Source organism: Lynx rufus, unplaced genomic scaffold, assembly GCF_022079265.1.
Source record: "Lynx rufus isolate CCGP_SWC_20201006 ecotype Redwood Valley unplaced genomic scaffold, mLynRuf1.p SCAF_3, whole genome shotgun sequence".
In the NCBI taxonomy this organism is placed as follows: Eukaryota; Metazoa; Chordata; class Mammalia; order Carnivora; family Felidae; genus Lynx; species Lynx rufus.
In genome coordinates, this window is record NW_025814845.1 from 122,860,911 (window position 1) to 124,014,343 (window position 1,153,433).

Here is a 1,153,433-nt window from a genome sequence, read left to right on the forward strand (position 1 = left end):
TCTCTTGTATGTCACAGGCAATGGCCTTTGTCCTTCATCTCCTCCCCTACTCCTTAGGATAAAAATCTCCATCATGGAAAGATGCCCGCTTTCTGCAATGTCTGCACCCTCCGTGTTGGGATTTCTTGAGGAATCGTAGGTTTCTCTGAGCCACACACTGGAGCCTTTCACAGACTCTCCCGCCTTGCCTTGAAGTGGTATGCAAGAGACAAGGTAGTAGCAAAACTTGATCCAGTAAACTGCTAAGTTTGGTTCTTGAACGCGATAAGCTTCAGAGGGGGCATACAAACAAACCCAAGCAAAGGGGCGGGGAGCAGAGACGAGACATTCGGCTTGGACCCCGGCTCTAGCCGCAGTCTTTCCCTCCCGGATCAAATCTGCCCGTGAAGGGGATGGGTTTTTCAGCAAGGCCTTCCACAGTTCTGAGTCTTGTCTGTTGGACTATTCTCCTCCTTCGACTGCCAACCCCCCACTTCAGTACTGGAAGGAAATGGTTAAAAGGCTGTTGCCCTTCAGGGCCTGGGAGGCAGCTGGGAGGGGGCGGCAGCTTTGTGCTTTATAGTGTCTTCCTCCTGGGAGGGCTGGAAGGTTGGGACGTTCTTGCTGTCCCAGAGTGGAGGCGAAGGTCTGGGAGTGTTTCGAGGAGAAGGGGAGGACAGCCGGGAGGCGTGTTCCCCTGGAGTTTTCTTTTTCTTGCGAGCCTTCGCGCGCGCGCGCGCGTACAGTCATCCCTTTAGTCTGGCGATTGCGGACGGGCGGTGGAGAGGCTCCGTCCCACTCGGTGGCCGGAGGCTGGAGGCTCGGGAAGACCTCCCCGGAGGAGCCGTGCCCAGGAAGCTTTCCGAAGCGGAGGCAGCTGTGCTTCCCGGGCTGCCGCGGCGTGGGAGCCGGGGACAGCCACCACCCACCCTCGCCGGCTCCGCTTCCTCCCGCCCAGGCGCGGCGCGCGGACCGGGCAGCTGTTTGAGCCCGCCGAGCTCCACGGTCGGTGCAACTCTTTCCTCGGGGACCCGAGCGGGGGTGGGGGTGGGGGCGCTACCTGGGAGGACTGGCGAGCCGGGAGCGTTTTCGCCCGGCGCCCTGCAGCTTGGCGACCCTTCGCACAGGGGCTGGCACCCACCTGCCCGAGGGCGCGTGGCGGGGCGGGCGCCTCTGTGGGAAGGGCGCGCTCCGGAAACGTTTGGGGGTTGGGGGACTGATCGAAAGCCCCCAGCCTCCCCAGGCGGGATTAGGATTTTTAGTCAGAGGAAAACCAACGGTTTTCCTTGGTCTCCCTTTTCCCCCAAGCATATAAGAACTTTGTGGAACATCACGCCCTCGTCGCTGGCTCCAAAGCCTACTTGCGAAGTTTGCTTCGCAGCCTTTTCTTACTCGCCTGCTTCTCCTCCTTGCACACCCGGGGTATGCCAAGGGTAGCCAAGGGCACTTGGTGTGAGGGACTGATGTGTTTTGGAAAACCCCCAGTGCAGCTAATTTGGAAACCTGCCTGTAGAGGTCTGGGCGTTGTGTTCTGTGCTCTCCTTTAAAGGGCACTTGTTGCCTTTCACGTGCAGAAAACAAGGGCTGTTTCTAGATAATCAGCCTCTGTTTACACCATCCTAATGGAGTTCCCGGATAGAGTTGGCGGCGGAGGGGGTGGGGTGGGAGGCACATTAAAGTCAGTTGTCTGTAAGGAGAGTTGCTAGTTTCTTACCCAGCAAGCAGAACCCACAGAAGACTAATAAAAAGTTCCTAGTTTGTTTGGTTTTTTTTTTTCTCTCCTCTAGTAGATATTCGTGGCCTCCTGCCCCCTCTGTGTTAACTAATTGAGAAACATCTTGGCAATCATTTCAGTAAATTACGTGCTCTAAATTTATGCCATTTTGGTAAGGTTGGAATTTCCAAATTACTAATTACAGGTGAACTTTAATCCTGAGAATCCAAGATGTTAAATGCTTGCAGTGTAAACCTAAGGATTCAGTCGTCTTCCTTAATAATAGCTTTAGGACTCCATCAAATTCTTAGCCCCCAAATATGAAGAAGGCTGAATCTATAAACTGTGTTTTTCAGGGTAGACCCTGAGATGCTTCACTAGAGCTAGGTCTGCTTGTGACCGAGAGTTCCAAGCACAGCATGACTTGGATCCACGGAAATGTGCTACAGGTTCATCCATGGAGGAACATGCATTTGAGAGGCTTTTTGTTTATTTGCTTTTGCATTTTTCACCCAATGATAATATGGTACCCACATATCTTTGGCAAGTATCCCTTAGCTCTGCAGCTTAATATGTGTCAAGAGCTGATGGAGATGTCATCATAAATGATGTAGCAGTATCATTGTGAGAAGAACAAGAAACGTGGCTTTAATGGTAGCTAGCTCACACTTTGATGAGAACCTATAGCCTTGGCCTCCATAGTTCCTGCCTAATCAGCTGACCAAGCAAACCAGTATGCTGATGTTCAAACACTAGTGGTACCTTTCCTAACTGGCATAATAGCCATGATAGCCAGGTCAGTTCACTAAATATCCTCCTAGTGGACTCTACTGGGCAAAGAGCCACTCCATTTCCAGGAAAGGCCTTCTCTTTCTCATTTTTAAGGAAACATTACTGAAGGGTCCATCCCAACTGGGAAAGTAGGAGGCTGTAGTCATTAAATAGCATAACATACTGAAGGATTTCTTTTCTCTCATATCTATGATCTAAAGAAGAGAATGACAAGGTGCTTTTTTCTTAGAATCTTGGTCTCCACTGTAGAATGCAAGCAGTGGCATTTTGTAGATCTACAGTATTCGGTCAAGTATTCACTCCAAACTGTAAGAAGCAGGAAAAAACTGCAAACTATTTATAATTAAGCAAAGCAAAGTGAGACATTATGCCTGTCCTGACACTCTTTGGCCATGAAGACTTCTTCAAGACCCACTTAACTCATGATTAAAATGGGAATATTGCCCCTGCCTACCAGAGTTATAAAGTTCAAGTCAGATAACAGATGCATACATAATAAATTATTAATATACATACAATGTTATTTTTTCACGTTCCCAGGAAAAACCTCAGGGGAAGGCAAAAGTATATGGTATTTACACCTTGTACTTACTTTAGACCTTCTGCACAACTTGAATAAATCTTATTTCATCGACATATTGAGTAAACCTAAGCTCTACTGATTTCCCAATATAACTATCAAAATTCCTAAAAGCGGTTAATACCAACTATAAATAGGCCAAGAAAAAGGACACAATTTTTAAAAAAACTACATTATGACCCTATATATCATAGACACATGCCACTGCATTAATGAGGTTATGGTCTTCATTTAAAGAATCATTAAAAACTCACAGAGAAGAAAATTTACAAAATATTTAAGTGGGAGGAGCCATTTTTAATTTACCTTTGATTACTGTGTTACTACCAACCCCTCATTTCCTCCAACATCTTTTCTGTAAAAAAAAAAAAAATCATTTATTTATTTTGAGAGAGAGAGAGTGAAGAGGGCAGGGCAGAGAGAGGGAGAGAGAGAATCCCAAGCAGGCTCCATGCTGTCAGCACAGAGCCCGAGGTGGGGCTCCAACTCCCGAACCCACAAGATCATGACCTGAGCTGAAATCAAGAGTCAGACACTTAGCTGAATGAGACACCCAGGTGCCCCTCCAATGTCTTTTAAGGATTAAAGTATCCTTCTGAGCAAGAAGGACCACTTGCTGTCAGCAAGTCACTTAAACAAACAAGAAAACAAAAAAGGAAAACAAATGATCTTTTGGAAACAAGTAATCACCCTCCCAAATCTATTGTTTCATGGAAACTCTGGGAGACTGTTGAAACATTTTAGGTGCTAAGAAAGCACAAGAATGAGAGAGAGAGAGTGTGGTCTAGTGGCTAAGAGCTCAGGCTCAGAGTCTGACAAACCTGCCTTAGAATCAACATTGCCACTACCACCTGTGGACCTGAAGGCTCCTTGCCTTTACTGAGCCTCTGGTCCCCTATGTTTCTAGAGGAACTGTGCATCGGCCTCACAGAGGCATGGTGTGCATTAGACAACACCATGCATGTGAAGTGCCCAGCACAGTTGGTGTGACAAATGTAACCGCATAGGATGTTTCAAAGAAAGCATGAGACAGATAGCCCTTGGAAAGCCAAATTCTGTGCCTGGCCTGGAAAGCCATTATTACCAGCTTCACTTGCTGGCAAGTATTGGGATAATAATTTCTAAAGAATGGAAGAGAGAGAGAAAAAATTCGTGTCAGAGAGGTGGATTGTACACATTAATCATCAAGATTTTCAATAAAATGAATATTTTGTGTGTATCAATTATATAACTTTTAATCGAAACTAAGATTGTTAAATGTATTGATGGTATTAAGCACAGTTCTGATTTTAAAAGAGCATTTTATGACACTTTAAATAACTACCTGTGCTACATTTTAACCCCATGTTCATTATTTACCATGTGTACAACAGAACACATTTTGGAATATTGAATTGTTAGTTACAGAATTTGCTAATTTTATGCCTTGATACCATGTAAATTTTACTCGGCAAATAATGCCTTTTCTCTTCCATTAATAAATAAAATTTTGTATCTCAACTCTTGAAGATTTTTGCAATTCAGGTTTTTATCAGCCAGTGTAATGGAGAGAAAAAGTAACTTTTGATCTACTAAAGGAAAAACCCATATGTCCTCATCCATATTATAATCTAGATATAATCATGGATGGAGATGAGAGAGAGAAAGAGAAGGAAGCAGAGGGGCGTAGAGAGAGATAGAGATGAGATAGAGATAGAGATAGAGATAGAGATAGATAGAGATAGAGATAGAGATGATAGAGATAGAGAATTTGCCATAATGGAGCTTTGATCTTGTCTTTTTTCCCTGCCGTGGGATAACCTTACACAGATCTTATCTAATTACCAAATATATATTACTTTTTACCTGACGCAGTAAATAATCATTGACTACAATTATTGGCAGCTGGATTTTGTAACCAATTATTTTTCCTCCTTTCTTTTCCAGGTGAAAAAAAAAAAAAAAGCAAGTGTATAAAGGGAAGGTAGTAAGAGACATTTCCTCAAATTTGCATCACGATGGAAACCTTTTGCCTCAAGGTGTCCTTCTGGGTAGCGCTGGTTGGATGTGTGATCAGTGATAATCCTGAAAGCTACAGCACAAACCTAAGTACTCCAGTGGATGATTTCACCACTTTTCGTGGGACAGAGCTCAGCTTCCTCGTTACCACTCATCGACCCACTAATTTGGCCCTACCTAGCAATGGCTCAATGCACAGCTATTGCCCACAGCAGACTAAGATTACTTCAGCTTTCAAATACATTAACACTGTGATATCTTGTACTATTTTCATCGTGGGAATGGTGGGGAATGCAACTCTGCTCAGGATCATTTACCAGAACAAGTGTATGAGGAATGGCCCCAACGCGCTGATAGCCAGCCTTGCCCTTGGAGACCTTATCTATGTGGTCATTGATCTCCCTATCAATGTGTTTAAGGTAGGAAGTAACCACAACTATATTTGCAGGTTTGAACATACGTTCTGATTCCACAGTAAGAGAGTTGCTGCAGACCTTTGGAGTTTTAGTCTGTGTTTTTACTGAGAGTGATTTCTGCAGCCTTCAACTTTGGTGGCCTTTAACATTTTTATTACTTGTTAAATGTTACATTTATTTGCTAACTTAATTGTTTACAAAATCGCGTTTTGGGGAAGACTATTTAAAGTCACGGTCTTTAATGAAGCAGATTCTCATGCCAGCCCTGAGCTTGCTGAGTGGATGGGCAATCTTGGGAAGAAACTGGATTTTTCTGAGACTCAGTTTTCAGGGTGAGATGTATTGAGCCCAAAAGATACTTAAAATAAGTATTTCTTCAGTTTCTGTAACCTTTTTAATGTGATGCCATTCAGTGGCCAGATAGCCAGGGTACATGTTGAAATGAAAGTACCTGTTTTATTTTGACGATCTGGATTGACGATGGAAGCCAAAGGGTATGCTGGCTTCCCTCAGTTGTCTCGGTGACTTAGAGATAGTGAGGTCCACGTGATCTCAGCTCAGTGTTGACCTTGTTGAACAGTGTCACTAAAGCCATTTAAAATAGGCCTCAGTTTACTGTTGCCTTCTTCATTTCTTCAGTTTACAGAGTTTTTATTCGTGGAGTACCCACTGTGTGCCTGCCCCTGAGCTAGGCAATAAGGATCCCAAGACAAATATGACAAAAGTGATGCCTCAGTGGGAGGGGAAGATAACTCACCCACTGTCACTGTGATCATCTTGCTTTAGGGACTGGTTAGTACCAAAACAAAGTAAAGCCCAAAGGAATTAGATGTTTCGTATTTGGTCTAGTGGTTGTGAGGGGAAAATGGCTGCAAGAATTCAAGTGAACTAAAATTCAAGTAAAATTACGTGGTCTATGCAAGATGTTATGGAATGTCTTTATTCTAAACCCAGGAAAAGTACTTTCCTCAGCCTTTCTTTTTTTTTCTTCTATGTCTTATCCATAAAAACAAAACTATTCTGAGCAATAATATTCTGAAATATGACTTTAAGTAGCAAGTTTTGTTTGAAGACATGATAAATTTTAACTAAGAGTCTCTCGGTTTCCAATAAATACACTTAAACTATGGCAAAATTATGCTCGCCTACCAGGAAAAGCAGTCACACAATGAAGTGCTGACAGTAAAGATGAAAACAATGATTACAGTCTCAAACGTTACAAATAAAAAGCATTTCAAAAGTACTCAAGTATATTGTTGGCAAAATTGGAGAAATCAGACAACAAATGATAAAATTATATGCCATCTCTTTTCACAGAATGGCATGAAAACATATGTTTTCTATTTGAACTTGAAATGGGATTTTAGAACTGAACTATGATGCAAAACTGAAAATGCATAATTAACTTAAAATGTTTAGCACATGCTATAGAACTTAAATTTTTTTAAAGGTTATTAATTTTCTCTTTATGAAATAATGTGTGTGAACACGAGGCTTTCTCATGACATCTTTCTTTAATAGATTTAAAGTATTTATATGACTCTTATTCAAAATTTTACTCTAGTAGTTATGTTGTAGAGTATTAAACATTGATTATTCATACTTATATACTAGTTAACCAACCCATCATGCCTCAGAAGAATAATTAACTATCTCTGAATTAATTATTCCCGTTTGACCATTTGCAAAGAACATTTTTGGAAAACCAATATTTGCGACTGCTGGAAAAGACACTCGCTTATCTCTTTGAGGTGCTACCTGCCAGTCACTAGACTAAACATCATTTCTAGTCCAGACCAACACACGAAGCCAGACCGTCTGGACTATTCCCACTTGGTGAAAATTCAAATAAAACTTGGTTTTACATTCATATAACAATGGATAATAATTTACACATCCTCATTTGACCAAATGGTTCTTCCTTTTGGGACTCTAATACTTTATATCCCTTATTGTAGTTCTATACAATGTGGACAGTTTGACAGGCTTTTACATCGCAGGGGTACATTTGTGTAATTACTGTTTTTCTAAAACTCACATAATGAGACATTTAACCAACATTAATTTTAGAAAGTAAACCTTTTGGGTTAAAAAAATACATACATGCTTTAGTTATTTCAATCTTCTTCCAGAGGAAAAGAAGAAAACATTTAAGCTAAAAAGCCTCCCAGTATTTGGGGGTTATTTCTACCTCATTCTGTCAGTCCTCTTCTCTGAGTTGGGAGATGAGAAGATGTAGTTTCCCTGATATCTGCCCAGGAGAGTCCAGAGAAATCCTTCCTAGTGATGTGAGCTCTGGGCCTTCCTGCCTTTGGTCTGCAGCTGCCTCCTGCTGTAAGAGTCTGATGCTTTGAAGTCTCACCTATCAGACCTGTGGACTCCTCTGACCATGGCATGCTGCAAGGCAAAGCAGCAGCTGTCCATCTCCCTTTACCATGGTGTTTTGTACCAAGTGGCTCTTGATCTGTGAGCATGGAAGAGGGGGTCCCTCCACACCTATTTCCAAAAGTTTCCTAATCAATCTCCCTATCTTCAGGGTTTCTTTTCTCCAGCCTATACTGGTCTTCACTTCTACTTACCGAGTGTCATTTTAATAAAAATCACCCAGGAGCTTCCATGTTTAGTAGTCGAGGTCCTCTCCACTCTGATCATACTTTACCTACTTCCTACCAGCTGCCAATGTGCAGGCACAGCTCTTGTCAAAATGCCATCACTGCAGCTAACTAAATAACATTCTCAGAGGGGCACCTGGGTGGCTCAGTCCATTAAGTGTCTGACTCGGTTTCGGCTCAGGTCATGACCTCATGGCTCATGAGACTGAGCACTGCGTTGGGCTCCAGGCTGACAGCGGGGAGCCTGCTTGGGATTCTCTCTTTCGCTCTCTCTCTCTCTCTCTGTCCCTCTCCTACTCATGCTTTCTCTCTCTCTCTCAAAATTAATAAACATTTAAAAAAATAATGACATTCTCAGAGAGGCTAGGTCTAGTCACTGAAGGACTGCTACTGAGGCATTTACAGATCCTAAATTGAAAAATAAGTCCAAAGCTACATGTGTTGCATAAAGAAGAAATAAGCCAAAAAGTGGAGAGAGTCTCCTCTGGCCCTAGCTTGTACTCTCACACACACAGACACACTACCTGGTGATAAAACCAGACAATCTGAGACAATAAAATTCAAAGCAGAAGGAACCAAAGGAAGCAAATAAATGCGAGTTACCTTCTTGGTTTTCAAGCATGCAAGGGCCTTGCAAATGGCAATGTTGGGGAAAAGTTGTTACTAACGTTATCAAAGGATTACTCTAATTCTTACTTATGCAAAAAGCATAATATCACTAATTATAAGAGAAGACTGACCAAAACAGGAGAGAGGAAGGGAAAAGAGTTACCGACCCTTTCAAATACTCATGCTTGTCACCTAAACTGATGATGGATTTTATGTGTGAGGAAATTACATTATCTGATATCCTGAATTTTCAAGAAATGCCCAAATTTAGCCAGTACATTGATCTGTGTATAAATTGTTTACATCCATTACAATGACAAAGCAATTAAAACCTTGTATCTTAGGGATACAAATAACCCCCAACTACTAAATGCCAATATAGGTTAGAACAGCAGAATCTAATAATTGTACTCTTTAATGATTCTTGAGATTATGTTAATGCCATAGAGTGCCATCTATAGGGAGATGGGTTATAATTTTGAATAGAAGGGAACCTCTAAAAGTGATGTTTATGCATGGGTAACCAGCCAAAGCTTGGCATCATGTGCTTTCAGGATAACAGCTCACCCATGTTTGCACACAGATATGCCCATAAAACACTGTAGCTCAGCCCCTTTAGTAGAAACAGGAATGTGGGGAAATATGTGTACGAGGAAGTAGATTGCAAAGGATTAAAATGGTGGCCGAGGGAAGAAGTGGAGTCCAATGACTTAGCATAGAAATCTCTCACATGCAGAGCTGGGCATTGAAACTAGTGATGTCGTAGATGATACTGTAGGTGAATAGTGTCTCTTTTTAGCATGTAGGGTAAAGCAGGTTTGTGAGAAGAAGCTAACCAGCAAGTGGCAGAATCTAGTAACTGATTGTTGGTTACTAATTTGGACCACTCTAAGCATCCACCTCTTATTGAGGACAACAATGAAAAATAAACAGATATAATTCTGTTTGAAATTATCAGAAATATTTTGCAATGGAAAGTCAAGACTCAATATGTTGCTCTGGCAGAGGATCTGAGCAATGTGGAAACCAGAGACGTTTGCTTGGAGCCAGTTATCTGCATATTCACACAGCCTTTGACATCTTGTGCAACTGGAATCCATTCTGTTGTTGGGGCAGCCATACCAAAGTTGTCTCCTGACACATCAAATCACCAAGGCAACTTTTGCCTAAAAAATAAATCGCCACAACTTATAGATTGTGTGTCTCAAACATAGTAGTCATTCAGTAAGTGCTTTTTGGTATAATTTGATTTGTTCAGGGTCTTTACTGTTAAAATTGACTTCTTATCAGATTTCTCTGAGATCTTCCAGTTTAAATACTGATGGTACTGATGATTATGATGACAATTTGTTAGAGGGAATCTTCATTTATGTACAAGACACAGGAAATTATCTGTGGTCTACGCATCTTATTTCCCCAAATTGATCAAATTACCCACCAGATTATTGCCTATGTGATAATGATGGTGTCTCCCTTTTACTTAGCATCAAGCAAATAAAAACATATCCTTCTTATGTACTCCAGTAATAGTACTATAACCATAAAATTAGGGATAAAAACTATATTCCCTGAATTTTGATAAAGAAAAGTGTGTCCTTTGACCAAGATCTCTGCCCCTTGTTGGTGCATTGCAGCTAAATGTTTCCTATGGGGTAGCTCTGCCTCTGCCTTCCCTCCTGGGCCTCTCTCTGTACACATTCCTCTACCTCCCTTTCCTGGAGCTAACCTGGCCTGTCTGAGAATACCAAGATGGTCTCTCTACCTGGCAGATTTTCCCTTCAGGCCTCCTCTGGCTTATTCTGCTTTATTCTTTGGATCTCAGCTTAAACATCTCCTTGTCTGGCAAGTATCTATAACCCAAACTGGGTTAGTGCCTTTCTCATGCGCTCCCACGACACCCTCTATTAACCCTGAAATAGCATTTAACACACACTCTGTTTTATTTGCCAATTCACTTGCCTGTCTGCCCCACTAGACTTCAAGTTCCTTAAGACAGGCTGCCATAATTCTCATTTATCATTGTATCTCCTGCATCTAGCATTGTATCCAAGTTAAAAAATATTTGATGAATGAGTAAAATAAGAACATGTACTGGTACTTGCTTCTATAAGAGTGTTTTTCCTCCCATGCAATTCAAGATCTAAAAGCTGACTTCCTTTTTGAATTTATTGAATTTCTACTTTTTTCTTGCAAATGAGCAACGTCTCAGGGTCCATAAATCTGAGGGAAATGTGTGCAAAGCAGAGCAGCACATAACAGGGTCATTTTCCCCTTCTGCCTATGTCTGGACCACTGTGTTACCTTCCTCTCTCTGGTACATATAATCAATTGAGGACTCTTTTTTCAGAGTTTCTGTGCAATATGCATTCTTTGAGCATACTTGGAATTGTGGTTTTGATTGGAATATTAAACCTACACGTGATTTGGGATATCAAAATGAACATTCATATCACTAAAGATTTTATTTGCTCTTCAGAGAACAGGAAATAGGTTGAGTTTGAGTTTCTGGCGTTGCTAAGACACATGCGCATTGCAAAAAATTCATTATGCTAACTAGCTGATTTTAGAATATCTGTACACATAAAATGACAGAGTGATAAATTTATTACCCAATTTACTGTTTGTTATAAGGAAGTTGCTGTCTGGAAAGGCTTCAGAACCCTCTCCAACTCTACCTCCCATTCTGACTTTTCGTTTCCTGTGTCTGGGAACCTCATTGCCTTCTCTCATGCTCATGTTAAGTAATTATTCTCATGTGAGGTTACTCTCTTAACCCTCAGCATTTGGCTCACAGCACAGTTATTCCTATTTCAGGGAGGTGGGGGGAATGGAAACCATCCATAACTGCAAGATTGTTCCCATGGCTGAGGAGAGAGAGATGGTTTCAGTCCCGTTCTCATTAGGAAGGTGTGGAGATGTAAAGAAACATCATGGCTGATGATACTCCCCCATCGAACCATTCAGTTCATGGAAGAGGCTGCTGTGTTCTAAATTTAACATAAAATAGTGAGGGCTGGGGAGGGGATGTAAATGTTGCACTGCTTCAAGTGCTTGCAGTACAAGCAGATGTTCGGGCTATTTCATTCTGAAATATTTCTATGGTGTCTTCATCTACGAGTTGCTAGGATATGAGTGTTATTTCTTTATTATCATACAAGGGTATGCAGTTGGTATAAAGAGTGTGCTAACTAAAATGAAAGAGGGTGGGGTATCAACTTCTCTGTGTCTGAAGTTGATTCTAAGACTAGAGTGATTAAGTGTGGACTGTTCTAAGAAATTCTGTCAAAATAAATTTGATATACTGCCAGAAATTCTACAACTGCTTTCTGTAGCTACCATATTCTCCTGGGAGTTCAAATAACTGCTTTCTATAGCTACACTTTTATTTTTAACTATGTCTAGCTTTTCTTGGAAAAACTTTCCTACATTATAAAGTTAATAGTTGAGATTAAATTCGGTAACGGGACTAAACGTAAGTATCACTCCATATTAATTTTTGGTAGACTTATTTTTAAATTTGAACATCAAAAATTTTACAAGACCACATGCTCTGAAATGTTTACTTAAACTTGGAAGGTTTGAAGTCCCCGGTGTTCCTGGACTCAGGAAGCAGCGATCCAAGTGTGCCCTCAGGAAGATTTAATCCTATTTTTGGATGTGCAAATTGAGAGGTTACTTTTAGAATTTAAACCTCTGTATGAGGTTTGTTGACATTGTTTCCCATCTCAACTTTTCCAACAACTTACTTAGAAAAGAGCGTCCGTAATGGAAGCTGGTCAAATAATTCTTCTCATAACATGAATCCTAAACATATGAGCCCTATTTTACTCTAGAAGGTAATGGGGATAGCAGTGGATTGGCCATTTGGTTACTCAGTGACATCAGATCTTTCCTCTCTAAATGTTCTTCCTTTATCCATTCAATAGATAGTTACTGAGCTCCTACTATACACCAGTCATTGGGGAAATAGTAGTAAAGAAAAACAGACAATCCATCCTTGCCCTCTTGGAGCATACATTCAAGTAGAAGAATTCGACAATAAGCAAGTTAAATAAATAAATATCTCACATAGATCACTGATAAGGAGAAAAGTAAAATGGGAAAGAGGAATAGAAAGAAAGGGGGAAAGATACTAATTTTAGAGTGGTGGCTAAAGAATGCCTCAATACAAGATAACAGTTGAATAAAAAACCTAAAACTTTCCACGCCACTATCTAAGGTAAGAGCATTCCAGCAGAGGAAATGGCAAAGGCAAAGTCCCTGAGGCAGGAATGTGTCTGGACGGTTAAAAGACCAGCAAAGAGGCCATGGTGGTGAGTGGAAGGGAGACAGTAGTAACATGAGGTCACAGGGATAGGCGGTAGGCTATGTGATGGGGGAAGCAGACAACATAGGGCCTAATAATAGGGTAACCGTATATTTTATCATTTAAACCAGGATACTCTGAGAGTGAAAAGAGACACTGTCATCAATAATTGCATCTGGACAATAGGCATAAACATGGATTGTCCTAAAAATATCATGTCCTAAACATTGTCACCCTACCTGTGCACCTTTTATAAAGCCCTTAGCCTTTTCCTCTGAGTGAGATAGAAAGCTTTTAGAAGGTCAAGAGAAGATTAGTGACATGATTTGGTTTATATCTTAACAAGAGCATTCGCTCTACTGTGTTGAGAAGCACTTCCTGAATCAATGAAGGAAAAACATGCAATCTTAAAATATGTTATGTATACCAATATGTACTGTGAGAATAGTATTCCCTGAAGCTTAACTAGCATTTGCCCTGTGTCAGGCTAACTTTTTTGATCCTCGCAACAAACCACGGTGCACCACAACTGAGATACAGTTTTTAAGGATTTCCTCAAGGTTATACAACTAGCAAGTGGCAGTGCCGGGATTTGGATCCAGTCTGATCTCGGAGACCATGCTGTAGGACAAGCAGCCATACCACTTCTCTTCTGTATACCTCATAGGGCAAACTTTCCAGTCATCCAGATGCCATCCCTGGTACAGAAATATATTTTCAAAGACCATGTTCAAAGATAAAGTCAGACCCTTTTCTCTCCTCCATTAAATCCAATAACTTCTTCAGTTGCTTATTTAAGACAGAAGGAAAACATCATAAAGGAAAATGTGTATGATACAGAGACTGTTCTTCAGAATAGTATTTATGTTGTAAATCTTGCAGATTGCATTGGCACATCTGGTAAGCAGATTTTTGTATTCTATACTCGTCATGTTGGTGAGGTCAACCAACAGAAAGGAACCAGAAAATAAAATAATAAAACAAAGGTTGAGCTCTTGATGAGCTGATTGTCTAGACATATACATCTGCTTATCTTCTCAGAGGGACACATTTTGCTAAATAGGTGTCTCACCCAGTTATTTCTGGGAGGGCCAGGCAATTTTTCAGTGGACATGAGACAAAAATGAGTGTTTGTGACTAGCCCATAGTTTTATTTGGGGTGGAAACATGAGATTTTATTGCTAAAACTAAATGTTGCATTTCTAGACCTTCCTTCCTAGGTTTACCAGATGCACAGGAATTAAAAGGGGAATGTGGAACACAATCGATGATGTTTGGGAAATATGTCTCAACTGATATTTAAAAAGAAGCCAGAGGGGCGCCTGGGTGGCTCATTCGGTTAAGCATCCAACTTCAGCTCAGGTCACGATCTCACTGTCCGTGAGTTCGAGCCCTGCATCGGGCTCTGGGCTGATGGCTCAGAGCCTGGAGCCTGCTTCCAATTCTGTGCCTCCCTCTTTCTCTGCCCCTCCCCCATTCATGGTGTGTCTCTCTCTGTTAAAAAATAAATAAAACGTTAAAAAAATAAAAAGGAGCCAGAAATCTTCAATTTGAAAAAAAATGTACATATGAAGTATATTATTTTGTGAAGTGGTCCATTGAATCTAAAACTAAGTAAGGAGTTTATTAATATCCCTAGTTATAAAAGCAACAAGTAAAGCAAATAATTACTGGACAAGTTAAAAATGTCCAAAGTCATTGCCTATCAGAGTATGAAAGGAATGGGATGGGCACACATCTCTGCCAAGTACTGAACAATATACTGTGCCCCATCCCACATGAGTTTTCTAGCTGATGAGGCAATTCTGCTAAATGTCTGTACCTGGAAGGAAGGAAGGAAGGAAGGGGAAGGGGAGGAAGGAAGGAATAAAGAGAGAGAGAGAACCATCTCTGCTGCGAATTTTTAACTTAGTTTCATAAAATAAAGATGTCCTGAACACTCCAAAATTCTCCCTTAAAATAATGTCATTTATGTCATAAATGCTGTTTTTCTGAATATTTCCATTGTTTCCCCAAATTTGATTTTCTTATAGAAAATAAACCTATGAAAATTAGGGGAATGTTACATCATTTAAGAGCCATAATACTGTGTAAACTTTAAAAAGTTTATTGAAGTATAATATACATCCAGAACAATGTACATAAGTATCAACTCTATGAATTTTCACAAAACGAACACATCTGTGTAACCAGGATCAAGAAACAGAACATTACCTGCTCCCAGAAGTCCCTCAGTCATGAATCACCCTAACTCCCAAGGCAACCACTTTCCTGACTTCTAATGGCATGAATTTGCCTATTTTTGTATTTTATATAAATAGAATCATATGATATATATTCTACTCTGTATGGCTTCTTTTGTTCAACATTACATTTTTGAGAGTAACCCACATTGTTGTGTTGTAGCTCATCCATTCTCATTACTCTATAGTACTTCCTTGTCTGAGTATGCCACAATTTATCCACTCTACTCTATGTAGGCATTAAACGGTTTCTAAAATTGAGCTAATATGAATAGTACTTCTATGGAAATTCTCATATGCATCTTTCTGTACATACATATGCTGAAATATATATACACACATACACATATATGACCTATGTAGGTATATATAAAAAGATGTATGTAATATTTGCATATCAAAATATACCTATATATTAAATATATATTTTTATATAAATATTGATTATAAATCTTTAAATTTTGATCAGTAATTTTGGAGAACTATACCAGGGCATGGTACACTATTAAGAATTAGGCAGCAATGCCTAAACAGGAATTTTTTTCTAATTCTGAATGCTCTAAAGACCTGTGGGGCATATGTGTGAATTGTGTTCATTGTAATTCTTCTTTGGCTTTCAAACAAATCTGTTATCTGCCTCCATAATGGATAATCCCCACATCAACTCACATATTTACTAAGTGTCTATAGAAAACACAAATCTAGGATAACCATGACTTTGAGTGGCACACATTCTGTTTGAGAATACAAACATATACAATCAAATTAGCCTAACTGCCAGGGTAATCTTATACTCTGGTGTTTTGTTGAAGTTTTTGAGACCACCAAACATGCACACACATGAAAAGCATTTTAAAAGTGAAACACCTATTTAACATTTTCTTTAAAAATAGAAACACTGGGGGCGCCTGGGTGGCGCAGTCGGTTAAGCGTCCGACTTCAGCCAGGTCACGATCTCACGGTCCGTGAGTTCGAGCCCCGCGTCGGGCTCTGGGCTGATGGCTCAGAGCCTGGAGCCTGTTTCCGATTCTGTGTCTCCCTCTCTCTCTGCCCCTCCCCCGTTCATGCTCTGTCTCTCTCTGTCCCAAAAATAAATAAACGTGGAAAAAAAAAAAATAGAAACACTGCCATTTCTCTTTCTCCCAAAGGAGTATCTGCAGCTGAAACAAAATTAGTCAAATTAATTTCAAGGGATACAGAAATAAGGTTTCAGCATTTTCCATTACTGCTATAATAAATGGTTATTTATTTAAAAATATTCAGGGGTGCCTGATTGGCTCAGTCAGTTAAGTGTCCAACTCTTGATCTCGGCTCAGGTCATGATCTCGCTGTTCGTGGGTTTGAGCCCATGTTGGGCTCTGTGCTGACAGCATGGAGCCTGCTTGGGATTCTCTCTCCCTTTCTGTCTGCTTCTCCCACTCTCTCTCTCTCAAAATAAATAAAAAACTTTAAAAAAAATAAAATGTCTAAACACACTATGAAACACAAATTAAAAAACAATGATTGCAGACAGTAAATGTTATGAGAGTTTAAGTTAAATTAATGAAATTTTCCACACAATCTCTCTGAGGTTATTTTTGTTAAATGACATATCTTGGGTGTGCCAGTTGCTAGGTAAAACTTGGAGGTTTAGTTATAATCTGGTTACTACTATTAAAATAAGATTGGTAAGGGAAGGTTGCTATAGAAATTTACCAAGTTGCAGCTTATGAAGACAGAATAAAATCCCTCATAATATCATCCACAAGGTTTGCATTGCAGCATCCCTAAAAAGAAATTTTATTTATCAAAAACACTGACTCAATTTCAAATGCAACTTACAATGGTCTTATAGCGCAAATAATACATACTCCCAGAAGGTATTCAGAAGTGAGTGAAATGTGTGTGAGCACTGGGTTTTGCAATTATGAATATGCATTTAAACTTAGGTGATTTGTTGAAACTTCTCCTGCTTTTTGTTCCATGGAAATAGCTTCATAGGAATATTTTCATTGGTGTTATAGAGTGACCTTAAAATTGCCTCCATCTCCTGGGCCACCATCAAGGAGGGGAAGTAAATCTGGAAGTACTATACACTAAAAGGGATATTCCAGAGCTTCATGTGCAAGCACTGAGTGCTCACCATTTCTGCTTTCTCCTCATTCTCTGGCCCAGGGGTGGGTCTACGACCAGTGGGCCAAATCCAACCCAACACCTATTTTTGTAAATGAACTTTTATTGGAACACAGCCATACCCATTACTTAAGTAAATCATTTTGACAGACACCATATGGTCTGCAAAGCCTAAAATATTTGCTATCTGGCCATTTACAAAAACAGTTTATCAACCCCTGTGGCATCTCACTAACTACCCTGTTCCTGCCTTTCATCCCTGCCTCTCACTCTCCTCCATTTTGTTCCATAGTAGGTCAAAGCTCAAAACCTTAACTTCAGAAATATTAATATGTCTTCATAACCTTTGATATTTTTAAGTGGCTTATGTCTCCAACTCCCAAAAAAGTAAATGGGCATAATCCCAGGAAATTAAAATTTTTTTAAATGGTTTGTAATTGATCTTAAATAAATCACTTGATCTCTCAAGTCATTATTTTTGTACGAAATAATAATGAGGGACCCTAATCCCATGGAGTCCCCTTAGGCACAATGATGCATGGTAGGCTTGCTCCTGCAGTGACTACTAACATCAATTAGAAGAATGCCCGGGGTGCCTGGGTGGCTTAGTCTGTTGAGCGTCCAACTCTTGATTTCACCTCAGGTCATGATCCCAGGGTCTTGGAATAGAGCCCTGCAGTGAGCTCCATGCTGAGCATAGAACCTGCTTAAGATTCTCTCTCCCTCTTTGCCCCCACTCCTCTGCTCCTGCTCTCTTTCTCTAAAAAATAAATAAATAAATAAATAAATAAATAAATAAATAAAATCATTAAAAAAGAACAGGCAAGGGCTGTTATTGTCTCTTTGTCTCCCCCATTTAGTTATCACACATCAGAACTCTGGCCTCATTGAGGGTCTTGGTGACCAGGTATCCATGAAACCTATTGGATAAATCATGCATTTCTCATCAAAACTGAATAAGTTTTAAATTCTTTGTCATGATCTTAGAACTGTTCATTATCTTGTCTTTCAAATAATTAAGATCAGCACTAAACCAAGTGACCAGATCTTTCAGCAATCATTCATGTTTCAGTTAGGAAAAAGAAGTAAAGAAGACTTTTGCATTTATTTTAGGTAAATATCATACAAAAAAAAAGAGGTACTCCCTAAAGATTTTAAAGACAAAAACTTTACATAACTTGAAATTACTGGATCAGAAAATCACTGTATATTTATTTGGTATGCCACTTAAATTACATGGTCATATGTAATTTACATACATACTTTAAAATAAATGAATGTTTTTATCTCTGTTCTATAAAATTCAAGGAATTTTTCTTTGATAATGGATGAAGGGCCATGTCATAAACAAAGGGGAAAGTGGAGAAAGGATAAGAAATACTCTGTGTTCCTTTTTTATACAGTGTGTGTGTGTGTGTGTGTGTGTGTGTGTGTGTCTGTGTGTGTGTGTGTGTGTGTGTGTGTGTGTGTAATTTTGTGGTACAGATATTCTCTGTATATATAGTCCTTTTCTCAATTGTTGGGGAAAAGAAAGTGCTACAGGGGATGGAGGAAAGAAGACAGAGTTGGTGATGGATGCATCCCTGGGACTCAACTCTTAGACACTATGTAATTCATCAGGTAGACAGAAGACAGTTCATATATATTTAGGAAGGGAGGGAGAGAAGCAGGGAGCATAGACTCTCAGAATGTTAGGAGTCAACATCTTTAGTTCTGACTGTGTGACCCAGAACACTGAGCTATTTACAATCTTACAGAGATACTAATTCAAACTGGTCTTGTGTTCAGGTTGATATAATAAAAGCAGCTCTCAGCTGATAGACCAGAGTCTATCTCTACTGTGGTTTTGAAATTTTTTACTTATTTGCAGTAACTCTAACTCTCATGAAATGATAAACATTTAAGTTTGTGGAAATGGTCCAGAAGAGAAAACTGGTACAGAATTGAAGACATCTAATAACATGTTATTTCTCTGCCAGGAATTTTGGATAAATGAATGAGTAGAGAAAAGTAAGTGCCTTAGGGCTTAATGTTTATCATTCAATCCCTTTTTAGGTTCCTTGATCCTCAGTGCATCCCCTCATTCTGTTCAAATTATCTCTTCTCTGCTAAAGACATCCATGATCTATGACTAATGGTTAATTTGGAAAATTTCATGTTATGTATATTTTACCAGAGGTAAAAACAATTTTAGGGGGACACCTGGGTGGCTCAGTTGGTTAAGCATGCGAATCTTGATTTCAGCCCAGGTCATGATCTCCCAGTTTGTGAGTTCGAGCCCCATGTCAGACTGTGCTGACAGCATGGAGCCTGCTTGGGATTCTCTCTCTCCCTCTCTCTCTCTGCCCCTCCCCTGCTTGTGCTATCTCTCTCAAAATAAATAAAGTTAAAAAAAAGTAATTTTTTAAAAATTATGAACTTAAATGAAAATGTAAAAGTATAAAATTTTAGGGACAAAAAGAAAGAAAATCTTTGGGATCTAGGACTAGACAAAGCAATCTTAGACTTGATAGCAAAAGCACAATCTATAAAAGAAAGAATTGACAAATAGAACCTCCTCAAAACTTAAAACGATTACTCTACAAAGGACCCTCTTAAGAGGATGAAAAGAAACCTACAGACTAGGAGAAAATATTTGCAATCGCCAAGTCCAATAAAGGCTAGTATCTAGAATACATAGAAAACTCTCAAAAGTCAATGACAAAAAAATCCAAGTAGAAAATGGGGGAAAGATACAAATAGAAATTTTACTGAAGAGGACATATAAATGACCCAATAAACACATGAAAAGATGTTCAACATCATAAGCCATTAGGGCAATGCAAAATGGAAACCACAGTGAGATATCACTACACACCTGTAAGAATGACTAAAATAAACATACATTGCTGGTGAGAATGAAAAATTGTAGAACCACTCTAGCAAAGAGTTTGGATGTTTATTATAAAACTAACCAGGGGCGCCTGGGTGGCTCAGTTGGTTAAGCATCTGACTTCAGCTCAAGTCATGATCTTGCATGTGTTCGAGCCCCGCATTGGGCTCTGTGCTGACAGCTCAGAGCCTGGGGCCTGCTTTGGATTCTGTGTCTCCCTCTCTCGTTGCCTCTCCCCCACGTTTCTCTCCCTCTCTCTCTCTCTCTCTCTTAAAAAAAATAAAATAAATATTAAAAAATTAAAAAAGGAAAAACTAACCATGCAATTACTGTCAGACTTAGCAGTTGCACTCTTGGGCATTTATTCCAAAGAAATGAAAATTACATTCATGCAAAAACCTGTCCATGCATGTTTATAGTGATTTGTTTGTAATAGCCAGAATCCAGAAACAACTCAGATGTTCTACAGTGGGTGAGTGGTTAAATAAACCATGGTACATCCGTTTCATGCAATACTGCTCAAGATTAAAAAGGAACAAGCTATTGATATATATATATATAATAATTTGGATGAACAATTTTGGATGCTGAGTGAAAAAACCAATCTCAAATGATTATGTATTATATGATTTCTTTTATAAAACATTCTTGAAATGACAGAGTTATACAGATTGAGGACAGATAAATGGTTACCAGGGATTAGGAATGGGAAAGGGAGGGGAGGTGAGTGTGGTTCTAAGAGGACATCATAAAGGATCCTTGTGGTGAAGGACCTGTTCTATATCTTGACTGGTAGTGGATACACAAACCTACACATGTCATAAAATTGCATAGAACTAAATACAAATGAGTAACATTGGAGGGATATGAATAATATTGCTGGATCATATTAATATAAAAAAATGATTGTACCAGTTGACAGTCCCATCAGCATTACATGACAGTTCCAATTTCTCCACATGCTCACCAGCACTTATTATGGGTCTTTTTAATTATAGCCATTCTAATGATGCATGGTGGTCTCTCATTGTGGTTTTAATTTCTGTTTCCCGAATAGACTAAAGATGTTCAGTATTTTTCATTTTCATGTTCTTATCTATTTTTATATCTACTTTGGTGAACTGTCTATTTAAACCTCTTATACTTTTTAATTTTTGTTAGTCTTTATATTTTTTAATTGTAGGAGTTTTTTTATATATTCTAGACAGAAGTCCTTCATCAGATACATGATTTGCAAATAGTTTTCTCACTCTGTGGCTTTTCTTTTCATTTTCTTAATGGTATCTTTTGAGGAGCAAAAATTTTTAATTTTGACTAAATACAATTTATCAAACTTTTATGGATCACGTTTCTGGTGTCATATCTATGAAATCTTTGCCTAAGCCAAGGTCACCAAAAAAATTCTCCAGTGTTTTTCTCTAACAGTTTTATAGTATTAGCTTTTGACATTAAATCTTTGATCACAGTTTTTGTGTAGGATATGAGGTAAGCATCTAAGTTCATTTTTTTGCACAGGCATATCCAATTGTTCCAAAACCATTTTTGAAAACCCTCTAGTCATTGAATTGCCTTGGCACCTTTGTCAAAACTCAGTTGATGATCAATGTTAAGAGTTTATTTCTGGACTTTCTTTTCTGTTCCAATGACTTCTGTGTCTATTGTTTTGCCAGTACCATCCTGTCTTGATTAACTATAGTTTATAGTAAGTTTTTAAACACATATTGTAAGTCCTACTTTGTTCTTTCATTTCAACATTGTTTTAATTTTTCTAGATTCTTTACATTTATATATAAATTTTAAGATAAACTTTTTCACTTCCTTCAATTTAGATAGGGATTATATGGACCTTTTAAATGAATTTGGAGAAAATTGCCATCTTCACAATATTGATTCTTCCAATCAATATTGATTCTTCCAATATCAATTATCAAATTCCAATATTGTATTATCAAATACAATAAACATGTATTTTAGATCTTTGATTTCTCCAATATTTTGTAGCTTTCAGTACATGTCGTACACTTCTTTTGTAAAATTTATTCCTAATTTTGACACTACTTTGAATGAAGTTGTCTCTTAATTTCATTTTTGGATTTTTGGATTTTTCAGAGCTGGAATATTGAAATGCAACTGGTGTTTGTATATTGCTCTTGTATCTTGTGCCCCTGCTGAACCCCTCACCATTACTCTTGCAGCAGCAATTTTTTTTTGTTGCTAGTGTGTGATGGTGAAAAATACAATGACTATTAAAACAGTTTGGTGCCACTGTCTCTATTTGTGCTAAGGGAACCAGCAGCTTTCCCCACCATTGCTTTTGTACCAACAAGGCAAAAGGCAATAATCTGCTAGTGTTCTCTTGATCGTACAAAGGTTCTCAGGGATCCTCAGGAGTTGCAGACAACACTTAAAAGAACCACTGATATAGATGATCTCTAAGTACCTGTCCTGAGTCTGAAATTATAGAACTTTAAAAATCTAAGATAATGTTGTTTACCAAACTTGTCTTAATAACATTTGATTAAATAGAACTACCCTACAACCCAGCAATTGCACTACTAGGTATTTATCCAAAGGATACAGGAGTGCTGATTCAAAGGGGCACATGCACCCCAATGTTTATAGCAGCAGTATTAACAACAGCCGAAGTATGGAAAGAGCCCAAATGTCCATCAACTGATGAATGGATAAAGAAGATGTGGTATATATATATATATATATATATATATATATATAATACTCGGCAATCAAAAAGAATGAAATCTTGGCATTTGCAACAACATGGATGGAACTGAAGTTCCAGCTAAATAAGTCATTCAGAGAAAGACAAATATCATGTAATTTCACTCACACATGGAATTTCAGATACAAAACAGATGAACATAAGAGAAGGGAAGCAAAAATAAAAACAAGGAGAGGAACAAAACATAAGAGGCTCTTAAATACAGAGAACAAACTGAGGGTTGCTGGCAGGGTGTTGGGTGGGGGAATGGGCTAAATGGGTGATGGGCATTGAGGAGGGCACTTGTTGGGATGAGCACTGGGTGTTAGTATGTAAGTGATGAATCACTAAATTCTATTCCTGAAATCATTATTACACTATATGTTAACCAACTTGGATTTAAATTTAAAAAATCATAAGAGAAAAATTTTAAAATAGCATTCGATTAAATGGTTGGTTTTCATGACAGTTAATATTCTTTAGACAAGCATAAGCATCTCTAAGTAATCAAGTCTAGAAAAGGAGTCTTGATGTCACTGTAGGCTAATTACATTAGATTCCAAATTTATATGTTTTCTGTTCTAGGTAGCACTAAAAATAAACAAAATGCTTACACTAGAGATACAGCACATATCAAATATCAAGATTAGAAGCAAAACTAGCTTATAATCTATTGGTCTTGACTAGCACAACCTAATGTTGTATCATTTCCAACTAACTATAAGTAAGACAAAATAATAATCAAACTCATTTTCAAAACTTTTTTAAAAGCCCTAATTTTATACTACTATTTATAACAGACCCTTGACTGGAAGCTTAAAATAGCTACTTGCCTACTATTTTTTCCTGCATTTTATATATAGTCAGGATTATATTTAAAATATGATGCTTATAGCTCACTGACAAGTGTACTGTATATTTTAGCTTTTCCCTAGAGAGTAATAAAGTATTGTTGATTCATTCAAGGTAAATTAGTCTCAATGCTTCAATCTATGGGATTCCACAGGTTTTGACATCCTTAATCCTTCTGGTAGGAAAAAAAAAGGCAAAAGGACTGAAACAGTCACTGATTGGAAAAATAAAAGAGAATTTGGAAAAAAATAATTATGTAAAATGAAGGGAAAGATTAAGCTAAGATTAGGGATAAATTGAGTTGATAATAGTTTTGGAGAAACCAGTTATAGATGGAGTTTTGATGTTAAAAAAAGAAATCACACAATTTCTGAGCAGGCAGAGAATTTAGAGATAAGAAATGTTGCACCAGAACTAGATTATTCAGCAGAGGAGGGAAGCAAGCCCAAAGATTTCTGACAGGGCTGAAGCTGGAAGTCAGGATTTCCAACTTCCCCTTTAGGATGTTCCATTCTTCTCTCTTCCCATTAAATAAGACTTTTACGGTTTCAATACTCTCTATACCACACGTAGCACTTCCCAGAAGACAGCCAAGCTTCTAAAACTTTAATGGCAAATTGTTAAAATGCATGTCATTCGTATGTGAAGTATTATTACATGACTGGTAATTCGGACATCTTAGGTATGTCTTCCTCTTTCACTTTATGTGTCAGCTACTGGAAATCTTGAAGTTTTATTGTCTAATGAATTTCTGTTATTAAATATTTAAAATCACCTGAACCTCTTGTACTGTAACATGTCAGCTTCAGCATCAACTTTTTTCCTCCCAAAGACACAAGAGTACCATTTCTTCATGCTGCATACCGTACATTAGGTGGGCCATTGTTTCTGTCTACACATAGGATAATTTCTTATGACCACATGTCATACTTGACAATGAAGAACTAACTCCAGTTCTTAAGATTTTGAAGAACTCATGAATGACATGAAATCATTAAATAAGCTGCATGCCTTCAAATATGCTATTGGTTTTTCCTTTTTCCTACTTATCACCAATTCTTGATAAGTCTTTTGTAGCTACTCCCTAAATCTGTATGTGGAGATCTCTACCAGTTTGTTTTGTTTTGCTTTGTTCGGCTTTGGTTTTGCCTGCAGCTTTCTTTTAAACAAGTACCGGCATGTACTTGCATAGAGACTGCTGATTAAAAGAAATAATAAAACATTTTCATTAGGTTTTGTGCCTTGTTTTGTGTCCAGGTCAGAGCACTTGTGGGCTATAATTAACTATGCTTGCACTTTGTTACAAGAAAATGTGAGTCTCCACTCATAACACATGTGTGAAATCTTTTCTCCAGTCAGGAAAAGCTAGGGATCATTTTTTCCAACATAAATCTTCTCTCTGTTATGAATTAAATCTTAAAGTATTGGCACATATATTTGGCACTAACGTGTGTAATTTTGATATTGAGTCCTTCTAATGTTCCTCCTTTAAAGAATTTTAATTCTTCTCCATCATTCTCCATAATTATCCTTTGGTTTTACCCATGCAAAATGAGTAGAAGTCTCAAGGCTTCTAGACTGGTATCCTTACAGCAAACAGAGTTATTCAAAAGAGACATTTCTTTTCATTCCAACGTCCAGGTAACTGAGGCTGTTGAGGATAGGAAGCCCATGTCTTGGGGGAACCATCTTTCTTCTAAGGAAAAACCTTCGTGACTTTGGAACTCTGGTTTCAAAAAGTATTTTTCCTCTTCCCCGCCCCCACCCTCCTCCACCTGGTTGTTGTTAACAGCTATGTATCTCAGATTCTAAAAAAGTTATGACTTCAGCAAAAACGGAAACACTGAATATTCAACAGCGTAAGATACAGACAGCGAGGAGTAGCAACAATCCCATGTTTCCCATGTAAGTGCAGAACAGTGGGAACAGTCTCTCATGGGAACTAACATTTATGATCTGTGACAGGCCAGGCCCTGTTCTAAGTGCCTTTGTGTGGATTAGTTCATTTCATACTCACGTGCACCACATGGCATAGATTCTCTTTTCATGTCCAGTTTTCTCTGAGGCCACAGTTAACTTGTCTAAATTATGCCAGGCTCGGGTTCCAGAGCCTGTTTTCTCTGCCATGGTACCATACCACCGTCTCCTTCTGTTGAGCTCCCACAGAACGTTGCTTACAGCTCCTTTAGGAACTATTATGTCTGTTCATCTTCCAGGTAATAATTTCCTTGAGAATGAGGTCTTTTGAGCTTGTGTCATCTTCCAGCACTCTGCAGCTGGTGACCTGGATGATCCTTCTTCACATTCTCGTGGAAAAACAGGACAAAACATAGAGACTGATAATGATAGGCTGTGCAAATATCTCACATTTCCAGATACTTACTTCTGCTAATCCCTCTGTATGGATCGTCTCTTCTGTTGCCCACAGAAATCCCCTGACGTAGCTGCCATCACTGTCTTCATTTTCTAGAGGAAGGAACTGAGAAGCAGTGAAGTTAATCAACATGTCAACGTCACACAGGAACATAGCAGAGCCTTAAGTCCAAAGAGAGCTTCAGGGCCCACGCTCTTAACTGCTCTGCCAAGCCACTTGCTTTAATTAGAAGTGCTTCTCCATCCCCCTTGGTCACTGAGGGCACCCAGCACCAGAATTGAGAACATTTATGGAGTTGCTGCTATGCTCTGCATTTGTCATACACTTCAAGTTTGGGGCTGGTCAGGAGGCAAGAGGAGCCTGTCAAAGGAATATGTGTATGGATAGAGCAGAGGCCATGGATTTTACTTCATTTATCTATATGAAAACTCTGCCTCAACCCTGAAGCAATTAAAACATAAAGGAAAAGAAAACTCCATGCTCAGTCATGCAGTGATTTATTTTATTGCATCTGATTTGAGATTTGCAACAGAGAGCATGTTTTCATTAAAGGCCTTTCCTGGGCATTACAGGCATTATAATTAACTCAGTCTGTGCTATTGGAAGATATTCTTGTTTACTACAGATTCAACTATTCAACTTCTACATCCCAGCCCCTCCCCCAACAAGAAAGAAAACCATAGGACCTCACGTTTTCAACACTGGTACCTGGTCCATCGTGTTCAATTCCAAGTGACACTACAATAATTCATGTTGAGGAGAGGAGAATATTTAATTTGATATTTTCAGCTACTATAGACTGTGTTCATAAATCTCTCGCTCCTGTCTAGAATGGGTGGAGTGGTGTGAAGGGAGGAAAAGTATCCCTCAGCCGTACCGGATGGGCTGGAAGGAAAATTAGCACACAGAACAATGTGCCACTGGTTTTATTCATCCCATTATTAAGAAGCCATGGCAATAACAAAAGTAATGTCCAAATAATAGCATTAAATGGCAGGAGATAACATCAGGAATAGACAAAGAGGGGTAAATTCATTTCTGTTATCCTTGTTTTCATTAAGTTGTGCATAAATGGGACATTTCCATGTATGATTACCAATTATAGCAGTCCAAAGTAACTAATGTTTATGTAGTGCAGATTCAGTTTGCAGAATTCTTTCACATGTATTGTTCTTATTGAGCCTCTGAGATGGTCATCATATCATTGTTGGAGGAATGCGAACCACCCCATTTAACAAATACAGAAATGAGACTTACAGGGGTTTACCCAAGGTCACACAGGAACAGGTAGATCTCGGACTTGAACCTGAGTCCTCTGAGTTCACAACCTAAGTTGAATTTAGGGGAAAAACAGCCTTTTTCGGTAGCGCCAAGCTGATGAGGTCTGAAACATTAGGCTACAACATGAGGGTCTTGCTTAACAGTCAAGCCACCTGGTACCGAACTGTACTTTTACGTACTGAAGCCTTTAGGGACTACTGGGGTGAAGGGGCAGTGGGATGCTGCCCCTAAACTACTGTGATTTTTTAATTTCATATGTTTATGTTATAAACTATTTCTGCTTCTCCCCTATCTGGCTGTCAGCTGTCAGTTTTTGTTGATCGCTGTGCTTCTAGAGCAGTGGTTCCCCAAGTTTGGTTGATGGAACAGCACTATCAGCATCACCTAGGAACTCATGAGCAATGCAAATGCTAGGTATCAACTGTACTTCAATAAAAAAATAAAAGAAATAAAATAATAAAAAAAAGAAATGTAAATTCTCAGGCCTTATCTCAGACCTACTGAATCAAAAAGCTCTGGGAATAGAGCCCAGCAATCTGGTTTAACGAGCCCTCCAGGTAATTCTGATGCTTTGAAAGCTTGAGAACCACTACACTAAGCAATGATTCTCAAACTTGGCTGTACATTGGAATCACCTGGGAGCTTTAAAAACTACTGAGGCTTGTGTCCCAACCCCAATGATTCTGGCTTATTGGTCTATAATATGGTTTTCAACCTCAGCACTATAGGCATTGCGTGCTGGATAATGATTCACTGGGGAGGCCTATTCTCTACCAGCTAGATGTTAGTAGCTTCTGTCCTCCAACACAATTGTAATTACCAAAAATGTCTCCAGAAATTGCCAAATGTCCTCTGGGGGCCAAATTGCCTCAAGATGAGAAGTACTAGTCTAGGGGCATGGCCCAGGTACTGGGATTCTTAAAAGCTCCCTAAATCATTCTAATGTACAGGCAAGACTGAGAACTATTACTCTGGAGAGTTCCCAGTAGTGAGGAGCTCTGGATGTGCAGTGGACTGAGGAACAATAAAAGCTAAACTTTATAGCATTGAGTATAAAGAAAGAATAAATCAACCTGCAGTGAAGAGTCCAGCAGTTTGCCTGTAAGTAAAGTACATGAGCTCTAGGGAATAAATTTCATGTCAACCAATGGGCTTCTTACATTTTTGCTTACTTTCCGTTTGTTATGTTCCAGAAAACTGACATAAACAGGTACATTGCACATAACTAAAACATCCCAACACAGTAGACATTGCTTTGTACTAAATATAGTGGTGGACAGAGATCCTACTTTTGGATCTAGTCGTTCTACAAACAGGGTGCTTATGAGCATACCTTGTGGTACAAGTCCTTAGGTAAATCTGGTTTTGACAGGCTAAAAATGCAGCCTGTCAATTTTATATTGACTTTGACATAATCCAAATCAACCACACACATACATACATATACATTCATATTCAATGTATACATTCATTTCTGCCATTTTAGAGGTATTTGAGTTTTCAGGTGATGATCAGGGACTTTAACAACATATATTTCAACTGTAGAAAATCCCCCAGGCTAGAATCAAGGAAAGGATCCTTCAGTAAAATCCATACCCAGCAGATTGCCCTATGCTCCTTCAGCGATTGTTTTGTGGTGTTCCTCTGTATCCCCTTGAGAATGAGATTAGACCATGGGACGCACATCATGTTCAAGTGTCTGCTCTGTGGCTCTTATCAGGCTGGATAGTCTCATCACAGCCCAGACTGAGAGGTCTCCAAGCACAGAGTTTCTGGCAGCTCCTGTTTAACCTGAAATCTTAAATAGAACAGTATTCTCCCACTTCCTCAAACGACTCATTCACAGGTGTGTGGTTTCTTTCAATGTGAGGAATGGAAATACTACACTGGGATGCTGATAAACAACTTTTAAGTAGAAAGTAAATTACAAGATGGATGTATTTTCAGGGCAAAAGTGGTACTAATTTCAAAATATGAAAATATTGGCTTCAGTTAATGAGTTGGGATTATTAATTCATTCAACACCTACTATGTGCTGGACCTGTGTGATGTCCTTGGAAGTTATAAATATGAGGGTTACATAATAGCATAGGCCCTTATATGGCAAAAATAAGCTATGACTGCCCCAAGGTGCCCAGTTAACCCTTGAACCAATCTAACTTGTCTGTTTGTCAGACTAGTTTGGTTTTTCTTTCAATTAAGTGATAGTAGCTTGTTAACATTAATGAAATCAACCAGTTCTTTTGCTCTATAAGATTTATCTTATACAGTTGCCTATCTCTTCCTATCCTAGTCTAAATTCTTTCATGGATATGCTTTTAAAAATCCAAACCTTTTAATTAGACAATAGAACTGCTTACCAGAAAAGTAGGCAAAAAAGATCATAAAAGACTATTAAAAGGTATTATTTCCATGTGTTCCCACTTTTTTTTTTAAGGGCATAGGAAGTTTTCTGGAAGAAAACACACTTAACAATTAACAATGGATGCCTTTGGGCAGGGATTTTAGGGGCCTTGATTTTAAGGGAGACTTGCTTTTCATTATATGTTTTTATACAGCTTTTTACCATTTTAAATCTTGTGTTTTTAATTTTAAATGCTAGTAAATAACAGAAAGGATGCATTCCCAGCAGTCTTTCAGAAGTTCTAAAATATCTCTTCTAAATAAGAGAAAAATAGGTGAGCTACACTCTATGCCTCTTTGATTCCCTCTTTTTTTTTTCTTTTTTTGTATATGCTTTATTGCTAAAACAGAGTGAGCTGAGACTTGGAATGTAAAATTACCCCCACACTAGTTCCATGAAGAAAGAGATTAATAAGCAGAACCTGTTTGAGACCGGGTAGTTAATGGGGGCCTCTTTGAGGAAGCCACCTTTAATCAGAAAAGGAAGAAGTTGCCGCAGGCAGTGGCCTAATTTCCCCTGGCTACATTAGGACAGTTACTTTCCATACATTCTTTCAGAATGAAGTGGATATAGGTTTTAGAAGTCTCCTTGTGATTGTCCGGAAATTTCCTCCAATGATTTCTTTCATTTCCCTTTGTCTTTAATTCCCAAGAAGAATCAAGGTCCACTCCAGGAGAAAAGAAAAGATAACAACATACATAACAAAGCATCTCCTTATGTCAAAGAAAGACAATTCTATGATCTCTTTGGTGCCCACCAATTCTATAGTATCTTTCCCTTCAGTCCTTCCTCTATATCTACCCCCATCTGGCAAGCATGAAAAAGGAAAAAACTCAAGGGCCAGAAAGAATACATGCTCAGTTGTGTTTTTTTCTGTATCATTTTTCTTAGCACTTGTCATTTATTCCCTCACAGGACCTCAGAGTCTCCCTTGTTAAGCAAGAAACATCCTTTTCTCTGATTATTGGATGTGTGAATTGGGAAATCCATCTATGTGGATTTCAGGATCCTCTGTTTCTGAAATGAACCAACTGTAACAGCTAAATTACTCCAAAGCATATCCTATAACAATCCCTACACGTTTCATTTACATCTCTGTAATACTTCAGTGGAGAATTACACTTGTAGGACAAAATACTAAACTCTCTATAAAAAGTAGTTTTCAGGTTTTCTTTTCTTTATAGGGGAAGAGTCATCTCAGAAATAGTGTTTTATGTCTTGCATCAGCATTAACAACCAGCAGTCAGCCATGGTATAATATTTGTTAGCTTCATGAAAACTGTCAGAGTTTAGGGCAATGTTTCTGTGAAGAGCCCATCAATTGTTCTTGGACAAAAAGTTTATGTGGAAATTCTAAGAAGACACCCACCAAGACTGATCAGAATGCAAGGAAAAAGAGATGAGAGGCAAAACTGGATTAAGGACAAGGTCCTTTCAGCAAACTATTCAAAAGAAAAGGAAATGTGTTTTAAGTGTTTAAGAGAGAATTTCTGGAATAAGTCATACAAGGTCTTAGCCATAAAAATAGGATTTTAGGGGTGCCTCGGTGGCTCAGTCTGTTGAGTGTCCTACTGTCACTTTCAACTCAGGTCATGATCCCAGGGTCGGGAGATCAAGCTCTGTGTCTGGCTCTGTGCTGAGTGTGGAGCCTGCTTGCGATTCTCTCTCTCCCCCTGCCCCTCCCCCGCACTCATGCTTGCGTGCATGTGCTCTTGAAGAAGAAGAAGAAGAAGAAGAAGAAGAAGAAGAAGAAGAAGAGGAAGAAGATTTTAGAGTGCCCTATATTACTAAATTCAAAATGAGTATCATGTTAATGGCCACATTGACCATGAAATTAAGCCTTACATAGTCTTTTAGAAATGACAGAACAGAAATTCAAAGCTCAACTCAGAGTTACTAAGGCAATAGGTACTTTGCAAAAAAAAAAGAGAAAAAAGCCCCATTTATCAAGTTAGTAGGATAGTGTTTCCTAATGAGTAGAGTAGGTTTCAATTCTGAGTTACTAAGCAAAAATTAGAAGGGAAATCAATACCATTTATACTCTTGAAAAGACATCAAGTATTCAGCAGGGACTTCCCTTTTAGGTAGCTGAGCTATTATTCAAGCCCATGCTTTGGGTATAATGCCTAATTAGATAAATATCAGCAACTCACAGGGGACTTTATATTATTGCTACTTACCGCAGCCACTAGAGGGTATCCATCCTTTCCTTCCAAAAAGGTTTTAAATTGTCAACATAGAATAGATTTGCCTGCAAATGCCACAAACAGATCACAGTAACCACCTTTCTCCATATGATAAAGGGAAGTTTAAGCCTAAATAAAGAAAGACCACTTGTGACACACTTAGTGAAACAGAATCAGCCCTGTAAGCTAAATTCAAAATGACTTTAGGGTGTTAACCAGCTAACAAGTCAGTGCATCCTAAACCACTTCCTTCTCCCAGGATTCTCCATAACCTCGCATTCAGAGCCTTTGCTGCTTGTCTGGAGATAACATAATCTTCCAGTGCTGCTACTTGAAAACAAGCTTTACTCACGGTTTAATAAAAATAGGTAAGAAATGACTGCCTGCTTCTCATTCAAGCTGTCACCCAAACCCTAACCTTTTGCTACTCTTTGAAAAGTAGGCAGTATGACTACTTCACATAAGATCAAAGGTTCATCTCTTCTATTATTGTATTTATCATTCTCAACATTTTCCCAGATTAAAAAAATGCTACAGCTTTAAAATATTTTTTTTAATTATAATAATACTCTATCGCTGCCATGCTAACTGGAAAGCATAATGAATAATGAAATTTAGAAGTTTGGAAGATCATTAGATATGTAAGTGTCCATGTATTCCATGCCAGCTCTGTCATTTCTTACCGTGGTGTCTCCTTTTTTCAGCTGCTGGCTGGACGCTGGCCTTTTGATCACAATGACTTTGGCGTATTTCTTTGCAAGCTGTTCCCCTTTTTGCAGAAGTCCTCGGTGGGGATCACCGTCCTCAATCTCTGCGCTCTCAGTGTTGACAGGTAATGTGGTTCTTGCCCTCTACTCTTGTTACATTTAGAAAAACATTTTCTCAAAAAGAAGACAAAAAGCCTTGAGAGTTGGTGGCCAGGACAGTTGTTAATTAAAATATCAATAATTAAAGTGAATTAAAATATCAACAATCTTGCCCTACTGTTGAGAATTGCTTTACACATTTGCTGGTTATTAGCCATCTTTAGTGCAGGGGATTTGTATTTAGAGCATTTTGCCAGTTATAGCTATTTGGTACCCTGTGGCAACAAAGGAAAAATGAACATACTAGATGGAAGGAACTTTGGAAAAGGAGATTTTTGGACATGCAAATCCTATATTTTCAATGGTAGATTTCTCATTAGAAAAAAGAAGATACCATTCGATTATATTTATAATGCTTGATTACTTGAGCTGAGTGGTGAATACATAATATTGTTTTATTCTTCTTCTGTGTTTCTTTGAATGCCTGAAATGTTTCATAATTTTTTAATGTTATTTTTTAATGTTTATTCATTTTTGAAAGACAGAGAGAGACAGAGCACAAGCAGGGGTGGGGCAGAGAGAGAGGGGGACACAGAATCTGAAGCAGGCTCCAGGCTCTGAGCTGTCAGCACAGAGCCTAATGTGGGGCTCGAACCCACATGAGATCATGACATGAGTTGAAGTCGGACACCTAACCGAATGAGCCACCCAGGTGCCCCTGGAATGTTTCATAATTTTTTAAAAAGGGCAACAACAGAAGCACCCCTTGATCAGATTCTGAAAAACCCATCAAGTATATCTTTCTGGAATTCTCCTCAAACATGGATGTTAAGACTTCTCTAAAGGAGTACTTCTAGATGGTATTTTCCTTACCGTCTAATTTTCATAGCAGGATCTATAAAAAGTGATGTTAGGAACTTTATAATACATTCTATGGAGTCCTTTTATATTGAATATTATCCTATGCAAATGTTCTTTAATGACCTATTTAATTTAGAAGAGGTTTCTATTTTTTCTGTCTCACACTCTGGTAATAATTCTATCAGAGCTCCTGAGCCCCATCATTATAGACATAAAAGACTCACTTTCTTAAAGAACATTTAAGTTTTTACAGATATCCTGTTATTTGTCATTTGCAATTAATTTCGGGGACCAAATTGTTATTGATAAAACATAAAAAATACTCGTTCCATTAGGAGTTGAAAATTATAATGGTATTATTATTATAAATTTAAGCCTGTAATAACTGTGAAAAACAAACCAAAGTGTTTAGTAGTGTTATTAAAAATAAATGTATTGCGGGGTGCCTGGGTGGCTCAGTCGGTTAAGCGTCCAACTTCTGCTCAGGTCATGATCTCGCAGTTCATGGGTTCGAGCCCCATGTGGGGCTCTGCGCTGATAGCTCAGAGCCTGGAGCCTGCTTTGGATTCTGTGTCTCCCTCTCTGTCTCTCTCTGACCCTCCCCTGCTTGTGCTCTGTCTCTCTAAAATAAATAAATATTAAAAATAAATAAATAAATAAATAAATAAATAAATAAATAAATAAATAAAAATGTCTTGCAAAAAAATGTAATGCTGAAATTAAAACACAAAAATTCTTTTAGTAGTTTAAAACATAGTGATGTGTTTGACAAAAATGCTGCTACAGCAATGGTAAACACAAAGATCAGAGATCACTTCTCCCTTATTAGTAGGATTCTCAGTAATTTCTAAGAAAACCTGAGGTCTATGTAGTTTTCTTCTGCATCATATCAGACATTAAGGGCTGCAGTATTAAAACATTTACACAGTGCAGGTGGCCACTGTATCACTTCCACCTGACTAAATAATAGACTGTGTTACTTGTGGCCATCTCCTAAAAAGTTGAGTAAGCATTTATAATCTGGATTTTATTCACTAATGAATTCTCACTCTGCTGCTCCTACCCTAGCATTCCACTAACATCATTTTCCTCTTGTATCCAAAGTGTCGTACTATCTAAAAATTAAAGCATTTAAATTGTATATGTGACATGACTAATGTAAGATTTTTCTTGTATTTGTCAAGTTGTATATTTAGAGATATAGCTATATAGTCTTATTACAATATTCAATTAAATTTTTAATTATAATATAACTCTAAAATCCACATGGGGAAAAGATATAAGAAAATAATCATGATAGTTTAAAAAACAATTATGTTTCCTACGTACATACTCTTCCTATATAATAGTGTTAAATGTTATAAAGCTACAGTATTTAAAGCAGTGTGGCACGTGCATATAAATATACTGAGAAATAAATGGGAAAGCCAGAAACAGGTGTTACAGTGTATGAGAACATAATACAGGCCGAAATCACTTTTGTAATGGAGAAAGGAAAGATCATCAATAAACAGTGCTATTTAGTCATCTGAGGGAAAAAGCATGTTAAAGTCTTATCTTGTATTGTATGTCAATAATAATATTTATAATAATTACCACTTGTTGAGTACTAGTATGTACTGGGCCCTGCTAAAAATACAGAAATTAGTTTACTTAATCCTTACAACACCACCTTGTGATAGTACTGTAATTATCCTCATTTTATAGGTGAGGAGTCTGAGGTTGAAAGAGGTTAACGAAGGCCATTTGGCTACCAAATGTTGGAGGCAGTAATCAAATATAAGTGGTCTGCCTTTTTACCACTATGCTTCAGCATGTAAAAACTCAAGCCATATAGAAGAAAATAGACTAATATCTTTTTGATCACTGGAAAAGGAGGGCTTTGGAACTTAAAAAAGATGGTATAAATTCTGAATATAATTATTAAAAGGATTTCAGGAGATAAAGTTTGAAAATATGAATATCAAACATTCATAAATTTAAAAAACAAATATAGCAATAAGCTGGGGGAAATATTTGCAGCAAATACTTGTAGCAAAAGCTACAACATGTTAATATTCTTGGTAATTAAAGAGGCCATACAGATAGTCATTAAAATCATAAGACTTCCATATAAAAAGAGCACAAATATAAAAATACCAATGAAGAAGTTTGAATGACTAATTAGCATATTAATAATGTTCATGTAATCAAAGAAATTCTAATTAAGAACATGTTTCTTAATATCTGGTGGGAGTAGAGATTTAAACACCCCTTCAGGGGGGCACCTGGGTGGCTTAGTTGGTTGGGTGTCCAACTTGGACTCAGGTCATGATCTCATGGTTCGTGGGTTTGAGCCCCACGTCGGGCTCTGTGCAGACAGCTTAGAGCCTGGAGCCTGTTTTAGATTTTGTGTCTCCCTCTCTCTCTGTGCCCCTCCCCTGCTCATGCTCTGTCTCTCTCTCTCTCTCTCAAAAATAAACAAACATTAAAAAAATAAAATAAAATAAACAGCCCTTCAGGAAGATAAAATCCTATATACACTTTTGCCTTCTGACCTGGTAATTACAATTTTTAGGATTGATTCTGAGAAAACATTCCAAACAGAGAATTCATGCACAAAAATTTTCTTTACAATATTATTTACAGCAAAATACAGGAATCTTATTGTTCCATGTTAGGCCAATGGAAAGGAGGTCATATATAATTGACATGTACAGGTATATGAAAATAAAATTCCTTAAAGGAAACATGATAAATATTATTAGTAGTTATATCTAGGGATGGGGGATAGGTTTTTGTAATGTTCTTCTATGAGTAGGAAAAAAATCTGAAAGTTTATTTACTTCTATTACCTATTACCCATTTTCCTTATTTATTCTATGCCATTTTATGCATTTTATTTTTTCTCATTTATGCAGCTCATTCCTATGACTGGTGTTCTATATCAAGACTAATTTTCTATGGGCAGGCAGCTCTAAAACACAAGCACATATAGGCACATAAACATGAACACAGAAGTTTGTATACATGGAGAAACACATGTATATGCCCAGCCCAGCGTCTCTTCCATCCCTATTGTTGCCTTCACAAAAACACCATCATATTTGGGGAAAATAGCATTTTATATCAAAATTAAACTTTGTCTCAAGGGCTTTAAAAACCAGGATGATATGGGGCGCCTGGGTGGCGCAGTCGGTTAAGCGTCCGACTTCAGCCAGGTCACGATCTCACGGTCCGTGGGTTCGAGCCCCGCGTCGGGCTCTGGGCTGATGGCTCAGAGCCTGGAGCCTGTTTCCGATTCTGTGTCTCCCTCTCTCTCTGCCCCTCCCCCGTTCATGCTCTGTCTCTCTCTGTCCCAAAAATAAATAAAAAACGTTGAAAAAAAAATTAAAAAAAAAAAAAACCAGGATGATAATGAGTGTTAGGAAAGAGGAATTTAGCATCATAAAAGAAAACTACACCTCTGAGGAAACATCTAACTAAAAGCCAAAGCTAGATAAGATTAGCATATTACAAAAAAGAACGAGAAATAAAATGAAGACAAGGAGAATTCTTGTTTCCTATAAATAATAAAAATTTTTAAGATATCTAAGTATAATCCCCTGATAAGCATTAATAAAAGAAGAAGCCAAAAGAGAGGAAAGAACTAATCATCAGGGAGGTGCAAATCAAAACCACAATGAGCTATCACCTCACACCTGTCAGAATGACTAGTGTCAAAAAGACAAGAAACAATAAGTGTTGGTGAGACTGCAGAGAAAAAGGAACGCTTTTGCACTGTTGGTGGGAACGTAAATTGGTGCAGCCACTCTGGAAAACAAAATTGAAATTCCTCAAAAAACTAAAAATAGAATTAGTATATGATCTAGCTATTCCAGTTCTGAGTATTTATCCAAAGAAAATGAAAACACTAATTTGAAAAGATACATGCACCCCTATTTTATTGCAGCACTATTCACAATAGCCAAGATGTGGAAACAATTCAAGTGTCTATCCATGGATGAATGGATAAAGATGTGGTATATATAAACAATGGAATATTAGTCAGCCATAAAAAAGGATGGATCTTGCCATTTGTGACAACATGGTTGGATTTTGAGGGCATTATGCTAAGTGAAAAAAGTGAGACAGAGGAAGACAAATACTTATGATCTCATTTACATATGGAATCTAAAAAACAAAACCAGCAAAACAGAAAAAAATGAGCTTAGAGATACAGAGAACAAATTGGTGATTGCCAATGGGCAGTAGGGGTGAGGGTGAAATGGGTGCAGAGGGTCCAAATTATTTCATAACTTCCAGTTATAAAAGAAATAAGTCATGGGGATATGATATACAGCATGATGACTGTAGTTAATACTGTGATGCATATTTGGACTTTGCTAAGGGAGAAAATCTCAAAAGTCCTCATCATACACACACACAATCCTATAACTGTGTGTGGTGATAGATGTTAATTAGACTTATTGTGGTGATCATTTCACAATTTATACAAATATTGCATCATTATGTTGCATACCTGAAACTAATATAATGTTTTATGTCAATTATACCTCCATAGAAATAAATAAATGTTTCAAAAAGAATTTAGTAAGCAATGTCGGCAAACTGTCATCCTTGTGATTTATTTCCTTGCTACAAAATTTAGAGTCTTTTTGTGAATAGTGTTATGTGGCATGGTTTAGTGGTCCCTTTTATATTTTATATAAATCTATGTCATACGTTTTTTGTTGATGAAAATATTGTAAGGTACTTAACCCCTAGTGACATACTGTATAATAAATTATCCTAGATTGAGAAGCATAATTCATAATTTAAAAAAAATTTTTTTTCAACGTTTATTTATTTTTGGGACAGAGAGAGACAGAGCATGAACGGGGGAGGGGCAGAGAGAGAGGGAGACACAGAATCGGAAACAGGCTCCAGGCTCTGACGCGGGGCTCGAACTCACGGACTGCGAGATCGTGACCTGGCTGAAGTCGGACGCTTAGCCGACTGCGCCACCCAGGCGCCCCAGAAGCATAATTCATAATTTAGTTCAGCAGGGGCTCAGGCAGGAATGAGGTGATGGACAGACATGATGAATAAGGACTGGCTGCTGTCCCTTAGGAGTCTTCACGCTTGTGAAGATGGCAACCTGGAGACATGAGAGAATGAAATATTTGATGAAGGTATTTAGGCTATGGGATTCCTAAATCACCTAAATCTTCAAAACCCTGCCTTCCTTCCCAAGTTCACATTGTTCTGCCCTCTCTTTCTTCCTTGAGGGAATCTCAGGGAACCATTTTGCACAGCTTCGTTCTCCCCAATAGAAACTCAACCTCTGAAGGGGGTGGACGGGGGGGAGAAGGTGTAGGATCACCTCACCTTACCACTTCCTCCCCACTCCCATCTCAGGCATGGAGAAAAATGAAATAAATGTTCCATCACAAATGATCAGTTGTATATCAAATAAAATGTTCTTGGTTAAAAAAAGAAAAAAATGACATCAGGCATCTATTTCATTAAGACTTGGGCTCAGTTTCAAATCAAGATCATGAACCATTTAAAATTCCACTCCCACAAAAATCTGCCTTAACCTAGGAGATTTTCCTTGGTAATAAATGCTTTGTTCCCTGGGTCCTTTCTTTATTATTTTTATATTTCATTTGGTACTGACTCTAAGTTTTGGGATCTGAATATAGGGAATCTCTTCTGACATTTCTATTTCAAAAGCTTTCACACTAGAGAATGAATCATTCGCACTTAATTCCAGAAGATAAGATACTATTTGCTTTGAGTCTCGATTTGGTTGCATTATATTCTACTAAAAATTAAAAAAAAATCCTTCTTTAAGAAAATAAAAATAAAACAAGAAGTAAAAAGAGGGAAATTGGAACCTATTACAAAACAATTTACAGTTTGGGAATCCCTGCTTTCCTCTTATGAACTGAATCAAATTTATGGCTCAGGAAGAGTTCCCATTCTTTTCTAAATATATTTTAAATAAAAAATGATGAGATGAACAACATATTCAAGTTCTGTACAATTTCTTTTTTTTTCTTCTTTGGGAAGACAATATAATAAAGAACGTATTTCACAAGTTGATTTACAGATTTAATAATCTATAATTTACAGATACAGTAAGAAAGGAAATGTTTTCCCACAACAATGAATAATAAAATGAAAACAACTGGATGAGAAAGATACTTGTAATTGATGTTTATGAACAGAAATTTTAGCCCAAAAATATGTATGCAAGAGAGATATTGGTTAATAAAGGCAACAGCTACTTTCTAGTGGAAGCATGGTTAAAGAATATGAATGTATGGTTATGTAAGAAGAACTATATCAAATATTATTCAAAAGTTAAGCTTCCAGAAGAATTTCAAATTTTGTGAATTAGAGCAACAATGAGGTGTCATCTTAACTATAATTAGTAAAAATAAATCAATTTATTTAATTTTATTTTTTATTTTTTTTTAATTTTAAATTTTAATTTTTTTTTAATTTTATTTAAATTTACATCCAAATTAGTTAGCGTATGGTGAAACAATGATTTCAGGAGTAGATTCCTGAATGCCCCTTACCCATTTAGCCCATCCCCCATGCCCACAATGCCTCGAGCAACCCTCAGTTTGTTCTCCATATTTATGAGTCTCTTCTGTTTTGTCCCCATCCCTGTTTTTATATTATTTTTGTTTCCCTCTGTGCAATTTCTTTTAAAAAAAAATGTTTATTTATTTTGAGAGAGACAGCAGGCGTGCGAGTAGGGGAGGGGAAGAGAGAGAGAGGGAGAGAGAGAATCCCAACTAGGCTCCACAGAGCCCAACGCTGGGCTTTATCCCACAAACTAAGAGATCATGACCTGAGCCAAAAATCAAGAGTCAGATCCTTAACTGACTGAGGTTACCCAGCAGCCCCTGTACGATTTATTACTTTAATCGATTATTCAATGAATACAGAAAACTGAAAGATGGAAGAAAAAAATCTACCTTTCTCACTATCAGCTTTCAATCTGCAGAGGATAAACAAGAGAGTAAGAAGAAGCCCATAACTTGCCCCAGAAAGGATGAGCCTTCATGGTTAATATCAACTATGGACCTGTCTCAGCTCTACCTTTTCACTAATTCCTCTTCAAATCTAGCTCTTATTGATTTTTACTTTGCATCCTTAGTCACTTAAGAAAAATAAAACCAGAATTTCAGAGAAAGACTGAGGAAATTTAGAAACAACTTTGACCCCTCTTCAGATTTATCAGTGAACATTTTTTTTAATGCTAAGGTAGTGTACTCATAACACCAGCCATTACCAACAATTAAAATAGGTGTTTTTGTATGCCATAAGTGACAAATTTCAGATGTTACTTTGAGTTTGTTTGAGGGGAAAAAAGAGGGGGCAGGGAAGGGAAGAGGGATTCAATGCTGTTCTTTGTAAAGTTAACTGTCTTGTTTAAAGTGGAAGATGACAGGGTCAGACCAGTAAAAGGGTCTGGGTACAGATCCAACTTGTAGTTAAAAATTGCCTGTGGAAGGAGATTGTAAAAAGATAAAACTCTTTTAACAACGGCTCCAGGAGTGATGTATAATTAGATACCTGGAAAAGTTGCAGAGACCTAGTGATAAGGCAGTTTTGTTTCATAAGCCTCAAACTCAAAAGCCAATGTCAGTTCTTCATCCCAGCATTTTACATAATTGCTCAGTGGTCTCTATGATGTTCCCAAAGGTTTGTCCTAAGTCAAAACATGAAAGTGGTTTTCTGGAAAACCGGTTTTATTTAGACCTTGGACTTGGTTTCTCCTTATTCTTCTGCTGTTCTGATTGTCCTTTGCTGCATGACAATAGGGAAGACATGTAAGAAGAGCCAGAAGAGGGAACCCAGGGACCAGACACAGACAAAGCCAAATGCTGACTATAGAGCATTTGGCTCTATATTTGGGGGTCTGTTCCCCATTGCACGTAGTTATTTGTTCTTTTATGTTAATTCTATTGATAAGATCAAGTGACTGGATAATTTTGCTAGCTTATTTTTCTTTTTTTGTTTTGTTTTGTTTTTATTTTTGAGAGAGAGAGACAGAGCACCAACAGGGGAGGGGCAGAGAGAGAGAGGGAGACACAGAATCTGAAGCAGGCTCCAGGCTCTGAGCTGTTGGCACAGAGCTTGACATGCGGCTCGAACTCACAGACTGTGAGATCATGACCTGAGCTGAAGTCAGACGCTTAACCGACTGAGCCACCCAAGCAATCCAGATTATTTTTCTTTGATAACAACCTACCTAACAAAACCTACCTAACCTACCTAACAAAACTTAGCAGCTTAAAACAACCACCATTTTATTATTACCTCACCATATGGTGGGGTAGGAATTTGGGCAATTCTTATGCAACTTGTCACTTTGACTGGGGTCTCCTGGTGGATTTCATCTCGTGGCTCAGCTTGTCTCTTGGGTCCAAGATACATGACTAGCCCTTTGGCAAGAACAAATGGAAGTCTGAGCCTAACTCCCTCTCATGTAGTCTAGCACCTCTTACATTCTCTGAGACAGGCCCAGGGCTTCAGGGTGGAGTCGCTGCTCTGCTCGGAAGCCAGGCCTGAAACCCACAAAGCATCCTTCCAGCTCTACTCAGTCAGTCCAAGCAGTCACAGGCCAGCCCAACTGAAAGACTCTGCCGAAGAAGTATGAAAGTACTCACTGCTATCTTTTAATCTACCATGCCTGGTTTCTCTTTAGAATTCTTCCTGCTGAGGAGACTATAGATGCTGGAGAGGATGTGGAGAAACGGGAACCCTCTTGCACTGTTGGAGGGAATGCAAACTGGTGCAGCCACTCTGGAAAACAGTGTGGAGGTTCCTCAAAAAATTAAAAATAGACCTACCCTATGACCCAGCAGTAGCACTGCTAGGAATTTACCCAAGGGATACAGGAGTACTGATGCATAGGGGCACTTGTACTCCAATGTTTATAGCAGCACTCTCAACAATAGCCAAATTGTGGAAAAAGCTTAAATGTCCATCAACTGATGAATGGATAAAGAAATTGTGGTTTATATACACAATGGAGTACTACATGGCAATGAGAAAGAATGAAATATGGCCCTTTGTAGCAACGTGGATGGAGCTGGAGAGTGTGATGCTAAGTGAAATAAGCCATACAGAGAAAGACAGATACTATATGGTTTCACTCTTATGTGGATCCTGAGAAACTTAACAGAAACCCATGGGGGAGGGGAAGGAAAAAAAAAAGAGGTTAGAGTGGGAGAGAACCAAAGCAAGAGAGACTCTTAAAAACTGAGAACAAACTGAGGGTTGATGGGGGGTGGGAGGGAGGGGAGGGTAGGTGATGGGCATTGAAGAGGGCATCTTTTGGGATGAGCACTGGATGTTGTATGGAAACCAATTTGACAGTAAATTTCATATATTAAAAAAAACTAAAATTAAATTAAATAAATAAAATTTAAAAAAAATTCTTCCTGCTGAAATAAATAAATAAATAAATAAATAAATAAATAAAAATAAAATTCTTCCTGCTGGTATTTTGCCTCCAAACCTCTGCATGGAAGTTAGTTTGTCTATCATATAAGATACATAAATCATAAAGAAAATTACAAATGATTGCATTTGCTGTTAATTAACAATGTGCATAGGTAAGGGTAGAAGTGACACTTACTGGAAGTGGCAACATGGAAGGGAAAATAATAAATTCCAATGTAGACAAGTATCGATAGGCACTTGGTAGAAATTACTGAAGTACTGAAAGTACTTCAGTTACCTTTTCCTTCTCTTGATTCAATAATTCCCCTCAAGATAATTAATCCAGGAAAATCATTCAAAAACAGAAAAAAAAACTATATATACAAACATATTTATAACTGTGTTATTCACAACCTTGAAACACTAGAATTGATGTGAACTTAGGAGAAATATTTAAGTCAACTGTATCAATATCCAGTTATACTGTGTAGCTATAAATTAATAAATGCCATGCTTCTGTAGAAGCATAAGGCCATTTTTTATCATGAAAAGTAGATAAAGCTAAAAATAAAATTGTAATTGATATGGTTATAATATATATTTAGATTATGCTTGTGAGAATAGAAATAGGCAAAGAATAAGAAGAAATAAAAATAGGTTTTGTTGAAGTGGTATTTTTTAATTTGTTTTATTTCATCCTGTTTTAAAGTACATTCAATAATAAATATATTAAAATTTACTTGCCATCCCAGGCCATACCTCAAAAATTCAAAAACATGCATTAAATGCCTTTGGCCTTGGAAACATGTAGAAATCTATATATAGACATACACAGTAACAAACATCTTTACATAAATAAAATGCGTAATTTATACTTTTATTTTGGCATATCACATGACAGGGTACAAGGTGATGTCGTGGGAAAAGACTCCCCTGGGTGTTGGCAGACCAGAGCCCTAGTCCGGGCTCTCCACATTCACAGGAGATGAGGCAGACGATATAGTAACACTCCAGTCCTCAGGTTCCCAACTGGTAGAACATGAAGGGGAGAAAGATCACCCCAAGAGTCCCTCATGGTTTTTTAATTATTTGCTTCTAGGATTCTAAAAGTATTAGCTTTTTGTTTGTTGTCTGTCAAGGCTGCCTTAAAAAATAAGAAAATGCTCAGAATATAGTGTGCTTTATTGGCTGATAAAGATAAATGCATGGCCAGGAAACAAAGACATTTACTTCGACAGATATTTATTTGGCACCTATTGTTCTAGGTATCGTGACCAACATATAAAATGCCTGCCCTCATGGCGCTTATATTCTAAAGACAAGGGTGGACAGAGACGATAAATAAAATATTTGATTGGTCACATATTGGTGACCAATTGGTAAGCACTATGGAGAAAAATCAATCAGCGTGAGCAGGTCAGCGTAAGTCTGTAGGGGATTCTGGCAATTTCAAACAGGATGTTCAGGGAAGGACCCTATGAAAAGCTACACCTGAGTAAAGTAAAGCAGATGAGGAAGCAGCTCTGAGAACACCAGTAGGCATTCCCACTGGGCTGGAAACTGCTGGGGGATTTGAACCGAGGGATGACATGAGGGACTTACATGTTAACAGGCTCACTTTGGCTGTTATGTTTGGGATAGAATGAAGTAGGACAAAATGGATGAAGGGAGACTAGTTAGGAAGCTACTAAAATAATCCAGGTGGGATGGTAACAGGAGAGATGGTGAGATGTGGTTGCATTTAGGTGTATCGTGAAGGAAAAGGTCACAGGGTTTGCTAAAGAATTGGATGTGTGATAGCAAAGGGAAAAAGAGGAGTTAAGGCTAACTTCAAATTCTGGGCCTGAGATGGTAAGGACTGAAGAGAGGGCAGGGTGGAGGTCATGAAAGGGACCAGGAGTCTGGTTTGGGTAAGTTCGAATGCCTATTAGATTTCAAGTGGCCATATCAGTTAACTAGTTGGAAAGACAAGTCAGGAGCTAGAGGCGGGGTCCTCGGTTAGACTTATAAATTTGGGAATTAATTATCAGTATATAGAAATTTTAAATGATGCTAAAGCCATGAGACTGGATGGATCACTAAAAGAAAGTGTGTTGATAGAATAGAAAAGAGGACCAAGGACTAAGGAGGAATCCAATGCTAAGAGTTTGAGAAGTGAGCAGGTTCCAGCCAAGGAGATGAGAAGAAATAGCCAGCCTTATCAGCTGGAGAAAGACCAGGAGAAATGTAGTAGAAGGCGAGAGAAGAAACCATTGCAAAAAGTAGACATCATTTCTGGAATATCAGCTGTTAGTGGTTGAATCTACACTTGCAGATTTTCTATGGCAAGTGAAAATGTCATATGTGTCCACTAGCTCCATTGAAGGATGTTTATAATCACACCTAGTTAGGAGAACATACTTATGGATATGTGTGTTGTATCATTATATTCTAAATAGAAATTATGTTTGGAACATCCGGTATTTCTTATCTTTCACACCTTTCCCTACCCCCATCATCACAAATGATTATTTCTAATTAACTCTTACAATTGTTTTCTCATGTCATGTAAATGTCATCAAAATCAATGTGATTACAAATAAAAAATAGTCTAATTCTTAGTCATGTGGGTTTGCTACACTATACACTAAAAACTACTTCTATTTATTTTAAAATGTTGAATTTACATTAGATTATAGACATGTAATAATTTGAGGACTCATGGCATATTACAAAATGAAGCTGCTTTGTGAATATACTCATCATAATAACATGTTGACCACATTTTCCTTCTCAAACCACCTTCTGTCTCCAATCCTGCCTAATAAATCTTGCTTCCTTACTCCCTTAGGAGATAAAGCACTTTATTTAAAGCACCTTTCCTGATAGTTGATCTAAGAGAAGGGGAAAAGAAATAGATATAACTCACTGACAGCCTCGGGATATAGACATCCTGTCTCCATTCCTTTTAGCTTTTACTGGACATCAGGCTGCCAGTCTAATAAGGCAACAAAGAAAAGTAAACAGAAATGAAAAGCAAAATAAATAGCAGTCTTTATCCCACTGGAAATAACCATAAATTTAAAAATGCAATCTTGGCTATATCGTAAAAGGATTTTCTTGGTTTGTTTGCATAGCTGTATTTTATTCAATTCTGAACTAATCTGGACTTTTTTTTTTTTAAGATTCTTATTGTACATCAATCTTATTTATCCTAAAAATCTTTTGCAAAAAATATTTCTTCAGCAAATTGTGCTATATGTGTGCCATATGGCATCGTCGTGCATACCCAAACTATAAGTTCTAATCTACAGTGGAGAACTAGGTAGCATAATTCCTAAGACCTGTGTTTTCACAGATGTACCTTGTAGATGCACTGAGATAGCCAGTAAATATAAGTGATAAGAGTGATTATGGGTAACGTGTAGTTTGCCTTGGCTTTACTGACAAATCTTTGACATTAAGTCATGTGCCCTAGAAGCCCATGTGCACCTGTCCCCAATGCCTTGGTCTGTTTTACAGTCTTCTTCTGGCACTATCTAATGAAAGCTATAAAAAGAGAATGTTTACTTTCCATTACAACAGCAAAAAAAATTTCAAGAATGAAGCCACAAAAATACCATACCATGTCACAGGTCCCATCTTAATAGTAAGCCTAAAAGTAGTTAGCACCAGACCATCACCTCAGGTCAGAAACACAGACTTTCTGAAACCAAACTTTCTTTAGACTTAACATTGAAATGGGATTACTATCACAAAAAATATTAAAGTAGAAAATAAACAATTTCTGAATGCCAGTTTGTTTTTTGATTGACATGATTGTCCAGTAACATTTATGTTCTACATTTTTCTATGAACCTTTCTTTTCTATTAGATTGTAAACCCTAAAGATTAGGAACCAAGATATCTTTAACTCCACTTTATCTATTTTAGCTCAGGACCATAATGGGAGATAGTCATTCTTTGACTACCAGGTATACAGTGAGAGAAGAAAGGAGAAAATGATAGCTATCTATGGTCATATTCATTTAAGGATATCTAGATCCACTTCATAATAATGTTTCAAGTTTCTTTTTTTAATATAGAGAGAGGAGTAAGATGTTACCTTAACAAGTACCAGCAGCTTTCACTACACCTTCCATCATCCAGTTTTTCCCCCCAGCTTAAAAAACATAGGCACGGGGCGCCTGGGTGGCGCAGTCGGTTAAGCGTCCGACTTCAGCCAGGTCACGATCTCGCGGTCCGTGAGTTCGAGCCCCGCGTCGGGCTCTGGGCTGATGGCTCAGAGCCTGGAGCCTGTTTCCGATTCTGTGTCTCCCTCTCTCTCTGCCCCTCCCCCGTTCATGCTCTGTCTCTCTCTGTCCCAAAAATAAATAAACGTTGAAAAAAAAATAAAAATAAAAAACATAGGCACATTTATCTGATGCTGCCCCATTATAAGCCATCACAAGATTTTCCTGAATCCCAAATGAAGACCTCAGACTCAGGCCTGCCAGACACCTGATTCCCAAAGGGGTGGAACTCTTAATGGTTCCACTTACTTTTCAAATCAGGACTCACAGAAGGGTCCTTATTTTTCACATCAGGACTCACAGAAAGTTCCAGGACTCATTGGAAAGTTCCAGTGATTGGTCACTGGCTAAGGGGAGGATCTTTCTAGCATTTATAATTATTTTTTAAATGAAATAAATTTTAAATTTCCTAACAACTAGGTTCTGCCTCCATTTCCCCCACCCCCACCCTGCTTTGGTTTTTCAGGTACAGAGCAGTTGCCTCCTGGAGTCGTGTCCAGGGAATTGGGATTCCCTTGATCACTGCCATTGAGATCGTCTCCATCTGGATCCTTTCTTTTATCCTGGCTATCCCTGAAGCTATCGGCTTCGTCATGGTGCCCTTTGAATACAGGGGTGAACAGCACAAAACCTGTATGCTCAATGCCACATCAAGATTCATGGAGGTATGGAGAGTTTAAAGGAAATTGGGGAGGAGAGGAGGTCTTCATATATACTTTACCATCGCCAAGACTTGTTGATATTTTTACAGTGCCCAGTGTGGCTTACTCTGTTAGTTCAGTCCCATAATTAGAGCAACTATTTTGTTTTCACTCTTATATTAGAGCACAATTGTAGACACAACTCTAGTTTTACCCCAAACAACTCAGCATCTGAAACAAACTTACTCAGAAAGATAGATGTTGGGGGGGGGGGGGAGTATATATATACACAGTGCTATTTGTTTTTATAATAAGTAATACAGCACAACAATTTCCATCTGATGGGCATGCTAATATGTATTTTATGTTATTTGGGGAAATGCACATTCCTCACACTTTTTTAAAGATAGATTTACTAACTTAAAGTAGGAAGTTATACTTTATGTACTTATATTAGTACAAATTCTATATGTAATATACAAATAACAAATTTGCAGAACTTTTTAAAAAGTGTTTTAGTTCTTTAACAAATTCAGTTGTTGTTTGATATATCTGACCACATTAATGTTTTTTTGAAAAGTTTAATTACATAACTGAGTGTATTGGGAAACATGTTTAAAATGCATATTTCCTTTGCCAAACTAGTCAAATGTGGACTGGGGAGGAAAAGGAGAACCATTTCTCTTAAATCAGCATAATTTAGTGCTTTGATGTAGGTTTCATGCAGCTCAGATTCCACATTTAATCCTTCACAGACATCCCCAGGTATGTTTTCCTAACTTGAAAAATTCACAAAATTAGTGGTTTTACAGTTGACCAGTTTTCCTGCATTGGAAATTCTTCTTTTAAAATTAAAAGTACTCATGAAAACTGCCAAACTGGCGATGTTAAAATTAAGGTCTTCTGTTTATCTACTGACCTTTTTATTAAGTCGATGTCCATAGTGAAAAACAAAGTAGCAGCAGGAGGTTATCAGAATTTGGGCAGTGCGAATAAGCAATCTAGCTATTCCCGACAAAAGTGTTAAAGAGAAGAGGCTTAGTATAAGAATGAGCTCACTAATCAATTGAAACTAGACAAAATGAAATGGGCTACTTCACAACAACCGAGTCTCTCTTCTAGAGTGGGCAAGCAAAGACTAGCTAGCTACCTAAGGGGATTACAATGAAAAGTATGAGTTCAAACTGATTGTTTTTTAGATTCCATCCAACTCTGAAGTTTTCAGACTCATTCTCCCCCAGCTTGTGTTTCATTCTTTCCTCCTCAACTCTGCCCTAACCTAGAATGGAGGGAGGTCCCTCCATACCCTGGCTGATGACATTAGTTCAAAAGAAACGTGTGACCCCTTTCTCTACAGGCCTCTGCCATGGAGGGGGCAGGGGACTCCATTGAGACCCCTCAGAGGTCAGCTTCCAGACCTTCTGCAGCTGCTTCTAGGGCATTCACACCCAGGCAGCAATGCATCTGGAAGAAGGAGGTACAAGTGAAGAGAGCGCTTAAAGGAGTGTTTGTGTGCACTTAAACAAAGAGTTCTGATTTTTTTGTTCTTGTGTTTTGTTTTGTTTACTTCAGTACGCAAATCTTTCTGCAGTGTGATGTGGAGAGGGAAATACTTGTATAAACAGATCTGAATAAACCAAGTCCCTTGGTGTAGTTTGCACTAACCTTAGGATAGAATTCAGGGGTCTGTGAACCTGAATGGAAAAGAAATTACATATTGATTTTCACTAACTTCTAACTGAAATTTATCATTTCCTTCTATTGTGAATGTAGGCAACAAACCACAGTCATATTTAACAGAACCATTTTATTTCCACTAATGGAAGTAATACACATTTTCATAACATAACAGTTGGATAATCTTGAAATATCATTTCTGCTCATCATTATTTCAACTTCTGATGGTTATTAGAGCCACCATTTGATTTTTCATTTAATTTGTTAATAAACACCTAGATCAGAATTTTAATATTTTGATAGCTGTGTTTCAACGTAATTGGCTACCACTGTAATCTTATTTTATTTTATGCATATAAAAGTATCATTCTCAGAAAGGATTATAGTCTTCACCAGACTTCCAAAGCATAGAAACAGTTAAGAACCTCTGCCCAGAACTTTTTTTCCTCAGGAACCATTTATAGATTATTTTAATAGACATGTTATAAATGTAGCCTACTGGGCCTCTTTCTATATTCAGCAACTGTCCGGTTTTTCACAGAGCAGCATGATTATTTTTTACTGTGGGAACTGAGATAATACAGGAGGCTGCATTATCCTTCGTAAATAAACAATCTGGAGAAAGAGTATAAGGAAAAGCATTTCTTCCTAAGTCGGTGATTAATTTAGTGGGAGGAAGAACGCAGATATAATTTTCTAATTTCCATTTTGTAGAGTACTAAATTTTCTCCTTTAAAAAGACATAAAACTTAATAATACTAGTATTTACAAATCCTGCCCACAGAGAGATAATGCTAAATAGGCCTTCAGATAAGATACTCTGCCTCAATAGTTTCCAGGTGATAAGTATTAAGAGCTCGAGAAAGGGCATGGTTATTGATGGCTCTAACTGGCTGGCTGTAAGGTCACATAGCAAGCATACCAGGCAAAGGGTTAACTCCCAGTAACCAGAGCTACACAGATAAGCCATTCATAACCTTCGCTGTTACCACACAAGATATTCACATTAAGTACACTTTAACCACAAGAGTCAAAAGTAAACTTGGCACTAGCAAAGTTTTGAGGCTCATCAATAAGTAAAGATAAATACATATTCTATCTATCTCAAAATCATGCTTTATGAGCTTTGGGAGGGAACTCTTCTTCTTGAGTAGGGCTCTCCCACTGTGTTATTAAAACCAATTTCGGTTTATAAATAGTATCTTTGTCAGGATTATTTTTAAGTGCAATTTCTTCATGTGCTACTAGAAAGCCAGGATCATTTTTGGATTTTCCATTGGATTTTGGAATTTCCATTGAGTTTTGAGCACCACCCCAAGCCCTTTACCACAAGTGTGAATGTAGAAACATATCTACAAGCACGAAGATTTTGAAGCTACCAGAGCACTGCCCAGTAAATTTTGATTACAATGCACCTCCTATTCTCTCCCTTTCTTCACCCTACAGTTTTACCAAGATGTGAAAGACTGGTGGCTCTTCGGGTTCTATTTCTGCATGCCCTTGGTGTGCACTGCAATTTTCTACACCCTCATGACCTGTGAGATGTTAAACAGAAGGAACGGAAGCTTGAGAATTGCCCTCAGTGAACACCTTAAACAGGTAAACCTAATAAGATCGTGAAAATTTGGCCAAGACTTATTTGTCCCAGACAACAGAAGGCCTATAAATAAGCGTATTTATTTAGCATATTTACCCTGGTTTGCTAAAAATAAAGTCTTATAACTGTTTTATTTATAGTTATAGTATTAGAAATTTCTTTTTTTTTAATGTTTTATTTTTATTTTTGAGAGAAAGAGACAGAGACAGAGCACAAGTGGGCAGAGAGCAAGGGAAATACAGAATCCCAAGCATGCTCCAGGCTCCAGGCTCCAGGCTCCAAGCCATCAACACAGAGTCCATGTGGGTCTCAAACTCACAAACCACGGGACCATGACCTGAGCAGAATGAAGTCAGATCCTTAAAAACTGAGCCACCCAGGCGCCCCAGTATTAGGAATTTCTTTTGTGAAATAGAGAGTCTGCCTGTAAAACAGGTGGCTTGGAGGCAGGGCCAAATAGAGAGGAACTATTCATTTAGTTTGCCAAGAGTATATTGAACATGTGTGTTCGTGTGTCTGTGAATTGAACTGGGCTTGGCACTGTGCCAGGACACAAAGAGGCATAGGACTTTCTCCCCTAGCAGGCTTTGCAGTCTTGGTGTAGAAATAAAATACAACATGAAAAAATTAGAAAATAGAATCACCAAATATGGTAAAAGTAGCCTATGCTGTAGAAAGCCAAGGATGATATAAAGACAAGGTCACAAAGACGCTTGTCATGGATGAGGGAGATCGAACTGTTCATAAAGGATAAATGGGTTTGATGGGGAAGAAGAAGACAGAGGGCATTTCAAGTGGGAGGACAGGAGTCTAGTTAGAACATGGCACAGGCACCACGCATTTGGGGAGTGGAAAAAAGAGATGAACCTCACTAGAAAACCATCCAAGGTAAGACTCAGGATAGGAAATGGGATTGGGTACATAAAAAGAGGTCAGATTTTGGATAGCCCCAAAATTTGTACATGTCAATAAGAGGCTGCTGTTGGTTCCCTCCCTGCCCTCCCCTCCCCTCCCTCACTACCAGGAAGCAAACAGAACATGTACAGCCATGGACTTTAGAGGGCAAACCTTTACACTTATACTTGCTGGCTCTGTGTTGTTGGGCAAATTGATTAATCTCTCTGAATCTCTGGGTCTTCATAAAATATATGCAATAATATCTGTACCTTTCTGTACAAATACTGATTCAGTTTTAAATTTTAAAAAATTAAATAGGGGTGCCTGGGTGTCTCAGTCAATTAAGCATCTGACTCTTGATCTCAGCTCAGGTCTTGGTTTCAGGGTTGTGAGTTCAAGCCCCATGTTGGGCTCCACACTGGGCATAGAGACTACTTTTAAAAAATTAAACAAAATGTATATAATAATACATCAAGAGGATTACCTAATGCATGTACAGTGTCTAATAGAGCCCAACTCATAGTAAGTACCCAGAAAATGTTTGATATATATTAATTCAAAGAGTAAAACTAGGACTACAGGTAAATTCTCCGTCTCAGCAGAGAAGTGGATAAGAACACCCAACCGCACCAAAAGATAATGAATTGTTGATGAAGCCTGTAAATCTGCTCTCTACAATTACCATACAAAAGCAACATTCTTCATCAGCAACTCTTCTCAACTATTGTACTGATTTTTCTGAGTCTTCAGCTTCTTATCTATAAATTGGGCATAATTGTATATGAATCAATATTATTACAAAAATCAAAGGCATTAGGTGCATACATGTACTGTGTAAAATCCTTACATGCCATAAAAATGGTAGCTATATTTTTTATTAAAATTTAACAGAAAATTATATTGAGAAAATTTAGTATGACTTTGTTCAGGCATGAATGTTTCAAGTGCTCCAGATGTAAAATATATCAAGCAATTACTGTGTTTCACTCCTGCAGTGGAGGTAATTAATTAGAATAGATTTATAAAAAACAAAAACAAAAACAAAAACCCATAGTGTTTTTCAATGTTGACTTTTTCATTAGCACCATGATTGAGTGTTTAAGCTGAATGGTACCTGCTCTGAAAATAACTGAATAGGGATTGGTCACAATAATAGGATGCTCCTTCACATTTACATAGCATTTTATAAGTTTCCAAAGAGCATGTCATTTGCTTATGTGATTTCTTCCAAGCACCCCGAGATATAAGCAGGGTAGATGTCCGCATAAGGGTGGTTAAGCGATTGGCTTATCCAAGTGGAAATTAAAAGCAAAGACTTGGTCCTCCTACAGTAGTCACTGCCTTTGTCACACCCAAAGCTGTAGCAGTTTCCAACAGCAGGAGAGCAAGCCTACTGGAAGGCTTTCCATGGGGGCTGTAGGGAGCTAGCTCTCAGTGAAAGACCATGCCACCCTTTAACTAGTATCCTATATAGCTCTGGTCTTGCTTTCTGCACGGTTTCCTCGAATTTCTCTGTATTATTCTTTCAACATCTTTTATCAGTTAGGGATTGTGTTTGGATGCTGGTAGCAGAAAACCCAAAATAACATTGAGCAAACCAAGTGGAGGTTCTTCTTTCTCCCACAGGAAAAAAAAATAAGTCACTGGTTCAGTGTTCAAGGGACTCAGAAGCCAGGGGTCTGCTGTTTTGCTGACTTTTCCTTTAGTATTGGAAGACAGTAGCTACAACTCTACCCTTATATCAGATTTCCAGGCAGCAAAAAGGGAAAGAATATAGATCATATTAGTGTGTGTGCATCAGAAGGAGTACCCTCCACTTTTAAGTAGCTTTTCCAGAAACCTCTTACAATGATTTCTACTTGATCTCAGTGGTCCGACTGTGTCAAGTGGCCATGCAGATGATTAGCCCAGGCTCACCTGCTGACATAATAAAATCACGGTTCTGACTGATAGTGAGGAAAACAGGAGAATAGATATTGGTTAAGCAAATATCAGACTACCATACAACATATTACCTTTCGAATGATCATCCTCTTTGAGGATGTGCTCAAGGGAGATAACCTTTCCCCCAGTACCCAGTACCCTCCTTTTCTCTTTTTCTGGTCACATTGTCTTCCTGTGTACACTAAAGGACCCTTTAAAATAATCCCCTATTCCTACAGATTGGAACTCTTTATTTTCTCAACCATTGCTTAGCTTATATGTTCTCTGAAGCCATATCCCAGCTATCCCACCCAATAACTCTGGAAGATTAAAGAACTCCAGTCCTTTGGTCTAGAGCAGCAGTTTGTGACAACTGCCTTGAAATCTTCTTAAATGGCTCTATTAATCATGTGGGTTTATTGTAGGCTTCCCATACTTAATGTTATATGCTTTGGGTTGAACCAGCGTTACCCTTCCAAATCCTGTTTTCAATCAATTTTATTTTGACATTAACTGATCCCAGTTACAGACGAGTTGCATTTTATGTTCCTAGTTAGGCTTTCAAATGCATGCGTTTTAATGCTGAAGCATAATGCACACAAATGACTGTTGCAGATAATTCCTAACCTATGATTTTTCTGGTCTACACAAACTCGAAAGTATGTAAACCTTCAAAGTGAAGTCAGTCCAGGGTCAACATGTCCCACTTGTTCTAATCATCATTGCTGATAATCCTTTACCCTCATCCCTCTGTTTGCAAACAAGATGTCGTTGGAAGCTATATGTCATTAATAAAAGAATTTTAGAAGCAAAAAACTCCCAGTGCTAGCTTTCTTCAACAGCAAGAAATGGGGGAAACACATTGCTATTGACCTTTTCTCTTTTTCCTACTTACGTTTTCCAAATATCTTCATAGATTTGTTCCTTCTTTATTATGCTAGGTTCAGTCACTTTGACTGCCATGCTGTCATTAATGCTAGCTACCCATTATGGAGGCTTTTAGCTAACCATCTCCCCCATATAGTCACACACACACACACACACACACACACACACACAGTCACACTGTTGGCTCAGCTCCAGCTAGTTCCCATTTCCCTGACATCTAACTTCTATCCTGACCCTAATAACCAGTTTCAGGCCACCATCCTTCCTGGCAGCCACCCAAAAGAGTCATTAGCAACTCCTTGATTAGAAAGTTGGACTCTAAATATTGAAGAGATAGAGGCACTGTGAGGTATGCTGTTCTGGCTCTTTTTTAAGTAATTCTTTCTTTGCTATCTACAACTTCCTTTGTATAGTTCTTTCCTCTGGTAGAAAAACACTAAACTTATTGTACTTTTTTTCCCCTCACTTTCCTTTAGCGTCGAGAAGTGGCAAAAACAGTTTTCTGCTTGGTGGTAATTTTTGCTCTTTGCTGGTTCCCTCTTCACTTAAGCCGTATTTTGAAGAAAACCGTGTATGATGAGATGGACAAGAACCGATGTGAATTACTTAGGTATGATCCTGTGTACCATTAGGAAATTGGAGTTTCCCTAATTTGCACACTTATAATACTTTTTACCAAACCACCTAGTCTATAGCCTCATTAGCCGTGAAAATTAAAACTGCCAAGTTGATTATTTTTCTTGAGCTGACATAGCCCATGACTGATCCCCAAATTTGTGCAAGCCATAGCTTGGCTTGTGGCTCCCCTCCTGAGGCTGTGCATAATGGTTTGAGCTAACCAAGTGGCAGGTATATCTGTAAATGTTCTGCAGAACTGAAACTGCCATTTAAACAAGCACTTTAAAAAAATTCTGACTGCCACCTATAAGAAATGGCTCCTGGGCAAGAAAAATGCTTATTCTAGGGATAAATGCTAGCTAGCAGATTTAAAAACATTGTCTTCTAATTATTCTACACTATTTTCTTTTGTTCTAGTTTCTTGCTGCTCATGGATTACATCGGTATTAACTTGGCAACCATGAATTCATGTATAAACCCAATAGCTCTATACTTTGTGAGCAAGAAATTTAAAAATTGTTTCCAGGTAAGAATGTTTTGCACGTATTTTTTAAGGACAACCAAATGGTTATATTAAGTAGCCAACAAGCATGGCTAATTCTAGTAGAGAAGTTAAAATCATATTCTGTTACCTAGAGAGTCAGATTGTTAGCATAAAGCAATATTGTCCAGATGTTGGCAAGGATGCGAAGAAAGAGGATCTCTTTTGCATTGTTGGTGGGAATGCAAACTGGTGCAGCCACTCTGGAAAACAGTATGGAGGTTCCTCAAAAAACTAAAAATAGAACTACCCTACGACCCAGCAATTGCACTACTAGGCATTTATCCAAGGGATACAGGTGTGCTGTTTTGTAGGGACACATGCACCCCCATGTTTATAGCAGCACTATCAACAATAGCCAAAGTATGGAAAGAGCCCAAATGTCCATCGATGGATGAATGGACAAAGAAAATGTGAGATATATATACATATATATATACATATATATATATATATACATACATACATATATATATACATATATATACATACATATATATATGTAGATACATAATAGAGTATTACTCAGCAATCAAAAAGAATGAAATCTTGCCATTTGCAACTACGTGGATGGAACTGGAGGGTATTATGCTAAGTGAAATTAGTCAGTCAGAGAAAGACAAAAATCATATGACTTCACTCATATGAGGACTTTAAGAGACAAAGCAGATGAACATAAGGGAGGGGAAACAAAAATAATATAAAAACAAGGAGGGGGACAAAACAGAAGAGACTCATAAATATGGAGAACAAACTGAGGGTTGCTAGAGGGGTTGTGGGAGGGGGGATGGGAAGGAATCTACTCCTGAAATCATTGCTTCACTATATGCTGACTAATTTGGATGTAAATTTAAAAAAATAAAAAATAAAGTTAAAAAAATAAAGCAATATTGTCAGAAAGATTGTCAGAAAAGCAAGATCAGTTCAGACAACAAAATATTCAGAGGTATAAAAAAGACTAACTTAATAATATGCTAATTTAGTATGCTGCTTTAAAAAGAAATGCTCAAGGGGCGCCTGGGTGGCTCTGTCGGTTAAGTAGCTGACTTTAGCTCAAGTCATGATCTTGTGGTCTGTGAGTTCCAGCCCCGCGTTGGGCTCTGTGCTGACAGCTCAGAGCCTGGAGCCTACTTCTGATTCTGTATCTCCCTCTTTGTCTGCCCCTCCCCTGCTTGCTCTCTGTCTCTCTCTCTTTCAAAAATAATAAACATTAAAAAAAATTTTTTTTAAATACACTGTTTTAAAAAGAAATGCTCAAGGGGCCTTTGGGTGGCTCAGTCGGTTAAACATCTCGTTCCTGATTTCAGCTCAGGTCATGATCTCATAGTTCATGGGATCTAGCTCTGAGTCAGAGAGATCCCTGCTTGGGATTCTCTCTCTCCCTCTCTCTCTGCCCCTCCCCTGATCTTTCTCAGGTTTGCTCGCTCTTGCTCTCTCTCTCAAATAAGTAAACTTTAAAAAAAAATTTTTTTAAAGGAATGCTCAAGGGGTGCTTGGATGGCTCAGTTGGTTGGGCATCCAACTTTGGCTCAGGTCATGATCTCACAGTTTGTGGGTTCGAGCCCCGCATCGGGCTCTGTGCTGACAGCCTACTTCAGATTCTGTGTCTCCCTCTCTCTCTGGCCCTCCCTCACTCATGCTCTGTCTCTGTCTCTATCTCAAAAATAAATAAAACATTAAAAAAAAATTTTTTAAAGGAATGCTCAAATGTGAGCTCCAGGCTGCATAGAATACATAAAACCTATTCATGCTTTTCATTATCTTAGACTTTAACCACAGTCTCCAACAAAATTAAATTCTGTTGTTAAAAACAATCTTGCTAAATACTGCTTAATACTATATTTAATAATAGCCTCTTCAAGGAGAGTAAATGCTTATTGCCCTGGAAATCTGAACTAATGTAATTTCATTCAAAATCAGTTTCCTTATGTTCTTCAAACTTCCTTGCAGCTAAGCTAACCCACGTCCTCCAGAAGCTCCATGCACTTCTTACCAAGGTGTCATTTCTGCAGTTCCTGGGATGATTTAGCATACAGTTAATTCTAACTGGATTTTGTTCTCTTTGGCCAGGATGTTTAACTTCAGTTTATGGCACATATTAGGAAGAGTAGGGTAGAGGTCAAGGCTGCAGGATCTGGAAGCAAACAATCTTGATTTACACCACAGCTTTGTACTTGCTAACTGTCTAACTCAGGTCCAGGTGGTACCCCTCCTGCCTCCTCAGTTTGATCATCTGATTTTATAGATTATCTATCTCATGGGTAGGATTCAGTGGGCTAATATATGTTAAGCACTTAAGACAATAATAAGCTGTCAGTATGAGTTTATTATTATTAGGGGTAGAGAAGAGAGGAAAACCACAATGACTGCCCTCATGTAATTTGCCATCTAGAAGGAGACAAACATATATTTACCAAAGAATCATACAAATAGATGAATCTTGGCATGGAAGTTCTAGCCAACACCTTTTTGAAATCTACTTGATAATGTTTACAAGTCATGAAATGCTATAAGAAAGATTCTGCCCAAAGAAGGATTGACTAAAATGCTGGTCATGATAATATATAATCTGGAGTTAACATCATTTTGATTAATTTACATACTAATTAGAGGGAAAGGAAAAATCAATGTACAAACTCTCAGAAATTAAACATGTCTTTTGACTGATCTGCAGAAAAAGGTAGCATATGCTGGAGAAATCTAGAGTCCTGGGTTCTAATTCCAGTTCTGCCTATTTCTCCCCTAAACCTCCTTGTCCTCATTAATAAAATGAGGAAAACAGCACCTACCACCTAAGGTCATTATGAACATCAGATGAGGCGCCCCATGCAGGTGGTGCACACTGTGGAAATGCCAGGCCCCTCTGGACTCTTCTCCATCCATGCCTACCCCAAGTCATGGAACATCTCCCTCAGGCCAACACTGCCTTCTCTTCCTCTTTGACTTGGTGAATAAATTAAAACAAGAAACAAGGGATCTATTTTTCCAGCACTAGAATGGACAGTTTAACTTCTACCTAGAAATTATAGGCTCCATACTCTGTTCAGGCTCACATTCTGTCCTCAAATTTGTATGGACATTTCCCCCTTGTTGGTAGGAAGCCAAGGCCTCTGTGTTCTGCTGGGAATGGGTTGGTAGGCTCATGTTATTTAGAATCTGTTCTTTCTCCCAGTCTTGCCTCTGCTGCTGCTGTTACCAGTCCAAAAGTCTGATGACTTCGGTCCCCATGAATGGAACAAGCATACAATGGAAGAACCACGAACAAAACAACCACAACACAGAGAGGAGCAGCCATAAGGACAGTATTAACTAAACAGCTTAAGAAACATTAATCAATATTCCTTCAAAGTCTGTTGAAGAGAAAAAAAATCACGCAGCAACTGTGTTTCCAGAAATCTTTTCTCCAAGTCTTCTCCCATGATGCAACCCCAACCCCAGAAAAATGCTTTCCAAAACATCAGAGGGTGGACTGGCTTATAGTCACAAATTCAATGAATCTTTCTTCTTTAATTTATCTAATTTACATATTCTGCATGTTATATTCAGCACCAAAAAATGTTGGGAGTTAGCAGGGAGAAAGGAGACTGTTCAATTAAACCAGAAGGATATTTGCTACTTTTGCATGAAAATAGAGTCTCCGAGTACTTAACAGCTTCCATGGCAGTTCTGTGGAATATTCCATGAGAACTGGTCATAATGAAAATTTTGCAATCTTGACAAGGTTTTCTTTTTTTTAATTGGCCAAAGACAGTAAGATGAGCAATTAGGTTAATGTTTTTCATGTCACTTTTTTTATTTTTAAAACATCAATTCTCAAGCTGCAACAAATACAGCCACTTAAAGCACAGACTGATATCCACATGTGGCAGTTTAATAGCTGCTATTCAAAGAATTGTTAAGAACTTATATATATATATATTTTTTTTTTTTTTAATGGTGTTTCATTACAGGAGATCTGGAGCATATTTTTATGTTAAATTTTAAAATAATGCTTGAATCGAATAATTCTATTTTTTGCAAACCCAATCTTTTTAAAATGTAGATATTTTGTGTAAAACCAATGTCATGTACCAAAATGTAAATGTACAAATCATTCAACTATACCCAAGACTTTCAGTGGAATGTATTGAAGTCTAAAGCACACTTATAGAAAAAGGTTGAATCTTTTTTGAAGATTTGGAAATTTTCACTGAGACTTTGTTTTTTTGGTCATAGTAACATGTGTGTGTATGTATGTGCATATAGATGTACATATACATATATGTATAATGTATATAGATGTAGGCATATCTATATACATTATACATATCACCTCATATTCTCTTGATTTCTCTTAAAATGTTAACTGGCAGTAAGACTTTTTTGGTCATTCCCTTTTCCATATAAGAAACAATTTCAAGGTGGCCAACTGAGTTTATCATGTCAGTGAAATATAATTATCCCCAAATACCACCATGAACTTACGGTTCTTCACTTCCCTGGGTTTCCAGTATGAATTGAAACACCTCCCCCACCCCTGCTCCTCACATGATCACCATTTCAAAGGGCCCACAGTGACTTTTGCTGGGCATTTTCCAAGATGTTTACAGACTGTGAGTACGGCAAAAAACCTTTTACTGTGTGTATATAAATATATATAAACAACTGTACATTTCTTTTAGCCAATTTTTCTGTGATTGTCTTTATGGAATATACTTGTGTGTGTGATATATGCATGTGTGTGACAGTATGTATGGACTTAATGAAATCTAATAATAATGCCCTGTAGTTGTACTACAGCACACACTCTGAGTGGGTGGAATCTAGTGGTTGTTCATCATGACAACTGGCCTTAGTTTTAATATATCTGTGTTCACAATCCTTGTGACCATGTTGCCATTACAAATGGAATATGAGAGGCAGCATGAAAGAGGATGCACCATGGGTTGACAATAGGGTTTGTTTAATTAGTTGGTTGGTTGGTTGGTTGGTTGGTTGGTTGGTTGGTTGGTTTGATAAAACAGTATTTGGGGTTATACTTTTTCCTGTGCTAGAGCAAAAATCATTCAATTTTGAAGTAGTATATTGTCCTGGTTCCTCAACTCAATGTGCTGATGAGACTGACAAGAGGTCTGATGTTTCTATCAGACTTCACCAGATAGATTGCTGATGATAAATTACCTAAGCTGATTTTTTGGGCTATATTTTAGCATAGTCATGTATAAAATGATATCAGGTTCCAGCTTGTGCCATTGCAGGCCTCCTCTATGTGTGAGCAGTCAAATTCCGTTACTATACTGGTGAATCACATACAGTGATATATACCTATAATATAAGCCATAGTTCACATCATTTTGTTTAGACAATTGTCTTCTTTTTAAAGATATTTTGTCTCTTGCATATTAAAAATGCATTTTATAAGTTCAGAGAGTCATAGATTTCTGAATAAAACACAGACTTCAATGTGCATTTAATTTATGGACCAGTAAGTAACCATGATTTACTAACAGGAATAGTTCCAATTTCTACCTTTACCACATCTTTCCAAGTAGATCTGTAGAAATGAGCCAGAGGCCAAGGCCCCTGCATTGGCAGTGGCCCATAAGTATAAAATAAAAGTTTACAGAAGACTTGCAAGTGTCTCTTCATTTTTACATAGTTGTACATAGAAAATGTTGATTACGTGATGCCTGTTGCAAACTTCTCCCTAGTAGTAGCCAGGCAAGCAATTTTACTTTCAAACAGGTACTTCCTATTCTCAACCTACTTTGTTATACTAAACACTTAACTCTTTCATTCATTCCTTCATTCACCTTTCCAGTAAGTTTTAAGCATCTACTATGCACCAGGCATTCTTCTAGGTTTGGGGGACATAGCAGCAAACAAAACAGGCAGAGTCCCTGCTCTCATGGAGCCTGCATTCCAAAGGAGGGAGTTGGACAATAAATAGCGTGTCAGGTGGATATCTGGAGGAAGATACTCATATATACCTACATGCTTATTTAACATCTCCAAATGAATGGCTAACAGACATACTATATCTAAAACTAGGCTCCTGATATCCCTCTAACCTGTGCTGCCATAATATTTCTCTGCTTATGTATTAGGGTTCTCCCGAGAGACAGAACCAATAGGATAGATAGATAGATAGATAGATAGATAGATAGATAATACATAGATGATACATAGATAGATAGGTAATAAGATAGATAGATAGATAGATAGATAGATACATAGATAGATAGATAGATAGATAGATAGATAGATAGATAGATAGATAGATAATACATAAAAGAGGAAATTTATTATAGGAATTGGCTCCATGTGATTATGGAGGCTAAAATATGCCATGATCTACCATCTACAAACTGGAGAACCAGGAAAGCCAGTGATATAATTCAGTTCAAGTCCAAAGGCCTGAAAAAAACAGGGGAGCTAGGGTTAACTCCCAGAGTCCAAGGCCCAGGAACCAGGAGTACCAAAGTCCAAAGGCAAGAGAAGATAGATGTCCCTCATCAAGAAAAGACAGAATTCACTGTTCCTCTGCCGTTTTGTTTTTTTCAGGCCTTCTACAGATGGATGACACCTGCTCACACTGGTGATAGCAGATTTATTTGCTTTACTCAAGCTTCTGATTCAAATGTTAAACTCTTCTGGAAATACCCTCACAGGCACACCCAGAAGTAATATCTTACTGGATGTCTCTTAGCCTAGTCGACACATAATGTTAACCATCACAGCTCATTTAAAGACAGCTTCATTCTTTGAGCTGTCAGGATAAAAACCTTGAAGTCATTGCCCATTCTTTCTCTCCTGTCTTATACTAAATGCCTCAATACATCCTGACAGCCCTATCTTCAATATATATTCAGAATTTGACTACTTCTCTTTCTCTGCTTCTACTTCCCTTTTCTGAGCCACCAATGCCATTTGCCAGGATAATTACAATAGAATTCTATCATGTTTTTATCACGCCTGCTATCAATGCTTCTATCATTTCCAGCCTTTTAAACACTATACTCTAATTGGAGCCTGTCTCTCGACCCCTATAAACGGTCTAAAGGTATTCACATTTCCAAGCTAAGCTGACCAGTATCCCCTGGGGAGTTTTCTAGTAACAACTGAAGTAGGAAAGAGCCCTTTCCTACTGTGGCACACCTGGTAGGACATGACCATGGGAGCTGTGCCACCATGGTTTGGGCATTATGAGGAAAGTCAACGTAGACTGTTACAAAGATGAAAAAGAGCATATAAGCTCCTGGTTCCAGTTTTCCCTGATGCTTTCCCATGGCTTGAGTAAGCAAACTAATATATTTACTCTTGTGCCTGTGCTAATATATTGGGTTTTTGTTGCTTACAATCCATACATTCTAAGAACATCTCCTCTAAGTTATCTTGATTTATTTCTCTTTTCTTGTTTAAATTAAGAGGCTTTATGTTTTTTAGAGTTTAAGGTTTATAGAAAAATTGATTGGAAAGTACAGAGAATTCCCACATGTCCTCTTTCCCTCCTTGCCTGCATGCAACTCTATTATTTCCCTCTTGTGTCAGTGTGGTATACTTGATGATCCAATACTGATACAAGAGTATTAACTAAAGTGCAGAGTTTACATTGGGTTTCACTGTTTTGTACATTCTATGGGTTTTAATAAATGTATAGTGACAGTTTTCCACCATTATAGTATCATTTAGAATAGTTTCACTGCCCTAAAAATACCCTATGCTCTACCTTTTCTTCCCTCCTTCCTTCTCCTTCTTGATTTATCTTTTCACCCAATACAGATATGGTAAACACCCTCCATTATTACACTGTGTGAGTTGCTGGGAATACAAAACCAGATATATAAACAAATAAATAAATGCACTGACATTCTTAGTGCTGACTCATAGATGCCAGCATAGGAGCCGGTAAAGGCACAAAATAGTCAAGATTCTTTAAACTTCAACTGGTGACATTAGAGAACACAGCGAAAAGGTTTTCCCTTCTACGATTCTTACTTTAATGCAAAAATATGTCACTGCTAGGAGAATGACATAATAAAAAGCAATAGACTATTGTCTTTACATTATGAGCTTTTTTAAGCTGTAAATACATGTCACTTTCCACTCAAAAATAAACCAAATATCTGTGCCTTTAAAATTATTAAGGTAATGAAACAAATGGGAGATTAAGTCCAGGAAATTGCCAAGACAAATATTAACCTTTTCCTAATCTCTTATCCTTATCATTATTTTTAATAGTATTACTAGTCCATAATATAGCATTAAACACTATATAGGTATGGAGTGAGGAAAGTGCACTACCAGTATTCCCCAGCCTCTCCAGGCCTGAAATTCTAATACCATGGTTCCTTTATTTGCACAGCAGTGTATTTATTGACCTTTCTCCATACTTCAAACAGGCAAAGTTAAATCAGGGCCCAAGTCCACCATATGCAGTAGTTTCTGAAATTCCAGTGGGGTCTTCATACTAAAACCCCCCCATGGATTTTTTTTTTTTTAACAATCTTACATTTGGAGAAGTTTCTGTGACACTTTTTCTCTAAGTATTTACAAAGACAAACCAGCGTCTATATTTGGTCAGCACTGATACTCTGGCTTTTTTGTTTTGAGAGAGGCCACAGTTCTTAGAACCAGGGAATAATCAAGAACCAAAATTAACACTGTAACTGCAAAGCCAGGCTTTCCCCATGAAGCAAACTAGCATAGTTCACTTTTGATTTGATGAAGCCAGAAGTCCTAATATCTCATGGTTTCCCAAGCTTCTCACATCGATATTATTCAGTAGATGTCTTTGTTTCTTCCTGGGAGGTAATAAATTAGGAACAGCAATGCCAAGCGTAGATATAGTAAGACAAGTCATGGAATCTCCTAAGGGAATAGAATATTCCACAAATTTTTCCTTTTTGGCCCTAAACCACAGTCCTCTTTCCTAATTTATCTACATAGAACTGACCATCTTTCATTTGAATTTGATTCTATGATGATAGATACAATTGTATATTTGGTGCTGTGTGACAGATTTGTCCCAGATGGGGGACAGTAATGCACGCTGCCCAGACTGTGTAGTGTCATATGATCAGCCAAATCACAGTCCCCAGGCACCTACAGGGCACAGCCCTGACTCACTCCATTTATGCAAGTTTTTACAGAATAAAAAACCATTTCTCTATGAACGATAGCTCATTATTTATCTTAAAGTGTGACAACTGGGATTAACTGCAGTTAAATTCTTGTTTCTAAAAATATCTTCAAATGAGAAAATCAACTAAAAGTGATCAGGTGAAGGGAACTAAAAGTGATCAGGTGAAGGGAACACACTGAAAAGTGTAGGCTTTTCAGGCATACATCTGTGCATAATGAAATAAAACTGATTTCTTAGTCTAGTCTTTTCTCTATTTTATGAAATCTAATGGGGTTAGGCCTGGAGCACAGTTCTTCATTTGCAGTCAAGACCTTGTTGGGAGGGAAGGATTTCTCTGATGAGTTTAAGCCAAGCAGGGCTGATTCAGAGGGAGCAGGCGGGGGACGGTGACTTCCCAAAGGAAAACCCATATGGCCTTAGAAAGAGGAAGGGGAACAGCTGCACCGCTTCCTTTTTTCCTGTTTGAGGATATTGTCCATACATCCTGCTACTCCTTATTTCTGCTGCTTTTCACATCTGTAGCTTAGTTAATTCTTTCATTTCTATTACTTTCTTTAAAAAGAATTTATATGCAGGGGGCCTGGGTGGCTCACTCAGTTAAGTGTCTCACTCTTGGTTTCAGCTTAGGTCATGATTTCATGGTTCTCGAGTTCAAGCCCCACATCAGGCTCTATGCTGACAGCACAGAGCCTGCTTGGGATTTTCTCTATCTTTCTCTCTCTGCCCCTCCCCATTCTCTCTCTCTCTCTCTCTCTCTCTCTCTCTCAAAATAAATAAACTTAAAAAAAAAGAATTTTTGTTCTTCAAATTATAAAAACAATATACAAAATAGATCTATAATATATTTAAAGCCCCTTCAGAACAAAACAATAATTAATAATCCATGTATTCAAGGGGAGAAAGTTTCTATACATGGGATTTTAAATATAATGTAAGATATATAGGTATAGATAGATAGCTATAGCTATAAATATTAGATACAGACAGATAGCCATCTGTATGTATATCTTACATTTAATTTATCCAGTCTTTTGCTACTACAAACAAGGCTACATTGTACATCTCTGTACTAGTCTTCATGGAGACTTGTGTGATTTCTCTGAGACAATTAAAGGTGAGTAGGATTTCTGCTCCATCACAGGGGTTTTGCAAGTTAATACCCTTACATACTGCAGATTGTCCCCACCAGGTCTGAGTGGAGCCATTATTATTACTCGGGGCTCTGAGTGGCCTGCAACTGCTCCACTTTACACTGGCACTGTCACACCGGAGGACCATATACCTTTCGGCAGATATACAGATGCTGTCGGAGACCTCACTAGATCCTCCTGGATCCCTTGCACCAGCTCTGTTCACCCATCCCTAGCATTGTGTTTTTGTACAAATATACCTACAACTTTAAAAGTGGCTTTCCCTTGGACACAGGAGCCTCCTAGTTTATAAGGAGAAGTGGAAGTGTGTGGGATTTTTAGGTTCACCTACAACTCCCACCTGTGGGCCAACAGCCTCCTGGTGTGGGAGCACAAAAGTGCAGCTCTTGTGTCTCAGGTAGGACAAACACCAAGCACCCCGGGAGACAGGGCTGCAACTTCACCTGAAAGCTCACCTTTCTTAGGGTCTTCCCTTTTCCCAACTTGCTGCTTCTACTCTCTTACTGGTTTCTGCTTCTGGGGCTGTGCCTTAAGAAACGACTTACACCCAAATCCTTGCCTCAAGGACTATTTCTGGAAGAGTCTGCTCAAAGCTAGCACATGTTTTTATTTCACTGCTGAATGTAATTGGCAAATTTTGACATTGAAAATATTAGATTCTTCAGCATACTGCATCAGGGCTCCTATTTGAAGCTACTCTTAATTTCTCTCTCCAGGGCCTCTTAGGATGTATGGGCCTCTACTAATTGGCCATCCAAACTTCCCCACTCTCTACTTCGGTCCCATTGGCTATGAAAGAGCATGGCTTTTCTGTTGGGTGCTAACACCCAACACTCTAGGAGCTCCATTTCAAGCTCTAAGTTTTTCTGTTTATCTAACGGGATACTACTACACTTGCCCTTAGGAGAATATGCCTCTCCCAAGTGTCTGACAGATGAAGGTGTCAGTCATTTATGAAGCTGGAAATCAATAAGAGAGGTAACAAGATTAGTCAGCTGGAGACTGGGAAGTGCAGGGAGCAAGCAGAGACCACTTTTTCTGGGCTTGACAATGAGAGTACCAGAGAACTAGGATGGCAGCTTGAGAAAACAGCAGGGTCAAAGGAAAGGCTTCTGTTTCTTTAAGAGAAAAGCAACCTCAGCATTAAGATGGAAGAATTGAGGCCAGTGAAAGGAAGAGATCATGGATGTGTGAGGAAAAAAAAAGAAGATAATTGATGGATCAAGCTCCCAGAGATGATCTGAGGAGTCAGATATGGCAGGCTTTAAAAGGAAAGATTTGAAACTAAAAAACTTTGGATGTCAACTATATGCAAGTGAAAGAAAAAGAAAGAGAGGGAGGGAGAGAGAAAAGGAAAGGAAAGGAAAGGAAAGGAAGGATGGAAGGGAGGTTGATTCTTCCTCACTGACTAATCAATAGCATCTATTTCTTCAGGCATGTGATTTCCTATATCTTATTTAATTTATCCAGTCCTTTGTTACCACAAACAAGATTACACTGTATATCTTCTTACTCATGAATGTCCTTTGTATATGTTTTAGGCTTACAGACAAGAACAGAGCCTGTTTCTTATAGGTAGAAGAGTATCATTTTTAAATCATACCTTACGGGAACATCCTGGAAAGATACCAAGTGCACCTGTATGAATGAATGCTACACCTTAGTCAGCTCCTAGCTAGAGGGACTCAGAGAAGACTGACCTATAGCTAGACTCAGAATGGCCTCACCCACACTCCAGGCTATCTATAGGTGCCAGTGAAAACCATACCTGTACAATCTTTTCTATAATGAACATGTGATCCTTGCTCTGTAATCAGAGTATGTAAATAAATAGAGAAAAATTATCTTTGATTTTGATAATAGTGTTAAACTTTCTTCAGTTTAACAGCCAATGGGTTCTCCCAGAGAAACAGAACAAATAGAATATACATATATAGTAATATATAAGAGATTTATTACAAGAATTGCCTCATGTGATTATAGAAGCCAAAAAGTCACACAATCTGCTGTCTGCAAACTGGAGAACCAAGAAAACTAATAATGGCATCATCCTATCATCCAGTTCAAGTCCAAAGACCCTAGAAGCAGGGGGCCAATTGCATAAGTCCTGGTCTGAGTCTAAAGACCTGAGAACCAGAAGCTCCAATGGTCAAGAGCAGAAGACAAAGGTCTTAGCTCAAGCAGAGAGGACAAATTCACACTTCCTCCACTTTTTTGTTCTTTCTAAGCCCTCGATGGATTGGGTGATGCTCACCTGCATTGGTGAGAGCAATCTTCTTTACTCAATCAAATGCTAATGTCTTCCAGAGACACTCTCATAGACATACCCAGAAAGACATTTTATCAGCTATCTAAGCACCCCTTAGGCCAGAAAAGTGAAAATAAAATTGAAAAGTGAAAATAAAATTGAAAAGTGAAAATAAAATTGACACATAAAATCAGTCATCAGTTATACAATAAATGCATAAGAAAAAACCAAAATCATTTCATTACATGTTTATGTTTTCTTATAGAAACGATCAGAGAAAATAAATTTTCAATAAGCTGGAGATGTATACTATGTACATAACTGTGCCTTAAAGCCTTCATTTTATAAACATCTCCCAATCACATAGCTGTTCCACATTAAAGAGTCTTTCTCACCATTCCAAATCTATCAGTCAGGGTAGCTGGTGGAGATTAAGCTCTGAAGCAGTCTAACATGCTTACCTTGCCTTCCCCTGTGTGTCCATAGAGAATCTATAAAATGGTAGACTGTTTTCTAACTCCTCCCCCTTCACTGAGTGCTCCATTTCCAAACTACCCTGGGCCCAAAATTCATCAGGCAGAAGGGAGCCTGAGTTCATTACTTCCTCCACACTGACCCTCTTTCTCAGATTCTATGTCATCTACAGATATTCAGCAATTGTATTGCTAAACCAATTGCACAACCTCTTGGGCTTGGTTAGTAGATACAGTCATCCACTTTTGTCATCAGCCTGGCATCCAGAATCTCTTTCAATGAAAATGGAGAAGGGTCATGGGAACTTAATTTTCTACTGAACCATGAATTGGTTTGGGAAAAATAACGGTATAACTTCTGACCATGCGTGAGATCACACAGCATTCCACCAGGTTGTCCCAGTACTCCAGGGACCACTGTGGTTACACTCAAGTACTCTCATCTAGGAATTATGCTGCATAATGTACAATTTTACAAGCTCTTGCCTCGGTAGATTACACAGTATGCAACAAATAAAAGGTTGTCATTCTGATTTCTGCCTAAATGTCACCTCAGACCTTTCCTGACCACAAAATGTAAATTACTCAGTCACTCTACCATATCATATATTATTCGGTTTTAATTCTCTGCATAACACATATCAAACTTTAGTGAGTCTTCAGTTTGTTTTAAGTTTGTCTATTGTATGCCACCTCTCACTAGATAAAGGACCTGGTCTGTCTTATTTTTTGTAATATCTACAATGCCTGAAATAATTCTGGATGACACATAGTTAGCCCTCAATATGTGTATAGTAAATTAATTAAATCAAGGTGATACAATAGAAAAAAATGCCTAGGAAGTTACCTTGAGGCTACTTTTAATATAGGATGGTCAAAGAAAGTCTTTCTGGGAGATGAAACCTATATGACAATCAGATAAGAGTATGAGGTTTTGATTATTACAATGGCCTGAACGTTTTATTGTTGATATGAGACTGTTATTGTGAAAAAAGAGCTTTATAACTATTGAAGAGCAACCCAAAAAAATATGGGATTGGCCCAACAACAGAACAGGAATGGGACTGGTGGGACTGTATGGGACTCTATTTGCTATTGCGTATCTCCAGAGTGGGTTTAAAAGAGATAATGAGAAAATTCATTTTCAATGCTTCTCAGAACATTTTCCTTTTCCATAATCCAGAATTTCTTCCCCTAAAGCTCCTTACACAATTAAGGCTTAATCACCCAAAGGGAAGGGATGGCAGATACCACCTAAAATAAAAGTCCCCAGTGAAAACATGATGAGAGAAGATTCTACCAGATTAGGAAAAATATATGCTCCTCTACTGAGCAGAAGGAAAGCTTAAGAAGGAACACTATGAACATCCCACCTGGGTTCTCTTGGATTTCAGTGCTCCCACCCCATATCTCTAAGATTTAGCCAGTTGAAGGGTTGATTGCGGAGACAGAAATCAGTCAGAGAAGAGAAACAAGCCTAAAACTGGTAAATTGTGCCCTTTTTAGAAAAAGGCTTGTACACTACTGTTTCTATTTGGAAAACATGAACAGACTGTCTCACGGAGCACCTGTTGACCTAAACCAACATGTCTTCAACTACTGAGAAATAAGCATGAACTATTAGACATGGAGAATTTTATTAGCTATTCCCAAGTTTCCCATACTTTCCCATGCAATGTGGAAAAGATACAGACTTTCCTACTTGCTCCCAGAGAAAGCCATGGAAACCAGCCAAGAGTCAAGAGCCAGAGAGCCTACCTTTGGGTTACTATATAGAAAGGTGAGATGACACTAAAGGCCATAGGCTAGACAGGGTAGGCCAGAGAGACAATAGAGGACAAAACTGGACATTTCAGCAGTGGATGCAGTGAAGACAGAAGTCACTCACTGCAGAGGTAAATATGTATCTCAACTGGTGATCAACAGAAAAACAGAATGATATCACCAGGGCAAGGAACCTTTGTCCATAAAGGATAAATAAGCTCCTTCTTGCACCCAGACACCATCTTGGGCATATGGAGAAGGAAGGGAGACTCTGCAGAAGAGAAACAATTCTGGTGATGCTTATGAATTTTAATTTGCTTGAATATGGGTATATATAAACCCATAAAAACCAAACCATAATCTAGAATAGGTGAAATTACCTTCTAATAATAAGCTTTAAATGATTAATTTCTACAATCACCAGGAATTTAAGTAGCTCCAAAGTAACATAAGATCAATTATAGAAATACATACTTTAGATTGTTTCAATTTTGACCCTACTGTGTTATATATAGCTTGAGTGTCCACTTCTAATGTTACAGTTTGAGATGCTCAAGCATGTTCTATTCAACTCACAAACCTCCACACTAGGTATCCAAGGATTCCTTTGGTCTTATAGTTGCCCTGGCGGCAAATGTAGGGTACAAGTAAGAGTGCAGCTTCCTCTATTTGCTATAGAGTCAAGGAAAGGAGACTTAGCTGGGTATTGTTTTCATACCCACAGTGGCTGTATGACTTACTGCCAGGACATTTGAGGCCAGTAATATGAAATTCCCAGTAAAGACTAGGACATCAATAGCGTGACTTTGAACTTCTCTGGAAGTGACCCTTCTCTCCCAGCATTTGTGTTGACCTCTACACTTCCAGACACACTACTTCTCACATCCTCAGCCTCTCCCAATTAAACCTATGTCTCTCCTCTCCTGTTGTCACTACAAAAAAAAAATTCTTTTTTCTCTTTTTTTCCAACACAGTAGTTGTTAAGAGCTAATAGGTAGAACCAAGATTATCACTAAATTTGGACCCCATAGTATCGGTTCCTTCTCCTCAGGAGCAGAAAGACCTTTCTTCAGATCTCCCACTCATGGAAGGGAAGAGAGAGCTTTATTTTCCATGCAGGAAAACGTTGCCCAAACATTCACTACTACTTTCCTCTTGTTCCCACTAAGTCAAATGACTTCTTAAAAATGCCAAAAGAGGGGCGCCTGGGTGGCGCAGTTGGTTAAGCGTCCGACTTCAGCCAGGTCACGATCTCGCGGTCCGTGAGTTCGAGCCCCGCATCAGGCTCTGGGCTGATGGCTGAGAGCCTGGAGCCTGTTTCCGATTCTGTGTCTCCCTCTCTCTCTGCCCCTCCCCCGTTCATGCTCTGTCTCTCTCTGTCCCAAAAATAAATAAACGTTGAAAAAAAAAAATGCCAAAAGAAAAGACAAACCCAACATGAGTTTTGAGGACAGAAGAGATCAACTCAAATGAAAAAAAAAAAAGGTAGTTAACCAAAAAAACCACAGAAAATATAGGATCCAGTAAAACAGAGGTTCCAACACAGGAGAGAGGCAAAAAACTTCCCAGAATAATAGAGATCAGCAGCAGGCCTAGAGCAAGCAGTCCAAATCAAAGAAGGAGGAGAGAAAGCTTGAGAAAACAGAGCTTATCTGCAGGGGAATAATGAGATAGAACTAGTAGAGTGTCTAATAGTGTCCAAATTGTAACATTGTTCTAGTGGGAATCACTAGAATCATAGAAACGGGAAACTGTGCCTGTGTGCATGTGTGTGTAAAAGAGCAAGAGAAAGAGAAGGAGAGATTGACCTCATTTACCCTGAAAAGAAGCCAAAATATAATATGTAAAATTGTTAAATCCATGGAAATGATGGTGTGAGCACACTGTTCAAAGAGGTGAAGTTAAATACCAGTAAAAACAATCTAAAATTTGAAAGCAGTAGCCTCTGGGGGACACGTAACAAGAGAGGCAAAAGCAAGGGGCTTCCTTTTTTCATTATTAGCTATAGATGATTAAAGATGGTCACAAATTCTTTGACAGCACTCCCATGGAAGGGTCTATTTCCCCTTTCCATGAATGAATTTGGGTTGGCCTATAACTGCTTACCAGTAATGTACCAGTGGACTTGACACTCTGTCATTTCCAGTCCTAGTTTTTTAGAGGATTAGAAGCTTCCACTGTGGTCTCATGAATCCTTGAATCAACATGTAAGAAGACCAACTACCTCCCTTGAAAGACCACATGGAGAGGCCTTTAGACTGAATTAAGAGAGAAGTAACCAGCTGATCCCAACCTTTTAGCCACCCCACCAAAACAGCAGATATGTGAATGAAGCTGTCTTGGAACCACCAGACCAGACCAGACACCAGCCAAACACACCCAGTTAATGCTACATGGCACAGAAAAATTAGCCAGCCAAGCCCTGCTTGAATTCCATATCTACAAAATCTTGAGATATAATAAAATTATTATTGGTTTGATCCATTATATATTGAAGTAGTTTGTTATACAGCAATAGATAATTGGAAACTAAGTCTTTTAGTCCTCAAGAGTAGTAAGTCTTTAGTACTAATTTTTTACATGTATATGTATAATTTTCATAAAAATAAAAAGTAAATTAAAATAGTTTGATCTGAGTAAGGTCAATGGCTTATATTGAGGTCAATTTCATGATTGCAAAATTGTACTATAGTTATACAAAATGTTACCCTCGGGCAAAACTGGGTGAAGGGCATAAGGGAGGGGTCTCTCTATATTATTTCTTACAACTGGGTGAGACTCCACAATTATCTAAAAATGAAAACTTAAAAAAATAATTTGAACAGCTGAATGTCTGTATCTTGTCATATTTATATATGTTTAACAAAAAATAGTGGCATACTTTATATATTATCCTACATTTTTCTGTTTAATATATTTTATACCTATATCCATGTCAGCACTTATAGGTCTAACTTATTAATTTTAATGACTACATTAGAGCCCTCTGTATGAATTTGCTCCCATTTACTTAACTAGCACCTTACTGATGGATATTTATGTTTTTTCCTTTCTGGAGACTATGTACTCTATTAAATCAGAAGAATTCTAAATTCCCTTTGAGTGATAAAAAACTGGGCAATATGGCAATATCCCTCTAGTATAAACTGAAAGAACTTATTTCTATCATTCTCATGATAATTCCTTTCCTGTCTTCACATCTTCCATAAGCAATTCTAAGCCTACTTCTAAATCCAGGAAGTGTCCACATATCTATACATAGCTAACTCAGCTTCTGGGTAGCAGATTGCAATGCAAACTGCTAGATGTCAGGGAAAAAAAAACAAAAAACATATAACTAAAACTCAAAACTCCAGCCTTAAGTCACCCTGTCTGAAGGGGTGTCAAAAAAATGAAACCAGTAAAGAACACTGATATATAAGAGAAAGAACTGCTCTTCAAAACCAAGCCTCAAACCACAATGCTTCCAAGACCCAATATCTCAAAATAACTATTTACTCTGACTAGCGTATTTTATATTAATGATAACATTAAGATCAAAAGAAAAAGTAAAAATGATGTTCCAGGTAGATATACTGAATTGCTAGCCAAAAATAAGTTATTCCCATCTAAAAACTCTCTGTGTTTTTAAGAAGGTGGATCTGGAGTGCATTCTTCACTCATTTACTAATTCATTCAGACACAACATCTAAGTGTCTGGTAGTGTGTCAGAAGCAGACAAAGGCAGCTATTGGTCCCTGGAAGAGCACATACTCCAGTGCAGGGACAGAGAACCACATAGATAAGTATAAACACTGTGACAGAGGGTAATAAAAATAAGCACGTGGTAGCACAGGGCTACACAGGAGGACATGCAAGCCTTTATGAAGGAAAATTTTTAAATTGTAAGGTAGGGACAGGGATGTCTGTGGGAGAGAGAGCTCATTCCACGTGGAAAGGAGCATGGACAAAGTCCTAGAAGCAAGCATAAGGTTGAGTGTAGCTTGCAAGTGGGATGGTATAGGGGGTCAGGTGGCTGTACACGCAGTTACATCCTGCCCAAGTATACAATGGAGCATGGAGTTCCATGAGAGATGGCCTGGGTCCAGATCATATAGGGCTGTGTGCCTTTCTGAAGACATTCAAGTTTATCCCTCAAGTAAGGGGGATCTAATGAAGGAGAGCCTTCCTTGGGGTCAACATATGTCCCACTTTGACCAAGACTGTTGCAGTTTATGCTCGTCCCAGTGTAATTATTAGTAGTGCTCACTTTCACATTCAAATGTCCTGGTTAAGATTATAACCCTACTTATTACCGTAGTTATGATAGACCTACTTCCAGTGGTACTCAGATCATTGAAAATCTAAGTGAGAAATAGCAGACAATAGAAGGAAAGGAAGAAGAAAAGCAAAATCTATTTCCCACCGTGCAGAAAGTCTGATCAAGGCTAAATTAAATAGTGGAGAAAGAGTAAGTGCAAAATTTTCATCAAATACATGAAGGAGCAATTTTTATTGTGTTTTTTTTGGGGGGGGGTTCTGCTTTGGGAAACCCAAAAACAAGCATTCTACAACCTTTATTTTTCTTTCTTATACTTCTTTTTGAGGATTTTCTTTCCTCTTGATATGATACTTGTTGATTTATAAAAGGCATACATGAACATGATAATAATTATAAAAGTATAAAAGGAAAAATTAAATTCTATCTTCCCAGGATGCCTGGGTGACTCAGTTGGTCGAGCGTCCAACTCTTGATTTTGGCTCAGGTCATGATCCCCGGGTAGTGGGATCGACCGCTATGCTCAAGGCAGAACCTGCTTAACATTCTCTCTCTCCTTCTGCCCCATCCCCCACTCATGTTCTCTCCTCTCTTAAAAAAAATCTATCTTCTCTCCCCAACCTAGGCCTACTATCCCAAATGACACTATATGAACTCATCAGTTTACTAAATAGGATAAACTTAATTGGGCAAAATAAGAGAATAGCTTTTTTCTTCTTCTATTGCCTTCAAACATGTTTGGTCTGCCCCTCTCAGTGTTAGCAAATTACTAAAATAGCCAACAACTGGCCTACAAGCACACCTTTCATATGCAAACCAATCAATCCATAGCACATACCCCAACCACCTCCTTTATCCAACTTAAGGCCATTAGTCCCCTGCCCTACTCATCCCAGGGCCAGGTGCCAAACAACTAGGAACAACCCCTACCCCAGAGCTCTTCAAAATTATTCAGACTAGGAGTGATAGCAGCAATATGGCCAAATAAGACATGCCCATTAATATCTCCCTCACCTCAACAATTTGGCATCTATACACAGTATCTTTGGCTCCCAAAAGTGTCTTTGTGGGATTCAACACCATATGCCAAGGGACCAGGGAGGAGTCTTGCTGCATCCCACACCCACCCTTATGCTATGAGTAACAGGCATACAGACCTTGGTTCCAGCTGTGGACCCTGAAGTGGACCATGAACCAGCTCCAGCCTCTCTTGGTGGTGGTCTGGGAGGCTCTGGAGAACACTGTCTTAGACAATCACTCACAGTTGAGAGATCTTCGTGGAGCCCAGGTTTACAGCAGAGATGTTCCAGTTTGGAGCACTGGAGAAAAAAAATATCAAAGTTTGGATGCACTGGAGAACATAAGAGGAATAGTTTGACTTAATCAGCACTAGCCCTCCCCCAAGGCAGCACAGGTTGGGCCAAGAGAATGATTTTTCTGCATGGGGTGGGATAGTAAAATGAGAATGTGTGGGTAAACAGCTGGCTTTCCCAGCTATGCAGGATGCTGCCAATGAGGCCCATTTCTCTTTCTCACTAACCCAAGTTAAATTATGAGCTACATGACTCAGGGGTAGGGAGTGACTAGGAAAGAGGTAGATGGGACTCTTGAGGGCATTAAAGAGAAGCAGATCCTACTACCCATGTCACAGATTATATCAAGAAGCTCACCCACAAACCCCAGGGACCCCTTGCCCTCAGACCTTCCCAAATGGCATCCCCAGCGCTCCATGTACCTTACACACACATGTGCACGCACACACACATACACACACACACACACACACAAACACACACACACACCACCTGTGGTCAGCTCCCCATGTGTGCTCACAATAGTAATGAGAGTAAGTTTGGGCAGACTCAGATAAAATTAGAAATGAAAGAGGAGACATTACAATTGATACACCAGAAATAGGGGGAATCTTAACAGACTACTATAAACAATTATATACCAACATGTTGGATAATCTACAAAAAAAATGGATAACTTCCTAGAAACATACAACCTACCAAGACTGAATCATAAAGAACTAGAAAATCTGAACAGACCAATACCAGGTAAGGAGATTGTACCAATAATCAAAAACTCCCCAGCAAAGAAAAACTTAAGACCAGATGGTTTCACTGGTGATATTCTACCAAATATTTAAAGAATTTACACCAGTCCTTCTCAAACTCTTCCAAAAAAATTCAAGGGCAGGAAACATTCCCAAACTCATTTTATGAAGCCAGGAATACCAAAGTCAGATAGGGACAGTACAAGAAAAGAAAACTGCAAACCAATATTCCTGATGAATACAGATGCAAAAATTCTCAAGAAAATATTAGCAAACCAAATTCAACATCATATTAAAAGGATCATACAGCATAATCAAGTGGGATGTATTCCTGGGATGCAAGGATGGTTCAAAATATGCAAATCAGTAAATGTTGGTACACCACATGAATAGAATGAGAGAGAAAACTCATGATCATCTCAATGGATGTGGAAAAAGCATTTTCCAAAATCCAACATCCATTTATAATGAAAACTCTTGACAAATTGGATATAGAGAAAAATTACCTCAATATAATAAAGGCCATATATGACAAGCCCTCAACTACTGCCATACACAGCAGTGAAAGGTTGAAAGCTTTTCCCCTAAGATCAAGAACAAGACAAGTGTGTCCACTCTCATGACTCCTAATCAATATGGTACTGGAAGTCCTAGCCAGGGCATTTAGGCAAGAAAAAGAAATAAAAGGCATCCAAACCATAAAGGAAGAGGTAAAATTATATCTGTTTGAAGATTATATGATCTTATATATAGAAAATCCTGAAGACTCCACCAAAAAATGTTAGAGCTAATAAACAAATTCAGTAAAGTTATAGGATACAAAATCAACATATAGAAATTAGTTGTGTTTCTATACACTTACAATTAAATATCTGAAAAAGAAATAAAGAAAACAATCCCATTCATAATAGCATCAAAAACAATAAAATACTTAGGAATAAACTTAACCAAGCAGGTGAAAGATCTGTACACTGAAAACTATAAGACTGATGAAGAAATTAATGAAGACACAAATAAATGGAAAAATATATTATATTCATGGATCAGAAGAACTAATATTATTAAAATGTCCATATCCCCAAAGCCATCTTTAGATTCAATACAATCCCTATCAAAATTTCAATGATATTTTTGATAGAAATAGAACAAAGTATTTTAAAATTTGTGTGGCACCACAAAAGACCCCAAATAACTAAAACAATCCTAAGAAAGAGGAACAAAGCTGGAAGCATCCTCTTTTCTCATTTCAAAGTACATCACAAAGCTATAATAATTAAAACAGTATGGTACTAGGATAAAAATTAACATATAAACCAGTTAAATGGAATAGATCCTCACATATACGGTCAACTATTATTTGGCAAGAAAGCCAAGAATACTCAATGGCAAAAGGATATTCTCTTTAATAAATGATGTTGGGAAAACTGGTTAATCACATGCAAAAAAATGAAATTGAACCTCTATCTTACATCAGTCACAAAAATTAACTTGAAATGGGTTAAAGACTTAAACATAACACCTGAAACCATAAAGCTCCTAGAAAAGAAATTGGGAAAAATTTCCTTGACACTGGTCTTGGCAAAGACTTTTTGGATATGACTGCAAAAGTACAAGCAACAAAAGCAAAAATAGAGAAGTGGGACTACATCAAACTAAAAAGCTTATCACAGCAAAAGAAATGATCAACAAAATGAAAAGGCAACCTAAGGAATGGTAAAAACAAATATTTGTAAGCCATATATCTGTTAAGGGGTTATTATCCAAAGTATATAAGGAACTCATACAACTCAATAGCCAAAAAGCAAACACTCCTATAAAAATGGGCAGAGGACCTGAATAGACACTTTTCCAGAGAAGACACACAAATGGCCAACATATACATGAAAAGATGCTTAACATCACTAATCATCAGAGATATAAGATATCCACAATGAGATACCACCTCACACTCATACCTGTTAGAATGGCTAGTATAAAAAAAAAAAAAGCAAGAGATTAAGGATGTGGAGAAAAGGGAACCCTTGTGCATTGTTGGTGGGAATGTAAACTGGTACAGCCACTATGGAAACCAGTATGGAGGTTCCTCAAAATAGTAAAAATAGAAATACCACATGATCCAGCAATCCCATTTCTGGGTATATACCCAAGGGAAATGAAATCAGGATCTTGAGGAGATATCTGCACTTCCATGTTCATTGAAGCATTATTCACAGTAGCCAAAATATGGAAACAACCTAAGTGTCTATAAACAGATCAATGGATTAAGATGTGGTATATATACACAATGGATTAATATCTAGCCATGAGGAAGAAGGAAATTCTGTCATTCGTGACAATGATGAACCTTGAGGACATTGTGCTAAGTGAAGTAACTCAAAACAGAAAAAGATAAATATTATATGATATAACTCACATGTACAACCTAAAAACATCAAAATTACAGAAATAGCAGAATGGTGGTTACTAGGTGCTGAGGATTGGGGGAAGGGGATGATGTCAGTCAAAGCATACAAACTTCCAGTTATAAGATGAATAAGTTCTGGGGATCTAGTGTTTAGCACGGTAACTGTAGTTAACAATATTGTATTTTATACTTGCAATTTGCTAAGAGAGTAGATGCTCCTACCACAAATAAAAAATATAATTATGTGAGGTTTTTGAAGTTTTAAATTACCCTATTGTGGTAATCATTTCAAAATATGTAAGTGTATCAAATCATCACATTACACCTTAAACTCACACAATGTTATATGTCAAACGTATCTTAATAAAGCTGAAAAATAGGGGTACCTGGGTGGCTCAGTGGGTTAAGCATACGACTCTTGTTTTCAGCTCAGGTCACGATCTTGCAGTTTGTGGGTTCGAGCCCTGCATTGGGCTTTGCTCTGACAGCACAGAGCCTGCTTGGGATTCTCTTCCTCTCTCTCTCTCTCTCTGTACCTCCCCTGCTCTCTCTCTCTCTCTCACTCTCCTGCTCTGCCTCTCTCTTGCATATGCACTCTCTCTCTCTCCGTCTCTCTCAAAAATAAATACATAAACATTGAAAAGAGGTTTGAGTGAGAGAGAGCCAAAGCATAAGAGACTCTTAAAAACTGAGAAAAAATTGGGGCGCCTGGGTGGCTCAGTCGGTTGGGCGTCCAACTTCGGCTCAGGTCATGATCTCGCGGTCCGTGAATTCGAGCCCCGCGTCGGGCTCTGTGCTGACAGCTCAGAGCCTGGAGCCTGTTTCAGATTCTGTGTCTCCCTCTCTCTCTGACCTTCCCCCATTCATGGTCTGTCTCTCTCTCTCTGTCTCGAAAATGAATAAACGTTAAAAAAAAATAAAAAAAGAAAAAGAAAAAACTGAGGGTTGATGGGAGGTGGGAGGGAGAGGAGGGTGGGTGATGGGTATTGAGGAGGGCACCTTGTAGGATGAGCACTGGGTGTTGTATGGAAACCAATATGACAATATATTTCATATATTGAAAACAAATACATAAACATTGAAAAACTTTTTAAAAAGCTGGAAAATTTAAAAATTATTAAAGGTAGCCAATTCTAAACCTATCATTCCTCACCCTTCCCTTCCCACAGAAACCACAATGAATCTCAGGCCACATTTTACCCCTTCCCTCAGCCTGCTGATGGACACTGTGCTTCTCTGTGTGCCCTGCATGGTGTGGCAGGGTCCCTCTTCTTGGGGGTTGTAAGTACAACAAACTGTCTTTTCAATGCCAATCATCTCCTGATCTGTTTGCCTTACCATATTTGAATAATAATAAAACCTACATTCTAAAATAATGCTGCATCAGATTTGTCCTCTTCATACTTTAACCAATATCCCAAACAGATCTCATAGCTATCCTGCCACTTTTATTAGAAGAGTCTTGTTTTTGGATTTTGAAATGTTACTCCAGTTTGAACCAAAATTTTCACCTCTTGTCCATTTTAAAACTTTTCCCCTTCCTCCAGGTCAGGCCTGGTCCAGCTCAGGGCAGCAGTGGAGAGAGGCAGAATGGTCTCACTCCTTCTCTTCCCTTCCTGCTGCTCGATCATCCAGGAGCAGGGGAAGGAATAGGAAGTATTAGAGAAAGGCACAAAGGAATTCTTGTCTAGACCATATTGGTGGCTCTTCTTTGGACATTAATTGCCCATATCCTCTGTTGTGGCAGGTGCTCATAGGGAGAATTAATAAACAAAAACCATACACAAAACTATAAATATCTCCAAACTATACTATTTCTTGACTTATTTCACCTTCCAGCTGACATCTTGTCACCATCCCTCCCCAACTCTGCTTTTGGCATTATACCCTGTAGCCTCTTTCTTCTGATGCCTCCCTACTCTGTCAGGCAGTTCCTCTCCATTATGAACTACTGCTTTCTAAGCCTCTGTGCAACTGCCCTCCTGTAATTGCTTTACATTGAACTTCTGGTTTCTACCATTCCTGGATTCTGTATCTTCCTCTTAAGTTTTTGTTTTGTTTTGTTTTTGTTTTTTTAACTGGTGAATATCCTTGGATAATTGTTTCAGATGGAAAAAAATGTCTTTCTTTTACAAGCACTGGAAATGTCTTTATTTTTCCTTCATACCGGAATGATAATTTGACTCATAATAAATGTTAGGTACAAATTCTTTTCCTTCAAAATGTTGACAGTATTGCTTGTATTCAGTACCCATCATTGTGGAAGAGACATCTACTAACAATTAAATGCTTATTCATTTGAGGTAACCTGTTCTTTTTTAATTCTCTCTGGTCACACTTGAGATGTTTCTCCTTTTCCTTAGATTTTTGAGGCTGCATGAAATATTTTAATCTGTTCATTCATTGAACAAATTTTTACTGAAACAAGTGATACAAGAGTGCAAGTGATAAAACTATGAACAAAACAGATTAAAATGTTGTTTTCTCATTTGTTTTTGTTTTGTTTGTTTTCATAGCTAGGGCCTCTGTGAGCCCTGCTGAGTCCATCCAAAAACTAGAGTCTTAAAATTTACAGAAATGGGTTAATTATTATTTTTTTAACTTTATTTAAGATAGAAGAGTTAAAGGAAAAGTTATCTCCTATTTTCCATTCTCTTCTTCTCTTTTTCTTTTCAGCTCTCAATTCTAATGATCTCATTTTATCTTTTAGGCTATCAACTTGATCTTTTTCCCCATCAATTTGGTAATTCAGCTAGTCTATACTTTTTTTTTTTAATTTCACCATTCTTTTTTAAATTTCTATGTATTCTTTCTTGAACTCTGCTGTCTCCTTTTATGGCAGCCTTGTTTTGTCTGATGGGTACAATATTTTCTTAAATATCTCTGTGGATAGTATTTAGAATTTTTAAAATTCTCTTTTGTTCTCTGGATTATGTTTACTCCATAATCAATTATTATTTCAACTTTGATCTTCCATTTCACATTTTTTTGCTTTCCTCTTATGTCTGATGAACTGTTACCTATTCACAGTTATCAATAATGGATGATACAGGTTAACACCAGGAACTGAAACAGATTTTCTCTCTATTTGTGTAGGCCCACTTCTCCTGTGGTCTCTCCTTTGAAAACTGACAGTAGAGAGGTGGACAGAGTTGTGTTTCCAGGCAACCAACATGGGTGATTAGCCAAGAACTCTTCCAAATACCAAATTATGACTGTTTAGTGTATTTTACCCCTGAAAACTTTCTCCTCTACCTCTCCTCACTTTCCCTTCCTCTTCTTCTTCATTTTGTTTTGTTTTAGATGTCTAGAGTTATCTTAAATTCTATGCTACTTTTTTCTCAGTAATCTCTCTCCTGGAACCTCATGCAAGCCTTTTGTTGGATGAAAGCAGTTATTAACTTGGGCCTAAGGGTAAAGCAACTGCTCCCACAGCCCAATTTAGGGCATGGAAAAATAGTACTAGCAAGTAGGACCCAGTATATGATTTGTAGGCCTTGGTGCAAAATGAAAATGCAGGGTCCCTTGTTTAAAAATTACTAAGAATTTCCCGACAATGACAGACCATTAAACCAAGTGGAGGTCACTTCTAAGCATGGGGGCATTATGCCACTATACAGGTTACATGCCTATGAAGATGGCTCTGACTTGCCATTGGGCATTTCTCTAAGTTCTACCAATAAATACCCTTAAACTCCTTGCCATTACCATTGTTTTGTTTTTCTACTGTTCAGCTTTTTCCATCAATTCAACACCTTTTGCTTTCTATTGGTCAGGAATTCCCCAAATCTTCTGGTTTGCTGATGATACTTTTCCTTTCTTTCCAGTGATTTTTTAGTTTTATTCTCTTATAAAGCAGATTTTTTATTTTTTTGGAACTTTGAGAAGAAGAGGAAGTAGATGTCCATTTAAAACAAAACCTGGTTAAAGCGCCTGGGTAGCTCAGTCAGTTGAGCGTCCAACTTCAGCTCAGATCATGATCTTACAGTTCATGAGTCCAGGCCTCACATCGGGCTTTCTGTTCTCAGTGCAGAGTCCAGATCCTCTGTCCCCCTCTCTCTCCATCCCTCCCTTGCTTGCACCCTCTCCCTTAAAAATAAATAAACATTACAAAAAGTAACTACAAGACACTTGTTGGGATGAGCACTGGGTGTTATACATAGGGGATGAATCACTGAAATCTACTCCTGAAAACATTATTGCATTATATGCTAAAATAATGGATGTAAATTAAAAATAATTAATTAATTTAGAAAATAAATACATAAATAAATAAATACAAAAACCAAAACCTGGTTTCTTTTAGTGACAAATAACCATAAATATACGGGTGGTAAACTGATTTTAAAACTATCCAGTTCTCTGTAATTTATTAACTTTAATAGTGCCAGAGCTTAAGTATTAACCAGTAGACCCAGAGCTCAAGTTTAGAAATACTAAAATAATACATTTATGGGGGCACTTTTGTACTTATCCTTTAAAAATTTCACATTATTGGGGCACCTGGGTGCCTCAGTCAGTTAAGCTTGGCTCAAGTCATGATCTTCGGCTCAAGTCATACTTTGGCTCAAGTCATGATCTCACGATTTGGGGATTCGAGCCCCACGGGCTCTGTGCTAATAGCTCAGATCCTGGAACCTGCTTCAGATTCTGTGTCTCCCTCTCTCTCTGCCCCTCCCCTTCCTGCACTCTCTCTCTCTCTCTCTCTCTCTCTCTCAATTAAACATTTTTTTAAAAAGCTTAAAAAATAAAAAAAAAATTATTATTTCCTATATGAATTCATTTAAAAAATAACCTTTGATATCAATTTAGTTGTCAGTTTTCAAAGTTGGTGGGAGTTTCCCATTATGCAAAGGAACATCACTTTACCAAAAAAGTCAACTATTTAAAGTCCAGTTTTTTTCAGCCAAAAGATATGGTTTATATACAGAGAGATGAATGATGCTATAAATCTGATGGGTGGAGAGGAATTTTCTGATTTTAGCTTATTATTTTTTACTTACTATATGCCCATCTTTACAAACTCCACCCCCATCAAAAGACGGAAGGTTTAACTGATACTTCATTACCTGGTAAAGCCCTTGAGTAAGAAGAGATTTTCACTTGCCTCTAAAACCTACTGCAATTTTATTGAAATGACTTATCAGAAAGTGTTCAGCATCCTAAGACCTCCTTTTACATGAACATAGTTTTTTCTGCGTATTTTCTTTTGTGTGTCTAAATATTTCTGCTATATACTCCATCAGTTAAGGAGAAGTGCACTTTACTAAAAGTCACTCAAGTCCACCAGTTCATGACTTGTGAAACAAATTTGCTTGTTTTCTTGCAACTTACAGAAATGAAAATTGACCAGAAAAGTGAGACATAATAATATCATATTTTTTCTAGAAATAATACAAGTCGATACACTATTTTCAATGGACAGAACAAGAGCCTTAAAGGCAACCCACACATTTTGATCCAACAAATCCAATTCCAGAAATCTACCCCAAAAATAATCTGAGAAGCAAGTTATGTGCTAAAGATGTGAATTTCCAGGGTTTTTTTTCAATAATAGGAAAAAGTAGTAAATCCTAAGAAATGTCTGAGTATGGCATCCGTCTAAAACAGAGCCTGGGACACAGATTCAGGCAGGTAGCTTATTTGAAAGGTGACTCTAGGAAACAGTAAAGGAGATGGAAGATTAAGAGAGAGAAGGGAAAAAAAGCAACAGATGGTCTGTTTTGAGCTATAGGTAACTGGGGTGTGGTACTGCTGGGGACCCTCTGAAGAACCTGATTTTGTGCATCTCAAAGTTGGAGGACACAGCCCTAAGCCCACAGGGTGTTGTCTCTTGCTCTAATTGTATCTGAGACTTTAATAGGACATTCCAACATTTTATCAAGCTATTCACTTTCTATACTATATCACTTTCTATACTATATCACTTTCCAAGTGATATGGTATATTGTAGTACTCATGGATCTTGTGGTCATGAGCCCATCCATGGTCATACATCCTTTGCCCCCAAAACAGGTCACTTGGTCCAAGGTAAGGTTACAGAGGATCTATGTCAGTAAGTCAAGTATAGTAGGTCATGAGACACTCATAAGGGCAGAAGCGCTGTGGGAAGGGAAAATAAACCCATATTCTGCTGTAAAACAAAACAAAACAAAAAAGCGTGGGCTAAACAAAATGAATGATGAGCCTGAGCCTGAACTAAAATAAAGGCCACATAGAGAAGCGCTGAAGCACTGAGGTGCCAAGCATATGAGTAAAGAAAGGCTTCTTGGACCTACAAAACCAGACCAGCCCATTGCTGAGCACAGCTAAATGAGTGACTAACCCCATGTGGAGCAAAACATCTAATCCCAGCCTGGCCCTAATTCCTGACCCAGAGGATGGTAAGAAATAATAAACCATTTTTGTTTTGAGCCACTAAGTTTTGGGATGACTTACCAGTTGCAAGAAGCCAGTAGCTTCTGTTTTCATGCTCTTGGAATGCTACCTCTTAGAAGCCAGCTACCATGTAAAGAGTCTGACTACTCTGAGACCATTATGCTATGAAGAAGCCCAAGCTAATAAGTAGAGGGGCATTATGGAGGAGCTCCAAACTCCCTAGCCAATAGTCCTAGCTCAGTTAGAATCAAGTAATGAAAAAAAGCAAGCAGGCAAGCGAGCAAGAGAATAAAAAGAATCAAGTAATGCAGAAGAACTACCTATGCAATCCACAGAATCATGAAAAATTTTAAAACAAAACAACACAAAAGAAGCATTGTTGTTTTAAACCCTTAAATTTTTGTTATGGTCTGTTACATTGCAGTAGATCATTGAAACATATGGCTACTCCGTTCTTGGGCCTATTGCACAAGCATTGACAGAGGTTGGCTAACATCCCCCAGATGCATTTGTCCATTCTATTGTCAAGTGATTCCTCTGCCATGGATGCTTCCTAGCAGATACTGGAGAGCACAAAGATTTTTTGTGCCCACACTCTTAGTTCTATCTGCCTCACTCTTTTCCCAGATCTTTTACTTCAGTCTTCCAATCTTGTTCTGTTCAGGCCCCTGACCAACAAGCCAAGACATTTGCCAATACTCAGACCATTTCTGTCATACAAAAATAACAGAAGTGTACTGCTGAAAGATCTACCCACTGGGAGGATTTCATCTCATTACTGCCCTATAGGGTATACTCCAAGGAGGGACAATAGTCCCAGAAGCCCATTTTCAGATATCACCAACATATTGAGCCAACCCATCCATGAACCAGGCTGAATGGTTTTCTCCTGTTTTTGGTTGGTCATAGAGAATTCCTCAAGAAGCTATGGGGTGAGCTGAGGGAAAGGTATGGGTGCAAGAGAAGTAGGTAACATGGAAAGCAGGGCTAGTTAGCATTGTAACTTTATGCCCTCTGATTAGTTCCCAGATGTACTATGTTATCATATAATACTGCAGCTTTCTTTCCAACATTATGATTTGGGGGCTCCAACTCATGACAAAGTTCCTGATAGGCAGTTTCAATCACATAGTTATTTGATACCTCCATTGTCAGGCATTCAACTTCTGCTATAGTAGCATTCTAAAAAAAATTTTTTTTTAATGTTTATTTCTGAAGGAGAGAGAGAGAGGAAGAGAGACAGAGCATGAGCAGGGGAGGGGCAGAGAGAGGGGGAGACAGAATCTGAGGCAGGCTCCAGGCTCTGAGCTGTCAGCACAGAGACCGATGTGGGGGTCCATCTACAAACCATGAGATCATGACCTCAGCCGAAGTCAGACACTTAACTGACTGAGCCACCCAGGCACGCCTACTATAGTAGCATTCTAGAAGCTTATCCTTTCCTGTCCATCATGGGACTCCTCTGATGGGTAATCTTTGCCCTGGGTTCCTCATTGGCCTAGCAAAGACTTTCTCAGAGACTCTTAATTATTGCAATGTTACTATCACCAACAATAAGGCTTTGTTGTCATCTGGTTGTTAAGTGATTGGTTCCTAATAAACAATTCCAGCCTGAATGTCTACTTTCTAGAACCACCTTTGTACTCCCTGTCTTAGATACAGACTTGAGTGCAAGTCTACTTCGGAAATGATCTCAGGAAGCAGAGTAAAGGAATAGGAGAGAGAAAGCAAAGGAGGGAAAGTTAATTAAGGGTAAATTTTTAAGTGGTGGGCAATTAGGGTTCAATCTCTTTGTGGATTCTTGCAGGAATCATGTAAATGCACTTCAGGATTATTCTCCCAAAGAACAGGAAACTGGCATATTTATATGCCAGCTCCCACTCCTTTATTAGTTGAGGGATGTTCCCAAGGATGTTAATTCTTCTTGCTCTTAATACTTCTATAGAACCTAAGAAATGTCTTAAAAGCACACATTTCTTCATACTCAATCCCCTGGCCTCTCATTCAGGGTTTTTCACTACCAGAACAAATCTAATAAAGGGGTAGAGGTAAGTGTTCACTTCTAGCAGGCACTTCCAGAAAGGTACCAGAAAAGGCCTTTGTGACTAAACAATGGAGCTCCAACAGCTTGGGGATGCTGGAAATGACCTTCACTCAATGGAAATGAGACCTCATATGCAAGATCCCTTGGGGAGGAAACTGACAGAGCCCATCCAAAGCTTGAACAACCTAGAAGAGATCATAATAGAGGGCTGGGGAGGGACTGCATGGAGGGAATGGTGGGGTATCATGGAGAGGAACAAGGAACTAAGAAGAAATTGTTAAAGGCTCTGTATTTCTTTCCTATGGCTGCTGTAACAAAACACCACAAGCTGGGTGGCTTAAAACTACAAACATTATCTAGATTCCACAAGTCCAAAAATCAAGATGTTGGTAAGGTTGTTTCCTTCTGAAGTCTCTAAAGGAAAAATCATCCCATGCCTTTCTCCTAGCTTCTGGTGGTTGCCGACAATACCTGGCATTCATTGGTTTGTAGATATATCACTTCGTTCTCTGCCTCTGTCTTCATATGTTGTCTTCCCTTTGTGTGTCTATGTATCTGAGTCCAAATTTCCCTCTGCTTATAAGAACAACAGCTATTGGATTAAGGCCCAATCTAATCCAGCATGGTTTCATTTTTACTTGATTACAACTGCAAAAACATTATTTCCAAATAAGGTAATACTCTGAGGTTCCTGGTGGACATGGATTTGGGGGGGGGGGGGGCAGGGAGGAACACTCTTCAAGACAGGGCAGTCTCCAAAGACAAATAACTAACCAAATAGCTCTGTTCTTTTGGCCACATGGATATGTGGCTTCAGGGGCCAAGAGAGTAGAAATTATTACACATTTATCATGTTTTGCATCATTGGACAACTGGACCATCAAAGTCTTCTCCTTGCATGTGCCAGAGCTAAAGTACAGTGGTAACCATGCCAAGAACATTCTCTAGTTCAGTGGCTTCTAAACTCCTTTATCCAAATAATCCTTTGTTCAAATGAAACAGGTGTTAACTAAGTGTGATCAGATAAATATAACGGATTAAAGCTGTTCTGAAAGAAGTGGAGCTTACGGGACCAGGGTCTCCTGCTCCTGGATCAGATCATGAGGAAAGGAGCTTCACAGAATACTATTGGAAGTCCACTTTTACATTTCTCTGTTTAGTTCAGGAAGCAAGTGATAAGTACTGCTAACAGTAAAATAAGTATATAGGGGCTAAGAGAAGAGGTAAAGAGAAGAACAAGGTAGGGGCACATGGCTGACTCTGTTGGTTAAGTGTCCAACTTTGGTTCAGGTCACGATCTCTTGGTTCGTGGGTTTGACCCCCACATTGGGCTCTGGTGCTGACAGCTCAGAGCCTGGAGCCTGCTTCAGATTCTGTGTCTCCCCCTCTCCCTGCCCCTCCCCTGCTCTCTCTCTCTCTCTCTCAAAAATAAATAAACATTTAAAAAGAGAGAGAGAGGGAGAAGAACAAGGTAAATTTAAAAAGGGCTGGAGAAAAAAAAAATAAATAAAAAGGGCTGGAGAAGAGATAGTTATGGCCATCTGATTTATTTGGTTGCAAAAAGGAGAGGAAAAACACAAAAATAACAATCTATGGCCTCTTGGTAATACCAAAGGAGAGGGGGAAAGGGTAAAGAGAAGAAGAAGAAAGGACGTCCTTCTATAATGATTTAGAGTGGTAGGTAGTATTTTATGGCCCTATGATGGACTAATGGATAAAGCTCTAGAGTTTCCTGGGTCAAGTTTGAGGCAATGAGCTACAAAGTGCAGGCAAGTTTATACTGAATGACTTTGAGATCTTCTGTTTCCCAAATAAGTGGATAAACAGAAGACTTTAGTCTCCAGACTCATTAATCTAATACCTTCTGTGAGCACTGAGCATACATACAAAGCCAAATAAAAGCATTCAATATAAATAAATCAATAATAATTTATATCTTTTGATCTCTCCAAAGAGAACTGTTTATATGTGGAGAAAAAATAAATAAATTGACATTTAAAGAAAGAGCCATCCTTCCTCACAAACACATGGAACGTTTTTGTTTTTTGTTTTTTTTGAAGTGAGACACTAAGCCATTTTATGTGTCTTTAGAGTCTTCACCAAAGTGGGGAATTATCTGTCAATAAGCCAAGGCATGTGAGTCAATGGATCAGTTAGCTTTTGCTAAAGTCATGCTCCCAAGAAAGCACTTTGTTGTGTCTTCTTAAATAGTGTAGTGGCTTAACCTATTAATTCTCATGTCTTAAAACTAACTGACTCTGATATAGGGGAAAGTGGTAGTTGGGGACAGTTCTGATATCAAAAGGTTGCTAAGCAGTATTACAATTTTGCAAAGAGACCTGAATAAATGATATTTTGTTCAATGAGCACTGTGCCACCAATTCCACCTCTTTGAATACTTCTCAGTGCAACACTCTTCTTGTAGAGGGGCTTGATCAGCTTGGGCTACTACTACGACAAAATACCACAGGCTGGGTGACTAAAACAACAGACAGCTATTTCTCACAGCTCTAGAGGCTGGGAGGTCTGAGATCAAGGTGCTCACAGACTCAGTGTCTGGGTGACAGTTGCTTCCCAGCTTGCACATGGTCACATTTGCTGTATCCTCACCTGGCAGAGAGAGAGAGAGGAGGCTGTTTTGCTTTTCTTATAAAGACACTCATTTCATCATAGTGGCTCCACCCTCAAGGCCTCATCTAAACCTAAATACCTCCCACAGGCTTCATCTCCAAATACCATCACACGGGGGTTAGGGCTTCAACATATAAATTTGGGGTCACACAAACATTCAAACCATAGCAGGGGCTTTTCATCTTTTTGAGTCATGGACCTCTCTGGAAGTCTAGTGAATAATACTCTTAATGAATTCTTTCAAATGCATAGAATATGTTCCCTGGAAATGAGGTGTCTGGGTGGCTCAGTTGGGTAAGCATCTGACTCTTGGTCTTGGCTTAGGTCATGATCTCAGAGATGGAGCCCCGATTGAGGCCCCGTCAGGCTCCGTGTGGAACCTGCTTAGGATTCTCTCTCTCCCTCTCTCTCTGCCCCTCCCCCATCTCTCTCTCTCTCTCTCTCTCTCTCTCTAAAGAAAAAAAAATAAAAATAAATAAATAAATATATATATATATATATATATATATATATATATGTGTGTGTGTGTATTCCTGGGAAAAATAGAAAAGCTACAATACACATGCCTGTGTGTATGTATGCACCCACATATACCCATCATACATATGACAGTAAACAGTACTGGAGATAGAATTACAGTTTAGGTACCAACTCTGCATTCAAAAAAAAAAACAAAAAAACAAAAAATAAATAATAAAATAAAATACATAGAATTATAAGGATACCCATTACATTAAAATACAGTTGTCACTCCATTCCCCCCCCCAAAAAAAATACAGTTATCAGAGTATTTTTTTTTATTTTGTGATAGGGCAATATATGTTTTTTGTACTAACACATTAAATAATAAAATCTAGTGGCAGGTCAAACAACTGTCATAAGGGGTGATAAGTATAGATGATATCTTGGGAGATCTTTCAATAACTGTAATATGATGTGAAAATATCTGGGATTTTCTATTGGTGATAAGGCCATAGGTACAGCTAACACTACTATGAGGTGTTGCCTTTATTCATAATTGAAGGAAATGCTAATTATCAGTTGGAAGTGCAAAATAGAAATGCAATTTTTTTCCCATCCGCATACTCAGCCCCCAGATTGAAAACTCCTCTCTTTGATTTCAAAAGTTCTCCTTTCCTCAGTCCTCACAGGGCCTGGATGAAGAAACACACCTTCAGAAACCCCTCCTTTTACAGTTCACACTGGCAGCTCTAGGAATGAGGATTATTCGTTATCTCACCTCCACCACTTTGGCTAGGGCGCTGCGCATCAGAGGCTACCATTCCTGGGGTATGGGGAGGAAGGTTGTAGTTACCATTTCCCAGACGATGCCCTGAACCCAGGATGCAGTAAAAAGAGGGAGAGAAGAGAATGAACATTTACCGAGAACCTACTATGTGCCTGGTACTCTCGTAGGCACTTTATATTCATTATCTTAAGATGCCCTTAGGAAACAGAAAGAAAATGGGTTGGAGTGGATAAATGGGCTGTTGCCAGTTAGCAAATGACTGTCCTTGGTTTTGAATCCAAGTCTGTCTAATTCTAAAGTGCACAATCTTTTTTTAGCACGTCATGTATTACTGACACTGGGTTGACCTCTTGACCATTCAAAATCAGATTCCTTATCTGGATATAATGATATTGTGGATCATTTGAGAATACGCATACAAGTGTCCTATAAACTATAAAACACTTAGCACATGTTACTGCTGTTGTAATCATATGTCACTGTTGTTCTTACTATCATCAGAAATTTGGTATACAATAACTTCTGAAATCACTGAAAATCCTGGGCACCTAGACAATTCCCTTAAAAATGAGCCAAAGTAAGGAATATTATGTCACAGTATATTCTGTCACAGAGCTATTCTGATTTTTCCTGGTAATTACTTTATTATTTAAGGAAATTGGGTCTTTCCTAGTAAGGAAAATAATTTGCAAACTACATCCCACTTACTTAATAAAATATTCAATTTCTAAGAACTTATGTAAAGCAAGAAAAAAGTAATAAAGTTCATAATCTATGATAAGAAAATCTCTTATTCAACGCTGAGGTAAGATAAGCTTTATTCAAGGGGTCAAAATTTCTCAATTCTGGGGCAGCAGCTCTGTGAAAATGGATGTGCAATATCTTCTCAAGTGCAAACTCATTCTTGATTTTTTTCCACAAAGTTTTCATTGTGATGTGTATTCCCTTAAAATAAAATGGCTTGTTTTATAAGTTTTTAATATTATTTTCTCCTGTTTACAAAAATAACCTCTGCTTATTATAGAGGGGATAAAGAGAAGTGCAGATGAAAATTAAAATACCAGAGATAAGCAATGTCAACTTGCTGTGTAAACTTTTCAGCTGATTTTTAAACATTCCAATAAATTCAATACTTTTCTTTTGAACTCTGACTCCTTTTAGCAAGCAGACTCCCTTTTAGGGGATTTAGCAATAGTGACTTTCTATATAAGGGGCAAAACTAACTTCCCTGATAAAAGGAATATGTTCAACGATCCAACCATACAGCAACAGTTCAAAAAATATAGAAGATCTGGGGCACCTGGGCGGTTCAGTCAGTTAAGGTCCAGCTCTTGATTTTGGCTCAGGTCATGATCTCACTACTCATGGGTTAGGGCCCTGCATTGGGCTCTGCACAAACAGCACAGCACAGAGCCTGCTTGGGATTCTCTCTCTCCTCTCTCTCTCTGCCCTTCTCTCTCTCTCTCAGAATGAACAAATAAATAAAATTTTAAAATATATATATAGAACCATGGATCTCTAAAAAGACACTCTTTTTAAAAAAGACACTTAGAAAAGTTACCATCTGAAACTCAAAAGGAGTACAATTGTGTCAAAACATATGTGAGGATCTTGGGGAGAGGCAGCAGAGGACAGAGTTGGGTAAGAGAGGAAGGGAGAGGGTCACATGCCCCAGACACATGTCCTATTTCCTGCCCTCCAGATGGCTCTCCCACTTGTAATCGTGTGAGGGAGCTTCTCACCCCCATCCTCACTGTGGGGTAGGGATAAGAAGAGGCAAAGCTATGCCCCAGTCCTTCTGACCTTCCTTCTTCTCATTCTGCAAAGCAAAATTGGTATTCAAGTCTTCATGATCCAGTGAGTTAAATAAAATGTAATTTCTGGGGCCTGCAGAGCCTCATTTTCTCACCAGTTTGCCAATTCTTTTAACCAGGGCTGCCTTTCACTTCGGAAATAGAAATAACGAGGTTCATTTCCAAAAGTGTGGCTGAGGTAATATTGCAGCATAAATATGTTTTAATAAAAGTGTAATCAGGTAAGATGGGAAGCCATTTTCGAATATGTATGAGGGCAGGGTACCCTGGGCAAGAAGAGACTTGAAATGAGGAAATTCATGAAGATACGATGTTTCCCAGAATAAACTTTGTTTATTTTTAGCCAACAGAGAACAAATAAAAGCCAGGCCAAATTATTTTTGTCGTTCAATTGCAAACATAGATGACACTGTGTACATAACTCCAAAGATGTGCCCGTATGCACAATGCTGGTAGCTAACACACAGGGCCTCCCTTACATTCTTTCGTTAAAACCCAAGATCCTGGAGCTGAATGTGATTTTTTAAAAATCATCCAGTCCAACCCCCTCATTTTCAGAAGAGGAAAGCAAATTCCAAAAAGTTAAATAAATTGCTAAAGATCGGTTCCCTAGTTAATGATTAGAATGCAGGCCCCCATGGAACTTACTGCAATCTTACTTGTATTTTGCTCATGGTCTCTCTATGCCAAGTTCAACATTAAGATGCTCACACAAACACTAAATGGGATTGACCTATACAAGGTTGCTGACCTACAGCTGTTTTTACTCAAGATATTTTTGTTGCCCACTGTTTCTTTATAACACTATACAATGACATTAAAGAATTAATGACATATACAAAAGATAGAGTAACTATGGTTAATTTTATATGTCAGCTTGACTGGGCCACAGGGTGCCCAGCTATTTGGTTAAACATTATTCTGGGTATTTCAGTGAGAGAGTTTTAGGTGAGATTAACATTTAAATTGACATACTTGAAAGAAGCAGATTATCCTCCCTAGTGTGGGTGGGCCCCATCTAATTAGTTGAAGATCTCAATAAAACAAAATACTAACCTTCACCCAAGTAAGAGAAGAATTCCTTCCTGACAGTTCAAACTGAGATATCAATTTTTTTCCTGCCTTTGAACTCAAACCGAAATATCAGCTTTCCTGTGTCTCCAATATGCTAGCCTTCAGATTAGAACCATACCAATGAATCTGCTGGTTCTCTGGCATATAGACTCACACTAGAACTAAACTATTGGCTTTCCTGAGTCTCTAGCTTGTCAGTTTATCCTGCAAATCTTAGGACTTTCCAGTCTTTATGATCATGTGAGTCAATTTCCAATAATAAATTAATTAATCAATGAATAAATGAATACCTTATTGGTTCTAATCCCCTGAAGAATCCTAATACAGTGACCTTTCCTAATGTTCAGATGTTGTGTTTCTCAGGTATCTCAAAATGCACATTCAAGGAAATTATATGAGCTTTTGCCCAGATGTCAACATAAATCATTTGGTGCCATCACCATAGTTCATATACATTAAAGAACAAAGGAGTAGAATAAACATGAACTCCCAAAAGTCATTGCTAAAATGAATATTGTACTATTCCAGTTGTCTTATGTTGATCATCTGAGAAATATTGAGATTAAGTTCCTGGAGTGGTAAAATTTTATTACTAGATCAGAAGTTCTCTGGGAAAATAAGTTGGGCTGGAAGTGATTGGCCAGAAAATGGGAAGAGAAAGAAGAGTCTGATAAAAAAAAAAATAGCAATAACTCGCATTTATTTGGTGCCTACTGTACTCCAGACACTTGGCAATCAATTATTCATCCAACAGATATTATCGAGAACTTTTTATGTGCCAGATATTATTCAGGGTGCTAGGGATACAGCTTTGTAAAAATAGAATTGATTTCCTGCTCTTATGGATCTTACAGTTTAGAGAAGGAAGATAGACAAGTAACAAATGTTATGGAGAAAAATAAAGCAGGGAGGAGACAGAGGCAGTACAACTGGAAGGGATCATAATTTTTGGTAGGGTTGTCAGAGAAGACATTACCAAAACCAAGGTAACGTTTGATAATAGAGCTGAATGAAGGAAGTGAGGGAACAAGTCATATGGGGGACATTTTTCAGGCATTGGAATCAGTAAGTGCAAATGGCCTAAAGCACATGGATGTTTGCGTGTTCAAAGAACAGCAAGAAAATCAGTGGGGCTGGGGCTGAGTTTTTAGCAAGGCAAACACAGTAGAAGAGAAGGTCGTAAAAATAATGATAGTAATAGTGACATGATAGTAATAGTGTCTAAGTGAGATAACTGGGGCTCAGAGTGGTTTGTAACTTTCCCACAACTTAGCTAGTAGATGACGGAGGCTGGCATAGACCTAGGTATATCCACCTGGGTGAAAAGCTTTGACTCTTTCCACTTTATTACATTGTTTCTCCAGAAAAAGCTTCAATATTCTCCAATTGTTTTGTGTATCCCTAGCATAGTATTTTCAGTAAATATTTGCCTTTTTTTTTTTTTACTACCCAACATATCACATATCCTTCCTACTTGGAGGGAAATCCCCAATGTGTGAATCTTGGCTTGCCATAATGAAACCAAATGTCCAGACAGTTCCTTCTCCCTAGCCCACAGCAGTTGGAGGGAGAGCACGGGGCCTGGGTCAACTTGATGCCTACACCTAGACTTTGAACCTTGAGGGTGTAGTCCAAAAAGGCAGGGTTACACAGCCAGATGGGGTGTCTAGCAATGCTAGACAAGCGGCAGTGTCCAGCAGAGGCAGTGGCAGGAGTAGCACTCTGACCAGAGGTGCCTACAGCAGGACCTTGGTTGTATTGCTTGATTCCTCCCCTTTTCTCAGCCTGGTTTTATCGCTGCTAATGATGTTGCAAGACAAAAGAGGTGAGGGAACATCTCCCTTAGCTCCAATGATGTATTCTTGTTGGGAAAAACTGTTGCAAGACTTTGGAATGGAAAAAAAAAAAGATTATTGAGTGTCCTCTTTAAAATGTTTGTTTCTTTGTTTGTTTATCTTGAGAGAGAGAGAGAGAGCATGAGCAGGGAGGGGCAAAAAGAGAGAGGGAGAAGAGAATCCCAAGCAGGTTCTGCACCATCACCACAGAGCTCACGAATTGTGAGATTATGACCTGAGCCAAAATCAAGGGTCTGACACTTAATTGACTGAACCACCCAGGTGCCCCTTGAGTGTCCTCTTTAATGTACTCTTCCCAGCTATCTCTGCCTTTTATCATTTTTGAGCTATTTTACAACTCAGTAATTTGTAGAAAGCTGGAAATAATACCAAAGATTCTTCTCCATACAAATACAAATCAGTTGTGTCAGACAGAATGCATTCCCACTTTCTTATATAATTGTGTGGTACTTTGAATTCACCTTTCAACCAGTTATAACTTCTCATCAAGTTCCCCCAGTACTTAATGAGTGAAAATCTATGCCATATCATATTTATTTGTCAATTCATTTCATTATCTTTTACCTGCCAATATGTGTATGGTACCTTAGAGTTTTCAACCAGTAACATCTTACTGGTGCCCTTAACAATTATTAAGTTACGGGGGCCAGAGTGGTTCAGTCAGTTAAGCATCCAGCTTCAGCTCAGGTCATGATCTAGCTGTTGGTGAGTTCGAGCCCCACGTCAGGCTCTGTGCTGACAGCCCAGAGCCTGGAGCCTGCTTAGGATTCTGTTTCTCCTTCTCTCTCTCTGCCCCTCCCCCTCTAGGCACTCTGTCTCTATCTCTCTCTCAAAAATAAACATTTTAAAAATAAAAAAATAAACCAATAAGTTAAATAAAATCCATGATGCATGTTCATTTTATATTTGTATCAGAGGCAGGATTTTGCCACTTGGAAATATTCTTTAACAATAATGAATAGGAAAGTCACATCACTGTCCTGTCTTTGGCTTGGAGCACTCTCTCTCTGACCTTCACCAACCACACACAGGCATGCACTTCATGAGACTGGAGACCCAGATGCTGGTCTTAGCTCTCACCTTAACCAGTGAGTTAATTCACACAGATTCCCTGGACTTCAGGTCCTTCATCTTTGAGATAAAGAGGATGAATTCAATATTCTTCAAGATCCAACTCAGCTCTGACTTCTTATAATTGACTGTGTTACATGCCCTTAGGTGTTCTCCCCACTATCTTTTGTGAGTTTTTTGTCCTTTTCCCCAGGACCTGCTGTATTTGGTTCCCTTTATTTCCTCTCTGCCACAGCAGGGCCTATTTTCCTTCTCTTAATTTCCCAAGGTTCGATTTCTCGATATTCAGCTTCCTGTCTCCCCACATCCCGATAAACACACACACACACACACACACACACACACACACACACACACAGGAATACAAACCTCTTTATGGGAACCAAAAGACAATAACAAACTTGTAGTTATTATAGGATTACATGGAAGAAACAAGGAATTTCCACTCTGCTTTGCCATTAATCCCTCCAAAAGAACTACCTCAAAACAAAACAAACAAGCACTTCACTAAAAAATAAACTAGTTGAACAAACAAAGCACTTTGATCTCACTACTCAGTTTCACCCAGGGGTAGATAATAATAGCACAAGTGATAGGCGTTCTTTTCTCTTCTCTGTTTCCCTTGCCAGCATCACACTCAGGCTTCCCCAGCTGGGGCAGGAAATGCACATCCTGAGGATCACACTGTAGCTTACATAGACAACTGCTCAGGTCTGCGCAGCAGAACTCAGAAGTTCCTGACTCTTTGCCTGTGCTTCACACAACAGACCAAGAGTCCTTGAGGTCAGTCATCCTCAGGGAATCTGCTCTTACAAAATGCTTTCATGTGTGTTTTTCTGCCAAGTTCACTTAAAAACTGAAATGGTATCTTTTCTATCTAAAGAAAAGATCCAGGAAGAAAGCCAAATTAGATTCTCCAAAGATTTGTTTCTAACAGCAACTTCTGGCCAGTGTGATGTTATTTCTAAGCTTTCTTATGGCTCATAAAATGTCATGGGGTATTTGCAGGTTGAAGGAATTGTGCCAAACAAAAAGGCAGGAAGAACTTCTAGGCCAAGGAAATCCATGTGCAAAGCATGGGCCCTTCAAAGGACCCCAGTGTTCTGAGCATGGGGAGTAAGTCGTTCGATGTGGCTGCAGTAAGGGGGCTGTGGAGGGTCAGGAGGGGGAGGCAGAGAGCATTAGGAGAGGGCAAGCCTGCAAAGATAAGGGAGAGCTAGAATACAAGGGCCAAACTGCCACCTGTACTGTCAGGGAGCTCACAAAAGGAAATCTCTGTCAGATCTGCTACCTTGTTAGTTTATAATTCAACAAAACATGGTGACGTGATGTCTGAAACTTCCCCTTTGAGGTACTCATTCAAATCAATAGCATTTCCCAGAGACAAATACAACATTCGACCCTAAACATTTGCTGGAAAGTATGTCTATGGAAAATAGATGTGTAGTTGGAATTTTTGTTTTTCTCTATGCAAACGTGTGATCATCTTTCTCTCCCCACACCTCACCCTCCAGCATCAAGAACAAATGGAGCAATCGTCAGTAGAAGTAAACATGCATAGTTGCAGTAACTCCAAATACTTTATGGTACACTAACAACCCAAGAATTTGGATCTAAGAACATGATTGTTTTCTGTCAAGGAATTTCAAATACATATGCACTTGATTGATTTTTGGTCTCCTGGGAGATAATATGAACAGGTAATGCTTCAGTTGCCATGTTTAATGACTAGCACCAGACCTTCTGCAAGGGCATGCCTCCCATGCCTGGTCAACTTACGATGAGGAGACCTGGAAAGAGGGACTGCCATCTTGATAAACTCACACAGTTGCCTGAATCTAAAATCTCCGTGCTCCAAGGCACAACTAGCTCTGAAGAGACTCAAGATAGTAGTTTTGCCTTCAATATGCTCCCATCTCATACCTACCTTCATTCTCATTCTGTTCCTTCCCCACTGAGGCAACCAGGTATCTCAGTCAGCTCAAGCTGCCATAACAAAATACATAGACTGGATGGCTTAACAGGAACTTAATGTCACAGTCTGGAGGCTGGCAACCACAATCAAGGTGCCAGCAGGGTAAATGCATGGTGAGAGCCCTCTCTCCTTGAGTTGCAGACAGCTGCCATGAGCTACATCTTCACATGGCCTTTCCACTGTGCTCATCAAAGAGAGAAAGAGAAAGAGATCTCCTTCTCCTTTTTATAAAGGCACTAATCTTATCATAAATTCCCCACCCTTACGACTTCATCTAACCTACATGCCTCTCAATGGCCACAACTCCAAATACCATCACACTGGAGGTTAAGGCTTCAACATATGAATCAGGGGACACACAAATATGTAGTGCATTACATTCCACCCCTAGTCCCTCAAAAGTCATGTCCTTTTCGCATGCAAAACACATTCATTCCATCTCAATGGCCCCATAAGTCTTAACTCATTCTAGCATTAGCTCCAAAGTCTAAGGTCCAAAGTCTCATTTAAATATTATATCAGGGCACCTACGTGGCTCAGTCAGGTGAGCATCTGACTTCAGCTCAGATCATGATATCATGGTTCGTGAGTTTGAGCCTGGCATTAGGCTCTATGCTGACAGCTCAGAGCCTGGAGCCAGCTTCAGATTCTGTGTCTTCCTCTCTCTCTGTCCCTCCCCTGCTTGCACTCTGTCTCTTTAAAATAAATAAACATACATACATACATACATACATACATACATACATACACACATACACAAATAAATATCATCTCAGTTGGGGGCTCCTAGGTAGCTCAATCAGTTAAGCGTCTAACTCTTGATTTCAGCTCAGGTCATGATCTCATGGTTGTGAGATCAAGCCCTGCAATGGGCTCAGTGCTGAGAATGGAGCCTGCTTGGGATTCTGTCCCTTCCTCTCCCTCTGCCCTTCCCTCACTTGTACTCTCTCTCTCTCAAAAAAAAAAAAAAAAATCACCTCAATCAGATATGGGTAAAACTTGAGAGATGATTCATCTTGAGACAAAATTCCTTTCTAGCTGTGAACCCGTGAAACCAGACAAGTGATATGCTTCCTAAGTACAATGGTGGGACAGGCATAAAATAGACACTCCTATTCCAACAAGAAGAAAGAAGAAAGAAGGAAAGGGTGGTGGGTCCTAAGCAACTCCAAAGCCTAGCAAGGCAAATTCTATCAGATCTTAAGACTTGAGAAATCCTCTTTGTTTTGATGCTCTGCCTTCAGAACTGGGGCAGCAGCCACACTTCCAAGCCTTTGCTAGATAGGAGTTGCACCCCTAATGTACCCCCAATGTTTGGGGTTTGGTGGGGCTCCTAAGGTTCCACAGGGCAGCTGTACTCCTGAGACATGGGTGGGATCTTCCTGGTCCACAAGACAGGCAGCCTTACCCTTTGAAACTGAGGAAGAGACAGCCTGTCTCAGGACCACTGGTGAACATGGCAGTCCTCACAATCTCTGGATCTCCTTCTGGGTCATTCTTTTCTTTCTTTGAACAAAAACACACATTCACAGCCAAACAGGCCTATGGTCTTGTCTTCTAGAATCCAAGAAGTCTGGCTGACTTTCTTCATTTTGTCCCAGCTCTGACCCTTCAGTTCAAACTGGCAGTGTTTCTTCTACAATCCCATAACTTTATTGAGTGATAGTCCATTTATGAGCTTGGTGTTCTCTTTAGAACATGCTTTATCATTTTTTGCAATATGGACAAGTGAGAATTATCCAAATTCCCGAGTCTGGTTCCTTTCTATGTAACAATTCCTTCTGCAATTCATCCATCTCTTCTCTCATTTTACTCTCCTTTCCTCTCTCTGTTCTCTCATCCTTCAGTTGTGGGAATCAAGCCACTCCTTCAACACTTCACTTAGAAATCTCCTCAGTTAAATATCTAATTTCATCACTCAACAAGTTCTACCTTCCACAAACACTAGAACACAGTTCAGCCAAATCCTTTGCCACTTGATGACAAAGATCACCTTCCCTCCATATTCTAATAACATGTTCCTCATTTTAGTCTGAGACTTCCCAGAATCGCCCCTAATGTCCATATTTCTAGCATGCACCTCAAAACTCTTCCAGCCTCTTCCCATTACCCAGTGTCAAAGTATCTTCTAAGTTTTTAGCTATTTGGAGGCTGAGAAGTTCCAAGATCTACTGTTGGCAAGTTGGAGACCCAAGAGAACCAAACGTGTAAGTTCCATTCTGAGTCCAAGTCCAAAGGCTAGTGAAGACTGATGTCCCACCTAAAAAAGAAGCAGAGAAAGAGAATTCTTTCTTACTCAACCTTTTTATGCTATTCCGGCCTTTGACAGATTGGATGAGGCTCAGCCAAAAAATGGAGGACAATCTGTTTACTCAGTCTACTGATTCAAATGTTAACCTCATTCATAAACATCCTCACAGACATGCCTGGGTATAATGTTAAACCAAATATCTGGGCATCTTGGGGCCCAGTCAAGTGGGCACATAAAGTTAAGCATCACACCAAGTCAATCCACCTTGACCTGCTTTCTCATCTTTCTTCACAGGTTTAACTCTAGCTTTACCTGTTTATCACAATATTCTGGTTTTGTCCAATAATCAGAGCCTTTCTAAGATACTGCTTGATTGCCCTAAAAATTACTACTAAGCTATTGATGAGTGCAAATGATTTAACAATTATACTGTCTATTGCATTCAACTTCTCCTTAAGGAAGAAAAAAATTCCTATTGTATTGTGGTAAAATGCATATAGCATAAAATTTACCATTTTAACCATCTTAATATTTTTTTTCATGTTTATTTATTTTTGAGAGAAAGAAAGACAGCATGGGCCGAGGAGGGGCAGAGAGAGAGGGAGACACAGAATCTGAAGCGGGCTCCAGGCTCTAAGCTGTCAGTACAGAGCCTGACACGGGCTCCAATTGACAAACTGTGAGATCATGACCTGAGTCTAAGTCAGATGCTTAACTGAGTCACCCAGGCGCCCCACCATTTTAACCATCTTAAAATGTACAATTTAGTGAGATTAAGTACCTTCCCAATGTTGCACAGCCATCACCACTATTTCCAGAACTTTTGCAACACCCCAAAAGTAAACCCCATACCCAATAAGTAAATAGTCACTCCCTACTCCCCAGCCCCCCAGCCCCAGGCAACCACTAATCTGCTCTCTGTCTCTACGCACTTGCCTATTCTTGGGTATTTCATATACATGGAATTATACACCATGTGGCTTTCTGAGGGCTTTCCTTCACTTAGCTAAGGAAGAATGTTAGAAGGTGAAATTGGAAAATAGAATGTATTTTGTGATATAAACATTTTGAGGTATCTTTAAAAACACATCAACTTTCTATTTAATTATTTTACCAAGATTTAGGGAACTCATCTGTGACCCATCTCCCCCAGACATTGCCCCAGACATTATGTTATTCTTTCTTTCCATGGAGGTTTGAAGCAGCCAAACACAAGCTAGCATCAGGCCAGTGTGCAGAATGTGAGGACACCTCAGAGGGCTCATTTCACCCCCATCAGAGAGGCCTTCCTTCTCTGCAAGTGACCTGGCAAAACCATGGGAGTCAGAAGGTCATACAGCCCTGGGGGATAAAAGGATGTTTGCCCACTGACACTTGAGGTCTTGATGAAAATAAAAGCAAGCACATCTCTGGCTGCAAAGTAAATTATTCACGGGCTTTATTTAAAAAGAAAGCATTTATAGAAAAAAAATGGACATCACTTGAATTCCAAATATCATTTCCAAAAAAAGAACATTTTTAATCAAATGTGAGTGAAAGAGACTGCATTCACAGTTCACACAGCACAGCTATTGAACTATCAAAGGATCCCAGGTTTGCTGAGATACTGATTTCTACAATGTGGGTGATTTGAAAGGATACACAGCTTTACTGGGAATGTGCTGTGCAGATGGCCAGCCCAGACTACGAGTCTGCTAAGTTTGATGGGAAACGAGCCGTTTGGCAACCCCCCAGTCTAAAGGGTCTGAGAATGGCATGCCAGAAGGGCCTGGGCCGCAGGAGTTGTTCTAAAACCCTAAGCCCTGGAGGCCCACTTGCGGGTTTCAGCCTGTGTCACAGATTTTATGTGCTGCGAGCTTTCACAGCTTTATTTGGCCTAACCAACGTACCTAAGCAGCATCTTTACTTTCTCAGCTCTTCCTTTTTACTCATCTCCTATTTTTATTAATAACCAGACACAAAGAGGCTACCAATATTTTTAGTGCTGATTTCTACCCTGTTACTACTTATATTTTTGCCAAGATCAAAGTCTAGATTCATCTTCAAATCAGTTCATGTTGTTTTCCTGCTTCTATTTCAAAATATGGACCACATAGTCTTTATAATCTTATTTCATGATGTCTAGCTTAGATTTAATCATATACACAAGCTTCAGTAGCTCACTAAACAATGTGAGGATAAAGGAAGATGTAGGCCTAGTCTGAGCATGAAAGCTTTTATACTTTTCTCCTTCTTTTCAGTAGTTTCTGAGGTTTGTAACTGAACAGATTGAACCCTGGTTAAAAGTTCACAATTCCTTTTTAAATAACATCATTTCTTTTTTTATGGGGTCCGTCCGCCCAAAATGATCCCTGTGTTACAACATAGATATTTAGTCAGTTAAGCATCTGACTTCGGCTAAAGTGATCTCGCGGTTCATGGGTTCAAGCCCTTGTGTCAGGCTTTGTGCTGATAGCATGGAGCTAGAGCCTGGTTAGAGTTCAGTGTCTCCCTCTCTCTCTGTCCCTACTCCAATAATGATCTGTCTCTCTGTCTTTCTCTCTTTCTCTCAAAAATGAATAAACATTTTTTAAAAAGTTAAAAAAATAAATAAATAAAAAGATATGACTACCTGGGCACCTGGGTGGCTCAATTGCTTAAGTGTCTGACACTTGATTTCAGTTCAGGTCATGATGTTGTGAGTTCAAGTCCTGTATCAGGCTCTGAGCTGATAGTGTGGAGCCTACTTGGGATTCTCTCTGTCTGTCTGTCTCTCTCTCTCTCTCCTCTCTCTCTCTCTCTCTCTCTCTCTCTCTCTCTCTGCCCTTCACCCCCCTCCCCCACTCTTAAAATAAATAAATATACTTAAAAATTTTTTTTAATTCAAAAGACATGACGACAAGGCCAGGTCACTGGATTTTCACAAATATACCTGAATTTATCCACAAAAATAAATATGTGCCCTTCAAATAGGTAGCAACATTCCAAGGATATTGTTATTGTTTAAAATGATTTTAGGACTCCAGTTAGGAACTGCTTTCCTTCACTCACTGAGGGGATTACTTTGAATGTCCCCAATGGTTAAAAAAAAAAATCTTTTTCTCATCAGTATAAGTTTCATTTCCAGAAAAAAACAAGTCACTCAATAAGGCAGATGGCAATTGACTGAATAAACTGCTTTAGCCTAAAAAAAAGGGACTAAAATAGAAGACTAGCTTTTTCTTTAATATGATTCCTTACATTATTTTCAACAGTAATTTGAAAAAGTGTTCATCAAACAATAGAATGATAGCAGTATGGTGAAAGAAGTGTCTAGACCTCCAAAGCAACTCCACTGAAAAGGAGGACTTTCAATTGAATATATGGAGGGTTTTATTATTATTCTTTTAATGTTTATTTATTTTAAGAGAGAGAGATTGCAAACCGGGAGGGGCAGACAGAGAGAGACAGAAGATCTGAACCAGGCTCTGCACTGACAGCAGACAGCCCAATGAGGGGTTTGAACTCACAAACAGCAAGATCACGATCATAAGCCAAAGCCGGATGCTTAGCTGACTGAGCCACTCAGGCACCCTGGAGGGTTTTATTTTTAAGAAAAATAGGCTAGCCTTGTTTCATTTTCACAGAAACCCCATATTATTGGTGACTAGATAAGAGAGTTGGCTGTTTTTCAGCTTACTACAGGATATAATTTAACAATTCAATCTTTGGAGTGAACAAAGTACAAAACCTGAAATACCTTCATTGAACCATGCTTTAGTGATATCTTCCAAACCAAAATGTTCATATGGATATACAATCTGGAAGTCAATAGATACACTCTGTGCAACCAATAAACATATACTGAATGTACATATGAATATTAACAAAATATTAAAAGTTAGTTCTATCCTCTAGAATTTATACTTTTGGTTTCAAAGCCTTGTTTCCAAAGCTAATTTCATTAAGCATGTTTGTTTGTGACTGGGTTGCAAGAACAGCATATACCAGAATGTCAGGCACTGTACAAATCGATTTAAACAAGTTTTGTATTTCACCCACATAGAGATATTTAATATAAATAAACCTGTGTTTTATTTTTGTATTCTTATTGATGATGAAAGGAAGAGGGAAATTATTGCACACCGGGCACCTATTATACACAGGATTGAACATGTTACGAATTTAATCCTCTCCACATCTCTGAGCTAAATACTTTTATCCAGATTTATAGATAAAGAAACCAAGTCTTAGGAAATTTAAACAGCAGAACACTGGCACATCACTGGCAAGTGGGAAAAACACACTCAGAATTAGCTGACCATGGTCAGAGAAAGAAGTCAAAGGTCACAGCCATTTCCCCCCACCCCCAAAAAACTGATGTTATCATTCCCCATCATCTTTTTTTCACTAATCTCAATAATTCTTTTGTCATACTTTTCTGCAAACTGAAATAGCGCAATTACCTCCTAATCTGGGAAAATAAAATGTTCTATGAATTTTTATCATGTTATTTATACAAGGAGCCTTTGGAAACCAGTTAAGTGCTTGAACCAGTTAAGTGTTTGGGTGGGACATATAAAAACAAAGCAAGCTAAATAAAGAATTGTTGAAGCAAATGAAGCAAATAAAGCAAAGGAAAAAAAATCATGATCCTTAGTTCAAAAACACGAGCAGCCTTAATCATCTATAGGGGTAATAGGTTAAACATTTAACTTATGAAAAGGATAAAGAGCAGATCCTTCAAATAAAATGTAAAAGGAAATTGAGAATCAACATCAGGACGTTTCATTTGACCTTAGAGACATATTTTACTGGTGACTCTTTTAAGAGTGTTTCTGATTTGTTGTTGTTATTGTCAATGGCCTCGATTTTCTAGCTTACCTCCCAGTTTATTTTGCCTCATATAGTTTGTTCATTTTTGCCTTTTATTTTCTTGTTCAACCCCTATTGACTGACAATTTGAAAGGAAAGAAACTAAAATAAAGCACCTGGTTTGAGTAATAAATTTTTGTAATTACCCTGATGGATAACAATCCATTTCCAAAATAAATGTAAGCTCCATAATTTACTAATATTTTGTGAGGGTCTTACCTTATTTCTGCAGGGTTTCATGCTCATTGTCATCTGTCTTTACCATTCATCACCCAAACTAACACTAACTACCAAGCTCCTAGAAGGGGTTAAACCTGAAGTGGCTGATGTTTTGACAGTGATATGTTAAAGGAAGGAAGGAAGGAAGGAAGGAAGGAAGGAAGGAAGGAAGGAAGGAAGGAAGGAAGAGACAGAGAGAGAGAGAGAGAGAGAGAGAGAAAGAAAGAAAGAAAGAAAGAAAGAAAAAATGTCTTATTCAGAAATTTAGACTGGTGAATATTTTATCTGAGTTCTCAAAATCTCAAAATTACTTGCCCAATGCTGGTGTTTTTGGTTTGTTTTCTATAAGCCTCTGTCTGGCTTCATGCTTAAAAGGATATTCAGAAACTTGTGTGCATTGCTCATCTTAAATTGACATCTTATGAAGCTGAGCTGAGTACAGAATTTTCTTTCACTTCAAAGGACATACCACAGGGTACAGAGAAAGAAGGGTTGGGTCCTTCCAGCCAAACATTGCCCTCTGGCACTCACACTCAACTCCCCCGGGATGGAAGAGGGCAAACTCTGGCCCCAGTAGCCCTAGGTAACATTTCCCACAACCCTGACTCATAAATATTGACGTTTGGGAAAAACAAGCGCAGAAAAGAAAAAAGAGCTCTACCTCCCCCCCCAAAAAAAAGTTGTTTTCAAGTTGAAATGTTCATATATTTTCTAAAGCTTGATTAATAGCAAAGATATTGATATAATTTTTAAAAATACCTCATCTTAACATCTTAAAATATAGTTTCATCCATCAACAACTAAAGAACATAGGAAACAAAATTTTTAACAGCGTTTTAAAATTTATTTTTCCATCAGGAAAATAGTTTATCAGGACTGGGTCGATGCAATTTTTCTAAAAGTAACTATAACAATGTTCTCAGAGAACATCTTTTCTGCTGAATACCAATTTTTAAATCATAGTGAATTTAAAATTCTTTATTTTCAGCAAGATCTTTTTTTTTTTCCTTTTAAATATTTGTCTCCACCTCTCTGTGCTTCAAAAAACGGAAATACTATAGTTAACTAAGACCTCTGCGAATTCTTCACAGACCCTAGGCCTGTTTGTTTCCATTGTGGAACTACAGCGCAACCTGGTGGTGTATCTCTGTAAATGGCCAAAATTACAAACCAAAATAGAGAATGCCTAGTGTTTAGCTTTTAGAAAATAAAGTATTGGGGAAAAGAATGTGGAATGGCTCTCTTAAATCATAATTGTGGATAGATGTCCTTATAGTTTCTAAAGTTATATACCATAATATTGGTTACTGATGAGTCATTGACATAAATTGACACAATTTTGTTTTAATTTTTTTTTATGTTTGTTTATTTCTGAGACAGAGAGAGACAGAGCATGAGAGGGGGAGGGGCAGAGAGAGAGGGAGACCCAGAATTGGAAGCAGGCTCCAGGCTCCGAGCTGTCAGCACAGAGCCTGACACGTGGCTCAAACTCACAAACTGTGAGATCATGACCTGAGCCGAAGTCGGTCACTCAACCGACTGAGCCACCCAGGCGCCCCGACACAATTTTTAACATTCATATTTTTTCACAATAATCTCCCTTTTTATGACTTTTCCAATTTTCTGAACACTGTTTCAAATGCATTTAAGGGGAAAAATATCTTTAATAAGTGGCAAAGTAAACTAATATTTTACCAGCCCTGGGAGGATTCTTTTCTGCTTTGTGCCACAAGTACAATAAACACCATCAAAAGACCAGAATATAAAGATGCACTTGTCATAAGATTTTTCCCGAGCTGTCAAATTTTAGCTAACAACAAGTTAATTAGGCTCATTTCCATTCTTAAAAAAGAAATGTGTTTTTTATATTTTTCCCCTAAAAGCAAAGGCAATTTTATATGCCTTTCTTTAACAGCTAACAACACCATTCATGTAAAACCTTGTAGACAAAATGGTGATTCACAATAACTATAATAGTTTATTATGTGTTCTTAGGACTTTACATCCAATCTCTTATCTAATCCTTTCAACAACTCTATCGAATTAAGATCAGTCTCACCCTCTCACAGAGTATTAACACTAAGGCTTAGGGAGATAAAATAACTTATTCAAGGTCACTCAGCTAATGAGTGACAGAAGGGACTGAACTCTTCAAAGCCCATATTCAGGCTTTGGCACATAGAAGGCCCTCAATAAATGTTGATTGACTCAGTGAATATATGTACCTGTTGCAGGACAGGAAAAGTTAGCCTGGACTAAATCCATTCTTTTGACTCTCCATCCAGTAATTTTTCCAGTAAAGTTTAGACATACTTCGACTTTTCTCTTGCATCTACATGTAATTATACTCTTCTGAGCCTGCAAAGTCGCTTCTATTTTCCAGAAAAACACAAAGAAGCAATACCAGGCCAGAGTCACCTGAGTCTCACATCTAAGCTATTTTATTCATGAGGTACTAACAGCATCATTATAATTTTTGTGCCATAGATCCCTTTGGAAGTCCAGTGAGGCTCCTGGGACCCGTCCCAAAATAATCTTAATAAATATATTAAAAGGGAAATCAACTGTTTAAAATAATATTTTCAGGGGCACAGGGGTGGCTCAGTCGGTTGAGCATCTGACTTCGGCTCAGGTCATGATCTCATGGTTCGTGAGTTCAAGCTCCACATTAGGCTCTGTTCTGACAGCCTGTCAGTGCAGAGATCAGATCCTCTGTCCCCCTCTCTCTGCCACTCCCTCGCTTGCACTCTCCCAAAAATAAATAAATAGTTTAAAAATTAAAATAAAATGTTTTCAAATATTTTTTAAAAAACTAATTTGTAATATGTGTACTCATGAATCCATTCAATAATGAAAATAGCACTAGTGGCGGATTTAATAAGTACCTTATTGGGGCGCCTGGGTGGTGCAGTGGGTTAAGCGTCCGACTTCAGCCAGGTCACGATCTCGCGGTCCGTGAGTTCGAGCCCCGTGTCAGGCTCTGGGCTGATGGCTCAGAGCCTGGAGCCTGTTTCCGATTCTGTGTCTCCCTCTCTCTCTGCCCCTCCCCCGTTCATGCTCTGTCTCTCTCTGTCCCAAAAATAAATAAACGTTGAAAAAAAATTAAAAAAATAATAATAATAACTACCTTATTGATATAAATGGTATTTTGAGATATCTGTAACTACTGTAATAAATTAATTATCTGTGACTTCTATTGGTAAGAGAGATATTGTTATATTAATAAGATATCTGATAAAGGGCTAGTATCCAAACTCTATAGAGAACTTAGCAAACTCAACACCCAAAAAACAAATAGTCCAGTTAACACATGGGCAGAAGACATGAATAGATACTTTTCCAAAGAAGGCATCCAGGTGGCTAACAGGCATATGAAAAGATGCTGAACATCACTCATCATCAGGAAATATGAATCAAAACCATGATGAGATACCACCTCACGTATGTCAGAATGGCTAAATTTAACAACAGGTGTTGGGGAGGATGTGGAGAAAGAGGAACCCTCTTGAACTGTTGGTGAGAATGAAAACTGGTGCAGCCACTCTGGAGAACAGTATGGAGGTTCCTCAAAAAGTTAAAAATAGAACTACCATAGGATCCAGCAGTTGTACTATGAGGTGTTTACCCAAAGGATACAAAAACAGAGATTCGAAGGACTACATGAACCCCAATGTTTATAGCAGCATTATCAACTATAGCCAAGCTATGGAGAGAGCCCTAATGTCCATTGACTGATGAATGGATAAAGAAGTTGTAGTATATATATACAATGGAGTATTACTCAGCAATCAAAAAGAATGAAATCTTGACATTTGCAAAGACATGGATGGAGCTAGAGTGTATTATGCTAAGTGAAATAGTCAGAGAAAGACAAATGCCATATGATTTCACTAATATGTGGAATTTAAGAAACAAAACAGGGCAACTGGGTGGCTCTGTTGGTTAAGCCTCTGACTCTTGGTTTCAGCTTAGGTCATGATCTCACAATTTTGTGGGTTCCAGCCCAGCATTGGGCTCTGTGCTGACAGTGTGGAACCTCATTGGTATTCTCTCTCTCCCTCTCTCTCTCTCTGCCCCTCCCCTGCTCACACTGTCTGTCTCTCTCAAAAATAGGTAAACTTAAAGAAAAATAGATGAACATGTGGGGGGGGGGAGGGAAAGAAACCATGAGAGACTCTTTTTAAATTATTTTAAAAAGTTTATTTATTTATTTTTGAGAGAGAACATGTGTGTGTGCACGAGTGGGGGAGGAGCAGAGGGGGGGGGAGAGAGAGAGAGAGAGAGAGAGAGAGAGAGAGAGAGAGAGAGAGAGAATCCCAAGCAGGCTCCACACTGACAGCAGGGAGTCCTACACAGGATGCAAACTCACAAACCCAGGACTGAATCATGACCTGAGCCAAAATCAGGAGTCAGACCGACAGAGCCACCCAGGTGCCTGAAATCAGTCTAATCTTAAGAGTTACCTGTAGGGGTGCCTCGCCTGGGTGGCTCAGTCAGTTAAGCATCCAAATTCGGCTCAGGTCATGATTCCCCGGTTCATGGGTTCAAGTCCCTGGAGCCTGCTTTGGATTGTGGGTCTCCCCCTCTGCCTGCTCCTCCCCCACTCATTCTGTGTGTGTCTCTCTCCCTCTCAAAAATAAATTTAAAAAAAAAAAACACTTAAAAATTAAAAAAAAGAATTACCTGTAGACAAGTCTTTTCAAAAACCAAATTATAAAACAATTCTTAAATTTGAAAAATTCAGTACATATACTTATTTACATTTATATATATTCTCTTGATTACTATGTGAGATATGTACTTTACTATGAATGGTCTGAGGCGAGTTTCCAAAAATAAGCATGCCTGGGTTCTGGGAAGGTATTAAAACACCCTTGCCTTAATCTTATGACATTAATCAGTAAATAGTTATTGACTGCCGATAATAATAATTGCATTTGATTTAGCAAATATTTATTGAACAGCTACTATGTACCACATACTCTTCTGGAAGTGTTAGGAAATTAGTAAAAAAAAAAAAATGAATAATTTTGTATCATTTGTGTAGCACTTTATAATCTTCGAAGCAGGTCTATATACATCCTTCATTCAAGCTTAATTACAACACTGAGAGAGAGGTAAGCAAAGTATGGAGACTTATTCATTAATTCTTTATTTCCACAATAAATGCTACTCCAAACACATGGTGGATACTCAATAAATGCAGACACTGTGTGCTCTGTTCTTATTCCTTAAGCCCCTGAATTAGAACACTCAATTAAATTTGAATTTCAGATAAACAACAAGCTATTTAATATAAATTTGTCCCATGCAATATTGTCACATACACTGTATTCATTTAGTGGGGCAACCATAACAAAGTACTACAGACTGGTGACTTAAACAACAGAAATTTATTTTCTCAGAGTTCTGGAGGCTAGAAGTCCAAGATCAAAGTGTCAGTAAAGTGGGTCTCTTCTGAATCCTCTCCTTGGCTTGCAGATGCCTGTTTTCTGATGGTGTCCTCAAGGGTCTTCCCTCTATACCTGCCTGTATCCTAATCTCCTCTTCTTATAAGACACCAAGCATATTAGATTAGGGGGCCCATCCTAGTAACCTCATTTTCTCTTAACTGCCTGTTTAAAGGCTCTATCTCCAAACACTGTTGCAATCTGAGGTACTAAGATTTTGGGGAGGTTAGCAGATGTTGACGAGCATGGGGACGGATAATGCTGGGCCTTCTTTCCTTTATTTAGCACTGCCTCAAGTACCAATCATTAAAGTCCTGTCCTGTACCAGGCCCTGGTAGAGTCCCTTTACAGTAGCTTAGTTAATCCTTTCAACTACTCTGCAAGGTAGCTACCTGTTGTCAAATTGCAAATGGGGAAGTGGATGCTCAGAGAGATTTTCTGAAGTCGCATGGCCATGGCGACTGTCTTTTCCTTTGCTTAAGTGAGTTGAGAATACATACGATCTACATTTGAATAGCTAACTGCAAACACAAGACAGTGGGTGGAAGTTTATGACAGGTAGCTCAGAGAGGAAGTCCTACCGGAGTCTAAAGACGGATGAGGGTGAACAGCAGGGAAATCTTCACACAGGAGATGGAACCTGGGCTGCGTCTTAGCACATAGGTTAGCTTCAGCTGTGAGAGGAAGGGCAGGGAGAGCGTTCTGGGGTGGATGGGCTCAGTGCAGAAGCAGCACTGGGCAGGTGTGCTGTGACTGTAAACACACGGATGGCCTGAGGATATAGGATATAGGGGACAAGGCCTTATTGTAGAGGCTTGGGAATGCCAGGTAAGAAATATGGAGTTCTTCTAAAGGCTGACATGGAGCAAATGAAGGTCGTTAAAAGAAGAAAATTGACATGATCAAAAGAAGATTTTATCATGTCATCTGGGAGTAGCAGGCAGGCTAGCTTGAAACAGAAAGACTATCTAGTAGACCCCTGACAGTTCATGCCTATGATAATAAAGACCTAAATAAGAATAATAAACAGGAAGGTACAGACAGCGCTACAAGGAAGGAATTATCAAATCTGAGTCATGGAAGGGCCAGGGAGAAAAAGAATAACAAAAATTCCTTTACTGCACCAGGGTATGGGGGAAATGGCACCTGAACAAGAAACTGGGAAGTTGGGTATAAGAGGATAAGCAAACCAGCTCACTCAGGGTATGATCATTTCTCTAAAAATTATACTCTAAGATTTTCTGAATGATCTGGAATTGTGACTATGTCCCCAGCTACACAAAAGTAACTCAAACGTATGGGTGAGGCACTCATCTCTTCTCTATCCTCCCTATTCCACCCATGACCTTGCCTAGCACCTAAGACCACAATCAGTCAGTTGTTAACTGTAGGGGACATCTGTTGTTTCTGTTTGCCCAATATCACTCCACCCCCCCTCCCCATTCATCTGGTAATGGCATTTGTCTTCCCACTAAAAGATTCATTCCATGCTGTACAGGAGGGCCTGAATGCCGCCCCCCACCCCTGACCCCTACCTCACTCCACCTCACCCAACCCCACCCACCCCTAGCCCAGCTACAAAAACAAGCACATAGCCCAGACCTGGCCAATTAGACCACCCTGTACCCACTCCACAGCACAGGTTCAGGAACAGGCATGTGGCTGGAGCCAAGCCAATCATTAATTATAATTGTTATTAAGAAATAATAAGGAATTAGGGCACCTGGGTGGCTCTGTTAAGTGGTCGACTCTTGATTTCAGTTCAGGTCATAATATCAGGGTTGTGAGATTGAGCAAGGCATAGAGACTGCTTGTGATTCTTTGTCTGTCTGTCTGTCTGCCTCTCTCTCTCTCTCTGTCCTCCCCTGTGCCCTTTTGCTCTCTCTCGCTGAAAGAAAGAAAGAAAGAAAGAAAGAAAGAAAGAAAGAAAGAAAGAAAGAAAAGGAAAGGAAAGAAAATACTTCTTTCTGCTACAATTAAGGTCCATAGTAGGAGTTCAGGGTTAAAAATTAAGGGTTAAAGATCAAAGGATGAGAGGAGGTCTAGGAAAGAGATAAGAGAAGCAGAGTCTCAGCAAAATTGTTTGGACCCCTGGGTCCAGCCATATCTGAAGTTAGCTGAACTTCTGAACTCTCCAACTACATCAACAAATTCTCTTTTTTTGCTCTGAGAAAAAGAAATTAGATTTCAATCACTTACTACCAAAAAGAAGTTTGGGGCACCTGGGTGGCTCAGTCAGTTGAGCCTCCGACTGTGGCTCAGGTCATGATCTCCCGGTTTGTGAGTTCGAGCCCTACATCAGGCTCTGTGCTGACAGCTCAGAGCCTGGAGCCTGTTTCAGATTCTGTGTCTCCCTCTCTCTGCCCCTTCCCCGTTCATGCTCTGTCTCTCTCTGTCTCTCAAAGATGAATAAACGTTAAAAAAATTTTTTTAATAAAAAAAAATTTTATATAATTAATTTTACTTACTAGCTTTTTACTAAAATGTGTCCTGCCTGTGCCAACAGCCCACATCATCTTAGAGATCATTTTATTGAAATTTCTTCATTGGCCACCCTAGGTATGTTATTCTTCCTCTCAACTCTGCCTCCCACACCTAGTTATTTGCATTTACTTTGAAGAACATTTAAAAGTTCTAGCAGCACACCCTCCCACATGTGACCACTAAGAAAGGAGGATCTCCAGAAAAGTTTCCAAAAAGAGGAAAGCAGCAATGGCTCAGCCCAGGTAACAACTGTAGCCCTAGCCAACACCTTGATTTCAGCCCAGCGAATACCTGAGCAGAGAATCCAGCCATCTGAACTATCAAAAGTGTGAGATAATCAACCTGGGTTAGTGTAAACCACTAACTTTCTGGTAATTTGTTACCCTGCAATAGAAAACTGACATATGCCAGGCAAACAACTTTTCCTTCACCTTGGAAGAGGTAACTTAAAATGTCCTAAATGACTAGGACCTTAGAAAACTGAAATGGAGACATATGGGCAGATTCCAATGAAGCTGGGTAGCTGGAACACCTATATTCTTTTTTTGTTTTAAGTTTGTTTGTTTGTTTGTTTGTTTATTTATTTATTTATTTTTGAGAGAGACAGAGAGCATAAGCAGGGGAGAGGCAGAGAGAGAAAGGGAGACACAGAATCCAAAACAGGCTCAAGGCTCTGAGCTGTCAGCACAGAGCCCGATGTGGGGCTTGAACCCAGGAATCATGAGATCATGACCTGAGCTGAAGTCGGACACTTAACCAATTGAGTCACCCAGGTGCCCCAAGAACACCTATATATTCTGTTGAGCCTTCTTTGCCAAGAGAAGCAGTTCTTCCAACTCTGCTTAAAGAGGTTATAGTTTCCCTCTGCTTGAAGAACTTTCCTGGCATACTGCAGAGGAGGTGTCTAGAGGCTGAAGGAGGTTGGGACTTTGAGCTGCAGCCTCAGACACAAAGACAATAGCCTTACAAAAACTGTTTAACCAGCTCCCACAATTGAATAAGGTCAAATCTTTGTTGTGTGTGTGTGTGTGTGTGTGTGTGTGTGTGTGTGTGTGTGTGTCCTGGTGTTTCTGCTTCTCTGGTTGAATCCATAGTGATGAAGGAGAGGTCATTGTCACTAATTCCATGTTCAAGGTATATTCTCTTTGCCCCAGGTCCTAGTGCCCTCCTAGTTTACCTTCCTCAAAGTGTTATTACCTACATCTCTGGAAGAGGCAAAATCATACCTATATTCCTCAATTTGGCTCAAGAGGTTCAGGACATATCAGGCTATCTTAATAAAATCACCATGACTTATCATCAACCCATTGTTTATATATAAAAAAGAATAATGTGAGAAAACTTATAAGATTTTTGCTTCAAAAACTATAATTTTTTCAAAAGTGTTACCTTGATATTTCTCTTTATTCTGTGGGGGGTTTTTTGTTTAAGGAATGTGAAAAATCTAAAAAAAAAAGATATCCTTTTTGTTTATATGCAAGAGAAAGAAAAATAAACTGGCTGTAACAATCAGGCTTCAATAAGAGAAACAGAGCCACTAGCATATTATGGGAATAAGAGATTTATTAGAGGAAATAGACCACACACTAATGTGGGAGCAGCTGAGGAAGTGAAGGTCAAAGGATTTGAGAAAGAGTCACTAACTAGTTCTCGAAAAGCACTGGTATGAGTGGGTAAGTTGGAGCTTGCAGGGAAATCTGAGAGGCAACAACACCCAGCTGCTTCAGGGATCGTGAAGGGGAAGATGTTCCCTCTGTAGAGCTAACAGCCTGCTTTGGGTGAGCAGGTCCAGCAGTTGGAAACCGGACACTATGGAGGAGAACAAGAATCAGGTGGGACCCAGGGCACCTCTGTGTCTGTCTGTCTCACCAGGATGGTCTACTGAAAATAATGGTCTTTGCTTCTCTTCAAGTTTCCAAATCTCTTGGAAGCTCCTCTTTGACCAACTCTCACTGAAAACTGGACACAGATGAGGACTCTGGGAAATGTAATTCCTAGCTTAACAAGAAGGCACAGCATCATCCAGCACACTAGCTAGGAAAAAAGAGGCATTTATTGAACCTAGGGTTCCTCAAAGAACTGAAGACAGGAATGAGATTAGGTCTCAGGAATACTCAAAAACAGGAACTCAAACACCATCACTTCTCTCAGTGTCTCGTCTCCCTTGTGGCACCTCCTTCCCTGCTTCTTTATCTGCCTCTCCACAGACTGACTGGTCCTGCAGGAAACCCGTGCCAACTGCTGACAACTCCTGAGTTTTATTTCTTACTGTTTCTTCAAATATATTAACTGGAGAGACTCTCCTAGCTCTATCTCTTGGTGCCTCATCCAAGACATGCTGGGAAAGGACTCATTGGCCAGTGGACTGGGTCATGTTATAATATCGCTGCTCCTGCTTTACCATGTGGATGGAGAAGGAAGAAGTTTCCAGAGGAAAGTAGAGTATTTTGAGCAAAACAGCTCACAGGTATCCACTGCATGGGGAAGTACTTATAATATAACAGGCTCTATGCTAAGAGCTTTGCACATGTTATCTCATTTAATGCTTACGTCAACCCTCTGAGGTTGCTTTCCTTCTTGTTTCCATCTTACAGATAAGAAAATTGAGGCTCAGAGAGATTGTATCTTATGAAAAGTCCTAGAACTCATAAGTTGTAAGATTGGTCTGCACTCCAAATACCACACCAGTGGCTTCCAATGTGTCAAGGAGCCCCAGTAGCTTTATTTGAATGTCATTATGTGATGGGCTTTCCCCCAAGACTGCATTTCAACAAAACTTACCATTTGTTTAACGTTCTTAAAAACCACTATGCCATATCGTACTACCTTCCTTTCCCATTTCACAAGTAGCAGAGACACAAAATGAGGACCTACAATACACATCTAAAGAAAAGTTCTGACTCTTGGTACAGAGTTCTTTTTCCTATTCCACATAGCTTCTGCACTCTTGATCATCCACTGCAGTAAATACAATAAAAGCTACTTTTAATTTCTTGTAGCAAGAGAAAAGCTGTGTTCACTCTCAAGTTCATTTAGTTTAGCATAATCAAAATAAAATCCACACTTGATATAATCACATAAATTGCTACTGACACTACTTCAGACTCAAGAACCTTCTAATGCAGATAAATATCAAAGCAAAATGGAACAATAGCTTGAAAGTTCATTGTTTGTTTTCCTTCCAGAATTTCATTATCAACAATAACTAATAAATATTGAGCATGCTATTATAAAGTACTTACCAGGCATAATAGAAAAAATTGAGTGTGTAAAACACAGCCCTAGCCCTTTTTTTATTTAAATTCCAGTTAGTTAACACAGTGTAATATTAATTTCAGGTGTACAATATAGTGATTCATCACTTCTATACAACAGCTGGTGCTCATCACAACAAGTGCACTCTTTAATCCCATCCCCCCACCTACCTCCCCTCTGGTAACTATTAATTTGTTCTCTATAGTGAAGAGTCTGTTCTTGATTTGCCTCTCTCCCCCTCTTTTTTACCTTTTGCCCGTTTGTTTTGTTTCTTAAATTCCACATATGGTATTTGTCCTTCTCTGATTGACTTATTTCACTTAGCATAATACTCTCTAGCTCCATCCATATTGTTACAAATGGCAAGACTTCATTCAAATGGCTGAGTAATATTCTATTGTGTATGTGTGTGTAGATAGATAGATAGATACACAGATAGATAGACCACATCTTCTTTATCCATTCATCAATTAATAGATACTTGGGCTATTTCCATTTCCATTTCCATAATTTGACTACTGTAGATAATGCTACTACAAACATCGGGGTGCATGTATCCCTTGAATTAGTACTTTTGTATTCTTTGGGTAAATACCTGGTAGTGTTAATTGCTGAATCATAGGGTAATTCTATTTTTAACTTTTTGAGGAACCTCCACACCGTCTTCCAGAATGGCTGCACCAGTTTGCATTTCTGCCAACAGAGCAAGAGGGTCCTCCTTTTTCCACATCCTCGCCAACACCTGTTGTTTCCTTGGTATTGTTGATTTTAGCCATTCTGACTGGTGTGAAGTGATACCTCATTGTGGTTTGGATTCATATTTACCTGATGATGAATGATTTGAGCATCTTTTCATGTGTCTGTTGGCCATGTGTACATTTCCTTTGGAAAAATATCTATTCATGTCTTGCGCCCATTGTTTTTTGATTATTCATTTTTAGGGTGTTGAGTTTTATAAATTCTTTATATATTTTGGGTACTAACCCTTTATTAGATATGTCATTTACAAATGTCTTCTCCCATTCTGTACGTTGCCTTTTAGCTTTGTTGATTGTTTTTCTTCACTGTGCAGAAGCTCTTTATTTTGACGAAGTCCCAAAAGTTTATTTTTGTTTTTGTTTCCCTTACCTCAGGAGACATATCTAGAAAGAAGATGCTACAGTCAATGTCAAAGAGGTTACTGCCAGTGCTCTCCTCTAGCATTTTTGTGGTTTCATTCTCTATCAAAATACCAAGAGCAGTTTTCACAGAACTAGAACAAATCCTAAAATTTGTATGGAACCACAGAAGACCCTGAATAGCCAAAGGAACCTTGAAAAAGAAAATCGAAGCTGGAGGCATCACAATTCCAGACTTCAAGTTGTATTATAAAGCTATAGTGATCAAAACAGTATGGTACTGACACACAGATTAATGGAACAGAATAGAAAACCCAGAAATGAACCCACAATTAAATGGTCAATTAATCTTCAAGAAAGCAGGAAAGAATATCCAACGGGAAAAAGACAGTCTCTTCAACATATGGTGTTGGGAAAACTGAACAATAGCATGCAAGAGAATGAAACTGAACGACATTCTTACAGCATACACAAAAATACACTCAAAATGGATTAAAGATCTAAAAGTCCTAGCCTTTTAAATTTAGTTGAGTGGATAGAACACAAACATGGAATATAATCAACTATTTATGGTAGCCTTCTAACCACTAATGAGTGATACGGAATAGGGAGTAACACTGAAGCCTGGAACAGTCAGAAAAGGTACCTCAGGAGAGATAGGAGTTGAAAGCTTGGACTTTAACACTTATTCCTACAATTCATTCATTCATTCATTCAATATTTTTTGAGTTGAGCATCATGCTTAATACATGTAAGAGTAAATGGGCAATGGTATTTAGGCTGGAAAGAGGTATGAGAGAATCAGAAGAGACATTATTCCACTATCAATAGTACAATTGAAATGTGTACTCTTCACTCTCTCACCTACCAGGCACTTGTTGAGTATGTCTTGCCTTCTGAGTGCTGTGCTAGATCCCTCTTTAAATGAAGTAAAAGATAGCCCATCACTGTCTACAAAGATACAGAAAACATTTAAATAATAAGATAATTCTTTGTAAGAATAAGTGCCCAAATAGGCCTTGTTGAGGACAACTAGGACTGTAGCACAGAGTAGGCTCAAAGAAATGGCACAAGGAAAACAGTATGCACCATTCAGCTACTTACCATTCAGCTACTTGGAAGGGGCACAGCCAGTCACCCCATGGTTGTGCTCCAGGAAAAAGACATGGATCCTCTGCCACCTTGTATATTTATGGAAGCGATGAAAGGGGCAGGAATTATTCAACTGATTTGGGAAATTCAGTCTAGCTAGTACAAGAAACACCGTTTCGTGGAATGTTAATTTGCATATCAGCACCAGTTTCAAAAGAGACCTTGAAATTTATATCCCTCCTTGCTCAGCCAACTTATTGCTAGGCAGGGTTAACGTCCTTATCCAGGTGAGAAATGATCCATCTTCTCAGCACTGTAGGAAATCAGAGTAAGGTGGGATGGGAAGATAGATCCACAGATAGGACTTGAATAGGTAAGAAGAAAGGGGATTGGGCATGGCATTCTAAACAAGGGGCTAGCACAGGTGAAGGTGCAGAGACCGAAGGCAGGATGCCATGTTCCCCATAGTAATTCAAGTGCTTAGTTTAGTGGCAATTAATAATAGGTAAATAAGTGGCAAAGTCTTGGGATATATTCAAAGCCACAAGAAAAAAATAGCAACAACTTTACCAGATTTACTGGTACATTAATTTAAATTAAAACATATATGTAGATATATTTGTTTCAATTTTCCACATTATATAGGAGCGTATGTGTGTGTGTACATATATATATATATACATATATACATATATACACATACACATATATAACTAGATTGCAAAGTTTCAATAAATTCTTCAAACAAAACATGAGATTAAAAAAAAGAATGAAATCTTGCAATTTGCAACAACATGGATGGAGCTAGAGAGCATTATGCGAAACAAAATAAGTCATCCAGAGAAAGATAAATACCATATGATTTCACTCATATGTTGAACTTAAGAAACAAAACAAACAAGCAAAGGGAAAGGGAGAGAGAAGAAACCAAGAAACAGACTTAACTAAAGAGAACAGACTGATGGTTACCAGAGGGGAGGTGGATGGAAGGACATGGGTGAAATAGGTGATGGGGATTAAGGAGGGCACTTGTTGTGATGAGCACCAGGTGTTTTATGCAAGTGTTGAATCAGTCTATTGTACACCTGAAACTAATACTACACTACATTAACTAACTGGAATTTAAATAAAAACTTACAAACATAAAATGAGAGAAACTTCTTCCTTGTGGTAACTTCAGGTACTATCTTAGACCCCTGGGAAACATATGTTAACTCTTCTACACTATTAGGGGTACTGTATGGAAAAGCTGGAGAAGCATGAGTAATGGGTTCCTGTTAAGCAAAAGTAAAAGAAAAATGTGATGAAAATATCAGCAAAGAGGTCAGTTGTAAGATTCCTAACCTTTTCTGGAGAAAGAGTTGTTAGTTAAGACTAAGAACATCTTTTTCTTTAAATCAGAGGTAAACTGGATTATGTAGCCTCCACAGTAATTATTATTATATGTATGTATATAACATATACCATATATAATATGTATTATTATATAATTTTACATATAATACAACTAATTTAAATATAAATACATATAAAATAAATGTTATTGTATTATATATGATAAATGTTATAAATAGAAATACTAGTTTATGTCAACAAGCTTCCACAATAAGAAAATGTCTACCTTTATAAACCATCTTAGGGGATGGGGCGCCTGTGTGGCTCAGTCGGTTAAGCGTCTGACTTCGGCTCAGGTCATGATCTCACAATCTGTGAGTTTGAGCCCCGCGTCAGGCTCTACGCTGATAGCTCAGAGCCCGGAGCCTGCTTCAGATTCTGTGTCTCCCTCTCACTCTGACGCTCCCCTATTCATGCTCTGTTTCTCTCTGTCTCAAAAATAAATAAACATTATAAACCATCTTAGGGGAAAAATAAACAAAAACAAAATGCTGCTATATGTAAGAATTTGTAACTGCACACACATACACTCTCCCAAATTTAAAATAATCCAATTAAGAAACCACAGTCCCCTCTTAAAGCTAAAATTTTTTAAGACCATGAGTGAAGATGACAAAAGTATAGCTAATGAGATATAGGATAATAGTTCATTATTAGAAATTTTAAGGATTATCTATAAGTAGAAAGAAAACTGGACCACCAAGATTCACTTTGGTATATTTTGCATAAAATTTTACTGGTCTTCAAGTTTCAAAATTTGCTCTCACTGCCTTGCTTCACCTCTTTCAGAAAATATATGTTGCACAATTTGGGGCTCCCTGGGTTAACTCGTATGGTCAGTTCAGTGTTGCTGTAAACTTCAGATCTGGATATTGTCCCCCATTTGCTCTTTGGAAAGATGCAGGGCACTTACTTCAGGACACCTGTCCTACTGTATTAGCTTATTAAAATTCTGGTGACAGTGTAGCTGAAAAGTCAAATGGAAAAGAATCTGAAAGTCTCAGCATCTTCCCTTCTGCTGATTTTTTTAAATGATTCTTGAGAAGAATGTTCCTATGCAGAATGACCAGGCTATGGCACCTGGAATCCCATCACTGTAAGCCCCTGCATAATCAGTGTAGATGGCCACACAGTGCATGCACCCCATAGTGATGAGAATCAATCATGAAAATGGCTGAAATAATTGGGTCAAATCTACAGCAGGCCAGTTGAGTGGTCACATAAAAATGAGGGCATATTCACAAATCATAACGGATCATACTTTCTGTGGGTAAAATAGGAGTGATGATGGTGAAGAATCAGCCAATTTCTGAAGGACACTAGCAACTAAAATGATGTAAATTATTAATATTTATATAGGTATGGAATAAAAATAAACAACACTGTTTATCATATAAATTTAGGCAGATTTATGTCCCAAACATCTAATTTCCAGCTCATTCTCTCTCATAAAAAAAAAGTTAGCCAGTTATGGAAGCATTGGGGAGGTAGAATATTTTAAGCTGAAGTATTATTTTTAATGTTGTTTCATTATGCTAGGTTGGATTTCTTCCATTTGTCATTCCACATCCATCCTCTGCCCTTCTCTACTTTGTCTGTGCCCTGGGAGGCTAGTTTGTTTGGACTACATCAACAGGCTTCCTTGTCATCTGGCTTCCAGTTTGGCCAATAGAAGGCATGAATGGAAGATCAAAGAAAGGGAGGAAAGTGAGGTTGAGCATTGTTTCAGCTCCCCTTAATGAAGTCATCCCTCCACAGAAGGTCATAACTCTTTTTAGATGGCCTGTTCCACACAGCCTCTCTGTCTTCAGGTTCCAGCAACTACTTCCTCCTTTTTGCCCTGCTACTGAACCACCCTGACTGGTTTCCACACTCCTTGACAATTATTCAAAATAATTGTCTGATGATAACAACAGGTGTGGCAGTTTCCCTCTACCTTTTGCATACTTTCCTTGATAAACCTGAGACAAGACTCATGGAACACACCTTCAGTATTATCTCAGACCTTCCTCAAGGGCATGTTGGCCTCGCCTCAAGGGTATGTGGCTCCAGGTCTAACAGCTGTCTTGGGGATGGAAAGCAAGTAATTCTGTCAGGTTGACTTAAGCCAGGCCTCTATTCATCAAATGTACAATTTTTTGGTGATACAAATCAAGTATGTCTGGCTATCTAGTTTAATCTTTACTAGGAGACAATTCATTCATAACATTTCTACTTGCTTTCTATCAGCTTTTGTTCTCAACTACCTTTGCAAGTCTTTCTAAGTCAAACAGCCTTGGAATGTAGAGATAATATCTCCTTTCAGGAAAAGAGCACACTTGTTTCCTGACCAGGATAATAAAGACAAGGTCTCCCTCCAGGGCGAAGGTAGGCAGGTTTGCATGCAGGCCCTTATAAGAGATTGGGGGATTCTAAGTTTGGAGTTCCCCATCTGTGATGCAAACCCACTTCATTCACAGCATACACTCACACCTTTCCACCTCACTTGTAGGACTTGGAAGGCAAGGGAACCAATGCAGATATGCAACTCACACTGCCTACTGTGCTGTGAGTAGAAAAGTTGTCTCTGTCTCCTTTGTCTCTGACCAAGATACCTCATATCTTCTACTGGCATCTACAAAACTATGGCAGGCTAATCTGTTAGTCTGCAAACAGGGTAAAAACGTTATACCCTTCACAGCTCTTAACAGTCCAAGGACTCCCACTGTAACGGAACTAACTTTTATTCACTCCTTGATGAGTCACAGAAACTACACCAGGTGGAGTTGTCACACAAAGTAAACTTTATCTGCAGCAAATCATGTGGAATAACTTTCAAAGCCATGATTCCTTGAGCAAGGGTGAATGGGTTCCTTTTATTTAGGGTTAGGATGAATATTTACATAGAAGAGCCTATGTCATCATAAGGTGGGCATAGGGTGGCACATGTTCCTTAAGGAAACATGCCTATACATACATATTGTATGTTACGTAAAGGAGGTTTGTGCTCCTCCTTCGATGGAGATTTTGGTCTCATAATGAGGTAAAGGTAACCATTGGTCACTCCATGCTCCATCTGTGCAGGCGTGAGTTAAGGTTAAGTTAAAACTGGTCTGGATGGGGGGCTCCTGGGTGGTTCAGTCGGTTAGGTGTCCAACTCAGGTCATGATCTCGCTGTTTGTGAGTCTGAGCCCCTGCTGTCAGCATGGAACTGCTCCGGATCCTCTGTCTGTCTGTCTGTCTCTCTCTCTCTCTCTCAAAAATGAATAAACATAAAAAAAAAACAAAAAACTGCTTCTAGATGGTCTGGGCCCACTTGGTAGAACTTTGTGTGGGCAGTTGTTATTGCTTGAGGGTAGTTTCCGGTTCCATCACAAGATGCTATGTGCCTCAGGTCTTTGCCTGAATTAAGAAATAAGCTGGAAAGAAGAGCTTAAGGAAAAATGCAGGACAAAGGTCGTGGGTACAAGCAGGTGAGCAGTAAAAGGCAGGACTTGGGGTCTAGCTGGTGACACCGTCTCAGTAAGCAACCATCCTGAAGCCACGTATTTCTGTATCAGCCCTGCTGCCTTTTATACTAACTGTAATCACTTTTCCTCTGATCATTAAGTACTGCTACTTGGCTTATATCATGTCTGGATCCCCCCTACCCTCAGTGAAATTAGGAAACCTATGTTAAGTGTGCTATTCCTCAGTGGCAGCTACAATTACAGATGATAGCCATGAAAGCATTTTCCAAAGAGGGTGGTATTTATTTTACCAATGTATTTTTCCTGCACCCCTTCTGAGGGAGACAAAGTTAGAGGGTAGGGGACTGAATGGACTGCACATGAAAAATTCACTTTAGCACCCCTAGTCCCAGGGTCTCTAGATTCCTCCCTCTACATTATGCCAAGGGAATTTTTACACCTTGACTTCATCTAGTGTGGCCCCATTGAGTCCAGGCTTTGGTTCTCTAGAATTATTCTAGCTGCTCCAATTAGCAATATTTGTTGAAGGCAACAGAGTGCCAGAGGGTCTTATACCAGCAATGAAATATCGCACCCTGAAAATGACACACACGACTTTTGCTTATAAGCTGTTGGCCAGAACCACATGCCTCCTCCCGTAAGGGGGACAGCTAAGTGTAATCTTTCAGGGTGCTGGAGAGAGAGAAGAAAACTGGGTATGTGTCAGCACCACACCAGGTGAGTCAGGGCTGCCACAAGTGATGAAGAGCTACACTATCACAAACTATTTATGCACCCTGACGGACAGCCCACTTGGCTATGCATCCTCTCTCATTTCTCCTGAACCACTACCAGAACCACAGTTCCCGAAATCCTCGACTTGGAGGATTGCAGCAGCTTTGTTTTATGTTAGTTATTTCTTTGCTCCCTCCCAGGAGCCTTTTGCTAGTACAGTTCATTGGTGTCTTCTGGACCTAGTAGAGCCAGGTTGTATAGTTGCTACTTATGTTTTATAATGGAATGCTACTGGGCATGCCCAGCGTTATGGTTCAGTGATCACATAATAGCTGATTTGTGATGGGTGATTTAGGTTGTCCAGTCACTTAAGAGTCCCAAAGCCAGATGCTCAGTTTCCATCAGGACTCAATAACGAGTTATGAACTGCTTTTCAAAATGAAGAACAGTTACAGCATGAACTTCCTCCAAAACCTTGTCTAATCTGGGGCCTGCCATGGTCTCCAGACCCCATCTCTGCTGCCAGGCACACTTCCACTGCCATTAGATCTGTTAGGCTGTAAGGCCCAACAGGCATGCGAGCTTGCTTAGTGGCCTGGACCTGTTACGGAGCTAGTTCTTGTTCTAGGACCCACTGAAAACTGGCAGCTTATGGGTTATCTGCTGCATGCTGCAGCATGCCCAAATGCGGTATAGGTGGTCACCACAATCCGGAAAGCATCATACACTGTGCCTCTTTCTTTGTGGTGGTTGGGGCAAGGTACTACCACTTATCTCTCTGTAGAAGGTATCGCCTAATATGCTCCGAATCACTGGACCCCTTGAAACTTCATCAAAGTGGCAAGGCCCTTAGGAGCACCTGGTAGCTGGGACGGTTAAGCATCCAACACTTGATTTTGGCTCATGGTCCATGAGTTTCAGCCCCACTCGTGCTGACAGTGCAGAGCCTGCTTGGGATTCTGTCCCTCTCTCTCCCTGTCTCTCTGCCCCTCCCCTGCTCTCACTCGCTCTCTCAAAATAAATAAACTTTAAAAAGTTGGGGGGCCAAGGCCCTTAACTATCACAGTTTATTGTTCCAGTCAATATACATCTAAAACTACAGCTGCAATTAACATCATAATCTGATTAGGTCTGCAATAATCTATTATTTTTCAAGGCCCTTTAGCCTTTTGCTCTGGTCACATAGAAACATTTTATGCAGATATAATAGGAATCACTATCCCAGCTTCTCTCAAGGTTTTTATGGCAGTGGTAATTTCTACAATCCCTTCAGAAGTATTGCTTACCAACTGCTGTACTGTGTGGGAAGAGTTCCAGAGCCCTCATTCCGAAGGAAAGGGAACCAGAGAATGGCATTTCGTTAGTTATCAAGTATATGTGTGTGTGGATTCTCACCATATGTTCTACAACTGTAATAATAAACACCATATATTCTATAATTGTAATAAAACACTAGTGCTCTATAGTTCCAACTAGACCCACTGTTAGCTGAATTTGAACCAAGACTTTATCTAAAGCCTGACATCCATAAGCATCTACTTTGGTGGACTTTTGTAGCGTTTTGGGTCTCTGGGGATCAGTGTAAAATTAGCATCAGTATGCAGTAGTTCCCAGAAGTTCTGGATATTTCTCTTTCCTCAGTGCACAGTCCCCTGGGTAAATAGCTACGGGTCACTCTGTGGAAAGCTCTCCACTCTGTGGAGGAAATGCACTGTATACACCTATGGCTGTACCACAGTGTTCTTTTTCAGAGGCTCTCTTGCCTCCACCTCTGTTGAGGGGCTTCAGATCTACACACTGGCTTAGTTCTGGGCACCTGGTAAGAAGACATGAATCCAAACAGTGATGTCTGGTTAGTTTGTCCCCAGCTGAGCTCAGAGTATTCCTTCTATGTAAAGCAGAACCTGGGTAGGCTGCCCAGTTGTTTCAAAACACACCTGTTACTATTTTCTGTTGATTCATTGGACTGACCACACTAAACAGATCTTTGCTGGGATCTACCACCTAGCCTCTACCCCTCTGAAATTCCATTTTCCCACTGTAATCAGGAAATGCAATTTTTGTAGCACTTCCCCCTGTCTTCTATGGGTTTCAGGACAGAGTCCCACAGAGATGCTCTCTTGTTCCCTTACCCAATGCTTGGTGAAGGAAGTGGCCTCTGGGCTTTCCCAGAGGGCATAGTGGGTTTGGAGAATCAAATCAAGAGGCTGCCACTGCCTCCAGCTTCTTCACGGAACCCCAGAATGCTGCTAGAAGACCACAGCTATGCTGAACACCTCATTCTGCCTTCTGAGTAACAGAGAATGCATTATTGGAGGAACCTAATCACTACAGAACTTTAGCTCCAAAGGGTTTGAGAAATGTACTGTCTAGCTGGGTGGCTATGTCCCTGATCACAAGTCTTCTCCTATGGCAGAAGGGAAGACCAGGCAGATGTGGGAGGATTACCTCCAGGCTGTCATGCTTCACTCTCCTCTACTGGTTTCCTCCCATTAGCATTTAAACATGCTCAAGTCGCTGTTGTTTTATTTCATCTTTGGATTAAAAAACAAAACCCTTCCCTCATCCCTATGTCCCCCTGTATTTCCACCTCCTTATTCTATATAGTTCTATATTATGAAAGAATTGTCCTCAAATACTTAGTTATCGGTGGATGTAAGAAAGTCTGAATTCAGCATAGGAAAGGAAGCTCGAGATATCAATCTGCAATGTATGAAACTGACAGCTGTGAAGTGACTAAAAGTTGAAGATGATTCCAGTGTCAGGTCATTTACTAAAAACATCAGGTGTGATAGGAAAATAATGGGCCCCAACGACGTCCATGTCCTAATTCTAGAAACTCTGAATATGTTACTTTTCACGGCAAAAGGGATTTTGCAGATGTAATTAAGGACCTTGAGATTATTTTAAATTATCTGGGTAGTATCAATCTAGTCACATGGTCCTTAAAAGTATAAGATGAAAAAAAAAAGTGAGGACTCTTGAAAGGAACTCAACCCACTGTTGCTGGCTTTGAAAGCAGAGGAAGAAGACCATGAACCAAGGATGTGGACATCCTCTAGAAGCTATGGACAGCCCTCAGTTGATGGCCAGAAAGGACAGGAGCTCCAGTCCTACAACTTCAAGGAACTGAATTCAGCCAATGACTTGAATGAGCATGGTAATATATTTTCCCTAGAGCCTCCAGAAAGGAATGTTACCCTGCCAACTCCTGGGTTTTAGCTCTTTGAGGTCCATGCCCCCAGAACTGTTAAGATAATATACATTATTTCATCAACTAAATTTGTGGCTGTTTGTTATGGCAACAACAGAAAATAAATCAAACAAGGTATGGGGTGCCTGGGTGGCTCTGTCAGTTAAGCATCTGACTTCAGTTCAGGTCATGAACTCTGTCCTGTCAGCTTAGAGCCTGGAGTCTGCTTCAGATTCTGTGTCTCCCTCTCACTGTGCCCCTCCCCCACTCATGCTCTGTCTCTCAAAAATAAACATCACAAAAAAATTTTTTTAATAAAAACAATAATAAATCAAACAAGGTACTTTTGCCACACAAGTCTTCCTTCCTGGGGACACTTATTATAAAACCAGAGTCGGGGCGCCTGGGTGGCGCAGTCGGTTAAGCGTCCGACTTCAGCCAGGTCACGATCTCGCAGTCCGGGAGTTCGAGCCCCGCGTCGGGCTCTGGGCTGATGGCTCAGAGCCTGGAGCCTGTTTCCGATTCTGTGTCTCCCTCTCTCTCTGCCCCTCCCCCGTTCATGCTCTGTCTCTCTGTGTCCCAAAAATAAATAAACATTGAAAAAAAAAATATTAAAACCAGAGTCCCTGAGATTAGGGGGAGTTGAAAAATGTTAGTTCCGGGACCACTGCCTGACTCTTATATCCTGACTGAGAAAAGGTTCTAGGGAGAGTATCAAGCAGGAAGGGAAAAATCAAAACGAGAAAACTGGAAAGCATATACCATAGGATTTGCACAATAGCAGCAAAAAAGTCTAGTTCTACCTCTAAATAGTAAAGATGATACATAAATAAGGACACTGGCCCAAGCCTGGTGGGACTCCATTTAGAACTATGCATACACAGAATATTGATTGGCTCAACAGTGCAGGAGAGGTATAATTCTCACCCCACCCCCGTATCCTACCTATGTAAAAGCACATAGACATGTGCTTTACGTGAGTTCACACAAGCGCAATTCACAGCCTGAAATATGAGAAAAGTAAGAGTTTTACCTTACTCCATAGAGAGCTCTCCTTACATTTGAAGAAGAAAACTATTCCTCCACAGTAGATTAAAATCCTCCCATGTATTCTCTTTACCTCATGTAATTTGTCAAAGCCTTCTTTCTATAGGGATCACCATAGTCTAGCATCTTAATGTACAAATGAATGACATATTGATTCTTGTTTAAATCCTAAAAGAATTTCTCAATATAAAAACATTTTCTTTTCCCATATTTTTATGATGCACAGAATATTCTTCCTAACCAGAAATACCTTCTCTCCCAAATCTTTTGAATTATCTAGTCTTGAGTCTGTTACTTAACATTAAGGTTTTTCACATTTCTTTCAGACTGTAACTTGATATTTCAGAAGTGTCACTTAAATCAGCCTGAAAAGAAAACATCCATGGAGGTAAGAGAAAAACAACTTTCCTACCAGACAGAGCTACTGGAAAGTTCATCTAGTGAGTAATAATTTATAGAAAAGGTAATTTATTATTTACTGTGCAAGTTGTTGGCATCATTCACAGCACCTTCTTCACTTGAGTGACAAAGGCCAACATATACAACTAAGGATTATCAGGTGGCTTAAGATACTTTATCACCTTTCGGGGCGCCTGGGTGGCGCAGTCGGTTAAGTGTCCGACTTCAGCCAGGTCACGATCTCGCGGTCCGTGAGTTCGAGCCCCGCGTCAGGCTCTGGGCTGATGGCTCGGAGCCTGGAGCCTGTTTCCGATTCTGTGTCTCCCTCTCTCTCTGCCCCTCCCCCGTTCATGCTCTGTCTCTCTCTGTCCCAAAAATAAATAAACGTTGAAAAAAAAAAATTTAAAAAAAAAAAAAAAAGATACTTTATCACCTTTCTTGTGAGAAAACTAAAGAACCCTACAGTCATTAATCCAGTAATTCTAGTAACACACTTTTGAAGATGAGGGCAAATGTTCTATTCACTTAAGTATTTATTTCTGTAGTTTAAACACAGAGCCTTTATAAGGAAAACCCAACATAAAAGTTAATGTACTAAAGGAAGAAACGTGAATCAAGAATGTAAAAATTAAATCTGTAACCAAAGAAAGCCATCAGAAATTATTGTTAGGCAAGCCCTGGAAATGTGGGAAATTGTAATTGGGATAAAATAAGAAACAAGGCCAAGGACAAAGGCAAATCCAAATCAGAAACCCAGGTAGAAGATCCTAGGACTGTAATTCCCAAACTGTGTGCTCAGGGGCATAGGACTCTGGAGTGAACTCACAAGGCACCATGAGATATTTTAAATGTTTCAGAGAAACACAGAGACGTTTGTGAGACATCATATGAATGTCTATGATTAGGTTGTTCGGACTTAATTACTTAACAAATGGAACTCTACAGTATTTCTTAGGCTCAAGACACTATGAAAAAAGTCCAAAAATGCTATGAACCAAGAAAGTTTGGGAATCTCTGCCTTAAGGACATACCAGGGTTCAAAAGACATAGCCTGCCTAGAGTAGAACCGGAAAGGTAGATCAGGGGCGCCTGGGTGGCTCAGTCCAGTAAGTGTCCGTCTTAGGCTCAGGTCATGTTCTCGAGGTCTGTGAATTCAAGCCCCACATCTGGCTCTGTGCTGACAGCTCAGAGCCTGGAGCCTGCTTCAGATTCTGTGTCTTCCTCTCTCTCTGCCCCTCCCCTGTTCGCTCTCTGTCTCTGTCTCTCTCTCAAAAATAAATAAACATTAAAAAAAAGGAAAAAAAAAAGAAAAGAGAAGTAGATCAAAAGTAAAAAGGACAGCGCCTCAAGCCTCTGCATGCCTCCTTATACATGGTAGGGCCTTTCACTCTACTGTAGCTTTAAAGAAAGGAACCTTGTACCCTATTACTCTGAATTTACTGCAGCATCCCTTCAAAATCAATGAATCTTGCTTGTAAATCAGTGAATCTTACTCTTAGTAACAAAACCAAAACCATGATTTTTCATTGTTGGTTGGGGACCAAACAACTAAAGTTCCCCAAATATTTACTATGAGAAAGTCTACTAAAATTTAAATACTTCTCTAGTGAAGAAATGAATGAACTTTAAGATTCATTCAGCAATAATAGTCCATTATAGAAGTTTTAAAATTTACTCTAAATTAGGGGTTGGCAAACTTTTTCCATAAAAAGTCAGATAGTATTTTTAAATATTCTTTTCTTTTTTCTTTTTCTTTCTTTTACAACTCTAAAAATGTAAGAGCTAACCGAAAGCAGTGGGTATGTTCACATTGTTGTCAACCAATCTCCAGACCTATTACATTTTGCAAAACTGAAATTCTCCATCCACTGAACTAACATAATAATTCTCCATTTCCCCTTGTATACCCGTGTGCATCGCATCACTGGACACCATTAGGGGATAGAAAGTCAAAAGGTCAAAGTACACACACCAATGTTCACAACAGCAATATTCACAACAGGCAAAGATGGAAACCCAAATGTCCGTTGACAGATGAATGGATAAACAAAATGTAGTCTGTACAGCCTTAAACATGAAAGAAATTCTGATACCTGCTACAAGAATGGACTTTAAAAATCATTATGCTAAGTGAAATATACCAGATGTAAAAAGGACAAATAGTGTATGAATCCACCCTCATGAGTACCTGGAATGAATTCATATAGACAGAAAGTAGGATAGTGATTACCAGGAACTGGGGGAAAACGGAAATGAGCAATGTGTTAAACAGATACAAAGTTTCAGTTTGGGATGACGAAAAAATTCTAGATATGGATAGCAGTGACAGTTTCACAATATGATGAATGTACGTAATGCCCTGAACTGTACACTTAAAATGGTTAAACAGTAAATTTTATGTTATTTTACCACAATAAAAAAAAATGTAAAAACATTTCTTAGCTTCATGAGCCATATGGAAATAGACTGGAGACCGTAATTGGGTTGCAGGCCATAGTTTGCTCTGAATCATAAGACCCACTAAACAAAATGAACAAAATGACATGAAATACTTAGAAGTTTTTTTGAAGTCATTGTAATTCATTTTTATTTCAACATGAACATGTTAAACAGATTTTCACATTTAATATATTTGTTAGACTTAACAAATTATAAGTGTACGCAGTAACTTATAAGTGTAGCCAGTAAATGTTTGAGAGAAGTCTCTTTAAGATTAAGTCAACTGATGCCACATTGGGGCACCTGCGTGGCTCAGTTAAGTGTCCAACTCTTGATTTCAGCTCAGGTCATGATCTCACAGTTAGTGAGATGGAACCCAGAGTTGGGCTCTGGCTGACAGCTTGGAGCCTGCTTGGGATTTTCTCTCTCCTCCTCTCTCTCTGCCTCTCCCCCACTTATGCTTGCTTTTGTTCTCTCTCTCTAAATAAATAAATAAGCATTGGAAAAAAAAAGATGAGATCAAAATGTATATAAGGACATACAGACATACACATAGAAATCAGGTATTACATGTAATATGTACAGCTTTACCTGTTATAGATGTAGGGAGGTACAAAGGAGATAGAAATAAATAAATAAATAAACCACGGTGTCTTTAACAAAGCTTAAAATGTAGCCTGAACAACGTGGTAGGTAAAGCTGAAACTTAATGGGCAAAAAATACTCAAAGTTCAGATTTTAAGTTGGATATTACAGCTAGTTCCACTTATATTTTCTTCCCCATTCATTTGGTACATAGTAGACCATTTTCCCTCCCATTTAGGGGAGAAGAGAAAATGGTACATTACAAAATCAAGCATAATGTAAAGACCTGCTCATATCCCTTCCCTACATTTGCAACCTTTAAATCTAACACTCACTTAACTCTTTCATTGGTTAGCATAATCTCAAATTCTGAAGGCAACATACTCCTAAAAAAGAAAACCCTAGACACCTTATGAAGGCTCAAAGTCAGCTCTAGGCAAAAAAAAGAAAAAAAAATCACTCTAAGCAAAAAGCCTTTTTCCAATAGATAGAGTGCACATAAATATGGAGACAGACATGGTTTCAGTTATCTACTCACTGGAAAAGATGCATAACAACCCTAAACAGAGAAGTAAAATAATCATTTTTATTATGCTTATGAATTCTTTTTAAGACTTTAACTTTATTGTTTTTTCAGAGCATTTTTAGATTTAAAACAAAATTGAAAGATACAGATAATTCCTATATAACCCCTAGCCCCTCCACACATGCATAGCCTCCCCATTACCAGTATTGTCCACCAGCATTGTACATTTTTTATCAAGGATGAATCTACACTGACACATCAAAATCACCCAAAATCCACAGCTTACCTTAGGGTTCATTCTTGGTGTTACACATTCTATGGATTTGGACAAAAGCATAATGACATACATTCATTAACATTATAGAGTATTTTCATTGCTCTAAAAATCCTCTATACTCTGTTTATTCATCTCTCCCTTGTCCCTGTCTGGGAGCCATTGACTTTTTTTTTTACTGTCTCCATAGTTTGTCTTTTCCAGAATGTCACATATTTGGAATCACAGTGTGTAGCCTTTTCAGCTTAGTAGTATTCATTTAAGGTTCCTCCGTGTCTTTTCATAGCATGGTAACTCAATTCGTTTTAGTGCTAAATAATATTCTGTAGTCTGAATGTACCATTGTGTATTAATCCATTTATTTAATGAAAAACATCTTGGTTGCTTCTAAGTTTTGGCAATTATGCATAAAGGTGCTATAAACATCAATGTGCAGGTTTCTGTGTGGACATAAGGTTTCACCTCCTTTGGGTAAATAGTAAAAAGTTCAGTTGCTGGATCACATGGTAAGAGTATACTTCATTTTATAAGAAACTTCCAAACTATCTTCCAAAGTGGCTGTACCATTTTGTGTTCCCACTAGCAATGTATGAGAATTCCTTTTGCTTCACATCTTCACTAGCATTTGGTGTTGTCAATTTCTAGATTTAGGCCATTCTAAGAGATGTGTAGTGGTAAGTCATTTTTTTTTTTTCACTTTGCATTTCCCTGATGGCATATGATGTGGCTGGCGCATCTTGGCATATACTTATTTTACATCTGTATATCTTCTTTAGTGAGGTCTGTAAAGGTGTTGGCCCATTTTTTAAACGAGCTTTTGTTTTCTTATTGTTGAGTTGTTTTTTTTTTAATTTTTTTTTCAACGTTTTTTATTTATTTTTGGGACAGAAAGAGACAGAGCATGAACGGGGGAGGGGCAGAGAGAGAGCGAGACACAGAATCGGAAGCAGGCTCCAGGCTCCGAGCCATCAGCCCAGAGCCTGACGCGGGGCTCGAACTCACGGACCGCGAGATCGTGACCTGGCTGAAGTCGGACGCTTAACTGACTGCGCCACCCAGGCGCCCCTATTGTTGAGTTTTAACAGTTCTTTAAACATTTTGGATAACAGTCCTTTATCAGATGTATTTTTTTTTTTGCAAATATTTCTCCCAGTCTGTGTCTTGTTTTCCATTCTCTTAAAATCGTGGATTCTTCAGGTCAGGAATTAGGACAAGACAGAGCAGGAAAGGCTCACTTTGGTCCACAAGTCTAGGTCCTCAGCTGGGAAGGCTGAAAAGGCTGAAGGGTAACTAAATGGCTGAGAGCTGGAATCTGCTTCTCCATTCTCATATCTGGCACCTAGGCTAACTGGAGGGCTGGGCTCAGCTGTGACTGTCAATCAGAGTACATTCAAGGGGTCTCCCTATTGCCCTGGGCTTTTCACAGCACATGGGACTCAGGTAGTCAGACTTCTTACATGATGGCTGAGAGCTACAAAAGCAAGGGTTTCAACAGACTGCACGGCCTTTTATGACCTAGCCTCTGAAGTCACATATGGTGACTATGATCACTTTCTCTATATTCTCTTGTATAAATCAATCATAAGCCCATCCAGATTTAAGAGGAGAAGACACAAAGTATATCTTTTCATGGGAAGGACATCAAAGAAGTCATAGCCATATTTTAAAACCACCAAGGGCATATTTGTATAGAGAGATGTGAAGACACATACCAAAAGGTTGACAGCAGCGCCCACCTCCCACGTTCCCTCAAAGTGAATTTTATTAACTTATTATTTTAAGTCAGACTAACACAAACATATTCTCCATCGGTGGCAAAATTCCATCTACCTATTTTCATGTAATACAGTAACAAACAGAAACTTCATTTCATCTATATAAACTGCATCAAGAATGAATAATGTCTTACTTTGGGGCCTAGTACCATTTGCCAGTTACAACCACTTCTTATCTTCCAAACACCATCAAGCTCAGATCCACCCTCAGGCTTAGACTAAGTCATATCCAGAAAGAATACAGAGAATACATATAGCAGATAAAGTAAGTAGACTAGAATCACACCAGCATTATGATTGCTGAAATTGGTGGCCATTCTCTATCTCAGTCATTGCTAGACTTTAGGATCTCGTGGACCAAGAAAAATTTCAGAAATAAAATAAACCAAATGGGAGCAAATAAAGTTAGCAACAAATATTTCTTCAAAGAAAATTATTTAGAAAATAACTACTCTATAACTGTCATTGGATAAAAGAAATAGAATGAACAATTTCAATATAATGCACAATCCTTAAGAGTAAGTTTAACTAAATGAAAAACTCACTATATTTTTTTCTTATTTCTCTGCTGATCTGTAGCAACTTCACCATAGATGAACCCCAGTTCACAAACTGGTGTGCAAAACTACTTGTCCATCTGACATTCTGGTCTCTTCCATCTCTTACTTTATTCTGATAGTTCTACAACTTTAGCTTGCTCCTAGGAAAGACAGACAAATAAGTAATTAAAACACAACATGAATGCCATAAGGATACAGGGAACAAAATCAAGAAAGTTTTCACAAATTAGGTTGAAAAAGGTTTGCCCCTGGGAAAGAATGAGGAAGACTATTAAAGGTGGCAATGACTGTGACTGAAAGCATAGAGACAATCTACGTATGCAGTATATCCAAGGAAGATACATTGTGAATCAAAAAAGTAAGTAGTGGTTATACTTGATTGTAGAGCAAGGGTTACTTTTCTCTTCTATATTCTTCTATTTTCTGAAATTTAACACTGGAATATGCATAAATTTAATGATCAGGAAATACACAATTATTTTGATTTTGTAGATTACCCTTAGGAAGAAGAAACAAAAGGTCTATTTCCCTTTGAGAAAGCAGTTTGTATTAAAAGAGGCCAGGTTGGAAAATGGAGATGTTAAAGACTGGAGTATGGATGCAGAAATGCAGCTCTAGACTTTGGCCAGGGCAGATGACACTGGGGAAGATAACATTCCCTCAATGCCTCTGTTAGAATTCTAGGCTAGGTGTACTCAGACTGAGGCCTTCTTGTCCACAGTCATGAGTCAGAAACTCTCAGGTGGCAGGTGTGTCTGACAAGTCAAATGCTTAGCAGTGCCTTTGGAATCAAGAGACCAAAGTTGGAATTTCAGCTCTAACACTAACTAGCTCAATGAACAAAGGCAAATTACTTAACCACTTGAAACTTTTTTTTTTCATCTGTAACATGGAGAACTGCCTACTTTTGTGGATTTAGATTAACTGATATAATGTAGGTGAAGAATTTAGTACAATGCCTGCCCCTCAGAACATGAGAATTATAATAGAGGACACATTTGTATATCTAATTGAGAAGTTAGATATTTGTTTGCTTTGTTGGTTTTAAAAGGCTTTAAGATCCTATTTGCCATTTGTTGTATAGGTTTAGCTAAAAGCTGTCAGTTGGAACGTCAAAACCTTTTGAAACTTAAATGTATGAGTTTTTCACACGAGTTCTAAATGCGGAAAGGATATTCAGTATTTGCAGTTGCTTCTAAAATTCAACTACCTTTAGAATTTTCTGCAAAATCCAGAAATAATTAAGTAGCCCTCCCGTAGTTTCTAGCAACTGATAGAAAACTAGGAGGACGCTTTCCATTCTTCTCTTATTCCACCCGCTCCCCTGTCCACTCACAGAGAGAACCGGAAATTTCTATGCAAATAAATGGCTCAGTTATAAGGTCTTACCCAGTCTTTCTTAATGCTGGAATACAGTCAGCAGAAGAACATAGCAGGTGTCCCTCAAGTGTTCTCCATCAATTCTTACAGCTTCCAGAATCCTGTTCACGGGCCTTTGGGGCAACCAGTACCAACTCCAACAATTCCTAACCATCTCCTCTCCTACCAACCTCCTAACCTTGCTACGCCTCTCTACAGCCCCTCCCCCCGCAAATGACCAATCAGAGAGTGTAAAGTGAGGCGGATGGGGCGGGCCCAGTTTGGAGCTGTCGACGAATCAGCAACCTCAGACGGCGGGGGCGGAAACGGAAGCCCTGGGTTGGCTTTGGGTTCCGTTGTGGGGATGTCCCGTGGGAGTGAGTGAGGAAATCCTGGGGCCGGCAGGTTTGAGTCCTCACCTCCAATCTGCCAGCGAAATCGGGCGAAGAGACGCCTGCAGACGCGGGAGGGAGAAAGCTCGACCGCCCAAGAAAAGAGCAAGTGGGCAGGCAGCGGCGGGGCAGAACCGAACTGTATGCAGGGTCTTTAGGGGCCGGTCCTGGTCGGCGCCGCTCACCTCGAGGCCATGGTGCAGGCGGTGCTCTGGGCGATACCCAGGTGAGGGCAGCGGCTCCGCCCGGGTATTCCACCACCGAAAACTGGGTAGATGCGGTGTGGGGAAGAAAGGATGCTGCCCGCACTGCTCCCTGGTAGCACCCTGAGCGGCCGCAGTTGCGGCAGCAGTAGCAGCAGAAAGCACAACGCGGGCCGAGGAGGCGGCTCGAGCTGCTGGTAAAGTCGCCCAACAGCTGTTTCTCTGTAGCATGCGAGTTGACAAAACAACCAAAGAACAGGGCTCCCCATTACAATCTCTGTCGAGCTCTTTTTCCTTGCCATTGGGAGCTGATTTATGCGGAAACATGCCTTGCACTTGTACCTGGAGGAATTGGAGACAGTGGATTCGACCTTTAGCGGTTGTCATCTACCTGGTGTCCATAGTGGTTGCGGTTCCTCTATGCGTGTGGGAATTACAGAAGCTGGAGGTAAGAGGGTGTTTCACCATTGGCCTCTACCCTTTCTTCTACCGTCCTGCCCGTCTAAGGTTGCCCATTTTTACCCTAGATGCCCCAAACTTGATATCCTGAAAATCAGGGCATGTAAATGAGCCCAGTCTTAGTTCATAAACCTGTCTGGTTTCTTGTTCACTGGTTTTCAAAGCGTGCTGCAGGTGGAGGGAGGGCCAAGTCGAGAAAATAGAATATATTAAGATTGCTGCTTAGAAGAGCACTCTTTTGCAAGTATTCCATCAATTCCCTGAAAGTAAGATAATTTTATTGCTGAAATCTGATCTGTTCAAATACTGGACTACCTTGAAAACCATGTATTGAATTTTATTAGCATTTAACTAGCTTCCTGAATTAAAGGGTTCTAGTTGGTTTGACTTTGTTGTTTGTTTTTACTTAGAAATTAGCTCTTAACCAATAAAGATTTTGCAAAAGTCCCTTGTATATTTTTTGATGTCATATTCTTATTATGACATCAGTAAAGTACTACAAACTGGAAAACCCCAAGGTAAATACTCAACTAAGATAGGTACTTTATAAAAATTGTATAATGAATTTTAAATTCTAAGTTAATAAAAACCAGCAAGTACTTTTATTTAGCAACACCTATTTTATAAGAGCAATGGTGAGACAACAGCTAGTTTAGGCTTTTTGTTATGGAAATGTTTTTACATAATTAAACAAAAATGCATTTTAATATGCATTTGTTTCCTGTATGTTCACTAAGTTATATTTTGTTGACTTTCCCATATTGGCATAGCCCATGTAGTTATTTTTAATGTTCATATAATATTCCACTACGTTAAATATTTCCTCTTTGTTAGATATTTAGGTTTCTCATGATTTATCAACCAGAATTCAAGTACAGACATTTTATTACAAATAAGTATTTCTTTGAAGTATTTTTTTGGAGTGTGGTGTAGGAACTACTTTTAAGGCTAATAATATGTGTAGTATCAACCTACTTTAAGACTTCTCTTAGTTGTTGGTTAACTATAGTTTTTAAGTGCCAACTTTTAAGGAAAAATTTAATCTGCAATCTCTACTGCAAACACTCTGAACCAAATTCTCTTCATGTGTTGCCTGAACTATTCTCAATTCACCAGCCAAAGTATCGAATTAAAACAAGTCCTATTCTTCTCAAAGTTTTCCAGTCACTCCGAGTCCAGATTAAAAGCTAATATCCCTCACTCTGGCCATTACAGCCCAACATAATCTGACACTACCCCACCCAATCCCCCTCTGACTTTCTCTTCTCAATTCCTTGCTTCTACCAAGGGGACTTTGCTCTAACATGTGGGAGTATGTTATTGCCTTAGGACCTTTACATTAAATGCTCCCCCTTTATGGCATTCTCTTCCCCTAGATGGTATTCTCATTCCTTTATGTCCTTCAGGTCTTTTACTTGAATGTCACCTTGCTACCCTGTTTAAAAATTGCAAGCTTTCCTTCATCCCAGTGATAAATCAGGCTTGTGTTCTATATGGTGAGAGAGAGAAATCTACCACTCATCTTCATGGAACTTAGTGGTAGAGACCAATACAACCAAAAAAAAAAAAGGCTATGGAAAAAACTAAAAAAAGATCTAATAAATGAACCAGCAGGCATCTTGAAAAGACCACTACCAGCTATAGAAAAGTGGAAGTGAAGGAAAGTTAGAAAGCTGTTTATGGTAGTTACGAGGTCATGGGTGCCTGAGTTACAATGACTATGGCCCAAATCAGAATAGCAGAAATAGAGATGGAAAACTGACTTTTAAGTATCCTTGGCAGTGAAGAAACAAAACTGTAAAAATGAGATGTGTAAACTGTTTACATGTTTAGGGACAGGTTTATATGAAAAACATTTGTCTTTTAAACACTAGAATCACAATGCTCACACTGAGAAGTCAGTGGGAACTGAGATTGTAGAAAACAAGAAGTTCATAAGAGCCCATCCCATGCCCATGGTGGGGCATGTACTCATTTATTGGAATGGCAAGATGACCATATGCCCTCCTTAAATTATTTCTATCTCTTACTTGGCTGAGCATGTGTAATGGAAGGTAAGTAAGTGAAATGCACACATAATGTCACACTACTCACTCTGCAGTCATTTTACCCTGCCTTATGTGCACTTATGCCCCGAGTAGCTACTCTTTCTGTAAGTTCTCCTCTCTTCCCCTCAGGAAGATTGGGCCCACAGAGCACACTCTTATTGCACTCTGAACCAAATGTTTTCAATTGGTTCAGGTTCAGTTAACCCACTCCTGGATGCTTGTCTTTAATGGTTTTTTCTACTTCAAGTTACCTTAGGGGGGAAAAATTGTGCTACTTATCTCCTCCTTGTCTTGTGAACCAAAACAGCCCTGCTTATGGCTGATAAGTTTAATAATGTTAAACGATAGCCTCATATCAATGTGTCTCAAGTGTGAATAATTTATTTAGAAATAAATGTCAATTAAAATAAAGGTAATAATGATTTCTACAAATACCTAATGTTTACTTATTTTATTACTTAAATATGTGGATACCCAAAATAGCTTTAATTTCTTATGCATATAGCTTTTTAGGTACCTCAGAAATTAAAACAGCTATAAAACCAGTGATTCAAATTAATGGCATTAATGTGGACAGATGATGGTTTTAAGAAACTACCCCTTGCAATGTAAAAATGGTACTAACTCTATGATGCAAGGTATTTTTTAATTTGGTATCTATACTGAAATGACTCAGTTCTCTAGTCACTCGTTTTATGATCATTTGAAAAGAACTTTCTTTTTTACAGCACACTGAGGATGCTTGGCCTTTATTAGTCACAAGCACATCATTTTTCTCTTAGGTCTACCACCAAGTTGGCACTAAGGCGATTATAAAAACAAATGTGGGCATTAAAATTACTTGGCAATACTATTCTTCATTATCACCTTATAATTGAGAAGATCTAGAATATGCTATTATTATTACTATTTTAGGTCATCATTAAAATGGATACAGATCTTCCTTGGTTTACAGTGGGATCACATCCTGATAAACCCATCATGTTAAAAATATCATAAGTAAAAATGCATTTAATGCACTTAACCTGCCAAGCATCATAGGGACATAGTCTAGCCTACATTAAACTTGCTCATAACATTTACATTAGCTTATAGAGGCAAAATCCTCTAACAGCATATTTTATAGTAAAGTGTTGAATATCTCATGTAATTGGATACTGTAGTAAAAGTGAAAAACAATAGCTATATGGGTGCAGAAGGGTCTCAACTATGATGTTTAAAAAAAAAAATTTTTTTTAATGTTTTATTTATTTCTGAGACAGAGAGAGACCGAGCATGAGCAGGGGAGGGGCAGAGAGAGAGGGAGACACAGAATCCGAAACAGGCTCCAGGCTCTGAGCCATCAGCACAGAGCCCGACGCGGGGCTCGAACTCACAGACCGTGAGATCATGACCCGAGCCAAAGTCGGATGCTCAACCGACTGAACCACCCAGGCACCCCTCAACTATGATGTTTTAACTTTTGACTTTACAATGGTGTGAAAGCAGTGTACATTCAGTAGAGACTGTACTTCAGATTTTGAATTGTGATCTTTTCCTGGATTAGTGCTGTGTAGTATAATGTTCTTCTCATGACGGTGGGCAGGGGCAGCACGCCATAGTTTTCAGTCAACCATGCAACCATGAGGGTAAACATCTGATACATTTAAAGCCATTCTGTACGCATACAGCCATTCTGTTTTTCACTTTCAGTATAGCATTCATTAAATTACATGAGCTATGAGATATCCAACACTTTATTATAAGTAAGCTGTATGTTAGATGATTTTTCCCAACTGTAGACCAATATAAATATTCTGAGTATGTTTAAGGTAGGCTAGACTAAGCTATGATGTTTGGCAGGTTAAGTGCATTAAATGCAGTTTCGGATTTAGGGTATTTTCAACTATGATAGGTTTATCAGAATGTAACCCCATCACAAGTTGAAGCTATATCAGTTGTTTACCCTCATGATTGTGTGGTTGACCTGGAGCTATAGCTCCCTGCCCCTGCCCAGCATCAGAATAGTATCATATCACACAGCGAAAAACTCAGGAAAAAATAAAAATTCAAAGTATAGTCTCCACTTAGCGCATATCACTTTTGTACCAATGTAAAGTCAAAAAATTGAAAGTTGAACTGTGTAAGTCTGGGACCATCTATACTCAATTTTAAATGAAATTGAACAGGGGTGCCTGGGTGGCTAAGTCGTTTGAGCATCCACCTCTTGATTTCAGCTCAGGTCATGATCCCATGGTTCATGGGATCTAGTCCTGGGTTCAGCTCTGCACTGACAGTGTGGAGCCTGCTTGGGATTCTCTCTCTCCCCCTCTCTGTGTCCTTCCCCCACTCATGTCTGCTTGTGCACACTCAAAATAAATAAATAAAAATTTAAAAAAATAAATGAAACTGAACCAAGCAAAAATCCCTGAAAAATGATTATAAAGACATTCCTTTTAGGATCTTCTTCTGCACGTACTCACTTTTCATTTAACTATTTTGATTAATATCCAGAGTTTAAGACTTTTTGTATAGTTGACCCTTGAACAGCATGGGTATGAACTGCAGGTCCACATATACACAGTTTTGCCGATAAATACAGTGTAAATGTATTTTTTCTTAAGATTTTTAATAGCATTTTCTCTAGCTTACTTTATTATAAGAATACAGCATATAGTACATGTAACATACAAAATATGTGTTAATGGACTGTTTATGTTACCAGTAAGGTCAACATTAGGCTATTAGTGGTTAAGTTTGGGGGAAGTCAAAAATTATATATGGGTTTTTGACATTTGTTCTCTATACTTTTGTTTTCTACTTCTTTAATCTTTGACCCCTGTTGAAAAAAAATCTTGTTCTAAACAGTAAAACTAGAAGTTGTAGACTTCAGCTCTATTTTAATTAGCTGTTCAAATCCCAAAAGTACCAAAATTAAATGCCCACCTTTTTTCCTTTAAAACATTAGCATTAATGTACCCCTGCCTTGATGAGTGAATTCACAAGTTAATATAAAATTCATTCTCTAGGGCCCCACGGACAGAACAGAGGTTCAATTTTTTTTTTTTTTTTTTTTGGCAGAAAGTAAGTGAATTACTTCAACTCTACCTTAAGATGAGAAAGTTGAAAGTGTATTTTTAGAAATTGAGTTTTTATAGGATAAAATATTGATCAGATACCTAAAAAAAGAAATTAGAGCTTTTTAAAATGTAGTATCCTGAGTTGATATTGTTATATGTAAGAGGGGTAGCATGTATTAACACTGTTTGCTTGGACAGTGGTTGTGGCAATACTTACCAAATGGGAGGGTTAAAAGACATAATGTATACAAAAAAAAAAAAAACTTAGCAAAGTATTAGGCAATACTCAGTAACATGTTGTGTAACAGTAAAATTCACAGAAAATGCAGGTAGAATTTTTACTTTCCAAACATAAAAGCAAAGGAATAGACCATAAAAAGATTTTTAGAACTTGTGGAAAAATTTTAAAACTTCTGTACATCCCCAAGCACAATAATCAAATATAAAAGACAAATAACAAGCGAAGAGAAAATGATCTGATGTTAATATTCTTTTTTTTTTTTTTTTAATTTTTTTTTTTTCAACGTTTATTTATTTTTGGGACAGAGAGAGACAGAGCATGAACGGGGGAGGGGCAGAGAGAGAGGCAGACACAGAATCGGAAACAGGCTCCAGGCTCCGAGCCATCAGCCCAGAGCCTGATGCGGGGCTCGAACTCACGGAGCGCGAGATCGTGACCTGGCTGAAGTCGGACGCTTAACCGACTGCGCCACCCAGGCGCCCCTTGATGTTAATATTCTTAATGTATACAGCGTTGTTACAAAAGGCCTCACAAGGAAAAATGCTCAACGCCATAAGGAAAAATCATCCTCCTCCCTCCATAAAAGCACAGATAGACTGGGGTGTTTTTTTGGTTTTTTGGGGTTTTTTTGTTTTTTAGGTTTATTCATTTTTGAGAGAGAGAGGATCTCAAGCAGGATCCACACTGTCAGCACGGAGCTCGATGTGGGGCTTGAACCCATGAACTGTGATGTCATGACCTGAGCCAAAATCAAGAGTCTGGTGCTTATCCGGCTGAGCACCCAGGCGCCCCTAGGCTGTTTTTTGAAGAAGAAGAAAACAAGCAACTAGTTATTTGGAAAATGTTGGGCCTCATTAGTAATTACATAAATCTAAATTTTAGAAATAAAAAATATTTTATTTAGGTCTTTCATTTTAATATCAGAGGATTTATTTTAAATATGTTCTTTTATTTTAGGTTGGAATACACACAAAGGCTTGGTTTATTGCTGGAATTTTTTTGCTGTTGACTATACCTATATCACTCTGGGTGATATTACAACATTTAGTGCATTATACACAACCTGAATTACAGAAACCAATAATAAGGTAAACCTTAACATATTGTGATTCTTTTACTGTTGTGTTTGCTTGTTTCATAAATATGATGTAAAAGGTTTTTAATTTATGCTTTGCTTTCCAAATAGGATTCTTTGGATGGTACCCATATACAGTTTAGATAGTGTAAGTATGTTTCATTTTATCTCATTAGTTAAGAACTTGTTTGATGATACAACAATATTTACAGAATGCTTAAGGTAATGAAAGTTTATTATTTGACAGTAGGGGTTAGATTAATAAGAAAAGTGAAAAGATTCACTTGTTTTTAATGTTAATAAAAAAGATGAAGTATGACAGTAGAAAAGACGGGTGTTTTAAAAAAAAAATCTATAGCTGTTTTCTTTGCTGTATGTTTTAAAATTTCCGATTATGTGTTCTTAGTCCTTTAAAGAATGTAATACTTAAAATTACATTACATCCTTTTTATTTACTAAATTTTTTATTTCGGGGGGGGAACAAAAAAAAAACCCTTCCCCAGTGGATTCTGGGGAACAACATGCAGTTGTCACAGATGACTGCTTTAATTTAATTAAATATAAAGGAAATGTCTTTAATTGCATTTTCGGTGATCATCTCAAGAAAAATTGCATGTTATATTAAAGAACCCGATGACAAAATAATTTAGCTTCTTTCTTCATATTCACTATTTACATGAATGTTTTTATTTACCAGTATCCAATATGTTTATTGCTTTTAAAAATTCATTTCACAGATTGTCTGGTAGCCCTCATAAATTTTAGAAAGTTAGATGGAAATATGTGACAAGCCATCTCAAGTTTAAAAATTAGCATTGTGAATACTATGAATTGGAACGGCAATTCATTTTATCTTAGCTCCAACTATTTTTAACCTCTCTGCTTTTTCATAGTGGATAGCTTTGAAATATCCCAGCATTGCAATATATGTGGATACCTGCAGAGAATGTTATGAAGCTTATGTCATTTACAACTTTATGGGATTCCTTACCAATTATCTAACTAACCGGTATCCAAATCTGGTATTAATTCTTGAAGCCAAAGATCAGCAAAAACATTTCCCTCCTTTGTGTTGTTGTCCACCATGGACTATGGGAGAGTAAGTATGTTTGGTTTTAGTCTTTTTATGTATTTAAACAGAATTTTTAAGCATCAGTCAGTTCTCTGCAAAGTGTGTTAAGTACTATGAGCAGGACAAAAAGTTAAGAAGAGTTCCTACCCTCAAGTAGTTCATAATCAAGTTTAAAGAATAATAAAACACATATTTATAATCCACACATACAAATTACTCTCATACATTATTCATCCTAAATAGCAAACTTAAAACATTGCAGGGGAAAAAAACCTTAGAAATCATTTAATCAACATCCTTTTACAATTGGAACCCAGGATCTACAGAGATTAATTTACTTGAGATTACATAGATAGTTAATGGCAAAATCAGGTGTAAGACCCAAGGAGAAGGTAGTCTAGGTGGGGAAACAGTATATGAGATAGGAGCAACAAATAGTATTTATTCTAGTACTAAATAATGGGTTAATTGGCCTTATTATATATCCATAGAGGACAGTAAAGGAAAATAAAGCCTGACAAATTCAGTTGAAGCTAAGATTGCATTTTTTACATGAATGAGCCATTTGATATTTTTCAACAAGGAAACATTTGACAATACCATTTTAGAAAGATAAATTTTGCAATACTATTCAGGATATATTAGAGGGAGGAAGATTCCAGAGATGGGGAAATAAATTAGAAGGTTATTACAGTGGTCCATTTGTGAGATAAGCTGAAAAGGAGGAATGAAATTGGGAATAGAAAGGAAAGAGACTGAAACTGAAGGACTGGTAGGAGTTGATCACTGATAATGGAGAATAAGGTGAAAGTTGAAAGTCAAGGTAACTGGAAAGATTTGGAGTTATAGTAATCAATGTAGATATACAACCTAGGGGTACCTACATTGCCTCCCATGAGATACAGAACCATTTGTACAACATTGGGACTAAATAGGTCTCTAGTTTACACATTTGAAATGACAGGGAGCTACCTAGCTATTTTAAGTAATAAGCTCCTAATGTGTTCATTAACACACTCGATATGTATTGAGCACCTAGTGTGTGCCAGTATATGGATATATCTTAATGCACATAACAGATGTAGAACTCGTGGAACCAACATTTTGGCTCAGAGGTTTGGAATTAAATGAAGACACAAATAATAGAGTTACTTATATCAAGAAATGCTTTGAAGGGAAAAGAACAATAGTGTATGAAAGAGGATAGTAAGGGAGAAGTATTATAATTTGGGAACCAGGGGAGAGATACTGTGCTTAGCAAAAAATACAACACAGAGATTTATAGCTAATGAGCAGATTGAGGTGGTCACTGGATGGAAAATTACTAAGAGGAGACATCAAGAGTAGGGGTTCTCTCTCAATAGACATAATCGAATTCTTACTAAGGGAAGGCCAAGCACTTACACATCAAGAATGGGAGATGAGGAGCTTGATTAAATATCAAAGGTAATCAGATATCAAGGGTAGGATGACTTAGCAGTATTTTTTGCTGAGACTGACTTAGATCAAGGCCAAGGCCTGAGAATGATACCTAGTTGAAAAGAGAACTCAGAGGAGTCCTGTTAAAGTTCATTCAAGGAGAGAGTCGTTGTCAAATGAGAAGCCATTATAGGATGTTAAATAGAGGCCCTGGTATGCCAATTTCATTTTCAAAGATTACTGCTCTTGGTAGAGCAAGTGGGCAAGGATGGAAGAGATTGCAGTGGTCCAGTAAATATGATGATGATAGTTCAGCTTTGATCAGGACTCTCCTCCTAATACTGCAGAACCTAAAATGAGGCTCTAGCTGTATCATCACAATTAGCTAGTTGTTAACTAAAACCCCAAACCTTTTTCAGACCATGCTACTGGCCAAAATTCCCCTGTGTTGTGTTTGTGTAATTGATATGTTCCTAATCACACAGTTAACATTTATTCTTGTTAAATCTCTTCATGTTGGTTTCATTTTTTTTCTGATACCCTTGAATTCTGACAACTGCTTCCTGAATAATGTCAGCAATGCATCCATAGTTCAGGTATTCTTTTCTTTCAGAGGATATTCAGTATTTACCAAGTCATACAGTTTGGAGGTATGGTTTTAGTAATAGTAAAACGTCTGCTGTGTATAACCACATTGTAGGTTACCAGTCTCCCTGTAGTAGATAACTAGTGTTACAAATCTGATCATTAATCAGGCTATTGCTGTTTAGGATAATTCAGCATAATGCATTTGTTATAAAATGTAAATACAATGGCAAGTTTGCAGTTGTTAATTGATAAAAACTAAGTCTGCTTTTTATACTCTGTTTGCTGTAACATAAACAGCACAATGAGTTTTCTTTTAATAAACATTAAATTTTGTGTATATTCATGAGAGGAGGGAAAATAGATTACCTAATTGTTGCAGGGAGTATGGCCAGAGTCGCAAAAGATGAGTCCGCAAACAAAATGCAGTTAAGTAAAGGTCCTGACTCCAAAATGAAGCTTCTTTTTATTAGGATAATTGCTAAAGACTATATACATAAAGTCAGCTAAGCAAGTGTGTTAATCAATCTAATGGTTTAGCTTTTCAAGGTTGAATTTCGAGTTAATTGGTTTCTATAGCACTAGGAAGGGTCAGGTGTGAAGGAGGATCCGGCCCTGGACAATGTTAATGGCTCTAGTGTTCAGCTGTGTAAATGTGTCCTAAGGCCTTGCACCTTCTCCAGCCCTTCCCTTTTGAAGTCTTTTCCTTTGATGCTTCTCCTGCATCTCCCACATCTAATGATTTAGTACACTTATGAAACAAATGTTTTCATGAAATGGTACTAATCCGTATTACATATTCTCTTCCTCTTGTTTAAGATTGCTCTAAGGTATATACCTTGTAGTGGAGTGCTAGGTCTTTAGATTTTGTTCAGCATTGTTAGCAGTAAATTTCCTTTTTTTTTTTTTTAAAGTGTTTATTTTGAGAGAGACTGCGGGAGAGAGACAGAAAGAGAGGGAGAGAGAATCCTAAGCAGGCTCACACTGTGTGCTCAGAGCCTGACTTGGGGCTCGAACTCATGAACCGCAAGATCATGCCTGAGCCAAAATCAAGAGTCCAACGCTTAACCGACTGAGCCACCCAGGTGCCCCAATGTAAATTGGTTTCTGAAGTGGCAGTACCATATTAGTCTCCCACTGACAGTATAAAACACTTCTAGGGGCTCTGGGTGGCTCAGTAGTTAAGGGTCTGACTTCGGCTCAGGTCATGATCTTGGGGTTTGTGAGTTAGAGCCCTGCGTCAGGCTCTCTGCTGTCAGCACAGAGCCCGCTTTGGGTTCTCTGTCTCCCTCTCTCTGCCCTTTCCCCACTCACGTGCTCTCTCTGTCTCTCAGAAATAAACATTTAGGGGCGCCTGGGTGGCGCAGTTGGTTAAGCGTCCGACTTCAGCCAGGTCACGATCTCGCGGTCCGTGAGTTCGAGCCCCGCATCGGGCTCTGGGCTGATGGCTCAGAGCCTGGAGCCTGTTTCCGATTCTGTGTCTCCCTCTCTCTCTGCCCCTCCCCTGTTCATGCTTTGTCTCTCTCTGTCCCCCCAAAAAATAAATAAACGTTGAAAAAAAAAATTAAAAAAAAAAAAAGAAATAAACATTAAAAAAAAACTCTTTAAAAACACACTTCTAATTGAACCACATCCTCACCTACATTTGGAATTACCTAGACTTCTTTATGTTTGCATATCAAGAGGGTGTAAAGTGGTATATTGCTGTGGTCTTAATTTGGATTTCCCTGATTAGTAATGAAGTTGAGCAACTTTTCATGTATTTATTAACCATTTATGTTTTCCTTTTCTGAGGAATGCTTGTTTTCTTTTTCTCATTTTTTTAATGGGTTGTCTGTCTTGTGGCTTCATAGGGGATCTTTATATATTTAGATATTAATTCTTTGTTTAGTGTGTATTGAAAATATCTTTTCCAGTTTTTGGCATATCTGTCACCTTTATTAAATCTTCTGATAAATGGAAGTTTTGGATCTTAATATAGTTGAATTTATCTTATAGTCAGTACTTTTTGTGTCTCATTCAAAATATTATCTCCAATTACAGCATTATAAAAACATTGTCCTGTGCTTTTCTTGTAAACATTTCAAAATTTTCCTGTTAAGACATAGAAACACTTAATGTTTTGTGTGTATGTTGTGTGAGGTAGGAATGCAGTTTCATTTTATTCCATTGACTAATTTCCCTAGCATCATTCTGTCCCTTCTACTTCACTCACCTCTCTGGTCATCTCTGTTGTGTGTGAAGTTTCCATGTGTATGGGTCTGTTTGTGGCTTTTTGATTTTGGTTTTTTGGGTTTGTTTTTGTTTTTGTTTTTGTTTTTGTTTTTTCCTGTTTTATTGGTTAACTTTTCTATTGCTGGACCAATTCCATACATTAAGCACTACAGGTTATTAATAAGCCTTAAAATGAGGGACAAGTGCCCCGACCCTATTATCTTGCTATTTTTGATTCTTTGCTCTTACATATAAAATGTAGAAACAAGTTTGTCAAGTTGCTTGAAAAACCTCTTGGGTTTTTTTATTGTAATTAATCTTTATTGACATCTTTATGATTTTTTTAGTATTACCTATGAATATGGTCTAGGTTTCTGCATATTTAGCTCTTCATTTATCTTTCAAAAGTACATTTTTCTCATAGAAGTCTTGTACATCTTTGTTGACTTCATAAATGTATTTTATTGCTATTATAAGTGGAATCTATCTTAAAAATCATTTTAACTGCTTCTAGTGTGTATAAAAGCACATTGGGTTTGCATATTAACCTTATATCCAAAAATCTTGTTACATTTTCTTAGTCTGTAGACTTTTTAAGTTCCCTGTGAAGATGTCCTCTTCAATTAAAGGATTTCTTTGATATTTATTCTTTATACTTATAAATTACTCTTCTTACCATGCTGGTATCTCAAGATATTCTTGCATTATTCCTGATCTTGAAGGGAATTCTTATAAAATATAATTGAATTTTATGTTTTTAAAGGTGTTTTATAGGCATCCTTTATCAGATAAAATAAGCTTTTACCCATAGCTTGTTGAATTTTTAATCATGAATAAATGATTAAATTGCATCAAATGCTTATGCTGTATCTATTGAGATGGTTGGTTTTTGCCTTAACCTGTTAATTTAGTGAATTAGATTGATAACTTTTCTAATGTTAAAACTTCCTTGCATTTTGAGATGTGATTAAGATGTATTATCTGTTTTTCTACATCATGAGATTTGATTTGCTAATACTTTGTTTAGAATTTTTACATCTATATTCATGAGTAAGTTTAGATTATAAGTTTCTTTTTTACACTGTTCCTGTCTGGTTTTCATATCCAAGTTATACTGCCTGAATAGGTATTGCCTTTTACTTGTGTATCACAGGAAGAGATTATATACTATAGCTTGAAAGATTAGACCTGGACTTTGTGGGAGGACAGTTACAGAACTATTTAGGCTTCCTGTTGTTTCTGAAATCATTTTTTAATATAATTTTAGGAATTAGGCAGAATAAACAGTTTTTAAATGTACAGGCATACATTAGTTTATATCTTCTCAATCTCTTCTGGATCTGTTACGATTCCTTTTCCATTTCTGATGTTAAATTTAATATCTTTATTTTTTCTTTGAACAATCTTGCCAAAAGTTTGCCTATACCTACTAATCTTTTCAAGAAATGACTTTTGGCTCTGTAATATACTGGTTTTCTCTTTGATTAATTTCTGCTCTGTTTTTACTTCCTACCTCCCATTTGTTTTGGTTTACTATCTTTTCCTAATATGTTAGAGTCTTAGCTCACTGATTTACACAGCCTTTCTTCTTTTTTTACTACTGCTTTGAAACTGTACATTTCCCTCCCAAGTTTTACATTCACTGAATCCCAGTTTTTGTTGTTTTATTTTTTTATTTTTTTTAATTGGCATATAATTGACATACATTATGTTCGTTTCAAGTATACAACCTAATTATTCGGTATTTCTATATATTGCAAAATGATCACTACAATATATCTAGTTAATATCCATCACCACACAAATCCCAAACTTTATATTTTTATTGTCATCCCATTTAATGCTTTTAAATTCCTATTGGGATTTCTTCTTTACTGTAATTATTCTGGAGTATTTTTAGATTTCCAAACAGGACTTTTTGGGGAGGGTTTTGGATTTCATTTTATTTATTTGCATTGCAGTCAGAGAATAGACTCTCTGAGACAGTCTTTGGAATTGGTTAAGATTTGTTTCATGCCCTTTAGTACATGATCAGTTTTTATAAAGGTTCCCTGTGTGCTTGAAGAGAATGTGTATTCTATATTAATGAGTGGCTTTGCTATATATTCATGTCCATTGGGTCAATCTAATATGTTATTCAACTTTTCTATATTTCTGTTGATTTTGACTACTTGTCTGTCATTTACTGAAAGAGATTGTTTAAATTCTGCCACTGATTATTTGTCACTTTCTTCCTGTACTTTGGTCATCTGGTTTATATATTTTGATGCTTTTTCTACTCCAACTAATTTTTTATTATCTTAAAGCTGTTTTATCTGATATTACCAGGTATCCCATCTTTCCTTTGTTTAGTATTTGCCTGGCTTATCTTTTGCTGTCTTTTACTTTCATCCTTTCCATCTCCTTATGTTTTAGATGTATCATTTTTTTTTAAGTTTAGTATTTTTTTAATTCTTTTTTTTTTAATGTTTACTTATTTTTGACAAAGAGAGAAACAGCATGAGTGGGGGAGGGGCAGAGAGAGAGGGGGAGACAGAATCCGAAGCAGGCTCCAGGCTCTCAGCTGTCAGCACAGAGCCCGACCTGGGGCTCGAACTCACAGACCGTGAGATCATGACCTGAGCCGAAGTCGGACGTTTAACCAACTGAGCCACCAAGGCGCCCCAGTATTTTTTTAAATTCTAATCTAATAATAGGCTATTTACATTTTTGTGGTTGTTGATATGTTCATTTAAAATCTTGCCATCTGTTTATTTCCTCTTTGTCTCACTTTCTTCTTTCATTGATTGCATTTTTTTGAGTAAGCCTTTATTGTAAAATAATTTTCAATTTATAGAAAAGTTGCAAAAGACAAGACAGATTTCTAATACGCCCTTTACCCAGCTTCCCCTAATGTTACATAACATCTTATGTAATCGTGGTATATTCGTCAAAACCAAGAAATAACATTGGTATAATACTATTAACTGCAGACTCTTCAGATTTCTCAAGTTTTTCCACTAATGCCCTTTCTCTGTTCCAGGATCCAATTCAAGAATCCACGTTTTAATAAAGATTTTAATAAATAATTTTAAGGTTTTCCAAACATTAAAGGAATACAAACAAATATAAACAAATCTGTTTTATAATACCCACATTTAACAAATATTAATATATTGTAGGTCCATCATTCCTTATTGGTGATTATAAAATATTTTTTAAAACCCTTGAAAACCAAAAGCTTTTTCACAGGTTATATGGTGGCAAAACAGTGTATCATCTTTAACTAATTTTAACGTGACTACTTTTAAGTCTTTTATAGATTTAACTACGAGTGTTAGAAGGTCCTCACTCCTTGTATCTCAGAGCAATTCGGGATCCATTACTTCTTTCTGAAGTATGACCTTTAAAAATTTCTTTAGTGTCAATGTATCAGTGGTAATTTTTCTCAGATGTACTTATCCAAAAGGTTTGCCTTCATTCTTAAAAGACAGTTTTGCTGGATGTATAATTCTGTGTTGACAGGAATTTTCTCCAAGCCTTTTGAAGATTTTATTCTACCTGATTCTGGCTTCCATTGTTACTATTAAGCCTCTCCTGTCAACCTAATTGTTATTCCATTATAGATGACCTAGCTCCAACTGCATTTAAGACCCTGTCTTTGATGTTTTGCAGATTCACTATGAAGTATCTAGGTTGTTGTTTCTGTTTTTAGTCCTCCTTAATTTACAGAGTGCCTCAACCTACAGATTCATATCTTTCATCAGTTCTGAAAAGTTCCTAGCAATAACTTCTTGTGATTTTATCTTTACTCTGTCTTAACTATGAATATATGTCAGACCTTCTGATTCTATTCAGTTCTTTGTAACTCTCTTTCACATTTGTTTCTTTGTCTCAGCCTTTGCTACGTTCTAGGCAGTTTCTTCAAATTCATCTTTAGTTCATTTATTCTCTGCAGCTTTCAAAGCTATCTAATTGGCTAATCCATTTGTAAAGAGTATGGGACAGGAAGAACAGCATGTACAGCCAAGGCATTCTCTCAAGAGGTCTTGAAACAAGCCCAAGTGCACTCCCTAGGCCCCCTCAGGGAGGCACACTTAGCTGTAAGTGGGAGTGAACCACCTTAGCACAGAGAAGTCTCTCAGCACATAGAACCCCAACAGTTTCTTTATTCAGTCCTGATACAACACCTCAAGACCTGTATGCCGAATCTTCTCAGTCTTGATGCAATTCTTAAATTAGGGGATTCATAATACATTACATTGATAATCAGTTCTCCTGATAGTAGTGCTAAATAAAGCATTTGCCCTCAGAGCAACTTGGTTTTTTTGTTTTTGTTTTTGTTTCATTTTTAAGTTTATTTTGAGGGAGAAAGAGAGCACAAGCAGGGAGAAGGCAGAGAGAGAGGGAGACTGAGAATCCCAAACAGGCTCTAAGCCCAGTGCAAGGCTTGATCTTGTGAACCAAGATCATGACCTGAGCCCTTTAGCCAAGATCAAGAGTCAGACACTTAACCACTGAGTCACCCAGGCACTCCAGAGCAACTTGGTCTTTTAAGAAGGCTTGCACAACACAGGTAGAGCCGTTTTTGTTTTGTTTTTGTTTTCCCCTTGTAAATTTTCCCCTACATTGAGTAATTTTACATTTATGCAGGATCTTTGTTTTGTCCTTTCATAAATCTAGTTAGTGATACTCTCTGGAATGATATTTAAATTCCAAACTTGAAAGAAAACTGAATTCTAAATGTAAATAAGTAATACTTTTTTTTTTTTTTTTTTTAGTTTAGTTTTGAGAGAGAGGGTGCAAATGAGAGAGGGGGAGAGAGGGAGAATCCCATACAGGCTCCACACGGAAAGTATGGAGCCTGAAGCAGGGCTCAAGCTCACCTTAAGCAGGGCTCGAACTCACGAACTGCAAATCATGACCTGAGCTGAAGTTGGATGCTTAAACTGACTGAGCCACCCAGGTGCCCCTAAATAATACTTTCTGAATACGCTTTCACATATACATGCACACAATTCATCCGTTACTGTCTTTCTTCCAGAAACATACAGGGACACGTTTTTGTTCTTTCTGTGCTGCGCTATTCAGGAATTTGAAACTGAACACAGAAAGGGGGATCTTTCAGAAGATGTAGTTGTCAAATAATTTAAAAAACAGCATTTAAACAGTTTGTTTGCTATCATCCACATTCTTCCCCAATTGCCATTTAGAATGACTAAATCAAAAGAATTAAATATAGAGGCACCTGGGTGGCTCAGTCAGTTAAGCGTACAACTCTTGGTTTCGGCTCAGGTCATGATCTTACAGTTTTGTGAGTTCGAGCCACATGTCTGGCTCTGTGCTAGCAACACGAAGCCTGCTTGGGATTCTCTCTTTTCTCTCCCTCTCTCTCTCTCGGTCTCTCTGTACCTTCCCAATTCACACTGTCTCTGTCTCACAATAAATAAACCTAAAAAAAATTTTTTTTAATAAAAGAATTAAATATAAATATGGCATCATTTGTCAAAGGGATTTTAGGGGCGCCTGGGTGGCGCAGTCGGTTAAGCGTCCGACTTCAGCCAGGTCACGATCTCGCGGTCCGTGAGTTCGAGCCCCGCGTCAGGCTCTGGGCTGATGGCTCAGAGCCTGGAGCCTGTTTCCGATTCTGTGTCTCCCTCTCTCTGCCCCTCCGCCGTTCATGCTCTGTCTCTCTCTGTCCCAAAAATAAATAAACGTTGAAAAAAAAATTAAAAAAAAAAAAAGGGATTTTAATATAGGAGGCTTTGGAGAAAATCTGATACTATTTAAATGAGTAGTCGAAATGCTAAGTTTTTTGTTCTTTGGCAGAGTATTGCTGTTTAGGTGCAAACTGGGTGTACTGCAGTATACAGTCGTCAGACCATTCACCACCATTGTTGCTCTGTAAGTACAAAGAACTCATTATTTTTTTTTTCATTCTCATGCTCTTGAGAACAATTGAGTAGACATACCAAGAGCATTAATTTACTTGTTTATGAGATATATATATATATATATATACTCTTATAAAAAGCAACGTGTATGAAAACCCTACTTTTAAAAATAAATAAGGTGACCATTTATAGGCAGAGAGTCACTATGGAATTCTTCTAAATAACATTCTCTAGTTCATTCTGGAAAACATTTTTAAGGTACTTTTTTCCCCAAATATTAATATTCACACAGCTTTACAGAAACATCGATTACATGAAGTTAAAGTATACTACTTTAGGTTCATTATATGGTTTTGTTTTTTATATGGTTAACTTAGACTATGACTACTATATTCCAAGGATGAAATCATAATTTTCTTATTTAAGAATTCTGTCAAGGCTTAGGAGATGAGGTAAGATGGTATATCATTAAGCTATCTGGTAAAACTATTCCCTAAAAATTTAAGAACATCAGATAATTTAAAGTGAGTAGATTGCATATTTTATCTGGTAATCATAACTAATATTGTGCATATTCAGAAAAAGAGGGAAGAAAGGTGAAAGAAGCATTCAGTTCCTTATTCTGCCTTTGACCTAGCAATTCTTTAGCAGTATTTACCTTAGAATTAAAACTAATTAACTTGTTTATGATGGCAGGCTTTATTTGTCTGCAGTTTAGAAACTGGGTAATCAATCACATAAGCTAATACTTAGATATGGGTATTCATAAAATTTACCTCCCAAGACAAGTTGTAGGAAAAGTTATACTTATAGACTTGGATTATAAGCCTATAACTATCAAGCTTTTGAAAATTAGGCAACCTAATTTTTTTTAATCTAGTAATTATCCTTCTAGTTCAGTGCATGTATCTTATTTTGGAATTAAGATGCAGAAATAATCATTTGGTAATGTTACTAAAAAATGTTTAATTTTGAACCACTTCTATGACCAAAATCAAGTGATTATCTACAGGGTCTTTTAAATAAACTGACTTCTAAATTTAAATATTTCTGTCAATGCTATGTTTTAAAATATATATTTGATTTAATCATAGATCTTATTTTTACCATTTTAGAATCTGTGAGCTGCTTGGTATATATGATGAAGGGAACTTTAGCTTTTCAAATGCTTGGACTTACTTGGTTATAATAAACAACATGTCACAATTGGTAAGTAAGTATTTTTTTTATTTATTTTTTTAAAAAAATTATTTTAAGTAGACTCTATATCCAGCATGGGGCCCAAACTTAAGATCCTAGGATCAAGGGTCACAAGCTCTACTGACTAAGCCAGCCAGGTATCCCAATAAATATTAACTGTATTAAATTAGTATCTGTGACTCTAAATTTTCTTAGGAAAAGTTTGAGAATGAAGTTTGTTATTTTTTAATCTTGAAATTTGATTTATAGGAAAGAACCTGAAGAAATTTTAACATGCCCTTATACATATATAAAGATATAATATCTTTGGGTTAATTATTTGGTGACTTTTACCTTGACCTGTTGATCATGTTTGTTCATTTGGTTGTGGTAGTCACTACATAGTTGTGTGGATATGTCACAAATAAAAGCACAATGCTCTCCTTAAAATATACATAACCAGGGCATACTCAATAAGAGAATATATCTAATTGGATTATGACAGTACAAGGTTTGAATAAAAATGGGAGAATAAAATACTCTTATGTATTTGGAATTAAAGGAAAATTGTGAACGCCAAGTTTTAAAAAAAATGTTCTAGAGGGGCACCTGGGTGGCTCAGTCAGTTGAGCCTCTGACTTTGGCGCAGGTCATGATCTCACTTTCCATGAGTTTGAGCCCCACTTTGGGCTCTGTGCTGACAGCTTGGAGACTGGAGCCTGCTTCAGATTCTCTGTCTCCCTCTCTCTGTCTCTGTCCCTCCCCTGCTCATGCTCTCTCTCTCTCTCTCTCAAAAATAAATAGAGGTTTAAAAAAAAAAAAAAATTTAAAAAAAATGTTCTAGAAACTGAAATGCTCTAAAAAAATAATTGTCCGATCCTTTCAACTTAAGAACTTGCACTTCATTTAAATCTTTAATATTTTCAACAAAATAATAGGTAGAATGACATGCATGTGTGTTATTAGATGTTTATAATAAAAATTATATGCCTGTGGGGACATCTGGGTGGCTTGGTCGGTTAAGCATCCAACTTTGGCTCAGGTCAGGTCATGATCTCATGGTGCATGAATTCAAGCTCCACTCTGAGCTCCCCACTCTCAGCATGGAACCCACTTTGGATCCTCTGTCTCCCTCTGTCTCTGCTTCTCCCCACCTCGTGCTTTCTGTCAAAAATAAACATTTAAAAAAAATTATATGCCTATGTATTTAAAGCTTTCCCTTATGTTCATGTTCTTTAAAACCAGTAATTCCATTACTGGGAATGTAATCCTCAAGAAGTAGTTGTAAGGGGATGCCTGGGTGGCTCAGTCAGTTAAGTATCTGTCTTGGTTTCAGTTCAGGTCATGATCTCATGGTTTGTGGGATAACCCCTCATGGGGCTCTGCAATGACAGCGTGGAGCCTGCTTGGGATTCTCTCTCACCGTTTCTCTCTCTGCCCCCACTCCTGCTCATACATGCATGCACGTGCTCTCTCTCAAAATAAACATTAAAAAAAAAAAAGAAATAGTTGTGTTTTTGGTTTGTTGAATATCTTTGTATATACAGACTATTTGTAATAGCAAAAGACTGGAAACCATTCAAAGCCCAGTGATAAGGACTGGTTAAATATATGATGGTCCTTCCACTGGTCAAAATACTAGGCAGTAATTAAAAATAATCCTTATGAGGGGCCAACCTAGTTGGCTCAGTCGGAGGAACTTGCAACTCTTGATCTCAGGGTTGTGAGTTGGAGCCCCATGTTGGGTGTAGAGAGTACTTAAAATCTTTTAAAAAGTAATAATAATAATCCTTATGAAATATATGAAAAAGTAAGGTACTTTAAGTGAGGGAAAATCAGGCAACCAAATTTTATTTTCAGTTGGTGATACCTGTTAAAAACCACCTATCTGTAGAATGGAATGGTTGGACAATGGGACTATAGACAACTTTATATTTTACTTTACTGCTTTTATATTCTAAAATATTTCAAAGAAACATTTTCTATGACTGTAATGGGAAAAAATAAACTTTTAGGGAAATGTTTATTGCTATGTACACTATACTACGTTATTACAATTGATTTTTAAAAAATAGTTAATACTGTCTTGAGCGTTTATTTTAAAAAAGTAAATTCAGCCAGATTAACATACTGCCCTCAAGAAAAATTGTTGATTCCTTACTTTCATTTTTCATGGGCAAATTTTATTCAAATAGTACTTATTTACTGTGTTTTATAAATAACATATATATAATAGAGTAAGGTAGACTAGTCAAACTTAACTTTTACAAAATTAATGATAACTTGTATATAAAAGCAATTAATAAGCAGATCGATATATTTTTATCTTGGCTGAGGGACAGCCTTTTCTTCCTTTCATGACAGTCACTTGGTCATTGTTTTCTTTATGGGTTCCAGTAAGTGAACACTTAAAGCCACTTTCAGGGAAGACATTATGCATCTCTTATTAGAAATTTCATATCATTATTCTCATCCCCAGTAAACTATAAAAGCTTGTTGTTAATCTAAAAATAACAGAATAGAAAACCTAAAAAAAATTGCCTGAACCATGACTGTGTACCAGGTTCTGGTTTATAACTAACTGTATGATTTCTGTTACCATATTTAATTATTCTTATTGAAGAAGTTTAACTGTTAATCTTGTTTCTAGTTTGCCATGTATTGTCTGCTGCTATTTTATAAAGTACTGAAGGAAGAACTGAGTCCAATTCAACCTGTTGGCAAATTTCTTTGTGTAAAGCTGGTGGTTTTTGTTTCCTTTTGGTAAGTGTTGCTTTCTCTTAAATGTTCTTAGTTTCTACAGGTAATAATACTGTTGCCTAGGGAGGATTTTCAAAATGGTCTTAATGTAGAAGATGAATTAAAATGTCTCTACTTACCTTTTAAAAAGTTCATCCTTTTAGCCCTTCTTGGTTTTTCATAAAGAAGTAATCAGATAGTTAGCATAACATTTACAAGAAAATAATTTGAGACAATCTAAATGTCTCAACACTAGAGGAATCATTAAAATATATCATGGTCCTTTCACATAAGAGAATAGTCTGCAGTTTGGAAGATAAATATAGAATATTTAATACTGTGAGGTATAATGTTCATTAGTAAAATACATTCTTTAAAGCAGAAGAAAAAACTGTTCATGGTCCCAATTTAGTGAAAGAGTGGGTGATAGGGGACCTAGAAACAAATATACTAACATACAAATATGAAAAGGGGAAAAAGAATAATCCTTGAACTCCTCTAACACCCAGAAAGAATGATTAACATTGTGGTGCACATAATGTCACATATAAAATTCCACAGAAATGGTTTCATACTATAAAAACTTGTAGAATTCAATGATACATTCAGTATATTGTGTATATAGTTCTTAGTCTAGAAAGTGAGGATATAATTTTCTTGTTGTTTGGGTTTGTTTTGTTTTTTGGTTTTGCTAAGTATTCTGTACTGTGGATGTAACTTTTTAACTAATCTTCTATTGACATTTAGGATGTTCCTGATTTTTTCACCATTACAAGCAATATTGAAGTAAAATTCTTATATGCAGAAATATGAAAACTTGTCTTACTATCTTATTAGCTGTCTAAATTTCACCTAGGGTTATATCCATAGATGTGCTTGAAATGTTCAGTGTGACTCCATCTTGGGAGTCTGACACCTTCTGAGTTTGTCTCTAGTTCCAGCACTTCAAACAAGACGGGTTTTAATGTTTTAAAGAATAATCTGGATAATTAAGACAGGTGTAAATAACATTGAAGTATCTGTCCTGTATTTTATTTTAAATGCCTGATATACAAGGTGTTAGGCATTGTCTTATGTATAGGAAACATTTGCTTGTACACACTTTCAAAACAAAAAGACATAGAAACCAAATACTGAAGTTACATATATTTAAAAATACATAATGAAAACTCATACAATGAAACTATACTAGAAGAATAAATTTATAAAGCAAATAAATGTTTTTAATATAGATATATGCTATAATATAATATGCTATGAAGACAGGGTGGTGGTGGTGGTCCACAAGTTGTGAGGGTTAACTTTTTTAAATGGCATATTTGTAAAACAACTGCTCATTTTATGCTTGATATAGATTTGGCGTTTACCTTTTCCTAACATATAGGCAAGCAGTAGTTATTGCTTTGTTGGTTAAAGTTGGCGTTATTTCTGAAAAGCATACATGGGAATGGCAGACTGTAGAAGCTGTGGCTACAGGACTCCAGGTTAGTGCTATCTGTGAATTTAATACGATTTTACTATTTACCCATTTTACATATTATCTCTGAAACCTGACAACAAGCAGGCTGTGGGGCTACTATTCTCACTTCACAAATGAGGAAACGGGAAGCGTAGGGAAACTAGCCATCATCACTCGTGGTAGAGCCAGGAATAGAACCTAGAATTTGTTTTTCCTTCTTTCTCTGTGCATTTGTCTTTAGTCCTTGGGCAGTGGATTGAGAATGCACTGTACTTTAAGATATACTTGATTGGGGAGTATAAAGGAGGTTTAGATTTTTGCCATTTTGCCTTTTTTTTTTGAGGTCAGAGACAGTTATTTTGGAAAATGAGTATAATATGGGGAAAAACAGATGTCAATACTTAAATACTTTTTGAAAAGAAAGATAGTGCTTTTATTTACAAAACTAGATTTAAGCTCAAAGATGGCTGATGTTTTTGTTGCTGTTGTTGTAGGACTTTATCATCTGTATTGAGATGTTCCTTGCTGCTATTGCTCATCACTACACTTTCTCATATAAACCCTATGTCCAAGAAGCAGAAGAGGGCTCATGCTTTGATTCCTTTCTTGCCATGTGGGATGTTTCAGATATTAGGGATGATATTTCTGAGCAAGTAAGGCATGTTGGTAAGTACCAGCCATTTCATTCATCCAAACAGGTTATTGGAGTTCTCATACTAGGGCAATTTTGTAGCTATTTTTAAGAGATGAAAAGAGGGGCACCTGGGTGGTGCAGTCGGTTAAGCGTCCGACTTCAGCCAGGTCATGATCTCGCGGTCTGTGAGTTCGAGCCCCGCGTCGGGCTCTGGGCTGATGGCTCAGAGCCTGGAGCCTGTTTCCGATTCTGTGTCTCCCTCTCTCTCTGACCCTCCCCCATTCATGCTCTGTCTCTCTCTGTCCCAAAAATAAATAAACGTTAAAAAAAAAAAAAAAATTAAGAGATGAAAAGACTGTTTAAAGCAGTAATAGTAAAATTGGGGGTGGGGAGGTGGAACTTATTTTTAGCATGGTAAGTTTATAGTGATAAAAATAACTTTTGGCTAATTTGAAAACCTTTCTATTACTTTAAAGGAAGGACAGTCATGGGACATCCTAGGAAGAAGTTTTTTCCTGAGGACCAAGATCAAAATGAACATACAAGCTTGTTATCGTCATCATCACAAGATGCAATTTCTGTTGCCTCTTCTGTACCACCTTCACCCATGGGTCATTACCAAGGGTTTGGACACACTGTGACTCCCCAGACTACGCCTACTATGGCTAACATACCTGATGAAATGTATAATGACACTACAGGAGAGAAAAATGAACTTTCAGATAAATCTGTGGCCTCCTGAACAAGTGTGCAGAAGCAAACTATGCTCCTTCTACCATGTTATTTCATCACGTGGTATCCCATTGCTCAGGATTTTGTGCTTGGGACAAGCCATAAATGATGGAAAGTTTTCAACACAAAGAAGGTGAGAAAGCCAGGTACAACTACTGGATTTATATAACTGAGTTTTGTATATCACAAATAATCAGTCTAAATATCCTAGACTTAGACTTGATTTCTTAACATTAGAGTATCACATACTCAAATGGTAGAAAATGACTCTACTAAATGTTCCTGGTGTTACATTGCTTTATCAAGAGGATGGACATTAAAAAAAAAAAAAAAAAAATCAATGCTTCTACCACTGCTGCATGAATAGAACGCTCTGGAATTTAGCAGAAAGTATAATTTGGAAATACGAATTAGTGGAACTTAATCATGTGCCATATATGCCTACCTAACAATTATTTCTCTATTTCTCAACTGGATGTCTTTCAATAAATAAGAATTTATCATTTATTTTCTGCAATTTTTTGTCTCTCATTACTTCAACATAAACTCTTAATGTTTTTTTCAAAAAGTTCTTGATTAGAGGCACAGCAAAAAAGAAATAAGTGCAAAAAAATTAAAGGTTAAAGATTACACACCTACAGTGAAGGATACCTGTATCTTCTATTCCTTTTAGAAGAAATGGGACCTAATATAAATCTTAAAACAACTACTATCTAGGGGCGCCTGGGTGGCGCAGTCGGTTAAGCGTCCGACTTCAGCCAGGTCACGATCTCCCGGTCCGTGAGTTCGAGCCCCGCGTCAGGCTCTGGGCTGATGGCTCGGAGCCTGGAGCCTGTTTCCGATTCTGTGTCTCCCTCTCTCTCTCTGCCCCTCCCCCGTTCATGCTCTGTCTCTCTCTGTCCCAAAAATAAATAAACATTGAAAAAAAAAAATTAAAAAAAAAAAAAAAACTACTATCTAAAAATCTTATTTGCAACACTACTAATAGATTAATAAGTTATCCATGATTTTCAGATGAAAAGAATAAACTGGATAGAAGATTGGGAGGATAAATAAGAAACTTATTGGGCATCTGGGTGGCTCAGTCGGTTAAAGCATCCGACTTCGGGTCAGGTCATAATCTCATGGTTCGCGGGTTTGAGCCCCACATCGGGCTCTGTGCTGACAGCCCAGAAACTGGAGCCTGCTTCGTGGATTCTGTCTCCCTCTCTCTCTGCCCCTCCCCCATTTGTACTCTGTCTCTCTCTAAAATAAATAAAACATTAAAAAAAAAAAACTTATGATAACAATGGAGTCTACTTTTCCTCAATGCTGTCACAGGTGTCAGCAAATAAATCTAGGCTGAGTAGTCTTAATTATTCATTAAACCATAGTCAGAAGACATGTAGGTGCTATTTGGGAGACACTTCTTACTTAAGATGGAGTTTCTCAAATTGCTAATCACAACCAACTGGGTTATATACTGCAAATAAAATCTAGAAAGTGCCAGAGTAGTATGTTACAAATAGCAATAAATGTTATTTCTCAAAATCTTTGCTTTATATATTTATGCACACACACATTCACATACATACACTGGTTCACTGTAATTGGAGTCTTTATTCTGTCCACTATTATAAACATTTCTATTGAAAGTAAAGCTGGGTAGTATAATACTAGAGCAACGAGAACAGGCAATGTAGAGAGAAGGTATGTCTTATTTTCTTTGTGGCTTACTTACAAAGAGCACACAGTATTTACAAGGCACATCTTCTTAATCTTCCTGTTGCAAGTCTTTAAAAATTGGACCAATTATTATATATTTCTTACTGCACATATGGATCAAAACTTTAAAAAATACTGATTTAGGTTTACCTCATTCCTGAACTTACCAGCTTTTTCATTTTCTTTGCCAAAGTAGACCAGGAAAAAGGCTGCCTCTTTAAAACTTTACTTCATCCTTAACTCCTTAACTCTCATAATTAGATTTAGCTTATAGCTTAAATTCTTACTCAGGTTTGCATTCTCCAAACACAAAACCCAAGGAGTTTCAGAAACATACTAAGTATTTAAAAGAAGCAAGCTTGGAATTTATAAGTAACCATAACCCTGTCTTCAATTGAAGCCAACTTTCTGATATATCCCAATTATAAGTTTAGACTTAAAAAACTCAAGATGCCTAAAAAATTAAAAGTTTTGCTTTGCTTACACAGGACAATGAAGACGGGACTCAAATCCCTTATATTTATAGATTTAGAATGTAGACTAAAGTGTTTAGGAAAATTGAACCCATTGTAAGTACAACCAAGCAAGAAAAACAAAGCTTACTTACTTGAAAAATGAATGACAGCCTTTTTGAAAAAAGAAGTCTGCAGCAATATTTTTATAACGCTCCTCTTTAAAATCTTTTAAATATACTTTATTAATCAATTTAAAAAATATTTAACCATTACAAGGAATTAAATCTTTATACCCCCATTTCATGAATACAATTCCACTACTAATTCAGACCAGAACTGCATACTTGCTGCTCTACCTGAACAGTTTTTCATTAGAAAACTACTCTTCATTGTTTTACTGTGATGCTGACATTGCTTTTGTGATGCTGGACACTGAGTACTAATTCTTCTCCCATTTCCACCTGGATGGGATTATCTAATACAACTGCAGCTTGTTTCCAGTGGGAGGCTTCACTTGAAGTATCCAACCTAATCTCGTCATCAAGGTACATATGATACCAAAAGGGAATGGCAGTCACTTGTCCAGATTTACAAATGTGTACCTATGAAAATTAAGAAATTATGAAAATTTCATCAGAGTAAATAGAACAGAGTTGAATAAGTAAGACTTGTCTTTTTAGTCAATTTTAGCTCCAAGTTTTATAAAGATTTAATCACCCAATCCAAATATCAACCTATTTTATTCACTAGTATTTACCAAGCTCATTTTTGAATATTGTTTAGAAAAAAAACCTAACATTTAAATCTTCAAAGAAAGTGACTAATACTATTTTGTGTATATAAAGTATTACCTAGCTTAAGAAAATTCTGACTATGACAAGAATAATCATTTTGTATTACCTTTACTTCTCTGTTAGAGGTGTTCAAATATGGAGTCATTAAATCTAGTCTTAAGAGTTCCACTGGCTTGCTTAAAGGTATACAGGGCAATGAGGACAGATCCAAAAATACACGTATAGGTACCTAGAAAAAGTACAAATTTTTCACTTTTACTCAATTCTTTCTGTGGCCCAATGACCCTGAAGTGCTTACTTTGTACTTGCATCAGTATGATACAATGCTTTTTACACCTAATACCTCATTTAATTTAATTCCCATATCAACCTTAAGGCATAAGGATTTTTATGATTCCAGTTTTATAAGGAGGATGAACAAACCAAGGCTTAGGCAGGTTACATAATTTGTTATGGTTTCAATTATCTATGAATTCTTTTCTTAGATGAAAGCAGATTAAATTTTTACTTAAGCCAAATAGCTCCAAAAATTTTAAACACAGATGTGCTTATGTGTGAAAGATGAACTAATTAGCAAATAGTACAATATTATTGTACTGTTTGAGAAAATACCAAATAATAGTGGATTTCATTTGTAAAATAAAGTTTAATTCTAGAAAGCAATGTTTCCCAACTTTGGCTGCAAGTTAAAATCACCTAAAGAGCTTTTTAAAAGCCTCAACTGCTCAGGCCATACCTCAGATCAATCTGGAGTTGGGAGCCAAGTATCGATAGTTCTGAAAGTTCAGTCAAGGTTGAGAGCCACTGCTATAATGTGTTCCATCAATTTTAGCAGCAATAGAACCTTCCTACCAGTAACTTTAGCCTCTTCAATTTGAAACAGAAAGGAAACTGTTGTTTTAAAAGTGCCCTCTTTCCTTTGAGTAAAATATTAGCAACTGTTCATGGTGAAACAATGGACACAGATATACCAACCTCTTCCTGGGCATCCTGAAGGCATCCAAGCTTCCCTCACCATAAAAACAGCAATTCCATGCCATTTCCAAGACTGATTATGCCCTTTACCCTCATTTGTATCAGTCACCAGAAGAAGCCCTAAATTCCTTTGTTACCTCTCATCACATGCACTCTACTCCTTCATAGCCTGTCCTCACTTCTATTTCTCAACCCAGCCCACTGGCCATCCCTGTCATCTGTGTTAATTCTTCGCACATTTCCCATCTAGAGCTCATTATTTCATGAGTTCTCTAGAGTTCAGTTCTTTCTATATACGCCCAAGGTGATTTCACTCAGACTTAGGGCTTTAAATATCACCTACCACATTTTATCTCTAGCCTGTATCTTTCTCTGAATTCTTATAAATGATCCTGCAAACACATAAATGCAACCTAATCCTCCTGCTATTTTCCCCAAATCAGTAGATGGTAACTATCCTTCCAGGTGCTCTCATTACCCACATCCAATCTATCACACAATGCACCTTCAAGTATGTCTACAGTTGGAACTCTGCACCGTCTCCACACTGCTATGACTCACTCCTAAGTCACTACTACCTCTTACCTGGATTACTGCAATAATGCCTTTGCTTGCTCTCACAAGTGGCTTACTTCTAACCCCTTAACCATAGTAACCCTTTCAAAACAAGATACCTCATGTCACTCCTCCACGTGTTTTCCACCCTTTTCATAGTAAAAGTCTTCCTATGACCAAAAGGGTCTATAAGATCTGGTTCCTAATACTTTTCTGACTGCATCTTTCATCTGACTCACCTCATGGTATCTTCCTGCTGTTTCTGAACACTCCAATCATGCTCTTGCCTCAGGCCATTGCATTTGTTGATCCTTTGACTTGTTTATGATTTGCTTCCTTATTTCTTCAGCTCCCTGCTTAACTGCCACTTACCCATGAGTCCTTCCCTTAGTCATTACCTATATGAAACAGTATATATCACATACCCCCATTCCCTGTATTTCTTAACCTGCTTTATGTCCATAGCACTTCTAACCATCTATCATACTAATCTTTTTACTTGTTTATTATCTATTTCTTGTTTGCCAATTTGAGTGCTAGCCCCATGAATGCAGGAATTTATCTCTTATTTTCCTAGGCCAGTAAAAAAACAGAAGAGAAGGGATATGAAAAGTATACAGACCATGAATACAAACTATTAAGGAAGGGAAGATATAAGACAGGAAGTACAGTGAAAAGATGGCAAGGTCAAAATTTAATAGATTCTGATGGGACCAAAGAGTTGCTTGCTGATCAAGAGGGAATAAGCTAGAAAGAAAGGAGATGGTGGTATTTTTGAACCACACAAACAATTTAGACTTCTGTCTTCTTTTTTTTTTTAAGTTTATTTATTTTTTTAGTAATCTGTGCACCCAATGTGGGGCTTGAACTCACAACCCCAAGATTATGAGTCACACACTCCTGCAACTGAGATAGCCAGGTGCCCCTAAACTTCTGTCTTCTGATAAGTGTATTCTCCTTATTAAACTTGCAAAAAATCTGAGATTAAACAAACTCTAAAACTTGTTAGCCAGCCCTGAAAAAAGCATTTTCTCAAGAAACTTATATTTGCTAAGTACTGTTCACATGAGATCTAACTGCATCTTCAAGGGTTTACTATGTATAGCCTTCAAATAAAAGTTTTAGATATCACTTCTTGAATTCTGTACCCAAATCCTACTTCCCAAAAATTCTGCTTTGGTTTACACATCAGTATCGCATCAGTAGGTACTTCCTGCCTCTGTCTTCAACCCAAACTTCTTCCCTTAGACATTCTATCCACTCACACAATTTTAATCCGCAAATCTGTATTCTGCTAATACCTTTGCCAGCACTAGATCTTGACTCCTTGTTTCCCAAATAGCAACTAAACCCTTTGCCTTGCGCTCCAGTTTCCTAGGCTCCTATATTCTTACCCACAGCAGTCTGACTGTCTAGACACTAGCTGCTTACATCTATCACCTGCCAGCCTGAGGTTTCAATGTAATAAAGGGTTCAAGTTTGGAACACAGGTCTTTTTCTGACTGCTTCTGCTTTAGACAAGAAGCACCCTTTTTCATAAGACTAAACCTAGTACCCTATTTTCACTTAGTGGTTCAGAAGAATATCTATAGACTTTTGTCAATAGGAACAACAGAATTCCTTGGCGATTCTAATCGCTATGTTGATTTTCACTCATAAACTCCTTTGCTCTAGGAAACTGATTACCATCCTGATCCAGCTAAACATAGTGACTGTATTAAACTATGGAGAAAGATAAGGTAGATGGTGGGTAACAGCCACCTGATGGAACTTCTCTTCTAAACACTTACCTGAAACTGATTAATAAAAGGTGCTATATTCAATCCAAGAGTGCGTTCTGTTCCTTGAACAGCACTCTCTTCTACCAGTGTCTGTGATTCCACAAGCAACCCAAACATCAACACATATTGAGGAAAGATCTTGCCTCCAGATTGCAGCAAACACCTAGAGAAGGAGAAATGTTTTAAAAATCATCTTGATTCCCTACATTTTATAAATACCAATAACTAATTCATAATGAACTGGTAAACTACAGATTGTACCTAATCTAATGGACTGTAGGTTATTGGCTAGTTGTTCAGAGTGATAAACCACTGGAAATAATTTCCCAAAAAGTCAAAGTGGCTGCTGATCCATGAAAGAGAAAAACAACCAGTTGGCTTGATGGATGGAAGTCTTTAGATTCAGGAAGAGTAATCAATGGATATTAAAACTAGTGGGTGAAAGTTTTATTTGGAAAAAGATATTTACATCATCTCCAAGTATCGTCTCCACAAATGGCTTACTAGTTACAAAGGGAAAAACAGCACCTTACTACGGAAAAACCCAGTGAAGACAACTTAAAACACACTGACCTAAATTAATATCGACAATCATGGGATAAAGCAATACTATATGCCTCCTAATGTGACAAAACTTCTGTGAGGAAAACTGAGGAAGACTGGGGAGAAAAAAAGGAATATAGGAGATTACTAGGATAGGGAAATGTTTAATATAGACTATATGTTAAATAATAGTATTTTTATCAATGTTAAGTTTCCTGAATGTGATTTTATTGTGATATGTAGGGAAAAGCCTTTGTTCTAAGGAGATACATGCTAAATGTTAAACTGTGAAGGTTATAAAGACAAAACAATAGTCTTATGTTCATTGTTACTATTCTTGCAATTTTTCTTAAGTTTGAAATTTTGAAATATTTCAAAATAAAAAGTTGATGGAAAACTTTATGATAAGTAAACAGACTGCTCTTGTAACAGCTCTCCCTAAAGATTAGGTCATTGGAAGCCAAGTCATAACTGGGTCATTTGATGAACATGGAATCAGCAAGGGAAGTTAGAGATGATTCCTAAGTATAATGCCATTAGACTGAGACAAGTCATGATCCGAAACCAAGACAATCTCTCTTCAGTAAATAAATATAAGTACATCATCATTTACATTGTAGTAAGTCCTACATATTATATAGATCAGCCTAAAAAAGGACTTCACAGTACTTTGCTCATTTGTTATTGCTTTCCTATCAACTTCTAGTATTTTAGGTAAAGTCTAATAGAAATTAATCTCTATAATTAATAAAATTACACAGCTCTTAACAAAATTCCTGTCTATGTCTTTACCAAACCAGATAAAAATGTGTCTTCCTAAAACACTGGAGAAATCTACCTGTTTTGCTCAAATGGATCAGGTTTATTCCTGATAATTCATGGCACTAATTTTTCTGAAAAAATGATGAAGTTATCTCTAATTGTGATCCATTTAAATAGAGCCAGATCTAATCACTCTTAAGATCACAATTTCTCAAATGACAGACCAGCCACAGAGCTTTATGCTCTTGACTAAATTCCCTCCATCCCCAGTAACCACAAGAGGGTACTGTTCTATGAAATTTGCAAGCTGAAAAAGCACATAGGGTTAGAAGTCAACCTTCTAACCATAAAAATCTATGGGGAAAAGGAAGGGAGGGCATTACATCAAATCATTTCAGAAAATTAGACTAAACAAAATATCAAAATTTTATCTTCTGAACCCTAAAAAGTCAGAACAGGCTGACTAGAGTACTAACAACTGTGCTAGAGATAAATATTATACACAAAGGCAGTATATGATAATTATTTTAATAGACCATGATCATACTATTTTAATCTAAAATGTTATACAATGGGGCACCCGGGTGGCTCAGTTGGTTAAGCGAAACTTCGGCTCAGGTCATGATCTCACAGTTTGTGAGTTCGAGTCTCGCATCGGGCTCTGTGCTGACAGCTCTGAGCCTGGAGCCTACTTCAGATTCTGTGTCTCCCTCTCTTTCTACCTCTCTCTGCCTCTCTCTCTCTCTCTCTCTCTCTCTTTCTCTTTCTCTCAAAAGTAAACATTAAAAAATTTTTAATATAAATAAATAAAATGTCACACAAATCCTTAACTCAATATTACTGTCACTAACAGGAATGCTCCTTATTTATGTTTAGATAAAAGAGTAATTGCCTTGAAACTCTGCTTAGCTTTACTGACACTGGTTTGTTGTCACTTATACCACTGCAGCTGCCAGACTCCTCGATGGACCCTCTGCAAAGCCAAATAATACTTCTGAACCATCTGTGCCTTCAGCAGTGAGAAAATACGTTCCAACTCAAAAGTCTAACCATAAATGGCAAAAATTCTGAAGAAACTCTTCAGTTTCCTTGTGACCCAACACAAGATGTTTTTAAATGCGTTTTAAATTAAAAAAAAAAAAGTACCAAACTTTTAAACTTCTTCTTGTATTTTAATCTAGTATGACTGAGCAAAGTCTAAGAATGAAGATTTTAAAACAATGACTACAAAGAAAGGTAGCTAGAAACTAAATATTTAAGTCTGTGAAATGGCTCATTTTCCCTTGCCTTGTTTGGGGGTGCTCAGAGGAGTTCTAGTGAGACAGACGCCCTTATCCCAGATATAACTTCACCCTCTTTCACCAGTCATGAGACCTCCCCTCTGTTAAACACTGACCATTAATAACAGGAGGTCTGTGTGAGAAGTATCTGCATACCTGTGTCCCCAGAATCAAGATAAGCCCGCCCATTCAGGTAAGCAGATTGAACAATAGCTTGGGCTGAAGGAAAGAAGCACTGGTTCTTCACTGTTACTCAGGAGGTAGGTATTTGGAGGGGAGGGAACACTGGTTAAAACAATAATCATGGGCACTACTAGCATTTAGTGACCAGAGGTGCCAAACATCCTGCAATCCATAGGACAATCCTATATAAGAAAATTAAACCAAAACTGTCCCACCCAAACTTCCAATAGGACACCCGCCCCAACTAAGAAACACCAGGAAAAGGAGTTGGTAGCTTTATATGTTTCCCACTAATATAACTAATCATTCAGACAGAACACACTGCTCAATTGTTTTTATAACCAAACATGCTTTTTAAAAATCCTTTAAAGGTTACATTTAAATAAAACGTGACTGACTGAATGCTTTTCCACTAAAGATCAGGAACAAGAAAAGGACACCCACTTTCATTACTTCCATTCAATGCAGTCACTGTAAGTCCTAGGGGAAGCAATCAGGCAAGAAGAATAAAGGGCATCAAAGTTGGAAATGAAGAAGTAAAACTATCTCTGTGCATAAACAACATTATCATATATGTAAAAGCCTCTGAAGATTCCACATAAAAATATTACAACTGGGGCGCCTGGGTGGCGCAGTCGGTTAAGCGTCCGACTTCAGCCAGGTCACGATCTTGCGGTGCGTGAGTTCGAGCCCCGCATCAGGCTCTGGGCTGATGGCTCAGAGCCTGGAGCCTGTTTCCGATTCTGTGTCTCCCTCTCTCTCTGCCCCTCCCCCATTCATGCTCTGCCTCTCTCTGTCCCAAAAATAAATAAACATTGAAAAAAAAATTAAAAAAAAAATAAATAAAAATATTACAACTAATTAACTCAGCAAAGTTGCAGGACATAAAACCAACACACACAAATTAGTGGTATTTCTGCAATTAATATGAACAACCCAAAAAGGAAATTTAGGAAACAATTTCACTTTCTATAGCATCAAAGTAATGAAGTAACTTAGGAATAAACTTAACCAAGCAGGTGGAAAAGACTTGTAAACTGAAAACTATAAACATTGCTGGAAGAAATTAAAGAAGACACAAATAAATCAAAAGACATCCCACATTCATGGACTAGAAGAAAATACTGTTGCTACCCAAAGTGAGCTACCCAAAGTGAGCTATACAGATTTAATGCAGTCCCTTTCAAATCCCAACAGCATTTTTTACCAAAATAGAAAACCCCATCCTAAAATTATATGGAATTTCAAGGGATCCAGAAGAGCCAAAACAATCTTGAAAAAGAACAAAGTTGGAAGTTTTATACTTCCTGATTTCAAAACTTACTACAAAGTACAGGGAAAATGACCATACAAACAAAATGGTGGAAAAGGAAGCCTCAGATTCACCTCTTCCCACAGAGACACTTACTTACCCAAAACGGCACAGACTAGGGGCACTTGGGTGGCTCAGTCAGTTAAGCATCTGACTCTTGGTTTCAGCTCAGGTCACGATCCCACAACTTCTGAGTTCGAGCCCCACCTTGGGCACTACATTGGCAGTGTGGAGCCTGCTTGAGATTCTCTGTCTCCCTTTCTCTCTGCCCCTCCCCCACCTGAGCTCTCTGTCTCTCTCAGAAATAAACATTAAAAAAAAAAAAAAAAAAAAACCTGAAAAACACACAGACTAAATTGTTTCTGTGAGATACCTAGAAACTAGTTAAGAGGTTCCTGTACTCCAAGCCAGTACACGGCCAGAAAGAACTATATGGAAGATGATAGGAAAGTGTATCGCATTTACTTGCCACAGTCCCCAGCTACAGCACAGTACAATCAAGAGACAATCCCCAATTCCCAGCTTCTTGTTGGGGAGAGAAACAGAAGAATGGAACGTACATCCAACACTATGACTTTTGGGAGTGCTGCCCAAGGAAGTGGTTTCTGTCTCACATGAAATCTAAGTGACAAAAAATGGGCGCCAGGCTGGGGCCCTCTGGTAGATTACAAAGGCGATCACTTGGCTTAAAGACCAGAGTCTGCAGTTCCACAGCCAGTCATCAGGGTGAGCTCTGGTACTATGACTTGCTATAGCACCAAGGGAGCTGCAGTACTTCAGACCGATACTAGGGGAGCTCCTGAGGAGAAACCAGCAAGACTTCAACTAGCTGACACACAAAAGCCCCAAAGAAGCTACATGCCCAGAAAAGGCTTGCGAGGTCTTCAGAATCTCTAGTCAGGCTGAATGGTAAAGGTCCTCCCTGTACAAAGCCTCCCTGTACAAAGCCTCCCTGTACAAAAACTGAGATGAGGCGTTCTTCTAAAAGCTCAAGTCCTAACAAAAGTTAACATGGCATACAAACAAGGAAACATGGCCTAATCAAAGGACATTAAGTATCCAGAAATTGACCCTAATGAAACAGATACAAGAATTAAAATTAACTATCATTAGGATGCTCAAATAAATGAAATGAAGAAAATGATGCGTAAATAAATAGAGAATATCAACAAAGACATAGAAACTATAAAAAAGAACCAAACAAATTGTGAGCTGAAAAATCACTGAATTGAACATTTTACTAGTGGGATGCAACAGAGACTTGACCAGACATAATGATCAAATTCGAAAACAGACAAATGAGACTACATCAAACTTAAAAAATTCTGCACATCAAAGGCCTAAAGGACACAATCAACAGAGTGAAAAGGCAACCTATGAAATGAGAGAAAATATCAGTAAATCATGTATCTCATAAGGGGTTTATCAGTAAATCATGTATCTCATAAGGGGTTAACATCCAGGATATATAACAAACTCCTATAACTCAACTACAGCAAAAATCCAATTAAAAAATGGGCAATGGACTTCAATAGGCAGTCCTTGAAAGAAGATATAAAAATGACCAACAACAATATGCAAAAATGCTCAATATCACTAATCACAAGAGAAATGCAAATCAAACCATAAAATATGAGCCTACACCCATTAGGATGTCTACTATCAAAAGAACAGAAAATAAACAAATGTTGGTAAAGATGTAGAGAAACTGGAATCCTTGTGCACTGCTGATAGAAATGTAAAATGGTACAGCCATTATAAAAAAGATTCTGGAGATTCCTCAAAAAATTAAAAATAGAATAACCATATGACTCAGTTAATTGCACCTCTGGATATATATCAAAAGAACTGAAAGCAGGGGCGCCTGGGTGGTTCAGCTGGTTGAGCATCAGACTCTGGATTTCGGCTCAGGTCATGATCTCATGGTTTGTGAGTTTGAGCCCGGCATCCCTGCTTGGGATTCTCTCTCTCTCTCTCTCCCCCTCTCTCTGTCCCTCCCCTACTTGCACTCTTCCTGTCTCTCTCAAAAATAAATAAACTTAAAAAAAATCAACTGAAAGCAGAATCTCAGAGATTATTCACAGTAGCTAAAAGGTAGAATAACTCAAGTGTCCATCAATAGATGAATGGCTAATGGCATATTTATTTTTTTTTTTCAACGTTTATTTATTTTTGGGACAGAGAGAGACAGAGCATGAACGGGGGAGGGGCAGAGAGAGAGGGAGACACAGAATCGGAAACAGGCTCCAGGCTCCGAGCCATCAGCCCAGAGCCCGACGCGGGGCTCGAACTCACAGACCGCGAGATCGTGACCTGGCTGAAGTCGGACACTTAACCGACTGCGCCACCCAGGCGCCCCTTGCTAATGGCATATTTATATAGTGGAATATTATGCAGTTTAAAGAGAAGGAAATCCTGTTACATGTTACAACGTGGGTGAACCTCAAGGACATTCTGGTAAGTGAAATATATCAGTCACATAAGACAAATACCATATGATTCCATATATGAAGTATCTAAAGTACTCAAAATAATACAAAATAGTAATAGAAATTAGAAAGGGGGTTGCCAAGGGCTTGCGGGGTGAGGGGAATTAGTGTTTTATGGTTATAAAGTTTCAGTTTTGCAAGATGAAAAAGTTCTAGAGACCTATTGGTTACAATGTGAAAATACCTTAGTACTACTTAGCTGTATACTTAAAAATGGTTTAGATGATAAATTGAATGTTTCCCACATAAAAAAAGAATTAGTTACTTAAAAACAAACTTATTACGAAGCTACAGTAATCAAACCAGGATGGTACTGGCATAAAGGGAGACATGTAGATCAATGAAACAGAATTCAAGAGCTCAGAAATAAACCTTGACATATACGGTGAAATGATTTTTGCCAAGGGTATCAAGAGCATTCGATGGGGAAAAGACAGTCTTTTCTATTAACAGTGTTTGGAAAACTGGATATCCACACTCATAAGAGTGAAGCTGGGCCCTAACTATATACCATATACAAAAATTAAGTCAAAATGGATCAAAGACCTAAATGTAAGACCTAAAACTATAAACACTCTTAGAGAAAACATGAGAGAACAGTTTTAGGCCACAGAATCTGACAATAATTTCCTGGATATCAAACCAAAAGCACAGGCAACAAATAAAAAAAAAAAAAAAAAAGTGGACTGTATAAAAATTTAAATTTCTGCACATCAAAAGACACTTTCAGGGCACCTCAGTTAAGCATCTGACTTCAGCTCAGGTCATGATCTTGTGATTTGTGGGTTCCGGCCCCACTTCAGGCTCTGTGCTGACAGCATGGAACCTGGAGTCGCTTCAGATTCTCTGTCTCCCTCTCTCTCTCTGCCCCTCCCTGCTCCTCTCAAAAATAAATAAACATTAAAAAAAACAAAAGATACTTTCAATAAAGTAAAAAGGCAACCAACCCACAGAATTGGAGAAAATATTTGTAAATTATCTGATAAGGAATTAATATCCAAATACATAGAGAATTCCTAAAAATCAAAAAAAAAAAAAGTCTGACTCAAAAAATGGCAAATAACTTGAAAAGACATTTTTCCAAAGAAGATATAAAGACAGCCAATAAGCACTTATTTTAAAAAGCTCAACAACACTAATTAATAGGGAAATGCAAATCAAAACATTAATACATCATCTCCCACCCAGTAGGATAGCTACTACAAAACAAACAAACAAACAAACAAACAAAACAAAATAACAAGTGCTGGTGAGAATTTAAACCCTGTGTACTGCTGATGGGAATATAAAATTGTACATCAACTGTGGAAAGCAGTATAGCAGTTGCTCAAAAAATTAAAACTAGAATTACCATATGATCCAGCAATTCCACTTCTGGGTATATACCCAAAAGAATTTCAAGCAGGGTCTGAAAGATATTTGCATTCTCATGTTCATTATTATTGTTATTCACAATAGCTAAAAGGTGGAAGTAACTCAAGTGTCCATCAATGAATGAATAAGCAAAATGTGATATATACATACAATGCAATATGATTCAGCCTTAAAAAAAAAAAAAGAAGTTCTGACACATGCTACAACATGGATGAACCTGGAGGACATTATTCCAAGTGAAATAAAGACAGTAACAAAAACATAAATATAGTATGGTTCCAGTCATATGAGGTCATAAGAGTAGTCAAATTCATAGAAGCAGAGACTAGAATCATGATTGTTAGCTGCTGGGAGAGGATGGAATGGGGAGTTATTGTTTAATGTGCATAAGATTTCAGTTTTACAAGATGTAAAGAGTTATGGGGATAATTGAAGGTGATGATGGTTGCACAACATTATGAAAATATTTAATACCACCAAACTGTACATTTAAAGATAGTTAAGATGGTAAATTTTGTTATGTGCATTTTACCACAATAAAAAAAAATTGGAAAAAGAATTAAAACTGAAGATAAAATAAACCATTAGGTAAAGTGTCTTTCTAAATAAGTCAAACTTCATTTGTGTTAAAAATTCATAGAGCTGAAATTCCTTCCAAGGTGGCTAATGCAATATCCCTCATTTTACAGATGAGGAAAACTGAGGATGAGAGTCTATATTATGTGATTTATAGAAAATTTCACTACTTCAGGAATTCATTAACAAATGTGAGACTAGCTCTGAACCCTTTAAGCACCACGTTCCGGGGCGCCTTGTGGCTCCGTCGGTTAAGTGGCCGACTTCGGCTCAGGTCATGATCTTGCGGTCAGTGAGTTCAAACCCCGCGTCGGGCTCTGTGCTGACAGCTCAGAGCCTGGAGCCTGTTTCAGATTCTGTGTCTCCCTCTCTCTGACCCTCCCCCACTCATGCTCTGTCTCTCTCTGTCTCAAAAATAAACAAATGTTAAAAAATAAAAAAAAATTTAAAAAAAGTCGGTTAAGCACCACGTTCTAAACTATCGAGTATATCTGCTTAAAATTTTATGTGCGTGTATGTATGTATTTGTGTCAAATCTCTGTACCCCCATAATTTGTGATACGTACAAAACTGTTTTGAAGGAAAAAAAAGTGGTGATTTTTATTTGTTACTCCATAAGAAGAGTTTGGTTAACAAAAGAAAATGTATATAGAACCTAAAATATAATTACCCATAGAAACAAACACTTTTTCCTGGTTTTGTCAAATGTTTTTTTCTTCGATAGATAATCTGCCTTTGCTATTGCAATCTGGTCTGTATTCCCCCTGCTTTTCCTATACTACAAAACAACCCATATATATACCACAAAATTCAAAATCTGTAACATTCATTTTACTCAAATTTGGATCCCCAAATGTTAAATATTGCCATCTTTTCAGATCTGAGCAGCATGACCAAAGAACTTTGAAGCTTAGCCAAATTTGCTTTCAGTATTAAATATTAGGGTCAAGTTTGCCTCCAGCAACAACACTGAAGGGAAAATCTCTTAGGGAGATAACTGTACTATAAAATAAAGATTTTAAGACCTAAGAAGACTGGGATTGTTCATAAGAAGCACTCTGCTCAGGGCACCTGGGTGGCTCAGTTGGACGAGCATCTGATTCTAGATACCTGCTCAGGTCATGATCTCACTGTTTGTGAGACTGAGCCCCGAGTCAGGTTCTGTGTTGACAGTGTGAAGCCTGCTTGGGATTCCCTCTCCCTCTTTCTCTGCCTCTCCCCCACTTATGCACACACACACTCTCTCAAAATAAACATTAAAAAAAATTTTTTTTTTAAAGAAGCACCCTGCTCTCCCAACATATCATCAACTGTGTATTATATATCTCTTAAAGATACATCTTATTAAGATGTGATTTGATTTTTCCTTATTTACCCTGAATGTTTTATCTGTTCTTACAGATCTCTACTTAATTCTCTATATCATACATAGACAGTCCAATCTCAAAGCAGGCTCTCTTCTTCACACCTACAGAGCAGGGATTCCTTTAGACCAAAAACAACGAGTAATGACATGCACACAAAGAGAAAGGCATAAAGTCACATGTCCTGAAAAGCAATGCTTAGAACATACTATGATCATAACTCATCTATACAGTTATGCCACTGAAGAACTAAACCAATTTATATTAATTTAAGCTCAAAATACAAAAGTTGCATTTTGTGTTTTACCTGGATATTGCAGCTTTTTCCATTATTTCCTGCTGAATGAGCCCAGATGGCTCAATGACATCCAGTATAATTATACTCCACAACTTGTCTGATTTTGGCCTTTGCAACACAGCAGATTCATCTTCCACGTGTCTCAGCCAAAACTCAAGTGTTTCTTTAGGAAAGTGATTGGCTTCAGATATGAGGTCTAGAGTTATACGATGTTGGTCTTTCTCCACAGAACTGTAAGGTTTAACCTGCCCAAGTGTGCCAGCAATTATGGGCAGAATGGAGAAGCCTTCGGAAACATCTAACACATAGAATGGTTCAGGGATGCTCTCTTCTGAATTACTCTGTCCACTTCCACAGCTCATCTCATTATTCTGGCAGTGAGTATCCATGGCCTGACACAGTTTCTCTGGAGTCAATGAAGACAACACTTTTCTCATTGCCATTTTAAAGCTTTCATGATAGAGGCTGTTATTAAGCAAAGCAATTTCTGTGGATTCCAATATACATGTCTGCTCCATAGCATCTGGTTTGCTGGTCTGAAGGTTAGCCAGGGCACTACAGAGTTCAGCTTCACTTCCTAAGGAGAATAAGTCTTTATCCTTGCTAAAATCTTTTCCAACATCCATTTCATGTTCTGAACTGAAAACACTGATATTCTGGATTCTTAAGTAACAATCTTGACAAGACACTTCCATCATCACCTGGTCCCCAGATTTTATCCAGTAGTCTCCATAAAACAGTAAGAAAGAAAGAAAAATTGTAATTAATATATTTATAAGTCTAAGAATCATACAAATACTTCCACCCTCCCCTCATTTTGAAATCACTACAGGAAAGATTACATCTATTGATTTAATAGAATTAAGTGAATTAATTTATTCATGTCCTACAAAAAAACTAGGAAAAATCCCTACAGCTTTACTTAGTGAAAAACTTAAGTTTGAAGATTCAATTAACTAATGGCATAATAGACTCAAGAGCTCCATTATTGGACCCCAACTATTAGTTTTATAGTGCCTTTACTGCAATCACTAGGTATCATGTCCCCATATTATGGAGTGGGGAAAGGGGTACAGGAGACTCCCAATCCTCTTCAGTAGTGAAGCGAATAACAAAGATAAATAAAAGTCAGGGATCAATACCAAATCTCACTTTAGCTTAAAGGGGCATTCTTTTCTCTAACAGCAATTTCCAAAAAGAACAAGGCAGCATTCAATAGAACCTTGTCAGTAATATTTCTGTTTATATTTAAACATTCTTTCATGTTTAGGAATTTGATAATATAAGGAAGGACTAAGTCCTACAATAAAGAGTGTATCATGGTCTTATCCATGAACTTTCAAACTTGGTAAAACTTTAAAATGTGCACGTATAATCACAATTTCTTCTTATCAGCATTTAGAGATGGTTGAAAATACAAATTATTCTTTTGTTTACACATTTAAAATGTCCTTTCCCTAAGAAGGATTAAAATTTTTAAAGCCCATCTAAGTTACTATAAGAAAGTTAGAATAAACAAAATAACACATGAAAAGATGTGCAACATCACTAATCATCAGGGAAATGCAAATCAAAACCACAGTGAGATATAACCTCACACCTGTCAGAATGGCTAAAATCAAAAACACAAGAAACAAGTGTTGGCAAAGATGTGCACTGTGGGTGGGAATAGTGTGGAAAATAGCATGGAGGTTCCTCAATAAATTAAAAATGTAATTACCCCTGCTGGGTATTTATTCAAAGAACACGAAAACACTAATTCAAAGGGATACACACACCCCTATGTTTATAGCAGCATTATTTACAATAGTCAAGGTATGGAAGCAGCCCAAGAGAACACTGATAGATAAATGGATAAATAGATAAATGGATAGAAGAGAGGTGGGCTGGGGGATGGGTTAAATAGGTGATGGGGATTAAGGAATACACTTGGTATGATGAGCACCAGGTGATGTATGGAGGTGTTGAATCACTATAGCATACACTTGAAACTATAATTACATTGTATGTTAACTGGAACTTAAATAAAAACTTAGGAAAAAAAAGATGTGATATATACATACAATAGAATATTACTCGGCCATAAAAAGGAATGAAATCTTGCCATTTGCAACAATATGGATGGATCTACAGAGTATAATGCTTAATGAAATAAGTCAGTCAGAAACAGACAAATACCACATGATTTCATTCATACGTGGAATTTAAAAAACAAAATAAACAAAGAAAAAAAAAAAAGAGACAAACCAAAAAACAGACTCTTAACTACAGTGAACAAACTTATGGTTACCAGAGGGGAGGGAGGTGGATGGATGGGTGAAATAGGAGGTGAGAATTAAGAATATATTTATGATGGGGTGCCTGGATGGCTCGGTGCATTGAGCATCTGACTCTTGATCTTGGCTCAGGTCATGAACTCATGGTTTCTAAGATCATGCCCTCCATCAGGCTCTGCACTAACATCGTGGAGCCTGCTTGGTATTCCCTCTCCCTCTCTCTCCTCCCCTCCCCTACTCACATTCATGCACATGCATACATAATCTCTCTCTCAAAATAAATAAGCATTAAAAAAAGAGTATATTTATGATGAGCTTGAATAGAGAATTGCTGAATTATCACATTGATGATCTGAAACTAATGTAACATGATATGTTAATTATACTGGAATTATAGTTTTAAAAATAAAACAAAGAAAAAATGCCACTTACTGAGTGCCAGTTGCTATGATAGGCATTTTACATCCATTATCACTGATAATCCCTACAACAATCCTACCAAGTAGGCAGCAGCATCCCATTTTTATACATCACATAGTAACAGCTCTGAGACATAACCAGCAAGGCTAAGGCTAGCCAGAGAGTCAGTAGCAGTGCTAAGACTTGAATCCCAAATCTACCTGACTGACTCCAAAAACACCATAATAGCCAAACACTATACTCATCCCATGACTTAATGGTCTTGCCAAATTAAATCCTTGACTAGGAGACTAAACAGAAATAGAAACTTATCACCTCCCAGTTTAAAACAGGTATAATTTTTCTATGTAATACAACTTACGTGAACTACACTAAAACCCATCAAATTGCTGGCAAAAAAATTTCTACAGAAAAATACTCCTGCACTAGTACCTTTCTACCATGTTCTATAAAAAATGGACTAGCATTCTATTATCTGCTGATAACCAGAGTAATCAGAGCTGAAGAAATGATTTAACGATAGACATTGTTGAATGGTATGCAGCAATTATGTTTTATTCTCTTTCTTAACTATATATATTAACTATTTAAAACTACTTTTTAAAAAAGAAAGTTCTGAAAAACTTAACCAATCTCCCTCAACTGGAAACTTCATATTCAAAGTAAATTTTCTTACACTGATTGAAATGCTTAGAAGATTAAAGCAACAAGACTAAACAAACAAACAAACAAAAATTAGACAAGATATACCTGCAAGGTCATGTACGGGGTAGACAGCCTGTTCCCAACATGTTTCCTCACTAGGACTTGTGGATAAACTGTGTTCATCATCAAGCTGGAGTACAAACCAAACCACAATAGCATCTAGTATGCCTTCTTTAATCACAGGAATACCAATTTTACCACATTTTTTAGTTGCAAGACTTTTTAATTCCTGACAAAAATGTAAAAGGAATGAGAGCAGTTCATATATGCAATATATACATGCCCTACTATTACATCTCTTTCCATTTCTGTAAGTTCTCAGATCTGCCCAGCATCACTGGGGGAATCAGTATCTTGACACACCTATAGCCATTTCAGGCATACTAAATGAGAAGCTCCAATCTACCACAGGGGAATACTGTGGAACTATTAAAAACAATGAGGCAGAGTGAGTGGGTGGCTCAGTCAGTTGAGCATATGACTTTAGCTCAGGTTATGATCTCACAGTTCGCAAGTTAGAGCTCCGCATAGGGCTCTGTGCTGGCAGCACAGAGTCCGCTTTGGATCCTTGCCCCCTTCTGTCTCTGTCCCTCCCCCGCTGTGCACAAGCGTGTGTGTGCTTTTTCTCTCCCTCAAAAATAAACATTAAAAATAAAATGAGGCACATACATAATACTGATGTAGAGACAAATCCAGGATATACTGTTGAATGAAGGAAGTGAATGGCAAAGAAATAGGGATTGTTTTTGAAAACATGAGCACATGAATGTGTGTGTGTGTGTGTGTGTGTGTGTGTGTAGAAAAACAGAAAAGCAAGTCTGAAAAGATATACTTCAAATTGGTGATCTGAGAAAGTAGGACCTAGATTTTAAAAAAGGAAGGGGTTGGGGCGCCTGGGTGGCGCAGTTGGTTGAGCGTCCGACTTCAGCCAGGTCACGATCTCGCGGTCCGTGGGTTCGAGCCCCGCGTCGGGCTCTGGGCTGATGGCTCAGAGCCTGGAGCCTGTTTCCCATTCTGTGTCTCCCTCTCTCTCTCTGCCCCTCCCCTGTTCATGCTCTGTCTCTCTCTGTCCCAAAAATAAATAAACGTTGAAAAAAAAAAAAAGAAAAAAAAGGAAGGGGTGCCTGGGTTGCTCAGTTGGTTAAGTGTCACACTCCTGATTTTGGACGCTCAGCCTGGAGCTCTGAGCTGCTTGGGATTCTCTTTCTCTGTCCCTCCCCCAGCAGCATGCATGTGTGTACTCTCTCTCAAAAATAAATAAATAAAGCTTAAAAAAATAATAAAATAAATTAAAAAGGAAGACATATACTTTTTCTTTTCTTCTGTATTACTTGAAAGTGTTAAAACAAGCAGATGTTACTTGAAATTTAACTGTGGCAAAGAAAAATTAATGTAAGAAAATCTCAAAATAAGGACAGCTTTGGGGTATTTAGCAACTATAATCATGTTGATCCCTACTGTACAGTTGTATCAGAAAAGAAATGCTCTTGAAGCTCAGCCTCAGTAATCAATGTCAAAGTGTTAATGTAGCTCCAAACCACCTCAAGAAAAATCTAGTAACAACTAATAGGGGATTAAATTATATTAAATGCATTAAATTATAAAGATCTTAGGCTAAAATGACCTTCACAAAGTGTTCTGTGCTCACACAGGTTTCATCTAATCTGACTTAAAGACCTTCAGAGAAGGACTCGATGTGACCTTTTTTCATTTCCTTAGGCACTTCCTTTGTGTAGCACAGCCTCCCACCACCCACTGATACACATACACAGACACTTAGGGCCATCAACTTGTCCTGGTTTGCTCAAGACTGTTCTAGTTTTTTTTTTTAATTTTTCTTAATGTTTATTTATTTTTGAGAGAGAGACAGAGTGAGACACAGCACGAGCAGGGGAGGGGCCGAGAGAGAGGGAGGCACAGAATCCGACAGGCTCCAGGCTCTGAGCTGTGAGCACAGAGCCTGAAGTGGGGCCCGAACCCAGGGACTGCGAGATCATGACCCGAACCAAAGTCAGACCCTCAACCAACTGAGCCACCCAGGTGCCCCAAGACTGTTCTAGTTTTAAAAATGAAAGTCCTGCGCCTTGGGAATCTCTCATTTTTGGGCAAACTGATATGGGTGCTCGCCCTAATACACATACAATCTAGAGATCTGGATTACTGTTCATTTCAAGGAATACTGTTAACTTAAAACAGCAGTATAACATTGAGAAAAGTCAGAAAGCTCTAGGTTATAACTCTTGCATTCACACCTGCATAATCTGAGGAAAATGAATGTAAACAAAAGTTCTCTCATCTGTACAGCCCAAGGATAAGTATAACTATATTGCAACACTGTTGTAAAAGCAATCTAAGAACACATGTGAAAGCACCCGGCACATTATACATTCCCAACAAACTTTAGGGATTTTCTTCCTATGTATTTAAAGTAAATAATTTCAGGAGAAAATACTGGTTACCATTTAATCATTTTCCTTACATATAGTAAACAGAATCCCATGCAAACTCATAAAATAAGACTGTTCTATGTAGTACTTTAAACAATGCATGAAATTTAATGCTCAAAATTGTAACTTTTTTTTTTTTACCTGAAGATTGTTGAAATCTACTGTCATAATTTCAAAGCACTCTGTCAAAGCCAAATATCCCCCAGGAACTCGACTCATCTTTTCAGTTGTATATGGTTCCACTGTCTCTTCAGTATCCACAGAAGAACAAGCTGGACTCTGAAATTTCACATTTGTTGGTAAACAGATCCCAGCAACATCCTTAGTACACACCCTGGTAAGAGGGAAAATGAGAAGTGGAAGGGAGAAAGATGGGGTGGGTTTTTTTGTTTTTTTGTTTTTAGAATTGAGTCGAGAAAAAATAAAAATGACATAAAAACTTTACTGGCAAAGGTTTCTTAAACACAATACATACACAATCACTAACTATAAAGGAAAACAAATGAAAAATAGATCTACATTACAATTAAGAATGCTGTTCATCAAAAAATACTCAGCTTTAAGAAAGTAAAAAGGCACACTGAGTAGAAGCAATTTAGAATACACCTATTCAACAAAGGGCTCGTATCCAAAATATATTTTTAAATTTCTATAAATAAAAGAAAAACAAAAACGGGCAAAAGACTTAGTTCACAAAAGAGCATATCTAAATGGCCAAAAAGCATACAAAAAGTTGCTCAGTCTCACTAGTCACCAGGGAAATGAAGTTAACATACTACACAACCACCAGAATGGGGAAAAGGGAAATGTCAGTACCAAGTGTTGGTGAAGACACACTAGGATCTACACTAGAAGTCTAATACACTATTGGTAGGGGTTTAAAATTAGTAAGACCACTTTGGAAGACTTTTCTTAGTACCTACTCAAGCTGAACATACCCATTCTAGATTCATTCTTAATATAGAACCTGAAGGTATGTGGCTTTTCTACTTCTGGGAATACAGCCAACAGAAATTCATGTATACAATCACCAAAAGACTGTTCAAGAATGTTTATAATTGTACTACTTCTAATAATCAAAGAACTGGATATAATGTAAATATCCATCAACAGTAAAATGGGCAAATGTCTTGGTATATTTGTACAGTGGCATACCGTACATCAATGAGAATGAACAAGCTACACACCAGTGGATATGGATACTGAAAAAAGGCCAGGCACAAAAAAACCATTCTATATGACCCCACTTGTACAAAATTCAAAACAAGCAAAATAATCTATGATGTCAGATGTCAGGATAGCAGCTATGGTGTCAGAAGTCAGGATAGCAGGTTTCTACCTAGGGACTTTGTGGGGTGGTGGTAAGGTTCTGAACCTTGATCTGAGCATTAGTTACACAAGTGCATCAACTTCATGAAAATTCATCACACCATAAATTTATGGTTTATGCACTTGCTATAACAATGTTCTGATGCCGATAAAAGTTTACACTGAAAAGAACACTTCATGAGCATTTAGCAGCACAATTTTATGAAAAAGAAAGACTCCAGAGGAGCCCAGTGGCTCACTTGGTTAAGCATCCGACTCTTGATTTCAGCTCAGGTCAAGGTCGTGAGATTGAGCCCTGCATCAGTCTCTGAGCTGAGCATGGGGCCTGCTTGAGTTTCTCTCTCTCCCTTTCTCTTCTCCCTCTACCCCTCCCCTGCCTGCACAGGCTCACTCTTGCTCTTTCTCTCTCTCAAAAAAACAAAAACAAAAACAAAAACAAAACTCCAGTCTTCTCTCATCTCAGAGGTATTCATTTATTGGTCTATCTGCCCTTACAGGGTTGAGGTTGAATTGTGTACTTCTAGAAATTATTTTATTATACTCTCAAAAGATGAATGAAACTATTAATGATTTTAATAACTCAGAAGTGCTACAGAAACAAAAAGGATATGACAACTTCCTTTTAATTTCTTATAAAATACATGCATATAAATTTATCAAAACTCATGATCACATGGTTGATGGGTCCAAGCCCTGCGTCAGGCTGTCAGGCTCTGAGCTTACAGCACAGAGCCGGATTGGATTCTCTCTCCCTCTCTCTCTCTCTCTGCTCCCCCCTGCTCAGGTGTGTGTGTGTGTGCGCGCTCTCTCTCTCTCTCTCCCTGTTTCTCTCCCTCTCTCTCTCTCTCAAAATAAATAAATAAACTTAAAAAAAAACCATACCACAGGGTGCCTGGGTGGCTCAATCAGTTAAGCATCTAACTCGTGATTTTGGCTCAGGTCATGATCTAACGCTCATTTATTCCTGGGGGGAGGGGGGGGAGGGGTAGAGAGAGAGGGAGGGAAGAGAGAATCCCAAACTGGCTTGGCATTGTCAGTACAGAGCCCGATGTGGGGCTTGATCTCACAAACCGTGAGACCATGAGCCAAGCCGAAATCAAGAGCTGGATGCTTAACCAATTGAACCACCCAAGCATCCCAATAAGAAATTGGTTTTAAAAAATCATGAAGCATATCTATTAACATGAAGAGGCTCACAAAGAAAAAGCATATATATTTATTGATATTTTCGAAACAAAATTAAATTTATACACACATACACATTTACTTACAGAGCTGACATTCAACCAGGCACACTAATTCAGCCAATCTGCTAATTAAGGCCACTGTTTGGCTGATGCTCTATGCCCTACCAACCACTAAACATTTTTACTTATCACCCCGTAACATGCATAGAGAATAAGGAAGAATATACAATAAAGATGAACAGTAGTTATCTAATGGTGAGGAGTTTAGGATAATTTTTATTTTCTTCTTTTACTCATCACTATTTCTTAAAATAATTATATGTTACGTTTACTACTATTAAGTTATAGGAAGGGGGCCTCCTTAAAAAGTCCTAATAAAATAAGGATCAGTATTTTAGCAAGATAAAATATTTTTTAATGCTCAAGAAAAAAAATAACCAAGAGGCTTCTATGACTAAAAATATTTAATATCACATTTTCACTTGTGTCATATTTGATAAGTAAATCTTAGAATTTCCAGAGCAGAAACTTCCTAAAATTTCATTCTACATAACCACAAAACATTATAATATCAATAAAGTTATTAAGAAGAGGGAAATAGGAGAAATAAATTAAAATAAATTATTGTCACACTAGAAATTTTTATTTCACTTTCATCTGAAATCAGTCTGAACTTAATATTTTTCTATATGAATCTATCACACATCAAAAAGATACTAAATTTGGGGTGCATGGGTGGCTCAGCTTGGGATTCTCTCTCTCCCTCTCTTTCTCCGCCCCTCCCCTGTTCACACACTTGCATGCTTTCTCTCTCTCTCCCTCTCTCTAAATATAAACAAACTTTAAAAAAAGGATACTAAGTTGTATCAAAATTAATTTTCCACTAAAAAATCTAAAGCTGGTTTTAATTCTTTCTTTGAAAGAAAGAAAGGGGAGCTGGTGGCTCAGTGGGTTGAGTGCCTGACTCTTGATTTCAGCTCAGATCATAATCCCAGGGTCATGGGACCAAGCCCTGCATTAACCCCAACTCGACTCGTGCTCCATCCTGAGAGTGGAGCCTACTTGGAATTCTCTCTTTCTCTTTCTCCCTCTGCCCTTCCCACATTCACACACTCTCTCTCAAATAAAAAAATAATAATTTTAAAAAATTTTTAAATAAATAAAAGAAAAAGGCAAAAAGGGAATTAAGACTGGAATAAACATCATGAATTTAAAGGTCACAAAACTACAAATTCTCATCCAAATAAATATTCCCTAAATAACCTTTCAAGTACAGTCTACTCCTTAAAATTACTGTTTTCTAATATTTACTACTTAAATAATCACTTACCTATGATGTCTTCTTATTTCTGCACATTCTACTGCCATTCCATATAGAACAGCACTTGCTGGTATAACTTTCCCATACTTTTCACAATTACCATTTTCACCTCTGGTCTACAAATATAACAATAAAAACTATATTCAGTTATATGTATGCAAAAATATGTGTGCATGATTATGAGAAAGAAAATTAATTTTTAAAAAACCTTAAAAGCAATGGGTAAGGATAAACAAGTTAAGGAACTTTTTCTTTAAAAAGCTTCTTTTGGGGTACCTGGATGATTCAGTTGATTGAGCATCCAACTCCTGATTTTGACTCAGGTCATGATCCCAGGGTCTTGGGATCCTCTTAAGATTCTCTCTCTCTCCCTCTGCCCCTCTCCCCCACTTATGCACTCTCTCTCTAAAAAAATGTAAGTTTCTTTTGTGGGGCACCTGGCTAGCTCAGTCAGTACAGCATGTGAATCTTGATCTCAAGAGTTGTGAGTTCAAACCCCATGTTGGGTGCAGAAGATTGCTTAAAAATGAAATCTTTTTAAAGAATGTAATTAAAAGTTTCTTTTGTTAACTAGACTCATGGTGATCATTTCATAATATATACAAGTTTTGAATCATTAATTCTACACCTGAAATTAATGTAATGTTATATGCCAATCACACCTAAATAAAGAAGTCTGTGTATGTATATACACATACAGTGTGTGTTTATATATCATGTATGTGTGTATATATATGTACACATACATTGGAATATTAGCCATAAAAGAGAATGAAATCTTGCCATTAGCAACAACATGGATGGGTCTAGAGGATATAATGCTAAGTGAAATAAGTCAGAGAAATACCATATGATTTCACTCATATGTGGAATTTAAAAAACAAAAGAACAAAAAAAGAGACAAAAAAACACTCTTAAATACAAAAAATAAACTGGTGGTTGCCAGAGGATAAATGGGGGGGGGGGGGGGAATGGGTGAAACAGGTGAAGGAGATTAAGACTACACTTATTATGATGAGTGCTGAATAATGTATAGAATTGCTCAATCATTATATTGTACACCTGAAACTAATATAACACTGTATGCATGTTAATTATATTTGAATAAAAACACAGTATTTAAAAAAATCAAAAACAATGAATGGGATCCCATGTTAACACTAACTTTATTTTTTTTAAGCTTATTTTACTTTCATTGCTATATGTATGTGTGTGTATACATTAATTTTTTTCATCAGTACAAATAGGAAAAGGAGGGTAGCTAGGAAGTCTGTATATAACAACAAACTGTTGGGTATGACTAACAGAGAAGCCAAAATCACTAATTTTTTTTTTAAATCATTATTACCTAGTTGAAAAACAAACTGCTCTTCTTTTTAAACTTTAATTAGGTATTTTAAATTCAAATCATTTTTTGTAAATAGTAAATTCTTGTTAAAAGCCTTTCATTCACATTACCTATTACAAAAACCAAATCGACAATTTGTGGGCCACATTAGAGGATTTCATTGCAAAACATAAGTTGGCAATTTTAAGAGTTGGTCCTGTCCAATCAATTGGTACGTAAAACATATACAAAGCCAGTTACCAATATCCCTTTTGATAATTTGCCAAACTCCAATCAGTGAGGGCTGTGAGACTGAAAGCACTTCCCTTTCTCAACCCTACTCAAGAATTCCACAATGCCGGTCCACAATGTAAGCTTAATTACCATGAATTCCTTCCTGGAGTGTTTTTGCCTGAATACCCCATTTGGGTACACAAGAGTAAGTTATATGATTAAATGTGGTTTTTGCATGGATTTCTTTCCACCTACAAAGTATACACCTTGACAGGATGTATAGTAAAACCTTGGATTGCATATAAGTTGTTCTGTGAATGTTCCACAAGATGAGCAAACATTTTTAATAAATTTTAACCTGATAAATGAGCAATGTCTTGTAATACAAGTAGTACATGACACCAAACATCACATGATCACAACTAAGCCAATGGTTCTTCTTGCTCTCTCTCTCTCTCTGCGGGATTATGGGTGATCGTCTCCCATGCTCAGGTGCTCCGTCTCAGACCGCAGTGTTTGGCAGAAATCAGTAATTTTTCAGAACGTTGGAAGGTGTCCACAACTGGCACTAGTGTATTTTTTGTCACTTTATAAAGCACCTATGGATAGTCCTTTGCTTTTCCACACAAGAGTAAGCTTAGGAATGCTTTCCTTCATTCTAGGTCAAGATGCCTACAGATACAGACCCTTTCCTCTGTTGCCTTATTGCCAGTTACATTAAATACAGTATACGACAAGAGTTTATTGATACTGTAGTCAACATCTGTATGAGCATATACAATGGCTCCCATGCAGAAAAAGATTCCACTGAGCCAATAGATAGCAGTGATACCATTACTGACAATGAAAGGCACCCTACATAATAACGCTCCTCTCTCGTCTCCCCCACACCAGCCATGAAGGTTTTCGAAGGTAAGTGCAGGTTATTTTTCTTTATATTTTGTATTTTCTTTATTATTTTGTATTATGCTACAGTAACGTAATCATTTTTGTATGAATATTTTTGTGTTGTGGGACAACTCATCTGAGTTTCCACTATTTCTTATGGGGAAATTCACTTTGATATATAAGTGCTTTGGATTGCAAGTATATTTCTGGAATGAATTATGCTCACAAACCAAGGTTTTACTGTATTTCATACTGCTTTGCAAATACATGAGGGGTTCGATAAATACCTATTGAAATAATGAATTCTTAATCAAATTTAAGTGTTTTCATGCTGCTTACCTTTGGCTGCAAAAGTAAATGCTCCCATGCATGAATTAAACTCTCCACAATTCCTTCTCCAAATAAACCTGCATCGACAGTTTCTGTTACAACTAGGGACACTCTATAGAATGATTTTTTAAAGATATATGTAAGTAAAATATCATGCTATTTATGTAAAGATTTCAAAGCTGAGAGAAGAAAGGAAGAGTATATTATAGAAACAGTCCATATATAAAATTTTCTAATACATTTCATTTTTTATTTTCTACCCACAAATCTTAAGGAACTTGACTCTACTGTTCCTCAGGCTCCTCTGTTCTCCACTGACACCTTCTGGGGGTGGAGAGACGCACAACCTTCCCTTGACCCTGCTACCTCCTTAGGCTCTTCTTTCATTCCCTAAATCCTTAAGAGTGCTTCATAGCCAGTCCCCTCCTTGATGTCAACACTCCATAAAAATATTGTCATAAATAATTCCCTTACTTATCAAGATGATTCTTTCTCAGGTCTCATTTTCCTTAATCTACAAACATGTAATGTATATGAGAAGGCCTCCCTCTCAAAATCCTTCTCTTCCTTCATTACTCACATTTACCTCTTATATATTCATAGGTCTCTTGTTGCTTCTTTTGCTTCACCTACTACCTGCGAGTTATCACAAAAGAGCCACAGAGTTCTGATCTTTTGACTGTTCTTTCTTTCTAGAAAATTTCACTCAAAGACATACCAAAATAATTTCTCTCTTCTCTGAACTTCTTTAGCACTTATTCCCAGTATCATTTATTTATATAGGTAGAAGATAAAAACTTCATGAATATTCCTTATCTTCCTCTTTTGATTGTGGGCACCTTGAGGACTGAAATAACTTTGGTATCCTCTACAGGGCTTAAAGCCAGTATTATACAAGTCCACAAGATTTTCAATATTTAAAGGCTGCAAACATATAGAATGTTGAAGGTATCCCAATCATCTAGTCCAACATCTTGATGTCTCTAGATTTGCTCAGGGCCAAAATAAATTATAACAGAGTCAGTATTAGAATCCATATCTCCTAATTCAAAGCTGTAGGTCCTTCTACCACACTATCTGTGAGAGAAATGAAGGTTAAATTAAAGTAACTGATTCATACCATGGACTGAATTGTGGACCACCAAAATTCATAAGCTGAAGCCCTAACCCCCAATGTGACTACATTTAAGGATAGGGTCTTTAGGAGGTAATTAAGGTTAAATGAGGTCATAAGGGTGGGGCCCTAATGTGACAGGGCTGGTTTTCTTATAAAAGCGGAAGAGACACAGGCACTCTCTGTGTCTCTTCACATGCACAGAAGGAAAGGAAAGGAATACAGCTGTCTGCAAGCTAGGAAGGGAGCTCTCACCAGAAATCAAATTTGCCAGCACCCTTCATCACAGACTTCTAGCCTCCAGAACTGTGAGAAAATAAAAGTCTGTTGTTTAAGCCACCTAGTCTCTGGTATCTTGTTAGGGCAACACGCAGACTAAGATAATTCAGGAGACTGCTGATTTCTGCCGCAACAATCTAATAAGACTTCTTTCATGCAAACAAATGTAGAGCCCATTAAAAAGTGAATTATGTATACAAAAATACTATTATAAATATCGAAGAAGACTTTTAAAAATCATAGTCCAAATGACAACAGATGATAAAAAAAGTCATCTTTCAATATAAGCTGAACTTAAGACAAGAAGACAAACTACCAAGAGAGGTAGTAAAGCAAGTGCTACATAAAGAAAGCTCTGTCTCTAAAATAGTGTTGGACCAGATGATGTATAAATCCATTCTAGCTCTAAAATGCCATCAGCCTTGTGATATAGATCAAAGCAAGATGACATACTAAAAAGCCAAGACTTATGAGACAATATTCAAAGCATCTGAAGAACCCAGGCCAAAATACATGGACAGCTGACACTTCCAAAGCTTTCATTTTAGCCAAGGATAACACAAAATGTGAGAAGTCCATCAAGCTTGATCTACTCATGTATTATTTTTAACTATAACTTTTAAGTAGTTATTGACCATACAGGAAGTATTATCCATTTTCACAAACAGAATATTGAAATTAGCAAAAGTAAGGTAACTTGCTAAAGGTCAAGTTTATCTGTTAAATCGCTTGGCGCAAAATTTTTTCAAGATCTTTAAATATTTTTTATCAAGAATATAACATTATGAAAATTTATCTTACGCTAAATGATCTTATATCGCTATCTTCACAATATAAGGGCTTTAGCATTTTTATTTGGGCTAGAGGCTATGAATGTGAATATCTTAATTTTTTAAAATAAAATAGTGGATTATAAAAACTAAAATTATATATATTATATAGTACCTTTCAGGAATGTGTTTTGGAATCTCTATGTCAAGTGACTTCATATGTAAGAGTTTGATTCCTGCTTCCATCTTGTTTGCTGCTACTACATCACAGGCAAGTTCATACATGGTCTTGGATAACTCACAAGCATATACTGAGTGTGCTCCAGCTTTTTTAGCAAACATGCTGCAAGGAAAAAGGTGCCCCATCAAGAAAAAATAATCCACTATGGTTTTTCAAATTTAATGGAATTATAATGTTAAACATGGGGTTTTTCTTTTATTCTGTAATACAACCATTATTCATTCCACATTAAAAAATGACCCAGGGGTGCCTGGGTGGCTCAGTTGATTGAACATCTGACTTTGACTCAGGTCATGATCTCACAGTCTATGGGTTAGAGCCCCACATCGGGCTCTGTGCTGACAGCTCAGAGCCTGGAGCTGCTTTGGATTCTGTGTCTCCCTCTCTCTCTGGCCCTCCCTTGCTTACACTCTGTCTCTCTGTCTCTCAAAAATAAATAAACATTAAAAAAACAAAATGAACCAATATTCTTATTAAGAAACAAATCATACAGGGGCACCTGACTGGCTCAGTCAATGGAGCACGTGACCCTTGACCTCGGGGTTGTAAGTTTGAGTTCCACCTTGGGTGGAGAGATTACTTAAAAATAAAATCTTTAAAAAAACAAAATAGAAACAAACTATACAATAAATCATGACATTTATGTTTTTAAGAAGATACAACTGGCATGAAAAATATCGATAGGTTTTAACTTAGAGAACTAGATTCAACCAAAATATTAATGCAAAAAGTACTCTAAAAAGGCATTCAAAATTTCAATCATAACCTCAAATTCTCCTTAGCAGTTATGTCCAGTTCTTGATAAATTAAAGTTACAGTAAAAAATACAATAATAGTAGTTGCATGAATAATCATAAGATTATTAGAAATAAAGTAAACTCTGTTTCAATTCTACTGTTAAATTTTCCATATTTGGCAAAAGCTTTAATTTACCTTGGTGTATATGTGTATATAATTAAAGCACAATTACGACAAACCTTAGTATTCCAGTTCCTGCTCCAATGTCCAAAACACTCTTGGACCCCAAACAAACTGCATCCTGGATTGCTGCATTATAAATTGTATTCCGTTTGGTGTCATTAAGCATGATAAAGTGCCAGCGTTCCACCAACCAGTTTGCAACACGATAAAAATTCTCCTTTGCATCATTGAAATCTGGGTTTAGTTTCACTGCTTTATGAAAATACCCAGCTGCTTCATCTCTAAAGCCCATTCTATAGTAAAAAATGACAGAGAAAATATTCAATTATTATGATAGCAATTACTGTGCCTTTATCCATGGCACTCATCTGGCCTAAGAATCCCTCTCCAGTACCCCAAATCCTACTCAACCCAAGCACCATCTCCTTTTGTAAGGACTGCAATCCTTGATCACTTCTTTCCTCTCTGAACCCTTATTGTATTTATGCATTCTAGGAGACAGACTATAAATTACTATTGTAACTAAAGTATAGTAGAAGCTCTCATAGTCCTCTTCAATTTAACCAACCCACTAAAACACGATTGCTTTCTAAAAACCATTCCCTGTGTAAAACATATCAATGCCTATAGCTAGTAGGCAGGACGCTGGTGTGCCTGCATACCTTTTCTCTCGGCAACTGAATGAATTATCAAGAGTCGGTTGTGTTTGTGGGGTACCTGGGTGGCTCAGGTTAAGTGTCTGACTTCGGCTCAGGTCATGACCTTGCACTCCGTCAGTTCTAGCCCCACGATGGGCTCTGTGCTGACAGCTCAGAGCCTGGGGGTTGCTTCAGATTCTGTGTCTCCCTCTCTATCCCTCCCCGCTCCCTTGCGCTCGTTCTCTCTCTCTCTCAAAAGCAAATAAACATTAAAAAACAATTTAAAATAAAAGAGTCGGTTGTATTTGCTGTCAGACCAGTTTACACCAGTTGTATTTGTTATTATAATTACATATTTTAATTAAATATTACAGAAACTAAATAAATTATGACTGCAAAAAGAGAGCCACTGTTTCTGAGGACACTTAGTAAATGCTTTGTAAAACATCAGAGGCAAATCACCCAAAAAACTGCTACTGAAGGGGGCGCCTGGGTGGCGCAGTCGGTTAAGCGTCCGACTTCAGCCAGGTCATGATCTCGCGGTCCGTGAGTTCGAGCCCCGCATCGGGCTCTGGGCTGATGGCTCGGAGCCTGGAGCCTGTTTCCGATTCTGTGTCTCCCTCTCTCTCTGCCCCTCCCCCGTTCATGCTCTGTCTCTCTCTGTCCCAAAAATAAATAAAAACGTGGAAAAAAAATTAAAAAAAAAAAAAAAACTGCTACTGAAGTTTATGTAAGCAAATCATCAATAAAAAGGGAGAAAACTTCCAAACTATCTAGAAAAGTGCTTCTTAAACATTCTGTGGTGAGGAACTCATCTCCCCTTTTCTAAATATCTAATATTTGTAGACCAATACAGTCTCACTGCACGTAATTAGTATGCAACTCACACATCAGATTTCACCCAAACTGGTCCACATTATTTTCAAGAAGTGAGTTTCATGATCACATGCTTGGGATTACAGCAATGTCAAACTGCTATATACATTTCTAAACACTTCCTCTCAATTTCTATACTTATCCATCACTAACTGATAATTTGTGGACCAGCACAAGTGTGTAGTCCACAAGCTGAAGAGAACTGAGCTAGTAAAACCCTTTTACACTCATACTTCTTCAGAAGAACCTTTAAGCATTCTGTCAATTTTAAAGAAACCAAATCAGATTATTAATTCTATGTATGATTTACATAAAAAAAGACATTCTGGAATTTCAAACAGGAAACTGCATGGGCAATGGCCCTATGTCAAATGATACGCACTCATGTTTTAGGTTAAAATAAAAACGTTTAAGATTAGTATCTGCTAGACAGAGCTATCTTAATCTGCAACTGACATTGCACACAGTACAATACAAAATACATTGTATGTAATCACTGCTTGGTGAGAGACAAAACTAGCAATGGGTATTTTAAATTTTTAAATATCAACAACCTATTGAATCAATGCCACACCTGACCCTAATAATTTCTTGGGGTTTATGCTTCCCTGAAGTTTGATTCTTAATATATCATTGTTTTCTTAAACTGTAACGATAATCTGAAAAATGTATGGTACACTCAAAATATATCTCATACTGATAGACTCAACAATGTGTCAGTATCAACAAACTATGAAACCACCTCTTTTCTTTTAACTAGAAAAAAAAATTACCTTCCCAATTAGGAACTTAAATGTTTTGTTTAAATCTGATGCTACTGGACTAACATAAGGTCATAAAGTTGAGACATTCCAGACACAAATTTCATTTAATAAACAAAAGGAATAAAGGAAAGGAAGCTATCATTTACTCTGGAAATCTTTTTCTCCCGGAGCAGTGATTCTTTCAGTGGGAAGTGAGTGATCCACTCTTTGATGAGGAAAGTAGGACAAAAGCTAAGAGCTACTGTTGTAGAGAACAAAGATAAACTATATAGCAAAAGCCGCATTCACACTATCACAAGTGATGAAATCTCAATGTCTAAATTAGAAATTTGGCATAATTATATCTCCCAAAAGCAAACAAGCATGGTTGTTTGTTTGTTTGTTTGTTTTTTTGTCTCACGAATTGGTAACTGCTCAGACTAATATCCTGCAACAACAGGTCACCAAGTTAAAATCTGTCAAAAGTGTGTAGAGCTCCAATTTTCTGTTAAATTGAGTTTATCCTTAAGGTAAGTTCTAGCATGTTATGATAATAACATGTGCATTACCTGGAAATAAATTGAATCCCATAAAGTAACTCTTCTTTCATGGACTGAAGAACTAAAAAAACTTTGAAATTAATGGGGCACCTGGGTGGTTCAGTCGGTTAAGCAACTGACTCTTGGTTTCAGCTCAGGTCATGATCTCACCGTTTATGAGTTCAAGCCCCACCTCAAGCCCTGTGCTGACAGCACAGAGCCTGCTTGGGATTCTCTCTCTCCCTCTGTCTCTGTCCATCCCCCTCCTGACTCTCTGTCTCAAAATAAATTTTTAAAAAATAATAAACTTAAAAAAATCTTTTAAACTAAATTTCATTTAGAGGAAAAGTAGTTGGGGCACCTGGGTGACTGACTGAGTGTCCGACTTCGGCTCAGGTCATGATCTCACAGTTCATGAGTTTGAGCCCTGCGTCAGGCTCTGTGCTGACCGCTCAGAGCCTGGAACCTGCTTCAGATTCTGTGTCTCCCTCTCTCTGCCCCTTCCCTGCTCATGCTTTGTCTCTGTCCTTCAAAAATGAATAAACGTTTAAAAAAAAATTAAAGGAAAAGTAGTTGCTAATTAATACAGATGGGAGTCTATGTAACAGGATCAGGTTAGCTGTTAGTGTGAAAAAACAAGCGTCAGTTGACAATCTGCCTTATTTTCCCGGTTATTATCATACTCTACAATTAGAAACTATCAAATATTTATCTCTTAAAGGAGTACTCATTTCACTTCCCAGGCCATGTTGATTAAGACTATTAAAATATATAGCAGCTACCTCTCTGAGACTAACACACTTTGATAAAGGCATTTCTTATGTATAACTTTTCATTGACTAAAACTTAACATGACAAGATGAACAAAGCAGTAATACTAGAGGAAACTGCTGGAACATGTAAAATTATCTTACTATATACAGTAGGACATTATCATGGCATTTCCTAAATAAGAAGTCTTTTACTTTGTACAAAGAAGTGACACCAGATTTATTAAAACAAATCCAATACAAAAATTTTGTGTTTTCATCAGTTTTCCTAATTACACAGTTTCTATGAAGAATAGACAGAAATTCCAATGGCAAGTTTTCAGCAAGATCCAGAAAACAGAATTACAAGTTCCTTGGCAAGGCATCAGAGTGACTTCACTGCCACCCTGCAACCCATGGCTGTGTCCTCTCCAACAAGGTCTGAATCTTAGCCAGGTGGAGGGAACTCTTCCTTGAATATTATATCCTAGCCCTAGGGGCAGTGGCTGTGTAGTATATGATTTAATGTTAAAACTGTTCTGTTAGTAAGTCGGACAGAGAAAGACAGATATCACATGTTTTCAGTCATATGTGGAATTTGAGAAATTTAACAGAAGACCATGGGGGAAGGAAAGGGGAAAAAACAGTTTCAAACAAAGAGGGAGAAAAACCCTAAGAGACTCTTAAATACAGAGAACAAACTGAGGATTGATGGGGCGGGGGTGGGGGGAAGGAGGCAATGGGTGATGGGCACTGAGGAGGGCACCTGTTGGGATGAGCACTGGGTGTTGTATGTAAGCGATGAATCATGGGAATCTAATCCCGAAACCAAGAGCACACTGTATACACTGTATGTTAGCTAACTTGACAATAAATTATATTTAAAATAAGAGAAATTTTGATTGCAGATCAATTGCCTTTATATGCTGGAATAAAAACACTTTCATCGACTGAGAAGAATACATCAGAATATTCAATCTGGATCACTTTTCGATAATCATACGTTCCCGAGCATCTTGACTTTTTTCTGTATAATGTTTATTACTTTTCCTTATCTGTGTCATTTCTTATGGGTACATTCACAATTGTTTTCTTATATGAAACAAAAGTTAGTGTAATAAAAAAATGCTCTGTTATTACATGTTATATTTGTGATTCTTATATTCTTCTGAGTTCTCTTTATTTTTTACCAGCCAATCCTTCATTACTCTGATCCCCTGTCACAGTTATAATTCTTTATATTAAACTTTCCCTTTCAAATTACTGTGTGATTTATCTCTGATCAAGACTGATACAGAATAATTCTTAACAAATAACGCTGAAATCACTACAAACCTGAAGAGGTGTTCCCCCATACTATTGCAAATCACTTCATCATCAGGAAACAGTTCCAAAGCCTGCTCATAACAACCAAGTAAGTCTTGTGTTCGATTGAGAGCATCAAGCTCTTCAGCCCATCTGAACAGCGTATACTGAAAAGTTTCCTGTGTAAAAGAGAAAACAGTAATTTAGTCAATAATATAAATGATGGAAGAATATACAACACTGGTTGATAATTCCATAGAGAACAGAACGTAATTACTATTGACTGATCACTTCAAATTTTGTTTAGCTTTAGTAGACAGTTTGCTAAATAAATGCATAAATGAATTTTACCACTTATGTGGCAATAACATGCAGAATTAGACAATTTGAGCACTTTAAACTCTCTCCATTCTTAGCTATCATATCAGATTCTCCACCTACCTCTCTTTTGTGGGCTTCTATGTTTTAGAAGTTGTTTTTGCCTTCTTCTCTTTGTTCATCCATCTCTATCACCTGTTCTACATCTACATCTCCAATCGAGACCCTCTCTTCTGAATCTCAGACACACAGACACGACTTCCTATTAGTCATCTCAACAAGGGACTGCACCCTCAGCCACCTCAAATTCAGCACAACTCAAATATTTCCTGAGCAATTAGTATGCAAAGAACTGGGGCTAAAATACAGCAATGAACAACATACATCCTATTCCTATCCTCACAGAAGCCCTGTAGAAAGAAATTTAACATACAGTTCTTTAAAAATTAAAGAACTAGAAATTAGAGAAACTAGAAATTAGAGAACCTAAAAACAGGTTCTCTAAACTGAACCTATTATATTCCGCTCACACAGGATATAAGGTTAAGGTACTACCAAACCTCAAATGACTAAGTCATCTTATAATGCTACCTTAACTTCCAATACAATTAGTTTCAAACCCAGTCAATTCTGTCTCAACATCTTTAACAATGTCACCTCCTCTCCAACCCACTGTTACAACAGTCTGGCCCTTATAATACTTTCTGGACTACAGTAACAGCATTCCCTCTGTCACCCTAGCTCCAATCTCACTTCTCTCCAGCCATTCTCCATACTACAACCAGTGGAAAAAAGGGAAGGCTTTAGTCATTCCAGTTTTATCATGAACAGTTTACATCATCTTCAGAGATTTATACAGAAGAGTTGAGACTTCTAACTGAATCTTGATGAAGTTTACTAAAGAAAAAAGGATATAGAGGAAGACCTAAAGTATCAGGAGAAAAAAGTACGGATGATATGAAACGGATAAGAGAATTTATAACTTGGTGTGACTGAAGTGTGGGCATAGGGAGTAGAGTGAGTAGTAGGAAATAAGACTAAAGAAATGGCTCTTTTGCAAACGCCCACATGAAGGAATATGGACTTTGTTCTACAGGAAACAGAGCTAGTTTCTGAACCCTACTGAACACGAAGCATTCAAATACAGGCTTTAGATATACTTTTAATACACATTAAATATCTATTTAAAAAGATACTGTCACTGTTTTAGAAAGGAGGAACCTTAGGAACAAAGAATTAAAGAAACAGCACTTGGGTTGATCAATCATTTATTCTACTGCTGCCTACCTATAAGAACAAACTGTATCTCAACATAGCACTTTCTCCTCCTTAGGACCAGCTGCTCCTGAAATTTACACTAAGTTTATGTTAACTACAACCATCTAGAGGTTACTGACATCTAGTGGATAGATATCAACAATGCGGGTAAACATTCTACAATGGCGCAGGACAGCCCTCCACAACAAAGAATCATTCCATCCAAAAAGTCAACAGCGCTGAGGTTGAGAAACGCTAGGTGAAAAAAAGCAAAGTAGCTTGAGGCTGAAAACGGAATACAAAATTTAGTTAAATAATTTTTATAAATTTAGAATCTAAAATAACTTGGAAAAACTTATCTATTACATATAGAACGATCACAATCCAGTAACTGAAGCTTAAATAATGCATCATCAAATGACTACTTTATAGTAGCTTATTCCCAACTTTATTCAATTACAGATACCCACGACATTCCTTCTGCATACAAGTGCAAAGATGCTGAGGCAGGGACATGCTAGAATTAGATATAGGAGGAGGAGATCACCCTCGGCCTCATTTGCAATATGGCCTTTAGAATTCTGAGTAAGGTGGAAGTTTTGAAACAGATAAGTGGCATCGTCTGACTTGTTATGAAATGCTCACCCAGGCTGTGTTGAGACAGGTTGCCGGAGGAAGCCTAGTTATGAGCCTACACCAACAGCCGACAGATGACTGAGGCTTGAACAGGGGTAGTAAAGGAGAAGGTGGTGAGAAATGGTTAAGATTTTGGATACATTTCAAATATGGAGCCGACAGGATTTTTTTTGATGGGCTGGCTGTGGGTGTGAACAAAAGACATGTCAAGGATGAATAGTAAATATTAACAGCAACCACCAGCCATTAACCTTAGCCACCCCTCCCAATGGAAAAACACAGGATCTGCCAGCAAGTGAAAGAAGGGACATGCTCACCTTCACGTCGTCTTTCAGCTCCGGCGCCAGGCTGAGTACAAGGAGGTAGTGGGCATAGGCGGTGCCAAAGTCCTGGGCGCTCAGGCAGTGCTCTGCGCTCTGCAAGGACCGCGACACCAGCCGGTCGCGCCCGACTGCCCCGGCGCCACTCCGGGCACCCCGGCGGGGCCTGGGCCGAGAGTTCGGCATGACAGAGTCACCGCCCTGAAACCTAAGCTTGTATAACCAAAGTGAAGATGTTTTACTAAACGGAACGAGAAAACGGTCCCGTTGGCTACACTTCCAAATGATTTAAACAGAGCGCGAAAACCGGTAACGTAAAGTTATGCCTGGGCCGGGGGTGTGCGCGCCCACCTTAGCCAGGGAAAAGCTCCGCCTCCTCCCTGCCAGGCGGGGTCTGCGAGTCAACCCGGCAAACTGCAGACACCAGCCCACGGCGCACGCCCAGCGAGCGTCAGTGCGCTTGACGTGTGCACGCCGCGGTCCGCCCCCCTCCCCGTGGAAAGGGAGGCGCGAGGTGGACGGGGCGCCTGCGCGGAGAGCAGCGCTTTTAACGGTCTTGATGTTCTTGCCTTCCTCTCCCTCGCCTCGCTTCCCCTTGCGCCGAAACCGGTGTTTTCTGTCCCTTCTTCCTGGCCGTCAGAAGTGTGTGTGTATGTGTAGTGTGTGTGTGTGTGTGTGTGTGTGTGACTTCGACTGCAAGACCCGACTCTGCAGATGCAGTCAGCGCGAAGCTGCACCCGACCGTGAGGGACATGGGTGGCTGTGAGGAGGTCAGGCGTTTGTGGTGATGTTTAAGATCTTTGGATCGGGATGCCTCAGATCTCAAAATGGCGAGACTGAAAAGAGCCCAAAGTTAACAAACGCACCCTAGATGTAGTGGAGCAAATGCTTTCACAGGCGTTATGTAAAATCATCCTCACAAAACCCCGTGAGGTGGGCTTCTAAATCACAATCTTAAAGGCGGCAAAGGCGACATTCTGAGAAGTTACTTGCCCAGTATCACAAAACTGGGTAGTGGGAAAGACGTGACTCAAACCCAAGCTCTCTGTTATTTTAAAACGAGTTTAGGATTTATTTCACTGTTCGATGGGTCACCACCGTATACTGGCTATATTAATAACATAGGAAAAAATGTTCTACCTTCAAGTGTGGCCCCTAAGGGATGGATTCAAAACTTTAAAAGGGGGGGGCATGGAAATTACAGCTGAAAGAAGTCATTTTTGTCCTCATTTTCAAACATCTCAGTAGTGAATATTTTACTTAACAAAAAATAAGACCATTTGCATATCTAACTTTGGGGGGCTCCTACCATTTTCTGACTTCTCTATTGATCTGATTATTTGAACCACTCTTCCTCTGAGCACTTACCACTGTAAACCCTAATCAGTTCTTCAAAGTCCAGGTTACTAGATTATAATCTCCTCCTGCAGTCAGAAAGTTCCTCAAAGGCAGTAACTGTTCTTAACCATTTTTGTAAGCTTAACCTCTAGCAGAGTCTAGTTCAGAGTAAGGACTCAAAAAAAATTTTTTAATGTTAATGGAAAGTACATTCCACTACCAGGTTTCACTTGTAGATTTTCCCCATCGTTCACATCCTTTTTTCTCTCCCCTTCTGAATTGCCACTTTTTGTACTAAGCAATTTAAGATTTAACTATATGATTTTTCCCTAACAAGCCTGAAATGCTAGTCCCAATAGGATGTAGTAGAACATGCAAAGGCCACTGAACAATACAAAACAAAAAAGTACATTCTAGTGAAAACTTGGTCCTTTTCTGCCCCTCCAATAACCTTTCCTTAAGAAGCATTATTTGTAAAAAGGCCTAACAAAGCTACATTTCCTACTTTGGACATAAGATTGATATAACCATCAAATGAGATAATGAGATGTGTAAAAGCATTTTATATATAAGATATATTTAGTGCTAGGCATTGTTTACCTTTAGAGTTATTTAAAACTTATCTGGATTATTTTTTATTTTTCTGTTTATCTTTGAAAGAGAGAGCAGGAGAGGGACCGAGAGAGGGAAACACAGAATCCAAAGCAGGCTCCAGGCTCCGAGCTGTCAGCACAGAGCCCAACACGGGGCTCGAACCCATGAAACACGAGATCATGACGTGAGCTGAAGTCGGACGCTTAATCGACTGAGCCACCCAGGTGCCCCAAAATTTATCTGGATTATTAATGAAAATTATGTCACAAACACCTTTAAGCACTTGATCGGAAATGGTGCAACTCCTATCATTTAAGAGTCTAATGTAATTGGCTGGAATCTCCCTTCAGAAACCAAAGGGAAACCTCCCAAGCTTTCTCTGCAGAGATTTGGGTCAATGGGGAATCACTTAGACTTCATCATTCTAGTAATGTCTCTGAGACCACCATTTAGCTGAATTAGTTTACTTAACAGGTTATCTGTGGTTCAGGACATGCTTTCCTATTCCACGGGGACAAGGTTTCTTTTGTCCTATTTTACTTGTTTTGTTTTTTTGATTTGTTGGTTTATTGAGATAACCTGCATATCTCAAACATCTAGACCACATGAAGCTTAAGGTGGACAAATGTTACCAATATAGGCTAAGAAATGAAGGGGCTTGGCAGGAAGTGAAGAGAAGGCAGAGAAAAAATGAAAGGAGCCAACTTCTATTGCATCATCACCTACAGTATCAACCTGTGGTCAGAGTGACCACTGCTAAAAAAGTACAAGGGATGCTACCTGCTGTTTGTAAAATACTTCAGGTACCTTTGTGAGCTACTAAGGTTTACTGAGTTCTGATGTGATTTATCTACACGGAGAAATCAGATGTTATTTGCATTTCTTTGTAGTTTATACCTTAGACACTATACAGGGTAAGCCATTTGAAAAAAATGAACTCACATGACTAACATGGAAGAAAAATGGAATAAAATATATTTTACTATTTTATTACCTCATTCCTAATTAAGACTTAGAATTAGATTTTTCATATTTATTGAAGGTTAATTGTATTGTATTTATAGTAATTCTTTCAGTCCTTTTGAAAAGGCATTATATTCCATTACAAAAAACTCAAAAGTATGTTGCAAAACAATCATAGAATGTAGATTTTACTTCTTGATCCTTAAAGTTTTCTTTAAAAATATTGAAGGTATCGGGGCACCTGGGTGATTCATTCGGTTGAGCATCTGACTTCGGCTCAGGTCAAGATCTTGTGGTCTGTGAGTTCGAGCCCGGCGTAGGGTTCTGTGCTGACAGCTCAGAGCCAGGAGCCTGCTTCGGATTCTGTGTCTCCCTCTCTCTCTGCCCCTTTTCCGCTCATGCTCTGTCTCTCTCTCTCTATGTCAAAAATAAACGTTAAAAAAATATATTGAAGGTATTGCTCCATTGTTCACAATACCCTTCCTCTCATTCCCATCCCACAACCAAAACTGTAATCTTTAGAATTAGAAAGTCTATTTGATTCCTCCATTTATGTGTTCTAGTTCACCCTTTTTAGGGTTCCAAGAAAAACCCACTGATTAGAAAACTACTGCTGACTCAGAGGCAGGTTTAATTGTGGTTGTTTTTGACCACGTTCTGGGCAGCTTGTCAACAAACCACACATGCCAAACAAGGAAGCAAAACCAACTGAAAGTCTCTCAGTCAACTTTCCAATTTGCAAAAGTTGAAAGTTAACGGGGGAAAAAAGGCTCACAGGAAGTTCATTAAGAAGAGATAAACAGCTTGCCAGGCACAAGTATCTCATGTTTATACTTTCTGTGGAGATTCATATCTTTTTGTGTGATTTAGTTTGTTTTACAATTTTGTAGTTTGGAGCCTTGTTCTGAACTCGCTGTGCATTTTAGAATCATCTGAGGAGCTTTTAAACAATAACAGTGTCTAGGCCATATACCTAAAGATACTGATTTAATTGGCCTGGTGGGGTCTGGGCATGAATTCTTTTAAAAAGTTGTCTGAGTGAGTCTAAAATATGTGGTAGGGGTGGGGGGGTATGGTGCAAGCTTCTATTATATCTGATATACTTAAAGTATTTAAGGTATGCAGTATAAAGGCAATGTAGGGAGTAGAAAAATTATTTCTGGCTTCACAAGAATTGTGAAGATTCTCTATTCTTTTGAATGAAGTGATTGCTATGTGATAAAGAATAGAATCCTATTGAATTAGTTGTTGGAGAAAAAAAATATATAATTGCATCAACAACGCACTACCGGCCATGGACCACTGAAATTTACGTTGATACATTCTCATTGCTAAATATTCCCAGTTTCTTCAATCTTTTTTACTTTACTACAGTTAGGATTTTATAATAGCCCCCTTCTTTTGCCCTGTGTGCAAAATACAAAAAACAATGGTGTATTTTGTCAAATGCTTTGTCTGCATCTATTGATAGGATCATGTAGTTCTTGTCCTTTCTTTTATTAATGTGATGCATCACTTTGATTGTTTTGTGGATATCGAACCAGCCCTGCATCCCAGGTATAAATCCCACTTGGTCGTGGTGAATAATTCTTGTAATGTATTGTTGGATCCATTGACTAGTATCTTGTTGAGGATTTTTACATCCATGTTCATCAGGGAAATTGGTCTGTAGTTCTCCTTTTTAGTGGGGTCTTTGTCTGGTTTTGGAATTAAGGTAATGATGGCTTCATAGAAAGATTTTGGAAGTTTCCTTCCATTTCTATTTTTTGAAACAGATTCAAAAGAATAGGTGTTAAGTCTTCTTCAAATGTTTGGTAGAATTCCCTTGGAAAGCCATCTAGCCCTGGACTCTTGTTTTTTGGGAGATTTTTTATTACTAACTCAATTTCTTTGCTGGTTATGGGTCTGCTCAAATTTTCTATTTCTTCTTGTTTCAGTTTTGGTAGTTTATATGTTTCTAGGAATTTGTCCATTTCTTCCAGATTGCCCAATTTATTGCAGTATAATTGCTCATAATATTCTCTTATTATTGTTTGTATTTCTGTGGTGTTGGTTGTGATCTCTCCTCGTTCATTCTTGATTTTATTTATTTTGGTCCTTTCCTTTTACTTTTTGGTCAAACTGGCTAGGGGGTTATCAATTTTATTAATTCTTTCAAAGAACCAGCTTCAGGTTTCATTGATCTGTTCTGTTGTTTTTAATTTTGATAGCATTGATTTCTGCTCTAATCTTTATTATTTCCTGTCTTCTGGTTTTGGGTTTTATTTGCTGTTCTTTTTCCAGCTCTTTAAAGTGTAAGGTTAGGTTGTATATCTGAGACCTTTCTTCCTTCTTTAGGAAGGCCTGGATTGCTCCATACTTCCCTCTTATGATTGCCTTTGCTGCATCCCAGAGGTTTTGGGCTGTGGTGTTATCATTTTCATTGGCTTCCATGTACTTTTTAATTTCCTCTTTAATTCCTTGGTTAGGCCATTCATTCTTTAGTAGGATGTTCTTTAGTTTCTAAGTATTTGTTGTCTTTCCAATTTTTTTCTTGTGGTTGATTTTGAGTTTCATAGCATTGTGGTCTGAAAATATGCACAGTATGATGCCAATCTTTTTGTACTTGTTGAGGGCTGATTTGTGTCCTAGTATGTGATCTATTCTGGAGAATGTTCCATGTGCACCCAAGGAGAATGTGTATTCTGCTGCTTTAGGATGAAATTTTCTGAATATATCTGTTAGATTCATCTGGTCCAGTGTGTCATTCAAAGCCATTGTTTCCTTGTTGATTTTTGGTTTAGATGATCTATTTATTGCTGTAAGTGGGGTGTTGAAGCCCTGTACTATCATGGTATTATTATCAATGAGTTCCTGTATGTTTGTGACTAATTGGTTTATATATTTGGGTTCTCCATGTTTGGGGCATAGATGTTTAAAATTGTTAGGTCTTCTTGGTGGATAGATCCTTTAATTATGATATAATGCCCTTCTTCATCACTTGCTACAGTCTTTATTTTAAAATCTAGACTGTCTGATATAAGTATGGCTAGTCTGGCTTTCTTTTGGCAACCATTAGCATGATAGATGGTTCTCCATCCCCTTACTTTCAATCTGAAGGTGTCTTTAGGTCTAAAGAGGGTCTCTTATAAACAGCATATAGATGGATCTTGTTTTCTCATCCATCCTGTTACTCTATGTATTTTGATTGGAGCATTTAGTCCATTGACATTTAGAGTGAGTACTGAAAGATACAAATTTATTGCCATTGTGTTGCCTGCAGAGTTGGAGTCTCTGGTGGTGTTCTCCTGTCCTTTCTAGTCTTTGTTGCTTTGTTGCTTTGTTACTTTTTTGTTTTGTTTCATCTTTTCTCCCCTCAGAGAGTCCCCCTTAAAATTTCTGGCAGCGCTGGTTTAGTGATCACAAATTCCTTTAGTTTTTGTTTGGGAAACTTTTCATCTCTCTTTCTATTTTCAATGACAGCCTTGCTGGATAAAGAATTCTTGGCTGCATATTTTTTCTGAATCAGCATGTTGAATACAGCCTGCTACTCCTTTTTGGCCTGCCAAGTTTCTGTGGATAGGTCTGTTGCAAACCTGATCTGTCTTCCCTTGTAGGTTAAGGACTTGTTTTTCCTTTGCTGCTTTCATGATTCTCTCTTTGTATATTTTGTGAATTTGACTATGATATGCCTCGCTGATGGTCGGTTTTTGTTTAATCTAATGGGAGTCCTCTGTGCTTCCTGGATTTTGATGTCTGTGTCTTTCCCCAGTTAGGAAAGTTTTCCACTATGATTTGCTCACATAAACTTTCTACCCCTTTTTCTCTCTCTTCATTTTCTGGGACCCCTATGATTCAGATATTATTCCTTTTTAATGAGTCACAGAGTTTTCTAATTGTTATATCGTGCTCTTGTGCCTTAGTCTCCCTCTTTTTTTCTGCTTCATTTTTCTACATAAGTTTGTCCTCTGTATCGCTGATTGGCTGCTCTGCTTCATCCATCCTTGCCACTGTGGCATCCATTCAAAATTGCAGCTCAGTTATGGCATTTTTAATTTTGTCCTGCCTAAATTTTACTTCCTTTATATCCACAGAAAGAGATTCTATTTTATTTTCCAACCCCAGCTAGTATTATTATTATCATGATTCCAAATTCTGGTTCAGACATCTTGCTTGTATCTCTGTTGATTAGATCCCTGGCTGTCATTTCTTTCTGTTCTTTCTTTTGGGGTGAATTCCTTCGTATTGTCATTTTGGAGGAAGAAAAATAATAAAATTAAACTTAAAAAGAACAAAAAAAATCAGCTAAAGGATGCTAGATCCTAGGTGTGTTATCATCTGATTGTTGAAAAAAGCTTGATAGAATAGAAGGAAAAGGGAAAGAAAAGAAAAGAGAAGAAAAGAAAAGAAAAGAAAAGAAAAGAAAAGAAAAGGAAAACATTTGAAAAATTAAAAAAAAATGACTACAATAGGGATGCCTGGGTGGCTCAGTCAGTTAAGTGACAGACTTTGGCTCAGGTCATGATCTCACAGCTTGTGGGCTTGAGCCCCATTTCGCGCTCTGTGCTGACAACTCAGAGCCTGGAGCCTGCTTTGGATTCTGTGTCTCCCTCTCTCTCTGCCCCTCCCCTGCTTGCACTCTCTCTCTCTCAAAAATAAACATTAAAAAAAATTTATTAAATGAATACAATAAAATAGAATAAAATGAAATGAAAGTAAAATAGAATAAAATTTTCAAAAAAGTAAAAAATATCGTTGAAAAAATTCAATAATAATCTTTTTTATTAAAAAGGAAAATAAAAATATTTTCCCCTCTGTATTCAACAATAAGAAATGAAAAGAAAAAGAAAAAAATTGAATAGATGGACTGACGAATGGAATGGAATATGATTGAAATTACATCCAGTTTCCCCTAGAAGTCAAACTATGAAGCACTTTATAGTCTGTAAGCTAAGCAGGCAGAGAGACTTGTGGTGTTCCTCTAGAGCATGGTTGGTCCAGTTGGATAGGGCTTGGTATAATGACTCCATTCTCCATTAGATGGCCCTGCTTTGTTTACCGGGGCTATATCTTGTGGCACATGTATGCATGTATGCATATGCATGAGAGAGGTGAAAATGGTGTCACCCAGCTACCCAGTGTCTGGTATCAGAATTCTATGCTCTTGCCAACCAGCAATCAAGCACCCCTCCTTTGTCTCTGGCTTTCATCCACTCCCTGCTTCTACCCTGTTAGTAACCAAGTCGTCAGCCTGCCAGGTGGCACCTCCCTCCTGAGTTTTATCTTAGATGGGGCTATGTTTTCAAACCCCTCACTTTTGAGGCCCTGTGGCTTTAACCTGCTCAGACCCTCTGGAGGAGGGTCTTGCCAAACAATATCCGGGACTGGCCCACCCCCAGGAATATTCACATGACCGCACCATTGAAGATGCCCAGAGACTGGGGCCAGGTGCCAGTCCACCCCAGAAAAGGTTCATGCAATTGCATAGCAGAGGCCTTTCAGGGATTATGGTAAATTGCAATATACATCTGGTGTCTGGCTTCACCATTTCTTAATGTCCTTGTTCCAACACCAGCAAACATGGCCGTTCTCCGGGGTCCTCTGGGACCTTTGCCTGTGGGGAGGCCACACACAAATGTCCTCTCAGGAAGGAACTACCTCCCTGTGTGGCCCTCGGACCCCTTGGACCTCACTTTCTGCTCCTGGAGATTCGCCCTTCCCACCAGAGCTCCACCAGGTATTGAGCTGCAGAGTTTCAGACTCTGCACTCCCCTGTTCATAGTCTTAATGGTATCCAAACCCTCTTCTTTCTCCCTTGTTAATTCCCTTAGGGTGTTTTCAGTCTTTCTCTTTCTCTCCAGCCACTTTTGGGGTAGGGGAAAATGCCTTTCCAGTACTCTACCCCCTGTCTCCATCCTCTCTCTAAAAGCAAAAACAGCTCTTTACCCTCCGCAGTTTCTCTCTTTCCCAGTTCACTTCTCCATGCCGTGTACCTGCTGACTTCTGTGGTTCAAGTTATGTAGATTGTTGAGTTGATCCTCAGATCAATTTTCTAGGTGTACAAGATGGTTTGGTGTTGATCTAGCTGTATTTCAGGGATGAGAGACGCAAAAAACTTCCATGCTGCTCCGCCATCTTGGTCCCTCCCCTATATTTCTTTGATTTCTTATGATCTCCCATCTATAACTCTATCTTAGCACTTACCCAATTATATAAGTGAAATGATATGTTTGTCTTTCTACTAAAAAGTGAGTTCTGGGCCTTAGGAAGTATACCCTTATTCATTCCTTATCTCCAGCATTCAGATAGTGACTAGAACTTAAAAAGCAATTAAATGTGTGGTAATCTAAGCTAAGGGCAATAGTAGGAAGATCAGAGAAAGGATGATTTGGAAGATGTGTAGAGAACAGAATCTAATCAACTTGAAACAGTTATATGATAGGAGTACCAAAGACATAAGGAAAGGGGAGAATGCCAAAACTTTTTAGCTATAGGGACTTGGATACATGATGGTGCTGGTAACCAGGATAGGCAGTTCAGGCAACAACAACAACAACAACAACCAGAATTGAAGAAAAAGACATGAGTTTAATGGCTGTATGTGAGATATCAATCAGTATCAAGTGAAGATGTCCAGTGACAAGGTAAGAAACTGTATTTAGAGCTCACAAGCAAGATCTGGTCTAGAATTATATTTGGAGGTTTTAATTCTAATGGTAGGTTGAGTTATGTAAGTGGTTATTATTCTACATGGAAAGTGTGCAGAGGGTAGAAGTGCCCAAATAAAAATGTTGAATGAGAAGAGAACAGCCAAGACTCTGATTGGGAGAATCCTCTGAAATTAATAGTGGAGGAAAATAAAATCCTGGGTAAGATGTATTGTTTTTTAGACAAGCACTATTCGAAGGAATTGTTTATAAGTAAGACCAGAATCTTTCCAAAATCCAATTGGGCCAATAGCATATAGAATAGATAAATATAAGGAATATGAATGGCATATTTTTCTCAACATATTGGTATAAACTCCTCTTCAGATTTCTTTTGGTTTGTGAAAATAGGTACTAATGTAGGTCTTTTCTAAAAGCAAAGTGATGGAATACAGACTTTTGGAAAACGGGGAATATTCTTCAGTTTGTGCCATTTCAGCTTACACAGCTTTCATAGGAACATTCTGCTTTCAGATAGTAGCAGGAAGCTATATTATAATTCATCTTTATGAGGAGTTTTTGTAACTTACTGAAAGTGAGAGCTGGAAAGTTGGAATTTATTGGTGTTTCTCCAGGGAAGTCTATTGAATGCATTAAGTAACTTAATGTTTAAGTGATTTGATATTTCACCAGCCAGCATCTCCCCACTCTTTTTCTGGGAACTGCTTATACTTGTCAACTTTCACTGAGTTATGCTATATAACAACTGGGAGTTGTGGTTTACAAAACAAAGTACCTCCTTGCTTATATTACATATAGATCATAAGTTGCCTACAGTGTTGCTTCAGGCTTTTAGAAGACTCTGCTGTGCATCGTGTCTTGTCTCATCCTGATTCCAGGCTGAAGAAGACATGCCCATTCTCATGGCAGGGATGGGGGAAAGCTGCTACTAAATCACAATGCCTCTTCTTTTTTTTTTTTTTTTTAAGTTTGTTTGCTTGTTTGTTTGTTTAATCTCAAGGCCCAAGGTAGGGCTTGAAATCATGACTCTGAGACCAAGAGTCACACACCCTTATGACTGAGCCAGCCAGGCACCCCTAAAATCACAATACTTCTTTTTTTTTTAATTTTTTTAACATTTATTTATTTTTGAGAGACAGAGACACAGAGCATGAACAGGGGAGGGGCCGAGAGATGGAGAGACACAGAATCTGAAGCAGGCTTCAGGCTCTCAGCTGTCCGCACAGAACCCGACGCAGGGCTCGAACTCACAAACCACGAGATCATGACCTGAGCCGAAGTTGGACGCTCAACCGACTGAGCCACCCAGGCGCCCCAAAATCACAATACTTCTTAAAGCTTCTGCACAAGTGTGTTGAATGTCCTGTCCTTTCACTTCATTGCCTAGAAGATATCATATGACTAAGCTCAACCTTGATGGATTGGGGATATATACTCTTAACAAGGAAAGGGACACTTCAAGTCACATATACATATACATGGAAAGGGAGGAGCAAATAAGTTAATACAATTGGCCACATTATTCCTCTGTCGGCTTAAACATTGTGGCTTTTGTGGGAAAATGCCCATGTTCCTACATATTCCCAGTTTTTTGACCACAATTGATTTCGTCAGAGTTGAGCATATAACTAATTCAAACAGAACCCTTCTACTTTCTAACAAGAATTGAGAAAAAAATTTTAAAAAAGAATCTCCAGTAGCCACATTATAAAATGTAGTGCGTAGGAGGAGTTGTCAGTGACCATATTCTTCAACAAGTGAAGAAAACCAGGCTGTAGTGGCAGGGAACAGAGTTGACACGCAGAATAAAGTTAAACAAGGATGGGGAGAAAGTTATGGCATCTCTGCTCTTTCTATGGTTTGGTTGTCCATCCATTCCTTGGATTCTGTAAATTATGACGTTTTTCTTTTTGTCTAAGGTAAAATGCAATTGGTTTTTGTCATTTGTAGTGATATCATGGTTCATGGATGTGTGTAATTTCATTAATCCTAACACAAATACTTTTAGGCAGGTACTGTAATTAACATTTCACAAATGAGGATCAGAGTTAGGGATGGAAGTTCTTTCTGATACCCTGTCTAGAAGAAATATTTTACAAGAACACCCAACTACATTATTCTACACTATGCTCACCAAGCAATTCTTTGTCCTGGTTTCTTCCAAGGGCACTAATATACTGGGAAACTGTGCCCCACCCCCCCCACCCCCGCCCAAAAAAAAAAATGGACTGATGTTGGTTATCTTGCCAGAAATAGTTTGTATTATGAAATAACAAATTGATACTATGATTTATAAATTAAGGGTTTTTTTTACTGACTTGGGTTGGTGTAAATCATTTCTGAGAATTTGCATTCACTATTTTTTAACATAACCTCAAGATTTTATTGTCTTCATAATGTAACAAAATATGAGGCCTCGAACTGAATCATTTGGCCCTTTCTCTTCTTATCTCCTCCCAGTTCAAAATGTTTGCATCTCTTCATAACCAGCATTCTCTTAGACCTGTAGTTGGGCTCAACACATTCAAGCCTCAGCACAATCTTCTTTATAGTTTTAGACTTTTTCTGGAAAATCAGCTTAGTCTGCCCACCAAAGCCACTCTGCTTCCTGTCATAATGCCACTTTCCCTGGGCATAAAGAGAATATTTGCTTTCCTTGTACTTTCTTGTAAGGTTGGTACTTGCCACACTTCTTGCAGAAAGTCCGCAGGTTTTAGGAATGTTCACCATGTTTGTAAGAGCACTATCGGCATAGAAAGTAAGTTAACTATTTAGAATTTAAGAATCTGAAAATTGAAGATCATCTTAGAGGTGAAATTATCAGGATCTGATCTTGCCTAGAACACCTGTACTGCCTATTTTTGGACAAGTACTTACTGCACAGCCACCATAAACTTGGATTTTTCAAGATGCTGAAAGATAGAAATTCTATAAAGAACTGACTTCTGGACACAAAACTGAACTTTCTGATCAGTTAAATCTCAAAAAGATCTAAAAGATGTATTAGTCACCCACGTTGTGTTTAGCCCTTGACTAGCTACTATCGGGGTTAAAAATGACCTGAGGTGATATCAGTGAAAATAGCACAGTAGTATACTCCAAATTTCACCCCCCCCATAAAGGAAATGAAAAATGGGCAAAAATGTCAGAATCAACTTTTTTGTAATTTTGGAAATTAGCGAAAGGCCTGTAGCAACTTGTCAAGTACTCAGGAGAAATGGCTGTTTTTTTTATTAAAGAACTATAAAATTTATGGTGTTTTAACCTATGCCAGCCCCATCCCTTGCTCCTCAGATCAGTGGTAGCTGTAAAAATAACAGTCTGCATTCCTGATACCAGAGGGAGCAAAACATACCTCATAAGCAAAGAATTGTAATTCATTGCCGTTCACCCTTGAACAATATAGGCTTGAACTGCATGGGACCACTTACATGCACCTTTTTTTTTCAATAAATACAGTACAGTATAAATGTATTCTCATTATGATTTTTTCTTTTTTTAAGTTCTATTTATTTTTTGAGAAAGACAGTGTGAGCAGGAGAGGGGCAGAGTGGTGGTGGGGACAGAGGATCCAAAGGGGGCTCTGCACTGACAGGCTGACAGCAGCAAGCCTGATGCAGGTCTTGAACTCAAGAACCACAGATCATGACCTCAGCTGAAGTCAGACGCTCAACCAACTGAGCCACTCAGGCACCCCTTCATTATGATTTTCTTAATTTTTTTTTTTTGCTTACTTTGTTGTAAGAATATAGTATATAATACATATACAAAATATGGGTTAATTGACTGTTTATGTTACTGGTAAGGCTTATGGTCAACAGTAGTAGGCTATTAGTAGTTACGTTTTGGGGGAATCAAAAGTTATAACTGGATTCCCAACAGGGGGAGATGGAGGGGTTCACCATCCCTAACCCCCATGTTGTTCAAGGGTCAACTGTATTTGTTCTAAACCGTTAGCTCCCTCAAATATAGGCTTGTCTTTATTTTGCTTAACTCCAAACTAGCCTCAAGCTAAAGCTCCTTCCCACAGGGCATTTATTGAAAACATTTACAGTATAATGTCTTAGGTTGCTGCTCCTGCTGTGATAGATAATAGCTGGGGTAAATAATAGATTAATCAGAAAGGCTGGGCTATGAGTGTCCTGTTAGCTTACAAAGCTGAAAATCTAAAAGGCTAAATGCATGCTCGGGGAAGTGTGGATGCTCAGGAAAGATTCAAGAAAGCCCTAAACTCACTCCCTCCTGACTTTGAGGTTCTAAGAAAGAAGGAAGTGATGGCTAAGGCAGAGTTGTAAAGTGACTGGTGAATGTTGAATGCATGCCACAACAAATACACATAGGTTCTCTCCAAAGACTGGGATATCTTTTGGTTCCAAGTATTTAAGAAAATCTGTGGCCAATCATTAGGTGACCACTAAGCTACCATAACAGATACTTCAGGGGCTACATACAACAAAGAACAGACTGCAGAATTAGTTCAGAAAAGTCACTAAACAGGTGCCTGGCTAATTCAGTTGATAGGGCATGCAACTCTTGATCTCTGGGTTGTAAGTTTGAGTGTTGGGTGTAGAGATTACTTAAAAATAAAATTTAAAAAAAATTAGAAAAGAAAGTCACTGAACAAAAAATAACAACTACAATAAATGATAATATCAACAAACCCTAGGGAATGGAGAGTTAATATAATCATTATCACCCAAAGTCTGTATTTACATTAAGGTTCATTCCTGGTGTTGTACATTCTATGACTTTTGACATATGTGTAATGACATATATCTTCCATTATAATATCATACAGAATAGCTTCACTGCCCTAAAAAAAATTTTTTTTAAAAAAAGTTTTAAGTAATCTCTACACCCAGTGTAGAGCTCCAACTCACAATGCTGAGATCAAGAGTTGCATGCTCCACTGACTGATGCAGCCAGGTGCCCCACCCTAAAAAATTTCTGTGCTCTGCCTGTTCATCCCTTCTTTCCCGTCTGACCTCTGGTAACCACTTGTCTTTTTACTGTCTCCATAGTTTTGCCTTTTCCGGAATGCCATATAGTTGGAATCATAGTATGTAGCCTTTTCAGATTAACTTCTTTCACTTACTCATATATATAAAAGGTTCCTCTATATCTTTTCATGACTTGATAACTCATTTGTTTTTAGAGCTGAACAATATTCTATTTTCTGGATGTACCACAGTTTATCTGTTCACCTACTAAAGGACATCAAGTTTTGGCAATTACAAATAAAGCTGATATAAACATCTGAATGCAAATTTTTGTGTGAACATAGGTTTTCAACTCCTTTGGATAAGTACCAAAGAACATGATTGCTAGATTTTATGTTAAGACCATGTTTGGTTTTTAAGCAGCCTCCAGTCTTCCGAAGTGACTGTACCATTTCTCATCCCCTGCAGCAATGAATGAAATTCCTGTTGCTCCACATCTTCACCAACATTTGGTATTGTAAGCATTTTGAATTTTGGCTGTTCTAATAAATGTGCAGTGGTATTTCATTGCTGTTTTAATTTGAAATTCCCTTTTGACATATGATGAGGAGCATCTTTTCATATGCTTATTTGACATCTGGTATATCTCTTTTGCTGAGGTGTCTGTTCATATATCTTTTGCCATTTTTTTTTTTAATTGGGTCATTGGTTTTCTTATTGTTGAGTTGTAAGAACTCTTTGTATATTTTGGAAAACAGTCCTTTTTCATATATGTCTTTTACAAATATTTTCTCCTACTCTGTGGCTTCTTTTCTCATTCTCTTGATAGTGTCTTTCGCATAGTAGAAGTTTTTAAATTTTTGTTTAGCATTTATTCATCTTTGAGAGACAGAGAGAGACAGAGCATGAGCAGAGAAGGGGCAGAGAGAGGCAACACAGAATCGGAAGCAGGCTCCAGGCTCCGAGCTGTCAGCACAGAGCCCAACGCGGGGCTTGAACTCATGAACTGCGAGATCATGACCTGAGCCGAAGTGGGACGCTCAATCGCCTGAGCCACCCAGGCACCCCCTCATAGTAGAAGTTTTTAAATTTAATGAAGTCCAATTTATAAATTCTTTTTTTCATGGATTGTATCTTTGGTGTTCTGTCTAAAAAGTCATCACCATACCCAAGGTCATGTAGATTTTATCCTGTTTTTACTAGGGGTTTTATAGTTTTGCATTTTATACTAAGTCTGTGATCTGTTTTTAGTTAATTTTTGTGAAGGGTATAAAGTCTGTGTTTCGATTTGTTTTGTTACATGTGAACATCCAGTTGTTCCAGCACCGTTTGTTGAAAAGTTTATCTTTGCTCCATTTTCTTGCCTTTTGCTCCTTTTTCAAAGATCAGTCGACTGTATTTACTTGGGTCTAATTTGGAGCTCTTTAATCTGTTCTATTGATTTATTTGTTATTTTGCCAATACCACACTTTATAACAAGTCTTTATGTCAGATGATGTCAATCTTCTGACTTTGTTTTTCTCCTTCAATATTGTATTGGATATTCTAAGTCTCTTAATTAACTCTCCATTTAAACTTTACAATCAATTTGTTGATACCCACAAAATATCTCTCTAGGATTTTTACTGGGATTGCATTGAATCTATACATCAAGTTGTAAAGAACTGACATCTTGATAATATTGAGTCTTCCTAGCCATAAATATGTAATATCTTTCCATTTATTAGTTATTAAATTGCATTCACCAGAGATTTATAGTTTTCTTCAAATAGATCTTGTACATATTTGTTAAATTTATGCCTAATTACTTCATTTTGGGGTGTTAATGCAAATGGTAATGTTTAAAAAAATTTGTTTTTATGTTTATTCATTTTTTGAAAGACAGAGAGAGACAGAGCACAAGCAGGGGTGGGGCAGAGAGAGAGAGGGACACAGAATCCAAAGCAGGCTCCAGGCTCCAAGCTGCCAGCACAGAGCCCAACGTGGGGCTTGAACTCACGAACCACGAGATCATGACCTGAGCTGAAGTTGGACACTCAACTGACTGAGCCACCCAGGCACCCCGAAATGGTAATGTTTTTAATGTCAAATTCTACTTGTTCGCTGTTAGTATATATTCATTGTTTGTATATTTACATTATATCCTGTAGCTTTGCTACAATTGCTTTTTCATTGCGAAAGCTGTTTTTGTCAATTCTTTCAGATTTTCTACATAAGTAATCCTGCCATCTGTGAACAAAGACAGTTTTATTTCTTCTTTCTTTATCTGTATACCTCTTATTTCCCTTTCTTGTCTTATTGCATTAGCTAAGTCTTTCATTACAAGGTTGAAAGGGAATAGTGAGAGGGGACATATTTACCTTGTTCCTGATCTTAGCAGGAAAGTTTCTAGTTTCTCACTATTAAGTATGATATTACCTTAAGTGTTTTGTGGATTTCTTAATCAAGTCAAAGGTGGGAAATTCCCCCTTTATTACTAGTTTGGTGAGAGTTTTATCATGACTGGGTATTAGATTTTGTCAGATGCTGCATCTATGATATGATCATGTGAATTTTCTTTTTTAACTTGTAGATATGATGGGTTACATGAATTGATTTTCAAAGGTTGAATCAGCTTTGCATACCTGGAGTAAATTTCACTTAGTTTTGGCATGTAATTTTTTAACATATTATTGAATTTTATTTGTTAATATTTCATTGAAGATTTTTGCTCTGTGTCATGAGATATATTAGCCTATAATTTTCTTTTCTTGTGATGTCTTTGGTTTTGGTATTAGGGTACTGCTGACCTCATAGAATGAATTAGGTATTCTCTGGCAGCCACCAGTTTGTTCTCTGTATTTAGGAGTCTGCTTCAATTTCTTTTGTTATTTCTTTTATTCATTTGTTTTGTTTTTAGATTTCCACATGTAAGTGAAATCACATGATATTTGTCTTTCTCTGACCGATATATTTCACTTAGCAAAATACCTTGCCTGTCTCTCTGTGTTGTTGGGAAAGGCAAGATTTCACTCCTTTTTATGGCTGAGTCAAATTCCATTGTACATATATACCACTTCTTCACTCAATCATCTATTGATGGACACTAGGTTACTCCTATATCTTGGCTATTGTAAATAATGCTGCAATAAACATAGGGATGCATATATCTTCTCAAATTAGTGTTTTCATTTCCTTTGGATAATAGAAAAAACTTTTTATTTTGGTGCAGTCCCAATAGTTTATTTTTGCTTTTATTTCCCTTTCCTGAAGAGACAGATCCAAAAAAATACTGCTAAGGCTGATGTCAAAGAAATTACTACCCATGTTTTCTTCTAAGAGTTGTATGGATCCAGGTCACACCTTTAGGTCTTTAACCCATTTTGAGTTTATCTCTATGTATGACATAAGAAAGTAGTCCAGTTTCATTCTTTTGCATGCAGCTGTCTAGTTTTCCCAGCACTATTTATTGCAGAAACTCTCTTTTCCTCCATCATATATTCATGCCTCCTTTGTCATAGATTAATTGGCCATATAAGCACGGGTTTATTTCTAGGCTTTCTATTCTGTTCTGTTGATCTATGTGTCTATTTTTGTGGCAGTACCACACTGGGGTTTTTTTGTTTGTTTCTTTCTTTCTTAATAATTTATTTGTTTTAATTTATATCCAAGTTAGTTAGCATATGGTGCAACAATGATTTCAGGAGTAGATTCCTTAATGCCCCTTACCCATTTAGCCCCTCCAGGAACCCTCGGTTTGTTCTCTATATTTAAGAGTCTTTTATGTTTTGTCCCTCTCCCTGTTTTTATATGATCTTTGCTTCCCCTACCTTATGTCCATCTGTTTTGTATCTTAAAGTCTTCATATGAGTGAAATCATATGATATTTGTCTTTCTCCAACTACTTCGCTTAGCATAATACCACATAGTTGCAAATGGCAAGATTTCATTCTTTTTAATTGCCGAGTAACACTCCATTGTATATATATATACCACACCTTTATCCATTCTTCCATCAATGGACATTTCGGCTCTTTCCATACTTTGGCTACTGTTGATAGTGCTGCTATAAACATGGGGGTGTATGTGCCCCCTTCGAAACACCATACCTGTATCCCTTGGATAACTACCTAGTAGTGCAATTGTTGGGTTGTAGAGTAGTGCTATTTTTAACTTTTTGAGGAACCTCCATGCTGTTTCCAGAGTAGCTGCACCAGCTTGCATTCCCACAAGCAGTGCAAAAGAGATCCCCTTTCTCTGCATCCTTGCCAACATCTGTTGTTGCCTGAGTTGTTAATGTTAGCCATTCTGACAGGTGTGAGGTGATATCTCATTGTGGTTTTAATTTTTACTTCCCTGATGATGAACGACATTAAGCATTTTCTCATGTGTCGGTTGGCCATCTGGATGTCTTCTTTGGAGAAGTGTCTATTCATGTCTTTTGCCCATTTCTTCACTGGATTCTTTGTTTTTTGGGTGTTGAGTTTGATAAGTTCCTTATAGATTTTAGATACTAACCCTTTATCTGCTATGTCATTTGCAACTATTTTCTCCCATTCTGTCGGTTGCCTTTTTTGCTGATTGTTTCCTTTGCCGTGAAGAAGCTTTATATCTTGGTGAGGTCCCAATAGTTCATTTTTACTTTGGTTTCCCTTGCCTCCAGAGACATTTTGAGTAAGAAGTTGCTGCAGCCGAGGTCAAAGAAGTTTTTGCCTGCTTTCTCCTCGAGGATTTTGATGGCTTCCTGTCTTACATTGAGGTCTTTCATCCATTTTGAGTTTATTTTTGTGTATGGTGTAAGAAAATGGTCCAGGTTCATTTTTCTGCATGTCGCTGTCCAGTTTTCCCAGCATCATTTACTGAAGAGACTGTCTTTATTCCATTGTATATTCTTTCCTGCTTTGTCAAAGATTAGCTGGTCATACATTTGTGGGTCCATTTCTGGGTGCTCTATTCTGTTCCATTGATCTGAGTGTCTGTTTTTGTGCCAAGTACCACACTTTGTGTGTATAGCTTTGTAGTATATCTTGAAATCTAGGTTGTGATACCTCCAGCTTTCCTTCTTCTTTCTCAAAATTGCTTTGGCTATTCAGGGTCTTTTGTTGTTCCATACAAGTTTTAGGATTCTTTGTTCTGGTTCTGTGAAAAATGCTCTTGGTATTTGATTAAGGACTGCATTGAATCTGTAGATTGCTTTTGGTAGTATGGACATTTTAACAATATTAATTATTCCAATCCATGAACATGGTATATCTTTCCATTTATTTTTGTTGTCTTCAATTTTTTTCATTGTCTTATAGTTTTCAGAGTACAGATTTTTCACCTCTTTGGTTAATTTATTGCTAGGTATTTTATTCATTTTAATGCGATCACAAGTGGATTTTCATTTTTTTCCCTTTTTTTAATTATTAATTTTTATTTTTATTTAAGTAGGCTCTGTGCCCAGTGTGGAGCCCAATGTGGAGCTTGAACTCATGACCCTGAGATCAAGACCTGAGCTGAGATCAAGAGTCAAATGCTTAACTGACTGAGCCACCCAAGCACCCTTGGAACTATTTTTAAATTTCTTTTTCTGCTACTTTGTTGGTGTACAGAAACACAACCAATTTTTAGATATTAATTTTGTGTTCCACAACTGTACTGAATGCATTTATTAATTCTAATAGTATTTTGGTGAAGTGTTTCAGGTTTTCTGTCCCTAATACAAATGTTATTATGCTTGATATTGTCTCAAAAGCCCCTTAATCTACCCTAATTTTTAAATTCTTTATTCTTTTTCCTCTTCAGTTTGGGTGATTTCCACCACTCTGTTTTCCAGATTGTGGATTCATTTTTCTGCCTTCTCTAATCTGCTGTTGATTTTCTCTAGTGTATTTTTCATTTGAGTTATTGTATTGTTCAGCTCTGATTGTTTCTTTTTAATGTTTTCTATCTCTTTGTTGAAATTCTCACTAAGTTCATCTACTCTTCTCTCAAGTCCAGTTAGCATTTTTATGACAACTTCTTTGAACTCTTTATCAAATAAATTGCTTATCTCCATTTTATTTTGTTGTTTTTCTGAGCTTTTTTTCTTGTTCTTTCATTTGGAACATATTCCTTGACTCATCATTTTGCCTGATGCTCTGTTTTTTCTGTGTATTAGGTCAGCAATACCTCCTGGTCTTGAAAGCAGTGGCCTTCTGTAGAAGGCATCCTGTAGTGTGCAGTGGCTCAATCCCCTAGGTCACCAGAACCCAGCATTCCAGGGGTGTTCCCTATATGAGCTATGTGTAGCCTCTGGTTGTGGCTGTGTCATGTCTACTCTGGGTGCACTGGTGGGCAGGGCTGGCCCCTGGCATGATGGACTGAGAGGCCTAGCTACAGCTGCTTCACTTGTGCTGGTAGATAGGGCTGCTTCCCCAACCCAGGGGAGTCAGTGCTTTGGATGGGCATTTATCCTGGCCAGGGCTATTTGCTGGGTATGGCAGGAGAGTAGTTGCATTCCAGGGACACCAGTCCTGACCAAAGCTGTCTGCCATGTATGGCATGGTGGGAGCTGCTTTGGAAGGAAGTCTGCCAAAGTCAGTAGGTTGGAAGGGACTGGACCACAGGGGAACACCAGGGCAAAGGAGAGGTGTTCTCAAGGTAGATGGAGAGTGTCAGAACTGGCTTCCACAAGTGTCTGGCCAGCTAGACTGAAGAAGAGCAATAAAAATAGTTCCTACTAGCACTTCTATTCCTGGAGAAATTTCATACAAATTTCTGCCACTTTACTGCAAACCTAAAAACTAGTCCATACATCTCCTTCACATATAACTCAGGCATTTTTCAAACTTCTGCCTCTGTGCTGGGTCTCAGAGCAAGTGATATGTGTACTGACCCTTTAATAGGAATAGAGTCTTGGGGCACATGGGTGGTTCAGTCGGTTAAAAGTCTGACTCTTGATTTCAGCTCAGGTCATGATCTCACAGTTCATGGGATCGAGTCCCTCATTGGGCTCTGCACTGACAGCAATGAGCCTGCTTAGGATTCTCTCTCTCTCCCTCTCTCTCTCTCTCTCTCTCTCCCTCTCTCTCCCTCTCCCTCTCCCTCTCCCTCTCCCTCTCCCTCTCTCTCTGCCCCCACTCACATGCATACGTTCACACACTCTTTCTCTCAAAATAAATAAATAAACTTTAAAAAATAGGAATACAGGGGCACCTGGGTGGCTCAGTCGGTTAAGCATCTGACTCTTCATTTCAGCTCAGGTCATAATCTCATGGTTTGTGAGTTTGAGCCCCATGTTGGGCTCTGCGCTGACAGTGCAGAGCCTGCTTGGGATTCTCTCTCTCCCTCTCTCTCTGTACCCCCCTCAAAATAAATAAATAAACTTAAAATAAATAGGAATACAGTCTCAGCTTCCTATAGGTCTCCTGGAATTAAGCCCCACTGATTTTCAAAGCCAGATGTCAAAGCCAGGGGGATTATCTTCCTGGTACAGATACCCAGGATGGTGAGGAGCCTGATTTGGGGCTTGATGCCCTGGTCCTCTTGGAGGACCTCTGCGTCTATGATACCCCTCCCATTTGGGGGCTGCTAGACTAGAGGTATGGATCCTGACGCCATCTCTGCCCCTCTTACCCTTTTTCAATGTGGCTTTTTCATTATATATTTATCTGTAGATGAGCTGTTATACCAGTCTTTTAGGTGGTTTTCAGAGTGAGTTGTGTTATATGTAATTGTAGCTGTGGTGAGTCTGTGAAATGAGGTAAGGTCAGGATCCTCCTATTTTGCCATCTTCCCCATCCTCCCACCTCAGTTCTTGTGGCTTCCTCTAAAAATTGCATTGTAAGCTCATTTAAATGGCTAGAATGAGTGGATAGACATTCAGGAAGGTGATAGGACTTGAACCAGGTCTTAAAGAATGGGTAGTATTTAGGATGTGCTCAGATAAGGGGAACGGTATTTTTTCCAGGAGAAGAGACCAGCAAAGCAGAAGCAAAAAGGTGAAAATGGTTGCTGGAGAGAATAAAGAAAGCTGTTCCCACAGAAAACTATTTATTGTTGAAGTTGAGTAGCAGTGGCAAATAAAATCAAGAGTGTTAAACAAGTCCAAATCATGGAAAAGTAGAGTATAATACAAGGGAAACTCTCTTGACTCTGAAGGCAATAAAAAAGATAGTGTGTGTATTTACTTTTTAAAAAAAGAATTCACATTTCTGGAATACTGGGAAATTAGTCTGACATCAGTTGCAAGATGAATTTAAAAGAATTCAGGCATGAGATAATTAAAGTTCTAGAAATAGGAGTAAATGAGATTTAAAAGGGTTTTGTTACAAAGATAGAAAGAATATCGGGAAACAAATTGCTGGTAATGAAGAAAATAACCAAGTAAAAATGAATCATCAGAAAATTAAGTAAACAGAAAGGGGCACCTGGGTGGCTCAGCTGGTTAAGTGTCCGACTTCAGCTCAGGTCATGATCACACAGTCCATGAGTGTGAGCCCCGCATCGGGCTCTGTGCTGCCAGCTCAGAGCCTGGAGCCTGCTTCAGATTCTGTGTCTCCCTCTCTCTCTTCGCCTCCCCTGCTCATGCTCTGTCTCTCTCTGTCTCAAAAATAAATAAAAACCTTAAAAAAATAAACTGAGAGAAAAATTGAAATTCAAAAAATGACAACTTATAGAGATGTGACAATATTGAGATAACTACAGTTAGTAAATCCAACTCCAGTGAAATAGTAGGACTAGAGAAGCATAATCAAGTGATCTTCAGTTTAAAAGTCTTCAGTATTATTGGGGCATCTGGGTGGTTCAGTCTGTTGAGCATCTGATTTCGGCTCAGGTCATGATCTTATGCCATACATTGGGGCTCACTGCTGTCAATGCAGAGCCCACTTTGGATCCTCTGTCCCTCTCTCTCTCTGCCTCTACCCCACTCATGCTCCCTCAAAAATAAATTTAAAACATTTTAAATTTTTTTTTTCAACGTTTATTTATTTTTGGGACAGAGAGAAACAAAGCATGAACGGGGGAGGGGCAGAGAGAGAGGGAGACACAGAATCGGAAACAGGCTCCAGGCTCTGAGCCATCAGCCCAGAGCCTGACGCGGGGCTCGAACTCACGGACCGCGAGATCGTGACCTGGCTGAAGTCGGACGCTTAACCGACTGCGCCACCCAGGCGCCCCTAAAACATTTTAAAAATGTATGTCTTCAGCATTATTGAAGCAATGCATCATTTTTTTCCAAATGAATATATAATGCTGTCAAAGGACTTTTCAATAACCTGGGGACATTCTCCAATGTACTAGACAAGCAAAGAAGGAGTAAATATGGACTTTGGGAAAATCTGTACTTCACTTTCCCCTTCTGTAAAATGAGAATAATAAAAGGACTGATATAGTAAGAGCTCAATAGCTATTGATTTATGGTAGGGATGTTAAAGAACAGAAGTTTATTTTCTGACAGTTCTGGAGGCCAGCAGTCCAAGATCAAGGTTCTAGCTGGTTTAATTTCTAGTGAGGGCTCTCTTCCTCGCTTGCAGGTGGTTACCTCATCACTATGTTTTTACATGGCCTTTCCTCAGTGTGTGCATATGGAGTTTGTTGTGTTAAAATACACATAACATAAAATTTGCTATCTTAATGATCTTTAAGGTTACAGTTCAGTGGTATTAAATACTTTCATAGTGTTGTACAACCATCACCTCAAACTATCCCCGTAACTCTTTTCACCTTGTAAAAATGAAACTCTATACCCATTATACAATAACTCTCCCCCCAGCTGCTGGAGGCCACCATTCTCCTATCTTCTGCTCTGCTTTTACTCTGCTCTTCTACTGTTTTTATGTGACTGTCTTATTTTACTTAGTGTAATATCCTCCATGTTCATCCATGTTATAGCATGTCAGAATTTCCTTCCTTTTTAAGGCCAAGTATTATTCCTGTGTGTGTGTGTGTGTGTGTGTGTGTGTGTGTGTGTATAATTTTGCTTATCCACTCATCTGTCAGTAAACATATGAGTTGCTTCCACATTTTAGCTGTTTTTTTTGTTTGTGTTTGTTTTGTTTTGTTTCTTAGAGAGAGAGAGAGAGAGCAATTGTTTTGTTTTGTTTTGTTTTGTTTCTTAGAGAGAGACAGAGAGCAAGTGGTAGAGGGAGAGAGAGAGGATCTTAAGCAGGCTCCATGCCCAGTGCAGAGACTGATGCAGGGCTTGATCTCACCACCTTGAGGTCATGACTTGAGCTGAAACCAAGAGTTGGATGCATAACTGACTGAGCCACCCAGGTGCCCCAAGGCACTTGCAATTTAACCTACCACTGTTTTCATACCATCAATGCAAATGTGAACACACTGGGAAAGTCAAATAATGCCTTAGTATTATTAAGAAAATGTTTTTGACCTTTTGGACCCTCTGAGGTATTATTCAGGGATCTGAAGACCACACCTTGACAATTGATGATCTAGAATGTAAGCTCTATAAAAGCAGTGAGTTTCTTTTGTTCACTGTTAGATTTTCAGCACTATTCTATCTAGAAGGGTTCTTGGCATAATAGATGATTAATAAATATTTCCTAAATGTATTAGTAAAGCAAGGGCAGAAGGGAGATTAATTCTTTATAGAAAACAATAATAATTTAGAATGTATTTCTTTTTACTGCATATAGCTAAATAACTAACTAACCCATGCCTCAAAATGGCATGAAAATCTAATTTCATTATTACCATTTCTTTTGCTAAAGATCCCACTGACTTCTAAATTATGAACAAAAAGACTAAAGGACGTAAGTGAAGGAAGAAAGGTGAAATATGCCAGAATCAGAACAAATGCTATTTTTTCATAAAAGCACAGACCTTAAATGCCTTCAGATCATCTAGCCCAATTCCTTCATTTTTGCAAATAAGAAAATTTAGCTGCCAAGAAAGCTCAATGACTAGCCCAAAGTTAGTGACAGCAGTAAAATACAGGATCTTTCACACTTTTTCTTTTAGATAGAAATGATAGGAACAATAATGGGAAGCAAGAGAACTGGTATGTATTTCTTCTACAGAAAAGTGGCTAAGCAAGTCTAAGCCAAATCCTTAAACCACTCCATGGGTACTTTAAGACAGAAGAGGAACTTGACGTTAAGGGATAGGACACCTAAATAATACCTCCTGATAGAGTACCTAGCTCCTCCCCATAATAGCTCAGGCTGGAGACATGCAAAGACTGTATGGGTAGTCAGGCTAGTCCCATGGAGCTGTGAAGAGGAAAAGATTCAGGCTTGAGAAGTAAGCAAGGGGGGCCTGATGCCTAAAAGGAGGGCCTTTGGAGCTGTACTAGATAGTAACATGGATGGGGTCAGGGACTGAAAAAGCCCAACAGAAAATAAGAATGTCTTTGGTATTTTTCAGTTGGGAACTATTGGCATTTTGTATGGAACTGTCCTGAACTTTGCATGCTGTTTATCATCCCTACCCTCCACCCACCAAATGCCAGTAAATTCCAAATCACTGTGATGACTAAATATGTCCTGCACATTTTCAAGTTCCCACTAGGGGGCTTGTATCACCCCTGACTACCATTTGTCACATGTTCACTAATAAACACTTCCTGATGGATGTAGTGGGATACAGTTTGGAGATAATGTTTCTCTCTTCACAGGCATTTTGGTTCTCCTCTCCCACCACCAGGTCTCCCCCTTCACCCACTGAATCAATACATTCATAGTTTCAAGATGAGGGTAAACATAGCCAGGAACAAACAAGATAACTAAGTTTCTGAATGAGTTGTTTGTTTGTTTGTTTGTTTTTCATCTTCAAGTAAGTGACTTTTATTTTTCTCTGATACTTTACAGTCAGTTTCTTCAAAACTTTAAGATCTCTAGAGAAAATCTGAATGGGATTTTAAAATCAAAGCTAAAACAATAGGCTTTTTATTATAAAGGCAGGTTTCTCAAAAGAGGAAACGTGGGTTTTAAAATTCTAAAACAGTTACAGCTTGGAGAATTCAGGGCAAATTGTTTACCCTATAAGCCAAAAAGTTAGGAGGTATGAAGTTGTCCACCAGAAGGACTGGTGGAAGGAGAAGACAATCTGAGTGCCTGTGACTATAATTTGGATGCTGGTGGATGCCTAAGAAAGGAATTATATCTCCTATTCACTCTTCTGAGTCAGATGACAGGACAGGAAATTTCCTGGAGGAAGAGAGTAAAGACTTAAGAGCAGAGAGGATCTTCATCTCTCTCAAGAAGACCCCTGCTCACCACACATCTGAGGCAGAATGACTGAGATGCTCCTACCCACCCTCCAGGATACTGAGCATCCAACAGTTGTTTCCTGAGCTCCGCAAGGCAATACAGAGTGGCTGAATGGTGTGACAGAATGGGAGGGGCCTTGTGGTCAGGATGAGGTTAACAGAGATGAATACAGACAGGGGGTAGCAGGGAAAGGAGTTGACAATCAAAGGTTAGACGTAACTGTGCATCCCAGCAGATCCTGGGGCCAGGTGCCTCTGAGGTCAGTACAACATATATATCCCCAGAAGAAGAGAAGGAAAGTGAGAGGGTCAAACCCCTGGATTGACTAGTTGAAATCTATAAATTGAAAAACTTACATAGAAAGTCAAGTTTTGGCTGTTAACTGAAAAGGGTCCTAGCAACTAAGTGCAGTAATAAAGACATAAAGAACCCAGGAAATTCATCCTCAATACAGTAATGAATATTTACAACCTCTTTGCTTAAGCCTGCTGCTTAAATTTGCGGGAGTTACCTAGATGCCAAATATCAGCTATTTGTCTTGTTCAGGGTTTACTATTTGTGTGGCTTTGATGACTATTTGTTGACAAATGCTCCTTTTACTTCACTGTGATTGGAAATAACACTGAAATAGCCCCTAACTATATAGAGGTTGAAGATCAGTTAATTTTGCTGTTATCAATGGATGAGATATTTCAGCTGGAATCCATTTTTTTTAACGTTTATTTATTTTTGGGACAGAGAGAGACAGAGCATGAATGGGGGAGGGTCAGAGAGAGGGAGACACAGAATCCGAAACAGGCTGCAGGCTCTGAGCTGTCAGCACAGAGCCCGACGCGGGGCTCGAACTCACCGACTGCGAGATCATGACCTGAGCCGAAGTCGGACGCTTAACTGACTGAGCCACCCAGGCGCCCCTGGAATCCATTTTTTTTTAAATATATATTTATTTAGAGGCACCTGGGTGGCTTAGTTGGTTAAGTGTCTGACTCTTGGTTTCGACTCAGATCACGATCTCACAGTTTGTGGGTTTGAGCCCCATATCAGGCTCCTCGCTGATAGTTCCAGAGCCTGCTTGGTATTCTCTCTCTCTCCCTTTCTCTCTGTACCTCTCTTGCTTGCACACACACACACTCTCTCTCTCTCTCAAAAAAAAAAAAAACAAAACCTTAAAATGTTTATTTATTTATTTTGAGAGAGACAGACAGAGAGAGAACATGAGTAGGAGAGGGTCAGAAAGAGGGAGAGAGAGAGAATCCCAAGCAGGCTCTGCACTGACAGCAAAGGGCCTCGATCTCACAAACCATGAGATCATGCCCTGAGCCAAAACCAAGAGTCAGATGCTTAACCAACTGAGCCACTTAGGCACCCCAGCTGGAATCCATTTTTTAATCAATGGAATATTTACTCTGTATTTTGTATGAACTATAGCTTAAAAATAACTGTCACTCAAAATAGTGTAATTTTGTAATTAATTGTCACTTTAAAACAAAGACTAACAAGAGACAAAAAAGCACTGTATAATGATAAAGGGATCAATCCAACTAGAGTACAATATATAACACTTGTAAATATCCATGCATCCAACCTTGGAGCACCTAAATACATAAAGCAAATATTAATAAACAATAAGGGAGAAGATGACACTAATACAATAATAGTAGGGGACTTTAAACACTCCACTTACATCAGTGGATAGATCATCCAGGCAGAAAATCAAATAAGGAAACAATATTTTTCTTTAAGTTTATTTATTTATTTAGAAAGAGAGAGAGTGCGTGCATGAGTGGAGTAAGGGCAGAGAAAGAGGGAGAGAGAGAATACCAAGCAGGCCCCATGCTGTCAGCATGGAGTCAGATGCAGGGCTTGATCCCATGAACTGTGAGATCATGACCTGAGCTGAAATTGAGAGTCAAATGCTTAACTAACTGAGCCACCCAGGCACCTGAGGAAACAGTATTTTTGAACAACACTTTAGACCAGATGGATTTGACAGATATACACAGAACATTCCATCCCAAACCAACAGAATACACATTCTTTTCAAGTGCACATGGAACATTCTCCAGAATAGATCACGTTAGACCACAAAATAAGCCTTAATCAACTTAAGAAGATTGAAATCATATCAAGCATCTTTTTCAACCACAATGGTATGAAACTAGAAATCAGTTACAAGAAAAAAAAACTGGAAAAAAAAAAACACATGCATGTGGAGGCTAAACACCATGCTACTACACAACCAATGGGTCAACACAGAAATGAGAGGAAATAAAAAAATACATGGAGACAAATGAAAATGCAAACACAACACCCCAAAATCTTTGGGATGCAGCAGAAGCAGGGCTAAGAAGGAAATTTATAGCAATATAGATGTACCTCAAGAAATATGAAAAATCTCAAATAATCTAATGACACAAAGAAATGGAAAGACATTCCATGCTCATGGATTGGTAGAACAAATATTAATAAAATGTCTATACTAACCAAAACAATGTAAACATTTAATTCGATCCCTATGAAAATACTATCAGCATTTTTCACAGAAGTAGAACAAAAAATCCTAAAATTTGAGAACCACTGCTACTGTTGCATTCTCTGACTCCATTTGGCCAATTCCCACCACTACCACCACCGTGCCCCAGAGGAGCCCCAGTATGGCTGCCCAGTCAGGTACACTGCCTCACCCTTGTTCACCTGCCCATGCACCCGCTGCCCTCGTTGCCACACTGGTCTGCTCTCTGGCCAACCTTGCCCGATGGGGCAGATGGTGTTCATGGCTAATAGGGTGGCTATTGGCTCAGCTGTGGGACACATTGTTGGTAGTACCCCGACTGGATCTTTCAGTGGGGGAGGCTCGGAGCCCACCCAGCCTGCTGCTCAGCAGGCACCCACCCACTCTGTCCCCTAGCCCCTGCAGATGGGGTACTAGGCTTATGAGATCAAGCAGCTCCTTGACTGCTCCACCAGTCAGAGTACTCTGTCCCTGAATGAGGGCTTGAGCAGGCCCTGAAGCAATGCAAATTCAACCATAGTCTAAGCTCCCTCTCTTGAAGATCCATGGGCCAGCCCTGCACTCACCTTTACCCCTTCACCGACAGCCAGACCATGATGTCATATTGTACCCACGTAGCTGGAATTGGGAGTGAGGATGGGGATTTTCACCCCACAGATGACTAGAATCACAAATGTGTAATTAGAAGTGTCTATTTTTTTAGCCTAAAATTTATATGGAACCACAAAAGACTCCAAATTGCCAAAGCAATTTTGAGAAAGAAAAGCAAGGCTGGAGATACCACAATTCCAGACTTCAAGCTATATTACAAAACTGTAGTAATCAAAACAGTATTGTACTAGCATAAAAATAGACATAGATAAATGGAACAGAACAGAAAACCCAAAAATAAACCCATAATTATAGGGTCCCTTAATCTTTGACAAAGCAGGAAAAAATATGCAATAGGAAGAAGACAGTCTCTTCAACAAGTGGTGTTGGGAAAACCAGTTAGCTACATGCAAGAGAATGAAACTGGACCACTTTCTTACACCATACACAAAAATAAATTCAAAATGGATTAAAGACCTAAATGTGAGACCTGAAGCCATAAAAATCCTAGAAGAGAACACAGGCAGTAAGGTCTCTGACATTGGCCATCACAACATTTTTCTGGATATGTCTCCTGAGACAAGGGAAATAAAAGCAAAAATAAACTATTGGGACTATGTTTAAAAAAAGCTTCTACACAGCAAAGGAAACAATAAAACTAAAAGGCAACCAATGGAATGGGAGAAGATACTTGCAAATGACATATCTGATAAAGGGTTAGTATTCAAAATATATAAAGAACTCAATAAACTCAGCACCCAAAAAACAAACAATCCAATTTAAAATGGGCAGAAAATATGAACAGACATTTCTCCAGAGAAGACATCCAAATGGCCAACAGACACATGAAAAGATACCCAACATCACTCATCATCAGGGAAATGCAAAGCAAAATTATAATGAAATATCACCTCACACCTCTCAGAATGTCTTACACACACACACACACACACACACACACACACACACACACAAGAAACAAGTGCTGACAGGGGTGTGTAGATAAAGGAACCTCTTGTACTCTTGGTGGGAATGCAAACTGGTGTAGCCACTTTGGAAAACAGTATGGAGGTTTCTCAAAAAGTTAAAAATAGAGGTGCCTAGGTGGCTCAGTTGGTTGAGCATCTGGCTCTTGATTTCAGCTCAGCTCATGATCCCAGGGTCCTAGGATTGAGCCCTGCATCAGACTCCATGCTGAGTATGGAGCCTGGTTGGGATTCTCTCTCTCTCTCTCTCTCTCTCTCTTTTTTCTCCCTCTGCCCCTCCCTCTCCTCATTGCCCCACTTGTGTGCTCTCTCTCTCTCAAATTAAAAAAAAATTTTTAAGTTAAAAATAGAACTACCCTATGATCCAGTAATCGTGCTACTGGATATTTACCCCCCAAATACAAAAACACTTATTCAAAGGAATACACGCACCCCTATGGTTATACCAGCATTATTTACAATAGCCAAATTATGTAAGCATAATATGGGGATATTATTCAGCCACAGAACAGAATGAAATCTTGCCAGTTGCAACAACATGGATGGACCTAGAGAGTATATGCTAAGTGAAATAAGTCAGTCAGAGAAAGACAAATATGGTATGATTAGACTCATATGTGGAATTCAAGAAATGACATAAATGAGCAAATGGAAAAAACAACAAAGAAAGAGAGAACAAGAAACAGACGCTCAACTATTGAGAACAAACTGATGGTTACCAGAGGGGAAATGGGTAGGGGAATGGGTGAAGTAGGTGATAGGGGATTAAGGAGTACACTAGTTGTGATGAACACTGGGTGATGTATAGAATTGTTGAATCACTATATTGTATACCTATACTGAAACTAATATAACACTGTATGTTAACTATATGGGAATTAAAATTTTAAAAATAAAAAAAATAAACAATGTAAACTTACATTTAAAGGAACTAGAAAGAAAAGAACAAACAAAGCCCAAAGTTAGTAGAAGGAAGAAAATAATAAAGATCAGAGCGGAAATAAATGAAACCGAAACCAAAATCAACAAAATCAAAAACTGGTTCTTTAAAAAGATAAATAAAATTGATAAACCTCTAGCCTGGACTTATCAAGAAAAGAGAGAGAGAGAGAGAGAATCCAAATAAAATCAGAAATAAAAGAGAAGTAACAACCAACACGACAGAAATATAAAGGATTATAAGAAAATACTATGGAAAATTATATGTCAACAAGTTGGACAACCTAAAAGAAGTGGATAAATTCCTAGAAACATACAATCTTCCAATACCAAATCGGGAAGAAATAGAAAATCTGAACGGAAAAATAACTAGTAACAAAATTGATCAGTAATCAAAAACTCCCAACAAACAAAAATCTAGGACCAAGTGACTTCACATGTGAATTCTACAAACATTTATTTCTTTTTTATTATTAAAAACTTTTTTTGAGAGAGAGAGAGAGAGAGAGATCAAGCACGAGTGGGGCAGGGGCCGAGAGAAAAGGAGAGAGAGAATTTTAAGCAGGTTCCATGCTTAGTGTGGAGCCCAACCACTGAGCCCAATCCCTGATCCTGACCACTGAGCCTGTTTCGGGGCTTGATCTCAAGACCGTGAGATCATGACCTGAACTGAAATCAAGAGTTGGGTCCTCAACCAATTGAGCCACCCAGACACTCCATATTCTATAAACATTTAAAGAAAAGTTAACACCTATTCTCCTCAAACGATTCCAAAACATTGAAGAGGAAGGAAAGCTTCCAAATACATTCTTTTTTTGTTGTTTTAACATTTATTTATTTTTGAGAGACAGAGTATGAGCAGGCGAGGGGCAGAGAGATAGGGAGACACAGAATTCGAAGTAGGCTCCAGGCTCCAAGCTGTCAGCACAGAGCCTGATGCGGGGCTCGAACCCACAAACTAGGAGATCGTGACCTGAGCTGAAGTTGGACGCTTAACTGACTGAGCCACCCAGGCGCCCATCCAAATACATTCTATGAGGCCAGTATTACCCTGATACCAAAACCAGACAAAGATACTACAAAGAAAGAAAACTACAGGCCAATATAGTGGCCTTGGTGAAAATAGATACAAAAACCCTCAATAAAATATTAGGAAACCCTTTCCAACAATATATTAAAAGGATCATTCACCATGATCAAGTGGGATTTATTTTAGGGATGCAAGAATCGTTCAGTATTCACAAATCAATCAATGTGATACACTACATTAACAAAATGAAGTATAAAATCATATGATCATCTCAATAGATGCAGAAAAAGTATTTGACAAAATTCAACATTTGTTCATGATAAAAACTTTCAACAAAGTGGGTTTAGAAGGAACAAAACTCAACATAATAAAGGCCGTATATGACGAACCCACAGCTAACATTATACTCAATGGTAAAAAAAACTGATAGTTTTTCCTCTAAGATCAGGAACAAACAAGGATGTTCACTCTTGCCACTTTTGTTCAACATAGTAATGGAAGTCCTAGCTGCAACAATCAGATAAGAAAAAGAAATGAAAGCCATTTATATTGGTAAGAAGTCAACTGTCACTATTTGTAGATGATGTGATACACATAGAAAACCCTAAAGACTCCACCTAAAAACTATTAGACTATTAGAACTAATAAATAAAGCAGTAAAGTTACAAGATACAAAATTAATGTACAGAAATTGATTGTGTTTTATACATTAATAAAAAAAAGTAGCAGAAAGATAAATTAAGAAAACAATTCCATTTACAATTGCACCAAAGAATGAACTAATTAGGAATAAACTTAATCAAGGAGGAAAAAGACTTGTAATTTGAAAACTATTTGACATTGATGAAAGAAATTGAAGATGACACAAACAAATGGAAAGACATGCCATGCTCATGGATTGGAATAGTTAATATTCAAATAACAACAGCATTTTTCACAGAACTAGAACAAAAAATCCTAAAATTTGTATGGAACCACAAAAGATCCCAAACAACCAAAGCAATCTTGAGAAAAAAGAATGAAGCTGAAGGTTTCATAGTCTCAGATTTCAAGATATACTACAAAGCTATAAAACTCAAAACAGTGTGGTACTGGCATAAAAACAGACACACTAATTAATAGAATAGAAAGCCTGGACATAACCCCATGCTTATATGGTCAATTAGTATACGACAAAGGAGGCAAGAATATACAATGGAGGAAAAGACAGTTTCTTCAATAAATAGTGCTTGGAAAACTTGACAGCTACATGCAGAAGAATGAGACTGGACCACTTTTTTTATGCCATACACAGAAATAAACTCAAAGTTGAATAAAAACCTAAATGTGTGACCTGAAGCCATACAACTTCTAGAAGAAAACATAGACAGTAATCTCTTACAGATTAGCCTTAGCAATATTCTTTTATCTATGTCTCCTTAGGCAAGAGAAACAAAAGCAAAAAACCAGAAAATAAAAAGACACTATTGAGACTACACCAAAATAAAAAAGCTTTTGCAGAGTGAAGGAAACTATCGACAAAATGAAAAGGCGACCTGGGGCACCTGGGTGGCTCAGTAGGTTAAGCATCTGACTTTGGCTCAGGTCATGATCTCACAGTTCATGAGTTTGAGCTCTGCATCAGGCTCTCTGCTGTCAGCACAGAGCCTGGTATCATCTGTCACCCGCTGTCTCTGCCCCTCCCCCACTCATATGCTCGCACTCTCTCTCTCTCTCTCTCTCTGTCTCTGTCTCTGAAAATAAACAAACTTAGAAAGAAAGAAAAGGCAACCTACTGAATGAGAGAAGATATTCACAAATGATATCTCCCATAAGGGATTAGTATCTACAATATATAAAAAACTTATACAACTCAACACCAAAACAACAACAACAACAACAAAAACAAAATTAATCTGATTAAAAAATGGGCAGAAGACCTGAATAGACTTTTTCCAAAGTCATACAGATACCCAACAGATATGTGAAAAGATGCCCAACATCAATAAATCATCAGGTAAATGCAAAGTTAAAACCACAATGAGATATTACATTACACCTGTCAGAATCAAAAAGTGAAAGAATGAATAAATGAATGAATTAATTAACTGAAAAAAATAACAAGTGTTGGAAGGATATAGAGGCAAGTGAACCCTCATGTAGTGTTTGTGGGAATGTAAATTGATGAAACCATTGTAGAGAACAATGGTTGTTCTCTATTTGAGGTTGCTCAAATATTAAAAATAGAACTCCCATGTGATGCAGTAATTCCACAAATGGGTATTTATCCAAAGAAGTGAAATCAGTAGTTTGAAAAGATACATGCATCCCTATGTTTAATTCAGCATTATTTACAATAGTCAAGATATGAGAGCAACCCAAGTGTCCATCAATAGTTGAATAAAGAAGAGGTGGTATATACACAATGGAATATTACTCGGTCTTGAAATCTTGATATTCATAACAACATGGATGGATCTAGAGGATATTATACTAAGTAAAATAAATCAGTGAAAGACAAACCGTATGATTTCATTATACGTGAAATCTAAAAAACAAAACAAATTAACAAGCAAAGCAGAAACAGACCCATAAATACAGAGACAAGTTGGTGATTGCCAGAGGGGAGGAGAGTAGGATAGGCAAAATGGGTGAGGGGGATGAGGAGGTACAGGTTTCCAGTTATGGAATGAATAAGTCATAGGAATAAGAAGTACAGCATAGGGGTTATAGTCAGTGATATTTTAATAGTCTTGTATGGTGACAGATGGTAGCTGCACTCATGGGGAGCATAGTACATAGAGTTGTGGAACCAATATGTTGTACACCTGAAACTTATGTAACATTATGTGTCAACTATACCTCAATAAAAAAAAATAGAATTTGTAAATAAGAAGAAAAGTAAATAAAATTAACTGCTACTAAGAAAACAACAAAGGTTCACACCTTAGGATAGTTTTCTTGAAACATTTTCCAAAACATCACAATTCCTAAATTGAGAACCATAGTGTAAATCCAGAGAGAAATTCTACCTCAAATTTGACTAAATATCTAGAAGCAATGATTTTCTCTTTGTTCACACTCGTGTAGGGTTTTTTTAATTTAGATGTCATTAACATTCAGATTTTAAATTTGATAGACATAAGCTATAAAGACAGCCCACCTGTAGAGATGTGACCAAAATGGGATTCTTACTGCACACACTCATTCCAGGTAAACCTAAAGTTGATTTGTTTTGTTTTGCTTTGTTTTGTTTTGTTTTGTTTTGTTTTGATACTGGTAAGAAGTTCGTGTTTTACATTAGTAATTTTTGCCTTTCTCTCTCTCTCCAGAACACAAGAGAATTTCAGCTTGTTCTCAAAGAATACCAAAATAGTCTGAAAGAAAGAAAGACAGACACACAGACAGAAAGACAGAAAGAAAGAAAGAAAGAAAGAAAGAAAGAAAGAAAGAAAGAAAAGAAAGAAAGGCTCTTAAGCTCTCCTAAGCACATAATCAGATCTTTCCGTCTCTTATGGGGACTATTGTTTGGTAAATTGTGTTTTATGTTCCAAAAGAGCAAAGTGGCAGTATTCTAGTACACTTACAGTTTTACAACAAAGTCCTGTAAAATTTCATGTTCTCATTTTTAAATATGTGGGCTCTTAAGGGCAGTCTTATTGGGTAAGTGATAAAGAAATGTGGTGATTACATACCTGACACCTTTTGTATTTGAATTTGATCATTTGATTCATGAAAAAAACCTCAAGCTTGCTTTTCAGGTCATTTTGATAGCCTTGTCTTGATAGCATTTCGTTGCTTGTGAGCTTTGCATTCTGCTTTTTATTTGTTGGTTTTACTTTTCAGTGAAATGAGTTGGTAGTTCTAATGGTATCTATGCTTTAGATAAGTAAAAAATAAAGAGAGAAGGCTTCTTAACCACATTAATATCCTCTGGTAAAAATGACAGGCCTGAATAGAAGAGACAGTTGTGAATTTAGAATTTTTCTTCTTTTGATTCATTCTGTAAGTTACAAGAAACACATGAAACAAAAAATTCTGAGAACTAACATTTAAGCTCAACTGTTAAAAACTAAGAAAAATTATGAGTTAAAAACTGGGTGTCAGTCACTGAGTATGCCAAGCAAACTTATTTCTTGCTCTTTTAACTACTTTTTCAAACAGGTTAAAAACTGATAAGAAGCTCTTGGGAAACTCTTATCAGTCATTGCAAAAAATAGGTTAACCCATCCTAATCTGGCAAAGACTTAAAAGGCCTACATTCCTAAAAGCATTAGGGGATTTTTTTTTTTCTACTTGCTAAGTATGCTGTATGAGAATCATTTTTTGTGACAACAAATTCAGAGTTAAAATATCTTTTTATTCATGTGATATGCTCTATGAGTGCATTCGTAGCCTATAAATGAGATGGTTGCTTAAGCTGACACTGCAAAACATTGCAGGAAGTGTTGATTAGAATTTGCACATTTGTTCTGAGTTTGTGAATTCCAAGCAGGTTTGCTAATGGAGAAGCAGTGCCTTTTTCACAGCTCTTCAGCTCTAGACCATGGCCACCTATGTGTGTTTCCTATATGGTGACTGCTGTTAATATTTTGTGTATATCCTTCCTGCCTTTTCTTCTCTTCATATACATTTTTTTACTTTGCAAAGTTAATCTCATTGTGTACTTGCTATTTTATTACTTTTTTCACTAATGGTGTGTTATTAATTTTTTGAAAAATATATTCAACCTTGTAAGACAATCTATCACCTAGCTATAACATAATTTATTAAACTACTTTCCTATTCATATGTGGAATTTAAGAAACAAAACAGTTGAACATAGGAGGAAAAAGGAGAGAGAGAGGCAAACCATAAAGCAGACTTTTAACTATGGAGAACCAACTGAGGGCTGCTGGAGGGGTGGTGTGTGGGAAAGATGGGTTAAGTGGGTGATGGGGATTAAGTGGGGCAGCTGTGAAGAGCACTGGTTGTTGCATGTAAGTGATGAATCACTAACTCCTACACCTGAAACTAATATTACACTGTATGTTAACTAACTGGAATTTGAATAAAAACTTGGGGAAAAAACCCTACTTTTCTATTGTTAGATACTTAGACTATGTCCTATTCTTACCTATTATACATACTGTTGTAACTAGAATCCTTGAACTTAAATCTTTAGGCACATCCTAATTGTTTCCTACAGATAAATTCCCAAAAATAATATTTTTGGACAAAAAGGCAAATATTTTAAATGATCACCACCCTAAGATAGCCGTTGCCAACAGTTTGATGCATATTTTTACAATCTTTTTAGAATAAAATAATATTTATGGGCTTGAATGTATGTATACATACAGGAAACCTAGTTAGGAGTCTATAAGCAGTAATACAGGAGACAAATCAGAGTAGCTTGCAGCAGGGCTCAGTGGTAGGGGTAGTGAATGGTGGTCAGATTCTGGATATATATATATATATATATATTTAATTTTTATTTTATTTTTTTAATTTTAGATCCAAGTTAGTTAGCATATAGTGCAACAATGATTTCAGGAGTAGATTCCTTAATGTCCTTTACCCATTTAGCCCATCCCCCCTCCCACAACCCCTCCAGTAACCCTCTGTTTGTTCTTGGATATATATATATATATATATATATATATATATATATATTTTTTTTTTTTTTTTTTTTTTTAGGAAGACCAATTGGATGTAGAGTATGAGAGAAAGAAATGTGTGCAGACTTATTCCCAAGTTTTGGAGGGCTGAGCATTTGGAAGGATGACATTGACATCAAGTGGCAGGGGAAATTCTGTAGGTGGAGCAGATTGAGGGAGAGGAAAGAACAGGGTTCAGCTAGGAGAGAGTGAGAGTGGGATGTCTATTAGGTATCCAAGTAGAGATGGCCAATAAGCTATTAAATATATGACTCTAGAGTCTAGAGTCTCTTCTATTCAGAGAGCAGGTATGGGAAATATAAATTTGGGCATCATTGGCATACAGATATTTGAAGCCAGGAGACTGGGTGAGATTACCAAGGGAGTGAGTACAGACAAAGAGAAGAGTTCAGACCGGGGAGGAGAGCATTCTGATGTGAAAAGCACTTACTATGCACCAGGCACTCTTCTATGTGATTTGCATAGATTATAGGTTGACTCATTTAATCTCCAAAGCAACTCAATGGAGGGGTACTATTATTAACCCCATTTTACAGAGGAGGAATCTGAGGCACAGAAAGCTTAACTCAGTAAATCAATAACTATTTTATATTAAATTATGAAATAAGTTATAACTCCCTTTTAAAATAATGCAAACTCATTCTGAAATAAATCATGTAAACTTTTTCTGCACAGGCTTTATCCATCATGTCTCAAAAATCACAGTTATACATTCCAGTTATATTTTAATAAATCAGCATGACTAATCTCTTCAAGGGTGCTTTTCTTTTCAGCTGACAGCACATTCTAGAAGGAATCCTGAGGAGACATCGAAAAAGGAAAAAGAGCTTATTTTCAAAAAGGAGATAAGGAGAGCCATTTTTAGAGTTTAATGTTTCTTAAAGACATTGTGTTTATTTGCTTTCATGAGTCTCTTCCTCAAGAACCATGTATTGTCTAATTATATTTAAGGATGGGAGAAGCAAGTTAATAAAGGAGAATTATCATCACTCCTACCCATCTCACCCTATACCATATTCAGCATATCTCAACAGGGAGGTTTCTAAGGCTATTCTTCACCTGTAATATGCATTCTTCACAGAGCTAGAACAAATAATCCTAAAATTTGTATGGAACCAGAAAAGACCCCGAATAGCGAAAGTGATCTTGAAAAAGAAAACAAAAGCAGGAGGCATCACAATCCCAGACTTCAAGCTATACTACAAAGCTGTAATCATCAAGGCAGTATGGTACTGGCACAAGAACAGACACTCAGATCAATGGAACAGAATAGAGAACCCAGAAATGGACCCACAAACGTTTGGCCAACTAATCTCTGACAAAGCAGGAAAGAATATCCAATGGAATAAAGACAGTCTCTTCAGCAAGTGGTGCTTGGAAAACTGGACAGCTACATGCAGAAGAATGAACCTGGACCACTTTCTTACACCATACACAAAAATAAACTCAAAATGGATGAAAGACCTCAATGTAAGACAGGAAGCCATCAAAATCCTCGAGGAGAAAGCAAGCAAAAACCTCTTTGATCTTGGCCGCAGCAACTTCTCACTCAACACGTCTCTGGAGGCAAGGGAAACAAAAGCAAAAATGAACTACTGGAACCTCATCAAAATAAAAAGCTTCTTCACAGCAAAGGAAACAATCAACAAAACTAAAAGGCAGCCGACAGAATGGGAGAAGATATTTGCAAATGACATAGCAGATAAAGGGTTAGTATCCAAAATCTATAAGGAACTTATCAAACTCAACACCCAAGAAACAAAGAATCCAGTGAAGAAATGGGCAAAAGACATGAATAGACACTTCTCCAAAGAAGACTTCCAGATGGCCAACCAACACATGAAAAAATGCTCCACATCACTCATCATCAGGGAAATATAAATCAAAACCACAATGAGATATCACCTTACACCTGTCAGAATGGCTAACATTAACAATTCAGGCAACAACAGATGTTGACAAGGATGCGGAGAAAGAGGATCTCTTTTGCATTGTTGGTTGGAATGCAAGCTGGTGCAGCCACTCTAGAAAACAGTATGGAGGTTCCTCAAAAAACTAAAAATAGCACTACCCTACCACCCAGCAATTGCTCTACTAGGCATTTATCTAAGGGATACAGGTGTGCTGTTTCGAAGGGACACATGCACCCCCATGTTTATAGCAGCAATATCAACAATAGCCAAAGTATGGAAAGAGCCCAAATGTCCATCGATGGATGAATGGATAAAGAAGGTGTGGTATATATATATATAATGGAGTATTACTCGGCAATCAAAAAGAATGAAATCTTGCCATTTGCAACTACATGGATGGAATTGGAGGGTATTATGCTAGGTGAAATTAGTCAGAGAAAGACAAAAATCATATGACTTCACTCATATGAGGACTTGAAGAGACAAAACAGATGAACATAAGGGAAGGGAAAACAAAAATAATACAAAAACAGGGAGAGGGACAAAACATAAGAGACTCATAAATATGGAGAACAAACTGAGGGTTACTGGAGGGGTTGGGGGGGATGGGCTAATTGGGTAAGGGACACTAAGGAATCTACTCCTGAAATCATTGTTGCACTATATACTAACTAATTTGGATGTAAATTTTAAAAAAGTAAAAAAACAAGTTAAAAAAAAAGAAATGTGCATAAGACAGGGAAAGACAATAGTCACCATCTGGGTTAATCATTGTAGAAGGCTTCCAGACAAAAATATTTCAAATTGTCCCCTTGGTACCCTGGAGATTTTTACATCTTGGGACAAGTGGCAGATGAATGAACTTGCAGTGTGCTTTTCTACCTTCTCCTCTTCCGTGAGAACAGAGTCACTGTGAAAGGGGAGGTGGGCAGGAGAACTTGCAAAATGGTTTTTTTCAGATAAATTTTAGGATAAAGGAAAACTGGAAGTTGAGGATCTGGAAATAACAATTTTCCTGCCAACAGTGCTCCTTGAAAAGTATTCACAAACTTTTAGGGGTTCCTATAACTCAGGTTGAAGACTACTTTCTTAAATAATTTGAATAGGGAAGAAAAAAAAGGGAGATCTTAAAACACCAAGTAACTATAGAGATATTCCTTTATGACCCCAAAATATGAAAGGATAGATAGATGTGTACATTTACATAAATACTAGAGAGCGGCATGAACCTTGACTAATAATATCAGGGAAAGCAGAATCCAGAAGGAACTTAGACATGTGAAAAATAGTTAAAAAAAAAAAAAAGGAAAAAAAAGGGTGGGCGTGGGGGTGGGGGTGGGGAGTGCCCTTTTAAGGTCATGTTCATGGCAAGAACAAAACCGTAAAGACTCTGGGGAAAATGATGTAATGTTTAAAAGATAACAGAGAAAGCAGAACTAATCAAAGTCTCTTTTTCTCCATTCTTCTCTCAATAACTACCTTCAAATGAAAAGGGTAAAAGAATAATGGTAGGAGGAAACATAAATTCAAGGAAGGTAAGAAGCAAATTTAATTCTTTTAATGAATTTTTTTTATGCCCAGATAAATTGTATCCTGAGATATTTAAAGGACTTGTAGTTGTAATCATGTAACCACAGTTAACAATCATAGAAAATAATTTTATAAACATAGTCTGCATAGATTCATTAAGAATCAATGCTGTCAGGGGTGCCTGGGTGGCTCAGTCAGTTGAGTGTCTGACTCTTGGTTTCTGCTTGGGTAGTGATCTCACAGTTTCATGGGTTCAAGCCCTGCCTCGGGCTCTGTACTGACAGCGTGGGCCCTGCTTGCGATTCTCTCTCTCCCTTGCTTTCTACCCACCCACCCCCCACTCATGCTCTCTCTGACTCTCTCAAAATAAAGAAACGTATTTTTAAATTTTAATTTTCAAACTTAAAAAAATTAAAAATGAATCAACACTGTCAAACTAACCTTACATCTAAGAACTTATTATTCAACTTAAGACCTAGTGTTTGTATCTTTTTCATTTAACATTATATTGGAGTATTTCTCTAATATTTTTCACGAAATAGTCTTCTGTACTATAATTTTAGATAGCTAAAATTAGTGCTCAAAGTATGAATATACCCTAAATTGTTTAATCAATCCACCATGGTCAAGTTTAGACAATTTCATATTTTTGGCTTTTAAAAACCATGCTAAGGTTAAGATCATTTTGCATAAAACTTTATAAATCACTATTTTTTTAAATTTTAGGTTGAATTCCCACAAGGAGAATAAATGAATCAATGGCATCACATTTCAAAGAAATTTTAATAAGTATCACCAAAACTGCCTCCAGAAGGAAATACCTGTTTATATTCTCAACAACAATATGTGAATGACTGGTTTTCTAACCCTTATAATTACTGGAAGATTTTGGTAGAAAAACTTTATACTTGTGTTTTTTCATTGTGGTAAAATGTATACAACATACAATTCACCATTTTAACCACTTTTTAAAAAGATTTTTTAATGTTTTTAATTTATTTTAGGGGGGGGTGGGAAGGGGCAGAAAGAGAGGGAGAGAGGGATATCAGTGCACACCCCAACATGGGGCTTGAATCCACAAACCGTGAGATTATGACCTGAGCTGAATCAAGAGTTGGAGGTTTACCTGACTGAACCCCCGAACACCCCTACCATTTTAACCACTTTTAAGTACACAATTCAGGAGCATTAAATATATTAGTAACATGCAACCATCACCACTATTTCCAGAACTTTTCATCATCCCAAACAGATACCAAACCTGTTAAACAAAAACTTAAAAATATATATTAAAATATATTACCAGGGTGCATGGGTGGGCTCAGTCAGTTAAGCTTCTGACTTCAGCTCAGGTCATGATGTGTTTGTGAGTTTGAGCCCTGCATTGGGCTCTGTGCTGACAGCTCAGAGCCTGGAGCTGCTTTGGATTCTGCATCTCTCTCTCCCCTCTCTGTCTCTATCTGCCCCTCCCCTGCTCATATTCTCTCTCTCTCTCTCTCTCTCTCTCTCAAAAATAAGCGTTAAAAAGTATATTACCATTCTCTTGCTTTATGTTACTAAATCCCATCAGCAATACTCTTCCCCCTTCCTAATATCTTAGAATTCTTCTGTATTAGTCAGAATAGGACAGGCTGTACCATGGTAACACATAACCCCCAAATCCTGTGGCTAACAGATTCAGTTCTCACTCAAGTTACATAGTCTACACCAGCCAGTGAGTGTACTTGCTTCTCAGTCTTTCAGAGGCTCAGGCTAAGGGAGACCCAATCATGTCATGGCTTCAGAGTTTGAGGCCTTCAAGGTTACCAAGGCAGGGCAAGGAAGTGCTGTAGAGCCTTGAACCAGCAATCAAATGCTTCAGCCTGAAAATGGCACATGCCACTTGTAAGAACTTTGTTAGAACTGGTAACACGGTGGAGGGGGACACGTACATTCCTTCCTTGTTATCTGAAAGAGAGGAGAACTGGGTATGTGGTCTCTACATCTTCATCTGTACCCTCCCTGATACAAAATTGGCTTCATTTAACTATTTGCATTTTTTTCCTATTAGTGAAGCCCACACGTTAACGTTTTACTTTATGTAATGCCACAAGAAATCCTGGAATAAGTGAAAACAATTCATTTAGAAGAATAGTAATTTGACCTAAGTGACAAGTCACATATCACAGAGTAATATATAAACACTGCTGTGCCTGACATGTTAAATTGCCATCTTTGGGCCCAGTTTTCTTCATAAATTCTAAATAAAAAAATTGAGTTTATTTATTTATTTTGAGAGAGAAAGAGAGACAGTATGAATGGGGGAGGGGTAGAGACAGAGGGTGAGAGGGAAAGAGAGCATCTCAAGCAGGCTCTGCACTGTCAGCACAGACCCTGATGCCAGGCTTGAACCCATGAAACTGTGAGATCATGACCTGAGCCGAAACCAAGAGTCAGATGCTTCACAGACTGAGCCACCCAGGTGCCCCAACAAATTATAACTTTTGACGTACATGCTGAACTTTTTAGTAGCACTGAGACCTCTGGTTTTCATGTGGTTAGGCATGTCATTGTGGACGCACCATGGAGGATGATAAATATTGACCAACACTTGACAAGTTCATTAGCAACTTTTTTAAGAAATGGGAAATCAGTACTTGATTTCTTATTAAACATGCATTCTTTCAGCTCATTCCTGCCAAAAGTTATCTTCTGTACAAAAAAAAAAAAGTTACCAATCAGTAAAGTACTTACATAGTCATACATTTGTACAACACAATAAAGGACAAATGACTGTAGGTGTGGAGTTTGGATTACTCTATGTTCGATAGCAGCTCTACTCACCCTCATTTTCTTTTATACCTTACACTCAACCTGTAAGTGTTTATGCTTCATGTTGTCTTCGATAGCCAGACAACTTCACTCATCTTGCAGGTTACTGCATGGGCCATTCTACTGACACATCAAATAGCCAGCAAGAGTAGCAGTGTAAAACCACTTCTCCTATGGTCACTGGAAGGAGTAACTGTCCCCACCTGATCATATTCCTGGGGGGGGGGGTTCATTGTACCCACAGGTGCCCTTTATGTGGTTCTTGAAAGTGTGTTGGTTACACTGCTTCTGGAAAGGTCAGTAAAAGAGGTACGTTATCCTTAGTCACCTTTCAGGTTTTCTACTTGTCAAAGTAAGAACTCTGTTCACTGCTTATGTGTCTCATGTACTACTAGATGAGACCATGGCTGGAGACTAAATACAGGGTAGAGGTCCAGGAATCCATCTTGGCTTAGTTTTTTTTTTTTTTTTAAATCTTTTCAATGCAATTATTTATAGTAAAACTCCATTTAAAAATGACACATTTGGGGCAGTGGGGTGGCTCGGTAAGTTGAGCATCTGACTCTTGATTTCAGCTCAGGTCATGATCTCACAGTTGTGAGATGGAGTGCCGCATGGAGCTTTACGTGGAGCCTGCTTGAGATTCTCTCTCTCCCTCTCCCTCTGCCCCTCCCCTGCTCACATGCATTCTCTCTCTCTCTCTCTCCCTTTCTCTCTCTTGCTTTCTCTCAAGAAAAAAAAGTAAAAAAAAAAAAAAAAAAAGACACATTCAGGGGAAAATTGTAAAAGGGAGGGGATTCCAAAGGTGTAAAGCAGGCCAGTTACAGTCAAAGGGGGATATAATAGTCAGGGTTCCACAGAGGAACGGAACCAACAGAATATGTACAAAATATGTACAGATATAGATGAGGAGATTTATTGTAGAAATTGGCTTGTGTGGTTATGGGGACTCAGAAGTCCCCCGTCTGTCATCTACAAGCTGGTGAATCAGGAAAACTGGTGGTGTGTAATTCAGTCTGAGAACCAGGGTGAGGGCTGTTGGTGTAAGCCCTGGAGTTTGAAGCCCCAAGAATCAGAAGCCCCAGTGGCTGATGTCCAACACCTGAGGGCAGGAAAAGATGGATGTCTCAATTGAAGAAGAGAGACAGGGAATTTGCCCCTCTTTTGCCTTTTTGTTGTAATTGGGCTCTCCATGAATTGGATTGGATGATGCCTGCTCATGTTGGTGAGGGTAGATCTATTCACTCAGTCTACTGAATCAAATACTAATCTCTTCCAACACCCTCATGAACACATCCTGAAATAATGTTTAACCAGCTTTCTGGGCATCCCTTAGCCCAGTCAAGTTGGCACATAAAACCATCAGAGAGGACTTAAGGTCATGTGACTTAGAGCTAAGTGATCAAAGTTGATAACCTAATGGCTTGTTTGTCCAGTGTGTGCCATGGGCTGCTAGATTTTCTCTCAGAACATAAAGGAGGAGGGTGTTACTGTTTTTTGTTTTATCTTCACCAAATAACTAATTACAAATATGCCCCACAATTTCCATGAAGGTCCACTGCCAATTATCCAGTTCTAGATAGGCCAATCTAGCAGGCACTGGGTCTAGTATTATTTAATCAGTCTAGGTATTAATTAATCTTTGAGTGCAAGGGGGAAAACCCTGATTCTGGCAACTTAAGCAAAAACGCATTTCATTTGAAGTATGTGGGATGCTAAAGGAAACTTGAAAACCAGCCTTGGAATGAGTAGCTGGGTAGACTGCCAGGCAGCAGGTCTCTTGACAGTCGTGGCTGGAACAGATGAACTTTGTTTTTTCTGTCAGTTTTTTACTATGCTTCAAAGTCCTGGGAAAAAGAGTCTGGTTGGCTGAGTTTAGGGCATGTACCCTGCCCTTGGCAATGGCAGGCTTAAGAGGAAGGATTAGCAGGAGCCTCCAGGGATCTCTTTGGATTCCCTAGTATGAGCTAGGCCCATGAATTTTACCAAGACTATGTGCTATGTGGGAAAATAATTACTCAGGTGAAAGTCAGGGTGCTTTTGGCAAGTGAGAATAAAGGCTCAGCATCCAAAGATCCCAGTATCTACCACTACAGCAAAAAAAAAAGTGATCATATTAAAAAAAAAAAGTTTATTTGAGGGAGAAAGAGAGAGAGAGAGACAGAGTGCAAGTGGGGGAAGGGTAAAGAGAGAGGGAGACAGAGAATCCCAAGCAGGCTCTGCACCATCAGCACAGAGCCAGATGTGGGACTTGAACCCACAAACTGTGAGATCATGACCTGAGCCAAAATCAAGAGCTGGGTGCGTTAACCAACTGAGCCACCTAGGCACCCCCAAGAGTGATTATTTTAATGGCGTCAAAGCCTGAGTACTTATGAATATGTTGAGTTGGTATGTGCTGATTTATTTTACTATTTTCCAATTGTTAGATTGCTTCCTTTTTTGCCCTTCTTTCCTCCCTGCAATAAATAGCCCTAAGCATATACATTAAAATATATACATATATTTATAAATATATAATATATATATATATTTAGGGCAAATTATTAGGTCTGGAAATATTGGGTCAAAAGATAAGAGTATTTAAACTTTTTTCATTTTCTATTTTACTGAAGTGCCAATGAACTCTGAGGGTATGCCTCTAATCATTCTAGATTGGCTTTCCAGTGCCTTCTAGATTGGCCTATCTAGAACTGGATAATTGCCCATTTGAAGGTCACCCTGTGGAAACCTCTCTCTGGGTCATATCAGGGTCATTTGTGGTGCTGGGAAAAGCATACTGTTTAGAGCTCTCCTCTTTCCTTCTGACATTTTTTATATATATTGCTCTCTGGATAAAATGAAGTGCAAGGTCTCTGCTTTGGTCAATTGATTCACATACTACAGAAAAGAGGGCAGCGTTTGCCTTAGGGATCTGTGGGCAGTGGGGAGTGCCTACTGATATAAGTCAGCATATATAATATGATATACCCAGCCCCCTCTTCTCCATGCAAAGTCTCTCCAAACCTGGGGGCAGGAAAAGGAGTCATTTCACTATGACAGGGCGCTCCACTTGACCCACATCTTCATGAGCCAGGTTCTTCTAACTCCAAACTTGAGAAGAGTCCTAGATTTCTTCAGAGGATTTTCATTCAAATGTGAGAGAATTGGAAAATCCCGCCTTCCTTCCCTGTCACACCCATTCCCCATTTCCCTACCCCAGTTCACTGGGAATGTCTGCTTCTTAGCCAGGCTGCCAGGCTGGCTGGATTAAGCAGCAATGTGCTTTGTGTTATCATTGTCCCTCTCTCGCTTATTCCCCATGGCTGGAGTACACCAGACTGTAGATGCCTCGAGATTAGGAACTGTCTCACCTTGGCATTCCTTGCAGAAGTTTCCACAGTGCCTTGCTCTTTCCAGGTACTCAATATTTGCTGAATAACATTAGGTAAGTGGAATAGCTCTAGTATTTTCTTGGGGTCCCAATTTCTTCCAAGTTTTGTCTCAAAGTGCTGGAAAAGGTGAGCATCCTCTAAAAACAATCAGGAAAGCCTGGAGGGGTTCTAAACCCATGCTCAATGTTCTGGGGGAAAGAAGCTAAGCCTGGTGCAGATGCAGATGGATGGGCACTCGCTCCCTCTTCAAGGACTGTATCCCTTCCCATAGTGCTCCAGCCACATGGCCTTTTTCAGTTTCTTGAACTAGCTCTTTGACAAAGCTTTCACTGGGCATGTTTTTTCCCACTTTAGATCATATCCATGTTACCTGAACCCATTGAACTCCTCATCCTTCAGATCTGGGCTCAGTTGTTAATTCCTCACTAACATCTCAGAAAAGGCCATATTCCTACTACATATAGCATCATGTACAGTTCTTTCCTAGCACTTATCAGTGATTTCATTTAATATTTATATTTGTAATTATTCGATATATTCTTTCTCTCTGACTGGAGACTATTAATTCATGAAGGCACAAAATGTTCACTTGCACAAAAGTGCTTGTTTTGTTCACTACTGTCTTCCTAGTTCTAGGGTCCTCCCTGGTATATAGTGAGTGCTTCGTAAACATTGGAGGCATGAGTAATAGTTTCTCCACAGCACATACATGTACCCACTGCACTCCTGGAAGACACAGAGTGTATTAGAGCTTCCCATAGAAACAGAACCAACCAATGGGATGTATAAAAACATGTTTACTGTGTATAAATAGATATATTATTTTTATTGTGGTAAATACATATAACATAAAAGCTACCATTTTAGCCATTTTAAGCATACAGTTTAGCAGGATTAAGTATAATCACATTGTTGTTCAACCATCACCATTATATTTTATAGATTACTAGTTGACAAACCTGTTGTGTAGCATCCTCGAATCTTAGTGGCTCAACCCACCTTGAGCTCAAAGCGTCTCTATATGCACTCCCAAGAAGTCCTATGATCTGGCATTTGCAAGCTGAAGAACCAGAAAGCCAGTGGTGTAAGTCCCAGTCTGAGTCTGAAGGGGAGAGACCCAGGAGCACCAATGTCTGACGGTAGGAGAAGATGGACGTCCCAACTCAGAGAGAGAGAGAGAGAGAGAGAGAGAGAGAGAATTCACCTCCCTCTGCCTTTTTCATTCCAGCCCCTGATGGACTAGATGCTGGCCACCTGCGTTGGTCACCCCCAGCACAAAGAGTGGCTCCACTTGGGTGGCCCAAGCTATTTGGCACTACCCCCACCTCTGCCTCAATGACCAGTTTTAACTGAGATAGGGCATGGCAGTCCTCTAAACAGGCTTGATGCCCAGATTGAAGTAGTTGTGATAGGGGGGCATCTTTCCAGTGTAGAAAGTGGCATTGTTTTTAGGTAAATCTGGAAACGGTGAAGCCATTTGATTCTCACAAAGGAAACTTCCAAAGGGCTGAAGTCAATACTCAGCTGGGGCAGAGCTGAGAAAATCACAGACAAATGAGCTGGAGTGGTGATAAATCTACAGAAGCCTGTCCCCGCTCTTCAGGGAGGATTTTAGTGATATGGTCCAATAATTTCTTGTTTATACTATTTTGGCACCTCCCCCCATACTTGTGAGAGAAAACAGCCTAATACAGTTTGGAAGACACCCAAAGATTTATCTTATATTTCCTCTCATTATATCATTTATGTTTCGCCATAGCAATAATTTATGTACCTCACTCATATAGGTGTCAGCCTGCAGCAGAGACTGCTAGGTTCCTGCTCAAAATCTATTGTCCTTTTTCTCTTTGTAAGAAAATACGGTTTCTTTCAGCACGTGTTTTTGGAGTGCCTGGTGGCTCAGTTGGTTAAGCCTCCGTCTTCGGCTCAGGTAAAAACCTCATGGCTTGTGAGTTCGAGCCCCACATCAGGCTCTCTGCTTTCAGCACAGAGCTCCCTTTGGATACTCCGTCTCCCTCTCTCTCTGCCCCTACCCCACACCTTCAAAAATAAATAAACATTTTTTAAAAGACCATATTTTTCTCTTGCAGCGAAGCGTGGCCATGTGACTAGGTTCTGGCTAATGATACAAAAAACAAAAATGTCTAAGACCTGCAGGAAGGCTGAAAACAGTGCTGACTCAGTTTGGGGGAAGGCACTCTTATCCTTTCCCTTCCTTCACAGAGGGAGCTGTAGGAGCCACCTTGTGTTATGAAGTGAAACGGATTGGAACCCAATGCTTCCCTGGGGACCCTGGAATCACGTTAGGCTATTTACTTCTGGACTTCTTTTACATGAGAGAGAAATAAATTCCTTGTGGTCTAAACTACTGTTATTTTGGATTTTCTGTTATAATGTGTCTGGACCTAATTTTAACTGACTCACCCTGAAACATATCCAAAGAATAGAGTAGAACCCTTATTTGAACTTTATAGGTGGCAACTTTGTTACTCATCAGGGAAAGACAACATGGTTTGTAGAGGAACCTACATAAAGGGAAGGTTTCATCTGTATTAACCTCTATTTTATCTAGACTAGAACCTGACCAATTTGCATTGTTTCAAATCCTTATCTAATCCAGGCACTGAGCAAAGCCTAAAAATGCTTACCTGACACACAGAGTTGAATGTCTCCTAGGCACTTAGAGCTTAATGAGTCTGAAGCTGCAATTGATCTTGCCCATCCCAGTCAACACATCAACTTCTTATCCCCTGTTTTCCTTTCAGTGAAATGTTCAGTAAAGTTCATCTCCACCCATCTAACCTATCATGACAGGAGCCTGGGGGTCATCTTTGACACCCTCCTTATTTCTGCACTGTTAATTAGAGGGTGAAGCTATGCCATTTCTTGCCCAGATAACTCCAAAAGCCTTCCCTCTGGACTCCACACAGGAGCTATAGAGAAAACACAAACCAGATCACATTATCATCATGCTGAAAACTCTTCAAAGGCTCCCAATAGCATTATGGTACAATCCAAAATCCTCATATGGCCTATGAGGCTCTGTGTGGTGTGGCCCCTGCCTATCCTCCACCACCTGTGTTGGCCTGAGCCAGTATCTCTCAACGACTATGCTTCAGCTGCCTAACCTCTTTTAGTCTCTTGAATGTACGACTCTTTCTCATTCCAAAGGCTAGCAGAGGCTGGTTCTCTGCCTGGACTACTCTGTTCTCAAAGCCCCCTGTTTAATGGTTAACTCCTACTGATTCTTCTGGTCACTGATTAAATGACCAGAAGTCATTGTCTTCCTGACCTTACTCCCGATTTATATCAGGCTCTCAATTAGAATCTCTCACACATCCTTTACTCTAACTGTATGGCACTTTAATTTTAAATTAGATATGTATTTGTGTGTGGTTTTGGGTTTTGTTTTGTTGTGTTGTTGCTGTTGTTTGGTACCATGCCAATTTCCCTCTAGAGAACAAAAGCACAGTGAGGATAGACACTGTTTTGTATTCTGCTGTATCACCAACACCTAGTATGGTTCGTAATACATATAGAAACTTCACAGATATTTGTGGGAAGAATGAATTGATTAATGAACAAAAATGGGGCCTAGGAACTCTGGAGCATCTGCTTTTGTGATCACTTTCCTTGAATTCTGTCTTACATGGTTTAATGCTATGATTTTAGGAGGACAGGTTTCCCTGCCCCCTTCCCCCCATTTTTCACTTACTGGTGGAATGTAATCTTCATCTCTGCCTCCTCCTGACCATCAGCATTCTTGCTTTCAGCAGGTGCTTTACAAAAACAAAAATTACTATTAACAAAAATTTTATTAAGTTTTCTCAACCAACTTGCACTTGCAGCATCATTGTCTCCATGCCATGGATGGTAAGCCTGAGATTTAGAGATTTTCCTTTGCCAAGCTGGTACAACTACGAAGTAGGGAAGCTGACTAGGAACTCCTAAATTTCTTTTTTTTTTTTTTAACGTTTATTTTTATTTTTGAGGCGGGGGAGGGGCAGAGAGAGAGGGAGACACAGAATCTGAAGCGACCTCCAGGCTCTGAGCTGTCAGCACAGAGCCTGACATGGGGCCTGAACTCACAGACCTCGAGATCATGACCTTAGCCAAAGTTGGACGCTTGACTAAGCCACCCAGGTGCCCTGGAGCTCCTAAATTTCTTTAGGAGAAATGGTACCATTGTACCATAAGGGTTTCCCTTACTTGGCCATACTTCTCATTCATTCCACAGTTACTGATCATTTCTACCAGGCCAGGTACAAGGTGTAACTGAATAAAACTAATTAGGGCCTTCCACTCTTGGTGATCATTGGTAGAGCTATTTAGTATTGAATTAAGATTTAAAAAAAATTTTTTTTAACATTTATTTATTCCTGAGGGAGAGACAGAGTGTGTGAGTGGGAGAGGGGCAGAGAGAGAGGGAGACACAGGATCTGAAACAGGCTCCAGGCTCTGAGCTGTCTGCACAGAGCCTGGCGTGGGGCTCGAACCCATGAACCATGAGATCATGACCTGACCCGAAGTCGGACACTTCACCAACTGAGCCACCCAGGCGCCCCCTTTTTTAAATAAAAAAATTTTTTTTAATGTTGAATTAAGATTTATATTCACCTGCTGTTTAAATTGTTTTGGGGAGTGTGTGTGTGTATGTGTGTGTATGTGTGTGTGTATGTGTAAAGACACAAGTAACAGTATTTTCATGATGTTGTATAATTGTTTTAAACAATTGTATAATTGTATAATTGTTTTGTTCCAAAATGTCTAAATATCTGGCCACATTGAACCAGAGTTTTTGTGGCTGGAAGTAGAAAGTGGTAAGGAAGAAGAGGCACTCCTGGAGCAGCCCCCACCCCACCCTCCTTTTTAAACTTTACAGTTGAGGTATTTCACATACCAAAAAAACTTCACCCATTTAAAGTATACAATTTAATGATTTTTAGTAGAGTTACAGAGTTGTACAATCATTACCAAAATCTAAGTTTAAATTATTTTCATCATCCCCAAAGGAAACCCTTATTCTACCCCCACCCCACCATCCAGCCTCTGGCAATAACTAATCTACTTTCTGTCTCTTATGGATTTCCCTGTTCTGGACATTTCACATGAGTTGAATAATATATGTGGCTTTTTGTGACTGGCTTCTTCCACTTAGCATTATGTTTTGAAGGTTCATTGTGTTGTAGCATGCATCAGTCCTTAATCTTTCTCTATTAATATTCCATTAGTAGATTAATATTCCACTGTATGGATACACACATTGTGTTTATCAACCCATTCATCAGTTGATGGACATTAGCGCTGATTCCACTTTTTGGTTATTATGAACAATGCTACTATGAACAAGTATTTATTTGTGCAAACATGCTTTCATTTCTTTTGGGTACATACCTAGGGAGTGCAATTGCTGGCTCACATGTTAAATTTATGTTTAATGCATTGAGGAATATCAGCAGCCCCTCTTTATGAGGATAGGTTTAGGGTTTTGCCCAGAGGAATTAAAAAATATATATTTATTTTTATTTGTTTTGAGAGTGAGAGAGAATGCAAGCCAGGAAGGGGCAGAAAGAGAATCCCAAGCAGGCTCCACAGCTCAAACTCACGAACTGTGAGATCATAACCTGAGCTGAAATCAAGATTCGGATGCTTAAGGGAGCCACCCAGGCACCCCATGGCCTAGAGGATTGAGTGCCTGTCAATTTGTCTTGTTTTGCCAGGTCCTCACTGTTTGTTTACATCCCTTTTATTCTTGCCTCTTTCCCCTTCTATTTGCCTCTTTTATTCTCTTCTCTGAAGAATCCAGCCCCCTGCTGATTTTAGTAGGAACTGAAGCTTTCAATGCCTAAACATTATTTGTAAAACATTTGGAACTCTCTGGAGGATGGACATTAAAGTAATAATGTTTATCTGTTTTTCTGAGGGTTAGCCCCACGCTGGAGGTGCTATTTTGTAACAAAAGAGCTCATTGAGTAGGAGGCTTATTTAACTTCTTTCTGAGGGTTAGGCTCCTACAACATGCTGTCCAAACAGATTCTTAATTACCTAGAGCTGAGTCTGAAAGTTTTAGAGAATCGCTTTGAAGTTTCTTTGTGGATAGCAACATCTTTAGTAAACCTATATATGTAAACATGTGTTGTGAGCTTGTAAAAAATGTGCGCAGAGTTCCTGGTGTCAGCCTGGCACATAATAATTGCTTAATAAATTGTAAGTTGCCATTATAAAAAGCTACAGTAATGAACAATTTATTTCTTTTGGAAATACATTTCAGGAACTTAAAATATCTTAACTTTTTGGGAGACACATCCGAGTTCTGCCAGAGAACACAAAATACTTTTCCATGTGTGCTGACACAAATTCTCATTTGATCGTCACCCCCGCACCTCGTGAAACCTGGCATTTGTTTTCGTCGGTTATTTTTAGAACAATAAAGATCATCTCCACCTACCCAAGCAAATTTAATCTGCTGAATACAACAGAGACAACTTTTCAGTGGTTTAGCCACCCCTCTCCCTCCCTCCAAGTGGTTCAGTGTGGATACGCAGCAGGGTGTAATAGGAGCTCTCGGCCCCCAAACTCTTCCTGCTCATGTAAAGCTTTCAATTAAAGCGGAGATTCAGCACGCATTTTTACTGCAGATGGGGAACGGGAATAAGGAAAAGCGAGCCCTGCGTGCGAGAAACTTTCACAGCTCAGGGTCGCTCCCAGGATAAGTGAGATCAAGGAGTCCATCGTTTCCCCTAGCAGGCCAGACCTCTGCGTGCAGTCGCTGGCAGAGCGGGGATTATAGACTGCAACTAAGTCTCCCCTTCCTTGCCCTGGTCGAGTTCTCTGCATCCGGGAGCCCGCGGGAAGTCATCCCAAGTGGGGGAGCCGAAAAAAGGGATGGGCACGCGCCCCGGGGGTGGAGGAGAAGCGCGGGACGAAATTCTAGATCGGAGGAGGCTCGGAAGGAAGAGGAGGGGCAACTGCGCGTGGGGAAGAGAAGGAAGAGGCCGCCGGGGAAAAAGGAAGAGAAGGGAAGGGAAGGGAGGAAGAAGGAAGGCGGATAAAGAAGGGGCGAGCGGAGGCGGGCGCCCGGGGCGGGGCGGGGCGGGGCGGCTGGCGCCTCGGGGAGGGTCTGCGGGGCGGGGCGGGGCCGCGGGCGCCCGGGCATCGGCGGGGGCTGCCGGGATTGGGGCGCCGCGGTTCTCGCTCGCTTCGGCCGCCAGGCTCCGCTCCGAGGGACACGTCCGCGCCGCGCTCGCCGCGCGCCTCTCCGGGACTTCCTGGCCGCTGCCCCGAAGCCCGACGCGGATCTCCGCAGGGCGCTGCGGACGGGTGGCGGACCGCAGCAGTCATGGGGCTGCAGCCCCTGGAGTTCAGCGACTGCTACCTCGACAGCCCGTGGTTCAGGGAGAGGATCCGAGCCCACGAAGCGGAGCTGGAGAGGACCAACAAGTTCATAAAGGAGCTCATCAAGGACGGGAAGAACCTCATCGCAGCGACCAAAAGTAAGCGGCGACCTGGGCGCGGGCGAGCTGCGGCGCGGCCGGCAGGAGCCTCTGCGGGAGCGCGAAGGGCAGTCGCGCGCCCCAACTCAGCCGCCGGTGGAGCCGGGAGGCCCCGGGCTCCCTCCTGCCCGGCTCCGCAGGCAGCCGGCGGCGAGTCCCCTTTCCCGCCCCTCGCCCTCGGCAGCGGCCAGAGCCGGGAGTCGTGCGTGGGAGCGCGCCGCCGGCAGCCCGGCACCCCTTGGTGCCTGCGTTCCCTGCCCGGCCCGCCCGAGGTCAGGTTGGATTGCACCCTAAAAGCTGCCCGGTCTTTCCTGAAACAGAAACATCAGTTTCACTCGCTTTGTCTCGTGACCTCTCCAGAGGACTTTCTGGGGATTCTTTGAAAACCTGCTGGGCGTTGAATTTTTCAAAAGTCCCTGAAACGACACTCTTACCGTGGTATTTTCTGATCGTTTCTGACCGTCTCGTCCCGAGTCCTTCCCTGTGCCAAACCAGAAAGTCCACCTGGACTTGTGCTGCTTTCCGCACATTCTTGACCTCCTGCGCCGGCGAGGGTTCAAAGATTGCGGCTTGTAAGGGGGAGCAGACAGCCTACCCTTTGGCTGGAACCAGCAGTGCCTGCAAATAGGGAATTTCACCCTGGTCAGGCTTCATGCCAACCTCCCTGGTTCTTCTCTGTTTTTTCTTTTTTTTTTTTCCTAAACTACGAAATGGCCACTGGAGAAATAGATCTCTGTAGGTATATCTATTATCTGAGGAGATTCTTTCTAGGAGGGAGAAAGGCTAAAATTCATGCTGAAACACCGAGTTGGTGATGCTGTTGGATATGGGGCGACATTAGCTCCAGTGAGGAGCTGGGTGGCCTGACCACACCTGTAGCCCATAGCCCTTCTGAGGATGCTGCTGAGTGCCCTCTTAAGATAGCAGGCAGGGGACAGGGCAGTATCCAGCTTCTACAAGCCTGTGTTGCTGGGGTCTTTATCTTTTCTCTAGTTTCTCAATTCGGCAATTCCCAGTTTTGGGAATTAGTCACTTGTACACTTGTTTGTAGATATCAACTCTGGGGAAAAATACCCTATATCACCCTCTTCCCTACCACCTCCCCCCCCCCCCCCCGCCCAATTTTGCATTAAGAAAGATTAAAACCTACTGAACAAACTGTCTCAAGAACCCAGCGCAGTGCCTGGAACAGTGAATATTCATTTAACGAATGAGTTGAACTAAGTTTTAATAGGAAGAATTTAGTGAGCCACCCCTGTAATTTTGGGAGCAGGTCAGTCAACTTCTCTGGATGATGTCCAGGGTTCCTTTTGGTTCTCTGACCTTGTTCGTGTTGCAAAATGAAGCTTGGGCATCACTTTGGGATGTGTGGGCTTATTTGGATGATTTTTGTCCAGTGCCTTGGGATTAGGTATGTGTGTTGGGTGGGAAGTAGGGAGAGTCTGTAAGTATGTAGGAAGGAGGGAGGAGAGGGCAGGGTGTACGTGTATGTGTGAATGAACGTGAGGGAGAGGACTCCTTTCTGTGGCTTGGGTCAGTGGCCAGGGGAGTGTACGTTCTCCTCTCTTACTGGCCTTAGCAGCTCCCTCTGGAGCTGGGAAGATGAGGGGGGAGGCTTTGGTATGGGGAGAGGCAGATGGCAAAGCCAGTTTGGCCACTGGTAGAAAGCTATTTATGTGACTGCATGTTCCCTCTTCTGCCAACAGGACACATGCCTGGTGTCCCAGCAGCAGCTGGTACATCTGGGGGGCCAGCTGTCAGCCTTCCTCCCCAGAATGTAGACTTTCTGTGAACTGGTGTCTTACTCCTTTTGATTCTTGTACTTTACCATAAGAAACATAATTTATAATCGTGATTAAGAGCCCCCAGAAAGTATATATTTTTCCTCATTGTGTTTGATTAACTTAAATTCTTTTTTTTTAAATGTTTGTTTACTTTTGGGAGAGAGAGACACACACAGGGTAGGTAGGAGCAGGGGAGGGTCAGAGAGAGGGAGACACAGAATCCGACGAAGCAGGCTCCAACCTGTCAGCACAGAGCCCGATGTGGGGCTTGAAATCACATACCACAAGATCATGACCTGAGCTGAAGTTGGCCACTTAACCAACTGAGTCACCCAGGTGCCCCTGATTAACTTAAATTCTTTCCCAGAAGACAGCAAAAAACCACAGCTTTAGCTCACTTGCTTTAGGCAAGTTAGGAAGACCCTGTGTTTGCCCAGCCCACTCCTTAAATTTTAATTCTAGTTCCCATCAAAGACTACAAGCACCAATAGGACTTAAGTCAGGGCACCTGAGTTTAATTCACCTTTACTGTGAGGGCCTGGCTACATGACAGCCGCTCAGGTCACTTAATTCTTTTGTGTTCAGTTTCTTTTGTCCTACTTCTTAGAGGCATTGGTAAGGTCCTGCAGTGTTTGGAAATTGCAGTGTAGGTCAGCTGTTTGCCTAACCAGTTGAGCCTTTATAACATCTGAGAGCCAAGAAGTGAAGGGAGGACATGAGGTGGAGGGAGTTGCTGCAGAAAGAATAACAATCAACTAGGTCAGACTGATTAAATTTTCGGATGTTTTACACTTTGTTGTGCAAAAATAGCATTTGGTGCATTTTCAGAATTGTGAGTTTAAGTGATTTCTGTTTTTAATTGCCCTGTAAGATGTCTCCTGTGCGCACTAGATACTTGTTGGATTTATGTAGTTCTGATGTCTTGATGTTTGAATATTCCATAAATATTTAAAGAAGTTGGAGGTGGCTCTGTGGGACTTGAAGGCTTACTGCTGGGTTCAGTGATGGCGGCAAATAAGCAAATATTTAACATCTATGATTCATTAAATATTGGGATTGAGATTCAAAGAGGTAATAAGCCCAAGGCCCTTGTCCTTGAGTTTATCATCCTGTAGTTGAATTCAGTTCAATCTAGGGAATATGTTTGAACACCTGTAGCATTGTGCTAAATTCCATTTTGTTTAAGTTTGTTTTGAGTGAGAGAGGGTGCTCGTGTGTGAGTGGGGGGAGGGGAGTGGCAGGGAGAGGGAACAGAGAGAATCCCAAGTAGGCTCTGTGCTGTCAGTGACTCAAGGCTGGAGCTCACAAACTAAACCTTGAGATCATGACCTGAACCGAGATCAAGAGTCAGACGCTTAACTGACTGAGCCACCCAGGTGCCCCCACATTGTGCTAAATTCTTGAAGAAACAAAGGATACACAGACACACATATTAAAAGGTTAAACATTCAGTGACAAGCAAGTATTCTAACTTTGCCAGAAACAAGAGTTTGTTGTAGGTCAGAATGAAGACATGTGACTTGGGAGTTTGGGAACTCATTGTTTTAAGTAAGGAATGAAACCTTGTAGAACTTGGTCAGATTGAAAACAGCTGAAAAGAAACTAGACCGCCACAGTGTTTGAGGGCCATGAGGAGACCAGCTTGGAATGGGATAAAGGGAGAGGTCAGTTTCAGATTATGGAGGGTCGTAAAAGTGAGGTCAGGAATGTGGACTTTATCCTGTGGAGAATCACTGAAGGGTGTTCAGCAAAAGGCTGACATAATGGGAAAGAGATGGTTTCGAGACAGAATTTGACATCTGTGTGCAGGGCGGATTTGGACACAGCAGTGGGGGTAGGCGGGAGCTCCAGAGAGAAGTCTGGGATCATTGACTTCTGTGGTACATTTGGAGATCATTCACCCAATTCAATGGAGTCTTTGTTTAAATGGATTTTTTAGTCCTTTTTCTTTTTCACGCCTCTCCTAGAATAACCAGTGTCCTCTCTTAATACAGTCTTTTCTCTTGTAAGCCTTTCACGTGATATCTGTGTAGTTTAAGATGCTTATGATTCATACAAATGTATAGCATATTTGCCAGAAATAGAAATGAGCTGTATATGCTTTCTCACAAAGTTTACATTAGACAGTGTTGGGCGAACTTGTTCTGTTTTGGAGGAAAAATATGTATTTTTTAAACAAATAGTCCTTACAGTTATTAAGCACTTACATAGTTACATAAAATGCTGTTTAGTAAGGTTAGATTGTCTAGCTTTCTTGGTGTGTGTTAGTTAAGCTGTAGGGCCCCTCTGAGTGAACCTGCTCTTATCACAGACCTGGAAGAAGGGTGCTGATGGCAGCCAGGACTAGAATTTCAGTCTTCCAAGTCTTGGTTTTAGTACTTTTTTTAGGCCTTGATATTTTATTTTTTTATTTTTTTTATTTTTTATTTATTTTTTTTTTTCAACGTTTATTTATTTTTGGGGGGACAGAGAGAGACAGAGCATGAACAGGGGAGGGGCAGAGAGAGAGGGAGACACAGAATCGGAAACAGGCTCCAGGCTCTGAGCCATCAGCCCAGAGCCCGACGCGGGGCTCGAACTCACGGGCCGCGAGATCGTGACCTGGCTGAAGTCGGACGCTTAACCGACTGCGCCACCCAGGCGCCCCTTATTTTTTTATTTTTATTAAAAAAAAAATTTTTTTTTAACCTTTATTTATTTTTGAGACAGAGACAGAGCATGAATGGGGGAGGAGCAGAGAGAGAGGGAGACACAGAATCAGAAGCAGGCTTCAGGCCCTGAGCCATCAGCCCAGAGCCCGACACGGGGCTGAAACTCACGGACTGCGAGATCGTGACCTGAGCTGAAGTCAGGCGCTTAACCAACTGAGCCACCCAGGCGCCCCTAGGCCTTGATATTTTATTTATTTTTTTTTTAATTTTTTTTTTCAACGTTTATTTATTTTTGGGACAGAGAGAGACAGAGCATGAACGGGGGAGGGGCAGAGAGAGAGGGAGACACAGAATCGGAAACAGGCTCCAGGCTCTGAGCCATCAATCAGCCCAGAGCCTGACGCGGGGCTCGAACTCCCGGACCGCGAGATCGTGACCTGGCTGAAGTCGGACGCTTAACCGACTGCGCCACCCAGGCGCCCTGGCCTTGATATTTTAATATTTGCTTTAATATTTACTTGATTTTTTGTTTTGTTTACTTCAGGACATCACAGTTTTCTTGACATTCATTTTGGAAAGAGCGTACGTGTGTGGGCGCCCCTGTGAGTGGGGGAGGGGCAGAGAGTGGGAGACACAGAATCTGCTGAGTTGTCAGCACAGAGCCCTACGTGGGGCTTGAACTCACAGACTGTGAGATCGTGACCAGAGCTGAAGTCGGATGCTTAGGCAACTGAACCACCCAGGCGCCCCTTTTTTTGCTTTCTTTACATTAATGTTTCAGACAGATAGTTCATGCCATAATTCCTTTTGGGGGAAATTTCCCAAGTTGCTATTGCATTGAAACATATAGAAATTTGGAAGACTTAAAAGAATTTCACATCGTAATCCTGAGCCTCAGTTTCCTTATTTGTAAAACGGGACTGTTGCAGAAAGCCCAGCCTGAGGATTGAGTAAAATGGTGTGAAAGTGTTTTGCAAACGTGCATTTAAGTGTTGGGTAGACTCTATTGTTTGCCTAGCCAACATTACTTTTCTCTCTTTGGCTTGAATTTTGTTCAGGTGTCTCTACCTTTTCCCAGGTGACTCAGGGAAGGATGATTAAGGGCACTGCGGATTAGTCTAACTCAGTGTTTTTCAATCCTAGCTGACCTTTAGAATCACCTGGGCAGTGATAAAAACATGCATTGAGGGTTAAGGGTCCCAGAACTCTTAACTCCGTTATGGTGAACCTATTTTCTGTGCTTGTAACCTGGTTTCAGAATGAGGATGTTTCTCAGTTCTGGTCATGGAGACGTGATAGGAAGTCTGCTGGAGACTGGGAAAAAGATTTCCTTTTGTGTGAGGAGACTCACCAAAAGGGTTCTTTACTCTTCTGTGGTATCTGGTTGTGTGGCCTGGAGCTGCTACCATCTTGGGAGGACTGAGTGGAGCCAAGGTAAAGAGTGTGGAGCAGACAGCTTACTGCATCTGGGTTTTTGATGTCACTGTGGGAGCCACAGACTATTCTATGCCTAAAGCCCAGCTCTGGATATATTGTTAAATGACCTAAGCCAGTTTGAATTGTGTTTTCTGCCACTTCACATCCCAATATTGATGGAGAAATGTGATTCTAAATTTCATGCTGATCCTGGGATTGAGTGGAATTTAGAGAAGAATAGAAATAAAATGTTATTGAAAACGTTGAGGGGCGCCTGGGTGGCGCAGTCGGTTAAGCGTCCGACTTCAGCCAGGTCACGATCTCGCGGTCCGGGAGTTCGAGCCCCGCGTCAGGCTCTGGGCTGATGGCTCGGAGCCTGGAGCCTGTTTCCGATTCTGTGTCTCCCTCTCTCTCTGCCCCTCCCCCGTTCATGCTCTGTCTCTCTCTGTCCCAAAAATAAATAAAAAACGTTGAAAAAAAAATTTATAGAAAACGTTGATAAGTTACAAATATTATTTTTCCCTGAATGTAAAAGAAGATTCAGGTATTTTTTGCCTCAAAGAAATCACCACGGACCCCCGACAAATCAGGGCATCACCTGGGGTAAGTCTTAAACTCTCTCTTGGGGTTTTACTACAGTGGGCTGGTCTCCAGTATGTATGTAGACTTTCTATAAAAATACTGTCCGACTGGAGCTAGGACATGGACCTAGACAGCCTTTAAAAGCTTCAAGTACCTTATTTTCTGCAGGTGGTCCTTGACTCCATTTAGAATAGTCTCTGTTTAGAGCTCTCCACTAGCCATCTGTGTTCATTTAGAATGTTTTATGGGTCAGTCATCCGGTGTGCTCAGTATCTTACTGACACGTTGCGTTTTCCCTGTCCTCCTATTTGTTGGGGTTCCTTTGACCACATTTTTTTTTTTTTTGCTTATTTTTTTGGAGGGGACCAGGGAGCATTGTTGACTTTTGGAAGAGGAGAAAACAGGCATTTTGTGTTTTAATTTTTAAAATAGCCGATGACACAGTGTAGCATAGAAGATTAAGAGTGCAAGTTGAGGGTACTGGTCTGTCTGGGTCCATATCCTACCTCAACCACTCACTGATGGTGGAACCTAGTCAAGTTGTTTGGCTTATTTATTTTTTGAGAGCACATGTGAGCTGGGGAGAGGGAGATGGAGAGAATCTTAAGTAGGCTCCACACCCAGTATGGAACCTGATGTAGGGCTCAATCCTACAACCATGGGATCATGACCTGATCCAAAACCAAGAGTCAGATGAGCTCAACTGACAGAGCCACCCAGGTGCCCCTAGCTTTTCTCTGTGTTGTCACCCATAAAATGTAGATTATAATGCTATCCCCCGTATAGGCATGCTAGTTGGATTAAATAAGTTAATACATGTAAAGCATTAAGAATAAGCATTCAGATGTAAAATGTTAACACGTATGATGTCATTCTTTAAATTGTAGGCACATGTTTTAATATTCGGGCCTTTTCTTGCCTGAGAAACGTCTGTTCTGGTCCAGTGACTACTGGGTAACCTTTCAGTGCTTATTACCCCTAAGAGTATATTCATTCATGTCCTCATTACCAGTGACCAAGAAGATAGACAAATTTGACAAACTCTGGGAAGGCTTCTAAAGTTTGAATGTAGTGCAGGATATTGAAGTCTTGCAAGTAAGTTGATGAATCGAAGCTAAATGGTATCTTGGGAAAACATTCTCCAGAATTTATTTCCAGTTCACAAACATTTGAAGGTGAAGTAGAAGGTGTCAGTAAGGCTGCAGTAAATCTAGCAAGCCACCTGCAGCTGGGACTCCAGCAGTCAGCAGGAGGCCTCTGTCCAGAGGACTGATGGGGGGGGGGGTGGGGGTTGAAGGTGACAGAAAGAGTTGTGTTCCAGGTACTGAGATGATAACATCTCATGGAGCCTTCAGATACTTAAAAATTACAGTGATATTTTTAAAGGACATTAATGTTAGTGTTTAACCTGAAGGAAACCTTGACAACTAATGGACAGTGCTTGTATTTGCTAAGGGAAATTCACAATGAGAAATTCCAGATGAGAAAAGGCAGCCAGAGACATCTCTAAGAGGGATGTACCTAAGAGTACATCCTGTCATCTATGAAAGAATCCTCAAATCCCCAAAGAAGCTGTTTTGAGTCTGTGACTCTAATAGCTCTTGACTACCTTATGGTTTTGTTTGTTTTTTGGGTCATAAGAGAGGCAAGAATTATGAAGGATATAAAAATGGTGGGTAATCTGCAAAGTTACCATAAATCGTACTCTAAGTGATTGCTGACTGTATGTCACAGTGAATAGGAACAGTGTGAAAGCTTGTTCAAATCACATAATTTGTCAGTGGAGGAGCTGGAATGTGAACCCACTTTTGTTTGACTCTAAAACCCTTAACCACAATCATTAGCTGTTTCCATAATGGGGTGTAACTGCGGTCTTGTGTTAGGGGAAGTGATTATGATAAATCTTGGTTATCTGGAATGTGTGTAAACTTCATGATCTAGTTGGGAGACAGTTCTTATTAGCTCAGTACAAGGACCATGACTGAAAGAAAATTTAAGGCCCTGTAGGATGATTATTGTAAATAAAACTGGTTGCTTATTTGTATAGGAAGTATAGACATTCAGAGATTTGTTGATTTAGGATCAGTTAGGTTCAGATCTCTACTTAAAAGAGTATCATTTCCTTCCCCTCAGTCTCTGTCTCTTAATCTCTGCTGTGCTCCCCCCCCCCCCCCCCCCCCCCCCGCCAAGTTCCTTCTTCCTTTGTGTCCCATTCCTTCCTTCCACCCTTTGGTAGAGTAAATTTTCATTTTGTTCTCATATTTTGGCATTAGTATTTTTTGCTTTGCCAAAATTATGAAATAATTTAGAAATATAAAAAGATACAGAGAATCTCATAATAACTACAAGTGTGATATTGCATTTTTCCACTACTTGTTTCATTAAGATGCAAGTTTTTGTAAATGTATATGCAGAAGCATATAGGAATAGCTGTGTCCTTAACTCATTGAAAGCACACTGTGTATAAATCGTCTTTCAAGTAACATGTTCTCTCATTAAGATATAAATGGTTGTAAATGTTAGTGGAGAAGCATATGGGAATAGCTCTGTTCTTAGCTCATTAAAACTATATATCATAGAGGGGCACCTGGGTGGCACAGTGGGTTAAGCGTCCTTTGATTTTGGCTCAGGTCATGATCTTATGGTTTGTGAGTTCGAGCCCCACGTTGGTCTCTGTTTTGACTGTGTGGAGCCTGTTTAGGATTCTCTCTTTCCCTCTCTCCGCCCCTCCCCTGCTTGTGTTCTTGAGTTCTCTGTCGCTCTCTCTCTGGCCCCCTCAAAATAAATAAATGTAAACTATGCTACACACATATATATTTATATATATTTACATAAAGGTATATGAAGAATGTATATGTAAAGAGCATATATATGTGTGTGTATATATATACGTATATATATATAAAATCTCATAATAAACATTTCTGTGTTAGTAGCCTCGCAGGTTGGGAAAAAATTGTTCCTGTCTGCCTCTCCCCAGTAGCAACCTATCCCTTCTCCCCAAGAGGTAGCAACTGTCTCAAACCAGCATTTATTATTCCCAGACACTTTAATATATCTGTACAAATTCCTAAATAATAGCATGTTTTTAGACTTTATATAAGGGTTTTCAAACTATATGTGCAACTCCCCCTCCCCTATCATATTAGTGAGATTTATCCATGTGGATACATGTAGTAGCTCTATTTCATGTAGTTCAACCTCTTTTTCCTACAAGTGGCATTTAAAAAGACTTTGTTAATTGATGTTTTATAGATATTCTATAAAAACATAAGATGTTCTGTGATGTATCATATATTCATGCATTTTTTGATTGCTACACAACTTATTAGTGAATTTATGTAGTATGAAATGATAAAGTATTGTAATTAATTTTAAAAACTTTAAACCAGTAGCTTTGACAACAATCTGTAAATAATGTTCCCATGAGAAGCACCTGGGTGGCTCAGTTAGTTAAACATCTGACTCTTGATTTCGGCTCAGATCATGATCTCACAGTTCATGAGTTCAAGCCCCCCGTCAGGCTCTGCACTGTCAGTGAAGAGCCTTGTTTGGGATTCTCTCCCTGTCTCCCCTCTTCCCACTTGCATACATATGCTCTCTCTCTCTCTCAAAATAAATAAATAAAAATTAAAGTAATGTACCCATGAATTTTGCAGTCCCTTAGTGAAAATTTTTTTGATAAATTATCAGCTTAGTGTGGATGATCACAGCAAACCAGTTTAAGTGTCAGTTGCTGGTCTGAATCAAGAACAAACAAAAATTAAAGTCTTTTCACTTCATTAAGTTAGATTTCTTGTATTGGTATCAGAAGAAAAAAATGATGTTAATATTCATAAACACAATGTGCATTAAGAAATCTGGTACCTTTCAGTCTAGTTAGGTCAGATGAACATGATTTTTAGGCAGGGATTGGTTAGTATTTTGTGACAGGACACAAAGCAAGCAGCAACCACAGCCTGCTGTATTTGATTATCCTCATATAGGAACATGATTTGTAGACTTGCCAAGGGGATGCTTTTGTAATGAGGAAGGCTTGACATCCTTCTCTTTTACACACACACACACAAATCTCTGACGCTTTACATGTAGGTCTCAAGCTTCACGGGTATCACACCCGTGTTGTTGCCCTGGAAGCCTGCCTCCCTGGTTGAACTAGAATTTCCTCCTTGTGTTTCCTGAGGAAGATGTTAATCCTGTGCTACTTAATATTTCAACGGTGAGTGTGATTTCTCCTTCCTTGTTGACGTGTTCACCCACGGGCACTGTCTGCCCTTGGGTGTCAAGGTATGCATTCCATCATCATCTGGTAGCGAGTCATGGTGAGGTGTGTGGCTGGAGGAAATCAATTTGGCCAGAGTAATGTCACTTCAGGTCTGAACACAGGATGTTTAGTACTCTTTAAGAAGGTGAGTGTTTTTATCTCTGACTATAAAGTTGGCTCCACCACTTACCAGCAGTGTAGACTGCTAGACTTTGGGCAAATCGCTTAGACCCTCAGTGCCTGACTTTCTGTTTCATTGTTAGTAAAATGGAGATCGTAAGAACTCTGCCTACTGGGTGGTATGATTTAATCCTAATGTTACATTTTAAAGGATCTCAGAACTGTGCCTGGCCTATGGTAGGTGCTATTATCGTCCCCATCATCAAAAGAGCGCCATTCTGACTTCCTTTGGTTGAACTTGGACACAGTTGTGGCTTACCCAGTACAGATAGTAGAAATAGTCTGTGAACACGTGTTTTTTCCTCTTTCAGGTTAACAATATTTTGAAGTATAGTGCTGAATATAGGCCTCTCATTTATTAAAGAGAAGACACCATCTGTAATAATGTGTTGAAATCCAGCATATTACTGAAGCTCTTTGCTTGAAAGTGTTGGGGACAAAGCCAAAGAAGTACAAGGGAGTGGAGTGTCATTGACCTGTCATTACTTTTATTTCAGAATCTGGCAGATGGTACTTCTGTCACTGTGACAGATAGTTTTGTTTTTCTTTGTGAAGTGCAGGTCAAAGGAAGCATAGCAAAAATATTGAAGAGCATGGTCTTTGCTGTCAGATTTACTGTGTAACCTTGGGCAATTTGTTTAACTCCTCTGTGCCTTGATTTCCTCTTGTGTAAAATGTGGATAGTGGTTTTTCTCCCTAAATGTGTCTGGAAGTAGTTAATTATTTCTAAAGTACTTTGAAAACTGATTCATAGTGACCCCTGTATGTGTTTGCTAAGCATAGGAAAAAAAAATTAAAAATCTTTTCACAGTTATCACTATAATAACTTCATTCATGACAGGGACAAAGTTATCACTATAATAACTTCATTCATGACAGCGGGGACAAAGTGTCATCCCAAGTCGTTAAACTCCACCTATTGTGGGCAAGTTGCTAGAGGCTTAACAGTGAACAGAGATCTTGTGTATCCACGCAGAAGTCAGAGTTCCGGTGGGGCAGATGGAGGATTAATTAAGCATTGTCATTCATATTGTTGAGTAAGATTGGGATGCTATGGCCATAGTTAAGAGGACTATCTAGGGAGTCAAAGACTTCAAGAAAGTAGTAACTTCTAAGCTGAGGCCACAAAGAAAGCTAGGAGCTTTCCATGCTGAGGGTAGGGAAGAAGGATTCTCCAAGCACAGTTAAATGCATGCCAGAGGCCTGGAGGCTGGAGAGATCTTGTGCTATAGGGCTGGAGGGACAGCTCTGGTAGCCAGGGAGAGAGGCCACAGCTCCTGCCCAGTGAGAGCAATGGGGCTGCAGAGCCAACAGGGGCAGGAGTGAGAAGGGCCAGGTGAAGGAGGGTAAGGACTTCAGGCTTCATTTGTAACACAGTAGGGAGTGATGGAAACGTTTTGAGCAGAGGACTTTGGCATCATAGGAATTGCATTTTAGAACAGTTTCTCAGGCAGAGGTTTTGAGAATGCCTTTGAGGAAAGGGAAACTGGAGGTTGGGAGGTCACTCACCTAGGCCAGAGACTCTGGTAGCAGATGAGGCTGATTCTTTAGGAGGGGTCAGGATACAGAGGCTGCAAGTTTTGGTGGGTGATTGGATGTGGGGGTTGAGGAAGGAGGCACCCAGAAGGATTCCTCAGTTCCTGCCCTGGGCAGTTGAGTGCTATTCACTGAGGTAGTCCAGCTAGAGGAACAGGTTTTATGGAGAGAGGATACATTTTTTGGATTGGATATGTTGAAGCTGAGGTGCTTCTCAGCTATCCAGTGGACACATTCAGTACTTTGCTTCCTTTTTTGAGTATGTATTTCAAGAACAAGGAATAAAGCTAGAGGTAAAGATTCTGGAGACACAGCATATAGGTAGGAAATGACACCATGCAACTGGATAGCAAACCTGCTGGGAGAGAGATGTAGACGCAGAAGGCAGCGTGGCTGGGCAAATCCTGGGGAACACAACTGTTAAAGGGTGGGTAGAAGAGCTTGAGGGGGAGATTTGAGAGCAGTAACGATTGTGGGGGGAAGAAGTGGAGAAGGTGGAAAATTTGGCTAGGGTCGCACAAGTCACAGACAAAGTAGGAGAGAGGAGACAAGGTCGCCTTACAAAGAGGACCAGTTCTAGCAATACAGGTGACATTGCATTAAGCCAGTTCATTGGTCAAACAAAACAAGGGACTCTCAACTATAGAGAACTAACTGATAGTTACCAGAGAGGAGGTGAGTGTGTGGGGGGGGGGGGTGGGGGGGGCTGGGTGGGTGGGGATGGGTGAAGCAGGTGAAGGGGATTAAGAGTACACTTGTCTTGGAGCGCCTGGGTGGCTCAGTTGGTTGTTTCTGACTTGATTTCTTGGTTAGTGACATTGATCCCTGCATCGGGCTCTGTGCTGGCAGCATGGACTCTCTCTCTCTCTCCCTCTCCCCTGTGCGTGGATGCTCGCTCTCTCCTCTCTTTCTCTCTCTCTCTCAAAATAAGAGCATTAAAAAAAAAAGTACATTTGTACTAAAGAGCACTGAGTAATCTGTAGAAGTGTTGAATCACTATATTGTACACCTGAAGCTAATATAACACTGCATGTTAGTTTTACTGGGGAAAAAAAAAAGGATGGTGACATTGGTAATAACTGGGAGATTAGCTTATGGCACAGTAGGAATGGGAGCCTGACTGCAGAGGGTATGAGGAAAATAAAGGAGCCTCCCAAAGTATTGGTTAATGAGTGAGATTTGGACATTGCTAATGAAGGTATCCAGTGGAGAGGAGGGGATTGAATATTCTGGGAATATTTCAGAGTACAAAGTATTTCTGAATGTAGAAGATGGAATTCAGATTCCAGGTGAAGGGGGGGGACACGCCCTTCATCTACTTCACTCCTAAAAGGGGTGGAGAAGATGGGTGAACACTCAGGCACATTTGGAGATTTGTGTCAGGACATTGAGGATGTTATTACCAGTAGATTTATTTTCTCTGTGAGGTGGGTGGCAAGATAGTTTTCCATAGTTAATTGTGTTTTAATTTCTTCCCCACCACATTCTTTGGTTAATAAATAATACATGACTTGTAAGACTTTTGTTTCACAGTCTGTTTGAAATGGGGGGAGTGGATGGAATCTGGATGTTAAACTGAGAATAGGTAATTGGAGGTGGGGAGAAAAGGTGGGAATAAGATGTCTGGACAGACAATCACTAGGACATTAAGAAAGTGCCTCTATTCCAGACTTTATTGTGTTGGCACTTAAAGTCTAATACTTTATTCAAACAGTCTTCAATCTTTTTTTTTTTAAGAAGTAAATGAAAACACTTTTTTTCTTTTTTTTTAAGAAGTAAATGAAAACACTGCTGATTTTTCTGTTTTTATCTCCATGGAATCATGATGGTTCCCATTGGATGTTTACAGAGAAGAAAATGCCTCTGGCAGCATCTGAGAAGGGACTTTAGGCCTTTAGATTTCTACCCCTTTGTCCAAGAGAGGAGGAGGAAAAGAGCCTGTGAGAATTTCGAATGTATTAAACTATCAGCGAGCTCAAAAGATCTCTCCTTCCTCTTTCCTGGCTAACTACTTAGGTTCTAACAAGTTTAAGAAACAATCTCCGGAAGAAAGAAATGCTTACGATGACTGTAATTCTTCAGATGCAGGGGTGTGCAGATGGCACCCCTCTTCCCTTTAGCCCTGGCTGCACTGGCTGGAAACCACCCCCCGCCCCCCCTACCTGCCTGGAGATGAAGGGCAGAGGCTTTCAGGCTCTTCAAAGGGAGAGACTAGGAGTTCAGTGGAGAAGTTCCCCACTTGTATCCCTAGAGCTAGAGTTGGTGTCCTCTTTTTGTGGAAAGCACAAGATAGGGTTCAGAATTAATCTGCGCCCTTTTCCTTTCTTGACAGTTCGAATTTTTGACATAAAACGTGCGTTACATCCTCATTCACTTCCTTCAGTTGCAAGTGAGAGAAACCCAGTTAAAATTAGTTGAAGCAAAAGGATTTCTTGGCTCCTATGAGCGAAGTCTGAGGAGGGGGGCTTGCTTAGGTACACCTGAATCCAGGGGTTCCCACAGTGACATGTCTGTCTTTGCATCTCTAGCATTTCCTTCAGTTGGCTCCACCCTGAGATTGGCACTCTTGCACGGTGATGAGAGCTTAAGGCTTGCGTCTTTTTTTTTTTTTAATTAAAAAAAATTTTTTTAAATACTTATTTCTGAGAGAGCACAAGCGGAGGAGGGGCAGAGAGAGAGAGAGACAGAGAATCCAAAGCTTGCTGTCAGCACAGAGCCTGACCCAGGGCTCGGGCTCCTGGACTGCGAGATCATGACCTGAGCTGAAGTCAGACGCTTAACCGACTGAGCCACCCAGGCGCCCCGAGTCTTGCATCTTTCTTATTGCCTGGTAATTGCAGAGAACAGTGACTCCTTTTCCTGAGAAGAGTTGTTCTCAAAGGGATGAATCTACCCCCTTGGAGATATTTTTGGTTGTCATAACTGGGAAGTGCTACTGGCATCTAGTGAGGAGAGGGCAGTGATGCCTTGCTGCTTTACGTCCTGTAAGCGCAGGACAGCCTGCTACAACAAGAAATGATCCAGCTTAAAGTTACTTGTGCTGAGGCTGAGAAACCCTGCCTTAGAGGTAGAGAGACCATATAGTCCCTATCAAGATGCTTTTAAGAGTAGGGGATGCCTGGGTGGCTCAGTCAGTTGAGCATCTGAATTTGGCTCAGATACTGATCTCAGGGTTCATGGGTTCGAGCCCCGCATTGGGCTCTGTGCTGACAGCTCAGAGCCTGGGGCCTGCTTCTGTGTCTCCCTCTTTCTCTGCCCCTCCCCCACTCATGCTCTGTCTCTCAAAAATAAATGTAAAAAAAAATTAAAGATGCTTTTAAGAGTGAAATTATGCCGGACAACAGGGATAAACTGGGATTGTCCCAGGTAAACCTGGACATGTGGTTGTCTACCCTAAAGGCCCTGTCGGTCCCGGCCCAGTCTCTGAGCATGGCAGATGGTATACTTTGGCCAACTGAATGATGTGCCTGCCACCGGGTTGAAGAAGCAGGCATCCAGTGATTATCTTCGTGACCAGGATGCTAAGACTCACAGCAAAGGGATATGTAGAACATAGGAAGAAAAGCAGACATCTAATAAGTAAGAGAACTCACATATTTGAAAGTGACTTTTAGACCTGTTTTGATCTGGACCTAGAGGCTTTATGTGACAAATGAGGACAGTATGACTTACTAGTCAGGTAAGTTTGCCGTGTCTTTTTTCCCATTGCTTGGTTGATTACTTTTTTTTAAGTTTATTTTTGATTTAGAGCACAAGTTGGGGAGGGGCAGAGAGAGAGAAGGGAGGGAGGGAGGGAGACAGGGAGAGAGAGAATCCTAAGTAGGCTCCACACTGTCAGAGCCTGATGCAGGGCTCGAACTCATAAATGGGGAGATCCTCACCTGGGGAGATCAGCACCTGAGCAAAGTTGGACGCTTAGCTGACTGAGCCACCCAGGTGCCCCTTGGTTAATTCCCTTTAACAAAAATTGAGAAGGTTAGGAGAGATGAGAGGGTGGAAATGAAGGCTGGGGTCTGTGTGACTTGCCTGGGTACAAGGTTAAGGTTGTTGATACAATGTGGTAGTTGGGGTCTGTGCCTTCCAGCATTTAACGTCAAAGTATGGAGCAACTGACACTTTTTTTGGTCATTGTAGAAAAAGCGTAGATCAGCATAGCTAATAATATTTATAATATTTTAATTTGTGATCATCCAAGAAAATATTTTAAAAATTAAATAGTGATTTGGTGGCTTAAATTTCTGACACTGATACAGTGCTTCTCTTTAGTTTTGGGGAAATAAAGTATTGCTAAGAAAAACTGATGTTTGTGAGTGTAATTCATCTTGCACTGTGGCTTGAGCAATTTTACATTCTTTTTTTCCTTTTAAAGGAAGAAGGAAATAGAAGGGGGGCACCTGAGTAGCTCAGTTGGTTAAGCATCCAACTCTTGATTTCAGCTCAGGTCATTAGCACAGAGTTCATGCAGTCAAGCTCTGCATCAGGCTCAGCACTGACAGCAAGGAGCCTGCTTGGGATTCTCCCTTTCCCTGCCCCCCACTCTGTCTCTCTCTCTCTCTCCCCCTCTCCCTCTCCCTCTCCCTCCCTCCCTCTCCCCCCCTCCCCCACTCATACTCTGTGTCTCTCAAAAATAAATAAACTTAAGAAACTTTTTTTGAACAGAAATCAGAGCAGATTTTTTTCCTTTCCATTCATGTATATTCCCTCAATTTTAAGGTTGAGATAATCCTGTAAGCATGTAGAAAAGTTGTCTACGTAAGTTCGCTTTCTTCTGAATTGCATGATGGTTTCTGGAAATGGAAATATTTTCCCTGTGTCCATTTTATTGTGAATGCTGGATAGTATCTAGAGCAGAGATGTGAAAGGAGGTAAATGACCTACTTGGACTATTTTCATTGCCAGTCTAGGAGAATTGTGGCGGTTAAATTAAATATTTATGTTGTGAACTCTGAAATCTTTGACAGTTGACTGCTTGTCTTAATTGACATCATCTAACAGGCTCGTATGTCTATGCAAAACTATTGGTGAGCGTCCGACATCCAGAAACCGGATGTATCACTTAACCACAGTTAACAGGTTTTTGTTTGCTGTAAGATGGTTTGGTGCCTGTTGGCAGCATCTGCCAGAGCGTCTGCAGTACTGATTTACCTTGACAATCATGGAACAAAAAGTTTTAACAAGTGCTGCTTTGTCCAGAGAACAGAGAGGCAACTTTGTAAAGACCTTCACATTTTGTGACTTTGAAGTTTTCATTCCACAAGCTTTAAAGCTGAACGTGTGGTTGTGAGTAAATGTACTCCCTCAGTTTCACGTATGCAGTGAGAACAAAACAGAAAGGAACGGAGCGGGAGTGGGTTCCATGGTGGAAGCTAGTGGCATCGGTGAGCATTTGTTTGACCTTTGGAAGGTGCTGGAGGGCACCTTTTTTGAATGACATGTGTACCAAAACTGAGAATTTATGTTAGGAAGAAAAGTTGGAATGGAATGGAATCGATACGTATTCAGCTCTGTGGGCTTCTACTGTGTGTGTGTGTGTGTGTGTGTGTGTGTGTGTGTGTGTGTGTGTAATCTAATCATATTTTACATGTGACTAAACTATGCTTATTATTTAAGAGGGATCAGTGATGATTCCTTTAAAATGAATAGTCATCTCCCAACCTATTTTTGGCATGTGTATGTGAATACCCATTTTTAGCTGTTGGATTTGTTTAAATGAAGGTGCATATAAAATATCTTCAATTTAAAATAGCAGTGAGTAGATTACTATTGTTTTAAGTTGGAGATAATAGATTTTGTTTTAATTTGCCTGATAATCTACTTATCAGTTGAGCTTTTTGAAAATATTATCTGAGATGTACTAAAACATATTTATAAGTTTCTAAGATAATAATTGTGGTTGTAGTAGCGGATAATAGGTTTCTATTTAATTTTTTAGCACTTACTGAATAACTTATATAAGCTTTTCACATGGGTTAGCATTTACTTGTCACAGTCTTATTTGGTGCTCATTCTTTAAAAAAAATTTGTTTAATGTTTATTTTGGGGGGGAGGGAGGAAGGGGGAGGGACAGAGGGAGAGAGAGGGAGACACGGACTCCGAAGCAGGCTCCAGGCTCTGAGCTGTCAGCACAGAGCCCAACGCAGGACTTGAACTCACAAGCCGAGCCGTGAGATCATGACCCAAGCGAAGTTGAAGTCAGAGGCTCAACTGACTGAGCCACCCACGTGCCCTGGTGCTCATTCTTATAGTAAATATCATTTGCAACTGAAGAAGCTGGGTTTACATAGGTTGAGTTCCTTGCCCAAGGGCACTTACCCAGAAAGGTATGTGCCCCCTGCCAGTTGCACACGGACTGTGAAGCCTTTAGTTTCTAGAAGAGCATACATTATTGCCATTGATAACAGAATTTCACAAGCCTTATTTACAGTATTATCTTGTGTAAAGACATGGGGTGGGGGAGCAGTTACGTTTGCAAAGCGCACTTAGGAAATTAAAAAGTTTTCTATGAAGGTGATAGAACTTCCTTTAAGCTATTAAAAGTCGCAGGAAAGGAAGTCATTTTTAGATGATCTGGAATAGTGGCTACACTATTCTATTTGTTTTACAAGAAATGAAAAAGCTTGTGGTCATTTGCTCTTTAACCAAAGCAGAATTTGAAAAGTAATGTTATGGTTAATGATCCAAAGGGTGTGTGGGTTTGTTGTGTCCTGACAGCTTGCTAGGGTTGCCATTTTCAGCGTCTCTGTCTTACCATGATAAGCAGAGACCTGGAGAGACCTCCAAAGATCTGGAGGATTTATTCCCTTAAAGGGAAAGACATGTTTTGTGAAATGGATGCTTTACTGTTTATGCCAGTAATGCCTCCTTGCTTAAACTTGTTGCTTATTTCATGCCCCAAATTGTATTGCTCTCTTATTTTCTTCACAAGTAATGACCATTTCTTTTCTTTCTGGATGTATTTTCATCCTTTTTGGTGATGGTATTCTGAATGTATTTACCCTGAAATAGATTTTTTCCTGGTTCATCTATGAGGAACTTGCTCTCCAGAAGTTTAAGAATTTTGTCCAGGGGTGCCTTGGTGGCTCAGTTGGTTAAGCATACAGCTTTGGCTCAAATCATGATCTCACAGTTCATGGCTTCTAGCCCCGCGTCAGGCTCTGTGCTGACAGCTCAGAGCCTGGAGCCTGCTTCAGATTCTGTCTCCCTCTCTTTCTGTCCCTCCCCTGCTTGCACTCTGTTTCTCTGTCTCTGTCTCTCTCTCTCAAAAATAAATAAACATTAGAAAAAAAATTAAAAAGAATTTTGTCCAGAGCCATAGACAAAGACATTGTAGTTAATTTAAAAAATACTTTGGGGCTTTTTAATCTTTAATCTAGTGAATTTCAGTTAAAGTCATGGTCTCCTAACTCTTGCCATGGAGCTGGAAGGAATGCCTGACCACTGTATTCTAAAAATGAGGAAACACATCCCAAGTGGCCTCTAAGATATCTGCTTTGTCCTGTCTGTTGGTTTCTTGACGTTCACTTACAGTGTTGAGTTTACACTGAAGTCATTTTTTTAACTTTTTTTTTTTTTTTTTTTTTTTGAGACAGAGATAGACAGGGTATGAATGGGGGAGAGTCAGAGAGAGAGGGAGACACAGAATCTGAAACAGGCTCCAGGCTCCGAGTTGTCAGCACAGAGCCCAATGCGGGGCTCAAACTCATGGACCGCAAGATCATGACCTGAGCCAAAGTCGGACGCTTAACCGACTGAGCCACCCAGGTGCCCCTGAAGTCATTTTTGAATTTGTTTATTTGCAATATTAATGAACAAGTAAATGTGGGGATCATATTTAAAGGGTGATTTTTTTCCCTTTTGAAACCATTTTCATGGTGCTTACATCATAATTGTGTACCTTGAAAACTTAGATGTGAATGAGCGAAAAATTTGAGACTTAACCATTTAATTTACACAAATGAAAGCTCTTCCTCTTGATGCTTCATTAAAATTGAAGTAGGGAAGTTAATGAATTGAATCAAGATGATGTGACATTGTTTTGTGGTTGGGATTTCCATTCATCTGCCGCTACTGGTCTAATAAAAACTGAACGTTCTGGAAGCTTTGCCCCTCACCTTGCTCACATGCTGGATTCCAACACTTTCAGCCCCCCCGAGGGTGGTGGTATCTTCTCTCTATCCTTTGCCAGTACCTAGAATAGTGCCTGGTTCTTAGGTTTTTGGATTAATAACTTGCTGTGAGTAAATGCCTGTCTGGCTCCTGGAATGTTGGAAGTCCTTGAAGTCTGGAGAGGTTACGTGACACCAGTAAAGACACAGATAAGAATGTGAGAATCCAGAGCCTTCCATTCCTGTCCGGTTTCTGAGCCACTGATGTGAGACAGAAAGTGCCTTTTATAACTTTGTATAGTGTCAGAGCTGGTACAATCTGGTTAGAAAGTTGTTTGGCTTTCACAGTTGATAAACGTTTGGAGCCTGAAGACTGGCTTATGAGGAGTTAGGGTGCAGTTAGGATAGCATTCAAATTCTCCGGAGGGCCTCAAACTGTCTCCAGATGGAAAGAAAGCTCAGGGTGGTTATTGTCAGAAGTGTGCATTTCTTTTGGTTGACCTTTTATTGTCAATGTTTGTTTCTATTTAAGCTGAAAGTTGTATACAGTTTTTTGTTGTTATTTTAGTCTGTCTCCATGTAGAGATAGTGTGGGTGAATTTTCACTGTTACATATGTGTGAAGATAGGGTGGGTGTTCGTGTTTAATTTGTTTCACATAATGAAAAGTAACAGGAAAAAGACAAAAATAGCAATTTTGCTGCACAGTACAACTTGTACATTCTTTTATTAGATTTATAATAGAACCGGGTCCCTAAAAAATATTAAAATCCTTTCAAACTTATACCTTTAAAAAAGTCCCAAGTAGTCCCACGATTATGCGCTCGATTAATCTTTGACAAAGCAGGAAAAAGTATCCAACAGGAAAAGATGGTCTGTTCAACAAATGGTGTTGGGAGAACTGGACAGCAACATGTAAAAGAATGAAACTGGACCACTTTCTTACACCATACACAACAACAAATCCAAAATGGATTAAAGACCTAAATGTGCGACCTGAAACCACAAACATTCTAGAAGAGAGCATAGGCAGTAATTTCTCTGACATGGGCTGTAGCAACTTTTTTCTAGGTATGTCCCCTGCCACAAGGGAAACAAAAGCAAAAATAAACTATTGGGACAACATCAAAATAAAAAGCTTCCACACAGCAAAGGAAACAATCAACAAAACTAACAGGCAGCCTGTGGAATGGGAGAGGCTATTTGCCAATGACACATGTGATAGTTTAGTACCCAAAAATACAAAGAACTTCTAAAACTCGATGCCCCAAAACCAAATAATCTGATTAAAAAATGTGCAGAAGAAATGAACACACATTTCTCTAAAGACCTAAGGTAGCCAGTAGACACATGAAACGATGCTTATCACTCCTCATTCCTCGTCAGGGAAAGGCAAATTAAAACAATGAGCTATCACTTCATACCTGTCAGAATGGCTAAAATCAACAGTGCAAGCAATAAGTGTTGGCGAAGATGTGGAGAAAAAGGGAACCCTCTTGCACTGTTGGTGGGAATGCAAACTGGTGCAGCCATGCTGGAAGGTAGGGAGGTTCCTCAGAAAGTTAAAAATAGAACTACCCTACCACCCAGCAGTTGCACCACTGGGTATTTACCCAGAGAATACAAAAATAGTCAAAGGGATACGTGTGCGCCTATGTTTATAGTAACATTATTTACAATAGCCAAACTATCGAAACAGCCCAAGTGTCCATCGATTGATGAATGGATGAAGAAGAAAGGTGTGTTGTATAGACAATGGAATATTATTTGGCTATAAAAAAGAACGGGGCACCTGGGTGGCTCATTTGGTTAAGCATGTGACTTGTGATTTCAGCTCAGGTCATTATCTCATGGTTCGTGGGTTTGAGCTGCGCATTAGGCTCTGTGCTGATGGTGTGGAGCCTGCTTGAGATTCATTCATATTCTCTCTCTCTCTCTCTCTCTCTCTGCCCCTACTCTGCTTGTACTCTCTGTCTCAAAAAAAAAAAAAAAAAAAGGGACGCCTGGGTGGTTCAGTCGGTTAAGTGTCCGACTTCGGCTCAGGTCATGATCTCACGGTCCGTGAGTTTGAGCCCCGCGTCAGGCTCTGTGCTGACAGCTCAGAGCCTGGAGCCTGTTTCAGATTCTGTGTTTCCCTCTCTCTCTGACCCTCTCCCGTTCATGCTCTGTCTCTCCCTGCCTCAAAAATAAATAAACGTTAAAGAAAAAAAAACTTAAAAAAAAAAATCTTGCCATTTGCAACCACAGATTTGGACCTAGAGATTATAATGCTAAGTGAAATAAATCAGAGAAGGAAAAATACCATATGATTTCACTCATGTGTAGAATTTAAGAAACAAAAGAAGGGAAAGGGGGGGAAAAAAGAGACAAACCAGGAAACAGACTCTTAACTATAGAGAATAAACTGATGGTTACCAGAGAGGAGGTGGGTGGGGGATGGGTTAAATAGATGATGGGGATTAATGAGGGCACTTGTTGTGATGAACACTGGGTGATTAAAATAAGAACTTAAAAAAAATTCCCAGAAAGTACTGATAAAATACAAGCAAACATCTTAAGCAAAACCAAAGCTGTGATATTAGAAGTACTTGTTATTTTAAGCAGAACAGAATGTCATATTTTTCCTTATTAAAATTTTTTCTTACATAACCAGTTCATGTGAAACCTTTGAAACTTACTCTGGATGTTCTGTGTTCATAGCATCACTTCTCATTTAATTTCTCCTAGAAAAATGCAAGGCATCCCATTCCATTTGACTGTAAACAGGAAGGGATCCTAGCTATAGGAATATCAGTGCCACGTTATCAAAAAGTAACAGTTCTTTTTGAAAACATTAACGTTAGGGTTTTCTTTGTCAAGCTGTGGATAAGGTATTTTAAGGAGTAGCTTTACTTTTGGTGTTATAAACACTGCAAATAGATTCTGCCCTGTTGTTCTTTTCTTATGCTTATATAGGTAGGGATGTTACGTATATGGATGTGTGTGTAGTACATGTGAGTTAGCTTCTGTGGCAGTTTGCTGTGTATTTTGTCTTTGGTTTATATTGCTGTATTTATCCTGCTTATGTCTTTTTTTTTTTTTTTTAAAGAGTGAGCAAGTGGGGGAGGGGCAGAGCACACATGTGAGAGAGGGAAAATCCCAAGGACGCTCCTGACTGTCAGTGCAGAGCCCCACTTGGGGCTCGATCTTAGGAACTGTGAGATTATGACCTGAGCAGAAATTAAGAGTCTGATGCTTAACTGACTGAACCACCCAGGTGCCCCACATCCTGCTTGTGTCTTGAGAAGCAATGCACGAGTAACAATTGGTTGCGTGTAACAGAAAAGCCAGTAGACAAACCTTGACTGAGTTGGTGTTTTTTTTTTTTTTTAAGTTTGTTTATTTATTTATTTAGAGAGTGAGAGTGTGTGTATGCAAGCAGAGAGGGGCAGAGGGAGAAGGAGAGAGAGAATCCCAAGCAGGCTCTGCATCGACAGCGGAGGAGCAAGATTCAGGGCTCAAACCCGGGAAACTTAAGATCATGATCTGAGCTGAAATCAAGAGTTGGATGCCCAACCGACTGAGCCACCTAGGCACCCCTTGGTGTTTTTTTTCTCACAAAGTAAGTCAATAGTATGTGGTTGCTGGCTGGTTGTCAAGACTGAGGTTTCTACAGATTTCTTGGCCATTTCCTCATGGTTACAGTATGGCCCAGCCATGACACCCCCCTTTCTAGGGGAACAGGAAGAGGAAGAAGTAATAGGAAGCAAAGTGTATATCAGAGGCTTTCCCAGGAACCTCCCATTAGCTTCTACTTATATCCTGTTGGCCTCTGCTTTCATGTGACTTCCCCTCACTGCAAGGGAGTCTGGAAAAGGGTTGTTGAGGAAGGCGAGGGAAGAGAAGATTGGAATCCTTGTTGAATGAGACACTTTCTGGACCAACCAAAAACAGTTTAGGATCTCAGTCGTGTTTCTCTATCAACTTCAATCAATAGGTCTTCACTGAACACTGTTAATGTGAACTCTGTTGTTATTGGTCTTAGTGAATGAGAGAGAGCTACAAAAATATAATGTATTGTCTTATTAGAATTTACACTCTAGTTATGGAAACAAACATGAAACAAAAGGTTCTATGGAATTAAGTGCTGTGTTTTCTCACCAGATTTTAAGAAGAGATGCCTTCATGGATACATGGTATAATTAAAAAGGCTCCATGGAGAAGGTAGCATTGACTTAGGATGGGCTGATGGGAGGGATAGAAATTTTTGGGAAGGGGGAACATCTTGAATACCCAAGGTTATTTGGAATATAGTGGAAAATTATTAGGGTCTATGGGAAGGATGAATGTGGAAATAACTTCTGCCTTAAAACAGAACTGGGAGTAGTTGTGGTTTGGGAGTAGGAAATACAGAGATGTGCTCTTTAAAGGGGAAAGTAATCAGGCACTCCTTTATGGATCAGGGAGAACCTGGGGCCAGGAAAGACTGTGGAGGGCTGTCCTGCTTACTTTCAGAACTGGGACTGTGGTCCAGGTTGGTGGCAGAGCAATTGGAGGGGGAGAGAGCACCAAAGGGAAATGAGTGATGCCAAAGGAAAGTTAGCAGGACTCTGTGGCTTCTAAGATTTGCTGAGAAAGCTAAAGCAAAGATACTGCCTTCAGCTTGGTGTGCTAGGAATAGAGACCAGAACCAGAAAGTCCACCAGAAGCCCAGAGCAGTCTAATTTGAACAAAACGTTTTGTGACCCAGCTGGTCTTCACAGTCTAGGTTGTTCTGTGTCCACCATTTTGACTTCCTTTTATCCACTTCCATCAGTTCTGTTTGTTCATAGTTTCTGCTTCCTTCAAATTTTGGCTCACTCACAGGCTGCTTCTCTTAAGTGTTCTAGCAGCCTCACTGTCCTCCACTGTACATCTGAGTATTTCCATATTTTAAGTCAGCATCCTATGATATTGCCCTTGTTTGGGGAGAGGTTGTCTGGCAACAACTCTTGGGAGGTCACTGACCCCCCTGTCAGTTGTCTGCTCTTGGATCTGGTGCCTGTCCCTCCAGCCAGTTGTGACCTGGGATACAGAGCAGGTTTGCCCAAGCCTGCCACCTCACCAGCGCCTAGAAGAGGAAGGGTCGGCTGATGGAGGGGCAGGCACGATGTAAGTGCGAAACTAGTACAGATGCCACAGCTTGCTGTGAGTTTTGTAATCCTCTATGAAGGGCAGCTATTTTCCATCTCACTCTATGAAGACTATGGTGCAGTTACGTATGCATGAGCCTTTTGTTAATACATTTTTATTTGGTGTATTTTAATTTATAGAGATAATTCACTTTGTTGAATTGTAATTCACACACTATTTGATTCATCCATTTGAAGTGTACAATTCAGTGGTTTTTAGTGTGTTCACATATATGAAGCCATCTCCACAGTCACCTCTAAAAGAAGCCCTGGACCCCATTGGGCTCCTCTTTTTTGTAGCCAATAATGTATAACATGCTTCTACATTTCAGCCCTTTGCTATATGAGGCCTTTTTTTTTAATAGGACAATCAAATGGTGAAGGCATATTTTTAAATTTTTTGTAATGTTTGTTTGTTTTTGGAAGAGAGAGACAGAGGGTGGGAAGGGGAGGGGTGGAGAGAGGGACACACAGAATCTGAAGTAGGCTCCAGGCTCTGAGCTGTCAGAACAAACCTTGATGCAGGTCTCGAACCCACAAAGCGATCGTTACCTGAATTGAAGTTGGACGCTTAGCCGACTGACGCTTAACCAGCTGAGCCACTCAGGCACCACAAGGTGAGGCCTTTCTGACCACAGTGTTTCAGTTGGCACTCTTTCCCCATTCTTTCTCCCCCTTGCCTGCCTGTTATACACCAGAGCCCATATCACCTGATATATTTTATATGTGTATCAGTCTGCTTTTCTCAGAATGTAAGCTTTGTGGCAGTGGTTTTTGTCTGACTTAAAATATCCAGTACATGGTAGGTACTCAGATATTTGCTGAATGAATGAATTATTAATAAATTGATTTGTTAGGCTTCCAGCCGCCAGTGTTGTGGTTTTAGCTGCTTAGATTTTCACAAGAACCAGAAGAGGTAATTGTATCAGGTACCTGTCCAGTTGGCATAGAAACATTACGGATGATGATATAGAGATCCCAAGAGCTTAATACCTTGTCCAGATGCACAAGGTTTCTACTTGGTAGGGTCAGGGGTAGACTGCAGCTCACTTGAGGCTTGGGCTAGTCCTTCAACATAAAGGGTTTTCTGTCACCGAGATCCATCCCTGGCCTTCTGAGAGACTCAGTCTGTTAGAGAAACCTAGAGGTTCTTTGTTGCTGATTTCAACCATTGCTCATTTTGACCCCTCCCATGTTCACTTGTGCTGAACTCTAATTCATTTTTATTCTCTCTCTCTCTTTTCCAGACTGGGTTCATTTTGAGACTCTTGTTTCCCCCAAATTCTCCCCTGGAAGTTCCCTGTTCCATCCCTTTCATGATAAATAACTTAAAAAGGCAAAGAAACAATGTAAGAAAAAGATCTATTAATTTTCTGACTTAGTTAATTAGTAGTAGATGGGGTGCCTGGGTGGCAATTGTCCAACTCTTGATTTTGGCTCAGGTCATGATCTCACAGTTCATGAGTTTGAGCCCCGAGTCAGGCTCTGACAGCATGGAACCTGCTTGGGATTCTTTCTCTCCCTCTCTCTCTTCCCTTACCTGCTCGCTTGCTCTTTCTTTCTCTAAAAATAAATAAACATTAAAAAAAAAACATTTGGTAGTACAAAACTAGTTGAAGAAAAGATTTTGTCATTTGTGATCAGTTTCCCAAGACCCCAGTTAGATGCTGGGCTGTGTTAGTTTCTTTCAGGGGTGATAGGAACACTGTGGCAGTGTGGGGTGGTGGTTGGGGCTCAGGGGTGGGTGATGGGAGCCTCCAGGTGGAAACCATGGATGGAAACAAAAGCCTGGGCGTGAAGAACCTTCGCCTGAGAACTGGAAAGGAGTTGTTTATGGGTAATTATTTCTGAGAGGCAGTTTATTTGATAAGATTATCTTTTTTTTTTTTTAAGTTTATTATTTTGTTTTTTGAGAGACAGAGCACGGAAGGGGCAGAGAAAGAGAATCCCAAGCAGGCTCCGCACTGCCAGCACAGAACCTGATGCAGGGCTTGAACCCATGAACTGTGAGATTATGACCTGAGCCAAAATCTGATGCTTAACCTGCCGAGCCCCTCAGGTGGCCCAGATTATTGTCTTTACAGTAATCTGGAGTTAAAATTGTTTACAATTGTTGAAGCTTTCTCCAGGGCTTCCCCCTTTGTAGCAATAATTTCTGCACTGGCCACAAGTCTGTCCCATGCGTGTTTTGTATTTGTAGATGGCTTCTTTGGCACTTTTTGGGTGTGTGTGGCAACAGCATTCAATTCAAATCGCATGAATCTGCCACATGACTTAGTGGTTCCTCTCTGAAAACTCGTGTTTGGGTTTGTTTTCCCTCCTCTCCAGAGTAGCAACAGAAGTCTTTGATGAATGGAAGGAAAGCTGTTACTGGGGACCTAGCCATTCCTTCAGGCCTTTGCATTTATCCGCTATAAAATGCAATTGCATGGAATTCTGCAACCAAATAAGAGTGAACAGTGTGAATTGGAAGATCTGTCCATCCATGGTATGTGGGCTAGTTTACCTTGCACAGTGCTGGACTCTTAAGGTTTTGTGCTAATTAGTGGTAAGCAACTTCCAAGGTGATTTTAGGAAGGCTTTGCAGGACAAAAGAAGAAAGAAGACTAAATGAGTTGAATTAAATGAGTAACCACTTGCTTTGGCTGTTCTGAGCAGTAGCAGTATCTTGTGTTCAGTTCTCTGGACTCTGGTTTTTATGCTTACGCCTAGATCAGAAATTGCAGATTGTCCACCATCAGAAACTTCCTCCTTTTGAAATGTAAATGTGATACCAATTAATGTATTCTTATCTCCTAATGGATTACAGTCTTTAGCAATGATATTTTTTCTTTCAGCTTATTGAGGTATAACGGACAAAATTGTAAGATATTTAAAGTGTACAGTGTGATTTGATACATACGTGCGTTATTACCGCCAGTACTGATCTCCTTTGTAAGGTGAAGCAGACATAGAATGATAACCTGATAGGGTTAGGTGTAGGAAAAGGAAGATGAGTGTTGATGAGTTTAGTGAGATAGCCAAACAAATGAAATGCTATGTTTATTTCTTTGTGACCAAGTGGACTGGGGTAGGGTGGATTGTTACTAATCAAAGATTAGTTGTTGGTACTCACCTACTCTCTGCCCTGTTTGCTGGGAATTATGAAGGGTAACAACAGATTTTAGTAATTGAGACAGGACATAAACTGTGACAGGACACAAATATAAGGAAAGTAAAACAAGAATGATATAACCAATTAATGATACAATATAAAAAGACCTATAATAAGTATGTGTAAGATTCATTGCAAGTTAGATATTATAGAATAGCGTTTCTCCATTCTCATTATGCATTAGAATCAAATAGGAATGTTTTAAAAAATGCTGATGCCTTATAAAATGAGTGATTTTATTTGGTTGCTTTGAGATGGAGACTGGGCATTTTTTTTTTTTTTTTAATGTTTATTTTTGAGAAAGAGCAAGCCAGCTCGCTCTCATGAGTGAGCAGGGGAGGGGTAGAGAGAGAGGGAGACACAGGATCCGAAGCGGGCTTTGCACTGACAGCAGAGAGCCCAATGTGGGGCTCGAACTCTGGAACCTGAGATCATGACCTGAGCCAAAGTCGGATGCCTAACCAACTGAGCCACCCAGATGGCCTGAGCATTGATATTTTTGAGAGCTCTTGAGGTGATTCTTATGCACAGCTAGGGTGGAGAATAACTGGCATAGAGGTGAATTAGGCCTTACAAAGAGAGTGTTTCCTGAACTTTAGTGGGAATCAGAATCACCTAGGGTGCTTATTAACAGTGTGGTTTCCTGGTCTCCACTCAGATTCTCTCTGGAGTATGAGGCAATGTCTTGGGCCACCCTTTGAGAAACATGATGGTAGGTGTAGAATATTGGATAATAAGATCACTTGGCACTGAATAGGGTTGGACAGGTTTCATGTAAAGTGGGACATGAGCAAGTGTCTGAATAATGCACAGGATTCAGAAGAGCAATGGGTGGGAAAGTAAAAGGTATATTGGGGCATAGATAGAATTGGTTTTGGTGGGGGGAGTAATGGGAGATGAGGTTGCAAGGTAGAAGCCTTCTGTGCCACTTTATGGAGCTTACATTTTGCATTTTTAGGCTTGGAGAGATTTGAGTTTGTAGAGTATGGCCTTCGCCAGTCCTGAGCAAGCTAGGTCAGTAAACAACACCCAGAGGATAGGTGTCCTTGGCACTATGGGAAGTGATTGTTTCATTGGAGGTGACTTAGAAGTATGGTCTCATTTCACATCGGCCTGCTGAAGTAATAAAATGGTGACACTTGAACTAAGAAACTGTAAATTTGGAATAAATTAATCCAGCAAATATTTGTTAGGTGCCTTTTATATGACCAATATGCTGAGGACCAATAGGTTATTATTAAAATTTTTAAAAAAAAATGTTTATTTACTTTTGAGAGAGAGAGAGAGAATGAATCCAAAGCAGGCTCCAGGCTCTGAACTGTCAGCACTGAGCCCAGTGCGAGGCTCCAACTCATGAATCGTGAGATCATGATCTGAGCCGAAGTTGGATGCTTGGCTTACTGAGCTACCCAGGCTCCCCAATGTTATTTTTAATAACATACTAGAATTCATTGTTGGTAACACATTTATAGAATTTCTGCAAACTCACCAGATCCCAACCCATCAGACTATGGAGGAAAATAGCAACTGTGACTTTCATTTGTTCACAGATTTAAATATCCTGGTCAGGACATACTGGAAATGTTTTTTTGTGTTTTTTTAAGTTTATTTATTTATTTTGAGAGAGAGAGTGTGCATACACTCAAGGAGGGGGAGGGGCAGAGAGAGTGAGGAAAAGAGAGAATCTGAAGCAGGCTCTGTGCTGTCAGCACAGAGCTTGACCCTGGGCTCGATCTCACAACTGTGAGATCATGACCTGTGGGCTCATGACCTGAGCCAAAATCAAGAGTTAGAGGCTTAACCAGTTGAGCCACCCAGGCGCCCCTGGAAATGTTTTAATCAGGATAACTTGCAGTGTTTTCAATGATCTTGATTTGACAAATACAGTTGTTTTGGGTTGGAAATATTACCAGAGTAATGCTGGAAGACTGTTCATTGAGAGTTTTTAAAAAATGTATTTTGGGCCACAGAAACCTTTGAATATCTAGTATAGGCAAGCGTTGCCTTTCCGCAAAAATGCACAGATACGTGTAATCTTGCTTATAATTTAGGGCTTTTAAATGCTGTGAAGTCAGTTTATAACCTGTGTAGGTATTCACAGACTTCAAGTTAACACTTAGAGTAGACCATGGAATAACTTTGATGTCATGTGCATTTCGGAGGAGTGGAGAAATATAGGTGTTTGTGACATTTTCTGTTCTTTTAATTGTTCACTATAAATCATTGTGACCTGTGAGTAATTTAGCATCTATGTAGCAAATGGTTTTTGAGTGAAGTTTGCATAAGCCACAACCAAAGTATTTGCATATCCTAGTACTGTAATTAAGTATGCTTTGGAACAGGTGTGTGTGTGTGTGTGTGTGTGTGTGTGTGTGTGTGTGTCTCTCTCTCTCTCTCTCAGTGTGCCACATCCATTTGCCCTCCTGACAGACTGCAGAGTATTGAGTTGGTCTGTTGTTAGGTCTCCTGAAGTAAAACACAAGATAGGATTTAATCTAGCAATCCCCAGTGTGCTTTCTGAGGATTGCTATTTCTGGTAGAAAGAAGCTCCATGAAAAGAGTCTCTGAAGACAAAGTCCTTCTGTAACACATGACATGTTCTATCCTGTCTGGGAGATACACTACACATGTGATTATATTAAAGGAAGTCTGGCAGTAAAGAAACCTGTTTAGCTTTGCTTAAACCTATTGATTCTTAAGTTTGTTTAATCAGGCTCTCTCTTCTCAAAACACTCTTTAACTTCTCAAAGATAAATATTGTGAAATAGTAATTTAGCTTACTGTTATCAAAGTTGGCTGCATGAGATATAAGTGAACGCTTAATGTGTGTGAGCTGCAGAATTTGCTTTTTTGGAAAACCCATCTGGAATGAATTATGTCGGCACTCTGGGTGAGAATTTAGTCTCTCTGCAGAAGTAGGGTCAGAATTTTGAAAGGCATTCTGAGATGACCGAGCTTTGCCTCGACAGTACCTTTTAAAAATGGCCATATTGGGGCGCCTGGGTGGCTCAGTCGGTTAAGCGTCCGACTTCAGCTCAGGTCATGATCTCACGGTCCGTGAGTTCGAGCCCCGCGTCGGGCTCTGGGCTGATGATGGCCCAGAGCCTGGAGCCTGCTTCCGATTCTGTGTCTCCCTCTCTCTCTGACCCTCCCCCGTTCATGCTCTGGCTCTCTCTGTCTCAAAAATAAATAAACGTTAAAAAAAAAATAAAAAAAAATGGCCATATTTACTGCTGTAATGAAAAGGTTATCAAGAATCATGTTGAGAATAAAACAAAACTTTTATAGTTTTCTTCCACTAACAACCTGTGCCTTTTGCTCAATTGAAGTCCTTTCCTCAGTATAACTAGCAAATTTGAAAATAATACTGATAAGGGTAGAGGATCAGGGAATACTGTATTTGAATGATCAAGGGAACGGGTCTTAAATAACAGGGTAGATAAATTAGAGTGCTTTATGTATGAAGGAGCAAAGGTAAAGGATTATATAGACTTATGGAAGATATTATATATGAATATACAAATACACTAGGAAGTAACCTCCCCTCCCATATGGTATAGATCTTAAGGCAAGAAAATTATGGTGTATTTTATGGATTATTCCTTCTTAATAGTTTATAGATTAATTCAGGAAGATTTTCAAATATTTAATTGATTTAGATCACATATGAAATACTAAATAAACATCTGTAATTGGCCAGTACCCTAGCTGCCGAATATTCAGAAATGGTTAGGATATGGCTTCTGCTCTTGAGAGGCTCATAATTTTGGTGGGAGTTGCTTTCTCAACGTAATTTTCCTCTGGGTGGCACTTTTTCTTCTCTGGATCTTCTCTCCTGCAACCCCTCCCTCCCTCTATTATTGCTGCCTACTACTGCTAGCGTAATCAGACTGAATGAATCATGGAACTGAGCATGTGAGTACTTATATTGCTTTATTGTATTATGAAACACTTTCTGATAAGAAATGTAAGTGGTTTGAGTGTCTGGAAACATTGTAAGCCTACTGCCAAATAGTCCTGAGGAATCCACTGTTAATGTCAACATGAAGACTTGTTGGTGATTTGCCGATTCATTATTCCTATCACAGTGGTCTCCCTAGTTACAAAAAAGTCCTTGACATTTTGGATTTAGTGAATTTTACTTTTCTCAGGAATAAGAGGCTTTAGCATGGTCTCATAATAAAATTGTCATTCTATGAGTCTTCTCTGCCAAATTTTCCATTTTTTTTCAAAAACATTTTTGCCAACCCAGTAGAAATGGATGATAGAAACTGTAGAGATGGCAAGAGTTTGATGTCAGCTTTTGTTTTTGAAAAATTTGATTTAAATGCTAGTTGCTACTTAAAAATGAAGGGGAAATAAATGATGCAGTGGTGATACCCATATTGCTTTCAGAACTGGATAATTCTTCAGGTAGCACCAACCTGTTCCATAATGAGGCATTTTCTCACCACATATGGTAGACCACATATGGTCTTTAGGGAAGTCAGTAAATATTCTTAAATTTTTTTTTTAAGTTTATTCATTTTTGAGAGACAGAGCGTGAGCAGGGTAGGGGCAGAGAGAGAGAGAGAGAGAGAGAGAGGGAGACATAGAATCCCAAGCAGGCTCCAGGATCTGAGCTGTCAGCACAGAACCCGATGCTGGGCTTGAACTCATGAACTGTGAGATCATGACCTGAGCCACCCAGGTGCCCCAAGTTAGTAGATATTCTTGAAGAAGGAGGAAAAAATGGAAGTTATTCATTGTGGCCCATAATTTTAAAACTTAAGGTAAACCCCTAACTAGAAAGTAAGAGTAAATTTGTAGGCATTTGTAGGCATCTAGGTTCTTATATGTCTCTGTTCTGTATTGTTTTCCTCATAATATGGATATTAAAAATAAGCCATGCATCAAAAATTTATTTCAAATAGGATTCACAGTGCTTTTCTTTATTTACATCGTAAATTCCCTATTAGCTAACGTTCTGCTACCTTGGAATTTCCATATATTAAGAGGTTCTTTTTACAGCGATGATTAATACTTAGAATGATTACCCTGAGGATCCACAAAATCCTCTTGAATCACCAAAGATTATATTCAGTATAGCTTTAATGCCACACACTTATTGTCTTTTAATTGTTTGAAAATTGAGAATCTGTGTTTTTTTTTCCCCTCTTGGCTGAATGCCCCATTTCTTGATCATTTCACATAAGAAACTGTGGGATGCTATCGCGCAACCTGATTTCCTTTGCTACCCTAGTTTAAAAACCAGTGGCTGTTGGGGCGCCTGGGTGGCGCAGTCGGTTAAGCGTCCGACTTCAGCCAGGTCACGATCTCGCGGTCCGGGAGTTCGAGCCCCGCGTCAGGCTCTGGGCTGATGGCTCGGAGCCTGGAGCCTGTTTCCGATTCTGTGTCTCCCTCTCTCTCTGCCCCTCCCCCGTTCATGCTCTGTCTCTCTCTGTCCCAAAAATAAATAAACGTTGAAAAAAAAATTAAAAACAAAACAGAACAAAAAACCAGTGGCTGTAATTAAGATATGTTGTGGAGGTTCAGAGAGGAGCCTGAAGTGACTTCTACTTTCCTAACCATGGCTATGGAGTACAGCCTTGGGCTAAGAATGGTTAAAAGATGGGTATTGAAAAGTCATCCTACTGTTCATGCACCTATTCCAGATAACAACATAGAGCCCCAAGGAAAGCAGGGGAAAGAGTATTATGAAGCTGTCCCCTTTGATCATAGAGATGTAGTGTGTGTTCATGGGTAGCTACTCCCTCCTAACCTTATCGTCACTTCCTTGGGCCAAGTCATTATCAGGTCTCACTTGCGCTACTTCATCAATCTTGTAATTGGGGAATTTGCTTCAGTTTTGAACTTAATTCCAGTCCGTTAAATTGCTGATATATAGTATTGTCTGTCATTGCACTCAGGAATTACAGCCCTCATCATGTTATGTTATGGCTATATCTCTGGATCCTGCATTCCAGGTTAGTCACTTGGTATAAATAGAGCGGTCACTATTTATTAGTACTTACTTTGGGCCCGGCTAAGTATTCAACTTGCAAAGAGTAGTTTGTTGTTTTGACCTAGATTCAAATTCTAATGATGCCACATACTAGCTATGTGACCTTGATCAAGTTACTTAGCCTCTCTGAGCTTCAGTGTCTTTTTCAGTGTAACAGTTATATTAATATGTTGGGGTTGCTGTAGCAAAGTACCCCGGATTGGATGGCCGAAACAACATAAACTTATTTTCTCACAAGTCTGGGGCTATAAGTCCAAGATCAAGGTATCTGCATGATTTCCTCTGACGCCTCTGTTCATGGCTTAGATAGCTGCTTTCTCCCCGAGTCTTCATGTGGTCTTTGGCCTGTCTATTTGTCCTAATCTTCTCTTATATGGACACCAGTCACACTGGATTAAGGTCCGTCCTAAAGACCTTATTTTAATTGAATTACTTTTTTAAGGATTCTGTCTCTAAATACAATCACATTCTGAGGTACTGGGAGTTAAGACACCAACATGATGAATTTTGGTTGAGACAATTCAGCAATGAACATAATAATAGCTGTGAACATAATATGTGTTGTGGTGAGGATTAAATGAAGTAATATATGCCAAGGCCTGGCCTGAGTTCGAGCTTAGTGCATACTCGGTATTTTAATGTTTATTTATTTTTGAGACAGAGAGAGACAGAGCATGAGCAGGGGAGGGGCAGAGAGAGAGGGAGACACAGAATCCAAAGTAGGTTCTAGGCTCTGAGCCATCAGCACAGAGTCCGATGCGGGGCTCGAACTCACAGACTGTGAGATCGTGACCTGAGCTGAAGTCAGACGCTTAACTGACTGAGCCACCCAGGCGCCCCAGTGCATACTCAGTATTAACCACTCTGTGCTGGGGGTGGATGGAATCTTTGTTTTCTTTGTGTTCTAGCCAAGCATAAAAGTATACTTTGGTGGAATTGTGCTTTGAATATCTAGGTGTGTCTTTCCATAAGCTTCTTACCTCCTTTATCCCCCTTCACGCAACCAAATGATGTGCTTCCAAGGTGCTTGTGTTCTCTTCTGAGAAGTTCTCTCTGCTTCTGCTCCCTGCCCAGCAGGGCATCATCTCCACTTTTCAGTGAAGCAAGGCTTTCCTTCCTCCCAGTTGGCAGGAATGTCAGGCTTCTCCTAAGCACAGCAGTGCACTTTTTTGACTCCCTCTCTCCCTGGATTCTTTCAGTGTTTCCACCTGGTAGTAGTGTGTTTCTGCCATTTGACACTTTTCACACATCACGGTTTATGTTTTTTAGACCTGCTCTTCCCCCTCTTGCCCCTTTACTTAGCAGTACCCCGCTCCCCACCACAACCACATTTCTACACACAGACCAGAGGTATAAGACGGGGTGGGACAGAAGAGCGAGGAAGCAGTGTGAAAGAAAAACTAAACACAGGCCTGGAATGACTTAATGTTTTTGTTCAGACCGGTGCCATGTGGCCTGTGCCTCATGGTGAATGAGCGGTAATTCCTCTGAGGACGTTCTCTTGAAGCATAATGTTTGACAAGGCATTAGCCAGCATTTATCATCCAGAGAGTTTCACGTAAACACACATCAGTTTAAAATCCTGGGGTATTAATTGGTCACAAAATCATTTCACTTGTGTACTTGTAGGAGAAGATATGTGCTTTGTAAGTGTTTAAAAATCTTTGACGGGCATTTTCATTATTAACTGTAGAGGAGTTTCCCACAGTGTTCTCTCAAGTTGAGAAGAAGGCTTTCTAAATGTCGTTTTCCAACTGGAGCTTGGTTTCCTGAAAACTATTCTTAGTGTGCTGGATGAGTGCAGCTGTTCATATCTTAATATTTCAGTGTGAGTCATTGGGTGGGCGGAACTGATTAGAATTCCAAATGCGATACATACAGGCGGTTAGGTGGAACTCTTTGGGAATTTACTAGGAGAGATTTGTGACAGAAGTCCTACATTCTGGAGTTAAGTGGTAAAAAGAACGCTTTAAGTACTAGGTATCTGAATAAACGTCTTCTGCATTTCTTTTTGGTTTTCTCTTTTGGTTGGTGGAAGGGAGACTTTTCTTTATGTTAAGAAACCGTTAATACTTGTTGTCAAGATAGGGTTCTTTGAAAATATTTAAAATAACACGCTTCCCTTCCAAAAAGATGCTTGTTTGTTATGGGTCAGTGTGACCTTATTTTCATGATTCATATATCTGTTCGAGACATTTTTTTTTTTCTTCTAAACACTTTACAAAGCTTTATTGTAGTTCCACTCAGTTTACCACAAATTTGAGTTTTGCTCTATCCCAAACACCACTTGGGAAGGGCAGTTATATTTATTGAGTGGAAAGTAGCTTTTGGGCTGGCTAATATAAACATCCCTTGGAACATTACCCAGTGTAACAAAGGGGGACAACGGAAAGGTTCATATTTTAGGATTCCAGCTGCCCAGTGACAGCTTGGGAAGCAGTGTTATGTTTTAAAGTTTGTGTTAGGAATCAACCCCAATCCATAAGTGGGCTTGAATGTTACATTCTGAGTTATGACATAAAGTGGCATTGTAATGTTTTCTAGGATGTGGTATCCAGGGTTGCCATGATGTCGTAAGTCAAGCTTTAAAAACAATGAACTGTTTTTCACGAGTGAAGCTTAAAACAGTCTTTTAAAAAGCATGTGCTCTCCATAATACAAGCCATAAATCAAAATGGAATGATAGGGAATCCCTTAGAGAGGGAAAGAGGGCTCTTGGCTCTCCACCTCAGGTCTTCAGAATGTGAATCAGCACAAGTAAGAAAGGGGACAACTCAGAAACAGAGGCATATTTTAGAGCTCCTAGAAGCCCCTTTAAAGGATTATTTCATTTTCTCAGCCATTTAGCCCTTGATCAGTTCTAGAGCATAGCCTGAGGTATGTTTGGAAGTCATTCATGAAGCAGCACTTCTGGTTAGCCACGCAGTCTTGAGAGCCTGATTGCCTGGGTGGGTCACTCCGGGTCCTGCCATTCAAGCTATGTGATCCTGGGAAAGTTTCCTGCTTCTCTGAGCCCCAGTTTCCTCAGCTATAAAATGGGTATCATAATAGCATTCATAGAGTTGCTGTGAGAATGAAATGCATTAACATATGTAGGGCACTTGGGGCAGTGCCTGGCACAGGGCTAACCCTGAATAAGTGTTGACTGCTATTAGCAGTCACATATTATCTTAGCACATATTAAATACCCGTATTTGACCGCGTGCAGACCAGGTGGATACCTAGCAGCATCGGTGTCCATTCCTGACCTGATTTATCCTGGGTTCTCCAGCTAAACTCTGTAATCCCCAGGCTAGGTAACCATGAGCTCTTATTCTTAGTGGAATCTTCATGCGAGAATTAGTTTCTGCAGGTATTTGATGTTGCTTGACAGGTTTGGTTTGGTGGTGCACATGACCTGGGCTTGTGTCTGTAGGGTTTAAAAGTATGTCTTTAGGTGAGGGTTAGAAGGGCGATTTCGAGATCAGAGGTTTTTTTTTGTTTTTGTTTTTAATCTTTTTGTCCTCTTAGTGTTCTCCACTCTGTAACGTACTTAGTTTTTCTTTTTAACCTGTAAAGCCTCTTTATTTCCTGTGACTTTATTTTGTGGAATGGTGACCACCCAGGGGTTAGAGGACTTGCTGCCTGTGTGCCATGGGAGATTGTATAACATTCACATAATGCTTTTACCCAGCCGCCTGCGTGTGTTTTATTTATTTTTTCCCTGGGCTTCAAGAGGCAGAGGTGAGATAAACACTTTGGTGTTTACTGAGTCCCGCGGAATTCCGAGCCGACATAAGCAGTATTTGCCCTGTGATTTCTCCATGCTAAGACTCTGCCATCGCTCTTTCCCCTTTGATGCTGCTTACCTACCCCCCCACATCCTCATTTGCAGAGTCCGGGTGTAAAGCTTGCATCCCGCCTCCTGGCCAGTCTGGAGCCTTGTGGAAATAAAGGGGGCTTTAGGTGGGCCCCTGCTACTTGCTGCCTGACTTTTGTCTCAGGTGGAAGGAGATGGCCTCTCTGCAAGGGCAGAGCTATGCAGGTGGGAAGCTGCTGGAAGAAAGCAATGCCTGTTGTCTCAAGGGCTGGCCTGAGAGCCATTGCTGGTGAAGGCTTTTTCTCAGAGTTGCATCAAAGTCCTGGTCTAAAGCTTATTCTCACATATGCCACATTGGTGTATTGTTATGTGGCCTGGTCGGATGGTGAAGGGTGATTATTGTTGGTGCCCTTGTCTTTTGTCTTTCTTTGGTTCACTCAGAAGGCAGTGGGAATATGGAACGAGCACAGGCTTTGTGGGTCAGGCTGACTTGGGTTTGAATTCTTCTCTTTTACTCACTATATTATTACAAAAAAGAACTCAAACTGAGCGTAAGTTTCCTCCTGTGGAGAACAGGGGTTCTCATTCTTCTTGCTCAGGGTTATGGTGTGAAAAAGCAAAGCACAGCACACCTGGCTGGTCCAGACAGTAGTGATATTGGTTAACACGGATGCAGGGCTTGCTGTGTACCAGGTGTTGTCCTCAGATGTGACAAATACTAGGTTACTTGGTCCTCACTCTGACAGCATTTCTATTTTGCACACTAGGAAACTGAGGCACAGATGGGTTGTTAGTACTGAAGCTCAGATCTGAATCCAGGAACTCAAACGTTGCCTTCCGCAGTTATCCTGGCATGTAACTTTTTGATGATTTCCGAGACTTGATATTACAAAATACAGTAAATATCTTTCTAAATTCTTAGTCTCGACAAGGCAGTTTGTTGGCTGGTACATATACTTTCTGTAGACCTACCAGTGGACAACAGATACAACCTACTAATGAGAAAAATGTCCTCTTGCAGATGTTAAGAAGTTTTAGTGGTTGTTCTGGTTCAATGTGAAGTGTATTTCTCGGACACCACCTGTGGCACCTCCACAGACAACAAGCTGGCTAGGAGTCGTTACTCTAGAACTTTTGATAAATTTGTGAAAAAGAAAGTCTCCAAACCCTTTTGCTTCCCCCCAACCTTTTAAAATTTTTTTCTAATGTTTATTTACTTTTGAGAGAGAGAGAGAGGAAGACAGACAGAGACAGGGTATGAGCGGTCAAGGGGCAGAGAGAGAGAGAGAGGGAGACACAGAATCTGAAGCAGGATCCAGGCTCTGAGCTGTCAGCACAGAGCTTGATGTGGGGCTCGAACCCATGAACCGTGAGATCATTACCTGAGTCGAAGTAGAACACTTAACTGACTGAGCCCCCCAGGCACCCCCCTTTTGCATTCTTCATCCAGGTTGATTGGGAGCTCTGCTGCTATTGAGATAAGGTTTGATAGGGAGCAGCTGCCCTGGTCACGGGGTAGCATCAGAAGCTCACGCATCAGGACTCACAGTGGAGCATGGACTGTTCCCTTAGCTGCTGTGAGGTTCAGATGACATAATGTGGTTCATTCTGATCCTGCTGGGGTTTTGGGGACTTTTCCAGGGCCTGGTAAAAGCTTTAGGGTAGGTTCTCTGCTGTGGAAGAAGAGCATCTATCTACTCTCCTCTTGAGTGGCCTGCAGTCACATTGAGGCTCTAGGGAGTAGATGTTTGCCTATATTTGTTACTGACTAGTCCAGAAAAACTCTGGCTGGGTTTGACCTGGCAGTGGAAAGTACTGTGCGTTGCTGATAGCTGTCATGATCAGTTTTCTTCTTTTGGACTTAAGTGTATATTGATGATAAGCTGCTGTAAGATGGATGTGCCAGATTTGAGTTTCAGCTACATATCTGTGTCTGTTTACCATTAGGAGATTTCATCTTCTTGGTGTGCCAGTTGAATGAAGGTCTGTGTGGCTGGATAGAATTGTCTGCTTAGGGTGTGTTTTTCCAACTTGGCCTTGTGTTGAACCTAAGGCTTAGAGATGTAACTCTTCTGTCAGACAGGCAGATCTGTGAGTCACGCTGACTGGGCTTCGAGGGTGATTCATGGGTGTGTCCTTTCTGACTGTGTCTTTCCTATACCTCTGGTAGGGACAGTTTGTGTCTCTAAACAGTAATATGAATCGGGGGAGTGCACTCTGCTTTTTATTACCTTGAGTAACATACATGAGGTTATACATTGGGGCCCTTCTCATACCATAAATGTTGTGTTTTTAATGACCTCAGTTTCTAAAAACTAGATTTTGTTTCCTATAGATGGGGAGACGTCTTGATAGATTGGAACTCCAAAACCAGAAAGGAGTTTGTAGGTCCAGCCAGTGTGTAGTTACCTTTTATTACAGTCTGTGTATGGCATTGGACTAGATAATGTGAGCTTCAAAATAAATCCTGCTTCTTGTCCTCTATGTCCTTTTGGGTTAAAACCATATGTCATTGGATTGTTCCCACTCTCCCAAGAAATCTGCTCATAGGGATATTGCTCACTGAAATATTCTTTTCCTACCTGGCTATAGCTGAGGAATCTTTCTTAACACATGGTTCCTGGCTGCCACTACTTTCTGCTTAAAGTTGGCACATTTTATGAAGTTTGTAATCCCCACCCTGGAAGTTTGAGGTATTGTCATCTCTCTGTTCTGTTGCATTTTAATAAGATTTAAGTGAGTGGTAGGGACAGTAAGTTCTGTTGGCATTTGAAAAGCAAGAATTCATTAGAGTGATCAGTAAAGATTTTATGGCGGAAAAAGGACTTGGTCTGTTGTGCTATGAAGAGTGGCCAGGATTTAGATAGATGTCCTTTGACTGCGGGCCAGAAGAGGAAAGTACAAACGTAGTCTGGGAATGGTGAATAAGTCAGTATGGTAGCTTTAGAGGGTTTCTGTGGGGCAGTGGTTTTTACTTTATCCCCTGCTGGGCCCTGTCCCTGAAGTTCTGTTTTAGTGGGTGTGCAGTAGGTCCCTATAATTTGCATTTCTAACAAGTTCCCATGAGATGTTGATGCTACTGGTCCAAGACCTGCTCTTGAGAACCACGGCTGTGGGGAACGTGTACAGTGTGCTGGCGGAGTCCTGTTAGAGCAGAGGTGATGGCCGGGGCAGTCCTGCTACCCAGCTGCAGGGATCACCATTGCCACGTGTGCTCTGCTCTGAGGTGGTGCAAGGCAACACTCGTGCTGAGGTCTGGAGTGCCGGCCTGAGGAGCTGGCGCTTTATTGTGGGTAGTGAGAAGCCATGGGAGAATTTTATCAGTGTGGTATTATTGGCATCTCCTTTCACAGTTTGGTAGCAGGGGAAAGGGTTGTGGGGGGAGGATGGGGGGAAGTGGCCAGACATGGTAAGACAAGCTGGAGGGTAGTGCAGTGTCCAGGGGATGGGTTATTTTAGGAGTGGATTTAGAGAAAGATCTGGAAGGTAAGAAAGGGAAGAATACAAAGGTGACCCAACATTTCCTTCAGCTTGAGAGCTTGGACAGTAGTGCTCACATTGACATAAAGGGGAAATCAGAGCGGTGGCTGCTTTTCGGGAAACTTCTCAGTTTTGTTTTGTTTTGTTTTTCTTATTTATTTTTTAATGTTTATTTTTGGGAGAATGAGTGGGGGAGGGGCAGAGAGAGAGGGGGACACAGAATCCGAAGCAGGCTCCAGGCTCTGAGCTGTCAGCACAGAGCCTGATGTGGGGCTCGAACCCATGAACCACGAGATCATGTCCTGAACCGAAGTCAGATGCTTAACTGACTGAACCACGCACACGCCCCTTTTCTCAGTTATTTTTAAACTGAGTTTAAATTGTTTATCTTATTTTCTTTTCTGTATCTTTTCTAGATTATTGTCTATCCTGTTTTCAGACTGAAGGGTCTATATAATTTTCCATGCCTTCCAATTATATTTTTCTTTAATGTCTAAGCTTTTGTGGTTCTAAATATGTGATCACCTGTCTCCCAAAATAACTTCCTTTTGTGAAAATCCTGAGGTTTAAATGAAAGAATATTGTTTAAAAATCTGTTAGCCATATCACTGTAATTTTTCCTCTAGACTCTTACATCCTTATAGTCTTGCCTAAGTAAAAGGGAAATGGTTATTATTGTCAGTCATTTGTGTTTTTAGCAATAAAACGTTAATTGGGTTGTGGTATATCTCTAATTTTTCTGTAAGTTACTAATTTCTAATCATTTGATCACTGTGAACACCCATGAATTGGTTTATATTTCACTTTTTCCCCCCTCATTTTTCAAAGTAATACATATTCATTATAGAACAGGGATGCCTGGCTGGCTCAGTCAGTAGAGCATGTGACTCATGATCTTGTGGGTTTGAACCCCACATTGGGTGTAGAGATTACTTAAAAAAATAAAAAATCGGAACATAAATATATAATAAAAAGTAGGAATCAGTTGTGAGCTACCCATAAATTATATTTTTAACATTTTCACTTATTTCACTCAGTCTTTGCATGGGTGCATGTGTGTTAAGCAGTAGATTTGGGCCTGTCTGGGTCAGAGCTGGGGCCCAGTATGCCAGTGTGTGGAGTTGAGTGACAGATTTTCTCCTCCCTCTCCTCTACCTTTGTATTTGGCTACCCCGCATATTTTGTGTGGGGCCAGATTACTTGGAGTGACCATAGCTCCCCTGAGAATGAAACAGAATGCTGACACGGGTGAGGAAGGAGTCTGGCAAGCAGGGCTTGAGGTGAAGAGGGAAGCATTTGTATCTCCGATGAGATGATGGTGTGCTTATCTCAGTTTCTTTTGGATCTGTCCTCCTGAGGCTTCAAGTGCTGGGGAAAACAGACTGAATTAACCATGTTACAGCAGGGACCTTGCAGCTCTGTTGTGGGATTCCCCCGGCCTGATCCACAGAGAGGGACTTGAGAAGGGGAAGTTTCTTGCCGATCATGCACAGAGAGAGAAGGAAACATTTGAGGTTAGTGACCGGTCAGCCTCATCCTGTGGGTGACCCAAGCCATGGAGTGAGACATTGCAGATGACGGTAGATGCAGGTCGTGACAGAACTTAAGGCACAGCTGGGCGAGCAGAGGCCTAAGGGCGTGGTGCTAGAGTGTATTCCTCCGAGATGGGGTCCAGTGATAGTGAAGTGGGCTCAGGAGAAAAGCACCTGGAGCCCAGAGACGCAGAGGCCCAGAGAGCAACCTGACTTTTTTGTAGGTTAGACACTTGCTCCACCTCTCACCTTTAGGAACTCCAGAGAGAGGGAAAAGAGCAAGGGCTCGAGTCTGGTATTTGGCAGTAGGAGCCATTGTTCCTGCAGACTTAGGAATAACTGTTCGCGACCTTATCTAGGACCTGGAAACGATTGGGATATAGGTGTGGTGACCATTGAGCTTGTTGACCAAACTGGACACTGTTAATATTTACATCGGGACTGGGTCTGGCAAGTCAGGATGTGGTATCACTCTAGATACCGGAGATGTTCAGGTTCTATATACATTAAAACAAACAAAATCTGGGAACTGCTTTTATATATTAAGTAGCTCCTTCCCAAGGCTCTAAACTGTTGTCGTACTTTTAACTTTTTTGTTCTCCCTTAAAAAAGAAATAAAGCCCCTTTAATATTAGGAGTGTTTTGGTATACTGTTTCACTGAAAATGTTGTTCGTGGGTAGTTGTGTTTCATCTGATAAATGTACCACAGTTTCATTAATTGCATAATGTTACTAAAGTAGATTCCTTTCCAGCTACTTAACTACCACGAATGATAGCAAAACAAATAATTCTTTGTGTATGTCTCAGTACTTTCATAAAAGTCAAATTCTTAGAAATAGAATAACTGGGTCAGATTGTATAGTTCTAGATATGTATTGCTAAATTCTAGGCATTTATTTTAAGTCTGAATTTCTAAACTGAAAAACTCTGAGAGGCACCTGGGTGGCTCAGTCTTGATTTTGGCTCAGGTCATGATCTCACAATTCGTGGGATCAAGCCCCATGCTGGGCTCTGTGCTGGCAGTCGGAGCCTGCTTGGGATTCTCTCTCTGCCCCTCCCCCACTTGCACCCATGTGCTCTCTCTCTCTTTCAAAAAAAAAAAAAAAACAACTCTGATAGTTGAGCTGCTCTGATTTGGAAGTGGTGCAAAATAGACAATTTTTTTAAAGGCACTAAATAGTTTTTGTCACTTAGCATTTCTGTTGTAACATGGGGATGAGGAAGGTGCAATAAGGTGAAGCAACATTTGAATAAAGAAAACACTTTTATTGCTAATATAACGTGTTTCACATTGCTGTGGAGTGAATGTCTCAAAGAGACTGGATTTACTGAAGTTAACTCTGATGGGTGTGTGCGGTGTGGGCATAGAAATATTTGACTATGAAAATCCTTAATGTTTTTATTGATAGTTTGCACAATATGGCTGAAAGATCAAGTGTTGGGTGTGTTTAGCTATTTGTAGTTTCCATGAGGAACATGATTCTCTGTGTCTGTGATGACAGTTGGATAACATTATGGAGTGCCCGTGGCGTTTTTCACATGGCTTATATGCATTTTATCACAAGTAGGAAACTAGCACATTTTCAGGAGTGGGTTCTTCTAGTATGAGTCAGCTTTGCAGCTGACCAGTCAGCCACTAGTTACAGAATACTACTTTGTGGAGTGGTTGTCAGCAAAAAAAAAAAAAAAAAAAAAAAAAAGAAAAAGTCTTCCTTACCTCAGCAAGAATTAGAGCTGAGAAATCAGCTTTGAGAGAACTGTGTGTAGATCAGTAGGTCAGATGAAGTGAAGGTGCTTTGTTGTAAAGCCTGTGTGGTAATTGGCTCAGTCATTGCCAGTGTCTGAATGCAGCATGCCAGCCCTATCTACGTCTGCTATGTCTGAGGTGCTGATTACTGGCTGTGTTACAACTTGCTCAGAGGGGCCAGACCAGTTTGCAAATAGGAAACGAAGAAACTTCTGGAGGGTTAATGTGTGAAGACATCCTGGTTAGAGAGCATTCCTAAGTTTCTAGTTCCACCGGCCTTTAAAGATTTAGAAGACCCAGGAACGACTTCCTGGTATTTTAAAGACGATAGGCTACTGTCAGTGCTGAAGTATATGGGTGATTATGTTGTGACAGTCAGGAAAATAAATATAAGCATGACACCCAGATAATAATACCTAAGCTAAGAGGAAGGAATAATCTTGAATATTGACTTGTTTAGCTCCTAGAGCCTTTATGCTTAAGGGTGAAGCATGGGAGGTAATGCGTTTGGAAGTATCACTAAACCTAAAAATAAAATCACAGTGCTGGAGTTCTGCCTTCTGAGATTTCCCAGTTTTCTAATGATGGCCTTTGGTGTTTTGTACCTTTTGCTGTGCCTGTAATCCAGTGCTCCATTTTGCTTCTCTCTGGTCTCACGCCCCAGATTTAACATTCACTGATTCAGGTTTCCGGTTGTTTTTGAAAGACAACTTGACAGTGCTAGGCATAAGTGGAAATAGTGTGGTGACCTTCGGATTAATAGCCTGTTACTTTTAGAACGTTGAGGATTACAGAGGTAGTGCTTTGGATATCTTAAGCACCTCCTTGTATTCCTTGGACGTCCCTGAAATGATGCATGTGCCTGATATCCAGGAGACACACAACATGCAGTTTATGCTTTCGAAAAAGTCATCCAGGCCATATCTTTTCCACCTGTAACATGGTCGTATCTGAGGTCTTTATTCTTAAGCTGTAATGCTAAATGGGGGGTGGGAGGGAGGGGAGGGTGGGTGATGGGTATTGAGGAGGGCACCTTTTGGGATGAGCACTGGGTGTTGTATGGAAACCAATTTGACAATAAATTTCATATATATAAAAAAAAAAAGAACTTAGTACAAAAAAAACAAAACAAAACTGTCACCCCTTACTAAAATGATCTACCTTTAAAAATTGTAAATAAAAATGTAACCCTAAAAAAAAAAAAAAAAAAAGATGTAATGCTAAGCCTGTTGAAGGTAGTTACTAGGAGGACATCAATTTGGTTTTCCCTCTGTCATCATTGGCCATGACTTTGGCCAATTCTTGTGGGTTTTCAGCAATCGTTTCGTTTAATTAAGAAAGGTTGCGCTCTATGAGATTTTAATACAGTGGGTTTAAAAATAACTATAAAGGCTTGGCTCATAGATGACTCTTAAATGAAACTCATTTTCTCAATCCTTTAGGTATGCAAGCCACTCCCTATTTTCATACTTTATCACTGAATACATGTTTTTTATATCCCAAGTCAGTAGTGAAAAACTGAACCTGTGAATTCTTTTTACAGGGTAAACTTGTTTCTGATTTTAGGAAAATTGAGGTGGGTGTGTTCATGTTTGTGGATAAGAATTTTTCTGAGATGGGTCATTTACAAGCTATTGGTTTCTTTTCTTTACACGTGCAAGGTTGGTTTTTTGGTTAAAGATAGGCAGCAGCAGACACTAGGCTAAGGAGTTGTGAAACTTTTTTTTTTTTTTTCAACGTTTTATTTATTTTTGGGACAGAGCGAGACAGAGCATGAACGGGGGAGGGGCAGAGAGAGAGGGAGACAAAGAATCGGAAACAGGCTCCAGGCTCTGAGCCATCAGCCCAGAGCCCGACGCGGGGCTCGAACTCGCAGACCGCGAGATCGTGACCTGGCTGAAGTCGGACGCTTAACCGACTGCGCCACCCAGGCGCCCCTGGAGTTGTGAAACTTTTAAACAGGCCTGATCAGTCAGCGGGGAGAGTTTGCAAGCCTCTCTTAAGCAGCTGCATCATATCAAATAACTGATTTGCATCAATGTTACCAGGCAGTGTCATTAAATGTATTTGTTTCCAGGATCAGGCAATACCAGCATTCTAGTTGTGCGACCCCCTGGGTAATGGCCATGTGGCAATGGGGAGTGTAGGACGGTACTGAGGGATCCCTCCTTATGGAAGATTCAGTTCCTACCGACGGCAGGGAAAGGTAATGACTCAAAATTTAAAGGAAGGTTTAAATAAAAACTTAAAAGTTGATAGGAAGGATTTTCTTCTTCCTCTTTCCCATTAATTCATTCCCTTAAGTGAGATGCTTTCCCATCTGTAGGAGCAAAAGAGGGGAAAAAAATCCATGAAACATTTTGATTTGCAGTGTGGGAGGAGAAAACTTGTCATATTTCAAAGGCTAACAGGATAAAATGGTATCTTAAATTATTGGTAGCTAGAACGCAGAGCGTGTAGACTGGATGGCACAGATTAGTTTTTATGTTTGATTTAACTTATTCAATTATTGGTATCTTGCACACATAAGACCTGTTAAAGATATTTGGGCTTATGGATGGAGGAAAAGTAGATACAAAAATGAATGTGTTCAGTCTGCATTTCCTTATATCCCGCTCTTTCATTGCTCAACCATCGTAGTTCTTTTCTGTCTAGTGATCGCTGTCCTCACCAGGGTCATACCTGTGATCCCTTTGGACTCAGTGTAGTGGATGGGTTTTTTTTTTTTTTTTTTTTTTTTGGTCTTAACCCCTTGGCAGCATTTGATACATTGTAAGCCGCTCCTTTGTTCTTGAAGCACTCCCTTCCCCTTTCTGAAGGGGCCTGGAATGCTAATCCTTATGCTGAGGAAAGTTTGTCTCTCTCTTTTTTTAAAAAATATTTATTTATGTTTGGGAGAACACACATGGGGGAGGGGCAGAGAGAGAGGGACAGAAGATCTGAAGCAGGCTCTGTGCTGACAAGCTGACAGCAGTGAGCCCGATGCGGGGTTGGAACTCACAAACTAGGAACTAGGTGATCCTGACCTGATCTGAAGTCGAACTCTCAACTCACTGAGCCATCCAGGTGCCCCAAAAGTTAGTCTCTTATTTACTACTTTTATCTCCCCAGGGAATGACCAAGGTGGAAGCTAGAAGATCAGGGTTGTATTGTACCAATGCAAGGTGCTGTAGACCCTTAAGACAGGAGGGAAACTGGAGGGTTGGGTATGATTTCCTGGTAGAAATAGTGATGATTTTTTTTTTTTTCTTAAATGGCATTTGAGATGCACTTGGCACAGTGGGGGCTCGATATTTGAATGAATAAAGGTAGGGTTTAAAGAAACAGAGTGGATGAGGGATAAGTACTTTTAATTTAGGAAGCAGCATGGGCAAGGGGGAGATGGAGCTGGTGAAGGTAAAAATGAATCATTCTCTGGGCTGCAGTGGAATGATGGCAGGGCTCAGGGCCCGAGGACAGCCAGTGTACATTCTTGCCAAGACTTTGGAAGGCTGCGAATAATAGCCAAGGAATTTCGGGTTGTGTTTGTTAGGCAGTGGGTGGACTGGAAGGATTCTGAGCAGGAGAGGCTGTTGGAATTGGGAAGACTGATTCAGCAGCAGTTTGTCGGATGGGATTAGCTTGAGAAAAACCTTACATTAGCCTCACTTCTGGACTCCTCACAGGCATTTTGCCCACCGCCCCCCCTTGCCCCCTGGGGTGGGGGGGGGGGAGGGGAGCAAGCCCTACCATGCTGCTTTTGCACTGCAATGGCTCAGGCCTTATGACCATTTGTCCTGTTGTCCTTTGGTCACTTTACCTGAGCCACCTTGTCCCATGACCAGTGACCGTTGAATTCCTATCAACTTGCATGCACAGTATATCAAGGTACAGCCTTAACTTTGGTCTCCTGATAACACAGATACCATTATAGTAACCTTAGCAGAAGTCCTGCTACCTGGTGGACACACAGCAGCGGTGTGGTTAGAGTTCACGTGAAGCACTGGGTCTGTACGGGTGAGAAGGGCTGTGATGTAGAACAAGAGTGAGGGAGGTTGTGAAACAGGTGCCGTGGGTAGTTGGATCAGGAGTAAGGGCTTAGGGCAAAATCAGGGCCAAGTGTTTGTCTTAAAATCCAGATAATTCTCAGATATGTAAAAAAAAAATCATGAGCATTTGCTTCAGAGTTTATCGGCTCTTGCTCTCTAGGCCTCCTTCCTCCTATATCCATGAATCAAATGCACCCTTGGGCCCCATATTGATACCATAATAGCTTGTTCTTTTTCTTTAAAAGAGTACTTGTGAAGTCAAGTGCAAGTATGAAGGAGCAATTTTGAAAGGGCTTCTGTTTGTCCAAACCTCTGTATGCTTGGGGGTGAGGACCAGGGTGGAGTGGGGGGAGTCCTCACCCTGGGCTAGGAAGGGTAGTGCCCTTCACTTCACCTCTGCCAATCTACACATTTGGGAATGTTTCAAGAGTACGGTTTGAGCTGCAAGCAGCAGTAGTCTGCATTATCAATAAATGATATCGATGCTAGGTTTTGTTGTTAGAAATGGGGAAAATAGTATTATGAAATTTTGTAGAGAGAGAACTCTGATTCTGAAGGCTTTGGTAGATTCCTGTGACATCAGGAGAGCTAGATAGTTTTGCTTGAGAGGATTTTTGCTTGAGAGCATATTCATGCTTCATTGTTTACAAGCTGAAACCATCTAGAAGGTCACTCATATGGAATAAAGGTAGGTGCAAGTTAAATGTCAGTAGTATTTATTAAGTAACCATGAATGTGATGCTGGTGCCATTAATACATTCAGTTTTTGCAATAGCAAAATTTACTCACCTTTACTCAGCCAATGACTATTCACTGGACTGAGGCCATCAGTGAAAACTGCAAGGTGGTGACTGCTTATTTTGAGAGTAGCCTCCCCTCGTAGCAGCTCCAACTGCCTTTGGGAGGGAGACTGGGAGAGAGGCTCTTTTTGTAAGCATTATTTTGCTTTCTTTTCAATCTTGTGGAAGTCACTTTAACTATCCTCTTAAATTCAGCCAGGCATAGTGATGGTCTAAGCAGTATTTTGTCAAGTATATTTCTGTGTACGTGGGCTGAGGCCACTGGGTTCAGTATCCACATATTTCAAAAAAATTTTTTTTAAGTTTATTTATTTTGAGAGAGGCAAAGACAACATGAGCAGGGGAGTGGCAGAGAGAAAGGGTGGGGAGGCGGGAAGAGAGAGAGAGAGAGAGGAAGGAAAGAAGGAAGAAAAGAAAAGAAAAAGAAAGAAAAAGCCTAAGCAGTCTCTGCACTGTCAGTGCAGAGCTGGACTTGAAGCTTGAATGCATGAAACTGTGAGATCATGACCTGAGCCGAAACCAAGAGTCAGATGCTTAGCTGACAGAGCCACCAATGCACCCCCTGTCTCCACATAATTTTAAGTGAGAGGTGCACAAATGCCTAATTAGTGAGATACCGAGTTCTGAAACTGAAGAGCCTCTGGTCCCCTGGAGCAGTCTCCTGTTTTAGATAAGGTTGTCAGCTAATTCGAGATCAGCTAGCCTGCTTGTGTCACCCAGCTGTGTCAGACCTCACCCCTTCCTATTTAGAGCATCCCCCAATAAACTGAGGTTTTTCTGTGTAAAACAATGATAGAAGTCATTTAAAATCAGATCATTCCTGTTTGTCAGGGATACAGGACCAAAATGATAGAATGGAAGTCTCATCCCCTCTCTTTGGCAGGGATTGGTGAAGGCTCACAGCAGGTGCTTTCTATTAGCAATGAATGTGTGTTCTTAGCGGGAAGGTTTTTTGTTTTGTTTTTTTATCCTAGTGTCTTAGATTGGGTTGCTGTAACAAAGTATCATAGGCTAGTGGCTTAAGCAACAGACATTTATTTTTCACAGTTCTAGAGGCTACCAAGTCCAAGATCAAGGTGCCAGCAGATTCGTTCCTGGTGTGAATCTTCTTCCTGGTTTGCACACCTTCTTGCTGGGTCCTGAAGTAGTGGGTAGTGGAGGGGGAGAGCTCTGATCTCCCCCTTCTTACAAGGGCACCAATCCCATCATGGGGCCCCACCCTCATGAACTGATCTAAACTTAGTTACCTCCGAAAGGCCCCACCTCCAGACACCATCACACAGGGGATCAGGGCTTCAACATACAAATTTTAAGGGGGACACAGATATTCAGTCCATAATATATGGGATGCTATTTTTTTAACTAGGCTATCTGGTAGAAAGTATGTTTAAAAAAATTTTTTTAATGTTTATTTAGTTTTGAGAGAAAAAGAGAGAAAGAGAATGAGAGTGAGTAGGGGAGGGGCAGAGGGAGAGGGAGACACAGAATCTGAAGCAGGCTCCAGGCTCAGAGCTGTCAGCACAGAGCCGAATGTGGGGGCTCAAACTCATGAACTGTGAAATCATGACCTAAGCCAAAGTTAGACTCTTAACTGACTGAGCCACCCAGGTGCCCTGAAAATTATGTTTTCAGTTTAGGAGATGATCCAGTGTATCAGTAGTTATTATTCATACTCACAAATATTCAGAGACATGTTTAAATGTATTTAAAATATCCAGAGGTGGCCAGGTTAATAATTTGACTTTTTTCAACTTGTTTGTCCAGTTTATTCAGCATATGCTTATTTGAGCACATTTTATGAGTCGGGCCCTGTGCTGTGTGTAGCCCAAAGGGATAATAAGATAAAGCAGTTTGTCTTCCTTGAGCCATTCGGTGGCTAACATGAAAATGGTATACAATTATTTTCCTCCAGTCTTCTTTCAAATACATTTTGTCAGGTTCCACTCTTGTCCTGTTTATTTTTCATATGAAATATTATAAAAATACTTAATATGTAAATAATGAATATGTAAATATTCATGGCTTTATCGGATCTTAATATTTGAAGGTAACATGTCAAAATATTTTTTTTAATATGAGAAATAAACATCACTGGGAATTGAAGGTTCCTATATGCTCCTCCCTGTCCTGTGTCTCTCTTTCCTTTTCTAGAAGTAACTACCAGCCTGGATTTGGGGTATGTCATTACTGTGCACATTTTTATACTTTTATTATGTATGTATGAGTTTATGAGCAATAGACTGTATATAATTTTTAAAGCGTTAAGGAAAAAATAGCAAACTATATGTTTTCCTGTACCCTGAGAGAAAAAAAAAAACAAAACAACCAGCCACGTTATTTGAGATTCATTCCCCTTGATGTATAGCTCTGGTTCATTTTTAAAAAAACAGATGTACAGTATATAATATTCCATTGTATGATTATTCTACATTATATTAGTCTGTTCTTTTGTCAGATATTTTTGGAGTGTTTTGAGATTTTCATTACAATCTATAACACTGCTGTGGACATTCAAGTACCTCTCTCCTGCGTGAATGAGAATTTCTCTGGGGACAAAGGTAAATGTGGTATTGTTGGATCATAGGATGTGAGTGTCTTCAGCCCCAAGGCTTATACTAGATAGTGCCACATCGCTCTGCACAGTAACCAGTTTGTGATCCCCCTACAGTGTATCAGTGATCTCGTTGATCTGCGTTTTCTCCAGTACTTGGTATTATCAAATGTTTGAGCTTTCGCCCATCCATTGGTTGTGAAGTGAAACGCTTCATTTCTCGCTTTAATGCTGTGTTTTCCTGATTGAAGTGAGATTACCTTTTTTACACGTCTGTTGGCCTTTCAGGCTGTTGCTTCTGTGAATTGCCTGTTCATCATGTAGCCCCACCTCTTCACAGGTGGGAGCCGTGGGCCTCAGGTGCAGAGAAGTGGAACTGTCATAATCCTGAATTCATGACATGTTCTCATTTTTGGGTTTTGCATGACCCTCTTCTTTGTTCATGTTTTTAATATAATGTATACAGGAACTCATGAAGGTCTGAACCACTGCCAACAATTTACATGTACCCGTGCCTCTCCCCACCCTTCTGTCCCTCTGACTCCTCTCCTGTACTTACTGTCCTGGACTTCATCCTTCCTTGTCATCTAGTTCTGTGTGTGGTCTTCCGTCTGGACCTGGCTTTTCTCATTCCCCTGTTCTCAGCCTGGTTTATCCAAGTTGTTGCATTGGCTTTAGTCCATTCATTTTCACTGCAGTGTAACATTTCCCCCGTTGTTATTTTTCTGTTGTTTCTACCTTCGGATAGGCATTTTTGGGTTGTTTTCAGTTGTCTAATTATGAACCCTTCTTTTATGAGCATTCGTATATGTGAATCTTGCTGGCCATGATCAAGATGATCTCTTAAGATGCCTCGGTGGCTCAGTCAGTTAAGTGTCTGACTTTTGATTTCGGCTCAGGTCATGATCTTGTGGTTGGTGAGATTGACCCCATGTTGGGTGCTGTGCTGACAGCACACAGCCTGTTTGTGATTCTCTCTCTCCCTCCCTCTTTGCCCCTCTTCCGCTTGTGCTCTCTCTGTCTCTCTCTCTCTCTCAAAATTGAATATTAAAAAAGCAATCTCTTGAATATTACATGCTACTGAAAATGTGGGATTAGATATTCTGATGTTTAACTTTGTTAGCTAATGCTGTTTTCCCTCACAGACGGACCATTTATATTCCCATAGGCAGTGGATCAGATTGCTCTAGGGCTTTGGCACAATTTGCACCTCTCTTTGTGTGTATGATTCTTGTTAGTAAAACCGTTGTTGGAATGGTGGAATCGGGCTGTAAGGTTTGGTTTCCTTCTAATATGCCAGCTGGTATGAAAAGGGTGCAAGAGGAGCATATAAGCCTGCCCTGCTCTTGGAGGCCATCAGTGTTTATGAAAAGAACGTGACATTTGCTAGATTGCCAAGTGGGCTTAGGTTAGTGTGCAGCGTCTCTCTTCATGCGTATTTGATTCCTGCTTTTATGTCTGTAATCATTTTAAATTTATAGTCTATCTCCTAGGTCTCTTATTTAAAATTCACAGTGGGTCCAATCTCTGCTCTTCTGTAGTGTCTACTCTCTTTTGTCCACGGTCAGTTTTTTTCCTTGCGTGCTTTTTAGTTTTAGATGGTGAGTTCCTTTTCTTTTGTTTCAAAATGTTTGTGTATTTTGAGAGAGAGAGAGCGCAGTAGGAGGTTCAGAGAGAGAGAGAGAGAGAGAGAGAGAGAGAGAGAAAGAGAGAATCTCAAGCAGGCTCCGTGCTGACAGCAGGAGCTAGATCCCCATGAACTGTGAGATCATGACCTGAGCTGAAATCAAGAGATGGACACAACCAGCTGAGCCACCCAGGCGCCCCATGAGCTCCTTTTCAATTAAACTTTATCTGTGGGTATCCTGGGATACTTGGTCAAAGGTGTATTAAAAATGTAGAGTTGAGGGGCGCCTGGGTGGCTCAGTGGGTTGAGCATCTGACTCTTGATTTTGGCTCAGGTCATGATCCCAGGGTCGTGGGATTGAGCCCCATGTCGGGCTCCACGCTGAGCATGGAGCCTGTTTGGGATTCCCTTTCTCTCCCCTCTGCCTCCCTTCCCTGCTTGTGCTCTCTTTCTCTCTAAAATAAAATCTATATAGAGAGAATAGGGGTTTCAGTTGACAAAATGCTTAGCCATATTGGGTAAAATACAGCACACATGCTTTTAAATGCACAGCAGTGATTGTAAAAAGAAAGTATAGAAAGTCTCCAGAGTTCGACAGTGAAGAGAAGACATAATTCCCTAGCAGAGTCCACTAGGAGCTGAGCTCTCAGCAGCATCAGAAACGAGATGCTGGGAGTCTTAACACCAATACAGGGGGTAGAAAATGAAGCCTTGAACAAAAAGTTGGACCTGGGATCTCCCCTTAAATCTGGTTAGCCAGGATCCTCCAATGGCTGCACTTTTGGTGAAGGAGTAGATGAGAAAAAGTCTGCCCACCAGCACAGAAATACAAAGAAAAGTCCCATCTCAACCTGGGCTCTGGGTAGAGGATAAAAGTACTCCAGTCTTAAAATTAGAAAGGACAGGTGTTCCCTTACATTTTAGGGTTCAGATGTATACTACCCACATGTTCCAGGAGTCCCCAAGTCAAGAAATGAGCTTAAAAACCACTCCAGAGTTAATGATGTTCCTCTGCTGAGATGCCTTACAGAAACAAATCTGTGCCTTAGTTGTAAGCTTCTTGGAACGTAGGAACATAGGTGATCTTATGCACCTTTGCACTTCAGTGTAGTTTTGGAATGAATGAATAAGTGAACAGTGGAACCACACGGGCATTTTTAATAGAACATAAAGTTCATCAACAAGGTGAATTTTCAACACATTAAAAAATAAAGCTTACAAGGGATATAATTTTGCGATTAAACTTTACTGCAACCTTCAAAATCATTCTGCCATTAGAACATTCTGCAGATCACAGAATGAGCAGACATTCATTGAGCACCTTTGTAGTTCTGTGTGTTGTGAAGGATACAAAGACTACCATATGCTTTGTTCTTAGTACAGGGGAGTGACAGGCTTAAACACCAACGGTCATGGTGCAAAGTGCAAAATAAATGCTTTAGTAAATTTTCGAAGTAGTTTTGGGATTGCAGAGGTTGGCACTCCTTCATTTCACCTGAGGAATTTATTCATTTGGTGAACATTTTTTTTTTCTTAAAGTTTATTTTATTATTTTGAGGGAGGGGAGGGTCAGAGAGAGAGGGGGAGAGAGAATCCCAAGCAGGCTTTGTGCTATCAGTGTAGAGCCCGACATGGGGCTTGAATCATCTGGTGAACATTTAGTAGAGCTTCTCATGTGGTCAGTATTGGGAGGATTATAAGAGAACCTATTTATTGTGTGCTCACCCATGTGTTAGGTGGCAAACATTTTATGTGCAGTTAATCTCTATAACACAATTTTAATTCTCGCATCATCCCTATGAAGAGGATCCTATAATTATCCTCATTCTTAAAACTATTTATTGGAATTTAGTATAGAGAGAAGCATACTTTCGTATGTGTAAAACCGGATGGACTCTCATGAATTGTATACCTCTGTGTGACCAGTACCCAGAGCAAGAACAAACTGAACATTACAGACATTCTGGAAGTCCCCCCATTGCCCCCTTGACTTCCAATAGCAATGTTTCTTTTCCTGTTTCTGTATTTTCTGGAAACAGAATCATATAACTTGTATGCTTCTGCTGTGTGCTATTGTGTATGGTTGTGGACGGCTCATTCCTGTTCTTGTCTAGTATTCTGTTATCCCCATTTTACAGATGAGGAAACTGAGACTGAGAGGTCAGAGTAACCCAAGAGCATGCAACTAGCGATGAACATATTACAATGCCACTAGACATTTTTTCAGAATGTGATTTTTAACGTTCTGGTGTTCTGTCATGTGAGTATATAGCACAGTTAATTTAGTCCCCTTCTGATGGTTGTCTGGGTTGTTGACAACATGTCCTCACTTATACTCTACCATAAAAGAAAAGAAAATCAATTTCAATATTTAAAGCATGTTTCTAAGTTTCCAGCTACTTTGCCATTGACTATAATCAGTTCCATATAAGTATAGCAGGTAATAAACATGAATTTCCTCTGTGGCTCAGAGAGCAGCTGCCAGTCACGGGTGTCTTTTGTAGTTTTTATGTGGCCGACTTGCCTTTTGGAAGTGTCTTGTAAGAGTGTGTGGTGGCCTTGCTTTATCCCTCTTGACATATTTATGCCTTCTTCTTCCTACTCCCCATTTCCTCTTGAAAACTTCTCACTAGAGTATCTCTGTTCTGTAGTCCAAAAGTACATCCCTTTGCCTGAGGGATAGCTCTCCCTCTGGCCTGCTGATGTGTTATGCAGCAAGGTCTCTGTGGGTCAGCCCTTCAAAGGACTTCATGAAATGTTCTCCATGAAACATTCTCTAGTGCAGTGATTCACAAAGGGAACTTCTAGAGTGTGAGCCCCTGGAAGGTAGGAGCTGTGTATTCTTCACCATGGTGCCTGGCAGGTAGTGTGTACTAAGTAAATGTGAGGTGATTGAATGACGACCCACTAGAGCCTTAGATGGTTTTCTTTTGATTGACCTTTATGATGTTATGATTGATGCTTTGGGGGAATATGGATTAATTTTTTTAGGCTCTTCAAGCAGAACTAGATTACCTAGTTTGTTTAACCTTTTTTTTTTTTTTTCCTGTTCTGATAGCAGAGGAAGAGCAATTTAGGAATGTGACAGAAAATAAGGTTGTGATGATTTTGTTACAGCATGAAGTTTCTTATATTTTCTTCATTCATTGAACACTTGTTGAAACCCTACTGACTGTCATGCAATAGAGACACAAAGATAAATATAATTCCTGCTTTGAGGAATCTAGTGGGAGAGCCAGACACAGGTGTAAGTATAATGCATTGTGGTAAATATACATATATATATACACACACACACACACACACATATATATATATATATATATATATATATATGCTATGAACTATGCTATGACCTAGTTTTTACTTGTTGGTTTGTTTTAAACACAATGGAGCAGCTGAAAGGAAGGTCCTCTTGGAAGATACGACAGGAGCACTGAATCTTAAGGAAAGTGCACAGATTCCTACTCAGTCTTCCATCCAAATGCTACTCCTCCTTTCTTATTTCTAGAGTGGTAATGCTGCCCATAGTTATGTCATTCTACCCCTTCTAATGTAAAAACCTCACTGTTGTCTTTTCCAGGACACCACACAGCTCTTCTCTCAGAATGCTGTCGATTCTAGCTCTGAAATGGCTTCAGAGTATAGTTTCTGCTTCCTCTTCCCTCCCATCCTCACATCGATAACCTGCTTTCTTTGCAAGACCAGGAATGGAAATCATTCATCTTTCTGCTTTAAGCATCTGACCTAGAGCCTGGCACATACTAGATTCAAATCTTTGTTGAACCAAAAGATTGATCTGTAACTGGTCTTCCTTCCTCTAATCCCTTTTATTTTCCTTTGATCCTGTGCTGGGTTTTACCCCACTGCTTAAAATTCTTCCATGACTCCTCATTACCTCCAAGATGGAAATGCACCTTCTCAGCCCAGGTCCTTACCATTGACCTCAGTCTGCTTTAAGTGCCTCCCATCCCTCCCCCGCCCCATGCTACCGTGTGTCAGAGCACATCTGGGGTTCTTTGTCATTCTCATGGCCCCATGTACCCTCCCCTTTGCTGATGTGTCACTTTTGTCTCACGTGTTAAGATCCAGCTCAGCTGTCACCAACCTTGTGAAACCTCCCCTGCTTTTCCTAGGAAGAATTGGTTGCACCGTCTGCTGGGTTCCCTGAAGTCTGTCCAGTTCATCCTCTTGTTGCATTTCTACAATCAATTATGGTAGCTCTTTTCCTCTGTGTTTCTCCCATTAGATTGAGGACCTGAAGTTGTGTCTGATTCTTTTTTGTCCTTTGGTCAGGTGCTTGTTACCTGTCAGATGAATAGGTCCTGCCTGTACTGTCCCTTAAAAACACCTGCTGCTATCACATTGCTTTGGTTTTGCTTTGCATGATTTTCATGGACACACCCTTTCAGCAGCTTGCTTTATGTATGTATGTATGTATCTGTGTATTTATTTATTTATTAATTATGTTTTATGTTTTATATTTGAGAGAGAGAGACAGAGACAGAGAGTGAGCAGGGAAGGGGCAGAGAGATGGAGACAGAATCTGAAGCAGGCTCCAGGCTCCAAGCTAGTCAGCACAGAGCCTGACGCTGGGGCTTGAACCCATGAGCAGTGAGATCATGACCTGAGCCAAAGTTGGATGCTTAGCCAACTGAGCCAACCAGGCACCCTTTAGCAGCTCTCCTTAAGTGTAGTGCATTATTCAAGGGCCAGTGCAAGTAATATCTTGTTTGTGAAATTGTCTTTGATCATGGCAGCTCATAATATTGGCACTTACCTCTAAACCATCTTTGTTTGTTAGCCCTTGCCTGTGGCACTTACACAATACTTGCTGTCATTATTTATATTGTTATTGTGTATGTATCATCTTTCCCTAGTTAGAGTATAAAGTCTGAAGTTAGAGGTTTCTCACAGACAGTCATGAATCTTCTCTGTTGAAATCTATAATTCCTTATTTAATAGACAGTTGTGCTTTTTTTAAAAAATGTTTTTTATTTTTTTTTTTAATTTATTTTTGAGAGAGAGAGAGAGGGAGACAGAGGATCTGACCCGATGTGGGGCTTGTACTCATGAACCATGAGATCATGACCTGAGCCCAAATTAAGAGTTAGACGCTTAACTTACTAAGCCACCCAGGTGCCCTTCGACAGTTGTGCTTTAAAGGTAGGTCTGTAGTGACATAATCTTTTAGCTCCCTTTGTTTGAGAATTTCTGTTTGCCATTCATTCCTGGGTACCCTTTTGCTGGGTATAGAATTTGTTGTTGACAGTTCTTTCAGCACTTGAAAAAATCTATTTCCTTTAGTCTCCATGGTTTCAGATGAGAAATACACTGTCATTTGAATTGATGTTCCCCTATAGATAATGTGACAATTTTCTCTGGCTGATTTTAAGATATTTTTGTCTTTGGTTTTCAGAGGGTTAGTTAAGATCTTTTGATATTTTACCACTGACCCTCGTGTTGTCATGGATTTATTTAAATTTATCCTGGTTCAGGAGTTTGCTCAGCTTCTTAAATCTGTATGTTTGTGACCAATTTGGGAAGTTTTCAGCCATTGTTTCCTTGAATACACTTCTGGCCTCACTTCATTTCTCCTGTCCTTCTGGGACTCTGATAATACAAATGTTTGATCTTTTGTTGTTCCATATGTCCCTGAGGCTCTGTTCATTTTTTCAGCGTGTTTGCTGTCTGTTATTCAGATTGAGTGAATTCTCTTCTTTCCTCAAGTTCACTGATTCTGTTCTCTGTCCTTTCCACTCTAGTATTAAGCACATCAAGTGAGTTTTACTTTCTGTTACTGTATTTCCTGGTTATAGAATTTTTGTGAGGTTCTTTTTTTTGTAACTTCTATTAATTTGCTGAGAATTGCTATTTTTTCATTTGTTTCAAAAGAATTTATAATTGATTATTGAAGCACTTTTATGACTTTTATGCTTTAAAATCCTTATCAGGTAATTCCAACATTTATCTCTGGGGTTAGCATCAGTTGATTGGCTTTTCTTATTCAAGCTATAGGTTTCCCAGTTCTTGATATGATGGATGATATTTGATTATATCTGTTTTGCCTGGTTATATTAGGATATCCTGGGTCCCATTTTAAATCTTTTATTTTAGCAGTCAGCATGTTTAGTTTTAGCACACAAGTCCTGGCCTACACTTATGGGCCACGATTCCAATGGCAGCTAATTTTCAAAGCCTCTGTGGTGTTTTAGTTTGCTTTGTTGATTAGCTGTTACTGGAGCTGCCGTTGCCCCCTGCTTACACTGGCTGTGGATGAAGAAGGAGTTTCCCTAGGCTGGGGCACCGGGTGTCAGGGGAGGAGGGCAGGTAGATGCAGGCTCCTGTGTACTTGGGCTTCCCTGAGTGTGGTAGATCCCCCCCCCCCCCATCTGTGGGGGACAGACAGTCTCCTTGATCCTGTCACTTGTCAAGATGAGTGCCCATGGCTTCTCTGAGGTCTTCTGCGCAAGGAAAAGTAGGGAGTCCTTCCTGGGCCACATGTGTCTGGGTACCTCTCGTTGGGTTGGCTTGTCCTCAGGCGTATGTCTTGGCTCTCATAGTTGCTTATTGTCGGTGGGACTTCAGATAGGTCCCCTTTTGGATGGTGTAGGGCTTGCCAGATGTTTCTAGAGGGACTCTCCTTCCATCTGGGGTAGGAATGAGTCTGCATGCTCTGCCTGCTGCTCTGGGAAATGGTGGGTCCCAATGGTTGCCTTCTTTGTGGCAGGAATGCGAGCTGTCCTCTCTTGTGCTTCTCCTCCAGTCTTGAAGTCACAGACTGGTTTGCTTTTTCCTACCACCTTTCAGAGTTCTTTGGTTGCCTCTTGCTTTATCTCCAGGGTGAATAGTGCTTAGTGAAAAGGAACAGGGAGAAATGAGTCTATGCTATCTTGTCTCTTGTTACTCATTCTTTTTTTTTTTTTTTTTAATTTTTAAAAAAAAAAAATTTTTTTTTTAATGTTTATTCATTTTTTGAGACAGAGAGAGACAGAGCATGAACGGGGGAGGGTCAGAGAGAGGGAGACACAGAATCTGAAACAGGCTCCAGGCTCTGAGCTGTCAGCACAGAGCCCGACGCGGGGCTCGAACTCACGGACCGCGAGATCATGACCTGAGCCGAAGTCGGCCGCTTAACCGACTGAGCCACCCAGGCGCCCCTCTTGTTACTCATTCTTAAATGTTGGCTTTTTAAAAGCGATTACAAATGTGAGAGAAGGTTAGCATTTATTTTCTATCTTTAGCAAATAATGTCGTTGAGCCTTCTTACTTTATAGGTAAGGTAACTTGAGGCTCAGTCAGGTTAAGTGACTGGTTGAGGGGGTCCCACTGCTATTTAATTGCAGAATTCAGATTAGAACTAGCCTCCTGGTGAGGAATCCAGTATTTGCTCATTGTAGGAAACTAAGGCAGAGAGTTATCTGGAGGATAAAACAGGAGAACTTTGCAAGGCAGTAGAGTTTTGGACTTTATAACATTAGCACACTAAAGAATTAATACCTCAAATGAAACGCCTATCATCAGAGTGTAAGAGTACAAGAATCCAGTTTTAAGTTATATTGACTAGGGGCGCCTGGGTGGCTCAGTCGGTTGAGCGGCCGACTTCGGCTCAGGTCACGATCTCGTGGTCCATGAGTTCAAGCCCCGCGTCGGGCTCTGTGCTGACAGCTCAGAGCCTGGAGCCTGTTTCGGATTTTGTGTCTCCCTCTCTCTGACCCTCCCCCGTTCATGCTCTGTCTCTCTCTCTCTCAAAAATAAATAAACGTTAAAAAAAAATTATATTGACTAGGGTTGAATGACATGCTGTATATTTGTCCCCATTTTAATACTAAAATAACATACATTCTGCTTTTCCTATAAAATACCTAAGTGACCTTATAAAATGTTCCTTCTTGCAAAAAGTTCTATCACTTGTTGTCATCATTCATAGTCTACTTCAAAGAGAGTAAACAATATAATTAAGATTTGTGGCACTACCCAAACAAATTAATGTCATAACTTAGCCTTCTCTGTGGCTTTTTATCAGATAATCTTTGTGTGCTCCACAGACCGTAGATATTTCTCACAGTATTTCCCCAGGAAGCTTTTTCCTGTATCGCAACTGGAGGAATAGAGAAACCCAGATGTTAACTATTCGGTTGTTTGTAATTTTTCTGGAGTCTCCAGGGTTTTACAGAAAAAAGGGTCAGAACTGAACTGATGCCAGAAGTCTTTGAGATCAGAGATGGGAAGTATGTACTTCTTCCCCTGAGACTCCCTGAGGCACAGGGAGAGTGAGGTCCAGTGAGTAGGACTAAACACTGAGTTTGTTTAACGTCATTTGGGTAAGACGACTGAAGGGGTCTAAGGAGAGGGTGTCACTGCCTCCCTTCTTCCCTGGTGTACTAGTTCCTCTCTTTCTGCTTTTGTTTTTTCTTCATCTTCCCTACTTATGTAGTCTTTCTGGAAAGTAAAATCTCTGTACCGAAGAGAGGAGTTTCACATTGGGCATTGGAGAACTTTTCCTGTCACTCATAATAAGACTCCTGTATAGGCAATCTATAACCTGTCTTTTGTATGTACTTGAGCTATGTGCTAAAGGTAAGGTAATATTAGTGCCAGTACAATAATTCACCAACTGTTGATTAGTTTAGAATAAAAAAATGTTAGCATGGGGCAGGACCTTTTTGGACCCCTGCACTGAAGTTGCACCCTCAGCAGGGTGTCCCTACCATATAAGTAGTGGTAATGGCTCATAATTGCCTGCCCAGCGAGGCAGCACATTGTATTAGTTAGCAAGTTCTGCTTTAGTTGAAACCAAATCTGTTCCTTTTAGCTTCTACCTATACTGGCTTTGGGATGAGTCTCGTGACACCACGCGGGTTGAGTGTGAGAACTGTTCTAGTTAATATCCCTCAATTCAGAAACCGTCCTAAGATTTTTGTCTTTTTTTTTTTTAATTTTTTTTTTCAACGTTTATTTATTTTTGGGACAGAGAGAGACAGAGCATGAACGGGGGAGGGGCAGAGAGAGAGGGAGACACAGAATCGGAAACAGGCTCCAGGCTCTGAGCTGTCAGCCCAGAGCCGATGCGGGGCTCGAACTCACGGACCGCGAGATCGTGACCTGGCTGAAGTCGGACGCTTAACCGACTGCGCCACCCAGGCGCCCCTGTCTTTTTTTTTTTTAATGTTATTTTTGAGAGAGAGAGAGACAGAGCATGAGTGGGGGGAGGGGCCAAGAGAGAGGGAGGCACAGAATCCAGAGCAGGCTCCAGGCTTTGCACTGTCAGCACAAAGCCTGACATGAGGCTCGAACTCATGAACTGTGAGATCATGACCTATGCCCAAGTTGGATGTTTAACTGACTGAGCCACCCAGTCACCGCCACCCCCAAGATTTTTGTCTTAATTCGTAGGGTTTTTAGAATCCTCATCATCCTGATAACATTTTTTTAGATGTTCAGTTTTGCCAGTGTCTCTTTTAAAATGTAGTGCAAACTAAACACAGTGCCCCAAGTTATCTTACTCAGCTGGAAATGTTGTTTCTTTAAAAAAAAAACAAAAAAAAAAACAAAAAAAAAAACAAGCCTAAAAAATAAAAACATAAAAGCGAGCTTGTAAAAAAGATAAATATTTTTTAGGCTCCATATAATACCATACATGGAAAGGGACATTTCTGAACTTGAATCTTCATCTACCCCTACCAGTTTTGTTCAGAAGTGTCTCTAACCAGATTACAGTAATGCCCCTACCCGTCTTCAATTCACTATACCAGAGCCCCCTATTTCCTCTCTTCTCTGCTATTAAAAAATGCTGGTATAGCTCATTGTACTGATTTTATCACCCACTAAGTCACATATGGCACCCTGAAAAATGCTGCTCTAGGTACTTTGAAAAATGCTGCTGTAGGTCAGTGCTACTCAAAGTGGCCTGTAGACCTGTGCTAGTCTGCAGACTGTTAGTTACAATAGGAGTTGACTTCCTTGAGTCAAGAAGTCTTGCTATAAAGAAAAGTCAGCCAAACTAAACAGGTGTGCTCAGTGACTCGGTTAATTTACATTTTGTCCAAATTCCTTGTTTCTCAGGGACCCTATGACCCACAGTTCAGGAGCTGGCACCTTGAGTAGCATTGCCTGCGGGCACCCCAGACCTTCCTTTGGCACCTACCAGCTCTCAGGCGTGTGGCTCTCAGATTTCCAAGCCTCTGTATATTTGAAACCAGGGAAGGCAGTGCTACACTAATTTGATATGTCAGTTAAATCTCGTAGCCCGGTGCCACTTAGTGTGCGAGCAAGTACTTCTGCCAGCAGAATTTAGGAATGAAGAGATCATGAGCTGGGAATCAGGGTGACCTGGGCTTACTTCTGGTTTTGCTGTGTGACCGATTTCACTTCTCTGTTTCCCCACCTCCCCTCTGTCTATAGAATGAATATGTAATAGTTATCTTTGTAGTAGGAGTCTAGGGGTAATTTTTTATATAAAACACTCCACAGAATAGTAGATATTTATTGCTTTTAGGAATAATTCTGAAATGATAAATAAGGTCTTAAAAAATAGTAGGATGATTGGTTGTATTAGGTAAAAAGTATGATGTGAGACTGTGGTTTAAAATGCACAGAAAGAGAGACAAAGGAACAGAATAACTCGGAGCTGCCAGAGTTAGGTTTCTTTTTTTTTTTTTAAGCTTATTTATTAATTTTGAGACCGAGAGAGTGGGGGAGGGGCAGAGAGAGAGAATCCCACGCAGGCTTCGCGCTGTCAGCATAGAACCGTGAGATCATGACCTGAGTCGAAGTTAAGAGTCTGAAGCTTAAGTGACTGAGCCACCCAGGTGTCCCCAGAATTAGGTTTCTTAAAAAATAAAGTTTAAATAATTGGAAATGTTCAGTTTAATTTTCTTCTAAAATGTTCAGGGATGTAAATAGGTGGGTGCTTTTAAAGTGAGTAAATGACAGAAGCAGCTTCTTCAAAATGGTAAAATTTGACTACCTAAGAAGATACAAAAATCAAAATCATAATCCAAAAAGGAGGCCACACGGGTAAGAAAGAAAAACATTTAACATGAAGTTCTATATCAAACTTGTTGGAGTAGAGAAAATAAAGACAGTACACTCATGGCACTTTAGACCATAGAAATACTTGTGATGAAGGAAATAAAGATTAAGATTAGAAAGTACAAAGAAATAACTTTTTGAGAAAAAGTTGGGCTAATGGAATAGTGAACTCCCACGTACCTGTTACCTTCTTCCAGGTATTATGAAGTCATGGTCAAGTGCTGAGGGATGATTTAGGCTGGATTCGAAGATATCTGTCAGTAAGTTTACAACTTACAAGATTTGATCCTTGGATTTCTAGGTGCTAAAACTTATCATAATTATATAAAGTCTGTGCTTTATCAGTTTGCAGAAAATGAAATCCAGTGTTTGCTTTTGGAAGCTTTCCACCTCTGATTCAGCTTTTTCTTTCCTTCTGTGCTAACTGCGTGTGATACATTTACTTTCTGTAACACAACTTGGCGAATGAAGGATGTTAGCTGAGCTCTTTCTAAGTGTCCTTTGAATTGGAGCCTGGAAGTTATTAATGGGCCAGAAGTGTTCATAAAGGGCTTTCCCCCCTTTTACTTTTACATGTGTGTAGTTTGGGTTGGGGAAGGGTGGATCAATAATGTGTTTAAATTGAGAATGAAAGTAATAAAAAACTGGAAAATATGCTTTTTAGGGGCATGTGTATCTTCAATCAGTATATAGCTGAGTATTTCTTATACATTTTAGTGTTTCCTTTTCAATTATTACTGATTTGGAATACAGACCATTTCAAATCAGGAACTGGATTTCATATACTACAGCTCCATACATCTTCTGTATATACATACATCTGATAACTGGAGCCCAGTTATAAAGGCAGGCAGAGGGGTCCTGCTGGGACTTGATGGGGTTCTGGTAGCTTCTAGTGTAGGTTGTACTTGAGTTTTGGGCATTCCAGGCAGAAGGCAGGGCATGTACACAGACCCCAAGGAAGGAGAGGACTTGGCATTTTTTTTCTCCCAGGACTAGAAGGGAGGCTGATGAAGCTGGAGTTGAGTGAGCTTAGGGGATGAATGAGGCTGGAGGGCTGAGCAGAGACGAAATCACTCAAGGTATTTGAGACCTTTGGTGAGGAGTCTGGGTTTTATCCTAAATACAACAGAATGATATTGAAGCGGTAAGCAGGGGAATAAGGAAATCCAATTTATATTTTTAGTTAGATTTTGCTGCTCTTGTAGGAATTGGGTTGAAGGGGAATGAGTGGAAGCAGAGTGACTAGAGAGGCTGTGTTAACAGTGGAGATAGAGAAGTGAGCAGATCCATGGGACATTTTCGATGTAGAGTTGGATGTGTAGTGGGTGAAGGGAAAGGGAGGAATCAGGTTGACTTGTCAAAATACTTCTTGCCCAATCTCTAGCCTTGCAAACCATTTGGCACTTTTGAGCATTCTCAGTATTGTGTCTTCTCCAATTCTGCACACCCCTTGTACCTCATTTTGGGCTGTCTTTTCTCTGTCTTGTCTTCTTCTGCCCGCCCCCCCCCCCCTTTCTCCTTTTATGGGTGTCCACCATGGTTTACTTCTTTATTTTCAGCTCCAGATTTTCTACACTTTTTCCTTCTAACAAGGAAAATTCACTTCAGTTACCTCTCAGCACAGAAGTGATGATTAGAATCTCTGTCCGTGACTTTTATCTTCAGCTGCTTTCAGAATTTCTGTTTAGTTAATCTGCTACTTTGTGAAATACCTAAAATTCAGTTGTTTCTTCACATTGGCTTCCTCTCTTGACTTCCCCTTTACAAAAAATACGGTTCCGCCATTCTGTCACCCAAACAGGATAACTTAGTAATCTTTTGATTCATTATTTTCCTTTACTACAATTTGTTATATAAAATCCAGTATTATTCCCAAGTTGTTGGTGAATAAGCTGGAGCTTGGAAGGGTTGTCACCTGCTCAGGGTCACTAGAAGCTGGTCACGGGGACCCTAGTGTGTGATCCTGTCAGTCTGACACCAGAACCCATCACTGTCATTAACTCTCAATGACTGTGCTAGGAGGTTTGTGATGAGGCTTTTCTGAAGAACAACTAACCTTCCTTCGTAAAAAGTATGTCACATTGGGACCTTAGCTGTTCACAGTAGTCATATTAACCATCTGAGCATTTTCTCTGAAAATATTGCACATATATTATCTTTTTTATCGAGACCTGCTGTGACAGGTTATTCATGTTCTTCCCTCTTTTAGGGGAAGAAGAGTGGAGTGATAGCAGTGACTGCAGGTTTCTTAATTTTCTTCTCCCCTACCAATATATAAAAGGGCTTATTTACCTATATGTTTGCAAATACATACTGAAATTCATTATTAAAAATAGTATGGGCCATCAGGTGAAAAGCCATGTAAAATTTTCTTTCATTACTAGTGAATTTGAATTTTTTTAAATGTGTGTTTATTAGTGGTTGGATGATGTCAGTTGACAGTGGGGAAAGCCATCTGCTTTGCTCAGTCTACCAACTGAAATGCTAGTATCTTCTGGAAGCAACTCACAGACACCTAGAAATAATAACACAACATGATATTTAGGCATCCTGTGGCCCATTCAAGTTCATACATACAATTAGCCATCATAGCCACATTGTCTTACAGCACAGCCTATTCTAATGATCAGATATCATCCATTCTTTTTTTGTTTGTTTTGGTTTTAACTTATTTTTTTTCCTGATTATAGAAGTAATTTATGCTAAATTCATAGAACATAAAAAATAGAACATAAAAAGAATCATTGGTTAAGATTTGGCGAGGGGGTGTTGCTTAACTTTTCAACTGTCTTATGTGCACTTACATACTTGACTCATGCTTTCAGTGATTTTACAAGTTGACCATGTAGCTTATTTATTTATATAACACCTCTTTCCTGTTTGAATATGGCTAGTTTTTAGGAGGCCCAGACCTGTGTCCATATGCCCCTTATAAGAGGCTTGGATTGTGTTGATTCTGCTGTCTGGGATCCTGGTATATGTTGACCTTGCCCTTGAGGAAGCATGGAACCAAGAAGCAGACCTCATGGACCTTACTGCCCAGGTGGTACTTGTTTTTCTAAGAGCAGCTTTTCCAAGTTTACTCTCTTTCCTTCTTCCTGTTGGCTGTGAGCTCCTCAGCATACCTTTCTTGTCCTTCTTCCTGGGCAACTTTGCTTTCCTAGGGGCTGTCCAAAAAAGCTTTTTTTTTTTCTTCCTAGAACCAAAAAAATTTTTTTATTTCATTCTGAATAAAAGACGGAACAGATAGAACTCTCGGATATCCTGAAAACAATGTCATCGCTATGGCAAAATTTCACAGAAATCATTGCACAGAGTGTGGAGACCAAGCCTGGTCCCAAACCAGCTGTGAAGGCTGTCTCTCTGGGGAGGGGCATTAAGGAGACGGTAGCCAGGCACAGGTGGTGGCTGTGCCCCTGTGATAAGCCCTGTTGGGTCCCCAAGGACCGGCTCAGCACCTGGCCTTCAGCTACCACCACATAACTGCAGCCAGGGACTGGGAGGGATCACCTTCTCAAGGTCCCTCCGTGGGCGAGCCTTTCCAGCTCTGTGCCCCACATTCCCTGCTTGCAGTGGTATTGGTAGAAATTCCAGCATTGGAACTGCTTCACCTCCAGCCCATCCTGCAGGAGGACCCTGTCCAGAAGCTCCCGGTCCTTGCTTCCCCCTGGTCACAGAGCTCCTCAGTGTTCGTGCCTCTGATGTGTTCAAAGTTTGACTCGTAGATCCCAAAGAGGCCAAAGCCATTTACCTCCCAGGAATGGTGTGGGTCCCCCAGCGAGCTCCTGCAGGCATGATTATAGGGGCAAAGGCCAGCTTGCCCTCCATGCATTGTTTACAGATGCCCACAAAACCTTTTAAGAAAATTCTTGACCTCTCCTCTAACACTTCCACAAAATCAAGAGATTTGGATGATTTACGTACATTTTATAAGGACATTGTAAGGAAATTGTGGCCCACCTATGGCCTGTGCAGTTTTCCTTGTGGGAAGGCAGCATATTGTGACCATTTAGATGGAAAGCTGGCTTCGAGGTTCAAATCTTTGCTCCACCATCTAACACAGTGTGGTCCCTTTGTGTATCCTGGTGCTTGTCTCTAAAATACAGTGGAAAAAAGGCTTACCTAATTGGGTAATGAACTAATATACGCAGAGTACTTCCTTGGAGTGACCAGTGCATACATAGTGCTAAATAAGTGTCAGATGGTCATTGCACACATTTAAACCATTTGGAAGCACTGGATGTGAAACCATTTTCTAGTCAAATATGAGTGTTCAAACTCCTTATGTTGAACGTAATTCCTTGTGTTAAAATGGCCCTTCTCATAGACTGAGGCCCTGCCTGTTTCAGTCTTCTAGATAGACTAGTTTCTGCCTTTAGGGGGCATTTTGTGGAATTTTCTTATATAGTCAAGTCTTCAGAAATTATTTTGGCCTTTAAAAGAATGCATTTTACTCGTTGGCTTTGGGCCCAAGTTGTCTCTCTTGGCATTTGCTAACTACTTCACAGTTCCTATAAGGAAAAATGGCTTTGCTCATAGCTTCTGCTGAAGAGAAAGTTCTCTGAGGACCTCGTGACCTCTCTTCTCTCATCTCCCTGAGGTGGCTGATTTGGTTAGGGTGGGATACTAGAAGCTCCTTCTTTCATGGCCTTCTGTGGGGGAAAAAAAATGAACTGGACCTGTTTGTTTCTCTTAAGAATTTTAATTTGGGAAATAAGGGAAAAGCAGTTAAGAGCTCCAGCTGAAAGAATGACATAATTGATTCAAGGACAGTGAAAGGGCGCCACCAGTCAGTGACATGGCAGCAAACCTTCTGAGTAAGCAGCGGTTCTGACAGCAAGAATTGATACAAAATAAAAGAAAACAGAGCAGTTGAAAGTGAGAGAGAGAAAAAAGTAAACACTCAGAATCCAAGTTGCGTTGATGGCGGTGGTCCAGAGAGAAGATCCCAGGTTGGTCGGGCTATGTCACAAGTTCTCTGTTGTGACACACATTGTTTGCTTTTCTTTTCTGAGTTCTTTCTGATTGTATTCTCATTATTTGAGTCTTCGTTTCTTGTATTCAGAAAGGCCCTAGTTTATATAAGTTGTGTAGTATATATAGTCTTTCTCATTCTCATTTCTGAAGGGTTTCCCTCATTTTGTTCCCAATGCCTCAAAGGTCTTCTCTGTGGTTTACAGTGATATAAATTTAGCTTATGTTTTTGGGTCCTTATTCAGGCCCCACATTCCATGCATGCTGTGTTTTCCTGATGACTTCAACATGTTTTTTGTTTGTTTTGTTTTGTTTTGTTTTGTTTTGAGTTTGTCTTCCATTGGACTCCTTTGGAGTGTGTAATCTGGACCCCTCAGTTCATATGCCAGATGTGATGTGATGGTGACCTCTCTCCATTAGAGGCCACAGACCTTTTAGGACAACTGTCACATCTTGGTGTGTTATATGGCATGTTGGACTGTGCTGAGTGAATGATAGATGCAAGTCCTGGGGCATTTCTTGTGGCATTTCTTTCAGCTGTTGCGATCCTGGTTTATCTTGGGACACAAAAAAAGAGGTTTTAGCCCCTCCTTAGACTGAGTCTTGTTTTACTTTAAGAAGAACTATTTTGGATGCCTGGGTGGCTCAGTTGGGTAAGTGTGACTTCTGCTCAGGTCATGATCTCACAGCTCGTGGGTTCAAGCCCCACATTAGGCTCTGTGCTTACAGCTCAGGGCCTGGAGCCTGCTTCAGATTCTATGTCTCCCTCTCTCTCTGCCCCTCCCCACTCATGCTCTGTCTCTGTCTCAAAAAAAATGTTAAAAAAATTATTTTAAAGGAAATATTAAAGCATTTGAGAGAAATGAGAGGCACATAGTAACTCTTGGCTTTCTTTGGTTGGCAGCTCAGTTTCTCGTTTGTGCTGTGAAATGGTGATGCTCCAATGGCAAAAGAGCGGGAAAGCTCACATTCATTAGCCAGATGAACACCTGACACCTCAGTCCTTACTAGTATTTACTTTGGGCCTTAAGCATATACTGTGGTTAACACGGTAGCTTGTCTTGACATTATCTCCTGTCTATGGTTTTGTTTTTCTTTTTATCTCCTCTTTCTTAGAACATTTTGGAAACCAGTTTGAATGCCAAGTTACTATATTCAGTACCAGAATGTTTGGATAATATTGCTTTGTCATTGAGCTTACATCCCTGATCTGTAAAAACAATCCTTGCCAGTAGTGTTTTCATGCCTGTATTTTAACCCCAAGGCTACCTTATTTTTCTAAAAAGAGAAAAAAAAGAATCCTGATGTATTAGTTTGCTAGGGCTGCCGTGACAAACTTCCACAGACTGGGTTGGGTGGCTTACACAACAGGAATTTATTGTCTTACTGCCCTGGAGGCTGGGAGTCCAAAATCGAGGTGTGAGCAGGGTTAGTTCTTTCTGAGGGCTGTGAGGGAAGCCTCTGTTCCAGGCATTCCTCTCTAGCTTGTAGATGGCCGTTTTCTTCCTTGCCTCGCCACCTCATCTTCCCTCTGTGTGTGTGTGTGTGTTCGAACTTTGCCCTTCTGTAAGGACACCTGTCATGCTGGATTAGGGCTCCCCCTCCCGCCCCCAGTAACCCCACTTTAACTTGATTATACCTGTAAAGACTCCCTAAGTCAGATCACATTCTGAGATCCGGAGGGTTAGGACTGTACTATGTAAACGGGGCGGGGGTGGGCCACAATTGAACTCCTAACACGGGGCAATGAAAATGCTCTACTGATGTTAAGCACTTACAAAGCAGACTTTCTTCACTTTGAAGCCAAGAAGTTTTGAAGGTGATTGCTATTCTTGGGGAGGTTTTTGCACGTGGGCCCCTGACTCATTAGGTTGAGACCCTGAAATCTTATCAGTTGTTGGCACAGTTTCCAGAAATTCTTTAAAGAAGTACCATCATCTCTTGTTTAGATCGGGCAGTAGCCTCCTAACTTGTTTTCCCTTTTCCCCTCTTGTCCATCTTCAATGTGTTCTTGACACAGCATCCAGAGTGATGCTGTTAAATATTCGATCATGTCCCTCCTCAGACCCCTCCAGAAGCTCCCCATCTTGCTTGTGATAGATGCTCAGGTCCTTTCTGAACTGCTCCCCATTGTCTTTGACCTTCTTGCCTTTTGCTCTGTCTGTCCCCCCCCCCCCCCCCCGCCCTCTGCCGCCCCACCTCAGTCAGCATCAGCAGTACTAGCCTTTTGCTGTCCTACACCAGGTCTGTTCATGACTGTGCCCTCTGTCTGGAAAGTCTTCTCTGCAGTTATCCATGTGGCTTGCTTCTTGCATCATTCAAGTCTTTGCTTCGATACCATCTTTTCTGTGCCATCTGCTCAGATCTGTTCAAGCTCTCCCCAGATGTTCCCATTTTCCTAACCTTTCTTCAGTTTTCTCCATGGCTCTTACCTGCTTACCAATGTCCTATGTAATTTATGTTTTATTATTTGTCTTCTCTATTCCCTTTCTACTTCTCCCCTCTCGCTTTGGCCTGTCACCCACTCTCACTCCAGTTGGTGTGATTTATTTGTTGCAGTATGCTCTGTGTCTAGAACACTGTGCCTGGCAAATGTTTGGGTAAATGAGTAGAATGTGGATGTGTAGAATGAAGAACGGGGACACTGAGAAAGGAACACTGGAATTCTGGCCACTTGGATTCCTGGAAGTATAGGAATGAGATGAAGGCAGATGGGATGAAGGACAACTTAAAGGAATTAATAAATGTAAAGTGGTCAGGAGAGTACCTGACATTATAAGGTATGGTAGGCAGATTAATGGCCCTCCAAAGAGGTCTCTTCCTATTCCTGGAACTTGTGAGTATGTTATTTTACATGGCAAAGGGGACTTTGCAGATGAGATGAAAGGCCTTGTGGTGGTGAGATTATCCTGGGTTAGGATGGTGGTCTTTAAGAGTCCAAGAAGCTGTGTGACAGAAGGAGGTCAGAATGATGTGACTGGGGGATGGTGGCTGTGAGCCAAGGAATTTGGGCACCTCTAGAGCCTCGAGAAGGCGAGGGAACAGTTTTCCCCTCGAGCCTCCAGAAGAAATGCATCCCCTTGAGACCCGTTTTGGCCTTCTGACGTCCAGGCCAAAGGTTCCAAAAAATCTTTATTATTTATAAGATAATAAATTTGTGGTGTTGTAAGCCACTACATTTATAGTGATTAGTTACAGCAGCAGCAGAAAACTCATACATTTAAGTGTCAACTAATTGTTCCGTTCTCACTATAAGATTTTCTTTGAACAACCAATTCTGTGGCCCAAGACAGTTTGAAAACTGGTAGGCTGGGTGATCGCTAGCAATCTCTGCTCAGTGACAGGTACTCTCTCTGTACACAGAACCTAGCCCGAGTAGACCCTTTGCACTGCTGAATGTGTGCAGTGCAGTTGAAGCTTGGAAGAAGGTGTAGCGAAGATTGGGGTGGTGGTCTCCAGTGTGGACCTGCCTGTGGGATTCTTTGCAGTGTTCAGATCCCTCCCTTTGAAAGTACTCTCTTTGTAATTATTTTGGCTAACAGAATCTGGCTGTCTGTTAATGTGCCATGTTGGGTCTTGAGTCTTACACTCCAAGTTTGTGCATTTTTTTCCTGAGGCACGTGCATCATTGTGGACTCACCTTATTTTCCTTGACTTCATAAATTTGTCAATTTAGGTCTAGAATATTCTAGTGACTTTAGATGGTGCTTTTCCTACAATTAAGAAGAACTTACACTCCAGTTGGGCTGGAATTGGAGAGTTAGGGCCAGGAATGTCTTAATGTAACAGTTCCAGAGACCAGGCTGGCCCTTGAGCTGTTGTTGGAACAGCCTGTGATTTGGCCTTCAGGGCTGCATTTTGGACTTGTGAGATGTTTGCATTATTTTAAAAAATCTACAAAGAGAGTCGTTAACCTTCTTATTTGACTCCTATAGAGAGGCCATAATGCTTTTTTAGTATGTAGCGCTGCTGCCAGTTTTGTAAATCTGGAAAACAGAAGGAAAATATGAAGCCAGTTTACAGATCTAGAGGAATTTTGTTTCATTTCCAAGTTGAGTTGGGTTAACATCGGCATTATTTCCTTGGCATGAATCTGGCATGAAAGATATGAAGTTCTTAGAGTCTGTACCCTGTTCCTCTCTAAATAAAACACTGAAGAATTTTGGTACGTGTTTTGATGTGCAGAATGGGTGGCAGACCTTCTCTTGGCAGAGCTTTTGCATATTTGATAAACTAGTTACTTGGGTCTCTACATGCAAAGGAATGTGAACATCTAGGTGCAGTTTGCCTATTTGAAAAAAGGCTTTAGCATCCGATATGGCTTGTGCAGAGTCTTATATTTCAAATTTAATGAGTAAGAAAGGCACATTTGTTTGCTGTTTCATTTTTCTTCTCAAGCCCAGAATTAGAGAACATGCCACATTTCCTTAGGCGTCCCCATTCGTGCTTCAGTTGACAGTGTGGGGGAGTTGCTGGAGATAGTGGTTATGACCTTATTACCAGAGCCAGGCTGGGTCAGGTAGAGCAGTCGAACAGAGAGTTTTCCCATTCACCTCCTTCGTGACTCAGACTTCACGGTCATAACTGAAAACTGGTTAATAGGTGGGCATTCTGCAAAAGATAGTTTTCTCATCTGTATCATCAGCAAGGGTGAGCTTTGGCAATTTGGGCCAGTGTCTGGAGGCTCTCCAAACCTGGATTTAAAATGTGGTTGGATCTCTACGTGTGCTACATCTCACACTCCTCAGATCTCAAATGTAACTCCTCATCTCTCACACTGCTCTTAGCCCTGGGAAGAGTTATATGCCTCTGCTTCTTCCTATTTGTCTGTGGATTGAAGACCTAAAAATTCTAGTCTGGGCGACTCTGAGCCCAGGTTCATTTGAAAGAGTGCAAATCACGTGAATTCTTTTACATTAGTTGTGCTTTTTTTTTTTTTTTTCTCCACACCTTGAAGGTATTTCATTCACGGTAGTCAGGAATTAGTAGACAGGAAAGGGTGGGAGCATGGAGCCACATGATTGTGAGTTTTCCATTTAGTTAGAATCTGCATTAGAGCTGTTCAGATAATTGGGTGAGATCTGGACAAGAGAATAATGTTCTGTCTTCTGAAAGTCAGAATGATGTAACGGAAGGGACATTGGTAGAAGCTTGAGAGACTAGGGAAGGGATCCTTTGCCTCCAGGACTTATTACCAGCAGTCTAAAGAGGTCTGTGACCTTGATCAAGTCGCTAACCTGTCTCTGAACCTACTTAACCCATTTGTAAAATAATGTGACACCAGGGGCACCTGGATGGCTCAGTTGGTTAAGCGTCCAACTCTTGGTTTCAGCTTGGGTCATGATCTCAAGGTTCATGGGTTCGAGCCCTGCATCAGCCTCTGCACTGGCATCTTGGAACCTGCTTGGGATTCTCTGTATTCCTCGCTCTCTGTGCCTCCCCCACCTGCACTCTTGCATGTGCTTCCTCTCTCTCCCTCTCTCTCTCAAAAATAAAGTAAACTTAAAAAAAGTGACACCAACACCTACTCTCCAGGCTGATGATAAGGAGTAAATGAAGTAATATTTGTAAGTAGTAAACAAAGAGTAGGCACTCAGTAAAGGCATTCCCATCCAGTGGGCCCCTCACCATCTTCCCCCAATAGAGGAATGTTGCTAGCTTTTGTAACTTGAAAACTAAAGACTGGTTGAGATTCAGTGATACTGGAAAGAGAAAACATTATCCTTTGCATAAAACATCTTTGTGCTTCTTTAATGGACTGTACTAAATATAGTGAACTATCTCATGATTTCATATTATGTTTGAAAAGGCAGAAGATGTCTATGGAGGTATAAACTACATGGGAGAATAAATAAGTTTAAAATATACTAAATAAACATGATACATTTGTGATTCTTGAATGGAGTTTGGTGTGGTCAAATTTTTAAACAATAAAAATTTTGCCTCATGAATTCTAATAACACCAGAAAAAAGTCAACAGAAAGAAAAATTATTTATTCTAAAATAAAGTATTGGGGCACCTGGGTGGCTTAGTTGGCTGAATGTGTGACTTCAGCTTAGGGCATGATCTTGTGGTTTGTGAGTTTGAGCCCCACATCGCGGTCGCTGCTGTCAGCGAAGAGCCCGCTTCATATCCTCTGTCTCCTTGTCTCCCTGCCCCTCCCCTGCTTGCTTGCTTTATCAAGAAAATAAACAAACATTAAAAATATGTATGTATGTATTTAAAATGAAGTTTTAACATAACTACAATACTTAGCACTTAATGAGAGAAAAGCATGCTCTTTACCCAGGGAGAAATCTCATATTGGCTGTGCAAATGAACCCAAATTTAATCTGCTGTTATAAACATTTTAAGCTAAAATGAAATTAGGTATTATGAAATATTAAAAAATTTGATAGATTAAGTTTTTTACTTTCTAGAGAGCCTCCTGCCATGACCATATGAAACATGGTCTTCAAAGTATATTTTGACCTAGTGATTTGGATCAAATACCGCAGGAAACAGCTCCAGAGGGGAAAAATATAACTTATGCCAGTGTTTGTACATATTATATAAATAATCTATATAAAATGAGTATAATGCATAAGTAAATATACACATATAAACACACATATATGTATATACACACATAAATGGAACGAATGTACACGCCCCTGTTGAGAACTGACAAAGCAAACGTTAGTAAAATGGAATAATAAAGTTATTAAAAATGGTAATAAACCCACACACTATTAACATCTGGAAGTAGGTGCATGAGATACAAAAGAAAAATCCTATTGTGGTCCCTGTTTCAGGGATATAGTGACGCACAAGACTGTCAGTTACTGCCTCAGGGACACGACGTGATATTGTACAGTGGGAAAATAGATAATCCTGAGTGAGTTCTGACTATATAAGATAGTTTCAGATAATAAGTGCTACAAGGAAAATAAAGCAGCATTAGAATAGAGAGGGATTAAGGACCACGGGTGACCTTATTTTGGAGAGGATGGTAGGGAGGATGGCTCCATCAGAGACAGATGGACTGAGCCATCAGGGTTGAGAACCAGCCTGGTGAGGGTGGGGGTAGGGGAAGAGTGTTTCAGGTGAGGGAGTAGCAATTTTAAGGGTGTCAGACTGGAGTGAGTTTGGCATGTGTGACCCAAGAGCACGCCAGTGTGGTTAAGCCTTGGAGAATAATTATATGTTTGCCTGGATGACGATGGAAAAAAGTTACTTTGGAATGGACTAAATTGCTAGGTTTTACTCTTTTATGGTTTTAAAGATTTTATTTTTAATTGTGAAATTATGGCAAAAGTGAAACAAACGTACATTTTATTTTTTTTTTTATTTTTTTTTTTAAATTTTTTTTTTCAACGTTTATTTATTTTTGGGACAGAGAGAGACAGAGCATGAACGGGGGAGGGGCAGAGAGAGAGGGAGACACAGAATCGGAAACAGGCTCCAGGCTCTGAGCCATCAGCCCAGAGCCTGACGCGGGGCTCGAACTCACGGACCGCGAGATCGTGACCTGGTTGAAGTCGGACGCTTAACCGACTGCGCCACCCAGGCGCCCCAAAACGTACATTTTAAATAAGGATGTTAAAGCAAGTATCTGTAGACTCACCCCTAGGTTATGAGCTAAAATCCCTTCAATCCCTTCGTCCCTTTGCATTGCTCTCCTTTGCCTCCAGTGGTAAACATTGTGTGACTTTTGAGATAATGATTCCCTTGCTTTTCTATAATTTTGTGACCTATATATGCAACCCAGAATATAGTTTAGTGTAGCTTATTTTGAACTTTCTATGAGAGAATCATACTGTGTGCATTTTTTCTGTGTGACTTGCTTCTTTCTGTCCAAGTTGTGAGATTCATGTGTGTTGACTTGTGAATTGATAGTTATTTTTACTCTATGGTGTATGAATGTAGTATAATTTTCAGTTCTGTTGTTACTTGGTACTTGTTTTTTCCAGTTTTTGCTATTATGATCATTCTGTTATGGGTTTTCTAGTATATGTCTACAAGTGCACATGTGTAAGAGTTTTTCTTGGGAATTTACCTAGAAGGACAATTTTGGGGTTGTAGGGTATCATCAAGTTTACTAGAAAATGCCAAAGTACTTAAAGAGTAAGTGTACCAATTTTTACTCTTAGCTAACAGTATGCGAGGATTTGTGTTGCTCCAAACACAGAATTACACCAACACCTGGACTTACCAGACTAATTTTTGCCAGTCTGGTAAGTGTATTGAGGTATGTTGAGCTTTTCATTTTCATTACCACTAATGAGTCTGAGCACCCTTTTCATGTGGTTATAGGCCATTTAGATTTCCTTCAGTTCCTTTTGTGAAGGGCCTGTTGAAGTGTTTTGTTCAGTTTTTTTTTTTTTAATTAGAATTTCTGCCTTCATTGATTTATAGCTGTTACTTACATCTCCTGGGTGTGTGCTTATCTTCACTTTTTTAATGTCTTAAGCATTTTTCAAGTTTAACACAGTCAAATTTTACTAACCTTTCTGTATTAATTATCTGTTGCCTTGTAACAAATCATCCCCAAACGTAGTGGCTTAAACAGCAGCCATTTATTTATTTTAGTCTGGACTCAAGTTCATCTGGATTACCTCCTTCATAAAAGGCAGGAAAGCTTTGCTTCTGCAGGTTGGCTGCCTGACCCATGGGGCAGTAAGTTGGGGCAGGGCAGGGGGGGGGGGTGGGGACACTGGGCCACTAGTCTTTCACCAACTAGCAGGCTGGCTTGGGCTTGTTCACACAGAAGCCAGAGGGTTCTAAATTTCGTGAGATGGAGGTTCTCAATTGGCACAGTGTTACTTTCACCACATCCTGCTGGCTCTAAGGCCAGCCTACATTCAAGGTGTGGGAAGAGAGACTCTACCTATTGCTGGAGGAGCTGCAGAGTCCACATTGAAAAGAGGGGTGCCTACAGGGACAGATGGAGAATTGTCACCATGCTTGCAGTCCATCACATTTTACATTATGGTGTGTGCTTTTGTTCCATATGCTAAGAGTAAGAAGTTATAATCTTGTATCATCCTCTAAAAGTGTTGTGGTTTTTACCTTTTGCATTTCGGTCTTTCAGTTTGTTTTTTATTTTAAAGAGAAAAAGGATTTGAGAAAAGCGAACTAAACATGAATTAGATAGAGGAAGAATGACATTTGAAAAGCCATGATAACGAGAGATGTTGATAACGAGGGAGGCTATGCACGTGTGGGGGCAGGGTGTCTCTGTACCTTCTGCCCAGTTTTGCTGGGAATCTAAAATTTATCTAAAAAATATAGTCTGTTAAGAAAATTAAGCAAAACCAAACCATGACAGTAGCTGAAAGAGCTGGGGAGCAGTGTGAGAAAGTTTGGGAAGTGAGAGAAAGCAGCTTGTCCAGGAGGGTATTGGGGAGCTTTGTACTTAATGATTTGAGGTAAAGAGTTGGTAAAAGAGGGGCGCCTGGGTGGCGCAGTCGGTTAAGCGTCCGACTTCAGCCAGGTCACGATCTCGCGGTCCGTGAGTTCGAGCCCCGCGTCAGGCTCTGGGCTGATGGCTCAGAGCCTGGAGCCTGTTTCCGATTCTGTGTCTCCCTCTCTCTCTGCCCCTCCCCCGTTCATGCTCTGTCTCTTTCTGTCCCAAAAATAAATAAACATTGAAAAAAAAAATTTTTAAAAAAAGAGTTGGTAAAAGAAAAAAAATCAGGTAGCATTTTATAATGTAAACATAAGAATCTTTTGCTTTTATTCCTTGTTTAGTCAATGACTAAAAGAGAAAATTGCTTCTACTATCTCATTAAAAACAGTCCTCAGTTTTGACATTCTTGGCTTCTCTTTCTTGTCTACATTTATCTTTTGTGTGAGTACTCTGGCCAGCAGTTATAGATTGTGTTTTATTTTTTTCAACTTCTTAATCTGCTTGACATGAAACTTTAACACAGTCTGTCGATATTCACGGTGTGGGAGTCAGGGAACAGCTTCTTAAAAGGTGCTTTAGACCGGTGGCAGGATTGTATCCAGGCCAGGGCATGGCTTTGTGCAAATAGCTCTGGAATAGAATCGAGCCTTTGCTGTTGTAGTAGCTGTGCAACTGTGTAAATTGTTTAACATCTCTGAGCTTTAGCACCCCACTGTAAAATGAAGATAATCTTTATTTTATATAAGAGTATTGAATGAGATATACACAGCATGTGCTATGGCCCATAAAATAAATGTTACCCTATTTTAGAAGTAGAATTTTCCATCATTTTCTTATTTTTTCTATCTTTGTATATACTTCCCTTTATTTAATTTTTTAAATTGGGGAATAACTGGATTAGTATCAACATAGTGATTCGGTATTTATATACATTATGAAATGGTCACTACAATACACCTAGTTACTAGCTGTCACCATACAAAATTACTACAATGTTATTGACTACATTGCCTGTGCTGTACTTTACACTCCTGTGTCTTACTTATTTCATCATTGGAAGATTGTACTTCTTAGTTCCCTTCATCTATTTCATCCTTCTCCCAACCCCCTTCCCTTGGGCTATCATCACTTTATTCTCTGTATCTGTGAGTCTGTTTCTGTTTTGCTTTTTGTTTGGTTTGTTTCTTAGATTCCACATGTAAATGAAATCATATGGTATTTGTCTTCCTCTGTCTGACTTATTTCATGTTACATAATGCCCTCTAGATTTCTCCATGTTGTCACAAATGGCAAGATTTCCTTCCTTTTTTATGGCTGGGTAATATTTCATTGTGTATACATATCACATTTTCTTGATCTGTTCTTCTACCAATGGGCATTTAGGTTGCTTCCGTATCTTGGCTATCGTAAATGATACTGCAATGTAGTTTTCTACTATTTTCTATTAATCTCCAATAAAAAAAGATAAGAATGTGTAGGTCTTTGCAGAATGAATTCTTTCCATCATTTAAGCTTGCCCTTCAGCTACCTCCTGATGCTGTTTTCTATGAAAACTCTTTGATACTTCTGTGCTTCTCTGGCTGGAGTTTGCCAGTCAGTTAAGGGCATCTGGCCGGCTGACTTTGAGCTTTGATATTTTTATATTTGAAACCGTGGCATTCAGCCAGTTCTCCTCCAGCGCTGGGAGATACCATCAGGTGTATGTATTCCTAATCATAGCCTGAACTTTTGAATCGGGCAAGTTCTGACCTGAGTGAGCAGATAAAGAGAAAGAGCTTTGGGGAACAATGTGAAGCAGTTATATCTCTGAGGAAGTAGAGGGTGGGGGAGGGAGTAAACATGTCTCCAGCACCTGTTCCGTGCCAGAGTGTAGAAGGGAAGACAGAAACATCCCAGAGCATGCCAGGTTGAGGGTGATGGGCCCCTTGGCAAAGGAGTTGGGTTGTGCCTCCTCTTGGGTTGGGTGAAGAGCCCTACAGCTCTAGTGACCTTAGGATGAATACATTTCTTCTAAGCCTGGACTGAAAACAAGGCCCCAGGTAATCATTAAATCTTTCTTCCTAGGTCTTTCAGCAGCCCAGCGGAAGTTTGCACATTCACTCCGAGACTTTAAATTTGAGTTCATCGGTGACGCAGAGACAGATGATGAACGCTGCATAGGTATGTAACAGTGAGGTTTTGGTTTATTCTCCTTTGCTTTGGCTACCAAATAATCGTAACTTTCTCTTTATAGATGCTTCCTTACGTGAATTTTCTAATTTTTTGAAGAATCTGGAAGAACAAAGAGAAATTATGGTGAGTTGCGGGATGTGAATTAGTAAATTGAACTTCAAGCAGAGAAAATCTGGGTCTAGAAGCTGGTTCTGGTAGAAGTTTTGATGCATTTATCTGCGGATGAAGTAACACTTAGCAGTGGAGAGCCCTGGATGAGGTTTCAGGAGCCTGGATTTCTAGTTCCACAGTGGTGCTGACTGTGGTGAGATCTTAGACAAGTTGCTGGACCTCTAGACCAAGGCCCGGTTTCTTTATCCATAAAGTAGTGGGTTGGACTATAGCAGTGCTTTCTAGATTTTTGTTAGCAGTGGAGCACTTTCATTTAAATTGAGTCTCAGGCAGAACATTGATGTACCTAGAAGATCAAGGCAGAAAAGCTTATGTAGAGGCAGAGGGACAGCAGAGCAATGTTAGAGTCTGAATCATATTTTTATAGATTTTTAGGCTGTGTGGAGGGAGAGAATTTGGGCCAGGAAGTCCTTAGAATCCCTCTTTGCCTTGAGGTTCATGATCACAACAGTAAGAATAATAAGTACTTTCCATTGGGTGCTCTCCACATGCTTGATGCTATATGCTGAGTGCATTGAGTGGATGATTTTATTTAACGAAATGCTCAGCAATGGATTTTGAGGGTATTGAGTAATAATTTCTCACTTTTCTTAAAAGCTTCTTTCCTAATGTCTGTGATTCATTCATTCAATAAAGATTTATAGGAGAATTGCTCCCAGATTATTATATATTATCTATTCTCACCAGATTTTACAGGCGTTAAAAAAAATGACAAACTGGCTTTTTTTGTATCCTTGAGAATGAGTCCTACCTAGAATTATGTTAAAGTATAAGTGTACCAGTGGGTTCAGAAGTGCTTATAATAATAATATTGAACATGATAACTAAGATAGTTAGCCTTTAGTGTGTGTCTGGTACAGGGATATCAACCCTATGATCAACCTACGATAGAGACTCTTTTATTGTCCCCTATTTTACACTTGAAACTGAGCCATAGTACCTTGCCCAAGATCACATGGTAGCTGAGAGGTAGAGCCAGAACCAGGCACTCTGAATCACCCACCATTTTGGTCAGCTTCCTAGATGTTACTCTAATTAATCTCTTTGGTGGTGGCGGTGGTGGGATTTCTGTCTAGTGTAGTTGCAGTAGGCGAAGAAGTAGTGGGAGGACACTGATTTTGATTTAAAAGTGACAGTGACATATGGCTTCTAAAAACCCCAATATAATTTGCATTGTACCCTATATCCTGAGATGATTTGTTTATATTGTGAATACTGTAGAGGGCATGTGAAGGTACTGTGGTCCTGTTAGGTTTTTCTGGCACAGACTGACATCTTCAGCCATTATTTGTGTGATCCCGAGTCACTAATTTTTCAGCCATTTAAGAAAGTCTAAATGTGATAGTGGATAAAAATAATGCTATCGCCTTTGTACTACATGTGGGTGTGTGGGTAGTGATGGAAGTGTGTGTACTCAGTTTATGTATTTAATAGTGTCAACTTTTTTGTTCCCAGCCCTCTTTGGTATTTAGTTGTATTTCTCCTGGGATCCTGAGCTTTCAGCAAATATACATTTGATCTCTGAGTGTTTCAATTACTGTTTAGAATCTGAGCACACAAAGGAAAACCAAGCAAGCTTCCTCATAGAAGTTGCATTCTAGGAAGGGAAGGTGATAAATAAACATGTACTATAGGTCAGGTAGCGTAAGTCCTACAAAATCAAATAAAGAGGGGCCTCTGGCGGCTCAGTTAAGCGTCCGACTTCAGCTCAGGTCATGATCTTGTGGGTTGTGAGTTCGAGCCCTGCTTCAGGCTCTCTGTTGTCATCTTAGGGTCTGCTTGGGATTCTCTCTCTGTCCCTCTCTCTCTGCCCCTCCCCAACTTGTGCGTTCTCGCTCTCTCTCAAAATAAATGTATAAACCTAAAAAAAAAAAAACAACAAAAAAAAAAAAAACAAAAAAAATCAAAGTGAAGGAAAGTTAGTAGCCAAAGAGTCAGAGAGTGGGGCAGGGTACTCCTATATGTAGAGTGGTGAGGAGAGGCCTGTACAGCTGAGAACTATGTGAGGCATCCTGACATTTAGGGGAAGAGTGTTAGGTGGACCCGTGCTGGATTTTATCACCACCAAAATACTGTGTGACTACTTCCTGTCTTGATGTCCTATTTCTGTTTTGTGTTCTTTGAGATGCACTGACTAGGTCAAAAAACTGGAATGTGGTCTTAGCTCCAGGCTGTCAGATGCAGATAGTGTGGTTCTCAGGGCTATTAATAGCTGGCATCTTGGTGTAATCTTCAGCTGTGTTGGGGGTTGATAGGGTCTTTTAGATAGGAAGGGGATGATAGGGCTGGGTTTCTGGTACAGGGTAGAAGTGGAAATAGGATGTTGTCTGTATAAGGCTGGAACCTCAGGGAGGAATGGGACAGTATGTTATAACACATTTGTGGGAACAGCGACTCCTGCATAGCAGGAAACTATTCAAAGCCAGAAGGCAGTTTGGTAGCGGGGGTGGGGAGCAGCTATGACCAACCATAGAATTAAAAGGACACCTCATGCTTTTTTTTTTTTTTTTTTAAGCTTTTTAGTTTGGAAAAGTTTGAGCATGTACAAAAAGTAGAGAGAAAAATATGATTTTTAAAAAAAAATTTTTTTTAACATTTATTTATTTTTGAGACAGAGAGCATGAACAGGGGAGGGTCAGAGAAAGAGGGAGACACAGAATCTGAAACAGGCTCCAGGCTCTGAGCCGTCTGCACAGAGCCCGACGCGGGGCTCGAACCCACAGACCACGAGATCATGACCTGAGCCGAAGTAGGCCGCTTAACCGACTGAGCCACCCAGGCGCCCCGAGAAAAATATAATTAAACTACATGTACTCAGTATCCAGCTTCAGTAACCATTGCCACACAGCCAATCTTGTTTCTCCTATACTTCTCACTCCCCCACTCCCATGCCCCCACAATTTGATAGAAAGCCCATTATATTGTTTCATGCATAAATATCCTACTACAGAGCTCTAAAAGGTTAACTCTCTTCCTGATCCACAGTGTCCTTCACACACCTAAAGACAAGCAAATCGTCATTCTTAATATTACAAGGAATTAGGCTATATTCAAAATTTTCTGATACTCATTTAAAGTCTGCCCTCCCCCACAGCAGTTGGTTTGATTGAATCTGGATCCAAACACATTGCATTTGATAGATAAGTTTCTAAGTCTCTTTTAATCTGTAGGTTTTTCTTCCTTTTTTCCCTTACTAAGAATTTCTGATACTTTTCTATTAGCCTTAAAAGACCTTTAAAATAGTACTACTTCCTGAGTTATCAATGAGTTATAATAACAAAATTAATAATAAAAATGAAAATGTTTAGTATTTAACCCATATTGGTGTTCTTTGGGTCTTTCTGTCTAATCTCCATCATCAGGGGTCTCACTTTTTTGTAACCATGAAAATTGCATGGAATCACAGCTACCTTTTTTAAATTTTTTAAATTAATTAATTAATTTTTTATATTTTAGTGTTTATTTTTGAGAGAGAGAGAGAGAGAGACAGAGTGTGAGCAGGGGAGGGGCAGAGACAGAGGGAGACACAGAATCTGAAGCAGTCTCCAGGCTCTGAGCTGTCAGCACAGACCCCGACGTGGGGCTCAAACCCACAAACCGTGAGATCATGACCTGAGCTGAAGTCGGATGCTCAACCGACTGAGCCACCCAGGCGCCCCTAGCTACCTTTGTTTTAAATAGCTTTGAACACTTAGTAAAAGAAACTTTGATGCCTTACTAGACACTAGCCTTAAAGTTTTGAATAAGAAAAGATACCTCCCCTAGGAAGTGCTCAGTATGGCCTTGGAGAATAACTGGTAAAAAATGAATTAAAATATATTCTACTGGGGCACATGGTGGCTCAGTCAGTTGAGCATCTGACTCTTGATTTCTGCTCAGCTCATAATCTCACGGTTTGCGAGTTCAAGCCCAAAGTGAGGCTCTGTGCTGACAGCGTGAAGCCTGCTTGGGATTCTCTCTGCCCCTCTCTCTGCCCCTCTCCCACTTGTGTGCGCCTCCCCCCCAAAATAAATAAACTTACAAAAAGTCTATTCTCCTGTGATAACACAAAGTTAGGTGGGGTTTCATGGAGTAGGGAGAGGTTAAGTCTGTGCTTATCAGGAAGGACTTTGTGGAAGAAGTTGTGTTTGAGATGGAGTTTGTGGAGCAGAGACACAAAGGAGGACCTTTGTGTGGTTTAACAAGTTCATACCTCTCCAACACGTGACATACAGATGAGGAAAGTCTTTAAGTAGCTAAGATAGAAGCCAGTGCATTCTGGGAAATTTTTAAAAACTCTTGTTTCGCTTACAATTATTATACATCAGCAGCAAAAAGCTACATATTAAGAAAAAGGAATGCAAAATCACAGCTCTAACATAGAGGTTGAAATATTCTAAACTTGGTTCTAAGAATTTAACAAAATCTTAGTGGTCGCTTAATCTTTAAAAACAGTTAGTGTTGGGACACCTTTGTGGCTCAGTTGGTTAAGCATCTGACACTTGGTTCCGGCTCAGGTCATGATCTCACACTTTGTGAGTTTGAGCCCTGTGTCGGGCTCTGTGCTGACAGCTCAGAGCCTGAAGCCTGCTTCAGATTTTGTGTCTCCCTCTCTCTCTGCCCCTCCCCCCACTCGTGCTCTGTCTCTCTCTCTCAAAAATAAATAAACATTCAAAAAAAAAAAACCAAAAAACCAAAAACAATGAGTGTTTTCTGAAGTCCTAAATTAAATGTTGCACTGTAATAATTAGATGTTCATAATTAAGACTGAGTCATTAAAATGTGAAAAAATATTTTGATCTGTGTTTTAGAAGGCAAGGACCAGGGTAAAAAAAACTTTTTAAAAGCTTTCCATTTTTTAAATAAATGTTAAAATAGGATGTTGGGTTTTAGGAATAAAGTCATCAGACTGGAAGCTCAACAATAAGGAACAAGTTCTTTGTTGGTTGTGAGCCATCAGGAATATGTATACACACATGACTAATCTGTATACCTCAGTAGGCTTAGATATAAATAGTTCAACAAATACTGTGTGTGCCCATACACTGTGCCAAGTGCTATAAAGATAAAGGCATAGTTCCTCCCTTTGCGTAGTTAGCCGTCCATTGGGAGAGATTACACAAAGCATGCTTTGTGGTAACAGAGTTATTGGGGAATTCAGGGAAGGCGTAGTAGAGATGTCCTTTCAGACCTCAGTTGACAGATGAGTAGGGGTTATCCAAGTAAGGAAAGATAGAAGTGAAGCACTAGTTTCTTCCGGGCAGACAGAATTTGGGGAAGAAGGAGGTATCTGTTTGTGTTATTTCCCACCAGTGTCTAGCTACATAGCTATTAAAGCCAGTTGTTGGGGAGGGAACTGGAAAGAAGGCTGGTCAGGAAGGCAGAGTGTCTCCCCCCAGCCCCTGCATGAAATTTCTGTGAATGAATGTGTCATGCCCTTTACAAGGCCAATATTGACTTTTTTGGAATAGTGTTTTCAAGTGAGTACTTTTTATTGATCATTTTGCCAGCCTTGACTGTGAAATTGACCAACTCCAGTTGGGAGCTGAGTGCTGTTTGTGGCCAGAATTGCTGAGCTCACTTCTGTGCATGTTCTCTGAGGAAAGTACTGTGTGGTGTTTCACTGCCAGAATTCTGGAGATGTTCTCTCTGGCATGGCAGGACATGGCGTACTGATCTGAGGTGGGCAGCTGTCCAAGAATTTAAGGGCTTTTAAAATAGTGCTGCAGCGTTTATGATGTTCTTTTAAAAACCTTTCATATTGGATTTACCTCTCTATATGCTTCTTTTATCATAACTTTTTCTTTTTTTTTGTCCTTTTCCTGAACACGACTGCTCAGTTTCTCAGGGCAGTTGCGTGAGGCCCAGAGGTTGAGGAAAGCTTCAGGGAAGAGGGGATGCCTTAAGAGAGAAGGCAGAGCTTGCCAGATGGTGCACAAAAGGTACCTCCCTCTCATCCAGAGAGGGCTGGGTGCCGACTGGGCTGCCAGACAGTGAAGAGACATCTTGTCCACCAGCTGCATCCTTTCCCTACTTGAGCAAGATGACCCTGTTCTGTTCAGAATTTTACTGTTACTTAATTTGTGTTTAGCATTACTTATGACTTCCTGAAATGTGATGAGTACCTAAGGTATTCAAACCACTGGGAAGATTGTGCCTTTATAAAGTTTCATCTGACTATAAAAATATTTTGTATGGTATATCAAACCTATTTTAATCAATTATTTTAGACTCTGTAGGCTTTTGAGAACTCCTCCCCCTCTCGCTCCCCCTCCTGCTTTTACTCCTCCTCCCCCTGCCCTTCTCCTCCCCCTGCCCTTCTCCTCCCCCTGCCCTTCTCCTCCCCCTGCCCTTCTCCTCCCCCTGCCCTTCTCCTCCCCCTCTTCTTCCACCTCTTCCTCCTCCTCCTTCTCCTCCCCCTCCTCTCTCTCCCCTCCTCCTTCCCTCCCCCTCCTCTCCCTCCTCCTCCTCCTGCTACCCCCCTCCTCCTCCTTTTCCTTCCTCCTCCCCCTTTTCCTTCCTCCTCCTCCTTTTCCTTCCTCCTCCTCCTTTTCCTTCCTCCTCCTCCCCCTTTTCCTTCCTCCTCCTCCCCCTTTTCCTTCCTCCTCCTCATGTTTTTCTCCACCACAGATTTCACTTTTGTGAAAACACCAGGATAGGGAACACTTGCTAGGTGATTTGCCCTGAGCTTATGCCCCAATAAAGAAGGCACTGGGCTTCTCAGTACCAAAGGCTTTTGTCAATAGCTTAGGTGGTTCCAGGCAAGACACAATGGATGTTTCCTTAGTGCTTGCCAATTTGCATCACTCCTTCTTCATTGGTCTTTCATTGTGTCAAGTATCTTAAGTGATTTCTAGATCTTTTGGGGTTTTTGATATTGGTTTTTGCTCTAAAACTTTCTGTTTTTTTCTTTCAAAAGTATTTCCTGATACTCTTAAAATGACATGTGTTGGTTAAAATGAACTAAATATCTTTTATCTTTTGGGAGAAATTTTCATGCTATTTTTGTCTTTAGTACCATAGGACGGTGGTTCCCAAAGCTAGGTCTCTGGTCCAGCAGCATCAGCATCACCTGGGACCATGCTAGATATGCTAACTCTCGAACCCCACCCTAAACCTACTGAATCAGAAACTCTGGGGTACAGCCCATCAGTCTGTGTTTTAATAACCCCTCCAGGTTATTGTGAAGCATGCTTAAATTGGAACCTCCTGACCTTGGAGCTAGAGATGTCTGAAAGTTGGAAACACTACAAATTGGTTTTTGATGACTTTCTGTTTACCAGGAGGTTAAAATAAAATAGACTTTAAAAACCTCAGCTTTTATATGCCGTTTCCAAAGGATTTTGAACTATATCTAGTGTTTTGTTTTTTTGTTTTTTTTTAAATAGGTTTCTGCTGTTAGGAATTTTAGTGTTTGTGTTTAGCATTACTTTGAGTTCTTGTAATGTGCTGGGCACCTAAGGCATTCCATGCCACTGGAAAGACTGTGCCTTTAGTTTAATCTTACTGTAAATATTATATTTCATATGGTATATCAAACTGATTTTAACCAGTTCTTTTACAGTTAAAGTGACGTGTGTGTGTGTGTGTGCGCGTGCACGCATGCACAGTTCTATTAGAAGGCATATTCAGGTGGGGAAAAAAATCCATCTTGAACTTATTTGTGAGAACATTTCTCAGTTTAGCTTAAAAGTTGTCAGTGACCTAACTTTATAAAGAATTTTTCTCCTTGGAACTGACCCTTACAATTTGACAACACTGTTTTGTTCACATATATCCGTTTTTTACCCTTGTAAACTCATTATTAATTCAATCAGATACAGATGTCATTGTGAAACGTGTTCCCTAGGAATATACTTTTTGAAAGTTGGACTTTTACTCAGAATCCTATAGAGGTTATAGTCAGAACTGACTCGAATAAATCAGAATTCTAAAATGAGTGAGGATGATTTAGGCAAGAGGATTGGGCTCCTTGGTGGACCCCATTACGTGGGAGGCCTTGCTCATGACTCAGTGCCCTCTCTTGGTGATTCATAGTCATCTGTGGTCTCAAAGCCTTGTCATCGTCAGATTCTACTTCCCTATTGAAACTTATGTTTCCTGTATTTCATATCTTGGGCTTTGTTCTTGTCCGCTTCTGAGGAATCCGCTTTTCTGATTAAACCCCTTATTACTGACACGAAAGAGCAGAGTAGACAAGGACTCCTCAACCCATCCCCAGCACACATCCATGCACACCAACAACAGACACCAGAATGTGACCAGCCCCCTCATTTCATTGTCTTATCTAGAGGAGTGGTTCCAATAGTGAGAATTAAGCTCAGCTGAGTCTGCAGTTGCATGAGGAAAATACTTTTGTCAGATCCAGTCATGAAGTACTCAAAGGTATGGCCTTGGCTCCTAAAACAAAGAGCTGAGAGAGAACTTAGGGAAACTTTTAACCCTTTTATTGACCAAAAACAAAACGAAACAAAACAAAAAAACAAACGAATTCAGTGAAGTAAAGTGATTTGATCCATGTCACTTTAGAACATAAGTTGGTGACAGTGATGAAAAGAGAATCTTTCTCCTATCTTCCTATCTCTTGGTATCCTAGCGACATTATTCTTTGCCTGTAACTCCTGTAGCTCCAGCCTTCCTTCCACCTTTGAACATGGCGGGGAATGGAAATTTATCCTTATATCTGCTGTCTGCCAGGCAGGAGTCTTGAAGAAATGTGAATTTTATTCTCTTTGTTTTTTGTTTTTTTGTTTTTTTTTTTTAAGTTTATTTGTGGGAGAGACAGCGCAAGTGAGGGAAGGGCAGTGAGATAGGAGACAGAATCCATGCAGGCTCTATGTCACAGTGCAGAGCCCAATGTGAGGCTTGAACCCACAAAGCCATGAGATCATGACCTGAGCCGAAACCAAGAGCTGGACTCTTAACCAAGTGAGCCACCCAGGTGCTCCTGTTGTTATTTCTCCTGGCTGTTTGGATAACTGTAGCTCAGCATTTCAATCAATAAACCACTTGGTCCCTTGAGGAAGAAATATGAATCCTGGTAATGGTTAGAAGACCTGCCATTAAGGCCTTCTGGTTAGGTCAAAGGAGTTCCAGCATCAGGAAGTACCTAGAAAGTGGATGCTATCATCTTGGAAGAAAATTCTGGGTCCTATAGTAGAGTACCACTTCAAGAAATAAGGCATCCTCCACTATTCTTGATGGCACAAAGGAAAAAAGAACAATGTGTGGGCAAAACTAGATATCAGTGAGTGAGATGAAAAGTGATTCAGGAGAGCTGGACTCTGAAGAAGTTTTAGAAATATCTTAAATATATTTTGTTTTTTGTTTATGTATACACAAGAGGGATACAGGATAAAAATCTGTCAAAGAACTTTTTCAATAAATGTAAAAGTTTAAATCAAGGTTTCCATATTTTTTCCATAAGACCATATAGAAAAGTGGAGTGTTGTCTTCTTAGTGGCATGTTAGATTGAATGAAATACAGAACTTGAATGGTGGTGGGCATTACTAGAGGTCCAGGAGTAAACTAGTGGCCATGGCCATATAGTGGGAAGAACATGGACTTAGGAAGCAGTGGCAGACGGGCACCTCTCAGATTGCCCACTGCAGGGAGTGTAAGGACCATTGGGCCTAGCTGTTGCTATGTGTTCCATTACTGTGTTAGAGTGAAGGCCACACCTCCTACAGTCTGCCCCCAGCCAGGACCGAGACAGCGGGGGTACTAAAGCAGCTCATTGCTGGGGACTCTGGAGTCCTCTGACAGGCAGCCTTGACTCAAGGAGTCCCCGATGGCCTTGCTGAACTTTCCTTCGAACTGCACTGCAGTCTAATGCATGTCTATCCAACCTTGCAGCCTTCCTTCCCTCCCTGTCTCCTTCCACTGGGTTGAGATCTGCATCACTGTCTCCCTGATTACCCCCCCCCCCCACCTTTTTCTCACAGACATTACCCCTAATAAATTTCTGGCATTTCTAATCTTGTGGCGGTGTCTGGTTCTTAGAGGACCTGGTGTAACACAGAAACGGACTGTTTTGAATGAAGATAATATGTACAGGAGACGCAGCATAGGTGTTCATAGTTACCATTGTTGCCATCAGCAGGGAATGTGGAATTCATATAGAAACTCTATTCTTTACATTATCTAAATTTGTATGAGAATCCTACTGCTTCATAAAACAAGTATTTTTGAATGTTGGGAGCTGAGCAGTGTTTATTTATTTGAGAGAGAGCGCGTGTGCATGTGAGAGCAAGAACAAGCAGGGGAGGGGCAGAGAGAGGGAAGGAGAATCTAAAGCAAGTTCCACACAAGCACAGAGCCCCGCGTGGGGCTCGAACCCATGAACCATGATACGACCTGAGCCAAAGTTGGACACTCAACTGACTGAGCCACCCAGGTGCCCCAGGAGCTGGGCAGTGTTCTAGCACCCGAGAATGCTAGAGTTAGTGAGGGATTAGGCACTTGTCAGGATGAGGTGCTCAGCTGCTGGCTGCTTAGTGGAGAATGAGAGCCTTTCTGTGTGACACCCTCCTTCTCTCAGCCACTCAAGTAACCCAGGTACAGAAAGGCCGGAGATCAGTGTCTTTGCCTTTGGCCTAATGTATAGGTGTTCTTTTCTGAACAGATCCCCACCCATCTCTTTCTCTCTATTTCTATCAGGTTTTCTTTTCTTTTTTTAAGTTCAATTATTTACTTTGAGAGACGGAGAGAGAGTGTGTATGCCCACAAGCAGGGGAGGGGCAGGGAGAAGGAGAGACAGAATCCAAGCAGGCTCCATGCCATCAGTGCAGAACGCGATGCTGGGCTTGAACCCGTGAACCGTGAGATCATGACCTGAGATCAAGAGTCGGAAGCTTAATCGACTGTACCACCCAGGCACCCCTCTCATGTTTTCTTGATTGAAAATTTATTGCCTGATTCTTGAGGTTCCATTTCTAGCTATGCCACTGACTTGTACCATTCGCTTCAGAAATTACAATTTCTCGGGGCGCCTGGGTGGCGCAGTCGGTTAAGCGTCCGACTTCAGCCAGGTCACGATCTTGCGGTCTGTGAGTTCGAGCCCCGCATCGGGCTCTGGGCTGATTGCTCAGAGCCTGGAGCCTGTTTCCGATTCTGTGTCTCCCTCTCTCTCTGCCCCTCGCCCGTTCATGCTCTGTCTCTCTCTGTCCCAAAAATAAAAAATAAACGTTGAAAAAAAAAAAAAAAAAAAAAAAAAAGAAATTACAATTTCTCTCATTTAAAGATAAAAAAATATAATTTCAAATTCTCTCATGATACTTTTGCAGCTTTCTGTCAGGCTCCTATTTCACTTGCTTTTGTGGCGTCTTATTCCTTCTCACAATGTTCTGCCCAAGTATTTAGTAAAAAAAAAAAAAAAAAAAAAAAAGAAAAAGAAAAAGAAAAAAAAAGAAGCTAGATCTTTACTGTCCATCATGCACAGAGGGAAAGAAGATAAAGGTTAAATCTCTGCATGTCCTTATTAGGTTAACTCATTCCTAATATACCTAATCTTTGTTTGAAGATTCTTACTTTTTCCAAAGAATAATACAAATCTTTACTGGTTGAATCTACTGGATTTAAATAGTTGGAGTAAAATGGCAACCTTTAATGAAAGGCCTTCACAATTGATGCAAGCTTCCTTTTTTTTTCCCTCTTCAGCTAAACACTAATATATTTGTAGAACATAGACATTAAGGGAAGCTTAAATTTTTTGATTCAGTGGCCTAACTGTTTGTTTGTTTGTTTGTTTTTTGAGAGCCAGTTTATGGCCAGATATTCAGGGAATTAAGCCAGGGAGCAGAAATTGTCAGAACTTCAGCTCAAATACTCTTGTTTTATTAAGGCTCTGTTCAGAGTTTACAATTGAAAGTTGACAAAAACTCTCATTGGAGGACTTTTTATTCTTGGCCTTTCAGAAGAAAACAAAAGTGTAGTGACTGATCTAGTGAATTTGGAATATATATTTTACAAATTATAATTTCCAGACTGTTAAATTGGACTGCTGTGGTTTAAAAGAATCAGATGTTCAAGGAACCATTTTATATTAATTGGCTTTTAATTTTCAGGTTTAAACTCTGTAGAATTAATTTATAGCACCTCTGTACCTATGTCTCAGTTAGACCTTTGTACATGGGTTTATTAAGGTTCTTACCAGTTCTTAGCTGATAAGTTTGAGGTATCAACACTCTAAAATTTAATTTTGTTTTTACATTAATTTTTTCTACCAGAAGGATTAGCTTAGCTTAAGCTGTGCTCACAAATAAAATAATATCCAGGGATTTATTTGGAAGTTAAAATTGCTTCTCACGTGGCATTCCCTTCCTTTTTTTTTTTTTCTTTTTTTTTTTTTTTTTGCTTGTGTTAAGTAGGTAGAGCGAACAAGCATTATTCCTTCTTTAAAGTTGAGAATATTCAGGTAACAAAAGAGAATTGTTTCTTTTATCGTCGAAAAACAGAAATGGTTGGGTCTGAGCCCAAATGAGAGAATGTTGGCCTCTTATTTGTCACTGTGGCCGGGCTCTTTTAGCACACCAGTGAAATGTTTTTGTTTTTTTCTCAGCATCAGAGTCTTCTGACTTATTTCTCTTATAGTTTTAGGTATTAAAAAATGGGAGGGCTTTATTGTGCATTTCAGTTTTCCTATTATAACTTGAGTCTGAGTTGATGGGAGAAAGCACAGTCCAGAGAAAGACTGGCTAGATAGAGAAAAAAGGGAGGTAGCAAAGGATGAGTGTGAATGGGAAATAATCTAATTAATAAAAAATTATTTGGTTTAATCAGGAGAAAAATCTTGTTTGGGAATTGAGATGGATAGTACTGAAAGCATTTTGACACGATTGCGTACAGTTCGGAAATTTTAAAGAAATGTGAATCCTGTGTTAGTCTGTCCTCAGTAGCAAGGTCTGAGTCTTCTGAACAGAAAGGGAATTTATTTAAAGACTGTTCAGTAGCTTGTGGTATCTTCATATGGTTCTGAGAACTGAGAAAGATGCCCAGAGTTGCACTGCAGAGCTGGGTTTGGAGAAGATAGTCACCACCCTTGCCACAGGGTGTAGACAACAGAGCATGCACCAACCATACCGCTGTCCCTGGTGGTGGTTGTAGAACTTCTACTTTTGCAAATGAGTTGCTACATTCATTACTTGAATGTACATACTTGTAGGTATGCATGTGTATATCTACTAGATAATCACATGCCTACTTTCATTATTTAGTGGATTAAATATGTGGCTATATTTTAAAATCAAATGATTAATGTATACTTTGGAAAAATTTCCCCCACTTATTTCATAAAAAAGTTATTCCAAGTCTTGACCACTTTTACATTAGTATGTTTATCACTGACACATTCTGAATCTTTTGGCGCAACTTTCCAGAGTATGTCATGGCCACATCTGTCTGAATTCTTTCTGATACAGCACCTTTGAAAAATCTCTTTCTGCTGCTTTCTTTCAATATTTTGTGTCAAGCTACAGATACCCATGTGTAGCACATTTGGACGATATCTTTTACAGATTTTATAAGACAGATGTATTTTCATGACTTACTACTAACTACTGCCTTGTTTCTTTTGAAGTGATCTTTATAAAAACACCAAACACTTAGAATTTGAGGTTTTCTCCAGAATAACTAAAGCTCTTAAATTTCTTAGCTTCCACTTGTTTTTGTAATCCAGAACTCTTTGTAAACTGCAAGTATCTGAAACTAGGTGTGATTGGGGGCTGTTTCAGGCTTTCCTCAAACAGTCCTTTGTTGATCAAAATAATGGAAAGCACACTCCTTAAGGAGACTCTGAGAATTCTTATGTAGGGTTAAGTCCCTCTGACAATTTTGGGAAAAATATTTCTTATGTTCAGAAATATAAATATAATTATATATATATATTATATATATAGTGTTATATCCTGAGGTTCTGTTTCAAGAAAAAGTAAGAAACATGTCTGTGATGTATCTTTGCTGTTATTCTTGATATTGGAGTTGGAAAGTAGAGTTTTCCATTTAGTCTAATGAAATGGGAAGTATCTGGAAGGTCATGGGAGAAAATAGTGGAAATTCTCCTTTGCTCTCAGATTATGCATTCCTCTGGGGTCAAGAACACTTGGAATCTAGGCTTAAAATAACAAGGGCCATAGGGAACAGACATAATTCCTTCTGTTCATTAGACTCAGTCTATCCTTGTTAGTATTAAGTGATCAGAAGGGCGTGGTTTAGTACTTACACTGACATATTCACTGTATTATTTAGATTGAGACTTTAAAAAACTGTTAAAGATCTCATAGAATGTAGTTTTGCCTTTTCACTGAATATGGGCTTCTAACCCCAAGCCCCATTCTGTTTAGAATTAGAACATCAGAACTTAGCCTGCCCTCAAATGGGCAGCCTTAAAACATCAGCAGAGGTTCTTCCCCAGCCCAAAGTAGAGTCTGATGGTCTGCTGGGTAGCTGTCATTGCCAACAGATTTCTCAGCTACTGCTTGAACTGTGGGGGCAGGCAGAGATATCACCTTACCTTCTGTTTTCCTTTTAGCCATTGAAGTTCTCACATCCAGATGTCTAACGAAAGGGATTTCAGACCTGACTAGTTGGAAATATTTTAATCCCCCAGGCTGTTATAAAATAGTCTCATTCTTTTACTTTGAATTGTGAAGTTTTAATGGATTCTATGATTTGCCATTCAACACTGAAATGTGGCTTGCATTTCTGCTTCTCCCACCTCACATAGAATCCTAGAGCTGGATGAGACCCCAGAGGTCTCCTAGGCCAGCTTTTCCTCCTGCAGGCCTCTATGATAGAGTGTCCATGGGCATTGGTCACCTAGATTGTACTTGTTGATGGGAAAGGAGCTAGAGGTCAGACTTTGCCTGGTCCATGCAGGTCTTACTGAGCTCCCCTTGGGAGCAAACCCCAAATCTGCATTACAGCTTCTTCCCATTAGACCTGGTTTTGTCTTCTTTAAGCAAATCAGAGTGCTTTTTTCCTTCTTTCACTTAGCACCTGTTTAAATGTTTATAGGCAGCTTTCATGTTTCCTCTAAATATTCTCTTCCTCCCCAATTCTATTGAATACCTCTGGTTTTCTTGTTCCTCCTACACTGTTTTAGCATTCTGGGCACATTCTTGCTTTACCCCAGTTAGCAAATGTCTTTTTTAAAATGCAATATCCATACTATTAAGATAGATTCTGATCTCACGGGACACCGTTGAATGATTGGCTTGTTTGGTTTGAACATAGCCGATGTATGAGTTCATTCTTTTCTAGGGCAACTTAGGACTCTTTTGACTCATGCTGAACATTCAGTTAACTCATTTTTAGGGACTGAAGCCCTTATTAAAGCCCGCTATAAATTCATATAAATTGTTAAGATAGTTTTTTTTTTCTTTTTCTTTTTTTTTTTTTTTTTTTAATGCTTGCACAGTTGCTTTTCAACGCTGAAACCCACTGGCTTGCTTATCCCAGGCAAATCTATTACCTCACTTGTAAATCCCTCTTTTCAGCTGGACAGCTACTTGAACTGTGATTCTCTCATGCAACATTCAACCTTTCCTCCCAAATTTTGTTCCCCTGCAAATATAGTAAATGTATATTAAAATATACACAGGGGCACCTGGGTGGTTCTGTTGGTTAAAAGTTCGACTCCTTGGGGCGCCTGGGTGGCGCAGTCGGTTGAGCGTCCGACTTCAGCCAGGTCACGATCTCGCAGTCCGTGAGTTCGAGCCCCGCGTCGGGCTCTGGGCTGATGGCTCAGAGCCTGGAGCCTGTTTCCGATTCTGTGTCTCCCTCTCTCTCTGCCCCTCCCCCGTTCATGCTCTGTCTCTCTCTCTGTCCCAAAAATAAATAAACGTTGAAAAAAAAATTAAAAAAAAAAAAAAAAAGTTCGACTCCTGATCTCAGCTCAGATCTTGATCTCAGGTTTCTGAATTCAGGCCCTGCGTTGGGCTCTGCACTGGGAGTGAAGCCTACTTAAAAAGAAAAAAAAAAAAAAAAAAAAAGAAAAGAAAAAAAGAAAAGAAAAGAAATATGCAACCAGAGAAGAGTAAGTAGAACATCTTGGGATGTACTCAAGATGATTCTCTCAGGCAGAGTTGAGCCAGCCATGGCCCAAGCCCACCTCACCTCCTGTATTTGTAAATACATTTTTGCTGGAATACAGCTGTGCTCATTCACTTATGTACTGTTTATGACTGCTTTTGGGCTACAATGGAAGAGTTGGGTAGTTGCAACTGAGGCTATATGACTGCAAAGCCTAAAGTATTTACTACCCAGCCTTTTATATAAAAAGTTGGCTGACTCCTGCCCTAAGGTGAAAGCAACTGGTAAATCAACACATTTTACATTCATGTAGATGCATTCTGTTTCTAAGCAAGACTATCCAAAATCCTTTTCAAGGCTCATTAGTCAAAGCCTTTTCTGATTTCTTATTGTGGCTAGTTCAAGTATTTTATGGGGAATAATATGGTTACATAATCTTATAGGTGAAATATAAAATCACATTCTCTATTTGCTTTTTCTTTCTCTCTTTAAATTACCTGATTTTTACTGTATTAGTATTTGAAAGCTTTTCTCCATAGTATTACTTTCAGCTGTCTCTTTTAAATTGGGGAACTGTTACCACCAGAAATTTTCTTTAGGGTTTTAGGAGCCATCCTTGATTTGGTATTCATTTGTCTCTGGGGAAGAATCATGTTTTGGCATTAGAACATTTCAGTAACACTTATTCCTAACAAATATTATATAATACTTCTGTGAAATTTCTAAAAGGAACTGAGAGATTCCATGGAGTGTCTAGTCTATTTTGAGAGAAAGAAGGAAACAATCCTTCTTGCTCAACCACCAGTGCCTTACTGAAACGTTGAGTAGCTCCTCTTGTTTTGTTTATTGAATAGAATGCTTAAGGCTCAGTTCAGAAGGTACATAACCAGATTTTAAAAGAAAAAGTTGGTAATGAATTTTAAATTAAAGTTTTTTTAATCAAAAAAGTTTTATGAAAGAGTTGGACATAGTCATAAGACAACAACTCCTTTCTTATTCTGGAAATTTGCTCGTTAACTTGCAAACAGTAAGAAATCTCTCATGCTGTTTTCCTTGGGAAAAAGAGTTAGACCTTGGGAGTCAGACACATGCTGCATCACGTTAATTATCCAAGTGAAGGACCCATTTAATGACCTAAAATTACTTGTGTGTAGTCTTTGTGGGCCCCCTTTTGTAAAGGACGGTGTTAAAGCCACACGATGAACTTTTAGGACTTGCATTTTAAAAGGCCTCTCTGTGTCTGTGTTATTAATGCCTGTATCTAGCATTTACTGAACATTTCCTAGATCCTATTCTGATGGCTCCTGGGGCCCATTGGATCTCTTCAGCCTCCTCTGCTGATTTTCAGCCGCGTTAGTGACACTGAATTGCTTGCAGGTGTATGCCCTGAAATTGCTGTTTTCCTCTCCCCTTTATCCTTACTTTTTGCCATCGCTTCTCGGCCTTTTGGCTAAGATCAAGTGTATCCTTACTCTTTGCCTGGAGAACTCGTATGCCCTATTTCGGGCTCTGCTTTATCCCCTTCCAGAAATCTCTTTTACCCAGTCAGCTCCCTCACCTGTGCAACTTGCCTGTGCTGTGCACACCACATCAATACTATGCTGATATGTTCACATGTCCTGGAAATACTCTTACCTTGGTTAAACCTAACTGCTCACTCACTCCCTGCATTGCTAGAGAAAATTGCACAGCAAGGCAGATGGATGTCTTCCCAAACTGCTGCTCAGTTATTTCAAATGGCCTGTAGCCCTGCCTAGTAATGTTCGTGTTTCTCTAGGAAGTGCTCTGCTCACGGTTTGTAATGATATTTTCCTTCATTCTCCTCACTATTCAAACTTTTTCCCATGCTCAACCTCTCTTGTAAGTGATCTTGCCTTGTATTTCATGGAAAAAATAACCATCAGGTAGCAACTCCCCAGCCTCTCTTCATGAGATCTTCACACTCATTTGTATTGATACAGTACTTGTGTTCTTACTTGTTATTACATGGGAGGGACAGATCCCTCCTCCTGTGACAGGTCAACACCCATGCATGGGCACCATCTCATCTCCTCTCACCTTAGAAATTTGGAACCATCTTTTCAGGATTCTTCACGTGGGCATTTAGATGTTTTACTATCTTTTGGGTGTCTCCTAGTGTCTTAGATTTAGCATAATTCCTTAGTGCTTGCTCCTAGCTGCTTTTGCTCATAATTTTCCTATTTCAATAAATAGTATTTCTGGTATTGAGTTGTTCATGCCAGAAATCTGGGAGTGATCCTGGGAACGCCCACCTTTCCCACATTCAGTCCATCACCAGTTATTTTGATTCTATCTGCAGATATCTGTGAAAACTCTATTTTTGTTATCATGACCTTATTCCAGCCCCCCATCCTCTGTTATATGTACCATTCTAGAAGCCTCTTGGCAGGTTTCTCTCTTTCCATATTTCCTCACTTCTAATCTCTTTTTCTCAGAGAATCCAGAGTAATCTTTAAAAGATCTAAATAGGGGCGCCTGGGTGGCGCAGTCGGTTAAGCGTCCGACTTCAACCAGGTCACGATCTCGCGGTCCGTGAGTTCGAGCCCCGCGTCGGGCTCTGGGCTGATGGCTCAGAGCCTGGAGCCTGTTTCTGATTCTGTGTCTCCCTCTCTCTCTGCCCCTCCCCCGTTCATGCTCTGTCTCTCTCTGTCCCAAAAATAAATAAACGTTGAAAAAAAAAAATTAAAAAAAAAAAAGATCTAAATAATCATTGTGTTAGTGCCTGGTTTAAAAACCTTCCGTGGCTTACATCATACCCAAAATGAAAGAACTCATTCCCTGGGCTTTCAAGGTCCTATATGTTCTGGTCCCTTGCCTTCATTCCTGTCTTTCCATTTACTTTTTTGTTTTTTATGTCCCGGCCACACTGGCCTTTTGCTATTTCCTGTAATATACAAATTTCTCACCTCAAGCCTTTACCTCTGCTGGGTTCAGGCTGAAAACAATTTCCCTTGCTCTCTGCATCCCTAATTCCTTCTCATCTTTCATATATGCGCTTAAATGTCATTTCTCCTCCCTGCCTTTTTTTTTTTTTTGGCATCTTTTAATCTCATTTTTTAAATTTACATCCAAATTAGTATATAGTACAACAATGATTTCAGGAGTATCTACTCCTTAATGCCCCTTACCAATTTAGCCCCCTCCCACAACCCCTCCAGTAACCCTCTGTTCTCCATATTTAAGAGTCTCTTGTGTTTTGTCCCCCTCCCTGTTTTTATATTATTTTTGCTTCCCTTCCCTTATGTTGATCTGTTTTGTGTCTTAAAGTCCTCATATGAGTGAAGTCATGATACTTGTCTTTCTCTGACTAATTTTGCTTAGCATAATACCTTCTAGTTCCATTCATGTAGTTGCAAGTGGCAAGATTTCATTCTTTTTGATTGCCAAGTAATACTTCATTGTGTGTACTCCATTGTGTGTACATCTTCTATATCCATTCATCCATCAGTGGACATTTGGGCTCTTTCCATACTTTGGCTGTTGTTGATAGTGCTGCTGTAAACATCGGGGTGCATGTGTCCCTTCCAAACAGCATACCTGTATCCCTTGGATAAATACCTAGTAGTGCAATTGCTGGGTCATAGGGTAGTTCTATTTTTAGTTTTTTGAGGAACCTCCATACTGTTTTCCAGAGTGGCTGCACCAGCTTGCATTCCCACCAACAGTGCAAAAGAGATCCTCTTTCTCCGCATCCTTGCCAACATCTGTTGTTGTCTAAGTTGTTAATGTTAGCCATTCTGACAGTTGTAAGGTGGTATCTCATTGTGGTTTTGATTTGTATTTCCCTGATGATGAGTGATGTGGAGCATTTTTTCATGTGTCAGTTGGCCATCTGGATGTCTTCTTTGGAGAAGTGTCTATTCATGTCTTTTGCCCATTTCTTCACTGCATTATTTGTTTTTTGGGTGTGGTGTTTGATAAGTTCTTTATAAATTTTGGATACTAACCCTTTATCTGATATGTCATTTGCAAACATCTTCTCCCATTCTGTTGGTTTCCTTTTAGTTTTGCTGTTGTTTCCTTCGCTGTGCAGAACTTTTTATTTTGATGAGGTCTCATTTTTGGTTTTTTTCCCCTTGCCTCTGGAGACGTGTTGAGTAAGAAGTTGTTGCGGCCAAGATCAAAGAGGTTTTTGCCTGCTTTCTCCTCAAGGATTTTGATGGCTTCCTGTCTTACATTTAGGTCTTTCATCCATTTTGAGTTTATTTTTGTGTATGGTATAAGAAAGTGGTCCAGGTTCATTCTTCCGCATGTCACTGTCCAGTTTTCCCAGCACCACTTGCTGAAGAGACTGCCCTTATTCCATTGGATATTCTTTCCTGCTTTGTCAAAGATTAGTTGGCCATACGTTTGTGGGTCCATTTCTGGGTTCTCTATTCTGTTCCATTGATCTGAGTGTCTGTTTTTGTGCCTTAAATGTCATTTTTTGGATGGAGCGCTCTTTGGGTAGTTTTTTCCTTATAAATCCTCTACTAAATTCCTCACCTTAGTTCTTTTCACCATTCGAAGGAATTACTAGAATTTGCAGCTACACGTTTTCTTACATGTTCCCGTATGCATTATGTCTTCCCTGCTAGACAGTAAGTTCCAGGAGGGCAGGGACTGTACTTACTTTGTTCATAGTTGTGTCTCCAGCACCTGGTGCTGAATGCTCAGCAGATACTTGTTTCATGAAATACAGGGTTTATTGGGATGAGTGCTTGGAAAGGGGATGTCCTGTTTGGTACTTCATTGCAATGTTGTACATTGGTTAAGGTTAAGCTTGGACTTACATGATTTTGAATCTCTGCTCCTATCTTCTTTGAACTTGAGCACTTATTAGGCTCTGTGTTCCCAGCACTGTCATGCTGGGCTGACTTCTTTCTTGAGTGGGCCATCCACCCTGGAGAATGTATTTATATATATACTTATATGTAGGTTTATTCGGAAAAGGAGTAGGCTAGGCAGTGACACTGGTGCTAATAGAAATGCGCCTTAAATTATTGTGAGATGTTGTGTGTCAGATGGATCCCTTTAAAAACGTATGGCAGAACTTCTCATATCTGCTGGAGGCATTCCATATTGTTCTGAGTAGTTGGGATTCCTGGCATGTGCTTTGTCCCTGCTCTGTTCTTTAGGACAGAGGACTTTCTGGTTTGCCATTGTTGTAGGTCACATGGTCAACAAATAGGGAGGATAAAATGAATGTAGTATTTTGAAAGTGATCCTTTTCTCCTGACTAGTTGTTGCTCTTCTTTCTTTTAGTTCTCTGTTGCCCCAGCTCCTTGATAGTTAAGTTATAAATTCTCAGAGTGGGAGTGAGTGGAACCTAATTTGTGGCCTGGGGAAGAGAGTTCGAACTCTAGGCATCTCGAGTAGGCATAGTCATTTTTTGAGGATTCCCTATCTTGAGTAGGCATAGTCATTTTTTGAGGATTTCTTTGGGAGAAATCCTTATCTAATGGAATATTGCAAAGGAGCTTTTGGTTAAATTCAGAATCCTTTACTTTTCTAAGTAACTTAGTTTTTCTGTAATTTAAAGCTTGGATTTCTGGAAGCCTTTTTGTGTGTGTGTGTGTGTGTAAAAAGAGGCATGAAACTTTCTTGTAAAGTGTTGTGAAGTTTCCTTTTCTATTCTGGATATTTCTGATCTTCCGGAAATACAGGGTGAGAAGACCACTACTCACCTGCATACTCTTCAGTGCATTTTCGTTAGGTAAATATTCCCTGTGATTTTCATTTTCAGCATTGTTTGTTGCATGTTCTTGTCTTCAAAGGAAAAGCCCCAAAGCAGCCAATAGAAGAACGAGTGGTTGGAGTGTGTATATGGCTCCTACCACATTGACCTCCTTCTGTACTGTTTGCCAGCATGCCCAGTATTTACTTTGTTGTGAGCTCCAGGGACTCTGCTTTGCATATACACCTTCAATCGTTATGAGTAATTTTCAGTCAGACTGAGTGTGTAAACTTGTAGCCACAAACTGAGTCCTTACATAATGTAGTCTGATCACTAGTAAAGGAATGTAATTGACTTGTAAATTTCTGAGGAGGGGGAGGGAAAAAAAATCTCCAACAGAAGTGTTCTGTTAATGAATGTGATAGACCCCTTTGTTGTTTAAAGACAACCGGCTTGCTATTTCCCTGAAGAAAGAGCTGTGTTGGGACTGTTGCACATTTCCCTGGCACGTTGCCCCACCTCCTCTTCCCTGAAAATATTTATGGAGATCCAGTGTGTTAATAAATTTAGAAGTCATTTGATGGTTGCATTGGCAGCGTGAGATAAAGTAGTTAAAATATGTTGTTCATTTTATTTCTGGGTGGGGTGGAAGAGGGAAATGAAATACTGACTTTTTTTTTTTTCCTTTTTGGAAACCTAATACGATGTTCTTTTGTTATCATTCTCATTCTCTAGGCATTAAGTGTAACCGAAACCCTGATTAAACCTTTGGAAAAATTCAGAAAAGAGCAACTTGGAGCCGTAAAGGTTTGTGTCTAATTTGAGCACACTTGTACGTGGAAGATGGACGTCCCTCTGCTGCTTCACTGTACTCTTGATTCGCATTTGGCGGCTTGGAAGGAGATGCTGGAGTAAACCATCTGTTGTTTTATGTTGTAAATGTGCTTTTTCCCCTTGGGGGGTATGAAATTGTAAACCAAACAAAAACACCTGGATGGGATAGTAAAACCTCTAGCAATCTTTGGCTACACCTTCCCATATAGAGGTTTGAAAATATCTTTAACCAGACCTCACATGCACTCGGAATAGAAGCATCTTACCTCTGTGGGGAGTACACTGATTTCCTCATACGCCTCAATTTTATGGAGGAGTGTAGCGTTATGTGAGGGTTTAAGATTAGAACTGCTGCTACACCATGATGCCATTGAAACTAGGAAGAGAATATTAGGTTTTGGGGACATAATTTCCTTCAATTTAACACAGATTTTCTGAGCTTCTCTTACACGCCAGTGTTGTTATAGGTAGGTGCTGGGGATTCAGAGGTGGATGAACAACAGCCCACACTCAAGGATCTGGAAGTTAGCCAGGATTTCTGGGAACAACTTGGTGACTTTACCACAGGGAGCCTGAGATATATTTAGCAACTTCCAATACTAATGAGCTTTGAAATTATCCCAGAGAAATAATTTCTACCAACGTTTCCTGAATTTTGTGCATTCACCTGAGGGACAAAAAGTAACAATCATGTGTTGACTCTTTTTGGCTTGGCCCGGAAGAGAATAACATCACTTTTAGGTAGGGAAGAGAGTTTTTACATTTGGATTCTCCCCCCTCCCCGCCAGTGGCTTGGGGTTGTGAAGCTTTTTTTTCTTCATCTTCCTAAGCAAAATATTAAAATGGTTTTGTACAAATAAACTTTGTGGCTTCAATGACTGTAGCTATACAGATGGGCCCAAAGAGTGCCAGCTTTTTAGTTGCTATTTAAGAATCATTTCTCCTGTGACTTGTGAAAATATTAGATACATTTCCTTTTAGCATACTATTTTACCTTTTTAATGAAGGGCTATGTTTTCAGAGGAGATTAGTCAGGCACCCTCTAAGTCCTCTTCCTGGATTGTTTGCTGAGTTCCATGAAGCTGACTGTGTCTTCTGGATTTGCAGCAGGACACTGGAGGTCTCCTTTCACACCTGTGACCTTGGGCAGATAATTGGCTTTATAGTTCCTTATCTGTAAAAAGAGAGATTTGGGGATTTGACTGCTCTACTTTGTATTTTATGATTCTGTTTTCTCTGATCTTGTCGTCTTTAGGCTGTTTTAAAGCTCGAACACCTTGACTGTTTGTTTTCTAACACTTCATTAGCAGGTACTGAATGTAAACAGTGTCCGTTTCTTATTAATTGGATGATGGTGGTGGTGAGTGAGGATTATATTATGGAAATGGAAAATGAATATGACTTAATATATTTTTTTTATTTGCCATCCACCCTACTGTTTTTTGTTTGTTTTTAAGTAGGCTCCATGCCCAATGTGGGACTTGACCTCACAGCCCTGATAGACTATGTTCTAGCAACTGAGCCAGCCATGTGCCCCCCTACTGAGTTTTTATAAATTTCTAACCTTGAATTTTCTATTGGCTGACTCCTTCTCCCTCTAAAACTTTTCCTGTTTCTGATGTTGTACTTGTTCAGAGTATATATCCAGCAAGCACCTCGCAGAATAGCTTGCCATGTTAAAAGAAGTTATTTTAATAATTTTAGTCTATGCCTTGAGTTGTTTCATGGCCAGATTCCATCCTGAAGTCCCCCCTTTTTTTTATTCCTTCATTGTTCACTGTCTTTAAGTTTGTGAAGGATTTATCGTATGTTCTTGTTCAGTACAGTGTGTGTGTTGGCTGTCATACTATGGATACTATTTGAGGAGGCAAGTCCTTGTGGGTCACAGGGAGAAGGCCTTTTTTACTCAAAGTTTTATATGTTAAAGAATAGAGAATGGTGATGTTCTAGGTTATATAGTGCTATGTAAGCATCTGTCTCTAGACGTTCAGTGTTTAAATCTAGATTGTTCTGTGTCGAAGAGAAAAAGGCTGTGCTTTCTTTATTTACTACCGGCCTCCACTCTTGTCTTAATATATAAAATATCTGATAAATAACCTATTCCACTGATAATTCTAGAAGAGGGTTTGTATAAAGGTTTGTAATCTGGATCCTTGGTTTTCTACATCTGTACTTCTTGAATATTTCATCATGTTTTGACAAACCTATATTTTTATTCACTCATTAATTGGGACACTTAAAAATAACTTTATGTAAGTTAAAGGTCTTTTTAAAAAAGCAGTTTTTATGTGGGGATTAAAAAAAAAAAAAGCCTTTAAAAGTTGACCACAGCAGAATGTTTCAGATCTCCTTGTTTGAATGTGGATCTTCTCTTTCTCTTCTCCTTCCCCACCTGGTGTGTCCTACCCTCTGCCTTTCAACTGGAGCTGTTTCCGTTCTGTTCACTCTTAGTTTCTCGGGTTTCCAGAATCTCAGTGACGTGTTTAATTTGTGGTTTTAATATGTCTGAACTGCTAGGTTTTTGCAAGCTGGATTTTTTATTTTTTTAATTATTTTTTTTTAATTTTTTTTTTCAACGTTTATTTATTTTTGGGACAGAGAGAGACAGAGCATGAACGGGGGAGGGGCAGAGAGAGAGGGAGACACAGAATCGGAAACAGGCTCCAGGCTCCGAGCCATCAGCCCAGAGCCCGACGCGGGGCTCGAACTCACGGACCGCGAGATGGTGACCTGGCTGAAGTCGGACGCTTAACCGACTGCACCACCCAGGCGCCCCCACAAGCTGGATTTTTTAAAAGCCCTGAGCTATTCTTTTCTACTGTTGGCCTCCATTTGGATTTGTTCTCCTTCCGTCATATCTGTTTGGTTTGGGCTCATTCCTTGGTTCTTGGAGGTTCTGCTGATTTTCTTCCATGCTTGCCAGGTTCTCCTGTCTGTTGGAAAAATTCCATTTCCCGTCGCAGGACACAGGTCCTTCTGTGCTGTGTCACATGAGGTTCCTGTTCAGAGTTCCCTTCACAGCCTCACTCAGCTTTTACTTCCTCTGCAGCTCTTTCCTTTCCTCAGGGGCTTGTCACTTACCCTAGTGTCTGCACAACACTTTATCCAGAGCCATTGCTCATTAAATGTCGAATTAGCCACTTAGTCAAATTAGGAAACTAGTATGGGCACTGAACGACAGAGGAGCCTAGTAGGCCGTTGTGTAAACTCTGTAAGAAATACCCCAACTTGCTATGACTTACATTGGGAGAATTTAAGATTTCTTTTGTAGATATTGGAACAATCCAGTAATGAAAATGTGGCCTCATGCAGGTGGCAGCATGCATGCAAATATCAAACAGATGCAACTAAACTATTGATAATCAAGCCAACTCAAATGCTAGTCTGAAAGAGCCAATACTATTTTATTCACTGGAATAAAAAAATGTAACCAGAAGGGTTGAAAAAGATGTTCATTTCATATATTATAACTTACAGCCTCAGCCTTTCAGAGACCCTTGTGCCAAATTTCTTTTATATTTCTTTCCAAGATTGTATCTAATGACTAAATGTTTAATAAAAGTTGACTTCCTGAGATTCTGTAAATGACTGCAGTGAGTGAATATGAGTGAAAAGCAAGTCTACTTAAATAATTTCTCAAATTATGTTTGACAAAGCAGAAAAAAATGTTGACTTAATTACATTTTTTTCATTTTAGTTATAAAACACTTACCAGCACCTATCATAAGGGAAGAGTCCCAGTATCCAACTATGAATTAAAACACTAGTTGGCCTTCAAGACATGGTCAACTCTGGGTGTGGGGGAGATGCAAAACAAAACAAAACACTAAAAAGTGCTATAATTGAGGTAAGCATAGGTGCTCTGGAACATGCCCTATTGTCTCAACTTGGAGTTCCAGGAAAGTCTTTCAGGAAGACCTGCTTCCTTCTTGTTTGAATCCCATTTCTGCCCCTAAGCTAGCTGTGTGGATTCGGGCATTCATGGTCTCCAGCTCTCAATTTGCTGATCTTTACAATGAGGCTAATGACCCCTGTCTCAGAAGGTTTTTGTGAGGATTAAATGAACTTGATAGTGTATTTCCCATGCCTCCAGAGGGGCCTGGCCTACATGGTTGCAGTTTATCTTATTATCCCATTTATGACTTGCTCTGTGTCAACTTGCCAAACAAGAACCGCTCAGGTTTTTGTCTACTCTCTGCATGCTGCAAGCTTCAGAGGTGACATGCCAGAGTACCGTGGCTTATGACCCTCCTGGCCAGGTAGTGTGAAGATGATGGATAGGTGACCCTGCACAGTAGCTGAGGGTGCCTGTCAACTTTGTCATTTTTGGGGCCACTGCAGCCACAGGCTTCCTTCTCTCATCCTCTGACAGATGTCTCCTGGGTGTGGAGTTAGGTGCTGGATTCTGTGGGGGAGGGAAAGCTGAATTCTCATTTCTTTGGGTAGGCTGCAGGGACTTAGAGAAAGGGGGAGAGTGAGGTTGGATAAGGCAAGTGAGTTGTCAAACAGGGAGAGGTGACATTTGGTGCAGAAGTTAAGGGAGGGTGTGCTGTTTTCACCACCATTGAGTGGTAAGGGGGCGCTTCATGGACGAGATGGCATTTTTATCTGGGCTTGCAGGATGTTGGTAGACCAGGGGAGGGTAAGAACAGAGATTACAGAACTCTTGGGTATCAGGCTTGGACATCAGGATTGCAGTTTAAAAGGTGTTCCTGCCAAGTATATGTGTAATATGAATCTTGTTTCTTGCATGGGTTGTATCCCCCCCCCCACCCCCATCTCTTTACCTAAATAAAGGAGGAAGAGTTGGAATCTCTAAGAAAGTATTTAGTTCTCCAGACTAGTCACGCCTTATTATTTTAATGTTTATCGTTGTAAAATAAGTTTTTTCATTTCCTCATCCCAGGAAGTTTGTAAAATAACCAAAACATTTTTAAAAAGTTACCTGGTAACTTTAAAAAGCCCCCCCCCTTTTTCCAAAGCAAATTCTAATGCTCTAAAGAAATGTGGACAATTCACAATCTCAAGCTCTTGTGAATTCTTTATATATTCCTTATTCATTTTTCCATGGAAATACTAATATGTGATTTTAGCAGAAAATTGCTTAATCTTAAGAGTGTTTTTATGTATTAGGAATATTTACTTCTTTTCTTACATATTAATTGCATCTTCTCCCTGCTTTGTCGTTGGTCTTTTAGCTTGTCTTTTGTGTATTTTTGATATTTAGAAGTTCTCATGGCTTCTTCCATTTCTTTTTTGCTTAAAAAGTATTGTCTGTTGTGAGATCTGATGAAACTGTTCTTTTTTATGGCTTCATTTTTTACTCGTGACTCTTTCAATCCATCTGGAATTAATTTTGATATGAGACATAGTTCTCTATTTCCAAGTAGTTAACTAATTATACCAACACCATTAGTTGAATAATATTTTTTATCCAGTGATTTATGATACAACCTTAAAAAGTATGTTTACGGGGCGCCTGGGTGGCGCAGTCGGTTAAGCGTCCGACTTCAGCCAGGTCACGATCTCGCGGTCCGTGAGTTCGAGCCCCGCGTCGGGCTCTGGGCTGATGGCTCGGAGCCTGGAGCCTGTTTCCGATTCTGTGTCTCCCTCTCTCTCTGCCCCTCCCCCGTTCATGCTCTGTCTCTCTCTGTCCCAAAAATAAAAATAAACATTGAGAAAAAAAAAAAAAAAAAAAAAAAAAAGTATGTTTACTTCTAATATATTTAAAATATTAAGTTTTGTTTCTTAGGTTTCTGAATTCCCTTTACCATTTATACAGCATACACCTTATTTGGTTTCACTGTTGTTGTTTTTTTTTAATGTTTATTCAGTTTTGAGGGAGAGGGAGAGGGAGAGGGAGAGGGAGAGAGAGAGAGAGAGAATATGAGTGGGGGAGGGGCAGAGAGAGAGGGAGACAGAATCTGAAGCAGGCTCCCGGCTCTGAGTGGTCAGCACAGAGCCCGATGTGGGGCTTGAACTCATGAACCATGAGATCATGACCTGAGCTGAAGTCGGCCGCTTAACCCACTGAGCCACTCAGGTGCCCTGGTTACACTATTTTAAGTAATAACTGTTCTTTGCTTTTTTTGGGGGGGGGGCTGAGGGGGTCGTGGGGCATGGGCATAGGTTTTGTAACCAATTACAAGCTTTCAGTGAATCACAGTTAACCTGTAAACATAATTTTGTTTGTCTTACTCATGTTAAAATGTAAAAAAAAAAAACAAAAAAAAAACCGATTGCCACTATTTTATTTTTTTTTAATGTTTGTTTATTTTTGAGACAGAGAGAGAGCATGAGCAGGGGAGGGGCAGAGAGAGAGGGAGACATAGAATCTGAAGCAGGCTCCATGCTCTGAGCTGTCAGCACAGAGCCCAATGCAAGGCTTGAACTCATCAACTGATGAGATCATGCCCTGAGCCGAAGTCAGATGCTCAGCCGACTGAATCACCCAGGTGCCCGGTAGTCACTATTTAAAACTCACTGGGTTTTTTGGCTGTTCCAGAAAAATCAGATGACATGGCTTGTATACTAGCCTATACTCCCATGTGTAACACAAAAGCCATATGAGCACAAAGAAACAATACTACCCTGTAATGGCATTGAGAACAAATGCAAGAAGAAATAATTTTATTTAGGTCGTAAGATTTAAAAACAAAACACAGCAGCATTTGTATAACGCCATACCACATGTGGACGAACGCATTTCCACTCTCGTTGGTGGGTGGAATGTTCTTTCTTGGCTGAATTCTTTCTGCATAAAGCCTTTGATACCCCCGCTTTCTTTCATTCTCAACTTTACCCACGTGTTAACTTACAAACCCCACTGCTGCTGAGTGTGCTGGGTGTTTTGACTGCTCTTTTTAGCATCACTGCTTCCTTTGTCCTGTTCTGTGATTCTGATGAAATCAAATGCGTAAAAATATTTTCAGTGTTCCTGGTAAGTACGAATCTGCACTAGGGAGCATTTTTTACTACACGATCCTGCCTTGCGGTAACTGTGTGGTGAATGCAGCGGAATGCCTTCTCTTCCTGTTTTGTTTGAACGTGAGAAACATGCTCAGAGAACGCTGTGAGGCTGGTGCAGTCACAGTCCTAAGTGGCCAGGACGAGAGCTGGTTTTCTCACACTAGATCCAGCATGCATTCCACCCTATCAGCTTGTTAAAATAGTGGAGATTCTGAAACAGTGGCCATATGTTTGTTTTACTTTATTTTTCTGTGAGTCACCAAAATAGTTGATGAAAACTGTAGTAATAAAAAGCACAAAAGAGAGTAACTGTGTATTCATGCCTTAAACTTTTTTTTTTAAATAGTGTAAATGAAACCTAGAGAGCATAAAGAAAAAGTGCTTCTGTGTCAACAAAAGTGTGACTGTTGTCACACGTAGGTGATCCGTAGGGTCACAATTTTAGGATTGGATCTAACAATGAGCAAGTACGAAAAAAAAAAATCCCTGACTTCTTCAGTAAGAAAACTAAAGTTCTGTGTTGTGAATTTTTTTTCAAAGTTGTGTAGCTAATTTGTAATTCAACTTGGAATAGAAATGGGAAGAAACATCCGTTCTTGAGACTGACTGTCTTCCCTCCGTGTGGGATGAGAGCCAGCAGAGGCTCTGTCCTAGGTTCCCACAGTTTTTGTAGTCCCATGTCCTGAAAAAATAATGACAAATGTGGAGAAACAGACTTCTCACGTGCTTTGTTCAGTCTCTTTGCCTAATAAGAAAAAGATCATATCAGAAAAGATGGGAAATGTTCGTTTTTGCTTTAGAAAATAGAAGTTGGAAAATAGGGAAGAGAATGTTCCTTTCCAGGAGCCCTTGGAGAGTTAGGGAGAGTTTGAAGTTAATGGAAACATTTTGAGGGCATGAGGACATAGTGTGCTCTCGTTGGTGCTCAGAAATGTTTATTAAAAATCCACTTAAATTGGCAGAGGAGATCGTCTATCTTTTCTGTATTTAACCATTAGGATACTTGTTTTCTCAAAAAGCTTCTATCGACAAAGGAAGCAAATGCTGGTTCTCGGCAGTACCTGAGAGATGTTTGTAATGCTAATCACAGAGTCTCAGTACAAAGGTGTCAGTGTTTACCTTATGCCCTGTAGACAGATCTATTGATACATATTCTGAATAGTGTTACAGAAATCACTGGGAAAGTTTGGGAAAGGAGATGATGTTTCTGATCAGAGGGTCTTATTGTTAAATTCACACTGGACAATTAAAATCTTTCCCAAGATTTTTTCCCCCCAATTGTGATGATGCTTCCTTTTTTTATGTAGACTAAAATTTACTCAGTTTTAAAAGAATCCCATTTCTATGCCAAAATCTGCACAAGTTTGCTGTTTTAACCCTGTGTTCTTTTTTATTATCATTTCTTTTAATGAGGGACAAGTGACATGGTGTTAATTCTAAGCACTTAAGTATGAAGAGTTGAAAACTAATGTGCTCGGTAAAAAGCCCATTAAAGGAAAAAAAGAAAAGATGAGTGACTCTTTAATCCTAACGCTGCTTTGATGATTCCTAAGCAGTGGCATGGGTACAGATAGATTTTTCAGATAGCGTCCTCACACTCGGTGGTACTTTATTTATTTTTAGCTACTATTCATATCTTGAGCTTCCTGGTAGATAAACTTTGCGCATACATTTCCCCTCCTGTTTAATCATAGTTGTCTGTGTTTTCTGACTTGTAGGAAGAAAAAAAGAAGTTTGACAAAGAAACAGAAAAGAACTATAGTCTAATTGATAAGCATTTGAATTTATCAGCCAAAAAGAAAGACTCACACTTACAAGAGGTATTGTTTTTATTTTTCTGTTAATTTGTTCCTAAATTCAATGAGCAGTGCATGTCTTTTCCATTTAAAGTGTGCTTTTCTTTTGTGAACTTTTCATCTAGGGATGAAAAAAAACCGAAGAGGTAATGCCATGAATTAAGGGAAAAAAAAGTTCTTGTGGAACAAGACGCAAAATAATGAATACATCTTACAATGATTAATTCAGTATAGATTCATAGTATTAACATTTTTGATTCTGAGTATATTTTCACGGAACAATTTTATCCAGCGTTACTGAAGAACGGGTATATTATTTTGGGGGGAATAGATTCATTAATTGGCTTTCAAGACTGTGAAGAAATGAATTTAATAAGCTCATATACCATTTTGTTTTTATGTGAAGGCAGCATTAATCTTATGTAATGCTGAAGATTCAGGAAGTTCAGCTTCATTGGAAAAAGAGCATCTGTTTTACTTGTGGTAATAGACTCATTTTTTTTTTTTTTTTGGAGGGAGCCATGTGTAAGGAGAAAGGAATTTATATCTTATCTCTCATTTTGTCTGTCTTTCTCTTTTCTAAATTCCCTGGCACTTGTGTTTTCTCACTCACACACTTGAATGGAAACTCAGTGGTTTGCAATTTGGAACATATGTTTTCATTAAAAATAATGCTGTTTTGCAGCTGTTGGGATCTTGACTCATCCCACAACAGTGTGATTTTTTTTTCTTATTTGTTTATTTTTAAACACCTAAGGAATCTGGGCATAATATAGCATTATAACATACTTCTACTGAAGTATCATCAAAATGACGCTAATAACATTGGGTCTAGTATAAAGCTGGTTTATATTTAAATGTCAGATATTTAGTTGCACACTATGTGTGTGTGTGGTCATTTTGACATTCCCCACATGTCACATTTACTTTTTCCTCTTTAATAACTTTGACATTTGGATGGCGTTTGGAAGTTTATAAAAGAGAAAGGAGCTTTTATACCATTTAATCCTCACTACAATACTGTAGGTAGGTAGGGCTCCAGTCTCTCCTCGTTCCACATTGTGTAGACAACCATCCAGTTGTTCCATATGCTCCCTCTGCCCATTTTGAAATGACAGCTGTTGTTTTTATAGACTCTCCTAATGCCAGCAGCATTCTACCTGTCTTTTCCCCTTATCTCTCTTTTCAGAGATCCTGAAGGGAATTTCATGCTGTAAGTAAATTTCCGTCTTCACTGGCTAATTAGGTATCTTATTCAAGCCGTTGCTTAGGCAAAATCTTTATGGCCATCCTTGGCCCTTACTCTCTTACCCTACATCCAGTCTGTTGGCATATATTGTCTGTAGCTTCCGGATATTCTCAGAATATGGCCACTTCTACTCCCCCCGCCACCCCTCCACCCCGGGCCCCATCTCACCCTGGCCCATGCGGCTGGCATCTCTCACATGGATTACTGCAGAGCCCTCTTAATTGGTCTCCCTGCTTCCACCAAGATATTTCTACAGTTTATTTTCTATACAGCAAGCAGGGTGAGCCTTGATGTTGCTGGTCCTCCCCAGACCCCCCACTAATAGCTATCTGCGGAGGCCCAGGGCCCACCCTCCTGTCCTCGCACCCACACGGGCTGCTTTGCTCTGGCTGGGTTGGGTCAAGCATCCTCTGCGCTCAGGGCCATTGCTTTTTTGTTGTCCTACTGCCTGGTACGTTTCCAGCCCAGACCTGTATGCCTCACTCCTCCATGTACTCTCTGCTCAGAGTTCACCTTACTAGAGAAGTCCCCCACCATCTTATTTAAAGTGTCCCCCTTATGCTGTTTTAATTTTTTCATATTCTTACAAACATTTGACATCCTAAATATTTGGTTGTTACATGGCTTCTTGCACTATCTTGTAAGCTCCTTGAAGGCAGCGACATTGTTTTATTCAGTAGTCTGCCCTTTACACCTAGAATAGTACTAGTCAGGGAGTAGGCAATAAATACTGAATGAAGAAGGATGAAGTTGCTTGCATAGTGAGCTAGGGCTCCATCCATTTGATCATTTCCAAAGATAATTAGACTCCAGATCAGCAATTTGAAGAGACCCTCAAGATGCATGATTTTAGTTTCATTTAAACTGTACATTCTGCTCTATCTTGCTATTTACTCTTTACAAACATACAAACTCCCACTTGAAACAGCTTTCTATTGCAAACGTGAAGGCCTTTTTTTGGGGGGATGCTCTTTAAAGGGAAAAAGTTAGATTTGGATTTTCGTTGCTTTTGGCATTGGCTTATGTATTGCTAATCTTTAGTGAACTGAGTTGAGGTGCTCAAGAGGTTTATAAAGTTTGCTGAGAGTGGTACTGAACAAAGGTAGAAACTTGCATCATTTATTCTTTCTCTTTGTCTCAAATGAAAGTAACAGGAGACGATTGTTGCAAACACCAGGCTGGCTATTTTGGTAATTTTGTTAGGACCATTAGCTGTAGTTCTATGTTTATTGAGCACAATACCTTCTACTTCCATCCCCCTCCCTAAATTCTAATTAATATTTACACTAGAACGAGTATCAGACATTTGAGAAAAATCTATTTCTGTTAATTTTTGAAGTATATTTTTGTTTTTTGAGCGGTCAATTGATTATATTTCAGTATATGTGACTGGAGGAGTAGATCTTGTGAATAACTTTGCAGGAGAATGGTCTGTTCTTGTTACAAATACTTACAGAAGGAATGGCCAGAAATTGGGTGATGGTCAAATTGGAGTTGTTAAAAATGTCACTTTTGCTTGATATAGTAAAAAGTACAGTCTGAATGTGTGTTTTCCCACACTGCCCAGCAGTAAGCTCGCTACTGACACTATCTACCTGAGACGGCATCAGCCCAGGGGGTTAAGGGCTTAGTCCAGAGCACTGTCCCTTTTTAAGATACCAGTTGCAAATCAAGGTGTTACCTGTGCTTCTGATCTACTTGCTATAAATTAGATGATCCTATGTCCCCCTCCTTGGGTTTGATTCATTTCCTGAGTGGCTCACAGAACTGAGATAAAACATTTACTTAACTAATTTATCGTAAAGAATAGTATAAAAGATTGAGATCACTAGCTAGATGAAAGGGTACACACGGTGGGGTCTGGAAGGGTCCCAAGCATAGAAACTTCTGTCCCCATGGAACTGGGGTGTATTACTCTCCAGGCACATGCATGTACTCACAGACCTTGAAGTTCAAGCGTTTTTACAGAACTTCCTAAGTTCTTTGCCAGAGGTCAGTAGGTGGGACTGAAAGTTAAGTTCTAGCCCTCTCATCATTTAGTCTTTCTGGTGCTATCTAGAGGCCCCACCCTAAGTCATCTCAGTGGCATAAACTCCGGAGAGGCTCTTTATGTATGGCAAAAGATATTCCCATCTCTCAGGAAATTCCAAAGGTTTTGGAAGCTTTGTGCTTCCACATGTAGTGATTGCCTTCCAGACTTGAGTCAGGCTCTAAAGGACTGTGCTGCTCCATATCATTAGGGTGCCCTTGGCATTGTTGTAAATGACAGGTTATGGGCAACCCTGGGGATTTTGGTGATCTAATCACACAGTGCATGGCATAGTGGTTATGGATAACCAGAATACTAGGGGTGTGTATAGAGGTTGACCATCAATGAATGCCAGGGTGATTGGAATAGTACAGACAACCAGGTGAGAAAATCTGCTGAAATAAAGAGCCTACTTGGCTAAGTCTGATCCTTGTGTAATTTTCTTGAAGGACATTTCCCAGTAACCAAACATGAGGAATCTACCTGGAACTCTTCACAACTTCATTTTATTAAATACGAAGCAAAATTGCATCCCTCTCCCCCCCGCCCTCGCCCCAGAGTTGTGTCTGCTAGCTACTGATGGCTGAACTTTCAAACTCTGGTTATTCGAGGCATAAAAAAGATGATTTTGATGAGTATTAAGTAGAAATTCTCATTTTAGCTTAGTAGCTTAGTAACATAACACTCTTATATAACATTCTACTTGAAAATTCATTTCATGCTAAAAAAATTTTTTTTGCCATGATACTTTTTCCCCTCCAAGATGAAAAAGATTGTTGTCACATTTCCATACCATAAAATACACGCACTTAATGATTTTCAAGGGCACAGTTCAGTGGCATTAAATACATTCACATTGTTGTGCGACCACGGCTACCTTCACATCTAGAGCTCTTGTCATCTCTTAATACTGAAACTCTGTGCCCATTGAATAAAACTTCCCCAGCTCCCTACCCCTATCTCCTGACAACCACCCTTCCACTTTCTGTGTTGGTTCTAGGTAGCTTATAAAAGTGGAATCATAGAGTATCTGTCCTTTTGTGACTTGCTTATTCACTTAGCATAATGCTTTCAAGGTTCATCCATGTTGTAGCACGTGTCAGAATTTCCTTCCTTTCCGAGGCTGAATAATATTCTACTGTATATGTATATATATCACATTTTGTTTATCCATGTATCTGTCAGTGGATACTTTGCTTGCTGTTGCCTTTTAGCTATTGAAAATAATGTTGCTATGAACCTGGTTAGATAAATCTTTTCGAGTCCCTGTTTTCAGTTTTTATGAGTATATACCGAGAAATGGAATTGCTAGGTCACGTGATAATTCTGGTTTTAATTTTTTTGGAGAACTGCTATGCTGTTTTCCAGAGTAGCTTCATCATTTTACATTTCCACCAACAGTGCATAGGGTTTCAGTTTCTCCATATCCCCATCAACACTTGTTTTAATGTTTTTAATGTTTTATTATTTATTTTTGAGAGAGAGAGAGAGAGAGTGTGTGAGCAGGGGAGGGGCAGAGAGAGGGGGAGCCACAGGATCTGAAGCAGGCTCCAGGCTCTTGAGTTGTCAGCACAGAGCCTGACGTGGGACTCGAACTCATGAGCCATGAGATCGTGATCTCAACTGAAGTTGGATGCTTAACTGACTGAGCCACCCAGGTGCCCCTGTTTCTTTCTTTCTTTCTTTTTTTTTTTTTTTTAATAGTTTTGTTGTTGTTTTGATAGGCGTGAGGTGTTGTCTTGCATTTGTATTTCTGTAATGATTGATGTTGAGCATCTTTTCAGGTGCTTCTTGCCATTTATATATTTTCTTTGGAGAAATGTCTAGATAAATACCTTTAAAAGTAAAATTGGCCAAATTAAGAAATACATTATGTGATGCCTTGTAAGAATGGTTTCTAGGCTGGCCATTCTTTTCCTGCTCTTCCTCCATGGAACCCTGCTCCTCCCATAGTGCCCTTCTAGTTAGACCAGATAAGCTGGAACTTTTTTTTTTTTTTGAACAGTCTCCTGACCATCTGGTGCCTGTTTACTCCCAGAGGATGAGACATTTTGAGGACTTAACAGCCTGACTGCCTACAGATGGGCTTCAAGCTCTGGCCCAACTTTTGAGAACCAGGCTCTTTTCTTTTTTCTTTGATTGAAGTACAGTTGACATACAATTTTACACTAGTTTCAGGCACAACATAGTTATTTGACAGCTCTATACGTTATGCTGTGTCCACCATTGATGTAGCTACCATCTGCCCCCAAACAACACTGTTACGGTGCTATTGACTATATCCCCTGTGCTGTACCTTTCATCCTCGTGACTTACTCATTCCGCAACTGGAAGCCTGTACCTTCTCTCTCCTTCACACGTTTTGCCCATCCTCCTCACCTCTCTCCCCTCCAGCAGCCGTCGTCTCATTCTCTGTTTTTATGGGTCTATTTCTGCCTTTTTGTTTATTTTGTTTTGCTTTGTTTTTTAGATTCCACGTATACATGAAATCATATGGTATTGTCTTTCTATGTCTGACTTATTTCACTTAGCCTAACAGCGTCTAAGTCCATCCATGTTGTTGTAAGTGAGAAGAGCTCATCTGTTTTTATGGCTGAGCAGTAGTCCATTGTATATATAGCACATCTTCTTTATCCGCTCATCTGTTGGTGGACACTTGGCTGCTTTCATATCTTGGCCATTCTAGATAATGCTGCCATAAATATAGGCGCGCTCACGTCTTCTCAAATTAAGGCTTTTGTTGGGTTATACCCGGAAGTGGAATTACCAGATCGTATGGTATTTAAGAACCAGGTTCTTGAGATGGTACCATAGCTACCACTTCCTCACCTGCTGCCTTCACTCATGACTACTGAAGTGACTACAGTTTCCCAGGCCGACTGCATTCTTACAGGATTTGTCAACGGAAATAATGTTTATGTGATTTTGATCATATGTGTATGGTTCAACCTTGGGTGTCCGTTGTGGTTGGGGTGAGTTTTTCGAGAAGAGGCATCCTTCAGTGTTTAATCCTTTGGGGCCAATCTCATCATAAAGAGCAAGCGTTGGCAGACTTTTTCTGCAGAGTCAGATAGCAAACGCTGTATACTTTTGCAAACTCTAAGGTCCCTGTGGCAGCCATAGTATTCAGTTTGGCTGTTCTAGCAGGAAAGTGGCTATAGAAGATCTATAAACCAGTAGCCATGACTGTGTTCCAGGACAACTTTGTGTAGAAAACCAGGCTGCAGGCCATATTTTGCACAGAGCTCATAGCATTGCCAACCTCTGGGCAAGCGTTTCACTCCTTACCATCTCTGATTTAACCAGCCTCTATTACTTTAACATAGGCAGATATGCAAGTGGAGCAAAACCGGCAGCACTTTTATGAACTGTCCCTTGAGTATGTATGTAAGCTTCAGGAGATCCAAGAAAGAAAGAAGTTTGAGTTTGTGGAACCTGTAAGTATCATAGAAAGTTGTTCTGCTGTTACATTTAATAGACATCCTAGAAGCATTTTTCTTTCTAGATGAAATTTACAGTTCCTGGGGACCAGGATACATACACAGGAAGCAAGACATCATGAATTGTAAAGGGTGGACCCAGATCGTGATGAGGTCAAGGAACCACCTTCACAGTTCAGTGGTTCTCGGCCTTCTTTGCACAGCAACATATAGTGAATATTATTTCTCAATGACTGCAATCAGGTGCAATTTCTGCCACCCTATTGTAGACCCACCCTTTAAAGAAAACCCTGTGAAAGAAGTGTTAGGATGGGAGAGTGAGCAGTGGTGTCGATGGATAATCTTCACTCTTCTCGAGTTTGTTCTGAAGCAAGTACACCAATCCAAATTTTAGCACTTTAAACAGTTCTTGGTAACAAATTATTATTATTTTTTTTTTTCAACGTTTATTTATTTTTGGGACAGAGAGAGACAGAGCATGAACAGGGGAGGGGCAGAGAGAGAGGGAGACACAGAATCGGAAACAGGCTCCAGGCTCTGAGCCATCAGCCCAGAGCCCGACGCGGGGCTCGAACTCACGGACCGCGAGATCGTGACCTGGCTGAAGTCGGACGCCTAACCGACTGCGCCACCCAGGCGCCCCTGTAACAAATTATTATTTTTTTTTTTTTTAAATTTTTTTCAACATTTATTTATTTTTGGGACAGAGAGAGACAGAGCATGAACGGGGGAGGGGCAGAGAGAGAGGGAGACACAGAATCGGAAACAGGCTCCAGGCTCTGAGCCATCAGCCCAGAGCCCGACGCGGGGCTCGAACTCACGGACCGCGAGATCGTGACCTGGCTGAAGTCGGACGCCTAACCGACTGCGCCACCCAGGCGACCCTGTAACAAATTATTTTTAACGCAACTGTATGCTCATGGCAGCCGAGGTTAAGAACCAGCATATGGAGCATTTGAAACTATTTTGTGAGTTACTCTGGCAGTTCTTTATACTTATTTCAGAGACATATGATTTGTGTTTGTGCTTATATAGATGTTGTATATATGTGACGTATATGAAGATATGTAAAGTAATAATTCATACTGTGGGTTTTAGTGAAAACAAGAAACACTAGAATTCATGATTCTCAAGATTAATTTTAATATAGGTGTTTTTTTTTGCATGTGGTTTTTTAAAAAAACAGTTTTACTGAGATAAAATTTACATGCTATACAATTATCCACTGTATGTGATTTTGAGAAACAAAAAATAACCAAGTAATGATTAACTTAAAATTGGCATTCATGGAAGCAATAGTCCAGTTGGAATAATAGATTAACCTAATTTCAACCATTAGGGAACAATTCATCTCCTTAAAGCTTTCTTTTATGTAAAATAATAATGACCTACATTATTTACAGTGCTCTTTGTTCAAGGCATTGTTTTAATACTTCATCGTGCTCATGTGTTTATTCCACACAGGAACTCCAGAAGGAGATATTTTCATTATCCCACTAAGCAAATACGGAAATAGAAGTACAGAAAATTTCATTAATTTCCCCAAGGTCTCATAACATAGCTGAAGTTGGGGATTGATCCCTGCTGGCCACTTGACATTAGAGTCCCAGATTGCTAGCCATTATGCTATGTGACATTATAAAGAAAATGAATTTCAGGATTTTCTTAATTCCTATCCCAAATTATGCTTGTACTCACTTTAAATTTACTCCCATGTTTGGGCGGAAGGAGGTGCCCTCTAATCAAGAAGAGCAGGTTGAGGGTTGGTAAGAACTCAGAGCTTAATTATCTCCCTGTCTCTACCTGTCTCTGCCCCAGTCACTGACTGTCCTGGTAGACAAAAGAGAGAGGTTGTGCTGCACTAAATGCCATTGGAGAGAGCCTGTAGCTCTTTGATTCTGTGATTTCACTTTTTGTTACAGTTTGTGTTGACCTATGGTGATAAGGTTTCAATTATAAATGGATATGGAGATTCTCTTAAAAAAAAAGAACACATGGGTGCTGTATCATTTCTCCAGTACAGTGCACTATAAAAGCTATCTAATGGCTCTGATATTTAAGGAGAAATCACAAATCTTTCATTTTTTAAACAGATTAATAAATAATATGCGGTTAGATTTAATTGACTTCTGGTGACTTCTTTTAATTTTATTTCAGTAGAATTGCAATGGGATGGGGGAAACGTGGCTGTTTTTTATTCTTCTTCCCCCTGAGGTTTTTTTTTTTGTGCTAATGTCATTTTTTCCCCCCTTTGTCTTAGATGCTGTCATTTTTTCAGGGAATGTTTACTTTCTATCATCAGGGCCATGAACTTGCCAAAGACTTCAATCACTACAAAATGGAACTACAGATCAACATTCAGAATGTAAGGAAATGAAAGCTTTCTGGTATAAAGGATGTTTGAGATGTATATTTTTGATTTGGTATATGAAAAACCTTAAACTAAGACCAGACTGAGCTGTTGGTGCTGAGAAACTGAGGCTACGTTGCCACCTTCTGGTCAGTTCTCAGCATAACAAACTGTTCTTCATGGAGGTGAGGCTCGGGGAATTGTGCCACCTGGCGGTTCTTTTTTTTTTTTTTTTAAATTAATGAATTTGTTTTATGAATTTATTTTTCTTGCCTTTCAGAAAAGTCACTAGGTATGTTTTTTAAATCAGGAGTCACATAAATTATATTTTTCTTTTTCTAGTTTTACTGAGATTTAATTGACACACAGTACTATTATAAGTTTCAATTGTACAGCACATTGGCTTGACATTCATATTGAAAGACAATTACCATGAAGAGTTTAGCTAACGTCTGTCACTTCATGTAGTCACAGAAAAATGTTGTTTCATGTGATGAGAACTTAGGATCCACTCTCTTAGTAACTTTTTTTTTTTTTGGAATATTTTTTTTTTAATTTTTGAGACAGAGCATGAGCAGGGAAGGGGCAGAGAGAGAGGGAGACACAGAATCCGAAGCAGGCTCCAGGCTCTGAGCTGTCAGCACAGAGCCTGATGCGGGGCTCAAACTCACGGACCGTGAGATCATGACCTGGGCTGAAGTCGCACGCTTAACTGACTGAGCCACCCAGGCGCCCCTCTCTTAGTAACTTTTAAGTATGTCCTACAGTAGTGTTAACTGTCACCATATTGCACTTTGTGGGATAGTTGTAAGGATAAGTTTTGTTATGTAACTTTCAGTGTCCATGTAGGGAACAGACAAAGGAGCACTCCACATTACATGTAAGGCATTTTAGTTCTAATGATCTCAGTTTCTTCTGTGTATCTTACTTGATTTTTGGTTGCTCGTTCAAGAGGAATTTCTTTCCTGTGTTTATGCATATTCACTAATGTATTGAGTTCACAGTTGCAGTTGGTCCGTATTATTTTCCTGGAAAATGTATGCTTTCAAAGAGGTCTTGGATAAAGAGATTTAGGAGAGCTTTATTAATTTATTAAATTATTACAACATATGTGATTTTGATCAGAAGGTGGTGGGTGTTTTTTCTCTTAACACTTAAGTTGACTTTGGGAAGTGTCCTCATTGGAATGCTATTCAGATTATGTTTAGTATAATTTTAGACCTTGATGGAAAAAAAGCGAGTGAGTTTTGGAATACATGCATATGAGCGCATACTGAAAGACACACGAAAGATGGGACTCTCTGTGCTGTTGTTGCCTGACTTTCACTTTGATATCTTGAGACCAGGAGGAATGATTTTTGTATAGATTTTGTTTCCAAGTTTTTGTTTTTGCATAGTTCCCTACATTTGGAAATGTAGATAATGAAGTTTCTTTTTCTTTTTTTTTTTGTAAATCATGTGTCAATTTGTATTTGTAGATTATTTGGACATTGAGCTGGGTTAAATAACTAAAAGAGTACAACCCTCCCCCCCTCCCCCACTGTCAGTGATTATAATGTAACAGAATTTAAAAATATATCAAAATGCATATGTATAGATACGTTCTAATTTTATTTTTGTGATAAAGCAACATTTTATTTATTTTGAGAGAGAAAAAGAGAGTGTGTGAGTGAGCGAGCAGGGGAGGGGCAGAGAAAGAGGGAGAGAGAGAATCCCAAGCAGGCTGTTAGCACAGAGCCCAATGTGGGGCTTGAACTCATGAACTGTGAGATCATGATGTGAACTGAAACCGTGAACTGAAACCAAGAGTGATGCTTAACTGACTATGCCACCCAAGTGCCTCGATTAGTTCTGATTTTATTTTATTTTTTTATTTATTTACTTTGAGAGAGACAGAGAGAGTGAGTGAGCATAAGTAGGGGAGGGGCAGAGAGAGGGAGAGAGGAGAGACAGAGAATCCCAAGCAGGCTTGTGCTGTTAGCACAAAGCCGGATGTGGGGCCCGATCGCATGAACCATGAGATCATGACCTGAGCCAAGATCACGAGTCAGACCTTCAACTGACTTACAACCAGTCGCCCCTAGTTCTAACTTGAAATTGTCTCTATAGGTAGTAGAAATAGCCTAATGTTGCTATGATTTTTCAGAATACTTTTGCAGACAGCTGAACACAGTGTTGTGAAAAGAACACTACATAGTTAGTGTAGAAGATAAATTATACTCCTGATTTTTTTCTTGTACCAACTGCGTATATAACTTGTGGAAATGTACTTTTTCTGTGTGGACATCATCTGTTAACCCAGGGGCTGGCCTGGGTGAGAACCTTCAGGCAGAACTGGATCCATAATTTGTGGGACCAATGTAAAATGGGAAGGCAGGGCCCTTATTTAAAAATGAATAATTTCAAGTCTGTGACAACAGAGCATTAAACCAAGTGTGTGACCTTCTGAGCACAAGATTCTTTGTGGTTGTGCAGACTACATGCCCATGAAGCTGGCTGTGCCTTAGTGTCTTGGGTGACAGGTGGGATAGACACATTATCATCTCCTGTGGGCTTCACTGAAACTGTCCATGCACAGCTTGCTTGTGGATGGAAGTACTTTTGTAACAAGCCTGTATTGTAAGAGGGATCTAGTTACCTTACATACACCAAAATAATTTCGAGAGATTAAATATTTCAATGTAAATGAGCCAATACTCAGTCATGAAATATTACAAGCAAAACTTAAAAACAAACTATGACTTAAAATGGTTCACAAGGGGCCCCTGGGTGGCTCAGTGGGTTAAGCATCTGACTCTTGATCTCTGGTCAGATCATGATCTCACGGTTCCTGAGTTTGAGCCCTGCATCAGGCTCTGTGCTGACAGCTTGGAGCTTGCTTGGAGATCTCTCTTTTCCTCTCTCTCTCTCTCTGCCCCTCCCCTGTATGCTCACTCTCTCTCTCAAAATAAACAAACAAAAAATATTTTAAAAAAGGTTCACAAAATAACTTGGTTAAATATATTCAGAAGTTAACTTACACACTTGAGAACAGCTTTCCCATAGAGAAGTGGGCAAAGAACAGTTGACTGGAAAATTTTTCTGTATCCTCTGGAATTTAAGGATTGTCATCAGTATTGCCCTGATACTGCTTCTCTAAATATTTATCTCTTTATTTTGTTGTGTTTCTGAGTCTGCTCCTGCAACTCTTTCAAGTAGAGCCTCTTCTTTGTGCCTCACTGGCAATTTTGAGAACACCTGACCAAGGTGTCTTTGCTGTTCATTTTTGCTTTAAGCTAATTCTTTTCCCTTCAGAAATACCTGCACGTTTGAAACACATGGCACTTGTTCTGTGCTACCTGCTGAACATTTTTACTGTATTGCTGTAATTTGCTCATTTCTTGGCCATTTCTCTCATTCCCTCATGATAGCAGCTTTTAGTGTAAAAAAGGGAAAACGCTGGCTATATAAAACTACAAATTACAAAAAGGCATATTATTTTTATGCTCTGTATATTTGTGTATTAAAGGACATATACCCAAATATTAAAACCAAATCATAGTGTCGATTATCTCTGCACTATAATGCCATGGATGATTTTGGTTGGTTTGTAAGTATTTTACTATAGTAAAAAAAAATCGCAAAATCATTTTATAATCAGAAAAAAGGTAAATGTTATCTAAAAATGAAAACAAGCTATGTTTCGTCTATCTGATTTCACCTTTTCTATTGTAAAAATGATCATACCTCTTTTATTTTTTATTATTTTGGAAGCAACTTATTCCTCATCCACTTTCCATAATCCAGAGTAATACATGGAAAGGAAAACAGAGCAAGATGGCTTTTAGAAGATAGATTTTCTGTTTCTAGAAAAATAGATTTCTATATCTGGAAAAATATAAATTGGATCAAAATTGAAGGGTATTTTAAAAAACTAAATTTAAACTTTTGTTATCTTTATCCCCAGAAGAATGTAGGGAAAGAGAGACTAGAATAGAATTCTTCCTAGAAGGAAATTTAATGTGAGAAATCTTAGGATTCATGGAGAATCCCCAGAAAATACTAAGAATAGTTAAGAAGATTTTAAGAATATGCCCAAATATTTTTGTTACAGTGTTGTGAGAAAAATAGAGCACTAAAATAATAAACTATGTTTTTTTCAAAAAGAGATTGGAAGTGATTGTGTAAAAAATACAAATGTGGTTATTTGTGAGAAATAGGTTTATAGTCCCTTTTAATTGCTTTTGAACCTTTTCTTTTTGTAGTTTGTGCCCTTCCCTCTTTGTTTTAAAACCTTGTGGATTAGTTTTTGTATTCTGAAAAAAAAATTAAAAATACAGTTTCTCTTCCAATAAGATTTAAAACAATAAATTGTCAGTTTGATAGTGAAGATTTCCTTTTATCCTCTGTTAGATGAGAATAATTGTGACTCTTGGGTGACTTACTTGTAACAGTCGTAGTCGTAGTAGTAATGGCAGCTAAGTTAATTTTGTTACCAAGTGCCAGGTATTACCTGTGTGCTTTATTTGGATTATACACATTTAGTCTTTGTAAAAGTCCTATGATGTAGATTTTTTTTTATTCCTATTTTACAGATGAGGACAATGAGGATAATAACTTCCTGATATCGTATCTTAAAGTCAGGGCTGACACTGGAACTTGGGCAGAATCACTCTAGGGGGTCATGGTGGTTAGTTTCAGCTTCTGTACTGGGATACACATGGGTCACTCATGGTATTTCTGGGGTCAGTAAATAACAGGAACTGGGAAACATCTTGATATGGCCATTTGCTTGCCTACACTGTAGCAACTTGTGGGTAACATGGGAGTCCCTTTAATTATAAGAACTCAGATTTAGGCCCCGATGTTGCACCTCAACTAACCCCTAGCTCGCACCTGTTCTAACCTGTGTTCCCCTCACCCCCATGGAAAGTGTCTTATATGGGATTTAGACTCGATCACCTATTCACTTGGGGTCTGTCGCATAACATTCCTTTCTCTGCCATCTCACATGAGGGGCGATATGAGAATTACAGTGAGGGTGTGTGTGTGTGTGTATAGGTAGGAACTTACCCCTTTATGTTATGTTCTTTTGCAAAGTTACTAAAGCAGGGCTTCATGGGGCCCACCCTGATGTTTTACAACTACTTCATGAAAGCTTCTTCATAATTTTTATTTTATTTTAAAGAGACAGAGAATATGCAAGTCAGAGGGGCAGAGGGAAAGAGAGAGAGAGAATCTTTTTTTTTTTAAATTTATTTACTTGAGAGAGAGAGCATGCTGGAGGGGCAGAGAAAGAGGGAGAGAAAATTCCAAGCAGGCTCTTCACTGGTAGTGCAGAGCCTGACTTGGGGCTCAGACTCAAGAACCAGAAGATCCTGACCTGAGCTGAAATCAAGAGTTGGCTGCTTAACCCACTGAACCACCCAGGCACCGAGAGAGAGAGAGAGAGAGAGAGACAGAGAGAGAGAGAGAGAGACAGAGAGAAAGAAGAGGAAAGAAAGAGGCTCCATGCTCAGTGTGGAGCCTGATGTGGGACTCAGTCCCACAACCCTGGGATCATGACCTGAGCTGAAACCAAGAGTCAGATAACTAACTGAGCCATCCAGGTGCCCCTTCATATTTTTAGTTCTGCTTTGCCTTCTTTTCTTCTCTGAGTGAGGTCAGGGGGCTGGGATAGGAAAACTTAAAATGGCTATCGGTACTTGGAGTCAGCCTTTGCCTCTGCTTTGAAAGCTTTATTTCTGGGTATAACACTGTGAAAAGCTCCTTCTCCCCTTAATATGGGACTGAACCTGTGCTAATCTTGACTCAGCGGTTTTCCAGACATACTCAGATGGGTCTGAATTCCAGCTTAGTCCCCAAATTGTTCTCCCAAATAGGCGATGTAATAAAGTGTTTAATTTAGAAGACTTTGTTTAAGACTGGTTTATTTAGAAATCTATTTAGCAAAGCATGCAAGGAAAGGAAATAATACAGTGGTATATTGCTGACAATGGATAGCACTAGCCTAACTTAGAGGTTATTTTGAGGATTAAAACACCAAAAGTAGGGCGTCTGGATGGCTCAGTCGGTTAAGTGTCCGACTCTTAGATTAGCTCAGGTCATGATCTTGCAGTTGTGAGACTGAGTTCTGCATCTGGCTCCACACTGACAGCGTGGAGCCTGCTTGGCATTCTCTCTTTTCCTCTCTCTCTTGCCCTCCCTCCCTCTCTCTCTCTCAAATAATAAACAAACTTAAAGAAAGTAAATAAAACACCAAAAAGTGTTCTCAGTAGTGCCAGTCACAGTGTAAACACTGTCATGGTCACTTACTGTAGAATTTACAGCCTAACGTTATTATTTGATGATATCTTTTAATAGACACCGGAATTTAGAATTGGAGATTACTGGGTTCTAGCCATTCTATTATTTATGTTCAAAGTTTTAAAAAATACAATTTTAACTACCATTCATAATTTACTTAAAATGGTAAAATCCTTTCCCTCCCTTCGCAGAGCACAGTCATAAGCATCTGAGGAAGTAGGACGATGAGGGCAGGGAGTATTCCATGGAGAGCCCTGCAGCAGGGAAAGTGGGGGTGATGGTATAGTGGGAGTGGGGAGGGTGTAGAGGCAGCCTGAAAAAGAGGTGGCTGGAGTAGAGATTGGTTGCATTGAGCAAATGTATTAATTGAGCAAATAAGTAAATAGATTGAGAGTAATGGGAACTAGATTTCTCACTATCTGAAAAGAAATACACAAAATTGGGAAGGGATAGGCTAGAAAGAGACCGGAAGTATTGGATTGGAATTAGATTTACCGGTATGAACATGTGGGTTTTACAATATAGAGACATGTAGAAATGACAGGTGTATGTGTGTAAAAACACGTATGTATGTGTACACACACACACACACACATCCGTATAGTTTTTCTATCTGCCAAGAAGACCCAGAAGCAGTGACAACCCCTTAGCTGTGAGCACACTGTGTTCAGATTTTGGTTTCTAAATACTACACTCCAGTGAAAGGAATAAGGGCTTCTTTGGGGGATATGACTGATTTTAGGACTGGGACAGAGAAAAGTATAAGATGGAACCAGGACTCCTTTTTGAACCAGAAAGTAGGGGATCACTCAAGAAGACATATCAAAAGGTACAGGGGTCAGGTAGAAGGGGCCTCTGCTGGTCAAATGTAGGAAATTTGGGCATTAATATAATTAATGAGAGTATTGGATACAAGTCACGACATAAATAGGAATATACGTGTGTGCATGTGTGTGTCCTTGCTGGCATCTGTGCATACATGGCATGCACATGTCTATATATGTGTGTATCTATGTACAGGCATACCTTGTTCTATTGTGCTTTGCCTTTTGGAGCTTCACAGATACTGCATTTGTTACAAATTGAAGGTTTGTGGCAGCCTATGTCCCACAAGTCTACTGGTGCTATTTTTACAATAGCAGTTGCTTACTTGGTGTCTCTGTCTCAGGTTTTGCTAATTCTTGTGATATTTGATACTTTTTCATTATCATTACATTTGTGATGCTGATCTGTGATCCGTGGTCTTTGATGTCACTGTCATAATTGTTTTGGGGTGCCACAGATTGTGCCTGTATATGATAGTGAACTTGAATGTTGTGTGTTCTGACTGCTCCACTGACTGTCCTGCACCTCCATCTTTCTCCCTTGCCTCAGGCCTCCCTATTCCCTAAGACACAGCAATATTGAGATTGGGTCAGTGAATAACCCTATAATAGCTTCTAAGTGTTCAAGTGAAAGGAAGAATCACACATTAAAGCAAAAGCTAGAAATGTTTAAATTTAGTGAGGAAGACATGTCAAAAGCCCACAGGGGCTGAAAGCTATGCCTCTTGTGCCAAACAGCCAAGTTGTGAGTGCAAAGGAAGCTTTCTTGAAGAAAATTAAAGGTGCTGCTCCACTGAACACATGAATAATACGAAAGTGAAACAGTCTTGGGGTGCCTGGGTGGCTCAGTTGGTTAAGTATCTGACTGGATCTCAGCTCAGGTCTTGATCTCAGGGTCATGAGTTCAGGCCCTGCTGTCGGCTCTGTGCTGGGTGTGAAGCCTATAGAGGAAAAAAAAAGGTGAAACAGTCTTAATGCTGATACAGAGGAAATTTCAGTGGTTTGGACAGAAGCTCAAACTGGCTACAACATTCCCTTAAGCCAAAGACTAATCTAGAGCAAGGCCCTAACTCTCTTCAATTCCATGAAGCGTGAGAGAAGTGAAAAAGCTGCAGAAGAAAAGTCAGAAGCTAGCAGAAGTCGGTTTGTGAAGTTTATGGGAAGAAGCTGTTTCTATAAGAGAAAAGTGCAACATGAAGTAGCAAGTGCTGCTGGAGAAGCTGCAGCAAGCTATCCAGAAGGTCCAGCTGAGATAATTCATGAAGGTAGCCTCATGATACAGCAGATTTTCAATGCAGACGATGCCTGGCTTCAAAGGACAGGCTGACTCTCTTGTTAGAGGCTAATATAGCTGGTGACTAAGTTGAAGCCAGTGCTCATTGACCATTCTGAAAATCCTAGGGCCCTTAAGTATTAGGCTAATTCTAGTCTTACCTGTGCTCTGTAAACGGAACAACAAAGCCAGATGCAGCACATTTATTTACAGCATAATTTACTGAGTGTTTTAAGCCCTCTGTTGAGACCTAGATGCCATTAAGAACATTTGTGATTCATGGGAAGAGGTCAGAATACCAGTATAAGCAGGAGTTTGGAAGAAGCTGGTTTCAACTCTTATGGATGACTTTGAGGGGTTCAGGACTTCAATGGAGGAAGTAACTGCGGATGTGGCAGAAATAGTGAGAGAACTAGAATTAGAAGTAGATACAGCCTGAAGGTGGGATTGAATTGCTTCAGTCTCGTGATAAAACTTTAACAGAGGAGTTATTTTTATGTATGAGTAAAGAAAATGGTTTCTTGATATGGAATCTATCCTGGTGATGAAGCTGCTATGAAGATTTGCTAAAATGACAACAAAGAAGTTAGAATATTCCATAACTTTAGCTGATAAAGCAGCAGCAGGGTTTGAGAGGATTGAGTCCAGTTTTGAAAGAAGCACTGTCGTGGGTGAAATGGTACCAAACAGCACTGCATGCTGCAGGGAGATTTTTCATGAAAGGAAGAGTCATTTGATGTGGCATATATCGTTGTTGTCTTACTTCAAGAAATTGCCACGGTCACCCCAACCTTCAGCAACCACCGTCCTCATCAGTCAGCAGGCGTCAACATCAAAGCAAGACCCTCCACCAGCAAAATGATTGACTCACTGAAAGCTCAGAAGATGGTTAGCATTTTCTTTTAGCAATAAAGTGGTTTTTATTTAAAATATGTACATTTTAAAGATATAATTCTATTGCACACTTAATAGACTACAGCATAGTGTAGACAGAACTTTTGTATACACCAGGAAACCTAAAAATTCATGTGACTTGCTTTATTGCTATATTCGCTTTATTGCAGTGGCCTGGAACCAAACCCACAATATCTCAGAGGTATTTATGTGTATAAATATTCTACACACAGATGCACCTTCAGAAAGAAGTGAGCGTTGGGAGTTGTCACTAAGCAAAGTGACAAAGGAGGCAAATAAATAAAATCAGGGTAAGATGAGTATTAAAATGGGGACAAGAAATCCTGGAGGCTTGAGAAACAGGAAGGGAAGAGAGAACTGGCATTAACAAATGAGTTCCACCCTCCCTGCAATCCTGCGTTTTGTTCTAGCACATAAAGTTTATTTTTTTTAACTCTCAGCTTGTTTTTTTAAAATAAGCTTCTGAAGATAAGTTTTCCCCTTTGCAGTCTGCATTTATCAGACTCCTCTTCTCCTAAAGAATGTGTACCATTCTACCATTTTTCTATTCTAGGACCCTCGGTAACCTCTTTCCTTGTAGGGAGGAGAGGGGAGGAATTTCAATAAAAATTTTTTATCTCCGCTTGTCCACAGTTTCACATCAGCAGTTTTTTGGTGTTAATACAATTATTTTAGAGTGTGGATGAAAGAAATGTCCAGAAACTTGGTGGTGCTGACTCATCATGCTTGCCTTGGTAATTTTGTCACTTCACCTTGCATATACGTTTTCAGGGTAGCCGTTTGACAGAGATATTGGCATGCTGAGTCTCCTGGGTTTCAGAAATGTGATTTGTCTCTTCAGATAGCAAAGACATTATTTGTACATGAAATTCCGCCCCCCCCCCTTCCTTTATCTGAGAAGAAATATCATTTCAACTGCAATTGCCATGACCTGGAGAAGATGACCTCATATTTATTAGTTTGCAGAGCAGAATTAAGTTTTTCAGATTCTGAGTACTTAATACTGCTGGTATAATGACAAAGAGGTTGATTGTGCAAAGGAAAGACTTCCAATATATTTTATGACCTATTTTTTTTTTAAATCTAAGATTTAGTAATATTGTGAGACATGGAGGTAGGAATTCTTACGTTGAATAACACAATTATTCTTGGTGTTAGAAAGCTTCGAAAGTAATCCCTACTTGGCTTATTAGACTCCTATTAGCTATTTTACCAGTAATATTTTTCTTTGAATGACAATCTTAAAGAGACACACTGGAAGGGATGGGTATACCTTGAGAAGTTTATAGAAAAATCCTAAAAATTTAATTATAGTTATCCAGAGGCTTAAAAATGTACATCCAAAACACATGAAAACTGAAAACATATATATATATATATTTTATCTATTTCAGACGCGGAATCGTTTTGAAGGAACAAGGTCAGAAGTGGAAGAACTTATGAACAAAATCAGACAGAATCCCAAGGACCACAAACGAGCAAGTCAGTTCACAGCAGAAGGCTACCTGTATGTACAGGAAAAAAGTAAGAGGACCCCGAGCAATGATGAATCACTGATGAAAAATTATTTTAAAACTCTTACTGTAATTACTCGATTTTTGGAATAATTATTCCTACCACTTCCTCTGCCCCCTCCTGTCCTAGAATTTATATTTTATATTTGGGGGGAAAGCACATTTCTGCTCTAGGGAGGGGACCCTGAAATGAAGAACTCAAGATGCACCCTGTTTTCTAGCTGCACCCCCAAATTCTGTACCATACTTTGCTAACGCTTGTAAGATGCCGGAACATGGTATAAGGCTGAAAGCAAGGCGAGGTATTATCTTTTTCCTCCTTTCCCTTCACCCCCGTCCTTCTCACCTACGCACACACATAGGCACATTCATATACATATGCACACCCTCCTCCTCCCACAACTCCTTTTCCATGTTAAAGTCAAGAGGGACATATTCCTCCTATTCCTTCACGTCATTGCTTTCCACACCAATCTGAGATCATTTGTTCTTGCTAAAATTATCAGGGTGATTGCAGATGGCTATACAAAATATTCCTAGGTGGCATCCTAACTTATCTCACTGCATTTTTAGTATTGTTGCTCTCAGTGAATATGCAGTGCATAGAGTGTCCTTATTTTGAAAATTAAGGCACCTAAAAATTCTTTAAAACTTTTGACAGTTTGGTCTTATTTTAACTGTTCAGCTCTTAAACTTTACTTCTTCAACTGTAGAACCCGAGTACTATGTGGTAGAAAGGAGGAGAATGTGAAAAGGTTTCTGTATTTGCTATCTTCCTGCCTCCCCACCCTTGACCGCCATCAGAGTACTTAACAATTTTCACTGAGCGTGGCTGATTTACAGGACTTTCAAACTGACCACTGTAGTAGGAGGGCATACTTGTGGGCTAGCTATGGGATATCTGTGCTTCAAGTTGAAGCTAATGCATATGTAGTCGGCAGAGTGGTTGTTCTTTTTCTCTCTGTCCTTATGTAATCTGGACCTCCATACTCTTCACGTCTCATGAAGAGGAGTTACATGGCGAGCAGAACTCTATTTTTCTGACACTTCAGCTTTTTAATCTGTTTGTTCAATGAATTTGAAAGGACTAAATTAACATGTAGGGTAGAGACAGAAGGGTAGAATTTTTGTATTATATGCCCAAGTGAAAATCACAGGAAACTTTAATTTTTAGATTCGTAACTGTTGCCCAGCTTAACTGGCTTTGAGAGGAATTGGGCTGAAACTAGTTGGAAAAACAGAATGAAAACAACAGTGGCAAAATTCTCCTCTCGTTAACTGTGTGCCAGGCACTGTGCGAAGCTTGTTATACACCTCACTTAGTCCACTAAAAAACCCTATGAAGTGTATGAGGCTATTATTGCCCCATTTACCATTGAGAGAATGAAAATACCATTGAGAAAATAGAGAGGTAAATAATGTTCTTTAGATCATACAAGTCTGAATGCTGGCATTGTCTGTCTGTGTCGTGCTCTGTAGTGTATTATCTGGACCATGGACGGTGTGAAAAGCCTATATACTTGGGTCAGATGGGAGTCAGGAAAGGATGCTGGCTTAATTAGTGGGGAGACCTTGTTATGTGGGGCCAGAGACTCGGATTTGAGGTTAGGCTTTGTCATTTCTTGGGCATTTGGTCTAAGCTTAAATTTTTTTTTTTTTATTAAAAATATAATACGCCATCCTTCCTCAACATTTTTTTCTTAGGAATGAAATATCTGTACAATATATTTTGAACCATAGAATAGGATACCAAGCTAGCTATTCCTAACACACACACACACACACACACACACACACACACACACACACCCCAGTGGTTCCTGAATTCTGGTTTTTGCACTCATGATGGTCTGAGGTGGGATTACTGTGGTCTGGTAACCCCTTTCAACCCTCTACTGTCCCCAAGACAGTGTGGTCAGTTTTTCCTAAAGCTTGGTGGATTCCTTTTGAATGAGTCCCTTTTTCCCTCCTAAGCTTGTCCTTCTTGATTTTTAGATATAGAAAGTTTACTTGTTTGTAGATGAAATTATGGTGACAAAACAAGTTACTTACTTTTTATTTTTTTAATATAATTTATTGTCATATTGGTTTCCATATAGCACCCAGTGCTCATCCCGACAAGTGCCCTCCTCAGTGCCCATCACCCACTTTCCCCTCTCCCCCACCCCATATCAACCCTCAGTTTTCTGTATTTAAGAGTCTCTTATGGTTTGCTTCCCTCCATCTCTGTAACTTTCCCCCCCTTCCTCTTACTTTTTTAAAGTTTATTTATTTTGACAGAGAGAGAGAATGATCGCATGCATGTGAGTGAGCACGAGAGCAAGGGAGGAGCAGAGGGAGAGAGGAAGAGAGAGAATCCCCAGCAGGCTCCGTACTGAGCCTGATGTGGGGCTCAATGAGGTCATGACCTGAGCCAAAATCAAGAGTCAGATGCTTAACTGACTGAGCCACCCAAGAGCCCTGTTACTTGCTTTTTTTTTTTTTTTAATGTCTTTACTTGGTAAAAGACAAAATTGTCAACCTCTGGGTGACCTAACTTGTGTTATAATTGTACTTTTATTGGCATGTGAAACTCAAGATTGCTAGGTACTCTTATGTAGACCACTGTCTTCTAAGAGCTCTGATGGTGATAATATTGACTCTACAAGAGGTAAAGAGTGGTTCTGAGAATGTTCTGGTCAGATGTAGATAGCACCTCTCCGTTCTTCATTTTTCATTTTAAAGCTTACCTTTACAAAGCATCATTAGTAAGAGCAGCTACCCACCAGGGTGCTAGAGTGGACTCAGAATTCCTGAGATGCTAGAATCTGTGACTGTATCATATTGAGAGGCCAGAACCGAATCCAGAACTATCACATACATTGAATGGAATCGTTGAAACCCTTGTGAACTCTTAATACCTAGAGATGAACAAAAAATATAGTTCACAATTAAGACATTTTTAGGTGTGAGATATAATGGTGTGGCAAACTGAGAAGTATGTCTTTGACTCACTGCTCTGTTGCTAAAAAGTATTGCATTTTCTCTCAAATGATCTCTCTCAGTCTTATTTTCCCTACTTTTTTTTTTTTTTAATTGGAATCCACATCGTTGCTGGTTTGTTTCCTTGAGCTGTGTTAGTTGCTGCTTATTTTTTTTTTTTTCCTCTATAGTAATGCGTTTGGCACTCTGTGTATCTGCTTATTTATGAGGAAAAAGGTAAAGATCTATTTCTTCTTGAAGGGCCTGCTCCATTCGGTTCCAGTTGGGTCAAACACTACTGCATGTATCGGAAAGCAGCCAAGAAGTTTAACATAATCCCATTTGAGCACAGATCTGGGGGAAAGCTTGTAAGTGTTTGATTATGTATTTTTGTATTCCGTGTGACAGGTAGTTTTTTGAGGCTGACATTTTAATGGTGTATATATTCATTAATGGTAAATATACTGTATCTTGTTTTTAGGATTCAGATCTTTGTTTTCTTTTGTTCCTAAATGAAATAGGCCAATAAATAACAGCCCTTGTGGTTTTTGAATTGTATGTGTGGGTTTTTATGGTCAGGACTAGACTCCTTTTATGTCCAGTATTATTAGAGGATGTAGTGAACACCTACGAGAAGCTTTCACGACTCAGTGTTCTGTCAGGTCAGTGTTCACACAGATCGGATGTGCGCACATGTATTCAGAGCCTGAAAACATTATACAGTAGGTAATCTATAATGAATCATATTGTTTTCCATTTAGATGTACAAAGTTCTCACTTAGGCAGTTCCCATTTATTTCCCACAGAAATAAGTAGCAAAACAACACGTGATAGCAAGAAAACCTTAGGAGTTTGCTGTGTAAAAATGATGATCATTATTTGGGTTTTAAATAGAAACTGCAACTCATAGCAATAATCTATAGTCTGGAGACAAAGCTCTTCCACCAGTATTGAATGTAATTGGTAACACGTTAAAAAAAAAAGGTGAACTCATTGCTTATCTGGGTGGATGGGTATGATTTTGCTTCGGTGAATACAGAATTAACCCAGGTTCACTTCTATTTACGTATACTTTGCATCTTCCTGAAAAATGTTTAAAGCAGCTTATAATATAAACATAGTTATGTAATAAACATGGAAAATCAGGGCCGTGGAGAAGAGGAGGAAGTCAGGATATCACTCTTTCTGTTTTTTTTTTTTTCTAATGTTTATTTATTTATTTTTGAGAGAGCAAGAGTGCATGCTTGCAAACAAGGGAAGGGCAGAGAGAGAGAGGGAGACAGAGAATCCCAAGACTCTGAAGCAGACTCCGTGTTGTCAGTGCTGAGCCTGACACAGGATTCAGACTTACCAACCATGAGATAATGACCTGAGCCAAAATCAAGAGTCAGATTTAGCTTAACTAAGCTACCCAGGGACTCTGTGAGGATATCATTTTTTTTTTTTAATTTCTTTTATGTTTGTTTATTTTTGAGAGAGCGAAAGAGAGAGAGAGAGACAGAGTGTGAGCAGAGGAGGGACAGAGAGAGAGAGAGGGGGAGACACAGAATCTGAAACAGGCTCCAGGCTCTGAGTTGTCAGCACAGAGCCCGATGCTGGGCTCGAACTTATGAACTGTGAGATTATGACCTGACCTGAAGTCGGACGCTTAACCGACTTAGCCACCCAGGTGCCCCCAGGATATCACTCTAAAAAGGCTGTTGGGGTTAAGATTGAGCATGAGGGTTGAGTGTTAGTCACGAGTCAGGACTAACTCAAATGCTAAGATATGAGATGCCTTTCTGCTAAACCACCAAATAATATAAAATACTTTTAGACTATAATGACTGCTAATATTTAAAATATTGGTATATTTGAATGTTTGTTTAGTATTATTTGGAGATTCTTGTATTTTAGAAAATGTCAGAATAGTCTAGAAGTATATACTCAGAGTTCTTAACAGTTTTTACTCAGAACCCATGTTCCTGCATTGCCTCTGTCTCCCTTGGATGGTTTAGTGAGGTAAAATAGTACTGTATTAAAACAAATTAAGATAAATTCAGGGTGATTCACTAAGGAAACAAAACCTACATTGAGTGGTCTAGCTTTTGATGATCACAGTAGCTGATCTAGGGCCCTTTGATACATTATACTTTTTAGGTAGATTCATATGGAATTGAAGTTTTTGTAGGTCAAAAATGGTCACATATTGACTATTTCATACAGTGTAACATAATGCGAATTAAAAACAAATTATTCTTTTAAAAAGTGCAGTAAGAGAATAACAAATATTCCAGCATTTGGAAACCATATTGTTAATCTGCCCTTTAAAATCAGTGCTCATGAGGTCTGGTTTCGTGTTACTGTAATCAGAGAAAGATCTAGAAAACCTTAAGGAAAAGAGGATGATGACAATTAAGATTATACATAGTGTTTAAACTCGTTTGAAAGAGAACAGGATAAATGGACTTAAAATCTTGAAACTTGTGCCCCCTCCAACCCCAATATAGGATTCTTCAATATGTTTATGTTTATATTGTATTTTTGAAAATGTTAAAAATGATTATTTTCAGGGGGATGGAGAAGTGTTCTTTTTGAAAGAATGTACCAAGAGGCATACTGACTCCATTGACAGAAGGTTTTGTTTTGACGTGGAAGCTGCTGACCGGTAAGTTATTAGAATCATGCCACTTAAGGAAAGAAGCCTATAAAAAATGATTTAAAGAATGGAGGTTAATTGAAACTGAGGTTTCCTTGGCCTGAAAGAATGTTATCTTGTTACATTTCCAGGCTTTGTGTTCATTTTGACTTGTTAGTCTTTGTCCCTGTGTTTAGCTGTGGAGTGATAGCTTGCTCTCGGCTGGAGTTGGAGTTCTTCTAACCAGTAATTAAAAAATTACCTTGGAGCATTTCATCGTTGACCCAGGCCTGATTGGTGGCACTGAAAGAATAATGAATGAAACTGAGGAAGTAGGTGACATAGCTGACAAGAGATAGTGGGCTATTAATACAGAACAATATTCATTTTTGTGTGTGGGAATTTTCAGTGTGTATATTCTGTATGTGATGGAGGGTTGTAGGCAAACTATTCAAAGGTTAGTTATTATTTCCCTTGTCATATGACTTTAAGTTATCATAAAAGAATCTTTGCTAGAGAGGAGGAAGTAAAAACAGAAAAAAGTTCGTCCGATAACATTACTACTTGTCTGGCATTTACTTCTGTGTCTGATTGTACTAAGGAAAATCCTGGTACTTAGAGAATGTTTCTTTTGTAACGTCTCACAGTATGGTGGTTCCTTGCCAGTCCTGGTTTTGTCAACACTGGTCTTTAGCTAAGGCTGTTTCATAGTTGTATAATAAAAGTTTACAATATGAGACTTCTGTAACAAAAGTTCATTTCAGGTCAGATACAAAAGTAATTAATGCTTCCCCTTCCCTTAGAGGATGTGACCAAGTCTATGGGGTTGGTGCAGAGAGGGAAGAACTATGCTTTACTTTCCAATAAATGGATTGAAGAGCAGGTGTGTAAAAGTGTGCCGTTAAGCACCATGATAAATTTGGTACCACCATGAAGAAGGCAGGTAGTTTAATAAGCGTTTTGCCAAGAGTGGGAAAAAAAAATGAAAGAGGATGTCATTGCGGAAGATGTTAAATTTCAAGCCAGCAAGGGCTGGTTCAGATACCTTAAGACATTCAGGCTGTCTAGTATAACTTGAACATATGTGTGTATATGCCCATAGTGGGCATTTACTGAGTCCTAAGTGCCAGACAGTGCTCTCCATTCTTCCATGCTTTATCTCATTTTATCCTCATCACAGCCCTGTCAGGTAGGTATTATCCTTTTCATTTTATGATGGGAATCTGGAGGCATAGAGAGCTTGAGTGATTCTCCCAAGGGCATGTAGGTGGTAAGTGGAGGAGCTGAGATTTTGAGGCATTCTGAAATTTCTGAGAGGCATTCTGCCTCTAGAGCCCCTTCTGCTTCTTAGCCACGATGTTGTGAGTATTACCATGTAATTGTGACATTCCCTAAATAATTGAAAAAGGTGAATCAGCAGTGCTGTCTACTAGAAAATATGTAAATGTAGTTAATCTGATTTGCTTTGAAAGCAGGATACTCCTAGTACTTTCGTATATTGTTTTATTCCAGTTCGTATTGTTTTTGCCTAACCCTGTATTTTTTTCTAAGACCTGACCATGCCAAATGCACTTGGTCAACGATGATGCTTACTATGATTGTAAGCACTTCCCACTCTTCCCAGTGATCGATGAGGGATTACTGTGGAGTTACTTTCATTTATAAAGCAAAAGATAATACCTTATAAATAGACTCTGAGAACTGGGGAAGACTTTAGAGGTGATTTGTTCTAGTGGTTTTTAAACTGTTTTATAGGGAACCCCCCTTTTCAAATAAAATTTTATATTTATATGTATATGAAACAAAAAAGTTGCCTTACTAAAGTGGGGCAAGGGGCCTGGATCTGTACTCTTTCAGTTTCCTTCTTCTTGCAGACATCTCTAATTTGCTTCTGCTGACACCCAGAGCTGCTTTCTGTAGCAGGGGTACCGCTAGTCTAGATAGATGGTTGAAGAAAGGCAGACGGAGGATCTGATGTCTAGTTGGTGACTGATGAATTATTTGGAGTCAGCTGGGGTTGACACTCCTATTCCAGGCAGAGTGAATGGCATATCTGAGGGCCTGTAGGCAAGGGAGGGCATGGCCCATTTGACATCCCCAGAGACACCAATGACACTGGAGCAGCCAGGAAGAGTGGGAGAAGAAGCTTGAGATGGGGGCAAGGGCCTGAGGTATTTTAGCTTAATACATTAAATGGTTTTAAGTAGAGTAGCAGGTGATACATTATACATTATATTTTTCAAGACTCACCCTGGCAGAGTAGAGACAGGTCTAAAGATGGCAAAAATAGGGGCCCTAGATTAGTGTTGGTAGATGTGGAAATGGAAGCTAAGGGATCCATTTGAGGGAGATGTTTAGAGCTAAGTTTAGAGACAAATTGGATGTTGGAGTAGGAAGTGAAGTAAAGGAAGTAAAGGAAGTGAAGGAAGGGAAGGTTTCTGGCTTAAGCAACTAGATGGTGCCATTTACTAAGATGGAAAACCAAGGAGGCCCGGGGATGGATGGAGGATGATGAATTCAGCTGTGGTCATATTGAGTTAGATTGTTGTAGGTCATTCAGTAAGAAATCCATTGGCACCTAGGACATTGATCTGAGGATTAATGCAACAGTCTGCATAACTTGAGCCACAGAACTTGGCAGGTACACAGTGCAGAAAGGTGAACTGGGGGAGAGAAAAGTTGCAGAGGGTAGGGAGCTGTTTTTGCAGACAGAGGATAGAGAAAGAGAATGGGGGAGAGAGTGGTGTGTAGGATTGTGCAAGAAAAGCACTCCCCACCCCCCCCACAGTAGCTGGAGAGAGAGAGAGAAAGAGTGAAAACACTCACAGGGGACTGAATAAGAAGTCTGTTCCCCACAACCATTGGCAAGAAGAAAGCAGAGAGTTTCAGTACCACCAGGATTCTACAAACAGTGGAGCACAGAGTCTGAAGCTCTGGAGCTCAGTGCCTGGTGGTGCTCTGGTTAGGAAGCAGGGAGAATCCCCAGGAGCAGCCATTGGAGTCTGTGGGGTCCGTGTGCCATAAGGGGAGAGGCAGTTTCCCTGCTTGCAGTGCATTTGGTAGAGGCCATAGACCTCCCCACAGGCAAAGGTCCCAGTGGACCCCAGAGAGCAGCCACGTTTGTTGGTATTGGGACAAAGATGCCAGAGTGAGGTGAAACCTGGCACTGACTGTGCTGTGGTTTGCCATAATCTCTGAACCTCTGACACTGCACGATCACAGGAATGTTTTGTGGGGCAAGCCGGCACCCAACCATTGCTCAGTGAGACCCTCCCCTAGAGAGTGAGCATGGGTCCAAGCCCCAGCGGTTTCTGAAGCATGTGGTTTTGAAACACAACCCCATCTGAGATAAAACTCTGGAGGGAGGTGCCGCCTAGCAGGCGGATGGCTTGGACGTGGACAGGGTAGAGGGGGAAGTTAGATGGAGGCCTGAGACAAAGGAAGGGTGCCTGATTGTGGGTCAGTGAGAGCAGAGAGTTCCTGTGCCAGAGACTAGGGAGCTGGAGAAACCATTTTCACCTCTCCTGCACAGGCGCACCACACTGATCCACTCCAGTAAGCTGAGCAGCACCACTTAGTGGAGAATGGATTCGTTACACAAAGTCCCACTGAACTGTTCCCTCCAAGCACATTCTCTAGAAGACCAGCACAAGTCATTCCATTCACTTAGTGTACAGATTATAGAGGGCTTCATAGTTTCAGTTCTAGGGGAAACTGGGTTTCATTCTGTTCACTGGTTCATTTATTTGTTCATTTTCTTTGCATCTGTTTTTGCTTAATTGTTTTTCTTTTTTTCTGTTTCTTCCTCATTCTTGGATACAGAAAGAAAATATTATTTTTACTACTTTACTTTTTAGTTTTTTAAATTCTACTTCATTTTATTCTATTATATAATTATTTCTAATTTTTAAATTTTTTCTTACTTTTTTTTCCCTTTTCTTCTTTTTCTGTATTCTATCAAGCTTCTTATTCTATCAAGCTTCTTTCAACAAGCAGAGCAAAACATGTAGGATCCGTCTTCCTTTATTTGATTTTTGTTTTGTTTTTAATTTAATTTTTTATTATTTTTTTTCCTCCAAAATGACAAATTGAAGGAATTTACCCCAAAAGAAAGAATAAGAAGAAATGACAGCCAGGGTCTTAACACAGATATAAGCAAGATATCTGAACTAGAATTTAGAACCACAATAATAAGAATACTAGCTGGGGTTGAAGAAAAGCATAGAGTCCCTTTCTGTGGAGATAGAAGAAATAAAAGCTAGTCAGGATGAAATTAAAAATGCTATAACCGAGATGCAATCTTGAATGAATACCACAGTGGCCAGGCTGGGTGAAGCAGAGCAGTGAATCAGCAATTTAGAAGATAAAATTATGGGGAATAATGAAGCAGGAAAAAAAGGGGGAAACAAAGGTAAAAGATCATGATACAAGACTTAGAGAACTCAGTGACTTATTAAAAAGGAATAATATCCAAATCATAGGAATCATAGAAAATTAAGAGAGAGAAAAAGGGGCAGAAGGTTTATGTGAGCAAATTATAGTGGAAAACTTTCCTAATCTGGGGAAGGACACAGACCTCAAAATCCAAGAAGCACAGAGAACTCCCATTGGATTCAACAAAAACCGACCATCAACAAGGCATATCATTGTCAAATTCACAAAATACACAGACAAGGAAAGAATTATGAAAGCAGTAAGGGGGGAAAAGAGCCCTTAACCTTTATGGGAAGACAGATCAGGTTTGCAGCAGACCTATCCACAGAAACTTGGCAGGCCAGAAAGGAGTAGCAGGATGTATTTAATGTGCTGATTCAGAAAAAAATATGCAGTCAAGAATTATCCATCAAGGCTGTCATTCAGAATAGAAGGAGACAGAGAATTTCCCAGACAAAAACTGAAGGAGTTTGTGATGACTAAACCAGCCCTGCAAGAAATTTTAAGGGGGCCCTTTGGAGAAAAGACAAAACAAAAAAGAACAAAAGCAACAAAGGCTAGAAAGGACCAGAGAACACCATCAGAAATACCAACTCAACAGGCAACACAATGGTGCTAATTTTGTATCTTTCAGTACTTATTCTAAATGTTAATGGACCAAACACTTTAATCAAAAGACATAGGGTATCAGAATGGATAAGAAAACAAGATCCATCTATATGTGCTTACAAGAGACTCATTTTAGACCTGAAGACACCTGCAGATTGAAAGTGAGGGGATGGAGAACCATCTATCATGCTAATGATCATCAAAAGAAAGCCAGAGTAGCCATGTTTATATCAGACAAACTAGATTTTAAAATAAAGATTGTAACAAGAGATGAAGAAGGGCATTATATTGTAATTAAGGGGTCTTTCCACCAAGAAGATCTAACAGTTGTAAACATTTATGCCCCAAAGTGGTAGCACACAAATATATAAATCAATCACAAACATAAACTAATACATGATAATACCATAATAGTTGGGGACTTCGATGCCCCATTTATAGCAATAGATCATCTAAACTGAAAATCAACAAGGAAACAATGGCTTTGAATGACACCCTGGACCAGATGGACTTAACAGATATATTCAGAACATTTCATCTTAAAGCAGCAGAATACATGTTCTTCTTGAGTGCACAAGGGATGTTCTCCAGAATAGATCACATACTGAGTCAGAAATGAGCCCTCAACAAATACAAAAAGATCAAGATCCTACCTTGTATATTTTCAGACTATAACACTATGAAACTTGAAATCAACCACAAGAAAAAATTTGGAAAGACCATCAATACTTGGAGATTAAAGAACATCCTATTAAAGAATGAATGGGCTAACCAAGAAATTAAAGAGGAAATTAAAAAGTACATAGAAGTCAATGAAAATGAAAACACGACAGTCCAAAACCTCAGATATGGCAAAGGTGGTCATAAGAGGGAAGTAATCCAGGCCTTCCTAAAGAAGGAAGAAAGGTCTCAAATACACAACCTAATCTTACATCTAAAAGAGCTGGAAGAAGAACAGCAAATAAAGCCCTAAAGCAGAAGATGGGAAATAATAAAGATTGGAGCAGAGATCAACGACATTGAAATAAAAAAGAACAGATCAATGAAACCAGGAAGTGGTTTGTTGAAAGAATTAACAAAATTGATAACTCCCTAGCCAGATTGCTCAAGAAAAAAGAAAGGACCCAAATAAAGAAAATCATGATTGAAAGAGGAGAGATCAAACCAACACTGCAGAAATACAAATAATAATGAGAGAATATTATGAGCAATTATATGCCAACAAATTGGGCAATTTGGAAGAAATGGACAAATTCCTAGAAATGTATAAACTACCAAAACTAGATCATTAAGAACTAGAAAATTTGAACAGACCCATAACCAGTAAAGAAATTGAATCAGTAATCAAAAATGTCCCAACAAACAAGAGTCTGGGGCTGGATGGCTTTCCAGGGGAATTCTGCCAAACATTTAAGGAAGAGTTAATAACTGTTCTTTGGAAGCTGTTCCAAAAAATAGAAACGGAAGGAAAACTTTCACACTCCTTCTACAAGGCCAGCATTACCTTGATTCCAAAACCAGACAAAGACCCCACTAAAATGGAGAACTATAGACCAATTTCCCTGATGAACCTGGATGCAAAAATTGTCAACAAGATACTAGCCAACTGGACCCAACAATACATTAAAAAATTATACACCACGATCAATTGGGATTTATACCTGGGAGGCAGGGCTGGTTCAATATCTGCAAAGTAATCAGTGTGATATATCACATGAATCAAAGAAAGGATAAGAACCACATGATCCTCTCAATAGATGCAGACAAAACATTTGACAAAATACAGCATCCTTTCTTGATAAAAACCCTCAAGACACTAGGGATAGAGGATTATATCTCAAGATCATAAAGGCCATATACGAAAGACTTACTGCTAATATCATCCTCAATGGAGAAAAACTTCAAACTTTCCCTGTAAGGTCAGGAACACAACAAGGATGTCCACTTTCACCACTGTTATTCAACATAGCATTGGAAGTCCTAGCATGAGCAACGAGACAATGCAAAGAAATAAAAGGCATCCAAATCAGCAAGGAGGAAGTCAAACTTTCACCCTTCGCAGATGATGTGATGCTCTATGTGGAAAACCCAAAAGACTCCACCAAAAACTGCTACACCTGATTCATGGATTCAGCAAAGTTGCAGGGTATAAATTCATTGTAAAGAAATTGGTCACATTTCTATACACAAATAATAAAAGAGCAGAAAGAGAAATCAAGGAATCGATCCCCTTTACAAGTGCACCAAAAACCATAAAATACCTAGGAATAGACCTAACCAAAGAGATGAAAAATCTATATACTGAAGACTATAGAAAGCTTATGGAAGAAATTGAAGGAGACACAAAATAATGGAAAAACGTTCCATGCTCATGGATTGAAAGAACAGATATTGTTAGTGACGATACTTCCCAAAGCAATTTACGTATTCAGTGCAATCCCTATCAAAATAATACCAGCATTCTTCACAGAGCTAGAACAAACAGTCCTAAAATTTGTGTGGAACCAGAAAAGACCCCGAATAGCCAAAGAAATCCTGAAAAAGAAAACCAAAGCTGGAGGCATTACAATTCCAGACTTCAAGCTGTATTAGAAAGCTGTAAGCATCAATACAGTATGGTACTGGCACAAGAACAGATGCATAGATTAACGGAGCAGAATACAGAACCCAGACATGGACCCACAATCATATGGCCAGCTAATCTTTGACAAAGCAGGAAAGAATATCCAATGGAATAAAGACAGTGTCTTCAGCAAATGGTGTGCTGGGAAAACTGGACAGTGACATAAGAATGAACCTGGACCACTTTCTTAGACCATACACAAAAATAAAGTAGATGAAAGTCCTGAATGTAAGGCAGGAAGCCATCAAAATCCTAGAGGAGAAAACAGGCAACAACCTTTTTGACCTTGGTCGCAGCAGCTTCTTACTTGACATATCTCCAGAGGCAAGGGAAATAAAAGCAAAAATGAATGATTGGGACCTCATCAACATAAATAACTTCTGCACAGCAAAGAAGACAATCAGCAAAACTAAAAGGCAACCAATGGAATGGGAGAAGATATTTGCAACTGACATATCACATAAAGGGCTAGTATCCAAAATCTATAAAGAACTTATCAAACTCAACACCCAAAAAACAAATAATCCAGTGAAGAAATGGGCAAAAGATATGAATAGGCACTTTTCCAAAGAAGACATCCAGACAGATAACAGATGCATGAAAAGCTGCTCCACATCACTCATCATCAGGGAAATATAAATCAGAACCACAATGAGATAGCACCTCACACCTGTCAGAATGGCTAAAATTAACAATTCAGGCAACAACAGGTGTTGGTAAGGATGCAGAGAAAGAGGAACCTTTTGCACTGCTGGCGGGAATGCAAACTAGTACAACCACTCTTGGAAAACAGTATGGAGGTTCCTCAAAAAACTAAAAATAGAACTACCTTGTGACCCAGCAATTGCACTCTCATATATCTACCCAGAAGATACTGAACAGGTATACTGATTTTAAGGGACATACCCACCTCAATGTTTATAGCAGCACCATTGACAAATAGTCGTAGTATGGAAAGAGCCCAAATGTCCATTGACTGATGAATGGATAAAGAAGGTGTGTGTGTGTGTGTGTATGTGTATGTAAACACACACATAATGGAATACTACTAGGCAACCAACAAGAATGAAATATTGCCATTTGCAAGCAAAATAAGTCAGAGAAAAATATCATGATTTCACTCATGTGGAATAAGAAACAAAACAGATGAACATAGGGGAAGGGAAGCAAAAATAAGATAAAAACAGAGAGGGAGACAAACCATAAGAGACTCTTGAATACCAGAGAACAAACTGAGGGTTGTTGGCAGGGTGTTCAGTGGGAGATGGTCTAAAAAGGTGAGGGGCATTAAAGAGAACACTTGTTGGGATGAGCACTGGGTGTTCTATGTGAGTGATGAATCACTGAAATTATTATTAGACTGTTAAGTAACTTGGATTTAAATTAAAAGATAAAAACAGTGGGAAATTGGGCATAGCACTTGGCAGCTTTAGCAGCATTTGACTTGGTACTTACCTTCTACCTCCTGCAAATCATCTATCCCTTGACCTCCATGACTGAATCATAGTGGTTGCCCCAAATTTCTTGAACCTCTCCATATTCAGCTTTTGGTTATTTTATTTTATTTTTTTTCCATTTCATTTCATGTCATTACTTCTTTAAAATGCTTATTTATTTTGAGAGAGACTGCATTCATGAGTGGGTAAGGGGCAGAGTGAGAGGGAGAGAGATGATATTGAGCAGGCTCCTGACACGGGGCTGGATCCCACGAACCATGAGATCACGACTTGATCTAAAATCAAGACTTGGACTGTTCACTGACTAAGACACTCAGGTGCCCCTTTGTTTTATTTATTTATTTATTTTTGTTTAATTTTGAGAGGGTTCAGGCAGGGGAGGGGCACAGAGAGAGGGACACGGGGGCAGAGAGCTTGATGTGGGGCTTGAACTCATAAACCCCAAGATTGTGACCTGACCCGAAGTCAGACACTCAACCAGTTGAGCCACCCGGGTGTCCCTCAGCTATTACTTTTTAAATGTTATTTCCTGTGGTTGTCTTTTCTTTTTCTGTCCATTCACATGGTTTCATCCTCAAGGTGTATCACTCTATAGACTGTATCTTTCTTTTTTTCTGTGGTGTGAACTGCTTTTAGAATCTCCATCTCCTTACATGGTATATTTCCAATTCTACTCCTTTCATAATTTTTGGTGATTTCGGTATTGCTTGAGATGATCCTTTTAGTGCTTTGCTTCTTGACTCCTTGAACTCCTCTCCTTCAGTCATCTTCTCCTTTACCCTACCTCAGCCATTCACTGTCACAGTCATTGCTTAGATCTTGTCATTACAAGAACTGGCAACTTCTTCTGGATCTCAACTGCAAGCCTTTCTCTTTCTGACACTACTTTCTAGTGTTTTTTTTTCTGGTAAGTTATCCTTAGATTCTCTCTAATCAGTTGAGCCTGTTGTTTGTCAGTTTCCATACACCCTCACTTCTTCTTCACCTAGTTTAATTTCACAATCATCATAGTTATCTCTTAAATAAACTCTGTTACTCCTATCTTTGTTAGACTTGCTGGTACAACCCCAACTTTGAAGATTCACCTCTGCCTTCTCTCTTCCTAGAGAGACATATTTAACCATGTTCACTGGGATCACTTCAAATTCATGATCACTAGCCCCACATGGGCTGTTAATTCTAACCACTAATTGTGTGAACGTTTTCTTAGTTCCTTCATTCTCTTGGTTGATGAATATTTCATATTTTCCTCTCTCTAAGCCTCCAACACTGTCTCTTTCCTGATAGTTTTGTGTCTTATTTAGTTGTGAAAGTAGAAGCAATTAGAAGAGATCACCCACTGCCTTTACACTCCTCCATCACCTTGCCCTTCTTCGTCACTGTGTGACCTGTGTTCCTGAGGCCAGTCTCTCTGTTCAGTTGTTTCTCATCCTGTCTCTCTCTCATCCTGTCTCTGCTATTCCGATACCACTCAAGCAGTCTTCTTTCTTGTTAACATGAAGGTTAACTGGATTTCTACTGGATTATTCTCATCAGCAAGCAAAATATTCTTTTTTCAGCCATCTTGAAAAAATGCTCCTGCCATCACCAATGAAAAACCCTTGTTTTGACCAGTCTTCCCTTTTCTCTGCTGCTCATTTCTGTCCTGTCATAAGCAACAAAACTTCTTCAAAAGCTGTTATTTTAAGGTCTCAAATTTCCTTCTTTCTGTTCTCTTTTGAGCCTACTCCAGTCTGGCCTCTGCCTCTCTTCTCCACTGCACTTGTGTTTGTCAAGTCAATCATCATCTCCATGTTCTACATCCAATAGTCAGCTCTCCTGTCCTCCCTGTTCTTTGCTGGCAGCAGCCTCTGACATGGCCAGACTCTCCTCCATGACGTACTTGCTTTACTTGTTCCAAAATATCATGCCTGCCTGTTTGTTTTCTATCCCCTCATTGACTTTTCATTTTTTAGACTCCTTTGCCAGTTCTCATTTCCCAGACCTCTTGATATTCAGGTTCTCTCATGTTCATCCTGGAGCTCTTCTCATTTTAACCCTTATGATTTTGTCTGGCTTCATGGTTTTAAATGCCATCCTTATGTTAGTAACTCCTGAATTTATTATCTCTACCAGGATCTTTTCCCTGAACTCGAGGTTCTTATCTAGCTGAAAACTCAGTATTGTTTTTGGGATGTCTAATAAGCATTTTTAACAGTGCAGAGGTGGGAGATACTATTTTTTTTTAATCTTTCAAGAATTCTTGGGACAAAAAAGATCTCTGTCGGATCCAACATTTTTATATAGGTGTATTCAATCTTATGTAAATACCAATAGCATAGAAATATATTTTTTAAAGTAATACACACTTATTGTAAGTCTTTTTTTTAAAGCTTTTTGGTTAACTTGGAAAATAACTTTGTCTTTGTGTCTCCTTGAGTCTTCAGGATTATGTTTCTTTTGAGTTAAATTATAGACTCCCATTGTCTTTGCTTAGTTTCTCATTTCTAAACAGGGAAACATTTATTCAGGTTTGATGTTACCAATGGATAGTATTTGTGGGGCCCGCGCCCTTAGGTTCCTGCCAACCCCTGTGTCAATGTGTGACTATTAGTCTCCCACTTCTGGAGCAAAATCTGGAGGGTGAGTTAGTGTACTTTGAGGCCTCTACCCTAATTCTGGGGTTTTGAAAAGCTTATTTAGTGAAGAGTTTGCATGAGGTAGGCTCTTCTCTTGTCTATTTCTCTGATTCCTGGCCAAGTAGACTCCTGGGAATTATAAGTAATTTGTTCCTTGTCTGTTAGATTATGAATTCCATGAGGGTAGAAACCCTGTTTTAGGATCACTTGGTATTGCAATACCAAATGCAATGCTTTATGTGTGGTGAGCATTCACCAAATTTGTGTTGAATTAAATGAAATTGAATTGTTGCTTAGAAGTGGCAGAACTGGGATTAGATTCAGTCAAGCAGTTGTCAGTTAGCCATCCTTTTCTTCTGTACCACACTGCAGTGCTGTGAGCTCTAACCCATTTTGGAGCAGGTGGGTGTCATAGATGGGTTTCTGATGGAAACCCATTTGTAGGCAGTTCCTGTTGGGTACCTACATATAAAATTTCGTAGTTTATTGCATATGCCTGATATAAACATACTTTGTTTCCTTTCCTGGTATTGGTTTTTGCTTTTTTTTTTTATTTCTTGGATCAGAAAAGCAGTCAGGTAACATTGTGATAACAGGTAATACTTCATAAACTGCAGAATGGAGCCTGGGCTTGCATTTGATTTATGTAGATACAAATCAAGAGCTTTCATGTAATTGTTGTGTGAGTCTGAATCAGGTTTGATTGCACTGAACAGAAAAAACTCAAGATGGCTTAAATAATGCAGTAGTATTTTTTTCTCTCGTTTGGGAAAACAGAGGAGTTTAGATCAGGGTGGGCATCATGTCTCCTGATGTCAGATCTTGTTCCTTCGTGTGCATGACTTTTTTTCCCAGTCACCTGAGGTCCAGGATGCCTGATCTCACTTATATAGCACTGTCTTTTATCGTAGGAACATTTTCCAGAGGTTGAACGTAGCTCTTTTGATCACGTAATACTAACCTGAATGGAGTTGTATGGTTATACCTTGTTGCAAGGGAGGCTGGGAAATGCTGAAGCAGGGAAATTGTGTCTTTTGTTACCAACATCCATGTGCTATTGTAATACTTGGGAAATCTATCACTGACAATGAAGGAGAGAATGGTTGAGGATGGGGGTCCAGGTAGCCATTACCACTTTGATTATCAGTGTAAAATGGATATGTGCTTCATTCTCCTCCTTTCATTTCACCAGTTTACTTTGACTGTTTCAGCTAAGAATATTTAGGAACACATGTGCTGAGAATACCATCCAAAAAGTGAAAAGACAACCCACAGAATGGGAGAAAATACTTCAAATGGTAAATCTGATAAAGGACTTGTATCCAGAAAATATAAATAGCTCTTACCACTCAATAATAAAAGGACAAGTAGCCCAGTTAAAAAATGGGTAAAAGATTTAAATTTGACCTTTTTTTCAAAGAAAATATACAAATGGCTGATAAGCACATGAAAAGATGCTTAATGGCATTAGCCATTAAGGCATAAGCCGCAATGAGATACTTCGCACTCACTAGGATGGCTGTAATTAAGACATGAGATAATAACTAGTATTGGTGAGGATGCAGAGACATTGGGGCCGTCATACACTGATGGCAGAAATCTAACAGGGTGTAGCCGCTTTGGGAAGCATTTTGGCAGCTTTTCAAAAAGTTAAGCATTAAGTTATCATGTGACTCAGAAATTCTGCTTTTAGTTATATATGCAAGAGAAATGGAAACGTATTGTCTGCATAAAAATCTTGCATGTGAATGCTCACAGCAGCATTATTCATAATAGCTGAAATGTAGAAACAACTCAGATGTCTATCAACTAATGAATGGGTAGATAAAATGTGCTCTATTCATACAACAAAATATGATTTGGTAATAAAAAGGAAGGAAGAACTACCATGTGCTGTAATGTGGAATAGCCTTGCAAACAGCATGCTTAGTGAAATAAGTGAGTCACAAGAGACTATATATCATAGGATTATATTTATATAAAACATCCAGGACAGGCAAATCTTTACTGGAGTAAAGTAGATTAGAGGCTGCCTAGGGCAGTGGTTTTCAAGGGAAATGGACACTAACTGCTAATGGGTTTGGCATATTTGGGGGGAGGTGATGAAAATGTTCTGAAATTGATTTTGGTGAGGGTCATACAACTCTTTGAATATATTAAAAGCTGTTGAATTATATACTCTAGGTGAATTTTACAGTGTGAATTATATTTCAGTAAAGCTTATTAAAAGGAACACAGCTGCAAATAAAGACCATAAAGAAAGAAAGCCTTCAAAAATGATATAAACATTCCCTACTTCATGCCAGCCACATGTCAAATACCACAGGCTGTGAAGTGATCACGTCACTCATTTTAGGTGGGAGAAGAGGATTTTGTGCAGTTATTTTCTCTATGGCAAGCTGTAGTCTGTCAGAAGAGGCAGCTTTCTTTAAAAGATGACACACAGTCCCCTTCCTCCTGCCCCAACAGTTTTGTTACATAACATGCTCTGAGCTTCCTTCGCAAGCTCACAACATGCCACACTGTGCTGTGACCCCCACACGTTTGCTTGATAAATAATTACCATTGTGTGAGGTTCTCCCACACATCACATTCAGGCACTGCTTCAAGAAAATGCTTCCCATTTTGCTCTCAACCTGACATTTCGGATATTCTGTTTGGTTTGATTTTGCCTGGTTCCCAGTGTATCACTCTTGCAGGATGGCAAGATAACTTCTTACTTTTTATTTTATTTTTTTAAATTCTTTTTTACCGTTTATTTATTTTTGAGAGAGAGAGAAAGAGAGCGCGCGAGCAGGGGAGGAGCAGAGAGAGAGGGAGACACAAAATCCGAAACAGACTCCAGGCTCCAAGCTGTCAGCACAGAGCCTGATGCAGGACTCAAACTCATGGACTGCGAGATCATGACCTGAGCTGAAGTCTGATGCTCAACCGACTGAGCCACCCAGGCGCCCCTGTACTTTTTACTTTTATAATTCACTCATTTATGTTTTCACGATGGCAGTGGGTGGAGGCAGTGACCTAAGTATCTGGAGCAGTATGTGTTTTATAATGCTGCTACACCAAAGAGTTTATTTAGCAGCTATGTGCGTGGCACTTTATTGTTTGTCACTTTAAAAGAGTGAGTTAAGAACATGTTGCTCCAGAAGCCCATGCAGTTGAGCTGAATAATAATGTTTCTGTAGTACATTAACTGTAGTAATATTTGTAAGTATCTCATAGAGCATGTCACTCAGGCAGCTAAGCAATCATAGACTGTTTGGCACCAAGGATGTGAGAATAAGAAACTAAAAGGCCTGACCTGAAGAGGACTCACAGACCTCAAGAGTGTTTACAAACAAATAACAGTTCAGAGGTCTAGGGTACTTTGGGAGCTGTGAAGCTGTAGGAGTAGGGCTGGCTGCATAAGCTTACTAGAACAATTGATTGTTAAATTGGATCCTGAAGGTTTGGTAACAGTTTGGAAACTCAGAGGAAGGGTTGCCCAAGGCAGAAAGAATCCTAGGAGGTCTTAGAAAACATAATGAGAAAATCCTTTAAGTCCGGTTCTCAACTGAGAAATTGTGCCCAGAGACATTGTGATTGTCACAACTGTGATTGTCACTGCTGACACCTAGTGGATAGAGGCCAGCCCCTGTGCTAAATATGTAGCATGTTCTGTAGCAAAGTATCATCTGGTTGAGTATGTTGGGAGTGTTGCTGTTGAGAAGCTCTGCTTTAAAGCCTTTGAAAAGACCACTCCAGCACATTTGTGCCGTCGAATGCAATTTTTTTTACATGAATATATTTATGAGATGTATATTTTGTTAAATTTTTTAAATATTTATTTTGAGAGCAAGGGAGCAAGAGAGAGAGAGAGAGAGAGAGAGAGAGAGAGAAAGGCATAGAGAGAATCCCAAGCAGGCTCCATGCTGTCAGTGCAGAGCCTGAGGTGAGGCTTGATCTTACAAACCACGAGATCATGACCTGAGCCGAAATTAAGAGTCAGATGCTTAACCGGCTAAGCCAGCCAGGCTCTCCTATGAGATTTATATTTCAATGAAAAAAAGTATAACAGCTTAATTGGTTATAGAGCAGGGGATGAATAAAGCCAGAATGTGAAGGGATCTGTGTGGCTTTATCCTGTCAGTGCTGGTGCATAGTTCAAGAATGCTTAGACTTCAATGTAGAGAGAATAGAAATGGAATTCATTTTAAAAGAATTTAGGTGGAATTGTTAGAAAATGGATTGCATAGAATTAGAAACAAGTTTTGTATATAGGCTGTGTGTTTTTCACAGAGTGTAAGGCTTTGCTCTAGGATTGTAGTTGACAGTGGCATACTGAAAGGCATTTTGTTTTCTTTTTGAGAGAGATGGAGAGAGCGTCAGTGAGCACCCCAGCAGGGGAGAGGGGCAGAAGGAGAGGGAGGGAGGGAATCCCAAGCAGGCTCCACACTCGGTGTGGAGTTCGACGTGGGGCTCGAACTGGGAGATCATGACCAAAGCTGAGATTAAGAGTCTGATGCTTAACCTACTGAGCCACCCAAGGCACCCCTGAAAGCCATTTTATACGGGTTCTAATATTTAAATGTTTTAAAGTTTATTTATTTATTTTAAGACAAAGAGAGGGAGGGAGGGGGCAGAGAGAGAGAGAGAACATGAGTGAGGTAGGGGCAGAGAGAGAGGGAGAGAGAATTCCAAGCTGTGTTAGTGAGAGCCCGATATGGGGCTCAAACTCACGAACCAATATTTAAATGGACATTAATATGAATTTATTCTTAAAATGCTTGCTGAAGGACATTGGAATGTGAATCATAGAAAAGTTCTTAGCTTTTATGAATAAAGTTATAATGAACCGTTGTATACAAGGGTTTGTGTGGACACATATTTTCATTTCTCTTGGCTAAATACCTTAGAGTGGGATTGCTGGGGTGTGTGTACATACATATTTACGTATATTTGGCTTTTTAGGAAATTGATAGTTTTTCAGAGTAGTTTAATCCTCCTGCCAGCAATATATGAGAGTTCAAGTTACTCTACCCTCTTAGCAACCTTTGATTATGTTATCTTTTTCATTTTAGCTAATTATGGCTAGTGATGTTTAATACTTTTTCATGTGCTTTTTGCCCATTTATATTTCTTCTGTTGTCAACTGTCTATTAAAATCTTTTGCACATTTAAAAACTTATATTGTTGGTCTTTTTGTTATTAGATTGTAGGAATTATTTTAAGCAGTCTGGATACAAATCCTTCATCAGTTATATCAGTTTTGAATATTTTCTCTAACCTGTGGTTTGCATATTTGTTTTCTTAACAGTGCTTTTTGATTAGAAGAACATCTACTTTTGATCAAGTTGAATTACTATTTATGTTCATGAGAGAGAGTGTGTGTTATGTTTTTTTTTTTTTTTTTTTTTTTTCCCTGCAATATCTTTGTCTTATTTTGATGTCAGGGTTATGGTGGCTTCAAAAAGTGTTAGAAGGTTTTCTGTGCTCCTGATATTTGAACATGTCTCTATAATACTGGTATTATTTCTCCCTTAAGTGTTTTTTTTTTTTTAATTTTTTTTTTCAACGTTTTTATTTATTTTTGGGACAGAGAGAGAGAGACAGAGCATGAACGGGGGAGGGGCAGACAGAGAGGGAGACACAGAATCGGAAACAGGCTCCAGGCTTTGAGCCATCAGCCCAGAGCCCGACGCGGGGCTCCAACTCACAGACTGCGAGATCGTGACCTGGCTGAAATCGGACGCTCAACCGACTGCGCCACCCAGGCGCCCCTCTCCCTTAAGTGTTTGAGAGAATTCACCTGTGAAGCCCTCTTGGTCTGGCATTTTCTTTGTGTGAAATTTGAAAATTTTGAATTAAATTTAGTGAGTAAAGAGATACTTAGATTTTCGGTTTTTCCTGTTTTGCTAAATTGTGGTTTTCAAAGATTTATTTCTTCTAAACTGTTGACTTTGTTAGTATGTACATCTTCATAATATCCTTTTCTTATTACTTCATATTTGTAGGATCTGTACTGATACTTCTTTTCTACTTCCTCATATGGTTTTTTGTTTTTTTTTTTGTTTTTTTTGAGAGAGTTGGGGTGGAGGGGCAGAGGGAAAGACAGGGAGTTCTAAGCAGATTTCGTGCTCAGCTGGAGCCTGATGCGGGGCTTGATCCCAGGACCCTGGGATCATGACCCAGGCCAAAATCAAGAGTTGGATATCCAACCGACTGAGCCACCCAGGTACCCCTGGGAATTTTTGTTTCATTGTTTTGTGATATCTTGCCTAGCTCTTTACCAATTTTGTTATTTTTTTTTTTCAGATAACCCATGTTGTCTGTTTTATATTTTATTGGTTTCTGCTTTTATTTTTATAGATTTCATTTACTTTGGATTTAATTTGTTTTTCTTTTAATTGCTTCTTAAGATGGAAGTGTTGATTTTTCCACTTTATTTTTGAATGTAGACATTTAATCTATACTTTTCCTTATAGGGACTGCTTTAGTTTGCATCCTACAATTTGTTTTGTATTCTAAAAATTAAAAAAAAAATGTTTATGTATTTTTGAGAGAGAGAGCACAAGCAGGGGAGGGGCAGAGAGAGAGGGTGATAGAGGATCTGAAGCAGAGAGCCTGACAGTGGAAAGCTTGGTGCCGGGCTTGAACTTAGGAACCATGAGATCATGACCTGAGCTGCAATCTGATGCTTAACTGACTGAGCCACCCAGGTGCCCCTGCATTCTACAGATTTTTATGTGCAGTGTTTTCATTGTAATTCCATTCCAAATATTTAAAATTGTGTGTGTGTGTGTGTGTGTGATTTGGACAAATTTTAACCTAATATTATTTAGAAGTATGTTTTAAAAGTTCCAAATGGTTGGGTTTTTTTTCTGTGTGTATTATTATTGTTTTTCTATTACTTTCTGTTATTTTCTGTTTTTCTTTAATACTCTTTTGGTCAGAGAACATACTTTATTTTACTAGGAAGTTTACTAAACTTGCTTCACTGTCCTAAATGTGGTCTTATTGAGTAAATGTTCCATGTGCACTTGAGACCAGTGAGTTTTCTGCTGTTGTTGGATGTAGTTTTCTCTAAATGTCAATTAGAGCAAGTTAGTAATAGTGTTGCTCAAATCATCTAAATTGTTTTGATTTTTTACTATTGTTCTGGCAGTTACTAAACTAAGGATATTAAAATCTCCATGGTTAGAACTTGCCTGTTTCCCTTTAGTTTTGCCAATTTTTATTCCATGTATTACATATTTGGGAATTTTGTGTGTGTGCAGATTTATGATTGTTATGTCTTTCTGATGAAATGTCCCTTTTGTCATTATGAAATCTGTTTCTAATAATCTTTGTTTTGAAACTTACCTTGTTTGATATTAATGTAGGCACCCAGGCTTTCTTATGCTCAGTGTTTACTTGGCATATGTTTTTTAATCTTTTTCCTTTTACCTGTGCTAAACTTTCTTTTTAACAAAGAGCATATTACTGAGTCCTGAATTAAATCCAGTTTCTTTGTCTTTGCCTTTTAATCAGGGTTTTAATTTATGTATAATGTAATTATTGATTTGTATGGGTTTATGTTTACCATCTAAGTTTTTGTTTTCTATTTGTCTAATTTGTTCTTTGTTCCTCTGTTCCTATTTTGCTTTCTTTTTAATGAATTGAGGTTTTTTTTTTTTTTAGTATTCTATTTTCTGTTTTTAGTTATGCCTCGTTGTATGTGCCTTTTTTTTTTTTTTTAAACTTTTTTTTTTTCAACGTTTATTTATTTTTGGGACAGAGAGAGACAGAGCATGAACGGGGGAGGGGCAGAGAGAGAGGGAGACACAGCATCGGAAACAGGCTCCAGGCTCTGAGCCATCAGCCCAGAGCCCGACGCGGGGCTCGAACTCACGGACCGCGAGATCGTGACCTGGCTGAAGTCGGACGCTTAACCGACTGCGCCACCCAGGCGCCCCTGTATGTGCCTTTTTAAGTAGTTGTCTTAGGGAGTTTAACATGCATTTTTAAATTCTTAAAGTATCTACCTTTCCTAAACAATATAAAACCCTTACAACAGTAGACTTCTAATTACCATCCTTTTGTCTTCTGTGCCCTTATTATATATATTTAATTCTATGTATGCTATGAATCCAATATATACAACTACTTTTACTTTATGAAATCAGTAACTAGTAATTTTAAAGATATTAGGTATCTTATTTACATATATATATGTGGTTTTCTTGTCCTTTTTAATACCAATATATTTGTCCATTTTTTTATTTTCTTCATTTTTTTTTCCCCTACAGAACTGAGTTTCTATCTTGTGCCATTTGCCTTAAGTCCCTTAGGCTCATTAATCTGAGCATTTCTTTTAATACAAGTCTGCTGGAAAAGAATTCTTTCATATTTCCTTTGTCTGAAATGTCTTTATTTTGCCTCCATTTTGATGGATACAGATTTCTAGATTAATAGGTTTTATTTTCCCTAGCACTTCAAAGAAGTAATTTCATTTTCTTCAGTCCTCCTATTTTTAAAATCATGATTAATGGTCCATCTTTCTTACTATCCCCCTATATGTTGTCTTTGTCCTGTGCTGCTTCTAAATTTTTTTTTTTTTTTGGCGGGGTGCATAGGTGTGACTTTCTTTGTTTCATCTTGCTTTGGGTTCTTTGAAGTTCTTGGATATGTGGGATGTTTCATAGCAGGTTTAGAAAATCGAAGTCCTTATTTCTTCAAATATTTATTCTGCCCCATTTTCTCTTTCTTCACTTTCTGGAGTTACAGTTACATTGTCTCTGACCATTTGGAATTTGTTTTGGTTGTACTGGCAGGATTTTGATTTATGGAAGTGATTGAGATATGACAAGGAGAGACTAATGGCAGTAGAAGACTAACTTTATTAATTATAGTTTCCAAGAGAAGAGGACTTGCCATGCCATATGGGGCCACGTGGGGAATGCCAGGTTTTGGTTAGAAGTCAGGAAGAAGTGAGGGAAAATCCTAGACCAATCTTTACTGGAGTTTCTGCAAAAGAGGCCAGGCAGAGAAGGGGAAGCAATTTAGGATTGGCTACTTTGAATAGTAGTGGTGGGCTCTTTCCTATGGGGATGGTTGTCCTGGGGTTATATAGGGCAGAGGAAACACTGCCTTTGTGAGTGAAAGTCAGATAAAAGAGTTGGTTGCAGACACAGACTCAGGATTGGTTGGTTTGTATCTGAAATGTGTCCTCATCCTCCTGAATTCTTTATCACTGTTCCTTTATTTTCCATTTCACGCATATCCATTTGTCTCTTTTAAATGGTTTTCATTTCTTTTCTGAAATTTCCATAAGTTTATGCATGTTGGCCATCTTTTGTCCTGAATCCTTTAACATGCATATAGTTCATTAGGGTGTTTTTGTTGTTGTTTTTTTGTTTGGTTGTTTGTTTTTCAGTCATTTTAGTTCTCTGATCTGTATTTCAGCACTATGATTTTGTAGGGTTTCTATCCTGTTGTTGGGGTAGAACTATGTTCTCTTACAACTTTCTTAGTTCTAAAGTAGTAGTTCTCTAATGATTAATGGCTTGAATTAGCTTTTATTAGAGGAAATAATCCTACTTCTGACTGTATCATTGCTTAACTGCTCTATTTGAAACCTTTTTATTATTATTATTATTATTATTATTATTTTTGGTGGGTAGAAGAAAGAAGTTATTATAGTCTTTACCCTCAGTAAAATCAGGCAACTTGCTTTGGTCATTTCTGGAAACATGTAAGATTCATAGACTTGTACTTAAAAAACTTTTTTCCTCCGCAATCCTTCTGTGAAACTGATTATCATAGCTACCTTTCTATAACTTTAGAGTGTTTTGTTTGGCTTTGCCAGTTTCCCCTTCACATAGTAAAATTTAGTGCATGATTTACAACATGCTGGTCTAGTTTTTTTCCTTTTCCTTTTCAATATTCCTTTTAGTAAAACATTAGAATATTCCTGATTGTTGCCATAGTAAGTTTTGATAGCTGCTGCTTATTTTTTTCCTTAATTTCCCTATTTATGATATCACATTAATTGGTATCTCATAAATGCCTTGTGAACATTTCTTTCTATTTTTATATTTTCTTAATTTACGGACTCATTGATCTATCATGTAGAATATAAGGAAAACACATGTCTTCCACCGCTTTGATAGAACTATAAAAAATGGAGTTGAAAGAGAATACAGGGTCAAACGTAGAATACAGATAATAGCTCTCTAGATTGCTTCTCATGTATGGACCTTGGTAGTGCTTAATAGTGCATTATAGTGCCTATTTTTTTTATTTTTTATTTTTTTATTTATTTTTTTTAAAAAATTTTTTTTTTCAACGTTTTTATTTATTTTTGGGACAGAGAGAGACAGAGCATGAACGGGGGAGGGGCAGAGAGAGAGGGAGACACAGAATCGGAAACAGGCTCCAGGCTCTGAGCCATCAGCCCAGAGCCTGACGCGGGGCTCGAACTCACGGACCGCGAGATTGTGACCTGGCTGAAGTCGGACGCTTAACCGACTGCGCCACCCAGGCGCCCCAGTGCCTATTTTTTTTAATGAGTGAATGAAGAAAAGATGAATTGCTTTAACAAGAACTTTTTTAACTTAAGTGAGTGTTTATTTTTTATTATTTTTTTAAGTTTATTTTTTTTTGAAAGAGAAAGCACAAGTAGGGGTGGGGCAGAGAGAGAGGGAGACACAGAATCTGAGGCTCCAGGTTCTGAGCTGTCAGCACTGAGTCCGATGCGGGGCTCGAACCCACAAACCATGAGATCATAACCTGAGCTGAAGTTGGACACTTGACTGACTGAACCACCCAGGTGCCACTTAAGTGTTTCTTTAGAGTTCAGTTTTGTACCTTGTGCTCTACAGACAACAGTTATGGTTTTAAGAAAAGAAAGATAGACTATCGTGGCAAGTTGCTCTCTTTTCCTTTGTCTGTTTTTTCTTCATGGAGCTCCTGCTGTTGACTTTGTATTTGCCAAGAATTAGTTTTGCTTACTGTGCATGATGATAAATTACTCAGAGTTTAGCACAATGTCTAGCACACAGTATGTACTCAGATGTTACTTTGGTTGAAATGAATTATCAGATGAGGAAGAGAATGTTGTGTCCTCTGTGAACCAGTGTAATGCATTGCAGCAATATTGGCTCTAACTACCAAAAATTAGAACTTTGTCCATTCTAGTTCCAGCTCCAACGCAGTCACTGATGTTGTTACCTAATGTTGTCACCTAATGGAGTCACTAATGTTATTGAAGATATAATTGCTCTTTTTATATAATTGTGAATAATCTATCTCACACACTAAAATTTTCTATTCTTGGCTATCCATATATTCACCATGTCGTTCTATGTATCCATTAAATTTCATGAGTAAGCCATGTCTTTGTCTCAAAAACTAAAGAGTTTTTTATGGTTTAACAATGAGATGCTGTTAATACTGGAGTTTAAAATGTGTCCAATGCTTCCTAAAGTCTCATATTTGCCAAATGATTTCCTAGCAATTGATTATTAAAAAAAGAAACTTAAGAAATTAAGAATGTTTAAAACTGTTTTAAAAAATGTATTTATTTATTTTGAGAGAGAGTGCATGCGTGCACTGGGGAGGGCAGAGAGAGAGAATCCCAAGCAAGCTCTGTGCCGTCAGTGCAGAGCCCGACTTGAGGCTCCATCTCACAAACTATGAGATCGTGACCTGAGTCTAGATCAAGAGTCAGCTGCTTAACTGAGCCACCGAGTTACCCCTAAAACACGTTGTAGTGCATTGTTTTTTTCCTACACTAATGTTTTAGAAGTGGGGGTGAAGCAAATGGGGGATGAGTGTGAGTCATGTCTGTGATGGGATGGGAACTCAGCTTTATATAATATTAGTGACTGATCCCTGTATATTGTACATATGAAGTCTTCTGAAAATGTGTCCTGTGATGAATTAATTCTCAAAAGGGAAATTGTTTTGAGTTACCATGTTATCATTTGGCGAATGTAAACAGAAATAGAATTCTTTCTTTATAGCTGATATATTTCTGTTTAATCTCTCATCTTTCAATAAGTTTGCTTTTTCTCTGCTGTATTCCATAAAGGGCTAGGTGGCTCAAGTCTGAGTCATTGTTCTTGGAGACAAGGCATATACTTTAGTTTTTATGCCACATTGGATTTTTATCCAGATGTACTGTGGCTGTTTCATCTGAAGCCTGACAATTTTTTTTTCTACTGTGCTATCTATAATTCTAGTTCATAACTCTTTAGACTCTTCATCATTCAACACTTTTCTCTTGTGTTTCAAGTTACCACCAGAACCAGTCATTCTTTCTCTTATCTGTGTCTCTGTTTGCCACTGTATGTGAATATCCAACCATGTCTATGTGGTAAATATTCTTTCTCCTCACATATTAATGGAGAACATTAGGGGAAAATAAAAAGGAACTAGAAAGTGCAGGAATTTCATCTGGTTCAGTGTCTAATTTTGTGGGTGTAAGTATATTAAGTCCTGATTTGCTTCAATTGTTTTTGGCTTTCATGGATTCCCTTTACTAGTTATTGATGAAACATTGTAATTGACTTGTTCTTTACTCTTGATTCTTGGAGTGGCAGCTTTCTTACTCAGTATTTGTCGCCCATAGCGCGTAGAAGCAACCTCCTGCCTGTTTCCGAGTTCATGCATTTTTTTCAATTCATTTGTGCCCTTCGATCTCATCCTCTTAGTTTAACAAGTCTGTGCAGCCAACTCTTGCCTGTCTTCAGTCCATTTCCATCCAGCATCCACTGTTCACCTGCACCTTTGATCATGTTATTTCCCTACTAAAAACCTGTGACATGTAGGATAAATCAGATCTTTCACACAGCCAAGGAGCCCTTTGTGGCTGGATCCCTTGGCTGCCTCTGCAGGGAGGATGGCTGATGAGGCTGATCTAGCTCCCCCAAAGTGTGTTCTTTCCTTCCTCTGTGCCTTTTCGGCTTAGGGAATACCTCTAGCCCTGGTGCTCTGACAAGGCTCATGTATCCTTAAGGCCTTAGGTTAAATGTTCCTTTCCTAGGGAAGCCTGACTTCCAGGGCTAGGTCAGACCTTTCTCTTTCTTAGTCTCCATAGTAAGAATGTGACATTTCCTCCCGAGACTGGCAGCCGAATTAGCCCACAGACAAGTCTTGACAACAGTTTAACATACTTGAGGTTGAATGCCTTTGTATTTGGGCATGCACCTTCTGATGTCTTTATTGTCACCTCTCTTTCTCCAAGGTAGCTGGCTTTTTGGAGGGCTCTGTACAATTCTATTTTTTTGCAGGGCTCTGTACAATTCTAATTAATAGATTATTTGTAATTTTTTTTTTTTTTTAACCTTCTGCTTTCTCTGATAGACAGTAAGCCCTTTGTGGGTGGTATGCCCAGCCCGGTGCCTTGCATATAGTAGGGTATTCAATAAATGCTTGTAAACTCCATGTTTGTCTTTCTGTGATAGAAGTTACCATGTTTTGCCTTGGGTCCCATTTTCTCTGCTAATTTTGCCATTCCAGGACTAGAAAAGCTGTCAGTTTTGTATTATGTATTCGCTACCACATCTTATTTTATGTTTTATACTTTTGTTCATTTAAGTACATAACTAAATGTTTGAATAAATATAATTTTTAGAGAGGTAACTAGATATTTTTTCTTCTTGACAAGAATGGAGCATTCTTGCAGACGTGAGACCCCCATATGTAAATATTGTTTTATCACTTAAAGAATGTAAAGAAAAACATTTGTGCCATCTGAAGTTTTCCCTCACAATTTTAATTAACTCCCTTGAGCCCAGTGTGGGTTACTAAGAATAAGGGCCAAAATCTTCACGTCCCAGTCAAGGAACTTCTTAAAACAGACTGGTTGTCTGGGCATCTTGCCTTGATGCTTGATCCAAAAAGATGCTGTGCGTAGCAGAACGGGAGGAGGTGGGACCTCGGGTCTGTACTGTGCAGTGCCGAGGTGATAGAAAAGTGAGGCCAGTATAAGAAAGTGTGGGGTTGGGGTGCCTGGGTGGCTCAGTCAGTTGAGCATCCGACTTCGGCTCAGGTCATGATCTCATAGTTCATGAGTTTGAGCCCCGTGTCGGGCTCTGTGCTGACAGCTCAGAGCCTGGAGCCTGCTTCAGATTCTGTGTCTCCCTCTCTCTCTGCCCCTAACCCACTTGCGTTCTGTCTCTGTCTCTCTCAAAAATAAATAAACATTAAAAAAAATAATAAAAAAAAAGTGTGGGGTAGACAATAAAGAGCCATTTTGCTATTTCGGGGTGGGAGTGGGGGATTATTGGTGATTTTTTTTTTTTCCTTTAAATTTCAGTCTGGAGAACATGGTTGTCATCAAGAGCCTATCAATTGTAGCTATAATTACTTTGTAGTGAACCTTAAGCAAACAATCATGTGGGGAGAAAGCGTAATACCTTTGGGAGTGAATGTTGGGAGCCCCGCTTGTTCACATTTGTCTCTGTGCTTTTGGAGGACTTTTGACTTTACAGTAATTTATAAAAATTGTAATGATTATTGAATTATAGTTGATTATTACTGCTTGCTTTATTTGAAAAAGATAATCCATTAGTTAAAAATGGGGGGAGATACTGTCACGGGAGTGATAACTTTAAAAAGTGTATTCAGGGGCCACCTGGGTGGCTCAGACAGGTAAATATCTGGCTCTTAATTCCAGCTAAGATCATGATCTTACGATTCGTGAGTTTGAGCCCTCCGTCGGTCCCAGTGCTGACAGTGCTGAGCCTGCTTGGGATTCTCTCTCCCTCTCTCTCTGCCCCTCCCCTGCTCACTCTCTCTCTCAAAAATAGACTTAAAAAAAGTATATTCAGTATCAAAGGGGAATTAAATATTGCAAGTATTAATTATTATACTTTTCGTTTCAACCATCCACTTTCATTTCCAATTTTCTGTGTTTTGCCTTTAAATTCTTTGCCAGAAAGTTCATTTCTAATACTAATTTCTAATATTTGAATCAAATATTCAACATTTGTTTCATGTGAGAAACCACTCACAGGTTAAGAGGTATTATTAATGACTTTTTTACCTAGTATTCCTTCCCAGTATAAAGAGTTTTCTGGCTCAATTCCTGAGTGAATAAACTGAACTCAGAAAGATTATGTGGCCCAGAGGACCAACACAGGGCTCAAGAAAATAAGAAGGAAACACCAATTCTACTTCCAAACGCCGTCTTGGAAGTAGAATTGGGATGGGTTGAAAAATGATTTTCTGGTTTTACTCTGTCCATGCTTGGGTAACAATAAGCATGTATCTATTTTATTAAATTGTCATCATCGCTAGCACCACACACCCATTAGGATGGCTACTTTTGAAAAAAGAGATAACAGGTGTTGGTGAGGATGGAGAAATTGGAAGCCTTGTGCACTCTTGGTGGGAATGCACAACAGTGCAGCCACTGTGGAAAAGATGTGGCAATTCCTCCAAAAATTAAAAATAGAATTACCATTGGCCCCTTGTGAGGCAGAACTGTTTCTCCTTTCTGTACTACAGATGTGTGGGGTTTTCCACATCCAGCAGTTCTCCAGTTCTCTGCAGACCCTGATTGAACTGAATTTTGACACTAACTAAAGTTAGTGAAGACCCTTCAGGTTCAGGATTTACTCCCATAAGACTGCCCCCCACCACTTCAGATGCCAGCCACAAGTCCAGATTGTCACTTTTGCTTTGGGCTGTAAATTGGGGGTTCCCCTGGTTCTCTCCTTGGGTTTGATAATTTGCTAGAACAGCTCATAGAACTCAGGAAGACAGTTTACTTTGGCCAATTTATTACAAAGGATATTTTAATGGATATAAATGAACAGCCATATGAAGAGAGATATAGGGGAAGAGGCTTGAAGTGTCTGCGTCCTCTCTGGACATGCTACCCTTCTAGCACCTTCATGTTTATACCAACCTGGAAGTTCTCTCATACCCAGGGTATTTTATGAAGACTTTATTGCTTAGGAAATAATTGACTGAATAATTGGCCACTGCCGATTGAACCCACTCTCCAGCCCCTTCCCCCTCCTGGAACAGGTGGGGGTGGGGCTGGAAGTTCCAGTCCCCTAGTCACATGGTTCTCTTGGTAACCAGCTCCATCCCAAGACTGTCCTAGAGCTTGCAGCCCTGTTATCGCATTAGAATATGAACTGACATTTATTTTGGAGATAGCAAGGGTATTAGGAGCTTTGTGCCAGGAAGTAGGGTCAGAGACCAAATACATTATTTCTTACTATGTCATATCCAGTAATTCCACTTCTGGGTATATACCTAAAAGAACTGAAAGCCAGCTCTTGAGATATTTGTACACCTATGTTAATAACGGCATTGTTTAGAATAGAAAAAAGTAGAAGCAACCCAGGTGTCCATTGACAAATGAGTGGATAAGCAACATGTATTGCATACACAGTTGAATATTATTCACCCTTAGGAAGGAAATTCTCATACATGCTACAACATGGATGAAAATGGAGGATACCATGATAAGTGAAATAAGCAAGTTACAAAAAGAACAATACTATATGATTCCACTTATAAGAGTTACGTAGGAGTAATCAAATTCATCAAGACAGGAAGTAGAGGGAGGTTGTCAGGGGCTGAGCAAAAAGGGAACAGGGAGTTGTTTAATGGGTACAGAATTTTAGTTTTACAAGATGAAGAGTTCTGGAGATGGGTTGCCCAATAATGTGAATGTACTTGACATGGCGAACTGTGCAGTTAAAGTTAAGATGATAAATCTTATGTTACATGTCTTTTATCACAATGAAAAAAAACCCAACTTAATCACCAGAACAAAACATTAGAAAGAGGTAAAGCAGGCTTTGTTGTTGTTGTTTGTTTGTGTTTGTTTGTTTTACCAGCCCGAAGGGTAACCTGATCCATTACTGGTGTCTTTCAGGCCTGGCGTTTCCTTGACTATGCAGGCATTTTCAGAAGAGGAAAGGAAGCAGTGGTTGGAAGCTCTGGGTGGAAAAGAAGCTGTAAGAATAATCAATGGTTGTTTTATGTCAAATCCTTTAGAGTTGACTTGTACTCATTTTTATGTTGTTTTTGTTTCATAGTATTTGAAAAAAGTTTCCTGCTGAAACTGGTATTTGAATTCATCTTGGAAGCATTCAGTATTCTAGTAATTTGGCTTGAGGTAGCAGCAACACATATAAGACAGGTGTATCATTAGTTTTTATTTTTGATTTTTCTTGACTCTGCCTCTCAGATTTGCTTTGCTTGAGGAAGTCATCTAAATTCTCAATTTTTTCTTTCCTGCCTGACAGTTCTTTGGGTGATGAACACAATAAATGCTTGCAATTCATTTTGATCTCAGTGGAGATGGAACAGTAAATATGAGGCAGTGAGGGCAATATTATAAGTGACTGCTGTAGTTATTTTGCTTGATTTAACAATTTGTGGTTTAGACTAATGGTTTATGGTGTGCAATATCAGGTAGCCTTAGTGAATGGGCCTCTGTACGATTGGTTTGAGGATTAAATTAAAGGTAGTGGTATAGATCCAGAGGCACACACACTCAGCCTGTTTGCTGCTTTAAGTACTACTTTCATTTCAGTGGACTGGTGGCCTTTGGGAATTGAGAATATGGCAGATCATGTATTGAATTGGGGAGTTAGTAAGGATAATTATAGAAAACACCATAGAACCCATTAAAATAAACTCTCCTGCAAATATTACGACTCTAAGTAAACTGCCAGTGCAGGTACCAGGTGGGCTTAACTGGAAAGCATTTGTCATTTTAGCAGGGTTTAAAAGGAAGGAGAGTGGCTTGCAAAGGGAAGGAGGGGTCATGTATAGTAAAAGGAGAGGTGTCAGAATTGAGTTGTGAAACTGGCAGAAGATAATGTTATCTTACGGTAGCAGAGAACACACTGGTGGAATATAGGGGCCAGGGAGCTGGGCCCTGGCGTGCGTGGCAGTCTTGATTCAGTGTTGGAAAAATGCACACCCAAAGTATACATGTTAAAAATAGATGCTATAGAAGAGAATGTATCACGCTTGGGGGGGGGAAGTGGTAATCAGATTTGTGTATTATTTTATTATATTTGACCTACATTTGGCCTCCCTCCTTTTATTTCTGTCTAGTCTTCATTTGTCCTTGAAAATTTTAGCTGGGAATCCAGAGTATTTACAGCATTAATGGTTACTGAGAATCCAAAATACATTATACTAATCCTCTCTAGTAAAGGCAATGCAGGAACTAGGACTTCTCTCCCCCGACATTCAAGTGCTTTGGAAAGTGAGTTTGCCCAGGGAAAAGATCACATGACTCAGTCTTTGAGAAATAAGTCTGTTGTCAAAGGCAGTGTAACCTTGAAGACCTAACCTCTCCTTTAGCACAAAGAGGCAAGTAATTAATTTGAGATGCACAGACGAAGGCAAGTCTGCAGAAAGAAAACATTTAGCTATGTATTTATGCGAGGACACCTAAAGTAGCATTTTTTTTTTTCCAGGTGCTATATATATGACTTGCAAATAATGGGTCAGTGCTGAAGTTCTTAGAGGCAGCCCAGAATTATCACCTAGCTCTTTCAGATGTAGTTATTTAAATTATGAGCAGGAGTCCTCTCATTGTTAAGTAAATACCAGATCTTGGAAATAGTGGTGAGAAAATGAGCTTCATCTTATTGCAGCAGTTTCTTTGTCATTCTGTAACTGTAAGGCTGAGCATTTCAAATTTACATAAACTTCCAGTAAGTTGCTCAAGAATCCTAGCTCCTTCATCTTATTTCTTGCTACCATGGCATACCTCTCTGCAAGAGACAAAGTAGACTTAGAGGTGCCCCTGATTGTTATTTATCTTAGCATTTGAGCACATATGAGCATATAATTAGCCAATATCAATGTTTTGTTTTTGTTTTTGTTTTTTTTTTTTGCATGGTCATAGGCATGCCTACTTGAAACCTTTATATTGATATGTTAAAAATATTGTTTTCCCTTTTTCTCTTTTACTAGCTGTTACATAGTTTTAATAGAGCCATCATCCCAAGACCAGAAGGAAGTAAGTGCTGATTCATAAAAAGGACTGTTGCCTTTCTTCATGAGTTAGTTTTCATTCCTGATGTCAGATTGTTCCTGTGTGCCCTGTATCCACTCTAAGCTAGATCTCCAAATGTATATATGTATTCTGTTTTACCTACTGCAACCAACCCAGATTTTCCTGGACTGCTGTAATCCTCATTGATTTTTTTCTATCTCTGAGCTTTTTTTTTTTTTTTTTAAGTCTTTCTCTATAATTACTTTCTCAACAAAGCCCAAAATGTTTCCGCCACAATTCTCATTGATATTTATTCTTATAGCTATAAATAAACACCTAAGACTTCCAGGTGTACATCATTCAGCTTCCTAAGTTGTAAGTTCCTGTGGGTGGGAACTGTTTATCAGGTCCTCTGTTTGCAACCCCCTTACCCCCACCCTTGATATTTTTTATCCTTAAACTCTCTGAGTATGGATTATAGAAGTAATAAATTATTGCACCTTAGAAAATAACAATTGGGGCATCTGGGTGGCTCAGTTATTTAAGCGTCTGACTCATGATTTCGGCTCAGGTTGTGATCTTGTGGTTTGTGAGATCCAGCCCTGTGCCAGGCTCTGCACTGAGCCTGGAGCCTGGTTGGGATTCTCTTTCTTCTCTCTCTGCCCCTCCCCTGCTTGCATGTGTTCTCTCTCTCTCTCTCAATCTCTCAAATAAACAACAAAGAAAATAACATTCACACATGTTCAGTTATTTTAGGGCAGTCATCTTCCATGTATCATATGTACTCCAGGAATGTGGGAGCACTGCCTAGTTCTGTAATCTTTATTTTTTCGGAGATAAAAATGTGATCAGAGTTGCTGGTTTTTTCATTAATTTACTTTTGATATGTTTGGCTAAATTAAGGTTACATTAATCAAATGTATACAGTTTGGAAAGTTTATGTTCTTTAACACATGATTTCCAAATTATCATGATGTGTATATATCACTTGAGCCAGTGCTTGGGTAAAAGACCTCTCTAGCCTTCCTGGTATTGGAAATTGCCAGTTGTAAAGCTATGTGAAGCGCCTTTTTTTTTTTAAATTAAAAAATTTATTTTATTTTATTTTTATTTTAGAGAGCACGGTGGGAGAGGGGCAGAGAGAGAGGAAGAGAGAGACTCTTAAGCAGGCTCCACGTCTAGTCCTGAGCCAGACATAGGGCTTGATCTCACGACCCTGGGATCATGACGTGAGCCAAAATCAAGGGTCGGATGCTCAACTGTTTGCATTGAGGCACCTTCTTAATCTCTGCCTGTCCCTCCTACTTCCTTCTCCCTTCCTTTCTGTCTTTCTCCTCTTCCTCTCTCCTCCAACTCCTTTTCTCCTTCTGTCCTTCCTTTCAGTTATTTTTTATAGAGAAATAAAAACCTGCCACTTCTTTTGAAAAATAGTTTTGCTAAACATTTTATAAAATATGAATTTTAGATCCTTAAACAGTAAACCATTGCCTGATTTTCCTCATTAAAGTTCTCCTCAAACTTAGCATTAAACCTGCACAGTTTATATTTGTGGATTGTTCATGCTGTCCCCCCTGAGAGATAAGTGTTAATATTACTGTTCCCTAGTTCTAAATACAGACTCAAGCATTCACTTTCCCTGATTTCATTTTTGAAACAAGAATCATGTTTTATTAGGATACTCAAATGTGCCAGCCTAATCACAGGCAAGCACTTATATTGGGAAAAAAAATAGGAAATTTTAAAAATCTTTTCTGCTATACGAATCGTCTGTTTTAAATTCATTATGAAAATAATAAAGCATTAAACATTAGAGCATGGTATGAAATGTGAAATTCTTCTTCAAGCTCATGGCTTAAATAATACCCCCCTCCCCCCTGCCAAATAATACTTTTAAGAAGTGTTTTAAAAAATTTTTCTGGGGGTGCCTGGGTGGCTCAGTTGGTTGAGCGACCGACTTCGGCTCGGGTCATGATCTCACGGTTTGTGAGTTCAAGCCCCGCGTTGGGCTCTGTGCTGATAGAGCCTGGAGCCTGCTTCCGATTCTGTGTCTCCCTCTCTCTCTCTGCCCCTCCCCCACTCATGCTCTGTCTCTGTCTCAGAAATAAACATTAAAAAAAAATTTTTTTTTTTAAATTTTTCTATAGTTGAAGGAAAAAAAAGGTTTCTGTGGGGTGTCTGGGTGGCTCAGTTGGTTAAGTGTCTGACTTCAGCTCAGGTCATAGTCTCGCAGTTCGTGAGTTTGAACCCTGTGTTGGGCTCTGTGCTGACAGTTCAAGAGCCTGGTGCCTGCTTCGGATTCTGTGTCTCTTTGCCCTTCTCCCACTTGCCCTCTCTCTCTCTCTCTCTCTCTCTCTCTCTCTCTCTCTCAAGAATAAATAAAAACATTAAAAATAGTAATAATAAAAAAAGAGGTTTATGTTATTTCTCCCTCCAACTGTCAAGTAATTTACTTCACTCCTCTGTATAACTAAAAAAGAATTCTGAGCTGCTGTTGGAATTTTGGCAAAATGTATCTTACCCATTTTTAGATAGATATCCCTAAAGATTTATAGCACTTTCTTTTCCACTGTTTAAAATAAGTCATATGTATTAGTATAAAAATTATTTCATATTATGAATTATAAATTTATAAATTATTGGTAATTGGTGTCCTATTCCAATAAGTGCTTTTCTAAATATATGAAATTCTCATTTACATTATAATACATGGGAATACATGGCCTTTAGCTTTCTTTTAATAGTGAAATAAATTTAAATAATTTTTTTTCTATTTTTGTAAAGAAGAGAAACATCAATAATTCATCGTGCCCTTAATATTTTAACACTATTTCTTTTAGGCGCACAGTTGGATAAGATGGGATTCACAATTCTCAGAAAATGCATCAGTGCAGTTGAAACACGAGGTAACATGATAGAATCATTTTATTCATGAAAAGCTATAGGTATGTAAAATCTAAGAGTATTTAAAGTGCCTGTTGCATGGTTAAGTGTTGTAGAATGGAAGACGTCAATGCAAAATGTGTATGTACTCTGGGGGTCAGAGATTGAGCTGTCCATTTACTATGACAGCATGGGATTTTCCTTTGTGTTTACATTTATATTTCTCCCCAGCACTGAAGTCATTGCTGAAATGAGAACTATTTGAAGAATCAGCAGTGTTGGACAGCCCATCTGAATCCTTTTTTGTTCACCATTAGGGTAGTCTCATCTTCCATTGTCTCGTTGGCCTCTCTCTAAAAAGTCAGCTTCATTGAGGTGTCATTTACATACGGTAAAATTCACTGACTTTAACTGTAGGAATTGGTGAGTTTTGACAAATGTGTACTGTTTTGTAGCTGCCACCATAATCATAGAAGATTCCTGGCTTTCCTCTCCCTGTTCCTTTATGTCCGTTTGTGGTCAATCTGCCTGCCCTCCCTCCTTGGCCCTTGGCAACCACTGAGCTGCTTTCTATCACTTTAGTTTGTTCCTTCTTTTTTAAAAACCATTTCATATAAAAGGAATCATGCGGTATAGAGTCTTTTGAGTCTGCTTCTTTATGTAGCATAATGCTTTTGAGATTCATCTTGCGGAGTGTATACCTAGTTCATTTCTTTTTACTGCTAGGCAGGATTTCATTACATGGATATACCACAATTTCTTTATTCATTCACCTGTTGATAAATATTTGGGTTGTTTCCATTTTATTTAAAAAAAATTTTTTTTTTTAACATTTATTTATTTTTGAGACAGAGAGAGACAGAGCATGAACGAGGGAGGGTCAGAGAGAGAGGGAGACACAGAATCTGAAACAGGCTCCAGGCTCTGAGCAGTCAGCACAGAGCCCGATGCGGGGCTAGAACTCACGGGCCGCGAGATCGTGACCTGAGCCAAAGTCAGACGCTTAACCGACTGAGCCACCCAGGCGCCCCGGGTTGTTTCCATTTAAATTTAAGGAAAGCTAATCCCTCCCCCACTGAAAGTTTTTTCTTTATAATCCCTAAAAAAACCCCAAAAAACCCAACAAAACAGGGTCCCTCTGCTTTGCAGCCATTGCAGCAGACTTTGGAGAAATGAAAGATTAAACATTACAAAACAGGCTGTTTCTGGAGGTGGAGTTTCTCTTTGTTTAGAGACCGAGCGAAGTATGGTTAAATGGATATTTCATTCACTCTCATGTATTGAGTATCCCGGTCCCACTTTGGATGACTTTGTGGATGAAGCATTGTGTTCATGCTTTCTGTCAAAACAGGATTTTTGTCATGGAGCCATGTCAGAAATAAAAGTGTTGGATGACAGAGAAGTACCAGCCCTTTTATGATTAGGGGTTTGCGCATTGATAATAAAATCCCTAGTAATAGAAAGCCTTTTCTCATACATTCTCTTATGGTGGCAGTTTGGTCTGTGACAGATTTTCCTTCATCTGCCCTGAAGTTGAGCTGATAAATTTCTTCATTTTCCTAGTGTTTCACAAATTTCCAAAATTTGGAAAAAATACTGTGATTTTCATATCTCTCACTTCATCATTCGTGTTTCTGTTTCTCCTGAGCTCCTGAAGTGAAGCGCCTTAATTTTATCATTTGTGTGTTTATTATTTTGATAAATTATGTTCTTTCCCCAAAGGATATTTTTTTTTATTTTTTTTTTATTTTTTTTTTTCAACGTTTATTTATTTTTGGGACAGAGAGAGACAGAGCATGAACGGGGGAGGGGCAGAGAGAGAGAGGGAGACACAGAATCAGAAACAGGCTCCAGGCTCTGAGCCATCAGCCCAGAGCCTGACGCGGGGCTCGAACTCCCGGACCGCGAGATCGTGACCTGGCTGAAGTCGGACGCTTAACCGACTGCGCCACCCAGGCGCCCCTAAAGGATATGTTTTATACATACTTGCTTCTGCCTGAACAGATTAAAATCTATCTAGAATGCTTTCTGATTGGTATATGTAGTTTTATGGAATGTTCTATACGTTGAATGGAATATATATATACATATATATACATACATACACACGAATCTGCATTGAATGTATTTTTATTGGATGTATTTTTATTATAAATATATAATTATTGGATGTTTTTAACAGAAGAATGAGTCTACACAATTTAAGTTAGATTTTTATCATTTAAAAATAAACTAAAGCGTATGTTTTTCTTCTTTTTTTTAATGTTTATTTTTTGAGAGAGAAAGAGAGACCGAGCGCGAGTGGGGCGGGGGCATAGAGAGAGGGAGATACAGAATCTGAAACAGGCTCCAGGCTCTGAGCTGTCAGCACAGAGCCCAACGCAGGGCTCAAACTCCCGAACTGGGAGATCATGACCTGAGCCCAAGTTGGACGCTTAACTGACTGAGCCACCCAAGTGCCCCATGTTTTTCTTTTTCAAATCTTTTGTTCTTAAAGGTTTTCTATTCCTGAATGAAGCCTTTTACTTTTAGTGAAATAATGGACTAATATTATCTTAGTGTTCAAAGAATCAGTGGTCAGATTATATTATCAAAAATGATGAGAAACATTGTAGAATCTCTGAGGCTTTTATCCTAAATTTGTGAGTTCCTTTAAGGAATATTGCTGTCAATGATTTCCCGCAAATCAGCTAGCATGACTAGTGATTTTCTTATGCTATAGGCATGGTTTGCCGTACTTATTTTTTCATCAGGATAAAGCTAGTTTATGTCCTGTAACAAGAAACCCACAAGTCTCTGTGTCTGAAAACAATAAGAATTATTTCTCACTCACGCACTGGTAGGAGGGTTTTGCTCATCACTAATACTTAGGCTTGAAGGTTCCTGGTTGTTTTTGTGAACCAAACAAGTCAAGGGATCCTGGCTGCCTTGTCAGAGGGAAACAATTCTGGAGTGTTTGGGACCTCTAAGCAAAGTGGTCTGGGCTTGAAGCGAGTTAGGTTTGCTAATAACTAATTGGTCACTAGAAGCCTCATGGTCATACTCGACCCCAAAGAGTCTAGGTTCAGCAACCCTACCAGGAGACTGGAAAACACACAGAGAGCTGGAAATCTTTGGGGAATAGCTTTAATGACTGCTGTGTACCTGGTGGATCTACATGCCTAAAGACCAGGGGCTTTTAATGAGATCTGACTGAAGAAGTATTTCGAATCACAGCTTGTAGTGTTTTAAACATGACCATCATTTTCTGAAAACTGCCCATTTCATGTGTGTGGGTTAAAACCATTAGTGTGCCTTTTTCCAAATATGTTTTTCTAAAAACGACTTTTGGCATTTTTATTGTCATCAATCTTATTTGTGACTTCACTGAAATATTTGAAAGCATCAGACAAATGTCTAAAATTTAGTGTCATCTGCAGTATCCTAAGAAAGTTAACATTTTTAGTGTACTAACATATCTTTGACAACATATACACTACATATGGAACTAATATGTATGCGACACTAGCATAGGACAGTAATATATGACACAAATAAAACATATGATAACCTATGTCAACACGTACAATATATGTTGACCTATACAGATGCTGACATCTTGACCTGAGTGGGACTATTTAAGCAGTTACTCTACTTTTGAGACGAGAACTAATCCCATTTCTCTACAACATCAGCATCAGTTAACAAATCATACTTGTCACTTTCATCGAGTTGTTTGCTCATGAAGTGAGGGTGTGTGTGGGAGTCAGATCAACTGATCTTTCAACCATTTACCAAATATTTGTAATTGATATGTACTGGTTCTTAATCCAGGCCAACTGACTACCTCTAGGAAATTATTGCTTATGTACATATACCAAGTTGAATGATTTCCTAAAGCTATTATTCTCAAATATTGCTGCACATTGGAATCATCTGGGATCTTTAAAGACTATAACCTGGCTCTCACCACCACCCACCCCCTCCCCCCTCCCCAAGTCAAGTTTGACTTCCTGGCTGTCGGGTATGAACTGGGAAGTGGGATTTTTTTAAAATTTAGTTTACTTTTTTATTTTGAGAGAGAAAGAGAGAGAGAGAGAGTACATAAGTGAGGGAGGGGCAAGAGAGGAGAAACAGAATCCCAAGCAGGCCCCATGCTATCAGCACTGTCCTAATGGAAGGGTTGCTTGGTATTGAAGAAATAGTTTGCACAATTGTTATCTTTATGTTTATAGTATCCAGCTATGTGGGGAGCTTTTTTTGTAACTTCTTTTTAAAAATAACCCAACCTAAACCCAAACAAACAAAAGAGAAAAGTTCTGCAGAAAATAGCATAATGTTCTTTTCCTTCCCTTAGTAACAGGTGACTTACCACCATTAAATCCTAGTTCTACCAGTATTAATAAATACTGGTTAGTATTTATTTATTGAGCAGTATTTATTTATTGAGCAATCACAGGGTGTACATAGCTTTGTTCTAGTCCTTTGGGACACATTAAGGTTGTTTACATATAATGCTGGATATGTTAATAGTAAACAGATTTGTAATGTAAATATAACAGGTGATAAAATAAGTGTTACAAGTTTGCAAGGATTAAGAGAATTTGAATGCATGTTGATAGAATGAAGTGTACTTGATGTTATATAATTGAGGACTGTGGTTAGAAATAGGCTTCCTTAGATTTAAAGGATAGGAAGGTATATTGTGGAATTTAGAGACATCTTTGCAAAGCTGTGGAGACAGAGTATGACAGAAACAAGCCAAATTTGATTGGAAAGGAAACATGAAAGTGTTGGTGGGAATGCAAACTGGTGCAGCCACTCTGAAAAACAGTATGGAAGTTCCTCAAAATGTTAAAAATAGAGCTTCCCTACGACCTAGCAATGGCCCTGCTAGGTATTTATCCAAAGGATACAAAAATGCTGATTCAAAGGGGCATATGCCTCCTGATGTTTATAGCAGCGCTGTTAACAATAGCCAAATTATGGAAAGAGCTCAAATGTCCATTGACGCACGGATAAAGGAGATGTGGTTTATATATACAATGAAATATTACCCGGTGATCAAAAAGAATGAAATCTTGCCATTTGCAACAATGTGGATGGAACTAGAATGGATTATGCTCAGCAAAAAAAGTCAGAGAAAGACAAATGTCATATGATTTCACTCATATGAGTAATTTAAGAAACAAAACAGATGAATATGGGGGGGAGGAAAAATAAGATAGAGAGGGAGGCAAACCATACGAGACTCTTAAATATAGAGAACACACTGAGGGGTGCTAGAGGGGAGGATGGGGGGGATGGGTTAAATGGGTGATGGGCATTAAAGAGGCACTTGTTGGGATGAGCACTGGGTGTTCTATATAGGTGATGAGTCACTAAATTCTACTCCTGAAACCAATACTACACTGTATGTTCACTAACTTAAACAAAAGAAAGGAAGCATGAAGAAATAGCATCAAAGCGGTACTGAGGCATTTGCATTTAATTGTAAAGGAGGTGGGTAAGTGCTAGAGGGTGGTGGATAGCAGAGTAGGAGGCTTAGAAAGATAAATATGAAAATTAGTATTGGCAGCCGTGTGTGGGATGACAGTGCACAGGAGCCTCAGAATTCTGTCTAGGCTGGAGGATTCAGTAGACGAGGTAGCTGATTTAGGATGGTCAATTTGGGCAGTGGGGTCAGATAGCATTGATGCATCCAAATAATTTAGCAGATCGTCACATTTAGCAGTTGGTCATACATACAGGATCAGAGTTCTGTAAGGAATTTCACCTTCAGATTTTAGTTTGGAAAGCAAAGGATATCAAGGAAACTTACGGGTCCATGGCAGACATGTTGACATGTGTCAGGATCACCAGGGGGTACTTCTTGAAAATGCAGATTCCTGGGTTCAGTCAGAATCATTGGTAACTGGGCCTCTGCTGTAGACAGTGTGAGTTCCAATAAGAATAGTCCAGTGGAGACAGGAATTTTCTCATCTTTTGGTTTTAGAGGGTAGAAGAAGCCATGATGGTTTCCTGAGAGAGTTTATGAGGGCCCTGGATCATGGATCCATGTAGCTTTTGGGATCATGAGAGTGAGCATAGCAGATGTAGGGTAGACCTGCATCCTAAAAAGAGGGCTTGAGAGAAGAAATAGCAAAATGGCTCATAGTGGCCAAGTCTCTGTGTCAGAAGCCAAGGGTATTTCGGATTTCACATAGTTTGTAGGTGGATCCAAGGCATATTCTGAAGTATTCATGGCACCTGTCGCTCATCATCCTGTGCTTCATCGCCAGTCTCTCTACCTGCTATTTCAGATGACACCTCCTTTAGTGCCTTAGTGCCTAGTGCCCTGTAGCAGTTTGTTCCTTTGTGGGAAGCACCTGATTATTCTCAAAATAGTTTTATACAACATATCCTCCATTGTCTGGGCTGAAAACCATGCAGCCACCATGTGTCTGTGGCTCCCTCAGGATGGAGAATATGATGGGCTCATTCTTCTCCTTTGCCCCTCCTGGATCTCTGAATCACCATTGACTCAGGGCTTCCTTGAGGACTTAGCGCATAAGCTGCCTTCTGAAGGATGAGGGAGGAATTGACCAGATGCATGGGTGTAGGGTTTCAGGAAGGATTTTGGCAGAGGAAAAGGTGGGGTTGAAGTGTAGATGTTTGTAAGAACATGATGCACCTGGGCCCTAGAAGTCCTTGGCAAGACTGGAGGAAGAGAGGTACTTTGATTACTCTGCAGAAGCCGCACCTCTCTGTTGGCTGATGGGAGCTGTCAGGCTTCCACTCCACAATGGTGCAGTGAAATAGGCACTTTGGAAAGATTCTTAACCCCTTGGACCGTCAGTTTAAAAGAATGTGACTAGGAAGTTCATTCACACTGCTTACCTACCCCCACGTTTGTGAGGATTAGAGCTAATTTTTTTATATAGTAGAATATTTATTAAATGTACTGTTTCAATTTCCCCTTTCCATCCTTCCCTTGAAGTGCTTTCCTTGTGAGAAGGCATTTCCTCATTTGGCAGTTACATTGTCTGATACTGTTTTTTTTTTTTTTTTAATTAACATTTATTTATTTATTTCTGAGAGATAGGGAGAGCACATGCACAAGTGAGAGAGGGAGACAGAGGATATGAAGCAGGCTCTGTGCTGAGCATAGAGCCTGTTATGGGGCTCTAACTCAGGAACTGTGAGATCATGACCTGAGCCAAAATCAAGAGTTGGCCACTTAACCACCTGAGCCACCCATGCTCCCCTCTGATATTGTTAGTTATATGATATATTTATTTTGTTTTGGGAACTTTATGGTTTTCTTGGAGTGAAGAAAGTGTCTTATTTCTGCTTTGCGTTTGCTTGCCTCTTCTTATTTCTCAGTATAGTCTGTGTCTTTCATACATAGAACTCAATAAGCAATTGTGTTTTGCTTGAGTATTCAGAGATTTGACTAAGCCACATTATGTGTTCCAGCAATTGGTAAAATTATTGGAAGGATTTCTTCTTCTGTGTGTGGTTAGGATTAGTATTTTCAAGTAACATAGGTAGGATTGGATTTCTGTTCTTTGCAAATTTATGTCAGCATCTTTCTGAATTATAGGTAGTAGTTTAGACATAGATACGTCATGTTACCTGTTGAAGAATTTTCTGGTTTCAGAGCTTGAAGAGTAATTCCATGATTTCCTTAAGTAAATTACTCCTGTTCCTATAGAGGGGCCAACTCCCATGACCAGTACACTGAGTTTTTTCTGGAACTGCATGACGTCTGGTTTTGCCGAAGCATGCATTGTAAAATATACAAAAACAAATAAGACTCTAGCTTAAAAACTTCTTCTGGTTGCTATTTTTTAAATAGTCATCGTGATTTGAAACTAAATTTGTATGCCACTTTTGTTTAGGAAGTTTCTCTTTAAAGATCTTCCATATGTGAATAATTTGAATATTCACTTTAATTTCTAGAGAATGGCATTAAAATATCGGTCTAGGCAAGCTGTCAGTTATCCAGTTGAGCACTGTAACAAGCTGTGAATTCATGGGATAGAAGTAGGAAGCCACGTCTAAGACGTGTCAGTCTTTGACTTGTCGTATGTAAAAGTGAGATTCTCTTTCTTTGAAAAGCAAAGTTTTAGGTTTTTGGAAAATCTTTTTGAAGTTGGCTTGAGGATTTTTCCACTTCTGAAACACCTCTGGAATTGTGTGGGGGTCTCAAGATGGGCCTGGTAGAAGATGATACTGTATAGTTTCAGTAGGAAGGAAGATGCCCAAGATGAACTTGCAGCATATTTTACCATTACTGCACATTAATCTTAAGTTGCTGAGGGCAAATTACATGCAAAAATGGAGAAAATAAAGAACAGCTGTCCCCAGAAAATTTACAGCAAGTAAACTTGAATTTTTCCCTCACTGTCTCTTTTTTAATCATAATGGGTGTGAGATGGGAGTGGGTGGATAACAAGAGGACAGTCTTATGTGGGAGGGAATTAGAGAGTCTTGTGGTGTCTGCAGAAATGCAAATGCAAAACTGAAATCCTAAATTCAGGCGAGTCAGGATTATTCATTTTCTTAATTAGTAATCTTATTTGTTTTAAGAACAAGTAAGCTTCCAAAGCTATTAGTTTCCAAATGAGTGGTTGACAACAGTTAATAGGGAAAAATGGTTAAACTATCCTGCTAGAGTAGGCATGCTAGGTTTTGTGTGTTCAGTTCAGATTCTGACGAGGTCCATGGCATTTTTATTGCAAGGCTCTGTCAACACTTTTAGCATAGTGGTGAATAGCATGAGCCCAAAGGTCAGTCTGGATTGGAATCTCTTTCACCACTTACTAGCTCTGCAACCATGGCACGTTAGTTACTTGACGCCCTGTGACCTGATTTTATCATGTGTTTCATGGGATAATGGTGGCAACTCCTTTGCGGGCTTGTGAGGATGAAAAGAGAGTGCTTGGGACCTTGGCACCTATTGAGTGCTCAGTAAATGTGAGTCACTTATTTAGAGATCCATCTGTTAACTGAGGCCAGTCACAATTAAGTAGTTCCGTTATTGATTCAAGGCTCTGGGAGCACTTTTTTTTTTTTTTTTAAATAGTAATTTACATAGGGAAATAAATCACTTGAATTCACTTTAGCAATTTCATGTGGCACTTGCAACATGCAGCAAAAGTAACTGCTTTGGAATTTCAGTCTTCTGTTCCTCAGTGTCTTGTGGACACTGGAGCAAGAAAACGGCCAGGAGGTGGTGAAGAAAGGAAGGATGCTCAGGAACAAGACCATGGCTTTTGGATTACGTCAAGCTTCCCCCTCCACATCCCCTCCCTGCCCCCCGCCCCCCCAAAAAAGAGATTGCCTGGAGTTGCCTAGAATTGGTTTAGTTCCTGATGCTGCAGCTGTTCTGAGGTGGAGAGACCGATGGCAGCAGTGAGACTCTTAGACTTTTCCTGATGTTCTGATTTCTGTAGAGAAGGGACGAAAAAGAGTGGCAAAAAATGACAGCCAACTTCGCCTTGAGTTTGAGTCTCTTTTTCTGTTTTACGTTAAGTAAAATTTTGTGACCACTTAGGCTTGAGCTACATGAGTGAATTTAAAAATAAAATGTACTTTTATTTAGCTGTCTCATCCGTTCCAGCTTATTTAATACTTACGTATTCTTCAACATGCACGTGTTACATGGGCTTTAGTCAATTCTTTTTGGGTGTTTCCTACAGGAAATATATTGGAGGAAAAAATGGTGGAGATATGGTTCCTTTTTCTTAAAGATTAGTTTCAATCTAGTTTCAAGGCAGTGAAGGCCTCTGATTTCATGCTTTCATGTGAACAAGTTATTTTGTATAGTTTCATGCATGTTAGTAGAAGACCCAAGACCCTGGATCAGAAATGAAGGACAGTTTATTACTCTCAGTAGTCAGAATATAAATTTTGTGTTGGTCTCTAATTCCTAAGGGTACTGCAGAGAAGGTCAGGTGATACCTGCCCGCACAATGGGTCATATTACAAGAGAAAAACTCTGAGCTTAGGAAACTTGACTCTTATTATGGCTGACAAGTATGCCTGGCTTTTGTTCTAGATGGAGACACTATCTCTATTTTCCAAGGCTGCAAGCAAACCTGTTCTTTGCTCTAGAGTGAGATACTGGAACAGATGGTGTTCACCCGCCCTGGGGTGTTGCTGGCAGAGGGGGTGGATGGCTATGATGTGTTAAGATGCTTTGTGAGCAGTCGAGGCCAGAGTGTGGTAGATCCCAGGCACTGTGCTGCATGTTGCCTCAGTGCTATAGGCAGAGGTGAGACGTTGACAGATTTGAGCAGGGGTATGTTCAGATCTTTTAATGGGAGTTGGGTGGGATGGGGAGATGGCAGGCAAGATGGCTGGTTGGATTTTAGAAATAATCCAGATAAAGCTGATGGAGGTTTAAACTAGGGCACTGATAGTGGAAAGAAGGGATGGATAGGATGGGAGACTTGGCAGAAAAACAGAATCTGATGACATGTTGAATATAGAAGGTAGGGAAAAGGGAAGATAAAAACTGTAAGCTTCCCAACCAAGGTAGTTGAAGACATCTTTAGCCAAGACAGAGAATGCAAGAGGAGCAGTAGGTTTGGGAGGAATATAGGTTGGTTTTTGATATTGTGAATTCAGAGTGCCTGTCCTGTGACATTTCTGTCAGAAATAAAATGAAGGCAACAGAAGAGATGGTGGGCATCATTTTTTAGAGAGGTGAAGTTTTTTTTTTTTTCTTTGTTTCTCTTTTCTTTGTTTCCTTTTTTTTTTTTTTTTTTTTTTGAGAGAGAGCATGAGCTGGTGGGGGATGGGGCAGAAAGAGAGGGAGAGAATCTTAAGCAGCTTCTACACCCAGCATGGAGCTTAACGCTAGGCTTACTCTCACAAACAATGAGATAGTGACCTGAGCTGAAATCAAGAGTTGGACACTTAACCAACTGAGCCACCCATGCACCCTGAGAGGTCAAGTTTTGAGTGTCAAAAAGTCTTGTCAGGTGGATGGTGAGGGAAGAAAATAATGGGGGACAAAGGGCAGAATATTTGGGGATCTTTGCCTTTAGAGAATATGAGGAAAAAATAATTAAGGAGACATAGCACAGTTACAGGGTCAGAGGAGAACCCAAGACAGTGTGGTGTAAAGGAATCCAGAAGAGGGGTAATTTCAAAGAGGAGGAAGTCATACCTGTGTCACCTGCTCTACAAAGTTCAGGGAGGAGGAGGACCAAAAAAAAAACCATTTAAGGACTGGGAAGCAAGAAGCTGGAGAATAGCCAGGCTGTACAGGTTGTACTTCTCACAAGAACCCTATGAGACAATGATATTTTCCATTTTCCATGAGCATCTGAAGCCAAGAGACATGATTTGACTTGTATAAGTCTCAGCTAGAAGGTATCAGACTACAACTCAAATTCAAGGCTGAGTTTTTAATGCTGGTGCTCTCAACATCAATGAACACGAGGAGATGGAGACTATAGGCTGATTTTGGAGGATGCTGGAGATGAACAATATAATACAGACAAATACTTAAAGAATAGAGGAAGTGTGAAACTGTAGACAGTAGGAAAGGGAAGCTGGGAGGGAAGACTTAAATGTCATTCTCTGAAGTGCTCCTCCAGACTTGAGATGAAACCATTCTAAAGTCATACCTTCTTCTTTCCATACTGGCTCCATCATGGACCTTTGAAGGGGCACCATCAGCCCAAGAAAGATTTATCCCCTTTGCTGAGAATCTATGTAATACCTTGGAAAGTCTCTTTGTAGAAAACATTATGTCAGTGTGGAATCTGCATCTGACCGTATTTAAAATCCTAATAACAAATGGCATTTAATATTTTCTGAGTATTTCATGTATTCTAGCTCACACAGTCCCTACAAAACTCAGTAGGTGGTTGAGATCTATCTTGTTTATGAGGGATCTGTGGCATGGAACGTTAAGGGTAAACCTGCCACAGTTCACATAGCCTATAAAGAGGCAGAGCTGGGACTCGGAACCGGGTCTCTATATTCAACGTCAGAATTCACCCATGGCAGGAGAGTAAGGTGAGAGGAAGAGTTGGTTGACAACTCCACTTAGTGGTAATAGGGGAGCTGAATTCTGCTAGGAGGCCCAGGGACTGTGACACACTCCTTTCCCCAAGGTTTACACTGAGAGGAAAGATCGAAGGGCACATTGAATGAGTGGTAGATCTGTTAGATGTGGGACAGAAAGACATCAGACCTCGAGAGAGTTTGGGGCCCTGAGTGTTATTAATGGAAGAGGAAACTTCCTGGTAGTCAGTAGTTTCTCACTAGCCCTACTGGAGGCTTCCTGCCCACTGGCTTGGGTGAATTTATACCAGAAATAGCAGCAAGTCTAGGGGTTGTCTGGTCCGAAGCAAAAATGCTTTCCTCTCATGTGGGCTAGCTGCATGGAATGCTGGGAATATACAGTCTGTTCTGACCCGAATACCAAGGTAGCAGCTAATAAACCAAAAACCCTTTGTATTTGTGACTTGGAATGAAAGAATGAGTCTTAGAGTCAAGCCTAGATGTGCCTGAAAAGTCCTGGAATGAGAACTTCATCACAAAAATACTGGTTTAGACCTGGAATTGGGTATTTGCCTTGTACTTTGTCCCTACTTTTCACTTATGCTGGGATGGGATGCAGTAATGAAAGTGATGTGACAGGCAGACTCAGTGGGCACAGCTGCCCTCATGTACCAAACTGTTGGACTTCTGAGCTCTCTGGTTGGTTGGGTATAGGAAGATCATGTGAATGAAATCATGAGACCTGTCCTCAAAGTGCCTGCTGGTGAGGAGGCTATCCATCGTAATACAGAAGTGGGTTAATCTAAAAAGAACATGTAGAGGCCAACATGAAAGTGGAAGCAAGACTTCATAGGAAGGAAAAGTGCAGAGTAGTTCCTGATACATAGTAACTGTCAATAATATTTTTATATCTGCCGCCCAAATAATCATCATCTAGGGGAGAAATTCCAAACGTTATCAGCGAACAGAAATGTCATATTTTCTGTGAGCCATTCATATTGAATAAATTTTGACACTCAACATGTGCTTTATTTTATAAATTAGGCTGTAGACTTAGGGCAATTTGTATATGTAGTGTACCTAGCTGTTTTGATACTAATTTTGAATCTTATGCTCAATTAAAGTTTGTAATAGTGCTTGGTATGTGAGGCTCATGTGCTTTACACACGGTGTGTCCTTTGATTTCCATGACCATCCCATGCCATCATTAACCTCATTTTTCAGGTAATGAAGCTGGGGTAGGGAGAGAATGAGTGACTTGCCAGGTTGTGCAATCAGGAGGTGGTAGAGTTGGAAGTTTCCAGGATATGAGTAACCTTAACTTGTAATAATTTATATCTTACAAATTTAACAAAGATGTGTTTACTGAATATGCTTTTTTTTTTAAGTTTATTTATTTATTTTGAGAGAGAGAGAGAGAGAGCGAGCATGCACAAATGGGAGAAGGGGCAGAGAGCTAAAGAGAGAATCCTATGCAGGCTCCACGCCATGAGCACAAAGCCTGATGTGGGGCTTGATCTCATAGACCATGAGATCATGACCTGAGCCAAAATCAAGTCAGATGTTTATCTGACTGAGACACCCAGGCGCCCCTACTTTTTTTTTTTTTTTTTGAAGTGAGGGGACTAAGATCTAGAAATGTTGAAATGTTACTATCATCTGCAGTTAATCTTCTGTTTCAGGGCTTAAAAATTGTTTCTTACCCTGTTTTTTCCTAGTATTTAATACACTTTAAGTATTAAAAATAATACATTCTTCTTCCAAAATTTTAGAATTCTTTAAATACAGTACCTTAATTTATGGTATTGAATGTTATGTCCCTTTGATGGAATAGAGCAAATGATGCTTGGTTCTGTCTGCTTATACTTAAAAATAATTTAATTTAAATGCATGTTTTTGATAGAACCTTAGAATATTATGAATTGTCCAGTATCTTGGAAGGTAGTCTTTGTGTATGAACCTGTTTATTTTTGTGTAACTCAGTGCAGTGGATAGTCTGGAAAGTGATGATTGTATTTACACAGACATGTAAATAGAATGTTTATTGGGGATTAGTTATAAATATACATAAAGGACACATTATCAAATCTTTGTCATTTACCTATGACCTGAAGCAATATTCATGAGCCTCATCATTTGCTATTTTTGGAGTCACCTTCATAGCATTTCGTTCTTAGCCTTGTTGCTGGGTTATTTTCTCATAAGCTTTTCCTAATCATTTTACGTATAGTGCTTTCTTCCTTTTATTTTCAAGACCCACTCCAGGTTAGTTAATATTTATAATTGTATATAAATGTATTATTATAAAACATTTACAATTATGATTGATATTTATGCATAAAATTGTGTGTTCATTACATAGCTCAAAGGAGAATTTGTCTTTGCAGTGCTGGTGGGATATATAAACAAATTTGCATTTATGCGTGTGTGTGTGTGTGTGTGTTTATGTGTGTGTGCTGTATTACTGATGACATGTGGCAGACTTTTGATGTAAATCTTGTGAATATGAACCTGACCATTGACGACCTTTCATCCCTGTTGTAGACAGACAAAAGTGCAAATAAATGATTCAGTCCTGCCACAAACATTGGTCAATTATCTCATTCCATGCCAAGCACTCTACTGGTTACTAGATGAGAACTGACTGAATGTTAGTTTATGGACCCATAGCATATGGTCACTGATTTCTGTAGAATCATATACCTGGATAATTTTTTAAAATAATTTTGTACGTATCGCCATCAAAAGTCTAAGTTTCATTTTGAGTCTTATTCCTTTATAATGTTATATTTGTCTTTTCTACTTACAAATAACCTTTTCTGTCTCTTTTTATTTTCTTTCTATATCCTTTTACTAATCACTCATCAACTTACAAATGACTTATTCAGTTTATTAATTTATCTGATTCACTGGTTAAATGTATACCATGTACTGAGGATCATGCAAGATATTAAGAGTCCCTGAGTTATCAGGTATGGGTTCTGTTCCCGAAGCCAGAAAGGAAAGATGAGACGTTGTGGCTGGGTTGGTTGCTCTCTCCCAAGTTGCTCTTTCTTTTACTTTTAATTGTCTTTTAAATTTTATCCTGTCTTCACTGTATTCTACCTCAGTGCTTAAAATATAAGTACACGATAATTTTTATGAAATTAATAGGAATTTAAATGTTACACAATTTCTAGCCTGTTATCGCCTCATTTATTTCCAAATTCTCCTTCCTTCTGTTCTTCATTGACCTTTCCTGTGTGTGTGTGTGTGTGTGTGTGTGTGTGTGTGTGTGTGTGTGTTGATTACCTGTCTTCTCTCTTCTACCGCCTTTACTCTAAATGCCACTTCCTCTTTTCTTCTTACTCAACAAATTTTTTTGCCAGTTGTGGCCATGTTAGCCTTTGCCCCCACCTCTGTTGTTTAACTGAATTTAGCCACCCTCTTTGGCTTTATTTTCCTTTTGTATCTAATTCTTTTATTGTTCCAGAGCATCTTATTTTCTCTTTTGCTTCTCTAGCCCACCTGCCAGGGCCTCTGAGTGCCCACTGATGTTAGGTAGTTCTGTGCAGGTATTTTGTGGAGTGGAATAGACTGGTTCTGGCAGCATCATCTGGGTTCCAAGAGGGAGACTGTGGGGCAGAGATGATGATGAAAGTTGACTCATTTCCTTTTTTTTGACTTTCTCCTCGAGAAAGATGTGGCTGGTACTCAGTGACAGGACTGTGTGAGATTGGAGGAGACAGGCGGTGGGAAGTAAGACACGTTTGATTTCACCTTGTCCACTTTGCCCAGGGACAGCTGTCATCAGCTGCTCATCACTGTAATGGAGAGCACTTACCCTCCTGATCAGAAACAGCCTTATTTATTAAAAGAAAAAACAAACAAAAAAAAACAACCCAAAAATAAAACTTTGGGCCTATAGCACTTTGACCAGATGAAAAATTTTTGTTAAAAGTTAAAAAGTGTTGTAGTAATAACATTAGGAAATATTGCTACCCGAGAAAAATCGTAGTAAGTTGGATATTTTAACTTTGTTTTTAGCTCCTAATTATAATGTCTGTTTTGGCCCAAGGCCAGTCTCTATCTGTAGTTCCAAATTAATTCCAAGACCCTAGCCATATCTTTTTTGTACTCAACTATTCCACGTGAGGCACCATGAAAGCTATTAAAAACAAAACTCAAGATTGACCTAGTATCTTTCCATGTCTCTGTGTATTTGGAAAGAGAAGGTAGAACACAGGTCCTCAATTCTTAATCTGAAAATCATGAGGTTGGATGTGTTTTAGAAAGCGTATGGGACGTAAGTTATACTGCATGTCACATCTCCAGATGTGTGGACATACTTTTAACATAGTTAATTAGGAGTATTCACACTGAGCGGGGGAATATACAAATGTAAGTAATCTGATGTCAGGTCAAGCATTCAGACTTTGATTTTGGGAATTGTGAATAAGAGATTGTGGGCTTGTTTTAAAATGTATTCAAGTGTTCGGAGGAATTAATTATGAGTCATGTTCAGGAAAAGGGAATATCAACTGTAGGCTGGTGTTAGACAAGGTGGGATTTTATCTGGTTTTGAAGGTCTGGATGGGATTCAATTTGCTCACTGTTGAACCTCTGGCAGCTAGAACGGCACCTGGCACATATTTGATGAATAAATATTTGACAGATGAGTAATTTGTGGAGAGAAGGCGGAAGAACATTTCTGTCCGAGGAGATGACCTGGAGGGAGGAGTGAAGGGAGTGAATTTGGTGACTTGTGGGTGATTGTCCGGGGTTTGCTCTGGTTGAGGTGAATACTCCACAATAAATGTGGGTAGGTGAGGTAGGGCCCATTGTAGATATTTGTGTATTTATGCCTTACCTACTACTTCAACAGAGGAATCCAGACTGGATCTGAGTGATGGCTTACTCTTAAATGGGGATGGCAGAGAATTTAGATAATCAGTGTGGTTTGAAAAAGGAAAAGAAAAAGAAAAAATGATGTTCAGAATGAATTATAGTCGTGTGTGCTTCCCTACAGGAGTGTCTTAATAAATATGTGCGTACAAAACTCAAGACTGTGTTGAAGAAGCAGAGATGAGTCTGAATGTGAAGAAATTGTGCACATTGACCTAGTGAATTTGGAAAGTGACAGAGAGGAAGTCAAAGAAAATTTCCAAATTCTAATACGTGGTGATTAGAAATAGTGACTCCTTGGGCTGAAAGGGGAAAATGTGGAAGAGAAGCTGGAGAGGCTGATAAACTCACTCATATGACTTGGCATAAGGATTGGTTCCTATTCTTCAAATGTATTTATTTGTTGTCTTTTAAATGATATGTGTGTGTTCAGAGATATAAAGTATGTTTCAGTTTTCTTAATTCAGACCTTTTTAAGGATGTTGTAACAAGAAACAAAATCCTATGTGACGTGTGTGTGTGTGTGTGTGTGTGTGTGTGTGTGTGTGTTACGTGCTGTTTCTAAGCTGCTTTTATATGAGGTTTATTTAAATTTCATCTTAAAAATGTAGAAACTGTGTTGAGTAGCATCAATTCCCCCTTGCACCTTTCATTATGCATTAGCAATTAACTCAGCTTCTCTCAGGTTGATGAATTTGAACTTGATCAATTATCTGATAGTAATTACCAGCACAGAGTGATGATTATTGCTGAGGTAACATTCTTATTTCATTTCTCTGTGCATTTCAGGCATGTCTCAAAGATGCACGTTTGCTTGACTGCAGAATATGACTTGCTCTTTTGGCTTCTGGCACCGAGGTCAAACTATTTTAGGTTTTTTTTAAATGGAGTAGTATTGAAAAACAGTCCTCTGATATTTTAAACTCTGGACATGGCCTTCTGGCTTCTAGGAGAAGGAAGGAATGAGGCCCAGTCTTTTCTCCCGTAGCAGGCTCAAAATCTGATTTTTGTGTTTCTTGACAATTTCCTTTCTTTTTTATCAACTCCTGACAGGGCTGACCTGAATTTGTTTCCCTTTCTTGGAGTCCGTGAGCTTCCCCATCAGGAAGGTGCCTCTCTGCTGCTTTGATTCTTTAGCATTCAAAGCATCTTTAGAACAGATATGTGTAGACTGAAGGGCTAGCCTTTGCTCTTCTGGTTCTTTGAGCTCTGTTGAGATAATTGAGAGACAAGGTGTATGTGTTTGCTTGGATTGCCATAATAAAGTCCCACAAACTGGGTGGCTTATACAACAGAAATGTATTTTCTCAGAATTCTTGGGGCTAGAAATCTGAGGTCCATGTGTCAGTAGGTTGGCTTCTTTGGAGGGCCCCTGTCCTTGGTTTGTGGGTGACTGGCTTCTCTGTGTGTGTGTCCCAACTTCTTTTTTTTTTTAATGTTTATTTATTTTGAGAGAGAGATTTAAAAAATTTTTTCTTATTTATTCTTGAGAGCCAGAGAGCCAGACAGAACATGCATGGGGGAAGGGCAGAGAGAGAGGGAGACACAGAATTGGAAGCAGACTCCAGGCTCCCAGCTATCAGCAAAGAGCCTGATGCACGGCTCGATCTCACAGACCACGAGATCATGACCTGAGTTGAAGTTGGACACCTAACCGACTGAGCCACCCAAGCGCCCCAAGGATTGGTTTCTTCTGAGGGCCATGGTTTATGGGTGACCATCTTCTCCCTGTGTGTCCCGGCTTCTTTTTTTTTGTAAGTGTTGATTTATTTTGAGAGAGAGAGAGAGCAAGCAAGCAAGCAAGCAAGGGAAGGGGGGAGAGAGAGGGAGAGAGAATCCCAAGCTGGCTCTGTGCTGTTAGTGCAAAGCCAGACATGGGGCTCGAACTCACAAACCACAAGATCATGACCTGAACTGAAATCAACACTTGGGCGCTTAACCGACTGAGCCACCCAGGTGCCCCCCCAACTTCTTATAAGAACATTAAACATACTGCTTTAGGATCTACCCTAATGACATAATTTCAACTTAATTACCTCCTTTAAAGACCTTATTTCCAAAGACGGTCAAATTCTGAGGGTAGTGAGGGTTAGGACTTCAACATATGGATTTTGGGGGGATGCAAAATGTAGCATATACAAGACAAATGGGACATTTGAGAAGCTTAAAAAATTAATAAGGAGAAATAAGTGAAAGGCAAAATAGAGAAAAGGAAAATGAAGACTTGCTTTTGCAAGGAGTGATAAGAGCTTTTATGTGTGCCATGTGTTACAATTGATAGTACATGTCTTGGTATCGTCTCAGTGTTTTCCCCCCACCAAACACAAAGTGCAAGGTCCTGTCCTTGATCTCAGATACATCATCGAGACTCAGGTCTCCCATCTTGCCCATGATCTCAGAGCTCAGGAGTGACTGAGTCTTGACTGGAAGCCAGCCCTTCGGACCCTGTCTGGTCTTTTCATCACCCATGTGAGTAGATGAAAAGAAAGTAAGCTCTCCTAGGCAAATTCTGTGGCTTTTTTTGGTGTTGTTGTGTTTGGGAAACTTTGGGGATTAGAGGCATCATCTTCTTTTCAGCCAGTTCTGTTCTTGTTAGTTTTAACATTGGTTGTGCAGAAAACAAACACCTGCAGCAAGCTGCAACTCTTTTGAGAAGTCATGATTTTTCAAAGTCGTTATTTTATCATGAAAGCTTTCAAGCATAAAAAGAGTAGAGAGAGTGGTGCAGTGAACTCCCATATTCTTATGGCTCAGGCTCAACACTTAAGATTTTGGTAAAATTGCTTCATCTATCCCTTCTTTGCTCTTAAAGCAAACCTCAGATAGGTTCCTTTCACTCTTTTCAGTATGTACCTTAAAAAAAATAGAGACATTTTCTGACATACTCTTAATGTCACTCAGAGTTTCCCAATTGCCTCAAAAATGCCCTTTTACAGTTGGTTTATTCAAATCAATATGCTGTGTATATTGCCATGTATTCAATATACTAAATTCTGTTTGACAATATATTTTCTTGCCTTTATTTCTCATCTGTTGTGCCCAGAGATACTTTGTTTCCCCAGCTCTGCAGAGAGAGAATGCTGTGATTTGGCTCATTCTGATGTATACTTTGTAGTAATGTTCCTTGGGAGTTTCAGAGCTCCTTGCTGGACAGTGCATGTAACAGCTCTTAACCAAAAACAAAAACAGTTCTGCCTTAGTTTTGAATGGATTTCCATTGCCTTAAAGAATCATCTAAATAATGATTTTCTTTCTGTGTACTAATCCGCACCATGTTATTTTTAAAAGGCTGAACTTTTCAAGAAAAACAACGTGAAAGTTAGGATGCATCTTTACAAAATGCATTGGTACACATGAGTACTACTTAAGGAACTTATTTCATTAACATTGACTCATTACATTTTGTGCACATGGAACACTGTTTTTATGAGATTATTTTCCAACCATAACTCATGAATACCAAGCTGCTAAAACAAGTTGGTAAACACTTGGTTTTGTCAAACGTTTATTTTTATAGTCAACAGGAATGCTGCTAATGTGAGTTAGCAAAGATTCTGAATACAATTGTTTGCTGACAGCTTTTAAAATATGACTTGTCTTATATTTTGCTAACACTTTGTCTCTTCCAATAGGTATAAATGACCAAGGATTGTACAGAGTTGTGGGGGTGAGTTCAAAGGTCCAGAGACTTCTGAGTATGTTGATGGGTATGCCTCTTTTCTAATCATTTTCCATGCATTGTTTGTTTATGTTCATTGACTTTACAACTTAATATTTCATAGTAACATACAGCACACTTGGGTGCCTCGATGAGTTTTCTCCTGAGCAGAGGTAGTTGATGCTGAGAAGTAGATTAGTGTTTGTCTCAGCACAGATTTCCACTCCCTCTTACCTTGTGTTCCATTTCTTAGTAAATGGGGGGAAAAAAGAAAAGAAAAGAATGCAGCTCATGGGTGAATGTCGTCTTGTGCTTGCTTCTCACAGGAAAGTAGCAGCCAGGCCTCTGTGATTTGCATGGCTTCCAAATTGCCCGTCCAGAGTCTTGACAGTACATTTGGTTGGACAAGACCACTGGGACTCACTCATTTTTATGTTGCTTCCAAAACTGTCACTTGACAGCAAGGATCCGATTCTTGGGGACTCATTGGTATTCACAGTGGCTTGTTCGTAGTTTGCACCAGGCTCTTCTCCAGAACCATGCATGCTCCATCTGTGCTGATAACACAGTGTTCTTTGGCATCACAGACTAGAGGAAGCCAGCAAGTGAATTCATTTCATTACCCCAGACATTGCGTGAATGACAAAGCGCTTTTACATGACACGCCGCTGTCGGTTCGGTGCCACCTGTAAGGTGTCCTACCTCTCTCCCTGCCCCAAAGCTGGCTGCCTCTTGAGGAGTGATGATAACTCATCAGGCTTGAGGGCCTGTATGTCAAACCAATCTGTCGTTTTGACCTTGCTAAATATTAATTAACTTGATATCTCACTTTAATTAATCAGTATTAACAATGCCCTCAGGTATGCTGTAGATGCATTTAAAACCTGTCTGCATCTTAAAGCATTGTGGGAAGGACTCGTTTTTAGGAAGCATAAACCAAGATGAATAAAATCAACTGACATGTTACAGATAGGATTGCTTGTTTGGCTGTGTTTGAATTAAGGATTTAATAAGCAATAACCTTTTTTTAGCTATTAACTGCAGGAAAAATTGCCCATCATCAGTTGGAGAGCTGTCTTAGAATACATTCGCTTTCATGAGCTGTTTTCATTTTCTGCCTCTCTGGTTTAACTTGGGTGTGCAATTTTGGCGGTCAGATTTTCCTTTTTACCATTAGTGGTCTCCAAATTAAATAGACTCAGGTTGCCAGTGGTTCAGTAGCAGCTGGAAGAGTTTAATGGGGCTACAGCATCTGCTTTTAGTTAATTTTAAAATTAGAAACACTTCGCTCATTTCCAAGATGGTGTAATAATGATTAGAATTGGAAGGCTGTTGGTATCAGAAGGGGATATTTTGGCTGAAAGGCACACTTTGGCAGTAAATTGGTCCTGAGGATCCCAGCATTATTTTTATTGTCTTCTTGTTCGTGTTCAAGGGAAGTTCAAACAAGGGTGTCTCTGTGGTCACGGGGAAGTGTTAAGCTGTCTCAAAATTTGTTCTTAATCTCATAAAATCCCTCTTGATCTGCATCCCTGAACTAAGGTGGTAGTTTCCTCTGCTCATGGGAAATGTCTCAAGATAATCCCATACTGGCAAGGTGTTTTAAAATATCTAAACCCTCAAAAATTCATGACCTGGAAAACGGTTTTCACTTTCCATGAGACTCAGAGCAGAGAAGTCTAGGATACAAGCGCGATACAACCTAATTTCAATTGCTGACAAAGGAAATTTGTTTTCCCAAGAAGCATTTCTTCAGGAAGTTGAAGAATTGATGAGAGGGATGACACTGACTTGATTATTTCCTTGTAAAGGGGGGTTGGGCACTACCACAATAATTATTTTACAATAATTCCTAGTATGAAATTGAAGATTGTCAATCACAAACTTTGGATTTTTTATTAGGATTAATATTGCTTTCTTGTTACTTTGTTACCAACTCAAACTTTAGGTCTTGACAAAATAGATTTATTCACTGAATCTTAATTTAAAATTCCCTTAAGATACCTTTTTCCTTCTATCCCATTCACTAAGTGTTCAAATAAATAATTTATACCTCTTCCAAAAAAAGGATTTTAAGAGTTCTGTGTAGTTGTGTATACCCTATCCACTGGATATTCTTTCTTTCCATCTTATCTCACCTCCCTATGTTGTTCTAGGGTTCTATATCTTAAAGAGAAAAAAAAAACACCGGATGAGTCTGCCAGATTTTTAGCTTTGCTCTTTTAGACCAGTGTCCCCACTCTCCCCGCCCCAGGAGTTCTGATGATTTTGCCCATTTGGTATTAGGCAATTATTCATTTTTTGAGAGAGAGAGAGTGCAGGCAGGGAAGGGGCAGAGAGAGAGGGGGACAGAGGATCTGAAGTGGGTTCTGTGCTGACAGCAACAAACCCGATGTGGAACTCAGGAACCATGATCTGAGCCAAAGTTGGACACTTAATGGACTGAGCCACCCAGGTGCCCTAGTATGAAGCAGTTATTTTTTTAAGTTGCTATTCCTCCAGGTAATGTGTATTTCAAATTTGGATTTTTCAAAGTACAATTTGTTTGTATTGAATTTTTCTTTGTAGAGATGAGAAATAATCCATTTTTTTTATGTCTGAGAAAAAATTCCAAGGCATTTAGTATTTTTGACAAGAACTTCTGTTTACTTGGTTCTTTAGTTCTTGAGAACTAATTATTTACTTGGATGTTTTAATATTACTGTCATTTTTATATAACGTGTGTATTGTTTGTTTGAAATGTTTTGAGTATTTACTCTTGTGTAGAAGTTTGTGATGATTTCTAAAGAAAGGATGAATGCTTAGTATCTTCCATGTTTTCTTCACTTGTTGGTGTGTTTTCACTCTTCATATTTAAGATTAAAATAAAGAAAAATCTTTCTTTCCATTCTTCATCTCTCCCCATCTTCTTCTCCCCCACACCCCTGTTTCCTCCACCCCTTTCTTCTCTCCTCTGCCAAGAAGGAGTACGAATGGCAGTTGACCACAAAAAGTCCTCTAAATAGACATGTCATATCTACTCCTCCAGGTCAGGTCAGGTGATGGGAGTTGTTGTCTTAGTTGTCTTCTATCCTGGGAGCCAGAAGGTAGTGCTCAGCTCCCTTTCCCTGGACCACACTTCTTAAGTTAAAAAAAAAAAAAAAAAAAAAAAAAAATATATATATATATATATATATATATATATATATATATATAAATCACACACACATACATAATATATACATATATATGTATATGTATATATACACACATACATACATACAAAGTCCAACTGAGCAGTTGTCTTCCTCCCCTTTTCAGGTGTTTTTCTTCCCCTTTTGCTCTAACAGAGGGCACACACACATAGACATGTAACTTTGTAAAAGTTTTATGTTTGTTTTTTACGTAGTAACTTTAGAGCACTTGGGGAGGGAAGGGAGAAATACCGGATGAGGTGTGTTTGGGTGAGTCATGGATTTTTAGTAAATGGGGTGAGAATGTAGCAGGTTAATTACAATAGTTATTGGCAGGTTAGAACTCAGATGGGTTAGAGTTGTCAGTGTTCTCCCACTTCACTACTGAAGAATGAAAACATCAGAGCAGGGAGGGGAAATTATAAGAAAATGTGGTGGCAGCGTAAGTGTGTTGGTGAATTTGGTGGTTATTTCTAAATTTAACTTGCAAAATAGGCAGGATTTTATTTTTAGACACAGAACCATAGAAAACAAGATATACAACTAACTTGGAAGTTTTACTTAAAAAAATCACCTTATTTGTTTGTAAGACAGCTTTTTCATATACATTGGGGAAAACAAAGTAAACTAATATAGGTGAAAATTATGATTTTGGATTTATAATGTATATTCTCAAAATTCATTCAATCAGTGTGCTCCTTCAAGTACTTTAAAGTGGGGCCCAGGTCAATTTTTGGAATATTGCATTTAGGTGCTTTGCATTTAGGTGGGGCTGAAAATTTCCAGTTTCAAAAAAAAAAATACTGGTTACGTAATTATGAAACATTCACCCAAATAAACAGTTAACTGTTTGTATGTGCTTGTTAGTTTTAACTAGTACATAAAGGTGTTGTCTCTTAGTCAATAAGGGAGCAAAATCCCTTCCTTATTTACAGTAGAATGTATATTCTGATTGAACACTCAAATGCATTTATGAGATTGAATCCCAAGTAAGTTATTAGCAAATTTACCTGGTCCCAGTGCATCCACTGATTCTAAAGAACTGCTAGGTATGATTGAGTTATTTGAAAACAGTAAAAATTTAATAGGGGATTAGTACCATAGACACTATGTAGTCATTAGCCTCTGATGTGACAGCCACTTTTTATTCCATGAATTCAAAGGGTGGCTTACTTTTCCATAGAAAGGCTATGATTCTCGAAATATAGAATGATAATTTGGTAGAAAGATGAAAATAAAAGATTTCCTTTAGAAGCCTCCTGGATTTTAAAATGCTGATTTGCCAGGAGCGAATTGATTGAAAATGTTATCTGACTTGTACGTTAAAATGAGATTTAAATAATTGATTTAATGAGAGAGAGAATATTCAGTTACTGAAGTAATGGGTTGGCAAAGCCTTTAGAACAGAATTATTTAGTCCCAGTTATAAAGGATTGCACCTTTAATCAGGGTGCTTAATTTGATTTCTTGAATGTATCTGTGGCTTGTCTGACAAGCTTGGTAACAAATGAGTTCTGAATTGTAGGAACTGATCAAAATGTAATCAGTGTCAATTGCCATTGTTGTAGTTTATTGCATGTTGCTGTCAGTTGCTGTAATCAAGAACTGTTGAAGTGCTTTAAAAAGTCTCTAGACTTTTGAGTAATTGACTTCATATGTATGATGTTATGGCTGTGAAATAACCATCACTTCCTGTTTTACTTTGTTTCTGGAAAGTTTGAGAATAGCATAGTTTGAGATAGGTGAGTTGTCACCTATCCTTCCTCATGCCCAAGCCTAAAGTTTTTTAAGTGACATGCCTGACTGAATGCAGTGGTCCCGTTCTGACAGGCTTTTCTTTTTAGTGCCTTTAAAGAGGAAATACTAACAAGATGTTTCCTCCCCTATATAGATAAATACAGTGTAAGAGAGGGAAAAAAAAGTCTGAAACAACTAGTTTTCTTGGCTCTTAGTTGAAACATCATTCTGGAGTGAGGGAGAAATCAAGTCTTTTCCTGGAATGTCTGATTTTTTCCTTTGGATGATGGGGTGTAGAAAACGAGGCAAGTTTCTACTGATTATTTAATATCTGTCATCATAACCCATTTACTACACTTCCCTTTGAGTAGGAACCACCACTGAATGCCTATACTTTTAGTGACTCGGTTGTGGTAATTGCCTACTCATTTAAACAAGGTACACATTGCTTATTTGCTTTGCTACTCTTTGTAGTTCTGTGAGAGTGTTTACATGATCGCTGTTTTGTAGATGAAAACCCGGAGTTCAGACCGGTGTTCATGTGACTTGGTTTGAGTGGTGTGGCTGCTTAGGGTGGCCGTGAGGATTTAAGCCCAGGTTTGTGAGAACATGCTGCACTCATTCCTCTCTGGTGCCAAACCGCAGTTGAGTGGAGTAGCCCAGCCTTGTAAGGATCAAGGTGCCACCATATACAGAGTGCTGGCCTTTCCCTTTCTGTTTCCCACCCTCCTTTCCTTTTATTTCAACCAAGACTCATTTCTTCCCTTTTATTTTTATTTATTTTTAATTTTTTTAATATTTTATTTTTGAGAGAGAGAGAGAGAGTGAGCGAGCAAGCAGGGGAGGAGCAGAGAGAGAGAGAGAGAGAGAGAGAGAGCAGGCTCTAGGCTCCCAGCTGTCAGCACAGAGCCTGACACGAGGTTCAAACTCACGAACCTCAAGATCATGACCTGAACAGAAGTTGGACGCTTAACCGATGAGCCACCCAGGCCCCCCTCATTTCTTCTTTTGTAGAATTTACTGTCTCCTTTCCCCTCCCTTGTTTGTTTGTTTGGTTAGCCATACATCTTTTTCTGTAGAGTTTATTAGCTATTTGAAAGGGCATCTGGAAGAAACACATCATTAACACCCTTTTGGGACAAAGAAAACTAGTTTTAGTTAGAATGAATGTCAGAAGCATTGCACAGAGGCTTCCAATAAATATTTCTTAGATGAATGTATAAATTACGATGTTAATGTCAAAGTTGAGTTTAAATTTATGTATTACCATATTGCTATTTTGGTTGATCGTGCATTAATCTTCAGAAAGATAATCTGTTGAGTCCAGATCTTAGAAGCGTGGGACCAAACTTCCTGTCCTTTCTTCCCACTGACTTGTCATTTTGCCATTAACAGGGCTGCCTGTTTCCCTTGTCATAACACAGCGTGATAACAGTAATGCCACCTGAAACATGGTAAAATGTATAGATACTGTAGATGCCACATGCCCCAAGCCCTGACTGTGGGGTAGTGTCTTTAATAATAGAATAACTACCACCGTGGTGGTCATCACAGCTGTGTATGCTTTGTAGTTGTGAATATTGAAATGTCTACTATGCCTAGGTCTTCCCTCCTCCCAGCCCCATCTTATCCTTTACCTTGATCTTCACTATGGGTTTTCCGAAGTTGCTTACAAATGTCTAATAATAGAACATGGCTTATAATAGAAGAAATTTTGTACGTTTTTATAAGGACTCCCAGAATTAATAATTTGTGGTTTGGCCATTTAAAAATGGAAGCTTTGTGAACCAGTCAAGAAGACCTTTGGATGTCCAAGGTTTTAATTATTGTTTTCTTGCCTGCTTGCTCACCAGATGTAAAAACATGCAATGAGGTGGACCTGGAGAATTCTGTAGATTGGGAAGTGAAGACAATAACAAGTGCCCTGAAACAGTATTTGAGGTAAGCTCCTCTCAGTAACAGGAGGGAGGCGTGGGCTCTTGGGTATCTAACGTGTGGTAGATGCCAACTCTGCCTGGAGATCTCGATCATTGAGTTCAACCTTACAGAACAGGAGGACATTCATGATGGATCTGTGTCTCTGAAAGTGCCATCAGTAGTAGTTGAATGTCTGTTGTTAGGTAAATTGCAAAACAGAATCGGAAAAGACAAAAGTGTGTGAAGTAGATGTCTATTGTAGATGGGAGTTTTGGGAATTAAATGTTATGAAGCAATGAGGAAGAAGGCCATTTATCAATTTTTATCGAACCTTTTATTTATGTTTTAGGCTACAATGAAGAATTTTTTTTGGTTTAAATTTAAACCATTGAGTCTAGGGGCGCCTGGGTGGCTCAAATGGTCAAGCTTCTGACTTGAATTCGGCTCAGTTCACGATTTCACAGTTCCGTGAGGCTGGGTGCCACATCATTCTCTGCTCTTGCTTTCTCTGTCTCTCTCAAAAATAAATAACCTTAAAAAATGATAAACCGTTGCACCTAGAGGCTTATAATGATAACACATAAATACAAAGCTATTTTTAAAGAAGTTTATTTGAAGTTTTAGGATAAACTTAAGTTTTGCATTTATTACAGAAAATATTTAGGACCAGAGTTAGAATAGGGCTCAGCATCTCTATGGGTGATTACCCTTTTTATAAAGAAGAAAGGAACTTAATGATAGAAACCTTGAGGTTAGATGAAGAACAATACAAAGTGAGTGAAAGAATGAAAAAAAAATTATGATCGTAATTCTTTTATTTTTTAAAGTTTATTTATTTTGAGAGAGACAGAGCGTGAGTGGGGGAGGGGCAGAGAGAGACTCCTAAGCAGGCGCCATGCTGCTGGCACAGAGTCCAATGTGGGGCTCAAACTCAGGAAACTGTGAGATCATGACCTGAGCCGAAACCAAGAGTCAGATGCTTAACTGACTAAGCCACCCAGGTGCCCTATGAATGTAATTATTTTATTTTATTTTATTTTATTTTATTTTATTTTATTTTATTTTATTTTATTTTATTTTATTTTATTTCATTTTATTTCATTTTATTTCATTTTATTTTCATTATTTTATTTATTTTTTTTTAGTGTTTATATTTGAGAGAGATAGAGACAGTGTGTGAGCAGGGGAGGGAAAGAGGGAGATACAGAATCCGAAGCAGGCTCCAGGCTCTGAGCTGTCAGCACAGAGCCTGATGCGGGGCTCGAACTGAGGAGCTGTGAGATCATGACCTGAGCTGAAGTCGGTTGCCCAACCGACTGAGCCACCCAGGTGCCCCGACCCACGACTGTAATTCTTATGCTGCGGTTCTGTTGGGGATTTTAATAGCAAATGGCTTTGCTCCCCTAGCATTGTTTCTTTTTAACCAACATGTAGGATCGTGTTTCAGGTAGATAGTATTTGGGTTTGAATGAGCACATAGAATGAAATGTTACTATATAGTTTATATGTCGAGTAGTTCATCTATTTGAAAAATTCAAAGTCTGTGCAACCACAGACAGTTAAGTATACTGAATCCTCATGGCTCCATTATCCTGCTTCTGAAGTTACCAACACTCTACCCTTTTTGTTTCTTCAGTCTCCCTACCTGCTACTTTTTTTTTTTTTCAACGTTTATTTATTTTTGGGACAGAGAGAGACAGAGCATGAACGGGCGAGGGGCAGAGAGAGAGGGAGACACAGAATGGGAAACAGGCTCCAGGCTCTGAGCCATCAGCCCAGAGCCTGACGCGGGGCTCGAACTCACGGACCGCGAGATCGTGACCTGGCTGAAGTCGGACGCTTAACCGACTGCGCCACCCAGGCGCCCCCCTACCTGCTACTTTTTTTGGATACTATTTGAAAGATTTTCTAAACCACCCTATTGCTTCCCCCCTAAATATTGAAGTATATACTTAGAAAAAGATAAGGATTTAAAAAAAGAGTGTAGAAAGACAAAAAAAAATAGTTCCCATACCCAACGAAATTAATACCATCTAATACTCAGTCCATGTTTGAATTTTCACTGATTTTTTTTTCCAAAAGGTCTTTTTATATTTACTTAAATTCCGACAGGGTTTGAGTAATGTCAACACATTTCATTTGATTGATGTGTTTTAAATCACTTTTAATCTGCATAGTCTCCTTCCTCTGCACAGCTTTCTTCCTCAGCGTTTTCTTGTTTGTTTGCTTATGAACCTGGGTCATTTTTAAATAGAATTTTCTACATCTTAGGGCAGATTGTGTCATGGTGTCATTTAACATGTTTCTCTAGCCATCATATTTCCTGTAAACTAACAGTTAAATCTATAGGCTTTATTAGATCCAGGTTAGGTTTTTATAAAAAACATGATTTATTGCAAGAATACAGTATAGTGGTGGCATATTTTTCCTGTATTATATCAGGAGACCTGTGTTATCTGGTTGTCCCACTTTTTTTTTTTTTTTTAATTTTTTTTTTTTTTTTGTTTTCAACGTTTATTTATTTTTGGGACAGAGAGAGACAGAGCATGAACGGGGGAGGGGCAGAGAGAGAGGGAGACACAGAATCGGAAACAGGCTCCAGGCTCTGAGCCATCAGCCCAGAGCCTGACGCGGGGCTCGAACTCATGGACCGCGAGATCGTGACCTGGCTGAAGTCGGACGCTTAACCGACTGCGCCACCCAGGCGCCCCTGTCCCACTTTTTAATGAAATTAAAATTTATCAGTGGGTTCAGACGTGTATTACCTATTTTTGAGTGTTTTATTTCGACAAGATATCTTTAACCACTGTTTAATTTTTTTCCCTTAAAGTATTAAGTACAGAATTGCACTTAATATCCCTAATTGATAAAGGGATAAAATTAAGGCTAAACCTATGTGCTTATGGCTGTCTTCCTATCTGCCACTGATGGTGACTAACTGGCTTGGATGAGAATTATGGACAAAATTAATCTCCTTAGCTCCCACTTTGGGATTAGAATGTAAGCTTCCTGAGGATAGGCACCGTATGTGTCTTGTTCACTGCAGTGTCCCCAGCATCTAGAGCTGTACCTGTCACTCAGAGACAGTGCTTCCTGACTGGGGAAATTTTGCATCCCCCAGGAGATACTTGGCAATGTCTGGAAATATTCTTGGTAGTCATGATTGCTGGAAAGGGGGTGCTACTGGCATGTAATGGATGGAGGCCAGTGATGGGCTGCTAAACATCCTACAGTGCAGGAGACAACCCACCCTTGCTCCCGTATGTACAAAATAGCAATAGTGCTGAGATTGAGAAAGCATGTAATAGATGGAGAGGGAGAGGGATATAAAAATACGAGTTGCATATGTTAACTTGATGTGCAAAGGATGCTGCCGCTCCAGGAGGGAGCTTTAAACCCATTTTACTGTTTGGTAAAATCGTGGCTACTAGAGTTAAAGGGATTAACCAAGGTGACTCAGTTATTGGTGTGGAAACTAAGGGCAAAAATCCAGTTCTTTTGTAATAAATTGCATGTTTTTTTCTCCCTGTTCCACACCAGTTCTTTTTTTTCCTTGTGGGATAAGTAGTTTAATAAACTTAGAGGATCTTTTTATTGAGTACCGTAAGTAAAATTTCTTTTTGGTTCTTGATACTTACTGAAGCTAGTCCCTTATCACTCTTGGTCTTGTGTTGCTTTTTCTGCCTTTTTCTCTCTTTGCGTTGCTTTATCCTTTTGAATTCTGCTTTTAAGCAAACATTGCCTAGAGAACAACATTATGAGATGCTATTATTATATAACTTCACTCCTAACAATATACACAGTCTGCCTGAATGTGATAAAGTGATTATCATAAAATGGCAGATGCCTTGGGAGATTTTGAAACTTAGGTTGCTGTTCTTTCCCCTGTGTTATTTTTAGCAACTAAAAATGCAGTAATTAGGATTTAAGTAATACTTTTTCTGGTGGTGCACCAAATGGGAGAAAACAGAGTTTGTATTTTGGCTATCTGCTTATGGCCTGAGCGTGTGCATTTCTTTCAGTACAAGAGGTAATACAGCGTGATGGTCAAGAGCATGGTTGGAGCCAGCCTGCGTGGGTTGGAATCCCAGCTTTGTCACTGAAGGCGCCATAGCACAAGTCGAATATAGCTTTTCTCACCACAAAAGCTATTGCTCTTGAATTCTTCTCTACGCAAATAACCCAGCCATCATATTGGATGGGAGGCTGGAGGTGGAAGAAGGGAAATAGCCAAACCCCTCAAACCCTAGGAGAGAGATAAAGATGTGCAGCACATACGTGTATGGCATCTCCCTTTTTCTTGTATTGACTTGAGGCAAAAATTCTTTACTTGAGTGTTTTAGAGGGCTGAATACCAGCTCTCTGATTGAGTGCCTATCTTTTCAGACCATAATTTAGATTTTCAGCCACGTGTTCATTACAATGGGTTCCCATTGTGAGGGGACAGATGAGCTATTTTGTGAGATTTTTAGTAAACTGATTTTACCTAGAGGGAACTTTTAAAGCCTGGAAACTAGAATGGAAGTTTTGGGGAAGAAAATGCCTGCTTAGATAAATATTATGATTTATGTTCTTAGATCCCAAGGGGTGGCAAAGAGAGGTAGCTCAAAACATGTTGGATGGCAAGTTGAGAGATACAGTGACTCAGTATAATACATTTTGTGTGGGGAACGTGTCATTTTTATTACTGCTTCCCGAACTTCAACAATATTTAATACTTACTATTTATGCTGTATTGACTAGCAGACATATGGCAATGGTAGAAGTAGCTTGTCAAAGATACCTAGGTACAAGTTCATTTTTATTGGAAAAGCAATGCTGTCCGTGCTTTTCCAAATGTTCTCTCCCCCGTCCCCCATTTTCTTCCCAGTACCATTTAGCTTTCCTTCTGTGCCAAGCCGTCATTTTCCTTCCTTGCCATTTTTTACTTGTCCGTATTTTGAAACAAAAAAACCTAAAGGTTTACTTCTTTTTATTGAGGCTGTGGTATAATTGCTTTTATTTTTCTTCTTTAAATGAGAGCGTAGGAGATGAAGGGGAGGGAGAGGGGAAATAAGAAACAGCTTTTCCTCACTAGGGCTTTAAGTTTTAGTTAATGTGCCTACAGTTGTTATGTGTGTGTGTGCATATGTTTACTAAGTGGTATGTAGGGAATATAACCTGTAAATATGTTTTTGCACCTGTTTTGTTTGCTTTATAAACCACTTTATTCAAGTGAAGTTGACATATAATAAACAGAACATTTTTATAGTGTACCTTTTGATAAGTTTGACATGTGTTTATGCCTGTAAAGCAGTCAAGAAAACCAGGATAGTGATCCTAACCACTAGCCCCCAAAGTTTCCTCATGCACCTTTGGAATCTATCTCTCCCACCTTTCCCTTTCACTCCCTCATTCCTAGGTTACCACTGCCCTGCTTTCTTTCACTGTACATTATTAATTGGCTTTTTTTATAATTTCATATAAATGGAATAAAAATACATCTTTAAAAAAAATCTGGGTTCTTTTATTCAGCATAATTAGAGATTCATTTGTGTTGTGGCAAGTCCAGTAGTTCATTCCTTCTTGTTGCTAGTGTTCCATTGTATGGATACACCGCAGATTATTATGGTTCATTCCCTTGCTGATGAATATTTGGGTTGTTTGTAGCTTCTGGCTATTACAAATAAAGCTACCAAAAACATTTCTGTATAAATCTTTGAGCAGACTTATATTTCTCTTGGTTCAAGCCTAGGAGTGGGATGTCTATCTAGATTGTATGCTGGATATATGTTTAACAGTTTGGGAAACTGACGAACTGTGTTTTCCCAGAGTGGTTGTATAAGAGTTCCATTTCCTTTACACCCTTGCTAACTCTTGATATGGTCAGTCTTCTTCATTTTAGCCATTGTAATAGCTGTATAGTGGTAGCTCATGTACTTTTTTTAAATGTTTGTTTATTTTCAGAGAGAGAGGGAACATGAGTGGGGGAGGGGCAGAGAGAGAATTCCAAGCAGTCTCCCCACTATCAGTGCTGAGCCTGATGCAGAGCTCATGTCAGGAACCATGAGATCGTGACCTCAGCTGAAATCAAGAGTCAGATGCTTAACTGACTGAGCCACCCAGGCACCCCTCTCATGTACTTTTGTTTTTCATTTCCATTATGACTGATAATGTCAAGCTTTTCTACGTGTGTATTTGCATTCTCTGTATCTTCTTGGGTGAAGTGTCTGTGTCTTTCATGCAATAAAAAAAAATGGAGTTATTTGTTCATTTGCTCTGTTTTGATAATTTTTTAATGTATTTTGGATATAAGTCCTTTCTCAGATACGTGTTTTGCAAATGTTTCTTCAGTCAGTGGCTTGTCTTTTCATTCTCTTAATAGTGTGTTCCAAAGGGCAGTCAATTTTAATGTGGTGCAGTTTATCAGTTTTTCTTTGTATGAACTGTACTTTTGGTGATGTGTCAAGAAATCTTTGCCTAATCCAAAGTCACCAAGGTTTTCTTTTCTATTTTCTTCTAGAAGTTTCATAGTTTTAGGTTTTACACTTAGATTTGTGATTTTTTGAGTTAATTTTTATGTAAGATACGATATATGGATCCAAGTTCACTTTTGAATATGAATGCCCAGTTATTCTAATACCATTTGTGGGAAAAGCGCTCTTTTTTTCCCCTGAATTATCTATTTAGATGATCATACAGTTTTTTTTTTTTATTTTAGTTTGCTAGTGTGGCAAATTGCATTGAGTTTTGTTTTAATATTAAGGCAGTATTGCATTTGTGCCGTAAACCCAACTTGGTCATGATGTATTATCCTTTTATGTATCTTGTTGAATTTGAACTTTGCTGATTCTACTTAGAATAGTTGCATCTATATTCATAAGTATTAAGGTCTGTTGCTTTCTTGTAATGTCTCTAATTTTGGTACTAGGGTGGGGACATGAAAGAATGAGTAGGAAAGTATTCCTTCTTACATTTTCTGGAATTTGCATAGAATTTGCATAGGATTGGTGGTATTACTTTGGTAGAATTCACCAGTGAAGTCATCTGGGCCTGGGGTTTTCTTATTGGCAAGATTTTTAACTACAAATTCAGTTTCTTCAGTAGATGTGTTACCTGATTCTTCTGGAGTGAGCTTTGGTAGTTTGTGTCTCTCAAGATATTTATTCTTTCATCTAAATTACTGAATTTGTGGGCATAAAATTGTTCATGCTATTCCCTTATTTTCTTTTAAATATCTTTAGAGCCTACAGTGGTTTTACAATTATCTCTACCATTCTATCATTCCTGACATTAGTAATTTGTGTTTTCTCCTTTATTTCCTAATTACTCTGCCTAGATTTATTATTTTCATTGATTACCTCAAAGAACTGCTTTTGGATTCATGTATGTTTTCTATTTTTCTTGTTATCTTTTTGTTGATTTCTGCTCTGATCTTTATATTTTTTCTGTTCTTTTGCTTATTTGGGGTTTAATTTACTCTTTTGTTTTTTTGTTTTGTTTTGTTTTCTAGCTCTCTAAGATGGAAAGTGAAGTCATTGGTTTAAGATCTTTCTGTTTATATAGGTGTTGAATGATATAAATTTACCCCTAAATACTGCTTTACTAATAACGTCCCTTAAATTCTGATGTTATATTTTCATTTTGCTCAAAATACTTTCTAGTTTCCCTATCTTTTGGGTTTTCCAGATATCTTTCTGTTACTGGTTTTTAATTCATTTTTTATTGTAATCAGAGAAATAGCTGGTGTAAATTGAACCTTTTAAATTTACCAAGAAAGATTTGTTTGATGGCCTAAAATATGGTTTATCTTGATAAATGTTCCATGTGTGCTGGGAAAGAATGTGTTTACTGCTGCTTTTGGATGGACTAGCACTTAGGTGAAGGACATATCAATTGGATAAAATTGGTTGATAGGATACAGAAGATGTGAATAAAGCTAACTGATTTTTTTTGGTCTACTTGTCTTATCACTTATTAAAACAGAGAGGTATTTAAATCTCTTGCCATAGTTGTGGATTTGTCTGTTTCTCCTAATAGTTCAGTTTTTGCTTCATGTATTTGGAAGCTCCTGTTATTAGATTTGTTAACACTTAGGATTGTTGTCTTGTTAATTGTCCTTTTTATAAGTATGAAAGGAACTCCTTTATCCCTACATTTTTCTTATCTTTTGTCAATGTCTTAAATTTGTGTGTGTGTGTGTGTGTGTCTTTGATTTTTTTTTTTCTTGAGTATTTGAAGAGGAATTTCCGGGTTATACGATTTAAACCTTTTAAAGATTTTTAATATCTTGCCAGATTGCCCTCCAGAAAGACTGTGCAGATTGATACTTGTCTTAGTGTTCTTTTTTTTTTTTTTAATTTTTTTTTTCAACGTTTATTTATTTTTGGGACAGAGAGAGACAGAGCATGAACGGGGGAGGGGCAGAGAGAGAGGGAGACACAGAATCGGAAACAGGCTCCAGGCTCTGAGCCATCAGCCCAGAGCCCGACGCGGGGCTCGAACTCACAGACCGCGAGATTGTGACCTGGCTGAAGTCGGACGCTTAACCGACTGCGCCACCCAGGCGCCCCCTTGTCTTAGTGTTCTTGAAGTGTTTTTATAGAGTATAGAAATCTGGTCTTCTAAAATTTAAGATAATGTATAAAAGTTGAGTGAACTGTAGGATTCTGTTGACCACAGGATAAAATAAACTACCATTTGTGTAATCTGCTTGGTAGAAAATTAAAATTATATGTGTAATTTTCAAGTTGTCATATATTTTACATCATATCTTTTATTGTTTCATATCCATAAGCCAAAAGTGGATATCATGTTTCTATACTAGAGATATGTAAGAGGAGAGGTTATGATATTTGTTTAAACTTTTTAACATATTTTGTAACGTCTTCAGTTAATATTCTAGAGATGATTTTCAGAATTTTATGCTTACATTTGGTTGCATTGAATGTTTGTCTCTAAATAAGCTAATATGTGGAAGGAAGTTTTATGTAAAAAATCAGATATTTATAAAGGTACTTTCCAAGATTAAATACGAAATATTATGTGCTTAGATCTGATAGGGATTTGTGGCTGCTTAAGCTTTGGTAGTACCTAACGCAAATAGTGCTTTATAAGGTAATCCATTGGATTTATGTATCTTTTTGATATGTAAAAATGTTTCCTAGGGAAGTTTTACACAGTAAATGATAAATGCATATCATACTTATAACCTTTTATAAAAAATGAGCACAAAGAGTATAGTGACCTGTTTGGTAATTCTGAGCTGTCCTTTTCATACAGGAGTCTTCCAGAGCCTCTTATGACCTATGAGTTACACGGAGATTTCATTGTTCCAGCCAGTAAGTATGATGTAGAGGTGCAGAGACAGTTGGATGGTTGACAGTGTGTTTAAACTAAAATTTCCATGTGAAAAATCTAACTTCGTGTTCTTGTAATCTGTGTTAAAAATAGAAATCACTTCAGAAGATGTTTGGTTTGTTCTTTTAGAGGGTGAAAAAGAGGGACAAGTAATATATCCATTCATTCATTCACATTTATTTATTGCCTACTGTGTGCTAGTCACCGGTAGATACTGGGTACATGGAACCGTGAAAGGATTTCTGCCCTCAGGAGTCAATTCTCTAGCAAGTATTTGGGCACACGCACCTCCCACTGTCCCATAAAACATATAGTAATGGCATGAACAAAGCATTATGGGAACACACAAGTATTTAACTTGCAGAAGGTTGGGGAAGATTAGCAGATTTGGAGAGATTAGCAGGTTGGAAATGGCTTCATATAGAAAGATATTTAGATGGAAATTACAGGCAGAAGGAGTATTATGAGATAATGCCAGAAGCCCACACAGTATCTGATAGAGAGTGAATTATATGTGATAAAATGTTAAATAAAAAAGGCCTATAGTCGGTAGAATTTTAATTTGTGATTAAATTTTTTGTGAGTCATAATCATTTGAAGCTGTCTTGTTTTCTCTCTATTATTCATACACTTCAGTTTTTGTGTTTGACACGTGGTGTTTAATCATCAAAGTCTTCTGAAATACATTGGTGCTACGTATTTAATAGTTAAGGAGATGAAGGTTGAGACATGTTAAGTAACTTGCCAGATTATAGGGATCTTTATTTAAAATTCAAAACCCAAGCTCTACTGGCTAAAACCTGCAGTATTGGTTTTCACAGGTGCACCGACAGTAGCTATAATCGTATTTTCATTTCCTCCCCCCCCCCCCACCCCCCTTGGATGTATTCCATAGCTTAATCTGTTGAAAAATTCAGAGTAATCCCTTTGGGTCCTATGTTACTGCTGCCCGAACATTGCTTTAAATGTTATCTTCTTGTGAGGTCTTTGGTCCAGCCAGTGTAAAGGTTCCTAGTGTGTTACAGAAGGAAGCAATGTGTAGACCCAGCTAGACTGTACATATAAAATAGGCCTTCGGAAAAGGCAAAAATGTGGTTCTACTCACTTTTGTTTTCACGTGGAAGAGGATTTTTTTTTTTTTTAAGAGAATTTGTATGATCAAGGAAGTGGGGGAAAATTTTCTTGGCAAAAACTCAAGCAAAGACTTAGTTGTTTTGATTTCTTCCCTGTGGCATTTTTGGCAAACTGGGGAAAGAGAAATTAAACTCTAGTTGGAGGACAATTGTTTCATGTTGTTCGCCTTAGAGACTGGAAAAAGCAGAAGAGTGCCAGTTTTAATCTAGACTCCTTTGAGAATTGGAGAAAGATAAAGTGATTATGGAAAAAGGTTTTAAATTACCACAAGTTAGTGTCATTATGATTATCACGCCTTATAATTGAAGCCAGTGTGTTTGAAATTCTAATGTCAATGTTGTTTGCCAGATGAAGTCTTCCTAAGAGGTGAGGACTTAGGAGTGGTAATGAAGTCTATGGTGGTAGGAAATGAGTTTAAGGAGTTTGTCGAGACTGTGCTTGAACAATGTGGTAGAAGAGATTGCATAAATATAAACTATATCGTCCCCTACTAGACCTGTACTTTGTGTTTTGCCTCCTGACTTTCTGGGGATGCTGTAAAAGAGTCTTGACAATGATTTGAGTAACAGGCCTGTTTCAAAGAAATACTGTAGCTGCTGTAATTATTGGCATGCATTTTCACCCAAGTGGAATTGCAGGTGGAACAGGACCTGTAGTTACCTTATTTAATGAGAAAAAGTACATGTGTTCAATGGGTGTATCCAACATTCCCAGTGTAGACTTTGTTATTTGAATCTCTGTGGGTGCCCCTCTCTCTACTCACAGTGCCTCATTTAGGAAGGAGCGTGCGAGCAAATTCTCTAATCTTCCTCACATCTACTTTCAAGTATTGCATGAAACCGTTACAGAAGTCAGGTGGACAAAATTAGTCTCCTCTTCTGAATATTGTTGGGAAATGGGGATTGCGGTCAAGTTATCATTTTCTATTGACAACGGCAGAGATTACCTTGATGTGCGAAAGTGTCTGTTAGCAGAGCTGACTGCTAAAATTACCAAGCATTGCCAGTCTTTGTTACCGCCTCTCACACCAGCACAGAAACTAATTTTTGATTCCTTCCAGTCATGTGCGGTGGTTTCCATCTGTTCTGTGCTATTGAGATGGTCTCTTCTGCCCTCCCTGCTGAGAATTCTGAAGGTTTCTCCTCGGTCCCTTTATTTTCTCCCTCTCGGTTTTTTTTTTTTTTTTTCCTGTAGACTTCTGTTCAGAACCCATGGGTTAATTTCTGGAGTGCATGATACAAATAGGAATTTCATTTGATTTTTGTCACCACAAAAGACAAACAGTTTTTGTTCTTCATTCTTAAAAAAATACTGACTGTTCAGTGTTGGATGCCTTAGGAAATTAATTTTTCTTGTTCTTTTTTCTTTTTTTCTTTTTTAGAGACAATTGAGAGTTAACTAAACCCTCTCAGCTGAGAGAATTAACTGAAATTGCTGAAAGGAACTAGAGTTTATCGGTCTAGGGAAACCACTCCTTTGTTTCGCTTTTGCTTGTGCACGCAATACTTCACTTCTGACACTTCTGGTCACCAACTGTGTGGGATATTTTCCCCATGCCAACCAGTTCTGTGATATCAGCTGAGCATCCTACAATTCAGTTCAGATTCTGTCTACTTGGAGGTAGTGTCAGATCCCCCAGGGTCAGGGCTCAGTCCCACAAGACTGCCCCACTTCAGACACCAGTCACAACTCCTGGGTTTTCCACGGGACTTCTGACTGACTAGAAATCAGTTTCACAACCTCCACCTTTGGTATGATAATTTCTTAGAACGGCTCACAGAACTCAGGGAAACACAAACTTATATTTTCCAGCTTATTATATAATGAAAGATATGCTAGAGGATATGATGAAAAGCCAGGTGAAGAGATACATAGGATGAGATCCAGAAGTGTCCTGAGTGCAGAGACTTCTGTCCCTGAGAAGTTGGGGTGCTCCACCCTCTGGGCATGTACATGTGTTCACCCATTCTGAAGCTCTCCAGACTCTACTGTTTTTATGGAGGCATCATCATGTAGGTATGATGGATTGTGAACTCCACTTCCAGCCTCTTGTCCCTCTCTGGAGAATGGGAGGTGGGGCTGAACATTCTGAGCTTCATGTTATAGCTTGGTCTTTCTGATTACCAGCCCCCATCTAGGAACCCACCAAAAGTCACCTCATTAGAACAAAAGATGATCATAGCACCCAGGAAATTCCAAGGGACATAGGAGCTCAGTGTCAAATATTCCTATCACTTAAGAAATTATGGGGGTTGTAGGAATTTTGTGGCAGGAACTAGCATCAAAGACTAAATATTAGAAGATTCTCTGAGCACTCGTATTTACAAGGCTTTCAGAAGCTCTATGTCAAGAATCAGAAACAGAGACTAATATACTTCTTATTACTTCACAACATCTATCTTGTGAGAAAATGTAATAAGCTTTTAGTATAGAAATTCGTAAGATGAAAACACAGTTTACTTGGTCTGTGCAGGAATGCAAAAGATGTGCCCACCTGGGGAAGGCTGGGGTGTCTACCGGAAGGTGTTAACTCTATGGCATTTCTTACCTCTGAGAAGGTTGCAGTCCATGGTCTATGTGTTAGTCTTCCAGGCTCAGAGTCCTTGCTATATCATATTGATAAAAATTGGACCCATTCTGGATTGGACTCATGTTAAGCTTAGTTTGAGAATGACAGCTGTAGCTTGGATGCCTAATATGGCATCACACAAAAATATTTACCCCCGAACAAGAACACTTGTCTTGCTATGTTCTATATGTTTTCTTTCTGTAGTCAGATTACTTGGGAAGCACAATCATAATCACAAAGTTCTTAAGTCATTTATGATGAAAAATACAACTATTACGGGATCCAGGACACTGGTATTTGCCTAACTGGAATGTTCTATTCTTGTTGATAAACTTGCATAGGAAGCAGGAAAATCATGTGGTCTTGGTTGGGAAAGACTTGAAACCTGGACATTAAAGGAACTGAATGCCTAATGATATTCAGCTATTTTAGCCTGATATATTCATTTCTCAGTGGATAGGGTCTCCCACAGAAGAATTGGAATACTTGATGTCTGTTGAGTGAGGCACCTGGGGAAGTGTTTGCATATTTACTGCTAATGTTTTCCTAAAATTACAGTACTGTTGACTTATGACATTTAAATATTGAAATAATTTAACATTTATCTGCCTGGGTAGCTTTGATAAGCTCCAGTAAGCTGTGATCCTGTCTTTTTCAGTCTCTTTTGTTGGCACAGCATCCTAAGCACATAGACCTTAAGTGTTGTGGATGCTGATTTCTAGCTCCACAATTGTAAAAAATGCTTTTGCTATTACAGTAAACTAATTTCCTGGCATATGTTAGGAATTTGGTATTATGATTAATTCAGTATTCTAGATTTTTAAAATGGTATGCTTTTCATTATATACTTTATGTAAGTTAAAACATAATGAAATGCATAGAGCATAAACAACTGAAGATAATTTATCTAATTATATAATTTATCATTTAGAAAGCTTTTCTTGAGTACCTTAGTTATTATTAGGTTGTAGCCACTTGGAAATGAAATGCCTATTTAGTAGAGATTTCTGATTAATGTCAAAATGAAGCAATGTTTTGAGAAAAAAGTAATTTTACTTTAAAAGCCTTACTTCCAAATATTCTTCTTTTTGAAAGAGGAAAAAAAGCATACTTGAAAAAAGTGTGTGTGATTTCAAATTAGATGGATGTGGGAGGGGCACTCAAAGAAGGAAGTGGAAGGCTCTAACTCTAATTTCAAAACCAATTCTACTATTTTTAGAAATGAAGAACCTTTTCCTGAGAGGGTGGGAAATGATTTCTGTAGCTTGTGTTTCTGAATAAGTAGTAAATCCCCAAATATTAAAATTAGATTTTCTTTGGGAAAAAAAGATTATTAATGACGCGATAGACAACATGAGTTAGAAGTAGCTTTTTTAGTGCGAAGTTTTAGAAAATTTTCAGTTTTGAATGTATAAAATTTTTACTGTTGGCGGTTATCCTTTCATTCCTTTGGAATATTTTTACTATTTTTCAGGGTCCCAACTTTAATTTTTTCCCCATTCATTCATTCATTCATTCATAGCTTATTTATTTTGTGAGAGAGGCAGAGAAAGAGGGAGAGAGAGAATCCCAAGTAGGCTCTGTGCTGTCAGCGCAGAACCCAGTGTGGGGCTTGAACCCATGAACCATGAGATCATGACCTGACTGGCAATCAAGAGTCTGATGCTATGGGGCGCCTGGGTGGCGCAGTCGGTTAAGCATCTGACTTCAGCCAGGTCACGATCTCGCGGTCCATGAGTTCGAGCCCCGCGTCGGGCTCTGGGCTGATGGCTCAGAGCCTGGAGCCTGTTTCCGATTCTGTGTCTCCCTCTCTCTCTGCCTCTCCCCCCGTTCATGCTCTGTCTCTCTCTGTCCCAAAAATAAATAAAAAACGTTGAAAAAAAAAAAAAGAGTCTGATGCTTAACCAACTGAGCAACCCAGGTGCCCCAGGAAAATGTTATTTTTTAAAAATTCATTTCATCTTTCTCCAGCTTTGATTTGATAAGGCATTACCTTGGTTTTAAGTCTAGATAAGAAACTTGATTGTAATTAATCACCTAATTTGTGGGTTTTTTTTTGAAGTATAGTTAGCACGCAATGTGATGTGAGTTTCAATTATATAACATAGTAATTCAGCAAGTCTCTTCATTATGCTATATTCATCATAAATGGAGCTACCATCTGTCATCATGCAGTGTTATTACAATACCATTGACTGTTTCTCCTATGCTGTGCCTTTCATCCCTGTGACCTATTCATTCCATAACTGGAAGCCTGTACTTCCCACTTCCCTTCACCCATTTTGCGCATCTCCCACCCCACCCCCTCACCCTCTGGAAACCACCTGTTTGTTCTCTTTGTTTATGAGTCTGTTTCTGCATCTTTCGTTTGTTCATTTGTTTTTTGTTTTTTAGATTATACACTTAAGTGAAATCATATGGTATTTGTTTTACTCTGATTTGTTCACCCCTCTAGGTCCATCCATGTTGTTGCACATTACATGAGCTCATCCTTTTTCAAGACTGAGTGATACTCCTTACCCAAGTCTTTAGATAGTTATACTTTTGTTTTCAGTGAAACTTAGTCTGTATCTAAGAATTTTTATTATGTAATATGATTTGATTATTTTCTACTTTATCAGGTGCCTTTTCATTTCATAGCCTTTTGCTTCCTTTGTCTTTAGCAATAACTGTGTCCTGTGCTGTGAAATCTCATTCCTCACTCTAAAATATTACTGTTGGAAGTATAAACTGGCACAGGCTTACCTTTACAATCACTGGAAGCAACTCCTGTGTTCATAGAATTTGATGGTGTTGTGTTCCTTTTAATGACATGGAGAGATGTCCATGGTATTTTAAATGAAATAGGCTGTTTGCACGTTTTGTTACAAAAACAAAATTATGAAAGGTATAAACCTAAAATTTGTCAGCCTAAGTTGGGAAGGATGACATTTATTATGAGTAGCTTAATATAAGTGAACTTTTTGTTGAAACATAATAGAAATATACATGAATAATAAATATATAGCTTAATGATTTTTTTTTTTTTTTTTTTACCAATTAATGGTAGCCATGTTATCAGCCCTGGATTAAGAAGTAAGACATTTCATAGTTCCAGAAGCTCTTCCTAATACTCACACAGTCACTATGGCATGTAAGCACTCCCCTGACTTTTTTTTTACTAAAAAAATTTTTTTAATGTTTTTTTATTTTTGAGACAGAGAAAGAGCATGAACGGGGGAGGGTCAGAGAGAGGGAGACACAGAATCTGAAACAGGCTCTGAGCTGTCAACACAGAGCCCGACGCGGGGCTTGAACTCACGGACCGCGAGATCATGACCTGAGCCGAAGTCGGATGCTTAACCGACTGAGCCACCCAGGCAGCCCAGCCCCTGACTTTTGATACCATAGTTCCATAGGTTAGGATTGCTGCATTTGACTGTGTGTGAATCTCTTCTTTTGCATTCAGCTTCTCTTGCTCATCTTGTGACATTTTATCCATGTGGGGTGAATCAACAGTTCATTCACTCTCCTTGTGGTACCGGTTTCCACTGTATGAACATAACCACAATGCATTTATCTGTTCTACAGTTGATGGAGACTTGAGTGGTTTCACTTTGGGGGTTAACAAGAGTGTTACTGCTATGAGCATTCTAATGTGTGTCTTTCAGTGAAAATTTATGTGCATTTCTCCTGGTTTTGCGTAGAATTTTTGGGCTGTGGGTTGGAATGTGTGTGTTCAACTTCAGGGGGCATAGCCAAAGAGTTCTCCAAAGTGATTGTGCCATTTCATTGTTCCCATGTAGTTAGAGTATGACAGGTCCAGTTACTTCATATCCTTGCCAGAGCTTAGTATTTTATTCATTTAGAGCCATTCTGGTGGGGAGAAGTAGTAGCTCATTGTGGTTTTATTTTTATTTCCCTGATAAATAATGAGGTTTAGCACTTTTTCATATTTTTATTGGTTTATTGGCTAATGTCTTTCGTGAAATTCCTCCTCCAGTCTTTTGCTTATTTTTCTTTGGGTTGTCTCTTTCTTTTCTGATTGATTGATAGTTCTCCATAGTCTGATTGCAAATCCTTTCTCAACTATATGTATTTCAAATTATTAGTGATTTTTTTTTTTACTAAGTTGTTTTATCTACATTTTCTGACATTTTAACAGAGCCAATATTTAGTTTTTACAAGAAGCAAAGAGTAAAACCATTATCATTTTGAAGAAGCAAATTCCCTAAATCAGGCAAAGACAAAAACCATATTATCTCACTTATATGAGGAATCTTAGAAAAGACGAAAACAAGCAAGTTAATAGATACAGAGAACAGATTGGTGGTTGCTGGGGGCTGGGGAGTGGGCAAAATGGGTTAAAGGAGTTGAAAGGAAACAAACATCAGTTATAAAAGGAACAAACTTCAGTTATAAAATAAATCATGGGGATGAATGTACAGCATGGTGACTACAGTTAATAATACTATACTGCATATTTTAAAGTTGCTAAGAGAGTAAATCTTGAAAGTTCTTATAAAAAGATTTATAACTGTGTGGTAATGGATATTAACTAGATATATTGTGATGATATCTAGGATTATATACAAATATCAAATCATGTTGTATAACTGAAGCTAACATAATGTTACGTGTCAGTTATATCTCAATAAAAAACAAATTCCTGTTTCTTGATCTGCTTTACCTTTCTTCCCCTTTCCCTTCCATTTCTTGGTTTTCTGAACGAGTGGTCTGAAATTCTGCTTTCTCTGTCCCCTCCAGCCACCCATGTTTTAGCCTTCTTGTGTTACTAAAGAGGGGATCCCGACTGGCAAACTTAGAGGTGGGTGTCTGGGCTCTCCTCCTGGTCTTTCTGTTCCCTAGTCCCTTGTTAACTATTGATACCACTGGCTACCCAGGCCTTGCACGTTTCTTCTCACTTCAGTTTCTAATGACAGTGAACCTCCTGGTCCTTCCTCTTCTTCTTCCTCCTGTGCTTTGCTTAGCCCCCAGTTGGCATCTCCTGTGCACCCCTCTGGAGATGTTTTCCCAGCAGGGCCCTCTTAGCTTTCTGGAGTGGTTGGGCAGCCTTGGCCAAGTGCTGGAGGCCACTCCCTCTGAAGAACACTGCTACCTTTATCTCTAACACCTCCTACCGTTCCCAGCTCCCAGTTAGATACCAGGCTCTTGAACATCCCTTCCTCCTTCACTCCCAACCATCATCTTTCCCCTCAAACCGGCGACGTCTCCTCTGCTCCTGTCTGTCAGTGGGACTGACCATACTATCACATGACCCAGGCGTGAAACAGTGGTCATCTTTGCCTTCTTCCTTTGATCTGCAGCCAGTCTGAGGCTAGATGCTGTCATTCTGCCCCTTCCGTAGTAGCTCTCACGCAGTAAGAGTAATACAAACAATAGAGATGATGGCGCCTGTTTGTTCCTGTGGAGTTTTGTGCTTTGCAGGTGTTACGTCACTGAATCCTATAATGGCTTTTTGAGATAGTATTGTTAACTTCATTTTGCAGAGGAGGAACTGAGGCCCAGAGAGGTTAGGTACCTTGCTCATGGCCACTTTTTGTCAGGTGGAAGAAGCAGTTCTAAACCCTGCTTGCAGGCTGTGCTTCTTCGCTCTACTTCCTTCCTTGTAATTCTACTTCCCATCCCCCTTCCTGCCTCATCACTTCTTGCTCAGATAGCATTTCCCTCCTAATTTGCTTTTTTTTACCCCATTCTAATCCATCTTCCAAAAAATGTCAGGTATGTCTTCCCCAAATTTAACTCTGTTCGTCTCTTTTCCCAGCCTTACTCACAGTGACTACTTTAGAACCAACAGGAAGATGGATTCTTCAAATTTGCTTTTATAAACCAAAGTTTGGTGTTGGACTTCTTATAAGGTTGAAGTGCTCTCTGTCAATAGGCTGTGTATTTTTCATACTGTTTGCAGAATCTGGAATGTGCCCCTCATGCCTCAGTTCTGCTTTTCCTCAAATTCTTCAATGCTCAAGACCCAACTCAAATGTTCTCCCTTACCTGAAACCCTTCCTCTGCTGCTGCAGTCAATTCTCCGTGAACCTCCAAGCAGTCTGTCACTGTCCTTTCTGCTGCAGTAACTGATCACTGAATTTTTATCAGTCACTTCTTTGACATCCCTGAAAACACCAGTGGAATTCTCTATAATAAGCATTTTATTGATTTGTTTGATAATTTTTGGTTAAGAACACAATAAAGGGAATTTGGGCACATTGCTGATAAAAGCTGTGGATAATCCATTCCAAAGTCTAAGAGATAAAGTGAATGTGTGAGTTCTCTAGGGCTGCTGAATGGCTTACAACAGTCAGTCAATCAATCAGTAAGTAAATAAGATTCATTCATTCACAATTCTAGAGAATAGAAGTCCAAAATCAAGGTGTACGTTGACAGGGCCAGCCTCTAAAGGGTCCAGAGAAGGCTGTTTCCTTGCCTCTTCCAGTATATGGTGGTTTGCAGCAACCCTTGGCATTTCTTGGTTTGTGGACACATCACTCCAATCTCTGCCTCCATTGTCACATGATATTCTCCCCTTTGGCCATCATATGGCCATCTTCCCTTTGTGTCTTTGTTTTCTTACAAGGGCACCAGACAGATTAAACCACCACCCTACTCCGAAATGATCTGTCTGATCTGACCTGATGTCATCTGCAATGACCTTATTTCCAAATAAGGTCATTATGTTAAGCATGTCTCTTTATTCTGATGTTCTGGCATCTGGGGCTTTACTGACCCTGGGGAGCCTTCTCTCCTGGGGCTAACCAATTCCTTGAGATAGGAAACTGAGCATGTTTTCCATATGCCAACCAAACCAGAGCCCCTTTTCTCTTCCAAACTCTGTCTTTTGGGCTCTTACACTCCAAGTCAGTATTCTCCTGCCCTAATCAGGGCCAGGTACCAGACATCTGAGCACAGCCCCTGTACCTCAGAGCCTGCTGAAAGAGTTCAAACCAACCAGTCATTCTAACTCTGCCTCACCTGTTCCTTCACATGGAAACCACAATAAAGCCCCTTGACCACACTTTCCTGTTCTTTCCTCTGCCCCTCTCCTGACCCTGGCGCAGCCCGAGGTGGTATCCTGTGCCTTCTGTTTCTAGGGATGTGTGAGTATAAACTTCTTCCTTCAAGTTAGTCGTTTCTATGTTTGTGTGTCTTACCATACCTGGTGAAAACAAACCCCACGCACATTTTAAAACAGGCATGTTCTGAGCCGCTGGAGGTTAGGGCTTCAGTGTATCTTTTGGAGAGAGAAAATGCAACCGGTAAGTGGGAAGAATCTATCTGCTGATGTTTTACTTGCATTCCATCGTGGGGGGAGTGAGCCAGTGACTGAACTCCTTCAAGTGACGGGCAGACTGGAAGTGTAGCGTGCCAGGATGAGAAGCTGGAGTAGCCCTCTATTCTCAAACATCACCCCAGGGAGAGGCACTAATTGCGTTCGCATGGAAATTACCTCATAGGAGAGGCTCAGAGACTAAGGAGAATAAGGCAAAAGATAGCTTTCTTCTCTCTCTCTTTCTCTCGAGAAGTGGCAAAATACATTTAAATTCTCTGTTTAAAGATGTAGAACAGATGAACCTTTGTAATGGTTGATTTTTAGGACTGTATTTGATTCTGAGTAATCTGGTTTTTTTTTCTTCTTTCTCTTCTTTTTTTTTTTTTTTTTTAAGAAAGTGGAAGCCCAGAATCTCGCGTCAATGCTATCCATTTCTTGGTACACAAACTGCCAGAGAAAAATAAAGAAATGCTGGATATTTTGGTGAAACACTTAACAAAGTAAGCCTCTTTTTCCTTCTAACTTTTTCTGTTTCACTCTGGGTGCTGTGAAGGGTTCTTGGATTTGTAACAGTTGGAAGTGGGGCTGTCTACACAATACCGGGGGCCACGCCTGGAAAGGCAGGCTGGACATTTGACTCACTGTGTATGTCTTGGACAAGACCATTGAAATATGATGCTTTCGTGAAGTCGTATAATTATTTTCTTAACATCACTGCCAGCAACTTGGGGTTTGATTGGAAGTAAAAGAAGAGGATATTATACACTTCCCTGTACACAGATTCTGGAAATGTGATTATAAGTCTGTCAGCAAATTTAGCCTGGTTTCACACCTACCTAACTCTAAGTTTGAACATGTCCTTGAAGTTTGTTTAATCCAGTAATAGGTAGTAATTTCATAGGATCCGTTCTATTTTTTATTCCTTCTTTAAAAAGCAAGCAAAATCTAATCACTCAGTGGAAAAATTAGTCCTTTCTTCAAATATAAATGATTCTTAGATCACTATAATTATAGAATTTTAGAGGTAAGTGGAAGCTGAAGAATGCTGGTTTAGAATTTTTTTTATTTTATTATTTATTTTTAGTTTACATAAAAAGAAACTGAAGGCCAGGAAATATTATGACCTGCCAAGTGTCCTACTACTGGTATAGCCATTCGTTCATTCAACATATACTTACTGAATGCCTTTTTTAGGTGCTAGTGGATACATAGATGACCAAAGATGGACAAATTCCCAGCTTTCATGAAGTCCCTTCTTTCTAAGAGGAAAAAAAATCATCATCAGATTACAAATAAAAATACAAAATAATTTCAGATAAGTGGTTAAAAAAAAACAAAATAGAGCGAGGGGTTAGAGAATATATATTGGGTGTAAGACTACAAAGAGGGTTATCATGGAAGGTATCTGGAGGAAGAGACCTTTGAATTGAGGTCTGAATTAAGTGTCAGGGCTTGTGAGAACAGTTGTCCAGGTTGCTCAGTGCACAATGTATTGGGCCAAAGGGGTGAATGCGGGTGCTCAAGTTCTGGGTGCTTGTGAAGCCAGTTCTTGCAAGAGTGCCATACAGTCTGGTCATTACTGGAAGCCAAGGGTATACATGTCTGGGGAAGGAGAGGATATTCTAAGTAGAGGGCAACAGTAAATGAAGATCTTTGAGGGGCATAAGCCTAGCATAAACATAGATTTGTTAAGAACGCCATTGTGGTTAGAGCAGGGTGTCACAAAGAGAGTAATAGGAAGGTAGGCAGGGGCCTCATCATCTAGGGTCTTGTCAGATCCTGTTTTCAGACATTGAGACATTGAGGACAATGGAGTCTCTTGACTCCTTTTTTTTTTTTATTGTATTGTATTGTATTTTTGAGAGAGAGACAGTGCAAGTGGGGGCAGGGCAGAGAGAGAGGGAGACAGAATCTGAAGCAGGCTCCAGGCTCTGAGCTGTCAGCACAGAGCCCGACGTGGGGCTTGAACTCATTGACCACAAGATCATGACCTGAGCCGAAGTTGGACTCCCAACCGACTGAGCCACCCAGGCACCCCTTCTTGACTCCTTGTTTTTAAGGAAATACAGAGTTGGAGAATAATGTACATTCCTCAGTTATTGCCTCTCTTTTAACTGGAGACCTATCTTTCCCCCCACGTCTATGTTAGTGTTTCACATCACTCCAAGCAGAACTTAATGACTGTGGCAAATTTGGGAGTGGTGTTTGGACCAACTTTGATGAGGCCCCAGGAAGAAACTGTTGCTGCCATCATGGATTTGAAGTTTCAGAACATCGTTGTGGAAATCTTAATCGAAAACCATGAAAAGGTAAACTCTCTGTTGTTTTCTCCTTAAGGAAATTCGTGTTTTTGGCTTTACCACCAGATGAAACTGTCCTCTAAGATCCTCCCTCCCCCATTAAATGATGATATTACTCTGATGATGAGCTTGGTTCTGAGAAGTTCCCACTGAGCTTGTGTCTTCTGATGGCTTTCCATAAATCTGAAGTTTACTTGGTCTTCTGTTGCCTCAGTAGTTTAAGGAAGAAGCATTTAACCCAGATGCAAATGAGTATCTGCAATTCAATACTGGAATCTTCAGGTTTTTTGCTGCCTTCAGTCCTATCCTTGGATTTCTCAAATTCTATTTCTGTCACACAGGGAAAATATTTTTGCCAATCTGTGTCAGACTCTCCCTAGAAAAACACACATGAAACTCCCCCTGTCTCCCAAATTGTGCTAACAACTTCAGGGGATTCATATGCATCCTTGATTCTGGGAACCCCAGATTAAGAATCTCTGGTTTAAAATGAATAATCTCTTTGGTGACACATCTGCTCACTTGTTTCTCTGTAATCAGGGGACTATGGGGTTTTTGAAAATATGATAGATTCTTTCAAGAACTTTTATGTAATTTTTCTTCATCCTCATTATAGATGAGGACCTTCTAATTGTCCTCACTTCTTCTAAGATAGGGAATTTGAAAACTGTTAAAAATCCTTGGTTACTCATTTGCTTATTAAAAGTTTGTTTTAATTTGTTGGTTCTTTTCAACTGAGATTGTATTCTGTGCCGAGCATGTATTAGGTGCTAGGATGTGAAGACGAACATTACAGCCCCTGATGGAAAGCAGTTCCCAGTATGTGGGGTACAGGCTGTCTGGGGACCTGTATCTTATAGCACTTACCCGTGTCTAACATGTTATGTAATTTGTTTATTGCCATAGTTACCTGTTTCTCTCTGCCAGGTCCTTGAGGGCAGGGATCTTTTTTTACACTTAGAATAATACCTGGTACATGTTGGATGTTCAGTTAATATTTTTTGGGTGAATGAATGAGCTCAATAAATTTTGAAGGGGGCAGAGGAGCGGGAAGGAGACAGAGGTGTTAGGCTCTATGAGCAAAGCACAGCGAGAGCCTTGCTGCATTTGCTGTTTGCTAGAGCAGTTCTAGCTTGTGTGAATACTGGTTCCCACTGAAGAGTTAAGGGTGAAACTTAGAGATTTTCTTTCCCAGTATAGCATAAGCAGCTTGTTTATGGGTGTAAGACGTTTGGGTTTTTGTTTTGCATTGTTTTGTTTGTTTGTTTGTTTGTTTGTTTGTTTGTGGTGCCCTAAGCTATCCAGACAGCCTCAAGGAAAGATGGCTACTAATCATTTTTAGAAAAAGAAATAATTAGACCCACAGGCTTTGAAACAATGCTTAGTGGTACAACTATCATTAGGTGAACTCCCAATTAGGGAACTTTCATGCAGTTTATTTGTGAAAATACTGGCTCTGGGTCTTGCTCTCATATAAAAGGATCTCCATTTAATGCTGCAGCTTCCTATTTTCTTCTTTTATTTGAAGCTGAGAAGGTAAGTTCATGATTTTTCTGCTGGGAAGTAGATTGTGCTGCTTCCACCTTGTTAACAGACCTTATAGGAATTTCTAAGTGGCGCTGGTGAGCCAATTATAATGGTTACAGCGGATGAAACTGAACCAACTCTCGGAGAGGAAGCTTCCTAGAGCTAAGTAGAAGGCTTGCAGGTTTCCCCTCTGCCTTTCTGTGGCTACGATAGATAACGCTGCAAATGCACAGCCAGTGTGAATTGAAGCAGTGAGCTTCCTATCAAGAAGGGGGTGGGGGGCTGTTGAGTTTCAGATTCTTCACTGTGTGCATGGGGTTAGGTTTGGATGTACAGGGTTGCTTGGGTTGGGGAGCTGTTAGCTTGGATTAGTTCTTATTTCTGAGAACTTAATTTCCCCGTTTCCTCCTCTTTTCACTCTGATTTCATCCTTGTCCACTTTCACTGCCAGCTCTTTGTCCCACTCAGCTGGACTTCCTCTCAAAGTCCAGGCTCAGCTCTGAGGAAGGAGATCTCTACTGAAGAGGGTGGCTTGCAGAAAAACTTCATATGGACGCGTGGACCCACGGGAGCCAGAGGCTTCCTTGGCCACAGACCCATGTTTACCACCCAGAGTCTTGTGTTTGACTTGAACATTGTGAGGGAGGGATATGGCTCCTCTTAGTAAATGCTTGAGAACAAAATAAAAGAGAGGGAGGGAGGGTAGAAGGGTTAAAAAGAAGAATCTTCTGGGGGAGGAAAGAATTATAATAGACGGGGGGTAGAAAGGAGGGGCAATGAGAGAGAATGAAGAGACTTAAGTAGTGTCTATGAAGGAGAACAGACAGAGGGGAAAGTGACAATAGAAGGAAGGCATTTTCTTTTCCTCACTTATGTTTCCATCCTAGGAATGTGAAAAATGCTGCCTCTGACCAGGAAAGTCACCAAAGCAGAAGAGGAAACTTTCAGCATATAATTAAAGCAAGAAAACACTAGATTAATTTTGGAGTTAGAAAAAGGCCTGAGTTAATCTGCCTTGGAGATCACATTTTATCCTAGCCTCTTTGCTGTTTTCATAAAACCCATATGTACTCTATAGGAAACTTAAATCGACATGTTTTGGCTTCCTTCCCACACAGTACATTAAGATGTTGTTTTAAAAGAAGCATTCACGGGCCAAAAATATCATCAAGGTCTTTCTTCCCGTGCAAACCAGAAAATTGCATTTCCCAGGTGGAAAAGGGTACTGTGAAATTCCCACCAATTTTCAAGTTGGGATTTTGCCTTAGAATTTATGGGGTTTGCCTAAGTTTCATTCTTGACAAAGTATACTTGTTATGGATTAATGGGCATGTTCGTGGTGGGTGCCTTCTCAGAGTTGGATGTGAGATGTGGGGGAAGTGAGGGCAGTGAGTCCGGCAGGGAAAAGGAAAGGTCTGTCCAACAGTAATGGCGGGATGTGGTGGAGAATAAGCGCTCTCACAGAGATGCGGAGAAAGTTGCTGAGACTTCAGAGGCGGATTTACGTGTAACTGTGAGGAATCTGGAACGTTTCCTGACTAGGTGGTTTGAATAGGTTTTAGAAGAGAGTTTGAACAGGTGGAGTATGTTTTAAGAGGACATTTTAGGTATGGGGAAATCATGTAATCAGAGAAGCACAGAGAGTAGGTGTGTGTTATGGGAATGCGGCTCCTGTTGGAACATAGGTGAGTGGTATGAAATGAGATTGGAAAGAGGTTTGGACCAGGTGTAGGGAGGCTGGGAATGCCACCATAGGACTTTTGGATTTCACTTTATGGGTACCAGGGCCTCTCCTGGCTTTCAAGTAAACTGCTTCAGGAAACAGGGTTAATCTGCTTAATCTGGCAGCAGGGTTAGCGAGTAGAAAGTAGAGTAATAACAGACCAGGTGAGGGGTCACGCGGCATGTAGTTGAGGACATGGTTGTGACAGTGGAAGTTCAAGGGTGGCGGGCATCATCTTGTGAGGCACAGTAGACACAATCCAGGGTCTGGATCTGTGGGCCATCTCAGAGGAATGGGTCATAAATCATGGTCAGTAAGTCACACCTGGGGACCCAATGCTGGAAGAATATCGATGTCATTAATAAAAAGAAGAAAAAAAAATTGGGTTTGGGGCAAGAGTTCAGTTTACAGTGTGCTGAATTTTATTCATCTGGATGTGTAACAAACAGTTGGAGATGTGGGGCTCAAACTTGTGAGAGAATTTAGTGGAAGGAAGTATAAGAGGCAAGAGATTGGCATGGCGCCCTTTGTGTTATATGCTTTTGGTCTACTACTCGGGGTACTTACCTCCTGTAACCCTAGTGTTTACATGTGTGTATGTGTGTGTATATACACACTTAAAATGGATATATAAAGTAAAAAAATATTTAAAGTATTGCATATATACCTAATAGTGTGCCTGTATGTATACACAATTCTTATTACACATACGTCCCTTTATACCATGAAAGAAAACTGAAGGGTGAGAGATTAGCTTGCTTGTGGGCACACAGCTGGTGAGTGGCAATGCTTGGGTTGAGTTAAGGATGGTTTGACCCCAAACCTTTGCTTCTCATCACTAGGAGAAGATTAAGAACAATATCTTTGAGCAAAACACCGAGATTTTTCTATTAGTGATAAAACAGGAACCAGAAGAAACCCAAGCAAGTTCAGTGTTAGGGTTGTCAAGGGGCATTGTCAGTGATGCCGGATGTTGTCCCTGTGGGAGAGTACGACTGTTGACTCCAAGAGTAAAATGTCTGTTGGGAGCAAGAGCCGAAGTTGTGAGTGTGTGTTCAGGAATGGGTGATAGCAAGTAGAGATCTGCATGTGTTTTTTCCTGTAGGACAAGAACAGACAGGAGGAAAAGTCCGAGCAGACAGGACAGGGATGGGAAAGAGTAGGGGAGGACTGCTGGCACTTGAATTGTATACAGCTTGCTAATCACTTTTAATTCTAACTTCCTGTTAGCTAATTTCTGGGGTGGGGAGCTCTTTAGAGCAGCTTAGTTAGACAGGTGGGTAAAGAACCCTCCTGGGAGTTAACAGTTTGTTGAAATAGAGCTCATTCTGCTCTTTTATACATTTTTAGTGGCATAAAAGAAATTTGTGTTGATAATGCGACACCCTCCTTGTCTCTCCCCAAGTCCCTGAGGGCCCTGGAAGATTATGAAGAGCCTTTGAGAATCATCAAAGAAAACATTAATATTGGTGCGGTTTTATTATCTTATTTCATGTTAATACTTAAATTGGCAATTCATGTAAAGTAAGAAATATGTTACTTTCAACCAAATCACTTGACATAATGTATAGAATTTTTTTTAAAGTTTATTTATTTATTTTGAGAGAGACAGAGACAGCATGAGTTGGGGAGGGGCAGAGAGAGAGGGAAAGAGAATCCTAAGCAGGCTCCACGCTGTCAGCACAGAGCCCGATGTGGGGCTTGAGCCCACGAAGACCCGAGATCATGACCTGAGCTGACACCAAGAGTCAGATACTTAACTGACTGAGCCCCCCAGTGCCCCGATAGTATATAGAACTTTAATCCAGATTATAGGCAGGCCTTGTTTTATTGCCCTTTGCTTTATTGCCCTTCACAGATACTGTGTTCTTTACAAATCAAAGGTTTGTGGCAGCCTTGCGTTGACATGTCCATTGGTGTCGTTTTACTTTGTGTCTCTGTCACCTTTCACATTCTAGTAATTCTCCCCATCTCTCAAGCTTTTTCATCATTATATTTGTTCTGGTGATCTGTGATCAGTGATGACAGTTTGCTGGAAGCTCAGATAATAGCATTTTTTAGCAGTATTTTTTTTTTTTTTAAATTTTTTTTTTCAACGTTTATTCATTTTTGGGACAGAGAGAGACAGAGCATGAACGGGGGAGGGGCAGAGAGAGAGGGAGACACAGCATCGGAAACAGGCTCCAGGCTCCGAGCCATCAGCCCAGAGCCCGACGCGGGGCTCGAACTCATGGACCGCGAGATCGTGACCTGGCTGAAGTCGGACGCTTAACCGACTGCGCCACCCAGGCGCCCCAGCAGTATTTTTTAATGTAAGTTCATTGTCTTTTTAAACATAATGCTACTGCAGACTTAGTAGACTACAGTACAGTGTAAATACAGCTCTTAACGTGCATTGGGAAACCAGAAAATTCATTGGACTCGCTTTATTGTAATACGCACTTCATTGCAGTGGTTTGGAACCAAACCCATAATATCTTTGAGATATGCCTGTATATTTATTTATCTTATTAAGGATTATAATTGGATTTTCAAGGTGATATGCCAAATGTGGTGCCCTCCTTGCTTTTAGCTCTGTGGGATGCTTCAGTTTGCTCTGATTTTCACTGATTCTGTGATGGCCAGTGGGTCATGAAGATTTTGTCTAGTGTTAGCCTTTATATACTACAGTTTCTGTGGACCACAAGGTACTGAGAGATAATCACATTTTATTGGCATAAAACTTTTCCTTGGTGAGGATTCTTTTTTTTTTTATTTTTTATTTTTTATTTAAAAAAAATTTTTTTTTCAACGTTTATTTATTTTTGCGACAGAGAGAGACAGAGCATGAACGGGGGAGAGGCAGAGAGAGAGGGAGACACAGAATGGGAAACAGGCTCCAGGCTCTGAGCCATCAGCCCAGAGCCTGACGCGGGGCTCGAACTCCCGGACCGCGAGATCGTGACCTGGCTGAAGTCGGACGCTTAACCGACTGCGCCACCCAGGCGCCCCTCCTTGGTGAGGATTCTTAAAAGTTTGTCAAAATAAGCAGTTTAGTCTTTGAAAGAGCTACTCAGGCAGTCTGCGTCTCCTTTTTCCTGAGAAAATGGAGGCCTTTTGTGATGATCATGGTTTGTGGAAAAGGCTGATGTTTTGTTCCTGCTCTGAGGTTTCAGTAACCTTCCCTGTAATATCTGTTGCAAAATCCTTGGATAGCCAGTGTCCCTCTAGTCACAGAAGAGACAAGGTGAGACGGGCATGTACGTTTTCTCTCAGGTGTGCAGCACACTCAGAATATTAAATTACACGCACACATAAAGAGTATCAAATGGCACATTGCATTACTCTTGTTAACCTTGGGACAAACTTTTGGACCTGCACCCTTGTCTTTGCCAAAAGCTAGAAGAATATGTCTCTGCCCCCAGGTTCCATGGTGGAAGGGATGCCCTGTTCAGTCCCAACTTGCAGTTCAGAAGCAGCCACACGTGGACTGGTTTGGGTTTGGGGCAGCCCACTCCTCCACTCCTGTTGCCACAAAGACAAGGCACATCCTGGCCTTTCTGCGGGTTGGTCTCTGTCATCCTTGAATATGAAGGAGGCCCGAGTGAGTGGTATGCCAACCATTTTCTTTGGGGTGCAAAGAACCTTTTAGTCTTAAAACATGCCTGTCATTCAGGGGGAAAAAGAAATCTCTTTTTAAAAAATTCAGCCTAAAATGCTTCTTGATAAAGCTTTGCTGGCCCAGGGTTGCTAGGCAGCACCAGTTTTCATATGAGAGAAAAATAAATATCTTAAACAACAGCAACAATGATAAAACTCCAAAATTTCTAAAAGCTTTATGGCTGCCTGAATAGTGATGGTTCATTACAGAAGTTAAAACCCCATGGCAAGAGGATCTGACAAACTGTAGGGGGTGGGGATGGCTTTTTCCCTTATTCCAGTTTTCTTGAATGTTGGCATCTTTGGCATAGCCGTGGAGACTTCCTTTACTGTTAGATTTTTTTTTTTTTTCTCAGCAGGGCCTTACATTTCTCTGGAATGTTTATTTTTTATTTTAATTTTTCTTATTAATATGAAATTTATTGTCAAATTGGTTTCCATACAACACCCAGTGCTCATCCCAGCAGGTGCCCTTGTCAATGACCATCACCCATCCTCCCCTCCCTCTGGAGTATTTAAAAAGAAGTTTTAGAGCCACAGAAAACGTTCTGTCTGCCTTCCTCCTTTCTTGAAGGAGAGTCATAAAATAATAATGACATTATCTTCTCAATTCTCTCTTCATTTTGCTATGGTACAGGAAGTCCCTTCTCTGCACTGTAGTGTGGCTCTGGGGTAGGTAGTATTTTCCCATGGTACTAGCGTGGTTTGATAAGAGAAAATTTGGGAGATACAGTTCTTAAGTTCTGCAGCATTTAGTGTCTGGTGTAGACAAAACACTGGGGCTATCTCAAGAAAATTGAAGAGCTGCAGTATGGAAGGGGAAGTAGATTTATTTTTTGTTATCTAAGAAAGCTTAGTATAAGCGAGCAGAACTTGCTAGGAGGTGAGTTTTTGATTCAGTAGAAGGAAGAACTTCATAATATTTTTGATGATGAGAATGTGTTCATGTTGGAGGTGGAGACTGGGGAGTTGGAGAAAGCGAGCAGGCCTAGGAGGTCTGGCCCACTCAGAGATTCTCTGCCAAAGTCTCTGGAGACACAGAGCTACAAAGACAGGTCCTCAGAGTATAGCTTGGGGCATGGAACTTGGCATTCAATCAGTATTTGTAGAATTAAGAACGATGGGGAATATGATCCTTTTGTTCATCTCTCCTTTAGGAGCAACACCAAGAGTTCTTGGAAGAGAGAATAAGGGGATGGGGTAAGTGAGGAGTGAGGGGGTGGGGGGGGTAGCGGGGAATGGGTAGGTGAGTGATGGAGAAGGTGCCGTCAGATGCCTTTTCTTAGGGGACAGGATAGTGTGGGGTGTTTATGGGCTGGACTATTTGCAGGGACATGCCCACTTTTATTTTCTTTTATAAAATAACTTCCCCCCCTCCCAAAAGCTTTCAGAGCTATCTCTGCCACATCTCTCGATATAAAATTGAGATCAGCAATAATAGTCAATATTGACAAAGGGATGACTGTGCACTAGGCCCTAGGCTTAGCTCCTTCTCTGACATTTTACTGAAATACTCTGGAGAGTATCACATAATGTAGCATACATAGTGAGCTCTAAAATGAAATTCCTTGTGTTGGCATCTCAGCTCCACTAAGTTATGTGACTTCTCTGTGACCTGGGCACCCTCTTGACTCTCATTGTCAGTTTCCTCCTGTATGAAATAGAAACTGCTGAAGTACCCGTTCACTAGAGTGGTCACAAAGATGAGGTGAGCTGACCCACGTGAGCTCCTCCTCTCCCTGCTGTTCTACAAATAAGGAAGATGAGGCCCAGGGAGGCTCGGTAATTTGCTCAAGGTCATAGTCCCAGAGAGAGTGGCCAAGCTGGAATTTCAACCCAGTTTGTCTCCAAGGCCTATCCCTTAACCCCACACTGTCACTGTCTGCTAATGTATGTATAAATACACATTACACAAATAAATACACACATTTTATATTAAACCGTAATGACATATTTGTATTTTTTAAAAGACTTCACTTTTTTTAAGAGCAGTTTTTTAGTTTACAGAGAGGGAAGTATGGAGATTTCCCATATGCCCCTTGTCTCCCCCTCCACCTCCCCATACAGAGTCTCCCTGGTATCCACATCCCTCCACCTCAGTGGTACATTGATACAGTACCACTGTCTTCACTGACACGTCAGGAGTCTTCACTGACACGTCATTATTGTCCGAAGTCCAGAGCTTCTTTGGGGTTCACTCTTGTGCTATACATTCTATGGGTTTTAATATTATCAGCATATTTTCATAGTCCTAAAAATCCCACGTTCTACCTGTTCATCTCTTTCCTCAACTGCCCCCCACTTCCCAGGTCCGGCATTCACTGATTTTTTTTTTAACTGTCTCCATAGTTTTGCTTTTTCCAGAATGTCATGTAGTTGGAATTGTATGTAGCCTTTCAGACTGGTTTCTTTCACTTGGTTATATGCATTTAGGGTTCTTCTATGTCTTTTCATGGTTTGATAGCTTATTTCTTTTTAGTGCTGATTTATTTGAATTTTGAGAGATCCAAGGGGTTTATATGATCATTGTACCTGGCGGGCATGGACAGGAATGCCGACTGCTCTCAACTGGCCATCTCCCCCCCCTTCTTCAGGTCACTCTCCATTTGCCACATCACACGTGACAGGCAGCCTGCTTCTGACATGTCGTCTCTTTGGGGTCATCAGGCTGTGCCAGGCCGCTCAGCTCAAGTTTGCCAGAAACTCTAGTGAAGCTCTGTTATCTTCTCTCTCCTTGTGTTTATCACCATCTAGGATTATTAATATATGATAATAGAAAGGCTAATATTCACTAAGTTCTCATACTGCGAAGTATTTTATATCATGATCTGATTTAATGCCCTGCTCAACAGCTCTGTGAGGTAGATATTATTTTCATCCTCATTTTACAAATGAGGAAACTGGAGCTTAGGGTAAGAATTTGCTTAAGGTCGCACAGCTGGTAAATGGCAGCGCTGGGATTTAAACCCAGGACTGTCTGCCTCTGGAGGTGGGACTGTTAAGGAGGCCTAGACTATACTGCTGCTTTGTCAATTCTAAACAGCTTTAAGTGGAAGGTTTTTGTGTGGTCACTGCCTAATAGGCCGGACAACTACATTCTGATCCTCAGCAATAGCAGATCTAGAGGATATGAAGATTGAACTAAATCACTAAAAGCAGAATGTTTTAGTGTCCCAAATTTTCAGAAATCCAAAATTACACCAAATAGTGTAAGTGGGAAAATATAAACATGAAGTATTGCTTCAATAATATGTAAAGAACTGATTTTTCTAAACTTTAATCCAGAGTATTGAGAATAGGCTACATGCTTTTAGCAAAAAACTTTAGAATTAAAAACAATAGATGTTTATATTAATAAAGTATGCATACTGTTGAAGTCTATGCAATGATAATATGGCCACTTGCATCAGATTAGGATACCTTCAGAGGAAAATTTTTTTCCCTTTCTTTTCCTGGAAAGATGTCCTGCTACTTGGTAGACAAGATGGGCTGGGAAAAGGGTATTTTTCTAGACTCTGACCTCCCCCCTTTTACCTCTCTTGGGTCCTTCTCGTCTGTACTGCCCCACAGTGATTTAGTACATATATGTCCTGGAAGATAGCCCAGCATCTCTGAGAACTGCTCACTGTGGAATTCATCCCTCTCGTAAGACTCAGTGCCACTCTAATCTCGGTCTGCTGACAAGAACTGGCTATACACACAAGAGTAGTTCCTCTGGAGTCTGGGCTGAGTCACGGTCTCTCCTCTGGAGATCTGGAATTGGGATGGGGAGAAACCCAGCCTGTTACTGTGAGATTGCTCCTGGGCTTCAGACTGAAGGAACCCCAGTGGTGGGTCAGATGCCCGGTGGAGAAGGCAGAGCGCTGGAAAAGATGGGGAGTCTCATTGGAAGAGGGTGCTTGGATCAGTTGATTAAGTGTCCCACTTCAACTCAGGTCATGATCTCACGGTTCGTGAGTTCAAGCCCTGCATCAGGTTCTGTGCTGACAGCTCAGAGCCTGGAGCCTGTTTTGGATTCTCTGTGTCTCTCTCTCTCCCTCTCTCTTCCCCTACCCCACTTGCACTCTGTCTTTCTCTCAAAAATAAAGATTAAAAACAAAATTAGGAAGGGTGCAGAGGTGAGAAATGGAGAATTCTTGGTTGGCTCTTGATGGCCTCAGGTTACTAATTCAGAGCACTTTTGTTTCTTTTGTTTCAGCTCTTTGTCCTTCCTGCTGATTCCTTTTAATAAATCCCTTTTTACTTATGTCAGTTTGGTCAGTTTTGGTTATAACCAAGTCATCTTTGGACAGTGTGAGAAAATTCACAGTGCAGCATACCTACAATTTATTCATCGACTTTGATTTAACTCAGTTTATATTTTGGTGCCGTCACATAGCTCCAGCATGTTCTTGAGGCTGGCTGCTACTTAGGCCCAGTCCTTATGGAAATGGATCAGGTGCATCTGGTCAGTAGAATTTCAGATGGAAACGGGTATTTCAAGGTCACCCAAATCTGAACCTGTTGCTCTATTCCCGTGGTTTTAACTAGAGCTTCTTTAACTTTCTTCACTTTTCTCAGACCAGTATTTAAACCAGAAGTGTCTTTTATCTAGATAATTGTTTTCCTAGCTGTTGTTCTCCAACCTGATAGACCCATTTCATCCCCCGTTGCATTCTTACATGTCTCCTGGCTATTTGGGCCTCTGGTCTGCCATTCAGTCAGTCATTTTAAAGTCTACTCCTTCATCTGACATACTTTTCCTCTATCGAGAGCAATAGTTTTGAAGCTTTAATACATTAGGACTCAATTGAAAATTTAATGAAAGCTTTGGGTCCTGTTCCCAGCAAATAGTATATTATATATACACAAAAGAAACGTGGGTACAATTTTAGGAATTTCAGGGACTCCCAAGTCAAGAACCTAGAACCATGGGGAAACCAAGAGCTGTCGTATATCCATGAGAAGTTAGGGTCTAGAACCTGTCTTCTGGCTTAGCCTTTCTTGTCTTTTGCTGTTGACTTATTTTCTGTGTTTCTGCTCAGGAACTGGGAGGGAACAGGTGAGGATGTTACTCATCTCAGATTCTTGCTTTATTTCATCAGTGATACTTTATTGTTTGTGCGCCTTCTGTGGGGCCAGCCACCAAAGAAACCCTTTATTGAGATACTTATGGGTGGCGCCTGGGTGGCTCCATTGGTTAAGCATCCACCTCTGGCTCAGGTCATGATCTCGTGGTTTGTGAGGTTGAGCCCCGCATAGGACTTTGTGCTGATAGCACGGAGCCTGGAGCCCACTTCAAGTTCTGTGTCTCTCTTTCTCTCTGCCCCTCCCCTGTTCACACTCTGTTGCATGCGCTCTCTCTCTCTCTCTTCCCAAAATAAATAAACATTAAAAAAAATTGAAAAAAATAGTAATGGCTCAGTTTGGCTATGGAAAGAAGGAGCCCACACTGAAAGGCATTGTGCTAAAATACTGGACGACAGCCATTTTCCATTATTTTGAGATGTGGTGATGTTCAGATTTCTGCCTGAGTGGGAAGAAGGCAACTGACTTGGGGAAGTCTGATGAAGGCACCTCTGTCCCGGCCAGGTTTTCACACCGCAACCTTGTTGTCTTATTTAAATTCTTCTGAATTGCTCTGATATTAAAACCATTCTGAGACACCACTGCTGCACTAGGTCGGTGATTGACCACGCACTAGTGTTTTAGTCCCTGCATCTTTAGCATGGCAAACACTAGTGTCCCACCTAACTAAACGTTTTGAATAATGAATGGTAGCTGGAAAAATGGCTAAATTAAGGGTTGACAGTTTTAGCTCATGCACACTGGGGCATAACAGTTCTATTTCTGCTAGGCTTCCACAAATTCTCAAACTTAAAGTCAGAGTGGATAAAATGTCTATTTGATGAAGCAGGCTACTACATAGTGCCCTCCAAATAGAAGTCTTCCTAGTAAATGTAGTGCCCGCCCTTCCTGGGTGTGCTTAGAGTCCTCAAGACCACCCCCATGTTTGGGGATGTGTTGGAAGGGGGCATGGGACTTAGCATATACTTGTACTCACAGCTAGTTTCTTCATAGCGTTGTAGTAAGGACACACAGAGAAGACTTTGACAAACCAGGTGGACTCTGGAGAAATCCACATGTAGTTTTGCTTATGTTCTCTCCTCTCAGGAGGGGTCACACAGAGCAGACTCTTCCCTGAGCACTGAAAATGCAGCAACACGTGTGATACTTCTGTTCTGGAAAGCCCATTAGAGACCAGTGCCTATTGGGAGGTAGTCACATAGGCATGCTTTGCCCACTGTATACCAGGATTCCAGACTCCCAGAAGGAAAGCAGGTGTTCCATATAACCCCCGCATATGCACATTTATGTACAAACAGCTTAGGCATGGTAGGCCATGCTAACTTGTAAGGGACTGTTTTATATCCATTTAAACAACTGTTTACCAGCCCAGTTCCCAGATGCCAACCAAGGGCTGACTTTGCAAGCAGGCCTTTCTAAGGATGGCCATCTTAGGCCTGCTGTGTTTACTCTGTCCTATACACTGGGCCTCTTCTTTTTTTAAAAATGTTTTAAGTGTTTATTTTTGAGAGAGAGAAAGCAAGCAAGCGAGCATGCATGAGCAGGGGAGGGGCAGAGAGAGAGACACACACACACACAGGATCTACAGCAGGCTCCAGGCTCTGAGCTGTCAGCACAGAGCCCAACGCAGGACTCGAACTCACGAACTGCAAGATCATGACCTGAGCAGAAATCAGACGCTCAACCAACTGAGCCACCCAGGCACCCCTCACTGGGCCTCTTCTAACTGCTGGTGTGAAGAGTGTGAGGGCAGGGGTGATGTTCTCTGTATTTGGGATTCATAGCCTTTTCTCTTTTTTTGCTTGGGAAGTGTCTTCATTCTGTTGGGGAAGTGTGTGTTGTCAGGCCTATTAGGAAGTACAGGATTAACTTTATTGAGGAGCATGGGAATCGACATGAATGTGGTCAGTGCAGGTCAAGTAAATTTCAAGCCATGCAGCCTTATGTTGCTGGACTAATTTGGCACAGGATGAAAAGTCCCTTAAAAGCTCTCCTTGTTTTAACTTTCCGGTTGGTTGATTTCTCCTTGAGAGTGACCCCAAAGGGCAGGAATCAGTTTTGTCAGCTTTATTTCTGTTCTCACCCTTCAGCTCTATTGAGCGCTGTCATTGGAGGCCCCACATTTTCTCAAGGATCAAGGTACTGCTCTGTCTGTCCTGCCCTCCGTCCTTGGCATCTGGTCAAAACCCCCTTCCTCAGCTTGGCCTAGGCTTTGTAGTATCTGGTTGACACTGACCCTCCTCAGATCTGCTCCCTCCTCTATTTACCCTTCTGGATTTTTCTCTAAAAAGTTTTTTTTTTTAATTTTTTTTTTATTAAAACGTTAAAAAAAGTTAAATCCTTCAATCAGGATTTGTTAGGTGAGCTTGTCATACAGTATTAATGCTGTCTTCCTCCTCCTGTGAGCTATCCCAAGTCATTATTTCTTTTCATGCAGATATTTGTAGAATTATTCTCTCTCTCTCTCTCTCTCTCTCTCTCTCTCTCTGGCATGTAATCATGCTACCAGTACCCTCTAATCCATAGTGATGTAGGGGAAGATTTTGATTTCCTTTTGTGTCATAGCTCCTCTCTTGACCAGGTAGTGATGGCTTCTGTCGATCTTTGCGTAGTATTGTGTCTTTCTAGTTACTATAGAGATAAAAGCATCTAGAATTCTAGAGTAAAATCTAGTTACTTAAAGCTCCGTAAACACCTGTGCTAAGTCTTGAATCTGGTTCAAAATAATCTGGGGACTTGGATGAATTAAGCTAGCCATCAGTTAGTGATTGAGGTAGTTAGGTGATGTGCCCCTAGGAGTTTATTAAATTACTTTTTACGTGTGTGTGTGTGTGTGTGTGTGTGTGTGTGTGTGTGTATTTATATATATAGATCTATCTGTATATATCTATATATATCATATTATTCATGATGAAGTTATATGATCTGATTTTTGGTGTTGGCATCATTTCTTTTATGCAGTTATCAATTCATTCAACAAACATCTGTTAAGCTGCTCTTTCATGCCTTGCACTCTGTGGACAGGCACAAAAGCTTAAGAAAAAAAAAAAAAACAGATCTTGCTTTCCGGAAGTTCAGCGTTTAGTAAGAAAGACAACGGTGTACCTAACTGACACAATGGAAATCCAGTAACCTGGCCTGAAGAGTGTGTGTTTGAGTTTGGACCTATAGGAAACCGGTAGCTTTCTTTGTCCAAAGCCGGGTTAAGACCATTGCTATACTTTGAAGACTAAATGTAGTAGGCATTCCTTTGTGAATCAACCCAGTTGTTTCTTCAGAAGATATTCCATTCACAGCAGTGTGTTGGCCTATAGGAGATCTGGTGGACATAATTATAAAATTCAAATTTCCTTTCCCTGAGCACTTTAGTTAGTCTGCTTAGGGAAGAGGGTCAGCACTAAGGGCTTCTTGAGCACCCGATGTTCCAACCACTGGCCAGCTCTCGTTCAGACGAACCGCGGATCAACCCGTCAACCCTGAGAGGGTAGATAGTATTGGTTGTGTGTTTTGTTTTTTCATTTTCTTTTAGATAGTAGTGTTTTTTTTCTGCAGTTTACAGACTAATGAAAGAAACGGAAGCTTGGAGAGTTGAAATTAACTTACCCAAGGTCACACAGCTTGCTTTATTCATTTACAGCCTGCCTCGGTCCAAAAAGGATTTCAGGCAGTTAAGCCACACAGTTAGAAAATTCCTTGTGGTCTTTCTACTGTCCCAAGAAAAACAAGACCATATTTTTTTCTTTTTAAGCTTCAATGATTCATAGTGTTTCAGGCAGTATTACTACATGGATAGCTCCAAGTTTGAATTTTACAAAAGTGCTTACGTATGTCTCTGTTGGAATGTGTAGGAGTCAGAAAGGAAATCTCTGTATTCGATTTCATAAAGTCATGAGCTTTATATAGTTGCTTGAGCCACACATGTCAGTGCTTGGTTGTGTGTACAAGACAGTTCTTATTAATCATTGCACAGCTGGTGTGTTGTTTGCCAGCATTATTACTTATTCTTAATTACCAAAAGTGCACATGGGCTGCAAACTATAGATTGTGCCAAACCAAACCTCTAAAGTGGTCGAACTAATAGGTTTTGGGGAAGATTTATAATCCTTTGTAAATGATAGCCGTGCTGTATATATTCATATAAAGAAACAGTGTACATCAGAAACTCACACAAAATCTGGATCATAATCTCGAGTATATGATTCTCAGTATCTGCCTCCTGTTCTCTTTAATTTGTTGCTGAATCAACTTGGCTTGTTTTGTATATTGAGAGTAGAGTTTATTTATATTTTATTTAGAAAAGGCTCTGCCTTTTTTAAGGTACTTGTTTTTTTTTTCCCTAACTCAGCAATGAGTAGAAGTGGAGACATTTTTTTCTCCAGGAAAGCCTTCAAACCCTTGATTTCTCTCGAATGTCATTTCTGTTGAGATGGAAATGGTGGACATGACCACTAAGAGGATTAGTCATCGTTTTCAAAATTTAATGAAGGAATTAGGTCATTTGTGCTTAATGTGCTAATAAGCTCACAGAGTAACCTGTAGTTACTGATGGATTGATGTGGAAGGGTCTTCGGAATGATCATTGTTTCTTGTGTGTACTCTTTCTGTTCTACAATTTCTGCAGGATGGTGTTACCTGCCATGCCCAGGGCCACAAACACCTGCAGCTGAACTTTTTTGGAAGTCCTCTGGGCTTTATCCAAATTCTATGTAGCTTAAAAGAAAACTCTTTCACTTGACTTTATTATTCAGATGAATCCAAACTATTGTAAATGGTTTCGAAGTTTCCATTGTTTCCCATTCTTGGCAGGTTTCCTGCTCGTTACTATAGGTTAGTGGTTCCTAACCAGTTTTTATGTTTCATAGGTCTGTGTGAATTTTATGAAAGATAACAATCTCATTGAAAAAATACAAATGCATATGGACCATTTACATACAATTTGAGGGTATACACTAATACTGAATTCTCTAAGAGACCTCAACTGGGAACCCTGCCTTGCTGAAATGAACTTGGGTGATCCTGAAATAACTTAATAAAAATATGTGGCCCATTTTTATGATGCAGGAGTGCGGGAAGTAGCGAAGTTTAGCAACTTACAGGTTTCTGCATGTGATAGTGTGTTACCTTTTACTTATGGCTTTACCAGTAGTATTTATTGTCCACTTATTATCTAAAACAGATATCTCAAACACGTTTTAAGGTATCAAAGACAGAGCTCAAAAATCTTACAATATAAACTAAAAATAGGTTAAAGGAAAAAGACAAAAAAATAAACAAACAAAAAACACTTTGGTATCAGTCAAATTGAGGAAAAGGCCAAGGATCAACAAATGATGTTTTTAAAAATTGGCATGGGCCATATCTGTTTTACTCCTAACTCAGCCTTCCACAGACATGATACGGAACAGATGCATATGTAATCCTCAGAATCCCTTTTGGGAGGGAGGTGGAGAAGATGGTTTGGGCAGCTTTGGGTAAGACTTGCAACTTCCACAAAGGTAGAAGTTCCTCCTGACCATCCTAGCCTCCCACCAGAGAAAGGAGAATAGGTGGGGTGTGACTTCCTCTCATAGACACTGCAGGGTCAGTGATCTCTGGCAGTAAACAGAAAATCAGAAAGAAAACCTCAGAATCAAAACTAAATTTTAAAAAAGAGCTTCTATAAGAGAAAAAGACGGGAAGAATGAACCCTGAGAGTAGGGAGGGGAATCCCATTTCCCACCCTGATAACTTGTAACATGAACATCTAGAAGTCATGTCTCTTACCTGGTCCAGCTTCTGTCTAGTAAATGGTGGGAAGTGGTGATAAAGTGGCCAGCTAGGACAGAGACTTCTGGCAGGGGCTGAAGGGCCCGGGGCCTCCCCTGGAGTTTGTATAGCCCAGGCAGAGGGAGTGAGCACAGGCATTTTGGCAAAACCAGAGAGATGAAGTGAGAGAGCAGGTTGCTTATAGCCCTGGCTGCGTCCTTGTCCTCCCCATCCTTATTGGTTATGGACTCAAAATGTTGAAGCCCTAACCCCAATGTGACCTTATTTGGGGATGGGGTCTTTAAAAAGGGAACCGAGGTTAAATGAGGTGATAAGGATGTGTCCCTCATCCAATTGGACTGTTATAAGAAGAAGAAAAGGCACCAGGGATGCACATGCACAGAGGAAAGGCCGTGTGATGACACGGCAAGAAGGCAGCAATCTGCAAGCCAAAGAGAGAGGCCTCAGGAGCAACAATCGTTGCTGGCACCTTGGTCTTGGATTCCCAGCCTCCAGAGCTGTGAGAACACACATTTCTGTTGTTGGAGCCGCCCAGTCTGTGGTGTTCTGTTGTGGCAGCCCAAGCCGATGAACACACCATTCTCCAGCGACAGAACACTGGGCAGGCAAAGCTGTAGTGTGTAGAAGAAGAAAACAGACGTCCACAACATGGGAAGAGATTCAAGGATGTGTCACCCGTGGTGTCGTGGTGTGAATAAAGTGTTGACAAAGCTGCCCATTTAAAACACTAGTATGGTTGAAATGAAACAACCAAAAATATCAAGCGTGTAGTCAATGAGCCTATTTTGCAGCAGGAGAGGAGAAAATGTGAACTATAGTTGAAAAATCTAAGGACTACTGGTCTAAGGAAGAGAAGAAAGGAACTTACTAAAATTTATCTCTATAGAAGAATTAAATATTTAATGAAATGGGAGTTAAAAAAAATAAAATGATGGAAGAGTTTTAAAGATACTTGCTGAGCTAAGGAAACAGACTGACACATGTACAACGTTTTAAAACGAACAAATTAAAAATACCAAAATAGAATAAAAAATTAAAAAACAAATTACCCTCCTTAATGGAACAGTCACATTCAATGAAAGGAGAGACACAAGTCAAAGAAACAGACACAGAGGGCAAGAATGACCCATCAGAAGTCATCACAGGAGTACAGAATGAATGCAAGGAACAGAAATAATTTTGATGATAAAACAGAACTTTTTTCTGAATCAGAGTGAGACCATAATCTGATCAAAATGTTCGCTGAATTTCAGAAAACATCAATCTGAATAGTAAGTCCTTCAGAATGATCCGTATAGAGACAAACTGATTCAGTTATTAGATTTTAAGGAAAAATAAAAAACACTGGGAGGATACATCTGGTTGCCTCATATTTTCCTACAGCAACTCAGAAGACAATAAAAGCAGTGTTTATAGGTCTTGAGTATCTATTTTTGGTCACAAAGAAAAATCCCAAATTTCAAAAGGCAGAATAACACAGACCATCTTTTTTTCCCCCCTGATCGGTAATATTCTAAATCTAGAAATTAGAAGCCAAAAAAAAAAAAAAAAAAAAAAAAAAAAGAGTCCTTGGTCATCTGGAAGTTTAAAGACTTTCATGATTCATGGGTGAAAGTGGAAATAAAAAAGTTGTAGAATGCCTAGAAAAATATTATGAAAACAAGCTTATCAAAACTTAAAGGATAGTGCAAAAATTATGTTCTAAGGGAAATGTATAGATTTAAATAACTGCATATCCAAGCCAGAAAGAATGAAATAAGTTAAATTTCCACCCACTTACATCCCCAGAAATTTGAAGAAAATATGAAAGTTGAAATTAATTAGGAAAGAAAAAAGTGGTTTTTATAAAACCTCTTGCATTTTTGGTAGATTGGGGAGCATAAAATAAAACAGATTTTCTTGGCTAAGCTAGTCAAGAAAAACAGGGGTGGGAGAGAAGGCTCACATACATAAAAAGAAACAAATGTGAAAATAACCACAGATACACAGTGCACAGAATTTTGAAAATCTGAATAAAATTAGTGTACTAATAAACAGAAAACGTTCAGAGAACTGCCATCCCCTGCCCCCCCCCCAAAAAAAAGCACCAGGCAGAGATATTTTCACAGGTGAATTTTAAAGTTGGAAGAAACCATTTAATAGGTTAATCAGTTAGTATTTAAACTGGTCCACACTATAGCAGAGGAAAGTTTCAACTTCTTTTTATGATGCTGGTGGGGCACTAATGCCAAAGTCTGTCAGAGATAAAGTTGTAGATCAATTTTACTTATGCATATTGTGCAGAGACCTTAAATAATACATCAAAAGTAACAGCAGTATTTTAACGGGATAATATTTCAGTCTAGGTTGAATTCACCCCTGAAATACAAGGGTGGTTCAATATTAGGAAACACATTAATATAATAATATGCCATATTAATAAGTCTAAGGAGAAAATCTTACAGCAGATGCCTAAAAGCTGTAGGCTTTTACATTATTCCTAACGTAATACTTTAGTAAAGCAGAAATTGTGGATGCTTCCTTAAAATGATTTAAAATGTATATTTTAACCCTTAAGTTCATATTCTATTTAATTATTGAGATGCTTAAAAGGTTGATGAAATCATGACATGGCTCACTGTTACTATTGTCCTAGAATTATGATATAAGAAAAGCAAGAAACAAAACAGAGCTAGTTTGAAAACTAGAAGGGGGAGAGTTTGCATTATTTACAGATGCTTGTACACGTGGATAGCCCCAGAGAGCAGATTGAAGAGCTCTTAGGTACCCTAAAATGATTCATTGGGATGAAGGATTAAAAGTAATTACCAAATCGATAGCTTCCTTATATACCGCAGGGCATCAGAAAATACAGCGGGAGAACAGGCGTGATTATCAGTGTTATCCGAGAAGATGAATTACCTGAACGTAAGCCTAAATCAAGAAAAGATAAATCACTGGCGTGTGAGCCTAAATGAAGAGATGAAGAGCACCTGTGTGAAGAAAGTTATAAAGTTCCACCCATGGGACTTTCCCAGATGAGGGAAGTCTCTAGGAGGAGGAAACAAGTGTGTGTGAACTGGAACAGACTTTGTGTGACTGTTCGCAGTGTCCCGCAAGGTGTAGAATGCTGTCCTGAAGGCCATCTCTCTAGTACAAAGTATTCTGCAGATACTGTCAAAATTTTGCAAAAATGTAGAGCGTGTTTGCTGCCATTGACGTCTACTGTATCTCTCAGTGCAAAAATCAGACAGCCTTGCGGCGCCTGGGTGGCTCAGTTGGTTAAGCGTCTGAGTTCAGCTCAGGTTATGATCTCATGGTTCATGGGTTCAAACCCCACGTGTGGCTCTGTGCTGACAGTGTAGAGCCTGGAGCTTGCTTCAGATTCTGTGTCTCCCTCTCTCTGTCTCTGCCCCTCCTCTCCTTGTGCTCTCTCTCTCTCTCTTTCTCAAAAATAAATAAATACACAATAAAAAAAAAAATCACAAACAGCCTTCAGTGGCAGGTGAGAGGGTTAACCCCCTCACACAAATTATGTGATGACTATAAGAAGAAACGTTCAGCAGCTTGTTAAAAAGAATGAAGTAGACTCACAAACATGGACACCTATCTTGGTGGACACATCCTAAGGTGGCCCAGTCATCTAGGCCCTTGGGTGCCTGTGGGACCCATGGCTTGATTCTAACCAGTAGAATCTAAGGTGATGGATGTTTTCCCCATGATTGTTTTGTTATGTAAAACTCCCCGGGACCAGACTGAAAGCAGAGGTTCTCACTGGCCTGGAAGAAGCAAATAGGCATGTTATGAACTGCTTTTGGAGAGGAAACTGCGGGGGCCTCCATCTCATATTCACCAGAAAGTCAGAATGTTCGGTTGTACAGCTGCAAGGAAATGAGTTCTGCTAACAGCCCAAATGAGGTCGGAAGCAGATTTATCCCCAGTCCAGCCTCCATAATACAGGCTGGCTGATCCTTTGATTACAACCCTGTGAGCTGAAGACCGGGGCAGAGGACCCAGTGAAGATGTGCCTAGACTCCTGACACACGGAAAGTAGGAGATAAACGATAGCTTTCTTATGCCCATCAAGAATCAGAAAACACAGTAATGGTAAACGTGTTGTTTTTAGGCTTTGGGTTTATGGGAATTTGTTACACAGCAATAGTAAATGAGCACACAAAACTGAATGAGAGCTAAAACACTGGCATACTGGCTCACTCTGAATTAAATTTAAAAAATCTCCTACTACTTACCCAACTTTTCTTTCATACCTTCATATCTTAAACTCTAGTCATCCTGGCCTCCTTGGCATTCCTGGAATACGCAAGGTACATTTCTCCCCCAGGGCCTTTGCACTTAATTGTTTCCAATGTCCGGAACATTGCAGGTCTCGTAAAAAGCATTCAGTTAACAGTTGAATAATTCAAAAAAATTGAGACATGGAACTGTATCTCTATTATGATCCTTTGTGTATTAAAATACGTACCTAGAAATTGTGTGTGTGTATGCACATGCATAGGCATAGGCAACTTTTAAAATTTCCTTAGAAGAAATCAAAGAAACTATTGACAATGATTAATTACCTTGGAAGGGACTCAGTATTTTTCCAGTATTCTGTGTGTCAGTATCCTCATCAACAGTGTTATTAGGATAAGGCTCATTTATAGTTTTCTTCTTTGACTTAAAAAAAACCAACTATCACATACTTAAATTTACATTACAGAATAAACACTCTAGTTCTCTATCTCAGAGTGTAAAAATATCTGTCAGTTTGACTAATTTTTTGGATGAAAATGGAAATTGCTGAAGAAATCAGGCTTCAGTTTGAAGAAACTTAACAATGAGTCTGATTCTTTTTTGAGTTTGAGCCCCTTACATTCTTTGATGTCTTTCCTTTCTGATGAATGAAGCCCTTGTATGGCTGTCTTGTCCTTAGATGACAAAAACTTGAAGCAGTAGTGAGAGAAATATTTATATATATGATCTGTTGAGCACATTTACTACGAAGTGGTTATATTTTGAAGTCACTTTGGGAACGGTTATTTTGCTCATATCCAGACTATCATCTGCTTGTACATGATATCAGATGAAGAAATGAAATAAATGTGTCTCTTTGTGACAGAGTAAATAAAGATGGCCACAAACTCTTCTATACTCCTTCCATAGAGATAAGAGAATCTGTCTCCTTAAATCTTGGTGGACCCTGTGTTGTTTTGGTCATTAGACTGTGACAGGAGTCACTCTTGACTATAGTTTGACGAGCTGACCGCTTCCATTTCCTTCCTCTTGGGATGCTCTTTTTGGGGGAAGGCAGCTGCTGTAGAGAAGTCCAGCTACCCTGAGAGTGCCAAGCTGGGAGGAAGCCCATGCTTATCATGTAGGGAGGCTGTGTAGGAGGGAGGAAGAGATATGCACAGCCAGACTTAGTTCTTCCAGTCTTCTCATCCCAGGCATAGGATGTGTGGAAAAACAGCGTGGTCATCCCAGACTCTAGCGGACAAAAGTGAGGAACCCAAATGACAACCAAAACTAGGGTTTCAGACATGTGTCCCCAGTCACTGTCCCAGCCACGCCCATTTGACTGACCTTGGCTTAGGCTGATCATTCCTGCTGTGCCATGCCCAAATACCTGAGCCAGAAAATTGTGAGCGTAATAAAATGGTGGTGGTTTGAGACCAGTAAGTTTTGGAGAGGTCTGTTACATAGCAGTGAATGGAAGGAATATCCCATTATTTCACTGAACATGAATTTTGGTTTAGTGAATTCTGTGTCCCTATTGACTTCCAGAGGGGGGGTGTTTTAGGTAGAAAAGGAAATATTTTTAAAGGTTATATATTTAATGTTTGTTTGTTTGTTTGTTTGTTTAGAGGGAGGTGGAGAATCCCAAGCAGGCTCCATGCTCCACACAGAGCCCTATGTGGGGCTTAAACCCATGACCATGAGACTATGACCTAAGCCGAAATCAAGAGTCAGATGCTTAACCTACTGAGCCACCAAAGTGCCCCTAAAGGTTATATATTTAAATTTTTTTTTTTTCAACGTTTATTTATTTTTGGGACAGAGAGAGACAGAGCATGAACGGGGGAGGGGCAGAGAGAGAGGGAGACAAAGAATCGGAAACAGGCTCCAGGCTCCGAGCCATCAGCCCAGAGCCTGACGCGGGGCTCGAACTCACGGACCGCGAGATCGTGACCTGGCTGAAGTCGGACGCTTAACCGACTGCGCCACCCAGGCGCCCCTAAAGGTTATATATTTAAAGAGCAACACGTTATCTGCATCTTTTCATACGATAAAAATTCTAAAAATGAAAATACAGAGCATAATCAGGTAATTAGTTCTCATATTATTTTCCCCAGTTTCAGAGCTTTAGCCAGTTGGCTGAGGTTTCTGCCTCCCTGCGCTCCCCCTGCTCATTCTTCCCCAACACAGACTTTACTTATCCCTGGGACTCTGGCCTCTTTTGGAGCAGTATTCAGTATTACTGCTATAGTACCTATGTAGTTTTTTCGTTCTGTTTTGTTGACATACTTTTGCATACTAGGAAGTAGGAAAATAAGGTTAAAATACCTATTGGTGTGCTGTGGTTCTTAGGAAACTTCAAGGGGGCCAATCATCATGCTCTTCAGCAAACATCTCTATCCATGTCCGTGGAACTGTAAGATCACCGTTTCAGGGGTCAAATAAGAATAACATTATTTGCAATGAGTGTATTTATGAAATAGTAACAGTTCACAAATCCTTGCCACGTATTTATTAATATCTGACACATTCTTCCTTTGGAAAGGGAAAACCAGAATAGAGGGGATGGTAAAACAAGATTACTCCCTAAATAGTCAGGGCCACCCCTTTGTCATGTTAACCGTGCATCTTGGGTATAATCAGAACCCACAGTATGCCTGACTTGAAGCAGAAACTAAGGGAGCTCATGTCTCAGCATGGTACACTGTGTATTTATCAGGGGTTGGGGAGAGGTTACTCTGTCCTGCAGGGAAGGGTGACAGGTCAGTTTGACAGAGCTTGTTTCTGTATTGCGGAGTCAGTCACTTGGCTCGCATAGCTTGGTGAGTGAGACAGGCTTTGGGGGATGGGCATGTATTTTCTTATTCATAGATTCATGGATCAACTATTCAAGCCCTGCATGTAGTGTCGGAGCCTCTTTTGGAATGCTCCTAGTCTTACCTTGTAAAACTTTGGTGACATGGAACTCATTCTCTCCCAAATTAACTGCCCAAGAGTTGTGTAACTTCACACAGTTCAGAAGGTTTTCCCCCTTATATTTGGTTGACATATGCCTTCTTACATTCTTAACCCATTAGCCCTGGTTTTAATCTCTGGGCCCAGTACAAGGTGAATATCTCTTTCACATGATGGTTTTTTAGAATCGGTTTTTTAGAATTGGCAAGTTGCATGACTTCGCTTTGAATTTCCCACTTTCCTGGTCACATTGTGCTGTGGTTTATACTAAGAAATACATATTTAGTCTTCATCCACAGTTCCTGGCTCCCAGTTCCCAGAACCCTTGGAATTTCCTGAGCCATAAGAGCAATGGGAGCATCTTTGTTATATTTGATCTCTTGTCTTCAGTTCCTGAATTGCTTCAGGTGAAATGGATGTCTTGTTATTCATGAAAAGCTTTCTCTACTAGGACTGGATTTATGTAACCAAGGTGCCTTTTGAAAAGTACGTAAGGATGGGGGGCTGGTTGCCAGAGAACCAACAGTGAATAGAGGATTGAAACTTTCAGTCCTACCCCTGATTTGGCTGGGAGAAGAGAGGCTAGAGGTCAAATCAGTTGCTGGTGGCTGGTGATTTAATCAGTGGTGCCTATGTAATGAAGTCTTCATAATGAACCCCAAAGCAGAGGGTTTCCAAGCACTTCCAGTTTGGGGAACCAGAAGGGTTCCCACATTCCATGGTGCTGGATCCCAGACTCTATGAGGACAGAAACTCTCTTCATGTGGCACCTCACCCTATGTGTCTCTTCATCTGGATGTTGATTTATATCCTTTAATATTCTTTGTAATAAACCAGTTATCTAGTGATTAAACCGGTTTACTGAGTTCTGTGAACTGCTCTAGCAAATAAATTGAATCCAAGGAGTGGGTCATGAGAACCTCTGATTTATAGCCAGTCAGAAGCCCATGTAACAATCTGGTCTTACAGTTGGTATCTGAAGCAGAGGGGGGTGGGGATGAGAGGGTTGAGGGACAGTCTTGTGGGACTAAGCCCTTAACCTGTGCGATCTGATGCCATCTCTGGCTGGATATTGTCAGAATTGAGTTGAGTTGCCCTAATGTGGTCTGGTCAGTAAGGTGTGCAGTTGGGATCAACATCTTCCTCGTTCTAGGTGTAGGATGTGTTAATTCTACTTGAAATGTTCTCAGTTTGCCAGTCATGACGTGTGTGTCCTCACTCTGGCCTTCCTGTACACATTGACTTTACTCACCACTGTGGCTGAGGCATATGTTCTCATACTATACTTGTGTGGCTGCTTTTTATACAGACAGGTTCAAGAACTTCCCAGATAGTTTTTTCTTTGGAATCTTGTATTGCTGGTCTGTTTGTTTCCAACCTGCTGAAAAATGCTTGGGCATACTTCTTGCACAGGAAATTGTTCAGTATCTCTCCAGTTTTGTGTCCTGTATGAAGACAACAAATACTGAGTTAGAGCTCTGAGGCATAACACTAGAAGTATTTCTCTAGATTTATAGTGGTGGATCTCAACTCCCAGGGGACATTTGGCGATGTGTGGAAACATTTTTGATTGTTAGAACTGAGTGGGGTTGGTATGGGTATCTACCGGGTAGAGGCCAGAGGTACTGCTAACCATGCATAGGATGGTGCCTCCAACAAGAATCAGACCCAAAATGTCAAGGGTGCTGAGGTTGAGAAGTCCTTGTCCAGATTAATGTGGTTGTCGGAAACAGTGTCTGGTGAGTATGATATTTTTAATTTTGCTAATCAGACTTACTACATTAGCACATAAGACAGTGATTCTCAAAGGGTCAACCGGGGGTCCCTTGAGGCCCTTTTTGGGGTCTCTGAGGTCAGAGCTCTTTTTATGATGATTGCCTTTTCCACTCATTCTTTTACAGAGTGGAATGGAGTAGAGTGGAGTTTTCCAGAGGTGACGTGACATCTAATACGGAAACAGGTTGAATGCAGTAGCAGATATGAGAATCTAGCTGCCTTTTTTTTTACATCTGACATTAAAGAGAGTTTTGGGGCATGTGGGTGGCTCAGTCAGTTAAGCATCTGACTCTTGATTTTGGCTCAGGTCATGATGTCACGGTTCGTGAGTTCACAGTTTGTCTGGCTCTGTGCTGACAGCATGGAGACTGTTTAGGATTCTCTCTCCCTCTCTCTCTCTAAATAAAGAAATAAACTTTAAAAAAGAGATTTTCCAAATGGAAAACAATACAATTTCTCTTACTAAATTATTTTCTATTAGAAAAGTTATTTTTTCATAAAACATGTTAATATGTAATTGGCATATTATTTTAATCAACTAATAATGCATGTAAAAATCAAAAGAATTTTTTTAATGTTTAGTTTTGAGAGACAGAGAAAAAATGAGAATGAGTGGGGGAGGGGCAGCGAGAGAGGGAGACAACAGAATCTGAAGCAGGCTCCAGGCTCTGAGCTGTTAGCACAGATTCCGACGTGGAATCCATGAACTGTGAGATCATGACCTGAGCTGAGGTTGGACACTTAACCAACTGAGCCACCCAGGCGCCCCTAAAATTTCTCATAAATTTTATTTTTTATTTCTAATACTAAGAATGTCAATAGACATAAAAGTTCTTTGGGATCCTAGTAATTTTTGTAGTATAAAGAGATCCTGAGATGATGAATTTTAAGAACTTCTGACTAGGCGACATTTCTTCATTGTATATGCAAGGATATTGTATCGAGTGACAGTTTTAAAGACCTCGTTAGAATCTAAATATACAGAGTGTTTATGTTTCCCAACCTGAATAGAAATTAATTGGCAGGTTCCTAGTTAACCTGTGGTAATTTCTAGTGATCCCTTGTCTGCTTCTCCAAGTGATCACCATTCCTTTAGTAGTAAATCTGAGTGCACTTTGGGATCTCCATTTGTCAGAAGGATTTCCTCTGCTTCAGTTCCTTTGCTTCATTCATGGATACTATGTTTTTGTTTTGTTGTGGAGTTAAGAAATTTTGAAAATATCTTTGGCCTTGTGAGAAGGCTTTCCTTTCAGGACCTCAAATGATGGAAGCATACATTACTTTATGTGGAATATTTTGAAGTCTCCTTTCATGAAACCTAAGTCTGGTATTCAGATAAGGGACAGTGCTATTCCTTGGAGAGAATGTGTGGCTCACCTCCTGAACTTTTTAAAATTTTTGAAATTCTATTTCATGTGGCTAACCAATTCAAAATGTCATAGATGTCTGCAATTTGGTGTTGGTCATATGGATATGTTTTTTAGATACATTGCCCTTTGCTCTTTCATTCTACCATGAAGGTAGAGGGAGATAAAGACCTGCCCAGATGAAGTGTAGGAGGATATTAGTGATTGAAGGGTGCATTGACTTATGGGAGTGATGGTGTTTGAGATGCTAGACATCATGTGGTCTGGTGCAACCAGACCGCATTTAGCTGGATCAGGAAACAGGCCTATAATGGTGTTGCTTTCCCAAGGTCATGTTATATTTAATAGCAAGGAACATTATCACTTAACTTTATGACCTTGCGGCCCTTTACTAGTAATATGATTGTACACAAGTTATTTAATCTCTTTAGGCATCTCTGTTTCCTCATCTATATCATTGAAATAAAAATAGCAACTTTGTAGGGTTATTGATATTAATTTACACAATAGCCTTTCTTTTGAAAAATTTCAGATCCACAGAAAGGTTGCAACATGATGCAATAAACATTTGTATTTCCTGTCCCCATACAGTGTAATTACATTATTATTATTATTATTATTATTATTGCTGTTGAACCATTTGAGATGAAGTTTGATTTCTTTATGACCCCTTTCATTTCTAAAAACTTCAGTATGTGTCTTCCAAAAACAAGGAAAAATTCAGGAAGTTTGAAACTGACACTATATACAACAGAAAGTGAATTTAGAATAATAGTCATAAAATTAATCGCTGGGCTGGAAAACAGCATACAGGACAGCAGAGAATCTCTTGCTACAGACATCAGGGGACTAATGAACAGGCACGAGGAGCTGAAAAACGCTTTAAAGGAAATGGAAAACAAAATGCAAACCACCACAGCTCGGATGGAAGAGGCAGAGGAGAGAATAGGTGAACTAGAAGATAAAGTTATGGAAAAAGAGGAAGCTGAGAAAAAGAGAGATAAAAAAATCCAGGAGTATGAGGGGAAAATTAGAGAACTAAGTGATACACTAAAAAGAAATAATTTACGCATAATTGGTATCCCAGAGGAGGAAGAGAGAGGGAAAGGTGCTGAAGGGGTACTTGAAGAAATCATAGCTGAGAACTTCCCTGAACTGGGGAAGGAAAAAGGCATTGAAATCCAAGAGGCACAGAGAACTCCCTTCAGACGTAACTTGAATCGATCTTCTGCACGACATATCATAGTGAAACTGGCAAAATACAAGGATAAAGAGAAAATTCTGAAAGCAGCAAGGGGTAAACGTGCCCTCACATATAAAGGGAGACCTATAAGACTCGTGACTGATCTCTCTTTTGAAACTTGGCAGGCCAGAAAGAATTGGCACGAGATTTTCAGGGTGCTAGACAGCAAAAATATGCAGCCAAGAATCCTTTATCCAGCAAGTCTGTCATTTAGAATAGAAGGAGAGATAAAGGTCTTCCCAAACAAACAAAAACTGAAGGAATTTGTCACCACTAAACCAGCCCTACAAGAGATCCTAAGGGGGACCCTGTGAGACAAAGTACCAGAGACATCACTACAAGCATAAAACATACAGACATCACAATGACTCTAAACCCGTATCTTTCTATAATAACACTGAATGTAAATGGATTAAATGCGCCAACCAAAAGACAGAGGGTATCAGAATGGATAAAAAAACAAGACCCATCTATTTGCTGTCTACAAGAGACTCATTTTAGACCTGAGGACACCTTTAGATTCAGAGTGAGGGGATGGAGAACTATTTATCATGCTACTGGAAGCCAGAAGAAAGCTGGAGTAGCCATACTTATATCAGACAAACTAGACTTTAAATTAAAGGCTGTAACAAGAGATGAAGAAGGACATTATATAATAGTTACAGGGTCTATCCATCAGGAAGAGCTAACAATTATAAATGTCTATGCGCCGAATACCGGAGCCCCCAAATATATAAAACAATTACTCATAAACATAAGCAACCTTATTGATAAGAATGTGGTAATTGCTGGGGACTTTAACACCCCACTTACAGAAATGGATAGATCATCTAGACACACGGTCAATAAAGAAACAAGGGCCCTGAATGAGACACTGGATCAGATGGACTTGACAGATCTATTTAGAACTCTGCATCCCAAAGCAACAGAATATACTTTCTTCTCGAGTGCACATGGAACATTCTCCAAGATAGATCATATACTGGGTCACAAATCAGCCCTTCATAAGTTTACAAGAATTGAAATTATACCATGCATACTTTCAGACCACAATGCTATGAAGCTTGAAGTCAACCACAGGAAAAAGTCTGGAAAACCTCCAAAAGCATGGAGGTTAAAGAACACCCTACTCACGAATGAGTGGGTCAACCAGGCAATTAGAGAAGAAATCAAAAAATATATGGAAACAAACGAAAATGAAAATACAACAATCCAAACGCTTTGGGACGCAGCGAAGGCAGTCCTGAGAGGAAAATACATCGCAATCCAGGCCTATCTCAAGAAACAAGAAAAATCCCAAATACAAAATCTAACAGCACACCTAAAGGAAATAGAAGCAGAACAGCAAAGGCAGCCTAAACCCAGCAGAAGAAGAGAAATAATAAAGATCAGAGCAGAAATAAACAATATAGAATCTAAAAAAACTGTAGAGCAGATCAACGAAACCAAGAGTTGGTTTTTTGAAAAAATAAACAAAATTGACAAACCTCTAGCCAGGCTTCTCAAAAAGAAAAGGGAGATGACCCAAATAGATAAAATCATGAATGAAAATGGAATTATTACAACCAATCCCTCAGAGATACAAACAATTATCAGGGAATACTATGAAAAATTATATGCCAACAAATTGGACAACCTGGAAGAAATGGACAAATTCCTGAACACCCACACTCTTCCAAAACTCAATCAGGAGGAAATAGAAAGCTTGAACAGACCCATAACCAGCGAAGAAATTGAATCGGTTATCAAAAATCTCCCAACAAATAAGAGTCCAGGACCAGATGGCTTCCCAGGGGAGTTCTACCAGACGTTTAAAGCAGAGATAATACCTATCCTTCTCAAGCTATTCCAAGAAATAGAAAGGGAAGGAAAACTTCCAGACTCATTCTATGAAGCCAGTATTACTTTGATTCCTAAACCAGACAGAGACCCAGTAAAAAAAGAGAACTACAGGCCAATATCCCTGATGAATATGGATGCCAAAATTCTCAATAAGATACTAGCAAATCGAATTCAACAGCATATAAAAAGAATTATTCACCATGATCAAGTGGGATTCATTCCTGGGATGCAGGGCTGGTTCAACATTCGCAAATCAATCAACGTGATACATCACATTAACAAAAAAAAAGAGAAGAACCATATGATCCTGTCAATCGATGCAGAAAAGGCCTTTGATAAAATCCAGCACCCTTTCTTAATAAAAACCCTTGAGAAAGTCGGGATAGAAGGAACATACTTAAAGATCATAAAAGCCATTTATCAAAAGCCCACAGCTAACATCATCCTCAACGGGGAAAAACTGAGAGCTTTTTCCCTGAGATCAGGAACACGACAGGGATGCCCACTCTCACCGTTGTTATTTAACATAGTGCTGGAAGTTCTAGCATCAGCAATCAGACAACAAAAGGAAATCAAAGGCATCAAAATTGGCAAAGATGAAGTCAAGCTTTCGCTTTTTGCAGATGACATGATATTATACATGGAAAATCCGATAGACTCCACCAAAAGTCTGCTAGAACTGATACATGAATTCAGCAAAGTTGCAGGATACAAAATCAATGTACAGAAATCAGTTGCATTCTTATACACTAACAATGAAGCAACAGAAAGACAAATAAAGAAACTGATCCCATTCACAATTGCACCAAAAAGCATAAAATACCTAGGAATAAATCTAACCAAAGATGTAAAGGATCTGTATGCTGAAAACTATAGAAAGCTTATGAAGGTAATTGAAGAAGATTTAAAGAAATGGAAAGACATTCCCTGCTCATGGATTGGAAAAATAAATATTGTCAAAATGTCAATACTACCCAAAGCTATCTACACATTCAATGCAATCCCAATCAAAATTGCACCAGCATTCTTCTCGAAACTAGAACAAGCAATTCTAAAATTCATATGGAACCACAAAAGGCCCCGAATAGCCAAAGGAATTTTGAAGAAGAAGACCAAAGCAGGAGGCATCACAATCCCAGACTTCAGCCTCTACTACAAAGCTGTCATCATCAAGACAGCATGGTATTGGCACAAAAACAGACACACAGACCAATGGAATAGAATAGAAACCCCAGAACTAGACCCACAAACATATGGCCAACTCATCTTTGACAAAGCAGGAAAGAACATCCAATGGAAAAAAGACAGCCTCTTTAACAAATGGTGCTGGGAGAACTGGACAGCAACATGCAGAAGGTTGAAACTAGACCACTTTCTCACACCATTTACAAAAATAAACTCAAAATGGATAAAGGACCTAAATGTGAGACAGGAAACCATCAGAACCTTAGAGGAGAAAGCAGGAAAAGACCTCTCTGACCTCAGCCGTAGCAATCTCTTACTCGACACATCCCCAAAGGCAAGGGAATTAAAAGCAAAAGTGAATTACTGGGACCTTATGAAGATAAAAAGCTTCTGCACAGCAAAGGAAACAACCAACAAAACTAAAAGACAACCAACGGAATGGGAAAAGATATTTGCAAATGACATATCGGACAAAGGGCTAGTATCTAAAATCTATAAAGAGCTCACCAAACTCCACACCCGAAAAACAAATAACCCAGTGAAGAAATGGGCAGAAAACATGAATAGACACTTCTCTAAAGAAGACATCCAGATGGCCAACAGGCACATGAAAAGATGTTCAGCGTCGCTCCTTATCAGGGAAATACAAATCAAAACCACACTCAGGTATCACCTCACGCCAGTCAGAGTGGCCAAAATGAACAAATCAGGAGACTATAGATGCTGGAGAGGATGTGGAGAAACGGGAACCCTCTTGCACTGTTGGTGGGAATGCAAATTGGTGCAGCCGCTCTGGAAAACAGTGTGGAGGTTCCTCAGAAAATTAAAAATAGACCTACCCTATGACCCAGCAATAGCACTGCTAGGAATCTACCCAAGGGATACAGGAGTACTGATGCATAGGGGCACTTGTACCCCAATGTTCATAGCAGCACTCTCAACAATAGCCAAATTATGGAAAGAGCCTAAATGTCCATCAACTGATGAATGGATAAAGAAATTGTGGTTTATATACACAATGGAATACTACGTGGCAATGAGAAAAAATGAAATATGGCCTTTTGTAGCAACGTGGATGGAACTGGAGAGTGTGATGCTAAGTGAAATAAGCCATACAGAGAAAGACAGATACCATATGGTTTCACTCTTATGTGGATCCTGAGAAACTCAACAGGAACCCATGGGGGAGGGGAAGGGAGAAAAAAAAAAGACGTTAGAGTGGGAGAGAGCCAAAGCATAAGAGACTGTTAAAAACTGAGAACAAACTGAGGGTTGATGGGGGGTGGGAGGGAGGGGCGGGTGGGTGATGGGTAGTGAGGAGGGCACCTTTTGGGATGAGCACTGGGTGTTGTATGGAAACCAATTTGTCAATAAACTTCATAAAAAAAAAAAAAAAGAAACTGACACTATATTGTTATTTAATGTATTGTGACACTAAGGGTGACCCACAGTCCAACACATTGACACTAACTGGGAATTTGTTAGAAATGAGAATTTGGGGCCCTATTCCAGGCCTACTGAATCAGAATATGCACTTATTTATTTAATGTTTTATTTATTTAGAAGCACACTATGAAAATTAATTTTATTTGCTCAAGGATTCATATTGCAAGCACCAAACAAAGCATGGGCTTCGATTCTGTGAGCCCAGATTCACATATTTAGGAGGATGAAAGCAAACTGTGATCCCTATATATGGATGAAAAAACTAAAGGCTCACCGTACATCATGTTGTAGTTTAAAATTTTTAGAATCCAGAAGTCACAGGTCTTTTAGGTCTTTCTGGATGTCCCACAAAGTATCTGCACTTTTCTTGAGCTGAGCAACCTCATCATCCTTCACCTTCTGGTTGATAACACTGGTTAATCCCTGAGTGTTCAGGATGCATGGAAGGCTCAGGAAGACTTCATTCTCAATGCCATACAGTCCCTTCACCATTGACACTGGATGAATCCTGGATAGATTTTTCAACATGGATTCAATAAGATCAGCCACACTTAGTCCTGCAGCCCAGTTGGTATATCCTTTTAGCTTGATGACTTTGTAGGCACTTTCAGCCACCATCTTATGCACTTCCTTCCAGTTTTCACTGTCATTGGCTATTCCCATTTCTGGATTCAGTTCCTGGAGAGAAACATCTGCCACATTCACTCCCTCCACACAGCCACACTTGAGTCACCATGTTCTCCCAAAATCCATCCATGGCAGTTGCTGGGATGAGCGCCAAGTTTTTCAGCCATAAGATAGTGAAATCTGGCAGAGTCCAGATTACACCCACTTCCAATCACACAGCACTTGGGCAGTCCACTTAACTTCCAGGTAACGTGTAAGAATATTCACTGGGTTGGAGACCACAATTATGATACAATCAGGACTGTACTTGACTATCTGAGGAATAATGAATTTGAAGACATTAACATTCCTCTGCACCAGGTTGAGCTGGCTCTCCCCCTCCTCCTGGCGGACTCCTGCAGTTATCACCACAATGTTAGAATTGGCTGTCACAGAGTAATCTTTATCTGCCACAATTTTAGGTGTCTCAAGAAATCAGCTCCCATGTTGCAGACCCTTCGTTTGTCCTTTGCATTTATCTTCCAAAACATCCAAGGGCAAGTTCACCAGCCAGAGACTGTCCTAGAATGCTGATGACACATGCCATACCAACTTGTCCAACACCCACTTGAGTGATCTTACTGTTTGGGATGGTTGCCTCTTCTTCTGCGACTGGTGCAATCAGTTTTTCCTTATGAATTGCCATTGTGCCCAGAGAGAAATGGCTGTTAAGAGCCATGCGAAGAAGACAGTGTCAGCTGCCCAGAATCTGTATTTAAGAAGACCCCTGATTTGTATGTGTATGAATATTTGAGAAGCACTGGACTGAGCAATCCATATTCATACTTAATTAGTTGTTACATGATAGCTTTTTTTTTTTCTTTTTAAGTAATCTCTGGGTCCAACATGGGGCTTGAACTCATGATCCTGAGATCAAAAGTCACATGCTCTACCAACCGAGCCAGCTAGGTGCCCCCAGGATACCTTTTGTGGAAATATTTTCATCCATGCAGGATCCAGTCCAGTGTATTGAATTGTGTTTAAGAATTGGCATGTCTCCTTAGTTTCCTTTAATTTAGAATATTTCCTCAGTCTCTGTCTTTCATGATACTAGTACTTTTGAAGAGTATAGACCAGTTGTTTTGTTTTGATTTTTAAATTTTAATTCTATATAGTTAACATACAGTGTTCTCTTAGTTTTGGTGTACAATATAGCGATACAACATTTCTACGTATTAGTCAGAATTCATCACGGTAAGTGTATTCTTTAATCCCTGTCACCTATTTTACTTATCCGCCAACCACCTGCCCTCTGGTAACCATTAGTTAGTTCTGTCTATAGTTCAGAGTCTGTTTTTTGGTTTGTCTCTATTTTTTGTTGTTGTTGTTGTTCATTTGTTGCTTAAATTCCACATACGAGTGAAATCCTATAGTATTTGTCTTTCTCTGACTTATTTCACTTAGCATTATACCCTCTAGATCCATTCATGTTCTTTTTTATGGCTGAATAATACTCCATTTTGCATTTATATATCACCTCTTTATTCATTCATCTACCGATGGACACTTGGGCTGCTGCTGTAATTTGGCTACTATATATAATGCTGCAGTCAACATAGGGGTGCATAAACTTTTTCAAATTAGTGTTTTTGTATTCTTTGGGCAAATACCCCCAGTAATGGGATTACTGGATCATATGGTAGCTCTATTTTTAGCTTTTTTATAAACCTTCTTACTGTTTTCCACAGTGGCTGCACCGGTTTGCATTCCTACCAGGATACATATTTAGAAAAATAATGCTATTGCCAGTGTCAGAGAAATTACTGCCTGTGCTCCCTTCTAGGATTTTTATGTTTTCATGTCTCACATTTAGATCTTTATTTTGAGTTTGTTTCTGTGTATGGTATAAGAAAGTGGTCCAGTTTCATTCTTTTGCATGTAATTGTCCAGTTTTCCCAACACTATGTGTTGAAGAGCCTTTTTCCCATTGCATATTGCCTCTTTTGTTGAAGATTAATTGTCTGTATAATCATGTGAGTATTTCTGGGTTATCTGTTCCATTGATCTATGTGCCTAGGTTTGTGGCAGTACCATAATGTTTTGATCACTACAGCTCTGTAGTATATCTTGATATCTGGGATTGCCACACCTCCAGTTTTGTTCTCCCTTTTCAAGATTGCTTTGGCTGTTTGGAGTCTTTTTTGGGTTCCATACAAATTTTAGGATTATTCTAGTTCTGTGAAAAATGCTGTTGATATTTTGATGCAGATTGCATTAAATGTGTAAATTGCTTTGGATAATACGTTTAAAAAATATTTGTTCTTCCAATCCACAGACATGGATATTTTTTCCATTTGTGTTGTCTTCAATTTCTTTCATCAATGTTTTGTAGTTTTCAGAGTGCAGGTCTTTCACCTCTTTGGTTGGGTTTTATCCCTAAGTATTTTATAATTTTTGGTGTAATTCTAAATGAGATTGTTTTCCTAATTTCTCCTTTTGCTGCTTCATTATTAGTGTATAAAAATGCAGTGGATGGATTTCTGTGTATTGATTTTGTATCCTGTGACTTTACTGAATTCATTTATCAGTTATAGTAGTTTTTTGGTGGAGTCTTTTGGGTTTTCTATATATAGTATATCATTTGCAAGTAGTGAAAATTTTCATCCTTTCTTACTAATTTGGATGCCTGTTACTTCTTTTTGTTGTCTGGTTGGTGTGGCTAGAATTTCCAGTACTATCTTGAATAAAAATAGTAGGGGTGGACATCCTTGTCTTGTTCCCAATCTTAGGGGAAAAGGTCTCAGTTTTTCACCATTGAGGATGATGTTAGCGGTGGGTTTTTCATATGTGGCCTTTATTCTGAGATATGTTCCCTCTAAACCAATTTTTTTTGTAAAGGATTTTATCATGAATGGATGTTGTCCTTTGCCAAATGCTTTTTCTGCATTTATGGAAATGATACTATGGTTTTTATCCTTTATCTTGTTGATGTATTATGTGGATTGATTTGTGAATATTGAAGTACACTTACATCCTAGATATAAATCCCACTTGATCGTGGTGATTGATTGTGTGTATGTGTGTGTATGTGTGTGTGAATGATTTTTTAAAATGTATTGTTGGATTTGGTATACTAATATTTTGTTGAGGATTTTTGCATCTGTGTTCATCAGAGATATTGGTCTGTAGTTCTCTTTTTTTGGTAGTATCTTTATCTGGTTTTAGTATCATGGTAATGCTGGCCTCATAGAAAGAATTTGGAAGATTTCCTCCTTCTATTTTTTGGAATAATTTGAGAACAATAGGCATTAACTTTTATTTAAATGTTTGATGGCATTCACCTGTGAAGGTATCTGGTTCTGGACTTTTATTTGTTGGAAGTTTTTCTTTTTCTTTTCTTTTTTTTTTTTTTTTTACTGTTTATTTACTTATTTTTGAGAGAATGCTCACAAACAGGGGAGGGGCAGAGAGAGAGAGAATCCACGCAGGCTATGTGCTATCAGTACAGAGCCTGATGTGGGGCTTGAACTCATGAACTGTGAGGTCATGACCTGAGCTAAAATCAAGAGCCAGACCCTTAGCTGACTGAGCCACCTAGGTGCCCCTTGTTGGAAGTTTTTTGATTACTGATTCGGTTTCATTTCTGGTAATTAGTATTCAGTCTGTTCAAATTTTCTTCTTCCTGATTTAGTTTTGGGATGCTATATGTTTCTAGGAATTTGTCCACTCCTTCTAGGTTGTTCAATTTGTTGGCATATAATTTTTCATAATATTCTTTTATAATCCTTTGTATTTCTGAGTGTCAGGTTTTTATTTCTCCTCTTTCATTTCTGATTTTGTTTATTTGAATCCTCTCTCTCTGTTTCTTTTTATGAATCTAGCGAAAGGTTTATCAGTTGTGTTGATCTTTTCAAAGAACCAGCTTCTGGTTTCATTGATCTGTTCTTTTTTTTTTTTTTTTTTTTTAGTTTTTATTTTGTTTATTTTTGCTCTAGTCTTTATTACTTCCTTCCTACTGTTGGTTTGTGGTTTTGTTTGTTCTTTTTCTAGTTCCTTTAAGTGTAAGATTAGGTTGTTTGAGATTTTTCTTGCTTCTTGACGTAGGCCTGTATTGCTACAAACCTCCCTCTTTAACAGCTTTTGCTGTATTCCAAAGATGTTGGAGTGTTGTGTTTTCATTTTCATTTGTCTCCATGTATTATTTGATTTCCTCTTTGATTTCTTGGTTGACTTACTCATTGTTTAGTAGCATGTTATTTAACCTCCATGTGTTTTTTTTTTTTTTTTCTAAATTTTTTCTTGTGGTTTATTTCTAGTTTCACAGCATTGTGATCAGAAAAGATGCACAGTCTAAGTTCAGTCTTTGTGACTTTGTTGAGATTTGTTTTGTGGCCTAATATGTGATCTGATCTGTAGAATGGTCCATGTGCATTTGAAAAGAATGTGTATTCTGCTACTTTAGGACTGAATATTCTGAATATATCTGTCAGATACATGGGGTCCAATGTGTTGTTCAAAGATACTGTTTCCTTGTTGATTTTCTGTCTGGTCTATCTATCCATTCATGTAAATGAGGTGTTAAAGTCCCTACTACTATTGTATTACTATTTATTATTTCCTTTATGTTTGTTATTAGCTGCCTTATAAACTTGGGTGCTCCCATTTTGAGTGCATAAATATTTACAATTGTTACATCTTGTTGGATTGTTCCCTTTATGTTATATAGTGTCCTTTTTTGTCCCTTGTTACAGTATTTGTTTTAAAGGCTCTTTTGTCCAATATAAGTATTGCTATCTCAGCATTCTTTTCCACCTCCATTTGCATGATAAATGCTTTTCCATCCCTTCACTTTCAATCTGCCTGTGTTGTTAGGTCTGAAATGAGTCTGTTGTAGGCAGTATATAGATGGGTCTTGCTTTTTTGTTTATTCTATCACTCTGTCTTTTGATTAGAACATTTAGTCCATTTACATTCAAAGTAATTATTGATAGGTATTTGTAGCCATTTTGTCACTTGCTCAATGGTTGTTTTTATTGTTCTTTTCTGTTACTTTGTTCTCTTGCACTCTTTCATGGTTTGTTGATTTTCTTTAGTGATATATTTGGATTCCTTTGTCTTTAGTGTTTGCGTATCTATTACTGGTTTTTTATTTGTGGTTTTGATTAGGTTTGCATATAACATCTTGTGCATATAGCATTCTATATTAAGCATTCTATATTCTATATTAAGCATTCTATCTTGTGCATATAAGCATTCATGGTTGCTTAAGTTTGAACCCATTCTTCACTCTTCTTTCCCCCCCATGTTTTAGGTATATGGTGTCATACTTTACATCCTTTTATTCTGTGAATCCCTTGACTGAATTTTTGTGGATATATTTATTTTTACTGCTTTGTGCATCCTACTTTTCACACTCCTACTTAGGGTGTTTCCTTTCTACTCAAAAAGTCTCCTTGAACATTTCTTTTAGGGCTTGTTTAGTGGTCATAAATTCCTTTAAATTTTTTTGCCTGGGAAACTCTCTATCCTTCTATTCTGAATGATAGCCTTTCTGGATACAGAATTCTTGGTTGCAAGTTTTTTCCTTTTAGCACTTTGAATATATTATGGTACTCCCTTCTGACCTGAAGAGTTCCTGCTGGAAAATCAGCTGATAGCCTTATTGGCTTTCCCTTGTATGTAACTGTTTCTTTTCTCTTGCTGCTTTAAAAATTCTCTCTATATCAGCACTTTTTGCCATTTTAATTACTGTGTGTCTTGGTGTCAACCTCCTTGGGTTGATTTTGTTGGGGGGCTCTCTGTGCCTCCTGGATCTGGATTTCTGTTTCCTTCACCAGATTTGGGATTTTTCAACTATTATTTCTTCAAATAAGTTTTCTGTCCCCTTTTACTTTCTTCTCTTTCCAGGGTCCCTATTATATGAATGCTATTAACCTTGATGTTGTCACTGAGTTCCCTTAGTCTGTTTTCGTTTTTTATTATTATTTTTCCTCTCTCCTGTTAGGTGGATTGCTTTCCATCACTCTGTCCTCCAGGTCGCTGATCTGTTCTTCTGCTTCCTCTAGTCTACTATTTATTCCCTATACTGTATTTTTTAATTTCAGTTATTGAGTTCTTCATCTCTGATTGGTTGTTTTATGTTTGTCTCTTTGTTGAGGGTTTCACTGAAGTCTTCTACTCTTTTCTCAAGTCCAGTGAGTATCTTTATTGCTATTACTTTAAATTCTCTATTGGATATTTTCCTTAGGTCTCCATTTTCCTTAGATCTCTTGCTGTGATTTTCCTGTTCTTTCACTTGGAACATATTCCTTTGTGTCCTCATTTTGTCTAATTCTCTGTGTGTATTTAGTCAAGTCAGTTATGTCTACTATTGTTGAAAGTAATGGCCTATGAATGAGAGGTCCTGTAGTGCCCTGAAATGCAATGTCTGCTATTCACCAGGACCTGGCGCTTCATGAGTGCATCCTATGTGTGTTGTTTGTGACCTACTATTGTGGCTGATTTGCCTTTGTTCAATACAGTCATCCCCGTTGTGGACAGGGTTTTGTACCTGTGTTGTTAGTGGGCCAGTCTGAGGCTGCCTTGGGCTTGAGTTGAGTCAGCCCATGCACTTTCCAGAGATACAGTACCACCAAACTACAGGGCACCTTCCCTGAGTTGTCCCCTGTGAAGCTGTTGTTGGTGGACGTATCCTGCAGTTAGATGTAATGTCTGCCCCTAGCCCACTACTCAGGCCACAGTTAGAGTAGTGTATGTAGTAATCTTCCCCTCTCCCTGGGCAGGGGTCGCTTTGGAGTGGTGTTGGCCACTGTCAGGGCTGATTGCCCAGTGCCAGGCTTATATGGCACCACTTTGGATGGGCTCTGGCCCAGGGTTTATTGGAGGGGGCAGGGCTGCAGGATGATATGGGGGCAGGGTGCACAATGGCAGCAAGGTCCACATTGGTGCACAGTGGGAGAAGGCCTGTAGCAGCTTGGGAAAATTCCTGCTGAGGCCAGCCGGGTTGTGGGGGAGTATATCCACAGAAGTGCACTGGGCAGAGGTGCTTTTAGCAAGCTAGGTGGAGAATGTTGGCCCTGTGCTGGTTCCAGCAAGTGTCTGTATACCTGGACTGGGAAGCAGGGAGGGTATGCCAGTAGCTCTTTTGTTCTTGGAGATGTCTCCCAAAGATCTCTTCCCTTTGCAGCACTTGCTCTGAGATTAGTAAATACATTTCTTTCATGTATACGCCTGGTGTTCTTCAAAATGCTGCTTCTATGCTGTATCGCAGCAGGGCTGTTTGTTGTGCTAAGGCTGGGAACTCAGTTTCCTCACCCTCCACCTCCCAGAGCTGAGCCCACCAATTTTTAAAGTTCCAGATGCTAAGCCCCACCAATTGTAAGAACTTGTGAAGCCAGGCCCTTTCAAAGCCAAATGTTACAGCGATTCCTTTTCCCAGTGTGTGTTCCCCATGCCTGGGGTACCTGGTGTGGTGGGGTCTAGTCCTCTAACCTCTCCATGCCCATCATGTCTCTTCCTCTTGTGGACAGTCCTGTGGGTCCATTTGATTCCCGACCGTGTCTCTGCCTTTCCTACCCTTTTCAATGTGGCTTCTTCCCTACATTTAGCTGTGAAGTCTGTTCTGCCAGTCTTTGGGTCATTTTCTGGTTTATTTGCCCTCATGTGGGTCTTTTTGAGTTGAGTTGTCTGTGAGATGGGGTGGACTTAGGATCCTACTACTCCACCATCTTCCCTGGAAGTCTAGACCAGTTGTTTTATAAAATGATCTTTAATTTTAATCTTTCTTCATGGTTATATTCAGGTTATGTATTTTGGGGAGGTAAATGATCTTGATTATTCTAAGCAAACCAGCTGGGACATTTGAATGGCTACGGGCTGGGATCATCTGGAGGCTTTGTACTTACATCTGGTGCCTGGGTTAGGGTGACTCAGAGGCAAGGCTCTTCTGAGACGAGTGAGCAGAATCTCCTACACAAGCTTCTTCACATAGCTTGGGCTTCCTTACACAGCATGACAGCCTAGGGGAGTGTTCTGTCCATGAGGGCAGACATGGTAGGACCTTTTATAATCTAGTATCCACATTCCTCTAGCATCACTAATGCATATGCTGTTGGTTGGCAAGGTCAGGAGCCTGCCCAGATTCAAGGGGAAGAGACATAGATGGAAGAGTGTCCATGAATTTGTGGTTGTATTTTAAAACTGCCAGAAGTGATGATTGCCAGATTTCTTAATTGTAAAAATAGCTTTTTTTCCCTCTTTGTCATTAATGGTGATCCATTAGGAGATAGCCTGAGAATATTTAAGAATCCTGTTCCACAGTAGACTTTTATCCTTTAGTGATAGTATTCATTGATGACTCCTCTACATTTATGATTTGGAATTTAAATTACATAAAAATCGTAAACATAATACACTCATTCCGAGTAAATAAACATATAATGATGACAGACAGTGTTGGATTCTTGAATAATCTTGTGACAAAGATAAGCTTGCATGACCCGATTTGACAAGTACTAAACATTTTATGCGGATATAAGTAACAAGCACTTGATTATTAGAATGTCAACAGAAATACACATGAAGAGGTTCTGTTCTCTGTATGTCGTTCTGTTGCTGTTTTATCCTATTCCTTCTTTCCAATCAAAGGAATGCACTTAAGGCATTTGTGTCAAAACTGGTGGTAAGAGAAGTGAGATCAATTGAGGCAGATCTTCTCCTTTGCACTTCAAACGTAGCTATAATAACTGAGAGTTAGCAAGTTCCAAACGGATGTGTAATTCAGAAATATAAGCATTAACCTTTTGAGCCTCACCTTTGAAGGTGCAAGAACTAGGTAAAGATTATGCTTTTATCGTATTTAAGTCTTATTCAAATGAATTGTGCAGTGCATATTGAAGGAGATGGTGTTTGTAGCCAGCATGTGTGACTTCCACAGAGATTTGAATTGGCAGGTGAAGGTCTAAACATTGAGCTGCTTGGAATATTCCTAAAGTTATACATGAATAATTTCTAAATTGCTAATTAGAAACGTTTAATTAGGAGGTGAAATCTTGCTGTATCCCAGTGTGTTTAGAAATCGAATCTTGCCCAAAACTTATTCCTAACAGATGTCTGTGCCAGAGGTCACCACCTCTCATGTGTAACTATGGACTGAATACTGGCAAGTTATAGGAGACTGTGGTCTATATATTTTTACAATCTTATATTAACTTCTTTAAAATGAGATAAATGTGGAGCGCCTGGGTGGTTCAGTCAGTTGAGCATCCGACTCTTGATTGCTGCTCAGATCACTATCCCAGGGTCGTGGGATTGGCCTTGCATCTGGCTCCATGCTGGGCATGGAGTCTGCCTGGGATTCTTTCTCTCTCTCTCCCTGCCTCCCTCCCTCTCCTTCTCCCTCCCCCTCCCCCTCCCCCTCCCCCTCCCCCTCCCCCTCTCCCTCTCCCTCCCTCTCCCTCCCCCTCCCTCCCTCTCCCTCTCCCTCCCTCCCTCCCTCCCTCCCTCTCCCTCTCCCTCTCCCTCCCTCTCCCTCTCCCTCCCTCTCCCTCTCCCTCTCCCTCTCCCTCTCCCTCTCCCTCCCTCCCTCTCCCTCCCCCTCCCTCCCTCCCTCCCTCTCCCTCTCCCTCTCCCTCTCCCTCTCCCTCTCCCTCTCCCTCCCTCTCCCTCTCCCTCTCCCTCTCCCTCTCCCTCTCCCTCTCCCTCTCCCTCCCTCTCCCTCTCCCTCCCTCCCTCTCCCTCCCCCTCCCTCCCTCCCTCCCTCTCCCTCTCCCTCTCCCTCTCCCTCTCCCTCTCCCTCCCTCTCCCTCTCCCTCTCCCTCCCTCCCTCTCCCTCTCCCTCCCCCTCTCCCTCTCCCTCTCCCTCTCCCTCCCTCCCTCTCCCTCCCCCTCCCTCCCTCTCCCTCTCCCTCCCTCCCTCCCTCCCTCTCCCTCTCCCTCCCTCCCTCCCTCCCTCTCCCTCTCCCTCTCCCTCTCCCTCCCTCTCCCTCTCCCTCTCCCTCCCTCCCTCTCCCTCCCCCTCCCTCCCTCTCCCTCCCCCTCCCTCCCTCCCTCCCTCTCCCTCTCCCTCTCCCTCCCTCTCCCTCTACCTCTCCCTCCCTCCCTCTCCCTCTCCCTCCCCCTCTCCCTCCCTCCCTCCCTCTCCCTCTCCCTCCCCCTCTCCCTCCCTCCCTCCCTCTCCCTCTCCCTCCCTCCCTCTCCCTCTCCCTCTCCCTCCCTCTCCCTCTCCCTCCCTCTCCCTCTCCCTCCCTCTCCCTCTCCCTCTCCCTCTCCCTCCCTCTCTCCCTCTCCCTCCTTCTCTCCCCCATTTGTACGCTCTTTCTCTCTCCAAAATAATAAAATAAAATAAAATGAGACAAATGTTACATGGAAAAAAAAAAAAACTCTGAAGGATAGTCATTAAAATTTTAACAGAAATGTTCCTGTGTGTGGGATGATGGATGGTTTTTATCTTCTTTAAAGAGGTTTTTTTTCCCTTGAGTTTACCGGAACTTCTACAAGGACTGTAATGTGTTAGTTATCACTTTTGTAACATGAATAAATTATACAATTGACCTTTGCACAATATGAGTTTCAACTGTGCAGTTCCACTTACACATGGTTTTGTTTTTTTTAAGATACAGTATGGTATTTCCCTTATGATTTTCTTAGTAACATTTACTTTAGCTCACTTTATTCTAAGAATACAATGTATAATACATATGACACACAAAATATTTGTTGATCAACTGTTATCAGTAAGACTTCTGGTCAATACTAGGCTATTAGTAGTTAAAGGTTTTGGAAAGTCAAAAGTTCTATGTGGATTTTTGATTGCATGGGAGAAGGGAGATCAGTACCCTGACCCCTACATTATTACCAAACTATTCCTATAAAATTTAAAGCTGTTGATTAACAAAAAAAATTTTTTTGATATCTATTTATTTTTTGAGAGCGAGAGAGAGAGAGAGAGAGAGAGAGCGCGCGCGCACGCGGGGGAGGGGCAGAGAGGGAGACACAGAATCCGAAGCAGGCTCCAGGCTCTGAGCTGTCAGCACAGAGCCCCACATGGGTTGTGAAACCCACAAGCTGTGAGATCATGACCTGAGCCGAAGTCTGTGCTTAACTGACTGAGCCACCCAGGCACCCCTAAAGCTATTGATTTAATGTGAAGGCTGGTAAATATCCCCTGCCGCCCCACCATGGAGCTTCTCATAAAGAATTACCATTGACCACCTTCAAAGCATGGTTTTGCTTAGACAATTTTTTTTACTTTTTTTTTTTTTTTTTTTGAGAGAGAGCAAGTAAGCAGAGGGAGGGGCAGAGAGAGAGAGAGGGAGAGAGACTCCCAAGCAGGCTCCACACTGTCAGTGCAGAGCCCCACATGGGCCTCAACCTCATGATTGTGAGATTATTACCTGAGCCGAAATCAAGAGTTAGATGTTGGATGCTTAACCCACTGAGCCACCCAGGTGCCCCTAGGCATTTCATTTTTATGAGCATTAAAATGGAGGAAAAAAAGTGTGTTGCACTATTTCTTAAATATGTAGGCCATACCTGGGGCCTCTTAGAGAATTTCCTCTTAGAGAATAAATAGATCCATGGCTTATTCTTTCTTTCTAGGGAAATGGTCATTGTGGCCTACTAAACGAGGAGGGGTCATAGCTTGTATTCCAAAAGAAAAATGTCATTCACCTTGAAATGTTCATAAAATGATGAGTCAGTGAGTTCTGAATATGTTTACTTATATTGGGTATAAAGTTTCACAGGTAACATTCGGGGAGGGTCCTGCTTTTTGTCATGGCTAGAGCTAGTCCTGTGTTGGGGAGGTCTCTCCTTGTGGATCCCCAGGCCTTTGGGGACTGCAAATGGTAGGCTTCTTGTGTTCCGATCCTCTGTACTACTGTCAGGACAAAGTGATTTTTTTTTTAAATTTTTGTTTTAATGTTTGTTTATTTTTGAGAGGAAGAGAGAGCATAAGTGGGGGGAGGGGCAGAGAGAGAGGGAGACACAAAATCTGAAGCAGGCTCCAAGGCTCTGAGCTGTCAGCACAGAGCCCGACCCGGGGCTTGAACCCACGAACCGTGGGATCACGACCTGAGCTAAAGTTGGACACTTAAGCAACTGAGCCATCCATGCACCCCAGGACCAAGTGATTTCTAAGGGAATGAAAAGTTTTGGAAAGAAAAAGGGTGAAAAAGAACAAAAAAATTGGAAGAAGTTCTACACCGAAATTGGAGGAGGAGTTAATTTTATTCTGGGCTTTTATACTGTAATGTAACTTTTTGTATGTGAGCAAAAGACAAATTGAAAAAAAAAATTCTAGGTAGGCATTGGGTTTTTATTAAGAATATTTGTAGACATTTGGGTTTTGAAAGTCAAAGTTACAGCTGTGTTTGGGAAAATGTATTCTTCTGACTTCAGAAGGTTGTATGCTTGTGTTTCCCAAATGTTTGCAGGTGCAAACTGATACAACTGCACCTGGAGTGTTTTAAAGGGTTTGCAAACCAGAAAACACAGCATTTTATAACTGGGAATGTATGTTCACACCGTGACTGTAAGAGCAGTGTAGTTTCAGCTTAATCAGGAGTTTACCTTATGAATTGGTTAGAGAGAAAGCTATTTAGTGAGCCTGTGAACCTTTACTTAATGCCATCTGCTTACTGATGTATCAGAGTTGTTAATTATTATTATTACCTCTGTCAGTTTTTGTTGAACACTGGAAATACCAGGGCACTGATGTTGCATACACAGTTAATGCCACTGAAAATACACATGGTTTAGGGTAGGTAGTTCTGGGGTGTGTTTCATTATATACTGTTTGGTAGATAAAAGTTGTCATTTACTAAAATCTTGAAGTAATAAAAACCAAAGTTAATTATGTATTACTCTATGTATGTTTTACAGCACATGGAGTGCTGAAGAAATTAATGCGGTATATGCCGTTAGGAGTTGGGAAGATGTCTGAAAATGTCTCTAGAAATTAAAGCTAAAAGCTTGGAAAGGAAGAAAAACATGAACCCTAGCAGTCTGATAAATTCCAAAAAGTATACTTTTTGCTTTGCTTTATTTTTTTGGGGGGGGAGGGGTGGGTTATGGCAGGGAGGGAGTTTGTAAAGCAACATTGAAGTTTTTCAAAGAGCTCATGGTAAGTCAGGGCCATAGTGAAAGCCTGAGCCTGTAGGATGAATAGGCTGGGACTGAGAACGTCTCCTGCCTTCCTTTTCCCATCCCATTTTTCCTGGCTGCCCTTCTCAGTGTCTGCTGTGACATAATGGAAGGAGCCTCATGCTGATGGGTAGCAGGAGGACTCTGAACAAAACCTTGTAGCAGGGTCCAATGTCAGCCTCACAGATCTAAGTGTTGAGGTTTGCATCAGATAATGCATATGAAAGCACTTCGAGGAGTTGCAGCTATTAAGCAAAATCTCCCCTGATGAGGAGGCACATGCATAAAGAATAGTGTTTGGAAAGAAAGGTTCAGAGCCAGCCAGATGGGAAATAGCAGTTGGCGTTGAGGCCTTGGTCTGGGAATAAAGCTTGAGTTTACCACTAACTAGTGGTATAAATATGAGCAAATCTTTAACCACAGGGGCCTTGGTTTGTTCAACTGTGAGAAAAGGGCTTGGCCTAAGTGATAGGTAGGATACTTTTCGCTCTGAGAGTCTGAGTTTTAATGAACCAGAACAAACATGAAGCCTTAGAATATTTCCAGCGTCTAGACGGAACCTAACTGGTATTTCACTGTCAGTCCCTATTATCGATTCTAGTTAAATTTTCTGTAATAGACCCATATTTAGTCATGGGGTAGAGCTGATTCGAAGACAGACAGCTGGAAAGTTTTCAGAGTTCTTTTGTACTGTTCACACAGTAGCTGAATTCTAAAGTTATGTTACAGATGGAAGGTTCATGCTACCTTGGTGCCAACTTAGAGTCATATAACCTTAAGGTGATGAGTGTTTGTCTAAGCACACTATAGACTCTGGAGCTGAAAGGAATATTTGGCTATTTCGTAGCTAAATATTGTGGAAAGAAGATTGGAAATTTTATTTTTGTCCCTCCTTGTATGTTAAATGTTCACTAAGGGGAGTAGGCATTGGTTTCCAACCATCTTCTGGCTAAATCTCTTTGTGTTTATGGATAGTATAGTTATGTGAGCTAGGCGACCATCAAAGAGGACAGAGTATGAATGGGGCTTAATGTGATTGGGTAACATTGGAGACAGGGCAACACACTGACTAACACATCCACACTAGAATCAGGAAATCTGGGTTTAAATCTTCGTAGGTCATCCAGTTGGTCATAGGAATATGTCAGGTATATTTCAACTACCCAATAGTTGCAACTATTATTATTCAAGATGATGGGAGTATGCACACATATTAGTAATCTCCCTATCACAGTAAAGACCAGTGGATTCTCCTGTAGAAACATGTAAAAAAAATTATCTCATCCCCCTTAATTTCCTTTAACCATATTATTTGTTTACTTAGTTGAATCAAATGCTGAAGGTTTGAGTTGGGTATTAAAGCAAAATTTTCAGAGACCGTTTTTATTTCCTGTTATCTACAAAGCATTTCTGGCAGAAGTGGCCCAATCATTTCCGTATGTGGCCCCTGGTAGCAGAGCACGAAGGACTCTGGGAGGTATTTATATGTATGGCTGAGTCCCACAGGCATAAATGTGAGTCTGGTGAGTCTGTTGAGTCTGCACAATCTGTGACTTAACAGTGGTGCCAGACTTGTGTTTGTGCTAACACTTAGTAGATCTGAATAAGCACTTATCTACCTGACATATCTATGTGTGGAGTTTTGTGTTTTGTCTTTGTCTTGTCTGGTTTGAGTTTTTCTTTGTTGTAAAATACGTAGGTGCAGTGAAGACACTTTCTACCCTGAAACAAATGTTTTGAGTAGACTTGATCTTTTAGTATTGTTGAAGATGAGTTCATCTGCCCTACAACAAAGGTAATAAGATGCTAGGGAAGTTAGGAGAGTCAAGAGACTTTGGAAAGAGACCTGGGCAGCAAAGGAATTTGCATCCATGCAGTGGTTCTAGAATTGGGAAGTCAGTATTATAGTCGAAGATGACACACATCTTGGCCATAATAGAACAAGATAAGTAAATTTGTAACTTCTAGAATCAGATGGCCAGGAAACAGGACAAAATTGTAAAGTAAACAGTTTATTGTTTCCTCCTCTCCTAAACTTAAAAAGAATATTAAAAAAAAAAAAAGTTATTTCTGGTGTTTCAGAGAGAACCATAAGAACATAGCTTTGTAGCTTAAAAAACAAACAAAAGGGGGCGCCTGGGTGGCGCAGTCGGTTAAGCGTCCGACTTCAGCCAGGTCACGATCTCGCGGTCCGTGAGTTCGAGCCCCGCGTCAGGCTCTGGGCTGATGGCTCGGAGCCTGGAGCCTGTTTCCGATTCTGTGTCTCCCTCTCTCTCTGCCCCTCCCCCGTTCATGCTCTGTCTCTCTCTGTCTCAAAAATAAATAAAAACGTTGAAAAAAAAATTAAAAAAAAAAAAACAAAAAAAACAAACAAAAGTAATTGGGAACTTGAGTCTTGTGCATTGGCAAATAAGGTAGATGCATATACAAAGTGATGTGTTCGTGAAACATCTAGGAAGTCATGGCACAATGATGGTGAGTCTTACATAGAGAATCTCTTATAAAGATAATCTGAAATTATACAGATAATCTCCAGTTTTACTCTTTTTAAACAGATATAGAACATTATAGTTGGTGATTTTTTCCCCCTAACGATTCTATTTTGTTTGTTTTTTAAACTAGCAGTAGGGGCTCTGGAATCAGAACTGAGAGCAAAGATACCAACTCTGCCATTTTCAAACTGGACATTTGGATTAATTGTTTAATCTTTGAGCTTTTATCATTTGAGCTTATATCACATGTTCATGTGGGGAACAATGCTTCCCTCAAAAGTTGTGAGAATATTAAACAGAAAGAAAGCCTACTACCTAGTACGTGCTTTTAAATGTTAAATGTATTTAATGAAAGACGAAGTGATTTAAATCTCAGATTTCAGTGCTGAAGTGCAGAAATGAATACACAAAATAATTTTGTGATTCTAGCTGACTTGGGAATTTGATAAGGGGCTCTATTTGTTTCTTCCCTTTCACCCCCACTGCTTGATGAGCTTCTTCCATAAAACATTTTAGAATCATGTGTTTAGAATAACTAAACAGTGGATTTGAGGAATATTCAAGACTTTAAAGAATTAGTGCCCTCTCAAAACAGTGGTTGAGCAGAGTAATGAAGGTCTAAATCCATTTTTATTATCACATGTGATCATATTACAAATACCAGTAGCTCCCATTTATTTCTAGTTATGATGAGTCAAGTGCTGTACTAAACAGTTTATAAACATTTTCTCATTTAATGTCTGTAATAACATGAGATCTAGGTGTTATGGCCCTCATTACACATGTTTTAAGGAGTAGTCTATACATTTATAGCTGGGAAGACTTAAAAGCCAGGATAGTGCCTTCTCAAGTGAGCAAAGGTGCCTTGGTACCACCAAATTCAGATGACAGGATAACTCTTCGAAATGTTAATACAATGTGGAGTTTGTTGAGGAAGTGGTCAGTATTTAGCATCTTTGAAATATTTTGCTCTAATTATGACTTGAGCGGGTCCAAGGAATCGATTGTGTGTGTTCAGTGCCAGTTTTTCTGAGATAATATTTCTGGTGTTTTGATTTTGACTGGTCCGTCCAACACAAGTATAAAATGCTGTGGAATGTTTGTCTGAATAGGTATTTCTCAGCCTTGGCTCCAGAGAAGAATCACCTGGAAGCTTTAAAATGCAGATCAAAGAAAAGCAAATAAACCTGAAGCCCAGTCCCCATTCCCAGATAGAATTTTTCCCGAGTTTCATTCAGATATAATGGACATAGAAAATTTGTATTAGTTTGAGGTGTACAGTATAATGGTTTGATACATGTATGTATTGTGAAATGATTACCACACAATCAGTTTGCTTAATGCCCGTCACCTCACATACATTTAGCTGGAAGAAGTTTGTACCTTTTGACTGCTTTCATCCATTTGCCCCCTACTCCCATCCCCCTGCCTCTGGCAGCCACCAATCTGTTCTAACCTATTAGTTAGGTTTTTTTTTTTTTTTTAATTTTTTTTTTTTTCAACGTTTATTTATTTTTGGGACAGAGAGAGACAGAGCATGAACAGGGGACGGGCAGAGAGAGAGGGAGACACAGAATCGGAAACAGGCTCCAGGCTCTGAGCCATCAGCCCAGAGCCTGACGCGGGGCTCGAACTCACGGACCGCGAGATCGTGACCTGGCTGAAGTCGGACGCTTAACCGACTGCGCCACCCAGGCGCCCCTAGTTAGGTTTTTTAAAATTCCTCATGTAAGTTAGATCGTGAAGCATTGGTGTTTCTCTGTCTGATTTCACTTAGCATAATGCCCTCCATGTCCATCATGTTGTCACATGTGGCAAGATTTCCTTGTGTTTTTTTTATGGCTAAATAATATTCTCTCAGATATTCTGATATAAACCATGTCATAAGTATTCTGGAGGCTTGCAGAATTCCATACTTAGCCCTGGGATGTCTCAGATCTTTCCCCTGAGAGCATTGGAGTTGCACTCTCAGGTCCTGCCTTGCTTGGTGGCTTGCAGTATGGCTCTGAATGCTTGAGCCGCTCCCCACAACTCCCCCCTACCCCCCACGCTCCTACCCATCTTGTTATCCTGAGGTGTGTGTGGAGGGAACAACAGTCATCGGGGTGGGTCTTAGAGGAAGGTCTGTTCAGAAGATTATCAGCTATGCAGAATCAGTTCTGGGATGTAACTTTCCCATTGTTTATTTAGGCTTTGGGTGTATTGGCTCTGTGTATTGTTTGGTTTCCTATTCCAGTACTGTCCCAGAGGCATTTCCCATATTTGTAAAGATCAAACATAGGTAAGAAGCTATTCCAACAGTTGGCCACACACGGGCTGTTTTCTTTCAATGGAAGTAAGTTTTCCCAACTTCTCTCCTTCACATTGTCATATGCTTCTCAACCTAACTTCTCTCCTGTTCCCACCACTCCACAACCTTCCTTAATTTGAGTAGTGACAGATGGTAATAAATCCAGCTGTGAACAGTAGTTTAGACAGCAGAGGATTTTTTAAGGCAGATAAGTAGTTTGCTATTTGCTGGAGTGCCCTATTGGAACACAGAGTCTGTGGAAATATGGTGTTAGCAGGTTGCCAGTTGGAGCACTAAATTAAATTTTCACTAGCAAATATTTGTCCACAGTAATTTAAATCATTTTGTATCCCATTTACGCATGAGGGGGCAGTATGGTACTATATAAAGCAAATGCTCTGTTGAAATTGTCTATTTTTATTGGTATATAATAGTTTTTAGGTGAGAACTTTTAGACTCTGCGATCGTAACTCTGACATGGTAGTTAGTTGTTAAATGTGATATGCATATGTGATCCCCTCACTCGTATACACGGGTCACATGCCTTTTTTATTTAAATGCATAAATAATCATTTCCTTGCAGCAGTGGGGCTTTCCCACAGTGCCTTTTTTATTGTGAGTTTTATATTTATGTTTTGTTTAATGGTAGCAAGCTTTCTTCCTGTTTCCTGCTTTCACTTGGGGAGCATCAGGCCTCTTGGAGATGCAGTGTCTATTAGGTTGATGTGTCTAAATATTTTATTTTATGACTTCATTGAAGGCTGAAGGGTCTCCAGTGTTGTTGGGGACAGGAAACCTCTGAACTCAGGTCTTGGCAGCTGTGGAAGGTCTATTATAAATTACCTCTGCATGATATGCTTCCCTTTATGGGACAGATTGCTTTTCTCAAAAAAAAAAATCGTTAAGCAAAGAAGCAGCACATTTTAATTAATGTTATTATTGCTGATATATGAGTGACACTGTAGATTATCAAGGTGCTAATATTCTAGGTTTCATAAATGGAAGGGAAATTATTAAGGGAAGTTGGAGGGCAGTAATTGATAAAATCTATAAAGTATTTTATGAAAAATGTACATGGGAATCTGAAAGGTAATTTCATAAGCATAAGCTATTTTTAAATGTGTAAAAAATATTTACAGTCATACGTTTCTGTTTATGTAGCTGAAAAAAAATTGAGACCAGCATTTGGCATAAACATAACCCTGTATGAAACTAAATGGGATATTTACTTTTAATGTTTTATCCTGGCTACTTTCTTTGTGGGTGAATAGCTGTGGTATTGTCTATACCTGGTAAAGTTAATTATACATATTTAGTTTTGGAATGAATTTATTTTGAAATATAATGATTGGACATTGCTTTTACTTAATTTTAACTAGAAATTGTATTTTGAAATCTTCTGTTAAGAAAATAAATGAAAGACTTACGACCTGTACCCACGATTTGAAGGAATGGATTTTTGGCTCCAGCCTGTTTTGGATGAGCTCCAAATCAAATGTTGCTTGATACTGGTTTACTATTGCAACACACAGGTTTCTGTTCATGGGAAACAATTAATGTCCTTTATGCTTCGATGGCAGATTTTTAGGACCCCGCCCGATGTGACATTCCTGGAGCCAGTCTCCCTGTCAACATCACCCCCAAATGCTCCACCAAGGCAATCGAAGAGACAAGGCCAGAGGACGAAGAGACCCGTGGCTGTGTATAATCTTTGTCTGGAGCTGGAAGATGGTAAGATGTTGATTCTATTTTTCTGCTTGACAGCATGTTGAGAGTATGGCATATCATATGTCCTCAGGGAAGGCCATTCTTTTCCTTCCTTTGTGTTTTAATTTCTTTTCACCTTAAGATAATTTTTTGAGATTAACAAGGAGGGTAAATTAGCCTTCTTGTCAGAGAGAAAATGCGAGTTTCAGGTTTGTGTTTGTTATTTGTTATGCATGTTTCTTTTTTTATTTTTAAAAGACAGCTTAAATTTCTTTTTTTGGGAAACTTGTGTGACCTCCTGTGAGGTTACATAACTCTGAGACAAATGGAAGAGGAACTAAAATTAAAGCAGATCTTTTGAGAGGAGCTGATAGTCTAATGTTAAATACATCTAGATTAAAGGCATAGTTTTCTATTGCACTGAAGCTTAGGGCTTCTGCATCTTATTTGGCCCACGTTTTCTTGCAAGGCTGGTGCCTCATCGTACAGTAGGCGTGGCGAAGTGACCTGCCTTCAGGGGTCAGGCCCAGTGAACTAAGGTGCAGTGGGACTCTGGCAGATGGAAGTTCTACTGTCCTGTCCTGTCCTGGCTAACATGTTCCAGTTACTTGTTGTCACGTGGCCACATTGTCTCAGTATCGTCAGATTGCCTAGTTTTTTAAAGAAAGCTTGGAAATTTGAATTTTATGCACTGATCTCTACAAAACAAGACCGTGTGCCATGTAGAAATTACTGACTGCCGATTTGTAATCATGTGGTTATTGGCATGGAGGGGTAAGGTGATTCTGACTAAGAGCCTCTAGTTCAGCAGGCATGTCTGAAACTGTGACTCTTTGGTTGTGGGACCTTTTGAGGACATTTCCTGAATTCGTAATTAATCTTCGTTCTTCTTTTTGTTATAACCTTTTTTTCTTTTTTGTTTCTTTCATTTATTATCCTTGCAAGCTACTGAAGTTATATTGGTTTGGAAGTATGAGGTGATTGTCAGAAGGAGGAAGGGAATGAAGACAGAAATAAATGCAGTACCTTTCATCGTAAGGAGCTATATAGTCAAATGTCCAGGTAGCTAATATGGAAAGATCCATGCAAGCAAGTGACAACTGATTAGGAAGTCTCTGCAGGAAGCCTCAGAATGCTTCCTGTAATAACACGGTGGGGGGGCTAACGTGTGCCGGTATTCTTTCACATCGTTTAAGATGGGCATCATATGATACAACTATTAGTTTTACAATCAGATCCTTATTTTCCAGAGGAAGGGCATGAATCCTTAAAATCAACCTATAATTTCGGAGCTTCCTTTTAAGACCTTAGTTTCAACTTCTGATCCTACCTAACTTTTTTTTGTTCTCTTTTTTTCTCACTCTCACTCTTTCTCAACGGAGTTGCTAATAAGGAGTAAAACTGACTGGTTTGAATTGAACCTTTTCTTGTATCTCACTTGTCCTCTGGTGGAAGTGTTAATAAATAGTGAAGGAGGCAAATGTTGGGAAGTAGGAAGAGAAAAAGAAGTCATGGAGATGTAGAATAAAATCTGCATTGGCTCACTGGCCCTTGAGCAAAACCAAATTGGCTGTATTTCATAAAGGAAATGACCAGAGTGTCTGTTTGTCTTAGAATCACATCTACTTTTTTGGTATTTTAAGGAATTGAATCATAATATCCAATCAGTATACATGGTGACTGATCTTTTGACCATTGTGTTGGAAAGTGATTATTAATGGGTAAGAAGTTGCTGAAGTGGTGCTTGGTACATCTTTTATGGGAATGCTCACGATGGCATATAATCATAGCTTTCCTAGATTTTAGGTCATATAATGATTCTTAATTATTTGATTATAAGGGAAAAAAGATTGTGAAATATTCAATTCCTTTAGTCTGTTTTTATGTTCATTATTTATATGGTGTTTTATTCTACGTTTTGTATTTTATAACTTTACATTAATCTGTCTTGATTGTAGCCTTGGAATTTGTTGTTGTTGCAAATTGTCAGAATCAGGAAAGTCCATGATTTTGTCACAGAGTAATTTTATTTTATCTAGAGGTCATAAGATAAAGCAATTAAAAACTATAAGTTATTTCCTTCCCCCCCCCCCAATTATTTGTAGGTAAGCTTTAGTGAAACTCAGGTTGTGTGAAAAAGAATTATTTCAGAGAGAACAGAGTAGGGTCTACATATTATATTTTCCAAAAAAGGCAGGGTGGTGGGGATAAATGAAGAGAAGAGCTTCTGAAAGGAAGCATACAGGGGAAGCATACTAAAAAACTGTGTTACTGACTATACTTAGCATATTGAAAAACTCTGCCCCCTCCCCCCCAAAAAAAATCTGTTGTCCCTAGTACTTAAATGTTTTTTTTTTTTCAGTAGCCTGAGTTCTATAATTGTCAACTTGAAGGTTTCAAAAAGTTTAATCTTCTTAATATTTTTTCTCATTGGTGGTAGTAGAGTCAATTTCCTATGTTTCACTAGGTCTGGTGAAGATATGCATTACAGTCAACTTTGATGGATTATTCCCAGTTTTGTAGCTTAGATGAATGTGATAGAGATTTTTAAATGTAGATGTGTCCTTCTCCCATTGATGCAGTGTAGTATAAATTAATCTTGACTTAATGAAATATAGGACAAATAGTTATTGTTTAAATTTAGGTGGATTATCTGTCAAGATCCAAGGTGCTAGATTAGATGATCGGAGATTTTCTTCAGCCTTATGATTTGGTCACAGACTTGGTATTTGAGTTAAGTGTTTGTAATATGTTATTTTTTCTTCTACATTGAGTAGGGTATGAAACTAAGTGATGTACCAAATAGCCAACCCTGGAAAACAGTCAGAATTGGCTTCAATTTAACATCAGGCAGATCAAAAAGTCATTATTAACAAAGAGTCAGCAAGCCTATTACATGAGCTGAAGCAGGATAGGCCTGGAAGCAGAGAATCCAAGCTGGCGTAAAATGAGAGAGAAACCCTCTGCTATTAGACATGAATTTTATTATGATATATTCAACCCCGCTCCCATCCCAATTGAGAGGTGACCAGTTTAATTAAAGACGCCTAGTGTCTTTACTTTGTTAAAGACTTTAATTGGCTTTGGCACATTTATCCATATTATATACACAGTGCTCGTTATTTTTCTTTGTAATATATGATTAAATGATATTAAACTTATTTGCGAAAGACTTTAAAATTCTAGTTAGTTGCTTAAGGATCTTTGTTGATGATTAATACGAACTGAAATGGATATACTATCTGGCTAGATTTCTTTAAATAGAGCAGCTATTAAATCTTTACAAAGTCCTTATCTTTATTTGGTAGAAGCCATATTGTTCATTTTTATATAGCATTTAATAATCTCATGAACTTCAAAGTTGAGAAGTTTGGCTGGGTCTGTTGTGAAATAGAAAAATATGAGGTATGCTGGAAAGTGCTAAAAAGATAACTAAAAATCAGAGGTTTGCTTTCATTCTCAAATGATCCTTCTGTGTTTTTATTTTCTTAGAATTCATAATAAAGTAACTCCAGACAAATTTATAATGTATGTTCATTTTCTCCTCATTCCATATTTATGTTCTTTACTACCTCTTATGTAAAGAGACACCTTTTTTGTTGTTGTAATTCTCCCAAGTACAGGGGAAGTTCATGAGGCTATATGAGATACATTCTTTGTTATTCTCATTCAAGGCCAAAGAAAAATTTTAAAAGAGATTTGGGGAGTGGGAGACAAGATGGTGGTCATCTAAATTTTGACCAAGCTCTTTCTTTATGCTAGTTCTAATTTTAAACAGAATGAGGCATTCATAGGACTAGTTTTTATTTGTATCTTCTTGAGTAGTTAGGTATTCTGTTGCCCATCTTCTTTTGTACATGATCTAGCAGTTTATTTGTTTAGGCAACTTAAAAAATATGATTTATAGCAAGTTGAAAACAGAATCATCTTGCAAGCCAGTTGGCAAGATTTAATATTATTATAGAGTAGGTCTTACTTGGGTATCGTTGGGTTGGCACTCTCACACTTGGATCCTGGATGTGCTAACTGCAGCACATTTTGTTGAACATGTGTTATTGTAGTCCTACAGTGTGACAAGGATGGAGAGCCTTATAAGCATAAAGTGAAAATGTAACTGTTAAAAGGGAGATAGATAAACAACGAAGCATGATCGTTTCCCTTCTGTTCTAAGGAGGAACATACTGTGATACGGATCAGTCTCTAAAATCAGAGTAGCATAAATAAGTTGTATGTAGATGTCCTTTCAGCCAAAATGACACCCAGGTAGATTTTTAAATGATTACCTAACATTTAAATGTCCCATATCAATGAGAGTGATGCTGAGAGCCACCTTTGGTATTTGGAAAGAATCTTGTTGAATAATGAATGAGGCATAAGCAAGAGAATAGAAAGCTAAAAAGGAGGCTCTTGGAAGGTCTTTTGAAATGTAGATTTTTAATCCTAAAGTATGGAATGCCCCTGGCAGTTTGGAGATTTTCTGCCTCTATCATTAATTAGTGATTTTTCTCATACTAGAGACTAAAATCAGAATTCTGTGTATCTATTGAAGAGTTTTTATAAACTCTGCATCATGTTTACACATGGTTTCTATTTCAAGGCGTCGATATTCTACTCTCCTTCTGTCACTATACAGTAAAATAATGAGACAGCATGGTAGCAAGTGCCCAGTGCTGGGCTGTCGGCCTTATGGGCCCTGAGGAAGGCAACCCCAGGGCTGCGGTAGGTGGGAAAGGTGTCATGGTTTCCTTGAGCGGAGCCATTTTGGCAGTTGGTTGGGGCATGATTTCAGGTGAGGAAACTAGCTTGAATGAAGGCCTGGCAGCAATGGTGAGTAAGAATAAGGCAGGAGGGTAAAGAAGAGGCCAGCTTGATCAGACGGGGGCAGGGTTGAAGAGTAGTGACCAGTGAACCCAATGAGATGTTGCCAAACCAGGGGAGGTCAGCCTAAGGAATGATGGTTAGAAGTCTGGTCTGAGGACTTTGTATTCTGATTCTACTCAGATAGCTTACCCTCTGTAAATCTATCGTATTAACTACAAAATAGTAGTTATAATGTGTGCTACTGAGGATGGTTGAGAAGGTTTAGGTGGTTAATATGCTTAATATAGTGTCTGGTATATAGTAAACAGTCAAATCCTAGCTTCTGCTATTCAATATTATTATTAAAGACAGAGAAACGTGCCTTATATATAGAATGATAAGAGAAGTTACTGTTTTTCAGCAAGGGAGAGTTGTCACATGGAAAATAATATTAAAGGAAGTTTAATCTGACTTAAATCTGTCTGTAAGAATCAGAAAGGCCATGGTAAAGGCTGGTTAAGTAGTTTAGGTTTAGGTTGGTATGGTGTTGAACCAGCACTAGGAATAGAAGATAAATCTGGGACAGGTGTTAAAGCAAACTGTTGGGACTTCTTAACTGACTCGATATGGAGAATGAAAGCAGATAATCAAAACGATGTCTTCAGCCACATTTTAATATTTAGACCACCTTTTCATCAAAAGGAAGGAAATACCTCATTTTGTTAGCATCTTCAATACGTAGTGCAATATGTAACCGCTTTGGAAAATAGGTTTAATAAAAATAGTGTACAATGTATTAGTGTAAATAGTATATATGGAAAGTCAGTGGAAAGAGGAAAATATTAAATAGTACTAAATGGTATGTCTTCTTAGAGAAAGAATAGTCCGTCTCATAACCGTGAGCCGTGGAGAGCTCATTTCTTTTCCCCTATTTACCGCACAGACCTATATCCACATTCGCTCACGTGCTGGGAAGGTAAAGGTTGCGAGGCAACCACCAAACTAAAAGACGATCATTTCAGTAGAAGTCAAGGGTGGATAGCAGACAGTCATGGCAGCTCTGTACTCTCAAATCTCAGTTCCCAAGAGAGCGTCTTTAGAAATTGCCTTCATGAAAACATGCTTTTATCAGTGAGTTGTAACTGCCCTGTCATCCCCACAATGTAAGAAGAACCACTGTAAAACCATTGTTGATGGGAATTTTCAGTGACATTCTACATCTATTGACATTTTCTTGTAGACATAAGCTGATCAGCTTGACACAGAATTATAACCAACCCTAAGTAACTGGGCACAAACAGATCTTTGGCTCAAGCTTGGCGATCTTCCCTTGATTCTTATCATTTTTTTGGCATGACACTTCATGGGTGGATGCTGGATAATAACTTCCTGAGTGCCAAGGCCCCTTGCCATTTCTTCGGGGCAATGTTATGATTCCCTGACATGGAATTACTGTATTGTGAAGTTAAATCTAAGACCAGGCTTGAATCAGTGACAGTATATGTAGACAGATTATTTCTTAACTCACTGTTACAATGATGAGATCAATGGGATGGAAAAGGCAGCCAGAAATTTCAGGGCTGTAATTGAGTTGTGGCGTACCCATAAATCATGCAAGCTGCCTCCCCTGCATTGGCGTCTCCCCAGAAGCCTCCCAGAAGCTCAGCCCCCCTAATGTCAGCGACAAAGCACACGGCAACTTCTTATATGACTTCCTATATAATCTTAACTATGCTTCTGTGTGGGATGAACATTTCCCCCTTTCTCTGGAGGGAAAAGGCTTATTTAACGCCTTCAAAAAAATACATAGCTGCTTCTGTGGTGAAAATAAGTTCATGGCAGGTAACTAGAATTTATAGAAGAGAGAAAAATTCTTTAAAGCTTGTCTCCCTGTGGTGTGGGTTTTTTCTTCACTTCTAATAGCTTTTATTTTAATTTCTAGTTCTGAATTCAAGCAGCTGTCATTCTCTTTATAGCCCTTTTTGAAACTCCTACAGCGTAGGAGGTAGCTGGGCTGTCTAAGAAACATCTTTTCAAACCAACCAAAGTATTGTTTATCCTGAATGAAATAGAATTTTTAAGGCTGTCAAGAGTGAGTGATTTGAAGCGTTTTCTTTGATAGCCAGGAAGATGAGCAGAAATCTTAAAGAGGGGAAGGTATTATCTCAATGTGGCCAATTCCAGGTAACTTCTCTTACCCAGAAAAAACTCTTTTGAACCATGATAAAAATTACCACTAAGTGAGGGTGTTGTCTACAATTAATATAACAAAACAAACCTGTGGCAGCTCATTTTTACTTACTGAATTCTTACCAGCTGTTGATGAAAAAGAATGAGATTGAGTCAATAATGGAGAATACTCCTGTAACTAGTCCCCTCTAGTTGCCCTCTGTGAACTCTGGGTAGCAACTTTGCAGCTTGGTTCCCTCTGAGGGCTCATTCCGCTTTCCATGGCATTGCTGTGTACCCTCCGAGCAGTATCTGGAAGTTGAATGTTACTCTTGGATGAAAAGAATTCTTCAAACCTATTAAAATGAATTATCAGGCTGACGTTTTGCAGATACTAGTATTCTCTAAAGTCAGCAGCATGGGGTGCCTGGGTGACTCGGTTGAGCGTCTGACTCTTGATTTTTGCTCAGGTCATGATCCCAGGGTCGTGGGATCGAGCCCCACGTCAGGCTCTGTGCCAAGTGTGGAGTCTGCTTGAGATTGACTCTCTCCCTCTGCCTCTCTCTCTCCCCCACTTGCACGTATATTGTCTCCCTCTCTCTCTCTCTCAAAAAAAAAAAATTAAAATCAGCAGCATGATTTTTTGGGCTTCAAATGTGATTATGGTCATGATTTTATTTTTCTCTTTGGGTCAGAATAGAATAATATTAAGTCTTTACTCAGTTATTTGACAGGTATATTCTTTTTCTTAAAAATTTTAATAGTTAATGCAATAACAGGATACAGAATTTGGAGGGTTGATAATGGTGATCAGTGATATATACCATACTATATGCCAGACACTGTTTTTAGCAATGTTCGTTAGATATAGATAATCCTCATAACCATCTGAGAGGTAGTATTATGATCATCCCTATTTTATGGTTCAGGAAACTGAGGCCCAGAGATCAGTAAGTCACCTGTCTCACAGCTGGCCAGTGACAATGCCAGGATTGAACCCAGGCAGTGCAATCCCACAGCCTGGCCCCTTTTCCACGCTGCTAGTGTGCTGAACACAAGTGCTGCAGTGACATCTACTCTTCCCTGGAGTCCGTAGACATGGCCTGTTTGCCTCTGAGTCTTTCAGAGATGCTCTGCATTTCAAACAGTATGTCAGTTTATTCTTTTTTAATGTTAGGAATGATTCTTAGTTTTTTCATTGTAAGAAAGTACTGGAATCAGAATAATGGTCTTACTGAAGGAGATGCAGGTGAAGAGAGAGCCAGAGATGTGTATGGTTGTAAACCTGGGGCACAATGCACGGTGACAGAAATGGACCCTCCAAGAGAAAAGGGGGTGCTCATTTTTCTGGGAGGGGGAGAGGGAGGAGCAGTCATTTTATTTCAGTGACATGTTTGTTTTCATGTGGTTTATGCAACCATTTACCAAAATGGACAATTGCCTGCTCTTGCGTTAGCTGTAATGCAGATCTCTCAGGTACCTGGTGCTTCAGTGGGTTGTTAGAGATGTGTAAAGGGGATGCAATCAGCAATTTGATGCTGCCTGAATATATTGGATTTTGCTGGTATTTTTTTCCCTCTTTGTTCTTCCTTTTATTAAAAAAATTACAACAATAGGTAATAGGTTCCTTGGTTTGAAACCAAAAAAAGTATACAATGATGTAGTGACAAGTGTCCGCTCCACCCTGTCAGCTCGTTCCCCTCACCAGGCTGTACCTGCACAGGGCATCTGCAATCACTGACGGTACTGGCTTGAGACATATGGAAGTACCATCTTTGGGTTCCAAAGTTATCTAATATCAGCAATTTCAAAAAATTTTTTTTTCATTAAGTCAAAAGTACTAAAGCATCAGGAATTTCATGTAGTTCAACCTACAGTTTCTTAAATCATTTCAGAGTTGAGATCCAAATTGGATTGCTGACCACCGTTAGTAGGATCACGCCATGTGAAATTGCTGTTTGTGTGCATCAGAAATGATTGCAGAGCAGTGGTTTCACATGGTTAACCTGTCGTTTCTCGCCCATCCTTCCAGAATCCGTTATGTATTTAGAAGCAGATATGAATATATTCTTACCTTCTTCACCCAACAGCTAGTTGTACCGAATTAAAAAAAAATTATAATGTACTCGTTGGTTTTCATGTTTCTACAGGGAGCTTTCCTTCCCCCTTTTCACTGCTGTATAGTATTCTATGTGTTCTGTTGTACAGATGTATTCCTAAGAGGGCCCTGTGTTCTATAGCCCAACTCAAGTATATGGTGGAAGCCCCTTACTAACCACACACACTTCCAGCCTTCAGATGATAGTAAAAATGTTTTCCCAGAAATCATACACATGGGGCAGTGCCTGGGTGGCTCAGTTGGTTAGGTGGCTGACTGTGGCTCGGGTCGTGAGCTCATGGTTCATGAGTTCAAGCCCCACGTTGGGTTCTATGCTGATAGCTCAGAACTTGGAGCCTGCTCTGGATTCTGTGTCTTCCCTGCTCGTGCGCTCGCTCTCTCTCTCTCTCTCTCTCTCTCTCTCTCTCAAAAATAAACATTAAAAAAATTTATTAAAAAAGATAATACACATGGTATGCTTTCAAGTGAATAAAAGCAAGCTGTAAACAGAAATTTCAGAATAATCTCACTTCTAGAGGAAAAATTGTGTAAGTACATGTATAAGCATAGAAATAAATCTGGAAGCATATTAATCAGTTATGACAGTGGTTATACTTACAGGATGAGAGTCATGGTTTTCTTCTTTATACATACCTGTAATTCTTTTTCCTATATTACTGGTTACTTGTCATACACACATACATATTACTTGTCATACACAAATATTGTTATACATATTTGTACATATTACTTTTATGCACCATATTGTTATACACACATATGCATATAAACACATGAATATACATATATATCACATAAGTATATACCACATAAATATATAAATATCTATGTGTTGAAGTCACAGAAGTTTCAGCTTAACACTGATGCAAGCTGTGCTCGGTATTTAGTGTGCTAAGTGTAAGTTTAAGATTTGAAGTGGAAAGAATGAAGCAGATTCCCTAGCAAGAAGCGTATGCTGTTGTTCCTATGCCATTGTTCCGGCAAGAGCTGACTTGGACAGAATTCACTGGTGCCACTGTGAGAATGGAGGGCTCTTGCTGCTTAGTGGTTTCCCATTTGATTTAATATATTTCACCTTCTACCTGGGCTGCTGTCTCAGAGCCACATTGTCCTAGCATCTTGGGGATCGCTATCACTGGAAAGACTTAGGTAGCAAAGAGTTGTATTGACTGGTAGAATTGTTTGTGGTGAAGTTTGGATTTAAAGTAACCTGGATTTAGGGACGCCTCGGTGGCTCAATTTGTTAAGCCACCTACTTCAGCTCAGGTCATGATCTCAACGGTTTGTGAGTTCAAGCCCTGCATCGGGCTCTGTGCTGACAGCTCGGAGCCTGAGCCTGTTTCATATTCTGTGTCTCCCTCTCTCTTTGCCCCTCCCCTACTTGCATCTGTCTCACTCTCTCAAAAAAAAAAAAAAAAACATTAAAAAAAATTAAGTAAGCTGGATTTAAATCCGTGTGCTTTCTCTCTTTTATGATCATGGCAAATTCGCCCCCAAGCCTCACAAGTTTGGGGCAATAAAATTTCACGTGATTTTTTTTTTTTTTGCCAAGAATATATGAGTTAAGAGTTGTAAACCACCCACTGTTTTGTAAATACTCAAGAATTTGAGCTTATTTGTTGAGGGCTTCATGTATGAAGTAGAGGGCTTCAAATATATTTTCATATACAGTATACTTTGAAAGAAAATGTAACTCAGTCTTTTATTTTTGTCAAGCATAATGCCTAGGCATATTGGTTTCTAGTGTCTTAATTTGGCCTTTGATGATAATTAACATTCCTTAGGTGAGGCAGCTGGCAGGGGAGGAAGACAGGTAAATAGCCAGGAGTCCAGCAGCCCTCATTGTCTCAGCTGGACTGGAGTTTGTGTTCTGAGCAGTGATGTAAATTTCCTGAGCTGTCAAAGTGTCAGGCTTCCTCAGAAGTTTATGGAAGACAGTTTGATTCAGTATCTGATTACTTTTTGGTTCCTAAGGATAATAGTACATGGTTGTTATATTTTTTGTTTGTTTATGTAGGCAGAAATCTGAGTCTGTAAATAATACCTCAGGACTGTGATGATGTTGTAAAAATGCTCTCTGCTTTACAGAGTAAAGCAATTTGCTTTGACTTCTATTGACATTGCAACTGAACCGGTCTTATTCACTTTATAATTGAATTGCTACAGACTTCCATCGACCTTTGCAAGTGGTAGAGGTGGTTCCTGGAGTTGTAACCTAATGCCTATTAGCTGCTGCTATAACGTTATAATGGGGTCTTATGTTTTATGTCATGTGATATTAACACAGCTGATTCCCTCATGAGCTTCTCCTGGCATACACATTTGGTGTATCTTAGCTGTGTGGTAGATTTGGGGGGCAATCATCATACTTCATTTTTTAAATCTTTGGGCAACAGAAAATAAAATTTGCTGTATAATTTTATGGCTACTTCATTACATCTTTTTATGCCTTAATGTGATGCATTAATTTAGAGTTCAGGAGTTGCCTTTTCCCTCTTATGTAATCTTTTTGGGAGATGCATATCTGTATATAGTTTTGTTTTGTTTTGCTTTTGGGATTGAGAGTAGGAGGTTATTCTGTTGAGATAACCTTTCCTAGACACAGTTTCAGATAAAGAAATTGTATTACCCAAGTGATTTCTTCTCATTTAGCCACTGACTGTCATTAATCTGCATGTTATTTAGCTTCATTAAGGTTCCCATTATCGTTTGTTTTGTTGGACGAGGGCAAAATGAAATGAGAGGAATTGGGACATCTTGCCCCCTACCCAGCATGACATTGCTTTAACTTGTAGCAGAACTGAGAATTTGGGTAAGTGGGACTTGAGGAACCTTTCCTTCCACTTGGCAGTTATAACCTGTCTCAGTGCACCTCCCACTGCTGAGAAACACAATTAGCTTTCTTTCCTTAATGGGCATTTGGCACGGTTAATTTCTTAGGCCTCCTCCCCCTTTTTCCCTAATGTAAGACTTAGGGCAGATTTTCTGATCAAAGAACCTAAACTTTACCAACAGTAATCATTTACCACTTTCCACTCTATGGATGGTTAAGAAGAATTGCCTTTGAAAGGTAGGGGTGGATTTGCTCTTTTTAAAAAGAATATCCAATTACATTAGCATTTTGAAAAGTTCAGTTTTAAAGTCAAACTTTGAGTTTCCTAACCTATCTCTATTATTCTAATTAGTTTAAGAAAGGAGCTGTGTGTGTGTGTGTGTGTGTGTGTCTATTTTTCCAGTTAAGGAAAGCTAATGTATAAGATAATATGATGTAATTATTCTGGGTATCTTGCCACCCTGATGTCTGCAGATCAATAATTCTGGGAATGCTAGTGCTAAGGACAAGGTGCAAAAACAAAAAAAACACTGGATGAAACTGAAAATCCTGCCTTTGGAGCAGTAATGTAAGAGTGAACCACTCTGGAAGTCACACTCCTTACTCAGAGCTGGAACTGTTGGATTTTTCACTGTCTGCAGTGATTTCACCCAGTGGTCTGAGAGCAAGTAGACATAATGATGTACTTCTAAGACTTGGATAGAAAATGTGAGGGGCGCCTGGGTGGCGCAGTCGGTTAAGCGTCCGACTTCAGCCAGGTCACGATCTCGCGGTCCGTGAGTTCGAGCCCCGCGTCAGGCTCTGGGCTGATGCCTCAGAGCCTGGAGCCTGTTTCCAATTCTGTGTCTCCTTCTCTCTCTGCCCCTCCCCCATTCATGCTCTGTCTCTCTCTGTCCCAAAAATAAAAAAAAAAAAAGTTGAAAATGTGAGGCCGTGGACAACTAGATTGTCTTGGCTGTCTTTATTAAAAGTAGAATTCTATCCTAGATGGGTCATTATCCTGATCCAGTATGCAATTCTAGGACGTCTTATTTCTCATGAGTCAAGTAGTATAGTTTGAACCTGTGTTTAACACTTTTCAGAGAACAGCTCTGCTTAATGCATGCTAACTGTTCCCCTGCACTGAATCATTAATGAATTCTTTGATTGCTCTTGGCCTTAAAATTCCATTGTTGGTCCCCCTTCCATCTATTATGTTGGTTTTATGAAAATCGGTGGAAAATGTTTCCCTTCTACTGTTTCTTATATCTGAAGCTTCTCACCAGCTCCTGGACTTATTTAGCTTTATTTATACAAGTCACTTCCATATTTTTTGTTCAGCGTTAGGTTTTATTTACAATGCCAAGTCTAACAGCATACTGACCTGAGGGGAGGGAAAACAAATTTAGGCTTATTCTAATTTACACCAGTCAGGGCAGCATTAGAATCTGTTTTTTGACATGGTGAAATATAGCAACTCAGACTATTTTAATGAAGTAGGAATTATGTCAGAAAATACTGGAAATAGATTTGGGAGTACTGTATTTGATACAGGGCATCCCTCTCCTTTTCAGTACACTTTACGTCCTGTGTAACATTAGGAGGAAAGATGTCTGTGGCTCAAAAGGGATTTTATTGATGTCATAATATCTGCCACATGTTGGAAACTAGGGCGGCGTGACTATGTCCCTGCTTCGTTCAAAGGTTGTGTTTTGAACAGGCTTATATAAGTTAGCAAAACAAACAAACGAAACTTCCTACTGCAGCATTTGTAATTCCCTTCCACTTGCAGCCTTGTCCCAACAGCTTAGTTCCCAAAGCTGTTGTCTGTCTGCGTCTGTGACAGATGTTTATTCTTGAGGATATCTTTTCTCTCTTTGCCACCTGCTCAGCCCTCCTCAGCATCGGTCATAAAGCCTGAATGTTTGGTTCTTAAGTCTTCCTTGGGTACAGTGTCATTAGAGAAGAGACACCAATTGGGAAAAGATGTCAAAATACTCTAAGCAAGACCATACTGGTTATTTATTACTGGGCAGCCCTATTTTAAAAGATAGAAAATAAAGAATGGCAAGAAAATGGATCCAGGCCCAAGAGAAGGATATTAACTACAGCAGCTTTGTTCACCCCCTTCCTCTGAAAGAGTCCACCTAATTTTGATTAAAGTCACCCTCAAAAGTGTAATAGATCATGTTTAGTCATGAGTCTTATTTCTCTGTACTTAGGATGAGTTTTTATTTGTCTAGTCACATTTTCTCATTGATTTCCACTGTGACTTTGGAGATTTTTTTTCCCCCCAGAAAGTCTTAATGCCAATAACTAATGACAATAATAGTTAAGAATATTAGCTTTTTACTTTTTGGTATACCTTGTTTACATTAATTATAATATATAAGTGAGCCTTGTTGAATCAGTGCAGTATAATAAAGAAAATACAACAAATATATTTCGGTAAATTTTAGTTTTATTGAGAGTTTACCCAAACTAAATTTAGTTTGACCGTTTAAACAGTCATGACTGTTGACTATCACTATTTTGGAAAAACGTCTATTTAAAATCGGCATAAAAGTATTGTGAACCTTTTTTGTTTCCCAGTAAACATTTTAGAGCTATAAAGTTCTCATTGATATTATTTTGCCATGTTTCACAAATTTTGATACGAAATGTTTTTATTATCATTGAATTCTAAATTTTCCAAAATTTCAATTAGGATTTTCTTTTTTAACCATATTTAGTTTTCCCACATATGGAAATTTTAAAATCTGTCCTTTTGTCTATTAAGTTATAAATAGTTTGCAATTTTGATCTGAGAAGACAGTATATATAATATTCAATCTTTGGTATTTAAGACTTTAATCTTCCTTCAAAAATATTCTATGTGTTTTTTTTTTTTATTGAAGTATCATTGATACACGATGTTACGTTAGTTTATGTATAGAACTTAGTAATTCCACAGGTCTACATATTATGCTGTGTTCATCAGTAGTGTTGCTACCATCTGTCCCATTACATCACTATTGTAATACCACTGATTGTATTTCTTATGCTGTGTACCTTTCATCCCCATGACTTACTCATTCTGTAACCAGAAGCCAGAACCTCCTATTCCCTTTCACCCGTTTTGCCCATCCTCTTACCTCATTCCCCTGGCAACCATCAGTTGTATTTATGGGTCTGTTCCTGCTTTGTTGTTGTTATTCTATGTGTTCTTAAAGAATATGTATCCTCTGCTTATTGCGAAGTGTGTGTGTGTGTAACAGATCACCTTTGTAATGTTGACTCTGTTTTGTTTTTGTTGTTGGCCTGCCTGATGATAGTAGACCTGAGAGGAGTGTGTTAATGTCTCCAATAACAATTGTTGCTTTTTCTGTTTTTCCTTACAGTTCTACTTGTTGCTTAAGGCTTATATCATTAGGTGCTTATTTTCTTGTTGGATCATCTTGTCCCTTTACCATGACTCTGTTTCTCATGTAATTTAAGATCATTGTCTTAATATTTGCCTAGCACATGTTAATGCTTTTTACTTTCAACCTTTTGTTTTAAGCATGTTTTTTTGGTAGTCAACATATTGTTGGATAAAAAAATATATTTGGAAAGTCACTGTCTTTTTCTTTTTTTTAAAGTTTGTTTATTTGAGAGAGAGAGAGAGAGCGCTCGCGCGCGCGCACACACACACACATGGGGGAGGGGGAGGGACAGAATTGCAAGCAGGCTCTGCACTGTCAGCGGAGGGCCTCGGACTCAAAAACCGCGAGATCCTGATCTGAGCCAAAATCAAGAGTCAGGTGCTTAACCAACTGAGCCACCCAGGTGCCCCTGAAAGTCACTGTCTTTTAACTGTTAATTTTAATCCAGTTCTGTTACTGTATTTACCATTGTGTTAGGATTTCTATTATTTTATAATTTTTATTTAATAAACTTTGATATGCTTTTCTTTCTTTTTCCTCCAAAAAACACACAAATGTTCTTCTGTTTCCAATATTCTGTTTTTGTTGCTAAGGTGATTGCTCTTATTTTGGGACTTATCTCATTTATCTCTTGGTTTCTTATACTTAATTATATGTGTTTCTCTCTCTACCCCTAATAAGACAAGTAATTTAATGCACTCTCTTCTGCTCTGGGCTACATTCCCCCCACCACGTGGTATTTTCCAGAATTTTTGTTCTGGATCATTTTCATTATGTTTTTAACTTTTCTTTTGTCCTAGAGTTTTAAAAAGTTAACAATAGCATTATCAAGTTTGTTGAACATTTCACATTACTTCTTTGATTTAAACACTTTAATATTTTCTTTAAGAATGTTATCAGTGTAGTCAGGCTCTGGGCTGATGGCTCAGAGCCTGGAGCCTGTTTCCGGTTCTGTGTCTCCCTCTCTCTCTGCCCCTCCCCCGTTCATGCTCTGTCTCTCTCTGTCCCAAAAATAAATAAACGTTGAAAAAAAAAATTAAAAAAAAAAAAAGAATGTTATCAGTGTAGTTCTTTGTGTGATAAACCTTGGGTGTTTTTATGTATAATAATATGTTTATTGTGGCCTCACATTTGAATGGCTGTTTGGCATTTTGAATATATAATTACTTGCTCAAAATTCTTTAATGGTTTAAAACTATTACTTCATGGGGTTCCTGGGTGGCTCACTTGGTTAAGGGTCCAGCTCTTAGTTTCGGCTGAGGTCATGATCTCATGGTTTGTGGGTGTGAGTCCCATGTCAGCCTCTTCGCTGGCAGCATAGAGCCTGATTGAGACACTCTCTGTCCTTCCCCTGCTCATTCTTTCTCTGTCTCTCTCTCCTTCTCTAAATAAATAAATAAACATGAAAAAATATATTACTTCATTATTGTGCATTCAGAGTTGCTGTTGAGAACTCTGATGTCAATCTGGTTTGTTTTTTGTATAATCTGCTCCATCAGGATGCTTTTTTTGTTTTTTCTTTGTATTTGATACTCTTAAATTTTGCAAAAATGTATCTTATGTGAAATGTTTTATTATTTAAGTTTTAATTTTAATTCCAGTTAACATACAGTGTTATATTAGTTTCACGTGTACAATATAGTGATTCAACACTTCCATACGACACCCTATGCTCATCACCTATTTAATCTATCCCCCAACCCCCTCTCCAACTTCAGTTTGTTTGCTAAGGTTAAGAGTGTTTTCTTGGTTTGTCTCTCTCCCCCTTTTTTATCTCTTTGCTCATTTGTTTTGTTTGTTAAATTCCACATAAAAGTGAAATCATACGGTATTTGTCTTTCCCTGACTTATTTACTTTGCTTAGCATTATATTCTCTAGCTGTGTCCATGTTGTTGGAAATGACAAGATTTTACTCTTTTTTGGGCTAAATAATATTCCATTTTATGTGTGTGTGTGTATATATATATATATATATATATATATATATTCAGATATATATATAAATATATATAAAACATATATAAATATATATAAATATATATATAAATATACCTATATAAATATATGGTATCTATAGTTATAGATATATGTCTTCTTTATCCATTCCTGAATCAATGAACACTTGGACTGCTTCCATATCTTGGTTATTATAAATAATACTGCTATAAACATAGGAGTGCATGTCTCCCTTTGAATTAGTGTTTTTGTATTCATAGGGTAAATACCCAGTAGTGATTGCTAGATTGTAGGGTAGTTCCATTTTCACTTTTTGTGGAACCTCTATACTGTTTTCCACAGTAGCTACACCAGTTTGCATTCCTACCAACAGTGCAACAATGTTCCCCTTTCTCCACATTCTTGCCAACACATGTTGTTTTATTGTGTTGTTGATTTTAGCCTTTCTGACAGGTGTGAGGTATTTCATCGTGGTTTTGATTTTCATTTTCTTAATGGTAAGTGATGATGAGCATCTTTTCATGTGTCTGTTGGCTATCTGGATGTCTTCTTTGGAGAAATGTTTCATGTTTTCTCATATTTTAATTGGATTATTTGTTTTTTTTGGGTATTGAGTTTTATAAATTCTTTATATATTCTATATGTATTAGATATATGATTTGCAAATAATCTCCCATTCTGTAGGTTGCCTTTTAGTTTTCTTGATTGTTTCCTTTGCTGTGCAGAAGTTTATATTTTGGTGTACTCCCAATAGTTTATCTTTGCTTTTGTTTCCCTTCCCTCAGGAGACCTATCTAGAAAAAAGTTGCTTTGGCCAATGTCACAGAAGTTATTGCCTATGGTTTCTTCCAGGATTTTTATGTTTTATGTTTTATGTTTAGGCCTTTAATGAATTTTGAATTTATTTTTGTGTATGATGTAAGAAAGTGGTCCATTTTCTTTCTTTTGCATGTTATTGTCTAGTTTTCCCTGCACCATTTGCTGAAAAGACTGTCTTTTGCATATTGGCTATTCTTGACTGCTTTGTCAAAGATTAATTGACCGGGGCACCTGGGTGGCTCAGTCAGTTAAGCGTCTGACTTCGGCTCAGGTCATGATCTCTCGGTTCGTGGGTTCAAGCCCACATCAGTTTCTGTGCTGACAGCTCAGAGTCTGGAGCCTGCTTTGGAATCTGTGTCTCTTTCTTCTCTCTGCCCCTTACCTACTCGCGTGCGCACACTCTCTCTCTTTCTCTCTCTCTCTCTCTCTCTCTCTCACAAAAATTAATGTTGAAAAAAAGATTAATTGAGTGCATAATTGTGGGTTTATTTCTGGGTTTTCTATATTGTTCCATTGGTCTATGTACCTGTTTCTGTGCCAGTACCATATTTTTTTATTATCACAGCTTTGTAATATAACTTGAAGTCTGGAATAGTGATGCCTCCAGCCTTGCTTTGCTTTTTCAATATTGCTTTAGCTATTTGGGGTCTTTTGTGGTTCCATACAAATTTTAGGATTGTTTTTTCTAGCTCTGTGAAAAATGCTGTTGGTATTTTGATAGGAATTGCATTGAATGTGTAGATCGCTTTTAGACATTTTAACAGTATTTGTTCTTCCAATCCATGAGCATGGCATGTCTTTCCATTGTGCAATATTTTCTTTATTCCCCTGTTTGGCACTCTGAATTTTTTGAATTGAGGTCTCTGAAGATCCTTTAATTTTGAGGAGTTAGTGGTTATTTCTTTAAATCTCGATTTATTTCTTCTTTTGCGACCAGGGTGTTGGCAATTTCACTTCTTTTCTATATTACAGATCTCTAAATATCTGAATTTTTTTATTTGTTGAGTTTGCTATCTTAGTTTTCTTTGCATTCTAGAAATTGTATAAGTCCATTGTGAATGAGGATTTTGTGTGTGTACTCGTGGCTGTGATGAGTTGGAACCTCCTTCTTTCTGCTCCTTTTTTTCCTACTGCCTTTCTGGCTCTTGCCTCAACCTAAGTGCTTTGGTTCAGAACCAGGTCTTATTATCCCTGCTCATAAATCACATCCTGGAGATGGGAGGGGTAGGCATGTCAAATCTAGTTTCCCTGCTGAGTGGGGAACTTGGTCATAGATTATTTGTTTCCGTATAGTTTGGAGAACATCTCCTAACCCCCAGTTCCACATGGAGAACCTGGTTCCAGCCCCCTGCCCCATGCCTGGTGTATCGTAGGTGTGTTGTACTTAGGACACCACAGGATTTAAATGTCTGTCTGGTTCTGCTGGTGTCAGTAGGTCCTGGAGTCAGTAATCCTGTCTGGTTCTGCTGGTGTCAGTAGGTCCTGGAGTCAGTAATCCTTTGGCTTATGCTCCCACTGACCTCTGAAGCTCTGTTTCCATTCTGTTCCATAGATAGGTTTAACATATTTTTGAATGCAGTTATATCTTTTTATTTAGATATTTTTAAAATGTTATTTTATCATTTTGGTGGTGGTGGTAGCAGTGTATGTGGGAGGGAGGGGTGGGTTCTACTTAAAATTTCATTGCCTTCTTGCCTGGAAATTTCCTGACTGACCTTCATTGTAGAAGCATTACTGTGGTGTTAAAAGTATAGTTACTTTATTCTCAGTAAATGTTTCTTTGATCCTAGTGATGAACTGTTTGAGACTTAGAAGCACCTGTGACTATCCTGACTGACAGGTGGCATATTTGTGTACCTGTGTAGCTGTGGTGGTGGCAGGTAACCCAGAAGCACAACTGTGAGGCTTGCTGGAGTTAAGTTCAAGTTCGGTTAGGATACTGGATCTTTTCTTTCTATGCTTTTTTCTTTCCTCTTTTCGGTCCCCCTTTCCTTTTCTTTCTTATCTGCGAATACATAAACCAGGATGTTTAAGCAAGAAAAACGTGGAATATTCTTGCTACTAGGGAGACAATCCATTTCTGAGGAATAACAAAGTTTCTGTGGTTTCATAATGTATGCAAACATTTTAGGCTAAGTGGAAAACAGCAGGTAAGAGATTCAAAGGGAACTATCCCTGACTTCTTAACAGTTACAAAATCCGTTTGAGAGGAAGACAAAAAAGAAATGAAAGGGAAATGAAATGGAAGGGAAAACTCAAAGCCTTTTTCCCTCCAACAATACAGAAGCAGTTCTAATTAAGTGAAATGGCCAGAGATGAATGGAGAGAATCATTTGTCATCGTCAGAACAAGGAAGTTCAACCACTAAAGTAAAAGCTTACCCATCTATTAAAATTAAGGAGATGAGCGTCCTCTTATGTTGTTAGATATGGTAGAACTATCAAGTTCTTGTTTCCTCCTCTAGCTCTAATTTTCTGCCAGTCTTTGAAGTTTTAGTCTATCATGAAAGTAAAACCCTTGTTCATGTACTCAGGGTCATTAAAAAAAATCAGACTAATAGTGAAATGCAGTAGCTATCATGAAAGGTATGTGCTCTTACATGCTATTTTGCCCAATTTTAATGAAAACATATGTCTGTGAGGGAATCCTAAATATTTGCAAAGTAACACTTCTCTGTATTTATCTTAATAATCACAGCAACAATCATGACCACCACCACCACCACCAATAATCTTGCTTTAAGGAGAAGCCTGATCGTTACAGCTGAGGTTCCTCCAAGGTTCTCTTACTTTTCTGCAGCTTTCCTTTGTCTTCTTCCAATACCATGACTTCAGTTCTACCTCCATGACACTCAGAACACACGCGCGTGCGCGTGCACACACACACACACACACACACACACACACGCACACACCCCAACAGTAACTGTCGCAGACCTCTTTTCTGAGCTCTGGAGTATATAACCAAGTCTTCTCTGGCTATTTTCACCTGGATTTTTTTATTGACACCTCCAGCCCAGCCCAAGATGTCTGCAACTAGTTTTATGATCTCTCACACCCAATTCCCTCCTTGCTTTTTATTCCCTATTTCAGGTAATAATTCTACCATTCATCTAGTTGCCTAAGTCAAGAACTTGAGAGTCATCTTAGGCTCCTCTCTCACCCTTCACCTTTATTCACAGAGTTCTAGTGACTGTACTACTGAATATCTCTCTTTAATATTTATACTGAGAGAGGGAGAGACAGAGAGCATGTGCATGTGCACTTGTGTGTGAGTGGGGGAGGAGTAGAGAGAGAGGAAGAGAGAGAATCCCAAGCAGGCTCCATGCTGTCACTGCAGAGCTGACATGGGGCTCAATCGTATGAACCATGAGATCATGACATAAGCTGAAATCAAGGGTTGGAGGCTTAACCGACTGAGCCACCCAAGTGCCCCAGTACTGAATATCTCTTGAGTCCATTCTCTGGATCATGTCACTTCCCTGCTTCATTCCTGCAGTAACTTCCCAATGACTATGGAACAAAGTCAGATACCCTAAGGTTATATATAACACCCCACTTCGTACTCTCATTTTCTGCCTTTGATCTTATTCTCCAGCCAAATCCAGCTACCTGTGGCTCTGGAAACTGCCACATTCTCTCTTGTTTCTATGCTTTCAACCTTGATATTTTCTCTGTCGGGTTCTTTCCATGCAAGTTTGGCAATAATTTCTTCCTTTTCCTGTTGCCTTTCTCCCTCTACCATTGGCAGGTTTGGAAACTTCTTTTTCTGGGTCTCAAAGCTCCTTGATACAATCATAATACGACCAACACCACCTCCTGTTGTGTTTGTCTTTACCTGACTGTCTTCTGCACTGTACTGTGAGCACCTTTGGTTTAAGGACTAATTCTTCACATTTTATTTTATTTATTTTATTTTATTTTATTTTATTTTATTTTATTTTATTTTATTTTATTTTATTTTATTTTATTTTATTTATTTTATTTTATTATTATTTTTAAAATATAATTTATTGTCAAATTGGCTAACATACAATGTGTAAAGTGTGCTCTTGGATTTTGGGGTAGATTCCTGGGGTTCATTGCTTACCTACAACACCCAGTGCTCATCCTCAATGCCTATCACTCATTTTCCCTTCTTCCTTACCCCCCCATTCACCCTCAGTTTGTTCTCTGTATTTGAGACTCTCTTATGTTTGCCTCCCTCCCTCTCTGCTTGTAACTGTTTTTTCCCCTTCCCTTCCCCCATGGTCTTCTGTTAAGTTTCTCAAGATCCACATATGAGTGAAAACATATGATATCTGTCCTTCTCTGACTGACATATTTCACTCAGCATAATACCCTCCAGTTCCATCCGCGTTGCTGCAAATCAGGCATCCCTGATTCTTCACCTTTATAACTAAGCATCTGAGGTGTGCCTTGTATGTAAGTAGAAGCCTAGTAAATGCTTGTTGATTGAATAAAGAGGGTGAATGATATCTGTGGCTTGAAAGGGAAGAAGATGATAATTGGAAGCTTTGTGCTGATTTTTAAAAAAATTTTTTTTTCAACGTTTATTTATTTTTGGGACAGAGAGAGACAGAGCATGAACGGGGGAGGGGCAGAGAGAGAGGGAGACACAGAATCGGAAACAGGCTCCAGGCTCTGAGCCATCAGCCCAGAGCCTGACGCGGGGCTCGAACTCACGGACCGCGAGATCGTGACCTGGCTGAAGTCGGATGCTTAACCGACTGCGCCATCCAGGCGCCCCATGTGCTGATTTTTTTAACAATACTTTGAGGTTTGCAGATTTGGTTTTCTCCTCTTCAATTCCTAGAGGCACTGGCTTTCCGTATTCATAATATTCCACATGACAGTGAGTCCATAGTATTTCCTGAAGATTTCTGGTTTGCCTGGCCCTGCATTATGTTCTCTAAGGATTACCAAGACTGAGGCCTAGTCTCCACCCTCAAAACATGCATAATGGAAATGGGGAATTAAAACCAGGTCGTGGCATTAGTGAATGCCAACTTGGTTGCTGCTGATAGTTGTGAGAGAGGAGAGAAGAGGCAGAAAAGGCAGTTGGCAAGTGCTTTGTGGAGAAGGTGGCAATTAAGCTGGATGCTGTGAAGAACTCATTTTCTCTTCTAGGTGGTGGTAGTTCTATTTCTGGTGAGTTTCTTATCTCGGAGTCTGTTCATAACACAAGCCCTTCAGCACCATTTCTGCTCACTTACTGGAACAGTCTTGTTACTCACAGGTGATTTGTCTGCCTGTAGGTGCCTGTTAAAGGGTAACACCTAAGGGAACAGGTGTGTGACACTCCAAAGAAATGGAAGGTGAGAAACAATGAGAGTATCCAACCTTAATTCTCAAGTACAAATTAGTTTCATAGGATTCAAAACCTTTATTCCAGAAATCATTGAACGGAGAGTTTTTGTTTTGTTTTGTTTTTTGTTTTTGGAATAAGTTTTATTATATTCATACTAGTTAAAAAGTCATAGTTTGATTTGGGGGAACTAAGGCTTCAGAAATGGTTGTAAGTATTTAATGCTTATGTGCCTTTTTCCTCAAATGCAGTGATTCTCCAGTAGATAAGCTCATTCCGGAACAGTGGAGGAGAAAGGAATTCTGTGTGCACAGAAAGTAGGGTGAGGTATCTCTTCATTTGATCAGTTTGTGTAAACATATTCCCTTCTACCAATATTCTTTTCACTTGAGGGTTCAGATTGCTACTGTTTGGCAGGAAGGGAGAAAGAAATTCTCTTAATAGAATGTGATTTAATATGTTGAATGACCGTTGGTGCTGTGTCAGTCTGCTTGGGAAAAGAATTTGAAGCAATGTAGATGAGTTAGTGTATCTGGTTGTAAAAACATTTCAGGCATCTTTTGAAAGTAACACTAGACCCTTGCTTTCCATTTCCCCAAAGTTGCTTCTCATTGAAATGTTTCTCCTTGTAGGAATGAATCAGGGAATAACTGGCCCCAGACTCTCATTTGCTGCTGCTTTTGCTATGTCATGCGGTGCCCTAGAGACAGGGCAGGAGGCCCAGAGAGCAGAGGGCCAGGATCCAGCCTCCTGAAGCCAGGAAGCTGCTTGTGCCTGACTCACTGCTGAGGTTATCCTGTTCTGCTTCAGAACTGATCCTATTTTGCTACTTCTAGCCAAGCCTTGAATTGGCAGCTGTCGTACAGGTACATGTTCAGGAGTTCCCAGGGAAGCTGGAGCTCCAGCCCCTTATTCTTGGGCATATTTGCAGAACAGAACTGGATGGATCTGAACTATGCAGACATAGAAAGAGAAGTAGCTTTAGTTTCAAAGTGGACTGTGTCCCAGAATGAAAATAAATCAGAAGGAAATCCTGGTGGTCTATCAGCGGGTTATGGTTTATTTGCCTGAAAACTGGCCCACGTATGTGGGCCTGAGTTACTCCAATTAGCTAGACACTTTTGTGGTGAAGGGCTGTGGAAAAAGTGACTTCACTGAAAGAGGAATCCTCCAGCCTTCTACGCTCCGCGTTTGTGAATGGGCACTGAGCACGGCTTCACAGGGACACTTAGACCAGGGAGGAGACCTGCCGCCAGAGCTTGCATTCATCTCTTGTTTCAACGCACCTTTCTCGACGACACACTTAGGAAAGAAAAAGCTCAGAAAACTCTCCTCTACCAGAATCTTCTGCCCATGATTATCCTGGCATTCCCTCCTAACTGCCCCCATAAAGAATTCCTTTTTCCAGCCATCACTGCCATCTGTAACTCCTACTTTCCTGAATTCAACTTTTCTAGATCTCCATTTCTAAGATTCTCTCTCTTCGCCTGAGTTGTAAGCTGGGTCAGAGTTAAATAAGAATTATCTCTTACAATCAATTTTCAAGGTTAGCATCTTGGGATCTAGCTTAATCAGAGGCCAGAATTTCTCTTGTACTTCATTATGAGTAGGATTGAAATCTAAGATGGTTTTCTGAGAGCAAGATCCTTGCTGTTCCTGGCATTCACGCAGGCTTTCCTTCTAGGACCGTGGCTGGGTTTTGGCCCTCCAGGTTGTATATCATCTGCTTGATAGTTGTTGATCAACTATTGTGACCCATCATCTGTAAAATCAAGGCAAAATCAGTGCCTCTTAGTAGAATATTTCTGCCTCTGCAAGGCAGCCTGGAGCAGTTAATATTTAATGGGGACTGTGAATGTGGCCGACGGGTCCAGGCTCTGATAGGTGCTGTTCAGGTACGTTATGGTAGCTGGGAGTGCCGTGAAAGTAAGAAGACCAGTTGAGGAAAATAGCTGCTCATGTGAGCTCTTTTTCATCTTCTCCATTTTTCCACCCCAGCCTATAATATGTGCAAACGATACTAAATGTATTTCATAAAATGGTCCTCTGTGAATGAATAAATCATGCAATCCATTTAAAAAATGCTTTTTAGTTTTGGTTTAAAGTCATCCCTGCAGTCACTGCAGAGGCCTGATTCTTATATAACATCCTCCCTAATCTTCACAGGGAGATGGAAGTTTCTCTATGTCTGGGATTTTAATAAATTGAACTATTAAGTTGTAATCTAAGACACCAGCTCAGAAGACAAGGTCCCTTTAGAGTTGTTTAATTTATTACGCACTAAGTGGTGACTAGCAGTGTCTTAAAGAGGCTTCAGGTGACTGGAAAGTGAGAGGTTGGCCACTTTGGGGCTGGTGTACTGCTCTGAATTGTTCCTGAGGTTATCCTTGATTTACAACTGTGTTCCTTAGACATTAGGAAGTCATTGTGGCCACGACTGAGGCTTTCATCTTTCATTGGAACTGATTTTATTGTATTTTCTTGTGGGGGAAACACCCCTCTTTATGTATTATCTATGATTTAGTTTAAGCATTTTTGGTTAAAAGCAAAAACAAAAAATTTAAAGACAGGACCCCTGAATAATCTCAGGGTAAATTATAAATATAATTTTGGATTTAATTTGATTGTATAATCAAATGACGCCGTATAATTATTAATGGAGTGGTTTGTTTTTTTTTTTTTTCAATCTTCTGTGTATTTGTTTGGAAGTTCATGTTATTTTTTTTTTCTTCCCTAGGTGACAGTCCTAACCTTCCTAAGGAGGACACTCCTACCAGTAATCTAGATTCACTTTCCTCCCCATCTCCCACGGTTGCAGCTGTCCACGGGCCTCCTGGACCAGACAAAAACCACCTTCTCACAGATGGGGGCAGCTTTGGGGACTGGGCATCCCCTGTGTAAGTAGCTGTGTGTCTCTTTGGTGCTGAGGGAAGGAGGACTGGGACCTTCATTTTGAAGTTTATGTGCTGCATCGGTACTGAAGTGTTGGGTCTGAGGACCTCTGTTCTCTAATCAGTGGGACCACCTGAGGAAGCAGGACACATGAAAAAAGCCTTTCTTGACAGCATCTCTGAGTTCCCCATGTGGAAAAGTGGATAGGAGCTGTTTCAAATCTGTTTTGAGTTTAATTTGTGGCAGTTTTGGCTTGCACAGAGGAAATTTGTTATTGTCCTGCTCAGATACTCGGGATGTCCTCTCACCAGCAGCGTAAACTTTTAGACCTAGGATAGTGTGTGCATTGTGATCAATAGACTCTTGAAACTGTCAGTAGAATGATATTTTAGTTGTTTGAATTTTCAAGAGCTTTATGCCAGTGTTCTCTGTTTTCTCCATAACATGCTGCATACTTGACAACTGGTGAATGAAATATCTGATTTTGTCATCTCAGTTTGGCTTAGTGCCAGGCGTGTGCAGATCAGCTCAGGTATATTAGGACAAATATACCAGAACAAACAATACCATGGTCCTGGTTTGACTACATGGTTTGTCTTTCTGCGTTGACCAAGCTGTGGAATAAATGCGGATTGGTGGTGGGGTGGGACATCAAAAGAGTGTCAAATTACAAACAAATGCTCAGAGAACAAAAACAAAAAAAGAATCCCACTAACAATTACATGCCATTACTTGATTAGTCAATCACATTACATCCGAAAATACATTTTACAATTCAGCCTTGAGAGTACTTGGGCGTCTTGTCTTCAGTTAAAAAACATTTTTTTTTTTTTTAAATCAAAGTTGCCTAAAATAAGTCAGAGATAATGATGTCATCTGACCCTAGCTAGGCATTCTTGGGACTTTAAATGGAATCGGAAAGTGTTCCTCACATTACTCGGCTTTTTATAGTTACTGCTGGAGTCACATGAAATCATTATGAACTTATTAAGTATTAAAAGGCTGGGAGACATTTGGTATGCTAAAATTTTGGGGTGACCTAAAGACTTTGAAAATGTAACTGAAAGTCCATGTGGAACTCAAAATATGGAAGCATTCTCCAGATGAGATTTATCCCCCCCCCACAAGATTGTAACACATATATATTTAAATGCCGAAGACTGTGTATTGTGGACTTAAATTGCAAAGTACTCGAACATGCTTGTCATTTTTACTATTTTTTTTTCCAGAATAAAAATACTCTTTTCACTTTAGTGCTCCAAGCACCAGTGAAAGTGGTTACATAGGAACCTAGAATCTAATCCTGGGCACTCTGGGGGTAGAATTTGCATGGGTGCGTGTGGGTGCATGTGCATGTGTTTAAGCAAAAACCAGATTTCTAGTTATTTCTTTCAGTAAGTGTGTATCATAGTGGAGAATAGTTTAGTTAGTCCTACTTCTTCCGGAGTGGTTCTGTGGGAAAGTGACATTATAAGCCATGATATAGCCAATGCTCAATTCATAGCACGTTCATGCCTGAAACATAAAGAGCTTGATATTTTTGGTCATAAATCAAACGAGGAGTGAATTCCCCAGCTTCCTATTCATACAAATTTTAAAATGTCATGGAAAGCACTCCGACACTGAGAGGCCAAAAAAGCAGGGGAGAAAATAAGTAGCTGAAACAAGTCTGGAAAGATTTGTGTTATAATTTGGACTTCCTCCTACTTCAAGAATTTGGTTCTTTCTGTGTAGTGGATAAAATGTATGTATATTTCTCTTAATTATATAGAGTGTTCCTTGTGTGTCTTTTGAGGGATTTTCTTCTAAGCATATTTCAGTCCAGATTGATCATGAAGCGAGGAATGCATCTCAAGCTTGAGCACACATCAGGATCACCTGGGGGGCTTGTGAAGCCCCCACTGCCGGCTCCTTCCCAGAGTGACCCTGAGGTTTGAGGGCCAATCTCTGAGCATGCATTTCTAGCAGAATGCCAGGTGATACAGACAAATGTCCCGCCCTCCCCCTGGTTCCAGGCATGTGTGGTTGTAAACAGCTTCCCTGAGGAGTGCAATCAGGATAAGTGATACCTCTTCTTCACTTTATTTTCTTTTACGTCGTCTGGGATGGTGTGTTCCTGTCTTCAGGTCCCCCTCTGTGGCTCCCCCATACTTTGATTCTCTTTGCCTGAAATATCTCCCCGCTTCTTTGCTCAAGGCAATCTGACTTATCTTTAGGGTCTAATTTAGTTTCCACTCTAAAGAAGCTTTCTCTAGCTCTGTAGTCTACAGGAAGATTCTAAATATCTTTCTCTGTCTATACTTAATAATGGACATTGGGAAAATACTGCCTTCTAGTATTAGGTAATATTTACCTTTTAGTGTTAGTTGATATTTAAGTGGTATATGTGTATGTGTATGCGTATCTATATACTCACAACAGTGTCTCTGCCTGCCTGCCTGCCCATTTATGTATTTTAGTTGGTGCACGCTATAATAACAAAAATACTGTGAGAGCTTATTTATTTATTTCTGCTTAATGACAGAAATTTATTTCCCACAGTTCTAAAAGTTAGATTTCCAAGATCAAGGTGTCTGCATGGCCGGGTTCTGGTGAGAGCCTGCTTCCAGTTTGTGGAGTGCTTGCTGGCTTTGTGACTCTTCTTATAAGGACACTAATTCCATTCATGAGGATTCTACTCTCAGTACATCACTGGATTCTACTTACTTTCCAAAGACCCCACTTCCTAATAGAATCACATGTGAGGAGGTAGGATTTTAACATATGAATTTTGGAAAGACACAAACATTCGGTCCACAGTACTATCTTTCCCTCATTCCAAGATAGATTATAAAAATTATTGATGATAGAAATTGAGTTTTATACTCTTCGAACTTTTTAGTGATCTTAACGTAGTTATTAAAGTAAGAAATAGAACATTATGCATTTATAAAAATGGTCTCCTTTTGGAAATCTCCTTTCTTTCTGTATATCACTGAATGTCTGTTAAGTAACTGTGTTTCATTTCTGCTCCATCTTCCTTCTTCCTTGTAGAGATTAACAGCTCTTCCTCCAGGAATTTCACAGAATTAATCTCACCATTTTCTCTTTAGAGCATTTTTCTTTGTTTCCTTACCATTTGTAAATTTGTTTCTCATTGTGTGGTGTTTTTGTTTCTTTTTTTTTTTTTCCAATCCATGATCTCTGCACACAAACTATACAGTATTGAATAGAATAGGCTCTGAGTAAATACTGATTAAGACTCCTTTTAATGAAACTAAAATTGCTGTGGGGTCATTAAACCTCTACTGAGGGCTTTAAAGAAGGAGGCAATGCCTGGACTGCCTGGTTTTAATCCAGGGTAGTGATTCTATATTACAAAACATACACTTGCCTAATCTCATGTCCTGAAAAATCGACAACTGTATATGGATCACATAGGACCCCGGTAGCTCGGCTGGAAAGAAATGCCATGACCCTAGCCGCCGGAAAGCACATTTGCAGAGGGAAAGCTACAGCAGCAGAGATTCTGATCAGGGCAGTGTGTAAATACAGCAGTAGCCTCTGACAGGTAGAAAACAATACAGCAGAATTGGATTTCTTGGGTTTCTGCTGATGTTTATGACTTGTGGGTATTATTCATTGCAGTCAATCAATCTGGAGCTATTACTTACCTGTACACTCAGTAAGGTGATGGGTGACTTCATTGCCAGTGAAGAATTGCTAGCTCAGTCTCCTTGGGGGACATTACATCATAGGTCAAGGTATTTCAGATTTTCCGAGTCATTTTTTTTTTTTTTTCCAATAAAGTAGTTTTCTCTAAACAGATTTTCTTCCATTGTAAATGATGGAACAGGTTCTTGACAAGTAATCCTTTTAGGTTCCCAGCCCCAAAAGAAATTCTCTTGTAAGAAATAGCAGCCATTGCTATCTGCTTCCCCCAAGATTTCAAATGAAAAGGAACAAACTCCTTTTGTGCCCGCACTTTCCCACCTTCAAGATGGCGGCATCATAGAATAGTTTTTTGTAGCTGGGAATGTTCGTATCCCAAGGTATGGTTCACTGTGTGCTCTGGCAGGCCAGGCAGGCAGTAGATCCTTCTGTCCCATCTGATTAGAGGCTTGGCTTAGTTTATGCTGAATATTAAGAAAGTCCTAACCCATCTTTCCCAGTTGCTGCCCAGAGCTCCTCTTGTGCAACAGATTCATGCCTACCCAGACTTGATGCTGGTTGCTTGAAATCATCTGACAGTAGATTCCCACTCTCATTTACAGCCTTGGGCTGCATGTCATCTGTAGGCTTAGTGTTGCACTCACTGGTAACCATTTGTATTCTTATCAATGAAATCACTTGCGTTTGAGTTGTGCAAATAGAGGTCCCATAGACAACTACTTGGCATTTTAAATTACTTGACTGTTGGTTCCATGATTGCTTTTTGGAAGTTGATGAAAACATTTGGTGGGCGATCTCACAGTACCTTTGAAGTTTGATTTGTGCCTTGGTGTACCATGACAAACCATGAGTTATTTGTCTGAAGTTTGGAAAACTAATCACCTTAAAACAACTTTTAACAGATGTCTGTGAAATTTGGCATACACCTAGAAACTCTAAGATCGCGGTCATAGGTAAGCTTTGTCTCCACCTCCTCTTCCTCTCATTTTCTTCCCATTTACTGTCTTTTCCACCCCTTCAGGGAGGGCTACTTCAACCCCATCACTTCTTGATTTTACAGCTCCCAACCCTTCTTGGGCCAGGGGCAGTCAGTTCACCCTAGAAATTGGTATCTCATGTTTTTCCCTCTCTTGAAATGATCATTGTTTAAAAAGAAAATAAGGAATTTATCTTTTAAAACTTTTTTTTCCCCCACATCTGTTTTTTTTTTTTTCCCTGACTTGACTAAAATGAACACAGAGTACTTTTGTAGCAAAGGGAAGAAAGCTCTGTAAATTTAAAAAGATCTGGCGAAGGACAAATCGCCCATCATAGGAATTTCCAGCATTGTTAGTGGTTAATGGGGAGATTGTATCCTAATAAGTGCATTGCTTTCCTCTGCTTACCTGTAGGCTGGCCCTGGTTATAGAACATGGTAGGTTACATTGACTGAGATCTCTAGGATAGCTAGTGCCTTCATATGGAAGGGTGTCCTTTTTGGTGCCACGTAGTGTGAGGAGTGAACTGGAAGCCAGGCCCCCTCCCACTCCCTCCTCTCCCCTCTCCTTACCAAAGTGACTAGCAAAGTCCCTGGGTGGATTCAGAAAGATAGAAGCCTAAGATAAGATGGCTCAAATGAAGGCAGAATGGAGCCAAATGAGCAGGGGGAGCATGTGGCCTTGCCTTGAGCCCACAGTAGCCTTTTAAATTATGCTCAGGGGCACCTGGGTGGCTCAGTCGGTTGAGTGTCCGGCTTCGGCTCAGGTCATGATCTCACAGTTTGTGAGTTTGAGCCCCAAGTCGGGCTCTGTGCTGACAGCTCGGAGACTGGAGCCTGCTTTGGATTCTGTGTCTCCCTCTCTCTCTGCCCCTCCCCTCCTTGTGTTTTCTCTCTCTCTCTCTCTCTCTCTCTCTCTCTCTCTCTCTCTCTCTCTCAAAAATAAACATTTAAAACAATTAAAAAAAAATAAAGGCCCTTTTCTCAGAGGCTTCTACAAAAGAGGTTCCTACACTGAGAGGAAGAGGAGGTCCAAGCTGAGTCCCCTTGGAATAAACACAGTAACCAGGAGTAATAAGACAACTTCAGGCCAACCCCTAAGGCTTCCCCAGGACTACAGAGGCTATTTCCCTGAGCTATTTAGTAAGGAGCTTATGTAACTGATGAACCAGGAAGTCAGGTCAACTTAAACTAAGATATCAAATTAGGTTCTCAGAGGGAAGGAAAATCCAAATAGGCGGCCACCTGGAGCTCCAAGGGGAACGGGAACTGGGTTTTAGTATATGTGATACCTTGAAACCTCGAAGCAACCCAGAGGGGCAGATGCTGTTATTCCCTTTCAACAGATAATCCTGCTAGGCCTTGATTTGTTTAAATAATTTATATAAAGTCTCCAAGGTTCTAAGAGCAGAATGAGGATATGAAAGCCCATCCTAACTCTAAAATCAATGCTTTACCAGCCTAAACTCTCTTCCAGTTTACAGAGAACTCAGGACGTCCCTGACTACACTTTGATATTAAGGCACAGGCAACCAATCCATGCACAGAAAATGATAAAGTATAACAACAAAAACCAATGAAACAAATAATAATGAGAGGAATTCATTGTTTTCTCTGAGTGTTAAGCAGGACAAAAGCTATAACAAAATTCAGACGTGTGTCTTCATTTTGGAAAGTCAACTTTTCATTATGGGGCTTTAAAGTTAATGTGAGCAATCAACATTATCAACTGAAAATGAAACCTTTGGATTTCAGTACCTATAGTGACAGCACAAAGGAAGACGTGAATTAGGCCACATGCAAATCCGAGTACACAGTACAAATACCAAAAATATCCTAGGAAGACACACGGATACGTATGGAAGGATGTGAGCACGTTAGGCAGTTGGTATGGCATCATTTCTGTACAGACTTGGAGAGAAGATTCAAGGAAATATCTGGGACAAAAATTGTACCCCCAAAAATGAATGTGAGCAGACATTTATGGCTGGAGGTCAAGTATGTGGGTCCTGTGATTAGCTTCAAGACCTTTACTGAAGTTAAAGAGACAACTGGATATCACATTACTCATTAAAAAATTATGAATGCTGCTCCATTGCAGACTTTCAGATTTCCAAGCCTCTCAGTTCTGTTGGTGGGGAGGGATGCCCTCCTCCCCAAATCTCGGTCAAAGGTGTGGCATGATGAACATGCAGCAATCAGATTCAAGTGTTTATTCCCCACAGATAATCCTAAACCAAAGCCACCTGACCTAATGTGGGATCAGTGCTCCCTCTTCAAAACAAGGGCACAGCCACTGTTATCTCACTGGGTTTCAGATCCAGGGGAAACCCACACTTCAAACAATGCTCGCATATGCAACGAGGTCATTTCAATCCTTACAGTAGAGTAAGTCTAAGGGCACCATGATCACTGGGGCAGACAGCTCAGGGACAAACTCTATCTCTGTCCCTTATTAGTCTTGTGGCTTGGGGCAATTTTCCTACTTCGGTGTGCTTTGGTTTCACTATCTTTAAAAATGAAGATATATCTACCTGACTTGGTTAATGTAAGGATTAAGATGAAATACCATTTTATAAAGCGGCTGAAACAAAGTCTGGTGGTCCCCAGTAATTAATGCTCCTTTGTCCTCCTGGGAAATGCAAGAGAATAAGTATCCAATCAAGCCTTCTCTACAGCCTCTAACCACCAGCCACTGATGAAAAAAAAGCTTCTACTCCCTCTAAGTCCCCAATCCCCCAAAAGAGAGTCCAGAAAGGAGCCAACTTCTGAGCATAATTAAAATTTTTTTTGTAGTGTTTTTATTTATTTTTGAAGGAGAGAGAGAGCATGAGCGGGGGAGCAGCCCTAACACGGGGCTCAAACTCGTGATCTGAGCTGAAGTCAGACACCCAACCCACTGAGGCACCCAGGCGCTCTGTAAAGGGCCTTTGTGTATTGCATGACCAAGGCATGGGGCACCTGCTGGGACCCAGTCATTCTGTAGATTATTTTGAGCACTATGGGTAGCTCTCCCATTACAACATATTACTCATAAAAACAGCTTGTAAGTAACTGAAGGATTTTTCTTAGCAGAGTCATGTTGTACCCCTTTGGAGCTGTGCTTGGTAGCTCCCGTTTTATATGTTCAGGCTTCACATTGGGTGGCAGCTGTTTTCCACGTAAGAATTGAGCTGGCAGAAACATTTTTGTCAGTTATCCTGAAGGACCTCAGTGCCGAGACCTCTAATGCCCCATGATTTTCTGAAATGAAGCTTCAGTTCCTTTTCTGTTCAGCTAGCAAGCTAAAGTTCAACCTTCTTACCTGATTCCAGTGATCATCCGGAAGAAAGAAAAATGGGATTCAAGGAACACTATTCGAGCAAAAGAATAGTTAGATGTAATTCTAAGACAGTTCTTTTATAGTAAATCCCAAGAAAATGATCGCCCTTGGAGTGACCTTTGTAAGCTGTATGATGACCAGGTGGTGGTGTTCTTTCTCCTTAAGGAGGGAACTCTCCAGAAGTCTTAGTATCCCACAGTGGGGAGGACTGAGTGTTCAGTGTGGCCGTGTCTAACTTCAAAAGGCTTTGTCTTATCTATGCTCCAGTGATTTCCTGTGGTGCTCTTTCTCCTCTCCCTGCCCACACCCCTCCTGCAAAAAACTTTCTACTCAAGGCTGATCAAGCTAATTGCTTTTATGTGCTGGCTTGATGTGTTGTTGTCTCCCCCGTGCATGGGAGGCGATCATGAGCAGTTCGTCAGGAGAGCTGCTACTGCGGGCAAGCCCTGGGCCTTTGCAGAGCGGCTTCTGGTGCACACCTGGGAGCCCCATGCCACACAGCCAGTGGAGATGGAGGGGGCAGGGAGCAGGGGCTTCTCAAGCCTGGGGAGTTTGCCATCATTGTTTTCATCTCCCCTAGCTCTCCACTCCAAAGTGGATTCTCATGTGGCTCATCTAATGCAGGGGTTAGCACACTGTGGCCCACTTCTACCGGTTTTCATACATAAAGTTTTATTGGAACACAGCCACCCCGGCACTTACGTTTTGTCTGTCACTGCTTTTGCACAGCAGTGATGGCAGAGTTGAGAGACCCAACTGTATGGCCTGCAAACACTAAAGTGTTTACTCTCTGGCTCTTTACAGAAAAAGTTTGTTGACTTTTATCTAATCTATAAATAAAACAAATCATTTTGGGGAAAAAAAAACAGAACAACTTTTCTTAAAACCCAGTTTCTGGCACCTGGGTGGCTCAGTTGTTAAGCATCTGACTTTGGCTTAGGTCATGATCTCATGGTTAATGAGTTCGAGTCCCACATCACGTGAGCATGAGCCCCTTCCAGGTAAGCCCTCCCTCTGTCTCTCTCTCAAAAAAAAAAAAAAAAAAAAAAGAAAAGAAAAAGAAAAAAACACCCCAGTTGTATCAAGTGAGATTAACTGCCTTAAGATGGGCAGTGCAGGTGATTTTTAAATGTAACCCTTACTAATTTTTGTCTTGTCACTTAACCAAGCAAAAGGTTTCCTTATGGTTTTTGGATGTCTTCAAAGTGTGATCCTAATTTCAAAAGGTCTTTAGTGTTTGACTGAATCAAGAGTTTATTTGGGGTTCTTTTTTATTTTTTACAACCTATTGTTAAAAATAAAAATTTTAGGGGCACGTGGGTGGCTCAGTCGGTTAAGCATCCTACTTCGGCTCAGGTCACGATCTCACAGTTCATGAGTCTGAGCCCTACATTGTGCTTTGTGTTGACAATGTGGAGCCCGCTTCAGATCCTCTGTCTCCCCCTCTCTGTCTACACCTCTCCTGCTTGTGCTGTCTCTCAAAAATAAATAAACCTTTAAAATAAAATAAAAATTTTATTTTGAAATAATTTTAGATTTACAGAAAAGCTACAAAGAGTTCCTCTAGACACTTCACCCAGCTTCCCTTACTGTTAACATCTTACGCAGAGCCACGGTAGTTTTATTAAGAATAAGAAATTCACATTGGTACAATTCTGTTAACTGTAGACTTTCTTTGGATTTCACTAGTTTTTCCACTCATGCCCTTTTCTTCCAGGGTCTGTTCCAGGATACCATATTGCATTCAGCAACTTCTTTTTTTAAGTGATGACATCCACTTAATATCTGTGGGTTTTTTCTCTTTGATATAGTTTATACGTTGTCTTCAGGCAAAGAAAATGATTTGTTAGTGAAGATGGAACCCTGAAAAGCACAGGTGAGATCTGCCTGCAAACTACCTGATGCTGGTAATACAGGCTTCACTTCCTGAGTGTTCATTTGCTCCTGGCCCTGCGCAGTACTTCCCACCTAGCATCCCACTCAAGTCTTTTGGCCACTTCACCTGTCAATGATTCCTTTCTTTTCAGTGAAGGAAGCTGAGACCAGGGAGTGTGACACTCATGCAAGCTTTAGTTTTGGGTGACCCTCAGCCAAGGCTAACAGTGCCACCGTGCAGCAGCCTCCAACAGGCATTCTGAAGTCATTCTCTTGCTCCTGGCCACGGCCTCTAGTGAGTGAGAAGTGTCGTCTGTGTTTACAGAAAAAGGAGAAAGCATAAGGAGATTAGCCACAGCTGGCTTTGGAACCCAGGTCCCTCTTTGGAATGGTGGCACTCACTGCACTTGCAGTTGGTGTAATCACAGTCCTTCAGCACACGGTCCTGTCCCCTGAGTAGGTCTGACTGCCATCCTTCTCCATTCTTCTCCTTGTATTCTGTTCCAGCCGCCCAGAAGAATGTGAGGGTGTGAGCTCCATGCAGTCTAGTCAAAACGGAGTTTAGCAGCAACATGACCTCTTTTAAAAATTTTTTTAAAATGAATTTATTTAATTAGAGAAAGAGAGCGCATGCACAGGGGAGAGGGGCAGAGAGAGAGAGAGAATCTTAATCACACTCCGTGCTCAGCGTGGAGCCTGACATGTGGCTCAGTCCCACTACCCTGGGATCATGAGCTGAGCCCAAATTAAGAGTTGATGCTCAACTGACTGAGCCACCCAGGTGACCCAACCTTTTTTTTTTTTTTTTTTTTTTAATGTTTATTTAGTTAGAGTGCACGAGCAGGGGAGGGGTAGCAGGAGAGAGAGAGAGAGAGAGAGAAGACAAAGAATCCCAAGCAGGCTCTAACTTGGGCCCTGATCCCACAAACCATGAGGTCCTGGCCTGAGCTGAAATTAAGAGTTGGACCTCCAACCGACTGAGCCACCCAGGTGCCCAGAGCACCAACGTGACCTTGAGTGAATCCCTTTTAGCCTTCTGAGATGGTCTTCTCATACGTCTCATGTGGAATGGAAGCATACCTTGCAGTAAGTGAATCAGCATATGCAGATTGTGCCTAGCAGGAGCCTGGGTGTGGACAGGTGATGATATTGACACTGGCAGCATCAGCTCAGGGCAGACGCCGCCTCGTCCAGAAAGCCTTCCCAGTGCCCACGTGATGGTTAGATGCTTCCTCCTCCGTTCTCCCAAAGGACCCTGGGCAACTCTCTGCATGGCATTCGTCACACTGTGTTATGATTATCAGCTTGTCATTCTCTACTCACTTGACTGGGCACTCATGGAGAGCAGATGTCACAGTCCCCTGGGTGTCCCCAGGGCCTAGCATGGGGCCTGACAGGTAGTTCTCAGACCGTGAATGATGAGTGAACAAGGTCCATGTCCAGCTCTCCTAATGGGCAGTGAAGGCCTCCTTGCCCAGCACTGGATAATGGTGACTCTCTTGTCATAGGCGCTTGCATTTCTCACTGCTGTCCCCCTCAGTATGCTCATTTGGAACCAAAAACGTACTGGCTGTGGAATTCTCCCTCTCTGGCACTTAAGGAATAATGATGGCATTTATTTAAACAGAGATTTCCCATAATATACCGATCTACAATATTTCCTTCTGTCTTTATTAACATTTTCAAACACTTTTGCCCAGGACAGCTGTTCTAGACTTATGCTGTACGTTTCCCAGGCTGGAATGAAAGATCATTTCACTAATGTGTTAGCTTCTGCTCGGAGACCTTGCAAATGAGGTTTTAAAATCTTTCATTCTGACACAAACTTCTGATGTGATTCTGACATCATATAATCATAGTCAAATATCTTGGTACTTGGGGGATTTAATCACTTCACACAAGCAATCGTTTCTTGATATGTGTTCTCCCTTTTCTATGGCCTCTGTCACTGCTCCAAGAGCCTGGAATCAGGCACTTGTATCTCCCACGCTGCCCAAAGCCTGACCTGTCTATGTTATGCAAGAAATGTTCATTAGATACAGACGTTCTCTGGTGACTGGTGCAGCTGTTGTCGAATTTTAACAGTTAAGGTCCTGACTCCCCCTCCCCCATTTCTGAAATGCTTGTGTTCTGCTGCTGCCAAAAAGTTTTTAATATGCATGGAGCGTAGAGTCTGGTATTGGAAAAGATCGGGTCACAGTTTGAATCAGAAGCGGCACATACTGCTGATTTGTTGCAGTTTATAAATATAAACTGTAAAGTGGATACATACACAGCTACTGTCATAATGTTATGTTTTTGAGGGTTTATTCCTCTTCACTGTGAAAGCTGCAGGGCCTTTCCCTGCAATACAGACTCCAAAGCAACAATGTGGCTTTTTCTTTCTTTCTTTCTTTCTTTCTTTTTTTTTAATGGAAAGAAAGCTCTCGTCCCTTTCACAGATGCACATTCTACTCTCTGCTATGTCTTCCAGCCCTCCACCCGCCCCACCAGGGCACAGACTTCTCTGTTGCCTTAGGGATAGCCAGATAGACTTTCAGCCTAAGTAGTTTCAGAAATGAGGTTCTGAGTGAGCAGTATGAAACCTTTATGTGTCTTTAGTGAAACTCTTGTTGCCATTTGTTCCTTTTCTTTGAGAAGGAAACATTCCTCCTCAGAGGAAGGTGGGGATATTGGCTCCTGTGCACTGAAAACGGAGAGGAGTTTTACTTTTGGAAGAAGGTTCTTTCAGTTTAGTGCATGAAATTGGGAAGATAGCAAACAGACAGATATTAGTACTTCTCTTTAATTTATTTCTGTTTTGGTAAGTGTGGTTTCTGAGCTTTTCAGGAAGAGTTGACTTCGGCCTCCATTTCTGCAAACCACAAGTTGGCTCTCAGGAAATATGTGGCATTTAGGTACTTTTTTGAAATTGGTAGCAGCTCATCATTAAATAAAATTGGTGGTTTGTGATCATGCCAGTCTTACTCATCAAAAATTTGTAAAGGGGCAGCAGGAAAAAGAATATAATTTTTTTTAATGCTTAACTCAAAATATTTCGTTATGTTTTAGCAGGTACTAAGCTTTTTATTCTTAGATTACCCATCATTTTTGGTTTAACCCAAAAGACTTTTTTTTTTTTTAACTAGGATTCTCCTCTGAACCACAGACTTAAAAAAAAAAAAAAAAAAAAAGGGAGGGGATGAGTGTTTTCTCAACTCTCCCAAGGATGATAATGTCAAGAACTTTAAAGTCTGAAATCGTACTCTGCTTACAAGCTACCAAATGAGTTCATAGATTTTGGCAGAAGACACGGGACTCGTGGTGAAAAGACTACTAATTACAGCGGTAGCAATGCTCACAGTATCAGCTCTTTGACCCTCAGTTAACAAAGGGTGGTGCCCCACGGGTGGAGGATACCTGCATAGAGTGTTCTAAGAGAGGACGAGGGGTCAGTTGGTTAAGTGTCTGCCTCTTCATTTTGCCACAGGTCACGATCTTAGGGTACTGAGATTGAGCCCTGTGTGGCACTCTGTGCTGAGTGTGGAGCCTACTTGGGATTCTCTCTCTTCCCCTGCCCCTTCCCCATGCATGCGTGCTCGCTCGCTCTCTCAAAACGAAAACAAAAAAAACAAAAACAAAAACAAAAACAAACAAACAAACAAAAAAAACAAAAAAAAAACAAGAGGAACCCAGAGCTTAGGAAACCCAGATCTTTCATGGTGGTTATTAAAGCCTGCTTTTTTCTCTAGGAGGAGACCCAGTCTCTGTCTTCCCAGGCTGTTTGCCCAATAGACATCCTTGTAAAGATAGTCTAGGACAAAGGCAGAAGTGCAGAACAGTCGTAAGAAGTGCAGAACACGAGAAACCCATCAAGAATTGTCTCCTACCACATAGGTAGCTGGAACTATTCTAAATATATAGGAGAGATGTGACTGATATACATGAATGCCCTAGGGCTTAATTCTCTTCTAGGGGTCAGGCTAAGAAAAACGGAGTCCTTTGTCTAGGCGAAGGGGGGTGGGGGCTGCCATTTCCCAAATGCCCAGTGTTTCTGTCAAATGTATTAAATCAAAGAAGAGAAAGAGAATATCAGAAATTTTATTTAAAAGCTAATATTTTCCTTCATTGCTTTTTGGGAAAATATAAGTAGTATATTTTAACCATTAAATACAGCTGACCCTTGAATAGGTGTGTTTGAACTGTTCGGGTCCACTTAGGTGTGGATTTTTCTCAATAGAGTACAGTGGTGTAACTGTCTTTTCTCTTCATTACAATTTTCTTAAAAACATCTTTCCTCTAGCTTACTTTATTGTAAGGATACAGCATATAATACATGTAACATACAAAACGTGTGAATTAACTGTTATTGGTAAGGTTTCCAAAGGTCAACAGTAGGCAACTAATGAGGGTTAAGTTTTTGGAGAATCAAGAGTTATATGTGGATTTTGGACGGCATGGGGGTCAGTACCCCTAACCATCACATTGTTCAAGGGTCAACTGTAGTTAAAGAAAAGTTTTTGATCCCCATTACAAAAACAAGCAAACAAAAAACCCCCAAACAAACAACAAACCCCACACCAAATTCTGAAAAGTAGGAGGTGATTTAGGTAAAGCAGCTTATGCTGATCATTTCTTGCTTTCAAAAAGATACGGACAGTGTGCTTTTGGGAGACACCTATGAAACATATTGTTATCTGACCTTTGTTGGCTGAAGTGAGAACTTGTTTTAGGACTTTATATTTATTTAATCACTTTATGCCTTATCCTCACTCCTTCTTAGCAGAAGAAGCCTGTGAAAAGTTTCTTGTATCCAGCCAAGCATCTACTCTGTTTGTTTTCCAAACTTTGTTTTACTACATAGGTCTCTTATTTCATAGGACTTCCCATTCTCCAGGTAACTTCTTATGCCTCCTCTCCATAGAGATTGTTTCCAGACTTGGGTTTTGTTGCCTGTTAGGAATATTCCACCTCGCAAAGTTTGTGCCATTTGGGATTCTGAAATCCAAAGGAGAAGTAACTGGGTCAGGCTTCTGAGCTATTGTGGGGAAAACCCAGGAAATTGAATACAGAAATGTAAGTCTGAATGGGAAGTCTGAACGGTTATCTTGGTGGCCTGTTGAGTGCTGGATCACATAGCACATCTATACGTTGAAGGACAACAAAAGGGTCACAGCAAACAAAGGAACAAAAAGGTTAATGTTGAGAACTTGACCCTGAGCCAGGATTGCTGATTCTGAGTCCCTCTTTTGGGACAGGATGGAGAAAGCTGAGCAAAGGGATAGGCCCATACTTTCTGCACCTGCCGTTCCAACGGTTCTTTCACTTTCCAAAAGGAGTGTTTTTCCTTTACCAAAAAAACAAAGCCATGTTAAAAAAAAAATAATATGTAAAGATTAAGTAGATAATAGCTATAAAATTTATGGTCTTTATTTTTTAAGAGCCTTGTAAATATAGTCACATTGTTACTTTATCTTCATCCTGTAGCTGTCCTCCCTCTCAGCAGATGGATGGCCATCATTTAATCACTAGGCTATTTATGACCTGAACGAGTTGATGGGGGTGTGGTAAAACATCTCATCTTCCACCACCACCACCCCAGAAGCACCTTGAATAATTGCTGGGAGATGAAATGGGAATTGTTTGGCTAAGTGTGGTCTTAAATTCTCTGTCAGACCTTCCCTCATCCTCTCCCTTTTGATTAGTAAGACACCATTTAAGGTTCATTTTCTGATAAAGAATTGAGTGACTTTTTTGCTGCTGGTAGTACAGATCATTTGAGATTTATAGGTTTCTTTGCTTGGTATGAAATAGGTTTTATGACTTCCAAATGAATTGGCTGAATAGGGGGATTGTAAATAAATTGTTCGAAAAATAATGTTTTTTAAATGTGAGCCCCTGTCCCCTTTTCTGGGCAAAGGGTAGGAAACCTTCTAGCATACTAAATACCTATCAGGTCAGTAATGCAATATTTCATGTACCTGATTTATGAAATACAGTTTTAGTTGTAGAATGTCTGAATTGGTTGTTAAGATGTCCGTGGAAGACTTCATGTGCCCAGCACTCTGCCTGGATCTGTAAGGTCTACCGAAAGAGTTAAAGACCTGATTATAACCCAAAGGCAAGAGAAATATCTGAAACAGTCACAGAACAATGATGGGCCTTCAGAGAAGATCTGTAATTTAGTCCAAAGGAGAAGCATTTGGGCAGGCAGGTCTGGAGCTGAGCCAGGGAAGGGACAGATCAGGGCTGGCAGAGGGGTTGGGGAGCCTGATTGGTGAGGAGAGACCTGAGGCACAGGGTGGGGGGACCATTGGGGGAGCAGACATGGAGGGGGTACATTGGGGAGCACACTAGTTCTTGGGTAGGCGGATGGGGCAGACTGGGTCTCAGGTGGCTGAGGGTGGCTGGCTGAGCCAGCTAAGTGGGAGGAATTAGACTGGGGGCTTAGTCAGGAGACCACAGAGGTGACACAGGCATGAAGCGATGAGAAAGGGAGTCTCCTGACACTGAGGAGGAGGTAGAGAAGAGAATAGCGTGGGAGCTCTTGGAAGTAAAAATGGATAGAACTCGATGTTAGCTGTGCTACAGAAGAAAGAACCATAGGTAATGCTCAGGAATGTGGAAGGATAAGGAAGCTGCTCATGGAAACTGGTTTTAGCTGAAGAGGGTGAATTTGAGGTGAAGAGCATTTGGGTGTAGCAGCCATTGAATACATGTGTGTTGAGAGTGTAATTGAAATGAGAAACTTCCATCGCTGTGCTTTTAAAGTAAGCTTCATATACTAAGTCACAAGCCTCCAGTGTGAGATAATTGAAACATAATTTAATTCCAATCAACCCATATTTATAGAACTCTCTTTTACATTTAGGCCCCTCCATGAGTCTGTTCACTGACCTTTATACGTTAGCTTTTTTTTTTTTTTTGAATTTGCAAATGAGAGTTAAATGGAAACATGAAGGTCATCAAAGATTTTTGCTGCTCATGGGTTTCTGTCTCAAATGCTGTCTGTGGTCTGCTCTAGAGGAATCTTGGTTCCTGGCTGCAGTTTTTTTCTGAGTTGTTCCATGTACACAACCAGATGAAAAGGCTTTAAACATTAATAGACCATGTCTTGAATTTTTGGAGCTACAGGTAATGAGTTTGACTGTAGATTCTGGCACTTTCCTTAAAAGCAGAAAACACAAGTATCTCAAAAGTCCAAGCAGCTAGTCTTGGCAATTGGATTCTGGTGTCCTAATTAGTGAACTGATTTGGATGGGCAAGACTCGATCTCCACAAACCCGGAGAAGGACTAGGCATCTCTACTTTTGGGTTGTGGCTTTTGGGGCTACAAGACCAGGAAGGATACAATGAGAACTCTGTCTCTTCTGGTCATCAGGAGAGATGAGGAAGCTATCATCTTAGCCAATTAGGAATGCAGTTTCATGTATTTGGTGTTCTATTGCCTTTATTACTATTAATCCTGTTCTTCCAACTTCCACCTGTAGCCCCTGCCAGACGCGATCACCCATGGTCCAGTGGCTTAACACGCAGTCCCCGACCACCCCAAGCTGCAGCCCAGCGATTACACCGCCTTCACCCAAGCCACCGCCTTCTCCCGTTTCTCTTCCCACCACCATAGTGGACAAGCCGCCTGAAAGGTACGGGGTTTGGAAAACAATGTGGAAGACAGGCAGCATGCAGAAAGGGCTTGACCAACCTGAGCAGGTTCTTGTGTTCCTCGCGTGGGGCTTGCTCAGGTTCTCCCGGCCTCCTGGACCTCGTGGACAACATCGACAACCTTGTCTCTGACTGTGTGTTGGTTCAAGAGCAAGTAGCTTGTTAGGAGAAATTGGCTCTATGTGAGTGCTGCTCGAACCTGCTGTCCTACTCTGTCTTTTTGGTGCCTGTTGTGCATTTATGAAACTGCTTATTTTGGAAGAATTTCTCATCCATGAATATAAAACACACGCTGTTTTTTAAAGGAAAGTAAACTGGGCATTGGGAACAGGAATTAACGTGGCCGTTTAATGGGCCAGTTGTGCAGGAGCCAGAGGTGCTGGCCCAGCAAGCTCTTCTTCCTGGGGGGTAGGCTGAAGTTCTTATCATCAGCGGCTCCCCCCACTCCAGTGAGGTGGGACGCTTCCTTTGCTGCAGTTTGCATCTGGCTAACAGCATGTTTTCCATCCTCGCCTGTGTGCTCTTTCCCCAGAAGGGCACAGAGGGTGTTTTGACGAGCGGTGAGAAGCTGAGCCTGAAATGCCTTTTTCAGGCAGAAGGGAGGGGGTCAAACGGGAGACCCAACTCAGAACGACAGGCTCCCTCCAGGGTGACGTGGGAAGCAGACTGTCAGTCTTGCCAGATTGATGTCGGCAGCGCACTGCTGAAGTCACTTGGTGTGTGTGCGCCTCTGCCCTTCACCGCCTGGCCTTCTGTCTCAAGATAGTAGTGCCTCCCCTAATAGGTAAACTAAGGGCTTAGGAATAAACACACCCTGTGGCTCTGACAATGCTGAACGATAGGAAAGGGCATCCCGCCAGGCAGAGAGGACAATTAGGTGAAGAGGTTCATCGAAAGCTTCTCAGAGAAGCTCCCCGAAGAAAGATTTGAATTTGAAACCCATCATTTACTTGAAAATCAAGTGCTGGAGTTCCGCGTGCTGTTCACTTCCCTGCTATTTTTTTTTTTTTTCTTTTTCTTTTTTGGAAGGAGTTGTCCCACTGGTGCTATATAAATGAGATTTGGGAAGGGAGGATTGGGGTAAGGTGAGGTTTCCCCCTCCCGGTTTCTCATATTTTAATTTGTGTCTTGCACGTTCCCTTTTCAGCGTTGTCAACCGGAAGGCTCGAGCAGTATATCCGTGTGAAGCAGAACACAGCTCAGAATTATCTTTTGAAATAGGAGCAATTTTTGAGGATGGTGAGTGTTAGCGGGAGCTTGGTAGTAGCATGTATTCTGTCCTCCCCAGAATGTCTGTAATCCAGCCACGGGTTGTGGGTTTGTCAGGAGCACACATCTATCCCTTGACACTTTGGACAGGAGAGAGCTGGCCCCTTTGGCTGCCAGGAACTGAACTCCGGCGGGGGGCTATGGAGTTCAACTTCTGGTTTCATCTTGTTTATTCTCCAACCCTTTTAACTCTTGCGTATCTTCGTTCAGGACATCTTTTTCCTGATGTAAAGAAGCTAGTGCCACTGGGAGTTGGATACTTCTGATTTGCATCCTTTGTTTGCTTCTCCCAGAGTCCCCCGCCAAGCCTCCTAAGTGCTTCAGGTTCGCCAAGTCTGAGTTACAGAAGAGTATACTCTTGTCGAAAAATTTGGTTTGTAGTTTCTCTTAACCATTCTTAGGCTTTACATGATTTTTTTCATTTGAATAGTGTGTGAATCTCTAGATTTGGGTATTGCCTCTGCATATTGAAACAAGGGTATGGATTTTATCCGAGTCTTTAATATTCATACACATGCATGGAGGATCTGTGCCCAGCTTAATATTTCACAGATTTCTCCTATGGTTCATTGTTTATCTCTTTTCCCCCAGTCTCTTGATATCTTCCTTAACAGCCCTGCTCATCATGAAATTCATTGGTTGCTGTGGAAACAGTGATGCGTGGGGGTGGGACTGCCCAAAAGAGTTCTGTGGAGACAGTGAGGGTCTTAGATGCCTGGAATGCAGTGGTCGATTAGCCAGAATGTGTGGAATATATGGAATATAGGAATACAACGCCTAGTGGTATATTGTCAGTAATGTAGCATTTGCTCGTGGTGGTTTTTTAGAAAGGAAGTTAACTGCCTCCTGTAGAGGCATACATATGAAGGACATGTACTCTTGAGAGCCAGGGACTCTAGATAGTGTCAGAAAACAAACACCACCACCAAAACCCTACATATGAAAGAATTATACTCTATGGAGAACTTTTGTTCTTGGAGTTGAAGCAAGATCATTCCTCTATCACCATAACATGCATACCTGTGATTTTGCCAGGATGGCGTGGTACAATAGCCACCTACTCTAGCCCTGTCACATACTGGCATACCATATGGCATGAGGGAATGCTGAGACAGTAGTGTTGAAACCCACTCATCTGAGAAATGATGGTGAATTTGTCCATCGTGTGATTAGATTTGACTGGGAGCCTCTGAAATCCTTTAGACTATCATTTGAGAGATATTTACCTTTGTAGAAGGCGTTATCTATTAGGATGCCTTTGGCTGCAAGTAATGGAAACTGACACAAATGGCTAAATTGTCATTAAGATGGATTAGTTCATATAATGATAAGTCTGGAAGGGTTGGTTAATTCACATTCTCAAAGATATCATCAAGACCACAGTGGATCCATCTCTGCTGAACCGCTTGTGGTTACAGTTTGTGGGCAGGGGCCTCTGGCCAGCATCCCCAGTGGGGATGAGATGGCTGCCACAGCCCAGTCATCGACCCTAATAGAAGGAGGTGGCTCAGTTGAGCATCCAACTTTCAATTAGTCATGATTCTAGGGGTTTGGGATTGGGCCCTGTATTGGGTTCCACACTGAGCATGGAGCCTGCTTGAGATTCTCTCTCCCTCTCCACCCCCCACTCGCTCTTGTTCTCTCTACCTCCATCCCGCCCTCAAAGAAAGAAAGAGAGAGAGAGAGAGAGAGAGAGAGAGAAAGAAAGAAAGAAAGAAAGAAAAACTTTTCTAGAACTTCTTTCCTAATTTACCTGCTCTGATGTTTCAGTAGCCAGAACAAGGTCATGTGCCCACCTTAAACCCATCACTGGCAAGGACTTAGGGCAGTCTGAACCACACTGGGTGCAGGGACACCTCCTGCGCGTGCACACACACACACGTATGTATATACACGTATACATGTGTGTACACACATACCAGTATCTCATTGTGTTTAGAAAGAGGAGAGTTAGCAGAGATCTATGCATTGCCAACTCTGCAGTTATTTTGCCTGAGAGCAGATTGGCCTTTCTACTTTCTCTGTGCTTTTGGGCAAGTTCTTTGAGTTCTCTGTGTATCAGATTCTCCATCCGAATCTTCGAGGATGTCTACAAGAGTGATGCGGTGTAGGACAGCATTTGGGGCCATGGGTAGGTAGGGCTTTGAGAACAGCACAGACCTCTGTGGAGGACGTTGCCGACCAGAGAGCCACTCTTGGCACACCTCGGTGTGCCGTGGTCGGGCTCCTCTTTGAGCCAAGGCCTGTCTCCCTCACATTCAGTGCTCTGTAGTCCTGGTGTCCAGCCCTGTCTGGACCACTGGCTGGGGCACCCAGGGTGTCTCAGTTGTTCCTCTGTCTCTTCCTGAAGGCCAGCTGCTCCGCAGATGGGTCGACACCGTCTCCCTACACGAGCGTGTGAGCATCTTATTTTATGTGAGCTGCTTGTGTTGCACGTGCCTCCCTGTGACCTTCTGGTTGTGGTACAAATAAGCACAGTGGAATGCATTCAGAGCCTCCACCATCAGACTTGCTGTGTCTTAGGGCTGGTTCTTAAAGGGTACAGAAAATCAAAGGCCCTTGAACAGGATTTATTCTTTTTTATGTGTTTGCACCTTCATCGCTGTGTATGATCTCTTTGCAGAGAATTTATAATTAGTTAAAACTGTGTGCTTGCTCAGAAACTGTCTAAGGAAGCACTTCCTTGACTGGTTTGGGGTCTTCCCTTCTGATGACTGACACAAAATAGGACAGATAGGCAACTCATCCAGCCTCAGCTTCTGTGGAGCAAGGCTGAGCTCCAGGTGGCCACCATTATAGCACAGCCCACAGGAATGTGGCCGGGAACACACCCTTTCTGCACACCAGCAATACTTAGGCCCCTAAAATGCCCAAGACGCTTTTGCTGTGTCCACTTGTCCACTGGAGTCTTGCAGCTGTCATTAAATGCTCTTGCAGAATAATCCCCTTTTGTCCCTCATATGGGCAACAAAGGAAATTGGTTTATGGCATTCAGTGGCCTTCGGTAAAGACAAAATCCAGGTCAAAATGGCCCCTGAGCCACGTTGTCAGTAGTTATGTGGTTTGTAATATATACAACAGTAAGAAACCCTAAACCAGAGTGTGGAAGAGAAAGGGATCTGTAGTAATTAAGTAGCTTGATAGCTGTTCCTTGCTCTTTGCTCTTACTGTGTGGACCTGGACTTAAGTTATGGGTTTAAACTGTAGGCTAAAGATTGATCTGTATGGTAGACACATGAGTGCTTAGCCATTGTTCAGGGGAAATGCCTCCTGTATCCCCCAGGGAAGGCAGTGTTCGCAAAGTCTCAGAGCAGCCTATATTCCTGTGACTGTCATATGGACCTTCCCTTTTCTTTTGGCCTGGGAACTCCAGAAACACTTTAGCCTGGTGACCAGTTAGTCTTGCTCTCTTTTCAGGTAGGCGGCCCTTCAGCTGGTAGACCCTCCAGGTCAGTGGGAAGTGGCATCCCTCCACAGGCTGCCGGGCAGGACCGGAGGGGCCCCTGGTGGGAGGATTTCTAGGACCTGGCCATCTCTCAGACACGCTTCCTAGACTTTGTTCATTTACACTTGGATATGTGATTGATCCGATGCTTTGGAGAACAGGTGTGGCCCAGGTTGATCTTGTGAAGCTTCTGGTGGTTCCTTTTAAAGGTCTCAAATATATAAAGAGTAATCCTTGCAAAACAATTTAGCATTATCTTGGCAGGTTGAATCTGTACAGAACCCACAACCCAACAGTTGTACTCCTAGATCTATTCCTAACCTCGAGGAATCTTTACATATTAAGTAAAAAAAAGGGAGTGCCAGAAGAGTATATAATGTGATTCTGGCTAAGCTTGGAAATAAGCAAAATAAATAGTCTATTATTCAGAGATATGAACAGATGTGATGAGATTGTGTTTTAACCAGAGCCAGGGTAAGAGAATGAGAAATAGAACATTCAAGCTCCTGATCACCTCAGGGTAGGAAGGGGCTTTGGTGAGGGGATGGCATAGGGACAAGCCTAGGATGAGGCCTCTGTATCAGTCACACATCACCTGGGTTCTGGGTATTCACTATATTATGATGATGCTTCAGTGACTTGAATATTTGTCTTACATCTTGTTTTTATAATGCTAAAAAAAATCCCACCGTATTCTCTTCTGGAGAAAGCTTCTTACAAATTATTGTTGTCTCTAGCTCTAGTGCCCCTGTTGTTATGGGATGGTAATTCACGAAGACATGGAAAACCCACAGTGAAATTTCACCTCATATCCATTAGGATGGCTGTTAATCAAAAAAACATCTAAAGTCACAAACAAAAAAACTAACCCTCTGGGGGCACCTGAGTGGCTCAGTCGGTAAAGCATCATCTCACAGTTCTTGAGTTCGAACCCCACATCAGGCTCTGTGCTGACAGTGTGGAACCTGCTTGGGTCTCTCTCTCTCTCTCTCTCTCTCTCTCTCTCTCTCTCTTTCCCACTGCCCTTCCCCTGCTTGAGTGCACACTCTCTCCCAAAATAAGTAAACATTAAGAAATCTTTAAAAAAAAACCTCAGAAAGTAACAAGTGTCGGGGACAATATGGAGAAATTGGAACCCTTGTGCATTGCTGGTAGGAATGTAAAATGTTACATGTAGCTGTTGGAAGGCAGTATGGAAAAAAATTAAGTACAGGATTACCATGGAATCCAGCAATTCCACTTCTGGATAGATACAGAGAAGAAGTGAAAGCAGGGACTCAAACAGGTATTTGTACACCCATGTTCACAGCTGCCTTTTCACAATAGCCAAAAGGTGGAAACACCCACGTGTTCATTGGGTAAACAGAATGTGGCATATATATGTATAATGGAATATTCATCCATAAGAGGAATGAAAATCTGATACATGCCCCAGCATGGGTGAACCTTAAGGATATTATGTTAAGTGAAATAAGCTTGTCACAAAAGGACAAATAGTGCAGAATTCCACTTATATGAAATCCCTATAATAGGCAAATTCCTAGAGACAGAAAGTAGAATAGAGGCTCCCAGGAGCTCAGGGTGGGGAGTGAGGAGTTAGTGTTTAATGGACACAGAACTTCAGTTTGGGAAGACATAAAAATTTTGGAAATGGATATGGATAGTGGCGATGGTTATATAACATTGCAAATATTCTTAATTCCCCTGAATTGCACGCTTCAAAATTATTAAAATAGTAAATTTTAAGTGCTACGTATTTTACAACAGTTAAAAAAAAACCACACATGTTAGGGAGCATTGGTATAATTGTCATCACGTAACGATTGGGTTCTTAAGGGTGTGTGACTCGCCCAGGACCACACAGCTCTATGTGGCAGGACGGTGTGGCCGAGGCCCTTCCACGGCACCGGGCACATAGTTAGTGCTCTCCAGTGCTTGCTGAGTGACTGCCATACTGTCTCCCTCTGTGTCCTGGGGGTCTTCAGTGAGCAGCTGCCTCTCCACGGCCTCTTGGTTGAGTGCTGGAGCTGCCGACCTGGCCCCGACAGGGAATTGTGGCCGGTGGCAGCCCAACGTCAGGAATTTGGTGGAACTATCTTTAGTTCACTCCCCCCATTCCATTCCCATGCCTAGTGGCTTTGGGAGCATTTGAGGAAGGTATTTACTACTCTTCAATGCTAGTTGGGGTCCCTGGCCCCATACCCTTCATCTTAGTTGGGGCTTCTGTAACAAATACCACAGACTGGGTGGCTTAAGCAGCAGAAATGTATGTCCCACCATTCTGGAGGCTGGGAATTCTCATCAGCATGGTCGGGTTCTGGTGGGAGCTCTCTTCCCGGTTTCCTCACATGGTTTGTGTGTGTATGGGCGGGGGGGGGGGGGGTAGTGGTAGGGAGGTTGGAAGGAGAGGAAGTGATCCTCTCCTGTCTTTTCTTACAAGAATACTTCCATCATGGAATGCCACCTTCATGAGCTCAGCTAACACATATCCCTCCCAAAGACCCTACCTCCTAATATCGTCCTGCTGGCAGTTAAGGTTTCAATGCATGAATCCTGGGCAGACACAAGCATGCAGCTCATAACACCTGTCTCGCCCTGTACCCATGGCCTTCTCCCAGCATGAGGCTGACAGGGGCTCCACAGTTGAAGGAGAGCCAAGCTCTCGGACTGAGACAGGCAGGGAGTGTACAGCCCTCAGGGACGGGCACCAGGGGCATGACAAAAACTGAGACCCACACACATTTACTTGCCTGCATTGGGCAGGGGCATGGACATGGTGTGTGCCTGGCATCACATCTCATGTAAAGTGTCTCATTTTAATCTCAGCAGCAACTTCAGATCGCTTCTTGTCTTTTAGAAACGAGGAGCATGGAGGTCATGAGAGATGGAGGTAAATCATCCAGGGTCTCCCAGTCATTAGGGAGCCAGAGTTCCAGCCAGCATCTCATTTCTCTTAGATTCACTGCCTCTAGGCAAACCACCTGTATCAGGGTTCTCCAGAGAAACAGAACACATAGGATGTGAGTGTGTATGTGAATGAGTGAATCGCTTTTGATAGATCGGTATTGGCTCATGCAGTTGTGGAGATGCAAAATCCGCAGGATAGGCCAGCAGGCTGGAGACCCAGGGAGTAGTTGCTGTCTGTGTCCAAGGGCAGGGTTCCCTCTTCTTTGAGGGATGTCAGGCTTTGTTCTGTTAAGGCCTTCAACTTCTTGAATGAGGCCCACCCATATTATGCAAGGTAATCTGCTTTACTCAAAGTCTGTTGGTTTCCCTGTTCGTCACATTTAAACATCTAGAATAACGTGTGAGTCTCATGGCCTAGCCAGGTTGACACGTGAAACTATCACATTGCCACTGGAGGAAATGGTTTGACCAGTGAAGTACAGCAAGGAGTCTAGGATGGGCATTTTGGGATTTGACGCTCCCAGGAGCGTGGTGAGACCCTCACCGGCCTCATCTGAAACCTCCGAGGCACTTTCCTGTGCCTGGGGAGGCCCAGCTACGGGTGCTCTGCACTCCTCCACCCGTTCCTGCCCTCCTGTCAGCCCTTGCCACTTCCAAGCTCTTGGATACTGTAAGAGGTCCTCTCAGTCCCCTAAGTTGGTGACATTTCTTTCCTACACTTTGGGGAATTAAGAGCTGCAGAGGAAGCAGATGAGGTATGGATAAACCCCCTGGTCTAGCGGTAGGATGGGTACAGGATTCCCGACCTAGCCTGGTTTCCTGTGTGCGGGCCTCCTTCACCCCTAGCTTTATGGGAAATTTCTTTTCTTTCCCTTCTGTTCAGCCCGTGTCTGTTAATACCTACTCCATGTGAGAGTGGGCGTTGGTGTGTGTGTATCAGAGAAGAAACGATGAGCACATCCAAGGTGTTCTTCCATAAACTATTTGACGGCCTCCTTGTAGTAGTCCTACAGGCCAAGTGCTGTAACCCCATCTTGTAGGTGAGGAGGCTGAGCGGGGCCCTGAGGGTTAAGTAGTTCCCCAGGTGCACCTGGTTAGCACCTGTCAGCCGGGAGTCCCCTCCAGGCCCTCTGTCCTGAGCCTGGGGCCCCTTTCCATTGAGGTCCCCATGTTGCACAACCCCTGGGGGTCTTTCCCACGGCATCCAGTCCCCTCCCCTGCTGGTGGCTGCTCTGGTAGTATTGCCAGCTTGGGTGGTTTGGAATAAGTGGGAGCCTTTAAAAATGCTGCTCTGAGGCACAGCGTCAGGCCGGAAATCAGTGAGGGAGCAAAGAGGCAAAGGGGGACTTGCTGCCAGACTGCCTGGAGAGCACGTACCTAGTTCTTTCGCTGTTCATCCTTCAAACAAATCCTCACGTGCTGGGCATGGTGCTCGGGGTGCGGTGTCCCTGTCTCATGTTAGAACCTAGACTAGAAGGGAGACAGGCCATCTCCCTCTCCCTCCCTTCCCCTCCCTCCCTCTGTCTCTCTGACACACACACACACACACACACACACAGAACATGTATGGTGTATAACTGGGTACTCTGACCTAGTCTGGAGCACTAGGAGTGATCTCAGAGGGACGGACACCCAAGCTGATATCTGAAGGGTGAGGAGGTGTTGTCCAGGCATATATAGGCCGGGAGGAGAGCGTCAGAGCTGAATGAACAGCTGTGCGGAGGTCATACTGTGGGCTGCCACACGTTAGTGGCTTATGAACTGCATTTCCTGAGTTGCAGTCAGCATTTCAGAATAATAGAATAAAGAGAGTGCATTGCACATAGTGAGGGAGGTGTTGTTTGATGAAGCTTTTGTGTGTTGTGTACATGTCTGTGTATGCCGGCTTCTGATGCCCAGTAGTTCTTCTTATGGGTCGCCATCACAGCTGCATTGCTCAGCCAGCTCCTGGGCTGGTGTGCTGGCCTAGGCCACACCTCCCCTCGCCTCTCCGCACACGGCCGGCTGCGGTCAAGGCCTGAGTGGCGGCTTGCCCACACTCGGGGGTTATTAGATGCGTCTGTATTTTACTTCTAAACCCTGCTGATGCCCTTTGCTGTCCAGCCAGTGGTTATTTTCTACTGTATCCGTCATGGATATTTATGGATACCTGCAGTTTGCTAGGCACCGTGCCCAGGGTATGTTAGGCCTAGGCCCTGCCCTCAGGAGCACCCCATCCAGTGTGGCAGACACACAAGTGCCCAGATGACGCTGTGAGGCCTGATGAGTGCTGGGAATGGTCGAGGGAGTCTCCCCAGAGGACGGGGCATTTCAAGGTCTCTGAAGAGGAAGAATCACCTGGTGAAGAGGTGGGAGAAAGGCATTTCAGGTGGAAGGCATGGCACTGGTGGGGAGAGTGAGGGGAGACTGGAGATTCGGGTGGGCTGGGTGTCTGTGCATCAGACCAGTAGAAGCTTGGGTTTGTTCCCGGACACAGTGGACTTTAAGCGGGGGGACGTGATCAGCTCTGTGTTCTAGAGAGTTCGCTGAGCTCCTTTATGCACAGCGGAGCAGAATGAGCCAGGCAGGCTGGAAGCTCGGGGACCGGTTAGGAGGCTGCCGCGAGGGGCTGCATGAGGTCTGTAGTGGCCAAGGGGCAGGTCCTATAAATAGCCCTTGTGCAGATTTGTAACCAGACATCCCAGACATGGGCCCCATTCTCTTCTGGTTGATCCTTTAAGACACCCAGCAGTACAGTGAATTCCACAGGGAGCAAGTATTTGGGGACATTTTGGTAAAAAGCGATTTCTCTTCCTTTTCAGTGCAAACCTCGAGGGAACCTGGCTGGCTAGAAGGGACTCTGAATGGCAAGAGGGGGCTGATTCCACAGAATTATGTCAAGCTGCTGTAGTGTCCGGCCTGCGAGGCCCCACATGGACCTTTGGCTCCTGGGAACCTGCCTTCTTCCTCCCAGGGCGGGACCCACAGCCCCCTGGACACGGGAACTTCAGACCATGGATTGGCACCTGAGGGGAGGGGAGGGAGACATCCCGCCAGCGGTGGGGGGAGCGGGCGCACCGCACAGAACCGCGTAGATCTGTGGAGTGGGAGAAGAGTAGCAGGATTCGCAGAATGGACTTTTCATTGTCAAGCCTGGGGACTTTGGACTGTGATTTTTAATTATCCAGTCTTCTGCCTGCCCAGCCTCCCCTGTTGTTGATCATCCCACCAGGCACTTCTCTGCACACGTGCTGCTGAGATGTAAAAGGGAACTGCACTTACTCGTGGTGTTTGCAGGCTGTGCTCTTGGCTTTGGTTGATGTGGTGTGGAGGGGGCTTGCCGCTGGCAGGCGGGGAATTGGTCCAAACCCACAGGGCAGCAGAAAGACGCTCCTTCCTAGATGGCCACCGCTGGGACCCACATTCACTCTACTTAGAGCACACTGGCGTATTTATAACAGGCTTTTCCTTGGTGCTTCTCACCTGTGTGCTGTTTCCCAAACACCACCTTTTTGCCCCAAGGTCTCTGTAAATGAAATAAAATGTAATTTACTATTTGATTTGTGTCATAATGTGGGGAAGAGATGGTGGAATTCATTCCCTCTGCAACGTTTTATGATTTGGCATCCAGCGGATAGAAACTCATTTTCCTCTGACGTTGGCACACGCAGGTAGAATTTATTAACAAGGAGCCTTGCTTATTCATAGCAGGGCGTGTTCCTGAGGGCAGCAGACTTCCCTGACGTGTGAAATCCTGGAGGGGCTCCTCCAGCCACCGGAACAGGCCTTTCCCCCATGGCCCATGTGACTCCCGAGCAGGAGTGGGGCTGAGGCTGCGCCCCTCCCCCTGCCCTCCCCCCCCCCCCCCCGCTGACTTGCTTCACCGTGCAAGTCTGTCCCCACCCTGCCCTGTGTTCCCTCTGTCTTCCAGGCCTCAGCACTAGTCTCTCCATCTGCCTGAAGCCCAGCTGCAGGGTGGCTGTCAGGCCTCAGCCACGACCCTACACGTTATGGTGCCCCACCTGTGGGTGGGCCGCACTGTGATGCTTCCTCATTCTTTCCAGGCACAGATTCAGCCGAATTCCTCTCTGTCCTCTGATCTGGAGTCCTGCGGAGTGTGGGACTCATTTTTAGGAGCCTCATCATTCTGAAGCCAGCCCCACCACAGAGCCTGCTGTGGGGGCGTGGCATGTCTCTCTTCCCCACGGGAGGTTCCTCAGCCTGTCAAACTTTTACTCCTAATAATTTGTCACAAGAAAGATGTGTCCGCATCGTCCCCAGATGAATTGATACAAGGCTTGCTGGCTCTCAGGTTTGAATTCACCTACACGGACCATGTAGAGTGTTCAGTTTGGGGTGACGGGTGTACAGGGGAATGGGCCTGTTGAAAAGTATCCATGTTTTACATCAAGACAGTCTCAGTGCAGCATAATTTACAGTACTGAACTGTCCATTGGGAAAGTCCTGGGACTGCCGAGGAGCCCAGGGCTGCCCGACAGTGGCCAGCCCCGGTGTCCTGTTTTCTGAGTTATCACTTCCTGTGCATGCCCACTGCTAAGGGATGCGGAAGGGAAACTTGGCTTATGAGAAGGAGTAACTGATGTGTCCCACTTTACAAAAGGCCTCTGCGGGAAAATGCAAACGTATGGGCAGTTGGAGTGGGCTCAGTATAGCACTGGGAGTGATTTCCTGGCAGTTTTCCTAATTGGTATATCCCTGTAGGGCATTGACAATAAGACCCACTGCACCAGGACTTGATTTATTTGCTTGCTTGGAGAAGATTTCCATCTTTCACGGTGAGGTGCACCCCCACCCACGGTTATCCGTCAGACTACCAACTCCCAAAGTGTGTTTACCACCACACGCTTGATCAAGGAAATTGCTACGAAGTGTGACTGCCTGTGTGATTTTGGGTAGATTAAATTGATTCTGTGATTCTTCCTCCCTAAAAAGAAAATGATGCCCAGAGGTTTGGGTTGAAATGATCTAATGCAAGTAGGATGCCCGGTATGTAGTACGTGTTCAGTGAATGGGAGCTGCTATTCCTTGTATTGTTCCCACCATGACCGTCACTTGCACCTCTGTTGTCAGGGCCATCTGTGTTCTGTAGGATGCCAGTGTGGTGGTCACGAAGCCTCAGAACATGCTGGATCCAAGGGCTCTGACAGCACCACGCCCTGCAGTCCCCTCCTGTGGCTGTCGAGGGAGGAACGCCAGAGGGGACCTGGGGTGCTTTCCTCTGCAAACAGGACCGGTGTGGCCAGGCTTGCCAAGGCCTTCAGGTAGGGAGCTTCCCTCTGGGTCTGGCCCAGGGTATGCCTAGTAACGGGATCAGGAGGTGTGCTCTTACGTTGGCAGATCATCTTCGTTTCCCCAGAAGAGAAATAGGGTGTATTTGTTTCTCCGTTTCTGCTGCATGGATGTGGCCAATCCCTTGAGCGTCCGCAGGGCTCTCGCTCCTCAGCCCACCTCATCCAGCAGCCGCTCAGAACGGGTCTCCAGCTTGTATTCATTGACAATCACCCAGGGGATTGGGGGCGAAAACAGACACTCAGGTGCTGCGTTTCTGCTTGCCATGGGGCTGGCTGTGGGGCTTGCATCTGATTTCATCACCCAGGGCCTGTTCTGCAGACCATATAAGAAGATGCCATGTGAGATTAGAGCTAAAGACCTTGTACTGGTTTTCCCCCTTCCTTTATGTAGCAAAAATATCTGCACTTGCAGGTATGGGCAGGGAAAGCAGTGGACTCTGCCAGTGAAGGATGGTTAACTCATTCTTGCCATACAGTGATCGAATGAGCCAGGAGAATTTATCCCGTTTTATGGATGGGAAGATGGAGGCTCTCAAGGACAAAGAGCCTTGCTCAGGTTCAGTCAGCTGACTACATGTTCTTTCTGCTGTGCCATTTTGCCTCTGGGGGCCAATAAGGGACAATGGCTGTTTGGGGTTGATTTGCACTCCCCTCCAAAATGCGTATGTTGAGATCCTAACCCCTAGCACCTCAGAACATGACCTCATTTGGAAGTAGGATGGTTGCAGGTGTAATTAGTTAAGATGAGGTTAGTAGGGTGGGGCCCTAGTCCAATATGACTGGTGTCCTTATAAAAGGGAAATTTGGACACTGAGACAGACACACATATAGGGAAGACAATGTGAAAAGACACACAGGGAGAAGACAGTCGTCCACAAGCCAAGCAAGAGAAGTCTGGAACGGATCCCTCCCTCATGGCCCTCAGAAGGAACCAGCCCTGCCAACACCTCGCTCCTGGACTTGCAGCCGATGCTTTGTGGCACCTTGTTACAGCAGTTCCAGGGACCTAAGACAGTGGCTAAAAAAAGTGTGAGCTTTGAGTTACAAACAACCAATTTTGAATCCTTTTTTTTTTTTTTTTACTATTTTATACTTTGGTGACCTTGGGCAAGTGAACTTGCCTCTTTATGCTTCAGTCCCCTTCTGTGCAATAGAGAACAGCACCAACCTCATTGAGATGTTGTGACAAAAGATAAGTGCCTGAAGGGTGCCCAGCGGGAAAGTTTGGTAAATGGAGATGGGAGAAGGCAGACAGCAGGGTACCCTGGTGGTGGGAATAGTCTCTGTCCCCCTTCTTGTCTCCTGGCCACTCACTGCTTTCGTCCAGGTACTTTTCCAAAGGCCATTCCTCGGCTTTCCGTCTACATGGTCTGCCCTTTCCTCTCCTTCCCAAGGGCATACTTTGCCTCTGTAATCTTGCCCTTGTCTTTGTTCCCTATTCACCTCGGTTCTGGCCCCCTTCTCACCTTCTGACTGTTCTCCCCTCCAATCTCTCAATGCTGGTCTTGATGACTCCCTTCTCAGCCAGATATTTTCCATGCCTTTTTTTAATCTTCCTGAGCCACATAACTTTCCTTCCTTCCTCCTATCCAAAGATGTCATCCCAGGAGCCTGTCCTCAAACGGCTTTCCTGCCCCAAGCTCTGCAAATGTCTTCCTTGACTGTGCCTGTCAGCACTCTTTTTCCTTGACTGGCCGGGGCAGTAATTTATTGCCACCCTCCTTGGGTAACCTGGCATAGTCTCCTAATGCTCATGTCTGCAAACAAAAAGTTTCTCAATCTACTGGTTGGAGGAATATCTCCGAGAACTCTTTCCTATCAGAAAAGATCAACTTGATTGGAAAGCGGACTTCTGCTTTTTGTCCAGCAAGAGACCTGCACTTTGAACTTGGGCAGTAAATGCACAATATTGATTTAGACAGCTCAGTGTCATGTGCTGGTGTCTAAATTTCTTCTTCCATGGAGGATTTCAGCAGCGAGGAAACCCTGCAGGAGAAACACGCTCCAACACGGCTTCGTAGTAGCTGTGACCCTTTCTGTAGCTGTGACCATGGATAACTTGGAAACTGCTATCCTGGCAATGTAAATTCTATGAAAAAGTATCAGGGTAATTGCCAGTGTAGATTGATTTAATGATCCCAATTTCACCCCTCTTTGAATCCATGTCCCTTTTTGTGGAGCCCTCCACGATGACTCTAGACTTGACCTTGTAACCTGTTTTGGCCAATGGCATAGGAGCAAACTTGATGCAATCGGAGGCTGAAAAGTGTTATACCTTCCCCCTCCTTCCTTAGTAGAGCCTTGCCTTTACCATGAAAATTTGCCTAGGCTGGTCCGCTGAAGGATGAGAGGCCACGTGGAGCAGAACTATCCCAGACCAGTCGGACTGCTGCTTAACTGCAGATGCCCCATGAGGCCAGATTCCACCGAGCCTGGTCCAGGTTGGCAGAACCCTCCCAGCTGAATTGTAAACTCACTAGAAATAACAAACGGTGGTTGAGTCAAACCCCGCTACGTTTTGGGGTGGTTTGCAGCTACCCACCTGCTACTCTGCTCCATGGTTTGCTTTGCTTTGGATATAGTCTTGGTCCATGCTGACCGTTAAGATCATATTCTAATCTTCTCTTATCCAGTGTTGTTGGGAAAGCCACAGTGTTACTTCCAAGAAAACTGCTGCACTGACAATTGGAGGGCTTGAAATGAAAGTGCCAGGGAGACTTGTAATCAAGTCATTTTAGTCTGTGTACACTCACAGTTTATAAAAAGTATGTTAGAGCTGACTTTAACATAGAGGGACAATGTTTTCTATTTGATTGAGGGGCATTCAACACACAGAAGCAAACAAACCCCTAATTATAGATGCATCACTGCGCATAATCTTCACTGCTCTGGTGTGCAGTGGCTGGCTGTCTCAGGGGAAGAGTCTTCGTTCTCAGCTAAGGATTCCTAAACGTGCAGCTGGATTCTTTGGGTCTGAGAACACTTTTAGAAAATCTCAGAAATAGAGTGACACTTGTCCCAAGAATGAGTCCGCTCCATTCAGAAAGGACACCCACTCTAATTAAAAGGGAGCATGCTGGGGTGGCCGTTATTTAAAGTTAGGGGCTCTTGGTGAAAAGCCTTGCTCCCTAGGTCAAATTCTGTTAGCTTTAAGATATAAAATTAACTGTATGTACAGATGTTTTAGAAACAAATTTGTGCTTACAACTCTAAAACTGTTTCTCTCCCGTTCTGTGTTTAATGGCCATGTTGTGTTCCAGAAATCTATCATTTTAGAACAAAGTTGAATTTGTCTAATGCTCAACTAGTCTTCTCTTTCTGGAAGCAAATAGTTTTATCACCAGTTAAATGACATGTTAAAAATGAACTTGAAATTATATGGTGGGAAATATATGTTTTCTAATTTTAAGATGAGCTGATAATTGTTTGCTGCTCTTCTGTGGTCCATATTATATGCGTGAAATTAAGGGGAGCAGCCTGTAAGGAGTGTGAGAAGCATTATGGCCAGTGGGGAGCCAAGTCTCTTGGCCCAAGAGGATCTAATGGGAAGGAGCAAAGCAGAACTGCATGGAGGAAGAACTCTGGAGTCAGGTGGGGCATCTGGTCTACTCAGGTCAGTCTCAAAGTCTGAAAAATGAATGATCGAGCTTTCCTACGGCTGTGAAGATAAAGGAGGCAATGTACACAGAGTGTTTAGTAGCAGTTATTGTTATCAAACTGTTACAGGTTGTTTTAGTGACCCCAAATATTAGCACTGAAAAATAAGCATCTAATTAGTCCCAAAAGAATATAATGGACATGTGGCTAATGGCGGGGGGGGGGGGGGGGCTTTAACACAGCGGGGCAGAAATGTTACGCTATCTTGGATGTAGGCAGAAGTGCAAGTTATCAGATTGAGAGGGACACAAAAATCCAGGTGTTCCTACGGACATTCAAATGAAATGTTTCCAAAACAACAGGTGATTAAAGTAAAGGATTTATTGTAATCTGCTTACAGTCCTTTGCAAAGACAGACATATGTTTTTGCATAAAGATATAAATTGCTTCATTTTAAACTAATTTAGTGTTTTTTAATTATATGAAGAAGTTTTGGTGAAATATGAATTGTACCAAACCAAGATTTTTAAGAGCAATATGGTACAAAAATAAGAGCAGACACACAATTTGGACTGGGACAGGCATTCAACAGTGAATTTAGAATATGGCTTTGCTGTTTAATCAAGCAAAGTTACCTGGAGACACATAAAGAGCCAGTAACTTTGTTAATACAAAAAGCTGATGCAGACTGTCTCCATCCCAAACCTGGTTACAGTGAAATTCCAATTTCATAAAACGTAAGTCTTGAGCTAAAAGCTGCTCTTGTAAGCCATTTCTTTTCTAGAAACTCCCAGTCTGCATGCTGAGTACTTATCACCTTCCAAGTGTGGCTTTCATATTGCTGTGCATGTAAGTTGACTGTATTTAAAGATCTGCCTATAAATTAAATTACTGAAATTGCAAATTATGTAAGAAAAAGTCCTCCCTCTGAATGCAGCTTTCACAGGCTTCCCCTTGCATAAGGCAGGTGTCTTCTGAAAGACAAGGTAATGTTGCCTGCATGGTGAACCCTGGAGAAAAGTGGTGATCCCAATGCTGCCTTCTCCTGGCTTCTCCAGCTACAGCTTTTAGGTTCTGGAAAATAATGTGATTTCACTGAGTACCTGATGATTATCGTCACTTTTAAAAGACTAATTTGGCCTCTGTTCAAAGTAGTTTATTTAGTGCAATCATATTGTTAAGTTTCCCCAAAGATATATAGGTTTGTGATCTGGGGCAAGAGAAAAGCGATAAATTGCATCAGTGCCAAACAGATTAATGAATTAAAAATTTTAGTGCCACTGTCTTGCTTATATGATCTGTAGTTATTTTTTTTCCAAAACTGTTTATGTATAAAATTTATTTTTAAAACCTACCTTTTAAAAATCTAAAAACCCTCTAATTATCATGCGGTCTCCACGCCACTCTGACCGAACCGTGCCAAAATGCATCTTCCCAGTGCATCCTGCAATGGCCTATGTGTTCCCGTGACCAGTTCCGGGAGTGCAAAACCCCTTTCCAAGACCAGAAGTGAACGTGTCACCTCCGCCGATGTAGAGAGTGCATGGAATTTCTTTCCCAAAGGAGAAAATCCAATTTTCTACAATGGGATGAGACTCAGCTCTCTGGGCCATGGCATTTCTGGTCTCACTCTCCTGGAGCCGATTCTGATTCTGCTTCGTGAGGAAGAAAGGAAAAGAGGCAACTCTCCTAAAGCTGCGGCACTCCCGGACACCCTCTCGCATGTGTGTTGTCAGGTGACCCCTTGGAGGAGCTGCGGGCACCACAGCCTGTCGCTCCCGGACGGAAGCAGGATGGAGCAGAAGCCAGAAACCGTGCTCAAGTCCCAAGAACACCCCAAGCGGGAGACCAGAGACAAAACAAAAGTACAGAAAAGGTAGAAAGGCTTAGAGACAACCAAAGAGGTTTAAGTGTGGTTATTTACAACAGAGACTGTAAAATGGTAAATTAGATATGAAGCTAAAAAAGGCACAGCTTTCCCTTTCTTAAATACACTGTAAACGGTTCATTATGCATGCAGAACATTTCACTTTACAAAAAAAATTTTTACCTTGTTTAGACAAAGATAGTACTTAAATAGTCTCCAGCAAAATAGAATTCTTTCAAAAATACTTTCCCCTTCATCCTATCAACCATTAAAGTTTTTTTTTGTTTTGTTTTTTGTTTTTTTTTTTTTGTATGTGTCTCATTTACAAAAGTTCCTTATACCTTATTTCAGGTCCTTCACAATTGATACATACAGTAATGTACAGCACAGCAAAAGACTGCAAAAAATTATTTGTAAAGCCAACACAATAGATACTAGAAATTGAAACCAAGGCATTTGTTTAACATCTTATCCATTCTAATTAAATAAATGGACGCTAAAGGGTGTGTATACCAGTGATGCAGAGGAACGCCGGCGAATAAGCCCCCCCACCACCAAGGGGGCCGCTCTTCACCCCACGTGCTCTGTTATTACACAACAGGAATCTGTATATATTTTTTTCTTTTTTTGTGTTTTTTAAATAACAAAAGAATATTAATGCCCCATATTGACTATACGTTTTATGTGCAACCAAGGGTAAGCTCTAAAAAGTTCGTTAGTCCTTGAACCCTTTTAAAACAAGCGATACCGGAAACTACATGGCATAGTTAAAACTTCCATCTGTTAAAATATCAAAATCAGAGAGTTATTGACTAGATATGGCTTTTCATCCAGAGGAACAGGAACATGTTTCTAAGCGCTGGGGATTGGACAGGGAAGAATCCTTCAGACCGCTCAGGTCTTGCCAAATCCGTGTCAAACTGCTTTCCCGGCTCCGAACCCTTGACGTGATTTTCAACTTGAGAAACTGCTGAACAAGTATGAATCAACCATCACATGTCAAAAATATGATTCCTTGGGTCCTTCGTGGGTGTAGAATAACATGGGGAAACTTAAGGCAAAGCTCTCCTGGTAAGACGTCTTCCGTCACTTCCTGTGAAAGTAAAGGGGCTTGGCGTTCCCGGACTCCACCTTAGGCAGCTGGTCGCTGATGATCTCCACCAGCATCGCGGGGAACTCGACCTTCAGGGCCTGGGACTCTCGGAAGGTGTAGAAGCAGAATTCCAGCAAGTCATTGACCAGCTGCAACACAGACGGGGAACAGGACAGTGAGGCCTCATCTCCGTCCCCACGCCCCTCTGTGTCCTAACCCTGCTGTAAGCTCAAGAGACTTGCAGAAATCTGACCAGGAAACCGTGGCCGTGAAGCTGCCTAATTTGGCTAAGGCATCTGTTTTGGGGGAGGATGGGGTGCTCATGTCTCCTGTCACCATGCCTTTTGTGCAGAACTGATCCCAGCTGAGAACTGAGTGTGCGATACTGAATATACCAGTGGGAACAGGGTCAGTTACAGAGGTCCTAGTGGTGGGGACACGGAATCGCTCTCCCCAAGTTCTCGTTCGTAAACGTGTGAATTCGGTGGAGCAAGCGTGTACGTGTATAAGGTGGTGATGGGCCTTCCCAGGTTATAAGGTGGGCTGGGGTGGAGGGGCAGGTGGTGCCCAGGCCTTTGCTCGCATGAGTCATGCTTCCTCTAGTCCCGGGTGGGCCCTGTCAGTTGGGGCTGTGGCCACCACATGCAGGCCTTCATCTTGCCACCTTCTTCTCTCCTTTGGCTTCTCACCCTGAGCCGGGGGGCAGGGTTGAGACTTCTCAGTACCCACCGCTAGCTTTATTAAGGTGTCACTGATGCACTACACTATGTAAGATTAAGGTGCCCAATGGGCTGATCTGATACTTCTATATTGCAAAATGATTAACGCCTTCATTGTGTCGTATAATTACCATTTTTTTTTTTGTGGTAAGGAAATTTAAGCTCTATCTACCCAGCAACTTTCAAGTAACAAATACAGTATTAGCTATAATTATCATGCTGTATTTCACATTCCCAGAACTTATTTTGTTAGAACTGAAGTCTGTGCCCTTCGACCACCGTCTCTCCATTTCCCCTTTCCTTACTTACCACCACTGTATTCTCTGTTTCTGTGAGTTTGGGGTTTTTTTTTTAGGTTTCATATATAAGTAATGTCATACAGTAGGATGTATAATCTTTCTTTGTGTGACTTCACTTAGCATAATAGCCTCAAGATCCATCCATGTTACTGCAAACAGCAGGACTTCCAACTTTCTCACGGCTGTGTGTTTGTGTATTTCTTCTCCATTCTCAGCCACTTTCTATTTCAGGCTGATTGTGGAGAGCAAACAGCAAGGGCCACCTCCATGCCTACTTGCCTGTCCAGCTATTTTTCCTACTTGGTGACCCAAGGACTTTTTCCATCCTCCAGGACCTGAACCACTCCCAATTCTGTAAGTTAAAAAACCCAATTATCCACAAATGCGATATACCATTATTTCCATACCTCACTGTAGGAAATTTTTGGCCATTTCCCACTGTATTAAAGCAGACAATATTACAGGTCATAAAAGAACTCTGTAGTCTTAATAAAATGATGGTAGTGAAAATACCATCTATAACTTTCCCTCAGGGTTTTTTTTTTAAACTCAATTTACAATCTTAAGAATAGTAAATAACTGTATGGCAAAGGCCTTTAATACAAAAAAAAAAAAATGTCATCAGGAAAAGTATCTGGTGCTTCTGTTTGTGCCTGTCTATGCCCTCTGTCTGCAGAGGGACATTACCCTAATGAGGTTCAAAGGACTGTGAGAGCTTTAATAAGTCTCATTCACTCACAGAAGGTTGGGGTCAAATAAACTGGAAAACAGCACAAGCCACTGTCCAGTCTGGGCACTTTCACATCTCTGCGCTTGCTTTGTGAATGCTCTCAGTTTCTGTATCTGTAAAATGGGGTATCCGCCTCCCAGGGTTGTTTAAGAGGATGGAATGAGTGAACTGCCATAAAGCAAGTACAATATGGATGCCAGTTGTCAGTCAAGATGTTGACAGGTAGTGCTGGTAAAAACCCCTCTGATTCCATCCTCCCAAGTGGTCCCAAACTCTTTAAGCCATAAAACATCCTTTTTCTCTATGGGACACAGTTTGCAAAATCTGCTCTGGGTCATCTCTGTATAATTTTGTATCCTCGGGTCCCCCCTTCTATAAATTGAGGGGCAGGAGAATTTTGTGTTTTACCTTTCCAGGAGAGAGATTTTTAGAATTAGGATCCCAGATTTCTTACTAATTTTTTTAAGGCAGTGGGCTAGTGGCCGTGAAAGCTAAAAGCTGGGTGCCACTCTCCAGGTGTGGTGCCACGAATGAGTTAGTAGTTTCGACTGCAGAGAACACCTTTCAGTGGGTGACAGCAGAGCTCTGTGCACCAGCTGCCAGTACAAAGAACCAAGTTCATCCTGATCCCTCCCCCCATCCTGCCCCCAAGGTCTCTCTGTGTGGTGCCTGCAGGGCTATAAAGGAGGATGATTTTTCCTTTTAAAGAATGTTAACCTCCATTTAAAATTGTACCAAAAGGGAGTGTCTGGGTGGCTCAGTCATTGAGCGTCCGACTTGGGCTCAGGTCATGATCTCATGTTTCGTGGGCTCGAGCCCTGCATTGGACTCTGTGCTGACAGCTTGGAGCCTGCTTCGGATTCTGTGTCTCCCTCTCATCTCTGCCCCTCCCCCGTTTGTGCTCTGTCTCTCAAAAATAAAGAATTAAAAAAAATTTTTTTAATAAAATTGTACCAAAAAGAATAAAGTACCTAGGGATCAGCTTAATGAAGGAGGTGAAAGGCCTGTACTCTGAAAACTATAAAACACTGATAAAAGAAACTGAAGATAACACAAACAAATGGAAAAATATTCCGTGCTCATGGATTGGAAAAATACTGTTCAAATGTCTATACTACCCAAAGCAATCTGCAGAATTAATGCAATCCCTATCAAAATACCAACAGCATTTTTCACGGTACTAGAACAAACTATCCTACAATTTGTATGGAACCACGAAAGACCTCAAGTAGCCAAAGCAGTCTTGAAAAAGAAGAACAAAGCTGGAGGTATCGCAATTCTGGATTTCAAAATACACTACAAAGCTACAATAATCAAAACAATACAGTACTGGCACAAAAACAGATCATAGCTCAATGGAACAGAGTAAAGGGCCCAGAAATAAACTCATGCTTACATAGTCAATTAACCTATAACAAAGGAGACAAGAATATACAACGAGAAATACAGTCTGTTCAATAAGTGGTGTTGGGAAAACTGGACTACTTTCTTATACCATACACAAAAAATGAACTCAAATGGATTTAAGGACTGAATTGGAGACCTTGAAACCATAAAACTCCTAGAAGAAAACATAGGCAGTACTCTTTGACAATAGCCTTCACAACATGGTGGAGAGACGGGCAAAATGAAGAGGGGCGGGAGACACAGGCTTCCAGCTATGGAATGAGTAAGACATGGGGATGAAATGTACAGAATGGAGAATACAGTCATTGGTATCGTCAATACAACGCTGCACGGTGACAGGTGGTAGCTATCCTTGTGGCGAGCACAGCATAACATACAGACTTGTCCAGTCACTACGTTGTACACCCAAAACTAATGTAACAACTATACTTCAATAAAAAAAAAAAAAAAGGGAGACTGCTCACTTTCTAGGCAACATCAACCCCCCCTTAGGCTGGCTCTGCTGCCCTTTTCACTTCTCTGGGGTTGGCCCTAGTTCATGTCCAGAGATGAAGGTTCCCTGTCCCTGGGCCACAGGGCGTTCAGGGAGGTGGAGGTCCTTTTCCATAAGTCATCCTCCGTGTGTGTCCATCCAGGTTACGGAGTACCTGCTCTGGGCCGGGCACAGAGAAACCATGACAAACACAACAAAGCCTTGGTCTCAGGGTGTCTATGTTCTGCTCTGCCTGAGAGGAAATGATAAATGCGGTCAGGTGCCGGCAGTGCAAGATGGGACAGAGGAGGTGCTAGTTTTGGAAGGGTGAAGTGCCAAGGGGGTGGTGGCTGATGACCTGAAGGAGGTGGAGCGGAGCTGTACAGCCATCAGGGTGGGTGTGGGGTCGCTCAGAGGGTTCAGAGCAGTGCGAAGCTTGTGAAGCAGCACCTGTTAAGTGACCAGCTGACATTTGAAACAAGTTACCTGGCAGGGCCAGGGCCACTTAAGGTTTATATTTGTAAACATGCCAAGTTGCGTATGTGATAGGAGATGAGAAGCAGAGTAAATCAGGTCTTGAGCACCAGGCAGCACACACGGGAGCACCTCTGGGACCCTGTTAATGGGGACACACCTACCTTTAACACCTCATGAGCATCACCTAGGAGATGCTGAGGGGAGAGACCAGAGCCCAGGGCTCAGCTGTCATCCCTGACAGGTTGGCTGAGGACAGGTGTCCCTAACCAACCATGCATATTAACCTGGGGCTGGCATTTCACAACCGCCTCTGTTCCACAGACTGAGACAGCAGTTCCTTTCCTGTCATGAGCGGACACCAAGGGCTTCTGTTTACAGTGAACGCCTCAGCCAGCTGCAGAGGGATGAGGGCTTTCCTGGGGCACGGGGGGTAGGCCTGGCACCCTGGGATTGGGTATCTTGCCCTGTTGAACACCTGGGAGTCAGGGGACTCCCATCACTCTCTCAGGAAAGGGCTCACCCCTCGCTGCTGAGGCGGCCAAGATGCCCATGGGGCCGGGAGCTCCCAGAAAGCGCTGCCTGGCCCACCCCTCCTGAGGCAAAGCTGAAGACCTCTGCAGACCTCAACCCAGCAGGACCCGAGCCAACAACTAACCGTGGCTGGTGAGGTGAAGGGTTCTTTGGGAGAATCGAAGCCAGGCACTCCTGGTCGCCGGGCGAGGAGAACATGGGCCAGTCTGATCCAGGTTGCAGGTTCTGCCTGCCAAGTGTTCACTGGCCCACAAAGCCCTCCCACCGCCCTCCCCAACCTTGGCCTGCTGCACCCTGTGGGTCAGGGGCTTTTAGGACAGGACCCATGCGTACCCGGCCCTTAACAGGTGTCTGAGGTGGGCTGCTGCAGTACAAGGGCAGCGCACGTACTGGAGCACACAGGGCACAGGAAGGGCGAAGCTGCACACGGCCAGAGCGCGAGGAAGCGGGGACTGGGCCCTGGCAGCTAAGCAGGAATTAAATAGCAAACAGCTAGGTGGGCAGGGATGCTGACCAGTCAGAATGAACACAGGTGCATGAGCCAAACTTCTGTGTCACAGCCACGTGTCTAGCAGTCCTGCTGTTCACATGCACAGGTGTCTCCCAAGTGTCATCCTGGTACAACGCACACACAATAGGGCAGGGCCCCCGCCTGAGCCCAGAGCAGCCAGGGAACATTGGTGCAGACAAGCACCACGCACATGCCATCCTCAGACACCATCCGCTGTCCCAGGTACAGAGCTGGTGGGGGAGGCCGTAGTCACACCTGGCAGCTGGCCCTGCGTGGAGGTTGTGTATCACTAAATGTACATAGCTTCCGTCTGAACCTCGAACCACCATTTCCACTATGAAGGCAGAAGCCACCAGGGAAGAGCTCTGTTTGTCATGACCTGCTCCCATTCTGGTGCACCATGTGGGGAGAGCCAGACCGTCTCAAGAGCGGCCTTTAACGTGAGATTACTTCAAGACAACTGTGGACAGCCCTTCAAGAGATAATCCAGCAGTTCCCTTGGATATTCACTTGGTAAGGAATCATTTCTCAAAAGTGTCACTCTCTCTCTTTTCCAGCGAGGTGAGTACTGGCTTCTTCTGCTTGTTTTCTGGGTTCTTTCTTTCCACACCCCTCGCTCCCTGCAGTCACCCCTGGCCCAGGCCTACCTGGAGCCCCAGCCTGAAGGAGCCTTCCTCTCCTCCGAACTCACAGATGCCACCTGCTGTCCTTCTAAGTTGATAATTAGCCATGGAACCGGGTGGCACAACCTTCTCTTTTTTCTGGTGGATCACATCTCCTATCGATGTAACTTTTCACATTTCCAGGTCCCGAGGCAGCCTGCAAGCTCCCTGAAGGCAGGGACCGCCTACCTACTCAGCCCCACGGCATCCCGGAGAGGCCCCCTTCTCATTCCTTCCGTGCAGCCCCGGTGAGGGGCTGCAGGGACCAGAGCTACTGTTGCTGTGGCCTTGCTCCTGTGTTTCTTGTGATTTCTTCCAAACTCTGAAGTGCTCAGAGTTAATGAATTTCAACAGTGTTTTCTTAGGGCAACGTGTCGCTGGTTTTAATCAATGAACCAAAACACCAACTGGGCACTTTAAATAGGCATCCTCACTTTAGTGCCACTAAGTAAATAATGTAGAACTCAAGACATAAAGCTAACCTTTTTCATCTTTCTCTCTGAGTCTGATTTCCTTCAACTCATTTATTGCTGGGTTTTAATGTGACTTCATATGTAGGCTATGCCACAGGTGCCAGGAGCCCCAGTCACTGCTCACTGTGATTAGAGGGACAGGCATAGGGAAGGGGGTGATCACAGCTAGAGAGATAAAAGCTCTATTAACCTGTTGGCCTGTCAGCATGAATGCCCTAACTGCAATGAGAAGAAAGGCCTGATGCCTTGATACTGGTTCCCACCAGCCGTTCCTGGTAAATACCAGGCTAGAGGGAGAGGCAAGAACCCTAATTATAATCAGAAATGAGTCTCACATTATTAGGAATCAGAGAAAAGTCCTGTGCACTGACTTTTCATTCTACACAAAATGTATCTGTGGGGATCACAGAAGTTTAGCTAGATGCCAGGCATAATTTATCCAGCCTGAAGGGCCACAGCTATCAGGGCAGTGGAGGAGCCTGACAAGGTCTCAAGGTAATGGTGGTATTTTACTCACACTGAAGATGAAGCCATTAAGTTCCATCTCATCACCAGGGGCACGGCCACTCCCACCACAAGCAATGGCCTCTCAGCCCTGTTCTAAGGTTATAGAGTCACTAAGTGATGACAGAACACTTGAATGATAACAGCCTCTCTGAAATAGGGTCCCACATATTTTCAACAGCATGCTCATTTCTCATGAGATATCTGATGACTCCAGAACTTTCCCCCAATTAGGATCAAGCTTTTAGCCTGTAATAAGCACTGGGGCGGGGGTAGGTTAAAAGGTTTATTTTCAAGATCAGAATTGTAGCCAGCTACGTTAATAGGGTCAGAGGCAAAAGATACAGAGCTTCACCTCTAAATGCCGTGACACTCATAGAAATGGCTAGCACCTATTTACTCCAGGTGTTCCTGCAATAATTCTGTGAATACTGGAAAATGTTGCTCAGTGATTGTATAAGGAGTGTGGCCTTCCCACAACTATATGGTCAAGTCATTTTTGACAAAGCAGGAAAGACCATCCAATGAAAAAAGTCTCTTCAACAAATGGTGCTGGCAAAACTGGATGGCAACATGCAGAAATATGAAACTGGACAACTTTCTTAGACCATGCCTAAAAATAAATTCAAAATGGATGAAAGACCTGAATGTGAGATAGGAAAACCATCATAATCCTAGAGGAGAACATAGTCAGCAATCTCTTTGACCTCAGCCACAGCAACTTATCAGACATGTCATCAAAGGCAAGGGAAACAAAAGCAAACATGAACTACTGGGACATTATCAAGATAAAAAGCTTCTGCAGAGTGAAGGAAACAATCAACAAAACTTAGGCAACCTACAGAATGGGAGAAGATATTTGCAAATGACATATCTGACAGAGGGTTAGTATCCAAAATCTATAAAGGACCTATCAAACACCCCAAAAATAAACAACCCAGTGAAGAAATGGGCAAAAGATATGAATAGACGTTTTTCCAAAGAACGCATGGCCAACAGACACATGAAAAGATGCTCAACATCACTCATCATTAGGGAAATACAAATCAACCCATGATGAGATACTACCTCATACCTGTCAGAATAGCTAAAATTAACAACACAAGAAACAATAGGTGTTGGCGAGGATGCGGAGAAAGGGGAACCGTCTTGTACTGTTGGTGGGAATGAAAACTGGTATGGCCACTCTGGAGAACAGTATGGAGGTTCCTCAGAAAACTGAAAATAGAACTACCCTATAATTCAGCAATTTCACTCTTAGGTAGTTACCCAAAGGATACAGACATATAGATTTGAAGGGGGTACATAACATGCATCCCAGTGTTCTTAGCAGTATTATCAACAATAGCAAAACTATGGAGAGAGCCCAAATGTCTGTTGATTGATAAATGGATAAAGAAGATATGGTGTGTGTGTGTGTGTGTGTGTAGGAATATTAGCCATCAAAAGGAATGAAATCTTACCATTTCAATGACATGGATGGAGCTATAATGTATTATGCTAAGTGAAATAAATCAGAGAAAGACAAATACCATATGATTTCACTCATATGTGGAACTTAAGAAACAAAACAGATGAACACATGAAAAGGGGGAAAAAGAGAAGGGAGGGAAACAAATCACAAGAGTCAAGTCTTAATGACAGAACACAAACTGAGGTTTGATGGAGGGAAGGGGGGTGGGAGATAGGCACTGAAAAGGGCACCTGTGAGGAGCCCTATATATAAGTGATGCATCACTGAATTCTCCTGAAACCAATATTGTACTATATGGTAACTTACTAAAATTTAAATTAAAAAAAAAAAAAGAGTCTGGCCTTCATTCAAAACCCCACTCTCCACCCAGTGCAAGCAGTGTGGAAGATGCCTGCATGTGCACAGGTGGGTGCCTGTGGCCATGTAGGGCTGACTGTTTTTCTCTGGTTGGTGATGCCTCGGTGAAACCTGATGGTAACATGGTACAAGAGTAACAATAGCACCCCAAATTTGTAGCATTAGCTTCTATACCCAGAAGACAATATAACCTTTTACAACACAGTTTACACTACTATTTCCTTGTGGATTCCTCTTAGAAATCCAGGCCCCACAGTGCCAATACTCTGCTGAGTGCTCTTGGAGGGCTCACCTACAGGATGCGTTTGGGAGCAGTCCTGAAGGCCTCTTAGATGTGACCGAGAGAGAAGATTGAGAAGATATCAGGGAGTGACATTAGCACCACAGTGACAGAAGGCACCTTTCTGTCCCTCTTTTTCAATGAAGAATGAGTCATCCATCCATGAACAAAAGTGCCTTTGTGGGAGCTGCAGGATCTGGCACCATAGGCCAGGGAACTCAAGAGGAGTCTACATACCTGTGAATCCAGTTATGGGCACAGGTGGAACCCGTGGAGCAGTGAGCCTGCCCCAACTCCTCTTGACATAGTCATGAAAAAACCTAGAGAGTGCTGATCTAAGCTGATACCCACGGACAACAGAGAAGGTGCCTAAGCCTAGCTTTTATGAAGGGAGATTCCAGCACGCCAACGGAGCAAAAAACAAGTTTGGACACGGCAGAGATGGTAAAAAGCACTTTACCAATGCTGTCCTCACCCCCACCAAAGCAACATTGCACTGGGCTAAACTATCAGGTGGTAGTGACCTCTCTCACAGAGAAAAAGAAGAGCAGTGAATAAGTGTCCAGCTACCCACAGTGGTATGGAATGCAGCTGGAGGAACCCATTCCTCTCCAGGAGCACTCAGAGTACCTAGGTAGGATCTCCACGATGGAGGAAAGAAAGATAAGAATATCAAAGGACACTAAAGGGACTCAGGGCCTGCTGCCTGCACACAGCGGGAAGTCCCATCATGAGCTTCTCAGAGTACTACACCTGAGGATCTCCCTACCAGGCCTGTGGCCAACCCTAATGCCCCAAGGACTAAATCTATACCTTCCTCCACTCTGCAGGTGGCTCCTTGTACATACTTCTGAGTGTGGTGGCAAGAGCAAGCTCCTTGGGAGTGTGCTTGAAAAACAGGCCAGGGTCTGTGGACTAGGGAGAAACCACAAACTTGAGCTATAGCACCGTCTTCTGCAAAATAAAACAAAGGTTTCCAATAGCCAGCCTGGTGAGTTGTAAGAACCAAAGATGTAAAAGCTTAAGAATTTTGCCACAAGAGGGAGCAAGAAGAGTGGAACAGGTGTACCCATACAAAGGCCAATAAAACCCTAGATGGCAATAGCACTAATGAACTGAATACCCAATGTGAAGGCAACAAGCAAAGATTTAAAGAGGTGGCTGCTACTTCAAATGTGAAAGCAGCAATGCAAAACTACAAAGAACATGAAAAATCAAGGAAATGTGTCATCACCAAAAAATAATAATTCTCAAATAACAGAGCTCAGAGGCACAGGATTTTGGATAAAGAATTCAGCATCAGTATTGAAGAAACTCAATGAGGTACCAAAAAAACTCTAAGGACAGTTGAAATCACACACACACACACACGTGAGCATGTGCATTCAAGATGAGATATTACCAAAGAGCTATAAATCATAAAGGGAACCAAGCAGAAATTCTGGAGCTGAAGAATTCAATAAATGAAATGACAAATGCAGCAGAGTAGAGCAAATGGAAGACAGAATAAGTGAATTAGAGAAAAGAAATTTTGAAATAACCAAGTTAGAAGAGAACAAAGAAAAAAAAGAAGGAAAAACTGTGAAGAAAGCCTAGATGATCTAATGGGGTTTCATCAAAAGAACATAGAATCAGGATTACACAAAGAAAATAGAGAAGGGGACAGAAAGTTTATTTAAAGAAATAAGAGCTGATAGGATGCTTGGGTAGCTTAGTTGGTTGAACGTCCAACTTTGGCTCAGGTCATGATCTCATAGTGGATGAGTTTGAGCCCCACATCAGCCTCTGTGCCAACAGCTCAGAGCTTGAAGCCTGCTTTGAGTTTTGTGTCTCCCTCTCTCTCTGCCCCTCCCCTACTCACGTTTTGTCTCTCTCTCTCAAATATAAACATTAAAAAATTTTAAAATACTATTAAAGAAGAGCTGAGAAGTTCCTAAACATGCAAAGGAACTGGACATCCAAGTTTACAGAGCTATAGAAAATCACCCAATTAATCTCAATGCAAAAACACCTTCTGCAAGGCACATTATAATGAAACTATCAAAAAATTGGAAATAAAGAATGCTAAAAGTATCGAGGGGAAAAATATTGTAACCTACAAAGGAACCACCATTAAACTGTCAGCAGATTTCTCAATAGAAACACTACAGGTCAGGTGAGAGTGGAAGGTCATATTCAAAGAATATGAATTGAAAGAAAAAGAAATTGCCAGCCAACAATGCTATATCTGACAAAGTTATCCTTCAGATATGAAGGAGAAACAGACTTTCCTAGACAAAAAAAAAGCTGAAGGAGTTCCTTCAGCACTAAATCTGCTTTGTAATAAATGCTGAAAGTTCTTCAGGCTGAAATAAGCTGACACTAATCAGCAACATGAAAATACACGAAAGTATACACCACACTAGTAAAGGTAAAAAATCAGACTTTGGATGGATGTTAGCCACTTAACTGCAGTATAAATGTCAAAGGAAAAAAGTATTAAAAATAATTATAGCTACTATAATTTAATAAATATACAACATAGAAAGAGGTAAACGATACCAGAAATATACAAGGGGGAGTAAAGGGCGAAGTGTTTATAGACAATTGAAGTTAAGTTGCTATCAGTTTAAAATGGCCTGTTTTATTTATGAGATGTCTTATGTAAGCCTCATAACCACAAAACAAAACAAAACAAAAACAAAAACCTAGAGTAGATGCACTAAAGATAGAAAAGGGGGAAGCAGAGCATACCGCCATAGAAAATTATGCATTTACAAAGGCAGTGAAAGGAAACAATGGAAAAACAAAATATCAGAAAACAGTAAGATGGCATTATAAGATCTTACACAGCAATAATTTTAAATGTAAATGGACTGAATTAACCAATCAGAAGGCAGAGTGGCTGGATGAATAAAAAATGACTCAACTATATGATGCCTACAAGAGATTTGCTTCAGCTTTAAGGACATACATAGCTCTGAGTGAAGAGAGAGAAAAAGACATTCCATGCCAGTAAAAAAACAAAAGAAAGTAAGGTAGCTATACCTACATTAGACAAAACAGACTTTAAGCCAAAATGGTAACAAGAGACAAAGGTCAATATATAATGAGAAAAGGGTCAATTCATCAAGAAGATATAACAATCAGACACACACACACACACAATATTGGAACACCTAACTGTATTAAGCAATAGATCTGAAGGAAGAAACAGACAACAATACAATAATAGTGGGGGACTTCCAATACTCCACTTTCAGTAATAGATCATCTAGACAGAAAACCAACATTTACATTGGGCCTGAACCACACATTAAGCCAAATGGACCTGACAAAGATTTGTGGAACATTCCATCCAACAGAAGAATACACATTCTTCTCACGTGCACGTGGAACATTTTCCAGAATAGACCACATGACAGAACACAAATCAAGTCTTCCGAATTTAAGATGACTGAAATCATACCAAGTCATCCTTTCTGACCAAAGCGGTATGAAACCAGAAATCAAAACAAGAGGAAAGCTGAAATATGTGAAAAGCTACAAATACGTGAAAATTAAATACTCTTGAACAACCAATGGGTCAAAGAAGAAATCAAAAGGAAATAAAATATCTCAAAACAAATGAAAATGGAAACACACTATTCCAAAACCTATGGGATGCTGCAAAAGCAGTTCTGAGAGGGAAGTTTATAGTTATAAATGCATATATTAAGAAACTAAAGGGATCTGAAAAAAACCTAACTTTATATCTCAAGGAACTAGAAAAAGAAGAACTAAGCCCCAAGTTAGCAAATGAAATTAATAACAAAGATTAGAGTGGAAATAAATGAAACAGAGACCAGAAGAATAATAGAAAAAAAAAAATCAGTGAAACTAAGAGCCGGTTTTCAAAAAAAAGTAAAATTGAGAAACTCTAGCTACACTAAAAAAAATAGGATTCAAATAAATAAAATCAGAAATGGAAGAGTGACATTTCAAATGATACTACAGAAATACAAAGGATATGAGAAACTACTATGAACAAATTAAATGCTAGCAAATTGGATAATCTTGAATAAATGATAAGTTCTTGGGAACAGTCTGCCAAGAGTGAATTGGGAATAAAGAGAAAATATGAACAGACTGACAATACATGAGGTGATTTAATTAGTGATTAAAAAGTTCCCAACACAGAAAACTCCAGGACCAAATGTCTTCACGAGTGAATTCTACCAAACATTTGAAGAAGAACTGATGTCAATTCTTCTCAAACTCTTCCCAAATTGAAGAAGGAACACTTCTAAACTCATTTTATGAGAGCAGAATTACCCAGATACCAAAGGCAGATAAGGACACTGTAAGAGAACTATAGACTAATGTCCCTGATGAATACAGATGATACCAAGTGTCGGTGAGGATGTGGAGAAAAGGGAACACTTGGTGCACTGTTGGTGGGAATGCAAAGTGGTTCAGCCACTATGGAAAACAGTATGGAGATGCCTCGTAACATTAAAAACAGAACTACCATGTGATACAGCAACCCCACTCTTGGATATATAATCCAAAGGAAAGGAAAACAGGATATGGAAGAGATGTCTGCACTCCCATGTGCACTGCAGCATTATTCACAATAGCCAAGGTATGGAAACAACAATAGATGTATAGATAAAGAAGATGGGGTAAATATACACATACACACAAAGGGATATTACTATTCAGCCATGAGAAAGAAGGAAATCTTGCCATTGGTAATAGCATGGATGGCCCATAAGGGCCATTATACTAAGTGAAACAAGGCATATAGGGAAAGACAAATATATATATATATATATATATATATATATATATATATATATATATATATGTAGAATCTAAAAAAGCTGAACTTGATGGCAACTTAGGAAGATCCTGAATTCATCTCCTCTCATGGACACACCAAATCTATACCTACATATACAGGAATTCCTCCTAAGGAAGAACTGAAGGCTGACTGAACAGCTTCTGCACAATAAAGCACTGAGGTGCCACACAGAGAACAGCAGGAGAGAGGGAGACACAGTAATGATGGGAACCCCACCCCTAATGTGGCAACCTACAGCAGGGAAGGGATATCACAGATGTGCCACGTACAGATTCATCTGGCCCGAGGCACTGCAAAAAACAAAACAAAACAAACAAAACCATCAGTTTAAAAGGCAAGTAGACTGTAAGTGAAGGAAACCCATGTACTAATCCTGAGTGTCTCCCATATGGTGGGGGAATTGCTGTAACTCTCTCCGGGGTCAATGGTGCCGGCAAGAGCCACTGTTTACACTCTCCATCTTGACAGCACAGACAGGAACAGGGACCCAGTACTCTAGCCAGCCTGCTGCCTCAGCAACCTCTGAGCCCCTAGCTCACACCAGCTCCAGCCATTCCATCAAGGCTGCCCCAGCATGGCCCACATCTGCTTCAGCTCCAGCCATCCCACCAGGGCAGCTCTGGTATCCTGCCAGGGTTCCTGCTATGCAAAATGCCCCGGTCCACGCCTGCCCCAGCTCAAGCCATCCACCAAGGTGACCCTGGTACGAAGCAGCCTGAGACCCGCTGGTCTGTGGCCACTTCAGCCCCAGGTGTCCAGTGCCAGCCCGGCATGAAGCACCCACTTCAGCTCCAGCCATCCCTCCAGGGTGCCCCCTGTGCAGAACACCCTGGGACCCTCCGGCCTGTGCCAGCTCCAGCTCCAGCCAGCCAACCTCAGCTGCCAGGCATACAGAGTCCACATAGGGGACGTTCTTATATAAGGTCACTCCATCAAGACTGGGAGAGGTAGCGGTTTCACCTAATAAACAGAAAGTCAAACGAAATGAGGAGACGGAGGAAGATGCTCTGAACTAAAGAATAAGACACGGGGCACCTGGGTGGCTCAGTCAGTTAAACATCTGACTTTGGCTCAGGTCATGATCTCATGGTTTGTGAGTTCGAGCCCTGTGTTGGGCTCTGTGCTGACAGCTCAGAGACTGGAGCCTGTTTCAGATTCTGTGTCTCCCTCTCTCTCTGACCCTCCCCTGCTCACACTCTGTCTCTCTCTTTCTCAAATAAAGATTAAAAAAAAAAAAAGAGTAAGACAAAACTTCAGAAAAAGAAGTAAATGAAACAGAGGTAAGCAACTTACCTGGTGAACAGTTCAAAGTAATAGTCATAAAGATGCTCACCGGATTTGAGGAAAGAGAGGATGAGCTTTGCGAGAATGTCAACACAGACAGAAAATGTAAACAACAACAACAATCAGAGTTGAAGAATAATGTAAATGAAAAATACAGTAGGGGGGGGATCAACAAATTAGAGGATGTGGAAGAGCAGATCAGCATCTGGAAGGCCGGGTGATGGAGAGTTCTCAAGTTGAACAGGAAAAAAAAAAAAAATAAAGGTGAGGCTATTTTAAGGGCCCTGTGGGGCAATATCAAGAATACTAACACTTGCATTATAGGGATCCCAGAAGGAAGAAAGAGAAAGGGGCAGAAAATTTATCTGAAGAAATAACAGCTGAGAACTTCCCTAATCTGGAGAAGGAAACAGATACTCAGGTCTAGGAAGCACAGAGAGGCACCAAACAAGATAAACCCAAAGATGTCCACACTGAGATACATAACTAAAATGGCAAAAATTAAAGAAGGAATGTTACATACCAGGGAAACCCCATAAAGGCCATCAGCTAAGCTTTCTCAGCAGAAACTCTGCAGGTCAAAAGGGAGTGGCACGATACAGTTGAAAGGCTGAAGGGAAAAGACCAAAAATACTCTACCCGAGAAATGACCATTCAGAGACAAAGGAGAGTTTCCCAGACAAACAAAGTTAAAGGAGCTCTTCACCACTAAACTGATGTTAAAGGGACTTCTTAAAGCAGAAAAGGAAAGGCTGCTAAGTAAAAGAAAATTATGAAAGGCAAAAAAATTTCATTGGTAAAAGCAAACATACAATAAAAGTAGTAGGTCAATCACTTATAAAGCTAGAATGAAGATTAAAAGAAAAAAGTAGTAAATCAATTACATCTAAAAATTCAGTTAAGGAATTCACAAAATAAAAGGATATCAAATATGATTATCTGGTTCATAAAACATGGAGGGGAGGAGTAAAAATTTAGTGCTTAGTAAAAATTTAGTGAACACATTTTAGAATGTGTTCAAACTAAATCAACCATCAACAACATAGACTGCTATATAATTGGGATGTTATATGTGAACCTCATGGTAACCACAAACCTGTAACAGACACACAAAAATAAAGAGAAAGGAATTTAAGCTGAAAACTAAAGAAAGTCATCAATCATAAGGGAAAAGAGCAAAAGAAGAAAAAAGGAACAGAGAACTACAAATAAAAACACTACCAAAAACAAAAAAAAAAAAGCCAAACTCATAAAAACAGAGAATAGAATGGTGGTTTCAAAGGGTGGGAGAATTGAGGAGGCATCCTCCGGAGGGTACAAAATCACATCCAGTAAGCCAGTCCTACAGATCTAATGCATTGGGTTCAAGTGTGTCCCTGAAGCAGGGGACAAGGCTCCATGGGGCTGCTGCTCTCACAGGAGATCTGCCTGCAAATTCTAGGTAAGGGGAGCCCCTGCAAGGGTGGCTGAAGCCAGGGCTCCAGGCCAGGATGGGCACCTCTAGCTCTGCTTCCAGAGAGGCCCGGCTGCCTGGAGAAGTGAAAGAGGCAGGGTTGTCCTGTGTAGCCTCACAGGGTATAGTTCCAGAGCCTAGGCTGGTGCAGGCTTGGGCATTTTGGGCCAGACCAGGTGCCCAAGAGGAAAAGAGGCTGGCTTCTGGGATGGGAAGTAGAGCTGCTCCACATCTTACGAAAAACCAAGGGCCTTTCTAGAAACTCTGCTACCTCAGGCTACTTTTTAATTTGTCTTCATTATCATTTTTATATTGAATTCAGTAGAGTCACTGATCTCTGGTCAGTGATGAATATTGTATCTTCAAAATATGTTGTTTGGATGCTATGCTAAGCAAGATGGGTTCAATTTCCTTCCAATTTTTTTGGACTTAAATTTATTTAATTTCCACCCTGCTTAAGTTTCCTTGTGTTACAAGCCTCATTCTGGGTCGCAGCTCCGCCTTCTTGTGCATAAGGTCTATTGTACATGTGAGAAACACAAAGAAAAATGACACAATGGAAACAGAGAAAGGAGAGCTTAAAGATAAAGGGATAATTAGAACACTGCTGAACAAAGGGAATCTGAGGAAAGGGCTGTGTTTTGAAATGCATTGGCATGTTACTGTATATAGAAGTATGAACTTTTCTTAATTTTGTTTTCAGTATTTCCTAGGATCCTTTTGCCAGTATACACTGTACTAAGCCACGTAAAAATCTAAACCAGCTTGTATTGGTAAGTTACCAACTTTAATATCAGGTTAACTCAAGAGTTAAATCCATTAAAATCCTTACTTCAGTTTCTGAAGGAAAAGGAACACTAAGGAACAAGGGGCAGACCCCCACTGGGCAGGGGCAACCTCTTTTGATCCAACTAAGAACACTTGAGACCAAGGGGTCTCATTCATTCCCTTGTTTCTATTATGCCACCGAATAAATCAGGGGTTAGCCAACTGTAGCCTGCAGGCCAAATCTGGCCTAAGAACTGTTTTTTTTTTTTTTTAATGTGTTTTTTCATTTGGTTTTTCATACTTTTATTTATTTTTATTTTTTTTAATGTTTATTTTTGAGAGAGAGAGAGGTATAGCATGAGTGGGGGAGTGACAGAGAGGGAGACACAGAATCTGAAGCAGGCTGCAGGCTCTGAGCTGTCAACACAGAGCCCGACGGGGGGCTTGATCCCATGAACTGTGAGGTCATGACCTGAGCCGAAGTCGGACGCTTAACCGACTGAGCCACCAGGCGCCCCTGTTTTTTATACTTTTAAAAGATTGAAGGATAATCAAAAGAAGAGTATTCTGTGACATACAGAAATGATAGAAATAGCAATTTTACCATTTTTACTTGAACACCACCAGGCTTATTCATTTATGGCTGCTCTCTGCTACAATGGCAGAGCCAGGCAGTTGCAGCAAGATTGTGGGGCCCAGAAAGCCTACAGTGTTGACCATCTGGCCCTTTACAGAAAAAGCTTGTGGCCCTGGACTGGAAGGCATGCCAAGGATTCTGTAAGTTTATGGAAGAACAGGTTTGGTGGGTTGTTAAAATATATAAATCAAGTATAAGATGTCTCCTGATTTCAGAAATATTGAAATGTGAAAGAAAAAAAAAAGTGAACCAAGCAATATGGTTGGTAGCTAGAGCTGAGTTTCCAAATGCTCTCCAGATTCTCTGAGCCTTTAGGAAAGGGTTTACAAAGAATCCCTATAACATCATTGTCTAGCTTAAAGGCTCCAGAATTTGTCATTTGAATGGAGAACCACTGTCACCCTTGTCTTCCATTTCTGGCTGTTCTTTCAGGAGTCATTTCCCTTTGAGTCTATAGTCCCTGTAGGTACATACATTTCCATTTGTCATTATTCACGGTAGTTACATTCTGTTATGTCATGGAGAACAAAATTAGCAGATCCTGAACCCTTGTTCCTCGGGAGAATACAGGGTTAGGTTTCCATGAACTGCTGGTCACACTGTCAACAATCAATACACAACCTTGTTTTATGGGTTTCTGTTTAAAGACCTTATTTAATGTATATTGCTGATTCTTTAACGTTGAACTCATGGCCAACAGCACTATAACTCATGCCTGAATGGAGTTTTACTAAACACAATTATTTTCTCCATTAGGCACATCACAGCTTTCTTTCTGCTTGGGAACATGAGACAGTGCATGAGCACTACACTTGGGGACCATTTTAAACATCAAAATCACCAAAACAATGCAAAACCTGTGCCACTAAACAGATCATGAAAAGGACACTTCTTTGCTATAGGAGAGATGAAACAAGAAGGCAGAATATCACCTTGTTTGACCTCAGCTGGGAACGTGCACATTTTTACTACTTGTTGCATGTCTGTGAATGACTGCAAAAGTTCCGTATGGATTTTGGGTTTACAGATACACTTTAACCAGTAGGAAAATTTGTAAATAAAGAATCTGCAAATAATGAGAGTCAACTGTGTGTGAAACCATATACACTTTCCAGGTCCTTTAACCATTTGGTAAACAAAATTGATCAACTGGCATCTTCCGGGTCCCTGCAAGCTCAGTCATTTAAAATGATCCACCCTCATCTAAAACAGCACATGATAATAACATTCCCCCTTTCTATTGCTTCACGATGCCTCTCTCCCTTATGAAATTTCTCCACTATTTCTTTTTGTGTCATGTTGGGCCTTAGCTGTTTAAGGCTCCTTTCCAGTGTATCGACAAGTCTCTTACTTCCCTCAGTTCTCATACCCTGCTTCCTTTAAGCTTTCTGCCTTTCATAACCTCTGCTGCCTCCTTTCAAAGACATGTGCACCGTGCACCACAGGCTGCAAAGTGCTCTTCATACTCAGCATCTCTTCTAATCAACATGATCTTAGATGGACAATATTATGCCCAGGACAGGCTGCATTATTTGGGGAGCCCCTTGTGCAAAGTTTGCTACAGATTTCAAGATGGTGAGAGCAAAATATTAAGCCAAGAGTGGGACCCTCCTATGTGCGGGGCTCTGAAGTGATCCCTAACCTACCAGGGCTAACAGAGCTACCCAGGTACAGGGCTGGCCCTACACTGACGTCTCTCACACATGTTCCCTTCCCTCCTGCACCCCTGCCTTCTGGTCCTGCCTCATTTATGAACCTGGGAAAGGGCACTAAATCACTCCCTGTTTTAATATTTTTTTCTCTATAAAACATTTAAAAATGAGTAAATATTACTTTTATAGAGAAAAGTATAGAGAAAGGAATTTTTATAGAGAAAGGAATTAGGATGAGGTGATTAAGTGTAAATAGTAGTATTTACTCATCCTTGCCTCATGGAGGGAGTAGAAGGATTTAATGACAGGACTTACGAAAGAAAGGCACTAGGTAAACCCCAGGTATTATATAGTTATTTTATATTTTAAGAAGAGGGATTTAGGCTGCATAAGAGGTGGGGATTTATTGACACAGGTGTTAGACAATGAGATAGTTTTCCCAAATCTTCCCTAGATATATTTTAGATTAAGAAAAGATGCCTATGTGTCTGGTTAGATTTCAATGTGATTGTCTATGAGCATGGCTTCTAGGACCCTCAGTGGTTCTTTTTACCGGATATTTATATCTATATCTATATATCTACATCTATCTATATCTATATCTATCTAATCTAATCTAATCTAATCTAATCTAATCTAATCTAATCTAATCTATCTCTTCCCAGAAAGCTCACCCTCTAGCATCATAAGTCTTATAGAATCAGGTAGGAATGGAATGCACTATTCTTTCATATGTCCTCAAACAAGGCAAGATCCTGTTCCCCCCCCCCCCGCCCCCCAGCATTCTTTCAAAAATGTGAGCAATGGCACATGTTCTATGGCTTTGCAACTTTTAAAATGTTAATTAATGAAGCCAAAGGAGTAGTTATTACTGCAAGAAAATACACCTTTCCCCCTTTCTTTAAGTAAATTAGGATCAGACACAACTTTTAATTTTTCCAGTTAAGGATTAAAAGACACAAACTGCTGTCTGTTATCATTATAAGTTCATAGGGGAAAGATTCTGACACCAAAACAAATAAACAACAAAGCCCATGGAATGAGAGAAAATACTCGCCAGTCATGTATCTGATGGGGGATTAATATCCAGAATAAAGAACTTGTACAACTCAACAACTACAACAACTGATTTAAAAAACGGGCAGAGGAGTTGAGCAGACAATTCTCTGAAGTAGAAATACAAATGACTAATAAACACCTGAAAGATGCTCAACATCACTGATCATTAGAGAAATGCGAATCAAACCACAAGATACCACCTCACACTAATTAGAGTGGCCACTATCCAAACAAACAAACAAACAAACAAACAAACACAAAACCAAACCAAAACAGTAACCAAAAAACAGCAAATAACAAGTGTGGGTAACGATGTAGAAAAACTGGAATCCTTGTGCCCTGTGGGTGGGAATGTAAAAAACTATGAAAACCAGCTTGGTGGTTCCTCAATAAATTAACATAGAATTACCATATGATCTGGCAATTCTACTTCTAGGAATATACCCAAAGAATTGAAAGTAAGGTCCTGAAGAGGTAGCTACACACCCATGTTCACAGCAGCGTTATTTATCATAGCCAAGAGGTGGAGGCAACTCAAGTGTCCACCAACAGATGAACAGATACATAAAACATGGCACATACTTAAAACAAATATTACTCAGCCTTAAAATGGAAGGAAATTTGGACACAACATGGATGGACGTGGAGGATAACCTAAGTGAAATACATCAGTCACAAAAAGACAAATACTGTATGATTCTATACATCTGCGGTACCTAGAGTAGTCGAATTCAGAGATAAAAAGTAGAGGTTGCTAGGGCTGGGGGAGGGGGATGAGGAGTTGTTTAATAGCACAGAGTTTTGGTTTTACAAGCTGAAGAGTTCTGGAGATTGGTTGTATAACAATGTGAGTGTGCCCAGCACTAGTAAATTGTACAGTGAAAAATGGTGGAAGTGGTAACTTCGATGCTTATGTATTTTACCACAATTAAAATAAAAGCAATGACAAAACCCTGTATGGAATGTTTTTACTCACTTCTCTATAACTGAAAGCAACTGCATCTCAGAATGTTGCCTGGCTATAGACCAGCAGTTGGTAAATATTGCCACAGTCTAAACATTAGCCACTGAAAATATTCAATGTTTTAAATCAACCTTTTCCAAAGAGGTAAGGAAGTAACACAGATTTGACATTAAGTCAGTCACAGGAAACCACGGCCAACCATGAAACACCAAAGGAGATAAAGTTCTGTGGCTGCATGTGGAAATTAACTGTCACTATAACTAAGGTTTCATATGAACGTGATGGGTGAGAAAGGACTCAAGAGCAGTATCACTGATAAAATCGACTTGAAATGCAAAATCAGCCTTGAAGCACCATGGCTGCCTTCAATGCCCGCCTTCCATCTCTGTCTCTGTCTAGATCCATATACTGTGCAGTATGTCTATTTAGTGTACAGAATACATGTAGATGTATATACTATCTAGTAAAGCTTTCACTAATGCACAATTAACTCCTACATGGCTGGATTGAGGTCTGTAATAGTTTGTTTTGGGGTTACTCACAAAGATAGAGTTTGCAAAGCCATTGTGATTTCTTTGCTGTACTCAAACACAAAAACTGCAGGTTCCTTCATCCACATATACTCATTTACACACATGTTCTCACATGACAGAAAGATTCATACTTCCTATTTATAACAGCAATTTTTTCTAAGGAGCTTTACTGGAAAATACCTTGAATTTTCTTCTTTTTACAAAAATATTTTCCCAGTTTGCTTTATGGATTCTGACTGGTTACTAGAAACTACAGAACATTAACACAAGTTGAATCAATCAGTAGTTTTTCACAATAATCTCCTCGTTGCTATGGCTATTGAAGTTTTCAGACTGTTTGCTGACTGACCTTTCTGCAGCTTCTGACCCCTCATTTGCACAGTGGGAGATACATTGTTTTCTGGTTTGTCCCCTTTGTACCTCTTTTTGCCTCCTTTTTTTTTTTTTTTTTTTTTAGCTCAGCAGCAGCTCCTTTGTAGCCTCTCAGTAAACTTCCTTCTTGGGATCCACTGGCCGTTTCTCCCTCTGGGTTTGGTGCCAGGCCCTGTGTTCTCCACACCAATGCCTGGGCAGTGCCATCTGCCCTCAGGCTTCATGACTGCCATGTGCTGCCACCTCCCCAGTCTGTATCAGCACTGTCACGCCTCATCTTCTTCTGTACGGAGCCCAAAGTCTACCTGACATTTCTCCCTGGATATGCTAATAAGGGCACCTCAAATCAGTACACCCAAAACCTGCTTATCATATCCCCTCCCAAAGCTCCTCCTGCTCAGGCCCCTGGTCAGTTCTGGTTCCACCCCATCCAGCCACCTATGTCCAATTCCCAAGGGGCATCTTCTTTTCTCAATCTCCGTGTCCATTCCACCACATGAATATCTCCTCAGTCCCTTTTCCCTAGCTCTGACTCAGTCCCCCATCTCTTCCCCGGATCACTGCACCAGCACCCCAACTGGCCCTTTGTTTCTCTTGCCCTCCACTAATAGATTCTCTAGATCAGCACTGTCGAATAATGGATAGTTGTCAGACTTCCTACGTTGCCCCAAATGGTGGCAACTAACTACATGTGGCCACTGAACATCTGAAATGTCGCTGGTGCAACTGAGGAACTCAGCTTAAAATTTTACTTAATTTTAATTAACTTCCATGTAAACAGTCGCATGTGACTAATGGTCATTGCACTGCAAAGGGGCAGGTCTAGATTCTCCACAGATGTGCTCAAAATCCCTCAATAGCTCCCTTGAGGTGATTCACAGTTTCTTTCATTGTCTCCATCCTCATTTCTCTCAGTTCTTCCCCGATGCTCTTGGATACAATGAAATTCTCCATGTCTCAAAATCACCATGCTGTCTCTCTCTTGGGATATTAACTCCTTTGGCTACGAGCAGCTTCCTTCCATCTGTCTGGCAAACTCCTACTTTGCCTTTGGGGCTCAGCTCAGCAATCGCTTCCCCTCACCTCATGCCTTGGGCCTTCTCCACTGTGCCTCTTCCTCTTCCAGATACTCCAACTATGGGCCTTACAGCCCATATTGAGCACCTGTCATGCTGGATTTTAATCCCCAGTTTGACTGTTATACTCCCCATCATACTGCACTCTAAGGTCAAGGACCAAGTCTCCTTTGCTGCTGTTGTATCCTCAGTACCAGTACGGTACCTGGCCTGGTGGAGGCCGCTGTACACGTGCCTATTCTACTGGGACCTCGGGTCCCTGAAGCAGAGCCCCTAAGCAACACTTCCTTTGCATACCTCTGTGGAGATGATAAACAGGAAGTGTAACTGACATAGGGATGTCTCATTCCACAGGGCCTAAAACAACGAGACACCGGAAGATATCTTTTCTTATGCAGTGTCCTGGTTATTCAAATCCTCTTTCCAACAGGTTTAGGAAGACAGTAATTCAGCTATTCTTTTGCCTCTCACAATATGAACTGATCAGAAACCCTAGGGGAGCTTGGAGAGTCACAGTCATGACCACTGACGCTGCCCTTAATTCATGTGTGAACAAAAAAGGAACAGGTAAAGACATCCTTCATATCTGTGGGGAGTTGTATCTTCTATCTGGGCTTCATGGCCAATCCTTGAACCGCCCAGACCTTTCTATACCACACCCAAAGTCAAATTCCTATTTATCCACAACATTGAAATACTAGAATATTCTGACCTATTTTTTTCCATTTCCCCCCATTCTTATTTTTTCTTACATCCGTTGGATTTTGTTTCAACTCTACGAACATAAAACATGTTCTAAATGAACATTTAAAATAAGCACTCACTGGCACAACTCACCCAGGACAAAGCATTCTGAATCATGCGATACTCTTTAAATTAAACTGAAATTAAAAATTTGTAAAGGCAAATGACAGTCCTTACATACTATATAGAAGTGCAGAAACAGATGCTGTAAACCATTAATAACTGTTCCACTGGTTTCACCAACTAGACAAAGAGTAAGATTTTCCATGTCAATTATTCATTTAATTTGAAACCTTTACTTATGAAGACTTCTTTTTCAAAAGGGGAGGGTCTTTGCATAATTTGTATCCTCCCTCCACTGGTGCACAAGGCTTTGCTCCCTTCTCTGACTCTGGAATAAACAATTCTTCCTTTATTTAGAAACTTTCTTAGTCATGGTCTTGTCAAAGGAGAAGGCAGTGTAACACTGCTAACAATTATATTAAATAATTAAGTTTTGCTCAGTGAAATAGAACTGTGGCTTTGAATTTGAACTCTCTTACACACATACACGTGCACACACCCAGGTGTGCTATTGCCAGTACTGTACAAATAGAGAATCAGGAGCGCCTGAGTGGCTCAGCTGGTTAATTGTCTGACTCTTGATTTCAGCTCTGGTCATGATCTCATGGTTCGTGAGTTCAAGCCCCATGTCAGGCTCTGTGCTGACAGCCAGAAGCCTGCTTGGGATCTTTTTCTCCCCCTCTCTCTGTCCCACCCTGTGATCTTTCTCTCTCAAAATAAATAACCATTAAAAAAAATAGAGAATCAAATAGTGTCATTTCCTTGTCACCTGAGCAACAGGAAGAGAGGGAAATCTCTCTCCTCGTGCTGCAGCAGCATGGTCAGCCTTTTTTCATTGCTAGCGGTATTCTGGTAACACCTGAGGCAAGGGTTTATGGTTCGCCAGGATCAATCATCCTCATGGTCACCTCACAGCAATCATTCCATCATCAAATACCTTTAATCCTTTCAGCGAATCAGAAAGCGGTTCAAACACATCCCAACACGTTTGTAACAATACCAATCTCCCCCGGTAAATGTGTAGCTGATGTGTGCACCAGGACCTGAAGTACCGTGGAAATGCTTTAGGACTGACTTAATTTTATTAACTCACTACCAGATAACTTTTGTGCTTCCTGCCCCATTCTGTGGAATGATCTTTACTGCCTATTTCCCTGCTTGATCTGGCCAACTTTTAGACTGTCATTTCCTTGAAGGTACATGCTATGTCTCAAAGGTTTGGGTGTCTCTGTATTTAAAAGTAAATTAAGGGGAACCTGGGTGGCTCAGTCAGTTAAGGGACCGACTTCCGCTCAGGTCGTGATCTCATGGTTCGTGGGTTTGAGCCCCGCATTGGGCTCTCTGCTGTCAGCACAGAGTCTGCTTCGGATACTCTGTCTCTCTCTCTCTATGCCCCTCCTCTGCTCTCTCTCTCTCTCAAAAATAAACAAACATAAAAAAAAAAGTAACAAGTAAATTAAAACTGCCTGATGGAAGGATTTTGGTGGTACAGAGACATGTTTCTGAGGAAATTCTAACAAAGTATGGGAAAAGGGGATGCAAAGGGGTGAATGTTTGTTTGGTGCTTGCTATGTGGCAAATGCCTTATGCAGTACCTGTGTTATTGCATTCAGTCCTAAAAATTCCCTATAAGGTGGATACTATTCCTGTTTTATAGTTGAAGAAACTGAGGGTGGAAAATTTAAGTGCCCAAGTTTACTGAGTGAAATGGTGGTGCTGCACCACAGGCCATCCCCAGGGGTTCCATTTCTGTGGTGGGCTCCTATTTTGGTCTCAGAACACTTCCCGAGGAGAAGCTGATTGGGAAGATGTAAACCAGAATCAAATGTGAAAGAAAGCGGCTGCCCAAATGGTGGACCGAGCCAAACTTGTGGCTGGCATTCTTCAGCGTGCGGTAAGAAATGCTGAAAATAGGTTTGCGTCGATCTCAAAACCACCTATAGTGTAATCACGATGGAAATTACCACTACCACAGCCCGGATGCAAAAGCACCCACTAATTAAATGAGCAATGAGAATCTCAAAATAATTTGCTAATAGTCTCGACTGCTTGCAGCAATATCTCTTTTGTTGGTGACTGTGTCACTGAAACTTAACGCCCTCTTCATGTAGAGCATGAAGTCTCCCCAGTGTGCACGTGTAGCATTTACTGTATCACCAGATGTTCTGCTCCTCACCCCCCCTCGTCCCCCCACCTCGCAGAAGGAAAACCTTGGCTCCGAGAGAAAAGCCACTTCAGTTGTTGAGCATTCTCTCTGGAACCACAGAAGGCAATTATTCAACAACATGGCCCTCAGAGTGTTTCCTTTTGTCACACAGAGAACAGCCTCTAAGTGATACGCCAGTGCCTGCCCAGGTTCTTACCTGGATTTAACGATCGTCCGCAGAGACAAAAGCCTCCACACTTAAGTCTGCTCAGCTTACACTGAGGCAGACCCAACATTATGTTTTGGGAACTGCTAAACATGCGTGCCACTTTAATACAGCTCCAGGTTTCACTGCCTTCAAGATGCAACCGCGTGCCTCACGAAAACAACGCATTCCACAAGATGCCAGGGAAGATCCAAACGAGTCTGGAGAGCTGGAGCGCGGTGCAGCTGTTTTTAATGTTCCTCGTTGCTAGTTTTCTGATCTGCAAAGATGCAGACCGGCCTACAACTGAGCAGCTGCTCTGAGCTTGAAGCTTTCCTTCACCATGACGGTGGTGTGAAAAGTACTAGACAGTGAGTCAAGAGGGCTCAGGTGCACTGGCTACCTATGGACCCTCCAAAATCACTCTCTGGGTCTCTGTCTCTTATGAAATAAAGATTCTCTGAAATCCCCCTCTCCCCCCCACAAGCCTTCCAGGACGCCTGCCTGGCACAGCTGACTCCTGTAACTTTTCAATTAGACTTATTATCAACTCAGAATAAACAGCAGTGAGTCCACATCCACAACTAATGGCACGCTCACCTCATCGGAGCTCCCAAACACAATGCCTGTGTAGTGCCGTCTGGGTGCCCTGGGCAGACTACAAGCTCCTGGAGGTCAGGCTTTGGGTTTCTTCCCCTGAGTACGCTGCCTTGCACTTTCAAATATGAAAACATTTGTTGAGTAAGCGGAACATCTTCCCCCATCAAACAAATGGGATTCCTAAGGACAGGTATTCTATTCACACTTGCACCTGCGGTTCCAGAACAGGGTGGGGACTCACTGGCACAGGGAAGAATGCAACTCATGTGCTCTCCAAGGTTCTACTGCCCAGATGGCCAGTTCTGGTGCCTGATTACTTTCTGCTGCATGCATATTGTGCTCCAGCCACCTGCCTAGAATCTCAGCTATCTGAGGGTTGGGTTGGTGTCATGTATTTATTTTGTATCCCCTGTAGCCCTGTCAATATTGCTAGGCACCAGGCCCCTTTTTTTCTAGTATCTAGTATCACAATAGTATGACCTTGAAACTAATAGAAAAAGGCCTCTAAAAAGTACTATTAATATCATTTAACATTTACTAACAGTTCTACACAAAGATCATAATATAATCCTTGACCTCTATGAATGAACAGAAGTTACCAATAAATTTATCAGAAATGTGCTTCTTTCACATAGAAAATTAGTCACCAGTCTTAGCAATAGCTAGAGAATGACTATTAATGATCAATTCTCTTTAGAAGAATAAGAAATCGGTATGCTTTACAAATACCACCCAAACATTTACAATGCAAAAATACATCTATTCCTAGCCGCCTGCCCACAGCTGCTTTCTTTGAAACATTCTTTGGGGAAAGATTGATGTTCAGGAGGATTATGATTCATTAAAGTTGCTGACCGATTCAAATAGCTGCCAACCTATTTTTTCAGAGAATGTTCCTTTCACTCACCTTGGCACCATTCTGCCAACACACGTGTGCACCATGTGGGAGAAATCCACATGTCCTGAGATCTATGGACATGTGTCCTGAGGGGTGGCATGCTATGCACGCTATTTAAGCAGAACTTTGATTTGATTCATAGGGTTCTTATTTGTGCGAACCTCAGGAACAAATGCTCTTTTTCCACAAGGTGACCAAAACTAGGCTTGAGCACAGAGCCAGTCATTGTGTAGCTCTTTGTTCCCTGGAAGAAAATTCCACAAATGTTGATTCACTAATTTACTCTAATGAAAAAGCTGTAGGCAGTCTCAAGTCTGAGTAAGCGTGAATGTTAGAAAGGTCCCTCTAGACTTACAATGCATTTTTCAATGTTCTGTCTAGAACAGGAATATAAATAGAGCGTTCAAGATGCTTCTGTTGGGCTACTTCTAAGAGCAGATATTTTTGATAATTTAAAACGAGGGTTTCAGAATTAAAACGACAGCAGTGATTCCCCAAAGAAAGTTCTCCTTCCAGCTATGGTGGAATAAGGAGGATTGGATTCACCCTTCCACAAGAAAAAAAAAATGCTCTGAGAAATACATTAAAAAAATGGTTTTTAAGACACTCCATATCTGTCAATGAAGGAGAGTGAGCTCTAGAAGACAACAGGAGAAAAGCTTTGTGACACTGGCCTGGGCCAAGACTTCTAAAAACAAGATTCATGAAAGAAAGAAACAATCACTTGGACTCTATAAAAAAAAAATGGGAAACTGCTCTTCAAGAGACATTGTTAAGAAAACGAAGATAAGCCACAGACTGGTAGGAAATACTTGCAAATCATAAATCTGATAAAGGACCCGTATCTAGAACTTTTAAAACTCAACAATCAGAAAGCAATCCAACTTTTAAGAATGAGTGAAACAGCTGAATAGACAACTCACAGAAGATGACATAAAGATGGCAAATAAACACACGAAAAGATCACTAATCATGAGGGAGATGCAAATTAAAACCACAGTGAGATACCACCACGTAGCTATTAGAATGGTTAAAATTAGAAAGACTAGCCATAACTGCCAGCAAGGAAGTGGAGTAGTCTGAACTCACACGTCTTAAGCGGATGTACAACTGGACAAGCACTTTGGAAGACAGTTTGTCAGTCTCATAAAAAATGAAAACACACATACCATATGACCCAGGCATTCTACTACTAGCTAGCTCTTCACCCAAGAAAAAGAAAGCAATGTCCATACAAGACTTGTACACAAATTTCAGTGCAGCTTTCTACGTTACAGTCCCTAATCTGGAAACAACCTAATGTCCATCAACAGGTGACCGGACTAGCAAACTGTGCAATATCTGTATGGTGGGATGAACTAGTGATACGTGCATTAGCATGGATGAATCTCAAAATAATTATGCTAAGTGAAGAAAGGCAGACAAAAAGAAAAAAAAGCACAGTACATACTGCATGATTCCATGTATGTGAGACTCGGGAATATAGAAGTCCAACTTGCCAGAAAGCAATACAGAAAGCAACTGGGGAGCAGGAGCTGGAAGTAAAGGTTAAAAAAGGGGCACAAGGAAATTTTTCGGGCAATAAATATGTTTGTTATCTTGATGGTGATGACAATTTCATGGGTGTATACTGTGTCACATTTCCCAAAGGCACGTTTTAAGAATGTTCAGTTTAGGGGCGCCTAGGGTGGCTCAGTCAGTTATGCGTCCGACTTTGGCTCAGGTCATGATCTCGCGGTAAGTCTGAGCCCCACGTTGGGTTCTGTGCTGACAGCTCAGAGCCTGGAGCCTGCTTCAGATTCTGTGTCTGCCTCTCAAAAATAAACATTTAAAAAAAGTTCACTTTACTGCGTATCAATTATACCTTGATTAAAAAAAATACTAAAAGGACCCTTTTTCCCTCGGGGAATTTTGCAGAAATTCATCAAGAAGGAACCACAAAAACCCATTCAGAGTCCACTAGAAAGGACTTTCAACAAAACTGACAGAAGAAAGAAACCAGGTACTACTGGTTCTTGTGCAGATGACCTGTCCTCCAGGCACTGTTTTTCTCTGTTCCCCATGTGAGTTGTGTTCTCTAGAGCTGTGTTTGCCATCATTTTCTCATCCTAAGATTTTCCATTAGGCCATGCTCTTTAGGCCACTGACAATTAGCAAAATTATCACTGAATTCACCTTGTGGGAATGTGACCCATCACATGAAAAGTTGAGAGAAAGCAAAATCAATGTGATATGTATGGAGTCTTTGGTGTAAAACACCGGAAAATGACATTCTTTATCAATCAAACCACAGAGACGCCACATTCCACTGGCATAAACAAAATTTTAAAGGATGACTCATTATTTCAATAGTAGTATTGTTATAATACCAGCCATGGAGCCTGGCAACATTTTTCTGAACAACGGAGAAATATCTGAATTCTTATACAAATCATATGGGCTGAACTTGGGCAATAACTTTTCCAGAAGAAAGTATGAAAACCTCACAAATATCAAAAACTAAATCAGCATGACTGTGTACAACTTTTTTTTTTGAGCCAGAACTAGAGAAAACTGCTCACAAAGTGAAACAAGAAGCATATTTCAAGTGACATAACAAAGCAAGTTATCCAAATCGATATTTTGTAGAAACTGCTAACAAACACCTCGACTACATCTATAATTGATTGATTTAGAAACAAGCTCAGAATTTACTTTCTGTATTTACGTAAGACAAGAAAGGTGACTCCCGTGAGGAATGAATATAGGATTCAAAATTTGGCAAAGATTGAGATGATCCCAGTTGGCCCTAGACCACTAATAATGTTTTGGGAAGATTGGGTTATTAGATTAACAGTTGTAGAAGATGGATGCTATTTGTGCAATGTTAAAGCAAACATTTTTATTAACCAAACATTTCCTAAATCGTAAGCAGAAATGTGAAACTTGATCTGACACCTGTAGCAAATCTGAGGGCTTTCCCTGGCCCAGGACACAGAGGTTTTGCCATTATGGTCCATAGTACTCTTACCCTGCTCAGAATGGAAAAGAGCCACACCCTTTACTTTAAATGAGGTTTGTTTCAAAGGTTATCTGAAGGAAATTTCCTTTCTAATCAGTTCTCACCTCTTGCTGCCTCCCACTGGATAATTTACCTCTATTCTTCCCAAAGCCCTAAGAACTCTTTCTCCCCTCTCCACTGTTTGGTCAACAGTGTGTGTGATTGTTGATCCTTCATTTAACAGGCACCAAGAGGCTCTACTTACGTCATGCATGGAGTCCAAAAGCTTGGTCAACTGGTAGAACCTTTGCCAGCTCTGCCCAGAGTTGTTGGGACACTTAGTTACCATCTTCCTCAGTTCTTTGATGTAATTTGTCCTCATTTCTTCAAATGCAGCCTGGCTTTTGAGGCCATCCTTTGGAACTGTGTTTAAGGAATACAGACATGTAAATTCCCAGGATGGGAAACAGCTCTAACAATGGTGTAGAATATTTTGGGGTTTTTAGGCTCATACTTTTAGATTGATACTGAATCGTAATTAATTGCACTTATAAATAAATATGGCAGTTATCTATTGGTGAATTCTTGTCCACATCCATATATGAAAGAATAGTAGCTGCTATTTATTGGATGTATATTAATATACACCTTGCATATATTAACTTGATCTTGACATCAATTTTATGACATAACCATTATTCTCATTTTACAGATGAGGAAATTGAAGACTGGAGGTTTAATCCTGCCCAAGAAACACAATAAATAAATGGCTAAGAAGGAAAAGAAACCTAGGTCAATTTCCAAAGCCTGCCTCATTGCCACAATGCTACACTGCCTTGTGCCCTGTCATCAAAGTTTCTTATGAACCCTAACTTGCAAGTACTTCATAGGTAAGAAAATACACTTTGATTTTCCAGGACAACTGGAAGAGTCACCAACAGTCTAAGCCGGGACTAGAATTAGAAAGCAACATCTCCACATCCATATTCAAATATCAAAGACACTTGGGGATACTGGCCATCTACCAAGGGGGAGGCCAGGCATGCTGAGAAGTGCTTTCTATCTTCTTTGTACCAGGATCCTATGAGCAGTTGGGCATGGTCTCGTGGCCTTCCAGACAACCTGGTGGTGGTGCTGTGCACTGGTTTGCGTGTGCAAAGGAGTAACACAGCGGTGGCTCTGCGTGCAAGGCAGAATCGAAAACTTTTCGGAGAATAAGCCACGTTCACCTTATCTGTGATGATGTGGAAAATGAAGCATCACATTTTCTTTTGTGTGGTGGCTGGTGTTTACTTTTATTTGGGATTCAGGGCTTGGAAACATATCAAGTGTTTCTGTGACCTGCTGAAGGGAGATGCTTTGTCCCAGGACACATGTGAAAGCACTTTACAGAGGAAAGGCGCTCCTGTGCCTGGAAGGAGGTGTATGTAGGGCAGAGTGTAAACTAAAGTACTCCCTTTGAAAATCTACTTTCGTGTTTGCTTTCTTTCTACTATAGCCAATAGTGATATGCATGCTTTAACTCTGAAAAATGAAATCACTTAGGACTTTATTTTTAGGAGATGAAGATCTAAAGAAAATTCATCTTGTGAAATTAATGTTCTGAGTTTGAAACTGCTCTTATTTTCACTTAATTATACAGCATGTTTGTTAATTTATCATAACTGGGATAAATAATAATTCACTTGGGTCATCAGCCCTTTAGAACAGCTAAGTACATTTTTGAGTATTATGAGGACCCTGGAAACCTGAAATACTGCTGCTTCCAAATTAAACCCTGGCTGTCCCGTACAAAAATATGGATTATCTTGCAAATTAAATTCACGTATTATGTTAACAGTCTTCTCGAGTTTAATTGTTGAGGCTTTGGTTTGTGGTTTATCTAAGTCTATTTTTGTGGGGAAAAAATAAATCCCTAATAGTAATTGCACAAATTCCCGAGACTGCCACAAGAGTGGCTGTGGGTTCAAATATTTGACATTCATGTCAAAAGTTAAATGCCATCCATTATATAACAAATAGTTTGTTTTCTTTAAAAATAAAGCCTTGTTTTAAAAGTATAAAAAATATGAAGGATGGTAATAACCAGGATGTTAATAGTCAAACTTTTAATGTTAACTTAAAACTTTCTGAAAGAAACTGAATGTCTGCAAATACTTTGCAAACAGTGCCCACCCACAGGTTATCATTTATTTTTTTAAGTTATAAAACATTATGGAGTAAACCTTTTGCTTTTCAGTATAAATATTTATGGATAACATCCTATACATTAAAAAACTACCTAAAATTAGAATGGAGTGAATAAATTTCACTACTATATTTCACTACTATTTGGTATATCCACTAAAATCCACCAAGACCTTCATATGGATAGTCCTGTATCGGAAATTCTCAAGATTATAAACAACTTATGTCAAATATTACTTATATATTATCTGTAACTGAAATATATTGTACCAATTTCCCAGCCAGATTTTTTAGGAGTTGAAGCAAACCCACAAATAAGGAGAACTTAAGCAAAACCTCAAATTTTGGAGGTCGGCCCAGATTTTCTGAATTTACTTATTAAATACAGCAGGGCTGCTGGAAATCATCCAAAATCTATGGGCTGGAGAAGAGCAAAGAGACAATTGGGATAGAGGGTCGTCTGTTTTCCTCCATAAGCATTAAGAACACAAGATTCTCTCAATGTCATTGGTAAAGACATTCTTGATACACTGGACATTAGGTGTACAATTTAACATCCTAAATAAGAAGAACAATTTTCACACACTCTGTCATACATTAGCAAAATAAGCTTACTAAAGCCTGCAGCTCTATGATTCATACAATTCTTTACTTACGTTTTCTTGCCTTTTTATTTTGCTTTTCCAGCATCTACAAAACCCAGAATTGAAAGTATTGAGCTAGTTGGAAGCTAATAAATTAATTCGGGTAGCTACAAAATGGTATCAGAATTGATTAAAAGCTGACTGATTAAATGGTATAAAAGGATAAGACACCAATTAAGATTGAGTAGTCAGGATTTGTAAAGAATTGGTATCATGAGCATTTTTTAGAAAAAAATACTTTATTTAAATTCTATCACCCATTTGATCTATCTATAGCTATATATTTATGTCTATATCTATATCTACATCTATATCAATCTAAAACATTTTTCAAGCCAGTAATGGTTAATGACCTTGCTTGGAAAGGGGAATAAAATCACGGTCACCGAACTTATAGATTCCAGTTATATTCCAAAAGGATAAATCAGCAACATCAGAATCTCGAGGAAGGACAGAGCGGGGAGAAAGAGCCTGGTTCTACTGACCCTGCAGAGGAGGGTTGCAAACACAACCCTACAGGAGACTGCCTGAGTGTAATTAGTGAGGAATGGTAAGGCCTGCGGCAAACAGGAGAGAGCATGCCCTGCCCTGGGCGATCAAATTCAATGAAAATAAAACAAGACAAAAGGCCAAAAGCAACCTAAATTCCTGTGCAGGCCAAACAAAACACAGCTGTGAAGTGCTGGTCCCACCTCCCTACCAGGCTGCTGTTTTGCCCCCTTCCTGGGAGCCTGAGTCTGGCCCACTAACCGATCCGCTCTTCCTGCCACGCTCCTATGCCACCAGCCTGCCTTTGCACCCTTTGCTCCCTGCTCTGGGGGCCAGCACGAACAACACTGGATGTGAAGTCCAAACCCATGGGTTTGAGTTCTAATTCACAGAGGATACTGAACAAAAACACTTGTGTGCCTCCTTTTTGTTAACTTTAGAATGGGGCCATCAATCTCAGAGGGTTGTGTGAAGCATTAAACTAGATAATATACGAACACTTCAACAACTGCAAGGTGCTAACCATAGGGAAGCAGACGCTTATCCACAGTCGCTGTGGCATCCCCTCTTCCTGCTCGTCACTACTTGATTCAGGCTAACTCCTCCTCAGATCCAGTCCCTCTTTGCTGGAAACAACATCTCTTCTTACCCCGTCTGTCCTTGGCTAGTGATGCCACTTCCTCCCAAATGACTCTACTCAAAACTGCCCCTTCTCCCATGTCCCTGATTCATGGACCAAGGTGGCGGGGAGTGGTGCTGGGCAGGCACTGGATTCTCTTTTCTGCTTCCAGGTGGTCACTCAACAATCTCTCATCCCTTGAAGTCCATTCATTCGCCCTGGCATCCAGAACATTTCTGTTTCCCCAGCAGCCACAGCACTTGGCTTAGACATTTCTTCTCCATACTGTCTCCTGCCATCGCTCTCATCTGATGTAAACTTACTCAAGTTCTATCCCGAGTTTGAAAATGTCTGTGTCGTTGCCCAAGGAAGAAGTACTCAACATCTTTGCCAAGGCTAATCCTGTCCTGTGTTGTCTCTCTGGCACCTTATGTCATCAACCTCTCTTCTCTCATACTTGGTTCCAGAAGCCTAGAAAAGCTTCCCATCAATCTGCAAGTCCTTGGCCATCTGGCAGCTGCTCGATGTCTAATGGTCAACTCTAGTAGGCTTCTCTCTGAGCTCTCAAGTTTTCTCTTGGGGAAGCTTTTCTCTTAGTCATGCCCCTTTTGGAAACCAGTACTTGGATCCCAGTTTCTCTGCTTCTCTGACAGTCCCATCTCTGTCTTTTTGGTCCTGCCATCTTCCTTTCATGTAAGTCAACTGGATCATTCCTCTTCTTTCTGTGCCCCGGCAACCCCACTCCCCATTTTACTTTAGATGACAATTTTCTATGAGGATAATTCCACATTCATATCTCAATCCCCAAATCTGTCTTCTGAGTTCCAGTCCCCAATTCTCCTTATCTTTTGACCTATTAGGATACATCTGAAAATTAACCCATTTGAAACAGAACTCAGTTTATAAAACTCCAGCAAATCTTCTCTGAGTCCCAACATAAACGTGTTCCTCTTAATGGTATGACTGCCGTCTTAGTCATTTCTCCATGCTCAAAACCTGTGTCACTTCTGATCCATATCCTTTTTATTTCCTCTTCTAGTCGGCTGCCAGTTCTGCAGTGTTTCTTGAATCCATTTGCTCCTGTCCATCATACCATCATCATTTAGGTCATTATTTCAACAGCTCACAGCAGGTCTCTGTGCTTCTAAGCTGGCTAAATTCTCTTTGCTTCTCGGCCTCCCCTTACCTTTGCCCTTTAATCTAGTCTAGCGCCAGATACATCTTCATAAAAACACAAAACACAGCTTAAGTCACGTCATCCCACTGCTCAAAGCCTGTGGTGTTGCACTCCTCCGCCCACCCAATAAGGTCAGGTGGCTTCTACAGGCATTGAATATTCTGGTCCAACCTACACCCCAACCTTATTCCCCACTCCTCTCCAACCAAATATAGCCTGATACCCCTTGAAAAATTAATTAAATTAATACAGAAATAAGATAGAAATTTAGAACTTAATTGGCAAAACAACTTTTCCAAAACTAAGTTCTATTGCCTGGATATGCTTTCCCACATTTCCACAATCCCTCACATCATCCCCTCATGGGAATGCCATCTCAGACCTCATATCCAATTCATTATCCTTGCCAAGTTCTCCAAGATTCAGCTTCACCGTGACTCGCTCCTTGGTCCCCAGAACAAAACATGCTTCTCCCTTTTTTGAGCCATCACGACATTCTTTTATCTTCTATAATGATTGGAGTATCCCTTTCTGCAGTGTATTAAAATTATCTTTGAATCTATCTTCTAGTAAAACTCTCTTGAGGGCAGAAACTGCACCTTATTCACTCCTGTAGTTCCTGATCTGCCTAATCCTCCCATGCATATATAACAGAAACTTAATATATATTTAGTAGTTAGGTGGATGAAGGAATATGCTCCTTCTTTACCCAAAGCTTCATACTCTCCATGTAACTTAGTTCATTCACTAAAGACCAAAGCCCCTCTCCCACCTCCTCAGAAAATTTTTTATACCTACTACTTGACACTGTAAACAGGCTAATCTCCTAAAGGTAAGATTATTGAATAATATAGAAAAAGGGCCCAAGCGGACATCAGCTTACTTGTGCTTAGCAGCAGCAACACTTTCATTATGGTGTATTCTTCAAAGGTAAGCTGCAGTCGAACGAACTGAAGGCTGATTTGGTGCATCCCCTGGCACAATTCGTACATGGCGGACTGATGCATCTTCTCTCTGCAAAGGAAATGAAGAAAATGTCTGAGAATACAAGGTTCATGATCAAACCCAGACTGGTGGCCCAAGGCAGCTTAATAAGAGATCTGACTCAGAGTTTTCCTTTGGAAAGGCTTCAACATGGAGCAGATACGTATTTGAAAGACAAGTTAGATTTCACACCGATTGGCAAACTGCTTCTAGGCCAACACTGCCATCCCATTTACTAGTACCCTGCAACCATGTATCAGAAGCACTGAAACCAAACTTTTTCGAAGGGTGGCATTATATAATTTTATGTCAAGAGTAAGGATGACTGTGTTGTGTTATATAGCAGAGAGGCCATTGTGATGTGGGGTAAAGCCCACAAACTTCTGTTCCTTTTGAGATACCAAGTGCTTATTAGCATTTTGATAAACTGTATTAGAGGCTGTGAACACAGGACAGTGATGATCAGTCCTGTCTCCACATGGACCATCCTCGTGGAGGTCATGAAACACGACGGTTAACTGTTTGCAGCAGTACATTCCAAAAGGAAACTGGACAAAATTTTTAAATGTGGGAACCTTGAGTAGAATCTTTCTGATAAAGGCAAAAAGCAAGATGGGGGTTTGGGGCAATATATGCACATTTTCATGGAAACAACCAATCTTCTCCCTCCACCAAATCCAAATGTTTCCCTAAACATCTACATTATGTAACAACAGAAGTCACCATTGTCCCTTTCCATGAGAAGTAAGCAAAGCATCAGTTCATTTTTAAGATTTTTCTTTCTCAAAGTCATAAATCTTTCGGGAGGGCCTGGGTAACTATTGCTTTATGATGACCAGAACTTAATAACTGAAAAAGAGACTATTAGTGAAAAATGGGAACAGACTTGACAAAGGCCAAAGAAACAGAAAAAAAAAGGTCAATGATGGCTGATAGATTTCCAAGGGTGACTGATGGCAGGTAGGAGTCTGTGGGACAGCAACATTGCGATACAGCTCCCAGGATGCATTCCTGGGTTCCCCTCACTGGCAGAAACCCTTTGATCTCAACTCTGAAAGCCACCTGCACAGAACCCAAAATGGAACACAGAACATTTTCTCTCCATTATTATTATATGTCTTTTGTCTCCCAGAAGCTGGAAGATATTCTTAATTAAATAGATGTTTCAAACACACACACACACACACACACACACACACACACACACACACACAAATAGCAGGAGCCTAGGCATCCACTATCCAGAACTAACAATGTAAATAAATGCTAATGTTTTTTTGTCATATTTACTTCAGATCTTTAAAAATTAAACATGGCGGAGTTACAGCCTGCTCTGTCTTCCTTCTGGTTCCCATTCATCTTCCTTCAAGAAGGGCACTCGCGCACGTTGGGGGATCTACTGTTTCCTCTCAGATGTGCATATTTTACTACCACATGTATGTATCTGTAAAAACAGCATACAGTACCTGATTTGTTTTATGTAAATTTGAGATTAGATATACACATTCTTCTGCAACTTATTTTCATTCAATGTTGTAATTCTGAGATGCATCTATTTTAATACAGGTAACTGTAATTTAATTCATTGACACTGGTGCAAGTTTTGTTTGTTTGAATATATTACAATTTACTTATCCATCCCACTGCCAATGGCCACTTGGGTTGTTTCCTCTTTATCACTATCACGGATGATGCCCAAGGTATACCTTGTGCATTAATCTAGGATACACAATGACAGCAGAATTGCTGAGTCATAGATCAGCACACATCTGCTGCTTCCATTCCAACCAGTAAGAGATAAGAATTTCCTTTTATTCCACATCCCTGGCAATACTTTTCATTATCTAATTTAAAATTTGTTACCAACTGATGGGGGTTGAAAGGATAGCCCCATTGGTGCTTTTACTTGCATTCCCATTAACACCAGTCCGCTGAACATTTTTCAAATGCTTTTTGACCATTTGGGTTTCTTGTTTGGTGACGTGTCTCTCCATATCTTTATCCATGTTACTGTTAAGCTTTTTCCCCTTCTATCACTAAGCAACACTACCTTTATTCTTAGTATTTTTTTTTGCCTTAAATTTTTTTTCTGATATTAATTTTGTTTCTTCCTTTCTCCTTTCCTGTCTCTTATTTTCTTCTGCTCTCTCTTTAGAATTTCCCTGGTAGACCCTAATTATATTTCACATGTCTCTTACCAACAGCAAAAAAAAAAAAAAAAAAAAAGGATTTAAAAAATCTGAGAGTCTGTGTATTTTAACAACTTAATCTGTTTTCCTTTATCAAGGTTACTGATGTTTTACGATTTTTTTTTTTTTATCACTCTAACTTTCCTCTTTTCCCTCTTTCTTGCCACTTTCCTTCCTTTTACTGAATTGATCCGGCTTAAAAAAAAAAAATCCCCTTTTGCAGGGTGCCTGGGTGGCTCAGTTGGTTAAGCGGTTATTCAGATTTCACCTCAGGTCATGATTTCACAGCTCGTGGGTTCAAGCCCTGGACGGGACAGGCTCTGTGCTGACAGCTCGGAGTGTGGGGCCTGCTTCGGATTCTGTGTTTCCCTCTCTCTCTGCCCTCCCCCCCACAACCTTGTGCTCTCTATCAAAAATAAACATTAAAAAAAAAAAATCCCCCTGTGCTCCAGGAATGGATTCAGAAGGTACACATTTTATTTTTACTCTTTAATTATCATGTTGTGAATTTGTATACTTAAAAATTGAAAGTTAATCCATAGCTTTTCCATGAGAAACACACAAACAAGTAGAATACCTTTGGTCTACTGCTTCTAGTCCTCCATGTTACTGCTCTTTAGAATGTACATTACATCGTTTTTCACATTTCCCCTGAAATCAGCCCATCTCTCTTCACACCCACATGCCCGTCTGTCTCATTTTGATGTGTTTCTTTGGTCCCCATTGTTCCCTGTACTTCACTCCATCCTTCTGGGTTCGATTTCTTACATATTAAAGAATATTTTCTCATAATTCTTTCAACAGCGGTCAATCACTGAAAGTTCAAGTCTTTCAGTCTTGATTTGTCTGAAAATGCCTTTATTTTACCTTCATTCTTTAAAAAGTTAGAGGAGCACCTGGGTGGCTCAGTCAGTTAAGCATCCGACTTCAGCTCAGGTCATGATCTCCCGGTTTGTGAGTTTGAGCCCCTTGTGGGGCTCTGTGCTGACAGCTCAGACCCTGGAGCCTGCTTCGGATTGTGTCTCCCTCTCTCTCTGCCCCTCCTCTGCTCACGCTCTGTGTCTGTCTCTCAATAAGAAATAAATGTTAAAAAAAATTAAAAAATTAGAGATTTTCCAGCTTGATACTTTCCCTCAATACTCTGAAGATAGTATTCCACTGTAGCTGGGCCTTAATAGCAGCTGCTTTGGGGAGATTTCTTGTTAGGCTAGTTGTCATTCTAATGCAGGTAGCCTCCATTTTCTCTCTGGTAACTTACCAAAAACTCCATTTATTTGATGCCTGCAGTTTCATTATGAAGGATCTAAGTCCTGCTCAGGACTCAATATCCTTATTTGATTTGAAGATGTAGGTATTTCTTCAGTTCCAAAATGTCCTTCTACATTGTTTCTTCAAGTATCACCCCTATCCCTTTCCTGTTACTTTTTCTCTTTGGACTCCTATTCACAGGGCCTTGGATCTTCTCACTATGTCTTCCATATCAACCTCCCTCTCATATTTCTATCTTTTTATCTCTCTGGACTGTAACTAGGCGGTTTTCTCAGATTCACTTTCTAACTATACATATTTTTTGTGTGTCTGATATGTTTAATGTCTACAGTGTTTTAATGACAACATTTTTCATGTCTAGATGCCTAGAAATAACTACTTAGTTCTTCCTCAAACGTCTGTTATTTTCCATAAGGTACTTCTTACTTTGTGGTTATTATATATTCTTTCCCTAAATTACACCTTTACTTACTACATCCCTGCATACTTTTAACATGTGTGTTTCCTAGTTGCCTTCAGATTTTTTGGTGGTGGTGTTCAATTTTCTGGGATGCTAATATGCATGTCTGAGCACTGTTCTGGCCTGGGTGAATCCTCGGGGCATTGCCTTGTGGAAGGGACTCTGAGGGAAGTTTCAGCATTTATAACTGTTGGGGGTATAAACATTTCACTTGTTTTGGACCAGCTTTTATGCTAATGTCTTAGCTTACATGCTCTTTGCAAGACTTGTGTAGTTTAAATTTAGACTCCACATTTGATGTGATACAGGCTTGTGTTTCTTATGTCTTTCAGCTTCCCTGCCATGTCCCTGGGCTGGCTAGCTGGTGTGTTGAGTTTTACTGTCCTTATTAGTAGACAGTGAAATCTCTGCAGAGCTGTGGCTTTATACAAGAGCTTCCACTTTAGGCCCCAGCCTTGCCAGAGTCTATGTTCTTGTCTCCTGTTCGTGTCCTAATATCCACCCCCCCTGTCGAAAGCATTCATCTACATCCACTAGTCTGTGCGCCAACTATAGCTTTGGGTCCAAGTTAAACCACTCGGGCTGTGAATTCCCTCTTCTTGCACCTGTTTGTTCCCCCTTTTAAGCTTGCCTATATATCTAAGACTTTCTTTTTTACTTAAAAATTTTTTTTGAATGTTTCTTCATTTTTGAAAGACAGAGAGAGACAGAGCACAAGCAGGGGTGGGGTGGAGAGAGAGGTGGGGGGGGGGGGACACAGAATCCAAAGCAGGCTCCAGGCTCCAGGCTCCGAGCTGTCAGCATGGAGCCCGACGCGGGGCTCGAACTCACGAACTGCGAGATCATGACCTGAGCTTAAGTGAGATGTTCAACTGACTGAGCTACCCAGGCGCCCCTCTAAGACTTTCTTTTTTAAATGCAGAATTTCTATGTGCTTAGAGAAAAAAAAAAGGCTCAGTTCAGTTCCCCCATTATGATGATTATGATTCTTAAAGGCAGGATCCATGTCTGGCTAACCTTTCTGAATATTAAATAGAATATGAGAGCCAAGTGTCATGTGTCAATCTTTGCTCAATGTATGTTCTATGAATGAATGAGAGAGAGAAGGAAAGAAAAAAGTGAAGACAACCAAATGAAGATTTGCATATGATGATGCTATTAGAGCAAGATGATACTGAAAACTTACACAAAGGAAGATCAAATGTCTAGTAAGATAGATATGGCATTTGTGAAGTTCTTCAAAACTTTCTAAAAAAGAAAGAGGAGAGATTTAGGTTGTACAATGGGGTGGAGTGGATTACAAATCAGGATATCCATGGAATACAGCACAACATGCATTTGACACTATACAAGTTAAAAAGCAGACTCTATGCATTTGATTCCTCAGGCCACCTTGTGTTGGAGACAGCACAGCCATCCTTGGCTTCACCTCAGGAGGGTCAGGAGATGTGCAGCCCATGAGCCCTTCCGGGTGCTGGCTTTGTGAGTCTGCGATGGTTCTGTTTCTGAGACCCAGACTTACTGCATGTCAAACTGGGATACTAATAACAATTTCAACCTTGCAGAAATGTAGGAATCAATTATATGGGAATTCTTTAACCTTTTAAAAATTTTTATTAATTTTTGAGAGAGAAAGAGAGAGAGAGAGCATGAGTGGGGAAGGGCAGAGAGAGGGAGGGAGACACAGAACCCGAAGCAGGCTCCAGGCTGTGAGCTGTCAGCACAGAGCCTGATGCAGGGCTCAAACCCACAAACTGTGCTGAGGTCAGACACTGAACCGACTGAGCCACCCTGGTGCCCCTGGAAATTCTTAAATTATAAAGTACTGTGCAACTCTTATATTCTTTTGTTTTTTTGGTATAAGAAAACAAAATGCTTTCTGAGAGACCCAAGATCATTTTGCCTAAAACAAACCAAGCAATAATCAAATTTTTAAAATGACTTTATAGGAAAATAATGTTGTATTATCATGATTATTTCCACATGTAGGTTGATAATGCAGAAAAACCAGAGAGAGTGCCGATTTTCAGGAAGGTGAAAGGAACGTGCCTGGAGAAGAACATGAGGACTAAACACCTCCGTGTTCAAGTGCTTCTGTTCTCAGATGTGTTGACAAAACATCCATGCACAGATTTAAGGGTAAAGAGAGACCTCAGATTCTACCAGAAGACAGATTAGAAGATCAATGTGTGCAAACCTAAAGAAAGCATTTATTTTTATTTTTATTTTTTTGCCCTTTCAGTCTGAACAGCATCTCCTTAACTCCTTCTTGAGGTATTATTATTACCTGAATAACCTCCGTGGTCTTCGTAGCTGTCATGCATGGGCTGCCTACTGTACACCAAGGCTAAACTTATTCTTGCCAATTCTCACGATGCCCTGTGAAGAATGATCCTCATGCTCATGATAAGGAAATGCAGGTACACGATGCAGCCCGGAGCCAACCCCAGGTTTTCCATCTCAAACTCAGGCCGTTTATCTCTCTCCGCACTTGCCAGTGGCCCAACAGTTTTTAGCTGTTTTCTCCAGAGCATCTCTTCACAACTATGAAGAGATATTTGGTACCTCATATGTTTTGTTATTACATACGCTCATTTGTTTACCCTTTGCCCTCCATTATGTGGGAAGATTTTGTGTTTACAAATGCCGCTGCTGTTTCCACTGCATGAAATTGAGTTCTCCAAATGAAGAGTACCAGGTACTCAATATAGCTTGAAATCTCAAGAAAATAGGCCATCTTGAAAACACATTTTACAGCACATCATTTTTGCACAATTAGATTAAATGCACAGAAATGTACATCCACAGAAGCTGAAACAAGGACAATCTTTTTGGCACGATACTGGTATTAATTTTACAATATTACTTCACAGAAGTACTCTTTGCTACGTGCTTTTATTCATTTTATAATCTTACCTCATTTTCAGTAATGTAAAAATACATGAGCAACTTTGGGGAAAAGACAAAATTTGTATAATGCTCCTAAAACATAAAAGTAAATGCAAAAGTCACCCTTGAACACTGAACCAATACGAAGGCAGTAAGAGATTACTGAAGTCGGCAACATCCTTGTACTAAAGTGAATGTCAGGACTGAATAACTGACAGCCTTCTCCACAGTGGGCACATGTCATCCGTTTATAAACATCTCATTTGCAGAACAGAATGAACTCTATTTTTGGATAAATAAATACAATAACCAAAATGGGCATAGAGACCCTGTTCCGATTCCAAAGACCTTGGGATAAAATCTACAAGAATAATCGTTCTAAAATATTTTTTAAAAAACACTTCAAAAATATAAAAGAAATATTTCAATAGTTTTGCAAACTTGTAATTTTCTCAAACTAAGAAACCAATTTTATTCAGAGCTATAACTTCATCTGGTTCTCTCTTAGAACGTCCATAAAATCATATGGTCATTTGGAAATAGTTTTAAAATATTAAAATAATCTAATGTCTCCAAACCTGATTAATAACTTGGAACAAAAGTGAATAATTCAAGAGTTAGAAAATATTTTTTTCCTGGCTTTTTGAGAGAATTTGAGGTTGAAAATGGAATTTACTTTCATGATAACAGTGGGAATTAGAAAAAGTCCCATTATAATCAGAGTATTAAAGACATTCACAATTTAAATGATTCATATGCCAGTTCCTGCTTTTAATTTAGTAAATAATCGGAACTTTTGTGTCTATAGGACCCATGCCTTCTTGCCATTATTATGTTAACAGTATTGTCTTATTTTACATTATGAGGATAGTCCTTTGAACCTATTGGCCACTGGCCATTAAGGAACACTCTTGTTTTGGTATTCAAGTATCGGTTTACCCAGACACTACTAAAAAAGTATATGAAAAGCTTAGTCATTCAGTTATCTGGAGGTCTATCTGGAGGCAGCTGATTTGGGAAATTATTGACCCAAACTAAATGCAATCCTGGAATCATATTTATCTTCTGTTCTGTTACAGGTAAATATTTGATAAGCCCAAGCTACAAAACATTCCAAACTATGGGCATCTGCAGAATTCAGGAGCTCTAAGTATTAGCCCAAATGTCTCCTGTGACTTCTCATGCTGTGGCTATCTACAGACAGAACACAAGCTAACTTCTACTTAAAGAATCTTTGCAGAAATTTAAAGCAAGGTCTGAAAGAGACATTTGTACACCCGTGTTCACAGCAGCATTATTCATAATACCCAAAATGTGGAAGCAGTCCAAGTGTCCCTAGACAGATGAATGGGTGAACAGAATGTGCTATTTTCATATAATGGAATATTATTCGGCCTTAAAAAGGAAGGATATTCTGACAGATGCTACAACATGAATGAACCTCGATGATATTCTGTTAGGTAAATAAGCCAGTCACAGAAAGTCAAATACTGTGTGGTTCCACTCATATAAGGTATGTGGAGCAGTCAAACTCATAGGAACAGAACGTAGAATGGCTATTCCCAGGGGCTGGAGGAAGGAAGGAACGAGGACTTATTTACCTAATGTGTGAATATACTTAACATTAGTGAACTATAGAGTTAAAAAGGGTTATGTTGGTAAATTTTATGTTATGAGTATTTTTATCACAATTGAAAATATTTCTATTAGAAACAAAAAGGCTTCTCTGCAGCCCATGATCCTATCTGCTGTACTTTGAGATTAAGAAACTAGGATGTGCATTAATTATGTAGCTTCTCTTAGGGTTCGGGCTTTTCATTCATTCTTCTTTTATAATATATAAAATAATCTCTTTTCTTCTCGGTTTCTGCTACTTGCCTTTCACCTTTTGGTGTCTTGATGGATTTTTAATCTTACTGTATGTACTTTTACTGCAGGCTGTGCTAAATGTTTTTTAAAAGCAGTAAGAGTGAAAATTCTTTAATAAACCATAATTTCAGAAAGTCAGTCAGAAACACTTCCTCAAAGGTCTGTCTGTTGTAGTTCTGGTACCCTGAGGGAGAAGGGAAAATACAACTACCTTTATCACTCTTTTCTCTTTCCAAGAATTTACATTTAATAAACATAATCCCTTCACATTGGCTGATTTTATAAATGCCAAAGCATAAAAGGTCCCCAGCTCTTTCAACTACAGGAGTCTATGAAAGGTACAGTGACATTTTTTAACTTACAATTCTTTAGCAATATTGCACTAAAGTGTACCCTGGTCACCTAAATACCTTTCAGGGGTGTCAAACATCACTTTATTTAGTAGGGAGCTACAAAAAGAAACTTTTCACGTTAGCCCATGGATTAAGCAACAGGCAACTCTCATCACTTCGAAGGCGCGTGTTCTCCTGGATAATCATCTGTGGTTGATTTTTGTATGTGTGTAGATCCCCAATTACACCAGTGCTAAATAAATATCTGGTAGCCACTGAGAACAGGTAAATCCAATGGATTTCACACACTGTGAGTTGCTCGTAAAATATAGATACCAACAACACCCAGCAAGGCTCATTCAGGGCCAGGCTCCCTGGAGCCTCAAGACTTCACAAGCAAGTTTGCTAACATTGCTCTTACTTCTGTAAGTTGCCCCTAGGAATGTGTGTGTGTATTACATTGTAATACTGTCAGTCTTACACAGAGAGTGAAATAATTTCAGTGGTGTGGTGCATGCACAATCACAGCCGATCTGAAAGACCAGACCTTACATCTGATGCTGCAGACCACATTATTATGTCCAAATAAATGTAACATTGTGTTAAGCGGTCAGTGTTAACAGATGGTCCCTGTCTTAGGCTTGTTATTTCCCTAAAAAATAACATGCAGAAACAGGTTCCCCCCCCCAACCTTAATTAAAATAAAAATGAACTCAATTTGAAGATCCAAATTATTCCAGTGTATGATATACATTTTTTTTTCATAGTCTTACCAGATTTTTCCTTAACCGATGAACAAGATGTATCCATAAAAGGACCGTTAGGCTAGCTGCAGTTCTGATGTCTGTTATAGTATTTACGTCATTTATTTACAGCCAGGGCAGAACTTAGTCACTTTGGTCTAGGAATTGCTGGAGAATGTTGCTTTTCTGGACTAGTGAGCCAGAGAGTGGTATCCCAGTGGTCTTTATGACATTCATCAATTCTCTATTAATTGTACATGGCCAACTCTAGTAAGAGTTAAAAGCTAACTCAGTGTTTTGTTTCACCTTAAGTGACGTTCCAGAAGGGATGTGTTTTTCTAGAAGTACCCTTGAACCTAAGCATCACAAATGGCCACTGACTTCAACAGATGTTACACAGATCAAATCATATTTGACAATCTAAAAACTGAGAAAGGGCTTGGCTACATGACCATAATTTGCCACTGACAGTCCTAGAAATCATGAAAAAAATTCTTTTCACCATATATTTTAGGTACAGTTTTTTGTAAAACACTCTTTTGTACCTTAGGTTTTAAAATACTTACATAGCACAATTTCTTTTGGTACAAGGACACATATTTGTGGTACAGGAAAGAAAACAGGAAGCTATAACCCACTGTGAAAATTTCCTCTTACCTGCTATATTAAGGTTAAAATACCCAATAGCATGCTTAGAACCTCATGAGCACTTAATAAAATGCAAACCATGTTAAGAGTTAACACCTCAATTGCTCGACACATAGAGAGCATACAAAAAAAACCAATATTCTCTGGTAAAGGATTTTTTTTTAAATTATCAAAGTCTCATTTTTGTAGGATGTAGACTTTAACACTAAATTTCTGCAGATTTAATGATATGCAGACCACAGATGTTCCAACAGAAGACAGAAAACCTTCAGTGAGCTATTACTGCCTCAAACCGGGACACTTCAGGTAAAGACTTAAAGACATGGCTTACTTTCAATAAACAACCACAGTTTCCTCACTTGTGAAAAGGAGCCGTAAAAAGGCTAGATTCCTCCTTGATAACCACTGAATTTCAAGAATGTCAACAAAGTTCATTGCTGAATTCAGGAGTGTGGCTAGACTATTGTGTGGGTAAAGGGTGACAGCAAAGCACTTTTCCTAGTACAATAAAAGATTTGTATTAAATCGCAACTTATGGAGTCATGGTCTTCTTGAAGCCAAAGTCACATTATTCTAGCCACAGACCTGGCCCAGGTTATAAGGAAGGACATTTACTCCGATAAAGCCCAGGTATTCAGTTAGGCTTCCAAGGTAACGGCAGAGTGTGGCTCACACAGAGGTGCCCGCCAGTGCGCGCGTGGTGAGAGTGGGGCTGCAGAAGGCAGAAAGCAACTGTGCTCGCATGACAGGACCGCGGACTCCTCCTTCTACCTGCAAAGTCTTACTGTGCAAGAAGAAAACAGCCGAACCCCCAGAGACTGTTATCACAGACACTACTCAATTCATTAATCAAACTGGGTCCTAGAAAATGTTTTCGGGTGCCATGGTTTTGGAAGAAAGGTTTTTTTGTTTTTGAGTTTGAATCATTCTAAAAGCTGGTAAGTCATCTGCCTAAATACTAATAAAAAAAGATGATGTTCAACTCAATTAATTTATTAGACATTAGCCACGTGTCCTTTCTTATTATTCTGAACATCTGTCACAAAGCAGATTTTGTTCAGGACATTATGAACAACTGCATCATTCATGACTGGGTGAAGTGAGTATAACACGACCAGGCCACTATACCCGTAGTGACATCTGTTTCCTCTGTAAAACAGCAACACTGAAACCATACTACACATGTGCATGAAGTGACATGAACACAATGCTTATTCAAAGCACAGCCTAAATGTTTCTCATCTTCTTTACCCACTTGCAGAAAACTGCTAGTCAAGATAGCTGAGTACAGCTGATGTTCCTAACCTTCCCTTATACTCTGAAATTCTATGAACTTCCGAACATTCTCTAATCAGAACAAAATGGCCATACAGTCTTTAATGACAAACAAATGATTTTGGGGGGAGTTTTTGGGTTCATCTACCAGAAGCATGGAGGGTAGAGGCCGATGCTTCAAAAGCAGGCAGGACCCCATTCCCAGCCAGACACTGGGCCTCACAACCTGGAAAGAGACTGTGATTCGAATCCCTCCCTCACTACTGCTCAGCATAAAGGGCTGGGGGTGGGGCCGCGCAGCCAGTTGACAGCAGTGTTTTTCTGTAACAAGTACAAAGGATAGTGGTCAGGAAGGATATAAAATATAATAAAAATCAGAAAAGCAAAGTCACTTCTTTGAGTAGCTTCTGGAACAATTTCAATGATTTTAAGACTAAGACCAAGACCAAGATGGGTGGAACGTGAGTGAAAAAGCTTCCCATTTTGGGTTACCACTCCAAAGAAGAGAGCAAGAAAGGTCATATTGAAGTGAAACAGCAACTTTGTTCTTTCTGTTTTTCTTCCCCCTGCAAAGGTGTATGAAAACCTGAACACATCTTGTTTCAGAACTTGAAAGTTGCTCAGAAGGTAGATCTTAAAAATTCTCATCACAAGATGGGGTGCCTGGATGGCTGGCTCAGTTGGTTAAGTGTCTGACTTCAGCTCAGATCATGATCTCAGGGTTTGTGGGTTCAAGCTCTACATCATGCTCTGTGCTGACAGCTCAGGGCCTGGAGCCTGCTTCACATTCTGTGTCTCCCTCTCTCTCTCTGCCCCACCCCCACTCATGCTCTCTCTCTCAAAAATAAATAAAACATTAAAGAAAATTAAAAAAAATTCTCATCACAAGAAAAAAACCTTCATTAACTATGGTGACAGATGTTAACTAGACTTACTATGGTGATCGTTTGCAATATGTGCAAATATCAAATCACGTTGTACACTGAAACTAATACAATGTTACATGTCAATTATGTCTCAACTTAAAAACTAAGCTGACATTGGGATGTAATATTTTTATTTGATAGATGAGAGGCAGTGAAGGGCTAGAGAGCCACAGGGGGACGAACACAGAGGAGAAAAAGAGGAAGAGAAAAATTGGAAGAAGCAACGGTCACGCAGAAGTGGAGGGACGAGACAAGACACACAAAAACAAAAAACTGCGGAGGGAAGGAGATTTGGGAAATCAGAATTAACGAGAAGAAAAGGAGAGTGGGAAAGAGCCCCCTCCATTCTGAAGTGTGAGTCCGCAGCTCTTCCTGACCTATGAGCAGTTGGAGACCTTCAGCTGTGAACGTCAGAGACTCACCCCCTTTCCTGCTCAGGTACAGTTCCTCACCTGTGGACCGTAAAGCATTGTCTTCACTGTGCCCATCCAAATTCTCACCCTCCTTTGGAGGCCGACTCAAGGTTTAAAATTATACAATCCCACTAGGCAGCTTTCTTTGATCACTTCAGCCCAAGAGAATCACCTTCACTTTAAACTCCTGGAGCAAAGATGGCGGCGTAGGAGGACGCTGGGCTCACCGCGCGTCCTGCTGATCACTTAGATTCCACCTACACCTGCCTAAATAACCCAGAAAACCGCCAGAGGATTAGCAGAACGGAGTCACCGGAACCAAGTGCAGACGAGAGGCCCACGGAAGAGGGTAGGAAGGGCGGCGAGGCGGTGCGCGCTCCACGGACTGGCGGGAGGGAGCCGGGGCGGAGGGGCGGCTCGCCGGCCAAGCAGAGCCCCCGAGTCCGGCTTGCAAAAGCGGAGGGGCCTGACGGACTGTGTTCCGACAGCAAGCGCGACTTAGCGTCTGGGAGGTCATAAGTTAACAGCTCTGCTCGGAAAGCGGGAAGGCTGGAGGACAAAGGGAGGGTGAGCTGCTGAGCCCCCGGACGACAGAGCTCAGTTTGGCGGGGAACAAAGGCGCTCACCAGCGCCATCTCCCCCGCCCATCCCCCAGCCAAAATCCCAAAGGGAACCGGTTCCGGCCAGGGAAATTGCTCGCTCTGCGCAAACACCCAACTCTGTGCTTCTGCGGAGCCAAACCTCCGGCAGCGGATCTGACTCCCTCCGGCTGCCACAGGGCCCCTCCTGAAGTGGATCACCTAAGGAGAAGCGAGCTAAGCCTGCCCCCCTGCCGCCGTGCACCTTGCCTTCCCACCCCAGCTAATACGCCAGATCCCCAGCATCACAAGCCTGGCAGTGTGCAAGTAGCCCAGACGGGCCACGCCACCCCACAGTGAATCCCGCCCCTAGGAGAGGGGAAGAGAAGGCACACACCAGTCTGACTGTGGCCCCAGCGGTGGGCTGGGGGCAGACATCAGGACTGACTGCGGCCTCGCCCACCAACTCCAGTTATACACCACAGCACAGGGGAAGTGCCCTGCAGGTCCTCACCACACCAGGGACTATCCAAAATGACCAAGCGGAAGAATTCCCCTCAGAAGAATCTCCAGGAAATAACAACAGCTAATGAGCTGATCAAAAAGGATTTAAATAATATAACAGAAAGTGAATTTAGAATAATAGTCATAAAATTAATCGCTGGGCTGGAAAACAGTATACAGGACAGCAGAGAATCTCTTGCTACAGAGATCAAGGGACTAAGGAACAGTCACGAGGAGCTGAAAAACGCTTTAAAGGAAATGCAAAACAAAATGCAAACCACCACGGCTCGGATGGAAGAGGCAGAGGAGAGAATAGGTGAACTAGAAGATAAAGTTATGGAAAAAGAGGAAGCTGAGAAAAAGAGAGATAAAAAAATCCAGGAGTATGAGGGGAAAATTAGAGAACTAAGTGATACACTAAAAAGAAATAATATACGCATAATTGCTATCCCAGAGGAGGAAGAGAGAGGGAAAGGTGCTGAAGGGGTACTTGAAGAAATTATAGCTGAGAACTTCCCTGAACTGGGGAAGGAAAAAGGCATTGAAATCCAAGAGGCACAGAGAACTCCCTTCAGACGTAACTTGAATCGATCTTCTGCACGACATATCATAGTGAAACTGGCAAAATACAAGGATAAAGAGAAAATTCTGAAAGCAGCAAGGGGTAAACGTGCCCTCACATATAAAGGGAGACCTATAAGACTCGTGACTGATCTCTCTTTTGAAACTTGGCAGGCCAGAAAGAATTGGCACGAGATTTTCAGGGTGCTAGACAGCAAATATATGCAGCCGAGAATCCTTTATCCAGCAAGTCTGTCATTTAGAATAGAAGGAGAGATAAAGGTCTTCCCAAACAAACAAAAACTGAAGGAATTTGTCACCACTAAACCAGCCCTACAAGAGATCCTAAGGGGGACCCTGTGAGACAAAGTACCAGAGACATCACTACAAGCATAAAACATACAGACATCACAATGACTCTAAACCCGTATCTTTCTATAATAACACTGAATGTAAATGGATTACATGCGCCAACCAAAAGACATAGGGTATCAGAATGGATAAAAAAACAAGACCCATCTATTTGCTGTCTACAAGAGACTCATTTTAGACCTGAGAACACCTTTAGATTGAGAGTGAGGGGATGGAGAACTATTTATCATGCTACTGGAAGCCAAAAGAAAGCTGGAGTAGCCATACTTATATCAGACAAACTAGACTTTAAATTAAAGGCTGTAACAAGAGATGAAGAAGGACATTATATAATAGTTACAGGGTCTATCCATCAGGAAGAGCTAACAATTATAAATGTCTATGCACCGAATACCGGAGCCCCCAAATATATAAAACAATTACTCATAAACAGAAGCAACCTTACTGATAAGAATGTGGTAATTGCTGGGGACTTTAACACCCCACTTACAGAAATGGATAGATCATCTAGACACACGGTCAATAAAGAAACAAGGGCCCTGAATGAGACACTGGATCAGATGGACTTGACAGATATATTTAGAACTCTGCATCCCAAAGCAACAGAATATACTTTCTTCTCGAGTGCACATGGAACATTCTCCAAGATAGATCATATACTGGGTCACAAAACAGCCCTTCATAAGTTTACAAGAATTGAAATTATACCATGCATAGTTTCAGACCACAATGCTATGAAGCTTGAAATCAACCACAGGAAAAAGTCTGGAAAACCTCCAAAAGCATGGAGGTTAAAGAACACCCTACTAACGAATGAGTGGGTCAACCAGGCAATTAGAGAAGAAATCAAAAAATTTATGGAAACAAACGAAAATGAAAATACAACAATCCAAACGCTTTGGGACGCAGCGAAGGCAGTCCTGAGAGGAAAATACATTGCAATCCAGGCCTATCTCAAGAAAGAAGAAAAATCCCAAATACAAAATCTAACAACACACCTAAAGGAAATAGAAGCAGAACAGCAAAGACAGCCTAAACCCAGCAGAAGAAGAGAAATAATAAAGATCAGAGGAGAAATAAACAATATAGAATCTAAAAAAACTGTAGAGCAGATCAACGAAACCAAGAGTTGGTTTTTTGAAAAAATAAACAAAATTGACAAACCTCTAGCCAGGCTTCTCAAAAAGAAAAGGGAGATGACCCAAATAGATAAAATCATGAATGAAAATGGAATTATTACAACCAATCCCTCAGAGATACAAACAATTATCAGCGAATACTATGAAAAATTATATGCCAACAAATTGGACAACCTGGAAGAAATGGACAAATTCCTGAACACCCACACTCTTCCAAAACTCAATCAGGAGGAAATAGAAAGCTTGAACAGACCCATAACCAGCAAGAAATTGAATCGGTTATCAAAAATCTCCCAACAAATAAGAGTCCAGGACCAGATGGCTTCCCAGGGGAGTTCTACCAGACATTTAAAGCAGAGATAATACCTATCCTTCTCAAGCTATTCCAAGAAATAGAAAGGGAAGGAAAACTTCCAGACTCATTCTATGAAGCCAGTATTACTTTGATTCCTAAACCAGACAGAGACCCAGTAAAAAAAGAGAACTACAGGCCAATATCCCTGATGAATATGGATGCCAAAATTCTCAATAAGATACTAGCAAATCGAATTCAACAGCATATAAAAAGAATTATTCACCATGATCAAGTGGGATTCATTCCTGGGATGCAGGGCTGGTTCAACATTTGCAAATCAATCAACGTGATACATCACATTAACAAAAAAAAAGAGAAGAACCATATGATCCTGTCAATCGATGCAGAAAAGGCCTTTGACAAAATCCAGCACCCTTTCTTAATAAAAACCCTTGAGAAAGTCGGGATAGAAGGAACATACTTAAAGATCATAAAAGCCATTTATGAAAAGCCCACAGCTAACATCATCCTCAACGGGGAAAAACTGAGAGCTTTTTCCCTGAGATCAGGAACACGACAGGGATGCCCACTCTCACCGCTGTTGTTTAACACAGTGCTGGAAGTTCTAGCATCAGCAATCAGACAACAAAAGGAAATCAAAGGCATCAAAATTGGCAAAGATGAAGTCAAGCTTTCGCTTTTTGCAGATGACATGATATTATACATGGAAAATCCGATAGACTCCACCAAAAGTCTGCTAGAACTGATACATGAATTCAGCAAAGTTGCAGGATACAAAATCAATGTACAGAAATCAGTTGCATTCTTATACACTAACAATGAAGCAACAGAAAGACAAATAAAGAAAATGATCCCATTCACAATTGCACCAAGAAGCATAAAATACCTAGGAATAAATCCAACCAAAGATGTAAAGGATCTGTATGCTGAAAACTATAGAAAGCTTATGAAGGTAACTGAAGAAGATTTAAAGAAATGGAAAGACATTCCCTGCTCATGGATTGGAAAAATAAATATTGTCAAAATGTCAATACTACCCAAAGCTATCTACACATTCAATGCAATCCCAATCAAAATTGCACCAGCATTCTTCTCGAAATTAGAACAAGCAATCCTAAAATTCATATGGAACCACAAAAGGCCCCGAATAGCCAAAGGAATTTTGAAGAAGAAGACCAAAGCAGGAGGCATCACAATCCCAGACTTTAGCCTCTACTACAAAGCTGTAATCATCAAGACAGCATGGTATTGGCACAAAAACAGACACACAGACCAATGGAATAGAATAGAAACCCCAGAACTAGACCCACAAACGTATGGCCAACTCATCTTTGACAAAGCAGGAAAGAACATCCAATGGAAAAAAGACAGCCTCTTTAACAAATGGTGCTGGGAGAACTGGACAGCAACATGCAGAAGGTTGAAACTAGACCACTTTCTCACACCATTTACAAAAATAAACTCAAAATGGATAAAGGACCTAAATGTGAGACAGGAAACCATCAGAACCTTAGAGGAGAAAGCAGGAAAAGACCTCTCTGACCTCAGCCGTAGCAATCTCTTACTCGACACATCCCCAAAGGCAAGGGAATTAAAAGCAAAAGTGAATTACTGGGACCTTATGAAGATAAAAAGCTTCTGCACAGCAAAGGAAACGACCAACAAAACTAAAAGGCAACAAACGGAATGGGAAAAGATATTTGCAAATGACATATCGGACAAAGGGCTAGTATCTAAAATCTATAAAGAGCTCACCAAACTCCACACCCGAAAAACAAATAACCCAGTGAAGAAATGGGCAGAAAACATGAATAGACACTTCTCTAAAGAAGACATCCAGATGGCCAACAGGCACATGAAAAGATGTTCAGCGTCGCTCCTTATCAGGGAAATACAAATCAAAACCACACTCAGGTATCACCTCACGCCAGTCAGAGTGGCCAAAATGAACAAATCAGGAGACTATAGATGCTGGAGAGGATGTGGAGAAACGGGAACCCTCTTGCACTGTTGGTGGGAATGCAAAATGGTGCAGCCGCTCTGGAAAGCAGTGTGGAGGTTCCTCAGAAAATTAAAAATAGACCTACCCTATGACCCAGCAATAGCACTGCTAGGAATTTACCCAAGGGATACAGGAGTACTGATGCATAGGGGCACTTGTACCCCAATGTTCATTGCAGCACTCTCAACAATAGCCAAATTATGGAAAGAGCCTAAATGTCCATCAACTGATGAATGGATAAAGAAATTGTGGTATATATACACAATGGAATACTATGTGGCAATGAGAAAAAATGAAATATGGCCTTTTGTAGCAACGTGGATGGAACTGGAGAGTGTAATGCTAAGTGAAATAAGCCATACAGAGAAAGACAGATACCATATGGTTTCACTCTTAGGTGGATCCTGAGAAACTTAACAGGAACCCATGGGGGAGGGGAAGGAAAAAAAAAAAAAAGAGGTTAGAGTGGGAGAGAGCCAAAGCATAAGAGACTCTTAAAAACTGAGAACAAACTGAGGGTTGATGGGGGGTGGGAGGGAGGGGAGGGTGGGTGATGGGTATTGAGGAGGGCACCTTTTGGGATGAGCACTGGGTGTTGTATGGAAACCAATTTGTCAATAAATTTCATATATATATAAAAAAAAGAGATATAAAAAAAAAACAAAACTCCTGGAGCACCCAGGAACACCCCTCTTAAATAAAACTCGTCACTTGTCATGTGGTCTTCGTCCTGTTGGGCCACTACACATATGTCTAGGTCTTAATTCACAAACCACACCAGAAAATATTCCAGAGAATGGAAACTCTGTCCTTACAACAGCCATGGTGGTGCTTTGCATATTGTAGGTATTCTCCATATTTATTAATGACTCATGAAATCCAAGTCTTTGTTAATCATTTTTTTTTAGCTAAACAATTAAGGGATTTAAATTTCACTTTAGGGGAAGTGGTTAGGATATTCATTTATATTGTCCTTTTTTTAAATTTATTTTAAAAATGTTATTTATTTGTTTTGAGAGAGAGAGCGAGAGAAGGAGACGGGGGTGGGGGCAGTGAGCACAAGGTGGGGAGGGGCAGTGAGAGAGGGAGAGAGAGAATCCCAAGCAAGGCCCTATGCTAACAAGGTGGGGCTTGAACTCACAAACTCTGAGATCATGACCTGAGCTGAAACCAAGAGCTGGATACTTAATTGACTGAGCCACCCAGGTGCCCCTGTTTTAATTTCTAATATGGGTAAATACCAATAGCTATAACTTATATAAACAAAAGCTCTAAAAGCACCAGCTCATCATTCTTCAAATTTCCCCTCTAAACCACTTGACTATTAACTGCCTTTGTACCATACATAGTATGCATGTAAATGGAGATACTACAGACTGAATGTGTGTCCCCCCCACTCCCCAAATTCCTATGTTGAAGTCCTAAACCTTACCAAGGTGATGACAGTAGGAGTAAACAGGTTTAGATGAGCACATCCCCCAAGATGTGGTGGGAGGAGAGGAGGACGAGGAGGACCAGGAGGAGGAGGGGGAGAAGAAGAAAAAAGCAGCAGCAGAAGCAGCAACAGAGACCCCAGAGCTTTTTCTTTGCACCACATGAGGAGACAGTAAAAAGGCACCATCTATGGGGCGCCTGGGTGGCTTGGTCAGTTAAGCGTCCGACTTTGGCTCAGGTCATGATCTCACGGTCCGTGAGTTTGAGCCCCGTGTCAGGCTCTGTGCTGATGGCTCAGAGCCTGGAGCCTGTTTCAGATTCTGTATCTCCCTCTCTCTCTGCCCCTCCCCTGTTCATGCTCTGTCTCTCTGTGTCTCAAAAATAAATAAACATTAAAAGAAAAATTAGAAGGCACCATCTGCAAGCCAGGAAGAAGGCCTTCATAGAACATGACCATACAGGTACCCTGATCTCAGACTTTCAGCTTCCAGAACTGTGAGAAATGAATGCCTGCTGTTTAAGCCACCCAACCTGTGGCATTTTTGTTATAGCAGCCCAAGGTGACTGAGACAGATAGTGACATTATACCTGTAGCAAAAAGGAAATTAGGAGTTTATATACTAATAATTCCTCTGATTCTATTGAGACAGTGGTCATTTCAAGGTGGGGGAAGCACAGATGATGGGCCTTTAAACGATGGTCGCCACATCTGTGAATGTGGACCCTGTCTGGGGCAGTACGCCTACTACAGAAACAAAGATGAGCTTTACTAAGAAGGCTGAAGGTCACCAACTATGGCCGTCTCTTTTTTCTTTTCCTTCCCTACTAATTTTTTCAGAAAAGTATCAATCCCAGAACCACCCCTCAAAAATTAACCTCTTCAGAGCCCTCCAAGTACACAACTCTATTAATTTGCTTAGGGTTCAGAGGTGGAAGTGAGGGATTAAAACCAAATCATCTGTCATGTACGATACGATAAAAATGGATAATTATGTGGCTCGGTTTTGGTTCTAGAACTGTTTAGAGATGCAAGTTCAGTGAACACTTTGTATATCAAGACACATTCAAGTGTTCTCTTCCTACAACCTAGAGGAGCATGATCAAAGACACCATCTGTGTCTGAGGATGACACAGACGTCCTCTGTCATAGGATGACCTGTGTCAAGGGAGGAAGCCTAGTGCTCTCCTTTGTTTTGTAACTGACTAAGCCATTCCTCACCACCTGCCCCAATCCTGCAATAATAATCACTGCATTGAAATTAAATTTTTTAAAAAATAAATTCACTCTAGTGGTTTTATTTTCTATTGAAAGGAAGAATATTTTTAGCTGGAGAGACCAAAGTCCTTGGGCATGTTGATTGAAATAAAAAGCAACATGCTAGCATTAGCCACACTAACTAAGCCTTTTACAGATAACATGTCATATTAAACTGTTTCTGACTTTTATTCAAAATAAAAAACCGCTCCCTCTAGTTATTCAGATTGAATCTTAGACATGTTTCTTGCATCATTATTACTCTGTGCAGTCTCTGTATGATTCCATATGGCTTCAACAGTGCATTCTCTTTGCAGTTTCTTATGTTTTGTTTTAATTTCATACTAAACTGGAAATTTCCCAGTTTCATTAACTATCAGGAAATTTCTCAGGTACGCTACAAGAAGCAACATGTAAGAAATATTAATATATAACAATGTTCTTGAAGTAAAATTTGAGAGAACCCTACAAAAATGAATCCTTTTCATGAAGTTCACACGCCAAGCCCTAAGTGCACTGCAGAGTAAACCTATATCAGGGATCTTGCATCTGACGCTTGTGCTAGAAAGAGTACTTATTAACAAACCAAAAATAGCCACCAAGTGCCAATTATGTAAAAAGCATTTTGCTAGACATTAAGGAAAATTTTTTCAAGTATACTTTCTGTGCTCTAGAAATTTCAGTGTATCTGGAGTGAAAATGTATATAAAACACAAAAAGCAGCAAACAACTGATACAGAAGAAAGTAATATAGATAAAAGGTTTTTAGGGTGCCTGGGTGGCTCAGTTGGCCAAAGACCAACTTTGGCTCAGGTCATGATCTTGTGGTTCACGAGTCTGAGCCCTTCATGGGGCTCTCTACTGTCAGCACAGAGCCCGCTTTGGATCCTCTGTCCTCTTCTCTTTCTCTGCCCTTCCCCTGCTTGTGCACACATGCTCTCTCTCAAAAAAATGAACTTTAAAAAAAGAAAAAGAAAAGAAAAAGAAAAGAAAAGAAAAAAAGGTTTTGGGGGAAAAAAGTCCCTTCTGATTTTGAAGGGAAGAGAAGTCATTAGAGAGGAGGCATCCTTTGGGTTGGGCTTGAGGGAGAGAAACGGAAAATGTTAGCAAAGGCACGGCAGTGGAAAGATAGGACTAAGAGAAGAGAAAGGTTAATTTGGTTCACATAGCATTTATGCAAAGAAGCAGCAGGAAATTATGCTGAAAATAGCATTTTAAAATTAATTAGTTTATCAAGCACTTACTAATGCCAGACAGTATTCTAGGTGCTGGGTATGCAAAGATAAACCAGACAGGCCTTCCCTCCCTGAGTCTATATCATGCAGGCAGGAGACCTACTACAAAGAAAATAAATGTGTGATATAATGGGGGAGGGACTGACTACAGGAGTCTCTCTAGATCTGGTGGTCGGACTTCTGAATAAGGAATATTTGAGCTAAGACAAGAAGGTGAGAAAGGACCATCCTCCTGCACAGAGCATGTATAAAGGGGGCCTGAGTCAAGAGTGGACTTAGATCCTTCAAAGCACCACCAGGAGGTCAATGTGGCTAATCAAGGGTGCTAGTACATCCTCTGAGAGAATCCAAACTGTACCTTATTGTTTTAAATGCCACTTTTTCGTGGTTGTTTACAAGGATGATGGTATGCTACCTGAGCCATGGGGACACAGCAGGTGGGACTTCTTCATGCTGCCTCCATGTTTTCCACCACCCCACCCACCTACCACTAGAGTGTGAATTCCATTTGTTCCCTGTTGTTCCAGTGCCCAGAACAGTGCTTGGTGTATTGAAGTCGCTCAGAAAATATTTGCTGAATGGACTGAATAAATATCACATATCTCCTTCACCCAAGAGCAGTCCAAAATGAAAGGCAGGGTTTGGGGAAAAAGAAGACGTGTCAAGGAGTGAGTTAGAAAGTCTACCTATGGTGCCAGTCCTTATAGGACTCTTCAGTGTTCTCACCCTTCTCAGGTGAGGGTGGTCCCCAGCCCCTACGGGCTCACCTTGGGAACTTTCTTTGATGAGCAGGAACTCAGCAGAAGCATCCATAGCGGTTACCCATTTATTTAAGAACTTCTCTCCTCTAAACTCCTTTGCTGGAAATGTCTGCAAGTAACTCTTTGCTCTGACTCTACTTCCTATCATTGTGGTAGGTTGATTATGGGGAGGAAAAGCTGTTTTTAAAAGAATCAAAAAAAAAAAAAAAAAGAAGGGTAGAAATACCCCTTGTTTTGAGTTCTGTACCTACCTTTCCTCTGCTCCCATATAGGACTAGATGATTATCTCTCATTTGTAGCTTATAAGATCTCCTCAGGTTTCACTGTACCTTCCCCTAGATTTCCCTCTGCCTAGGCGCCTTCAGGTGGCACAGTGTCTTCCACACCTGAACTTTACGCAAAAGAAAGGTAATTCCATTCTGTCATGTTTCTGCACCTTGTAGACAAGGATTCACCATTTGCTGACTTGTGACATTGTTTTTCTCTATTTAGGAGTGTCAGACTCCTGAGTGAAGAGGGCCAGATGCAAACAGCAGGGAGTGGTGGGAACCATGGGGGGAAGGGCAGTGCAAGCACCATGGAAAGGGGGAGCTTCAACTCCCGTCCAACACACAAAATGGCCACACCATTCTGCTACAGACTCTGGCCCTCAAACTGGTAGGATAGGGCCTGGTTTCCACAGGGTCCGAGGGAAAGATAAGGCACACTTTTTCTTCTTTCAAAGTTTATTTCCTCATACTGACCAAATGGAGATTTCCAAATAGAGAAAATCTCAGAAGGCTGCTGGTTTTTCAGACAGGAGGTAGGCGTGCCTGTATGTGTGTGTGTGTGTGTATGTGTGTGTGTGTGTGTGTGTAAGACAGGCACAGAAAGAGAAGGAGATGGAGAGGGAGGAAGGAAGGAGGGGGGAGCAGAAGGAGGAGGAGGGAAGGGAGAGGGAGTGGAAGGAAAAGGGAAAGGGTGGAGGTCAGATACTGGAAACTACACAGAACAGTGCCCCAGTGAGCACAGGGGAAGTAAGAAATCCTGTCTGAAAGCAGCAGAAAGGGAACAGAGGAGGAAGAGCCACTGGGGAGAGAGGAGGAAAAGCAAATGCAGCCAGTAAAGGGGAAGCTTATCCAGGCTCACCCCACTTCCCTGGCTCCTCTCACCAGAACTCCTGTCCCTCATCCATCACTGGCTCTCAGCTGGAGCAAGGGTCCAGGCACAGAATCCACCTCGAGTGGCTCAGGAATACTGACCATGATGCCTTGGGAGGTGTGGGTGGGGCATGCCATGTTCTAACTCCATCTGTGCCTGCCTTCATGAAGACACCCCAACAATAATGACACGGCCTTGGAACACACGGCTGGGGTATGAGCCAGGCCTATTAGAGCTTTAGGACCTTAGGTGCAGGGGGTCCTTGAGAGCACTGGGGAGGGCCCCTCACTAAGGACAACTGGACTATGGCAGCACAGTGGTCCCCCCTGGGGATACAGCAGGGACAGGCAGCACTCCATGAAACAGACAATGACTGATAACTGAGTTTGTACTTCCCTCCTGGTGCTGCCATCACACAGCCGGGGTGTGGGAGTGGTGGGGGTTCATCTTCCATCACTAAGGAACTGAGGCTAATGCATCTGTCTGGCACACTCAGGGCACTCACTCGGAGGGGTCCAGAAAGTGGTACCCAGACTTAAACTCTTGCTCCTACCAACAGTCTCTGAACCAAAAATATATACATACATACGTACATACATACATATATACGTACACAAATGGTTCAGAACCACAAAGACAAAGATCATTCAAAAAACATTTCTTGTTGGGCTACCACTTGAGGGAATGCAAGCATCCTTTTAAATATATTTTTAATTCTAAAATGCTGGCCATGACTTAAAACATAGTGGTAACACTAAATCTGCCTTTCAGAAATTAAAAAAAAAAATTGGAAGAAATTTCATTACAGGCTTAAATGGGAGTTTTAATATGTGTACTGAATTGATAAGAAATTTGAATACTTGCAGCTATCTGTAGCAATATATGATAAGCTGTTTCAAGGTACAATTGAATAATTAATCATTTAATACATATTTGAAAAGTTTTGCATTTATAATAAGAAAAGTTCTATGCTAATTTAAAGTATTAACTCATATCTTCACCCCAATGTTTAATAAAAAAAAATTGGAAAGAATGTTTTCCTTAATTATTCCTTGCTCCCCACCTTTCTTCCAACTCCAATAAAGCCAGTACACAGCTGAAGATAAGATCTCTGGTAACTTTCAGATCTGTTTCACAGGCGAAGGCAAACACAAAGGATCAACCGTTAAAATTTTGTTCACCATTTTAAACAGCAAAGCCTCTGTTCATGAAAACTGCACCCCCATCATACTTCTTTATCATAAATGTCATCCTCATAATTAGCAATGATAACTTAGAAAGTGTCTTCCAGACTGATTAATAGATTGTTTGGTTCATCTGTTCAATAATTCATTTATTCGGCAAATATTTATAGAGTTCCTCCTTTGCCTTGGACACTAGGCCTATGCCAGGTGCTGGAAATTAAAAACCAATTAAGACAAAGTTCGTGATTTCATTGAGGAGGTACCAGTGAAACAAAGTGGGGATACAGATACCTGAAAAAGCTGCGAGTGCAGGTGAGAGGTAGCCTAAAATAGTGAGTGGGAGAGCAAGGCGGGATCACATCACAGCATTCTAGCCTCAGCTGAATGGCGTATATTACTCCCTTACACAAAATGCCAGTTCCTTACTTCACTTGCTGGAAGGGTATGGAGTACAGGAACTGGCTGAGGGAAAGTATAGGGACACGTTCAGCAGACATGAATGTGCAAAGTGTTGGCAGGTGACCAGTGACACGTGCTTCCTATTTTGTGGTTCACTTCTCCAGTTCACTCAGATCACATGGCATTTAATGTTAGTAGCCATACTGTCTCTCTTGAAGCCCTCACTTTTCTTGGGATCTGTGATGTGTAGCACTTCCCTGTCTTGCTTCCTTTAACCACTGTGTCTAAAATGAATTCAAAATCTGTATCTTCAGCTGGCTCCTCTCTTTAGGCTTCAGATGTCTATAATAACTGCTTATTTGATATATCTTCTTGAATAATTGGAAGGCAATTCAATCTTATGTTCAAAACTGGCCTCATACACTCCCTACCTCTTCCCCTCCAAAGTCTGGTCCTCTACCTTTTCTCCCGTATCCCAGGGAATGACACCAAATCCTACCTGGCACTGAAGGTGAAGGCCTGGAGGTCATCCCCGACACCCACCACTTCCTCCCTTCCATTCTCTACCTGAATGTGACCACCAGTGATTCCTGTTGATTCTGCCTTTCACATCCTTGCATTTCCCTCTATGTCCCATCATCACACTGTTCTGAATTGAGTTCCTTCCTGCCACTGGCTTTGCACATGCTGGTCCCTCAGTCTAGGTCAGCTTCCCTCCTCCTGGACTCCCTACACCTGGTTCACACTACTTTAATCAATCCCAGGGAAGTTTTTCCTGACTAGATCAATACCTCCCATTAACTGCCCTTAAAGTACTTTCCCTTTCAATACTTGGAATTGGAATTTGAGGATTCTCAGGTCAATATCTGTCTACCTGATTAGACTGTCTGTTCCACGAGACGAGGACTATATACATGTCTTTTCCCTATTTGAGAACCACCACTCAGAACATGGGTGGCAGTTAGTAAGTATTCCCTGAATGAATGCAGGATGAAGCAGGAGTATGCATTCAGACTTTAGTTGCAGGCCATGCTTTCTAACCCTAGTAGTCTCCCGAAAAAAACACAGGTTCTGTGACAGAGTCACTCACCAAGCTCTTTTTGTTGGCGTGATCTGATCAAAAGGCTGTAGGTCATTTCCGAATGTTTTCTGAGAGGCACTTCTCCCCCTTCTCAACTTTGAGAAACACAGGCCTCCCCTGCTCTTTAGTTGAGAGAAAACTAGAGAACTCTAAGTTGGGGCTGAGGTCAAAGTTTGGAGAACAGGGACAAAATTTTCAGTCTAATAATTATATAATAACATGTAACTGTTTATAACATTGGAAAGCAATCTTTGTGTTTCCATTTTGTCTTGATTTTTTTTTTTAGAACAAACAAATGCACACAAAGCATATATGGCCTTTTCTATTTTGGGTTTCTTATTTATTTCCCAAATGCTTTAATTACATTCATTTAGATTTAAAATATAAGCTGCTTTCTCCTAAATCTCATTTGTTAAAAAGGATTCTTACAATTCTGTACTTTTTTCAGAATCTGTACACTTGGATATGTGTGTACTATTACAAATCAACAGAATACACCATACGCATAGGCAATAAAAGAAAACAAAGATAAATTGCACTTCATTAAAATTAAAAACTCTAATTTTAAAGGGGTACTATGAAGAGTAAAAAGACAACCCACAGAATGGGAAAAATATACTAATTGTATCTCTGAGAAGAGTTTAATATCCAGAAAACATAAAGGCTTCTACAACTCAAGAACAAAAAGACAAACAACCCAATTAAAAATGACCAAGAGGACTTGAATAGACATTTCTCCAAAGAAGATCTACAAATGGCCAATAAGCTTATGAACCGAGGCCCAACATCATTAGTCATTAGGGAAATGCAAAGCAAAACCACAATGAGATACAACTTCACAACTACTAAGAAATAAGTCAGAGAAAGACAAATGCCGTATGATATCACTTATATGTGTAATCTAAAAAAGGCTCACTTGTAAAAACAGAGAGTACAATAGTGGTTACGGGGGCGGTGAGGGGGAGGGAAGAGGAGAGATGCCGTTTTAAGGGTATAAACCCACAACTAGTAGATAACTAAGTTCTGCAGGTTTAGTATACAGTATAGTGAATGTATAAAATATTATATTATAATCCTCAACGTTGCAAATGGACTAGATCTTAATTACCCCTACCAAAAGAAAGAAAAGAATTATGTGCCTTGATAGAGGTACTAAGATGGCTACAAGGGCAATCATATTACAATATATAAATGTATCAAATCAACAGGTGCACCTTACCTTTACTCAATGTTATATGTCAATATATTTCAAAAAAAAAATCCCACCCCAAAACATTTTATACCTAATAGTATGGCTATTAAAAAAAAAATAACCCCAAAACAGAAAATAAGTGTTAGCAAGGATGTGGTGAAATTGGAACTCTTGTTACATTGCTGGTGGGAATATAAACACTACAACCGCTGTGGAAAACAGTATGGTGTTTCCTCAAAAGGTTTTTTTTTTTTTTTTTTACTTTTTAATGTTTATTTATTTATTTTGTGACAGAGAGAGAGCTGGTGGGGGAGGGGCAGAGAAAGAGGAGAGAGATAATCCCAAGCAGGCTCCGCACCATCAGCGCAGAACCCAGTGAGGGATTCTGTCTCACAAACCATGAGATCATGACCTAAGATGAGATCAAGAGTCGGCCGCCCAACTGACGGAGCCACCTGGGTGCACCTCCTCAAAAGTTTAACACAGAATTACAATATGCTCCAGAGATTCCACTCCTAGGTATATACCCAAAAGAAATGAAAGCAGGGACTCAAACAGATACTTATATACAAATGTTTATAGTAGCAACATTCACAATAGCCAAAGGTATAAACAACCCACGTGTCCATCAACAGATGAATGGATAAATAAAATGTGGTCAATGTTCTCTATTTGGTAAAAATAAATAAGGTAGTTATATTCTATAAAGTTGCAGCAAATACTGAATGAGTAACTACTGAACTGCTCCTCCTAAGGGTAATAGGTTCTCGAGATCCACTGGTCACCTTTATCAACCAATTTATATATAATCCTGTTTTATGTGCATTTCTGTTTAAGCACACCTTTATATATATATATATATATATTATTATATATATGCACACATATATACACATATATATACGCACACATATATACACATATATATACACACACATATATATATACATATGATTCATAACACTGAACTTACAGCCAACAGCACTGTAACTCATGCCTGAAAGAAGCTTATCTAAGACCTATATTTTTCTTCCCTAAGGCACATCATAGCCATCTTGCTTTAGGAACACTCGATAGCACTTTAGCACTATGCTTAGAGATCATTTTAAACAATGAAATCACCAAAAAACAGCACAAAAATGCAAAAAAACCCCACATGGTACTAAGTAGACCATGAAAAGGCCACTTGTTCACAGTAAGAGGGCTGAAACAAAAAGGCAGAGAGTCTCAGCTGAAATGTACACACTGGACAACTCTAATTTATTGCTGCTCTGGGCACATCTGCGAAGGACTATGGGAGTGCTCTGAGTATGGACTTTGGGGTTACAAAGAAATGTAGTCAGAAGGTCAGTTCACAAATACAGAATCTACAAACAATGAGGACTGATTCTATATATAATGGAATAGTCAGCCATAAAATGAAATTCTGGTACATGCTACAATAAGAGTGACCCCTGATAACATGAGTCTTAAGGGAAATAAGCTAGACACAAAAGGATACATACTGTATGACCCTACTTATAGGGAACACCTAGAAAAGGCAAATTCATAGGCTAGAGGTTATGAGGTGTTTGGGGGAGGGAAGACTGTGGAGTTACTGTTTAATGGGTTGAAAGTTTCTGTCTGGGATGATGAAAATCCTGGAGACGGACAGTGGCGATGGTCGCACAACCCTGTGAATGTAATTAACGCCACTGAACTATATACTTAAAAATGATTAAAATGGAAAAATTTTAAGTTATATGTATTTTATGAGAAAAACTTCTAATAGATGTGCTAAATAGGACTGAACGGATCATTTAAAACTCCTGTTAAAGTCAAATGGAGACATGCTGGATGGCCCGAGTAGCAATTCTTGTTTACCCACACTTCCATTTAAAGCAAGGACCTTCTGGGATGCCTGGGTGGCTCAGTTGGTTAAGCCCCTGACTTCAGCTCAGGTCATGATCTCACGGTTTATGAGTTCAAGTCCCATGTCAAGCTCTGTGATGACAGCTGAGAGCCTGAAGCCTGCTTTGGATTCTGTGTCTCCCCCTCTCTCCGCCCCTCCCCACTCACACTCTGTCTCTCTTTCTCAAAAATAAATAGACAGTAAAAAAAATTTAAAACAATGACCTCCCTTAATGTGTTTTTCTTTTGGTTTATAGACCATATTAAAAAAAAAAAGCCTTGCTATATAATATCAACTGATTAATGAGGAACACAAGTAAATGAAAATGTGCATGTTGGTTGTTTAGCCTTGCTTCACTCTTTTGGTGAAAAATTATGTTCAGTAGAAGTATTCTTTCTGACTAATCACCAAAAGGAGGGTCACCTTGGGAACCAACAGTGGATGTTCCCAATTTATACTGGGATGAAATGGTCTTGGTGACATGCCATACTTGAGTGAACTGGCCTTCCTAGGTCAACTGCTCTGGTACCATTTAGGTGTCTCGGCACTATGTGTCCACTATCAATCTTTTGCATTGCTCTTATCACCAACCTATTTCTTATGCACTTCCTTCCTTACCAGAACCCCCTATTTTCCTATCTCTAGACAGAGCCATCTGTTAGAATAGTGATGTGGTTACTATCATAATTCAAATGTTCCTTTTTATTTTAGGTATTTCTTGACCCAACAATTACAAAGAAGCACTGCTGGAAACAAACATATGAGAAATGTGCTAACGTGGAATAAGAACGGCATTGAAATGTAAACGTAACATAGGAAGGAATTCATGGCCAAAGAAATATCTCTTACAGTTCTTTTGATCTTTTAAAATGCATCATAAAACTAAAAACGTTTCACTACAGAACAACATTTCGGCTTCTTTTATGATTGCAAAGAAGGATAATTATGATTGTCATGAAAACATATTGAGCAGCTGTATACTGTTAACAAAAGAACCACTGTATGAATGCATGTAAAAACTGACACTTCATACATTCACATTTCCTAGAAATTAGATAGTCTTCTCAACTGGAGTAGATACCAAAAGAGACTGTTTTCTATTAATCGTGGCTTTGTACCAGTCAAGTTTTTAGAGCCAACTGGATCATCTTTCTTTTGGGACAATTCCCACATATTATATGAGATCTATATAAACTGATTTATATATACGCAGACACGTGCATTATAATTTTGCAAAAAGTAATTTTTAAATTCTTAAATGATAGATTTTCTACTCTTAAAAATGCTAGTGTCAGTGGATTCTTTCACAAATATACATATGATTTATGTTTAGAAATCATAAAAAAAGCATAACAAATAACTCTGCAGGTTATTTTATGAAGGCTAATTAATAGGTACTTACTCATTAAAGACTAGGTCTGGCGCAAAATAGAGAAATTGGCTGTTTGTATGTTTGTACGATCTCCAGCTCAAGGCAAATGATGATAGACACATCCAAGAATACTGGATTAGGGTAATTTGGTCCTCAAGAGGCAAGTTTTTGAATCCTGAAGAACAGAACAATTAATCACAGAAATACACTTAGCATTTAAGTACATTCCAGGAAGACGCTTCTTAAGGCAACCCCAAATAGTCACCTTTCTCTAACAGACTCAGATCAATTCAATAGCCATTTAAGGAGCACCCACCATGGGCATGGCCCTGTTTAACATCTTATTTTATTTATTGAGAGAGAGAGAGAGAGAGCGCGCATGCATGCATGTGTGTGCGAGCAGGGGAGGGGCAGAGAGAGACAGAATCACAAGTAGGTTCCTCCCTGTCAGTTCAGAGCCCCACTTGGGCTCAATCTCATGAACCGTGAGATCATGACCTGAGCCAAAATCAAGAGTTGGACGCTTAACCTACTGAGCCACCCAGACTCTCCAACGTTTCATTTTAAATTCACCCTAAACTTTCAATGAGGGTGAACTGCCAGAACAAACAAAACCAGGGAGTTCAGACAGCTTCACTGTGGGTAATGGTCTAAAACCTTTGGTTAGACTGAAAGAATTTGTGTTAACTTGTAAAACTTGCTTCATCTTATTCACATTAACATTCAAATAAAGACTTTTTATAACTGTCAACTCCTACATATCTATAGTTAACTTTTGTGAATTTGCAGTGGTTGAAAAAGTACTATTCCTTGTTTCCCCTCGTCTGGGAGAATACTGGACTTCAACAAAGGTATAAAGTAGAGTAAGTGTCTTTGGCATCTGTCCTCCTCTCTCTTACAGTCTTCATTTCTGGGCTTACATCAGCCCATCTTTTGTTCCTTTTCTCACCCCCTGTATTCCCAGGGACATCATGGTATTCTTCTGTTTGCAGAGTTTCACCAGGACATGTTCCTCTTCACAGACCCAATCATCAGAGCTTTCCCCAATCTTTTTTCTTATGCCTCTTGGCTGACCATAGGTAATCCAAGAAATTGCTTATAAATTACATTATTATTATTATTATTATTATTATTATTATTATTATTGAGACAGAGAGAGTGCGAGTGGAAGAGGGGCAGAGAGAGAGGGAGAGAGAGAATCTTAACCAGGATCCATGCCCAGTGCGGAGTCTGACACAGGGTTTAATGTCATGACCGTGAGATCATGACCTGAGCCAAAATCCAGTCAAATGCTCAATAGAAAGAGCCCCCCAGGCGCCCCAAGAAACTGCTTTAACGAACTGGGACAATGTGATAACAATTCTAAGTGATGTTTCTGTAGATTAAGAAGGACTTTATTAATAAAATTCTATAGCATAAAAAGTGACTACAGTAGGAATTTCAAGGACAATTTAAAGGGTGCCGGAGGCAAGATGATATTTTCAGAAAGAACAGTCTTTCAGGATCTCCTACAACTTACTTGATAGGTCATGGTTTACTGGTCTATGCTCAGATTAGCCCTGGTTATGAGCTGCTAATAATGGGCTCAACTTGCATTTTCACAAACATTGTATTTCACCTTATCGATAATTCGAGGTGGAAATGTCCTATTTCAATCACCAGCACAAGAAACGTAGATTAACAACAGAACCCTTAGCCCTAACAGCTCAGGAGAAATGAGCACATTGACAGATTTTCCCTACACACTTGATTAGTTTGGTAGCGATTACAAAATTTGGTTATGAGGAACTGACAGAAAGCTAACTCCAACTGCACTCTTGGGGAGATAGTGAAATGTGTTGCCCTGACTTCTCTTCTTCAGGATGCAGACCTTGAAAGGAGAGGCATGCCTACCTGGAAGTACCTTTGCCCACTTCACGACTTGGATCATCTGTTTGCCTGCTAAGCGGTTTAGAGTGGAGAGTAGGTTTTCGGCTGTGTCTGGTTTTGAGTTGTCGTAGCCTGCATACACGATCTCAGGCTCGATGTTTTCAAGGATCGCAACAGGGGTAGGCGTGAGCGCTCGTGAGATTGTGGACAGCTGAGGAACCAGCGCTGAGTTGACCGAGGGCTCTTTTGCAGGAGCTATGTACGTTGTCCCCTCCTCGGGGCTCTGGGGGGGTGGGGGAGGGGGCGGGGGCTGCTGCTGTGACTGCTCCTCGTGAATACCTTTTAACTTGCCCAACTTCTTTGACTTCCGAGCTGTAAAAGAAATTGTAAATAATAAGGGAAAATTTAAATTAGGATTGGGATACCTTACATGAGGTAAGTTACAATTAAACATTGACTTAGTTGACTACTTTTCTTTTAAAGATGTCTTGTCACAGTAACAGAAATAGAGCCTTCTCAGTGATTTTCTAATATCGGGCACAGTCCTAAATGTTTTATATTAATTAACCAATTTAACAATTTTATGAGTAGGCACCATTAAGTTTCTTATTTTATAATGAGGAAACAGGCCAGAAGGGTTAAGAAATAGGTAGGTCTAAGATCACACAGCTAACACATGATAGAGATGAGCGTTCAGAGGAAGGTAAAATTACTTCATATGCTAATAAGTTACATATGTCTCCATTAAATCTTAGATAAACCAGTAACTCCCGCCTATTTTCCACCAGGTTGCCAACAAGTGCTAGAATGGGTCTTATTCTAATGCAGTCTCTGCTCCCTCTAATTAGCTTTGCTGGCCCCTTTACTAGTTCCTGTACTTCTCTACCACTTACTCTTCCTGTTCTGGTCCATGTGTCATCGCTGGCTTATGCGGTTATTTGGCATAAATTCTGCTAGCCCTAATCCCCAGTTATACTGTGAACCACTGAAACACAAAGACTGGGTATTCCTCCTCGTTTACAGCCCCCGTGGCACGCTGGTGAATGGTATACCTGGAGAAAGTGATTTATAGATTTCCACTGGATTAATGGGAGAGCAATCAACCCCAAAGCAAGGCAACAAGATGGAATAAATTAAATATCTAGGTGATTTCAAATTGGAGAGCTAACTACTAAGCTAACTACATGTATAGGAATTAATGCTGCAAAAAACCATGTTTAAATTACACCAACGCACACATATACAATATTTAAAAATCTGACCCACTCTATATTTTGAATACAAATCAACAATTCACATATTACATAATCTAACTAAAAAATATCATACTACGATATTAGAATCTCACTTCAGATTTTTAGGAGAACTTATTATGTACGAGTGACATTATGTTCTGATTTACCCAGAACAGTCCTGGTTTATGCTGGTTTTCCCAGCATGATTACCAATAATGCCCTGTTTATTCTTACAAGTGCCATATTTTGGACAATAAATATAATGTGGTCATTTTAATTAAAACCAAAGGATCAGTAAGTATTAATTTTAACAGAAATTGCTTTTCTTTCTCATTTTTCTCAAGGGCACTTAAAATAGACGAGAAATGAAAGAATGGGGAGATGTAAGGGAGACTGTTAGGTAGATGGGAGGTTGGGTTTTGGATGGCAGGTGTGTGGGGTCAATGGGTAGACAGATAACTGTTTGTTTGTTTGTTTGTTTTTTGAGACAAAGAGAGACAGGGGAGGGGCAGGGGAGCAGGGGAGGGGCAGAGAGAGAGGGAGACACAGAATCTGCAGCAGGCTCCAGGCTCTGAGCTGTCAGCACAGAGCCTGACGTGGGACTCGAACTCACAGACCGTGAGATCATGACCTGAGCCGAAGTCAGATGCTTAACCGACTGAGCTACCCAGGTGCCCCTTGATGTATGACTTAAAGGATAAAAAGAAAAGAAAGCTTAGAAATGCCAAATTGAGCTTAGAGCTACAGTAATAACTTATTTGCAATTGTAAGGTTTTATTTTATTTTTATTATTTTTGAGAGAGAGACAGAGTGCGAGAGGGGCAGGGGCAGAGAGAGAGAGAGGGAGACACATAATCCAAAGCGGGCTCCAGGCTCCATGCTTTCAGCACAGAGCCTGACGCAGGGCTCAAACCCAAACTGTGAGATCATGACCTGAGCCAAAGTATGATGCTCAATTGACTGAGCCATCCTGTAAGGCGTGCCTGTAAGGTTTTCAATTTCACTGAAGAATTTCAAAACTCTACTTAGTTCAAACACGTGAGGGACTTCTAGCATACATGTTTAATGTAGAGTAGAAATATGCCACACTAATTAGCTTGATTTTAGAAATAACCATTCATGATTACAATCATGGCCATTAATCTTTACCACATTCATCACAGAAACACTTACCAATTTAGATGAACGACAAGCCACTGGCCAACAATAGATCTACCTGCCACACATCTATTAAATACTGGAACTGGGCTTAAAAGATAGAATTCCTATATTTTAAGGAGTTTTAAAATTAGCAAAACAATTTTAAAGCAGTCATTTCAAATCGTTTCATTTCTTTACAGACTACCTCCATCAATAAAAGATTTCTGGCAGAAAAAATCTGATGTTTGGAATTGTTTTAATGAAAAGCAAATGTATCATATTCACATGTGCTAATGGGAAGCTGTCGACAAGTACTACAGTAGTGCTAAACTTACGGTATGTACCTAAGATGCTTCTGACAAACAAATGAGTGAGCTACCAACCAAGAAAAAAAATCAGCAAAGTGCCTCATCGATAGCATACTGATTATTTGGGGAATTAGATACTTGGGAACTGCCTGGGTCACATAAACTTTTCTCTAAGCCTCAAGGAGAAATGGAGACAATAAGGCTCCCCTCTCCTATGTCACAGAGGGCTAAATGGATAAGAAAAATAAAAACATGTTGGAAGTTACTGCTGACACCTGAAGTAATATTTCAGTGTTACTCCCATTCTTTCCATAATTCTTCAAATAGTAAAAATATTCCAGTTCATTAAAATGTCCTCCTTCTTTATAAGACTACATCTGATGATAACTGTAATTTGATTGACTAGCAACAGCCAAGGGTTATAGTTTCAAATTTTATTAAAAGTGATATTTGCTTGCAAATTAATTGTAAAAATCATATTTCTTTTTGGCCTTAGGTCTATACTGCTGTGTTTATTCTCATGGCTGACTTAAGGTCAATGCTATAAAATATCATGAACATTTTCTCTAGCACTTATCCACAAGGCTATGGCTTGTAGCATAACCTATTGAAGAGATCATCAACATTATGTTTGGTATTTCAGTTACACTTAACTTTAGCCTATGATTTTGGGAATATATGTGGGACACACTTGGAACTGAGTAATAATCTATATTTATTTAAACAGCTCAAGGTAATAAATATCTTCAGTGTGTAGATTTTGCAACCATGTGTATCCATCCAATATCTTTTCTAAAAGCACGGGAGATACATAATTAGTTATATTACTCGAAGTAGCCTTTCTAAAGTGTTTGGAAAGTTTATGCTGCTCTTCTAATACGTGTTATATTCTAAAATGAAAGTTCCTAAAAGTTGGTAATAGTGTCTTACACATTCCTAAAACATCCTTTCCATTATGCTTATGGGTACTTAATAAATGCTGAATTTATTTCAAATTCACATTTTGAGAAACTTTAATAAATTATTATACTCTATTAATGGAGTTATGCTATATGGTTTCCCTTCTAATCCTTCTTTCTTTATCTAATTTGCATTATTTTTATACTTTAAGATTAGCCACAGCTTCAAATCCAAGTGTATAATTAAGATGTTTGCTAATTACACAGGAAAATCTTTTGCCAAAGATCCTTAATAAGCATGTTTCCATTATCCAAAGCATCAGTGAACATAAATTGGTTGGGGTCTTAGCACTGCCTACAAACCACCTTACTAAATTAACATGGAGTTAATGGGCATTGGGCTTGGGGACCCATGCTCCAAGGTGGCCACAGCCACACTTCATTTCTTAAGTGCCAGCAACAGCTGTGTGTGTGTGGGGGGGGGGAAGGGTGCATGGAGGGGTACATTAATGTGAATTTAAACATGTCCCAGTCCCACTTGGACCTAAAGGAGTTTCACTCATTCTATGTCGATGTTACAGTAACTAGTATGTGCTTCCTGGCTGCCCTCAGCTGCCAAGTCCTTAATTACCAGCAACATCTGGGCAGCTACTTTTTCCCGGCACTGCTGGAGGCCAGAACTCTACAGGCTCTCCACGATTGTTCCCCATCCCCCCACCACCACCCCAGGAGCTGTGCAGTGGGGAGGCCCTGCTTCCTATCTTGACCAATATGTAGAACAGCAAGCAGGGCGCATCTGGTGGAACCTTATGAAAAGTGTGAAGAATTCCCATTGAGATCTCACGATTCACAAAGGCCTTGAGACATGGCATGGCAGGTCTTCCTTTGTGGTTTACTCTATGTCCCAAGGTGGACAGGACCTGTAACATAGTTTTTGACAAACTACTGGTGTGGAAGAATGATGGCTGGATAGGAATGATTTCATTTTTGCATCTCACAGTAAGATGGTGGGATGGGACTCTCCCATGGTTCATGTTACTTTCATCGTGATCTTTCTCAAGTATGTTCAATTAGAGATATTTTAGTTCAAGAAATGGGTAATTAGGACAGCCTTCCCCCTGCCCCTTCTGGGGTAGAATAAAAGACTAGTATGAGATTTTTTCAATCATGACATTTCACTGGAGAAATTTAAAGTGAGAATTCTGTCATCTTAGAAATGTCTTGAAGTTTTAGGTCTTGGCAGTAAACATTAGAGAGAATAGACTGAGGTTATACAAAAACATGGATTTTCTGTTCACGGGCCAAATATAATTTCTGGTTTGAAGCCACAGGACAGTAACAGTACCCACCCATTCCTCTCTCTTCTCTCTTGCCACCCTCGCCTTGCTCCCGTTTGCCCTATCCTCCTCATCCTCTTTGTTTGCGTGGCTTCTCTTTGCTTTCCTACTGCCAGAGAAGACATGCTCAGAGAGTTAGGGGGACAACCGAGTATTTCTGTGTCATAGAACCAAAGGAAGGAATGTCACTATTCTATAGGTTTAATAGTTTTGCAGCAAAACCTCTCTAACTGGTACTAACAGGAAAAAGAGCACATATTGTTCCCAAGGCAGTACATACTAATGGGAGTGGGGCGACCATCCAGGGGCAATGTGCCTACACTGCTTTAGGAATAAATGATTAGCTTCTCAATGGATAATAAAAAAGTGAGTATTCAACTGTTTATAAATACTCCTTGAGTGGTTAAAGAACTTGAAGACAGTGTTTTAAAAAGTATCTCTGAATAGTCTCATGTTAATGTACAAAATTTAATAAATTAACAGGCATTATCAATGTTATTAGCATAGAAACACATGCTAAGACAAACTGAAACCTAACTTTGACCACATTAAAAGACTTTCCACATTACACAGGCCCGCAGATGATAACTATATGAGGTGATGTATTATGCGAATTAGCTTGTGGTAATCATTATACATGCACATTATATCACAATACCATGTAGTACACCTTAAATATATATAATCTTTTATTTGTTAATCATAACCTCAATAAACCTGAGGAAAAAAGACATTCTGAATGAGTGGATCTCCATATGTTTAATTTTAATATGTGCACAGGGTATCTATAGACATCTTTGTATCTTTAATAAATATAATTTTGTGGCTACCGTAGAATATATTTATTCACTACTTAGCAGGTAACCAATATCCACCCACTGTGTAGAGGTATGCTGTTTTTGTGAGCAGTGCAATGTTGAGTAACAAGATCTGAGCCTAGACAAGAGATAACAATCTTGGGGACGTTCGATCAATACATAAGAAAGTAATTAGGTCTATGAAGCGGGCAATGATAAGTTTGGGGTCGGTGGTACTGACAATATATTTGGAGAGTCAGACAATGGCAGGGAGAAGTTGTTGTATCTTTCTACGGGAGGTCACAATTTACAATACCCCTCTGCCATTAATTCCCACCATGTCCTGGTTTGCTTCTAGTGTGATTCATGTTTTACGGAAGACCCATGTGGACCAGGCCACCTTCCTGTGTTGGGAATCCACCCAAATTTAAGCACAACTGACCTCCCCTCAAAGAGGGGAGTCCCTCAGACCAGAAGCCAAATCTCAGAAGAGAGACTCAGGGGAATCCGAGGTAGTCAGAAGAGGGGTCCACTAATTGTGCAGAGAGGGTAACAAGGTTCTGAAGACAACCCCCCAATGACGTATTCTGACACTTTCCCTGCCAGAGGTACAAAGTCAGAAAGGTGCAAAGTCAGAAAGGTGCAAAGTACCTCCCTACGAGGTACTTCTGGGGGCTAGATAGACAGCCAGACTTATGAAGGTGAAGCAGCATGTCTTCGAGGTCTGGCCAGGTTGAGACTACTTTAAATCAAGCAAGAATCTTACAAGAGGAAACAATGTCAGAGAAATGGCCTCTTGGTGGTAGGTTTGTATTAAAGCAAGAGATTGCCATAGGATTGAGTGGCAGGGCTGAGCATAAATCGTAGGTCCAAAGCTCTCTGTGGCACGACTTCTTTTCTTTTTTAAGTTTATTTATTTATTTAGAGAGAGACAGAGACAGTATGAGAATGGGAAGGGGAGGCAGACAGGGAGAGAGAGAATCCCAGGCAGGCTCTGCACTGTTAGCACAGAACCTGACATGGGGCTCGAACCTGCGAACTGTGAGATCATGACCTGAGCCGAAACGGACAGTCAGATGCTTAACCATGCCCGTGGCACCCCTGGGGCCCTACTCCCGCAGAACTGTAAGCAGTGGTGGGGCAGGGAAGTAGCCGGCACCTCAAGGCCAGCTGGGGTGGACCGTGGGCTGGTTACATGGAACACCTTCTACCTGCACCTTGCCATTTATGTGCTGATACATACCCCAAGGAAGTCTCAGGGGGAACAACAAAATGACAAATCTTTTACCCACAAAGCCCTGGACAAAAAATGCTTAGTGAAGAGGGAAAAAAAAGTGGGAAAAGACTGGGATCGACTTATTCTACAGTAGAGGGTGAGGAGGGACGTGAAAGACGAAATAGCAATTTCAAAAACTTAACAAGGCACGTGGCAAACCCTGGTGAGGATCTGCTTTCTATCCCCATTGAAGTCAAGATAAGATATAAAGGGTTTAAAGGGCAGAAGAAGGGATTGAGATTAGATATCAGGAGAATTTCCTTCAAGTGTTCTGGAATGCATTATGGAGAGAGCCTGGAATGAATTACCAGCAAGAGCATGTAATATTATTTTCTAAAAACTCTAAAGTAATAGGTAGACAGGCATCCTTCTTGCCTGAGTGCAGTTCTGTCCAAAGGTAGAAAAACGTGATTCAATGAGTTACTGAGATCCAGTGGCCCCACAATGGAAGAAAATCAGACCTCCACTGTACGTTCCGGCCTTTCATTTGTCTGAAAGGAACTTCTCTGGTTCATATTTGTTTGAGAAACAGGAATAAATCCCTTACCCCTATAAATGTGGTAAGAAATAAATTTAGAAGTATTTTTCCAAAATAAGCTCAAAAGACAAATACTGCGATGTCAGAATGCATGCCTGGAAGAAGGTCCAGCACCATGGAAAAAAACACGTCAAGTCCTCTATGCTCTCTTCCACCCTATCCCCCAGCAGTCACACCTTGTTTGTTAGAAACAGTTTCACCACTATAAGCTACAGGACTGTTTGCTTTAGTTCTGTGTTTAAAATGGGCTCTTTGGTTTTCTTCTAATCCTGAGACTATGTAATTTTCTTAGTGGGGAAAAAGCAATAGTAAAGAGCTACCATTGATTGGGGATCTGTATGTTAAGTGCAAGGACACCATCTTTTAAAAATATCTCATTTAATCCTCCTAAGGGCCTTGTGGGGTAGGTACTATTGTCATCCCCATCGTACAGGGGGGTGCAGTGGTTTGCAGGGGGTCACAAGGATGGCACTTGTGACTGTGGCAGAGTCAGCAGGTGGTGGGCTACTGTAATGACATGGAAAAACAGAAGAGAGAAACCCCATTACGTTTGCAGATGACATCAAACCAAGAGGCCAAAGGGGTGTGAAAAAGGGCCAAGCCCTCAAATGACTTAAATTTTTGGCAAGGTTACCATTAGGTTACCTGTACTGAAGAGATTATTAATCTCTTTAACAGGAGGCATATAACAGCCTGTACCAATCCACAAGATATTTTCTCTCCTAATTCCTTGGGCAGAACAGTCAACGTCTGTAGACTCGGGGGCTGCTCTTGTAGCAGGCAACCCAGGCTTTATGCTTTTGCTCCATGTGAAGACACCGTAATCCTGATGGAAGGAGATACCAAGAAGCAGAATTCAAACTGGTCTGTATGAAAAATAGAATTCATGGGGGAAGAACCTACTACTTCTGATTAAAAATAAAGTTCCTAAGTTCCATTGCACCTGAGAGTTGAGTTCTTTGCACAAATAGATATTTGAAATCAAATGAACATTCTTAAGAAAATACACATTATTTATCTGCTTTGTAAATTCGCATTCTTTAGGAATAACTATGCCATGCTCAAGATTGATACAACTGTATACGCAAAACAAAACATAAATAAGCAAAAAAAAAAAAAGTAGAGAAAACCTCCATCTAGTTTTATAACATACTTAAAATAAGAAAAACAGAGCCATGATAGCTGTGGACGCCAAGCAAAAGTTCCCTCCCTCAGTTAAAAAGTTAATTCTTTAACAGCTGCAAGGGTTGCCTTCTTGGCACATGTTCGAGCACAGAATTTATTACACAAAGCATGATCTCATTGGGTATGCAAGGTAAATAGTCTCATTAAGGATGTTTTATGAAGAAACATTACTGTTCTAACAAGGTCAAAGGGTGAATAAGGTATGAGAAAGAGGCAGAAGGCAGTGACCTGGAAACAGACTACAGTGCACAGCTTAATTTACTGTGCCTTCCTGAGCCCCAGCACGATCCTCCATAGGCTCAGGCCAAAAAGAACTGGTCACATGCTAGAACACATGCTGGGCAGAAAACCCATAGAAAGGGCCCCATGCACACCTCCTCAAACCAGCAAGTCTGCTAAATAGGATCTACCTTAAGCAGTTGTATGTATGTATTTATAAAAGTTTATCCAATAGATATACTAGGAGGTTATTTACCCTAGGTTAATGGCATTTTTCTTTATAATATTTTCAGCAAAACATTCTGTAAATAAGCTCTCAGAGAACATTTAAAATATAACGCTTTAACATTTGCCTGAGTGTCACATTTAGGCAGGTTTCAATTATTCCGTTTTTCCCTCTTAGCATCTGCTCTCACTTCATTGCAATGGCTTCTTCGTCTTGGACCCTTTAATTGTACCCAGTGACCTTACGGCTTGCAAGTATTCGAGAATTCTAATGCAACGAGGGAAGATGCCTAAATTCAATTTCAGATTTTTTTATGACTACTATTTGTGTACCTGAGAATTAAAAACTATGGAGTGGAATGGAAAAATATGCAGACTAAGAGAATAGTTTTATCTCCAATACCAGTTTTTTTCAAAATATTTTATCCTTAGCTCAATACTCTTTCTGTAAAAGAATTACTTAGAGCCACATCATTATAGTTTTAATTATCTTTTATGGACTATTACTTAACAGCATATTTTATATAAAATTGTCTCAATTTTAAGCAAATTATAAGTAACACTTTACATTATTTACATGAAAAGTAAACTGACTAGGTTCTAGTCGAGACTACCAATGTTGAGATTATAATTGAATGATTAAAAATTATTAAAACTTAGCAGGAGAAAGAATTGAACGAGATAACAAAACACAGAATAATAATACCATGAATTGATATAGACACGTACTTTTCACAACTGGCATAACACAGAAAACATTCTGTATTTCTGACTACTATTAGTCTAGTGTTTTAACATTTTAAAAATGCAAGACAAAGAAGCCAAGCAGAATTAAAAAATATATATTCATATTAGAAGCTAAGTAATAAGTACATGTTAATGAGTTAACAGGATGCCACTCAAGTTGGGGGGGGCAATTAAATAGGCCTGAGGGAAGAGAGAATGTCAATGTTTGTATCTTTTATGCATTTTAAATAAATATTACTCTACATTTTATTCCACTGACATTATCAGAATAAGTCTAAATTAGGAATTAATAGTAGCCAATGATGCATGTACTTGAAAAAAAATTATTTTTCTAGGCTGGGATCTCTTCAGGATACAGGCTGAATTGGTCTGGAAACTCCCAGATAAAGCAGAGCCAAACCAAATGGCCTTTTTTGAATAAGTGATTCTCTTACATTTGCTTCTCATGGTTTCATTCCAACTTTTCTCTGCACACAGAGTTAGTACTAAAACATTTTGAGGCGCTCTGATGATGTCTTGTGTTGGCAGGTCTCAGGTCCCTGCTGAGGACGAGGCCTTCTCAGCTGCCTGGTGGTGAGCAGAGCCATGCCAGGGTGGGGGCAGACACACATGCCTGACCTCGCAGCTCTGTTTAGAAGATGAACGGCTATTTTTTCATCTGGTATTCTGCCACAGTGTAAATTCCAGAGCTTTGGTGACTCTCTCAAAACCTAATTCAGCACGGCAGGCTGGACAAAAAGAGTCTTTAAAAGAATATGCTTTCCACTTAAGTTTCAAAAATATTATTCAAATGTATATCACTTAGCTACACTAAAAGCAAAAGGTCCAAGAAAGCATTTAAGAAAGTTGTTAATAAATATGATGCTAACTCATCAAAAAGAAACTTTTAGGAGAAGTAAACATTAGATCCCTTTTTATATTGAGTGATTCCTTATAATCTATTTTGCCTTCACAGAGGAGAAAGAACAGTAGATTTAGATGAAAACAAGTCAGCCCATCTCTGCCAGAGCTAGAAGATGAGCTGCCCTGAGGAGGTCTTCTGGAGACGATTTAAGTAGTTCCGGAAGGATAATTGGGCCATTCTGGAAGTTTTCCTTTTGTGCTGTAATTCATATTTATGCCACTGTTAGTAATTTTTAAAGTAATGTCACATTTACAATAAGGATATTAAACAAAAACACTTAGGGTTTCTTCTCACAAATTGCCTACCATTTTCCTATCGGTATTCTGCTTATGTTCCAAAGATAGGTTTCCCTTCATTTAAAACATAGTCTGCTAGCATGTTGTGATTTTTAACACTTCTATATGTAACTGGGAAGAATTCATGGTGTCTTTGATGATAAATTTCATTGATGGCTTTGCTGATGTTAGAACAAGTCTCTTCTAGTGTAATGGGGTAGCCCACGGCTGTCACCCCAGAGCAGAGGTCTTTGCTAGGAGTCAGTTCCTCATTGCTGATTTGGGTTAGGGCCAATTTCATGCTAAGATTTTCAAACAGACAATGTGGTTCTAAGTTACACACCATGTAAAACACAATTTTTAGCGTCCATAATAATTTTTAACTTCCATAACTGAATGGGGATGATACAAGCCTATAACCTTCCCTGCAAAGAATTTGTATTCTTTAATAGCAATTTCTTTGGGCCCAGAGTTAGGATTAGAAATTCTTTTCTTTTCAATTTGAGAGACAGTGTGTATGAGAGAGAGCCCACACGCAAGGGGGGAGGAATGGGGGGGTGATAGAAGAGAAGAGAAGAGGAGAGAGGAGAGAGGAGAGAGGAGAGAGGAGAGAGGAGAGAGGGGAGGGGAGGGGAGGGGAGGGGAGGGGAGGAGAGGAGAGGAGAGGAGAGAAGAGAGAGAATATGAATCCTAAGTAGGCTCCACGCTCAGCACAGAGCCCAACACAGGGCTTGACCTCATGACCCTGGGATCATGACATGAGCCGAAATCAAGAGTCAGACGCTCAACCAACTGAGCTACCCAGGCAACCCTAGAAATTCTTTTTGAGATTCAACAGGGGGTTCCTGGGTAGCTCAGTCAGTGGCTAAGCATCCGACTTCAGCTGAGGTCATGATCTCACAGTTTGTCGGTTCGAGCTCCACATCAGGCTCTCTGCTGACAGCTCAGAGCCTGGAGCCTATTTTGCATTCTGTGTCTCCGTCTCTCTCTGCTCTCCCCCCACTCATGCTCTGTCTCTCTCTGTCAAAAATACATAAACATTAAAAAAAAATTTTTAGATTCAACTATTCTCCCTTTACAGACATGATCACAGAGAATAAAAGATCATGAGATATGCCCAGAATAATGATACACTCTACATTCATTTGTTTGGTTTCTGTATTCTCATGCTCAGAACTTGTCTAAGCATTTTATTGCACAGCAATAAAGGAGGAAAAAAGGGAAGATAAATAAATGAATGCTTTGCTGACACTCAAAAACTGGTTATATGTCTTAACGTGAGGACTACAGTTGCCATTCTCTAACAAAGCTGTTAAGGGAAATAGAGAGTATGTTAGGTTTCACCCCAAGCCCCAATGAGCTAGGCTAGTCTATCCAGAAAATAACTGCAGCCAGGGGCTCAATGAAGCCTTGGTATGATAACAAAGGCAGGTCAGGTGCCCTCCAAGAAGCAGCAAGCCAAGTACAGTAGGAGAGGGCAGGCAGCCCTGCCACTTCTGACCCTGAGAAAGTCTAATGAGAGATGAAAAAGGGAAAAGCCAAAAATAAGTGTTTTACCTCTTTAACTTCATAGAAGAACAAGACTAGAGACAGGATCCAGGAAAGAGGTACTCTCCATCCCTAATCTTAGGGTCCAATTTGTACTGCTGAGTTTGACACATCAGCATGATTTCCTTTCTGTGGATGCAATCATGGGAAATGATTCTGCCCTTGACCCTGACACATCCTTGGGGAAGGGGTAGGGATGCAGAGAAAAGCTGTGATCTTCTCCTGCCACAGATAGACCCCCGACGATTCAACGTTGGATATCTATATTGTGAGCACTCTAACAGAGTTATAGCCTTCTAGAACAAGAAGGAACATCACAAATCAGCCAGTTTAATCTCCTCATTTTAAGTCAGATGAAATAAAGTTCCAGGAAGATGAATTCACTGAGATTCCAACTGGTAAAGGGGACTTCTATACATGGCCTCATCATTTCAAGTACAGTAGCCTGTTGGTAGGGTCAGCCATAAGGATTTTTACAGAGGAGGGGCTCAGGGAAACCCGTGAAAACACATTTGCTCAGCAAGACATTTACCTGTATTTATTTATTATGAAAAACATTTGATGAATATTATGAGGGAGAAGCTAACGACCTCTCCCCAGGACATTTGATAACTATTTTAATATCTGCCAATAAACACAAAGCCATCCAGATAGAATTCCAGCTTTCTTAAAAATAGCTTCTTAGGGATTATGATGAGAAGTGGTCAAAGTTGGATAACAAAGTTACCCATGACCCTTGGTGGCAAGCTGGTTAGCAGACCAACGATGTTTGCAACTTACAATGATTGTAAGTTGTCTTATCTGTGTGGAAGGACATCTGTGTTGGTAATGACATCCCAGAGGCTATGCCTTGATAAATGATCCAAATAACTGCCACGTATCCTTCTAATTATAAATTTCAACAAGACACTGAATAACTGCTGTAGACCTATCAAAGTCCTGTGATTTGAACTCAATTTTTATAATACATGGGATGCCAGTCATGAGCTGAAGCTCCTGAAGGCAGGTATCTGCATAAACATGTAGTTTTCCTGAGTTCCAGGAAGCATTTGGAGAAATAGCTCTTATGTGCCTATAAATGCCCTCCCATTTTTGCCTCCATGGAACAACTACATGGCATAAACTATTATCTCAATTTTTGGTAATATTTCATATGCATCAGTTTGGTCAAGGAATCACTTACATGGATTATTTCTAATATTTTCAAGTTTTTAATCTTTTATTTTCAGGGAAGCACTATCAACCAGTGAAAAGACATATAGTATATTACAAAAAAAGTAGAGAAAAGAGACCAGAAATTTTGGAAAGAAACTCTGTAAGATATATTATTCAGCTACTTGGATGACTGTCCATAAATATTTTAGTTTATTTCCCAAAGTGTAAATAACTATTAAAAGATATGTAATTTTTAAAGGCTTAGTAAAAGTAACAATATAGTTAAGGAGTTCAACTAATAAAGGATCCAAAAAAAGTGGAGAGAAGCAGATATTATGAAAACGAGGATTGTCCTACCACTTTCACTGTGGTCTGTGCACGGTCTTCCTTAGAATCACCTGCTTATTTCAAGAAGCAGAATCTTGGCCCACCCCAGATCCACATGTCAGAATATCTACAAGTGGGGGCTGAGAGTCTCCATTTTTTAGAAACTCCCATGTAGATTTTTTCTACATTCTGAAATTGAGAACTACCAACCTAAAGGTTCTGAATGAGATTCCAGGAAGAGGAAACAGAGTATCTGGGAAAAAGTGCTTTAAAAGAAAGGCAAGTAAGAAGGGAAGGAGGGATACACAGAAATTAAAAACAGGGTCTACATGAAGATTTCTCAATCGTATCACCATTGACATTTGGGGCCACAAAACTATTTGTTGTTGGGTTCTGTCCTATGCAACGTAGAGGCCTATGCAATTTAGCGGGATCTCTGGCCCTCTACTCCCCTAAAGGCCAGTAGCACACTCTCACTCTAAGTTGTGGCAACCAAAAGTATTTCCAGACTTGGCCAAATATCCCTCCAAGGGATATAATTGCTGCTGATTGAGAACCACTGGTCTATGCTACGGAAGTTGATAAAAACAGGAACATTAAGCTAGAAAGATAATTAAATTCCTAGACTATATAAAAACAAGCAAATGAGAACTGAAGTAAGCAGCATGCTAATTTATGATGCTCCTAAAGTTAGTTTCCTTGATAGCAAAAGTCACAAACTGGAAAGTAAGCTAAGTAAAATTTAAAAAAACAACAACAAAAAAAAAACCCTTCATTTTCATCATTCAGAATGTGGCATATTTCACAAAAGAATTGTATTTCTGATATCTCAAAAAGAAATCTTAAATTCTGGCAAGATCTGCCTGTTTTCTCCCATGGCAACAAATGTCTGGAGCTGAGAGCTGGCCATGCCCTTTCAGATGAAGCACTGAAGGTTTTCCCCTGCTCTCTACAGATAGGTGAATTCTATACAGAATTCCTTATTTGTGTCACCGGTGTTGTAAAGGATTGGAACCTATCCATACATTTAAAACTTACGTTTAGTTTTCTGGAAATCCAAGTCTTATTACCAGTGCCACACCACAAACATATTTTATGAGCAACATGGGCACAACATACGGTGCACTAGAGAAGTTCCTGCAGCTTAGTGTAATCACAGCATCAGGTTTACAATTTAAAAGGCATGGCCAAGTGCCCTACCACGCCCAAAGGGTGTGTGTACTGACTGACAAGTGCATATCCTGTAGGTTATTACACTCATAAAAAAAAATGAGTAATGACTGACTGACTTCAACATTCTCACATTAAAATTCAAGCTGGGCTTTATACAATAGGCTTCCTTACTAACTATCCATTAAAAGAATATCTGTTCCTGTAATGAAACAAAGCATAATCTTCCTTCAGCTGTGTTGCTGGCACTGCTCCCCATGGTCAACATCCTGCTGACACCACCTGGGGGGAAAAAGGTGCACACCCCTAGGTTTATAGCCTGTTTCTCATCTTCGGAAGTTGCACTTTTCCCCATCCCATGAATGCTAGCCCTGCGCCCAGCCAAATTAAGTGTGCAATTAAACCTGACTACTGTGTGAAGGAATTTCCAGGTATAACCTGCCCAGAGTTACTTCAATCATGAGTGTGGTTTCATGCTGTTCAGTTAGGTAGGCACACATTTTCCTAATGGGTGGAGGCCTCACAGATACTGTCTGATAACATTCTCCTTCTTCAGCTTGTAGGTTTCTCTATTTCCCAGAAACAGAGCCAGAATACTGTCTTCATGTTTATGGTCATGAACACAGCATTGCTTATTTCTGCTTTACTCAACTGGCCATCCAAACATGGGCTGAGCGTTTGTTTCTGTCAATCTTGGTGAAGTTCTTGGGAAGATAGGTCCCTCTCTCACCTGAAATCAGTACATATACCTGACTTTGACCTTGGGTTACAAATGTTCTGGAAACCATGATTCCACTGATGTAGCTCATGATCCCTGGGATTTAGGATCTCACTAAGCTGCTCAACTAAATCTTCATCTTAACCTATTCATCTCAGGTTTCCCTCACTCCTGTGTTTCCTTTCTATTACCTCTTGGCTTTGTCTTTTCAGATTTATTTTGGGGGCTCATTTCTCTAGCCCTTTCACTCCAGGTCAACTCAAACTAGCCTCTCTTGACCTTAAACTTAAACTTCACTACAAATTACCAGACCAGGGCTAGAATTTCCACCTTAATAGCTACAAGAGCTATCCCAAGATGGCCATTCTCTCATGTTGGGGACAAAAACTGTGGTTAAATAAGCATAATTTGGAAGTTCAAAATTCACATAAAATTCCTCATCAGTAAATGAAGACATACACAAAAACTTTTTTGCAATATGTTATCATTTAAGAAGTTGCCAAATTATACTATATAAGTCAACATTATGATCAAGACTTATATGTTTTTTTTGGAAACTGCACCTTCTTGGTAAAGGGATGGAAACAACAATATTTATAGAAATTTCTTAAAATATCATCCTTGGAATCTTTGTTATGGGACTGTTTACAAAATGAAGCCTACTGTGCCTTTAATAACTATATAACCAAACTTACAATTTCTTGCTAAAGTCAGCTTAGCTATGTATGTGCAAGGTTTAACTGCATGCTCATTCACTCGTTTATTCAGTAAGCATTTATTAAACACTAACCAACTTGTTCCAAGTGCTCTAGATATGAAGACAAAGGGACAACTTTGCTCCTAAGAAATTCTTGACTAGTTGGCATGAAATACCTATAAACAAATAATTGTAATAAAAACTGATAAATGCTACAATAGGGGCTTTGGAAGCACAGAGGAGGTACTAATTAACTTCATCTAAGGAAGTAATAAAAAACTCTATACAAGAAGTCTTAATAAAATACATACATATATAATATCTGGAACAGCCTAAAAGGGAGTGAAAGTTCTTTCCAACTGTGTAAAAGATTGATCTGTGAGGGCTGCACTTAATGTGGAGGTGATGCAGTGTTTGAAGCAGGCCTGGGGTGGGTGATGGAGACTAATTAGCATACGGAAGGAATATGTAGGCCATTTAAGAATTGTGTGGACAAAGGTACAACCAGAAAGTTGTGAGCAAGAAATCAGAGTGGCTTCATGGAAAGAAGTGGTGCCAGGGGGTAAGGGGAGAGGGGAATGAGCTGGGTGAGTATGTAGAGGGCCCAAGTCAGGAAGCAATCCAGAAATCCCAAAGCAGCAGTGTGTTTTGATGGGTATAGGTTGTTAATAGTGTGATGGCAAAATAATGGTCCTCCAAAGACATTTACCACCTAATGCCCAGAACACGTGAATATGTTATCTTATAGGGCAGAAGAGACCCTACAGATTGAAATACATTAAGGTAGGAGAGATGCCTTTAATCTGGCTTTGAAGATGGAAGAGAGTCATGAGCCAAGGAATATGGGCAGACTCTAGAAGCTGAAAAAGGCAAGGAAATGGATTTGCTCCTTGAGCCTCTACAAAGGAACAAAGCCTGCTGACATATTCTTTTAGCTCAGTGAGACCCATTTTGGATTTCTGACCTCTAGAACTATACGGCAACAAATTTGTGTTGTTTTCAGTTTGTGGTACTTTGTTATAGCACTGATGGGAAACGTGTACACATAGGAATACAGGTGGTTTTCTTGGCCTTCCTATGTCTACTGCAAATGAGAGGACTTTGCTGTGCCTGACCAAGTGTGCTGTCACTCAAACCACTGAGACTGACTGGCAGGAACTTCTCTGTAGCGCAGGACCAGAGGGAGCTGTGGGCGGGAGAAGTCACTGGCGGTGTGGAGGGCACACTGGAGCAGCTGGAAGGACTAGTTACACAGGGTAGAGCCTAGGAGTGGCACAGAACCTTTCAAGGGGCAGGGTAAGCAGGTAGAGGCGAAAGGGGTGTATGTGAGTTGAAAACAAACCAAGCCTTGTGTTCGCTGTGTTATGTTCAGTCACGGGATCCTATTTATTTTGAATTTCAAATAACCTAAGGGGAGGCTTCAGATTCTGTTTATTAAAGAAGAAAATGAGTCAAACATTTTGAAAAAAACTGACCTACTGGATACGAAAGCTTGTTGGGAATGGGGCAGTTAGTGAACCTTAGAGTAAATAAATCAAATACAGCTAAGTCTTTTAAGTTTTATTTTGAATCGGTCTTAGACTCTGCAGTATTTTAATCAAATCTCTTATATAATATTTAAAGCCTGATAAGGATTTTTGTTTAATCATGAAACAACTGGAAAGCCAACAATATGTCACCACTAATATTATCTGAAAAGAGTTTAATGATGTGACCAAACCATCTCTACTGGGAAAGAATGGAGAAGTGGGTCAAGATGTCCTTTGCTCTGAAGAACAGTGCAGAGAACAGACCCACTTGAGGTCTTGGACGACACTACATACACAAACATCTGACCCACTGACTACCAGCTTGAGGGGACAGCCACAGTGCTGGCATGGGGGCACTCTAAGTGGGGGGAGGAGATATAACCTAGCTCCTTTTCTCTCTCCTCAGTGGGGGCAAATGTCTACACATGTCCAGGGTATGAGGTAGGAGCAAATGAACAAACGTGAGGTGACACCTAAGATGGCATTTCTAAATCTGTTTCTTCTCTCGTAAAAAATCACAAACCTTTCCATGGACTCTCTCACCCCCCAGTTTCCTTCCTGAGATTATTCTCAGCCTTCTCATCTCTTTCCTCACTCTTGGCTCCCCAGAAGAGAGCTGTAGGGTCACTGTTTCAGACTTTTCCTCTCTGACGATAAGAAACCTTCCTTCATCTTTGCATTCTGAACACTCTGTCCCCAAATATTTGTAGCATTTAAATGTAAAATTTAAAAAGTTATTGCTTAGAAAAGCACAAACCAATAAAGTCAGTGGACTAAAAGCGAACATGGACCTTTGAAGGGCTGTTAGAGTTGACAAGGAAAATACAAATATATATTAACTTCAAATATCATTTTTAGGGGACCTCTCCTGATAAAGAAATATTTTCCAAATGCTGATTAGTGATTTACTTAAAAAGAGAAAAGTAATGCTAAGTAGAAAAAAATAAATAAATAAAACAATGGTGCTTTAAAAAAAAAAACAATGAGGGTGGGCGACTGGGTGGCTCAGACGGTTAAGCCTCCGACTTTGGCTCAGGTCATTATCTCATGGTTTATGGGTTCAAGCCCCACATTGGGCTCTGTGCTGACGCCTCAGAGCCTGGAGCCTGCTTCGGATTTCGTGTCTCCCTCTCTCTCTCTGCCTCTCCTCTGTTCATGTTCTTTCTCTCAAAAATAAACATTAAAAAAAAAAAAAAAGAGGAGCGCCCGGGTGGCTCAGTTGGTTAAGGGTCTGACTCTTGACTTCAGCTCAGTTCATAATTTCCCGCTTGTGGGTTTGAGCCCCACATTAGGATCTGCACTGACAGGGCTGACAGTACAGAGCCTGCTTGGGACTCTCAACTACTCCTCTCTCTCTGCCCCTTCCCCGAACCACAAGCTCACTCGTGTGCATGCTCGCTCTCTCTCAAAAATAAAGAAATAAACATTTAAAAAACAAACAATGAAAGGGCTTTCTTATCCTAAGAAAACTGCTGCCAGTGTTCTAGTAACCCCTAGAACAGATGTTCTTGGCTCTAGTGTACTGATGTACAATGCATACTATTTTAAAAGTAAAGATGCCCGTGCTCCCTCAGATTTACTGCACGAGGGTCTCTGGGAGTAGGGCACGGGTGAGTGGGTTTAAAACAAAGACTTGACAGATGAACGTGATATACAGTGAGAACCAAGAATGACTGATCGTTTAATTACACAGTCCTCTTGGGCTTCCTGTTGTTCCTTTGCATTATCTTTTGAATTTGGCTTAAAATTTCTAACTTAACTCAATTTATCGAAAAATAGGAGTATATACAGAATGGAAAGGTGTTTTTATTCTATAGGCTTTAAGTGTCTGCTTTAAATTAAAAAAAAAAGTGAGCTACTTAACATATGCAAATATTTCTAAGTCATTATCATGAAATGCCAAATAAAGATGAAACTGAGTTTTCACTGGTGAACTAATTTTAGAATTAGCAATGGCTTGATTTGAGTCTTTCTAGATTAAGAAAACTTTGTGTGGAGAGGTCTTCAAGAATAAAAACATTAAAAATATTATTTACACAAGTTTGTCTCCTGGCTTCTCAGGCCATTGCTGCAGGTGAGTTCTGAAGTTTCTGAGGGAAATATTAACATGCTATGGTGGTTCAAGAACTGAAGGGAGCTGAGAGAGAGCTCCTAGAAAGTGGCTCCCGAAGTTCCAGCCTTCCTTCACACACATTTCCTAGCATCTGTTACAAGAGTGATAAGAGACAGAGACATGGTACATGTTCTGAGGAGACCAACCAGAGCTGCTTCAGTTGTCCTAAGACCAGAAATGACTTAGAAACCTCTAAGGTAGCCAGAAATCTTCATAGTGAAGTTCAATTTTTCAGCAAGAATGTGAAGAGCTTATTTTCACAGCTTGAGTTGAGGGAGCAACAGGAAGTGAAGAATTCCGTTTCCTGACAGATGCTGTAGTTGGAACTGGGAAGGAGCTATGGTCATTCTGCAGGAGTTCGCACTGCACAGCTGCTCCCTTCTAGACAATGTCCCATGCAAGCATTAGCAGATGCCACAGGGCCGTTTGGTGGGATCAGCACGCATGGGAAGCAACTAGGCAAGATAAACCAACCAAATATCAAGGGACACAGTCATGGGAAGTCATCCTGAGGTGCCACCACTTTGATCAATACTGGTCAAGAAGCTATGGGTACCACTCTAAGGCAGAGAGAAAGAACTCCAGGGATTTGGGCCGCTATCAACGGTAAGGATGTTTTTTAAGTACCCTGCTGCAATTTTTAATGCTTATCGGGTCCAAAATAAATCTCTTCATTCTTAAAGATTAGGTCTTTGAAAACAAGGCCAGTGCCTGTCTTCTCATTGCTACATCGGCAACATCATGTGGAACATCTGGAATTTCAGAAGTGTGCAATGGATATTTGCTGAACAAATCAACGAATGGGTTCATCAGAGATGCACTTTTGGAACAGTATGATCCCCTCCTATACAAATTAAATTAATCTTAATATAAAAAAAATAATTAGCTGGTAACTGAGCAACTGCTTATCTTCCTCACTATTTAAACATGTTCCATATTATCATCCTCTCAAAACAAATACTGTACAAACACTGAAGGAGAAACAGAGCACAATTACATTTTGGAGTTTCTGACTTCTTTGACCTAACTCAGCAACTGCCTTTATATTATTGTTGATAGATCTTCTTTTCAAAATAATGAAGCAGCACATTCTGAAGAAACCATTTTTATTAGCTCTGCTAGTTCAGCTTTTAAGAGCCTCCCTGCCAAAATGTAAATCATTATTTTTTCATCAGTAAATAAAGTGCTCGGCAAACGTCTTGACTCTTCTTCCATCTTTATTCCCTCAATATATTGCAGAGAACTATTACCTTCCTTTATTAATTGCTGTAGCAAGTATGTATAATTTGATAAATCAATAAAAATATTTTAAAAAATCTGTTAGAATTGGGTTAGCCTTTATTTTATTTTATTTTTTATAATATTCTTACTCTAATACTATTCTTTTTTTTTAATTTTTTAATTTATTTTTGAGACAGAAAGAAACAGAGCATGAGCAAGGGAGGGGCAGAGAGAGGGAGACACAGAATCTGAAGCAGGCTCCAGGCTCTGAGCTGTAAGCACAGAGCCTGACATGGGGCTCGAATCACAGACTGTGAGATCATGACCTGAGCTGAAGTTGGATGCTTAACCGACTGAGCCACCCAGGCACCCCAGAATTGGGTTAGCCTTTAAAGGGTAAGTTATCTGTGCCAGAAAAATCATCATCTTAACAGAAACTAATAATATTAAATATCATACATATTTACTACTGAAGGCTGACAGACTGTTGGCAGGTTAGCTGGATGGTTTTCTGTATGTCCTAGAGGTGAGAACAGAGGACTTTATTGTAATATAAATAGCTTCCTCTCCCCATCTTCACAATCATAACATTTTACTGTGAAGACGAGGAGAAGAAGATGTTTATTCAGAAAGGCAACAAACAGATGATCATTAGTCTCTAGGTTTTCAAATGAAAAATATTAAATTATATTCCTTAGTGGACATGCCTGTTAATTAAAAGTAAATGAATTCAAGATTTTCACTGTGGGAAATCAGAATTTGAGGTAGACAGTGCAATGAATCCTAGAGAACAGACAGGGACTTTAGCTACAATGACTGAGCACCCTTTCTAAGTTGACTGAGTATGGTAAACCTATGATGCCTAATTTTAAGTGGTTTCATCTTCTTCCCTAATATTTCCTTAGCCCTCATTCCCTACCCTTCCCATGATCCTAGAGCTCATCCTTTGTCCAGAGCGTGGCATGTAGGGACAGAGAACTATCTTAGTATAGAGATGTTTAACAAGAAAATGTCTACCTTACGCATTAACTGGTGATTTTTTTTAAATTAAGATTTGCTTTATTTATGTTGTGTGTGTGTGTATGTGTGTGTGTGTATGTGTCTGTGTGTGTGTGTTTTCTGAAGAGCTATATCAAAAAGCCCTGAACTCCAAAATAAAGCCTTAGTAGTTTTTTCCAAGATCATGAAGTTATTGTTTTCCTTTGCCAATTTGCTTGCTAAAAACAAATGTTTTACTTTTAAATATATGGGTAACTTATAACATGTGAATAAAAATCAGGGTGTTGAAAAAATTACTATGATTTAAGGGATTCTCTACAATTAACAGTTAATTGTAACTGTTTAATGAGTTTACATTGAGTCTATTATACTCTGATTGCTATCTATACTTATAGCTCCTTCCTGAAAAATGGGATCAAAATCTTTCTCGTCAAAGATCATCGAACTTTGCAGCACAGGGATCTATAACCTGCCACACCAGCCTGGCTAAGGTAGGGGCAGCAGAGGCAAAGGCAGCCATGTGTCTATATCCTCTGGAGGATTCCACCCAATCAGAAGCTCCATTCTGATAGTTGACCAACCAATCAGCCCAGACCCTCTCTTGGAAGTTTGACTCCAGGACACTCAGATGACAATGAAGCTAAGGGGTACAGAAGGTAGTGCCTAGAAACAAGTATAATGAAAATAATGAGTAAGCAAAAACACCAACAGAGGGAGGAGAGAGCTTCCTGCTTGAAAAGAAGCCAAAAAAAGAGGAAAACAAATCTAAGAGAAAACCCTAGAAATTGAAACCTGATGTGTCCCAAGCAACATCCCAGTATTTCCCAATGACTAATTGTGAAACTATCAATATTCTTATAATAAAACTCTATCATCTGGGGTGCCTGAGTGGCTCAGTTGGTTAAGTGTCCAACTTTGGCTCAGGTCGTATCTCATGGTCTGTGAGTTTGAGCCCTGCATTGGGCTCTGTGCTGACAGCTCAGGGCCTGGAGCTGGCTTCAGATTCTGTGTCTCCCTCTCTCTCTCTCTTCTCTCTCAAAAATAAATAAAAATAAAAATAAAAATAAACCTCTATCATCTGAAGTAACTTTTCAAAGAGTGCAACAATAGGAAGCACTGCGAACAGAGCAAAAACAAAAGCTCCCCACAGTTTATCAGAGAGTTAGAAAACAATCATGTATTACAGAAAACAGCACTGAGTGTGTGGAATTGGAAGGCTGCTGGAGTCCAGACAAAAGAGGACCGTACATCCGAGGTGGTGCCCAGAAGGAGAGAGGCTGGCTCTGATGCCAGGTCTCTGGAGATCACCAGGGCCAGTGACAAGCTATCCTGGCCCCAAAAGGTCAGAAAGGCTAAGCTCTCCTGCCCATTAAGTAGAAGGGATGACAACCTACCAGGACAGACTGCAAACAAAAAAGTTAAAGGATGCATGGAAGTAACAAGGGGCCTTTGTATACCAAGCAGAACTTCCCAAACATCTCTGGGTCATATATTTTAAAAGATCCAAGAAAAGCGGCCTACCTGGGTAAGCCCACCCAGACATGAGTATGTGCCTACAAATGTGTATGTTCTTAGGAGGGATGAATCTTTGAATCGAATGTTTCTATTGCTAAGATGTCATCTGTCACCAAATAAGACACCAATATAATTAAGAGTTTAAAAAAAAAACTAATAAAAATTAAATGCACATACTGATCGCAAATTATAATCATAATAGGTAAACTTTGGAAGGAAAAAAAGTCTCAGAAATGAAGAAAAATAGTAAATCTTGAAATTGTGTCTGCTTTGGGACCAATCCTGAACTTTCCTCTTTGAAATTTTGCAAGGTAAAAATACCAGTTGTTTAACTCAAGTCATATTACTAAGAAAATGAATATGGCGTAACTTATACATGAGGATTCAAAAACCATACTTTCACTGATTTATAAAAACGTGTTATTTCCCTCTGCACTTTACTGTTCAAAAGTCCCACTGAAATTCTTATTGTCTCCAAGCAAGAGGAATTGGAAAGAAAAAAAAAATCCAAGCAATGGTATTTCTTCATAAAACTCAGTACACTTGGGCTTTCTAAACTTATACAGACTACTGCATATCCTGCCTCAGGAGACCCTTAAAGATATAAAAATTGTTTTCCTTATTGGATTTCAGATATTAAACCTACTCTTCACTGGCGCTGATCCTATAACTTCTCTCACCAGACCCACACTGCGTGTGAGTTTTGCAGGTGACCAAAAGTTGCTGGCAGGTAAAGCCAATTTACCTCAAGTAGAAAAGATCCTTTTTCTTGGAGAATCAGTTATGATTCTGTCACTCTAGGATCTTTGGGTCTTTTGTTTTTCACCCACTTCTCCATTTCAGTTCTCACAGCATTTCACAGCAGGAGACTGATTTACTGATGTCTCTAGTCTCCTTCCCCCTTTTCCTCCTTTCTGTTCAGGGAAAACTCCTTTGGTTATCTGTAGAATTCTTTACTTCGTCTGCTCAGTAGCAGTATTATTCTTATGTTTCCCTTCTTTTTAGTTCAAAATTGTGAACTCTATTTTTAAAGTTTTATTATAAAACGTTCATATTATTAAAAACAAGACACAACCACTTTTGGTACTTGAACATTTCTTCCTCAGTCTCTTGACTCCTCCAAGTCTTTTCCTATATAGCTAGAATCATAGAATAAGTAAAATTTTAATAATTTTGCATGCTAATTTTTCATTATTACTTTTTTTAGAAAGTTTCTATATTGCTTTGAATTTTCATCGCCATAATTTTATTGGCTGATTAATATTGCATTATGTGGATGAATTTTAATTTACAGATTTTCCTCTCTTTGGTTCCATCCTCATCAGTAATATACGAGAGTGTATCTTTGAACACTGCTAGTGTCAGCATCTTGCTTCCCTTCCTTTTTCACTGAGCTGCCTCCTGTCTCCAGAAAGCAACCATCATGTCTACTGTTGCTACTGCTTCCTGTGTCTGACATCCCTCTCTTCTCACATGACATGATCCATTCCAGGAGGAAGAGGTAGCCCTGCCTGATATGGCCACCCTTTAAAGGAAGACTCTGGCTAAACCCAGTGAGAGTGATTGCTGGCATTAAGGAAAGCTGCAGATAGGCGCTGGAAGTAAATTGGAACCCAGATTAGAAATGCCCTGTGGTTTATAAAGTCTACATTTCTAAAGCTACAGGGAACAAGATTTTAATGTTTTAGAGGCTTCATTAAAGGAAAGTGAAAGGGGACTTAGCCTATTTAATGAGAAATGAAATAAGAGAGGGGTGGGTTCTGGAAAAGAGGGAAGACAACGGAATTAGAATTCTTACGTTGCATTTTTTAAGTCTCTGATGATATGATCTTAGATTCCAAGTTCCTCTTCTGTAAATGGGAGGACTGGAATAGAAAAATCTTGAAGATCTCCTCTATATGCCATGGCCAGAGTGCAGTCAAGTGAAGTGCTCCTCAAAACTTACTCTTGGTCTGAGGGCCACTTGGCTTTAATGATATTTTATGCATTTTAGGAGAAGCTCTCAAAGACATGTATATAGATCATCCTCATCAGAACACTGGCATGTAAAAGTGATTAATTCTTTGGAGAAAGCTATGTAAAGCAGTAAATTCTCATGCATATGGAACCAAGACTTTTTTAGATCTACTGATAGGGGCTAGAGCAAGCATGGCAGGCCCAGCTTGGGGCCAGAAAAGCTGTTATTTTCCTTTCAATTTCTCTGTTGACATTCTCACATCTTCTGCTATATTTTCCTTTGCATGCAGCCTAAAGCGCAGCAGGATTTTAAGGAAAAGGAATGGTACTTGTGGTAGGAAGGAGGGAGTGGATCTAGAGAAAAGGGAAGAGGCACATTTTCTGGCTTTAACTTCCGAGACATAAAAATCGACTTGTTCTTCCTTCCTCCCACTTTCTAAGGTAGATGCTAGTGTGGGGACACAGTTAGGATTATACACTAACCAGATGATAAGCTAGGAAAAAAACCGTTGTCAAGTATTTTGGATTCCTGAAGTCTTCAGAAGGGGAAGGCTAATTTTGTTCCCAGAGTGATGACCACTCACCGACACAAAATGCCGGCCAAATAGTACACTGGGTTGGCAGCTGCCTTATCCCCCAAGAGAGGTAGCGGGGAAGAAGGGTGGATCAAAAGAAACTGCACAGTCCTGCTTCATTAGGACAACGGGTGAGATTGGAACATGTGTAAAAAGGTTTCACTTAACTCACATTTTTAAGATTGCTTCACATTAAAAGGTTAAACTTTACATTATCCTTTTTGAAGATGATAAAATTGCTCACATTTCCTATTGCCCAAATTGAAACTAAAAGCAAGGCTTCAAAATAAATTATAAAAGAAAAAGAAAGATTACAATGTAGGTCACTGCAACTCGACACTTAATAAAAGTTAAGGATTTAATCTCTGAGCCAGAAATGGTTAAGTTATAACTCGAATCTGAAGAAAAGAGTATTTTTCATAAATATTATTTCCTACTCTGCCCATTTTTGACTCACTACTTGCAATGACCTCGAGATTCAAAATATGCTTTCTCTCTAGTAAAATGTTTTACCAAAATTCACAAAACCTATGCCTCATACACAGAAACCAACAACAAACTATGTGAATTCTATATTCGGTACTGTGCCAAACCTCACTTACAGATCATTACAGACACAATTAAAAAAGCAGGGTGCTGCTGCTGCCATTAATAGATAATCTGGGCTATTTTAAAAATGCCAATCTACAGGGGCTCCTGGGTGGCTCAGGTCATGATCTCACAGTTTGTGGGTTCAAGCCCCGCGTCGGGCTCTGCGCTGACAACCCAAGAGCATGAAGCCTGTTTCAGATTCTGTGTCTCCCTCTCTCTCTGCCCCTCCCCACCCCTCACGCTCTGTCTCTCTCAAAAACAAACAAACATTAAAAAAATAAATAAAAATGCCAATCTACAAATAGTGGACCTATGTCATACAGCAGAGTGACACTGGGTACAGGCTTTGGTGCCAGGGACAGAGATTTGAGTTCTGGCTCTGCCATCCCCTGGCCCTGTGGCTTTAAGCCACTCCTTTAACCTCTCTGTGCCTCCATGAACTCACTTCCAAAATGGACAGATTAAAAGTATCTATCGCATATGTTATGTGAGGTTTAAAAAGGATGACACATATAAAGTCTTAGCAAAATGCTGAGAACACAGAAGCCTTCAAAAATGCCAGTTAATCATTCATTCAATTAATTCAATAAATGGTTACTGAACACCTACTTTGTGCCAGGCACTGTTCTAGTTACTGGGGAAAAAGCAATGAACAAAATAGACAAAAATTCTTCCCCTGATGGAATTTACATTCTAGCAGAAAATATCTCACAACTGAATAGTGCTTACAATTATTTATTATTATAGCTAAACCAGCGGGTTTTAATGCCACCCAGGGTACATTTAGTGAAGTCTGGAAACATTTTTGGTTATCACAACTTGGGGAGAAGAGGTTGCTATTAGCATTTGGTAGGTACAGACCAGGGATGCCGATATACCAATGCATAGGACGGTTCCTTATTATGAACTACCTGGCCCAAAATGTCAACAGTGCAGAGGCTGAGAAACCCTGTTTTATTTATTTATTTTTTCAATATATGAAGTTTATTGTCAAATTGGTTTCCATACAACACCCAGTGCTCATCCCAAAAGGTGCCCTCCTCAATACCCATCACCCACCCTCCCCTCCCTGGCACCCCCCCATCAACCCTCAGTTTGTTCTCAGTTTTTAAGAGTCTCTTATGCTTTGGCTCTCTTCCACTCTAACCTCTTTTTTTTTTCCTTCCCCTCCCCCATGGGGAGAAACCCTGTTTTAAAGGTTATAAATGGTCTCAGTTCATTCTTAACAATACACTATGAGGTAGGGAATTATAGATATGGTTATTTTGTTATAGTAACTAATAGTACTTATATTTTATAGAATGGGTTATATAATATTTATAGTAATATTTACATAGTAAAGTTTTACAATATTTGTAAATATTTGTAAGTTATATAAAATTTACATATAGACACTTTAAAAGATACTTCAGTTGTGTTTATGTATATTTAGATTCAGATGTTGGATTTTACAAAATTGATTCAGAGTTTATTTTATAACCAATGGCTGTACCCTTGTGCCATCTAGATTTTAAATGATTTATTTCTCCTGATTCTCACTCACACGCGTAAGAAGGTGATCTTTTGTGCCACATTTGCACTGATTCAGATAACAGAAAAAGGGAACAGTGTGGTTACTAGAAACACCAGACCACAAGTCTAGAGATATAAGACCATTTTACTGGCTGTGACATGTCTGGGCAAGTCACTTAGCCTCTCTGGGCACCTGAGGTTCACCATCACCAAAACATGGGGCAATAATATCATTCGGATCATGTGTGAAGGCGCTATGGAAATCACAATGAGCATTACCTCCACCCACTGAACATGCACTGAGTGCTTTCTCTTCTTTGCACACTGACTCATTCAATCTTCATCACAGTCTATGAGGCAGACATGCTGATCACTACAAGTTGAAGATAAGGAAACATGGGCACAGAAAAGGTGGTAGCTCCCTTGAGGTTACACGGTCAAGAAGTAGCTGGATTCCCACCTAGGCATTCTGGCTCCAGAGCCCCTCCTCTTAACCAGCAAGAGCCTCTCTGGCTGAGCTACTGTGTCACATATTCAGGCCACAGTCTGACATGAGCAGTCTCAGCTGGCCACAGTCCATACTCCTCTGGATTTCTAAAAGTCTCTCTGCTCTCCATCCTGCCATTTTACTCACCAGTCCCGACTAGCAGCCTATTGGTTCATTTATCAAAGCAAAGAAGGATGAAGTCTCATTTGATTTCTTTTTCAAATTACTTTATTTCTTTTAATTAGGCAACATGTGTACATAACACATGCATTAAACAGAATACAAAATTCAAAGCCACGGAAGAAAATACAATGACAGTAATTCTCCTTCCTATCCTTGTCTCTCAGCTACCCAATCCTTTCTACTGAGACAACATGACCAGTTTCTTGTTTCTTGTATACTATTCCAGAAATGTTCGATACAATATATATTCTTTTTCTGAAACGGATATACCACTAGTAGTAGACAAAACGTCTATTTTGCAACCTGATTTTTTTCACTAAACAATATTTTGGAGATCAATCCATAGAGACCTTCCTTTATTCTTATTAATGTCTGAAGAGTATCTGTAATTTATTTAATCAATCTTGACCACATGAATAATGTATTTCTGATGGTCAACGATGTTATAATGACTATTTTATGAATTTATCATGTCTTAATTGCAAAAATATACTTAGGATAAATTCCTAAAAGTGGAGTTATTGAGTCAAATGTTTACCATTTTACTGAAATAGCGAAATTCCTCTCCATAGGGGCTGTATCACCTTATTTCCACCTCAAATGCATAAGATCACCACTGAATTTTACTTTATTTCTATATATCATCAAACAATATATCATAAACATGTTTTATTTTTGACATTTGTAAAAAATATCTTAAATTTGCGTTTCTCTTATTATGGTTAGACTGAGACTCTTTTCATGTGTTTCAAGTACCGATTATATTTGTCTATAAGTGTTCTGTTCAATCTCATTTTTTATAGGAACTCTCTTTTTCTTATGAAATTGTAGGAGCTTTTTATGAAGAAATAAACCCTTTGTCTATAAGTCGCAAGTACTTTTTCCCAGCTTCTTATTTATTATTTGCCTTTGAAGCAATATTTGATTTGTAAATAGTGTTGATTTCCTCAATTCTTTTCTTTAATAGCTTCTGAGTTTTACACTTACAAAGGTCTTCTCCACTTGAAGAGTATTAAAGAAATATCCATGTTTTCCTTTCGTACTTCTATGGTTATATTTCCAAGCTTAAAACTTTGAAAGACTACAATTTATTTGGGTGGAGATTATGAGTTTGGATTCAACTTTCTTGTTTCCCAGATTGCTTCCCAGTTGTCACAATAATTTCTGTTGAATAATTTATCCTTTTACCACTGATCTGGAATGCCAAATTTACTATATATAAAAATCTCATGTTAATTTTTTTCTTGACTTTCTGTTGATCTTACAATCAGTAAACAGACCATTTTAATGACTATATCATATGCTTTATTATTTGGTACAGCTAGTTGCCCTTACTATTTATCTTTTTCAGAATTTTGTTGCTTGTTGTTTAAGAACTTAGAATCACCAATTGGTAATTTAGTTAGGACTGTGTTACATGCATAAATTAATTCAGGGAAAACTGATACCTTTAGCACACTGGACCTTCCCATTCATGGACACTGTATACTTTTGTGTTTGGTTCAAGTCTTTTACCATCCCCACCACCCATCCTACCCCCCTTTTGGCAGGTTCATGTGATATTTCAAAGTTTTTTTTGTTTTTGTTTTTTGTTTAAATACAGGTCTTCCTTTATTACATTTATTCTTAGAGTTAGAAATGTATTCATATCTGATTAGTGTTATCACATATAGGGCTTATTTCTAAACAGACATTGTAATAAAAACTGTTAGTTATGGTTTTATATAAAAAGTCATTCATTTTTGTGTTGGTTTTGGTTATGTTCCCAGTTTTTGAAACCTTTGCAAACTCAGGGTTGAAAACTTCACTAGGACTACAGCCACATAACATACTTTTTTTTAACTGCTGCTAAGAAAGAAATACTAAAATGTTTTAGCATGAGTATAGAACTTGTTAAGATCTTTAGAAATCTTTGCTCCATGTTAGCTTCATCTTAAATTTTGGGAGTATACAGAGCCTCCATCTTAACAATTTTTATTTAACCAAAAACACAAGACTTACCTCCTAAATTCATTCCAGCTTGAAGACATTTCTGAAGTCTGCAGGCAGGACAATTCTTTCGTCGAATCTTATCAATGATACAGTCATTTCTTCCAGCACATAAATAGTTGTGTTGCCCTGAATAAAAAAAAAATTGTTAAAACAAAGACTACTACACTAATATAAAGTACTAATATGTATAATCAGAATATGAAACTTCATCTTTCCTGCCTTGAAATTTCTTTTAAAAAATAGATGAGAAATATGATTTACAGATAATACAGACATAGGAATGCTCACTTTAACCTAACACAGACATAACAGAGTCACTTTAAAATAACATAACATAATAGACTTTACATTACAGATAAGATTAATACTACATTTATTTCCAACTCTCATATACGTATAGCCACGTTCCCTCTCTCTGAAATTTTTGATAGCTACACAAGCCCTCACAGGCAATGGTGCAACTTTCATTCAGATATCACAGCAGCAGCAAAGTGAATTATTCGAAGGCCCTCTTGCAGTTGTTTAAGCTATGCCTGCCCACCATTTACACGTGTGATTTCAGTGGGAAGACTTTTAAATTATACAACTGCAAATGTTTAACTATTTCATACTGTGGACCAAACTGTAACTTCAAACATTCAGATGTGGGAATATGCTTAGCGAGAGGCATCTGCTGGCAAAATGTAAAACTGTAGCCTAGTTCTATTATTCATTTATTAATTTCAAAAATAAGTACCAGGCACTATTAGAAACACTGAGGAGAGGGGTGCCTGGCTGGCTCAGTCAGAAGATCATGCAACTCTTGAGTTTGTGAGTTTGAGTCCCATCTTGGGTGTAGAATTACTTAAATAAACTTAAAAACAAACAAACACTGAGGATATAGCAATGAGAAAGGCAGTCAGAAGTCCCTGCTATCATTAACTTTCATTCAATTGGGAGGAGAGAGTCAACAGACAAGGTAATTAGGTAAAATACACAAATGTTGGACAGTTAAGTGCTAGGGGGACATGAAGAGAAGGGGCAAATAACATGGTGGAGATGTGGGAGGATGTGGGAGGATATTGATATTTTAAAAAGAGTAGGGAAGACCTCACTCAACGATGCTTTAAATAAAAGTCTGAAGGAAATAAAGGCGCTGTGTGGACATCTTGGGGAGAAAATACACTAGGCAGAGGGAAAAGCGAATGAGGGAAGGGTAGGGTTGGGGAGGATACTTGGCATGTTTAAGGTACAGCCAAGTGTGAAAGAGTAGAAAGCATGAGTAGAAAGTAAGAGGTAAGGAAAAAGAGCTAATGGGAATCAGATCATATGAGGCCATAGTAAAGATCATATTTAAGACTTGGACTTTTTTACTCTGAGTGTAACAGAAAGGTTCGAGCAGAGAAATGACTTGATGTGATTTACACTTAGCAGGATCACTCTGGCTGCTATGCTGACAACTGACTCAACAGATGCAGGGAGATCCGGGGTAGGAGGCTATCACCACTATCCAGGGGAGAGATGACGGTGGTTCTGGTCAGTGTGGTAGCAGTGACAGTGGTGAGAAGTGGTCAGAATCTAGATGCATCTTAGAGGCAGAACTGTTAGCATCTGCTCATAGACCAGAGAGAAACAGGAGTTAGAGACATTAAGATTCTTGGACTGAACCCTTAGGAAAAATGGAACTGCCATTTAAGGGCATGTGGTTTATGTGAAACTTCCCCAGTTCAGTTTGGGATGTGTTAAGTTTGAGATGCCTGAGAGGGATCTAAGTGGATATGTCAAGTTGGCAGTTAGATGCACAGGTCTGTGTCAGGGAGAGGTCTGGGCTGGAGATGTAGTCAGCTTGTGGTCATTATTTTAAGCCATGAGACTGGATGAGATCATACAGAGAGCGAGCACAGACTGAAAAGTGAAGAGGTCCGAGGACTGAGTCATGGGTCATTGAAAACATGCAGATAAAGGAAAGAAGGGGTTTCACTGATTACTGTAAAGCAGTGAACAAGCTCTAAAGCACTCCCTTCAGACTAGGACTCTCCTGCTCCCTTGGTTGAGACTAAGTAAATTACAGTAAATACTCAATAAAAATAATATGTGTTGCTTAATGTAATTAAAATAATTTAATCTAGAGCACATTCTCGGTAACATTATGGTAAATCTTGGTAATAATAACAATAAACAGTACTAGAATACGGAAATCTATCAAAGTAAAGAAATGGAAATCTACCATTATAATAATCTAATGGCTTTTTTAAAAAATGAAGACTCTTAGGGAGTGTAAGTAGGTATAGATAATTACACAAAGGCAATCAATACCCATTGGTAAAGACAATACCTGATTCATATAACATTTTGTGATGCCATACATTATTAGGTAACTGGTTACCACTTTTAAAATAAAAGTTTAAGGCCCTATTATAGCACTATCTTACTTAAGCCCTGTAACAACCCTACGGTACAGAAGGAAATTATTATTATTGCTATTTACTCAAAATAAAAAATTCATGCTAGCGCTGGTAAAGTGGCTTCCCCAAATGGTGAAATTGGAAGAATTCAGGAAAGCTGACAGTATCCGTGTGCCTTAAGGCCAGAAGCCTTTTTTAAACATCAACTTGCAATATAATTTACTGGTGGTCCAACAGGATGCTAAAAGTACTCTTTGGAACCAATAAGCAAAGTAACATTATTTGAATGAGGAGTATTCTACTTTATCAGCCACTATTTTCACTGGAAACCAGCACCATGTAGTTGTGTTGCCTTTTGCATGGTGTGAACTTGAACACAAAACCACAGATTTTATCTGTAACTCCTATTGAACAAACTTTAAAGTCCAAAGAGAAAACTAAATGTAATTTTAATTGTTTTCTTCAATGTTTATTTATTTCTGAGAGAGAGAGAGAGAGAGAGAGAGAGAGAGAGAGAGAGAGAACAAGAGCAACTGGGAGACAGAAGATTTGAAGCAGGTTCTAAGCTGTGAGCACAGAGCCCGATTGAAGGGCTAGAACTCATGAACCGTGAGATCATGACCTGAGCCAAAGTCAGTTGCTTAAATGATTGAGCCATCCAGGTGCCCCCTAATTGGTTTTAATTCAGCTAGTATTCATTGGGAACCCGCTATGTGTGGAAGGCTGCCAAAATTTTGCATAAGGAGTTGGGGTAATCTAAGGTTCTTTCTGTTTCTGTGAATGTGCAATAAACTGTGACTAAGTCTCTGAGATTGTAGGCATACGAAAATGCGTAAGAAATGACCACCACTGACTTACGTACACACTAGAAGACTTTATTCTTTGGGTGTTCAAAAACAGAAACTTCCAAAAGCTGGGATATTTCTTTTTTTTAAGTTTACTTATTTATTTTGAGAGAAATAGGGAGAGAGAGAGAAAGAAGAGAGAAGGCATGCGGGAGGAAGGGGCAGAGAGAATCTCAAGCAGGCTCTGTGCTAAGCTGGGATATTTCTATAAGAATTCAAAAAAAGTGAACACACCTTAAAAATACATGTTACATTAATAGCTGCAGGATAATTTCCTTCCTGCAGTAATATTTGAAATTGTGTATTTGGTTTCTACCAACCAGTGTGGTCACTGCTACCAATTCATCTTCCAAAAATAGGATGAGAGCAATGTAAGGGACTGCTGCAGGAATGTCTTAAGGGTTTTCAGATAATTCCCTGCCATTTATATTTTTAGTTGTGCAAACATTAAAGATTTAAACTGTAGCTACACAAATATGTAATGTGTGTCCCATCCCTGAATCTATATTAAAACATAAAAGTAGTAACAACAACAACAACAACAACAAAACCCACAATGAAAACAACAGAATGCATCTAGAAGATTTACAAAACTTTTAATCATGTCCTATTTAAACACTGTGTTCTCCTAGTGTTAAGAGTGCTAATCCTCAGCAAGTCACGTCCCAGGCTCTTTCAGGTAAATGGTTTTCTACTATGATGCTATGATAGGGCAGACAACCAGAGTTCTGGGGACCAGACAGTGGAGGCTTTGGATGATAAGCTAAGGGACTCAAATTTTATTCGGCAGGTTATAGGATATCAATGAAGAATCTTGCTTACAATATGTCAAGTCCAGAGCTGTGTTTTAGAAACATTAATCTGAAGGTGATATACTAGATAGACAGAACGGAAGTAGGGGACACTATTAACAGTCCACTTGAAAGTTTCCCGAGAACTTTTGCTTGGAGGACATGGCCTCCAAGCAAATTAGTAGCTGTATCTTTGTCAGACTATAAAGGAACAGGAATAATCCTGCAGTTAAGAAAAAAATCAAAGATTTCTCGTTGAAATTACATGTCCATTATGGAGAGAATTCCAGTTCTGGTAGTGGCAGAAGAGCTTGAATCAGATGAACCTCCTACAAATAACACTTATAAACTGTCCACGAAAGGAGAGAAAGAAAGATTTAAAGGCAATGGGGAGCAACCAAAAGCAGGCAGAAACTGGAAGAAAGTGGATTCTTGAAAAAAAGAGTATCACCATAAACAATATTCACCTCTGAATGGCTCTTTCCTTGAGAGCCTTGTGTTCTACTCAGTGCAGGGTAGACAGAAACGAAGCAAAATCCTCGGTCTTAATGGCTTGAGAAGGCAGAGAACAGATTTGGGGACTGCCAGAGCAGCCAGAAGTCGAAGGAAGTCATTCTGGAAAGACGAGTGTCATGGAGGGGTGGGGGGGGGTAGAGGGAGATAAAATGTACATATGAACTCTCCTCAAATTTTTGGCTGATCCCTAAACTGAACATGAAACTCCAAAGCGTCAAGGGGTGAAAGAATTTAAAGTTGAAAGGGCTGAGCAGATGATTTCAGCTTCTGCCCACCACAAAAAGTCTGAATCCCACTAAATCAGGACTCACTAAATAACTCAGGCTCTCCATTGAAATACCAGAAGGTCCCTGCCTTAAGAGGAAATACTGTATTCCAGGACTGAGGCATTTACCCTACAGTTAAAGGCACAACCAAAATAGACCTATCCTAAAAAAGTTTTTTTTTTTTTCCTTTTGAGAGAGAGAGAAAAGAAGAAGAAGAAGAAAAAAAAAAAAAAAACAAACAGCAGGGAGGGGCAGGGAGAGAGCAGGACAGAAGATCTAAAGCAGACTTTGTGCTGACAGCAGAGAGCCTGATGCAGGGCTCAAAGTCAGACGCTCAAATAACTGAGCCACCCAGGCACATCATCCTAAAGAAGTTTAAAGCAAAGGCTCTACAAGTTTAAGGTGATGGGTAATTTAATTGACTACTAGAAGAAAACTCAATACTCTTCAGAGAAATATAACAGGATCTGGATTTTCCAGAAAGTCTAGAATACAATATTTAAAAACAGAAAAATATGAACCAAAGTCAATAGAAAAATTAGTCCATAGAAACAGACCCAGAGGTTGGAATTAACAAATAAGGATTTAAAAACTGATATGTCAGATTGTATAAGAAAATATCATTAACAGGAGTTAAGAATTGTGGACTATCGGAAGAGGTTAGGAAACTATAAAACAAATAAAAACAAATGGATATTCAAGAACTTAAAAATATAGTGTATAAAATAAAATATTTATTGGTTAAAATTAATAACATATTGGGCATTAAACAAAAATGGGTTATTAAAATTAAAGAAATATAAATCACCCCAACTAAAGCATAAAGAGAAAAGATTAAAGGATAAATGAACAAGGCACCAATACCTTGTAGGACAGCATTAAGCAATTTAATGTGTGCAGTTGGAGTCCCAGAGAAAATGGGTCAGAAAACTATATGAAAATTTACAAATCTAGAAAGCTTAGCAAATGCTCCCTTTAAAACATAAATACAAACAAAAGCACTATGGCACAATACTGTTAGGTTGCTGAAAAACAAATATAAAAATAATTATAAGCAGCCAGAGCCAAAACAAATTACATTACATAAAAAGAAACAAGGAAAAGAGGAATACATGATTTCGTATCAAAGCAATTGAGGACACAAGACAACATCTCTTTAATGACCATCAACTCAGAATAACCAATGAAAACATTTCTCAAAATGAAGGTGAAATAAAGACATTTTTGTATAAATTAAAGCTAAGGGAGTTTGCTGCTAGTAGGATTACATTATAAGATATGAAAAAAAAAGTTCTTTTTGCTGAAAGAAAATGATACCAGATAGAAATTGGGATGCATCAAAAAGAAAAACAAGAACTGGAAATTATGGATGATAAAATGTAAAAGAAATTTTCTTTCTAAAAATTCTTTAAAAGTCAAATGATTGTTTAAAGAAAAAATAATAAAAATGTATTATGGGATTTATAAAACATGTATGAGAGAAATACCTGAGAACATAGCACAAATAAGGAGGGATATAAATGAAATTCTACTGCTGTTAAGTTTCTTACATTATCCTTAAAATGGTATACCTGAAATTGATTCAAGGTAGACAATGATAAATTAAGAGTACATCCTGTAATTCCTGGGTAAGCAACATTAACATCACATAAGAACTTATCAGAAATTTAAATTTAAATTCACAGGCCCACTTCAGACTTACTAACTCAGAAACTCTGGAACAGAACCTAGAAATCTATGTTTTATATAACACTTCAGGCGATTCTAATTCATATTAATGTCTGCAAGACTGCCATGAAGCAGTCACTAGAATAACAACACTAAGAAGTATGGCTCAAAAGATGGCAGAGATATATAATGGCATACTATAAAGTATTTAACCCAAAAAGTAAAGGAAAAACCAAGGAACAAATAACAGAGGGAACAAAAGGGAAACAAACACCAAGATAACAGATATAAATCTAATATAGCAAATAATTACATTAAATGTAAATGGTCTATACACTTTGATTAGAAGTCAAAGATGGTGGACTGGATTAAAAGAAGACTGAGGTATGTGTTAAGATGCATTTTCAATATATAGGCACAGGAAGTTTGAAGGTTAAAAGATGAGAAAATACATGCAATGTAAAATGTTAACATAAGAAAGCTGATGTAGCTATATTAAAATCAAACAAAGTAGACTTTAAGACAAAGAGTATCAACAAAGAAACAAAGTCATTTCATGATGATTAAATGGACAGATAACAATCCTAAATATAAAATGCACCTAAGAGCAGAGTTGCAAAATAAATCAAGCAAAAATTGACATAACTAAAAAAGGAGAAAAGATAAATCCAAAATCACAGTTGGAGATTTAAGAACCCATCTCTCAGTAACAATTTCTCAGAACCACTATCTAGAGAAACAGTAACAATATAGAAGATTTGAACAATATTATCAAACACCTGACCTGATTAACATTTAGTCACACAATTACACAGAACATGTGTCCTTTTCAAGTGCTCATAGAACATTTGGTGAGATTGAGCATATCCTGAGCTATGAAACAGTGTCAACTTCTAAAAGGATTAAAATCACGCATAGTATGTTTTCTGACCACAAAGGAACTAAATTAGAAATCAATAACAAAATATCTAAAAAAGCCCCACATATGTGAAAATTAAGCAACACCCATCTAAATAATTTATGGGACAAAAAAAGGGATCAAAATGGAAATTACTGAGTATTTCAAACTGAATGATAATGAAAATTCAACATATCAAAATTTGTTGGATACAGCTATAGTACTTACAAAAGAATTTTTAGCTTTATATCCTTATATTAGAAAAAAATATTTAAAATTGATGATCTAGAATTCTACCTTAAGATGCTAGAATAAAAACTAAACCCAAAGCAAAACAGAATGAATGCAATATAGCATAGAAATCAATGGCAAGGACAAGCAATAGAAAAAAAATCAACAAAGACAAAAGTTGGTTTTATTTTAAAGAACTATTTTTCTGGATCTTTAAATCATATCCCGTTTACTTTAAGCTTCTATTTCCCTCCATGTTATGGAAATGTACCTTTTTTTGTAAAGATATTAATGAATTAGTCAAGAGCAGATAGGCTGGATATTCTGTTCCATGTCTTCTCACTTTGGGCCCCAGGCTGATGGAGGAGTCATCATAGTGAATATTGTGAGTCTTATGCTATAGAGGATGTAGAATATGACTTAGGAAATATAATGCTCCAGCCCAGAAAGGGAAACTCACTATTCACTGCTCAGATTTAGTCCAATGATCACACTCAACCACAAAGGAGGCATGAAATGGAATCCTACCTTGTGCCCAGAAGGCAAAGAGATGGAAACAGATGGGGAACACCACTGAGGACTACCTCCATGAAGGGGAAACCAGAACATAAAATTCAGCCTCTGTATTAGTTCTTCTCTGAAGTGTTAGATTTACATTATTTTTTATGGGACAAATTAACTTTAATAATGTTGAGGGCCCTTTCCACAAATAGCTGAACTTTCCAAAATGTTAATGAGAAGATACTAGTGTGTACTACATTTCCTTTTAGAAGAAAATAAGCATCTACGGGCTATTTTAATAAATAATGTATTCCAGTGACCACCCCCAAGTCCAAACACCCACAGCCTATTTTATCAATGGTTAGTATACTCATATGCACATGTACTCAAGAATCTGTACTGAAAAAAAAAAAAGGAAATGAAATCAATTAAAACTTACATGGGAAGTGCAAATGTCCTACCATTTTCAAATAGATTACTTTTCCTCATAAAAATTTTGAGAACGTTCCATCTGGCTAGTTGGTAGCAAGCACTGTAATGGATTCTCCGAAGAAAAGAAGGTACGTTTCCACAACATGGAGGGAAACAGAAGGTTCAAGTAAATGGGATAGGATTTGAAGATTCAGAAAAATAGTTCTTTAAAATAAAACTTTTGTACAAAATTTCTGAGCATCCATCTATGGCATTCTACTAGGCTCTGTGAAGAAACAGCCTACCAGCTAATGGAGAAAGTAGAGATACAGCACAAACAGCATACTACCTGGCCCATCGTTGCTACTGAATAAAAGGATCAATGAACGAATGCAATCATTCTGATAAACTAAGTCATGTACAACATACAGAATGTACACGTTCATATAGTGTGTTGTATATGCAGACAAACCCACAGTAATGAATGTTCACAGAAGGCCTTATTGGCTCCTAGGTAATTGGCTTACAAAAGACAGATGCATATAAATCTTTTCTGCCTTATCTCCAGCATCATACCTTTCAGACTCTCCTACACACACACACACACACACACACACACACACACACACACACACAATTGAGAAAAAGAGCTCTCAGGATTTCCAAGGAAGCAGCAGAGACTTCTGTGAAAGGCAAAACTTAAACCAGGGTCAGAATCCCACAGGGGATGAGTGTGCCTTCTTGGTGTCCTAGGTCCTAAGTAATTCTCCCCCCAGGAGACCCGCTTTACGCGCCACTGAAATTCCTTAGGTTGCCTGTAACTGTAGCCATTACATAGCCATCTGCATCTGAAAGCATCTTGTTTTAAGAATGAAAATCTGTTCAGTAGGGCTCAGGGAACTTTAGTCACTCATCCATCTGTGTGTACTAGTTCAACGTACCTCCTGCCTGAGGAAGTGGCAGCTTTTTGGAGAAAAGGCAGTAATTCTAGCAAACAGAAAGCTGCCAAGGTTACAGTAAATCTGAAGGGGGTACCAGGAAGTTTAGTTAGTACATATGTAATATAAATTCACGGGTTTACAGAGTAACCAGAAATACAAAAATCAAAGGGAAAATGCCTATGGACTTTAAAAAACAAAGTTTGAGTTCAAAAATTAAAAAAAATCAAGTGTCATTTTTCCCCTGTTGTTTTCAACTATGGTATTGCTTTTAACTATAGAATAATTCAGTAAGTGCCTAAAACTTAATGTCATTATTTTAAAAGTTACTGAACTCAAAAAAAATTGTCATGTAAAATTTTCAATTACTTTGAAATCAAAAACCAAGTTTTTGTTGTACTTGGGCTGGTCCCAAATGAGAAAATACAGATTGGGTGACATATGGGTCTTGCCTTAAAGCATCAATAATGCTAGAAAGGAAAGAGTGGAAACATAGAAGGCGGGGCGGGGGAAGGAGACACAGTGGGAAGGGCACAGCTTTGTATCCAGACACACCTGGCTTCCAACCCTACCTCAGTCAATAGGGAACTGTGAGATTCTTGGCCACTTTGCTTAACCTGTTCTGAGCTTCAGTTTCCTGATCCATGATGTGAACACAGTAACACCTGCTTTGTAGGCTGTCAGATGGATTCAATTAATATACACAAAACAAGAAGCACAAAGCCAGGCTGAAGGTAAAAACCAAAAAACCAAAAAACAAAAAAAACACAAATGGTGATAGTGATGGTACCCATCATTTTTTTGGTTAGCTTGGTCTTAAATAAATAAATAAATAAATAAATAAATAAATAAATAAATAAATAAATAAATAAATAAATAAAATAGAATTTTGAAAATCCAAAAAACAAACACAGTCAACTCTTAATTAAATACATCAGCAAAGAACTTTCTGTGGGAAGAGAATATCACCACTGAATGAGGAAGACCTGTAGATGAACAGAAACCACTTGAGAAGAGACAAATACCATCTAGCTCTGATCTCATCTTCAAGCCTTGACTTTCTCAACAAACTGGCAAGGATGTGAGAGTGGTGAGCGATATCCTTAGGGTAAACACAGGACAAAATGCTGGGATTCTGGTCTGCAACTCAGCTAAGAATTCTAGACTGGGGCCCAAGACCTTAAGCGTGGTAGAAGACTCTGGAAAGTTACTACCGCCTTGTACTGTTGCTCCTCACCTGCTTTATCTGTTTTCCAGTGTCATTCAATATCAAAACTCTTAAAAGTAAGTAGGCACACATTTTAAAGGCAAAACATAGTCCATTCCCTCCTCGAACTTTCTAGAGCGTGGATGAGGCTAGGGAAACTTCATAAGGTAAATCATGTGGGACTCATGTGGTACAGCTTTTTTTTTTTTTTTAAGTTTATTTATTTTGAGAGACACAGAGACAGCATGAGTGGGGAAAGGGCAGAGAGAGAGGGAGAGAGAATCCCAAGCAGGCTCCGCACTGTCAGCACAGAGCTTGATGTGGAACGCAAACTCATGAAACCATGAGATCGTGACCTGAGCTGAAACAAAGAGCCGGAAGCTTAACCAAGGAGCCACCCAGGCGCCCCTGATGTGGTAGGACTTTAAAGAAGGAGGTGATTACACTGGGAAGAGAGAGATGAGGAAGGCTTTATGCAGAAAGCAAGCATCAGAGGTAAGACTTGAAGGATGCTGTGGAGTTGAAACACAGAGGGGACAGTCATACAGGCATCCCAGGCAGAGGATGGGGGCAGGGAACTGCAGAGACACAGTTAAATATGCAGGAAGCAACTGGTCTGGTCAATTGAAGCCCAGAAAGACAGGGGTCCAGAGAAGGAACAAGCTATATCTACACATTCTGGTGACTAGAGGACATCCAGGGAGCTGTCAATGCTACGAGGGCTCCTGGACCCTCTCTTTTGGGTTTCAGACCCACGCATCCACCTAACTCAGAGGACATCCCTACCTGAATGTCTCTGACACTTCAAATCCTCCATATTCACAAACCAAACATAATGCGCTTCCTATATTCCCCCACTGTGAAAGCTACAACTAGCTGTTGGAACTAGAAGCTTCAGGGTCACACTTGATTTACATCCCATCCACCTTCCTGCAAACCCTTGCAATCCTAAATATTCAATTGGCCATGAGGGCCTGACGATTCTCTCCTGAGTTTCTCCTGAATCCCATCTATGTCCACCAGTACCTTCTCTCTTGATTTCAAAGCTCTCTTGGTTAAATTTCTGAATTACAGAGTTTGAACCCTTGCTTACTGTGTGATCTGAGACAAGTTATTTAACTTTCTGTACATCAGTTTCCTTCTGTGTTAAATAGGAATTATCAAAGGGCCTATGTCATGAATTATCTGGAAGACGAATACACTACATAAAGTCCTGAGAACAGCCACTAGCATCCAGCAAGGATCTGGTGAATGGTAACTGTTATCATGATATTATTGCTATTATCATATAGCACTGCATATTACTATTATTATAACTAGTCTATCCTGCCTCTACTATGTCTCCACTTCTAAATCAAATGATTCTTAAACTTTAATTTAAAAGCTGTCTAAAAGAAATTACTCTAACAGATCTCAGTATCTTAGAATATGAAGGGAAGAGTGACTCTGGTTGAAATAAACATAAGCCCCCCTGCCCAACCCCCCCCCCCCCGCACCAGAGCTGCTCCCCATTTTGTATCTGTCAGTGATCCAGGAGGCACTCCACTCGCTAGAAAACCAGGGGTCCTCTGAGGACACAGTCACAGCCATGAGCCTCCATCATCCACAGAGCTGTGCAGTGATCCTTTGGAATCACAAATCTGATAATCTCATCCTTTTGACTGAAAGCCTTCTAGGGCCCTTCACTCCTTAAACTTTCAAGTCGAAACTCTTATGTATCTTATTCAAGTGACACTGAGCCACTGGGGAACAAAAAGGGGAGGCAGGGGTAGGCAGAGCTCAAAGATGTGCTCAGCAAAACTTACTATTTCAGGAAAAGTAAGCAAAGCTGGGACCAGAGGCATCGGATACCGTAAAACCGGACTGTTATTTTTACTGGTGTTTTAGTTATGGTGTTTTTACGGTCGTTTTATTGCTATTATCGGCATGAAAGACAATGTGTCTGGTGGCTTATTTTAACAAAATGGAAAAAATTCAGAAGACTGGTCACTGTATATTTGTATCTCTCTTCGCAGGTACAGACACACAGGCTGGTCCCAAATTATATACCATCCCTTGCGAAATCCTAAAACTGCAGACAGGTAACACGGTGTGCAGTGAGTATCCCTTGCCTGTCTGATCCTGGCTGAGGTTCAGCCCTAGGCTGTGGCTGCACCTGTGGCACATCTTCCCGAATACCTCTCTGCTTTGACCTTAGGAAGGAGTCCTATTTATGCTTCTGGCTCAACTAATTTCATATTCAGTGGTGTCTGTGGACACACACATCTCCTTCAATTCCCAGCAATGTTCTGCTCCTCTAATTACATGTGAAAACAAATACACTATCTTCTCTTATCCTCTCTTATGGGCCATAAGCATGGCTGATATCAAGTAAAACACTAAAGTTCTCAGGTAAAACTAGATGTGGAAAGAATCAGGTTCTAGAAGCCCTTAGAACATCTTGAACACCTATAAACACCTTTATGAATGTTTGAAAAAGATACACAAAGAAGGAGGTAGGTGAATTCAATCTGATGAGCAGGTATTTAATGTGACGGGATTAAAGTGATTCTAGATCTAACAGAATGTCCCAAGTTCTACATTTTGAGAAACTGACTTATCATGACACTTGGGGAGCATAGCCCTTTACAAATGGGGGACTGGAGAAAGTAAGGACACACTGAACATGACCTCCTCCCCTGCCTCAGCACCCAGATCCCTTTTCACCACCCCCCAAAGAAGCTGTGCCTGGCGTTCAGGTTGCGCCTTCCAGAGAGGAACACTCCCGTCCCTCCCTCATTGATATTTCCTTCCAGGGGAGACTGCTCTATAGACGTCACACTTCCGGCCGTCTCTTTCTCCTTTACTCACTCTGCCTTGGTAAGTCTGAGAAGAATAAATCTGACTTCTTTGCCTCAGCATCTTCCCCTTGGGGGAGAACTCCCTCAGCGTGCAGCCTCCAGCCTTGAGGAAGCATATCCTGATCCAGCGTTTGCCTGTACCTGTCTCTAATTCTGTCTCAGGTAGCAGTCCTCCTTTTTTTGCTCTTAAGCCACATCTTTCAACTTATTTATTCCCCCCACCCCCCACAAGCTGATATTTTACCTACCATCAACTATTGCTTTATTTCTTAGTTTGTTCAGAATCCAGGTGGGGAAACATGGTGCTAGTGCACAGGGTTCTTAGAGATGAAGAGAAAAATCCAACACCAGAGTCCCTGAGACTAAGATCTCAACAACAGGGATATGATAACCACATGAGCTCCCTCTGTGTGAATCCTGTAACAAAGATCCTATCCTACGGCTCTTTCTCCATCTACTTCCATGGAATCTTGCTCCCTGATTCCTGACTCCCCAGACCTGCAACATGTTAAAAGGCAGGGAACCCAGAGCATATGGTCATGTGAGAACCCAAATGTCATGGTGCAAACCTCTTGATGACAGTCAAGTTTAGATCCTTTTCTGTTATTGTTTTTGTTTTCCTATTAAAAACAATCTGTCAAAGAGATTTCACCAAAGAATCTTATTTTCCTTTAAAATTTTATTGTCACACTTACCATGTCATGTGAAATGTAGTTTTCTTTTTCACACCTTGAAACTACAAGAGAGTTTAAGAGCGGGCAGTAATAAAATAGTTTAATATTTATCACCATCTGAAAGATTCACTGCTCAATAATTTGTTATATGCCCAAAACCATTAACAAATCTGATGGTTTTGTTGTTGCTGTTCTTAAAACCCGAGAACTCTCTGCTTTAGCAAAAAACCAAACTTTCTGAGTCCTCTTTATTTAACTACCCCTGATGGATACTCTAGACTATCCAGACTTTATGTACAATGTGGTTTTCCTTTTTCTGAAAAAAAAAAAAAAAGGCATTCATTTTCAGAAAGGCAATTTCACCAAATCCCTCTTAGAATTAACTTTTTGCTTAAATTTCCTTCTCATTTTTAAAGGTCCATTTGTTATCCTGCTGGAGGATTTTTTTTTTTTTTTTCTAAAGCAGTTGACAACTGCCCAGCAACAGCAGCCTGTGTTTGCAGTCACTATTTTGGGCTACATCACATGTCACTTACATAACCTTGTTTAACTGCTCTTGAACTGGTTTGAACAACCTGGGAAACAGATTAGGGCAGTCCCAGCAAATTCCCTCATTGCAGATTCTGATGGGCGATTTCCCATCCCCCGCCTCCCCTGGCCCCCTGTCTTATAATGTTGCACAGTGAATAAGACGGTGTCCGACAGGAACTGGTTATTCATTGTTAGAGCCAGCTAAAACGTTTGATAATTAACTTCCTCTGCTCAGTTTAAACCAGTCCGGTCTGCCCATAATAAACCAATGAACAATGATCCCCTGCTGCTGGCGTTTATGAGTGAGCCTGGATTAACATGCTTTAAAATGCCAGGGGGTTAAAAAAAAAAGAAAAAAAAAACTCACTTGAGAAGTATAGGTTGCCTTTGCCACCTTTAAACACAAAGTTTTTGAAGGATGTTTTGAGGATTTTGAGAAGTTATGTTTTGAGGATTCTAAGATTTTAATTTAGAAGTCAGATTGGACTTATTTTTTTCCCTGTGGTGTTTCAAGAGTTCTTCCCATGTGGGTAAGCACAAAATTCCCAGATAAACATTCTTCTTGGTGTGAAAGGTGTTAGTTTTTCATTAAAAAAATATAACTTCTAATTATTGTGACTTACATTTTAGGCACTCTGTATATTTTGGTGAAAGATAATCAAAGAAAATATATGACAAAAGCCAAGTGCAGTAAGTTTTTAACCTTGAGAAACATTTACTATGATGTGCAGTAAGAGAAGACAAGTACATTATTGACAAGAAACAGTTTTTTTTTCAGGAGGAGTGACTTATGTCCTACACACATTCAGTAGTAGGAATTTAGCATAGTTGTTACTTCACTATGTAAAAACATCTGTTATCTTGATAAACTTATAAGTTATTCAGGGCACTGGGCAGGGAATTAACATTTGTTGAATTCCTATTATGTGACAGGTGCTTTACCAATCATATAATTTAATCCTTAATTTAAAATCCTATGGGGTGAATCCTGTGAGATTGGTCATGTTTTCTCCATTTTGTCAATGAAGACACACAGAGAGGCTAAATCATGTGGCTCGCTTAGCTGGGGTTTCTGCTTGGTGTTCTTGCATTACTCTCTCTATGGCTCCACACATATTAGAAGTATCCGTAAGATATTTGTACCTAGAGGGTAAAATGGGACAGAAAGAGAATCTCTGCACTGAGAAACATTTAGGCTACCAAATAAAGGATAAGTTTTAGGAGACTAAAACATTAACTGCTCTGACACTTGGGAAGGGAAAAGGCATGAGTTTAGGCGAACCTACAACTCTGAGCCTCAAATGATTATTTCATAGCATGGCAAACTTATATAGTACCTAATCAACCACTTATTCTGGAATCAAATGTACCTGAAAACCCCAGACCTTGAAGCAAACAAATCCACAGTCTTTCAGAACTGAATCCGTGTGCTGGGTTCTTAATGATCAGATTTCATTCACTTTTGCCCAACCAGCAAATTCCCTAAGATCTTAAAAGTAGAAATGAGGCCTGGCAGAGAGAAGGGGTTTTGTTCAGCCACCCTGGCCTCAAACTATTTGTTAAGATTGGAAGGTCTCAACACAGCTCAGTGGGTCCTTATTTGCCATCTGAGGCATAGCCTGGTTTCTAAAGACCCTTATGGCTTGAAACCCAGATGAGAGCTGTCTTCGTAACAGAGAGCAATTGTATCCTAAACTTATATTGACAATCTAAATTTTTGCTAGAAAAGAAATTATGAAACTATTTAATATGAGGTTGTTTTGCTCATACACACACAATTAACTAAACTAATTTGGGTATATAATGATATAATGCATGCACATGGTAGAGAATTCAAGCAGCATTATGGGTCATATGGTGTAAAGGTTTTTCTCTCTCTCTACACTATCCTCTGGCTACACCCAGCTCCCTTCCCCAGAGGCTACCACTGTTATCAATGTCTTTGTAGCATTCCAAAGGTTTTCTAGGACACATGTTTTTTAAGCACAGTGAATATATCATTTGTTGAGTTAGGCACTATTAACTCAACATGTCTGCTTGTTATTTTACTAATTAACTCAACAAATAATTATTGGGTGGCTATTACATGCCAGTTATTATGATCAGCACAGGGGCCGAGAGATGAATAAGAGAAGATCTCTATCCTTGAGGGAGTCTTACATGGTCCAGTGTGGGAGACAGAGTGCTTAGCAAATCAAACCCCGGAACAAGAACAGCATGTGTGCAGAGTGCTATAGGAACATGGAACTGGTGACTGTTGTTTCAGAAGTCAGAAAAGGCTTCCTAGAAAAAATTATATTAGGCCAGATTCTTGAGGGACGTTTGTTGGATGGAAAGAGAGAGAAGTTTTCTAATTAGAGGAGAACACCATATTTTAAAAAAAATGTTGTCGAAGAGTATCATATATAGGGATGGGTGAGCTTGGCGTGGCTAGAGCACAGGGAATGTATGTGGAGTCAGTACAAAATAAAACTGTAAAGATTTGCTATGCCATGCTGTGGAGTCTCGACAGGAATTTTTAGGCAATGGAGAAGCCAATCCAGGGGGTAGGTCAGTGGAAAATATCCAGAGTATAGTGAAGAGACTGGTTAAGCTCAGAATTTGTATGGCTCCTTAAGAGGGTGATTAGGAGATACAATTTCCAATTAGTCATCCTCCTGTTACTCCTCAGCCCCAAATGTATTTTTCTATATCTTAGTTGCTTCAACATCCACTCATCATCCAAGTGAGAACAGTTGAAGCCATGCTAAATTATTTATTTCTAGTCCTCCATGCAAATATTCCACACCTTTCTGATTTTATAATTCAAAGTTGTTGACTTCTGCCTCCTGTGTTCCATCATTGTCTCAAAGAAACAGATAATATGTGTGCTTCAGATAAAAATGGAAGCCTTTGGGTTACCTACTTACCTTGCCAAAGTAGAGGAGTATTTTCTTTTTTAGCATTCTAAATTGGGAAGTCCCCCTTTATCTAATTATTCCCCAAAGAAATGACTCACAATCTTAGGTTGTTTGAGCCAAACTTCTTGTGCTTATGAGAAAGAAGTGGTAAAGGACATAGATCTGCATACACCAGGACTTTGTATAGGATTATTTTACCACTTGGCGTTGAAGATCAGAATCAGATAAAGGAGAGTGGAGGAACTGTGGGAAACCGCCCTGAGAAATAAGACAACCTGTTGGCTGATAATGAGAAGGGCGGGGGGGGGGGGAATGAGAGACCGGCTCACAAGTGTGTGGAACAGTCATGAGAATATGAGAATAATAGCATGAGCTGGAAATGCAGAGGACTAATGTTTGGTAAGGAACTACTATGCTCTAAGCTACTAGTCTGGGAAAGTATATTATAATCATATTCAATATTTATGATAACCTTTTTGATAGGTAATATTATCCTCACATTCTGGACAAGGAAATAAGTTAAGCAGCTGTCCATGGTGCTTCTCATGGCCAGTGGTGATGTCAGGATTTGAATCCAGATCGGACAAAGCCCATGCTTGCTGGGTGAGTCACTCAGAAACAGTCCTGAAATCTTAAGAGGCACAACAGTAGCTCATTCTTGCCTTCTAAGAAAGCTTTGTACTTACACATTTTAACCTTGTACATTTGATCATTTGACTACGTTGAGTGAAATCAAAGAATTTCCCATTTAGAAAACTGCTTAGTCCTTATTTACAGCTGAAACCCAGGATATGAAAAGTTCCTAACCATAGTTCCTAATGTAGTGATGGGCTTTGAGGTCAGACACATGTGGGTTATATCCAGACACTGTCACTTATCAGCTGTGTAATGCTGAGGAAGCCATTTAACCTTACATTTTCTCATCCATGAAGTTAGAGTAACCAAATGTATCTCATGGGGGATTATAAAGAGGAAATGCAATAGTAGGTTTAGCACCATGACTGGAACACAACTGGTGTTCCACAAACCTTCTCCTCCAAGGTCATACCCTTGAGATGGGAGATAGAGGAGTAGAGTACTGTTCCTGGAGCAGAATGCCCGGCTCCCACTTTGTTTCACCATGCCCTGTCTGTGAGGGCTGGTTGGTTTTCCTCACGAAGCCTTCAGATCTCCACCTATAAAATGGGAAGAGTAACAGTACCTCTCCCTTAGGGCAGCCCTGTCCAGGCCAATGTTGACTTTGAGCAAGAAGAACTAGTCCCTCTATTCTAAACCTGGGATCTCTGTGTGAAGTCTAATATAATCTCTAATTATATTTGTATTCTGGGTTCACTTTCTGCCAACTGGGCTTATGTCTTCATTCCCCTGTGTCCCATTGTTCTGTTCTGTGGCTTGCATAGCACCCTCAATTCTTATAGAACAAAATTCCCAACACCCTGGCTCCCTCCAAAGTCCAGCTCCAAGACTGAGGTTCTGACATTTGTTTCTCGAGAGTCCACCTGACTCCTCTTGCACCCAGAGGCTCTCATGATGCCTTGCCCAGACCACAGGGGCTTCTGCACTCTGCCTTCTGGACTGTATTTTCTTTCAGCATTAGTGTCCACACTGGTTTGTCCTGCACTGGTGAGCAGGTCCAGTTTCATACCCCAGGACTTTCTAGTTTGCCCCATCGTTACTTATTCACCAATGATCTATATTCTTTAATTCTTGTCACCATTTCTGTTATACAGAAGAGATAAGACACACAAAGAAATAAGCATCTAGCTTATTTGCAACTATATGGTGCTTTTTTTCCCTCTCTCAAAAAGAAAGAGCCTGTCATGAGGAATAGAAAAAACAATTGTGTTATTCGATCATTAAGAAAGTATGCAGATTTACAAACTGATTGCCTAATGATCACTGTAGTCATTTTTAAATCACAGAGACACATTCACTTCAGTGGCCCAAGTCGCTGGAAAATGGCCAGCTGATTTTTAGCTCAGTTGGACAATCTAATTAGGCCTGGGATGCTCGCTAGCCCTTACTAGTCTGGGCCTTTCCCCACTCTTCCAAGTCTGCCATCTCCAGGAGTCATCCAGCCACAGGTTTGGGGTGGATACTACTTTTGGCCAAAAGTTGACAGAACATTCCAGCCCTTCCGACCCCCTACTCCACATCTATGATGCTGGTCTCCTGAGTTGGCTCAGAGCTGCCCTGCTGCCTGATGTTCTCTCACTAAACAAGAGTTTCCCACGCCTTAATTTCCCTACTGGACCCCGGGTCCCAAGTCAGCAAGTTCTATGCTGTGTCCTCTTCTCCTCGGAGGGTCTGGGTAGGTCAGCTTCCAGATGGTAACCCTCTTTTGTTAATACGGAATGAAAGTAGGCAGGCAGAGGCCAGATTTGGTGTGACATCTGACTGGCTGAGTTTCTAATATCCTCTCGAGATGCAAGCCCAGTGCACTGGATCAAGGCAATTTGCTTCCCCACTCGCCAGGGTTCCTTATGCATAACCCCTAAGGAGAGAAAAAGACCTGGGATTTGAGGCAGGTTGGGCCTTGGTCTTGGTCCCCCATCGAAGCTGCTTTCCCAGGCACCTGTCTGATATTGCTGGTGCGTCCTTAGCACTCCCTACGCTTTATCACTGTACTCTACCACATGGCTTAAGCTCCATGAACCATGGGCAAAACTCCAACATTCCAACTGTCTACGTGGGTTCTTACTCTTACGCCCTGTCTGTCCATCTGCTACATGGTCCCTGAAGCCTCATACCAACCATATGCCTGGACTGCGGCTGGGGAATGCTGTACCCATTTGACTCTTGACTTCATTCCTATTTGTCCTAAGATATGCTGTTGGTACAGTGCCATGTGGTGAGAATGAAGAAATCTGGAGACATAACAAATGCAAAGAAATCATAATGTGGTTTTTAAGCCTTTTCTATCCACAGTGCCAAAAAATGACTACTTTAATAAGTTAAATAATCTTATATAGAAGTTCCTCAGCAATCTTTGTAAATCCCTAATTTGCTGGTCGTCCTGGTCAAGTGACAGCCTTTCTAAATCCCTCTTCTTCACTTTACAATGTAGACATGGAATTGGATGATCTGCACTGTGACTGTGGCTCTATCTCTGCTTCTATGGTTCTGAAAAGAGCAACGGTTGAGGTTGAAGGAAAGATACAAAGTCATCATTAGATAGAACAAGCAGCAAATAGGGCAATGTAGCCTTACCCTGTGGCCTATGTAAATACACAGTGTAATTGGCAAAGCCAAACTAAGAGCAAAGTGCTAAAGACAGGACAGGGAGCTGTAACCACTGTCCTTATCCCACACAAGAGTCTTAGAATTGCAAATTAGTTAAAAGAATTCAAAAGCAGCCACTATGGCCTTTGATGAGAAAGGCGACTAGTCAAAGATAACAGAACTTACTTTTTTGAAAATACTTCTAAAGAAAGTACTCCAGGAGATAAAAAGCAAACAAAATCTTAAGATTGTGTATATATGTGTATAGATATCTATCCATCCATCCATTTTAAATAATTGTAACACTGCTGAAAGTTAGAAAGCCATCACATTACAATCTTGACGCTATGTTAAAAAAAATCTAGAATTTTTCACTTGGTATTCCAAGATTTAAAAAATGCAGAAATGGAAGATCTGCCCTCCTCCCTCATTTTCTGTGCTCACCCCTACAAGTTTTTAGGGAGGCTGCTTGTGTTTATGTATTTATCTTTATGCTGCAACTATAAAATTGATAAAACACGTTGGCAAAAAGTCTAGAAGTAATATTCTAAGTCAGAGAAAAATCAGAGATGATGATACTTGAGAAGCTGTGGCTTCCCTGGAAGAATATTAAGGAAAGAGTTACACTGTGGTTAACACCTCAGATCAAGTAACGTGGCATAATATGCCTATATGAAGCAGCATGGTGAACAAACAAAATACAGCTTGTAGGCCAAAAATAGCCTAGCTTTTCCCAGCTCAGAATTCCATCTGTCAGAATAAGGTGGATGGCATTCATCAGATACCAGCAATATGAATAGAGCCGGACTGATTTAATCCTTTGGGGGACTTAAGTTTTATTACCCATAAAAATAATCAACCACCAATTAATGGGATTTGTGTAAATTCTTATGTAATGGAGGCTTTGGACATTATCATCAGCCCATTCCTTCTCCCTTTCTAGAGACTAAGGTCTTGACTAAACCTCACCATTTTCTGCAAACTTAACTGACCTTGGACACATACATCTTCTCTCTGAAACATCCTCACACATTATTTGAACCTCAGGGATCTAGCTTACATTAGCTGAGAACTGTTATGAGCTGGGCCCCACAGTGCTGCGTTATTTTAATTAAGATTTGTAAGAATACCATACACTATTAAAATTATTCCCATTTCATGTTGTTCTTATTGCCCTGGCAAATTCTCACTGGCAATTACTGCTTTCTTCCCTATGTGAAGGCTGGGTGTTTGTGAGCCAGTTCTTCGTGTCTGTATCAGAAAACCTTCAAGGTAGAGAGCCTCATGGTGCAGAGTACATGGTAAGTGTTAAAGATGCATTTATACCATTCCCAGAAGAGTGCAGTCCTCTTCTTTGGCACCAAACTAGTGTCTGGGGCAGGGAGGCTCTGTCTTCTCAGCTGATGCACATGCCCTGTGATAATGGCAGTTTCCTCCCAAACTTCTCAATGCCCTGGCTGGCAGAGCTGTAAGGGTTAACATTTAAAGTCTTGCACTAGAGGAGTCAGTGGTTATTGTGTCACCATATAATAAAACAAATATACACGGGGGGCCAAGAAAATATCTGAAAGTGAATGAGAAGTTCATTTGAATGAAAGGAAAATTTTTTTTTAAATTTTTTATCTTTATTTACGTTTGAGAGAGAGAGAGAGAGAGAGAGAGAGAGAGAGAGAGCAAGCGCGTGAGTGAGCGAGTGAGCCGGGGAGGGACAGAGAAAGAGACACAGAATACGAAGCAGGCACCAGGCTCTGAGCTGTTGGCACAGAGCCCAATGCAGGGTTGAACTCACGAAATGCGAGACTGTGACCTGAGCTGAAGTCAGATGCTTAAACAACTGAGCCACCCAGGCGCCTGAATGAAAGCGAAATTTAAACAAAAAGTACATTTTGCGATTTTTAGTAGTCTACAACAAGATTTTGAAAAATAGATTCTCATTTAACCAAAGTTTAATCTTAGGATACAAAATGATTCGTAATAAAACAAAAATATTTTCTAATTCTATGGTTTCAGCCTCTGTCCCTTTTATAAACACCTGTGTGACAGGCATTGTGTTTACTGACATACAATGGGGTGTAAGAAAAGTACAAAGTTGTTCACAAAGAACTTCATACATACATACATAGTAAAATGCACTGTGTATAAAAGTGTTACAAGCTTCACACCTATTAAGATGGCTGTTATTAACAAGTGTTGGAGAGGATGTGGAGAAAAGGAAACCCTTATACACTGTTGGTGGAAATGTAAACTGGTACGAGCTACTATGGAAAACAGTTCTTCAAGAAATCAAAAATAAAACTACCATATGATCTAGCAATCCTATTTCTAGATATATATCCAAAAGAATTAAGATCATTGTCTCAAAGAATTACCTATACTTCCACATTCACTGCAGCATTATTCACAAACTAAGGTACGGAAACAACCTAAGTGTCTGCTGATGGATAAATGCATACAGAAAATGTGATACACACAGTGGAACATTATTCATCCTTAAAAAAAAGCCTGTATGCAACAAAGTGGATGAAACTGTTGGGCATTATGCTAAGTGAAATAAGCCAGAGAGAGAAAGACAAATACTGATTGGTATCACTTATATGTGGGATTAAAAAAAATAATAAAAAAAATTAAAAAAATAAAAAAAGGTCAAACTCATAGAAACAGAGCAGAATGGTGGTTGCCAGAGGCTAGGAGATGGGAAAATAGGAAGTAACTGATAAAGGGGTACGAAGATGAAAAAGGTCTGAAAATCTAATATATAATATGGTGACCATAACTGATAATACTGTATTGTATAAGTGAAATTTACTCAGAGAGTAGAACTTAAATGTTCTCACAAAAGGAAAAAAAATTTTTTTTAAGACAAATACATGAGGTAATGCATTTATTCATTAACTCAATGGCGGGAATTCTTTCACAAGGTGTATGTGTGTCAAATCATCACACACTTTTATATGTATTATAATTTTATTTGCCAATTTTACCTCAATAAGTCTGGGGAGAAAAGTGTTATGAGATCACAGAGGAGGAAGAAATTAATGCGGGAAGGAGGGGAGATAGCCAGTGATGATTGGAGAAGCTTGATGAAGAGGTCACCTTTATATGGACCTCAAAGGAGAAATGCAATTTCCCCAGCTGAGAAAGAAGAGGGAAGGACACTGGTGCTTTCAGACAAGATCATACCTGTCCATCTAGGGCCTCAGCTGCCATGACATGGTCTCACAGCACACTCAGTGCCTTCCACAGAGGACTCCGAACAAATCAGTTGCGTAAGTGTATGGTGAAATTCAATGAAATCATGGAATTAATTTTAAAATCAGGATAATAAAGATATCAAAAAATATTAGTAAAGACAATCATATTGCTAAAGCCAAGGGAAAAACAGAAAATCAACAGACATGATTCTAAAAGTCCAAGAGATGTCCAAGAAAAGGTGAGAAACTGACCCCTAAAACTGATGAAATGCTTTTGTAGGTCTGAAGTTACATGATAACTTACTAAAGAATCTGTTTTCCACTTTAATATTTATAGTATTCTGAACTGAATGTTTATCTCATATGAAATTAAAGTTGACTATTATTATGCAGCACTTTCAAAGGATACGGTCTTTCACATGTACTCAACCTTTAAGTCAATACAATCTAATCGTTTAAGAAAAGAAGACATTACATCTCAGACAGCCATTCTGCCTAAAAACACTCTAAATTATTTAAATTGAATTCTGATTAAAGTTAAAATAAAATCTTCTTCAATAGGGCATGCAAGGTTCTTAGAACTTTTGCAAATGAGATCTTTGTAATCTGATTCTGTTTCATCCAGGAAAACCATATAATGAATGCGGTATGAAACTGCAGTCACTGTGGCCGCCGGTAGAATACTTTTCACTTACACAGTCCTCTGTGTAAGTTCTTCTTAAACTCTAAAAAGGAAGGGGGAAGCCATACAAATGGCTCTCCTGCAACTCTGAATACTAGGCACTACCTTCAATGATTAGATTGAGGATTTTATTCCTTCTAGAGGACAATAGTTTTTTTGTTTATTGTAGAAAATTATATAATTTTAGAACTGGAGGAAAACAGTTCCTTCCAACCTAGGGGTTAACCAAGGTCACAGAGATAATAGAGAGATGGGAGACTTTAAATCAGAAGAGCTAGGTTTAAAATCAAACTCATCTAACCACCTGCTGTGTGACCAGGGACAAGTTACTTTACTTTAAAAAAAAAAAATAGTGTTTATTTATTTATTTTGAGAGAGAGAGAGAGAGAGAAAGCACAAGTGGTGGAGGGGCTGAGAGAGGGAGAAGACAGAGGATCCCAAGCAGACTGCCATGGTGTAGCATACAGCCTGATGCCAGGTTTGAACCCACAAACTGTGAGATCACGACCTGAGCCGAAACTGAGGGTCAGATGCTTAACCGACTGAGCCACCCAGGTGCCCCCAAGTTCCTTTACTTCTTATGGGTGAGTTTCTTCACCTGTACATTTGTAAAAACATAATCTGCCTTGCTAGAGTATTGTGAAGGACAGGGGAAAAATATATTTAAGGTGCAAAGTATAGTGCTTAGCAGAATAGGTATGTACCAGCTTAGTTTTTAATATGGATTATAATGTTGAGCCCTGAACCACGCAAGACCTCCTGGTTGTCGGTTCACCATACGGTCTGGGCTGTTTTTATTTGTTCTGCTTTAAACACACACACACAGAAAACTAAACAGTAATATAATAACCATGTACCCACTTTCTACAATTTGAGCTGTTTTTCAACCCTAGAAACAAAGTAAGACAAAACAAAAAGATTTCCCAAATCACAGGCTAGCTCAAAATGAATGCACTTGGCTCTGTGACCACTTAGCATTTCGGGTGGACCACTGAAGGTTGCCTGTGACTAAGGAAGCAGGGAAGACTAGACAGTACTCCTGAAGAACCACCAGAGTCCCATGTAGGAACGGTGGGGCCCGGCACGTTGAGATGAGGCTGGGGCCATGAGATACTGAAATTCGTGAAACAGCAGGAGACTGCAGGCCCTGGCTCAAGGAAAGAGCAGCTGCTACAGCTGCTACCCTGGGCGTGCCAAGTGCTGGCATGCGGGAATGCAGGGGCACCGATGCCAGATCCTCCACTGCTTCAAGAGAAGCTGGGCATCCAGATTTTATGTGCAATCTCCCGACTCCTAAATGCTGGCAACGAACTCACAAATTCAAAAAGAAATACTGTATAGGCCGAATGAAACACCTCAGCAAGCTGAATTTCAGTCTGGGGAAATCAGCGGTAAGACCCTTACAAGGACAAGAACACCCAGGTGTGGGGGCTGGGGCTTCATGCAGCCGTCAATAACTAGATGGGGCTTGGAACGAGAAGCAAACGAAATGCTGCTGGGCAGGAATCTGGCCTTCTGTATCTGGATTTTTATTTTTATGTCTAAGAATTCACAACAAATCCTGGAAACTGGCATTAGGACAGATAATATAAACCCCGTCCAGGGTATGAGAAGGAAAACAGGGCATCTAGAACAGAGGCATGTCCCTGAATTTCGTCACCCTTATGTCCTTGGGATTCACTGCTATATGCCTCTGGTGTTTCATAGAGCATTGGGAAAAACATTCAAATTGACTCTCAGTTCTCGGGAAAGCCATTCCAGTTCACTAAGCTGCAAATGTTATTAAATGCCCTTGAGGCGTTTATCCACGAACTGCTGTATGCTGGTGGAGACTGTGCTCAGCAAGCTTACAGAAGCTGATCCAGGCCTTCCTCGTGAGGAAGCAAATACTGTAGATAAACAATATGGAGAAAGTGGAGGTCATTTATTAACTCAAATATCAGTAATGCCACACATGACCAAAGATATGCATCTGTAACATCAGGATTAAAATAGCTATTAAATTTGTGCTTCTTTTGACATACCCTGGTAAGTAACACCGGGCATCAAAGACAAGAATATCAAGGCAAGAGGGCTTCCTCATTCTGTACCCTATTTGAGAGAAGGTATGATTACCCTGCCAAGCTTTGAGTACTGCAAGGCTCTATCTAGAGAAGGGGTAGACAAATTTTCTGTAAATGGGCCAAACTGTAAATATTTTAGGCTTTGTGGGACAGACATATAGCTTCTGTTACAAGTACTCAACTATGCTATTGTAGTGCGAATGCAACAACGCAAGATATGTAAATGAATGAGTATGGCTGTATTCCAATAAAACTTTATTTATGGACATCAAAATGTAAATTTCATGTATTTTTTTATGTATCATAAACTATTATTTTCCTTTTGTTTTTCCATCCATTCTTAGCTCATACAAAAACAGTCAGTGGGCTAAATCTGGCCCCTGATCTAGAGAAATAATCAAGCAAGAGGAAATTATATTTCCTGGTCAATTACCGTAATTCGTTTAACTGGGATAACAACCCTATGAAATATTCTTTTAGTTTCCTTTTTACATATGAGAATGCTGAGGCTTGTCTAAGTGTATACAGACAAGAAGTGAGAAGCTATGATTTGAACCCAAGCACAGACTGTGGGTTCCACGCTGAGGGCCATAAGCACATAGTGGTTCTCAACCCTGGTGGGCATCAGAATCTTACTGGAGAGTTTTCAAAAATACAGATACCCAGATTCACCCCCTGCCCCCAGCTTCCCTAGCATCCCAGTTTACCAGATTGGAATCACTGAACATGAAGAAACCAAGGCATCTGGATGTCAACAAAATATAGTTTCCCAATAGTTCTGGGATATAATGAGGACCTACTATATGCCTAGACCTACTATATGCCTAGGACTATCAGACATTGTCCTCCTAATAAAGAGCGTATATATCTTGAATGTAAACCACCCTATTTGGATCTGTTACTTAGTTCATGTTCATAATCATAAGCAAATTCTTAAAAAGCTTCAAATTACAGATCAGGCTCACAAGAAGCTAAGTCCCAGATGGTGCCCAGAGTCTTATTACCAAAGCCATATTTGCTGAAAACTACTGCCACAGAACTGGGGATGAGCCAAAGTTGAACTAAAACTGTATGCCTAAACCATATCAAGAGCAAAAAGTGGCAAGACAACTAGAAAAGGCAATACAAATCATATAAGAACTTTAAATACATTTAAATAGGATAGGCATAGATAAACCAACCTGATTTGGGGCAAAGCCTTTATGTGCATGACTGCAATGGGTTTCTAGTGGTCAGAATTCTCCCCTATAGCTCTGGGAACTCCTGTAATTAAGCCTCTGCCTCAGAGAATTCACCATAGGAAGCTGCTGTGATCTCCCTTGCTAGATTTAACCCAATGGCAACCTCACAAGAATGTAACCTGCCCAGGGAATGTGCTTCTACCTTAGAACAAAAATAATGGAACACTCCTAGGACATGCACAGGAAAAATCTCTCATGGTCCAGAGAATCCAACCTATACACCTCAGAGATTTTCAACCTGGGGACAGGCGAGGGGCCTGAATTTCCCCTTGTCAGAGGTCAATAGTACAACAGATTATATGGAACTCACTTGAATGACGTGACTGTCCTTACTGAGGTCTTCCTGGGGCAGATCCATTCTCCTACTGTGACTTGACCTTGCAATGGACTTTCTGCCTCCTTCCAACTTTTTTCTTTTTTTTTTAATTGTTTAATGTTTATTTATTCACTGCTGGGGGGGGGGCATGAGAGAGGGAGACAGAGAATCCAAAGCAATTCCACACTGTCAGTGCAGAGCCCGATGCAGGGCTCAAACTCACAAATGGTGAGATCATGACCTGATCCAAAGTCAGACGCTTAACCAAATGGACACCCAAGCGCCCCCCCACCCATCTTTTCTTTTTGATGACCCATGCTGATACACTTGCCACTGTCTCTTGACATCAGGCAATCTTTCCTTCCTTTTTATCTAACTTGGCTCTGACACCAAATGTGGGTCCAGGACCCTGTGACCCAGAGTACTCTACAGGTTTTCACTCTTTCACTGGGATTGAGTTGTTGCTGCTTATCAAGTATTCAAGAAGCTTAGAGCTACAAAGAATGAAGACAGATATGGAAAAGAACTGTATATCTAAAGGGGTAGACAGAATGTATATGTAATGAACTGTAGCTCTTGTAATGAATGTCTATTGCCACTGGCAGGAAACTTCAACAATGGCAACCTTTGAATATAAAAGACAATGAAAGCCTCTTAAAACCAGGGCAAATCTACTGCAGCTACATGCCTTTTACTTGCTTAGAGGTTTACTCAATCAGATAAATAGTTCTGTTGTCTTGTTTTAATTTTTTTTAAGGAGTACCTTGTAACTTCAGCAAAGCAGTACAAAAGAAAAAGTTACCAACATTTGATCTTAACTTTTTAATACACTTGGAGCCAGTGTCTGGAGTGTGTTAAGATTATAAATTTGCTACAAGCTTAAGTACAAAAACAAGGGTAAATATCATAGTTACAATTAATAAGTGTTACCTTAATGAGAAAAAATGAAAATAAGAAAAGATTTCAGTAACAAGAATATATGAATACATTGAAAATATATATAAAAAAATAGACTGGCAAACACAAAATATTACTTTGAGAGTGCGGTCCAAAGAGATCCCCAAGCAAAAAACGTGTCATAGTTGAACAGTCCATCATACAAATGATGCAGGATTCTGCAGAATCATAGAAAGTGCTATGTTTTAAGGAATCTAAAAGACTACAGGATATAACCACATGCCCTCTCATAGGTTAACAAGAGTTCAGTATTAGTCTCATGGTTTTCTAGCTTTGGTTAATATTTTGGTGTGTTTCCCGTGTCTTATTTTTCAAGTACGCATTCTTTAAAACACAAAAATATATTTTTCTCATCCATTTTAAGTGTATAACTCAGTGATTATTAGTTATTTTGCAGACCTGTGTAATTATCACCACAGTCCAGTTCTAGAACATTCCCATCACCCCAGAAAGGTGCATTTATGCTCATGTGCAGACACTTCTCATCTCCTCCACCCTGATCACCAATTAATCTATTTTTGATCTCTTTCAATTTGCCTTACTGGACACGTCATATAAATGGAATCATAACAGACAATAATTTGCTTTTGGTGTTTTCTACTCAACACAATGCTTCTGAGGTTCACCCACGTTGCAGCATGCACTAGTGGCCAGGCTTTTTTTTGTTTGTTTTTTAATTGCTGAAAAGTATTCCATTATGTGGATATACCACATTGTTTATACCTTCACCAAATGATTGTCTTTGGATGCTTTTTACATTGTTGTTATACCAAATAATGTTCATGTGGACATTTGTTTATAAATCTTTGTGTGGGCTTACATTTTCATTTTTCTTGGGTGTAAGATACCTAGGAGCAGAATTTCTTCTAAGTTTGTTTAGTTTTTTAAGAAACTGCCACACTGCTTTTCCAACTAGCTATATCATTTTACACTTCCACTACCAATGTGAGAGGGTTCAAAGTTTTTCCATATCCTGACACCTAATATTATCTATTTTATATTTTTATTGCAGTCACTCTAATGAGTGTGAAGTGGAATCTCCCTGTGGCTTCAACTTTCATTTCCTTAATGATTAATTGTGCTAAACATGTTTTCATGGAATTATTAGCTATTCATGTATCTTCTCTGGTGTATGTCTATTCAGGTTTTTTGTTCATTTTTACAAGAGTTGTCGGTCATCTTGTTATTGGGTGCTAGGGGTTCTTTACATATTCTAGACACAAGTGCCCAACTAATGTCTAATTTTGCTTGGAACTCTAAATTAAACTTTCATTTGTTGAGCTAGAGGAGGGGATCTCAAATTGTCATCCAGGGTTTTTAGGACTATTTTCGAGACTCCAAGAGGTCAAAGCATTGTCATAATTATACCAAAATATTATTTGCCCTTTTCATTCTCATTCTTTCATGAGTATACAATGGAGTTTTCCAGAGACTAGAAGTATTCACAATTATCTAAAAAGGCTCTTAAATATTTTTCCCCCTTTTCAACTATTTATCTGTGTAAAGCCAGATTTTCTTCAAATACCTCAAACAAAACAACATGAGTCTCCAGCTGTCTTCCATTAAACCATACATTAGGGAGATTTTCAAAAATATACACCAATGACATTCTTCTGTTTTTTTTTTTTCCAGAAAGCAGTTATTTTTCATAAGAAGTATATAATGTATGTTAACATGTAATGGATTTATTGTTATTCTTAAAGAAGTTAATTTTTTAATGTCTGTTCTAGTTCCTGACACAAAAAATATCAATAGATATAACTCACATGAACAAAAGGTTTTTGGCATCTTCACTATTCATTTTTTTAAATTTTTTTTTTTAACGTTTTATTTATTTTTGAGACAGAGAGAGACAGAGCTCGAACGGGGGAGGGGCAGAGAGAGAGGGAGACACAGAATCGGAAGCAGGCTCCAGGCTCCGAGCCATCAGCCCAGAGCCCGACGTGGGGCTCGAACTCACGGACCGCGAGATCGTGACCTGGCTGAAGTCGGACGCTTAACCAACTGAGCCACCCAGGCGCCCCATCTTCACTATTCATTAAAAAAAACAAAAGTTTGTTGTTGTTTTTTTTTTTTTGAAAGAAAAAGACATAGTGTGAGTGGAGGAAGAGTTGACAGAGAGGGAAACACAGCATCCAAAGCAGGTTCCAGGCTCCGAGCTGTCAGCACAGAGCCCAACACGGGGCTTGAACTCACGACCCATGAGATCATGACCTGAGCTGAAGTCAGATACTTAACCGAGTGAGCCACCCAAGGGCCCCAGATCTATACTATTCTTAAATGCGTCAAGGAATCCTGCAACCTAACTTGAGAACCACTGAGGTAGAAAAACCATAAGTCAAGAAAATATTGGAGTGACTGATGATTATAGAGGTCACCAGAAAGCATTTTCACATGCCAGAGTCCGGCACACCAAATCTATAATCAAAGGGAGAATTTCCTCATGGAATCCAGCTGAGGGGCAACAAACAAGAAAGTGGCTCAAATATGGAGAGGCTGAGTGCACTCCTGGGCAGATGTGGTGGCAGGGATCTCTGCCCCTCATCTGGACTGGGGTGGAAGGGATAGGGGAGCATGGGGATACAGCACTGGGTTGATGTAAAAGAATACACAGAGTGGACTCTGATTAAATTCCAGGTTTTTAACATCTGCTTCTTTATTTCAGATCCAACAAATGTTTTTAAATGCTCTGAGGCCTTTGCCATCACATGCTGAAGAGTGAAATAGAAACACTAGCAAATAAGAAAATATGTGCAAAGAATATCTGAAGGTGAGACCAAATTTCTGATGAGATTATTGTTGAAACCTATTAAACTCTATGTATTATATGAGTCTAAAACAGATGGCCTCTGGGTCATGATGCTAATGCAATGTTAAACTGATCATCTGCCTCCTGGGTCACTTGTCAGAAGACAGTGGCTGAAGGTTTGAAAGGTAAATTGTAGGTTCTTATTATTATGCAAACCTACCAATAATTTTCTTTGTAATACATGTGCTAAATCTTAAACAACATTTCCAGAGAAGTCGCACTATAAAGTCATATGAAGTAGACGTACAATTCATAGAGTCATCCTTTCTCAATCACTATAATTTATTCTCAGATATCCTGGAGTTTGAAGGGGACTATGTCTAATTACTAGTCATAATATCTCATCAAATACTACAAATGAAAAAATGGAAGATAAAAGTTGGAAAAAGAAAGAACTGAGTAAGTTAGGTAAACTTCTTCAAAACAAACTGGTTAAAGTTTACTTATTTTCTTCCATTATTCAGATTAGAAATGAAAAAAACCTCTAATAACTGGAAGATTTATTCCAAAGTAAAACATATCTTAATTACATTTTAAAGTCAGTTTGGAAACAGTACTATAATCTTAATACTTAATATGGAATAATTATAATAACATAACAGATTTGTGTGTGTATATGTGCAATAAATGAGTTAATATAATCTATAAAGAGCTAAAACTGTGTCTGTCAATCACTCAGCTTACTTGCTTACTCGATTAATAGTTGACTAAGCAGTCAGTAAGGGTTAGCTATTATTATGATTGTAACTAATACAAAAGGAAACTCACTGATACCAAGTAAGACTTTTGTCTGTTTAATCTATGGAACATCATTATATTATCTTGAAATTAAAAGAAACATCACTGCAGTTAGGATATACTGTAGGAAGAGTCATAAAACACCATATAAAATGACTAATATTCCATTATTTGCAATTATAAGAGCAAGGGGGCATAAACAAGTAAAATTCTTCAATGTACTCCTATTTCTTAGGAGGTGGGCGTTAAGTACACAAAACCCTATTGATTTAGTAAATGAGCCAAAGCCCACTTTATCCTACAATGTTCACCTGAAAGAAATGCACCCTGGTTATCCAATGCTACTAAAGAAAAGCTGGTCAAATTCATATTTTTTCCAACAGCCATTCTGCCACTCAACAACCGAAAATTTGCAGTATACTGTATTACAAATGGTAGCATTTAGGACATTAATGAAACATAATAAAAGTGACGTAATTTAAAATACAAGTTATACGTTCTATTTAAGATTCCTTATTTAATTCAGATAATTGTATAGCTTGCCATGTGAAATATTCACTAGGAAGGAGCAGAGAAGGTAGAAATTTTGCCATTTATTTTACTGCAATCCAATAACATAAGTTTTTATTGATCATGTACTGTGTGCCCACCAGCTTTTTAGATACTATGGGAATACGAAGACATTTCAGATAACATTTTATGCCCTTGGGACTTCACGGAATAGATTGAATGTGACAAGATCTAATACATCAATGTGTGGGAGCATAAAGAGAAAGATATCAAGGGTAAAAATGTGTGGTGAAGATAAAATAGGCAATTGGGTAAAAGAAAAGAATGTGAACTAGAATACTTTACAAATACTATAGAGAGAAAGAATATTAAAAAGGGGCTAGAAATTGAATAGCTACAGAAGTGTAAGGTATTCTACTTCCAGCCCCACTTTTCAACCTTATCCATCCACTCGGCCCTACACTGGCATCCCCCCTTCAGCAATATTTTAGAGCTATGCATTAAGCTCCAAATATTCCTTACGTCCTCTTCAGATCTTCACTCATTCTTTGTCCCCAGAGATCCCTACTCCCTGCATCTATAATTCTTAGTATTCACCAAGATTCAGCTTTAAGACCCATAAGGAAGCACTCATTTGGCCCTCATTAAGCACTACCATCTATTGTTAGTGTTGTTTTCACACATATGTTTTAATTCTCTAACTAGACCATAAACTGCTTGAGCACATGGACTGCGTGTTATACAAATCTGTGTATTCTCCACAGCGCCTGGCAGGCTTTCAATAAATATTTGGTAGTTGATTAAGGTAGAATCTGATTTATGAGCAAAGTCAGACTGTTATTGAGCTATGATAAGCTCTTATTAGAGAAAGGCACAAGGAAATAAGCACTGGGGAGATACCAGCTGAGCAATAGTATGGTTAGTTTGGGGATAGGGAAGAGTCTGCCAATTGATAGAAAATCAATATCTGAGTAAACAGGAGAAGAGAAGGCAGAGATGCTTTGAAGGAAGAGCTACTAAAGAGTTAGAGACTGATTTTACTTAAAGAACAAAGGCAAGAGATATATCCAAATGACTTTAGGGTTATAAACCTTAGAGCCTAAAATAATAATGGCGTTATCATTAATAATAATGCGTGTTTGCAGGAGGCTGGAAGTTAAATTTTCATCTTGTTTTGTCTTAGGCATCTGCAAAATCCATGCATACAAAGATCCTATGGTCAAATGAACAGATAGAACATGACTGAGAATTGAAGCTGAGTATGCTGATTTGGCAGTGTTCACAAGCATATGTTGACTGAATACACCAAAGAGATTAAGTCAAAAAAGGAAAAGACCAGAGAGTCAAGAACCTCAAGTTATGTGGGAAGAATATGAAGGAAGAACGAAAAGACAAAAAGAAGTGGGGAGGAAAAGTGAATGAGCAGAGACAACACGGACTGCCTGATCTTGGGAAGAAGTATAGGTTATCTTGCAACACATTTAATTGAGGTGGACAGTCAAGAATTTTATGATTAAGGGGCATACTGAATTTTAGTGAAAGGATTTTATGAAAGACTACACACACACAGACACACACACGCTGGTCAAAATGGAATGTATTAGAATGACATTCAAAGCACAATGATTTTATCTCCTTCACTTCTTCAGCCCTCACAGTAAAGCTCAAAAAACAGTGAATAAGTGTTCATGTAAACATGCAAAAATGTTTCCAACTTACAAATAGTGAAGAAGCATTACGTTGTGGATTATACCGACAATGGAAAATGAGACTCTCAGCTCTATAGTGAGTCCTGTATACAGTGAGTCCATTCCATAGCTGGAGATCATTTAGAAGTTTTTTGCATTTTATTGATTTCAGTTCTAAACTTCAAGAGATTATGTGATGTAGGAAAATGTTTGGGACTTGGAGGTGAACAAAATGGGTTAGAATACCAACTTGGCCATTTATTTTAAAACTCTGAAGCTTCTGGAAGTAACAACTTCAATGTCCTTATTTAAAAATGTTAGTGAAAGATACACTGAGAGGGCCTGACTCAAAGAAAAAAAAAAAAAGTTCATTTTCCCTCTTATTTCAGGGAAACTACCTTCAGAAAAAAACTCCTAGCATTGAGATTCTAGCATCTTGTTTCCATTTTAATCAAGTATTTCCTCTTCCTGCTGAATCAAGACAAAACTGCTGAACAAAGAGGGATGTATTACTGGGAATTATATATTAAAAACTACAACTTTAAAAAGGGTATCATCTAGAAAACTGGAACCTTAAATCTTCATTGGGCTGACTAGAGGCCATAAAGACATATATTGCTGACAGAACACCAATTATTTTTCTCTCTCCTAAAGGCCTCCTCTTCTAACTAGAATCTCCTCAACCCCCACCCCAGCTGACACAAGATTCGAGAGAATCCTGTCACAAAATCCAGAAATTTCTGGTAAAGCTTGACACCTTACAGAAACCTTCTGCTGAATGATCAACAAAACTAGAGTCTAAAAAATGCTGTGTGGGGCGTCTGGGTGGCTCAGTCGGTTCAGCAACCAACTCCTAATTTCGGCTCAGGTCATGATCACGTGGTTCAATGCGATTGAGCCCCGCTGTCAGCATGGAGCCTGCTTGGGATTCTTAATCTCTTGGGACTGTCTCAATTGATGTTGAACAAATTGATTGTTCAACATCAATTTTTAAGATTCATCCTCCCCTCTCTCTCTCTCTCTCTCTGCCTCTCCCCCATTCACACAAGCACTCTCTCAAAATAAATAAACTTATAAAAATTCTGTTTGAGTTTCCAGAAAAGTTTATCTATGTATCAGAAAATACGAATTCATGTTTGCCAATGCAATTCGTTATGAAACAACAAAATAATGCCTCGATAGATATAAAAATATAAATTCCCTTGTCTCCAGAACTTTGTTTTCAAAAGTTTATATGTAATAATTTTATGAATCCTGTAGCTTAATATTTTCTCTGCTGAAACTGACACAATTATTCACTTAGAAATTATCCATTCCCATGGGGCGCCTGGGTGGCGCAGTCGGTTAAGCGTCCGACTTCAGCCAGGTCACGATCTCGCGGTCCGTGAGTTCGAGCCCCGCGTCGGGCTCTGGGCTGATGGCTCAGAGCCGGGAGCCTGTTTCCGATTCTGTGTCTCCCTCTCTCTCTGCCCCTCGCCCGTTCATGCTCTGTCTCTCTCTGTCCCAAAAATAAATAAACGTTGAAAAAAAAAATTAAAAAAAAAAAAAAGAAATTATCCATTCCCATCACCTCCTAATGAATTATACAGAATTTGTGAATATTAAAACTTGACTAATTTTGAAATAAATAGAGCCCTTTTGAAAAGAAAATACCAATATCACTTCTATACTGCTAACAGATTTACTCGGTTCCAGAAAAACGACACTAAAAAAACACACCAAAAACATTTTTATTAACAAAACCCAGTCTTCATAGGAAACGGATGCAAGGCATTTAATGGCAGACTCGCCCAGATTATACTCCTAATATTTTTACACTCTAACTTAAGCTACTTACACATCTAGCATTCTAACTCTTTCTCACTGGGTCATTTTCTCCCTTTCAAAAAGGCGCCTGGCTGGCTCAGTCGGTTGAGCATCCTACTGCAGCTCAGGTCATGATCTTGTGGTTCCTGGGTTCGAGTCCCGCATCGGGCCCTGTGTTAAGCTTACAGCCTGGAATGTGCTTTGGATTCTGTGTCTCCCTTTGTCTCTGTCCCTCCCCCATTTGCACTCTGTTTCAAAAATAAATAAAACATTTAAAAAAGGACATTTATGACTAATAAGTGTCCTAGCTTTATACAGTTTACCAAAGTAAGAGTAGATATTTTCAAATGTCTGCAATCCACAGTATAGAATTTATTAATGAAATTTAATTTTTTTAATGTTTATTTTTGAGAGAGACAGAGTGCAAGTAGGGGAGGGGGAGAGACAGACAGACAGACAGACATAGAATCTGAAGCAGGTTCCAGGCTCTGAGCTGTGAGCACAGAGCCTGACACACGGCTTGAACCCATGAACCGTGAGATCATAACCTGAGCCTAAGTCAGATGCTTAAATGTTTGAGCCACGCAGGTGCCCTGATTAATGAAATTTTGATAAAATATAAATATGTGTTCCTAAGATATGTCTAATAAAAAATAATATGTTAGAAAAAATAATATAGTGCAAAATTTTGTTAAGGCATCTACCACAGACTGTGACTGTGGTTCCAGTTTTACACATGCCATTCTTGCTTCTGTTAGAAATCCTTCAATTTTCTACTAAGAGCTTATTATTCAATGCCATGCAGTTTGCTCCATTCTGGGCCTTGTGTTCAAATGATATAAAGTTTATTGTAGAATTCATTACATTTGGGTAAATACACACACACATCAAATTCATATGCAGAATATCTCCATCATCCCAAAAAGTACCCCTATGCCCCGTCTTCCAGCCAATTCCCACACACCACTGGGCAATCACTGCTCTGATTTTAATCACCATAGTTTGGTATTTGCCTTTTCTCAAAGTTCATACAAATGGAAGTTCACAGGCAGTGAGCTAAGTTCTTTGTTCAACATCAATTTTTAAGATTCATCCATGTCGTATGCATCACTAGTTCGTTCTTTTTCACTGACTATCCTGTTATATGAATACAGTTTGTTATTAACACAGATGTTATTAATATTCATGTACACATGTTTGTGTGGATATATGTTTTTTATATTTTCAGATAAATACCCAGAAGTAGAATTTCTAGGTTGGAGGGTAGGTATGTATTAGATAGGCACAGGGCATATATAACTTTACAGGAAACCGAGAAATCGTTTTTCAAAGTGGTTGTATTATTTTATTCTCCCACCAGATTGTAAGAGTGCCAGCTAACCCACATCCTTGCTGATATTTGGTGATGTCCATCTTTATCATCAAATTTTGTAGATGCCAACTAGTCTCACTGATTTTTACTTTGCAATTTGTATTTTTCTGACTGCTAACATCTTTTCACGTGCCAACTCAGCATCTTTTGCAGAGTGTGTGTTCAAGTCTTTTCGCTAACATTTTTAACTTTAATTTTGAAATAATTTCAGAATCAGAAAAAAAAGCTGAAAAAAAGTCCCAAGAGTGCCTGTAAGCCCTTCACTCAGCTTCTCCAAATGGTGGCATCTCACATAACCACAGTACAATTATCACTGGTTTACACTACAATACTATTAACTCATCCGCAGACCTTATTTATATTTCACCAATTATCCCACAGAGGTCCTTTTCTTTGGGATCCAGTCTAGGATTCCACATTCCATTTAGATGTCATGTCCGCTCAGTTTCTTTCCTCCAATCGAAGACAGTCACTCAGTTTTGTTGTTCATGACACTGACACTTTGGAAGAGGACTGGCCAGTTATTCTGTAGAATGTTTCTGATACTGCCTTATGTTTAAATTTATTTTTGGCAAGAAAATCAAAAAAGTAACATTGAACCCTTCTCAGGGCATCACACCAGGTGATGGTGACATTTCTCATTACTAAGTATATTAACTTTAACTACTTAAGGTGATGTCTGCCAGGTTTCTCCACTGTGGTGGCATTAGGTTTTTCTTTGTAATTAATAAATATTTTGGGGAGAGATACTTCGAGACAAGGCAAATATCCTGATTCTTATATTTTCACCCACTAATTTAGTACCATTATTCTTACTTGTAACAATCATTACTGCAGTGTTGGCCAAGTAGTGGTTTTCTATTTCCCTCATTTCTTCAATATTTATTAAAGGAATTATACTATAAGAAAGAATTATTCCCTTTCCCTCATTTGTATGTTTATTGTGTATGGAATTATGGATGTTTAATTTATGCAAGGGGCTGTAAACCATTACTATCATCCATTTATCTCGTTGTTTAGGCTGTCCTTCAGCTTGGTTCTTGCACATACCCCCATCATTTATTTTTTGAAGACCACCTTTCTGGTGCCATAAGATGTTCCAGGATCATCGTATACATTCCTTGCCCCAGAACTAAATGGAACCATTCTCCAAAGATTGTGACCTTTTTGTTGCAAATTAAGATCTAGATGTTAGATGCCCTTATTGCTACTGGGTGTCACTGTTTCTGGACATTCTCACGAGACAGAACAAGAAAATGTGTATATGCATATGTAAACAGGCATGTAAATCTGCTTCCCTATCTATATATATGTACACCTATTAAAAATCATGAGTTGATATGAGGCCAGGATTACCTTGATTCCAAAACCAGACAAAGACCCCACTAAAAAGGAGGACTACAAACCAATTTCCCTGATGAACACAGATGCAAAAATTCTCAACAAGATACTAGCCAACTGGGTCCAACAATACATTAAAAGAATTATTCACCATGATCAAGTGGGATTTATACCTGGGATGCAGGGCTGGTTCAATATCCACAAATCAATCAATGTGATACATCATATTAATAAAAGAAAGAATAAGAACCACATGATCCTCTCAATAGATGCAGAGAAAGCATCTGACGAGATACAGCATCCTTTCTTGATAAAAACCCTCAGGAGAGTAGGGATAGAGGATCATACCTCAAGATCATAAAGGCCATATATGAAAGACTCCCTGCTAATATCATCCTCAATGGAGAAAAACTGAAACTTTCCCTCTAAGTTCAGGAACACGACAAGGATGTCCATTCTCACCATTGTTATTCAACATAGAGTTGGAAATCCTAGCTTCAGCAGACAATACAAAGAAGGCATCCAAATAGGAAGGAGGAAGTCAAACATTCACACTTCTGAGACGATATGATACTCTATGTGGAAAACCCAAAACATTCCACCAAAAAAAAATGTGAGAACTGATCCATGAATTCAGCAAAGTCACAAGATATAAAATCAATGCACAGAAATCAGTTACATTTTGATACCAATAATGAAGCAGCAGAAAGAGAAATCAAGGAATTGATCCCATTTACAATTGCACCAAAACCCATAAAATTCGTAGGAATAAACCTAACCAAAGAGGTGAAAAATCTATGCACTGAAAAGTACAGAAAGTTTATGAAAGAAATTGTAGAAAACACAAAAAAATGAAAAAATATTCCATGCTCATAGATTGGAAGAATATTGTTAAAATGTTACTACCCAAAGCAATCTACATATTCAACGCAATCTCTACCAAAATAACGCCAGCATTCTTCACAGAGCTGGAACAAACAATTCTAAAATTCGTATGGAACCACAAAAGCCCCGAAATAGCCAAAGCAATCCTGAGAAACAAAACCAAAGCAGGAGGCATCACAATCCCAGACTTCAAGCTGTACTACAAAGCTGTAATCATCAAGACAGTATGGTACTGGCACAAGAACAGACACTCAGATCAATGGAACAGAATAGAGAACCCACAAATGGACCCACAAACATATGGCCAACTAATCTTTGACAAAGCAGGAATAAAGACAGTCTCTTCAGTAAGTGGTGCTGGGAAAACTGGACAGCAACATGCAGAAGAACGAACCTGGACCACTTTCTTACACCATACACAGAAATAAACTCAAAATGGATGAAAGACCTAAACCTAAGACATGAAGCCATCAAAAGCCTAGAGGAGAAAGCAGGCAAAAACGTCTCTGACCTTGGCCTCAGCAACTTCTTACTCAACACGTCTCTGGAGCCAAGGGAAACAAAAGCAAAAATGAACTATTGGGACCTCATCAAGATAAAAAGCTTCTGCACAGTGAAGGAAACATTCAGCAAAACTAAAAGGCAACTGATGGAATGGGAGAAGATATTTGCAAATGACATAGTAGATAAAGGGCTAGTATCCAAAATCTATAAAGAACTTATCAACCTCCACACCCAAAAAACAAATAATCCAGTGAAGAAATGGACAAAGGACATGAATAGACACTTCTCCAAAGCAGACATCCAGATGGCTAACAGACACATGAAAAAATGCTCAACATCATTCATCATCAGGGAACTACAAATCAAAACCACAATGAGGGGCGTCTGAGTGGCTCAGTTGGTTGAGCGTCTGACTTTGACTCAGGTCATGATCTCGCAGTTTGTGAGTCTGAGCCCCACGTTGGGCTCTGTGCTGACAGCTCAGAGCTTGGAGCCTGCTTTGGATTCTTTGTCTCCCTCTCTCTCTGTCCCTTTCCCGTTTGCACTCTGTCTCTGTCTCCCAAAAATGAATAAACGTTAAAAAAAAACCAAACAACCAGAATGAGATACCACCTCACACCTTTCAGAATGGCTAAAACTAACAACTCAGGCAACAACAGATGTTGGCGAGGATGCAGAGGAAAAGGAACCCTTTTATGCTGCTGGTGGGAATGCAAACTGGTGCAGCCGCTCTGGAAAACAGTATGGAGGTTCCTCAAAAAATTAAAAACAGAACCACCCTACAATCCAGCAATTGCACTACTAGGTATGTATCCAAAGGATATAGGTGTACTATTTCGAAGGGGCACTTGCACCCCAATGTTACAGCAGCACTATCAACAATAGCCAAAGTATGGAAAGAGCCCCAACGTCCATTGACTGATGAATGGATAAAGAAGATGTGGGGTGTGTGTGTGTGTGTATATATATAATGGTATATTACTCACCAGTCAAAAAGAATGAAATCTTGCCATTTGCAACAATGTGGATGGAACTCGAGTGTATTATGCTAGGTGAAATTAGTCAGAGAAGGACAAATATCATATGACTTCACCCATATGTAGAATTTAAGATACAAAACAGATGAACATAAGGAAAGAGAAGCAAAAATAATATAAAACCAGGGAGGGGGGACAAAACATAAGAGACTCTTAAATACAGAGAACAAACAGGGTTGCTGGGGGTCGTTTGGGGTGGGAGGATGGGCTAAGTGGGCAAGGAGATGAGCTTGTTGTTGGGATGAGCACTGGGTGTTATATGTAGGGGATGAATCACTGGATTCTACTCCTGAAATCATTATTGCACTGTATGCTAACTTGGATGTAAATTTTAAAAAAATACCTTAACCTCTACCTGGTTTTAACATGATAAAGATTATTAGAGCAAAAGTGATTAACTTTTGTAACTATTATAGGTTACTTTGGTCCTCCATCTACACAGAATTCCTAAATCATCCCTATGTAAGTTTATTACAGTTTTGTTTTTAATCCGGTTTTTTCATTGTCACTTTAATTTCAATATAAGGATACAAATTACTATATGATTTATGTAAAATGTTTTATACTTATATCATTTAAAAGTATGCCTTTTCTCTAGCAGTAATGATAGGATTTGTGGTTATGTTAAATAGCAGGTCATCTGTTGTGTAGTGGTGAGTTCAGAGTTATTAAAAATTACTTTTTATGAAAAAAATCATGAGTTGATACTGCTATTTCCAATTCCAACCCAATACCACGGGGTTTATTCCTTATTTGTTACAAATAAGGAATCCGTTTCTGGTTTATCCTTCCTGTACAAATAAACATAAATATGCATATATGTGTATATTAGATCTTGTATTTTCATCTGTCTCAAATTAACAGTAGCATATATAGATAGGTACTTTTGTACTCTGCTTTTTCCACTCAACAAAACGTCATCCATATCAAGTCTGAGGTCTTTGTCATTCTTTCAGAAAGCCGTATTGTACTCCATTGCAGGACGTACCCACGGTTGATTTAATCACTCTCCACTGTATGGATGCTTAGGTTGTTTCCAATATTCTATAATAACAAATAAAGCTACGATGAATTTCTGCATTTTTTTATTGGGTGACGTGTATTTTTTAAAAGCTGTATCTGTTATATGTATTCATTCTAGCTTATTTACATAATGTGTAAGATGTATCACAAACATTTACTTCATTCTGTACTTCTCTCTGCATTTTCTTCACAGTATCTTTTGATGAACAGAGTTTAGAGTTTGATGAAGTTCAAACTTTTGATGAAAAGATAGTAAAGCAGAAAAAGACTTTAAAAACTCTGAAGAGTTACTGAGCTTTGAACACTTATTTTTTGAAAATATGCAAACTATAAATATACAGTTTAGAAAACCTCGTATTCAAGCCTATGCAGTAACAGCTTTGGAGAAACAGACAGTATCTTGTCACTGCAGCCGGACTGCTGGCAAGAGAGAAAGGTCAGGACATTGTCCAAACTTCTGTACCCTGTAGATACATGAGCTGGAGGCATGGATGAGAAGAGGATAAACAAGCCAGGGGGCATGGATGAGATGAATAATTATGGTGAGAGAAGGAAGGACTAAGAGAAACATCTGGTCCAGACTCCATGAGAAAGACTATTGAGCAAAGAGACCAGGTATAGACTGAGAAGCTATCTCTTAGCTTTGTGCTGAAAGCAGGCCAAAGCAAGTGAGACCAGCATACATGACCAATTCTGGGCCTGAAAAGGGTCTCGAGAGCCTGACTCTAAAAGAACCAATCCTGTCTGGCTGTGGCTTTCCTGCAGAAAAGGATGAGATAATGGCTGCAGAGTATGGACATCCTCAGCTCATAGATGCATGTCGTGACAGGTCACAGAAAGTCCTATGACACTGAGGTCTTCCAGTTCTAAGACCTGCCACAGTGAAGAAAAGAGACACCAAATGAAATTCACCGGGGTGACCTCTGGCCAAATATGCCAATTTAAAGTCAGAAGTTTAAAGTTTCTTTTTCATGAGCTGCCTAGAATTGAAAAGACCTTGTAGGGGGCCTTATTGTACTTTACCCATTTCCTTCTTCTCCCTTCCCCAAAGAACTGTAAATATACCCCCTCTGCAACTCTTCCCTCTTCAAGGGAACTAACTCCAATTTCAGCCCTAGGGAAATTCTTAATCCTACAGGGTAACACCAACACCCACCTCCCACCCCACCAGTCAACAACTGTTCTTAAGTGAGCATGTAACTCCAAGGCCAAAGGTTTGCTGAGGACGTCTGGAAAAACAAACCTCTCTTACTATTATTATTATTTTTTATAAATGAGAATTCTCTCTTTTCCAGTGCATAAATGAGAAAGCGTAACTGCAGTCACTTCTGGAAGCCAGCCTTGGAGTAAAACAGACACTTAGAGGAGAGAACAGAGAGAAGAAAAGAACCTGTATCTTGGTATTTTTATTCTCTTGTATTAGCCAACCCTGACACCTGCCTTCCTTCTGGATTTGCAGTATGTGAGCCAGTATTATTTTGTATTATTGAAGTCCGCTTGCATTAAATTTCTGAAAAGTAATCACAGACAAAAGCATCCTCAGTGATAGAATATCCTACCTTTGTCTTAGCTATTTTTTCTCTTACATTTCATTTAAGCTTGCATGTTCAGTTCTAACCATGTAGTAGGATGAAGTAAGAGTAAGCACACTTCAAGTTTCACGTGAATGATGGGAGAATGTAATTACGCTTTTAAGTCTCAATCCTGGATTCAGCAGACCGTGTGGTTTCCCAGTGTCACACTGAAGTTTAGCAACAGCACAGAATGAGAAAGATGTGCTCAGCAAATTTTCAAAATTTAAATATCAGTTACCGAAAATAAGCTCTTGTAATATAAACTCAAAATGAATTCTAAAATGTGAAATTCATAAATGTGCACGGTAGTCACACAACCTAACAAGAAAGATGGATTTTTATTCTTAGTACCATCTAAAAGATGTCTTAGATCCTATTTGTCAAGGTAATTTTCACCCCTTGGTGAGTATTCCAATTCCTATGACAAATTAATCATCTCAAATAGTATCCTGCTAAAAGCATAGTGCTCTAATGTGACAACCGGAGTACCATGTTCTGGAAGACATAATTCTCTACTGCGAGTCAAGAGCTAGATTCTAGGTCCAGATGAACAACTAATGATTTTGCACAACAAACTGAAACTTTTTAAATTCAGCCCTTTTGCTCTAAAAAGCAAAATGTAAGCAAGACTTGCTGCAACCACCAACAAACACTTGTATAATCATTGTAAGGACGAAATAACCTACCTATAAATCACTGAAATAAATGGCCCATACTTACTGAGTAACAAGGTTGACCATCACTCACAAGCAACCCCCCAAAAACAATTTCTACATGTGAGTTTGGTTTCTGCCATGTTTAGTCAAGAGTCTTAAAGTATCCTGCCTACTGAATACACTGAACCAATGTGTACAGTGTTTCTACCTTAGATTTTGGGAAGGAGACATAATCACCAATGACTTTTAAAATAAACTAGAAAGATCTGCTCTGTATGAAGATATTTTCACAGGATACTTGGCTAAACCACATCTGCTGTTTTATGATATCATGAAAATATTTACAAGACCTTTGATATGGTTAATAAATCACACTTAAAATTACAACTCCTGGCCCCCAAGATCCTACTCGTATGCTATTTAGGACATAAAGCTCTGCAGAGTTTGCTTGGTTCCTGATGTGAACAATTATACAAAAGATATTTATAATATGATACTGAAGAATATTTCAATGATTTTCTTTTAATGATAATTATATTTAACACTTTTAAGTGGCCATTTTATTACATTTTTTAAAAGAGATCTATCTCTAAAAGATATATATTGAAGAATTTATGGATGCCAGACATGCTTGAAAATAATCTAGTGAGGTAGAAAAGGGGACATACTGATAAATGTTGAACCTGGGTGATGAATACATGAGGGTTCATTATACAATTTCATGCATTTTTAATGTAAAATTCTCCATAATAAAGTTAAAAGAATTTATTTTAAGAGAGAAAGAATTAAAGCAGAATGGTTTAGTTTTCTTTCTTAGTTTAAGGATAAAACGAAACTACTCTGAAACAGGATTTTATTTAACTTTTAACTGCTTTACTAAGTATAATTTACATCCATACAATTCACCCACTGTAAGCACACAGCCTATTGACTTTTAGTTGGCTTACACCACTGTATAACCATCAGAACAATGATTTCAATTTTAAGCCAGGAGAATTTTTTTTTTTCAGTTAGGAGTATTTTTTATTTTTTGTTGTTGTGAAACAAAGTTCTATTTAAATACTGGTTATCATAACAGCTTAGTTATGCTTTAGAAACATGCCTATTTTTCTCTTTTTGAAATATCAGTAATCCTAAAAAAATACAACAACAGTATTTATCAACAACTAGATTTTGAGACTAAAGCCATCTTTTTTCCTCTATCTTTACTGACATATTTTCTCCTTGCCAAGTTATGAGGAAGAAACACACATTTCCCCCCAACTACCCCCCTTTTCCATAGAACTTCCCTGTTGGCAGACTGCCACAGCACTAGCAGCGGGCAAACACGAGATCTGAATTGGCTCTCCTGTGTTTCCACAGCTAGACCAGGGCAGCCCTGGGGAGGGTTCCCACCCCCTAATCCAGGACCCCTTGGGAAGAGCAGAATATAATTTATCTTCCCCACTTCTCAGGAAAAGAAAGAAAACCTGAATGCACTGACACAGGCCTGCACAGCACAGTGCTGTCAGGTAAGCCAATTTTGTTCCTGCTCCACCATCATCTCTATCCGGGTCTTAGAGGCTTGAGGCCGGTTATCATTTAGCTAACAATGGCTCCTGATATTTGTTTCTATACAAATCACTCTATGTTACTTCACTGGCAGCTCTGGGAATTGGCGTTTGTAATTTCACTTTAAATTTCCAGTCTCAATTGAAAAAAGAATAATGGATTTTTTCTAACAAAATACTATATACGCTTTTCATGTGGGTGAAAAGATAACTTAATATTAGGATAATTCATTTTGGATACACCCCATTAATATATACAACTTGCAACTGATAGCCTTTACATAAAAAAAAAAGCTTAGAAAACTTTTTTTGAAGATTTACAGATACCATAAATAAAATATGCGGCATTTTATAATCAGTCATAATGCTCAAATTTCATTGTTTTGAATATTTAGAAGAAATAAATACTTCTGGGGAAGTGCTGCATATACCTGAAGACTTGCGGTCATAATTAATAATGCATCAAACAGAGTAGCCGCACAGTTTATTATCCAAACACATGTGGGTGTGAAAGGAGGTGCTGTTAAATACTGTACCAGGAACAGGCATAAGCCAAAACTATCCCAGGCAAATGGGACTAAAAAAACTATCCTATCCCTGGGACAAAACAAAACTATCCCTGGGACACATGATCACTTTAGATATAAGCAAGTCAATGCAGAAACATTTAAGATTAACTGGACTTAGCTACAATTCCCAATTCTTTGGGGTCTATAGTGAAGTTTCTACAATAGTTATTCTCAAACTTCTACCCTTTGGAAAGCTCTAGCCACCAATATGGGAAAAGCTAAAAGGAATCTGTTTTTTTTATTTTTTTATTAAATTTTTTTTTTCAATGTTTATTTATTTTTGGGACAGAGAGAGACAGAGCATGAACGGGGGAGGGGCAGAGAGAGAGGGAGACACAGAATCGGAAACAGGCTCCAGGCTCTGAGCCATCAAGCCCAGAGCCTGATGCGGGGCTTGAACTCACGGACCGCGAGATCATGACCTGGCTGAAGTCGGACGCTTAACCGACTGCGCCACCCAGGCGCCCCAGGAATCTGTTTTTAAATCTCATCCTTTGACTCTGATATTTTACCTCTGTACCATTAATATCCTTATCTTTGTATTTATAATAAATGTCAATGAACTATGGACTTTAATGAACAATATTAAACATAGCAAAACATTAAAACTTACCAAACGACAATTACAACAATCATCCAATTGTAAAAAAAAAAAAAAAAAGATTTTTTTCACCCAACTGTAAAATTTTGAAACCAACATCCAATTCTAGGGAAGACACTTTCATTTCCCAATTAGATAATTTAATTGTTTTGGAAATATATTGCCAAAACCTGCTAGCACTATGAAATACCAATGACAATTTTGAGACTCAGAGTGTACAGAAAAAGAATGAACGTGGCGGTACTCCCCACAACTAGCTATGTCATTTGGATAGTCCTAGAATTTGAATAACATTTCAATTTCTTTTAAGGTCTCCTCACACTAAAAACGTCATAATTAACATTCTCAGCAGCATTTATGTCCATGAACGTTAAAACCCAAATCAAACTAAAAAATTAAAAACAGCTGGAATTTATAAACCAGAAGGATTTTCTCCTCTGGTAAAGAGATTATAATGAAGTGTGGCACAATTTTATGAACTTATTAGTCCAACTAAATGAATTTACATTCTGCAGCACTTCAGTAACTTTGTAAGTCGGAGCACTGCCCAAAAACAAAATGGGAATTTTTTTTCTTGTTGCTTTTTATGCAGAAGTCAGAATGACTTACATTTAAAAATTAAATCACAGAATAAAATACAGGGTATTAAGAAATCAAGTTAAGTATACTAATGCATAAAGTTGATACATGATACAAAGTTGAGTAGTGTGATAGGCTTTTTGTGAAGCTAAAATGGTTACAATGAGTGAATAATAACATGAATTTCTATCTTAAGAAACAAGCAAAATACATGTTCAAACTATTTCTGAGTGAACTTCCAAAACTATTAGCATCATTCATTTAAACACTCTGATACTAAGACGATACCAGCTTAAATATGGATTCTGACAGTTTATTGCATTTATACAAGACAACACAAGGGGAAATTCAGACACATTCTTAGGATCCCAAATGGGAAAACCTCAGTAAAATTTTTCTACTAATATTTAGAGCAAACCATCTGAGGATACCATCCAATACATTTCCCTAAGTGATCACTACAATATCTGCTAGTACTATTTTATATTTTCATTTAAAATTACAAACTATATTTGCAAGAGTCTCTATTTTCAGGCATGGCCACTTGGCATGTTCAGTACTTGAATCCAGAAGAGGGAGGAGGTAACATGTAGCCACTTGAGAAGTGCTTTAACAGGGAAGACTATGCAGTCACAGATGGAAACTCAAATTTATCCTTGATAGCTGTTTCCCAAAGCCAAAACAATGTTTTCCCTCAGCTGAATTTTACCATTGGACTGATCCTGTATGTCAAAAATGACTTTAGTCTCTTAATGTCATCTGTAAGAACGTGAGAAATTTGAACAAATCACTGTGACTAACACCCGTAACAAAAAAAAGTCATTTTGGCAGACCAAGGAGAGGTCAGAGAAACCAACACAGAAAAGGAACTGAAGTAAGCTATCAAAATTGTGAGAACAATTTTAAAGGAGTAATAGATATAAATTGCATCAAAAGACCATCATTAAGTGTTCAATTACAGTGAACTGCAGAGACCCAATTCAAAAGATAATAATCTTCCATTCTTCTCCTATAGTTAAAATTTTAAATATTGTATTTTCCGAGATCTGATGCAAGACAGACATTCAACAACTACATGTGACTTTGAGGGGACCCTGGCAATCTGGGTTTATGGCTCATTCCTTCCTTCCCCTACAATGTACTACGTACTGTGTTACTTGCAGAAATAAAAGACTAAACAAGGCACGGTCCCTGCTCTTAGCAGTCCGGCGGGAAGACACAAATAAGACGTTTAACAGAGCTTGTGAAGATGTGGGGTGGGGCAAGCTCAGGTGTCACAGGACACATTGGAGTCAAGGAAGCTTTCCGGAAGCAGCCACCTCTAAAATGAGAACTGAAGCCCTGGGAGCAGTCGGCTGGCACCGTTCAGAGACAGGGAGGACAGAAGAGTAATCCAACAGGGAACTGCGTGTGCAAAGGCCGTGTGTGCGAGGGGGCAGCCAGACAGACGCACGGGAGGGACTGACACTTTCCTAAGCTGAGTGCAGCTGTAGAACGGATTCTGAAGCATGAGTGGAGAGCGACAGAGCTAGAGAGGTAGGCAGGTTCCAGAGCTCATACATAAAGCTGAAGAACCCTGAAAAGGCAAAAAGCCAAGTGGAAGAGGGAATGCTGGGTGGACTCACTTACCCTCTGTCATCTGCTCCCCAGCGCCACCCTCGCCACACAGCGATTCAAAGTGGCGTCTCTGTGACAGTATTAAATGTCACGCATCTTTTGATGAAGGCCAGGCTCACAGGTGGCAAGAGGAGTTTTGTCAACCCGGTTCATGGCATTTGGTACCTGTGGGTCTGATGCAGGGGGTCTTCAGTTCAGCTCTGGGGCTCACCTTGCCCTTTACCTGGCTGCTTATCCTCTGAGGCCATCTGAGTCTGCCCCTGGTCTGGACTACTGAGAGGGAAGGCCCAGTGAAGACAGAATGTGGAGAGTCTTCTGTGCTCTCCAAATTCCTAGTACGTGCTGAGTACTAGGACAACTACACAGAGGCAGAGGATGGGCAACTGGGTCATTGTCACAAGCACCAGAAGGCACGGTTCTTAACCCCTGCTAGTAAGTCTAGTAGGTCTGGCTGCTTTTTGATAAATTGGGGAGATAAAACACCAGGTAAAAATTGAAGTGTGAGAAGAGACTCTCTCCATTGTTTGGGAGACTGTGGGACCTTTCAAAGTTCTGTGGACACGTTTCCAAGCTTGTTTTATTTTTCTCTGTGGTCAAACTCTAGAAGCTCCAGAGAAGACAGCGTACATGGGATCTGGAGCCACCCCTCTCTTCTCTCGTGAGGGTACTGTTCAATTAGTATGCAGAGGGCAGTCTGATGAGAAAGCACGGGACGAGGTCCCCTGTGCATAAACGGGCATGTGTGTGAGGGAGGTGGCAGCAAATAACAGTTAAAAGGCACGGAGATAAATACTTGAAATTTCCTGGTAGCCACATTAAAAAGTAAAAATAAACAAGTGAAATTAATTTTAGTATGGTCTTTTATTTAACCCAATTTCCCCCAAAATGTTACTTATTCAACATAGAGTCAGTATAAAAATTATGAAAGGTATTTTATATTCTTTTTTTTTTATACTAAGTTTTCAAAAGCTGGTATGTATTTTTACATTTACGACACATCTCAATTAGGACTGGCCGCATTTCAAGTGTTCGAAAACCCCATGTGGCTGGTGTCTACCATACTGGACAGTGAAGGTCCAGAATATTTTACTGAAACGTTCCATCTGCCACCAACCATAAGGCCGTCAGAATACACAGACATTTTTCTCATGGCAGAAGTAGCTAGCCTAGAATGAGAGGGAGGCTCTCACTGCCAGGAGATGGTAGTTTCATTGGGCTCCTGCCCAAATACCCAAGGGCAGTGGAAGAACTGAATAGGGATGGAGGCCGGCTTAGGGGTGGGGTGATTCAGCACAGGTGGGAGACTTAAGTAAGTAAAATCAGCTCCCCAGTTATAGGAACAGAGCTATTGCAGATGTAGGATCTGCTAAGTTCTGTTTTCCAAAACACCTTTTCCATTCATTCCTATTGTTTACAACTAAAGGTCCAGATACAACTTTTTACACATCAATCGCATCTTAAAATGGTTTTTAAAGACTAAAGGCCTGGAAACAGGAGAATGTATGTATCTGGCTCTTTGCCACAGAAAGACACTGGGAAGAAAGTCTTAGGCTTTCCTTACCTCACCTATAAAATGGGAAAAAATTATAGATGCCAAGTGTTGTGCCTGTCAGAGTGGTAATTTGTGATTTCTCTCCCTTCCTTCTGGACTTACTGTTAGGGATAAAATGCTGTACTTCTCTGGAACTGTGATGGGTGAAAACCATTCCATGTCTTGCTTCCAAGTGCCTTTACAAAAATAAAATCCAACCTCCTAACAGGGGTCTTTGAGGTCCTACATGATCTGGTGTCACCTCTGTGCCCTCACTCTACACTAACCTCATTTCATCCTCCTCTTGCCCATTCTTCAGCCACAAGGGCCACTGCCTATTCCTCTATCATTCCAGTCTCTTTCCTGCCCCAGGACCTTTGCACTGTACCCAGGGCACACTGAGGGCTTATTTCCACTTCAAACTTTTAAGTCCCATTTACTTCTCTGGGGAACTTTTTGAGACCACACTAACATAACCTTTCCCCTGCAACCCAGATACTCCATCTCAGAATTCTTCACCATCCCCCCCCATCGCGGGGCCCTTTACTTTACCTATTTGTTTATTTGTAAATAGCCTGTCTTCCCCACTAAACCATTCTATCTATGGGGGCAAAAGTGTTGCTCTGCCCCCAGTGCCTGGAATAGCATCTGGCACCCAGGAGATGCTTGAAATTTTCATGACTACAGAAATAAATGAATGTCATCCAAATACAGATTTTTATCAGTAACTACTAGGACAAATCCTTTCTTGAGGAGTTCTCTTTCATCATAAAAAATATATTTTTATTGACATTAAGTGAAATAAGCCAGTCACAAAAAGACAAATACCCAATACACTTACATGAGGTAACCTACAGTAGTCAAATCTACTAGAAAGTAGATCTAGAAAGTAGATTAGAGGCTACCGGGGGCGGGGGGTGAGGGGAGAACCTGGAGTCATGGTTTAATGGGTACAGTTCGAGCTGGGGAATGAATGGAGGTAGACTGTGATGACGGCTGCACAACATCGTGAATGCATGTAACGTCCCTGAACCACACACTGAAATGGTTAAGACGGTAAATTTTATGTTGGGTGTATTTTCCCACCATTTTTAAAGAGGGTAACAATGATACTGATACCTATCCAACTAGCATAAAGTAAAGAGTGTGCTACCACCTATTACAGGTGAGGCTGGAAATACACTCCTGGTCAGAATGCAAATTACGGCCATCTTTGGAAAGCAATCTGGCAACACTATTTTTTTTTTAATATTTTTAAAAACAATGTTCATTTATTTTTGAGAGAGAGAGCATGCACATATGACTGGGGGATGGGCAGAGAAAGAGGGGGACAGAAGATCTGAAGTGGGCCCCATGCCGACAGCAGAGAGCCCGATACGGGTCTTGAATTCACTAACCCAGAGACCATGACCTGAGTGGTAGTTGGACGTTTAACCAACTGAGTCACCCAGGCATCCCTGGAAACACTTCCTAAAATCAAAATCCTCATGTGGTTAAGAAATTTTAGTTTGGAGACCTATGAGATGTAATAAATATAAGGACGTATATAGGAAAAATCTTGGAAGCATTCTCCCTCCGCATGGCAAGAGCCCATAGCATATATATTTCTGTATTCCTGTGGGCCTTGCATTTACTGGGCAAGTAAAGCAAATATCACAACACCAACTGGCTTTCATATAATCCCTTGCTATGCTCAAAGGACAGATATTTATTCTATCTTCATTCTTTTTTCCTAAAATTTTGCAGAAAATATTTTCTTACATAAGCAGGGGAAAAGACTACTTATTAAAAAGCAGGTTAACTGATGCAATTTTACCATCAAATCAACTATCCCCCAGGATTAGAAGTCTAAAAGTCTGTTACAAAGTAAAGACAACTAATTCTTATGTTTAAGATGCCGAGGTATAGGAGCGAATCACATTAAACCTCAAACATTTAATTTCCCAAAATATACTGCGCATCAAAAATGTATCTACTCAGAGACAAACTTAAGGCACAAAGGAAATACTATTAAAATGATTCTAATAAAAGTAGGAACATTAATTAATTGGTTGCAAGAAGGTTACCATTTTAGGTAGAAGGATTTCTCCAGAGTTTTTTCCCCCCATTTTAACTAAGATAGGGAGTTCGCCATAAAGGCATTTCTTTAACTCTGGGAAAGATGGTTCCATAATAAACAGGATCTCAAGTATCACTAATAAGCTGATGTATCATGAAAAACAACTCAAAGAAAAGCTAATTTTCCTTCATTTACAGGCCCCAATGGTTCATTTTAAAAAAGGATTTCCAGGATCCCGAGTTTCCTTTCTGAGTTCTGTTTAAGACCAGACCTACATTCCTGGATTTTAAAGGGTTCCATGGCACCTCCTGATACACAGGAGTAAGACAGAAGATAGAAGATATACCATAGGAAGACTCATTTTTATCATCTTCATTTCAACAAATACAGACCTCCATATAGTGGGCCTTGTTTATTTAATGTTTATTTCTGAGAGACAGACAGAGTACGAGCAGGGGAAGGGCAGAGGGAGGGAGACACAGAATCCGCAGCAGGCTCCAGGCTCCGAGCTGTCAGCATAGAGCCTGATGTGGAGCTTGAACCCATGGACCACAAGATCATGCCCTGAGCCGAAGTTGGACGCTAACTGACTGAGCCACCCAGGCGCCCCCCCAGTGGGCCTCCTTTAAATGGGGTACACTTGAACAACTCTCAACAGTGCTCTTGACTAGCTCCCTGTGGCCTGAATATGTCAAAGAAAATCTAAATGACTTAATCACAGGTCAAAAACATGAAGCCATTGCAATGTCTTACGAGGGTGTAGAGCATTTAGAAGTCTTGGGAAGCAAATCATCTTTGATTTGACAATGAGCCAAGTATGACTTTGGTACCAGTTTATTGAAGAAAAGTGTTGTATGAGTCCTGCTATAATTTCTGCAACAGAAAAGTTTCCTGTGGTTAGATGGTTTACAACTGGCACTGTGCAAAGGTATTAAGATGGGTAGGTTTGAGAGACAATCCCTTATATAAGAGAATAAGTTTACATTATAGTAAATTCTGGCTAAAACGTACCAATAGGGTTAGCCGCACATACAGGTGGAACTGGCAATTAACTACAGACAAAACTACCAGCTTGACATATTGAGACATTCATTGACTTCCCGTTGGTTTAAAAGGCTAGTGACACCTGGGGCACCTGGGTGGCTCAGTCGGTTGAGGGTCCGACTTCAGCTCAGGTCATGATCTAATGGCTCATGAGTTTGGGCCCTGCATTGGGCTCTGTTTTGGATTCTGTGTCTCCCTGGAGCCTGTTTTGGATTCTGTGTCTCCCTCCCTCTCTCTCTCTGCCCCTCCTCTGCTCACACTCTGTCTCTCTCTAAAATAAATAAACATTTAAAAAAATTTAAAAAAAAAAAGGCCAGTGACACAACAGCCATCCTCAGTAAACAGGACTCTCTTAATATTAGCTTATATACTTGCTTATAGAGGGTCAGCTATAGGCTTTGGGATAAGAGAGGTAGGCATACCTGGTATTTCCAGGGAAAACCACTAGAAGTTAAAAAAAATACATTTTTGGACAATGTAAATCAACTGCAGGCTAAAATTTTTAACCAAGGGGCACCCCCTCTCCATTTTTCTCCAATATGTCACACTCCAAGCGTTGTATCTAAGCTTTGCCATTTACTAGGCTGTGTGAGCCTGCCTAAGCCGCTCAACTCCAAGTGTTTACTGGTATGAAGACATGTGCAAACATAAGCTGTTATTATCACACTTGTACATGAAGATATGGAAGTGAGCTTTGCTGTGTATTTCTTCTTTGGAGCAAGCTCACAGCTTCTTAACCTAAGCTGCAGAGTATTTGGATTTCTGAAGACTTGGTCTTGAAGGGAGAGAAACTGCCTAATATTTTTTTTCTTTTCATCAATTACTGCTTTTCCTTCTCTTTCTTCTCAAGTTTTTTAAAAGAATACTTCCATATTAGGACTATGTGGACAAATTTTAGTAAAATTTTTGTTTCAAGTTAGAACTTAAACGTCTCCTTTTAGAAAAAGTACAATTTAGGACTTTTGATTTGTGCCCTTACCTAATATCATGCAGTGAATCTCTTCTACAAAATAGTATTACTGTACTATTATAGCTTTTAATGTCATCCATCACCCTATTTGATAATAAAACAGAGCTATTTTAACAATTGAAAAGTTGCTTGCCCTAGGTCTGCATTTGATTCCAATGGTATTTACTCTCACCAGGATTCAAAGAAGCCTCTTACTGGTTTTGAATACACATTTTATATTTAATACATGTGGGGAGGGGGTGGAATCTGACATATAAAATTATTGTTCCCCTGACATTTTATATACTATTCCGCCAAGGTAGTACTTGGAGAGCTCTGCATAATCTGTGGTCTATGTCTAGTCTGACAAGTAATAAGAACACTCTGAAAAGCTATCATTTATTTAATGTCTACGACATGCCAGGTAATTGGCATACATCACCTCCAATTGCCAAAATACCATGCTAAACTAGGAATCACCTGGTCTTCATTTTACAGCTAGGAATCAGGGAGAGGCTGATAACTTTCCCCAGGTCCCAAGGCCAGTAGCGCATGATGGTAAAAACAAACAAAAGAGAGCCTAGAGTCGGAAAGACCTGCATGCAATTCCTACCTCTCTCCTTCAGTGTTTGACTATGGACAAATTACTTAATTCTTCTGATTAACCTCATCACAAATAAGAACAGTACTTAATTCGTATAAAAACTGTAGAGAAATAAAACCACAGAATCTCCATTTCAGTGCCTAGTTCATAATGGCAGCTAGTAAATGTTAACTGTGATGAATATACTGTGTACAGTAACACTAGAATTTGAACACAAGGCTCCAAAGGTTACTATGCTGACTGTAACATCATACATCTAAACTGAATGTGAAAAATGGGATCTTATCATCTATTTTCAATTATAATTAAAATTAAGAAAAAGCACTTGTAGGGGGTGCCTGGGTGGCTCAGGTAAGCTTAGGACATGATCTCACGGCTAGTGAGTATGAGCCCCATGTCAGGCTCTGTGCTGGCAGCTCAGCCTGGAGCCTGCTTCAGATTCTGTGTCTCCTTTTTACTCTGCTCCTCCCCAACTCACATTCTGTCTCTCTCTCTCAAAAATAAACATTAAAAACTAATAAAAATAGTTAAAAAAAAAAAAAAGAAAGAAAAAGCACTTGTTAAAAAAAAAACACATACGGGGTGCCTGGGTGGCTCAGTTGGTTAAGTGTCCGATTCTTGGTTTAGGCTCCGGTCATGATCTCATGGCTTCATGGATTCGAGCCCCACATGAGGCCTGCTCTCTCTCTGCCCCTCCCCCACTTGCACTGTCTCCATCTCTCTCAAAATAAATAAATAAACTTAAAAAAAAAAACACGTACAAAGACAGAAAGCATAATGGTAGTTGCCAGGGGCTAGGGGAGAGTGGGGAGTTCTTGTTTAATAGGTATAGATTTTCAGTTCTACAAGATGAAAAGAGTTATGGAGATGGATGGTGGTGACTGCAAAACAACATGAAAGTATTTAATACCTCTGAACTTACACTTAAAAATTATAATATGTAAAATTTATATATATATATATATATGTAACATATAATGTTACCTCAATAAAAACAAAAACCAACATTAAGCTTTATTAGACTGAATCTGAAAATATAGTCTTAGATGGAAATTTTGTTTAAGGAAATTGAATTATGACATATTTTTCATATGACAATAAAAGTATTTTATTATATGATCTTAAACAAAGTATTTATTCTATGATTTACCTGTGTAATATAAAATAAATCATTGCCTAGAACTGATTTCCAATAGATTCTTTTTATTTTTGTGTGAGAGAGAGAGCACGTACAAGTGAGAGGGGCAGAGGGAGTGAGAGAGAGAATCTCAAGCAGGTTCCATGCTCAGCACAGAGCCCGACACAGGGCTTGATTCTGCGACCCGGGATCATGACCTAAGCCGAAATCAAGAGCCAGACACTCAACCGACTGAGCCATCCAGGCACCCCTTCAAATGATTCTTTGTTTTTAAATTTTTTTTTTACATTTATTTATTTTTGAGAAATAGAGTGAGACAAAGCATGAGCAGAGAAGGGGCAGAGAGAGAAGGAGACATAGAATCCGAAGCAGGCTCAGGCTTTGAGCCATCAGCACAGAGCTGGACACGGGGCTCAAACTCACAAACCATGAGATCATGACTTGAGCCAAAGTCGGACGCTCAACCGAGCCACCCAGACGCCCCATTTTTTTGTTTTGTTTTAATGTTTACTTATTTTTGAGAGTGAGAGAGACAGAGCATGAGTGGGGGGAGGGGCAGAGAGAGAGGGAGACACAGAATCCAAAGCAGGTTCCAGGCTCTGAGCTGTCAGCACAGAGCCTGATGCGGGGCTTGAATCCATGAACCGTAAGATCATGACCTAACGGAGCCACCCAGGCGCCCCCAAATGATTCTTAAATAGATCTTTAATATGAATGAGTGGGTACATGCAATGTGTTCTAGAAACCTGAATATAAGAAAATGGTTGGTTGTCCCCTTGTTATAAAACATGAAAGAAAGCAGAGGCTCTTTCTGTGATTCTATAGGCAGCAATTTCTATTTTAAAAAAGACTGCTCTTCAGTAGGCAGCATGAATGCATCACAGTACACACCTCTCTACATAATGACATTTTCTTTATTATTATTTTTTTTTATTTGAGAGAGGGAGAGAGTGTGTGCAAGTGGTGAAGAGAGACAGAAGGAGAAGGAGAGGGAGAAGGAGTGGGAGAGGGAGAGAGAGAATCCCAAGCAGGTTCCATGCTCAGCACAGAGTCCTACCTGGGACTCAATCCCATGACTCTAGGATCAGGACCTGAGCTGAAAACAAGAGTTGGATGCTCAACTGACTGAGCCACCCAGGTGTCCCAATGACATTTCCCTTAGAAGTTGTTTTTCCTAAAAACAAGTCATCTATAATGCATAACAGAATGAGGTCATAATGCAATTACTAAAGGAAAAACTATTTATACATTGAAAAATGTTTCAACTTAAATCTTAAACATATCTCAGTAACTGAAAAAAAATTTAACACAGGTTTTTTTTTTTTTAATCTTTATTGGAAGCACCACAGTCACGACTATCTGAAACAATATTCCTCTTGTAGTCTAGTCAATGATTGAGGTTCTTCAAAAAGTCACAATCAGACATGCTGAACACATTTAAAAAATTTTAAGGAAAAGTTGCAGTAATTTTATATTTAAAACCAGTTAATAATGGTATTTCTCTATTTTCTCTTAAAAACAGGGATTTTTATCAATGCCTATTAATACTCTTACAAAATTACTATTGTTTTTAAAATTATAGTATCAAGTCATATTGGATGGTAAAAAAAAAAAAGCACGATTACTACTTATGTAATGGTAAGTTATGGTAAATACAAAATAGGAAAGTCTACTCCATTTTTCTACATAAATGAAAACACCCAGGGGTGCCTGCGTGGCTCAGTTGGTCAATTTGTTGATTTCTGCTCAGGTCATGATCTCGCAGTTTGTGACTTCAAGCTCCGCATCGGGCCCTGTGCTAGCAGTGTGGAGCCTGATCGGGATTCTCTCTCCTCTCTTTCTCTGCCTGCCCCTCTCCCACGTGCGTGCGCGCGCATGCACGCTCTCTCTCAAAAAAAAATAAATAAACCTAATAAAAAAAGAAAATCCGTATTTTATGTTACACTTCTGACATGCCCCCCTCACTACAGTAAAGATAATTTGCTTGATTTTTTAAAATAATTTAAAATTGCTTTAAATGTTTCACTTGTTTTTACAAAAGATGTGTTAATGGCTCAACAGAGATTAATTTTTGATACTAAAATAATTTCTATTTTGTTCTCATCCTCTCCCTGTGGATCATGACTATAAATTACAACTTACTCTCTTAAATAGCTACCAGTATTTGAAAACCCCAATTTTCTGCTTAGTAAACGGAGTTCAACAGTGAGAATCTGTGTAAAAAAAAGGAAATCTTTACTAGTTCCATTTGAATTTTATATAGTTTGTACAGCTTCACTGGAAAAGACAAAGTTAATTCCTAAGGCTCATCATTATTTTGTCTTTTTTTGAAAGAGAGAGCAAGCACACACGAGTGTGGGGGAGGGGGAAGGGACAGAGGGAGAAAGAGATAATCCCAAGCAGGCTCCATGCTCAGTACGGAGACTGACACATGGGACTCAACCCCAGGACCCTGGGATCACGACCCAAGGTGACATCAAGAGTCAGATGCTCAACCCACTGGGCCACCCAGGTGCCCCTAGTTTGCTTTGTAGGTAATTTTCAAAATCTAGAGGGGAAAAAACCAAAACAGAACAAAACACTGCTTAGAATGATATAAAAGGTGGTATCTGGGATCCTCATGTCTTTTCATTAATAGGACTGGACTGCAGCACACCCCCAGGGCCTAGTGCATAGTAAGCGCTCGACAGTGTTTGCTGCATTGAATGAAGGTGCCTGGGTTGAGGTCCGACTCTACACTATGCCACAGGTGGGGCATTTTCCTTTCCATTTTCAATGACTGCGTTATCCCTCATTGGCTCTGGCCCTGTTGGGTCCCTGCTTCTGGCCCTGCCCTCTCCTCACCTGCTCTCCAAGCTTTGGACCTTTCTACATTTCAGTGATTTCTGACCTCAGTCACTATTACAACTCTGTCCTGTGAGATGCTGGTTAAATCAATTAGGCAAAGGTCAGCTATTTCAGTATTTGGGAGACATAACATAAATATTTTGAATTTTAACTATCACCAATTAGAGCAACTAAAGCTCTTCAAATAAATCTAAATCCTAATCAGATGTGTCAGAAGCACATTTAATTTTAAAAATTGAGAGGGAAAGTTGTTTGAAGGAATTTTTTTTTATCTAGTATCATTTAATAATGGCATTTTCTAGAACTATTTCTCCATCTATTCATCTTTAAAAACCGTAATTTTTTAAAAATATTTCTAATGAATGGCTACCAGTACTCCATTCTTTTTTTTTTTTTCCTGAATTCAACTCTAGTTCATATGAGATAGTGAAAAACAAAACAATTAGTACTTATGTAATGCTAGCAATATCAAATTGCTGAGCCTGTTTCAACTGGGAAAATGCTATGGTGTAGGCCAGATGAAAAATAATCAACCTAGACTAATTCTCCACTGGTTTTCCAATTAAGTCATTTGTCAAGAGTGGGAGAGTAAGAGAATGCAGTATGTTTTAGAAATCTTGGTATGGTTAATAAAAAAAAAAAAAGTAAAAAGTAGCTGGGATCTTGCAAATGGTTAAGATGTTGAAATATCCTTTGTTCTCTGATTCTGTGTTCAGGTGGATTACATTTAAATCCTGACCTTAAACACAAAGGTTTCCCCACCACCGCCCTTTGGCATACAATACTCATAACAATATAGATCTGCCTCAACTAGTGACAAAGAGGTCAAAACTCCTAGTCTTGCCTAAAGTAATAGACACTTTAGTTTTTACTGGTTTTTCCTTCAAAGCAAATATTTAACATGTACATAAAGTAGCTACAGTTTAAATATTCCGCATTTTATTGTGAACCAAAGTATATTGATTAAATTGCTTCCTAAGTAGGAGAAAATTCTTTTTTAAATGTAATGTTTGTAAAGCGAGCCTTTATTGTTTCCAAAGCAGTTTAAACATACATGTACTCGGGGCGCCTGGGTGGCGCAGTCGGTTAAGCGTCCGACTTCAGCCAGGTCACGATCTCGCGGTCCGTGAGTTCGAGCCCCGCGTCAGGCTCTGGGCTGATGGCTCAGAGCCTGGAGCCTGTTTCCGATTCTGTGTCTCCCTCTCTCTCTGCCCCTCCCCCGTTCATGCTCTGTCTCTCTCTGTCCCAAAAATAAATAAACATTGAAAAAAAAAAACAAACATACATGTACTCGGTTTCATCTTCCTAACTCTGAGGGATGGGTAGGGCTGATACTTCAAGATTTAATTTCTCTTGTTTATAGAAGAGGAAACAGATGTTCAATTATCTGCTCAAAGTGTCAGAGTGAGTAGCACCATTCTGGACCCAAGTCCACCTTGTCTGACCCCAGGCTAATTCTCTTTCTGCTCTATCATTCTCCATTAAAAAATGGACTTTAAAACCTATCTTGGTAAGGTTTTATTATACGACCTCTTACCAGAGGATTCACACAGTAAGTGTGCAAATTGTGGGATGACAACAATTAAGAAATCAGTAAGTGATCAGGATGCCTTGGAAGAGGGTGTTGTGAATTTGGGAACTCAAGCCCAGGTTCTTCCTCCTGAATTGGAGAAGAAAATCAAATTTAAGAAGGGATTAGAAGGGAGGAGGAGGAGATATTCTCCCTTTTAGTTTTCAAATTATATAGTTTTGATCTACTGAAATAAAAGAATATAAGTTAATGCACCTGACCTATACTACAATGATACATGTAATTTAAAATTTACATTGAACTTCCTAAAAACCTCACCCTGTCTACTCCTCAGCTAATTTGCTAGAAGTAACTCTTCAGTTCTTGCTGACAGTTACAATTCCTTTCTAGATTTATATCCTTTAATCTGTTGTTTTATTCCATTTGCTTTATTTCATGTTTTACCTTTAGAAAAGTAAACAAAACATTTTTGTAATCATGTATTAGGTTGTCAAATGCCAGTGATTTAATGGAGGCTTTAGTCTTCTACCTGTAAAAAGAAAATACATTTCTCACTCTTCCCTTAGGGATTGTTCTTTGCTCTGTGAGGTATAAAAGTTCACTGTTAATTAGCAACACAGCACATACAGGAAGGTGATGCCTTTGTAAATGGAACCTTATAGTCAACAAATTCCAAGAGCTAGCATTTATTGCAGAGCTTCAAATGGGGCCAACCCAAGGGCAAAATGGAAACAATCTACATTGCTCATGAAGAGCTGTGAGCTCCATTCCGGAGCATCAATCTGCTCTTCTCCGGTTGTGGATTTGATCTATGATGTTGGAAGGAGGTGCGTTGAGTGTGAGAGAATGTGTGCATGTGCACAGAGGGCTTTGTGACAATTCCAGGTGGTTCTGAAGTCCTCTTCTTGACATTCGGGGTTTCCCTTGCTCCTCAGCCTGAGGAACAGCAATCACTGGGTGATCAAGGGAGGTGGGGCAGAGCTCTGGAAGTGTGTATGTGCTACACCTGTCCGCTTGTCTCTAGAAAAATCATTATCGGCCTCTCTCTGTTTCCCACCTAAGAAGTCAGCATGGGCAGTGAACAGATACCAAGGAATAAGGTGAAAAGGGAAAAAAAAATCACTACACTAGATAGGTCTGTCTTTAAAGAGCAAAAACAGGAAAAGTTTTAGGGACTTGAAACACTGGCATCTTTTTATTTGCTACAGAATTTTTCTGCCTTCTCAACCATAAATAGCTTCATGTATTTGTGGCTCCCTATGGGGCCCTAAGCTGTTGAAATCATCATTTAGTACCTCTACTATGAGAAGTAACAACAGCACAAGTCCCCCCAATGATCACTACAGCCAGTGAGCCTGCTCCATAGGTGCTGTGGGCCCAACACCTTCGCCAGCCTTTCAACTTCATTGTGTAGCTTCCCACACACTGCACCAAACATCCAGAGCAGCCACTGACATCGACTACCTAAAACTAAGGCCGTCTGCCAACATGCTTAATACTTAACTATGCCGTTTGTTTTAAACATTTCAAGAAAATATTTCCAGGTAGAAAGGGAACTTTTTCAGAATTTTGTCTCTGCTTTTCCATTCCTATTTACCTGGACTGCTTTATCCCTTTTGGAGAACTGATTGCCACAGATTCACCAGTTCTCAACTCCACTTATCCATCATGTCTATTTTTGTTTTTTTTTCAATTCAAGTTAGTTAACATACAGTGTAGTCTTCGCTTCAGGAGTAGAACCCAGTGATTCATCTCTTACATATGATACCCAGTGCTCATCCCAACAAGTGCCTTCTTTAATGTCCATAACCCATTTATCCATAAGATCCATAACCCATTTATGGATGGGACAACCCATCCATCTCCCCACCCACCTCCTCTCCAGCAACTCTCATTTTCTTCTCTGTATTTAAGTCTCTTACAGTTTGTCTCCCTCTCTGCTTTTATCTTATTTTTCCTTCCCTTCCCCATGTTCATCTGTAGAGTTTCTCAAATTCCACTTGAGTGAAATCATATGATATTTGTATCTCTCTGCCAAACTATTTTGCTTAGCATAATACACTCTAGCTCCATCCACGCTGTTGCAAATGGCAAGATTTCATTCTTTTTTATCACTATCACTCATCAGCATGGAAATACAAATCAAAACCACAATGAGACACCACCTCACCCCGGTCAGAATGGCTAAAATTAACAGCACAGGAAACATCAGGTGTTGGTGAGGATGCGGAGGAAGGGGATCTCTTTTGCATTGTTGGTGGGAATGCAAATTGGTGCAGCCACTCTGGAAAACAGCATGGAGGTTCCTCGAAAAATTAAAAAATAGAACTACCCTACAACCCAGCAATTGCACTACTAGCAATTTATCCAAACGATACAAAATTGCTGATTCGAAGAGGCACAGGCACCCCAATGTTCATCGTCTCTGTTCTTAAAGTGTTTCCTTCTCCAGTCTCTGACCTCCTTCCCCAAACTAATCCACCATCGACTCCTGCCAATTCTTCCCTGTCACCACTCAAATCAGGCCTTTTGCTCAAGGGCACCAATGCTGTCCCAAATTAAGTGCTTTCTACTCTGTCATCCACAATCCCATCTCAGTTGTCATCCATCCTCTAGAGGGCACCTGCCATAAGCCACTGTACCACACCAAGGGACAAAACTGCCTGGGCCACTGCACTGATTTTTTTCCACTGTGAAGAGCTTATTAAAAGACTTGATGTATTTAGGAGAAGGGCTGCGATTTCTCATTCCAATTTGAGGGCCTTACGTAATGCGGCCCTTGTGTCTTTGTTCAGTTGCCTGCTCTGGCCAGGCTGTCCCCTGATCTGGGCCTGCGCAAGCAAGCAGGCTCAAGTTCAGGCTCCACCTTCCTGTTCCTCCTCTGCCCACTTCTCCTTAATGCCTAAACGCCTCCTCATACTCCCCATCCTTCCAGGACGCTATTTTGGCATTTGACTGCACTCAATTTAGCAATTTTCATATTTCCGGTGTCAAAGTATCACATCATGTAAGTTGTATGATCCTGATTACACCGTGAGTGCAAGTTCTGTGACAGCAGCTCTGTGTCCTATGGCGTTTGGGTATGGTTCTGAGCCACTAGGCATAAAGAAGACAACAAGACCTGAGGAATTAGTAGCTTTCAGCCTTGTATGAGGAAGGCCATTCTCACAATGATTCTCTGAACCTGATAGGCTACATCTAATTTTTATCACACACAGGAAATGAAACACAGGAAGATAAAATTTTTAAATAAAGCTTTAGATTAATATCAAGATGTTAAAGAGGTACTTCAGGATGGTAATGGTGACTTTTTTTTTTAAAGTATGGAGATCATTCCTTAAGAAAAAAATAGAGACTACCCAATTTCTTTCCCATCAGGGCAACAGAAATTCAAATTAGAGTTTCAACTTGAAATGGCTAGGAGTTAATTATTTAGAGTATAGCGAGATAACTGTTAAATTATAATGTGCTCTTCATAAGTGTTCTGAAGCCAGAGATGTTGCCCTACTTTTTGGTGGGTAAAAATAGTTGGGATCTTTGTAACTCTTGTGAGAGGCAGTATAGTTTATGTGTTAAGTACACAGAGTCAAAATGCCTGGACTTCCTGAGTTCCAATCCCACTTCCTTCAGTCTGAGCGATCTTGGACTACTCGCTCACTTCTCACATGTCTCAGATGGTAGATATCTAACATGAGGGCAGATAATTATCATACCTATTTCATAGGGTTATTATGAGGATTAAAACGAGAATATACAATAAAATTATTAGCATAATGAGCACAAAATAAGTACTCAAATATTTACTATGACTGCTATTAGTTTTAAAAATTCAAGGAACATACCAAAAAGCCTAGTTAAAATACCTTCAGTGTTTTGTTTGTCACAACTGCTTAGAGTTCAGATTTAAAGATACTACCTTTCAAAACTCACTAAGCTTTCAGATTTAAGAAGGCTGTCATGAAGAATAAATGGGATAAGGGTGCCTGGGTGGCTCAGTTGGTTGAGTGTCTGACTTCAGCTCAAGTTATTATCTCATGGTCTGTGAGTTCGAATCCCATGTCAGGCTCTGTGCTGACAGCTCAGAGCCTGGAGCCTGCTTCGGATTCTGTGTCTCCCTCTCTCTCTGCCTCTCCTCTGCTTGCTCACTCTCTCTCTCTCTCTCAAAAATAAACAAACATTAAAAACAATTAGGAATAAATGGGATAAAACAATGTCTGGCATCTAGTAACTGCTCAGTAAAAGGTAGCTATATTATAGGAGTAGATGGGATAGAATAAAGCATTTTTTTTAAAGCACTGCTCCTTAAAATAAACCAAACCACCCCATTAACAGCAAAATTGAGAGTTACTTTTTAAATTTCAGATTATAATTTGTGTGGAAGGAACAGACACATTAAAACCAATGCTTGTTGGGGTGCCTGGGTGGCTCAGTCAGTTAAGCGCCGGACTTCGGCTCAGGTCACGATCTCACAGCTTGTGAGTTGATGAAGCCCTGTGTTGGGCTCTGTTCTGACAGCTCAGAACCTGGAGCCTGCTTTGGATTCTGTGTCTACCACTCTCTCTGCCCCTCCCCCGCTCACACTCTGTATCTCTTTCTCTCAAAAATAAACACTAAAAAAAATTGAAACCAATGTTCGGGAAAATTTTCTTATAAACAGGCAATCCTCTAAACCAGTTTTTAAGAACATCCTGGGTGAGGTGACTCACTGTTGCCTTTGGGTTGCCTATTGTAAAGCCAAGAGCCAAATAAGTGGCCAGTCTCTACAAAGGCCTCAGGGCATATATTCTCTGTATTATCCCCATTCCTGGCTCTATTTTTCCCTTTCTTGCTCTTATCTTCCCTTTGTCCTGTTTTTCATCTCTTATTTTAAATTTCATTTTAACTTATATAAAGTTTTCTGTTCCTTTGGATGTTTTTCTCAAACAAGATGGGTGGCAAACAAACACATCAACATTTGAAAATTACTGGGCTTCTAATTTATACTTTACAAATTTGCTATGTAAAGTGCACCTTTATATATATATCACATATATACATACTTATATTATCATATGATTTAAATAGTTATCAGGAGCGCCTGGGTGGCTCAGTCGATTGGCTGTCCAACTTCAGCTCAGGTCAAGATCTCACAGTTTGTGAGTTCAAGCCCCACATCAGGCTCTGTGCTGACAGCTCGGAGCCTGGAGCCCGCTTCAGATTCTGTCTCCCTCTCTGCCCCTCCCCTCCTCATGCTCTATCTCTCTCTGTCTCAAAAATAAATAAAAAACATAAACAAACAAACAAATAGTTATCGAGTAGTCAATCAGCAAATGTTGCTTGAGCACCTGCTACATGTTTGGCATCATCTCTGCACTGGTTAACAAATCAAATCCCCTTTACATCATGTTTAGTTGTGAGCTCTGGACTGAGATGCAATAATAATCAATTATTCATCATCAATCACTCATCAATTAACGATGAATAAAAAACAAAAACTGGGATTGAAAATTCCACATATGCACATATGCAAAAATGTCTGATGTCTAGCTAAACTTGGAATAAACAGAGACCAACTGGGGCTTTCTGTGTGCAACTTAGAGAGAGAAAAATTACTCATACATGTATAACACACACACACACGATGTCCTACATTCATATTCTGTAAGGTTCTAACCATGGCACATTCTTTGTCTAAACACCCATTTCTTGGGCAAATGCATCTATTTTCATGGATGATGACTCCAAAATCTTTATTTTCAATCCTACCTTGTTCCCCAACCTTCTGCATCTCATCTCCAACTTTCTGTTAGGCACACCTGAATGTCCTATAGACATTTCAAACTCAATGTCCTAAATCGAACCTCATTCCAATCTCCTTTATCCTGGCATTGCCCCTTCCCCCCAACTGTTTTTTTTTTTCATGTGCTACATAAATAACTCATTTATTGTGTCTAATCTCCCCACCACCTCTCACTGGAATGTATGCTCCACCAGGGCAGGGATCTTTGTTCATTTCAGATGTCCCTTCATTCAAGATGTCTAGGTATGCCTCGAATGGTGTCTGGCATTTAGTAGATATCAAATAAATAAACTCCCTCTCCAGTGTTACGAATATCAGCAGCTGAGCCTAGGGAATCATCTTAGATCTTTGCTTCTTTACCTCCAATATAGAACTGCTAATGTTCCTTCCCAGATAGTCTCGTTAACTACCCCTCCCCTCTCAATGCCTAACACTGATGGTCTAGTTCTTTCCCTGGACATCTCTTACCAAAGTGATTTAAAACAGCCACCAGAACTCTTTAAATAAGCATACCACCCTAAATCCAGATATTAAATGCAAAACTGAGCCTGCCATTCTGCTGAAAACATCCAGAGGTTCTGTTTTGCCCAAGGATAAGTTCAGGCCCTGCCTAACAGTCCAAGACCTGGACCCAATCTGCACACTTAGCTTCACCTTCTACTCACATCTCAATTTTCAAAGTAGTTAACACAAAATTGCTTCTGGTGCCCTGTGCAGACAGACTATCCTTATTCCTCCTCACCATGGCCAATTTTAATCTTTCAAGATTCAGTTTGGGGGTCAATTCTTTAAGAAGCCTTCCCTGACCTTCCAGGTTAGCCTAAATGTCATGGCTTTGCATGTTCCCATAGCAACTAACTCAAGGGCTACAAAAAATCTGGGCAAACGTACAATTAACACTAAAGCCTTATGATTATACAAGGAGGAAGGGAGGGTTCATAAAAACCGTAGATACAATCCACTGAACAGATATTTATTTAAGCTCTTAAAATAAGTGAGTAGAAAGAACCAGGTTATCCATTTCCTAACATCTGGTAAAGGAAAGAAATCATCTTTAAAGAGTTTTATGAGAAAACTGTAAGCCAGAACAGTCCTTGGTTTCCTATCTCTGACTCAGCAGTTCTGTTAAGTGACAATGGACTTTGATGTTCTTTAGCTCCCTGTACATGGCTCATGGAGACACTGAGGGCTGTATCGTAGCATGAACTGAAGACATCTAATAAATATATGTTGTTTTCTTGTATTATCATTTCCTTAATTTTATATTTCAAGTTATAAGGGAATACCTATATTTTAATTATTATATAATGCCACCCTGAATAGTGTGTGTCCACTAAATTCAAGTTCTCTATTTTGGGGTGCAACTGTATTGTGCCCATCCCCACCCCCCTGCACCTCCCACTTGCTCACATTGCAGTGACAGGGCTAATGTGGGTATATGACACAGTGAGACAAGTTCCTCTGGACCTGTTCAGTTTAATCATTAATTTTATAAAGCAAAGGAAATTAACTATTAACCAACCATCACATTTCCTTAACAACAGTTACCTCAAAGAATAAAGTATAGGGGTACCTGGGTGGCTCAGTTGGTTGAGCGTCCGACTTTGGCTGAGGTCACAATCTCACAGTCTGTGAGTTCGAGACCCACATCGGGCTCTATGCTGACAGATCCTGGAGCTTGCTTTGGACTCACTCTCTCTCTCTCTCTCTCTCTCTGCCCCTCCCCCACTCATGCTCTCTCAAAAATAAACATTAAAATTTTTTTTTCCAAAGAATAAACTATAAATTTAAAGATTTTCAAATCTACATGCTGTGAACTACATATGTTAAGACTGAAATACATGTTCAGAGGCTTGGTTACCTTAAAATTCTTCCTATTTGAGGAATCTTTTGATTAATCTGCAATTGTACCTCTTAAAGTTATTTTGTTTCAGGAAATAGATTTGTAAGTCTCTTACTTAAAAGGAAATGTCTAAGTATGGAAACTGACATCACATGATTTGGCTGACCTTACCAAGATATGCACTCTTTAGCCTAACAGGTCTGCTTGCAAAAATATAAATCCAGTTGACTTTACATAATAATGAACTCTGTCCTTTCATAGCCTTGTACCTCTTCAGTGATTTGTGGTAGCTGTGTCTTCCAGACACTGCTTGTACACTGGGTATCCAAAAAGGAAATTAGGTTATAAAATAGTGTAGTGAATGTAGTCGCCTCTGTTCACTGAGGGATCACAAAATAAAATACACATGAGATGAAACTAATGGCAATTTACAGTTGGAAAGAGACAGAGTAAAAACTCAGACTAGAATTACAAGTTGCAGATTAGAAGGTCAAAAGCCTGCACCAACTCTTGCGCTGGTTTCATTGCTAATTTCCTGATTTGCAGGGAAGTCACTTAACCTCAACTGCTCTCATGCCACGTGTAAACATTCATGTGTACATTCAAACATTTATTTGGTGGCTACTCTATATCTATAGTCTTGCTCCGTTCTGGAGATAAGACTGTCTCACCCTAAAGACATCTCACAGAGGAGCTGAAGGGCCAGTAGGTTGGTGGCTCTTAATATTTTCTCTCACTATGCAACTTCCAAAGGCAAGACTGCCTGCATGGGTGACAGAGGGTCAATTATGGGGTAAATATCAACAGTCTAGGCTGAGTTGGAACATGTGCGACAGCCTCTCCAGAAAATTCTGGCAGACCCTCTGCCCACTTCTCCCACATGCCCTCTGAGAACTTTGAAAACTCCTAGGCTAGAACAATCTTACAACCTCCAAGGGCGCTCTATGAAGAAAATAATGTATTACAGGAAAAATAAAAACCTAACGAAGAAAAAACAAAAACCTAGAAGTGCCACATTATTGTACCACTTACACGATCTCTCTCTAAAGACATTAACCAGAGAACTGTAGCATTTGATTCCACAGAATAAATCTAATATTTTGATGCCACTTGATGATTTATAAAATCTGCAAAAACATTTTTTTCCATTTTATTTTTCTTAGCATTAGGTAGGGCAATACTACTTTCCCTATTTATTTTTTTTTTTTTTTTAAATTTTTTTTTTCAACGTTTATTTTTATTTTTGGGACAGAGAGAGACAGAGCATGAACAGGGGAGGGGCAGAGAGAGAGGGAGACACAGAATCGGAAACAGGCTCCAGGCTCTGAGCCATCAGCCCAGAGCCTGACGCGGGGCTCGAACTCCCGGACCGTGAGATCGTGACCTGGCTGAAGTCGGACGCTTAACCGACTGCGCCACCCAGGCGCCCCACTACTTTCCCTATTTAGATATAAAGAAATTATATAGGCAAATTAAATAATGACACGTTATAAAATTTTTTTCAATTAAAAAAATTAAATAATGTCTTACTCTCATACCTAGTGAGTGACAGAGCCAGAAATTAAAACTAAATCCTCTGACCCTAAAACCAGTCCAGTTTCCACCAAGGGAGAACCCTACTTAAAAAATATAAATATATAAATGTTTATTCTTTTTCGTTTTAAGATAGAAAGGTCTTGACAAACCTTCAAGGCAAATAAGCAATTCAAATTTAAAAACAAAATGATAAACTTCCATTTGTAACGTACAATAATATGGCTCTTAACTGACATTATTGGAAAATAAGCTGTTCTGGATGAGACTTCTAAGTTTTTTTATATTAAATGTTTAAGATGAAAAAAAATAAACACATATATATGTCCATTAAACAGAACACAAAGAACATAATTTACACATTTTTTAATGTTTTTTTTTAAGTTTACCTATTTTGAGAAAGTGTGTGGATGGGAGGGAAGGAGGGAGGGAGAGAGAGAGAGAGAGAAAGAAAGAAAGAGAATCACAAGCAGGCTCTGCACTGTCAGCGCAGAGCCGGATGTGGGGCTCAATCTGATGAACCATGAGATGACCTGAGCCGAGATCAAGAGTCAGGTGCTTAACCAAGTGAGCCACCCAGGTGTCCCCATAATTTATACTTTTAACAAATGATTTGCAGTCTCCTTACATTGTTACTACTACACTATTATACCAAGCTTTAGAGTGGAGTGCTCTAGGGCATAAAGCCCTAAACCAGTAAACTCAGAGCTCAGACTGTTCCATCTTTCTTCCTGCCTCCACTCTAGTGGATGCTTCCAGTTCTGCGCTTGGTGTGGTTAGCTCTTTTCAGCTTACCTGACTCCCCTTATCCCAGCTCCCTCTATCTACTGCTTCTTGAATTCTCTGCTTTTATAATCTAAGGAAGAGCTTAAGGTTATCAGGGAAAGCCCGATATCTATCTATCTATCTATCTATCTATCTATCTATCTATCTACCTATCTATCTATCTATCTATCTATACACACACACATGCATACACACACGTATATATATACACATGTGTTATATATGTTTATGTGTTATATATATGTATTATATATTTTTATATACACTATAATATAGACCAAATTATGTCTTCTCAATGCTTACATCACACCATTATCACCAAGTAGGCATGAACGAATGACATACAGGGTAGAGTTTCCATGAGCTTGAAAATTATAGAAAATGAAAGAAGTAGACTGAGAGATTCAGAGTTGTGAGATGCTGGGTTGGGTCTAGGTGTGGAGTCCTGAGACTTTAATCCAGGTCCAAGTTTGGTCTAATGATTCTGAATAGACTGATAAACTGGGTCTGATCCCAATTGTCTTCATCTATAAAAGGGGAAGAATAATATATCCATATACCATAATTTTATGAAACTAGTGCTTCAAACTATAACGTATTATAAAAATAATTTATTTTTATTAAATCAAAAAAGTTTTAATACAGAGTCCAATTTCTCACATATTCTCTCTCATACACACATGACAAAACAGTAAAGAAATACAAATACAAAATAGAAACAAGTAAGTCCTCACTCTGATCAAGTTTATTTTCAAAATTTATGGTCTGGTTTCACTCAGGTGAGCTCTAAAATCAAAATTCCCACTTAGTTCTCTAATTCTCCCCTCATACTCCTGAATTTTTATCTTTTTCTCAGCTTCCTCTTTTTCCATAATTTTATCTTCTAATTCACCTATTCTCTCTTTTGCCTCTTCAATCTGTGCTATGGCCACCTCCATTTTATTTTGCACCTCATTTATAGCATTTTTTAGCTCCTCGTGACTATTTCTTAGTCCCTTGATCTCTGTATCAATAGATTCTCTGCTGTCCTCTATGCTTTTTTCAACCCAGCAATTAATTTTATGACTATTATTCTAAATTCTTGTTCCGTTATATTGCTTAAGTCGTTTTTGATCAATTTGTTAGCTGTCACTACTTCCTGGATGGGCAGGTGGGAGGGAGGGGAGGGTGGGTGATGGGTATTGAAGAGGGCACCTGTTGGGATGAGCACTGGATGTTGTATGGAAACCAATTTGACAATAAATTTCATATCAAAAAAATAAAGTCAAATCAAATCAAAATTCCCCCCAAAATAGGGACTATGTTGTATTTTTTTAAATTTTTAATGTTTATTTTATTTTTGAGAGAGAGAGAGAGAGAGAGAGAGAGAGAGACAGAGTGTCAGCAGGGGAAGAGCAGAGAGAGAGAGAGAGACAGAATCCAAAGCAGGCTCCAGGCTCTGAGCTGTCAGCACAGAGCCCAATGCAGGGCTTGAACTCAGGAACCGTGAGATCATGACCTGAGCAGAAGTCGGACGCTTAACCGACTGAGCCACCCAGGTGCCCCGGGACTAAGCTATATTAATAAAAGTTTTAAAAGGTGCTCATCAAGTTTCATTATCTATTATCGATCAAATTTCCAATGGAAGAAAAGGATGTCTAGACATCAAGGTTTTTCCATATTTATTTATACCTCAGTTACAAAAACAATTGTTTCCTCAGCTACTTCCATAGAAACTACTTAAAACAACAAAACTAAGCAAAACCTTTGGGAAAGCCATTTGCTTCAGAAGCAGAGAAGTTCAGGTTCCGAAAACAGCCACAACTTGGGTTCTGATACGAAGGCTGAGCCACAGGCAGGCTACCACAGAGGATACCATTCCAAATCTCTCTACACTGCTTTATTGTTATATATTGCCTGACTTTGTTTACTAATTAGTGAGCCTAAGAGGGGAGTCCTTATATTGGAAGGTACAAAGTGGCATTAGGAAGGTACCAAAGGTAATTTTACCTTATTATCTTATCTTCTACTGAGCCAATCATATAGTTAAGGATAGAAAGAGGGGAGTTGTGGGCGAGGAAAGTCTTAAAAAATAAATTGATCTCAGTACTGCACAAATTTATTTTCCAGAAATCAATCTCCTGGTAACAGAATCCATGGTTTCCTACAGGAAATGCTCTTCCCCACTGTTAGTGTAGGTAGTTTAAGTTGGCTGACTCTAGCCAGAACTAGCCTGTCAGATCACTGCATTCCCAGGTCACTGTAATTGGTTTGGAGGGGAACATGGGAGCCAAGTGCAGTCTTAGAGGAGATTTAACTGGGAGCTTTTCTAAGAACTGCTGGGAACAGAGAACTTCTTTTTAATGAGGTCCTGGTGGCTATCTCATCACCATGAGAGATCCTGGATGAGAACAGAGCCAGAGCAAAGTCAAGCACTGGAGAGAATGCAATGGAGTTCTAACCACCTGGTTTACAACCATGGCTTGTTTGAAGCCAAGCCTACGCCAGGGCTTTACGGTTATGTGAGCCAATGAATTTCCACTGCTGCTTAAGCCTGTTTGTGTTGATTTTCTGTCACCTGTAACCAAGAACCCATATTCTGAGAAAGAAATACAGAACTCCTATTACCAATTCAATGCTGAGTTTCGGGACTATTAAATAATTAATAGTGTAAATAATGTAAAATCATGTAGTATTAATTAAATAACACGAAACCAATCCTAGAAGCACAGAAATAATGAGTTGGTCAGCTTTTCCATCCAGAACTGAGGACGCCAGCTTCCTGTGGTCACCAGCAAAACAAAGATGAAACATTCAAGTGCTTTAAGTCTCTGAAGCAGTAGTTCATCCCCCAGAAAACTGCCTGAGAAATAAACCTACAGGAGTCTTAGTGTTGGGGTCCTCGGTAAAATAAGCATCAATGATGCAATAATGCTGCTACTAAGAGCAAAACTTCTACACTTCAGCCAATCATATAGTCAATATTACTAAAACCATCTAAGTCTGATGGTAATTAATGGCTTACAAGTGAGGACGGAGGAAGGAGAACACAATCTAAAAGACTACCTCTCCTCAGGAAGTACAATTACTTGGACAGAAGCAAAGCTAGCCTAAATATACCTAGAGAATCTCAGTCAAATGTTTAATTTAGTGTACTGGTTTGGAAACCTTCAGTTAGAACAACGGTAGGACTGAAGCAGGGACCTGGAATCTGAAGCAGCTGTTCAATGCAATTATTCTGTATGGAACACAACTTAACTCACAGACACGATCCTGATATTAAAATTTCAATTTGCCACAAACACATATATTTATACAGAAACACAGAAAAGACGTGACACATTCTATGTGTGCCTAGTAAAAATGCTCTTGCACATCATGCAAATTAAGTTTATGGAGAATTATTTTTCTAAGTCTCACTGAAAAACAAAGACCAATAAAAACAAAAAAGTTCTTTCTGACAGATCTCAATTCCCAATTTCAAATTCTGCCCATTCAACAGCACTCAGTGGAAAATCTCCAGGTGGTTTTTAGAGAAGACATTACTACTATTTATCACTGACAGACTGCCTCAGAAGTATTTTGTATCTATTTCCCTGTAGTGATTTAGAGTTAACTATGCAAGCAAACTATGCAGCAGGAAAGAAAACGTGTAAAAGGAACACCCACATGAACATTTACCTTCCACTGCTCTTTTGAAGAATACTTTGCAGCTGCCACAGGTTACTACCCCATAATGACATCCTGAAGCCTCATCCCCACACACCAAACATATTTTGGAAGGTCTTGAAGATCCAGTAGAAACACTTCGTAAAGTAGAGCTGGGGAAAGAAATCAAGATTTAAATAAATACGCTACAATAGCAAATTTGATATGCTGTACAGCTTAGCTCAAACTTTGTCAATACTCGCAGTTTCATAAATGAATTCAGTATTTACTGGTCACAGATGTGACCTAGAAAATGAAGGTAAAACCCTATCAGTGGAGTAATGCTATCCAGAATTCTATGCAGCAAAGCCTTTTCTCAATACCAAGAAACAATAATCACATAAATACTCCCCCCGGCCCCGCTATTTTTGAGAAAGTTGACCAAAAAAATTATTTGCATTCTAGGTGGGCAGGGAGGAGGAGAATCTTGAGCTGAGTCATTATGGAAGTATTTTTGGCATCAAAGAGCTATTACAATACTTCTTTACTCTCTTTACCCAGACTCACATTATATATCTCAATTATGCCAGATAAAAAACTCTCCCATTTCCAAAACAATCCACTAATCAAAATGTAAAAATTCTTGCCTTGACTGCCAGCAATTCTATCCCTCCAAGCTTCTGCATTTTTCCGTGTTACCTTATATAGGTATGTTCAAATCACTTCATTTTGCTTACTAAAAGGACACAGTCAATACTCAAAAAACAAAAGCCATATGTGGTGAATATCTCAGGTATCTTTCTGGTAAGAAAATGAAGGGCATCAGTTTTTAGGGGAAAATTTAGCCCTTTAAACAAAAATCTGTATGAATACTTAAAAAATGTTTTTATTGCTTATTTATTTTTGAAAGAGAGACAGAGTGCGAAGAGGGGAGGGACAGAGAGACAGGGAGACACAGAATCCAAAGCAGGCTCCAGGCTCTGAGCTGTCAGCCCTACGCGGGTTCAAACTCACGAACCGTGAGATCATCACCTGAGTTGAAGTCGGACGGACATTTAACTGACTGAGCCACCCAGGTGCCCCTCTATGAATACTTTTAAAGGGGAATCTTCTCATATATACTGTGACACATTCTATATTACTGTGCTAATTTAAACAAGAATGTTTTACATTCTAATAAGGCATCATAGTTCAGTGACAGACGTATTCTGAACAGGCAAAGAAGGTGACATTATTCATTTGTAGTCCACATGTATTTGTTGAATATGTACCCACAGGCCCTGTGCAAGGTACTGAGGAAATAAATACCCAAACCCAGTCTCTGTCCTCCAGTGAGTGGGGACCTGAACAATTATGGTAAGTGCTATGGTGCGGGGTAGTATGGCGGCACATACTGGGAAGGGTGGGACTATGCCAGTAGCGAAGCACTTCCCCAGAGGTGACCACTGAACTGAATCTGGAAGCACAACAGGATGAGAGCTGGACAAAGAAAAGGTGCGGGGGAGGCAGAGGTGCAACGGCTCAGGGAAATGCCAGCTGGACGTGTTCAGAAGACTCTGAATAGAACTGCTGTATGTCACCACCATCGCCTTGCTGTCACGACATCAGTCTCCATGTGAAACAGCAGGAACATGTGGAAAAGACTCAAAGAAAACACATTAAAAGACTAGAATGGTTATGTCACGATGATGCTTTCTCTGTTTTCCAAATTAGCTAAAACGTGATTAATTCTGTCCTGGTAATTTTTTTTTTTTTTTTTAAGACGTTTTCACTACGCTCTCACGAAAAACAGAAGGAACAAAGTATTCAGCTGCTGGAGCACTGCAGCATGACTGACTTTTTAGAAAATGACTTCTTAAATCAAGGACTGCAACAATGTTCTCCAAAGTTGTTTCTCCTTCCGAGAAAAGTGCTCTTTATTATTTTTATTAGTGTCCTTTGACTTCTTTATGGCATTCAAAACATTCCATTTCAGCACCAGTAACTTCTTCAGCATGTCAGAGAAACTCAATCCATGCTCTGTCCGACCCTCTTACCTCTCTTACGCCTCACAGGGAAATATCCCAACTTTGTAAACAATTAGAATGCAACTTACAATCGTCGTTAACTGTGGCTGCTTTTTCACAACTACAAGCGTAGGTAGGACTTCTGTTTCACATTTATGGGAGCCTTGGTCTTGGTCTCCAAACTTAATAATCTCTTAACTTCACTTTTTATAACACTCCTCCTCTTGTCAAACCCATCCTCTCTGTGATCTTGTCTAGTTTCTTAGCTTTAACGTCATGGATATGCCCAGGGCTTCCAAATATTTATCTCCAGCTCAGACACCTCCTGAAATTTCTGACCCATTTATCCACCTGCCTGACATGCCCACTTGAGTGTCTGAGGTACACCTCAAACTTAACATGTCCATAACTTCGCTGATCTCCCTGCCCCAAACCTGCTCCTCCTACAGACAGACTTTGTCATCTCGGTTAATGGCAACTGTTACGGGCTGAGCTGTGTCTTCTCCAAAATTCCCATGTTGAAGTCCTAGTCCCTAGAACCTCCAAGTGTGATCTCTTTTGGGAATAGAGTCATAGAAGATACCTTAGTTAAGATGAGAGCATTCTGGAGTAGGGTGGGCCCCTATTCCAACATGACCCACATCCTTCTTAAAAAGCGGAAATCAGGACACAGACACACACAGAGAATGCCATGTGAAGGTAAAGGCAGTGACACTTTCACGAGCCAGTTAACATCAAAGATTGCCAGAAAACCACCAGAAGCTGGAGACAGGTAAGAAACAGATTCTCCCTGACAGCCTTCAGAAGGAAGCAATCCTGCTGGCACGTTAACCTTGGACTTTGGATCTTCAGGACCGTGAGACAATACATCTTTGTTGTTTAAGCCACTCGGTTTGTGGTACTTTGTTACCATGGCCCTGGCAAACTAAAACAGCAACTTGGACTCATCTCTGACTCTTTACTCTCTCCCTCCACACATCCAATCTGCTAAATTCTATTTACTCTGCCTTCAGAATACATCCAGATTCTACTCACTTCACACACCTCCTCTCGTACCACTAGCTTCAGCTGTCAACACCTCTTCCCAGGGATTTGCAAAAGCCTCCTAGGTGATCTTCCTGTTTTTCCTTGCCACCCCTTCCTTCCTCTGCAGCCAGAATCATCTTTATTCACTCCTTTGCTCAAAACCATCCAGGGGCTTTCCCTCACACTCAAAAGTCAGTTATCCATGTTACCGCAGGGCCAAATCTGGCCTCCCAGACTTCTCTAACCTCTCTTGCTTGCCTACACCACTCAGCAACACTGGCCTCCTCAGTGGCCCCCAAAACCACCAGGTGAGTCCCACCTCAGAACCTTTGCACTTGCTCTCCCCCTCACCTAGATATCTACAGAGTCCCGCCCACCTCCTTCAAGGCTACATCCAAATGTCACCTTCTCAGTCTGGCCTCTCTGACTACACTGCCGAAAATGCCTCTTTCCTTAGGACCCTCTATCCCCTTTCTGCTTTATTTTTCCTCTCGGAACAACACATTACCATCTAAAATGTTGTCCTCTTTACCTCTGTACTCTGTTTATTGTCTTCCTCATACACACAAGAAAGTAAACTCAATAGGAGCCAGGATTTTCTTCTGCTATTTACGATCGTGTGCCCAGTTCCTGGACCATTTAGTACCTGGGGCAGACCAGGACCCCAGTCAGCACTTGAATAAATGACTGATTTTGAATAACTGGCATTGTTGCAACAGACACCATAAAACCCATCCCATCGTCAATTCTGAAGTCCTCCCACAGTCCTTATATGAAGGAATGAGATTTGTTTTTAACTATCTTGAGAGTGAGATGTATGTAGTGGAACCAAATTAAGAAAAGTTGAAGAGAAAGTCTAGCATAAAAAGGATGCACTGTGAAATTCAAATTAAAACATTTCTTTTTCATTATAAAACTAAAGCAAACACGAACCCTTTTCCCCTCTTGTTCACTACCATCTTTCAATGACATTAGAGCAAATCTGCCTGTACACGCCTCTCAGCAGCCCTCTGCCTCCTGGGTTTCTTTAACACTGTACTGAGCCTGTTCTCCCTAACACGCCTCCTCTATTTTTCAGGCTCCTTCTCATTTTCTAGATCATCAATGTAGCTTTTCTTCGGAGCTCGACCCTTGGCCATCTTTTTCCTTATTTCTGTACTTTGTCCCTTAATGATCTCATTCACTCTCCCAGCTCAAACAGCTCTCTTGGTGAATGACTTCCCAAATCTTCCCATCCGGCTCCAACCACTCCCCCCATGTCCAACGGCCTGTTTTCACTTCCTTTATAGAACATCTCTGCCTCTGTGTTCCATGCACTTCTGGAAGGGTACTGCCATCTGTGAACCTCCCAGGTTCAAACCCTGGACTCCTTCCTAACTGGCAAATCTAACAGTTACCAGGTCTGCCGTTCGGCCTCACCGGCTACTGTGAACAGGGATTCAGGTCCCTGTCACTCACTTTCTCAGGCATCCTCCCTGTCACCAGCCTCTCTTCCCAATTCCTTCCACACTGGCTGACAAATGACTTTTCCTATTTAAGAGCTTGACTGCATTACTTCCATCGTCCCACCAACACCACCATGAATGATGACCTCGGTAGGACAGCTCAGTCTTCCCCCCTCTCAACCGTCCCCTGCAGGTCCTCTCACATGCCCAGCCTCTTGCGGGCCGCATGACGCTGACATCCTTGCCGGTGCAGACACTGGCACTGACACAACACTGCTTCCTCACCCCTGTTCACACTCCCCGTAGCACATCCATCCTTTAGGAGCCCTGGTGTTCTCCCAGCAGCAAGCACCGCTCTCCCTCCCCCGATTCACCCCAGCACTGCGCTACCCTCCCCTCCCCCTTTCAGCAGACACCACTTTGGGCCTCACATTAGTGACCTGTGCACTTATCCTAATCCCTGGAGGGCAAAAATCTTGTCCTGTGCATCTCTGTGCACCCTGCTGCCATTAGTGGATGGTTGCTACTATTTATTGAATGAATGAAATCGCACTCTTAATCTCATTACAGTAGAACATAAATTTCCAAAAGGCGATTGTACAGAAGGTAAATTAATGAGGCCAAGGTTATAGGTTCAATTCCCATGCGGTTCATTTAGCTTTGCACAGGGGGAAAAAAAACATCCAGGAACACAGACTTCTCTCAAAAGCTCAGCCAGCTGTCTCACAAACATATGCATTATTAACACAGAAGACAAGCCACAGAGCGTGGATGGGTCAGGGAAATGCCAGTCTCTACTGACACCTTATCGTGTGGTTATCTTTAAAACTGAACTACAGCACATGTTGGGAAGTTACATATCTAGTTTTAAGCAATATATCAGTACATTTTAGAAGGGGGGTGGGTAGGAAAGGAGGAGGGGAAGGAGAGAGACAGGGAGAGAAGGACAGGGCGGCAGACCTTGAACTCACTTCTTAGACACGGAGTGTTATGAAAATACAAAGTTTACTCAGTGATTCTGTAGATCAAAATTCAACTTTACAGTATAATCTATTTACTAAGCACCTACACAGAATGTGAGGCCCACACTGTAGGGCCAAATATGCAGGGGCAAAGGCGGGGACAGAGGCTCGAGCCGGGGGCCTCAGCTCCAGTTCTAGCTCAGTCATTTCCGAGCGAGAAACCACAGCAAAACCACCTCTCTTTAGATGATAATTCTCATCACGAAAAGGTTAAATAGAAAATCTCTAAGATTATTTTTAAGAAATCCTTTTAAGTTAAAGATGGATACAAAAGATAAATGGGACGGCCTGTCCTGATCAAGTTTTATACAAATCGAATTTCAAGCTCAAATTAAAGACAATGTATTACACACCACAAATAACCACTTTCTGATCTAGATCAAGGATAAAAGCATATGTATGTAAAAACTTATTCTTTCTAGAACAGCTATTCATACAGCATTTAAAACTTTGTTACATCTTCACGATTGTATCTATGCTGATTTTGGTTAAAATTTCTCTATAAATGTACACATTAAAATGGTACTTTACCCCCTAAAGAACATTTTAATATTGACATAAAAAACTACCCAAAATGATCATTTTTGGTCTTGGTAATCAAAGAAACAATGTTCACATAAAGAAGTTTATAATCAACAAAGGCAGTTGGTTCATAGGATTTCATACAAATGTTAAAATATTATAAAAGCAGAAATCTGTGAAAATTATATTTCCATTTGTAAAGACAGTGTCTCTTTTAGGGAAACACAAGTGAGATGCAGCTATTTTTTTTTTTTTGTGCCAAATATAGTAATTCTAATGACCCAGTGAAGAGCCTGAAGAGATTAACCAAAGGTTCAAGGTGCACATTAATTTTGGTGACATTTGGGAGGGGATAAATTAGCCAATCATCAAAAACAACTGAGGTATCTTTTTCCCTGAAATGGTTCGATGTTTAGGAAGAAGCCATAGGAGAAAAAATGATTTTTACTGATCAAAATAAGACTAGGAAACCAGCTCACTGAGAAACTGTAATGGACCACATTGTTCCAGGAATTACCACATGTAAAACTACCCTTCACTGTCTTTATAACAATTATATAACAATACAGTGGTGACTGATCCACTATTCAGTGATAGGAAACTCTTCGTATGAAAATACTGTCTCATTTCTTAAACTCACTCAGTATGAATTGACAAACCTATCTTTTGTACTGCCACTTAATCAGCTGTATGCTTCTACCATCACCTGCAGCTACTAAAAACATTTTTTCCATGTGTAATCAATTCCAGTATTCAGTCAGCTATCTAGAGCAGGGTGAGAATTTTGAGGAATATGCAAACAATACTTCAGTAAGCATCCTTGTATCTGAACATGCTGGTGCATTTAAATTATTCATTAATGAGGCGATTCACTGAAGGCCTACTATAGGCACCACTGTGATGAGTAAGAGAAAGTTCCTATTCTTGTGGAGTTTCTACTGTAATAAGAGAGGTAGACAACACAGACGTAAGCAAATAATTTTAGAAAGTGATAAGTGCTAGAAAGAAAGTAACAGACTGAGATTGGATGGGGTGGTGGAGCATAGGGTTCTTTAGAAAGGTAGCCTGAGAAGACATCTTTGAGGAGACTGAAATGACAAAGTAGCTAGCTATGTGAAGATGCCAAACAAAGAGACAAGTGCAAAGTCCCTGAGACAGGAATAAACGTGACACCTTCCAGAGACAGAAAGGAGGGCACTGTGGCTCAAATTCAGGCAACAAGGAAGAAGGGAAGACGGGCGATAGGATGTAACGCCCAAAAAGAGGGTGGAAATGGACCACACAGGCCTGGAAGGCTATAGTAAAGAGTCAGGATACTATTCTAAGTGCCATCAACATAACGTGAATATTGACATGTTTTCAGCAAGAGGGTAACATGATCTGTTTGACACTTAAACATCTTATTGTGACTGTTGTATAGAGAATGGACCAGAGGATGGGGTGGTGTTGGGATCAGGGAGAACAGCAAAGGAGACTCCTGTAATTATCCAGCTAGGAGAGGACAATGGCTTCTACAGATTAAGCTTTAATTAGTAAAGACTGTGAGAAGTGACTTTTTGTTTTTACATAGATAGCAGTGACAGGATTTGTAGCATAATTGGACAGCAGTGCTGTAAATATGTAAGATTGGGATAAAGAGCAGGTTGGCAAGGTAGGGTCTGTTTTGGATCTCACAGTAGGACAGTATTGGTACGTTATAGTCTACTTTTGTATATAATATAGTAACGATTAAATTAAAAGATAGTCTACTCATAGGAAAGACAGGGAGTGATCCACACCAGTTTTCCTTAACCTTTCTGGGCCAGTTTCCTCATCCTTAAAGTAGTAATAACAAAGCTCCTACCTTATATTACTCCATATATGTAAGCACACTAAGAACACGGACGTACCTTCAGTGTTATTTAAATTCTGGTGATTATTAATCAGTATTACTGTTGGATCTATAATTCTTAACAGTGACTGCCACAGTAGTGGATCTACAGGTAATTCCACTTTTCTATATTATATTTTTCTTTTTTTTTTTTTTTTTTTTTTTTTTTTTTTTTTTGAAGTTTATTGCCAAATTGGTTTCCATACAACACCCAGTGCTCATCCCAAAAGGTGCCCTCCTCAATACCCATCACCCACCCGCCCCTCCCTCCCACCCCCCATCAACCCTCAGTTTGTTCTCAGTTTTTAACAGTCTCTTATGCTTTGGCTCTCTCCCACTCTAACGTCTTTTTTTTTTTTCTCCCTTCCCCTCCCCCATGGGTTCCTGTTGAGTTTCTCAGGATCCACATAAGAGTGAAACCATATGGTATCTGTCTTTCTCTGTATGGCTTATTTCACTTAGCATCACACTCTCCAGTTCCATCCACGTTGCTACAAAAGGCCATATTTCATTTTTTCTCATTGCCACGTAGTATTCCATTGTGTATATAAACCACAATTTCTTTATCCATTCATCAGTTGATGGACATTTAGGCTCTTTCCATAATTTGGCTATTGTTGAGAGTGCTGCTATGAACATTGGGGTACAAGTGCCCCTATGCATCAGTACTCCTGTATCCCTTGGGTAGATTCCTAGCAGTGCTACTGCTGGGTCATAGGGTAGGTCTATTTTTAATTTTCTGAGGAACCTCCACACTGTTTTCCAGAGCGGCTGCACCAATTTGCATTCCCACCAACAGTGCAAGAGGGTTCCCGTTTCTCCACATCCTCTCCAGCATCTATAGTCTCCTGATTTGTTCATTTTGGCCACTCTGACTGGCGTGAGGTGATACCTGAGTGTGGTTTTGATTTGTATTTCCCTGATAAGGAGCGACGCTGAACATCTTTTCATGTGCCTGTTGGCCATCTGGATGTCTTCTTTAGAGAAGTGTCTATTCATGTTTTCTGCCCATTTCTTCACTGGGTTATTTGTTTTTCGGGTGTGGAGTTTGGTGAGCTCTTTATAGATTTTAGATACTAGCCCTTTGTCCGATATGTCATTTGCAAATATCTTTTCCCATTCCGTTGGTTGTCTTTTAGTTTTGTTGGTTGTTTCCTTTGTTGTGCAGAAGCTTTTTATCTTCATAAGGTCCCAGTAATTCACTTTTGCTTTTAATTCCCTTGCCTTTGGGGATGTGTCGAGTAAGAGATTGCTACGGCTGAGGTCAGAGAGGTCTTTTCCTGCTTTCTCCTCTAAGGTTCTGATGGTTTCCTGTCTCACATTTAGGTCCTTTATCCATTTTGAGTTTATTTTTGTAAATGGTGTGAGAAAGTGGTCTAGTTTCAACCTTCTGCATGTTGCTGTCCAGTTCTCCCAGCACCATTTGTTAAAGAGGCTGTCTTTTTTCCATTGGATGTTCTTTCCTGCTTTGTCAAAGATGAGTTGGCCATATGTTTGTGGGTCTAGTTCTGGGGTTTCTATTCTATTCCATTGGTCTGTGTGTCTGTTTTTGTGCCAATACCATGCTGTCTTGATGATGACAGCTTTGTAGTAGAGGCTGAAGTCTGGGATTGTGATGCCTCCTGCTTTGGTCTTCTTCTTCAAAATTCCTTTGGCTATTCGGGGCCTTTTGTGGTTCCATATGAATTTTAGGATTGCTTGTTCTAGTTTCGAGAAGAATGCTGGTGCAATTTTGATTGGGATTGCATTGAATGTGTAGATAGCTTTGGGTAGTATTGACATTTTGACAATATTTATTTTTCCAATCCATGAGCAGGGAATGTCTTTCCATTTCTTTAAATCTTCTTCAATTACCTTCATAAGCTTTCTATAATTTTCAGCATACAGATCCTTTACATCTTTGGTTAGATTTATTCCTAGGTATTTTATGCTTTTTGGTGCAATTGTGAATGGGATCAGTTTCTTTATTTGTCTTTCTGTTGCTTCATTGTTAGTGTATAAGAATGCAACTGATTTCTGTACATTGATTTTGTATCCTGCAACTTTGCTGAATTCATGTATCAGTTCTAGCAGACTTTTGGTGGAGTCTATCGGATTTTCCATGTATAATATCATGTCATCTGCAAAAAGCGAAAGCTTGACTTCATCTTTGCCAATTTTGATGCCTTTGATTTCCTTTTGTTGTCTGATTGCTGATGCTAGAACTTCCAGCACTATGTTAAATAACAACGGTGAGAGTGGGCATCCCTGTCGTGTTCCTGATCTCAGGGAAAAAGCTCTCAGTTTTTCCCCGTTGAGGATGATGTTAGCTGTGGGCTTTTCATAAATGGCTTTTATGATCTTTAAGTATGTTCCTTCTATCCCGACTTTCTCAAGGGTTTTTATTAAGAAAGGGTGCTGGATTTTATCAAAGGCCTTTTCTGCATCGATTGACAGGATCATATGGTTCTTCTCTTTTTTTTTGTTAATGTGATGTATCACGTTGATTGTTTTGCGAATGTTGAACCAGCCCTGCATCCCAGGAATGAATCCCACTTGATCATGGTGAATAATTCTTTTTATATGCTGTTGAATTCGATTTGCTAGTATCTTATTGAGAATTTTGGCATCCATATTCATCAGGGATATTGGCCTGTAGTTCTCTTTTTTTACTGGGTCTCTGTCTGGTTTAGGAATCAAAGTAATACTGGCTTCATAGAATGAGTCTGGAAGTTTTCCTTCCCTTTCTATTTCTTGGAATAGCTTGAGAAGGATAGGTATTATCTCTGCTTTAAACGTCTGGTAGAACTCCCCTGGGAAGCCATCTGGTCCTGGACTCTTATTTGTTGGGAGATTTTTGATAACCGATTCAATTTCTTCGCTGGTTATGGGTCTGTTCAAGCTTTCTATTTCCTCCTGATTGAGTTTTGGAAGAGTGTGGGTGTTCAGGAATTTGTCCATTTCTTCCAGGTTGTCCAATTTGTTGGCATATAATTTTTCATAGTATTCCCTGATAATTGTTTGTATCTCTGAGGGATTGGTTGTAATAATTCCATTTTCATTCATGATTTTATCTATTTGGGTCATCTCCCTTTTCTTTTTGAGAAGCCTGGCTAGAGGTTTGTCAATTTTGTTTATTTTTTCAAAAAACCAACTCTTGGTTTCGTTGATCTGCTCTACAGTTTTTTTAGATTCTATATTGTTTATTTCTGCTCTGATCTTTATTATTTCTCTTCTTCTGCTGGGTTTAGGCTGCCTTTGCTGTTCTGCTTCTATTTCCTTTAGGTGTGCTGTTAGATTTTGTATTTGGGATTTTTCTTGTTTCTTGAGATAGGCCTGGATTGCGATGTATTTTCCTCTCAGGACTGCCTTCGCTGCGTCCCAAAGCGTTTGGATTGTTGTATTTTCATTTTCGTTTGTTTCCATATATTTTTTGATTTCTTCTCTAATTGCCTGGTTGACCCACTCATTCGTGAGTAGGGTGTTCTTTAACCTCCATGCTTTTGGAGGTTTTCCAGACTTTTTCCTGTGGTTGACTTCAAGCTTCATAGCATTGTGGTCTGAAAGTATGCATGGTATAATTTCAATTCTTGTAAACTTATGAAGGGCTGATTTGTGACCCAGTATATGATCTATCTTGGAGAATGTTCCATGTGCACTCGAGAAGAAAGTATATTCTGTTGCTTTGGGATGCAGAGTTCTAAATAGATCTGTCAAGTCCATCTGATCCAGTGTCTCATTCAGGGCCCTTGTTTCTTTATTGACCGTGTGTCTAGATGATCTATCCATTTCTGTAAGTGGGGTGTTAAAGTCCCCAGCAATTACCACATTCTTATCAATAAGGTTGCTTCTGTTTATGAGTAATTGTTTTATATATTTGGGGGCTCCGGTATTCGGCGCATAGACATTTATAATTGTTAGCTCTTCCTGATGGATAGACCCTGTAACTATTATATAATGTCCTTCTTCATCTCTTGTTACAGCCTTTAATTTAAAGTCTAGTTTGTCTGATATAAGTATGGCTACTCCAGCTTTCTTCTGGCTTCCAGTAGCATGATAAATAGTTCTCCATCCCCTCACTCTCAATCTAAAGGTGTCCTCAGGTCTAAAATGAGTCTCTTGTAGACAGCAAATAGATGGGTCTTGTTTTTTTATCCATTCTGATACCCTATGTCTTTTGGTTGGCGCATTTAATCCATTTACATTCAGTGTTATTATAGAAAGATACGGGTTTAGAGTCATTGTGATGTCTGTATGTTTTATGCTTGTAGTGATGTCTCTGGTACTTTGTCTCACAGGGTCCCCCTTAGGATCTCTTGTAGGGCTGGTTTAGTGGTGACAAATTCCTTCAGTTTTTGTTTGTTTGGGAAGACCTTTATCTCTCCTTCTATTCTAAATGACAGACTTGCTGGATAAAGGATTCTTGGCTGCATATTTTTGCTGTCTAGCACCCTGAAAATCTCGTGCCAATTCTTTCTGGCCTGCCAAGTTTCAAAAGAGAGATCAGTCACGAGTCTTATAGGTCTCCCTTTATATGTGAGGGCACGTTTACCCCTTGCTGCTTTCAGAATTTTCTCTTTATCCTTGTATTTTGCCAGTTTCACTATGATATGTCGTGCAGAAGATCGATTCAAGTTACGTCTGAAGGGAGTTCTCTGTGCCTCTTGGATTTCAATGCCTTTTTCCTTCCCCAGTTCAGGGAAGTTCTCAGCTATGATTTCTTCAAGTACCCCTTCAGCACCTTTCCCTCTCTCTTCCTCCTCTGGGATACCAATTATGCGTAAATTATTTCTTTTTAGTGTATCACTTAGTTCTCTAATTTTCCCCTCATACTCCTGGATTTTTTTATCTCTCTTTTTCTCAGCTTCCTCTTTTTCCATAACTTTATCTTCTAGTTCACCTATTCTCTCCTCTGCCTCTTCCATCCGAGCTGTGGCGGTTTGCATTTTGTTTTCCATTTCCTTTAAAGCGTTTTTCAGCTCCTCGTGCCTGTTCATTAGTCCCCTGATGTCTGTAGCAAGAGATTCTCTGCTGTCCTGTATGCTGTTTTCCAGCCCAGCGATTAATTTTATGACTATTATTCTAAATTCACTTTCTGTTATATTATTTAAATCCTTTTTGATCAGCTCATTAGCTGTTGTTATTTCCTGGAGATTCTTCTGGGGGGAATTCTTCCGCTTGGTCATTTTGGATAGTCCCTGGTGTGGTGAGGGCCTGCAGGGCACTTCCCCTGTGCTGTGGTGTATAACTGGAGTTGGTGGGCGGGGCTGCAGTCCGACCTGATGTCTGCCCCCCGCCCACCGCTGGGGCCACAGTCAGACTGGTGTGTGCCTTCTCTTCCCCTCTCCTAGGGGCGGGATTCACTGTGGGGTGGCGTGGCCCGTCTGGGCTACTTGCACACTGCCAGGCTTGTGATGCTGGGGATCTGGCGTATTAGCTGGGGTGGGAAGGCAAGGTGCACGGCGGCAGGGGGGGCAGGCTTAGCTCGCTTCTCCTTAGGTGATCCACTTCAGGAGGGGCCCTGTGCAGCCGGAGGGAGTCAGATCGCTGCCGGAGGTTTGGCTCCGCAGAAGCACAGAGTTGGGTGTTCGCGCGGAGCGAGCAATTTCCCTGGCCGGAGCCGGTTCCCTTTGGGATTTTGGCTGGGGGATGGGCGGGGGAGATGGCGCTGGAGAGCGCCTTTGTTCCCCGCCAAACTGAGCTCTGTCCTCCGGGGGCTCCGCAGCTCACCCTCCCTTTGTCCTCCAGCCTTCCCGCTTTCTGAGCAGAGCTGTTAACTTATGACCTCCCAGACGCTAAGTCGCGCTTGCTGTCGGAACACAGTCCGTCAGGCCCCTCCGCTTTTGCAAGCCGGACTCGGGGGCTCTGCTTGGCCGGCGAGCCGCCCCTCCGCCCCGGCTCCCTCCCGCCAGTCCGTGGAGCGCGCACCGCCTCGCCGCCCTTCCTACCCTCTTCCGTGGGCCTCTCGTCTGCACTTGGGTCCGGTGACTCTGTTCTGCTAATCCTCTGGCGGTTTTCTGGGTTATTTAGGCAGGTGTAGGTGGAATCTAAGTGATCAGCAGGACGCGCGGTGAGCCCAGCGTCCTCCTACGCCGCCATCTTCCTAGTCCCTATATTATATTTTTCTGTATTGCTTTTAATTTCTATAAGCAGGCATAACATTGGTAAGCAGCAAAAGAAAGGTTTTTAAAAATTATACTATAGGGGTGCCTGGGTGGCTCAGTCGGTTAAGCATTCAACTTTGGCTCAGGTCATGATCTCGTGGTTTGTGAGTTCAAGCCTGGCATTGGGCTCTGTGCTGGACAGCTCAGAGCCTGGAGCCTGCTTTTGATTCTCTATCTCCCTCCCTCTCTGGCCCTCCCCAGCTCACACTGTGTTTCTCTCTCTCTCTCTCTCTCTCTCTCTCACAAAAATAAACACTAAAAAATTTTTTTCAAATATACTATAAAATAGTGGTATTACAATAGCTATGTTATGTTATTTACTGCAGTTAGTAGTGTTTTGTGTGAATATGGATTTAAGTATTTCTTATGTCTGTAATGTGCAACTTGGAAACAGCCACATTAGATCATTAGGATAAACAATCACTGAGATTCAAATATATATTCTTTTATATAAAGAACACTAAATCTAAGAAACATAAGAATCTGGAAAACACTCAAAAAAAATTTCAAGAGTATAAATTAACCCTTACCAACTTGTTTACTAAAATCCTATTTTCACCAACACATAAAATAAGCAAAAAACAAAAAGAAAAACCCTTTTTGTAGACTATTTCCTTTTGTTTTGATAAAAAAATATAATACATATTTTGTATTGTTCTCAACAACATATTTTGTTGTTGAGAAAGCGTGAGAGGGCAAGAGGGGGAGAAGAGCAGAGGAGGAGAGAGAGAGAATCTTAAGAAGGCTCCACACTTGGAATGGAGCCCAATGTGGAGCTTAATCCCATGACTCTGGGATCATGACCTGAGCCAAAATCAAGAGTGGGATGTTCAACCTACTGAGCCACCCAGGTGCTCCAATAAGCATATATTTTGAATCACAATATTTAACCTGTGCTATCTCATCCTAGTTTTCCTATTATTTAGGGGGAATATTTGGGAGTGAGACTTGTGGTATATTTTCCTTTATGGTCTTATCTTTGTTGATAAATAAATCATTAGTGTTTTGGGGGGATAATTCATCACTAAATAGAGTTTATCCTCTTAAGCCGCAATTCATAATGCACCATAGATAAAAATTAAAAATTGGCATACCATCTTACAACTTCAGTTGTATGAAAAATTATGAATAAAATTATATACAGAAAATTCAAGGATATACCTGGATTAGGAAATTAAAATTTAAAACACAGCCATGGCTGATTAGTATTTTCCACTTTACTTTTTTATTTGTTTTCATAATAGTTTATACCATTAATAATATTAGAATGGCTCTGTTTAAAGAGGTATGCATTTTCTACACTCTAAATTTCATTTAAGTGAAAGAAATTTGCCAGTAAAAGACTTAAAATCATAATCAAGAAAGCATAGTTTTAGCACAGCAAAAAAGTATCTTGACACAGATCTCAAAGAAAAAAAAAATATTTTGGATCAAAACAAACTGAAGCCCACACTACGATATGTAGAATTCCATTAAAAAATATATATATTTTAAGTAATTTCTACACCCAATGTGGGGCTCAAACTCACAACCCTGAGATCAAGAGTCTCATGCTCTTCTGACTGAGCTAGCCAGGTGACCCAAATTTCATTTTAAAAATAAGGATCTATGTTAGGAGGGCATTTGAGTAACTTTTTCTCCTTAACTAGCTAGACAAATTAGCATTTGATCAAAATATGCAACATCTACTTTTTGGAAAATAAGCAAAAATATTTTAATCAAGATTAAAACGTATTGTCTAACAAAACAAAGAAAACAGTCAAATATAATCATAGGCCTTTGTATTATTAATGAATCATTTTAATCAAATGACTTTTACTAAATACAAGTTATGTGACAGTCCTTTTGAGAATACAAAGATAACAAATGGCTTCTACTCTCAAAGTTTAAAATTGAGCAGGGTAGATAAGACCTGGAGATTGGTAAATATTAAAGTCATTACACGGTAAGAATCATCCATGGTTTAAAAATAAATCAAAATTCAAAAGTGAGCTGCACCAAAAAAAAAAAAGAAGAAGAAGAAGAAGAAGAAGAAGAAGAAGAAGAAGAAGAAGAAAAGTAAAAAAAGTCCAGACAATGGCAAAATGCTCCAGGGTCCAAACTCCAGGAATGCATTCTAGAGACAAGTGTGAAAAATAACCCAAACCATGGAGGGTCTCTAATACTAGATTAAGTAGTTAGAGATTATTGTAGGACAAGGAGTTGAAACATCTGGTAGACAACTGAAAATGTGGCATGGAAAATGGAGGTGGGTATAAAAATCTATGTTAAAGGTCATAATAAAAATGACCAGTTTACAGTTTTTAATGTGTACAATACAGACAATGAAAACAAGAAGATGCAATAAACTGGAAGAAAAGTAAGGACCACTGCTAGATAGTATAAGCACAAAAAACACATTCAAGGGTGCAACACAACTTAAAAGATAGGTTATTCTTGGGAGAGCAAGGACTCTAGATTTTATTTACAGAACAATGAATGAATTCACCCAGGGAGAAGTTGAAACGAGGAGAAAAGAAAGTCTCAAGTGGAAATCTATAGAAAATGAACGTTTTTGGTTAGGCAGGAAAAGACGAACTCACTAATAAACCTGAGGCAGGAGGGCAGGGGGTACACAAAGAAGTAGGAAGACAAGATAATGCAGTCTTAGAATCAAAGGGAGGGCAGATTCAATGGGAGGTCAACCGTGTCAAATGCCACCAAGAGAGCAAGACGTAAGGTTGACCACTCGGATGTTGTCATGGTTAACACCACTGACCTTAGTGATGGTCATTTTTATGCATATATAAGATGCATGTAGGGGCACCTGGGTGGCTCAGTTGGTTAAGCTTTTGACTCCTGGTTTCAGCTCAGGTCATGATCTCACAGTTCATGAGATCGTGCCCTGCATCACAATCTTCTTTTTTTTTTTCAAAGTTAAAAGCACATCAAACACGCCTAGCATTTATTATTATTTTTTTTTTAATTTTTTTTTCAACGTTTTTTATTTATTTTTGGGACAGAGAGAGACAGAGCATGAATGGGGGAGGGGCAGAGAGAGAGGGAGACACAGAATCAGAAACAGGCTCCAGGCTCTGAGCCATCAGCCCAGAGCCCGACGCGGGGCTCGAACTCACGGACCGCGAGATCGTGACCTGGCTGAAGTCGGATACTTAACCGACTGCGCCACCCAGGCGCCCCGCATTTATTATTTTAATCACAAACCTACAGACCCCTTAGTACACCCTCCTTGGGGCTCGACCCCAAGGATCCAAAGCTGACAACCTTGGGTGTATGTGGCAGGAAGGATGGGGATGGGCAGGGAGTGTCTCTTAATAACTCTAAAATGGGGAGGACTCCTCCAAATGGAGAACTGAGTGGAGGCTGGAGGTTGGAGGTGGCCTAGCTTCTGAGTGGAGGGTCAATAAAAAAATCAGACAGCTCGGTGCTGTCAGCACGGAGTCTGTTTGGGATTCTCTCTCTCCCTCCCTCCATCCCCCTTTCTTGCTTCATGCTCTCTCTCAAAATAAATAAACTTATAAAAATAAGATGCACATATAAGCCATATTGAAGTGAAAAGCATTCCACATCTTTCTATTAAGGAGTTTCCGTATTCAGAGAAGTAGCCCTTGTCATAAAACTATACCTGGTAGTATACTATCCTTGAGTATATGCAGAGTCTCTAAAAAGATTTAATGTCAAATTATCTCCAGAAACATTTATTGAGCATGTATTTCTATGTCAATCAGTGGTTGCTAAGACAATGACCAAATATATGTGCTAAAAAAGATGCCTCCACATTTTATTTTGCCTCTGTGATCCCTGGCATATGTGAGTGTATTTATATACATCATAAGTTAGTTATCCAGAATTCTCTGGAAAGGAATCTTTCCAGAACTTATCACATCATCTGCGGGTCAGTACTTTATAAAGTATGTTTTAAGGAGATTACTTCTAAATGCTTGTTTGAGCATATAAAGTGGGTTTTAAGAAGATTACTACAAAATGCTTGCTTGAGTGTTTTTAATTACAGTAATTTTGCTTTTGAAACATACTATATATAGTACACATGACTTACCTTTTCCCCCTGAATGTTAACTACCCTTATGTTAAGATGCAGACTTAGATGCTGATACAGATGGCATGAGACACTGAGCACTAATGGGTACTGAACCTAGGTATGGACCTTGAACCCGAGTTATTTAGAAATTACTGATCAAAGTGTGCTCTGTTTACCACATTTTCAAAAAGTTGATGTAAAACATGCTTCACCATGGACTTTCTGTGCAGAATACAGCTTCTTTCTAGAAATATAATTTATCAAAGCTCCAAACAGCTTTTTCCCAGAGTGGTTTTTCTTACAGTCTAAGAAATAATCATTTTCCTTGCCGCTGGTATTGCCCTCTGATTCACCAACTCAATTCCACTATCACTGTTACTATGCAAGATTCGTACATAATATTACAGGGCCTTTTTGTATGAACTCACATCCTCCTACCTGTCTTATACTAAGTTTTTTTCATGTAGGATAAAGGGATATCCTTCATTATTTCATCAGTATACATGTCATAGGTTCAGAGAAGCTCATTCCAAAATCTACAAATTAATGACAATGTCATAGTACTTTCACTGACATGACATCTTGCCATATTTACTTTAAACCTACTCAATATCTGACTTTGAGCAGAGATACCACTCTTAAAAATATTAAAATTAGCATCTTCATGTGACGTTAAAATTCCTGAAGAGTGGTTCTAATTAATGGGATTAGCTAAATTCATTCTTTGACATTGCAGTTTTTCAATAATCAATGAGGTGTCACTTGAAAACTAGAAGTTGAGAAAAAAATGCCCAAGTAATAACCATATTTTCTTAGGGTTAATTCTATTATTTTTAAATATTTTTTTATGTTTTATTTATTTTTGAGAGCAAGAGAGACAGAGTGCAAGTAAGGGATGGCAGAGAGAGAGGGAGACACAGAATCTGAAAGAGGCTCCAGGCTCTAAGCTGTCAGCACACAGCCCAATGCGGGGCTCGAACTCACAGACTGTGAGTTCAAGACCTGAGCCAAAGTCAGACGCTTAAACCAACTGAGCCACCCAGGCATCCCTCTATTATTTTTAAATAACATTAATGCTTTCAGGTCAGCTTAATACTCTGAGATGGTCTTTCAGTAAAGGTGTAAGGAATCAGAAAACAAAAACCTTTCCTAATCACACATTAGCTTGTAACAGGTAAAAATATATGTCCCTTTCCAAAACATGAATAAATTTTTTCTAGTCCTCAGGGGTTTTCTTTATGGAAGCCGACACTATAACCACACACACACACAAAGCAACCCTGTCCTTACTGTGCTGAAGGGCAGCATGACTGGTACCTGGATCCTGGTGGCAGTCATCACCAAAGAGAATGATTTGGTCAACACTGCAAAATGCTACTCAGGGGACAGACAAGCCTCACTGGTAAGCTCTGAAAATAAGGTGTGCACTAACACACACATTGAAGAGGAAACACATACACACACAAGCAAAAATCTTCTGCAGTGTCATGATTTGCTGCTCTTCAAAGTATTTTTCATTAAGAATTTCCTGGGAAGAAAATAGCAGAGGCTTTAAGTGGGAGCAACTATAGGCACTAGGTCAGCAGGATTAGATGGCGGAGTCTGCAGGGTAATTCAGAGACACCTCTTCTACCTTATTCCTATGCCCTTCGGGGTTGATGTATCAATGCTGTTCTATTCTATCAATAGTTGCCTGTGTTCACCTTTAAGGTCCCCATAGAACTCTCTTTTAAAATTCTCCCACTCATGCAAATTGGTGCAGCCGCTCTGGAAAACAGTGTGGAGGTTCCTCAGAAAATTAAAAATAGACCTACCCTATGACCCAGCAATAGCACTGCTAGGAATCTACCCAAGGGATACAGGAGTACTGATGCATAGGGGCACTTGTACCCCAATGTTCATAGCAGCACTCTCAACAATAGCCAAATTATGGAAAGAGCCTAAATGTCCATCAACTGATGAATGGATAAAGAAATTGTGGTTTATATACACAATGGAATACTACGTGGCAATGAGAAAAAATGAAATATGGCCTTTTGTAGCAACGTGGATGGAACTGGAGAGTGTGATGCTAAGTGAAATAAGCCATACAGAGAAAGACAGATACCATATGGTTTCACTCTTATGTGGATCCTGAGAAACTCAACAGGAACCCATGGGGGAGGGGAAGGGAGAAAAAAAAAAAAGACGTTAGAGTGGGAGAGAGCCAAAGCATAAGAGACTGTTAAAAACTGAGAACAAACTGAGGGTTGATGGGGGGTGGGAGGGAGGGGCGGGTGGGTGATGGGTATTGAGGAGGGCACCTTTTGGGATGAGCACTGGGTGTTGTATGGAAACCAATTTGTCAATAAACTTCATAAAAAAAAAAAAATAAAATAAAATTCTCCCACTCAAGCATAATTTGTAAGATTAAGCCATATGAAATAGTTTTTTTCAACGGTTTTTGACCTGAAAAATTGGGAATTTGTTATGGTTCCATGTAACACCTTTCTGGCCTCTGGCTTTAACGATAAAACCAGGGTCTGCCATTGGACAGCAGTTCCAACTCAATAAAATGATCATTTACTATCATGTGGGCAACAGCTAAGTATGGTGGACTTGGGCCTTCAAGGTAACACACGGAAGTACTGAGGTAAAGTTAGATATTGTTTGTTCCCACCCCACACTGCTAAGTTCCCTTCTATTACCACATTCTCCACCAGTTTTGGCTAAGACTTACAAATTTCTTGCAATATGCTTTTCTTCATTTTTTTCTCATCAATTTTATTACTTTTACTTTTAAGTGAAAATGTGATGTTAAAAAAAATAACTTTAATAAACCAAACGGTACACTCATTTCCTGACTCGGCATGAACAGAACAATGGCAGAATCCTGAGTACTTTCTTTAGGTCTTTGTTTTTCTTAGGGTTTGAAGTTTGGGGCTGTTTCCTCTGTCTACAAATATTTGAAACCTAAGGTTGCAGAAAGGTTGTTCATTGGTTAGCTAAGATTCTATGGGCACATGAGTGATAACACACAGCCACTGAATTAGCACTGTTCCACGCAGTCAACACAAGGGTACATACAAATGCCGTATTAATTTACTTCATTAGCTACCATCTTTTCCAGATATCTTATACCCTATCCTGTACTTAAGGACAAATCAAGAAAAAAAATCCCCCCAATACTCTTCCTCCTTTCTCTACCTTTCTCTTCTCTCCCTGTCCCCACCTTCTGTTGCCCCAACTCCACTCTCCCGCATATTTTGACTTTGAGAAAATGGCTACCACTATAATCAGAGGTGTGGGTATACTTGGTCCTTATTAGAGCAGACATTAAAATTCGTTAAATATTTAAATTTAAATTAAAAGGGCCATTTAGATACTTGCCAGTAGTTGAGAGTGGAAGAAGGGAGAACTAATCAGGGCTCAGTGTTCTTCCAGCTACTCACTTGAACCTCCTTCCTCATCTTACCTCTGGTGCTATTCTGGTACTAAGGACTAAGGAGAATCACCTCCAAGTAGCTCTCCGAGCCTATAGTTGTGTGCTATGAACAATGTTTGTCCCTCTTAGCATTTACCCAATACCATTGCTGAGTACCTAGCACACGCCAGACGCTCTTCTGATACATACCCGCAAACAAAATACACTAAAGTCCCTGACGGTTGGACACCATATTCTAGTGTCAGAATGGAGGTGGTGGGCCCAGCGGTGCAGATAAATCCCTACTGGAAAGTGAGGAAATATTACTATGTAAAATAACCTCTGAAACAATTTTCTATTACTTTCCTCTTAAAAAAATACATCAAGTCTGCTTAAAACAGCCCCTTCCTCAAATCAAGAAAAACTAAAATGACAGCTCTAGATTCAGTTAACTCACTGTGACTTCTATTTCTTATAACTGAGATGTGAATCACAGAGATTCAAGGAGACACTCCCAAGAGTACTGAGTCATAAACAGGATTTGGATCCATACTCGTACCGCTGAGTCCTGGGTGTGTTGTGTGTAAATACCCATGGCATTTATTTACATAAACATGCCAGTCTTCCTTGCTTTCAGTGAAATACGGTAGTCCCTCAAATGAAAAGGTACTCCTCTTTACTACTGGATTTAATGCTAGATTTAATTATCTTCCAAGGTTGCAAAAAAAAATCTGTACTTATTAAAGACAATTGTTAACTTAAACATCAAAATCGCCCTGATGTTCTTAAAAGAAATTATGGAGGTTTCTCTCAAAGGGTTTAAAAGTTAGGCTTTTCCTTTTGGAAAAGATCTGAGAAAAGATGAAAAAGGTTTTTAAAACAAGGCAAAGTGCATAGATATCAAAGCAAATGGGACATTGTTTAGTGGTCAGAAGTAGTTCCAATGGAGTTTGTGGGGGGAAAAAGGATTTCAGTGTACCTATAAATAGTGATGAAAGATGGTGAAGAAGTTGAGAAAGGGCATTCCTTCTGTTGTAATGGAACAAGGCAAGAAGTGGTGTAGAAGTCACTTAGATCTACTCTGCTTCAAAAATGACTTCCTGCATTATACTGCTGCCAGATGAGAAACAGAAGGACAGTCAACTGATACCAACCTGATAACCTACCACCAAAGATATGAGGGCGACCGGCCTTTTTCTATCTTATATATGGAAATGCCTAAAATAAGATGCACTAAACCTCCTATGTTTAATTTCAGTGTCACAGAACTAAAACTGCTAGATGTCCTGACTTGATTTCAAGGACCCTGCTAGGCCCTGTATTGAAACTGTACTATCAACACCTGCCTGCAATATAAATTTTGAAATCTATACCAATATTCTCTTTCTAGTGTTTGAAACAATGCAAATATGCATATGCTATATGCGCTCTGTGGCAGAGATTAATATAAAATATTTCCACACATAGGGAACATAAAGCATGTGTGTGTACATACATGTATTTCTATCTAGACAAATTTCACCATGCTTTGAAGAATATGGTCAGCAATATAATTTTTTTTTAATACAGTAAATTAATGTTCAGGAATCAGATGGCATGTTGGCCTTTACCCTCATCCCTTAATTTAGTAAGACTTATATAAATTGATCATTTTTAAAGACCCAGAAAAGAAAAGCACCCAGAGGTGCTGCGATCCCAACACACTGAGAGACAGAGAAAGGAGACAACTTACAAGAGCCCACGTGTACACCTGAGAAGGAACACAGGGCTGAGACATGAAGCGGTCAGGAAGCCAAAAGAGAAGAATGAGAGGCAGAGAAAGCACACTGGGAAAATGTTGGGCAACCAGCTTGAGCCAGTAAAGGCAGAGATGCCCAAAGTTATAAAGGAAAGGTTCCAAGTCAGCAAGCCCTTGGAAACCAGGTAACAGAATTATGACCATCTGGGCAGAAGCACACCATTAAGCTCTAAGGCAAAAGACAGCCTGGGCTGGGTCGAGTTGGGGGGCAGACATAGCGACCAATGTTGGAGACAGATGAATTTGGAAGCTCTTCTCTCCCAGGGAGCCTCCCCAGCTTGCCCAGGGACACTGAAGCCCCACCCTAGGCCTTGGGTGTGCTCAGCCCCGACCACTTCACCTGCAGAAAAAACAGGCCAGCACATTCAATAGGTAATAGAAAGCCAGTTCATGGGAAAAAAGTAAAGTTAATGCAGGTGAGAAAGGAAAGGGAGAAAAATAAACCTTTCAAAAAAAAACCTGAGGTAGTTAGAAGCAGAATCAACTTTCCGAATATGGCAAGTGTTTTAAGGGAACTTCTGTTGAGAACAGATGGTGTTCAAGGAGACAAACGGCAATTTATCAGACTCCTAGAAAGGTGGATACATACAAGCTTAGTCAGAAAAGTTGCCTAAAAATGGCAGGCATTTCCAAGAGGAAACAGGGAAATAACGGTAGAAATAAATTTGTCATAAAGGCAAAATAATTCTGAAGGATGTATCCAAGTTCACTGTTTACCTTCTGAGCAGAGAGGGCTATTTATTCGTTGAAATAATTAGAGCCATGATAAATAGAAAGGTCATTAGAAAATGGTAAGTGTAAGCAATTAAAGGTAGGGAAAGGACTGGTTAGGACAGAAGAAGGAATTTTCTGCTGGACACTTGCAGGGTAAGAAAATAATTTGTTGAGGTCTAAAATTAACCCAAAAATTTTTGCTTCCCTTTATTTTCAAAATTGAAGTAAAAAGGGAGTTTGTGAGGCAACGTATTTTTTAATAAAGTAGACAAAGCCTAATTTTTATAATCCACATAAAAACTAAATATAATGGAAATAACTGATATCGCCATATGCAAGTCACACAACTAACAGGAAGAAAATGTGGAGTTCCTAAGAGTCAACAGATACCAAACACAGAACAGATTTTTAATTCAATTCCTGAAATGGGGAAACCTATTTCACCATAGGCTTATTTAAATAAGCACATTAAGTATGATTAATAGAAAATGTGATTGTAATAAAAATAGGATAATCTGTGTTATGAAATGTGGTGATACTACTTGAGTATAACTCAAAACTCTGATCTCTTCCTTAAAACTAGTATTAAAATCATTCTAAAATATTTCAGAATATAGTGAACCTAATGAAGATTTTCACCTCACAGCTTTAGAATCCTCACTGTGAACATGTTATGGCAGCCTTAATACGTCTGGCCTAAGAACATTTCCTGGATTGGGAGGTGGGGAGTGTGTGCACAGGGCAGGGGCACATATAGGCGTGAGGTGCTACTTTCCTGATGATTCCCTAGTAACTACTTGAATTCTGCATACAAATTAGTAAGTGCAGGTTCTGATTAATTTAGATATATTTAATAGTTGGTTTTTGGAGTGTTTTTAAAATATAAGTCTGATGTAGTGGGTCTTGCATGCATTTTATAGACCTTGAAGTAGACCCAGAACATAGGAATGAAAAGGCCAAAGACGGAAGAATTTACTCTTATTACTCACAGTTGCACAAAGTTAAAAGACTTTGTGTGAGAGTTAAACAAATAATGTCATGACAGTATTATTGGGGCAGGGATTTCTTTTTCCTAACGACAAGTAGAGTCTCAACAAGCCTTACCCAAAACTAGATAAAGGACCACGGTCTGGTAACGGTTCCAGTAAGGTGTTTATCAAGTGGAGCTGGATGAAAACAGATGAATATGGGTACCCTCCCTTTCCCACAATTAGTAATAGGCTGTTCCTGAGAAATAAATTTCAATCATTCAAAAGTGTACTGCAATTTCCTATTGTTTGTTCAAGTGAAATTCGGGGTAACACTTACAGAGGCATAAGGGAAGGCAATCGTTTTACTATTTTTAACACTACTGAAACAATTCACTAAGTTATAACGCCAATCACCAATACCATAACCCAGTGATAAATTTCTCTTTTATATAAATGGTTTCAAGAGTATTGGCAGCTTATATTCTAGTTAAAGTAACTGATTACATTTGTTTGCATATTGTTTCAAGCAAGGTTAAGACTCAACCTACTGTGTGTTCAGTGACTTGATAATACCATTTAATATTATTTGTTTCACTTGATCTTTAGAAGCAAAGATTCAATTTAAGAAAGGAATCAAAATATTCATAAATGGGATCTTCTGTGCTATACGTTAAAAATCAAACATTCTAGGGGAATCAAATATATAGTAGCAACTTGAAGATCGGCATCACCTAATTTTTTTGGGTAAATATTAGCATGAAATCCTACAAAATGCGATCTTCTAATAAAAGCTTACATTTCAGCTCTAAAAAATTCAAGTCTGTTACTTTGTGGTATTAAGCAAGATAATAAGTACCCAAAGAAGACATTTAAAGACTATTAAAATGATATGAATCATCGCTGTATAGAAAATAATATGCCTTGGAATCCTCATGGCTATGGGTCATCCTCACAGGCATATGAAGTACTACATGACTTTAAATATTATAATAAAGTATCTAAATCTCCAACAAATTAATCTACATCAAAATTATACGTGTTCTTTTATTTGTGCTGTGAAGTTCAAGTGAATAACAGGAAGTAAAAGTTTTACAAATGGTGCCCGAATTTAAAATAATCCACACCTCCGGAAGGCTGCTCCCATTACCTCTACCCCACCCCAGCACTCATGCCAGAAAGTCTGCTAGCTCTGTGGCAGCAGCTACACTAGTCATCAGCACCTAAGGCCAACTGCCAAGGCCAAGACTCACGAAGGCAGGAGATGGGCAGGAGAGTATAGGCAGATCTACACCTATAGGACCTCAGGAGAGGAAATGCCTACAGTTTTGATCTCTGTATGAAATCCTGGGAGCCAAAGTGGGTTTTCTTCGAAGGAAATGAAAACAGATTCCTAGCATCCAAAGATGTTAACTCTGCTACAAATAACATTATTTAGTTAAGAAACTATCTTTCAGGAAATGTTTCAGAGGGGTTACAGAATCAAGTTTTGAAATACTTATTTTCTAAGTTGAAGACAGCTCGCTTTTAGATTTGCAAAATGATGTGTAAGATTTTTCAGGGGACCGTGGTCTGCTTACAAACAACCTGGGAAGACTAAATATGAACCTATGACTGTAAATACAACAACATATTTTTTAAAGTTTTGTATATGCCTGGTTCTCCCTACCACACCCCAAACCTTTCACCTCCCAAAAAAGCTCAATTTTCCTTATGACTTTGTCAGGAAATACCTCCTTAAGAAACTTATCTGGTAAGAAATGCACTGTGTTTTTAAACTTAAAGTACACGTATACACACATACATAACATGTGTAGACGTCTATATCTCAGTGATACTTAAAAGTATGTATTCTTTAACCAAAATGAGAACTACTCATTTTTTTCTTTAACATTCTGGCCTTGGAAGTCTATCTTAAATTGTGAACTCAAGAGCTGTCAAAGGGAAAAAAAAAAATTCAAGACTGATTGCTTGCCTTGTGAAGCAGCTAAATCACACCCTAATGGGATGGGGAAATTTTTCAGAAATTGTTATTCTAAAACAATATAGTAAGTGATTAAACTAGACAAATTTGGTGGAGAGTAAAATGTTAAATGAGCATTTTCTTTAATTCCTTTTCTTTCTGTTATTGGAAGTGCAGGAACTACCAAAAATATGCATTTTATGCAAGATTTACATAAAGGTTTATATATTTTCCTATGGGAAAATAAATCTAGTTTTCAACAACTGTTCAAAGAAATTTTAAAGCATAATGTCTCCTCACAATTTTTCTGAAGTGCACTTTTGACTAACTACTATCAGTTAACATGATCCTATGTCCTGGGAGAAATAAAAATAACTTGTTCTGCAATTTTTCAGTTTAAAAATACAGTTACCTGTTCACTTAGAAGAGTTAACATGGAAAGAAAGTTACGAATAATACCAGAAAGGATGTCAATTATAGCAAAGAAAACCGTAATGTACTTAGGAATACAGGCATACCTTGTTTTAGTGCACACTGATTTACTGCGCTTTGCAGATACTGTGCTTTTTACAAATTAAAGGTTCAAGACTTCAGTGGAGGAAGTAACTGCAGTGTGGTGGAAATAGCATGAGAAGTAGAAGTGGAGCCTGAAGGTGGGACTGAATTGCTGTGATCTCATAATGAAACTAACAGATGAGTTGCTTCTGATGGATGGGCAAAGAAAATGGTTTTCTTGAGATGAAATCTGCTGTGAAGATTATTGAAATGACAGCAAAGGATTTAGAATATTTCATAAGCTGAGTTGATAAAGAAGCAGCAGGGTTTGAGGGGATGGACTCTAATTCTGAAGGACTTCTATGAGTCCTACTATGTCCTACTATGAGGACACCAAACAGCATCACATGCTACTAAGAAATCATTTGTGAAAGGAAGAAGTCAATGAATGTGACAAATTTCACATCTTATTTTGAGAAATTGCTAGAGCCACACCAACCTTCAGCCAGAGCTGACCACCACCCTGATCAGTCAGCAGGCATCAACATGGAGGCAGGATCTTCCCCAGCAAAAAGATTATGACTCACTGAAAGCTTAGATGATGTTTGTTGTTTTTTTTAGCAAGAGAGTATTTTTAATTAAGGTTAGGTACTTTGTTCTTTTTTTTTTTTTTTTTTTTTTTTAATTTTTTTTTTATGTTTATTTATTTTTGAGACAGAGAGAGACAGAGCATGAACGGGGGAGGGGCAGAGAGAGAGGGAGACACAGAATCGGAAGCCGGCTCCAGGCTCCGAGCCATCAGCCCAGAGCCCGACGCGGGGCTCGAACTCACGGACCGCGAGATCGTGACCTGAGCTGAAGTCGGACGTTCAACCGACTGAGCCACCCAGGCGCCCCGGTACTTTGTTCTTTTAAGGCATAGTGCTATTGTGCACTTAACAGACTAAAGTATAGTGTAAACATAACTTTTACCTGCAGTGGGAAACCTAATTCATTTGATTAGCTTTATTGCAGTGGTCTGGAAGCAAACCTGCAATGTATCTGGGGTATGCCTCTCACAAGAATGGGATAAGGCTTTCAGATATACCAGGCCTGAAAGTCTTGTACCTCAAGTCACAGAATGCATCAAGTCATAGAATTAGTTCTATTTTAAAGCATGTATATCATATTTCCTCTGGTAAACTCCTATTAAGGCAAGAGAAACAGATCCATATGTGCATTACTTCCCCTTTTATGCTAACTTTTGATTGTGAAAATGTGTTTAGAGAAGCAGTGAAGGCAAGCTGGGAAAAGCAATGAGCAGAAAGAGAAACTGAGCCCCAGGCTACCTGTGCTCCTCAGGCCAGAGTTGTAGGCACGGGCTAGAGCCATTTCCTTGAGAATTCCACTCAGACTCTGTCCCTCCCTTCATCTCCCATTGATACTTCATTCTTTCTTGTTCCTCAGCTCTCTACAATCAGGCTATCATGGCTGTGACCTCCCCTCTGTGTTTTCTTTTATCCCCTTGTTTAATTATAATCCCCAAATGGGAAGAAACAGTCTGTGACACTAGCTGGTTGGCCTCATGAGAAAAAAGTTTGTGAAAGATGAAAGAAGGCATTTTTTATTTTCCTCAATAAAACTAGTGCCTGTGGTTAGATGCAAATGCAGGAATGCCTGTTTGAACTGTGGTAAATTATATTTAATTGAAACAGAAGTTTCAATTCATTGCAACATAATTGAGCACATTCTATGGTTTTATATATTATTGCAATTACTCTGTGTCCTTTTCTAATTAAAAAAAATGAACACTTTATGTACACTTATACACTTTTAGTCATTACCAAATATTTTTATTTACATTTTCTCTTTCACAGTTACGAATTTTCACTTGCAGAACATTCATATACTCAGTATATATTTTAAAGCTTTAAAAATCAGTGTTTTCAGAGATATGTCCTCTACCTTGTGCTAGCTCAATTTAAATCCAAATCTTTGCTCTAGGTTCCATTGTTTCTTATGCCTTATGAAGAGAAGTGTTCATTGGAATCTCCTTTTTTTTAAAAAATATTCTTTCTACCTCTTGATTCAGTATAACAAATATTCAGCAAGTATCTATGCTATGTGGGGCATCATGCTAAATGCTTTGGGAAATATAAAGATGATTCCTGTCCTTCCACAAATATATGTAAAGATAGCCATATATAATATTTATTAATGCTATAATGTATATAGAAATAGTATCGTGGAAATAAAATAGGAAGAGATTAATTCATTTTAGAGGCAGTAATACTTAAGATGGGCCTTGACGTACAGGTAAGATTTTAACACCTCAAAGTTTTCATTAACTTTCTGAATATCCCTTTTAGATTATTTGTTTATATATATGGTAGGCTTGGACAACAATTAAAAACAGACAGAACCATTTTCTGTAATAGCAAAATTAAAAGGAACTCTGTTCAAGCTAAATACTGCAGGCAAGCCTACCATATCTTACAATCTAAAAGTATGTAGAGTAGGGATAAAAGTAGAAAAGTCAAGTAGGCTATTCTTTCAACAAACATTCACTAAGCAAAAGTCAGTACAATGCAGAGGGAATGGTGACAAAGTCCTTGCTGGGAAGGAGCAAGGAAACAAGAAAGTCCCAAATTAAACGTAGTATATGCACATGTGTGGGTGTAGATACCGGAAGGGAAAGTAATGCCAAGAAATTGCCTAAAACTCATTTGGCAGGAGTAGTCTAAACAATTCAAGGGTGGCAATGAGGGAGGGAAGACAAAAGTCAAGGAAAGACAGGGGTAGGTAAAAAGAAAAGAAAGGAAGGGAGACAAGATGGACATAGGTGGAACAGGGCAGTGCAGGAAGAACAGGATTTGCAAGACTGAGAAGAGACACAAAGGGGATGCTCAGGAAGGGCAAGAGTTGAGGGACTGTGCTGACAATAAGAGGAAAAGAAAACAAAGAAATGCGGGAGGAGGTTAGAAGGAAAAGGAAGGAAACAACTAGTTGAGGGGAAAAAACAAACAAGCACACCCAGCACACTACAAGGAACTTGAAAGAAGTAGACAGTAAGAATACCTGGGTCGTTTTAAAGATAAGAAGAAGCACGAGGGAAGAAGAGGGAAGAAGAGGGAAGAAGATAACTTTTAGTAATTAAAACCTGAGTAACTTTGCTTAAGCCTATGGTCAGGTAGGGGCGCCTGGGTGGCTCGGTCAGTTAAGCATCTGACTTCGGCTCAGGTCGAAGTCGCGGTCGCACTCCATGAGTTCAAGCCCCACATTGGGCTCTGTGCTGACACCTCAGAGCCTGGAACCTGCTTCGGATTCTGTGTCTCCCTCTCTCTCTCTGCCCCTCTTTGTCTCTCTCTCTCTCTCTCCTTCCCTCAAAAATAAATCAACGTGGAAAAAAAAAAAGACTATGGTCAGGTAAACCAATTTTAGCCACTACACCCAACTGAAAGGATCAGAAAACTCAGCACCGCTGTCACAGTCTTACATTCACAGAAATTATAACATTGCAAAATTGAGGAGTGTTTTCAAAAGAGTATTAAATTTTTAAATAAATAATACCAGGCTGATAACATTGAGGGTTTATAAATTGTGTTTCCTTCAGGCCAAGGAGTATTTTTGTGAAGAACCCATTGATAAGAGAAACACAAGAGCACCACTGACCGCAAGAACTCTCAGTGTTTTTCCCATTGTGATTGCTTGTGACGGATGTTTTAAGAATCTTAAATGACTATCAAGAAATTTAAGTATTAACTACTTCAAATTCAGATGATTGTTTTTCACTTGAATTGGATTTACAGTTTTATATTCAGTTCCTATCTACCTCTTTCTGTAACTCAATTGGCAATCTGTAACTCAATTGGCAAAAGGCACTTAAATATTTTTTCTCCATTTTTAGAATCCAGCAAGAAAAATGCTAAAAAGTTTGCAATCTATACAAAAAACAACAACTTGTAATTCAATTCTTGGTTAATTCATAACTGCTCCTTAGACAACAAGTAACTTAGTTCATTAATTCATATTTGATTACATCAGTTTCTGGTAAATCATTATTCAAACTTTAGCAGTAGCAACGACAGAAATCCAAAAGGACATGAACCCTCTCGTGTCACCTTCGAGACAACTGAGGATGAAGATAGTTAACAGCCTATCCCTACCCACGGGAGTAATTAGTACTTCCAAGATATTCTCATACCAATTAAATTCACTTTAGGAAATATTTTATTGACCTTCTACCATGTGAGAGAGACGCCTGTGAAGAAGAATGGGACAATGCAGCACTGAAGAGCCAGGGCACTAAAGGAGCAGTGAGGAGGGCTCGTGTGGACAGACCTCTACTAGTATTTATTCTTCTGGGGTACTCTTTGCATACATATGTATCCCCCAGAAGCCTATCAACTCCTTGAGAGTAGAAACTGGCCTTCTAATTTTTAGGTCCCCAGCAAAAGATGTGGCATACATTAATACTCCATACAGATTTGCAGACATAAATGCATGAATAGATGAACCAAAAAACAAATGAAGGTGTCTGAGTTTTCATTGACAGCTCAAGGCAGAACTAAGTCTAGGTACTGATCAGAGATCTTGACTTCTACCTAGGAGAATAACAGAGTTGTTTCGTTTTGCAAGAAATCAGGTAGATGAATAAATACATCCAGGTTGTTTACTATAAGGATTCCTGCTAATCTATCTTGTCAAGAATACTTACTCATACCGCCTTCTGACCAGCAAGGAAGGTGAAAGGATCCATGACTTCCTATCTTGTGGGCCAAGCTTTATTTTATACTGACATGCAGAGCTCCAATTAGTGCTTTCTGCCATCAGATGGCACACTGGCCCATAGCACTGTTAATCCCAGGCCACTGTCCAAACCTTCTGACCTTCAAGGGCAGGAGGAAGGCAATTAACATGTGCTGAACCCAAAAGCACTGAGGGTCTAGAGACTTTACATGCATTCTCTTATTTAATCCTACAGACAAATCTTCCTGCTATCGGTTACTGTTCTCACTTCATAGATGAGAAACTCAGGCCCAGGAAAAGTGAAATAAAACTACTATCTGGTTACAGAGCAGGTACCTGGCAGAGGGAGATGTGAACTTGGGTTAGTAAGACTCCAAAGCCATTTCTCTTTCCATCTCCCAGGATTATATAACATGGCGTTCATGTCCAGAGCCCCACTCCCTTGATGTAAGCTGTCGCATCAGAGCAAGAGAGTCCTACTCTAGAACTGTCAGGCTTATACATTATGTCTAAAAATGAACTGAGGATGTCAAAAGAGACCAGAATCCAGAATGTTTTGTGCCCCAAGAAAGAAGTGATTTCCCCTTTGTTGCAGCCTTTATCATGGAATGATCATATTAAAAAAAATGCTCCGGACTGTCTAATCCATAACTTACATTAGGGAAGACACAGAAAAACCAACCCTTCTGAAGAATGAGGGTGAAGTTGTGCAGAGTGTAGTGCAACCAATGAGAGAAACAACAAGCCTTGTTCATGGAAGAGGCAAGAGAGGAAGCATATTTCATCTTTTGAAATTAAAAACCTCCTCCCTCCATGGGCAAATATTACAGTTGGTTTACTGTCTCTCACATGTGGTGACAGGCTGAGTCAAATTATACTGTTACCTTAAAAAGTCTGATGGTTTCTTATATAATTTCTATCAATCTATTTAAAATGTAGTCTGTCATAAAATACATTTATCTGTCACAGAATTTGTTCTAGGGGAAAAACATTAACATGTTAGTTTTATTCAAAGAATGATTTTACCATGTGTTCTTAAAAAGATTAAAAACAAAAGGAATTTTATACACCATTTGTTTTATAATTAACAGTCCACTAGGAGGGCTGGAAAACAATGTGTTAAACCAGAATAATTGGAGAAATTTTGCCTCATCTAAAGTGACACTGCAGGCCAAGCCTAGGTGTGCGGCACAAAGAATTCTGTTAATTAAATTTCTGCCAGCAGTTCAAATTCTATAAAAGACCACGATGAACAGAAATGCAGTTTTTGGGGGGTATGCTGAACTGTTAAGATTATATTTGAAAGCCAATTGATAACATTAACAGAGCAAACCAGCAATCACTTTAAAAGACTCAGCTACCATGAATGGTTTTAAGTCCGTCTCTCTTGTCTTCTAGGGTACTTTCAACTGCTCCTGAATGTATAGGTCAGTAAAAATCAGGTTGTACAGAGCTAAGAAAATAATCTGATTATAGGAATCAACTATTTGGATTCTAGAGCAACAGAAATTCTCTGTGATTCAGTTCTACAAATAATGGCACAGACCTTCACAATGACCATATGGTCACTGAAAAAAGAAAAGTTCAGTCAAATCTATTCTTTTATGAAATAAAAGAATAGCCTGAACAGTCATTCTTGGCCCATCCAACAAAATCTGGATGAAGGAGGGACGAACCTCTTTCCTGAATAAATCCAAAAAACCACCACAGACTGTTCAACCCAGGTACGGAAATCCTGCAACTGTCAAGTGCAAAGATGTTTTCTCAAGTTGTACACAGCCTTTTCGAGGCATGAGATGGAATACAGGGGTAAAGACATCTATGTGTAATCACAGAAGCTTTTTAAGAAATTCAGCTTATTTAACAGACAGCAACATAAATCCACCACTTGAACTCAGTGACAGCAAAAATCTAACATAACTTCTGTCCATTATTACTTTACAATCATGTACAAAGAGAGTCATGATTCTTCTCTGAATGGGGAAGTCTTTAGGGAGTCAAGTGCACTAAACTCGCCTGCCCGCAACACATTCTTATTCTGCATCTGTATTTCCTGCTTGCTTGTGGCAGAATGCTAATTTCAGCTAATTTAAATGAAAGCCCCACAGAATGTGGCACTCTCATTCTATTTAAACAAAAACTAGCGATAAGGAGCAAGTAAGGGATGGCCCATGAGGCTGCTCAACCCAGCTTTCCATTATTTAACAGAGAATTATTAGCTGTGCATGGTAACCATTTTTTTCTCCAATGTTTTTGAATTCTGATCAGAGCCATTACTACTGTTTCTAACTTTGTACCCTCTTTTGCAAGCTTTCACAAGCCCCTTATTAAAGCGCTGGGAAGGCTTCCTATCTGATGCTCTGCCAGGCACTGTCCTTTTGGACACAATGCATTCAGGTTATTAGCCTGATGTGCACCATTCAGCAAGCTGTCTTACAATTTCACTGATCATCATCTAGTAAGACTGAATTGCTGCCTTGCCCATGGCTTTTAGATTTATATAATTAACCAAAATTAGCTTGATGTTTAAAACACAATGCCAGCCTACTCATTTATTTTTGGAAGAACACTTTAGTGAGCACAATGAGTGGGCTGATTTGGAATTGCCAACTTAAACTGTCAAAGTTTTCCTATAAAATTACTATGCTTAAAAAATTCAAATTCTATTAAGGCAAATACCATTACAAGAAAACTATGTGATAAAATAATCAGGTACCATATTATTTTCATTTAGGTTTACTATTATATTCAATTAAGTTCTAATATAAAATATGCCACACAGTTCCTTGGTTGTGTATTATGTTAGTTATACATAGTAACTCCTGGAAAAGTGTATAATGGTTTTAGTTACAAAACCTTACAGAAACATAGCATGCACAAAATGACATGTAATAACTATCATTTAGAAGTTATTAATGTCAAACAAAAAATTTTAAAAAGCCAGCTACACGCTAAACATTATAGTAGATAGCAGAGGATACCTTGGGGGAAAGCTTGAGTTTTTCCCAGCACACTTTTGCTTCCTTATATCAAATTTACCTTTGTAAGTGTAATCCATGAAAATATATTTAATTACCAACATTTTTCATAAAGGGGATTGAAGAATAGAAAACCAAAATGATTTCCATAAAATGAAACAGTATAGTCTGTAAATAGCATGTAGAAAAGCTGAAATTAAAATTCAGCTCTCATGGCTATTTCTAGTTCCACCAAAGCCAGTGATATGTATTTTAGAGTTTGCTGGACCCTGGTTTGAATAATTTTAGGCAAATTCCAACTTGTCTGTAGTTCAGTTTTTGTTTTTGTTTTTTATATGTAAGAGGATGTCAATAATAACCTACCTCATAAGGATCTATTAGTAAGCACATCAATACCTTACAAATTATGTGACCGGCACAAACCATAACTGATACAAAATAGGTGATTTGTAAATGCTACTTCATTCATTATTCATTCATACTTAAATTTATTCAGCCGATATTAATTGAGCATGTGTAAGTGCCAGGCATTGTCCTAGGCCCTGGCCACGTGGAGCTGTCATTCTAGTAGGAATAATCAGGAAGAGGTTGGCTTGTGCCATAAATGCCAACGAATAGTCCCTCAGCCAACTCGTCCTCACCCCTCCATTCAGCACACAGTTCCTGGGCACCAGCCAGTTGCTCTGGCTTACAAAAGGCTGCAAGATTTGAATCCTGCCCAGCTGCTTCACTTTTTTCTCTCTTGTTCACTGTCTGCTCCTTTCTTTTCTTTCTACTCTTTCAGTCTCAACCATCTACAATTTAAAACAGTAGCTTCAAATTGTGCCAAACACAGGGGTTTAGCCAAGAAGGTGACTGAGAGTAGGGACAGGCGTGGCTCGGGGGGACAGGTCTCTCAGCCTTGCCTAAATTAGAACAGATGTCTCTATTTCATCTGTTTGATGCCTTCTACTTAACATACGAGGCTTCCAGTTGCAAGATGCTGGTGTGAATAAATAACTCTACTGATCAAGGAATGTTGTGGGGGGGGGGCAGGGGGGTGGACCAAGTTAAAATATGTCCCATTCTTTAACAAGTTGATGTCAGGAAAAGGAAATGAGAGTTTCTTTCAACTAAAAGAGACTTGTAAGACAGAAAAACCAAGTGGAATATATGGTTCTTGATAGGATCCTGAGTTGAACAAGTCAACTATAAACAGGCATTTTTGAGACAAACAAGGAAAATTTAAAAATGATCTGGGTACACAATAATTAATTTTATTATGTATCACTATGATAATATGTTATGCAGCAAAATACACCTTTGTAAGAGAAGAGTACTGAAATATTTAGAGATGAAAAAGCATGATGTGTGTAATTATACTTGAAATGCTTACAGTCACAAAAAAAAAGATGATATAAATATGACAGTTGAGAACTGTGAAACCTCAGTGATGAGGGTGAATTATATGTTTCTCTTGACTTTCGATATGTTGGATATACCTCATTAAAAAAAGTTTTTAAACGCTCAATGCCTATTAGCATTCATTGGCTTTAACATGCCTCAAACTTCATTCAGCTGCACAAGTTAAAACTATATACAGGTTGTTTGTTTTGTACTTTAAAAGTTATATAATCCTATTATAGCATTTAATAAAACATCAAAATGACTCACCACCATAAAGAAAAGAGATGGCTTACAAATTACACATAATCTTTACTGCATGGTGTTTCTACCCATGTTCTGGTATCTTCCTGTTATACAGATAAACTTCATGGCAAGTATATACTTACAAAGACTCTATAACCAAGTGTGGTGGGACAGCCTCTAAGATGGCCCCCAAATGAGCCCCACTTCCTGGAATTCAACCCTTACATAATCCTCTCCCCTTTAGCACTAGGCTGGAACTAGAGACTCAATTCACAATGGAATAGAGCAAAAGTGATGAGAGGTCACTTTGGGGACTGGATTGTAGAAGACTGCAACTTCCAGACTCCCTCCCTCCTCTCAGCCTTGAGACTGACTACTTGCTATGATGCAGTGAGCTGCCATGTTGCAAGCAAGCTGCTCTGACACAGCCCCACATGGCCTCAGAAGAGCAGATAATGGGGAAATGTGGCCCCCAGCTCAAAAGCCAGCAAAGCACTGAATCCTGACAACAACCACATGAGTGGGCTTGGACCAACCCCTTCCCTCGTAGAACCTTAAGATGGCTGCAGCCCATGAGACCCTGTGTTAGTTTGCGAGGGCTGCCATTACAAAATACCACAGACTGGGTGCCTTCAACAATAGAGATTTATTTTCTCATAGTTCTGGAGCTAGAAGTCTGACATCAAGGCATATGCAGGTCTGGTTTTTTTCTAAGGCCCCTTTCCCTGGCTTGCAAATGGCTACCTTACTTTCCTCAGTCCACATACATGTTTGTGTGAAAGTTACCTCTTCTTATAAGGACATCAGTCACATTTCATTAGGACTCACCCTAACTGATTCATTTCAATTTAATTACTACCTCTACAGAGGCCTTATCTTCAAATGCAGTCACATTCAGAGTTAGGGCTTCAACAGAGGAATATAGAGCAGGATACAATTCAGCCTGTAACAGACTCTAAAGCAAAGGACCTTGCTAAGTTACCACTGGATTCCTGATCTACCAAAAAAAAAAAAAAAAAAGTGGGAGAATAAGTGTTGCTTCAAGCTGCCAAGTTTGGGGTAATTTGTTATGCAGCAACAGATAACTAATATACCAGGTCAAATAGTTATTACCATTCACCATCTGGACCTAGTGAAAAACAACTTCATGAAAACTTTTTATGTGAATATAAGCTCAAATTTTTACTCCATATTTTCCTGGTTATGAAGACATATATTCCTGAAATGGTCAATATCATTTTAATGCAAATTAAAGTATTATTTTAATGCAAATAATTGCTCACGTATGAACCTAGAACATATTCACCTTGTAAACCCCAATTCCTGATTTCAAATCTCTTTGACAGGTTCTAGTGTATCATTACTTCTGGTACTTTTCCTTGCATTTACATCATCAAAGCACAATACTGAAAACCTTGAGGTTTGCCAGTTTCAAGAGAAGAGGATCTCTTCTTTGCTCTATACATGCAAAATATTTTCATTTTTGATTTATAATAACCCATTAGAATGAGCAATACAATGATTTTTTTCATTTCTATATTATTTATTTCCTTTTATTCAACCTTGTATACAAGCCTGCCTTTAGCACTTCTCTACCTGCAAACAGTATCAAGTAAATCAGCATTTTTACTGCAAGGATGGTGCACAAACAACATGGTTTTCTAGACTGACTTCTCTTTATTCCATTTTTATTGATGTTTATTCATTTTCAAGATAGAGAGACACACACAGAGCATGAGCAGGGGAGGGGCAGACAGAGGGAGACACAGAATCCGAAGCAGGATCCAGGCCCCAAGCTGTCAGCACAGAGCCCAATGCGGGACTTGAACTCACAAACCACAAGATCATGACCCGAGCCAGAGTCGGACACTTAACTGACTGAGCCACCCAGGTACCCCTCTTTATTCCACTTTTTAATTAAAATGAATGATCATACTATTTAAAGACCAAAAAAAAACCATGCTCTCCTCCATTTTGGTTTTGTTTCCCCCCTTACTAATTTTAAACCTAACTAGATTATGACTTTGAATTTTTTTCTAATAATTGTAAGAAAGATTTACCACTTGAGTCTTTAGAGCAAGAATTTCTATTCTGCTACACAGAAAAACAATATGGACAATATCCTGAGTTCAGCCTTATGACACTATTTTCCAAAAACGTCTCTGTGCTTACATTTTAGGAGATGAAATCTATCTTAGAGGACTGCTTTGTACTCTATTTTTTGGTATGTATTATTTTTATTGATCTTACTTTTGGAATTTGACAAAGCTTTCATATCCTTTCCTGTTACTATCAATATTCCAGCCTGTTACTGAACATTAGTCCATGAAACCCAATTCTTACCTATAAAAATTACCTTTTATTCAGTTCTCACCTGTATTTACATATAGTGAAGTCAGTATACTCACCTTTTTTTCTTTGATCTTTTCACTATTATCAGTGATGTTTACTTTTTCTTTAGTTTCTTAAAATTTTTCAAAACATAGGTTTCCTACTGAGTAAACAGTACAGTAGCATTGCCATTCTTAACCCTGCTTTGTAGTACTTATTCCTAGTAATGTATCTCTTTTCCTTATGTGGAGTAGCCTCTAAGTCCTTCTTATATATACTCTATCACCACTCTCTGGATGTCATTTATACCATACAAAGGGTAAACTACTTTATGCACATACAATCAGCAGTCATCCTGATATTCACTATAAGAAATTGTTATTCTGGTTCTACATTTACCTCTCATGGTTTCTTCACTGAAATGCTGTCTGGCATAGAGTAATGCCTACTAATATTTACTGCTTTATATAATGATATTTTAAGAGGACAGATAGAAGATACCATGGTAACATTATAAAACCCTTAAGACACATATTTTTAAAAGAGATCTAAAGGAGGAAATTCTAGTATTTTAGACATGTTGCTATATTGACTTATAAAGTTGGAAAGAAAGGAGCTACATAAAAAACATACTAGTTCCCTGCCCAACCACCATTATAGTCCAAAGGAATCCATTCCAGGTTGGTGGTCAGAGTATGAGGTTTCTCTCAGACTGTGGTTTGCATGAGTGTGAAGGACCAAAATATAGAGAATTTTGGTAAGGCTTTTTAAAAAGTCAAACAGCTGGGGCACCTGGGTGGCTCAGTCGGTTGAGCGTCCGACTTCGGCTCAGGTCATGATTTCGCAGTCCGTGAGTTCGAGCCCCGCGTCGGGCTCTGTACTGACAGCTCAGAGCCTGGAGCCTGTTTCAGATTCTGTGTATCCCTCTCTCTGACCCTCCCCCGTTCATGCTCTGTCTCTGTCTCAAAAATAAATAAACGTTAAAAAAGTAAAAAAAAGTAAATAAAAAATAAAAAGTCAAACAGCTGACTGAGTTCTTGACTGACCCCCAATACTGTTCTCAAAGGTCTTTGGACTACTCAGGGCTACTGCCACACACTAGGCAACAAAACCAGTCATAATGCTGATATGACAGGGTAAAGTCTATAGAAAAATAGGATTTTATAACCTTTTAGAATGTATCTATTTCATATACTTTTTAAAAAAATTTTAATGTTTGTTTATTGTTGAGAGACAGAGACAGAGCATGAGCCGGGGAGGGGCAGAAAGAGAGGAAGTCATAGAATCTGAAGCAGGTTCCAGGCCCTGAGCTGTCAGCACAGAGCCTGATGCGGGGCTTGAACCCACGAACTGCAAGATCATGACCTGAGCCGAAGCTGGACACTTAACTGACCGAGCCACCCAGGCACCCCTATATTCTCTTGTAAATAAGCAATTCAAAGTGTACTCACTGGCTTCTAGACTTCAGGGCTATGATAGGTGAAGGGGACAGAGAGATGATATTGAGTAACAGCTGTAGAGAACACTAAAACATATACCTATTTAGAGCTTCTGAAATAATGCAGGATATGAAACAAGGTTAACTGTTAACTCCATGGCTAAAAACCCTGAAAAATCTCAAAATAAGAACACTTGAATTTATGGCAAGCATTTTTTCTGTTTTTTATTTAACTCAGAATTATAATGTGTAAAAATTTAAACCCTTGTTCAACAAATGCAATACATAATACATATATATAACCTCCACTATTCATATGTAATATGGATAATATCAGAAGATTGATCACAGAGGATCAAACCAGATATAAACCCTTCTCAAAAAAAAAAAAAGGTGGAGTTGATTTATAACCACTCATTTAGAAGCTCAAATTCCTTGCTTGGGCACATGCAGGAAAATAATTTTGTTATGGTAGTCCTCAGACCTATCTCTGCATCAGAATTTAAAGGATGAAATGGCATTTCATCTCATCAGATCATGCTGTGAACATTCTGGAAATCCAGACACAGAGATTGTTTGGGAACCCCCAGACGCTGGTTCTGCTTTACGATGCTGAGGCTGGTAAAGTGTGGGTGTGTAGTTCCCTCCTCCAACTCATTACTGACTGGAAATGCCTTAATGACAATGTATTTTCACCTAAAATGCTGACATTTAAGTTAATTTCTTACAATCAGAACTGATATTGCTCTTCATTCTGAGAAATGTGTGTTCTATCTGAGGGTCTTCTGTGTCTGTTGTCAACTATTCAGAGTCTGGCCTGTATGCACAACACATTTCCGGGGCAAGGGGAAAAGGAAGACATGTACTGCCTCTAATGGTGTAAGAGGTCAGTCTGGTGATCTACCTGTTAGAGATCATCACTTCAGATTTTTCACTGGTACGAGTGACAAAAGTCCTCCTACCAACACATGACCCTGGCTTGTTGGTTGCCCCTGACCTGGTCTCTGTGTCGGAGCACAACCCTCTCTCCGGGAACAAGGTCCATAATCCACGCCAGGTCATGAAAGTGGCCTTTAGTTCTCAAAGCCCCTCTTCTCCCAGTACCCTTCCCCCAAACAGGGGATTTGGCTTCTTGGGTGTTCTTCTAGGGACCTTCATACTCTTTCAAAAACTGATCCAGTGAAATTACTGGTGGTGGCAAGCACCAGATCCGCGGGCAAACAGAGCCAGGTTCACATCACAGTGCCTTACTTAGCCACGAGTGATTCTGAATTAAGTATGTGGTACCTTGAGCCACAGTGTCCTCACCTATAAAATGGGGATGGTAGCCGCTTTGTAGTTTTGAGGATTAACAGGGACAAACACTTGGCAAAGTACTAGGAACATGGTCAGCACTCAGTATTCACCTTCAATTCCAGGCCGTAAATTTGGAAAAGTCCTGAGTGGCAGTTCCACCTCTTATATTTAATGAGCTCCAAGTAATTTCAGCTACATTATACATAAAACCACTTTGTGTTTTCCATATACAGACAACCTGTGCGTGGCTGCTTCTGACAAAACAGTATTTAAATTGTCTGAAAACATTTTAAGCATATCATCACCCACTCCCTCCCAGAATAGCCCTTTATCCTGTGTTCTATTGTAATTTAGTCCAAGGACCTTAACTGTTGACAATCCGAATTTTAATCTAGTACTATAGTACCTCTACCTTCATTCCAGCTCAAGAATTCCTTTTAGAGTTCCTCACTGATAATAAAAAGTATGCTGCTTTGTAACGCTGTTAATCAAATGACTATGAAATAAGCATTCTCGTATTAAATACTGACAAAACTATGAAACATTTTAAAACTTATTTAAATATATTCATAAAGAAGAAAAAATTAAAAGAGAAAACAGAGGAGGAGGGTCACTAAATTATACCTGATTTTAGACATTTCACAAAATGAAAGTTTCCCCTTAAGATACATTTTAGGATCATCTCTTCTGGAACTCGATTAATATTTAAGATATACAGATATAATAAGAAAAATTTTGAAGAATAATTCTGTGGAAAAATTAAGAAAACGGAATGTATTGACAATTACATTTCAGTATGAAAGTAAGCATTGTCCCCCCAAAAAGTCCAAAAAGCCACAGCTCTGACTCAGAATCATCACAATAAGGCTCCAGCTGTAGCACCTAATTCCCTTCTATCCCCGTGTTAGTTCCCGTATGTCCCCTCTACTCTGGAGACTAAATACACAAACATTTGTGGTCTGTGACCCATTATCTATGTCATCCCCTACACCTAGAATGAATGCCTACTCCCACCATCTTTGTTAATCCTCTAAGGCCACGCCCAAATGTTGCCACCTCCACGCACCAAGAGCAAAGGGCTCTTTCTTATACCCTCACTGTTGGCACTACAGTGAATTCATCTGGCACATGTCTACCCTCTATTAGAACCTAAGCTCAATAAAGACAAGAAATAGTCCTATTGCCTAATTCATCTTCACTTCACCACATCTCCCAGGAGAGGCACGTGCATAAACACCAACAGCTTTAACGCTGTGCTGCCTTCTCATCTCCATACAACTCACGACACACATAATCTGCAGCCTGATAGGACCTTGAAAAGTTGCATTTTTATTTCAGAATCAACCCATTTCATCCAGAAAAACAGCAAGCACAGAAAACACAGGACAGTTTTGTTCCAAGTTAATACTTTTGCTCAAGTTAATACTTTCCTTGAAACAGAGAGACCCTTAGTATGAGCTGAGAGAGAGGGAAAAAGAGAAGAAGATTGGGTCATAAGACAGGACTAGGCAGATGTAGGATAAGCTTAGGAAGGTCACAAAATATCTTCTTGGGCTCATATCCTTTATCAAAATCAATTATCACAGCACCCACTTACTTAACACCTATTATTATAAAAGACTATTTTGAAGGACTACAGTAATATTTTTACTGTCAACTTACTTAACTGTGCTCCAGCATCACTTACAATGTTACCACATTTCTGGGAATTGACCCAAAAAAAGCAGCATTCACAGTTATTCCTTAAGAATGCCTTTTACTCCTATAAAAGATTCTAGATTGGAAAAAACAGAAACAAGTAATATTTTATTTTCTCCCATTATGGTTCAATAGTAAAATAGACTGCTGTCTAATTAGAATCTTTTATTTGTTTTCTTTCTTCACACCAAGACATTATACCTTTCATAATCACATAATCATTGAAATCAAATGACTTTATTCTTAAGAAAACTGGATTGTTTTTAATGATTCATTGTCTTTATGACTTCAATCTGCTCAGTAATGATCTAACCAATTAAAAAAAGCACATGTGTCTATAACATAAATGGAATAGATGAGAAAGTTTCTAATCCCGTAAACGTAAAGGGGTCTGCATCGGCTGCCCATTTCAATTCATGCATAGAAACAACAGACCAGTGGAAAGAATTTCCTACCGGTGGCTATTATTCTAAATCTAAACATTAGATCAAGTATACAGAAAATGTAATTTCACATACTGGGAATTTTGTATTTGTATCTACATCAATGTTCTGGTTGTGACACTGTACTATAGTTTTCCAAAATGTTATCAAGGGAGGAAATTGGGTAAAGGACACATGGGATCTTTATTAAGTCTTATAACTGCATATGTATCTAAAATTATCACAGTGAAAACTTCAATAAAAAATAATAAGAATATGAAATAAAATTCCAAATACCAAAAACTTAAGTGAATTAAAGGCAATGATTACAGCCAGACTTGCACTTTCTAGTATATAAAGGAGACAGACACTTTTGTTATTTTATAATATAAGACCAGACAACACCTGAATATATTTACCTGGCCATGCACTATTCAATGCAGTAGCCGTTAAGTCATAATTAAGATAAACTGTAAATCCTCTGCCCAGTAGCACTAGTCATATTTCAAGTGCTCAATAACCATGTTACTAATGGCCAGCCATACTGAATTGCACAGAATGACCACGTCTATCAACATGGAAAACTCTACTGGACAGCGTTGTTAGGCAATTCCATTAAGAAGTATTCATGAATGGGTAAACAAAATAAATGACTTAGCTAATGAACAAACCAACTTATTAAAAACATAAGTTTTCTGGGGCGCCTGCGTGGCTCAGTCGGTTGAATGTCCAACTTCGGTGCAGGTCATGATCTCACGGTTGACGAGTTCGAGCCCCACATCGGGCTCTGTGCTGACAGCTCAGAGCCTGGAGCCTGCTTGGGATTCTGTGTCTCCTTCTCTCTCTGCCCTTCCCCCACTCATGCTCTGTCTCTGTCTCAAAAATAAATAAAAATTTAAAAATATTTAAAAAAACATAAGTTTTCACCTCAAATGTGATGAATGCTCATAATTGCCTAGTTAGCTTTCATTATCTTTTACCTTATCCTTAAACATTATCTATTACCTTAAATTGTTAAATTTCTCAATTCAAACCCATTAACAAAAATACCTGGGCAATTCTAAAAAGAGCTCACATTTTCTAATTAAAATATGTAGGTATAACTTAGAGTAATTCATAACATTCAAACTGACCTTAGAATTCTGAGAAATTTGCCTTGATATTAAAAAGTCACACACTATACACCCACCAGAATGGCTACAATTAAAAACACAGATAACCTAAAACACTGATGAAGGAGTAAAGAAAAAAAAAACCCTCAGATACTACGCTGTAAGAAAAATGTCTGGCAGTTTATTTGAGACTTAACATATATCTCTATGATCCAATAATTCCCCTCTTAGATATTTTCTCAAGGCAGCAGGGGGGGAAACCATTTCCACAGAAAGTCATGTAGGAGAACATTCATAGAAGCTTTATTCTTAATAGCCAAAAACTGGAAAAGAGCCTCTAAGTGTCTATCAATAGAAGAGACACACTGGTATACTCTGACAGTAGCATACAATACAGCAATAAAAAAAAAAAATACCTGAGAACACTCGAAAACATTATGATAAGTAAATGAAAAACATACTACATGATTCCACTTATATGAAGCTCTACAACATACAAAACTAACCTAAGGTAAAAACAAAATAAAGCAACACAAAAGCCAGAAGAGTGACTGCCTCTGGGAACCAGCCAGGAAGGAGAGTGGCACGGGTGACGGAATGTGTTGCATCTTGATTGCTATTTTTAGAAAGTATAGCCTTTTTAACTAGAAATAAGGGGCTAGAATGAATTAATTGCTAATCTAGCTTCCTCTTTACCAGTGAAAGCATAGCTAATTTAAAAATCACTAACAGCAACTTGAAACACTGACCTATGAATGAATATGCTGATCAAATGACTTCTGTGGAGGTCTTAGAAACGATAGCAGATACTGAAGAGTACTTTCTGCAGAACTCCAACCCCTTGTTGGTCCCTCATCCAACGTTTGCATTCAACAAAGCACAGAAATTCCAGTTATTCTGTTGGCAGAGAAATTACAAATGCCATCGTATATATGCCATGTCTTCCATAAGCTAAGGCTTTCATATTTGGAATTTATCCTTAATGAATAAACAACACTCATTTAGTTTTATGTGCTATTTACCATTTCTTGCAGTTCTTGGGTGATCAAGGAAAACAAAAACTTTCTCATTTACAAAATAATGAAAAAAGCGCAAAGCATTTTTTGTGTCGCCAGAACACTTTGACATTCTGGTAGATACACGATGAAAAGGGAAGCATGAAGCTGTTCATTTTCCGTCTAAGTAATTTGGATGCTTTTTCTCAGGTTTTGTTCTAGACCAAATATCTTTGGTATCCAGGGCTAACTAAAACACTTTTTCTCTTTCTCCATTCCCCTCAATATAAAACACAAATCTTCTCCTAAAGCCAGTTACAAAAGGCAGCAGCAACAGTGAAAAGGAGCTGGCAGCATGGGGAACGGGGGGAGTGGGAGAGGCAGGCTTCCAGTTAGGGAAGGAATAAGTATGGGAATAAAATGTACAGCATAGCGAATACAGTCAGTGATACTGTAATAGCCTTGTTTGGAGACAGATGGCAGCTGCACTTGCGGCGAGCACAGCATAATGTATAAACTTGTCAAGTAACTATGTTGTACACCTGAAACTAATTACATATGTGTCAACTATATTCAAAGAATAGTAATAATAATAAAAACCCAAGATGACTGGCAGAGGCTAAGGCTATGGCTTTCCCAGCAGCACTAGAGTCCCATGTGCCGTGCCCCGTGCTAAGCACCTCCCCCCACGGCTACGGCAAGGGGCACAGGGCTGGGCTACAGAACAGCGCAGATGCCACTCGATCCTGTTGTCAAGTATCCCATTCTTTAAAAGAAAAGAAAAATTGCAACTCCCAGAACTCCTCTGAAAATCTCCAAAAGGAAGAAAAGGCTATGATCTGGGGGAAGTTGGGGACAACCGTCACTGGGGCTGTGCACATCTAGGGCTGCCCTCTGATCGACTGGGCAAAGCAGTGCTTTGTGGATGAATGAACACCCAGGACCTAGGAGCTGGGGAAAAGTTGGGGCTTGCCTGCAGGTAACTCAATTTGGGGATGTGGAATCGAAGAAATGTTACAACTATTAAAACAGGTGGACATCCTCTCAGGAATATGAATAGTTTATAATAATTCAGAGAATTTACAGATTCAGTATGTGTCCTGGGCTATTCCAGTTGTATTTGTTTTACATATGAAGCCAAACAAGCAGCTGCTCCCAGAGTTCTCAGAAAGGAAAGACTTGTGGGAGCCTGAAGGCCATGGAAGGGATTCTGAGGACAGACTAATGAAAGGACAAGAGTTGATTCCACTTTAAAGTCAAACAGCCCACAACAGCCCTCTGACCACCACTGCACACCGTGCCATGACCTTGTATTTTCTGCGCAGCACGTTACAGTTTAAGGCATGTTTTTGTAAAGTGAACTCTTCTTCTGCAGCCTATCACCTCACCTACATCTTCTTAAAAAGGCAAAACTAACCACCCAAGGAAGCAAGAGGTACAACAGGGGTTTGGATGTGCAGGCTTTTTCTGGATTGAAACAGAATGTTCTTCCTTCTGTTGTGTGTGACTTCCATTCACATACCTCTGAGGGGACTCTTGGTGGTATGCTGGCACTCAGGGAAAGAAGATGGCCTCTTTTGTTGAACAGTTAAGACAGATGCCCGGAGCACTTTAACTTTTTTCTGCCAAAAAAGAAAAGTTGGGGGCACAAGATGCCATGGGTATCCAAAAGCCTAGATCACAAAGAAATGTGTGGGAATGATAAACAACTCCTCTTGTCTCTGCTCTCCCCAACCCTTTAGTCTGAAGATGCTCAAACCTACAAAAAAGCTGAATGATGCATATACACAGTAAACCCTGTACCGAGATTAACCAACTATTGGCATTTTCCCACATTTGTTTTCTCTCTTTATAGATACATAGATAGGATAGAAATAGTATGATGTTGATTTTATTGTCATTTTGACAGGGCCATGGTGCCCACATACTTGGTCAAACGATATTTCTGAGTGTTTTTTGATGGCACTTAAATTGGAGGACTCTAAGTCAATCGCCTTCTATAATGTCGATGGGCTTCATCTGGTGAGTTGAAAGCCCAAATATGATCAGAGACTGACCTCCCCTAGGCAAGAGGAAATTCTGATAGCAGAACTCCAGACTTGAATTCTAACATCGGGTCCTCCTGGGGTCTCCAGCCTGGGGACCCATCCTGCTAATTTTAGATTTCGCAATTTCCATAACTGCAAGGACCATTCTTTAAAATAAATCTCTCAATAGGGGCGCCTGGGTGGCACAGTCGGTTAAGCGTCTGACTTCGGCCAGGTCACGATCTCACGGTCCGTGAGTTCGAGCCCCGCGTCAGGCTCTGGGCTGATGGCTCAGAGCCTGGAGCCTATTTCCGATTCTGTGTCTCCCTCTCTCTCTGCCCCTCCCCCGTTTATGCTCTGTCTCTCTCTGTCCCAAAAATAAATAAATGTTGAAAAAAAAATTTTTAAATAAATCTCTCAATAGACAGATATAAACATAGATATAGATCCATTATTTTGGCTCTATTTCTCTGGAAAACCCTAATATATACAGTTTTCTCTCTACTGAAACATGCAAAAATACATGTAGACATCATACAATCTTACACCATCTATCATTAATATGTATCTCCTAAGATTAAGACTATTCCCCTCAATGAACATAATTCTATTATCACACGTGAGAAAACTAGCATTCATTCAATAATAGATAAAAAATAGTCAACATAAAAAGTGTCAATAAAACATTTTAAAAAATTAAAAAAAATGGGGCGCCTGGGTGGCTCAGTCGGTTGAGTGAGCATCCAACTTCAGCTCAGGTCATGATCTCATGGCTTGTGAGTTCGAGCCCTGTATCGGGCTCTGTGCTGACAGCTCGGAGCCTGGAGCCTGCTTCAGATTCTATGTCTCCCTCTCTCTCTGCCTTGCCCCTCCCTTGCTCACAGTCTCTCTCTCTCTCTCTCAAAAATAAATAAAACATTAAAAAAATTAAAATTCTCGCAGTTATCCCCAAAATGTTTTATACTTTGTTTTGATAAGGATCCAATCAAGGTCTACTTATTGCATTTGGAAAAATCTTTTTTTTTTTTTTTTTAAGAATCAGACTTTTTAAATGGGGTTTACATTCTAAATTTGTCTTGTTTTCTCATATTTAGACCTACAATAAACTGCTTTGGCAAGAATACTACATAGGTGATACTGTTTTTTATTGTGTCAGGAGACATCATATCAGAGTATTCCATCACTGATGATATGCATTAGCAACTTTAAACAAAAAATTTAGTATCAAGTATATATCCCTTGCCTTCTAGCTCAGATTCTGTTATAATTATGGACTGAACACATTTAAGCCGTTTGCATTAACATTCATCCCATACAGAAACACAGGGCCAGACCCCATGCTTAAGGTCTGCAGGTTTTAAAGTAAAAACTTGCCAACTGATGAAATTGGCTTTAATGAAGCAAACAGCAAGGTAATTCACCTCAAAGGACTTATTTATACAAATAATCACTGGAGAAGGACCAGGAATGATGTCAGTCTGTCAACCTCCAACTCACTGTATTGAAGACCAAATCCTGGTTACTTCCCTTCTTTAATTTTCGGTATATTCCCCACTTTTTTTGTTTTTGTTTTTGTTGTTATTGTTATTGTTTAGGATAAAGAAAGAAAAGTTAAATAACATGTTTATATTTCCAAATCCATGGGGAAACAAAATTCTGAGATGAAGCCTACTAAAAAGGAGAATTCTCGAAGTTCTGTTACTCAAGCTAAAACCCAACCATCTCTTTCTTATGATGTTCCTGCTTTTATTATTGTTTGACAACTTGATTGTCTTAAACTGTGGTACAAGTAAAATGAAATTCTCTAACTTACATACGGGAAGAATACTAATCAAAGAGGAGACAGAGTGACCGTTAAGTGGAAAAGTCTGGGATAGTGGATTCTTGGTTTTAGTGAATTCAAGAAAACAGAATTTTACTTTGAGCTGTGCACTGAAGATCTGCTGACCCAGGTGGATTTGATCATTTTCTCTGTAGCACCTCCATACATGTATTTCACTTACAAAGATGTCAACGTGAAGTTGAGAAAACCGTGCCAACATAGATTTGGAACCCATTGTGCTCTCTGTGTCTCTCTCCTTCTTCAGCTGACCATTTTACAGAGACAGCGGAGGCAGCACTGAGGATTCCTACACCTGGAACAGCCTCTTCACTGTTCACTCTTCAACTTTTACAGGAAGGCAAGAAGATATATGCAGTTGCAATTCTTTTTTTTTTTTTTTTAAATATTTACTTATTTTTGAGAAAGAGAGCGAGTGCACGTGCGCAAGTGGTGGAGGGGGCAGAGAGAGAGGGAGACACAGAATCTGAAGTAGGTTCCAGGCTTTGAGCTGTCAGCCCAGAGTCCAATGCGGAGCTCGAACTCACGAACTGTGAGACCATGACCTAAGCCGAAGTCGGACGCTCAACCGACTCAGCCTCCCAGGCGTCCCTGCAGTTGCAATTCTTGAGGAAGTGTGTTTAATATCGAAAGCCATAAAAACATTTCTACAATCTGGGGAAGGGAGGGGCTTGATATACATTTTTAAAAAGGTAAAATGTCTTAGTAAGAAAGAAAAACTGAGAGAAGAGAGAACACATCTGATAATGATCATACATTTGCAGAGGGATAAAAGAGAGAAGTAGAATAACTTTCATAAAGCAATTACCTATAAACTGATTACACAAAACAAGAGGTGACCAATTTGTACAAACCTCTTCTACACCTGTTTTCAGACTCGTGAATTATTATGCATATCTTACTACTCTATTAAACTTCCTTGAAATCTGGGACTCTTGTATTCATTTTCAAATCCATCCCCTACGTCACCTTCTCCAACTGCCCAAGCATATTTTTGAATAAATAATAGCTTTTTATTTCTCTATGTGAGGACAAGTCTCTCATGAATACTCCTTGAACACACCCTAAAGTTTAAATTACTGTTAACTGGATCCACTTTTTTTGCTGCCTTAGTAAATCATAAATGTTTATTTTTATAACAAAACTCTAAAATATGACAGAATGCAAAGCAGTAAAGTTTAGATCCCCCTGCGGGAATAAATAAAACTACTTTCAATAATGTTTCTCATTCTTTCAGTTGTGAACTAGGAAGGATATTATTAAATATTTAAGTCCCCCAAATAAGGGAACACATTAATGAAGGAAGTTCCTATTTTCCAGTAAGTTATAACAGATGGTTTCCAAACACATACCAAAGATTTAAATGCATAATTTCACCCTATAAATATGCTGCAAAACATTAAAAATAGATTATAGCACATATGCCTTATGGGGCAAATGAAATGATGAAAGGAATTTTGTAGTGGATAAGCTCATAATTAAGAGATCATACTTGTTTACAACTATGTGTCCCTTTTAATAGAATTAATGGACTAAATGGAACAGCTTTATAAATAACAATTAAGATTATTTCCTTAATTTACATCTTAATATCCCAGCACAGTATAAGAGGAAAGGTTTTTCCCTTTAACATAAATTTTTTTTTGACAGGTTAGGGTTTTGGGATTTAAATTTTTTTCTATTTCTACCTCACTAATAAAAAAACCAAGCTATATATAGTTATATACACATATAGTTATCTCACATTACGTTAGGTAAAAAATGCAAAAAAGATAAAACTTGGCAAAGAGAAATGGCAATCATCTTTGAAGGAATTTTCCTATTTATGATTTGTTTTCTCTGTTGAATTCTCTCTTGGAGCCATCAGTTTTGATGATTTCAGATACAGCTTACTAATGCAACTAAAATGTGTTGTGTATCAGAAAGTGAAAACAAAACGGCAATTTAAGGAATTAATCAGTTATTCTGTATTATATTTCCATCAGACTTTATCAGAGACTCTTCAACATGGTTGCCTCAAGTATTAACTTACAGACTTCCAACAGGATGAAATGAGATTGGGAAGTAACATTTGACAAATGAAGACACTGAGAAAACATGAGATGTGTGCGACACGGTGCTACTAAAACGTCCTTCACATCAAAATCACCACGAACTTACACCTTGTGCGTGCCCTTCCAAATCACAAATCCAAACATGACCGGATCTTTGCTTCGGGAGCTCGTGTTTATATTTACTTAATATGCATACGGATCTAGAGATGATACCAGCAGTGCTTTGGGGGCGGACGCCCAACTTAGCTGAGAAACACGGAGAACAAGCTTGTTCCCCAAAGGCAGGAATCAAGTGACAAAAGGCGACAACGAATGCGTTTCCTACGTACAGGGGGGCCTACTGAAAGAAAGGAAAATGTTTTCAATAAACGCCCGGATGGGAGAAGAGTGAGGGTAAAGATAAACTCTGCATCATAGAGGAAGAGGGCTTTAGAAACACTTTACAAGAAAAAAAAAAAAAGTCTAGTATACAAGTATGCTATTTTTTTTTTCTAGAGAGAAAAAAAAAAAACAACACTGACTCCATTTCCCAGCCAGTTCTCACCAAATTCTCTGTCCTCTTTCACAGCAAAACCATGGAAAGAACTCCCCACACTCCGTCTCCAGTTTCTTTCCTCCCAGACTCTCATTAAACCAGTCTCTGGACACGGCCAGCCACAGCAGAACCACACTCACCACAGTCAAAAAGGACCTTCACGTTCCAAGGCCGAAACAATTCTTAGTTCTCACTTATATAACCTGTAGCTTCAGACATACTGGACCATTCTCTCCTCGAAACATGCACTTGACTTGTCTTCCAGACACTGTTTCCCTTCTAACACCCAGGCTATCTTTGCTCAGGCTCCTTAACCGTCTCATCCTTATCTTCCCACTGGGTTGGACAGCTAGCTCTCTGTTCTCTCAGTAACCTCATCCACTTCTGTTCTGCTGACTCCCAAATTTGTATCTCCAACCCAAACCTCTCCCCAGTTTCCTAAATGCGACTGCCCACCCCACAGATCTACTTAAATATGTCACGGTCACGCAGAACACAACATAGGCAAATAAACATACTTGTCTCCCCAAGTCTCCAGTGGTCTCCCTCATCTTAGTTCATAATAACTCCATTTCTCCAGCTGCTCAGGCACCAGCCTTGGAGTCACCCTCCCTCTCTCTCCCGTGCCTCATACTGGCAAACCCAATTGACTCTACGAGCAGATAAGATGCAGCATTTGGTCATGTCTCATCACCTCCAGCACTACCGCCATGACCCAAGTGACCATCAAATGAATCACTGCAGAATGTCCTCCAACAGGCTTCCATACCTCTGTCCTTGTCCCTTAGAAATCATACATCAGCTAGAGTCAGCCCATGGCATTTGCAAAGCCTCTACTGCCCAGCCTTTCCAGAACAGCACAGGTACGTGCATGTGCACACAAACACGGCAATTCCTTGTTCCCGCTTCTGCTTTGGTTTTTGGTCACAAATCACCTTTTTTTTTTTTTTAATTTTTTTTTCAACGTTTTTATTTATTTTTGGGACAGAGAGAGACAGAGCATGAACGGGGGAGGGGCAGAGAGAGAGGGAGACACAGAATCGGAAACAGGTTCCAGGCTCCGAGCCATCAGCCCAGAGCCTGACGCGGGGCTCAAACTCACGGACCGCGAGATCGTGACCTGGCTGAAGTCGGACGCTTAACCGACTGCGCCACCCAGGCGCCCCCACACGTCACCTTTTAACATGTGTTTTATTTTTTAAAGTTTATTCACCCCTTAGCACTGTATTGGAGATAGCCTGTATTGGCTCAGGAAAGCCAGTTCTTAAATCTGTAGGAATTCTGCAAATCGGTCATTAAACTACAGCTATTATTAAAAATTACCTTCTATAACATTACAATTTAATTTTGTTAAAAAGAATAATAAATGCTCAAAAGTTATTGTTTCCTATTTTACTCTGTGTCCTTTAGGTATTTACATTTGTTTTATCAAGAAGGTAACTGTGCCACTTAGCACCTTTTCGCAACTCATTCAATCACATCACATTTGTAGACTGAGATCAGGGTGGTGGCAGTATTCACACTATAAAAAGCAACAACCACTAAAAGCCAGGGCCTTTCCTCCCAGAAGGAAAGCCCATTGTTAAACATTTACTGTTACCAGCACAGCACTGATGGTCTGTCTGACTCGACTCTACTGTAGCTGTGCACCTCGTACAGTGCCTAGCATATGGTAGGCACTACAATATTGAAGGAAAGAGAGAATAAATTTCTCTGAAAGTCACGTGCTGAAGTATAATGAGAAGAAAGAAACTGCAGAAACTATAATGCATTCTCATTTGACAAGTCATATACAGTTTTATATGGTATTCTATTAAATAATGTCACATTAATTCAAATAAATGTCTCATAAAATGATGACTCAATCTGGCTGTAGCTGGCATTTTCCCAAATAATCATACTTTTAAAATAAATATATCCTTGCTTCAGAGTTTCATTTAGTATCGCATTTCAGCAAATTTATAAGTTTTTTTTAAAAAAAAAAGCATATGTCTTTAGTTAAAGATCTGTAATGTAATTAAATGTTACAGAATTTTTTTTACTATTGGAATGATTCACCTTTGAACTACTATAAGTTGTAAGCATAGACAATAAATGCATCATTAACCCACAACAAATAAAATTAACACTTTTCAAAGGCAAGAAATAGTAAATGATGCTCTTAATTACTTGTTTAAGTGACCGAGGACTCTCTTTTATTACCAACTGCAAGGAATATGCCATACCAAAGTAAGATAAAACGTGATGGATAATATACCAGAAAAAGGAAACGCTAGCCTTTAGAAAGTCCTTGGGCTGCAGTCCAATAACGTTTATCTTGTGAGCAGTAAGCAGATTTATTAAAATCTATTAAAAAAAACCACCATAAAACATGATCACTTTTTAACATACTTAGTCCTGAAAAACTTCAAATTTGTAACAAGTCCATTTCACTAACTGAAATTTTGACACACAAAATATTTTAAGCCATCCAATGTGTTACACTTGTGAGAAAACTTAGCTGATGAACAACAACACTACAGTTTGGTATGGCTCCTACTAGATTTTGAATTGACGGAAGAACCTTTCAATTTACATTTTGAAATCTAAACCAATTAAACACTGTTATCGTAAATTTAGCAAAATACTAAAATCCTTTTAATGCCAAGGACAAACGTGCAATATACATACTATTTTCCCCATTTTAAAAATGAAAGAAAACTGAGTTTCACTGACTTACCCAAGCCTCTATGGTTATTAGTCACATGGGAAAATGGGACCCAGGTTTTGACTCTGAATTCTCTGCTCTCTCCATCATACTAAGCAGGGTTTTCAAATGCTCGTCATATATCAAGTTTTTAAACTTTATTTGCTTTGGCCTTACCTACTGCAGGCTGGCTTTACCTTTCCTGTATGTATTCTGAAAAAATAGCATAGCAACTTTCTCACTAAGCTCAACAGTAAAAACTAAGATCCCCAAATCCTATGGCAAGCCTTTTTTTGCTAGCACCCACTTGCAGGTTTTCTGAAAATGGCTAATATACCTGTTCCTTACACTTTTGCTAGGAGGAAAGCAGGTAATGGAAGGTTCTTATTTACAGAAGCTGCAAATACTCCAACTTCTTTTTGAAAGAGGTATATTTTATTGTAACAGCAAGTGCATGATACTGCAGTTCCGACCCTGACTAAGGAATCACAAAGTCTAAAGAGAGCTACTAAAAATGGATTCCATTACAAGAAACAACAAAAGGACTATATGGGGGAAAAGATCTTCATAAGCAACCCAATCACATCATTTGAGGTGGAAATGAAAGGGAAGAGCAAGTGTGACATGAGGGGGGTGAAGCATCCACCTTTCCACACTTCACCAGAAATCAACACAATGTCATGTCAGATGCAAGTACACTATTTTTAGCACAGCATTAGACTTGGGCATTTTTTTAGTTCTGTGAAAAATATTCTTTCAGATCTATAACCATGTTTAAAATACAAGGCCTTCGTAACATTTAAGAGCTTTACTTGGTCTTAGTCATGGAGAAGGTGTGGCGAGTTTACAATGCACATACTTTTATAGATGTTTCCTAATTAGTGGTCTGGTTGCTTTAAAATTATATTTTACATTTGTTATTTACAGTTTACACAGGCAGAAAACCGAATACCTAAAGGCCTTCATTCAATACAACGTTTAATGAAACACTAGAAAACCAGCTGCGTGTCCATATTTTAAACATGATCTTAAGGTTACTAATAATCACTAACAAATAGTTTTATAATTTCCTAGAAAGGATAACTCATTTTAGAAGTATCTTAATGTCCGCATTGGTTCTGAGGTGAAGCCTAATCAAATCCAGAAGATTTCAAAAGAAAAATTAAAATCTAAAGCCTTCAATTACAACTTCTTTGTAAAAACAATGGCAAATTCTACACCTATTTCTGATAGCAAAATAAATTACCATAATGTTCTCATAACTAAGAAAACATACATCCAGTAATTACACAGAATCTTTAATTAACATGCTAAACAATTTGAGTGTTTTATACAATGAAAATGATGTAAAATCTCTATTATGCAAAATTCCAACACTGAAAACAGAGTTTTGTAAACATCGTATAGTAAATGACAATTATGTACTTTTAACATTGAAAACTCTTGATTATCTATAATTCAGGCAAATAGAAGTTTTAAATAACCAATGTTTTGACAGTATCAAAGTTGCCATGAGAATTTATTTTTAAAAAGCAGCTTTTGCAGTATGTCATGGGACCAGAATAGTTAGGGCCAGCACTAGATTTCCTCCTACATCATGGCTCACTATCCCGTCACTATGATCTGCCAATTCCTCCCTAAATCTAACAGGCTCTTCCCAGGTTGGCCGGCCCGGTTCTTAGTTCCTCGCATGGTTCATTCCACTGCAAACCACAACCACTCTTGGGGTTCGAAGCTGTCACCCTGTCTGAGCCCACCTGTCAGGCAAAATGATCTGCAGCGCCACCTCAGAGCTACCGCATTTAGCTGTTATCCCCGATTCTTCAACACCTAAATGCAATTTGAGCAAGGTAAAAATAAACTCTTCTGGAAAGCTCTGAACCCCTGCCTGTCTACCTGACTAGTCAGTAATGTGGCGTTGCAATGATGCTTTCAGATTGTAACGTCCTGCAATACCTGTTGAAAATTTTTCTTGATGTAGCCTTTAAGGATATTTTGTTTTCATGAGAACTGAAAATTAATGCTGATTGTAATGGAAGTTTTACTAAATTTATAAAAAGTCTTATGACCTACACTTTCAAAAATTCTCACTCTTCGACCTTATAAATCCCCTGTCTTAGAATTCATCTTAAAGTGTCAGCATTCAAATGAAGATTTAAGTACAAATATGCACATTACGAGAGTCATATGAGGGGGGAAAAAACCAACACAAACTTGAATGGTCAAAAAAAGAAAATGTAAACAAAGGACACATGATATAGGCTATATGTTTTTTGCAAGCACTAAAAATATTTTCCATACTAAAAATGCTTATGGTATGCTAAATGAAAAAAGCAAAAAAAAAAAAATTTATCTCATTTACATTCAATATATGTGAAGTAGTACACACACACACACACACACACACACACACAGAGAAAAGATCACAAGGAAATATGTAAAATATTCATAGTGATCGTCTGGTGTGGCTGAGAATATTAATTTACCCAATATGTAGCTATATATAGTTATTATGCATAATAACTTAAGATAAAAATATGTATATATTTATAGTGAGCATATAATATTTTTAATCCCTCTTTTAAGGGGGAAAATGAGATTATTTACCTTCTGAGAAGCCACAACCCATGTAAATGTAGCTTTAACTTGCTGTACACAAATTTCTGTAAGGTAGTGACTTAATACAAGTGCCAATTCTTTTTTATTTTTTTTTAATGTTTTATTATTTATGAGAGAAAGAGAGAGACAGAGCACGAGCAGGGGAGGAGCAGAGAGAGAGGGAAACACAGAATCCCAAGCAGGCTCCAGGCTCCGAGCTGTCAGCACAGAGCCCAACCTGGGGCTTGAACTTGTGAACCGTGAGATCATGACCTAAGTTGACGTCAGACGCTCAACCAACTGAGACACCCAGGTACCCCAATACAAATGCCAATTCTTATGGAACATTAAGGGAAAGTATTATCTTCTACAGGCCTACAAACAGGAAGGGATAAAGAAACTGGTATAATTTAACATACAAAGTGTCACTTTGAATTATGAGAAATAATCAATAGTTATTTATGAAATTTTCTCTTCTCAATTTGTTTCAAGAATGAAATTTTTATAATGAGCCAAAAATTATGCTTAATTATATAGATTACTGATTTATGGCTGTGACTCCAATTTGATACTATGTATTTATACTTCACATTATTTTAACAAAACATGCCTTCTGGGGTCCAATATATTCCCCTTAAAAATTAAATGTTCACTAGTATTTTTAAAGAGAAATCATAGTCCTATTAATGCCTTAATTTATTGACTTAAGAGACTAGAAATTGAATCTATTTATTTAAAGGAGTCTCATAAAAGACAGTTATTTGAGGGGTGCCTGGGTGATTCAGTTAAGCAAACGACTTCGGCTCAGGTCATGATCAGTTCATGGGTTCGAGCCCCATGTCGGGCTCTGGGCTGACAGCTCAGAACCTGGAGCCTGCGTCAGATTCTGTGTCCCCTCTCTCTCCCTGCCCCTCCCCCACTCACACTCTCTCAAAATGGATAAATATTTTTAAAAAATTTTTAAGATAATTATCTGAGTGGAAGAGTATTTTAAAATTTTCCAGTTAGAGAAATTAAGACATTATCATTTTATCAGTTTATTCACAACTATAGTTACTTAATGAAATATAACTCAACCAGGTTGCTTTGTACCTATTTTGAACAACTGATAAAAAGTATAGAAGCTACATAAAAGAAAATACAACTGACGTGGTTATAATGTAGAGAGAGGGTATGGGGATTTGATGATTGCAAAAAATGATCTCAAAGAAAAAAGGTATTTAGTTTTAATTTTCCTTGTGAGATACATCATGAATCATTTAGGCATTATTTTAAATGTATGTACAAGGAGAGGAGTTATGGTAAAAAATAAAAAATAAAAACCTAATGGTTCTGTAGGAAAAACAAATAAAAATTACATCTGCCTCATTTTTTCAAAAGTCTTCAATACCAAGATCTTTCTAAACCTTACATAATTTAAAATGTCTGCATATGTTTTCATTCCACAAATTACTCACTTCCAAAGTCTACACAGCTCTGACAAGAACACACCTAAATCTCAGTGCAGAATGACAACCATCTGGTGAGACCAGCATCTACCACCGGCCCATTCTCTTCCTGTATCCCCATTACTAACCAAAGAAAATAGCACAGCTCAGAAAAGATCAGCTGTCTTTAACTGGATAAAGAATCATCCTATCTGCCTTAACAACTACTGGGCAAGTCTTCTGCTGTTGTTTAATTGCCACAGTAGAGCAAATTAAAGACATGCAAACTATCTGTGACAGAAGCCAAATGTTACCTCAAATATTACATGGGCATGAAAAAGAAAATCAGTATCATCATTGCAGGGCCACGTCCAGGTTATGGAATCATTGGTTTAAGCACAAATTCTCCAAAACAAGCATCACAAGGCCTGCTGCTGTGCCTAAGGACTGAGTATAGGAGCGCTGTGTGCATACATGGGGACGGGATACCATAATCAACGCAAAATTTCATCATACAAAAATCACTCAGCTCTGCTACCAAATAGCTTTGTGACCTTGAGCAAGATAGCTTGGGTCTCGGTATTTTTATCCATAAAATGACATCTTTCCTATATATTACAATACACTAAAACTATAGGAGGTAAGCAGACCAGGTAACTAACATTGCAAAGCAGCATCTGTGTATATGTATGGCTTAGCTTCTCTCTCTTTTTTAATCTCCAGTACACTGTCCCTATTGTTAGCCTCTTCTCTAACAGCAGAGATGTCATCACACACAGGTGTGCTACAGATCAATGAGAAAGAGATGACTAGTCTTAGGGCAAGCAGGTGAAGTACAGTAACTCTGCATGAAATCTAGGTATCCTCTCGCGACGGCAGATGTGGACTTTTCACACGTGTGATTGTCATCTATCAAGTGTGCTACAGCACGAAAAGGGTAAGATCAAAACAGATCTAAATAAGGGGTAATTTACTCACCAGGGAGAGACAACCCTGACTTTTACTACTGCAGTTGGTAAGCAAGTGGTAGCAAATGATAAAAGAAAGTTTTCTCCAATAGCTGTGCTAAGTCAAGTACTTCCCCTACCTATAATAATTACAGCAAATGATTATCCTTTAAGATATTCAGAGATGAACCCTTACAGTAGTAGATAGTATCTAAGATCTTGTTTTATTTTGTCTGTAAGTAGGAGATACATATATACATACATGTATGAGTTTGGCTTGCATTTATCAAGATTCTGTTTTAGTTTTAGGGTTTAAGATTCAAGATTTTAGTTTTGTTTTATTTTGTTCAGTGAATCATACCACTGTTAACAACTGTTTGGCCAAGTTTGATCCTCAAAAACACACTTTGTTTCTAACTTATAATTCACTCTAGATGTGAACTTCAACCAGCAAGAGGCAAGATCACTGGACCCAGGTTGTTGTAAGAACTACAGATGTTTCCTTTTTTTAATTTATCTTTTTCAGAGTACCTTTATAAACTTCAAGTTTTCTAACATTACTATTCCAAGATGAGTTCTTTAGAACTCCTTAGAGTAAACTCCTTAGCTTACACATAGCTTTAGTTGGTCCAGGAAAAGGTTTTATTATTACCCATTATTTCTATTGTTCCAGTATGCAAGATGTCAATCTTCCAAAGACTTTAGATTCTCAGGGTTGTTTGTTTTTCTTTAGGGCTTGAAGGATTTTGACACCAACTGTCTATGGAACAAATAGACTTAAACCATACATTTAGAACAAGGACTGACAAACGTCAACCTCTGTGAAAACGAAGCTTCACCATTACTAACAATGGTCACCTTTCAAAAACGGAGCCTGCTGTTTGAGAAATCCCACCGTCTAATGCTTACAACTGAGAAATCTGTCTAATGCTTACGACTAAATATAAATATTTTAAATTTTTTTTTCAACGTTTATTTATTTTTGGGACAGAGAGAGACAGAGCATGAACGGGGGAGGGGCAGAGAGAGAGGGAGACACAGAATCGGAAACAGGCTCCAGGCTCCGAGCCATCAGCCCAGAGCCCGATGCGGGGCTCGAACTCGAGGGGCTCGAACTCACGGACCGCGAGATCGTGACCTGGCTGAAGTCGGATGCTTAACCGACTGCGCCACCCAGGCGCCCTAAATATAAATATTTTAAATGTTTAAATATTCTAAAAGAACATCTGCTTTGTAAATTAATACATAGGTAAAAATAATTAGAAGAAGTAAAAGCACAGGAATAAAATACCACTAAAAATCATTATACTCATAAAACAGAACTCAAATGGATCTAAACCACTACTTTAATTACTTCTTTACAGATATACCATCTAAGATAAGTCCATAGTTGAGTAAGAATTATTTTTATCTGATAATTCAGTTCTATATTCTCAGGTCTACATAAGAAGAAGATACATTAATGGGAAGAAATTAAAATTAAACTAGAAAAAGATGTCAGTTGGGTAAGGGCATTAATCTTCAACAATCAGTGTGGTTCAACAGGAATATAAATAAAAATATCTAATTTCAGCAATTCTAAGTCATGATTGATGGTATGATTCTGCACTGATTGATGTAGAGAAAAGCCTACATTACGTGTTCTTACTGATTAAAAGAAACACCTCAATTTCTGGAAGCCCAAAAAGTAGAAGAGAGAGAAAAAGCACATTTTAAAATTGAGGATATGTAGCTAATCTAGTTGAGGATATGTGAATCTGCAAATTGAAGTTCAACCTTGTATAGTTCCAATCTGAAAAAGAAAGAAGAAAGAAAGGTTTAGAAAAGGAGGAAGAAGGAGGAAAAAAGGAGGAAAAAACCCTGGAAAACATGCTAATCATGGACATTTTCATGTACCCTTCAAACTCACCACAGTGATCCCTTATAGTACTGTTGGATCTTAGGGGCTATTATTGTGGCAAAAACGTTATCTATAGTCTGTAGCCCCTCCAAACACACTATAATGATGGCTTCTGGAGTTCCTGTTCTTTCCGACAGTCAATAATTAGCTGATAACTTCAGTGTACTAGAGCTCCCAAAGTCCCTTTTCTGACACCCTAAGGATGATTTCACCTAAGGGAGTAGAAACAGCAAGGGGACAGGCATGGATACGACTGGACAAGGGGCAGGATGGGTGTGCTCTGTTACAGGAGTCAAAGTATTTGCCTATTAGTCTTATCTCCTTTCTCAGCACAGACATTACTTGCTAGACTTCACTCTTTTCTCTCCATCACCTATACATTTTTCCTCTCACATGCATTGTCTCACCTGTATGCAAAGGAACATGGCTCAGCCAGGCAGAAGAATGTGAACCAACATGTTAACGGCCAAGTGTTTTCCCATTCCCAGCCCCTAAAACCTCTTAGTTCTTGTGGGGGAATTTTGGTCATTGCAGGTTTCCTTTCTTGCCTTATTATGCCCCAGCTTGTCCTTTTCCAGAGGCAATGGTGGGCCCCAACAGCTACGGCTATTTATTTCAACACCAGCTTCCTGCCAGAGCTCTGCCACCTGTAGCTGGGGCTCCATTTGCTATAGAAATGACCAGAGTGATAAGGAGAGAGGTGGTGGGGCAAAAGATGGAATGTTCTACTTCACACTGTAGAAGGAGGGGAGAAGTTGAAGGCAGAAGAATCAGCATGGGGAGGAAGATGCTTAAAGAAAAGAGAGGCATCTGTTCTCATGGCACAGAATGCACCTGCTCCCCACCTGAACACTCTACAAATTCTACCTCTTGCAAAGGTGGACACAGAATCCGCTCCCAAGGAAGAAAAGACACAGAGCCAAAAGCCCTGACTTTTAAGAACATCCTAGCATTTGTCTTTGTCTCCTCTGCCAAAGATACAGAAATGACGACAACTTTGGACAGTGTAAAGGGAATAGGAGTAGACCCCTCTCACTCCCCAAAAAAGAACAAGTCTTCTCCCCAGTAATAGCAACTAAGCTACCTGTCCTCAGTTTTCAGGAGTTATCCACCCAGCCAATGCAGATTTTTACATGTGTATCCATTAGTTTGAAGAGTAAAGAGGGCATCATTAATACAGAACTGTATTCTAAGTCTCAATTAACAGAAGGAAGAAACTAATAACAGGTTAACAACCACCAATGAACCAGGCACTGTGCTGGCTCAAAGAATTTATCCAAGGCCTCACAGCCAATAAATGGTGGAGCACAAATTATAAACCAGGGTCTTCTGATACCAGAAGAATTGTATTTTCAAATCTGACTTTGACATACAGTCTCAACCAATCTCTAACCACACTTCTGCCAGACTGCTTAATGATATAATTAGTTTTTATGTTCTCCCTTTTCATTCTCTGTATCTGCAGAAATTTAAAACCTCTAAAGTTATAAGATATTAGAAAATAAGAGGATGTGATGAAGGCCAATCAGGGTAAAAAATGCAAACACCTTCAGGGGCCTGGAGACAGGGCACATGAATGAGGAAATGAAAAACTGCGCTTAATGAAGGAGCCCCAGCCCTAAGTCCTATCCAACACGCAATCCCAAGAACCTATTAGGATTTCTTTCATCTACACTGCTTAGATTCTATACTTTTTGGTTCCTTCTTCTAAAACTTCACGTCCCTTTCTTCCACAATACCAATTTTACATCACAAGAGATTTTTTGGTAAAAAGACAGTCTTTTAAGTAAAGTAAAAAGGAGAAGGTAGAAAGGCAACTTCTCTTTACTGAATACCTACTATTTACCAGGTAGCACACTAACAGATTTACATACACCAACCTCAAGCAACTCTTGGTAAAATTATAAAAACTTCTCTATATACAAGCAAGGAAGCTGAGGGTGACAACGTTTACGTAACTTGCCCAAGGTAGAGAAGACTAGATTTGAATTCTGACCAATTCTAAAGTCAACAATTCAATTAACAAAGAGAATTTTAAAATTAAGTTAAATTTAAATTCAAAATACCTAGTGATTCTTCATGAATTTCCATCTGTTAATTGGAAAATGTTTTATTTAACTCATTTGTCTAACTTGACACCTAAATCACAAATTGACTTAATAGCTTTTCAATCTATGATCACCTCCTACCTTTACATGCTTGGTCACTAATCATCTCTTATTTCTGACTAGCCAGGGAGACCATGAAAATATTTTGGCGTTACGTGGAAAAACTTAATATGCCTCCTAGCATCTACATGTGCTTTTTATCTTCATAAAACTCAACAAATATTAGCTAATTAATCCTAGTGAAAGCCCCATAATATGCATAAGATCGGATTTGTTCTCAATGGGCATTTATAAACTAGACAGTTATGGCTTCAAAATTGATGAGGTCCTCAACCCACAAACATTATGAAATACAACCTAGATTCACAACTAGCCCATCTGGAGTCCTGATGAAACAACAGGGTCTCTCTCATCAATTTATCAGACATCAGTGTCTCCTAGAGGTTCCTTTGGGCTATTCCATCGTCTCCGAGCTCACGGTATCCCAGAAAACAACGCCCTTCATGCCTCAAGCAGGTATAACCCAACTTAGATATCAAAGTCTAATTTTTTTTTAAATTTTTTTTTCAACGTTTATTTATTTTTGGGACAGAGAGAGACAGAGCATGAACGGGGGAGGGGCAGAGAGAGAGGGAGACATAGAATCGGAAACAGGCTCCAGGCTCTGAGCCATCAGCCCAGAGCCCGACGCGGGGCTCAAACTCACGGACCGTGAGATCGTGACCTGGCTGAAGTCGGACGCTTAACCGACTGCGCCACCCAGGCGCCCCTCAAAGTCTAATTTTTTTATTGAATATAAAATTTTTATATACTGTTAATAATATTTTTATTTCTCTGATTTTGGCAAATAAAGATTTAAGAAAAAGCTACTTGCTTTTTTTTTTTTTTAACTCCAAGCTTTAGGCATATGTGCACATTCATGCAAAATGCCAACACTTCTTGTCTCCCATGTCACTTTATATTCAAACGTTCACTCATAGTATATAAATGATACACATATATTCTCCAAAATCAGTCAATAGAAAGTAGATCTAAACCTCATCTTTGGCATTCATTAGGTTTCTCCCTAGGTGCAAAAGAAAAAAAAAAAAAAAAGAAAAAGAAAAGGTCATTCTTCTACTTGCAAAAGGTATATCTAGTAGTCTTTAGAATTTACTTCTTATGACAAAAAAGATGGGTTAAAACTAAAATGACCATGAGAAAAGATTGCCCCAAACATGGAAAGAACCAGCCGATAAAGTCCCCTCAGTGGACTATACATATCAACCTAAGGGGTAGCACAGAGGTGACAGTGTCTTTCAAATAGAAATATCACATTATATAAGGGCCAAGGTAACTCTAATTCAAAAAATAAATACATGACAACTAGAAAATTTTTACACTTTAAAGGTACTTCCACGGTGAAAGTTATACAATGACATATCTACAAGGTTTCCAAGTAACAACTTAAACCTAAGCTTTTCTTCCACACTTACATAAAATTTCTAGAAATCCTATGAAATACTACCATTTTCATAAATATATAAAGATACACTTTGACTTTAGAAACAAAAGAAGACAAGTAACTTCCCAGTACAAGGGCAGTAGTGGTGCTCCAAAGAGAACAATGTCTATACGTTCTGATATCCCGCATCCAGGTGAACAAAGGGTGTGAGGAAATGAAACATGACATTTTGTGGAGGATATCTGACCTTGTCATGTATAAAATACCATCTTTCCTGACCCTGTCAAATAAAAAACATCATCTTTTATTACTAAATAATGAGTACAACTGTCAACTCTCACCTTGGGGCTCATTCATTCTTCCTCATCTCCACTTCATGAGGTTGGAGAGCAGGGTAGGAATACTGGCTTTGCATATTACTTGGTAAAGATGAACCTGAAAGCTCAATGGTTTCTAAGAATATCAGAAGAAAATTTAGGAGAATTGTACAATGAACTCTGGGTTGGAAAGAACTCTCCAAGTTTGTTGCTAAATTAGAAATCATAAAGGCTGATGGCTATTATTACTTTAGAAAAAAAGCACTTATGGGAATGCAAGCTGGTGCAGCCACTCTGGAAAACAGTATGGAGGTTCCTCAAAAAACTAAAAATAGAACTACCCTACGACCCAGCAATTGCACTACTAGGCATTTATCCATGGGATACAGGTGTGCTGTTTCGAAGGGACACATGCACCCCCATGTTTATAGCAGCACTATCAACAATAGCGAAAGTATGGAAAGAGCCCAAATGTCCATCGATGGATGAATGGATAAAGAAGATGTGGTATACATATACAATGGAGTATTACTCGGCAATCAAAAAGAATGAAATCTTGCTATTTGCAACTACGTGGATGGAACTGGAGGGTGTTATGCTAAGTGAAATTAGTCAGAGAAAGACAAATATCATAGGACTTCACTCATATGAGGACTTTAAGAGACAACACAGATGAACATAAGGGAAGGGAAACAAAAATAATATAAAACAGGGAGGGAGACAAAACAAAAGAGACTCATAAATATGGAGAACTGAGGGTTATTGGAGGGGTTGTGGGAGGGGGGGGATAGGCTAAAAGGGTAAGGGGCCCTAAGGAATCTACTCCTGAAATCATTGTTGCACTCTATGCTAACTAATTTGGATGTAAATTTTTAAAAATAAAAAATTAAATTAAAAAATAATAATATTAAGATGACAGTTCCAAGGTTATAGCTGTTTTTACCCTTCAAAGTGTACACCTAAAATTTGTGTATTTTTATGGAAATTATACCACAATAATTAGTTTTACTTTCAAAATACAAGATAATGGGATGCTATTTTTTTGTGGCACAATCTTACAAATATAAAATCAAATGTTTATTGTGTTGTGTTTTGGAAATGTGAATATATTATTGCATTGGTTTAAATACTATTAAAACTGAAAAAAATATTAAAAAAAAGAAAAAGCACTTAAAAATACTGATAATCTACAAACCTGAAAAAGGTATTAGTGTGACAAATTATGATTACATTCCAAGCTTTTTCAAATCGGGTTGAACAAGAAATACAAAATGTTAGAAAAAAATACAAAAAAGAAATGTGGTAGTGATGATTACAAGCATTTGTGAATACACACATTTGTGAATATACAATTCAGAAAACCACTGAATTATATAGTTTAAGTAGGGAAATTGTATGGTCTCTGAATTATCTTTCAAACTCTGCAGATGAAAAGAAAAAAGAAAAGAAAGAAGAAAGAAAGGAAGTCAGGAAGGAAAAAAGGAAGGTCTTAAAAAAAATTCTATGTACGTCAATCATGGCAAAAAAACCCTGCAAATAAAAATTACCACCTTTTGCCCAAGATTACAATACTTATAATGCCTGTTACCAACGGTAAAGTAAACTGATTCAACCATTTAGGAGGCCATTCAAAAAAATGCTTTAATATTTAAACTATTATAACCTTTGAGGCAGAATTCCACTGGGAGTGTCTTTTTTAATACTTAGGTGATACCTACATGAATATACATACCCATTTATCACGTTTGTAAGAACATATACAAAAATTTGCTAGCAATGGTTATCTGCAACATGTTTGCTTTTTTGATGTGTATCAAAATACCCTATATGAAAATAGCTATCAAACTCTCCTTAGTATGATAATATCCATGGTAAAACATCTGAGTCAAAATGTCACATTATCTACAGCAAGGCTAGGGTAAGGCTGCCATCTGACCTGAAAGCCTTTCTTCTCACACTAGGATACTGGTATCCCCAAGGGCACGCAGTACCATGGAATGTTAGATAGCCATGGATATGGTGATACATCTTCATGGAGTATTAATTTTATTCAATTTTGGAGAAAATGTTGGTTCTTTTCCAAAGGATTGTTTGGGGGGGGGGGGCTTGTTTGTTTTGTCTTGTTTTTGGTTGCACCAGTACAAATAAAATCGATAGGAACTTAATTTTCCAAACGTACTCATTTTGTGTCTATTTCATCTAAAAAACCTTCAGAATTAAAAAAGAAAAATAAACATTATATGCTGAGAACAGGCCGAAAAATTGGCATTTCTGTACCATCGTTGGATAATTAATAGTAAAAATAACTGCGTTTAAACTGCACACAATGCTGTCTACCCAAAGGACACTTCCAAGTCTAATTTGCAGCTGGATGTTGGAGCCAATGAGGCATGAGCTGAACTATCTCAGGGAACTTTCAGAAAGTCTCGTTAAAATATTCCTAGTGATGGGAGAATGAAAACTTGGGAGGACCTCTAAATCTCCTGAGTTTCTGATGACTCTCCAGAACCACCAGTGATAGCTCTAGCCACCTCCTAGGTTCTTTTACATGAGAGGGAAATCTCATTTAAACCATTACTTTCTGTGTGTGGAGCTAAATGTAAACCCAGACGATATAAATAAAATCAGGAAAAGCCAGGCACTATTCATGTGAAGACTGTTTCAAAGTGAAACAGATACATTTTTGTGGCAAGAACAGACTGTGCCCAGGGCCTGGACCCCGCCCCACTGCACCAGTCCTACTCCAGTCCTACTCAGAAGGAACCAGAAAGCTAGAATTTGTGATTTCAGGTCCAGTCCCCTATGAAGCCCACACAGCTAACTTTCTTTGAAACTAACTTACAAAAACTCGATAAAACAAAACAAAACAAAACAAAAAACCCCACAATGTTTTGCTTCTGTTTTTGACTGTATGCTTTAAAAATCAAAATAATTTTAAATTTATTTTCAACAGGGAATGTGCCTCGATAATGAGAAAACAGAAATGTGAACTTGAAACAAGGGAAAATACACAAAACAACGAGGTGCATTTGCAACAACCAGAAGTCATGCAATGCCACAACTGACCTGATCACAAAGGTCATGCATACCGTCAGGAAAATTATGAAGAATGCTAGAAAACATTTATGGCTAAAATAAGAGGTTTTGTGATTTAGAGAAAGCAAAAGAGCACATAGAAATATGCATAAAGCATCCTTCAAGGATTCGTAACAGAATGAGCAAAAATGGGGAACAGCACACGACAGAAACTTTGGCATTGATGTGACCACAATGTGTTCTAGAAGACAAAGAAAAGGTGCAACCAATCTAAAAGGGGGGAAAATGTAACTTTAGGTATCAGACTATTGTAAAACATTCTTGAATTGATGTATTAGCTTGCTGAAAATGCCGTAATGAAGTACCATGAATTGGTGGCTTCAGCAACGTACGTTTATTGTTTCACAGTCCTGGAGAACAGAAGTGCAAGACCAAGGCTGTCGTCAGGGTTGGCTCCTCTGAGTGCCGAGATACACAGAGGGCTCCAGGTCTCTGGCCTGGCTTCCGGCGGTTTGCAGGCAATCTTTAGCATTCCTCAGCCTCCGCTGCCACCACTCTGATCCACCTCCATTTCCATCTGGCGTTCGTTCTGTGAGTACCTGCCTGTGCCCTATTTCCCCCATTTTTAAGGACACCAGCCCTATTGGGTTAGGGGCCCACCCCATTCCAGTATGAATTCATATTTACTAATTACATCTGTGATGACTATTTCCAAATAAGGGCACATCGGAGGTATTGAGGAGTTAAGACTTCAATATATGGATTTTGGCAGAATACAACTCAACCCATTAACAACTGGTGAGAGGTCAGCTTCTCTGAAAGTAAGAGGATGTTAACAATTGATTGTGCCATCTGGTATTGATTTGTATTTGTATTTATATATATATATGTCTGTGAAACGTGTGAATTTACAAATTATATGATCACAAATAACTACTGAGTTAGCTGAGAGCTCTCAGTGGTAATGACTGGAACTACTATTCAGCCTGAACACAACAGCAGCCACTTACTCATCCACTGAATACACTGGCTCCTCTCAAGTATCTCCCTGTGCTCAGTGAGTTTGGTGAAATTGGAAGCATTTAAAAGCATTAGCAATGGTCAAACACTCATCATTTTAGAAAACCCTGAAATGAAAAGGAGAATGACTTTGAAAGCCTGCTCTACTTAGTACACAGTTGTACTCCCCAGAATGGTCCACTCGGTTTTCAAATTCAGCATTGGCAAGCAATATGGCTATATAGTATCTAAAAAGTCATTAAAACAATTCATAACTAGTAATGATACTTTTGAGAATTCACGTTAAGAAAATCATAAATAGAGAAAAAGTTTATGCATAAAAATGTTCACCGCAGTGTTATTTAGAACACTGGAAAGTAATGAACAACAACTGTATGAGTAATGGAGATGGTCAGCCAACTACAGCATCACCAGGGTAATACTAAGCAGCTAGGAGTGAATAACATATGAGGTTACTGATTTTTGTGTCGTTTCCCCTACTCGCTCTCCCAGAGTGAGTAGACAGTGTATGTCCCTCTGTTGCCTCTGGGGATGGTGTCTCAGAAGGCCAGAGGCAGATATTGCTTACAGACAATCTGACTTCCTCACACCTTCTGGAAGCCTGTGCTCCTAAATGGGATTAGATCAAGTGTTCTTGTCGGTGGGAATGGAAGAGAGAATCATGCCTTTGACAGCTGTGAGATCCTGGCAGCATCAGGGAGACCTATCCAAGCCAGGAATAAGGGAGCCCTATGGCAGTGGGTGGCCTGGTAGGAGAAAGGGTTATTTGGTGGGGCTATGCAGAGATCCAGTGGCCACAGATTTGCCAGGATTCCCATACTCCACACGATAGTGAAGGTACAGATCCTTCAAACTTTGAAGGATCATAGTGGCTTGCTACCGAGCTATTAGCGGTGATGGCACAAAAACCTAACTAGGGGATCTCCATAGTGGCATGTAACCCCCCTATACACACACTACAGGATCTTTGCCAGGCCCTGGGAAGAAAAAGCTATAGTTGAGAAACTGAACACCCCTTTCCCTAACCTGTCAGAGCAGCCTCCTAGATTTAGAAGGAGAAAAAAAGTACAAGTCTCTTGCATCCCCTAGTTTGTAGATTAAGAATCATATGTCCTACCTAGCCATTAGAATGGTACGAGAACATTACAATTATGTGAAGAAATTTGTAATGTTGTGGGGAAAAGGCAGAGTACAAAAACATACGAAAGTCTGATGGCATATATATATAGTGTTGTTTTAAGGCACATAAGGAAAAACGCCTGTAAGGAAATACATCAAAATGCCAATAGCTGCTGCGTCCTCTTTTTCAGAGGCCTGGGAAGAGGGAATATTGTTTTTCTTTTTTCTATGATATGGTTATAGTACTGCCAAAATGGAAAAATGATTCAAAACAAACACAAATGACTAAAACATTCTTTCGTTTCAAACCTACATTAAGTCGATTTTGGATTCATGCAGCCTTGTTGACTTTCATGATAAATTTTGTTGGTACAAAAGTTATAGTTTAGTGGTGGGTTTACTGGATTTTAAGCAGGTATACCACAAAGTAGAAACATTAGGAAGAAAAGGTCTTTTTCATTACATTTATTTGAACTTTCAAATTTACTTAAGAATTTACTTAAGATTTGCTACTTATAACCAGTCAAAACATAATAACATCTGTTTTTATAAAGGACTTAATTTGATCTAGAAATCTTTGGTTTCAGTATTGGGTAAATATATAGGTTTGACAATCTTTTAACAACTGAAAAAAAAATCAATGTTTGAGATGCTCCTTCAGAAAAGTAGAAATATATGGTACACCACCCAAATTAAGCTAACATTTCAGTCAAAGAAAATCAGTATTTTCATTAACATACTTATAATGCAATGATTTCAATATGAAAAATGGGAATTCAATTTCTGTTCTTTGGTTTTTCAGAGAGGGATGTTTCTCCTCTTAATTTTGGGAAACAGCATGGTGGTTAGTGCTTATAAAGATAGAAAACCTGGATTTGTATCTTGGATTTCTCCCCAGCTTTGTGACCAGTTATATATTTTCTACACTTTACATACCTCATTTTTTTTCCCCATCTGTAGTACTGGGATAATATAAGAACTGGCCTCACTGAGATACTGTGAGGATTAAATACTATATGTAGAAGTACACAGGTGCAAAATGAGCTCCAAAGAGCACCCAACAATATATGACTCTACTGTGATTATCCTTTCAGAAACAGGACTTGGTCTCAAAAAGTAAGGTTTCCCAGGGCACCTGCGTGGTTCAGGAGGTAAAACATCCACCTCTTGATTTCAGCTCAGGTCTTGATATCATGATTTGTGAGATCCAGAGTGGAGCCTGCTTGGCATTCTCTCCCTCTCTCTCTAAATAAATAAGCTTAAAAAAAAAAAAAAAAAAAGGAAGGCTTCCACTCATTAAGGGCAACAGCAAAACTGTAATGTAACTCACAAAAGTCACTTTCTGTTTAGAAATTCCCAGTTGTTTCTTATAGTATTAAAAACTACCTTAGAAGAAAATGCACTCAGTTATAGACTGGTTTCTCTTTACTAGACTACAGTATTTAATATCTAGTTAACTGAGAAAGAAATGCTAAGCAGCAAATTAAGCAGATCCAGTGCTCTGTAAGTTTTAATACATCTGGTCTACCAAAAGTATTAAGTTCAGACAGTGCATGTATAGACTAATATTCAAAGTAGGATTCCAAGCAGGATATCTAAGAGTTAAATGTAATGTGATTTTTAAAAGACTATGTTTTTTCCAAAGAGGCAAAATTAAAATGTTTATATTTTTAAACAGTGAGATGAAGGCATCTTATCAGTACCTTTTACTTTGCTTATGGTGAAAAGGCTTTCTCATGATTTACTCGGATTGGTTTATTCATGTAAAAGTTAGGCGTCAAAACTCAAATGTTTATAGAAATTAAGCAGGTAAAATAAAGGAGGAAAGCAGCCAGGGTGGGCATGCTCAGCCTGACATTAAAGGGCAACCAACCCTTCATCTTAGCAGGAAGGAGTAACAGGGAACAGTGGCAAATCCAGGGACCTAAAGAGGTGTCCCATCAAAAGAAGGTCGCTGCTCTGGACAAGGCAGAACTCAAATCCAGAAGTGCCAGACATTCTGGTCTCACCACCGCCACCACCCATAAAGAATGAGAAAATAACTCCATTTTAAGAGTTAGGAAATAATTTAATTAAAAACAACAACAACAAAAATGTAGGGGCCGGGGCGCCTGGGTGGCGCAGTCGGTTAAGCGTCCGACTTCAGCCAGGTCACGATCTCGCGGTCCGTGAGTTCGAGCCCCGCGTCGGGCTCTGGGCAGATGGCTCGGAGCCTGGAGCCTGTTTCCGATTCTGTGTCTCCCTCTCTCTCTGCCCCTCCCCAATTCATGCTCTGTCTCTCTCTGTCCCAAAAATAAATAAAAACGTTGAAAAAAAAAAAAATTTAAAAAAAAAAATGTAGGGGCCAAACAAAACACTTCACAGGGCCAAATTTGGCCTGGGTGCCAGTTTGTGACCTATGATGTAAGTGTTCCCAATCACCTAAAACATTTTCAGTAACATCCTTTGGGAATGTTTGAAACAGAAAAAAAATTATACATACATCCATTTTAATGCATCTACTTATTTTTTAAGTCAAGAAAAAGTACCTGAAAACTAGGGTAATAACTCACGTATCTGTAATCAAAATACCCCTAAAATGCTGCCCATGCACACATAGTCCAAAGTCAACCAACCAGCAAAGCAGCTTCTGAGCAGAAAACCACTGTTGTCACAAATCCGTGCACTGGATTTACATGGAAATCTCTAGTGCTGCCTCCTCCTAACTTTCTTACTTTTGATTTACATGTTTTACAATGAGTTGGCCAGTGGAGTAGGGCTGCTGAAGACAGTCCCATTGATCACAGATTTCAGGGTAAGAATGAGGATAAACTGGAAGACTCAGAGGGTGACAGCTCCAAGCAGCCAATGTCACAGCCTGAGATCTTTGTGGAAGGGTCATGTTGCCCAATATGACCCAGGGAGCTCAGAGTATTACAAGGGTCTTTACTAAAAGGACGTGGTGGTTTTTCTATTCAGCACAACAGTTCAAACTAGTACTATAAATAACACACAACACACACACACACACACACACACACACACACTCTCTCTCTCTCTCTCTCTCTCTCTCTCTCTCTCATGGTCTGGGTTCTTAAGACAAACATACATAATTGATCAGCATTACATTTCAGAAAGATCTCTGTTTAATTCAACAAACATTTATAGGAAATCTATTATGTGCAGGGCTCTGGGCCACTGCAAATACTTGGTAAGAATTATTTTAAGAGCTGATGTTTCTGTGTAGGTGAGTCTACATCTCTGACATGCCTCATAATTCTGAAACTGGTCTGTTTTTTCCATAAGAGGTTAAACACTCAAGCTATCCAGAAAATCAGATGTGAACATTTAAGAGTTCCTAATGGTAGAGATAAGGGTTTGGTTTTGCTTCAAATCAGAACTGTGACTACAGACAACAAATTACAGAAAAAAAAAAATCTGATGTTTAAGGACTTTAGCTATCAGTGAATTGATCAAAAATAAGTTTGCTCCAATAAGCAATCACTCAAATAAAGCTTGGGGGCAGTAACTATGGTCAAAATGTTTGTGTAGATGGACTAGATGTTAATAAAGGGTCTGTTCGCTGATGGCACATTCTCATGAAAATAGGAGGCTTTATCCTCTCCCTCTTAGCTACTAGCGTCTAGGAAGTAAGAAGCAGCAATTAACCTTCAGCTCAATGCACACAAAGGACTGTAGAAATCAGAGATGCCTGGTTTTGTTCTGCTGAACTTCTTGTGAGTTGGCATTTAAGAACTGATGCTATGCATTTTTTCTGTTATTAAGGTGTGGTTATTTATTTCTCTAAAATACATAATTCCTAAGCCTAGAGAAGACATGAGCTACTGAAAATTAGAAGTAAAAAATCTGTAGGTGACTTTTTAAATAAGTTATTTCTAAGTCTTCACTAACTCACTATTACATAGAGTTCTGTTTCATTTTTAAATTTTTGTTGTTTTTACTTTACTCCAAAGAGTTTTAGATTTCAAGTAAATTAAACATTAAGGTGAGGAGAGCATTTCCTCTATCACTTAGAATGAGTCTAAGTTTGGCTTTTAAAAGCCCAAGAACAAGACTACAGTACACGCAAAATAAAACTCTTCCCAGAGTCAAGCTTTGTGACATATGCAAGGAGCCATCAAGAGCAATAAGGAGTACAGTTCAAATTAAGAAACACTGGAATTGTCAACGGAAAAGAGAAAGCACAGCTGAAAGGGGGAGAAAAGGGAGAGGCTTATAGAGGAAATCTATCATATCATTTCTTTAATGTCATGGCTACCTCGAAGCACCAACTAGCAAGATACTGAACACTGAAAAGCACAGCAGAAAGTTCTCCGTTAGAGTGCTCCATACATGCACTGTGACAGGTATCAAATGGCACAAAATAAAACAACTCTGAGAATACACCTGTATTTCACATCTGATAAGGCCCTGGTTTGCTGATCCATAATAAGCCCCTTATGAGCTAAGCTGTGCTTTCACTATAATCCTTTCCCACATATCTGAACCTGCTGTGGGATTTTTTTAAACTGCTATTAGCAGTGACTAAAACTTCTAATCCCCTGCTATGCCTTTATTATTAACACATACAATTATCATGCTGTAGCATTAAAGAACTGTGAAAAACCTTATCTTATTTCTAAATCTCACTATTTCTAAAAGAGTAACAGTAGGATTTTCACAGAAATACTATTTCAGTCATTTTGTCTGTATTTTTACTGTAAATTACTTCAGCTATAAGGTTAATTGGCATCTCTGATAGGCCATGAGAAACTTCAAAGTACCTGGAATGAATCCATTACTAATGCAACTACTTAAGATATAAAGTAATCTTTCTTTAGTTTACTAAAGACAAGGGCAGATTTTCAGCCCATTCCTGGAAAGAAAAATAGAACCCATTTTGGAGATTAATATGGTAGTTGGGCACAGAAAGGAGTTCATTTGACTCCATGGTGATTATTAAATCAAGTATCACAGCTTTTTCCCTAGTCAAACTGAGGCAAGATTACGAAGCAGCCCAAATTCTGCAAGCTGCAAAGCAGAAACATATGTTCACCACGCCAAAACTTGCAGGGCTCTGAAGCAAAACTCACGGTACTCTACTCCTTACTGCCATGAGTAACTTATCCCCCACCACCTTCCTTTTATGCCTTCAAGTCCTTACTATTTAATCTCAGGATCAGTTATTTGCCTTTATCAGTCTCTGTGTCACTGAACAAGAACTGCTAAGCCATAAGGAAGTTTGAACCCTTCAGCCCAAATTCAGGGTCTCTGCAGCTCACTGAATCAAGCACCAAGGTGGTAGGGCGGCATCCCCATTTTCTGACCTACCCAAACTCCAGTGTTAGAGAGGTAAGAGTAGTGGCTGCCTTCTCCCTGCTGACATCAGCCCTGACTGGCATGCTGTTGGTCCCCTGAATTTTACTGAGTGGATTATTTTTAACCCTCAAGGTTTGGGGTAGAGTTGGATGGTATGAAGCCCAGTTTTCTCCGTGTGTTTGTAGACAATTCCAACCTAAGCTTTTGGAAAATAGGATGAAAACTTCCTATGAATGAGCAATGAAACTCCCCCAAAGAAGAACTGTAAAGGTATATGAGAACGAACATCAATCAGAGGGCCAAAGTCACTAAGTGACAAACTCACAAACACATACACACACAGTCCAAAAAAAAAAAAAAAAAGCAAAGGAAAAAGAAAATGTAATAATTAACTCACAGTCTTCTCTTTTTGTGGTTGGGGCATTTTAAATTATGACTTCTCCCTGCAAAGTCAGGAGGCAGCGTGGTACTCGGTTCAGCTACAAAAATTACAAGGCTGGTTGCATTTCTGTTTGCTGGGCCAAGGAGTAAAGTTGTTGACAACTCCTGATATAGCTTTAAATTAACTGAATGACAAGCAAGCCATAAGCTACATCTAGGAAAAGGATGACAGACCCATGTTTTATTGAAAACTTCACAAAGAATAGTTCTAAAACCCTTACTCTTTTTTCTAAGACTGACTTTGCTCCAACAAGGCAGAGAAACTTCCATTCCATTTCTCTTCAAGTACCACCAATGGCTACTTGAAGGGTTAGATCTTCACAAATACTAACACCTAGAGTTTCTAAACTTGCTAAAAATACTCAAATGTATTCCTCATATACAGTTTGATTAAAATATTATTTGAATTATAGATGTAATATGCTGCAATAGTGGAATTTTAAGTAACATCAAAGCTAGTAACTCAAGAAATCTAAACAACATACAGGCAACGTGGCTGGAAAAAGCATGAGCTTTAAAGCCAGACACCAGGGTTAGAGATCAAACTTCACTGGGAGCTACACAAATTTAGCAAATTATTCAATCTCTAATTTATAAAACGGAGCTACCACTGTGTCCCAATGATAGAACATACCTAACGCACATGGAACTGTGCTTGGCACCTCGTCAGCATTCAATAAGTGCTGGCTACTCAGAGCAGGAGCTGGACAACAGAACGTGGCCAGCCAGGATTTGAGTCCATCTTGTCTATCTCTAAAATCCCAGTGTTTCCACTGAGCCTCTGGTATTAGTCTGAGGTCCACGCTGCCACTATTGCTCAACACGCTTAATATAATTAAGAGGTTTAGAAATTTTAAAACTAGATGATGAAATCTGAATTCTCTTGAGGAAGAACCAGGACAATACACATGATCAAGATTTGCTTCTCTGCTGGATCTGAATCTGACTCTAAGAATGGAAAGAAGAGTAATTAACCCATTAAACAAGCTGGCTCCTTTTAACATTATTCCAAGGCCATACAGGATTAGCAATTCTTCCAGATTACTTTCCACTGATTAGCAAAGGATTAAAGACAAACAAATTCAAGTTGGTTTTCAGATGCACAAAATTAAAGATTGAGAAAACTTGGTATTTTCAAAGCATGCACCAGTGAAGGATTTCTTTTTAATTTTAATTGTTCTTTCCAAAACTTTTAAACATTCAGTGAAATAATCTCAATTTGCTTCGCTTTGTTCTTTGCTTTCAAATACTGTAAATGGCTGGATTCCAGATAGAGTAGTTATCCTCAAATGCCTTCCTATGAGGCCTGCCAGATTCTGTGGTTCAGAAGTAATTTAAAAGCAGAAATGTGTAACAAATGAGACCTAATGGAAAACACTAGATGCTTTATAGTTAGAAAGATCACTTCTTTTTTTCCAGCAAGAAACAGACAATACATATACACACATGTGCACATGAATACATACACATACAGATGCATGTAAACAAGACAGAAAATGAACTGACACATGTTTTACTTCTCTTCATTGTAGACACTAATTAGTAAGAGTAAAAAAATATATGTACAGTGTTGTTTTTCAAAGGAAAATGAAATTCATGATGCAACTATTAACCAAACTCAACAACAACACTAAATCAAAACAGAATATCTGGGATAATACAACCTTTACCTTATGGGTTTTTGTTTTTGTTTTGGGGGGGGTGTAAGTTGGAGAGCACATTCTCTGAGTGTTCACAAACCACTTTTTTACATAAGACAAATTCTTCCTCCATATAATGAAACAGCTTTTTAATGGCTTGTTCACAAGAAGAAATGCCTATCTAATTAGCGAGATTTCCATCACTAGTATTCAAGCAGAAGCTGGGATGTTCCAAAGGTAATTCACATGCTAGATAAAGGTTAATTAAACCTGGGACTACCGCACTGTGTTCTTCTGGATTTGTTCATTCATTCATCTTTCTTGATATTCATGAAATGCTCACTAAATGCCAGGTACCCTACCTACCTACTGCACACTATATGTACCACAAAGGACAGACCTAGCTCCTGCCTTCCTGGAGCCTAGAGTCCAGTAGGGAAGATGAAATACAAACATTTACAAACATGATGAATGCTATATGGAAGATTAGGAAAGAAACCTACGCTGGAGGTAGAGAGAGATTTCTCTACTAAAACCACCTGAGGGAAAAACAAGTTAGCTATATAAGCAAAGTGTGTATAAGCAAAGTGTGAGTGAGAAGTGAAGAAAAGCCAGGATGGCTGAAACGGAGGCAGAGAAGGGTGAAGCCTGCAAAAGAAGGCAAGGAAATGACTTTAATGAACACATTTAGGCGTGTGTGGATTTTATCACATGAGCAATGGAAACTATTAAAAGATCTTAAGCTCTGAAGCAATCCTTAGACTGGCTCAGGAAATGTGGGTAACATTGTTTAATGGAGAGAATGGAGGCAGGAAGATCAGAGGGGAAGCTATTACCATGGTCCAGTTAGGAAATGATGGTGACATGGCCCAAGGAAATGGCATTGATGATGGCTGAGTAAACAGATTCAACAATACCTATCTTGTTACATATGGTAACACTGGATGTGAGGGTGAGCAGTGTCAAAGAAAATGCACAGGATTCTGGCATGGGCAACTTGGTAAATGAAGGTGTCTTCATGGGATGTGAACATTGGAGGCAAAGCAGATGGGGACTAGGAAAGGAAGGTAATATGCTTAGCTTTAAACAGGTTAAGTCTGAGGTGCTTCCTAGGTACATGGATAAAGGGTCTAGAGCTCTGAAAAAGTTGAGGGCTAAAGAGGAGGATTTGGTCTTTGTGAGCCAGATCTTTAGGGTTCAATATGGCAGCCATTAGCCACATGTGTCTATGGAGCACCTGGGATGCCACTAGACCAAAGTGAAATGTACTATAAAAAAAAAAAAAAATACATCCTAGGTTTAAGAGAAATCTATAGGAAATGTAGGATCTCGTTAATAATTTTTATATTGATTATATGTTGAATGGATAAGATTTGTGATGTATCAGTTGAAATAAAATTAAAATGGATTCCTTTTTTAAGTATAGTTGACATACAGTATTATATTAGTTTCAGGTGCACAATACAGTGATTCAACACTTACATACATTATGAAACGATCACCATCTTCTGTTTCTTTTCACCTTTATAATGTGGCTCGACTAAAAAATTTAAAGTTACATGGGAGTTTTGCCATTCTATTTCTATGGGTGGTACTGGTATAGACAGTAACTGAAGTTTAGAAGAGTCAGGGCACCTGGATGGGCTCATTTGTTTAAGCGTCCGGCTTCTGCTCAGGTCATGATCTCGCGGTCCATGAGTTCGAGCCCCACGTCAGGCTCTGTGCTGACAGCTCAGAGCCTGGAGCCTGCTTTGGATTTTGTGTTTCCCGCTGTCTCTGCCCCTACCCTGCTCACACTCTGTCTCTCTCTCTTAAAAATAAATAAGCATTAAAAAAAATTAGAAGAGCAGGGGCGCCTGAGTGGCTCAATTGGTTAAGCGACCGCCTTTCAGCTCAGGTCATGACCTCACTGTTAGTGAGTTTGAGCCCCAAGTAGGGCTTTGTGCTGCCAGCTCAGAGCTTGGAGCCTGCTCTGGATTCTGTGTGTGTTTCTCTCTCTCTGCCCCTCCCCGCTTGTGCTCTGTCTCTCTCTGTTTCTCAAAAATAATACATAAAAACATTAAAAAAAATTTTTTTAATTAGAAGAGTAAGGAAGACCATTAATGAGTCTGGTCTCTGTTGAAGCTGCAGGATTCAACACACGTAGGATGAGTGGGATGAAGAGGAGCTGAGAGAGAGAACGTGAAGTGCATCAAGCTGGATAATGTGGTGCAGTCGAGGGCAAGACCAGCACAGGCTCTCTGGCCAGCAGAGATTGCACAAGAGGGTCAAATTCTGCTGGGTAGTCAAGTCAGACAAGGACTGAAAAGCATATTTCAACTAGAACACAGAATAAATGGGAAATACTACTTTATTAAAAAAAACCATCATTGGGGGCACCTGGGTGGCTCAGTCGGTTAAGTGTCCGACTTCGGCTCAGGTCATGATCTCACGGTCTGTGAGTTCGAGCCCCGCATCGGGCTCTGTGCTGACAGCTCAGAGCCTGGAGCCCGTTTCAGATTCTGTGTCTCCCTCTCTCTCTGCCCCTCCCCTGTTCATGCTCTGTCTCTCTCTGTCTCAAAAATAAATAAACGTTAAAAAAAAATTTTAAAAACCCATAATTGTATTACTATAATTTAATTTTCTTGAGTTTCTGTATATTTTGCCACAAATTTTCAAATTCTTACTGTATTGACTTCCAAATGGCATATTATTTTAAATCAAAGGTTTTCACCTTTTATTAACCTATCCTTGTCACCACCACCCCCAAAATGCTCCTTCAGTATTATGTGAAATCCCTGATGACTGAAAACAAATCAAAGAATAGAAGAAAAAAAACTCTACTGTTTTCAACCTAAAGCTCCTTTTGCCCCATGAGTCACATATTCCCTCTACTAAGTCATCCTTGTTCATCACCGTATCATCACTGATAATCTACAAAATTCTTCAAATTCTAAAATTATATGCATCTTTGTTAATATCCGCATTAATTCTTCATTCCATCCTCAATAAAATCAGTGTTCCTGTAAGATATGGTGGCCTCACTAAAAGCACCCATTGTGAAAAAAGCACACGTCTGCACATTTTTGTCCAATTTGACTTTCCCAAAGCATTTAATTCAACACATATTTATTGAGAACCTACTGTCTACCCCCAGTGAGCTTCCAATCTGTGGCACAAAAAACAAGTATCATAATAACAAATAACCAGCATAGCAGCAGTGGTTTATAAGACTTCCAACTGCCAGTCATTGCACCATCCAGCCCTTTACACCAATTAATTTATGATATTCACAATCAACTCAGGTCTATTTTAAATATGAAAAAACTCAAGACTGAGCAGCCACTCCTCCAAGCCACACTCTGCCTAAGTAAATCTAATCACCTGATTAAGCTTTAATTTACATCCCCCCCACCCCCACCCCCAGCTGTATCAAGTCTGAACTTGATGTTACAAGGCTCTGTACTCCCTGAACAGCACCTATCATGGTGGTAACTCACACTACGTGATTCGTGTCTGAGTCACCTACTTGTTCTAGACATTTCATGACGGCAGGGATTGTAGGTTTTTATGTCCTCAGACCTAGAGAAATACCTGGAACATACTCATTAAGTACTAGTTAAATGAATCAAAGTAAACTTTCCAAATCCAAGAAATTTATTCATGTTCAGGCCCGAACTTTTATTTTCACCAAAGAAAAATCTTTTATTCTCATCTGCCTTCTTGTATAGGGCAGAACAAATGTAACTGTAACTTCCCAGGGTCATCATTCTAAACTCTAATTTTTGTACATCGTTGTAAATGCAGTGATGCCATTGGGGAGCTAATGAGGTTTATAGGGTCATTTGCCTGGATAACAGATAGCTCCCTAATTGCTAAGTGCTAAGTGCTTGTATGGGTTTTAATGTCCTACCCTACCACTTCCAATATGTTTGTTCTTATCCCCTAATTTACTGCAAATATACGATAATCCAAGAAACCTGATACTTGTTTACTGACTTTATGAAAAGGGCATGAATTTTAATGCAGAGATTTTGTTATATCTATTTTAAAGACTAGAATGTCTTCTCTGCACTCTCCCTTCAGATTGTTTCAAGCCTTAAGATTAACTTGTTAATTCCTGGAGGAAATGTTTCCTTACTATTAACCACTATTAACCGGGAACCTGACATGGATAAAACAACAGTTTCGAATGTGTCACTTTTTGGTATAGAAAATTCCACTACATAATCCTTCATATTTCTGGTATTAAAGTGTTCTCCCTCACAAGAGTCCTCTTTGTTGCTCATCATTTTATTTGGCTTTCTCTACATTTTTTTTTCTGGTTTCATTATGTCTCTCTTGTACTATAACTTCGGTCTGAAATATAGCAACTTTCCAGGGACCCCTCATGATTTTGACTGTTGGAAATGTTAAGGTCAGCTAGAAAACCAGCCTAAAATAACAGAAATTGTACTCAGAGAAGGGTGTATGATGAATGTTTATCATCTTCTTTAGTGTAGCCCCGCAGGGTTCCTGCAAAAAGGGATCACAAATGCCTACAGAGATGCATCCTGCTCTAGAGCTGAACAAACCTGTTAATGAGAAATGTCTCCCTTCTGTGAAGGCTATGTTAGTTGCTTGGGAAAGGAGTTCATAATGACCACTTTCCTTAGTGTTTACAACACGTTTGATTTTTTTGTCGTCAATGTTAATGTATGACATGCAATATCCTAGTTAATTTCATGGCTTCATTTCCCATTAGACAATTTTCCATTATTTGCTAAATTTCTTTGAGTCCCCAGAAAAGTGTAAAAGAAAGGTTTATAGTGTATATTGTTGGTATCAAATAACACTACAGTATACTGCTCCCAACGTAATGTTATGAGGCTGAGGGAAAGTGTCTGGAGGAGGAAGAACAGATACATAAACATAAAGTTGAGGAAATATGCAAACAAGGGTCCCATTATACAAGTGGGAAAATAAACCAAGAGGCCCCAAATTACAATATAATTTCCTTTCCTGAAAGACAAGTACCTTACTATAAATAAAAACAGGAAACATTTACTTATTGCTTAGAATGTGAGCTAGTATTGTGCTAAATGTGTTATGTTATATCCTTACTAACTCTATAGGCCAGGGAATTGGACATTATGCCCATTTTATAGATGAGAATACTGAGGCTGAGAGAGATTAAATTGCTCAAGAAATAATTACAAAGTACAGAAGAAGGTCTGTTTGAATCCAAAGTTAGTGCCCTTACAGATGACCATTTTGAAATTATTTGTACCCTGACCTTCCATTTCTGAATATGAGAATTTCTAAGAATTGCAGATGGTGGGAATGAAATCCTATGTTTATATCCATAGCATATGAATAAGACTTTTAATTGCTATACGTTTGGATAGACCACACACACACACACACACACACACACACACACACACACACACACACACACACACACACAGGCTACGTATGCTTTAACTTTTCAAATAACTGGCCCTAATGCATTAAGGGAAGAAGCTCAAAGGTTTAGAAATCTCTCTAAATGGCTATTTTTTAATTCTTAAACTCAATTATCCAAATTATACCCTCATTCAGGCCATGCTATTTTCTCAGACTACTAGATTAGTCTCCTAACTGATCCCCTCAAAAAAAAATTTTTTTACATAGCTACCACAGTAAAATATCTAAAACACAAATTTAAAACTGTGTCTCCTCTGCTTAAAAGCCTGTAAGATTCCCATCAACTACAGAAACACTCTAATCTCCTTGGCATGGGATGTAGAGCCCTTAGTGGCTGGTTCCCATCACTCACCTGTCTTAAAAAAGGGTGTGAACTCAAGGGTAAGAAACTAACAAGTTTTTAAAAAAGGGTGTGAACTCAAGGGTGGGAAACTAACAAGTTTTACTTGCTCAATCAATGTTTATGGAGATTAATTAAATTAATAGCCATAAACTTGGTACAAAATATTCTTCTATCCTTATATTCTTTTTTTGTTTTTTATTCCCTTTTTCCATCCTGAAACTATATTGTATACATCTCTGAATGCCAAAGAATCTGGTGTGTAGGTGTTGAATAAAACTATATTGTATACATCTATACAACTATATTATATACATCTATACAATTATATATGTATACAAATATACATATGTATATATATATACAACTATGTTGTATACATCTATACAACTATATTGTATACATCTATACAACTATATATGTATACAAATATACATATGTGTGTGTGTATATATATATAACTATATTGTATACATCTATATTGTACACATATATACAATTATATTGTACATATCTCTCAATGCCAAAGTATCTGGTGTGTAGGTGTTCAATAAAAAAACAACTATAAAATCCTTACCAGTCTCCTGTTTTTATGTTTCAATGTCCTCAGGTAACACTTAAAAGGTGTTGCATAAGAAATCCAAATCTGTTTTAACATCCATTTCATGTTCTAGGCTAACTTGTCTTTTCTAATATGTAAATTTCCTTCTTTCTTCTCACTCCTCAGGAACATCTAGTACCTCACCCTAACTCCCTACCCTCTACCTTTCTCAGTGGCACAGTGGCAAGAGCCCTGCAGGGCCCTTTGGCCCCACTGCTAAGGACAACCCTGGGGAGGCTATCAACCACCTGAGGGCAGGGACAGACCCTTGGTCACTGTGTATCCCAGCATCTTCCCAAGGCAGTTGCCAGGTGATCAGCAAGTGCTTGTTGAGTAAATGAGGGAATAAAAGAGCAAATAAATTGACTCACAGTGAGTGAGTCTAGGTCTCCTCAGTCATGAAAGAGTAATAAATGTTTTAGCTAAAAATGTTGTCATTAGATCTTGCAGGTAGTATTACTACGTCATAGGAGACATTCTCAAAATTCAGTCCCCATTCATTTTTTTTTATATATATCACTGACAAATAACATTATATTAGTTTTCAGTATATGCCATAATGATTTGATTATACAATCAAATATTGTATATATAATCAAATATTATATTGCAAAATGATTACCAGAATAAGTTTAGTTACACTTACCACCTCACACAGTTACAATTTTTTTCTGGTCATGAAAACTTTTGAGATCTACCCTCTTAGCAACTTTCAAATTTATAATACAGTACTGTTAACTATAGTGATCATGTTGTACATTGCATCCCCAGGACTTAATCTTATAAGTGGACACTCGTCCCTTCTGACTGCCTTCACCCATTCTGCCCACTGTCCACCTTCACCTCTCCCACTCTCACCTCTAGTAATCACCCAGGTGTGGTCTGTATCTACGTCAGTCTCCATTCTCTTTTTAAAGCCTTGGTTGATCAAGTACCTAAGTTCAGGACACTGAAATGGTGGATAATTTGTGGTTGAAGAAGAAACGAATTTTGGAATTCCAATGGAATTATAGGTGACTCAATCTTTCTGACTTGCCAAAGGAAGGAGGGGGTGATAAATCAGATCTGCTTCTTTGGAAGCTTCCTTAAGCCATGAGATGGATTTTACAACATTAGTTCTGGAAGAACAGAGTCCTACTCATTTTCCAGCAAAGAAACACTTGAAAATATTGTTCTGGATTTCTCTTTCAGTTTTTGGAAGTCATTTTGAGAAAAAGTAATTTGTGGAGTGATACTTATGGGATGTTACTTTATACGTTATTTTTGAGGTCACTCAAGAGTATTCGTTTTCTCTTTTCTGTGTTAATTGAAATAATAAATCTTAACCCTACATAGAACTATGACAATATGTATCCTTGCTCATCTAGCCAAAATGCTGCTTGGCATCTTTGAGATTCTATTCAGCCAGGGGTGCAAACCACAGAGTGACTCATTGCAGGCGGCTGCTTGCATGGAAATGAAAGGCCCTTCTTCCTAATATCAAACTGTGGATTTTCTCCTATTGGCATCAGCAGGTCATTAGAAAAGGATGAGAAATTCTGGTCATTGATCTCTATTAATCTTTGTCCTAACATCAATCAGCAACAAGCTTCTTCCACAATGAAACCCAGTAAAAGCTAACTATAGAGTCTTCATGTTTCTAAGATGGTATCTTACTGTTTGGGAAATGCTAAACAACCGGGTTATTCTGATTTTTTTTAAGTACAGATATGTAAGTAGTGTGAATGCTAAACTACAAAGAAAACTCCTGAAGAATAAAGATTCTTATATAACACGGTATAAAAATGTAGGGCAGCTAACAAGTTACTTAGCACATTTTCTCAAATAATGTAAAATAAAAGTCAAACACTGAATGAATAAACATTAATGGGAACTCAAGTGGTAATAAAACAGGTCTTAATATTTTAAAAAATTCTTCAAAACTGTGTACATAGATTACACATAGAAAAAAAATTAAGTACTCACGTTATGGCAAAGTATCAGTTTTTACAAAACTAGAAAGATCTTCTACTTTTGCCTAAATAATTGTAGATTCATTCTCAACATGCCCCTAAGATATGATTGATCCAGATAACATATTTTAAATTTATCTATGTCCTGCTTTATTCTAAAAAATGTAAGGAAGCTTATATTAAAAACACTAGTTACATCAATTCCAAAACCCTGATAAATATACAACTGAAGCACCAATATATTTTCATTAATACAAATTCATTTTAATTTTTGAATTACAGAAATCCAAGAGCCACAGCTAAACCTATAGTTCATCAAAACTACAATATGAAACAACTTGTCTAATAATAGAGAACTGCTTACATCCACAAACACAAAAATTATATATAAATTTTCTATATATATGCATATTCATTATATATAACATGGGAAAGTTTTCATGAGATATGTTAATGCAAGTAGTTGCAAAAAAGACAATTTGCACAAAATTATACCACTTTTATTTAAAAAAAATATATGGATACCCAGGCAAAGAAGAGTGGAAGTAAATCCTGGAATTTCAAGTTTTCTACAATGAATGTGTTTTAAAAAGTAGAAAATTACACTTTCTAGAAAAATGTATAATTGCCCTATGATTATCTTCCTATATGAAAAAAGCCATCACTGCTACTCAAAACAACAGAGTTCCTGTTAGAGGAGTAGAGGATATATTCTCACTCTTATTACTGACTTCATACGTTGTATCAAGATTTTCTGTTTTACAAATAATCCAGTGAAGAAATGGGCAGAAGACATGAATAGACACTTTTCCAAAGATGACATCCAGATGGCTAACAGACACATGAAAAGATGCTCAACGTCACATCATCAGGGAAATACAAATCAAAGCCACACTGAGGTATCACCTCACACAGGTCAAAATGGCTAAAATGAATAAATCAGGAAACTACAGATGCTGGCAATGATGTGGAGAAACGGGAACCCTCTTGCACTGCTGGTGGGAATGCAAACTGGTGCAGCCGCTCTGGAAAAACAGTGTGGAGGTTCCTCAAAAATTAAAATAGATCTACCCTATGACCCAACAATAGCACTGCTAGGAATTTACCCAAGGGATACAGGAGTGCTGATGCATAGGGGCATTTGTACCCCAATGTTTACAGCAGCACTTTCAACAATAGCCAAATTATGGAAAGAGCCTAAATGTCCATCAACTGATGAATGGATAAAGAAGATGTGGTTTATATATACGATGGAACACTACTTGGCAATGAGAAAGAATGAAATCCTGCCATTTGCAGCAACGTGGATGGAACTTGGAGGGTATTATGCTGAGTGAAATAAGTCAGTTAGAGAAAGACAGATATCATATGTTTTCACTCATATGTGGATCTTGAGAAACTTAACAGAAGACCATGGTGGAAGGGAAGAGGGAAAAAAAGGTTACAGACAGGGAGGGAGGCAAACCATAAGAGACTCTTAAATACAAAGAACAAACTGAGGGTGGATGAGGTGTAGGGGAGAGGGGAAAAGGGGTGAGGGACATTGAGGAGGGCACCTGTTGGGATGAGCACTGGGTATTGTATGTAAGTTAATCTGACAATAAATTATATTAAAAAATAAAAATAAATTTATATGATGGAAAAAAAAAGATTTTATTGTTTTATAGAACAAAGTTTCACCCTAGGTAGACTCATGTACTGTAATTAAGGAACCATAGCCTAGTGATGTTTCACTGCATATGAAATGGATTCTACCTAATGGGAATTTTCATTCACCATCTCTTACAAATAGTATTACACAGTGTAAACATGATTACAGAAACTGTAAATCCTAAGTTATTTATCTGGACATGTAAAAATTATTTTAAATCTACACAACTCACCCCAATGAAGAAAAATAACTGAAAAAAGGAAAAAGTGAAATGCATTTTCTGAAGAAGTGTATTAGAAAATAAATATGTTGCTCTGAAGGATAAATAGTTATAAAGGCATTTTTTTCAAGCCTGTGCAAGGTATATTAAAATAAAAGATCCTATTACAAAACAATGATATAATGCTAATAATTATGATAAAAGACAGATTTTTTATATGTTACTGGTACATAGAGTATCTCCAAAAGAACACAGTTCATGAAGTTATTTTTATGAAAAATATTTAAAAAACTGTGCTAGTTATGAATAACATAGATTCATCTTATAACCAGGAAAAACATAAAATGAGAACAAATCATAATACTCCAAATTAACAATGGAAATTAAGAAACGATTTGATTTTTTTTTACCAAGTTTATGCTATTGTTCTTAAAAATTAATGCCTCTATCACATAATACCACTAAATTATTTCCATGAAGGGAACAATAAAATAACAGTTTTTAATGGAATTGAGCAAAATTAAACAACCACCTATTTAAATAATCAAAAGTTTTGGGGCTCCTGGGTGGCTCAGATGGCTGAACGTCAGACTCTTGATTTGGGTTCGGGTCGTGATCCCAGGGTCATGGAATCAAGCCCTGTGTCGGATTCCCTGCTGAGCATGGAGCCTGCTTAATATATTGTCTCTGTCTCTGTCTCTGTCTGTCTCTCTCTCTCTCCGCCCCTCTCCCCTGCTCGTTCTCTAAAAATAATAAAAAAATAACTTTTTTTTAAGTTTAAAATGAATTGTTCTTATTCTCAGAAATTGCCTAGATGCAAATGTTCTACACATAGTAAGGATTCCTCTTGCTGCCCCACTCCATTCACAATTTATCAGTAGGATACCTATACCAAACTTCTCAAGGTGAAGTTCATACATCTTTTGGGGTAAGTTAGGTGTGCCAGCAATCAGAAATCCCAAGAAAACTATAGCATGTCACCATAGGTTTTTAACTTTATGAGTGGAATGCTTCAAAGAAAAGTATCTTAGACAAAAGCACCAGCATGCTTAGAGCCCTGCATTCACCATAATGTTTCTCTCTCCTGGTCTCTGCATATTCCATCTTTTCCTCTGAACGCCCTACTCTATTCCCACTCCAGTTATTTTCCAGATTAATGACTAATAACTTCAATGTTGGTGTAACAGTCAGAAGAAAACTATCCTTAACGTCCTACGTGGTATCCCCTCTGGGGTAGTACTTCTAAGGCACCCTAGAACAGGACGGCCCACACATCTGCCACCAGGCAGCATCATAGGTGTTTCCCCTACCAGAGGAAGGGCAGGGATGCTCCCTCAGTATTGTGAACACATTACTATTAAACAACAAATATACAACCTGATCTAAAGCTTGGAGGTCCACCATGATCACTGGAAGATACTGGTAGGCTACCTGCTAAAAAAGCTCAGCACAAGGTTAAGGCTAACATTTTGGATAAAAACGTATCTTATCTGAAGAGGAAAGGTAAAGTTGAGGTTTTGGAGATCAAATTTTGGTCCTGCTACCTGACCCTGGCCAAATTACTTAAACTTTCTGTATTTCCTTGCTTTAAAATGGAGCAGGGCTAAATCCCACCACATTGGATCAGAGTGTGCATAAAATGAGCCATGTGCATAACATTCTTAGCAATGGGACCCAAAAAGCACCTAGCATTTCCTGAGTGCCGCTATCTTGAAAGTCAAGATCTTGAAAGTGAAAATTTCATAATGTTCATGTGCATACTACAGATATACAGAATAAAATGATCATCATTCAGCAGAATGAAAACGGACCTACTGAAAACATTTTATATGTTATACTTATTAAACCAAAGCTATTGTTGCTGTAATAATGAAAGTATGCTCTCTGTATATTTGAGAAATTTTCATTTATACTACTTAAAATACCAATGATAACTAAAATACTAATGAAAACTTAAATCTATTGTAAATGTACAGTTTCATTAAAATGAGTATACCTGTGTGTGTGTGTATACATACATACATACATATATATACATATACACGCACACAATATAACTTTGAAGAAAGTGATACAAATATGTACAAATGGTAAATTCTTATTTAAAGACAGACATCTGTGGGGAACCTGGGTGGCTCAGTTAAGCATCCAACTTCAGCTCAGGTCATGATCTCATGGTTCATGAGTTTGAGCCCCAAGACAGGCTCTGTGCTGACAGCTCAGAACCAGGAACCTGCTTTGGATTCTGTGTCTCTCTGTCTCTCTCCTCCTCCCCCACTAGCATGCTGCCCACCTCTCTCTCTCAGAAATAAACATTAAGCAAAATTTAAAAAAAGGAAAACATCTGTGAAATAGACATTCAGAATAAAAAGGAATTATTTTTCATACTTTCCCCCATAAAGGCTATATATCTAAGCTGTAGCTTATTGAGCCACAATTTTCTACATGTGAATTATTGGGAGATTAATATAAAGCTATCCACTATAACTTGGAATTTGCTACCGGGAAACTTAAGACACATATATTACTAAATAAAAAAAGACCACTTCTTAAAGTAACCTTATGAATATGACACATAGCCCAAGAACAGACTCATTTACAAAAACACTGTCACAGGAGCATATGTATATGTATGTAAAAATAAAGTCTTGCTACCAAAATAAAAATTGCACTTCCCTACAGGTCTCTGGTTGTAACTTTATAACTCTGGTCAAGTCTTTTTTTTTTTTTTTTTTTTTACGTTACAGTTGACAATGTTATATTAGTTTCAGGTGGACAACAGTGATTCAACAATACTATCCATTACTCAATGCTCACCAAGTGTAATCACCATCTGTCACCATACAAAGTTATTACAATATTATTGACTATACTCCCTATGCTGTACTTTTCATCTCTGTGACTTATTGACTTCATAACTAGAAGTTTGTACCTCTGAATCCCTCTATTTAACCCACCCTTTTCCAACCTCCCCTCTGGAAACCACCAGCTTGTTCTCTATTTATGAGTTTGTTTCTGTTTGTTCATTTGTTTTTTAGATTCACGTTTAAGTGAAATCATATGGTATTTGTCCTGTTCTGTCTTATTTCACTTAACAAAATATCCTCTATGTCCACCTGGGTTGTTGCAAATGGCATGATCTCATTCTTTTTTTTACAGCTAAGCAATATTTCATTCTATATACATACCACAATTTCTGTATTCATTCATCTATCAATGGGCATTTGGGTTGCTTCCATATCTTGGCTATTGTAAATAATGCTGCAAATAAACACAAGCGTGCATATATCTTTGCAAATTGGTGTTTTTAGTTTCTTTAATACCCAGCAGTGGAATTACTGGATTATATGATATTTGTATTTTCAGGTTTTTGAGGAACCTCCATACTGTTTTCCACAGTGGCTATCCCAGTTTAAAATTCCCACCAACAGTGAATGAAGGTTCCTTTTTCTCCACATCTTTGCCAACACTTGATTTTTGTCTTTTTGATACTAGCCATTTTGGCTGGCTGCATTTCCTCAATTAATGATGCTGAGCATCTTTTCATGTTTCTATTGACCATCTGTATATCTTCTTTGAAAAAATGCAAATTCAATAAAGTTGTAGGATACAAAATTAATAGACAGCAATATGTGGCACTTCCATATGCTAATAATGAAGTAGGAGACACAGAAGATAACAAAACAATTCCATTTGCAATTGCATCAAAAAGAATAAAATACCTAGGAATAAATTTCACCCAGGAGGTGAAAGACTCATACTCTAGAAGCTATACGACACTGATGAAGTAAACTCAAGATGACACAAACAACTGGAAAGATATTCCATGTCTATGAACTGAAAAAATTAATATTGCTAAAATGTCCATACTACCCAAAGCAATCTACAGATTGAATGCAATCATTTTCAAAATATCAAGAGTATTTTTCACAGAACTAGAAAAAATAATCCTAAAATTTGTATGGAATCCGAGATGACCCTGAATAGCCAAAGCACTACTGAGAAAGAAGAACAAAGCTGGAGGTATCACAGTCCCAGGTTTCAAGATATACTACAAAGTTCTATTAATCAAAACAGGCACACAGATCAATGAAACAGAACAGAGAGCTCAGAAGTAAACCTACATATGGTCAATCTATGACAACAGTGGCAAGAACATACAACGGGGAAAAGACAAGTCTTTTCAGTAAACAGTGCTGGTAAAATTGGACAGATACATGTGAAAGAAAGAAATGGGACCACTTTGTTACACCATACACAAAAATAAACTCAAAATGGATTAAAGATCTAAACGTAAGACCTGAAACCATTAAACTCCTTAAAAGAAAACAAAGGCAGTAATCTCTTGGACACTGGTCTTAGCAACATTTTTCTGGATATATCTCCTCATACCAGAAAAACAAAAGCAAAAATAGATCATCGAAACTACATCAAACTAAAAAGCTTTTGCACGGCGAAACAAACCATCAACAAAATGAAACAGCAACCTGCTGAATGGAAGAAGACATGTGCAAATGACATATCTGATGAAATTAATATCCAAAACATATTATAAAGAACTCATACAACTCAACGCCAAAGGAACAAATAATCTGGCCAAATCTTCACTCGTAAATCTTTAAAATTAGGATGCATTCATTTCTGTATTGAAAGTGTCAATATAAATACAAGACAAGTTCATTCATCTATGGAGACAAGATCTATGCTTATAAATGCCAAAAACATCATCATCCTCTGGAGAGGACTGAATCTAAGGTATATTTCCCCACGTAAATTCATGTACTTTTAAATGACTAGAGTGTGACTCTTTTTACATGGTAGCTACAACATGAAAGTCTCTCCCAAATCATAACTTTATCAAGCTAAAACAAATATGATATACACACATATTGCTCCAAATATAAAACATTTCTGTGATACCTACAGATTTTAAATTTCTTCCCAGAAGAATCTGGGGAAATGTTAACATGACAAGCTTTTATGTTAAATACAAAGGAATCTCCATGAAAGGCTCATTATTTATGTAACATTAATGATTTCTAGTGATTTCTGCTAAATTGTACCATATTATATTCCTTTTTCTCTGTTTATCAATCCCCATTGTATCTTCTTTCCAATTATCATTAAAAAAAATTTAACAGAAGCATAAGCCACTTTAGTTCCTGACATACTAAAATCAAAAGTATAGGCTTACAAAGATGAGGAACAAGTCAAAAAAGGGATAAACACACTGAGATCAGAAACTTTTACTTCTCAATTTATAGAGTATTGTTATAAAAGAAAACCACAAATATCTTTAAGTTATGAAAATGCACTGGAAGTGTCCTCTTTCAAAAGGGCTATATTTACTCAACTATGTGTTCCAAATACAAGGTAAACCCCTTATTAAAATGCCATGCCTCAGTTCTTTGTTTGCTAAATTTAAATTATATGAAACTGCTTAATCACTGAGGTTCTAAAAGTAGTAGGTCTTAGAATCTCAAGGGGAAAAAAAAAAGATTCCATTTTCAAGACACTCATAGCTGTGCTTGTAGTGACCCATTAGAGTACTTGGCTAGTACATTGATATTTAATTGGTAATTTACTTAAATTGCAATAATAGCATACCAATAACAGTATTTCCATAAGACAAGTTTGACCTTGAAAAAGGGAAAGTATCTACAATAACACAAATATGATAATATAAAATAAGCTAACCCACAATTCACAAAAACAACAAAGTACAAAACACATTCCAAAATACGACATATATAATTCACTGCTAGGTCATAAAAGAGATCTGTTTTTCAAGCATCATTTCTTTGAATCATCATGCCAGAACCGAACTGTTTAAAGGAAGAATACATGTGCTGGAATTGATAAAATTGCTTTTGCTAATCTTTAATTTTGGCCCAACTTCCTTATACAGTTCTGTCTCTTTATTAATTTTTCTTTTCTGGACCATTCAACTTGGATATCATACAAAAAGATCACAAGCCAGTTTTGACCAAATGTGTTTAGTTTCTCTGCCCTGCCTTCACTATAGCTATTAAAAAGTTAGAGAGGGAGAGAGCCAAACCATAAGAGACTCTTAAAAACTGAGAATAAACTGAGGGTTGATGGGGGGGGGGGTAGGATGATGGGGGGTGGGAGGGAGGGGAGGGTGGGTGATGAGTTGAGGAGGGCACCTGTTGGGATTAGCACTGGGTGTTGTATGGAAACCAATCTGACAATAAATTTCATATTAAAAAAAAAGAATACTTTGAACACCTTATAACCTAGATAAAATTTTTAGACTTTACTGGACCTCATGGTTATAATAGGCTCCCAACAGAAGTTACTTCTTCATACCCACTTGGGTTATACACAAGGATCTCCCCAAAACAAAGGGATTCTAGCTACCTTTCGTTTTACCACTCACAACTGGCAGATGTAGAAATATATGAAACTTGCAAGAGAAACAAAACAGTACCAATAAATTTACCTTTTGCCAAAAATAAATTAGTCACCACTGCATCTTGCACTACTGTTTAATAATAAGAGTTTAGCTTAAAAATGGGGGTGGGGGGAGGAAGAGAGGGGAAGAAGGAAGGAAAGAAGAAGGAAAAAGGGAGAGGGGGGAGAGAGAAGATATGGTGGTAATGGTGGAAATTTAAGAGTTAGCTCCCAGTTTTTCCCCATACTTTAGGTGTCCTAACTCCCTCTGAGAAACAGCTATGTACCCACTTCTCTTCCATATGTACACATATAACAAATTTTAGGTATGGTTTCAAGCAGCCCGTAAAAGCTCCCAAATTAAGGCTTTAAAACTTTTAAAATGGCAGTATCATGTACGGGAGGGAGCTGTATATCTTTACACACAAACAACTGATTCAATCATCCTGTGTAATTTATTATGTGGGCTGGAGACAGGTGAGTGTTGGGAATGAGAGAATAAGGCAGGTAGGTATGAATGGGGAACTGATATACAGTGGTATGGCAAGGTCTGTGGATGTGCTCTGTTTACTTCTAAGCAGGAAGCAAAGGTAGCAAACTAAAGTGGAAGAGGTTCTTGGTGACAGTAGCTAGAAAGAAATGGAATTTTCAAGGCAGCATGTTCAAACACAAAAATATAGAAGAGATATCATAAGTCATTTAATAAAATCTTGGGATTACAAAGGCGTATTTTCATCTCCCCTTGCTTCACACTTCATTATTTTGCTTATTTAGCATTAAGCACTATAGGGAAAAACTTTATAAAAATACAAATTATATAATTAACACAATTTATAAACACCTACACCTAAGCATGCTGTATAAATGTTTTCTCCACTTAATAGTATGTCCTTTCTCCTTTAAACAAAACCAAACTGAAAGTGAATCATACTAATGTAGGCCTAGATCCATACACCATGTAACTGCACTTAAGTATGCTTATTAATTTCTTCTCTATGCTACAAGTATTAAAGGGTCTTACAATGAAGCTAAGGACTCACAGAAAAGGCAACATACTCAGCCAAAAGCATTACAAAACTTGTATTATATTTAGAATTACATTTTCAATAACAAACCCACTCTTCCCTTAAAAAAAAACTTATAAGCATCTGACATATTAACTAAAGATTAATAATCCCTATTTGGATTTAGGATGTGTTTGGGTTATAAACAAAATCATGCTATTGAGTTGCTGCTAGAAACATGATTTCTCAGATTCTGGAATATTCCAAATCACATAGTAATTGACTAGGTTTATAAAAAAAAAAATGTTTAAAAACTCTTTAAGTGCTATGTGCCAGGCATTTTAATAGGAGATTTCATGTAAGTTTTCACCTTAATTATATAATGCTGAAATCTTTTATAATACAATATTAAATATGGATTGGCAAGAAATAGTAATGTTCAATTATTTTTGACTCATGAAGTCTGGGGTTCCAAGTCTGGAGTGTATGACTCCAGCCATAATTTATACATCAATGGATCAATTTATACATGAGAATTCTCAGTAACAAAATTAAAGTGTTAAACCTCTAATCACTTTGAATAAAAATCTCTAAACTATGATATTCTTTTTTCTCTTAAATGTAATATAATTTGCATCCTTCCAATGACAGTAATTATTGCGAACACCAGTTATTATACAGAACTTTGCAGGTAGCTGCACCTACTGATGGCATAAGCCAAAGAATGAGAGAACCACATGGAAACCTGCCCCAGCCCTAGTCTTGCAAGCCGATGCCCTGAGAGGCTTCTGAAGTTGTCCTTTTCGTCCTCCTCAAATATGATGTAATTAATGGAAAATTATGGGCTCTGGTTTTAATCTTAGCTCCGACGCTTTATCATCTGAATCTTGGACACGTTAAATCTCTTTGGCCCACCACGTCTTCAGCTGTTCATTTTGCATTAACACCACCTACAAAAGTCTACTGTAGAGGTAGAATGAACACCCACTACCTTCAGGGCCTTTCCTTGTCCTTCCATTCCTATAAGGCATGATTTACCTTTAATTGTTACTGAGGTATAGGTGACCAGAATTTTCAGAATCAAAAACAGAGAGACATAACCACAAAACTAGATTAATATTTAAAATATAGATTTCCTGGATAGTTCACGATACACGGCACACCGTAAGATTGCAAGCTGTCTGCACTATTTCCTTTTATGAGAAGTTTCTTGGAGTCTTTATCTCCACACTGGTCTTTCTATTATTTCCATCCCTGTATAGAATAGCATATAGCCATTCCTGCTTTCACCTGCTCAGGAGTTACAGAGTACCAGGCACTGTGCTCTGAGACTAAAGCAGGGAAGAAATGGGCATAGCTCCCATTGCAATCAAATTTACGATCCAGATGCTTGACGAAGAAAGAGCCATTTCACACAAAAAATTACCCACACAAATAATTACCAGTTGTGATAACTGCTGTGGGGCACGAAAGTGAATCCTACCACAGGAAAACCAGATTTGGCAGAGAGATGGGTAGAAAGTGAGGGAGGCTGGACAGGGTGTCTGAGGAATACCCATTTAGGCACAGCACTGAAGGCTCGCACACTGTTTCTGTTCGCTCTATTTTTCTACCTTTCTTTCTGTGGCTTTCCATTTTCTCCATTCTCTCTCCCTCCCTCCCCAAAGATGCCCAGATGTTGAATCCAAAGATCTAGCTCTGAGGTCTCATCTGTAAAGGTGACAGAGTTACAGAATCTTCCTGGGCTCAGTCTGTAAGATTGGGAGGACATGTGCCCCAGGTGCCTCATTCTTGTGAATCAGGACTGTATGTGAAGTAACAGATGTCAAAACTCTTGATTACAGGATTCCCTAACAGTGCAAACTTATTTTTCTCACTACATTTTTCTTTTCTCTTATAATTTCTGTTTTCTTACATTCAGTGATCTCCTTACTGCTGCTAGCGTTCTCTGAAAAGAATGGACAGATATCCCAAGCCAACCTTCTTGTTTCCTTCTTGTCAGAATGCGACATGTCTTCCTACCATTTTTCAGTCACTCATTCGCTGAACAGACCTTCAAACTGTGTGTGTTATGTATCCAAGTCACGGGCATTAGGGGATAGCATTTTAAAAATGAAAACAGGGCACTACTCCTAACAGCAAAAGTTGGCTTTTCATATATCTCTACACCCAGTCTCACCTATAATTTCAAAAGGGTAAAAATACTCTCTTGTCCAAACTGCAGTCAATCTCAAGCATCAATGAAAAGAAAATCAATGATGCATTAAAGATAAAACCTCTAAAAAGAAAGATCACATTTCAAAATTAATGCCTAATTCATTTTATTCAGTAATTATATTTTAACTCAGTCATATGGCTTTACAATTAGTCTTGAATATGAATCCAAGTTTTAAAGCTTCTGAGTAACGTGACCACTTAATAAACTGACACCAACTCCAACTGACTCATCTATTAAATTGTATAATATTGATGAGCTCCATAAGGCTGTAATAAAAAGAGAACGTTCATAAAACATCAAATACAATGCTCAATATCTTTGTTCTTCCATCTCTTATTTATTTACTTCTTGATTAATTATACTAGGTACAGGAACTGAGCCACGCTGCTACACTTTGGTTTTTTATTGCAGAAGAAACATGTGTTCTTCTCTCGTGCTTTGCCTGACTGACATACTGCTTTGGGGAGCACCGAAGCCCATCAGTTTGGATTAGAGGACTGGAGAATACAGAAATCAATTTTAAAAGAAATATTTAGGGGAAAGTAATCCTCTTTTCTTCCACGACTGGTAATGTTTTGGAGCTACAATGAAATTGGCATGTTCCTGTAGCAATTCATCGTAAAGTGTAATGACATTGAGCCACACTGAAACTGGAGAACGAAAGCACAATTTACATTACCTCTAGATGCCTCGCTTATACTCTTAATGATTACTCATACATGCCTTGTTCTTAGAAAAGCAAAAATTCATATAATAAACATCTTCTGTATGCATAACGCTAAAAAATTTTAATACTATTTCCTTTGTTTCATCTTTACAATTAATTTCCCAAGTCAATGGGTATCGTCATCATATGGCACACATGTGCCACTACCCAAGGTAGCGGCACCCAAGGTCACACACAGTGAGGTAACAGTAAAACCAGCAGCACAGTACCTACCTGCAATGTTCCCCTGTCCAGGGACCCTGTTTTATGGATACCTTTGGCAGTCTAGTGAAGTCTACAGACCCCTTCTTAGAATGTTGTTTAAGAGTGTTACTAGACTACGAAGAAAATCATCAGATTGACAGTTATCAAAATATTTAAAATGTGATATAATAATGTACTGCTTTATTAACGTATTAAATAACAAGCTCTGTGAGTCTAATAAATGCTGTAATTTTAAAGTAGTGATGAGCTTCAATATTTTGAGATATCTGTAACAACTACAATGTAAGATAAAAATATATGATTTCTATCAGTGGCAAAGTCACAGGCTGCCAATACTACTAGAGTTTATTGCCTACATTCAGAAATAAGGGAGAGGCCAAATTTCAGTTAGATACTAGTGAAAATAAAAGAGTAATTTTCTCCACATGAAGGCTCACAAACTCCGGGGAATTTTGGCCACTGACCCAAATGGGTCCCCTGAAAACTCTCACAACAAAACTCACCAATATATAAAATAGCCACAGAAATCTTACAGTTTTGATTAATGATAAGAAATTATCCTTACTATCAATGTCAAAATCTAAACATGAAACCTTCCCCCCTCCCAAAAAAAAAAGCCAGAAAATTGTTTCAAAAATTCAAAACTATTATTTCCTAACCTCCACCAACATTAATATTCCAAATCTTAATATAAATCTCTAAAATGATTTCAGGAAATATGGAATTCTTAAAAACTTGATCTGCTGAAAACATAGATGTTGGATAAACTTACTCTGGCTTCCAAATCAAAAGAAACAACAACACAGTATATGTAACCACACATAAGAATGTTAAAAAATCGGGGCGCCTGGGTGGCTCAGTCGGTTAAGCATCCGACTTCAGCTCAGGTCATGATCTCGCGGTCCATGGGTTCGAGCCCCGCGTCGGGCTCTGTGCTGACAGCTCAGAGCCTGGAGCCTGTTTCCGATTCTGTGTCTCCCACTTTCTCTGACCCTCCCCTGTTCATGTTCTCTCTCTCTCTCTGTCTCAAAAATAAATAAATGTTAAAAAAAAAAAATTAAAAAAAAAAGAATGTTAAAAAATCATGGGTAGGGAACACTTGTTTCCATGCCCTTTTCCAAGCCCCTCCCTGCCTCCCAGGGCACTCTCCCCCCACTGTTTGTGTGCCTTTCCCCCACAATTTAGTGCACTTGTTGCTTGCTCCCTGACTTCAGTGATATCATACACAATTCTACCTAGCAGGAAAGTACCCCCTGGAGGGAGACCTCATGGTGGCCCCAAGTAAGGAGCACGGTTTCTAAACCCTAAATAAGGAAACACGTTTGACAAGTTTATCTGTGGAAACAATTAGACAAAATACTTGATATCAGAAGGTTCCTGGAAAATCCGTAAGATGCAACATAATAATGCACATATAGGCAAGTTCTTTCTCTCTCTAGAGATAAGGTTGACCTTCCTATACCATAATTGGCACACATGCCTACTCTACACACTGCACAATAAAGGAGATTTAGGAAAACTTTTGCCAATTATGTGACCGAAGTGCTCAGGAATTTCTGAAGTAATTTCAGCTGCTGTTTTAGATGCTTGTTTTTTTAAAAACACAGCAATATTCTAGAAGATATACTAGAGAAAAAAGTTACTGGCCCTCAAATTCAGTTATAAATTTGAAGACACTGGGACTAATTTAGAAAAATCTAAATTGATAAACTTATACCAAATCAATGTCTCTATTCTTCCTTATCAGTTCACAAGCCTTCTCCCATAAGAAGTGAAATAAGTCTCTATCAAATCATCAAAAATTTCTGATTTCTCCTTCCTCCTACATACTTAAACCCTGAGTGATTACATTCTATTCTGAGTATCGAAAGCTAAAAATTACAAAAAAGAAAAAAATCTCTACTAGAAAGGAATTTTCTAGAATGGCAAATCATCAAACAGTGAAAGATGACCTATTAGCTATGTTTGAATTTTATGAACAATAGCTACATGTACAACTACACTGGCAATGTGATTTCAATCATGCCAACCTACAAGAAAAATAATTCATTCTTAGGTTTTATGTATGGGGATTTATTTTCTATGGGGATATGCTAACACTTTGCAATCTCTTCTTAAGTTAAAAAACAGCCCTTAAAAAGTTCAGAATGAAGTATATTATACTCTATGAAACCAGTCTTGAATTTTGTCATCTCAAAGGTTACCCATTTTAAAGAGAATTCACTTAAAAATGCAAAAAGGTTCCAGTAACTCTACATTTGAAAGTCAGTATTCAAAAAATATATATAATAAAATGGAATTTTCATAGGATTGTGTGCTTTCACTACATCTGAAACGCTGCTGAAAAATTAAGAGGTGATCTTAAGGAATGAATTTGTTTGAGCTGATACAGCAATCCAATATTATACATAAATTTTCAATACAGACAGACCACAGTGGTATCATGGATTTGGTTCCAGACAGTCATAACAAGCAAATATCAGAATAAAGTGAGTCAAATTAATTTTTTGGTTTCCCAGGACATATAATAGTTATATATACTCAGGTCTATGAAATATACAACAGCATTAAATCTAAAAGAAAATAAAACTAAGGCACACGCTTTAAAAATATTTTATTGTGGGGGGCGCCTGGGTGGCTTGGTCGGTTAAGCGTCCGACTTCGGCTCAGGTCATGATCTCACAGATCGTGGGTTCGAGCCCCCTGCGTCGGGCTCTGCGCTGACAGCTCAGAGCCTGAAACCTGCTTTGGATTCTGTGTCTCCTTCTCTCTCTGTTCCTCCCCTGCTCACGCTCTGTCTCTCTCTCAAAAATAAATAAAGATTAAAAACAAAATTTTAAAAATATTTTATTGCTGGTGCCTGGGTGGCTCAGTCAGTTAAGTGTGCAGCTCTTGGTTTCGGCTCAGGTATCTCACAGTTCACAGATCAAGCCCTATGTCGAGCCCTGCTGACAATGTGAAGCCTTCTTGGGATTCTCTCTCTCCCTGCCTCTGTCCCTCCCGTGTGTGTCTCTCTTCCCCACCCCCCACCCTCAAATTAAATAAATAAATATGTTATTGCTAAAAAAAAAACACTGCTAACCATATCTGAACTCTCAGCAAGTCATAATCTTTGTGCTAGTGGAAGGTCTTGCCTCCATGCTGATGGCTGCTGACTGATCAGCGTGGTGGCTACTGAAGGTTGGGAGCGGCTGTGGCAATTTCTTAAAATAAGACAACAATGAAGTCTACCACATCCATGGACTCTTCCTTTCACAAACCATTTCTCAGGAGCATTCAGTGCTATCTGACAGCATTTTACCCACAGCAGAACTTCTTTCAAAATTAGAATCCATCCTCTCAAACCCTGCTGATGCTTTATCAACTGAGTTTATGGAATATTCTAAATCCTTTATTGTCATTTCAATAATCTTCACAGCAGTAGATTCCATCTCAAAAAAAAAAAAAAACATTTTCCTTGCTCATCCATCAGAAGCAACTCCTCATCTGTTAGTTTCATCATGAGATCACAGCAATTCAGTCCCACCTTCAGGCTTCACTTCTAGTTCTAGTTCTCTTGCTATTTCTACCAGACCTGCAGTGACTTCCTCCACTGAATTCCTGAATCCCTCTCAAAGTCACCCACAAGGGTTGGAATCAAGTCCTTCCAAACTCCTGTCAGGGTTGGTATCCAACCTCTTCCCATGAATCATGAATATTCGTAATGGCATCTAGAATGGTGAATTATTTTCCAGAAAATTTTTAATTTATGTTGCCCAGATCCATCAGAGGAATCACTACCTATGCCAGCTATAGCCTTGCAAAATGTATTTCTTAAATAAGACTTGAAAGTCAAAATTACTCCTTGATCCATGGGCTGCAGAATGGATACTGTGTTAGCAGGCATGAAAACAACATCAGGGCTCTTGGGTGACTGGGTACACTGTCAATAAGCAGTCAATATTTTGAAATAAATACTTTTTTTCTGAGCATAGGTCTCAACAGTGGGCTTAAAATATTCAGTAAACCAGGTTGGAAACAGATGTACTGTAATCTAGGCTTTTTTGTTATATTTATAGAGCATAAGCAGAATAGATTTAGCATAATTCTAAGGGTCCTAGGATTTTTGGAATGGTAGATGAGCACTGGGTTTCACTGGAAGTCATCAGCCGCATTAGCTCTTAACAAGAGAGTCAGCCTGTTCTTTGAAGCCTGAAAGCCAGCACTGACTTCTGCTCTGTAAAGTCTGAGATGGCATCTTCTTCCAGTATAATGCTGTTTTATCTACATTGAAAATCTGCTGTTTAGTGTAGCCACCTTCACTAATGATCTTAGTTAGATCTTCTGGATAACTGGATGCTTCACCTTGCACTTTTCTGTTACAAAGATGGCTTCTCTCCTTAAATTTCATGAATCAACCTCTTTAATATTTGTCAGTTTCCTCACCTGCGTGAGCCTTCACGGTATTAAGAGTTAGGACCTTGCTCTGGATCAGGCTTTGGCTTAAGAGAATGTTGTGGCTGGTTTGATCTTCTGTCCAAACCACTCAAACTTGCTCCTTATCAGCAATGAGCCTGTTTCACTTTCTTATCATCCGGGTGTTCACTGGAGTCGCACTTTTCATCTTTTCAAGAACTTTTCTTTTGCACTCACAACTTGACTGTTTGGCACAAGAGCCCTAGCTTTCAGCCTGTGCTGACCTTGACATGTCTTTCTCATCTAAAGCTTCATCTTTTCTAGCTTTTGATTTAAAGTGAGGGATGTACAACCTTTCCTTTGAACACTTGAACACTTACAGGCCACTGTAGGGTTTGTTCACTGGCCTAATTTCAATATTGTTGTGTCTCAAGGAATAGGGAGGCTCAAGGAGATGGGAGAGAGATGGGGGAATGGTCAGTCAGTAGAGTAGTCAGAACAAAAACAACATTTATCAGTTAAGTTCACTGTCTTATATGGGTACAGTTTACACCCCAATAGTAACATCAGAGATCATGGATTTGTCACCATAACAAACGAAATCATGAAAAACTCTGAAATATTGTCAGAATTGCCAAAATGTGATACAGAAAGATGAAATGAGCAAATGTCGTTGGGAAAATGGTGTCAGCAGACTGGTTCAATGTAGGGTTGCCACAAACCTTCAATTTGTAAAAGCAAAACAAAACAAACAGTAAACCCCTTTAAACTCATCTGTGAAGCACAATAAAGTGAAGGTCAATAAAAATAAGGTATGCCTATACAGTTTAATTGTCCTCTTGGCCTATATCATGTTACATAAATACTATAACATCAAATCAACAGTGTCATCATTTAAGTGGAAGGTATAAAATATTAAAAAGTTTAAAGATACTCTCAAATAAACTGAAAAAATATCTATTAAAATTCAGCTTGGGTTTAATATGAAAAATGTTAACGTACCAAAAGAATTCTAGCTAAGCAATCATGTAAAAACATAGATATTAGCCTAAAATTTAACACAAGCTGCTGGATTGAATGATGAGACCATCAACTTGAGTTCTTCAGTTCATTAGCTTAACCACAATCCAAACCTAATATCCATAAAGTCACAAAGGCAAATGTAATGTACCTCCTAAGTTTAGAGAACTACACAAATTTTTCATTATTCACATCATGAAGGATTTATGTTCAGCATTACTTTAGAGACAGCGAAGAAAAAACTAGAACAATCTTTGAGGAAGAACTTTTGAAAAAGCACTAAAAACCTATTTCTCTTAGGTTCCATACCAACATATTGAAAAACAGAAATGTATCCTTAGAAAACAAAAACAAAAAACTGCAAATTACTCAGTATGCTTCCACCGAGAGATACACCATAGCAACACTCAATCTTCCTCCAAGACCTGCCCTCCTGCTACATTTCCTCTACCATCTATCTAGATGCCCAAACCAGGTCCTGGGCATCATCCTGAATATCCCCTCCTCCCCAAACCCTCACTCACCAATCACTCACCTTTGATTCCACCTCAGTGTCTCACAGATCGGGAGCCTGATGCCCTGGCTGGGGTAGTGGGCCCACCTCTCCCCATACAACACTAGTCACCTGTCTTCCTCTCCTTCACTTCCTCAGACACCACTGCACCTGCTCAGACTCTTGCAGGGTCTCTGAGCCTTGTATTTCCTGTTTCACCTACAAGTTACTTCCTGTGGGAGGAGGAAGATCTCTAAAAATAGGTACTCGCTTCTTTGGTTGGATGTGTTCTAATAAGAAGAAAGTGTTTCAAAGGAATTAGTACATAGTCAAAGAAGAGAATCAAGAGAAGGGGACAGAATTCTGAGCTGTGCAGTGGTGCTTTAAATGTCAGGATTGATATTTAGCTCCCACCAAACCCCTCACTTCTGGTCTCTGCTACTGCTATTATTGTATCATCATCACTATTCATAATAATAAAAAACCAACAGTGGTATTTTATTATTAATAAAATGAAAGGATACTTTAACATCACAATTATGTCTTTAATCCTTCCCTGGTTCTAGTTACACTGAGCACAAGAAGAGTCCTCTACATTCTATCAGTACATAATGGTTCAGCTTTCTAAATGCGGGTGAGAGAGGAAGCAGCAGAAAGGGATCTGAACACTGGATCAGTATATAAACCAGCACTGGAAAGGAGAGAGTAAAAGAAAAGCTAGGACAATATAAAAGGCACAAAGGGATATTTAGGAGATGTCCACAGAGACATCCCAGAAAGCGGGGCTCAATTCATAAGAAATCTCAATTCCTAAGTCTCTGCTCCACTTTACCCAGCATGATTTCCCAAAAGGTGTAGCCCTGTGGAGACCGAGCTTGTTTATATCATACTGGGGATATTTTCCTGGGTACTCACTAACTTTCCTTTTTGGCCTTTTCTAAACTTGTTGCCTTCAGTTCTTTTCTGGTTCTACCCCTCTACAGCTTTTTGCCATTAACTACATTCTGTAAAAATGCAGTCTGCACTTCAGAATTCTTTGCAAGCAGCAGGGTGGGTCACACTTGGCAATTACCTGTTAGCAAAGGAAAAAATCATTTCCCTTAATAGAGTTTATGCAAAGATGATCCAGAATGGATTATTAGGGCAAGTATCTAAATTGTGATTCTATACATGGCATGGCATTAGTGATTTTATGTGGTTTTGAAGCATTTGCTATCAACGGATAAAAAGTTTAAGATGCCCATAACATGAATTAAAAATATATTAGAATACAATTTCACAGTGACATATATAAGCCACCTTCCAATGCTTATTTGCACTTCCCCCCCACGTTTTAGGACTACAGCATTTGTCCATAGAAATTTAAATGCCCCAAATAGCAGCATTAGCAGAAACATACTTCACTTGAAATATGAATAATTTGAGTTGGATTAAAAAAATGAACTGACAGAACTTAGCTGATAACAGATCTGAAAACTGACATTTAAATACTTCCTTAGCACTTTGCATATAATCATGTTCACCATTTCTCTTAAACCCTTCACAGTTTCTCTAAATTTTAAAGCATAAGCTTCTGTTTCCGTATGGCAAATGGATTGTGCCCACTCTAATGTAATTATATAAATCTTTACCCAGTGATACCGATCTACTTCCTTGGAGGGATCTTAATTAATTAAGAGAACAAGACAAAACAATAATTTTGTAAAAGGAAAAGCAGTAGAGATGAGCTACATTGCAAAAAGTAGCAAGACTTGCCTCTGAGCTCATGGTTAGCTATCCTGGCTGTCTCAGTCTCTCCATACGTGGCAGAGAACCACACAAAATCGGACACAATTAATGGGCACTAAGGAGTTAGAACCAAACACTTCCTTTTTAGAAGCAGCAACTTTCTAAATCAGTAACAACATGCTTTCTTGTATACCAAGATGATGCAGCCAGCTTCCCTACTGGGAGGCACGTGCTTTGATGTATTTTTCTAGCAGTGATGATGGATAGAAGATTTGTCCCATGGGAATAGATGGCCGGTGACAGGTGCAAGACAACTGGCCAGTGTCAGCCATGCAATCTGACCAGCAAACAAAGCAGAATTCCTGCTTCTTCTGGAAGGAAACCTTCACCTTGGGCCCCACAAACCCCATGACTGACCTGGTCAGATAGGCTAAGGCAAAAAAGCCAACATAAGACTTCGAGGGCAATTTTTCCTGTCTACTGAATACCTATTTTCCTATGGATCAACATTTGGAAGAACCTCATTGCAAACCAATTAAAATAATTCAACAGTACACAACAACAATGACAACAATAAACACTTTACTAAGCAATGAAAACATTGCTAGTCAATTTATTTTGCTAAAGTCTTTCTTGTGAATGTAATCGTGAAAGTGGTATGGTTAGAAGAATCATATCATTAGTCTTAACTTTTTTTTTCAATACTGTATTTGTGTGTCACTATGTCTGCACATGAAAGAAACGGATGTTTATTATTTTGGGTAAAATCATACGGGATGCTGTCAAAATCAAGAGATTTAGATAGGAGTTTCCCTACCCATGCAATTTACATGAAATTTTGAAACATGAATGGAAGGGTATGCAAAAATTTAGATATGCAGAAAAAACAAAGCACCCTCTCAGTCTGGTGTAAAGAATCAGTCTTAACAGTAAGCATTTTATTTAGAGAATAAGTTATGAACCTTAAGTTCCCTTCATTACTTTTAATTCTTATAATCATTCGGTAAGACAGGATAGCTGGTAAAAATGTCTCTGGACCTGTCTGCAAAGGGAACTAGATAAATGCCCAAGGACCCCTTGGCTTGATGGCTTTACAATTTTATAATTCTATAAATATTCAGAGACAGCAGAGACTCCCAGAGACACTACTACACCACAAAATTAAACAGGTATACCCCACCTTATAGAAAGTAAAAAATTGTACACCTTTACAATAACCTTGTGTGTAAGCAGTCCCTTTAAATATAGTCTCCAATTTATCAGAGGAGAAAAAAATTAAGGAAAAGACATTCAAAAGCACCAAGAACTTATTAGGAGGGATAACTAACAAATTTACTAAACACTTCCCTTAAAATTTCACTAAAATGAAAACATTATCAGTACTCACTAACCTGATACAGGTACTGTGATAGAGATTATGCAAAAGGAGGAACTAAAGATTAGATATATTAAATGAGGTCATTGCCTACAATCAAAAGCTAGTGAGTAACAGCACCCAAATGATACAAGATTAAAAGAACAAGGTGGAGAAACTCAACTCTCCAATTTTTTCCCATGGAAATGATTTATTCATTCCGCAAACATCTGTAACTACCCTACACCAACTACTACTGGCCCCCTAGAAAGAAAAGAAATAACATAGGATGAATATTGCTCCTATACAAAAAGCTCATGGTCGTAATGTTAGTACAACAGATCTAAAAGTAAAAGTAAAATGCACCTGTTTTAGCAATTAAAGAGTATTTAAGTTCAGATGCATTAAAATATAACATTAAATACCACACTCCACCTTAAAAAGTGTGTTGTGGGTAAAGAAACCAAAGCAAAAAGCCATCTCACTTCCTGACAATCTCCTACTGAAGTAATGACAATGGCAGAAACAGAATTCTAAATCCAATACCATGATCTCTTATTTTAAAAACATGCTATATTCCCTCCCACTGATATTGTGCTACTAATATGTTCTTCAAACAAAAGCTACTATTGACCACTACTTCTCAGTGATTCTATTCATACCCCTGGAGGTGATGTAACGGATAATCTCAGCATACCCAAAAGATGAACAGATGCCAAATACCAAAGAAGCTTTCTTAACATGGAAGAAAATATGTGACTCAAGGTTTGAGAAACACATTTCCTACTGGCAACCAGATATACAATGTGCCTATAAGCAGTCTTATTCACTGTAGCTTATTTTAAATAATCTAGCATGAAATAGTATCTCAAATGGTTTGTTGCCAAATGAAAGGTACATGAAAAGAAAAAGTCAATAGCTTCTTTATTTTTCCAAGTTATTAACACTTAAAAGTCAAATATTTGCTGCATCGATTTCAGAGAAAAGTTATTTAGTCATAGCATGATTTTAAGGGATAATAACCAAGATTAAATATGCCAATCCTAGGGTACCTGGGGGGCTCAGTCAGTTAAGCATCCAACTCTTTGATTTCAGCTCAGGTCACAATCTCACAGTTCATTGGATTGAACTTCCACATCAGGCTCTGTGCTGACAGCGTGGAACCTACTTGGGATTCTTTCTCTCCCTCTCTCTTTGCCCCTCTCTCTCTCTCAGAATAAATAAACTTTTTAAAAAATATGCCAATCCTTCCACTGATTTCTGAGTATGCTTCAGACAATTTAATCTCTTTAAAGAACCTTTGCTCTTAAATTGTCCAAAAACTCAAAACTCAGGAGTATAATACTTTTCTACTACTAAAGGAATTTATATGCCACTTGTAATTGAAAGATTTTTCAGCATTATCTATTTGTTATATGATCTGGAAAAAGTATCTGAAGAAGGTAGAGAGGTCTTTGATAAGGAATTAGGATAAACCAGCACTCAATGCAAGTTTCCAATATATAATGGGGTTAAACGTTATTTCTTACTACATAGAGCAATGTTATACTTTGATTTCCTCTTAGAGTTACTTCTGTTTTTTCTTTCCTAGGGAAACCAGGTTCCATCCATGCATCAAATCCTCCAACCTCAATGGCTCTCTTCTTCCTGACTGGAAGTTCCTCCTGGCTCTTCCTTCTTCTCCTACTGGTAACATCCTACCCACCTTTCAAGCCCAGCTCAAATCCACCTTCTCAGATACACCTTCTCTTACAAAACATTACCAGCTGAAATCCATTGTTACATCTATATTATTACACTCCCATTCACTGTTTTACAACTAACCTTCCACATTATGCCTTCCATTCCTGTTACCCAGGTGTGTGCATGTGTCCCCTGAGCACCATATCTTAGATATCCAACAAAAGGTTTGCCAACTTGAACCGAATGATGAGTTTTTAAAATGTTAAAACTTAAATTAAGGATATTCACACACACAACCTAGTTTAAAACTCAGTTAATACGCAGATCTGTGAAACTGTCTTAAATTATCCTTTTAGAGACAAGGAAACTCAGAATCAGGGAATTTTAATGCATGATCCCAGGGACCAAAACTTTTGGGTAATAGAACCAGGACTGAAACCCACAGCCTGGGCTCAAAGGCCTGCAGCATGGTGCTTGGCAGCGGCCTCTCAAGGTACGAAATGGAATTCCACCCCCCAGAAGGTTTTATCTGCACTGGAACTCTTCAAAACTACCAAATGCCCTAATCCATATGCCATTTTTTACTCACAATCGCCCTGTGAATGACATCAAATGACAGCAGCCTATATAATAAATAGAAGGAAAAGGAATGACTGGGTACTAAGGAGGTAAAAATTTTTTCGAATTATACAACACTGCAAAATTACACATCTACATTCAATAAACGTAAATGAGCTATTCCCTATGTTAGCATATTGTGTTCTCACTTATTCATTAATTTCTAGTCTACAAAAAAAGCAAAATAACCATAGAATTTTGTCTGGACTCTTTATGTTGAAGGGAACCTCTAAGATCATCCCGTTCTACTCACTACTTTATAGATGAGGAAACTGGGCCCAGAGTGAGTAGATAGGCTTTAGGTCATATAATCATGAAATGAAGGCAAAGATGAGAACCTGGCCTCCTGAGGCTCAGCCTAACTGCTTTCCCACTGTACTGGCAGAACTCTATACGTATTTCTAGAGAAGCACTAGAAGTAGGAACATACGAAAAGAACCTCAAGATACTTAGCCTTAGTTTAACAACCTAAATTTTATGAAGAAACTGAGGCCAAAGTAGCCAATATCATTTTTCCCAACTTTTAAAATTATTTTCAATCTGTTCAGTGAAAATCCCCCCTCAAAATATTAAAAATATATTAGGATATAAAGAAAATTCATCACAGTAACTGACAGAGCATCTCTGTAGAAGCAGGATCCTTTCCTCCTTCTTAGATTCTCCACATATCCTAAAAAGACTGTCATAAAACCTATCTGATGATAAACCTAATCTCCTCTACCTTTAACCATGTCTGAAAACAAGACAAATATCCCCTAATTACATCCTAGCGAAGTTGTCTTTTTATAAGAAACAGAGATTAATGAACCAAAAGAAAAAGTATGTTGACATGTGTGTATTGTATAAAATAATTTTAATGTCACTGAAGTAAGGAAGAATGGTATATTCAATCGTCGCTTGATTTTTTGATAAATAATCACAATATACGTTTCATTTCTACTCAGGTCTAGAAGTTTCTACGTGTAAGATCAATAGAACTGCAAAAATTAAAACTTTTCACAAGATTTTTCTATCAAGAAAGTATCTACTTCTTCCTGGCATCTCTTTTTTAATATCATGAGCAAATAATCCTTCCACAAATATAACATTTCCAAGCCTTTTCTTACATTTAAAAGAAAAAGTTTCAAAAGGGACACACCCTGTAGTTGAAAGGCAGAACCACACACCCTTCATTTCCCTCTACCTCTTTTCAATTCAGCAGCAGCCACACAAATTCCAACACAAGGGGAAAGCGACTTGGTAACGTCAGAAGTAAAGCAGGCACATTAAAACTAGAATCTAAAACCAAAAAGATTCTAGGACAACAGGAAGTAAAACCATGATAACAAAGAAAAGTAGGAAACACCAACACGGAATTAATTTTTAAAGTCAACACAGTGTTAAGTGTTCTGAATTCAACTCAGTTCACACTGCTCTACTCAAGTTCTTTTCATTACCATGAGAGGACATTGTCCTTTTAAAATTTAAGAGTAATAAAAGTACTTCTGCTTATTTCAGCAGAAACGTACCCAAGACAAGGAGGAAGGCAGAAAAAAAAAAAAAAAATGGACTGTTTGGGCACTTTTTCCCTTGACCACAACAACTGTTTTTCTATCTACGATAGAGGAAACTCTTCAGTATGGAAGGAGAAGGCAAATAAAAGGAAGAACTGTAATTCTTGAGCCTGTGCCAGTTTACAGTATTTAAAAAAAAGAATCTGCGCCACAGCTTGGCGGTCGGCCATATTTACAGTAAGCTATCAGAGTTTTGCCCAACAGGAAGAACAAAGGACTCAGTGTAGTGCTGCTGGTTTTGTGTGCTTCAAACATTGTACAGAGTAGGAATGCAGGTCCACGTGCAACAGACCCTTTGCTTTCTGTAGCTCTGTCTCTCCTCAAGGACTCTCAAAACATGGTCAGAGTCTACAAAAGGGCAAGAGACAGCTTACTGCCCTAAGAGTTTTAGCTTAAACTTTAAACAACCATTTCTTTTACTTTTAAAAATACAACCTATTAATTCAGCTTGAGCTTTTAAAGTCAAAAGCTTTAAAAGCACGTGATGTTTAACAATATAGGTAATTCTATCTTCCAAGAATAGCTAACCCTGAAAAAGAGCCCCGGGTACAATTTTCTTAGTGAGATTTAATATATATTTCTTCCATTATACGATTAGAAATTTTTAGCAAATAAGTGGAGTGAATAACACCAAGGAAAATGATGTTAGGGACTCAATTACTATTTTAATATAGTGCATTCCTAGTTTATCTCCAGATAAATATAAAAATTTAAAGGTACAATTTTATGACTGCAGTATTAAAATCAGCAAAAACTCTTTTCCCTCAAAGTTATATTTCTTTTGAAACTTTGCCCAAATATATTGTAAATTCAAATTTAATTGTGTTGAAATTTACATATTTGCTAAGGTCAAACTTTTTTTTTTTTTAATCCTAAACTGACACAAAGGACAACACATCTCTGATTGAACTTTTAGTTTTCTCACTGACATTTCGTTCTACTGGGGTTTCCTAAGGAATATGTAAGTATTCTCAACTATTGTGAAGATGCTGTCCAGAAAACAAGAAAAGCAGCTGGCTCTGGGTCAGAAGGAACACCAGCAGCTAGAAAGAATTTATGAGGAGAAAAGGTGTATTGAAAGAGCAGATGAACACGGGAGAAGCAAAGCAAGAGACAGGTGATAATGATGTTGAGAGAAAAGTTAGTGCCCTAAAACTAATTATTACAATAGCTAGACGCTGGACACTTGTGAAGAGTCTGTAAACTGTGGCAGCCTGGAAGAGGCTTCTCGTCAGAGTCCGAGCAGCTAAGCAGAAGAATCCCAGAGACAATGTCAGACACTTCTACAGAAGGGTAGTTTACCGAGATTTTATTTTTTGTTGTCTCCATTGTTTTGTTTCTTCCCTGTGGGGAAAAAATGAAGGAGAGAACTTCTCTGGGATACAGGCTATAGAGCCTCCTGGTGCCCAGGAGATAGCAGGAGAGAGGAGTGGGTACATGGTGCAAATAGAGACCAGGCAGGCAAGGCCATTGCGTGGCAGCTGAGTGTCACTTCATATGGTTACAGGACCCGGGTGGTAAGACACACCAGCTATATGGGGGAAAGTGTAGATGGACAACCAGAGGAACTCCTCAAATGTCCTACTGTGTGTGCAATTGCTGGGTCCTTCCCATTGGCCATGGAGGTGGCTGGAGGAACAATAATGAGTATGAGCTAGAAAGATACAATTTCCCTCCAATCTGGTTGCTTGGGAGCTCTTTAGAAAGAAGAAAAAGCAATTGAAAAACAAAAAGAAAATACTCATGCCTATCAGAACAGCAAAAACTTTTAACTCACTGATAACAGGGCTGCTAAGAGTGAGAAACAAGGAGGACTCTCAGACACTGTGGGTAGGACTACAAATTGTAGAACTTGGCAACAACTAGGAGGAAAAATAAAGATATTCATACACCATGCCCTGTCAATTTCATTTACAGGAATATACTCAGAAAAACCTTTGTGCCATTGTATGTTTGCACAAGGAAACACAAAAAACATTCAATGCGCTAAGGTTTGAAATGAAAAATTATAAAGAATTCTCATCAAAAAGAAATTATGCTCATTATACTACAATATGATGTGGCAATGAAAATAAATTCACTGAATCACCCTGTATAAGCAAAAGATCAAAAAAAAAAAAAAAAGATAAAGTAAGCTACAAAAGAATTCCCAGTATATTACATGAAAATTAAAAGCTGGAAAACAATACAAAAGAGATTAAGCAACTAATAAATGAAAAATACAGGATGAAGAATCTTTATCTCAATTTAATCATGTGTCTAAATTTAACTCTCTAGAAAATCTAGATAACTCAGAGTATGCATGTCATTTTAAAATAATTCTTACTTAAAAATTCAATTTAAGGATGTAAGCCAAGTATCCTTTATAACAGAAGTTCTCAAACAGAAGTGGTTAGGAATTCATCAATGAATCTAGGCAGAGATCGACCTCCTCCCCACCTCCGTGTGAGGAAGAGAGGAAAAGATTCAGACCCTGGTGTGCACGTGAGCAGAGCAGAACACACAGCCTAACAGCAACACGTGCAGTGAGACCACCCTCCCTGCCAGAGTCGCACAGCTGACAAGCAAGGCTGTCTCCGCGTTGAGAAATGAGATCTTGGAGAAGCACCAAGAAGGCGCCAGGAGAGCTGCTAAGTGGGATTTTCAAAGGGGTCTAAGACACCATCACTTTATAAAAACTACTTAAGCTTCTACTCAGAAACAAGTGTTGATAAGAGATAACAGGCCAATTTAAAATAAAAGAAAAATTTTATAGTATTCTCCCATGTTATTTACTAAATAAGGAACTTTGATTTTCTAATGATGCCAATGATAAAAAGAAAGACGAGACGCAGCAAAAGGTTCAAAGAATACTTTGGAAATCTACTTCAACAACCTTAAGGATATTAAGCAGGATAACCTTCAACCTGGCCTCTGTCCTTGTTCTGCCTCATAGATGCTCTCTTATTAAGTCCATATTTCAGCATGAAAATACTTTAATACCAACCAATACTCAATTTTCACCTAATTTGGAAAACTAAAATTGAGAATTACATGAAAAAGTTCACAAAAATAGATTTAAATGACTTTTTATGTTATTCAAAAATGCATACAGGAAACTTAGGCTATCTTTGAAAAAATATAATGATTTAGGGGCGCCTGGCTGGCTCAGTTGGTTAAGCCTCTGACTCTCGGGTTTCCATTCAGCTCACGATCTCACTGTTTCAGGCCCCAAGTCAGGCTCTGCAATGACAGTGCAGAGTCTGCTTTGGGATTCTCTCTCTGCCCCTCTCTCTGCCCTTCCCCTGCTCATGCTGTCACTCTCAAAATAAATAAACTTAAAAAAAATTTTTTTAATGTAATGATTTAGGGCAAATATAGTACCAATGGCACTACACATGCACGCAATCTTTTTTCCCATTTTTTTCATTGAAATATAATTCATATGCCATATAGTGCATGTTTTTAAAATATGCAACTCAGTGATTTTTTAATACATTCACCAAGTTGTGCAACCATCACTTCTAATTCCAAAATATTTTACCACTGTATCCATTAGCAGCCATGCCCCATTTCTGCCTGTCTCCAGCCCCAGCAACCATTAATCTATGCTCTATGTCTATAAATTTGCCTATACTGGACACTTCAAATAAATGGTATCAGATAGTATGCGGCCTTTTGTAGCTGGCCTCTCTCATTTGGCATAATGTTTTTAAAGTTTCATATATGTTGCAGCATGTATTAGCTCATTTTCTGGTTCAATAATACTCCACTGTAGAGCTATACCACATTTTGATTATCCATTCATCAGCTGATGAACATTTGACTTTTTGGCTATTATAAAAGAATGCTTCTGTGAACATTCATGTACAAGTTGTTGTGTGAACGTATATTTTCAGTTCTCTTGGAGCTTCTGGGTCATATGGTAATTCTACGTTCAACTGTTTGATAAATTGCCAGACTGTTTTCCAAGAAAGTTGCACCATTTTACATTCCTACCAGCAATGCATAAGTGTTCCAATTTCACCACATCCTCACCTACACTTGGTATTGTCTGTCTGTCTGATTATAGCCATCTTGGTAGGCATAAGTGACATCCCCCTGTGGTCTTGATTTACATTTCCCTAATTCCTAATGATGTTGAGCATCTTTTCAGCACACAGATTTTCACAATAAGAATTTTCCATATAGTTTAGACTGATATAACAAATGCTGTAACAGTAACAATGAATAATTTTTCAATTCACATATATTTTTTTACATTAGACCTCACTAAGTAGACTTACGTACAGTCAGTGAATATTCTGTGAATAAGAAAACTAGTAAAAGATAAGAAGTCAATCTTAAAAAATTACATACAGTGATACAAGGTTTTATACATTTATATACGTATAATAATACACTGTCCTTTAGCAAAAATGGTTGATCAAAGGATCGTTAGGGTAAGAATAAAGTCTGTAAAAAGCAGTTCAATATCTTACAGCAAAGTAGCAAATGGTGGCAGGCGAATGAGCCTAGTTGTTTAAATGCCATTTATTATTTTTCTAGAAAAATGTACTGATTCTAAATAATCACTACAACATTTCATCACTTGTAAAAGTTTCTAAATTGCTTTCAAGTTTACTTCTGTGACCTTTCTATTTGCTAGACCAAATATTAAATTATATTCAGAAACATTTCATTAAGTACTAGAAAATATACTCTGTCATATGACAAACTATATTACTGCCTACACTTGTGACATTTAAGACCTCTGTACAATAAAAGTATGGAACCTGATGTTTAAAACATGGAAAATTCAAACAAAATGCTTCTATTTTTAGAAACCTAAAACAAGGAACCAAAAACTCAAAGTACTGCTGATAGCAACTGTTAACTCACTTAGGTTACGATCACTTTTTAACTCATTTGGAAGATGCCCACATTATCATTTAGTAAATGACACCATGATTTTTTTCCACTGAAAGAACCAAGCCCAGTGAGCTGTGAACATTCTGTGTGTGTTTTAAATGTTCTAGTCTGACCACTCCCCACCCCCATATGATACTTCCAGCCTCTATACATTTGTCTGTGTAAGTCTCCTTGTCTGGAATTTTCCTTTCCCCAGTGTTCTTTTCGTCACCACTGCAATCTATCCAGATCCAACAGAGGCTCCATCTTGGATATAGAGACGTCCCGACTGCTCCTTCCACTGAGCAGTTACACCAAGTATCAGTGAGGGCAATTATATTCACAGGTAGGTAAAAGAAGCTGGATTCTGAAGGATTGACAATGACTCCCAGTTTCTTTTTTTTTTTTTTTTTTTTTAATTTTTTTTTTTTCAACGTTTATTTATTTTTGAGACAGAGAGAGACAGAGCATGAACGGGGGAGGGGCAGAGAGAGAGGGAGACACAGAGTCGGAAACAGGCTCCAGGCTCTGAGCCATCAGCCCAGAGCCCGACGCGGGGCTCGAACTCCCGGACCGCGAGATCGTGACCTGGCTGAAGTCGGACGCTTAACCGACTGCGCCACCCAGGCGCCCCGACTCCCAGTTTCTAGTTTGGCTGACCGTGTAGACAGTCACAACCTGTTCCACATAAACCTTTATGAAGGTATGAGTCGCGTCAAAGGCGACCGTCACCAAATTACAAGACACAAAAGTAGTTGCAATCCTCTCTAGGATCTCTAGATGAGTTAGTTATTACCTATTCTACCTCCTCCCGACCGGACTCTGACCTAGGTGCTAAGGATAAAAATAAGAAGATGGCCCATGAACTTAATAAATATCTAATATTATCAAGCACTTATTTTGTAATAGTTGCTCCACTTCCATGTTACTACTTTCATTTATTTTTTAATCTTTTTAAGTTTACTTATTTTTGAGAGAGAGAGAGAACAAGAGCACAATCCCAAGCGGGCTCTATGCTGTTAAGCACAAAGCCCAATGCGAGGCTCAGACCCACGAACTATGAGATCATGACCTGAGCTGATACCAAGAGCTGTACGCTTAACCAACTGAGCCATCCAGGTGCCCCCACACTACTACTTTTAATCTTCACAAAAGACCCTGCCATTGTACTCACTGCAGACAGCAAACAAACTCAGAAGTTAAATGGTCTGTCCCAGCTCACAAACCAACCAATACTCAGGCCAAGATCAAAAGACAGATCTGTCCGACCCCAAAGCCACCCACTTCAATGCCTCAAGCAGCTCAACCACTGAAAAGCATATGGAAGGTATAAAATAAATATTATGCAGATGCAATCATTATGCATTTATAGCATGTAAACGTAATGTCTACAGTTTCCATGATATTATACATTAAATAAGCTTGCCTGGATATTTTATTCTAATTTGTAACATCGTCTCTTTTTAAAATACGCTATGAATGGCAGTCATCAATTTAGTAGAGTTTTTACAACATAACCTGTTTATAGGTAACTAACTTCCTACTGCCAACCAAGAGATCTACTATGGAAAAAAAACCATAAAAGTCACTCTAAGTATTATTAAAAGCAGGACACAAGTAAGATCTTATAAATAAAGGAGGAATGCACGTAAAGCAGTGAAATAATATTACCCCTTCTCTCCAACAAAAAACCCCTGCTCCGTACTCATATTCTTAAAAAAATGTAAATGGTTAATGTTGCAATTTACTCAGAGACAGTATTTCAAATCCAGTTTATAACCACAAGTTCGTTTATCCAAAGTGTAAATAAGACAACCTATAAATTAGACAATAAGTAAACATACTCAGAATATTCTCAAAAATAAGCTATTACAAAAGTTAGAATATTCACAACCTGAAAATTATATACTAACTTGTAGGTAGAATGAAATATCGTCATGCTGCATGTTTCATTATATTGTATAAAAAGTAGCTGTAATAATATGAACTGAGGCAGTAATTCTGAATCATTTTCTAGCATTTTCCTTTCTGAACTGAGAAAAAAATAAGCCTTAGGCAATGAGGATGGAGATAAATCTACTGTAGTAAGAGGCATTTTAACTTCATTTAAATCAAGACAACTTAGTAGTAATTTTCTTATAGTCCAGCTTGTAGTAGCCTAGAAATTCCAATAGATCTTTATTTCTTTTAGAATCATTTCATACTTTTGCCTTTGGTTAACAATTATGGGTTTTCTATATTTTGAATGTATCTGAAATTAAACATGACAGCTTTGCCACAATTTTATGAAGTTGTATAAATGTTAAACAACAGCTGTTTGACTAGGGATTTACCATACCAAAATGTAAACTAACATCACCAGTGCAAAGGGCCTGCGTTTACAACTTTAATGCAATAAGCCAAGGACAGTTTGACTTCACAGAGTCTATAAATAAGCACCTTTAAAGCTGAATGACAGCAATAAGGAACTACATGCTTAGTAAAATGATAGGAATTTGTGTTGTTTTTTATGAACCAAGCTTCACCGGCAATTTCTGGAAAGAAAAAAAATTTATGTAGATTACACTTGGTATGTATTATTCCACCATATTCAAAACAGAAATTAAATGATCATGTATGATAAATAATTCATGTTTTCTATTACCAAAAATATTAAAAATGTAAAAACAAATATCTTCTACATGTAACAGAAGCTAAAACTTTTTACAACATAAGAATACTTGGTAGTAATTCTAGATCTTATTCTTATATACATGTTTCACATATAGTATAAATCTTTATATTTATTTAAAAGCACACTGGATTTGCTTTGTAAGAAAGTACCGTGAGAATTGTAATACTAATGTATTTTTTCTAGATGTTACTGACACACACACACACAAAAAAATACATACCATATGGTCCAATCAACTGAATAAGTTTTTTTAATTAAAATTTTATATACAGAACCTACTAATATTATGCACATCAACACCATGTGGTTTTGAACTTATCACTCAAGTCCAAAATTCAGTACACACTCTAAACAAACAAGAAACTATATTTATACTTAATTTAATTCCCCAATCAAATACAGAGGATTTTCTTATTCTCTTTGGTGAAAACTAGCTTTTTTTCCATACTTTTATCAATTTTGTAGCCATGATGTTCTATTATCTGTTCTTCCTAAGATATAACATAAATGGAGAACTGCAAATCAATTGAATAAAATATTGAATCGCATTTTACGGTTTCTTTTTGAAATCAGTTGTCAAAACACCAGTAACTAGGCATACTGGTAACCAATCTGCAATTACGGGTCTTATAATAACTACAAAGGAACACTAAATAGTGTCAAAGGCCATCAGGGCAAAATCTGTCCAACTCTATTCATGGAGGCATCATCTCCCTGGACACCATTTTCTGAGGAGAGAAAGGAGATCCTAGATCTTGCCATGCTCATTTTATCAAAATGGAGGCACATTCCTGTGGTGTTCATGGGCCTTGAGAGGTTAGCAGACATTCAAGTAGGAATAGCACACGGATTCAGGGGCCTGCATCAGACCCCAGAGATCCTCCTATGGGCCAGCAACACTGAGATTGCCAAAGGCAGGATCTGAGAAATAAGCTACCACCTAAACGGAGGAACAAATTCCCAGGAAAACAGACTTATCACATCACTATTATATAATAGGAAGAAACTCTATGCATCATGCGGCTTGTGCTAAAATGCTTAGTGATCTCATTCTTACCATAACAAATTATCTGCCAGAAAAGACCTTCAAGGTCAACCCTGGCAACAATTAAAAAATAATGAAAAGCATTCATCCCTAAGGCAGAGTTAGAATGTTTTAGTTTGAAGCAAGGTGCTGTATATTTTATTAGCTATAACTTGTTTAATTATTCATTGCAACTCTTCTTATATTCCATACAGAAACCTCAGGTTGCTCAGATTTCTATCTGAAATCCCCCTTTTTCCCCCTTATTCAAGGGCAAATGCCTTAAGAACCCAAATTTCTATCCACTATTTCCAACTGAACACGGAGCTATACTTGTTTAGAATAAAATGCTAAATTAAAGCCAGAAAGATACAGAGGGAAAGAGAGAGAAGGGACAGAGAGAAAAAGAAAAGACAGGGAGACAGAAACACTGTTTCATCATGATCCTTTCTGCACCTCGGCTGTGCATGCACCCCACCTCCGTCCCGCCTGCGTTCTGCCCTTGCCCTGTGGTGTTCTCAGTGTCCAGGACCCTCTGCAGCCTGAAAGGCTGGCTGAAGCATTGCTAGGGCACCTTCTAAAAACACTTCTGCGTGGCTGCCCATCAGTGATGCCACTGCTTCCTGTGCTGTTTTCGGGCACCTGCCACCCCTACGGAGAGAGCTACTGTCATCGGCTGATGGTCTGTGTCAGATAGGCTGGACTGCCACAGGTGCTCTCCGCTGGAGGAGCCGGGGGCTGGTCTGCGCTGAATGCCCACGCAAATGAAGGAATGTTGTTGGTGTTTGCAAGCCGGAAACCGCCCTGATGCACATCTGAGAAGCAGTTTCCCTCATTCACATGAAATTGAGGAATTCCCTCCTCTCTCTCTCTCTCCAGCCCTGAACAGCAGTCAAAAAAAAAAAAAAAAAAAATCCTACTTCGGCATCAAAATGAACAGGGCCATTCGCATGTGTGGTCACAGGTCCAAGCCAAGCTACAGCTGAGTCTCAAAGGGGTGACATGCCTGAAAAACAGCCTATCCTAGCTTTCCATACGAACGAAAGCCCTAGCAAGTAACCTGATGGCAATTTTTCATAAAAATGACCACCAATACTATATACGCTTAATCAACTTCACATGTGGGGATGCAGAAGAGAGCTAGATTTGGGGTCAAACTGAGGAAACTGTGAGCAAAAGACCCAGATAATCAAAACGTCTTTTACCTCAGAGGGATCACAGTGACTCATTCAATTCCCTAATTTTAGAGAAGAAAGGAGGAAGCCCTCATGCCAAGAAGAATGCAGTGATTTGTTGAGCATAACAAAGTCAGACATCAGCAGATTCAGGGCCAGACCCTGTGGTCTCCAAACACTGGGTCTGTAGCATTTCTACAGCACTACTAACTGCTTTAACTTGAGAACTACCTACAGTCAATTTTAAAGAGAAGGACTGTAGAAGGCTACCTTCTTTTTACTCTATTATTCCTTAGAGCTTTGCCTCATTCCTAAATCAAGGATTTAAAAAAAACAACAAAAAACAAAAAAAAAGCAGTTCTCTTCTATCTGCCATTTTCCTGGGCTTTGTCTTGGGTCTCTGCCATAGAAATCTCTACACACAGGGTTGCTGGATCCTTCTACCTACCTACTCCAGTTTACCCCCCTTTATTCTTAGTGACACTACCCCTGCTTTGTACACAGCAGCAGTTCCCAGCTAACAAACTATATACCCCAATCTCTGGTTCAGCTATGGATGGCAAAGAGACTTAGCTCTGGCCAAGGAGATATAAGCAGAAGGCACCATTTGGAGCTCCCAGTTTTTTTAAGGGATACTTGACTGGTTTGTGCCTTGTGCTCTTTGCCTTTCACCTTCTTTGTTCCTCGGAGGATTGTGGAGGTCCAGCAACGACACTGTCATCATGAGGCAGCAAGCATGAGGATGAAAACTGGACAACAAAAAGGGGGCTGAACAGAAAGTCAGAAGCTCCTCAGATCTCATGATGTTGTGAAGCTACCTATCTGGCTCAGGCTGCCTCCCTCTAGATGACAGAAAAGAAGACTCGTTTGATTAAGCCACCGTGGCTTTAATTTTCTGTTATGTGCAGCTGAAATGATTGCTGATTCATGTATCAGGTATCACTGGATGTCACCATGAACAAGAAAATCAAAATTGTATATTTTTAATTGTATTCTTCACGTTTTTAATGGTAGTGTGTTTAGATCAACCATTGCCTGAATGCTAATATTTTTTTTGGACAAACGGGGCAACATTGCTGGGATGAGAGATCACTCTTAGAAGAGGTATTGGTATGTCCCACTGTCAAAAATATCCTCACCTGATGTATAAAGCATTAAAAACGGTTGTATCCCAGGAAGAGTTGACGTAAATTGTGGTAAGATCTAAGAATTTAACAGTGACAACAACATGTCCTGCATGAACTCCTCCTACTGAGAAAGATGTGTTTTTATTCTAAACGGCTAATATCTCAATGTCTTAATTCCAAAATTTAGAGCAAGCAGTATTTTACAGGTGGCGCAAAGAACATATAGGTATCTGGTTCCCCATTTCCTATCAAATACTTGGCAGCCGGAAACAGTGTATGTGCACACTACTGAAAACCTGGCCACCTACCCTGCATTTCTGATAAGTTGCTTTAGTTTCTATGTCCAGAGTCATTCCCGAGACCACCCGAGAATTCTGGACTGCTACTACGTCTGCCTCTGCCACACACACTCGTTTTTCTTCTTCTCTCACTTGCAAATTCTAATAAGCTGAAATGAGAAAATGGCTGCAGAAAACAATTTATATGCTACAGTTTTCTTTACTTTTTCTCTAAATATTAGGCAAGCAAATTAAAAGTCCAATATACCTGGACAAAGTATTGTGAGGCTGCAATGACCTCTTCTAAATTTTAAATTGTAAAAATTTTGCTCTAAAAAAAAGTATACTTATGTCACATCACAACTTCACGTAAAAATCTATCAGCCATCAATACCAATTTCAACATATAAAACCAGACAGAAAATGACAAAATGCTTAGATATAATAGGAAAACATGACACAGTCACTTATTTGGAACTAAACAAACCCATTTCTTGAAAATGCTTACTATTCAGTCACTGTCTTGCCCCAATACTAACAAAGGAGTAATAAGTAGAATAACTAGTAGGGAATGGCTGGGGCCTGAAAGGTACTCTTTAGTCACGGGGCTGTAGGAAAGCCAGGCCAGAAAGAGAGGAGTTTCTCTGACTCCCCCCAATCCCCCCCCCCCCACCGTTCAGCCAAGCTTAGGGGACTTCGGTGGCACACATCCATGGCAAGCAGGCTGGAAAGGGACATATTCACTCATAGACACTGGCTCTGCAGGCCTCCCTATAGCATGCTGGCTCTACAAGAGAAAACTCTGCCTGGCTACTGCATCATAATTAAGTTGCACTACATGTCAGTATTTTAAAGACATATGTTGTACCTCAATTGATTCAACATTCAATTTCAAGGTCTTTCATCTAAGGTTTCCACTTTCATTTGCCAAAGCATTATACACGGCTCTTCCTAAGACTTGAAAAAAGCCCATCTCAGCCACACCTCCAGGTCTTTGAAGCATTTCAGCTTGTACTCAACAGCAATGAGGGGCCTGGCCACATCTTGCAGAAAGAGCAAAGCTGAAGATTTAAAAAAAAAAAAAAAAAAAAAAGGCTCACTGCAAAGAGAATTTGGTCTATCTGTATTATGAAGAGGATAGCAGGTGCTCTGCCATGATCCTATAGTGCATAGATAAAAGGTGGTTCAGCTGCAGGATTTAACAGAGAAGTTTCCAATGTAAATGTACTATTTACTAACTTGGTAAATGTGCCTGTCCTTTTCATAGTATATTTTAAAAATACATAGCTTTGTAGCTTTAGAAGTCTTCTTGTCCTTTGCTCTTGTCTTTCTTTCCTTATTTAGATCTTAGTATTACCTTTGTGAATTACAAAAACTAAACTGTACAAAAAAAAAAATACTTTCCTTGGACTGATCTAGATGTATCTTGCATCTTTGATACATTTCATAATGACTGAGAGAATCCACTCTCACATGTATGTTATTTCATTTAAATATACAGAAAGCATTCTGTTGGTTATTAATTATAAAACATGGAGGACAAAAATACTAAAAGGATAAAGGATATTGCTCAGGCAAAAAACCTAGATTCGCAAGCTAGTACTTTATTAAAAATGAATTAAGAAATTTAAATTGTAAAGAATATAATAACGTTATTGAAAAACTTTCATCTATACATCTTATGTTACAGGGAAACGCAAGTTAAAACGACGAGCTACAACTACACACGTATTAGCATGGCCAAACTGCAGAACACTGACGATGCTACATGCTGGCGAGGATGGGGAGCAACAGGAACTCTCACTCACTGCTGGTGGAAATGCAAAATGATGCAGCCATCATGGAGGCCAGCTTGACAGTTCCTTACAAAACTAAACACACTCCTAGCATACAGTCGTGCTCTTTGGTATTTATTCAAAAGAACTTAGAATGTGTATCTGCCCAAAAGTGTGCACACAGATGTTTACAGCAGCTTTATTCATAATTGCCAAAACTTGGAAGTGACCAAGATGTCCTTCAGCATATGAACAGATAAAGTGTAATGCGTTCAGACAACAGATTATCATTCTGTGCTAGAAAGAAAAAGGGCTATCAAGCCATGAAAAGACATGGAGGAACCTTAAATGAATATTAATAAGGAAAAAAAGACAATCTTGAAATGGCTATATCCTCTATGATTCTAACTATATGATACTCTGGACAAAGCAAAACTATGGAGACACTGAAAGATCAGCGGTTGCCAGGGGTTGGTATGAGCAAGGAAGGGATGAACAGGCAAAGCACAGAAAATCAGGGGCCAGTGAAAACGCTCTGAATGATACTATAATGACAGATACATCTCATTCTACACTTGTCCAAACTCATACAATGTACAACACCAGAAGTGAGTGATAATGACGTGTCAATGTAGGTTCATCCCTGATAGCAAATCTACCATTCTGATGAATGATCCTGATAATGGGTGAGATTATGCATGTATAAGCTAGTGGGTATATAGGAAATCTCTGTACCTCCCCTTTAATATTGCTGTGAACCTAAAACTACTCTGAAAACAAAGTCTTTAAAAAATTCACTTGTAACACTATGCCTCAATTTTTAATATCATTGCCTTTTACATATACAAATTTAAGAATATATAATGCAATAGGTATTGTTTGTAGGTAAATAGGAAAGTGGTAAAAGAACACATGTACTAGAGAGGGGCACACAAGAATGGTCATATCTGGGTAAGGATATATAATTAGGAAATATAATTAGGGAACCCTTCAATTACACATTCCTTTAAAAAAATGGAAGGAGGGGCGCCTGGGTGGCGCAGTCGGTTAAGCGTCCGACTTCAGCCAGGTCACGATCTTGCGGTCCGTGAGTTCGAGCCCCGCGTCAGGCTCTGGGCTGATGGCTCAGAGCCTGGAGCCTGTTTCCGATTCTGTGTCTCCCTCCCTCTCTGCCCCTCCCCCGTTCATGCTCTGTCTCTCTCTGTCCCAAAAATAAATAAACGTTGAAAAAAAAAAAAAAAAAAAAAGAAGTTTTAAAAAAATGGAAGGGGGAAAGGTCTGCAGTCAATATGCAAAATGCTGACAATTAAATCAGAAATAAATGCTTGACTGTTTATTAGTGTGTTCAATTATTTTCTAGTCGTTTCTGCATGAAAAAAAAAAAATCTTGGAATTATAACATTCCCAGAAGAAAATATGACCAAATGGGATCTAGGGTTAGGTAAGAAGTGTCAGGCTGCAGTAAGAACTGGAGAGAGTGGCAGGAAGCATATGCAGAAGGGTCAAAGAGTCGCGCCGAATCACCTGAAAAGAGGACAAGGTAGGACTGTCTGGGGAGACAGTACACTAAAGGCACTGTGTGAATGGAAACAATGGATGCTGTTTACTTGGTGATGTGTGACCCCAGAATTCAGTACTGTATATATCAACTTACTAAGAACCAAAGAGAAAAGATGCTTGATTTGCTAGCATAAAACAAAACCTTAAACACAGAGGAAACCACTGAAATAGTGTTAACAACAATCTTCAACTGGGATTTTGACAGCACACATGCAAAAATGGTTTTAAAATACGTGCTTACCTATAAAAGTAAAAAATTATGCCTGCTCATAATATGACTTTTAAGAGTGAAGTCAGGAATTTATTTTATCTGGTACACCACAGTAATTTGCTGTAAAGCTTTATGAAACAGCTAAAATAATGTTACAGCCAGGAACCAATTGTTGCTAAAATGCATTCAGTTAAAATGGAAAATATAGGGAAATAAAACACTGTAATTGTCTCTCAACCCACATTATATATTATGTTGCTAAATTATATACTATTATATTCTCTACATTTTAATATGCTTTCCCATAGAGGAATTGATAACATAAGGAAATGATTCTCTGCTTTTATTTCTGAAGACCTAAAAAATATATCACACATATTTATAAACCAAACAGGGCCTCAGCCTCTTATGAGATCCCAAGGCTTATAAAATCTTTTTCACAAAACCACAACATGCAACAATGCATGAAAACCTAACACAAATGGTTTTCTGTTCTACTTCTTACTTTATTCACAACTGGGGAGTTACATATTTAAAGTGAACTATAATATGCAAGAAAAAAATCAAGATTTTCTTAATTTTAGAAAATCTTTTAATAGTATATTGTATAATTCATAAAAATATTGTCTTTGGCCTCGACAATATTTTTTTTTAAACTCGTCCATCCACTGAATAGTTGGTGCAAGTAAAGAAGAGATTTCTCCCCAAAGGGATGAAAGAATTCCATAGCCCTGATCCAAATTTAGCAGGATGCTGACAAACCATATGCTAGAAAGGAATACTACTTAAACAAAGGGCAAATGTCTCCTTTACTAGAGACCATGTGAGAATTTTTTAAATGTCATAAACTATTACAATTAATAAAATAGTAGAAAAACTTTGGCGAAGAAGCTTAGGTACCTCAAGAAAGTGAGTAATTTTCCAAATAAGATGCATTTACCAAATATGAACAGAGAGACTTGAATCAAAAGAGACAGACCTTGGTGGATGTTTTAAAGGAACCACTTCCTGGGGTGCCTGAGTTGTTCAGTCAGTTAAGCATCTGGACTCTTGGTTCCGGCGTGGGTCATGATCTCATGGTTTCGGGAGTTCAAGCCCCACATCAGGCTCCATGCTGACAGTGGAGAGACTGCTTAAGATTCTCTGTCTCCTTCTCTCTCTGCCCCCTCCCCAACTCACGATCTCTCTCTTTCACAATAAATAAAACTTAAAAAAAAAAAAAAAAACTTTAATGAAACCACTCCCTAATTCCTTCCAGGTTATGTTATCAGTTCAGATTTTCTATGAATACCTGAAAGCATGAAACAGGAAAGACAATGTGCTCACCCCCCTTTTAAAGTTCAGACTTCACTGAATTCATTCTGGGAAACTACTGTGCTTCTGAAATGTTTGCCAAAAGCGAGATTCAACCCATGTATTTCTTGCTGACTTCCAGAGTAGCCAGCAGGAACCCTCTCTTAGGAGACTTATGACAACGATCACCCCCTGACCTTCTCCTCACTGAGGGCATGCGTGTCTGACTGGTGTTGCCAGGATCTAGTGTAGCACTTGCTTATGACTCTGTGAATCTGTACCCTACAGACAGAGAAGACTGGACTAACAAAACTGAGAAGGCAGGTCAAGGAAAACAAAGGCTGACCATAAAACATGGTGGTGGTGTTTTTTTTTTTTTTTTAAAGCAATCTCAAGCACTGACCATATCTAAAAAATTATGTAATTTTATTATTTTAAAATAAAAGTACTTTACTAAAATAAAATAATATAAAAGCTGCTGCTTTCTGAGACACAGAAGGAAGACACGTTTTGTGTGCTTCTAAGTCCCTTTAATAAATTAAGGCTTTACCTTAATTTCAAGGTAAATGGAACTAGCTCCACAGAATTTTCTATAGGTTATCAACCGTTAATGTTCACAATTCTCCCCCATCTTTATAAAGACATCTCTCAATAGGTACAGATTCAAGTGCTAGTAAAAGGATCACTACCAAAATTTATTGCTGCTATTGGAGTTTCCTATAAGTAGAAGATCCCTCAAGCTGTAATAAATGATTTTTTTTTAATATGAAGAAGGTAGAGTTTCAGGAGACAAAATTAAATTTTCCAGCAATTCATAAATTAATTTCCCTATCTTATTTCATCACCTATTCTTTTCACAGAGAACTTGTGAGGAAAAATTAAATAAGTGTGAAAGCATGTAACATTTGTTAAATAGAGAAAATAGGTATATTCAAAGCATAGCCATTTTTCGATTATTCAGTATCATTCAAATATGTGAGAGCCTTATCTTGGGTCAGTGGTTCTTAATGATGGGTGTGGAGAGAAGCACCTGTGAAGCTATGGGCCGCTGCATATACCCAGGCTCTGCCTCCCAGTGGATCATGTTCCATAGGTCTTAGGTAGTGCCCTGGAACTGGCAGCTTTAAAAGTTTCACAGGTGGTTCTGGGGTACCTGGGTGGCAGTTAAGCATCCGACTCTGGCTTGGGTCCTGATCTCATGGTTCATGAGTTGGAGCACAGAGCCTGTTTCTGTTTGCCTCTCTCTCTGCCCCTCCCTGACTGGTTCTCTCTCTCAAAATAAATAAACTTAAACAACAAGCTTCACAGCTGGTTCTGACACACAGTGCTGGTTGATGATGAGCTGTCACAGGTTCAAAGGCCCTGGGAGCTGGATAGATAATCTGAACTAGGGAAAGGGCAGTGGTGGGGACTATGACAAACCAGAAAAGACACCCCCTATCTGAAGAGGCAGTCTACTTAGCTCCAGCCCCTTGGGGACTTGTGGATGCAAGCCTCGTATTCCAGGGCTTCCATCTTGTTAAAGAGAAGAAATTCAGGTTCAGTGTAACGTAAAATCTCTTGGGTCCTAAATGTTTAAACACACCGATGATCACACTGAGGCCTTGGCAGTCAGTTTGTAATCCTTGGTTTGTAAGATCAACACTGTTGAATAATTTTTGCTTCTCAACGGGAATACTCAGAAGGGTATATAATACTGGGGTGGCAGTTTGAAAAAGCATGGCTACGGTATTTTGCGGCTCTTTCCAGAAGCAGTGGGGTCTATTTACCTGCCCCATGAGTCTGGCTGGCGACTTATTTCGAGCAAGACAGAAGTGACACTGTCTAGTGTTCCAGAGCCAGGGCCTCAAGGGGCCTTGCAGCTTTCCATCCTATCGGAACATCCCTGCTGCCACATTAGCATGCGTGAGGCTGGCCACTGAGTAATGAAAAGACTACATGGAGCAGAGGGCCCACCTGCTACATAGCACCGAGGCCCCAGTGCGTGAATGAAGAGATCATCTCTCCAGCCCCAGTCGGCCAGGCTATCACATGACCACAGCTGCCTGAGTGGACCCAGCTCAACCCACCCAAAATGCAGAATCATGTCCAAAGAGTTACTGCTTTAGCCACTAAGCTTGGGGAGGCTGATTAAGCAGAAATGGAAAACTGCTACAGGCACCTTACTGAAGGTAGACTGCAACCGCCATAAAAATAACAAAGACTCGAAACAGGTGGCGTCAGTTTTGGGAGTGAATGGTAGGCAGGAGCAGGGAAAATTACGAAGCAATGATTAAAGACTGGAGAAACGGCAGCCTGTGGTGGCGAAGTAACTGATAGCATTTTGCCTCCGATAACTTGAAAGACAAAGAATGTGCCTAATGAACTCATTGAGGCGGCTAAGAAGACCCCAGAAGGAAGACCGAAAATATAACTTAGTTTCCTTAAACCGCTTATGATAAAGGCACAGAAAAAGAAGAAGAGCTAAAAAAGAAATTGTTCAGTTTGCAAGCGGAATGTGGCAGGGGGAGGGGCAACAGGGAGAAATAGAGAGTCCAGGATTTGGTGAGTTAGAAATAAACCTGTCTCTCATGCTCCAAGTTTTCAAAGTTATAGATAACCAACATGACTATGTGCGTGGGAGGAGGGAAGGAGAGGTAATACTTGAGAAAAACGGAATATATACTTACACAGACATGCACATGTGTGAGCAGACATGTTTTCCTATCAGTTATTTAAAATATTGTTTTTCGTCAAAATAAATATAAATATACTACGTATAGATTCTAAGTTGGCATTACTTTTTAAGACACAATGTAAGAGACTTCAAAGATATTTGATTCTTGGGACTAGTGGTTAGGGATACATCCCTAAATCATCTGGGACAGGCATTTATTTCCTTCTACCACTTTAGGAGTACCTTGGTGGAAAAAGTGAAGCTTCAGGGAGATGAGCCCCCCCACCCCCGCCCAGGTGAGCCTCACTTCACATGGCTTAGAAACCTGGCATCCATGAGAAGTCCCAACAAGATGAGGAGCGTGACAAGCTGCTGTGGAATTACAACTGTGCCACAAGGGTGATCCCAACTCTCACACATCCACTTCTCAAAAGACTAAAGCAAATGGCAGGAAAATTGAAGAACACAGACCTCTGTAATTAAAACAGATGACCTGGAATCCATGTGCTGAGAGTGCTCCCGTACAGGTAGAGGCAGTTGGGCTGTTACCTGGAGCATACTTGCTCTCAATGTACATAATACTAAACCACACTCGATTAAATTTTCCTGACTCATGACAAAGGGCATAAGGTATTGAGGATGAGCTCGACAAGCTAGATAAGATTATAGCCCCAAAGCAGGAAGCAGCGACAGCAGTCTGAGATCATTTATTCTGATGGCAAAGTACACTAAAAATATCAGTTGGTATTAAGGGCATCATATTTTGCCATAATGGTTTCATTCATTCAACTGAAATAACTGACCATGTGCCTATGGGCCTTGTTATGTGCCAGGGATTAAGAATCTTAATCTGGCCCTCAGTGTAGTTACAAGCAGGTAGAAATGGTAGTCATACTAGGCTAGGGATATGGAATACTACTACGCTTATGTAAGTAACCAAGCTCCGAAGGAGCTTAAAATAAACCATAGTTTGATCATTCATCAAGGAAAGGTTTTTGCTCAGAACAATCTATTTAAGACAGGAAAACGGGCAATTTATTTTAGACAGACTTCTATTCCAAATGTCTAAAACAAAACAGTCTTGAATTTTAAGCAAACTCTCAGCTCTGGAATGATCCCAACGCCAAAGTTGTACTGAACATATCATATGCAATATTTCATGATACCTCCTATAAATATAAAGCAGAACATAAAATAAATTACATATATAAACAGAGACTAAAAATTCATATGTTAGTACTTATGAGTAATAAAACTTGAAATAGTTATGTTTTCCCTGGGGCAAAGTTTCTTCATTTTATACATTAAAAGTTCAAGGCAATTTGAGAAAAATTTATATCCAACCATTCTGCATACATCTAAATTACCCTCAATGTTGTATATAACTGAAGCACTTCTAACAAAGACTAGAAAAATAACTGAAGCCTAAGTTGAATTTTTTAATTGCAAAAGAAATTATTTTTCTTCCAGTTAACAGAATATGTTAGTTTCATTAAACTGTAAAAAAGAAGCACAACTTTCATACCATGAATTTGATATTCTTTCAACCTAAATGATAAAATAGGGACAAAAATGTTTAAGTCCCTGGAAACAGGTTCCCATAAAACTGCCTTCTTGGAAAACAACTGCAGGCACTGAAGAATATTTTTAATTCATTTAGAAATCATACAATAGCTCATCTGAATGTATTCCATGAAGTAAAATATACTCTCGATTAGCTGAAAACTTAATATACTCTAATAAACTTTGAATAATTTTAAAGCAATTTCTGATCTTTTCATTAACTTTCCAAACTTTTCCTTACAACATTACATTACAAAAAAGAACATGGTTCTCTCCAACCCCTACTTCTATTTATAAAGGACAATTCAATTTACAGAAGTTGATGTTGTGCTCATTTCTTTTCTGTCAGACATTAAAGAACATTTCTTTTGGAAGAATTTGAAGGTTTTAAGCATCAAGTGTAAACTACCATTTACAAATATTCTCTAGAAGTTCCAATGTCAAAATGTGCCACATAAAACCCCACTGAGATTTACAGTTTGAACAGCTACTTTGGCATTTGACTTCATCGATCACATCCCATGTTGCAAAGCTGCTGCTATCACTGCACATCCCTTCAGGGTCCTATGGTGGGAAATTCCAGTGAGGACCCGTCTCCTCCTTTTCCCTCACCCTGACTGGCTGCCTAACTACCAGACTGGGCTCTGCACCCCTGAGGGCAGGCAGCCTCACTCCTGACCCTGAACCCTTGGGCTTTCATCATGATCCCATTTCAGGTAGCTTCAGGTAGTAAAAATAGGAAAGCTTTTGGAGCTGTAGTCCTGGGCTCTAAATCCTGGCTTACAGCCCAAGAACTATACAGCCTGGACCAGTTAGATAACCACTGTATAACAGATACATAGCGACCAATCTTAGATAGATATTAAAATGGACCGTCACATTTTTAACTACATTATGCAATCGGAGATAAGAACCTAAGGTTAAGTATTCCAAATTCATAGATGAGAAAAACAGACTCAAAAAATTAAATAATTTTCCCATAGCCCACACAGTTAACTAGGAATCAAATTCCTGATTCATTCATTCAGGATATTGAGTGAATGTTCCATACAGAATGGCCACAGATCTGTAAACGTAACAGATAATCTCTTCCATCATGGAATTTACATTCTATTAAGGAGACAAGAACTTAATAAATTGACAACAATTACCTGTCACCTAGAGAAATACAATGGTGGGGGAGTATGGGAGAGTAACTCTGTGTGCGTCTGTGTGTGTGCACGCGCATACATGGATGTGCATATGTGTGTGTATGTGCATGTGGTGACAGGACGCCAAGGAGTTCAGAGTGTGTCTGGGGAAGGCCTTTCATGAAGAGGTTAGCTGTTCAGCCACCACGTGAGAGAAGGCATTTCCATAGAGGAAGAACATTCTAGCAAAAAAGAACAAATGTATACTTAGGGTGGCACAGACAAGGCTCTGTAAACCACCTCCTGGTCATCTCTCCAGGCTTATTTTCTGGCCAAACTGCCCAGCTCAACCTCTGTGCTCTGTCATCCATTCAGAACCACTTTCCATCCTTAAAACTGCCTGCCTACTCTTGCCCCGGGCCTGTGTGTAAACGTCTTGGTATGTCTACTTATACTCAGAAAACATACAAGATTATTCTGCTTTTATGTTACAGTGCACATTTTCCGTACTTGTATGAGCTTCATGATTATGCAAAAATGGCAAGATAATATTCCACTAAATGTCATTCCATAACTTACCATCTTATTATTCACTTATTTTTCTAATACCTAACCTAGCATTTTCCAAGTATGGAAGTATCCAGGCTGTAGGTTCCAAAATGGGACACTGGTGCAGGTTTTTAATCTTAGCCCAGTGGAGTGGTCAGTACTATATGTATAGTAATAAGCCTCATGAACAGTAGACAGACACAAAAATTACCTTTTGGGCTTTGAATTCTTAACAATAAACTGCCAGACTAAATTACATTTCAGTAATTATTCTGAACTAGAAATAATGGGAGATAGGAGGAAGAGGAACTAATCATGATGAAGCTCTTAATAACAAAGGCATCTAATATTTAATAAAGGAACATCATCAGAAACCATACCTGCATTGTAGCAAAGGATATATGAATATGAAATATCTGGCCAAGATATTGTCATTCTTAAATCAATAAGCTGTTATTTAAGTGAATTTCAGGTTTTGTAGAGATATAAAATACACATATCTGAGAGAGAAGCACCACAAAGATGGATGTAAAGACCCCAGATGGAATGGACTGCTCTTTAGTAAGACTTGCTAAATTTGCAGTTAGAAAACATCTTTGACATTTGTATTGTTTTTTTGTGTACAGAAACAATACAAAAATCACTCTTGAAGTCCTTGAGGTCAAGCAGCTATAACTTTTCAGTATCCCTAGTACCTATGTGGCAAATGATACACATTCAATAAGTATTTATTTTATGAAAAAATAAATCGCTCAAATCTATTTCTTTAAAATTTTTTTTTTTTTTTGTACATGCCTTATTTATTTTTGAGAGAGAGAGACAGAGCATGAGCAGGGGAGGGGCAGAGAGAGAGGGAGACACAGAATCTGAAGCAGGCTCCAGGCTCCGAGCGGTCAGCACAGAGCCCGACGTGGAGCTCGAATTCACAAACCACGAGATCATGACCTGAGCCGGTCAGACGCTTAACCAACTAAGCCACCCAGGCACCCCAAAAGTTTTAAGTTTTAAGATTAAAATGTATACATGCCATGGAAAACAAAATATGCTTAAAAGGCTTTTCTGACTGACATGGAAACAAGTCCAAATTTTATTATTAAATTTTAAATGGCAAGTTGCAGACAGACAATGAGTAATTTTTAAAAAAACTGAAAAACCTCTGAAAGAATATACACCAAATAGTGGCTCCTTTGGCTTTGATGGTGGGTTTTTTGGTTGTGTTGTTATTGTTGTTGGTGGTAGTGGTAATCAATAGAGAACTTTTCGGTCTATATAATTCTGTATTATCTCATATATACATATGTATTTGTATGTATATACATATATACCACATATAAAGATACACACATACTTTTAAAACACGTACTCTGTAAAAGAGAAATTAAATGAATTTTAAAACTACCTGAGTAATCTAAATGAAAATAAATTAGTTCACAAAACCAAAAGCACAAAAATAAAAAGTGTTTAGTATGAAATCTTCACATTTCCCTTCTCATAGAACTATAAAGCTTCAATTGTATGTTTCAATAAATTACTATTTGAGTACCCAATCATATATGGGATGCTGAAAAAGAAAAAGAGTTCTCTCTATTCCACCAGTCCTTAATTTTTACACTTTGTTACCGTCTTTCCATTTACTGGGCAACAATATCTTTACTCCAGGGGAACCCCACCCCCGGCTTCCAAAGGAAATCTTCCATTAGAAAATGGTCAAGTGTTGGGGTGCCTGGGTGGCTGTGTCAGTTAAGTGTCCAACTTCCACTCAGGTCATGATCTCACCACTCGTGAGTTCGAGTCCTGAGTCGGGCTCTGTGCCAACAGCTCAGGGCCTGGAGCCTGCTTCGTATTCTGTGTCTCCCTCTCCCCCGCTGGCGGTCACTCGCTCTCAAAAATAAATACACGTTAAATTTTTATTTTTAAGTAGTCAAGTGTTGAAGCCCAAAGGAAAACAGAAATTTAGGGAGATGTTTTATTTTCTAATGATTGAAAGGAAAATATCGACTTCTAGCAGATTTCAATGCTTGCCCTCTCCATGTAAGGTTACCCAATCTTATTTTAGAATATGCTTTCCAAATTACTCTTGTGCTTGAGAAAATATATTTTTATACAGAGCCAGATACTGATTGAAAAATAAGGCCATGAAATTAAGACAAACTTTTCACTGCACTAGATTTGATCATAGCAATTTGCAAATTTAAGTGTTCTAAATAATACAGAGTGGAAAATAGGTACCGGTATAGAAGCCCAAGATTTCTACCAATTATGAGCACTTTTTATACTTCTCTGATAGCTAGTTTCTTTATGTTTTAAATGAAGGTATATTTTCTGAAATCTTTTCAAATGCCAAAAACTTCATGTTCTGTTTTATATACTTCTACCTTAAATGTACCTGAGGAACTGTTTATCTACTGAGACGAGGCCAGTGATAATTTGTTAACTATATGAAGTTTCACATTCCACTACAAGCTTTATATATCTGTCTACTCTTCTGGTAAGTATTATCCCCATTTCTTGTATGGGAATCCAAGAGTGAAAACAGTTGTATCTTTTGTTCAGGCTCAGAGAGCTGGGTCAAATTTTAAACTCAAATATTTTGGATTTCACAAATCTGTGCTGATGCCCTCCACTTGGAACTACTTTGTAAATTATACATTCAGATCTAATTTATCTCCATTTCATTTTATACATCAGGCTTAAAGGCAGGTACACCTGCACAGACTAGCTGAAAACTCTAGTTTATAAAAATTTACATTTCAAGGTAGAAATTATTCACGGATTATTTACATTAGATAATATTTTTCTTTAGAATAAGATTCATTTAAAATTAAAGTTCTTCTGGGGCACCTGGGTGGCTTAGTCAGTTAAGCGTCAGATTCTTGATGCTGGCTCAGGTTGAGATCTCACAGTTCAGTTTGTGGGACTCTACAATGACAGTGTGGAGGGAGCCTGCTTGGAATTCTCTCTCTCCCTCGCTCTCTGCCCCTCCCCCCAGTTGCACGTTCTTTCTCAAAATAAACTTTAAAAAAATAAAAAAGTAAAATTAAAGTTATTCTGAGTAAACCTTAAATGTGACATATGAAACTCAAGTTCACAAAAGAGGAATAAGAACACATTTATTAAATGAAGTATATTAATATTTAATAGTCGAATTTTTGGTTTTGGCCAAAGACCATTTCAAGGCTCCCAGAGCCTTGTTTTGTTTCTGTTTGTCTGTCTGTATGGTGATGGGGAGACAAGCTTCTGCACACAAAACTGCAAACAGAAATTATTTCAGGTCTCCTGCTATAAGCATAAGTATCATGCTAGTATAATGTTCTGTTAATTTCAGGGAATCGTTTTTGAACACTTATGATCTACCATCTCATCTAGAAATTCAAATTCAAACTAATATACATAGATCTTGATGAATTTTTTGGAAGGAAAATGATAAAATGATTTTAAAACATAATATCAAAGCATAAGAAAACATAATAAAAAAGGAGGAAATGTACTTAGGGGCATACTTTCAGTAATGATGAAAGTCTATGTGATGTTTTTCATTTACATTCACAATTTATTTGTGATATTTGCTTCTCAGAATGTTACCTGAAGGAAAATACTATAATCAAATTTAACTGACTTAAAATAACCAGAAATAAAAGCATATATTTAGTAGAATTTCCTAAGCTTATAAACTATAATGCATGTGAGGAATTAAACAGTTCCAAATTCATGTACTGGAGTTTTTAGCTAGTTATTTCAGCATACAAGGTCAGTGGACTGATAAATTTCAAACATTTTATACTCTTGAAGATTAATTTCTACTATGATAGAAATTTTTTAGGGGCACCTAGGTGGCTAAGTAAGTTAAGCGTCTCACTTCAGCTCAGGTCATGATCTCATGGTTCAGTTCGTGGGTTCAAGCCCTGCATCGGGCTCTGGGCTGACAGCTCAGAGCCTGGAGCCTGCTTCAGATTCTGTCTCCCTCTCTTTCTGCCCCTCCCCCAGTCATGCTGTCTCTCTCTCTCCCTCAGAAATAAAATAAACATTAAAAAAAATTTTTTTAAAGATAGTAATGTTTTAGAAATGTTTTCTGCTCCTATAATATTCAAAACCCAAAATGGACTCATTTTGCTTAAAGAAAACTCAGTAGATAGAAATGACAAGGCATGGCAATGACAATTTGACATGCAATATGCCTCTGTACAGAAAGATACACTATTCTCACCAGAAGTCTGTATGAACTGCATTATATATAGCCATCATCTTTCTGCAATTCTCAAGAGTAAAAATACCTTGCAAATCTTTCACCAATACACATGTGCAGCACACACACCACACATACACACCCCTTTCTCATATATTCACAAACTGGGACTAGGAAAGGGGGAATAGGTGCAAGATAATAGTGCCCATCAACCTCCAGAACCACATCAATTCTTTTTACAGATACATTCATAGCAGAGGTGCAAAGACTTCATTCACTTCTCCCAGGCAAAGGATTATACTTCTGGGAGTTACTAAATGTAACAAAATTCCATCACTACAAAATGCTGATCAGTTCCTGAACTAGTCTGAACTGGGGTTTACCTACAACAAGAGGAATCAGCCCCTTTCTAGCAAAGTTTGAATGCTCTGTATTGAGAAAAATTGAGAGAGCTTTGGATTTATAAAGCACTTCACAGATGCGTGGTCTCTACTGGAAAGTTAGAGGTCTCTAAAGGCAAGTTCCTGCTTCATACTCAAAGGGCAGGCAGCAGAGCACCTGTATGTGCACCTGCAGACATAACAGTTGTCCAACAGAAGCCCAGTACCTCCAGCAGCTCTCGCTGGACTTGACACTATTTGCCAACTCCCAGGCTTTCCAACTTTCAAATAATAATCTCTATAAGAATAGTAAGAGAGATCCAGCACTATCCTAATGGGACATGCATTCTAGAAGGGAGGTATAGTTCAACAGGTTATAGAAAATTATAAAACAGTAGCAGTACTAATAATTGCAATATTAATAATGTACATATTTGGTAAAGAACTATGAAAAGCCATATGAATACACAGAAGGAAAATTTAAGGTCACAAAGTTTGGAATGCCTTCTTCACAGAGAAACGTTTAAGCTGAGCCCTGCAGTACTAACAGGCAGGACAGACTCATGAGGCAAGGCAATTGTGGTGGTTGGGAGGTATGCAAAGAGAACTGCCCTGGAGATAGAAAACTGCCCACAGAAGAGAGTACATACTGTTGGAAAACTTGGAAGAAATTCAGCACATAAGAACTAGGTTGAACTAAGGATCCTGACTGATAAGCTCCTAAATATTGACATTTAGGATTTTTCAAATACTAAACTTAACGAATGTTAAACTAAGACCATTCGTTATGATACAAAATAACTGTTAAAATTTTTTTTTAATTTCTTGAACTTCAGGATATATGATCTATAAAACACAAAATAGGTATATATCTCAGTGTTGGAATCTGACAGTTGACAGTCCCAGGAAGATATGAATTTAAGTTGCAGGTTTTAGTCTAAGGAAACGTAATACCAAGCAGTTAAAAAAAAATATGTATCTTAATTAACTAATGGCAACCATTTGCATAGAGTTAACACTTACATAAGTGCCAAGCACTGTGGTAAGGACTCTGTGCGCGTATTATTTGGTCCTCACAAATTCCCAGTGAATTAAATAGATTATCACAAGTGGAGAAAACTGAGGCTTATAGAAATTAAGAACTTTCCCAAGGGCATAATACTAGCAATTATCCAGAATCAGAATACAAATGTAAGTCGATACGATTTCAATTCCCACCAGTACACCATACCAACAGTCATAGGTACCTGTTAGGAAGATGGTACCTAGAACACAAGACAAATATGCCTACAAACAACAACAAAAACCCCATTACGTGTAGAATCCACTTGATTATATTTTCTTCAACTAAACAAAGTCTTAAAATCAGAGGCTGTGGCCATAAACTGCATGGTCCTAAAAATATATCTCTTTTCACATCATTTCCCATATTAAAATTATTTTATCATGTCTCCCAAACATATAATTAGTTTTGATTGAATGGTTTACTTTTGTGAAATTGTATTGATCCATTCATTAAACAGCTTATTCTTCAAAGAAAACAGTGCTAACGTCCGCATATATTACTACTGATAGACAGGATTTCACTAGACTTTCCAAGTACGCCAATACATTTTTTTCACAGTGCTAGAATATGATTTGCAAGCATATGCACATAATGAATCTAAATGAATGTAAATCACTCAAATCTATCAAGTGGTCCCACTTCGTTGGAATACATTCTTCTAAAAAAAATTAGTTCGCCATTCCATTTTTACATTAGTTAGCAGTTCTTTTAACTATTTTAGAATTTACTGGATTATAAAATGCTACACTCATTTTTATAAAAATTCAAGTATCCTTGCCCCATCACTATTTGCTAGTGGAATAGTGTTCAATCTAGAATATTAGCACAAATATTAGAGTCTTTTCTTCTAGGTAATTTATATTAGCAAATGGATGTAAAGAGAATTCCAACAACCTGGTGACAGGCCCTCAGGAACACCTTCCTGGAAATTAAAACGGAACAATTTTTATATTAAAAAAAACAAAAAAAAACACAAAACCTTGAGAATCCTCCCTCCCACCGCCCTCCTTCTGCTATTGTGTGGTAGCAGGAGGAAACCCGACATGTGGCCAAATTAATATCCTTAAAAAATTAAAAGGTTCCTTTATTACCTGTCACATATGAACTAGCAGGGACCCAACACCTGCAAGTAACTGTTTTTTATTTTGTTTTTTAAGTTTTAATCTGAACGTGGAAAAGGTGGGGGACAGGGAGTGGCATGGTACAGATGGGCCAAACCAGGCCTTAATGAATTAGAGTAAATAATCAAAATCATTAATTCTACTAATCACTGCCAGTTATCAGGTAGTTATAAGGACATAAGTTGGATTTCCATCCTCCACTTCAGAGGTAGTTTCTGAAAACCCAGAGAATTTATTTGTAGGACTTTTAGAAAAGTTTTGTCTTGCCTCTCCCACTAAGGCTTATACTCCAGGAAGGCAGAGATCATACCTTACTTCTTCATCTTCCACAGCATCAAACTCAGTAATTACAGACAGTTGAAATAACCAAATCACCCACAAAAACTTTACAATTCAAAAGAGAGTATTTTTTTTAAATTATTTTTAACATTTATTATTGAGAGACAGAGCATGATCATGGGAGGGGCAGAGAGAGGAGGAGACACAGAATACGAAGCAGGCTCCAGGCTCTGAGCTGTCAGCACAGAACCCAATGTGGGGCTTGAGCTTCCGCGAGATCATGACCTGAGTTGAAGTCGGATGCTTAACCGACAGAGCCACCCAGGCACCCCAAAAGAGAGTCTTTTTTTTAAATGTTATGCGGTATGTTTACTTATAAAATGTAGCTGCTTAATTTAATTTTCTGTTTATAAAAACAACAGACTGACTACAGGAAACAGAATAAAAGCGTTAAGAAAAATGAAATCACTCATAATATCACCATCCAGAGAAATAGTGTATTTCATCTATGAATCTATTTCATCTATAAGTATGTCTGAGAACGTATATTTTTGCATATATGGATATATGAAAAGATCATGCTGAATATGTTGTTTTATACCATTTTTAATTCAATATTTTCCTAGGTCTTCAAAGTTATTAGAAAATATTTAAATATTTATAGTTAGAAAGCCCCATATAATAGGAATATAGCAAACTTTGTTTCATAATTCACCTCTTAGTTGTCATTTTAAACCTAGGTCCTATTAACTCTGTGATGAATCTTTGTAAATATCCACATTCCTCATTATTCTCTCAGGACAGTTTCCTGGAAGTAGAGAAAGTGGACCAAAGGGCAAAGGAATAAAGCTACTAACATCCTGCCAAACTGTCCTCCAGAAAAGGCCCTTCATCCCTCTCCCATGCTCTTGTTAGAAGCATACATGTATCTCTTATTTAAAAAAAAAACAAAAAACAAAAAACAAAAAACATAACTTTTTTAAAGTTTATTTATTTATTCTTGAGAGAAAGAGAGAAAGTGTGAGTGGGGGAGAGGCAAGCGCCACACTGGCAGCGTGGAGCCCAAGGTGGGGCTCGAACCCACAAACCGTGAGATCATGACCTGAGCTGAAGTCTGACGCTCAGTGCCACTGAGCCACCTGGGTGACCCCAAAAAACAGAACTTATTTTTAAAATTTGTCAATATAGAAAGTAAGCAATAAATATTATTGTCTTAATTTCTATTTCTTTGATATTAAGTAAGGTAAAACATCTTATTTCAGGACTATCCTTTTCTCTTCTTTCTCGACAAAAATCCTTCCTATGTGTCCTTATCATGAACCATGAACTATTCAGAACCTGATTTCAGAAACCCATGAGTTTCTGCCTTCAGGAAGAGCTATACACTCCCAAGTATTTAGCCACTAGACTTGGGCCATATCTTTATTGCCACAATTTTGTTTTTGTCAAAACTTTTAAACCTAGACTTCATCATTTCTTGATGGAACTTTTCTATAGTTATAATATGTATATTTTAAATTTTATTTTTATTTCCCACAGAATTACCTACAAAATTATCCTTAATTAAGTCATGAAGTCACTTTCTAGGTTAGTATTTTGTGACTTGAGAACATTATATAATAAGATACTGAAAATTGGAAACATATTACTAAAATTGAAATATAACCACATTTATATTTAAATGTTATGTAAAAATGTGATTTTACATGATGTTTATTTGATTTTTTAAATTTTATTTGATTACATGATTTTATTTAACTACCTAGGTGGTCCTCTTAACTATCATGTCTTACATAAGTTCACGGTAAAACATCCCAAGGAAAGTAATCTACTTAGTCCTAAATGCTTTTTGTAAATTGAGGTATAATTGATATACAACCTCATATTTGTTTCAGGTGTACAACATAACAATTCGATATTTGTATACACTGTGAAATGATTATCACATAAGTCTAGGTGATATTAATCCATCACCTTACACAGTTACAAAATGTTTACTGTGATGAGAACTTTTAAGATCTGTTCTCTTAACAACTTTCAAATATGCAATACAGTATTATGAACTACAGTCACCATGCTGTACATTCCTTCCCATGACTTATTTTTTTTAACTGGATGTTTGTCCCTTTTGACCCCCTTGTACCCATTTCTCCCACCCCACATCCCCTAAATTCTGTTTTTACCAGTGCTTTTCCTCAGGACTTTAGGTAAAACATACTTTGCCTTTACTAAAAGTTCCCCTGTACATAATGGAGGGTTTAAGAATGCCCCTATCATCACAAGAGAACAAGGTTGTGAGTCCAAATGACATGTGTCTCTAAAGTCCTTTAAATTATCTTATATTTAAAAAAAAAAAAACCCTCTATATAAGTTCCTAAAACTACCATTATATATAATGTTTTCTAAAAAAAACAACAACAAAAAACATTAAGTAAAAGTCACATCAATATTTAGGTACTTTTATTTTTTATTTATTTTGAAAGAGAATACAAGCAGGGGAGAAACAGAGAGAGAGAGAGAGAGAGAGAGAGAGAATGAATCCCAAGTAGGCTGAGCAGAGCCTGATGCAGGGCTCGAACTCACGAACTGTGAGATCAAAACCTGAGCTGAAATCATGAGCTGGATGCTCAACCAACTGAGCCACCCAGGGACCCCAAAATATAGGTACTTCTAAAGGGCTATCTCATTTTTAATGTAAAAGAAAACCATCTTTTTAATGTTGATTTATTTTGAGAGAGAGTACAAGTGGGGGAGGGTCAGAGAGAGGAGGGACAGTGAGAATCCCAAGCAGACTCCGTGTGTCAGCACAGAGCTCAGTGTGGGTCTCGTACTCACAAACCCGGGAGATCATGACCTGAGCCAAAATCAAGATCAGATGCTTAACCGACTGAACCGCCCAGGCATCCTGAAGAAAACTCTTTAAATGACAACCTATACTCATTCATTTCTCAATCGATAGACTGTCATTCAACAATACATCTGAAATTTTAGAAAAATATGCTAATAATCATATATGTATGAATTTCCTGTTATTATGAAATACTAAGTAGTAACTAAATCGCTTTCTGAACTAAGCTCATCTCAGACCAGCTGCTACTTCTTGCCCATACTATTCCAAATCAGGTCATCTGTACTTCCAATAAATTAAACAGTGCTTAAATTATCTATTAAAAAAGTTTTAAATAAAAGTGTACTCTCAAAATGAGGAATGGACACAGAAGGCTCCAAGAAACCAGACCAACCTCCAAAAGATAACAAATGAGCTTGTCTCAAATCCTCAGTTCATAGCATATTCCCCTTTAATTGAGCAATAACAGGAGTTTATGGGTTTTAAATTTATAGACTTAATTCAGGGACCTGTTAACACCACATTTTAGTTTAATTGCAGAAGTGTAAATCAAAGTATAAGATACAGAAATAAAATTAAAATACAAGTTAGTGTCTGGTGATGTACCTACACGAGACCTTTCACTACATTTCAAAGAAGCAGGGTGTCTCAAATTATTTTTCTTACCTGTTGAGTCTTCTTGAACATCTTAGACTGTGAGGAGAAAAAAGTAACTCCAAGCACTGAGTACTCGTAGACTGGCCATTCAGACTTCTTTACCTATAATACCTGAGGTTGTACTTCTATTATTTATATGCCCACAGAGCACAGTACAGGCACACAGTATTTCACCAAGAGGAGTGACAAGGGATGCTTTATAGATGGCAGAATTCACAGACATAACAGAACACGCATAGCTACCAAGGACACAAACCAAACCCAAGCATACAAAGAAGCCTCATATATTCCAACTCTCAAGTCGGTGTCACCTTATCCAATTTGGGGGTCCTAACACAACAGTTTCTTGCTACTTCCCAACTACATATTTTTAGTTCTGGCAAGAAGAGCTACTTTTGGCTGCTTGCATCAGGCTTCTTGTCGTTTCAATGGCTCAAACAAAGGATTAAAGAAACGATTTAGTTCTAGGTTCCAAAATATTTTTGTTTGGAAGTACAGTAATTACCAGCAAATCCCCCTGGCTTGTGGCCATTTGTTGTCGTGGTGGTTATTTGAGTGAAAAAAAAAAAATTCATATACAGAAAACTGGAAGCAACTTTGGTTGATGTCTTTGTTCCATATTTTTATACTTCCATCATGCACGCATATAAACAATAAATGGACATATTCTATGTGCTTTTAAATTTGTATACGAATGGCATCACACGATATATATTGTTATACAACCTGCTTTTTCTCTTTCCTTCTTTTCCCCCTAACTCAACAGAGTGCTACTGAGGCCCATTCTCACACATTCCGGACCGTGTGGTCCTACTGTACGTTGCCTTCAGACACCGTCACCTCACAAGACACTTACATAGGGTACCATCTGCATACACATCCAGGACAAGCTCTAACATTAACTACTAGACAAGCAAACTTAGTCTTCAGTGTCGCTAAAATAAATACTCTCTTTTCCCTCAACTTACCTCCTCTGCAGGTACATAGCAAGATGAAGAAACCCCACGACTCCTCTTCTACTCAAGAATATAAAAATCCTCTCATGCCGAGACACAAAGTCATACCATTATGAAACCACTGCTAATTTTAATTAAGACAGCAGTACTGGTAAGAAAAGGGTTTTCAGAGTCTGCCAGAGCTAGGTTGTAAGCCCAGTTCAGCATTCGCTAAGTGCATGATCTAGCTACTCAGCCACTTCAAAGCATCCGTTTCCCTATAAGCAAAGCAAGAGCTAGCACACCTGTCTCCTAGACAGTTGCCACAAAGACTAATGCTTGGAAAGCACAGGGCAGCTAAGACTGGCGCATGGGCAGTGATGAAGCCATGGCTGACCACGGCTGCAAACGGCTGCTGGTATATCCAAAAGGCTTTCTTCTCCACGGGAGGTGGGGGGGGGGGGGCGGCAGTGATGCCTTGCTTACTGTTAAGAAAGCGATGAATCCTTTACATTTAATGACTTATTTTCTAGGGACTGACATTCCTAAAAGTACAGTTTAAATTAGTTAAATTCCAAAAGACTGAAATTGTGCTAGAATACGTAAGTGAAATAAAAAAAGATCAAGCTGGAATTCGAACTACTTTCTTGGCTAAGTAGTCACAGTTACGGGATTCAGATTTAGCCTTTCAATGATAAAATGCAGGCAGCGTCTATTGGTAATTTAAATTGAAGAAAGAAGCAGAAGCAAGAGAAGTAGAGAAAGGGTAAAAAATGTTCCTTCCTTTCTTAGGAAGAAAAAATAGGGTTTGTCTGAGAGCCTTATAATGGCAACACCAACTGTGGCTTCAAAAACTCAACTGCCAGCACTTTCCAGTCTCATGAACATTCTTTTTCTTACTTACAGTTTCTAAAAATGTGTAATTTTTATCTTTGAATCTGTGATGAAGCCATCTCTGACCCAGACCACACCACATGAATATCCACCCCCTATCCAGGGATCATCCCCAAAGGGCCATCGAGTGCTTCTGTCACACCTCAGGTGGCAAATGCTGTTGAGAGTACAGAGTACAAATTTGTGTCATTTGAGCTTTTTCCATCTGGGTAGCCTTATATTTATTTCCAAAGGCACTTAAGATAACAATCTAAATCTACACTGAATAACTGCGATCATCAAAATGAGAAGTTTCCTCTCTTTCATCTTCTTACACCAGCATAGGATTCTCACAAATATTTGAATTTCAAAACCAAATAACAAATAAACAACCCTGACTTCTGTGTTTTATCTTGTGTTTATTGAATGCTTCTAAATAGCTACATAGCAGTCACTCTTGGTTAAGTCAGTGTGTAACAGTTGTCGGTTCTTAGCTCCACCAATATCATAGGGAGTTATTCCTATTGATGTGAAGATCAGCTCTGAGGAGAGTAGTGGCAATGCTTCACTTCCTAGGGTAACCTCATTTCTGAACACTAAATTCTTTTATCAACTACTACATGAGAAGTGTTCAGACTTAAAGAATAACAAATTCTATAGAAGTATAGATCAAAAAATATCTTCATGAATATAAGGGAAGGATTTCTTTAAGAAAGCACCTAATGTAAGAAAAACTGAGGGGCAGGGCACATGGGTGGCTCAGTCAGTTGAACAGTCGACTTCGGCTTAGGTCATTATCTCACAGGTTGAAGGCTCATGAGTTTGAGCCCAGCATCAGGCTCTGTGCTGACTGCTCAGAGCCTGGAGCTGGCTTTGGATTCTGTGTCTCCCCTTCTCTGTCCCTCCCCTGCTCGCACTCTGTCTCTCACTCTGTCTCTCACTCTCTCTCTCTCGAAAATAAATAAACATTTAAACATTAAAAAAAAAAAAGAAAAAAGAAAAACTGAGGCGCATCTGGGTGGCTCAGTCAGTTAAGCATCCGACCGTTGAGTTTGGCTCAGGTCATGATCTCACAGTTCATGAGATCAAGTCCCATGTTGGGCTCTGCGCTGACAGAGTGGACTCTGCTTGGGATTCTCTTTCTCCCTCTTGCTCTGCCCCTGCCCCTCCTCTGCTCACAGTTTCTAAAAATAAATAAATGAACATTAAAAAAAATTGAAACTTTACATCAAAAAATTTGAATTATTAAAAAAATACCATAACAAAGTTAAAGAACAGGCCACAGATTAGGAGAATATATTTTCAACTCACATAACCAAAGATTTAATGTATGGATTGTTTTTATAAACCAATAAATAGAACACAAGCCGAAAGAAATCTGGGTAAACAGGATATCAATAGCAATTTACAGAAGAAGAAACCCAGTCTCATAAACCTATAAAATAAGTCCAACTTCACTAGTAATGAGGAGATTCACATTTGAACCACAAATGAGGCACTATTTCCTACTCATAATACAAAGTGTCAGCAAGGACCTGAGGAAACCAGGAACTCACACATGCTGTTGACAATGTAAATCAGTACAAACACATTGCCAAGCACCACGCAAAACTTGTAAAATTTAAAATATATACATCGTCCCTTACCCAGAAATTCTAATTATATATCCTAGAGAAATCTCTGCTCATGTGTATAAGGAGACATTTATAAAATTGGTCTTTGCAGCACTATTTTTATTAGTAATAAAATTGGAAACAACCTCAATGTCCACCAGTGGGGAACCAGATAAGTAACAAAATTCTATAAAGCACTTAAAGTGGAATGAACTAGATCTAAATGCATCACACATAGAACTCAAAAATTGCTCAATGTTTTACAAGGCTAAGATTCCATTTCTGTAAAATTGTTAAATATGTGCATATACATATACATGTGTAGGATAAAAACATGGGCAGAAGATACACAGGACATTCTTGACTTTGCCTCTGCACAGACAGTAAGGGAAAGGCAGAGAAGGGATTCAAATGGGACTTGAAATTCATCTGTAATATTTTGTGTCAAGTTTAAATAAAGATCTGAAACAAATGAGAAATTAACATGTGTTAACTCTGGGTGGCAAAATATGAATATTATTTTTGCCTTTGGCAGTTTGATTTTAAAAACAATAAAAAAAGGACAAATAAGGCATTGAGTGAAAATTCCTAATCCCTGTCTAGACGATTTAGCCTCTGTTTGGTTCAACTGATTCAGCTTCCTGGAAAATAATGGTAATCTACCTTGACTGCCATCTACCTTCAGTAATTCTATTCTGAACTTCATGCCACTTTCAAAAAACACAGCCAATAACATTATTACCAATAGGTCAAACTTAATTACATTAAGGTCTTTTGGAAGATAATTTGTCATATATACTGATGCTAAACATGATAACTTCTGGAAAAAAATACATTAATTTGTCCTTAATTTGTTTAATGAAAAACTTATTTTTTCCTATAAAGAAATATTACTTAGGAATAACAACAGAATAACTATAAATATAAATCTAGACAAGGCACAATTTCCACAGTCATCATATGCTCAATGAATATAAATATCTGGTCAGCATACCAATTCCAAACCATAACATTATTAACAATGTTAGGCACTTTGTTAATAGTAAGAATTTCATATTACACATAAAACCCAATCTTTAAACATCTGGCAACAGATTAGCCCAGATATATAATATTATATATTTAAAAAAATATAATAAAATCTATTAGGCTTGCAAGGTTTCCAACGATCCACCCAATATCAAATAATACAATTCTTCCTGTTTTTTCACATTTAAAACTTCTCTTCATATCATTAAGGTAAAGGACCATTATGTGAGAACAGTACAACTTTAAAAATAAGTTAAAGAAAAATCAAAAGGTTGTCCATCTAATCTAAGTACCTCAAAGAACCACTGTTACACAATCATAGGAATTGAAAGGGTCAGATTTCAGGCCTGATAAAACAGAGACCCCATGGTGGAACAAGAGGAAAGAGAGATCATTAAGGTAGAGGAGAAGTAAATATGAGGATAATGGATTTTTTTATGCACTATTTTTATTCTGCCCAAATAGCTCTTAAGTTCCTGTATTAGCTTAGGAAATAAACCAAATTATGAAAACTTTGCTTTATTCATCATGCGTGCTTATTCAGATAATTATAAACATAACAATTTAACTCTCAGATAGTTTTAATACACGTTACAACAAATGGCCCTACAACTTCAAAGAATCTAGAAGCAGGCAGAACCTCCCAAGAGGCAAAGCAAATATTCTGAGAGGCAGGTGCAGGCCTACACAGTCCTCCCTCGACACCCACCAGGTCTTCCAGACTGGTCTAGAAAGCAAGACAAACATAACCTTCAAGCACAGATTCTAAATGCACAACAGCCCAGAATTCTTTACTTCTCTCTGAAAATGGTAGTGCCACCTGGAGGCAAAGATGATCTTGTTCTTATAGGAGAGATTTACTCCACTCTCAAATGAAATCATTACTGGTGCTCTTTTAATAATTTATTGTAGTAGTCATAATACAGTCTCACTGTAAAAACTTTGGTAAATACAAGAAAGAAAAATTAACAGAGCAGTAATCCTATTATTTGGGGATAACCACTATTGATTTTTAGGCAATTTCCATTCCATTAAGAACAAAATATATACATTAATTTATTTCCACTGAGAATAAAATACACACACATAAATGTGCAAAAATTCTGTAGATGCAGTTGCATATATAATGTTAAGTGAAAAAATTAGATTTTAATGACTCCCCATGTTATTAATTTTCTCTATAGAAATCACTGCATATATTACACAATATTATTAAAAATAAATTTATCAATCCATTGAAAAAAAGGTATTTATTTTTTTAAGTTTCCAAATAAATATATTTCGAGAGAGAGAGAAAGAACCAGGAGGGGCAGAGAGAGACAGACAGAGACAGACAGAATCCCAAGCAGACACCACACAGTCAGCGCAGAGCCCAATGCAAGGCTCTAACAAACTGTGCGATCGTGACCTGAACCGAAATCAAGTCAGACACCTAACCAACTGAGCCACCCAGGCACCCTGATAAAACATCTATTTAAAATTTTATAAGTTATGCTAAAATGAACATCATTATACAGCAATCTCTGAGCACATGTATAATAATTCCCTTATGATACAGTCCTAGAAACTGGACCTTATGAGGTACAGACAATGATAATAATTGATAATAATAACAACAACAATAAAGCAAATACACATACGTAGGATTACTATAGGTCCAGGACTTTTCTAAGCAGTTTACATATACTAACTCAATGAGCCCTTAGAACAGTTGGTAAATTCTATTATTGTTCTCCATTTTACAATGGGGACAACTGAGGCATAGAGGTTAAGTAACTTGCCCAAGGTTACTCAGCCAGTAAGTGGTAAATAAAGCTCAGATCCATTTAGCTGTAGAGTTCATGCTTAAGAACTATATCATACTATTTCTGGTGTTTTATGCTGTCAAATTACTTGTCTCTCTTTATTTAAACTCCCCACTTTCCAAAGCACCATCCATCCATCCATCAATTGTTCCCCTCTCTGAAAATCTGATAGATGAAAAATGCTATCTGTTGCTTACATTTGTCTCTATTTACTAGCATGACTCAACATGCTTTTCTATGAGCTTTTCTATGAGCTGCCTGTTCATGTTCTTTGCCTGTGTTTTTCCTCACCCCCACTGGAAGTCTTCATGATCTTCTTATCGATTTGTATTAGCTCTTAATATAGTTAACCTAATCACAACTTCTCATCTTTGTCTTAATTTTACCTGGCATATAGGCATCTAGAATTTTTACACAGTCAGAAGTTTTAGTTTATGTGTATGTACTTTCTTCCTCCCCTCTAATCTTAGAAAGCACTTCTCTCTCCTGGGGTCAGAGATGCATTCAACTAAATGTTTTCCTTGACCAAGGTTCTCTTTAAACCATCTGGAAATTATCTGGTGTATGGTGTTGGCATTAAATCTTAAGCATAGTGGAAGTGTAAAGATTTGCTACTATAGGTGGTTTTACATAATATGTTTTTTATCTTTATGTAGATTTCAGATTAGACAGCAACATATGCTGACTTATTACAACAGAATTACTCAATATGAGGAAAAGCCATTATTTAAGACACTTCTATTCTGGTTACAGCCACATCAAAAACATCTCAAACATGAAAATCATTCTTACCTTTAAAAACCCACAGAGTAAAAGCTGTCACAGGCCTTCCCTGAACAATAATTCTAGCCCAATGTTCAATATAAAAAGTCAGATTTTTCATAGCTCATCTGAATCCCTAACAGGCCTTCTTCTTGTTTTATTCTGTTGTCCAAAGGAAAAAGCAACTATATATTTAGTATCATTGGCTTACCAGTTCTTACATATTTTTTTAGTGTTCAGTATTTACTTTTGAGAGATACAGAGAGAGAGAACGCAAAAAAGGGCAAGGGCAAAGAGGTGGGTGGGGGGAGAGACTCTGAAGGGGGCTCTGTGCTTACTGCAGAGAGCCAGATGTGGGGTTCGAATTAATGAACCGTGACATCACGACCTGAGCCAGTTAGGCATTTAACCAACTGAGCCACCCAGGAGCCCCAAAGGTTTTTATATTTGAATAGCATTATTACACAGTGATTTTAATTGTGTGGAGGAGGAGGAAGGGTCTGGCCATTTTTACTGACGTCTCAGGGTACCCTCTAAATCAGAGTACTATATAATAGGGCATGATCAGTTGTGAGTGGTGTGCCAAGTAATTTGTTAATAATGATGATACTGATGTTCGTAAATTACTTTCAAAACAGAACCACAAAACAAGTTCACAATTCTTCCCACAGTAAAGCCACTTACTTGTTTGCATTCTCATGTTTTCACAAGCAGGAGAAGAACTGGAAATTAAAGCCATTACTGTATATTACCATGTGGCTTATATTCCTAAGCAACAGCCCATAATAAGCAATTCTTAGTGAATAATATTTTTATGCCGAGTATTGATTTTTTATGAATACCACAAAAACAAAAAGCTCATGGTGCTATTTGCTTTACTGCCCCCACACACATACCCACACAAGGCTTCTAAATCAAATCTGCCACTGAGTTTGTGATATATGTGAATATTAATCTTCATTTGTATTGCTCTAAAAAAGAGTTGAGAATCCCTAGTCTAAACTATCTTCATAATCATCTCTATTTTTGGAATTCAGAAAAGAATGAGTTCTCAATTAAGGATCTCATGAGGGCACAAAGAATTGGAAGGATTTCCTCTCTCTAAAATAATGTTAGTTTTGTGGTTGAATTTATTAAATCTACATTGCTAATTCTTTTCACAATGGAATCTCTTAGGTCATACTTTCTTATGAGCAATTATTTACCCATGTAGTTCCTATTTGTTTCTATTCCTCTATTTCAATTCTAATTGAAACTGATAATAAAAATCAACAAGAATAAAAACTAATATTTTATTTTCACTGAGCTGTCACTATATGCCAGCACTTTACATGGACTAGCCCAGATAAATTTCCCAATAGCCACAAGGGTAAGGACTATTATTGTCACTGTTTTAAGATATGGAAACTCATTGATAGAGAGGTTAGGTAACTTGCCTAAAAATATACAAGAAGCAAGTAGAAGTGCATTCCCAACGTTGGTCTTCCTATCTACCACTCTTCTCCTATACATTCATTTGTTACATTTTCTCCAATGTACCAAGACCATGCGGGCTTCTGATTATACCCTTCCCAAAAGATGCTACCTGTACCTACAATATCTACAATATTGATCTTTATCTTTTCAACTTATCTGATACCAACTAATCAGATCAACTAATAATGCTGGCCAGTTTATATGGGCCACTCAGTACTCCGTATTTCATGGGATTCTTTTTTTTTTTTTTTTTTAATGTTTATTTTTGGAGAGACAGAGAATGAGCAGGGGAGGGGCAGCGAGAGAGGGAGACACAGCACCTGAAGCAGGCTCCAGGCTCCGAGCTGTCAGCACAGAGCCAGACGCAGGGTTCGAACCCACGAACCATGAGATCATGACCGGAGCCGAAGTCAGATACTTAACCAACTGAGCCACCCAGGTGCCCCTCTCACAGGATTCTTTTTCCCAAATAGCCATCTTGCATACGTATTTACCACGTGTTAGGAGATGTTGTGACTGAACATATAACCTAGCACTACTAGCAAACAAACAATTCAAACCGCATTTTCAACTATAAATGTTCTCTTGGTAGTGGATCACTACGGTTCTCTTTCTGTTATACAATTATATTTTAACAACGACCAAGAGAAATAGTTCTTAACCTGGAGCAGGGAGTTCACAAAATGGTGCGTGAATCTTCTGAAGCCATATGCAAAATGTTGTAAGTATGCACATATTTGTGCTGGTGAGTAGGTAGAAGTTCATTTCCTTAGTAATCCTCCCACACTAAGAAAATATCATTTGCACCAAGAACTGAAGAGGCTCTCAATCAACAGACCAAAGAAAATAATAATATAAGATGGACACTTCTTAAGTGCTCTTAGGTAGACCATCTCTGGATGGTCTAGGGCCATATTTATTAATGGGGTCAATTTAATAAGCCTTTTGGTGTTACATTAAAGCTGATTTTCCATATGTATCAGAGAATGGGAGTGAATCTGCAGTGTACTGCTCTTGGAACACATTCTGGTTACTACTAAATTTTATCATCATTAAAGTATCTATAAATGTACTCCACAAAAGAGACTATCAGATCTCTCTAAAAAAAAGTCACCTTGGCCTTTCCAATCATCAATTTTCTGTCCTCCACAAGTTCTCAATACAACTAGATAGTCTACTTCAATAATAGTAAAGTCTTATTAACCATAATACATAGAGAGTCAAGCATTGTAGTTAATGCTTCTAATTAAATACAAGATAACTAATAACTGACTATATGATCAGTTTTGAAATTACTGACACAGAGTACCGTTTCTGTTTGCCTGAACACTAGAGAACTATCTTCCTGTGTTCTTAGCACACTGTGCTGGGCAAGGCCAAGCACCCACCCCCGCAATGCATATGTGCACACAAGAGCTATCTCTGCTCCAAGCTTGTGGTGAGACCCAAGCCAGGCCAGTCAAAATCCATCAAGAAAAGGGCTGATCCTTTCACCGGGATCAAAAAACTAACGAAAATGCAAGCCCAGAGTGAGGCCGACCATACCTTCGAAAAACAAAGTTGAATGAAAAGAGAAAAACTGCAATCGATGGAGAAATAAGGAAACTCATGACACCACCATGTGAAACCTGGGATCTAGCCAAGCCTGAGGTTTGCCCCTTGAACTTCTCCCATTTTGTGAGCCAAGAGATTCCGTTTTCTTGAAGCTAGTCAGAGATGGTTTCCTGTGCTGTTTACAAATCAAGACTTCTCATTAATTACATGAAACTCACTTATGGGCATTATATAATTTCATTAGTGAAATTAATATTTAATTCCAAAGTATTCCCTCCCCGTGTGCTCAAAATATTGTTTGCTACCTCCAAAACAAACAAACAAACTTGCCACAATCTACTTTGTAACTGGATCTTGGATGTATTTTGACTGGGTATCCTAAAGGATGAGGAATTTCTCATTTTTGCTCTGACCACACACCTAGGATCATGCTTTGACAGAATCAAGTGCTTAATAAATGCTTCTTGAATGAAAATCAGTATTGAACACAGTTCACAGGGGTGCTGTACTTAGTAGTCCAGAAGATCAAAGCTAAGGATGACATGGTCCCTGCTTTACTCTCTGCTCGGAGGGGCTCACACAGTGGACTTTCAGTACACCTCCATATCTCTGGATGCCAAATTTCATCAACGCAAGGTACTCCCATTTTTGTCAAGATTAAGTGCTACTTTATTTGTGATAAAATGTACGTACACAGAATTTACTCTCTTAACCATGTTTAAGTATATAGTTCAGTGGCATTAAGTGCATTCACAGTGTTGTGCAGCCATCACCACCGTCCCTCTCCAGAACTTTTTCGGATTAAGTGCCTTTAACGTGCATTGTTGTTTGTTATAGATTCCAGGGAGTTCAATAAATAGAATTGATATTAGTTATTTATAGTTGGCAGTGCATTCCTCCTTGAAAAATCTCCACGTCTTCTGTCTTGTAATCATCTCTCTTCCCTCTCTTGGGCTAAGGACCAGGGAAGAGCACCCCCTTTTAAAGCCAAGCAACTGAAGTATCAACACTAAAAACAGCATGACAAGCAAACTTTCAGCATTCTTCATTGATTAAAAGCCCTGAATAACTCAGGTTATCGCTTAGTATCCATTACATGTGTGGAGGAGACAGACTGTATAGACTCTGACATATTCACAAAAATTTAGTCATTTTTCCCATTAAAACAACATTAATTGTTTTATGTCTATTCTCCTTAAAACCCTCATGATACCAGATTTGATGATTTCTGCTGTAGTAAAAGTTGGAAAGAATTAAAAAGTTTTAAAAAGCGGGGCGCCTGAGTGGCGCAGTCGGTTAAGCGTCCGACTTCAGCCAGGTCACGATCTCGCGGTATGTGAGTTCGAGCCCCGCGTCGGGCTCTGGGCTGATGGCTCAGAGCCTGGAGCCCGTTTCCGATTCTGTGTCTCCCTCTCTCTCTGCCCCTCCCCCGTTCATGCTCTGTCTCTCTCTGTCCCAAAAATAAATAAACGTTGAAAAAAAAAATTTTTTTTTAAAAGTTTTAAAAAGCATATTGCATCAGTGTTATGACATCACAAAGATGAGGCCATGTTCACAGTTAATATATATATATTTTTTACTTCTTCTACTCTCAGGTACTGGCAACAAATTCATCCTTTAACAAATGCACAGTTGACACAATTATACTCATCATAAAAATCTTTGGCTTTTTAAGTGAACATTAGCTCAAAAATAAGGGGTACCTGCTAATGGACACCTAAGACCCTCCCATGGAGCCATTTCAGATTCATATAAATAGGGGTGCTTGGGTGGCTCAGTTGGTTCAATGTCCAACTCTTGATTTCAGCTCAGGTCATGATCCCAGGGTTGTGGGATCGACCCCCATGTGAGGCTCTGCTCTGAGAATGGAGCCTGCTTGAGATTCATTCTCTCTCTCGTTCTCGCTCTCATTCCCACTCTTGCTCTCTCTCTCCCTCCCCCTCAGCCCATCTCCCCTGCTTGGGCTCTCTCTCTTTCTCTCTCCCTAAAAAATGAAAAAAATAAAAATAAAAATGTTAAAAAGTTATATAAATATAAGAGCTCTCGGGTCTAGGTTTTCACTACGAAAGGTTACCATGCTTATAACCTCTCCTTCCCTTACTCTACCCATCTGTCAGTTTCTTCAGTTTGCTAAAAAACAGTATTTAGGACAGGGGAAAAGTGCTGTTTGCACCTGAATCATAGCAACCAAGTCCAAAATACAGGGTATATGTCAACAAAATTATCATATTTCTACCACATACAGAAAACTCAAATGCTTCCAGGAGTCTCAAAGGAATACCTCACATGCACATTTACTTCAGCTGGGTCTGAAAATGATAGAGAAACCAAGAAAAAAATACTTTGCATTCGATGAACATATATTATTCTGCCATCATACAGTAGTTCCAAGAACAAAAGCTGCTCTGAACAGAATCTGCACTTCAAAAATACAGCTAAGAATCCAAATTGGAGCAAATTGGAGATCTGCTCCCATGAAATCTCTCCACTCCCAAACTTTGTCCTTGGAATCTCTTCTCAAACTTATCAGAAAAACATTTATTAAGTAAATACAAACTGTAACATGTGATGGAGGAAAATAACCATGTGCCCAGTTTCGGAAAGAGCCCTGCTAATTCAAACAGCAGTTACTTGGGGACACAACAAACGGGCTTCCGAACAAGCTAGGATTCTGCTCATTTACAGACCTGTGTGCACCTCTGAAATCCATAATACTTCTGATGCATTTATATCATCTTTTACCAGCTTGTTTTCCAACTTTGCCAAACCTGTTCAGCTCTTCCTGTTCCATTTCCCAGGGGTATTTTTTTTTCCTCCACAGTCTAATAAAAAAGTATTCTATTTTGGTATTGAAATGATCAGGTTTTATCTTCATCCACATAAAATTATTTCACTTCTTTTCTCTTAGAGTCATAATTATGTTTAAATGTCTTCCTTATTACTATTTTTGTTCCTTATACCCCGTGGCAATCTACGTCTTGTGGGGTTTAGCACATATGGCTTAGTGGTATAGTGGAAAAGAAAAGGCTTTCGGTCAGATATCTGGCATTCAATTATTTCTTCCTTCACACTCGAACTTCTATCCCCAGCCCACCATCCCAACCACTCAGCACTTATCCCCTAGGTTTGAATTATCAATACAATAGCCTTTCAACTGTTCCTATTGTTTCATTCACTGTTTCTTATCTCCCTCATCAGATTTCCCTATCTACCCTTTTATGTCATTTCCAGGTTAAAAGAATGTTTAATAATGCTATGTTAAAAGTGCCCAACACTTCTTTTTGGCACTCTCGGATTTTCTATAATCTAGTTTTCCCTAAATACAATTAAAGCAACCCAAGGGGGCTTCGTCCTCTGTCCACACACCTGACCTGTGTTGATGCTTATCCTCTAATACATCTCTACTCCTCACCAAACATCACCAATCTTCAATTGTTGCCTGAAATCTCATCCCCTTTATGAAGCTTTTCTTGGCTATTCCAGCCCACAGAGAACTCTTTCCTTTCTAATCTTTGGTAACAGTTCTCACCTGCATCATTCAATGGACCACATGATTACAGAACTACTACCCAGCCCCCTCACACAAAAAAAAAAAAAAAAAAAAGCTGTATATACTCATGTGAGTCATCTCCACAGCTAGAAAGGAATACAGTGAAGACCACATTAAGAACACAGTAGGTACTAAATAATCCGAAAATTGTCTATTATTTTTCCCTCTGTTAATCCAGAAATTTAAATAGCTAATTTTATCTTCATTCTAGGTCTTCTGTCAAAACGTTTACATTAATATCCACTGATAACAGAACTCAAAAAGAAGAAAGCAACCCAATAAAAATGGACAAAAGGGTTAACAGGTATGAGAAGAAGGCATATGGATGGCAAGGAAGCACATGGGAAAAAAAAATGTTCAGTTTCATTTAGGCATTAGAGAAATGCCAATTTAAATGACAATGAGTTTTCATTACACGCCTATCATAAGGTCTGTAATTAAAAAGACTGACTCTCTCAAGTGCTGGCAAGGATGTAATGGAACCAGATCTCACACAGCATTGGTGGGAATGTAAAAATGGTACAATCACTTCAGAAAACAGCTTGACAGTCTCTTAAAAATTAAACCTACACCTACCATATGATCTAGCCATTCTACGTGTATGCATTTACTGAAGAAAAATAAAGCATATGTCCATACAGGGAGCTGTATGTGAATATTTACAGCAGCTTTGTTTGTAACAGCAAAACCTGGAAACAACCCAAATGTCAATCAGCAGGTGAGTGGATGAACAAACTGGGTGGTACAGCCATAAATGGAATACTACTCAGCACTAAAAGGAAACTAATAATACGGGCAACAACATGGATGAATGTCAAAGGCATTATGCTAAATAAAAGAAGTCAGAATCAAAAGGCTATAAAAAGTGTAATTCCATTTATAAGACAATCTACAAAAAAATAGATCTACAATGATGGGGAACATATAAATGGTCACTACGGTTTGGTAGTGAAGAGGAGTGAAGGGACAACACAAAAGAATTTTAGTGGAAGATAGAACTATTTTTCTCTTGAATGCATGGTAGTTATGTGACTACTCACTTGGCCAAACTTCTCCCAAAACAATGAATTTTACCGTTTGTAAATTAAAAATAAATAAATGACCTCGTAAGTAAAGACTAAGAATATGTCACCATATAGCCTGTAATACATCACCAACTACCTTATTATGCTGAGATTAGATAAAACAAGAACAGTACCTATTGATTATTTTTGTGAAAATCCTTAAAAATATGTTCATGGGTCATGACAACTTTTCGCTAACAACACAATTCTGTTATTTGACAATAATTGTAGGAGTCTTACACAATCACCAACACTTATCCAGTCATTCCAGATACATGTCTGCCCCTAAGTCCCTCTGCTAAGCAACTCATTCATTCATTCATTCATTCATTCATTCAGAATTTACTGGACATCAACAACGTACCTGGCACTGTCTTAGGTATGACAAATACACTGGCAAACAGGACAGATAAGGTTCCTGCTCTCAGGAAGTTTACATTCTAATTGGAGGAAGTAAACAAAGATAACTTCTGATAGGTATGTGCTATGAAGACAACAAAAGTTTGTGACGTGTTGTTAGAAGGTGGGGGGGTGGAGTCACCACTTTAAATAGGATGTCAGGGAAGACCTCCTTGAGAGGGTGACACTTAAGCTAATTCCAAGTGACAAGAAGGAACAGGCAACCAAAATATGGAGGCAGAGCCTCAGTGGGGAGAACAGTAAGCATGGAGGCCCCACAGGGTAGGGGGCTCGGTTAGTTTGAGTCACAGAAAGGTCAGTGTGCAGAATGAGCAGGGAAAAAACAGATATTAAATAAAACAGAGCTCTGATACTTCAGTGCTTTTCAGACGCTCGATTATTTTACCTTATGCTGCTTGCAATGAGAGGCAGCCAGAGGGCTTTGTATCGGCCACATAATTTATGTTTTTAAAACTTCCATCTTTCTTAGGACATTCAGTTTTCTTCTCTATCTCAAGCATTTGTTTCTTCATTTACCTTAGTTATGTGGCCTTAGGCAAATCACGAATACCATCTGAGCCTCAGTTTCCCTATCTTAAAAACAGTGATGCTGGCTGCCCGCAACTGCTTACATATACTGGTTCGATATGGCAGTTAAATACCTGACCCTGCAGCTAACTGTAGTCTCCCTTTTATTCTCAGCTTCCCCAGACACTGCCCTCGTCATTCTCTGCCCTCCTTCTCACATTTTCCATCTCAATCGCAGCACAGTCTCCTCCACCACCCTCGTCATATCTCACCTGTCCAACAAAATCCTTACTCTGATCCTGCTGCTCCTTTGTGCTACCACCTGTTCTCTCACCCTTTCTCTTTACCACTGAACAGATGCCTCCCAAGGGTAAATCCTATGCCCACCTCCCCTAAGTTTCTCCTCTTCCTAACTTATTCCTTAACCGATCACGGTCTAATTCCCATTCCTACCCCTCTACAGAAGTCCTTCTTGAAAAATCACCAGCGCCAACTACTCAGTCTAATTTCTAGTCTTCCTCACCCCCATCACCAGGTTTTGAACCACCACCTCCTACTGAAGGAAAGAATGTCGTAATAGACAAAAGGGCAGGATCTACTCCCAGCTCTGCTACCAACTGCTTTGTATGATATTGGAAAAGGCATGTAATCTCTCTGGACCTTAGTTCCAGGCCTGGATTTACAGATAGCCTTAGAGCCCTTCTAATTTGGAAAGTCTAAGACTACATGATTCTTCCCTTTGGCATCCATGACTCGGCACTATCTTAATTCTCCAAACAACTCTGTCTCCTTTATTAGGATGTGTTGCTCATCTCCTAAATGGGGTTCTGTTCCTCCAAATGCCTCTCACAATGCACTGTAAGCCATACCTGAGTCATACATACATTCTCTCCCTGGGCAATAGCACCCACATTGACACCCTCAACTGCCACTTCTATGAAGAGTCCTCCCACATCTCCAGACCAACATTTCCACCTATAGGGAGGACTCTTACTGTCAGAGGTAGTGTGGAACTTAAAACTCATGGAACCAAGATAAATCATCACTTCTTCTCCAACCTATTCCTTCTTGACCTCTCCATTTCCCTTAATTGCTTACCATTATCCATGACAGTCAAACTCACAACTTGAGTTTTCGCTGATTTTCCACATACTTTACCCTCCATTTCTACCTAAGTATCTAGTCCTCTCCTTTCTCTTAATAATTCAGTCCTAAAACCATTAGGCAAGACATAGCAAAGTAAAAATCCACAGTAGGGGGTAGGGTGTGAACAGGTGTCTTGGCCCACAGTAGGGCACCAAGCCCAAGGGTGGCTCTGATGCCCAATGCGGGCGGGGGGGGGGGGCGGCGGAGGGAAAGCATGCATGTGTCTATGCGTTCACATGGTCTAGTGCAGAGCAGCGCCCAAGCAGGGAGAGGATGGCCCAGCAGGGGGAGTCAGTGCTGGAGTGGGCTAAGGAGGGCATCTGTTGGGGGGAGTGTGCCCCTGTGACCCAGAACACCGAGTTAGATCCCAAAGGCAGACAGGAAAGTATCTTCGGGGATGGGGCAGTCCTTGGAGAAACAGCTGACTCCAGGACTGGGGCAGAAAAAGCACAAGATGGGCCTAAAGCAAGTAACTTAATGTTAATTTCTTGATTTTGATGGTTATATTGCGGTTATGTGAGAGAATGTCCTTCTTTTTAGTTCATAATGGACTTATTTTTTTTTTGGTAGGTTTGTGATTATTTCAAAATAAAAACCTTATACAAACTCCTACAAGGGCTTCTTCTGTAATGTCTCACATCTGTCTCTTTTTTTCCATTACCCTGGACATCCTTGCTCCAGAGAACCAAGTTCCCATTCCCCTGCACTGCTGCAAGAATTTCTTAACAAGGCTCCACCCCACAGCCATTGCCTAATTAAGGTTTTTCCAAAGTGCACTTCAGCTCATGCCACTTCCCTGCTCCAACATTTCAATAGTTCCTCATTACCTACCAAATTAAGTACAAATTTCTTAGTGTGACTTTCAAGTTCCATTCCCTTCTAGTTCCAAAGAACTAATCTGTTACAGCCTTTCTTCTCCTCATTCGCTATTGTCACAATCAGCCATACATCTTGACACATTCAGTGTTTTCTGCCAATCTCCAAGTTTAGCTCACATAACTCCCTCCATCAGGAAATGACCACTCTTACCCTCTGCCAATTTTTCAAGACTAAGGATAAATATCCACTCTGACCACCACCACCCCACTCCTCATTTTCCAAAACTTGCCTAGATAATCTTATACTGTCAGAATACCCAAAGTTGACTTTGCCCATTGTAAATCTTATTTCACTCTGTTTTAGATTATAATTTTTATTTGTAAGTCTCAACAACTCCTAATATATAAGGTAAGGATACATAACAATGAAGATATCATCATTCATTAAGTCACAGCCAGGGTTACATATTCAGATCACCAGTTATTAGCTCACTCTCCCTCCCTAGTGAATTAACTTTTTAGGTATTCAAATTACTTTTTGTTTGTCCTTTTTCCTTCCTTATGCTACAGTTTTCTGTTTCTTGCATAAATACAAGTGATTTCTACCTCTTTTCTACATAGATAGTTTGGCCTTGGCCTTACCACTGACAATAATAAATCCAGAGGTTTCCAGGCATCCATTAAGTAACAGGTGCTTATATGTAATTATGTTTTAACTTCATCATTACCTCTAACACTCTTAAAACTGAAAACAAAGCCTATACCTGACAAGTTTAAAACTAGAAATTCTAAAATTTAAGATAAAGACCAACACATTTAACACAATTCTTTTTCCTGGGTCTTCACTAACAAACTTTGGAATGCAGTCCACAAAAATATATAACATAATGACTATATTTAAGTTCCAAATAAAAGCTAATATTTTTCTCTTGATTTGAATTTAGCAAATGAAAGAAAATGATACACTATGTAGCAGGAGAGCTGAAATTTTATCAGTAGATGAGTAGTATTAAACTAAAGCAACAGTTGAAAGCCTGGAAAAAAAAATATTATTTTGGAGAAAAAAATTAATGCCATCAAAGCATTAGGGGAAGTGAAGTGTTACTCCTAAATTACTTGTGATCAACATAACATCTGGTACCACTCTAAACATTACAAGTATAGAAAAGGTCACACACATTCAGAATTTTACTCCTGCAAAAGGTATCAAATCTGTAAATGCTACATCCCCTGGTCTTAATTCTAGCACACCACTGCTGGATATGCAAACAGCCTGAATAGTCTGAAGTTGAATAATTTGAGTTTATTTAACTGAAAGCAGGGCTTTTATCTCTATTTTTAAAGTATGAAGTAAACAGTTCTAAGTATATTAAGTATATCTAATACTTTAGATAATAAAAGGTAGACATACTGACATATAAACCTAGGACACTTATGATGTTAAAAGCAAAATTTATCAAACTGTACATAGCCATTTGTTCGTTAAAAACCACTAAGGGTTTTCTTTTTTTTTTTTTTTCAATAAAATTATCACTACTCTTACCAGAAATACCATAAATGAATGAAAGTGGATGAATCATCAGGAGAAGCAAGTCTCATTGTGAAATCATTTCTAAAAATATTATTTAGAATACTAACTGGGAGAAATTCTAGGTACACCAGCAATTTCAAAATCAAAATATTGTAAGACAAATAATAAGAAAAAGAAAGTTCCAGGTTTTCACTTCCAAATGACCTAAGTAATTCTTAATGGATTTATTTATTATAGGAAGTATGAATACTCAATCACTCCAATTCCACCTCCCCTCCAAAAAAAAAAAAAAAAAAAAAAAAAACCAACCCATCAGTCTTTCATACTCTGCATTACATAGACATATTTAGATCTCACTGGTTTACTCAGAAAGTCTGCTAAGGGACAGGTAACTATTCTAACTCACTCCTTGAATTCTAAACCTTTTGGTGTACTACAGAAGGTAAGTTTTTAAAAACTCTAGGCACAACTGAAAAAAAAAAAATAACTGTAGGTTATTTACTAAATTGTTTCACTCTATCATGGAAAAAAAAATGCAGCATAGAATAAGATAAACACCTGATCATTCATCTTGAAACCTACCAGAATATGCCCTTTGAAACAGTGAACTTTACATTCAAAGGTCTAAGTCAATGTTAGCGCATGTTATGATGCTATCAGGGTGACTATGACCATCACCATAAACATCAATGTTGTGTCAACAGAAAAACCCTGTCTTCAAAAGAAATGGTGAAATTAAAAGAAAAATTCATAGTGAGTATCAAATTTTACAAAAGATTTGATTTTAAAAAACCTCTGCTTTTCAAACTGAAAAAAGTCACTGCTTCTTGTTTTTAAATGGTAAATGGTGGGGCACCTGGGTGGCTCAGTCAGATAAGCATCTGACTTTGGATCCAATTTGGCTCTGCTCAGGTCACAATCTCACTGTTCGTGGGTTCAAGCCCCATGTCAGGCTCTGTGCTGACAGCTCGGAGCCTGGAGCCTGTTTTGGATTCTGTGTCTCCCTCTCTCTCTGCCCCTCCCTACTCATGCTCTGTCTCTCTCTCTCTCTCAAAAATAAACAAACATTAAAAAATAGTAATAACAAATGGTAAATTACAATAATATTTTTCTATCCAGGACACCCTGGAAACCACAGATCTGGACCTGCCATTAAAATATACTCCAAACCAGATTAGCAAATATGTTAAAGGATACTCTTGATTTTTCACAAACAGAACTCCAAGGAAACTGCACAGCCACTCCATGGTTTTGCTGGCAGACCCTCAGGAGAGCACCGAGTTCAACACAACCGCTTTAAATGAAGAAACTGAGGCCAAGAGAAGCTGTGACTCACCATGGTCACAGTTTTGTTTGTGTCCTAGATGACAGGGAAACTCCAATCGACATGACACAACTAGGTCCAGTGTCCATCCTCAAACCTTTACATTCAGCTTGTGTCATAATTTACTTTACACTGTGGTGCTCAGGCAATCCACTCACTGGAAATGATTAACAGACAGATGGCTTTCGTCACCGCTCTTACAGGATGCCCACAGAGAGGAGGACAACACACACTTCACAGCCATTACTCACTTCTATCAGCTTGAAAAATTAACTAGAGGAGAATCATTTTTCTTATTTGAATAGGGCACTCCTTCCTCAGCATCATATTCAGGAAGGCTAACATAAATAAAGTAATAACGTCTTTTTTCATTCACTGCCAAAGGGTGTAGAGAATAAAAGAGACCAGCAACTCTCAACTTTGGGGTCTTAGGACACCTTTCCACTCTAAAAATGTATGGAGGATTCCAAAAAGCTTTTGTTTAGGTCAGTTAGATCTAATGGTATTTACCATATTAGAATTTAAAACTAATGCTCATTTTAAATCATTTAAAAATAAGAAGCCATTACATGTTCACATAAGCATATGTCTATGAAAAAAATAACTATGTTTCCCCAAAAACTTGAGTGAGGAGAGGCACCGTTTTACATCTTTGCAAGTCTATTGTCTCCCTTAATAGAAGACAGCTGGATTTTCATATCTACTTGTGCATTCAATGTGTGGCAACAGGTTTTGGTTCAAGAGTATGAAGAAAATCTGGCTTCATACGGATATGTTGTTGGAAAAAGGAGGAGCATTTTAACGATCATTGGAGATAAATGCAGATGTGATTCTTTGACACTACCTTGAAAACTGAAAGTGAGTAGTTTCTTAAAGGTTAGTTGCAATGTAGAATCTGAAACCCTATTAGTAAATTTTTCATACACTAGCACTGGTCTATCTTCCATTTTGAATGGATCTTTTACCGATGCATGATCTTTCACTTCACAACCCTCCGTGAAAGGGTCTCAGGAATCCCAAACAACACTTTGACACCTACTAGAAAACAGTTTCCAGTTCAATCTAAAGACGAAGGTTATTACAAAACCTAGGAACAGTCACACACCGCCTTGATCCTCCACAACCTGTAATTCTTTAATCTATTCCACATCCCCCAGAACAGGGTATCATCATCCCACATTAAGGTATAGACAAAAAGGCTCGATTTTGATCCAAAAGACACAAAATAAGAGACCAGAGATGAAGCATAGATGAGGTTAAATATTATAACATGTACACTGCAATCTAGAAAAAAATCTAAATATCTTCTGATCCTTGAGCCTTTATTCTGAGAATGATCAAAACAGCAGGTTTCGATAATATTCACCAGAAAAGGCTGTAAAGAACCAGCAGGCCATAAGTGGCTTCAAATGACAATAAAGCTTTGTTATTAAAAGTTTGGGGGAAACTTCTACAAACTAGCAACCACACTAACATGCATGTAAACAAAATGAATCCCCTCTGATACTAACACATACGTGAAGAATTTTGGAATCCTCCTGAAGAGACAATGAACAACACCTCCAGTGCCCACAAACACAGAGCAGGCTCAAGGTCCCTGATTCACATTAACATGTTTAAGGCTATGGGTCACTAGAACATCAGGAGGGGCTTCAGGAGTGTAAAAACTACGATTAAAGTAGTGGAAAGAGGATGCAGAACAAAACAGAGCAGAGAACTGATGATGATTTTATCTACTATATCTCTACTATTGCTACCCGGAATATCATTACCTAAAGCAACTGCCTTCAAAACTAATAAAGCATAAATAGAAATGTAGTGGCAGGGGTGCCTGGGTGGCTCAGTTGGTGAAGCGTCTTTAATTTCAGCTCAGGTCATCATCTCCTGGTTGTGAGATGGAGCCCCTAGTGGGACTCCGTGATGATCATGGAACCTGCTTGGGATTCTCTCTCCCCCCTCTCTCTGCCCCTCCCCTGCTCATGCTGGCTCGTGCAGGTGTACACTCTCTCTCAAAATAAATAAACACTGAAAAAAAAAAAAAGAAACGTAATGGCAAATGTATGGTGCCTAACCATAAAAAATAATAATAATCAGAGTAGGATTCAATCATAAGAATTAACAAATATTTCTTTCAACTATGTATAAAATATTTCTTCAAAATATTTTGCGTAATTTCATATAATGAAGAAAACAAAAAACTAAAAGAAATGAAAAGTAAAAATTGTGCAACCTAATCAAATGTTAACAGGAATAGCTAAAATGTATATAATACCTATTGCATGCCAGATGATAGGCAAAGTGCTTCTCATAAATTAACTCAATTATCCTAACTACCTTTGAGATGGGTACTACTGACTTCTTTTTCTTTCCTTTTTTCTTTTTCCCCTCCCCGGGGAGGAGAAAACCAAAGCACAGGGGTGAAGGGATTTGGGCAGTGACACAAAGCAATTAAGTGGCACAGCTGAGATTTCGACCATGGCAGCATGCCCTCCACTATCAGGCTACACTCCCTCATACTAACTCACTAAAAACATCACTCACGAAAATATCAACATCGTGTGCAAAATTTCCTTCTCTGAAAGTAAAACAAAGCACTAGCAGTAGACCACATGCTGAGTTTGTTTCTGATGAAAGCCATACTGTCTTAGGCTATGTTGCATTAGTGTTTAGAATTTAAGAGACAGAGGCAGGATCCCAGTATGACAGTTCGGGCTATGGACAATTGTTATAACGTATCCTTTAAATGGAATGTTTGCTTCCATAAAGGCCAGAGGAGCAAGGTGTGCATCAATGACAAGGAAAGGAGTGCACCAATTAAAGTTTTAGCTTTTGGCTCATAAGGAAGGCAGAACGGAAGAAAGATACAGAAATACATGTAAGCCCTCTGTTGCTAATGGGATGAACGTATCTCCCATAACATAAGTTTTTAGGGAAAATATCTGTGTATTCCTAAATGCCAAAGGAATGAACTACATCTAGGAAATCTATTTTTTATATGTTCAATAAAGGGATCATTTATCACAACCATGTAATAAAAACAGTACTGAAGCAAAGGTCAATACAAGTATTCACTATATAACTTAGAACCACCCTTTACAGTCATACCAAAAACCTCGTTTTTTTCTAAACATACACAATATGCCATCTGCAAAAAGGAAAGTCAAGAGATATTTTACAGTAAGTAATGCATGTCCTCTTGCAGATCATAAAAGTTGTAAATCTACCAATTCAAAACTGCTGTGACATATTTTACTTCCAATATGAGTAAGAAAACAAGACTGTCCACTTAGTAATTTTAGATGTGCTGAGTCTTTAAAAGCCCTCACAGTTAAGGAAATGATTTATTTGTATTGAAAACCATAACTTACATACAATTAACCTACCTAGAAAAGGACCAAGAGGGTGCAGAGCTTGTGGGTAACAGATTTGGGGTTCAATTTCATATTTCACAACCAATGAAGAGATGAATTAAAAAAAAAAGCTAAGGAAAAAGACTAAAACCACAAAGAAATGAATTTAAAACAATTCTAGTGAACTGGTATACAGCTAAAGAAACAGTCTAGCGCTAGTCTGCTAAAGTAAATACAGTAGCAGGCAGTACAAAACAAGCCTTTCCCAAACACCTACAATAGGCAATGTAGAAGCGGGGGAGGGGACACCCATATAGGCTCCCTCCTTGAAGATCAACACCAGTATTTCCTAAAAGATTTTAAGAGGTTTTTTTTTTTTCCTCTATTTCAAAAAAGCAGTAACATTATACTAGCAAGGAAAGAGGGGAGCATTCAATGACCATCCTGAAAGCAAACACAAAACAGTAAACTGAAATGTGTTTAAAATTACCAACTGTAAATACTTTTTCAACATTTTATAAAGCCATGATTTTCAAAAAAGGAGGAAAAGCCAACTTACCTGGATACGTTTTCTGGAATGTATTCTAGAACTGGATACCCATCACTTCTTCTAGACGACAGGTCACCATGTGACTTCCATGACTCCACTAAAGTATTAACAGGAGGAAAGGAACTCATATGTTGGAAAGATTGGTCTCTAGCTGTTCGTGATAAAGATATTGTACCTTGAGCACCAATCCTGTAGTGAAAGGACTGTCCACCTGAATTCACACCAACAATAGCGGATGAAGGGATGCTGGCCTCTGGGTAATAGCTCCCATCATCTGGTTCCTGTTTAATCCCCATTGGGAATCCACTGCCTTCACAGTTACCATCAAAGCCGGGCACAGGTGGTCCTAAAATTCCTGATAGAGAATAATAGTCTTTATCATCCATAAAGGAAAAATATGAACCATCCATAAATGGAAATGGGTTCACTGTTGGATTCCCTTTAAAAGCGGTGCCTGAACACGAATGCTTGGTTGATTCTTGTTTTATTGGTACCGAGAAAGGGGAGTCAGAATTTATTTTGCTATTTCCTCCTAGGCATGAGCTGCTAAAAGCCCCGTCTGGCTCCGGTTTTATGTACTGTACAATGTTAAGCTGGCCAGTCACACCATTGGAGATGGCACTGTCTACTTCCTCACTCTTAGGAAAGGGGACCTCGTGAGCACCTTTCTCATGGGTGTCTGGACTAGGAACCACATCCCGGGCTGCACTGGATCCAGCAGGGGTGCCAGAGGCAGTGTAGCTGAAGGCATTGTTTACAGGGCTACAGATAGATCCCACAGTACTAGCAGTTGGACTGGAAAGCGTGGATCTGTTGTTTGTGTTGGAAGGGCTGGAAACAGAGCACCTTGAGTTGTTGACGTTTGCAGGGCTAGACACAGAGGATCGCAGAGTGACGTTAGTAGGACTGGAGACCGGAGATTTTACACTGCAATGACTCGGAGGGCTGGATATTGGGGATTTCATGCTACTTAATGGACTTGATAGAGGAGAGCCCACATTACTGGCGTGTGCCGGGCTGTGCGACCTGGAGCCTCGGTTTTCAACATTAGGGGAGCATGTCAACGGAGTCCCCTGGGTGATAGGGCTGTGCACTGTGAAGCTGCCAAAGCTGGCAGACGTGGAGGACACAGAGCTGATTCCTGCAGGGCTGCAAGCTGAAGAGGCCATGCTCAGGGGGCTGCAAACGGATGGACTCTTCTCATGACACACGATAGGGCTTTTAACGATGGCACGCATGACCCCACCATTCACAGAGCTCCCAGAGTCAGACAGGAAGGATCTCAAGGGCCTGTTCACACCACCTAGGGTGGAAGGATGGTGGCCATTTTCTTTATAAAATTTCACCAGCTGTTCAACATTTTGATAAATCTTCGCTGGACTCATGCTTCCTTGTTGGTTCTGCTGATCATAGGTGTAGTCAGCATCTCTTACGGAATCCATGTATAAACCCATGGACTCAGCTACAGTTGCTGCAAGTTCCTTGGACTCCAGCTCAGTTTTAATATCAGATGTTAAAATCCCCGACCGATTATTGTCTTGCTGAAGGCAAGGGAGTAGCTCGTGTTTTTCTTTGCTGCTTCCTTGAGTACTGTTGTTTGGAATAGCACCGGAAACACAGCTTACGTTGACAATCTCCATGTAGTTATTCTCATCGGTCCTCTCTGTAGGTCCCAGGGAAGAATGTTCCACAGCCTGAGAAACTTGACCCCACCGTCTTTCCATATCTAGACCTTCAGGGAGACTGTGGTAGCCTTTGGTCTCCATAGCTAACAAATAAATTTATATTAAAAAATCGAATTAGAGTCATTTATAGCCATATCACCCTAGAAGACATTCTAAAGTTGTATTTATTAAACTATAAATACATATTCTACTTATTATAAATGGTACTTCTAGTTATATTAAAATTATTACCTTTTTGGGGTGCTATAACAGAGTACTGACTATAACTTGTCCAGAGGCCAGAATATGAGCAGCAAGCATACAAAATTATTTTGCATGTAAGTAAAAGTAACATATTTGCTATAATACATGTTTTAGAATTTGCAAAGAACATTCACAAATGTCAACTCACGTAATATTCAGAGTAATCCTGGGGACTGATGAGGCAGACAAGGAGGAAACTGAGAGCTTAGTCATATGGGTTATTTGCCCAAAGTCAAAGACATAATAAGCGATGAATATGGGTTTAAAACTAAATCTTCTGACTCCAAAACGTTTGGAGTCTTGCAGCATATGGAAGCTGCTTTCCAGATCTACATGGTTTTATTAAAAACCATATGGAAATACAATCAATGTTACCATTTCTCAATATAAAATTAAAGTTATCAAGTGAATTATTGCAGGAAAAATAATTGAGATTTTTTAAAAAAATAAGATTTTCTTAAAATGTGTTAATGATGAAGATAATCCCGTATCAGTTCTAAAAAGAAAAGATTCATATATCCTGATTAACTAAGATGGTCCATAGTTCAGACAGGCAGTATGAGAAGCTGGGAATGTCACCACCAGATTCTCTGTATTTCAATACTGACAGGGACTTCAACATGCATCCTTACTTAGTGGTACCTCTGCTATAAAGACTTCTAGCAAAGACAGTTTTATTTTCAAGAGCAAATGGAGGAAGTCTGAGTCCTGACAATTTATGTGTTCATTCATTCAACAAATATTTACCAAGTGCGTGCTACATCCTAGGCCTATAAAGACTCACTGAATCTATAGTGATAAACAAAACAGGTACAGTCCTCATCCTCAGGGAGCCCAAAGGTTGCTTTTTTTTTTTCTTAGATATACAATCATATTCACGGACTCTCTATATAAATTTATTTCATAGACAAAATCATTATAATAGGCTATATTTACATAATTCTATGCATTATATAACTCAATGCAACATTATAAGCCTCTTATTTACCCTAATAACCCTATAAGGTCAGTAAAACTATTATCCAAATGATACATTGGGGAAACCGAGGCTCTGGCCACACAGCTATACGGCAGGGCTGAAATGTAATCCCAGGTCTCTGTACAGCAAGGTATCTCGACCTCGGCACTACCGACATTTGGGGCCTGATAATTCTTTGTGTGAAGGTCTGTCCTTCTGCACTGTAAGATGTTTAGCAATATCTCTGACACCTACGCACTAGACTCCAGTAGCACTCCCCATCCCCAGCTGTGACGACCAAAAATGTCTCCACATTGCCAAATGCCCCTTGGCCATTGGCGGGGGGGGGGGGGGGGGGGGGCAATATTCACTCCTCACTTTGAGACCCACCACTCTCAACAAACATATTTTAAAGAAAATTAACTCATTCTCAGTACAAATTTCATTTGTACATTTTAATATACAAAACTGCTGAAGTCATTATGTATACATTTTTCAAATCCTTTCAGGTCTGTAAACAATCCATGACCCAAATAAAAGTCCAGTGCAGTTTCTGCAGATCTGTACACCAACATTACTTTAGGCCCTCTCATCCTTCCCCGCCCCACCCCCACGGCCATGTACTACCTCCATCCTCCCTAGCTTCTCCTGAAAAAGAGACCAGGAAGTCCTCAGGCCACAGAACTTATGTTAATTAACAGAGAAAAATAAGAGAATGGCTCTACTAAATAAATTGGCAATAGACATCACAAAGCTGTATTATGACATTTAATGCCTAAATTGTCTGAGTACCATAAATACCTCTTACTTCTTTGTATTCTACACTTGATTTGAAGTTAAGAGGCAAAAACTATCAATTTCACCTCTGCATCCTAAGCAGATACCTAGTACAAATAAAAAATCTTTCATTATAATATAATCGATACTCAATTTGTGATGATTAAACTCCGGTATGTAGCCTACTTTTTAAAGAACATTCTATAAGTTCTTAATCACAAGTCAATCACAAAACGGGAAAATGACAAATTACAATAGTTGTTTATCTGGTAACTCCAGCCAAAAAATTTAGTATGGATGAAAGACAAGTTGAAAAAAAAACAGACTTAAGTTGAAAACTACAAGTATTCTGTGTTTCTACTTCCACCTAAGAATATTCTGTCCACCCCATACCAAACTTGAATGGATGCATATCTAAGGTATAGATGTTTTAGGTCCAAATACATTAAACACCACAAGAAACATGTCTATTCATGTTCAAAACTGAACATCTTGGGGTGCCTGGGTGGCTCAGCTGGTTAAGCATCTGACTTCGACTCAGGTCATGATCTCATGGTTCAGGAATTTGAATCCCATATAGGGCTCTGTACTGATAGTGAGGAGCCTGCTTGGGATTCCCTCTCTCTCTGCCCCTCTCCCACTAGCTCATGTGCACTCTCTCTCTCCCAAAATAAATACATAAAAATAAACTTAAAAAAAAAAAAAAACTGAACATCTTCTGTGTATCACACCCCTTTCCTGGAACCCTGTCCCTAAATCCACATTCTTGTCTTGGTGAACTGCACCACCCTATACCCTAGTGACTGCAGGTTACCCTTGCCTAGGCACCTTTGCCAAAGGCCTCCAAAGGCTCCAGCCTCCCCACCTTCCACCTAGCTGCATTATTCATCTGCACCCCCACACCCCCCCCCACTCCAAGCAACAGGCCTATCTACCCTGAGTCTGAAAGGAGAATCCCCAGCTCCAGATCCCTCTCCAAAATCCATCCTCCAAACGTTTTTTTGGAAAGGGTGATAACTTACTGCTTTTTTGAAGTTTCATACTGTAAATCTGCCTGCTAAACTCCTGAGAAGTTTTCCAGTACAGAAACCTGTTTCCTTTCTAATCCAATGTCCTCTAAATAATTTGGCCACTGCCCCCTTTTTTCACAACACCTACTAATATTCTAAGGGATGTCTTTCATCATACTGCCTTAAAGCAGGAGCCAAATCTAAGACTTGTGAGGCTGTATGAAGATTTGAAGAGAATCGACATGGGAGATAGCAGGCAAGTACAATCTTAAGGCACTCTACAAGGAAGCACCTTATCAGCTAACATGCAGCTGATCACAACTTTCCAAGTCCTGTTTGGCTAGCCTTGAACCCTTAATAATAACATAAAACAGCCTGCATTTCACCACGTTATTGACAGGGCTATCGTTAAAGAATTTGCAAAAGGCTTTACTGAAATCTAAATTAGTTCTATTTAAGGTACCGTATTCATCTACCAACTTAATGCACTTCTCAACAAAGGAAATAAAGATTGGCAACAGTAAGGCACAAGACTAGAGGACATCTAGCATCTGCATGGCTTCTACTGCAAACATTTTTCAAGATCAGAGTTTTTTAAAAATTTAGGATTATTAAAATATTTTATACTGAGTTCCCCCTATTATTTTAATCAGTCTTCTCTGTAAAAAAAAAAAAAAATAGATTAGGTTAAGCATTTATTTCCTATGTTGTCCAAGAAACCTAGGTTGTCTTTCTGGAATTGGCACAATAACCATGGCTTGATCAGAATTTCAGTTAACCTGAACGTACTAGTAAATAATGATAATTTTAGTTGATGAATATGAGCCTCATAGAACTTAATAACCAGAGGGTAAAAGAAAAGTTTTTGTTACTGAAGTATAAGATGAAGCAGACACTGGTATACACATCTAGCTTATATAGAATCAGACTTGTCTCCCTTACATCGGAAACTATAACAGAGGCGCTCTTGGGACAAAGACAAGAACCAGAAAGATCCTTTAATTTTCATGCAAATGACCTCCCCCCAAAACATAAAGGAAATTTCACAAAAGAAAAAGCACTGATAGAAGTTCTACCTTAAGCTACCCATATGCTCTTAAACACTATTTCTGCAAAGGAAAAATATGACTTTAAAATTTTATGTTTTACAGTCTGTGTTAAATTGTTCTTTTCCATAAGGAAATAGCTTTTTTCAGGAATATTAACAAAGATTCTTGCCAATTTATATTTTATCTGAAAACTTTCACTTTTAATATCCCCCCCAACCTAGTCCCACTTAAAACATATCATTTTTCTATAGTTATTTCACTATAATATGGCACCTTAAAGACAGAATCTTAAAGTCACAATTTTCACTGGTTGTATCGTTGTAAAAGTTTGCCATTCTTAACTACTTTTATGTCACCCCCACTACGGAACTATTATGATGTTCCCCTCCTTTATAGAGGAGGTAAATGATAGAAACCTGCCCAAGGTCACCTAAGAGTGCTGGAGAACCAGTTAGAACTGAGCACACCTGATTTCTATTCACTCACCTAATTCACTCAGCCACCTGATCTTTCTAAAATCCCCAAGCCACACTATTTCTCCCTTAAAGGAAAAAGTCTCCTTTAGATTATTTTTTTTAAACTTCTATCCTCAGGCATTTCAGCGACAGTGTGCCCTGAACTCAAACATAAAATTAAAACTTCACAGAACTTCACAGATGGGGAACGCTGTTATCATTACTATGTAAATACCATCAATAACAGCACCTGGAGAAATGGCAATACAAATGTTAAGAAGCAAATTAGTGTATTAGGAATTCGGCGGTTTCCAAAACTTGTCTGCTATCAAACAAAAGTTTTCCTAACTTCTAGGTTATAATAAATAGTTAAAACTGATGGTACCCTAAATCATTATGATTCAAACCTGGTCTTTTAAAATTCAGTAGGAAAAGCCATGCACCTAAATTCAGTAGTAGGGTACGGATGACATCAAAAGAAGCTTCATCCCTTCTCCCCTGCCTTTACAATTGCAACTGATGCCACAGAAAGCATTTGCCTCTCCCAAGAGTTTTATAATACTAGGGGACGGTAAATGCACGAATTTCCAGAGCCCCCTTCATACAGGCTCCATCAGGATTCTGTATCTCCTTCAACTGCCCTTATCCGCTACACCTCCAGCTAAGATCTGGGTGCTTCCGCAATTGATAGAGGAAAGAAATATTATTCAAACGTCCTTTAAAAATTGTAAAAGGAAAACGATCCGAAATTCATCCTTGGGGAAAGGGAAGGGTGGTAGACCTCCCACTGCCAAAGGCAGTTGAAAGCTGCTCGTTAGAGGGCATTTATCCAAAGTGGCCAAACTTTCCCAAAATAGTCCTCTGGCGGCCAAAGGGGGGAAAAAGTGGAAAACCAAAACAAAACAACAAGCACACAGCACCATACTGACTGTGCCTCCGGATTACGCAGCCACTTCTCCCTGCAAAGTGCACGCTCCCGTGCGGCGGCCGCAAGCCGAGTCCGGCAAGCGGCGCCCCGCGGCGCACCCCTACACACCTGCCTCGGCCGGGGTCCGTCTCTCGGCGTCTACCTGTTGCAGCGCTCGCCAACGCCACGACACCCCTGCTGCGGAGCCCCCCTAAATCCAACCACATCCAGGCCAGCGAGTGCCGCTCTCCCTGCAGCGAGAGAGCCCGAGGCAGCAACGCTCTTGCACCCAGGTGACTGCACGGGCTTCCTCCGAGCAGCCTGAAGTTGGCTTGCGTCTCCCCGGCCCAATGACACCCCGGGCGCGGAGAGGCGGAGAGGAGGGGGCAGGGCCAGGGCCAGGGCCAGGGCGGGCGAAGTGGGAAGGGAAAGAGGGAGAGAGGGCGGGCGAAAGCCCGGAGGGGGAGTGGGCCAGCTCCAGGGCCGGGGTGGTCACATGTCCAGATAAAGTTCAGGTTGCTATCCCGCCCCCCTGAGCCCTTCCCATTGGCCCGGAGGGAAGCAAGGCTCCACGCTGCACAGGTCAGGCGGGCTTCTCATTGGACAATCGTGGCTGTCAGTCACCAGGAGGGCGACATGACTGATACAAAGTTGCTGCGACACAGCCTAGACTCGGCAGCTCCCTTAAAGCCGCAGCCACGGCGGGTGCTTGGGGTGCCGGGCAGCAGCTACGACACTGGGTACTGGGCACCATCCACGTTCTGACCCCAGCCCCTCTCGCTCCACTGCCCCAAACTTGCTCGCTCCCACCTGACTCTCCTCCTGGCCGACCTCAGGCTATCTGGAAAGACGTGAAAAGTGTGGTGACGCGGAAGAAGTCGGTTTTCCCGAGATCCAGTCAAGGTGTTGTTCCCTCATGCTCTCCACCTGCAGCGCCAGGTGAGCGGCAGTCCTGGCCCAGGCACCGCCCACAGCGTCCACGCGCAGGGGAGGACTCCTAGTGGGCTTTACCCGACCCCCGAGGTTCCTCTCCCCGCCCCTTTTCTCGGTCTTGCGAGTTACCTCTCAGCGGAGCAGCCGCAGCGTCGCTGCCAGCGAGCAAAAGGATCACGTTCCCACTCGATTTGAATTTCCTTGTTTTAACCGTGCGGGAAAAGTGGGTGATTTCAGTGCAGCCAAAGCCCTTTAAACGCAGCCTCTCTCCCACCCCCACCCACCAAAAAAAAAAAAAAAGTGCCAGGGTCAAAAGCTGCTGGTCTCCTTTATGATTTTGTTGGTGCATTTATTAGTTTAGTATTGGATTTTTCCACTAGCTCAATTTGAAAGAAAGCTTACCATCAAGGGTATTCACTTCTTTATAATGGGTGGGAGGGGTTGCACATAATTGGGAGAAACATACATGAGGGGTATGGAATCAAACAGTTTTCTAAGGATCGAGTGTGCAAGAAGAAATTTCGGTTTCCCTCCAACCACCCCCACCTTGACTCTCCTCTCGCCCACCCGAACGCTTTAGTTACTAAGCAAAAGGATGGGCTTCTTAACTTTGATTTCTAAGGACTTTGAAGCTCCGCGTCTGACTCTCGGTTTTAGGCTCCCGGCTGGCCGGGAGTCAGCACCAGTGACGTACACACCTAAATCTGGTCCCCCGGCCCTCGGCGACCCGCAGCCCGGTGGCGGCAGCTGTGCAGCCTCCAGCCTCACCCTTGTCTTGCACCCGCCAAAGTCGGAGGGCGGGGGAGGTTCACCCCGGCTGTGCCCAAAGGCCCCTCCTCTCTTTACAATAATTAAGCTTCGGGATTCCAGACCCCGAACGCTTGAAGACTCGAACTCTCCGCCGCTGCAGGTAGGGAACTCCCTGGCGGCGGGGACGACTCGGTGCTCAGCAGTCCCCTGCGCAGAGCGGCCGAGAGGCCCCCGGGACCCCGCAGCCGGGAGTCCCCGCCAAGTGTCCCAACTTTCCCGCGGGGCCCGCCGTCACGCGCACTCTCCCGACCAAGCGAGCAGTCTGGCATCGATCGCACCCGGGCCGAGCGCGGGCGGCGAGCAGGAACGAAGGGAGTCCCGGACCAAGCGCCGGGGCAAGCGAGGAGGCGGCGGCGCAGCCCGCGTTGACAAATTATTCATTATTAAAGCAATGGACGTGTGTCTTTTACTAAGTTTTTACCTCCCTTACGGAGGGCCGGTCTTGCCCTGGATCTCAGCTTCTTGTAAAATCTAGGTTAGAACCGTGCAGGGTCAGCCGCCGCGATCCCTTGCCCGCCGCCCAGCACCCCTGCCCGGAGGCGGCCCGGCGGGCACCTGGTCTCCTGCCTGCAGCCCGCCTCGGTTCGCCCACCCGCGCCCTCCACGCGGACCCTGCCTTTCCCAGAGCCGCCTCTGAGCTCCCCGGGCCCCCTCCCGCCGCTGTCAGCGCAAAGTGACTGTCGCTGCACTCACCTTTTCTAGGACATGGTGGGGAAGCTGGGGCGCGGGGCGGGGGGGGGTGGGGGTGAGGACAGCGAGACTCCCGCCGCCGCCGCTGCCGCCGCCACCAGCAAGTCCAATATTAGCAGATCGGCGGTAAGGATGGAGAAGAAGATAATCCCGGCAGTCGCCCTACTGACGGTGGGTAGAGCAATAGACCAGTAGTGTTGTTACCCCGCAGGAGGAGGCGAGGCGGCGGCGCCAAATCGCGCAGAAGGGGACGCGGGCGCCTGCCCGCCCCCAGCAGCGGCGGCCCGGCCTCCAGCCGGCCCCTCTCCCGGGGCTGTTGGTCTCCCAGGCGTTGACGGCGGCGGCCCTGGAAGCCGGGAAGTACAGCGGGATGATTCCGCGCCTGTGCCCCGCAGCGCGGCTCTCCGCGCCCCCTCTTCGGGCCTGAGGTGGCCGGTGACAGCTCCGGCGGCGGAGCGAGTGTGTCTGTGTGTATGTGAGGGGGCGGCCGCAGGGGGAGCCCGCGGCGCCGCGGCCCCCTCCCCGGGTCACACCCTCAGCGGCGGGAGGAGGCTGCAAAGCGTCCAGCCACCGGCTGGTGGGAAATCGGGATGGGGGCGCCAGTGGCTGGCTGCCCTCTCACCCTGGCCCCTGGCCGCACTGAGGCCGAGGGAAAACGGTACCCCCCCCCAGGCACGTAACCCTCCCTCCACCACTTCCCACGGCCCCCCAAAGTCTGGGCCTGAGCTCCCGCCCTGGCCTCAGGTGCAGTCCCCACCCGCAGGGGGCGGCGCGGGCTGGGGACCACGCGCGGGGGGCGGGAGTGAAAAGTTTCTTTTCCTGCTCCCTCGCCGCCCACCCAGTGAAGCTGCTCCTCTCCCCCTCTCCAGGGCTCGCGGCGCCTTTGCCCCACCTCCACCGTGGGGGGGGGGGGAGGGACGCCGGGTAAGGACCTGGTGTCTGCGCGTGGGGGCGTGTGGGGAGAGTGGTGAGGAGCGGCGGCCGTGACCGGTCCCCTAGCTCTGACAGCGGCTGACACACGGCCGTCTGTGGCTCCGCGGAGCGAGCTGAGTAAGGGGCCCAGCGCCAGGACCCCTCCCCCTCCGCTCGCAGAGCGCTGCGCGCCCCCGCGCCGCCCCGCGCGCCCCCGAGCCCTCGCGCCAGCCGGGGCAGACACCTACGCAGACGCGAAAGTGAAAGGGGGGAGAAGCAGCGGGGTAGGCTGACGCAGGGCAGGGGGCAGAGAATGAAGCTGTGGCCCGGGGTCCCGGGATTCTCCCACTCCCTCTGCCCTGAGGAGCAGTCTGCCGCCTCCAGGCTTCGCAGCCTGCCCTAAGTCCCACATCCGTCACTCTCTGCCACACAGATCCCCCCCCCCAATCAGGGGATACGTGTGCGCTTGTGTGTGTTTGTGTGTGTGCGTGTTCACGTGCATTCACGTGTGTGAGATACACGTTCAGTCACAGACTCTCCCACTGCACCGTTACACTTACCTTTGGTGGAAAATTTGGGGGGGGGATGGGGGTGCATTGTGACTGTCACTACCACTTACAGGCTTCCTTGCTTCTTGTCCTTTAGGATTTAAACCCCGCGAACTGACCCTGCACACCCCCTTCCCGGTTTAACACTCTTCCTAAAGGATCTCTTGACCACCACCCTACCCGCCCGCCCCCACCCCCACCCTTTTCTGGGTTCTTTCCCTTTTTCTTTCCTAAATAGCTGTGAAAGTTGCTAATCTCTTCCCACACAAAACCGTGTTAAACACGGAGCTGCCCTGTTAAAACAATCACTGCCTTTCTTCAAACACATTCCCACTGTCCGAAAATCGAGCTTCCCTCTGCGTCCGTCACCCACGTAGTGTTGGCACTGCTCAGTTGTTAGATAGTTGAAGGTGGCATTTTGGCCTCTAATAAAACCTTTTTTGCCTCAGTTTCCTTATTTATAGGGAATGTGAAGTTCTTAAGGTGTTATGTTTTAAGTGAAATCAAGATAATAATAACATATTTTCAAAATTGACATTAATAATTACTTAGAAGTGTCCTGACTGCAAAACCTGAATCTTGAAATGCATCAAAAATAAGATGGATTGACATTGATGGATTGGTAAAATGCACAGAAGGATGGATAGATATGTGATGAAGAATGTATATACTCTAGTACAATATTAATGGTAGAGTTTAGTTGTTGGGTATACAGGTGTTCGCTGTAAAATTCTTTCTGCTCTTCTGCATGTTTGAAATTTTACATAATGAAATATTAGAGAAAACTCTTATTTAAGGTAACCTATGTAATATAAATTCTGTTTACAAAATTAGTAAATTAGCTATTGATTTTTCCTTTCTCTTTTAAAAAAAATGATTTACCATAAACATTCTTTACCTAGATACTCCACCATGATTTTAATCAGTAATTTCCATTACAGACAACTTGTCAGAGATCAGACTATGGTGTAAAGAAGGTTATTATAAGTGCCACATTTTAGAAATTTAGAAGATTTCTTCCTGTGTTTTTTCTTGACCGTTCTCAAAATGTTATCTTCCCTGCCTTAAAACCATTTGGTATTATAAAACTAAGATTGAGTTTTTAAGCGTATATAAATATTCTTTTGAAACTTTTCCACACCAAAATAGCTGGGGGGTGGGGGGGAGCATATGCCCATATATAGCAGCTTCTCTTATCCTCTGGGAGGGATGTTAGGGGATCTTGCAATTATTGACAGGCAAATCTCTGGGGATATCTGAGTATTTACATACTTGCCCAAACATTTGAACAATTAGGTTTTCTTCATGTTTTTATTTTGTTGTGCTGTCTGTAAGACAAGAGGTGGTCCTGTGCCACCCTGTAAGGAGAACAGCTCCAGGATAAGATCTTGGCTCTGTCATCTGAAGAGAAGGTGAGGCTTGTTTTGCTTGGAATCACCCCATGGTGATGCCTCTGAGAGACTCCACCAAAGATGGGGATGCAGGGTGTTCTGGTTGTTTGGAATATTCTTTTCGCCAATATTCATTAATAAAGAGTCCTATCACCTTAAAAAAGTGTATGCCTAGAAATGCCCTTACTTGCTTGTTTTTAAAGCTGTCTCAAGAAAGTTTGTTCTTTTCATCCTTTTAGATAAGCATATTTTCTCTTTGCAAAAGGATGAAAATGTGGTTTTTTTAAATAAAAATTAAGAAAGGAAAAGCACAGAAAAGAAACTTAACTTCAGATAGAGACAATTTACCAGTGCCATACAGTCTTAAATCTTAAAGCAGCAGCAATAGTTATGACCCTTTTGATAATAGATCACCTAGGTCCACAGTCACTGTACCTTAGGACACCTCCCTCCCTCATCCCATTAGTGTCACATTCCCTGAGGTTTGCCACCATAAAATGCAAGACTCAGCATTTGCAATTTACATGTGTGACATCACATCCTCTATTATATAACTTCAGATACAAAGCCTAATATCATCTAAGTTTGTGTTGGAAAAATTCTCCCTTGCTCTTTATTTTAGCTTTAGCAGAGCCACCCATTAGTTCCCTGATCCTAGTCCTATTTCTTCAAACAGCTGACTGGGGGAAGAAAAAAAGGCATAGAGTAGTTTTAGCCATGAAATCATTACCCACCCACCCCCAAAATTGTTTTGAATATATTTTGAAATGTATTAAATACCTCCCTTTATGTCTTAACTTACAAGAAAGTAAAGACTATTAGGTATCATATAATTTAATTGTATTCAATAATTTTTAGAAGTTAAAGGCTAAGTATTTGGCCATAGTTAAAGTCATTAATAAGCCTAGCCATGCTGGCATTTTTTTTCTTTCTAAAAAGCTAGGCTCCCCACCTCCCCTGCTGTCTCTTACCAGCTGTTGGAAAGAGTTGAGAAAGACAGAGAGAATCAGCAAGAAAGGAGGGGGGTGTTGGAGAGAAAAGACAAATAGGGGAATAATATAAGATAGAGCTTTTTCCTTGTTTATTGCAAAACACACATGTTACAGTTTATAAACATTGCAAGCAAATAAGAAATTGTGGACCAGAAGATAAATAGAAAACATATCAGTGTTTTTGTTAATATCCAAAATAGACCAAGCTCAATTTTCTAGACTACTTGGAATATTTTTATTAGCTTTGGTTATTTATCCATTTCTGTATTTGTTTACCTAACTATTTATTCATCTATCTACCTTAATTTCATTTGTAGTCATTTTAAATAAAAATATAAAAACCTAATACATTTCTATGGCCAGATTTTGAGATGACAGAGCACCCAACAGCACATGCATCACAATTAGTATGCCATATTATTAGAAGCAAATCAGATTTCACTGTGCCTACACTGATGTTCTAAATTTAGAAATAATGTACAGTAGTTGAAAAGGGGGAGAGGAACTTAGAGCAGTATATTTTAATAAAAATAAAGATATTTTTTTTCTGTCCTCTTTTTCTTGCTTTAGTACAGGAAATTCGTCACCTTTAAATAACTGTGCTAACCTTACATAAATAAATTCATGGTTTGTTTGCACATTAGGACTATACCAATGCTGTTTCTCTGATATTACATGCAATAACAACCACAGAAAAGTGAAACAATCCAGTGGGTCAGGTGTGAGAAACAGAAGAGTCTCTGTTGAACTTGATGAAAACTCATTTAGAATTTCTCATTAGGACTTCACAGGAGCAGTTAGCTTTTCAGTAGTTGGCACTATATTTTTAGCAGCATTTTAACAGCTGTCAGTAACAACTAAGACAACATTTTGATCAACACCATTTTTTTTTATTCTAACAAAGATGATTACAAAGAAGCAAAATCTTTTAGGATTTCAATGTTTAGCTATGAAAAATCACAATAAAGAAGATTTTTTTTGCGATATAAAATGTTAATAGTACCTCAAGGGCATGTAATAAGGTATCCATACAAAATGAGGCCAAGTAGATTTTTAAATTTTAATTTTCTGATGCCTGGGTACACATAATAAAGATTATTTTATTCTTAAAAGGTATGTTCGATGTCAGAAATAGAAACGTCAGAATAAGAATGTGCAGTGTATCTTGTCATATATTTGCAAGTAGGTCAAGAATAGCCATGTGGGCACCCAAAATGAATAAAATCTTTCCTCAACATTAAAGTTTATAAAGGGAGGTTATCATATGTCAGATATATGACACTGGAAATAGCAGACAGAAAAATGTAAGAAGCTTCATGGCGGATGTCATCTTTCTTCCTAAAGATAGAGGTAAATTTGCTATGGGTAATGCATTACAAAGCAAACCAAAACTAAATCTCTGCAAGTGTCAAATTTTCCTTTCACCCATAGTCTCCCCAAGTGATTTCTGTTCCAAGGCAAGTAGGGGTAATAGTATATTATTAAAGCAGCCTACTGAATCATCTTATTTAGAGGTCATCTACTCATTTTGAGGACCTAATCCAAGTTTTGAGTTTGTCCCAACTAACGCAGCTGAGTATTTCCCACTTCATCTAGCTGGCACAGTGAGCGAATTAATGCATTCTTATGTCGAATGATATTTTTATATTACTGCATTTGTTTTTCTAATCCTTTTGGGGACACTTATCTATTAGCTCTTTCTACATGAAGCATTTTTAACTGCTTGGTAGGACTTTTTTTCCAACAGATATATGCAACTTTAGTAAAAACTGAGATATCCTTTAGTAAAAACTTTAGATATCCTTTCCTCTTTCCCAGCACCAACCCCTGCCAGATGCAAATCTTTTGGTGTTAACAGTTTTTCACAGATCATTATATGGTTTTCTTGGTGCATAAATTTTGGACATTAAATATCCATGTGTAAAAATGAAACACCTATAAACCCTTTCTATATGGAAGGTATATGCCACATAAATTATTAATATTTAAACCACAATCTATTTTGAAGTGCTTCGTGCTAATTATAGCTAGACTTTAATATTTTATCAAAACAAGTAGACATGTTTCCATTTCAACTAGTTCATTACTTTAAAAAAAAAAAGTTTTGTAATGGCCTTTGCCATGAATGTAGTAAAACCATGTCCTCTAAGTAGAAGTTAAGTAGACTTATTTAAAAATTTTTTTTAAATGTTTATTTATTTTTGAGAGAGAGACAGAGTGCAAGTGGGGAAGGGGCAGAGAGAGAGGGAGACACAGAATCAGAAGCAAGCTCCAGGCTCTGAGCTGTCAACACAGGGCCAAATGTGGGGCTCAAACTCACAAACAAGGACCTGAACTTAAGTCAGATGCCCAGTCCAACCGACTGAGCCCCCCAGGGGCCCCAAAGTCAAGTAGACTTATAATGCCTCTATACAATGACAGTAGAGATTGCTTTCTTGTGTAAAGGACCAAATAAGCACCTAGAGTCTTGAGATTTTTCTAATATTTATCGATGTAACTTTTTTTGTTTTGCTTTTTACTTGAGAGAGAGAGACAGAGAGAGAGAGAGAGAGAGCGAGCATGAGTGGGGAAGAGGGGGAAGAGGGAGGAAGAGCTCCACACACAGCACAGAGTTTGACTCCGAGCTTGATCCTATGACCCTGGGATCATGACCTGAGCTGAAATCAAGAGTCAGGCACTCAACCAACTGAGCCACCCAGGCACCCCATGAATGTAATATTTAATGTATTGTTTGAGGTAATACAAAAGCACATGTTTTTATAATAATTGTATGCCTCAAAAAAGAAAAATCTCCAGGAAAATTATTATAATTACATCATTTCAACATATGTCACTCCCCTATTCATTTATAAATTATTGCTTTTATTTTCAATTTGAGTATCACATGAACTAAAGTTTTGTTTGAAAATACAATTAATTTTTAAATTATCTTTATTTGTAAATATATATATTATTATAATTCAATAAAAACTTCCAAGGAACATAATACAGTATCATTTATGCATATCTTTTTATTCACTATAAGTTATTTCCATCGCCCCATGTGATTACAATACGAAAACACAACTACTGGTACATTAACAAACCATGGACCCAATAGCTAAATCAAGATTATTAATCACAGCAAGTGCATTCACTGGGAAATTCAAACAAACAATAACTTCTGCAGATATTTCAAAAAGTCCAAGGTACAAGAAAGAGCCGAAGTTCAATCTTCTTGAATGAAAAATCCAAGCAAAAATAATCTGTCTAGAACTATACTTCACTACCCCTTCTCATAGAACCAGCAAATCAAGCATTACTGTAGAGTCAGCTTACATGGCTTAGAATTCTGGCTTCATCACCTACTAAACTTATGACCCAGTGCAAATTACTTAATCTTTCTAAATTTAGTTTTCCTTATTTGTAAAATGAGATTATTGATACCATAACAGGATACGTACTTAACATAGTACTTGGATCCAGTAAGTGCTCTCAAAAATGCTAAATATCTATCTCTGGAGGTTTGTCATAGAAAAATCAAGATTGATTCTCTGGAGAATTAAAGATCTTGCTTCCAATCAAAGGATTTTCAAGGACCCTTGAGAATCAGAGCTTCACCTGAGATCTTCAAGCATTTGACTTCTGAGACTTCTCTTTTCTAAAACAGAGATTCTCAAATTTTAGCATGCATCAGAATTACCTGGAGAGCATGTTAAAAGAGACTACTAGGCTCCACCCCCCAGAGTTTCTCGTTTAGTAGGTATGGGGTGGGGCCTAATAATTTGCATTTCTAACAAGTTCCCCCCTTGAGGCTACTGCTGCTAATCAGGAAAATACTCTTTGAGAACCACTGCCCTAGCGGACAGTGAATGAAACAATTGGTTCCGGGCTGCTCCCTTTGCTGACAGCTGCTACTGGGAGTGTAGGGGGTGGGGATGAGAAACAGGAAGTAGGGGACAGAAGAAAGGAAGTGTCAGGTAGTGATAAAAAAAAAAAAGAGTAGGGGTAAGGGGTGGCCTTCATAATCACATAATTATCGGAATAACAAGACTGACTAGCTGCTGTTGAGGACTTTCTCTTTAAATACACAGCCCTTGAACTGTATGTTGATTTTTCTAGACCTCTGGATTCCTCCTCTGAATCAGTATTTGGGGAAGTACTTTATCACTTTCAGACTCTTGAAGTACCTATTAGTTTATTATTGTATTATCTTAAGGCACTAACTGGTTTATTTGGGGGAGCTGAGAATTGATAGCCCAATTCTTTTAATTGCACACAGTTCATTGTAGTCAAGTCCAGATCACTTTTCCCTCTCAATTCTGAGTGTGACATGAAGATGGATTCATTTCTCTTGAGTTAGATTTTAACTGAGTTCTTTTTTCAGTTTTCATTCTATCATAAGGGAATATTAGATCAATTGGATGTGATCAAGTTTTGACAAAGTCATAACGGTTCATTCCTAGTTTTTAACCAAATATGGTATCAGGAAATTTCTAATGTTTTCCTCAGGAACTCAGGCCTACTGTTTATACCTATAATAATGTTATCACTTTATTAAGAAATGATATTGTCATTGTAGGATTTTCTGTCCTCAAGAAGCTGAAAAATAAAATCCAATCAAGATAGATGAAACTCCTGGGGTGCCTGGGTGGCTCAGTCGGTTGAGTGTCCAACCCTTGGTTTCAGCTCAGGTCATGAGTTTGTTCAAGCCCCACATGGGGCTGGGCACTGACAGTGCAAGCCTGCTTGGGTTTGTCTCTCTCTCTCTCCCTCTCTCTCTGCCCGTCTTGAACACACACTCTCTTTCTCTTTCAAAAATAAATAAACTTAAAAAAAAAAAAGATGAAATTCCTATATTTATAGAGATGCATCTAAAGAACAAGCAAGTAAAGCCAACAGAAATAAAATAATGCTACATTCCTAGCATTACTTAAATCAAACTTGACCTGGAATGAGCAAGATAAAAAGGGCAAAGTAGAATATGTATCTGGGAGGAAACTTGGTGTTATAGTTAGCAATGGACCTCAATTGGAGCATTACATCATTCATGGGTTGTGGAAACAATTCAGAAAGAAAACCTAATGTCAGTAGCAGTTTTTGAAAGTAAGATATACATGAAAAAATTAAAGTGATTGGATTTCCTTAATCTAGTAGATAGTGACATCATACAAAACGATTCATAACAAGTTAGATAACCCATTGAGTTCATTTTATTTTTTGCCACTGTAAAAATCACTTAGAGTTTTTGACTGCTTTTTAATGTTGCTATATTAATATTTAATTATAATATTATAAAGTATAACATATTTTATACATTTATAAATGTTTCATGAAATATTTCAAGCATACCAAAAAAATAATCACAGCCTACAGACTTTAAGTAGTCACCAACCACCTTTATATCATGAGGTGGGAACAATTTGTCATATTTGCTGCAGAAGTATAAAAACCTGCATGGGAGTGATACATTCCTATTTCTTGATAGGGGTTACTGTTGGAGAGGGAAGGAGCCAAAAAGTATAGAGGGTAGGCTTTCATCACCTGGGAGTTTCACTCCCACTGTTATATACCCTCGGTATTGCACTCTTGGCCCAAGAGTTTAAGAGGGAATTAGTTCTTAATATATGCAAACAACACTCCAAGTGGGGCTGTTGGATAATCCCAGCTCATGGTTTCAGTTGAGGGAAGGGATTTAAAAGTCAAACTATTCTCTCTGAGATCCTCAAGAATGAAGATGACTTCAGGGCAATGAGAACTGCCCACCTCAGAGACTACTGATCCTTGGAACAGAGCAATTCAAGTTCAGTTCATTTCAATGGTACTACTTCTTGGGTCACTTTTTAATCATCTTTTTTCTTAGCCCAATTGATTCCAATCACCTTTTTTTCAATGAAATGCAAGACTCACATAATCCATTGCATGTTGATTTAACTCATTACCAGAACTATTCTGATTGGTTTGCCTATGCTGTATGAATTGCTAAATATTTTGACCCTAATCCTAGAGAAAAGTGTTCAGTCCAAATTGGGCAGGTATCTTAGCTTGTTTGGGCTTCTATAACAAAATGCTACAGACTGTATAGTTTATAAACAGCAGAAATTTATATCTCACAGTTCTGGAGGATGGAAATCCAAGATCAGGGTGCCAAAATGGTCACATGAGAACCCTCTTCTGGATCGCAGGCTTCTTGTTGTATCCTCACGTGGTGGAAGACATCAGAGAGCTCCTCGGGGACTCTTTTATAAGGGCACTAATCCCATTCACGAGGACTCTGCCCTTATAACCTAATCATTTCCCAAAGGTCCACTTCCTAATATCATCACTTTGGGGATTAGGGTTTCAACCCATGAATTCTAGGGAGACACAAACATTCAGACCAAACCAACAAGGCTTAGGAATTCAGTGAGTTTAACCACAATTTAGCTCATTTTATTTGGTAATATGTTGCCCTTCAAGCTAGTTCTTAAGTACTTATGTATTATGTATTCTTAAGTACTAGTTCTTAGAACTTAAGTTCTTAACTACTAATGTATTAGGTACAAATGAAGCTCCCATAAATGGGTGGCTCAGATAGGAAAGAAGTTTAATTCTATATCACATAAGGTCAAGAAAAATGAACCTTGTCCAGGGTAGATAGGTGGTTTTGCTACATGAGGTCTTCAGGAACCTCTTTATGGGGGCAAATTTTACCACCCCAAAATATGCCTCTTTGACATATTATTTTTTTTGACATATTGATTATTTTAAGCTGGTTATTTTTAAGAAACTGTGGACATAAGAGAATCTCTGAAAACCAATTAGAAGTTACCTTTTTGTAGAAGTCATTTACATGTGTAAGAGAAATGTCCGTTTGTGAAAGTGTCTCCTTGGCTATTCCGAGATAACTCTAATTCTCTAGAAACTGTTATCAGTGGAGAAGGCATGGATTTAAATCCATGTAACATTACCCTTCTTTACTGTGCTTTTCCTGGTAACCTTCCGTAACTGACTCTCCACATCTTTTGTCTTTTGCTGGAGCTATTTACAATGATAGCTTTGGCCATTTCAGAGACTTAATTTTCCCAGGTCTTTCCCATATATACATTTTATTGAACTTTGGTTGGTATTTCTCCTGTTAATCTGTCTCATGCCAATTTAATTCTTAGAGTAGCCAGGAGAAATTTGAAAGACAAAGAAAAATATTTTCTCCCCAATAGCCCCAATTCTGTAGAGTGTTGTCCTCATCTATATGGTGGAAACTGTGTCACCAGCATCATATCCACAGTTTTCTATTAAAAACCAAAATTTTTGACCAGGTAATTTGTACGCATCGCTTCTGCTTACATCTCACTAGCTAGAGCAATTTTCAAGAAAGATTGACTGGCCATACCCCTGCCAAAACTATAGTTCTACTACTAAAAGGAAGAGGGGGAGAATAAGTACAGGGGACAATTAACAGCCTTTGTCATGTGATGATCAACTCCACTGAACAGAGAAGAAAGTGAGACAGGCTTAAACTGTGGCAGAAAGATCTAAAGTTATAGCTGATGCTATAAGAAATGAAGTGTGGAAGGGTGGGCAAGGTCAGGGGCCAGGATGTAGATACTGGGATCAGGATTTATACTCTCAAAATCAAAGGGGCCATCTTTTGCAATACACCTAGATTGTGGAATCAGTGGTAACCAAAGATTCTAGTTAAGATGAGCTAACCTTTCACCAAGCCACGTGGTAAATTTATAGAACACGCTAGATTCAATTAATGATTTTTTTTAAACTGAGAAGAAACATATCCAATACAAACCAATCTCAAAAAAAAAAAATCATGGCAATATAATGAGAATTTTAGCTATTCGAGATATATCAGTAGAGTTTGAAATGCAAGTAATACTATTCCATAGAAAGCCAAAAGAGCTCAGATTTTAACCTGCACATGATACAGAAATAGAGAGCTAGTATGTGACCCCCAGTGTTTATATTAGCACACACAGGGGGAATGTGCAGGAGATTACAATCTCCTTTAGCATGCTGCCAGAGCACCACAGCACAAGGTTAAGAGCAGGCCTGATGTTCAGTGGGTTAGTACCAGGACAATTCCTTGCTTACATCCTGTGGCCCTGCTGATTGGCTGATACCCATGCCTGATTGGTAATGCTGCCATACATGTCATTAAATATTAACAACATTATTCTTGCTTTTAAAGACTATTCAAAATTTCCTTGAGAGATGATCAAACTACAATGGCCCAGGAAAAAGTTTCTTAAGAAAAAAGGAAGAGTTTCTTCTCCAATCTGCAAAAACTCTTCATATAGGATAGATAAAATAGAGAAAAAAAAGAGACAACACCCAGGTTGATCTGTCAATCCATCTTTGAGTTAGTAATGTAGAAGGTCTGCAGAAAGCATACATTTTGCTAGTTTTGATTCATATGCTATTCAGAATTTACTGACCTTTCTGGAATTTTGATGAAGCATTCTAGATTCCCCATACATTCCAGATGCCATGTATCTACTTACAGAATGTGAAATGTTGAGACAGATTACAGAGGAAGTTGTGGACTTCCTACTCTGGAGAAATTTAGAAGTAGCATTTCCTCTGATCTGAAATGGCAAAGGCAGGGGTCTGTAAGCAGGGTGATAGATAAGCTATCCATCAGTTTGTTTAGCCTTTTAAATAATTACTTTGCAAAGAGGAAATGAGATCAGGAAGAAAGAAAGGCCCAATATAGCCTGATGAATCAGTGGGTGATAAAGTACATTGGAACTTTGACATCCAGCCTTTTACATTTTCTTTTGAAAAGTTGCCTCTATGTCATAAACCAAGTATCACTTAGAAGAGGAAATCCAGCAGGGTTTGTCTTTAGAGTGGCAATAAAGTATAAAGGTTAAAAGCATAGACTCTGGAGCCAGATTTAGCTTGGGTTTAGATCCTAGCTTTGCCTGAGTAGCTGTGTGACTCTGGGCCTCAAGTTTCGTCACCTATAAAATGAGATACTACAACTTACCTCATAAGGTTGTTATGGGGATTAACAACCTATAAAATGGATTATATGTAGTAAACAATTAACAATAACTATGATATTTTTCATACCATTAATCCTAAACCATTTGTTCCTACCCATTACTCTACCCATATTCTTTCCTGCTGTCCGTTAACTTGACATCTGATCTTATTGGATCTCTTCTCCCTTTTTGTATTTTCCTTACTGGTTTATTTGATATTCATGGCTGTCTGCCTGGCTTCTTCTCATATCTCAAGCCTCCTGTCACAAAACATGCAACTCTCCTGGCACAGTTCTACTCCTCCTATAGTAACCTAGTGTTCCATGGCATAGACTTGACCTTGACTTTCACATAATATTTATAGAGCCTTTATGTTATTTGAAGAAGTAAATTTCTTTAAATAGTGTAGAAGACACAATTCTATGGGTTCTCCAAATTTGATCTCTTCCACTCATTCTCTCTTTTTTTATTTTCTGAGCACACGGAGAGGCTACAGATCTCAGCTTCCCTTGTATTTCGGTTGGGTCCCTATGACTGGTTTGCCTCATGTTACATTAGTGGAAGTGATGTGCTCCACTGGTCATAAGACCCCTTCACTGATTGTCTAAACTGTCACTTCCCTTACCATGAATGCCTGGGAGGTCTCAAGTTTAGGATGGCATTATCATAGCATGGAAGGAGATTGGATCCCTGAGACACTCCTTGGAGCAAAGTTACTATGGAGAGTTGCCTGAACTGCGTTGTACTGGAATGTGAGTGACCAATTTTTATTGTATGCATTCCATGAAATTTGGGTGCATTGCCCTGATCAATTTAGATAGGACAGAATATAAGCCCACAGGGAGTAATATAATAAAGTCTGAATGTATTTATACTAGGATGTTTCCCTATATTGATTATTTAGGCAGCAGAATATTGTGGAGAAAAGGATATAGATTATAGAATCCCCAGAACCAAATCTGAATTTTATCTCAAACAGTTGTAACTTTGACTTTAATATGTCCTTTCTCTGGAATCAAAGTGATATTTTCTTTCTAATAGTGTTATTAGGTAAGTCAACTAAAACCTATTAGGTAACTATCTTCCAACCCTGTATCCTTTCCAATATTCTAATATTTCCAATCCAGTATTTAATTTCTGAAATTCTCCATTCTAAACTGTTTTTCATAAATTGTACTTCATAGCAGCACTGAACTAAAATCTTGACAATAAAAGGTAGTAATTTGGTCTGGAGAAAGTATCTGTATCCTTAATTTGTGCCCAAATAAAAGAAAATCATTACAAAATTTTATGTGTTGAAAATAGTACTTAGTAGAGAACAATTTCCCCTTTATTTAGTGCATTATTCAGAAAGTTCCCAACTTAGAAAGCCTATGCCATGCACCACAGCACAATTTGGAAAATATTGTATTTAATTAAAATGGGAATTTCTGAAATGATTACTATAGAATTTATCTTTTCAAGCCTCACATAAAATGTTTGACCCATGCAATATTTATGAGTTAATTTTCCTTTTCCCCATCTCATCTTAACAATCAGAAGAATAGCCTCCATTTCAAATTGCTGAGTGTGGGCCATTGGCAGAATGTGCACCAGCAAAGACAGAGATAAGTGGTGACCACCTATTTTTCAACCTCACTGTTTACACACACAAAAAGCCATTTGCACACACAGTGTAAACACAGACTTCAAAGGCACACCTGCGAGAGCTGCCTTGTTACTTGTTTAATATTTAAACAAATTGTTTAGAATTTATGACATATACTTTCTGGCTTTTTAAATTAAGAAACAAGCCAGCCCAAAACTCATTAAATTAAATGACAAAGACGACAACATTTTACATTAGGCATGCAAGACAAGAGAGTTAACAATTCAATAGGTATTAGTAGAAGTTTGCAGACCTTGATCCTACATTGCACAGTAACATCTTTAAAAGATCAATACTGCAACAAACCAAGCTTTCTGTGGCATAGCTTCCCTTTTATAACGTTAATAAAATTCCTTTCAATGAGCAGATAGATGTGCCTGAAAATTGATAAGAGTAGGTGTGTGCTCTCTCCATCTTCTTTGCATTTCTGATCTTCGTTCACCATCTTTTCTTTTCTTTTCTCTTTTTTTCCCACCATCCCAACTCTAATTTCCCTCAAGGCTCCATCCCAAGACCTCTGCTTCCCTGTCACCTCTCCTCTAATGTGGAGTTGCACTTTACAGAGCGTTTTGTTCTTAAGTCAGTGAGTAAGGTGAAAAATCAGACCAAGTCAGAAATACCCTAGGGAAAAAAAATCCCTTAAAGTATAATTTACATGGCCATTTTTGTGCATGTTTGAGGCTGATATAGCATCCAACTCAGCCAGTTTTTCCTCCAGCATTGGAACAGATTGCTGTTTTCTCAGCTAAACACCTGATGAAGTAGTTGGCTTGCATTTAGGGGCCATGTTGTACAAAAAAAAAAAAAAACGTATCTTAAAACACTTGAATCACACTCAGCATGGTAAGATGCTCATTCTATGAGAGCAATTCAGGAACTGAGACCAACTGAGGGAACATCAGATTCGCATCTCCCATCCTGCGCTCCTCGGGGCATATGCTCTAGTGGAACGTGGAACAGAATCACCCACACTATTTACATTTTTCTCTTTCTCTCTTTCTCTTTCTGGCAGAGTAAGTAGAGTTGAGTATGGATAAGAACTTTATTCTCTATGGATTAAGGAAAGATTCTATTGAAAACCACAAATTTTTCTAAGAAGGGCAGCTTGTGTTAAAGGAAATTTCAGGGTCTCTGTTGCTCCTGTGTCTGTATCAGTCCCCTTCAGTTTAATGGAGGGAACCACCTCATAGGTTACGGACTTCAGATGGGAAGACATGGAGTCTGAGAGTATGGATGCTGGAGAGAACAGACTTACTGTATGTCATGTTTTCTCAACCTTGGCTCTATTGACATTTTGGATTGAATGATTCTTTGTTGTTGGGGGTTGTCCTGCGAACTAGGATGTTTCGCAGCATCTTCAGTCTCAGCTCACTAGGTGCCAGTAGTAAACGTGCCCCCAAGCTTTGAAAATCAAAAATGTCTCCAGACATTGCCACATCACCCCAAAGGAGCAAATCACCCTTGGCTGAAAAACTTACTGGAAAGAGTTTGAAAATCTTGGGGATAAATTCTGAATGGAAGAAGTAAAATTGAACTTTGGGGTGGGGTAGAAGGAGCTTTCGAGATAGTGCAAGGTTGAGCACAATATGAGGTAAGGTGGCCTCTGAAAAATTCTTAGTCATAGGACAGTTGAAGGCTTTTAAAAGACAGATATGTCTAAAATCCCATTTGGAGCCGTTTTTTGTTATATGAACTCCCTTCCATTTCCCAAACCTTCAATAAAATCTATTGTAAGCAACAACACCATGTGAGAGCAGTTAGTTTGTGGGTACCAAAGAAGGGAATGAATTCCCTAGCTGGGCTGACACAGTATAGAATGGGACAGCTCATGTGGAAAGGTCACTTAATTAAGGAAATGGCACCTTGGAACCAAGGTAAACATTCACAACATGGATTGTGCAAAAATCTTTGGATTTCCAAAAGGAATGTATTGTAGGTTTGAACAACTAATCTGTATCCTCCTAGGGCAAGGACTTTCCAGTGGCACCATTAATTAGTGGTACTCTGAGGTTTTACAGTGTCTGGGCTCCACAGGCCACGTGGAGGCACCACTAACTCTGGCAAGGGTTAGTATTGAAAACAGACTCGTCTCCACGTCTCTCAGCATGTTACGATTGGAATCTAGGGCCTCCTGAAAGGGAGCCGATCACTTCTCATGGTGTGAATGGTCTTTAATACGTAACACAAATCTGCCCAGGACACTTTTAATTCTTCAGCTCCATCACCCTCAAAATCTGTCACTTTTGCTTTTCCCTCTCAGCTGCTTCTTTATCACCCTGTCACAGTGTCCCATACATTTTTCTACAAAAATTTTTAGATGTATTTTTTTTTGTCACTTTTCCCAAGGCTACCTTGTGTTGATTGAATACAGATTTGGAAGGGTCTACTTCTCTTAACCCACTCCCCTTTTAGGATCAGGTCCATCCTGTCAGATATAAACTGTTTACTCAACATATTCTGTTCTTTATTACTCCCATTCTATTCTAGTCTCAAGCTGTTCCTCTCCATAGAAAGTCTTTCATTGCCATGTCTTCCTGTCTTAATTTGATCTATTCTATTTGAAAATACTGATTCAATAATACCATTTCTGATAGTAAGATAAACTCTGAACTCATAGAGTTTTATCCATTTTTTTTTTAGTGGGATTTATCATTTTCTATCCGCTGTGAGAGCTATTTGCGTACATGATATTTTTACTTTTAGACTAAGAGCTCCTTGAAAACAGGAACTATGTCTTAACATAATAATTGGTTCGTAACAGCTGTTAAGCAGTTGATTTTAATTTTATTTCTATTTTTCCCAAAAAGAATTTAAGATGCCTTAGAAGGACACAAAATATTGGCTGATGTCTTAAATTAGAAGAAAATGAGAAAAAAAAGCAAAGAGAGATGTGATAGCAATTTAAAAATAGTAGGTTATCAGTAAATGCTTGCAGAAAAATAAATCAATTTTCTTTACATAAGCATTGTCAATGGGTGCAATCATAGACACAAACTGTATTTGTTTCCTCACTCACAACTCTCACAATGATGACAACCATGCTTCATACCCCTTCTTTAACTCCCTATTTTTTCTCTTTCCCAAATCTGGCCATGCTTTATTATGCGACCCATTAGAAACTACCATCTTCTTCCACAATCTTACCTTCCCGACTGCAATGCTGGTTCTAGGCATGGGGACTTGCTTTAAGCCAAGCCAAACAGAATACTTCTCTTGGATTTTGGAGCTGGAGCAAGAGGTAAGAGTCTTTTCTCCATGGATGGTAAACCAGGAATCTGCTGAATCACCATACTCACTGGGTAGAGAAAACTGATTTTCAGGAGAAGAGATTGAAGCCAACCTACAGAAAGAAGCAGAGATCAGAAACAAAGAGAGAATTCTGATGGCATTTGTACCCTTCGTTCTTATTTCCGAGGACCCACCCCCCCCACAACCCCTGCCCCAAAGCTTCACTCGTCCCCTGCCTTTCAAGGCATTTTGTTAGAGCTTCTTTTGATTTTTGTTGGATTAAGTCCAAGCCCTTGAGGCTGACAATACAGCATTTCCAGCACCCAGTCAGCCTTATCTTGCTTCTAAATTCACAGTTGAGAGCTGCCATCTCCCAGATGCCAGGCTCATTCTTTGCTCTGTGGTTTTCTTACAGTTATTTCCTTACCTTGAATGACCTCTTGCCTCCTCTCTCTGCAATACTAATTCTAGCCTTTCTTCAAGGTCCAATTCAAGATCTGTCTCCTCCATTAAAACACTTCTTGATTGATCTTTTCCTTCTCTGAACTACTGTAGCCCTTATTTCCCCAGTTTTTACGATGCTGTCTAAAATACACTTATTTTTCTGCCTTAGATTGTTCTCTTATATATTTTCTGTGTAAGGTAATGTTTCGGTTTGTTTATTACACCCAAACTTAACTACTTTTAAGAAATGGTATCTCCCCCTTTGTTTGTTGGCACTTTAATTTGTTTGGGTATGAGAGTTTGGGGTGAGGATTGAGGGAACACTGCACTGGTCTACATAAAAAAAGAAGAGGAGACTGTGAGGCTCTTGCAAGCATTTCAGAAAAGGAGAAATGGAGAGCAGAGGGTGAGACTGGGAGGGAAGGGAGAGTAAAGCAGTGAAGCAGGAGAAAGTTGTACATAGCCCAATAGGATCATTTCCCATGATCCTCAATTGCCCAGGAAATTAAAATAAACTCATTAAATGCTTGGAGAGCACGCATATTTTATGGAAATTGGTGAAAGGATAGACTTTTGGGTGTAGGCTGTCAAGGAAGAAAACAGAAGCGACCCACATGGATGCAGGTGCTGTAGACAGTGACCCTGAAAGATATGAGCCCCTAGGGATTTGCAGAAAGTATGAAAAGAGTTTTGAAATTCAATCAGGTGTGGATTTGGGGGTTCAAGCCAAAGGGCAAAAGGTTACATCTGGGGCAAACATCTGGGTTATAAGCGTTTATTAGTTTAGTAGTAGACACATTAGCCTTGCCTTCCCATGTTGATTGTAGGTTCCATGATGTAGACCATCCTGTCTTCTGTCTCAGAGCCTCTCATGCTGTGTCAAGCCCATGGTAGTAGTTTCCATCTTTTGTCTCTTCACTTTCCAATGCTTCCTCTATATCAATGTTAGGCTAATAAATCTTATAAGTTTCCTTTTATTGTATCAGTTCCCTGATGTATGAAAAAGGAGGAGGAAGAGAAGGAAGAGGAAAGGAGGAAAAGAGTCTGTAATTGGTCTCAGCAGCCGTGTTAAACTCCATTGCTGGAGTCACAAAGGTCACAGTCCTTTGTTATCTGACCTCATCCGATTTATCCAAACTCTCTTCCTTTTGTCAGACATAATCTCTTTTCCAGGAATGCTGAGTTCCTCTCTGTCTACCCACAAGGCATGGAGAGTCTCATCTCAATGCCTTTTTAATGCAGTTGTCCTCACCTAAAAAACTCCCAGTCTCAGGGTACCTGGGTGGATCAGTTGTTTAAACATCTGACTCTTGATCTCAGTTCAGGTCTTGATCTCAAGGTCATGAGTTCAAACTCGCTGTTGGGCTCCACACTGGGCATGAAGCCTACATTAAAACAAAAACACAAGAACAAACCAAAACTCCCAGTCTCCTTTCTACCTATCAAATCCTACTGGTCCTCAAATTCTGGTACAAGACACGGTTTCTCCAGAAAACCTATTGTGTCTCTCAACCAATCTCCAAGTATCTTTCTGCTCAGAACTTTAATTGCATTTATAGTTTGGACCATGCCACATAGCACTGATTATTGCTCTTGTGATTTGATGGTGGTTAATCTTCTCATAAGCACCTTGAGGACTGAAAGAGTGATTTACATTTTTTATACAATGGGTGCTCAGTACTATTAACTGATTAAGAAGTCCCTTCCCTAAGTAGATTCACAAAGAGCAGGGGATTTATTTGGTTTTCTCTTCTTTCCCCAATGCCAGAACATTGCCTGGAAAATAGTGGGTACTCAATGAATATTTGTTTAATGAATGAATGAATGAATGAATGAATGAATAACTATTGGTCTGCCAACCTTTATGACTCCCAGGAGGGAACACCAGTCTTTTTACTTTGTCTTCTCCGGCACATGTTTAAGGCCTTGACATAACTCTCTTCACCCTTATAACTGTACTTCCTTTGTTGGATTTCTCAGCCTTTCAAATAATTTCAAATGGTGCTATGTAGCTCCTTCATATGACATCAGTCATTCTTAAAGTGCTGCACTTATTTTGAGTCACATTTGTGCCAAATTTAAACTGTTTATTCTGAAAGAGAAAACAGGAGAGCAATGCATATGTGTAGCCTGCCCCTTTACTTCCCTGCTCCCTTGGATGCATCACAATATTGAAAAAGTGGGACTTGAACATGTATATGGTAAAAAAGAATCTCTTTAGAGATATACCATTTTCATAAATGGAAATATTTAATATTGTAAAGATACCAATTATCTCCAAATTAACATATACAAATATGATGCAATTCCAATTAAATGCCAACAGAGAATTTCATTTGGTGAAAGTTAGTAGGTAGATTCTAAAACTCACTTGGGATAAAAAATTGAGAATGGCCAAGGTAATTTTAAAGAAGACTTTCCAGATACCAAGAGTCATTGTAAGGCCATGGTAATTAAATCTGGATGATGTTAGTGTAGAAACAGACAAATAGACTCATAAATAGGGCAGAGGGTCCAACACACATGTGCACACATGCACATACATATACACAGAAGTGGCATTACAAATTAGGGATATTGGGGCACCTGGGTGGCTCAGGTCATGATCTTGTAGTTTGTGAGTTTGAGCCCAGCATTGGGCTGACTCTGTCAGTGTAGAGCCTGCTTTGGATCCTCTGCTCCTCCCCCACTTGTGGGCATGTGCACATGCTCTTTCTCTCTCTCTCTCTCAAAAATAAATAAAAACATTATACAGAATTAGGGATATTAGTTTGGACAAAATAATCTTGGGACAATTGATTGACCATATGAAAAAGAATTATATCTTTATATCATATACAAATATAAAATAAATTCCAGTTGGGTTAATAGCTTAAATGTGGAAAGCAAAAACCATAAATGCCTTCAAGAAAAATCCAGAATATTTTAAGACCTGGGGAAGGAAAATTTTTGTATATAACACAAAATGCATAGGCATAAAGGAAAAAACGATAAAGAAATTTTACTACATTAAAATTTGAGGCTTATTTATTTAAAAAAAAGACATCATTAAAAAAGTCAAAAGGCAAGTTACAGACTTGGAAAAAATATTTCAAACCATATATCTGATAAAGAATGGTATTATGCATATTTAAAGCTCAGTTTTAAAAAATCAAGAATCTAACTGAAAAAAAAATGGGCAAGGAGTTGAATAGAAAATTCCCAGAAAAAAATAAATGGCCATTTATTCAGGGAAATACAACACTTAATAAAATTGAGAGTGTAAATACCCTATTTTATTATAATTCTTATTTTAGTTATATATATATATATATATGTATATATGGTATACATGTATTTTTAAGTATATGTGAATAAGCAGATATTTGCAAAGAATCTCAGCAAAATTCTCATATTGAAAAAATGGGAAAAACCCAAATTCTTCTTAATAGGGGAATAGATAAATTGTGGCATTTTCCAAAAATCAGTTCAAATAAATGAATTAGAGCTGCATGAATCAACATGAATAAACCTCAGAAACATAATTTAAAGGAAAAAGGCGCATTGTAGAATATGTATAACACAACAGTATGTAAAATAAAGCTTAAAACATACAAAACAATATTTCATGTTATTCAAAAACATATGGTGTATAGTACAGAGGACTGGGGTCCCTGTAAAGCAGGTCCTGAGATAGAGATTACCAAGCAGAAGTTTCTTTTGGGAGTGCTTTTGGGCATAATCTTACCTAAAGGAGGTGAAGGAAGCAGGACTGGGCAGGAGAGTTCGAGCCATGGTACAGTCTTTTTTTTTTTTAATTCTTTTTTAATGTTTATATATTTTTGAGAGAGAGGGAATGGGGGTGGGGGGGAGGAGCAGAGAGAGGAAGACAGAATCTGAAGCAGCCTCCAGGCTCTGCGTTGTAAGCATAGAGCCTGATGCAGGCCTCGAACCCATAAACCGTGAGATCATGACCTGAGCTGAAGTCACTTAACTGACTTAGCCACCCAGATGCCCCCAAGCCATGATCCAGTCTTAACAATGGCCTCAGTCAATCCCTCTGAAAACCTGTGAAACTAAGATTGGCCCTCAGAATTGTCATGAGTTGGATGAGGGCCCTGGCCTTTACATGCCTGCAATCCCACTGGATATGGGAAGGTGCATGTTCTTGGAAGAGGCAGTTCTCCTCAGACTCTGTGTAGTCATTAGGAACATTCACACAGATATTCTGACTCTCTTCTCCAGGACAGATAGTAACATTATATTTCCCTGTGTCCTTTGAGTTAGGTATGGCCATGTTACATGCTTTGGCCAAGTGGAACGGAAGCAGAAGTTGTATGGGTCACTTCTAGGTAGAAACTTTTAATAGTCCACCTTCTGTTCCCATTGTCATGGTGATCTCTGACATTGTAGATCTGTGGAGGCTCTTCCACCTGCATGTATGAGTGAAGACAATGTGGAGCAGTGCTCTCAGCCATCCTGTGATCAACATCAGGCCTGAACAAAAAGTAAACACTGTCTGTTTTAAATCACTAACTTATTGGGTTGGTTTTTTGTTTGTTTGTTTGTTTGTTTGTTTGTTGGTCACTGTAGTGTAATAAAGTAGGTATCCCAACTCATACCACCTCTTGATTCCATATGTCTTGATTGCAAATTTTTGCCATCTTTGATCTCTTCTTCTTACCATATATACTTAATTAATAGTCTTTTTGTCTTGTTTCCTAGATCAGGGTTTCACAAAATATGTTCTGCAAAAAACTATCATATGAGTTGCCCTCTAAAATCATGGTTTTTATGGTCAAGTAGGTAGGAAACCACATACTTTATCACTTTTTCAGGGATTTATAATTGCCCATTAGTATATTAAATTTCCAGAGCAGTTTTTTTTTTCAGAAAGAAACCTGTTTTAACTAATTTTAATCTTCCATTTCACAAATTCATTTGACTATGGAGTCCTAAAAATAACATCTATTAACATCTGACAGAAGAACACGTTTTTGGAAACTATGCCCTAAGCAATCTTCCTCTTTCCATTCCAAATTAAACACATCCAGCAGGTCTACTTGGAAGTGAAGAGAATGGCACTGGGGATTTTTTATGATGGGTTCGAGAACTAAAAGCCTTTTTAGAAATGTACAATTTCAATAGAAGTGACTTGTAAAAAAAAAAGCAAACATTAAATTAGCAGGAAGATCAATCAACACACACATAGGATATACAGTCTAGAAAACACATAGATGTATTGGATATGCAGTCCTTAATCACCTAGGGATGGTAATATGTTTGCAAACATAATATGTAAGCACATAGAAAGCAAAACAATAAAAGTATATAATCGCTGTCAAATGAGTGAAGACAGAAACTTGAGGATATCTAAGATCACATAATGAGAGCCAGCACGATGTCTACATTCCATGTATTAGATCTGAGAATCAAAGATTCACTGAATCATAGACCACTCACTCTTTGATAGTATTCTGAATCTCTTACCTGTGGTATGATGTATGAGAACTTACATCTTAAGCACAATTAGGGTGATTAACATTTCTGTATATTTCCATTATGGCATCAGAAAACAAAAGAATACTAGCCAGTTTCCCAGTAGGGCAAAGTCAAAAAATGTCTGCTTGTCTACCTTCTCAATGTAGCAAATTATAGCACTGCTTGTTGGCTGACAAAAATGGCGCACTCAGAATGACGAGGTAGATAGAGCAGATGGCTGCCTGCACCTCTATAATTTTTTTCCCTTACAGAATTTAGAATTAAGGAATTACGTCTTTTGAATGAAAATTCCATATTTTAATAAATTAAATGGTCGACAGCCTGGAATGGATGGAGCAGAATGTTATATAATTTCTAAACTCCTCCTCTTCCTTTTTATGTATCTTGAATGAAGAGGAAACTATTTTAGCCGACAGGAAGAAAAGACAAAACTTTAAAAGAAATACAAAACTAACAAACTCTTGCTTTTGCCTACACACGTAAGAGTCTGAAATAGGAATAAAATTCACAGTGTAATGTATTAGAGACTCAGAATCCAGATATTTTGGGAGTAGATGGCTCAGCAAAAACACAAATTACTTTTAGACCCAATCTATTATTTATTATTTCAATTTATAAAAAATGCACCCAATGCATCTTTGGGATGAAGAGTTCAAAGTCATTGTGATTGTTTAGTTGGCTTATCTCTGGCATATAGAAATCTGCATATTTTATGTCTACTTGAAGTTGTATTCTATATGAAGTGTGATGCCATCAAAACAAAAAGCTAGTTTTCAAGAATAAAATTCACAATGTTATCATAAACATATTAATTACTTTTAGGTTACATATCAAATAATATCCTGTCAATAAGAAGTTGTAATTAAATTGTGAGAGCTGACTGCTGAGATTTGGAGTGGGGCATTATTTTTATCACTATAGTTAATCATTCCTATTGCCTTGAAGCCAGAATAAAAAGTCCTCCACAGAATTAAAAATGTGAACCTCATTATTTGTAAATTGAAGTAATTAGTTTCTTTAGTTGGATTATTAGTGCTTACACTAAGTCACCATTTCTAACACCTTCATTCCCCAGCCCCCCAACAATGCTTCTCCCAGCCTCCCAACTTCCAGAGGTTTCTGGTCCACTTACTAGAGCCAGGTTTCCAATTTGAAAAAGAGACAGTGGTTATGCTGAGCTCAAAAGTTTCCCTTATTGCTACAGTTTGAGATTAGTGACAATTTTTAGAAGGTTCTAATTTTGATTTTGAGACTCTTCTTTCTAAAATAAAATTGTAGTTGAAATTGAAAAATATTGAAAAATATTACTTTGAAATTAATCTCTTATTTTTTTCTTAAAATATACTGCATGCAAGAAGATAAGAAAAATTAAATTGTCTTTTAAAAGTTGAATTGTAGATCCCCCCATACATTAGATATTCAATTCTCAAGTACGGGTTTTGTTTTCTACTTGATTTTTCAGTGTCTCTTGTGTAATATTACATATCTGATGTGTATGTGCGACTACTTTCAAAAGAATAGTGCAACTATTTTCAAAGTAAAAAGAATCAAAGTTTAGCTATGTAATAAATATAGTTTACTGCTTTCTTTATTAAGGGTAAAAGACTGTAAGACATTTGTAAATTCATAAATAAGCAGCCGGTTTGGCAAACTTCTTATATTAAATAAGATGGCATTTAATTATTAAGACAACTAGGCGATGAATGCCATGCTAATTAAAGACCCAGCGAAACAGCTACTCTCCATTCCTGATTTATAATCAAAAAAGTCAAAAAAAAGGTCACCATATCTTCTGACATGTGCATATATCTAGGAAAGAAATCTGGCTATTAAGTATAGCATCATTAGATATAAATCCTAACTTGAAAAAATAAGCGTATAAAACAACGAACCAAACAAACCGAAAAACTTCATAGCCTGAGATTTCAAAAATGACAAGGCTATAAGACAAACTACCTAGAAAAATTACAGTTCACAATTTTGTGTGAAAAGTGAAAGCAATGCATCATTTTCAAGCAGCGGGTAAATAGACATTTGTGTTGTTGCATCACAAGCTCAACATCTCTGTAAGGCATAAATACGGTACAGAAATAGATTCTTAAAAATTGAGTTCAAGTTTTATCTTGCTCATCATATGAATGTGAATGAAAATAAGTCAAAAGCTTAATCTGAACAAACTACTTGTCATTGGCGCTGTTAATGAAACACTGGTTTCAAACAGCATTTAGGGTATAAAACACAGAATGAAGAATCAGAGATCCCATTTTCTGGTACAATGAAGTGTTTTTGAAGCTAGTTTAATTCTTTCAACTTCCAGTTAGTTGATAAGATGATTGGACCATCTTATAGGAGGAGGCTGAGTGAGTCCCTCTGCAGCGGTCTACCTAGAAGTTTCTAGACACAAACTCATATCACATTAAATATTTTGACTGTTTTTTCTGCACTGCCTTCAGAACAGCACAAAACAAACCAACTACCCAAAGTCTAAGGAAATGGGAAATTCACATTTTCTCTAAGATTTCTTTTTTAAACATTTATTCATTTTTCAGAGACAGAGACAGAGTGCGAGTGAGGAAGGAGCAGAGAGAGAGCGAGACACAGAATCCACAGCAGGCTGTAGGCTCTGAGCTGTCAGCACAGAGCCCCATGCAGGACTTGAACTCATGAACTGTGACAGCATGACTTGAGTTGAAGTCAGACACTTAACCAACTGAGCCACCGAGGCGCCCCTCTCTAAGATTTCAACTCTGTGTTTATAAAATAGATTTAATAGGAGTGAAGAATTTACTTAGTTTGGTTCACCTGGTTGATTATGGTAACCCTAGAGTGGTAAGATTAATTAACTAGTCAAGCGCTTTTTGTCAGTGAAGCCAAGCATTCTGCTGGGTACTTACAGTCGTCTACTGGTGTCATTTTCATATCCACCCTGTATCCATGCTCTTAGCCATGTGATTTCACAGATCTGTTCCTTAAGAGACAGAGTCCCTATCCTCGCTCTTTTGGAACTTCTTCCTCCATCAGGTAAACAAGCCCTGGCTATCTAGCCAGGGGATGAAAGATCACTGGGACCAGAATAAAGTCAGTGCAGTTGTCCTAACAGAGGCCCCAGACACGTGAGGGAACCCAGCCAAGGTCAAGACCTGACCTGACGCTTCAGATCTAACTTGAAGTTGATCTACAGCCAATTGAGGACATGAAGAAGCCCAGCTGAGCTCAGCCTAAATTTCCTGGAGCTAAATAAATAGGTAGCTGATAAAAATATACTGTAAATTGATAATACCCCATTGTCCTCAATTAGTGATGTGCCACCTGAGAACTGAATCAATAAATTCAGGGCCTAAAGACATGAACACATTTAGCCACATCTCTATATAGACTGTCATTTTTACTTTTTAATTAATTAATTAATTAATTAATATAACATTTTTGAAGTTATTTATTTATTTTGAGAGAGAGACAAAGCACCAGCAGGGAGGGGCAGAGAGAGGGAGACAGAGGGAACCCCAAGCAGGCTCCACACTGCCAGCGTGGAGCCAGATGTGGGGCTCAAACTCACGAACCATGAGATCATGACCTGAGCCAAAGGCGGTCACATAACTGACTAAGCCACCCAGGGACCCCTGGACTGTCATTTTTAAAGTATCTGTTGACATTTTATTTTGCAGGGCAATACACAAATTAGATTGATAGTCACTGCCTTTTGGTACTTAAAAAAAATGTTTACCACACAAAATACATTTATGTTCTTTACGTTGTATACAAGTATCCAAAAACAAGTGTATTCATGCTTGATTGGTTGGCATATTTCATATACTAAATAATTTGACATCAAAAAACCGAAAAGAGATGAACCTAAGAAGCCCCACATACCTACTAAAAAACAAACAGTAAAGTCAGTATATGTATAGTCGGCCATGTATATGTACATGGTATTATAAAAGCTCATCAATGCTCCCTTGTTTCTGGCTATTTTCAGAGCAGTCAAGGACCATTCTATCAGAGGTCCCTTTTCTCCAACCAAACCTTTTATATTATTATAACCTTATTTAGGCCATTATAGATCAATCCCCAAATTCATCATGAGCCACAGAGTAGATAAATGATAGAATTTTAAAGTTAGAAGGAACTTCAGAGGTTACTGAATGTGTTGGTGAAAAAAAACAACATTATATGCAGAACCCGATTTTATTCCTACTTGTGTCACATGTTACCTTTTTTAGCTGAGAGTTTTGATCTAATAGTAAAATGAAAGCTTTGGTATATAAGACTTCCGTGCATGGGAGGGCAATTAAAAACATTAATTCCTCTTTGCATTCTACAAGATAGCCAAGAAATGCTGAATTGCACAGGACTACGGAGAGGCTTTTCAAGAGGTCAAGTGAGGAAAGAGAGAGAGGAGATGTCACTAGACATTTGGGGAAGTTTGTTTTGTATGGTATGTGAGTTTCTCCCCACCAAGACTTTTAAAGTTGTAATATTGGACAGGTAGGGGAGTGGGGGACACAGCCTGAGGAATATAGCTAAGTGCACCTGGAGGCTCCAACACAGGCTGGAAGTGAGAAAAGAAGCTGCCCCCAAAAGCCCAGTCTTACTTGGGTTACATAAGATTCCTTGCATGTCTAAAAATCTCTGGCTGTGAAGGCTGCCTGTGCAGCATTTATACTAAATAACAGTCCTCTGTATTCTAAATTCCCTAACTCAGAATTTTTGATGAGCCATTTGGGACCTGGCTGATGTATATCTCTATGCTATATATAAAGAAAGGGTTTGTCAAGGAAATAAATGGTACAAATAAGATCATAAAAATGACACTCAAAATGCTTGAAAGAGCAATTTTCAAACATCCTAAATACTTTAGGAACATGATTTAATCAATGGTCCTTAATAAATACATTAAAATTATGACCAATGACCTAAAAGGCTGTATGTATATGTTTTCTCTAATTTTGCAGAGAGATAATCGGAAGACATTACCTTTTCGATGCATGAATTTTAACAAGATTTACGGAAATTGGCTAATGATATGGCAGGCTGATTAGGTGAATTAGTAAATTAACCCAAGCTGTTACTGTACATATGTAAGTCCTCTGAGATGGGAATTTTTAATTGATTCCTCATGGGTGCTTGTTAAAGTGGCAAGATAGCTGCCTGACTGTTCATGTATATTAAAAAAAAAAAGAAAAAAAAGCAAAAAAAGCATTCCGTTAACTAGTGGGAATTGACTTCATAAAGACATCACAACCAGTGAATGTCAAAGTTGCAGTTGAAACTCAAGGCTGGTTGGTTTTATTTGCTCTCCTCCTGTCCATCTCCCAACTTCTCACATCCCCAGTGCCATCGATCAGTAGTAGGCAGTTCCCTCTTGCCAAATGTCCTTGCTCATGTTCTAATCTCCTCCTCCTCATTTTTTTTTCCTCGTCTTTTGCCTCTGTCCTCTTCTGTTTCTTCATGCATCATCCCAGTGTTTTATATTCTCATTTCCCCTATAAAACACTGGTTTAATGTACTGAAGTGGAGTGGATAGGGAATAAGATTTTATCTGCGTTGGGTGCAAATCCTGATTACTCTATTTAGTAACTGTGCAGCCTTGGGAAAGTTACTCAACAACAGTCCTGTTTCCTCATCTGTAATTTGAAGGAAATAATATCTGCCTTGCATGACTGCTGTGGAAATTCAAGATGGTATAGATAAAGCTCTCAGCACTTAGCACGTAATTAATAGCTAAATGATTTTCTTTTCCTGTTTCTTTTTCCTGAAACTCAGACTTCTTGTGACACTGCTTTCCCCACAATACTCTAGGTGTTGCTCCTATATTTTGGCTTCTGGAAGAGGACTCTGCATTATCCTGGCTCCCTGCAACTTCCGGCAAAATTTCATGTAGTTTTCAGTTAACAATCTCTCCTCCTTTGAAGGACATTCTGGCTCTTGGTATCTCTTACTTCCCAACAAGAATGTGTATAATTTCTTTTTATTTCATCCTCCTAAGAATGCTGGGTGATGGGGGGGGCAATATTATGTTGATGAAATACCCATGTTCTTGTTCTTGTTACCTCTGGGTCATTTTTTTCTTAATCGTCAGGGACTTTGGAACTTAGCTCACCATTTCTCTCTTTACTCCAGCAGCTGCTGTCATCTTAAGTGACTTTATGATACAGACCGATGAGCCATCCCACAGCCTGCCCTCACAATTGACATTTACCTCCATTCTACTTTAGTAATCCCATTTACAGAAGCACACTTTGGACCTTTTACTCATTTGGGAACTGCTCCTTGAAAATTAGAATTTTGAAACAACTCTCTCTGCCCACACCTTTGTATTCTTTCTCTTCTCAAACTCTTTCCCACAAAACCTGTTCTTTAGTCTTATTGCCCACGGCTACTGCTTCTCCAATCCTTCCTAGTCTCTCAGTTTGTGAACATCCTCCCTCCTCGTCTCCCACATGACCCCTCTGAATTCCAAGTGTGTGCTCATTCATACGTTCCTTCGTTCCCTATTTCTCGAGTGCCTTCTATGTGTCGGGCACCGTGGTGGGAATCCTGACAGGTCATTACCTCAGCCCCAAAGCAGCTCAGGGTGGACTTAGTCCTTTTCTTCACATACTCACCAACATTTTTGGATTCTTCATCTCTTTTTCTTTCCTTTGTTTCCACTGGGGAAAATGTTGGTTTTGGTTATTTTCTCTGTCCTGAAACTTTCTGGATCTAATCACTGCTAGAGAACATCCTAGGGCCTTATGATCCCTTGCTTCACCTGGGTCTTCAGTGCAAATCTAATTTCTCACACATTCCAGACAGAGCCCTCTTTCTCTGCAGCCATCATTCCAAAACTTGACTCTCTTCTCAGGCTTTTACCTTCTCTCTCATTGAATGATCCAGTCTGGCTTCACAAGGAAAATAAAGGCTGTCAGTTATGAAATACCTCAATATTTTTCATCATTCATCCACACTTAATCCTCCTTCTCCTTGTTCTTGTTCTTCTTCTTCTTCTTCTTCTTCTTCTTCTTCTTCTTCTTCTAGGGCAAGGGCAAGATCAAGCAAGACAAGACATATTTTGCCCAGCTAGCTTCTCCACACGTACTTTGGTCCCATCTCCTCTGACTTCTACTTGATTCCTTAAATTATGTGCTCTTTCACTCTTCCACTTCTCTGCCTCCAACAGAGTCTTACCTTTAGCATAACAAAGACCCTAAACAAGCTTTCTCTGAACTCTGTCTACCACTTAAGCTTCCATCACATAATTCCATTTAACATCAGCAACCTTGAGAAAGATATCTTCACTCACTGCCTTCAATCACGAACCTCGCCTTCACCCCAATGCAATGTGGCATCTACTCCCAAAACTAACAAAATCACTTCAATACTTAATTGCAAATCCCTGGTGACCTTTCAGTCCCCTTGTTAGTGGAAATGGTTTACCATCTCTTGTGTTTAGTCATACCCAGTCTACATCTGGCCAGAACTTGATAAGGATCTCTGACAAAAATTCTGGACTTTTTGCCATTTTGCAGTCTTACTCCTCTACCTCCCTAGTTGTGCATTTACTTGATGTTTGACCTCTTGCTCCCTCTCTGATTTATAGCCACCATTTATCACTTGACTCTGATGACAGATTGGCATTCTTTGGAAAATCTTTGGAACATGCCCACGGTGTCTGATGTAATTCCAAGAGCTATAATCCTACTCTATGACTAGATATCATGTTGGTTTCCCTGCTGGGTTTGGTCTGAACTCCTCTATGTGGGTGGGACTCTTAAAGCCTGTCCTTGCCTGGTTTTCATGATACTCTTCTCTCCTGATGCTTTTTATACTCCTCTAACCATTCTTTCAAGTATCCTGTGAAATCTCTTCTTCCTTCGCTTCTCACTCTATACACTTTTCTTGGCAGATTTCATCCACTCCCATGGCTTAACCATCATCTCTATGTTGCCAACTCCCAAATTTATAATTCCAATTTTGAATTTTTTTTCTGAGTTCTATATTTGTAATGCAAACTGCACACTGGATAGTTCCTCTAATTTGGACTCCAAATTCAACATATTTAAAAACAAATTCATCATCTTTTTCTTCTAACCTTCTCTTGTGTTCCCTACCTCAGTTAATGTTACTTTAACTTCTTATTCCTAACAGCTACTTGAACATTATGCTTTAGGAATGCCTCCTCTAAATGCTCTCATATCTGTTTTTTAGCAATTTCTTCTGATGCAGTCTAGATTAGACCTTGCATCATTTCTTGCCTACACTTTTCCAGTAGTCTGGTAACTTGTTTTCCCTTGTCAAAGTTGCTTCCTCTTCCAAGCGGTTTCTCATACTGCATCAGAGTTTACCTTCTAAGGGAGGGTTTTGTTTATGTCACTCCACAACTTTAAAACTTTTTAATGTACCTAGAGCTACATCAGACAACTTGCTGTTCCTGCAACTTAACCCACGATTTTCACATCTGAAGCTCTGTGTATGCTTCTTCCTCTATCCAAGGTGAATTTGCTTTTTTCTTCCAATTGAAACCTTACTTCACTGTCTATCTCTGATACAATGACTTCTGAAAGGCCTTTCCTAAAACTTTCCAATGCATTCCCATAGCATTTATTTTTCTCCTCCAAATGGTGACTCAGCGACCCAGGCTCCTTTTATTTTGTGGTTCTGCCATCTCCTGGGACTCAGAGAATTCCACTGGTCCCACTGCATCTGGTTGGAAGATGAGGGAGATAAGTGGAAGATCGCACATGGGAGGGATCTATGGCATATGACACTGTGGCTGACAACCTAGTGGCCAGAACTCAGTCACATGGGTGCTGCTAACTGTAATGGTGGCTGAAAACAGTAGTCTTGCTCTGCCCAGAAGGAAAAGGGATATGGTTTGGTGAACAACTAGTGAATGTCTTCCACACTGGCACATGGGATGTATAGTATGTATGTTTGTAATGTGAGAGTGAATTAACTTAGAGAATGACCATTAGCTGAGCCCAGTGTATACTGATATTCCTGCCTTCCAGATTTCTTATTGGCTTTCAACATGGTAATTCAAGAAAAATAAACATGATTATCATATGGTCATACAACAAATTTTACTATTGGTCAGGAATTTGATTTTATTGCTTAACCAAATATTTTCATTAATGCTATTTTTCATGTATAAGACTTACTGACATTATAATTTTCAGAGACAGACCACTATCCAAAGAACACTAAAAGTGTAATGAAAATCATTGAATCTGTATTCCTCATAATGATTCACAAATCACTGAAAATTACTTTGCAGTGTCGCCATGCTTCAAGACCATTAATTTCAGAATCCATCCATTTAACTGTTTGGGAATGGCAGACCTTGTGCAAAATGTGATCCAACTGTGTGTAGTAGAAAGAGCACTGGGGAATTCAAGTTCTGACTGCACTGCTTCCTGGCTGAATATGACTGATAAGACAATTTAGCCTAAATTTCTTCACCTTTAAAATGAAGGGCTTTTAATGGAAGAGCTCTCATGCCTCTTAGAATTTTAACACTCACTTCTAGGATTTGTTTGAAAGTGCTAGTTAATAGTGGATAGAATGGCAGTCAATGGAGAGTTTACTATATCTAAGTGAGTTAAGTTAAATAAAGTTGTGTGTAGTATCGGAAGTCGGTTAGTGATTTTAAAAGCCAGGGGAAAGTACTATCTAAAATTATGTAAAGTCTTCTTTATTGCTATATTTACAATCGGACTGAAGCACTGCAATTATTGGGTCCATTTGCAAAGGCTGTTCCCCTTTCCAGCGCTCATGCGTTAGCACATCCCTGTCTCGCTGCTAAGTGGTTTACCATTGAGAGTAGCTGGTAGTTTTTGTTATCTTAATAGCATCATCTCTCAAGATGCTGTTATTGTAGCAGAAATAACTATTTGCTTATTGACAAAGAGTACTTTGGAATGGCTCACAAAGGGTTTATTTAGGGACCGTGTAAGATTAGCGCCCAAGAAACGTGTATTAGTTCTCAGTGTGGTGTCAACAGCTCTACCTATACCACAGCTTAAAAGTTTTCCTACCATCCTGTCTAGTATTAGTAAATGTAACCTGCTTTAAGTTTGCTTTTTTTTTTTTTTGCCCCAGGTAACACTCATGAAATTGTAAAAGAAGTTTCCAGATCTCACACTGTTCCAGAAATTAATGCCTCTGAGGTTAATAGTGTAGATCAAGTTAGCACAATGTCTCTCTAGAGGTCCTGAAAATATAGTAGGGCTTAAAATTTACACCTATGACCCAGTACCTAATCTGCCACTCAGGAGATGTGCCAAGTTGGTCAAATCTCTTAAGCCTACTGCTCATTATTTATGAAGTGGGATCAATGCATTCCTGTATTTATTGAGCATCTACTATGTGCTAGGGATTGTTTTAGGACTGGGGAAATAGTAGCAAACCAAATTAATTACCATCCACATGGAGCTTATGTTCAAGTACAGAAAGACAAACAAAAACCACATTTTGTCAGATGTGAAAAGTGGGGAGTGAGATACTATTTTGTTTGGGTAGTGAAGGAAGGGTTCTGAATAGGTGACACTTATGTGAAACTTGAAAGAAGTGAGGCTGAAAGCCATGTGTATATCAGGGCAAAGTGCATTTCAGGAAGAAGGGGGAGATATGTAAAAAGCCTGAGAAAAAGAATCTGGTTTTTCACCTTCATTATAGAATTGCTGTGGGGATCAAATGAAATAAAATACATGACTTGTATATTGTTAAGTATTTTGTTAATTTTCACTGCTGTTGTACTTAGTATTTTCGCATAGAGCTTCTTTTTGCAAAATGAACTATTTTGTTTTAAAAGAGAAATTCATAAAGACATGTAGTGAATACCATAATCTTGAGGCTCACTGGTGAAAATGCACTTCATTTCTATCTTCAAAGAATTTAGAAACTACTAGATGAAATCTGTAGGAAAAAAACAGAATGTAAGAAAAGATAATGCAAGACAAGTGCCAGGCTTATGAAGCAATCTAGCAAACAGTCTCTGAGATTCAAAAGTTCAGATTCTTTGGGGTGGCTGGATGGCTCCGTTGGTTAAGCATCCGACTTCAGCTCAGGTCATGGTCTCACTGTTCGTGGGTTTGAATCTGGTGTCACGCTCTGTGCTGACAGCTCAGAGCCTGGAGCCTGCTACAGATTCTGTGTCTCCGTCTCTCTCTGCCCTCTCTGCCCCTCCCCTGCTCGTGCTCTCTCTCTCTCTCTCTCTCAAAAATAAATAAAACATTACAAAAAAATTAAAAAAAGAGAGAATTCAGATTCTTATGACATAAGAGATGGGTTCTTCTATTTAGGAACACTTTTCTCTAAATCAGGTTACCCTCTGTCTCTTTCCTGCTCTCCCTCTCTCTCTTTTTTTTTATTTCTATCTTTTCTTGTTTTTTTCTTGCCTTTTTCACACAGACTTTGAGGTGGCTTACAAGAAGAACACAAGCAATAAATAGTGGTTAAGAAGGAGGAACTTAAAACATTCACATGAATACAGCTAAGAACACATTTCTTAATGTTAAATTCAAACACTGTTAGATATTTTCATGACAAGTTAAACAGCAGAGAAATATTATAATTTCTGCAGATAAACAGAGTAAAAGAAAGATGGCTCCTTGGTTCTGCTCCTCTGATATTGGAGAACAGTTGCCTTGAGCACGGAAGTACTCTTGACAAATATTTGTATTTGTTTCTATATACACATGGAACAAATATTCAAAAATTTTTGTAAAGTGAGGCAGGGTACAGACAAACCTGTAAACAACTAACTTTGAAAACTGAATTGAAACAATGTTCATAAAGGTGCACAATGAGAGAGAAACTCCATTAAGGAGTTGTTTAGCATTATTTGAAATACCCATTCCCAGAGTAAGTCACAATATTTAGTCCTACATGTTTATAGATATAGTCATTATTTATTTTAAGTATCATTGAAAAATTTAAAATATATTCCTCCACCTAAACACTAACCCTTACCATGATCTCAAAATAAGAACTTTTTTGTAATGAGTTGCAGGCAATAGGTTCTACAGTCTTTCATTTATGCATTTATTTAGTCATCTTAAGTTCCAGATGTGCCATGCTTTTTAAGCATCTGCTGTATAGCTTTGGGGTCATTGCTTCATAGTGCTTGGGAAAAGAAGCAGGTTCTGGAGATGTAGAACACTAAGGTTTTAGTTACTTTAGTTGGCAAAGAGAAAAGGATTTCTTTCTGAGTTCTCCCAGATTGCTTTTCTCAAGTTTAGGCCAAGTGCTGCTCCCGTCCCCCCAACCCACCAAATCCTTCCCAGGAGACTCATGATTGTTAAACTTGAATGTATTAAGCCACACCTGGAGTGTTTGCTACAAATCTAGAGATCTCAATTCAGCACGTCTGGGGTGCAGCCCGGAATCTGTATTTTCCATAAGGACCCAGGTGCTTCTGATGGAGATGGTTTGTGGACCACACTGTGAGAAACACTGTTTAGACAAATTTACTCAAAGGTAAAGAAGTCTTTAAAGAAGCTGAATGTTGTCGGGGCGCCTGGGTGGCTCAGTCGGTTAAGCGTCCGACTTCGGCTCAGGTCATGATCTCGCGGTCCGTGTGGTCCGTGAGTTCGAGCCCCGCGTCGGGCTCTGTGCTGACAGCTCAGAGCCTGGAGCCTGTTTCGGATTCTGTGTCTCCCTCTCTCTCTGACCCTCCCCCATTCATACTCTGTCTCTCTCTGTCTCAAAAATAAATAAACGTTAAGAAAAAAATTTTAAAAAAAAAAGAAGCTGAATGTTGTAATGAGAGAAAAATGGTTGATACATGGTTCTGCTTGAACAAGAGACTGGGAGTCCTGTGAAATTGGTGGGATAAATTATTTCAACAGGTAATTTTTAAAAAACATTTTATTTCATTTTTTCCCCATCATGATGAGTGTACTCTTTAATGCCTATCACCTATTTCACCCATCCTTCCACCCACCATCCCTCTGGTAACCATCAGTTTGTTCTCTATAGTTAAGAGTCTTTTCCTGGTCTATCTCTCTATCTATCTATCTATCTATCATCTATCTATCTCTCTATGTGTCATCTATTTATCTTTGCTCATTTGTTTTGTTTTTTAAACTCCATATATGAGTGATATCATATGGTATTTGTCTTCCTCTGACTGGCTTATTTCACTTAGCATTAAACTCTATAGATCTGTCCATGTTGTTGCAAATGACAAGATTTCACTCTTTTTTATGGCTGAGTAATATTCCACTGTATATACACACCACATTTTCTTTATCCATTTATCTACTATGGACACTTGGGCTGCTTCCATAATTTGGCTTTTGTAAATAATGCTGTAATAAACATGGTGGGGGGGATACATGTATCCCTTTGAATTAGTGTTTTTGTATTTTTTGGGTAAATACATAGTGGTGTGATTACTGGATTGCCAGGTAGTTATGTTTTTAACTTTTTGAGGAGTTACTGTTTTTCCCAGTGGCTGCACCAGTTTGCATGCCCATCAACAGTACCAGAAGATTTTTCTCCACATGGTCATCAACACTTGTTTCTTGTGTTTTTGATTTTACCCATTTTAACAGGTGTGAAGTGATATCTCATTGTGGTTTTGATTTGCATTTCTCTGATGATGAGTGATGTTGAGCATCTTTTCATGTGTATGTTGGCCATCTGTATGTTTTCTTTGGGGAAATGTCTGTTAATATCTTCTGCCCATTTTAAACTTAGATTATTTGTTTTGTTTTGGTGTTGAGTTATATAAGTACTTTATATATTTTAGATACTAACCCTTTATGGATATGTCATTTGCAAATATCTTCTTCCAATCCATAGGTTGCCTTTTTGTTTTGTTGACTGTTTCCTTCTCTGTGCAGAAACTTTTTATTTTGATGTAGTCCCAATAATTTATTTTTGCTTTTATTTACCTTGTCTCAGGAGACATATTAAGAAAAATGTTGCAACCGCCAACATCAGAGACCTTACTGCCTAGATTCTCTTCTAGGATTTTTATGGTTTCAGGTCTCACATTTAGGTGTTTAATCCATTTTGAATTTATTTTTGTGTTTGGTGAAAGAAAGTGGTCCAGTTTCATTCTGTTGCATGTAGCTGTCTAATTTTCCCAATACCATTTGTTGAAGAGATGGTCATTTCCTCTAAGGTCAGGAATAAGACAAGGATGTCTACTCTCACCACTTTTACTCAACATAGTACTGGAAGTCCTAGTCATAGCAATTAGCCGACATAAAGAAATAAAAGGCATCTAGATTGTTAAAGAAGAGGTAAAACTCCCACTATTTGCAGATGACATGATACTATATATAGAAAACCCTAAGACTCCACCAGAAAACTACAAGAACTGATAAATGCATTCAGTAAAGTCTCAGGATACAAAATCAATGTACAGAAATCCATTGCATTCCTGTACACTAATAATGAAATGCAGAAAGTGAAATTAAGAAAACAATCCCATTTATAATTGCACCAAAACCAATAAAGCATCTACAAAGAAACTTAACCAAAGAGGTGAAAGACCTGTATTCTGAAAACTACAAAACAGTGATGAAAGAAATGCAAGATGATGCAAAGAGATGGAAAGACATTCCATGTTCATAGGTTGGAAGAACAAATATTGTTAAAAATGTTTATACTACCTAAAGCAATCTACAGATTTAATGCAATTCCTATCAAATACTAATAGCATTTTTCACAGAACTAGGACAAACAATCCTAAAATTATTATGGAACCACAAAAGACATTGAACCAAAGCAATTTTGAAAAATAAAAACAAAATTGGAGGCATCACAATTTCAGATTTTAAGTTACATTACAAAGTGGTAGTAATTAAAACAGCATATGGTACCGGCATACAAAACAGACATAAAGATCAATGGAATAAGAACAGAAAACCCAGAATTTAACTCACAATTATGTGGTCAATTAATCTTTGACAAAGGAAGAATAACTATACAATGGGAAAAAGACAGTCAATTTAACAGATAATTTTTATAAAAACTTAATAAAGAATTATGAATTGACATGGTTAGAAGGAGCTATGGTGGGTATCAGGAAAAAAGGACATTGATTGATCAGAATTACAAGAGCCTTGAAGGCAAGGGTAATGATTTTTCATCATGAAGATATGGGGCCCAGAGGAGGGACAATTACTTAAGAGTTATTCCAGTTACTATAGTTATATAACAACTATCCCAAAACTTAGTGGGTTTTTTGGTTTGTTTTTTGTTTTTGTTTTTTCCCCAAAAGTTAGTTTTTAAAAACAGCACCCATTTGATTGTGTCTGTGGATTAGGAATTTGGATAGGGAACATGGATACTAGCTTGTCCCTGTTCCACAATGCCTGGGAGTTCAACTGTCAAGACTCAAGCAACTCAGTGGATGGGTCTGGAATCATTGGCTGGGTCCTTCACTCATGTGTGGCAGTTGAATTGCACCACTTTTAGGGCTAGAACTGCTACCTGAAATTCCCAGACATGGCCTTTCCATGTAGTTAGGCTTACTTGCAATGTGGTGAACTCAGGGTACGTGGACTTCTTACATGGTGGCTCAAGCTCCAAGTATGAATGCTCCAATAAATAGGGTGGAAGTTGCATCATCATAAGACTATGACCCAGCCTCAGAAGTCACACAGTGTCACTTCTGCCACATTCTATTGGTTGAAGCAAAGCCCACCTTGACTCAAAGAGAAGAGAATTAAACTACATTTCCTCATGAGATAGTGGCAAAGACATGTAGTAAAAGAGTGCATGGTATGAGGAGTATTGATGTACCACCTGTGGAAAACAAAATCTGTCAGGATCTAGGTAGTGGCGTGGCTGGAGGTGTGGGAACAAAATGGATACATCAGTAGTAGTAAGCTTATTCAGTGCAATACTATACAGTAATAAAAATCAATGAACCATAGCTATACACATTAACATGGATGAAGCTTAGAAATACTGTGTGTTATTAAAAGTGCAAGTTGCAGAATACTTAGCAGTATGCTACCATTTTTTTAAAGTTTAAAATAGTTAAAAATGAACAAGACATTTTTATTGTTTAAGTTTATCTACATATGTGATATGGCCCTAAAGAAAAAACAAGCCAATGACAAAAAGGAAAACTTTAGGATAGTGGGGACTTCTGAGGGTTCTAGATGGCAAGATAAAGGGATGAAGCAGAATATACAGGAAGTTTCTAGGTTCTAATATTGTTCCACTTTTGAGGTAGGGGATGGGTTCATGGGTGCTTGTCCCACCCTTTATTAATTTAGTGTTAATTTGTCCATGTTGACTGGGTGGTTAGTTTATTTGTTCTTTCAACAAACATGTATTGAGAGCCTAGAAAGTGCCTGACATGTGTTAAGCCATAAGAATAGAATGATAAGATAGTCATGTATGGTTCCCACCTTTTCAGAAGGTGTTTGTGGTGAAGAAATACATAGTGGAGGAAGAAAGTAAACAGAAAATGACATACAGTGAAATAAATCATCTCACAGGAGGACAGCAGCTATGAGAGGCACATAAGTCAGGCAAGATCTCTGTATGGAAAGAAACATCTTAATGGAGACTGGAAAGATGAACAGACAGAAGCAAGAGCATATCAAAGCAAGGGTTTGGTGGTGAGAAGGACCTAACATGTTTGTGGTATTGAATGAACATTAAAGATGAAGCAGGAAATAGCCAGATATGAGTTTGGATGGTTAAATAGGGCCTATATCATGAAAGGCCTTGTAAACCATTTGCCTTTATAAGGGTTCTTGGTTGCAAGGGTCTGGAGCATAACTTGACCAACTTAAAGGAGATGATTTTTATCACAAATATGCTGCACCATCTATAGAGCCCAAAGATAAGGGTGGGACCAGTTTACGGGGACATCTGAGACCAGAAACTCGAATGCACTCAAGGCATCAGCACTCTCTTGATTTAGTTCATCTTTGTGTATCTACCTTTGTGTATCTACCTCTGCTGACACCTCTGATTCTAAGGGTCACATAACAACAACAACAAAAACCAGGTTCACTGACTTCCTTAGTCCCAAAGTCTTAAAACCCAGGGGAAGAGACCGAGAAACTATGGCTACAGTAACAATGCAGCTCTCACGGTGGCCATACAGACAAATGGGAACAATTACTTGAGAAAGGATTCTCCAATGTCCTTAAATCTGTATGTTAAAAACTGGTAATTTTCCTAAAGGTAATAGAGTTTTAGTAGGATGGCAATACAACCTGATTTGCATATTGGAGAGATGAATTTGTCCAGAGTTTGGAGAATTGCTTTCGGTGGTGGTGATAAGGTCAAAGAGAGAAAAATGAGTTGTAGCTTGCTGCAGGTAGGAAAGAATGTGGTGTGGGTAGTGGCAGTGGGACGCTGAACGCATGTGGTGAATTTCTGTTTACTTTATACCACACTTGAGTGTTTCAAACTGTGTCATTAGAGCACTCTTCCAAAAAGCGTAGCACCCGAAGAGGGGTGGTACATGTTTTCATGGCCAATAAAATAACCTTCTGTAGGAGGGGAGTAAGTTCTTTTTTTCTATGTGATTCCTACAGAATAAGTATGATTCACTGAAGCTCACTGTTTTGAGCTTCCTTAATGTCTGCATCTGCCCCTTTTGTTTTATTCTCATTGCCACCGTCAGGGGATAGATCCAGGCTAGGAAACCCCATTTTAGAAAAAAAGTCAAACATTACAAATACAAAATTAGACATGGAAGTTAATTTGTGTTTAGACTGGTGAAAGGAATCATCACTTATAAATACGACAGGCATTACTAAATCCATAAAAATAACAGGATGTTTTTATTAATTCACTGCTTCATATACCTCACCACAATTTTTTTTCCTGGTATATATATTTTTTGGCTGCGTATTTGTTGATCACCTCTTTATAAGTTAAGGACTGTGTAATATTAAAAAAATTTTTTTTAATGTTTATTTATTTTTGAAGGAGAGAGAGACAGAGTGTGAGTGGGGGAGGAGCAGACACACACACACACACACACACACACACACAGAATCTGAAACAGGCTTCAGGTTCTGAGCTGTCATCACAGAGCCCGACACGGGGCCTGAACTCACAAACCGTGAGATCATGACCTGAGCCAAAGTTGGATGCTTAACTGACTGAGCCACCCAGGCGCCCTGTAATATTTTTTTTATAGAGACTAAAAAGACAATTCAGTCCTTCTCCAAGCTTGGTGGATTAAAATTTAAAAAATTACTAATAGTTTAGAAACATTTCTTTCAGCATCACAGATGATTACTGGGGATGTCATGTCAATAGTTCTCAGTTGTAGCCTCCAACTAATGAAAAAACCTATTAATTTTTTTCTCATAAATCAATTGCTTTAAACTTTTTGTGAAGTGGGGCTAGAAGCACATATGTGTTTTATAAAGCTAAATGTTCTGAAAACTTTTATACGATTTCATTTTAAAAAGAAAGTGTGGTGTTTAAAATTATAATACAGCTAAACAGTTACAATGCATATGCTGCATTGTTGAATACATTCCAAAGAGGAGAGGACATCTATTCTGATTAGTTATCAATAAGAACCAAATCTTCCATGGGGTGCCTGGGTGGCTTAGTCAGTTAAGCTCTCTGGCTCGTCTGGCTCTCGAGTTCAGCTCAGGTCCTGATGTCAGGGTTTGTGGGTTTGAGCCCCGCCTCAGACCCTCTGCTGACAGTTTGAAGCCTGCTCTGAATTCTCTCTCTTCCTCTCTCTCTGCTTCTCCCCCACTCACATGCTCTTTCTCTCTCTTTCAAAATAAATAAATAAACTTAAAAAAAAAAACCTTAACAAAAAAAGAACCAAATCTTCCACTTCTAACTTTACATATCAGATGGTTGGTAGAATTTTCCACAGACTTGGCTTCCAACTCCACATATTTCAAAATGCATTTCTCCTTTACCACCCACACCTTTGGGGCCTAAGGTTCTGAGGACATATCATGTTGTAATGCAAATTGTGTCCCTGCACCTTCATGTCCAGACTCCAGGTAAGATGGCACTGGGGCATAGGAGTATTTCTGAAACCACTTCTGTGCAGGAAAAGATAGTAGTAACCTGACTATACAGGGCAGTGAGTGAAAACCATTTAATATACTAAACCCAAGGTAAATCTTTCTCCAACACAAATTGCTCTTAGTCCAATTCCTATAATGTCCATGGCCTCTCCAGAGAACAACAGAAGGAAAGTGATATGGAAGGAAAATAGAGGTGCGCCATAGACTGAAAGTTTGTATCCCTTCCCAATTCACATGTTGGAGTCTTAAACTTTAATAGGATGGTGTTAGGAGGTAGGACCTTTGGGAGGTGATGAGGGTTAGGTTAGGTCATGAACATAGTGCCCTCAGGATGAAGTCCTTAAAAGTGTCCTTGTAAGAAGAGGAAGGGAGCTCTCTCTCATCCCCCATGAGGACAGAGGAAAGGCTATATGACCACATATCACCTCACGGGGCTATCTACAAACCAGGAAGAGGGCTGTCATCAGAATTCAGCCAAGCTGGCACCCTGATCTCATACTTCCAGCCTCCAAAACTGTGAGAAAAAAAAAAGTTTGTTATTTAAGTCACCCAGTCTGTGGTGTTTTTTTTTTTTTTTTTTAATTTTTTCAACGTTTTTTATTTATTTTGGGACAGAGAGAGACAGAGCATGAACGGGGGAGGGGCAGAGAGAGAGGGAGACACAGAATCGGAAACAGGCTCCAGGCTCCGAGCCATCAGCCCAGAGCCTGACGCGGGGCTCGAACTCACGGACCGCGAGATCGTGACCTGGCTGAAGTCGGGCGCTTAACCGACTGCGCCACCCAGGCGCCCCCAGTCTGTGGTGTTTTGTTATGGCAGCCCAAGGTGACTAAGAGAAGGTGGAAAGAGAGAGTGGTCTTAACCAATCAATATCTCATTTTTGCAAAGTTCACCAAACCACTTGACTATGTGAAGGTATTGACTATGTGACGGTATTTCTGAGGCCTTATAGGAGGCTCATGCAAGTGTGACGCCAAAAATTAAGTTTCATTAGCTTCAGGTAAATTCATCTTTGGCCACAACCCTAATTCTAGCCTTTAATACTTAGTGCTCGAATCATTGCATTAACCTTCTAATGAATTTCTCTGGATCGAGTCTCCTCCCTCAACCAGGTTGGATAACTACTGCAATAGTCTTTCCCCAATACCTTCTCTGCTCAATGCCATCAAACACCTATGGAATAAAGTCTAAATCCCTTAGTCTGGTATTGAGGTCTCTACAAAGTGGCTGTAGTTTTTGTTTACAAATTGTTATCCTGTGACTCCCCCATGCTCCACACACAAAAGCAATTACTGGGGGTCTATTTAGCCATAGGCATTTTCCGAATGTTAGTATTTTAAATTCTTATAACAAATGCTCATGATTTACAAACAAAAGAATAGAGCTCAGAGACAACAGCTGGAGTTGGAAGGTAGATCTGTCTGACTCAGTTCCCTTGCTCTTACTACCATACTATGTTATGTGCCTTTAGCTCAGTTCTTGACTCTGTGAATTTGGATATGGTTAAATCTCCATTTTTATCCCATCATCTCAGGAAAGTCTTTCCAATTTACTCCCTCAAGTATGGGCCCTTCCCTACTTTGAAATGCTACAGTATTTGGAACCTGTATTATTCATTGGGCATATACTCTACACTGCCTTGCATTTTTAACTTAATTTACCCTATGTGTCCCAACTATAACTTGCTTGTAAGCCCTTTGGCGGAAGAGAGAATGGTTGATGCTTTTGTGTATCCCTTGCAACACATGGTAAGGCTTCCTACACCAACTAATAGATCATTCTAGAATAAGTATATTTGTTCATCAGTGGGAACCACAAAATTAAGGTCAAAGGAGGAAAACCCAGCCAACCGCCGCTCACTATTTCTCTACCCCATTATTAGATTATTAGGGCAAGGACAGTTGCTACTGGGGCTTGGTTTTAAACTCTTCTCAGTATAGCTGCTGACTGACAAGACCTCAGAGAATATTAAAACAGCACAAGCACCAGTTGGCAATAGCTGACACAGCGATGCTATTCCCCAAAGCACTATGCTTAGAGGTGACTGACACACCCATCAGCTTTCACAATAATGACAGAAGATAAAAGAGCTCCATTCCCTGGGGACTCAGGACGCTTTAACAGGAGAAAAAGTTGACATTTCCCAAATCATCCTGACACGTGTCTAGTGCTCTCTGGTAAAGTTATATTTACCTTTCTATCATATTTATTGTTGGTCTTTGTGTTTCGTAAGGAGTATGACATTCGGTTTTTAAGTTTTAGTTGCTATTTTCAACTTTTGGTCATAGAACATTTAAAATATATACAAAAGTAGAGAGAAGGATGTGATGGACCCCCATGTAATCATCCCAAAGCTCCTAAAATGAATAGTCCATGGCCAATCTTGTTTCATTTGTCCTTCAACTTGGGATTTTTTTTTTGAAGCAAATTCAGGGATCATATTATTTCATCCTTTACTCTTTTTAAAATATGACAAAGTAAGTCTTGATGAAAGAAGATCAATCTGGAAAAACTTAATGAGAACTCTTTTAACATGACGAATTTTTAAAATCATGACATTTGATTTATTAAATTTTACAAAAAATACTCATGTGAAATATCTCTTTATTATAAAAACTGTGACTATAGAAATCCTGAGTGATAGCAAAAAAGAGTAAAAATTAATCATTGGGGCACTTGGGTGGCTCAGCTGGTTAAACGTCCAACTTTGGCTCAGGTCATGATCTCACGGTTTGTGGGTTCGAGCCCTGTGTTGGGCTCTGTGCTGCCAGCTCAGAGCCTGGAGCCTGCTTTGGATTCTGTCTCCCTCTCTCTCTGCCCCCTCTCCTGCTTGTGCTCTGTCTCTCTCTCTCAAAAATAAATAAACATTAAAAAAAATAAAAAAATAATCTTGTTCATCTTATTCAAATTTTGAGAGTTAGCTAGTAGGAATAAGTAAAATAGCCAACTAATACAAATGTTGATCTGGTGTTTTAGCTGGAAAACATTTTCTTTTTTTTTTAATTTTAATTTTTACTTATTTTTAAATATAATTTGTTGTCACATTGGTTTCCTTACAACACCCAGTGCTCATCCCAAGTGCCCTCCTCAATGCCCATCACCCACTTTCCCCTCTCCCCCGCCCCCCCATCAACCCTCACTTCTCTGTATTTAAGAGTCCCTTATGGTTTGCCTCCCTCCCTCTCTGTTTGTCCCTCCCCCCCACCCCCCACCCATGGTCTTCTGTTAAGTTTCTTAAGATCCACATATGCGTGAAAACATATGGTATCTGTGTTTCTCTGACTGACTTATTTCACTCAGCATAATACCCTCCAGTTCCACCTATGTTGCTGCAAATGGCATGATTTCATTCTTTCTCATTGCGAAGTAGTATTCCATTGTATATATAAACCACATCTTCTTTATCCATTCATCAGTTGATGGACATTTAGGCTCTTTCCATAATTTGGCTATTGTTGAAAGTGCTGCTATAAACATTGGGGTACAAGTGCCCCTATGCATCAGCACTCCTGTATCCCTTGGGTAAATTCCTAGCAGTGCTATTGCTGGGTCATAGGGTAGATCTATTTTTAATTTTTTGAGGAACCTCCACACTGTTTTTCCTGAGCGGCTGCACCAGTTTGCATTCCCACCAGCAGTGCAAGAGGGTTCCCGTTTCTCCACATCATTGCCAGCATCTGTAATTTCCTGAGTTGTTCATTTTAGCCACTCTGACCGGTGTGAGGTGGTATCTCACTGTGGCTTTGATTTGTATTTCCCTGATGATGAGTGACGTTGGGCATCTTTTCATGTGCCTGTTGGCCGTCTGGATGTCTTCTTTAGAGAAGTGTCTATTCATGTCTTCTGCCTATTTCTTCACTGGATTATTTGTTTTTCAGGTGTGGAGTTTGGTGCGTTCTTTATAGATTTTAGATACCGGCCCTTCATCCGATACGTCATTTGCAAATATCTCTTCCCATTCTGTTGGTTGCCTTTTGGTTTTGCTGATTGTGCTGGAAAACATTTTCAACCCTGTTTACCTAACTCATACATTTCTATTCTGCCAATCCAATTCTTTAGCAATACATAAGTAGTATCTGTTTGATTCCAGAATGGTCATTAGATTATTGAGACTTCCCTAAGTGAGGAGTTTCGCAGCTCTTTGGATCTAATTAGAACAACAGAGTCATATTTAATGGGGAAGAATGTGTTGGTGGCAAAAGTCACACCTCTTCCCTCTTCAACTCTCTCTTGATGTCATTTTTCCTCCTGCAATGAAAGACACTGAAAGCTCATTTTGATAATCCTAAAAAACTTAGAAGACAGGGCAGGTGAAGAAAGTAAAACACAAGATAATTTAAAAGACATTTAAAGAGCCTATAATGAAACTCATTCAACTTCTTTATCTTTTTAGTTTCTGATGTCTCTCACTGTCTCTTAGGGTTCATAATCTCCTCCTGGTTGCTATGATGAGACACATGTGGAACTTTTCATTTTCCTGGATTGTGTAGACTTCAGCTGTCATCTTTACTGAATAAGCCAACCTACAAGACAGCTCAGTTCAGGCCTTTTGTTATTTTTGTTTTTTGTAATCGTAAGAAAAAAAACGACTGATGTAAAGAGAGGAATGCATTTCTAAAGCCCACTCAGGGGAGAGTTTCTGTAGAAGGGCAAATGATGAGGGAATTAGAAATGCTAGTCCGGAAGAAGATGTAGAGGTTTTCTCTGAATCTGAGAAGTGCAAGTGGGTGGTTTGGAGGCTCAATGAGTATAGTAGTAGAAATTTCTGCGCTATTGTCTCCCTCTCATGCCGTCCTCGGGAGGCAGGGCCCAGGTGTCAGGCTCTCAGTGTCTGCAAAGCCCCACATTGCATCTCAGCTCTGGAGCCACCATGTGCTTTGGACAATAAGCAGGGACAATGGCAAGTGTGGGCTGAAAAACAGTGGGTTTCTCAGCCACGTAAGACTTTCAGGATCTACACTGAACCTGGACAGGGGTGGGGGTAGTGGTGATAGTGCCCAACTAGTAACCAAAATCAGTTTTCCTATAGCCTGTTGATTAGATTATTTAGAAACATTATTTAGAAAAATGACAAACGTGGCATTTCTGAGATGTGAGATGTGAAGTCAAATTCATGAGAGCTGCATTTTGTGTTTTGCCTAATTTACTTTCTCAGAGGACTTGAAAGAATCCTCTGAAATATTAAGGGAACTTTCTTTTAATGGGATTTATGATTTTGAACTTTTGTTTTTTTCATATGTTATGGACTGAACTGTGTCCTGTTCCTCCACCTACTCCCTAAATTCCTATGTTGAAGCTCAATCCCCCTGCAACATTTGTATGTTGAAGCCTAACCCCCACCCCCAATGTACTTGGAGACAGAGACTTTAGAGGGAAAATTAAAATTAAATGAGGTCATAAGGGTGGAGCCCTATTTTAATATGACTGATGTCCTTATGAGAAGAGAGAAAGACACCAGTAGTGTGCACACAGAGAAAAGGCCTTGTGAGGACACAGCATGAAGGCGGCTATCTACAAGCCAAGAAAAGAGACCTCAGGATGTCTATCCAGAACTATGAAACAATACATTTCTGTTGTTACACAACTCACCTTGTGGCATTGTTTTCTAGCAGCCCTGGTCAACTAACGTACCATGTTTAATACTTTCATATATAGGTCCTTATTCTCTGAGAAAATCTAGTGAGATTGTATCCTAATAGAAATCCTACTGTTGGGTGGAACTGTTTTACACTCTACCGGGCAAAATGATTCACTTTCTGAAAAGAGTGTTGCGAGGGGCCACAGAACATACTGGATGCCACTGATCAAACATACAGACAATGAATGCCTCCCTAACAGTGACTACTAAAAACAAGGTGCGTTTGCAAGGGAGATGCGACCACATTAAGTCTCATGGGAAATGCTTTCCCCAGATACCGTGGTAATGCTAGAATCACATTAACCTTTGTTAGTATGAAATTGCTGAATATATGTAGTTAGCCAGGGAATAATATTAACTTACAAAAGTTACTTTCTTTCTCCCATATTTGCCTATACACTGCTATTATAATTCTGCTTAAAATCTTTAAAGATTGAGAGTCAATCTGTTAATGATTTTATAAGCCTCTAAAATTGCTAGTTAAATTTCATGTGCACTGAAAAAACAGAGAGAGAGAGAGAGAGAGAGAGAATAGGAAAAATACAAAGATAAATACCTATTGCTAAACTATATGTTTATAGAAGTCAAGGTTATAGCGTTGTAACCTTAAGATCCTCAAACACACTATTTTACACACGGTTGGCATTTATGATAGGCTTAGTGTATGCAGAGAAAAGCATGCAACTAATATGACTAGAGAAAAAAGATTAAATTTTGCATGTGACATGTGAAATTAGTTTCATCACTTTACAATTATATACTGTATATGAATGACGATATGTGAGTAGGCTTTAGCTGGGCCAATATACTTGCGCAAACGTAGGTATTCCTGAACTTGTAGGTATTTCCAAATATCTATGGTATTAAACAATGTTAAGAACAGAAAAATAGATGGTCTTAATTGGTCACTTTTTAATTGGTTGGCTCCCCGCTCCCCACCAGCTCTATTGAGGTATAACTGACAAATAAAATCATAAGATATTGAAAGAGTACAACGTGAAGATTTGATACACACATACACTGTGAAACGATTTCCACAAATGAGTTAATGAACACATCCTTCACCTCACATATTTACTTTCCTTTTGGTTTGCTTTTTGGAGAAATATTTGATATAAGAAAAGCTTTCCTTATTTAAGAGCAAATACTAGCAAAGGTTAGTAGTGTCTAAGTTTCCTAAATACATCAACCTAGTAATATGATAATTTGATATACAATTTGTCATACCTTAGTATATATCATTATATTAGTGTCATATATCATGAATTAAAACCAAAAGAAAACCATTATTTCTATATCCCAGATAAACACAGGATTCTCCCAGGAGTCAGTGAGAATTGAACCAAATTGCCTGATTCTACGTCTGCAAAATAGAATGTTGGGTAAAGTTCCCTTCGTTAATCTATTACTTCTTCTCTCTGACACATACCATAAGAATTTCCTGTGTGTTATGGTACAATCAGAACACAGGAGGGGGAGAGAAGGACCTGGGTGACAGGGGGATGTGGGAGTCACCTTTTTGTGCTGCTACATACACAAGCCCAGTGTATCCACGTTGGCTAGGTGTTAGCTGTGTCCTCTGTAGGCTCTGCAGCCTAATCATAACAACGGCAGTAACATCAGAAAGCACTTGTTTAGTGTAGACAAAACATATAATCTTGTGCTAGGTGGTTTCATTTGTTATGTTTAATCCTACCAAAAACTCATGGCAAAAACAAAGTCTAACTTGGTTTCTGCTTGTGGGGGAAGTCTCACAATGGTATAAGAAATGCTGGAAAAGAGTGGCCACAGTGCCAAAGCCGTGGACCATTTTAACCAGTACTTAAAGAGGCTTTCTTGAGGTGGTCACTTTGGAACTGGACCTTAAATGATGGCTCTAGATTTGTCAGGAGAAGGAGGTGCTGGGCACTCAGGACAGAAAGAACCAACTTTGAAAAGCATTGAGGCATGATATGGCATGACACACTCAGGGAATACTTCAAACAAACCTCATAGTTTACTAGAGCCCCAGTACATTTCCTTTTTTCTCTGAAAAGAGAAAACAAAAGCAAGCAAATGCCCAGTGACATAGTGGTTACTTTTTATTGAGCTTTCTCTGTCAGCTGTTTGACTTGTTATTATCTTTGTAAAGGCATTGAATAGACATTCTACTTTTTAGAAATGTTGGTGGGTATAACTTTCATGTTCTAGCCTAGAAAATCTCAATTAAGATTTTTATAAATCTGGAGACTTTATTCAAAAGGCTATCATATTTTATATTTTACTTTTATATTAAATTTTATTTTTTAAATGTTTATTTTACTTATTTTGAGAGAGAAACAGAGAGACAGAGAGAGCATGAGTGGGAGAGGGGCAGAGAGAAAGGGAGAGAAAGAATCCTGAGCAGGTTCTGTGCTGCCAGACAGAGCATGATGCAGGGCTCAATCCCACGAATCGTGATATTATGACCTGAGCCGAAATCAACAGTCGATGCTTAGCTGACTGAGCCACCTAGGTGCCCCTGTATTTTATATTTTAAAAGTAAATATTTATACTTAAAAATAAACTAAATTAGAGATATTTTTATATTTATATAAAGCTAATTTATTTTAATTTTGTAATTTGCACAAGCTCTAAAGGATAGTAAACTTTGGTCCCCAATCAACTTTCTCATTTTTAAGACAACACATAAAATGAGATAATAATTTGAGTTTGGATGAGGAAAGGAAAACTTTGTCATAGTTATATCCATGAATCACTGGTTTTCTTTTCTAAATTTCACAGATAGCAGCATCCAGCTTTAAACTGTTAGATAATATTAGGACTCCCTAAATAATGAATTGCATTTAAAAGAGAATGTGATATATGAATCATAAATGAAACCAATGATTTTATTATTGTCCATTAGAAAAAAAAAATCCACCTTTCTCTTAACTTTCAATGTGAAGAAGACAAGTTTGAAAATTTTTATGTGAAGCCATAATATCCCAAACAAAGATGTAGGCTGGCAAAGGACTAGCGAGAGAAGCAGTGGAGAAGTTTGGTTTCTTCTGTATGCAATGTGAGCATACTTACTTGTCTTAGACTAAAGTGGTACATTTGCACTTTGCAATATCTGTTTTTTTGTTTTTGTTTTTGTTTTTGTTTTTTTGGGAAGAACTGGTTTTGGGGGCACATGTCCCTTTAAGGGATTGCAGTGTTACTTAATGGCATGGATGAGGTTTTGCCCACAGGATGTTGTATTTTTGAATCTTTATCCCTTGCCCCTTGATGTCTTTCTCATCCCTGGAAGACTGCCTGGGAAGAAGGGCATTGTAGGAACAACGACATATACTTCCACTGTTCTGTTTCATGAAGAGGGTCAAGGTCAGTTTCTGGCTATAAAATGTAGAAGCTGACCTCTAAACTAAGAGGAAGTCCTGGTTTTATAATTTATCCAGGAACTCTAATCTTAATATTTCAAAGATGTACATGCTTGATAAACTTTTAAACATCAACTAGGTCAATGAGTATATTCTGTGGTAACTGCTTTGCATAGTTCTACAATGCAACATACTTTAGAATTTACTGAATCATTGGAAAGAAAAGATTAGAGCCATTTAAGTATAATTTCATATTGCATCTCGAAATCAAAACTCATTTTAGTCAGCAGTGGAAGACGAACTTGGCACGTATGTTCTAGTTTACTTAATAAAGTCTTAAAAATGTAGCACGACTATTAGTTTAAATAAACTTTTACATAAATATGGTAATCTAGGAATGCTCAAAAGATCAGTGTTTAGTTTTCTTGGCTCAATCAGTGTCTGCCTCTGCAATTTATTTGCTGCCTCAATTGTATAAGCTGGAGAATGTATAAATCATGCTGTGGCGTTTTTTCTGAGGGAAACCAAGTCATTTCCAGACTCACAACATGACTTGAATGATACACATTCTATGGTTTCAAGCTACAAAGCACTTTCTCTGTTATATGTAGCCACATGGTTCATTTAGTGAAGAGCTTCCTAAACACTTTTGGTCATGACACAACAAAAATTGTCTTAGTCGTATGGCAAACTAGAATAAATGGAAGCGGGTGCTCCCAGTGATGGGTCCTGGGGCTCCAGCCTCCCTTGTCTCTGCCCCACAGACCTGAGAGATAAAAATATTAGCATCTTGGGAGACTTACAATCTATTCATAGGCACACGGGTTGAGCTACTTTCATAGCTCATCTAAGAACTCCAAATACTCATCTTCTACAGTCAATTATCACATTTTAGAATTGAATGGGACTTAAGAAAACTTTTAGGGTGATCATTCAATGCACAGATAAGACAAACAAGGAAGAAAGTGATAGCATGATAGAGTGAGGGCAGAAGGGATTTTATTTTATTTTATTTATTTATTTTTAATATAGTTTATTGTCAAGTTAGCTAACATACAGTGTATACAGTGTGCTCTTGGTTTTGGGGGGTAGATTCCCATGAAGAAGGGATTTTAAAAAGAGAAGTAGGTCTGTGCCTTGGGGCTACTGTTTAGTATATTTGTAATCTTAGGCATGCTACTTAAGCCACTCAGAGTCTCCCTGTCTTCATCTGCAAAGCAAGGATGATTATAATTACCTTGCTATAATATTTTAAGATTAGAAATAATGTATGTGAATTACATACCTAATATGGTATGCGACACATAATTAATTGCTAGTTTGCTAAGTGACTTTCCTAGCTTGTAGAGTAAGATATAGAAATGAAATTTAAATTCTATACCCAACTTCCAGCTCAGTGCATTGTTTACACATTGTGGTGTCCCAGATATTTCAAAATATTTTGATCCCTTATGTTGACTGGACGTGTGCCCCCCAAATTCATATGTTGAAATTCTAACCCCTAGTGTGATGGTGTTAGGAGGTGGGGCCTTTAGGAAGCAGTTAAATTTATGTAAGTTCACAAGGGTAGAGCCCGCATGGTAGGATTAATGTCCTTACAAGAAGAGGAAAAGATCAGAGCTCTCTCTCTTCCCCATGTGATGATGCAACAAGAAAAGTAGCCAACTGCAAACCAGAAAGAGGAGCCTCACCAGACACCAAATCTGCTGGCACCTTGATCTTGGACTTCCCAGCCTCCAGAACTGTGAGAAATAAACGTTTGCTATTTAAACCACACAGTTTATGACATTTTGGTCTAGCACACTGAGCTAAGACACTTTACTTCTGCGTACTTGAGTTCACTCATGTTGTATCTCATCAGTTTAGTGGTTCTCAACCCCCACTTTATTCTAGCAAGTAAACCTGGGGGAGAAGAGATCTTTTGGTAATAATCCTAAAAGCAACCAATATTTGGGGAGCACTTACAGTTTTCAGAATGTTTTTAAAGATTTGGGGTTTCTGAATAATCTTAGGGAGCTGCAGCAGTCCATGTCTTCCCCACCCTCACTGATGAGGCAGCCTCAGTCAAAGATGCTAAGTGTGGCCAAGGCCTATGCCTCCGTATGAAAGGATACAAACAGATTCTGTCCCGAATCCTTGTGGTTCCACTGCTCAACGTGTTTCACTGCTGGATTTTACAGTGGACTATAGACAAATATGCTGATGGTTCAGACCCCTAACCACACACAGTGGATCAGAACATAGTGATTAGAGGGGCGCGTGGGTGGCTCAGTTAAGCCTCCGACTTCAGCTCAGGTCATGACCTCGCGGTTTATGAGCCCGAGCCCTGCGTCAGGCTCTGTGCTGACAGCTCAGAGCCTGGAACCTCCTTCAGATTCTGTGTTTCCCTCTCTCTCTGCCCCTCCCCTGCTCACACTATGTCTTTCCCTGTCTCTCAATAATAAAAAAAAATAAACATTAAAAAACTTAAAAAAAAAAAAAGAACATAGTGATTAGAGAGGCAGGAATAAAACACACAGTGATGGTGGAGAAGACAGTTCCGATGGAGGATGCAGACACAGGAGGAGACCACAGTGCTGGAAGCTAAGAAGTGGATGAGCCTAAGGCTTCTCCAGATGTTTTCAAGCCATTAGGATAATTTCAATTTGCTAAAAAAATAGCTTGATTTGAGGCCTCTGTAAAGTGGCATGATGCCACCTAACAGCATCATGCCTTGCCTTAGCACAGACTGTTTTTCTGGTATTTTGATACGGTAAGGGAGTATTGTACCAAGCATTATTTTACTCTTAACTAAACTTTAAAAAGTTCAAGTGATACGTCAAAAAATTTTGAAATAATCTGGTTGAACCAATATTTATGACAATCTAAACTGGTATATGCTAACAGTCATTTGGAGAACTGATTCATCATGCATGGTTTCTAAGTTTATTTATCTGGTTTCAAAGACAGAGGAGCTATAAAAATATAAGAAATTAAGATTAATATTAAGAGATTATGGTAACTTATCCACATATATTAAGCTTTGTGGGGCCTAAGAAAAGATATGCTGAATTGTGCCAAAATATATGTACAATTAAAAATAGAGGGGGGCACCTGGGTGGCTCAGTCGGTTAAGCGGCCGACCTCAGCTCAGGTCATGATCTCACGGTCCGTGAGTTCGAGCCCCGCGTCGGGCTCTGTGCTGACAGCTCAGAGCCTGGAGCCTGTTTCAGATTCTGTGTCTCCCTCTCTCTGACCCTCCCCCGTTCATGCTCTGTCTCTCTCTGTCTCAAAAATAAATAAACGTTAAAAAAAAAATAAAAAAAAAAATAGAGGACAGATCCAGTGAAATCTGCCCTCAAATCCGTTAGCAGGAATTAGTACAGACTCTTGTTTCTCTGAAGAGCATTAATTTTTGACTCTTCAGCAAACCACTTGTTCTTTCTAGACTAATTTTTCTCATTTATGAGAGGTTGCACTAGCCTGTGGCTAAGCTTTTCATTTTAAACTTATTTTAATAGATGATCTAAGTATTAAATGGTAAAAATAATTTCAATTTATTGAACATATAACAAATATCAGATATTCTGCTGGACCCCGTGTGTGTGTGTGTGTGTGTGTGTGTGCGTGTGCATGTGTGTGTGTGTGTGTGTGTGTGTGCAACATCTGTAATCTATACTACAACCAGGAAAAGTGAGCATTGTAAGTCTCATTTTATAGAAGGGGAAATTGAGGCTCAGTTCATTTGGCGATTAGCCTAGATTAGAATCCAGTCTTGCCTACCTATAAAGCCTACACTCCTTCTTCATCATACACATTCTGAAGGTGTAGAGAGATGTTTGATATTCAAGAGGCCAGTTTGAATATACAGTATAATTCATGCATTTATTCTACAAATATTTATTGAACTTTTATTATGTTCCAGGCACTGTGATAAGAGATGAGTCTACATTGATGAACACAGCCAACAAGGGGCCCCTACCAATGAGGACTTTCACTATCTTGTGGAGGAGTTTATTAGTTTACTATTCTAGCAAGGAGAAAAACAATGGCTGTTATTGAGAGGTGCTATGTTAAGTCTCCAAGTGCTTTAAGAAAAATAATAATTATGAAAAAAATTTGATTCTTGAATTTTGTCTCTGAAAGTAGCAGAGATATTTCTTTTTTAAATTAATTATTTAATTTTTGTTTGTTTCAAGTTTTTATTTAAATTTCATTTAGTTAACATACAGTGTAAGATTAGTTACACTAATCTTGTGATTTTTCACTTACGTGTAACACTCAGTGCTCATCACAACCAGTGCCCTCCTTAATACTCATCCCCCATTTAACCCATCCCACTTTCCACCTCCCCTCTAGCAATCCTCAGTTTGTTCTTTATAATTAAGAGTCTGTTTTGTGGTTTGCCTCTGTTTTTGCCCCTCCTCCATGTTTATCTGTTTCATTTCTTAAATTCTACATATGAGTGAAACCATATGGTATTTGTCTTTCTCTGACTTATTTTGCTTAGCATTACACACTCTAGCTCCATCCACATCATTGCAAATGGCAAGATTTCATTTTTTTTATGACTGAGTGTTATTCCATTGTATGTATGTATGTGTCCACACCTTCTTTATCCATTCATAAGTCCATGGACATTTGGGCTGTTTCCATAATTTTGGCTATTGCTGATAATGCTGCTATAAATAGGCAGGTGCATGTATCCCTTTGAATCAGTACTTTTGGGTAAATACCTAGTGGTGCTCAACCTTTTCGAAAAATAGTGATAAAGTCATCCTTCTGTAGGTAAATGTATACACTGAATTCCTCTGAAGACTCACCATAGGTAGTTTCCCTAACTCTGCTTCTCAAGATATGGGGTCTCTGACTACATCTAGAATTAAAAATAATTAAGAATATTTCTATTTTTACAAAGAAGCCATTAAAAAATACAGATAGCATGAAAGGCAAAGGTACAGTATTTCTAGAAACTGACTTTTTTTTTCTTAACATTTCCATCATTAATATCAATTAGCAAAGAATTAAACATCATCTCTGAGTGTTTATTTACTTTGGGAAAAATGAATTAATTAACAATAACATTTATGTATCTAGTTAGTTAAAACCTATGGCCCCTCCCCAATGTGTTTTATTTCATTTCAGAATGTAACAGATTCCACTATGCATTGTCTTAGGTATGGACTAATGAGATTTATGGGATTTAATCTATTCTTGATTTCATTTTTCTGTCAACCTCTCTGCCTTACTCCTGCTAAACTTGGTTGTGTGTTGAATCTAATACTTGCTGCACTTTCTCCCCATTCATTACTAACCCCAACCTGACTTTGATGCACCTGTTCCTATTATAAATGAATCTCAAAGTGAAAGATAATCACATTCAATTTCCACTCTTCCTGAAAGTAAAAATCTCTCAGTAAAGTGGAGAACTTCATTGTGGAATTTTCGGTTTCCTTTAAATGAGGTTTAGTGTAACCAGACTTGCCCAGATGTGCCTGAGAAAGAATGTCAAAAGGAAAAGATCAAAATAAAGGCACTAATGAAGCCAAGAATAGTTGCCTATTGTTCTTGACTCTTAGATCCTTTTTTAAAAATGAAATGCTTGACTGACAAGGATTCAAATGCTTGCCTTTCTTGACAAAGGCTAACTCAATGTGTTGACATAATTGTGCAAAAGTGCCTTACTAAAGTGCCAAATAAAACAGGACATAAGCTCTAATAGATGTTGCATTCACAAATACAATTAAATATTTAAGATTTTGCAGATAATGAAAATTATTCCTAAGAGATTTGGAAGTTCAAATGACCCAAGAGAAATCTTGCCTTCACTTCTCTTGATATTTTCATGTTTTAACTGTCTTTTGGACATTATCTATTGTGGTATTATCAACATTTTCATTATTGACTCAATGCATAATGACATTTTTCCCTCTAATACCCTGTTTTCCTTATAGCCTGAGGCCTGTAGGAATGGAAGGAAGCCTCACATTCAGACTTTGCTAAAGGGAAAGGTCATTTAAATAAAACTTTCAATAGCCCAAGTTCCTGACTTGCAGGTTGGAGGTTATTCTGCGAACTTTCTCCAAGTATATGAAGTAACTTCAGAGTGTAGAGACTATTGTCACTATATTAAAATAGATGACTCATGCTGTGCGTATTTCCAGGATGGAGAGTTAGTTCCTCCTGCATTTCTTCCCATGTAGCCAGAGCAGACAGGGTTCTCCTCCCAGTCCTCCCTGACTTCAAAGGAAATATTACATTCCTGTTTCCTCCTCATGTTAGAATAGGGGTGGAATTAGAGAATTTAGACAAAGTCTTTCCTTTCTAGAAATATCTGTATGTAAGTAACACATATAGAAATAGAAATTTATCTAGAGTCTATGCACAGAAACATATAACAAACTTTTATGGAGAAATTTATCTAGAAATATATATATATATATATATATATATATATGAATTTTGAAAAAAATATGGCAGTACTCCAATTTAGTTTACATTCTAGAGGAAAGAACGCTGGATTCTGAGTTAGAAAACCTGCACACTTACTAGTCATGGGTCCTTAAGCACCACATGAAATATCTCTAAACCTGGGTTAGTTTACTCATGGTACACTAATGGCAATAACTCCTGTCCTACTTCTTAGGTTATTGTGAGCATGAAATAAAGTAATATATATGAAAGTGATTTAAAACCTGTAAAGCCCTATCCAACCGTAGAGTATTATTATTGTATGACACCTTTTACTTGCCTGTGATTGTCACCAGCTTAACTTATGTGCCTTAAGAACCTCATCCACAAAATTCATCTTGGAAGCCCAAGGAAAATGGTTTGATCTACACAAATATTTGTTTTGTCTATAACATTTACAGCTAAAGGAGAAAAAAAAACCCTGCATTTGTGTGAACAATTATGCAGAGAAGCATGTTTACAAATGAAGTAGAGGTAGAGGTTAGCATTATGCCTTAGTCAAGGGAGTGATTACACATTTCAGGGTGAAAAGTGTAGGGTGTAGGAGATGCCTGTTCAGTTGTGCAAAGACAGCTGTGTATTTAATCTCGGTAGCCCAGCCAACTGGTATCAGCTCTATTATCACTCATCACCTGCTCCTACCTCTGCTGTTGTGTGAAAAACAGTGAGACTCTTGGCATGCACCTATCACAAACTTTAGTTTGGATCTTTTCCTATCAATATATTGGCAGTCTGAAATGACCTCAACTGAACTGAACACTAAGGCGGAGTAATTTACCTTAGCTGATTTGGGTCCATCTCCTAAACGTGAGGATTAGTACCTATTTTCGTGCCTGTGTTGGCACATGTCATACTTGATTCACTAGTGAACATACAGAGGCTGCATCCCCTCAGATAACCAGTGATCTTGCAGTGTGTTCAGCTTTGCTCTGAGGCATTCACTTAGCTAGCTTTCTTTCCTTCTTTGGCCAAAGACACCCAGCTGTGTTTTTGGCACTTCTGCATTTCTATCATTAATTTGTGCAAGTGTGTTTAGCTGCAGGCTACACTCTCACCCCTGATGTTTCCCAGAGACACCAAGACCCCTCACAGAGAGGTGAGTTTCATGCTCTTCTTCAAGGCCAGTTCAGAACGATCAAGTGCCACTATGCCTCTTTGTTTCTCCTAGGCAAACATGGGTGCTGATTGGCGCTATGTTCACATATGGGTATGAGTTTGCTAAAATTCTGCCCTTCTGGAGGTTGTATTTTCTCAACCATGACTTCTGAGTCTTACACTGTGTATATGTTTAGGGCTTGGAGTAGAGAAGAATTGTTGGTATTTTTATAGTTCTGAACTACTTCCTCCAAAATCCAATTGCATATTAATATTAGTCAGTCCCTATGGATCCTAGCTAGTGGCATTCTTTTTTCTAAATATTTTGATTTTTTTTTTGAAAGGAGAGAGTTAAACATTTCTGCAATAGGTAAGCGTGCAGAGATCACTAGAATAAATTTGTGACATTTTCCTGCCAAACAAGTACCAAGATGTGGCATATTAAAAGTTTAATCAGATTGAATGAAGTCACTTTAAAATTAGCAGAACAGCAGCAAGTAATAAAATTATGGTAGCATTTTGGGACATGTTCTTATATTCATATATTCACAAGTCCACCTTTCACTTGCTGAAATGGTAAATGGTTACTATATCTGTGATATGTTAATCATATTTCTGTTTGCTAGAATCACAAATTCAGATCCAATTATGCTTGGTTAAGTCTAACATCTTTCAGAGAAATAATTGATATTTTCAAAAATTCCCAGGTCAGAAATTTTACATAGCTTTTAAAAAATGAATCTCTCTCTATTTCATCTGTGATTAAAATGCAGCGGAAATTTTTGGAAAGGTTACATTCCACCTTAATGTTCATGGGTAGAATTTCTGGAATGCTGCTACATTTTTAAAGAAGTATTTTTTACAAACATGTTTAGCATGTGTATGTATACAAAATATGTTTACAAAATATTCATAGCTGTGAAAAAACTACCTTTATGCAATATTTGCCTTCTTGAAAATTTGCATGTCCATATTTTTAGAAATGCAGTAGTTTTCTATGGATTTAATAGCAATTTCAGAACTATGTTTCACACAGACTTATCCTTCAAATATACAATTACTTTTTCAGGATAAAAAGATAAATCTCTTTTTTTTAATGTATTTTCCTTCCAAAAGTCTGTAGTGAGTATGAATTGCTTGTTATGAGAAAATGTATTTGTTTAAAAATTTTATAAATTTTAAGCAATACCCAACACAAGATGAGCTAAACTAGTGTTATCTTTTTACAATGAATTAATATCCAGTCGTTAAAAACTCATAACGGAATACGATGACGTGAAAAAATAAATAATATATTACATGAAAAAGTCTGTTACAAAGTAGTAAAAATTAAATTTTTGAAAGAACACTGTGTGTGTACACATGGATAGAGAAAAATCCACAATGGAATATTAACTATAGTTGTATGTCACCGGTAAGACTATGAATGTTTTGTTCTTTTTAAAATGTTCTAGATTTTTCAGATTACTCTGAGAGTTGTGTATCATTTCATAAGCAAGAAATACATATATTTAAAAATAATAGAGTATACAGTGCTTAGATATATCTTTTAAAATTCTATTAGTAGGCATGAAAATGAGAGAGATCTAGACCCAGGGACCAGAACAATGAAATTCACAGAAGTGTAACAGGACATTACATTTGGTGAATGACAAGTAGATCTACAGAGCTGAAGAGATACACAGGGCCAGATTATATAAGAGCTCATGAACTAAGCTAAGAAATTTAGACTGTGGATGAAGGGTGACCATACAAACTGGTTTACCTGAAAGAGTACCATTTTAGTCCTATTGTAACAACATAATTAGTAATAATATCCCCTATTATCAAAATTGTTTGGGTTTAGATGATAAATTATGGGGCTATCCTATATAGATACTAGGAAACCACTGAATCTTATTACTAGGAGCTTAACGTAGCCAGATTTACATTTTGGAAAGAGATCCTTGGCTGCACTGTGCAATAATGAATTTCGGTGGGGGGCAGGGAGTGCAAGGATGTGTGCAGGGAGATTAATTAAGAGACTATTGCACAGCTTATGGCAACTAAGTCAATAGCAATAGGGTTAGTGTAGAGGAGGCAGGAAGGAAATTTATATGGAAGAGGAGGTTTAAACATTCATATAAGAGAAATTTTAGATATTTTAAGGTAGAGGTGGGTTTCTCTTGATATCACTTGTAGAAAGTTCTAAACCAGGATTGTCCAATAGTGCTTTCTTTATTGATGAAAATGTTTTGGATCTGAACATCTGAAAATGTGCCGTCTAATGTGATAACTTAAAATTGGGTTTTAAATTACATTAAATTTTACTTAATTTAAATTTGAATGTGAGTAGCTCCGTGTATCAGGGCTTCTGTACTAGACAGAGTAGCTCTAGATTTTTGTCTGTCAGCTATGACAGAGAGAGATCTGGCCTATAGATTAGCTTTGTGAGGGATCAGTTAGGTGCTGGATGAGTAAATGCAATTGACCAGCGTAACTTATATACTGAGAAGAGAGGAGGGTATCATATTTAAGAGATTAGCAGAGAAAGAGGAGTCTGCAAAGATTAAGGATTAGTCAGAGGGTTGGGGGAGACCCAAGAGAGGGAGTTGGTTTTGTAGTCAAAGAAAGGAGAGAATAATAGTGATCAAAGGTCTTATGCTGTAAAGACATTCAAGTAAAGTGGACACATTTTGGAAGGATTGAGGCTAGGAGACTATACAAGTAGGGAAACACTTAGGGGGCAGTAGAAGAGTTTAGGTCTCAAAGAGTTGAACTGAATCTGGATTAGAATAGTGCTGCTGAAACTCCACTCTCAAAGGGAGTGATAAGGGAGAGAGTTCAGAAAGCAAAGCAGTGGAATTTGAGGACTAACTCAATGTTCTGGGAGCCATGGGGGTGGGATTTAGAGTTGACTAAGAGGAGACAATGTTGGTGAAAAAGACAACAGTGAGAATGAAGTTATTTATATAGCCTCTATAGAAGTTGAAACACAAGAACTCACTATGCCCTGATTCTTAAGGAATTGTACAGCAGATTCTTGATGAAGCTACTTTCATAAGCAATGATGGCTTGTGCCAACCAGGAAGGAAACCTGTTCATAAGTGCAAGGAACTTCTTTTTTTTTTCTTCTTTGATGATATCAGGCAAGAACCTGGAGGTTTGTTTACCATTTCAGCAGGGCAACTGCAGCAAAGGCCCACAGATGAAAGAAAGGTGGAATCCAACAAAGGAAGACAGAATCAAAACATCCTCTCAATAAAAAGAATGATTATTGAAGAAAAACTCAAAGTTTATTTTAGGAACATTAAGATGGGAAAGATGCAAATAATTGTGTTCATCTGTAAGCTGCTTTTGGGGAGGCAATGTGATGCGGTGAAATAAACAATTGAACTAGTAATTCGTCTAGTAGCCTTAGGTTCTAGTGCTGGCTCCATTGTTAATTAACTATAGGACCTTGGCATGTATGACATTTAACTCTTCTGGGTAACAGCTACTCATAAAAGTAGATTAGTGTTCAAGTTTATGTTTTTCAACTTTAAAATTCTATTAATGTAAAGGCCAAGGTAAAATTAGTGTAAAGGTCAAGGATCCATGAAACTGCTAAATTTTGTTGACCTGCGTCACAAAATTTCACTCACTGTTTCAGTGGAGACATTTGAAACGGCTTTAATGGCTGTGTTGGCCATCCACATATGAGACACCAATACTAAAACAGGTAATACAGAGACTAACCCAGTTTTGCAAAGTTAAATAATGATAAAATACATAAGGAGTTATTTTCAAATTACAAAAAAACCCACAAAAAACAAAAAATAAATAATGAGGTTGTGTCTAGGCTGAGAACCTGTATGTCAAGTTTCAGTTCAAAGAAACTGTTGGAGGCTTCTTAATGGTGCCTGGAGGGGTAGACAGTGTGGTGGGTTAGAGAATGCAATACATTTAATCTTTGGTTTTAATACCTATTCAATGCAAAAAAAAAAAAAGAAAAAGGAATGAAACAGGAAGAAAGGAATGGAAGAAAGAAAGAAAGAAAGAAAGAAAGAAAGAAAGAAAGAAAGAAAAAGAAAGAAAAGAGAAAAGCAAGCAAGCAAGTAGGTGAGCGAGCAACAGGGATGGAAGGCAGGGGGGAGAAAGAGAAAATGATATGTGTTGTTTATTGTTGCAAGAAAAGGTTGGTGTGGTAGAACATAACTAGATTCAATCCTTAATCATCCAGTAACTGTGTAGCCTTGGACAAGGAATTACCCATCTCTGGGTCCCCATTTCCTCATCAGTAAAATAAGGGATTTTGGCCAGGACATTTAAAAATTTCCTTCTAATTCTACAGTGTTACAACATTGGCAGTGTAACTCACATGGCCCAGGACTATTAGTTTGTGTTGTTCAGGAAAGAGCAAAGCATAGCGTTAGGGAAAAGTTTTCTATTCAAAACTTCACTTTAATGCATATATTCATTTTTAGGAAACCATGATTTCAGCAGACTGAGGTGAGAAAATGAGAAGTGATCTTACCAGTTCATGAGCCCTACTATTCTAGCTGGGATGGAGGGGTGCCTAGAATCACCAAACCTGCCTAGGGGGTAGAGTCCTTAGGATTCCCCTCTTCTATTCTCTCTGCTACCCCTTCCAACATCAGTCCTAGGAAGATGTGCTCATCTCTACCACCTCTGTTCTAGAGAAGAAATGTGGGGGAGAGCTAAAAAATACCGTAGGAGACTGGACCTGTTGAAATGCATGTATTTTTGCAACCCATAGGTGTTTAACAAAGATTTGTTATAAATTGCTAGCCTTTCTACACTTAATTTTTTTTAACGTTTATTTATTTTTGAGAGAAAGAGAGAGAGCAGGGGAGGGGCAGAAAGAGAGGGAGACAAGAAACTGAAGCAGTCTTCAGGCTCTGTCAGCACAGAGCCTGATGTGAGCCTCGAACTCACAAACCCTGAGATCATGACCTGAGCTGAAGTTGGAGGCTTAACTGACTGAGCCACCCAGGCACCCCAGCCTCTCTATGCTTATATGCAGTATGATCACTCCTTTGAGGCACTGAGGTTACTCTGTAAGAACATGAGAAATATCTTTTTTGAAGAGATGGCTTGCCCTGGTTTTTATGTGCCAAGCTCCTTCCTTGTACCAAAACTAAAAAAGATTTTCTTTAGAAAATCTTGTTTCCAAGAGACAAGAATTTTTTTCCCCCTGAAAGTAAGGGTCTTCTTTTAAAAATCTTTATTTTTGGAGTAGGGTTGGGCAATACTCTCGCTATCAGAATCTTTAGACTTATCAAAGTGCTAGCTGAGGTTCTGGAATTAGGAGGGTCCTACATGTTTACAATTTCCAGAAATCACTTAAGTTTGGACTGTCCTTAAGAACAGGGTGAGGGTAACAGAGTTCACTCTGCCTAGATTCCCAGGGTGCATATTACTTCTCTGTTTCATGTAAACAGCTAAAATGACAGAGTGTGATGACTCCTCTCAGGATTGTTGTATTTTTTTTCTTTTATTATAGAGAGTGCTAAAACACTTTAAGTGATACAAAGCGACAGAAGAAGAGCAGTGCTTTTTAAAAAATATTAAAGTTTGTGAGACTTTAAATATCAGGTTTCTGGAAAAAAGGGTTGTTATTTTGGTTGAAATATTCTTGACCTTTGGGTATTAGACCTGGCTCACTTGTAACTGCTTTTTGTCCTTTTTGCATCTCAACTGGTGAGGCTGTGGTATAGAACTCCCCCTCCCCCTCCTCCTTTTTTTTTTTTTTTTTTTTGCACAGAAACATTTTAAAATCTTTGACTACTAGGCACCATAGCTATTCAGTATGGGCGTTTCTTAGAAACCAGTGTAACAATGCATTATCTATATTTACTAATACAACTTTCTCAAATGTCATTCAAAAGCAAATGACCTTAGTCCTCATTCTCTAAGACCACTATTCATATTGGGCTTGGCTAACCAATGCTTCTCTCTTGAAATTCTCCTTCTTTGACATGTCCAACATCACCACTCTGGTTCTTCCCCTTACTTTTCACCTTTCCTAATTAAGTTTTGTTGCTAAGTTTCTTTCCACTTTACTTCCTCTTCAAACTTGGCACTTTCCTCTCTCTACATTTTTCTGGAATATGAGCTTTGTCTTTTTTTAAAAATTTTTTAATGTTTATTTATTTTTGAGAAAGAGAAAGAGAGAGAGACATACAGAGCATGAGTGGGGAAGGCACAGAGAGAGGGAGACACAGAATCCAAGCAGGCTCCAGGCTCTGAGCTGTCAGCCCACAGCCCAATGCACAGAGCACAATTCGAACCCACCTACTGTGAGATCATGACCAGAGCCTGAGTTGGATGCTTAACTGACTGAGCCACCCAGGTGTCCCATGGAATATGAGCTCTTTCTTATGGCTTTTACTACTATTTCTAGTTTCTTAACTCAAAATCTGAATCTCTTGCTTTGATATGGTATCAGAGTTACATTCTTGAGTCTCCAGGTGCTTCTTACGTGTTTATAACTTGTGTAATTAGTGCTAGGTGAGGTGAGAGTTAATTGTGTTTCCAGTGAGTGAATTACATTGAAAAGTTACTAATAGCTTTTATTTATGGAGGCAGATATTCACTATGGAGCAGATCTTTGCTTTCTTAAGTTACACAAATACAGGGCTAATCTAATCTTGGGGTGGCTCTGAATGATAGTGACATTACCTATTTCAGGGATGTCTAGTGTTATGTTTAAGAAGATAAAAAATTCTCTTGCATCAATATAGATACTATAGATGAAATGTCATGACAATAAATTTGAAAAATCAGAAAAAATAAGCACCTTTAAAGTTATAACTTATTAAAACTGATGCAAGAAAACAGGTGAATAATTCTACTTAGGAAATAGAATCCCTTTTTAAACATCTTCTCATAGGGGCACCTGGGTGGCTTAGTTGGTTGAGTTTCCGACTTCGGCTCAGGTCATGATCTCACGGTCTGTGAGTTCGAGCCCCATGTCGGGCTCTGTGCTGACAGCTCAGAGCCTGGAGCCTGATTCAGATTCTGTGTCTCCCTCTTTCTCTGACCCTCCTCGTTCATGCTCTGTCTCTCTCTGTCTCCAAAATAAATAAACATTAAAAAAGTAAAATTTAAACATCTTCTCATAAAGAAAAAAATAAATTTTAAACATCTTCTCACAAAGAAGTATCCAGGCCCACTAATGTTCCAGATATTTAAGGAAAAAATATTACCAATAGCAAATTATCAGTTGATTACAAAAAGAAGATCAACAGGTCAACGTCACTCATAAACATAAAAGCAAAATTCCCAAACACAATATTTGCAAAAAGAATCCCACAATATGTTAACAGGATGATATTTCACCAGTGTTGCAGATGTGGCCTATGGGAGGGTCAAGGTTACCTTCCAGTATACTCATTTGTTGCCTGAGGGCTTTCTCTGGAACACAGGCATGGAGGCCACAGATACCAGAGGATTAACACTTTCCAGAAATGGTTCTCAACAAATGATTGATTGATGGGGAGGGGTTGGGTTATAAATATTCTGGTTCCCTCTTCTCTCAGGTGGGTTAGCTCTGAGACATGTGCCTATACCATTTCCCAGAGTTTCTTGGTAGACTTAAGCTCTAGTCACCTACCATGGCCACTGGCTTGATAATTCACCCTTTGTTGACTTCCTTTTCTTCCCTGCCTCACTTCTCTATTCCCTTATCAGAGTTTTCTTCAACTCCTCAATAAACTATGTGCAAGCAAATCTTTGTCTCTGGGCCAGCTATGGGTGGGGAAACCAAGCTAAGACAATAACCAAGTTGGATTATTCCAAGAAGGGAAAATAATGTTAACATTCAAACATCGGTCAATTTAATCCATCACATTTACAGAATAAATGGGATTTATATAAAACCATAGGATTATCTCAATAGATGCAGTAAAAGTATTTTTCTAAAAATCAATACTTGTTTATGGTGAAAATTCCTAACATAAAAGGGAATTCCTCAAACTGAAAACTAGTTGGTACAGAAAAAGGAATTCCGCAATCTGAAAATAGTACATACAGAAAAATCCTACAGGGAGCATAATACATAGTCTTGAAATATTTAAATTTCTTTCCTTAAGATAGGAGACAGATATTTGCTGTCACTACTCCTATTCAACCTTGCACCAGGGGTGCTAGACAATGAAAGAAGGACAGAAAAAATCATATGCTTTGGAAAGAAAGAAACAAACTCTCATTCATAGACAAAATAATAAATGGTATAGAAACTCAAAAGAATGTGCACATAAATTGGAATTAATAAGTGAATTTAGTGAAGTAACTGGATATAATAGGGTTAATATAAAAATAAATTTTATTTCTACATACTAGCAACAAATAAGTAGAAAATTAATTTCAAGAGTGCCTGGCTGGCTCAGCCTGTAAAGCATATGGCTTTTGATCTCCGGGTCATAAGTTTGAGCCCCACTTTGGGGGCAGAGATTACTTAAATAAATAAACTTTAAAAAAAAGAGAAAAGAAAATTTAAAAAATGATACCATGGACAATAACATCAAAAGCAACAAATACCCGGTAATAAATCTAACAAAAGATGGAAACAAATCTCCATATAAAACTATAAAACATCACTGAGATGGCATAAAGAGCTAAATAAATGGAGAGATTTTTTTTATGTTCATTAATTGGAAGACTCAATATTGTAAAGATGTAATGTCTTCCCCAATTTGTCTGTAGATATAACGCAAGTACAATGAGTTTGGAAAAAGGTGCAGAGCGTGATGGAGTGCAGTATGGAATTGATGCTAGCAAGGGGCAAAGCCAGCCAGCCTTCAGAGCCTGCAGCATCACTGTCCTACCTCCTAGGGTCCCCTGCAAAATTCAGAATGACAGCAACTTGCCCTGGGAAGTGGTGCAATAATGCAGTTTGGAGACTGTGAGTGCAAGGCCATCAAGCTTGATTCCCTGGCCATTGCCTAGATTCCGTGATGTAAAATTTATCCTTTGGTACATTTCTTATTCTGCTTAAAACAGTGCAGGTGGGTTCTGTTGTTTGCAGCTACAAACCTTAACAGAAACAAAAGTGGTGAAAGTAGAATATGCCTCTTGAGTCAGTACTTGTCTAGAAGGAGAGAGAAAGAAAGAAAGAAAGAAAGAAAGAAAGAAAGAAGAAAGAAGAAAGAAAAATACATATTAGTAAAAATGCTAAGTTCAGAACAAGTTTTAGAAAACTGAGGAGAAAAGCAAGTGGCAAAAGGATATAAAGAAAACATGATAGATTTAATATAACAGTGTAATATGCAAAAGGTGTTAATGCATATTTGACAGGGGAATACATTCCCTGCTGCACTCTTCTCCTTTCTCTCACTTCTTTGTGCCTTGGGAGGCTGACTTCTGTCCTCTGCATCATTGGGCCCCCTGCTTTCTGGATATCTGTTGGAAGCATCATGAAGCAGGAGTGTGAGAACAGAGAAGTCCATTCTATTTTGGCTCCCTCCACGCAAGGTCTCATGGATGGAAGCCTACCTTGACCAAAGGGCTAGGTTCTAGTAAGACAGCCTCATTCTCCCCACATCCTTTCTTTGATAATTTTTCTTAGCTGTTGAAATGTAGGGATAGGAATGGAACTCCAAAACTACTAGTCCCAGAGTACTACTTATCCATCCAGTTTACCTGCAATATATCACACCTCTCCAAAGAGTCTCCTTATAAAGTCTCTACCATTTACCCATTTGAGTGTGCCATCAGTTTTCTGCTGGTATCCTGACTAATAAAGTAATATATATTATTTGGGGTACATGTCTTACAAAACTATAAAGACCTGCAGGGAAAAGATAAACACAGTATTCTAAAAAGTGGCTAATCCCAGGGGACAGGAAGACAGCGAGAGTAATTACATTGGAGGATGGTGAACAGGAGACAGAGATAGTAACTATATGTGTAATATATATCGTATAAAGACTTATTCATAAGCTGGGTCATGGGATTGTGAATGTTACCTATAGCACTCTATTATTTTTATGTTCAAGTTCATAATTTTTCACTCTCTTAATGATATCTTTCAATGAATAAAAATCTTAATTTTAATATAATTTAATTTATCAGACTTTTCTTTTATGGTTAGGGCTTTTTACATCCTATTTAAGAAATCTTAGCAAAAATGGCAACACAGGAAATGCTGACCTCTGTCCCCCAACAAAGAAAAACAATTATATTGACTATCCATAAACAAAAACTCATAGAAACAGAGAGTAGAATGATGATTATCAGGGGTGCCTGGGTGACTCACTGTTGGTTAAGCGTCAACTCTTGATTTCAGCTCAGGTCATGATCTCATGGTTCATGAGATGGAGCTCTGCGTTAGGCTCTGTGCTGATGGCACAAAGCCTGCTTGGGATTCTCTTTCTTTCTCTTTCTCCCTCTCTCTCTGCCCCTCGTTTGCTCATTCTCTCTTTCTTTCTCTCTCTCAAAATAAATAAATAAACTTAAAAAAGATGATGATTACCAGAGGCTTGGGGGCAGGAGTGGAAATGGGAAGTTGTTGGTCAAAAGGTACAAACATCTAGTTTTGAGATGAATAAGTGCTGGGGATGTGATGTATAGCCTGGTGGTCATAGTTAGGAATACTGTATTATATACTTCAAAGTTACAAAGAGTAATTTTTCAATATTGTTACCACAAAAAAGAAACAGCAGTTACTTGAAGTGATAGAGGTGTCAGCTAACGCTACAGTGGTAATCATATTGCAAAATGTAAGTGCACCAAAAAAACACCTTAAACTTAAAATGATGTTATATGCCAATTATATGTCAATAAACCTGGGGGTGGGGTGGGATCTTAACCTATTTAGGAATATCTTAGTCATTAAAATGTGCTCCATGATATTTTCTAGAAGCTTTATCAGGTTACCTTTCTCATTTAGGTCTACAATCTATTTGGAACTTATTTTTTGCATGGTGTTAATGTTTTCTATGGTTAATGTATTGTGGCATTTTTACAGCTAATATTGTAGTTTAGGATTTTTGCCTTTATGTTCTTGAGTGAAATTAGCCTATCAATCCTTTCATTTGTAATGGCCTTGTAATTGGCTATTGGTAATATTTCTCCCTTAAATATCTGGAACATTCACTGGACCTGGCTATTTCTTTCTAGGGAGGTCTTACATTGGAGATTCCTTTTCTTTTTTTTTTTTTTAAATTTTTTTTTCAACGTTTTTTATTTATTTTTGGGACAGAGCGAGACAGAGCATGAACGGGGGAGGGGCAGAGAGAGAGGGAGACACAGAATCGGAAACAGGCTCCAGGCTCTGAGCCATCAGCCCAGAGCCCGATATGGGGCTCGAACCCACGGACCGTGAGATCGTGACCTGGCTGAAGTCGGACGCTTAACCGACTGCGCCACCCAGGCGCCCCAGGAGATTCCTTTTCTTGAATATAACTATTCATAATTCTTTTTCTTGCATCAATAATAAGTAGGTTAAGATAAATGTTCATACTACGTGGCAATGAGAAAAAATGAAATATGGCCTTTTGTAGCAACGTGGATGGAACTGGAGAGTGTGATGCTAAGTGAAATAAGCCATTCAGAGAAAGACAGATACCATATGGTTTCACTCTTATGTGGATCCTGAGAAACTTAACAGGAACCCATGGGGGAGGGGAAGGAAAAAAAAAAAAAAAAAAAAAAGGACGTTAGAGTGGGAGAGAGCCAAAGCATAAGAGACTGTTAAAAACTGAGAACAAACTGAGGGTTGATGGGGGGTGGGAGGGAGGGGCGGGTGGGTGATGGGTATTGAGGAGGGCACCTTTTGGGATGAGCACTGGGTGTTGTATGGAAACCAATTTGTCAATAAACTTCATATAAAAAAAAAATAAAATAAAATAACATGGGAAACCAAGTAAAAAAAAAAAAAAGATAAATGTTCACTTCTTTTCCATTTGGATATCCAATCTATCTTGCACTATATGTTAAAAGGCTTTTCTTCCCATTTCTGCCACTCTCGCTGCACCAGAAGCACCTTTAATATAAATTTTTATATATTTGTGGTAAGTTTTTTTAATGTTTTATTATTTATTTTTGAGAAAGAGAGCATGAGTGGGAGAGGAGCAGAGAGAGAGGGGGACAGAGGATCTGAAGCAGATCCTCTTCCACCGACAGCAGAGAGCCCGACACAGGGCTAGAACTCATGAGCTGTGAGATCATGACCTGAGCTAAAATCTGATGCTTAGCCAACTGAGCCATGCAGACACCCCTATGTGTGATAAGTTTTGAACTCTGTATTCTATTCGCCATCTTGCATCTATCCTGCCATCAATATCTCACTATTTTAATTACTATGGCTTTATAGTGAGTCTTGATACCTCATGTAGCTCTCCCATACTTCTTTTCAGAATATCCTGGCTATTCTTGACCCTTTATATTTCCACATAAATAGAAACTCACCCTGTCAGAATTTCCAGGGCAAGCAAAAACTTTTTTTTTTAACTTTTTGATTGAAATTACATTGTACTTGCGTTATATCTACAGATAAATTGGGGAAGAGATTACATCTTTACAATATTGAGTCTTCCAATGAATTATGTTCATTTTCATGTTCTTTCTGTTTCTAGACAAGTACTGACTCAAGAGGCATATTCTACTTTCACCACTTTAGTCTCTGTTAAGGTTTGTAGCTGCAAACAACAGAACCCACCTGCACTGTTTTAAGCAGAATAAGAAATGTACCAAAGGATAAATTTTACATCACGGAATCTAGGCAATGGCCAGGGAATCAAGCTTGATGGCCTTGCACTCACAGTCTCCAAACTGCATTATTGCACCACTTCCCAGGGCAAGTTGCTGTCATTCTGAATTTTGCAGGGGACCCTAGGAGGTAGGACAGTGATGCTGCAGGCTCTGAAGGCTGGCTGGCTTTGCCCCTTGCTAGCATCAATTCCATACTGCACTCCATCACGCTCTGCACCTTTTTCCAAACTCATGTCTTATATGAGGTGCACTGGAGAGGCCCAGGTCATGAGCCCATACCCTAGATCTGAGTGAAGTTGGAAAAGCAATTTTCTAGCTTCTCCTTGGGGGAGGTAAAGACTCTCCAATATAGGGGGTGTGTTCAAAAGTTCCTGGACAGTCATGGAAGTGTAACAAAATGTCCTCCCATCCTCTACCACCTGTCATATTCATGCTAATTCTTGCCTCAGTGCCTCATATTATTGTATGCCAACAAAAGGCCCCACACCCTGGGTGCAGCTGTATAAATGTGGTTCCTCTTCTGAGAGTACTTGCTCTGCATGAAGCACCTAAACTACTCAGTACCTCCTTGTTTCTAAATTCCTTTAGTGCTCATTAGTGGTACCATTCAATGAGCCATTGATTTTGCCTTTTTAATGATGCTTGTGATTTTGCTAAAATAGTATGAAATTCCATTTTATCGGTGGCCATGTGTTTAATTATTTGGGTTTCTCTCTTCATTAAAATTCTAGAGATCCTTGGGAGAGGATAATAATCTTTTCCTTTTCATAGGAACTAGTATATTGCTATGAATATGAGAAGTGTAAAATAAATGCTTGTCTTTTGATTGTGTTCTATGGTTTGAGTCTTGAGGGACAGAGATCATGATCAACTCTTTTTTAAAAAAATATATTCACGTACATTCTACTGTCCAAATCATGACACAAGCAATTCACACAATTTCTATTCCTAGTTATCCATTAGTATACTTGTTAGTTGTTAACACATTTTTGAGTTTTCTTTCCCTCCCACTCCAACTTTGTCTTAGCCTAAATAGAGGGCAAAAGCTGTAAAATAATATGGTATTTATAAAAAGTCCAAAGGGAGATGAAACTTGGGTAATAAGATGTTTAACCTTTTTGAATCCAAATTTAGGAATATAACCAACAAGTCCTTTTTGGGGGGAGGATTTTTGCTGAGTTAGAAACATGAAGTTGGGTATAAGTAGGCTTTGTCAAAGAACTTTTATAGTAGGAATATGTCAGTAGCTCTTTTGGGGATTCCTAAAATATAGTCTGGGGAATAAATAACCAACTGGCCAACAAACTTCTAAGATGCTTGAGCCCATAGGGCATAGAAAGAAGGTAAATGAATGCTAGACTCATGTTTGTGTTTACTACTCACTTGTTATGTGTCACCAACTGATGTGGGTGTGCTGGTAAATATTAGTGTTTGAAAAACATGGAGGGAAGGTGAGGGAGCATGTTAAGCCTGGTACAAGCCTCCATGACAAGTCCATGTCAAGAACCCATACTTGCACTCCTAGAATACAGTTGAGGTGCTCAGGAAAAATGCTAATAAACTATATGGAAATCTTGGCAGAATACATATAGGACCACAGACTTAGCATCTAAATCTGGGAAGAACAGTCATATCCCAGCTTAAAGAGAGAAAACAAAGTAGCCAGTTATTTGTTTTGATTAATAAGGGATAGATATCTAAAAGCCATCATGATTTTTGTTACCTAGGCAGCATGGAGATCCATGAGATCCAGGATGCAGGTGTGGAAAGTGGAATCAACCAGAAGTCCAGTGTTCTCGCATATGTGGAATTTAAGAAACAAACCAGATGAACACAGGGGAAGGGAAGGAAAAGTAAAGTAAGATAAAAACAGAGAGGGAGGCAAACCATAAGAGACTCTTAAATACAGAGAACAAACTGAGGGTTACTGGAAGAGAGGTGGGCAGAAGATGGACTGAAATGGGTGATGGGCATTAAGGAGGGCACTTGTTGGGATGAGTGCTGGGTGTGACAGATGAATGATGAATCACTAAATTCTACTCCTGAAACCATTATTACATATTGTTAACTAACTGGAATTTAAATGAAAACAAACAAACAAACAAACAAACAAAAAAGAAGTCTAGTGTTCTCCAAGGTTTACTGTCAGGTAAGGTGTGTGTGTGTGTGTGTGTGTACATATACATATGTGAATATACATATATATTCAGACTGTAGCATAAAATGAGGCTTTCTGACCTGTCTTATCAACATATATTAAGCACTTATTAGCTGTAAAAGAGTTGTGTAAGTGATTTAAAGAAGAGAGGCTATCTTTCCACAGTGGGAAGAGCAATATACATTACTGTGATTAAAACTCCATTGTGGATGGGGGGGAAACTATGAACTTTCCCCCGGAGATCGGGAATATGACAGGGATGTCCACTCTCACCACTGTTGTTTAACATAATGTTGGAAGTCCTAGCATCAGCAATCAGACAACAAAATGAAATAAAAGGCATCAAAACTGGCAAAGAAGAAATTAAATGTTCACTTTTTGCAGATGACATGATACGCTACATAGAAAACCCGAAAGACTCCATCCAAAGACTGATAGAACTGATCCATGAATTCAGCAAAGTTGCAGGGTACACAATCAATGTACAGAAATTTTGTACACCAATAATGAAGCAACAGAAAGAGAATTAAAGAAACTGATCCCACTTACAATTGCACCAAGAACCATAAAATACCTAGGAATAAACCTAACCAAAGATGTAAAAGATCTGAACGCTGAAAATTATAGAAAGTTTATGAAGGCAATTGAAGAAGACACAAAGAAATGGAAAAACATTCCATGCTCATGGATTGGAAGAATAATTATTGTTAAAATGTCAATACTACCTAAAGCAATCTACACATTCAATGCAACCCCAATCAAAATTGTACCAGCATTCTTCTCAAAGCTAGAACAAACAATCCTAAAATTTTTAAGGAACCACAAAAGATCCCAAATAGCCAAAGTAATATTGAAGGAGACAACCAAAGTGGGACGCATCACAATCCCGGACTTTAGCCTCTACTACAAAGCTGTAATCAGCAAGACAGTATGGTACTGGCACAAAAACCAACACATAGACCAATGGAATGGAATAGAGAACCAAGAATTGGACCCACAAATGTATGGCCAACTAATCATTGACAAGGCAGGAAAGAGTTTCCAATAGAAAAAAGACAGTCTCTTTAGCAAATGGTTCTGGGATAACTGGACAGCAACATGCAGAAGAATGAAACTAGACCACTTTCTTACACCACACACAAAAATAAACTCAAAATGGATGAAAGACCTAAATGTGAGACAGGTAACCATCAACACCCTAGAGGAGAAAGCAGGCAACAACCTCTTTGACCTCAGCTGCAGCAATTTATTGCTCAACACATCTCCAAAGGCAAGGGAACTAAAAGCAAAAATGAACTATTGGGACCTCATCAAGATAAAGATTTTCTGCACTGCAAAAGAAACAATCAACAAAACTAAAAGGCAACTGACAGAATGGGAAAAGATATTTGCAAATGATGTATCAGGTAAAGGGCTAGTATCCAAAATCTATAAAGAACTCACCAAACTCCACATCCCAAAAGCAAATAATCCAGTGAAGAAATAGGCAGAAGACATGAATAGACACTTCTCCAAAGAAGACATCCAGATGGCAACAGACACATGAAATGATGCTCAACGTCACTCACCATCAGGGAAATACAAATCAAAGCCACACTGAGATTCGACCTCACATTGGTCAGAATGGCTAAACTGAACAAATCAGGCAACTATAGATGCTGGTGAGGATGTGGAGAAACAGGAAGCCTCTTGCACTGTTGGTGGGAATGCAAACTGGTGCAGCCACTCTGGAAAACAGTGTGGAGTTTCCTCAAAAAATTAAAAATAGAACTGCCCTACAACCCAGCAATAGCACTACTAGGAATTTATCCAAGGGATACAGGAGTGCTGATTCATAGAGGCACATGCACCCCAATGTTTATAGCAGCACTTTCAACAATAGCCAAATTATGGAAAGAGCCCAAATTTCCATCAACTGATGAATGGATGAAGAAGATGCGGTTTATATATACAATGGAATACAACTTGGCTATGAAAAAGAATGAAATCATGCCATTTGCAGCAACGTGTATGGAACTGGAAGATATTATGCTGAGTGAAATAAGTCAGTCAGAGAAAGACAGATATCATATGTTTTCACTCATATGTGGATCTTGAGAAACTTAACTGAAGACCATGGAGGAAGAGAAGGGGAAAAAATGGTTATAAACAGAGAGGGAGGGAGGCAAACCACAAGAGATTCTTAAATACAGAGAACAAACTGAGGGTGGATGGGGGCCTGGGAGAGAGGGCAAAATGGGTGTTGGGCATTGAGGAGGACACTTGTTGGGATGACCACTGGGTGTTGTATGTTATCCAATTTGACAATAAATTATATTAAAAAAAAATCTCCACTGTGGAAGTGACTGTTCTCTGCTGTGTTCTCATCACTCAGAACAGCTCGGTGCTCCAATAAATAAGCACTAAGTAAACGAATAAATTATTTCTTGAATAGGTTCATCAGTTCCTCTGATGTGAGTGATGTTTACCTTAAAGTAGGCAAGTCAGACAGTGAAGACCTAAACTTAGTTAGTGTATGTAATTCTTACAGAAGCAGGAGGCTTTGAGACTGGGCAGGTGTGAAGAATATATGACAATAGGAGACTCTCATAGATGCTGTTTGCCAAGCTGGAGGATGGCAAGCAAAAACAGAGTGAGCGGAAGAAAAACTGTAAAGATCCCACGAAGTAAAACTTCATATGACTCAGTGTAATTCTGGAATTCCAAGTGATAACAGGCAGAACATCTTTACTTGCATCAGTTAGAAGTATAGCTATATATGAATAATGGCAATGGGCAGAGTATGATTTTAATTTGTAGAGTCACGAATAGCTCTGGGCTCTGCAAATAAGGCTACAGCTGCCAACTACAGAACAGCCTTTATGTGTGTATAGTGTGGAAAGAACAGTTGGTCAGGCAAAGGTTTTTTCAGCCACACCTGTTCACGCAGATAGCAATCGCCAGTACTGGTATCTCTGCATGTAAAGATAAATATATATTTTATATATCTATGTCTATAACCATACACATACCTTGAAAACTAAGTGGAAGTTAGGTTGGTTGATTTTGCTCTTTTAGAATACAATCCATCTTAGACCCTGGGTAGAAACTGGTAAATCTAACATCATGTAGAGGGATCTCTTCATTGAGATGATTCTTTCAGAGTCATTTATTGTGGGCTCACTTATGAGTACAATACCAGAAGAACCTTGTTATGAATGACTCATTAATTATATCAAGTCAGTTATATCATGGGTCAAATCACACCTCCTGAAGTAAAACATCCACATGTAATAAAGCCTGAAACAACGCAATTGGCCTATTAACCATTCACTCACTCACTTAACAAACACATATCCAGTACCTCCTAAACTGGAAGGATTATAGGTCATATAAAGATGAATAATTCATAAACTTTGTCCATAATATCCTAAGAAAACTAGTTTGATTTTGTGAGATTGGTACTTTAAGAGAATTCTTACAAGGTTCTGTGGCAATATTAATATCTATTATGTGATATGTTCATCCTAGATTTTTTGGGAAAGGTCCACGACATCCTTCTCAAAATAGTTTTTAGAATATCTATTGCCTTAAAAAAATTTTTTTTAATGTTCATTTATTTCTGAGAGAAAGAGTGTGAGTGGGGGAGTGGCAGAGAGAGAGAGAGAGAGAAAGACAGAATCCGAAGCAGGCTCCAGGCTCTGAGCTCTCAGCACAGAGCCCAACACAGGGCTTAAAGCCATGAACAGTGAGATCATGACCTAAATCGAAGTTGGACGCTTACCTGACTGAGCCACCCAGGTGCCCTTCTATTGCCTTTTAAACAAAAATAAAGTAAAAGGTCAGTAATATGCATCAATGTGCTATTTGGATGAAAAACCTGATTATGTGTCTTCATTATAATTATGAAGTTTAAAATCGTTTAGCTATAGGGTAAAAACTTGTTAGAGCTACTTGTCCCTTAACTCAAACTTAATCCAGGCTATTAACTATTTAACTAAAATTTAAGATACTTAATTGTCATGATTTAGAATATGTCTATGCATTCTACAATGTGCATAAGTGGAATATGTTTTTCTGGTTAAAGTCATAGAGGAGGTAATGTTTGCCCAATGTGAGATTCTCTTCCTTTACCATAGATTAAAATTTACAAATTATTTAAAATAAGTTAAATGATGTCTTATTCATCTCTAGTAGATGGTAATGTCAGTTATCTGTTGCTGCCTAACAAATCATCCCCAAACTTTGTGACTTAAAATAATAATCATTTTATTTGCTCACATTTTTCTAGGTAGGCTGGGAGGTTCTTTGATTCTGAGCCAGCTTTGTTAATCTCTACAGTAAATGGGCAGTTTATCTGAAGCTAAATGATCTGGGATCATTTCACTTTCATGTCTGTTAGCTGGAAGATTGGTTAGACTAGAGCCTTTCAGCTGGGATGGCTCATTTTTGTCCACAGGGTCTCTCATCTTCCAGTAGGCTAACCTGGGCTTCTTCACATGGTGGTGGAAAATTTCCCTGATGCAAGAGAGAGCAAGTCCCAAGGAACAAGTCCTTTTCAAGTCTTTGCCCACATTCATGTTTGCTGATGGCTTTTTGACCAAACCAAGTAAAAAACCCCAAGCCACAAACAGCCCAGGATTCAAGGAGTGGAGTAAAGATTCTCCCCCTTGTTGGGAGGAACAAACAAGTCACGTTGTGTAGGGGTGTTCTGATAGGAATGGGGGGAATTTTTAGTGATTTATTTGTAATCTACTGTACAGTGTTCTACAATAAGTTTTACTCTTCTCTGTGAATTAATGCCAATGAGCATAAAATTGTGTAGATGTTAGATTATTTGTAGATTGATTCAGGTTCTTATCTAGGAGGTGTTTTTTGTTTGTTTGTTTTGTTTTGTTTTGTTTATTGTTTTGAGAGAGAGAAAGAGAGTAGAAGATCACCTATGCATGAGCAGGGGAGGGGCAGAGGGAGAGAGAGGATCCCAAGCAGGGCTCGAACTCAAGAACCCTGAGATTATGACCTGAACTAAGATCGAGTCAGATATTTAACTGGCTGAGCTACCCAGGCACCCCTATGAGGTGTTTTTAAAAAGTAACATTTACTTATAATTAGAGATTAAGAAACATACTTCATTAAGAAAAAAATATAAACATTTAAAAATTATTTGAGTAGAATAATCAGGGCAAGTTGGTTAGGATAAAGAAAAGCTGAACCCTGCCTTAGCTCTAAGGTAAAGCCTTTTCAGCCCCACTAAGTAGAACATAATTTTTAGTTGGTATAATGTGTATAGGTCTCTGTTGTTCTTTCTTTGCTTATTCTCTTTGCTCTACTCTAAATGATCTCTACTTTCATCTACACACCATCACCTATATTATAATAATTCCCAATCTATATCTTCAACTTTGACCTGTCCTTTGAGTAACAGAGGTATTTAATTAATTGACTTCTTGATTATCTTTAGAGGGCTTTCCCCAGGGGTATTCCAAACTCAACGTGTCCAAATCTGATTTCATTGTCATCTGTCCAAACATTTTTCTCCTACTGCAGTCTCTAACTTAGTGAATGACAATGTCAAAATTTATTCCATGTCCAAACTAGAGAGTGGAGAATTAGCTGAGGCTCTTCCTTCCCTCCCATCATTGCCTCCTTTTCATCTATCACCAGGTAAGTGGGTTTTGCCCCTTTGATATTTCTGGATTTCAGTTCCTTTGGTTCCACTGCATCTGTCCCAATCAGAGTCCTCAGCTCATCTCTCTGCTTTCAACTTTTTTGCAAATGCCTCCAATCTATTGAATTGCTAGAGAATTCAAACAAGGTAGGGATGTAAGTTTAATGTAAACAATTATGTTTTCAAAACCCAATATCTATAGAAACTGTTTTAAAATGTGAATTTCATCATGTCATTCCAAAGCTTCCATCAAAAAAAAATCCCCATAACTTTCAGGATATGATCCACTTCCTTATCTTGGCTTACTAATCTCTCCAGGATCTGACCCCTGTGCTCCATCAGAGGAAACTGCGGAGATGCTTTATAACATCTCTCACTTCTTTGTCCAAACGGATCCCTCGTCTTTATTATCCTTCCTGATCCCTTTCCTTCTCCACCTGATTAACTCTTGCTCATTCTTTAAGAACTCAAAGGCTGTCTTCCTTGGGAAGTATTCATAAGTTAACCCCAGGCTTAGGTGGGTGGTTCATTGCTTTCCCTTATGTGGTACATACTATCATAAGTCACATCTCATAGTTTTTAACTGGTAATTTACTTGGATCATCTTGAGATTGAATGAATTGGTTAAATGAATGAGTCAATTAATGAAGGATGTGAGGAGAGTATAATTAGATTAGAGTTGTCCACCTGCCCTGGCTATATTTCCACCCCACACACATGGTAGAACTATTTATTATTCAGAAGTAAATTATGTAAGCCTGGGTGTTGGAAGGAATGCACATGGAGTTTAAGTCAAGATTGAGCTGAGTGTAAGAATGAAGGTCAGTTTGAGAATGGGAACAGCTCTGGTTCTGAAATTTTGAGGCCATTTATCAGTTATTTTATAATTGAAAAAGGAGCTCTGTTAGGCATTTGTCTCATCACAGTTGAGGGGATTTATTTTCTTTATTATTGGTGGCCAACTTTTTTTCAACGTTTATTTTTATTTTTGGGACAGAGAGAGACAGAGCATGAACGGGGTAGGGGCAGAGAGAGAGGGAGACACAGAATCGGAAACAGGCTCCAGGCTCTGAGCCATCAGCCCAGAGCCTGACGCGGGGCTCGAACTCACGGACCGCGAGATCGTGACCTGGCTGAAGTCGGACGCTTAACCGACTGCGCCACCCAGGCGCCCCTGGTGGCCAACTCTTAATGTCTGGTGGGATTCTTTCTAAACTCTAATCCTCTTCTAGCCTGATACCACTGAGTATTTTCCTAGAAAATTTAAACTAATTTTAATATTTTCCTAAGTGAGGTAAATTAGGAATGTAAATTTAATGTAAATAATTATGTTTTTCAAAACACAATTTAAATCATTTTGGGATATCTGCTGTTTTTGATTATTCAGGTCAATGCTTCTAGCATCTAACCATGGGTAATAGAGTTGTAGATGATTAGTAAATTGAACCTGATTCTCTGCATTTATAAGCAGCTGGGTGGTAGCAATAGACTTTCCTGCACTCTCATTTTGGAATATTTTGCTTTGAAAGAAAGATTATCTTCTATAAATGGAATTCTTTTCATTTGCATCTTTATAATACATCAAGAGTAGTGTTAAGAAGATATTTCTATCATCAATGTATGTATATGTATAAAAGTGGTCTTATATTACTTTAAGAATATCCACTCAGTGAAAAGAAGAGTTATATCATTAACTTTTTGTTACACTGTCTTTCTTCCCTAAATACAACAGATTCCTAGTCAACATCCTCATTCTTCCCAGCAGCCCATTTCTCAACTATTCACCTTGAACTACTGACTGCTCCATTTTTTCCTTTATGTTGAGGAAATTATTTTTCCTTCTGTGTTATAAGAAAAGAAAGCTATTAGAACAAACACTTTTAACTTCCTGACATGAGATTGATTACTTGTTAGGAACTATATTCTTTCTTGTCTTCTTTTTCCTCTCACAAAGTAGGAGGAGTCCATTCTCTAAAGCCTAACCTGGAAACTTTGTCTAGAATCTGTTTTTCTCCAGACCTCAGTGTCTCCCCATTAAAATTTGAACATATTCAAGACTGTCCCATCTTGTAACCTCACATGCCAGTCCACTTTTTGCATTAACTCTCTCTTTTGCTTTTGAGCCAAGTTTCTTGAAAGGGTTGTATATATTCATTTACTTTGTCCTGACTTACTTTCTATTTAGCCTACAACTCATTTCGTTACGAATTCTGACCCATCTCTCTACTTAAACTTGTCAAGGCCTTGTCAAGGTTTTACCAATATCCTTGGTCTCTAAAGCCAATGGACATTTTGAAGTTTTTATTTTATTGTCTTGAACGTTTAATACTGCTAACCATCCCTGTCAACAGAATAAGATTATCCAACAAATAGACTAAGCACATGCTTGCGGCTCTTGCAAATTAAGGAAAAATCGAAGAAAATTAGCTTTGTTGAATTTACCTAAATTCTTCCATTGGAAGTTTATAAAGAAACCATTTTAATTTAAACATATGTGTTGGTTTCATGCTTTAAATGTTTATTTATTTTTATTTTGAGAGAGAGAGAAAGAGAGAGAGAGAGAATCCCAAGCAGGTCCATGCTGTCAGTGCAGAGCCTGACGTGGGGCCTGATCTCACAAACCATGAGATCAGGACCTGAGCTGATATCAAGAATTGGACACTTAACCCACTGGTGCCCCATCAGGGACTTTAAATGTTGGTGTTCTTTGGGGTTTTCTTTTTCTTTTGACCTGTCTTCTTTTCTCACTGTAACCTCACTCACTGGATGAGCCTATCCACATCTTAGCTTCAGTTTATCTTTCTGGAATAGGATGATGCCTCCTGAAAGCACATCTTTGTGTTAGACCTCTTTCCTGAGTTGTTAGTATACTAATTATCTATTGGAAGTCACTGCTCAGATACGTATCTTGGAGATGACTTAAGTTCAGTGTGCTCTCAAATGATCTCAGTGTGTTTCTCCACAACTCTCTCCTTTCTCCTCAGTGCTCATTTTGGTGAATGGCACTACAGTCCAAACCAGAAAGCTGGGATTCTGACATAAGCCCTCCCAGTCCTTCATGGTTACAACCAATCAATCAGCAAATCCTAGGATCCTGCTGCCTATTATGCCTTGATTATGCTTACTTTTCTCCACAGCCACTAACACACCATTTCAGGCCACCATCATTTCTCTTCCTAATTACTATGATAATCTTCTAATTGATATCCCTCCAGTCTAGTTTCCAATTAGAACCAAAGTGATTTTTTTTTTTTTAAACAACATCATACTGTTTCTCTCCTATTTAAAGTCATTACTTTTAAGATGACTTAAAAATCCTTCATGGGTATATCCAGACAATGGAACATCATTTAACACTCAAAAGAAATGTGCTAACAAGGCATGAAAAGATATGCAAGAAACTTTCACTTTCAGCATATTACTAAGTGAAAGAAGACAATCTGAAAAGGCTACATACTGTATGGTTCCAACGGTATGACATTCTGAAAAAGGTGAAACTATGGAGACAGTAAAAAGATAGGTGGTTGCCAGGGGTTAAGGGGGAGGGGAGAATAAATAGGTAGAGTGCAGAGGATTTTTAGGGTAGTGAAACTACCCTGTATGTTACTATAATGGTGTGTGCATGTGATTATACATGTGTTAAAACCCATATGATGTACAACACCAGGAGTGAAACTTAAGGTAAACTATGGGATGTTGATAGTGGCAGAGGCTGTGGTATGTAAAGACAGGGGTATATGGGGACTTTGTGTACTTTGTGCTCAATTTTGTTTGAATCCAAAATTGCTTTCAAAAATAAAATCTATTAAAAAAATCCAATGCTCCATGGTGTAACTTCTCTATCCCTCTTTAAAATAATCTCTTCTCCATTCTGCCCTTGCCATATTTTTTTGTTTTTATATGGAACTTCTTTGTTTCTTTGCATTAGCCTTATTCTTGTTGATCTCTGAATTTTTGCCCATTTCTTCTTACTTTTCGTCTTTGCTTGCTGTCTGCTTGTCATCTTTGATCATTTATCATACTACATTGTTACCATGGTTTCATTTTTCTGTCTTCTTTGGCCAGATTCTACATTCTGAGTCCATCTCGCTCACTGTAGTATCTTTAGTGTGGGGCATACAAAACACTGAATAAATGAAAGGGTGGCATAAGGTTTGGAACAATTTTCTTCCATTCTTATCTAGACCTACCCTGGTTTTGTTTTCAACTGCTCTAAGCTCTTGGTAAGAAAGTACTCTAAAAAAAATTACCAGCCTACATTGCCAGATTTAATAAAGACAACAAAAAGTACAGGACACTCAGATAAATTTGACTTTCAAGCAGACAAGGGATCATATTTTACTATAAGTATGTCCCCAGGTATGTAATATTTTTATAATATTTGATTTAATATTTATATAATATTTGGCGTCATTTATATTAAGAATCTATTCATTGTCTGGAATTCAAATTTAACTGAGCTTCCTGTATTTTATCTGGCAACACTACTCAGGCCCCAAGAACTGTTTCCTGGTTACTGGAATCATTTGTTTAAACACAGATAATAGAATTGGGTAACTGCCTCCATTTTGAGCTTTCTACAGTAAATTTCTGCTGAGGATTCCCCTTTTCTTTTGCAAATTTTCATTATTCAGTACTTGCAGCAGAGCAGTTCCATCTCTACCCATGGAGAAAGTTTTTGCCATTTACTAGGAGGAAAAAGTTTTGCCTTTGAGCTATTGTCTTTTGAAATGGTGCTATTCACATATAATTCATACACCATACAATTCACCCACTTACAGTAACGGTATACAGTTTAAAGTGCATGATTCAGTATATGCAGAATTGTGCAACTGTCATCACAACCTAACTTCAGAACATTTTCATCACTGCAAAAAGGAAGCTGGTACCTATAAGCAGTCACGCCCATTTGTCACCTACCCTCAACCCTAGGTAACCACTAATCTACTTTCTTTCTCTATGGATTTGGACATTCCATTTAAATGGGATCATGTACTACATGGCCTTTTGTGACTGGCTTCTTGCCCTTAGCAAAATATTTTTAGGGTTCACCCATGTTGTAGCATGTATCATACTTCATTCCTTTTTTCCTTGCTAAAAATTATGGCACTGTGTAGGTACTCCATATTATATTTGTACATTCACCATTGATGGACATGTGGATTGTTTCCACTGACTTTTGTAAAGGTAACATTCTAAAATAGATTTTTGTCAATTTTATGTTTATTGTCTATGGTCAAGCTTTAGAGAAAAGCAAAGAATATACTCTGCTTGTTTTAGTAGTTATAGGATTTTATTTTGCTTTTGAAATTTCTTTGGATTTATTGATCTATCCTTGTTTTTTATCTAAATCGTTTCTTTCACATGGGAATTGTTTAATATAAAGGTATATTGGATGTTGTGATAAGCAATTTAGATTTTGTCAGGTGGCACAAAATCTGTGGTACAACAGGTCTGTCCAGAGTGGTATTTTCTGTGACTACAGATAATATCTTAGACCAGAGCATCTGGACTTGATTATAGTCTTTGGCACAGATGTGTGAAATTGTGGTGTGAGGCTGGAATTTTTATGTTATATGTTTTTACATAATATATTCTCATCTGATCTGTGGATGACTATACCCAAGATGGAAAATCAAAATATAAAACCAAAACATATCAAGGTAATAAGGATGTTTGAGTCTTAACAGACACAGAAATGTCATTTTAAAAACAAGTAATTTCTTAGAGAATGTGAATACATGAGAGTCAACACTGACCTTTCTACTATACAAGAATATTAATTATGCCATGGGGGGTGTCACAAGGCTATGTTTACATTAACCCTAAATAATGGAAGATTTGTAAAATTAAATATCAACCTGCTGTGCTTATGTTGTCAATGCATGACTTCCTTTCTTCCTTCCTTCCCCTCTTCCCGCCTTCCTTCCTTTCTTCCTTCTGTCCTCCCTTCCTTCCCCTCTCTTCCCTTCCTTCCTTTCCCTTCCCTTCCCTTCCCCTTCCTTCCTTCCTTCCTTCCTTCCTTCCTTCCTTCCTTCCTTCCCCTTCCTTCCTTCCTTCCTTCCTTCCTTCCTTCCTTCCTTCTTTCCTTCCTTCCATGATTTCCCTTAAGTCACCTGAGTAGAATAAACAGTTGGAAATTGCTTAAAAGAACCACAATACTTTCAGCATTTAAAAATAAATATTGATGGTTGGGGCACCTGGGTGGCTCAGTCGGTTGAACGAACGACTTTGACTCAGGTCATGATCTTGCAGTTCTTGAGTTTGAGCCTGGGTTGGGCTCTGTGCTGACAGCTCGGAGGAGCCTGAAGCCTGCTTTGGATTCTGTGTCCCCTTCTCTCTCCACCCCACCCCTGCTTGTGCTCTGTCTGTCTCTGTCTTTCAAAAATGAATAAACATAAAAAAAATAAATATTGATGAATCCGAGGTACTGATTTTCAAACTCAGGTTTTGTGATGACCTAGGTAATATAGAATTATTTCAAGGGGTGTGAACAAATTTCAGAATAAGATGAATATAAATTAACTTTAGTTTTTACAAGTACCTATCTTAATTGTTGTTTAAAAATAAGATGTGAAACAAAAACTGCTAGGATGTCAACTCTTTATAAAGCTTGAATGGTGTCTTAATCTATTGGAGGTTGTGCATTAAGCAGTCTGAAGCACACTCCTTTTTACACATGTACATATTCAAAGCTGTCTTTTTAAATATTCCTAAAGTTGATACTCAGAGACTAAAATCCAAGAAATAAAATAGATCACTCTGGTCCACTAAACTGCATATTTGCTATTTGACTTTCATTCAGGACTTAATGAGTGTTCATTGTCTGGAATTTTATATGTGATCCGGAATCTAAGATTCCATCAATTTTCCATCAAGAAAGAAGAAAGATACTAATGAATTTCAATGAATTGGAAGCAATATCCTAACTTCAGAGATGTAAAAGTGAGGAAAAATATACATTGTAGAATTAATGAAAAGTACTAGCACTATTGAAAGTATACAAATATACTCAAAAGGCATACTGCACACTAAAGTATATAAAGCATCGGTCAATTTCATTCAGTTATAAATTAACTAAGCACTTTAAATATGCTTAGTTCTGGGCTAAATCCTGGTCCATAACTGGGCTAGAACCATTTAATTATCTAGAAATTTCTATTTGTTTGTAATCTTCTATGTGTACCACATTATACCAGTTGGAATGGGTGGAGTAGGTAGCTGTCCATGAAATGTGGGTTAAAGTTCTCTGGGATGGTCTTTATCCCTACTACTTTTTTCTGATGCCAGAAAATTTCCTGTAAGCATTTTCTTCCTTTGGTCTTATGTCCTTTGAACATGTGGGTATTTCTGGAAGGATGTATTGAGTATTTTAATTATTAACTGCCCGGTGTGGAATCATTGGTTACATTTTCCCAATGAGATAGCAACTAGGGCTTTCCTTTCCTTTTTTTTTTTTTTTTTCTTTTTACAGCACACTATCATAACTGATGAGGAATCCGAGACCTCATGTAACTTGTCCAGGTCTGCACAGCATGTAGGTGATTTAACTGGGCTTTCAACTGTGCTGTTTACTGGGTCAGACTGTCTTTCATGTACACCTCAAATACACAGAAGGGAAATCTCCAATCTGGCTGACCTTTTGAAAGATAAGAGCATAAGGATAGAAATGGAGAACTGGAGGTGTTGCCTGAAAGGATCACCCCTAAGTGGGGACTGAACAGGGGGTTGGCTTGGGCAGTGAGAAGGCAAAGGTTTCTGAAGGGGAAAAAGGAAAGGTTCTAGAAGTGGACTGGTTGCTTCCCAGTTCCCCCCGTGCATGCATCAGAATTACTGATTCTTAGAATGGAGCTCATCTATCTATCACATTTGCTAGGTTTACTTCAATTCAGCATTTTACTGCAGTTCCTCAGGAAGACTAGGACTCAGTCAGAAACTCTGGTAAAATTCTTATCTTGACTCTATTGTTGCATTTTTAACTCATATTCAATGCAAATTTTCTGACCAGTATTTAAGACATTGGATGTTCCTTTCCTCCATTTTTTTCTATGATTGTGATGGGAAGGCAGATGAGAAACTGCCTTAAATATTAGTGTACAGACGTTTGAACATACCCACACTTGTATCTGTATGCAAATCTTTTTAAAAAAATTTAGTGTTTATTTATTTTTGAGAGAGAGAGAGAAAGAGAGAGAGAGAGAAAGAGAGAGAGAGGGAGGGAGAGAGGGAGGCAGAGTGCAAGCAGGGGAGGGCAGAAAGAGAGGCAGACACAGAATCCAAAGCAGGCTCCAGGCTCTGAGCTGTCAGCACAGAGCCCGATGTGGAACTGGAACCACAAACTGCGAGATCATAACCGGAGAAGAAGTCAGATGCTTAACTGGCTGAGCCACCCAGGTGCCTCTGTATGCGAATCTTAAAGGCAGTTTATAACACTCATGGAAGGATAAGAGATTTTAGCATCATTTTTTCTTAACAAGTATAATATTGTCTCTTTGTCCTTTAATAACACTGAAAAATAAGCCAGAGATTTGATATGAACACAAGGATGTCATGTACTCTTACTTGTGCAGTAGGTGCTTGACATGCATACATGATACCACTGCAAACCCTCAAGTTTAACCATCAGACTGAACTCACCAGAGTTCCTGGTTGGAAGCCGTAAGCAGAAATAACAGGGCTGTGTTGAATTTATTAATTCATTCCACAAATATTTATAGAGCTCCCACTATATGTCACTGTCTATACACTTTGCTGGGAGGTAGATATACAGCAGTGCACTAATCAGACAAATCTGCCCTGAATCTAGTGGAGGAAGGGATGCATACAGTGAGAACAATTATGTGCTTAAGGTCATGAACAGATACAGTAATTTTCACACTTGCTATTCATTCTGCTTCAAAAACTTCTCACCCCGATGTTCACTAATTTCTATTTACCCTTTATGTCTCCATTTAGATGACTCTTCCTCTGACCCACAAATTCAACGTATCTGCCCTTCTCATTCACTCTCATGAAACTTCGCATTTTCACTCTTATGTTATTGCTTTCCTTGTAGTTTTTCTCTAGTAGATTATAAACACTGAGACAATAAGACCCATGAACGCTTTGGTCCTATTTATACTTTCAGCAACCTGCACTGTGTTTGGCATGGGATGGGAACTACTGTTTACTCGGTGAATAAATGATCTAATGAAATGTCTTCTCACACATCAGTCACTTACAAAGTATAATTCAAATCCATATTTCTTCTTGTTACAGATTAGTTGATAGTTATTTAGGAAGAACCTGCCAAGGATGTGAGATCCCAGTTTACCAACCGTCTAATGCATTGAGTTTCTGGTCAATGTGTCAATGTTGTACGGTGGCTGATAAGATTTTAAGATGTTCTTGTCTGGGATGTAGGGAGTGTGTGTATATGTGTGTGTGTTTGAAGAGGTTAACTTTGATTTGCCACATCTTGGTATGTGAATCTCAAAGTATACTTCATATCTCAGCCCCTGCAAATACGCAGTATAAGAGCGCCAAGGAATGACACCACACAAAAGCAGTGATATGGCAAGATAACAGTTGTAGGGATAGCAACATACACTTATTTAGTCTTACTGCGTGCCAGGCGATGTTATAAGCACTTTATCCATACATACTCATTTAAATATACCCACAACTCTCTGAGGAAATGGAGGCTGGGGGGGGGAGGGTTAAATAATTTGATGACAGAGTGTGTAAATAGTGGAAAGGAATGTGAACTCCAAAGCTTAGCTCTAAAGTTCACGTTCTTCTACATTGTACTCCTACTGTTTGAAAAAAAATAATAAAAACCCACAAAAAACAGAAACAAAAACAAAAAACCTCTAGTGATCTGAAAAAAAAAAGCAACAACAAAAAACCAAAATAAAAGAATAAAACAGCTCAAGAAGTACCACTTGAATTGGACCTAAACATTCTCTCGATGTATTCAAAACTAATATATTAGAAGCTATCACCTTGTCTATTTTTTTTTTTTTTTTGCCAAGGGAATTAATTGCTTATTAGACAGATGGAAGGGTTCAGTGGAGGGGGAAAGCGCTAAAGTATGTAGCCTGTGTGAGAGAAAGGGCAAGCGTGGCGCGCCGTGATATTCCAAAAATACTTGCAAAAATATGTCAGAAAGATAGCAGGCAGGTGATTAGCATCCCAAAGTCCACATGACTGGGGCCAACATGGGGAACGAAGAGAAGGCAGTGAAAAGAGAGATGACAGGTGAACAAAAACCTTTTATCTTTTGAAAGAAGTCTTGTGCAATGAAACAGAAGAGATGAGTCACAGTGCTGTAATTAGATAGGTAGAACATTGTAAATCACAGATTATTGGTAGAGTAGAAAATTTTAATGACTTAACCAATTAATATCAAATAATATTTTTAAGAAAAATAATTTTTGATAATCACCCTTTTGATGAGTAAGGATTTTGATTTAGGGTAAGGATAAAATATACTACTGAGAACTTCTATAAGAGAATATAGATATTTCTTCTGCTACTGAACGATACACATTTTTCTGAAAAACCTCATATTTGGCAAAATCATCTCTGGAAAATAACAAAGCCTTAATGGAAAAATAGAATTGGGGCAGGTCATTCCAAACCTGTAGAACTTACAACCTGTGCATAACAAAAAATAACAATACTAATTACAAACTCTATTTCAGTTAAAAAGATATGCAATACTCTTTTAAAAAGAGCACTACAGTACATTTTAGATTTCACCCTTGGGGCATAAAAGGTGAATGAATCTGGGTGGAGGTGAATGTAAGGGAGGGCCGAAGCATCTGAATTATGGAAATAAGGAAAGAGAGTTAAGCTGCAGGTTGAAGAACAATTTCAGGCTTTGCAAAAAAGACGATAAAGACCTCCCACCAAGTGCTTCCAAGATAGTGCTTGTTTCACTGGGCATAGTACTGTATCTGTTTGCAGCCTGCTGCAGTTAGCTCTGTTATTGTATTATGTTCAACTGTTGTTACCCAGTGACACAAAATGTTAAGGGGCTGAGAAAGTTCATGTATGAAACAAGATGACTTTTGTGTACAAGCTGTGACATTGTAGAGAATCTATGAATTGTAACATTCTTTCCTTCCATCCACCCATCCATCTATCATCCAACCATTCATAAGTCTATCATCTGTCTGTCGGTCTGTGAACCTACCTAGTTACCCACTTACCTATCTACATATCTACAGAACATGAGAGACTGATGATGTTCTTAACATGAGTCTTTCCCTCTCAGTGCCCAGAAAACTGTGATCCCTCCTGTCACTGTAGCACCTTAGAACTCCCATTTGGATCTTTTATTGCTTGAAGCTGTTTCTCATACCTGTGACTCTTTGCCTCTATTATTTACTTTGGAGCTCAGAAACCATGTTGGTATTTTTTGATTCAAATAAGTTCAAAATTGATATTCTTGATTCAAAAATTTTAAAATCTCTAATACCTCTGATTACAATAGAATTAGTCACAAAACCCCTCAAAGTTCCTTAAGAATATGGAAAATCTGAAATACATATTTATCTTATGAAATTAAAGTAAACACAGCATTTTCTCTTTTCTATTGAACTAAATTGCTGTTAATGCTTTTCCAGTTCTATTTTTATACCGAATGACTAGGTTATATGAATTTTTATTGCATGCTGCTTCTTTTGCATTGGTAAAAAAATCATTTTGAGTGAAGAATTACTTCTCTCAATATAGTTTAATTATTTCTGAGGAGTTGGCAGATGAAAAAAAATGACAGGAATATTATTGCTTGTGTTTAGCTTTTAGCATATTTAACATGTGTAGCTAAGATAATTAGAATGAAAAGAATGCTCTTTTTATTTAATGAATTAATGGAAGGGCATCCAGAAGTTGCACTGCAAAAGTTCAGCTGAAGCTGGTTAAACCTTCTTCCATAAATCAACTGAGTTGGTTCAGTAATTTCATAGCCAATAAGATAATAATGTCTTTCTTTGCCTTACTTTTATCTTCTGCATTCAAGTTACATGCACACACTCGTTTGATATACAACTTCACTTTTAAGTTTATATGAAAGATGCAACATAATTTTATTCTAAATATGAACTTGACAATATGGATTCAAATTTGATTCACTGATGTGCAACCTTGCGTGTGATATCCGAAACCAGAAATTGTCAAATGGTATATCAAAAAGGTAAATTAGCATTTTCTCAGTGCAACCTGACATGACAGATGGGTAGGAGGAGCGCTGTTATCTCTGAGAAGAGACTAAATATATTATAATTTGGATGTATACACAGACTGGATAAAGATTTTCATAAAAGAATTTTCAATGCAAAAATCTATTTTCCACACTCATAATAGTTAGTTAAGCCCCCTCCATCACTCACTTCTTTCTACGCTTCTATGAATTGCCTTGCAAAGCATCCATGCATAAAAATTACTTCATAGGATTTATGTTTATTGAGCACATACTAATTCCAACACACAATGCTAGACCCTGTAGAGTGCATTGGTAGGTCATTGCCATGAAAATAATATTAGTAATAGTAATAATAAGAATATTCATACTGATAACTGCTAACAGTGATTGAACATTTATTGTGTGTGTCAGGAACCATGCTGAGTTCTTTACATGTATTCTGACTTTTGTACACAGATATGTACACCAGACAGTCACCTAACAATAAACGACATGTGAGTGATGTGAGTGATATTTGTTTTTCAAGATCAGAAGAGGCCTAACACCTGAAGAGTCACATGGAGAAGGTGGATGAGCTAGGAGCAGAAGTGAGCCAGAATTGGGTAGACAGCATGAGGAGATAAGGCATTTGGGGGCAAAGAGATGGGGAGAAGCTCTGTGGGAAAAAACTTAGCGGTGGGAAACTGCAGTCTGCAGGAACAGAATTTATATTAGGAAGGAAGTTATGGTGGCTAAAGGGGGAGGACTAATGTCAAGAATAAGGTTCTTGAGTGCAAAGCTGAGGGGTTTAGATTCAATACTGTGTAGGTCATGGGGACCCACTGAAGTTTTTGGATAAGGGGAGTGATTTAAAAGCAATAAACTGGGAAGATGTATATGGTAACAGGACAAGTTGTGTCGAAGTGAGGAAAGGTGGAGTTGGAGCTAAATGAGGAGGCTGTGGTTTGTCTAGAAACTGATGCAAAGTGAGGATGATAGGAAGCTGTACTTGTCAGCTATCAGAGGTGAAGAAAGAGGAATCGAAGAGGAGCCATTTTCTTGGTCTAGATGACTGTCAGGATGAGGACCTATTTATGGGAGGCAGGTGACGAGTCAAATTCTAGAGCTGGCATAGCACTGAAATGTCTGGGCACAGGACTGCAGAACATGGTCTGAAATTTACGAGAAGGGCTCAGTTTTGGGAGTCATCAGCTTGGAGCTGAGAGCTAGGCTAGAGATAAGGGCAACTTATGTTCTGCAGAGACAGAGAGTAAGAAGGGTGGGAGAATAAGGAGAAAACCTAACAGTGGAGGTGGACTAAAACCCAGACAGAACAAGAGAAAGAATGGTCTGGAAGGGAGGACCAAAACAAAGAGCACCCGCTATGGGAAGGCGGGGCAGAAGAGAAGACCAGGAAGGAAGATGTCTTTGATACTATGTGATGTTGCAAGAGCACATAGAGAAAAGGGGCTGCATGCAGATCAGTGTATTGTCCTTACAAAGTCACTCGACACCTGAGAGTACAGCTTTAGGAAACAGGTAGATTAAGACCTTAATTTAGACTACATTTTTACTGATCACAATAAGTTACTTGATGCCATCAGTTGCCTACATTCTGCTCGTTTCTAGGTAGGCTAGGTTGTCTAGAAAAAAATATCAGGTACGTCTTCAGGCTTTCAACAATGATAGGCACCATAGATAAAGAAGCAGGGCAGGGCACTGTTGGGGATTCATTGTATTCCCAGATTAGAGAAACAATAATGTGAGAGGCTTAGAGTTATTTAATCATCTGCTTAAAACTATTCTTCCTAAGGGAGACAGAGAGTAAGTGAAGTCTGCTGTCAAACCATATATTCAGTTTTTGAGGAAAGTCTTCCTGTCCAAGAGGCCTTTAGCTTTTGTTTGTGGTCTTGAAATGCTTTAAAAGGAAATATGGCTTGTTTATGACTCTTGGGATGTGGATAGATCTAAAAGCACGAAAGTTTTTCTATATACTTATAATTACACTCAATGGTAATTGAAAATTACACTTGAAATTCAAGTGCCAGCATTACCCAAAAAAATCATATTCTGTCAACCCCAGCCAAAAAACACACACACAAAAAAAACAAAAAAACAAAAGAAAAAAAACCAACAAAAAATAATTCTCCTAGGAGACAGAAGTTAATTTTTGTGATAACTGGTGATGAAACTATAGGCCTGTTCAATACAGTATTCCCAAGTGGCCAAGTGAGACTATTAAATTAAACTTAATTAAAATTAAATAAAGTTGCAAGTTCCCTGCCTCAGTCTCACCAGCCACAGCCACATTTTAAATGCTCAATAGCCAATGCAGATGAAAACCTCTCCATCATCTCAGCAAGTTCTATTAGACAGCACTGGTATAGGCTATAAAACCATCTAAAGCACAGCCTGGTGTCATAACCAGATGTGGAGTGCCATATATGGATAATAATTTCATTTTAAAGAATACAACAATATTTCAAGACGGCATTTGTGTTTGTTAAATCTTGTTACAATGGGACTTATTTGCTACACAGCCTTGGGATAAGTTTTCTTTTGTAATAGTGTTGCCCATAGATATGAGCTGTTTTCCAAATAACTACGAATGGGGGTGAGAGGTAGAGGAAACAGCAGCAGAAGATGTGTGGAGAACCTCAAAGCATTAATTTCTTGGGATGGGGCAGCCGTTTCTACCTGAGTTCTTTCCACTGTTCTGCTCTGCATGGATTGTGAAAGCTTCCTGTGAGCGCTGATGCTAAATTTGTATCCATAGGAGCCCATTTACAGAGTAGCTCAATGATGTGATGGTGTCATGAATGTGGAGAAGCAAGACATGGGAGGGGAAGAAGGCGGGACTGGAGATGGGAGAACAGAGCCCCCCCCCCCCTTCACTGTTGAACAGAGATTTTTCTGTTGGGTAGCAGAGGCTGTAGGGGCCCAGAGGGGAACAGAACTGTGACTGGAAGCCACAGGCAGCATCTGTAAATTCTGTACTCCACAGCTGGGTGAGATTGCAGAGTGAGATAACATGGAGACAGGTATTTAGCAAGTTGCACATCATAGCTTAAATATCACTTGTGGAAGAGGACATGATAAGGAAAGGAATGGACATTTTGTTAAGTCATCGCATCAATTTAAAAATGCAGCTTTCTGGTGATAAGCTTGTGTGTCAGTCTGGGTTCTCTGGAAAGCAGAAGTAGAAGTGGGGCAGTGGGAGAGACAGTTGATTTGAGAGGTGATCTCAGAAATCTGGAGAGAGGGAGTAAGAAGTATGAGATGGGGAGGAGGAAGACAATATGAGGGTACATTATTATGGACAGCTGCTGCGGGCAAGGGGTCTCTATTCTGCTGGAACCTCCACAGTTCTTCTGAAGGACAAGAAATTGCTATCAGCTGTTTGCCGAGGGTTATTTCAGGGGTCTGAACTCTCTACATTCCAGGCTGCACTTCAGGCTGGCCCAGCAGCATTCCCAGGATCTGGGGCAGAATGCAGAAAGATCCGAGGCACTTTCCTGAGATGGGATGCTGTCAGTGCCTCTTGAGTCTGAGACACATAAATCTGTCCATCCCATCTGTGGTTGAAATCAGAGGGGCCTAGGGGATGAGATGCCAAGCACCAGAGGTATCTTCTAGTTTACTTAGAATAATCATTATGTACCACTGTGCTATGACAAAGCATATGCTTTTTCTTATCTAGCCATACAGTTCCCCATGAAGTGGATCTTATGCGCCTGCATCTCATAGAAGAAGATATGGAGGTTAGAGAGGTTAAGTAACTTGCTCAAGAAACAATATATCAAAAGACTAAGGTCACAAATGGCTGACACAGGATTCTTACCCTGGCCTTTGTGGCCCATGCACCTAGTTCCACTATTCTTCATGCTTCCTTAATGGCTCTAAATTTGGCCTTCCATCTTGCTATTTTTTGGAATATCTCTCCTCACATCCCCCCACTCCCCAATTGCTCTTTATAGTGTAGTGTTTCTGCAAGTTTTGGCAAATACATACATCCCTGTGGACAATGATCACCACCATAGTCGCTATATAAAATCTATCACCCTCAAAATTCCCCCATGGCCCTTTGCAGTAAGCCTCTCTTCCCTCTTTCCAGCTTCTGGCAACCACTGAATTCTTTTGTTTCCCTATCGTTCTGACTTCGCAAGAATGCCATATAAATGGAATCATACCATTTATAGCCTTTTAAGTCTGGCTTCTTTTGCTTAACATAATGCATTTGAGAATCAAATTGTGGTATCAGTAGTTCATTCCTGTCTATAACTGAGTAGGATTCCATTGTATGGCTGCACCATTGTTTATCCGTTCTCTAGCTAAGGGACATTTGGGTTGTTTCCAGTGTTTGTGGTGATTACAGGGAAGCTGCTATAAGCATTTGCATAGAGCTATTTGTATGAACAAAGGTTTTCATTTCACTTGGGTAAATACCTAGGAGTCAGATTACTGACTCTTATTATAAGTGTATGTTTAACTTTTTAAGAAATTGCCAAGCTGTTTTAGATACCGACTTTACTACTTTGCGTTCCCACCGTTATTTCCTCCATGTTCTCACCAGAACTTGATACTAAAAAAATACTTTTTAGCCATCCTAATAGGTATTTAGTGTTTTATCATTGTAGCTTTAATGCATTTCCCTAGTCATAAATGATGCTGAACATCTTTTCATGTATTTACTTGAATCTGTATATCTTCCTTGGTGAGATATCTGTTTAAATCTTTTGCCCATTTGTTTTATTGGGTTATTTGCTTTCTTATTATTGAAATTTGAGACGTCTTTTTATATTAGGCATATACAGGTTTTCGGTTTTGTAATAATTTTTTTAATGTTTATTTATTTTTGAGAGAGACTGAGCACGAACAGGGGAGGGGCAGAGAGAGAGAGAGGGAGACACAGAATCTGAAGCAGGCTCCAGGCTCTGAGCTGTCAGCACAGAGCCTGAAGTGGGGCTCGAACTCACGAACCATGAGATCATGACCTGAACCTAAGTTGGATGCTCAACAAACTGAGCCACCCAGGTGCCACACAGTTTTTTTTTTTTTTTTTTTCAAATCAGATATGTGTATTATGAACATATCCTTTCAGGACATGGCCAAGCTTTTCATTCTCTTAAAGTGGTTCTTAATTTTATGGAGTCCAATTTGTCATTTTTCTTTTATGGTTTGTGCTTTTGGTGTCATGCCTAAAAATCTTTGACTAACCCCAGGTCACAAAGATTTTCTTCTAAAACGTTTATGATTTTAGGTTTTACTGGAAGATATATGATCCATTTTGAGTTAATTTTTGTATGAAGTACAAGGTGTATATCAAGATAACTAAAAAGAAAATGGATAGCTAATTGTTCCAGCCCATTTGTTGAAAATATCCTTTCACCATTGGATAGCTTTTACGCCTTTTTCAAAAATCAATTGACCATATACGTGTGGGTCTGTTTCTGTACTTTCTACCGTGTTCCATTGATCTACATGATTTTTGTTTCTCCAGTACATTGTCTTAATTACTATAGTTTTATAAAAAATCTGGAAATAATGTACTGTTATCCTTTCAACTCTGTTCTTTTGTAAAAAAAATTGTTATTGTTATGTTTCCATATACATTTTAGAATCAGCTTAAGGATTTCCAAAGAACAATCTTGCCGGACTTTAACTAGAATTCTATTGACTCTATAGCATATTTTGGGGGAAGACTGACATTGTAACAACATTCCCCTTGTTTTATCACTTGTAGTCATCACATAGAGGGACTGAATATAAGCAATATAATGAAAGGGAGACATGTTTTTAAAGTGTGCCAGCATAGGGGCGCCTGGATGGCTCAGTTGGTTGAGCGGCCGACTTCGGCTCAGGTCACGATCTCGCAGTCCGTGAGTTTAAGCCCTGCATCAGGCTCTGTGCTGACAGCTCAGAGCCTGGAGCCTGTTTCGGATTCTGTGTCTCCCTCTCTCTGACCCTCCCCTGTTCATGCTGTCTCTCTCTGTCTCAAAAATAAATAAACGTTAAAAAAAAAATTTAAAGTGTGCCAGCATAGTTAGAAAATTGCAAACACTTGTTTCCCAGGTTTGCATATAAGTATCAACCAAAGTAATACAACCTTGTGTTGTTGCCCAGGAGGAGGAAATAGTGTCTGTTGGTCTGGAGAAAACAATGATATTTGAGTTTTGCTGTTGCTCCCTCAAACTTTGCTAGTTTCCCCTATGTGATCAAATATCTGTACCTGCCAAATATAAATTCTATATCATTTGTAAGTCTTTATGGAATACAGTAAGTTGTTAAAAAAGTCATTACTTCTTAAAATATGTTTCCAGAGTGAAATACTCCCTATTGCTAAAATCAAAAATTGGGATACTTACAGGAAAAAATGTAGTTTATTATTATTTTTAAAAATGTAGGACAGGTAGAGGTGCCTGAGTGACTCAGTCGGTTAAGTGTGGGACTCTTAGTTTTGGCTCAGGTCATGATCTCATGGTTCATGAGTTCGAACCCTGTGCTGGGCTCTATGCTGTCAGAGTGGAGCCTGCTTGAGATTCTCTCTTTCCTTCTCTCTCTCCCCTCTCCCCAACTCATCCTGTCTTTCTCTCAAATAAACAAATAAACGTAAAAAAATGTAGAACAGGCAAATAGATGATCTTTAGTGCAGGTCTCTGGCATGGAATATTTCAGAATTTCTTGACTCTGCATGTTTTTCAGTGGTAACTCTAATTGTTGGGATTTTCTAAATGTCTGTGGGTAGTTTTTAGTTGATAACTGAAGAAAGCATAAATGTTTCTGATAAAGAAGGAGAGGTGTCTTCAACTTAGATTCTGTCACCTTTACCTCTGGGTGCCAGGCCTCCTTTCTGTTGTTCATGCCCCAAATTCAACTTTCAAAATGTTGCTACTTGCCAGCTCTGTGTTTTAACCTTTCCCCAGCCTATTGCTGGCTCCTTGACAAGATGTCAGCCCTGTCCAGGCAGGACGTCAGACCAGTCCGGATTCAACTAGCTTGATCGAAGAAACAAGCCAGTGCAAACAGCAAGATCCTCATTAATCTTAATTAACAGTTCCAGAGTTGCACAACAAGGTCATTTTCCCTAAATGAATTATTAGAGATAATATAAGAAGTAGACTTCTCTGAGCAGTATTTTTCAACCCCAGGAGTTGGCAAAAACTGTCCCAGAGAATCTCTTTCTGAGTCAGTTCACTCTCAAAAAGTTGAGGTTGAATATTCCCTGAGAACATTGAAGTCATGGTCTATACCATTTTCAGGGAAAGCTATACAGTGTTATTTCCTCACCTGGAAAAAAAATAATTAGAAAACTCTAAACAGACTAGAAAGCCATACTTGCTTATAAATTGAGACTATCCATTGTCTTCCAGAGAACTCTAAAACAATCTTTTCTAGCTGTCCACTTGCTTATCCATTTTATTGACTCTTTTGCTTATTAAAAATTAATCGGGCACATTTTTCATAAATTAGGGCCTGTTTTTTTTTCATTTACTTTGTCTTTCACTTACTTGCATGTGATTCTCTTATTCTCCCCCAAAGCAACCAATATTGTTTCTATGAAAAGACTTGACTTTATGATGAAATGTACAGAGAATGGTATTTTTCTATGCATTTGAGAGCCTACCTTTATTTAGATACTATCTAAAAATCCAAATAAAATTATTGGTTAAAAAATGCAAAAAATTTACTTGGACACATAAATACAAATGTCAGAGTAGATTGACAGTTTTTCAAACTTCTTGATAAACTCTCAAAGTATCTGTAAATAAATATAAATACGCATGAACACTGTTGGCTTCTCTGGCTGTCTTATACCCTAGTGAAGAGATAAAAGCACTTAGCTTCAAAGTTTATCTAAGAAACTCTGTTAGATTCAGAGTTACTGTAACAATTCTTGTGAAAAATCAAAACACTGCCAAAAGCAGCTGAAGCCGCTGACCTGGCAGCCTGAATCTGAAAGAGGCCTGCACTAAAAGCTAAAGGGGTTGAACTAAACATATGGTATCGGATTACTATTAATCTGGAGAAACAGACCATCAGCAAATTGAAAAAAGAATCTCTTATTACAGTGATTTGTCAAGGCTTTGAGTTTTCATCCTCGTTCTTCCTTTCTGATTTATCTTCTGGTATCTGCCTTATTGTCATGTAGGGATAATGGTTTTCATAGTGAATAGATTTCCCTTGCAAATGCTTATACACATGTTCTCACCAATGAATTGTCAATTTCAAACTGACATTGTCCTATATGCACATATATATATGTGTGTGTGTGTGTGTGTGTGTATCTATATTGGTAGATGCTATTATAGCTATATACTTAGATAGTTTATATATAAAATATGTATATATTTTAATGCATTAAATATTGAAGATATTATATATATAAAACCAGGTAATATTTAAAAAAATTAAATTCATGTTTAACTTACTAAATAATTTTCTCAAGGTGATGTAATAGCCTATGCAAACTATAAGAAGATGGTGTCTAGGCTTAGATACAGTTTGGTGATAATGGCTGTTTCATTGTGCAAATTGCTTTACTAATCAATGTATGAGTAGAACAAGTTGATTGTTTTGTCTCTGGCCTTCCAACCTCGCAGGATGCAACTGTTTAAATAAGTTTTTGAGATACGTAGATAGGTGAAGATATAGGGAGAAAATAACAGTTTCTTACCCCGATTTTCGTATAGGATGTCTGAAAGAGTAGAAAAGAGGTGACATTTTATTAAGAACAAAATAACCTGATGGTTAATGACATTCAAAAAAAAAAGTGAAACCAAACCAGCAAATAAATTGGTCTCAACATATTCAAAGATCAATTCAATCAAAGTGAGTTCAATTAGTGACTCTATATAAATAGTTTTACTTACATGTGGTATATTACAACCTGATAATACGTGTGCATTCACTAAACTATCAAAGTACCAATATTTACATATCATAGACCTTGTCATATAATGTTGAAACACACTGTTTTTAGCATGCATCCTCCACCAGTCCCTCAAGAGCAGGAAAAGTCTGCTTCCCTCCAGCATGCTGCCAGTGATTAGTTCAGTGTTCAGCAAATTATAGGAAGATCCTGCAGGAGTGGATGGTGAGCAAGGTGATAGGTAGAAGAAACAGTGAATTGTTGGAAGTGACTGAGATAGGACATGTTTTGGATACCAGAAGCTGCTACCTTTAAAAGATTTGGTGATGCCAAAGCCTGCTTTTCCGGGAGGGCATCCATACAAATGCTGAAATGAAGGTCTTTGCCATAATTGTCTATGGCTCTAGTTCCCCTCCCCACCCCCCATTCCTCTAGACTTCCGAATCTCTGAACATATTACGCAAATTTACTTTAAATGTAATTTCCCCTTTATTTTTTAATTTATTCTGCCTTAAACTATGGTCTTTAAAAATGTAAAAGCTTTAAGCAGGGACCCATATAAATTCTATCAGTCTTGTATTTGATTATAAGCTGCTACTAAGTGAGAATGGATTCTTCTCTGTAGGATGAATAATTAGAAAAACCATAAGACTTATGAAAAATCATTGAATCTTGAGAGAGAGAGAGAGAGAATATGAAATATGGATATGGGGGCATTATGGAAAGAGAAAACAATCTAACAATCTATGTTCTGGAAATATTGCATGTATGTGGGAAACCTAATTGTTTAATGAATAGATAAAACAGAATCAGTAGAAGCAAAATGATGAAAGCTGAATTGATGAAATAAAAAATGAATTAAATATATTCACCCATAATTCAGAGATTAAGGAGGAGAAAAATGAGACATAGATGACCCATCAAAAGGTTAACCTATATAAAATAGAATTCTATAAATAGAAAAATAGCAAGAATGAATCAAGAGCAGTGATCAAAGGAAAAATGAAAACTCCATCATGGCAAAAAGGATGACCTCATCCTCAAAAGATAGAATCTATTGAAGTAAATTATAGGTCACCTTTATGAAAACAGAACCAAAAAACTGCACATATTCTGGTGCAATCCTTAAAAATCCCAGTGAAGTTATCAATGTATGAGAGCAACAGAATGGTACTCTTTGGTATGTATGAATTAAAAATATGCTATCCTGACAACATAAATACATAATTTGAAAATCTGAGTTATAACAATGTAAATAGTATCAAAGTTTCCTTGACAAAGGAAATAGTGGTTACAAAAAGCAACTAGTCTAAATTATTGGTAAAAATGATTAGACTTATAATTTAGTCTAACGTACCACATGGATTACAAAATTTGGGTTTCATTGCATAATGTATTAAAGGGATAAAAATGCAGAAAAAATGAAATTAAAATCTAGAAATTGGAGAATATTCATAAGCAAGGCACAAAACATTTTTTTCTCTGTCAGTGGCAGTTAACAAATGATTATTTTGATCTAACTCTTATGGTTACTTTAATATCATCTTATAACTGTCTTTGAAAAGTTGAAGGTAATTACTTCAGGGATAAGTATAGATATTTTTCTTTGTAAGTCAAAGATATAAACAGCAACAAAAACAAACACCCAATCCCCCCCAACCAAACTTCTATGTAGGGAAAATAAATAGAGGAAAATCAGCAGGAAAACATTTTTAGAAGAATAAAAAGAAAATACATATTGGTAGAGGTACGACCAAGGACTAATTAAACCAATAAATGTATATTAGTTAATATATTACAAGGCTATGATAATAAAACAAGTATGGTATATGAATAAAAACAGACACATATATCAGTGGAACAGAATAGAGGGCCCATAAATAAGCCCCTGTACACATGGTCAATTAACGTGCAACAAAGGAACCAAGAATGTACAATGGGGAAAGGACAGTCTCTTCGATAAATGATGTTGGGAAAACTGGACAGCTACATGCAAAAGAATGAAACTAGACCACTATTTTACAACATACACAAAAATGAACTCAAAATGGATTATAGACTTGAACATAGGACCTGGAAAATAAAATTCCTAGAAGAAAATATAGACTGTAAGCCTTTTAACATCAATCATGACATGAGCTTTTTTGGGCTTGACACCAAAAGAATGTCAACAAAAGCAAAACTAAACAAGGGGCACTATCAATCTAAAAGTATTCTGCACAGCAAAGGAAACTATCAATAAAATAAAAAGACAACCTACCTAATGGTAGAAAATTTTTGCAAATTATATATCTGATAAGAGGTTAATATCCAAAAATATATCTGTTATAAATATATATATAAATATATAAATATAATATCCAAAATATATCTGTTAGAAATATATAAATTTTGCATAATTCTATGATAGAAAAATACTGTAAATAAGGTGTCCGTTAGTAGAAAAATGGTTAGGGAAATTGATTTTGCCACATATTAAAATGTTATACTTGAGATTATCTATAATAATATTTTTGAAGAATATTGTTTGACACAGGAAAAAGAAAAATAATATTTATTACTATTATAAAGGAAAATTATTACACAAGATTCAATAAGTAGTATGGTTCTATTTTTTGGTTTAAAAAATAGAAGTGTATAGAAAAATGTCTAAAACTAAATATGGTAATTATTAATACTGTTGATGTCTAGGTGGTATCATGAGTGATTTTTCATGTTCTCTTTTGTATGTTTTCTAATTTTTCATTAAGTATATATTACTTAAATTAAAAAAATATTTAGAAAAGAAAGAGCATGGAGAGTATTGGCAAACAGGTGTGCAGAATGGAATCCTTTGAAAAGTACCTTTTCTGAAGTATTCTTTAGGTTTTTGTCATTAAATATTACCTATAAACAAATGGACTACTCTATTGTCTTCCTTCCCTAAGACTTGTAAAAAACACTGAGTATGACTGAAAAATTGGAGCATCAGCCAAATAACCACAAGTTTTCCCTATCATATTAAGAAATATTACGGGGCGCCTGGGTGGCGCAGTCGGTTAAGCGTCCGACTTCAGCCAGGTCACGATCTCGCGGTCCGTGAGTTCGAGCCCCGTGTCGGGCTCTGGGCTGATGGCTCAGAGCCTGGAGCCTGTTTCCGATTCTGTGTCTCCCTCTCTCTCTGCCCCTCCCCCGTTCATGCTCTGTCTCTCTCTGTCCCAAAAATAAATAAACGTTGAAAAGAAATATTAGAATTTATATAGGACTCTGGATATTGGACAATATTTCCACAATTACCACCTGATTTAACTTTCACAACAATCCCTGAACAAAGTGATACTGTTATCCCCCAATCTACAGGTGAGAAAAAAGACTCATAAGATATAAGTTATTTGCCCAAGGACACACAGATAAAGTCCTGGACTCTTTCCAGCATTCCACCTGCACTGTTTACGCAGGTATTTGAAAGTGCCCCTGACACTTCCTCACACTGCACTTTCCTCAGTACCTCCTTCTCTGAAGTTTTCATTCAGATTCAGTTTTTCTTGTTTATTAGGATACACAAGTATTGCTATTGTGTAGACATACCTAACAAATATGGAGAAACATTTTATTCCTAGGTGTGATATATCATAAAAATTAGTGATACAAACTTTCTTGGTTACCAAGAAAAATTCATATTCCTTTTGTTTTAATTTTCATTTGGTTACCAATTTCGAGGCACATACAATCGACCTACAGTTGTAAACTTACACCTATTATTTTTTATAAGACACTTTCTTTTTTAACAGCAGATTTAGATTCACAGCAAAATGGAAGGGTAGGGACTACACCTGTTTTATTGATGTCTCTGTACATGCCCCTAGTCACATCCGATGGTGTGCAATTTTGTGACTGAATCTAATGCTACATTTATTAGGGAGTTTGGTCTACATATAAAACTCAGCCAAGCATTAATGGAAGAGCCACTGGGTATTGAAAGTGAGTATATTCAGCATTTTATCTGGGCTAGAAGTCAATCAGAATGCAATCATTCATTAAGGCTCCTGCAAGCAACGGCCACTGTGCTGTGCCAACATTCATCAAGTTAAGGGCCAGGAAATGTGAGTGCCAGGACAGATCTCACAGAGATAGCACAAAAGTCAGCCCGTCTCAATTACAACACAGCAATGGCTGCCTTCCTCTGAACTACACTCTCGGAAGGGAATCTGGAAGGCAGTTCAGTCCTTTTCCCTTGGGCTCCTTCCCAGCAGGGATACCCTAGAAGATTATAAACAAACTAGGATCCTTATTTTCATGTTCTTGATTTTCACAAGAATGGTTGAATACAGTGCCTATGTCTTGCTGACTCAGGAAATGAAAGAAGCAAGAGTTAAGAGGAGCAGTGGATATTTGGTGTCATGTTGAGGGAGGATATTGAAGTGGGGACACTGACCAGTTTTAGGAAGACAGTTAAAATCTTAGCTCTACCTCTTGCTGACCATGCATCCCTTGGCAAGTTGTGTAATTTTTCTGAATTTCAGTGTTCTTATCTGTAAGCTATCGGATCCATAGGGTTGTTGTAATAAATACATAAACTAATGTAAATAAAGTACCTGAAAAGGTGCTACAGTACCTGGTAGCTATTATAATGAAGGCAAAATGTCACCGGGATTAGAAAATTCTCTCTTGTGAAATTTGGATGTAGATAGCTATGTTTTTAAGAGTCAGATAAAGAGTTAAAGTTTGGAGGCAAATGGTAGACATCAGAGACTTAAAAAAGTCCTAAGAATTCCTTGGAGAATTTTCAACTCCTGTGGGTCTCATTATGAAATAAGATCGATGTATGCTTCTCACATAAGCCTGAAAAGATGTTTGAAGTTCACCTGTCAGCAGGGAGACATCCAGGATAATTACTGAAAACAAATGGAGCTTTTATATGTCCAAGATGTTTTGACAGTAGAGGAAATGAGTAGAAGTGGGTTTGACTTTTGGTAGCACTCACTCATCTTCATGGTTTCTGTGGGTCTCTATGAGTGTGTATGTGTTATAAGGAGGTTGAATTATAAAAACCCAACTGTTTATTTAATGTTCTCCAGAATCACATGTAAATATGATGTAGTGTCTATAACATTTATGAAATTTATTTATGAAAATAAGATAATATAAATATAATAAGGATGTAAATGCTACTGTCAACATGGTAATATACTTTGTATCTATGTGTGTGTTGTGATTTACCATGTATCTGTGAATGGCGGTGCCTCATCCCTGTACAGTCATGTAGGAATGAGAATTCTGTTTGAACTCATGGTCAGTTTCTACTACTGTGTGTGAGGAAAGCCCAGCCTACAATTCACAATCAGAGTTTCCTATTTCACTAAGAAGCCTATGGCATGCAAGCCTGTAATTCTGGTATGCATGACTCCATGGATGAGGAATTGGAGTCCTGCTTCAAGGGTTGGGCTCGATGTTACTGTACAGCACATGGCCACGGTGTTGCTGGGCAACGGGTTTGTTTTCCTGCTGCTGGGATTCCCACTTCTGCTTTCAGAGACGCATGCTACATAGTTTATCTGTGTGGTGTGTTCTAATTCTGTTTAAGGAGGGTGGCTGCCAGCAATCCAGGCTTGGCAAGGGGGGACGTTGGTTATATAACATCTGTCTCTTTTGTTATAAGGTTAAGGAATAATATGAATCTTCCATTATACAGATGAGCTTTAAGTGTCACACTCTGGCAGGCCACCACCTGTTCAGAAATCTCCAACCACTGGCCCCTGTCCCACTCTTCTGCTGGTGTACTATGTTTTAATTTCTGAAGAGTCCGTGTAAAAGTAGCTGAGAGCGGATAAAGGAATGACGTATGTGCCAGCAAGGATGGTGTTTACGGGAACTGTATTTCAGCCCAGTCTGACAGAAGAAGTTGCTCACTGCTCCGACATGGATGGGACAACATTCTTTAGGACCCTGGTCATCTTAGCCAAAAGTACACCAATCTCGAACTACTTTGATACGCTGTCCTGTGGGGAAGTGGAACTGTTTCTCCCGGATGGGACCAGCACTTGTTGCAATTGGAGAAAAAAGTAATTAGAACTTTATGCCAGCTAAGAAAAGCAGTATGGCAGAAACATACAATTTTAAAATTGTCTCCTTCTGCTGCTTTGCAAATGCTAGAAATGTTTCCTTCTACCCTCAGATTTCTACACTTGTATGGCAACACAGCAGGAGATGCCTTTCTACTTCGTTTGCTTTCTCAACTTCTACTCTTCCCCAACATTCTTTTCAGTGTTTTAAAATTTTCTTAATGGATAAATTCCAGTATGCTAGGAGTAGTACAATTTTGACTTGATTTTATGGATTAGAAATGAAGAAGATAACAAATTTAAAATTATCGAGGACAACCAGATTCCAATAAAAGGAAATAATGTAAATAATTTTGAAATAATGTAAAAAATAATGTAAAGAGTTTTCCTGTGCCCCCTAACATGTTGAATCTGCTGGGGTGGTGTGCTGAAAGTTGCTTCACAACCAGCTCGGGGGGATAGCTGGAGTCTTGATTTGTAATGCTTGCTGATTTCTATGGCATACATACTCTCACCATAGCTGATTTCAAGCTGCCAACCCAATTTCACTGGACACAGAGTGGGAAGAGATGAGCCCAATTGGATCTCTGCACAAGGTGGCTCGAATACACCGTGGCTGCTAGGTGTTAACAGGAATTTTGGAAAGGAAGCATTCATAGTTTTTTTTTAAAAAATGGGAAATACTGGGTAAATACTTAGAGAATTAAGGTTAGGTTAAACATGTGAGAACTCTTGTAGCATTTAGAATACTAATTTATATTTTGTAATTCTAAGATATCCTTTATACATTTTTTGACTATTGAGCATTTTACTTGAAATACCTATTAACCTAAGGTAGGATACTAGTATTCTAGGAAAGACAATTAAGAAAATGCATAAGTTAAAGTTAATTTTTTTAATCTTCTAAATCTTATAATTCTTTTACGCTATTAAAGTGATATTCAGCTCAAATTAATAAATCCCTGATAGAAATTTAAAGAAATTAAAGTATCTCTTTTAATTCCACTTCCCTGCATTAGTCAATGCTAAGGGTTTGATGTATGCCCTTTCATATTCTTAGCATATCAACATATAAAACTTGTAACTACCTATATAATAGAAGTTCCCCCCTGACCCCTTTACTTTTTTAAAATTATTTAAAGTTTATTTATTTTGAGAGAGAGGGAGAGAGAGGGAGGGAGGGAGAGAGAGAGAGAGAGAGAGAGAGAACACAAGCAAGAGAGGAGCAGAGAGAGAGAAAGAAAGGGAGGGAGAGAGAGACCCCCACTGCCAGTGCGGAGCCTGATGCGGGGTTTGAACTCACGAACTGCAAGCTCATGACCTGAGCCAAAGTCAGAAGCTTAACTGGCTGAGTCACCCAGGTGCTACCCATCCTTGAGTTTCTAAAAAACACTTTACTCTGCAATTAAAAAAAAAACAAACTCTTAACCTTCTTATTGTAAAATAAAATGTAGAATCAGCAAACTGCACAAAACAAATGTAGAGCTCAATGCAATGATTCTTAAACTTTACATGCATCTGAACACCTGGACAGGCTGTCCAGACACAGATTTCTTGTCCTATCTCAAGAGTTTCTGATTCAATAGGCCTGGACAAGGTCTGCGAATGTGCATTTCTATCAAGTTCCCAGGTGATACTGATGCTGTGTATCTGGGACAAAACTTGGAGAACCTCAGGCTTAGTGAGTTGTTTGTAAGATGAATATCTAATAAACACAAGGCAGGAGAGAAAATAGAACTCTGCTGCCACCGACAAGACCCTCCGTGTAGCCCCTTCTAACAAGAGTTCTTCTCAGCCTTCCAAGGTAACCACTATCCTGACTCTCAATCACTTTCTTGTGTTGCTTTGTGTTTTATTTTCTCATGAACATATTTTTTCTTAAACAAATTAGGATCATTCTGGACACACTGTTTGTACATGCCACAACACAGTGTGTTTCCATGTCAGTAAAATCCTCATCTATATTATATTTAAAATTAATAAACTTATTTTTTAGAGGAGTTTTAGATTCATATCAAAACTGAGTGGAAAGTTCAAGAAAGTTGTCGTGTAACCCCTGCCCTTCTCACCCCCACAAACTCACTGACTGTTGACATCCTGCACCATAGTGATATATTCCATTAGTTATACCTGAAGTCCATAGTTTACATTTGGGCTCCTTCTGTGTGGGTGTTATATATTCTTTGGGTTTGGACAAATGTATAATGATATGTGTCTATCATTATAGTATCACAAAGAATACTTTCCCTGCCCTAAAAGTCCTCTGTGCTCTGCCTACTCATCCCTCTCTGCCCCTTTACTCCTGGCAACCACCCATCTTTCTACTATCTCTGTAGTTCTGCCTTTTCCAGAATATCATATAGTTGGAATCATACAGTATATTGCCTTTTCAGATTGGCTTCTTTCACTTAGCAACATGTTAAAAACGTGACATTCCTCATGTCTTTTCCTGATAACTCATTTCTTTTTAGGGCAGAATAATATTCTATTATCTGGATGTACTGCAGTTTATACACTCATTCACCTACTGATGGACATCTTGGTTGCTTCTAAGTTTTGGCAATTATGAATTAAGTTTCCACAAACATCTGTGTGCAGGTTTTTGTGTGAGCATAAGTTTTTAATTCATTTGGTAACTACCACGGAGAACAATGTCTGCATTGCGTTTGCCAAGAAACGTTTAATTTTGTAAGAAATTTGTCTTCCAAAGTGGTTGTACCATTATGCATTTATACCAGCAATGAACGAGAGTTCCCATTGCCCTACATTCTGACCAGCATTGGTGTTTTTAGTGTTTTGAATTTTGGTTATTCTAATAGGTGTGTAATGGGACTGCATGTTTTAATTTGTAATTCTTTAATGACATAGAAAGATGAACATTTTTTTAATGTTTATTTTTATTTTTCAGAGAGAGAGAGAGAGAGAGAGGGAGAGAACAAACAAGCAGGGGGAGGGCAGAGAGAGAGAGGGAGACACAAGATCAGAAGCAGGCTCCAGGCTCTGAGCTGTCAGCACAGAGCCCATTGCAGGGCTCAAAACCAGGAACCGAGAGATCGTGACCTGAGCCGAAGTTGGACACTTAACAAACTGAGCCACCCAGGTGCCCCTGAACATTTGTATATTCTTATTTGACATTTACATATCTTCTTTGGTGAAGTGTTTTGTCCATTTTTAAATTGGATTGTTCATTTTCTTATTGTTGAATTTGAACAGTTCTCTGTATATTTGAGATAACAGTCCTTTGCCTGATGTCTTTTGCAAATATTTTCTCCTAGTTTGTGTCTTGTATCCTCATTCTCTTAACATTTTTTACAGAGCAGAAGTATTAAATTTTAATCGAGTCCAACTTATCAGTTATTTCTTTCATATCGTGCTTTTGTTGTATCTGAAAAGCGTCTCTATACCCAAGGCTATCTAGTTTTTTTCCTATATTATTTTCTAAGAGTTCTATAGTTTTGTCTTTTACATTTAGGTCTATAATGAGTTAATATTTGTGAAGGGTGTAAGGCCTATGTTTAGATTTTTCTTTTCTTTTCTTTGTCTTTTTGAATGAGAATGTCCACTCACTTCAGCAACATTTGTTGAAAAGACTATCTTTGCTTGATTGTATTGTCTTTGTTTCTTTTTCAAAGACCGGTTGATTATATTTATAGGTCTATTTCTAGGATTTCTATCTTGTTCCATTGATCGATTTGTCTATTTTTTGAACAATTCCATAGTTCAATCCAAAGCACCTTTACCTATTCCTTCTCCAGTGCTCTTCCTTTCTTTATGTAGATCCAAGTTTCTGACATTTCAATTTTTTTCTCCTGGAAGAAATTCTTTTTAATTTAAAAAAATATTTTTTTTTCATTATTGGTTGATTGACTGATTTTTAATTAAATCCAAGTTAGTTAACATATAGTGTAATACTGGTTTCAGGAGTAGAATTTAGTGATTCATCACTTAACATAGAACACCCAGTGCTCATTCCAACAAGTTCCTTCGTTAATGCCCATCACCCATTTATCCCATTACCCCCACTTACCTCCCCTCCAGCAACCCTCAGTTTGTTCTTTGTCTTTAAATGTCTCTTATGATTTACCTCCCTCTCTGTTTTTATCTTATTTTTCTTTCCCTTCCCCTATGTTCACCTGTTTAGTTTCTTAAATTCCACCTATGAGTGAAATCATATGATATTTGTCTTTTTCTGACTGACTTATTTTGCTTAGCATAATACATTCTGGTTCTATCCACGTTGTTGCAAATGGCAAGATTTCATTCTTTTTGATCACTGAGTAATATTCCATTGTATATATACACCACATCTTTAAAAAATTTTTTTTAATGTTTATTTATTTTTGAGAGAGACAAAGACAGAGTGTGAGTGGGGGAGGGCAGAAAGAGGGAGACAGAATCTGAAGCAGGCTCCAGGCTCTGAGCTGCCAGCAGAGAGCCTGATATGGGGCTCGAACTCATGAATCATGAGATCATGACCTGAGCCAAAGTCAGACGTTCAACAACTGAGCCACCCAGGCGCCCATATACCACATCTCTATCCATTCATTAGTCGATGGACATTTGGGCTCTTATCATAATTTTGCTATTATTGATAGCATGCTACAGACATTGGGGTGCATGTGCCCCATCAAATCAGCATTTTGTATCCTTTGGACAAATTCCTAGTGGTGCAATTGCTGTGTTGTTGGTAGCTCTATTTTTAATTTTTTGAGGAACGTCCATACTGTTCTTCAGAGTGGCTGTGCCAGTTTGCATTTCTACCAACAGTGTGAAAGGGTTTCCCTTTCTCCACATCATCACCAATATCTGTTGCTTTCTAAGTTGTTAACTTTGGCCATTCTGACAGGTGTAAGGTGATATCTCATTGTGATTTTGATTTGTTATTTCCTTGATGATGAATGATGTTGAGCATCTTTTCATGTGTCTGTTAGCAGTCTGGATATCTTCTTTGAAAAAGTGTCTGTTCATGTCTTTTGCCCATTTCTTCACTGGATTATTTGTTTTTTGGGTGTTGAGTTTGGGAAGTTCTTTATAGATTTTGTATAATAACCCTTTATCCAATATGTCATTTGCAAATATCTTCTCCCATTCCGTTGGTTGCCTTTAGTTTTATTAAATGTTTCCTTTACAGTGAAGAAGGTTTTTATCTTGATGAGATTCCAATAGTTCACTTTTGCTTTTGTTTCCTTTGCATCTGGAGACATGTCTAATAAGTTACTGTGATCTAGGTCAAAGAGGTTGTTGCCTGTGTTCTCCTCTAGGGTTTTGATAGTTTCTTGTCTTACATTTAGGTCTTTCATCCATTTTGAGTTTGTTTTTGTGTATGGTGTAAGAAAGTGGCCAAGGTTCATTCTTCTGCATGTTGCTGTCCAGTTTTCCCAATACCATTTGCTGAAGAGACTGGTTTTTTTTTCCTTTGGGTGTTCTTCCCTGCTTTGTTGAAGATTAGTTGGCCATACAGTTGTGGTCCATTTCTGGGCTCTTTATTGTATTCCATTGATCTATGTGTCTGTTTTTGTGCCAGTACCATATTGTCTTGATGATTATAGCTTTTTAATACAGCTTGAAGTCTGTAATTGTAATGCCTCTAGTTTTGGTTTCAGTTTTCAACATTACTTTTGTTATTTAGGGTATTTTCTGGTTCCATACAAATTTTAGAATTGTTTGTTCTAGCTCTGTCGAGAATGCTGGTGTTATTTTGATAGAGATTGCATTAAATGTGTAAATTGCTTTGGGTAGTATTGACATTTTTCGATACTTGTTCTTACAATCCATGAGCATGAAGTGTTTTTCCCATTTCTTTGTGTCTTCTTCCATTTATTTCACAAGATTTCTATAGTTTTCAGTGTATAGCTCTTTTACCTTTTTGGTTAGGTTTATTCCTAGGTATTTTATGACTTTTGGTAAATGGGATCAATTCCTTGATTTTTCTTTCTGCTGCTTCATTATTGATGTATAGAAATGCAACTGATTTCTGTATGTTGATTTCATATCCTGTGACTTTGCTGAATTCATGTGTCAGTTCTAGCAGTTTTTTTGGTGGAGTCTTTTGGGTTTTCCCCATAGAATATCATGTCATCTGCGAAGAGTGAAAGTTTGACTTCTTCCTTGCTGATTTGGATCCCTTTTAGTTCTTTAAGTTGTCTGATTGCTGAGGCTAGGACTTCCAGTACTCTGTTGAAAAACCGTGGTGACAGTGGACATCACTATTGTGTTGCTGACCTTATCTTTTTAACATTTTTTTGCAAGGCAGATCTACTGGCAACAAATTCTTGCAATTTAAATGTCACAGGGTACAGAATTCTAGGTTGGTGGTTTTTTTTTTCTTCTCTTAACACTGAATATTTCAATTTTTTTTTCTTGTATGATTTTTGAGAAGAAATCAGGTGCAACTCTCACCTTTGGTCCTGTGTGAGGGAGGTGCTTTTTTTCTCTGACTTCCTTCAAATTTTTTTCTTGATCATTGATTTTCTGTAGTTTGAATGTGATATGCCTAGGTATACTTTTTGTTTGTTTGTTTGTTTTGTTTTGTTTTCATTTTATCCTTCTTAGTATCTCCCAACTTCCTGGAAATGTGGTTTAGTGTCAGATTCATTTGGAGAAATTCTCAATCATTACTGTCTTAAGTATTGTTTCTGTTCTTAGCTTCTTTTCTTTTGGTATCCCCATTTTGCACTTGTTACACATTTTATAGTTGTCCCACAGTTCTTGGATATTCAGTAGTCTTTTTTCAGCTTTTCTCTTTGCTTTTCAGTTTTTGAAGTTTGTACCATCATAGCCTCAAGCTCAGAGACTCTTTCCTTAGTCCTATCCAGTCTACTAATAGGCCCACTAAAGGCATTCTTCATTTATGTTACAATGTTGTTTAACTCTAGCATTTCTTTTAGGGCTTTTTTGTAGGATTTCCATCTCTCTGCTTATATTATCTGTTTGTTATTGTATGTTGTCTACTTTTCCCATTCAAGCCCTTAGCATATTTTAGTCATAGTTAAAAAAAATTAAGGGTATGAAAATCTCAACATTCCTGCCATATCTGACTCTGGCTCTGATACTTATTCAGTCTCTTAAACTGTGCTTCTTGCTTTTTAATATCATTTGTAATTTTTTGTTGTTGTTGTTGAAAATGGATGTGATGTTCTGAGTAAAAAGAAATATGACAAATAGGCCTTTAATAATGTAGTCATAAGTTATGGGGGGAAGGAAAACATTCTATAGTCTTGTGATTAGGCCTCAGTCTTTTGGTGAGCAGGCCTCTGGAATGTGAATTTCACCAGTGTTCTTCAGTTGTTTTTCTCCTCTTAGGTGGGACAGGATGGCCAAAGGAAGCCGGAGTTGGGTATTTCCCTTCTCCCAGGTTGGTTAGGTTCTGATTAAACTCTAGCAGATTACACTTTAGTAAAATAGTTTTGTCTGAGGGCAGGTTATTAAAAAAGAACAGAATGCTCTGGCATACTGCAAGATGGTTACCTTTCCCCTCTTCATAATGGAAGCACAGAGGGGATTTTTCTCTGATATTTACTGTGAGGACCTTGTAGAACTCTTAGAGATGAAACTCATAAAAGTGTGAAGGCTGCCTTGTGACTGGGTCCCTTGGAGTTTTTAACTCTCAGACTTATCCACACTGAGCCTCCAGTAACTTGTCATTTACAGTCTAAATGTTTGTGCCCCAGCACTAGTTTCTCTGGACATTTCTGCTCATGGGTTTCTGCTCTAGTAAGTTGTGATTCCCAGTATATGCCTATCTGTTGCTCAATTTTGGAGGCAACAGTTCTGTGACCTCACTTCTCTGATGGATATAAGAAGAATTGTTTAATTTCCAGTTGGTTCAAGTTTTTACTTGTTGTTATGATGGAGTGGTGACTTCTAAGCTTCTTACATGTTGGACTGGAATCTGGGAATGTGCTTTATGTTTTTATTACCCAACTGTGAATCCCTACACATAATTATTAATTAATTAGTTAATTTTTAAGTAGGATTCATACCCAATGTGGAGCCCAATGCAGGGCTTGAACTCATGACACTGAGATCAAGACCTGAGCTGAGATCAAGAGTCAGACACTTAACTGACTGAGCCACCAGGTGCCCCTCCCTATACACTATTGACCAAGCTTGCTTCTCCCAATGTCCTAATTTGATATGTCTTAAGTCTATAAAAATTTTCTGTTAAAGAATCCTGGTCATTTGACCTGTAGAGTTTTCATAACCTGGATCTTGTTGATTTTATAATATTTGTCCAATTTAACACAGTCATTTGTCTTTTATATTTCTTCAAATAAAAGGTGGATCAAGAGGCTTACTCAGACTCACATCCAAGAACTTTGGCAAATGCAGAAGTGGTTTGAATTCTTCAGCATGAAGTACATGAAGTCTGGCCTTTTCTCTATTTTTTTTTAATGTTTACTTATTTTTGAGAGACAGAGCATGAGTGAGGGAGGGGTAGAGAGAGAAGACAGAATCTGAAGCAGGTTCCAGGCTCTGAGCTGCCAGCACAGAGCCTGACTTGGGGCTTGAACTCCTGAACCGGAAGATCATCACCTGAGCCAAAGTTGGACACTTAACCGACTGAGCCACCCAGGTACTCCACAGCTTTTCCTTTATTTCTAAATCAGTTTTATTGTTATGTAATTTATATACAATAAAATTCACCAATTTTAAATGTGATATTTGATGAGTTTGATAGATAATGTGTATCCAAGAAACTGTAACAATGATGATACTGAGCACTTCCATCACCTCAAAAAGTTCTCTATACCTCCTGTACCCATCCACCATCTCCTGAAAACCACTGATCTTTTTATCCTATCATTTTGCCTTTTCTATAACTTTAAATAAATGAACTCATACACTATGTAGTCTTTTGTATTTGTCTTATCTCACATTACATAATGCTTTTTACTTTTAAAAGAAGGATATCCACCACACAATTTAATTTTATTTACTTCTTAGAGAGAGAGGCAGAGAGTGAGCAAGCAGGGAAGAGACAGAGAGAGAGAGAGGGAGGGAGAATCCCAAGTGAGCAATATAAATTACTGACAGTGCAGAGCCCGATATGGGGCTCGAACTCACAAACCATGAAATCATGACCTGAGACAAGGTCAGACACTCAATGACTGAGCCACCCTGGCCATGTGCTTTAAGAAGGAAAAAATATGGATTCTGAGAAAATGATGGCAATAGCACAGCTTTTGGATATTTCTGAATTCTTATGTGAAAACAACCCAAGTAAGTAACTAGAAAGCAAAAACAAAATATTTACAACAAAATCAATAATAAGTGAATCCCAAAATACAGATACAGACAAACCACCAACAACTACAAGATCTAAATGTTATTGACATTTGTATGAGAGAAAGCAGAGAGGAGCCAGATTACACCTTAATGATCTAAGAACAGTATAACACAGAATAGTCAAACTAAACTCTGTGAGGCCAGTTTAAGAACAGTAGCTACATCCAGAAAGGGTTTTGCAATCTTAGTATATAAGCGTGAAGAGCCATGGTTGGGGCTAGAGAGTTTAGAGCAGGCTGGCCCCTGGCTGTGAACTCTTGAAATTGAATTAGCAGGGCTCCTTTATAGGACAGTGCCACAAACAGGAAAAATGGAGGGAACAAAATGAAAACTGATACCACTGGGAAAAGAGGGACAAAGAAAAGAGAAGAGGCCAAAGAAAAAATGAACAAAGTGCATGAAGCCAGGAAATCTTAGAAAGCATTATGTCATATTTTTAACACTATACGAAAGCAGAAAAGGAAATTTTGTGAAAACAGAAAGCCAAATAAGCCAGGCTCCTCATAAAAGTTCAGAAGAACTGAAATTATTAATATTATGGTGAGCAATATAAATTACTGAAATCAAATCCCATTCAAAAATACTGCCTTAAAAAAAATAAGAGGGGTTCCTAGGTGGCTCAGTGGGTTAGGGGTCCAACTCTTGATTTAAGCTAAGATCATGATCTCAAGGTTCATGGGATCGAGCCCCATGACAGACTATGCACAGACAATGGAGAGCCTGCTTGGGATTCTCTCTCTCCCTCTCTCTCTGCCCCTCCCTTGCTCTCTCTCTGTCTCAAAATAAATAAATAAACTTAAAAAAAGAATAATAACCAGAATGACATCTCCATAGCCAATAAAGACTTGCTAGAAAGACACATTCAAAAGACAGTAAAAAATATTAAAGTACTATTTCAAAACAAACTAAACAACATTAAGAAAATGTACAAAATATGAAAAACAAGTATAATTCAATATTAGAATCCAAAACTGAGATGACAAATTTCACAAATTAGAAAAAAGATATAAAATCATTTTAGAACTAAAAACTAACCTGGAAGGAAATAGGAATTAATTAACACAAGAAAAATTATCTTTAAATATAAATGATGAGAAAGAGGAAATACTTTTTTAAATCTAAAGGAAATAAGAAAGATTTCAGATAGTAACACATTTAAAGATAGGCAAAAAAAAAAAAATCCAATATATGGATAAGAGGAGTCCTAACAAGGAAAAGCAACATAACTAAAAGTTTATAAAACTTACCTAAAATAATAATAAAAAAAATTTTGTAACTATATATTGAAATAATGTGTACTCAAGAATATAGACTCAGAGCAACAAACCAAGACATTCTAGTGAAATTGTTATGCTTATAATAGACAACTTATAACCTTTGGTGTTCAAGAGAAGAAAGCACATGACTTTATAAAAAGTATAAAAGTATATTATTATCAGAATTTTGTCATTCTATCTTTATGCCAGAAGAAAATAAAGTAATATATTTAATGTAGTCAGGGAAGTAATATGTGAACCATGTAATTTCTATCCAGTGAAAGGGATCTTTAAAATTAAAAAGCACTAGCTATTATCAATAACCAATAATTCAGAGACTATTGTTGCCATGAGAACTTCTTAAGAAATCTGCTAGAAAGATGACTTAAAGCAACCATAATGACCAAAGGGACATTTACATAAAGACTAATGTAAGAAACAAATATATGAATACATATAGAACTAATTCTAAATAAACATCTCACATGTAGATGTATTATAACTATAAAGAGATAAAGAGTAAGACAGCATATAAAAATTTTTAAAATATTTCCAGTAACCATAATTAGTGGTAGTAGTATTAGTATTTTTATAAAATTCATATGTTTAGAGTAAAACAAATAATAATGGGATGTTTTAATTATAGTATTTCCTATGACTCTACAGGGTTTTCAGAATGTAAGAAAAAATATATAGCAGTATAATACAGACCAGATTAAGTAAAAACCATGTTGTATTGAATCTTAATCAAAAATATCATTAAAAACATATGAGGTATTTTTTAACTGTGTGTGTGTCCTAAATGTCTACTGAAAAGGTCTAGAAACAATCCAGCAACAAAGAGCATCAATGGGGACCCAGATTGTCGCCTTGAAATGCTATTTCCCAGTAAAAGCTTGGAGGGGTGGTGCTTCCTGAAACTTAACTGATTCTGGTCAAAAAGGAGATGAACAAAACGAGCATGTAGTATATACATGTACCAGATAGCATAGAACTATTAAAAACAGGATTATTATATATTTATAAGAGCCAGCTTAAAGAAGAGTCCACTATCCAAAGATAGAAATTTTGAATTTCAGTAAGAGTTAGAATTGCAGTGTATTAAAACTCAGTGCATATGTTTAAAAACATGATTTCATAATGACATTTTCCTTTTCTTGTCTTCATTATCTAGGATTTACAGTATAATGTTGAAAAGGTGTGGTGAGAGGGGTCATCCTTGCCTTTTACCTGATTTTAGTGAGAGAGCTTCAAGTTGCTCACAATTAGCTCTAGGTTTTTTTTTTTGTTTGTTTTTTTGGTTTTTTTTTTTTTTTTTTTTGCAGATACTCCTTATCAAGTTGAGGGAGTTCTTTATTCCTAGTTTGCTGAGAGTTCTTATCATGAATGAGTGTTCAATTCTGTCAAACGTTTTTTCTGCATCTATTGATATGACCTTGTGATTTTTCTTCTTTATTGGTATGATGGATTTCATTAATTAATTTTCAAATATTGATTCAGGCTTGCATCCCTGGGATAAATTCTACTTGGTCATAGTATATCATTCTCTTTATATCTTATTGGATTCAATTTGCTACTATTTTGTTGAGGATTTTTGCATGTATGTTCATGAGAGACATTAGTCTATAGGTTTTTTTTCTTCTATTGTCCTTGGTTTTAGAATTTGGGTAATGCTGTACTCAGAAAATGTTAGAAAGTGTTCCTCTGTTTCACTATTTTGGAAGAGATTAGAGAGAATTGGTATAATTTCTTTCCTAAATGTATGGTAGAATTCACCAGTGAACCCATTTCGACCTGTGCTTTTTGTTTTGGAAAGTTATTAGTATATTCTGAGGATGACTAGAATTCAATTCATTTTGAAAACGGTAAATAAAAAGACAGAACCAAGCATTTATCCTGTCATTCCAATGGGTAATTAAATAGTATATGTGGGAGTTGACTCTTTGGTAAATAATATATATTAAACAAATAAAATTATAAATGAAAATGAAATAGTATCATTATTAAGAATATCATCATTATGAGAACAAATACTTTAGGTAATGGCAAACTAATTTCCCAACAGATCAAAAAATAACTATGGGGAATCTGGATGGCTCAGTGGGTTGAACATCCAACTTTTGATTTCTGCTCAGGCCATGATCCCAGGGTCGTGGGATCAAGTTCCACATCAAACTCTACACTGTGTGTGGAGCCTCCTAAGGATTCTCTCTCTTCCTCTGCTCTTCTCCCCCACTCATGAGCTATTCTCTCTCTCTGTCTCTCGAAAAAAAAAATAACTATAATACAAGTACATAATTCAAAAATGAAAAAAGCAGGTTGCTTGAAAGCACTGCTGAGTGAACAAAAACTGACAGATTCTGGTAGAGAGACAACGCTCAAAGGAGAAGAGCTGTAAGTACTGGATTTCCCCTTGCATGAATTTATCTGGGAGCCAGACACATTCAGCACAATTTCTTAAAAAAATATTTTAATGCTTGTTCATTTTTGAGAGACAGAGAGAGACAGAGTGTGAGTGGCGGAGGGGTAGAGAGAGAGGGAGACACAGAATCCAAAGCAGTTTCCAGGTTCCAAGCTGTCAGCACAGAACCTGATGTGGGATTCAAACCCAAGGACTCCAAGATCATGACCTGAGCCAAAGTCGGACACCCAACTGATTGAGCCACCCAGGCGCCCTACATTTAGCACAGTTTTATTTGTAATAGTCCAAAACAAGAAAAACCCTAAAATGTCCATCAACTGGTAAACAGATTAACAAATCTGTTAATTTACCAGATTTACAAATCTGGTAAATCCACACAATAGAATACTACTGTGTAATAATAAAGGAACAAACTACTGATCCACACAGAAGCAGAGGTAAATCTCAAAAGCATTATACAGGAGCACCTGGGTGGCTCAGTCCATTAAGCGTCCAACTCTTGATTTTTTTTGGTAGACTCTACATTCTCCCATTTGACTATTTCTGTGCCAACATACTCTATTAAGATTATGGTAACTTTATAGTAATGCATTGTGTTTAGTAGGACAAGCATCCCTTTACCATTTTATTTTTAATTTTTAGTTACTATCAGTTTTTCATAATTGCTTTTGTATATGAAATTAAAAATATAATTTTTATATTACAAAAATACCTTATTGTAATTTATTTGGAAATGCATTAAATTTATATATTAGTTTGAGGGATAACTGACATTTGTATGATATTGTCTCTGTATCTAGGAATATGCTACGTATCCAAAGTTATTCAGGTCTCAATTTTGTGAATGTGTGTATGTATAAAGAAACATAGATTGTATGATTTTTCTTTTATGTCCTTGGAATATTTTAAATAGTTGTCTGTGCACTTGGTCACAAAAACTATTTTCCCTTTAAAATGTAGACATTTTCAAAGCACGTTCTCTGAATATAATCAAATAAAGAAAGTAATAATAAATAGTTTTCCAGGATAGTTTCCATACACTTCTTTGAAAGTATAAACTGGTTTAACAACTTTGAAAACTATTTAAAAGATTAAAGCTCAACACTGAATATACACATACCCAACAATTTGACAACTAAGTCTAAGCCCTATGGACAATGTGTACCAAAACACGAATGTACGTAGTATTACTATTTATAATAGTTCCAAACTAGAAATAGCTCAAATATCCTTCAATAGTAGACTTCATAAATAAATTTTGGTATCTCCAAACAATAAAATACTATATAGTAATGAGAAGAACAAAGAATTGTTGCAAAGAAAATCACTGATGAATTTCATAACGATAATATTAAAAAGAGGAACCAGCTAAGAAAGAGTATAGACAGTATAATATCATTTATATAAAGTTCAAAAATAGGCAAAACTAATTTATGGAAGTTGGGATAGTGGTGCCCTTAGGGGAAATAATGAATGGGAAGGAATAAAATGGCCAATGCAGTATTGATGATGCTCTCTGTTGATCACTTTGTGAAAAGTTATTAAGCTTTATGCTTATGATTTATGAACTCTTTTATGCCTGTGTTACACTCTGGCAACAAATACACTTAAGAATGTGTTCAGGATATATTCTTGTTAATTTTACTTATTTTCTACACAAGCAAGCAAAAAGCCACTCCCAATCACATAACCAAATAAACACATACATCAATTTCAGTACACAAATAAATATTTTTCTTCAGATGGAACAGATGGTTTTTGTTGTTCATCAATTATTTTTTTTACCTAATTTTTTTTTACCAAAAGAGGTTTTGACAAATGACTCTGGAAGAATTATAATGTTGAGGAAAGATGACTATTAATGCAGAGGAAGAAAGTATTGTTACTGCCTGCTTCTTTTACAGCTATCAGGCTGACCCAATGCCATGTAAGCAATATCCATAAAAGCAGAATTTCGAAAGACCTTGCATTGTTTAAGGTTTCAGACCTGGAGTTCTTCTCTAATCCATTTCAAATCTTGCTTCCCAATTTCCTGCAAATCTGAGTGGCTTCTGACACCATGACTCTTCTCACATTCAGGAATCTACACATCTCTTGTATCCCTTCTCTTTTCTGACCATGACTATCCCCTCCTAACCATGCTGCAGTGGTCACCCTGTGTAAATCCGCCTCTCAACATCCTATTCTTGGCTTAGCCTCTCTCACCCTCTTCCAGTGTCCTTAGATTATTCTTGGCCCCGAAAAAGGGTTCTAGACCAAGGGTTCAGGGTTTTTTTAAACATCATTTAAAAACCCAGACTTACATAGAAACAGTTACAAAAAAGTAGTAGAAATAATTCCTCTATAGTCTTCTTTCAGATTCTCCAAATTAACATTTTGCCACTTTTGCTTTATCATTTGCTCTCATTTCCACTCTTTCTATATTGTCATTATTCAAGGTATGTTTGTTCTGTACAGTCACAACAAACACTGAATTAGCAAATACTGAGCTCCTGGGGGAAATGTAGGATTAGATTCCCATGAGCCTCTGCCCACAACGTTTCCCTCAACTGATCAATACAAAATCTTATTTAATGTGTGTTTCTGTTTAAGACACTTAAAAAAATTTTTTTAAATGTTCATTTATTTTTGAAGGAGAGAGAGACAGAGAGTGAGCAGGGAGGGGCAGAGAGAGAGGGAGACACAGAATCCAAAATGGGCTCCAGGCTCTGAGCTGCCAGCAAAGAGCCCGAAGGGGGGCTTGAACTCATGAACCGCGAGATCATGACCTGAGCTGAAGTCAGAGGCTTAACTGACTGATCCACCCAGGTGCCCCTAAGACACTTTTAAAAACTTATGCTGTTGATTCATTAACATTGGACTAACAGACGACATCACTATAATCCATGCCTGAAGGGAGCTTATCTAAGAACATCTTTTCTCCATGAGGCACATTACAGCCTTCTTACAGTTAGGAACACTAGATAGCACCTCAGCAGTATGTTTGGGGCCATTTTAAACAGTAAAATCACCAACAGAAACCAAAAATGCAAAAAGCACATGGCACTAAATTAACTGTGAAAAGGACACTTATTTACAGTATGAGAGTTGAAGATGGCAGAACATCGCTTGTTTGACACCAACTGGGAAGTGTGCACAGAGTGACTCAGATATTTCAATGCACTGTGTATGTCCATGAATGATTGCAGAAGTGCCACAAGTATTATTTTGTGGATGCAAATAAACTTTGGTAATTAAATAAATTTGCAAATATGGAACCCATGAATAATTAGAATTGACTATATGTAGGCATACATGTATGTGTGTGTGTACACACACACACACACACATTACTGAGACATTTGAAAGTCAGTTGCACATGTAATACTTTTTTAGTCCTAAATATCTTAGTGTGTATTTTCTAAAAACAAGAACATTATCTTATATAGCTTTATTACAATGGGCACAACCTTGATAAAGTACTATTTATAAATTTGATAAAGTACTATTACAGCTACAGATTTAATTTATATTTCATCAACTATTTCACTAATGCCCTTTGTATTTCAGGATGCAATCCAGAATCATATGTTGCATTTAATTGTCATGACTCTTTAATTTCCTTTAATTTAGTCTTTACTTGCTTTTCATTGATGCTGTCTTTTTAGTGGTGTTAGAACATGGAAGCAACAGAGAAAATTGTAAACAATATAAATGAAGGCAGGAGATGAGAGAATATTTTTTATTAAGCATTGTTGGATTCTCATGATGGTAATACAGAGGAAATACAGCAATGGGAAGCAAGAACTTTGTGCCACCTACCACACTATTTTCACTTTATTCTTTCTGAACTAATTACCTGTGATTCCATATTTATGCAAATAAGGACACTAAGGTTTTAGATGGTAAGCCTTTGTAGAAGTTCATTTAGCACTGGAGAGATTAGAATTCAAACCAGGTTAATAAGGCACTAATAAGCAGTGCTCTTTAAAACATACACCCAATGGCATCCAATGAAACATCAAGTAATCTCATGTACAACATAATTGTTATACTGCTCTTATCCGCTATCTAAAAAAAATTTTTAAAAATTAAAAAGACACCCCACAAAAACAATATAAGAGAAACAGAACAGGATTTAACAAAACAATTGTAAATCCAGACAGAACCATTAAAAACTTTCTATCAGGAGGTGGCCTAGAGGCAATCTCATTATCATTTTTCCCATCAGCATCTCCCATGAGTATGCATTTAATTTTATTGTTAAACTTGACTTTTAAGATTTGTATAAAGCAGTATTTACAAAGTTGTTAGCAGAGCCTCCCTTAAGGTAGGAGATATATGGATTTGATTAGTCTGTGTTCTCAGGCATGTTGGAAAGGGATATATCCTGGGAGTTAAGTTTGAATTTAGGGACTGTAATTCCAATCCAGGAAAAGTCTGTTTAACTAGAATGCTTGTTCTTGTCCCAGTGGTCTAGTGAATACACTACATGGTCAAATTGCTCTGTATAAGCTGAAATCAACAGTACAGGAGAGCACCATGGTGTAGATGGGATGTATGGTGGCATTTGAACATATACATAAGAGCCAAGCATGAATTGTTTCCCTGATTCTTATGTTTTTGTTTCTAATCATAGAATCAGAAATAGAACTGGAGGGCTTTAAGAAATCATCTTGAATAACCCTCTAAATGCAGGATTTTTTCTATTAAAATAGATTTTTATAAAAAAACCTAACATTCAATGAGCCCTTATGATGTGCTAGATACTGTGTGCTTCATTACTTAATTTTCACAATTCTCTGAGGTAGATATTACTACCCACAGTTGGCAGATGGTGAAACAGAGGCTCAATAACTTGTCCTAGGTCACATAGTTGACAAGTGATAGAGCTTCAACAACAAGGAGTCAGAGCTTCAAAAAGTGTGTGTTCATTTCATCACATCACTGATTTCCTAAGTTTAATATGTCCATCCTGTCTGAGGGACTTGTTATACTAACAGTTATGAATAACTACCAATAGTCTCAAAAAACTGTGAATTAGGTGAAATCTGTCCTTGTTATTTTCCTAGTCATTGTCTTAAACAATCAGTTTACAAGTCTGGCTTATATGTCTTGGCCTGTATCTTTGAAGATTTATTCTATTACCTATCACTCTGAGTTTCTTAGATCCAAAGGTATCACCTAGATAGTCAGATAAATTATACTCATAACTGTGAAAATGGGAAATAACTAGATAAGTAAACTTTTGGAGAAAATATGCACTTTTTTTCTGTAAGATAGATTTAATATTGGTGTCTAATTCATTGAGATGTGGTTTTTCTATGGAAAGTTGTATGGGATTAAGTCTGCTCATGAAGTAGAGAGAAGCACATCTATAAAAATGGATTATTAATGCTCATCTCTTCTATGTTATCTGTTTCATAACTCCTGACAGGTTAACAAAATAGGTATAGGAAATTAAAATGGTACAGCAAGGAATTAAAGGAAGCTTGAGTTCTGAGTTCAAACAAATAAGTTATTATTATGATATTAGGCATGGGGGAGTTTAAGAATGCACTGCTAAAAGGTTTTCATTGTCTTTCAGCACTGTTATTTTTAAAGAATATAAAATGTAGTAACAGAAATACCATAGTCAGAATAAGGTAGCTATGATAGCTTAAACTGTATGCTGAAATCAACTAGCAATCCCTAACCCACAGCATTTTACTCATTTCATTGTGTAAAAGAGCTTCAAATGGCCAGGGAGTCTTATAATGCCTTTACTTTATGAAATGGAAACATGAAAAAGTTCTTGTTTCGGTCATAATGTCTGAAGATTATTGTATGTCAAAGGAAAATTCACATCTGAACACCATGTGTTTAACATCTGCAGAAAGAGGAAAAAATGAAAGATTTGACCAATTTATTACAAAGTTCTAGATACAATTAACCTACCCATTTGTAGAAGCATGGAAACTTAGGATACAAAAAGGGAAATCACTTAAAAAATTTTTTTAACATTTATTTATTATTGAGAGACAGAGCATGAGCATGGGAGGGGCAGAGAGAGGAGGAGACACAATTTGAGGCAGGCTTCAGGCTCTGAGCTGTTAGTACATAGCCCAACGTGGGGCTCGAACCCACCAACTGCGAGACCATGACCTGAGCCGAAGTTGGACGGCCAACCGTCTGAGCTACCCAGGTGCCCGGGAAATCACTTTTACAAATACAGTTGACTCTTGGACAGCATGGGTTTGAAATGCATGGGTGCAATTATACATGTATAATTTCATACAAAATATTGGAAAATGTTTTGGAGATTTGTGATCATTTGAAAAAACTCACAGGTGAACCACATAGCTTAGACACGTCAAAAAAATAAAGAGAAAGGTATGGCATGAATGCATAAATATATGTAGATACTAGTCTGTTTTATCATTTACTTTCATAAAATTCATATGAATCTATTATAAAAAGTTAATCAAAGCTTATGCACTAAAAACACTTACACACCATATATGACACCATTCACGGTTGAGAAAAGTGTAAAGAAATGTGAAGATGCCATATGATAACTGCATAAATTTAACTGTAGTACGTACAGTGCTACTACAATAATTTACTAGACACCTGCCGATGCTATTGTCATAAGCCCAGGTGGTCCAAGTGTCTGCTTAGGATGCCATGTGATACTAATCATCCTCACCTAAGCAGTTTGTCTCAAGTAAATTGCATATTGCAGTAAAAAGTGATCTCTCACAATTCTCACGTATTTTTCACCACGTTTAGTGTAATACTGTAAACACTGAATAACACCAGGGGACACATACGAAGTGCCACTAGTGATGCTGGAAGTTTTCCCAAGAGACAGAAAAGCAATGGTACAAGAAAATGTTGGATTGCTTGATATGTAGCCATAAATTGAAATCTGTAACTGTGGTTGCCCACCATTTCAAAATAAATGAATCCAGTGTAAGGACCATTGTAAAAAAAAAAAAGAAAAGAAAAGAAAAAAGAAAATTCATGAAGCCATCACTGCGGTTTTGCCCACAGACATGAAAACCTTGTACTTTTTGTGAAATATCTTTTTATCTCATACTGAAAATGCAGCTTTTATGTGGGTGCAGGGTTACTATAAGAAAGGAATACTTACACACTCTAATACGATTTGAGAAAAAGCAAAGTCATTATATGTCAATTTGAAGCAAAACGAAGGTGACGGATCTAAAGCTGAAGAATTTAATGCCAGCAAAGGATGGTTTGATACTTTTAGAAAGAGGTTTGGCTTTAAAAATGTTAAGCTAACCGAAGAAGCAGCTTCTGCCAATGAAGAGGCAGCAGATGAGTCCTAGATGCCATTAAGAAAGTCATTTAGGGAAAAAAGTATCTGACAGAACAGACTTTTCATGCAGACAAAACTGCCCTATTCTGGGGCAAAAATGTCACAAAGGATATTTACTAGTGAGAAAAAGAAGTGAGCACCAGGATTGAGGCAGGGAAGAAAAGGCTAACTCTACTATTTTGTGCAAATGCAATTGGGTGTTGATCTGGACTGCCTTTGTCTACAAAGGTGCTAACCCCTGAGCCTTGAAAGGGAAAGATAAACATTAGATGCCAGTCTTTTCATTATACAACAAGAAGTCCTGGAGAATAAGAACCTTTTTTCTGGATTGGTTCCACTGATGCTTTGTCCCTGAAGTCAAGAAGTGCCTTGCCAGTAAAAGACTGCCTTTTCAAGTTCTTTTGATATTGGACAATGCCCCTGGCCACCCAGAATTCCATGAGTTCAGTACCAAAGGTGTTAAAGTGGTCTACTGGCCCCAGACACATCTCTAATTCAGCCTTTAGATCAAGGAGTCATAGGGACTTTTAACGCTTATTGCACATGGTACTCTGTGGAAAGGATTGTCAATGCTAAGGAAGAGGTCCCCAATAGAGAGATCATGAAAGTCTGGAAGGACTACACCATTGAAGATGCGATCATTGCAGTTGAAAAAAAGCTGCGAAAACCATCAAGCTCCAAACAATAAATTCCTGCTGGAGAAAACTGTGACCAGATGTTGTGCATGACTTCACAGGATTTACGACAGAGCCAATCAAAGAAATCATGAAAGAGATTGTAAAAAGAAGTGGGATGTGAAGGGTTTCAAGATACAGATCTTGTAGAAATTCAAGAGCTAATAGACACCTACCAGAGGGATTAACAGAAGATATCCTGATGGAGATGAGTGCTTCTGAACCACAGCCAGACTATGAGGAGGAAGACACACAAGAAGCAGTGCCAGAAAACAAATTGCCATTAGACAAACTGACAGAAAGTTTCTGAGTATTCAAGACTGCTTTTGACTTCTTTTATGACATGGACCCTTCTATGATATGGACACTAAAATCAAAGCAAATGGTGGAAGAAGGATTCGTATTGTATAGAAACATTTTTAGAGAAATAAAAAATTAAAATTAAAATATATTAAAATTTATATACTTCTATAAAATTACATTGAACGTGTCTGCCTCTCTTACCTGCCTTCCACCACCTCCACTCCTCCACCTCTTCCACCCCTAAGATAGCAAGCAGGATCAATCCCTCTTCTTCCTCCTTCTCAGTGTACTCCACATGAAAACAATGAGGATGACGACCTTTATGATGATCCACTTCCTTTTAATGAATAGTAAGTAAATCACTATCGCTTCTCGGCCTTTTGACTAAGATCAAGGGTAGTATCTGTTCTTATCAGTAAATAAATCACCATGCCATACAGTTAATAAACTTAAGTGTTGTGTGTGTGTGTGTGTGTGTGTGTGTGTGTGTCTTCATATGAAAATCTAATGACTGTTCGTCAAGGGCTGTATTAGACATTTTTGGGTCATTATTGTCATAATTGCCTCAGTCTTCATCCTGTAGAACTTTGCGCAAGACTTGTATGGAAGTGGATAGTCTATCCTTGCACACGTATAAAGTGAGTGATATTTAATGTAAAATTAAGAATGTGTTAGTGTTCTTACTGTTCTATAACTTTGCTTTCAAAGAATTACATTACCACACAGTATGAATGACTCATAATTGGAGAAACTGCATATCACCCTATCATCACAGGTAAGCGGTTTTTCTTGAAAAATGTAACAATTTTTCTAATACTGTATTATAAAAATGATTGCAATACCAAATATCATAAAAATTTTATAATGGTTCATTCATTAGTGTATAAGCTAGACTACAATAAAGCAATCACATTGCTGTTTCTTCATTATCAATGCATGAATCATTATACCTATAAACAAATATGAATTTTTTACATCATCTTTTCATTTTTGATGTCTAGTGTTAGCAATATATTTAACATCTACAGTATTTTTTTGTGTCATATTGAATTGTGTCAATATTGAAATAGGTACTGACAGACAATTCATCTTATAAAGAGGTGATGTAAACTAAATGCATCAATAAATACAGTAGAGTACCGTAAATGTATTTTCTTTTCCTTATGATTTTCTTAATAACTTTTTTCTCTAGCTTACTATATCATAAGAATCCAATATATATAATATATATAACATATAAAACATGCGTTAATCAAATTTATATTATTGGTAAGGCTTCCAGTAAAACAGTAGGTTGGTAGTAGTTAAGTTTTTGGGGAATCAAAGTAATGTGGATTTTTAGGGGTTGACACCCTGATCCTTGCATTGTTCAAAGATCAAATGTATATTTTCTGGTTAGTAGTATCAAAGAAAAAATATACACACATTACATATACATATGTATTTTTTCTATTATATTATAGAAATATATATTTTTCTAATATATATTATATATATTTTCTAATATTTTCTATATTCTATATTCTATATTTATATATTTTTCTAATATTTTCTAATATTTCTTTATTACATATATACATATTTTTCTAATATTTTCTATATTATAAACACATGTTTATAATATATATATAATATATACTTTCTATTATTTAGTGCCAAATTAAGTAATAAACTATGGTAGAGAGCACGAGTTAACTAGCTTCAAGTCAGGACAATGAAAGTAAACTTGTCCTTGAAAAGAAAAGCTAAACTGTTTCTAATCCCTCATAATTAGGGAAATTTTGTTACATAAATAAATGCCAGAAGCTGTGCTGATCTGCTCCAGTAAAGAGATTATATTGTACACAGTAACTGTAACCTTGTTAAGTTTTCAGAGGTTCACCTTCATTTGCCATGATCCATTGGGTTTATGAAGGCCTTGATGAATTGATTGAGATATGATGTACCACCACTGTATCCTTCAGTTCTTTGATGATGGTGGATATCTCTGTGATTCTTTATGCGATCTGGCATTTCTTCTGGTTTTTTTACTTTGATTACTTCTGATTATTTACCCTAGCTAGGATGCAAATTTTAGGAACTTCCTTCCATAATATCTCTTGCCCCAACTAATGTGAGCTGCTGCATATATGTGCATCAATTATACATTTAGAACCTGAAGAAATTACCAAAGAGTAGGCTCAAGGACTTATTGCACTCACTATCAGATGATCCTAAGCTATAATTGCATTGATTACCTGGCTTCCATAAGCTCTCATTCAAACTAGAGGACTGTGATAGTATTTTACATCTCCACAGAAAGTATGGGTATTACTTGTTCCCTAGTAGTCCTTTTCCTGGCATATGACTTCAGGTTTCTTTAGAGCAAGAAAGAAGGTATATTTACTATATATACCTGTGGCAACATTGTAGGGTCAATCTTCAGAGGGATCTATCCTCCCTTTATTTATTTATTTATTTATATATTTAAATATGAAATTTATTGTCAAATTGGTTTCCATACAACACCCAGTGCTCATCCCAACAGGTGCCCTCCGCAATCCCCATCACCCACTCTCCCCTCCCTCCCACCCCCCATCAACTCTCAGTTTGTTCTCAGCTTTTTAAGAGTCTCTTATGGTTTGGTTCCCTCCCTCTCTAACTTTCTTTTTTTTTTCTCCTTCCCTCCCCCATGGTCTTCTGTAAGTTTCTCAGGATCCACATAAGAGTGAAAACATATGGTATCTGTCTTTCTCTGTATGACTTATTTCACTTAGTATAACACTTAGTATAACACTCTCCAGTTCCCTCCATGTTGCTACAAAAGGCCATATTTCATTCTTTCTCATTGCCACATAGTATGCCATTGTGTATGTAAACCATAATTTCTTTATCCATTCATCAGTTGATGGACATTTAGGCTCTTTCTATAATTTGGCTATTGTTGAAAATGCTGCTATAAACATTGGGGTACAAGTGCCCCTATGCATCAGCACTCCTTGGGTAAATTCCTAGCAGTGCTATTGCTGGGTCATAGGGTAAACCTATTTTTAATTTTTTGAGGAACCCCCACACTGTTTTCCAGAGTGGCTGCACCAGTTTGCATTCCCACCAACAGTGCAAGAGGGTTCCCATTTCTCCACATCCTCACCAGCATCTATAATCTCCTGATTTGTTCATTTTAGCCACTCTGACTGATGTGAGGTGGTATCTCAGTGTGGTTTGGACTTGTATTTCTCTGATGAGGAGCGATGTTGAGCATCTTTTCAAGTGCCTGTTGGCCATCTGGATGTCTTCTTAGGAGAAGTGTCTATTCATGTCTTCTGCCCATTTCTTCACTGGATTATTTGGTTTTGGGGTGTGGAGTTTGGTGAGTTTTATAGATTTTGGATACTAGCAATTTGTCTGATAGTGTCATTTGCAAATATATTTTCCCATTCTGTTGGTTACCTTTTAGTTTTGTTGATTGTTTCCTTTGCAGTGCAGAATCTTATTATCTTGGTGACGTCCCAATAATTCATTTTTGCTTTTAATTCCCTTGCCTTTGGGGATGTGTCAAGTAGGAAATTGTTGCGGCTGAGGTCAGAGAGGGTTTTTCCTGCTTTCTCCTCTAGGGTTTTGATGGTTTCCTGTCTCACATTCAGGTCCTTTATCCATTTTGAGTTTGTTTTTGTGAATGGTGTAAGAAAATGGTCTAGTTTCATTCTTCTGCATGTTGCTGTCCAGTTATCCCAGAACCATTTGTTAAAGAGACTGTCTTTTTTCCATTGGATATTCTTTCCTGCTTTGTCAAAGATTAGTTGGCCATACTTTTGTGGGTCTAATTCTGGGGTTTCTATTCTATTCCATTGGTCTATGTGTCTGTTTTTGTGCCAATACCATGCTGTCTTGATGATTACAACTTTGTGGTAGAGGCTAAAGTCTGGGATTGTGATGCCTCTGGCTTTGGTCTTCTTCTTCAATATTACTTTGGCTATTCAGGGTCTTTTGTGGTTCCATACAAATTTTAAGATTGCTTGTTCTAGCTTTGAATGCTGGTGAAATTTTGATTGGTATTGTACTGAATGTGTAGATAGCTCTGGGTAGTATTGGCATTTTAACAATATTTATTCTTCCAATCCATGAGCATGGAATGTTTTTCCATTTCTTTATATCTTCTTCAATTTCCTTCATGAGCTTTCTATAGTTTGCAGCATTCAGATCTTTTACATCTTTGGTTAGGTTTATTCCTAGGTATTGTATGCTTCTTGGTGCAATTGTGAATGGGATCAGTTTCTTTATTTGTCTTTCTGTTGCTTCATTATTAGTGTACAAGAATGCAACTGATTTCTGCTTTTTTTCTTGTTGTTTTATTTCAAAATTAAAAATATTTGCATTCAAAGGACACCATCAACCTAGAGAATGTGAGAAAATATTTGCAAATGATAGGTCTGATAAGGTACATGGATCTAGAATACACAAAGAACACTTTCAACTTAGCAATAGAAAGACAACCCAAATGAAAAACAGGTAAAAGGATTAAAATCCACTTCTTTAAAGAAGATATACAGATGGCCAATAAGCACATAGGGAGGATATTAGAGAAATGCAAATCAAAATGCCAATGAGCTGCCACTTCATACCCACTTAGGATAGAAATAATAGATAATAGCTAGTGTTGGCAAGGGCATGGAGAAGTTGGAACCTTCGTATGCTGCTTGTGGGAGTAAAAAATGATACAATCAATTCGGAAAACAATTTAGCAATTCAATCTGGAGTTAACACAGGACCCAGCAATCTACTTGTAAGCATATATCCAAAGGAAAAGACATAGGTTCACATAAGTTCTTGTATACAAACATTCATAGTAACATTAATCATAATAGCCAGAAAGTAGAAGTAACCCAAATATCCTTCAACTGATGGATGGACAAAACGTAGTGCATCCATACAAGTTGGAGTGTCATTTGACAATAAGAGAATGAAGTACTTCTGTAGGTTGCAATATGGATGAGCTTTGAAAACATGAAGTAAAAGAAGCCAGTCACAAAAGATCACATATCCTATAATTCCATTTACATAAAATTTACAGACTAGGCAACCCTAAAGAGATCATAGATTCATGGTTACCTCGGGGGTACTCACATGACACTTACTGATTTTGTATCCTGCGACTTTGCTGAATTCATGTATCAGTTCTAGCAGACTTTTGGTGGAGTCTGTTGGGTTTTCCATGTATAATATCATGTCATCTGCAAAAAGTGAAAGCTTGGCTTCATCTTTGCCAATTTTGATGCCTTTGATTTCATTTTGTTGTTTGATTACTGATGCAAGAACATCCAACATTATGTTAAACAACAGCAGTGAGAGTGGACATCCCTGTCGTGTTCCCGATCTCAGGGGGAAAGCTCTTAGTTTTTCCCCACTGAGGATGATATTAGCTGTGGGCTTTACATAAATGGCTTCTATGATGTTTAAGTATGTTCCTTCTCTCCCGACTTTCTCGAGGGTTTTTATTAAGAAAGAATGCTGAATTTTGTCAAATGCTTTTTCTGCATCAATTGACAGGACCATATGGTTCTTATCTTTTCTTTTATTACTGTCATGTATCACATTGATTTGCAAATATTGAAGCAGCCCTGCAGCCCAGGAATGAATCCCACTTGATCATGGTGAATAGTTCTTTTTATATGCTGTTGAATTCGATTTGATAGTATCTTGTTGAGAATTTTTGAATCTATATTCATCAGGGATATTGGCCTGTAGTTCTCTTTTTTTACTGGGTCTCTGGTTTAGGAATCAAAATAATGCTGGCTTCATAGAATTAGTCTGGAAGTTTTCCTTCCCTTTCTATTTTTTGGAACAGCTTGAGAAGGATAGGTATTATCTCTACTTTAAATGTCCGGTAGAATTCCCTAGGAAAGCCATCTGGTCCTGGACTCTTATTTGTTGGGAGATTTTTGATAACCGATTCAATTTCTTCGCTGGTTATGGGTCTGTTCAAGTTTTCTATTTCCTCCTGATTGAGTTTTGGAAGTGTGTGGGTGTTTAGGAATTTGTCCATTTCTTCCAGGTTGTCCAGTTTGTTGGCATATAATTTTTTATAGTATTCCCTGATAATTGCTTGTATTTCTGAGGGATTGGTTGTAATAATCCCATTTTCATTCATTATTTTATCTATTCGGGTCCTCTCCATTTTCTTTTTGAGAAGCCTGGCTAGAGGTTTATCAATTTTGCTTATTTTTTCAAAAAACCAGCTCTTGGTTTCATTGATCTGCTCTACAGTTTTTTTAGATTCTATATTGTTTATTTCTGCTCTGATCTTTATTATTTCTCTTCTTCTGCTGGATTTAGGCTGTCTTTGCTGTTCTGCTTCTATTTGCTTTAGGTGTGCTATTAGATTTTGTATTTGGGGTTTTTCTTGTTTCTTGAGATAGACTTGGATTGCAATGTATTTTCCTCTCAGGACTGCCTTCACTGCATCCCAAAGCGTTTGGATTGTTGTATTTTCATTTTCATTCATTTCCATATATTTTTTAATTTCTTCTCTAATTGCCTGGTTGGCCCATTCATTCTTTAGTAGGTTGTTCTTTAACCTCCATGCTTTTGGAGGTTTTCCAGACTTTTTCCTGTGGTTGATTTCAAGCTTCATAGCATTGTGGTCTGAAAGTATGCATGGTATGATCTCAATTCTTGTATACTTATGAAGGGCTGTTTTGTGACCCAGTATGTGATCTATCTTGGAGAATGTTCCATGTGCACTCGAGAAGAAAGTATATTCTGTTGCTTTGGGATACAGAGTTCTAAATATATTTGTCAAGTCCATCTGATCCTATGTATCATTCAGGGCCCTTGTTTCTTTATTGATCCTGTGTCTAGATGATCTATCCATTGTTGTAAGTAGGGTATTAAAGTCCCCTGCAATTACCACATTCTTATCAATGAGGTTGCTTATGTTTGTGAGTAATTGTTTTATATATTTTGGGGCTCCCATATTCGGCGCATAGACATTTATAATTGTTAGTTCTTCCTGATGGATAGACCCTCTCATAATTATATAATGCCCTTCTTCATCTCTTGTTACAGCCTTTAATTTAAAGTCTAGTTTGTCTGATATAAATATGGCTACTCCAGCTTTCTTTTGACTTTGAGTAGCATGATAGATAGTTCTCCATCCCCTCACTTTCAATCTGAAGGTGTCCTCAGGTCTAAAATGAGTCTCTTGTAGACAGCAAATAGATGGGTCTTGTTTTTAATCCATTCTGATACCCTATGTCCTTTGGTTAGAGCATTTAGTCCATTTACATTCAGTGTTATATTTGAAAGATATGGGTTTAGAGTCATTGTGATGTCTGTAGGTTTTATGCTTGTACTGATGTCTCTAGTACTTTGTGGTCCTTGCAACATTTCACTCACAGAATCCCCCTTAGGATTTCTTGTAGGGCTGGTTTAGTGGTGATGAATTCCTTCAGTTTTTGTTTGTTTGGGAAAACCTTTGTCTCTTCTTCTATTCTAAATGACAGACTTGCTGGATAAAGTTTCTCGGCTGCATATTTTTTCTGTTCATTGCATTGAAGATTTCCTGCCATTCCTTTCTGGCCTGCCAAGTTTCAGTAGATAGGTCTGCCACTCGTCTTATGGGTCTCCCTTTGTAAGTTAGAGCCTGATTATCCCTAGCTGCTTTCAGAATTTTCTCTTTATCCTTGTATTTTGCCAGTTTCACTATGATATGTCATGCAGAAGATCGATTCAAATACATCTGAAGGGAGTTCTCTGTGCCTCTTGGATTTCAATGCTTTTTCCCTTCCCCAGATCAGGGAAGTTCTCAGCTATGATTTGTTGAAGTACACTTTATGCCCCTTTCTCTCTCTTCTTCTTCTTCTGGAATCCCTATGATACGGATATTGTTCCGTTTGATTGCATCACTTACTTCTCTAATTCTCCCTTCATACTCCTGGATTTTTTTCTCTCTCTTTTTCTCAGCTTCCTCTTTTTCCATAATTTTATCTTCTAATTCACCTATTCTCTCCTCTGCCTCTTTAATCCATGCTATGGTTGCCTCCATTTTATTTTCACCTCATTTATAGCATTTTTTTTAATTCATCATGACTGTTTTTTAGTCCCTTGAGCTCTGTAACAATAGATTCTCTGCTTTCCTCTATGCTTTTTTCAAGCCCAGTGATTAATTTTATGACTATTATCCTAAATTCTTCTTCCGTTATATTGTTTAAATCGTTTTTGATCAATTTGTTAGCTAATGAATTCATTAGCTGAGAATTTGACAGCTGACGAATTTCTTTTGTGGAGATTTCTTCTGTTTTGTCATTTTGGGTAGTCCCTGCGGTGGCTCCCAACTGCAGGGCACTTCCCCTGTGCAGTCTGGAGAAACTTGTGTTGGTGGGCAGGGCCACAGTCAGACCTGATGTCTGCCCCCAGCCCACTGCTGGGTGTACAGACCGGTGTGTACCTTATCTTCCCCTTTTCCAGGGGCAGGACTCACTGTGGAGTGGTGTGGCCCCTGTCTGAGCTACTTGAACACTGCTAGGCTTGTGGTGCTTCTTTGATGGGATCTGGTATATTTGCTGGTGTGGATCTGCAAGTTTCACAGGGGCGGGAGGGGCAGCCTTAGCTTGCTCTGCCCTCGGTGGTCCCCTGTAGGAGGGGCCCTGTAGCACCAGGAGGGAGGCAGACCCGTTGGAGGGATAGATCCATAGAAGCACAGTGTTGGGTGTTTGAGCGGTGCAAGCAAGTTTGGTGACGGGAACTGGTTCCCTTTGGGATTTCGGCTGGGGGAATGGGAGAGGGATATGGCACTTGCCAGCACCTTTGTTCCCCACCTAGCTGAGCTCTGTCTTCCAGGGCTCAGCAACTCTCCCTCCTGGTGTCCCCTCGCCCTCCCTGCTCTCTGAGACAGAGCTGTTGACTTTTAACATTCCAGATATTAACAGGCTTTTGCCTTTCTGGAGTTCAGTTCAAAGGTAGATAGTCATCACTTTGCTTCTCAAGAATTTCAGCATCCCTTAACAATAAAACATTGATCTCTGAGGTTAACTCAGGATGGACAATTGACAAGAGCCCAGAAGTAGATACCTATTGGGGAATATGGTATAAATCAGTAGAGAGTCAGTGGGGAAAGTATTTAATAAATGCGCCTGTAAAGATGGGTTTGCCTTAAGGGGAAAATAATTATATCCTTAGATTATAACTCTACCTCATATTATACAAAAATAAATTCTAGGTGGATATTTCTTGAATGTGAAGAGCAAAACTAAAAATATTTTATTAAAAAATACAGGACAATAACTTCCATGATTTTTAAGGTAGAAAAAGACTTCTTAAACAAGAACACAAGAATACAAGAACAAAAGGCATCAACTGTAAGTGAAATATTGACAAATTTGACAACATATAAAACTATAATCCAAAAGACAGTGGACAGATTTGGAGAAGGTATTTGCAGTATTTTAGCATAAGATTCATATCCAAAATATTCAAAGGCCATCTACCAATAGGTAAGAAAAAGCTAGTATGATATAAGTAATATGAATAATCAATTCATAGAAGAGGTTATTCAAATGACAAGTAATAATGAAAAGCAAAGCCACAACGAATTGCTATTTTACACCATCACACTTCACAACTCTAAATATCTTGCAATCCCAAGTGTTGGAGAGGATGTGAAGTAACAACAGTTTTATACACTGCTATTGGTAAAATATTTAGTAAAGCTGAATATGTTCATATCCTACAATGTAGCAATTCCATTTTTAGGATGATTATAATTGGAATCACACAGAAAATGTTTTCTTCCGCAGCTTGTCATTATACTTAAAAGTCCTATAGATACATGCTTTTAGCTTAAGTTACTGTTTAAAAAAGGTCATGATTGAAATGCAGATAGCTTTCATTGGATTAAATTAACCAGTAGCATGGGTTATATTAAAGATTAGCTTTTCTCTTCTAGAGAAGAATACTAGGAAGGACACATTGGAAGGACAAATAGAAATGTCTTAAAAGTGAAAGTTACTATTGAGAGGGCCTTCAAGAAAATGGCAATAGGTGCATTATCATCGTTTCTTCCTTGTCCAATTTTGATTTAACTGCATATTCTCAGTTAAATGTCTATTGAGGCCTATAGTCTTCTGAGTTTGGTGAAGACTGGTTTTGTGGGAACGTTAGTAGAGAATACCAATGAAGGGATTCCCTCCTTCCTCCCCCCCCCCCCCCCCCAGTGAGCTCAGTGAGCACTTGGGAATCTGCATAAGGGCATTGAGATAAAGATCATAAAGTGAGCAACCCTGGGAAATAGCTTGATTTAAAATCATTGTGAATCAAGCAGGTTATAGGAAAAGAGTAATATTGGCTACATATCATGAATATGATTGATCTCTCTGACCACCAATGGAGAAGTGGCTGAGCCCTGAGCTTGAGAGAATGAGGAAAAGGGAGGCTTTTTTCAGGTTTCTCAGCCAGGTTCTAGAGGCCAAGATAAGAGGCATTGGTTAACTCTATCATTTTTGGGAATGCTGCCTCTTAGTGGTACTTGAAAACTAGATCATGCACCCAGTGAATTAGAACTACTGGAATAGGCATGTGACAATATAAATAGAAAAATAATAAACATGCTTAAAGAAGTTAAAGTAGAGGAACACATTTGAGTCCTGACTGGCAAAACTAGAATATGTTGTTGAATTCTCAGGGTATTCAGTGAAAATCCCAAAAGTTATGCCTTAATCTTAGAACAAATCTAGTTCCAGCAAAAAGACTACCTTAGGTTTGTCAATAAACTATAGTGAGACAGATCCAAGTGAAGAAGAAAGAAGACACAAATTACCAACATCTGGAATAAAAGAGGGAAAATTATTACAGATTCTACACACATTGAAAGAATAATAAGGAATTATTATGATGAACTTTAGTATAACCAAAATAGAAAAACTGAATTCCTTATGTCTATTAAAGAAATTTAATTTACTCTATAATTGAATTACACCCACTCCCCCCCCAGCCCTTCAAAAAAACTCAGGTATAAAAGATTTCAGTGGTAAATTTGACCATACCCTTAAGGAAGAAAGAATATCAAAACATTCTACAAACTCTTTCAGATAACAGAGAGGAGGGAATACTTCCTAACTTATTTGAGTCCAGCATTATCTTGACACCAAAAGTAGATGACACATTATAAGAAAAAAAAAGCTACAGATCAATCTTCCTCATGAACATAGATGTAAAAATACTTTAAAATATATTAACAAATAATGTCATGAATATAGAGAAGGATACTATATATCATCATCAAATGTGTTTATTCCCAGGAATAAAGTAAAATAAAAATGTTCTCAGGCAAAGAAAAGCTGAGAATATTTGTTGCCAGCACACATTAAGATATGTAAGTAAAGTCATTCAAGTTGAATAAAAATAGTCCCACATAGAAGCAAAGAAATGCAAAGCAGAATGAAGGGTACTAGAATGGTAAATGTGTAGATAGATATAAAAGAATATTGATTGTTTAAAAAAAGTACAATAGTGTCTTGTGGAGTGTTTAGCACATCAGAAATATAATAACAGCACAAAATTGTTGGAGGAGGTAACCTTTTAAATTTCTTCAATGTTCTTGAACTATTTGGGAAATTCTATAAGTATTAATTTAAGTTCAACTGTAATAAGTTAAGCATCTATATTTTAATCTCTAGAATAACCACGGAAGGAAAAAATACCAAATATTGTAACTATAATGCTAAAGAATTAGGTAAAGCAGAATTTTTAAAAGTACTTGATTAATCTAAAATAAAGCAGGAAAGGAGAAATAAAGGAGAGAAGAACAGATAGGATAAATGGAAGACAAATAACAAAACAGGAGACTTTAACAATACCAAAAATTACATGAATTGTAAATTGTCTAATAATTCTAATGAAAAGGCAAAGATTACTAGAATGTATTTGAGAAAAATAAGACTCAACTGTATTCTATTTGCAAGAGACAAACTTTAAACAAAAGAACACCAGTAGGTGGAAGGTTAAAAAATAGAAAAGTATATAACATAAAACACTAACTTACAGAAGCTGGGGCCACTATTAATATCAGACAATATAGACTTTAAGGCAAAAAGTACATTTCATGCTGAAAAGAAGAAAAACAGTGTTCTAAAATTGTTTGAAGATTGTAACATAGTTTCAAGTTGTATTAATAAAAAATTGGCAGAAATGGAAGAAAAATAAACATATCCATAATTGGAGTTTCAGGTAAGAATGAAGAGAAAAAATTAATGAGGATATATCAAATTTGAACAGCATGAATAACCAATTTTTCCTAATTGGCATAAGAAAGAATACACAAATTTTCATGTAGCCATGGAACACTGAATGAAAGAGAGGGTATGCTAAGCCTTGAAAAAATCTTAAGAAATATCAAAGGATTGAAAGCATACAAAGTATGTTCTCCCACCAGATTGGAAGTAAGGTAGAGATCAATAGAGATACAAAGCTAGAAAATATGCAAAAAAATTTGAATTTCAATTATCAAAACAGTATCTTTCAAAGTAATTCATTGAGTCAAATAGGAAAGCTCAATTGAAGTTATGAAACATTTTGAACCAAATGAACAATACAAATATGACATATTAAAATTTATAGAACATAGATAAAGCAATGCTTAAAGAGAAAATTTAAGCTTTAAGTGCACATATTAGAGAAGAAGCTTGAGAATCTATGATCAAATTTTTAATCTTAAGAGACGAGAAAAAGAATTAAACACAAAGAAAGTGAGAAGGACATATAAATATAAAAACAAAACTAAATGAGATAGAAAACAAAGTGGTAGTCAAGAATATTGATAAAGTCAAAAGTTGTGTGATGACTAAAGTGTCAACTTGACTGGCCATGGGTGCCCAGATATTTGAATAAACATTACTCTGGGTATGTTTGTGAGGGATTTTTTTGGATGAGATTAACATTTGAATCAGTAGACTGAATAAAACGGATTGCCTTTCCAACGTAGATGGGCCTTTAATTCATTAAAAGGCCTGAATAGAACAGGAATGCTGAGTACTGAGCATTATTTTCTCTCTGATTGACTGACCTCAAGCTGGGACATCTTGCCTTGAGAATTGAAGGCAGTCAGGAAATTACAGCATCCGCTCTCCTGTTCTCAGGTCTTTGAACTCAGATTGGAAATATACTGTCAACTCTCCTTGGTCTCCAGATTGCTGCCTGCAGATATGGGACTTCTTAGCCTCCACAATCATGGGAATCAATTCCTGTTGGTTCTTTTTGTCTGGAGAATCCTGACCAGATTTTAGAACTGAGAGTGGTTCTTCTTTGAATTTCTCTGCTTGGAATGAATATATAAATATATAAGTAAGTAAATAAATAAATATATATATCTCCATCCCCCATTATTTGCTGTTTCACTTTTCGTGGTTTCATTTACCCATGGTCAAAGGCAGCCTGAAAGCAGATGCTCCTCCTTCTGACATATTTCAGGAGCCTAACACTATAATACAATGCCTCAGTCATTCACCTCAATTCAGCTCAGCATGTAGGCATTTTATCATCTCACATCATCACAAGAAGAATAAGATACTTTGAGAGAGGGAGAGACCACATTCATAACTTTTAGGACAGTATATTCTTATAATTGTTTTATTTTATTATTAGTTATTGTTATTAATTTCTTACTGTGCCCAATTTAACTTTATCATTGATATATATATATATATGTATATAAATACGTATCAATGATATACATATATATATAAAAGCAAATATATATAATTTGATATATATCAAATATATAAATATGTATATATATCAATTATATATATATATATGTATATATATATAAAAGCAAAACAATATATTTATTGGTCAGTACTATCCATGGTTTCAGGTGTCTACTGATGCCTGGAAATATATCCCCCAAGGATAAAGGGAATTACTATATTTCTTTTTGGGTCTGTTTCTCTGGAGAAACCTAACTAATACGAGTTACATCTTTGGATACTTCAATAAAATTACGTCAGCACTTAGAAAGACTGATCAAGACATAAAAGGAAAAGAAAACAACAATTACTATTAGGGATGAGAAGTTTTTATCATCATGCATTTAGGATGTATGAAATTAAATTTAAAATATAATAAAGCATATTTTGCACAACTCTATAACAATCAATTTAACATTGAAAATGAAATGGAAAAAAATCTTAAAAAACAACTTATCAAGAGTGACATGAGAAGTGATTGAAAAATCTCAATAGTTTTTATCTGTTAAAGAAATTGAATCTTCACGTAAAGATCTTCCCACAAAGAAAACTCCAGGAAGGGATGGCCACACTGAAGAATTCTCTCAAACATTTAAAGAAAATATGTTAATCCAACATAACCTCTGTCAGAGATTCCAGAAAGAGGGAACACTTCTTGTTTTATTAGACCGACATAAACCCAATTACCAAAACCTGAAAATAACAATAAAATAAAAGAAAATTAGAGACTTTAATCTCTTATGAAAATGGATGTGAGTTAGAATAGAAGATTAGCAAACTGAATCTGGCAGAATGTGAAAAGGATAATAAATCATAACTAAGTGAAATTTATTCAAGGAATGCAAGGTCATCTTAACATTATGATATCAACCAATAAAAAAATCAATCTAGTTCATTTCATCACATTAACAGAATACATGATAAAAAATATTTGATCATCTCTATCCATATTCATGATAAGAACTCTCAGAAAACTAAGAGTACAACGGAGCATCCTTAACCTGATAAAGAGTATATATAAACAGTATACTTTCATAATTAGTATTAAGTACTGAATGTTTCCCCCTCTACCCTAAGTTTGGGAAGAAGACCAGATGAATGCTATCACTATTTCTACTCAACATTATCTTGGGGTCCTAGCCAGTACAAAAAAAAGCAAGAGAAAGAAATGGAAATGTAAATACCAGAAAGAAAGAAGTAAAAATGTTATTTTTTTTCAGTTGACATGATTATATATGCAAAAAATCCAAAAGAATCTACAAACTGTAACATTACATGAATTTAGCAAGGTCTTTGGATGTAACGTCAATATAAAATTATTTGTATTTCTAATGTATTTCTAGTAATAATTAACACTTACAATAGCACCAAAAATAATTAAAATTTCTAGGAATAAGTTAGCAACATGAAATATGTATAAGAGTTCTACCCTGGAAACTACAAAATATTGTTAGGAGAAATTAAGGAAAATCTAAATAGAGAAAGGATATATCATTTTCAAGGAGTGGAGGACTCAATATTTTTAAGATGTCAGTTTTCCCCAGACAGTCTACAGATTCATTACCTTCCCAATCAAAATCACTGTAGGGTGTATGTGCGTGCATGTGTGAGTGAATGTGTGTGTAATTTACATGTTAAATGGAATAGTCAAGGCAATTTTGAAGAAACAAAACAAAGTTTAAGAACTCATACACTACCAGATATTAAGATTTACTAAAAGGCTACAGTAATTAAGATAGTGTGGTATTAGCCTAAGAATAGAAACTTGTCCAAATCAAAAGAATAGAGAATACAGAAATAATCCTACCCGTATCTGATCACCTAATTTACTACAAGGTTGCCACTGCATTCAAGAGGAAACGGTTATTTATTTTCAATAAATTATGGTGGAATAATTAGATATCTGTATGGGAAAAATAAACTCTGACCTCTTAAAAGTTTTATTCAAGGTAGATCAAAGATCTAAATATAAACAGCAAAATAATAAAGCTTCTAGAAGAAAGCAAGATGTCATCATTATCTTGAGGCATATAATTTTGTTAAATAGGATACAAAAGCACTAACTATAAAATGAAAGATTGATAAATTGAACTTCATTAAAATTAAGAGCTTCTGTTTTTCTAAAGGTGCCATTGAAAGAGGGAAAAGGGAAGCCACACACTGGGAGAAGATATTCATAATACACACACCCAACAAAGACTTGAATCCAGAATACATAGGCTTCCAAATCATTAATTAAAATACAAATAACTGGATTACAAAGTAGACAGAAGATTTGAATAGGCACTGCAAACATTGGCTTCATAAAAACCAACAAAAGTATGAATCAAAGCTCAACATCATTACTCACCAAGGAAATGCAAGCTAAACCCAAAGATCCCATTTCACACACCAGAATCGGCAAATTAAAAAGACTGCCAAACAGTACCACATATTAACTAGGATAAAGGGCAACTGGAACTTACATATATTCTGTGTGAGAATGTAAATTAGTACCAAGTCTTTGGAAAACTATTTTGCAGTATCTAAACATGTGTCTACCCTATGACCTGGTAGTTCTTGTCATAGGTATATACCCAAGAGAAATGATTGTATATATCTGCCAAAAGACACAAACAATAATTTTTAGTTGATCTATTCCTAATAGCCTCAAAGTAAAATGATCCAAATTTTAAAATAAATTGTAGAACATTTATATATAAAAAGCAATGAAGAGACTGAAGTACATCCATCCTCTACAATATAATTGAATCTTCTACATGTAACATTGAGTAATAAAATTTGACAATAATGAGCTCACTACATGAACTATTTACATGAAATTCAAGACCAATCACAGTTAATCTGAGGTGACAGAAATCAGAGCAGTGATTCCCTTTGAGGATGGAGTGAGGTAGCAGTGTGTGAAGTTTGCTAAGAGACACAAAGAAGACTTCTGGGATGCTGCTAATATTTTGTATCTTAATCTGGGAGGTATATGCTTATGCAAAAATTCATCCAGCTGTATACATAAGATTTGTACACTTTACTATTTGTATGTTATACCTCAATATAATGTGAAAAAAAAAGTAAACAGGACACTATTAGAAAAATAAATCCAAAAGGCCAACTAAGGAAAATATGCATAAATTTACAATAAGCAAATGCACATTAAAGTAACAATGAAACATCGCTTTACACATATGAGGCTGGCAAAAACTAAAAAGTAGGTAACACACTGCTGGTAGAAATGTGAATTATTACAATAGCTTGGAATGCAATCTGGCAAGATCTATGAAGACTGAAAACACATAATGCTTTTGATCAAAGATATCACATCTGATAATCTTTCTCAGAAAGAAAAGCTCTGGTACCCAATTGGTATTTATAAAAGTTGTTCATTGAAGCCTTATTTGTAGAAGATAAAAATGAAAACAAAGTTAATGTAAAAATGGAGTTTATGATTTCAAACATCTTGATACATACACATTATGTCATAGCAAACAAGAATTAAATGGGGTGAATTAGAGCTGTGTAAATTGACTTGGTAAGATATAAGTGAGAAATGGAAGATATAGAGACATGGATATACTTTTATTATATTTTAGCTAAAAATGAGAAAAATTCTATATGCATGTATATTTATATAAAATTGTATATCTATGCATATTTGTATATGTGTGTATTATAAGAATATAGGAAAAATAAGGAAAAACAATACACTAAATTTCTAAAACATGGATAACATGGTAGAATGGATGCTAAGGTTTGGGGGTAGAGACATTACTAGGAGGTTAAGTAAAATAGAAAAATTAAGAGTGCTCAAAAATTTCCATTGTGTGTAGCAGAATTACACTTAGGCATTTATGTCAATTTATATATATATGTATACATGTGAAAAGGAATTTACAACTGGTGTTGGTTTATAAAAATTACCAAAAATTAAACACACAATTATTTCACCTGATGTATCATAAGTATTTTTTACTTATTTAGTAAATCTTTTCCTGTCATTAAGTTATACAATTACATAGTTTTCTCTTAATTTAATGTAATTTTTTTTTTATTTAAAAAAAATTTTTTTTCAACGTTTTTTATTTATTTTTGGGACAGAGAGAGACAGAGCATGAACGGGCGAGGGGCAGAGAGAGAGGGAGACACAGAATCGGAAACAGGCTCCAGACTCCGAGCCATCAGCCCAGAGCCTGACGCGGGGCTCGAACTCACGGACCGCGAGATCATGACCTGGCTGATGTCCGACGCTTAACCGACTGCGCCACCCAGGCGCCCCATTGTAATTTTATTTTTAAATATTTACTTATTTATTTTGAGAGGGAAACAGAGAGTGTGAGTGGAGGAGGGACAGAGAGAGAGACACAGAATCCGAAGCAGGCTCCAGTCTCTGAGCTGTCAGCACAGAGCCGGATGCGGGGCTCAAACTAACGAACAGTGAGATCACGACCTGAGCTAACGTCAGACACTTAACCGACTGAGCCACCCAGGTGCCCCATGTTTCTATATTTTAAATGGCTTCAGGTTTCCTTCTAGATAATATTTTATATTTTTTCATTTTCTGGATGCCGAATCATTTTGTTTTTAAAATCAGAATTTTATTAACATTCTTGCCATAACCAATTTTGCCTATAAAACATTCTTCCCTTTGTTGTTTAAAAAATTATTTCATCAGTTTAAATTCCTACAGATGTGGTCATTGGGTCAAAAGTTATGTACGTTTTTATGACTCTTATAATGTGTTACCAGATTTTGTCCCCAAAGAAGGAATACCAAAAAGGAATAGTAATACCAGAAACGTGTGTCCCTGATCTTTGAAATTTTGCTTGTTTTTATTTTTTCTAATTTAACAGATGTGAAAGGCATACTTTGTTGCTTTAAAGGTTGATTTTTCTTTAATATTGTCACTTCATTTTTGTTGATGCCTTCAAATAACATCTCTCCTTGAGCTTTGGCATTGCTTTTTATAAATTGATATTTAAAATGTATTTTAGATATTTACTGTCTTTAAATTTTTTTCAGTGTTTGTTTATTTTTGAGAGAGAGAGAGAGACAGAGCACGAGCAGGGGAAGGACACAGAGAGAGAGAGACACAGAATCTGAAGCAGGCTCCAGGCTCTGAGCTGTCAGCACAGAGTCCGACATGGGGCTCAAACCCACAAACCATGAGATCATGAACTGAGCTGAAGTTGGATGCTTAACCGACTGAGCTGCCGAGGTGCAACAGATATTTACCGTCTTGAAAACAGAGGGGAATTTGATGAGAAATAAAGGTGTACTACAAATGTAGTCTTGCCTGGATACTCACAGCTAGGGACATCATAGGGACACTGGGCAACTTTAGGGGAGAAGGGAAATCTGCAAGGGAAGCGGCATATGTGCTAGTTGAATAGCTGTTTTTGAAGATGATTATTATGCTGTGCAGTATCCTTTGAGTATCTAGTGCTTATTTAGCCTGTCTCAGTTTTGATGTTGCTCCCCCAGGAAGGCTGCCTTGATACTTCTACACTTAGACTTCCACGATAGCATAGCACCTGGGTGTGGCCCTGTTACCTTCATTTAACATCCTGTTTTATAAGATCTTCATCACTTGTTTGTCTCCCCATTGAATTTGAGAGGTGTAAAGACTGAAACTGTCACCCGGTAGAGTAGCTAGCACATAGTATGCTGTCAAATACTGAGTGAAGCAATTTATCTCAAGCAGGAAATAATCATCTTATTTAGTATTGCTGATAGTTAAGGTCATTAAGATGAAAACTCTTAACAGGAATGAACATGGTTGTTCTTTTATTATCTAAGAAAGCTACAAATTTGGGAGGAATCTCAAGTTAAACATCCACATAGATCATTATATATAAGTGTTCAATGAAGGGGTCTCTATAACTTGCTATGATAGTTCATTCTGGCGTATAACCTGTGAAAAACTATAAGTACTTCATAAAAAGGTCAGTTACAACTGACTATGTGATTCCACGGGAAAATTATATAAAATAAGAAATATATCATTTCATAAAGTGATATATGTCACTAGTTCATTTTCCATATTTTTATGGCTTTCAGTCCTATATTTACTATGGCTACATATCTGATATCCTGGGAGCTGAAAAAGTTATAGATAGAATATTATCACCAAGAGATAGCACCTAGAACAAATTCATTCTATCATCATGGAAGATTTAAAGATTAAATACTGACTGTTCACATGTAGAACCTATAACAAAAACAACACTAATAGCTAACACTTGTGTTGTATATACACACTTTATGCTAGGCATTGTCTAAATACTTTATTTTTAAATGCATTTACTTTTCACTAGAACGCTATGATGTATTATAATTATGACATGTTGGCACTCCAAGCTACTCTCAGCGTTAACCTTGTTCAGTGAGGACATCAGCCACATAGAGCTTAAGTGATTATAGTCACACAGCCAGTGTTATCAGAATGCCAATGCTTGGTCACAGATTGCTTGAGCAGTATTTTTTTAGATCTACTTTCCCTCCACTAGTCATTTCCAGAAATTTGGATTTTATTTTATGTTTATTTTTAAACAAAGAAGGAAGAGCTAACATAATGTTGCAAGCTTTTTTCTTATTTGAAGTTAGGTGATTAAAAAGCAGTATTTTTACTTAGAAAATAGCAACAGCAATAAAAAACAAAACCAACAAAAAGTAATGAATAGTAACAATAATAATGAACATACTAAGCTTTTTTAATAATTTCCTATTAGCCAGGTACTGTATCAACTTTTATAAAGATTATCCTGCTTAATCTTCATACAATCTCATGAAGTAAGTACTATTATTTCCATTTTGTCATTATCATTTCACAATAAATATATTTTACTGAAAAAATAAGCAGAAAGGACATGACTTTTGAATAATATTTAGTCTTTTAAGCTGAATAAACTTAGCGTTTTGAAGCACAATACTGTATGTGTATATTTTTGGTTTCCTTATTTAATTATCTGTAAAGTGTAAAACTAATCCATGATATGATGCTATAATGGTGGGTATGTATCTTTATACATTGGTCTGAACCCACAGAATGTACAAAAACAACAGTGAATCCTAATGTAAACCATGGACTTTGGATAATAATGCTATGTCAGACTTGGGATAATAATGATAGATCATTGTCATAACAAATGTACCACTATGGTGGGGGGGGGGGTGATAGTGGAGGAGGCTATCCATATGTGGGGGCAGGAGGCATATGGGAAATCTCTGTCCTTTCCACTCAATTTTGCTTTGAACTTAATGCTTCTCTAAAAAAGTAAGTCTTAAGATACAAAAAACAAAACTAAAAATCCCTTAACCATGGACAAGTATTTGCTAATCCTGACGCCATATTGCTTCCCTACCAAAGGACAGAAAAAGTTGAGCAGCTGTTTGTAAAACTGAATCAGGAGACTGCAGGTTGCAGAAGAAGAAATGTTAACTTGACATCCTGAAATATAATTTAAAGCTTTGCTATATAGTTAAGATATTCTGGGTATAGCAGCAGCCAAAAGACCCACTTGGCAGTGAGTAAATCCATGTAGCTCTTTTAGAGCAAAGACATCAGTAACCCATTGAGCAAAGAGACAGAGTCATGAGAAATGATTTGTTCTAAAATGGTCTCTAGAGCTACAAAAATAGGACAGTCCTCCTATGCATCTGCCCATGTGGTAAGACTGTTAGTCTCGCTCTGAGATTTTTAACCTTATTCATATATATGGCAACCAACTCCATTAATAGTGTTATCTGTGAATGCAAACTACAACAATACATTATATATGTGCACTAACATATTTGCTGAATTTTAAAGTATGCAGCAATGTGAGAATTGGAGTGAGGCTGTTGTTTATAATGTATATCATGAAATGAAGAACAGATGATCTAAGAATGAACATTTGTTGGAATGATCTCTCTGGGCTTAAATATTTATTTTACTTCCTCCATCCCCCTCCCTTTCTGACAAAGTACTATGTTTTCCAAAATCTACAATATGAAACCATGGAAAGTTTATGACAAAATCACCTCAAATTGCTACCATAAATTATTACCTCCTACATAGTCTTTTTTCTGCTATATGCAATTAATCAAGGAAACAACTTATTCTTTCTAATTAAGGAGCTAGCTCTAAGAGTTTTATTTTAGGCATAAAAAGGGTGCTGAATTCTGGGAAAAATACATGTTTGTTCTATAAAATGTACTGTGCTTTGATTTCTGTCTTTGGGGTCTTATAAATGATCCCAATGGGGGTATCTCTTGTCCTATTCCTCAGGGGAAATAGGAACCCATAGCTATAAAACTTCAAGCCTTAGAGATACTTTTGAAGGAAAGTGTCTCAGTAGGTAGTTCACATGGCAGATTTTTTGGAGAAACACTGAAAACAGTGTTCAGGCCAAGATGTAGAACTTGTTAGAGAGAAGAAGATTTATTTTCTTTTAACCCCATGCAGAGCATGATGAGGGTCTCATTGCCTATTTTATAGGGTTCTTAGATTTTCTACTTGTTCCTAGGTTTTTCACTTATTCTGATAAATTATTTCACCTAAAGCTTATTTATCCCTGAGCTGTAATGATTCATCTATTTATTCATCCATCTATCCATTCACCCAATCAATTTCTATTCAGCCAACCAATAAATATTTATTGAGCACCTGCCAAATGTATATGGTATAAGGTCCTAAAAATTCAAATATGAATGAGAGATGATCTCTGCCTTTGAAAGCTCACAGGTCAATACAGTCTTACAAAATAATATTTGCTTCACTCCTTGAAATATTTTTCTAAAACTGGATCATGTCAAGACTCTTCAAGGGGGTCTACATCTTTCAGAATAGAAGCAGTCAGTGTGCAATTTGAGATCTTCTCTGAATTCTTCCTCAATTACTCTTGTAGCCTCACTGCACACCACAGTCCTTCTCAAGACTCACATTTTGGCCCAGTTGTTTACATTCTGCTCCTTACACACTTGATCCTTGCATTTTCCTGTCTTCTTAAACCTCTTCAAATTGTTCTATCTGTCCTTTACAGCCTTTTCCCAGTTCCAGGCTCAGCTCAAATTCTTCCTGCTTCAGGGAATTATTCTATTTTTTACAATCCAATATTATATTGTATCTTTCCTGAGGAGTTCCAGCCACACTCTTCTACAACCAATTTTCAGAATGATCATCTAAAGCACAAACTGGATTGTGTTACTCCTCTATTTAAAACCAGTTAATGACTTTCTGTAGCTCCCTTAAGATAAAGTTCCAGTTCTTCAGCATGGCAGCCAAGATCCTTTATGATATGACTCCTGCTCACCCCTCTAGTGATGAGTCACTGCTCTCCTGTCTCTGCCGTACAGAATCATGTAACCTTTCTCAAGCCCAACATGGTTTTCTGTGTGTGCAATCCTTCACACAGGCTATTTTCTTTCCCCAAAATGTACCTGTTTACTTTTTCTACCTGATATTTCCTTGATCTTCTTTAAGGTTTCAATTTTGATGTCACTTCCTCCAGAAAACCTTCCCAAACCCTGAAGACTGGGTCAAGTATCTCCTATGTGTTGCCACAGTGTCTTGTATTTCCCTTAGCAAAGTACAGCAGGTACCTTGTCATGTTTACATACAATTGGTACTAGCAATGGGTATTTAATGAATGTTTGTTTAGGTAAGAATATTGAATTGAGCTACCATAATTTCCCTCAGGAAATTTACAGGCTGGTTATTACTGGTAATGGTTTACCATGTGGCCAAATAGCATAAGAGAACTAGAGGGAAGCAGGTGAGCCTTGAGACTAAATATTCCCACTCCCATATGCACAGACTAAAGTTTCTTATGCAACTTTATTTGAAGCATAGTTTTCATGGGGTAAGAATAACAATTCTTTGTCCAGAAATGGAGTGAGTATGGATTCATAGAGCCAAATCACTAAGAGCTACAAAACCAATTAATGTTTGGGGCCAAGCAGTTCTTTATTGATTTCGTTTGTCCTTGGAGGAGGGGGTGTCTTTTTTTAATATCTCAAGAAACCACTAAACTCTAGGTTAATTGACAGAATGCTTCCATAGTAGCCATGCAAACAGTGAGCATGACTCTGAGGAAAGGGACATTTCTGCAGTGTATTCAGGTTCTAGCAGTTACTGTTAAAGGAACCCAAGGAAAACAAGTTCAGCAGTTCAGACTCTCTGGAAGTCATCAGTTGTGAAGATCTGCACAGAATGTGTCTGATTCACAGACTGGAATAAACTAACCTGGGGATCCTTTATAATTTGTGTGTGTGTGTATGGGGCTAGGGTCACTATTACTATTCTGTAGAGGGGGAGATTAGGGTCACCGTACATTGAATTTTAAAGGTAATGCAAATAATTTTTGTAATCACGGTTTGGGGAAGATTGGGTACTGTTGAATTGTATATCATTACTCAAGCCAAACCAAATATTCCTTTTTCAAATACTCTGTGGTTTGCACATTTAAAAAGTGAGATAATATAAAACTATGGAGCATAGGATGTTCACAAAGTACAGTTTGCTTTGTCTGTCTCCAAGCAGATCTTCACTGAAGGAGTTGTTTACTTGACTCTTCAAAATCTTCAAAGGGGAAGATTCCATAACTTCTTCTGGTAACTCGTTGTTTTGGCTTCCTTGAAGTAATTTACGTTACTTCTGAAATGGTTCTTCTTGCAATAATTTAAAATCTTGTTTTCTCCCTGTGGTCTTGACCTAAAAATGACAGCATCGCTTAGTGTGCTATGATAAATGAAGAAAACTTCCAATTATCTGCGCTAATGGGCAAGTGAGGAAGAGCATGAATACATGAAATCTAACATATTCTCCAAACTTCAGTTTAGCTATTAGTTTTGACTTTTTCTCCAACAAAATTTTCTAAGGGTCTACTAAAAAGCAACACAGTGATTTGAATTTCATGCCTTTATTTTTTCACTGGCATATTCTCTGGTGGAGGCGATAATGATCATTGAGATCCCCAAAGGAGAGGGAGACAGTGGAAGATGCAGAGGTCTGGGATACAGATAAATTGGAGACTACATTCATGCATTTATAAAAGCTTTAGATTTCTGGCTTCCCAATCTGCTTTCTCCAATTGCTCTATAACTTCATTTAGCATTGTAAGTTGTGAAATCATTGTGCATGCATGTCATTTTGGATGTGCAAAATGTACACTCTTTTAAACAGTATTCTGCATTGAGCAATGGTAATGTAGCCAGTCTGAGCTCAAAATCCACGAACTACATGACAATTAGGTGCTACAAAGGAAACTGAACATGCTATTTTGTAAAAATGGGATAATAAAATAATAATTGCTCCTTAGTAATTAAAAATGCAGCCAATTAAAGGCATGCAAATTTACATAAAAAATGGAAGAACCTTAAATTTTGCATTTCCTGACTGATAGGATTAAACTTCCAAAGAAAGTGTGAATTAATGCAAATGTTAACATGGCATCTCCTAAATCCTTTTCTACTTTTACCACCAAGAACAGAATATAGAAAAGTAAAAATTCATAATGAGAGGCCAGTCTCTGCTTGTTTTGTGATTTACTTAAAAAACACTGAGCATCCTTAGAAACCATGGAAAACTTAGTTAAGATTTCAGGTGGCAAACATCTATGCAGATACATCTTTATCTCTATCTCACCTATCTTTATCTATGTTAGAGACCTGATTTCATGTGACATAACCATGGATTGCAAACTCCCTGATGGGAAATGTCTGCCTTTCTTTTTTTCAGAGCTGTCATATTTGGTGTTCCCATTCATTTAATGAGAACTTTCATTATCTTTCTAATATGACTACCTAGTTCCCCACTATCTTCAGCAAAAGGTTTCTTTGTTTCCTTCTTTGTTCCTCTGCTTGTTCCCTTTCAAGTGGGATCTAGGTTCTATGATGGCAGTCCATCTTCTTCACACATCTCTTCTTTCCATCTGGACTCCCGTACTGATTGCCCTGGGCTGGAGAAGTACAAGTCTCTACAGGGCTGCCTTGTGTATCTGTGACCCTGTAATGCCAGGCATGTTCCAAAAAAAAGTCATCCTATTTGGACCATGAGCCCCACAATGCTAGGTTTATGGTTACAACTATGGCTGTGTTGACTGTAAACTGCTTAGGACATTGGACGTTTAGATTCTTGGATTGATGCTTGTTTACCAGACTTTCTTTGGTGATGGGTATAAGAAACAACATTCCAGAGGGTCTTTACTTTTCTCTGCTTTGCATGTTTGACATTGCTTAATAAACATTCATGTATATTTTTTCTCTTTACCTGCTCGTTTATTGAATATTTCACTGACATCAAATATTTTCTAACCAACAAATGCAAAAGCTTATGCTTATTTTTATGAAGACTCATTTAAGATACAATTTTCAGAAGTGTTCTACATTGTAAAAGCTGGATTCATCTGTCAAAAATAAATGCCTATCTGCTAAACCAAAGATATAGAAAAATACAGTGTTTAAAAAATGAGTTTCCATAAGAACACAAGTTATAATGACCCATAAAACATTATTCCTTGCACACCACCATGTGCAAAGTCTTTATTCAGTTTCAAATAACTTTTAGATGGTTTCTGCAGCCCACTCTCTCCTGACAATAAGTATATTTAAGCTTTTATTTCTCACAGATGAAAATCACTTCTGAAATTTGAACTTTTATGGTTCTGCTATGTTGAGGTGACTCACTGCTAAAAATAACCATGGTTAATGGCCTATTGGTTCATAGTTTCACTCCCTTATAAGGCACTGAGGGGTGTGTCCCCAGGCTGTGAACCTCCATAACTTGAATTCCTACCAGAGTTTCTGAACCTACCACCAATCAAAGGAAGGACCTCTGGTTATACTCTTTTCTTAGAATGTGGATTTGTGATCAGAGATGTTTCAGTCTGCATGGTGAAAAGTAAGGAAGGGCAGCCTAGAACCTCGGGGTGCTGGGGTTCTCAGCTCTTTCCTCCACTGGTCCACTCCTGTCTTTTTTTCTTTTTTTCCACTAACACAATACTACATTGTTTTGTTTTTAAATCTCACAATTTACTTCAGAGGAAGACTTTTGTCAGTGTCCAGAAGGATTTTAAGGTTTTAACAATTATATCATTTTTATTTTTTAATTTGAACAAGCCATCTTCAATGTCTCAGGAGCATTTCCAACTTGCTACTAAAGCACAGTTCTTTATGCTTTAAGATGGGGTCTATGTCCACTGTCTTCCAGTCTCAGCACTCTTGCCAAGAAGTTCTGTGGGCTCCACAACCACCTTCTGGGTATTTCCTACATAGAATCCTAAGGGAACCTATTTGGTTTCACCAAATCCTTTCTAAATGTCTTCTATCCAAAGGAGACTTGTCCCACTTTGGGTTCTCCCAGAAGTAGATGCTGAGTCAGAGACTGGAGTGAAGGATACATTGAGTGAGGTATATTCTGGGTCAACACCTTTGGCAGGAAATGTCATTGGGCAAAGGGAAAAGTTGCGCTCAATGCTGGCCAGATATCCTATTGGAGCTTTGGAGTTTATATATTCCATCAGAATGGTCCCATGGGGTGCTGAAATGACCAGGCCTTTGTATTCTTGCTGTAGTCAATCATTGGATGCGGACCACCCTTGGAAGGGCTTTGCTGAGGGGGGTCTCTGCAGATGAGGCAAACCTTGAAGAAGCTAGCAACAGAGGCCCTTTGGTGACAGCATTCCCAGCAGCTGGGACAATAGTCTCTTCCTTGAAGGGGATTTGGACATCACATCTCCATCTCCACGTCTACTGCAAGTCTTTTTACTAATCTGGGTCTCAGGGCATGCTAAAAGGAACCCATACTTCCTCTAGGTATATATATGAACAGAAAAAAATGGCCCAATAATTCTTTTTTGAGGTGGTTAGGGGCAGAAGGGGGCTGTTCTGTGAATTGGAGGGTATTTAGCATCATCCTTGGCCTCCGCCCACTAGATGTCAGGAGGAGTTCCCCCTTCCTCAAGTTGTGAAAACCAAAAATAACTGTAGACATTGCTAAATGTCCCTTGGGGGACAAAATTGTCTCCGGCTGACAACCATTGTGTTACATGAACAAAAAGGAAAGGCATAATTTTGCTTTCATTGATTAAATTAGCTGATATGCCTTAGCAGAAAGAAGAAAAAAAACTTCTTTTGGTAATATGAAGAAATATTCATTCATAATTATTGTTCCAAAAGAATGATCACTAAAGTAGTTAGAGAAAAAAAATTCTGTGCTTCAGGGTGGAGATTACTAGGCACTAAAATAACTTTGCATGTGAATAGAATGCTACATCTTTTTTCCCAAGTATTCTATAAATTTTCTGGGGTACTCCTTTCTTTCTCTCTTTTGCTCAAAGACATGAGATTCCAGATTTCATCTTTCCCCTTGTTTTTTCCAGTCTGGCTTTGGTATATCATTCTCACCTGGGCAAATTATATTTTGGGTGAGGATATTGGGTAGAGGTGTTTTCTAACTAAATAGTGTGGTTTTAGCTGAAGAAAAAAAAAGAAGAAAACTCAAGAGATTGAAACAAGACATTTTTATTTCTTCCTTTATCCTCAGCTCCAGATGTGGATGACTTCAATTTATGTCTAGGAATCATTTTAGAATTGATCTAAAACTGATGTTTATTTTTTATGTATTTTTCCGAGGTTGCTCTGAGAGCAGTTCATGTTTTCTCCTTGTCAAGTATAGAAGAATAAAGTAGGAGAAAAAAGGAACTTAGGTATATCTAAATGTTGGACATGAAATCTTTGTGAATGTTTCTTCATGACTGCTGAGGAACTGATAATTAACATGACAGAATGTATTAGGTTTCAAATAGTGTCATGAACTAGACAATGAGATATTCTCCCAAAAAGGAAGGACAAGATTTTGTCTGAATGGAAAATTCATATTTGAAATGTCTACGTGAAATATATAAGCTACAATAATTCCATTTTGGAGCAGGAGAAAGATTAAGGAAAAGAAAAATGAATTAAGTAAAATAATTATGAAGAATTTTTATTTGGTAGAGAAAAATAGATTTTAATTTTAGGAAACATAAACAGATTAATGGTGAATTTTGAAACCTTATGTATATACAAATATTTCAAATTGCTTTTCAGTATGTGTCACTTTACAATTGTTGGCAGGTACCTCTTTCCATTAGTGATTTGTGATTCTTTCTTGGAATTATCAAACCCCATTAAATTGACAGGTATTATGAAGTATGTTCAGTGCCATGGATATAAGACTAATACATAACATCTGCTTAACTTCTTGAACTTAGAGTACTGCCAGAATAGTGGTTGTTCAAGAGATTTGAAGTTTATAACAAACCACTTTGAAGACTTCTCTGAGAATGCATAAAAAGGTCATTCTGTACCTTTTGATTGACTCTTTTCACCAATTTTGCCCACACTCCCAACCCCCTACTTCTGGCAACCACCAATCTGTTCTCTGTATTGATGAGCTTGTTCTGTTTTGCTTTGTTTTAGATTCCACATACAAGTGAGATCATATGGTATTTCTTTCTCTGTCTGACTTATTTTACTTAGTATAATGCCCTCAATGTCCGCCTATATTGTTGCAAATGATAAGATTTAATTCTTTTTTATGGTTGAATAATTTTCATATGTATATAAATATCCATAATTTCTTTCATTTATTCATTTGTCATTGTACACTTAGGTTGTTTTCATATCTTGTAATGCTACAAGACTTGAACATGGCATGCATTATATCTTTTTGAGTTTATAGATTTTTTTTTGGTGAAGTTTTATATTGCATTGAAGGTTTAACCCATTTGGATCTATTTATTATGAATACTGATATATTTGAAATTACTTCTGCAATATAATTTTTGTTTTATTTACCATACTTTGCTTCTTTTTTTGAGTATTTCAATGAAGTGATTTTTTGATCACTTTCTTTTTATGCTACTTAATTTTGTTGTTCACATAATTTAAAAAAAATGACTTAGAGTTGGCACACAGTGTTACATTAGTTTCAGGTGTACAACATAGTGATTCAACAAGTTTATGTTATGCTATGATCATCACAAATGTAGCTACCTTCTGTCACCATACAATGCTATTATAATACCATTGACTCTATTCCCTATGCTGTGCCTTTTATCCCTGTGACTTACTCATTTTATAACTGTAAGCCTGTATCTTCTACTCACCTTCAACCCATTTGTCCATCCTCCTACCCACCTCCCTTCTGGCAACCACCAGTTTGTTTTTTTGTATTTATGGGTCTGTTTCTTTTTCTTTGGTTTATTCATTTTTTTATATTATAAGTGAAATAATATAGTATTTGCCTTTCTGCCTGACTTATTATTTTACTTAACATAATACCTTTCAGGTCCATCCATGTTGTAGCAAATGGCAAGGTTTCATTCTTTTTTATGGCTGAGTAATATTCCATTGTATATATGTATGTGTACTAGATTTTCTTTATTCATTCATCTATCAGTGAACATGGGTTATTTGAATATCTTGGCTATTGTAGCTAATGCTACAATGAATGTAGGGGTGCATATATATATATGTGTATATATATATATATATATCTTTTCAAATTAGTGTTTTCATATTCTTTGGGTAAAAGGCTAGCAGTATAATTACCAGATTGTATGGTATTTCTATTTTTATTTTTTGAAGCAACTCCATACTGTTCTCCACAGTGACTACATGTATTTACATTCTCACCAACAGTGTACAAGCATTCTCTTTTATGCACAACTTGCCAAACATTTGTCTTTTGGTAATAGTCTTTCTAATAGGAGGTGATATGCACAGCATGATGACTATAATTAATACTGCACTTGCAAGTTACTAAGAGAAAAAGTCCTAAAAGTTCTCATCAGAAGAAAAAAACTTCTCGAACTATGTGTGGTGATAGATATTAACTAGGCTTACTGTGGTGATCATTTTCCAATATATACAAATATTGCACATTATGTTGTATACATGAGACTAATATGTTGTATGTCAGTTACACCTCAATTTAAAAAATAATAAAAAAAAACCCACTGTGACAGAAATAACATTTTATTCATTGCATCAACACAACCCTGTTTACTATAGTTAACACACAGTAGAAGTTGCATACATTCCTATTCATGGATAAAGCAGGCAATTGCTCACAGTGTCTAGTTGGATTGATCTAGGGAAAGGGATCCTCATGGGGGAGCATTTTCCAGTCCTAGACAATGCTTTGCTAGAAGTACTTTTGTGGAAGGATTAGCTTGTGTCCCAGCCTGTGGGGCACAACCCCTTGATAAGTTACTGCAAACACTGTTTGCACAGTTACTGTTACCTGAGAGTTTGATAAACCTTTTTAGATTCGCAAGGGTCCACATACTGAAAAAAGGTTAGGACTCCACAGAGACTTATGTAAAATTGGAACATTATTAATTTAGAATAATAAACCTAAATTCTGCTCTCTCGGTAGATGGCTTGCTATGGAAATCTGAACAAGAAGAATTGGTTGGATAATCCAATCATCTGGTGACCTCCAACCATGGTGCCTGATTCAGCAATGCTTGCCCTCTTCTCAGGACAGTGCTAGAGATATTCTTTAGCTCCTCTCCTACATACATCTCACAGACCCAGACATTGAAAGCCAGTTTGGGCCTGGGGAGAAACTTTTTAAAAGATAATTTCTAGGAAGAGAAAATATGTTCTGTAAAGTATTTGTTAAAACATATTTATAAGGGATTTGTATTGATAATATTGTCAGATGTCATTCCACTTTTTTTTTGAATAACTTAAAATATCCAGGCTATGTTGATTACACTTTGCATTCTTCTGAATCTCTTTAATTTCTTGAATTGTGTCATTTTGTGTGTTACACATATAGAAAAGTACATAAAAGTAAGTATATAGCTCAGTGGGATTTTACAAAGTGAACACACTCATGGAAACAACACTGGGAAACAGAAAAGAAACAGAAGATTTCTAATACCTACAAACCCACCTACCACACCCTCTCCAATCTCTAACTGCTGACCTCAGGGTAAAAACTATTCTGACTTCTGCAGTCTAAAATAGCTTTGTTGAGGTCAGGATACTTTGTTTCTTCTGAATTTGTTTCCAGAGAGTTGTGTTGATTTCAACCTTGCTGTTGCCCCATGCCCTGCATGTAACTGGGACACTGCCTGAGAAAGGTCTTTCCAAACTGAACTGATCCAAGAGTGTGCATGTTCTTCAGGCAATCAAGATATAGGTAGAAGAATGGAGTATGGGAAGAAGTGGGTGAACATCATGAGAAGAGGACTTAGACTAAGTGAGATGGCCAAAGACAGAAAAACTTTCCTGTTTCCACACTTCTACTAGGAAAATCTCTAGGGAGCAGAGTTCTTGTTTCTTTTTTGGAATTTTCCTCTTGAGACCTCTGTATGGTTCTTATTGTTGACTTTGCCATTTGTGCTTATAATGCTCTCGATACAAAATAACTTAGTGAGTATCAAAGACATAAATACCAAGATTTATAAGAACATTGTGTTTACATGAGTATTTTACTTTGGTGCATTTCCAGGAATGTTTCTATCGGGGCTGAATGGGACCCATATTTTCAATTCACCAATACAGCGATGCTCACTAAGTAGAGGTAAAAGATCAGTCAAAGCACAAGATTGTATCTTAATGAGAGGGTGGAGGGTAAGGAGAAACTGATGGCTTCAGGTGTGGATTCCTACAGGCCAGCAAGAACTGCTGAGAAACAAACAAACAAACAAAAAAACCCCCACTGAGTAACTTACAGGAACACCGACTTGCTAAGGACTGAGGTAATTCTCTATTTATTTTTTTCCTTTCTTTCTTTAAGAAACATGAGTCTGGAACACCCCTTACTAAAGGTGGGAGGAGTCAGTAGCAGTGTGAATTCTTCAGTTTAAGTCTAGGCAGAGTGCAGCACCTTCTTTTCTTATCCACAGCATAATTCTTGGAAGGTCCACTTCATAGAAGAGCCTGACTCAAGGAAACACTTAATAGTCCTGAATGCTTCCTCTCTTTTATTTGAGACAGACCCCACCCTTCCAGATGCAACAATGGTCTCATGTGTTAGAACATGTGACTTACTAAAGCAATTTAAGGGAGTTTGTTGTCTCTTCTGTCTGATCTACTTTTACATGGCCTCCTGTGTTTTTCCCAGCAGAGCTAGGGCTTAGACTAGAGCCAGGGGAGACAGACAGCTATTGGAGGCTGGAGACCCACTCCTCAGTTCCTCCACATGTGCAAGAAAATGGCTATCCCTGCCAGCTGGAAGTAGGTTTGCATATCCTGTCTTGGTAATTCTCTAGGCTGGGAATAGAAGACCCCTTAAGTATTAGGTCTGGGATTTTCCCTTCAGGTTCATTCTGAGCCCTTTGAATCTCACTGAGACCCACATGAAAAGAATGTTCTGGAATGCATCCATATTTACAGCTTGCTTTATGTCATGTTTTCTTCTCATGAGCCTCAGTCCTCTTTGCCTTCTTAGTTTTTATCTCTATTTTCTCCCTATTTTTGTCCTTACTCAAATTCCTCTAACTCTAATGCCCAGTAGGTTTCTTTTGACTTCTGATCTGACTCTGTTCATCTAGTCTTCAGTTTAGCTCCCACTCTATATAAAGTTGGATCTACTAAGGCAAAACTCTTTTTGATGAATCCTTATTTCTATGTCTTAGTTTTTCCCAAGAGGGATAGCTCAAGCATGGGGCTCTTTCTCTCCTTTCTCCACCCCTCCTCACCTCTTTCTTTTTCCATCTTACCAATTTATTAATTTATAATGAGAAATACAAATGTCAAGTTATTGCTTATTTTGTTATTTTGGTTTATTTTTTTCCCTCTGTTTAAAAGAAAACCTGCTTAGCAAACATGGAATAAGAAATAGGGTAGTAAATTACTATTTGATTATTTAAGCCATGCATCTCTGAAACTAGAAAGTACTTTTCACTTTGGTCATGTGCTTGAACTTGGGAATGCTGCCGTGTTGGATGGTACTGGTGTTATGTATGTACTGTGGAGCCTGAGGACCCTCCTTTTCCATGCACAGATCTAAGCTAAGCAGCTTATAAGCCTATAACTGATTTTCTTCCACCTTCTCAAACTCTCCTTATTTCTGTGCTTTCTTTTTCTGCTGCTTTAATGATGCATTTCTGTGCTTCTCTCCTTTTTCTTCATTGTCCTATCTCTTGTTTCCTTTCTGGACACTCCCTTGTGGATCATGATATGCCTTTCTCTTTACTCCTACCACTTCACTTCCTTCTCTGTCTTTCTGCCCTCGTTTTCTGTATTCCTATAGTGAAGGGACTATTTGCACAGATAATCAGATCAACATTGGTGTCTAAAGACAGATAGCCTGCAGAATCTATGTTTCTTTAGTATTTCCAGGAAATAGGAAAGTGCAATCACCATTATTCTTAATTGCCCTAGCTTAGCAATATGGTGGAGACTAAGGTATAGCAATTGGACAACCTCAGCTGTTTGTTAGCCATGGTAGCAACCCATTAAAATGCCAATTTGGAACTTTTAACGCATTATTATTTATAGTGAGTTTTATGCAATAACATTTTCCTTAAAAATCTTATCTGTTTATTTATCTTACCAAGGGTGGGAGTGTGGGGTGGGAGAGGCACATCTTAGGATCTGTTCTTAATTAGGCTCTTTTGGACTTGCTCTCAGCAATGTTTTTTCTTTTCTTTTCTTTTTTTTTTGTTTTGTTTTGTTTTGTTTTGTTCTTTCCTCTGAGTAAATGAGGAAGTAAGTAAATAGGGGATATCTCATGATGCGAAAAATGAACCCAAGAAGAATTAAAGATGTATAATGATATTATTTTTTTTTTTTTGCTTTTAGTTGTTCATTAACTAAAATGAAGGCACGATAAATGAATGTAACTAGAATGAAAAATTGGCAAGGTGAAGTATTTTTAAAGAAAACATTATTTTTCATTTTTTTAAACAATGTGAATTAACTCCAATTAGCTGTTTACAACATGTTGCCAAGTAGAACTCCTACCACAACTGTTTTAATGAACAACAAAGGTTCATTTGTAAGTAATCATTTTTTCCCCCAAGGATATTGTGAAAGTGTATTTTTGGTTCGTTTATCATTCCCCCTGCAACCTGGCTCATACTGATTTTCTCAGGTCCTTGCAACTCAAAGTATGTTTGTGCACGGCTAGCGTAAGCAGCAACAGGGAGCTTGCTAGAAATGCAGACTCTCAGGGCCCCATCCCAAAGCTGCTGAATAGGAACCTGCATTTAACAACTTCCCCAGGTGATTCCTATGAACACTGAAGTTTGAGAACCATTGACCTAGAAGATCTTTCACCTCAAATTACCAAAAAGGTAAACTTTAGTCTATACTTCATGAAATTATCCCAAATTCTGAATTAGTGGAATCAAAATTAATCAACTATCATTAGATTTCATTCCTAATGTAGATTAAATTTCACTGTTTTATTTTACTTACAATTTTTATTATCTAATAGTTTATTTCATAGGCTTGAGTTTTCTGATCCAGAGAGAAACATCTATTAAAAACTGGACTCATACCCAAATTCTCTTTCAATCTCTATAGCGTAGCTGGGCTTTGTCTATGAGATCTATTTAAGGGTAGTTTGAAATCTTGACATTTCCTTTTCTCTGGAGTATTGTATTCTTTCCTTTAATTGTGCATTGGATAATTTCCTCTAGACTCAGTAGAAACCTATGTATCATGTTTTTATTTCCTGAATTAAGAATTCCCAACAGACTTACAGGAGTCTCCTAACATATGTTCCATTAGCAATATTTGGAACCTATTTGGTGATGTAAAAATTCCTTATATATTGTAAAACACATTCGAAGACAAGTTTCAGCTTTTGGTTCAAGTAGGAGTGAATTTGTAAAGTAGCAAGAAAAAACTCTGCTTATCATGGTATACACCTTACATTTCTTATATCCACTTTAATCTTTTTTTTATCTTTGTACTTCAAACAATAGCTTTAAGTGGTTCTAACATGTGTAAGCCAAAAGCTATAAGGCAAAATAAAAATAGTACAAGTCACATTTGCCTGACATCTTTTTAAAAGGACAATTTATTGATCAATCTGAGAATCTATATTTTCTCTTTAAAGATGCATAATCTTGTAACTATCTGGATGGCATCCTTAATCCTACTTATTTATAAATACTTCTTGCAGTGAAAAGAGTTCAAGATAGCCATTTTATAAGAAGAAATACTTGCTGGATATTAATTTATTTGCATATGAATGTCAAATTATTGTAAAACTAGAATATAAACTCTCTGAAGGCCGACATTTTTTGTGTGGTTTTTTTTACTGTTGTACCCTCTACTATCGGGGACAGTGACACACACACACGGTGTATGATAAACTCTTGGTGAAAAATGAGTAAATAATCAGGGTGAAAATGTAAGTTCTCTCCAAAACTAAACAGTTGGGATTCATTTCTGTCCCCATCACATAGAATTCTGGCAACAAAACTGTTCACAGGGATTTCCTTTCCGCTTCCCACCTATCACCTTCTTGGCCCTGAGATGGATGAAGCCTATTTTCCCTTTAAACCTGGACTCTGGTGACTTTCTCTCTGTTTGGTTGGCTGGTGCATGACTCTCCACTAAGTTTATGTAATAGGCTCATGGCCCCCAATTTCTCTTCCTTTTCCTTATGGAAGAATATACTCTGTGTAGATGGTAGAGTATGTCAACAGACAGATAATAAATGGTGGAGCAATATTTTCCCTTTTGGGGAAGATTTGGGGTCAGAGTAACACCAGTTCTCTCCCATTTCATCTCTATGTCCTATAAAAAGGTCCCCAAAGAATGCTGGCCTTCCATACCCTGCTGAGTTCTAAACTTTTAAAAATGACTCAATATTTTTTAATGTATTTTATAATTTTAAAAGGAAAAGACAACTCTATTGTTTCCTACTTGAATTTACTGCTAAAAATGTGATGAGTGAGACACTGGGGTGGCTCAGTTGGTTTTGGCTGATGGCTTTTGGTTTTGGCTGATGTCATGGTCTCATGAGGTCAAGCCCCAAGTTGGGCTCCAATGCAGGGTGTAGAGCCTGCTTGGGATTTTCTCTCTCTCTCTCTCTCTCTGTCTCTGCCTCTCCCCTGCTCATTCTCTCTCTCTCTCTCTCTCTCTCAACCTAAAAAAATAAATAAAAATGTGATTAGCAACTCTACATTGTGTGTGTGTGTGTGTGTGTGTGTGTGTGTGTGTGTGTGTATTGGCCTAGGAAACTTAATTCCTACTGGGAAATACATTATATTATAACGTCATGATTTGCTAATCACGTTCCTAAGCTAGGAGATTTAATATATAGAGGAGGATGTTTATAATCTAAAATCATGAAAGTTTTGAAAGATTGGAATGGAAGATAATAATCCCTCAAGCCATTGCAAAAGCACTTAATTACTCATCCAACTATTAGTTAAAACAATTATAGCCCTTATCATAAGAGATCCATTCACAAGGAAAGTGTATATATGGAGCCAACACAGTAGGGTAGCAAACAGGTGCAGGCTCTCCAGTCAGAATCCCAATCTGCTCCTTACAAGTTGTATGATATCAGCAGGTTACTATCAGCGGGAATCTAGTTGGTATCTCAATTTCTCAGTTGTAATAAAAGACATATTAATATAACCTACCTGACAGAATTATTGTAAGGATTAAATAAAATACTGTGTGTAAAATATAAGTACAATGATTATCATGCACTAAGCACTAAACAAATAGTTCTAATCATTTATATGTATACACACACACACACACACACATACACATATACACACACTTTATATGTTTATCAATTTAAAAATTCAACTGCCTTTGAACAAATCTAAAAAGCAACAGCCTGTTAAGGCATGCTGAGAGAGAGTTTTACATGAAAACATGGCATGAGAGGGAGGTGTTTAGCTAGAGAGGGAGCTTAGTGTACCCTAGCATCTACATCTCAGGCAGTTTGTCTTTTTCCATTTGATGCCAGGTGCAACTGATGGTCCTGGAAAGGAAGCCAGGTGCTTAGGTAGGCGATAGTATTGATAATCTGAAGATACATGGACACGTTTTTTTTTATGAGCTATGACCTACTGGCTATATTTGTTACTTGTTAAACAAGTAGGCTGCTAAATTAAAACCACAATGAAATATCACTTTACACTGGTCAGGATGGCTAAAGTAAAAAACATAAGAAACAATAATTGTTGGCGAGGATGCAGAGAGGAAGGAACTCTTGTACACTATTGGAGGGAATGCAAACTAATGCAGCCACTGTGGAGAACAGTATAAAGGTTCCTCAAAAAAATTAAAAATAGAATTACCATATGATCCAGTAATCACCATACTGTATATTTTTTCAAAGAAAATGAAAATACTAATTCAAGAAGATAAATGCATTCTTATGTTTATTGCAGCTGTATTTATAATATCCAAGATACAAAAGCAACCCAAATATATACTGTTAGATGAATAAACAAGATGCGGTATACACATTCATTCACACACACACACACACACACACACACACACACACAAGAATATTACTCAGGTATGAAAAATGAAATCTTGCCATTTACAACAATATGGATGGATCTAAAGGGTATAATGCAAGTGAAGTCAGTCAGAGAAAGACAAATATCATATGATTTCACTCCTATGTGGAATAAAAAAAAATGAACAAAGGAAAAAAAGAGAGACAAAGAAATAGACTCAATACAGAGAAGAAACTGGTGGTTGCCAAAGGGGAGGTGGGTAGGTGGGGTAGTTGAAATAGATAAAGGGTATTAGGAGTAACCTAATCTTGATGAGCACTGAGAAATGTATAGATTGTTGAATCATACTGTACACCTAAAACTAATGTAACACTATGTTAACTATACTTCAATAAAAGAAAAAAAATAGGCTGCTAATATCATTCTTATTTTGCAAATAAATAAAAGTTAAATAGTTCATGAATTGTGGCTATATTATATCAGTGGCGGATCAAATATTACAACTCAGTGGGGTGCCTGGGTGACTCAGTTGGTTAAATGTCCTGTCTGAGTCTTCTTGATTTTGGCTCATGGTTGGTGAGATGATCTCCATGTTAGGCTTGACACTGTCATTACAGAGCCTGCTTGGGATTCTCTCTTTCCCTCTCTTTGTCCCTCCCTTGTGCTCTCTCTCTCTCTCAAAATAAGTAAACCTAAAAAAATATTACAACTCAAGAATTTTTGTTCGTTGTCTTAGAGGCAGATTCCTATGAAGGGAGCTAAGAGCTTCAAAGCACAGAATGACTTGAGACATAATTCAGGGAAACATTGCATTTAGAGCCAGGCCTAGCATAATAGGGTACTATCAAAAGAAGGGACCACACTGGTTATTTTAACAGTAAGACTTTAACATAAAGAATTATTAATTAATTATCGAAGAACTGAAAAGGGCTAAAAGAGAATGCAAAGGTATCTCCACGGTAACAACTGCAGAGAGCAGCTATCATCCCTGTGGCCTAGCCAGGAGTAATTGAGAGAACAGAGGGGGGTGGGGTGGAGTTATTAAAATTTCAAAGCTTGGAGGAAGGGGCTGACAGGGCTGAAACTCACACCTCTGATAAGGGGCAGGGCTACTGCTGGTGTTTGAATGCATGGTCAAGGAGGTGCCCTGTGGACATGGGACCCAGATTCCTGAGGAGAGGACCCTGGCTGCAGCTGACTGGTGTCTCTGAGCGGGCACAATGAAGTTGGGTAAAACTTCCCAACTGGATTTGACAGGTGTTACTGGGATTAAACACCATGGCTTGGGGGATGAAGAGGCACTGCTGGCTGATGCTCTCAGGAACAGAAAGCCCACAGAGAGTGAAGAGGAAGAAGCATCCCCTTCCCTCCTCCAAGCCCCATAGTCTCCTTCTAGGAGTCCTATTCAAAGAGTCAAGCAGCCAGTCAACAAAGCAGAAGTGCAGTTTTCGGAATCCTGATCTTAGAATCACAGAACAGAGGCTGGAAGGATGGGTGTGAAGCTGAGAGACCATAGTATAACATCTAGAGCAGATAGGGTCTGTACGGGGGTGGTTGGGGGTGGAGGGATGATGCAGAATCAGGGGTTCCATGAGATCTGTCTGGCCCTCCTTGGGCAAAAGGGTCCTAGGTACTACCTCACAGACAGAACAGTCAGGGTGACTACTTTGTCAGGGAAGCATGAGCCATTGCACTAACAGGATTCAGAGGCAGTCTTGGGGGCATGTCATTATAGAACTTTATATTCTGGCTGCCAGCTTTATGGAATGCCAGAGCCTGCTAAGTGTTGGGCTGAAACTATTCTAATTATGGTTGTCCCTGTAAAAATGACTCAGAAAGTAAGGAGGGTCTGAGGCTGTGAGGGTCAGCCAAATTTGGGAACCATGTGATATGAGAATCCTGTATCCCAACTAGTCTGGTCTATTTTTCAATTCAATTTAATTCAATTCAGGACTTGATATATTTACAGGGTACTTGGCATTATGCTTGGTGCAGGGGATATAAATGTGATAAATATCTCATGTTTCAATAGGAGAGACCTAGACATACATATACAATTTAATCTGGTTAAGTATTAGATTATGAACACTTAGTTATTGAGGATGATGATAATTAATTCTACCTGGGTGTGTCTGGGGTGAAAAGATGGGGAAATCTTCACAGAACAAATGAAAATATACATCTACAGTGTCTAGATTGAGTTGATTCTTGGCAAGTGAATAGGATTTTAACAAAGAGCCTAATGCATGAAAGAACACGATATGTTTAGTCAAGATGAATAGTTTATATGACTAGAAAACTGGTTGAATTGAGTAACAGGCTAGAGATGACACAACAGGAAAGTGAGAAGCACATTGTACAGAGTTTTGAATCCAACATAAATTGAACATCCATGAGAATCCAAGCACACGGCTATGTTCTGGTGGCACAAAAATGAGTAAAAGTCAGTATCTATTTTTGAGATGTTCTCAGTTATATGGATGAGTCAGACATGAAGTAGTGTAGGGAAAAATTGCAGGTAGAGAGAACCAGACAGACAAAAACAGACAAATGCCTCTGATTTCAGGAAATAATACTAGCCCAGCACTGCTGGATGTGTGAGAGGGATGAGTGGAGAGAAGTCTTAACAGCAGATTGAGATGAGATTGGAAGACCACTGTTTGCTGTAATAGAAGTTTGGATTTTATGCTATCATTAACAAGCAGCTATGAGGATTTTAAAGTGAAGATTATCATGGTGCATATTAGATTTATAACTGATAACTTTGGTGGTGTTATATGAACTGTGACTTGACAGAAAGGTGGGAAGAGAGACTGGAGACCAAAAGACCAGATAAAGACTATTAAAGTGGTCCAGACGAGAGATTTTCTGGTCTAAGGCAGCTAAGGTTTTGTGATTGATGGTACTGTATTTTATGGAGCTTGGGAAGACAGAGAAGGATAATTTTCCTTTGTTTTTCGTGAGGGGAAGGAGGACACCTTAAATTTGAGATATCTGGGTTATCCAAGTGGCACAGTGAGGTAGACAGTTGAAAACATGCAGCCAGAGTATAGATTAGTCTAAATTAGCAATGTCTACCTGGTGTCAACAGCTTGCAGGGGATAGATGAAGCTAAGTAAACAGCCAGAGATGAACTAGCTCTTGAGGAAAATCAGCATTTGGTGATGAACAAAAGAAAAGGAACAGAAGGAGACTAGGAAAAACCAGTGGAAATCAGAAGGGATGAATATTTCCGAGGTTCAGTTTCTCTCTAGACTTTAGAGAGAAGATAATTTTTTAAGAGGAACGTTGGTCAACAGTATGAAATACTGCGAAGTCAAGGAAGATAAAGAACTGAAAAGGAAAACTTTTAGATTAAGTTCCATAAGAGTAAGAACCACATATATGTTTGACATATGGTAGGCACTCATGTTTGACATATTGGAGGCACTCAGGAAGTACTGTGGAATGAATGGATGGATGTACATTCTCAATTTACCTTGAGGGACACACACTGCTTCTCTTCTTCAGTTTATTCCTGTCTATATACAGGATTACTTATAGTTCAATATGTAACACATACCAGATGTGAATATTTCTCTGGTTTTCAAAAGCTGGAGATAAAATTAATCTAAAAGTAACATGATCATATTTTTCTAGTTGAAAAGTAGGCATTATTCTGCATGAAAAAGTTTTTTTCCCTCGTCATTTTCAAATAAATGGTATATTATGCATTAAACAATGGAAGATGAAATAGCACACATTTAATTTCCTATGTCATCAGAAGTATGTTCCTTTTGACCTTTACAAGTTAAATTCAAAAGTTAATTCAATTTTCCCACTAAAGTCTATTAAGGTTCTGAGGCAAGGGTTTAGGTTGAATTCAGAAAGATTTTAATGAGTTGGAAGTCAGTCAAAAAACATTTACTACTCATTTAAAAAAATGTTCCTGATTTATCATGACTTTCTCTATAATATTTTCATAATTTATCCTCTATCAAAATTAAATCCTATTAGCTGACCAACTGTTATATTAATTTAAAAGTAGCAAATCTCTTTCAAGGGGGCCAAATAATTTACAGAGCATTTAAAAATATGTATTACTTGAAAGGAACTTGACTTCAGAATCCTCAAAACTGCTATAAATCAAAATATGATTTTTAAATCTCCACTAATTTGTACTCTTCTAATTTTTGATGTGGTATTCATGTTCAGTGTGTGATATTTCTTTTTATATTCTCCTTGAAGGAGAGGTTTATGAAGGTAATTAGCAGACTATGGAATTCAAGGTGATTAATATAAACTAATTCAAAGAAAATTCTGGTTTTGAACATTACATATACACATACACTACTAATTACAGATGAGTAGGAAATGTAGTGGTTTAACCTACTGTTTTAGGTTAGTTTCTCTAGAACCAGACTCAGAGAGGAGGATTTGTGGCCAAGTGATTTTTTAAGGAGGTACTTTTGGGAGAAGCTGGCATGGGAGTGGGAAGCTGGGCAGAGAAGTGGGCAAGCCAAGCAAAGGTAGGATTTCCAGCAATGTCTTTCTTGGCTTCAGTTTGAACCCAAAGGGTTCCTCTGGAGTATTAGCTACACCTTTAAGTTTCTTACCCTAGACAAAAACCCGGGCTCTCTTGTTCAGTATAAGCTAGTCATTTATTAAGGGCTGTGGAGGGTGGGGGGAAAGGGAAGTACCTTTCCAGAACTTCCGTTTAATTCTATAGGTAAAGCAGTGCTTCTGGTGGCCTGAGGAAAACTTCTGAGGAGAGTCTGGCCATTAGAATTCAAAGGAGTAGGTAAGGGCGATGAGAGTGGGGTGGTAGGAATGGTGGAAGGGATCTGAAGAGATGAGTGGAACAACAACAGTATGTTTTGTATAGTCAAAACCTAATTTCCTTGAAAATATTACAATTTCCAAATTTGTCTAATTTCTCTAATTTCGGTTGCTGATCCAAAAGTCCATATAAAGAAGGTTTTATGTAACTAGTTATAGCGCATTTGTTGCTTGGTTGCTAAGTTAAAAATGTCCTCTTTTCTCTATAGACAAAACCAGGTAGAAATACATTTAGAGACACACTAGCTGGCTAGAAGGAAATGTTCTTTATTGCTCCATTTTTATTTAGAGAGGCTCCCTTCCTGTCCTAGCACAAACTATTCCACATAATGTGCTTCCGTAGTAGAAATAGGTATGTGATTCACCAAATAACTTCCATATCACATTTGACAAGTGACCATTTTTCTCCTTCAAGAGTCTTTCCAGATCCACACAAAGTTTGTTTTGCTTTTGTTATGGGAAGCCGTTTTTCTTTTCTCTGCCTTGCTAAGGTATTTGACGGTATAAGGATAAAGAAGCCATGTAAATGCATATGGTGATGTTTTAGCTCAAAAGTACTTCACGTAAATCTCTAAATCATTAGTTTCTCTTTATTAAGTGTGTGAGAAGTTAGTCGGTACAAAAGTTACTTCATAGTTTTGAGTAACTGCTTGAAAGATTAGGAGTTGTTTAAAAGACATGTTAGCTTTGCTTTTTTTTTTTCTTTTTGAAAAAGAGTGATATCTGAGCTCCAGTGTCCTCTGAAAAAAATCAAATTTTGATGCAAAAAAATATCTTGACAGAGATCTTAAGATAACAGCTAGTATTTGTTGCTCCAACTGAGGGCACTTGTGGTTTCAAATCTTTCACTATTGCATTGACAAACCATGGTTAACAGGGAAACTATAGTGGAGACTGGTGGCCATTTTCAGCACAGACAGTCAGGGTCTTCTGCCTTTCATTAAAACAAAACACACCTAAAATCAGGGCTGATTTACCTTTCAGGGCAATTGCACAATCCAACTGGCATTCTTCCCTTCCTTCACCCTCACTCCTTATACTTATCTAGTGTGAGGAGAAGTAAAGAAAAGGAGGTCAAGTAGGGTTCACTTCTCTTAGAAACATGACCTTATCTTAGCTTTCAAGAGAGTTTTTCTAGTTTGTTTTGGAAAGGTAGTTAAATCTTGAAGCAATAAGGTTATCTTTTTGCTTGTATTGTCTATAATTATTTTCCATCACCCTCAGATGTTAGCAAAAATGGCTTAAAAAAACCCCCACCTAAACTCATATCTTTCTTATTGTCAAAAATGGACATACAAAGTAAGATATGTAGGGATGAGGCAGAATGGAGACCATTGTTAAAGAAACAGAGGAAGTAGAGGGAAATCACTACACCTGGACAATTCATTTAACTTCAAACTTCTTGACATTTAAGGTGAAAGAAAACATATTTTGATTTCTGAGCTCATTTGTTATCAATATCGGGTTACTTTGACACAGAGGAATGGGCCACAAGCCGGAAGGAATTTGGCCCAGTTTATCCCCACTAATGCAGTCTTTTTCTTTCCAAATTCCAGTCTGAAATCACAAATTTTAGAGGAAGACCTTATATGTGAAATATATAGCATCTAAATGCTGGAAAATGAGATCCAGAAGGGATGTGACTGCTAAAGAATGTGTGGAGTAATGGAAATGGACTTAGACACCACCCCACATCCAGGCCTTGGACCACTGTATTTATCGACATTTTACTTTCATGGTGGAGTGGAATGATTTTAGGGATAGTGGCTACTCTGTACTCTGAAATTATGGAGGGAGAATTCTGATGGGAGAGTGGGTGGGAAGCCAGGCTGAGATGACCATCCCTTTCCTCCCCTATTCTGTCTCACTCTTTTGATCTAAGCATCTTATTTCTCATTTCCTTGTCATGAGTTTTATGGGATGTTTTTGGGTCCCACAATATCTGCTTCCATGGCCAAATTGCAGTTGACAGCAGACAAATCATTGTCCCTTTTGAACATCCGTTTTCATCACTATAAAGCAAAGAGGCTAGTCCTTGCCTTCTTGCTACCTCATAAGAGTTTAAGGAGAAGGAAGGAGAAAGAGTACACAGAATGTTCTAGACATCCAGGGAAAAGGTGTTGCATGCTAAAGGTTATCTCACTATCTCATGGGGGCTCTTAGGAACTGAGACAATATGTGAGATATTTGTATTTCCATGAAACACAAGCAAGCATATGTATTTGAGTCGTTGTATTAATGTTCTGTGAAGCTAATAGCAGCATTTTACTTAATATGTCTATTCACTACTTCATTCATTCTATGGCAGACTCCACATGGACAGTGATTCAATAGTGGAAAAAAAGATTGTGTTTAAAACAATTCCCAAGCAAATATATAGTCATCCAATAAATATTGTATCCCCTGTCTACATATCACCACCAGGCCATCTATTGTGATTTATATTTTCCTTCCAATAAGGAGGGAGGTGGAAGAGGTGGTAATGAAGGGAGAGAGCAAAGAAAGAACAATGTCAGAGAGGTTTATATTCAAGTGATTCCAGGTCTCCTAACACTCAGCATGCTGAAAGTGCCTCCAAACATTAAGAAACCAAAACGTCTCTTTTGGAATATGACTCATCAGTGGAATGGATTTAAATTTCTCTGTTTGCTACAGAACGACAATCTTTAAAAATATTAAAAAACTTGCCTGGAAATCTATTTTAAGAAACATGGGCCATACAGATCGACCCCTCCCATGGCCCATTCAATTCCAGAGCATCATGAAAATGTTTATTAAATGTTTAAAATTGACTGCAAGTAACATATTACTTTTAGACAAGCTAACAGAAAACAACACAAATTTAGTCAACAAAAATATTTTGGGGGAAGCTGGGCAGCCCACACAATGTAAGAAAGAGCTGAACCAGCAAACAGACTTTGAGAAAGACCAGAACATCTGCTTCTGCCATCTGAAGAGCAGTAATTCAAGGCTTTCTCTCCTTTGGTTGGGCCATCACCCAAATTAGTCCCCGTGTTCTGCTTAAGATACACTTCCTTGAGAGAAGGTTTAACTGGATTAGCTTGGATCAAGTACCCATCTTGGTGTTGATGGCTGTGAAGGGGTTCCTGGAATTGACAGCCCCACCAGAGACGTGGACTTGGGGAGGTGCAATTCTCCAAAAGAAAAGAGGTTGGCAGACAAAACCCAAGACATCTACTATCTCAAAACTATACTATATGCTATACTTAAGTTGATTTCTTAAAATATGTTGTAGGTATTTTACAGTATATTGGATTCCTGACAACTTTTATACTATAGTTGTATATATTGCTTAAAGCTAATGTAAAGGATGAAATGGGTAGTGTAGTCATTGTACCTGGGTTTGCCTTAGAATGGTCACTAATTAGATGTATGATGTGGGCAGGAACCTTAATCCCTGAGGGTCTCTGTTTCTAGAGTTGAAAAATGAGAGGGTTTTTAGACTTTTTTTCCCTTTGGTTTTGTTGTTGATCTGGGATACAGAATTGAATAACTGTATAATTCAGTGTTATGGTATACCATCCATTCTTCTAAGCAAGGTAACTTTTTTTGTTTTACTTTATTTTCTACTCTATCCCTAATCTCCATTCTTTTCACCAATGGAAAATTAATCTAATACTTTCAATACATGTTCTTGTATATGTAAATATATATTACTTTTTGTCATGTGGTTGTGTGTATATAATATATATATTATACTATACATATTATATTGTGTATATAATATATATATATATTATATATACACATTTAAACTGCTTGTAACTGGTATTAAGCTACTAATCTCATCCTGGTTTTTTAAAATTGTTTGCTGCAATGTCATGTTTTTAAGGACTATGCACATTGGTTCCTGTATATCTAGTGCATTGTTTCTATGCAATGCATAGAATGTTTGTAGCATTCCATTATATGTACCCACTATTATTGGATGTATCTATTTTTCTAGTGATACACACATAAAGCAGCATTGAACCCTACTAACCCTAGCAAATTACTTGCTTGTACATGTTTTTGTTTTATTTTGTTTTTGGTAGGAGTTGCAAGGGTTTCTTTGAGATATTCCTATTTAGTAAGGTTAGGATATGAAAATTTATAATTTCACTAAGTACAAACAGACTGTTTTCCAGAAAGGTCTTACCACTTACCACTCCTATCAGTTCTGCATAAAAGCTATTGCTTGTCTATATTCTTTTCAAAACTTAGTATTATCCAACTTCCTACGTAAATTTACACATATAGAAATAGACATATACATACATATATGCATATATATATGTTTATATATGTGTGCTTTTTGCTTTCTGATCACCAAGATATTCCCCTATTTTTTTCCTATGTGCTTTATCATTTTAACTTTCATATTGAAGTCCTTAATGCGTTTGAAATAAACATTGTTTTCATTTTGCCTGTATACATGTAAACAAAATTTTTTTAAGACCGTCAACTAAATAAGCCATATATCATGTTTTCTCACTTATTTTTGGTGTCAACTTTATATAATATAGCAATTCACAAGTAAATATTAGTCTCTTTTGAACTCTCTGTTTTGTTTCATTAATCTGTTTGTTTTTGTACCTATACTACACTGCTTCAAATTACCATAGTTTGTGGCATGCCTTAATATCTGAGAGGTTAAGTCCCTGCTCATTGTTTTTCTTTTCCAAAATTGGCCTAATGGCCAACTGTCTGTTTGTATGGAAAGAAAGAAAAATAAACTGGAGTATAAAAGAAATAAATTCCAAATTAATAAGGGCATAGAAATAATTAAAAAATAAAACTTTGAAAATCTATGAAAATAAATGCACAACAGATGGAGTACCGAGATCTTCCAAGCAAAACTGGAAATCCAGAGGCAATAAAATAGGAGAATGAAATAATTGACTGTATAAAGTTTAAAACTTTTGTATGGCAAAATATCCCATAAAAGATCAATAGGCAATGATGAAACAAGAAAAAAAAATTGTAATTCAGAGTATAAATTTCTATAATATTCAGAGATGAATAACTCAGTAAAAAATGGACATAAGATATGAATAGATAATTCAGAAAAGAATAAATTTAAATGGCTAACGAATGTGAAAAGATGCACCAATTTAAAAAATGAGAAATCCACATTAAAGAAGCAATGACATACAACTTGATATTCATTGGACAGAGACATAGAGAAAAGGGTAATGTGATACATGTTGGTGGTAGGGATGATATATCGCATTTTGGGAGGAGAATATGGCAGGATCTATGGTAATTAAAAATACATATTTTTTTTATTCACTATTTCTATTTCCAGAATTCTCTCAATTACAGAAATGTAGGTACAAATATTGCCCATAAAAATAAAAGTACAAATTTATATGAACATTTTACTGGATTATATATTCACCCAAACTGGAAGTAAAGATGTACTAATGAGTTGAATATAACTGAATTATGGTTCAAACACCATGTGATATTCTATAGTCCTGAGAATGAAGTAGAACGTACGTATGTGAATGTACAGAATATAGGATTATGGAGGAAAATAGAATGCTAGCATGGCTATATGGAATTAGGAATGACAGTGGAGAAAAGATATCCAGGGTAAAGGGAATGTATGATATGATCTCATCTCTATAAAATTGTATATGTATATGTATACATAAGTAGTGAAACAAAGGATAGTTAGAATGTTAAATGTGGTTTTCATAGGGTAGTGAAATTCCAGGTGACTTCTTTACATTTCTACATATTGTTATGATTTTTTAGTGAGCATGTTTTATTTATATAATCAGAAAAATAGAGATAATTTCATTGTATGAAAAAATTATTAAAATGCAAAACGAACAAATACAAAACAAAATTGACAACTTTTATGAACCATTATCCTTCCATGCAGTATTAGAAAGTTTGTAAGGTGTATAAAAAAATCCTACTGGTATCTTTATTAGGACTGCATTGAATTCAAGAAAAATTCTTTGCAGATTTAATCTTTATGATATATTTTATTGTATATTTATTTACTTCTGCTCATTTTTTTATTATTAAAACAGCTTACAATTTTCTCTGTGAAGGTCTTTTACATCCTATATTAGGATAATTCTTAAATACATTGTTTTTGTTGCTATTATGTTTTCTTATTTTCTATTTTATTTTGTAATTTGTTATGAGGTATAGTAAAACCTTTTTCACGCTTATAAGTCGATCATTATCTTGTAATTGTGCTGAAATATTAGTTCATGTGGTATTTTTATTAGTTTGTGCTTATTTTATAATTAAAAATTTTATTGTGGGAAAATACATATAGCATAAAATTTACTATGAACCATTGTTAACTGCACAGTTCAGGGTTATTAAATATATTCATATTGTTGTTTAATGATCACCACCACCCCAAACTCTTTTATCTTGTAAAACAAACTCTGTACCCATGAAACAATAGCTTTCTATTCCTCCCCTTCTCCCAACCCCTGGTAACTACCATTCTACTTCCTTTCTCTATTGATTTAATTGTTCTAGATATCTCATGTAAAAGGAATCATATAGTACTTGTTCTTTTGTGACTGGTTTATTTCACTTAGCATAATATCCGCAAGAGGCATCCATGTTGTAGCATGTGTCTGAATTGTCTTCCTTTTTAAGGTTGGATAATACCTCAACATACATATATATCACATTTTTTTATTCATTCATCCATTGACAGACATTTATTGTGTCTATCTCTTGGCTACTGAGAACAATGTTGCTATGAACATGGGTATAAAGATCTCTTTGAGACCGGTTTCAATTCCTTTGGGTATATACCCAGAAGTAGAATTGATGGATCATATACTAATTCTAGTTTAATTTTTTGAGACACTGCCATATTGTTCTCCATAGCAGCTGCACCATTTTACATTCCCACCAGTAGTGCACAAGTGTTCTAATTTCTCCACGTCCTTGCCAACACTTAGCTTTCTGGTTTGTTCTGTTTGTTTGTTTGTTTGTTAGTAGCCATTTTTACAGGTGTGAGGTAGTGTCTCATTGCGGTTTTGATTTGTCTTTTGCTAATGATTAGTAATGTTGAACATCTTTTCATGTGGTTATTACCTATTTGCATATCTTCTTTGGAGAAATGTCTGTTCAAGTCCCTTGCCCATTTTCGAATTGGATTATTTGCTCTTTTGTTGTTGAATTTTAGGAATTGCTTTTGTGTATATTAATCCATTATCAGACATAGGATTGCAAATATTTTCTCCCATTCTGTAGGTTGTCTTTTTAATCTGTTGATGGTATCTTTTGATGCACAGAAGTTTTAAATTTTCAGGAAGTCTCTAATTTGTCTATTTTTTTGTCTGTTTTTCTTTTGTTGCCTGTGTCATATCTGAGAAATCATTACCAAATTCAGTTTCATGAAACTTTTGTTGTATGTTTGTTCACTTCTAAGGCATTTATAGTTCTAGCTTTTACATTTAGGTCTTTGATCCATTTTGCATTAAATTTTTATATGATATTAGGTAAGATTCCAACTTAATTCTTTTGCATTGGACATCCAGTTTTCTCATCATCATTTGTTGAAATCAAGAGTTTATTTTAATGTGGATTATCCTATTTTTTTTTATTTTAGAGAGAAAGAGAGCATAAGCAGGGGAGAGGGGCAGAGGGAGGGAGGGAGGGAGGGAGGGAGAGAGAGAGAGAGAGAGAGAGAGAGAGAATGAATCTCAAGCAGGCTCCATGCTGAGCCTCCTCTCCCCAAAGTGGAATTATGACTTAAACTGAAATCAAGAGTTGGAGCACAACCGACTAAGCCACCCAGGTGCCCCTAGATTATTATATCATTTGTAAATAATGATAGTTTTCTATTTTTTCCTTCTACTTCTTACAATCTTTTTTCCTTTACTTGTTGAATTGGCCAATTACGAGATACCATGCTGAAAAGAGGCAAAGTGAGCATCTTTATCTTGTTTTAAAGTTTAAATGGATGTATCTAAAGTTGATTTGCTAAAAAAATGAGACTTGCTGAAGACTTTTGGTATATTGTCTTTTCCAAATTAAGGAAGTTGACTTCTATTTTTGGTTTATGAGATTAAAATATTGGGGTGTTGAACTTTAGCAAATGTTTTCATGTATCTGTTGAGCAATCATAATTTTTTTCTTTTAGTCCATCATTTAGTTTAAACTAAAATTCTAAATTATTTGTTATTCATTAATTATGATATTCCCTGCCTCTGTTTAACTTTTTTCATGCTACCTGCAAGAGTTTCTGAGAAGGTTGTGGTAAAATATCCAGTTATAGTTGTTGATTAATTTTTTTCTGGATTTCAACTCTATCAACTTTTGCTTTATAGAATATGAAACTCTAGTCTTTGTTTCATTTATGTCTTTGATGTATTGTTCTTTTCAATCAGCATATTATGCCCCACATCAGTCTTTTATGATTGCTTTTGGTATTGAGTTTTATTTGTCTCATATTAAAATTGCTATTCTAGTGTACTTTTTTTTAATACTCTTTTTATTTTAGAACAGCTTTATATTTATAGAATTAGTGTAAAGATAGTACAGAGAGGGTGGCCATACACCCTCACACACAGTTTCTCCTATTAACATCTTACATTAGTGTAGTATATTTTTCACAATTAATGAACCAATATTGATACATTATTATTAAAGAAAACCCATACTTTATTCAGATTTGCTGTTTTTACCTTATGTCCCTTTTCTGATCAAATATCTCATCCAAGATTTAGTCATCATGTCCCCTTAACATGTCCCATCATGACAGTTTCTTAGACTTTTCTTGTTTTCGATGACCTTGACAGTTTTGAGGATTACTTGTTAGATATTATGTAGAATGTTCCTCAACTGGGATTTATCTCATGTTTTGAAAGATTAGACTTGAGTAATGTCTTTTTGAAAAAAAGACAAAGAGGTAAAGTGCCATTCTCATCACATCAGATCAAAGGTATATACTATTAATATATCAGTGTTGATGTTAACCTTGATCACCTGACTTAAAGTAGTGATTGTCGAGTTTCTCCACTGTAAAGTTTCTCTTTTTCTCTTTCCCTCTCCATATCATAATCTTTGGAAGAAAGTCTTTATGCACAATCCACATTTAAGGAGTAGAGAGTTATGCTCTACTTAAGGGTGGAATATCAACATAAATTATTTGGAGTTCTACTGTGTGGGAGACTTGTCTATTCTCCCCATTTATTTACTCAATTATTCATACCAGTATGGACTCAAGGATATTTATTCTGTGGGTTATACTCCAAAGCTACTTTATTTTGTTACTAAAATTGTTCTAATTTTGACCATTGGGTGTCCTTTCAGTTGGTTCCTGTGTATCTTTGACATATCTTCTCATGGAAGGTTTTTTGTTTTGTTTTTTTTTTTAAAGATTTTCTTACTTCCTAGTGCTATAAGATACTTCAGGCTCACCTTGTATATTTTGTGCTCCATTCCTAGAATCAGTCGTTTCTCCAAGGAACTCTCATTTCTTTTATTGGAGAATGGTATTAGAAACCAAGGTTTTGGTGCTAGATGTTCTTGTTGCTAATGGATATCACTGTCTCTTGGCCCTCTCAGCTGACAGAGCAAGGAAATATATGTGTGTATACTAACCATGTACACATATATCTACACATATTTCTATATGTTACAATCTATATCTATATTAAGCTAAATATGAGATCTCATTGATGTCTCCAATTCTAATGCACTACCACATGATCATTCTAGAATCTGCCACCACCTTCCTTATTTGTAACATCTCACTCTCACCGTAAGAAATCTGGCTCCCACCACTTGACATTCTTTGTCTTGCCTTAGAATTAGTTTGTATATTATTTAGGAAATAGTTTGATGAGATTTTTTTAGATTTTAATTGAGATTGCACTAAATCTATAGGTCAAGTTGTGAAGAATTGACATCTTAATAAGAAGTCTTCAAATCCAGAGTATCTCCCCCTTTTAAAGGTCTTCTTTGATATTTTTTTATTGGTAGTTTTGTATTTTGTAGTTTTCCATATATAATTCCTACACATATTTTGTTAACATTTATAACTAAGTATTGCAATTTGTGGGTGCTATTGTAAATATATTACATTTTTTTTCAATATTTGTTTATTTTTGAGATAGATATATATAGAGAGAGATAGGGAGGCAGAGTACAAGCAGAAGAGGGGCAGAGAGAGGAGAACACAAAAGCCAAGGCAGGTCCCAGGTTCTGAACTGTCAGCACAGAGCCCGACACAGGGCTCGAACAACAAGCTGTGAGATCATGACCTGAGCTGAAGTCGGATGCTTAACCAACTGAGCCACTCAGGTGCCCCTGTAAATATATTTTTAAAAATCCCAAATCCCAGTTGCTCATTGATAGTATATAGGAAAACAATTGACCTTGTATTAACCTTTTTATATTAACCATGTATTCTGTGACTTTGCTATACTCCTTTATTCATTTCAGGAGATTTTTCTTCTGGCTAATTTTTGGAATTTTCTATGTAGACAATCACATCATCTATGAATACAGTTTTATTTCATCCATTTCCAACTGATGTGACTTTTTCTTTTCTTATTTCATCATTCTAGCTAATAGTTCCAGTACAACGTTGAATAGGAGTAGAAAAGAACATCTTTGCCCTGTTTCTTATCACAGGAGGAGAGGATTCAGTTTCCCATCATTAAGTGTAATGTTAGCTGTAGGTTTTTTATAGATGTTCTTTACCAAATTGAGGGAATGCTCCTTTATTCTTTGTTGAAAATTTTCGTCATGCATAGCTGTTGGATTTCATCAAATGATTTTTCTTTGTCAACTAATATGATCATATGATCACTTGTTCTTCTTTAATCTGTTGCTGCAGCAGATTATATTGATTGATTTTTCAAATGTGAAACAGCCTCACATGCCTGGAATAAATCCTGTTTGTACTGTGTAAGTTTTTATATACATTGTTGGGTTCAATTTGGTAATATTTTGTTAAGGATTTCTAAATCCATGTTTGTGAAAGATATTGGTCTGTTGTTTGCTTTTCTGTTAATGTTCTTATCTGGTTTATGTAGTAGGGTAATGCTGGCTTCATAGTATGAGTTAGAAAGTATTCCTTCTGCTTCTATCTTCTGGAAAAGATTATGGAGAACTGATATCATTTCTTCCTTAAATGTTTGGTAAAATTCACCAGTAAAATAATCTGGGCCAAGTATTTTCTTCTTTGGAAGAAAATTAAATATTAGTTAAATGTATTTAAAAATATAGGATTATTCAGGATATCTAGTTTTCCTTTTTTGGTTTTGATTATTTGGGTCTTTGCAGAAATTGGTCCATTTCATCTAAATCATCAAATTGGTGGGCATAGAGTTATAATATGCTTTATTATCCTTTCTGTGATAATGGGAGCAGTAAGATGATCCCTCTTTCATTTTTGTTATTGGTAATTTGTATCTTCTCTCTTTTCTTGGTTAGCCTGGTTAAAGGTTTATTAATTTCAATTATTTTTTTTCCCAAAGAACCAGCTTTTTAAAATTCATTGATATTCTCCATTGTTTTCTTGTTTTTAATTTTACAGAATTCTGCTGTAGTTTCATCATTTCTTTTCTTATGGTTGCTTTAGGCTTAAATGTTCTTTCTCTATTTTCCTATGATAAAAGCTTATGTTATTGATTTTAAATATTTCTTCATTAAAAAATATGCCTTTAATGCCAAACATTTTTCTCTAAGCCCTACCTTTACTGCATTCCACACATTTTTATAAAAGTTGTATTTTTATTTTCATTTAGTTTTAAATGTTTAAGATTTTCTTCTGAGGAATTTTTTGGTTTGTTTGTTTTACCCAAGTGCTATTTTGAAGTATATTGTTCGATTTACATATATTTGGAGCTCTTCCAGTTTCCTTTCTTTGATTGATTTTTGTTTAATTCTATTGTGGTCTGAGAACGTACCTTATATGATATCTACTCTTTAAAAGTTGTTAAGGTATATTTTATGGCCAGAATGTGGTTTATCTTGGTGAGTGTTTCATGGGAGCTTGAGAGGAGTGTGTAATCTGTTGATGTTGGATGGAGTGAACTATAAATGTCAGTTAGATCAACTTGATTGATAGTGTTTTTCAAGTCAACTGTATCTTTATTTTTTTTTTTTTTTTTAAATTTTTTTTTCAATGTTTTTTATTTATTTTTGGGACAGAGAGAGACAGAGCATGAACGGGGGAGGGGCAGAGAGAGAGGGAGACACAGAACCGGAAACAGGCTCCAGGCTCCGAGCCATCAGCCCAGAGCCCGACGCGGGGCTCGAACTCACGGACCGCGAGATCGTGACCTGGCTGAAGTCGGACGCTTAACCGACTGCGCCACCCAGGCGCCCCAACTGTATCTTTATTGATTTTCTGTCTGCTTGATCTATCAATTATTGAGGGAGAGGTGTTGACCTCTTCAACCATAATTACACTCTATTTCTCCTTTCTGTTCTATCAATTTTTATCTCACATATTTTGACATTTCGTGTTTAGGTACATACATGTTTAGTGTTGTTTTGTCTTTTTGGAGTATTAATTTTTCTCTATTATGTAGTTCTGTTCTAGATCTCTGATAAGTTTCCTTGTTTTGAAGTTTGCCTTATCTGAAATCAATATAGCTACTCCACATTTCTTTTTATTAGTTTTCTTTCTCTATCTCTTTGCTATTAACTTCTTGTATATTTAAAGTAAGTTTCTTGTAGACAATATAGTTTGGTATTATTTTTTATCCGCTCTGATAGTCTCTGTCATTTAATTGGTATAATTAGACCATGCATATTTAAAGTAATTATTGATATATTTGATTTAATATAAACTATGTAACTTTTTAATATTTGTTGTCTGACTTTTTCTTCTTTCTCTGGTTTTAATTGAACATTTTATATGGTTCCATTTTATCTTCTCTCAGTTTATATATTAGACTTAAAAAATTGCTTTTAGTGGTTGCCTAAAATTTATAGTATACTTAAAAAAATTTTTTTTAACATTTATTTATTTTTGAGAGACAGAGAGAGACAGAACATGAGTTGGGGAAGGGCAGAGAGAGAGGGAGACACAGAATCCTAAGCAGGCTCCAGGCTCTGAGCTGTCAGCACAGAGCCCAACTCAGGGCTCAAACCTACAAACTGTGAGATCATGACCTGAGCTGAAGTCAGACACCCAACCGACTGAGTCACCCAGGTGCCCTGCATATTATACATTTTTATACATTAACCTAAATCCACCTTCAAATAACACTATTTGCTCAATGTGTAATACAAGTATCTCATAACAGAGTATTTCTATATCTCTTGTCCTGTGACACTGCAATCATCCATTTCACTTTTATATATGTTGTAATCACTCAACATATTGCTACTATTATTAAATAGTTATTTTCAGATTAATTAAGAATAAGAAAAAAGGGGGTGCCTGGGTGGCTCAGTCAGTTAAGTGTTAGACTCTTGATTTTAGCTCAGATCATGATCTCAGGGTCATGAGACTGAGACTTGCATTGAGCTCCATGCTGGGTGTGAAGCCTGGTTAAGATTCTCTCTATCCTTCTCTCTGCCCCTCCTCTTCTTGAGTGCACACACACTCTCTTTATAAAAAAAAATAAGAGGGGCGCCTGGGTGGCTCATTCGGTTGGGCGACCGACTTCGGCTCAGGTCACGATCTCACGGTCCGTGAGTTCGAGCCCCGCATCGGGCTCTGTGCTGACAGCTCAGAGCCTGGAGCCTGTTTCAGATTCTGTGTCTCCCTCTCTCTCTGACCCTCCCCCGTTCATGCTCTGTCCCTCTCTGTCTCAAAAATAAATAAATGTAAAATAAAAAAAAATTGTTAAAAAATAAAAAAAATAAGAAAAATAAAAAGATACCTTATTGTATCTTTATTCCCTGATTATCTTTATTTATATAAATCCAGGCTTCCTTCAGATTAAAAAAATCTTTGAACATTTCTTGCAGGGCAGCTATGCTGACAATGAAGTCCCTCAATCTTTGAGAAACACTTTATTTTCCTTAACTTCTGAAGGACAATTTTGTTGAATCTAGAATCTTAGGTTGGTGGATTTTTAACACTTTAAATACTGTGTTCCAATCTCTTCTTGCTTGCATGATTTCTGGCAAAAAGTCTGCTGTAGTTCTTATCCTTATTTTTCCATAGACCACATGTTTTTTCAATCTGGCTTCTTTCAAGATTTTTTGTCTTTGGTTTTCTGTAATTGAATATGCTATGTATAGGTATGTTTTCATTTATTTATTTTTTGGCATTTATTTTACTTTGTATTTTCTGAGCATATTAGGTATATGATTTGGTGTTTGTCATTAATTTTAGAAAGTTACTAACCATTATTGTTTCAAATATTTCTTTTACTCTGTTTTCTCTTTGTTCTGTTTCTGGCAATCCAACAGCCTTTCAAAATTTTCCAAAGTTCTTGGATAAATTATTTGTTTTTTAAAATATAGTGTTTTTTGTTTTTGTTTTTGTTTTTTGCATTTCAGTTTGCAGAGTTTCTATTGATGTATATCCAAGCTCCCTGATTCTTCCATTGACTGTGTCCAGTCTATTTATGGGTCCATTAGGAGCATTCTTCACTTCTTTTACATAGTGTTTTCAACATCCAGCATTTACTTTTGAATTTTTTCTGAGAGTTTTCATCTCTCTACTTGCATTATCCATCTGTTCTCGCATATTGTTTATTTTTTCCATTAGAGCCATTTACAAATTAAACATAGACATTTTATTTATTTTTATTTTTTATATGTAATTTATTGTCAAATTGCTTTCCATACAACACCCAGTGCTCATCCCAACAGGTGCCCTCCTCAATGCCCATTACCCATTTTCCCCTCTCCCCCAGCCCCCATCAACCTTCAGTTTGTTATCAGTATTTAGGAGTCTCTTATGGTTTGCCTCCTTCCTTCTCTGTAACTTTTTTCCCTCCCCTCCCCTCACCCCTGGTCTTCTGTTAAGTTTCTCAGGATCCACATATGAGTGAAAACATATGGTATCTGTCTTTCTCTGCCTGACTTATTTCACTTAGCATAACATGCTCCAGTTCCATCCATGTTGCCACAAATGGCCAGGTTTCCTTCTTTCTCATTGCCAAGTAGTATTCCACTGTATATATAAACCACATCTTCTTTATCTATTCGTCAGTTGATGGACATTTAGGCCCTTTCCATAATTTGGCTATTATTGAAAGTACTGCTATAAACATTGGGGTACAAATGCCCCTATGCATCAGCACTCCTGTATCCCTTGGGTAAATTCCTAGCAGTGCTGTTGCTGGGTCATAGGGTAGATCTATTTTTAATTTTTTGAGGAACTTCCACACTGTTTTCCAGAGTAGTTGCACCAGTTTGCATTCCCACCAACAGTGCAAGAGGGTTCCCATTTCTTCACATCCTCTCCAGCATCTATAGTCTCCTGATTTGTTCATTTTAGCCACTCTGACCAGCAAGAGGTGGTATCTCAGGGTGGTTTTGATTTGTATTTCCCTGGTAATGAGTGACGTTGAGCATCTTTTCATGTGCCTGTTGGCCATCTGGATGCCTTTTTTAGAAAAGTGTCTATTCATGAAACATAGACATTTTAAATTCTCTTCAGATAATTCCAAAACCTGTGTCATATCTCAGTCTTATTCTAATAATTGATGTCTCTTCAGACTTTTTTTTTCCCTTTTGGTATGCCTTGTAATTTTTTGGTTGTTGGAAGCTAGACATGTTGTAATCATTTACAGAAACTGAGGTAAAGAGGCCCCCAGTTTAGGAATTTATGCTCATCTGGCTAGGAGTTGGACTCTGTTTAATGTTTTCTGTAGCTATAGGTGTCGGAGGTTTCAAATCACTTTAATATCTTGATTTTTCGTCTCTTTTCTTTATTTTTGGCTTACCTGAGTATTCCCCCTCAGAAAGAGTGTTTCTTGCAGCTCTTTCTGCTGTAATGTATTTTTATATTGGAACCAGATTCACAGGGTCATAAGTTATGGGAGCAAGAGAATGTTTTATAATATTTCAATTAAGTCTCAGCCTTTTGGTAAGCCAGTGTCTTTGGTTTGTGACTTTCACAAACATGTTTTCTTACATAGCTCAGCAACCCTCCTGTTAAGTGAGACAGGAAAACTTGAGGGTGTTGGAATAAGAGTGATACCTTTCTTCTCACAACTATTGGAAAGGTTCTGGTAAAGTATTCCTTTCTAGAGAGTAGGCTTTTATTTTAAATAGAGAAGGCTCTGTGCATATTTACCAAGGATTACTTTTTACCTCACCCAGCTAGAGCCACAAAGGGATCTTTCTTGGATCTTCACCTCAAGAACCTGGTGGGGTTCCTGGAGATAAAGACTATGTGGCTCTAATACTTTTTCACTCTTAAGGTAGTATACATGGAACTTCCAGCAATTTATCAAAATTACTGTGTATGTGTCTAACTAGCTTGAGCAACTTCTATTCTAGGTGAGTAGATCTTGGCTTTGATTTTTTGTGTTTGGCTGTCTCTCTAGGTTTTGAGGTAGCAGTTTGCCCTCCAAACTTAGATCTCTGATTTGTTCAAGAAAAGACATGGGTTTTCTGTTTGTCCTACTTTTTCTTGTTATGAGGACAGGAATTTACATGTTGGAGCTGAAACATAAAGTTCAGCTTACATCTTACATTTTTATTTGATGCATTTTCCACCCCTCCCAACCATTCTATTATTTTCAGCCTTTTCATATTCCTGTGCTAAATATGCCTCCTATATTGGTTGTGTTACTGGATCTTACTTTTTTAGTCCAATCTAAATTCTTTCCTTTGATCTGTGAATTTTAAAAAATTATATTTATTATAGTTACTGCTAAAATGTAAGTTTTTCCAGGTTATTTTGTATTTTCTATGCTTCTCTTTAAACTTCATTTCTTGTCTTCTAGCTATTGCATTTTTTGACTTTAAGTTACACTTTTATTTTTATTCTTTGGGTGATTACTCCTACTGGGGCTCATATTTAAATTTATTTTATTCATTTTTAAGTTTCTGTATCCTATCTCTTCCTAAACTAAATGACTACTTGCATACCTATAACTACTTCTGTGTTATCATTACCAACTTTGTACACCCCACCTCATTCATAGTGTATGTTATTATCTCTCCAGGTTTAAGTTTAGGTGGGAGAGCCATCGACCATGCTACTTGCCATCTTATTAGCTATGGAAAATCTTTGCTCTGACATTCAGTGGATCAAAACTCTAATTTCTACCTCATGTATCACTTGTTAGGGGCAGCAACAATTCACTTTGTCTATTTGGAATTAGAATCATAATTTTTGTGCAGAAAGTGATCTTAGAGACCATTTAGTAAAGTAGTCCCTATTTAATAAAGAATCATTTTCACTGAGGCAGGGGCCAACATGGCGGAGAAGTTGGGGGATCTGAAGTACCCTTGTCTCTCAAACACAGCAGGGTGGAGGCCAAGGGACTTTGAACTCCAAGAGTCCAGGAGGCAAAGTGACAGAGATGCCTCCAGGGCCCCACTGGGACAACCTGACAGGCCATAGGTGAATGATTGCAAACAGGGAGATAGAAAACGGGTGGTAGAGGAACAGAGGGGAAGGATCCCCTTCTGTGGAGAGACAAAGGGAAGAGAAAGAGAGGCTGGGGAAGCATAGGACTGCATCTGGACAAGAGAAAAACCATGGACCGGGACAGAGAAAGGTCCAATCTCTAACTGCGGGGCTTCTCTGGACTGGGGCCAGTTGTCCTGTTCGCCCACCTGGAGAGGAGGGGAGACAGCCCCGGCTCAGTAACTAGTTCAGAGGCGCAGTCTGCAGTGGGAGAAAGAAATCTCCTCCCTGGAGTGCTGTGGGAAGAAGGTATATAGCCATTCAAAGGGCAAAGGCTTCCTGCACCCACCAGCCAGAGACCATATATCAGGCGGCACACAGTGGCACTTTCCCGAAACTGGGGCAGAGTGGAAACCTTAAAGACATGGGGGTTTAAGTCCCAGCCAGTGCCAGGGAGGTGTGGGAGTCAGCGGAGTGGGACAAACTGCCTTGTTTGCACCTGCGGCACAGTGAGGTTGGCTTGAACAGAGTGGTTTGGGACACCTGGTCTGTGGAGGAGAGACTGGGATGTCAGTATTTGTCTTCCCATCACCAACAAGGTGAGGCTTCAGGGATCTGACAGTGGGGCCCACAATGGAGGTGATACTTGCCTACACAAAACTATGCCCCTCCACACATGGTAACTGTACATCTACTGGAGCAGGATTGTTGCTGATGAAACAGACAGCCACTCCTCCAGACCAGTGCTGCTGCATTGCCTGGTTTAATCCTTGGACAGTTCTTATTATATAGATACATTCTTCCTTTTCTCCTTCTTATCTCTTCCCTCCTCTAGTCTGGTTACTCTGGCTGTTAGTTTGTTTAAGCAGACATATTTAATCTATTCTCTTGATACATGTTCTACACCTCCTTCTTTATTCTCTGTTCTCTCTCTCTGGATTAAGCTGTATAGTTTCTCTGTCTGGACAATGTTCTTTTCTTTTCTTTTCTTTTTCACTGCCTCCTTCTTAATTTTCCTTTCTGTCTCTCTGCATTAAACTGTATAGTTTCTCTGTCTGGTCAATTTTCTTTTCTTTTTTTCCCTGCCCTTGTCATTTCTCTCTTTCTATGGGATAAAGCCCCTTCCATCAGCACCACCTCCACCCTGTTGTTTACTTGTAGCTGGAATTTCTGGTTTTTTGTTTGTTTGTGTGTTTGTTTTTTTTTGTTTTTTTTGTTTGTTTGCTTGTTTTCCATTCCAGGGCTACTTCAACGAAAAAATCAAAGCACACCTGGTGGAGGGTCCAAAACATCACTATGAGTAAGGAGATAAAGTAACCAAAGTCACAACAGCAGAGAGCAAGTAACACACTCCAAAAACCACCTCCTAAAGGGCTGGGCCCTGGACAGTGTATGACCCCTCTTTATAGTAGTGCTTTCAGGTTCAGGGCACATAACAAGCTTTTGAAAACACATAAGGGACAGAAAACTAGCCAAAATGACAAAACAGAAGAATTCTCCTCAAAAGACATTCCAGGAAGAAATGACAGCTAAAGAATCGATCAAAACAGTTGTAAACAATATAACTGAACAAGAATTTAGAATAATAGTCATAAGATTAATCACTGGGCTTGAAAAAACCAGAGAGGACAACAGAGTATCTATTGCTGCAGAGATCAAGGAACTTAAAAATAGTCATGATGAATTAAAAAATGTTGTAAATGAGGTGCAAAATAAACTAGAGGTGGTGACAGTGAGGATTGAAGAGGCAGAGGGGAGAACAGGTGAAACAGAAGATAAAATTATGGGAAATGATCAAGCTGAGAAAAAGAGACAGAAGCTGGAAAAAAAGATAAAAAAATTCTGGACCATGAGGGGAGAATTAGAGAACTAAGTGACAGTTCTAGCAGTTATTTGGTGGTGTCTGCTCCACCAAATGAAATGAAATGAAATGGAATGGAATGAAATGGAATAATATCCATATCATAGGAATTCCAGAAGAAGAAGAAGAGAGAGAAAGGGGCAGAAGGTGTACTTGAACAAATCATAGCTGAGAACTTCCCCAATCTGGGGAAGGAAACAGACATTGAAATCCAAGAGGCACAGAGAGCTCCCTTCAGACATAACTTGAATTGATCTTATGCATGACATATCCTAGTGAAACGGGCAAAATAAAAAAGATAAAGAGAATTCTGAAAGCAGCTAGGGATAAACGGGCCTTAACCTACAAGGGTAGACACATAAGGGTAGTAGCAGACCTACCTACTGAAACTTGGCAGGCCAGAAAGGAGTGGCAGGAAATTTTCAATGTACTGAATAGGAAAAATGTGCAGGCAAGAATCCTTTATCCAGCAAGCCTGTCATTCAGAATACAAGGAGAGATAAAGGTTTTCCCAAACAAAAATTGAAGTAATTCATCACCACTAAACCAGCCCTACAAGAGATCCTAAGGGGGACTCTGTGAGTAGAATGTTGCAAAAACCACAAAGGACCAGAGACATCACTACAAGCATGAAACCTACAGATTACACAATGACTCTAAATCCATATCTTTTAATAACAACACTGAATGTAAATGGACTAAGTGCTCCAATCAAAAGACATAGGGTATCAGAATGGATTAAAAAAAAACAAGGCCCATCTATTTGCTGTCTACAAGAGACCATTTTAGACCTGAGGACACCTTCAGATTGAAAGTGTGGGGATGGAGAACCATCTATCATGCATTGGAAGTCAAAAGAAAGCAGGAGTAGCCATACTTATATCAGACAAACTAGATTTTAAACTACAGGCTGTAACAAGAGATTAAGAAGGACATTATATCATAATTATGGGGTTATCCATCAAGAAGAACTAATAATTATAAATGTTATGCACCAAATTTGATAGCACCCAGGTATATGAAACAATTAATCACAAACATAAGCAATCTTATTGGTAAGAATGTGGTAATTGCAGGGGACTTTAATACTCCACTTTACAACAATTGACAGATCATCTAGTCAGAAAATCAATAAAGGGACAATGGCCTTCATATATGAAAAGCCCACAGCTAATATCATCCTTAATGGGGAAAAATGAGAGCTTTCCCCCTGAGATCAGGAACACAACAGGTGTGTCCACTCTCACCACTGTTGTTTAACATAGTGTTGGAAGTCCTTGCATCCGCAATCAGACAACAAAATGAAATAAAACATATCAAAATTGGCAAGGAAGAGGTCAAACTTTCAATTTTTGCAGATGACATGATATTCTACATGGCAAACCCAAAAGACTCTACCCAAAGACTGCTAGAACCGATCCATGAATTCAGCAAAGTCACAGCGTACACAATCAATGTACAGAAGTCGGTTGCATTTTTATACACCAATAATGAAGCAACAAAAAGAGAATTAAAGAAACTGATCCCACTTACAATTGCACCAAGAACCATAAAATACCTAGGAATAAACCTAACCAAAGATGTAAAAGATCTGTATGCTGAAAATTATAGAAAGCTTATGAAGGCAATTGAAGAAGACACAAAGAAATGGAAAAACATTCCATGCTCATGGATTGGAAGAATAAATTCTGTTAAAATGACCATACTACCTAAAGCAACCTACACATTCAATGCAATCCCAATCAAAATGCACCGGCATTCTTCTTAAAGCTAGACAAACAACCCTAAAATGTGTATGGAACCACAAAAGATGCCACATAGCCAAAGTAATACTGAAGAAGAAAACCAAAGCAGGACGCATGACAATCCCAGACTTTAGCCTCTACCAGAAAGCTGTAATCATTAAGACAGTATGGTACTGGCACAAAAACAGGCACATAGACCAATGGAATAGAATAGAGAATCCAGAATTGGACCCACAAATGTATGGCCAACTAATCGTTGACAAAGCAGAAAAGAGTTTCCAATGGAAAAAAGAGCCTCTTTAGCAAATAAGGCTGGGAGAACTGGACAGCAACATGCAGAAGAATGAAACTAGACCACATTCTTAGACCATAGACAAAAATAAACCCAAAATGGATGAAACTCAAAATGTGACACAGGAAACCATCAAACCCTTAGAGGAGAAATCAGGAAACAACCTCTTTGACCTCAGCTGCAGCAATTTCTTACTCGACATATCTCCAAAGGCAAGGGAACTAAAAGCAAAAATGAACTACTGGGACCTCATAAAGATAAAAACCTTCTGCAGTGCAAAGGAAACAATCAACAAGACTAAAAGGCAACCAACAGAATGGGAAAGATACTTGCAAATAACATATTAGTTAAAGGGTTAGTATCCAAAATCTATAAAGAACTTACTAAACTCAACACCCAGGAAACAAATAATCCAGTGAAGAAATGGGCAGAATACATGAATAGACACTTTTCCAAAGAAGACATCCAGATGGCCAACAGACACATGAAATGATGCTCAATGTTACTCATCATCAGGGAAATACAAATCAAAGCTACTCTGAGATACCACCTCACACTAGTCAGAGTGGCTAAAATGAACAACTCAGGATACTACAGATGCTGGCAAGAATGTGGAGAAATGGGAACCCTCTTGCACTATTGGTGGGAATGCAAACTGGTGCAGCTGCTTTGGAAAACAGCGTGGAGGTTCCTCAAAAAAATAAAAATAGAACTACCCTACAACCCAGCAATAGCAGTAATAGGAATTTACCCAAGGGATACAGGAGTGTGAATGCATAGGGGCACAGGTACCCCAATGTTTATAGAAGCACTTTCAACAATAGCCAAATCATGGAGAAAGCCTAAATGTCCATTGACTGATGAATAGATAAAGAAGATTGGTTTATATATACAATGGAATACAACTTGGCAATGAGAAGGAATGAAATCATGCCGTTTGCAGCAACGTGTATGGAACTGGAAGATATTATTCTGAGTGAAATAAGTCAGTCAGAGAAAGACAGATATCATATGTTTTCACTCATATGTGGATCTTGAGAAACTTAATGAAGACCAAGGGGGAAGGGATCGGAAAAAATAGTTATAATCAGAAAGGGAGGGAGGCAAACCATAAACGCTTTTAAATACAGAGAACAAACTGAGGGTGGATGGGGTGTTGGGGGAGGGGAAATGGGTGATGGGCATTGGGGAGGGCATTCGTTGGGATGAGCACTGGGTGGTGTGTGTAAGCGATGAACCACAGGAATCTACCCCCAAAATCAAGAGCACACTTTACACACTGTATGTTAGCCAATTTGACAATAAATTATATTTAAAAAAAAAGAATCATTTTCTTGTGGTTCTCCAAGAAGGTTGCTCCTACCATGCCCATGTTATAAAAAAGGAATACAATTAATTATGAAGCTTAGCTACTCTACACAATATATGTAGTGTCACTCCCATCTCTAAATAAGTTTCCAGAAAATTTCAGAATAAAAGGCAAGTATCACTCTAATGTTATAAGGGATACCTGAATTACTTTAGCTTTATGTTTTTCAGAGAAACAAACATTGAACTAGGTGGATTAGGTGACTATGGTCCAGATCATGTAGCATTTTAGAAGCAGAGCCAAGGCTGACTCCATGCTTCTGACTCCTGTTCCTGTGCTCAGTCCTTGGAACCATAATGGCTCCTATTTAGAGTCTATTTTGTGTAAAAGTATATGAAGAAATAGCTGCCTTTGAGTACATAAGAATTCCATATTACGATACAATGCTGTGTAAGGAGAAAGTAATTTTCATTATAAGCCATTCCTTTCCATTGTTCAAAGTCTTCTGAAATAATCTCTTATAGATTTAAATTATCCCTGCTTGAAAAATGTATGGTTGAAGATCAGAGGTAATTTTATTTTGAATAATTTGGGCAGACTCTTTTGAGATACATCAGATTGGTGGAAATATAAAGAAGGAAAATGTTCGTAAAAACTCACAAACTTATTAGCTTTCACTTAACTCTCAACTTGCTGAATTCATAACTTTCTTTAAATAAAATTCTTCATTTAATTGGAATCAAATCATAAAATAGTTGGGTAATTTAAAAATGTTAGGCCACTTAATATTTAATATGTTAATTGGAAGTACCAATAAACATTATGGCCCTTATTTTTCTTGTTTCAGCTAGCATTATCTCATCTTTTAAAAACACCACAAAAACACATGATAACAGAACCACACACACAAACTTGTATTGGGGGTGATCATTTGAACACTGTAAAGTCAGGAGTTTTCAAATTGAAAGTTCTTTGTGAAACAAAACACAAATTTAATATTTCCTATTTCCCTTTTCTCACTGAATATTTAGTTAGGCATTTTTTCTTTGATAGAAAGGAATAGAGAACTGCTCTAACAACCCAAGCAGTGGAGTCTTATTGGAAGGATACATGTGGTTTGGAACCACATGAAACTCACTGAGAACTGAACTGTTCCTTCTTGATCTCATTTATGGAGCCTTAATTTCTCTCTTGGTATCTGTTTTGGCTCCTTTATTCTTTCTAGCAGATTCTCTTATTTATGTAAAGCTTCTGCTTCTTCCTGTCTTCAATGTGTACTATATTATTGCAGTCTTTCTGACCTCCTTATACATCATGACTGTTCATCTCCACCTTATCCATGGGTAACAGAATGCACCCACCAACAGGTTGCAGTGATATCCACCTTGATGCACCTGGTTTGACCAGTGCCACCTCAATGGTAGGTGCCAGTGAGATCATGCTAATACCAACTATGGCTCTCTAGGTTTCAAGGGCTGATGGCGGGCATGTGGAGTTTGTTGTCTCTGGCACAAATATTTACTTATGTACATATTTAACCAAGAATGACAAATGGATACATATACAGAACCATGTCTATCTTGTCATCATAAATTATAGTTACTGGTGGCCTCATTGGAATTCTCCAAGGTGTCAAAAGTGACAGTATATGTGGGTACAACTGTCTAAAATATTTGCCAAATGTATTTGTTATGAATCTTTTAGGTGGATATTATTATAGTATTTTTATGTAATCCAGACACATGGCATGAATCTGAACACATACAGTTGCTACACGTTACAACATCTAAAGAGTTTCTATTTACAGTTTCATTGGGGTTGGAGTGGGATAGAGAATGCATGTTAAAAAAAAACAGGAAAAGAAATTCAAAATGTCACATGCTTGCTCTGTTTGATCAATGTACATATACATTATGTAGCAATATCTGGTGGGTCTTATCAAATGATCTTTGAAGCCAGAGTTTCCTCCATTGACTATTAGAGTTTTCCTTGGAAGGACTTAGGAAATTCCTCCTCCCAGTTAACTATTTCCAGTTGCCTAGATTTGAAACTCTAGGCAGAGGCAGCCTGAACACTGCACTTGTCCCTGGTGTAATTGTGACTGTGAAACTGGAACTCACGGATCATGTTGTTCCAAACAGGATGTAGGAAATGAATGTAGGAGATTAAAAAGAAAAGGCCCTGCCCCCTCACTCTGTGGTCTCATGGATATTGAGCTGCAGGAGAAGTAGGGTAAATGGAGAGATACTAGAGGCCAAGATCCTTCTGGAGTTGGGGACTTCTATCAGTGGAACAGTGGAGGTCAGGGATCCAAACCTCCAAGTCCTAGTCTACCTGCTTTCAAGTTCCTACAGTCTGTCTGATTAACCAAGTGGTTCATGTGAAAATCACAATATTACAGTTTGAAAAAAAGCTCTGCTGAACTGCTAATTTTGTATTTATATGAATGTATCTGGTATTTGTAAATATTCTGCAATAGCAGAGGCTCTCTCCTGGGAACATTTCTACCGCAGGAAGATTCACTATGGTGTAATGGAAAAACCCTGGAGCAGGCATCAAAGTGTCAGAACCTGGTTTTGTCCCGACAAGCTGTTTGACCTTGGTCCTTTATGAGACTGGGTTCTTCATCTGACAAATGCAGGTGCTTAAAAAAAAAGAGGAATACCCACCCCATTTTCCTTCAAATGAAATTGTAGAAGGAAACCTATTACATGTAAGACTTAAGGCTGTGTTGGGATCCTCATTAAGCTTTCTCTTCACTCCTACAGCCGTCCCTGAACTGTCCCCTGCAGAACCCTAGGACTCAGAAAACAGTTTGAAAATGACTAAATTATCTCAATGATTCCTGGTCTCTGCTCCCAGACATTCTGATTCAGAAGTGTTGGGGGCAATGCCTAGGAATCTGGATTTAATTCTCCTTCCCCTCAAGTGATTCTGATGTAGGTCTTCATGATTTATTCTTTTCTGAAAGTCTCTCAGTCTAAGTTACTTTAGATTTGTGAAATTCCAGTTGGCTCATCTGCAAATATGAAGATTAAAATATCATCCTACTTGAAAGGTTTTTTTGTGTGTGTAGGGGGGGAGGGATCAGATGAGATAATGTATACAAAATTATGACTTTTAAAATGACATCTGTTGAAAGATGATTTAAATACCTGACAGACTATAGAATACTCTACTATTCTAAAAATAGTTTTATGTAAAAATGCAATCCAGATAGTATAAAAAAGAGTCTTCAACTCCAAAACTTCTATATTAAGATCTTTTAGAAAGAAAAACTCTAACTGGGTGTTTTTCTTCTGTTAACAAAAAAGAAAGTCATAAATGTGCAATCTGATTGATTAAAGAAATATAGTTTAAAAGAATAGTGCTTATTTTTACAAGTGTTCTTTTAGGAATTTTCTGTATAACAGGGGACTATAAAGGAGATCTTTACTATTAAGGTATATTCATCCTACAATAGATCTTGAATTTGATAAGAGGTGGAGGGTCTATGGCTGATTTTCATTGGATATAAAGAACATTTGTTCTTTTGGATGAAAACAGACTTGTGAATATTTGAAGAAGCTCCGTTCTAGGATATATTATGTTCAGCCTGGTACTCAAAACACTTGTTCATTTCAAAAGTCCCAGATACTTTGTTCCCTAATCCATAAAATGAGCATTCGAGCGATCTCTAGATCTGTCAACCTAAGCATAATCTCCTATAGTACATAAATAGCACTCTAGAGGGGAAATTTACCTCAAAACATCCATGTAATCAAGAAGAGAATCAGGTTATTGTTTGACTCATAGTCATGTTAAACTTTATTTTTGTGGCAGCTGATATTTTCTAATGAATCTGTAGAAATTCCTGAATTAATAGGGTTGCTATGAATTAGACTATAGCAGAAGATAATCTGAGCCAGTAGTCCTAAACCAGGCTCCTCTCAGATCTGTTGAGAATTCTGATCAGCCACATTTGGAAACCACTGTACAAGAGAGCCATTTGTTGAAAACAGAATTTCTCCAGATGTGACTCAATTAATTCTTGTCAGCCTATCACACTCAAAAGTAGCTATGGATGGTGAACTTTTCTAGAAATGTCCTGAATCCAGGTGTGTGTGTGTGTGTGTGAGTGTATGATTTATCAACTGTGCACCCACTGTTTTAAATCGTGTCTAGTAACTGTTAACACGTGGGTGCTTAAAAGCAAAATGCAATATATCTTGTTGCAATGTATATGCAATATGCCATTTTATAGCTATGGAGAACTTAATATTAAATAGAAGTATACAAATAAGTAGCGTCATATCTATTCCCAAATGAAATTAAATGAAAATCCTTTTAGGACTTTAGTCAATATGCTTAAATTTCTGGAGCCTACACTGCTTAATACATATGCAAATGCATATTTCCGTACAATTCTCTACTGGGACCACATGACAGGTACTGAGGGCTCAGTTATTCCACCTCGACTCTACAATTTCTTTGTAGATGAAGGAGAAAAAGATTTTAAGAAAAGTAAAAGAAAAAATGTGGAGAATAAAAAGCTGCTGAATTCACTATAAATTAGTTATATGTTTATATATATTAAATATATTTATAATTTATAAATTAGTAGCCCCCTTTAAGCCCTGGAATGTTGTAGAGAAACCAGTGCAGGGCTTTTTAGTATATATATTTTTAAAGTGCCTTTGAATATCTTCTACTTTTCCTCCTACAGTTTGGACATCTTCCTTGCACCTGTGTTTTCTCTTATAACTGGCTTAGAAAATGTTTTTGTTGGTTGTGAGACAGCTGGTAACCTTAACTTTTACCTCATTATGTTCTTCTGAATTCATTGTTTTGATTACAATCAATGTCCAAACTCCATTATTCTGAATCCAGTACAAATATGTGCCATGGGTACTCTGAGAATTTCTTTGGGTGTATTCAATCCTAAATCATAATAAAATGTCTTTTTCATGTATCTCATATATGTTATCACAGGAATCATAAAGGCAAAACTTCAATCTGAAAGTTTGAAATACTACTTTTTAAAAAAAATTTTTAATATTTATTTCCGAGAGAGAGGGAGAGAGGGAGAGAGGGAAAGAGAGAGAGAGAGAGAGAGAGAGAGAGAGAGAGAGAATGCAAAGCAGGCTCCAGGCTCTGAGCTGTCAGCACGGAGCCCATTGCGGGGCTCAAACCCACAAACCACGAGATCATGACCTGAGCTGAAGTTGGATGCTCAACCGACTGAGCCACCCAGGTGCCCCGAAATACTACTTTTTATAGCTGACTATCTTAGGGATGATTTTAGCAAAAGCAGAAACCCACTCAAGCTAACATGAATGAGGGGGTGCATCTCACGATCTTTTACTGGGAGCTTGAAAGTCAGGTAGTTCCTAATTTCCCTTCTCCTTATTATAAAGTCTTCAGCTAGTGTCTCTGGTTTCCACTTCCCAGGAGACAGAATCTTGTTGGCTTAAGTTCATGTAATGAAGTTATGCTTCCTATGGCTGGGGGTGGTGGGGAGCAGATAATACAAGAAATGTCATGGGAACTGGGAAGAAGTGATGGTCTTTATAGTAAATGACTATTGCTACTTTTTGAATTTTGGTCATAGTATCTATTTGATATCTTCTTTTCTTTCCTTTTTACATCTTCTTTTTCTAATGTTCTTTTAAGGATAAGTATTTATTATATTATTTTCTAAATGTTTATTTCTGACAGAGAGAGAGAGAGAGAGAAAGAGAGAGAGAGAGAGAGAGAGAGAGAGAGAAAGCATGAGTGGGGAAGGGGCAGAGAGAGAAGTAGACACAGAATCCAAAGTAGGCTCCAGGCTCTGAGTTGTCAGCACAGAGCCCAGCATGGGACTCGCACTCATGAACTGTGAGACCACAACCTTTGCCAAAGTTGGGTGCTTAACCAACTGAGCCACCCAGGCGCC

At 38.9% G+C, this 1,153,433-nt stretch overlaps 5 protein-coding genes, 1 long non-coding RNA gene and 3 pseudogenes across 16 annotated transcripts; 4 read left to right on the forward strand and 5 right to left on the reverse strand.

Moving 5' to 3' along the window:
- The first annotated feature begins 5,062 nt into the window (after positions 1–5,062).
- EDNRA (endothelin receptor type A) lies at positions 5,063–59,514 on the forward strand. 2 transcript variants are annotated; one of them, XM_047091901.1, is made up of 7 exons: positions 5,063–5,482; positions 32,754–32,881; positions 47,886–48,084; positions 51,184–51,336; positions 55,519–55,652; positions 56,078–56,186; positions 59,374–59,514. In XM_047091901.1, the coding sequence occupies exons 1-7, from the start codon at positions 5,063–5,065 to the stop codon at positions 59,512–59,514; spliced, it is 1,284 nt and encodes a 427-aa protein (XP_046947857.1). The 2 variants fall into 2 exon arrangements, with proteins under 2 accessions (XP_046947857.1, XP_046947858.1); XM_047091902.1 differs by lacking the exons at positions 32,754–32,881; positions 47,886–48,084.
- A 71,494-nt stretch (positions 59,515–131,008) lies between these two features.
- LOC124521061 (uncharacterized) lies at positions 131,009–138,378 on the reverse strand. The gene is made up of 3 exons (XR_006964441.1): positions 138,222–138,378; positions 136,818–136,972; positions 131,009–131,038 (listed from the first exon to the last, which is right to left on the reverse strand). It is a non-coding gene; the product is annotated as an uncharacterized LOC124521061 (long non-coding RNA).
- A 178-nt stretch (positions 138,379–138,556) lies between these two features.
- On the forward strand, positions 138,557–164,081 carry TMEM184C (transmembrane protein 184C). The gene is made up of 10 exons (XM_047091480.1): positions 138,557–139,234; positions 145,551–145,681; positions 145,780–145,816; positions 146,562–146,767; positions 156,767–156,841; positions 157,947–158,040; positions 160,661–160,773; positions 162,134–162,233; positions 162,703–162,874; positions 163,319–164,081. Exons 1-10 carry the CDS (start codon positions 139,016–139,018, stop codon positions 163,582–163,584), a joined length of 1,413 nt encoding a protein of 470 aa, XP_046947436.1. The 5' UTR covers positions 138,557–139,015; the 3' UTR covers positions 163,585–164,081.
- A 1,869-nt stretch (positions 164,082–165,950) lies between these two features.
- Positions 165,951–203,589, reverse strand: PRMT9 (protein arginine methyltransferase 9). 6 transcript variants are annotated; one of them, XM_047091403.1, is made up of 12 exons: positions 203,187–203,589; positions 200,689–200,837; positions 195,865–196,101; positions 194,822–194,989; positions 192,493–192,595; positions 189,714–189,820; positions 186,009–186,201; positions 183,466–183,550; positions 180,029–180,746; positions 169,848–170,001; positions 166,634–166,756; positions 165,951–166,335 (listed from the first exon to the last, which is right to left on the reverse strand). In XM_047091403.1, exons 1-12 carry the CDS (start codon positions 203,373–203,375, stop codon positions 166,120–166,122), a joined length of 2,442 nt encoding a protein of 813 aa, XP_046947359.1. In that variant the 5' UTR covers positions 203,376–203,589; the 3' UTR covers positions 165,951–166,119. The 6 variants fall into 6 exon arrangements, with proteins under 6 accessions (XP_046947359.1, XP_046947357.1, XP_046947361.1 ...); XM_047091401.1 differs by having other exon boundaries at positions 183,466–183,649; XM_047091405.1 differs by lacking the exon at positions 194,822–194,989 and having other exon boundaries at positions 183,466–183,649.
- Positions 203,590–215,122: 11,533 nt separating this feature from the next.
- LOC124521152 (60S ribosomal protein L36a-like) lies at positions 215,123–215,461 on the reverse strand (annotated as a pseudogene).
- A 42,909-nt stretch (positions 215,462–258,370) lies between these two features.
- ARHGAP10 (Rho GTPase activating protein 10) lies at positions 258,371–589,963 on the forward strand. 5 transcript variants are annotated; one of them, XM_047091518.1, is made up of 23 exons: positions 258,371–258,665; positions 340,523–340,618; positions 340,692–340,753; positions 363,223–363,294; positions 372,009–372,110; positions 378,691–378,801; positions 381,065–381,169; positions 391,846–391,975; positions 395,188–395,294; positions 397,479–397,573; positions 426,146–426,227; positions 428,209–428,254; positions 431,068–431,133; positions 451,612–451,686; positions 458,401–458,488; positions 467,726–467,784; positions 479,168–479,273; positions 480,923–481,082; positions 534,936–535,086; positions 561,187–561,346; positions 578,635–578,787; positions 579,954–580,045; positions 589,229–589,963. In XM_047091518.1, exons 1-23 carry the CDS (start codon positions 258,512–258,514, stop codon positions 589,315–589,317), a joined length of 2,361 nt encoding a protein of 786 aa, XP_046947474.1. In that variant the 5' UTR covers positions 258,371–258,511; the 3' UTR covers positions 589,318–589,963. The 5 variants fall into 5 exon arrangements, with proteins under 5 accessions (XP_046947474.1, XP_046947475.1, XP_046947478.1 ...); XM_047091519.1 differs by lacking the exon at positions 378,691–378,801; XM_047091522.1 differs by lacking the exons at positions 378,691–378,801; positions 381,065–381,169.
- LOC124520565 (L-lactate dehydrogenase B chain-like) lies at positions 515,140–516,136 on the reverse strand (annotated as a pseudogene).
- A 5,675-nt stretch (positions 589,964–595,638) lies between the features above and the next one.
- On the reverse strand, positions 595,639–946,175 carry NR3C2 (nuclear receptor subfamily 3 group C member 2). The gene is made up of 8 exons (XM_047091747.1): positions 944,419–946,175; positions 775,638–775,777; positions 700,211–700,327; positions 668,853–669,200; positions 666,990–667,134; positions 635,430–635,560; positions 629,696–629,853; positions 595,639–598,424 (listed from the first exon to the last, which is right to left on the reverse strand). The coding sequence occupies exons 1-8, from the start codon at positions 946,173–946,175 to the stop codon at positions 598,269–598,271; spliced, it is 2,952 nt and encodes a 983-aa protein (XP_046947703.1). The 3' UTR covers positions 595,639–598,268.
- Positions 946,176–1,082,218: 136,043 nt separating this feature from the next.
- LOC124521492 (uncharacterized) lies at positions 1,082,219–1,082,395 on the forward strand (annotated as a pseudogene).
- The last annotated feature ends 71,038 nt before the right edge of the window (positions 1,082,396–1,153,433 follow it).

Excerpts from the sequence above, each read along its gene's own strand:
- ARHGAP10 (XM_047091518.1), top strand. The coding sequence starts at position 258,512 with ATGGGGCTGCAGCCCCTGGAGTTCAGCGACTGCTACCTCGACAGCCCG. Across the intron at positions 363,295-372,008 it reads AGCAACTTGGAGCCGTAAAG|GAAGAAAAAAAGAAGTTTGA; the intron begins GTTTGTGTCTAA and ends TCTGACTTGTAG. Across the intron at positions 467,785-479,167 it reads AGATTTCATTGTTCCAGCCA|AAAGTGGAAGCCCAGAATCT; the intron begins GTAAGTATGATG and ends TTTTTTTTTAAG.
- PRMT9 (XM_047091401.1), bottom strand. The coding sequence starts at position 203,375 with ATGCCGAACTCTCGGCCCAGGCCCCGCCGGGGTGCCCGGAGTGGCGCC. Across the intron at positions 189,821-192,492 it reads ATTTACTTTTGCAGCCAAAG|ACCAGAGGTGAAAATGGTAA; the intron begins GTAAGCAGCATG and ends TTATATTTGTAG. Across the intron at positions 166,336-166,633 it reads CCTCTAACAGAGAAGTAAAG|GTACACATTTGTAAATCTGG; the intron begins GTAATACAAAAT and ends TAATTTTCATAG.
- TMEM184C (XM_047091480.1), top strand. The coding sequence starts at position 139,016 with ATGCGAGTTGACAAAACAACCAAAGAACAGGGCTCCCCATTACAATCT. Across the intron at positions 146,768-156,766 it reads CCACCATGGACTATGGGAGA|AGTATTGCTGTTTAGGTGCA; the intron begins GTAAGTATGTTT and ends GTTCTTTGGCAG. Across the intron at positions 162,875-163,318 it reads TGAGCAAGTAAGGCATGTTG|GAAGGACAGTCATGGGACAT; the intron begins GTAAGTACCAGC and ends ATTACTTTAAAG.
- NR3C2 (XM_047091747.1), bottom strand. The coding sequence starts at position 946,175 with ATGGAGACCAAAGGCTACCACAGTCTCCCTGAAGGTCTAGATATGGAA. Across the intron at positions 700,328-775,637 it reads CTTCAAAAGAGCAGTGGAAG|GGCAACACAACTATTTATGT; the intron begins GTAAATGTTCAT and ends TTTTTTATTCAG. Across the intron at positions 598,425-629,695 it reads TTTTGGACTCCATGCATGAC|CTGGTCAATGACTTGCTGGA; the intron begins GTAAGTAGAGCC and ends TCTGTGTTGCAG.
- EDNRA (XM_047091901.1), top strand. The coding sequence starts at position 5,063 with ATGGAAACCTTTTGCCTCAAGGTGTCCTTCTGGGTAGCGCTGGTTGGA. Across the intron at positions 32,882-47,885 it reads TGCGCTCTCAGTGTTGACAG|GTACAGAGCAGTTGCCTCCT; the intron begins GTAATGTGGTTC and ends TTGGTTTTTCAG. Across the intron at positions 56,187-59,373 it reads AATTTAAAAATTGTTTCCAG|TCTTGCCTCTGCTGCTGCTG; the intron begins GTAAGAATGTTT and ends TCTTTCTCCCAG.